Genomic DNA, 1,059,499 nt, shown 5'->3' on the forward strand with positions numbered 1-1,059,499 from the left:
CTACTCATATTTGTATTTCCTACAAAAATGTGTAATCTTAGTGGGATTTGCTTTTCTTCTTAAATATAGGCGCGATGAGTAATACAGAATAAAAACTGCTGCTCTTTTAATGTGTTCGAAGTTGTAAGGCTGTTTTCAGTACCGTCACAAATAATAGACTTGTAATCACTTCTGCTAAATATTATTTATTAAGATTCCATCATCCTCTTGAAATATTAAAGTCTACCTCTTTACATCATTATGGTACTATGAACGATGCTTTTTGAAATCATGATAGGTGAAGATTTCTGGCAGTTCAAAAGTTCTTAAGGACCCAGATTCAGTAAAATATACTGATTTTGATTTGGGCTCTGCCTAGTCGGTCAAACCAGTTGTGGCCAGCAACTAAATCGTGGTAGCAGGACAGTAATGCATATTTATTACTGGCAAAGGGGAATATGTAACAATTAAGAAAGCCTTGGTTTTCAATATCTGTTGAGCAGCATAGCTGTGTAATACTCCTCTCTTTCAAATTAAGCACTTGAGTTTGTGACAAATTACTGACGATCATATCAAGTGAAGATGTAAAAGGCATTGTGGATACTTAACTAGTTTTTGTGGATTTTTTTTACTTGTTAAGTAACTAAATGTGAGTGAACTTAAAAGCCGGTAATTCAGTAATTAAATATTGGTCTAGGAATTAAAAGTTCAAAGCTTCTATTTTGGTCCACTCAGAAAATCAGAGGGAAAAAAAGTGAATCTTTTATGTTTAAGAACTCTTGAATAACTTCACAGGTTACTTTATCAGTTTTTTGAACGTTTGGTAATGTCTCCCTTTTCCTCACAGCAACCCTTATTCCTGCTTAGAAAAGAGGGACTAAAAATGAAGTCAGTAGATTTTAAGGGTAATTTTCAAAATGTTCCCGTCTTCATTGTAAAGGAAAAGAGGCCATTTCCCAAGCTAATGGAAAGTGTCTTTTTTTTTGTTGTTTTTGTAGTACTAATAATCAGCTTATACCCTCATTCTTCCTACTTGCCAGACCCGTGAACCACTTGAGCTCTCATTTTTCTTCACTCCTTTGTGGTATTTTAAATGTTGCTTGAAATTCTCATTTACTTCTTCTTGGGTTGTATTTTCTCCCTGAGCATAGTCATTTGTGCTTACTATATCCTAAAAACTTCCAGATTTTCATCTTGATTTTGGTGCTTGAACTCAAAAATACTAAGCTTGGTATTTAGTTCCTAAGAAATCTCTTCATCCATCCCCTAAAAAATTAAAAAAAAAAAAAAATTACTCATCCTGCATTTTATTATTTGGATAAATTATACCCCAAACTTCCTTTATCATCAAATCATCATCTCTTGTACAATTGTAACAGTTTTCTACCTGGATTCACATGGCCTTTTGTGCCTGCATGCAAATTTAATCATGTTACTCCACTACTTAAAACTGTAATGTGCCCCTCCTCCCGTTTACTAGGAGAGTCCAAGTTTATTGCTGTAATCTCCCCTTGACCTGGGTCTTATCTGCCTCATCATTTATTTTTCTGACACCGCAGTGTGCTAAAGTGCATACCATCTCTAGAGTGCTCTGCTGTTTCATAATCTTTGTGCCTTTATCCATACTATCTGGAGTGCCTCTTCCTTGTCGGCGTAACACGACCTTTTCTTGGCCTCTGAAAAGTCTTCCAAATCCCTAATATTTTATAATTTAGACCTTAAAATCTAAACTGTAAAATACCAGCTTTCAAATGTTTTCAAAGAATCTGTGACCACACTAGAGTTGGAGAAGAGATGAATGGTTGTTGGCAAAGTCCAGGGGCAAGGTTTCCTTTTCTTTCACATAGCAGCTCTATCATTAAATTAGGTATGATGGTGGGGATAGAGGGCAACTGATGGGATAGTGATAGTTCTGCCCCAGCAAAGGTGAATAGTTAAAAAAATAAGTAAATAAACTGCATTGAATATTTTTGGACATCAAGGTCTCAAATCTAGAGGATATTTTCACCTACAGTCCCTTGATGTGCTTGGGGCTTATCAAATACTGCATTGCTTGCTTTCACATTAGAGGACCAATTTGCTGTTCCCTTGAGTTTGATTTTTGTCCCTTTTCTTGCTGTCATTTATAGATGTCAGTGTGCCAACCTCTAGTAGCTACATGTCTGTGTACCATGAGCTTGACATTCCAGTAACTGTGCTTATTAAAATTACATGTTTGTAATCATATGAAGCTCTGAAATAGGCAAGTTTCAACTTTAATGCATAAATATTAATGACCCTCTTGGCCACTCTTAAGCTTTGAGGTGTATTTCTGAATAGTCATTGTCTGTTACTTTGTCGGTTTACATATTTGCTAAATTTTAGTTCAAAGTAAAATAATTTTGAATTAACCCGTGACTCACTGGATTTTGTTTTTATATGAAAGTTTCCTCCATGTCCCACACCTACCTACTCCTGACATTTAGTGTCCTCTTCTGAATGTAGAATGAAAAGATTGATGTTTGAGAATGGTTTAAACTTAAAACCATTAGAAATATATTAATATGTTTTGGCTAAACAATATACATAGCCTGATTAATTTCCTGAAAAATGAATTAAATGTCGTCATTTTTTCCTGGGTGAGATGTTATTTATGATAGGATCCTAAAATTCACATTTGCAGATACTGGCCAAAAAATACTGGTTTGGATTTTTTTGTTTGCTTTTTTATTTTTAAGTATGCCAGAAAACAAAAATGAGCATTATCTTTCTGCACTATAGAATATACATTCAACAGCTATCTTTTATATAGTTCCAGTCCTAATTAATTAAATTGATTATCTACCTAGGATAAAAGCTATTTTATACAACTGAAACCTATATCAGGTTAATTATATGGGGATTTATTCCCAAATATTGTAGCACATTAATACTCCTTATTCTCAGAAGTATCATGCTGTTTTTACAATTGCCCCTCCTAAAGTTTAGTGACATTTGTATCTCAAACTTAATTGTATTCTGGTTTTTCCCACATGGTTGCTTTGTTTTCAGACAAATCAGAACTCAAGCTCTAATTTCGGTCAACATGTAAGTTGCATTCCTATCATGTTTAATAAACACAATACCTAATTCCAACCCCTACAGTTTTCAATTAGGGTAGTAAGATAAACTACTCACTTCCTAATTAGAACTTTTGAAGCTTTTATATCTAAATGTTTGCTTGCTGTTTTCCCAGTCTGTTTCTACATGTTTAAACTTCAGTTTTAATTCCATTGTCTCTTCTTTATGTCTAGTTTAGTGTTTTTTCTGAGAGGTAACATCAAAGATCACTGATTAGTGAGTGAAGGAAGAGGTTAGGAATAACAGATGATTTTTTTTTTTTTTAATTAGCAAGGTATGCTGCACAAGGTCATTGATATTAGTTTAGTTAGAGTAAAAACGTGAAGTGTTGTAATAGTCTGGATTCAAAGCCAGACCAGAAATCCTTAACTGCTAGTGTGACTCTCCTCCCCCTCCCAAGAAAGAATACTCTGAGTGCCAAGAACTGTTTGAGGCTATTGTGTGTATATGCTTTATCACAGTTTATTAATAATTTTATCCAGGTTGGCAGAACAGCGATTTCAACACCTGTCTCTCGGACCTAGTTACACTATCTGAATGAAGGCTTACTTTTAAGCCAAGATTCTGGACTGTGCAACATTTTAGGACTTGTTTTAAATCTTATCTACCATCAACCCTGGGGATAGAATCATTAATGGTGATGTAGATGAAATAAGAAGAGCCTGCATGAGGGTAAGAAGTAATAGGCAGGTACATAAGACATTACAGAAACATTCATGCTTATTGCCTGAGTATGGAGAGACAAAAGAACTGGCTTGCATGAAAAAAATCATTGTTTAAGATTTGGTAATCATAAGAGATAAAAAGCAAAACTGAGTCGACTGAATCTTAATAGACAAATCTAGAAAGAAAGCGGACATGTTCCCATTTTAGACTAAGGTGATAAAAGCAATTCCATTTTTTTGTTTTGTTTTGTCTTTTGATTGCTAAATTATATGCTGGTACATACTTTTACCTGAATCTGGTAGTTACAGTAAGAATAATAAAAAGTTACTTTATTCATAACTATTCTAAGTAGTATCTTTTACTGTTAAGTTATTCCACGATGCACAAAAGTGATAGGTAGTGTTTTAAAGTACTTTTTCATAAATCTAAATTATTCTGAATGCAATTTTGGGGGATAGAGTGTTCTCTCTGCTTTATTGTAGAATTTCAGTTTTTTTAAACCTGAGATTTTCAGATTGCAACCAAATAAATTTTTTTTTTTATTTAATGTTCTTTTGCCAGGGAAGCGAAGGCCATTTCTTTTACAACCCCCTCCCTTACATATTTGAGGGTATGGTCTCAAAGAGGGAAAATACTGTCTTTGGTGGTGAGTGACAGAGCTAGAACTGGAACCCAGTTATTGATACCCTAACTCCAAATTGAAAAGATAATCAGTGAAGAGTCGGTTGTGTACCAGGATATAGGTCTCATTCCCAGTCATCTTTTCTCAGCTTTAGATGGAATCAGGATTAGAAAAAGTGTTTGATTTCTGATTCTGGTGTTTATGTTTTTTGGGGTTTTTTTTGTCTTGGTCGTACATAGAAAGAGAACAAATGAGAACGCAAGCTTTAGTGTCATCAGTTATGCCCTCCTCTTACAAGCTATATGATCTTGATTGAATTGCTCCACCCCTCTGTTTCCTCATCTGTACATTGTTTAATTATCTGCAAATGTTTAGTAAGTGCCTGGCAACATTGGCTATTGGATAATTGGTGGCCATTGTTATTAACAGACATGTACTTAGAAAAAGTTTGGTATTTTAAGTTATATGGTGTAAATCCGTATAACACAGCCTGTTTCTATAGCAAAAGCCAGAATTTGTAATAAATTTTGCTGCTGCATTATGAAATATATCTTGACACCTGATTTCCTTTTTAAAATTCTAGGTGCTCAAAGAGTTTTTATTAAATGCTTCAAATTTTAGGTTAGCATTGTTGTACATGTTTGTACATCTTAAATTGATGCCCATGCAAAACTTGTTTTTCATGACTTTAGAATGATGTGTGCACTCTTGGCAACCAGCAGAAATCATACTAATCAAATTGTTTGAACATATATATGCTTTTCTATCCTTCAGTGTTGAACTAAAGACTGGCCATATAAGTATTGCTGTAAGAGAGTTATAGTGATTTTGTGACTTGAAAAGGGATATGTAGAGACAGTTCTGATCATAATTCCCAGGTAATTTTCATATTCTTACCATTTTTTGTGCATTTCAGCAGTACCTTTCTGATTATTCATAGTACATTCCTGTATAGATCTCAGAGTATAACCCATTAGAAATGAAGCAACTTGTTCTTATGTAGCATTCAGGTAAGTTGAATTGAAGAAAACTAGTACGCTGCTATTGGCTTTTTTCATTGCTCTCTTTTTAAGAATTCTGTACATGGCTAGTTTTTGGTGTTTGTTTTTTTAGAATTTCTTAGAATTCTAATGTGTCTTGCCTGGGCAAATTTCCAGGTTATACATTCTGATCATTCTGTCAATCTTAAGAAACAGAAAAAAAAAAAAAAGGAGAGGGGGGTTGATTTAGTGCATTTAAGTTATAAAATCTTTTCCTTTTTCTCATCCGTGCATCTATCATGTTCATACTTTACATGGTAGCTTTTCTACTTTACAAAGAAGTTTTTGTTGCTGAAGTAGAACACCTGTCTGAAACTAAAACATTTCATAGTGATGATATATGTTTTTAAGATATGTGCTTTTGAACATAAAAGGATGTCTACACCCTTGTTTAGCATGTAAGACGTTACAAATATGGTGTTAAATGGGCTAAATACATGGTGTTAGATGGTCTTACTCTATCTTATTACTTTTTTCTGAAGGTGGTTGTTGTGTTAACCCATCCAAGTTTCCAACAGTTAAAACATTTTTAAAAACAAAACTTGAGTATAGTGCTGTGATCGCAAGTTTTTGGTTTTGTATGTACTTTGTGTTTGTACTGTTTGTGTACTTAAAATCAGTCTTTTTAATGACTAACATTTTAGAGGCCTGATTGATAATTTTTAAATATCTGGGTAGTTAAAGGTCAGAACGAGCTAAGAATAAATACGTTTGCACTTAGTATATGTGAGCTGAACACTTGGATTATTTTTACCTTTAATTTTTAATAACAGAAGATAGCTTACTTCTGATTTAGGACTCTTTTTACAATAAGGAAATTTGAAGTCCATCCAGATAACTCAGATTTAAGTGAAATATTATTATTTCCTATGTATAAAATCAAATTTGGTCTTATTTTATTTGTATAAGAATTCAGTAACTCAGACAATGCTTGCATTAAATAAGTTGTAGATTTTTATTTTCAACATTTGTTGTAGCTTTTGTTTTGCTCTCCTGGGTGAGTGACCCTTAACATTGTCCATACCCTAACAGAGTAGGCACTTATTTTTTTGTTCCCATTCTTACCCACCCACCTACTCTTGTAAAATCTTTTGACAGACTTCGCTCCTGATCAAAACCTTTGCAATTTCTGTACATTAATGTAACAGTGTATATGACTTTGTGCAAATACATGTGTATTAAACTGTTCTAGATTTTTTTATCCCTTTCCCTTGAGGTAAGGATGGGTTTTATTTATACTGACAAATCAAACTTTGATACTGTAGAAAACCCTCAGCTTCTTAAAGATGATCAAGAGCTACCATAGTGAAATTGAGAGGGAAATATCTTAAACTTTCCTCATGCTAAGCTACAAAGTAAACTGACCTTCAATTGTAAAAACTAATAAACTACTTTTAAGTCCATTCTCTGAAATGAAATACAGAACAGAAAACATACTGAAGAAAGTTGTAGGGTGGGGTTTTTTGTAATAAAAACGATCATCAGACATTAAAAGCTATGACATACAGCTATTTTTATGTATTTCTGCTTCCTTGTTTTTTTGATAATCAAAGGCCAAATAGACGTATTTTTCACTGGCTAAGTGGGAATTATCAAATTATGTTCAAGGATAAGGACTAAACTCTAACAGTAACTTAATTAGAAGCCTAGATCAAGGCATAATAGATTTTATTTTTAAGATTAAATTCTTTAAATGCAAGGTTAAGTTATCTACATAGGTGCTTGGTAAAATCAATTTTTTGTAAAAGCAGCAGCAGCTGCTTGGTTTTCTGTGTATAAACTTAAATTGAAAGTGTTTTTCCAAAACCCCTAGCAATCCTTCCCATAATTTATTCCAAAATAATTAAATCAATACTTGATTTTGTCTTCCATATCTAAAACAGTGAAACAAGTCACATGTTCCCTGGAATAAATTTACATTTGTAAATAAACAAATTTTTTCCTTGTCATGCATTTTTATGAAATAGCTATTTGTGTGAAAATTTAAATATTCCCAATCATTCTGAAGTAGGAATTATCAATGTAAAATGAAAGGACTAGATTCCAAAATGAAGTTGTGGGGTAAGGCCTGAGGATGGGAAGAAAAGAGTTAAGAATTTAAATGTGGGGTTTTACCTTCTTTGGAAAAAGAATTCTTTGTAAAAATAATATATTTTAGAAATCAATTATTTAGAAATCAATTACAGCCAGACCAACTGATATATATAATTTTTTTTTTTTTTTAATTTGCAGAATGTTTTAAACTTCTGGAATGTTCAGATGTAGAATGTATGGAATAGGCCTCTTTAAATGGAGGAGGAGTTTTGACATCACGGGCTTTTTGGTCTTAAAACTGATTTTGTAAGTAATTTGATTATTACGAGTTTGATTATTCATGTCTGTTGCAGCCTCTCCCTCTCACTGGCAGAACTTACGTCCTTGCTTGTTCATTCTAGCTGTTGTAACATATTAAAGAGCTCTTGTGTCAGAAGGCTTTGGAAGAAGGGTACTTAAAAAAGCAAAGTAAGTATTAATCATAATAAACAGTCTTTTAAGTGTTAAGGTGCATAGTTAACTCCCTTATAGTAGTAGCGGTCAGTGACTAGGTAGCGTCCCAAAAAGCAGGATAGATTTGTTCCTTCTGAATCAAAGACCCTTTGTTTCATAATCGAAGTTTTGTGTCTCACAAGAGCCTTTATATTATAGAATAAATGGATAAGATGGGAAAGACTCATATTTTGTATCTCCAGAATGTGGAGCCATTGTTTGCAGATGGGATACCTTCATTAAGGATTTAGGACAAATCAAACAGTGCGTGTCTATATAGATCTAAGATGTAAATCAACAAAGCAAAATAACTGAAAACACCCCCCCCCTTTTTTTTGTCTAAGTAGAATTCTGTAGAAATCAAATATATTTAATGAGGCAAAATTGCTTTTAGAAATGGAAAAGACAGATTTGGCAGAGCTTTAATTTAAAACTAAAAATGCACTGACTTCCAGAATTTGGGATTTCTTGAATGAATCAGAAAACAAGAAATATAAAAATCAATATAGCTACCCATTTTATTTCCCTAAATAGGAAAAGACTAATTCCAACACTTGGTTTTAAAGCAGATATTTTAATGGCAAATAAGGACATAGTCTTGTGATTTTAAAAATTGAGTAATTTGTCTTTTTTAAAAAAAAAACTTGGCACATTGTCGTTATTCTCATTTTGTTGTGGAATAGTGAAAAATTCATTTTGAAATATTTATTAATCATTAATATAGCTCAGTGCCTTCATTTTACAAAGAAAGCAGAAGTCAAAGATTCATTTAACCACTTTTTAAAATGAAATTTTCTCAGATGTAAAAATTAGATTTAATAGTTATCAGCATAAAAGGATTAATTTTTTAAATTGTGACAAATTAGTCTTAGAAGTAGACAAAAATGTAACAATATCTATAAGTATATTCATCAATGCAGCCATTAAAATTCTATTCAAAGAATATTTGGTCAGATGAGAAAATGGTAACAAATGAAAATGGATCACAATTTTGTGGTGCTGTTTGTATTGTGTATGTTTGCATAGAAATAGATACAGGGGATGAATTAGAATGTTTCACAGGTTCTTTCTGGAACATGGACCTATAGGTAAATTATCTATACTTTTTTGGATCTCCTAGATTTTTTACAACAAGCAGAAGCAATTTTTTTTTCCCTCAGAAATGTTCTAGTTTATAGTAAAATGGGGAAATGCTTGTATAGTAATTGAAAACTGGGATACAAACTAAGAACAGAGTGATCTCAACTTGTCAGAAACTTGGGAACCATCCAGTAACACCCTGTGTCCTGTAGGTCCCTAAATAGTGTCCATTCTAACTTTCTAAGTAATTCTTTGTCTACCTCCCTCCTCCTCATGTTCATCCCCATTGCCACTACTTTGGTACAAGTCTGGAATAGTCAGTCACTATGAATATTTGCCAATTAAATGAATTTGTATACACATAAAACTATGCAGTAACCTTCTAGCTTACCCCAGCTTTAATCTTTCCCCTTTTAATCCATCACCCTTCAAAGTGATTTTACTAAAATCTGTGTCTGATGAGTTTCCTTACTTGAAATCCTTTAATGGAGGAGGTTGGCTTGATCTTATGATGACATACAAGGCCCTCTGTGATCTGACTCTGCCTTTTATTCCATCAAAGATCCAGCTATTCCCTCTTGCTTACACCCATACTACTGCTTTCATTCCCCAAACTCACCTGTTTTCTCACACTTCCTCTCTTTTGTATATACTATTCTCTTTTCATGGGCAAATAATTTCATACTTGCATTGTCTCCCTCAGATAAAAGGGTTCATTTTATCATTTAATGCCTTGTCCTTCCATGTACTAATACCTAGGACATGGTAATTGTTCAAGTAAATGCTTGAATTAATTATGTCTCTTTTGCCTTTTAGTGTAAATTTAAATCTGCAAAACAGCTCCTAAATTTAGATTGTGAAGTGAAGGTAAGAGGGTTAGAGAAGTACATTTGAAGTTAAAGGATAGGATACCTGCATAATGATGTGTTTTCAAGAATATAGCCATCCTTACTCTAGAAAAAGATACCAAGAAAAAACTTGGACATCCGTTCCTCTAACATTTCATCAGGCACCATTATCTTTAGATTGTTGCAGTCCTTAAGTGAAATACACCTTCATAGTCTTGTCTGTCCATTATAGATAAAAAGCCTCTGAAAGTGTTACATTGTATAGGGCAAATTGAAGATTCCTATCCATCCTCTTGTATTTGGTTATAAACGCTTATTTTTCAGGTTTAATCAGCTTTCCCAGTGCATAATTTAAAAAGTAACTGTGAGGTACTTGAAGTTAATTACCTTAGAGCAAATTCCCACGGATAACCTTTTCTAAATAGTTTTAAAAAAAAAACAAAAAAACTGTTAACAAGGTGGAAATTCAGGGATAGGTTGTAGCCTCTCCTTTCAAAAGAACAGGTAGAATCCTGTTAATGCTTCCCAATATTCAGCAACAATCCTAAGGTCTAAACAGGTTTGCAGCCTGAAATGGCATTGGTAAAAACATGTGATTCTCTCTCCTCCACATAAAAGTGCTTAGCATCAATTCTGAGTGATTTACAATCAATAATAGGTTATATTGTCAATACTCATAAAGTTTTGAGTCCTTAATGTGTTACTCTTCCCTCCCACAACCCCAGTAGTTTTATTCTTTGAAAAGGTTTTGCACTAAGTTAAAGATCACTTCCAATGTTTGCAACACTTAATAAAGTTGATTTATTCTATTACATGGTTACCAACAGATTTCTTTTCCAAAGTGTTAGCTGCAGGTACTATGTAAAGAGTTAGTAGAAATATAATGCATTTAATTCTCAAAGCAGATTTTGGTTGGTCATCCGTTTTTAACAACTCAATCTATTTAATCATTAAAAGCAGAATTCTTATGCCCAGTGTGTAAGTCATGGATACCAAGCTTAAAAAAAATAAAAACCACTTGTAAAAATTAGTATTAAAATGGTGCAAGGCAGTGGTTCCCAAGCCAATCTAATCACTATAATCATCTGGGAAACCTTTTAAAATATATTCCTGGGCCCCACACCCAGAGGTTCAAAAAACAAGATGTTAGGTATCATCATTTTCTTAAAATGTAGAATTCATGAATAACCATATGCTGAACTGGTGTGTGTGGCCTGGGAATCTTCCTTTTTACAAGCCCCTTATGATTCATTTCACAACAAGAAAAACATCCTGGATCAGTTGTCTTTTGTGTTAATTCCAAGCATATACTTAAAATGCTTATTCAAGTAGAATAAGGAGGTATTTACCTAGTTCTGGGAGTAGCAAGTAAGTGCTGTATTGTAGAATCATTGGCCAAGAATTGTTGCCTAAAGATAAATTCAGTTTCTTTGCTTTATATATATATGAGGGGCAAGCAGGACACATAAAAGTAAATCACCAAATCACTCACCTCAAAGTTAGGCAATTAATAAGCTAGCTATGAGTAAACTCATTTTATACTATCTAATCTCAATAGCATTTTGATTTCCTGTGTTAACTTTAAGGTCAGTCTTAGTTTTTTTAAGAAGTCTAAAACAAAACCTGTCCAGCAGCTTAAATATTTCTTTAGGGATCAAGATGAGTCATTGAATTAGAGGTTCACTGCCACCACATACAACTGGAAGAGGATTTTTTTGCCTCTTTATTTGGAGATTTCAATCAGAATAGGAACACAATTTTTTTTTTCTTAAGAAATTTAGAGTATTCTGTTGGACTGAACTTTTTTTGTCAAGTGGATAAGAGTCAAGTCTTGCTGGCTTGCAAACCAATGTGTCTTTTATTAGGGGTGTTTGAGTTTGTTGTAAAAGAGAAGCCTTCATTTCTTAACACCCCACTTAATATATATGAGTATCATAAGGGAGGGGGGCACTATTAAATGTTATTTTAAACATAAAAGATTTAAAGATTATCCAAGAAGATTAATTGTTCTAAGATGTTTAGAAAATGTGATCTTTTAATTAAGGTCACTGTTTCCCTTAAAGGACAAAACGATAACTTTAAATCCCAGTGTTGTAACTCAGGGCTAATACATCACTTTATTTAATATTTGTAACAATAGTATATATTTAAAATATAGATAATCGTGAGCTAGGACTTTAGTTTTCAAGTCTTAAGTTAATTTTGATGTGAAAAGTTCAGTCCTAATGCCATGTAATTCCACATGTTTTGGTATCATGTTCAGACAATTTAATTTGACTTCCTGTATAGTTTAACTCCTTGGAAAGAATGTGCTGGCCAGAGAGATAAAAGTATCTTTTCTTCATAAATTGAAAAACTGGATAACTTTTTAAATATACCTATCTCTTAGCTTGGTTACTGTGCCTTCAGCCTGAGACACATCTACTTGATTATTATAAAATCAGGTTTCTTGATCCCATATGTTTGAAGTCCCCATCTTAGATTGGTAAATAAGCATTCACTTGATTTTTTTATCAAATTTAAATATGAAGAACTACAGATTATTTCAGTAAGCCAATACTACAGCTAAGGCAAATGGATAAATATGAAACGATATAGTAGATACATGATACAGAAAACTCATTTTTCACAATTATGGTAATAAACTTTGATATTCATGATAGTTTGAGAATACTGACAGGTGTCTTAGTCTTGAATAATTCCCACCATAGTTACCACATTATCCAGAAGATTAACCAAGAACAAAATATGTACAATTTTATTTTTTAGATTAAAGATCAACGGCATCTTCTTTCCCTGCTAAGTCTGCCAAGCCAGTAGCCTTGGCTGTGGTTTAACTGGATAGCAGGGGTAGGGAGGGTGAGAATCTCATTCGTCCATTCATGGACATTCTTAACCTGAAAGGCAAAAGAAAATGCAGTTTCGTTTAAGAGTATGTGGATAAAAGAAAGAACTGTGGGTTGAAAAGGGGGAATTTTATTTTTAATGACTTATATTTTAATCCCCTTGCCTAAGTTCATGGGCAAAAAGGACAATGATTATGTTGATCATTTTTACTGTTCAGAGAGGCAATGAAGGGTAATTCATGAGTGACTGTAGTTATAATTTGCTGTTTAAGCACCCAAGGGAGGACATAAGGGTGGAGTTAAGGGTGTTAAAGAGAAGAATATGCCTTTCATTCTTTGTTTATTATTTGATGGTTTGTATTCCCCCTAGAGATAGATCCAAAGTATAACTATTCCTAGGACCAGAGTTAATATAAGTGCCATATACATGAGCAAGAACTCCATTAAAATTCCTCTCAAATGCTATTGTATATTTTAAGAGAACAAGTGTATTCGTGTACTGTCACAATGGTCAGTCTTGCTATATCAGCATTAGCTTAACAAATATTAGTGGAAAATGATGGAATTTAGGATTGGCCTAAAGTTAAGGTATCCAGTGTTAGCTCAGTCTTTCAACTGGCAGGTTGTTGACCTTTGTCATCCACAGTGATAAAGGGCAGTTAATTGCATCTTTGGGTGACTCAAGAAGCTGCTTTTCCCCTCCAGGTCCCAAGAACTGAAGACAGTATCCTAAATTGATTCTGCCCCACAAATGAGGATTGGGTGGGTAGGTAGAAGACAGCATACGTTATATGGACTGGACATAGTAGCAGTAGCTCACCCCATAAAGGGACTAACCAGGTGAACAAGAAGCTGTTTGAGAAACCTTACTGATTTTTTTTCCAAATGTTATTTTAATTGTGGGAATATTTTCATACATAACAGTAATTTCCATTATGTTAATTGCTAGAATTATAGTGGCAAGTTTTAGGAGCTTTTTGAAATGTAACATGTAAAACTATAAAATTAGACATGAATATATGTTGTATCCATGCTGCAATAAACTTAAGTCTTTCAATTGTTTGTTTTTTCCTACTTTATAGAGTTTCTGTAGTGTGAGTATATTTTAACACTTGTATTAATTGGCCAAACAAAAGCACTCTGATAATTTGAAATGCCAAAGAGCATTATGGTATAGATCAAATTGAATTAAATAGCCAGCCAGCATTTCAGTTACAGTGAGCATATGTGCAAACATGCATGAAATTGGGCTTTACCTGATTGCAGTTCACATCTTCTGGGTTTTTTGTGTGTGTTTTTTGTTTTGTTTTTAATTCTCCCTGAATCATCCTTATAGTATTTGCTACAGCATTTTTAACCTTTTAAAATTAATTGAAACTACTAAAAGCACCATCTTCCCTTTTTCCCATTAAGGACTAGAACCAAAGTGGACAAACCACTGAACACATAGTCTGCTTTAATAGCAGCCTGGGAATTAGGAATGCTTTTTACATTTTTAAAGGGTTGTTACAGGGACTGGGAAGAAATGTGTAACTGGGAATATATGTGGCCTGCAAAACATTTCTTATGTGGTCCTTTACAGAAGAAAATGTGCAAAGCCCTGGACAAGAGCAATTAAAGGAAAATATTTTGAACTTCAGACTTCTAAAAACAAACAATGCTTAAATGGTAACCTGTAAGCCAGAGACCCTTCTAGTCATCACAGAATCAGAACATAGAAAAGGAGGAAGCCAGTTTAGCCTGGAGTCAAAATACAAATATTAAGAACTGATTAATGAATAGACAAATAATTACATACACCGTGTCACAGCCAGTAAATGAAATAATATGCCATCAGTTAAAATGAATTTATAATAACATGTAAAATAGATTTTGGAATATTCAGTTAAACTATTACACGGTTTTATACTCATTGACATAGGAAGAAAGTGTAAAGCTTAAAGAGGATATATTACTACAAGAAAATATAGATGTGTAAAACTTTGATTTAGTACATACTTCTCTACTGGTAAATGATCTCGCTCTTAACTACTGAGTGCTAGGTACTATAATATTTCTCTTAAGTATAACATTGGAAATATAAGAGAAACAGCTGATTGGCTAAGTACATTGTTTGAATCAAAGCTTGTCTCATGCTCACAATTCAAAAGTGATAGAATAAACTGATGGAATAAATGAGATTAATAGAATTAATGGAATTAATGAGATTAATGAAATAAATGAGATTAAACTGAAAAATTATTTGCCTCACTGGGAAAATTCAACCTTCAAAGATGGCACTACTAAGTTAAACTAAGTCACAAATTGCTGTGAATACTCAAAAAAAAAAAAAAACCTTGGCAGACTACTAATAAAGTCGGTCACACATAATCATAGTAAAGGGTCTCTTTTAAGACAAAAGACTCTAGTGAGGTATAAGCATCTTAGCAATATATTGGACTTAAAAATTGGTCATGACATGGGAAAGAGAACTGAAGATATCCCATTTGTAGCTGCCTTCCGTGGACAGCTTTTGATCATGCCAAAATTTAAAACAAGGTTCTATACTTCATCACATCCCAAAAAGGAGAATTTATTTCATGAGGCATTAATGAGTAATGTATATTTTACTGATTATTTCACACGGGAGACTTAGGAGGGAATTTAAATTGCAAAAATATCCCAGTTCACAAATTCCCTACTTCATAAGTTTTTGTTTCTCATTTGCAGCTGCCCAATCTTCCTAAAGGTTTCCTCAACTTTAAGTCACATTTCTTATGAAGAACTTGGTACTTTTAGGCAATATGCAAGCTTAGTCAAGGCTCTCTTTGCGAGCCTCAGCACTTGCTCTCAACCTAGGCCTTTAGTCGACATTAATCATGTTAATAATTGTAAACTTTAATCATAAATAGGCGGAGGAGAGAAACTTGGAGTACATTATTTCAGAGCCTGTATGTCTTATATTAACACAAAGCATTTGTCAAAAAGGTTTTTCTATAGAAAGGCCACAGTTTCCATCAAGCACATTTCATTTGGCTGTTTTATACAGAACTTCCACAATTCCAAAGCAAATTTACATGGGGTTATGTTCACTTTGGTGGCTCTTGACTCCCAAAGATATCTTCCATTTAGTTCTACGAAACCTATAGATTGTAAGAGAACCTGCGACCAGCCAAAGAAACTATTACAAGCAAGTCAAGCTCGATAAAAAAGTTACCTCTAAACCAGTAGTTCTGAAAATGTGGATCCTAGGGCAACCTGCATCAGAATTACCATGGTTCGTTTAAAGTGCAAATTCCTTACAAACTTACCAAGTCAAAATCAAATCAGTTCTGTATTCTGAAAAGGCAGCTCTAGGCAAGAAATGTTTCCCTTTTGAGATACTGAAACTGCAGTGAAGAAATTGTCGCTGCTATTAAAATACAAATAGGAAAAACGGTATCATGATATTAGGCTCCTCATATTTGGGGTGTTATTTTGAAACAAAGGCCTTTTAGGAATACACGTATATATGGTATAGCATGAATGTGAAGAGGAACATGTTTGAGATCATTGATTTTAAGGAGCTAGGAGTTTACAGTGCAATACTACAGGGAGAGGAGGGAGAAAACTGCTATTTAAGCTGCACATACAATGCATCACACCTATGATTTGATAGTCCCTCCCTTCTGTAATCCTGTTGCTGAGTAGGAAAACTACATGATTAAAGGTAACTGTATTTAAAGACGAGATATAATTGGCAGGAGATAACAGTAAGAAAACACTACTTCCAAAGATGTGAATTTAGGACGGGGAGAAATTGACCTGGCCAAATGAGTTAAAATACCAAAGGGATTAACAATCCTTAAGAAAATTTCTATCTAAGAAGTTACATATGTGCAGTGTGTTCAGTGTAAAACTGATACTACTACCCAAGTGACCATTGGTTTTAACTTATGTTAGTATCCTGTGAACCCAGCCATAAATGGAAAAATGATGATTAACAGAAGAATGGAGATAGTCTAGGAAAAACCAGGTTTTCTTTGTACACAAGAAATATATATTTAAAATACCCCAAAGTATGGATTGAAACAGTTATTGGAACAAAGCTCTTCCATCTGTGGTAACTTATTGCAAATTATTTGCAAGGAAGAATGAAAAGAAACGTATGATTCCCAACTGAAGAAGGAAAATAGGGAGAGGCAACATGTCAGCCTGACTTCTGGAGTAGTCGTTCTTACACTTTTTGCAAGAAAGCTGTTAAGTAATGAGGTCTGTTACGAACACTTTCAGCACCCGTTCGTTCAACTGACCTTGGAGAAACTCGCTTTAAGTGGCTGAGGTGAGGAAACTACAGTGTTGTGTTTTTCTTCAGTAAGAGAACAAAGAATTTCAGTCCTGTTCAAGGAGCCTACAAATCAAGAGGAGGGAGAATTTCATCCTAGTTTGACATTTTGTGGAAGTAAGCCTTTTTACTGTGTGGCGATACAATGGGCGTAGCATAACTGTAGGGAAACCCAAAGATCCCCATTTAAGACCTGACAACCATTTACACTAAGAGTGAATTCTCTTCACTACGCTCTTTCTGGTGGGATGCTATTTTGCCCCCTTGAACAATGTGGAGGCATCCAAATTTTCGCTATCCCTCTAGAAAAGTGACCTGTGTGTTTGCATAGCAGATGCAAACTCGTGGCTTGGCCACTGGCCCAAGTGAAGTCGGGGAAGCGGTTAAGGGCGTATCCCAGGCTGCTTCCTGCGACAGAAGGGCGCGGTCTTCTGGCCAAGAACGCAAACAATATCCGCCGACGTCCGAGTCCCGCCGTCGGCGCCGGAAAGAGGTCGCTGGAGAGTTTCGTGTTACCCGCGGCGGCGAGTTCTCCCCTCTGCAGAAGTTGTCAATACTAGAGACGGATCGTGCCTGCGGCAGAAAAATCAATCTGATGCTGTCCCGGGGGCCAGGTGAGATTCCCACCTATCTTCCTGGGCGCCGCAGGCAGCTTTGCCATAGACGCTATCCCCCACCCCCATCCACCCCGCCTCCTGCGCGTCATCTCTGAGGAGTTGCAGAAACGCACTTCCTCCGCGCTCCTCTGAGACTTCGCAGAACACACCCTTTGCCTGGGTCTACATCCGCTCAGCGTTTTCTCCGGTCCCGAAAGTCCAGCGATTTAGCTTTTTTGGTATACAGGTTCTCATTTTTCTTCCCTTTCTCCGTTTAATCCCTTCAGCTCCTTGTCTTCTCCAAAGAAAGCAGTATGGTGCAACTTCCAACTTTTCCCCGGCCGTGACGCAGAATGCTTAGGCTCTGAGCCCAGCAAGCCGCCATCTTCCGAAAGTGCTGGTAACAGCCAGTCTGTCTTTTGTCCTGGGCCAAGAGGAAATGACCGTTCATTATTCGTGAAGCTTGGCTATGAGAAGTAGGAGCAGTGATGGCCCCGCTATGGGACAAATTTGTATTGAATTCTAGCTCCCTCTATTCTCCTGTTTAATTAGATTGTTGGTATGGAACAGTACCTGGCATAAATGTGAAGGTGTTTGCCCTCTTTTCCAGGAAGCTTTTCAGGCTGCTAGTTTCTAACTTTTTTTTCAACCTGACTCGCCCCCTTTTGCAGGGCTTTGTACTGGATAAGTATTCTCTAGGGGTGGTGGACAAGTCAAGCAAGGTCATGGTAGCAAGCCATAATGCTTCCTAAGTAACCTGCTTCTGTACGTCCACCTTAATTCTTTGTCATTGCCTCATGGACAGCAGCTGAGTTTCGGAGACTCACACTTCAGAGCTCCATGCTCCATTCTTACTAATGCTGTCTCAAAGCTAACTTCTTTTGTAATCTTTATTGATTAAAGAAGTACAAGAAAGAGATGCTTTATTTTATTTATTTATTTGGGGGGGGTGTGCTAACAACTGTAATAGCTGCCTGTGCTTGTGGTAATTTATGAGGGAATGAAAGATACAAAAGGAGATACTATTTTCCACAGAAAATGAACTCCAAACTTGTGACTCATTCATGATCCACTGAATCTGGAGATGTTGAGAAATAATTAGAACTTTTTCCTTCCATGCTGGATTGGGAGACTTGGGTTTCAGTTGCTTTCTGCAATCCCTACAGGGCTTATAAATCTCCCCCCCTCCCCTTTTTGTTTATTGTGAACTTTAACATATATACATAACAGTGATAACTTTTAATGTGCGATTTAACAAGTAGTTAGCAAATTTCAGGGAATGAATGTCATGGGTCACAGTTCCACAACTTCAGCCATTTCCATTATTTTAAAGTATACATGTAGAACCATGTCATCTCTTGAAGTACAGCTCAACAAGCAGTCATATAGGTAATTTCAAAAATTGTTAAGGGTTGCAGTTCCACAATTTCAGTTCTTTCCTTATTATGCAATACAAGGTATACACAGAAATGTGAAGACCAAGGCACAATTCAGTGAGCAGCTATAGGGATGTCTAGGCAGTGAGTACCCTAACTTGTTCATATTAAAAGGGGGTGTCAACAGTATGGGGAAAGGGACTGCATCTGATAGTTGATCTTAAACAGGTTGTTGCCTCTGGGTTTTAGGACTTGTCTAGGAACACTCTAGTGGATTTAAGTTTCTGAAAGATGAGACTTAGTGAGTGTATCTTTCATAGAGTATCAGATAGTGACCTAGGTATTTGGGGACTACTTTTGGTAAGGGAAGCTTGTAAAACTGGCCCTTCAGGCAGTGACTCTTCTCAGTGACCCATAACTGAGACTGAATGATACAGGCAGTGCACAGTGAAATTATCTGATCCCAACACCCATTGAAGAGCTGAAGTTTCCTTATAGTTATACAGGTAATTCTCCTTTTTTACACTTGGAATGGGAAAGTTTATATGAGATTTTAAAATATAATCTATGGCAATAAAGATTACAAAAGAAGTTAGCTTTGAGACAGCATTAGTAAGAATGGAGCATGGAGCTCTGGAGTGTGAGTACAAATTTCTGTATAATGTACAAGTTCATCTCGTATAGACTTAAGGTTTAATCACTTGAAGCTCTATCACAATGAAAAAGAACAAAAATGTAATGGAAAGATAAGCATCATATAGTTTGATGAAATAAACACAACGAAATCACATTTTTATAAAAATTATAATGCATGAAGGATTTGTACCAAAATGTTGACAATAATTTCTTCTGGCTGTTAAGGGAGCATATTATTACTTCTCTTTGTCTATTTTAAAAATATTCTGCAGTGGTCATGTATTGCATTTGTAATAATGGAAAACAATAAGTTATCTTTGTGTTTTGTTAGCTAACTCCTCAGTTTTCATAGAGGAAGACTAATGCTGTCAGTTTGGTAATGTAAGCCTGTTATTGAGAAATCTGGAGTTACTTCTAAAACATGTTGCCTCTGAAGCAGATGTAGCATATTGTCATTCTTTTTCATTTAAAGCTCTTTGGATATGGGTATTTCTTTTTTCCTTTTCTTAAGAATATGCAGGTTTGTTTTTGCTAAATAATTTTTAAATGATAAAATAAGTCTCAGTGCAATTTTTAAAAATTTATTTTCATCCAAGTTACCCTACCCTTAACCTTGTAACTTGAGTAGCAGTAAGTATCAAGAGACAAATTATGAATTGCTCAATACAAAGATGCAGTTTCTTTCGCTGTCATTTTGTTTTGTTTTTAATTAAGGAGATTAAAAACAGCTTCTCAATTATCAAAACTGCCTCATAATGGGTTTTGGGAAGGGCCCTCCTTGGTTTGAAGCCATTCCTGATTATAGGTCTTACCAAAACAGCGGAAAAGGTACAGTTTTTGTATATGGCGCCCTCTAGTGCATTATTTGTAAACGACAGAAGCACTAGGACTGTAAACTGAAAGAGAAAAAAAAAAAAAAAAAGTAAATTTCAGGCCACCTTCTCAGTGGGATCCTTTTTCTGCTTTTGCTGACATCCAAAGAGACTTACCCCATCCCTGTGCCTACACATTATTTTCTAGCCCTGATACTGTATGACTTTGCACTCATTTCTTAATCTTGCTAGGCTTCAGTTTCCTCATTTGTATAATGAGATTGATGATCATCAGTACCATATGGGGTTCTTGAAAGGACTAAATGAACTAATTCAAGTAGCATGATGCCTAAGACATGGTAGAAGCACAATAAATGCTAGCTGTTTTTATATATAAATACATCCAGTCAGTACTAAACATGAAGACAGTAATCAATCTTGACATGAGTGTCATCTGCTAGGTGGGGAATGTGAAGAATGTTAAAGAGTAACAAAAAAAAAAAAAACAATTTTTTTTAAACCTAAGTATGATTTTAATCTCTGGTCCCATCTTACTGAGTCAATTCATGCCAATTATGAAGTCTGAGAACATGTTAAAGTTCTTTTTACCCTTCACAGTGCCTGTAATTGCATACCCTCATGAAATATTTGTCTTTAGTTTTAATGTTCCAACTAAATGGTCATATAATAGTCTTAGAAAACATAAGAAAAGATGTAGAATGATAAAGTATTAATTAGTATAAAACATTTGAGATTGGAGGTCAGCCTTCTCTTTAACTAAGAGGCTCCAAATGTCTGTTGGATTAGTGTGGTTCTTGAAAGCTGTATAAATGTGAAAGCAGTATGATTGACTGACTCTATGGAACTCACATGAATCATGATTTATAAAATTAGTAGTGGGCTCCAGAATCCTGCCTTCATCCATTCTCATTCATTTCCAGCATTGCTTAGGTTATACAGCTAAAATTTACTTTAACACAATCCAAGAGGTACCTTCTCCAGATATCCCAGGAAAACATCTATAGCCCTTTTCCTTCACTGACAGGCATGGGCTTTGGTACTTAACACCACTATCTCCTGGTCTCCTGAAGAGCCCAGTTACCTGAGGAAAGCATTGGATGCTTCTGATCCCTGAGTCTTTGGTTGGGCCTGTATATAATAAATGCCTCGTGCTTAATACTTCCTATGTTCCTTATATTAGACACTTCACAATATTGTCTCTCTTTCCCTTCCACAGCCTGAGTGCAAAACCAGATTAATTTTTCTCACTAACAACTACCAGTTACCCATTTATCAAGCTTCTGTCATATGCCTGGATACTAGGCTAAGCATCTTAAATTATTTTTAGCTTTTGTAACCACAGTTCATATGGAAGAGGATAGTATTCCCATTTCCCTGAGGAGGAAATTATGGTAAGCCACAGAGATAATAACTGGCAGAGCCAGACTTCCAGACTGAGTGTGCCTCCAGACCCTATGACCTAAATGCAGCATCAGAAAACTTTCCAAAGGAAGACTTTTGAGTTATGCAGTCTTCAGAAGTGCAAGGAGAATCTTGGCAGCTCCTTTTAGGCACTAAGCTATCAATACTGAGACTCCCTCCTGTTCAAGAAAGCCCACCTATATAGCCCTGCCATAAAATAACTATTAGAACTGTGATGGCTCACATTGCCTGATATCTTGACTTTTTCCAAAAGTTGGCCCATGGAGTATCTCATTTTCTCTTCCAAAAGACCTTTTGGATCATCAGTTGAGCCTCCAAGCTGGGGAAGCAAGTTCTTTACTGGCAGAAGATTACAGCTGTTACTATATACTCCCCAGAGTAGAAGCTGCAAATCCCAAGATTTACAACTGGGAATACTGAGATCTGGCTGTGCAAGCACATCAAAGAAATCTTGTCAAGGAATGGGGGGAGGGTGTCACACATTGGCCATCATGTCACAGTGCATTGGGCAATGAGCTGTCCCAGTGGAAGCTGTGCCCCAGAACCAAAGGCACTGTGTTGGTCAGTGAAAGCACATTCAGCAGTCCTTCAATAAACCGAGCCCTCCCAGAACATGTGCTTATTGATGCCTGCCAAGCACGTGGTCTTAATTTCTTTTCCTCTCTTTAACTCCGTCTCTCTCCTTCCCCTACCCTGTGGAAGGGTCTCAATTTAAAACAATTGAGTCTCTTCCTAGTGGGCTTTTTCTTGGTTTTCAGCGACTGCTCTTCTGGCAGGGCACTTCACCAGAAGCTAAGATTTCTGGAACTTTTAGAAAAAGCACAAACAAGGGTTGCCTTCTATTGCATCTTCTGCAAGAGTTTCATCAAAACTTGGGGGACTGGCATTTCTATTGTTTAAACAAACCTCAGTTTCTCCTTGAGCACAATGTTCCATATTTGAAAGTAGCTTAAGGCAATAAATAGCTCAATCACTGCTACTTTCTCCATAAATGAGAAATTTCACAAAATGACAGAAGGGGTTAGATCTGAGAACTAAATGTCATTTAAGAGAAAGTAAATCTTGTCAATTCTCAATTATCTGTGCAAATTGGAAGGGATCCAGAGGCGGCGAGTTCCATTTGGACTTCGATTTACTGTTCATTTACATTTGGCTTTACGAGGCATTTTAGTACTTAACATTTTAATATGGGTGTGTCTGCAGTTCTGGGAATTTACATCTGTTTACTGCAAATAACAAAACTGCTCAGTGAAGATGCTGACAGGGCTGAAATACTGTCAAATTATTTTCCCAGCCTCCTGGACCAACTTTGGTCAGTGAGGGCTGGAAACAAAATGGGTTTAGAATCAGGCAAGATTTAAATCTGCTGTGCAACTTTCAGAGTCCTCATTTGAAAACTAGGGAAAATGGAAGAAAATAAAGATCCTTGACCACGGGATCAGAGAATGCCCTTGGGAGTTGTGAGAGCATTCTCAGAAAAAACCATGAAGTATATCCAGAATTCAATCTGGTATAGTTTTAATCTTTATTATTTAGCTGAGTGGGTTGCAAACTTCCCTGAGTAGGGCAGAGCTGCTCTTAATCACTGAGGGAGATTGGTCCTTGTTCCTATAAACAAAAGAAAGCTTCACTAAATTGTAAGATCTTTCCAAAGAACACATTAATTTTCGGGGTCAGGAGTTGGAACATTGTTCTGCTAAATGTTTACATCTGGTATTACTTAGGATACAGATTCAACAAAGAAACCCCAAAATACACTGATTTTTCAGCAGTGTCAGGGACTCAGTTTCTTTCTCTCATTGGCTTCCATTTTATAGTCCAAGACAGCTGCTCCTGCTCCCATCCTCACATTTAAATTCCAGTCACTCCTTATTAAGGGCAACATTACGATTGTCACTTCTACTCCAATGAAGTTGCAAGGGAGGCTGGGAAACTAATTTTTAACTGGGTGACTGTGTATCCAGTTAAAAATTATATTACTATGTAAAAAGAGAAGTATGGATTGGAGGACAAATAGCAGTTTCTGCCACAATTACCTTCCTGGTTTATCAATCCAAACCTAGCTGATTATTTAAAGGACTAAGCTAGAAGCCCATTGAACTTCCGTATTTACTGGGAATGTTGAAAACTAGAGGCAGTTTTACCTCCTCTATTATTTTTTGATAGCACAAGTAATACATGTTCCTTCCAGGGGAAATAATAGAAAACACAAATCAGTTAGAACTTGAGAATTAGCATCATAAAACTCCATCACTAGTAATAATCACTGTTAGGATTTTGATGTTTTTCCTGATGAAGTTTGCTAATGCAAATGTAGATACATAAGTAACATAGCATCCCATGATGGTTAGTGACATTGCAGGATGGTGCAAATAATAACTGTACTATTACGCTTTTTGGTAGGGTAAGGAAAGGACTTTGAATCTAACCTGTCATACAGTTTAAAGAAAACAGAAATTCGAAGACTTGGATTTTAGTTCTACCTCTTAACTGACCCCTATGCAACCCTGAGAAAGTAACTTAAATTCTTAATGTTTCCATTTCCTCTATCTGTTAAATGGAAATTAATTACATTTGATTTTCTTAATCCCATCCCTATTATAAAATAATTATGAGAATTAAATATTCCTTCCTGTATTCCTTCAAGTATTCTTGGGTGGCCACTAAGTGGCAGGTATTGAGAACAAGAGACTGGAGTAGAATCTGGTGGGTGATGCATATCAGAATCTTTTGAGGAAAATCAGTTATGATACACATGTCAAGGGTTATACGAAGGAGTAGCTACAACTGTCTCCAGTGTTCCCTGGTCCTTCCTTTCTCCTCCCCAAGGCCAAGGTGGGGTAGGGGTAGAATATGAAGTGATCAGAGATAGGAGAAAGGTCAGGTGGTCATTTTGCTCTCCCTCTCTCCCCCTAAATCCAGTCAGCCCTAACTACTAATCAGCATTTTCTGACTTTATCTAGTATTTTCTGTTTGCCCTACCCTCTTGACAGGGAAGTAGGAAAATACTGGTTTGCAGAAGTTGGTAAAAACTAATGTCAGAAGGTAGGATTCCGTTTCTGGATCCAAGAAAAACTTCCTGTTTTGTTAAGACCCTTCTTAGGAGCGGAAACTAGCTCACTTACATGAAAGCCACAATGAATAATGCCCCTGATTTGTCCCGTATGTTTAGCAAGCCTGAACTCCCAAGAGGAGGTTGGTGAATAAGAAGAGAAACCATCGGGAGGGAACTGTCAGATAACAACCCATAACTGACCAGGGCTCTTCCTCACTTCCTCCTTGACCACACCCTGAAGGAACAGTGACAGTGTGATGGAGTGGAAAATCATTGGAGCATATTAAGCAAAGATACCCTGGCTAGTTCAAGAACTGTATAACTCAGATTGCTCAGCCTTTCTTCATAAGGATTTTCCTTTTTAAAATAAGATCTGGAAAACCAGCTATATTAGCCTAGACTATGATGCAGGAACAAATTAACCCCAGAATCTTGGCTTAACACAAAGTTAGTTTATTGCTTTCATTATATAACCAACACAGGTAGGTGATGGGAACAAGGGAATTCAGCTCGGTTGAGAACACTGTCTTAGGCTATGCTCCCTTTTAATATTTCTTTGTTCTTGCTGCTTTTCAGCTTAACTCATTTCAAGCATCTTGTGTTCAAGTTCACTGGTTCTTTCTTCATCCCATTAGAATAGCTGTTATGAAAAAAATGGAAAATAAGTGTTGGAGAGGATGTGGAGAAATAGGAACACTCATTCACTGCTGGTGGGAATGTAAAATAGTGCAGCCACTGTGGAAGACAGTTTGGTGGTTCCTCAGAAAGCTAAACCTAAAGTTACCATATGACCCAGCAATCCCACTTCTACGTATGTATGTAAAAGAATTGAAAGCAAGGACTTGAACAGATATTTGCACACTGATGTTCATAGCAACATTATATACAATTGTCAAAAGAAGCATGCCCATCAACCACTGAATGCATAAATAAAATGTGGTTTGTACATAAAATGGGATATTCAGCTGTAAAAAGGAATAAAGTCCTGATACATGTGACACCATAGATGAACCTGGAAGACATTATGTTGAGTGAAATAAGCCAGACACAAAAAGACAAATATTTGTATGATCTCACTGATGTGAAATAATTAGAATAAGCAAATTCATTGAGTCAGAAACTAGAATATAGGTTATGAGGGACTGGGGAGGTGGGTGGGAATGGGGAGTTAATGCTTAATTGGTACAGAGTTCCTATTTGGTTGATGGAAAAGTTTGGTAATAGATGGTGGTGGTGGTAGTACAACATTGTGAACATAATTAGCACTACTGAATTATGTATTTGAATGTGGCTAAAGGAGGAAATGTATGGTTATATATGTTACTAGACTAAAAATATATTTTTTTAAAGTAACATAGAACTATACAACACAGGGAGCCCTAATGTAAACTATGAACTATAGTTAATAATAAAATTATAATATTCTTTCTTTCTTCCAGTTGTAACAAAGGTACTATACTATTATGCAACATGTTACATGTATGTAGGAACTCTGCATTTTCTGAATGATTTTTCTGTAAACCTACAACTTCTCTAATAAAAAAAGTATATGTATATATTTTTAAATGTATATGTTTTTAAAAGTAGCCCACGTAACTGGGTTCTACATAACTGTTTTACTCTTGGAGGTTTTAATTTAATTAAGTAATTCATTCATTAGCAATATTCTTTTGGGAGACAGATAGATAGCTTGGTGTCCTGTAAGCATGGATCCTTGAAATCAAAGCTGTGTTTTTAAAAATCATGTAATTTTATGCTGTTTGCATTTAAATCCACTAAAATGACAGCATAAAACTGAAGGATTATTCTCTGAAGAATTGTTGACCAAAATTGTTCAAAATGCATTATGATTCCAAATTCTGAGATGCTGAGCTCTTTGCGTATAACCTGATCGGTCCCTGGAAATTTGGGTACCTGTGTGACACCTGAGACTCAGAGCCAGCGTTCATCAGCTATGAATGTCATCATTACCCCATACAGCAAATGTTAAAGAGGCTGAATCAGAGTTCAGACTTCAATTAGAGATATGAATGAAGCAGATCTGGTTAGGACTAAGGCAAATCAGGCCAAAGAGTAAAAGATGATATTGACTGTGTTTTAAAACTTCAACTTCTTTGTGAGACCAAGGGAAGAGATGTTTATTTGGTGCAGGATCTATATTTTCTGTAGCACACTAAATAATTTAACCTGTACAGTCAGTTTATTCAAACACCATAAGTACATGGAACTTTGAATAGGAAGTGAGATCTGGTAGGTTCGTACAGGTTAGTGAGAAATCCTGATAGATCCCAAAGTAATTTGGGCAGAGAATAAAGGTGTATTTGCAGGCCCCCCCTGAGGAACTGAGTTAAAATGTGGAAATGTGGGACTTCCCCACCTGGGTTATTACTGATAGTCTCACAAATATGGAGGACTACCAATTTAGTAGGCCGAGCCCTCAGTCTTGGGGTTTGCCCTTGTGAAGCTTGTTACTGCAAAGGAGAAGCTAAGCCTACCTATAATTGTGCCTAAGAGTCTCCCTCAGAGAACCTCTTCATTGCTCAAATGTGGCATCTCTCTCTCTCTAAGCCTACTTGGCAGGTGAACTCACTGCCCTCCCGCCTATGTGGGACCTGACTCCCAGCAGTGTAAATCTCCCTGGCAACATGGGACATGACTCCCAGGATTGAATCTGGAACCAACATCATGGGATTGAGAAAATCTTCTAGACCAAAAGGGGGAAGAGAAATTAAACAAAATAAAGCTTCAGTGGCTGGGAGATTTCAAATGGAGTTGAGAGGTCGCTCTGGAGGGCATTTTTATGCACTATATAGATATCCCTTTTTAGTTTTTAGTGTGTTGAAATGGCCAGAAGAAAATACCTGAAACTGTCAAAAAGCAACCCAGTAGCCTTGATTCTTGAAGATGATTGCCTGTGTGATTTTTGAAAACCTGTGGCTCACACTCTCTTTATCCAGTGTATGGACAGATGAGTAGAAAAATGGAGACAAAAATTAAATGAAAAATAGGGTGGGGGGGTGGTGGAATGTTTTAGGTGTTCTTTTTTACTTCTATTTTTATTCTTATTTTTATTTTGGGGGAGTAATGAAAATGTTCAAAAATTGGTTGTGGTGATGAATGTACAACTTTGTAATGGTACTGTTAACAATTGATTGTACACTGTGGATGATTGTATGGTATGTGAATATATCTCAATAAAACTGAATTTTTTTAAAAATGCATTATGATTCAAGCTTCCTTTTACACTTGACTCATGCTTGACTCTTGTCCAATGTTTTTATGCTAAAGGAGAGTGCGCTGTATTCACCATCGTCAATTAAACATACATACAGCCCATACACATATGATGGAGTTCTTTTGAATGAACTTGCACACCTTTGCAAGGGGGTAGGAGGATCACTATAAGTGATAGTTTATCCTGGCCCCGAGCTCCCCTGCCTTCCCCTCTTGCTCCTTTCCTTGAGGACATTTTGCCATCTAAAAGGTAGGAGAGAGGAAGTGAAACACAGACCAGTTCACAGGCAGGATTACTTCACAGGGTGGTTCTCAGTCATTTGTTTTTCTTGGCCTGCTTTAGAGCTGTTTTGGGACACATGAGGTTCTCCAACCATCAAGCCCTTCCCAGACCTGATTTCCTCTTGGAATGACATATTATCTACCCTTCAAATGCAGCAATTGTAAATTCCTGCCTGGGGAGCAGCAGTTGCTTTGAATTACACACTATTTGAATAGTTTGGGATTAACAAGGCCTTATTGTTCTGCAATCCTTTACTGAAATTTGCTGTAGTAGTTTCTGGTGACATTTTATTCCCCTGCCTACCATTTGACTCTGCAAAGGAACCCTTTTTCCGTACTTTAATTGGTCCTTTTTAGTTGTATGTAGTAAAAACCTCTGTTTCACTAACATACAACTGTTTTACCAACACTGAACAGGAAGAAATAATACTATCAGTTTTTTTCAATTCGCTTTTGTTCTTCCCCCTTCTCTCTCTTCACCAGCTTGATCCATATCTTAAAAGTTTCTTGGATTTGTGATGTCCAAAACATTACTTCATGACTCTTATACAAATGCATATATTACACACACATATACAAATGCATATATTACATGCACACAATTTGGGATTGTCTTCCTTACAATGTGTGTATATTCTATGTTTTAAATAGACCTCAGGGGCACAGAATTAAATCAGTAATAATGCCTGGCTAGTGATATACTCTCATCACTGGTCTGCATAGACTCTTTTAAACATGTTTTTATGACTACTCAAGGCAAAAAAACTTACATTTACTCTATTCACTTTTTTTTAAATTTCTCATTCACTTTTAATCATCTGCAAATAAAAGTCAATAATAACCAAGTACAAATCTACCAAAATTTACTTTCTCACTAAAATTAGTTCTTACAGAAACAAAAGGGAATCTTTTTATAATGCCAAAGTCTAAAAGCAGCACTAATAAACGTGTTGAGGTCAAGATGTTTAATCAGGCTTTTAAGTAGTTTTATTTTGATAGGTATTATTTGCCTATAAACTAGGCCTTTATAAAGCTTCTAAGTCAGAGAACATGAAACCAATGAATTGGAACTATGATGGAGTCTTTCCAGCTAGTTTTAGGTCAGTTGAATCTAATAAAGATGATGACGATAGAAAGCCAAGTCAACTTGAAGCCAAAATAACTACCAAGAAATTCTGTATTTCATTATTTGGTAATGTAGTTAAATCTATTCACTATTTTTTTTTTTTTTTTTTTTTTTTAATCATCATTTTATTGAGATATATTCACATACCACACAGTCATACAAAACAAATTGTACTTTCGATTGTTTACAGTACCATTACATAGTTGTACATTCATCACCTAAATCAATCCCTGACACCTTCATTAGCACACACACAAAAATAACAAGAATAATAATTAGAGTGAAAAAGAGCAATTGAAGTAAAAAAGAACACTGGGTACCTTTGTCTGTTTGTTTCCTTCCCCTACTTTTCTACACATCCATCCATAAACTAGACAAAGTGGTGTTTGGTCCTTATGGCTTTCCCAATCCCATTGTCACCCCTCATAAGCTACATTTTTATACAACTGTCTTCGAGATTCATGGGTTCTGGGTTGTAGTTTGATAGTTTCAGGTATCCACCACCAGCTACCCCAATTCTTTAGAACCTAAAAAGGGTTGTCTAAAGTGTGCATAAGAGTGCCCACCAGAGTGACCTCTCGGCTCCTTTTGGAATCTCTCTGCCACTGAAGCTTATTTCATTTCCTTTCACATCCCCGTTTTGGTCAAGAAGATGTTCTCCGTCCCACGGTGCCAGGTCTACATTCCTCCCTGGGAGTCATATTCCACGTTGCCAGGGAGATTCACTTCCCTGGGTGTCTGATCCCACGTAGGGGGGAGGGCAGTGATTTCACCTTTCAAGTTGGCTTAGCCAGAGAGAGAGGGCCACATCTGAGCAACAAAGAGGCATTCAGGAGGAGACTCTTAGGCACAAATACAGGGAGGCCTAGCCTCTCCTTTGCAGCAACCGTCTTCCCAAGGGTAAAACTTATGGTAGAGGGCTCAACCCATCAAACCACCAGTCCCCTATGTCTGTGGTCATGTTAGCAACCATGGAGGTGGGGTAGGCGAATACCCCTGCATTCTCCACAGGCTCCTCAAGGGGGCACTACATCTTTTTTTTTTATTTTTTTATTTTTTTATTTTTTTAACTTTCCCTTCTTTTTTCAAATCACCTGTATGAAAAAAAAAGTTAAAAAGAAAACAAACATACAATAAAAGAGCATTTCAAAGAGACCATAGCAAGGGAGTAAGAAAAAGACAACTAACCTAAGATAACTGCTTAACTTCCAACATGTTCCTACTTTACCCCAAGAAAGTTACATAATATAGCAACATTTCAGTGAACTTGTTCCTACTACAACCATCAGAAATTAACAGACCATAGTCATTTCTGGGCATCCCCAGAACGTTAAATAGCTTATCTGTTCTTCCTGGATTATTGTTCCCCCTTCCTTAATTGCTCTCTACTGCTAGTTCCCCTACATTCTACATTATAAACCATTTGTTTTACATTTTTCAAAGTTCACATTAGTGGTAGCATATAATATTTCTCTTTTTGTGCCTGGCTTATTTCGCTCAGCATTATGTCTTCAAGGTTCATCCATGTTGTCATATGTTTCACCAGATCGTTCCTTCTTACTGCCGCGTAGTATTCCATCGTGTGTATATACCACATTTTATTTATCCACTCATCTGTTGAAGGACATTTGGGTTGTTTCCATCTCTTGGCAATTGTGAATAATGCTGCTATGAACATTGGCGTGCAGATATCTGTTCGTGTCACTGCTTTCCGATCTTCCGGGTATATACCGAGGAGTGCAATCGCTGGATCGAATGGTAGCTCTATATCTAGTTTTCTAAGGAACTGCCAGACTGACTTCCAGAGTGGCTGAACCATTATACAGTCCCACCAACAATGAATAAGAGTTCCAATTTCTCCACATCCCCTCCAGCATTTGTAGTTTCCTGTTTGTTTAATGGCAGCCATTCTAACCGGTGTTAGATGGTATCTCATTGTGGTCTTAATTTGCATCTCTCTAATAGCTAGTGAAGCTGAACATTTTTTCATGTGTTTCTTGGTCATTTGTATTTCCTCTTCAGAGAACTGTCTTTTCATATCTTTTGCCCATTTTATAATTGGGCTGTCTGTACTATTGTCATTGAGTTGTAGGATTTCTTTGTATATGCAAGATATCAGTCTTTTGTCAGATACATGGTTTCCAAAAATTTTTTCCCATTGAGTTGGCTGCCTCTTTACCTTTTTGAGAAATTCCTTTGAGGTGCAGAAACTTCTAAGCTTGAGGAGTTCCCATTTATCTATTTTCTCTTTTGTTGCTTGTGCTTTGGGTGTAAAGTCTAGGAAGTGGCCTCCTAATACAAGGTCTTGAAGATGTTTTCCTACATTATCTTCTAGGAGTTTTATGGTACTTTCTTTTATATTGAGATCTTTGGTCCATTTTGAGTTAATTTTTGTGTAGGGGGTGAGGTAGGGGTCCTCTTTCATTCTTTTGGATATGGATATCCAACTCTCCCAGCCCCATTTGTTGAAAAGACCATTATGGCTCAGTTCGGTGACTTTGGGGGCCTTATCAAAGATCAGTCGGCCATAGATCTGAGGGTCTATCTCTGAATTCTCAATTCGATTCCATTGATCTATATGTCTATCTTTGTGCCAGTACCATGCTGTCTTGGCAACTGTGGCTTTATAATAAGCTTCAAAGTCAGGGAGTGTAAGTCCTCCCACTTCGTTTTTCTTTTTTAGAGTGTCTTTAGCAATTCGAGGCATCTTCCCTTTCCAAATAAATTTGATAACTAGCTTTTCCAAGTCTGCAAAGTAGGTTGTTGGAATTTTGATTGGGATTGCATTGAATCTGTAGATGAGTTTGGGTAGAATTGACATCTTAATGACATTTAGCCTTCCTATCCATGAACATGGAATATTTTTCCATCTTTTAAGGTCCCCTTCTATTTCTTTTAGTAGAGTTATGTAGTTTTCTTTGTATAGGTCTTTTACATCTTTGGTTAAGTTGATTCCTAGGTACTTGATTTTTTTAGTTGCTATTGAAAATGGTATCTTTTTCTTGAGTGTCTCTTCAGTTTGTTCATTTCTACCATATAGAAACATTACTGACTTATGTGCATTAATCTTGTATCCCGCTACTTTGCTAAATTTGTTTATTAGCTCTAGTAGGTGTATCGTTGATTTCTCAGGGTTTTCTAGATATAAGATCATATCATCTGCAAACAATGACAGTTTTACTTCTTCTTTTCCAATTTGGATGCCTTTTATTTCTTTGTCTTGCCGGATTGCCCTGGCTAGCACTTCCAGCACAATGTTGAATAACAGTGGTGACAGCGGGCATCCTTGTCTTGTTCCTGATCTTAGAGGGAAGGCTTTCAGTCTCTCACCATTGAGTACTATGCTGGCTGTGGGTTTTTCATATATGCTCTTTATCATGTTGAGGAAGTTTCCTTCAATTCCTACCTTTTGAAGTGTTTTTATCAAAAAGGGATGTTGGATTTTGTCAAATGCTTTTTCAGCATCTATTGAGATGATCAATTGATTTTTCCCTTTCGAGTTTTTAATGTGTTGTAATACATTGATTGTTTTTCTGATGTTGAACCATCCTTGCATGCCTGGAATGAACCCCACTTGGTCATGGTGTATGATTTTTTTAATGTGTCTTTGGATTCGATTTGCAAGTATTTTGTTGAGGATTTTTGCATCTATATTCATTAGGGAGATTGGCCGGTAGTTTTCCTTTTTTGTAGCATCTTTGCCTGGTTTTGGTATTAGATTGATGTTAGCTTCATAAAATGAGTTAGGTAGTGTTCCATTTTTTTCAATGTTTTGAAAGAGTTTGAGTAAGATTGGTGTCAGTTCTTTCTGGAAAGTTTGGTAGAATTCCCCTGTGAAGCCATCTGGCCCTGGGCATTTATTTGTGGGAAGATTTTTGATGACTGATTGGATCTCTTTGCTTGTGATGGGTTGGTTGAGGTCTTCTATTTCTTCTCTGGTCAGTCTAGGTTGTTCATATGTTTCCAGGAAATTGTCCATTTCTTCTACATTATCCAGTTTGTTGCCATACAGTTGTTCATAATATCCTCTTATAATTTTTTTAATTTCTTCAGGATCTGCAGTTATGTCACCTTTTTCATTCATTATTTTGTTTATATGGGTCTTCTCTCTTTTTGATTTTGTCAGTCTAGCTAGGGGCTTGTCAATCTTGTTGATCTTCTCAAAGAACCAACTTTTGGTGATATTTATCCTTTCTATTGTTTTTTTGTTCTCTATGTCATTTATTTCTGCTTTAATCCTTGTTATTTCTTTTCTTCTACTTGGTTTAGGATTGGTTTGCTGTTCATTTTCTAGCTTCTTCAGTTGATCCATTAGTTCTTTGATTTTGGCTCTTTCTTCCTTTTTAATATATGCGTTTAGTGCTATAAATTTCCCCCTTAGCACTGCTTTTGCTGCATCCCATAGGTTTTGGTATGTTGTGTTCTCATTTTCATTCGTCTCTATATATTTAGCAATTTCTCTTGCTATTTCTTCTTTAACCCACTGATTGTTTAGGAGTGTGTTGTTTAACCTCCAGGTATTTGTGAATTTTCTAAGTCTCTGATGGTTATTGACTTCTAATTGTATTCCATTGTGGTCAGAGAATGTGCTTTGAATAATTTCAATCTTTTTAAATTTATTGAGGCTTGTTTTATGTCCCAGCATATGATCTATTCTGGAGAAAGTTCCGTGAGCACTAGAAAAGTATGTGTATCCTGGTGATTTAGGATGTAATGTCCTGTAGATGTCTGTTAAATCTAATTCATTTATCATATTGTTTAGGTTTTCAATTTCCTTATTGGTCTTCTGTCTGGTTGATCTATCTATAGGAGAGAGTGATGTGTTGAAGTCTCCCACAATTATTGTGGAAACATCAATTGCTTCCTTTAGTTTTGCCAATGTTTCTCTCATGTATTTTGTGGCACCTTGATTGGGTGCATAGACATTTACGATTGTTATTTCTTCTTGCTGAATTGCCCCTTTTATTAGTATGTAGTGGCCTTCTTTGTCTCTCAAAACATCCCTGCATTTGAAGTCTATTTTATCTGAGATTAATATTGCTACACCTGCTTTCTTTTGGCTGTAGCTTGCATGAAATATTTTTTTCCATCCTTTCACTTTCAATTTCTTTGTGTCCCTGTGTCTAAGATGAGTCTCTTGTATGCAACATATTGATGGTTCATTTTTTTTGATCCATTCTGCGAATCTATATCTTTTAATTGGGGAGTTTAATCCATTTACATTCAACGTTAAAACCGTGAAGGCATTTCTTGAATCGGCCATCTTATCCTTTGGATTATGTTTGCCATATTTTTCCCTCTCTCTATTAATATCCTTTATTGTACCCATACCGAATCTCTTTAGTACTGAACCTTTCTCCAAGTCTCTCTGTCCTGTCTTTGTTTCTCTGTCTGTAGGGCTCCCTTTAGTATCTCCAGTAGGGCAGGTCTCTTATTAGCAAATTCTCTCAGCATTTCTTTGTCTGTGAAAAATTTAAGCTCTCCCTCAAATTTGAAGGAGAGCTTTGCTGGATAAAATATTCTTGGCTGGAAATTCCTCTCTCTCAGAATTTTAAATATATCGTGCCATTGCCTTCTCGCCTCCATGGTGGCTGCTGAGTAGTCACTACTTAGTCTTATGCTGTTTCCTTTGTATGTGGTGAATTGCTTTTCTCTTGCTGCTTTCAGAACTTGCTCCTTCTCTTCTATGTTTGACAGTGTGATCAGTATATGTCTCGGAGTGGGTTTTTTTTGGATTTATTCTATTTGGAGTTCGCTGAGCATTTATGATTTGTGTATTTATGTTGTTTAGAAGATTTGGGAAGTTTTCCCCAACAATTTCTTTGAATACTCTTCCTAGACCTTTACCCTTTTCTTCCCCTTCTGGGACACCAATGAGTCTTATATTCGGACGCTTCATATTATCTATCATATCCCTGAGGTCCATTTCGAGTTTTTCAATTTTTTTCCCCATTCTTTCTTTTATGCTTTCATTTTCCATTCTGTCATCTTCCAGGTCACTGATTCGTTGTTCAACTTCCTCTAGTCTTGTACTATGAGTGTCCAGAATCTTTTTAATTTGGTCAACAGTTTCTTTAATTTCCATAAGATCATCCATTTTTTTATTTAGTCTTGCAATGTCTTCTTTATGCTCTTCTAGGGTCTTCTTGATTTCCTTCATATCCCGTACTAGGGTCTCATTGTTCATCTTTAGTTCTTTGAGTAGCTGCTCTAGGTGTGTCTCTTCTGGTCTTTTGATTTGGGTGCTTGGGCTTGGGTTATCCATATCGTCTGGTTTTTTCATATGCTTTATAATTTTCTGTTGTTTTTGGCCTCGTGGCATTTGCTGTCCTTGATAGGGGTCTTTTAGGGTTTGTAGACCAGTTGAAGTCCTTATCTCTAATTTATCAGATCTACAGCTTCGTGGAGTACACTTTCTCTAACTAACCAGCAGGTGGCGTCCACGAGCCACCTGTTCTCCACAAGCCAGATCTCCCCTGCTTAGCCTTTTTGGTGAGTGGGGGAGTGAGTCTTGTGGGGCCCAATTGGTGTCCCAAGCTTGCGTGTGTAGTTGGTGTTGCCTGCCCTGTATGTGGGGCGTGTTTCTGGGCAGTCGGGGAGGGGGGGTGGCCCTAACAATCAAATCTCCCTGATGATCCTAGAGTTTTAAAGCTACTGCAATAGTCTAATCCTTCAGTTCAGTCCTGCCACAGTTTGTCTCTGCCACTGACCCACAAGTCTTTGGTATTGGCGTATGGCTCCTGAGACTTGCAAGTGGGCCCCTCTTCCAGGCTGTGCACCCCGGGTCCTCTGTTGAGGGATGACTGTGCTATGTCACAGGTGAGTGCCGTCCCCCCAGGGCAGTTCTGGGCTGCTGGGCTGTGTTGGGAGGCTCCCAGTCTGCTCAAATGATGGCTGAATGGGGCTCTGTTAATTCACACTGCTCCCCCTTCCCAGCTCTGGGACATTCAGCTGAGGTTGCAGGGAAGGCTAATGTCCACGCCTAGTTTTGTGGTGTGTGCCTGTTATTTGAAGCACTTCCGTCACACTGGGTTGTCTGGGGCAGCTCTGGGCTATGGGGCTGGCGATGGGCAGGAGTGTTTCCTGTCCACCAGGATGGTGCCTGTGAGCGGACACCCCCCTTTTCTTGGGAAGTTGTGTTGTTTAGTGAATTTTCTCAGCCACTGGATTATTGCCTTTTGTCTCAGAGCTCTCTTAGTTCTGCTCTTGACTTGACGTGCCCAAATTTCAATTCTTTGAAGCTTTCTGTATTGAGCTTCTTAGAGTAATTGTTTTAGAAAAAGCAAAAAGGATTTAAAAAAAAAAAAAAAAAAAAAAAACGGCCCTCCACAGAGATCTAATGGGTTATTGAAATGCTAATAGACAAAGCAACCAGGGCCATTAAGGAAAGGTGCCCTGGGCAGAGAGATCAGCCTTGCTTCGGGATTTGCATATGCGCCTCAAGGCCTGATCTCCGCCCTTCCCCTTTCTGTGTTCACCAGAACTCCAAAAATCCTCTGCTTTTACTTTGGAGCTTCTCGTGTTGTTTTCCTTCTATGCCCGTCTCCTCTCTGCTGGGCTGGCTGCTCTCAGAGTCTCTGGTGTCTGGCCTCAGTCTATCTATGGTTGGAGTTTGAATCAGTAGAATGAGTTTCCGATGAGAGCAGCCACTGCAATTCTCCCTTCTCCTTCCTGGAGCTGACAGCCCCTCCTCCCCCGGGACTGAGCCTGGCAGGGAGGGGCGCGGGTCCCCTGGCCGCAAAAACTTACAGATTTCGCTGATCTCAGCAGTTCCACGTTTTCATGAGTGTTGTATGAAGTATGCCCAAAGACAGATTGCTCTGTGGTGTCCAGTCCACGCAGTTCCTGGCTTTTTACCTACTTTCCTGGAGGAGTAACTAAAACATACAGCTCACCAGTCTGCCATCTTGCCCCGCCTCCAATCTATTCACTATTGAATGAAAATGTAAATTCCTATTACTTATTTATATGAAATTTTAGGCCCACATAACAAGCACTCTTCCAAAAATTACAGCCCAATAGCACAATATTTTTAAAACAGGCTTTGATGAAATCCACAAAAGAAATAATCTTTACCCTTTTGTCCCCAAACTCTCTTAGATATTGTGTCTACATTGCAGTTTTTATGCTGGAAGGGAGTTGGTAAGATATTTCAGATATAATTATACTATAAAAAGTATGATGAATTTTTTTTTTAAGAAAAGCATTCTGTGGTGACCATGATCTCACCTAAAAAGCTAAATCTATAATCTGTACTGAAAGAATTTTAATCTATAAGGATGTGAGCTGGCTTCCCCCATTTTTCAAACCAGAAACTTCTTTGAAACATTTCTTATTAGAAAAGAAATAAAAAGAAAAGGCCATTGCTGCTGTGAACAATAATCTCATTAGCAAGAAGCGAGCTAATTCATTTAGGGAACTTGTTTCAAAGTTGAGATGTAGGTGAAATCCATTTGGCACATAACTGAAGTTGGATGGACCTTATTTGCTACCTGACTCATAGGCAGCATAAACAAGAAAGATCAGTAAGTTCAAAGTTGAGGTCTAAATCATGTAGTGATTTATAGAGGAGTAATAGATATTTTGAACTATACCCTGAGAAGATGTTAAAGTAAATCAAAGTCTTATGAGCAGATTAAAAAAAATCTCCATGGGATTTAGAAAAACTGCCATCTAGCCCAAATATTTATTATTTTTTTCTCATGAGTAGTGCATGACTACAAAACAAATGAGTAGGAAAAAATGACAGGAAGTTTGAAGTATAAACTTCCAGATGTCTGGTAATACAATTTATCACAGAATTGCTTCTAAATTAAAAAGAAAAATAATCTCAGTTTGAGCCCAAAACATTTCATATTTAGTAAACTATTCAGGGAAATTCCACAAAATTTGTAGGCCAAGTAATTTTATTTGCTCTTACCCTCAACGTTTCCATTTGATTTTGCTTCAGCAGTTATAAAACTTGAGTAGACAGCTGGGAAAAACTCAGGAGCTCTCTTGTCCAAGAACAAACTACATGTGCATCCTAGGCATATAAGAAAAGTCTTTTTCTTCCCTGCAGAGGCCCTTGTCACTGTTGAGAAATGCTCTTGACACTCCTGTCTCCCCCAGATTGCTATGTACCGACCATTCTCACTCACCTGGACCTCAGGTTATCACATTGCTAGGGGTTGTGTTCAGTGCCAGTCAGCTTGTTCCCTCAGTGCTAGAGTCACTGGTGGCTGTTACTGCTCTAGGAAGAAAAGGAGGTCGGGCTAACTAGGCAGCCAGGCAGGTAATTTTCTCCTGGGCTAAAAGTAGAGCTCTGAGAGCACTTGGAGCTTCCCAAAGCACAGCATTTCCTCTCCTACCTTTCCCTAGTCAGCATGCTACCCTGGAGTGACCTAGTTTGTAGGACTGCCCCTGTGCCTCGGTTTCCCTTCTTAGTACTAGAACCCTACCCTTTAGCTGGGGTTCAATTACCTGTCTAGCTATTTGACAAATATATGCCTTCCTATCCATCACTTTGGGAACAAGTCAATTGTCAAGTACCTTGACTCCTTTCCAACTTTGTTTAACCACCTAGATGCTCCCACAGTCATTCCCCATGTTTAATTTGCCCCCTGAATATATTAATAATCTGTCCTAGCTTGCCTCATCTACTCAGTACATCTAGCTATCTTTTCCAGAGCCAGTCAAGCAAGCCAGATTAGTCTCCCTGCCTTGCATCAATCCAATTCTGGGTTCCTCCCACTTCCCATCAGCTGATGCTGCTAAAATGATGATGATAACAGGAATTAATGGTAGCTAAGAGCTTCTTCTGTCTCAGGAACTGTCTTGGGTGCTTACTGTAACTTCATTTAATTATGACTATAACACTTGGAGAAACTGAGGTGGAGAGATGTTAACTGACTTGTTTGAGGTCACCCAAAGAGAAAATAGCACAGGTATAATTTGAACCCAAATCTTTTCGATGCCAGGTAAATATTCTTACCAATAGACTAGGGGTTCTCAACATACACTTTGCATCCATGTTGTACCCATGCACAGCATGTTGGTTGGGGGAAGTACCCCTCTGGGACACTGCAGAATCTCCTCCTAGCAAGCCTTGGGCTAGGCTTAAGGCCCTGGACACCATCTGTTAGAAAACTGCTTGTTATCACTACCTCTACTGTTTATGCTCCTACTTCAACTGGCTTCACTGCTGGTAGAAATGGCTTGTTAGCAATGATCAAACCTTTATACCTTAGAGCAGTCATCAGCTCTCCGAGAGATGTGAGGGTTGCCCTGAGATTTAGGAAGCCCCTAATTACAGGTTTCTGGCCCAAGCCTCTTATTTTACTATTGAGAACTAAATCTTAGAGAAGTAAATTGACCTGCCCCATGTCACATGGCTAGTTAATGGCAGGGCTAAGGTCTAAGATTTCACGGCCTCCAGACCCCCTTGTGTAGACTGGAAACAAGGAAGGCCACGTAATTTCGTATCCAGGACTTTTGACAGCAAGTTACGTTGCTTAAACTTCTGACCTTTGCCTCTTTTAATTTCTAGAATGGATCAGCAAAGGCAGCTGTTAAGTTTCCCTGGCTGCTCAAGCAAATACCATGCAGTGGGTTGGCTTAAACAATGGTAATTTATTAGCTCACAGTTTTGAGGCTAAGTCCAAATCAAGGTGATGTTTTCTTCCTGAAGACTGGTGTTCTGGGACTGGCTGCCTGTGATCCTTGGTCCTGGGCTCCTGTCACATGGCAGTGCACATGGCGGCCTCTCCTGGCCTCTCCCTTCTCTTCTGGGTTCTGTTGATCTTCAGTTTCTTGCTTCCCATGGCTTTTTGAATTTCATTCTGCTTATAACGGAATCCAGTAATAGGATTAAGACCCATCCTGATTGGATTGGGCCACACATTAACTGAAGTAACTTCATCAAAGATCCTACTTACAATGGATTCACACACACAGGAATGGATTAAGTTTACAAACACATGTTTCAGGGGTACATACAGCTGCAAACCACCATAGAGGCCTAACTAAAAGGGTGACAAATGTTGCTTAGCAAGAGCAAATCATTCTACAGGAATTGCTGCTACCACCCATCTTTGTCAAGGACCAAGACTTTTTGAGTCCATTACCAGTCTTAGTCCAGAAATATGTTTACTGATATGTTCACATAATCGTGATCTAATACACACCACAAGACAAAAGCAGTTTCATGATAAGAATAGCGACTTTCATTGAGCACTTACTACACACTAGGGACTTTATATGTATTAACTTACTCGACCCAAACAAAACAAAGTAGGTGTTTTACCATCCCCATTTTACAGTCCTAGAGAGGTTAAATAACTTGCCCAAGGTCATACAGTTAGGAAGGGGTAGAATGAAGATACGTACAAAGTTGTCCACCTCTGGAATCCATACTAACTCCTGCACTAGACTGGCTTTCATGAGGAATAGGGAATGGGAGGTTTTGAAGAAACACAGAAAGACATAGGGATCTGACACTTTTTCAGGAAGTAGAGCGAAGTACCAGTTTTCAAAGACATCCATCCATACTCCTAGGTTCGAGGCTTCCCTACCCACTGACAAGGAGCCATGTATGGCCTTGAGGGTCTGCAATTAGCTTTGGAGCCTTTTGCTTTGCTCTAGGAAACTGTTATCCAGCCCTATGTAACTTCAATTCCTGAGTTTAAAGTTTAAGGAAGATAGGCTGCATAGAAACGCAGAAAAGGAACCAAATAAAACTACCAACAAAATAAAAGTTTGGCAATTTTCAAATCATGTTGTGTAACTCTTGCTTGGGAAGAAATGCCCAAAAATCAACAAAAGGAGAAAAAACAGGATGTTAAAAAGCACTTTTATTATGTATCTAGGAGTTTACTGCCAGACTAAGACTACTTCTGCCAAAAATAACATGCCTCTTCCCTAAAATCTACACAATTTGTGGCCTGCTGGAAATTTGGCAGGGGTTTTTGGTGAAACCATAGCTCCCACCAAGCTCATTTTCAAGAAGAATGTCTCAGACATGAACACACACACAGGGAGGGAGCCTCCAGGGGGAACATTGGCTCCACAGCCCATGCTGGGAGTGATGCACCCCAGAATGCTTTGACTCAGAGACGGTCAACTAGCATGGAGTGTCTTCAGCGCACCCACATTTATTGTGGGTCTCCATCCAAAGGCCTCTGTCCTGGGGGATGCAAAATGACAGATCAGGATTATGGGAAGGGTGTGGGCCCCCAAGTCAAACAAACGTGCTCAAATCTTGGCCTCAATAATTCCTAGTGTGTGACCTCACTAAGCCTCCATTTCCTCTTCTGCAAAATGAGAATTAAAATACTATCCTGCAGTATTGTCATTAAGATTAAAAGCGGTATCGTGTAAATTGCCTAGCACAATGTCTGGAAGTACTAGTTTAACCCCTTCCACTTGGAAGAAAACTGTATAGAACCAAATGACTGACAGCCAGGAGAAGAGAAACGGAGAGCCAAATGGAGGGGTTAGGTGAGAGGCTGAAGGTCCATGAGAGAAGGGGAGAGGAAAAGCAGGGAGGGGGACTCCAGCATGGACAAAGTAAGGACAGCTTCAAGGGGGAATGAAAATTATTTTGACCTTTGCAGTAGCAAGATTTTTCAAGTACTAAAACTCCACTCTTCCAAAAGGATTACATTATTATTATTGTTGAGTGGTAGGATAATCTCAAAACATTCATTGATTTTTTTTCTCCCAGATTTCCTTTTCCCCTGTGCCCTATCTCTCCATTTGAACAAATGCACCATTCTTTGCTCATACTTCAGAGATGAGACTTGAGAGCAAAAAGCAATTCATTTTGGCATTTCAAAGCCGAGAGTAGTGGTTCTCAAAGTGTGGTCACCAGACCAGTAGCAGCAGCATCACCTGGAACTTGTTAGAAATGCAAATTCTCAGGCCCTACCCCAGACCTACTAAATTAGCAACTCTGGGGTAAGTCAATCTGTTTAAAGAAGCCCTCCAGGTGATTCCGATGCATGCCAAAGTTTTAGAACCACTGGCCTAGGCCCTTAATGGACTGGAGAGAACTCTTAGGCAAAAGATTTAGGAGAAAATATCAGGGGTAAAAGCAAAGCTCTTACTCAGATTAGAAAAAAATATATCGCTGAGGCTGAGGGATGAGGGGCAAGCAGAAGGGAAGTGATGAGAAAGGTGGTGGAGCCAAGAGGAAAGACTGGACCTGGGTACCCACCTCATCTTTCCCTATGCCAAGGGCTATGCTAGTTGCCTTCTGGTGAGGACTTACTCTTGACAGCAACCAGGGTTTTCTCCATTGCCTGACAGTCAGTAGTGACTCCATTATAGGCCCTGTCCTACCTGTTCCAAATGGATAATTTCTCTTTACAATATCCCAGGATTTTCATAAGCCTTTGAAGGAAGGTGGGACCTTGGACTGCTAGTTGCACGTGGGGAAAGGGAGGAAAAGTGTTTGGGTGTGCTAAAGCTGCCAGAATACAATATACCAGAAATGGATTGGCTTTTACAATGGGAATTTGTTAGCTTACACATTTACACTTCTAAGGCCATGAAAATGTCCAAATTAAGGCATCAACAGGATGATACCTTCTCTGAAGACAGGCTGCTGGCATCTGTCACATGGGAAGGCACATGGCCACCATCTGCTGGTCCTTCTTTCCAGGGTTTCATTGCTTTCAGCTTCTGGCTTCAGTGTGCTCCCTCTCTCAGCAACTCCAGGGGCTTTTTCTCTCTGCTCTCTGGGCTTTTTCTGTCTTTTGTCCTCTCGTAAAGATGCCAGTAAAAGGATTAAGACCCCCTTGAATGGAGTGGGTCACATTTCAAGCGAAATAACCTAACCCCAAAGTCCCACCTATAATAGGTCTGCACCCACAGGAATGGAATAAATGAACACAGCCTTTTTCTGGGGTACATAACAGCTTCAAATCAGCACAGAGAGTAAGCCCTGCATTGTATGTATCTTATGTGTGCCTGAACCAAATTACTCCTGAATCAGAGAAAAGATAACACCCATCCCAGTTATAATTGCTACTTGTGTTAGACGTTGATTGGCACACAGCATCCATTCCTATCTCCCTCTGGGGTGCTTTCCTGTGTTGCAGTGGCTGAAAACTTAAAACGACACTTCCCAGACCCCCTTGCAGTGAGTGTAGTCCCACCTATTGACTGACATAAGTAAGGCAGAGGCCATCAGCCATCCTCTCTTGCCTTGGGCCAGTTTTTGTGGTGTTGGCAGCCGTGGTGGCTTCCTGATCCCAACTTCCATATTTCTAGAATAATAGCAGTGTGCTCATGTGCTCAATACTTCCAGTGACAGCCCCTTGATTTCCCACCTTCCCAATATGGGGTGGGATTCAGATCTATGGTGTGCATGCAGGCAGTCACACCATATCTTGGCTAGATGCCTGTTCCTTCATTGCTTCCAGCTATTTCAAAAGCACTGACTTCCCTCTATTACCTTTGTGCTTAAAAATCTAGTCTGGTGCCTGTTTTTCACACTAAGGATGTACTATTACTTAAAAAAAAAGTCTGCCTCAAAACACCTTTTTTTTTTTTTAATCTTCATTTTATTGAGATATATTCACATACCACTCAGTCATACAAAACAAATCGTACTTTCGATTGTTTACAGTACCATTACATAGTGGTACATTCATCACCCAAATCAATCCCTGACACCTTCATTAGCACACACACAAAAATAACAAGAATAATAATTAGAGTGAAAAAGAGCAATTGAAGTAAAAAAGAACACTGGGTACCTTTGTCTGTTTGTTTCCTTCCCCTATTTTTCTACTCATCCATCCATAAACTAGACAAAGTGGAGTGTGGTCCTTATGGCTTTCCCAATCCCATTGTCACCCCTCATAAGCTACATTTTTATACAACTGTCTTCGAGATTCATGGCTTCTGGGTTGTAGTTTGATAGTTTCAGGTATCCACCACCAGCTACCCCAATTCTTTAGAACCTAAAAAGGGTTGTCTAAAGTGTGCATAAGAGTGCCCACCAGAGTGACCTCTCGGCTCCTTTTGGAATCTCTCTGCCACTGAAGCTTATTTCATTTCCTTTCACATCCCCCTTTTGGTCAAGAAGATGTTCTCCGTCCCACGATGCCAGGTCTACATTCCTCCCCGGGAGTCGTATTCCACGTTGCCAGGGAGATTCACTCCCCTGGGTGTCTGATCCCACGTAGGGGGGAGGGCAGTGATTTCACCTTTCAAGTTGGCTTAGCTAGAGAGACAGGGCCACATCTGAGCAACAAAGAGGCATTCAGGAGGAGGCTCTTAGGCACAAATATAGGGAGGCCTAGCCTCTCCTTTGCAGCAACCGTCTTTCCAAGGGTAAAACTTATGGTAGAGGGCTCAACCCATCAAACCACCAGTCCCCTATGTCTGTGGTCATGTTAGCAACCATGGAGGTGGGGTAGGCGAATACCCCTGCATTCTCCACAGGCTCCTCAAGGGGGCACTACATCTTTTTTTTTTCCCTTGTTTTTATTTTTTTTTTTTTTTTTTTTTAACTTTCCCTTCTTTTTTAAATCAACTGTATGAAAAAAAAGTTAAAAAGAAAACAAACATACAATAAAAGAACATTTCAAAGAGACCATAACAAGGGAGTAAGAAAAAGACAACTAACCTAAGATAACTGCTTAACTTCCAACATGTTCCTACTTTACCCCAAGAAAGTTACATAATATAGCAACATTTCTGTGAACTTGTTCCTACTAAATCCATCAGAAATTAACAGACCATAGTCATTCCTGGGCATCCCCAGAACGTTAAATAGCTTATCTGTTCTTCTTGGATTATTGTTCCCCCTTCCTTAATTGCTCTCTATTGCTAGTTCCCCTACATTCTACATTATAAGCCATTTGTTTTATATTTTTCAAAGTTCACATTAGTGGTAGCATATAATATTTCTCTTTTTGTGCCTGGCTTATTTCGCTCAGCATTATGTCTTCAAGGTTCATCCATGTTGTCATATGTTTCACCAGATCGTTCCTTCTTACTGCCGCGTAGTATTCCATCGTGTGTATATACCACATTTTGTTTATCCACTCATCTGTTGAAGGACATTTGGGTTGTTTCCATCTCTTGGCAATTGTGAATAATGCTGCTATGAACATTGGCGTGCAGATATCTGTTCGTGTCACTGCTTTCCGATCTTCCGGGTATATACCGAGGAGTGCAATCGCTGGATCGAATGGTAGCTCTATATCTAGTTTTCTAAGGAACTGCCAGACTGACTTCCAGAGTGGCTGAACCATTATACAGTCCCACCAACAATGAATAAGAGTTCCAATTTCTCCACATCCCCTCCAGCATTTGTAGTTTCCTGTTTGTTTAATGGCAGCCATTCTAACCGGTGTTAGATGGTATCTCATTGTGGTCTTAATTTGCATCTCTCTAATAGCTAGTGAAGCTGAACATTTTTTCATGTGTTTCTTGGTCATTTGTATTTCCTCTTCAGAGAACTGTCTTTTCATATCCTTTGCCCATTTTATAATTGGGCTGTCTGTACTATTGTCATTGAGTTGTAGGATTTCTTTGTATATGCAAGATATCAGTCTTTTGTCAGATACATGGTTTCCAAAAATTTTTTCCCATTGAGTTGGCTGCCTCTTTACCTTTTTGAGAAATTCCTTTGAGGTGCAGAAACTTCTAAGCTTGAGGAGTTCCCATTTATCTATTTTCTCTTTTGTTGCTTGTGCTTTGGGTGTAAAGTCTAGGAAGTGGCCGCCTAATACAAGGTCTTGAAGATGTTTTCCTACATTATCTTCTAGGAGTTTTATGGTACTTTCTTTTCTATTGAGATCTTTGGTCCATTTTGAGTTAATTTTTGTGTAGGGGGTGAGGTAGGGGTCCTCTTTCATTCTTTTGGATATGGATATCCAACTCTCCCAGCCCCATTTGTTGAAAAGACCATTATGGCTCAGTTCAGTGACTTTGGGGGCCTTATCAAAGATCAGTCGGCCATAGATCTGAGGGTCTATCTCCGAATTCTCAATTCGATTCCATTGATCTATATGTCTATCTTTGTGCCAGTACCATGCTGTTTTGGCAACTGTGGCTTTATAATAAGCTTCAAAGTCAGGGAGTGTAAGTCCTCCCACTTCGTTTTTCTTTTTTAGAGTGTCTTTAGCAATTTGAGGCATCTTCCCTTTCCAAATAAATTTGATAACTAGCTTTTCCAAGTCTGCAAAGTAGGTTGTTGGAATTTTGATTGGGATTGCATTGAATCTGTAGATGAGTTTGGGTAGAATTGACATCTTAATGACATTTAGCCTTCCTATCCATGAACATGGAATATTTTTCCATCTTTTAAGGTCCCCTTCTATTTCTTTTAGTAGAGTTATGCAGTTTTCTTTGTATAGGTCTTTTACATCTTTGGTTAAGTTTATTCCTAGGTACTTGATTTTTTTAGTTGCTATTGAAAATGGTATCTTTTTCTTGAGTGTCTCTTCAGTTTGTTCATTTCTAGCATATAGAAACATTACTGACTTATGTGCATTAACCTTGTATCCCTCTACTTTGCTAAATTTGTTTATTAGCTCTAGTAGCTGTATCGTCGATTTCTCAGGGTTTTCTAGATATAAGATCATATCATCTGCAAACAATGACAGTTTTACTTCTTCTTTTCCAATTTGGATGCCTTTTATTTCTTTGTCTTGCCGGATTGCCCTGGCTAGCACTTCCAGCACAATGTTGAATAACAGTGGTGACAGCGGGCATCCTTGTCTTGTTCCTGATCTTAGAGGGAAGGCTCTCAGTCTCTCACCATTGAGTACTATGCTGGCTGTGGGTTTTTCATATATGCTCTTTATCATGTTGAGGAAGTTTCCTTCAATTCCTACCTTTTGAAGTGTTTTTATCAAAAAGGGATGTTGGATTTTGTCAAATGCTTTTTCAGCATCTATTGAGATGATCAATTGATTTTTCCCTTTCGAGTTTTTAATGTGTTGTAATACATTGATTGATTTTCTTCTGTTGAACCATCCTTGCATGCCTGGAATGAACCCCACTTGGTCATGGTGTATGATTTTTTTAATGTGTCTTTGGATTCGATTTGCAAGTATTTTGTTGAGGATTTTTGCATCTATATTCATTAGGGAGATTGGCCGGTAGTTTTCCTTTTTTGTAGCATCTTTGCCTGGTTTTGGTATTAGATTGATGTTAGCTTCATAAAATGAGTTAGGTAGTGTTCCATTTTCTTCAATGTTTTGAAAGAGTTTGAGTAAGATTGGTGTCAGTTCTTTCTGGAAAGTTTGGTAGAATTCCCCTGTGAAGCCATCTGGCCCTGGGCATTTATTTGTGGGAAGATTTTTGATGACTGATTGGATCTCTTTGCTTGTGATGGGTTGGTTGAGGTCTTCTATTTCTTCTCTGGTCAGTCTAGGCTGTTCATATGTTTCCAGGAAATTGTCCATTTCCTCTACATTATCCAGTTTGTTGCCATACAGTTGTTCATAGTATCCTCTTATAATTTTTTTAATTTCTTCAGGATCTGCAGTTATGTCACCTTTTTCATTCATTATTTTGTTTATATGGGTCTTCTCTCTTTGATTTTGTCAGTCTAGCTAGGGGCTTGTCAATCTTGTTGATCTTCTCAAAGAACCAACTTTTGGTGATATTTATCCTCTCTATTGTTTTTTTGTTCTCTATGTCATTTATTTCTGCTTTAATCCTTGTTATTTCTTTTCTTGTACTTGATTTAGGATTGGTTTGCTGTTCATTTTCTAGCTTCTTCAGTTGATCCATTAGTTCTTTGATTTTGGCTCTTTCTTCCTTTTTAATATATGTGTTTAGTGCTATAAATTTCCCCCTCAGCACTGCTTTTGCTGCATCCCATAGGTTTTGGTATGTTGTGTTCTCATTTTCATTCGTCTCTATATATTTAGCAATTTCTCTTGCTATTTCTTCTTTAACCCACTGATTGTTTAGGAGTGTGTTGTTTAACCTCCAGGTATTTGTGAATTTTCTAAGTCTCTGATGGTTATTGACTTCTAATTGTATTCCATTGTGGTCAGAGAATGTGCTTTGAATAATTTCAATCTTTTTAAATTTATTGAGGCTTGTTTTATGTCCCAGCATATGATCTATTCTGGAGAAAGTTCCGTGAGCACTAGAAAAGTATGTGTATCCTGGTGATTTGGGATGTAATGTCCTGTATATGTCTGTTAAATCTAATTCATTTATCAGATTGTTTAGGTTTTCAATTTCCTTATTGGTCTTCCGACTGGTTGATCTATCTATAGGAGAGAGTGATGTGTTGAAGTCTCCCACAATTATTGTGGAAACATCAATTGCTTCCTTTAGTTTTGCCAGTGTTTCTCTCATGTATTTTGTGGCACCTTGATTGGGTGCATAGACATTTACGATTGTTATTTCTTCTTGCTGAATTGCCCCTTTTATTAGTATGTAGTGGCCTTCTTTGTCTCTCAAAACATCCCTGCATTTGAAGTCTATTTTATCTGAGATTAATATTGCTACACCTGCTTTCTTTTGGCTGTGGCTTGCATGAAATATTTTTTTCCATCCTTTCACTTTCAGTTTCTTTGTGTCCCTGTGTCTAAGATGAGTCTCTTGTATGCAACATATTGATGGTTCATTTTTTTGATCCATTCTGCAAATCTATATCTTTTAATTGGGGAGTTTAATCCATTTACATTCAACGTTATAACCGTGAAGGCATTTCTTGAATCAGCCATCTTATCCTTTGGTTTATGTTTGTCATATTTTTCCCCTCTGTCTATTAATATCCTTTATTGTACCCATACCGAATCTCTTTAGGACTGAACCTTTCTCCAAGTCTCTCTGTCCTTTCTTTGTTTCTCTGTCTGTAGGGCCCCCTTTAGTATCTCCAGTAGGGCAGGTCTCTTGTTAGCAAATTCTCTCAGCATTTGTTTGTCTGTGAAAAATTTAAGCTCTCCCTCAAATTTGAAGGAGAGCTTTGCTGGATAAAGTATTCTTGGCTGGAAATTTTTCTCACTCAGAATTTTAAATATATCGTGCCACTGCCTTCTCGCCTCCATGATGGCTGCTGAGTAGTCACTACTTAGTCTTATGCTGTTTCCTTTGTATGTGGTGAATTGCTTTTCTCTTGCTGCTTTCAGAACTTGCTCCTTCTCTTCTGTGTTTGACAGTGTGATCAGTATATGTCTCGGAGTGGGTTTATTTGGATTTATTCTATTTGGGGTTCGTTGAGCATTTATGATTTGTGTATTTATGTTGTTTAGAAGATTTGGGAAGTTTTCCCCAACAATTTCTTTGAATACTCTTCCTAGACCTTTACCCTTTTCTTCCCCTTCTGGGACACCAATGAGTCTTATATTTGGACGTTTCATATTATCTATCATATCCCTGAGGACCATTTCGATTTTTTCAATTTTTTTCCCCATTGTTTCTTTTATGCTTTCATTTTCCATTCTGTCATCTTCAAGGTCACTGATTCGTTGTTCAACTTCCTCTAGTCTTGTACTATGAGTGTCCAGAATCTTTTTAATTTGGTCAACAGTTTCTTTAATTTCCATAAGATCATCCATTTTTTATTTAGTCTTGCAATGTCTTCTTTATGCTCTTCTAGGGTCTTCTTGATTTCCTTTGTCTCCCGTACTATGGTCTCATTGTTCATCTTTAGTTCTTTGAGTAGCTGCTCTAGGTGCTGTGTCTCTTCTGGTCTTTTGATTTGGGTGCTTGGGCTTGGGTTATCCATATTGTCTGGTTTTTTCATATGCTTTATAATTTTCTGTTGTTTTTGGCCTCGTGGCATTTGCTGAACTTGATAGGGTTCTTTTAGGATTTGTAGACCAATTGAAGTCCTTATCTCTAACTTATCAGATCTACAGCTTCGTGGAGTACACTTTCTCTAACTAACCAGCAGGTGGCGTCCACGAGCCACCTGTTCTCCACAAGCCAGTTCTCCCCTGCTTAGCCTTTTTGGTGAGTGGGGGAGAGAGTCTTGTGGGGTCCAATTGGTGTACCAAGCTTGCGTGTGTAGTTGGTGTTGCCTGCCCTGTGTATGGGGCGTGTTTCTGGGCAGTCAGGGAGAGGGGGGGTGGCTCTAACAATCAAATCTCCCTGGTGATCCTAGAGTTTTAAAGCTGCTGCAATAGTCTAATCCTTCAGTTCAGTCCTGCCACAGTTTGTCTCTGCCACTGACCCACAAGTCCTTGGTATTGGCGTATGGTTCCTGAGACTTGCAAGTGGGCCCCTCTTCCAGGCCGTGCACCCCGGGTCCTCTGTTGAGGGATGACTGTGCTATGTCATAGGTGAGTGCCATCCCCCCAGGGCGGTTCTGGGCTGCTGGGCTGTGTAGGGAGGCTCCCAGTCTGCTGAAATGATGGCTCAATGGGGCTTTGTTAATTCATACTGCTCCACCTTCCCAACTCTGAGACAATCAGCTGAGGTTGCAGGGAAGGCTAATGTCCACGCCCAGTTTTGTGGTGTGTGCCTGTTATTTGAAGCACTTCCGTCACACTGGGTTGTCTGGGGCAGTTCTGGGCTATGGGGCTGGCGATGGGCAGGAGTGTTTCCTGTCCACCAGGATGATGGCTGTGAGCGGACACCCCCCTTTTCTTGGGAAGTTGTGGTGTTTAGTGAATTTTCTCAGCCACTGGATTATTGTGCTTTGTCTCAGAGCTCTCCTAGTTCTGCTCTTGACTTGACCTGCCCAAATTGCAAGACTTTGAAGCTTTCTGTATTGGGCTTCTTAGAGTAATTGTTTTAGAAAAAGAAAAAAGGATTAAAAAAAAAAAAAAAAAATAAGGGCCCTCCTCAGAGATCTAATGGGTTATTGAAATGCTAAGAGACAAAGCAACCAGGGCCATTAAGGAAAGGTCCACAGGGCAGAGAGATCAGCTTTTCTTCGGGATTTGCATATGTGCCTCAGGGCCTGAGCTCGGGCCTGAGCTCTGCCCTTCCCCCTTCTATGTTCACCAGAACTCCAAAAATCCTCCGCTTTTATTTTGGAGTTTTTCGTGTTGTTTTTTTTTCTATGCCTGTCTCCTCTCTGCTGGGCTGGCTGCTCTCAGATTCTCTGGTGTCTGGTCTCCATCTATCTATGGTTGGAGTTTGGATCAGCAGAATGAGTTTCTGATAAGGGCTGCCACTGCAGTTCTCCCTTCTCCTTCCCGGAGCTGACAGCCCCTCCTCCCACAGGTCTGAGCCTGGCAGGGAGGGGCACGGGTCCCCTGGCCGCAAAAACTTACAGATTTCGCTGATCTCAGCAGTTCCACGTTTTCATGAGTGTTGTATGAAGTATGCCCAAAGTCAGATTGCTCTGTGGTGTCCAGTCCACGCAGTTCCTGGCTTTCTACCTACTTTCCTGGAGGAGTAACTAAAATATACAGCTCACCAGTCTGCCATCTTGCCCTGCCTCTCAAAACACTTTAAAATTTAACTGGAGAGACAGGACAGTTGTACAGAAATGTTTATGGTACCAGAAAACCATGCCAGGTGCCAAAGCAGCAATGGAGACTGTGCGTATCTCAGAGCTCAGAAGCAAGAGCACCCACCACACCAGCTTTGAGGCAAAGTGGGACTTGAAGGAAATGTCTTCCAAGACAAGCTATGTGCTTTCTGGCTGATTTTCCCATTTCAGATGACCTTGGCCTTTGCCTTGCTCTGCTTCCTCATCTCCACCTCCACACCTTCTCTTATGAAGCTCTGTTAACAGGCGTTCCCATCCCTCATAAGTCTATCAAGTACCAAGAGCCTTTCTCCTTTCCTTGGTTATTAGCATATCTCTTTATGTTTCAATGTAGTTTATAGCTTGCAATAAGCATAACCACGGGGATCTTATTTATTTATTTCAGAATGAGAGCATCTGCTGACTGTCAAGCATTATCCCGCTTAAGTAAGGACTCCCAAGAACTGCCATTTGTTATTTGTTAGAGGAACTTCAAGGGCCAGCTTCCGCTGTCTGCAGGCAGCTCAAGAAGTCTGCTGCTGCTGCCACTGCCACTGCCACTGCCGCTGCCTAAAGAATATTTGATTAGCTTTATTGAAAAGGAGCTGACATTTGAAGCCACTTCTTCCAAGCTGGAAAGCCAGTGTGGGGGGCTGAACTTCCCTGTAAGAAGCACTTACTGTATCAAACCTCAGATACAGCAGGCAGGACATGCTTTATTATTTTAGTGAACCCACGTTTTTCTAGGTTATGCCAGTCATGGGTATAACTTAGAAGTGTGGGTCCCCCATCCCTCTTTTCTAGTTTAAGTCCTCATAAGGGTTTCTCATACAACTTTCCCACCAACTATGCTTACTAAGTCACTTCCTAAGAAGCTCTTGTTCCTAGATTGTTGACTTCTGGTCTCTTGTTGGTGAGGTCAGAGCTGTGCTTTCTGTTCTGCTCCAAAAGTCACCCCTGAAGAGGGAGAAACACTAAGTGACAGGCCAGAATTGCCTTGTGCTCCCATGCTTTCAGCTTCTGGTGCAGTTGTTTCACTACAGGTCCCCCACTCCTTTAGGAACCTGGAATGGGTTCCCTTGAGGGCCAGGGCTGGGGGAGGGTCTCACTTTTCCCGAGCTTCTATAACAAATACCATGCAATGGGTTGGCTTTGACAACAGGAATTTATTGGCTTATGATTTCAGAGGCTGAAGGGCTTGCTTCCTCAAGGGTCAGTAGAGTTCTGGCTGGCTGCAATCCTTGGATTCCTTGACTTTCCCATCATATGACAGTGTCCTCTCTTCTTTTTCAGGGTCCTGTTGACTTCCAGCCACTGGCTCCTCCCCATGGCTTTCTCTTTGTAAGTCCTCCAGTAACAGGATTAAGACCCATCCTGATTCAGTTGGCCACATTTAAACAAAAGAACATCTTCAAAAGGTCTTGTTAACAATGGGTTCAGACCCACAAGAATGGGATTAAGATTAATAACATGTTTTTTCTGGGGTACATAATCTACCACAGGGGGTGATGGTAGGAGAGGGGTTTAAGGCTAGAAGTTAATTAGAGGAATGCTGGACTCAAAATCAGCTCTCCTCACAAATTCCCAATCTGCTCCTCCAGGTCCACCCAGTTAGGACCTCTCTTTCCCCTCAAGGTTACTTCTACCTCCATCAGCCCAAGCTTAGCCCAAATCACTGTCTCTCCCAGGAGCCAAATCCCCAGCTGGTCAGATCCACCGGGTCCAGCACATGTCCAGAGCTTCCTGCATCCACATGAATGTTTGACTTGAGCCATGGTGATATTAGTCATGTTGATTGTTGATTGAAAACAAGGGTAAGTGGTAACCAAGGCTTCATGATGGTTTAACTTAACTGTTGCTCATTAACTATAACAAGACTATAAAAAGGCCCTAAAGAGAAACTGTGTATGCTGCAAGAGTAGATAGGATGGGAGACCAAACTCTTCTCCTTCAGTGACGGAAGATTTGTCTCCTTCCCAGAAGTGAAGCTACATGCATATCTTTCCCAAGCTTCACTTGTAGATTTGCTGTTTTTTTTTTTTTAATTACAGCTTTATTGAGATATAATTCACATACCATACAATTCATCCATGAGGTGTACAATGCAATGGTTTTAGTATATTCACAGAGATGTGCAACCATCACCACAAACCATTTTAGAACATTTTCAACAGCCCCCAAAAAATCCCATCCCAATTAGCAGTAACTCCCCCACCCACCCCCAAGCTCTAAGGCAATCAATAGTCTACTTTTTGTCTCTACCGATGTGTCTATTCTGGACATTACATATAAATGGAATCATATGCAATATGGTTCTGAAGCGTTTTTGTAAATGTAAAGTAAATTTAGATCTTGCCATGACAGCAAGGTAACCAGACCAAACTTCCACTTTCCAGTGCTAACCTGGTCATGTTGCTCATCTTAATGGAATACACAAGAGAGAATCTTTTGATGCAGTAAAAAGAAATTCCAAATTCCGTGCAAATTTGACTTACAAGCAAAAGAGACGCCAAGAGGAGTTCAGTGGCCTAGAAATTTGCAATCACTTGAAGAGCATGTTGAACACTCTGTTTGGCAAGTCAGGTGACAAATTTCCTGGGGTCCAACTACACCCTCCAAGAGGTGTTTCTTGGGAAATTAACTCCCTTCCTACTTGCAGTTCTGTTCCCAAAAGGGATTCAGTAAATATGAAACAGACTTTTTATTTTATTTCCACACCTTGATAGAATAAGAGAAGGGCACAGAGGGTATAAAATAAAATTAGTATCTCTGTGCACTTTAGGGGAAATTACAGCATCCGAGCCTGATCCCAGGGCCAAGAATTCAGGTCTTGCTGTCCTACAATGTTGGATATATTGTAGATAATAATAAAAAATAAACAGTACAGAGAATTAAAGTTAAGTGCTTTGAAATGATAAGACAAGCTGGCTACTGCAAACAAAGAAAAAACTAATTAGCTAGCTTTCAAATTGCCTATCTCTAGACCCTGGGGTATGGTTTACTTTCTTAGAGTTTAAGTATTTTAAAAGGTTGCTTATAAAGAAATGTAAAATAAGAGTTTTAAGATCCTTTGGCAAGCACATCAGGTGAATCAAGGACCTGTCTTTGTGGCAAAGCTCACTGTAGGTTCTACAGTGTAGAGGTTATGGAAGGCTGGAGCATTGGAAAAAGGTACTGCCCAGATAAGCAAACTTGAACTAGAAAGGATTGACTGAGCTCACACAACGCAATGAGTGAAGTGAGAGAGGGCAGGAGGGTGGTTTCTGCTGTCCTTAACAAAAAGTGAAGGATGTCCCTGATAGTGGCTTGTTCCAGGCACTGCTTAGAAATGAAATCCTCTCTCAACAAAGTACTCAAATGTTACCTGGGCTTTCAGTGATGGAAGACCATGGCTACTCCTTTCTCTTTCCTGGAAATTTGTACAATGTTCAGGTTACTTTATAGGCCTCTGAGAAAATGCCAGATTGCTGTCTCCAGTAGCCTAATGCCTGGTCAAAGAGGAATGAAGAAAACAAATCACTCAGTTTATCTACTCAGTTCAGCTGGTGGACTAATACAGATTCTAAGAAAGGGAAAACTGGAATATGGTAATGACTGTATATACTGTCTTATACCATTTTATAATCTCTCATTTGTGATTGTCTTATCTCCCCATCTGCATTTTAACCTTCTTGAAGGTAGAGAATGTGTAATTTTCCCTTTCTGCTGACATTCATTGCACCTGGCATGCAGGGACAGAGGGCACTTGGTCATTTTTGGCTGATGGTGTGAAGCAGTGAAACCACACACAAGTAGGTAAAGGAGAGACAAGGGGAAGAAGCAAGTATTTCAACAACTTAAAAAATCAGCCTGTGACTAATCAATAGTTAATCATAGACCTTGAATTCCATCCCAAGACCTAAATGTTCTACAAATTAATCCCATGAAATGTGTCTCATATCTTAATGAACTAAGCAAAGTTATATTTTGTAATCAATTTATATTCTAATAAAATTTGAGTGCAATTCTTTGAAACACTCCAGGAAAATTTTCTTTTTCTTGGGTAGGGTGCAATGGTGCTTAATGAAACTGAATATATTGACCAGGAAGGATGACAATAAAGTCTTTGTTGAAGAAGAGTTTTCTCAGCTGGAGAGGAAGAAAACACACACACACACACACACACACAGACAGACACACACACAAAACAAAACAAAACCTCATGCTGCCTTCTGAAGTGCTCCAACCAAAGAAAATGATGTGGGTGTCAAGTTGGATTAATTCAGATGACTAGAACACAGTGAGTAGTAGAAGACAGTGAATAGGTGTGGGAGATTACAGTAAGTGGAGGAATTAGTCCCTGAGCAGGACAGGAGCTTGGGTATCAGGAAACAGGGTGAGGAGGCTTGTATTTAGGCCTTGAACTACAAAAATTTTCCAAAAATGCATGATAAATCCAAAATCCAAAGTATAAAGTATAAATTGTAGACAGAAATACTGACCTTATGAAATTTTTCACTATCTAAGGTATCCCTGACCCAGGTGTGACCATCCCTAATATGCTGGCCATATCTCAACCAATAGTTATCTGGCGATGCTCAAGAGAATCACCAGGGAGCTGCTGAAAAAGTCAGATGCCTACTGATTCTGGGGCAAAATTTCTGGCAAGAGTATTATCTAAATGCTCAACAGGCTAATTAATACCACTGAATGGTATACTTGAAAGTGGTTAAAACATGAAATATATTGTATTGATGTTACCACAATAGACATTTAAACAACAACAACAAAAAAGCTCACCTGGTGATTCTGATACAGTTGGGTCCATGAACCATATTTTGAAGATACATTGAGATATCCCATGAAGTACATAGAAGAATTAGATCCCTCTCTGACACGTTGGGAAAGCTGAAACTGTCACAACACTTGGAGATTTTCACACAGTTAGAAGTCATATTTTATACACAAGTTCAAACGTATTTTCATGCTATCCTTTGAGAGGCTCATTTGTGGATGCTGATTAAGGTTTCTGAGTCAATGTTGGGTGGGAATGGATTCTGGGAAGATAAACTATGCATTAAAAACTTTCCTAGAGAACCTAAGATGGCGGCTAGGTGAGACAGGGCAAAAAAACACCTCCGTGAAAAAAAAACAGATAAAAACCAGAAAGTGACCCAGAACACCACTTCCAGAGTAGCACCAGCCAGACAAGGTCTGCTAAATCTACAGGGACCTTGCATTTGGTGAAACCAGGAGTCTGCATTCTGAAACGAGTGAGTGGGTCGGCTGAAAGTCCCTTGGCCACGCTGCAGTGTGGGGAAATGGTGGGTTGGCATTTAGAGATGGACTAGTTCCCTAAAAAAAAAAAAAAGCCCCGAAGCAGCTGCAGATACGACAGGAGTGGGCTGGGCTAACGCCTTGGTTGCTGGAGTGGAGGATACCCCTTCCCACACCCACTGCTGATTGTCTCGGGCCCAGGGAAGCAAAGGGGAGCCAAAAGGAGAAAAAAACGCACGACTTGCAGCCATCTCCCCGGCGGGCAGGGACAATCCTGGCCAGGGCTGAACCCACAGCACAGAGCCACACCAAGAAACCCAGTGTGACAGAGAGTCTCTCCCGCAGCACCACGTACATGCCACAATATTGGCTGTGGACAGTGGCCTTTAATACACCCACGGCTGATTCTCTAGGAGCAGGGAGGGTGGTGCTGTGCGGAAAGGGGGAAGTTAACGTGTCCCATTCAACCATCTTTGAAGCGGGCTGGGAGCACCCCTGCATGGCCCAGTGACCCAGGGCTTCCCTGGAGGCCGGTGCGCACTTGTGACATGGCACGGCCCTCCTTCCCTCAGCAGAGGTCCTGGAAGAGCACAGCAGGGAAGGGGGAACCACTCGGAAATCCCAGGGAACCTACGCCAATACCAAGGACTTTTGGGTCAGCGGCAGAGAACAGCCTTAAATCTCCAGGAACACCTGGGAGGTTTGATTATTAAAGCTGCCCTTCCTCCCTAACCGCTCAGACACATGCCCCTCATTCAGGGCAGACAGCACTGACAACACACCCAAATTAAGTGCACCAATTGGACTCTACAGGAATCAGATCCCCACACACCACAAAGACAAAGTTGGGGAGAACTGACTTGAGGGGAATAGGTGACTCCCGGACACCATCTGCTAGTTAGAGAAAGTGTATGCCACCAAGCTGCAATTCTGACAAATTAAAGATCAAGTAAACCAAATGCCAAGAGGCCAAAAACAACAGAAAATCTTAAAGCATATGATAAAACCAGATGATATGGAGAACCCAAACCCAAACACCCAAATCAAAAGATCAGAAGACACACAGTACTTGGCACAATTAATCAAAGAACTATAAACAGGCAATGAGAGCATGACACAGGATATAAAGGACATGAAGAAGAGCATAGCACAGGATATAAAAGATATAAAGAAGACCCTAGAAGAGCATAAAGAAGATATTGAAAGAATAAATAAAAAAATAGAAGATCTTATGGAAATCAAAGAAACTGTAGGCCAAATTAAAAAGACTCTGGATACTCATAATACAAGATTAGAGGAAGCTGAACAACAACTCAGCCTCCTTAAGGACCACAGAACAGAAAATGAAAGAACAAAAGAAAGAATGGAGGAAAAATTGAAAAAATCAAAATGGACTCAGGGATATGATAGATAAAATAAAATGTCCAAATTTAAGACTCATTGGTGTCCCAGAAGGGGAAGAGAAGGGTAAAGGTTTAGAAAGAGTATTCAAAGAAATTGTTGGGGAAAACTTCCCAAACCTTCTACACAATATAAATACACAAAGCATAAATGCCCAGCGAACTCCAAATAGAATATATCCAAATAAACCCACTCCAAGACATATTCTGATCAGACTCTCAAATACTGAAGAGAAGGAGCAAGTTCTGAAAGCAGCAAGAGAAAAGCAATTCACCACATACAAAGGAAACAATATAAGACTAAATTGTGACTCTCAGTGGCCACCATGGAGGCAAGAAGGCAGTGGCATGACATATTTAAAATTCTGAGAGAGAAAAATTTCCAACCAAGAATACTTTATCCAGCAAAAGTCTCCTTCAAATTTGAGGGAGAGTTTAAATTTTTCACAAACAAATGCTGAGAGATTTTGCTAATAAAAGACCTGCCCTACTTCAGATACTAAAGGGAGCCCTACCGACAGAGAAACAAAGAAAGGAAAGAGAGATATAGAGAAATTTAACAGACATATATAGAACATTACATCCCAAAGCACCAGGACACACTTCTTCTCTAATGATCATGAATCTTTCTCCAGAATAGACCATATGCTGGGACAAAAAACAAGCCTCAATAAATTTAAAAAAATGGAATTTATTCAAAGCACATTGACCACAATGGAATACAAATAGAAGTGAATAACCTTCAGAGACTTGGAGAATTCACAAACACCTGGAGGATAAAAATGAGGGGGAGATGAAACATTCACAGATAATCAAAAGCTAAGGGACTTCATCACCTGTAATCAGTCCTATAAGAAATGCTAAAAGGAGTTAAGCAGGCTGAAAGGAAGGGACACTAAACAATTGACTGAAACCACATGAAGAAATAAAGATTTCCAGTACAGATCACATGGTAAATATAAATACCAATACTACTGTATTTTTGACTTATAACTCCACTATTTACTTCCTAGAGGATCTAAGATAAACTGTAATGATAAATCAGTGGTTTTGGACTCAATGTAAAATATGTAATTTTTGACAAGAACTACATAAAGGTGGGGGAATGATGGAGTATAGGAACATAGTTTATGTGTCATATGGAAGTTAAGAGTTGGTATCAAAGAAAAACAAGATTGTTATAGATTTAAGATGTTAAATTTAAGCCCCATAGTAAACACAAAGAAAGTATCAGAGAATATGACCATAGAGATGAAAAGTAGAGTAGGGGTTCCTAGAAGTGGGGGAAGGGGCAATGGGGAGTTAAGAAATGAGAGTAGGGTTTCTGTTTGGGGTGAAGGGAAACTTCTAGAAATGGATGGTGGGAAGGTGATAGCATTGCAATAATCTAAATGTGATTAATACCACTAATGGAATGCTAGGGAGGGGGTGGAATGGGAAGATTTAGGCTATATATATGTTTCCACAAGCGGGAAAAAAAAAAACAGACAGTCTAAATAGATGACAATTAAATACCAAGGATGATCCTGGATGGGAACTGAGGATGGAGGAGAGGAGGCTCAAAGGGACACAGATGGGACACAAGGGAAAAAAAAGGAAATATAGAATGTAAGCTTTATATCAGTGTTGAATTTCTTGAACTTCTTAGCTGCACTTAATGAGATTGCATATAAGAATGTTCTTGTCCATGGGAAAGATATATGTGAATTATATTGTTTGTTCAAAGATATGTGCAGCTTGCTCTCATATGTTCAGAGGACAGAGCAATAGATGATGGATGTTAGACAGAGAGGGAGGGAGGGAGAGAGGAAGGGAAAGAAAGAAAAAAAACGGTGGTGTGACAGGATGTTGAAGGTGGTGGATCGGGGTATCCGGGGAGGGGGGTCGGGGTATGCTGGAGTTCTATATATGGGGTTTGCACTGTTTTTGCACTGTTCCTGTAAGATTGAATTTATTTCAAAATAAAATTTATTAAATTAATAAAAAAAAACTTTCCTAGACAGACAGCCATTTTGTGGCACTTAGCATTTTTTCCCTCATAATTCATACGTGAACATCTTCATCACTAAACCATGAGCTCCAGAAAGGCAAGTACCATGGTGTATCCATTTCTATAGTATCAGAGTTTAGCTTAGTGTGTGGAACATAAAAGTGCTCAAAAAACGTTGAATTAAATGTTTATTAAGTGAATCACACTTTCAAATATATTGAAGGATAAAATTTGCAGCTTATAAAAATCTTTTTATTACAGGTATTTTTCAAATGCTTAAACAATTATCAACATATGACCAGTCTTTATTTCATCTATAGCCTTCCCTCTCTCACTCTCCCCCATAGCACACATGGATTATTTTGATATAAAACCCATATATCACATCATTTCACCCATATCCTTCATTGTGTATTTTTTTAAGATAAGGACCTCTTTTTTTAACAAATTATTCCAAAATTTAGCAATTTAAAACAACCTTTTGATTTTGCTCATGATTATATGGGTGAGGAATTTGGAAAAGGAAAACAGGAATGGCTTATTTCTGCTCCACAGTGTCTGGGGCCCCACCTGAGGCAACTCAAATATACACACACATACCCCAATACCAACCAATATCACTAATTATCTATGTGTATATATTACTACAAATATATGTGTATATATACAAACACACACACATATACACATATGCCAATATCAATATTATTGACACAGTATGGAATATAGTTTTAGACTTTTTTTTTTACAGTTCTTTTTTGTCTTAGGATACATTACAGAAAGAGTGTAGAGTCTGTTTACTTGTATTTTAAATGCACTTCAAATAATTCTTCTCTGTATAAAGTCACTAGTTCAATACACAGATTCATTTATTTCATTTGCTTTCAATTTTTAGGACTTAATTTCTTAACCCATTTTTATTTAATTTTGTTTTATAATTATGTAAAGCATATACATGGTTCCAAAGTCAAACCTACAAAATAAGGAACATACAGTCAAGTGTCACTTTTATTTCTCTCCCCTCCATCCTGTCTCCCAATCCCCTTATATTTAATCATTACTAGTGTTTGTTTTATGTTTCCATTTTAAAAAGGCAAGTACATACAAGTACAGGCATACTTTGTTTTATTGTGCTTCACTTTATTGTGCTTTGCAGATATTGTGTTTTTTACAAATTGTAGTTTTGTGGCAACCCTATGTGGAGCTAGTCAATCGGTGCCATTTTTTCCAACAGCATGTGCTCACTTTGTGTCTCTGTGTCATGTTTTAATTAAAGTATGTATATTGTTTAGACATAATACTATTGCACATTTAATAGACTACATACAATATAGTGTAAACATAACTATTATATGCACTGGGAAACCAAAAAATTCATGTGACTCACTTTATTGCGATATTCACTTTATTGTGGTGGTATGGAACGAAACCTGCACTATCTCTGAGGTATGCCTGTAGTTTTATCTCCTCTTCTTAAAAAAAATAGCATACTATACATACTGTTCTGCACTTTGCTTATTGTGATTTACTATATTCCAGAAATCATGGCAATACAGAGTGACTTCTTGTTCCTTTTTACAGCTGCATAATACTCCATTGTGTTGGTGTCTCCTATAGGTGGACATTTGGGATGTTTCCAGTCTTTTGCTATTACATTAAGTGTATTTGTAGTTTTCTTGAGTGTTTGAGACTACAGGGTGAAATCTGATTAAATCTGCCAAGTTTTAATCATCCGTGTCTCTAAGTGGGCTATTTCTGTAGTTTACCAAATTGCTAAGGTCTTACATCTTTTGCTTTTCCTTACCTTGCTTTGGCACAGGAACTTTTTAGCATGAATACTCTACCTCCCATACTCAAAATAACACCTACTGGGTTTTGTGAAGAAAAAAGACCAGCAATCTATAGTTCCATGGGTCAGCTACCTGCTCCCCACCTTTAAGCAAGACCAAAGTCAGGGAAGATTAGCCCTACCTAGATCTACAAAGGAAGAGAGAGACAGCACCTTAGGCACCTTCTCCTGATTGCTGGTGTGAAGAGCAACCTGCTCCATTTGTTAGTTATTTGACCAAAAATTTAATAAATGTGTACTATGTGCCAGACACTTTGCTAAGTGTGAGACAAAGCAGTGAAGAAGACAAACCCAGGATCCAGCCCCCTTGAGCTCACAAAGGCTCTTAGATTCTGTGACTGGCTCAATCCATTTTGGCCAATATATGACCTACACTTAGTTATCTTTTTCCAGAGAATGTGAGGATGTCATCGTCTTCCCAAGGTGACCATCAGACTGAGAGTTTCTCCTCATTATACAAAGGGATGGGAAAAGGGTTAACATTACTTCCAAGTCCTTACTCTCAAGGGTAAAATTGGGCATAAAACCTAGACATCTAGGTTTCAGATCCAATGGAAGCAAATTGCTCTAATTCTGATGGATAGTAGCCACTCTAAATGCCTCCTCTAAAACAAACAGATCTCAATCTTTATTTTGCACTGTACTCCTAAATTCTTTTTTTTTTAAATTACAATAATTACTGCTCATTGAATATTCACCATGTTCCAGGTATAGTGCTAAGCCTTTTACTGGTAAATCATGCAGTCCTCCCAATTACAGGGTCAGTACTATTGTTATCCCCATTTACAGAGGAGAACATTGAGGCTTAGAGAGATCAAGTAACATGCCCAAGGTCACACATCTAATAAGGGCAGACACAATTAGAGAAGTCACACTGATGAAAGTAAGGAAGTCTCCGGTGTGATTAATAAGCCATAGCCAGAATGATGATAGTAACAGCTAATGTTTACAGAGCACTTACTATTGTGCCAGGTACTAAGTGCTTCATATGTATTTATCAGGGTGGAAAAAGATCCTTCCTTACTCATGGTGTTTCCTTCCGTATGGAGGGAGTTCCTCTAGTATAATATTTCTGACATCTCCCTCCTCCTTCACTCATTTCTCCCCAGGAGCAGGGCGTGGAAGGGAAGGAGAGAGGGGGAGGAGGCCAGGCTTCTCAGTGGAGAGTATGGGGTAAGGAACTGGGAACGCATAGCTCAGCCCCTTTTCTTCTTCCTCTTGGCAGCCAGCCTGTGGGCAGGGCACACATTGGGCTCCGTTCTCTCCTGCTGTGCCATTTACAGGGACAGTTCCCAAGTGAGAGGCCCGCTGGTGTCTGGGTGGGTACCCTGTCTAATGCTGGGTTCACTTCCCCATAGATATAAACCACTTAATATCACATTTTTCAGTAATAAAGTTGATACTTTGTTTCCATTCATTTCTTCTCTATTCCTTAATTACTCACAACTTGAAGAGGGAAGAGGTGTGTCCTTTATTAAATCTTCTTGAACCCCCAAAGTATTTATTCCTTTAATCCTAACAACAATTCAGTTAGAAGAGTACTCTTATTATCCTCCTGGATAAGGAAACTGAGCAGTCCTCATGGGGCCTTTCCATTGAAGAAAAGATAAATATTTGCTTTCATTCCAGCACCAGATGAATTAAAGCAGGTAAGAGGGCTTGCTGTCCATTAAAGCTGTGCAAACAGAGGCCATAACTGCAGTGGTTCTGGCTTTGTCACTGACTGTAGGTAGGGCTTTGATCAAGTATTATCCGGACTTCCATTTCCTTTATCAGTAAAGTGAGGGGTCAGACTGAATGATCTTTGCAGATCTTTCCTGCTCTAAAGTTTTGACTGCGAATCAATGATGACTAGCCATTGACTGCCTCCCCTGGCTTCCCCTGCGTCATTGAGGATTTTTGGATGCTGATTTTTCCCCTAATTGCACTAGGCCCAGTCCCTGAGGGACACTGGCCACTTGAAAGCCCCCCTTGTTTAATCTTCTCTGCAGGCTGTAATTTGCTTGCTCAGTTGCCTTTGGTTGCCACAGCAACATAACACACACCCACACTTCCGTTCCTGACAGTATCATCAGTCTATTGATGTAGAGGCTTTCCCAGGCCCGGCAGCTCTGCAGCAGTTTCCTCGCTTGCTCACACTTGCCAGACACGGGGGAAAGAAACCCAATAGCAATTCCTAAGGAGTTTGGGGGGCCAAAGTAAAATCATACCAATACCTTCCCAGGAAAAGGTGCACATCTCCATCAGGTCAGCACTGAGAAAAAAAAAAATCTCAAGAAATTAAGTCTTGACATCAAGAGCCTGATTCAGAACAGTGAGCTCAGTGTGTTCGTGAACAGGGATTTCTGCTCACGGCTGTCACTGAAAGAGCCCATCCTTTGAAAACGATTGGTATCAAGAAATAGTTTCATTTTTCAGGTTATAGGGTTGAGGAAGGCCTCCAAGCAGACTTTACAGCCTGACTGACTATTTTAAACTTCATCTGATTCTGAAACTCAGTGGTTTAACACCGGAACATAGCAAAACAGCAAGAGCAGGAAGTGGAAAAAACATTTTGCACAGTGGAAACTACCTTTTGTTCACCTGCATAGCTCCAAAACAGCAGTCAAATTAGCCCAGATACCCACCCTTCTAGGGGGTATCCCCCAGCTGGTGTATATCTCCCAAAGAACTTTGTCGATGAATCTGATGCCTCAGTTACTCAGAACAGAGGTCTAAAGGCATTATTAGGGAAATCTAGGGTTGTGTCTCTCTGCCTCCATAGCTAAACAGATCATTCTCTTTTGCACGCCTGAGAAAAAGAAACTGCTTTGAGGTCGTGAAATAAGGGCAGAGCCAGGTCCAGGGCAAAGTTCTGGACCAGTGTAAGGGAAATTTTGAAATACAATTGCTGGGACAGCTCCATGGTAGGGAAGTACAGAAATGTCTGTTTGCTTTGGCGAAGGGGGACGAGAGGGATAAGACAACCACAGGTTTTGAAAGTACAAAAGGGTAGGAATGGCGATGTGTACCAGAGGGAAAAGGGCAAGTGGCCAGGGCAAGGACACCTCTGTCTTTCTGACCCTTGCCCTCGCAGGCCCTGTCTCCACCCCCCAAACCAGCAGACATTTCCTTACTTGCCTGGGGGAGGGCGGCTGTGGCCCTCCATGGCATTGTTCACAGAATGGAAAATGTGGGTGTTGGCAACCATATCAAAGTCCTCCGATTGTTCAGAAACATTTACACCTCTGATCACCAGACTGCAGAGCCCAAGGGCCTTTCAAGACCCGTGAAAACTTGGGAACAATAGACTTGGCCCCCTGCCTATCTACATGGGGGTCAGAAAATTATGGATACGGCCCCATCACTAGCCAACCTCCTTCAAGGCAGTTCTACCAGGCTGATGTCAGTGCTAAAGCCTGCACCAGTTAGGGATCCTGAGCTGAGATCTTTACACTTGACTCTTTGGAGACCAAGACTACAACGAAGTGAATCAAGTGCTCACCTCAAGTGTAAAATTTAAAGGGGGCTCTAAAAAAACTCTTTAAAATCAAGATAAGTAATATGTTAATGCAATAATTTTAAAAATCAATTCATGCAAAATAATTCATGAACAAAACATTAAAAATTTAAAAAGACATGCCAGCTATCCCATCAGTTGAGCATCGATCCTTTGCTCTTGAAACCAACTGAGTACATCAACTAAAAATGCAACCATCTCTGGGGTAAACCATTGTCAGCAGAGATCTTAGCAGAGGTATTTATTCATTAATTCGAAGAAATGACCACTCTGCTTCAGAGGTCAGAGATACAGAGAAGAGTATTTACACTCCCCACCCCAGTCTAGTGGGAAAGACAGAAAAGCCAACTTAGTGTACTTAAGGTCAGGGTAGTGGTAGGGGCAGGAGGGCAGAAGGGCCTCTCATTTTATTTTAATGCAATTTTATTGAGATGTATTCACATACCCTGCAATCATCCAAACTGTGCATTCAGTTGTTCACAGGATCATCATATAGTTGGGCATTCATCATCACAATCAATATTTGAGTATTTTCATTACTCCAAAAAAAATAAAATAAAAATAAGAGTACACATAAAAGTAAAAAAGAACACTCAAAACTTCCCCTTCCCCCCAACCCCCCCCCAAATTATTCATTTACTTTTTGTCCCCATTTTTCTACTCATCTGTCCATACACTGGATAAAGGGAGTGTGAGCCACAAGGTTTTCACAATCACACAGTCACACTGCATAAGCTATACAGTTATACAATTGCTTTCAAGAATCAAGGATACTGGATTACCATTCAACAGTTTCAGGTATTTCCTTCTAGCTATTCTGATACACTAAAAACTAAAAAGGGGTAGCTATATAATACATAAGAATAACCTTCAGAATGACCTCTCAACTCCATTTGAAATTTCTCAGCCACTGAAACTTTTGTTTCATTTCTCTTCCCCCTTTTGGTCAAGAAGGCTTTCTCAATCCTTCAAAGCCAGGTCCAGGCTCATTCCTGGGAGTCACATCCCACATTGCCAGGGAGATTTACACCCCTGGGAGTCATGTCTCATGTAGAGGGAAGGGCAATGAGTTCACCTGCCGAAGTGGCTTAGAGAGACAGGCCACATCTGAGCAACAAAAGAGATTCTCTGGGGGAGACTCTCAGGCACAATTATAAGTAGGCTTAGCCTCTCTTTTGCAGTAACAAGATTCACAGGGGCAAGCCCCAAGATCAAGGGCTCAGCCTACTGAACTGGTAGTCCCCCGTGCTTGCAAAATATCAGGGATTCCCCAGATGGGGAAGTTTAGTATTTCCACATTTTTCCCCAGTCCCAAGGGCCTCTCATTTAAGCCAGAGTCTGCCACATCTGCTTCTAACTGGGACTGCAACTGAGGAAAACACAGGGTTTACGGTACGGTCTTGCCCAGGATAACTAGAAAGAGGTGCAGAAAGAGGAGGGAGAAAGCTCTCAACACCCTTCACCAGTTTCTCAGATTCTTGCCAGGGGCTAGGGCTAGAGGAGGCAACAACTGGTTTTGATTTCATGGAGGCCTGGATGCACAACTCCAGGGGGCACCATTCTCATAGAATACAATGTGAGACTCTTGGCATTGGACGGGATCCAGAGGGTTCTTTCTGGGGTAGTGAAGACAGTTTCTGAGGGGGTGGAGGGTGAATTTGCCCCTGAGGATATGCGGTTCTGCACTTGGGGTTCTGGGGCTGGGTTGTGACCCTCTGTGGGGTGGGGAGAGGAGCCCAGATGGACCCCACCTCCTGGATCTCCATCCAGATCAGGCCTGACATCAGGAGAGCTCCTTCAGCCTTGTGGTCCTGGCCCAGCTCCACGAGAAGTACTGTGACCCCAGTCAGGCAGCAACCCTAGGAGAGAGAAGCCATTCCGCTCACTCTCTCTCCCATGTGCTTTCCTGGGTAAGTGGCCTGGAAGCCGATCATTGATTCAGCAGCCTGGGAAATGACAAAAGAAAGGAAGACAGGAATGCTACTGGATCCTGAGAACTTTCTCTTTCTTTTTAAACAACTGACAAACATTTGGTAACACTTTTATACACATTAACTTATTTCTTTTTTATAATAGTTAAGTTGAGAGAGGTTCTTTGCTGCGATTTTTGTACCCCCCTTCCATCTTTTCTCTTCTTACCTGCCTGAGTGTCATCTCTGGAAGATGGCAAAGAGAACAGCACCATCCCACCAGATTGTGCTAAGGATTACACACAATGATGTGTTTAGAGTGGTGCCATCCAATAGAAATATAATATATGTAACCCCCACATTGAACAGGTTAAAGAAAGAGGTGAAATTAATTTTAATAATACATTATTTAACCCAATATTAAAAGTATCCATTTCCATTTAGCGCATCAATATTTTTTTAATTAATATTTTACATTTTTTTTTCATAGTAAGTCTTCAAAATCTGGTACATATTTTACACTTGCTACACATGCCAATTCAGACTAGCCACATTTCAAATGCCTGATACCCACATGTGGCTAGTGCCTACTGAATTGGACAGCACAAGTTTAGAGAGCTTATAGCAAGGGCCTGGCTCCTAAGGGTTAGCTATTTCAGTGGTGGTGGTGGTTGTCCCACAAACCCTCCTGTAGGGCGTGTCTCTGAACTCATTTCCAATTCACACCTCCATGCTCTTGCACTTGCTTTTCTCAGCCTACTGAGGTTATCAGGCTGATACCAGGAGAGCAGAAGCTCTGGGTTTTGTTTCTTGCTAGCAGCTGCCTTAACGTGAGAGGCCCGTCATGCCTTCGTTTTCCTATCTAGTAACAGAGAACCCTTACACTTAGCTGGCCTAATTATATTGACTCAATCCTAACATAATTAGCATGTCTGCTGGGGCTCCCCACTGGTGGGAGGACATATTTTGGGTAAGGAGGGTTCAGGAAATGCCCCTATGAGTCAGGAGGAGAAGCATTTTCCACATCATTGGGCCCTCTGCTGAGGAGCTGGGGGAGGGTGCAGGAGTGTCTGTGGAAGGTGGTAATCAGGGGGTGAGGGTTTTCAGTGCAGAGCTCGGAGTCTCTGCATCATTTGATGACATCTTTCCATTGCTTTCATTTCAAATGAGTTTGGTGTGGAAGCACCTGGGGCCTGAAAGGTGGGTGTGCCCTTAGTGGGGTTTCCTGTCCTGTCCCCACCGCTACCTTCCCCTGCCCAAATACAGAATCAAAACGTCCCCTTCAGAGAGTTGTGTGAGGCAGGCCAGATGCTGGGCCCACGCCCTGGGTGGCCGACCAGCCACTTCTGCTTTGCTGCTGTCACAGGCTAATTGTGGCCTGGGAGTGCCGCTGCTCTCCTGCTGAGGGCATCTCAGAGCCTTGGCTTTGCCTCCCAGGACCTACAGCCCCCACACCAAGATGGGCCCCACTTTTGGAGGCTCTCATATTTCCCAGGACTCTAACCTGGGAATCCAGGAGGTGGGGGAGCCTCTGAGCCTTGCTGGGCCAGTGATCACGTCTTCAGCCTGTATCAGATAGAGCTGCCAAGGTAATTACTGGGTAATCATAGAGCCCAGCTCACAAACATAAGCTCAGAATTTCCTGGGGCTGTGGGCAGTATATGACCAACAAAACACAGCCTCTGCCCTTTAGAAACTGTAATGCAATAGGAGAGATAAGACATCAACCCCATAATAAAATACAGGACATTGAAAGGCACAAACAATAAAGCTATAGAAGCTCTATTGTTTGTGGTTGGGAGATAAGGGAAAGATTCATGGAGATTTGCTTTGAATGATCATTTTAATTTCCAAAGGTGAAGGTGAGAAAGGCTGGGCATTCCAGGGGCATGGGAAAGGCCAGGGTGAGGAAGGGGTGAGAGAACAGGACAAGGCCCAACAGTGGTGGGATTTTCCTGCCAGACCAAAGAATCGGGACTTTATTCTAGAGGCAATGGGAGTCCTTGGAGTTTTCCAGCAGGAGGGCAACATAATGCCAATCACCTATTAGGGACATTAATCTGGTCAGTAGGGAATGGTCTAGGAAGAGTGAAAGAGAAGGTGGGGTTGGGGGAGGTGAGTCAATAGGGGCTGAGCAATTGTGCAAGTGGGAGGGGGAAGGGCCGGTGTTAGGGTAGTGGCTCTGGAAATAGACAGGAGGGGATGGGAGCAGGAAAGTGTTTGGGAAAAGAGTCCAGGGAACTTGACAGTGGAGTGGACACTTAGGAGAGGAAAAAGAGAAAGCAGGCAAAGAGGACTTCATGTTTTCATGGCTGTGTGATTTGGAGGGTGGGCCCCATTAAGAGAACGAAACAGGGAAGTCGGGTGTGGCTGCTCAGGGCACTCCCTGCTGAACAGGAAGGCTGGAATCTCTTCTTCCTCCTGCCTCCCTTTAAAGGCCAAAAGCAGGAATGACCTCTCCCAACCCTTACCTGTTCCCCACCCCCCAGAAGCAGTACCTTAATCACTTAAAGGCACACAGTCTCAAGGAGGTTCTTGATGTCAAGGTGAGGAAATGAGACAAGGGAAGGACCTTAAAGTTGTATCACAGAAACCAGGAAAAGATGACGAGATGCAAAAGGTGTAAAAATATGTTTCTGATGACTGGATTTCAGCCCCAAACTGGCTCAGCACCCACAGGAAACTCCTGACTCTGGCATTGCTCCATGGAGCAAAATAGATACTTCTATCAGTCCTTTGGCCCTGGCTTTTCTCCCTCTGAAATCCACAAGACACAACTTCTGTCTCCTTATCAAAGCTTCTCATCTCTTATGTGCAGTCTCTGGAGCATGCCTGTAGCAGCATGAGTGTGAGGGTGGTTGGAAAGGCCCCTCACCAGCAGTGTCCTCCAGCATCAGTGCTCTCCTCTCACCTACTTGGCCTCCCTTCCCAGCCCGGCCCCAGCCCTCTCTCAAAGCAGGAATGTTCTAACCACCAGCTAGCCAGCTCAGACATTTGAACTTTCACTACCTAGGGAACATGTTCTGGAGCCCCTTGTCTGATCAATCAGGAAACTCTAATGTGGGCAGGGAGATGCCAAAGTATAATTGGGAAGTCACCTTTCACTAACAAAAGACAAGATGCTGAAAATAAGTGAGGCAAATGATTTTGCCTTGGTTGTGGTCTGTTATCTCCAAGGGATAAAAGGGGAAGCCCAAGTAAGAGATGATGCTGTGGCCCCTACAACACATGAATATGAACAGGGCTTACAAAGGAAAACATCTGGAAACTTCCTGAGATTGACTCTAAGGGAACACAATATGAGAAAATGCAGAGGGGCCAAGTTGGAGGGAACGGGTGAGTGGACAGAGGATGGATGATGGGGTTGAGAAGTATAAAATTGGCTGGGATATTGTCACAGCCCATGAGGACCATGCCAGTCCAGAGGCCAGAGAAGACAATGAGCATTTTCTGATACACGAACTTTTATTCAGGGCTTACTTATAGGGTGAGAAGTCGTGGAGAGATCATGACGGCTCTCTCAGGCCGGGCAGGCATTGTGTTCGCAGAGAAGATGACCGAGCAATGCAAAAAGGGCAGAAAGCTTTTTATAAGGGTTTAAGACAAAGGCCTTCCTAAGGGTGGGGGGAGCATAGATGCAGGAACAGGTCACTCTGACCTGAGAGGTGGTGCAGGAAGGACTAGAATAGCACTTGAACAATCATATTTTGCTCTTTTTGTGAGACTAAGAGCCTCTCACTTCCTGCCTGCTTCCCATAAAATTACATTTTAAGGTCAATTGACTCTTTTTCTCTTTACTGGCATACAAAGATAATAGGTTAAACATTAGCTCCCTAGGTCATTCAGACTGCTGTGTACCAAAGATCTGCAGGCCTGTTTTGCTCAGGCCACGGGTTGCCACAATCCACCCCTGCACAACAGTTTGCATTGACCATAGAACAGACTTTACATCCATAATTCACAACAACAAAACAATAAACAGCATAGTAATGGTACAGAGAGATAATAAACCTATTAGCAAGTGGCACTATGGCCAGGTTAATGAGTTTTACCATTTAGCACAAGTATTGTCTGGGCTAAAATAGCTAAAGGATAAAACTACCAAGCATTCTGCTTTATTCTATATCTAGTTTTTACCATTTTTTAACCTTGATCACAGAAATTTCCTTTTCTACCAACTCTCTGCAACTTTTGATATTCATTCAGGTTTTGTTCCATATCTTTTTTTTTTTTTTCCTGATACAACCATTTAGGACAAAATGACTTCCTTTTCCTTCAATAAAAAAAAAGACATCTCTCGTGCCCTCTACATTCAAGTCATCAGAATAATTCTGGAAATTGTTCTTAAGCATTTCACAACATATTATTACCAATAACATTACACTTGTTAGAAGGCTAAATACTGAAAACATTTTAGTCATTGCATTATTGAAATAGTAGCACACTATTTTTAACAAGAATTAACAACACATGTTAGCATTAAATTGGACAGTTGAGTGGTTTAAGAATATATATAAACTGAGTCTTCATAGTAGATAAAAGGGTTCCAGGTGAGGGGGTTTTGAATACCATGTTTCTTTCCCCTGCAGGGAGCCCTTCAGTGTCAGATCTACAGTTAGTTTCCTATGTAATTCTAATACCCATGGGTTTAGGATTCTCAACCAGCATGGCTGCATGGGCCAGAACCAGAGCCAGCTGACCTTATTTTCCCCAATTTCTAGTGTTTGTGGCACTGACAAGAGAAAGTTATTATCATTGCCCTGTTGTGGCTTGAAGGCAGCCAGCCCCTTTATCTGGAGTTAATGCTGATGCAGTCCTCAAGTCCATCGTTTCTATCATTCTTTAAGTGTTTAGCTGTATCTACAGTGGTGAAGGCATATTTTATCCCTTTGGACAGAGAAAAGGGGCCAATATAGTTTACTTGCTACCAAGTGACAGGAATCTGGTGTCCTTGGTGCCCAGTCTTCTGGCACAGCCATTCAGGCACTTCATGCATAGTTGGTGTTAGGCTGTGGAATTTTGCTAGGGCATTTGCTTCTATGTTACCTGGTAATGAATTGGTGTTGTGGGCAGAGACATGAAAAATGGTTACCTTATATTTGTGGCAGGCAGTCCAGATATCTTCCCACCAGATGGTGTCAGTACTGGGCTGGACAGTCACGGCTGTCCAGGTAGCAGATTGCCCATGTGCCAATCCATGCAGAGTCAGGTGTATTTCCTTGTCCGTCAACGGTGGGTATGGGAGGAGCCACCTCAGAAGGATCAACAGGAAACAGGGCATGCTGGTCTTTCACACAGGAGGCTGATCCTAAAATTTCATGCATCTCTGTACTTAAAAGAGTCATTATTAAAAATGCCACATCATAGGAGGGAGACTTTCCACTCTGTCAGTGTGCTCACCTGAGCACTCCCCAAATGGGGCTCATTTATAGTGTCCTGTATCTGCCTATCTATATGGGTATGTTCTTCTGTAAGGCCATTGGGCACTTGAGTTAGACCTTCAACACTCGCAACAGAGGATTACAAACTGTGCACAATTGCTCTTTTAAAGGGATATATCTGAGTCCTGTGCCCTTCCATAGTTGGAACCAGAATCTAATAGGTACACATTTAGCTTGTTGCCTTTGCCACAAACCCCACCCTAAGCCAATATTGGCACTGGCCACATCCAAATCACAGGGTATATCGGGGTCCACCCCCCTTAAAGTCTGTGTTTGCATAATTGTTCACTTAGTCATTTTAAACACAGCCTGCTGTGGAAAATCCCATTCTCTCATTTTTCCTTTTCTAATTAGGGTATACAGAGGTTTTAAAATTCATACTACATAGCATATAAACACTTTCCAATAACTTAACAACCCAAGAAAAACCATCAACTGTTCAGAAGGAATCAATGTGGGATAACTTTGCATTTTAACAACAACAGCTGAAGGAATAGCCTTAGTTTTACCTAACCAGACAATACTCAAGAACTTGATAGAGTAGTCAGGCTCTTCTGGAGGTTTCCACATTTGAAGGTATCCTTGTGGAAGCACAGCAAATGTCCATTGTTGTTTTCCCCATGTGAAGCCTAACACAGGTTGACTGGAAAAAAAAATCTAAAAATATTCTAAATAACATATCAGCAAAATTTAACACAAAGTTAAACAGGAGCAACCAGTTCGCTAATGGCTGTCTAGGTTTTTGTCGATATTGGTTACTAATATCTCCTAATTCCCCTGGGGAAAACTCCCAGGATGAAATGAGCACCTTCTGATTAGAAGCTGCTGCCACTGCCACACCTTCCTCCCTCCATGGGGAATCAGGGTGCTGAACTTCCTCTGCTTTAACCCCTTGTTGGAACAGAGGTGAATATGCCTACTTTCCTTAGTATCAATTTCCCAGTCAGACAGGGACTCATCATCTTTTGATGAGGAATCAACAGGGTCCTACACTTTAGGGTCCCAGTCAGGGGAAGCCAGGATATGCCTAACTAGCCCTTTGGGCAGCTTATGCCCTCTTACTCTAGTGTGCTGGTATGCCAATATTTCTAAACATTTATCCAAAGCATCTTTCAATCCCACTTGTGCTAGCCTCATATCTTTTTCTAGCTTTACTTTACCTCCCAGATGGCTTACGGCCACCTTTGCTGCTAAAGCTTCCTCAGTAGCAGCGCATACAGCCTCTAACAATGGCCAGCCCACCGCAGCCACAGTCTGGTGGCCCCTTTTTTCTCTCTGAATCCCCAGTGGTCCTGTGGCCTGATACAGGACGGCTATTTGTCCAGCCAGAGAGTTATAAACATTTCCATACTCCCTCGGCAGATTCCACTCATCTAGGAGGGTAGCCACCCCTCCCCACATAGACATCCACTCCACTGGGAGGGTGGGCAGCCCTTCCCACATAGACGTCACAGGCCTCCCTGGTATCCCGCCCAGGGCCTTCTCCTTTCTCCTCCCCAAGTTCATGTCATCAGTGCCCGGGATCTCCTTAGTCTCTGGCTGGTGGCTATTTGATTCTCCAGGCTGGCTCTACCAATTGTCATAGCCCATGAGAGCCATGCCAGTCCAGAGGCCAAAGAAGACAATGAGCATTTTCTGATACATGATTCAGGGCTTACTTACAGGGTGAGAAGTCATGGAGAGACCATGACAGCTCTCTCAGGCTGGGCAGGCATCGCATTTGCAGGGAAGATGACGGAGCAATGCAGAGAGGACAGAAAGCCTTTTATGAGGGTTTAAGACAAAGGCCTTCCTAAGGGTGGAGAGAGCATAGGGGCAGGAATAGGTCATTCTGACCTGGGGTGGTGGTGCAGGAAGGACTAGAATAACACTTGAACAATCACATTTTGCTCTGTTTGTGAGACTAAGAGCCTCTCACTTCCTGCCTGCTTGCATAAAGTTACATTTTAAGGTCAATTGACTCTTTTTCTCTTTACTGGCATACAAAGATAATAGGTTAAACATTAGCTGTTTAGGTCATGCAGACTGCTGTGCACCAAAGATCTGCAGGCCTGTTTTGCTCAAGCCATGGGTTGCCACAGATATCATCACTTTTAGTCTCAGCATTTACCACTTTGTAAAAGAATTTAAATTCCTTCTGAAACAATCCACATGCATAACAGTAGGGAACTGGCTTGAACCACTATCTTTTATTCATATAATGAAATACAAGTTGCTATTTAAAAGGGTATGGTATTCTAGAGAGAGAGATTAACAGTTAACAGAGGCTAGAGGATGGGGGATGTGGAGTTATGGCTTAGAGGGTAGAGTTTATGTTTGGGGCCATGAAAAGTTTTAGTAATGGCTCTAATACTAAAAAAAAAAAAAAAAAAAAGGTTAGTTATGGAAGGTGGTGATGGTGGTAGCACAACATTGTAAAAGTAACTAATGCCACTGAACTGTACACCTAAAAATGGTTAAAATGGCAAATTTTGTTATCTTTGTTACCACAATAAAAAAAAGTGTGGTAGAAGTCAAAAGACGTTCATGATCTGTCGTTGAGAATGTACACAGTATTATCTCATTTGTATACAATGAGATGCAGTGAGACTAACTATTGAAAGGGGTAATGTCTTAGTTGTATGACAGGTGACTTTTTTCTCTCTTTACTTTGCTCTTGTTTTCTTCAAGGAAAACATTACTTCTGAAGTTTAAAATTGAATAAAATTATTTAATAATCACATGCCCTCAGAAATATTTATTTGGTGTTTAACAGGAGAGTGGGATTAGAGGAAGAACATCCCTGGGCTGCCTAAATGGGCCTTGCCCCTCCCCACCCCCACTCCTCACTGCTTTCCATATCAAAGCTCCAGTGAGGCACTGCTGTTCTCAGCCCCACTGGGAAGGATGTGGGCGGTGTGACAGGCATCACTGCCTTCTTTAGGAGAGGTGCAGAAGGGGTCTTGGGCATGTGGACTTGCTCTGAAATCTCCTGTCAATTGGATCCCTTAGGAGGAAGGAATTGGCCTTCCTTTTTCCTCTCCTTCTGTTTTCCAGCTGCCACCTGCTCCTCTCATGAATAGCTTTTCTTCTTGTTTCAGTCCCACAGCTTTGCTTCCCATGTGCTATTGTACCCTGGCCAGCTGGCTAGCCTGACTGGTTTTTAGGGTTATAGAGTCTGCAGGTCACATGGGGGTTAAGCGCCATGGGAAAGGCAAAAGCAAAGTTAGGAGGTCACCAGGAAATCAGGGGGCAGGGCAAGGGGGAAGGAGGTGGGCTGCCCTTCATTGCAGGGTCTGAGGGTGTGTCCAGTAAGGCCAGTGTGGGGGGCATTGTTAGGGACCTGGGTTTAAGGTTCCTGCAGCAAAATGCTCAGGGCCTGGGTAGTAGCCAGGAGACTGTCAGGCGTTCCTCAGACAGCCATGCAGACTGTGCCACTGCTTTGAAAGGTTAAAGCGGGTCATACCCACCTGCCCAGCCCTGCTGTGCTCCCTCCAAAGGGTACGGCGAGTGTAGGGAAGGAGTCCTCTTGAGTTTCCATACTTCTCGTAGTTTGGTGGGGGACTGCTTGTTCTTTGTGGGTTTTTACTATGACCCAGCACCGCTATCAATGTCCTTATATGGGGAGATCTTCCTGGAGGAAAGGGGAGACCTGAGAAAAACCCAAACTCTCCGGGACCCTGAGGTTGCCGAACTCTTCTTGGCTGCTCTGCTTTTTCCTCTTCTGAGGATGAAAGAATTCTGACATACCAATTCCGGGGGTTACAGCTAGAAAATTCAGTGCAGTGGTTAAAAATTCTGTTCCTTTCTACCTAAGTGACCTTGGGCTGATCACTCAATTTCTTTGAGCCTCAGTTTCTTCATATGTAAAAGGAAATACAAGTAGTAATATGCTTTGGGGTTGTTCTGAGAGAATGTCTCAGAGAGTTTAGAGGACAATGATGGGATGAACTTTAAGAACATGTAACTGGTAAGGGCAGAGACACAAATGATCAAAATGCAGGTCAAGAATGTGTTAGAGCAGGTTCTGGTGGAGCCTCTGATGCCAGGCTCTAATCCTTTTGCTGCTGGATTATGGAGCAACTGCGAAGTCAGGATTTAAAAGCTGATTATGATTACTGAATCATTATATAGATATTCCTTTTTACTTTCTGGTGTATTAGAGTAGACAGAGGGAAACACCTGAAACCTGAACTGTAATCCAGCTGCCTTGATCTCTGATAATGATTGTATAGACTTTATCTTGTGCCCTTGTGATTGTAAAACCTTGTGACTAACTCTCACCTGTACCCATTTATCCAGTTTTTTGACTTTAGAGTCTTATGATCACTAAAGACAGCCCCTAATGTTTATTAATGAAGGGTTTTGGGTCAGTCCAGAATTAACCCACCCCAAGTCCAAAGTTATCTTGATAACCGAAGATGCATCTAACCAAAATGGGCCTGCCTGACTTTAACCTATAAGTGACCTATACTTTATTATAACCTTTAATAAAGTTAACCTATAAGTGACCTATACTTTATTATAATACTAAAAATCATGCCCATCATCATATTAAGGCCACAATTTTCTTACATATGTTCTGTGACTAAGCATGTACTCAATCTGCACATTCTCAATAATTAGATTACTTCTAATTACATCATCTAGAGCCACTGTGCTCTTTATCCTAAAACCTGCCCATCTTTTGGTACTATAAAACCATCAGAGTCACTGCAATTCTGGGAGACAGATTTTTAAGCCCATAGACTGATCTTCTGCTTCATGCTTAGCAATAGACTCTTTCTCTCTTTAAAACCTTGGTGTCATAGGAATTGGTCATTTGAACCCATTGGGCAGAGAATCCACCATTTTTGATTGGTATCCAGGTCACTATGATAGATAGCCATATGGAAACCATTTATTTACTGTAACACAATTGTTGAGGACAGTACCTGGCATGACTCCAATAACATATGCATTCCATGTAAGAAGTTTTCACTAGAGTTTAGTGCCAGAAAAGAGTTGTCTCCCTCTACCAATTAGCATTTTGTTATGAAACTTGCTGTTTCTCTTTTGATTCTTGCCTGTTGAGAAGTGCAGGACAACATTTATGCAATAACTGTTACATTTTATGGTTATTATAGCTGCCTCTCCTTTTTTCTTGTTCCTGGGCTCTATTTTGTTAGATCTATTGCATGCCTTTTTTTTTGAAGCATGGAAACACAACTTTATTTCTACACGGTTAGAGTGATTTTCCCCGTTGATCCAGCCGACCATCCCCCTCCCCCTAAAGTCCTTAAGCTGAGTTGCCGCTTCCTTCATCCAACAGCTATTTGATAGGCGTCCTCCGGCGACTGCCAGCCTATACATCAGTGGGCAGGCAGGCTCTTACCTGACCTTGAGGAGCCGACAGTCCGGGATGGGATATAGGCATTTAACAGCGACTCACACAAGCACTTAAATACAACCGTCGTGAAACGTGTAAGAGGGTCACTAGGCTGCCTGAGGGGAATGACAGGGCTGATCTGGTTTGGGGCTTAGGGAGGGTGAGGGTGGGCCAGGCAGAGGCACCAGAAGACGGGTAGAAGACGTTTGTACCACTACAGGGAAGGAGTGGCCGTGGGTGTGATGAACATTGATAGGGGGACTGGGGAGCACTTACGGGGTTGGAGAGGTAGACAGGTTCCCAAGTGGTCCCAGAGGCTTGGGCTTGGGCAGGAAGGCTGGATTCCTCCCCTAGAGCAGTGGTTCTCAAAGTGTTGTCCCTGTCCCCAGGCATTCCAGAAGACTATTTGAGGAGTTATGCAAGGTTAAGAGTATTTTCATAATACTTATTTTGCTATTAGCCTTTTTCGCTCTCCTTCTTAAGAGTACACAGTGCAGTTTTTCAGAGGCTACATGATGTATATTGATATCATCGCTTTCATGACTAATGGAATGTGTGCTTGTGTATTGTGTTTTGCTTTTCTCTAGTAATTCCTAGTATGGAAAATATCAGTAGTTATAACCTACATAAGCAAAAGCTCTTTTGGGTCATTAATAATTTTTAGGAGGTCCAGATGCCAAAAAGTTTGAGAACCACTGCCCTAGAGCTCTAAGAAGGTCATCATCATAAGATTTGTGTCTTTTTAAAAAGCATTCCAGCTGCTCAGTGGACAATGGGTTGGAGGGAGTAAGGAGCAGGTATCTTCTGCAGCAGCTTAGGCCAGAGACAATGGTAGCTTCAGCAGGGTGGTGGTGGGGAGTGTGCCCTCACTGTACTTTCTTTTCTTTTGAATCCTTGGAAGTGGACACGTAGGCAACGATACAGCCCAGTGCCTTGAAAAGCCCAAGGAGGAGAAAGGCAGACAAGAAGAGGCCCATGCCGTCCTCTAGGGAGGGTCTAGAGAAGGCTGCCACCTCCAGGGTGACCTCGGTGCTGCGCCCTGAGGAGGGCAGGTTGGGGTGGTGGATGTGACAGGCGTGGTGGATCCCATGCTGCTTGGTGGTGGCTGAAGGCGGCACCAGGTGCCCAGAGAGGCTGACAGAGCCGTCCGAGTGGTGGCCTAGGGCAGAAAGCCACTTCTGGCCCCAACCTTACGAGAGCTGCCCTCTGGGCCACCATGGAGCTCCCACTCCAACTCCAGGCCATCAGAGGGGTAGAAGTGGGACACAAGGCAGACCAATTCCGGGGGCACCTCCCCTGGGGCAGCCCATACCAGAGGTGCTGGCGTCAGGGACACTTTAGGGGGCTTGTACACAGCAAGCTCCAGGGTGACCTGTCCTTGCAGATATGGCAGGTGAATGGTGGCCAGATAGGTGCCCTCCTGGGAGAGTCGCACTGCGGGCAGCCGGGGGGTCCTGATTCCAGTCCATGGGCCCCATGGCTTATCATCATCCCAAGCAGCAAACGACAATGCCCCCTTTCAGGCCACTGTCATCTGCCCGCCCAGCCCAGGGGTTGCAGCAAGAAGCAGCCGCCCCTTACCCAGGTGCTGGCGTCGCCACTCCAGCCCAGAGGGAGGGGGACCAGGGGTTGAGGATGTAGCCTCAGGGGTGGGGGGCATGTAGGCAAAGCTCAAGTCCAGCATGGCATCCTGGCCCAGTCGGATCTGAGGGGAGGGAGTGTGGGTGAGGACAGTCAGCACCATTCTATTGCATGCCTTTTATTGTAAGCCTCTTCAAATCCTATTTTGTTTGTTTTAAAGATACAGGGTATGAATATATCCAGCTGAATTCCCATGGTCTTTTCATACCTCCCCGCTCACAGATGGGGAGCCTTCCCAATGGTGCTTTAGAGCCAACCAAAGGATAGCGGAAAATTTTGAAGACCAAGTGCCTCACTCCACAGAGTGTTCCTCAGGTTAGTTATGATTTAACACTGACTTCCTCTACTGACAGTGAACAAGAAGGCTGCACCATTTCATTTTTTAAGGCAATCCCATTTTCTCCTGGCGTCCTTTGGGTTTTTGTCCCAAATGTACCTACCAGCATTCACCAGTTGTTCACCAAGCACTCTGCCAGAGAAATCCAAAGAAGCCGTTGTGTCTGACCTAGAGTGTTTAGGATTCATGGATCTCTATTTCTTTGAGGTTTCAACAGCTCTTGATATTCAAGGACTTAAATGTACCCCTCTAATGGCGATATCAATCTCAGAGGAAATTTTTTAGCCAGCCAGAAATACCATGAGATCTGGTTTTAGTAACTGTTTATTAAGTACTTATTATGTACCAGGAAATTATGCACATTGTATTGTTTAATCCTCACAATTCTGCAACATAAGCATTAGTATCCATGTTTTCTAGAATAGAAAACAGGTTCAGAGATATTAAGTATCTTGCCCAAGGTTGGTTCCAGAGTTACTAAGTAGTGGAGCTAGGATTTGATTCTTTCCTATTATGCCATATAGTCCAAGTGTTTTGTTCCTTGCATAGGAGAAAATTAGCAAGGAGAAAAACACTGCTATTATGCTCAGAGTGGGGTGGGGTGGGGGGGCATTTACTATGCTTTTGACTTCCCCCAATATACACGGAGCAGGACTGTTAGGGGATGGAACCCAGGTGAGGTTAATTGCAGTTTCTCAGCCTCTAGGCTGGAAGTGGCTTCCTTCTGCCCCAGTGGCTGGCGGTACCCGACGGTACGTGGCTCAGCAGCAACACCATCTGGTGGCATAGGCTTCCCCAGAAGGTCCCACCCACAGCCTGCTCCTACTCCACATGGGCAGAAGGAAAGCATCAGCATTCTCAGAGCGGGCTCACCAAGAACCATGTGACTGCTTATTCAATAAAATGTACTCGGTTAAAGGGAAAAGTTGTGATTTGAATTTGCGTGTAGGCAGAACAACTTCCTGCCCAAACACCCTTAATTATCCGTAGGAATGGGAAGACACTGGGACCTGGGTGACACCCCCACACACGTACATGGCGCCCCACCCCCGCCCCCAACTGTTTGCTGTTGGAGGGGATTTATCTGTCTCTGGAAATTGTGAAGTCAGAAAGTAATATCTTAGGGTTCCCTCCCTGAGCTTCAGGGAATCCTGAAATTCTGTGCACATTTTTATTTTTATGTGTGTATGTGTATGTACAGCTTTCTGGAGTAGGGGTGCGGGGTGGTCTTAACTGTTGTCAGATTTTCAGAGGGGCCCCTGATTCCTCAAGGGTTAAGAATCTTTACTTTAGGGGCTAATTCACATAATGGTTGGTTGATTTAATATTAACTTAAAGCTAATAGTAAAAGTTTACCTTTTCTAAGAGATTTCTTCTCAATTAGCTTGGGAATTGGGTAGGTGGTAGAAAAGTCTTACAGTGGAAAAACGTGTCACTGATTAACCAGTGAAATTTGAATACAGCAGTTAAGAGGCCAGGGTCTAGAGCAAGACTGCTGGGGTTCAAGACTCAGTTTTGCTATTCACTAGCTACATGGTCTTGGGCTATTATTTAAACTCTTTGAGCTTCAGTTTCCTCCTTTGCAGTATGGGGATGATAATTACGGTACCCATACTCACAGCATTGTTCTGAGGATTACATGAGCTAATAAACACAAAGTCTTTAGCACTATATGAGGTTAGCCATTTTTATTATTTGTTGTATTATTTTTTTATTTTTAATACATTTTTATTGTGAAATTTAACATATATACATAATGGTGATAATTTTAAAAGTACAATTTAACAAGTAGAGAGAAAATTTCAAAGAATGTTATGGGTTACAATTCCAGTATTTCAGTTATTTTCTTCTAACTATTCTAATACCGTAGCTTCTAAAAAAGCAGATTTATATAAAGAATCAGTATTTGTAATCCTTTTTAAAATACTATCTTGTCTGTTGCTACTCCTTCCTATTGTTCAAGCACTTTCTTGATCTTCAGGGTTGTCTAGGCAGTGATCCTCCTAACTTGTTCATATTGAAAAGGGGTGTTGACATTATGGAGAAGAGGGCAGCATCTGATTGTTGTTCTTAAAGAGACTGTTGCCTCTGGATTCTAGGACTTGCCTGGCACAGGAACGCTGGGTTTAAGTTTGGTGGATTTAAGTTTCTGAGAGATAAACTTAGTGAGTGAAACTTTTATAGAATCTCAGATAGGAACCTAGGTATTTTGGGACTACTGTTGGTTAGGGCTTGGCATACTGTGGCCGTTTGTGATATCTAGCTGGAGCTTGCATAAGAGTAACCTCCAGAATAGCCTAGTGATTCTATTTGAAATCTTTTAGCCATTGGAATCTTATTTTGTTACCTTTCTTTTCCCCCTTTTGGTCAAGAAGGCATTTTTAATCCCTCAATGCCAGGACCAGGTTCATTGCTGGGAGTCATGTCCCATGTGTGTGTGGGGGGGGGCTGGTTAATGAATTTATTTGCAGAGTTGGGCTTAGAGAGAGAAAGGTCATATCTGAGCAACCAAAGGGACTCTCTGGAAGTGACTCTTAGGCATAATTATAGGAAGGCTTAACCTCCCTTTTACAGCCATAAGTTTCGCAAGAGGAAGCCTCAAGATCGAGGGCTTGACTTGTTAAGTAGGGGATTCCTAATTTCACCTAGCATATATTCTGTCTAAAATAAATAATCAGTGTCTCGCATTATCTTCACTTAGTTGTACAATCATCACTCTCAATTTTAAACAATTTTCATAACACAAAACATCCCAGAGCTCTTATCAGCCATTAATTATTTATCCCTAGTATTAATGTAGTGCTGGTAAGGTATTCCTATTAAATATAGTCTATAATATGTAATAGGTAGTTTTTCCATATACTACCCTGTTAACTCTTTGTTCCAGTGTCTTACCTTAGAAGTATATCATGCGAACACTTATTTATATTTGTAGTGCTACTTTGTGGGTTACATGCCTTTAAACAACCACATTCGATCATGTTCTCCTTCAATGCGGCACTGATACTTATAATCCCATTAACGAACCATAATCACACCTGTCCATTCCCAGACCTTTAAGTTCACCCTCATTATCATGTCTATACATATTAGATTATCATTCCCCCTTCACTAGCTTCTGTCTATCTTTAGGTCCCCTATATTCTACATTATAAGACACTGATTTTACATTGTGCAGGGAGTTCATATTAGCGGTAACATGCAATATCTCTCCTTTGTGTCTGGCTTATTTCACTCAGCATTATGTCTTCATGTTTCATCCATGTTGTCATATGTTTCAGGACCTTATTCCTTCTTATTGCTGCATAGTATTTCATCATATGTATATACCACGTTTTGTTTATCCACTTGTTTGTTGAAGGACACTTGGATTGTTTCCATCTCCTGTCAATTGTGAACAATGCCATTATGAACATTGGTGTGCAAATGTCTGTTCATGTCACTGCTTTCAGATCCTCTGGGTATATGTTGAGAAGTGAAATTGCTGGTGTTCTAGTTTGCTAATGCCACCGGGATGCAAAATACCAGAAATGGATTGACTTTTATATAAGGGGGTTTATTTGGTTACACAGTTACAGTCTTAAGGCCATAAAGTGTCCAAGGTAATGCATTGACAATTGGGTACCTTCACTGGAGAATGGCCAATGGCACCTGGAAAACCTCTGTTAGCTGGGAAGGGACATGGCTGGCACCTGTTCTGGAGTTCTGGTTTCAAAATGGCTTTCTCCCAGGACATTCCTCCTTAGGCTTCAGCTCCTTAAAAATATCACTCTTAGCATTTGTCCTCTCTTAGCTTCTCCAGAGCAAAAGTCTGTTTTCAAAGACCATCTCAAAAATGTCTCTGTAAGACATTTCATCATATACATATGATGAAATACTATGCAGCAATAAGAAGGAATAAGGTCCTGAAACATATGACAACATGGATGAAACATGAAGACATAATGCTGAGTGAAATAAGCCAGACACAAAGGAGAGATATTACATGCTACCACTAATATGAACTCCTGTGCATTCTTCAAAGTGTCCCTCTTGGCTGTAGCAAGCTTGCTCCTTCTGTCTGAGCTTATATAGTGCTCCAGTAAACCAATCAAGGCCCACCCTGAATGTGCGGGACCACACTTCCATGGAAATTATCTAATGAAAGATCTTGCCCTCAATTGAGTGATCACATTTCCATGGAAACATCCAATCAAAAGTCTCCCACCCGATCAACACCAATATGATCCCTGCCCACACAAGACTGCATCAAAGATAATGGCATTTTGGGGGACATAATACATCCAAACCAGCACAGCCGGATTGTAGGGTAACTCGATATCTGGTTTTCTAAGGAACCACCAAACTGTCTTCCACAGTGGCTGTACCATTATACATTCCCACCAGCGGTGATTGAGTTCCTATTTCTCCACATCCTCTCTAGCATTTGCAGTTTCCTGTTTGTTTAATGGCAGCCATTCTAATTGGTGTGAGATATTTCACTGTGGTTTTGATTTGCATTTCCCTAATAGCTAGTGAATGTGAACATTTTTTCATGTGTTTTTTAGCCATTGGTATTTCTTCTTGGAAGAATTGCTTTCCATATCTTTTGTGCATTTTACAGTTGGGCTGTTTATACTATTGTTGTTGAGTTTTAGGATTTCTTTATATATGCTGGATATCAGTCTCTTATCAGATATATGGTTTCCAAATATTTCCTCCCAATGTGTTGGCTGCCTCTTCACTTTTTTGACAAATTCCTTTGAGATACAGAAGCTTTTAATTTTGAGGGGTTCCCATTTATCTATTTTTCTAAGGTCTAAGAAGCAACCCCCTAATACTAGGTCTTGAAAATGTATCCCTACATTATCTTCTAGATGTTTTATGATCCTGTCTGTTATATTGAGGTCTCTGGTCAATTTTGAGTTAATTTTTGTTTAGGGTATAAGGTAGGGGTCCTCCTTCATTCTTTTGGATATGGATATCCAGTTCTCCTAGCCCCATTTGTTGAAGAGAACTATCTGTCCCAGTTCAATGGATTTGGGGGCCTTATCAAAAATCAGTCAACCATAGATCTGGGAGTCTATTTCTGAACTCTCTCAATTCAATTCCATTGATCAATATGTCTATCTTTGTGCCAGTACCATGCTGTTTTGACTACTGTGGCTTTAGAGTAGGCTTTAGAGTCAGGAAGTGTAAGTCCTCCCATTTCCTTCTTCTTTTTAAAAATGCTTTTAGCAATTTGAGGCCCGTTTCCCTTCCAAATAAATTTGGTAACTAGCTTTTCTAAGTCTGCAAAGTATGTTGTTGGAATTTTGATCAGAATTGCATTGAATCTGTAGATCAGTTTGGAAAGAACTGTCATCTTAATGACGTTTAGTCTCCCTATTCATGAACACAGAATATTTTCCCATCTGTTTAGGTCCCCTTCTTTTTCTTTCAATGAAGTTATGTAATTTTCTCTGTAGAGGTCTTTTACATCCTGAGTTAAATTTATTCCTAGGTACTTGTTTTTTTTAGTTACTATTGTGGGAATTTTTTTTTGAGTGTCTCTTCAGTTAGGTCATTTCTAGTGTATTGGAACATTACTGATTTTTGCACATTAATCTGTATCCTGCCACTTTGCTGAATTTGTGTTTTAGCTCAATTAGCTATGTCATTAATTTCTCAAGATTTTCCAAATATACAATCATAAGATCTGCAAAAAAAAAAAAAACAGTTTTACTTCTTCCTTTCCAATTTGGATGCCTTTTACTTCTTTGTCTTGCTGGATTGCTCTGGCTAGAACTTCTTGCGCAATGTTGAATAATAGTGGTGTCTCATTTCCGATCTTAGGGGGAAGGCTTCCAGTCTATCATTGAGTACTATGCTGGATGTGGGTTTTTCATATATGCCCTTTATCATATTGAGGAAGTGTCCTTCAATTCCTACCTTTTGAAGTGTTTTTATCAAAAAAAGGATTCTGAATTTTGTTGAATGCTTTTTCTGCATCTATTGAGATGATCATTTGATTTTTCCCTTTCAATTTGTTAATGTGTTGTATTACATTGATTGATTTTCTTATGTTGAACCACCCTTGCTCTCCTGGAATGAACCCCACTTGGTCATGGCATATGATTTTTTTAATGTGTCTTTGGATTCAATTTGCAAGTATTTTGTTAAGAATTTGTGCATCTATATTCATTAGGGAGATTGGCCTATAGTTTTCCTTTCTTGTAGCATCATTATCTGGTTTTGGTAGTAGAGTAATGTTAATTTTGTATAATGAGTTAGGTAATGTACATTTTTCTTGAATTTTTTGAAACAGTTTGAGCAGGAATGGTGTCAGTTCTTTTTGGACAGTTTGGTAAAATTCCCATGTGAAGCCATCTGGCCCTGAGCTTTTATTTGTAGGAAGCAATTTGATGACTGATTGGATCTCTTTACCAGTGATTGGTTTGTTGAGGCCTTCTATTTCTTCTTGGGTCAATCTATGTTGTTCATGTGTTTCCAGGAAATTATTAAATTTCCTCTAAATTGTCTAGTTTGTTGGCACACAGTTGTTCATAGTATCCTTTTATGATTTTTAAATTTTATTTGGGAAACACTAATGTCCCCTCTCTCATTTCTGATTTTGTTTATTTGGGTCTTCTCTCTTTTGACTTTGTCAGTCAAGCTAAAGGTTTGTCAAATTTTTTGTTTTATTTATTCTCTCTCTTATTTTTTTGTTCTCCGTATCATTTATTTCTGCCTTAACCCTTGTTATTTCTTTTCTTCTACTTGTTTTAGGGTTAGTTTGCTGATCATTTTCTAGATTATTCAGTTGTTCCATTAGTTCTTTGATTTTAGATCTTTCTTCCTTTTTAATGTATGCATTTAGAGCTATAAATTTCCCCCTCAGCACTGCCTTCACTGCATCCCACAGGTTTTGATATGTTGTGTTTTCATTTTCATTCTTCTCTAGATATTTAGCAATTTCTCTTGCAATTTCTTCATTGACCCACTGATTGTTTAGGAATGTGTTGTTTAACTTCCACATATTTGTAAATGTTCTGGGTCTTTCATGATTACTGACTTCTAGTTGCATTCCATTATGGTCAGACAATGTAATTTGAATAATTCCAATCTTTTTATATTTATTGAGGCTTGTTTTATGCCCCAGAATATGATCTTTCCTGAAGAACATTCCATGAGTGCTAGAGAAGAATGTACATCCTGGTAATCTGAGGTGTAATACTCTCTATATGTCTATGAAGTCTGTGCCAGTTTGTATGTGTTATGTACCCCAGAAAAAGCCATATTCTTTGATGCAATCTTGTGTTGGCAGACGTATTAGTGTTGATTAGATTACAATTCTTTGATTGAGTGTTTCCATGGAGATGTGACCCACCCAACTCTAGGTGATAACTCTGATTAGATAATTTCCATGGAGGCGTGGCCCCACCCATTCAGCATGGGCCTTGATTAGTTTACTGGAGCACTATATAAGCTCAGACAGAAGGAGTGAGCTTGCTACAGCCAAGAGGGACACTTTGAAGAATGCACAGGAGCTGAGAGAGGAGCTGCAGATGAGAGACTGTTTGAAGATGGCCATTGAAAGCAGACTCTTGCTCCGGAGAAGGTAAGAGAGGACAAACGCCCCAAGAGCAACTAAGAGTGACATTTTTGAGGAGCTGAAGCCTAAGGAGGAACGTCCTGGGAGAAAGCCATTTTGAAACCAGAACTTGGAGCAGACGCCAGCCACGTGTCTTCCCAGCTAACAAAGGTTTTCTAGATACCATTGACCATCCTCTAGCAAAGATACCCAACCGTGGTTCATTATCTTGGACAGTTTATGGCCTTAAGACTGTAACTTTGAAACCAAATAAACCCCTTTATAAAAGCCAATGAATTTCTGGTGTTTTGCAGTCTGGCAGCATTAGCAAACTAGAACAAGTCTAATTCATTTATCACATTGTTTAGGTTCTCAATTTCCTTATTGATCCTCTGTGTGGTTGTTCTATCTATAGAAGAGAGCAGTGTACTGAAGTCTCCCACTATTACTGTAGAAATGTCTATTGCTTCCTTCAGTTTTGGCAATGTTCATCTGATGTATTTTGGAGCTCCTTGATTGGGTGCATAAACATTTATGATTGTTATTTCTTCTTGGTGAGTTTTCCCTTTTAATAATATATAGTGCGCTTCTTTGTCTCTTATGACATCTTTGCATTTTAAGTCTATCTTGTCTGATGTTAGTATTGCTACCCCTGCTTTCTTTTGGCTGTAGCTTGTGTGGAATATTTTTTTCTATCCTTTCACTTTCAATCTCTTTGTGTCACTGGGTCTAATATGAGTCTCTTGCAAACAGTATATTGACGGTTCATACTTTTTAATCCATTCTTCCAATCTATGTCTTTTAATTGGGGAGTTTAATCCATTCACATTCAATTTCATTACTCTGAAGGCAGTTCTTGAATCAACCATTTTATTCTTTTTTTGTTTGTTTGTTTTTTGTTGTCATATCTGTTTCCCCTCCCTCTCTTTTCCCCCCCTTTAGATTTCCCTAATACTCTTCAGTTCTGTGCCCTTCTCCAGAACTCTCTTTCCATTCTTTTTTTTCTTACCAGTAGAACTCCCTTTAATATTTCTTGCAGGGTGGGTCTCTGGTTAACAAATTCTCTCAGCATTTGTTTGTCTGAAAAATTTTAAACTCTCCCTCAATTTTGAAGGGGAGCTTGTTGGATAAAGAAATCTTGGCTGGCATTTTTCTCTCTTTCAGAGTACTAAAAGTGTCATACCACTACCTTCTCACTACAATGGTGCCCACTGAGAAGTCAGTACTTACTCTTATGTGGTTTTCTTTGTGTGTGGTGAATCGCTTCTCTCTTGCCACTTTCATTTTTCCCTTCTCTTCAGTTTGGCGATCTGACTAGTATATGTCTTGGAGTGGGTTTATTTGGATTCTATTTGGAGTTCATTGGGCATCTTTGATTTGCATATTTATGTCATTTAGAAGGATTGGGAGGTTTTACCCAACTATGTTTTCAAATACTCTTCCTAGCCCTTTACTCTTCTCTTCACCTCCGGGGACGCCAATTATTCTTTCATTTGTGCACTTCATGTTGTCCATTTCCCTGAGATCCATTTCAAATTTTTCAGTTTTTTTCACCATTTGTTCTTTTGTGCATTCATAGTCAATTTTACTGTCCTCTAGTTCACTTATTCTTTTTTCTGCATCTTCAAATCTGCTGTTGTGTGTCTCTAGTGTATTTTTAGTTTGATCAACAGTATCTTTTATTTCCATAAGATCTACTATTTTTTAATTTACTCTTTCAAAATTCTTCTTTATGCTCTTCTAGAGTCTTCTTGATGTCCCTTATGTCCTTAGCCAACTCACTGAACTTGTTTTGGAGGTTCGTGTGTACTTCTTTAATTGCTCCAAGTTCTGTGTCTTCTGGCTTTTTAATTTGATCATTTGGGTTATCCATATCTTCTTGTTTCTTCATGTGTTTTTTGATTTTCTGTTGTTGGCTTTGCAACATTTGCTTATCTTGATAAGTTTATTTTGGGATATTCAGGATTATTTGAACATTTATCTATAATTTGCACAGCTACAGCTTGGTGGAGTACACTTTCCCCCTCCCACAAGCGAGACGGCACTCTTGAGCCATCTCTTACTCTCAGGCCAGATCTCCCTGAACTTTGCCTGTGCACTAGGCAGGGTCCAACCCAAATGGAGATCCAATCAGTGCACCAGTTCTCCATGTGACTTGGGACTGCCAGCCCTTTGGGAGGTGGGTGGGCCCTGCTCAGTTTGGCAAGGAATCTGCTCCAGGGCACAGTGGTCCTGGCAGTTCCCAGGGCAGCAACTGGACCACTCTGGGGCTGTGGAGCTGAGCATCTCACCCTCCATCTCAAATGCACTGCAGTTCCTGTCTGCCATGTGCTTGCAAGTCCCTGGGTCTGGGGAGGGGCTCCTGGCACATCCATGCAGTGTCCTTACCTCTTGGCTGTGCTCACTGCAGGCTTCCCTGGAGGAAGAGTGAGTGCAGTCACCACAAGTCTGCCAAATCCTGAGTTCCCTCATGGGAGTTCTCAGCCATGGGGCTGTGAAGGTTATCTCCCCAGCCAACTGCTGAGAAGGGTGCACAGGGTGTGGAAATCTACTCCCTCCCATGCTCACTCTTATCAAAGGGCTCCGTCACCCATCCCCAGTGGCAGTCTGGGCTGAACATACTCACCCTGTCCTTTCAAATGTAGTCTCTCTGCTTCTCCAGCTAAGTCCCCACTACGTGGTATGTAGAAGTCCCTGCCTAGCTGGTGGCACCCTAGAACTGCTGTTCTGGAGCGCTTTCTGTCTTTATCTAGTCTTTTTCACAGAGGAGAATTTTGCTCTGTCTCTCCTAATCTGCCATCTTCCAGGAAGTCTCCTGACATCTTCCTGGAAGTCTCTATTTTTTATTTAACAGGGTGAGATAGTCATTGGTGGCAGTGCCTTTGTGGAGGGAAGATGTCAAGGTTTTCCTTCCATTTTCTCCATCTGCTCAGCATGGGCTGGGTCCTCTCATCTCAACTCTCCTTTCTTTTCCCAGATCATCTAAAGCCAGTTTGATCTTAATGCCCACTCAAGAACCACTTTCTCCATATCTCCCAGCCTGTTCCATGTTCCAGCCTGCAATCTTTTTCCTTTCTATTGCCTGTAACCCCCACATAGACACAGGCACATATTATATATATTAAAAATGGAGTGCTCTTCCCATGACAGGCACTATACATCTCCTCATTAGATCCTTACAACAACCCCTTGAGGTAAAATTGAGCCCCATTTTACAAATAAGGAAACTGAAGCACAGACAATTAAGTGATTTTGCCTAAATTCACACAGCTAGTAAACAGCAAATCTGAGATTAAGGTCCAAATGGGTACACTTTAAAGGCTAATCTAGTTTGCTAATCTAGCTTAGTCATTTACTTCCTTGCGACTTCACCTATAGTGTTATGGTATTTAGTTTTCATGTTATTTTTTTCTTATCTGTAAGAAGTCTAAGTTCCTGGAAGACTTAGATGATTCTTTTTTTTAAATATATATATCTTTTTTTATTTTTAATTTTGAAATAAATTCAAAGTTATATGAACAGTTGCAAAAACAATACTAGCCCCATACACAGAATTCCATCATACCCTGACCCCCCTCCCCCGATAGCTCAGTCCACCAACTTTAACATGCTGTCACATCACTATTTCTTTCCCTCCCTCCCTTCCTATATATCATCCATCATCTATTGCTCTGTCTTCTGAACATGAGAGTTAGCTGCACACATCCTTGAAGATACACTATAATTGACGTACACACTTCCCATGAACAAGAACATTCTTTTATGCAATCCCATTAAGTGCAGCTAAGAAGTACAAGAGATTCAACAATGATACAAAGCTTACATTCTATATTTCCTTTTCCTTATGTCTCAACTGTGTCCCTTTGAGCCACCTGTCCTCTATCCTCCAATCCCATCCAAGTTCATCCTTAGCATTCAATTGTCACTTAGATGATTCTTATACCACTTTTCACATCTCATGGTACCTAGGATGATATCTTGGGCATAGTGGGTAGCTATGCATTGTTGACTGATTATACATTATTTAGGATGCAAATGAAATATGTTCAGTGTATTTTATTTAATAATTTAATTACCTGTACTATAAGCAGATATGGCTTTTTCGAGTATAATTTCTGCAAAATAAAATTTAAACATTCGTTATATTAATGCTTTAATGCTTCTGCTGTATCTATAGCTAGAATAAAATATAGCTGAAATAGTAGTGCAGAAGACTTGTGCTTGAAATTTCTGTGCTTGATGTATTGCCTGGCATGTTAGCTACACTGGGACCCCCTCTGAATTCCTGGTGCACCCTGGCTACTATCCCTGAGCCTATAAGGATAATGTGGGGTTTTAAACTATGTTCCTCTGAACCCCAGCTGTCTCCTGGAGGTGCCCCTGGGCTGCTCAGCCTGAATATGTATGTAATGAGGACACAAGGAACGCGGAAGAGGCACATGTGGCTAGGGCTCTGGTCCATCTATTTTTATCTCTTCAAAATCCTGGACTTACATGCAACATTTCTTTAGAAGAAAACTATTACTCAAAAAACACAAAAAAGTGAAAACCACTGTTTTAGGCAAATTTGATCTCTGAAAGCCTCAGGCTTCCCAAGCAGCACAGAATTACACCTCTTCCAATGGGGTTAAGGTAGGACCCTGGACCCAGTTCCCTGGTTTGACCCCTAAAGTATTCTGTGAAGCCCTGCTCTGTGCAGTCCACTTGACATCACTTGCCAACCCCACTATAATATCTGAAAACCCACTTTTGTGGAAGGATCCTCCTTCTATTGTCCAGACACCTGAACTTGGGTCCTTTTGTGTCTAAGGATCCTTTTGTCAATGGAATGGGGAAGGGTCCCTGCTAACCTAGCATCCTGAGGGGCTATGTACATTATGCTCCCAGTGACCGACCTGGATAATGGTACCTCGTGCTTCTATTGACCATTTACTTTGTGCTAATCTCTGTGCTCAGTAGAGTCTCTCTTCAGCCACTCTGTATTACAGATTAGGAAACTGAGGCATGGAGATATCAAATAACCAGTCCAAGGCCACACAGATTGCAAGTTCTGAGCTAGAATTTGAACCCAGACAGCATTGTGCTTGCTCCTGTGTGTTTAACCTTTCAACAGCTCTGCCTTTCCAAACAGAGTGGTAATTAAATTAGTCAGCCAGAATAGAATTTATTTAGGAGAAATGAATTCATATATGCAAATTTGCCTACTTGCCAAAATTTGTTTGTAACTCCCAAACCAATGCTAGTTGCCCTTGCATGGTCATTTGCGTCTGGTGAAACAGGGTCAAACAAGGTAACACTCTGCCTTCCTGTTTCAGATCTCATACCGTAAATATGTGTCTTTTTTGTGGTAAATTTAATGTCACGCTTTTCGCATTTTAGTGCTTTTAATCAATTTCACTGTTTAAAATGCCCCCATGCATAGTGCTGAAGTGCTTAAATGTTCTTAAGCCTGAGAAGGCTGTGATGTGCCTTATGGAGAAAATACGTGGGTTAGATAAGTTTTGTTCAGGTGTGAGTGCTGTTGGCCATGAGTTCAATGTTAATACATATTAAAGAAAGTTTTTTAAATAGAAACACACATTAAGTAAGTTCATGTACTGCTCAGTTGGCAAAAATGTGCCAGAGGCTGGCAGGGGTCTAACTCTGTATTTTCCCTAGGAGCAATGGCTCAGGGTTCGCTAACTCATTGTTTGCAGCAACTTTATAGAAAATAACTAACACGAATAATGGGAATCTACCGTATTTATGTAGGATAATGATGGCAAAACCAAAGATATAGGTAAAAAACGTATTCTAGTTAAAAATGTAAGGAGCTCAACAGTCTGTGTTTAAGAGGATCTCCCCTGGGAGTCCTTTCCATATTTATGCCTAAAATAATTTTTTTAACCTGGAAGATATATTGGGGGACCTTGTATGTTGTGCACAGGAGGTAGGTCTCTCTACATATTTGAAAAAATACACTGTAAATTCAAAATATCATACTACATTGTCCTTGAGATAACCCAATAGGCCTACATGAAATTTGCAAAGTAATTTACCCACTAGATGGCAGTACAAATCAAATTTTAAAAATCCAACTGCTCCCAACGACCTATATAGTAAATTAAGCTCTGGGAAAGCACTTTAATTTTGACTTGATCAGGGCAAACCTATTTAAATGAGAATGGAATTTAATCACCTGGAAGAGGATTCACAAGCTTTGTTAAAGCAAAAGAACTGGAAAATATAACTGCTTTTGTATAAAGAAAGCTGCTTCCCAAATTTTAGAAATTCTGTCTTTGGAGGAAACCAAAGTTCTAAGCAGATGTTTTCTCTTGGGAACCTTTGCATAAGCAAGATAACATCACATCCATATACATATTTTTTCAGTTCTTTATTTTGGTTTGGCTAACATTCAGCCTTTAGTTTGTAATTGCAAATCTCTCAATTTAGTCCTTTGGGAAGTTCCTTTCAGTGAATACCAGAGAAAAATACAGTACTTAAATATTTCAGGAAACTAAGATTGACCAATAGTTTGGTTTGACATCCAAACTGCTGGGCCTGTTGCCTTGTGATTGAGAAGATAGAAAGATCTTCTATCCATTAGAAAGGAATTCCCAATCTTTTGCTTGAGAGGGCAGGCAGCAGGCAGTGAGAGGTGAGGTAAGTGCATTTACTTATCTCAGTTCACCAAGGTTTGGCTCTCACAGTATGAATTTTAATGATCTAACTGGTATCCTGCCTCAATGAGAGAATTTATATTTTATTTCAGAGAAGGCTGTACACTTGCACCTGGATGCAAAGTGTTCCAAAATGGAAAATGGATTTAGAAACTAATTCTTTTTTTTTCCCTCTAGCTGTCATATATAATTATTAGTCTCTTCTAGAAAGATCACAAAGCACAAGCATCAGAAATGAATTCTAGCTAATCTCTTCAAGAAACAGAAGTTTTAGGACATGGCTTTTGAAAGGCACATGTAGGTTAACTGTTAAATAGAGGTTTGGGCTACCTTTCCGTACTGAACATCTTATGAACACATTTCCACAAAGAACAACCAATGTCTACCAGAAAACCATTGTCAAGCATCAAGGGCTTAGAACTTCTGGAGTCAAGACCATCTCCTGTGACCTTATAATAAAAGTTTTTAGTCTTTCTGAGCCTCAGATCCCTTATTTGTAAAATGGGCATAATACCTCACAGGGTTGTTATGAGGATCAAATGAGATAACGGACATAAAGCACTTGGAAACTCTATGGTTCCATTCAAATACTGGCTGTCAATGTCAGTCCATCCAATCCCATTTCTGACCTACTCCCCCTCTCCAGTAATTATGTAATTCTGTAGACTGGAAACTTGAGCATCATTTTTGTTTTCTCCCTCTTCCTCAACCATCACATCCAATCAGTCTTTACTTCTTGGTCTCCATTTCCGCTAGTGGAAGATTCTCCTAAGTGGACTTTCTGCTTCTAACCTAGCCTTGCTTGACTTTCTCCTACTTACCACTGAAGAATTAATCTTCTTAAGTTGCATTTTGATTATTCCTTTCCCTGTTCAAAAACTTTCAGTGTTTCCCATTGACTGCAGAATAAAATCCAAACTTCAAAGTAGCTAGAATTGAAAGCCACAAACAATCTGGCCCTATTAGTTAAATAACACCAACTGGAAAGATCACACAGAAGTCAGACAAGTGGAAATCAAAACATAAATTTTACCGTTGGTAAGTGCTAATTGGAGGATAGGTTTTGTAGCCAAAAGAGCTTGCTAACAATTTTTGCTTCCACTCCCCCAGCCTAGACCCTGGGATAGTTCATCTGAGGCTTGCCTTCCTCCTTGGTCCTTTTAGATGGTGCCTACCCATCCTTTCCACCCTTTCCAGACTCCGCAATGGGCCTGCAGCACTTGGTGTGTGTCTCCCTCGTGCCTCCCTTAGCAGGTTTGAGAGTACATCGTTTCAACAGAAGTCAGACACTCATGACACAGTGGCTGAACCTGACCTCTAGATGTTTATTGACCCTCACAATGTTGGCCTGCACTGTGTTTAAAAATATACCAACTTATCCAACAATTAATAGTACTAAACATCTTTGTCTTGTCTTGAGAAACTGGAAATGTTGGAAGCTCCCGGCTCTCAGATTCATTTGACAAGTTGTTTGTATCGTAAAAATTGTTTATATTGGTGTGTCCATCTCCTTATTTCCAACACTTTCCCCAACCCACTGCTCATATTTCTACCATTTCACCAAGATCGCTCTTATCAATATCACCAGTAACCTCCATAATTGCCAAATCAAGTGGCTTTTTGTTTTAGTTTTCTTTAAGGGCTATTTAGATAAAGAGAAGTCTTTCATTTTAATCTAGTTGATTTTATCATTTCCTGTATGATTGTGGTCTTTTGTTTAAGAAATCATTTCTTTTTCTGAAATTGTCTATGTCATCTTCTAAAAGTTAAAATTTTGACTTTCACAGTTAGGTCCTTAATACATCTGGAGTAGATTTTTGTGTACAGTGTGAGTCAGATATCTAATTTCCTTTTTTTTCCTTATGCATAACTGTGAAGAACTGTGAAGAATCTGAGATTTTGCCCTACTTGTAAATTAACGAGTTAGCCTGTCAGTCTCACTGATGCTGGCAGAAGACGTGAGGCTCCTCAGTCAGAGACAAAGGACTGTATTACTCACGGCACCGTAAGCAGCATACTGGTGCTGAGTCCCCGGGCTCCAGTTTCCAGTGACACCTGCATTGCCGTGGGCTGCATGACAAGGGAGGAAACCTGCTTAGGGAAACAGAATTTTTTTGGAGGGCAATTATAATCTTCAAAGGATGACAGTTTTGTTTTTACTTGTAAAATTCTTATACTTCTTTTTCTTATTTTACTCAGCTGGCTAAGATAATACGATGTTGAGTAGCAGTACTGATGGTGGGCTTACTTGTCTTTTTCCTTATTTTAAAGGGACTGCTTTTAATGTGTTACCACTAAAAGAAAAATACAGATTTTTGGTAGAAACTGTTTCTCAGGTAAAGGAAATTTGTTCATATTGCTGGTCTTTAATTTTTGCTTTGTCATACCTGGGTTTTGAATTTTATCAAATAGTTTTCCTGCATTTATCACATTGATCATATGGTTTTTCTCATTTCGTCTCAATGTTGTTTCTTTTAGAATATAGATTGAGCTGTTTTCCTTTTTCATACTCTCCTTGTCTGCTTTTTTTAAAATAATGTTGAGACTAGCCTCAAAAGTGAGTTGGAAGAGCATTATCTCATTCTAATCTATGGTTAATATTGTACTAGATTACAAATCAGTTCTTTGAAAGTTTGGTAGTTGTTTTCTTTGTGGAATATTCATTTTTTTTAAAAAAAATTGAAGTCTAACACACATAAATTACATAGGTTTTCATTGTATAGCTCAGTGAATTTTTAAGTAAGTATGTACACCAAGAATAAGATATAGGACAATTTATAATAGAAAAGAAACAATAGTAAAACAAGATTTTATGTGAAGCATTTTTATTATTTTGCAGGTACAAGTTTGGCATTTCTGTATGCCATTAAAATAACAAATTAAATAAAATAATTGATTTTTTCAAATCTTTATGCTTACTAACATTTTTGTCTTTTTGCTCTATCAATTTGAGAGGTATTAAAATCTCCTATTTTGATGGTGGATTTATCTGCTTCTCCCTGTAATTCTATGTTTTTGTTTTTTTTTTTGTGTGTGTGTATTTTGAAGCTAACTTATTACATGCATTGTGGGAGCCCCTGGAGCCCAGCGCCTTTCCCCAAGTGCCTTGAAGACTGCTCACAGGAGTTTGCTTGACCTAGGACAGTTAAGGTTTGACCTATTCTCCTTGTAAAATCAGGGGCTAAATGTAATCTATACCTGAAACTACCTCCTCCCTGAGACTCCCTGAGGCTACAAAATAATCTATAATCCTCCCCTCTTTCCTACTGAATCCTTACAAACCACTCCCTGGCATCCCCTGCTTTTGTGAGTATCTTCATGTTGATCTCTGAACCTGCTGCCATTCAGAGCAGTTCCTGATTTCAGGGCAACGTGGTACCAACTTCCCACCCTGTAGGTAAGCCCCCAAAATAAAGCTCATGTCTCAGAATGTGTCCAGTGCTTTCTTTAGTCTTTTGGCTACAAAAGCCCTCTTGGGCCATGACATGCATATAAGCTTAACATTTTCTGGGTGAGTTGAAATGTTTATCATTGTGCATTGACCACCTATATAGTAAATAGTATATAGACGGGTTTTTTAAATCCAATCTCACAATCTCTCCTTTAACTAATAAATTTACACTACTTACATGTATTGTGTTACCTGATTTGGACTTATTTCTTTTATCTTATATTGTGCTTTCTACATCTGCTTTTTTTATGCTTCTTTTTTTTCCTCTTTTTTGGGAGGCCTTCTTTTGTATTGATTTTGTGATTTTTTTCCTTTGTTCTCTTATTCCACACACCTCCCTCCAAGCTTGTTTGAAACCGTATCTTCTAGTTTATCTTTTACTTTAAAATTTTATCATTTATTTTTAACTTTCTAAAAGCAGCATACAGTGTAGTTCAGTACATGGATTTTAGAGCCATATTACCTGGTTTGGACTTAGCTCTTTGCTTACCAGCTGTGCAAACTTGGGTAAGTTATTTAACCCCCTGTCCCAAAGTAAAGTGGAGATAACAATAGTATCTAACTCATAAGATTGTTATGAGGATTAAATGAACCAATACACATGCTTTTCACATTATATCAATTGCTAGCTACTATTGTTGAAGCTAATCTATATTTTAAGTCTCCTCCTGATTAACACAAATCCTCTAGACTCTGATAATCTTATCCTAATTTACATGCTATTGTTATCCAGTATTTTAGTTGTCTTTTTTTTTTCAGTCCCACAAATTTAACAATTGCCACCTTATTATTTTATACAATCTTTGTTTAGATTTACTCACATATGTACTAAATTCTTCGCTCTGTATTCCTTCTTGCATCTCAAGCCTTCCTTCTTGGCTCATTTTCAGAAACTCCCTAAATGTAGGTCTTTTATTGGTAAAGCCCCTGTTGTTGTTTTTCTGAAAAAACTGACTGTATTTCATCTTTTGTTTTAAGAAATAGTTTTTCACATTCCAGGTTGACAGTTATTTTACCTCAGCACTTGGAATATGTTATGCTAATGAGTCTGGGATTTATTGTCAGTGGTATTTCATTTCTCTTTGGTTGCTTTTAAGATAGTTCTTTTGTTTTGGGTCTATATTTATACTCTTGTGTGATTTTACTTCTTATTTATCTTTCTTGATTTCAGTTGTGCTTCCTGTATGATGTGTTGATTCATATCTTTTATCATTTATGAAAAACATTCAGCCATTTTCTATTCAAGTGTTGCCTCTACTTTGTTCTATTTCTCTTACTGGAACTCTGAACGTATGTATTTTCTCTATTGCTTAACCTCTGCCATTTTCCAATCCTTTGGCTTTCTGTATTGCATTTGGCAATTTCTTTAAGATCTGTCTTCTAGTTCACAGATTCTCTCTTCAGTTATGCCTAATTTAATTTACACCTTGTATTAAATTTCAATTGTACCTTTCATTCCTATGAATTTGTTTTTCTTCAGTTCTATCTGGTTGTAACTGCTAGACCCTTTACCTTGTTCATATTTTAGATACTATCTTTTATTTCCTTAACATATTCCACAGGATTATTTTATATTATATTCTATATCTGATAATTCCAATATTTAAAGTCTAAAGGGCAATAACTTATTGTTAGTTACTTCTGCTGACTCTGTCATGGTTTTTTTTTTTGTGTGTGTGTGTGTATGTCATAATTTTTCATTGTGTGTGCATATGTGTGTGTATTGTGTGTGTGTGTGTGTATGTCATAATTTTTCATTGTGTGTGCATACTTTGTTGAACTGGTGGGGCCTATTAAGGATTATTTCTTCCAGAGATGTGTGTTTCTATCTGCCAGGTAGCAGGGGCCCCAACAAGCTCTTTAATATCTTGGCTTGGGGTTTCCTTGACCACATGGAGAGTGTAAATTTGAATTCCTGACTTGGAGGATATACCTGTGGTTACAAGTTTCAGAGGATGACAATTACTCTAATATTTTCTCATCTATAGTCAGTGGGGAGACAGGTTTCTCGAAAGGATTCCTTTGCTAGCATGAAGATATTTTCTGGGCCATCCTTGCCTAAGGTTGTATCCATCTCCAAGTGTCCTGGTTTAGGGTGGGAATCCCAAATTTAGCTCACCTCCATGCAGTGGCCTGAGGCTTAGTTTCCCATTTCCAAACTGATACATGGATTTGCCTTCACGCAACCTCATGGTTTGCAGTTGCTTTTACTTCACACTCACTTTTCTGCTCCCCCTTCTTTTATAAAGCCTTTGGGATTTCTCTTACTTTCTTGCAAGCTAAGCTGTGCAGCTGTGCTTTATAAATGAGCTCATTGTAATTTATCCAGGAGCTAGTAGTATTGTACAAAGAGGGCTACTTAGAATATCTAGTTCATACTACTAGAAGCAGAAGCCAAGAGTAATTTAAAATGTAAAATTAAAACCTTCCAATGGCTTTTTCTCACACTTTAAAAACATGCAGACCATCCTGGCCACAAAGCCTGGAGCTCATGCCTGGCTCAGCTCAGCCTCCCTCCCCCCACCCCCACTGGACCTTCTTGTTTCTCAGGCTTGTGGTTGTCTTAGCGCTATAGGTTGGTGGCGTCAATGTCTGGCATGGTCTTCCCTCTTTCTTGACATAGCTGACTTATTATTGTCGAGTCTCACTTTGAATGCCACTTCTTCATGGAGGCCTTTCTGCCTGGCCACCCCATTTTTCTGTCACATCATCCTGTTTTAATTCTGTCCAGGGCACCTATTGTTATCTGGCATTTTATTCTTTATTGACTGTCTTTCCCTACAGGAATGTAAGACCTACAAGAGCAGGGAACTTGTTGGTCTGGTTTAGCACTATCTTCTCAGTTCTTGGCACATAGTAGAGACACAAGACATATTTTGTTGAAAGACTAAAGCTAAGTATTGGCTACTGTTCCCTTTGCAGCTCCACTCCTTTCTGTTATCTCCCTAACCCAGCTGCTTTACTAATTTACATCTCTACATGGTCCCTGTGGGCATTTGAGTTTTCAAACTTTGCTCCAATTATATCTTCAGCAGTTTTAGAGCAGAGGTTGTGTTTTATGTTCCTTTTTTTCATTCAATGTCTTGCTACAGCAGGGGTAGGAATAATAGTTATTGAATATCTCCTACCTGTCAAGCACAATGATTCTAAAATTTATATCCTCACAACACTATGAGGTGGGTATTATTATTTATGTCCACTTTACAGATGAGGACACTGAGGCTTAGAGTTGTTCAGAGTCAAACAGTAAGCAAAGGATTTGGGATTAGAACCCACACAGACCCTTTTGAACTATTGCAAAAGGGTTGCTCATGTCAGAGGTACAAGTGGCTATTTTCAATCTGCAAAGTAGAAATTAAGCAATTAATTGGATGTTTTAGGTCGAGTTTTACTTGATTAGTGTCTATTCACTTACTCATTTCATTCCACTGGGTATACGAAGGTTTAGCTTGAGGTATATCAAATTTGGCCAGAAGACACTTTGAAGATCTTGGTCATGAGGATCCTACCTGGCTAATAAATGTCTGCTGTTGACAAATATTATGGAATCCAGCTGCAAGGAGATTTTTCTTAAGATAGTTGTTTCAGTCAAACCATCCACCTGTCACTGGATCACTGGACAGCCACTAAATGCACTGAATGTGTGACACAGCACCAAGACACACCACCAAGAATTCTTTTAAGTAACAAAATCTTATTTTTATTATTATTTTTTTTTACAGAAATTCAAATATTCCAACAAATTTTCTTTACATTTCCTGGACCTTAAAAAAATTACACACAACTTTTGGACCCAATACAACAGAACAGAATGAGAAAGGGAGTCACTTTTTTTTTTTAAAAAAGATAAAAACATACTTCTAATACTTAACATTTAGTGATTTACATGTGTATTACCTATGTACAAATGGTACAATGTCAATGACCATCTTCAGAGCACTGTGGTATGCTAAATTGTACTAAGTTTTATGGCAAAAACTTTTTTTTTTAAAAAAAACATTTGCATGTGGATAGGAAGTACTTTTTCATTTTTTTAACTTCATTATCAGTGACGTAGACTCCCTATGGAATCTGTATTTTGCATGGATTAGGGAAAGCCAGTACCTTCTGTTTTTATTGTAGATAAAGTAGAGAGGGTACCATCCCTTTAAATAAAAGATGAATTATTGAAAAGTTTGTGTGTAATTAAATGTGGTAGTACAGTGTTTTGAATGTAGTAGGAGAGTTAATACTTACAGCAACAAATAACCCCTGAATGGCTAATACTTTAGTTACGGATAATAAGTATTCCCTTAATTTATTTCTTTAGAAAATGTACATTTTTGTGAATTGGGTTTTACTCATTTGAGGCACACCTGTAATATACTTTTAGCATTTGAAACATAATCCAGTTTATGGTGAAAAGGTGGCTGGTACCAAAAACATTTGGCTCTTGGAGCAGGGTTCTAATAGAGGGTAAGAGAACTCAACTATTATCTGTATCACTTCTGGTGTTATCCAATTTGTTCTGTGTTTCAGTGATATCTGATAATTTTATCTTAATTATCAGTCTATGAATCAAGGCATTCTATATGTCCGTATTTTCTGCTCAGTATAGAACATGGCTTTGCTTACACTGATCATCTCTGCATGTACATTGTAGCTTGTGCTCATTCTCAGGCAATCAGCTATTTCAATGTTAAGTATGTTTCTGTTGTTGGATCATGGCCAGAAATGGGCTAAGGGCGATGGCGGGGTAAGCCTGGGAGCAAAAGATTGTTGAAGACAACTGGTTAGTTGTAACTGCTTCCAAATGCCAACCAACCCAAAAAACACAAAACATTTGAGTGCTGTTGAAGTCAACATTAGTAAACAAAAAGGCAACTCATTCCTACTAAGTTTCTCTGACTTGTGTAAGTATATATTCATTTATTTCTAAGGCTATTAAATTATTTATTTTGTTAGTACCACTTACTATCATTTAGAAATAGGTTTGATGGGATGAATTTTTTTTAAACAAAAATGAGTGCCTGACAGTAAGGGAAATAAGGGATATGGATTTCTAATCACATGTATGGTAAAAGAATGGAAAAAAAATCAGAGCTATTTTAGATACCTATTTATAAAGTACATTAAATTTCTATGCATATACTAAGGAGAATTAGAAAAAAGTGATTATTTGATAGCAGCCTATATAGTACATGTGAGCGTCAAAGTTGACAATGAGCTTTCTATATTTTTCAGAGTTCCTTGATACGGTTTCCTGAAAGATAGGCAAATCTATGTTGCTTGGGAAATCTATGATGTAAAGATGTACTTCCTATAATATACAGCTTGATGGAGTAATAGTATGTCAAACACTTTCTCAGTAATAACTTGTACGGATAGATTAAAACACAGACTCAGTAAAAAGTTTGAAGCTTTACATCTCATAATAACTGAGTGGTTATAACTAATTACACAGTGAAATAAATGAGTGGCAGAGATGGGGAATCGAAGGTCATGTCTCTATGAAAACATTCAGAGGCATTTTCTAAGATGCTTCCTCCATAAGTGATGCTTGATCAGCCTCTTGGCTATTGAGATAGGAATTATTTAGAACTGACTGCCTTTTTTATGATGTTGAAAGATTAAAGCTTTTTGTTTTCAGTTTAATTAAAAAAAGACAGTTTACAAATCTCAGTACATAGATTTTACATGCTAATTCTAGCACATTTATGTTCCCCTTCCTTAAAATATTTCCTGAATGTGATTTCTCATGAATGTTATCTGATCTTACTCAATAACAGTTTCCAGTGAGCTGGTGTTTAATCTGTGATCACATCTGTTTCCAGAAAATCACTCCCATCTCTGCCATCTACGTTTAGAAGGTGCTGTGATAAGTGGATCTTTTGCTCTCATCTGTATTCATCTCTCTACTCCAATCTCTCTTAAGCGTCTTCCTTCTTGATGTTGATGTACAAAAGCTGTTATTCGATTTGTTTAGCTGTTCGATTTGTTTTGTGCTCATTCTAGAGAATATTGGCTTAGCAGAACTGCAGAAAGAGTGGGAGGGTGAAGGGAGAGAGACAGAGAGAGGAAAATGCATCACTTTCTGTCAGCAAGGTTTTAGTGCACAATATTCGTTACGGAAAAACCACAAGAAATAGTTCAAATACATTTTAGATTTGTTACCAAAGATGACTGAAAAGTTTGAGGTTTCTGTTCCATTATAACACACACAGCACAGTCTTCCCATGCAGGGGGGCTCCCCAAACCCCAGAATACATGTGTATTTCCTCCATCTGGGTTAAGATTACAGGCTGCTTTGAAGGAGCAAGGAAGAACACTGAATGATCTCAAGCATCGCTGACTTTTCTGCCTGGCACGAAAATTGTCTCGAGTATTTTCCTTTTCTTTATAATTTTTATTCATTTATTATACACTCAAAGTTATAACAGCTACAAAAGAAATTATTATAATGATGAATCACCTACAATCTAATCACCTTGACGCCAAATGCTTTCTTCCCATGTTTCTTTCCAGTCCTTATCTAAATATACACCTATTTTTTATCACTGTAATCACAGTATAGATAACATTTTTAACACTGTATTAAAAACAATTTTCTACATTTCCACTGTCTACATCATCAGCATTCATTTCTAGGGCTGCATAATACTCCATTACATTCTCAATATTCCATTCTCAACTGTTTTCCTACTGTCAGATATGTAGGTAGGTTTCCAAATGTTATTATTAATAATGACCCTCTTTGCACATAAAGCTCTATTTGTTCTTTTTAATTCTTTCTTTAGGCCAAATTTTCAGGGGATAGTTGCTTTTTCTATTCTCGACCAGGGACAATGCCTGTATCATCACAACTAGACCACAAATAGCAGGATCAACTCCAGTCCTTGGATGATTTTCATAGATGTTGGCATGTTAACCAGGGCTTAAAGTTACCTTATATATTGTGAGAATGGCTAAAGGGCCCTAGCTGGCTGTGGTGTGGCATATCTGGGATGAAGGAAACAGTCTGTTTGCTTTGTATCACAGAACACTTGAAACAAATTGTAATAGAAACAAATAGCCCATACTTCAGTTTATGGTCCTTGTGGTGGTTTGAAGCTGTTATGTACCCCAGAAAAAAACCATGTTCTTTTAAACCATCCCTGTGGGTGCAGCCCTATTGTGGATAGGACCTTTTTTTTAAAAAAGAAAAAGAATGCAATTTTATTGAGACCTACTCTCACACCATACAATCCATCCAAAATATACAATCAATGGCACATAGCATCATCATATAGCTGTGCATCCATCACCACAATCAATGCTTGAGCATTGTCATTACTCCAAAACAAACAAAACAAAAACAAAAACAAAAAAAATTATAAAGTTTGCTCTATAGCTACTTGTTAAATTGTAATTTGAAAGTTATCACCTTTTTGTATATATGTTATATCTCACAATAAGGAAGTAACTGAAAGGAAGGTACTGTAACTCATAACTTTTGGAAATTTCCTATATAACTACTTGTTAAATTGTACTTTGAAAGTTATTATCTTTTTGCACATATATTTCACAATAAGGAAATAATTGAAACAGTGGAACTGTGACAACATTCTTTGAAATTTGCTTTTTAATTATTTGTTAAAGAGCAAACTTTCCAATTGTACTTGGAAAGTTTTCACTTCTATGTATATGTTATAATCCATATTTTTAATGTGGGATATAACAAAGTATTAAAATTAAATAAAAAATAAAAAAAGAACACCCCAAACATCCCATAGAACTCCCTGTCCCCCCATTATTCATTTACTTTTTGTCCCCTTTTTTCTATTCATCTGTTTATATACTGGATAAAGGGAGTGTGAGCCACTAGGTTTTCACAATCACACAGTGACACTGGGTAAGCTATATACAATCGTCTTCAAGAATCAAGGATACTGGGTTGCAGTTCAACAGTTTCAGGTATTTCCTTCTAGCTATTTGAATACACTAGAAACTGAAAAGGGATGTCTATATAATACATAAGAATAATCTCCAGAATGACCTCTTGACTCGTGAAATTTCTCAGCCACTGAAACTTGTTTCCTTTCTCTTCCCCGTTCAGGTCCAAGAAGGCTTTCTCAATCCCACGATGCCAGGGCCAGGTTCATCTCTGGGAGTCATGTCTCACATTGCCAAAGAGATTCACACTCCTGGGAGTCATGTCTGTGAGTAGGACCCTTTGACTAGGTTATTTCAATTGAGATATGTCCCACCCCATTCAAGGTGGTCTTCTCTTCTGGGACACCAATGATACGTACATTCTTGTATTTTGTTTCGTCTTTAAGTTCCTGGAGACGTTGCTCATATTTTTTCATTCTTGTCTCTCTCCATCTGCTCCTTTATGTGTAGGCTTTCAGGTGTTTTGATCTCCAGTTCCTGAGTGTTTTCTTCTGCCTCTTGAGATGTGCTGTTGTATGTTTCCATTGTGTCTTTCATCTCTTGTGTTGTGCCTTTCATTTCCATAGATTCTGCTAGTTGTTATTTTCAACTTTTGATTTCTGCCTTATGTATGCCCAGTATTTTCTTTATAGTCTATCTCTTTTGCCAATCTTCTCTAAACTTTTTGAATTGATTTAGCATTAGTTGTTTAAATTCCTGTATCTTAGTTGAAGTGTACATTTATTCCTTTGGGTCATAACTTTGTTTTTCTTAGTGTAGGTTGTAGTTTTCTGTTGTCTAGGCATCTGATCTCCTAGGCCACCCCAATAAGGTTTTCCCAGATGAGGACAGGCTGAGGTCCCAGAAGGAGGGAATATTCAGTATCTGGTTTCTCTGATGGTTTTTCTTAGAGGATTGACACATCCTGTGCTTTTCTGCCTGGCAGGTGCAACTGTCAGCCTGTCACCAGCTGGTGTAAGGGGATGTGGCCCGTGGCTCTCCTTCCCCAGGCTTTGGGGTCTGGTTCCAGTAAGGCAGGTAGTAGAGCTGGGTCCCTCCCTTTCCTCTTGGGAAGCTATGCCCCCTCCAGACATGTCATCTGCATATCAATAAGTTCTTTGTTTCTCTGACTCTGTTGGTCAAAGTGCGATTTTAAAATGGTTGAGGCTTTCTTTACTGCAAAGCGCTGCGGGCTGGAAATGGCTGAGGCTTTCTCCATAGAGAGAGAAAGGGACAGAAAGCTCCCAGATTCACCCATCAGCCAGAGATAGCACCCAATCCTCTGGGCTCCCCATCCTGAGACAGATATGTCCTCTGACTCTCCCAAGGTCAGTTGTCACCAAAAGCCTCTGTCTGCTTGTTGGGGATTCACTGTCTGTATTGAGCAGTTAACAGTAAAACTCCAGTTGGACCTGGGCTGAGGTACACTAGCTTGTTTGGAGAGTTCTGCTCTCTAGCACCGTGAGGCTTCTGTGAGGGAGGTGCTCTCGGCTCTAGGCGTTGGTCTGCAGTTTTTACTTACAGATTTTATGCTGCAATCTTGGGCATTCCTCCCAATTCAGGTTGGTGGATGATGAGTGGACAGTCACGGTTGTATCCCCACAGTTATTCCAGGTTATTTACTAGTTTTTTGGTCATTTATGAATTGTCCCAGGGGGGACTAACAGTCTTCCATGCCTCTCTATGCCGCCATCTTAGCTCCTTCTCAAGGTGGTCTTAATCCCTTACTGGAGTCCTTTATAAGAGGATAAAGGACACACAGAAAAAGCCCAGAGGGCTCAGAGAGGCCCCAAAGAAGCTGAGATGAATTCAGAGAGGCACCCACAGAAGCTGAGAGAGGAAGTCACTGAAGCCAGAAGCTGAAAGCAATGAAACCCTGGAGAGAAGGACCAGCAGATTTCAGCCATGTGCCTTCCCATGTGACAGAAATGTCCCAGATGCTGGCAGCCTTTCTTTAGAGAAGGTATTGTGTTGTTGGTGCCCTAATTTGTCCATTTTGACATCCGTAGAACTGTAAATTTGTAAGCTAATAAATCCCCATTGTAAAGCAACCCATTTGTGGTATATTGTACTCTGGCAGCTTTAGCAAACCGGAACAGCCCCTTTTCCAAATTGTAAGATAAGATTATGATTTCTGAGTGTGTGCTAGAGAAACCTCTGAAAAATTCTGTTGCTGGTTCTAGTATTTATCCCCTTGTTGTTTTCCAACACACTTTAAAGTCTTATGCACATTATGATTTTAACGAATTTCTCTCAGCAAGAGAACTCAGTTACTTTAATGTACCCAGACTACACAGGGGATAATTGAAAAACGATCATGTCATAATGATGATTAGTCTATAATGATTCTCTGGGATTGAATCATGCTGGCAGGAGCCCTATGGCAGGGAATGCTTTCTTAAGATGTTATTAAAAGCAACACAAGCAATGCCTGGATTTTATATAGTGCTATAGGTGGTTCTGAACGTTGAGCAGTGTCTTAGTTTTTCAGGCTGCTATAACAAATACCACATAATGGGTTGGTTTAAACAACAGAAATTTATTGGCTTACAGTGTAGAGGCTAGAAGGCTTGCTTCTTCCCGAAGTTGATAGTGGTAGCATTCTGCCTGGCTGGCAATCCTTAGGTTCCTTGGCTTTTCCATCACTTGGCAATGTCCCTTCCTTTCTCTTCCAGGTTCCACTGACTTCCAGTTTCTGGCTCCTCTCCAAGATTTTCTCTCACTGTTTCTGAGTTTCTTCTGCTTATAAAGGACTCCATAAACTGGATTAAGGCCTGACCTCATTCAGTTGGGCCACACCTCAACTAAAAATAACATCTTCAAGAGATCCTATTTACCACCCACAGGAATGGGATTAAGAATACTTCCCCCCCATCCTGGGGCACATAATTCAACCTACTACAAGCGTTCTTGCTCTACTGCCAAAGAGGTATTTCAGTGAGATGGAATCCACAGTAGGATTTGTGGGTCCATGATTCTAGCAATAATCACTCTGAATATTTTTCTATTTCAAAATTACAAAGCTGAATGTCTGGGTTTTCCAGTAAGAATGCAAAAGATGGAGAGAAAGGAGTGAGTGGAAGCTGTAAATAGAGGAAAAGAATATGGAAATGGGTGTTGAGAAGAGGCTAGGCTCCTGGAAGAGAAGGCGGCGTATGAAAGTGCCCAGGGCCACATGCACGTGATACAGGGGAAGAGGGAGAGAAAAGAATAGTTCCATTTTCTTAAGGTTCTCAAATATATTAATTACTTGATAGAAAAAAACCTACTTTGGTGTGAGCCATTTGTTGGCAACCAGGAACCAGAGATTCCCTATTTTTCTTTCTCCAGCTCTAAGCTTCCTGATTTGGCTTTAGGACAACATAGGATGAAGGACTCAAGCAAGGGTTCCAGAGACAAAACACGTGTCTAGTGCTGTATCCCAGGCAGTATGAGGCCCAATGTCAGTGGGTTGGGAGGAGAGGATGGGGATGGGAGAGCTTGAAATCAGCTTACAGAGCACTAACACCCATGCCTGGGGAGAAAGAAGCTTCCTGCAGGGTAGGCATCTCCTTGGAAAGATCCTGAGCCCTCTTGTAGGAAGGGAACATCTGTGTCCATTCTCATAGAGTTCCTCTTTACTCCCCACATCTGGGTTCACAGCTCAGGGGTTGACCAAAACAGGCTGTTCATCAGCAACACTTCTTTGATCTGCTCTGTTCTCGGGTCACCTGAGGCCTCCCTATGGCCAAATCCCTCACCTGATCTCTCTGCCATGGTTAACGCTACTGGTTACTCAGTCCTTCCTTCTTAAAGCTTTCTCTGTTGACTAGGATTACACTCCACACCAAAAGTAATAATGGTGGGCAGAGAGTTGAGGAGGAAGATAAAAGCATGAAGGCAGTGGGAAGCACAATTTAAGGAGCCTCTCACTCTCAGGGTTGTGCAAGTGCAGGGTGAGATCCTCCTTCAGTTTTGGACACTAGGCTTATTGCTTGCTTTATGCTCGTCCCACCCCTGGCAGTGACGGCTTATGAGGAGGCCTTCTGGAATGTTTGCTGGAGTTTGAGTTACCTAGACACTGCCACCCCTGCGTATTTCTTCTTCCCAGTGCAACAGGAACCTCAGGCATGCCAGCCTTCTGAAGACTGTGCTATGCTAGAAATAACCAGAATATTTTTTCCAGTGGTGATCAGAACACAAACACTTCCCACAGTATTAGAAAAACACTTTTCTGGAACAGTAAGGTTATAATGCTGTTATGATTACTTAGTACTATGCACAATGAAGGGCTCTCCACCTGAAGGTTTGGCAAGGGCTGGCCCTTAAAACAGATTTGTGAAACCAGTAGGTGGAAGAGGATAAAAGGCAGGATTTTCCTCTTTGGATGTTTCCATCACTCCTTCAGCCTTAGTGGCTGTGAGACACCACGACAGTTTGCAGAATTTGGTGGAGGGATCAGTGTGGCTATATCATGATTGTTGCTTTGTAAAACATTCTGCTCTTTTCAAAACTTTTGCTGACATTTCCCATGTACCACGGACACTGCATAGCTTAGGGGAGGCAATTTAAAAGATGTCACATTCTTCCAGGTTTGTACAGAGCAGGTGTGAATAAATGAGTCACTCAAAGCTGCTGTAGCTCTTTGTTCAGTTGGGTTTGTCCTTGTAAGGTGTCATGGGCTCTGAGAGGCCGATGTTCCATTTCCAAGGGGCTCTTGGCAACTCCTTTCTGAAGCTGTCTTTTCAGTAAGTACTCATGAGGCAGCGCGTAGAATGGCCACATTGTCCCAACTACCTAAATACTACATTGTTGAATTTCCTGTGTGTATGGACTTTGAAAGGTCTCCCATGGCCAGCTTCTGCTGGCTGCTCCTATCTGACCTGTCCAGTTAGTCTGGAGCCCCCACTGTCAGGATAGCTGTAAGTCAGGAGAGTGAGGGCAGACACTGTTTGAAGGAGTAAAATGCTTGGTGGGAGGGGTCAGGTTTTCAGCAGAATCACTTGCTGAATCTTTGTCGTGAAAATGATTGAGGGAGGAATTCAGGCCACTTTTTCTCAGAGGCTATACGAGCTTTGCAATTTTCTCTCACTCTGTAGCTCCAAGGGTCAAGGCACATGAACTGTACCCATCTCTCTTGGGGCCCTCTGACACCCTTCATCTCTGGGAAGCTGAATACACTGCCCTGGAAATAATATCTCAGTCATCTGTGTCCTCAGGTCCTCTAGACTTGATGGCCCCACAGTGGGTATGGCCATGGAGTCTTTTACATGCCTCCTATTAAGAGTTGGGGTCTATATTCCCCTCCCCTCAAATCTGGGCTTTTAGGTTACTGGCAGTTTTTGACTCCCCTGCTGGAATGACCACTTAGGCCCTGGTACTACATGTGGGAGGGAGAAGGGACCCACTGAGCCCAGCCTTCCAGCCATCCCTGCCAAGTGTCCACATGTGAATGAAGCCATCTTGGAGCCTCCAGACCACCCAGCCACCAGCTGAATGTCACCAGTGGCTCCAGTTGATGGTACATGGAGAATTGCCTGGATGAACCCTTTCCTTATTTCTGACCCATATAATTGTGAGATATAAGAAAAGCAATTGTTTTAAGCTACTACGTTTGGGGATAGTTTGTTATGCAGCAGAGGGCAAATGCTCTTTTCTCTGACTGGGTTTAGATTTGTTGTATTAAATATACTGTAACAACACGTGCAGCTTGGAATGAGCACCACCATCTCGGACTCACCTTTTCTTCCTGACACACAACTTCCAGAGGAGCAATACTTGAACCCCCAACTCTCACTACTGGTTTATCCCTACTCTGCCTTTGGAGAATTACTGATTTGTCCCTTGTAACCGAGAGTTGAGAGTTAAGAGTTAAATGAATATGATTACTGAATCATTATATAGACGTTTTCTTACTTTCTACTATATTGTAGAATAGACAAAAGTAAAAGCCTGAAACTACTGAAACTCACTGAACTGTAACCCAGATGCCTTGATCTTTGAAAATGGTGCTTTATTGTGTAACTACATAATCTTTACCTTGTAACTGAAAAGGCTTATGATAACTTGTGACTGGCCCTGCTTATATCCCCTTATCTTGTTTTACAACTTTGAAGTCTTAAGATCATGAAGATAGTTGCTTAATGTTTATTAATGAAGGAATGTGAGGCAGCTCAAAACTAACCCACCCCAATTCCTAGGTTATCTTAATAGACAAAATTAGTTCTGACCAGAATTGGCCCACCTGACATGCACAGTAGCTTAAACCTTAACCTATAGGTGACCTATGCCTCGTTATAATACTCAAAATCATGCCTGTCATGTTAAGGACACCATTTTCTCACATATGTTCTGTGACTAAGCATGCAATCAATCTGCACATGCTCAATAACTATACTTTCTCTAAATTCATCATCTTGAGCCATTATACTCATTGTCCTAAACCTGCCTGTCTTTGAATACTGTAAAACTCTTAGTTCCGCAGTTTGGGGAGACAGATCTGGGGCCCATCAGCCTCCTGTTTTCCTTGCTCTGTGCTTTGCAATAAAGCTCTTCATCCCTTTGGAACTCCAGTGTCACCGGATTGTGACAGGATTGGTTGTTCTGTGCACCAGGCAGAGTACCCACGCTTTGATCAGTATCACCCTCAAGTGGTCTACCTGCTGGGGGTTTGGATCAGGGCCAAATATAAATGCACAGTTACAGCACACTTTAGGGCTGAATTAAGGTTTAACTCTCATTTTGACTGCAGATCGATTAACATGAGTTTATAAGTGATTGAAGGGTCTGAGGTTGTTGTTTGTGGCTTGTTTGTTGTGTAATTGGCCAGTGGGCTGGTCAGGAGAGAGACTTGGGTGTAATCCCATTGCTAATCTTTCCTTGCACATCACCCTTCTACTCATTCCCACCAGCACACTCTCTGGTCCGATTGGACGATGCAAGGGGATAGCTGGATAGCAAGCAATACCCCAGTCACCAGCCTTTATCTAACACCTTCTCACCCTAACAGGAAAGCAACACCAGTGCTACTTTCTGGGAGTCATATCATTTTCCATCCAAATTCTAAGCTGCTCATGGCCCAGATTTCTCTACAGGCCTGAGCTAATGACCTTCCAGGCCTGCTTGGTGGCAATCCGTAGTTTCAGTGCCTGGTGCTGAGGCACAAGGATGGGGAAGGGGGTTGAAAGGAGAGAAGGAAGGAGTATTGTAGTCTCTGGCTCTTTTCAGGTAGGACCAGTGACTGTGTCTTCATTTTTAGTACAGAAAGCAAGGTACAAAATAAAAATAACTTATTCTCAATGATTCCCACTGCCTATCTATCATAGTCTCATTTTTGTTTCTATCTTAGCATCTCTTATTTGCTTCATAGTGCTACTTGTGATCTGTAGCTATCTCGTATGTTTTGTTTTCATCTCTGCTCCCACCAGAATGTGAGTTTCACCTGATTAGGACCTTCTCTGTCTTGCTCACCACTGTATCCCCACCTCTGGCTCAGTGCCTGACACACAACAGAGGAGCATTAAGTATTTGCTGAACAAATAAACAAGTTAAGAAATAGAAGAATATTCCTCTCTATGTCCCATAATCCACTAGGTCAGTGCCTCTCAAACCTCAACATGCATAAGAATCACCTGGGAATGTCGTTAAAACACAGATTTTGATTCAGTAGATCTGAGTGAAACTGCAAAATTTGCATTTCTAATAATCCCGGAGGCTCTGTTGCTGCGGGTCCTTTCTAACCATCTCCAGGTGCTGCTGCTGCTCCTTTTCTAACAGCCCCCCAGCTGTAAACTCTCTTACACTTTGAGAATAAGGCACTTGACTGAGAGCTCCTTGAGGCAGAAACTGTGTCCTATTCCTCTAGGTATTCTTGGGTTAGTAAGGGGCTTGGTATACAACAGGTGCTCCAGTTGTTTGTTAAAGGAGCGAATGAAACCAAACCAGGCACACGAATCTACGAAAAACCTGGCAAAGCAAACCCCAAGCAACTGGTAGGAGCGATTCAGTGACCTGCAACCTCATCATGGACTTTGGGGAGCTTTCAATTCCTTCCCCTTTCAATTCCTTCCCCTTCCAATACTCAGCTGGGCAGGGGGAGCAGAGATGGGTGGGGGGTATCGCATCCTGTGCCCACAAATGGAGATTTTATCACTTAGTTGTGACAATTTTTTTTTTTTTAAGTGCAAATATGTAGACAGGCTTCTAGGAAACGGATGAAAAAGGCCCCCCCACCTGAGACAGTCCCAGTACTTTTTTCCTCCTTTCTTCCCCTAGGGATTTTTTTTTTTTTTTTTTAACAAAACAAAACAAAAACAAACATTTTCTCTTTCTCTCCTCTGTTTTTCTCTGTTTCCCACTTCCTCCCTTTGTATCTGACATACTGATTTTAACACAGGAAAGGTGGAGGCTAATTGCTAAAACTGTTCTACCTGCCACTCTCTTGGATCTTTGATGACAAGGGGCAGAAGATGGCTTAAGATTGAGGTCCTGATAATTTGGGTCTATTCCTACATTCATCTGACAGTTACGCTTTGACATTCAGGTACAACACTTTCTCATGTGGCCTTTTTTAGGAAAGTAAGTAATTCATGATCATCTGCTTTTCTCTTATTCCCCTATCTCCTGCATTAAGGAGTACTGCAGAAATCTACTGAAAGTGAGAAAATGGGCACAATTACTTGGTAGGGTTTACCCAGGCACACTGAGAATAGAAAATTGCTATTATCAGTTCTTATAATAGTCACTGTCCAGTTTTAACATGAAGCCATTCCATGTTTCACCATACCAGGTCAAAAGGCTTTCATTCCTGAAGCCCAAAAGACAGGCCCATGGCAGGGTTAGAGTGTAGCAACCTCAGCTTTTAGTGCATTTCACAGGAACTAATAAACTGTTTGGAGGTATTAATGTTTTATCACCACTTTAGTGACTTCTATGTACCCTTTTGAAGTTTTTAATAATTGTCTTGCCTTTCCACTTCATGAACTAGCTCATATACTAACAGCTCACCATGTATTCATGACAATCCTTTAAAAATATAAATAAAAGCAAAAACAAATTAAGTATTACCACACACGAGCTTGCAAATCATGGAGCTCAAATATTTACCGGCTTCTCGATATAATACATTCATCTCTGTAGCCATTGAATATTCGGCCTCACGTACCTTCCTCTCCTTCCTACATAGGTAAGATGACCAATTTTGTATTACTCCCCTGTTCTGTTTCTGTCCTCTTTTGTCCAAGGTGCACATTCTCTCCCTCTCTCAACAAGGCCTGCCTCATGGGCTTTCTCCTCTTCTCTAAACACCATCTTGAGAGTCAACTAGCCCTCCTTAATAATATAAATTTCCTGATTTTCTTGGAGACATATAGGTTAGCCATTCTCTTTGGCTTTGAATCCTAATTCTTCCACTTATTGACTGGGTTACTCTAAAGAAGTTCCTTGCATCTGTGCCTCAATTTCCCCATCTGAAAAGGTAGTCCTGAAGATTGATTGAGATAATGGTTTTAAGGTGTTTGAAATAATGTGTAAACCTGGCATATAGTTAGAAGCTCAGTAAATGTTGGCTGTCATGTTTTAAAATGCAAAATAGTATAATTTGCACTATCTTATTCCAGAAAAATCACATGAACACTTACTTCCCCCTGGGACAGAATGGCCTAATGGTTCAGAGTATTGACACTGTGGTCAGACTGTCTAGGTTTAAACCTTAATTATGCCACTTACTAGCTCTGTGTCCTTGGCCCTGTTGTCTCACGTATAAAATGAGGATTAGACTAACCTCCCTCACAGGGCTGTTGTGAGCATTAAATAAGTTTACACCTATAGTAAGCACTATAACATGTAAACTACTGTTATTAGTATATTATTATTTGAAGTTGGATTTTTACCTTGATGTATATTGATGCATATTGTTTTTTGGACATGTAATTGCTTTATTTAAGTGACCATCTTTTCAAAGTTTCTCAGAGAGCACTAGTATCAATGTTATTAATAAGAGGATTACTAATAATTACCCTTAAAACCCCAATGATGTTCCCCTTTCTTCTTTCCAATGACTTTATGAACTTTTGTGAAATTATAGGGCACCAGTTCTTTAAAACCATAAGCTCATTCTCTCCTCCAGGAAGTGGTGAGGCTTTTTGTACATGGACCTATGGTCTTTAGTGAGTCTTGAGTGGTGGAGTCCAGGATCACGAGGCTTTAAATGACCTTATTACCACAAATTCAATAGTCCTGGCCCTAATTACCCAAACGCGTGTTTGTTGTAATATTCTAGTATGATGTATATTTCCTCTCTAGACTGAAGGGAAGTCAGACCACAAAGTCCAGAAGGCAACTTATAATCAAGATCTAATCAACACACACACACACACATGCTGTCCCATTGGAGAATAAGCAAGAATTAAAGCAGTTACTAGACGTGCAATCCATCACTGGCCAGCTGACACTGATTTGCCCCAAATGACCTAGCAGCAAGGGAGAGCCAGAGACGGGCTGAATCGCAGAAATTTAGGGCTTTCTAAATGCAGAAGTGAGCAGATTATTCTTCAGCTGAACACTTTTTGAGGCCACCTTTTGCTCCCAAATAAAGTCTAGTTGCTTAACAGCCCCCGAGGCCTTCTGGGGCCTGTCTCCCCCCACTGCTTACCACTCCAGCCTCTCCTCTTGGGTTTTCCCCCCTCAGGCTCAGCTCCAGCCTCCGGAGTGTGACCTTCAGGTCTCAGGATAAACCCAACTGTGTCCAGTGTTCCAACTGATGAACACCTCCTTTTAAGTCTTAAATCACTTCCCAAAGCATTTCTTGAATGGCTCGGCTCCTTTCTCTCTTTTCTGTCACCATTTTGCCCTAATCATCCTTTATCAGAGGCTAGACAATGGAGCTCCCAGAAGGCAGGAGCCACTTCTGATACCTTCCTAGCATTCGGCAGGGGCTGCCACAGGACAGATGCTCAACAACCCCTGGTGTTTACTGAAAGGCAACAGATGTCAACTATTCCAACCCTTTTGGTTTGCAGTGGAGCATCCTGAAGTACAGAAAGAGGAAGCAGTTTGCCCAAAGTCACCCAGCTCATTAGCTGAAGAGCTGGGGTTAAATCCAACTCTTCTGACCTAGACTGCTTTTCCAGTCTACCCCCCACCCCCACCCCAAACCTTTTTTCAAGTGAATTTTGTAGGAATTCCAGTTCTGCATGTGAAAGAGAATTGGGTGCAGCTGTCCCAGTTGAAGGCTCAGAACCTCACACCTGCCCAGGTAGCCCCTCTTTGCCAGGCCCTTCTCCATGGGGTGCCTCTATAGCACGCTGAGGAATCGAGTATGAAAACTGCTTCCCTAACCCACACTGCCTTCTCAATACAATGTCATATATCTTCCCAGTTTAACACATTCTCTTGCCCTGAAGCACAGCATCCTTTGGAAACCGGTTGTAAAATAGGAAAGTTAAGTGGATCAGTAGAGGATAAGACAAACTGGGGGATAACATGATTAGGATTTCAGGGTAGGAAAGGCCTGCAATGGCTTTGACTCTGTTCTGGGTTATAATAAAGGTGATTTCCACAGATGTAGCAGAAGCATCCAGAAACCAGGTGTACCCCACCCTGCTCTGGGACTCATTTTGTAAGTCAGCAAATATCCAAAATATGCAGATAGCTCCATTCCAATGTGTATTAAAGTTTCAGTAAAGCTACTTCAGTGATGACCAGAAGTCCCGTGGCCTTAGGGAACCCTGCCTCAGAAACCAGTCTATGTAAAAGCTGAATGGCCACTGTGGTCCATGGACCTCTCTGCACAACTTTCACCAAGGCTTAAATTCAGACCCCAGGGTCCCACCTAGACCAACTGAACCAGTACCAAACTTCCCAGGTGACTCTTATGTACATTAAGGCTTAAGCTCATTAATGCCTAAGATCACCTGGGCTTTCGAATCAGATCAAAGTTTGAATCATGAGTTTCCCACTTTCCAGCTGGGGTTGACTATTTTACTTGCCCTAGCTTTGGTTTTCTCATTTGTAAAATGGAGATAATACATATTTTGCAGGAGTGTTTTGAGGAATCCAGGTAAAGCACTGAGCTCAGTGCCTGGAACACAGTAGATCTGCATAAAGTAGCAGCCTCTCCTCACAGTCAGCTCTCAAGGGCAGCCAGAGCAGAATTTGGGCCACCCAGAGTAGCTGCGGGTGGCCCTTGGCCTGCCACCACCCGCACTCCTTTATTTTTCCTTCCTTCCTCCTCTTCTCACACTCCTATTCACTTTCTTTCTTCTCTTCCTTCCCTTCCTCTGTTTTGGATCGTTTTCCAACACCACGGTTACTGAGCCCAGAATGGTCCAAGAAGAGACAAAGAGGCCAGCCTGGGATGTGGGGTCTCCCATCCTGTGGTCATAAATCCCTGCAGGTTGGGGAGACGGAAAGTCCTGGCCATTTGACAGAGTTTATCCTTCAAAGAGAGAAAGGGTGGCAGAGAACCCACACCAGAGAGCTTTTATGTTTGGACAGAAGGAGAAAGCTCATTTACAAAACTACAGAACTAACAAACACCAGTAATGGGCAAGAGGGAAAGATAGACAAGAAATCTGTGATAGAGAGACACGAGATTCTTCCGGGGTGTCTGTGGTCAGTTGCTTGGCTGTTTAGAGCCTCTGGGAATATGTTTGGATCTACGGAGGCCCTAGAGGATTTGCTCCCCGTAGCCCCAGAGCACATTTATGCTTCTCTAACAGCAAGGAGAGAATTGGCAGGGAAGGTCCTGGTATAAGGGGAGGCCCAGGCACAGCTGTGAGGACTACCTGAGCTGCAGGGCGCCAGGTGTGAAGGCAGGATGTCAACCCATTCCCACAGGTGAGAGACAAGGGAGATAAAAGACGGCAGAATTGAGAGAAGCATTTTCTAAGTCCTTGGTGTGTGTTTTTGCCTATTTTGATAAACAATAAAATAAGAAATCCATATAGTTTTTTTAGTGCTTATTTGGAATTAAGCACTTTGAAATAACTCAAGGGCTTTATAGGCACCAAGGACTGGATGATTGATGTCCAAATGCTAGAAATGTAGCTCCGGGTGGGGCAAGCCTTTAGCTGGAAAGTGCCAACGACAGCCTTCACAGACTAAAACCCAGGAGGGGATTGTTTTCTGTTGTACGGATGTGGTCATACCTCAAGTTTTGCAAATCCTGTCCCCAGTAAGGACATGTCAGTAATAACATGGTAATAATCTCACCAAAAAGCTTATATTAGCTGTGATTCTTGTTTCCTGTTATGCTGAGCACTAACTGCATGCCAGGCATGGTGCGAAATGCTTTCCATACATTAGGCTGCTTGGTCCCCAGAAACACCCCAAAGTGGTAGGTAATATCATTACCTCCATTTTATCAATGAGAAAATTCATTCCATGATTCTGACTCATGCGTCAACACTACTTTGATGAAGACACAGAGCAAACGTGAAAAAGGATCTAGTGCTGCTGTTTTCTTGAGCATTCTACTTGAATATTACTCCCCTCAAGATCCGAGTCTTGAGATGGTCTCACCTGTTACTCTAACCCTTTCTCTGTCTGTGCAATGGAGACTGGGGCCTCAATTAATAGTGGATTGTGAGCTTAAAGTTCAATGAATGCAATTTAATAAATGTTTGTAAAAAATGCCAAAGAATTTATACAATGATGATTACAGAACAGAGTTGTACGTATAAGATTATGTATCATGGTAAAAAATTGAAAGTAACCTTAATACCCCAAATAAGAGATTGGTTAAATAAATTATGGTACTTTTATACAGCCATTCAAAGTGAGTGTGTAGATCTATATTAAATGAGTGACATCCATTTAAATGAAAAATCAGTTATGAAATAGCATATGTAGTATGATCCATTTATGAAAATCAAATATAATTATATGTTTATATATGCATAGGAAAAAAATGTGGAGCACTCTATCTCCAAAATATGCTAGTTAAGCTCTGAGTGGTGGATTTAGGGGGTTTGTCTCTTTGTTGTCTGCTTTTTTAAATTCTTTTACAATGAGCTGAGCATGCATTACTTTTATAATTAGAAAAAAAAGTGCTATTATTACTTTGTACACTAAACACCTGGGGAGAAAAAGAGAATTAAAAGAAAAACTAAAATGCCCTAGAAAGAAAAGAAAAGAAAATTCTACCATCTTCAATTTCTTCATGGATTTAAGTTTGTTTCTCAAAGAGAATGATTAGCAGATGATCTGAAGACTGTGAGGACACCAAAGGGATGGCCATGTTTCTATGCATCCATTTTAGCTCATCTATACATATTCAATGCATTCCTCAATATATCACTCAATACATTCTTGCTGAATGAATAAATGGGCACTGAAAAAGAAAATCTGTGATCAATATGCCAAATATTGCAAAAGAAGTGCATCAAAGGACATTATTAAGAAAGTGAAGAGACAATCTATAGCATGGGAGAAAATAATTGCTAACTATATATCTGATAAGGGTTTAATATGTGGAACAATAAAGAACTCCTACAACTCAACAATAAAAAGACAAACAACCCAGTTATAAAATGGGCAAAGGATTTGAATAGACATTTCTCCAAAGAAGATATACAAATGACTAATAGGCACATGAAAACATGCTCAATATCATTAGTCATCAGGGAAATGCAAATCAAAACCATGAGGATACCACTTCATACCTACTAGAATGGCTGTTAGTTTAAAAACAGAAAATAATAAGTGTTGGTGAGGATGTGGACAAATAGGAACCCTTACACATTGTTGATGGCATTGTAAAATGGTGCAGCCACCATGGAAATCAGTTTGGCAGCTCCTCAGAAAGTTGAAACTAGAATTACCATATGACCCAGGAGACTCACTGCTTGATAAACACCCAAAAGAACTGAAAGCGGGGACTTCAACAGATACTTGTACACCAATTTTCACAGCAGCATTGTTCACAATAGTCAAAAGGTGGAAGTAACCCTAGTGTCTATCAATAGATGAATGGATAAACAAAATATGGTATATACACACAATGGAATACTTTTCAGCCATAAAAAGGAATGAAGTTCTGCTGTGGGTACAACATGGATGAATCCTGAAGACATCACGTTGAGTGAAATAAGCCAGACACAAAGGGACAGATGTTGTATGACTTCACTTATATGAAATAACTAGAATATGCAAATTGATGGAGATGGAAAGTAGATTATAGGTTATCAGCGATAAGGGAAGAAACGGAAATGGAAGTCAATGCTTAATGGGCACAGAGTTTTTGTTTGGGGTGATGGATAAGTTTTTTTTTTTTTAAACTTTTTATTGTAGTGGCATATATACAGCTCACAATTTCCCATTCTAACCATTTCTGAATGTACAATCGAGTGGTATTCATTATTCAGAGTATTGTGCTACCACCACCAAAATCCATTATCCCAACTTTTTTTTTATCACCTCAGACAAACTCTGCACCCATGAAGCAATAACTCCCCTACCTTCCCCCATCAGCCCCTGGTAATCTATAGTCTACTATCTGTTTCATGAAATTTGCCTCTTCTAGGTATTTCATAAGTGAGATCATATAATGTTTGTCTTTTGTTTCTGGCCTATTTCATTCAACATGCCAGCATAACAAGCTTTGTCATGAAAACAGAAAATACTCTGGGTTTATTTTCTTTAAGACACAAGAGGAAAGTCGTGAGGCAGATTCTTCTAAATTCACAGAAATATTGAGACTGTGCTCCTTTGTCTACATCAGTCTTCCTCTCTTTTGATCCCAAAGACCCAGGGATGTGTGAATGAGTTTTAATGAGATTTCTGGAATGTGCTTAACTTTCACAGAGGGAGAAGCTTAGCTCTTGGGAGAATTCCATTAAAATAATATTGCAATAGAAAAGCTTCCTATTGCCCAATCCCATTAGCTCTGTTTTATTTACAGTAAATGGGTAAAAGCTGAGTTTGTGCTTTGGTAACTGTGAATGCATAATTTTTGAGTGCTTAGAATTTGGATAAAAAAAGAGAGGTTTCTATGTGTGCAAAGAGGAGGTCCAGAACTGAAATGAACATTTATTGGGATGAAATAAGGACACACCTTATCTTTGAGCAGCCACCATAAGCAATACAAGGGAGAAGAAAGGAGAGCAGCCAGCAGCTCAGTTCTTTTCCCCAACTCTTCTAATAAATAGCACCTTTGATGTAACCTTAAACCCAGTAGTTAGGAGCCATCCTTTCTTACATCCATACTTCCTCTTAGTTTTGCTTCATTCATTCATTCAACAAATATTTATAGAGCATTTATGTTGTGTCAGGCAGTATTCCAGGCACTGGGGATATAGGGATGGACAAAGGAGAGTAAGTCCCAGCACTCATAAAGCTTACATCATAATGGGGAGACAGATAAGAAACAAATACATACATGATGTAATACATCTGGTAGTGCTATGAAGAAAAGTAAATCAGGGTAAGAGGACAGAGAAGGGCTGCTGCTTCGGAGTGGGTGGTCCCGGAAGGTTTCTCTGAATGAAGTGGAGGAAGATAACTGGCAGAAGACAATTCTAGGTGGTGGAATTTGCAAAGGCAAAGGCAGGAGGAACAGCAGGGAAGCCTGTGTAGTTGCAGAAAGGGGATGGGCAAGTCCTGGAGGACCCTTGGGCCATGGTAAGGCATTTTGATTTTATTCTTAAGCGACTCATTAATGACTTAAGTGAATGGGAAGTCACTGGAGAGTACAGAGAAGGGGAAGGAGGCGATGAGACATGTTGTAAAACATTCACTGTGGCGATCAGTCTGCAGAGGGTAAGAGTGAAGCAGGCAAAACAGTTAGGAAGCAATGAAGTGGTAAAGATGAGAGATGATGCTGGCTTAGACGGGGCTGGTAGTGATAGTGGTGGAGGTGGTAAGAGGGAGTCAGATTTGAAATATATACATATATTTACTAATAAAATTCAGTTTATTGGCTACTCAGTCTTCTGGGAATCATTGCCCATTATTTTTTAATTCAATTTTACTGAGATATATTCACATACCATACAATCATCCACAGTGTACAATCAATTGTTCACAGTACCATTATATAGTTGTGCATTCATCACCACAATCAATTTTTGAACATTTTCATTACCACAAACAAAAAAGAATAAGAATAGAAATTAAAGTAAAGAAGAACACCCCAAACATCCCATATACCCCCAAACATCCCATACCACCCCATACCTCCCTATTATTCATTTACATTTTGTCCTCATTTTTCTACCAAGAGATATATATTTTAAGGCAGAGTCAGCAGGATTTGCTGAGATGTTGGATGAGGAGTGTGTGTATTTAAGAGAGCAGAAACTCATGAATGACTCCAAAGTTTTGGTCCATTTGGGTAAGTGGGATGCTATTTATTGGGGTATGGAACACTGGGGGAGAAACATGTTTCTGGAGAGAATTCAGAAGTTTGGTTGGGACATGTTTACATTTGAGCTGCCTGTGGAGCTGCTCCGGATGGAGATATAGAGTGGGCAGCTGGACATAGGAGAGGTTGGGACTGCAGATACACATTTGGGTGTCACCAGTTATACAGATAGGACTCAAAACCATGAGATCGGAAGAATTCACTTGGGGGCTGTAGAAAGAGAAGGAGGAAGCTCAAGGATTGTGTCCTGGTCTACTCCTACTCTTAGAGGGAGGAGAAATGGCCTGGGAGTGACCGGAGAGGAGCAAGGGATAACTACCCCTCTATCATCAGCAGAGCAGCTTCATTTTAAGAACATTGAACGAAGTAACAAATAAAATAGAATCCTTTGTTGTGATCTCCTCTGGGATGGAGTGGAAAGGATTAGTGGCTGGGTCCTTTGTTCCTTAGTCCTCTGGATCCCCGAATGCTCTGGGGGTTGTAGGGTTTGAGAGGGTTCTCCCTCTTTCCCTCTCCCTACCCCACCCTCCTTCCACCCCCTCGTCTATCCTTTCCTCAGTTTCCCATCCTTCTTCCTTTGCCATCTACTGTTCTTCCTCCTCTTTTTCTCCTCTCCACCAGTCGGAATCATTGGGGCTGGATTTTGGGTGGTCCTAGGGATGGACTGATGGACGAATGAGCTGTTAAGTTACAGATCCCTTCCTTTTGGTGTGCACATAAGTTTCCCCTGAGGCATGGGTCACAGGTAAAGTTGCTTTTTCTCTAAATATCCATTCGACATGTTTTACTAATTGGAAATTCATTAAGGTTTGTAAAATGTAAGAATGCAAATTATCCTGAAAGGGGAGTTTATGTGTTCTTCACAGTTCAGTGTGAATTACTTTAATCAGATAATCATCTAATTTCCCTCCTAACAGCTGGTTGAGATCAGTCTGCATGCGCTGCAGTCTGTCTTTAAAATTTCACTGGAAATATGGCAGAGATTTTCAAATTTTATCATGCCTAAGATTCACTTAGGAAACGCATTAAAATGCAGATTCCTAGGCCTCGTCCCCAGAAATTCCAGCTTTGTAGGTCCAGATGATTCTGATGCAGGTGGCTCCTGGACCACATTGGGAAATATTGGGGTAGAGAGGATTGAAAAGAAATTCAGGGTTCATACAGTATTTATTTCTGTGGAGGCCATGCTTGGCAGGCGGCCAAAATGAAGATGATTGCACTGCCAGAGAGTGAAGTAGGTCCCTGGGTGTCTATGGGGAAGACAGAGGAAGGGGGAAAGAGAGCTTAGAATAGAAGGGAATGGAAACTAATGCCTTCTTTCTGCTGTTGGTAGCACCTGAACCCACTCTACGACTTCTGGGGCACACTGCAGAATAGAGCGCCTATCACACACTAGGCACGGCATTACACATTTTCCAGGCACTATCTCATTTAACTCTCACTGCCTTCCTCTGAAGGAGATAGCTTATTATCTCTGCAGATTACAGAGGCCACAAAGGTTCTAAGTGGCTGGCAGAGTCAGACCCGGAACCCTTATCAGGCAGACTCCAAACCCATGCTCTCAATCAGGGTGCAGCACTGCTGAAAGAGCAAGGTCAGATATGGAAACTAAAAGAGAAGCCTTTAGAGAGATCCCCCATATGCTCAGGCATGAATTCCGATGACCGGGTTAGGTGCACTTTCCTCAGGGCATGGGCTGCTTTGGTGCCCCCTGGTGGCCGCTCCTGATGTCCTGAGAAGTCATAGAGTGAACAATCAATGAACTGAGTCACAGCTGCCAAGGAGGGAAATACAAAATGTTCTTAAAATACCATGTGGCAAACTCCTTAAGTACCTGAGAAATTCCAGGAAACTCGTGCTATGTCCTCATCTGCCTCAGTGATGCATTAACACACTAATTTCCAAGTCACAGCCTTGTAACCTGATCATAGCTACACATAGCTTCCCTCCAACCATTTAGGCTCAGATAACTGGCTTCTCTTTTATTAATCAGTGAGGAAAAGCTCCTCTAGCTTCAGTACTCTACTAGGCCTGCTTCTATTTTTAACAGTCTGCCTGCAAACACTGGAGTGAGCTAGAAATAGACTTACTTATAATATAATCATCAGGTGCTCAGCTGCCAGGAGGAAGCTTAATTTAAGCTTCACTCAAGGTGAAATACCTTTAAGAAACATGTTATGTCATACAACTATTTATTAATATCAAATCTTAAGAGTCCTCCAATATGAACCCTTTGATATGTAACCCAGAGCTGAAGGAACTTTGCGTAGCATGCTGTGAAAAGAGATGTTGGCAAAATGATTTTGTCCAAACCTTGGCTAAGGTTAGAAAATGCACTGGGGTCTCTTTTCTTTAACTTCAAACCCCTTTGGTCCCTCTTTGCTTAACTCCAGCTCTCTGCTTCACTGATCAACTTGAATAGAATCATCTCGTAAAGCTAGGGTTACCAGACTTAGCAAATAAAAATATAGGATGCCTAGTTAAATTTGAATTTAAGATAAACAATGAACAAGTATTCAGTATATATCCCAACTAAATATTGCACAGTTTGCCTGGGGATTTCCTGGTTTCAGCACTGAATATTCCACATTCCAGGAATTCCCTCAGTCTCATGAAAATGAGGATGGTTTTTTACCCTAAAAACAATGTAATACATATACCCAATCTTGAGGATTTCCTATCCACCTGCAAGTCCTATGGGAAGGAATCCTTTTTTTTTTTTGGAATAACAGATTCATTGAGACATAATTCACATATTATAAAATTCACCCTCTTAAAGTGTGCAATTCACTGATTTTTAATATATTCACAGTTGTACAACCATCCACAGAAAGCCATATCCCTTAACAGTCACACTAGAGCCCCCTTCTCCCCCCAAGGCACTGGCATCCACCAATCTACTTCCTGTCTCTATGGATTTGCCTATTCTGGACATTTCATATAAATGGAAGCACACCATATGTGGTCCTTTGTGACTGGTTTCTTTTACTTAGCATAATGTTTCCAAGGGTCATTCATATTGTAGCATATATCAATACTTCATTCCTTTCTATGGTTGAGTTACTACATTCCATTATATGGGATATACTATATTTTGTTTTTTCATTCATCAGTTGATAAACATTTGGGTTATAGCTACTCTTTGGCTTTTATGAATAATTCTGTGAACATTTGCTTACACATTTTTGTGTGGACATGTTTTCAATTTTCTTGGGTATACCCAGGAGTAGAATTGCTAGGTCATATGACAACTCTGTTCAGATTTTGGAGGAACTTCCAAATCATTTTCCAAAGCATCTACATCATTTACATGCCTGCCAACAATCTATGAAGGTTCCAATTTTCTACATCTACACCAACACTTGTTGTTGTCTGTCTTTTTTGATTATAGCCATCCTTATGGGTATGAAGTGGTATCTCATGGTGGTTTTGATTTGCATTTCCCTGATGACTAAGAATTTTGAGTACCTTTTCATGTGCTTATTGGCCATCTATGCATCTTCTTTGGAGAAATGTCTTTTCAAATCCTTTGCCCAATTTTTAACTGGGTTATTTGTCTTTTTATGGTTGAGTTGTAAGAGTTCTTTAGATATTACAGGTATAGTCCCTTATCAGGGATATAATTTGTAAATGTTTTCTCTCATTCTGTGGGTTGTCTAAGAAACCTCTTTTAAACACAGTGTTCCCCAAATGTTGACTCTGGAACTGTTCATTCAATCATTCACTCAATATTGAGTGTATACTGTGTTCCAGGCATTGGGGTTCCCAGGTTAAAGAGGACCTGCCAGGAGAAGCTCATAGACTGGTGGGGAGAGGGAGGGGTGCAAACAAATGATTTCAGGAAGAGGGAGAGGGAAACATTTCATAAATATGAGTGTGTCTTCATCTATCTCAAGTACTTGGTGCAGTGTCAGACCCACAGTGGTGATCAATAAATATTTGATGTAAAGACTGAATCAATAGCTGCCTAAGGTGGGATTCCGCCTGCTTCTCTTTACTGTGGGTATGGACTTAATGATGTTTTTGTTTGCGTGTTTACTGTATCATGTAAGGAATTCTAAAGGCTCACTGAGGTCTGAAAAATCTCCTCTATCTGCTACCAGCAGCTGACATTTCTATCATCATTAAGTATGCCTCAGGCTTTGGAGGTCTAGGATAAGTTGTAGCTATATTATCCGGGATTATCTGGGAAGAATGTAGCAAGCTATTATCAGTAAGTAACATTTTACTATGAATTAATTCAGCCAGATGGGCTCTAATGACCTGCCAGGATTTAGGACCAGTATATTTTGAAGGACTCAGGCTAGGGCTGAGCCTGGAGCACCGAGAGGAGCACAGAGATGGCTTCGATCTGGTTTACTGTGGGATGGAGGGAGAGTCACCAGAGGATGTGAGGATCTGGGGTGGGGGCAGGGAGGCTCTGACAAGAAGTTCAAAGAAAGAAACGGAAGAGCATCAAAGACAAATTTTGACTTTATAATTGTGCTTGCGGCCCATGCCGTTTATGGGAAATGAGCATTTTATCTTATAAACAGGAATGAGAAGGGGATAATTCCTGTAAAACTATTCTCTGAAAGAACCATTAGACTGCAGGGTTTTAATGTCATGGGATTAGGGGTGATGAATGAGCCTGAATTAATACGTATGTGTTGTGACTCTGAGAGCCTCTTAAAACCCACCTCATTTTAACTTAAGAATTACCTTAGCACAAAAAGGCTTCCTTTCAGACACTGAAACACTGTCAGCAGAAAGGCACTCTTGAAAAATCTTTCCCATCTCTCTTTATATAAGTCAAATATTAATTAAAGCAAATAAATTAGATTGCAATTATGTGCAATTGTGAATTGTAGTATTAAGAGAAAATGCTCTTCAGTACAGTTAATTGGCATCAATTGTGATTTGTCCAAATTAATTTAATATCCAGAGTGAGGTTAATATTTTGAACATTCTAATAATAAAGAGAATTAGAGATATGAGATCAGAGCCAGTGCCAGCTATATTTGGATGACATTTCTTGGGAGACCTGCCACATTGCTGGGCTCACCACCTGCTCAACCCAAAAGTGAGGGAGGATACCACAGGCCAGTTTTCATCAGGGATTTCCAAATGCTTGCTTAATAACCCACCCCACCATCAATGCCATGACACTGCTATTTCCCCCATAAAAGCACCATCAGACTTTACCAACATTTTGAAGACAAACAAGACTTGTTTTGTAAAATGGGCGCAACTCAAAGTATTGCCAGGAGCCTTGCCTCCCATTCTGAGATTTCCCACTCAATGAACACAAACATCGTGAGAAAGACAGTTTCCTCTTGCAAACTGAAATCTCTTTGGAAAGGTTTGGAAAAAAATAAAATGTATGTGTGTGGGTTTATGAGCACATTCCTATACTGTTAAAAAATCAGAATAAAAAATGTAACATTGGTTGCAGTGGTTTTTTTTCTTAATAGGATATTCGGCCACTGTTTTCCTTTTAAAGTAATCTTACAATGGATTTACTTTTAGGAAGATGTGTTGAAGCCCAAACGAACATGACAGAAACATTCATACGTACACACACCTATGTTGTCTTTTGAAGAGTTTAAGCAGCTCAATGCTTCAAACCGCACTGATAATTAAAAGAATTAAAACACCTCTGTCAAGTATCTGAGTGGCCGAGGGAAACTGGGCCTCAGTCAAATGTTATTGTTATTCGCTCCAGTCCTGAGTTGAACTGAAGAGCGAGAACCTCCATGACTGGTGGTGCCCTCTCTACCTATATAGCAACCCTCTTCCCCACCCCTCCCCGTCAGGATAAGAGATCACAGATTTGGGATTCTTTCCTTCCCTTTGGTGTGTTTTTGAGATGTTGTGCATAGCTTTCACCAGGAACCCAGACTCTACTGGGTTCAACTTGTTTGGATCTTCTGAGGTGACCATCCCTGATGCCAAAGAGGAAGTCAGAGTCCAGGGGAAACCCACCCAGCACTTCTTTCTTCACCACTTAAACTGGACCTTCAGTCTTCTGTGAAGTTACTGCTGTCATGGGCAACACTACTTGAGGGGTGGTGGAGTTGTCGAGTGTGACTTCTCCTCTGGACTCAAAGCTCCATGAAGTCAGTTTTTTGGACTTGGGATGGTGTCCACGATGATATTAGCCATTGCCATTTGTCATGCTCTTACAACACATGAGGCGGGCTCTGTGCTTTCATGTGTAATCATTGCCCTGTGAGACAGATATTACTATTCCCATTTTACAGAGGTGCAGATAGGGTTAGAGAGGGTGAGTAGCTTGTTTGTGGCGAGGGGGTTGGAAGTGGACAAGCTGAGACTTGAACTCCAATCTCTGTGATATCAAACCCCATGCCATTAGCAATTAGCAGATGTTGCTTCTTATGTTCAGTGCTGCCTCTTGCACAGAACTTTAACATAGGGGTGGTGTTTGTTGTCTCAACAAATGTTTGTTGTCTGAGTGAAGAAGAATAATAGCTCACAGTTATATAGTGACAGCTTTGGCCCAAGCACTGTTTTAGGCACTTTGTGAAGAACTAAGTCATAACAACTCCAAGAGGTGGGTACTATTATTCCCATTTTACAGATGAGGAATGGGAGGCGTGGGGAGGTTATGTAAGCCGTCCCAGGCCACACAGCTAGCAGGGGGCAGACCTGGGTCTCTATCACCGGCCGTCTGGCAGCTCCAGCGTATGTGATCATGAGCACTATGCCAGCCTGCCTCTCTGAAGAGTGTGGTAAGGCTTTTGTTTCATTTGTTCATAGAGGAACCTGTTGCTGTTATCCTGGATGAGGAAAATCCTCCTGCAAGCTTCCCAGACCCCTGTAGGTCTCGGTGTTTTGTGCTTCATGGGTATTTGCTTGTTTATCTGTCCTTGACATGTAACAGGAGGTCCATGCATGTTAAGTGAAAAATGAGCTAAATGCAACCCCACCTATTTTTTGACTGGGAAAGAAATCAGTTAAGAGGGGAAAAGGGAAGATAAGATATGATTTTGGAGAAAAGGAGAAAGATAAAGACTGGGAGGAAAGATGAAAATGGGATTGTGGGAAAAAGAATAAAGAGAATTAAAAATAATAATAAAAAAAAAACAACACAAAAAAAAAACCAAAACAAAACAGGCAAGACTTATCTCTCCCAGAGAAGTGGGTCTGTCCGCATCAGGATGAGACCTGCTCAGCAAAGTATGAAAGTTCTTTGCCAGGGCTGCTCATCTTGGCCTCCCATGAATGGCTGATCCCCATTTTATGGATATCAGTGCCTGGTTCTCCCAGAGGTAAAAATGGGGCGAGGAGCATGGCAAGGGGAAGAGAAAATGGGCTTCTCATCAAAGAGAACGGGGCTCAAGACGTGGCCCAGCCACTGGCTCACTGTGTGAGTCTGAGCAGGTTATCTGATGTCTCTGAGTCATGTTCTTATCTTTACAATGAGGACAAGAATCCTATATCTTAAGGTTATGTGACAACTAAATGGTGATGACCACTGGAAAGTGCCTGGCCTGCAGCGGGAATTCAATAAATATCAGCTGCCTTTTTGGCCACACCCTGCCAACCTGACCACAAGTTGCCCTGAGGCAGCTCAGGGTTTTTGCTGCACAGATCCCTGTCAGAAGGGGAGTCAGCACAAGAGACAAAATCCTAAAAACACAGCACTTGCATTTCAGTTAGCCTTTGATAAATGACTTTGAAACAGCCAGAGGTTTCACTTGAGTTGCTTTATTTGTAATTGGTCAGTGACCACGCTTGTCCGCAGTGCTCTTTGAAATGGAGGCAGGGGAGTCGATTGTGTTTGGCCATAATGACATTCAATATATCTGTAAGAATAAATCTAAATGTCTCCATCAGAAGATCAATCTCCTCCCCATCATTTTTGCATCATTCACTTTTTAGGATTTTGAGATAACGAGTGATAAAAGTTAAACGGGGGTCAAGGAAAGCAACAGAAAATATGATCTAGAATCAATAGCAGAAAGTCATTTCTACTCTTCATTTCTTTTCAGGGGAGAGGATTTGTCACCAATTAGAAAAAAAATCATTAAGCTAAATATGAAGGGCAATTAACAGAGCATCCTGCCAGCTCTGTGTAATTGGGCTATGCTGTCCACATCTGAGATAGCACGAGGTTATTTACAGACACACCATTTCTCAGCTAGACAACATCTTCCCACACGCTCTCTCCTGGGACTGTGTGTTGAACCACAAGGCTGAGCAGTCCAAGCAGCTGGGCAATTCTCCCAGCTCAGATGGGGGCAGCTGGGGAGGGGGAGGGTCACAAGTTTACCTCTGTGCCTCTCCTGTAAAATGAGTGTTATCTGTTTGGCACGACCTACTTTCCAGATTGTTGTGAGGGCTGACGGGAGGTCTTGGTAAAGCTTTTTGAAAAGCGAGCCTTAGGATCCAGCTTTGAGCTTTGCAGGGTTGAGGCAGCAGTTGGATCTGGTACCCAGTCAGGGACTTGGGGGCCAGCAAGACTTGCAGCTCATCTTCATGTAACCAGGATATCAGTGTCTGTTTCTCTGTGCTTCATGGGTGGTTTTCATGGGTGGTCCAACCTGTCCTTCTCCAAATCATGGAGGCCAAGCAGCAAGTCTATGTACCCCCATTTCTACACTTCCCAGCCACGCCGCCTTGATGGCTGTGGCAGTGTAAAAATGGGCTTGAGGTCAGGGAGAGCTAGGTTCAAGTGCAGCTCTGTCCATGTGTGACCCTGGGAAATTGCTTATCATCTTAGAACCTCTTTTTCTTATCTGAAAAACAAAATGGAGATAATACCACCTACCGAGAAGAGTAGTAAAGGTCCGAGGTAACATTCTAAAGTGCCTGGCATCTGGAGGTGGTAATATATGGGTGCTTCAATGATTAGGTCCTTTCAAGACCACACCTGAAATTTGTTTTCATCCTGTTTCACCTGCATAAAAATTCAGGAGGTGAGGGATTCTAACGAGCTCCGGTCTCAGACTGAGCTATGAGACAGGGGCTGATGTTTCTAATTGGCAGACTGCATGGCATTTTGGGGAAGTTGTATTTGGGGTTTACACTAAAGAGACATGAAATTTGGAGTGTGTTTTCTCTCTTCAAGTCTGTTTGTCTCCTTTTACCCCTTGGTAGTTGAAAACAAATTAGTGGAAGGTGGTGGGAGAGGAACACTGCAGCATCACTTGCCCAAAAAAGCCCTGACCTGTTGCCATCTGGACTGAACCTTTTTGTGAATGAGAAGCCACAGTGCTTTCCTAAGAGATCGTCAGCCCCAATACCTGCCGCTCGACACATCAAAGACCATGGTTTGCCCTTGGTCAGCAGCATAGACACCAGCACTCATTTCAGGCCATGAAGGAGAGAATAACTTCAAGACGTTTGCGCCAATCAAATCCTGCCTGACAGAAATGAGATGGGGGGACATTACTACTAGGTGATCTCAACAAACCAATCACAAGTAAAGAGATTGAAACAGTCATCAAAACCTCCCAACAAGAAAAGCCCAGGAACAAAGAACAAAGAAACAAAGAACAAAGAAAAGCTTCACAGGTGAATTCTACCAATTATTCCAAGAAGAATGAACCAATCCTGCTCAAACTCTTCTAAAAAACTGAAAAGGAGAGAACTCTGTCTAACTGATTCTATGAAGCCAACATCACTCTAATACCAAAACCAGATAAAGATACTCCAAGAAAGGAAAATTACAGGCCAATCTCTCTAAAGAATAGAGATGCAAAAATTCTCAACAAAATACTTGCAAATTGAATCCAACAACACAGTAAAAGACTTATATATCATGAAAAAACCTGGGTTTTACCCCAGGTATGCAAGGGTGGTTCAACCCAAGAAAAATCAATTAATGTAATACTCCACATTAACAAATCAAAGGGAAAGAACCACATGATCATCTCTATGACGTAAAAAAGGCATTTGACAAAATCCAGCATCCTTTCTTGATAAAAACACTTTGAAAGATAGGAATAGAGGGAAACTTCCTCAACATGATAAAGGGCATATATAAAAACCCACAGCTAACATCTTAATCATTGGTGAAAGACTAAAAGCTTTCCTGTTGAGACTGGGAACAAGACAAGGATGCCCCTGTCACCACTGTTATTCAACATTGTGCTAGAAGATCTAGATGGAGCAATTAGGCAAGAAAAAGAAAGAAAAGGCATTCAAATTGGAAAGGAAGAAGTAGAACTTTCACTATTTGAAGATGACATGATCCTATATTTAGAAAATACTGAAAAAACCATGACAAAGGTATTTGAGCTAATAAATGAGTTTGGCAAAGTGGCAGGATACAAGACCAACATGCAAAAATCAATGGTGTTTCTACAAAGTAGTAATGTGCTATCTGAGGAGGTAATCGAGAAAAAAAATTCCATTTACAATAGCAACTAAAAGAATCAAATATCTAGGAATAAACATAACCAATGATGTAAAGGACTTCTACACAGAAAACTACAAAACAGTGCTAAAAGAAATCAAATTGTGATACAGCCAATCTCCACCAGTCCTGTATACTGTTCGAAGTAATTTTTTTTCTATGAACACTCCCTTTTTAGTAAATAGAATGCTTAAAATCAGAATGGATGGAACTTAAAACTACTTTGTTGAAACATCGACCTCTGGGCAGAAAGAAAAAAAAAAAGGACATGTAAAATTTTGTTGTTTCTGGTCTGTATATGAAAAATAGGTCATCAAATGGGAAAAAAAAAACAAAACAAACTTTGACTAACCAGTGTTAAACAACAACAAAAAATAGGTTTACTGAATATTTAACCCATACTCTTAATATAAATCTCATCTTTCATTTTAAAGGTTTCCATAGAATTTAGTTATTTTATCTTTCAGCCATATGCTAGTTTATTTTTTCTCTTGCCAACATGCGTAAAAAGGGAAACACATTACAAGTGCAAATAATGTGGTATTCTTTTGTAACTCAAGTCCTGAAATGTTCTGTAGTGTTAAGTAAAGTCACCTCTTGTTGGATACAAAATAAACTTTTGAAAGAAAAAAAAAAGGACTCTGTCAAAAAGGTGAGAAGGCAACTGACCCAATGGGAGAAAATATTTGGAAACCACGTATCTGTTAAGGGTTTGATACCTAGAATTTATAAAGAAATCCTACAGCTCCACAATAAAAAGAGAAACAACCCAATTAAAAAATGGGCAAAAGACATTAATCTGAATGCCTTTTCTTTCTTTTTCTTGCCTAATTGCTCCATCTAGATCTTCTAGCACAATGTTGAATAACAGTGGTGACAGGGGCATCCTTGTCTTGTTCCCAATCTCAACAGGAAAGCTTTCAGTCTTTCACCATTGATTAAGATGTTAGCTGTGGGTTTTTATTTATTTCCTCCAAAAGAGGAAATATAGATGGCTAAAAGGCACATGAAAAAAGATGCTCAGCTTCACTAGCTATTAGGGAAATGCAAATCAAAACCACAATGGGATATCATCTCACACCTACTAGAATGGCTGCTATTAAACGAACAGGAAACTACAAGTGTTGGAGAGGATGTGGAGAAATAGGAACACTCTTTCACTGCTGGTGGGAATGTAAAATGGTACAGCTGCTTGGAGGATGATTTGGCGGCTCCTCAGGAAGCTAAGTATAGGTTGTCTTATGACCTGGCAATCTCACCACTCAGGATATACCCAGAAGATCTGAAAGCAGACACAAGAAAAGACATTTGCACACCGATGATCACAGCAGCATTATTCACTATTGCCAAAAGATGGAAGCAACCCAGGTGTCCATCAACTGATAAATGGGTAAGCAAATATACATAGGATGGAATATTATATTATGCAGCTGTAAGAAGAAATGAAGTCGTCGTGCACGTGAGTACATGGATGAACTTTGAGGACATCATGTTGAGTGAAATAAGTCAGACATAAAAGGACAAGTTTGTATGATCTCACTAATATGAGCTAACTATAACTATCAAACTCATGGTGTTCGTATCTAGAACACAGGTCACCAAAAGTTAGAATGAGGGCAGAGAACAGGCACCTGATGCTTAATTTCTGCCGAATATGTAATAAGGTTGATTGTAAATGTTTGGAAATGGATAGAGGGTGTGTCAGTTTGAATGTATTATGTCCCACAAAACGACATTATCTTTGATGCAATCTTGTGTGGGCAGATGTATTAGTATTCATTAGATTGTAATTCTTTGAGTGTTTCCATGGAGATGTGACCCACCCTACTATAGGTGATAACTCTGATTAGATAATTTTCTTGGAGGTGTGGCCCTGCTCATTCAGCATGGGCCTTGATTAGTTTACTAAAGCACTATATAAGCTCAGACAGAAGGAGCAAGCTTGTCACAGCCAAGAGGGACACTTTGAAGAAAGCACAGGAGCTGAGAGAGGAGCTGCAGCTTACAGAGACATTTTGGTGAATGGCCTTTGAAAGCAGACTTTTGCTCCGGAGAAGCTAAGAGAGGACAAATGCCCCAAGAGCAACTAAGAGTGACATTTTTGAGGAGCTGCTGCCTAGAGAGGAATGTCCTAGGAGAAAGCCATTCTGAAACCAGAACTCCAGAGCAGATGCCAGCCACATGCCTTCCCAGCTAATAGAGGTTTTCCGGATGCCACTGGCCATCCTCCAGTGAAGGTACTTATTCTGGTTTGCTAATGCTGCTGTTATGCAAAATACCAGAAATGGATTGGCTTTAATAAAGGGGGTTTATTTGGTTACACAGTTACAGTCTTAAGGCCATAAAGTATCCAAGATAACACATCAACAATTGGGTACCTTCACTGGAGGATGGCCAATGGCATTGGGAAAACCTCTGTTAGCTGGGAAGGCACGTGGCTGGCATTTGCTCCAGAGTTCTGGTTTTCAAAATGGCTTTCTCCCAGGACATTCCTCTCTAGGCTTCAGCTTCTCTCCAAAATGTCACTCTCAGTTGCTCTTGGGGCTTTTGTCCTCTCTTAGCTGCAGCTGCTCTTCAGAATGTCACTCTCAGTTGCTCTTGGAGCGTTTGTCCTCTCTTAGCTTCTGCAGAGCACAAGTCTGCTTTCAACAGCCATCCTCAAGCTGTCTCTCATCTGCAGCTCCTCTTTCAGCTCCTGTGCATTCTTCAAAGTGTCCCTTTTGGCTGAAGCAAGCTTGCTCCTTATGTCTGAGCTTATATGATGCTCTAGTAAACTAATCAAGGCCCATGCCAAATGGGCGGGGCCACACCTCCATGGAAACAATCAATCAAAGAATTACAATCTATCAACAATAATATGTCTGTCCACACAAGATTGCATCAAAGATAATGGCGTTTTGGGGGACATAATACATTCAAACTGGCACAGTACCCGAATGTTGACGCCTTATCTTGGACACTTTATGGCCTTAAGACTGTAACTGTATGACCAAATAAGCCCCCTTTATAAAAGCCAATCCATTTCTGGTGTTTTGCAAAAAGGCAGCGTTAACAAACCGGAACAGAGGGGATGGTAGCACATTATATATAGTGAGTGTAATTCACAGCAATGATATGTGGGTGTGGTTGTGGTTGAAAGGGAAATTTTAGGGTCGAGTATGTCACTAGAAGAAAAGCCAGAGGATGAACCATGGGGCTGTATAACATAGTGAACCCTATTGAGGGTGAAATGGTTCTAGAATTGATTGTGGTGATGAATGCATAACTCTGAATTTTCTAGAAGACACTGATTGTCTACTTAAGATGGATTGTATGATATGTGAACTTATCTCAATAAAACTGCTTAAAAAATAAAAGGCTGCCTGACAAAAATGCTATTTAGGGAAGATTGTCTAAAAGAGAAGAACTTTGTTTTCTCTCTAGGTTTCTAGAGTCCAGCTCACCATATTAGAATATCAGGAAGCTTTATGTGTGGACCATTAGCTTAGCTTTTCCCAGGATCACCTTCTGAGATAATACTTTATTTAATGTTATGCCCTGATTTCAAGAAATAGTCATGGAAAAACATTTCTTTCTATTAGTTTTAAAACTGTTATGAAGGACACTGTTCATTTTGCTACTCAGTGTCTTACATAAAAGGAAGGTTCCTACTGAATTATATATTTGAATGTGGTTAAAAGGGGAAATTTTAGGCTGTACATATGTTACTAGAATAAAAATTAAAACTATTATGTTCTTTCTGATAATGAGAATTGTGTAACTTACTGATGTCAAGAAACTCAGAATCAAATTTGATGCTCAGCCACAGCAACCAGAGTAACCTTTGTGATCAACATATTTTTTCTCCTTTGTCTCACACAAACACAATCTATTACAACTAATATAAACTAAAAATATCTGCTTTATATCATATTGAAATAAAGCCTTTATCAACACTGAGATGGAGAATTCACTGTTCTATCCCATTAGTTTCCACTGAGTCATTTAAAAATTTCTAATTACTACTAAGAAATACATATAACATGTTTATTCAGTTCTGTTTTTTCTTTCTGAATTGCTCTTTTATTTTTTTCCACTATAAATGCACTTAATTGCATTTGACAGTGGAAAACATAAGCTTGTCAGGGAAAATCTGAGATGGCACTGCCTCTGGTAGTAGTATTGATAAAAACATATTCCAGAAAAAAATTCAAAATGAAGAAGGTTATGTTTTCCCATCTACTTCAGGCTGGATTCTCAGTACACCTTATGTGCCTCTGTCAAACCTGGAGACAGAAGATATAAAGTTTAACTATATGATTTAATTTTCCTAGTTCTTAGCAACAGCAAGGAGAGATGTTCACTGGTAGAGCTTGGAATTTCTTATATAAATAATATACTTTCTAGGGGATAAAATACACATCTCAGTGGTTCTAATCCATTACATACAACTTCCTTTTAAGGTAATTAGAATGGGTCCTTACTGCTCCCTCTTGGAGTAGGCAATCTGCAAAACCTTGATGCCTTTGGGAAGAGATGGTGGGAAGATGGAGGTGGTATGGCAGGGATGGGCGTTTACCCTTCAGATCCATTCCCAGGGTTGCCTTTGGGGGACCGTCTGGGAAACCTCAGTGCCTTTTCACCTCTTATATACACAGTGAACCCCCAAGATGTTAAGAGTTTCCTTTATTGGTGGTAAAATGCTGGATGAGACTTGGATAACAGAGACATAACAAGTCGTCAGTTGGTACTCAGAACTGTAACAAATACATTGCTGTGACTAACCACACCAAGCAGAATCCACTATTAAACAACAGATTATTCAATTATCTGCCCTCCCTCTATTAGATAAGAGCCCTAGGTGCCTTGAAGTCCCTAGGTTGGTCATAAGGTTTCCGCTTTGTGAATTCCCTATTTGTTTTTGTACTAAATTTTTTAGGAATTTCAGAACATAAAGTCTGAATACAATTCTTAGTTGATTAAATGTTTTGAAAATATCCTCTTCAAGACGATGGACTATCTTTTAAATTGGTTTATGGTGTCATTGGTTATATAAATATTTAAAATTTTAATGTGCTTGAATTTAGTATGCCTTTCCTTTACAATTTATGTTTTGTGTTAAGAAACACATTCACACACACAGTATATATATGTTCATATATTGGACAAACAATAGTCTATATTTTCTTCTAGAAGATTTAAAAAATTTGCTTTTTATACGGATCTTTAATTCATATAGAATTTATTTCATGTGTGGTATGAAGTAGGCACATAATTTACTGTTTCTTCCTCCATTTTGATAGCCATTGTTCAATATCTTAATTAAAAAGTTCACCCTTTTTACATGGATTTGTAGTCTTGTGTCATATACCAGGTTTTCCTAAAGGTCTTTTTTTGGGTCCTAATCTATCAGTCTATTTGTCTATCCAAATGCAAAAAAGTTTTTTGATCCTTCATTCTTTATTAATTTTAGGATCAGCCTGTCAAATTCTGAGAAAACCATGTAGAATTATGATTGGAATAAAACTGTATCTATAGATTCACAATTTAGGGAGATTGTCATATTTAAGATTTCGAATATTTCCATTCATGAACATTTACTTAAATTTTCTTTTACATCCTTCAATAAGGTTTTGTAATTTTTTCTAAAAATCTATAGTATATTAGCTACTTTGTAGTTTTTGTTGCTACTGTGAAGAGTGTCTTTAAAACAGCTACATTTTGATTGGTTGTTGTTAGTGTACAGGCACAATGTTGATATTTGCATATTGATTTTGTGTTCAAGAAATATTGCCAAACCATCTTATGAATTGTAATAGTTTGCTGGTAAGTTTTCTTGAATTTTTTATAAAGACAATCATAACTTCCATAAGTGATGAAAGTTTGTTTCTTCTTTTTAAATCCTTAAATCTCTTATTTATTTTCTTGTCTTATTTCTCTAGGACCTCCAGCATAATGGTTAATGACAGTGGCAGTGGAGGAAACCTTCTCTTGTTCCCGACTTTAAAGGGAATTCTTCTAATGCATCACCATTAAGAATATTTGCCATAATTTTTTTAGTGGATACCCTTTATTGGGTAGAAGAAGTTCTACTTTTTTCCCCTTAAAACATTGAATGCTTTTTTCTGTGGCTCTAAGAATGAACACCAGCTTTTTATCTTTAATTGTTACGGATCTATGTGTGTACACATAACCACAGGATCTCACTTGTGGAAGAAATTTGCAGAGAGGAAGCTGGAATTTCTGTCTCCATGTCCATTGAACATGGATGCCTCCCCTGGTCACCTACTACCTTCCAAAGAAGTCCTTTCCATCCCCCATAGCTCAGAAAGTTGGAGAGCTCCTCAATGACCTGTGCTGGTTCTGTATCCTGTAGTGACTCCTACTGGTGCTGGTTTATCGTGTAGAGGGGTCACAGAGTTTGTCTAATTTCTTCTGGATCGCCTTTAGGACATGATCATAGGACCTGTTTTAGGTACTTTTATGGTCCCAGTTGTTCACCTCTGAATGCACAGCAAGTTTTAAATTGCTTTTCCTTGAATGTGGTGTGTAGAGCTTAAATCAGCACTGTAGGCCTGAATCAAATATTGTTAAATTGAGGAGGATACTCCTGCCTTGCTGTAGATATTTTATCTTTTATGACCTAAGATTTCATTAACTTTTCACAATGTTTGTGCCCAGTGACCTTTCCATTTAACAAAAACACTTGTTAACAAAAACACTCTCGACTCATGATTTTCTTTTTAAACCAAGTTCAAGTCCTTACATTGACCTCTGTCATATTTCACCCTGTTAAGAGTCAGCCTGCCAAGATCTTCTGGCAGGCTGACTTCCATATTTTGTTATTCAGCTACGCAATATCGCACCCAACTTTGCGTTCTTCACAAATTTGATAAGTTCCTATCTCTACCTGAGTCACTGCTGAGAATGTCAAACACGACAGGGCTGAGGATAAAGCCTGGAGGCATGCCAATTTGAGGTGCTAGCAGGACTGCCTGGTCATGTCTATCATGCAGAAAGAAAATTGGAAATGGAAAATATAGACTGGAGGTTTAGATTTGCAAGGCAGTCCCATGAGAAGTAAAGCAATGGAAATGAGTATGACAGAGAAGAGAGATAATAGAGGGGCAGAAGAGCAGAACACACAGGCTAGAAACTTGGAAGGTGAAGAGGAGCTAGAGGAGACAGAGAAGAGATAGTCAAAGATCTAGAAGAGGAACCAGGAGAGATCAAGTTCATGGTAGGCAGGAGAGAACCCAGTTCTAAGAAGAGGGGTCAATAGTGTAAGGTAGCAGAGAGGTCTAAGAAAAGGCCATATGTATGTGTGTGTCTGGTAGAGAGTGGTGGTGACAGAAGTATTCGAAGCAAGATTAAATCTCGGTCCAGCTCTAAATGAGAGTATTGGTAATGCTTTATTTCTAAAGCCAAGTGATAAGTCATATGTGTTCATCACATTATTATTTATACTTTTTTGCAAGTGGGAAATAGTTATCACAATTTTTTTTTTTAGAAACAGGGTAACTAGTGTGGAGGTAGAAGTGTGAACAATAGATCATTTTTAAAAACAAAGTGTTGGTAGTGCAAAGGAGAGAGAAAGGGTAAAAGCTTAAGGTGTGGAGGATCGGGGAGGGTAGCGGTCCCAGGTATATTTGTAGGATGAGGGGAAGATGCCAACGGGGAGGAAGAACTTTGATATGGGGAAAAAGGGAGTAACCTCTGGAGAGGTGACAGGGAAGAAGATCAAGAATTTAGGAGGAAGGGAAGGCCCTGGGACTGAAAAAGGATAGAGGTAGAGATGTGGGGATAAAAGAGTGAAAATAAAGAAAAGATTTGAGGTGGAAAAGAAGGAATTTGGAGAAGTTGTCACTGGATGAGCCTCATCTCAGCTGAGGGGCTGGTGGAGTCCTCGGGGTGAAGGCGTGTTGCAGGCTTGAGCAGAGGGAAGGTTTGGAGCCATCCCTGCGGGGATGTGAGAAGGGCCACCAAGGACTGATTGAAGGATGCACCAGGATGCAGGAGCACCAGCTGAAGTGACAGGTATGAAGGTATAGTAGAGGCATCACTGTGTCTGGGGACTTTCTCCAGTTATGCTCAGCATCCTAGGAATAGAGACGGAGGAAGCAGATGGGGTGCTGGTGGTGCGTCAGGACTGAGGGTTCTCAAGGAAAGGGAAGCAGTTTGGGGTTCTGATAAAGTCCAAGCAGGGCAAAGAAAGACACTCTCACTATCTTTATCCTTGGTGAAGTCTTTGGGGTAGCTCTTGCCTTGGGGACCAAAGAGTGAGGGGTGGGGAGGCCTGCGTGTTATAATTTGCTGTAAGATTGGAGCCTGCCCCAGGCCCCATGGCCTGTAACTGAGCCCTTACCACTGCTTTGCCCCCAGAAAGCCCCCATTCATTGTGGGACACCTGCAAGATAAAGGGGGTGTAGGAAAATTTTCACAGATTGATTTGTTTGGGGTAAAAGAAATCTGCAATGCTAGCTGTCAGGGTAAGTCTAAAAGATCTTCAAGATATTTTTACAGTTTTCATATTGACAGTGTGATATTCTGGTTTGTATTCAGTCTTCCTAGCAGGAAGTAGCCTGGGACACAGCTAGAATTTGCCAGTTTATTTAACTTGACTTTAACTGCCACAGAAGCTGCTATGTAGTAATGATTCCAAACCACATGCCCCATTTCTCTCCTGCAGAACCTTCAGCTAGAAACCTCCCTGCTGCTCTTGTGTAGGGTTTTTCTTTTTATTTATTAAGGATTATACTGAAGGGGCCAGTTTCGGGAGCTCAGTAAATTTTACCAGCGTCAGGGAAGAAGGAAAAAAGACTGACGTTAACACACTGAAAGGTGTTAAAAAATTATAATTCTCCAGAGTGGATGACAAAGAGGTTGCGGTTCCAAATTTACTGCCCCCAGGAGTGGTTTTGCTTGAGTAGGAACAGCCAAACTGGCAAGAGTTATTCCGACATCACGTAATACAAGGGAGTTGGAAAATACTTCTCCTGGGAGAGTTTTAGAAAGGCAGGCCAGGCAGCCAAATGGCCTCATGTCTGATCAAGGAAGTTGGGAATTGTGAGTTCTAACTCTGGTCATCTCCCCTGAATGTCTTAGTGACTGGAACTCCTTGTACAGTTTTTGCCCTTGTTATCCCAGAGCTGGTACAAGCGCGACATATATTATGTGTTTCATGGATTTAGTAAAGAATGAACCGCCATTGGAATACAAAGTAGGTGACCACATGATATTATAAAGTATTCACATTTGATAACCTCACTTCCTGGTTCTGCCTTATTAGGGAAAGGAAAACTTTTCCTAATCATGGTGAATGAGAGTCTGGGTTCTGGAAGCAGACTGCTGGGGATGAATCTCTGCTCCACTGTTCAGTAGTCCTCCTCCGAGTTATGGTGTCCTTATCTGTAAAAATGGGAACAATATACCTGTACCTACTTCATAGGCTAGTATAAGGGTGAAATGAGGTAATATAGGCATACAGCAAAATCTCCACAAACAGCTGTTATTAAGACCTTTTTGTAAATCCTCCTAAAGATTCACTTCTTGTAGCTAAGGGTTTTCCTAAGTAAACCAAATGCATAGGGTATCACTGCTCATCAAGAAGTTCCGAGGATCAATCAGTTTACAGAACCCAGCATCGTGCTGTGCCCAGGTCACAGTGCACACACTATATATGCTTACTGAAAGAATGAATGTGGAAAGAAATTTACTCTCAGCTTCGGATTATTGCAAAACACTCAGATTAGTCTTAATAAGCAAGTAATTTAAAGATTCACACCTGTGCAATGGAATTTTTGGATCCTTAGGTTTAGAAAATACAATCATTCAGCAACATTAATGAAAATTTTAGAGGTCAGTGGTTCTCAAATTTTACTACGTGAGTCTCCTGGTTAATTCAAAGATTCAGAATCAGAAGAGCTAGGCAGAGTCCAGGAGTCAGCATTTTAAATCAAATTCCCACAACACTTTTGGGCAGCCTAAAGGCCTCCTTTGAGAAGCTCTAGGGGTTACCTAAAAACGTGACGAGTGCTCATTTAACTGCAAGAGTCTTATTGTGCTTTTCTTTTTAGGTTTCCTTCTCTTTTTCTCCTGTGGGTAAAAGAATAATAGGATTGAAATGAACTTCAGTCATAGATTGGGCTGGGAGAATCTGTACCCGGGAAAGTTGCACAAGCATGGAACACTTAAAGGATATGCCATGTAGATCTAGAGGGATTGGAACACCCCATATGCCTAAAAAATACCCAGGAGCACTATTCTTTTAGATTATTAAGACAATGGCTTGTCTCACTTGAGGAGGACTGCATTTCTCCTTTAGGTTTAAGGAAGAAATATTCTGCATCACCATTATAAATGATTCAAAATCCAAGAAAGCTTAATGCGAACCATAAAAATGTGATCACATTTGCACTCCAAGTCCAAGAAGAATGTATGCAGATCAGCTTTAAAAGTGTATTTCGATAAATACCTGAAACTACCAAACTCCAACCCAGCAGTCTGGACTCCTGAAGATGATTATATACTAATGTAGACTATAAGGGGTGACAGTGTGATTGTGAAGACCTTGTGGATCACACCCCCTTTATCTAGTGTATGGATGAGTAGAAAAATGGGGATAAAAGCTAAAGGACAAATGGGGTGGGATGGGGGGATGGTTTGGGTGTTCTTTTTTCACTTTTATTTTTTATTCTTGTTCTGATTCTTTCTGATGTAAGGAAAATGTTCAGAGATAGATTGTGGTGATGAATGCATAACTATGTTATCATACTGTGGACAGTTGATTGTATACCATGGATGATTGTATGGTGTGTGAATGTATTTCAATAAAACTGAATTAAAAAAAAAAAAAAGTATATTTCAAGGAAATAAGTGGTAGGCCCACCAGTCCACAGGTGAGAGGTTTCTATGGCGGAGTTTTCTAGGAACTTAAATTCTCCCAGAGTCTGGACTATGTACCTCTAGCCTCCAGCTGAGGTCCTCGTGACTCCGTACTGCCCGATGTTACCAACCCCACTAATCTGTTGTTGTAAATGTCATCTTGAAAGGGTCTTAAGAAGCAATTATTCATCGGCACCAATTTAACAGACTGTTGATGCCAGGGATGATTTTTTTCAATTTGCAAAGCTGGGATAAGCTGATCAAGGAGAATGGTACGATTGCACAGGAAATACATTAAGCTTCCCACGCCTGTCTAAAGAGCTTACTGAGGTTCACAGTTGCTCAGAGAAACGTGTGTTCAGGTGGATACATTCCTACTCAATAAAGAGTAATTATGAAGAATTTGTAAACCAAAGTGAAACCACAGTGGGCCTCAGCTTAGATAAAATTTTCCTGACCTGAAAGGAAGGGCCAAGTTGCTATATTTTCTCTTTTTAAATCTCATTTAAAATGTAGCCCTACAAATTTTACTTAGACAAATGGTGCTAAGGACATGGTATTTTCTGCATTTAATTTTGCTTTATTCTCTTTGTCCATACTAAAGCTATGAGAAACTACAAGCTTATTAATTTTCTTTTGAGGCGGCAGACTTCAGACAGGAGGATGATAGATGACCTAAATCATTTATGATATGCTGGAAATATAGTCAATCTGTGATGAGTGTAAGAAGCTATGTTCTTGAAGGGGATGCTCATAATGAATGAATTGACCTCACCAAGGGGCTCACACTGCCCTCTGTGTATACAGGGTTATCTAAAGATGTGATGGGCGCTCGTCAAAGTGCAAGAATCTCTAGGTTCTTTTACTTTTAGTTTCCTTCTTTTTTTCTCCTGTGGGTGAAATTTTCCTCAGTCACAGATCAGGAACTTTTTTCCCCAAAGGATTAGAATTTCACCTCTAACATTGTATAAGGACGAATGGGAACATCTTCCAATTTGGAAGACTGAGGGGGTGAGCAGGACCAGCTACATAATTTGTGGGCCCCAGCGCAAAATGAAAATGTGGGGCCTCCTGTTCAAAAAACAGGAAAAAATGCTGTCAAAGGCACTAAAATAAAAAGCTTTTTCCTTTCTTCTCCGGTCTCTCTCTTGACTCGTCATATTGTTTCTTATTTTCCTTTAATGTCATTCTAAGTAAATAAAAATTAAAAATTGAAATTATTAGCATGATTTCACCATTCATCTTTATATTGTGCAATGCCAATTTAAAATGCAAATGTCAGAGCTTTTCAACTTATTTGCGGAATCACCAAAATCACACAGTTCGTATTTCATCCCTAGGACAAACACAGGACAGGCTCAGGAGGATTGGATGGAGGAAGAGGGGGTCTCCCCAGGCCCGGAGCTGGGTGCTCTCCCTCTGGTAAGGGATACTCAAGGACCCCCCACAGGTGCCCAGGAGCCCCCACTCTGTGTGCTCACTTAGGACCAATGGCTGCTCGGACTTCCCCTCTCACCAGCCACTGGACCAATGTCCCAGCTGGAAGCAGGCCCTGGGAAGTTTCCCCTCCCACCATCTATAACCCCAACCCATCGTGGACAGGTTTGCAACCTCTGGAGCAGGTAACTAGATTGGAGGTGGCCGACACCCTGGCCCCTCATCAAGTTGGAGCCTCCTGCTATGCCCTCCCCTGAGACGCTGCAGGACGAGTGCCCCCCAACCACGACCCTTGCCACCCTTGCCCAGGCCCTTGCTCCCAGGCAGGGACAGTAAGTGGGAGACCAGGTAGCGTGCATGGTACCAGGGGCCTGGTGTGGGCTGAACCTATTCCAGGGAGGCAGAGATGGAGGTGTGGAGAGGTGAGAAGCAGGACATAACAAGCAGAGTCTCCAAGCCCCAAGGAGCATGCCTCATTGTCCAATCAGACATCATTTAAAAAACACAAATTCAACAATCAAATTATTAACAATTTCAAGACAGGGTCTGCAGAGCATTAAGTCCTGGGCCTGGGGCCCTTTTGTACAAGGGACCCTGAGCAACTGCACTGGTCACAACCCCTGAAGCTGGCCCTGGGTACAGGAACAAAGGACAAGTAAGCCAGAGAAAGGTCAGTGCTTCCCAGCATGGCCAGCCTTGCCCATTCCCAACTCTCAAAGAGGGTCCTTCCTCATCCAGGAACATCTCGGTGTGAATAGCAGATTTGCCTGCTGGACAAAAGCCTTCTCTTCTCTTTACGATTGCCCTATTTTCAGCATCGTCCTTTCTTCCATTGCTGCCTCACGATTTCAGGCGTAGCTGCTGAGGGCAGAAGGCTGAGCTTGGACTGGACAAGCTTGAGTTTAAAATTTGACGTCATTTGTGGCCTCCTTTGGATTTCCCTTCACTGCGCTTCCCTTTCTTGCATCCTTTCTCTCTCCCTCTATCAGGGCGAGGGGAGATCTGGTTGCTAATTATATTTTACAGTTAATTAAGGTGACATTCCTTGCCTGGCAGGGTGTGTGTGGCTTCAGCAGTTAATGTTTGAGAGGCTCTTTGAGCTCCTTGGGAGCTCTGCTTTCCAGGATTCTAGGGAGGCCCAACAAGGTGAGCAGGCTGCCAGCTGAGGGGCTGTGTGCACACCGGGGACAACAGTCACCACTGCTGCTCTGCTGGTCCTGGCACGGGGCCACGCTCCACAAAGGCATGTGGCACTGAGCCCACTTCCCCTGGAGCTCAGGTGAAGGCAGCAGTGAACAGAGTGCTGGATGAGAAATCGCCAGGCCCTGGAGTCCCTGAGGGTGAATTTTTACTTGTTGATCAAGGACATCAAAGTACCTGGTTTCCTCTAGAAAATTCTAAAAAGAGGAGGGAGGGAGACGGGGAAAGCCAGAGGAGCTAAAAGCAGCACGGAAAAGATGAGGTAAGGAAGATAGAAAAATGAATAAGGTGAAGAAGATAGAAGGAAAGAAGGAAGGAAGGAGGGAAAGGAGGAAAGAAAGAAGGAAGGAAGGAAGGAAGGGAGGAGGATTGTCTTTTCTTTTCTTTCTCTTTTGCCAGCTCTACCCACATTACTTTAAAAGGTCAGAGCTTTGAACCTGATAAAGCTACTGCCTCCAAGCAGCCAACATCTTTGCAGTGCCAGTGCCTAGGGAATGTCTGGGAATCCTCCATCTTTGGTCAGCTCCAAATCTCTTGCTCTGCTCCTGTCAGACTCTTGTAAATGTGACACTGCACACTAGTCTTCTTGTAGCACATCCCAATGAATTAGCACTCTGTAAAGGTGAATTAGCACCCCATAAAGGTGTGGGTACTTTGAAGAGCAATGTAGGGGGCATTAGATGGGGGAAGACTACAGGAAAGAATTAAATGGGACAGAAGAACACAACAGCAAATCTCTTCTGGGACCTTCTAGTAGACTCAGAGTTGGGGTGAGGAGAGCTGGGACTTTTCATTTGTAAGAATTGTCACAAATATGAGTTCAATTTTTCCAGGGTGATCAATACAGTGGCCATATAAGCCAAGTGTACTCAGAGTCTCAAGACTGAAAACCTTTTTATTTTTCCTAGCAGTATTGTAATCAACTACCCTCATGGGTTCTGTTGGGAAAACACTACTAAATCTCTAACTGTTTGAGAAAGGAGAGAAAAGGGCAACTTGCTATCCGATGGACTCAAAGCTGAATGAAGTGGCTTCTCGGCTGAGCCTGGCACACTGCCCCAGAGACTCAGACTCACAAGAAAACATCACCACGTTTAGAAAACAGCTGGCCACTGTTTTCTCAGTAATTCATTTCTCCTTGTAGAGAAAGGTTTCATATTTGGAACATGAGATGGCCTCCACTGCGAATTCCCTCACAGCAGCAGCAAAATCTAATTTGTCAATGGAAAAATGGGACCCCCTCCAATGACCTGGAGGACTCTGATATACTTACTCCAATTTCATTTACAACCAGTGAGATATGAGAAAAATATTTCTCTAATTCATCTATGCTAGAGAAGATGACCCTGCTCTTTCTAGAGCAGAATTTCTGTCTTAGTTTCCCGGTGGATGCTGTAACAAGGTACTACAAACTGGATGGCTTAAAACAACAGAAATTTATTGTCTCACAGTTCTGGAGGACAGAGGCCTGAAATCTAGGGGTCAACAGAGCCATCCGAAACTCACAGGGGAGAATCTTTCCTTGCCTCTTCCAGCTTCCGGTGTTTGCCAGAGTCCTTTGTGTTCCCTGGATTGTAGATTCCCCACTCTAAGCTCTGCTCTCTCTGTCTACACATGGCCTTGTCTCTGTCTGTCTCTGTTTCTTCTCCTCTTTTAAAATGACACCCACGATAGCGGATTAAGGTGCACCGTAATCACATCTTCAAAGACCCTATTTCCAAATAGCGTCACATTTATAGGAGCAGGGGTTGGGACTTGAATATATCTTTTTCTTTGGGGTCCGGGGATGCAATTCAATACCTAACATTCTGAACATAGTAGTCAGAATGACATGGAATAATTATTTAAAAAGCATATTTCTGCATCCCTGCTGCAGAGCTACCCAATCTCTGTGGACGAGGTGTCAGAATCCACATTTTAAATAAGCTGGGAATTTGTAACGTTATGTATACTGACATTTGAGAATCATTGTTTAGAGCAGTGGTTCTCAAATTTGAGTATGGCTTGGAGTCACCTGGAGGGCTTGTTAAGACACAGATATCTGGGCTTCACCCCAAAGTTTCTGTTTTGGTATTTCTGGAGTGGGTCTGAGAATCTGCCTTTCTATTATGCTCCCAGGTGCTGCTGCTGCTGGTCTAGGGAACATATTTTGAGAACTTCTGGTTAAGAACAATTAAAAGAAGTTTAGCCTTGGGTCAGTCAGGTGCACCCTTGCTTTCTGCTGTGTTCCAGGGAAGCCTCAGGAACACAGTGTGGGAGGCGGTGGTGGTGGTGGACCTGTTTTCTGCCTCTCCGAGAGGTGACTGTCTGGGAAGCAGTGCAGGACCACCCACCTCCAGAGCCCGGCGGGTCTAAGCAGGGCCCTCGGGAGCAGATCTGCACTTAGGATGTGTCTCTGCCAGATAACTGGGCTCCTCGTGGTGGGCTCTTCAGACTCTCAGGAACAAAATTTGGTTACAAGTAAAAATGGATTCACAGGTCTGCTCAAGGGTGAGCCTGAAGGACTGGCCAGATCTAGAGCTTCCAGTAGATTCCAGAAGAAAGCTGGAATTAACTGATGCTCAAAAGAAGGCAGAGTCCTCACACCACAGCTAACCCAGGAGAAGCCATCTCCAACATGCTGGCTGAGCATATTCACACGACAACAGGCCAATAGGTCCCTTTGCTAATATTTCAGGGGTCTCAGGCCACAAATGCTCCCTTTTCTCCACCAAGAAAGCACTACAGGCCACTGTGGACGAGCTGGGCGGCAGTCCGGGGCAGCCTGCAGCACTGGAGCCTTTGACTCGGGGTCCTCTTCTTCCTCAGACACACACAGTTACCCATGTGGCCACTAGAGGGCTCAGCAGGAAAGTGACTGTCCTAACAAAGGGCCACAAAGGGCTGGAAAGGACCTGGGAGAAACTTGAAAAATCCTCCTGCTGGCTGGCCTGTTGTCCAAGGGGAGAAATAAGATGAGGAAGGAGCCTGCCTGGTGACCTCTGCCTGCTGAGTGTCACCAGCAGAAGGCTAGTTTTAGGGAGTTTCCCAAGAATTCCATTTTCTTCTTCAAACAGCACTATAATTGATGTGGGAGAAGGAACGGCAAAGCCAGGGCAATGACGGTTCCCAAAAAGGGGCTGTAGGCTCCACCATAATTTCCAAAAGCCGCTTCTTCCAAATGATGTGGCTGATTGGCATTTTTGGATCGTAGGTAAAGTGCCGTGCAACGGCAGGTTCAAGGGTCCACTGGAACAAGACTTCTAGCTAGATAGGCTATCTCTAAGCTACTTCTGTGACAAAATTTTGAATACAAATTCTATCCCAGTAATACTTTCTGAGGCCACAGCTCTCTGCAATGCTTTATTTTTGCCAGTAGTGTTAAAATCCAAGAAGTACATGGGAAATTGTCTACCTCTGTGATTTTCCCCACCCTGCCACAGCCTGCCTTGGTCCTCCAACCCAGCTTAGAATTAGCATCAGCTCCAGGGAAGGCTGCTACAGAGATGGCTATTTTGGAAAATGTTGCACTAAAAAAGAAATGTATGTTTTAAGCCAAACTTGATATATGGAAAGCATAACTAGTCAAAATGTAAAATCAAGTGATGATTTTTTGCTTTATAGAAAGATTCATCATAAGGCTTCCATAGATTTGCCATGAAAAAAAAGTTTAGGCACCACACTGAAGCAAAATGTTTATAATAGGGAAAACTGTGTGTGTGTGTGTGTGTGTGTGTGTGTGTGTGTGTATGGGAACTCTGTACTTTCTTGCATGATTTTTTTGTCAACTTACAACTGCTCAATTAAAAAAATTAAAAATAACATTGCTTATTTGGTTAATATCTGTATTTACACAGTTTTGTATAAACAAGGGGTATATTGCAAAATTACACTGGAAGCTAGTATGTTTCAGTATCAACTCTTGCCTCATTGGCTTTCAAATTATGCTCTGTCTCAGACTTCCCAGGCCCTTTTAATTCAGTAAACAATACAACGAAAAGGAGAAAATATAACCTTATTTATTACTGGGTCTCATTAAATTCCAGAGCTCTAACCATTGGTGTCTTGGGGGAAGCAAAGAAGAGATAACCGCCAGAAAATCCCAAACTGCAGAAGTTTGCATATTTGAGATGACCAAACCTGAGTTTGCCACATGCACCTTAATTTGATAGGTCCATGTCAGGGGCAGGTTACTCCCTTCTCATCCACACCTTCTCCTTCCTGCTCTTGTTCTTCTTCAGTTAGTAACCAAGACTCATGGGGTTCTTGTTCCTGAAGTCGGTCCTCATTTGCACAATCTAGCTATAACTTTTTCCACAGTCCTATAGTGGGAAAGGAATACATCTGGGAGGAAACTGCATGGAAAACAGCTTGAGATTAATGAGCAAACTTAGCATCATGTACTTGTAAAAATCAGCTGCTCTCAGACTCATTTTACAGATGAGAAGCCTGAGGTCCAGAGAGGGGCAGTGACTTTTCTAAGCTCACCCAGATATTAGTGGCAGAGCCAGGGTAGGGGCCTAGTGTCCTTCTTGGGATGTCGGCTCTTTCACTTTCATTCATTTCTAAAAATGCTCTCCTGGCTGTGTGCAGGGTTCTCTCCCAGAGAGAAATGAGCTGGGACCCTACACCAATGAGATGCTTTGATGGAAAGAGGGGAATTGAGTTTTAATCCAGGCTCTGCCCCATCTTGGGAAAGTGATCTTTCCTCTTGAGGCCTCAGTCATATTCTGTGAATCAAGGGCTTTGTAGCAAACAATCCCTTTCTAAGTTCCCTCCAGTATTCTGTGAGTGTCTAAATGATGGGTTGGGGTCTCAACCTGCAGAGGATTGGTTAGGAACCAGTCAGATCTCATGAGAACCCCTTCAGTGTTAAATTCTGTCATCTCTGACAGCTAACTTGGAAAATTCCCTCCTAATTCCCATTCAACACACACACTTTAAACTCCAGTGAGATTGAGAACAAGAGGCAGTTCCAAACATGAAATCACAGTCAGGTGGGGAAAAGCTGTTCAGTTAAGATAGGGTCATACTTTAAATATTCCAGGTACATTCTTGGGCAGGCACAAACACCTTCTCCATAACTTACTTGTTTTGTAAATCTAGTTTATCATCTACTGGATTCATTCAAAGTGGAAATAGTTTATGGAGAGTCAAAGAACATCAGAAGGAATAATGTGTGTGTGCATGCGTGCGCGTGTGCAGTTATGGGCCAATCTAGACAATATTTGCCTTAAAAGTCATTATCTTTTTTCCTGTATAATCATGGGCTTGTTCAATATATTCATGTGTGTCCATCATACGTAGACATAAGTACGAGGAGGAAATAAAGAAATGAGAAGGGTACCACGTCTCTCCGCGCTGCTGCGGGCCCTGTCACATGGCACAGTGGTATCTATTTTCACGTGGCATCCACTCCTCCAGACACTCACAGGGCAACGATCCATTTAAGGCTGGCGGAGACCCCAGAAGGAGTGCACCACACAGCCAAGGTGTGCTGGGGTGACCACGGCTTGCATGGAAAAGCCCACACGGCATATCTCCACACTCTGGAGTAGTATGTTGCAGTGAGAATCTGGACTCAAGCCTAGAATTCTAAGAGCTGCCAATCTGAGAGCTCACTGTCAGAGGACAACAACCAGATGCAATTCCGCAGGATTTCCCAGCTCCTTCTGGGGGAGATGCCAGACTCACAGCTACAAGTGCTCTGGCTCCTACCCAGGTGCCGGGGATGGTGGGAGAGGGAAGCACAAATATAAAATCAGAACAAAGACATAATAAGAGCCATTGCTTCCAAGTGACGGCTCATGCGGTCCAAGGGCCAAGCGCCGAAAGCGGGAATCAGAGGAGAACAGCAGAGAGAACATGCGGGAATGCTAGGCAGAAGCGCACAAAACACAGCTTAACCCACAAGGAGCCATGCTCACACTTACATGGTTTGGTCTCACGCTACCTTAGTTTGCTTTAAGCATTTCCATCGTCTGAGAGTTTGGGAGGGAAAAACAGAATGGTTAAAGGTAACTAAATTGAGAGCTTAGGCTTTATTTTTAAAGATTAAAAATAACAATGTCATTGTTGGGCATTCCATTCACAGTGTGCAGAGAGACAAGTGTGGTGGTTCACAGTGATTAAGAGCACAATCATGAGAGCCAGACTGTCTGGATTCAAATCTTGGTCCTGTCACTTGCGAGCTGTCTCAACTCTCTGTGCCTCGGCTTCCTCATCTGTAGAGTGGGTCTAATAGTAGCACTTACCTCATAAGGTTTTGGTGAGGATGGAATGAATTAATGCACATGTAGTACATGGAACAGTGCCATTTAATACTAAACATAGTATCTAAGTGCCAGGTATCCTTGTTTTTGTTACTGATTTTATCTTTGGCTTCCTCAGGCAATACCACCCAGACAAGAGGAGCAAGAATTTATAGAAAGCCAAGGGCTCAGAAGGAATTTCAGATGTTCAATAGGGAAAACCATAAGAGAAACCAGAACATTTAGGAGAAAAAAACAAGTTAGAAATGCACAGGTTGAGCAACTGTTCCATGTGTTGTTCTAATTTTTTTCATAGGAGGGCATCATTTCACATTCTGGAATATCTCGAAGGAATGCAGAATAGCTTCTTAAGAAGGATAAAAAAGCAATTGCATATACATGGACCAATTAGAACACTCATGCCTGGTTCATTCTGGACAATGCTGTGCTATGTACACCCTTTGGATTGATGTCATCTTACATTTTCTAAATTGCTTCCATCCAGCACCTCACATAGAAAGTTGTTGAAAGTTGTCCAGTGTGAGCACATGGGTGGAGGCGAGTGCCAACTTGTTTACCGAGTCAGGGAGAAGGACAAACTTCTTTCCTCCATTCTTTCCCAGAACCATTTTATCAGCTTTGACTTCACTTGGCAGGATATTGGAAAGCAGGAAAGAATGGGATGATTAATAAAATTGCCCTGCAGATGCTGCCGACACCAAGTCCCTAGTGGTCCAGCCCCAGTGCCCGTGAGCTCTGCACTTCTCCTCAGAGTGAGAACCACTGTCCCATCTCCCAGGGGTGCAGTGCACAGTAGATGGGCCTGCTGAGACAGGTCTTATTTAAAGACATACAGTGCTCCATGACACCCATTTAAACGAGCTGTCTTCTTCTCCTGTCCCATGGACACCCAACTCTTTCCTCTCCAACCCTTCTTATCTGATTTCATAGCCTCTGACTTCCTGCTACATCCTAGCTCTCTTCTTCTCTCTTTGGTTGTTACCCTACTATGTTGTTTCTTATTCATCACCGGCCCAAGAAGGTTTTCAGGATGAAAGAACTAGTCCTTTCCTCTGTCGCTCTTACTTTCCTCACACCCTCTCTCACTGTCAAAAAGCAATAAAGGGCTGTGCTGACCCTCTTCAGGATTTGGATAAAGCAACTTGATTATTTAAAGTTGGAAAGCTGGGTATTAGAAACATTATTTCAAATGAAAAATAAAAAGCAACATTAGTCACCAAAGACCACATATTATATGATTCTGTTCATATGAAAGTCCAGGACTCGGCAATCTAGAGAGACAGAAAGTAGACTAGTGGCTCTTTAGGACTGGGGTGAAGCGGATGGGAGAACAGGGGATGACTGCTAAAGGGCATGGGTTTCCTTTTGTGATGACAAAAATGTTCTAAAATTGACTGTGGTGATGGTTGCACATCTTTGTGAATATATCAGAAATCACTGCATTGTACACTTTAAATGGATAAACTATGTGGTGTGTGAACTACATCTCAATAAAGCTGCTAAAAAGTAGCAGAGATTTTTAGCTAATAAAGAAGGGAAAGATAACAAAGAGATGATGTTATGTTTAGTAGCCTAGACTGACCTTCACCAGAAAGGCTGAGTTGCAGGCTGCCTCCTCAGGCAACACTCCCACCCCAAAACATGGATACAGGGTGATGCCTGGCTCCCAGCGGGACACATTCTTAAGACGAGCAGGGTATGTGTGAGGGTGCACATGTGTCCCTGTGTGCTCACAGTGTAGTGCTCTGAGAAGGCCTCTGCTTGGAAGAGGGTTTTAACCCAGATATTTTCACGTGTAAATGGACCCCAGAGTTGAATCCTCCTCAAGCTGAGAAGCTGTCGGTTGGGCCGCAGGCTCCAAAAGGCTGGGCCTGGGCTTTTCTTTCTCAGGCGGCCTCTCTCTACGGCATGTCCAGTGTGCTCCACACTGCGGGAACCACTTAGGACGGCAGTGATCACAACTTCATTTATCTGGCAGGAAAACTGGCTTTTTAAAGATACTCTTAGACCCTTCCCAATCAGGGGGAATAGGACATAGATTAAATGCCCGGGCTTTGGAACACAACGAGAGACACCTTGATCTATTCAATAGATTTTTGAAGAGATGCTACTGATGTCCTCAGAATGTTGCTCAGGCAAAAGTGCAAATGGGAGAAAGAGGCAGAGGATACTTAGAGAAGCAAAGGGATTTCCACCAGAAAAGGTAGGTCTAGTGAACAGATGTTTGCAGAAATGGAAACTTTTAAATGGAATTATTAAGCAATTAGCCAAATTTATAACTAGGATGGGAAATACAAGATGATTTCAAAGGGAATAATTTCAAATGTCATTATCTTGCTTTGGAGGGCTTTGATTCCACAATTTATTGAAGAAGGTCATCATTTTGACTGAAGAGATAGAAGCAGTTGTGCTTTACTTGTTGTTGGGGAAGCAGTGCCATGTCACCTGGAGGGTCATCGAGGTAATCAGGCCTACAGGACACGTCTGGATGACCAGAGCACCCGATGCAGTGAAAACAGCCATGGGGTCATCCTGTACAGCTAGCAGGAGCTGGCTTCTAAGTCCTGCTCTGGGCTCCAGGGCCCAATCCTCTCCCAAAGCAGGCGAGATATAGTCCCAGGTGTAAGTATCAGACCAAGTTTCAGAGGGGTGCACATGTAGGAAAAGGGTTGAAATAATAGGTTCTACTGACAGATGAGGGGCTAATGTCTGAGGAACCTGTAGAGTATTTTGGTTATAGTATAGAGTTCTATGCTCAACTTATCATAATTATTGTGCATCTGTGTGTGAGGAGGGGGACAGTCAGAGCAGACGTGGTTGTGGATAGCTGGAAAAAGTTAAGGAGCAGATTTTAACCTTCTACAAAAGTAGACTCTAGGAGAGATGGAATATTCAAGGTGGGGGAAGGGAGGGAGCAGAGAGAAAGGAGTAGAGGGGGCCAGCAACGAGCTTGAGGAAGGGCAGGACAGGAGTGGCTCACACTGGGGATGCAGCTTGATGGATGAAGCCAGACCCACCCTCTCTGGTTTCTCACTTGCTTTCTCTGGTGTCGGGGTGGAGAAACTATCTATCTTGAGATCAAATGGTACAATAAAGGGGGAAAAAGGGGACCACCTCCATAAAGTATAATTCTTTTGAGGGAATATAAAATACCCTATTCACTCTCTTGTCAAGTTAATAAAAGAGAATAGCAAATCGAATTAATAGATGCAAAAATTATTTAAAAGATCTTCTCAGTTTTATATTATGGCTAGTAAAAAGAGGCAATTGAAAGAAGCAGAGGAAAAACAGTGAGGTACCCAGAAGAAGAAAAAAGGAAGAGAGAAAAATGAGAGAAGTGCATACAGAACCATATGTAGAAAAGGAGACTTTGCAGCTTCGGGACAGTAATAAACAGGTACTCAAAGACATGCAAACACGGAGCACATAATCTTTATTATACATATTAGACCTTCATGATCAATATCATTGTTTGACCTTGTTTCATTTTCCACATTTTCTTTTAAAATTCCCCATTGCACATACCAATATTAGGCATAAACGAGGATGCAATATCTTCATCTATGCCCCTAGGATGGAGGAAATAAGTCGAATTGAAAGCAGGCTTAATGCAGAACATGGACTACAACCCATTGTGGAAAGTTCTGTTTAGCCACATGCTGAGGTCTCAAGACAAACCACTTCTAGCTCCCTCTGACCCCTGAGAATTATCCTCTGACCATGGTTATCATATTCCAATCAGAGCTGAGGCAATGGAGCATACTTTATGTGCATCTTTCCATAGAGTGGGAGAGAATTCGTTCGAGAAAGTTCAGCATTATCTCTACCAAAAGACAGTGGTGGCTTGATGGTTCCAAGCAGATGTGTATGCTGCATGCTTTCCTCTTTGCTATGATTCTGCGGACAGAATTTTTTTTTTATTTTAAATTCAGTTTTATTGAGATATATTCACATACCATACATCATATAGTTGTGCATTTATCACCCCAATCTACTTTTGAATGTTTTCCTTTTACCAGAAAGAATCAGAATAAGAATAAAAAATAAAAATAAAAAAGAACACCCAAATCATCCCCCCATCCCACCCTATTTCTCACTTAGTTTTTGTCCCCATTTATCTACTCATCCATCCATACACTGGATAAAGGGAGTGTGATCCACAAGGTTTTCACAATCACACTGCCACCGCTTGTAATTTACATTGTTACACAGTCGTCTTCAAGAGTCAAGGCTACTGGGTTGGAGTTTGATAGTTTCAGGTATTTACTTCTACCTATTCCAATACAATAAAACCTAAAAAGCATTATCTATATAGTGCATAAGAATGTCTACCAGAGTGACCTCTTGACTCCGTTTGAAATCTCTCAGCCACTGAAACTTTATTTTGTTTCATTTCGTATCCCCCTTTTGGTCAAGAAGATGTTCTCAGTCCCACAATGCTGGGTCCAGATTCATCCCCGGGAGTCATATCCTGCGTTGCCAGGATTTTAACATCAGTTCTCATATTGTAGAACTCTGTTCAGAGGGCTCACTAGAGGAATCATTCTTATCATGGTGGATTAGTTAACAGTCTGATTTCATTCATTAAGTTTATTTACAATACTCAAAACATAAAAACAGGTGCAGTCTTTTATGTTGGTATTTGATTTACTCAAATGTGAGTGAACAGATATCTCATTTATTTGTAACTTGAGAAAAACCACTAAAATGACCCTCTGAATAAGTATTTCCTTTATATTTGGGTGATTTATAGTAAGCTCTGGGGCTTTGGGGTTCTATGGTTTAATTTCCTGCTTCCTTGGTGGCAGGAGGTAATAGGAGGACTGATGAGTGTTGATTGTTTTTTCCTTCAAATGCATCACCTCCTGGGCCTTCAGTTCTCAGTGGTAGAGGGTAGCAATGAAAAGAACAAATATGATAAAGTCCTAGTGAACATAATTTTTAGTTGAGAGGCCTTTCGGAGAATAACTAAAAGATAGCACTGTGAATTATTAGAATCACAGAAATCTAGAGCTGAAGCAATCTTGCTAATTAATTAGCCAGTCCACTAATCTCATTCTCTGATTATTTTTTTAATAAAGAAGTTGTAGGTTTACAGAGAAACCACACATAAAATACAGAGTTCCCCTCTCTTCCACATTATTAACACTGTGCATTAGTGTGGTAGCTTTGTTACAATTCATGAAACAATTGTTAAAATTATATTAATTAATTAATTATATTATTAACTATAGTCCATATTTTACATTAAGGACTCACTGTGTTGTATAGTCCCACGGTTTTTTAAAAATTTTATTCTAGTAACATATATACAACCTAAAATCTCCCCTTTTACTCAATTCTAATATATAATTCAGTGCAGTTAATTACATTCACAATATTGTGCTACTATCGCCAGCATACATTACCAAAGATTTTCCATCACACCAAACAGAAATTCTGTACCAATTAAGCATTAACTCCCCATTCCCAATCTCCACCGTGGCCCCTATCAAACTATTCCAGTTTCCAACTCTGGATTTGCTTATTCTAATTACTTCATATCCGTGAGATCATGCAATGTTTGTCCTTCTGTGTCCTGTTTATTTCATGCAACATGATGACTTCAAGGTCCATCCATGTGGCATGCATCAGAACTTCATTCCTTTCTATGGCTGAATAATAATCTGTTGTATTTATACCACACTTCGTTTATCCATTCACTTGTTGATGGACACTTAGGTTGCGTCTCTTTCTTGGCAATTTTGAAAATATTGGTGTGCAAATATCTGAGTCCCTGCTTTTAATTCTTTTGGGTATATGCCTAGAAGTGGAATTGCCAGGTCATATGGTAATTCTATACTTAACTTTCTGAGGAACTGCTGAACTTCTTCCACAGAGTCTGTACCATTTTAATTTGCCACCAACAATGAATGTGTTCCTTTTTCTCTACGTCTTCTCCAAAAGTTGTTATTTTCCATTTTTAAAATCGTAGCCATTCTAGTATGTGTGAAATGGTATCTTGTGGTTTTGATTTGCATTTCCCTAACAGCTAAAGATATTGAGCATCTTTTCATGTACTTTTTGGCCATTGTATATGTTCCCTGGAGAAATGTCTATTCAAGTCTTTTGTCCACTGTTTAATTGGGCCGTTTGTCTTTCTGTTGTTGAGTTGTAGGATTTCTTTATATATCCTGGATTTTAAACCCTTAAGAGATATGAGGTTTCCAAATATTTTTTCCCATGCTGTAGATTGTCCTTTTACTTTCATGATAAAGTCCTTTGATGAACTTATTGCCTCCATGGTTTCTGAAGAGAAATCAGCATTTAATCTTTTTGGGACTTCCTGTTACATAACATATTGCTTTTCTCTTGCAGCTTGCACATTACTATGTGTCTGGATGTGGTTCTCTTTGAGATTATCCTTTTCGTGGATATTGAAGTCTTCTGTTAAATTTGGGAAATTTTCTGCCATTATTTCTTTGAGTATTACTTCTTCCCCTTTCTCTCTTTTGTCTTCTTCTGGTACTCCCATAATGCACATATTTATACATTTGATGGTATCCCAGAAGTTTCTTAGGCTCTGTTCACCTTTTCTCATTCTTTTTTTCTTTCTGCTCCTTAGCCTGAATCGTTTCAATTGTTTTAACATCGAGATCACTGATTTTTTCTTCTATGAGCTCCAATCTACTGTTGAAACCCTTCAGAAAATTTTTCATTTCAGTTATTATTTCTATATGATTCCATTTTAAAATTTTTATCTTCTTATTGAGATTTTCATTTTGTTCATTTGTCATTTTTCTGATATCCTTTATTTCTTTCTCTGTGTTTTCTTTATTTCTTTGAGCATACTGGGGATCATTTTTGTAAAAGTCTTTGTCCTATATGTCCAAAGTTTGGTGGTCTTCAGTGATGATTTCTTGGTTTTTATTTTTTTCCTTTGGATTGGTCATAATTACCTATTTATTTGTTTGTCTTGTAATCTTTTGTTGCACACTGCACATTTTAATATTTTAAAGTGTAAGCTCTAGGGAAGTAGTGGAAGAGGAGCTAGCAAGGGCACTGCTACCTTCTCCTACCATCTCAAAAGCTGTGTTTTTCTTGATTTGTTACTTGTCCAGTTATTGAAACTCTTTAAATCTTTCCTGGAGTTTTGAGGAAGATGGCTCTGCCAGTTTTTGCTATTGGTTCAAAGATTCTGTGGGGAAATGGCACCTTGGAGTGCCTTATGCAGCCATCTTTGTTGACCAGAGGCCTGAAATAACCCAGTTGCGTCATTTTATAAAATAGTGACAGCCTGTTGGGATAGTCAGGGTTAAAGGCAGACTTCCTGACTCGTGGTCCAGGACCATCCCACCATGCTGCTTTCCATTTTCAATAGAAAAACCATGTTTTCTAAGTGACTACACCCATTACACAATATAATATTAGTAATATATCCAGCCTGAACTCTGAATTTAGAGAGGTTTAAACTCTTAATAAGCAAACTAAAGGCAAAATTAGCAAGCTGCTTTAACTCCTTCAAGAAGATGAAAACCAAATTATGTGTGTAGTCTACCTCCTATGTCACTGATCCCCAAATTTAAATAAGCCATGAACTCCTTTAAAGGACAATAATCCCCTAAGACCTCTAGAAAATTTTGTCAACTAGCATTTGAGAAACATTTACGTAATAAAGCCAAAATCTCATTCTTTGAATATGACTTTCAATTAATAATTTTCACTGAACAAAGATAAGTTTTAACTTTATTATTAGTAAATATGAAAGCCCAAATCTTAAATATTCTTATTGAACCCAAAGAACCCTCAAGAATATGTTCTTGAACTCCAATTTGAGAAACATTTTCCTAGCTCAGAATTCATTTCTGCTGTCTTCTCTGAGTCCAATAAGGAACATCCTCAGTTTATATTCTTTTCCAACTTCACTCCTTTAATGATTACTTCTGTATAAAGAAAAACACATCTTTCTGCAGTTGAACCTCTGTTTCTAATACTTCTTTTACCTCACTATCCTATCTCTCTCTCCAAATCCTAGGTCACACTTGATTTTCACAACATTTGCTTTCAATGAAAAGTGAGCATAATCCTGCCTTTGTGTGATGGTATTTTTAATGAAAATTTGATAAAATGAAAGAGACTTGAGTTTCAATTCTGGCATACAGGTGGCATCAGCCACCTTCTGGACTTTAGGAATGATCTTCCGCCAGTTTGAATGCACTTTAAACACCTCAGCTGGTCTTGTACGTTAGTTAAGTTCCCTGTTTTACAACCTTACCAATTTAACACTGCTGTCCTATCCTCCCTCTAGGGTGAAGGTGGCTAAAAACACATTTTGATGTTCCTCTAAGGGGAATTTCTTTCTTCTTGACAGCGTCTCTCTCTTCGTCTCTTACAGACTACTAGGATTTTACCAGGGAGCCCCTGGGAGTGTCTCTTCCTTACCGCTTTCATCTACTCCTGGGTCAGAATTTTCTTTTTCATTAAGAATTTATTCCCCAGTGGAAATGTAAGCATTCTAGAATTTCTTCTTGGCTCTTACTGTGTTGTTGTTTTGAATTTTATGAAAAGTGATTTTTAAAAAATGGAATGGGTCCTAGTTCTACATCATTTTGATTAAAAAACAAAAGTACATTTCTCTATACTTACATGGTACAACACTTAGCCATTAGGCACACGTGGCTGTTTAAATTTAAATTAATTAAAATAAAGCACAATTAAAAATTTAGTTCTTCAGTCTCACTAGCCACATCGTAAGTGCCCAAAGCCACATGTGTTTAGTGGCTAAAGTGACAGAGTGGATAAAGAACACTCCCAACATTATTCTGCTGGACAGTGCAGCTCTGTAACATTTATTATGCTTGAATAGAATTTGAATGCAAACTGTGTGCTATGCTTTAGAAGATAGATTCTGAAAAGGATACAATGAAACAAAACTATGTAAGCCATCTTCAGTTACAACTCATCAGCAAAGTGCACAGGATAATTACTTAAAAACAATTCAGCTGGAATTCTGGGTATCTTTTATATTCAAGTCACCCACAAAAAACCTCATCATTTAATTTAGACTCTAAGGAGATAAGCCTTTTTTAACTGAAAAGAAAAGGAAAGAATGGACTTACTCTAAAGTGGTGGTTATTCTCAATGGAGGTGTGTACGTGAGGTGGGGATGGTGGAAGTGCATGGGGAAATGTATCAGAAACACCTGGGAATGGGTACCAAACTAGACATTCTATCCCTACCCAGAGATAGTCTCAAAAATTTTGGGGAGAGCAGATCTGCAGGTGGAACTTCTGTAGTTTGAAAAACTACTCTCATAGCTCTCATGTGTCTTTCCCATCAGTATCCCTCCAGTTGAGAACCACTGTTCCCAAGAGATGGCTGTAGTAGTTGGACAAACATGCCTACCTGCAGGATGGCAAGGATGGTTTATGCAGGTTAAACACATAAGTCCTTATATAGGTTAAATTCTGACTACCGGGGCTGGTCTCATGAGCAATTCTACACCAACTCTAAATAGATAAACCTTCCAGGTAGCAAGGTTAGGTTGTTTCTTCAAAGCAGCATTGGTAAATATTTAAGGCGAGTTATAGAAATAAACATTTATTCATTCAAGAACCCCATATTGAGTATCTAATCATATCCATCAAACACTGTGATACATACTGGGGAATATGGTAAAATAAATAAGTGATGGTGCTGGAGTGTGGCATCTAAATTCCTGCCAGGACTTTGGAGTCAGGTAGGTTTAAATTTGGTACTTTCTAGTTGTATGTCCTCAGGCGAATTAATTAGCCTCCCCAAGGCTCAGTTTCCTGCATTAAATTGGTGATAATGCCAGCACCTACCTCAAAGAGTTATTATGAATATTGAATATTAGGTACACAGTAAACATTCTCTAAAATTTACTGACTGCAGGCTGTGTGATGCTGCAGCTGGGTGGTGGATGCAGGGCCATGGCAGCTTACATCCCTGGAGTTAAGACTTTTTTCGCTACTCTTCGCTGCACTTTTGTGGCCTGGGGCCACCAGCCTCCCCAGAGCATGGTGCCGAGGGCAAGCATGCAGTGCCCAGCTGGGTCTCAAAATTCTTCCCTCCAAGAGGATCTTGCCATGACTGGATAGGACCTGTGGTAAATATTCAAACTTATACAACCTGTTCAATTCTGTATCTCTGAAAATGAATCCCCAATGGAAGAAAAGCTTAGAGAATTCAGACAAAAAAACACAAGAATGGAATCAACAATTCTCGGCAAACTGGAATTTGACTCTAGTAAGGAAAAAAGAAGAATTTATTCTTTTGAGACTAAGGGCCTGGCATTGAGAGCAGAACCAGAGACTGGTACAAGCATAATTTTGCCATCACCCTCTTCATGGGAAAAGTGGCCCTGGAGAGAATTTGGAGAAAGCTTGAACTGAAGCCAAAGAAGACCAGCAAATAGGAACCCAGGTTGACCCAAATTCCATGAGAAGCAGATTGTTATAGGAGCTATTTTATGAGGTTCTAAAAACACTGTAAGTGATCCTAAGATCCCAGCTCCTCCTTCTCAGTCTCCTTACTTGTGTTCTGGCCACCTGAGGGCCACATGAAGCCAACCTGATATGGAGCTGGGCAGGCCAAAGAATGCAGGTGGTGGCCTGCAAAGCTCCCTTGGACTGTGGTCTCCAAGCTGGCTCATTGTGGCAAAGTGGTGTTAAATAAAACCCAAGAACCAGAAATAAAATTTTTAGTGACTACGGGATTATTATGTAGTCTTAGGCCCTGCCCCAATCAAGATGGTGGAGTGAGATGCTTCAGGTCTCCATCCATCACCCCCCTACAGAAGCTTTGAATAATAAGCAAGAACTGCAGAAACATCTTTCTCAAAGCTCCAGATAAATGACTGCAGTAACAGAGTGAGTGCCAAGTCAAGAAAAAGGTTACTTAAAAGTGGTAGGATCTTCTGGTGTCCTGGCTGGCCCTCCCACCACCCCATCACCAGCTTGGCTTGGAGCTGGGTCATGCTCCCAGTGTGGATCCCTGGTCCTGGTTCTGGAGGGAGCAGAATAACCATTGTGCACATACTGGGAGCATTTGTGTCTGGCCCAATCTGTCTGGTTATGACCTGGACTCATATCCCAGAATTTGTCATGTATGTAGAAGGCAGCGCACTGGGCCCTCCTGTGGGATATTATAGGAGAACAGTCAAGTTGTGCTGCCTGGATCAAGGGATTTGATGGCTGTAGGACATACAGAGCAGTGCCTGGAACTGTGAGGAAACTGTTTCCTAGGGAAGAGGGGATATTTCTATCCCTGTAAACAGTGTGTTTCTGGAGCACTCCCACATGCCCAAGGCAAGACACGTGCACAGAAAGTATCTGGGAGGCCCCTTTGCTTTGGCCTGGAGCAATTCTCTAAACTCATTGTATGGATAAGCCCTGAAGGTGAGCACTTGCACAAGTCAATCTGCAAAGATGGGAAGATATTTTCTTATTTCCTCCTTCTCTCTTCCTCCTTCTTCTTTTTTGTTAGTTCCTGATATACAAGGAAATCTCTGTCATAATACTAACTGGATATAAGCTTGTAAGGAACAGATGCCTCAGAGTCTCAATTCCAGTGATAACATTAAAATATCAAAATGCACAGGTTTTAACAAAATATTACAAAACATATAAAGAAACAGGAAGTGATGACCCAGGCACAGAAGAAGACAGTTTTTGATACCAGGAGAGTGGGGTGCTGCTATTGCAAATACAAAAAAATGTGGAAATGAGTTTGCAATTGGGTAATGGGTAGAGGCTGGAAGAATTGTGAGGTGCTTGATAGAAAAAGCCTAGATTGCTTTGAAGAAACTGCTGGTAGAAATTTGGGTGTTACAGGTAAAACCAATGAGGTCTTAGAAAGAAATGATGAATGTGTTACTGGAAACTGGAGGAAAGGCGATCCTTGTTATGAAGTGGCAGACAGCTTGGTGAAATTTAGTTTTGATGTTGCAGGGAAGGCAGAAATTGAAAGCAATGAACTTAGATATTTAGCTGAAGAGATTTCCAAGCAAAGTGTGGAGGTGCAACTTGGTTTCTCCTTGCAGCTTATAACAAAACACGAGAGGAAAGGGATGAGCTGAAAGTTGAACTCTTAAGCCCGAGAAATCAGAAATTGATGGTTTGGAAAATTCTGACCTATACAGATACTGTGCTCTGAGACAAGGGCCAGATGCAGCTTATCAGGGACCTTGCTGAGCTTCCAGAAAGTGAGTCTGAAGAGAATAGAGTGCCATATGAGGGTTTAACTGAACATGGATCCAGTCACCCGTTAAGGTGGAAGCCAGGATTGGAAATGCAATTATGCGGGAAGGATCTGTGGAAAGTTCTATTATCTGATGGCTTGGTTCCCTGTGAATTGCATGCAAAGCCGACAAGATTTTTGTGAAATCTGTATGAGCAGAACCATTGCCAGCCTGGACTGAAAGGGACAGAGAGGGGAAGAATTGAAGGAAGAATGACTTCAAGGGCAGAACCACAGAAGCAAAGGTCTGGACCAAAAAGATCTCCTGGGGCTAAGAGAGCAGGCCCAGCCATGTGTGTGGAAAGTGCAAGTTCACCCCAGCATCTGGAAGGGGCATGCCACTTGCCCTCGTACTTGGAGGGGGCTCCCTATTGTTCAGGGCAAGTGCTGCCCCACAATGCTCAGAGATGGTGGGGCCTGTGTCCTGGCATTTGGAACCCTTGGAGAGGGTGGAGTCTTCACCCAGTGTTGGGGAGAGCAAGGCCATTGCACAAGCACTTTGAAGGGGTGGGGATGCCACACCATCAGGCCTGGAGGACAAAACATCAAGCCATAGATGATTCTCAGACCTGCTGGGTTTGGAATTGTTTGGGAAACATGTCCCCTGTTTCCTTCCAATTTCTTCCATCTGAAATGGAAATGTCTATCCTATGCCTGTCCCATCATATATTGGAGGTAGAAAAAACTTGTTCTCTAGGTTGCACAAATCTATAGACAGAGGAGGATTGTGCCCGGGACAGATCACACACATAACCAATTTTGATGAGACTTTGGACTTAGCATTATTACTGCAATGACTTAAGGTCTCTGGGATGTTGTGATGGAATTAATGTATTTTTTTTTTTTTTTTTTTTTTGCTTAGCACACTTAGATTTTAATCAAATTACTGGACTTTATTAAGTGGTATATCTTTGAAGCTATAATAGCCTAATAATTTGTGATATTCACTTGAGTGTTGCTTTCATCTATGTTTTCAACTCCAGTTATTTAGGCTTAGGATGCCTTTGTTTCCATTTAGAAAAGCTAATAGTCTTGTCCTTTGGTTCTCCTTTTTCTTGTTGTATATTAACTCCCAGACCTTCTTATCACCTACCTCATGACTTGTTTTTTTTTTATCATCATTTTATTGAGATATAGTCACATACCACGCAGTCATACAAAACAAATTGTACTTTCGATTGTTTACAGTACCATTACATAGTTGTACATTCATCACCTAAATCAATCCCTGACACCTTCATTAGCACACACACAAAAATAACAAGAATAATAATTAGAGTGAAAAAGAGCAATTGAAGTAAAAAAGAACACTGGGTACCTTTGTCTGTTTGTTTCCTTCCCCTACTTTTCTACACATCCATCCATAAACTAGACAAAGTGGAGTTTGGTCCTTATGGCTTTCCCAATCCCATTGTCACCCCTCATAAGCTACATTTTTATACAACTGTCTTCGAGATTCATGGGTTCTGGGTTGTAGTTTGATAGTTTCAGGTATCCACCACCAACTACCCCAATTCTTTAGAACCTAAAAAGGGTTGTCTAAAGTGTGTGTAAGAGTGCCCACCAGAGTGATCTCTCGGCTCGTTTAGGAATCTCTCTGCCACTGAAGCTTATTTCATTTCCTTTCACATCCCCCTTTTGGTCAAGAAGATGTTCTCCGTCCCACGATGCCGGGTCTACATTCCTCCCCGGGAGTCATATTCCACGTTGCCAGGGAGATTCACTCCCCTGGGTGTCTGATCCCACGTAGGGGGGAGGGCAGTGATTTCACCTTTCAAGTTGGCTTAGCCAGAGAGAGAGGGCCACATCTGAGCAACAAAGAGGCATTCAGGAGGAGACTCTTAGGCACAAATATAGGGAGGCCTAGCCTCTCCTTTGCAGCAACCGTCTTCCCAAGGGTAAAACTTATGGTAGAGGGCTCAACCCATCAAACCACCAGTCCCCTGTCTGTGGTCATGTTAGCAACCATGGAGGTGGGGTAGGCGAATACCTCTGCGGTGTATGATTTTTTTAACGTGTCTTTGGATTCGATTTGCAAGTATTTTGTTGAGGATTTTTGCATCTATATTCATTAGGGAGATTGGCCGGTAGTTTTCCTTTTTTGTAGCATCTTTGCCTGGTTTTGGTATTAGATTGATGTTAGCTTCATAAAATGAGTTAGATAGTGTTCCATTTTTTTCAATGTTTTGAAAGAGTTTGAGTAAGATTGGTGTCAGTTCTTTCTGGAAAGTTTGGTAGAATTCCCCTGTGAAGCCATCTGGCCCTGGGCATTTATTTGTGGGAAGATTTTTGATGACTGATTGGATCTCTTTGCTTGTGATGGGTTGGTTGAGGTCTTCTATTTCTTCTCTGGTCAGTCTAGGTTGTTCATATGTTTCCAGGAAATTGTCCATTTCTTCTACATTATCCAGTTTGTTGCCATACAGTTGTTCATAATATCCTCTTATAATTTTTTTAATTTCTTCAGGATCTGCAGTTATGTCACCTTTTTCATTCATTATTTTGTTTATATGGGTCTTCTCTCTTTTTGATTTTGTCAGTCTAGCTAGGGGCTTGTCAATCTTGTTGATCTTCTCAAAGAACCAACTTTTGGTGATATTTATCCTCTCTATTGTTTTTTTGTTCTCTATGTCATTTATTTCTGCTTTAATCCTTGTTATTTCTGTCTTGTACTTGGTTTAGGATTGGTTTGCTGTTCATTTTCTAGCTTCTTCAGTTGATCCATTAGTTCTTTGATTTTGGCTCTTTCTTCCTTTTTAATATATGCGTTTAGTGCTATAAATTTCCCCCTTAGCACTGCTTTTGCTGCATCCCATAGGTTTTGGTATGTTGTGTTCTCATTTTCATTCGTCTCTATATATTTAGCAATTTCTCTTGCTATTTCTTCTTTAACCCACTGATTGTTTAGGAGTGTGTTGTTTAACCTCCAGGTATTTGTGAATTTTCTAAGTCTCTGATGGTTATTGACTTCTAATTGTATTCCATTGTGGTCAGAGAATGTGCTTTGAATAATTTCAATCTTTTTAAATTTATTGAGGCTTGTTTTATGTCCCAGCATATGATCTATTCTGGAGAAAGTTCCATGAGCACTAGAAAAGTATGTGTATCCTGGTGATTTGGGATGTAATGTCCTGTATATGTCTGTTAAATCTAATTCATTTATCAGATTGTTTAGGTTTTCAATTTCCTTATTGGTCTTCCGTCTGGTTGATCTATCTATAGGAGAGAGTGATGTGTTGAAGTCTCCCACAATTATTGTGGAAACATCAATTGCTTCCTTTAGTTTTGCCAGTGTTTCTCTCATGTATTTTGTGGCACCTTGATTGGGTGCATAGACATTTACGATTGTTATTTCTTCTTGCTGAATTGCCCCTTTTATTAGTATGTAGTGGCCTTCTTTGTCTCTCAAAACATCCCTGCATTTGAAGTCTATTTTATCTGAGATTAATATTGCTACACCTGCTTTCTTTTGGCTGTGGCTTGCATGAAATATTTTTTTCCATCCTTTCACTTTCAGTTTCTTTGTGTCCCTGTGTCTAAGATGAGTCTCTTGTATGCAACATATTGATGGTTCATTTTTTTTGATCCATTCTGCGAATCTATATCTTTTAATTGGGGAGTTTAATCCATTTACATTCAACGTTAAAACCGTGAAGGCATTTCTTGAATCAGCCATCTTATCCTTTGGTTTATGTTTGCCATATTTTTCCCTCTCTCTATTAATATCCTTTATTGTACCCATACCGAATCTCTTTAGTACTGAACCTTTCTCCAAGTCTCTCTGTCCTGTCTTTGTTACTGTGTCTGTAGGGCTCCCTTTAGTATCTCCAGTAGGGCAGGTCTCTTGTTAGCAAATTCTCTCAGCATTTGTTTGTCTGTGAAAAATTTAAGGTCTCCCTCAAATTTGAAGGAGAGCTTTGCTGGATAAAGTATTCTTGGCTGGAAATTTTTCTCACTCAGAATTTTAAATATATCGTGCCACTGCCTTCTCGCCTCCATGGTGGCTGCTGAGTAGTCACTACTTAGTCTTATGCTGTTTCCTTTGTATGTGGTGAATTGCTTTTCTCTTGCTGCTTTCAGAACTTGCTCCTTCTCTTCTGTGTTTGACAGTGTGATCAGTATATGTCTCGGAGTGGGTTTATTTGGATTTATTCTATTTGGAGTTTGCTGAGCATTTATGATTTGTGTAGTTATGTTGTTTTGAAGATTTGGGAAGTTTTCCCCAACAATTTCTTTGAATACTCTTCCTAGACCTTTACCCTTTTCTTCCCCTTCTGGGACACCAATGAGTCTTATATTTGGACGTTTCATATTATCTATCATATCCCTAAGGTCCATTTCGAGTTTTTCAATTTTTTTCCCCATTCTTTCTTTTATGCTTTCATTTTCCATTCTGTCATCTTCCAGGTCACTGATTCGTTGTTCAACTTCCTCTAGTCTTGTACTATGAGTGTCCAGAATCTTTTTAATTTGGTCAACAGTTTCTTTAATTTCCATAAGATCATCCATTTTTTTATTTAGTTTTGCAATGTCTTCTTTATGCTCTTCTAGAGTCTTCTTGATTTCCTTCATATCCCGTACTATGGTCTCATTGTTCATCTTTAGTTCTTTGAGTAGCTGCTCTAGGTGCTGTGTCTCTTCTGGTCTTTTGATTTGGGTGCTTGGGCTTGGGTTATCCATATCGTCTGGTTTTTTCATATGCTTTATAATTTTCTGTTGTTTTCGGCCTCGTGGCATTTGCTGAACTTGATAGGGTTCTTTTAGGGTTTGTAGACCTATTGAAGTCCTTATCTCTAATTTATCAGATCTACAGCTTCGTGGAGTACACTTTCTCTAACTAACCAGCAGGTGGCGTCCACGAGCCACCTGTTCTCCACAAGCCAGTTCTCCCCTGCTTAGCCTTTTTTTTGGTGAGTGGGGGAGTGAGTCTTGTGGGGCCCAATTGGTGTACCAAGCTTGCGTGTGTAGTTGGTGTTGCCTGCCCTGTATGTGGGGCATGTTTCTGGGCAGTCGGGGAGGGGGGGTGGCCCTAACAATCAAATCTCCCTGGTGATCCTAGAGTTTTAAAGCTGCTGCAATAGTTTAATCCTTCAGTTCAGTCCTGCCACAGTTTGTCTCTGCCACTGACCCACAAGTCCTTGGTATTGGCGTATGGCTCCTGAGACTTGCAAGTGGGCCCCTCTTCCAGGCCGTGCACCCCGGGTCCTCTGTTGAGGGATGACAGGTGAGTGCCGTCCCCCCAGGGCAGTTCTGGGCTGCTGGGCTGTGTAGGGAGGCTCCCAGTCTGCTCAAATGATGGCTGAGTGGGGCTTTGTTAATTCACACTGCTCCACCTTCCCAACTCTGGGACAATCAGCTGAGGTTTCAGGGAAGGCTAATGTCCACGCCCAGTTTTGTGGTGTGTGCCTGTTATTTGAAGCACTTCCGTCACACTGGGTTGTCTGGGGCAGCTCTGGGCTATGGGGCTGGCGATGGGCAGGAGTGTTTCCTGTCCACCAGGATGGTGGCTGTGAGCGAACACCCCCCTTTTCTTGGGAAGTTGTGGTGTTTAGTGAATTTTCTCAGCCACTGGATTATTGCCTTTTGTCTCAGAGCTCTCTTAGTTCTGCTCTTGACTTGAGGTGCCCAAATTGCAATTCTTTGAAGCTTTCTGTATTGGGCTTCTTAGAGTAATTGTTTTAGAAAAAGAAAAAAGGATTAAAAAAAAAAAAAAAAAAAAGGGCCCTCCTCAGAGATCTAATGGGTTATTGAAATGCTAATAGACAAAGCAACCAGGGCCATTAAGGAAAGGTCCACAGGGCAGAGAGATCAGCTTTTCTTCAGGATTTGCATATGTGCCTCAAGGCCTGAGCTCCGCCCTTCCCCTTTCTGTGTTCACCAGAACTCCAAAAATCCTCTGCTTTTATTTTGGAGTTTTTCGTGTTTTTTTTTTTTTTTTTTTCTATGCCTGTCTCCTCTCTGCTGGGCTGGCAGCTCTCAGATTCTCTGGTGTCTGGTCTCAGTCTATCTATGTTTGGAGTTTGAATCAGTAGAATGAGTTTCCGGGAAGGGCTACCACTGCAGTTCTCCCTTCTCCTTCCCGGAGCTGACAGCCCCTCCTCCCACGGGACTGAGCCTGGCAGGGAGGGGCGCGGGTCCCCTGGCCGCAAAAACTTACAGATTTTGCTGATCTCAGCAGTTCGACATTTTCATGAGTGTTGTATGAAGTATGCCCAAAGACAGATTGCTCTGTGGTGTCCAGTCCACGCAGTTCCTGGCTTCTTACCTACTTTCCTGGAGGAGTAACTAAAACTTACAGCTCACCAGTCTGCCATCTTGCCCCGCCTCTCCCGACTTCGGAATTAATGTATTTTGCATGTGGAAAGAACATGTCTTTTTGGGGTTCAGAGGGTACACAGTTGTGGTTTGGAGCTATGTATCCCTGAAAAACATGTTCTTAAACTTAATCCATTCCTGTGGGTGTGGACCCATTGTAAATAAGATCTCTTCCAGATGTTACTTCAGTTAAGCTGTGGCCCAAATGTATCATGTTGGGCTTTAACCTGGATTGCTGGAGTCTTTTGTAACAGAGTGAAAGTCAGACAGAAAGAAAGTCATAGGGGGACCAGCCATAAGTTGGAAGTCAGTGGAACCGAGAAGCCAGGAGAGGCTGCCATGCACATTGCCATGTGACAGAAAAGCCAAGAACAAGAATTGCTGGCAGCCAGCCCTAGAATACCACAGTCTTCTGGGAGAAAGCATCACCCTGATGACGCCTTGATTTTGGACTTCTCCTAGCCTCAAAACCATGAGCCAATAAATTCCTGTTGTTTAAGCCAATCCATTGCATGGTATTTGCTTTAGCAGCCACAAAACTAAAACAGTTACCAAAGAAAATGAGACTGTAATAGATTTTAAGCTTAAGCTCCATGGTAACTACAAAGAAATATCAGACAGTATGCAAGCTCATAGAGACAGCAATTAGAGTACAGTTTGCATAATGAGTTTAGAGTTCTCTTTGGGGAGATAGGAAAGTTTTAGTAATTGGAGGTGGTAAGTGTACAACAATATTGTGAATGTGATTAATCCCATTGAATGGTAGGCTTGGGAGTAGTTAAGATGGGAAAGTTTATGTTGTATATGTGTTTCCACAATTTAAAAACAAAAAAGAGAAAAAAAAAAAACAACCAAAGGGATGAAGATATTTAAATGCAATACACGATCCTGGATGGGATCTAAGAAGTGAGGAGAAAAGGCTCAAAGGGACATTATTGGCACATATGAAAAAATTGGAATATGGACTGTAAGCTGTATATCAATGTTAAATTTCTTGAACTTGATAACTACACTTGGGGTGGTTACCTAAGTGAGTATCCTTGTTGTTAGGAAATGTACACAGCAGTAATATGTGTTCAAGGAGCATGATGTGTACAACCTTCACCCAAGTGCTCAGATAATAAATTGATAGAGAAAGATAGATAGAATGATATGGCAAATGTGACAAAGTGTTAAAATTGGTGGATCTCAGTATCTGGGGGTAGGTCGAGGTATGTTGGAGTTCTCTGTATGAGGGTTGTAATATTTTTTAACTATCCTGTAAGCTTGAAAATGTTTCAAAATAAAGTTATAAAAAACTATATAGTCTAGTGAGAAAGATAAACCCACTCAGGCTGTGTTCTTCCTCCCTGTGGAGATGGCTGGTTTAACTTTAGCACAATGGTGCTAAAGAAGGCAGAAGTGTAGTTTTGTTCCCTGCATGGTCCAATGAGCTGTGGGGTAGATCAGATGAGCCTTTCCTTAAGCCTGTCATCTTACAAATGTGGATCACCAGGAACTCAGGATGATGGCATTTAGACCATCAAGTGTGAGAGCTGAGAATGATCCAAGATGGAGTCAGTCCAAGTTAGCTTCCTTTAGAGGTGAGTAGGCCAAGGTGCAGAGTTGAAGCACTTTGCCAAACTTCAAATGCAACCCGCTGGTGGCAGAACTGGGCCAGCATACACATTGAATGCTTTATAATGGGGCAGAAATCTTTATCACCACAAAATATTAGGAAAGATGCTTGTCTTATTGTCATTATCTCCAAAAACATTCTCATTAGCTCCAGAACCTGGACACCATATGGGGTGAAATTTTCATTTGTCCTCTGAGGCAAACTAACATCCTAAGAGACATTGCTCCTAACAAGGACACAGTGCAGATGAACAATCTGTGATAGCTGAGTGTACTTGGGATCTAGTTAGTGGCACATTCAGGAATTATCTTGGCTCACCACTTCTCCGTCAGGGTAAATCCATCAATTTTTTTCTGGAATATCAGAATGACTAGGAGAGCACAGGGAACTCATGAAGAAAAGGTACCAGAATGTAGGACCCAAGCTTCATGTTCACCACAGTCTAACACTATCTTTCTTGGTCTTCAATTCTCAGGGCAGATGGCCAATTTCTTGCTTCAATCACTGCTCTTATCTTGACACCTCCCCAAAGCACAAATGGTGCTTTTGAGATCCGGGTGTGTGATGGCCTCTTGGCCATTTGCGCACTTTTTACTATATTGCTGTGTGAGATACCTTCTTCCAAAGACAATAAATATCAGACTACAGGGCCAGCCCTGCCCAGTGACAGTACAAGGGGGAGCAAGACAGCTAGAGGGAGTTTAAGAAAAGTAAACAAGATTATGCCACCTCCTGGGTCACAGCCCTCCAGTGGTTTTTCATCATTAATTAGAATAAAATCCTTTCCCTGGTGTGTAAGGCCTGGAGAGTGGCTCCTGCTTACCCCTCCAGCTTTATTTCAGTCATTCTCCCTTGTACTCACTACTCTCCTGTCAAACTGGCCTTCTTTTTGTCCCTCGTCCCCATTTTAGGAACCTTGCACTTGCTGTTCCCTCTGCCTGGAATTCTTTCTCTCTGATAATAGTTGGACCATTTCCTTCAGATTTCAGCTTAAATGTCATATCCTCAGAAGCCCTCCCTGAATATCCAACGTAGGATGGCCACTTGGTCTCTATCATATTACCCCATTTAAATCCTCTGCATAGTGCTTTTCACTCTCTGTTTTTTTTTTTTTTTTTTGTGTGTGTGTGTAGTGCATATACAACATACATATATTGCTTTTTAATTAATTTATTGCCTATCTTCTCCCATTAGAAAACAAACTCCAGGAGAAGAGATAATTGTCTTCTTTGTTTGGCACTTTATTTCCATCTCCTAGAACTGTTCTAGCACACTGTAGGCACTCAATAAATATACGAGCTAATTGAAATGAATGAATGAATGAATGAGTGACTCATCTGACTTATCTCTTGCTTGTGCTATTCATGCCTACAGCGAATCTCCGGCTCTGGATGTTGCCTGTCTAGATGCAAAGTGTGAAGCACCATGGAGAGCAAACTTAGTCACTTTTACTAGCTAAGCACCATCATTATATTGAACAACAGTTACTGAGTGCTTACTCTATGTCCGATACTAAGGTCTTTATGAGGATTAATTTATTTAATCTCACAATCTCTCCCATTGGGTAGGCATATTCTCATTCCCAATAGTGAGAATCAGTGAACAGGTCCAAATGGTTAAAGGTATTATCGATAGCCACACAGATGGTAATCTGTAGGGTCAGGATTTGAACCTAGGGCATCTGATTCCAGAGACCACACAGTTAACTGTTATAAGAAATTCACAATGGAATCCATCCTAGTGAAGAGAATGCAGTATGGATAAAATGATGAAAAGAAAATGCCAGAGAGTGTGAATTTACATGTGTTTAATGAATCAAAATAAAGGTATCTCTACCTCTCCAATGCTATAATAGCTTCTCAGTGATTTGAGAATGGAAGTTGAGATGAACAAGCTTCTCGGCTCTATAGAATTCTAATACAGGAATTCCTTGGGCACAATCTGTCCAAATCATCACGTAGCTGAAGCTGCCTTCTCTGCCTGCAGGACCTAAGTGGGCTACTCTGAATGGATTGTGCATGAGAGGTTGTGATTAACAAGTCGATGGAACTTTGGAAGCCATCAGCTGGCTTTGGTCCTGAGCCTTCCTTCCCACTTGTGCAAGCGTTTGTCTCTTTAGTTGGTCGTGGCACCCACCACACTTTAACTGGCAGCTGGACTTGCAATCTCGGCGCCCCCCTTCCCAGCCAGACCCCACTGAAGTCTAGGCCCAAAGAGACGACTTCAGGAAGCAAATGACACAACTGAATATTTAAGGTGAGGAGGCAAAAGCACGGGTGATGTCCAAGGGGATCCAGAAGATACAGAAGAGAGAGAGAGATGAGGATTTAAAAGGAGTTTGAGACTGGGCCCTAGTGAAATCCAGAGACAGGAAAATCCTGCTGAGGATTCAGTTATTCTAACCACCTTGTCTGACCTTTCAGTCAGGTAGAAATACTGAACAGGAAGCTCCTAGGACAAGACGGTGAGCCACGGCAGGGAAAGAGTTTTCTGAAGCAGATGAAAGAGCACTCTAAATGAAGAATAACAGAATAAACAAAATGCTCAAGGAATCAACATGCTAGGCTAAATACACTTTACAGGAGTTTTATACCAACACATTTGGAAGGAAGAACATTGGCTATGAAGAAAATTCTCTCCTCAGATGTAGGCTCTTACACCCTATGAATTAAAGTCACTGAATGTGTAGCTGGGAACAAAATTTGGTCCTTCGTTGTTACCTGTTTTCTTTATGCTCAATAGAGGATGTATTTCTATGGATATTAACATCACCTGATAGAACGATGGACAATACAACCAACTTTAGATTTTCCACCATAAAGGGCCAGTGACAATTATGTGGGGCATCTAAAACTCCAAATACTCTGAATATTCAAGTCTTATCTTTTGCACCAAGCCCTTTTATTGGAGCTGAAAATAGCAAAGGCCAATGCTTATTTCTGTTTCATTCCATTTCAGAGTTTTCTCACTGTTCCAGCTTGGCTTTCATCAGCACATCAAAATGGCAAAGAGACAAGAACATAGGAGAAGCAAGGAGGCTTGGAAAACCTAAGCGGTATGCACATTCCCCAGTATTAGAAGGACTAATCAGGGAAGGGGACTGTAGAGTGTCCACTCTATGTCAGGCATTTTACTTAGGCTGTCTTAATCCATTTTCACTACATCCTTGGAGGCAAGTATTATTAATCCTCATTTTAAAGGTGAGGACAATGAATCCAAAAGTCACTTGCCCAAAGTCACATAACTAAAAAGTGGTAGTGCAGGGTTGGTGGTTACTCAAAATCAGGTCTAGCTGCTCCAAAGACAATACTCTATCCCACATGTCACACAGTATTCTGAAGCATCCCTTTCTGATGGATTTAAGGTGTTCTGTGTTCTCTGAAACACTACCTCATTAACCTTCACAATTGTTTTGTGGAGCAGGAAAATTCCCACCGCATCTTTATTTTTCAAATGAGAAAACTGTGCTTTAGAGAGGCTCTCAGAGAATCTGGAAATCTTACTGGAGTGTCTGGTGGTTTTGTGTAACTGTGATAGGCTTGGGGTGTAAGTGAGAAAGGGCAGGGTGAAGGCATTCTGGAGGACAGGGGCTGCAGTTTGCTCTCCCACTGTGGAAGTTCATTACCCTCTACTATCTTGCCTGATACAGGAAGTGGTTACATGTAAATTGACATTTAGCTCTAGGCTCTAAATGTTGCTCCCTGCTTGGTCTTTTAAAATTTTTTGATTTTCCTTAAAACGAAACAAACTCAATTTTTCTGAAGGAAAAAGTGCTTTTAAGTATAGGAAAGTTTTGAGAGCATGGCTACTTTCTCTCAAAAGCTCTCTTTATGATATTTGGAGAAGAGTGTAGAAATGAAGATTATCAGGAAGGGTAAAAATAGAGAGAGGAAAAAATAATACATGACATATAACATCCAAAAGACAAAAAGATAGAAGAAAGTACTGCCCTTACAGTAATAACACTAAATGTTAATGGATTAAACTCCCCAATAAAAAGACACAGACTGGCAGAATGGATTAAAAAACAGGACCCATCTATATGCTGTCTACAAGAAACTCACCTTAGACACAAGGACAAAAATAGGCTGAAAGTGAAAGGTTGGAAAAAGATATTTCATGCAAACAACAACCAGAAAAAAGCGGGAGTAGCTATATTAATATCAGATAAAGTAGACTTCAAAAGTAAAACAATTAAAAGAGACAAAGAAGGACACTATATACTAATAAAAGGGTCAATTCATCAAGAAAACATAACAATCATAAATATTTATGCACCAAGCCAGATGCCCCAAAATTCGTGAGGCAGACACTGAGAACACTGAAAGGAGAAGTAGGTAACTCCACAGTAATAGTTGGAGACTTCAATACACTGCTCTCATCAATGGATAGAACATCTAGACAGAGGATCAACAAGGAAACAGAGATGTTGAATTGTATCATAAATGAACTAGACTTGACAGACATTTATGGAACACTACACCCCACAACAGCAGGACACACATTCTTCTCGAGTGCTTGTGGAAAATTTTCTAGAATAGACGACATGCTGGGTCACAAAGCAAGCCTCAACAAATTTAAAAATTTTGATATTATAAAAAACACTATCTCAGATCATAATGGAATGAAGTTGGAAATAAATAACAGGCAGAAGATTGTAAAATTCACAAATATATGGAGACTAAACAACACACTCTTAGAAAACCAGTGGGTAAAGGAAGAAATTACAAGAGAAATTAGCAAATACCTAGAAGCAAATGACAATGAAAACACAACATATCAAAACTTACGGATGCAGCAAAGGCAGTGTTGAGAGGGAAATTTATTGTCTTAAATGCCTATATTAAAAGAGAAGAGAGAGCAAAAATTGAGGAATTAACTGTCCACCTGAAGGAACTAGAGAAAGAACAGCAAATAAACCCCAAAGCAAACAGAAGAAAAGAAATAACAAAGATTAGAGCAGAAATAAATGAAACTGGGAACAGGAAAACAATAGAGAGAATCAACAAAACCAGAAGCTGGTTCTTTGAGAAAATAGACAAAATTGATGGACCCCTAGCTAGGCTAACCAAAAAAAAAAAAAAGAGAGAGAGAGAGCAGATGCAAATGAATGCAAATGGAAAAGGAAACATAATTACTGACGCTGCAGAAATAAAGGAGATAATGAGAAGATACTATGAGCAACTATATGCTAATAAACTGGACAACCTACACGAAATGGACAACTTCCTAGAAAGGCATAAACAACCAACATTGACCTGAGAAGAAATACACGACATCAACAAACCAATCACAAGCAAAGAGATTGAGTCAGTCATCAAAAAGCTCCCCAAAAAAGAAAAGCCCAGGACCAGATGGCTTCACATGTGAATTCTACCAAGCATTCAACAAAGAATACCAATCTTGCTCAAACTCTTCAAAAAAATTGAAGAGGAGGGAAAGCTACCCAAGTCGTTCTATGAAGCCAACATCACCCTAATACCAAAATCAGACAAAGATACTACAAAAAAAGAAAATTATAAACCAATCTCTTTAATGAATATAGACGCAAAAATCCTTAACAAAATACTTGCAAATAGAATCCAGCAGCACATTAAAAGAATTATACACCATGACCAGGTGGGTTTATTTCAGGTATGCAAGGCTGGTTCAACATAGAAAATCAATTAACGTAATACACTGCATCAATAAATCAAAGGAAAAAACCACATGATCATCTCGATTGATGCAGAAAAGGTATATGACAAAATTCAACATCCTTTCTTGATGAAAACACTTCAAAGGATAGGAATAGAAGGGAATTTTCTCAATATGATAAAGACAATATATGAGAAACCCACAGTTAACATTATACTCAATGGGGAGAGACTGAAAGCTTTCCCTCTAAGATCAGGAACAAGACAGGGATGCCCACTTTCACCATTGTTATTCAACATTGTGCTGGAAGTTTTAGCTAGAGCAATTAGGCAAGAAAAAGAAATAAAAGGCATTCAAATTGGAGAGGAAGAAGTAAAACTTTCACTGTTTGCAGATGACATGATTCTATATGTAGAACATCCAGAAAAATCTACAGCACAGCTATTAGAGCTAATTGATGAATACAGCAAAGTGGCAGGCTACAGGATCAACATGCAAAAATCTGTAGTGTTCTTATACACAAGTAATGTGCAACAAGAGGAAAAAATAAAAAAAAATTGCATTTACAATAGTAACCAAAAGAATCAAGTATTTAGGAATAAACTTAACGAAGGCCACAAAAGACCTATGCAAAGAAAATTACAAGAAACTGCTAAAAGAAATTGAACAGGACCTAAAAAAATGGAAGAACATACCGTGTTCATGGATTTGAAGACTAAATATAATTAAGATGTCAACTCTACCTAAACTGATTTATAATTCAATGCAATACTGATTAAAATCTCAACAACTTACTTTGCAGAAATAGTAAAACCAATAACCAAATTTATTTGGAAGGGCAAGGTGCCCTGAATAGCCAAAAATATCTTAATAAAGAGGAACGAAATGGGAGGTCTCACACTACCTCACTTTGAAGCATATTACAAAGTACAGTGCTCAAAACAGCATGGTACTGGCCTAAGGACACAGATACCGACCAATGGAATCGAATTGAGTGTTCAGAAATAGATTCACATCTATGGACAATTGATCTTTTTTTTTTTTTTTTTTTAATCATCATTTTATTGAGATATATTCACATACCACGCAGTCATACAAAGCAAATCATACTTTCGATTGTTTACAGTACCATTACATAGTTGTACATTCATCACCTAAATCAATCCCTGACACCTTCATTAGCACACACACAAAAATAACAAGAATAACAGACAATTGATCTTTGATAAGGCAGTCAAGGAAAAACAACTGGGACAGAGCAGCCTCTTCAATAAATGGTGTTTGGAGAACTGGATATCCATTTCCAAAAGAATGAAAGAGGACTCCTACCTCACACCTTATACAAAAATTAACTCTAATTGGATCAAAGACCTAAACATAAGCAGTAAGACCATAAGACTCTTAGATGAAAACATAGGGCACTATCTTAAAGATCCTGTGACCCAAAGTGCGAGCAACCAAAGAACAAATAGACGAATGGGATCTCCTCAAAATCAAACACTTTTATACATCAAAGGACTTTGTTAGAAAAGTAAAAAGGCAGCCTACACAACGGGAGACAATATTTGGAAACCACATCTCAGATCAGGGTTTAATATCCCGAATATATAAAGCAATCCTACAACTCAACAACAGAAAGACAAACAACCCAATTAAAAAATGGACAAAAGACATGGACAGACACTTTTCTGAAGAGGAAATACAAATGGCCAAAAACATATGAGAAAATGCTCAACTTCACTGGCTATTAGGGAAATGCAAATCAAAACCACAATGAGATATCATCTCACACCTACCAGAATAGCCATTACAGAAAATTACAAGTGCTGGAGAGGATGTGGAGAAAAAGGCACACTTATTCATTGATGGTGGGAATGTAGAATAATGCAACCACTCTGGAAGACAGTGTGGAGGTTCCCCTGGAAGCTAAGTATAGATTTGCCATGTGACCCAGCTATTCCATTGCTAGGTATATACTCAGAGGAACTGAAAGTTAAGACACAAACGGACATTTGTAAAACAATGTTTATTACAGCATTATTCATGATTGCAAAGAGATGGAAGCTTCCCAAATGTCCATCAACAGACAAGTGGATAAACAAACTGTGGTGTATACACATGAAGGAATATTATGCAGCTTAAGACAGAACAAAGACACGGATCATGTAATAATGTGGATGAACCTTGAGGACATTATGTTGAGTGCAGTTAGCCAGAAACAAAAGGACAAATACTGTATGGTCTCACTAATATGAAATAATACTAATGAGCAAACTTTGAGAGTTAAAAGCTGATAATACAGGCTATCAGGAGATAGAAAGAGGGTCAAGATCATGCATTTGATGCTGAAGGACTACAGAAATGTTCAGCAGAATTGATTGTATAGATCCAAAAATAGATAGCATAATACTGTGTAATGGTGGCACAATATTGTAAGTACATGGAACAAAGATGTCTGTGAGTAAAGCTGAAAGATGTGGGATCGGGGAATATATGACACCAGAGGTAAAAATAGTTGATGAAGACTGGGACTGTATAACTTGGCAAAAACTGGAGTGGCCAATGACTGTTGCTAAATGTATAAATATAAAAATGTTCTCACATGTGGGAGAACAAATGAATGTCAACCATGCAGAGTGTTGAAAAAGGGATGGTATTTGGGAAAAAACATAATCAAAGCAAACTGGAGTCTATGGTCAACAGTAACATTCCAATATGCTTTCATGAAATGTAACAAAGGCAATATAGCAAACTTAAATGTGTATGAGAGGGATATATAAGGGAGGGATATGGGATTCTTGGTAGTGTTGTTGTTTTCTGTCCTTACTATTATATTGTATTGTATGACATTTTTATTTTTCTTTTTATTATCTTTTTTATTACTCACCAAAAAAAAACTTTTTCATAATAATCAATATGTTCAAGTGCTGACTGTGGTGATAAATGTACAACTATGTGATGATGCTGTGAACAACTGATTTGTACACTGTGGATGGTTGTATGTTATGTGAATATATCTATATAAGATTGTAGGAAAAAATACAGAGGTAAAAGTGCTGGAGAAAACATGGAGAGAGGGATGTACCTATTTACTGTTGATGAGGAGGCAGAATTGTGTAGCCTTTCTGGAGGTCACTGTGGTGGCTCCACAAGAAGCTAAGTATGTGAGGCCATAAGGTCCTACAACCTCATTATGGGGTATGTATTTGGAAGATCCGAGAGCAGAGACATGAATGAACATCTGCACGTTGGTGTTTATGGAGGCAGTATTCATGATTTGCAATGGATGGAGGTAGCCTAAGGGTACACTGACTGAGGAACAGAATGGTGAACTGTGGTGTATGCATACAACGGAATATTGAGCAACTAGGAGGAGTCAAACTGTGAGACACACAACAAGGTGAATGGATCCTGTAGAGAGCATGTTGAGTGAAGTACACCAGAAACAAAGGCAAACACTCTAATGCCTCACCAAGATGGACTAGCTACAATGTGTAAACTCAGAATTGAATCTTAGAGTACAGCCTAACAGGGAAACGATTATTGTAATGGTCCCCAGATTGTAAGCTCTTATAGCAGTCAAATCTATTCCTGAATTGTAATGGCTATCTCCAAACTCTGAGATGTTGATCCCTTAGTGTATAACCTGATCGGTCTCTGGAACATTGGGTATCTGTGTTACACCTGAAACTCAGAGCTAGAACTAGGCAGCTGTTAAAAAAAAAAAAAGCTGAAATATAGCCCAGACTTCAATTAGAGATATGAATAAAGCAGATCTGGTTAAGACTAGAGCAAATCTGGCCAAAGGGTAAAGCCTGAAACTGACTGTGTGTTAAACTTCAACTTCCATGTGAGACCAAGGGAAGAGATGTTTATTTGGTGTAGGATCTATATTTTCTAAACAATATAACTTCTACAGTCAGTTTGTTCAAACACTGTACAATTACATGGAACTTTGAATAGGAAGTGAGCTATGGTAGGTCTGTATAGATTAGAATGAAATAGCAACACATCCTAAAGAAATCTGGGTGGAGAATAAAAATATATATTTGGGGCCCCCCTGAAGAGCTGGGGGAGAATGCAGAAGTGTTGGACTCCCTCACCTGGATTGTTGCTGATGTTCTCACAAACACTGGGGACTGATGGCTTGATGTGCTGAGCCCTCTGTCTTGGGGCTGGCCCCTATGAAGCTTGTTGCTGCAAGGAGAGGCTAAACCTGCTTACAATTGTGCCTAAGAGTCTCCCCCTGAGTGCCTCTTTGTTGCTCAGATGTGGCCCTCTCTCTCTCTAGCTAAGCCACCTCAGCAGGTGATCTCACTGCCCTCCCTGCTAGGTGGGACCTAACTCCCAGGGGAGTTAACAATGTAGCTTACAAGGGGTGACAGTGTGACTGTGAAAACCTTGTGGAGTGCATTCCCTTTATCCAGTGTATGGACGGATGAGTAGAAAAATGGGGACAAAACCTAAATGAAAAATAGGGTGGGATGGGGGGGTGATTTGAGTGTTCTTTTTTTATTTTTATTTTTTATTCTCATTCTGATTCTTTCTGGTGTAAGGAAAATGTTCAAAAATAGACTGGGGTGATGAATGTACAACTATAAGATGGTACTGTGAACAGCTGACTGTACACCATGGATGATTGTATGGTATGTGACTATATCTCAATAAAACTGAATTAAAAAAAAAAAAGCTCTCTTTATGTAAGTTGAAACTGTCTGAATTAAATTTTCCAGCAATCAAGGGAAGGAAGAACTGCACAGACTGCACTTCCATCAAAACTCTCTTTGGTTAATTTCAGTATCTCCATTATGAATGGATAAGAATTTATTAAGAATAAAAGTGCATCTTGATGGTATACTATTTTGATTATGATAGCTTAGAAATGTATATAATTTTTAATTTGTAAGCATGCAAATGAATGCATGATGAATTTCTAGCTATTAATGTGAGTTATAGGAGAAGAGTTATCAAACAAATAATAATTTTAAGAATCAGGTCACTTTTGAGAGAAAAATTGAGTGTTATTAATACTTAATGTCAAGTCGACAGGCGTAAGCTGGGACTGTCCCAGGCATACCAAGATGAATGGCCATCCTGTCCAAAGGAAACCACCTTTTCTTCTGTCTATTCCATGCGGAGCCCATCAATGCATGACTTAAAGAGTACCCATGACCTCTAACACCCCCCACTGCAGGAGTGCTCTCCCCACTTTTCTCTTCTTTTAATTTTCCCACCCTTTCCTCTCCTCCCCTGTTTCACTCTGATTGGGGTAAGCCAGGCCGTGGCTCCTAGTTCAGTGAGAACAGCACCCTCCAAGAGGCCCTTGGATGGGGATGTCTCTGTTTCCCCCAGGAGTGAGGGCTGGGTCTAAGTCCTGGGACAGCAGTTTAGGCCAAGCCAGAGCCTGGGCCTTATAAGTATGGGCTTTGGGAGTTGGTAAGTTTTGGGGATTTCTTTTTCCTCTTATCTTCCTACTTACGCCATTCATCTGGCTGACCTCTTCAGCAGCTCTGGCTTGTGGGGAATCTTCACCCAACACCCCTTGTCATCACTGGAGAGCAGGAGGGTTGGCTGGCTGTGCTCTCCTGAGGAGCCCTGGTTGCCTCACCCACAGGAAGGGCCGTCAGGCCAGTACCTCCTGGGCACAAATCCTATATCCCTGAGACACTGTTCCTTGGCTGGAAGGATATCTGGGCATCTAGGTCTCTTTGTTTCAGCCAAGAGGGCAGAGGAGGGGGCTAAATTTGAGTTACTGAGAACTGCTGGTTCTCTGATGCTCTCCCCTTCACATCCTACAATGCTGTCCATAACTGCCCTTTGACCACTTTGCCTGCTAATTCCATGAGCAGGTAGCACTCTCCTGCTGCTCTGGGCAGTGTGAGGATGGTGGGGACAGAGACCCCGGAGTCCTGCCTCTCTGCTCTGAGGGCAGCAGAGCCCAGGAAGCCAGATTGTGTTTCTTAGATGACCCCATAGAGAGAAGTCTGGGGCTGTCTCAGAGCCTCTGCTAAAAGAGTCCCTCAGTGCTGAGGAAGGAATGCAGGAGAGCATCCAGAACCAGGGAACTGACAGGCCTTCTCGTTGCCTCTTGGGTAGCCCATATCTGTGCCATTGCGCTCTGCTATAAGAGCCACAGCTCAAGAGGGATCTAGTTCAGAGACGAATGTTACGGACTCCTAACAATACTGTATGACTTGAAGGACCTGGATGGTCAGTCTGGGTCTGAGATGGCCTGATGAATACAGGACAGCTGCTTTCAAATATGCAAAGGACTGTTGTCTAGAAGAGGGTCTAGCTTCTTTTGAGAGGTTGCCAAAAAGTGGTGGAGGCCAGAGAGATGGACCTTGATTTAAAAATGGGGTAAGCCTGCTAAGGGCATGTGCATGGTGAAACAGGCCAAACATTTCCAAAATAGTTTTAAAAATAAATTAAATAATAACAGCTATTATTTGTTAAGTAATATCTATTTGCTAGGCAATTTACATACAATGGTAAAGACTGATAATTAACTACGCAATTTCCATCTTTCTCTTTTTTCTCAATTTCCTCTACAGTTGATGGCCGAAACATGTCCAGCTAACATGTTAACTGTTCTAGTCTCCCTTGAAGATAGATGTGGCCAATGAGTTGGAAATAAAAGTTCCTGAGAAGGGTAACTGGGAAAGTTCTTTAAAGGAAGCTAACTCAGTTAAGAGGCAGTCTTCTTTTTTCTCCTTCCTTTTTCCTGTCTGAAACATAGATGTGATGGTAGGAGCTGCAGCAACCATCTCATGATCACAAGGCAACCTTGAGGATGGAAGCCACCTGCTAAAGATAATATAGCTAAATAAAGTAGGAATCGGGGACATTAGTGACATCATGGAGCTGCTTTACCAGCCCTGTACTGCTACTATTAGACTTCATATTTTATATTCAAGGCGCTCGTATTTGAGTTTTTTGTTATATGCCTTGAAACATTATTTCATATAATCCTCATAGTAATTCTGAATGATAGATCTTAAACTCATTTTACAGAAAAGGAAATGGAAATTCTAAAAGATAAACAACTTGCTTATGGTCACACACCTAGAAAGTGGGAGAGCTAAGATTTGATCCCAGGTCAGTCTGACCCCAAGCCCATGCATGATCTCTCCATGTTGCCTCTTTTTTTTCACAGAGCAGCTAATATTTGATGGCAAATTCCTTAGCAATCCATTGCACAGGCTACTCTTGCTGTCCAAATATGTGGGATTAACTTCAGTCCATCAGGCTTATTGTTGCTGTGCTTGACCCATGCCGTTTTGAGCGGAGAAGTGAATGGATCACGTGTATCCCTCTCATCTTAGTCCAAGTTCCTTCTATCACACTCCCACCTTAACACACACACACACACACATTCATACTCACACTCACACATGCTTATCTGAAATAGATAATCAAGGCTAACTGTGGTTCAGTCTTAAGCTACTGAACTCACGGCTTCCAACTCCCACTCTAGGTGTGTGTCTAGCCACCAGCTGAGACACACAAGCATGAGTAATTCAAAGAAGGCAAGTCACAAGCTGGGGCCCTATGCTTTCCAAGCTCCTACATTTCGCATGAATGGTTTATTAGCCACATCTCTCTCTTTTTTCCCCCAGCTCAGTGGCCATTTCAGCAAATGTGGAGGTTGATTTATAGTTTGTACTTTGTGCACTCTCTGAAGTGGAGCAAAAAATGGAAAGGTTTATGTCAAGCCTATTCATTCACCGACACATTCAATATCAAATTAATTTCAAAGCACTTAGGGGCTATTCAATGTTTCTGAGTTTTGCTTTACAAACCTATAGTAATCTTTATGGCCTAGTATCTATTTCAAGCTAAAGACATTGTAGAACTGGAAGTATATATTTTTTTATATAAAAATTCTGGGGTGAAATATTACTATGATCAGAAATTAAGCTCAGAAGGGAGAAATCCCAAACTGCTTAATAAATACAGTAGATGCAATCATGGGGAGATGATTAACCAAATGGCTCAGAGTCTTGGAATGTTGTAGCTGGAAGGATCTTCACGATCCCTCGGCCCAGCTCACTCATTTTAGAGATGAGAAAACTGAGGCCGAGAGTAGTTAAGCCATAGGTCACATAGCTGGGTAAGGGCAGGACTGGGCCTAGAACTCAGGCCTTCCAAATTCCTCATTCTGATGAATGACACTTGCAAAATTAAACATGTTGGCAAAAGAAAATTTTTAGAATGAACCCAATTCTTCCTTATCTGCAATTATTTATTAATCCAGGGGCTATTGATAACATTCTCCATGTACCGTCTGTAGGACGCACCCTATGCCCTATAGCATTTACTATCATGTGTTGCTATTTTTATGCATCAGATATTGCTGTGGACTATAATCCTACTGTTTTGGGTATGTCTGTGCACACACACCTTGTGTCATCAGGTTCTGAGGCCTGGGACTCCATGTTACTTTGTTTTTTTGCAAGGTGTAACCCTGAGCCGGTCACACGGTAGACACTCAACAAACACTTGGTTGGATGAACAATGAGCATGAGGCAATCTTTGAGTAACAGCCCACTGTCCCCTTACCTGACTGCAGCTTTTAAATTCTATCTTTGATTTTACCTGCCTATCCATTTCCATTCTCTCTGTGTGATAGCCCTTTGCTGAAGATAACAGTTACTTTGAACCTCTGAGATATTTACGATTCTCGCTCTGAGCTGACATTACTCATTTGGTTTGAGGGGTAGATACAGAGGGGTTTGCTGACAAGCTGCTGCCAGCCCAGAGGGAGTCTTTGTGAAAAGTGTAACAAGTTTCCCCTTCTTCCAGGCTAGTGGTTCTCAACATTTGGCAGTGATGGAGACATTTTGGGTTGTTACAACTGAGGGGTGCTGCTAGCTTCTAGTGGGTAGAGGCTAGGAATGCTGCTAAACCCCCTTTAGTACATAGGACAGTCCCCACAACAAAGAATTAGCCAGACCTAAATATGTCAATAGTCCTGAGGGTGAGAAACTCAGCAACAGAAGGAAAACTTTCAGATTAAGACTAGGATGGAAAATTTCAGGGACTATTTGTACTCGATAAATGGGAAGTAATAAGAAGTTATTTCTTGCATTAAGTATCTCTCTGGACCAAGACTGGATACTTCTGGACATTTGAAGTTAGAAACACCATGACTCACTAAAGTTGTCAGCAGCTCTATGTTTTCCACCTTTAAGAAAGACCCTTCAGATACAAATCACTTCTTGAACACAGCTTGAGCCCTGGGCTACTGAAGCCCTGGACCAATCACTCAGTCTCACAAGAAACTCCCTTAAAAGGATAAAGCTCCACTTAGAGACGTTGGGTGTGAATCATTCATTGAAAGACCCCAGGCTTTCTCCCTGCTCCAGATGATTGTTACCAAGGTGCAAGTTACAGCCCCTCCTGCTTCAATGAATAGTCTCTTCCTCTCCCTGGTGTTGAGGCCTTCTTAATATATGCAGATTGAGAGCTGAGTAGCTCTCTAAGACTCTTGGCAAATTCACCAACCTTTGAGTATAATACTTAATCTGTGTTTGCACCTATATTCTTATTTGTACAGTTTGTGTCTAAATGAGGTTTCACTTGGAGCTCGGAGAACTGGTTATTTTATTCATTTCTTTGTGAACGCCTGTGTTTCCAACTCTAGCAACTCTGGCTCTGCTACTAGAAGACCTTTAAAGACAGCAAAACAAAGTTATAAAGAAATATCACAGAGAGATCATCACACTGCAGGTTAAATGAAATTTCCCCAATTCAGTGTCCCATCTCATTGGCATCACGTGGGCTGCCTTTAGAAGGGGCCGGTCTTTGTCCTCCAGAACCTTTGAGCTCACACGGTTCTACCACCAGGAACGCGAGGATTTGGCTCTCTCTGAGGAGTAGGGGCAGGTAAATGTACTTGAGGAACACTTCAGGATTTCATTTAAAAATCAAGAGAATATTTCCCACCTGAGCCCTCACTTCAGCGTGAGTCTGTGTTAAACCTCTTCTTCCCCACAGCTGCAAGTGCTTCTGAATCGGAACTATTCGCTTCCCTGGCTCTCCTTGGTGTGCAGGGGCGGCCCCTCCGCGGGGAGGCTGCTGTGAGCAGGGGCCCTGTGCTGACCCGGGGTGAGCAGCAGATCAGAGCCTCGGAGGAGGATAAGGACGTCCTCCCGCCTCGAAAGGACACCTACGAGAACACACGGCAAGGATTTTCTCTGGCAGGCACTCCCTGTCACGTTTATTAAATTAAATTCAGCACCACATAATGGTGCTTTTTAAAGGCAGTAAACATGCAATAACGATGAATCTAATTGTGGCGATGCTTTTCAGCTTCCGTTTTGTAAATGAGCAGTGCGGGGGTTAGCAGCGGGAGGCAGGCACCTGCCAGGAAGGTGTATGAAGTTCCCAAGAGAAGGAGAGATGCTGTCTGAGTTTAAGTGGGAAACCTTGCGGGTGCCAGAGGGATGGTTCTCAGCTCTTTCTAGGCTCTTTTCTGGGAACAGATCCTGGAAATTCTTAAAATCATAGTTAGGACAACCTTTGAGAAGTTAACTGTCTGGTTTCCTTGGCAGAAGGCTCATTCCAAAGGAAGGGCAGGCATTTCCCTCCTCCTCTGGAGAGGGTGTAGCCAGGATCTTATGGCCTAGAGGTCTCTGCTTTTTCCCCAAGTCTGTGCTCACTGGGGTGGTGACAGCCAGGTTGATGAGAGTGAGGGGAGCTGCCTGACAGGAGGGAGGGTTGGCTTATGCGGCACTGGGAGGATGCTGGTGTTGCACATTCTACACGTGATGCTCGTGGGAGTTTCCCCACTCATAGGCTGAGGAAAGCTGGGCATGAAGTGGGCTGATTGGGAGCCTCAGCCAAGATCTCTGGAAACACCAATTCATCTGCCTCACAATTATGTCAAGGGCTTCTGCCTTGTCTGCAACCTCTGCCCACATAATCTCTGCTACTGCTTTGACAAGGTGTGGTTGGCTTATGAAAATGTACCCTGGGCATACAATTCACATCTCTTTGAGTATCTTCCTTCTCCTAATCAAAACCTAGAGAAGCATTTCAGCAGCTCAGATGCTGAGCCGAAGCACTGACACTTTAATCTCGAGCCGTGGGATGTTATTAGCACTCTGCTCACTCTTTCATTCATTTGCTTTTTCTGCGGAAGAAGCTGCCTATACAATTTTTTTTCACTGAGAATGATAAATGGGCTTGGCGTTTCCCACTCTCATTTCTGCATGGTCTGTGAATGCACTCGCGTTTTCCAATTTTCAGACATAACGTGTCCAGATGTGTATAAGCGAGAAGGTGTAAACGTCCTGATGAGCCCAATTTTCCTGGAGAGAATGTTGCAATGTATAAATACGGAGCTCAAACTGTGAAACATACAAGGAAGTAGCGTGGAGACAGAGATGTCTTTCTCATAAAAAAAGAAAACACAAACAGAAACAACAGTCACAATCATCTCATTTTGTGCATTGCTTTGATCCCAGTTCCCTTTCCATCAGGGGCCTGGTGACAGTGAGGACTGCTGTGGCAGCTGAAGCGTCTCTGCAGCCATGTTTGTCTCCTGGTTACGTCTGTAATTTTTGAAACCATTTATTTCTGGTCAAAATGTCCATGTGCCTTAAAAAATGCAGGCTGTAGCAGTGGATTTGTAAACATGGCATGGAATCTCTGTTAAAGTTATGCAAATATCAGCCAGCTCTGATTTAAAATGATCATAATCCCGAATGGTCATGATTACTTTAGAGCAAAGGGCTTCCCTGTGAACAGCATTTAAAATGTTTAATTTGGCTGCTGTAACTTGGGGTCTTGGTGCTAAAGCACATATACTTTACAAGACAATACAACTGCTGTTTCTTTATGAGAGAAGAATAAAAAAGGCACAGGCTCCCTATTGCAAAGATTTTTCTACTGGGATGTTGAGAATCATTCAGAAGCAAGGGTCAGAGTTTTCTGTGCGTGCAGTCACGTAGGAGGCTCCCATGCAAGGCTGAATGTAAGTTTGAGAGAGCAGGGTTTTTCCAGATCTAAATGGGAAAGAGCAATACAGAGACTACGAAGGGCAGCAAGAGGATGTTTGCATACAAGCTAGCTGTGGTGAGCCTTTTGTGGATTCCTAATGGAGATATGTTAATTGTGGCGGTTGTAAATAAAGACCATCTGTTTTAGAATTATTATTAGAAATGAAGGCACATTCCCTATCGTTCCTGTGATTACTACTTTCTAGCAAGATCAAGATGAAAAATTTTCAATTGCATTTATGGAGATCAAATTAAGCTGATAGTAAATCCACTTAGTAACGCTAGGAATGGTTTGGGGCTTTGCCTAATACTTGAAGGCATGCAAAATAAACACTATGAATGGCAACAGGGGGCCATGATATATTTCCTTCTTAAAGTTCTATATAGCTTTAAATTGTACAGGCAGTTTCTTCTGTGTAGCTGGCATATGATGACAGAGAAGAATTTCAATGGTAATGATGGCTTCACTAGAGATTAGGAAAGAGAAAGAAACCTAGAAATGAACAGGGAGAGGGATAAAAGGACTTCTGAAAACAAACAAGCCAACAAATTCCCAAACCCAACCCATGTAGATAACCACATTAAAGGAAAAGTGAACGTCTTCTCTGTTTTTCTGACTTTGCTCTGGTTTCGCTTCTCTGAAGTACTTTTGCACATCTGACATTTAGGTTATTGATTATTTTACTTATAAACTCAAGTCCATAATGATATGCTCACCCAGGGTCAAGGAGAAAGGAATCTCAGTGGAGGAAAGCATAAAACTGAAATTGCAGGGAAGACAGGTATTTAAAGATGCACATGTATGTTGGAATGTCTAGGTCAGCAAGGAGTTCTTCAGGGAGAACTTCCTGTCTGTGTGAATTGTTATAGGTTTCATAGATTACCCAGAGGGTGGTGAAAAGACTCTTTTTGAAATTGATAAAAATTAAAACAGAACAGGAAAATGAATAACCATAGTTCTTGGAAGAGTTTAGGCACGCTCATTCGTAGGAGCTTTGAAATGAACTACATGACCCCTACTGACAATTTTCAGCTCAACGGATTCCTCCTTTTCCTGTTCTCTCATCACTTCTCTTGCTTACTCTACACCAGCCAAGCCTAATAGGACTTTCTATGATGTTGGAAATGTTTTATATTTGTCCTGTCCAATATGGTAGCTACTAGCCACAGGTGGCTGTTGAAAGGTAGCAAGCCCCACTGAAGAAATGAATTTTTAATTGTATTTAATTTTTTTAAATTTAATTTTATTGAGATTGTTCACATAGCATCCAAAGATCCAAAGTACAAAATCAATTGCCTATGGTACCATCATACAGCTGTGCATCCATCACCACAATTAATTTTTTTTCCAATTTTTAGGACATTTTCATTACTCCAGAAAAGAAAGAAAGATAAAAAAGCCTTGTACTAGAAAAAGTGAAAATAAGAATTAAAAAAGAACACCCAAATCGTCCCCGCCTCCCTCCCTAGTTTTCCTTTAGTTTTTTGTCCCCATTTTTCTACTCTTCCATCCATACACTGGATAAAGGGGAACGTGATCCACAAGGCTTTCACAATCACATTGTCACCCCTTGTAAGCCGCCTTGTTATACATACGTCTTCAAGAGTTAAGGCTACTGGGTTGCAGTTTGATAGTTTCAGTGTTTACTTCTAGCTATTCCAATACATTAAAACCTAAAAAGGGTTATCTATATAGTGTGTAAGAGTGCCCACCAGAGCGACCTCTTGACTCCATTTGGAATCTCTCAGCCACTGAAACTTTATTTTGCTTCATTTCGCATCCCTCTTTTGGTCAAGAAGATGTTCTCAATCCCATGATACCAGGTCCAGATTCATCCCTGGGAGTCATATTCTGCATTGCAATAAAGCAGTATTCAGGGGGAGACTCTTAGGTACACTTATAAGCAGGCCTAGCCTCTCCTTTGCAGTAACAAGTTTCATAAGGGTAAGTCCCATGATAGAGGGTTTGGCACATCAAACCATCAGTCCTCAATGTTTGTGAGAACATCAGCAACCATACAGGTGAGGAAGCCCAACACCTCTGCATTTTCCCCTCAGCTCCTCAGGGGGGCTTTGCATATTTTTTTTCCCATTTTTTTTTTTTAGGTAAATTTTTTAAATAATTTAAAAAAAGACAATAAACATTTCAAACAAAACCAGAACAAAGGAATAAGAAAAAACAAATAATCTAAAATAACTACATTACATCCAACATGTTCCTACTCTACCTCAAGAAAATAAACAGACTATAACCCAGCGAAGGAGTAGGAAAAGCAAATAACCTAAAATAACTATCTTTCTGCGAACTTGTTCCCACCATATCCCCCAGAAATTAACAAACCATAGTCATTCCATAATTTTAATTTATTTAAATTTAAATAGCCAGCCCAGCCCTAAATGCTTGGTATTGAGATAGTGTTTCGATTGAAGACTTAATGAGAGTTCAGCAATGGAGGAGGATTTCAAAGGACAGTTGATGTGGTGTGGGAGAGGGACTGTGGGGAGACTGAGGGTGTGGGGGAACCTCAAGGGGGTACATAAGGGATTCGGATGAGTGACGTGGTACTGTCTGAGTGAGGAGGCTTCTGGGATTCCCTGCCTAAATCTGTCAATCAGTGAAGCAGGAAGGGCCTCTGAGTTCCTACGGGATGTGCAGACCTCTGGGCTATATATTAAAGCACAGACAACTGTTCTTAGGGGGAGAGATAAACAAGATGAAAGAATATACTATTGACCTGAACACCAGCAAGTTAAATGCTGTAAGAGACTGGGAAAAGGATGGGCTCCAGAGATTGTGTTGGAAGGTAAAGTTGTTTAAAAGATGGTGTTGGCATGAGAAAGCTTCCCCAGTAAAGAAGGCGGCCATGCTGTTTTCCGATTTGGGGTTGGCCTGGGTCGAGGAAGTGGTTTGGGAAGGTGAATCAGGTGAGGAGGAAGAGGGGAGGCCCTTGTAAGCCAAAGGAAGATTATGGGGTGAGTTTTAAAAAAACGAGACTTTACTCACACATTTATCGAATGCCCAGCACTGTATAGGCACTGTCTGTGGGTATAAAGTCTTGGACAGTGTTCTGCCCTCAGGAAAATTATAACAAAGACTGGCAAACCAGCCCTGGCTAAGAAAAGATAAATAGCAATAAAAGGCAATGCTCCATTAAAGTGCCTGGAGAGGCAGATTCAGGGGCTTTCAACTTCAGCGTGTGGAGAGAGTCCATTGTGGATTGGCGTGGCCAGAGTATGATGGGGCATGGGCTTGGTCTGAATCCTTGGTCTGAAGACTGGAGGAAAGTGGAAGAGAAGGAAGAGAAAAAATTTGAATGGGACCTGCAGAATGATTCGAGGAGCTAGCTGTTGGGAAGTTAAGGTGTCACATCAGAAGTGTGTCCTTGATCCAGAGGACTATGGGAAGCCAGAGGAGACAAGGTTAATGAAGCAGTCTTGGAAAATACATTTTCTTGAGAGATGCAGCAGTGTTAAAACAGCCCGAGGCTGGGGGGCCGGTGGGGAGGAGGTAACTGCAGCCTGGGCAAGATGTTTCCATACCTGGACCAAGGCTGTCTAGGGCTGAGCACTTTGCCAAGTTGAGTGTCCTGAAAATGAAACTGCTCAGCTCTGACAGTCATTGTGTGCCTTTGAAAGGCAGTTCTGACATTCATTTTATAAGTAAGCTGCCACAGATCAGTGCAGAATTTCAGATGGGGCTTAAGAGATTAAACCCAACATCTCCTTTATGCAAGCGCCCACAGTATTTGAAAGGAGGATTCTGAAACCATGGTTACCATAGAGGACTAAACTAAGATCAAAGGTGATGATTTCAAATCCAAGGAAATAGAATAGGTTCAAGCCAGAGCTCACATTTATACTTTGTGTAGACTATCTGATTATCTTTGGCAAATGCACCCTTTTATGAAGCAATCTCAGGAGACAGCATAGTGGTTTGTACAGCCCTGGAGCTTAGTGCAGACACCTAAATTCTGGGTGTCAGGATGGAATGCTAGGCAAAAGGAAACTAGGTTGGCAACAGGGAGGAGATTTTTAGACATGATTCTCACTCAGGTTGCTGATTCTTGTTGCCCCTGGTGGGCCTAATTGGAGAAAGGCTTGGAATCTACTAGCAACTGTGGTCGCTGTAAAATAACATCTTCCAGGAGTCTTAAAAATAAAGATTTTCTTATAGGGGTCAGTTCTTCAAGTTGTTCTTACATGCAGGGATCACCACTGTGTATTTATAATGAGGATTGTTCTAGAAGAGGTGACTGGAAGCACACAATGGGGCTAATTCTCCACATTTTGAAAAGTAGAGGTACCCTATATGGAATATTGTGGTCAGCTAAGGCGAGGAGGGGTTGGGCCTCTCCATTCTGAATGAGCAAAGCAGTTCCATGTGTGGATTCCTCATTTTTCAAAGGGGAGGGAATACATAGTGAATACGTAAATTATGCTGGGAGCTATTCCCACCATTGAGCCTCTCTCCCCCAGTACTGCTATGAGGCAGTGTGGCAGCTTTCCTGTGTCCCCCCAACAGCCACGCCTGCAGCTTGCCAAGCTGTGACCTCTCCCAGTGCCAGAAACCAGCCAAGAGAGAATCTAGGGCACGTGATTTTACTGTTGGCGCAGTGGGGGTGGGGGTTGGGGGTAGGGGGTGAGTTGAGCTGAATAAAAACAAAGGCCATCTGAGAGGTGGCATTGGGGAAGAGCTCTGAAGAAGAGGAAAAAAAAGGTAAAGCTGGAAGAATTCTTTGTCCCTTTTGGGTAAATCATTGTCATTAGAATTTAAAAATGTACAGATTTTGGTTCCTCCATGTCCTGGGTTGAATAGTGTCAAAACCCCCCTCTCTCCCATTTACATCCCTGGAACAGGTAAGTGTGACCTTATTTGGAAATAGGCTCTTTGCTGATATATCCAAGTTAAGATGAGGTCATATTCGATTAGGGTGGGCCCTAAATCCGATATTACTGGTGTCTTTATCAGAAGAGGGAAATTGACACAGGGGAGAATGCCATGTGTGCTGGTTAAGTTCATGTGTCAACTCAGCTAGGTTATGGTGTCCAGTTGTTTAGTCAAGCAAGCACTGGCCTGATTGTTACTGGGAGGATATTTCATGTATTTAAATCATTAGTCAGTTGATTGCATTTATGGCTGTCTACATCTGCAATCAACAAAGGAGATTGCTTCCAGTAAGGAGAGAAGTCTCATCCAATCTATTGAAGGCCTTAAAGGGAGAACTGATGATATCAGTAATCTGAAAGAAGAATTTCCATCTCTACTTCAGCCAGCCAGTGTCTCTGGAGGAATTCATGAAAACCTTCATTGGAGTTCCCAGCTTGTGGCCTATTCTATGGAATTCAGACTTGCCAATCCCCATGGTCATGTGAGCCAGTTCCTATAATAAATCTCATAAACACACACACACACACACACCCACACCCACACACACCCACACACCTGGTTGGTTATGATTCTCTGGAGAACACTGACTAATACACCATGTGAAGATGGACGCAGAAATTGGTGTGATACAAGCCAAGGAATACCAAGGACTGTGAGCAACCACCAGAAGCTAGGAAAGACAAGGAAGGAGCCTCCTGGAGAGCCTTCCGAAAGAGCATGGCCCTGCTGACACTTTGATTTTGACTGCTAGACTCCAGAACTGTGAGAGAATACATTTTAAGCCACCCAGTTTGTGGTACTTTGTTATAGCAGCCCTAGGAAACTAATACAACCCATCTTTCAAAAATGAAGTAGACCCCAATTACCTAACCCTCTGCCAAATATGTCTCCTTCACTGAGTCCCCTATGAGTGGCCGGAAGGTCTCTGTGCCCTATGTGGAGCCCCAATTCCTCTTAGATCCTCAGACAACTGATCAACTTTTCAGACCTCTGATCAGCTTCTCTTTGAGTCCCAAGTCTCCAGGTGTAAATGCTAACTGGTGGCCAGAGGGCCACATCAGTTGTGTTGGTGTACATGGTAAGCATGATAGTAGTGATGGCAAACCACTTTAGGATGCTTTTAATTGATGACAGATATTTTATTTAGAATGATTTCTGAGAAGGGGAAAGCCAGTTATGGAAGATTGGTATGAATTTTAATGAAATAGTTGGTATTACTGTATTAATGGATATAATAAACCCATAGGGAAAAAAAATGTAGAGGACACATTCAGAAAAGTGCATAAAATATACATGCACACCTTAACAAATAATTATAAGGTGAATGCCCATGCAACCACCACCCGGGTCAAGAAATAGAACATTTCCAGCATCCTGGAACCCCTCTGTGTCCCTCCCTAATCACAAGCCTTCTCTTCCAGGTATCCTGACTTTCCCAACAATCACTTCCTTGCTTTTCTTTGTGTCTTTACCAGATATGTACACATCCTAACAATATTCTAAGTACATGTTTTGATCTTCAAACAATACTGTATACATTCTATTACATTTTCCTTCTTTCACTCAACATTGTTCTTTTATTTCCACTGCTCTACAGTATGCCATCATGTGAACATACCACAATTTACTCATCTGTTCTACTATGGATAGTCATTTGGGTTGTTCCCCTTTCTTTTCTGAGATCATCACTTTCACATGGATGCTGCCTTTCTGACTATATCTAGCATATTATTTAGTGGTCATGCCTAAATAATAGTTAACTGAAGTTCAGATGGAGATTTCCTAGATTGCAATGAAGATCAGTCATGGAGAAATTATTATTGATCACTTCCAAGTAAGACAACATATACAACAAAAGAAGATCTCAAAGTGGCTTGGACACTGAAAGAAGCCTGAGTCTCTACACTGGTACTCTTGAATTTTCACTTACTGCAATTTAGTCAGCATTATTCTCTGCATTTTTTGCATTCAGGTTCATAAATTACTGAGTAAATAATTAGAACCCTTATTTTTTGAGGGACATATTAAATTGGCAGAGTTACTGTACAAGTCCTTCATTGTTGCATGCATTCTCTAAAACAGCCTTCTCTCATGATGATATAATCAGCTGGTAGGTGACAGCAATAAACATCTTTATGTTATTTCAGGCTTATCCTTTAAAATGGGAATGAACTAAAAGTGGAAAGAACTTTAATATATGCGTTCATTTATGCTAGCGTTGACAAAGACTGATGATGCTTAGCATCAGTGCGGCATCTGTCATAATAATAATGATAATTGCTAATGATTATAACAACCATGGCAATAACATGCTGTCATCTGGATATAAAATGATGCCTCTAATCCACAGGCAGTAGGGTAAATTTTTGAGCTTTTTTCTCCCTCTGGGATTGTGGATATATGTGTACTCATCCATCCTCACTCTCACGACTGACACCACTAGAAGTCTGACCTTAGGTAGGCTGCCTTTGATCAAATTTCATCCTGACTCTAAAGTCAAGCTGGACATTCTCGTGGGCACACCCAGGGGTACTCCTGTACCACCTGATATGAGATGTAGTCTAAGAGAAGGACAGATGCCAGCTTATTTTGGCATCTACAGTGACAATAGATATAATATGTATCTTAATTTTTTTATTATTAAATTCAGTTTTATTGAAATACATTCACACACCATACAATCATCCATGGTATACAATCCACTGTCCACAGTATGATAACATAGTTATGCGTTCATCACCAAAATCTATCTCTGAACATTTTCCTTACATCAGAAAGAACCAGAACAAGAATAAAAAATAAAAGTGAAAAAAGAATACCCAAATCATCCCCCCCATCCCACCCCATTTGTCCTTTAGTTTTTATCCCCATTTTTCTACTCATCCATACACTAGATAAAGGGGGTGTGATCCACAAGGTCTTCACAATCACACTGTCACCCCTTGTAATCTACATTATTATATAATTGTCTTCAGGAGTCCAGACTGCTGGGTTGGAGTTTGGTAGTTTCAGGTATTTACTTCTAACTATTCCAATACATTAAAACCTAAGATGTGTTATCTATACAGTGCATAAGAATGTCCACCAGAGTGACCTCTCGACTCCATTTGAAATCTCTCAGCCACTGAAACTATTTCGTCTCATTTTGCATCCCCCTTTTGGTCAAGAAGATACTCTCAGTCCCACAATGCCGGGTCCACATTCATCCCCGGGAGTCATATTCTACATTGCCAGAGAGATATACACCCCTGGGAGTCGGGTCCCACGTAGGGGGGAGGGCAGCGAGTTCACCTGTTGAGGTGGCTCAGTTAGAGAGAGAGAGGGCCACATCTGAGCAACAAAGAGGTACTCAGAGGGAGACTCTTAGGCACAATTATATGCAAGTTTAGCCTCTCCTTTGCAGTAACGAGCTTCATAAGGACATGTCCCACGATCGAGGGCTCAGCACATCAAACCGCCAGTCCCAATGTTTGTGACAACATCAACACCAGTCCAGGTGAGGAAGTCCAACACATCCGCACCTTCCCCCAGATCCTCGGGGCTGGGGAGGGGGAGGCTGTAAATATATTTTTTATTATCTGCCCAAATTACTCTAGGATGTGTCACTATTTCACTCCAGTCTATACTAACCTACCGTATCTCACTTCCTATTCAAAGTTCCATGCAATTGTGGTGTTTGAACAAACCGACTGTAGAGTTGTACCGTTTAGAAAGTTTAGATCCTGTACCAAATAGATATCTCTTCCCTTGGTCTCAAATGAGAGTTGAAGTTTTAAAACACAGGCCGTTTCAACCTTTACCCTTTGGCCTGGCTTGCCCTGGTCTTAACCAGACCTGCTTCATTCATATCACTAATTGAAGTCTGGGCTCTTTTTCAGCTTTTTTTTTTTTTTTAACAGTGGCTGTATGCACTAATACTGACACTCATATCTGCCGAGCTCTAGCTCTGAGTTTCAGGTGTCTCAGAGATACGCATTGTTCCAGAGACCAATCAGGTTATACACTAAGGGATCAGCATCTCAAAGTTTAGAGATAGGCATTACAATTCAGGGATAGAGTTAACTGCTGTAAGAGCTTACAATCTAGGGATCATTACAATAATTATGTCCATGTTAGGCTACGTTTTAAGATTCAATTCTGAGTTTACACATTGTAGTTAGTCCATATTGGTGAGGCATTAAAGTGTTTGCCTTTATTTCTGGTGTACTTCACTCAAATACTGTGTACAGGATCCATTCACCTCGTTGTGTGTCTCACAGCTTCACTCCTTCTTGTAGTTGCTCAATGTTCCACTGTATGCGTACACCACAGTACAGCATTCCATTCTTCAGTCAATGTACCCTTAGGTCCTCTCCACCCTTTGCGAATCATGATTACTGCCTCCATGAACACCACTTTGCAAATGTCCATTCATGTCTCTGCTCTCAGATCTTCAAATGACATACCCCATACTGAGGTTGCAGGACCTTCTGGTCCCCACATATGTATCTTAATTTAACACCATAGAACAGTTTGAAAGAAACAATTTCCTTAAATATTTTCCTGGTGGAAAACAGTTTGGTCAAGAATGTCTCCTCAAGCTCAGCCCCACAGATCCATAGCCTCCCTGACATCTTCACTTGACTGTCTTATAGGTACTGCCAGGCTCAGTATGTCCTCAAGTTAAAATGACCATATGTCTGGTGTGGTGGACAAAACCATAGTCTCCCAAAGATGTCCACATCCTACCTCCAGAACATGCAAATATGTTACCTTATGTGGCAAAAGGGACTTTGCAGATGTGATTAAGCTAATGATCTTGGATTATGCTGGATAAGCCATATGGGCTCAATGTAATCACAAGGATCCTTATAAGGAAAAGAGGGCAGCAGGAAAGTGAGAGTCAGAGAGAGATTGCACTACACTATGACTCTGGCTTTGAAGATGGGGGAAGGGGCCACAAGCCAAGGAATGCAGGCAGCTCCTAGAAGCTGGAAAAGGCAAGGAAATGGAGTCTCCGCTTAGTGCCTCCAAAAGGAACACAGCCCTGCTGACAACTTGATTTAAACCCAGTGTTCCAGTTTGCTAATGCTGCCATTATGCAAAATACCAGAAATTGATTGGCTTTTATAAAAGGGGGTTTATTTGGTTACAAATTTATAGTCCTAAGGCCATAAAAGTGTCCAAACTAAGACATCAACAAATGATAACTTCACTGAAGAAAGGCCGATGGTGTCCAGAATACCTCTGTCAGCTAAGAAGTCACATGGCTGGCGTCTGCTGGTCCTTTGCTCCTGGGTTGTGTTTCAAAATGGATTTCTCCAAAATGTCTCTGGGCTATCTGTCTCAGCTTCTTCAGCTCTTATATATCTAAGCGTCTGGGGAATCCTCTCTTAGCTTCTCTCTCTCAGCTCCTGTGCATTCTTGTTTCTTTCTCCCAGGGTGTTTTTATCTAAGCATTTGGGGCTCCTGTCTTAGCTTCTCCAGGGCAAACTCTGGGCTTCATCTCTTAGCTTAGCATCTTCAAACATCTTTCTCTCCACAACTCCAAGCATCTCTAAACGTCAGCAAGCATCAGCAAGCATCTGGGTCTGTGTCAGCTCTTGAGTTCTCTTAAGTATTCCAGCGAACCAATCAAGACCCATTCCGAGTGGGTGGGACTCACACCTCCATGTAAATAATTTAATCAGAGGTTTCACCCTAATCAACAGACTAATCAGTCTGCCCCCACAAGATTGCATTAAAGAAAATGGCTTTTCTGGGGGATGTAAAGAGGGGAAACAGAGGAATAAAGGAGTAGAGAATGTGCATGCTATTGAAGCTAAGTTGGAATCCAAACCAGCACACCTAGTGAAACCCATTTTTGCTTTCTGACCTCCAGAACTGTAAAATAATAAATTTGTGCTGATTTAAGCCACTAAAGTTTTTGGTAATTTGTTGCAGCAGCAATAGGAAACTAATACACCCGTTTTTCTGGGTATAGGCTCAGTAATGTTGTCCCAACAGCACCAATGGTACCGCCTTTTATTTTCAAAAGTGTGCCATTTGGATAATAAATTATATGGTGACCTTACCTAAAAGGAACTCATTCCGTTCCTCCTTCCATGTCCCCACACTTACTATTCCACTGCTGTCTCCTTTCTCAGTTACTGGTACTGTCATCCTTTCTGGGGCTCAAAACAGAGCAGAGGAGTGATCCTCTCTCTCCTTTACCAAGACATGTAGATTCTAGCTATGAAACCCCTTCCAAACCAAGCACTTCTCTCCATCTCCCTGCCACTGTGCTTCTCCACACACCATCATCTATTTACTATTTTTTATTAGAGAAGTTGTGGGTTTTCAGAAAGATCATGCATAAAATACAGGATTTCCATATACTACCTGTGCCAGTTTGAATGTATTATGTCCCCCAAAATGCCATTATCTTTGATGCAATCTTGTATGGGCAGATGAATTAGTGTTGATTAGATTGTAATTCTTTGAGTGTTTCCATGGAGATATGACCCACCCAACTGTAGGTGATAACTCTGAGTAGATACTTTCTGTGAAGGCATGGCCCCGCCCATTCAGTGTGGGACTTGATCAGTTCACTGGAGCCGTGTAAAAGCTCATACAGAAGGAGAAAGCTTGCTATAGCCAAGAGGGACACTTTGCAGAATGCTCAGGAGCTGAGAGAGGAGCTGCAAATTATAGAGACATTTTGGAGATGGCCTTTGAAAGCAGACTTTTGCTCCGGAGAAGCTAAGAGAGGACAGATGCCCCAAGAGCAACGGAGAGTGACATTTTGAAGAGAAGCTGCAGCCTAGAGAGGAACGTCCTGGGAGAAAGCCATTTTGAAACCAGAACTCTGGAGCAGGCGCCAGCCACGTGCCTTCCCAGCTAACAGAGGTTTTCTGGACACCATTGGCCATCCTCCAGTGAAGGTACCCGATTGTTGATGCATTACCTTGGACACTTTATGGCCTTAAGACTGTAACTTTGTAACCAAACAAACCCTCTTTATAAAAGCTGATCCATTTCTGGTGTTTTGCAAAAAGGCAGCATTAGCAAACTGGAACACCACCCTATTATTAACACTTCGTATTGGTGTGGTGCATTTTTTTACAATTGATGAAAGCACATTTTTATAATTGTACTATTAGCTACAGTCCATGGTTAACTTAGGGTTCACTGTTGGTTTTATGCAGTTCCCCCATCATCTCTTGCCTGAGCTATTCCATGCAGCCTCCTCACTGATCCCCACCCCTCTAGTCTTGCTCCTCTGCAACTTGATTTCCACCCTTTCTGATCCACAAGTGTGATGATATCACCCCTGCTTAAAACCCTGCAATGGCTTCTCATTGCCCTTGGGTGAAGTCCATGTCTCACAGCCCCTCACGGCTAGCCCTCTGACTACTCCCTTTGACCTTCCTCAGGTTATGCTTTACCTTCCAGGCATTCTGAACCTCAGGTATTAGGAAGCACAGTGCTGCACACGCTGTTCCTTTAATCTGGCGTACCCCTCCTCTTCATCTGGCTTACTCCTTTAGATTTCAGTTTAGTTGTTGCTTCCTCCAGGAAGCCTTCTCTGACTCCTCTAGACTAGATTCAGTGTTCCTTCCAGGTACAGCCTATGTCTTCCCTATTGGAGCACTCAACACAATTTATCTTCATTACTTTATTACAGAATATAAGGAACTATGTGTCCATCTTGCTCATCAGTGCACCCCCAGCACCTGCCTCAGAACTGACTGATGCTCAAATCCAGAATATCTGAGCCACAGTATAATAAGCATCTTCTCTGCTGTTAAGGTTGGACTCCTCTTGCACTCCATAAGCTCTTTAAGCTATACATTTGGTACTATAAATATTGTAAAACCTATGTTACATGATACAAGATTATTTATAGGAAACTATTTATTGATATTCCAGAATTAAAAGTGCTGTGATTGTGAGTGTATTGGTTATATATATATATATATATATATATATATATACACACATTTTTTTAATTGGGATTGTTCAGATACCATACAATTATCCAAAGATCCAAAGTGTACAATCAGTTGCCCCTGGTACCCTCATACAGCTGTGCATCTATCACCACACTTAATTTTTGTTCAATTTTTAGAAACTTTTCATTACTCCAGACAAGAAACAAAGTGAAAGACGGAAAAAAAAAAAAAAAGAAAAAGAAAAGGCAACTCGAATCCTCCCATATCCCTAACCACCCCCCTCAATTGTTGACTTGTAGTGTTGGTATAGTACATTTGTTACTGTTTATGAAAGAATGTTGAAATACTACAAACTGTAGTATATAGTTTGCAATAGGTATATATTTCTTCCCTATATGCCCCTCTATTATTAACTTCTAGTTGTATTGTCGTACATTTGTTCTGGTTCATGGAAGAGATTTCTAATATTTTACAGTTAATCATGGACATTGCCCACCATAGGATTCAGTTTTATACATTCCCATCTTTTGACCTCCAACTTTCCTTCTGGTGACATATATGACTCTAAGCTTCCCGTTTCCACCTCATTCATGTGCCATTTGGCACTGTTAGTTATTCTCACATCTTGCTACCGACACCTCTGTTCATTTCCAAACATTTAAGTTCATCCTAGTTGAACATTCTGCTCATACTAAGCAACCACTCCCCATTCTTAAGCCTCATCCTATATCTTGGTACCTTATATTTCATGTCTATGAGTTTACATATTATAGTTAGTTCTTATCAGTGAGATCCTACAATATTTGTCCTTATGTGTCTGGCTTATTTCACTCAGTATATTGCCCTTGAGGTTTTGACATCAACCCATTTTTTTTTTTTTTAAGATGGTTTTGTTCACACCCCATACATTCCATCCTAAGTAAACAATCGATGGTTCTCTGAATGGTCACATATTTATGTGTTCACCACCTTCACCACTATCTATATAAGGGCATCTACATTTCTTCCACAAGGCAGGAGGGAGAATCAAAGAAGGTAAAGAGGGAAAAGAAAGAGGAAAAAAATGATAGCCAGGAAGTAGCAAAAGGAAAAGCAACCCCAAATCAAAGTAGGGTAAAGAGTCAGGCAACACCACCAATGTCAAGTGTCCAACACGCCTTTCCTATCCCCCACTCCTATCTGCATTTACCTTGGTATATCACCTTTGTTACATTAAAGGAAGCATAATACAATGATTCTGTTAGTTACAGTCTCTAGTTTACATTGATTGCATCCCTCCCCCAATGCCTCCCCATTTTTAACACCTTGCAAGGTTGACATTTGCTTGTTCTCCCTTGTAAAAGAACATATTTGTACATTTTATCACAATTGTTGAACACCCTAGATTTCACCAAGTTACACAGTCCCATTCTTTATCTTTCCTCCTTTCTTCTGGGTCTCACATGCTCCCAATCTTCCTCTCTCAACCATATACATATCTATCTTTGTTCAGTGTACTTACATTGCTGTGCTACCATCTCCCAAAATTGTGTTCCAAACCATGCACTCCTGTCTTCTCCTATCACCCTGCAGTGTTCCCTTTATTATTTCCTGTAGGGCGGGTGTCTTGTTCACAAAGTCTCTCATTGTCTGTTTGTCAGAAAATATTTTGAGCTCTCCCTCATATTTGAAGGACAGCTTTGCTGGATATAGGATTCTTGTTTGGCGGTTTTTCTCTTTCAGTATCTTAAATATATCACACCACTTCCTTCTTGCCTCCATGGTTTCTGCTGAGAGAGCTGCACATAGTCTTATTAAGCTTCTCTTGCTGCTTTCAGGGTTCTCTCTTTGTCTTTGACATTTGATAATCTGATTATTAAGTGTCTTGGCGTAGGCCTATTCATATCTATTCTGTTTGGATTACGCTGCGCTTCTTGGATCTGTAATTTTATATCTTTCATAAGAGATGGGAAATTTTCATTGATTATTTCCTCTATTATTGCCTCTGCCCCTTTTCCCTTCTCTTCTCCTTCTGGGACACCAATGATAGATACATTCTTGTACTTTGTTTCATTTTTAAGTTCCCGGAGACGTTGCACATATTTTTTCATTCTTTTCTCCATCTGCTCCTTTGCATGTAGGCTTTCAGGTGTTTTGTTCTCCAGTTCTTGAGTGTTTTCTTCTGCCTCTTGAGATCTGCTGTTGTATGTTTCCATCGTGTCTTTCATCTCTTGTGTTCTGCCTTTCATTTCCATATCTTCTACTGGTTGTTTTTTTGAACTTTCAATTTCTGCCTTATATATGCCCTGTGTTTTCTTTACAGCCTCTATGTCTTTTGTGAAATATTCTCTAAACTCTTTGAATTGATTTAACATTAGTTGTTTAAATTTCTGTATCTCAGTTGAAGTGTACGTTTGTTCCTTTGACTGGGACATAGCTTTGTTTTTCTTAGTGTAGGTTGTAGTTTTCTGTTGTCTAGGCATCTGACCTACTAGGCCGCCCCATTCAGGTTTTCCCAGAAGAGAACAGGCTCAGGTCACAGAAAGAGGTAATATTTCAGTATCTGGTTTCTCTGATGGCTTTTCTTAGAGGATTGAGACACCTGTGCTCTTCTGCCAGGCAGATGCACCTGTCAGCCTGTCACTGCCTGTGTAAGAGGGTGTGGCCTGTGGCTATCCTCCCCCAGGCTTTGGGGTCTGGTTCCGGAAAGACTGAAAGATGGACAGTAGAGCTGGGCCCCTCCTTTTCCTCTTGGGAAGCTATACCCCCTCCAGAGATGTCATTTGCATATCAATAAGTTCTTTGTTTCTGTGACTCTGCTGATCGAAGTGTTTTGGTTTTAAAATGTCTGAGGGCTGACAATGGCTGAGTTTTTCTCCACAGAGAGAGAAAGGGACAGAAAAACTCCCAGGTTTACCCGACAGCCAGAGATAGCACCCGATCCTCTGGGCTCCCTGTCCCGAGACAGATATGTTCCCCGACTCTCCCAAGGTCAGTTGTCACCAAAAGCCTCTGTCTGCTTGTTGAGGATTCGCTGTCTGTATTGAGCAGTTAATATTAAAACCTCACTTGGAGCTGGGCTAAGAGAGTGCACCGTGCGACTTCTGTGAGGGAAGGGCTCTCAGCTCGCGGCTCTCAGAGCGGGTCTGCAGTTTTACTTACAGATTTTATGCTGTGATCTCAGGCATTCCTCCCAATTCAGGTTGGTGGATGATGAGTGGACAGTCATGTTTGTCTCCCTGCTGTTATTCCAGGTTATTTACTAGTTTTTTGGTCATTTATGAATTGTTCCGGGGGGGACTAAGTCTTCCACTCCTCTCTATGCTGCCATCTTCTCTCACAGTGGTAATATATTTTTAAAAAAGTATCAAGAATTGGTAAACACAGTTTGGGTCAAGGGCTTTGGGATTTTTCCTAATAGAAAATCTGTCCTCGTGTCCAGATTCAGCCCCTCAAAGGCAGATGTGGTGGTCACTTTAGAACCCACAGCACATTCACCAGTCTGCTCTTGTAGGTGGAAACTGGAAACAGTGGTTCACATTTGTTCACTCTCTTCAGCACATGTACTGAGAAAAGAAGCTGAAGGCATATGCACCCCTTCTGTCTGTCTCAGGAATCTGACATTTAAAACAGGATGTTAAATGATTCATAAACTTCTGGATATCTCCAGGCTGAAAGAACTGAACTTTAGACTAATTCTTAAACTCTTGGCAAGATGATCCTAGTTCCATGGGGTTTGTGTGAGATGGCAGCAAATGGCCAAATGATGGTGAAGGAAGTAAGTGTTTTGTGGGGATTACCATAAAATCAAGAGATAATCTTTTTTGTTGTTGTTATTTACCTGTTTTTGAGACTCAATGGCCTTAAGCTATCCAGTAAGTGTTGCCTTGCAGTGTGTGTAATTACCTTAGGTTGGTGGAATCAGCCTCAGATAGAACAAAAAAGAATGAACATTTTTCTCTCAAAGTCCGGGCCCCTGTCACCCAGAGTGCTGTGTCTTTATCACTTCTCCTCCAGTTCTAGAGAATTTCAACCACAGTCCAGGCTAAGGAGTCATCCACAAATCCAAATTGAGCAGCTACTATACACTGGGCACCATCCCAGGGGCTGGGCTCTAAGCAGCCAGTCACAGAGAAACAGGTGGAATCCCAGCTCTGCCACTCTCGAGCTCTATGACCTTGGGAAATCCACCCTCTCCATCCAACTGTGAAATGGGTGGTCATTTTTGAAATGAAATAATACTGACTCCATGTTGGAAGTAGGGGTTGTGGGATCAAACAGAATAATGTATATGAATTTTCTGGCAGAGTGTCTTGATACCTAGTTTGGACACGCTGGTTCCTGCAGGACGTGAGCACAGTTTGCTGTTTTATACTTCTTCATTCCTATCAGAGGAAGAGTGTGATTGAACAGGGAGAAGAATAAGTAGACCCCAGGCATGTGTCTCCTGTGTGAATATCATAGTACCTTCTCCTTTTCTACCAGGAGTATAGTGATGGCTAATGAGACAGTGTTCCCGACTGCCTGACCCCAAATAAATATTGCTGAATGCACAAAAGGACCAGGAACTAGGACTTCCTTTCAAGGGTGTCATTTATGATTACATACCAGTTGCCCACCAATGTATACAATAAGGACAAACATTCAGAAGGTTCAGTGATGAGTCCACTTTTTATTCTTTGGGTGGGTCATTGTGGGGAGACTAAGATAGAAATGATGTATTTCTTGCTGATACTATTTATATCTTTTGTAACAGAAGGGAGCCAGGCTCAGTTAATACATTCTCTTCCTCTTCCTGTTTCTTCTTTACCTTCTCCTTCTGTTGCTGCTTCTCCTCTTTCTTCTGCTAGTTCATCAGCATCTTCATGGACATTATCATCATCATCATCATTAGCAGTACCATTAACTTTTACTGAGAAGTTATTATCATTCAGGCACTGGGCTAAATAAGCCCATTACATGATTTTGGGAAGCCTGTGTATCCCTTGTGGATCAGGCATTTTAGAAGAGGGCTTGAGCTAGAAATAATAATTTGGGAGTTGGGAGTCATAGGAATAAATGGAATTACAGGAAGAATGTGTAAAGGGAAGAGAGGACTGAGAAAAGGAGAGAATTTCCAAAATTAGTGTTAACGCTTGAGAGGTATTATGAATAAAATGAGGCATTGGCTCTGGCAGTTAGGAGGGTGAGGCAAGATGCCTGACCAGCTCATAGCAGGACTTGGTTGGGTGCCCTTTCATCATTCCAAGGCCCGGTACTATGGCCCACCAATATGCTCAGTGACTATTTTGTTCACAAATGAATCAAGGCAAAAGGACTTCCTTGCACTAACAGATAATCTTCCTTCTTCTTCATTCTAGAAGTATCAACAGAATTTAGATCAATGAATTTACTTATAAATTTTCCATGCTGAGAACATTCAGATGATGTTCAGATCAAAGAACATAACGGACATACATCCCAAAAAGATCCTAAGTGCTCTTCATTTTAGTAGACACTCAAGAGGATATGTTCACAGGCACCTAGAGAGCATGTGTCATTGCTGGAAAGAGAGTTTTGACATTTTGTTTCCCAGAATCCAGAACTTGTATTTGTATCAAAAACAACTTTGGTGTCAATCCAATCCGTTTATGGGTTTCAGAATCTGCAGAGATCAAGAACCATTTGAAGATTCTTGGAATAAATTATCAGAAAAATTTCCCCTAACAGAATGAGTTTTATCTTAAATTAATAATTCAAAAGATGTAATGCATCTCTAAACAGTCCATAAATAATTCAGTCCTGAAGTGAGTTAATTGAAACTTAACTATGAGTGAGATCATTATGCTTTGTAGCCTATAGCATCAGAACACTGAAAAAATAAAGCAAAACAAAACAAACACCCAGTAAGGCTTAAAATGTACAGAGTTTCTACTTGGGATGATGTCAAGTTTTGGTAATGGATAGTGGTGATGGTAGCACAACATTGTGAAGATATTTAACAGCACTGAATTATATATTTGAATGTGGCTAAAAGGAGAAATTTTAGATTGTATATATGGTACCAGGAAAAAAACAATCCATGGAACTGCACAACACAAGCAGTGAACTCTAAGTTAAACCATAGATTATAGTTAACAGTACAATTATAAAAATGTGCTTTCATCAATTAAAACTAACATTCCAAACCAATGCAAGGTGTTAATAATAGGGTGGTATATGGGAATGCTTTATTTTATGCATGATTGTTCTGTAAACCTACAACTTCACTAATAAAATAACAACAGCAATAAACACACACCCCGAACCTCCAAGTGGTTCTGACCCAAATGACTTAAACTTCAATTACAAAAAAAAATTAGTGATCTGTTTTTTCCTTCTTCTTTGATTCTTTTCTTTGTCTAAAAACTTGCATGTAGCTACAGCCATGTGACAGGCAGAGCTGTTTCTTCAGCAGGGACTGCTGTAATTTCTGCACTGTCAGTCTTACGTATTATAACATGGACTGCGGCAGGCTTTAATTACCCACAAATGCACCACCTGTCACCTTGTTAGTGCTTAATCATGAAAGATATCATGGTTTACTGTGCAATGTGATTGGAATACTACACTGAGTTGCAGAGTCACAGAATCCATGGACGAATAAAGCCCAAGTTTCCACGTGGGGCAGGATGAGCCTGGTAAATCCTATTCCCCACGGGTTACATTAGAGAGACCCAGCTTAGGAAATGTGGATAGGAGGTGGGTATAGTTGGAGACGGGTTGGGGTCAGCTGAAAAAGCCCTATAGGAAAGAGAAACTAGGCTCTCAGTCCAACAAAAAGGCTTTCTGATCTGGGGGCTGGAAGCTTTTGTGCAGCCCTGGGATGTCTCCTGCAGTGTAAGGGCAGTCGAGGCTTTATGGGGCTGCAACTGTGTGTCCCTGGAAGGCGTGAAAGAGGCAGAGTGAGGGAGAGGAAGGGGAAAAGGAATGAAATTAAGGCAGAAAGAAAACTGGTGTGGGACCACAGAGGTCAACTCTAGCCACTCTTGGTGACTTCCAGCTAGGAGAGGACCTCGAAAACAGTAACAGGTGACAACTATCCACCTCATCAGAGTCATGACCTGCTACTGACAAGGACTACTTTTTCATTTGATGCATTTCTCTCTCTTGGGGAGCAGTTATTTTGGGGTTCACATGTCTCCATACCTTCAGCTCTGCTTGCTCACTTTATAGGTAGGCCTGGCACCCCCATTTTGTAATTGAACTTAAGGGATGCCAGAAAGATCCCAGATATCTTCAATGCAACAATGTTAACAAAAGTCCTTTCCTTTGGGTTAAGATCTGAGGAATCTGTAATAATTGGCTTAGTCAGATGCTTTCTCTCAACAGTAAACTGACATTGGTGTACAGAGGAGCAAAGGGATTGCATGGGGAGCAAGGAGTGCCCTGCCTTTCCCAGGGGGCATAAGTCTACTTGGGACCCTGCAGAGGGCCCTCTGGCCGCTCAAGACTGGCACTGGATGCTGCGAGGGGAACCAAAGCAGCCCTGGGAGAGGTTTGGAAAGGGATGTATGTGGGAGGGAAAAGAGAGTATATTAATATTCTCTCCCTCATAACAATACTACTGTAATCCTAGTGGATTAAAACACAACACATTTATTACTATCTCACAGTTTCTGTGGGATAGAAGTTTGGGTATGGGTTAGCCAGTCCTCTGTCTTAGAGTTTCTTATTTAAGGCTGCAATCAGGTGTTGGCTGAGGTCTTATCTGAAGGCTTGACTGGGGAAGGATTTGTTTCCAGGTTCATGAGGTTGTTGGCACAATTCAGTACCTTGAGGGCTTTTGTACTGAGAGCCTCAGTTCCTAGCCAAAGGCCACCCTCAGTTCCTTGTCGTGTGGGCCTCTCCAAAATGGCAGCTTGCTTTATCAAAGCATGTAAGCCAAGAAGGCAATAGAGAGAGACTGCTAGCAAGATGGAAGTTGCAATCTTATGTAACCTAATCATAGAAGTTTATATCTCATGCCCTTTACCCTATTCTATTGGTTAGAAGCAAGTCTCAGGTCCTGTGCACCCTCAAGGGGAGTGGATTATAAAAAGGAAGGAATTCCAGGAAGTAGGGATCGTTGGGAGTCATTTTAGGGGCTGCTGACCACAGGGAGGGAAGAGGGGGTTGGGGTGGCAGACATTAGCTGTTTTTCCCACTTGCTATCCATTCATCCTTCTTCTAGTAATTATACCTAGGTTTTCCTTTGAGGGACTTCTGCCTCCACCATTCTCAATATACTTCCTGCACGTTGATTCCCAGCTCCAGGGCTGAACATGTGGCTCAAGTCTGGCCAGTCATAATATCACAAATCTGTTAATAAAGATAGGTGCATGACCCAACCAGGGAGAAACAATGAGACTTTCTTGGGAATCCTGAGAAAGATATGCTTGATTTTTCAGACAGACTTAAAACTAGAGAAGATGTGGGAGTTGGAGCTGCTGCATCCATCTGCTATGATATGAAGCCCAAGACTGACGGTAACATAGCAGAAGGAGAACCAAGAAAACAGGAGATACTAAGGCCTGATGCTTTTGCTGAACAAACCTGAAATCCAGCTGTGGCTTAAGTCAATTCTACCCTGAACTTTCTTGCTTATCAGAGTTTGTTTATTTATTTCCAATGTGCCCAATCCAGTTAGGGTCAAGTTTTTTTTGCAATCTGCAAAGTGTCCTAATTGACTTACGAGGAGATATTAACATTTATTTAACACACTTTAGGGTCATAAGCATTCCATACCTTATGTGAAGACAACTTTTGCATCCTTCATTTATTTAGAATTGATTTTAACATACAGAAATCAACTTAAAATATTTAACCCATACTGAATTGTCCAGCCTTTGCCTGGTATGAGGCTGTATCTACCTTGGGGCTGGTGTTGCTATCTTTTAAATTTGCTAATAGGCCAGCTGTCTCCCTGCTAAGTTGAATAAGGGTAGAAGGAATGAGCATGACAGACAGGTGTGGGTATAAAGATGAATGCTGTTCCAGTTTGCTAATGCAGCCATTATGCAAAGTACCAGAAATGGATTGGCTTTTTATAAAGGGGGTTTATTTGGTTACAAAGTTATAGTCCTAAGGCCATAAAAGTGTCCAAACAAAGGCATCAACAATAGGGTACCTTCACTGAAGAACACCAATGGCATCCGGAAAACCTCTGTTAGCTGGGAAGGCACATGGCTGGCATCTGCTCCAGTGTTCTGATTTCAAAATGGCTTTCTCCCAGGATGTTCCTCTCTAGGCGTCTGGGGGTATTCTCTTAGTTTCTCCCAGGCAAACTTAGGGCTAGCAAAAGTCTGCTTTCAACAGCCATCTCCAAAATGTCTTTTTTGGCTGCAGCAGCTCTTTGCTCCTTCTGGTTGTAAGCTCTTTTATAGGACTCCTGTGATTAAATTAGGACCCAAGCTGGATGGGCAGGGCCACAACTCCATGGAAATAATCTAATCAAAGGTATTACCCACAGTTGAGTGGGTCACATCTCCATGGAAACTATCTAATCCAAAGATTCCAACTTAATCAACACTAATACATCTGCACCCACAAGACTGCATTAAAGAACATGGCATTTTGGGGGACATAATATATCTAAACTGGCACAAATACCCACATGGTTCCTGCTCTTGAGAAATTTAATTATACTTTGTGGTTGGAAATGTACACTGAAGACCATGATACAATGTAATAAAGGATAATGATGTTGTAACATATCACAATTCTTAAGATCATAAGTTGAGGAACATGGTCCACAAATGGAGAATCAAGGGTGCCTTAAGCAGGGGAAATGGCAAGTACAAAGATTAGCAGAGTGAAGGCACATGTTTTATTTTAGGAATGGCAGATAGTTGCTATGGCTTGAACTTGGGCAGAGGAGAAGTGGGACTGAGGCTGGAGTGGGGCTGGATTAGAAAGGGGCTTCTAGGACAAGCTATGGAGTTTGAATTACCCTTTAGCCATGGGGAGCCATTCCAGATTTTAAAGCTTGGGACTAACATGCTTTAGAAAGTTCCTCTGACAGAAACATGGATGATGATGGATTGGAAAGAGGGGAGCTGGAGGGCAGGACACCACTTGGGGTCACACCATCCAGGTAAGAGACGACCAGGACCTAAACCTTGGCAGTGGCATTGGGAATGGAAAGGAAGAAACATACATGTGAGACGGTTCAGAGATACAGTCATAGTCCATAGTCTGCCGTTAGATGAGGGGGTAGAGAAGGAGGTAGGGGAGAGAGGTTAACAATGATGCTTTTTGTATGGCAGCATCAGAAATTTACTACTACAACTCAGATTGTGAAAAAAAATTGTAGCTTTAAAAAACTGTTCTATTATTTAGTTAATTTAGTCTATTATTTAGTTATCCTTGATAGCTTTCAACCTGATGGTAAGGGAAAAAAACATAAGTTTTCAGCTTCTTCCAAGTTAAAATAGGGCTGGAGATCGGGAGCAATTTTGGCCAGAGTTGCTAGTTATGGGTGGTAGTTAAACACGAGGAATGGGTGCATTTAAGTAGGGCACGTAGGAAGTGGAGCCGGAAGGAGCCTGGGAAGGAGTAGTTGAGAAGTGGGAGGAAAATACCGAAGTCTCCATCTCTCTCAGGAGTGAAGCCTGAGCCCCGGTGGTACAGTTCCCAGAGAGCCCGAGGACCTTCTGAAGAGCTCACAAAGCTCGTTTAAACAGCAATGCTTGAGGTTCATTTTGCTTTTCAAAATAAAAGAGAGGTGTACTAGGCAAGCTCTGATGCAAACTCAGTTATTGATGAAGTAGATTTTCAAAGGCAGGGCGCCATCAGTCTTAGGTTTAGGGCTCTGGGTTAGGGACAGCAAACTCTCCATGGTCTACTCTTTGCCCCTATTTTAAATTCCAACTTACACAACAGCAACAAAGGACAAAGTCTAGGCCCAACATCTTGTACTTGAGAAAAGGAAGGTCACCTGGAAGAGCAGAACAACAGACTCCAACACCAATGCCTGGGGTAGGAGGAGGAAGGCTGCCGACATCATTGCCGAGAAATAAGATGGAAAACATAACCCCCAGAGGCCACTATGGCTGACTTTACACCTGGCTGGCGCCTGCAGGGTGAAGTCATGAGAAGGCAAACATATGAAGGGCATCAATCAAGGTAAAAGCAAAAGGAAAATGAGGTGGGTTAGGACACAGCATGTGGGAAGCAACAGTTGAAGGAAGTTAGACAAGAGCTGACTGCAACTCCCACCCCTGGCAGGCGATTTTGTCTGCAAAGTCTCTGCGTCCAGCTCCGAAGGTGGAGCACAGAGGCCAGGTGCCAGGAGCATCAGCGCCCTGGGGTGGTCTTGGAAGAGTTGCCTCTTCCCTGAGGTATCTATAATAGAGAAGGAGAACAAGCGTTCAGGGCTCTTGGAGGCTTTTCTCCCTGGATTGACTGCTAGGCTCTGGGCAGGCATGGGCAATGCTGGAGCCCTGCCTTTGTGTTGACCAGGCACCCATGAGAGTCACTTGTCAGAGAAAAGGGAACTGCTTCCTGAGGTGACGTCCCGCAGTCTGATATGGCTGTCTAGGTGTAATGGGCTGCTGTCCTTTCCCATAGTCACAGTGTCTTGAGACTCCCACTCCTATCAAGCCTCCGTGTGATGAGCAAATCACAATCACCCAGGTGTTCTGCTCTGCAAGCTCTCGATAACCAGCCAGCAGGCTTTAGAATGTAGTGATAAAAATTATCCATAATAAAAAGATAAAAAAAATAAAGATACCAGACAAACCAATACTTTAAAAAGGTTATCTATAGGAGAAAAAGCCCCACTGAATCTTAAACATTACTCTCAGCAACTTACCTCCTCTCTCTCTTCAAATCACTCTCAAGTAATGCCAAGGAATTCTACGCAATTCATTCTTATTGAGATTGTTAGTAAAATGTTGCAATATACAGAGGGCAGAGCCAATTAGAAACAAAAACAAAAACCAGAAATATCAGCAGTAAAGGCAGGAGTTGGTTTCTAAATTTTTAAAAAAAAATTTGGTGAATATACTGAAGGGGTATTTTAGTTATCAATCACTAAAAAATGTGTGGTCTATTTTATTTCCATTTGAGAAATAGTCTTTCAAAAAAAAATCAAAAAATTTTCAGAGACTTTTAGAGCACTTTCTTCCCCTTTTGGTACTAGGATAAATTGTACTATATATCTATTTGTTTACATTTTAAAAAAATGTTATCTTTTTAGGAAAAAGGCAATCATAAGATGAAATAGTACAAAATTATAATTTTCTTGTAGACTTAACAACCGAGCAATCAATACTGCCTATGTGTAGTTATATACCTACAAATGAGCAATAATGTTCATGTTTCAAATGTATTTCAAAAATTAAAATATTTTAAAATGTGAAAATTTTTGTTTCCCACTTTGTAGTTTATTTTATATTAATTTTCAATTTTTTTTGAATAATCTCTTTAATTAAAAAAGTTCAAGAGAGAGTGAATTCCTTCTTATTCCTGATATATCATGTGTTTATATGTCCTGGCACCTGACTCATGAGACCTCCCCACTGAGGCCAACGCACCAAATGCTGCTGCCACAGATGTTGTTAGTAGCTGTATCAGACAGGATAGGCTAAGGTCTGTTGCAATAAAAAATGTTAGTGGATTTTAAGAACATCTCCATCATGGGGGCTCTGCTCTATGTCTTTTTTCATTGGGTTGGATATATGCTGAAGGAGCAGCTACCCTCTTGAACATTAAGGCAGTTTCGGTCCAAGGCTGTCTTAGTTTCCTATCTGCTAAAACAAACACTATACAATGGGTTGGCACAAACACTGGGGATTTATTAGCTCTGGTTTTGAGGTTAGTGGAAGTCCAAAATTGAGGTATTAGCAGCCAAAGACTGGCATTCTGGGACTAGCTGCTGGTGATCCTTGGTTCTTGGTTTTTCTATCACATGGTGGTGCCTTCTTTCTCTTCTGGGTTCTGTTGACTTCCAGCTTCTGGATGCTCCCCATGGATTCTCCTTTCATTCCCAATTTCCTTTGCTTATAAAGACTTCAGCCATATTGGATTAAGGCTCATCCTCATTTGGTTTGGGGACATCTTAACTAATGACATTTTCAAAGTTCCTTTTTCAAATGGGTTTTACACAGGACCAGGGATTGTGACCTGAATATGCCTTTTGTTGGTGACATGATTTAATCATCAACAAAGGCCGAACAGAGATAACTCTGAGGGCCTCCCAATGGCGATTAAAAGTTCTAGCTTGGAAGTGCCATGTGCCACTTTTGTTCATTACTCCCTGACTACAACAAATCTCGTGGCCCCACTTAACCACTAGGAGCCTCATGCTCCAACCCCATCATGTTCCAGGAAGGTGGGGAGCCAGAAATGTTTACTGAACAGCATTAATGATTTTCACAGTTGCACACCCAGTGTACATCTCTTCCTCCTTCCTTGGAGATTGTTGATTTTGATCAGTTATCTCTCTCCCTGTGCTGCCCATTAATTTAGGCACAGTTGACCTGAAGCTCTAGTCCAGAGATGGATTTTGATGCATTTAAGTCCATCAAAATGATATTTTATTGGTTCAGAGAGGCAAACAAGCCACAATTTAGGTCAATGAGATACTATGAGAGGTTTCCTGGGGTTTTGGGGAAAATTCCTTTAGGACAGCTTCTGGTGTAACTCCTTTGCTCTTACTGGATGTGCACGAGGGCATGGAGACCAGTTGCTGCTGGCAGCTACCCTATGGCCAATAGGAAAACCAGCTTCAGAATGGAGCTGACAATGTGGATGGGAGAGCAGATAGAAAAAACCTGGATCCTTGATGAAATGACTGGCTTCTGGATCAACCAAACCTAAAGCCTACTCTATCTTTGGACTTCCAGTGATCCTAGCCTCAAAATCTCATTATTTAAGCCACTTTGAGTTGGGTTTTCTGTTACTTGCAGCCCAAAGCATACAAACTAATATGCCTGCTTAGCTAAATTTTTTGTCAGGTTCTTCTTGTTTGAGTTGAAGCTCCTGACTCTAATTTGGCCTCCTTACTCACACCTTGCTAGCTGTGTTTTCCTCTTGTCACTTGGCTATAGAATATGAACTTACACATATGAATTCCTCCCTTTTCTTACTGACCTCACGGACTTCAAATAGGGCCTGTTAATCATTTACTCTTGGCCAGGTTCCTCCAGCTACTTGCACCAATCCTGGCCTGCCTTCATTGGCAGCCCCCACACCCATGTTAATGAGGAGAAGGCTTCTCAAGGACATTTTTGCTTCTTGAAAACATGTCCTTTGTATTGCTAAATTATACCTTGCCTAGAAACTTTTCAAAACTAAAGGAGCCTACATGGTCAAATACCATAAATTCACTCTGGTGACTGCATGCACTGTCATAGAGCTGTGAGCTTTGTGATTTAATGACTTGCTTGCTTGAGTCCTAAATCGGGACTGCTCTCTTCAGGCCTGTGCAAGCTGTTTTAAAGCTGCCATTGGAATATCCCATCACTTCTCATACATGAGCCGAAGGGTGACAGTAGAGACCATTTCTATGGCACCTGTCGCAGCAAAAGGCAGAAGCCCCAGCATTAATGTGGGCAGGGTTGCTTTTTAGATCCAAACTTTAATGGCATATCTTAAGTGAATCCTAATAGGGATGAAGTTAACATGTTTTGTAGGTCTTCCAGGCTGGCTCATTTATCATCATAAGTATAAGAAGCCATGTTAACTTACCTCAAGCAGTTTGGGGGAAGTCAGGAAGAAGGCAAAGCTATGAGTAATCTAGAAAAAAGAAATAGTCTAGGAGCTGGGGGAGAGGAGGGTAGGGAAAGTGGTGTCGTTGACATGTGGAGCTTGAATTGGATCTTTTCCGAATTATTAACAGTTTCTAAATCACACCAGATTTACTGTCCTTGAATCCAACAGCGATGATTCCATAGAGATTTCTGGCAGGTTCTAGGAAAATATTTTGAGACTGACAGGTGCTTTGGGGAATAAAGAGACAGCAAGTGTCTGTTTTTTCTTTTTTTTTTTCCTTTTCCTTTCCCCTAAGCTCATTTTATCAAGTCATGCAAAGCTTTCACTAATACAATTGAGGCTTATAAACTGTTAGAAGAATCGCTGTCTTAATGAACACCATTTAAGGAAGAGAGGAAGAAAGAAAGGAGGCGAGGAATAGAGAGTGAGAACAGAAGGCTGTTATCCTGTTGGTTTGGCTCCCTCTCATCCAGAAGGCTGACTTTCCGGCAATGGGAAGGAGGATGGGTCAAATTACGGTAATTAGGGCCTTATGTGGCAGCTCATGATTTGCATTTCCTTCATTGCATTGTTTCCCCTCATGTTGCTGGAAGACTAAATAATACACTTCTATGTTTGAACCAAAGGATTATTCTTGGGATTCAGAAGAGGAACAGCCATCAGAGAGCACGTCTGGTATGGCTTTCCAGAATGGTTCTCAGTGAAATGAAGGCAGATGGCTTAGTAGAATCAGGTGACCTGTCTCTAGGGGACTTTAGAGAAAGGATCATAAGTTCTTCAGAACTTCCCTGTGGATCTATTATCTGGATGCTGACTACCTCATTGGATTGTGCAGTAAATTATTGAAACCACTTATTTTCCCTTCTCCCTCCTACTAAACATATTATGCCTTCTAAGAGACTTGAGTTGGAGGAAAATCCCACAGGTATTGGGAAGGAGGGTATTTGACCCATCTTCCTTCCCACTGCCATGGGTATTGCTCATTTTCTTATCAAATGGAGAGCACAGTAATTTCTCCTATCAAATCCCCTCTAGCACAGGCCAGGTCTTTTCCCATCCATTGTGAGATGAGAATGGCAACTGTTCACTGATGATAGAGAGATTCTCTCTTGTTGCCAGTCAATCACCGTGCAGGTCACCTTTAAATATACTTTATATTAAATAAGAAAGGAAAGAAACTGTTGAAATACCAAACTGTAGGATTGGCCGGAAGTTCCTGTAGCATATTTTAATAGAACCATAATTTTTACTAGGTATATTTGAGAAGAAATTATTAGAGAAACTTTGGCTCTTGAATTCTATGTGATCACTTCACTAGTTTGCTATGAACCTCTGCTTTTAAAGTGGGGGCTGACATTGACAGCTGCCCTGATTCTACTTCTTTGCTATCAGCATGAGCCCTGTAGTTACAATTATTCTACACCATTCCCCATGCAGCAAATTTAAACAGTCTTCAGTTCAAGGCCTCTTTCAGGAAGGCCTGGGGCAACTTTGCCAATATTCTAATTATTATTCGAATCACTAATAGTGGGAATACCCACGCTATCCATTCATCACATGCCAACAATGAGGGCACTGAGAAGCTTCATGGCTGGGATCATCTGGTCCACCTTCTCATTTCATGGAAGGAACTAGGGCTCAAGTGACCTCCCCCAAATCTGTTGGCTATTTACAGCAGATTTGGCAAAAGAATGTAAAGGCTTCTTAATGTAAATCTTTTACAGAAGTATAATGTGTATACAGAAAAACGTGCAGATCATATGTGTAAGCTCAATGAATTCACGAAGTGGGTACACCTGTGTAACCAGTACCCAGCTCAAGAAACAGAACATCACTAGCCCCTTTATGCTCCCTTCCCATCCATATCAGGCCCTTCTAAGAGTGACCCTATCTTTTTTTTTTTTTTAATTCATTTTTATTGAGATATATTCACATACCATGCAGTCATACAAAGCGTACATTCAGTTGTTCACAGTACCATTATATAGTTGTGTGTTCATCACCAAAATTAATTTTTGAACATTTTCATTACCAGACACACAAAAATAATAAGAATAAAAATTAAAGTTAAAAAGCACAATTAAAGTAAAAAAGAACACTGGGTGCCTTTTTTTTTTTTTGCCCCCATTTTTCTACTCATCCATCCATACACTGGACAAAGGGGAGTGTGGTCTCTATGGTTTTCCCAATCACATTGTCACCCCTCACAAGCTACATTTTTATACAATTGAAGAGTGACTCTATCTTGACTTCTAACACCTTACACTAATTTTGGCTGCTTTAGGACTTCATATTAATGGACCCAAAACCCTGTATTAGTGCTCCTTCTACCACGACAGTTTCTTTAGGAGATAACACAAAAGAGTTCAGCAATTTCAAAAATGAGACTGGGAAGGAGAACCAAGTTCTGCAGAGTTCCATCATATACAAGTTGGCAACTCCATAATCTGCCACAGTAAGGGACAAGGTCACTTCTTTGGAGCTAAGTTGCTAAAAACCAAAAAGGAACCAAAGCGCCTTTCCTGGTAGGTTGTGAGTGCAGGTTCACCTCTAGTTGCTGCCCGGTTCCTGTGGTGACAGTTTTAACCCTATAACTGTGAGTTCAAATCATTCTTTAGAAAAACTCATTACCTTTTTTGTGGCGACTATTGATTTTCACCCTGACATATTACTATCCTTGATAATATTGCTTTTTCATCACTGACATCTTAATAGATTCAGAAACCGAAATATCATTGGCCTGCTTTCTAAATTTCTTCACAATGAATAACCAACTTTCTATGTCTCCTTCCCTATAATGGAATGTTAACCTTTCTGTTTTCATTTATTTGTTTTCACTTTAATTTAAACATTTGGTTTTCTATTAAAAACATTTCCCACCTCTTCTTTGCGTTTTCTTCCCTTTTCCAGGAGGTTATGTAAATCCACATGCTTTATTTACCATCCAGTTGGGCAGTGAAGTTCTGACTGCATCTTATAAATGCCAGTAAACAGCAGTATCATATGCAGGCTAATGGTCGGCTCACAGGATATCTGTGAGATCAGCATCTTTTGGTTACATATCTCTCTGCACAATCAGATACTTTCCAAAACAGTGTTTTATGTACTGAAAGATAAGCGTCTACAGGATCGTGTCCACCAGCTGTCCAAACTCTTTCGGCATATCAGTGGGTCATCTCATTTTTCTGCTCTATAAGTTACTGAATATAGGAAAGAGAATAAATCCTCCTTGCTAGTAAAGGAAGAGGTAAAGTTACAGCAGTAAAAACAGGATATAGGAACAAAGTGTTTGGGGTAGATTTCCAGAGGGCATTTATACATCCACATGCCTTCTTCCCCAGAGGCAGCAGAATTCTTTTGACATTTTGGTTCTGGGAAACTATAAGAGCCAACAGTGAAAAGGCTGTTTAGTCATGGATGGTACTGTGTCAAAGTGAACTGAAATAAGCAGCTGTGACAGTCGATTAATTCATCTGTAGTAGAGTTTGGCCTCACAGAGAATTCTAGCAGCTTTTGGATTCAAATGGGAGAGAGACATGCTATGGTTTTCAGGCCAGCAGTTGGCCAGACAGGGAACATTGCTCAGAGTTTTTTTCTTAATAGACTGTCAGTCTTTTTTATTGTCTGTCATGTGGGGAGAGGGAAAGTGGAGAATGAAGTGAGAATGAGGGCAGGGATGACACTGACAGAAAAACTCCATACCTTTGACTTTGAACAGGAATTCGAAGCTTCCCTTCTGTCATCGATATTGAAACCTTAAAGTTCCGTCTCCATGAGGAGATTTGGAGTAGGCAAGCTGTCCCTGGGAGCACAGTATCTCAAGATAGAAAAGCCTGAAACCCTCCTGCAGCCACAAGTAAAGATCTCTTACGAGCTGATTGGCTAGGTGAATCAAGATATAGTTGTCTTAACTTCCTAGAAAAGCATAAACAACCAACATTGACCAGAGAAGAAATACACGACCTCAACAAACCAATCATGAGCAAAGAGATTGAGTCAGTCATCAAAACGCTCCCAAAAAAAGAAGCCAGGACCAGATGGCTTCACATGTGAATTCTACCAAGCATTCAAGAAAGAATTAATACCAATCCTGCTCAAACTCTTCAAAAAAATTGAAGAGGAGGGAGAGCTACCCAACTCATTCTATGAAGCCAACATCACCCTAATACCAAAATCAGACAAAGATACTACAAAAAAGAAAATTATAGGCCAATCTCTTTAATGAATATAGATGCAAAAATCCTCAACAAAATACTCACAAATAGAATCCAGCAGCATATTAAAAGAATTATACACCACGACCAAGTGTGGTTTATTCCAGGTATGCAAGGCTGGTTCAACACAAGAAAATCAGTTAATGTAATACTCCACATCAATCAATCAAAGCAAAAGAACCCCATGATCATCTTGATCAAGCAGAAAGGCATTTGACAAAATTCAAAGTCGTTTCTTGATGAAAACACTTCAAAGGATAGGAAAGAAGGGAACTTTCTCAGTATGATAAAGGCAATATATGAAACACCCACGGCTAAGATTGTACTCAATGGGGAGAGATTGAAAGCTTTCCCTCTAAGATCTGGAACAAGACAGGGATGCCCACTGTCACCATTGTTATTCAACATTGTGCTGGAAGTTCTAGCTAGAGAAATTAGGCAAGAAAAATAAATAAAAGGCATCCAAATTGGAGAGAAAGAAGTAAAACTTTCACTGTTTGCAGATGACATGATTCTACACATAGAAAATCCAGAAAAATCCACAGCAAAGCTATTAGAGCGAATCAATGAATACAGCAAAGTGGCAGGCTACAAGATCAACACGAAAAAATCTGTAGTGTTCTTATACACAGGTAATGTGCAACAAGAGGAAGAAATTTAAAAAAAGATACAGTTATCTTGGAATCTAAGAATACAAAGGCCCTGCACTCCTAGGAAAATATGATTTTCAATCAGGCAGGAAATAGATTGTTTGTGGGCCCCTGAAAATCAGAATCTAGCGCCATCTTTTTCTATTAGTGGAATTGGCAGTAGCCCAAAGGTTAAGATTCCCAAGGATGCTAAGGTAATCAGGCAGTTCCAGCCATGCTTCCAAAGATCCTAAAAAGCAGGAGTGATGGGCAGACCCCTGGATCACAGAGATCATGTGGCTGAAGGCTAAATATATCAAGGAGCCTGTGAAGCCAAAGGAAAATTGGCCTCTGGCAGGGGACTAAAATCTTACTCCAAGGATGTGAAGTTGCCTGGAACCCTTTCTCTATCCTTAACTCCAAGATTAATTAACTCATTTTTAATTATGCCAGAATTGGCCCTGTCAATAGAAATGTGACTCATAGGCTCAGTTCCCAGGCTTTTGAATTTTCCTTTGTACTTTTGTGTTTGTTTTGTGAATAATCAGAGAGTTTTCTTGAAGCCTAGGAAGTCGAAGCCAATAGCAGCCCCCTCTACTCAAACCAGAGCACACAACGGCAATAGCTTGGCTACTGGAGAGGAATCAACTCAGAGATAGAGTTCTAGTTACACCAACAAGAGGCATAAAGAAAAAGGCCAGGTTTGGAAATGATAGTAGAGCATTAACCATAGAAAAATAATGATAAAGACTGAAATTTGTGGAACATCTTCCGGAAAGTTCAAGGTGTTATACTCCCGTTATTTCATTTATGTCAACAGTGTGGAGAAAGGCTAAATGACTTAATAATAGAACCACACATTTAAATGGTACTTTAAAGATACAAATTACTTTTGCATGTCTTGTCTTGTTTGAGCTTTACTTGAACCTGGGAAATAAAGAAGTATATAACATATTAATTTTGTGTACAAGGAAAATGAAGTTGAAGAAGGTTATGTGACTTGTCCAAAGTCATGAGTGACTAGGTACCTGGTCTTTTGGCACTAGTCAGGTATGAATTTCAATGCACAAGAATGACCAAGTCTTCCCCATTTAACATATTCCTGGAGGGTGCGTTCTAGATGATGGTCTTAGCATCCTGACATAAATCAAATAATCACCAATATGTACTGTGGCCTGTTTAAGGGATTCAGTAGGAATGTAGGATGTGATGCTACACACAGGTCTATAGTCTGGTTGGGGAGACTGGCCCTTTGTTAGTTCTGAACGATGCCCAAATTTTAGTAAATTCATCACTTTGGTTCTTTAAAAGTTAACTGTTTTAATAATAAAAATGCATTCATATGATTTGGGTAATTAAACTTAATTGTGTAATTAGAACAAATGAGCAGAGTTGGAATGTGCTAATCGTATGTAACAACATTATTAGGTATATAAATCTTTACTTCAAGTTTTGTATCACACACACACTCACATGCACATACAAGTCTTACTTGATAGGGAGGGCCATATAAGTTTATCATATTGTGTTTAGGATGGTACCTGTTATTTCAATCACTTGTACTCCTCTGTCTACCAGGAATTATATAGTGGCACTGGAGACGTTAATAAGATCTATTAATGAGAACATATGACTAAATAACAGATTGAGGAAGTTGATTCTATAATAATAATAATAGCATCTATTTATTAAGCATTTATTTTATGCCAGGTATTGGGTTAATAACTTTATGTCTCATCTCATCCAAAATTTGACAATTCTATGAGGTAGCAACCCAGCTACAGATGATTCCACAGCTCTGGTTTCAGACTGTTATGCTACTTTGACTTTGCTAAAGTTGACCCTTATAATTCTAAATACTGCCATCCAAAGCCTTCTCCCCATGCCTACATCCTTCCTCATGGATAGCTGAATTTTGTATAAACATTTCCATCTGTGACTGGTAGCTAAGTTGGTTGAACCATTATGCTGAGGAGGGTGAAATTCTTTCTATTACAGCTATACTGCTCCTTCGTAAGTATTCATTCAATAACCATGAAGCATGAGCTGTTTCCAAGAAGAGAAGATTGGGGGTACAGGGGTAGTGGGGAGTCTGTTCGTTCGGAGTGCCTGCCATGGACACAGACATGGAGTTACAGAAGGTGTATGAGGTGCATGAGGGGACGTGTTGGCAGTGTGGGGACTTGGGGTCAAGAAGGAAGGGCTGACAGAACAACAGCAAGGCCCGTGTAGGCCCAACCAATGCTTGTGGAGTTAACTCTGTAGGCAGATGGGAGTCTATGGTGGTGATAAGGGGGTTAAGGTTGAAGCATTTTTCCTACATGATGAGATTTTCCCTAGTCATAAGCCCACCCAGAGTCAACAGATGGAGACATGGATCCTCTACTCTCAATGGGAGGAGAGGATAAAAGAATTTGTGGATGTCTTCAACCCCCTACTACCCTGTTTTCTTCAACAGTCTCTGCCATAGCTGCTATCATCTTTCTCCTAGATTATTATAATGCTTTCCTAACTGATCTCCCTGCTCCCATGTTGCCCCTTCAATCCCTTTATCCACAATAGAGACAGAGCAACTTTCCTATGATGTATATCATAGCACGTCACTCTCCTGACTATTCCATTTTTAATGACTCCCAATTACCTTTACTGGGAAGCACAATAAGAGAAAATAGAAGCAGTTCATTTCTACATGTCACCAAGAGCACTCCAGGTTAGCACTACACCGAGGCTCTGTAGCTTGGTGTCTGCATTGTACCCAGTATCTTTAGCTTGTGTCTGCATTATACCCAGTTGCTGTTATTGTGCAGAATTAATGAATAGTTTGCAAACTCTCATCACTTCTGTGAAGGTTGATGGACATGTTAATTATATCTTATTTAGATTTCACTGTTGCATGACCCAGACTCTTTTTCCTGCCAAATTTCCAAAGATTCAGTGGCATTTTAGAAACTTCAGTAAACATAGTTAGACACTGGTTTAGGATGCAAGCAATGGAGGAACTGACCATTCAGAAATGGGAAGCTGATTAACTTGGTTTATTTGACTTCAGGGTTACAGTCAGATAGTTTTAGGTAGAAACTCCATAGCGTGTATCTTTCTTCTCTGGGGTCGCATTAAATGCAAGGATGAACACATTTACTTGAAACTTGATCTCAGCTTCTGATTACAGTTATTCCAGTGCATGAAATTTCTTGTTTTTGGTTTTGTAGTACACTTTGCTAGGGGACTGGGACACACAGTTGGGTTTGAATCTTAGCTTTATCACTTACTATTGAGTTACTACTGTGGCAGACATTGGGTAGATGCTAGGATACACAGTAATGAAGATACAGTCTTTGCCTCTGAAAGCTTAAACAAGTAAACAGGTAATTATACTATACTGTGATAGGAGGTAGGATCAGGGTAAGGAAGGGGAAATGGAAACACATAGGAGAGATCCATAACCCAGTAGTTGGGTGGGGTTAGGTTAGGGAAAGCTTCCTGGAGGAACTGTTGTCTAAGCCCATGAGTCTCAGACTTTGGCATGCACCAGAATCACCTGGAGGATTTGTTAAAATACAGATTTCTGAGTCTAGAATACATCTAGAGTTTCTGATTCAGTAGGTCTGATTCAGTAGTCTGGGGTGGAGCCTGAGATTTTGCATTTCTAACAAATTCCTATGTGACACTAATGCTGCTTGTCCAGGGACCACACTTTGAGAACCACTGGTCTAAGTCAAGGGTGAGAGAGGACAATGGAAGTATGTGTGAGTGTGTGTGTGTGTGTGTCTGTGTATGTGCACATCTATAAGTACTTGTGCTCATGTATGGGAAGTGGGAGTAGATATGTATTCCAAAGGGAACAGAATGTGTAGAGGCTTGGAGCTAAAAGGCCTGGCATGCATGGGAAATCAAAATAGAGTGTAAGGGAGAAGTGGTGAGAGGTAAAGGTGGAAATGTCAGCAGTAACAAATCACAAAGGACTGAGTTGGCCATGCTAAAGAGTTTCAGCTTCCCAGTGAAGGCAATGGGGAGCCATTGAAATGGTTTAGTCAGGAGAGTGATGTGATATGATATACATCATAGAAAGGTTGCTCTGGCACTGTTGTGGCTAATGGGACTGAAGGGGCAACATGAGAGCAGGGAAGTAAGTTAGGAAGGCATTGTAGTAGTCCAGGAGAAAGATGATGGTAGCTATGGCAGCGACTGTTGAAGAAAGCAGGGTTGTAGTGGATTAAGTTGTCCACAAATTCTTTTACCCCCTCCTCCCATTGAGAGGTGGGGTCCCGGTCTCTTCCCCTTGAATCTGGGTGGGCTTATTTCTAGTTTTACCAATATTTGTGCCAAATTTAGACTCAGGCCCTAAGAAACTGGCAGCTTTGTCTTCCCATCTCTTAAAGCACTTGCTTTTGGGGATTCCTGAACTGCCTTGTGAGACCACATGAATTCCTGCGACTACACAGAGAGGGAGAGGGGCTCAACTTTCCGGCCATCCCTGCCAAGGTACCAGGCATGAGATTGAAGCCATCTCAGAACCTCCAGCCCAGCTTGGCCACTAGCTGAATATCACTGATTCAATGCCACATGGAACAGAAGAATCACCTGGCAGAGCCCTGCCTGAATTCCTGATCCACAATATTAAGAGTACAACATACTAGTTATTACTTTAAGCCAATAAGTTTGGGGGTAGTTTGTTGTATAATAGTAGATAACCAGAACAAGTTTCAAGAATTGAGTCACAAAGAATTTCAATATTTAGGGGTAAATGCTGTGGAGAAGTAGGAAAAAAAAGAAGAACTGAACAGTGTCCTTTAGATTTAACCACACAGAGCTCACTGGTGACATGGGTAAAAGTCTGCTAAGTCCAGGAAACAGTTTGCAGCAAGAAAGTAGAAAATAAAGGTGAAAATAATTCTTTAAAGAAGGTTCATGATGAAGACAGAGGGTAGAGATGGGGAGATGTTGGGTTGAGAAAAGATTTTTAGTTGTACCTTAGACTTGAGCAAATTTTGGTGTTGATGGAAGAATACAGTATGAAGAGAGAGGGTGAATTGAGGTAGTTGGGGCATAAGAGCTACTCTAACGATCCCGAGGAAGTCAGAGGGGAGGTGTTCCCATGTATAAGCAGAGGGATTTGCTTGAGACAGAAGGACAGGAGACATTGGGGAAATTATGACATAGAGGAAGATAAAAGTGTAGACGTGTAGCAGCTGTACTTTATCTGATAGTTTCTGTTCCTCCTGGGAGGTAGGAGAAGTTGTGTACTGAGACTGATCAGTTGGCAAGACAGGTAGGAGAACAGAGAAGACCTGAAATAGCCACCGAGGGGGATGGGAGGGTCTAAGGAGAGAAACACAGGACTACATCCCTGGTAAGAGTTCCTATTTCTGTGGTGGTTTGATCCCCCCCCCCCCCATCTTTTGGTATCACTTACCATTCCAGATGTAGAATCAAAGAAGTTGCACATATTAATCTAGGGTTGGAGTCTTGGTAGATGTTTACAAGGACAACATAACAGGGGTTTTGAGAACTTCTTCAAGGGAAAGGTTGAAGTGAGGATGCTTCAGAAAGCCAGCGATGACAGGGAAAGAAAATAAAGTTGGAGGGATCAAGGTCTTGATCAGACTGAAGGACAAAAGAATGGAGATCTGAGTTTTTTTTTCCAGAGGTTCTTGATAAACGCAGAACCCAGGGTTGAGAGTAGGTTGCAGGAGAGGAGAGGAAGGCATTGAAGTTGAGGAAATCAAAGAACTGAGAGTTTACATTTATGTGGATTGTCACTGATGTGGATGTAAAACGTCCTTTCAAATGTGGCAGGACATGAGGGTGGAGGAAGCCTGGGGCCAGCTCCAGTGTGTTCAGAGAGTGATCAGGCCCTGGGAGGTTGTAAATTACATCATGAGGAGGGGCTGTGGGAGGATAACTTGCTTCAGAGCAGAAGTCAAGGAGCCAAGGAGTCAAGGAAGTGGGGGCCAAAAGACCCACAACGATGACACATCTAAATCCCACTCATTCTTCAGATTCTAAGAGCATATGAAGGATATTATGAGAAGTATTTGGGGCTCAGGATCTTTCGGGTCACAGCACCTGTGGGTCCATTGCCCTGATAGGACCTGGGCCTGCCTCCTTTTCTCCTTCCTCTAAAGCAGGGTGCTGGTTCCAGGAAGCTAAGCCCGGATTGTCACGGAAGGAGCTTGGGTTAGCCCTGTTTGGGGAAGGAGAACAGATTAAATACATCCCAGATGTCTCTCCTAGACGCCAAATCCTGCAAAGGCCAAAAAACAGCTGGGGAAGTAAGGCTGCAGAAATGATTTACTTAAATTACAGGGTTCCCCAGTTCCCTCTTTCCCTTCTCTTGCAGGAATTTCTCAAAAGAACATGATTTCTGCTATTTCATTCCAACTCTGTCTTCAGGTCAGTCACTCAGGGAAGGAGAGAAAACAAATGGTTAATCTATGGCAATTGAGCAGGATATCAGACAGCCAGAGCCTGTGGTGAAATGGTCTCCCAAGTTTCCTTCAGATTAATTAAATAAGACAAGCAATATTCTCTGAAGGGCTGGCAATCAGGCAGTGGGAAGTTTCTGGGAAGATTGCCTTTGGGGGTTTGGATCAGGCAGAGGGATCCCTGCAAAGGGACATAGCAACCAGAAGATGTCCTCAGGTAAAGCCCTGTGGCTCCTTATTCCCATCAGACCCGGTGGCAGCATTCCCTAATGCCAGGCGTGGTTACCACGGCAGTGTCAGAAACAGGCCTCATGGCACCATAGAGGGGTGTCTGCCAAAGGGCTTCGGGGCTTATGAAAGTGCTGTTGTTGGCTAATCTCTTAAACCCCGTTTACTAGGAGTCCCAGGAAGGAAAACACCAAGGCAGCCTCAGTGCTCGTCTTGAACAGATCAAAGTGTGTGCATTGACCCATTAAAAACCATTCGCAGAACATGGTCCTTTGAGAAATTACCAGAATGAAAAGATTATAGTATTTCCATATTCCAAGGCAGAAAATGAAGACAAGAGAGGGAATTTCTTTCTCCCGAGGCCACACAATGATCTGTAGGGCCACAGTAGCTTCCCCCGTCTCTTCCCTCTGGCCCTGACAGCTCGAGACTCCCTGAGGCCAGGACACTCACAGGTAGATAGGGAAACTGACGTTTCCTTTTGAGTGAAAGTTTCAGGAAAGTGTTTGCTAAATTGAGCATCATTTTATTTCTCAAGGTGGGCTTCTCACAGTTGAGTTGGGCTGAAGGGTGTTTTCCTTGTAGTAAAAGCCTATCCCCGTTTTTGATAATGTTTAGTTAGTCACCCATTTGTATAGCAGCCCAGCCATCGGATCTGGATCCTTTTGTCATGTAAGCTCATGTAAGGACAGCCAAATACAGAAGAAATGCACCCTAAAAACAAAACATTTAAATGGTAACAAATATTTAGAGTATTAAAAAGACACTTTCTTGTTAGCTGTTTAGAGCAGTGGATCTCAAAGTGTAGTCTGGGGACCTACGTGGGACCTGACTCCCAGGGTGTAAATCTCCCTGGCAACGTGGGACATGACTCCTAGGGATGAGACTGGACCCAGTATCGTGGGATTGAGAAAGCCTTCTGGACCAAAAGGAGGAAGAGAGATTTCAAATGGAGTTGAGGAGTCATTCTGGAGGTTATTCTTATGCATTATATAGATATCCCTTTTTAGTTTCTTGTGTATTAGAACAGTTAGTAAGAAATACCTGAAACTTTTGAACTGTAATCCAGTAGCCCTGATTCTTGATGATGATTGTATAACTATAGCTTTTATTATGTGACCGTGTGATTGTGAAAACCTGGTGACTGACACTTCCTGGATCCAGTATATGGTCAGATGAGTAATAAAAAAAAAAACACTATATATATATATATATATATATATATACACACACACATACACACACACACACACACACACATATATATATAATAGAGGAGATAGAGGAGAATAAGGGGGGTATGGGATGTCTTGGGTGTTCTTTTTAAAATTTTATTTAAGTGTTTTAATTTTTTTGGAGTAATGAAACTTTTCTAAAATTGATAGTGGTGATGACTGCACAATTATATGATGATACTGTTAGCCATTGATTATATACTTTCAATGGATTATATGGTATGTGAATATATCTCAAAAAATTGCATTTATTAAAAAAAAAGCTTAAAAAAGTAATACAGACTCTTTGAAGAAACTCCAGAGAACATAGTTAAGCAAAAAGAGGATACTAACCATTACCTATAACAGTTTGTTATTTCCTTGGAAAGTTAAACATAGAGTTATCAAATGACCCAGCAACTCCACTCCAAGAGTGTTCTCCAAGAGAATTGAAAACATAGTGACACAAAACTTGTACACATTCATAACAGCATTATTCTTAACAGCCAAAAGGTGGAAACAACTCAAATGTCCATCAGCTGATGAATCAACAAACAAATAAGGTATAGCCATACAATGGAATATTTCAGACATAAAGAGGAATGAAGTTTTTATACATGTTACAACATGGATAAAACATGAAAACATCATGCTGGGTGAAAGAAATCTTCTTAAAAGATCACATATTCTATCATTCCATTTACATGAAATGTACAAAATAGGTAAATCCATAAACACAGAAAGTAATAGTGGTTTTCAGGGTCTGGGAGAAGGGGAGACTAGGAAGTGACTATTAATGGGAATGCAGTTTCTTTTTGGGGTAATAAAAATGTTCTTGGTGGTGGTGGTTGCTTAATCTTGTGACTATACAAACAACAACAACAACATTGAAATGTATACTTTAAAAGTATACAGTTCAATACTTTAAAAGGGTGAATTTTATGTATGTGAATTATATCTCAATTTTTAAAATGTAAATTACATCTCAATGAAGTTGCTTTAAAAAAGTGTGGTCTGTGGCCAGCAGATTCACATCACCTGGGAACTTGTTAGAAATGCACATTCTCAGGCTCTACCCCAGACCTATTGAATCAGAGACTCTGGGGCAGGGCCTGGAAGAAGCAGAGGTTTCTAAGGCTCTAGATGGTACTGATGCACCCTGGTGGTATGTGAGAACCACTGGTTTAGACTAACCTCTGTAAGAAAAAAAGCAGTCAGGGGGCTCTTGTGCCTGCACTGGACTTCAGGGTGTTTCAGATACAGGATGCCTTTGCTAGCACTTGAGGAAGACCTGAGCACTAGGGTTGTATTGGGGGTGGGGTCAGGGAGAGACAGAGGTATCTTGGTAGCATCTGGGATTGGGGTGTGATTTTTTTTTTTTTATATAATATTTTTGATTAGAGAGAAGTAGTAGGTTTGCAGAAAATACAGAGTTCTCATTAACCTCCCCCTCCATTATTAATGCCTTGCATTAGTGTGGTAACTTTGTTACAATTGATAAAAGAACATTATTACAATTGTACTATTAACTATAGTCCATAGTTTACGTTAGAGCTCACTATTTGTGTTGTACAGACTTATGGTTTTTTTTTTTTTAAATTGTATTCTTGTAACATATATTTTAAAAATTGATCTATTTGGCATATAAACAAGACAATAGGCTCAAGTGTCAAAATTCAAAATACGTATTTTCTTATCAATATGGGCATATCATTTGTGTTGTAGCCTAGGTGATTTTGGATTCACAGAGTGGACTTATTTCCTAGGCTTTGTATCTAAGATGGTCACCACAATGAAGCTTTGATGGTTTTAGGAAAAAAATTAGATTAACAACGCACTGGATTTATGACACCCTTTTGGCCTTGGTCTGATATTAACCCGTTTATGCCTTAAGCCCAACTCAAAAATAGGCTATTTTTGGAATTATATTCTGCTTCTTTTCTTCTAAACAATGCACTCCTGGGTTAAGACACAGGTCAGATGCATTTCACAGTGCCCATGGAAAACTGAGATTTAAGAAAAATGTGAGCATGCATTTTTATGTTCTGATAAGCTGAGAAGCAAATATGGAAGAGAAAGGTCAGAGGATCTAGTAGAAGAAACCCTGAATAAGCCTTTTAGCTAGGAAGAAAGACTGTTAGTTGTTGGCTATCTTCAGAAAATTTGCATTTTTAAAGTTAGTGATTAATGTAATAAAAGGTTCCAGTTACAATATTACAGTAGCTGCTTGCTTCAGGGCTATCAGGGACCTTTGAGGTTTTAAATCACATTCTTAACTTCGCATGAGAGGGTGTTTTAAACTCCTGCAAAACTATATTTATAATCTCCATAACTTTTCTCTACCTGGCCCCTAATTTTCACATACTTGGAAGGAAAATGAAAAAAAAAATTGTATAAAAATTGTTGGTATTTGGGCACAAACGGGTAATCTTAAGAGAGCTAAGGCTTGCTTGGAAATATCTTTTGGTTAGTAACCTAAAGAAATCAGTAGCTGTATTTGATTGCTTGAAATGCACCATATTTTGGTTATCCTATTTTTGGGCCTTGTGTGATGCAACCTCTGACATGCACATTAACAATGGGTCAGGACCCTTGAAATCAAACCTGCCCCAGAAAAGCCAGCAATTTGCTGTCACTGTAACTCTAGTGCCAATGGCTCAGCGTTTACCTTGCATCTAGGAGGCAGGACAAGTGGAAATTTTACAGTGTGGTTCTGCTCTAATGTATAAAGATGCTACGACTCATATATTTTGCCTCTTGAATAAGGCCTTTACCCCAGCAGGCTCCTTGTATTGCAACCAGGATCCTCAGAGCAAAACTCCATAAAAGGAACATGATCAGAGAGAATCGAGAATACAAAAGTACTTGACTAAAATGTCCCAGATCTTGATGCACAGAATATAAGTAATCAAAGTACTCTTTTTCTTAAAACCTGAAGTTCTGGAAAAACACTGGCACCCCATGATAAGCATTTGTTTAGCAGACTTACTTGGAGAAGAGAGAAAAGAGAAACCACTAGAAAAGCTAAGACCTTATGTTGCAAACACCATTCCTCTCTACATGATCTGAGTGAAGGTATGGAGGCATAGAGCAAAGTGGTTAAAACTTGGGTTCTGGAGACTGGCTGCCTGGGGCCAAATACTGGCTCCATTGCTTATCAGCTGAGTGACATTGGACAAGTTATCTAAAACCCCCTTGCTTTAGTTCCTTCATCTGTAAATGGGGATAATAACAGTATCCCACTCATTGTAACAGTTAGGTAATAGATGTAAAATGCTTAGAACCATGCCTGGCACATAGCAAGGGCTCAACAAGTTTAGCTATTATTACTAATATCATTTGACTTTTATTAATGAGGACCCAGTAAGAAAAGGAAGAGAGAGAAGAGAAAGTACCACTTTCTTTCCTGTCTTTTCTCCTTTTCCTTTCCTTCTGTCATCTTTCTCTCTTCCCATCTCCCTTTCTCTGCCACATCCCAAAAGGGATTTACAGCTGAGGAACTGATGTCAAGTACATTTAGTATTATGTGGTGGACAGAACACTGAACTGGAGGTCTGGAGGCTTTACCTTTAACTAGCTGAGACTGAAGGGAAGTTGTCTTACTTTCTGACCTGCGGTTTTCTCATGACACTGGTGGACTGGATGATCTCTAAGAAAGGTAAAATTATTTTTGGAACAGTGTGTGCTACACTGCAGCTGGCATAACAATAGGATGATCAGGTTGGAAAGTACAGCCACTCTGGATCCCCTGTGAGGAGATTTGCCACGTTGCAGGCAAATCCCACTGATATCTTAATCCCAGGCCACGGGACAGTGCTAGGTGATTTTCAAAATCAAAGTAAAAAAGGGCAGGAGAAATCACATCTACCTTCCTGCAGAAAGTGAATAAGGGCCCCTAGAAACATGTCTGGTCCTTAACACAAGGTTATTTTCCCTGGTCTTCAGAAGGAGCTCTGAGAAGTGTCTGACGTAGGATGTTCTGCTTGGCGACCTCCACGCCATTCAGCTCAGCCATCCACTACTTTGCTTCCTTCTGATTCCATTTTGTCAAATTGGCATCATCCCTGCCACCCCTCTGTCTTATCTTCTGCCTGTGATAGTTTGGGAGTCAGTGGGAAGCCAAAATGACAGAACATTTTTTTTTTTTAATTAGGAAAGTAATCAACCTTACAGTAAAAAAAGAACCTAACTCAACAATGAACACTAATGCAACATTATATTTCATTTAAAATCTGCCATTTACTTCATATATATATTTCAATGTATTATTATAGCCCTGATGCTTATCATAAATCACACTAATAATAGTAGTAAACATTTATTAAACATGCAATATGTTATTTTGTTTAAAACTCACAACACTAATGTGAAGTACTATTATCCTCTTTTCACAGATGATGAAACTGAGGCTCGTAGAAGTAAAGCATCACGCCCAAGGTCACACAGCAAAAAAGTAGTGACCTGTTGGAACACAGCTCTCCGGAAACAGGATGATGTAGTTCTATGAATTTTCTGGGTTAGCTTTTCCAAAGCATACGTTCCATAAAACACTGGTTCTTGAAAATGCTAGTATCTGCCACCTGACAAAAAATTCCCACGGTCAAATAAGCTTGGGATACTTTGTGTTAAATGAAGTTCATTGGATTTCTTTACCAGGGGAAAGGTCTCAGAATCTTCTGGATGTTGCTATGCTCTGTGATTCTCTAAAAGGGGCATAAAATATGCATGGCATTTCTCAAATTTATGTAACTGGAGAGCACATTTGTTCCACTGTGGAGAATCATAAGGCTTAGTGCTAAGACTACAGCCTTTGGGAACTGCTGATAGGGCTATTACTCCCCATCCTGAATGTGGGCGCCAGGGCTGGCTGTAACCAGGCAGAAGTCCCTCCCTCCATCTCATGGCAGAGCCTGCCCCGGCCCTCCCCCAGAAGCACCCAGCCTGCCCTTGGGTAGCTTGCTGGGTGGTGGGTGAAGCCAAGCCAGTGGCTCATCACTGTCCTGTCAGTTCCTAGGTGGGTGAGAAGACCCCGAGGGGGCTTCTCTGGCTCAGAAGCAGCTGGTATGGATGGCTGGGAAGCTGGGCTACCGTATTTACATTCAAGCAGCTGTGATCCTACCTCAAGGGAAAGCCCAAGAGGGAGAAAATGACTTACTCATAAAATTTTAATAAATAGGTTTAAAAAAAAAAACCTGCCTCACCTTGTCTTTGTGTTGCTGTCAGCAAGCACATCTTTCGTAGCAGGCTGACATTCTTGTCGACAGTGCTGCAAACAGCACTCTGAATGAGGTAATTACCCAATAAAGTTAATGTTAACCAAATTGCACAGAACTTGAATTAAAAATATATCTGATTGCAGATTGAAGCCTGAGTCATGAGTCTTGCCCAGTGGATATGTGGTGCGCCTGCCCTGAAAGTGGGAAATGACCTGGGTTGGAGGCTGCCACTTACATTCTGAGGGAGAGCCCACTTTCAGAAGAAGCCCCAAGGATGCTTTCTTCTCTACCTCAAGGCAGTAGGGGAATGAGTTTTCCGCTTCCTACTTTATCTCTGTGTGATGTTTCCATTTGCTTTGCAGAATGGCAGTGCAGTTTAGCACAGCCTGCCCTTGGCTGGTGAAGAGGATGAGCTGCAGTGACATTAGATTGGGAAAGGGAACTGCTGTGTGGGTTGCAGTGTCCTTGTGGGGTTGGTGCCAGGAGGCAGTCAGAGCTTGTAGTGTGAGCTCTCCATGTGCAGACCCCAAGGAACCTGAGGAGGACTGTGGCTCTGCAAGACAGCTCACACAAAGGCTGTTCGGTTAGAGCAGAAAGTGTGTGGGACCCGGACAAAAGAATTGGGTTCTGACATACACTGGATCATTAACTAATTGAATGGTTTCTTGCAAGTCAGTTCCCTTCTTTGTGCCTCATTTTTCTCATCTTTCAAATGGAGGTAAAAACTTTGCTCTGTAGTCCAGGGTTGAGAGAATGAAAAGAATAATGGATGTGGAGTATTGTGACCAGAGGTGGTTATTATTAAATGAAGCCACGGTGGGTCAGCAGGGAAGTTGTCATTTTAGGTGATCAAAAATACAAGGCAAAACATAAACTAATTACCCCCTCCCCCCAAACAGAAACAAAATGAAAAACAAACCAACCAAAAAAACTAAGAGTGCATTCTGGGCCTACGGGGAAAAAAAATCTCAAGTTCTTATCTTCTTCTGAGAAGGTAGTAGAATAAGCAAATCACTCTGGGAAGAGACTTATCAATGATGTGAGCAGTATTAACTACAAAATAGAGCCAAAATATCAATATTTTTCCTTAATATTTGTGTGAAGATTATGCCACTGATCTCTCCATAGAACAGTAAAGAATTTTATTTCCCTACTAATGGGTTGGTCTGACTCAGCCACTACATATTTATTTAGTATTTTTAAAAAATAGAAATATCAATATTCATTGAGCTAAAAAGCTAAAGTTTTCTTTTAGAAACATCTTGTGAAATACTAAAAATATAACTTACAACCATAACTATATACTACGTATATATTTCCAAAACCTGTAGAATTGGAGAATATAAATACTCTCAAGAAAATGATATATAAGATGGAAGCATTATCTAGTGAAAAGAGTACTGGGTCAGGGATGCTGCCTCTGACATGGATGAATCACAAGAAAGCCCTGGGCTCCTCTGTGCCTTTGGTCCCTGGTCTATAAAACAGAGATGACAATCTCTGCCTATTCAGCCCCCAGGGTTGAAAGAGAAGCAAATGAAAAATACAGATCTGAAAAAGTGAACGTGCCATTCATTTGTGGGCTACCATTATTTTAATTATTTGATCAAGTCTGTTCTTACTTTAATTCAATTCAGCGAACACTGATTGAGGTTCGACAGGCACAGCATGGTAAGTTTGATAAAGCAGTTTCCCATACTGCTTGGCTATGTGAAGCAAGAGCAGGAAGAGGGGGCTTCTGGTGGAAGGGTTGGAGAGGATTCATTACAGAATTGATGTGTGAGCCACCCATGAAAACTTTGAACAAGCAAGGATCCACTCATTCATTCCACAAATATTTGTTGCCCTCCAATCATGTGCCAAGCACTGTTCCATGGCCTTGGGGTTCATCAATGAACAGAATGAAGATGGCTGCACTTGAAGAGCTTGAGGAGCTTACACTGTTGTAGGGGAGGGTCAAGATGGAGTGGAGCAAAAGATTCAGGTTGCACAGGGGAGGAGAGAGCATGGAGAAGGAGATAGTAGTGTTAACAAAGACACAAAAGGGAAAATAACAGGGACGATGCAACTATGGTAAATAGGTTTCATCTCTGGTTTTACTTCAGGATACTTAGCAGTGGCTGCCTCGAATCTGTGTTGACAAGGATTCTGAGACTTTCTTTTGGCTCAGGTGGAAGAGTGCCATGATCGATTAATGATGTCTGCAATGGGTATAGGATAGGAGAATTGAGGCAACTGCATGAAATATTTACCATTCCCAGAGAGGTCCCATGTGGCTGGCTCATACCTATGCCATTCTGCTCTGCACTCTCCAGTCTTCCAAGAATGTTATGAGGCTCATCAAGCACATGCTTTTTCGCTCTAGGATTTATGTGTATATGAAAAATTTTTTGGACATTTGAAGAGAAGGCTCTCCTATGTAAATGCCACTGTTACTGGTCTACTTCTCCAATCTTTTGTCTTCTCTATATTAGGGTCACAAGTAGAGATGTAACTCAGTTATATTTTATGGGTCCTGTTCCTTTTTGTGGCCCTGCTTCATTTCTTTGCCTCCCGAACTCTAAACTCAAATGAGTGTCAGCCTCTTAGATATTCAGAACTTTCAGTTGCTCACCTGCTACTCTTGTCTTCTGTTTGGAGTCATTTAATTCAACCTCTCATTGCATTTTAGAGATGCACTGATCTATTCCTTTCCCTTAAGTCTCCTGAGGAAACTATGCAGCCTTCTTAACTCATCTTCTTTGCCTCATGTCTCTTACAGTGTGTTGTGTTGTGGTTTCAGAATGACTTATCCCAGGTTGACTCCAGCTTTCTGGTTGGACCTTAAAGGTAGATGAGGGTTTGAGAGAAACCCTATTACTTAGCCCTTAAGATGTCAAAATTCTATTTTGTATGTCAGAAGTAAACTGTTTTTTCTTCTTCTATTAGACTGAACTACAGGAAATTGCCATTTTTTTTAGGTCAAGAAGGTCGAATGCTGGTAATTTCCTGTGGTTCAGCCTAATATTTGCATACCTTCTTTAATGATCCTAATCTTGAGGAAGATTAATGCATAGGCTGACAGGGAAAATGTCTTGTACTTAGGCAAAAATAGAAAACATTAATATTTTGTTTATGCATGTCTTTCCATCATCAAAGCCCATTCTTCATGTCCCATCCTTAACAATAGCAAGAAAAGCTGTCCACAGGCCTCTCTTCCCAAACTTGAGGACCACTACCGCACACCCTTTGACTTGGCTTTTATAGACAACATAAAACCAGAAGGCAGCTTGTCCCTTACAGCATTTTCTGTTTTAATAGAAAAGGAAATATTCAGTGAGATATCCCTGGGATGTTTAAACAATATCTACATCTCTATTTATTGCCCGCACTGATGAGGCAGCTGACTTCTGTACTAACTATGGAATAGTATCTGTATTTAATAGCTGATGGAACCTGATAGAAGAGAAGGCTGATATTCAGAGAAATTTTGCCCAAGCATCCTATTTTATTTCACTCATGCAATCCAAAGGCTGTGTGAGCATGTGGGTATGGAAGTACCTGAATGCATTGATTAACATCTGTGTGAAGGATTACAGTGTAACTAAAGTGCAACAGAACAGGCCAGTTGAAGAGAGGGCAGTTTCAGTTTGACAGAGGGAGGCAACAAACCTGTCCTCTAAAAGCAGGATGCTGGGAGTCGTTTTCTGTTCCTGGAAATAAAAGTCAAACTAATCTTTTTTGTGCCAGGGGCTGCTCACTGGACTATTTCTCACTGTCTGAAAACTGTCAGTCACAGCAATAAAGAAACCAGCTGCTAATTTACTGGGATTCTGCTGCCGGGAAGAATGCATCTATAGAAGCCGAAAGGACACTAAGGGTCCTCTGGAGTTCCCTGCATTGTCATCTCATACCATGTAGTCACACAGCACCTCTAGCTCACGCCCTGCTCTGTTGGATTCACTAATAAAAACAGCAACTCCCCAGAAACAGTAGTGTGATATCAGTTCACAAAAGGCCAGCAAGATGCTAACCTCTGGTGATAACTTTTTCTCACTGAGTCAAGAACAGTGTTCCCAACAAATTCTCAGACGCCCTCAGCTGACTGACCAGGTCACTGTACTTAAAAACAGAATAGAACATGAAGATCAAAACTGGAAAACTGAGCTATTTCCAGGAAAAGGAAGGAAGAAAGAGGCAATGTTCCCACCCTTTCTTCACCAGCAGGCTCACAAGGGTGTTTAGAATCTGCTTCACTCTTTCATGGGTCTTTATTTTCCGGAGGCTGATGTGAAAGAAGTCAGTGACCTCTTTTTCTTTGCCGAAAAGAGTCATTATCTTGGATATGCAAGGGATTAGAAAGCTGGGGATGCCACGTGGTGGGAATGAGAGGATAGAAAACAGCCTGGGAATATTTGCTTTCAGGCAAAGATGAAACCACGTCTTATTTCTCTCCTTTGTTCTACTGTTTCCCTAAAGATTATACATGTGTAAATAAAAATTATCTTACAGAACGGAAAAAGTAAAAGAAACAAACTCTGGTGGTGTGTTTGCTGGGAGAGGAAGTTGGAAGCCTCTGAACTCTGGGTTTTATTTTCAAGTGGACCAATGGATTTGTTAATATACTTTTGTTAAGCCATTTAACACCCATCTCTTTTTCAACAAAATCACTCTGCACCTAATGTGAAAGCTGCAAGTTTGGTTTGATTGCTGATTTTACTTTGAGAAGCTGAATGAAAGGTACTTAGAAATACACAGTAGTATAACAAAGTAAGCTGAGGATATTACAAAAGAGATGAAAAATATACACAGTATACCTAAAACTCATTTTGGAGGAGCCAAAATGCAAACTTTACCCAGAGACTACATAAACAGCTGGAAAGAATCAGATCCGCTTCTGTGGATCTCATAATATCAGAGAGGGGGTGATTCTGTTAATCCTGTCCCTCTAGATTTTCTCCAAGGTGAAAGAAAGCAAGCTGCCAGATGCCAACTCTGGGTTTACAGATCCTTCAGCATCCATATTCTGTCTTCTGGAGCTCACTCCCTGATTTTAGGTCCAAATGACTTCTCTCTGTCCTCTGACCACCAGCTGCTCTAGTCCTGACAGTTTCTGTTTGGCCACTACTAGTCCCCTAGTGGAGGGCACTAATCTAGAAGATTGCAGAGCCTGCATCTGATGGTTGCCTTGACAAGTCTATTCTTCAGAAAGTCCCAGTTTATCTCATTTGATCAGAACTTCAATTTTGTTTATTGGTTCGTGATAATAATTCCATCCTCAAAATTTGGAGACTTTCAGAGATTTTTAATTTTAGCTTAAGAGAAAATGCAAGTTTCTTAAGATAAAGATGGGAAATTATGCTTGTCATGATTACAAACTTGCCTAAATGGAAATAACAGTGGCATGAAAACCAAGGCTAAGCTACTTTGGATTTGGTGTCGATCAGAGATATTGTCTAAAAAGCCTTGAAGTGTTACCCAAAATATTATTTTATGTGTTTGGAGTGTGACTTTTCAGGGACCTCTGGTACGATTTTCCAAACCCAATTTAAATTTCACCGTAAGTTGCTAATTAGAGTGAAAGAGGAAAGAAATTGAGGAAAGAAGGAAATTAAAAAGGAAAAAACTGGGAATGGGAGGTGGGGGAGAGAGTAACCAGAAAGAAATGTTTGCTGTGTTTCTCATCCTCTGATGAGAAACTTCTGGCACACGTCCGAGGGCCTCCCACCTGAGGGTCATGCACAAGACTAGAGGTATGGCAGTGGTTTTCAAAGTACGTGCCAAGGAACTCCTGAGGGTATTTTCAAGGACTATTTTTAAATAAGGTGGGAGAGAAAAGTTCCAACCCCCTTCTCACCAAATATTTCATAGACTTGGCAGAAAAATGGAATCCTACCGATAGAGCCAATTATAGTTTTTGAGGTGAAATGTAAACCCATTTAGTATTTCAGTTTTAAAGTTCAAATGAACAAGATGGAGAAAATAAGCATAGATCAGAGATTATCCAAGCTAAAGATTCTCTCCTGGTTACTGGTTCAAGTCCCTGGCAGCTAGATCTTCTAAGCTTGGGTCCTTGTCAAAGTTGGGTGCTTCTTACCCTGGCCTGTGGCACTCAGACTCCCAAGTAAACATGGTTTAGCATTTACTCATTCCATTCTGTGCTCTTCAGATTGTCTCCCATGCCTCCCAGGTTTCTTTTGTTCTCTAAAAGGCCAAGATATCAACAAAGATCAGCTTTCCATTCACAGATATTATTATAAGATCATTCGAGAAAATCATTATGGATTTCTGTGCCAACTCAGGAACAAAGAATTTTGTTGTACAGTGATGATATAGCAGAAAAGATATTGGAACAAACCATACAGTGGGGTTTGGAGAATTACGAGACCTTACTATGTAACAGGCAAGAACAACACGCTGGAGTTTTAAAACAGTACCCTAGTAGTGGTCAGACTTGCAGTGGGTTAAACTGGGCTTGATGTTGATCATGAAGGCACTGCCAGAGCTTGACCAAAGCAGAGCAGGACTCTGTACAAGAGGGTGGAGCCTGGACGTCCATCATTGTGCCACAGAATAATCAGACATCTTCATTGCACATAAGCGGTGGGGAGTGGAAATGCCTGCTGAAAAGCTCTGCTGTGAGAGAATTACAATAATTGAGCCTTCTATCACGGGGCTCTGCCCTGCTGTCCCAAGGTCATCATGGGAGAAAGAATGGCGCAGCCTGCAAAGACTTAGAAGCTTTTGGTCCTTTGCATGCTCTGTTTTGCACTTCATATACTTTAGCAGCTCAATAACTATTAGTTAAAGATGATGCAGAAAATGCCTTTGTAATTTCTCTTGGGAAATGGATTTCTTTGAAGAAATTAGGTGAAAGGATAGCATAAGTACGTCGAAAAGTGATGACAAGAAGCAAGGATGAGTCCTTTATGTTAATGCTGTTCTTGTCCAACAAAAAGAATTTCCAGGGTATATTGAAATTGCAAGGTCATCTAGGTATCTCTGAAGTACAAATTTTCAAGACACTATAGCAAGGTCTCTGGCCAAAATCTGAGCCCAAAAGTATTCTGCAGTTCCATGTTGATCTTTAAACTCTGAAGAAAGTCACCAAATTCTATTCCAGAATTGTTTTCTCAGCTCCTTAGAAATCTGCTAATGTCATAACCTTTCCTATTGTGCTGAGGAGAGAGTGGAGGAGAACCTTCCTGTAGCTGGGCTGGATGATTTTACTTGTAATTGCCAGTTGTTTAGATTTATCAGAATTTTAGTGTCCAACAGAATTTTCCTCAAAATTCTTCATCAAAACAAAACAAAAACAAATGTCATCTTCAGGTTGCTTCTCTTGGAACTCATTGTAAAGAATGGCTTTGGAGTATCAGATTTGATGGCCTATGAGATTTAGCTCCATTTACACTTTGGCTATTTTTTTTCCCCTAACATTCATTCCTCTAAGAACTAGAAGTTGGAGGTTTGGCACTGGGTCTTTTGAAATGTATGACTTGTTGAACAAGTCACTTAACTTACATGAGCTTCAATTTTCTTGTCAGTAAAATGGTGATGACCACAATAATGGGGCTGTTGGAAGGATCAAATGAGAGAGAGGATATAAAATCATATCATAAATTGTAAACACCTCAAAGATATAATTATAAGTACTAAAGAGGCAATGTTGCATGAAAAAATGTTCAGCTTCACTAGCTATTAGAGAGATGCAAATTAAGACCACAATGAGATACCATCTAACACCGATTAGAGTGCCTGCCATTAAACAAACAGGAAACTACAAATGCTGGAGGGGATGTGGAGAAATTGGAACTCTTATTCATTGTTGGTGGGACTGTATAATGGTTCAGCCACTCTGGAAGTCAGTCTGGCAGTTCCTTAGAAAACTAGATATAGAGTTACCATTCGATCCAGCGATTGCACTTCTCAGTATATACCCGGAAGGTCGGAAAGCAGTGACACGAACAGATATCTGCACGCCAATGTTCATAGCAGCATTATTCACAATTGCCAAGAGATGGAAACAACCCAAATGTCCTTCAACAGATGAGTGGATAAATAAAATGTGGTACATACACACAATGGAATACTACACGGCAGTAAGAAGGAACGATCTCGTGAAACATATGACAACATGGATGAACCTTGAAGACATAATGCTGAGCGAAATAAGCCAGGCACAAAAAGAGAAATATTATATGCTACCACTAATGTGAACTTTGAAAAATGTAAAACAAATGGTTTGTAATGTAGAATGTAGGGGAACTAGCAATAGAGAGCAATTAAGGAAGGGGGAACAATAATCCAAGAAGAACAGATAAGCTATTTAACGTTCTGGGGATGCCCAGGAATGACTATGGTCTGTTAATTTCTGATGGATATAGTAGGAACAAGTTCACAGAAATGTTGCTATATTAGGTAACTTTCTTGGGGTAAAGTAGGAACAGGTTGGAAGTAAAGCAGTTATCTTAGGTTAGTTGTCTTTTTCTTACTCCCTTGTTATGGTCTCTTTGAAATGTTCTTTTATTGTATGTTTTTTTTTTTTTTTTAACTTTTTTTTTCATACAGTTGATTTAAAAAAGAAAAAAAGTTTAAAAAAAAAAAAACAAGGAAAAAAATATGTAGTGCCCCCTTGAGGAGCCTTTGGAGAATGCAGGGGTATTGGCCTACCCCACCTCGATGGTTGCTAACGTGACCACAGACATAGGGGAGTGGTGGTTTGATGGGTTGAGCCCTCTACCACAGGTTTTACCCTTGGGAAGACGGTTGCTGCAAAGGAGAGGCTAGGCCTCCCTATAATTGTGCCTAAGAGCTTCCTCCCGAATGCCTCTTTGTTGCTCAGATGTGGCCCTCTCTCTCTAGCTAAGCCAACTTGAAAGGTGAAATCACTGCCCTCCCCCCTACGTGGGATCAGACACCCAGGGGAGTGAATCTCCCTGGCAACGTGGAATATGACTCCCGGGGAGGAATGTAGACCCGGCATCGTGGGACGGAGAACATCTTCTTGACCAAAAGGGGGATGTGAAAGGAAATGAAATAAGCTTCAGTGGCAGAGAGATTCCAAAAGGAGCCGAGAGGTCACTCTGGTGGGCACTGTTACGCACAATTTAGACAACCCTTTTTAGGTTCTAAAGAATTGGGGTAGCTGGTGGTGGATACCTGAAACTATCAAACTACAACCCAGAACCCATGAATCTCGAAGACAGTTGTATAAAAATGTAGCTTATGAGGGGTGACAAGGGGATTGGGAAAGCCATAAGGACCACACTCCACTTTGTCTAGTTTATGGATGGATGAGTAGAAAAATAGGGGAAGGAAACAAACAGACAAAGGTACCCAGTGTTCTTTTTTACTTCAATTGCTCTTTTTCACTTTAATTATTATTCTTGTTATTTTTGTGTGTGTTCTAATGAAGGTGTCAGGGATTGATTTAGGTGATGAATGTACAACTATGTAATGGTACTGTGAACAATCGAATGTACGATTTGTTTTGTATGACTGCGTGGTATGTGAATATATCTCAATAAAATGAAGATAAAAAAACATTAAAAAAAAATTACAGCTTAACAAGTTAAAAAAAAAAAAAAAAAAAGAGGCAGTGTTGTTGTAGTGGAAGAAATATTGAATTTGTGGCCAGGAGAATCCTTCTGCTTAACAGTTGTGTGATTTGGGGCAAGTCAAGCCCTGGTTTCATTCATAGTAAATGTGGATAATTAAACTACTAAAAAACTTCACATGGTTTTGTAATTGAAATAATAGCTGATTAAACAGGGGTGGACGCCTAGTCCAAACCATGCCAATCAAATTCTCTCCCTTAGGAATTTGCCATTGGGACTGAAGGACTGTCCATCATTTTTGGGCGAGTGCATGTGTGTTGGAGAGAGGAGAGCTCAAAGTGCATTACACAAAGGATTGATTAGAGGAGAAAACAGGTTTACTGAAAAAGAAAAATGAAACAGACTAAGAGAGATAGAGATAAACACATTCACAAAGAGGAATGAGAGTACTCCCTTATTGCCTGAATGTTGCATTTCTAGGTGACATCCATGTCTCCTCATGGCAAAATCCTTCTGGATTAGCAAGGTTCAGCTGCAGATAAGGGACTAGTTTAGGCAGAAAGGGATTTAATGGAAGAATTAGGTATTTACAAGGTTGTTGGTAGGAAGAGGAGCAAGCTATAGGCTAAGCTTCCAGGACAACTCCCAAACAACCCCACACAGAACTGGCCCACTGAGGGCCAGGAAGCTGGGGAATCAGGAAGCTACTTTAGCAGCCACTGGTTTAGCGCTCCACTGCTTTTGTCAGAATCCACACCAGGAAGATTTAGGGATCGGCTACTGAGATATCTGCTACCACTGCCAAGCCACCTCCATCCCACCATACTCTCACCAACCATGGGGCATGGCCTGCACCTCCTGAGCTAACAGCTGCTTGGTGGAAGCTAACTGGTGTGCAGAACTGCAGCGTAAGGGGTCTGAGCAATTTAGTCTCTGTGGTTCCAGCCTGCAGCATGCAGGAAGCCATGTATGGGGAAGTAATAGAGTTCACTGAGCCAATCTGCTTAAAAACCTTGCTTTCTTTCTCCTTAAATCGAGTCCTGTCAATTTCTGTTCCTTGCAACTGAAGAATCTTCCTCAATACACCATGTGACTAACAAGCTCTTGAATATGTTGCAATGGAGCCACTCGGTTTCTTGTAATGAAAGTTTCAGAGCAGCCTATCTCAGGCACCAACACAGAGAAACAAGGACAAGGCTCGTTCAAGTTGGGATGTTGTGGCATTTACAGTGTCTCTCCTGCCCTCTTTCAGCACTTTTTGCACTTAATTAATTGCAATTAGTTGTCGGCAAGAGTGGAGTGTAAGATATGGGTACTTCTTATATTAAAAGAGATAACTGCAGAAGAGTTACAAAGATACTGCACTGCTTTGGCATAATCACAATTCCGAATTGTAGCCTTGTTAAATAGCAGGTCCTTATTCTGCCATGCATTGCCTGGAACCCTCACCCTTTTTTCTCTCTTCCATCCTAAGTGGAACTTGCCTCACCAAAAGACCACGTCCATCTTTGGTTCTGGGGGCAGACTGTAGGAGCCTTGAGTTAGCATCCAAGTTACTCTACCAATGTGCTGATAGGCCGGCATGGATCAGGGAAAGAGTATAAAATGTGATTCATTTGCTTTGCCATTCATTAGTGAGGGAAGTAAGAAGTGGAATCACTCTGAACCTCAGATATCTTCAAAATGGAATAATAACGTCTCCCCCAGGAATTTATAGGAATTATGTGAGACAGTGACTATAAAGCCCTTTGGAACACTACCAGGTACACAGACCATACATATTAAATATTAGCTTCATTAGGAATGAGTTTTCATATCCGCGGGCTCAACCATGTTGCTAAAGCTCCAGTTTTGGTAAATGAGTCCTTGTCTTGCTTCCCTTGGTTTGGATCTGTGTCTTGGATCCCCACCGTCCTCTTATCCCTGTCAGAACCCATAGCTCCTTTTATATCTCCCTCCGCACTTGGCCCCCTGGTCTGCATTCAGGTCAACAGCTAGATGTCTACTACTCACTAGCAGAGTTCCCAGCTGCCTGCCTGCACATATATCCTATATTTTTGAGAGTCCTCATTGATAATCCACTCTTCCAATGGTCATGATGTCCCAGATTGCTACCTCTTAACCTGGGTGTCTGCTTGCTATTTGCCACATATTCTCTGGATACCAAGTTCTACCTACCTTTCTCTTGCCACTTGTAATTGGGTCTTTATTATTCTTCCTTGCTACATACCTCCCCCGATCCTCCTCTCCTACTTCAGAAAGTGTACTTAGACCTAGATCCTGGATATTTGCCCTCTCATGCCAGGTAGTGTTTGCAGATATGAAACACTAGTCCTCTAGGTCCTTGCTACTCAGAGTGTGATGGGCCAGCCTCACCTGGAAGCTTGTTAGACATTCAGAATCTGCTGAATCTGAATCTGCATTTTTAATGAGATCCATAGATGATTCATAGACACATAAAGTTCAAGAAGCTCTATATCAAGTAAATATGGCTGGGTTAGGAAATATTTTGGGGGTATCTGCAAAAATTTATGAAACTTCCTTCTTTTGATGTTCTGGAGACAAACTGCTGCTTCCTAATATGACTTTGATCTAAAGGAGGGCAATACGGTATTCTGTCTTTTCATCTAGGGCCTGAGTTTTGGTTCTAAGGATGAAGGCTAGGTTTGTATCAAGATTTAAATGAAAATTCTGGTAGGCTATATGTTTGAGGAAACCCACTCTAAGACTGTTCTACTTGCTTCTGATTCAAACCAAATAAATGGATTCTGCATTAATGAATTGCACTATGAAGAGAAAAAACACCTGGTCCATTTTTTTTTCCTTATGGTTTTCTGTTTACCTATCCTAGCCTTTCCCAAATCTGTATTTCACCATCTTCTCTGGAACCAGTACCTGAGTACAGAGAAGAGCATGTGGTCACAGGGGACATAGTGGGGGAGGCTTTGGGAAATGTCAAGTAGTTTTGGTGACTTTCATCCTAATATTTTTGTTAGAAGCATATCTTTGTGATATTGGGGTGCCTTAAATTTTATTCTTTTTCATTTATATAAGTATACCTAAACCCAATTGTGGTAGGTTGAATTCATACCCAAACAAAAACTTTTTCTTAATCTTAATCCACGTACCTGTGGGTGTGAACTCACAGTAAATAGGACCTTTTGAAGATGTTATTTTTAGTTAAGGTGTGGCCAACCAAACCAGGGTGGGCCTTAATCTGGATTTCTGGAGGCCTTAGCTAGAGAAAGCCATGGAGAGGAGCCAGAAGATGGAAGTCAGTGGAAACCAGGAGAGCAGGGAGAAAGGAGAGGACATTGCATGTGATGGGAAAACCAAGGAGTCCTGAGGATTGTGTCAAGCCAGCGCCAGAACACTAGTCTTCGGGGAGACTAGTATGGCCAATGCCTTGATTTTGGGCCTTATCTAATCTTAAAACCATGGGTCCATAAATTTCTGTTTAAGCCAAAACCAGTTTATGATATTTATGATGGGAACTCAGGCAAACTAAGACACCACGCTTTCCTTCCTTAAATGCTCTGAGGGCTACAAGCATAATTATTCTAAAATTTTTTCTAAAATAAAAACCAAATAAATTAATCCATTTCTGAATAAGGAAACAGACTTAAAGCATCTGTCAGGAAGGGAGGTGTAAGCTGTGAGCAAAGTGGAGCCAATGCCCATGCCACCTCATTTTCATTTATATTGTTATTAGCTGCCTCTTATTCTGTCTTGAACACACAGATGTTCCCCATATTTGGGGAAGGCATCTAATGAAGATGTCACTCCCATTTGCTGAGTCACTTTGACCTGGTCCTGGCAGTCTGCACACCTGGGTCTGATGCCATCTTGTGAAGATGATGGACTCCACGGCATGCACAAGGTAATCTGCTGTTTTTCTTCAGGTGTGACAAAGTTTGGATATTGGCGTAGAAGAGAGGACTTTAAAAAGGCGTTAAAAATAAATAAGGAGAATGGAAAGGCCCCCCCTTGCCAGAATGGAAAAGGCCAGAGATCAATGGCTAAAAAGATTAAAAACGCTCCCAAGTTACTCAATAAATCAAAAGGTGGTGGAACTTGCAGTTAGGTGGAAAGGTAAATAATTGCTTCTCAAGAACAGCAGTGGTGGTTAAAATACAATACGGTAAATTTCAGATTCAGGATTTTTCTAAGCTGTGGTGAATACACAGTAACTATCATTTGGCTTTAAAAATTGCCATCAAGAAAATATTTGAGGATGTGGCTGCATCTTAAATAAAAGACGTCATCCAAATTTTTCAAAAGGAAGTAGTGATAACTTGACAGTGTGTGTGCTTTGGAAGAGTCTTCTCAATGTTTACATGATACAAGGCATCCATATGTATCATTTCCTTTCCCCTGCAGGCACAAGAGTGAAGACATGAGTATTTTCCTACTAGCAACAAAGTACTTATGCTCAAGGATTAATTATAAATGAATAAAAAGTTCATACTAAGTTCACTATTCCAGTTCATGCTAAAAGAGGGGTAGCCAACTTAGCTGACTTAGGGAACAACATGGATAAATTTATGAATCAAAGTTCGGTTTCTGGAAGAATTGGGAGGCATCATTATTAACTTAAGGCAGACAGATACCTGTTAAAGGCCTCAACGCAATTCCTAAATCAAATCAAATTCTCAAAGTGTTGTCCTGGACCAGTAGTATCGGCATCTCCTGAGAACCCATTGGAAATGCCCTGCTGAATCAGAAACTCTGGGGCTGGGGCCCAGCAGTGAGTGCTTTAACAAGCCTCAGGTGACCCGGATGTGCATGCTGGAGAACCACTGCTACTGAGGAAGTCTGAGGAGGGCACAGGCTGCAGTAGAAAGAACCAGGGCTCTGGGGCCAGTCTACATCCCTTCCCAGCTTTGCCATCATTAGCTGTCTGGCCTTGGCAAGTTCTTGGCCTCCCCGAACCTTGATTTCCTTCTCTGCAAATTGAAGATCATACTTCTTTCCTCAAAGATCTGTGTGGGGTGAGTCAATGCAAGTCCTAAGTTCACACACAGTCAATACCCAGAAAATGGGGGTGCCTTCCCTCCTCCCTTCCCAGAACCTGGGTTCCCTCTGGGCAATCCAGGAGTTAAGATTCACTGATATTTGTGGAAAATTAAGACCATTGTCCCATACTCATGGGCATTAATCTACTCAGTGGAAGTGAGGCATCTGGTATTAGGCTGGCTGCCCACTGTGCAGGCCCACACTGTCGGACAGGGAACCACAGGCTGCACGTGGCTGTTGAACACCTGAAATGTGGTTAGACCAAAGTGAGATGTGCCACAAGTATAAAATACACTTCGGATTCTTAAGACTTAATATGAAGAAAATAATGTGAAATATATATATATATTTTATGTTGATTACATGTTGAAATAGTATTTGGGTATATATTGGATTAAATAAAATACATTGTTAAAATTAATTTCACCTGGTTAAAAAATGTTTTTAAACTGTGGCTACAAAGAAATGTAGAAGTACAGATGCTTGCTTGTATTATATTTCTATTGGATAGCATTGGCCTGGGCCCTCCGGGGGTCCCTGCATAGTCCCAGGGAACAAGGGAAGAGCCTTCTGATAAAAATTGCTTGTTAGCTTCTTGGCTACAAAATTTATGATCTTTGTGGAACTGCTCCTCATTATCATCCTTGCAGCATTTTGTAGCTGCAAAGAATCCCACCATCTCTTCATCAGTTATTCCTCCCAACATACTCTGTGAGGCAGGTCACTGCTAAGTTATGAGACTCATTAAAATGATCTTCATCATTCAAAGGTGAGTGGGTGCCTCCACAAACACACATCCTCAGAGTAGTGAAATTAGATTACAGCCAGTGGCCAAAAAACAGTTATCAAAGAGGAAAAAGGAATGAAAACATATCTGAGAAGAAATTCAGACCGCAGGCTGGGAGGGTGGCAGAATGTATCAATACTGAGCTAACTCTGAGTAGCCTGGGTTTGTTAACAATATCCACACCTAAGTAATTGTCTTTTGAATGGGTCTCCAATCCTGCATTGTTTCACCTTCCCAAACCTCCCTCCTCCCACACGCAAGGTGTTCTTACAGGCAGAATCTAGAGACTTCATTTAACTCCTCAGACATATTTGAAAGTCAGTTTTCAGGAAATGAGAATTCTTTAAGCATCAATCCACCCTATCTTCTCTTGCTTGACAAAAGACAATGAAAGGCAGTTCTCTTAGATGTCTGTTTGTTTTCGGCGTGACTTAAAAATCAGCTCATGGAATCATCCGTCAATCAAGGATATTACGGAGAGGAACATTCGTGGAATTACCTGAGTTGAGATGTTTCAATGACAGTCAATTTCTTATTTGCATCTCTTAAATTATTCAAGGCAACATAAACCTGCTCTAATCATTAAAAAAGATTTTTAGGATTACGGGAACTTGGCACTCTGTGTGTTTTAAATATTTAGTCTTACTTTAAGAACCGAACTCTTACAAGAAACTCAAAGAGCATTCAAATAACAAGAGAAAGATGCTCCTCAGCATGAGAACCAAGGACTGATCACCAGCATCAGTCTCATAGCTTGTTTGGGGAACGTTTTTCTGTGAAAAGCAAACAGTGACATGAGGAACGGGCCAGGTGTAAAGACAGACAATCCTATGCCTGGAAGAGTGCAAGTGTAACATATTATCATCCTTTCATTTCATTTTTTTTTTTTTTTTTTTTTCTTTTGTGGGGTGGAGAAAGTTCCTAGTTAGTTAAGTTCAATTAAATATTGGGTACCTGTTTACACTGTTCCAGGTACTCTGAAAAAGACCCAGCCTGAGCTCCAGCTCAGACTCAAATAGAAATAAATGGCAATCCTCCTACATACCCATGATTATTATCATATTGATGTAAATATATAGGGCTCATTGCTTTCTTTTTATCTTGCTTGCAGAGCACCATGATAGGTGCCACAATTATCACTTTTTAGAAATATAAAAGACATCTTTACTTTTAATTTTAGCAACAAAGAAAGGGATATTTTACACAAAGTAGTAAAAAAGTCTTTAGAATCTAAAGATTGGTATTCAAACTGAGAATGCTTTTCTGTGTGAATGAATGATTTTTTGAAAGATAAAACTGTGATGTTTATAATGTAAAATGAATATCCCTTTCAGACTGTTTAAGCAGGTATTACCCTACCCTGGGCCAAAGGAATTATGTCTTTCTCAAAAAAGACATGTGCATACTCATCCATTTCATCAGAAAGTGACAATTTTGTATTTATATTATAATATACACCAGATGGCAGCTGTTAATATTAGTATGAATGCCAACACAGCATGTGATAGTGGCTGCCAAACGTTTAGGGCAAGATATGGTTAGGTTTAAGGTTAACAACAAACTTCTAAAAAACTTGTGATCTCATCTCAGTCCTTAGTTGACTTTTCCACATTTGCTCTGTATTCAAAAAAGGTTTTCTTGTTTTGCTTTTTTCTTTGTTTTTGTTAAAACTCTCAAAACAGCACTATCCATCCAGTTGTCTGTTTCTTCAGGGATTGCTCTCTACCCCAATCCTTCCACCCCCCACAGCAAGACTTGGCTATCGTTAGCTACCAACTGTCTTATTAAAGCTAATCCAGCATCAGCCATACTGTGTGTGGGTATTTGTATATAGTGAGAGAGAAACTTGCCTGGGTCCTCTTTTTGTGTCCTCTGACATTCAAACAACTTTCTTGTTTTCCCAGCTAGGCTATGGCAGCAGTTCCCTTTCTCCTATAAATTATAAGTATGTGGCTCCTTGTTTTGATTGCATGAATGGCTCCAATTCGTCACATGACTCTGTATCCATGTCCTTTGCCAAGTAATTTTGTGGTCTCCTTCCTGTGGATGGGGTATAATTCTGCACCTAGGCATGGCCATACGAGTTACTTTGACCAATGGGATGTTAGAAGATGTGATACTAGCAGAGACTTGGAAAGTCCTTGTGCTATTGGATTTGATTGTTCTTGTGTTCCTGGCATCACTGTGAGGAGGACATTCTACCCCACTGTCCCAGGAAGAGGGTGAGAGACACATGGAACAGAGCCACCTCCAGATAAGTCTAGCCCAGGTAACACCAGCCCACAGCTGAACCACAGACTTGTGAAGAATAATACACGATTATCTTTTTAAGCCAATGAGTGCGGGATGGTTTTTATGCAGCAATAACTAACTGACATTCTCCCTTCTCTTTCATCACCATAGACCTCAGGATCTCCTCTTTCTCTACTCCTTAAAACCATTTTCCCCACCTAACTCATTCTGCCTTAGAGTCTGGTGGCCAAAAGTGGCACCTTCAGTGACATTAGGGAATTGGATGAGAAAATAAGGGAGGAAATAAGGCCAAGGGAAAGAAAACTATGCTGAAGTCAACTATGAGTTTCTTATGGGAGGGACGGAAAACTTAATTTTTACCATGTTCAACTTGCTGCCCCTAGATTCTCCCATTCCCTCTCTCTCCCCCAGCCCTTATTTCCTACCCTTAGTTCTTTATGTTTCCACTATCTTCACCATGAAGCTGGGGTTTGGTTATAATTATTAACATTTATTGAATACTAATGATATATTAAGCTTCATGCTAAGTGTTCTACATGGGTTATGTCCTTTAAACCTCACTATAACACTATTAGATTGATAATATGATCCACATTTTACAAATGAAGACGCTTAAGAAACATTGAGTGATTGGCCCAAGATCTACAGCTAAGAAGTGGTGGAGCTGAAGTTCTAAGACAGTCTGATGCCAAAGCCGTGCTCTTAACCCTAACACCACACTGCCTCTTCTTCTTATATTCCTTTTATCCCCATTTCCCACATTCTTCTCCTTCCTTCATAGGCAACCATCAAGGTATAAATATTTTTTGAATATATGTTTGCACGATGTGTATTGTTGTTTTACACGCATTATTTTTATTACATACTTACTCTATTCCTTCCTTTTTAAACTAAGCACCCTGTTTCTAAGATCTATCCATGTTGCGATGTGTTCCTTTAATTTGTTGCCTCTTATCTGCTACATAATACGCCATGGTTTCCACTCACTTGATTTACCTAGCTACTCACCCAGTGATGAACATCCAGATTGCCTCCAACTCCCCACCACAAATGGCACTGCAATGAACATCCTCATATAAGATCCCTATGGCCCCAGTGAGAAATTTCCAGATATATTTGCAGGAGCAGAATTGTGAGGTCAAAGGGTTTGCTTTAAATTGGACTAGGTTACTTTCGAGAATGGCTGCACCAGTCAATACTCCCACTCGTAGTACATGAAGGTACATCCCTGCCTATCAGCCTGTCTAAATTCGTCAGTCTAAAAGGCACAACTTGATAAGTCATTGTTTTAATTTGCGTTTCTCAACTGATGATTTGGGACATTTCTTCATATGCTGGCTCTGTTTTTGAGTTTCCCCTTCTACAAATTGCCTGTCCATAATCTTTGCTTATTTTGTGATTGGGTTTGCTATTTTTATCTTTTCCTTAGGATTTGGAAGAATTCCTTGCTTATTTTAGATACTTCTTAGTTTGAAACATTCCAAATATCTTCTCCAAATCTCTCATTTGGTCTTTGTCCTTGTTGCCCTTCATGAACACAAATCCTATTTTGACGTAATTAAATTAATATTTTTTTTGCCTTATGGTTTGTGCCTTTGAAATTGTGTTTAAAAATCCTCCCCACCACCCATTCTCAAAGATATTTTTCTGAAATTTCTTCTATTAACTTTACAGGTTTACCTTTTTATTGCTTCCTTTTAAAACGGTGATTACTAAATATATTACATTATGAGTGAAATAAGCTTTTGAGGGCAGTTCCAAGACCAAACTATGTACACCAATCACGTCTATGAAATATATGTGATCTGAGTTCCAAAGCATCAATTTAGAAGTGAACTGTTGGAATAGAGCCTGTTTATGCATTGAAGGTTGCCAGGATATTTAGGAAAAGGAACTCTAAATTAATAATACTGGTCTGACTGTGGTCCTGGGCCTCAGTATCATTACATTATAATCACAATGTTAATATAACTATAAATGACCTAGAGCAGTGTTGCTCAAAGTGTGGTCTTCAAATCAATTGCATTGTTTATTTGGGTGTGCTTATTAAAAATAAAGACCCAGAGCTGTTCCCTAGAACTACTGAGACCAGAATTTGCATTTAAATATAAGCATCCCAGGTAAATAGTACGTTCATAGAATATTGATGGCTATGACATGAAAAGTTATAATAATAATAATAATAACAATACTTGCTGTAGGCGTTACCTAGAGGTATAAATTAGGTGGTAAGAGGAGGGGGCACTTCAAAGTGCATCATAAGAGACAGCCAGAGAAAAATGGGTTTTGAGTAATTGGGAAGAGTCCTCCAGGATTTATTTCTACTTCCAATAAAACTTTCATTACTTGTGTTTTGACACATGGATTTTGTTATCATTTATGGTGAGGAAAATAAAGATGCATTCTGTTCAAAACACAGGGAGCTACTGGCCTAGTAGTCTTAAATTTTTATCACCCTGTAGAAGAACTAAAGTGATGGCATTCTCCTACATTCAGGGGATTCCTCTTTTCTTGCTTCTTCTGCCTGGGCAGACTCTCCATCCTTCAATTCAAAAGGACACCTCTCAAAGACATCTAAAGGCTCTGGTTTGTCCTTCTACCTAGCAACGTGCTCTCCGGAAGGTGCAGTGAAGGAATGCTTAGTGGGGACTAAAATGGGCAACACTGCAAAGAGGAGTCACATTTTCATCAGGGGATCATGGTCTCTCCATGGTTACTGTCATTAAACTTGCAGAAACAGCTATACGATTTGAGTTCTGTGGATAGCTAATGTTGTAAAGGAATAAGGAGCTATTTTTCTGAGATATGGGTATATGTAGGAACATTACAAAAAACAAAACAAAGCTTCCAACCAACTAAAAACAACCCTCACCAACCTTATAGTTAACATATTTGAATGGAAAAATTAAAAGACAAATAGCCCAATTAAAAACGGTCAAGGGATTTATTTCTCTAAAGGAGATATACGAATGGTTGATAAGCACATGAAACCCAAATGTCCATCAACGGATGAATGGCTAAAAAAGAGGTGATACATTCAAACAATGGAGTGCGTTAGTCAGCAACAAAAAGTAACGGATCTCTCTCTAACTAAGCCATCTTGGCAGGTGATCTCACTGCACTCCCCACTATGTGGGACCTGACTCCCAGGGGTGTAAATCTCCCTGGCAACACAGGATATGACTCCCGGGGATAAATCTGGACCTGGCATCGTGGGATTGAGAACATCTTCTTGACCAAAAGGGGGAAGTGAAATGAAATGAAATAAAGCTTCAGTGGCTGAGAGATTTCAAATGAAGTCGAGAGGTCACTCTGGTGGACATTCTTATGCACTATATAGATAACACTTTTTAGGTTTTAATGTATTGGAATAGCTAGAAGTAAATACCCGCAACTACCAAACTCCAACCCAGTAGCCTTGACTCTTGAAGATGATTATATAACAATGTAGCTTACAACGGGTGACAGTGTGATTGTGAAAACCCTGTGGATTGCACTCCCTTTATCCAGTGTATGGATGGATGAGTAGAAAAATGGGGACAGAAACTAAATGAAAAATAGGGTGGGATGGGGGGATGATTTGGGTGTTCTTTTTTATTTTTATGTTTTATTCTTATTCTGATTCTTTCTGATATAATGAAAATGTTCAAAACTAGATTGGGGTGATGAATGTACAACTATATGATTTCACTGTGAACAGTTGATTGTACACCATGGATGACTGTATGGTACGTGAATACATCTCAATAAAACTGAATTAAAAAAAAAAAGCAGATGCATTGAAAGAGCTGGGGAAAAAAAACAAGTAACGGAGTACTGCTATATGCTACAACATGGATGGCCCTAAGAGTAGTGAAAGAAGCCAGTCACAAAAATCACATATGATTCCATTTATATGAGATGTGAACAACAGGAAAATCTATAGAGTTACAAAGTAGATTAATGGTTGTCTAGGGCTGGGGTGGGGAGGAGGGAGATGGGGGATGACCACAAAAGGGCACAGGGTATCTTTGTGGGGTAAGAAAAATGTTCTAAAGTTGATTGTGGTGATGACTGTACAACTCTGTGAATTTACTAAAAACCATTGAAGTATACACTTTAAATGAGTGAATTGGACAATGTGTGAATTATATTTCAAGAAAGCTGCCACCAAAAACAAGAACAACACAAAACCCCACAAAACTCAAAGAGTAAAAACTGAGGTTTCCTGAAAAAAAAAAAAAGACTCAAGACTGCAGCATAGAAATCCTGCCTGGGTTTCTAGCCTGCTGGCTTGACCTATGAATTTCAGACTCAAGTCTACAACTCTTGTCTGAGTTTTCAGCCTGCTGGCCTGCCCTTTGGATTACAAACTTGCCAGGCTCCACAATCGTGTGAGCCAATCCCTTAAACTAAATCTCTTTATGGATATATATCTATATATCTCTATACATCTATCTCTCTCTATATATATCTATATCTATATATATCCTATTGGTTCTGTTTTTCTGGAGAACACTTACTGATACAGGGACTTTAAATAAAACCCCAATGCTCCCTCTCTGTTTCTCCTTGGCACATGCCCATAGGTATAACAAGGTTTATCTGAACCACTGCTCATCAGCCACCAGAAATTTCATGTATACCTTTCTGATAGAACTTACTTTCTCTTTTTATTTGAACAACATTTCTCAAGTCCTATAGGAAACAATGCCACTTATGACCATGTCTGTGCCTTCTGTCTCTAGAAGAGTCTAAGAAGCTCTTAAGCATGATAAAGAGAAAACCCACAGCTAACATTATATTCAATGGTGAAAAATTGAAAGCTTTTCCTCTAAAATTAGGAACAAGTCAAGGATGCCCACTGTCACCATTGTTAGTCAACACTGTTCTAGAAGTTTTAGCCAGAGCAATTAGTTAAGAAAAAGAAATAAAAGGCATCCAAATTGGAAAGGAAGAAGACTTTCCCTATTTGCAGATAATCTGATCCTATATATAGAAATTCCTGAAAAATCCACAACAAAGTCACTAGAGCTAATATACAAATTCAGCAAAGTGGCAGGGTTCAAGACAAACACGCAAAATCAGTCGTGCTTCTATACACTAGTAATGAACAATCTGAACAGGAAAACAATTACATTTACAATAGCAAATAAAAGAATCAAATATCTAGTAATACATTTAAACAGGGATATAAAGGACTTGTATATGGAAAACTACAAAACATTGCTGAACGAAATCAAACAGAACTTAAATAAATGGAAGGACATTCCATGTCCGTGGCCTGGAAGACTAAATATTGTTAAGATGTCAGTTCTACTCAAAGAAATTTACAGATTCAACACAATCCCAATCAGAATTCCAACAGCCTTCTTTGCAGAAATGGAAAAGTGAATCATCAAATTTATATGAAATGGTAAGGGACCTTGAATAGCCAAAAGCACCTTGAAAAAGAAGAACCAAGTAGGAGGACTCACACTTCCTGATTTAAAACTTGTTACAAAGCCACAATGGTCAAAATAGCACGGTACTGGCACAAAGACAGACTTATGGACTAATGGAATCAAATTGAGAATTCAGAAATAAACCTTCATATCTATGGTCAATAGATTTTTGGCAAGGGTGCCAAGTCTATTCAATTGGGAAAGAATAGTCTCTTCAACAAACGATGCTGAGAAAACTGGATATTCGTGTACAAAGAATGAATGTGGACTCTTACCTCATAGAATATACAAACATTAATACAAATTGGATCAAAGACCTAAATATAATAACCAAACCATAAAACTCCTAGAAGGAAACAAAGGGAAGCAGTCTCATCTCAGGACCTTATGCTAGGCAATGGTTTCTTTAGACTTTATACCCAAGTCACAAGCTACAAAAGAAAAAATTGAAAAATGGGAGCTCATCAAAATGAAAAACTTTCGTGCATCAAAGTCTTTCAACATGAAAATAAAAACACATCCTACAGAATAGGAAAACATACTTGGAAACCACATATTCAATGAGGGTTTAATATCCAAAAAATATAAAGAAATCCTACAACTCAACAACAAAAAGACAACTCAACTAAAAAAAGGGCAAAAGACTTGAAAAGACATTTCTCAAAAGAAGATATACAAAAAGCACACGAAAAGATGGTCAACATCATTAGCCATTAGGGAAATGCAAATCAAAACCATGAGATACCATTTCACATGCAAAAAGTGACCCCAGTAAAGTATAGGGAAGGGAGGAGTGCTCTGACAGACTTAGTCAAATTTTCCTCTATTGACTTGAAGCTCCTAATAATCATCTTAAGATTAATGGTTTTCTACTTTCATGTGGGAAACAAATCGGTTAGAAAATTGTGATGCTTCTGTCGTTGTTCAGCAAGATCCAGAAGACAAATTATACATATTGTGACAAGAAAAGCAAATATATAATGCCACAAAAGCACCATCTGTCCAGATATTATACATTTTTTGCTGTTTATTAAAGAAAGCCTGTCCATCTGACTTCAGTCAAGATGGAAACACGTTTATGAAAAGTTCTCACTATGATGGTTACGCTTTCATACTTTCAAGAGTTTGTCCGATTCTGCCCCTAAACTTTGGCTTTCAAGACTGTGCTCCACACAAGGGCACATGGTTGAGGGAGTAGTGGGGCCTGAAATCCAGCTCAGGCTGCTCTCATCAAGCCGTGTGCACTGGCTGCGAGGAAGGGATAGGCTGAGTTGTGTTTCCCTAAAAGACATGTTCAAGTCCCAACCCCTGGTCCTGTGAAGTGGCCCTATTTGGAAATATGACCTTTGCAGATGTGATTAGTTAAGATGAGGCCAAACTGGATTAGGGTGGACCCTAGTTCAATTCACTGGTGTCCTTATAAGAAGGGGAGAATTGGGGAGAATTGGGGAGAAGGCCACGTGAACTGAGGCAGAGACTGAAGTGCTCAGCTGCAAGCCAAGGAACACCAAGGTTTGAAGGCAAACCACCAGAAGCTGGGAAAAGGCAAGAAAGGACTCTCCCCTGCAGGCTCCAGAGGAAGCATTGTCTGCTGACACCTTGCTTTTGGACTTCTGGCATCCAGAGCTGTGAGACAATAACTTTCTGTTGCTTTAAGTCATCTGGTTTGTGGCACTTTGTTTTGGCAGTCCGAGGAAACTAAGACAATGACCTCTACTAATCTGTACGAAAGTATCCTATGGATGGAGAACGACTTGTCAGCAAACTCCTCTGCGTCCATCCCTCAGACCAAGTGAGCCATATCAGCGTGGGGGTTCCTAGATGGCTCAGAGGTTCAAAGTAACTGTTACCTTCAGCAAAGGGCTAACACATAGTGAAGATAATATCTGAATGTTACTTAGTTTTTGTCTTGGGTCGGGAATTAAGAAGGCAGTAAAATAGTCTTTTGATGGTCTATGCCCTTTGATTTTTAGAAGCTTCTATTTTATTGTTTTATAAAGAACAAACGCAATGCCTAGCTCAGAGAAGGGGGTCATTCTTGCTTCTGGCAAGGTTTTAAAATGAGGAGCCACCAGCATCAATAGCTACTTTTGGCTGGGCAAGACAGCTTCATCTGCTACATGGCATTTTGGGTCCCACTAACCAAGGCCAGGAGAAGTTTTTCTTTTCTTTTCTTTTTTTTTTTTAACGGGTGAACTGGAAACAGAGCTCCCAGAGACCAGACAAGCGCATTTCTTCCCTGTTGGCAGGCAGACATGGCTGGTTTGTCTTGAATTTGTGCACTGACACTGAAAGGCCAGACTCTGATGAGAAACTGTCAGGCCATCAGATGGAGACTGCACATGGGACTTCGTCCAGGTTTCTTGCCTTCTCTGGAGACAGTTATTTTTGGCTACCCTTTAGAGAGGCTTCACAGGGCTCTGGGTCAGGGCCATACTTTCAGTGAGTGCCACTGCTCGCCTGCTGCCACTGTGGGGCTTTATTTGGCTCCTCCTGCTTGGGCAGGGACTGGCCTGTTTAGTGGCTCTGTCAGACACATGTTGGGGTGGCTGACTCTAACACCACAGCTGCTTTTCTCCCTGGCTGAATTCTGCCCTCGAGATCTCTTGACAAAGTTGTCACTTGCTCTCATGGGCTTTGACAGTACATATGTTCATTCAACTTGCAGACAGCATCACATGGTAGTTGCCAGAATTTGCATTTTGTCTCCCGATTATTCCAGGCACACCATCAAAGGTGACACGGCCAAGGTAAAGTAGGGGGATGATCTTTCCTCAGGCCAAACTGACTGTGCTCCCCACAAATGGGTCCAGATTATGCGTGCACTAAAGCAGGAAGGAAACATTAGTGACATACATAAATAGGGCATTTGCTGGGGATCAGCTGGCCTACTGTCTGTAAAGACAGAGTTTGATAGTGACAATGTTTGCAGTTACAAGCAACTTTTTTTAAAAGCAGTTTCTGGAGCTTAGGTTTTAAATAGTTTGTTCTTAATGCTTCAAGTAATAAAACTCCCACATCTCCCACTATTCTTACTTGTCCCTACTCCACAACGCATCTACCACATTTTTCATGTCTTCATAGCTGTGTTCTCCTTTGTTTTATTTAACACTAATAGACTCACTGATTTTTTTTTCACAAGCTGATGTTTTAAAGCCTCCCAGCAGATGACACCTTGCATGTCAAATTGTCCTTGGGAAGCAGTCTCTGCTTATTATAGCATCATCTTTCACTGGTGCTGGAGTACACTGGCTGTCAGAGAAGGGCATTCACTCATTTTACACAGAGTAGGCACCAACAAACATGTCCTCAAGAAGCCACAAATGTCGGTGTTGGATGGGACCTTAGAAATATAACTTAGTATCAGTGGTGGTTTGAAGCTGTTATGTACCCCAGAAAAGGCCACGTTCTTTTAATCCATTCCTGTGGGTGCAAACCTATTGTGGGTGGGACCTTTTGATTAGGTTGTTTCCATGGAAATGTGACCCAGCCCATTCAAGGTGGGTAATGATCCTTTTGCTGGAGATGTTTATGAGAGGACAAAACATATACAGAAACTAAGGTATATACAGAAACTATAAGAAAGGCTTATAGAGAAAAGCCCTGGAGAAGCTAAGAGAGGACCCACAGGAGCTCAGAGAGGAAGCCACTGGAACCAGCAGCTGAAAGCAACGAAACCTGGGAATGAAGGACCAACAGACACTGGCCATGTGACAGAGTGTCCCAGATGCCAGCAGCCTGTCTTCAGAGTCCAGGTATCTTCCTGTCGATGCACTGAGTTGGACATTTTCATGGCCTAAGAACTATAACTTGTAAACTGATAAATCCCCATAGTTAAAAGCCAGTCCATTTCTGGTATGTTGCATTTTGGCAGCTTTAGCAACTGAAACAGTACCTATCACACTAAATGTCCTTCTCAAACAGACTTAGGGCAAACCCTGTCCCACTCATTTGTGAACCCCAGCCTATTACTCTATCTGGTACATGCTAGGTATGCGAGAAATGCTTGTGAGTTTAACAGAATGACATAATTTTTTCCATTGCCTGGCAGACAGTAAATGCTCAGTACATTTTTGTGTCTGTTATTATTATGAAATAAGGCCTAAAGAGGAGCAATGATTTGCCCAGAATTGGCAGAGTTACAGAATATTGTTTTAACACATCATTCTTAGATTCCTGTAAACTATCTACCTGTGTCAGGTAATGTGCAAATTTATTTCCTTTGAAATCAGTGGAATAAGGACAAACTGCTTCATGTACAGAAGAAACAGTAAGCAAGTATATTAAGTAAATATTTGTACTTTTTTTGCACATGCTTTTTCCCCCTATGAAATTGATTCCAAAAAAAATAACAATAACTAGGGCTAAAACTTATCGAGCACTTACTATTAACCCAGAGACTGCATTAAATGCTGGCAATGACAGATAAATAAGACAGAGTACTTGATCTCAAGAAACATAGAAGAAAATTTGCATTTTTTGGGGGGGGGGTGTGTCAAATTTTGTGAAGAATTACCAGAGGCAACACATATATCTGCAAGTAACCTCAGCATTTATCTCAGCAGTATTTTGCTTGGCACTGATTCTTACCCACCTTGCCAGATGTTAAGAACAACTATGTTTCTCCTCTGGGAGGAGCAAGTAAAGTGATAGGTTACATTTTCATGGTGTTCTCTGACCTCACAATGGAATTACTGGACACATAGCAAGAATCTAAGCCTTATCTCTGGCCAAAAAAGGTATATGTGTATATTAAAAAACAAATCTGAGTAGGGAAGCTGAGGCCCAAGGAGATTTAACCAGAATTAAAGTCAACCACTTACCATCTATTCCTCTCTCTATAGGGCACATGGAGAAGAACCAGGGACTCCAGTATAGACAAGAGAGAAGCTGGAGAGGTTCACTGTTGGGACACTGACTAGATCAAATAGTAAGAAAATAAAATATGTTTTGTATATTTGTGGGAATTAAAAAATCTTAAAAAGCTGTATTTGCGGTTGTTCTGGTTTGCTAATGCTGCCTTTTCGCTAAACACCAGAAATGGACCAGCTTTTATAAAGGGTGTTTATTTGGTTAAAGTTACAGTCTTAAGGCCATAAAGTGTCCAAGGTAAGTCATCAACAATTGGGTACTTCACTGGAAGATGGCCAATGGCATCTGGAAAACCTCTGTTAGCTGGGAAGGCACGTGGCTGGCATCTGCTCCAGAGTTCTGGTTTCAAAATGGCTTTCTCCCAGGATGTTCCTTAGAAATGTCACTCTTAGTTGCTCTTGGGGCATTTTTCCTCTCTTAGCTTCTCTGGAGCAAAAGCCTGCTTTCAACAGCCGTCTTCAAACTGTCTCTCATCTGCAGCTCCTCTCTTTCCAGCTCCTGTGCATTCTTCCAAGTGTCTCTCTTGGCTGTAGGAAGTTCACTCCTTCTGTCTGAGCTTATATGTCACTCCAGTAAACTATTCAAGGCCCATACTGAATGGGTGAGGCCACACCTCCAGGGAAATTATCCAATGAAAGATCTCGCCCACAGTTGAGTGATCACATCTCCATGGAAACATCCAATCAAAAGTCTGTAACCCAATCAACACTAATAGGTTTCCTGCCCACACAAGACTGGATCAAAGATAATGGTGTTTTGGGGGACATAATACATCCAAACCAGCACACTGGTCTATAAGTATAAGAATATATATATATATATATATGTGTATATATATATATATATATATTCATTAAATGATAGTGTAGATGAAAAGACTAGAAATAATATAGGCAAAGGGAACAGGATATGCAAAGGCCCTGAGATGGGACTGTCCTTGGTGTGTCTGAGGAGCAACAAGGAAGCCAGTGTGGCTGGAGCAGGGGGAATGAGGGGAAAATAACAGAGAGGAAGTCAGAGAGGTAAAGATGGAGATTGTGGTAAAGGACTTTACTTTGACTTTGAGTGAGGTCATCCAAAGACATTGGAGGGTCTTGATCTGACTTACGTTTCAGGAGGAACGTGCTGGCTGCTGTGTTGACATTAGACTGAGAGGGTGCGGGGGTGGTGGTGGTGGGGAACCAGGGTGACTATGTAGAAATCTCTTATGATGATGCCAGGGAAAGACGATGATGGTTTGGACCAAAGTGGCAGCAGTGAGGGTTGGGAGGAGCAGGAGGATTCTGGAAACATTTTGAAGGTAAAGTTGATAGGATTTTTGGATGGGTTAGATGTGTGGTATAAGAGAAAGAAGGGGTCCAAAATGATTTAAGTTTTGGGCTGAGTGGCTGGAAGGATAACGTCATTAACAGAGATGGGGAAGACCATGTGAGGAGCAAATTTTGTGGGAAATATCAGGAGCTCAGTTTTAGAAATATTAACTTCAAGATGCTAATTAAATATTCAAAATAGGGTATCAAGGAGGCAGTTGGGTATATAAGTCCAAAGCTCAGAGAAGAAGGTGATGGTGGGGGGAGTGTTTAAACTTGGGAGTCATCAGAGTATGGGAGTTATTTAATGCCATGGAACCAGACGAGAAGACCTAGGGATTTGTTGTAGATAGAAAGAGCACTCCAGTTAGATATTGAAGAGATGAGGAGGAATCAGCAAAGGAGCCCCAGAGAGGCAGAAGGAAAACTACTGGAAGCCAGCTGAAGAAAATTTCAACATGGAGCCAGTGGTCAACTGTGAAAAGGCTATTGACAGGTCAATGTAAGAATTAAAAATTGACCACATGAGGTGAGTTCAAGGATTTGGGGATTGATCAAGATTTGACCAAGATAAGGCAGTAGCCCACAATGAGCTTTATTTGGGTGGTGCCTGGATAGGTTTGCTTGAGAAGGGAAAATGCTTACTGGCAGGGAACCTCGCAGAGGCAATGGCACAAGGCCATAGCCAGAAGGAGGGTAGGGAAAGGGAACTCTGGGGGAGATGGGAATTGAGAGGGGCCCTTATATGTCAGGGTGATGTCACTCAGCAGCATGATTGGGAGTCTCTCTGTGTCAGAGAGGTCCAAAAAGCAGCAGTGGTTTTGGGTCTTTTATAGCCCCAGGGTCTGTCTTACTTATGACTAGCAATATTCGATGCAGTTTCATGGGGTATGTGAAGCAGACAGGCTCTATACAGCTAAAAAAACACTTATTTGGGCTATATTTAAAACAATTGGATACATAAGAATTTGAGTTTAATATCAGTAGGCTTTGGGGCTAATAATCCTAGCCTGCTGTGAAGAAGAAAACAACACAGAGGCCAATGCACATGGAGCATCTTTGGTTCGTTTATGTAATACCATGAGTTTTAGCAGTTGGGAGACTGAAGGTGACTTTGATAAGACAATGAAAACCTGAATGAACTGGGTTCCTGAGAGAGTGGGAGGAGAGGACATGGAAGCAGTCAGTACATAAGACCATTCTATGAAGACCTCTAAGTTCTACTCAAGCACACAGACTAATTTGAACCCTTCTGAAAAAGTGGCAGGGTATATGCATTTTTTAGAGGCATGTTCTGAGATGCTTTGATGACCATGAGGACTTTGTTCAACACAAATCCTATTGGGAAACAGATGCTTCACTATGACCTAATTAAAGTTTTAGTTCAAAGCACTTCATAATTTTTTTCTGGGCTTCCCGATCTTACCTCACTATGGCTTTTATAAAGTTATGAAGCCAAGTAGGAACAAGGGTTTTAAGGGCAATCCCCCATTCTTGGGGGTATTATACTCTGGATTAAGTGACATTATCCAAAAGCTACCAAATAAAAATAAAACTAAATTGTTTACAGGTACAGGGCTAACTGGTCAAGTTTAAAGCAAGAGAATCAGCATCTGATAAGCATCATGTTGTGTAACAAAAAAGAATTTGAAATTTAGAGTAAAATGATTTATGTTTGAATTCTGGATCTATTACTTCCTAGCTGTGAAAATTTAGACAAAATACGTAACTTTTCTGAGCTTTAGCTTCTAATATGTAAACTAGGATGATGATGAAAACTGTTTCACAGGATTATTGCCAAGATTGAATAAAATATTATATGGGAAAATGCTTAGTAATAAATGAAGCCTTGGTTATAAATTGTTCCTCATACATGCTTTTGTTGGACTCTCCCAGTCCTATGGAGGAAGCAGAGCAGGGTATGATTATTCCCATTTTAAAGAAGGTGAAGCTGAGGTTCAGATGCTAAAGGACTTGTCCAAAGTCACGTGGCCACTAAGTGCCAGGGTTGAGACCAGAGTGTTCTGTGTCTTTCTGATCTGGGGTTCTGTCCACTGCTGTGGTGTCCACATGGGAATCTGGTGAGGCAAGGAGGCTCCTCTGCCACAGACCAGAGTTTCTAAATCTGACTCACTCTGTCCTTGGTGTTGTGAATGTATGGGCAGGTGATGGTAAACTTCAGGGCATAGGTATACCCCAGGGAGAAAACCCCAACATCTTCAAATCCCTTCCCCTTTGGCCTTTATCTTTCCCTTCTCCTTTTAACACCTGCATTGCGAATGACTCCCTACAAGAGTCTTTAGTGTGTTTCCTGCTCTAAGGCAGGAGCTCTTATGGCCCTCAGATCCTCTTTTTAAAGGATACCTCTGAAGTTGTCCTTAGAATTAGAATATTTTAGAGCTGGAAGAAAAGTCAGATGCCATTTAGAAAAGTCCTGCATTTTTTGGATGAGGAAGCTTAATTCTGGAACCATTAAGATACTGACGCAAGGATCCGCAGCTAGAGTCAGGGACAGTGCTGACCCTGCGTGGCTTGGATCCCAGTGTAGCGCCATTTCCACTGCACCACACTGTCACTCAGGTGTGGCCAAGACATGGCGCAGGGCCTAAAATCGAAATTCCAAAGGGTTTCTCAATTAGTTATTTAAGTAAAATGAATTTTATTCTAACTCCCCATATTATAGTATTACAAAGAGCTTAAACCACTTAATAAATAAACGGTAGCTGGAGTCACCTCTTAATGGATAATCGTGTTTTCTCATTTGCAGTTTAAGTGCTAGAAAAAAAAGTGACTTTAAAACTACTCATGAGAGCACCCAATTATCTGATAAGCAATTCCAAAGATCATAGACAAAAATGCAGAAATAGACCTCTTTATGAATGGTGTCTGACAAGTAAAGAGATATTTGTGGCATAGGAAATCTGGAAAATGTAATTATTTATCCTTTCACAATTAATGAAAGAAATTGAAAACGAAGCTTTCATTTCAAACCCTTTTTAATCTGGATGAAACTTTAATTTTACATAATTAAATTGACTTCACAGTTCAGTGTGCTAAAATATGCAATTAAGCAGCATATCAAGGTTAAATGCCTGCTGTTGTTGGCTCATTTAGAAATCATGCTGTTGAACTCCCAAACAAGAATGAACACCTGCACGTCCACTATTATCCCAAGAGCTAGTGACAGCACAGAGCCTGCAGGGCTGGCTTCCCAAATTTAGAATAGGCAGTAGAGTTTTCTTGCATGAGCCAACCTTTGTAGAAAGTTAATCAGTTATTTTAAGAGTTTTCACTTTTCTTTGTTTTGCAGTGGAAATTAATTATTATTATTTTGGCATTATGCACTGTGCAATGGCACTTTGATGGTGGTCCACAGACTAAATTTGTCTCTTGCAGAAATTTGCTCTAAGACAACATTGCGTCTTCACAGTTGTTGCCTTTGGTTTTTGGAAACATGTTAAAACTAACTCTTTATATCAGTTCAGCTATTTCACAACTTATGATAAATTTTAGCCACTGTCCGAAAAGGAGGAATTTAAGAAGTGTTGCAAGAGGCTTTAAAGGGGACACTGAATTGGGATTGGTATTAATTCACCAGGAATTTATCTTCAAAGGCAGTGGTCTGTAGAGATGGAGACTTTTGCCTGTGTTCCTCTGCCTTGTTTTCCCGTTGAACAGCACCTTTATGGTGGTTAATTTATGACTCAGTAGCATTCGTTGGGGTGGTTGTTGGGAAGGACTCATGAATCTAAGCAATATCCTTGCTGTAATGATAGGTAGAAAACCCGAACCCATTTGGGTGCTCTGAATTATGCACCTCAACAAAAGACATGTTCTTAATTTTCACCCATATTCCTGTGTAAATAGGACCCTTTGAAGATGTATTATCAATTAAGGCATGGACTTATTTGTTAGTAGGAGCTTCTAACATCCTATCGAGGTGTGGCCCAACTGAATCAGGGTGGGCCTTAATCTGTATTACTGAAATCCTTTGTAAGCAGAGGAAATTTGATGCAGACTTCATAGAAAGCCACAGAAGGCAATCAGGGACATTTGTCATGCGACAGGAGGCAGAGATGCAATCCAAGGAACCCCAATGATTGCAGCAGGCCAGCCCCAGAACGCTACAGACTTTGGGGAGAACACATGACCTTACGGATGCCTTAATTTTGGACTTCTAGCCTCCCAATCTGCAAGCCAATAAATTCCTGTTGTTAAGTCAACCCACTGTGTAGTATTTGTCATAGCAACCTGGTACACGAAAACAGGAGCTTTTACAGATAAATGGGGAGGTGTGTTGCTAGGTTAATTACAATAGTCAAAAAAGAAGATACGATCATGAATGAGACTGCTCAGGACAAACCTCTTTGAACTTGGGACATACGATACATATACAGGCTTCTTTCTCTAATGCTCCTACTACTTGTTACAGGAGGTAGGTTGTTATGGTGATAGGTGGGCCATAAAACTGAAGGAAGGCTATAAAAGACAGTATACTGTTTATAGTGATACACTCTATAGACTTTGTGAATGTTTAAATCTTTTGAGCAAGGATTGACACATGACACTGCCTGCTTCATGACACCAGAAGGCATTATGGTGTTAACAAATTCTCTTAAAATCACATGAGCTAGATTTGTCTGTCTCATTGCATTGCTCTGGAACCCACCAGAAGCCTTGGCTACCAAGAGACATCCAGGTAGTTTTAAGGAAAATTAATAGTGAAAAAGAATGTTTTAATAAGTGAAAAGTTATTTTAATGCGCCCATGCAAACTGTGAAAACACCTACTTATATATAATCAATTGATTTCCTAATTACAATTTATTCTCATCTTTTTATTAAAGCAGATTTCTTTTCCTGTAGGAAGGTAATTATTTAGTTTGGGTTATTGCATGTACTTGAAAGCCATTAAAATACTGTTTAGAGAAAATCTATTTATACATAAACATACACAATCATTGACTGGTCTTCTCTCAATTCATCTAACTTTGGACATTTCAATGTTGAACAAATTTTTAAATAATACAAAACAATTAAGGTGACTTTGTACAGCAACTGTAAATCTTGCACCATTTTTCAGAAATATGCAGGTTTGATTGTTTTTATACCAGGCTTGGAAACCCTGATCTGTTTTCATAGAGACCCTACTCTGTGTGTGTCTGAAAAGCCTGCATAGTAGAGCTGTTGACACCTCCTCAGAGTCACAGATCAAGGAATTTCAACTGTGAAAGAAAAATGTGGCGCCATTAGGGTGTTTCATCAACAAGGCTTGATGCTCTGCTACATTACTGGATCAATTTGATTTGATACAGATGAGCAGCTAGTGATCTTAGTCTTGCAGAGCAAGATGGAAGAAAGTATGATGGTACGTGAAAATGAAGAGGATGAAGAACATGGAAACATACACAGCTCATCCCTAAACCTTATGGTGGCCTCTTTTACCACGGGGTTTCCAACATGTCACAGAGTGGAACGCGTTGCTTTCTTTAATGAAGACCTAGACACCGGGGTTGGATATAGGAAATCAACATTTTACTGAATCAACCAAGAGAAAAGGCACATTCTGAAAACTATTGAGCATTATTTTATAATCCTAGATGTTTTCTGAAGCATGAATTTAGGAGAATTGTTGTCACTTGTATATGTGGGTATGAGTTAGAATTCTCAATTGCTCAAGTAAAAATCTTCCTGAATTTTTTAAAAAAATTTTTTCCTTTTTCTGAATTTTCTTCTCCTTATTTGTGGTCAAAGGATGTTTAGGAATTTAAAGGCTCTCAGCAGAACCTGTAACATCCCAAACTTCACTGAACTTTACAGTAAATAAATAGCATTCTGGTCTATTATTAGGGGAATAATATGGAAATCAAACATTTGCAGAACAAAGTGATGTGTTCTTAATAAAACTGAATTTAATAAAAAAAAAAAGTGATGTGTTCTTTAATTCTTTAGGAAAAGCTAATTAGTTCTAATATTGAGCAGTCCTTACTATTAAATTTGAAGTGAAGTTAACTGGACAGAGACCTGTGTATATCCAACAAACCACAAAGATAACAGACCCTGGCACCAAATTAGTAAACACAACTTAATGAGTACTTTAAATCTGTATCATGCTTCATAAATTAAGATAAAATCATTATCTTCATATCATCCTTATTACCTAGAAAGGGTGACTCTGAGAGGGAGGTAGTTTTGTCTTTTAGGAAGTTTCCACATCACCCCCCTCTATGAAAAAGTTATTTTTATGTTTAAAATTTTTTTTGATAGACCCAAGTAAACTAATATATTCCATGTCTATAAATCAGGGAGATAAAGGATTTGTAGATGGCTGCTGCTCTCCCAGGCTTCTCAATTTACCTTTTCATAGTTTATAAGCATCAACAGTGAGGGTCTAAAAATAAAGCTTGTTACACTATCATTGTGTACGATGTTCACGGAGCTATTAACATATCTTTGTATTTGAGGCCTGTTGAAGCAGTGAAGAGTTTTAGAGATTAGCAACTACTTGAAATAATAAGTTAAATTTCATAACTCAAGGATAGACTTAGTACCCAATTAGGAATAAAAACTGGAAGAAGGAGCCACTTAGCAGAAGGTGCTGATGTAAGTCTGAAGTATTAATACTAAAGATATCACAAAGATAAAACAATTAAATACATCTAAGTCTGTAACAAAATAGAGACATTAAAATTCTATCCCAAGAAATAGGTTTAGAAATCTGGAAAGAAAACAAAAAAAAAAATTTCAAGTCTTGAAAAATGACTTGCTACCACTTACTGGCTGCCTGTAATGTTTATATATCATTCATTGTTCAATGTCCTATTTTGTCTCTTAGATTCTCTGTGTTTTAGAAGGCAATTTCTTCTTTAAAAGAACTCTCAGAACTTGTGATTATCCAGGTAGCAAATATAAAATTCAGAAATCTCTAACTGTAACTATTTGGGGCCAGTATTACTGCCTCTCTCTGGGGAGATGAGTGAGTTCAAATAAAATGATTGTGAGCAGTTTAATAATGACATTTATAGAAGATTTTATGAAATCTTCTAGGCATTTATTTCAACCTGGAAAATAGCCGAATACATGGAGAGGGAGCGATTTCCTTTCAACCAAACAGATAAAAATTGTATTGAAGCCATCCACTCCTGATAGCAAACCTGAAATCAGAGAGGGAGGAAAGAAGAAACTGGAAAACACTAATTTAAATAACAATAATGGATTTGGAGAGCCTCAGAAAGATAAGTATAAAAATACTATATTTTCATTGCGTAAACTTCTGGAGTGTGACAGAAAGTTTGTGAAGCAGACAGCCTTAAAAGGTGCAGCACAGGAGAAGCTGCTTGATGGAAAGAATGGAGAATTCCGTTAGGTTTTGTGCGTGAGGCGTCCATGTGAGAGTCCCCTAAAGCAATCTTACCTTTGTTTTCTGCCTTCAGTTCCTCCGCCATCAAGCTGTCTTGTCGGTTACCAAGCACAAATGCTAGGAACGAGAGGATGAGGGCATCCAAGATTCCAATAATAGCCAGGATGTACGCCCAGCGGACTGAACACGCCCCAAGAGTGTACTTGTCCGTCTTTTCTCCACACATGCGTTTGACTTCATCTGAATCCCAGCCATCAGGGAAAATCATACAGCCAAGCACCAGGCAGGCAGCTTGGAGAGAGAGGGAAAGAAAAGAAAGTAAAATGAATTTTATTTTAGCAAATGGCACTATTATTTGTCAAATCATTGTTTCAAATTCTTGGTTTAAAAAACAGTCATTTTCATCACAGTCCTATCCTGAGTGTTTTTGTTTGTATGTCCCCGCCCCCACCAAGAGTTAACAGCCCAACACTCTGCAGCAAAAAGAACTATGGGTATGCACTTTGCAGAGAGTCCAAGCATTCTGAGGGAGGTTAGGGGATGCTGATCTATAAGAAGATAATAAAAAAGTCAAATTTTGATGCACATTGGTGTGGAGGATTCCATTGCAAATAGGAATCCTAACATTGCAGAATGACAACTAAATGCTGGTTTTGAAGAGCTATGAAGGGGATTAGGATAACATGGAAAATACCACAGTGTATTTTGACTTTGAATGACAGTAAAAAAAATTTTTACATTGCAACCCCCTACACATATACACTGACAAACACTGCAACACTGCGTTGGACCACAGAGCTCTTAGGAGATTAAGAGATTCAAGGAAAATAACCTCTGTTCTATTTTCCATATAAGTACTTTTTATAGGCATATGTTATTCTGAGGATTAAAGAAGATAAGTGGCTATTGTTGCCACTCTCATTATAGTCGACTGAATTATTTAGCTATCAGTGGCCTTTTAAGTCATACAGAGGTTTCAAACATGTGGGTTTGTTCGTTCATTCATTCATTCACCAACTGTTTATTCAGTGTCTCCTATAAAGTTCCAGGTCTGTTCTTGGTGCCAGGGATATACAGATTAAGAAAATAGGCATGGAGCTTAAATTCTGTCAGAAAAAGAGGCAAAAAAAGAATAAATATGCCAATAAAATAGTTGTAAGTTGTAATAAGTACTCTGAAGTGAAAAAACAAAGGGCCCAGATATAGAAAATAACAGGCGGGACCTTCTTTAGACAAGGTGGTCAGGTTAGGCCTCTTGAGAGGGTGACGTTTAAGCTGAGGCCTAAAAACAGACAAGGAATTAGACATGTGTAAGTTGGTGAAGATGTTCCAGAGAACAGCACATGCAAAGGTCCTGAGGCCGGAAAGAGGCTTGACGCATTAGAGGAGCTAGAAGGAGATCAGTGACTGGGATGGAGAAAGTAGCAGGTCAGGGAGGGGCCAGGCATCCTGGCAGGTTATTGTTTCCAGGGCACCTAACTTGGGAAAACTCTGATGCCACAACCAAGGCAGAGTCACGTGACTCCCAGGGGCAAACAATTCCTGAAGCTGGAGAGACAGGTTGTCATCTAACTCTTGCCTCACTGCTACTTACTGAACACGTCCGAAATGGGTACCACTTTCCTGTTTTATAACAGGTCCTCCCTCTATTGAGCAGGTCTGGAAGAGACTGAGACCAAGGGGTGAGAAGTGGGAAGACTGCCTGGGTTTAGGGTTCCTTGCTATTTTATAGAATGATAGTTGAAAACGTTGGGTCATACTTGATTCCTCTCTTTTCTTTGCCCTGCATCCCTAATGCCATGCTTCTCTTGTCTACCTGTGCAATCTCTGCATGCTCATCACCTCTTCTCTACTTTAAGCCTTCATTTATCTTTCAAAGGGAACCCTAACGTCTCTCTGTCTTCGGTTGGCCCTCACTCTAACCCAAATTACACATTACAGCTTAACCATCATGCTTAAAATCTCTCCCTGTCTCTCTATTGGCTACAGAAGAACCCCCAGATAGCTTCGACAGGCATTCAAAGGCTCTATGATCCCCTCCCCACTTGCTTTCCAGTCCCCTTCCCCTTTATACTCTACACTTCATTTGGGTTGAACTATATATGACTCCCTGTACATGTATCATGTTTTCAGATGTCTCCGCTTTTTCCTCTGCCTGGAATATTTGCCATTATTGTCCCTAAATATTCTACTCTTAAATATCTTTAAAAATCCAAGTTAATACAACATCCTCCACAAAGCAAGCCATCTCAAATTCTCTTGTCTTAAAACTGAACTCTCATAACCTTATCTCTGCCTATATTAGGGTCCTTGTTGCTTTCTACGTTTGTTATGGTTATTTATTTACAAATATATTAACTAACACAATATAAGGTTTCTGAGGAAAGAGTCTTTGGTCAGTCATCATATTCATAGTACCTGAAACACTGCTTTGTACATAATAGGTGCACAAATATTTTTGGATGGGAAAAAGAATGAATAAACAAGTGAATTGTAACATCTTGCCAAGCTTCACTAAGGAATAGTTCATGGAGATCAATATCACAATTACCCCAGGTCACAAACCTACTTAAATATGGATTTGACATATTTGACATATATTAAATGACATAAACTTGACATTTAAACACGATGATTTCATTGTGTCTAGACCACAGAGAATAATTAGAAAAAAAGTGAAATTGTTGCCACGGTGTATAACTTAGGAAGAATGTGATGCCACATTCAAGTTAGAGTTTTGGGACTCTTCAGGGAAAAACAGTTCCTGAAGCTGGTCGTCCTCATTCCCTCCTAGCGCTCAGTACCCAACAGGCTCTCCTGGGTATAGTCTAGCAAGAATGATCTGTGCATTTTAAAAACATGTGACTTTCATGAGAGAAAATTCATTTTATCTGGGAAGATATAGAAAATTTTTGAACGCAAATCTTAGTACAGAAAATTGCTGCTATTTTACTTGAATATTAAAAAAAATTCTAGATGCTTTTTTTACATAAAAACTAATTTTCATCTATGAGAAAATTACTTTCTTACAAAGAAAAAAAGAAAATAAATTTTTTTCTTTTATGATTGGAAATTGCTAAAAGAACAATAACTTGTATTACTGTTTTAGAGAAACTTAACTGAAGTCACCAAGTGACACTAGCTCAGGCAGGTTTTTGGCCATTATAGGGCAACTTCACTGAAACAAGATGTGGAATGGTGCCATTAAAAGAAATATCCTTTCTCAAGGCTTTTTTTTTTTTTTTTTTTTTTTTTTCTCTTGATGGTAAACTATCTTAAAAGTTTCCATTTGTGAAAATTCTGAGTTACAATTTGGGATAAAAGAGCAGAGGCAGAAGTAACACTCAAACTAAAACCATAGGAGAATATGAATTGCAACCCATTGTCCCTCTCTTTAAAGTATGTGGCTTCCTTATTCAAAATTTCAGTAAAGAATCTGGGAGGACAGATGAGATTATATATAATCGTATGTCACTTTATGCAATGGATATTTTGCTGAAAGTTATAAAAACAGAATTTTTGAAACACAATTCTTATTTTCAATAGAATAAGGGAGCTTGCTATCTAGAGAAATATTAAGATAAAATCAGGGCTGTTAAGGGCAGGGTTTTGGGCACCTGGGGGGAAAATGTTTAGGCTCCCCCAGTCTTCTTTAGGCCACAGGACCCTGTAATCTGTACTGGATTCTCCACTCCCTTCTTTTCGGCCTCTAAAAGTGAAAGATCCAAACCTTTTCTAATTTATCTGTTTTGAAAAACTAAATGGTCATATAGTAGGATTTTAAAAGATTAACTCAATTGCATTTAAAAGTTTTTAAACTTTGTAAAGAAAAGCTGTGATTAAAATTCAATTTTTTAATCAAATAAATTTAACCTTTTTGAGGGCTGTCCTTCTAGATGGCCTTTTTTTTTTCTTTTTTCTTTTTTTATTTTGAAATAAATTCAAAGTTATAGGAACAGTTGCAAAAACAATACTAACCCCATACATACCCTGACCCCCCTCCCCTGATAGCTCAGTCCACCAACTTCAACATACTGTCACATCGCTATTTCTTTCCCTCCCTCCCTATCTATCATCCATCATCTATTGCTCTGTCTTCTGAACATATGAGAGCTAGCTGCACACATCCTTGAACATACACTATAATCCATGTATACACTTCCCATGAACAAGAACATTCTTTTATGCAATCCCATTAGGCACCGCTAAGAAGTACAAGAGATTCAACGATGATACAAAGCTTACATTCTATATTTCCTTTACCTTATGTCTCAGCTGTGTCCCTTTGAGCCACCTGTCCTCTATCCTCCAGTCCCATCCAAGTTCATCCTTGGCATTCAATCGTCATTTATTTAGACTTTTTTTTTTTTTTCAGTTGTGGAAACATATATACAGCCTAAATCTTCCCATTCCACCCCCTCCCTAGCCTTCCATTGGTGGGATTAATCACATTTAGAATGTTGTAATGCTCTTTCCCACCATCCATTACTAGAAATTTCCCTTCACCTCAAACAGCAACTCCACCCTCATTTCTCAACTCCCCATTGCCCCTTCCCCCATTTCTCTTAACCCAAACTCTACATTTCATCTCTATGGTTATATTCTCTGATAATTTCTTTGTGTTTTCTGTGGGGGTTAAAATTAACCTCTTAAATCCATATCAGTTTGGTTTTTTTTGATACCACCTTCATTTCAATAGGACACATAAACTATGTTCCTATACTCCTCCATTCCCCCAACTTTATATAGTTGTCTAAAATTACATATTTTACACTGAGTTCAAAACCACTGATTTGTCATTAGAGTTCGTGTAATTTATATCATGTAGGAAGTAAATAGTGGAGTCAATACAAATTATTGACTTCTATTTGTATTCCATTGTGGTTGGAGAATGTGCTTTGAGTATATTCAATTTTTTTTTTCTTTTAGTTTCTTGAGGCTTGTTTTATGTCCCAGCTTATGGTCCCTTCTGGAGAAAGATCCATGATCACTAGAAAAAAATGAGTGTCCTGGTGATTTGGGATGTAAGGTACTATATATGTCTGTTAAAATTTTCTATATCTCTTTCTCCTTTCTTTGTTTCTCCATCGGTAGGGCTCCCTTTAGAATCTGAAGTAGGGCAGGTCTTTTATTGGCAAAGTCTCTCAGCATTTGTTTGTCTGTGAAAAATTTAAGCTCTCCCTCGAATTTGAAGGAGAGTTTTGCTGGATAAAGTATTCTTGGTTGGAAGTTTTTCTCTCTCAGAATTTTAAATATGTCATGTCACTGCCTTCTTGCCTCCATGGTGGCTGCAGAGTAGTCACAACTTAGTCTTATGTTGTTTCTTTTGTATGTGGTGAATTGCTTTTCTCTTGCTGCTTTCAGAACTTGCTCCTTCTCTTCAGTACTTGAGAGTCTGATCAGAATATGTCTCAGAGTGGGTTTATTTGGATTTATTCTATTTGGAGTTCGCTGGGCATTTATGCTTTGTGTATTTATATTGTGTAGAAGTTTGGGGAAGTTTTCCCGAACAATTTCTTTGAATACTCTTTCTAGACCTTTAACCTTCTCTTCCCCTTCTGGGACACCAATGAGTCTTAAGTTTGGACATTTTATTTTATCTATCGTATCCCTGAGATCCATTTCAATTTTTTCAATTTTTTTCTCCATTCTTTCTTTTGTTCTTTAATTTTCTGTTCTGTGGACTTCTAGGACACTGATACATTGTTCAACTTCCTCTAATCTTGTATTGTGAATATCCAGAGTCTTTTTAAATTGGCCAACAGTTTCTTTTATTTCCATGAGATCTTCTATTTTTTTATTTAATCTTGCAATGTCTTCTTTATGCTCTTCTAGGGTCTTCTTTATGTCGCTTATATCCTGGGCCATGGTCTTTTTGATGTCCTTTAAATCCTTTGCCATGTTTTCGTTCCTCGATTGTAGTTTTTTGATTAATTTTGCTAAGTACTGTGCTTCTTCTGATATTTTGATTTGGGAGTTTGGAGTTGGATTCTCCATATGGTCTGGTTTTATCATATGCATTAAGATTTTCTGTTGTTTTTGGCCTCTTGGCATTTGCTTTGCTTGATAGGTTTCTTTCAAGTTGTAAAGAAAAAGATACCAATCTAATTTTTCAGAAACACAGTTTCTTGGTGTACACTTTCTCGAACTAACCAGCTGATGGCATCTGCAAGTCACCTATACACCTCCAGTCAGTTCTCCCCAACTCTGTCTCTGTGGTTTGTGGGGAAAGGATTCTTGTGGGGTTCAGTTGGAGAACTCAGTTTGGGTGTGTTGCTGGAGCTGTCCACCCTGAATGTGGGGCGTGTGTACGGGTGGCCAGAGAGGAAGGGCAGCTTTAATATTCAAATCCCCCAGGTTCCCAGAGATTCAAGGCCGCCGCAAGAATCTAAGCCTTCATTTCAGTTTTGCCCAGATTTCTTGTCACTGACCCACATACCACTGGCATTGACATAGCATCCCTGGGTTTTCCAAGTGGGCCCCCCTTCTCAGCTGTGATCTTCCAGGACCTCTGCTGAGGGAAGGCTGTGCACGTTGTCCCTCAAGCTAAGCCCTGGGCTGCCAGGCTGTGCAGGGAGGCTGTCTGCCTGATGCAAAGATTAGCCTATAATTCTTGACTGGTGTAAGTTCTGAATGAAAGGCAGGCAGTAAAGCTGGGCCCCACCCCTTTCCTCTTTAGAGAAGATGGATGCCTTAGGGGGAGGTCATTAGCATTTCAATGGTCTCTCTCTGCCTGTGCCACACCCTTGTCTGGGTCACAGAACTGGGAGCTCAAAATGGCCGAGGCTTTCTGCACTGAGTTGAAAAAGGAACAGAGCTAGTCCGAGGAGACCCTCCGGCTTTCCAAGGTTAGTCGTCACCCAAAGCCTCTGTCTACTTGTTGGGGATTTGCATCTAGTAGTGAGCAGTTCACACTTGCTAATTAAAACCCCAGTTGGAGCTCAGCTGAGCTATATTCACTCGCTGGGAGAAAGCTTCTCTCTGGCACCACGAGGCTTTGTAGCTCGGGCTATGGGGGACGGGTCTCCCAATTTGGATCCGCAGTTCTTACTTACAGATTTTGTGCTGTGATCTCGGGCATTCCTCCCAAATCAGGTTGGTGTATGATGATTGGACGTTCACGTCTGTCCTCCTGCAGTTATTCTGGATTGTATACTAGTTGTTTCTGGTTTTTTTTTTAGTTGTTCCAGGGGGACTACTTAGATTCCACTCCTCTCTATGCCGCCATCTTAGATCTCTCTCCAGATGGCCTTTTGATACTAAAAATGGTATTTTCTGACAATAAACAATATATATTTGATATTATTAAAATAAACATTTTCTTCTCCACCTAACCAAACTCCTATTTGGCTGTCTAGTTTTGTTTTTGAAAGAGGAAGATCCCCCAAAAGTCATAGTTGTATTTCATTTAAGAATAATTTAAGCCATTAAAGTAGTTTAGTCTCTGTTGGTTTCTTTAGAAAGGCATGACTATGACATTTTGCATTAATGCTTGGGTGCTACAATAAATTCTGTTTTCTGGCATATTATCAATCAGAACCTTGTTAACCTCCATTGTTTGTATAGCCACTGAAAACTGACATCTGTTCCTAATCCTGACTAAGAAGTACCTGCAAGATCCTATGCTCACGTCATAGTCAAAGAAAGATTAAATAATACTCCTCTTGGCTTTATAATTATTTCTAATTCTTTACAAACTGGCCATCCTGTAAGAAGTAGCATCATCGCCTACAATAAACATTAGAGTGTACCAGACACCAGAACATTTGATTAATTTGAACATGCGATTCCCTGACCACGATGGATAGTGGAGAATTAGTTCCTATTGGACTACTATCCAAAAAACGGGTTTCTTATTAGAATGTTACCAAGAATATGACTAGCTTCCTCACAGCCATATATGATTTCATTAGACAGCAGGTTTTTGGCAAGTATATCAGAGAACACTCTTGAATGTTAAAGGGAAACGAGAGCTCACAAGCTGAGGTGAGCAGAGAAGAATGATGAAACAAAACCCATGTCCTTGTTGTGTGATGCCCTGACCTGCTAGTCTAGAATAGATAACAAAGGTGTCTTTGGGAGGCCTTGACTGTTGATTTCAATTCTAAGCATGTTCCGAATGGTTAAGAAGCTTTCACATTCTGAAAGGAACCTCTGTGTGGACGCTACTGATGCTCACAATGGGTTCTTCTGAGATGGCACAAAAGTAGCTAGTGGTTCCCCAGAGTCACTAATTGCTCTGGCATTTTTCTTGCCAAAGAGCTGAATGTAACCTCTGTGAAGGCAACATCCTTAGAAAAATTCACAGCCATGTGTAATTGGGTCTTTCTCCATAGGAAAATGAGACACGATGTAAAAAAGCCATGGGGATCCATGACTTGGGTGAGTTAGGCCTGCTGATGTTGCTGGGCCACCTCTCCTAATTAGGCTTTTAATGTTGTGAACCTGAGCCTGCTTATTTTTCTGAACAGGAAGCGAAAGTCTAAATCCACTCTTTAAGAGGTCTATGCACGGCTGCACAAAAAGCATGATAAATTGCCTCATGCTGCTGAAGCACTCAAGGGGAACTAGGTGAAAAAAAGGCACCTGCATTCACTTAACTCTATCAATTATTCAGGCATACAGTAATTGAAGAAATGGATGCCAGCAGAGGCTGCTAGGCTATGGAGGGTGAACTCTCACATGAGAATTGTTGCTCTAAACATCTGGTAAAAGAGATACACAAATCATTCCTGCAGCTTCTTCATCAGCTCATGGCCCACAGACTTGAGCTATATTATTTATGACCTTGGGAAAATTGAGTCTTTATAAACAATCTGGGACATGAAATACTGTGGGGTTTAGAGTCTGGTGGTCTCCAGGTAAATTTTGGCTTTAAACCCAGTATAATTTTAGGGGCATTTAACTTGGGTCATAACATGAGAGACATAATAGCCCTTAGAAGGTGGGGTGGGGTAGGGACTGTGAACAAATACTGGGCTCTGAGAAGAGTTAGAAAGTTGTGTGTGGTGATGAGAAAAGCTGCTCTACTCTGCCAAGACCTGGACCCTTATTTCCCTGAGTAAAGGGATCTGTGCACCTGTACATTGTGCTGAATCAGCTCTGGTGTCCCCACCATAGCCATGGGGGCTAATCAGGAATCCACATTTGCATTTGTGAGTTAGTCAGTGGGGAAATATTTTCATAGAATGTGCTTACCAGACAAGAGGAAAAACTTTAATTGTACAAAAGGTGCTAGGTTGCCTAAACTTTGAGGGTTTATAGTAAAATATAATAAAAATTAGAGTTTAGAACAGAAAAATAAAATGCAGTCCTGATCTCTAGAGACCCACTGTATGGATTTTGATATATATCATGGAGCCAATCCTATTCCTTAAAAAGCTGAGAATGGCATAGTTAATAATAATCATGATACACATCAAAATAATAGCTAATAGTTATTGATACATACCATGTGCTAGGCACACTTTACATGCATCATCTCATCTAATACTCAAACAAAGCTAAGAGAAAAATGAGAATGCTCTTCTAGTTTCCACAAGGAGGGATCTTTCTTTAAAAACTCTTTGCCTCTTGTCCCACTCTTTATTCCTCTCCATGGAGATTGAGTGAGTTACCTGATAAATGAGTAGAAGAGCCAGTGGGCAACCCAGCCCACTTCCTTACCGTCCTTATCGTGGGAGTTGTTTGCCCACATGAAACCTATGTTCTCCTCCTCTGGGCTGTTTTAGGTGGGGCAGGCCTGATTTTTCAGTGCTCTCCGACTAGGAATATAAAAATGCCTAATTCTGGGGATGCAGAATTAGGAAGTCCTTTTGGCTAATACACCAAAAGCCATGTTTTTCAAGCTAGCCTTTCTCATAATAAAAAGAATATTTGGTTTCCATCTGCCAGTTCTTTTCTCTCTCTCAGATGGTTGAGAGCTTGGGAGGGAGAGCAGAGGGTTGGCTTTCATTGCTTTTCTGACAACACCAACATTATTTTCTCCATTTTACTTATGAGGACGCAGAGGCACAGCAATGTCAGACAACTTGCCTAAGGTTATGCAAAGCCTCCAAGTGGCAGAGCTAGGATTCAAACCCAGGTAGTCTGGCTTCAGAATCTATGCTTTAAACACCATCTGGGCTATTATCCTTTACTTAGCAACAATAAAAGTGCATATGAAGTCACTTTAGAATATTTGTTTTAGTACTAAGGTCACTTTTAGAATCTTTGCAGTGCTGCACATGTTATTTATAGTTAGACATTTATTTTTATGAGTATAAGAGCTACTACTAAAACGATGCTTAAAAACTGTTAGCTTTGTGTGTATAAATGTCTTTTGTTTACATTAGTCTTTCACCTAATCATAATTTTGTCTTAGATGTAGTGCCAAGAACATCAGATTAATTATAAATTCTAAGTGTGTGGAGTGGGAATTAATGAGGTTTTATTGCATAAATATGTATAAATATGTATATTTAGTTTTATACAAATTTTCACAAGAAAGTCCATCCTTTTTTTTTGGCTTGGTTTTTTAACTTATATTTTAAATTGGTTATGGGTTTCCCAAGCATTTTTATATGTTTTTAAAATGTATATATTCCTATATATATATATTTATATATATACATATGATAAGGAATATATACATATATATACCTTATTAATTTATAGATATAGTTACTTATATGCAGAATAATTTCTGCTTCAGTTAAAAATAAATATATAAATCAATTAGGTTCTATTAGCCTTTTGTAAAGCTTTATATCTTTTAACTGACTTTGGATTTCAATAAGCACATTGCTTTAATAAACATTTGTAAAACTGATTGTGCTTGCAGGTCACAAATGTGTGAAATCTGCAAGAAAGGCCTGGATTGGGCAATATTTTCATGTGTCAAAATCTAGACTGCATTCCAAATACAGAATCTTGAGAAGAAAAGGTTTGAAGGTCCTGGACAGGACTTTGTGTAATACACTAATCACCATTCTCTCCACAAAATCCGCCAGGATAATACCCAAAGCCAGGCAGTGTGGACCAATGATTACTCTGCTAGTCCTTTTCCATGTGACTTTAGGCCACCTCTTTGTGCCGTGGTTACGTCCACTGTGAAAAAGGGAGCCCTGAGCTAGATCATTGAGTGGTTACCTACCGTTACCTTATAGTTCTCATATTCAAGAATAAATTTGTATTCACTTGTTGCTCCATGCATAAACATATTATGGGAAGTAATCATGCCTGTATAATTAATCCATGAGCTGACTAAATGTCTTCCTCCACAGCTGGTGGAGACAGGTAGCACCCTCACTATCAGCTCTGACTTTACCATGAGAATCAGGGAAAGTCACTATTAGCTAGAGTTAGACAAGGTCAGCTATCTCCTGCCCATCTGGTTGTCAGCATTTCACTTCTCATTCCAAGGGTGGCCTTGGGAGCAATTTAATTCATTCTCAGTGAGGATGAGCCCTCTGAAGCCTGTAAGATACCCTGGAAACAGAGTGCCCATTTCTAGACACTTTCTTGAAACAGAATTTGGTACCAATACAGCTTTATCAGAGTGAGCTTTCCTTTTACACAGTTCACTCGCTTTTACAAATTCTCTTGACAAAACATTTTAGAAACTTCAGATGGCAAAATTTAATTGTCCAAAGAAAACAATAAATTTTGCATGCTGTAAAACTTGAGAAGTGGACTCAAGCTGAAGAAAGAGGAGTGCTTCTCCAAACATCCCTGTAAGGAAGGACCTTACTCAAGGGGCATCAGACTCCCACATTGATACATTTTAAACAGGTACCCAAGTTATTCTTTTTCACAGTTTAGCTCATATACATGCATACATATATACATGCATTCATAGCACACATCTCTGTCTCTCCCTCTTCTATCTGTGTCTATCTATCTATCTACCTCTGTCCCCAGTCCTGGTCATTATACAGTTTAAGAACAGACAATTTAGTTGCAACCACTATGGATTGGTTGTAATTTATTTGTAGAAAGAACTTATACTATCAATCAGGACAGACATGATCTGCCTAAGTTTGTTTGTTTGTTTGTTTGTTTGTTTTTTTTAACCACATTGGAAAGGGCAGAACGCCATGATGGGATTTTGCTTTCTGCCCTTGGTGATCTTTCCTCTCCTTGGGTCTATCCACTTCTACCTTTTGACCAAGGGTGCCAGGTTCCTTCTTGGCATTTAGAACATCTATTTTGGTTAATTTGCCACCCTTATAGTTGAAGCTGAAGTATGCTGATAGAATTATAGGACTGCAATGATCTAAAGCATTTTAAATTCTAAGATGATGTTCATGTGAGTTACTGATAAATTCTGCCAGTTAAAAACATTTAATTAAGTTTTTATTTTTAAAAAATCTTTTTTAAATATCCATTTCAAATGCAACAGGAGTCCTATACCACCATAAGTTCTAAAGGCGAGCACTGAGATGGCTCTGTTTGTGCTGCCACTGTGCTTGCAGAATGGCAGGCAATAGGAAATGAATATTGTTTCGTAATCCCTCTGCATGGCTGCACTAAACATGGAACATTTTCAGGCTGGCCTTTAAAACTGAGTTAAGGTAAACAAAACAGGAAATTATGTGATCTTTATTAAAAGACTCCATTGTGTGTCTGTGCTCCTGTTCCCGAAAGAGTCACTAACATGAATTTCTTGCATTGCCCAGAACAAGTCTCTCTCATCTTCAAATGCTTTATTTATTGAAGAGACTGTGCTTATATCCCAGACCCGAAGTCCCTCTTTCTGTCCTCCAAAAGCATAAATAAATGGCAAATCAGGACAACATGAAGAAGCAGAAGAGGACTCCCATTTTCATGTCCCCTGAGTGAAGTAGACTTGGCCTATCTCCTAATACGTCCCAAATCTTTACATATTTGTTTGCTGAAGCAGTCACAAGACAGCCCTTGATTTGACTGTTTAGATCAAGACCAGAGATTACATCATTGTGTGCACTAAGTGTAAAAACTTGCTTATCTGATCGTGCATCCAAATTATATACAAAGCCATAATCAGTACTGGCTAAAAAATGGTATGCTTGTTCTAATATGTTTCAATAAAACATATCTTTGTTCTTTCTCCATTCCTTTACCACTCTTTGAATACAAAATACCAGTTACCTGGTTGTCTAGAGTAGTGGATATAAATTCTGGTTGGAGACCAACATATGACCATAAGCAGAGCTTGGAATTTTTGGGAACTGTTAGAAATTGAAAACCATTTGGAGCTGTCATAATCTGGGCTTTGGTCCTGTTCTTTGCTCGTACTGACCACAACTCTAGGGAATAAAAAGATGAACATATGTTCTCTATACCCAATACTGCCTGCTCCCTCTCTTCAAGCTATATTGTTGTAGTCTTCAAACAGCTGTTGATTTTTATATATCCAAGCAGTATCATTTAGAATAGATTGAGTTTTTGTTGATTCTAAGGTGTCATACACAATCCGGATTAAAGTTTGGCTGACTAACATGGATAACTCTGACTCCTGCAGAATGAAGATGCTAAATAAAAGATTCCTGAAATTTTTTCATTTGAGATATCTGGGAGTTTGAACAAGGGTGAGTATTGCTTCCTGTCTCTTTACCTTTACATACTAATGCATTCAACCTGTGGGTTCAAACTTCACATCCCTAAATCTATCCTGATCAAAACAGGCGGGGTCCAGATATTGTGGCATGGAGTTAGTGTAGGGTGAGTCAATTTTTACCATGATTCCCATGTTACCAGTGCTGATCCCAGACACTAATGGGATTATCACTTTTGATATAAACCCAGAGTCATCATTTGGAGTACAGAATCTCAAGTGGGATCAGGAGTTTGAACAAATGTTGAATAAAATAAAAAAAAAATTGTCAGGGAAATTGGAAAAAAAAACTAGTAGTGACTTAACTTCCTTAACTATTTTGACAGTAAAAATAATAGCTAACATTAATTGAGCACTTACTATGTTCCAGACACTCTTCTGAATGTCTTATATGTATGGATTCATTTAAATGTCATTACAACCTTATAAAGTAGCAACTATTATCACCCTCATTTTGTGGAAGATGAATGAAGAATAGAGAACTTAAGTAAAAAGTCACAGGTACTAAGTGAGGTGTCAGGATTGATTCCCTGGGTGGGCTGGCTGCTGTCCCACCTCTTAAGTACCTACAAAAATAGAATTTATTTTTATGTTTCAGGAAAACACAGAGCTTTCCTCTGACATAAAATTAGAATACCAAAATTAGAACTGTTGAAACTGATGTAGATGACCCTAGACATAAGAATGGTCTGTGGCTTAATTAATTGTAGTCAACAATTAAGGTCAAAGTAGGTTTGAAAAAATGCAGAAATTGGACTCACCAACAAATATCAGTATTGCAACCCATGGTTAGAAGCCCATTACTGAGAAATGGTCTTGTTGTGGAACAATACTAGAGTTCCTATGAACCTTTAAAAAATGGACCAACTTATCTCAAGGTATCGCCATTCTGGGTTGTCAAAATGACATCCCTAGAAATAAGTGGCAACCAAATCCCAGTAAACTAAAATGTAGATGATTCATTGATTTTTGTTGTTGTTGTTGTTGAACTTCAAAGCAATAGATTCCGAGTTAAGGGAGTTCTTGTCACAGCTGATGAGAGTCTTAAGGGGTGCCATTTTTTGTGTGGCCAGGTATAAAGTGATTTTATATATCCTTAGCAAATAGCCTCTTCAGTCAGGCAGCTGTTATTTATGTCCCAGGTCTGGGGATAGTGGTGAGCTAATTCCTTCTCCCAAGGGACTTGTAATCTAAAGAGGTACACTGTTTACTATGAAAAAAGGGAGACAAGACTACTGAGTGCAATGGAACCCATAAACTTAAACCTCCAACCTGTTTTAGAATCCAAAATGTACAGAAAGGGGAAACTTAAGATTTTTAATTCCAGGCCATTACTCTTTCAAACAGGTCAAGAGTTTGGAGAGGACCGAGGTGCAGGGACACTGGCAGTTAGAGGAGGGAAGTAAAACAGTATATACGCATGTTTGTGGGTGTGTGCAGGTTATTTAGGGATATTAATTAAGGTATAATTAAAATATAGGCTTAAATACAAATGTTAAAAATAGGAAGATAACCAGAATCAAAATACTAATATGCAGAACTTACAATTACCAGGCTGGACAAAAGGAATTTCTTTAAAAGCTGATAAATCTAGCAAATGAAATGTGATCTTGGTTTATATTGCCAAACTATGGAGGTCTGGAGATGTCTCTGTTATAGTACAATAAGAGCCAAACTCAAGTTCTCTATGTTATCAATACTCTGGTGGATTTATTCATTTCTTCTACAGGAAGTATATTAAATATCAGGACTAGGTGTTTCTAGTCAGAGTGAAATAACAGGAAAAAGGGTTTACCATGACCATATTTTGGATAAGAATACTTTATATATTCTTTAGTGCCAGATCCTAGGATGTTGCCTAGAACCTTAAGTGATCTTTGAACTGCAAATGCTGACAAGGACACAAGATAGCATTTCAATATGATGCTGGATGTTTAGTTGTTTCTACCAGTCCTCTAAGCTGATCCTTGAAAACAAGGGGAAAAAGAGTTCTAGGAACCCAGATTCCTGCTCTTCCTTCACCTTTTCTTTATTTCTGACACATTCTTGAAGTCGTTGGACCCTCTGTTGTCCTTCTGGGCTTTCCTCTTAGCATTTCTGTAATTAAGTACCATTTCATGGTTTTAGACTCCTCTTACTTTTCAGCCTTGACATTCTCTGTCATTATGGCTGTAGACTTAGTCTAGTCCCATCAAAACTTATTTCTTTTCCATCCCCTTCCTGAATTGGATAGGGGATCATACTGGCTCCTTAAATTCTTGTTTGCAGGGAGTGTTTTCAGATTCAGATGCAGTCACTGGAAAACTCAGCATGGCCTTTATAACCCAGAATGGAGCTAGTATACAGAAAAAGCTAAGGAAGTACTAAGGAAAAGTGAAAAGGCACAGCTCCATACTTAAAGCTCCTCATGTATCAGAGGGAGGGAAGGAAAATTCTTCTTGTGGTCCTAGCAGGGCCTCTACCAGGGTTGGTAGAATTCCTTGGAGTAGCTGGGTCCACTTGAAAAATGGTTACTGTAGACTGATCTTCCCAGGATATAAATTGCTACAACATTACAGATTATTCTCATCTGTTTGGTGGCCAGTGCATCCTTATGGCTCTCAAAGGTCATAACTTGACCAGGAAGTCCCTAGAGCTGGTAGTGGTTGTGGGGAGGTATATTCAGTCAGACTGAATACTGTGTACCTTGGGAAATGGTGAGCTCTGGAGTGAATTAACTCTCACGAACATGATCATATACTTCATCTATCTGTTATCAGGCATATTTTATCTATTAGGCTTGACTTGAACTGGTGCTTTGGATGTGGCTGAGCAATGGCACAACTGCTCTCCTGGCACACTCAGGATATTGAATGTTTGATGTCAGATTTAAAGTGAAGATGTTAGGCTTCTTTCCTTTTTCTCATTATCTTCACTGAGGGACCAGGGTCCTGGTCAGCATACATTAATCTAGCTGGGGACCCGATTTTGTAGACATCACCTCTCTCCCCTCAAGTCTCACAATCACAGCCAAGGTTTACCAGTTTTTCGCTTTGTTTTTTAAGATGTTGCCAAAGAGGAGAATTGTGGTTGGGCTACTGTTTTAGTTTTCTAGGCTGTTTAAAGCAAATACCATGAAATGGTTTGGCTTGAACAATGGGAATTTATTAGCTTACAGTTTGAGGCCAAGAAAATGTCCAAATGAAGGCATCATCAGGGCAATGCTTTCTTCCTGGCTGCTGGTGATCCTTGGCTCCTCTGCCACATGGCAAGGCTGGTATCTGCTGGTCTCTCCCTTCTCTTTTGAGTTTCTTTGATTTCAGCTTCTTGCTTCCATGGCTTTCTCTCCCTGTATTTATTCTATTTATAAAGAACTTTAATAATAGGATTAGGTCCTATCCTGAATGAGGTGGGTCCCATCTTAACTGAAATAGTCTCATCAAAAGATCTTACTTACAATGGGTTTACACCCACAGGATGGATTAGATTTAAGAACATGTTTTTCTGTGGTAGATACAGCTTCAAACCATCACAGCTACTTTATCCGGAATGTTGTTAACATCAGTGCTGACCATCACTGAGGCAAATATCACCCATGCAAATGACCAACAAAGGTACTTGCTCACATCTGAAGCTAATTAAGGAGGAGGCCATCATGGGATCTTTTATAAGATCCACCCCACCAACCTGAAATTTGAATTCCAATGAACAATTAATACCTATAATCACCAACACCTCTGTGTATCATCAGAGCTGGACAAGTCAGGCCAGGTGATTCTCAATCTCCTGACCATCAAGGTTTCACATGCAAGACAGTCATCATCTATGAGGTAGCTCTTACTCCAGGTTGAGGCAAAACCAAAAGCTTAAGTTCAGCAGAGGTTGCATCCTAGAACAACATTGTTTGAGAATGTATATCCAACTTCCTCTCCCCCCTCCCCAAGAATTAGGACTCATAACATTAGGTTGGTGTACCAGTTTGGATCTATTATGCCCCTCAGAAAAGCCGTGTTCTTTAATGCAGTCTTGTAGGGGCAGACTTATTAATCTTTTTGATTAGGGTGTGACTTTTTGATTAGGTTATTTCCATGGAGATGTGACTCACCCAACTGTAGGTGAGGCATTTTGATTAGATCATTTCCATGGAGGTGAGACCCAGCCCATTCCAGGTGGGTCTTCATTAGGTCACTGGAGTCCTTTAAGAGGCTCAGGAAGACAGGAGCCAGAGCTGATAGAGATGCTTAGAGATGCAGACAGGAGGACTGTTGGAGTTGCTAAGCTTAGAGATGAGGCCCAGAGTTTGCCCCAGAGAAGCTAAGAGAGGATGCCCAGATGCTTAGAGAGAAACACCCTGGGAGAAAAAATGAAGGATGTACAGGAGCTGAGAGAGAGAAGCTAAGATAGAAGCCCAGAGACATTTTGGAGAAAGCCATTTTGAAACACAACTTGGGAGCAAAGAACCAACAGATGCCAGCCACGTGACTTTCCAGCTGACAGAGGTGTTCTGGATGCCATCGGGCTTTCTTCAGTGAAGGTTCCTCTTGTGATGCCTTAGTTTGGACACTTTTACGGCCTTAAAACTATAAATTTGTAACATAATAAATCCTCTTTATAAAAGCCAATCTATTTCTGGTATTTTGCACAACAGCAGCTTTAGCAAACCAGAACACCAGGTATAATTGAGAATGAGGCACGAAGTTGAAAATAGGGGTTAACTGACAGTGTCTGTGTGGAAATTTGGCCCCATTCCCTTCTCATGTGTGAAGTGTCCATCAGTTAGGAGTTTATGTACCAGGCAAAATATTTGGAGTTTCCCTGTCCCCAAATTAAACAAATTGTTTGGGAGAATTAAGACAAGCAGTGTGGGCATTGACCTTGAAGAGAAAAGACCTCTCCTTTTTGATATTTTTGTTTCCCAGTCTGAAGGTCAGCTTATTGTCTCCTTATCCTAAAGTGAGTGCACTGGTTAATAAGCCCTATGCATATATACAGGGTTCACTATGAGCTTCTGCCTCATTCTGAACAATAAATGGAAAAGTAAGGATTAGCAGATATTTGAAGAAAGATGGGGACATGCAAGAGAACAAGCAAAATAAACAAACAAAAAAGATGACACCGAAGAAATCAGAAGTAATGCACAGAAAAGAACAGATTTAGAAAACAAAACACTCTTCTCACCCCCAAAACACACAGCAACTCTGATTAATATCCTTTAAAGAGTCACGATAGGAATTATGAATGGGATGCCATGAAAAGGGACCAGAACAAAAAACGAGTTCTCAGAAATACAGGATTTCCCAAACCTGAAAGCTATGAATTTTTGGATTGAAAGAGCTCACTGAATGCTGAACAGGATGAGTGAAAATAGAGAGCACCTATACCTGTCATTGTAAAACTGTAGAACCCCAAAGATCAGGAAATAATACCAATATCTTTTAGAGAGAAAAAAGGTTGCCTACAAAAGATAATGACCAGACTGACATCAGGCCTATCAGCAACACTGGTTGCTTGAATACAATAGACAAATCCTCCAAAATTCTAAAGAAGAATGATTTTTCATCCTAGAATTCTGTACCCAGAAAAATTACTCATCAATAGTGATAGAAATAGGAATAGCAGGGTAAAGGCACTTGGAGATATACAAAGACTCAACGTTTATCACCCACCTATCTATTTTAAGGAGTTACTTGAGTCTATAAGTCTAGCAAAATGTAAGTGTAAATAAAGAAGGAGGAAGACATGAGATCCAGAAACAGCAGATCCAAACCAGGAGAGCAGTAAAGGGAGATCCATGGTTCCTGAATATTCAGTAAGTCTGGAGACAAACTGGTCCAGATGGAATATGAAAAGCCCTAGGAAAAAGAGTACTCAGAATAGAAAATATGATGGGAGTCTAGAAAAATGAGGGCATAATAACATAAAATAGTGCAAGACAAAAAGGCAATTAAAACTAGAACAGTCAAAAGTGTGCAAACTAAAATATGACATGAATTTAAACAACTGAGGGAATGTAATGAAAGTGAATCCATTAACCCCAACATTAAAATATTCCCCTTTATGTTACCCATTGAGAAGGAAATATAATTAAACATACCATGTGGTCACCCAAAAGTACATTTGTAAGTCATATTAATATTAAGGCTATTTAGACATTTTTAACTTTTAGAATCAACCAGTGGACAAAGTATAGCTGACTTGATTGTGCTCGCAGGATAAGTCATAGAGGAAGTCACACACTCTCCCAGCCCTCTAGGGAAGGAGTGGAGAGTCCTTCATGCAGGTGGAATCAGAAGATGGCGAGATCAGAGGCAACAGGCAAAGAGTGAAGACCTTGTCTGGGTTCCTCATGAACCCAGTGGCTTCACCAACGTGGGTGTTTGCCTTGGGGAGATGGTATCAGGTAAGCTGAGAAGCCAGAAGCAAAGAGGGCCGGTACTCTGCTGGCTGGTCATTTTTGTGCTAATATTGGGAAAAGGCAGGAGAAAACCAAAATGGCAACGAGGTACGTAAAGGCCAAGAGAGAGCTCAAGGCACTTCTCACTGGTTTCCCTTGGCCTGTGAATCCTGCATAGTCCTCACACGTGGGGGGTATGGAAGATGCCTAAAGATACAGGCTAGTGGGCTTCAGGGGAATCACTGAAACAAGGGAGGATGCGACCTTATGGCCAAGGACTGAAGGGAAGGCTCTCAAGCTGAGGAAGGAGTAATGACTACAACTGACTGCAGGGTATCTGCAAGGTCTGATTGCTCAGGTGTGGGCCTGCTCATCAAAGGACGATGGCAAGCTCCCTGGGAGTAATCCTGTGAGAGAAGAGCTCACAGGCTCACAGATAATATAATCCTGGAGGTAGTAAGGGCAGAGTTTCCTGCCAGGGACAAGTGGGTCAAGTGGGTTAGGTAACCTCAACTGATATGTGCATGTAAACCAAGAGCCTTACACTAATACTATGAAGATACCTAAGTTCATTTCTGCACTAGGATGCTGGAAAGTAGGAAGCAGCCAGGAGAAGCCTGGAGAATGGGGAGAAAACCACCCTTACAGGGTTTTAAACTTTGAACTGAGTTAAGTCAAAGAGTTAAACTCCCCAAAACTTAATAAACAGAAAGAGACGTGGTTAACTTTAATTGGGAATTTTGCTAAGTGGGAATGGGGGCACTAGTGCAAGAAGTAACTCTTTTGCTTTTCTTATACATCAGAATATTAATGCATACATTTCTGGCCCTTACTCAAACGGATGGCAGCAACTTCAGAAGCAAAACAGAACAAAAGACCCATGAAAACTTTCATGGGAAACTGCTGTCATGGAGTACGTGCCTGAAATGAGATCCCGTGGTAAGCACATAGCTGTCGGCATTACAGAGAAAGACAGAGAGTTATACACAAAGGCCCTGCGATATTGGATGAGGATTTGGGACTTATTTAGGTTAGCTTGTTTTCCCTTCTCAAGAACACGAAACCATCATCCGGGGAATAAGAAACCCATAATACAACAATGTTAAAGATGGAAATTTAAATTGAAAGTCATAAAAGGCAAAACAATTTCAGAAGGAATCAATGTGTTGTGGTCGGTTGCCTTCCCACCATCCCTTGGATGCTAATTCATTAACTGGGTGTTCTCTCTGCTGTGAACAAGGCAAAGAAGTGACAAACCTGCTTTTTCTCCCTGTATAGTTAGACCACAAATATTGCATCAGAACTAAGATAAAACTCAATTATAAAGACAAATTAGATGGAAAGCTCAAAATAAAGACTTTGTTCTAATCTTTTGTTGTATTTCTAAAATCAGATATGGAGAAACTGTTCCAGCCTCCAAAGCATACTACTTGTTATTTTTGAAATGTTAAATGAAGTATTATACTTACTCTTTTTGACTTAATCTATAGCAATAATGATTTTCGGTCTATTGGTGCTTCTAAGAAGGTTATAAAGCTCCTTGAGGCCAGGAAATATGACTATATTTAATTAATTTTTAATTGTGTACTCTTAATACTCTCAGGTTTCATGTTTTCTTAACCATTGTTTATGGATGCTTGCAACATAGACATTCCATGACCCTTCTCATATATCTGCCAATTTAAAATAAATTGTAGGTTCTCACATGGGTTCCTCACAGCACTTGCATTGTCTGGTAAGTCTTTGCTCAGAGGTTCCCTTCTAATTGTCGCTAATGCTTATCTTTATTTTTGGAGAGCATATTTTCCTTCTGTATAATTGCTCACTTCTTCCTGCCCCTGTTGACTAGTTCCATGTAATTACAGATGAGAGAAATCTTACGTGGAGTTACTTGATTTCCTTCTCTCGCATGACTTGTTGACAGGATTAGTTTCTAACAAAGAGACAAAATGACCAGTGATTCTACATTTAACTTCACCAGCTGATTTGGCTCAGATCACCTTTATCTTACAATATGGTTCCTGTTCATGTGTTCCTAATTAGTGACATTTTGCCAGTTCATCCTCGCACTATGAAACTCCTCTTTAACAAGGCTGTTTGCTGCCTTTTACCCCAATATTATGCATTTTTAATTTTTTTTTTAAAAGCAGCTCAAATAGCAACTCCCAATACAAATTTTTGGTTTTGAACTCTGCAGGGACTCTGTGGTGGTTTAGAGCTATGTGCCCCAGAAAAACATGATGTTAAACTTAATCCATTCCTGTGGGTGTAAACTTTTGTAAATAGGACCTTTTGGTGAGGTAACTTCAGTCACGGTGTGGCCCAGTTGAATCACGATGGGTCTTGATTCTATTATTGAAGGTCTTACAGGGAAGGTCACAGAGAGAGAAAGGGAGAGAGAATTGCCAAAAGCTGGAAGTCAACTGAACACAGCAAAGGAGGGAGAAGCCAGGAGAGGCCGCCAGCAGCCAGCCCCAGAATGCCACAGTCTTCTGGAAGCAACTGTTGCCATGATGATGCCTTGATTTTGGACTTCTAGCTTCAAAACCATGAGCCAATAAATTCTTGTTGTTTAGGCCAGCACACTGCATGCAATTTGCTTTAACAGCCAGGAGAACTAAAACAGTACCCATTTTATCAGGTGCTGAAAAATCCTCAGTCACCAATTCCTCTGACCTTTTTTGGAGTGACCTTGATTTTTTAGCTATTGCTGGGATTGGTCCTCTTCTTTAGTGCTGGAGAAGCAAGGACTTAGTTTTTCACATATTCCCTTATACTTAAGACTTCTTTCCCATCCCTTGGACTAAGTTAACCCATATTCTCAATACCCCTTCTTGAAGTGAACTTTGATAACTTTTACAAGGAAAACACATACACACACACACACACACACACACACACATACACACACACGCTTAGTATCACTTTTTCTTTCTTAGTTTCATCCTTCTAAATTTTCACTCTATGGACACTCTCATTTGCTGAGCACACATTTTAGGCACTGGTTCTTCGCAGTTCACTTATTCTTTTTTTTTTTTTTTTTTAATCTTCATTTTATTGAGATATATTCACATACCACGCAGTCATACAAAACAAATCGTACTTTCGATTGTTCACAGTATCATTACATGGTTGTACATTCATCACCCAAATCAATCCCTGACACCTTCATTAGCACACACACAAAAATAACTAGAATAATAATTAGAGTGAAAAAGAGCAATTGAAGTAAAAAAGAACACTGGGTACCTTTGTCTGTTTGTTTCCTTCCCCTATTTTTCTACTCATCCATCCATAAACTAGACAAAGTGGAGTGTGGTCCTTATGGCTTTCCCAATCCCACTGTCACCCCTCATAAGCTACATTTTTATACAACTGTCTTTGAGATTCATGGGTTCTGGGTTGTAGTTTGATAGTTTCAGGTATCCACCACCAGCTACCCCAATTCTTTAGAACCTAAAAACGGTTGTCTAAAGTGTGAGTAAGAGTGCCCACCAGAGTGATCTCTCGGCTCCCTTTGGAATCTCTCTGCTACTGAAGCTTATTTCATTTCCTTTCACATCCCCCTTTTGGTCAAGAAGATGTTCTCCGTCCCACGATGCCGGGTCTACATTCCTCCCCGGGAGTCATATTCCACGTTGCCAGGGAGATTCACTCCCCTGGGTGTCTGATCCCACGTAGGGGGGAGGGCAGTGATCTCACCCTTCAAGTTGGCTCAGCCAGAGAGAGAGGGCCACATCTGAGCAACAAAGAGGCATTCGGGAGGGGGCTCTTAGGCACAATTATAAGGAGGCCTAGCGTCTCCTTTACAGCAACCGTCTTCCCAAGGGTAAAACCTATGGTAGAGGGCTCAACCCATCAAACCACCAGCCCCCTATGTCTGTGGTCATGTTAGCAACCATCGAGGTGGGGTAGGCCAATACCCCTGCATTCTCCACAGGCTCCTCAAGGGGGCACTACATCTTTTTTTCCTTGTTTTTCTTTTTTTTTTTTTTTTTAACTTTCCCTTCTTTTTTAAATGAACAGTATGAAAAAAAAGTTAAAAAGAAAACAAACATACAATAAAAGAACATTTCAAAGAGACCATAGCAAGGGAGTAAGAAAAAGACAACTAACCTAAGATAACTGCTTAACTTCCAACATGTTCCTACTTTACCCCAAGAAAGTTACCTAATATAGCAACATTTCTGTGAACTTGTTCCTACTATATCCATCAGAAATTAACGGACCATAGTCATTCCTGGGCATCCCCAGAACGTTAAATAGCTTATCTGTTCTTCTTGGATTATTGTTCCCGCTTCCTTAATTGCTCTCTATTGCTAGTTCCCCTACATTCTACATTATAAACCATTTGTTTTACATTTTTCAAAGTTCACATTAGTGGTAGCATATAATATTTCTCTTTTTGTGCCTGGCTTATTTCGCTCAGCATTATGTCTTCAAGGTTCATCCATGTTGTCATATGTTTCACGAGATCGTTCCTTCTTACTGCCACGTAGTATTCCATCGTGTGTATCTACCACATTTTATTTATCCACTCATCTGTTGAAGGACATTTGGGTTGTTTCCATCTCTTGGCAATTGTGAATAATGCTGCTATGAACATTGGCGTGCAGGTATCTGTTCGTGTCACTGCTTTCCGATCTTCCGGGTATATACCGAGAAGTGCAATCGCTGGATCGAATGGTAACTCTATATCTAGTTTTCTAAGGAACTGCCAGACTGACTTCCAGAGTGGCTGAACCATTATACAGTCCCACCAACAATGAATGAGAGTTCCAATTTCTCCACATCCCCTCCAGCATTTGTAGTTTCCTGTTTGTTTAATGGCAGCCATTCTAATCGGTGTTAGATGGTATCTCATTGTGGTCTTAATTTGCATCTCTCTAATAGCTAGTGAAGCTGAACATTTTTTCATGTGTTTCTTGGCCATTTGTATTTCCTCTCCAGAGAACTGTCTTTTCATATCTTTTGCCCATTTTATAATTGGGCTGTCTGTACTATTGTCATTGAGTTGTAGGATTTCTTTATATATGCAAGATATCAGTCTTTTGTCAGATACATGGTTTCCAAAAATTTTTTCCCATTGAGTTGGCTGCCTCTTTACCTTTTTGAGAAATTCCTTTGAGGTGCAGAAACTTCTAAGCTTGAGGAGTTCCCATTTATCTATTTTCTCTTTTGTTGCTTGTGCTTTGGGTGTAAAGTCTAGGAAGTGGCCGCCTAATACAAGGTCTTGAAGATGTTTTCCTACATTATCTTCTAGGAGTTTTATGGTACTTTCTTTTCTATTGAGATCTTTGGTCCATTTTGAGTTAATTTTTGTGTAGGGGGTGAGGTAGGGGTCCTCTTTCATTCTTTTGGATATGGATATCCAACTTTCCCAGCCCCATTTGTTGTAAAGACCATTATGACTCAGTTCAGTGACTTTGGGGGCATTATCAAAGATCAGTCGGCCATAGATCTGAGGGTCTATCTCTGAATTCTCAATTCGATTCCATTGATCTATATGTCTATCTTTGTGCCAGTACCATGCTGTTTTGGCAACTGTGGCTTTATAATAAGCTTCAAAGTCAGGGAGTGTAAGTCCTCCCACTTCGTTTTTCTTTTTTAGAGTGTGTTTAGCAATTCGAGGCATCTTCCCTTTCCAAATAAATTTGATAACTAGCTTTTCCAAGTCTGCAAAGTAGGTTGTTGGGATTTTGATTGGGATTGCATTGAATCTGTAGATGAGTTTGGGAAGAATTGACATCTTAATGACATTTAGTCTTCCTATCCATGAACATGGAATATTTTTCCATCTTTTAAGGTCCCCTTCTATTTCTTTTAGTAGAGTTATGCAGTTTTCTTTGTATAGGTCTTTTAAATCTTTGGTTAAGTTTATTCCTAGGTACTTGAATTTTTAGTTGCTATTGAAAATGGTATCTTTTTCTTGAGTGTCTCTTCAGTTTGTTCATTTCTAGCATATAGAAACATTATTGACTTATGTGCATTAATCTTGTATCCCACTACTTTGCTAAATTTGTTTATTAAGCTCTAGTAGCTGTATCGTCGATTTCTCAGGGTTTTCTAGATATAAGATCATATCATCTGCAAACAATGACAGTTTTACTTCTTCTTTTCCAATTTGGATGCCCTTTATTTCTTTGTCTTGCCAGATTGCCCTGGCTAGCACTTCCAGCACAATGTTGAATAACAGTGGTGACAGCGGGCATCCTTGTCTTGTTCCTGATCTTAGAGGGAAGGCTTTCAGTCTCTCACCATTGAGTACTATGCTGGCTGTGGGTTTTTCATATATGCTCTTTATCATGTTGAGGAAGTTTCCTTCAATTCCTACCTTTTGAAGTGTTTTTATCAAAAACGGATGTTGGATTTTGTCAAATGCTTTTTCAGCATCTATTGAGATGATCAATTGATTTTTCCCTTTTGACTTGTTAATGTGTTGTAATACATTGATTGTTTTTCTTATGTTGAACCATCCTTGCATGCCTGGAATGAACCCCACTTGGTCATGGTGTATGATTTTTTTAATGTGTCTTTGGATTCGATTTGCAAGTATTTTGTTGAGGATTTTTGCATCTATATTCATTAGGGAGATTGGCCGGTAGTTTTCCTTTTTTGTAGCATCTTTGCCTGGTTTTGGTATTAGATTGATGTTAGCTTCATAAAATGAGTTAGGTAGTATTCCATTTTCTTCAATGTTTTGAAAGAGTTTGAGTAAGATTGGTGTCAGTTCTTTCTGGAAAGTTTGGTAGAATTCCCCTGTGAAGCCATCTGGCCCTGGGCATTTATTTGTGGGAAGATTTTTGATGACTGATTGGATCTCTTTGCTTGTGATGGGTTGGTTGAGGTCTTCTATTTCTTCTCTGGTCAGTCTAGGTTGTTCACATGTTTCCAGGAAATTGTCCATTTCCTCTACATTATCCAGTTTGTTGTCATACAGTTGTTCATAATATCCTCTTATAATTTTTTTAATTTCTTCAGGATCTGCAGTTATGTCACCTTTTTCATTCATTATTTTGTTTATATGGGTCTTCTCTCTTTTTGATTTTGTCAGTCTAGCTAGGGGCTTGTCAATCTTGTTGATCTTCTCAAAGAACGAACTTTTGGTGATATTTATCCTCTCTATTGTTTTTTTGTTCTCTATGTCATTTATTTCTGCTTTAATCCTTGTTATTCCTTTTCTTCTACTTGGTTTAGGATTGGTTTGCTGTTCATTTTCTAGCTTCTTCAGTTGATCCATTAGTTCTTTGATTTTGGCTCTTTCTTCCTTTTTAATATATGCGTTTAGTGCTATAACTTTCCCCCTTAGCACTGCTTTTGCTGCATCCCATAGGTTTTGGTATGTTGTGTTCTCATTTTCATTCGTCTCTATATATTTAGCAATTTCTCTTGCTATTTCTTCATTAACCCACTGATTGTTTAGGAGTGTGTTGTTTAACCTCCAGGTATTTGTGAATTTTCTAAGTCTCTGATGGTTATTGACTTCTAATTGTATTCCATTGTGGTCAGAGAATGTGCTTTGAATAATTTCAATCTTTTTAAATTTATTGAGACTTGTTTTATGTCCCAGCATATGATCTATTCTGGAGAAAGTTCCATGATTACTAGAGAAGTATGTGTATCCTGGTGATTTGGGATGTAATGTCCTGTAGATGTCTGTTAAATCTAATTCATTTATCAGATTGTTTAGGTTTTCAATTTCCTTATTGGTCTTCTGTCTGGTTGATCTATCTATAGGAGAGAGTGATGTGTTGAAGTCTCCCACAATTATTGTGGAAACATCAATTGCTTCCTTTAGTTTTGCCAGTGTTTCTCTCATGTATTTTGTGGCACCTTGATTGGGTGCATAGACATTTACGATTGTTATTTCTTCTTGTTGAATTGCCCCTTTTATTAGTATGTAGTGGCCTTCTTTGTCTCTCAAAACATCCCTGCATTTAAAGTCTATTTTATCTGAGATTAATATTGCTACACCTGCTTTCTTTTGGCTGTAGCTTGCATGAAATATTTTTTTCCATCCTTTCACTTTCAGTTTCTTTGTGTCCCTATGTCTAAGATGAGTCTCTTGTATGCAACATATTGATGGTTCATTTTTTTTGATCCATTCTGCGAATCTATATCTTTTAATTGGGGAGTTTAATCCATTTACATTCAACGTTATAACCGTGAAGGCATTTCTTGAATCAGCCATCTTATCCTTTGGTTTATGTTTGTCATATTTTTCCCCTCTCTCTATTAATATCCTTTATTGTACCCATACCGAATCTCTTTAGTACTGAACCTTTCTCCAAGTCTCTCTGTCCTTTCTTTGTTTCTCTGTCTATAGGGCTCCTTTAGTATCTCCAGTAGGGCAGGTCTCTTGTTAGCAAATTCTCTCAGCATTTGTTTGTCTGTGAAAAATTTAAGCTCTCCCTCAAATTTGAAGGAGCGCTTTGCTGGATAAAGTATTCTTGGCTGGAAATTTTTCTCACTCAGAATTTTAAATATATCATGCCACTGCCTTCTCGCCTCCATGGTGGCTGCTGAGTAGTCACTACTTAGTCTTATGCTGTTTCCTTTGTATGTGGTGAATTGCTTTTCTCTTGCTGCTTTCAGAACTTGCTCCTTCTCTTCTGTGTTTGACAGTGTGATCAGAATATGTCTCGGAGTGAGTTTATTTGGATTTATTCTATTTGGAGTTCGCTGAGCATTTATGATTTGTGTATTTATGTTGTTTAGAAGATTTGGGAAGTTTTCCCCAACAATTTCTTTGAATACTCTTCCTAGACCTTTACCCTTTTTTTCCCCTTCTGGAACACCAATGAGTCTTATATACGGACGTTTCACATTATCTATCATATCCCTGAGGTCCATTTCGATTTTTTCAAATTTTTTCCCCCATTCTTTCTTTTATGCTTTCATTTTCCATTCTGTCATCTTCGAGGTCACTGATTCGTTGTTCAACTTCCTCTAGTCTTGTACTATGAGTGTCCAGAATCTTTTTAATTTGGTCAACAGTTTCTTTAATTTCCATAAGATCATCCATTTTTTTATTTAGTCTTGCAATGTCTTCTTTATGCTCTTCTAGGGTCTTCTTGATATCCTTTGTATCCCATACTATGGTCTCATTGTTCATCTTTAGTTCTTTGAGTAGCTGCTCTAGGTGTGTCTCTTCTGGTCTTTTGATTTGGGTGCTTGGGCTTGGGTTATCCATATCATCTGGTTTTTTCATATGCTTTATAATTTTCTGTTGTTTTTGGCCTCTTGGCATTTGCTGAACTTGATAGGGTTCTTTTAGGATTTGTAGACCAATTGAAGTCCTTATCTCTAATTTATCAGATCTACAGCTTCGTGGAGTACACTTTCTCTAACTAACCAGCAGGTGGCGTCCACGAGCCACCTGTTCTCCACAAGCCAGTTCTCCCCTGCTTAGCCTTTTTGGTGAGTGGGGGAGTGAGTCTTGTGGGGTCCAATTGGTGTACCAAGCTTGCGTGTGTAGTTGGTGTTGCCTGCCCTGTATATGGGGCGTGTTTCTGGGCAGTCAGGGAGGGGGGGGGGTGGCTCTAACAATCAAATCTCCCTGGTGATCCTAGAGTTTTAAAGCTGCTGCAATAGTCTAATCCTTCAGTTCAGTCCTGCCACAGTTTGCCTCTGCCACTGACCCACAAGTCCTTGGTATTGGCGTATGGCTCCTGAGACTTGCAAGTGGGCCCCTCTTCCAGGCCGTGCACCCCGGGTCCTCTGTTGAGGGATGACTGGGCTGCTGGGCTGTGTAGGGAGGCTCCCAGTCTGCTGAAATGATGACTGAATGGGGCTTTGTTAATTCACACTGCTCCACCTTCCCAACTGTGGGACAATCAGCTGAGGTTGCAGGGAAGGCTAATGTCCACGCCCAGTTTTGTGGTGTGTGCCTGTTATTTGAAGCGCTTCCATCACACTGGGTTGTCTGGGGCAGCTCTGGGCTATGGGGCTGGCGATGGGCAGGAGTGTTTCCTGTCCACCAGGATGATTGCTATGAGCGGACACCCTCCTTTTCTTGGGAAGTTCTGGTGTTTAGTGAATTTTCTCAGCCACTGGATTATTGCCTTTTGTCTCAGAGCTCTCTTAGTTCTGCTCTTGTCTTGACCTGCCCAAATTGCAAGTCTTTGATGCTTTCTGTATTGGGCTTCTTAGAGTAATTGTTTTAGAAAAAGAAAAAAGGATTTAAAAAAAGGGCCCTCCTCAGAGATCTAATGGGCTATTGAAATGCTAAGAGACAAAGCAATTAGGGCCATTAAGGAAAGGTCCACAGGGCCGAGAGATCAGCTTTTCTTCAGGATTTGCATATGAGCCTCAGGGCCTGAGCTCTGCCCTTCCCCTTTCTATGTTCACCAGAACTCCAAAAATCCTCCGCTTTTATTTTGGAGTTTTTCGTGTTGGTTTTTTCTATGCCTGTCTCCTCTCTGCTGGGCTGGCTGCTCTCAGATTCTCTGGTGTCTGGTCTCAGTCTATCTATGGTTGGAGTTTGGATCAGTAGAATGAGTTTCTGATAAGGGCTGCCACTGCAGTTCTCCCTTCTCCTTCCCGGAGCTGACAGCCCCTCCTCCCACGGGAGTGAGCCTGGCAGGGAGGGGTGCGGGTCCCCTGGCCGCAAAAACTTACAGATTTCGCTGATCTCAGCAGTTCCACATTTTCATGAGTGTTGTATGAAGTATGCCCAAAGTCAGATTGCTCTGTGGTGTCCAGTCCACGCAGTTCCTGGCTTTCTACCTACTTTCCTGGAGGAGTAACTAAAACATACAGCTCACCAGTCCGCCATCTTGCCCCGCCTCCTCCCACTTATTCTTATTTAATCCTCAAAACAATCTGGCAAGTAAGGCTTAATCAGGTTTTACAAATAAGAAATTTGAAGCTCAGAATTCAAATGATCTGGTATACACATTTAGAAAGTAAGGGAGCCAGGATTTGTGCCCAAGTCTGCTTTCTCTTCCTACGATAATCTATTGCTTTTGTACCTGATGCTCTGTATGTTTTCCAGGCCATCTTTTTGTTGCTTTTATGCCCTTGTTTATCTAAGCTAGCTACATGCTATATTTAGTAAATTTATTGCTATTGCTCCTAGGTCCCTTGGCTAGGTGGTAATTTTCCTCTGGATACTTTCCATTCCTCCTGTCACCTTATTTTAGCCACAGGGACCTCACCCAGCAGGAATAATGTGTAAATCTTCCAGACCTGAAACATCAACCTCAAAGCCCTTGATTTTCTTAGCTTCAGCAGCTTCTTTGGCCTTGTTTACAAATTAGGATATTTGCTTCTGTTCTGACAGCATTTCTCACCAGTTAATTGCTCTTATCAGAAAATCAAGGATTCAGAAAACTAGGAGACCCAACAGATAAGGTTATACCTTTTGATGAGGATCTCATCTGTCTTCCTGCTTCTCTATTGCTTTGTATCTCTTACTGTATCACTCTTAGTTTTGGTTAAATAAGGATGTCTCATGTAACAATTATGTTGAATTAACATAGCTAATTCACTTATTCAATTAAAAACCTGACAGCTGTTTTTCTTTATGGAGGGGATGTGGTGGTGGCAGACATCCATAGAACTCTGAATTTTTCACTCAATTTTGACATCATGTCCACAAAACCTTGCATAGATTTTTACCACCACCATCCTCACTGCCAGAAAAAGAAAAAGAAAATGGTTGGTCGGGTTTTTAATTGAATAAGTAACTTAACTATAATCATTCAATGTAATTTCCATAGCTAGAGCTTTTTAATTATTGATCTTTTTTGGACCATTAAATTTGGTTCCCAAGGCTTCCTTACTGCAGCGGATCAGCATTTCTCAGTGTTTGTTTTTTTCATTATTGCCCCTTTAAGGAGCATTTTGAGACATTTTTTCCTCATAATTACCCCCCCCATGGAATTTTAATAACAAAATATACTGTACATCTGTTTATGTACTGTGGCCCACTGACCACTGTAAACTGATATTGCCCCTCTGGAGAATGCATACACAGACCACCAAGGCTGATTCTATGACACTTTGGCTAGATGTTAAAAGAATTTTAGAACACTGTTTTTGGTGTTCACTCTTTCTGATTAAGAAAAGAAAGACAAGCAATTCTTTCTCCTTCCGTTCGAAGACCCTATCAGAAGGCCTAGCTTGCAGAACATAAATCAATTCCTAATTATCTATGTAGTTATTCAGAATTTCAGATCACAGATTCAGGTGACCAAGAAACCCAAGTTTTTGCATTTTTCTATAATGGAACTTACTTCCTATTTCTTTGTCCTGTTCTGCTGGATGGTAGAAATTTAACATCAAGCAATTCAAGGTTTTATTCCTCTTTCCTCTGGGTTTTTGTTTAAAACTCCAGGCAAGCTTACAGAGCTTCAAAGACATTGAGAGGATGGGGCCTGGAGTGTCCCCTGATCCTCTGAGTTTCCTATTGATATTGGAGTTTGCTGAGATGCCCTGAGTGCCAGCTGCCTGTTTATCCTGCATCTACAGCAAGGCCCTCCAGGTCTGCTAGCTCCCTCTTCACGGCTGTGCCATGCTGGGTGCACGGGAACCATGTAGCTGCAGCCACACCACTCCACATTGCAGTGAATTCTCTCTACTCCTGTCAGGCTCCTGGCTCAACTGCACCACCCATGGGTGGTGCAGGAAACCTGGAGGCTGTTTGGGGGCATGCTTGGATGCCCAGCTGAGTTCTATGGTGGTCGAGGGGCTGGACTCTTGCCTCCTCTGTGCACTCTATCTAGCCACAGAGTCACCTATTTGAGGGTTCTGGTGAACTTCTTTCCACAGGGACCGTGTGCTTGGTGAAACCGGGAGTCTGCATTCTGAAACGAGTGAGTAAGCCTGCTGAATATCTGGCAGCCACACTGCACTGTGGGGAAACTGTGGGTTGGCGTTTGGAATCGGACTAGTTCTTTTCAAAAAACCCAAAAGCGGCTGCGGATACAGCAGCGAGAACCTCATGGGGAAGCGTGGCAGGAACAGCATCTCTACAACCTGTGAGTACGCCTCAATATCTCGCGTGGACGATAGCCTTTTGCACACCCACTGCTAATTTTCTCGGAGTGAGGAAGGCAGAGGAGAGCCAAAAGGGGGAAAAAACCATGCCCCCTACAGCCATCTTCCCGGTGGGCTGGGAATGTTCCTGCCCGGAGCCAGCGCCACAGCCCAGAGCTGTGCCAAAAAACCCATTGTGATGGGAAGTGTTTCCAGCAATGAGTGCACATGCCACAATATCTGGTGTGGACAATAGCCTTTCATGCACCCGCAGCTAACTGTCCTGGAGCTAGGAAAGCAGAGCTGTGCGAAAAGGAGGAAATTAACACGCTCCATTCATCCATCCTTTAAGCAGGCTGGGAACGCCTCTACACAGAACTTCCCTTGAGGGTTGGTGCACACTTGTGACGTAGCATAGCCTTCCCTCAGCAGAGGCCCGAGAAGGGCACAGCTTGGAAGAGGGACCCACTTGGAAATCCCAGGGACCATAAGCCAATACCAAGGACTTGTGGGTCAGCAGCAGAGACAATCTGTGGCGAGACCAAAATGAAGGTTTAGACTCTTGGAACAGCCTTAAATCTCCAGGAACACCTGGGAGGTTTGATTGTTTAAGCTGCCCTCACTCCCTAACTGCTGAGACACACACCCCACATTCAGGGCAGACAGCACCTACTACATACGCAAAACTGGTGCACCAATTTGACCCCACAAGAATCAGATCAGACCACAAAGACAAAGCTGGGGAGAACTGGCTTGAGGGGAATTGGTGGCTTGCAGATGCCACCTGCTGGTTAATTAGAGAACGTGTATGCCACCAAGCTGTAGATCTGACAAATTAGAGAGAAGTCTTTGAATTAGCGTACATATCCTAAAAGAACCCTATCAAGTTAAGCAAATGCCAAGAGGCCAAAAACAACAGAAAATTTTAAAGCATATGAAAAAACCAGACAATATGGATAACCCAAACCCAAACACCCAAATCAAAAGATCAGAGGAGATGCAGTACTTGGAGCAATTAATCAAAGAACTAAAAACAAACAATGAGACCATGGCATAGGATATAAAGGACATGAAGAAGAGCATGGCACAGGATATAAAAGACATGAAGAAGGGCCTAGAAGAGCATAAAGAAGAAATTGCAAGAGTAAATAAAAAAATAGATGATCTTACAGAAATAAAAGAAACTGTGGACCAAAAAGATTCTGGATACTCATAGTACAAGACTAGAGGAAGCTGAACAACGAATCAGTGACCTGGAGTACAACAAACCAGAAAATGAAAGCACAAAAGAAAGAATGGGGAAAAAATTGAAAAAATCTAAATGGACCTCAGGGATATGATAGATAAAATAAAACATCCAAATATAAGACTCATGGGTGTCTCAGAAGGGGAAGAGAAGGGTAAAGGTCTAGAAAGAGTATTCAAAGAAATTGTTGGGGAAAATTTCCCAAACCTTCTACACAACATAAATACACAAAGCATAAATGCCCAGTGAACTCCAAATAGAATAAATCCAAATAAACCCACTCCGAGACATATTCTGATCAGACTATCAAATACTGAAGAGAAGGAGCAAGTTCTGAAAGAAGCAAGAGAAAAGCAATTCACCACATACAAAGGTAACAACATAAGACTAAGTAGTGACTACTCAGCAGCCACCATGGAGGCAAGAAGGCAGTGGCACAACATATTTAAAATTCTGAAAGAGAAAAATTGCCAACCAAGAATACTTTATCCAGCAAAACTCTCCTTCAGATTTGAGGGAGAGCTTAAATTTTTCACAGACAAACAAATGCTGAGAGGTTTTGCTAATAAAAGACCTACTAAAGGGAGCCCTAATGACAGAGAAACAAAGAAAGGAGAGAGAGATATGGAGAAAGGTTCCATAATATTAGATGAAGATGCATTTCTTAAGCCATATAGTGACTGTTGAATATAAGTTTGGCTTTATTATCATCATAGTCTTCATAAGACACAACCCTATGTTAAATTATTTTTAATTCCATATTTCAGAGAAGAATAAAAAGATATTGCAGAATGGTGACATTATGAAGGAGAAAACATACTTGGTATCACATCCTATTCCATGCTGCCATTTCTTTTACTCTATTTCAAATGGATAACTCAGGTTTATGGTATGGCATTCTTTCTGAAACACTAGAAGTCAGAAGTTGAAGATATTTGCCTCACTTTTCTTACTTGCTGATTGTAGATGTGTTCATCTCACTTAACTTATAAGATGACTCTTAGTTTCCTAATTGATAAAACAGGAATTAGACTAAGAATAATTAAAAACTATTAAATTTAAGTCTGAAAATATAGACTTCTTTTGAAAACCCAAAGGAATACTCTTACACTTTTTGAGAGCATTGAAAAATGTGTATTCTCAATTACGTTTTATTGGTTGGTGTAGATGTGATGCCATTGTCTGGAGATAGGCATGGGATATATAGAGCAAAGGCATACAGGGAGCAGTGTTGGTGAAAATGTCTATTATTTATGGAGAGACATCTGTTATTGTAGTCATTGAACCACTAAATTTAAGAGGCAATTATTAACTTCTATTTATACACTGAAACAAAAGAACATTAATTGTGGACCCAAGATTTGCTCTTTATTGCATAGTTAATGGAAAATACTGAACCATTTTAGCTTCTGAGTTCAGATAGAGGGTTTGGCAAAAAAGAAAAATCTATTTACTCTCTGATCCCTAAGCTTGTGTAGTTTACAGTGAGAATTCCTACAAACAAAACAAAATTATCTCAATGCATTTAGTTCCTTAGTTCAGATAAAAATAATTTGAATAGCAAGTGTTATGTGTAGGCATGTTTGTAAATATACAAAGGAGGAAGAAGGGGAAGTATTGATCTGTATCAGATTTATTCTGCAACCTATGTAAGGTGAGAATAGTGCAACAATACCCTCATCTGTAAAATTTATAATACGGCCACTATTTTGTGATATCAAATAAGATGAATATAAATATCTGAAAATTAAATACTATTCTGAAACTTAAAAAAAAATAATAGAGGGCATATAGGGAAAAAATATACCTATTGCAAACTAATTACAGTTAGTAGTATTTTAACGTTCTTTCATCAACGGTAACAAATGTACTATACCATATTTTCTGGAGTAATGAAAATGTTCTAAAAATTGAAAAAAATAATTAATTGTGGTGATGGGTGCACAGCTGTATGATGGTACTGGGGGCAATTGATTGTACATTTTGGGTCTTTGGATAATTGAATGGTATGTGAACAATCTCAATAAATAAAAAAAAAAATAAAAAAAAAGTCTGCTTTCAAAGGCTGTCTCCAAAATGTCTCTGTAAACTGTAGTTCCTCTCCCAGCTCCTGTGCATTCTTCAAAGTGTCTCTCTTGGCTGTAGCAAGCTCATTCCTTCTGTCTGAGCTTATATAGTGCTCCAGTAAACTAATCAAGGCCCATGCTGAATGGGCAGGGCCACACCTCCATGGAAATTATCCAATGAAAGATCTCGCCCACAGTTGAGTGACCACATCTCCAAGGAAATATCCAATCAAAAGTCTCCAACCCAATCAACACCAATATGTTTCCTGCGTAGACAAGACTGCATCAAAGATAATGGCATTTTGGGGGACATAATACATCCAAACCAGCACAAAGACACTGAGAATTTTCTGAAACATGAACTTTATTTGGGGCTTACTCACATGGGGCAGAAATCAGCAGAAATCAAATGACTTTTTTCTCACTGGGTGGGTACCGCTTTCACAGGGAAGTTGGCTGCACGACTGAAAGAGGACAGTAAGCCAGTTATAAGACAAAGACTTTCCTAAGAGTAGGAGAGCGTTCTGTGACATGGAGGTGGGGCAGGAAGGAAAGAATTATAGGATGGGGCTTTGTTAACCTCAAAAGTGATATCACTTGGGGGCCAGGAAGCAGGTAGACTAGATTAATATTGCTCTCTCTTGAGACCAAGAGTTTCTCACCCCTTGCTTACTTCCCATTTAAAGTTACAATTTACCCTTTTTCTCTTTACTGGCTTACAAAGATGAGAGGTTAAACATTAGCTGCCTAGGTCACGCAGGCTGCTGTGCACCAAGGTCCACAGGCCTGTTCTGTTCAGGCCAGGGGCTGCCACAGTCACCATTGTTTCTTTCATCTCTTGTGTTGTGCCTTTCATTTCCATAGATTCTGCCAGTTGTTTTTTTGAACTTTCGATTTCTACCTTATGTACGCCCAGTGTTTTCATTATATGCTTCATCTCTTTTGCCTTATCTTCCCTAGACTTTTTGAATTGATTTAGCATTAGTTGTTTAAATTCCTGTTTCCTGTATCTCAGCTGAAGTGTAAGTTTATTCCTTTGACTGAGCCATAACTTTGTTTTTCTTAGTGTAGGTTGTAGTTTCCTGTTGTCTAAGCAACTGGTTTCCCTGGTTAACCCAATCAGGTTTTCCCAGACCAGAATGGGCTCAGGTCCCAAAAGGGGGAAATATTCAGTATCAGGTTTCCCTGAGGGTGTGTCTCAGAAGACTGACACACCTTGTGAGACTTCAAGCTGCTGTGCTTTTCCTAACCTGCCCAGCAGGTGGCGCGTGTCAGCCTGTAGCTCCTGGCTGGTGTAAGGAGGTGTGGCCTCCATAGTTTCTGTTTTGGCTGTTTTCCCCCAGGCTCTGGTGTCTGGTTCTGAAGGGAAGGTGAGTAGTAGATCCGGGCACCACCTCTTTCCTCTTAGGGAAGATAAACCCCCTAGGGAGTTATCATTTGCATTTAAATAGGTTCTTTGTCTCTGTGACTCTGCTATCCCCACCCTTGTCTGGGTCAGAGAGCTGTGAACTGAAAATGGCTGAGGCTTTCTCCACTGAGCTGCTCAGGTTGAGAGAGAGAAGAAGGGACAGAAAGTTCCCTTTCAGGGCAAGTCCACAGCCCCCAGATTCACCCATCAGCCAGAGACAGGACCTGGTCCTCTGGGCTCCTCCTCCCGGGACAGAGAAGTCCCCTGGCTCTTCAAGGTCAGTAGCTACTAAAAGCCTCTGTCTGCTTGTTGGGGATTTGCAGCTTGCATTGATCAGTCCATGTTTGCCAAATAAAACCCCAGTTGGAGCTCAGCTGAGCTATATTCGCTTGTTCAGAGAGTGCTGCTCTCTGGCACCACCAGGCTTTGCAGTTCAGGCTGCCATGGAGGGAGAGGGCTCCCAGCTTGTGTCCGCAGTTTCTACTCACAGATTCCATGCTGTGATCTCAGGCATTCCTCCCAATCCAGGTTGGTGCACGATGTGTGGACAGTCACGGTTGTCCCTCAGCAATTATTCCAGATCATTTACCAGTTGTTCCTGGTTGTTTATTAGTTGCTCCAGAGGGACTAACTAACTTCCACTCCTCTCTATGCTGTCATCTTCTTCCATCATAATACTCTTTTTAAATAGGGCAAGGCATGCCCCAAACATTTGAGAATCAGTGGTAATTATTCCTCAGTGATTCCAGTAAGGTGTGCCCATTTATATCTTAAAGGTATAGGCCACATGAGATCCTGAGTTCTTTAAAGTGCTGTGTTATTTGGCCTTTTAACATATACTTAGAATCTGGGCCTCAGAAGCAGAACCCTAACCTCAAATTGGTGTCTCAGATGGTGAAGGAGGACCAAGAGTGTCTGGGTTACATTTTCTCTTGGGCATTCTTAGAAATATTTGGAGAGGGCAACCCAGGAAGAAACTGACTTCTTGTGTGTTAAGCAAGTGGGGGCTTGGAGTATCAAGTATAAATATGAATGGCCATTCTTCTGAGGCTAATCACATAATGATGGCCATTCATATTTGTACCCTGATTAATTCTGGCCATACCAGTAGAAATTCACTCTGAACCTGGCCTTGACAGTTAGATAGAACTTCTCTGCTGAGTGTTTAGAGCCTTGCTATTCCAGCACTCTCCTGAGGAGTGACTGTACAAGGCACCAAGAGGCACACAGTGCAAAGAGTTCAAGTAAAAATGTATTCTCACGACCAGAAAGCTCAAAAAGAACTCATCTAATGGAAAGTAATCCCAGAAAGTAGCATTCCGATTAAATAAAGACAGGATCAGCTTCTGCTTTCTTCCTCTTCCTTTCCCTATTGGCTAAACAGCAAACTTCAGGCTTCCATTTCCTTCTGCCACTTAGTGGCCACTTAAGTGGTAGTTCTACTTAATTTAAACTGGAATTATCTGGCTGGGACATCTCCATAGATCTTGCTTGGCCTGCCTCTTAAAAACCTAGTTAGTTGAGCAGGGAAAGAAAAGCACATTATGGAGACAGTGTGGAAGAGGGCAAAGAGGCCTGGGTTTGAGTCATGCTGCTTCCTGCATCTGAGTGTTTCCTAAGTCATTTAATCTTTCTGGGCTGGGGGCTTCATCTGAAAAAGGGAAGGGTTGAACCATAGTTCCATAGAGTCCTAAAATCCTATATCTAGTTATTTACTCAGTGGTCCCAAGAAAAATCAAATGAATTTCTCTTTGAGAAACTATTTCTCTTTTCAAAGTAATCACTGAGGCAGGATAATTTGAGATGTCAACTCAAATTTTGTTTTTACTGCCATCAAAGAAACAGTGAGATTGATTTTCCTTCTCCAAAAGAAGGCACATGTGGTCCTGAGTGGTGGAGATCAGGAGTATCCTTACTTCCAGGGCAGAGTTTTCAAATAAGGATGAAAATTGTCCAAGAAGTAGGAGCCAGAGAGGCCTGAGCTGGGCATGCTTCCCCTGGGTGGCACTGGCAGGGAATGGCAGGTGGAGCCCCTAGGGCTGCCTAGCCAGGGGAACCTGGGCTCCAGCTGCTGCATCTGCCCTTTTCGTGGCACCAGGTGGCTTTTACCCTGGGTACATTCATGGCAACCACTGTGGAAGGAGTCAGCAAACCTTATGGCCCACCTGGTTTTGCACAGACTGGGAGCTAAGAATGATTTTTACATTTTTCAGTTGTTGGAAAATATCAAAAGAAGAATATTATTTTATGACATGAAAATTATATGAAATTCAAATTTCAGTGTTTAGAAATAAAATTTTACCGGAACACACCTACAGTCATTCATTTGTGCACTGTCTGTGGCTGGTTTCTCCCTGCAATACCAGAACTGAATAGTTGCTTCAGAGACCTGTAGGGCCTGTAAAATCTAAAATATTTACTCTCTGGCTCTAGTAAACATTTGCTGACCCCTGGACCTGTTTCTGGACCTAGTAAATTCTGGACCTAGTAAGAAAATTCTGGACTTAGTAAGAACCCTTGGAATTTTCATTTGTCTCTAATGAGAGGGGCCCACATAATGACTGAGGTGAGATTTCCCACCAGTTCACGATAGACTAAATTAGCTTTAAAGAAATAAGACAAATGTGATGTTTATTGTATCAGTGTTATGGAATAATACTTACACCTGCTATATTATTGTTTGCAGAAAAGATTGCATAGGAAGTTTTACTGAATTGAGAACTTGGCTTAAAATGCCTTCTTCATTAATCTCCTTACATTCAAATTATTAATCTTCTTACATTCAAATGCCACATCTGGGTATGGTGGGTCCTTCTTCTTTAATTACATTGATTATAAAACTAACAATGGGCATTATATAATCTCAATCAAATAGTAAAGCTGCAAGTTCTAAAACCAAAAATGTTCAATCCATATTATACTCTCTAGATAAAAGATATATTTTTTTATTATTTGGTTATAAGATAGAAAAATGTTCCATTCAAAATATGTCACTGTTAAACTCATCCCACAGAGAAATATTAAAGAAGTTCTAAAGAGCAAAAATCAGATTTTTCTATCTGGAAGACTCAATGGATTTCTATCCTATCCTATCCTATCCTATTCTATTCTAGCTACACAACCCTCAACCTTTTTTTTTGTGAGACACCCTTTGTTCAAAGGAAATCTTGAGCAGAAGCATCGTATGAAAAATAGACAAAAAGCTGAGCTGAGCTGAGCTGGTTGAAGGGGAGATTGGAAGTGATGGTTGGGATCAGGGGAAGGGGCACACAGAATCTTACCTTCTCCCAATCTTCACCAAATGGAACCAACTGGAAGAACACAGGAGTTACTATTTTAATGGCTCTTAAGCAAGGCAAGGATTTCATAAGCATATCAGCAACGGAAAAAATTTTTCAAGAAGTAATATCTGACTATGCAAAATTTAAACTTCTTTAACTCAAAAAATTAAACCAAATTAAGAGGCAAACACAGATGAGAAAATAATTGTAATAATAGACTGATAGCTTTAATAAATAAAGAGCCCTTATAACTCAAAAGGAAATCAACAAAGAAAAACAAAGAAATCTAAAAAGACAATTCACAGAAGAAAATAATAAAGAATAATTGTCTGAAAAAATACTTACTAAGAACCAAAAATGCAAATTAAAGTAAGTTCCTATATTGCCTATCAATTGTAGAAACTTAAAAAATCATACACCAAATTCAAAGAATAAGGATTCTGTGTGCTTCTTTCCGTGATCCCAGCCATCACCTCCAATCTCCCCTTCAACCAAAGTCAATGCAGATGGTCACTTAGACTGCTTTCGGGACCATAAATTGACACAGTCCTTCTGGAAGCTGGTGGTATATATATATATATATATATATATATATATATATAAAAGGTTATCAAATAGTCTTTGACTAAGTAATTCCTTTTTTTGAGAACCAATACTAAGAAATAACCAACCATGGACAAATTTATAAAGAAGAATGTTCATTACCTGATTCAAATCATAAACACAATTAGAAACTGTATACCTTTTCATTAGGGCTCATTAAATTTTGATATAGTTACAAAATAGAATAATAGAAACCCATTTAATTATATTCAAATGATGAAATGTAGGAAAGTGCTCATGACACAAGTAAAAAAGTCAGGTTATAAGATTCATACAATAAATCAGGTTAAAATCCCACCATGTGTGAAAGTTGTACACATTTGTTTGAAATAAGATTGATAAGAAATACTCAAAGGTTAGCAGACTCGTTTTCTAACTTGTCTGCAACAATCATGTATTACTTTTATAATCAGATATAAATAAGTATAAAAAGAAAAAATATTCCATCTGAACTAAATACAAGCTTGAACTCAAACTGTTACATATTAAAATTAATGTCAAGGCACATGACACAATCAAACCCTAACAAGGGCTCAGCAGTTGAGAGGATAAAAATAATCTTGCAAATACACCTTAGGGCAGGGAAAGGGGCTATATTTATCCCCCAGATTTGTTTTTCCAGTCGGCACAGTCTGTTCCAGGACCCTGGACAGCCAGATCCTCATCTCGGCCCTGCAAAGCCCTTTGGTCTTCCACAGAGATTTCAAGGTTGCCATTATGCTAGGGGGTGGGGAAGCTGCAAAGAACACAAGTTTATTGAGCACTGTCAGGTTCTATGTTGTGCACTTAAACTCTTGCATTTTACCTGTTGAGGTAATTGAGGCTTAGAGCCATGCTTCTCAAAATTTAATGTGCCTGTGAATCACCTGATGATCTTAAAATGCAGATTCTCACTCATAGGGTCTGGAGCAAGGCCTGAGAATCTGCATTTCTCCCAAGCACCCAGCTGATACCCATGCTGCTGGCCCAAGGATACCACTTTGAGGAGCAAGAGCTCACAGAGGGAAAGTCTCTTGTCCAAAGTCACACGGCTAGTAAAAAAAATGGCGATGAGAGTGCCTTTCCAATTTTTAAGCTGTTGTTAAAGGGAAATGTGAAACATTAGCTCTCCCAGACTGCCTACATGAAGTATTTTCCATAATTAGTTAGGCTGCTAAAAGCAGTGTTTTGCAATTATTTAGTTCATTATATATACTTGCAAATTAAACTAATTTAATTTTTTTTTATTAGAGAAGTTGTGGGTTTACAGAACAATCACGCATAAAATACCGGATTCCCATACACCACCCTATTAGTAACACCTTGCATTGGTGAGGGACATTTATTATAATTGATGAAAGTACATTTTAATAATGGTACTATTAACTATAGTCCATGGTTTAGCTTAGGATCCTCTGTGTTGTACAGTTCCATGGATTTTTAAAGAAATTTTTATTTAAGTAACATATATACAACCTAAAATTTCCCCATTTAATCCCATTCAAATATATAAATCAGTGATGTTAATTACATTTGCAATGTTGTGTTACCACCACCATCTACTACCAAAACTTTTCATCACCCCAGACAGACACTCTGTACATTTTACATCTTAACTCCCTATTACCTATTAGTTCACTATATTTTTAAAGCTTTTTTTTGTAACTATTAATTTGCTAATCCACAAATCTCTCTTGGAGAAAGAAACTATTATCATTTGTGCTCTACGGCCCATTAATTGTATATAGTATCTCCAAATCCTTGTATAAGAGGTTGATGGCAGATCCAGATTTAACTTGGGATATTAATTTAAGTATTATGCATAGGCATGCATGAGAATCTAAATGAGGACAGCATATTTGGGTTCTGGTCTATATGTGCCTTAGTGTTGTCTTTTTAAGGGCAGGAGAATGATATTTGTCGAACGAAAACACATTGGAATAAAATCTTTTGTTAGCTGTGTGATTTAGCCAAGTTACTTAACCTCTCTGAGCTTCAATATCCTTATTTGTAAGATGGGAATAATGAGATCTTGTAGGGATTAAATGAGATCTTGTTTCCTTCCTCTCCTTTTCCCTCCCTTCTTTTCTCTCTGTAAGTAATTTTTGAACCCTTTCCAAGTGCCAGGAACTATTTTAGATGCTGCCTGGAGATAAAGCACTAAATAAGGGAAACAAAATCCTTGTCCTCATGGGACTTACATTCTACGGGGAGAGACAGACAAGAAATAGGATGGACAAAACTGAACAAAACTAAAATGAATATGTGAAGCATGTACAACAGTGCCTCACACTTAAAACTGCTTAATAAATTAAAATAGTGTTATTAACACAACTGAGAAAGAAGCTATGGCTCACTTAAAACATTAAGTTCAAACATATACTTCTCTATATGGAAAATCAAAACTTTATAAGCTTAGACTTGGTTTAGGTCTGAGGGATACTATAGTTTCATGCATTCAGTCAGCAACTAATTTATTCAATAAACATTTAGAACCAGCACACTTTTCCTCCTTTAGATGTTTCCCCTCCTGTGTTTCGGTCCTCAAATAGGGTTCACCCTCTCTAGAAAACCCCCAAGTCTCCTTCTCGCCCCCATTGTCTTTTGCCCTGGTTTGTTCAAGCAGTGGTCTCTTAGGGATGGCAGTGAGCATCTCATATTAAATTGTCCCTGCTGATGTGTAACTTTGTAAGGTAAATGCTCTTTCCTGGGACAGAACACAACCATTGAGCAAGACCACCGAGAGGCTTTCGGACTAACTTCTCTGCAAGGACTTGAGAAGTGTTAGTCCTTTCAAGGGGTGTTATTTTGAGGCCTTTGGAGCATGACTAATATGGTGAGTATTGGGAGATGGCAGAGCTTGACAGGGAGTATTTTCAGGGTTGAAAGGACTTCAGGTCTCCTCAACTCACACCATCATAGTGCTTACTCCCGTCACCCACACAACCCTGGGCATAAGTGATTAATGAGCGGTGCCCTGTGCCGGCAAATCTCCCTGCAGCTGGAGCAATGATGAACACTGCTGCACAGCAGGTGTCATGACATCCAAATAGGGGAAATCTGTTTTCAGCCTGGATCACAATCAGGAAATTACTCTTTCTGCCAAAAGGAGTGGGATACACCTCCTCTCATCACCTCAGCCCATGAGGGAAGGAGGCTGTTTGGGAGGCCACGTTACCCCCAGTCAGAAACAGGCCGTTTTCGGGTGAGCAGGGAGCCATCAGCACTGCACTAAAGGTGATACTTTTATTCTTCTTGTGATGCTGAAGGAGATACCCTGTTTTGGACATGTTAGGCTTGAGAGGCCGATTTGTCATTCCGGTGGAGATGTTGAGTAGGCAGCTAGATATGCAAGACTGGAGATCATGGAGAGGTCTGGGCTGGAGATATAAATTTGGATGTTGTGGAACTGCATGAGATCAGTTGGGAAAAGGATGCAGATCGGGAAGAGCATAAGACCAAGGAGCTACTTTAAATAAAATGCCTCCATCTGTTAAAGCAAAGCTGCAGTGCACCTGTTACTACCCTTTTCTGCCTGTTTCCTTCGGCGTTGAGAGGCCACTTGAGTTTTCTTTGAGCTCTTCTTTCAAAATAAGCCTGATTGAAATCTTGGAGAACAGAGGGGAGCATGCATTTTTTTGGCTTTTGATCTCACAAAGGAACATTCTTAGTGGGGGAAAAATGTAAGGCACAACATTACAATTACAGTCTAATTAAACCTCAAGAAATAAGATGGCGGTATACTGCAATTCTGACATTTCACCATGAATCTCAGAATGTAAGTTCTATTTGGATTTTAAGCATGGCTTTACCTTCTCCCATTTGACTATAGTATAATAAAATAAACATAGGCAAACCTAGCTAGTTAACAGCCTAAACTATTCCATGTATGTGTTGGTTTAAAATATGTAACATTCTATGATGCAGCCTACCAAAGGTAGGGTCTAAGTCTTCCTCCTTAAATATGGGCTGGACTTAGTGTCTGCCTTCTGATGAATAGAATAAGGCAGAAGTATGGGTGTATGATACTGGGTCATAAGAGACAGTGAGGCGTCAGACTCTCTCTTTTGAATGACTAACCCTGGGGGAAGTCAAATGTCACGTAGTGTGCATACTTAAGCAATCCTGTGGACAGGCCCACTGACAAGGCGTCGGTTTCTGCTGACACTCAGCGAAGAACTGAGGCATCTTGCCAGTTCTCAGATGAAGAGACCATCTTGAAACAATGTGCCATAATATATATTTTTTTTAATTCAGTTTTATTGAAATACATTCACACACCATACAATCATCCATGATATACAATCCACTGTCCACAGTATGATAACATAGTTATGCGTTCATCACCACAATCTATCTCTGAACATTTTCCTTACATCAGAAAGAACCAGAACAAGAATAAAAAATAAAAGTGAAAAAAAACACCCAAATCATCCCCCCATCCCACCCCATTTGTCCTTTAGTTTTTATCCCCATTCCTCCACTCATCCATACACTAAATAAAGGGGGTGTGATCCACAAGGTCTTCACAATCACACTGTCACCCCTTGTAATCTACATTATTATATAATTGTCTTCAGGAGTCCAGACTGCTGGGTTGGAGTTTGGTAGTTTCAGGTATTTACTTCTAGCTATTCCAATACATTAAAGCCTAAGAGGTGTTATCTATATAGTGCATAAGAATGTCCACCAGAGTGACCTCTTGACTCCATTTGGAATCTCTCAGCCACTGAAACTATTTCGTCTCATTTTGCATCCCCCTTTTGGTCAAGAAGATACTCTCAGTCCCACGATGCCGGGTCCACATTCATCCCCGGGAGTCATATTCTGAGTTGCCAGGGAGATTTACACCCCTGGGAGTTGGGTCCCACGTAGGGGGGAGGGCAGCGAGTTCACCTTGTGCCATAATGTTTTTGTTACACAGTTAATTTGTTAATTTGTTGCACAGTGATAGATAATTCATACAATATACAATTATAAATTACAATAATTTGATGTATATTTTCTTTCACTTTGTGCACATTTTTAAAGAAACTTATGATTTTAATTTAATTTTCTAGGAGTCTTCTCTGACTAATGTGAGCAAAAAGAAAAGGAAATTATATGTTCTAAGGAGCAAGAAACAAGTAAAACCTATGGCCACACTGATGTTAGTGTCCAAATGTAGAGTTAATTGCAATGTAATGAAAGCCTAATTGAAATTTTTATTATGGCCATATAATTATATCTAAATGCTTCTGCCATAATTTCATTATTTTAAAAACATTATTCTCCCATCAGAGTATAATAGTTACATTACCTAAGTGCTATAAAATTTAATAATCCTCATTAAGAAAAATTGGAATTTTGCCTTTTTCTTCTAGTTAAAAAAAGTAGGTTATTTTGAAGCTTTTAAACACATTAAGTTTGACCAGAAGAAAATAGCTCTTAAAGCATCAGCCACAAAAGAAGGTAACAGAAAAAAAAACTGTTTTTTCTCCCTCCTCCTCCTCCTTTAAAGAGGTCACTGAAGTAGAGCTTCATGTGTGACTCTAATGTGCAGCATATGCAGACAGAAATAAGCCTACCTAAAAATCAACATTTGATAAGGAGTACTTTGGGCATCAAAATTTTGCCTGTAATATTCAGTTAGGAGTCACCATATCCAGAATTCTATCTTTACCAGGACTCAGAAGAGTTTTTAATTATAAATTTTATGACAACACCCAAATATATAAATTAAGAAAAAATCTACACTACAGCATGGGAACTCTATATGGTTTACCCTATAGTTAATTTACAACTAAATTATATACTTCTATGAATTCTATACATGGGGATTGGACATAAACTTCCAGTTTCTTCTAGGAAACTGATGGGGATCCTAAACCCAGTGGGGCTGAGAGTCTTGATCTTGTCCAATATGGAGTTCTTATCACATTGAACAAGGTCTACTGATGTGCCCTCTCCTCCATGCACTGTGCCAGTCTGCTCTAGAACTGTACTGTCAAATACAGTGACCAGTACACACGTGTGGTTTCTTAAATTAATTAAAATTAAAAATCAGTTTCTCAATCGAGTGAGCTACATTTCAAGTACTCAACAGCCACATGTGGGAAGCCATGATCACATTGGACAGCACAGATTTAGAGCATTTCCACCATCCCAGAACATTATAATGGACAGTGCTAGAATGCTCTAGTTGCTTCAGCCTTATCTTTCTGAAAAATTCCTAGACTCTTTTTCTTTAATTGCTCTATGGGCCAGTATAGCTAAGAGATGCACGGTAGAAAATTTGGAATAGACAAAGTTACTAAGATTAAAACATTCATCTCTTACTACCCAGAGATGAGCACACATTTTGGTTCACTTCCTTCCAGTCTATTTTCTAGGACATATAAATAGAAATAGGTCACACAGTTTCACTGTATTGGGAACATTTTTCTATGTCCTTACTCCAGTTTTATTTTTAATTGCTGCATAGTATTCTATTACATGGACATGTTATAGTTTAACCAATTCTGGGTTGTTTATGTTCCCTACTTTTCCCACATCAAACATGGATGCTGTGAACTTCCTTGTAGTTAAAACTTTGCCCTCATCAATTATTGTTTCCTTGGGATGCATTTGTAGAAGAAGTACAATTTCTGGGGTTGGCACTGCTTAGTTTTCAAAACAAATCAACAAATTGTCCTCCAAAAAATGTATACTAATTTAGAAATTGACCAGCCATTGTTTCAGAGAAATCATTTCTATATTTCCTAGCCAACTCTGGAATTTTTTTCTGTTTTGTATTCTTTGCCATTTTGATAATGGAAACATGGTATTTCTTTTGTATATATTTATTTATTATGTATTTTTACTGAGGCTAAACATCTCCAAGTCTTTACTGGTGGTATTTCTAAAATGGCTTGCATCATTCGACATGGTTGTTGTACAATTTAAAAAATACCAGCTGTGCTTGATAAAATATTGTCCATCAGAAAATATATGTGCATCATAAACACACTGTATAGGAAGTTTATTGATAATACTTTTCATTATATCTTTGCTCTTTCATTAGATTGCATACTTAGAAAATTATGTGTTTCACTCCTTTGGAAGCCAAAGATGATTTTTTTGAAGTAAAAAGATAATAAACATAAAGCTTAAGTCTTACTGACTTCATAGTTGTTAATACTATAATCCTCTTCTCTCATGAAGTGTTAATGTCTCTCTTAGAAATTTCTGAAATCTTTCTATACCAGGAATATTAACTCTTTGTTCAGAACTTTCCCCCTGATTTTGGTTTTTGCCTTTAGATTTAATGTACAATGTCCTTAGAAGTAGAGAACACTTCATAAGCATAAATTGACTAGAGGAGCATAAAAGCAATGGAGCAAATCTTGAAGCAACAATTTGACATATTTGACTACATAACAGTTTTACTCTTCTATACTTCTGAATCTTTTTTTCCTTGCTCCCCCTCATCAGTTGTACTCTAAATGTTGGAGTGTCCCAGGCTCAGCCCTCAGACGTATTTTCTTCTCTCTATCGATTTACCACCTAGCCAAAGATCATCTCATCTGGTCTCAGGCTTCAAAAAAAACACATCTATTTGCTGAGGACTCTACCCTCCAGCTCCTTCCTTTCTCTGAACTCCAGACTCTTACATCCAACAGCTTTGGAGGGACATTTCAACCACCATGTCTAAAAGTGAACTCTTGATTTTCCTCCCCAACCAGTTGCCCCCAAAGCCTTCCTCATCCTGTAAATCACTAACCAGTGATTCAGGATGCTCATGTCAAAAAACCCAGGAGTCATTTGAGACTCCTCTGTCTCATACCCTACATTTGATCCTTTAGCAAAACCTTTTGACTCTGCCTTCAAAATAGATCCAAAATGCCACCAGTTCTCACCACCTCCGCAGTTCTCACCCGAGTCCAAGCTACTGCCACGTCCTACCTGGATTGTTGCAATTGCTTCCTATTTGCTTTGTCTGTTTCAGCCTTTGTCCACTCCCCCCTTTTTCCACATAGCAACTGGAATCACGATTCTTTTAAACTTTAAGGTACATTATGGCACACGTCTACTCAAAACTTCTAGGGACTTCACGTCTCACTCAGATCAAAGGCCAAAGATCTGACAGCAGCTGGGGAGGCCCTGCATGACCTGCACCCATTTGCTGCCTTTCTGACCTCACTGTCCACCGCTTTCCTCTCTGCTAACTCTGCTCCAGCCATTGTGGCAGCTCCTGTTCCCTAGACACTGAGAACCCTCTGCCTTAGGGCATTTGCCCTGCAAGTCCCTCCTGAAAGCTCTTCTTTGAGGCATTTACTTGGTGAGGGCTCTCACTATCCCTCAGCTCAAATGTCACATTTTTAGAGGTGCACAGTCTCCCATTGCTAGGATTCTTTATTCCTCTACTCAGGTTTATTTTTCTACAAAGCACTTGTCACCACCTGAAATTTTATATATTTACTTTTAAAATTTACTTATTGCCTGTCTTGCCATATAAAGATGTTTTTTCCATGAAGGCAGAGACTTATTCTTTTCCTTATTGCTATGTTCCACCACCAGAAATAGTACCTACCACACAAAGCAGAAGATGTCCCAGTGTCTGCTACCAGGACTCTCCTGCCTCTAAGCTGATCCTGGAAAAGCCTCAGTATGGTTAATAAGTCCCCACTGAAGAACCGAGCATGTCCAGAGTGTCCCTCCTCACCAGGGATCTGAAGAGTCCTGCAGAAGTCCTCTTCAGCATCCCAGTTTTTTCTGTTCTTAAGTGGGTTGAACAATATTGTTGATGGAATATACATGTGGACAAGAAGAATCCCACATATACAGCTCCAACATAGAGTGGTTTCATGGGCTATGCTTTCATTTCCCTCCAGGTCTAAATGAGGTTCTAACTTCAAAACAAAGAAATATCTGTCTTTATTGCTCTCATCCAGTTCTGAACTCTTGCCTCATATGGAGGATGCTGGCTTGAATCCATCAGACCCACAGTTTATTACGGGCAATGTGTCTAAACTCACCTGGCACTCATGGTCTCTAGCCGGCAATATTGCCTCCATCAGACCCTCTTCTGTACTCTCATCTTATTGTTCCATGCATGCATGTCTTGTTTCCCCAAGGAGAAACAAAGCTCTTTTTTTCTCCCAACCTAATGCACTCTGCTTTTGGAACACATCAGAAAGCATCACATCTGGCTAAATTTGAGCTGAGATTTCATGCCATGCATGTGGCATAGATGAAAAGATGGGTAATAACTACCAGCCAGAAGGCTCCCTGCATGTGTTCCTTGATAACAAAGACCTCTGGTCTGGCGTTAGCCATTTTAATCATAAGATTACATAAATCAGTGACCCCTCAGAAAGTGTCAGGTGAGAACATACAGCATAAATAAAAGCGAAGAATTTTATACTGACTGCTCTATGGAACTTCTTAAGGCAAACCAACAAATTAATGCTAATGTAGTGTTTCTCAGGAACTTCATGCTACATGTGGATAAGTCACCTTGAATCTCTGTATAAATCCTTTTCATATTTTGCTGTAGTGTATTAAAAAGCTAAATTCTGATTTAGTTTGGATTCCAAAGCATTCCATCCCTTTAAAATGTTGAGCCTAGGTAAAAGGCAGGCTGTGAACTTGCAGGGAGTCTGCCAGATATAAGAAGGAGATTTGTACATAAATGGAAATTAATCAGTAAGTGAGCTATAGCTGCAAAGGATAAACATCGAAGGTGAAGTGAAAGGGGGGCCATTACTTCAGTCAGATGAGAAATAAAGAACAGTCTTGGGAGAGTCATGCTGAGAAATGACCATGTTTTTTCCTTTACTGATTGGGTAAAGAAAAAGATGCAGGAACCCTCAGTGCTCAGCTGTTCTGAAGAGCAGCACAACAATATGAAACCATTCCTGGGATCAACCAAAATGATGGAAGAGACACTTCCTAGGAGGAAATGCAGGTGGAGAATAACCGCAGGGTTTAGGGAGCACTAGGAAGGTGTGTTCCTCTTGAATGCACAAATAGCCAGGCTAGATTAAGTTGTGATTTGAAAACAAAGGCTCATGTCTGAGATACTTAACCATACTTTGGTAGAAAAGGGAGGAGAAGAAATATCTGAGTCCCTACTAAGTGCTAGTCACATGCATGATCTTCTGATGCTAATTCCTTCACCAACCATGTAAGATGCAGGGAGAGGATTCAGACCGGCTCTGCCACTTTCTAGCAGTTGACCTTGAAGAGATTATTCACCTATTTGAGCCTTGGTTTCATGTAGCTCATGCTTTCTGTCATTCATTCATTCCAACACTTACTGAGCACATCCCTTTGCCAAGCACTGTGCTTAGAACTGAGAATACAGAGATGAATTAGGATATGGACTCTGGTCCCAAGAAGTCCCCAATCTAGGAGGGGAAAACACACACCCAGCAGATAGATTATAACACAAGATGGTGAGTGATATTAGGAGAGATGTATCGTTGAACCCAAACCATTTACCCAAGGATGGTATTCAAAATATTTAGCATCTGGTTCAGCATGGCATTGGTGAAGCAGAAGGGATGTAGCTGTAAAAACCCAATCCACTGACCTACTATTACAGCCCTACCTATGATTAATGGCTAAATATCAGCTCTGCATATATCCCACTATCTAAGAATTTTTCATGAGTAACTATTGCTGGCAAAAAAAAAATGTACTTGGCAATTAAAGGGAAGTTTCTAAAAAGGGAAGAGGAAGATACATTCTCCCACTTGCTTGCATCAAGAGCTCTTTAGTATTTCCATTACCATATAAAAGCAATGGAAGGAAAGAATAATTATTTCAAAAGAAATAGGGGGATTAATATTTGCAGAGAAAAAGAAATTCAAACATTAATTTCCCAACTAAATTATAAAATGGATTATTGTTAGGAATAAATTAAATAATGGATGCAAAGCACCTATTTCAGTGCTTAGTAACTAGAAGATCCTGAATAAATGGAGACTATTAATGCCTTTTTTACAGATAAAGAAAGTGAGTCTGAAAGAGGTTAAGTAATTTGTTCAGTTCGCATAAGTAGTTAGTGTTGGAGTCAGAATTTGATATCACTATATGACTCCAAAGTCCATAATTTCTCCTTGTATTTCTTTAAGTACTCCTCTAAGTGGCAAATTGTAAATATAATGGCATGTTAACCTTAGTTACTATTTACCCTTAGCTGTTTTGACATGTTCAATGTTGTACATTAAATGGATAACTAATTTCAGTTACACTGATGTTTTATCTAATTATGAGACTGTATAGGAAGACTGGCTAAGCTGACCACAAGTTCATCACCCAAATGACAACAATCCTGTAGGAGAAGCTAATTCAAATTACAGGCATAAGCACCCAGGAGGATGGAAGATGCCAGTGGGATGTGAGCCTTGAAAAGTCAAATCTATAAAGTGACAGCAATGGCCCATAGCATGTGATGTTTAATACAGGCAAGGAGTGTGAAAGTGATTTGTGATTACAAGAATGTGGGCACAGCCACCATAAAACACCTTTATGAGCTCATATGTACCAGGTGCCATGCAAGCCAATTAAGGATTTTTCCCACAAAAAATGGATACTTGTAGGAGGAGGCAGTTGCATTGGGAATTTGTACCTTCCAAAAAGTTCTACCCCAAATCACTTAAAACCTGTAATGGAGCATTTTAAATAGGTTTTGTAAAAGTAAAGCCAGGTACACCTGCAATGAGTTTGGAGTTTGTGGTTTTATGCTGAGGGGGAGAACTTGGGGGAAGAGACAGAAGAGATGAGGGGCAGGAGAACTGAGCATCTCACACTGGTTCAAGGAGTTTTCTCTGATCGTTAGAAGGTTATTAAAGACACCTATCAATCCAGGTGCTGGAAAAAGTCAGAAACAAAGCAGAAGATCAATTCCTTCCTCATGCATAAGTCCATTAGAGATAGGTCATTCTTTCCTCATGCATCTGAAGTAAATCATCCTTGAGCAGAGATAAAAACATATGTAAAGCTTCACTGACAAATCATTTTCTTTCAGACAAGTTATGAACAAGGGATATGTATGAATTAGGTGTCTATAATCACAGGTCTTGCTGCTTTGGATGCAACTCAGCTCATGATAGAATTCCTTCGTAGTAATGCAAAGCAGGACTTACATACACAGAAGAGTCAAAGTTGCTCTGGAAATGACAGCTTAGAAATTTATGGATTTTTTTTTTTTACAATTAAAATTTTCAGTATGGCTGTGTTTTTTTAGTTGAAAGGGTTATTATAATTAGGACTTGAATTTTTAATCTCTGAACATTTTCTTCATCTTCTGAAGAAAGAACTACAACCACAGAAACAATTCAATGTATGATCTTTCTGGATTGATCCACTTGCTGATTGTACTGATGTTCATAGCAGAATTATTCTGTATGGGAAACCATGCAGAAAGGCCAACAACTAATTAGAGATACAAAAAAAAACAGCACTTTCTATTAGATGCTACACTTGTAATAACCACAGTGTTTCCATAAAAACATGACTTATTATTTCCTACATAGAATGAATAACCTTTTTTGAAAACTACTTTTATAATAGCAGCCTTATACATCTGGGTCAAGAAATTCATAACCAGCAAATTAGTGATTAAATGCTAAAATCCATTCCCACGAATATGGTATTGCTTCTAAGAAATCCAAAATTCAACATGCACTTCTTTTATAGGGCCAGCAGAACAACTGCTATGTGTGGGATGGGCCTGTGGCTGAGATGCTGTCTATCAAGGACTCACGTTTCTCTTCCATGAGGTAGAGTTGTTGCCAGAAGTGGATTCCCAGCCAGGACTACATTTCCCAGCCGCCACTGGGAATGATGTCTGACCTATGGTGTGGTGTGTTCTGTCTGTAATCTCTGGGCTGGATCTGTGCTCCACAAAGGACCTGTGCTCCTCCTGCAGCTGGGGAATTCCAGCCAGGTCTGATGCATGTTCTTCTTTAGCTCAGTCCCTCCAGCTAAAAGTTCAGCTCTTCCCGGGTTGGAATGCTAACACTGATTGCCCAAAGATGTTGAATTAAAAAGGAGAAGTCCACACAGATTCATTCTCCTTCACTTGTTGGCTCTTTGTTACTTCTGGTGTGTGTGTTTTCCCCTTCAGTATATGAAGTGGCCTTCTAGCATGGGGTTAAGATAATTTTTAAAAATCCATTAAGCATTTCGGATTTAAATTCGCACACACTGAAAACAAGTTTGACTCTAAGCGCAAGTTCTTGAGTTTATGGTCAAGGTTATTATTGTTATTTTACTATTATTTTTTAAAAGCAGTTTTATTGAGATATATTCACATACCATACAATCCATCCAAAATGTACAATAAATGGCTTTTAGTATAATCACACAGTTGTGCATTCACCACCACAATCAATTTTAGAATATTTTCATTACTTCAAAAAGTAAAAACATACCTCTTAGCAGTCACTTCTCAATCCCTTTATCTTTCCCCACCAGCCCTACATAACCATGACTAATTGTCTCTATTTATTTATATTTACATTTTATTTAAATGGAAACATACAATACATAGTACTTTTTGTCTGGTTTCTTTCACTTAGCATAATGTTTATTTTTTAATTATTGTAATTTTTTTAAATTAGAGAAGTTGTAGGTTTACAAAAAAAAGTCATGTAAAAAAAAAATACAACATTCCCATATATTCCCCTATTGTTGACACTGCATTGGCCTGGTAGCTTTGTTACAATTGATGAAAGACTATTAAAATATTACCGTAAATTATGGTCCATAGTTTATATTATTTGTATTTCCCCATATGCCACCTTATTATTAACACCCTTTAATAGCGTCATACATTTGTTATAATTCATAAGGAAACATTCTTATATTTGTACTATTAACCACAGTCCATCATTCACAACAGGGCGCACTATTAAACAGTCCCATGTTTTGTCTTCTAACTCTCCTTCTCGTAACATAAATGATCCCAAACTTCCTCTTTGAACCACATTCACATACATAATTCAGTGCTGTTAATTACACTCACCATAATGTGCTACCATCACCACTATCCATTCATTTTTACAGCTGAATAATATTTCATTGCATGTATAAACCACATTTTGTGTATCCAATCATTGGTTGAACACTTGGGTTGCTTCCATCTTTTGGCAATTGTGAATAACGCTGCTATGAACATCAGTGTGCAAATGTCTGTTCAAGGCCCTGCTTTCAGTTCTTCTGGGTATATACCTAGTAGCAGGATTGCCAGATCATATGGCATATGCTTCTTGAGGAACTGCAAACTGTCTTCCATGGTGGCGGCACCACTTTACATTCCCACTAGCAATGAATAAGTGTTCCTATATCTCCACATCCTCTCCAACACTTGTAGTTTTCTGTTTTTTTAATAGTGGCTTTCTATTAGTTGTGAAATGATATCTCATTGTGGTTTTGTTTTACCTTCCCTAAAAGTTAGTGATGTCAAACATCTTTTCATGTGCTTTTTTAGCCTTTTGTATTTCCTGTTTGGAAAACTTCTGTTCAAGTCTTTTGCCCATTTTAAAATTGGGTTGTTTGCCTTTTTATTGTTGAGTTATAGGATTTCTTTCCATATTCTAGATATTAAACCCTTATCGGATATGTGGTTTCCTGATGTTTTGCTCCATTGAGTAGGTTGCTTTTTCACTTTCTTGATAAAGTCCTTTGAGCAACAGAATTTTTAATTTTGAGGAGGTCCCACTTATCTATTTTTTCTTTTGTTGCTTGTGCTTTGGATGTAAAATCTAAGCAACTACTGCGTACCACAAAATCTTGAAAATGTTTCTCTACATTTTCTTCTAAGAGTTGTATGGTTTGTGTTCTGATATTTAGGTCTTTGATCCATTTTGAGTTAGTTTTTGTATAAGGTGTGAGATAGAGGTCCTCTTTCATTCTTCTGCATATGGATAGCCAGTTCTCCCAGCACCATTTATTGAAGAGACTAATCTGTCCCAGTTGAGTAGACTTGGTACTTGTCAAATACCAATTGGCCATAGATGTGGGGGTCTATCTAAACTATCAATTCTATTCCATTGGTCAATATATCTATCTTTATGCCAGTACCATTCTGTTTTGACCACTGTAGGTCTGTAATACGCTTTAAAGTCAGGAAGTGTGAGTCCTCCCTCTTCGTTCTTTTTTCAAGATATTTTTGGCTATTTGGGGCCCCTTACCCTACCAAATAAATTTGATAATTGGCTTTTCCATTTCTGCCTAATGGAATTTTGATTGGGATTGCATTGAATCTGTAAGTCAATTTGGGTAGAATTGACTTCTTAACGATATTTAGTCTTCTAATCCATGAACACAGAATGTCTTTCCATTTATTTAGTTATTCTTTTATTTCTTCTAGCAATGTTTTGTAGTTTTCTGTGTACAGGTCCTTTACATCCTTGGTTACATTTATTCCTAGATATTTGATTCTTTTAGTTGCTATTGTAAATGGATTTTTTTCCTTGATTTCCTCCTCAGGTTACTCAATACTAGTGCATAGAAACACTACTGATTTTTGCATGTTGATCTTATACCCTGCCATTTTGCTGAACTCATTTATTACCTTTAGTAGCTTTGTTGTAGATTTTTCAGGGCTTTCTCTCTATATATAGGATCATGTTCTCTTCACATTTTTCCTATTTGGATGCCTTTTATTTTTTCTTCTTGCCTAACTGCTCTGGCTAGAACTTCCAGTACAATGTTGAATAACAGTGGTGTCAGTGAGCATCCTTGTCTTGTTCCAGATCTTAGAGGGAAAGCTTTCAGTCTTTCACCATTGAGTATAATGTTAGCTGTGGGTTTTTCATATATGCCATTTATCATGTTAAGTTTCTTTGCACTCCTATCTTTTGAAGTGTTTTTATCAGGAAAGCATGCTGGATTTTGTCAAATGCCTTTTCTGCATCACTGAGATGATCGTGTTTTTTCCCCTTCTATTTGTTAATGTGTAGTTTTACATTAATTGGTTTTCTTGTGTTGAACCACCCTTGCATTCCACAGATAACACCCACTTGATAATGGTATATAATTCATTTAATGTGCTGTTGGATTTGATTTGCAAGTATTTTGTTGAAGATATTTGCATCTATGTTCATTAGAGATTTATCTGTAGTTTGCTTTTCTTGCAGTATCTTTATCTGGCCTTGGCATTAGGATGATGTTGGCTTCAAAGAAAGAGTTCAGTAGTATTTCCTGGTCTTCAATTTTTTGGAACAGTTTGAGCGGGATTTTTATTAATTCTTCTTGGAATGATTGATAGAATTCACCTGTGAAACCATCTGATCTTGGGTTTTTCTTTTTTGGAAAATTTTTGGTGACTCATTCAAGCTACTTACTTGTAATTGGTCTGTTGAGGTCTTCTATTACTTCTAGAGTTAGGGTAGGTTGTTCATGTGTTTCTAGGATTTTGTCCATTTGATCTAAGCTGTCTAATTTGTTGGCATACAGTTGTTCACAGTATCCTTTCGTGATCCTTTTTATTTCTGTGGAATCAGTAGTAATGTATCCCCTCTCATTTCTGATTTTATTTATTTGCATCTTTTCTCTTTTTGTCTTTGTCGGTCTAGCTAAGGGTTTGTCAATTTAATTGATCTTCTCAAAGAATCAGCTTTTGCTTTTGCTAATTATATATTTTTATTATCAATTTCATTTATTTCTGCTCAAATCTTTGTTATTTCTTTCCTTCTCTTTGAGATTAGATTGTTGTTCTTTTTCTATTTCTTCCAGTTAGGCCTTTGATTTTAGCTCTTTCTTCTTTTTTAATGTAGGCATTTAGAGGTATAAATTCCATCTCAGCACTGCCTTTGCTGCATACCATAAGTCTTGACATGTTCTGTTTTTCTTTTCATTTGTCTCAAAAGATTTGTGATTTCTCTTGCAATTTCTTCTTTGACCCAATGATTGTTTAAGAGTGTTATTTAACTTCCATATATTTGTGAATTTCCAGTTCTCTGCTTGTTATTGAATTCCAGCTTCATTCCATCATGGTCAGAGAAAGTGCTTTGTATAATTTCAATTGATTTAAATTTATTCACTTGTTTTGTGACCCAACATGTGGTCTACCCTGGAGAATGATCCATGAGCACTTGAGAAGCATGTATATCCTGCTGTCTTGGGGTGCAAAGTTTTGAATGTATCTTTAGGTCTAGTACATTAATTATATTATTTATATTCTCTGTTTCTTTATTGATCCTCTATCTAGATATTCTATCTATTGATGACAGTGGTGTATTGAAGTCTCCAAATACTCCTGTAGAGATGTCTACTTCTCCCTTCCGTTTTGCCAGTGTTTTTGCCTCGTGTATTTTGGGGAACCATCATTAGGTGCATAAATATTTATGATTGTTATTTCTTCTTGGTGAATTGGCCCTTTTATTAATATAGTGTCTTTCTTTGTCTCTTATAATAGTTTTGCATATAAAGTCTATTTTGTGTGATACTGGTGTGACCTCTCGAGCTCTTTTTTGGTTACTGTTTGTGTGGGATATCTTTCTCCAGCCTTTCACTTTCAACCTATTTGTCTTTTTCTTGGAGACAGAAGATAGTTGGATCATACTTTTTTTATCCATTCTGCCAATCTGTGTGTTTTGACTGGGAAGTTTAACCCATTAACATTCAATGTTATTACTGTAAAGACAGTACTTACTTCAACTATTTTATCCTTTGGTTTCTATGTGTTATGTTTCATTTTTTGTCTCTTTTTACTCTTTTAGTTACCCTTACTGATAATCTTCATTTCTACACCTACTCCAAGCCTCTCTCTCCTGTCTTCTTTCAGGCTCCCTTTAGTATTTCTTGCAGAGCAGCTCTCTTGTTGACAAACTATTGGTTTCTATTTATCTGTGAATATTTTAAACTCTCCTGCAGCTTTGGAGGCCAGTTCCACCAGATAAAGAATTCTTTGCTGTCAGCTTTTCTCTTTCAGTACCTTAAGTGTATCATTCCTCTGTCTTCTTGCCTCCATTGTTTCTGATAACAAATTGGTACTTAGTCTTATAGTGGTCCTTGTATGTGACAAATTCCTTTTCTCTTGCTTATTTCAGCATTCTTTCTTTATCTTTGACATTTGGCACCCTAATTAGTATGTGTTTGGGAGTAGGTCTATTAGAATTTATTCTCTTTGGAGTAAGTCATGCTTCTTGGACTTGTATATTTATGTCTTTCATAAGGCTTTGGAAATTTTAGGCCATTATTTCCTCAAATATTCTTTCCCTTCTCTTCTCCTTCTGGGACACCCATGACACATGTGTTTGTATGCTTCAGGCTGTCATTCAAATCCCTGAGACTCTGCTCATTTTTTTCCATTCTTTTTTCTATCTTTCTTACATCTGTAAGATTTCCATTGTTTCTGTCTCCTAGTATGAGGAATCTTCTTCTGCCTTTTCAAATCTGCTGTTGTATGCCTCTAGTGTATTTTTAATCTATTCTGTTGTGCCTTTCATTCCCATAATTCTGTTATGTTTCTTTTTATACTTACAGGTTCTTCTTTATGCTAACTTGGTGTCTTCTTAATATCTTTTATCTTTTTTTGAAAGTCAGAATTAAACTTTATTTCACATTGAAAGAAACCATGAAAAAGATTTACATTTTCCTACACTACAGCAAGACTTCAATGGAATAAAATATCTTACCATAAATAAGATGTTATTGATTTGTATAACTGAATATAAATATTTATATTCTTCAAAGTAAAGGACAATGTGTTTGTAGATGATCGTTTAAAAATTTTAAATCCAGACATAAACAATGGTTTAATTATTAACATTCTATATTGTACAATGCCAAATTAGTTCCACTATCAATTAGCACCCATTTATAGAGAAGCAATCCCATGATTGTTGGTAATTATACCATTTCTATCGCATTCTGACTAACCTTTACTACCCAGAAATTTGTTTTCAAATAATTTTTACCAGTAATCTGAAAATTTTGACTATATAAAATTGCTATTTTATCTTTGCACACAGTCTAATTTAAAACCTCTTTTGACTAAAGACAAAATTTCAAAGAAGTTCATTGGCAGATAAAAATAAAGCAAACTTTTCTGATGGATTCTAACTGACCATAGTAGTTGGTTTCAAACATGTACAAAATAAGTAAACTTAAATTCTCTGCTAGAAGAATTATCTTAGACCAAATAATCTTAGAAATTACAGTTTTTAAAATCAAGTCTTAAACATTTCAGAACATACTAGACTATGATCTAATTATTCTTCCAGCTGATTACAGAAAATTAAAACCACAGGATTATTCCTGTTACCTGAAGATTCTAATAACCAAATAAGTCTAAATTTGGACTAAGATACAGTTGAAAAAATAAGCAGTGCATAAGTTTTAAGTGATGTCTGGTTTCATTATAAGTATAAATATATCCTAAATATCCTATGTCTGTGAGTCAGAATGTCATATTACAGCATTTATTAACACCAGATGTCTATGGCAGGGAAACAATAGTTGGTCTCTTTTAAAGGATAATAAAGGAAGAACACAGAGAGGAGAAAAGAATGTCAAATGGAAATGATAGGGAAAAAAAGTCTGGTCCCTAAAATAGGAGTCATTAATTGAAGAGAGCAGTAATATTACTCTTTTATTAAAACTTAAAAATATTATCCCTGTTATTAGGAATAATATAATACCATCTAATTCTTATTTTGTATTATAATTATTAAATATATATGCACACATATATAAAAATACAGCTCTGTGAGGTGACTAGGTAATTTTGGAAAACATCCATAGTCTAAGTTACAGCAGGCTTAAATCGTATGTATCTTAACTGCTCATTTATACCTCAACAAATTTTTATTAAGCATACTAATAATTTCCAACTGATGTAATAAATATTCTGGTTCCTATATTTTATTATTTTTCTGAATTACCTTCGGAAAAAAGAAGCCAGCAGCTTCACCTATTTAATGCTAGCATTACTCTGGGATCATATTACATAAATACATGCACAGAAACTTACAAATTTTCCAAGAGGAAACATTATTTAGTCTGTGTCATTGGTATATATTTGCAAAATATTCTAACACTGCAAACAAGAAGTTTCAGGATTGGGCACATTTAAAGTTGCCTACTCTACTGCACCCATGCTGGTGACTTCTACCCAAGGCCTCTTAGTGATGACAATCAAATGATGGTAGGACTTTATCAATGAATTACTCAATATCCATTATTTCCTGGTGGCATGAACAATGCATCAAACCCTCATAGATTTTGAGTTCCATTGACTTGATTTACCAATGTTTTTAGCCTTTTAGTAGTAAGAGAAATAAACATTAGGGGAACTCAAGGGTCACAATATCCATTGCACTGGAAGATAGAAATATCTTTATTAGTGCCACTGATAGGGCCCTGTGAAATGATTCCCAAAGTGGGAACCAGCAACTGAGTACAACAACACCTGCCAGTTTCTGCTGTGTGGTAAGAACAGTATATAAAGATAAAGCTCCTCCCTGAGAAAATCCTCCTGTTGGAAGGAATAATCCTGTTGGAAGGAATTCCATCCTTCACCTCTTAGTCTATCAGAGTTTTGGTGTTTTCTGCTGCCTGCTTAATTCCAGGTTTATTTTCCTGTGAATTGTGTGAAAGCCCAGTAATATCAACCAAGAAGACATACTCATGTTCATGTTTAATGTATCTGGCATAACCAGTGCCTGTGGGCAGATAAATTTGATATGTGAACTTCTGATACCTGCAAAGGCTTGTGTCCATCCATGCCCTTTGTCTCTCAACCCGTGAAGAAAATAACCACCGCAGTAGCCTTGTGGGCAGTGAGGCTGACATGTTATTGCCACACATGCACGGCCCCACGGCCATGCATCAGAAACCTCCTTTATCTCTTTATCCATGTTCTCCTTCATCTCCTTGAATTGATTCTGGAGATTTGTTTGAATAGCATTGATTAGTAGTTTAAAATTCTGCACATCCTCTGAAGTATTAACTTGTTCCTCTGACTGGTCCATATCTTCCTGTTTCTTAGTATGGCTTACAATTTTTTTTTGCTGATATCTAGGCATGTGATTATCTTGATGCGTTTACTCAGAAGGCCAGTCAGTTTCTCTCTCTTGCCTAGGGTTTCATTGTTGATTGGCTTTGTGTTAAGGCTCTTCTTTGACACTTGGTTCAACTTATTCTAGACCTTTAAAATTGCCTGTGTTTAACTGATCGGATTTGTCTAGCTCTTCTTCATCTGATTCTTGCTCTGGATACAAATTTCAAGACTGCACTATTTGTGCAATTATTTCACCCCTAGGAGAAAGCTTCCTTTCCTCTGTTCCTTCTCTGGGATTCTTGATCTAGTCTGTTTTTGTTTTGCCTCTATAGTTTTTTTATACTCCTTTCATTGCCTCTAGCTCCTTTTGCCTGAGGACAGTTTCTGGGAAGGAGTGTCACCCTGGAGAGGACTTTCCCAAAAGTCAGTATTTCCCAGCTCAAAGTGTGCCAGAGACCCACAAAGGGGGTGGAGAGCAGCTCCAAAGAGCCCTGGGGAGAGGCTCAGGAAAGACCTCAGAAGCCCTTTTGATGACTCTCCAAAGCTGTGCTTTCCTTGCCTGTCCACCAGATGGTGCTCTTCAGCAAACTGTTCCTGCAGCCCTAAGGAGGTACTGTGTCTATAAACCTCCACTGCTTCCACCCCATTGGGGTGCGACAGGAACAATGGCTGTGTCCATCCCTGTCTGGGATGGGCTGAAACAGTAGCTCAGAGCTGGGACCCAGCAATCCTGAATTCTCCAATCAAAAGCTGTGATCAGTGTGTGGCCGTGCCCCCCACCCCATTCTTGGGGAAGAAGACTTCCAAGTCCCTCTCTGTCTGCAGCAGCCAGCCAGGGACTGAACCCCGAGGCAGCCCACCTTGAGAGTGGGGGATGGTTGTGGCAGCTGCCACAGTGTGAGCTATTCACAGTTCCTTACCACAGTTTCTCAGCCTCTTTCTCCTGTTCTTCCCTGGATGCCGTACAGTGCTCACCTGGCCTCCAGAGCCCCAGAACAGTTGTTTCAGACAATTTATGCCTGCCCACTAGCTGTTTTAGAGGAGGAGTGAGTCCTGGAGCTCCCTACTCCGCCATCTTCCCTGGAAGTTCCCCCAGTTATTATCTTATTTTATATACTGAAGTTAACATTAGCAGAATAGGTATTCAAATAAACATTAGTTTTTAAAAGTGCCAAGATTGGTTGAATGTGAGAGAAAAGCCTAAATGAAGAATTGGGTCTTAGGTAATCCATGGTGAAGAGAAAAGTATTTTTGAACACAGAGGGACGTGACTTATTTGAGATGGATAATTCTGAGGGAATCAGTTCAAAATAACTGAAGAATATTTCTGGAAAACTATACACTTTGATTTAAAGCTTTAAAAATTGATGATCTAATAGCAATCTTCCAAGACTTTTCACCTTTATTAAATTATTTTGTTCCAGCATTTGGGAGGATGCTGTTTCCAAATTCAGGAAGCGTGAACTGAAAGAACTCCAGAGACAAACACAGGCTCCAACAACAATAACCACCCCCAATGCTCTTTGTTTTTCTTGTTTGCAGATGTAGTATATTCATTCATTTGTATCATTCATGCAACAAACATCATTGTCTGTATGGGGTACATAGTTATAGAGAGCAGTGGCTTTGCAACCAAGCTGCCTGGGTTTGACTCTAGGCTCCTCCATTCATTAGCTATGTGACCCTGGGCAAGTTATTAAAGGTCATTGTGCTTAGTGTCCTCAAAATGGACACCAAGAGTGGAATCTACATTATTAGGTCTTCTATATATTATGATGGAGACACATTTTAGATTTACCAAAACTTTGTCTCCATCCCCAAATACAAATATGTCTTTTACTCTTTTCAACCAACTAAACTAGGACAAAAAAGTCAGGACATGGGCCATTTTGCTTCTTGATTCAACTGCCTGTAGTTCAGAGAAGAAGCACATGAGAGCACCTCAGGTGACCTCCTCTCTCAAATGGTGTTCTAAAATGAGTCAGCTCAGTTAGTTGGTAAAATTGCCTTGGGTATTGTGATTATTTAGGGAAATGACTCCTGGGAAGAGGTGCATGGTTGGAATGGGTAGAGCAGCCATTTTCCACACCTCAGCCAGCAGAGCTACTCTTCTAGAGCCAACAATGTTTCTGTGTATACTTTACATCTATATATCCAGCTACCATCATCACCCACAAGAACTTGAATTTCTTTTGACACTATCTTAACGTGCAATATTCTCTGGATCCAGAAACCTCATTGTATCCCCAAGCCTTGCTGATATCAGTGTTCTCATGTTCTCAATACTAAGGCATCCATCCCATTGAAAACATTAGCTGGTACACACTATAGGATCGAACAGAAATGTGACATCTCTGTGACCACACTGCCAGCCACCAGTGAGTACCAGTTTTAAGACTTAAGCCCATCCAAATTTCTTTCTTAAGTGTAGTATGAAGATGTGTGGCATCTAGTTTTAGGGGAAGTAATCTAGGATAATGGAAAGAGGACCAGATAGAATGGTGTACAATGGAGTGTGTGACCTTGGGAAAACCGTGGGACCTCTCTGTGTCATGTGATGCAGCTGCATATTGATGTCCAAAGGGATGTTGTAAGGCCAAATGTGGACATTTTTTTTGAATAAAGGAAGGAGCTATGTAAACGTGGCTAGTAATATAACCTTTAAGTCAAAGATGAAAATTTTCAAGGATGATTTAATTGGCATTGACTTGAGAATAACCTACTTCCCAAAACCTTCATATACAACAGAAATTGAATAGGAAGTTCTGTTGGGTTATTTATATTGTAACTTTGTAACCTACTCTGACATGCAAAATCATGTACATACTGCTAAAATTATGTCCAGCTGACAGAAATAGACAACTTGGCATAGTACAAACAGGAGCACTGCATGGCTAACATTCTCCCCCATAGTGACTGGGGGAAAAAATCCATTATTTGTACAAGCCAACAGTGACTGGGAAGAGATCTCAGCCTGGAATTGGAGATGGACAGAGCAGGACTGGTTGTGCTGGCAAAACAGGTAGTGAACTGTCACTTGCTGTATATCAGGTTCAAGTAAACAGAAAGTGCTACTATGGGAAACTTGAGCACTAGAAAGGGATCGATTTGAAACATCTCATAATTGTCAGAAGAAAATGACAATAAGGCCCTTTTCTAGTGGCTTTGGGCCAGCAGGGCTTACAAGGGGACCACTTCTAACCCTTTCTCTCTAATATTAATGCTAGTTGGCTCAGAAATAGGATCTGTGGCTAATCCAGACCAAAGCAAGGTAGCAGCCCAGTTGCCTCCCTGAAGTTCTGAGAAGCAGCAAATGTGAAGTGCTCTACCATTCAGTGCAGTTGCTTACTTAGAGCATTGCACTAAGGTGCTCGGGGTAAAGGTTTTAATCCTTGCATTGAAAAGCAGTCTCTTAGGTCTGTTTTGGGGCCTCAGGTCATTCCCCTAATCCTGCTAAGAATTCCCCTACCACTGTGGATTTAGGTCACCAGAAACATCCAGAAAAAGCATGTGGCTAAAAAGTGTAGCCATTTCTGGAAGGCATCCAAAAGTTCATGCCCTGCTGAGGCAGTCTGGGGTTGCATGATAAAGGAGAGAGCACTGAATGGCTGACGAAGATGGTGGTTCTGATCCAGGCTCTAAAACCTCGGTGCCATATTTAGAGGCAGCTCCAAGTTCCAGGCACTGGGGGGAGGAACTGGGGCCACCGACAGGTGCAGAACCCGCCATCTTCAATGTGGTACACACCACACCAGCAGAGCCAGCCAAGGGCTCCGTGGGCAAGGAGAGCATGATATACTTCACCTGCCTGCAGAGGCCCTGAAAGATGAGTGGGGTTTCATCAGGCTGACAGGAGAAGGAAGTTCCAGGCACAGGAAGGTCATGTGCAAAGGCATGGAACTGTGGGGGTGCAGTTGGCGGGGCTCACCAGACCTGACTTTTCACTGGTGGCTTTCTACCTAACCAGTCTGCCTGAAGGGTCCAACAAGGTAATGCTTGTTATGCTATGTCCTTCATCTGGTCCATCTTTTCTCAAAATAGGGTTTGGGGAATTCCTGTGTCAGAATCATCTGGGATACTTGTCAAAAATCCAGATTTCTGGACCCCCACTTAAGCATCCTGAATCTGAATCTGGAGGTACTGCCCAAGAAGATAACTTTTTATTAAGTACTCCAGGTACTAAAGACATAAAACTAATGATATCATCTATGGGGATCCTGGGAAAGTCAGAGATGAACTAAACTGATTTCACAGACTCACCATGTAGCAAAAGGACTGAATGAGCTTATTTTCAAAGTTGTAGTGAAAAAATACAGATTTATGTGTATACATATTGGGAAAAGGTATTTCCACTGAGTCTTTCTTCTTGACATATCCAGAAATGTACTTGACATTTAAAAGAAGTCAGAACTAAGAACCTGAAAGAATATATATATATATTTATACATTAAGTGTATATATATATTTAATGGTGTGTAAAGTGCTACATGAATATTATTTGACCAAGTTTGCATTAAATACCAAGCAATTCTAACTGCAAGGCAGCAGGCAATTTGAAAGCTCTCCATATTTTTACTTGAAATCATGTATTACTTTCTTCCATCGAGCACTTTATGATTTAATATTATGATCCTATTTTTTTTCTGCCAAAGGCTTAGCTTTGAAAATAATTGTATTAGTATCTATGGAAAAATACTTGATTAAGTGGGCCCACAGATCACTGTAATTGCTTTACACTGGCAAGTTAGTAGTCAAATAAAAAGGGAAATTACTCAATTGTCAAAACTCAGGATTTACTATCATTAGTGCAGTTTAAGTTGAATAGGATTGTGGAAGTTTCCAACACAGTGGAGAAGAGAGAGTTTAAAGCTGTGACCTCTGAGTCAGAGAAGGATAAAGTCTGCATTAGGCCAGGAAGAAAGTTCAGAGAAGGAAAATGGTGGGAGAAAACAGAGTGTGGAAATGAAATGCACGGGAAAGGACCACTGTCCTGGAAAGGGTCTGGGATTTGGAACCAGATGTGTATTCACATCCAGCCACTTTCATTTATCTGGCAAAGTCATTAGCTTCATAATCCCCAATTTCTTCAGTACAGTGGGAATAATACAGTTTACCATGCAGGGCTATCATAAGGATTCAACCTGCACACGTATCAGACATTAAATAAATGGTAGCTATTAAAAGTCGACACTGGTATGTCCAACAGAAACTTTAAAAGAAACAACCACCTAGATTTTATTTTTAATCCTACAAATGAATTTCAACCAATGACTTGCTGCTTAAAGATCAAACTTCAAATACATCTTTCCAAAGTCATTAGCTACATATGGCTTAGAACAGTTGCAAATATTGATAGGTTTACCAGAGCATGCCTTTGGGAAGCAGGGTTGCTTTCAACAGCATTTCATTTAGTCTGACTTTTTTGAAGACCAAGTTGTACAAACTGTGACTGGTTTAAAAATATACAGTGTTGGAAAAATGTTGATGATGGAATATTTTGATGCCTAAGAATCACTTGGAGAGGGATTCATAATTTCAATTAATATGAACATAAGACTGCTTAACATGTATCTTTTGTTAGGTTATACATGACTGAAAAGGAATAAAAAGGGGTAGGTGGAGAAATAGAGTCATCACAACAAACCATGCTCCTAGTCATACCCTTTGAAAAGGTAAATGGGAGGACAGAACTTAAGGAAACAACTTTGATTTCAGCCAGACATGCTCTTTTAATGTGTGGACTTGTGGGCAACCCAAAATTTAGAAAATACAAGTAACACAGACTCTGAAAGGGAGTGGTAGATGCCCATGACCTTACTTTAAAAAGGCAGTAGAAAGTGAAGATGCCCATATGGGGAATTTGAATGTCCACTTGATACCTTAAAAGAAAAATGACGTGGAATTGCAAATGGTCTTACAACCAGCCGAGATTTAGCCACACCTGTCCATGACACCTCAGCCCAGGGGGCTGGGGATTTCTTTGGGCAGGTCCTGCTGTGGGCTGAGCACTGTCCCAAGGACCACACTCTTTAGACCCTTGTCAGGAAGCATGAAGGGAAGGACACCTAGGCTTGTCTACCACCCCCACTTCTACCCCAGGATCATCTATCAGCCTCCATCCTGAGATCTGGCTCCCAGGTTCCAGGCAGCATCTCAGGAAGCTGAGAGCAGGACCTATGAGCAGAGAGTCAGCTGAGCCACACCTCTGAAAGCAGCCCCCAGTTCGCTCACAGGCGTTTATTTCCCAGCAAGATCCACTCCAGCTCGTTTCCCTCCTTTATGGGCTACACTAGGTCTCACCAGACTAATGGATTCACTTGGGTTAGGCTCATTTGAACTCACTGTTGCATAGAACAGTGCTTAGCAATCATGCAAAAATAAATGCCTCTGTGGAACAGGCTTTTTTACCTGGACTCCCTAATTCCATTCCCATCTCACCTCCTTTTCCCTGGAATCATATGAAGCCCGTTTAGCTAATTCAAAGGGGTTGGAGAGAACTGGATTTTTAAAAATAGTGGCAAAACTCTTGTTTATTTTAGTTAAGCAGAGAAGCTCAAATTATTTTTTATACAACCAGATTGATTATATAGAGTTTTAAATCAAATTTCAGAATTCTGAAATCTATAATGAAAGAAATAAGGCCTCTACAGTAAAGAAAATCCTTCGGTCATTTTCTATTCTTTTGTTCCTATAGCAATTTTGTTGACGAAACAAAATGCAATGCTTTTCTAGAGACAAAAGCACAATCACTAGTTCTAACCTTTCTCAATGCAGCACAAAAGCAGAGAGATTTTGTTTAACACCAGAAACCCATAAATGAAAAACTGAAAGTCATTGGTAACCAAGGAAACTAACAGTGAACGGTTGGGTGTCACTGGAACATGTTCAAAGGAAGATAAGAAGGGGCAGGAGAAAGACAATGCAAATAGGTTAAATCCCACTGCAAGAAAAGATGCACCATGCCAAAGTATTCTGTAAGTAGAATCGGCAATTGTATTTTGCTGATTTCTTGTAACAAAATCCCCTGCTACAAACAGTTCAATCCAAAGAATACTTATTTTTGGCCTTAGTCTACAGTAGAGTTGTGTTTTATGATAAAACCTATTTAATGTTTTATTTTGTCTGTGGCCCTTCAGGGTTTCCCAATTTGGCTGCCACCCAAAAATACGAACCAAACACTACTTCTTGCCAAAATATCTATTTGCTGTTGTGACAACGAAGTTCTCATTCCTGGAATATAACACTGTCAGTTGCACCTATTCATGGTGCAAACCCAGACAACTGCCTACACAATAATCTGTCTCGATATTTAGTCACCAGTCAAATGCATTAATAAGGTGCCAGCCATACACAGAGTGGAAAGATAGAGGAAGCAGTAGATAGAACCCTGGGCCAAGGAGCAAGCAACCTAAGAGTCAGAACAAACATATGGGGTGAGAAAACACAAGACATCCAACTGGAAAAAAAGGCAGGAAAAACATATGAACTGAATTTTGCCAAACCTAGGTATACCTAACTGAGGGTTAGATGAAGTGAGTGGAGCAAGTTGTCATCACTCAGGGAAGGCTTTCTGGACTAGATGAAGGAAGGAAGGGAAGGGCGGAGGGATGGAAGAAGACAGATGTTGGAAACTCCTGAGGCGGGGAATGTGTCAGTTATGAATGTTCAGAGGTAGGAGAGCAAAATTTGTACTTGGTGTGAATGAGTGTGAGTGTATGTGTGTATAAGAAAGCATGCTTAGCTCCTACATGGAGTACAACCTGCACTGGTAGTGAAGCAGCATGTGATCAGGAATCTAGAGTTCATCGAATTAGAACTGAAAGAGATTCTGAAATAAAATCATACAGCGCAGTATTTTATCTTTAGGCAGATGAATATCCAAATAGTTGGCCATATATGGCATTTAGCCGCTTTCAAATTTTTCAGACACGAGATTCTATGCCCTAACAAATATCTGTATTATAACTACTTACAGTGCTCTTCCTGGGTGCCAGATGCCTCACTAAGAAAGGTTAAGGGATTAGGTCTAATTTGCAAGATAATCCTTCAAAGTAATAGGCAATGATCCTCATCTTCCAGATGAGAAGCTTGTGGTTCAGAGGTAAATAACTTGCCCAAGGTCACACAGTATTTGAATCTGGGATTCAAATTCAAGTCTGTTTCCCAAACTGGAAAATTCCCATCATCATACTGTGCTGCTTTTTTCAGAGGCATGCTTTAGAGGGTATGGGCTCAGGAACTCTTTACTCATGGCAGCTCATCTAAATCCCTCTGGTCCTGGAAACATGTCTGAATATTAAAAACAAACAAATTCTCAGACATTATCATCAAGTGAAAGGAGAAAATTCCTCTGGCCAGCCCTTGGGTTTTCTGTCAATGATGCAGAGCACAAGTACTAGCATGGTGCAATGGACATGACAGCACAGCTGCTTTCCTGCTTGTTTTTAGATAATGCAACAGACTAAGAAACCTATTAATTAAATTGCATGTGCAGTTGCAATCCGAGGGGACTTGGAACTGCCTATTTGTAGTTTCTCCTTGGAAGCAAGTCAGGAATTTCTTGGCATGGCGTGAACGGGCAGATCTTAGGTGCCATCCTAAGATATTTTTAATGTGAGGGTTGTCATGCAGGAAGTTGCTCCCAATTAAGTTTAAGTAGTGGGCAAAAAAGTGCTGTCTCCAGGGAGGTGACATCTCTGGGCTTTGAATGGAGGCTGCTGTCATGCAGCTTGACAGAATGAATTGGGCCTGTGGATTTGGGGGGAGGCCAAGCAGCAAATTAGTTCTACATCTAGTAGATGAGGCTGTAATTTCTGTTCCTTGGTTGAGAGGATGGGGTGAAACTTTGCAGGTGAACGTTCTGAGGAAGTCCCCACAGGCTGGAACAATGTCACGGTGTTCTGTGCAAATATGAGGGACGAAAAGGACAACCTTCAAACATACATGGGGTCAGATTTAGAATAGGGGCTATTAAGTTATGGCTGGCTAACTGGTCGGCAGCCTGTTTTTGTGTGGCCCCCAAGCTAAGCATGATTTTTTTTTTCTTTTTCATTTTAAAAGTTAAGAAGCATATGTGACAAAGACCATATGTGACCTGCAGAGCCAAAAATATGTACCATCTGCCCTTTTACAAAAAAAGTTTGCCAATCTCTGGTTTAGAATATTGTCTCTACGAGGCTTTAGAGTCCCTCTGTACCTCATGGTTTCATTTCAGGATTTGATCATGTGTGCTTTTTACTCTCTCCTCAAATTCAAGTTCAATCTTCCTTTCTCCCCTGAATTCTTCCACTTGGCTTAAAGATATCTCTGTGTTTCCATGATCTTGCCTCCTCCCACAACTGTGTTCCCTCTTTGGAATGGTCTTCATTTACCACCTCTGTGAAATCCCCAGCAACCAGGATGCCATCTCCATAAAATCCCCACTGACCTCCTACTGGCCTTCAAGCCTCAGTCTCCCAGGCCTTTGCAGCATCTGACTCTGTGGCCAACCCCTTCTTTCTGAAACTCCCAAGTGTCCAGGCCACTGCCCCCTTACCTGTTTCTACTCCTACCTCTCTGACTAATCTGGCTTTCTTTGCTCCAGTTACCCTTCAATGTTGGTGCTCCCTGGAGCTTTTCCTTGGCCTTTTCCCTGCACCTTACATACCTTCTTTAATGGCTTCAACCAACATTACCCAATGTCCTAGTTTACCAGTTCATCTTTTCAGGTGTCTCTGGACAGCTCCTCCTCTCAACCTCAGCATGTACCAAACTAATACCATCTCATCCCCAAACTCTATCCTTCTCTTGTATTTCCCATCTCAGTTAAAAGCATCTCCCTTAACCTAGTTGCCAAGCTTAGAAACTCAGACACCTCTCTCATCTTCCTCTTCCACATCATAGGAGGGATATAGATAAGGTAGCTAACATGTATTGAATATCTATTAGGGATCAGAAAACCATGTTAGACACTCCACATCTGTGATCTCCCTTGATCCTCACACAACCTTTGAGTCTGGAATTATTAGTCGCTATTTTACAAATCAGGAAATAGAGCCTGATCGAGGTTACCAGCTTCCCCAAAACCCCCTGCTAGTGAGAGGCAGAGTCTGATCCCTGAGTTTCTGCTCTGGTGTGCTTCATAGACATCAAAGCAGTGGTTTGTGCTGGACTAGAGGGTGGACCCAGAATGCATCATTGCAATACTGGCTTGCAGACAGAAGTAAGAATACCTGGCTCAAGTCACTTTTACTCCCTTTGTATGCTTCTATGAAAGTGTCATGATGATGAATCTCATGTATCCAGCTCAGCCCTGCCTGACTGAAAAACAAAGGCAACTACCCCCCACCTTCTCTCCACAAGCTGCAATGCCGAGGGCCTGTGCCAGGGTGAGCATTTGATCTGCTGCCAGGCACAGAGGCAAATGGAGCAGGTGCCAAGGCCCAGGGGCTCAGGGCTGCACACAAACCTGGTTTCCCAGGGACTTTAAATCCTTTGATCACCTTGGGTTCACGCAGTGCACAGTGCAGTCCAGCCAGCTCTCCTGTGGTTTAAAATCTTTATTTCAGAATACTGGCAATAAGTAGCCCAGATAATCAAGCCTTTGTTCGGATCTCTACTAGTTTTAGAGCACGAAGGGGTTTGCGTTTTTATCTCATAGAAGAGAAACTGCATCACTAGGGAAAGCACTTCTTGATGTGGTCTGTTAAACAGCAGCTGGTTTCCTACTTATTCAAAGATCTGGTAAATTTCCCTCAGTAGCTTGGTTCAATTTCACCTTCATTGCATACCCCATGAGGTGTTAGGAAGTCTGTCTTACTCTTACAGTGGCTGCTTCTTCACCCACTACCACACTCAGAGGCGATCCTGTGGACTGAAGATGGTTAGCTTCTTAAACGTCCTTTGAGAAGAAGAAAGACTGAAGCAAGCCACTGTTGAGTCTGATATGTATTTTTTAACCAGACCTCTCTTTACAGCATGAATCATTCATTTTAGAATTTTCTTTGGAATGCCCCATAGAAATTTGGAATCACCTTAAGTGATTGTCCACATTACTTTCACAATCTTGTCCCTTTCCAAGGTGGTCTCTTGCCACGGACTTTGTGGCTTCCGCACATAGTGCCTAGGACAGCACTCCCTCCACGTATTGGATTGTCTGCCTACAAGGTGTTTTCCAACACAAGCAAAGGCCAACCAGAAGCTCATGGCCTTAAGGTGCTCATTTTCTTTAGGGTGAAAAAGCTTTCTGGAGGTCACAACCTCTACGAGTGCTCAGGTCTAATGAAAACAATGCTTTCAGCAAGGAATTTACTAAGCTGGATGGAATAATGTCATCTTTCACACTTATAGCTGTGTATTGCCATTATTAGCCTTATATGAAACATTTCCCTAATATTCCAGATTCAATAAGTCTTGAAGCCATTTTCCTAGCTAACTCTCGCTAGAAGGGAGTGTTTGCTAAGGAGGAGCAAGCAGTGCATACAATGATTTCTCCTCTCACCCTCATTATCTGGGAGTTGTATGCTGATATGCCTCTTCCCTGCTTCATATTGTGAGTTCTCCAGCATCTTCTGATGCTGCCGGGTTATGTGCTCTCACCTCACGGCTCACTCAGGAAGTCCCTGGAGAAGACACATCCTCATGTCGTGGTGTCTTAACAGCACACAACTGCTGTAGTTCACTGCACAGAGCAGGTGGCATCCAAACTCAGCATTTCAGACACTCTCTTTGCTCTTACTTGGGCAACCGAAGATGTTTACTCCTAGTTGCTTTCTTTCCTCCATTTAAATGGCTTTTACTGGGACTCTGCTTGGATGGGATTTCAGACAGTCTTCTCTATAAAGTTTTCTCACTTGTCCCGCTGTACTAGAGCAGTGATTCTCAAACTTCAATGGGCATGTGAATCACTTGAGGATACAGATTCGAATTCAGTAGATCTTAGATGGGGCCTGAGATTCCACATTTCTAACAAGCTCCAGGGGCTGTCAATGTGGACCACGAACCAGTCACCTTCCTGGTAACTAATATTGGCTGAGAAGTTGCTGTGTGCCAGGCCCTGCCCTCATCTTCCTCCAAACTCCTCATGTTCTTTGTTCCTGAGAGCCATGTCCCCATTGCCCCATTACCAGGAGTTCCCTCTCCCCGACTCTGCTGTCCATGAAGTGCTCCTGGATTCTCCCAGGCAGGGTTTCTCACGCCATTCTGGTACTCCCACAGCCTCATGTTTTATCACATTTATTACATGAATAATTTGTTCATTTGCCAGTCTCTATCCACCAAATGCACCTTCAGACTGAGTTCTTTTGGTTTCTGGAAAGTGTCTTGTCATCTCTTTCACCTGTTCCAGTGCTGTGCAAGTTGGATGTATTATGTTCCCCCAAACGCCATTATCTTTGATGCAATCTTGTGTGGGCAGACATATTAGTGTTGATTAGATTTTGGAATCCTTTGAGCGTTTCCATGGAGATGTGACCCATCCAACTGTAGGTGATAACTCTGATGAGATAATTTCCATGGAGACGTGGCCCCGCCCATTCAGCTTGGGCCTTGATTGCTGGAGCAGTATATAAGCTCAGACAGAAGGAGAGAGCTTGCCACAGCCAAGAGGGACACTTTGAAGAATGTATAGAAGCTGAGAGAGTAGCTGCAGATGAGAGACAGTTTGAAGATGGCTATTAAAAGCAGACTCTTGCTCCAGAGAAGCTAAGAGAGGACAAACATCCCAAGAGCAACCAAGAGTGACATTTTCAAGGATCTGCAGCCTAGAGAGAAACGTCCTGGGAGAAAGCCATTTTGAAACCAGAACTTGGAGCAAACGCCAGCCATGAGCCTTCCCAGCTAACAGAGATTTTCTGGACACCCTTTATTGATGGACACTTTATGGCCTTAAGACTGTAACGTTGTAACCAAATAAACCCCCTTTTATAAAAGCCAATCCATTTCTGGTGTTTTGCATTCTGGCACACTAGCAAACTAGAACAGTGCCTTTGCCTTTTCTTTTAATTAATGTGAATTCTTCCTGCTAATCTCTTTGTTCTTTAGAACAGTCAAATCCTCTCTCAGCTCCTGCATCACGAGGCTAGTTGAGCAGGACCTAATTGATGCATCTGTCTGCTACACTGGAATACAAAGAATGCAGAAAAATGGGATGGGGAGTGTGTTTGTTTGAATCTGTTATGTACCCCATTAAAAGCCATGTTCTTTAATGCAATATTGTGGTGGCAGACCTATTGTGGGTGGGATCTTTGATTAGGTTGTTTCCATGGAGATGTGACCCACCCAACTGTGGGTGAGACCTTTTGATTAGCTTATTTCCATAAAGGTGTGACCCCACTCATTCAAGGTGGGTCTTGATTAGTTTACTGGAGTCCTTAAGAGAGCTCAGAGGCCAACACAGATCCAGATGCTTGGAGATGCAGACAGAAAGATGTTTGGAAATGCTAAGCTAAGAGATGAAGCCCAGAGATTGCCCCAGAGAAGCTAAGAGAGAACCCCCAGATGCTTAGAGAGAAATGCCCTGGAAGAACAAGCAAGGATGCACAGGAGCTAACCGAGAAAAGCTAAGAGAGACAGAAATCCAGAGACTTTTTGGAGAAAGACATTTTGAAGCCAGAACCCAGGAGCAATGGACCAGCAGATGCCAGCCACATACCTTCCCAGCTGACAGAGGCATTCCAGACACCACTGGCCTTTCTTCAGTGAAGTTATCCTCTTGTTGATGCCTTAGTTTGGACACTTTTACGGCCTTAGAACTATAAATTTGTAACCTAATAAATCCCCTTTATAAAAGCCAATCCATTTCTGGTATTTTGCATAATGGCAGCTTTAGCAAACAGGAACAGGGAGGAACTTAAAAGAACTGGAGGTTCTGATGTGCTCACAGAGCTCCCTATGGTTTGGGTTAGATGGGCTACAAGGCATGTTGACTACAGAAAACTTTTCCATGTGGTACCTTGAGAGGCAGTACTACACTGTGGTTAAGAGCATGGCGGTGGGGAAGCCAACCTGGGTTTTATCTGAATTTATTTAATTCTCTTTACTTTTGGAGCCTTGTTTGCTTGAGAGGACTAGTACTCACAGCAGGGGCAGCTGGTGTGAGGATTACATGGGCTAATCTGTGACCAGCACTTAGCTCAGAGCCTGGCACAAAGTAAGCGTGTGATATGTGCTAGTTACTATATGAGATACTACCACATTGCTCTGAGGGAGGGTATAATAAAGTGGTGCAGGACTTGGTCTCTAGCTGGATGACATTGGATGAGTGACCAAAACTTACCTTACCTTTTCCAGCTTTTGTGTCCTCAGTTGAAAAATGGGAATAATACCACATTTCCTTCATTCTGTGATGTCACCAACTAAAAGATACTTCATTGATTTAGTCACAGCTTTCCTTTCTGTAGGGGGTGCTGGGGAAGAAACACTCTATTAACTGTGCACATCATCTGGGGGCTTTATATTAGGATTGAGGAAATACAGCTCAGTGAGACAATCTCTGGAAAGATCCTGGGCTCAATGCCTGGTATGGGTAAGTACTCAATACACGAAGCTGTTATTATCGTTATTATATTATTATCAGTAGAAGCAGCGCATGCTTTAGGACTTGTGTTCTGGTTTGCAAAATACCAGAAATGGATTGGCTTTTGTAAAGAGGGTTTATTTGGTTACAAAGTTACAGTCTTAAGGCCATAAAGTGTCCAAGGTAAGGCATGAACAATAGGGTACCTTCACTGGAGAAAAGCCATTGGCATCTGAAAAACCTCTGTTAGCTGGGAAGGCACTTGGCTGGCGTCTGCTTGCTCCCAGATTATGTTTCAAAATGGCATTCTCCAAAATGTCAGCATCAGCTTTCAAGAGCCATCTTCAAAATGTGACTCTCAGCTGCAGCACTGAGGTCCTTCTGTTTGTGAGCTCTTTTATAAGACTCCAGTAAACTAATCAAGACCCACACTGAATGGGCAGGGCCACACCTCCATGGAAACATTCAATCAGAAGTCACACCCTAATCAAAGGTGTCACTCACAGTTGGGTGGGTCACATCTCCATGGAAACAACCTAATCCCAATATTCCACGAGATTGGATTAAAAAGATCATGGTTTTTTCTTGGGGGACATAATATGTACAAACTGGCACAGCTTGTGTCTCTGCCTCAGGCTTCCTACATAGGAGGGGTCCTTCAGGTGTAATTATATCCATGCTTTGATCCATGACATGGAAATGGCCCAGCCTATTCAGTAAAGAAGCTGAAAACACATTTACAAATATCTAATAGAAACCACTCTCCCTCCAATCAGCTCTTTAGAAGAAGCCTTCCTCAGAAGTCTGATATCACTGCTGATAACAAACCAATTCTTTTTAATTAGCAGGCATGCGAGGCCAATTATCCATTTATTTCAAAACCATCCACTGCATTAGAGGGTGTATAGCAGACATGGGTGTTAGCCTGACTCATCCCCTTCCCAGCAACCTTTGTCTTGCCACCTTCCAATTCTGGCCAATGAATTGTGAGCAGAGGTCTACCGTTGGGTTCCTGGGAAACCTTTGCTTTCCTTTTACAGATGCTGCTTCTTTATATTCCTCCCCTCTGAAGAAAGTAGGAACTGTAGCAGCTACACATGACTATGAGGAAAAAGACAAGAAAATCAAGGTGATTTCTGCATTGACATTGTGAACCAAATCCCAGCAATTTTACATGAGAAAAATAAAGCTTGATTTGTTTAAACTACTGTAGTTGAGTATGCTACTATTTGCAGCTGAAAGCATTCCTAACTAATATACAGCATGGTACTTTTTGTTTGTTTGTTTGTTTGGGTTATGGTGGTGGTTTCCGTGGTGGTGGTGCTGGTGGTGGGTGATAATCATAGTGGTGGGTGGGTGGTGGGGTGGGGGTGGGGGTGGAGCACGGTACGTTTAAAATCACTATTTTCTATGGTGAAACTCTAAACATGTGCTAAGAGTCAATGCAACAACATGAAGCCAAACTAAGTTATTCAGGATTCGTCCAAGATATGTGTAGAACTGAAATCCATAATTCCAACCTCATTCATTGTATTTCTCTGGAGCCTGGATGAATATTTTCCTCAGGCAAGAATTGCTAGCTCAAGTCAAATTCAGCCACCAGAAACCCAGAGCTGCCAGAGCTAGAAACATATACGCTTGATGTAGTCCAGAGCATTTCCCTTGGGGTGCTGGATGCTGTGAGCCTTTCTGAACTAAGAAGGAGATTCCTTCTAGAAAAATCTGGGTCCACAACTCAGACGTTTCAGCAACTATATTACAAGTAGTGAAAAACAGGAAGAGTTGTGCTTTCCTCAGACTGAACGAAAAGAAGCAAATGATTAAATCTAGACAGTTTCCAGACTGTCTGAACCCTTTCCACTGGGCATAGGAAGGGATCCGTGTCTTCTGGTTAAACAGTGCCTGTTTATAACTGTGGTCATAGCATTGGGCACACTGAACTGAGATGCTCGAGCACTTGGGGTGGGGACAGGGACTCTGTTCATTCATCTTCGTCTTCCCAGGATTTAGCACAGAAGCAGTACTCAATAGACATTTGCTAAATACTGAATAAATGAAGCAGTCTCTATTAACAGTGAGTCGGTAATTCAAGTCTTATTGCTGTACTCTAAGTATATTATACTTGGGGAAAATCAACTTAGTGACTAATGATTTAGGTTATACAAACACTCAGAAGCACAGCCCCCTATAATTATGTTTATGTTTGATTAGGACAACTATAATTTGTGCCTGCCCATTTAATTTGTTTTAGTACTATACAATATTCATTACAAATAAACTTGGAGAGTCTTTCCAGTCAAAACAATTTTCTTTTTGTTTTAAAATCTATTTTTTGCAATGGAAATCAGACAATGTAGCCACAAAGGTTTCAGATGTCTTTTCTACTTTAAGAAAACCTACCCCAATTAAGCAGATATCTCTGGAGAGTTCCCTCACACCATAAGGGGATTTAGGCACGGTTCTTTTAGGGACATTTCTGTTGTATTTATAAATGATTTCTTCCACAGAATTACTTTATAATCTCTTTTTGCCAGGAACACAGTTTTTGTGAGGTACTGTTAGGGAACATAGTATTCAACAAAGGATATTTTTTAAATTCTTTTCTCTGTGCAATTATATTTCATATAATAAGGCCAGATGTCATTCAACCTAATTCTTTATGTCTAAATATGATCAAGTGAAGGATGAACTTACTTGGAAAGATTCCACTGGGGTTGGGAGAGGGGTCAAACTGCCCAAAGATGTCGGGCAACCATTGAAAAAAAAAAAAAGACTTCTATTTTATCTTAAAAATGTATGCAAAATTTGTATTTTATGTCAAAATGTTTATTTTGCTTTTCAAAAGATTTATTAAAATTTTTGACAAGATTATAATACATTCACATGGTGCAGAAATAAAAAGTATAAAAAGGTTAATATGAAATCTCTAGAGATCCCACTACTTTCCTTATCCATTTGCTGTCCTCTCACTAAATAGGCAACAATTTTAGTCATTTTTCTATCCTTTCAGAAATGTTTAAAGCATAACAAAGCAAATGTGAATGTGTACATACACACACATACACATATTCTTCAAACCACCTATAGAATATGTTTTAGCAAATTATACACTTTATTCTGCACCTTGCTTTTTAATTTATAGCTGCATTATGTTCTACTGTGTATATGTACCATAATTTAAGTGGCTCCAATTTGATGGATATGTAAATTGTTTCTAATTTTTTTGTTGCAACAAATAACTTTGTACATACATTATTTTGTACAATTCCAGACATGTTTGTAAGATAAATTACTCGACCGTCAGTTGCTGGGTCAAAGAGCATTTGCAATTTGGTAATTATCACCATATCTCATACAATGGAATTGAGCCATTTTACTTGTATAAGCTACATTTGAAAGTGTATATTTCTCCATGGCCTCACCAACACATGGGTTATTAAATTTTTTTAGGTTTTGCTAATCAAAAGAGGTAGAAAATGATATCTCAGAGCAGTCTGAATTTGAATTGCTATTATCATGAATGAGATTGAACATCTTTTTACATATTTAAGTCATTTGTATCGTTTTCTGAGACCTATTTTTACATATCCTTTGCCTGTTTTTCTTCTGCTTCATTTTTTTTCCTTATTGATTTTGAAGAGCTCTTTTTATTATTGATGAGTTTGCTCTTCATCTGTGATATGAGTTAAAATATTTTCCTCAGTTTGTTGTTTGCTTTTGACTTTCCTTAGTGTGTTGTTGCCACTCAGAAGTTTTTGGTTTTTATACAGTTGAAGATATGAATCTTTCATTGATCCTCGATTTTAAGTCATATTTGGAAGGGACTTTGTCACTTTTAGGTTTATAAAAATTAATTCCTTGGGTGTTTTCTTCTACCATTTTCATGACTTCATTTTTTACATAACCTCTGATTAAAAATTTGTAATTTATTGTATGTATGGTATCCATGCAGGTCAAACTTTATTTTTGTTTCTCAATTGCTATTCTGTTGTCCTAAGCCATTTATTAAAATAGTTCATTTCTTCCCTACTTATTTGTGATACTATATTGGTCATATACAAAAAAAAAAATCCAATTTATGTTAGGGTCTATTTTTGGACTTTCTACTCAATTACACTGGTCTGATTGTTTATTCATGTACCAGTGCCACCATATTCTACTTACTAGGACTGCCTAATGTTATAAAATCTGGTGGGGCTAGTTCCCTACCATTGTTCTTTTTCAGAGTTTTCCTGGCTATTGTTACTTCTCTATTTTCCTATTTAAACCTTATCACCTTGTTTAGTTCAAAAAAGATAAACGAGACAGACAGACAGACAGACACACATCCTGATATCTTCATTATGATTGGGCTATATTTACAAATAGATTTAGGGAGAATTGATATCTTTATTATGTGGAGTGTTCCCATTTCCGGCATGGTATGCCTTGACATTTATACAAACAACCATGCCTATTTTAACATTACCTACAATTTCCCCCCATTGCTCATCATTTAGCAAAATTGTGCTTCCAGTGAGTTTCTTACGGGTCACATTATGGATGGTTTCTGGAAGGATGCCCTGGAGGCCTGTCAACCTTAGGTGCAGAAGTTCAAGTCCTAAGGGGTTGTATTTGTTCAAGTTGAAAAATACTTCCCCCTTAGAATATAGTTGGTTCATAGCATAAACCATTGTTATTAAACTGCAGATTAGCTGATGCTTCCCAAGTTGCTGAACAGTCCAGGCCCCTTAACTCTTTTTTCATGGTTTCCCACTTCCCACAGCCTCGTATCAGTGTCGGACTTCCAGCAGCCTTTTCATAAAACATTGCTGAGTCCTCACCACAAGACATTGGGTGAGGTATGGGCACCTGACTCTGGATGAGAAAATCTGAGACCCATATGTAGAAATTTGGACTCGGGATTGAGAGAGAACAATTTAACTTCTTTCGGTGGTTGGACCTGTTATCTGTTGGCAGCTAAATTCTGCTATGTGACTGAGTAGGGAAGGAAGCTGGCCTAACCAGAGCAGAATGAAGCAGGTGCACAGAATGAGATGAGAGCAGAGATGAAAATCACAGAGTGGGTCTCAAGGATCTCTGGTTCCTGGTTCTGGTCACTTCCGGGCTGTACTGCAATCCTTGATACACTTTTGTATCCTTGTAATAACTCAAGCTGCTTAAGCTAGATGGAGTTGATTTTTGTTTCTTGCAACCAAAAGGAAATTAATACATCCCATCAGTGCTTACATGTGAAGTGATCTATATTAAGTTTGTAATTACACTGAGAAAAAAATACAAAATTTTTCCAAATTTAAAATGCTCTTAAATAGCTAACAATAATGAACATTCATTGCATGCTTACCAAGTATTAAGTTAAAGCATTTTACATATTCTCATTCAAGGCCTTCAACAAGCCAATCCTGTTTTATGGATACAGACCTTGGGGCATGGGCAGGTTGAATAACTTGTCTGCTCAGAGTTTTGAGAAAGCCAAGACTGAAATCAATGACCTAATGTATCAACTGTGAGCTACACAGCCTCAAAACACCAACTGTGTCTGCCTCACAAGAAGCAGTAGGAAAGATTAAGCAAATTCACAAATGTGGCCCAAGCTTTGCTTCAGTGGGGTTGCCAGGCTTACCAGACAGTTCTCTGCCCTGCCTGCACTCTCTGATGGGGGCAGGAGAGTTGTGGTTCCAGAAGGTGACAGCAGGTGGCGGTAGTACCTACTTCTCCCTTGGGTTGCATGAGAAGGCCCCAGATTAGAAATGTGCTCTGAACCTGCACTTGATACCACTTTCTGCCCGAGAACTGCTTGTTAGGAACTGGTTTAAGTCTGGAGAAATGGAGCCATTGGAAAGAGAAAATCATTTCAAATTACTGAAGTTTAATGAAATACAGAATTTATGTCGTGGGTATAACCATTTAATATTAGCAGTAGAACTTTTTGGGTCTTATTCTCTATTCAAGTAAATATTTGTTTCTGCGTGCACACAACATTTAGCTTGAAGTAGAATTTAGTCGACAATAAAATATATGTTAAAAATATTCTTGAAAAATGAGCGTTTTGAAGGAGAAGCCTTTGCCATGTCTCTGGGCTTCACAGCCGTCGGGCTCTCCTCACACACTGGCTTTGCTGAGCACACAGAGACTGAGGGACATTTCTGTGCTGCCTGCTGCTCTTATTTCAGACGTCAGTTCCATTCATTAAGGTCCGAATCATATGTGAACCATCCTCCCTGTCCCACTTTTGTTCATAATTCTTTTTTGTCCCCAAGTTTTCTCTTTGAAAAGAACAATAAATAGGAGGAACAGTAAGCTAACCAAGGGCTTGATTGCTGAGCAAAATTAATCTTGGTGAATCTAATTAAAGCACAGTTAAAAAAAAAAAAAGAGTTGGACAAATGCATCATGATAGAAGGCTACAACTATTGCCAGCCTCATTAGCAGAGACCCCAATACACCAGGAGAAGAGTGACTGGGCTGTTCTGCAGATGTAGAATAAGCAAAGGGTAGGCTGTGTCTACATGGGCAATGTAATATACAGAATTTCGGTAATCAAACATAAAATTCAAAGGAAAGCCTGGATAGCTGCCTCTTTGCAAAGGTGAGAACATTTTCATATATAGAGCAGAGCAGAAACAAGGTCTGGGAACTGTAGAGGCGGTTGTGGAGTGGGGAGGGGTGATAGAAGAGGGGTCTAGGTCAGAGAAGTCTGGGTCAGCAGTTCTCAAAACTCACTATACATCAGACCACCCAGGAGCTTCTTAAAAACACCAATGCCCAGAGTTTTTAAGCCCGGGCTTCCTATTTAAAAGCTCCTCTGGTTGATTCTTATGTTCGGCTGGGGCTGGGAAACCACTGGGTTAGATGATAGACACGTGGGAGGTGAGGGAGGGGAGGAGAGAGTGAACCAGGAGGAAGCAGCAGGTACTTAAAGAGGAGGACAGTCTATCCAAGGCCTCCCTCCCACTCTGAGCAGGCTCCAACGCCTAAGGATAAAAGCCATTACTCCTGCCAGATTCTACACACTGCTGGATGTCAAGGAGACTTTTTACCAAACAAATTCGGTCTTGGTCATGAGAAAGTGCTCAGCTTGACATATGAAGAAAATGTTACTAACTTGGTGTCATTAGGACAGCTTCTAGATATTGCTTTTCCAAGGGTGGGTGTGGATGCTGCCAATTCATCTGTGTGTGTCAATGAGCTTTCTTATAATCAGTAATATTTTTGTGGATGTCTCATAGTCAGAGCATGAAAAAGGGATTTCTTGGGAACTGTTGGGATAAAGAAAGTTAACAGAGAACTCGCACAGCGTGGACAGGTTGCCCTCAGGTTAGCGTTTGAACAGGAGCCCTGGATGAGAGGATGTGGAGGAGGTTTGGAGGTTGTAGCCACAGCCAGAGGGACAAGATTCACCATTCCACAGATACAGGTCTCAGAGTCTGTTAGAAAGGCTCTTGGAACTGCAATTGTAATTTATGACTGCATCAATGAAATATTTGTCTGATGACAAAGGAGAAACTTGATAATGAGTATTTTGACTAATTGGTGGAATCAAAAGACGAGTTATTTTGACTATTGTCAATTCAGAAATGGGAAGTGTTTTTGAACTACGTTTGCTTACCAAGGCTCATTAATAGATTTCTTAGGGTTTCTGTTGGATAGGACCATGGTTCAATAGCCACCCAAGAAAATCTTGCAATTCTTATCACAAAGGATGGGGAATTCCTTTGTAAATGGCTGATGTACTAGCATTTTTAGAAGCTGTGCACTTGGAGAGAGAGCCTCTTATAGGATTCTGCTCAGGTGGCCTGAATCTAAGCTTAAACAAAAACAGTAATTCTCAGCCTTAATTGCTCATTAGAATCATCTGGAGAGCTTTCAAAAGGCCCTGGCTGCATCCCAGGCCAAATAATTCCATATCTCTGGGTGTGGAGTCCAGGCATCAAGAGTTTGTTAGCTCTAAGAGTGATTTCAATGCACAGCCAGGATTAAGCACACTACTGAGCTAGAGTCCTGTTTGGGACACTCAATTTTTTCTTACTGCTCTGGTTTTACCCTGGAGATTGCAAGGTAAATGTAAGAATTTCTAGGAACGTTTCAAGAAAATTTATAGGAAAGAATCATATTCTAGATATCTATAGTTTTCTATGTATAACACATCACGCAGTAGCAATTGTAGTAAGAATAACAATGAAAGCAACAACAATTAACATTACAGATTATTTCACTCAGTCCTAAGAAAAATCATGTGAGGTAGGTACTATTATTATCTCTACTTTAGAGATGAGAAAACTGAAAGCTTACAAAGGATTCAAATTTAGAGATGAACAGGAATCTACATGATGGCTCAGAGAAGTTTTTATTTACCATGTCCCTTTTTTACTTCCTGTGTGGGAAACTTGGTAGAGAAAGGGTCAAAAGGAAACGAGACCAGAGGACACTCCCTCCTGCAGACAGAGCCAGATGGACAAATTATGTCTCCACCATCAGAAGAGATTTAATGGGTACATGCCTCTCTGATGAGCCAATTTTATCTGAAATTAGATTTCAGATTCTTGCAGGCATTTGTGCCCCCTCTGAAGAATCGAGATAACGCTGAGTACATTTGAAAAATGTCTAAGACAAAAAGCTAATAAATGAACTAAAAAATCCTTTAAGTAGACTAAAAAGGGAATAAACTTTAAAGTACTTCATAAAACTGGAGAAAACTAAGGAGAAAAAGCACTGTGTATTACAAGATTAAAAAAAGAAAAAAACAAAAAACAAAAAAACAACCGACAACTCAAGAAGCAGGTCCTGGGTTACAGTTGGAGAATTCTAAAAAAATTAGTGCTCAGAACATCAGCCAGTAAAGGCGAAACGTTCAGGAGCTGACACTTCCACTAGATGTATTATAATCAGATCCAGCAGTAGATGGAAACAGGATCTACTCCAATCCTCTCCTGTCACATCCTGGTTGGGACAAAGGGGACCCAAGTTATGGTAAGGAGTCGGGGTGGGGAGGAAGAAGTGGATTTTATTTCAACATGCACAGAAAAAAACTCTTTCTTTGACTAGCAAGGAGAAGAAAGAAAAGAAAATTAACAAGCTAGAGGCTTCATTCTGTAAATGTGAGATGTACTAGACTCTGAAAATTGAAGGAGGTAGTAACATGAAAATTTTCAATTGGAAACATTGTTACTTACATTTGTTCTCTACTATATTTATTCCAGAACAACCAGATTACTCTAGAGGAAGAATAAAAAATAAGCCAATTTGTGAAAACTCGATGTTAGGGGCCAATGGAAAATCTCAGTGTGAAGCAATTTAAATATTGCTCCTGAGGAATCTTTAAGAGCAGCAACCAAAAGATTTATTATTCTTAATGTCTAGTTTGTAATGCCTGAGCATATAACATGGGTTAATTCTCATCATTTATGTATTACTTCAAAAAACACTGGTTAATGTAATGAGGTGCTGAGAACAGATATATCCAGCATATTCTTCATGAAGTCTTTTTCTATGTCTGCAAATAATAAAAGAAAGTTCTAGTAGAACCTAATATTCCAAGGATGCGAATGAGTAATCTTGTAAACATTTTAACACGGGATTTTATAATCTTTCCCACTTATTTATCCTTTTATATAAAGCTTTTCCCACTCAATTTAAGAAGGAATTTGTCACTGTAGCTTCACACCAGAGCACACCAGCAAAAACAGTGGTTAGCTACCACAGCAGCCCCTTCTCGCATTTTTCACTTGAAAGATATTTCCAAGGAAGAGAGGTATCCATCTCCCACTATCCCTTCTCCAGAAGAAATTAGTTCTGATTTTAAAGTTAATCTCAAGTGAAAATGGAACAAACGAAGGCTACTTATTGAGAGAGAATTATTCCACGAGCAACTGGCCAGATCCTTTTTCAAAACAAAAGTATCTCATTCATGTAGCCCCTCTACATACTTTACTGAGCAGGTTATGTTCTCTGTGGTGCATCAAGCTAAGGAAGGGAGTATCTGGGTCCTGTTGAAGTAAGTTACTCATGATTCTAACTGAACTCATTGACTGATGATCTCAAGTCGGACATAGCCAGCTTTCTCTATCACGTGCATTGCTGGTGAAGCAAAATTAACTCCTGATTTATTTGGACATTGAAATTTTTATTAGTTTTAATTCTTCTCCAAGTTATTTGGCATCCCACTTGGAAAGAAAACAGACAGTCTAGGAAATAATATGGTACTAGAACAGTTGTACACAAACCAAGCTTGCCTTATTCTTGCTTCCCTGCCCACAGGATATGTTCACTTGGGAGATGCAAATCTGTTTTCAAAATGAATCAACCTCCAAAAGCATCATGGAAAGGGTAAACAGGCTTCTAAAATAATGCAGTATGGTCCAAAACCAAACGCAAATATTTTTCTTTCAGTGTTTTAGATTGTGTGCAATTTCCTTCATTAACACAGTTAATCAAGAGATAACTGTTAAGTGCCCAAGATAACTGAACAAATTTTCCTTATTTAGGGAAGAAAGATGCACTTTTCTCTGGAACTGGGGTAAACTGCTCTTTAAAAGTGCACAGCATAATGTGACTAAATTCTCAAGTCTGGTTCCATAGAAAGCCCTGAGTGACTTATGAATGGCAGGTTTCCCAGCTATGTGGACGAGGGGAGAGTGGAGACCGCGCACGACAGGTGCTGGCACTGGGTACTCTGACTGAGCCTCATCTTGCCATCAGTATGTTTACAATCTAATAGATTTTCTTCAACACCTTAAAACTGCAAAACGATCATAGAATAATTAAGGAATTCTGACAGATGGAAAATTCAAAGATGTTTCCAAATGTACAATTCAGAGTAATCATTTGAAGTCAGTGATTTTATATGTTACTATAAATAATCAGCCCACATCAATCTGGTATATAGATAAGGAAATATTAATTTCTGAAATGTGTGGCTTTTTGTTTCCTTCTAAGAGCCGAACAATAGTCTGTGGAACATTGCTTTTAAAACATTCCTTCTCACCCCCAAAATATTGTCCTCTATAGGAAATGAAAATTTTTCTTCACTTTTATTTTATTTAAAAATATATGTTATTTTAATAAAACATTACACATACAAATAGTTTAAGAGTCAAACAGTGCTAAGAGTCTTTGAATAAAAAATAGCAGTCTCTTATACTCTACGTCATCTCCCTTCCATCTCCCAGAGGCAACCTCTTTGCACCCTGGGAGATGTTTCTTCTAGCATTAACTTCTACATTTCTAAAAAATATACATATACTGCTACCTTGTAATGCATGTTTTAGACACTGACTATTGAAGAAAGCTCTTAATTTCCTTGATGCTAGGAAATATAATTATATTTCAACTTTTGGTTAAGTCCACACATACTCTATTTTCATTCTAATGACTATGCAGTGACCTTTCACTGCTGAACCAGAAAGTTAACATGATTACATTTCCTTTCTTGAATTACATTTTATTGTTCCTAGAGTTAATAATTACCTCTTATATTTACTTAGGTTTTTTTTTAACATCTGATTAAATCTTTCCCACAGCCTCCCACAGCTCTGTAAAATGCCTCTCAGTAGGATTTTCTGCAAGGTCAAATCTGTCATTTAATTTATTGGTCCATTTCTTCCCTGAAGGTACATCCTCCTCGAGTCTTCCATTTTTCTGCTTCAACACTGACTGGCAGTTCTCTGGCCTAGGCAGAGGCATCCTGCTGGAACTTCCCTTCACTCTCATACTGCAAGTTTCCTCCACCTCTTCCCCGTGTTGGATTCCCACTCGTCTTCTCTCTTGGTTTATTCCCTTTGGTTTGTGGAGCACATTCTTCAGTAGCCTCTTGAGAAACGATACAGGGACGTACATTCACATGTGCTCTAGGGCCTGGATGGATATAGAATTCCAGGTTAAAGGCCATTTTCTCTGAGTATCTTGAAGTCATTGCTCTCCTGTCTTCCAGCTTTCATTGTTTCTGTTGAGAAGTCCAATGTCCTTTTTTATTCCTCTTCCTTTATATTTTCTCCATTTGATCTCTTCGGAAGATTTTAGGATCTTCTCTCTATCCCTGGAGTTCTCAAACTTCATTAATGATATGCTTTGGAGTAGACCTTTTCTCATTCATGGAGCTGAGTGTTGGCAGCCTTTTCAAAGTAGAAATTGGTGTCATCCTGTCCTAAGAAATTCTTTGTTTCATTTCTTTAAATATCTCTTCCTCACTCCCTCTTTTTATAATTACTCTTAGTTGGATATACTACCTCTGTTTCCCCTGGGCTCTGTTTTTCCATTTGTTTTAGTTTCTGTATTTCATGTTGGAGACTTTCCTCATATGTCACATGATCCTTTTCTGTACATTGATATTTAAGACTGAGATGCCAAAAAGATAACTAGAAGTTCTCTGGGTATGTATAGGGCTTGTATATTAAAGGCCTTCACTGTAGGGCAATTGGATAGCCAGCTGACTTTTTTTTAGAGTGGGGGATCACCAAATTTCAGTATCTGTATTTCTTTGGTGTGGTCAGCTTCTTCAGAGAAGGATCTTACAATCTCCTGCTGAAGAGTTACGCTTCTGGCTGCCAGCACAGCAAAGATGGAGGAGAGAAGACGACTAGTAGTCTCACTGTTTACTCTGCAGACTTCGACTTAAATCTTCTCATTTTAAGTCTAACACTTCCTCTCTTTCCTCCTTGGTGCCTGGTGTCCCTGAACTTCTCTGGTTCAGTGTCTTGAGAGTATAAACTATTTTCTGTGGAGCTGGAGTAGGGCTGTCTCCTAACAACATAGGGTAGAGGTAAAGATTTGAGGGGGTTTATCTACTCCCTATATAGACTCCTTTTATAAATTCCTCCTTCTTTTCAGCCCCAGCCTTCCCCACTCCTTGGTGCTCAAAGACTCCAATTTCGAAGACTTTTGGAGTGTCATCTCCTTCCCCACCCCCACTGCCATGCCATGGTGTACAGGATCAACTTTACTCTTCTTGAATAGCTCATTTACCATTTTCCATCTGCTTTCTGTTTTCATATTTTGGGATTCAGGTTGGTGTGTATCTCCTAGTTTCACTGGACATGGAGTTTGTATTGTTTCTTTTGTTCTCTTTGTTATATATAGTGTTTCTTAATAGCAGAAAGGTAAAGATATCTTTATTCGGTCATCTTGAAATCAGAAGTACTCACCAATTAAAAAAATATATCCCCAGTACACCTTAATCACAAGTTATAGCATAAAAAGACAAGAGTATAGAATTAATTAGTCTGTATCCATATGTCAAAATAGTTGTTCAACTTGAAAAAATGTTAGTCTAACAAATTTTTTGCTCACAATCTGTGTACTGATTTATAGTATTATTTTTCAGGGCAATATAGTATAACTGGGAAGAGTTAAAGCTGTGGGGTTAAAAGGATCTGGGCTTGACTCTGGGGCTCTGGCTTTTCCTAGCTCTCTTATCTTGGGCAAGTTACTTAACTTCTTTGACTTTAAATTCTCTATGTTATGCTAACTTCAGGGTTGTAGTAAGGGTTAAGTGAGTACGTATAAAGCCTTTAGCGTGGTGCCTGGCAGCTTCAGTTCACTGTTTCGGAATCATGAAGACATAGTGACTATAATGGGTTGAACTGTGTTCCCCGAAAGACATGCTCAAGTCCTAACCTCTGGTCCTGGGAATGTGACCTTCTTTGGAATTAGGGGCTTTAAAGATTTGTGAGTTAAGATGAGGCCACAAAGGATTAGGGTGGATTTAATCCAGTATGACTGGTGTCCTTATAAGATGGGGAGAATTAGACACAGGCGAGAGGGAAGAACACCATGTAACAGCCAAGGCAGAGAACACTGCGGACGGTTGGCAAGTCGACACAGCAGCCAAGACAGGGACGTGGAACAGATTCTTCCCCGCAGACTGCAGAGGAAGCAAGGCCCTGCCGACACTGTGCTTTCAGATTTCCAGCCCCCAGAACCATGAGACAATACATTCGTCTTAAGCCACCCAATCTCAAGCACTTTGTTATGGCAGCCCTAAGAAACTAAGGCAGTGACTTTATATTTTTATGAATATATGTTTACCAACCATTGGATTTTACATATCTACTGTAGAAACTAAAGAAGATATCAGTGAGGTAGATAATCTGGAAATAGAGCTATATTTTATATATTCCTATAAAATTTAGGGTAATAGTGGATCATAGTGGTACTTCATCACTGCCATATTAGAATCACTGAGCTAGGCAGTAACAGATGGATGTGGTTTACACTACCAAAGTACTTTTTATATCCCACACAAGCTACTGAGTGTCACAAGTGGGTTGCAGCCACAAGGTTGGCACCTTGAAATGGGGTAGAAGATGGGAAGGGAGAAAAAATGGATACTCCACTGAAAAGATAAATAGCCTCCACTAATGTGATTCTTTAAAAACAACAAATTCTACATGCCAGAAAAATGATCCCTCACTGCCATATTATAATGAGCAGTGCCCATTCCATTTAATATTGAGTTTTAGGAAAGACATCCTAAAAGGTGTCAACCTTAAGTGGTTTCTATTCTCACAGAAACAAAAGTATTCCTGGCTCATTATGACTGATACATAAATTCAGGCAAACTGATGGGAATGGAGGCACCAAAGAGGAAAGAGAGGAAGTGTTAGACTTAAAATGAGAAGATTGAAGTCGGGTCTGCAGAATAAACAGTGAGACTACTAGTCGTCTTCTCTCCTCCATCTTTGCTGTGCTGGCAGCCAGAAGCGTAACTCTTCAGCAGGAGATTGTAAGATCCTTCTCTGAAGAAGCTGAAGGTCATGAGTAGACTAGTTTAGTCCTAAATTGGGGTTGACTATAGCTTATCAGTGGTTTTTCTGGCCTCTTGAGTAGAAACAGTCAAGCAAAATGCCTGCTATAGTTATTGGCTGTGAACTTTCCCAGAAAGTTATATTTGTTGGATACAGCCTGTGGACTTATAATGAAGATAAATCACTAAACTATGCTTTAAAATGTTTCACTGGCATTCAGGTAAGACTGATACTTTCCAGAGGGTGGCTGACATTGAGGAGTTAAATAACTTGTGGACAACACAAATAGAAGCCTTAGCCAGGGCTGGAAAGGTTTCAGAAGCCTCACACAGCACTAGAAATTGTCTCTAGACTTCATTATCATCAATGTCATTGTCATCATCATCATCCTTTTTAATTATTGAAAAAACATTTATTCTGAGGTGCTCAAAGTATTATTGAGACTATCCAATTACTTGCATAGTATTCATGCAATGCCACATAGAATCCTTTATATAGTTTTTAATCTTAGTTTCCATACACATATCTCTATCATTTATCATCTAACCTGGTGCCCTGAAGTATATATAATTCTGAATCAATTAAAAAGGTTATCTGTATGGAAAAGTAGAAGGATTGAATCAAGTTTCTTTAAAAACATTTATAAAATAGCCATTGTTCATCTTTTAAAATGAAATCAGGTTATTTCATAATAGTTATATATTAGAAATTGCTTCATGTTAGAGAGCAATAATTGTCTTTAGGCTAAGAATCCATATAATAGTTTAAAATGAATCTTTCCTTTTATTATAATAATAATGTCTACACCCTGAGGGGCATATTCAAATAGTGGTATTAGTGACAGTCCTATGCAACTTAATTCTGTGTTGGAATTTAATTATTTGGGTCTACAGGAGTAGAATGATTGTAAGTCTTGATGCTTCCTAAATATGCCAAGTTTGATTTTAGAGGTCTCTTCATTGTTTCCTTCCTAGAAGAGAAGTGACCTCTCCAGGCATGACTAATTTGGAGGATGTGTTATATATGAGGTTTGAGCCTTATCTCTTTGAAGACATATTGGGATAAAAAGCCTGCCTTGGCTTGCTCACAGATTCTTATAGGGGACCCAAAGAGAGTTGTCCTACCCTTTATCAGACGCTAGAATCCTTCTACTCCATTCGCCAAATGTGCCTTACCCAACGAGAGGTAACTCAGTGCCTCATAAAGCACTCCCTGGCCTTTCTCAGCACTGCTAATATTAAGAAAATCCGTCATATGTTGAATCACTGTTTGCATCCCATAACCTGTTCCTGATGGCTCCTCTTCTGCTCTCTGGGATTATAAAGAGTAAGTTAAAACTATCCTCTCTATATGAAAGTACTTTTAAAGATTGTTACCATGTCTAGCCTGTGCCTTTGTTTTCTTAGGCTAATGCCCCCAGGTCCTTTCACCATTCTCAGACTCATCACCTTCTTCTGGAAGTACTATCGTTCTTCACGGTTTTTCTTTAAAGGGAGGTGCCCAGAGTTGAAGGCAACATTTACGACATAGCAGGAGCTTTGCAGAGAAAACTAGACCATCATTTTCTTCGTTTTGAACCCCACTGATGCAGCCTAAGATTGAATTTGCTTTTTCTAGGGGTCACATCAAATTGTGGGTGCACAGCATACTTGCAGCAAACTAAAACCCTGAAGTCTTTTTCATAACCATTCTTCCTTCATCCTGTGCATGTCAAACTATCTGATCAATAGTTCTTTTGAATGTAATCATGTTAGTTTAGACCATTTCGATTTATTCTCAGTCATGTATTATGCTGCCCTCTAAGTGCCAATCAGTGTCTCTGTAGGGGGTGGAATTTGGAAGGTAGGAAAGAATTGAATAGTTTAAAAAGCACATTCAATATAGTTTCATATTTTAACAGTACAAAAGTGCACTGATACACTCTTGCAAAATAAGAATTCAAGGTTTTAGTTAGTAATTTATTAAATCTCAGCTACAAATTAATTCTTCATTACCTGTTTGGCTAAAATGGAGATGGGCCCTTTAAATATTTTTTCCTTTGCTAGCTGATACAATATTAAGCTTTGTTAGAGGGTGCTGAAAGACAGTGTAGGAAGAAAGGAGTTTTGCTTCCTCAGTTTTGCTTCCTTGTTTGGTGTGCCTGTTTAGCAGGCTCCTGTGGTGTGCATGTCTTCTCCAGCAGCCAGCTCCAGTGTTACGTGACTTCCCTAGCACTAGGCACCTGGGACATGGGCAACTTCAGTGTTAGTCTGTTGAGATTCTCACAGCTTCTCCAGCACCTGCCTCCTGTAGCATACGGCAGGCAACAGCACATGGTGGCCAACAGTCTTCCCCAACATCCCCTCAAGAAGTTTTGAAATGGATAAGGTTGCCAGATGCAGCAAATAAAAATACAGAATGTGCAGGAAAATCCAAATTTAAGATAAGCAACAAATAGCTTTTACTATAATATTTTTAGTATACTGTTTGCATGGGACATACCTACACTGAGAAAATTATTCACTGCTTACATGAAATTCAAATTTAACTGGGCAACCTCTATTTTATTTGCAACCCTAAAAAAGGAGTGTGTAATAGTTTCCTATTGCTGCCATAACAAATTACCACAAACTTCATGGCTTAAAACAACACAAATCTATTATCTTACGGTTCTGGATGTCAGAAGTCTAAAATAAGTCTCACTGGGCTAAAGTCAAGGTGTCAGCCGGTCGGGTTCCTTCTGGGGGCTCTAGGAGAGAATTTGTTTTCTTGTCTTTGCCAACTTCCAGAGGCCACCTGTGTTCCTTGGTTCATTGCCCCTTCCTCCATCTTCAAAGCCAGCTACATAGCATCTTCAAATTTCACTTTGATTCCCTCACCTCTGCTTCCATTGTTACATCTCCTTCTGTCCCTCTGCTTCCATCATCACATCATCTTCTCTGACTCTCCCACTTCCCTCTTCCTCTTATAAAGTCTCCTGTGATTACATTCTGCCCACCCAGATAATCCAGGATAATCTTCCCATCTCAAGATCCTTAACTTAATCACATCTTCAAAATCCCTTTTACCATGTGAGGGAACCTATTCATGGGTTCTGGATTAGGTTGTGGAAATTTTTGCAGAGTTGGAGGCATCTTTCTATCTCTCACGTTGTCTCTTCAGTGAGATACCTTCTTGTAAACAGCTTTTCCTGGCCCAGTAGAGGGCATATTACTCTCAAACTCTGAAGGGCAGAGTCCCAACAAGTTCCACTGATGCAGCACCACAGCGACTTACTTTTCTGTGCGTGGTATTCCGGGCCTCCCACGAATGGACTCTATCTTCCTCTACCACCTTAGAAATCTCATCTTTTATCTTCCTCCCATCAGCATTCTCTACTACAGCCAAATCTGCATGCTGCCGTTCACAAGGTGACCTATATTCTCACATCCATCCGTGCCTTTTTGCATGCAATAACCCCTTGGAAACAGTCCTATCTCCTTCACAACCTGGATTAACGTTAACTCCTCTAAAAAATCTTTCTAGAGGAATCTTAATACACACTTTTGCTCACTTACCCTGCATCTGCCCTCAGCACTTCTGTGCCTTTGGTGGACATGTGCAATATAAAGTATGTATTTTAAATGCTTGAAATCTCTTTTATATGTCTATTGAGACACTGAAAGTAAATCACAAACTCCTTAAAAGCAGGGACTTTACCTTTTATTTCTCCTGTATTTCTTCCTTGAGGGCCTTGGCACTATGCTCATTGGCGGCTTCTTGCTTCCTTGGTGCTAACTGAATGACTAGGGACAGACAGAGCCCTTAGTTTTTTGTCAGTTCTTTGACAAATGATGTGCTGACAACTGCTGCAGGAGAAGAAAAATGAACAAAGAAGGCACATGTACCCTTAAGGCATACATAATGTTAAAAAGATGCACATGCCAATGTGTTATCAACCCTGTGTCAAACTGCAGGGTCACCTAAAGGTTACAGAGTAGAGGCCATGTTCAAGGGCAGACAAGCTCGGGATATTGACCGGCCATAGCTAGTGCAAGCAAGTAGCTTCTTAAGTAGTTTTCTCAACACATTTTACGCATCAATTGGCAACTCTAAGTTTTGAACAGTGAGCTGGAACACAGCCCTGCCATCAGCACTGAAGCCAGGTTTGCTGCAGCATCAGTTTTGAAGAGTTGGAAACATACAAATGACAGATGACAGCAGGAATGTTAACCATCTTCCATGTGGGGATGGGAAGGGCAGGAAAGAGAAATGCTGTAAAGACTTCTTGAAGATGTCAATAAATTCTGCAGAAGCACCCTATACAGAGGCAATGAGTAGAAAGACCCTGAACACTCATCAGTCTTCACTGCCATGCTAGAGCACATGAACATCAGTGATATCAACATCATCCATCTATGAATATAAAGAGAGGTTTAATATGTTAGAAGAAATAAAGGAGAGCATTGACACTGTAAAGGAGAGGAGGGTTTTTCCAGTCATCAGCTGTAACATCAGTAACAGATATGAGATTTTTGTTGTTGTTAATTAAATGGCAGTATTACAGTCATACAAAAGGAATAAAATGCAAACAAAATTAGCTTGGCAGAAGGTAAGATGGTATTTTTAAAGCAATATTCTCAGACACTTATGCAAGGAATGTTTCCAACCTATCTTAAGTTAATGCTTGATATGAGAATTATTGGGGATAGGCACTTATCCCTTGGATTTTAAAAGCCTGCTTCATATCCAGTACAAGGAAGTAGTTCCATTTATGATATAGCCTTCCAAAGTTATGGTTTAAAAGCCCAAGGTTAGTTTTATTAATCAATGAGAGTAAAATTGTGGTTAGTTCTTAATTTCTTTAAAAAGAACTAATTTATAAAATTCATAGAAAAATTCTATAAAACTAGACATTTAATTTTAATAGTAGAAACCTAAATTTAACTCTAGGGAATTTCAGTATTATGAACCTTTATCCTTTTCAGCAATGAGTATGTGCATGTGTGTGTGTGTATGTGTATTTCTTATCACTTATTTCCACTGATTAGAAAGTACTTCTACTGGTTGTAAACATTCTAGCAATTCTGCACATGCAGTGAGCTCCTTGACAATTTTCACCTGATGGGACCATGCGGGAAGAATTATTTACCGAATTTAACAATCCAACAACACAAGATCAAAGTAAATGCTATTTATGTTATCACTGATATCTCCCTAAGAAATGTTTGGTAAAAATTAAACAATAGATTCTTGCATCGTCAGATAAAAAAAATCATTGAGCTTTTAATTCTTGTTGCTTTTCTGATTCTACAGCTTGATTTGCCAGTATCTGAGGATTATGTAGGTCAAGGCAGTGCTGTGTTTTGATTCCTGGTGCTTTATCTTAGCTGAACATGGCAGTGATTTAGGGAAGGTTTAGCTGAGAGTAGTAGCTACTACAATAACGTACTGTTCTATTTAAAGTTTGCTTGGTAATGTACCTAATACATTACCTTCAATAAGACTCCTTATCTATGCACATTATCAGAATTGGTATAGAGCAGGAATGGGCCTTGTGTATCTGGTATCCAGTGAAGAGGAGAGCATCTGTCACTATCATCTACCTCATACTTGTGCTCCCCTCTGCCTCCACCCCTCCATCTGAAGCATTCCAGAGTTACTTGTGGGCAACAGCTTCCCTGACCTCAGAAGAATGTTAGCAACCCTGCCCACCCGGATACTTCAGGGTGAAAAGGGTCATAAATTTATGACTACCTTTAATGGGTGGTAGACATCTGGTTTGGATAATTTATGGTTATAGCTGTTTCCTGATTTCCTTTATTGCAAAAGCAGCAGTCAACTGCAGAGGGAGAATGTTAGATTTTCTAAAACTCTCCCCCTGCAACACTACATAATGAGGCAGAAATGCTTTCTTTGGAGGCAATATAGTCTTGCAGTCTAATTACAGATCAAGTATTAGAAATGCAGAGTGTTATATTCAAATTCTCAGCAGAGCAGCTCCAGTGTGCTAAGCCTTGTCCTAGGTGCTGAACTTTTCCCAGTCTGTTATTTAAAGGACCATTCAATGCAAATAATGGAAGAGATACTGTCTTCATGAAGATTTAGCAAAGAAATTGAGAGGGCCTTTGCAATGAAAAACAACCCAATAGGAGACCTAACTGCTGACTGAGAACTTTTTTGGGCAGTTATGAATATCTTTATGTTGTAACTAATAATCAACTGGAAATTGCCTACTTTTCCTGAGGCAAGATTCTCCCCCTTAACTGTCAAAGCTCCTTGGTAACAAAGAAAAATGAAAGTTCAGTCTGTTTCAAGGAATAATAGGTGACATTGTTGACTTAAAGATGCATAGCAGCAGAACTTAGGAAAAGGCTAGGCTCTTGCCTAAACCTGATTCAAAGAAGACAACTTCCACAAAAATTTTGTGGATAAGCTTCCTTATCTCAACTCTGCAAAATATTACAATGTCTTCTTCTAGTTCCTCCTAAAGATGTCCCTTCCATTACCACAGCAACTGACATCCCATAATTTGATAAAAGCAGCAGGAGGGAATGCTCCATCATTAATTAAGTAATTTGGTTTCCAGATGTTCCCAACTATATAAGGCATTCCAGTCCTTCATAACTAAAATCCTTTTGTATCCTCACTATGTCCAGCATCTATATGTCACAAATCTTAAATTATGTAGATTTCTACAGTGAATTAGGGATCTCAGGTTATTATGAAGCGGGCCATAAAAGAAAAGACTGGAGTGGTGATAATGCACTCTAAAGCACTTAAGTGAGAGATCAAAGAAAGGATACTATGTAAACCAGAGCAATTCTGCTTCGAGACTCCTGTTTGGGAAACCAAAAATAAAAAAAAAGCAAGTTTGAAGTCTTCTGCCTCTGATATTACACTTGTAACTGTTAACAGCTGGACCCCAGGGGCAGGAAGTCAGGTGCTCAGAGTCTTGCCACTCAGTGTCTTTGGAGCTGATAATGAGTCACACACCACACTCTCTGGAAAGCAATCTTGCAGGGAAGTAGGCACTCATGTCTCAAATGTTAGCCCTGGAGCTAGTACATCTTTTGATTAATGTGAAAAATTACATGGGCTCTGAGGATGTTTTTTCTACAATATTTATATGAAAAGAATTACTACAGTACATTGTGTTGTATATGCCAAATGTGAGAGGAGAGCTTATAAAGGCTTGTCAGACAAATTGGCTCTGGCAGGGCCAGTAGAGGAAATATGATAGCTGGCTGGCTGGTGTGTAGTTCTGGAAACTTGAAGAAGTTTCATGATGTGAGTAGCATGTGAACATTTTGAACACTATCATCTTTGCGTGGGTAACCTTGATCATATTTGGTTGGTAAGGTCATATCCAGTGAGTGCAAGGTCTCAGGAAATAGTTCCCAGATTGAAAATTTTCCCTTGAAGTTCTAGGTTTAAGTTCTGGTCCAGTAACCATGATACATCTGCAAGTCGTTTGTAAATTGGAAATGGAGAATAGCTAATGAGAAGGGCTGGCTGGTTGTACCGCTTTGTATATATTATGTCCCCCAGAAAAATTGTTCTTTGATGCAATCTTGTGGGGGCAGACATATTAGTGGGGATTAAGTTGGCATGTTTGGATTAGGTTGTTTCAATGGAAATGTGCCCCACCCAAGTGTGGGTAATAACTCTGGATAGTTTCCATGGAGGTGTGGCCCCACCCATTCAGCATGGGCCTTGATTAGTTTACTAAAGCACTATATAAGCTCAGACAGAAGGAGCAAGCTTGCTACAGCCAAGAAGGACACTTTGAAGAATGCACAGGAGCTGAGAGAGGAACTGCAGTTTACAGAGACATTTTGGAAGCGGCCTTTGAAAGCAGCCTTTTGCTCCGAAGAAGCTAAGAGAGGACAAACGCCCCAAGAGCAACTGAGAGTGACATTTTTGAGGAGCTGCTGCCTAGAGAGGAATGTTCTATGAGAAAGCCATTTTGAAACCAGAACTCCAGAGCAGATGCCAGCCACGTGCCTTCCCAGCTAACAGAGGTTTTCCGGACACCACTGGCCATCCTCCACACTGAAGATACCTGATTGTTGATGCGTTACCTTGGACACTTTATGGCTTTAAGACTGTAACTATGTAACCAAATAAACCCCCTTTTATAAAAGCCAATCCATTTCTGGTGTTTTGCATTCCAGCAGCATTAGCAAACTAGAACACTGGTGTTCACACCACAAATGAACATCACAAATGACTGGTGACAGACATTTCAGCAGAAAGACTAATTAGGCAAAGGGTAACATGGTTTTATCCTTCCTTTATGGCTAAGATATAAAGGTACAGAATGAATGAGAGAGAGACATTTTGAAGCTAGACAATGACGAGTGTTACTTTTCTCTCTGCTGGTATGTCATGCTTATTATTGCTGCTTATTATTACTGAATGGGAGGATTTTTGTCTCCGGTACTGCGGAACTGAGACGTGCTGCATTTTGCTCATAGAACAAAAAAGCAAAACTGAAAGCTTGTTGTTTAAGCTGGCTGTTTTTTGTGATAGGGCCAAAACTGCAAAATGAAATTGCAGTCATTGTTTTCAAATAAATGTTGTAATTGTAATTCAGAATGAAAGGGCACCATTTTTTCACGTTTGTTTGGTGAAGGAGGCCAACATGCTCAATGTAATGTCTTTTAAATAAATGCCTGACAATTAAAACTATTCAGGTGGAGACTTAATGCATGGACAATCTTAGTGAAGAGTTTATTTGGCTATTTATGATTTGCAGAGACGTTTTGCTATATTAGAAGCAGGAAGGGCCCACCTACAGGCAGGTGTCACCTAAACCATTATGGGAAGATGAATATTTATTTAATTCTTCATAATCTTTAAAGAGGTGAAAACACAGTGCTCATTATCCACAAACCATTTCAGTGATTATCATCCCACAAAACCAGAAAGTCCTTTTTATACCTGAACCAAGATTTATTCTACTTTTGCTCTTTAATGAATTCTCTGGAGACAAATATCTCTCATGTAAGAAACTAAAGACACATCCTGATTCTCTGCTAGGGAAAGAAAGAAGAAAATTGCATTTCTCATAAGTCTCACCTGTCACTTTCTACAATCCTTTATTTTATTTTATTTTATTTCTGAGTTGAAGGGATACTACTAAATGGTCCTACAAAGAATATTGGTATTCCTTCTTCCCTCTGTCTCTCCTCCCTCTCTCCTTTTTCTTCAAAACAATGTTAGTCCCTTTCTTTATTCCAATCTGTGAATCAGAAGGAAGCAGAGCTGCTCTAGCTGAAGGGATGTAGATGGGAGGCCCACCCATTGGACCCTTCCTCCTTTTTCACCCTTTTTCCCCCATTGGAGGTGCAGCTGAAGCACCTCCTCAGATGCTAGGGGACTCTGTGGAGTCCCGGAGGAAAATAAGTCCGAGGAAGTGAAGCGACTTGGCCCCAGAGACTAACTAGCAGAAGAGCTGAAATACCACAGGACCCAAGTTACCTGATTCTCAGAAGGATCTCCTTTATCTAAAACCACAGGAATAGAGTAGAGGAAGCCCCTAATTCTTGGTTTTGCCTACACTAGTAGCTGAATTATTAGGCATAGCTACAGCTCCACAAACTGTAGCCTGAAGTTTTTTGGAAGGGGATGCTCCTCTCTTAGATGAGTTTCAAATTTCATAATATTTGGCTTAAATTTGAGATGCAGTTGAGAAGTCACTACTGCCTGAATTCATAAAAATCCCTCTATGATCTACAATATTCAAGACATAGGATCTTATTATTATTGGGAAATAATAAGATCAAGGAGCTTCTTCTATAATAAGTTTCTACAGTTAATGTAGCCTTTAATTTCTGAACTAGACACAAATAGCCACTTGCCTGGTGTTTCAGTTATAAACTTATTTGAAACAAACTACTTCAAAATTTAGTCACTTAAAACAACAACCACTTTATTTGTTGATGATTCTATGAGTCAGAAATTCAAGTAGAGCTCATCTGGGAGGTTCTGCAGCTCCACAGTGCATCTAGTGGGGTGTTGAAATAGCTGAAAGGTCCAAATGGCCTCAGTAACATGGCTGACAGTTCATGTTCATTTTAGCTGGGAACCCAGCTGAAGCTGTTGGGCATGGGCCTTGGTTCTCCTTTATGCAGACCTCTCCACATGGCTGCTTAGGCTTTCTCACAACATGGCAGTTAGGTTCTAAGAAGGAGAGTTTCAAAATTTGAAGGCAGAATATGCAGATCTCTTAAGATATAGCCTAAGAAGTCACTCAGGGGTCACTTCTGCCACATTTTCTTGGTTAAATGGACCAAAGAGCCAGCCCAGATTCAAGGAGGAATGTCAATGTCACATGGCAAAACAGCATGTAGGATGAGAAAAATTTGCTAACCATGTATCTGAGAAGGGACTTTATTTAGAATATATTCAATTAAATTTGTACAAATCCATAACAGACAATCCAATTTAAACATAGGCAAGGATCTGAATAGACATTTCTTCAAAGACACAAAAATGGCCAATAAGCACATGAAAAGGTGCTAAACATCATTAGTCATAAGGGAAATGCAAACCAAAACCACAATCTGGTGCTACTACACACCCATTAGGATGGCTGTAGTAAAAAAGACAGATAGTAACATGTGTTAGTGACAATGTGGAGAAATTGGAATCCTCAGACATTGCTGGGGAGAATGTGAAATGGTAAAGCCACTATGGAAAACAGACTGGCAGTTCCTCAAAAGGTTAAACATAAGAGTTTTACCCTACAACCCAGCAATTCCACATATAGGCATATATCCCCCCAAAATGAAAACATGTCCACTCAAAAGCTTGTACAAAAATGTCCATAGCAACATTATTCGGAATAGCTCTAAATTGGAAACAACCCAAATGTCTATCAGTTGATGAATGGATAAATAAAATGTGGAATATTATTCAGCAATTAAAAGGGACAAAGTACTGATACATGCTACAAAATGGATGAATCTTGAAAACATGCTATGTGAAAGAAGCCAGCCACAAAAGACCACATATGATATGATTCCATTTATTTATAAGTCCAGATAGGTAAATCTATAGAGAAAGAAAGTAGATCAGTGGTTGCCTATGTCTGCAGGGTGGAGGGGGTGGGGAGAAAAGGGGGTGTCTGAAAGTGGGTATGAGGTTTTACCAGGGTGATGTTTTAAAATCAATTGTGGTGATGGTTGCACAACTCTGTGAAAATACTAAAAACCACTGAATTGTATACCTTAAATAGGTAAACTTTAAGATATGAATTGTATTATCAATAAAGCTGTTATTACAAAAAGAGAGCAGGTGGGATGGGGGCTATTGTTGCAGACATTGTTGGAAACATAATCACTGCACTCAGAGGGATTCATTGTTTATGCCATGATATGTACAAATTAAGGGAATTTAAGTAAGTATAAACACATATACTCTGTCTTCTGGAGTGGAAAGAAGATTTTTTAGTGGGTACAAGATGATGCTTTTTGTGTCATTATGGGTTACTAAATGGCCAGAAGACTGGGCATGAGGAGCCTATTTTTTTTTTTTTTTTTTACTTCTATGAGAATCTAGAGTCCAAAGTTGCTATAAAGCTAAGGTTTTTATAACCTCTATTTATCAATGGAGGGAGAGCTCTTTTCCTTTTAACAATGACATGATAAAATGGAAGGACTGAAGTTGCAGCTCAGATACTGCTAGATATAGATACAACTAGCAAGCCAGTCATAGCCCCCTTGTGAGAGATAACAATTCCCTAGTGTGACATTAGCTTGACAGATGTACTGTCATCTGATTAAGTGTCCTGCCAACTCCATGGAGGGAAAGGTGTCAAAGTCAGCACCTCGGTTTGGAAGCTCTGTCAGAAGTTCAGGGCTCCTCAGCGGTCTGTCATTCATTCCAGCAGCAGCTGCTGCTTTCAGCATGAGTGGGGTGGAGTGGGCAGTAATTCAGTTTGCAAATGTGTAAACTCTGGGAAAGCACAAATTAACATTGTGCTTTTAGGAAAAGGGACACTACAAAACATCACAATCATGCTTGCTTCTAGAGAGGCAAATTCTTTCAGTGAAACCTGTCTCATAGAGTATTAGAATTATCCAGAGTTTTCTACTAACTCATACAGGGAATGAACACCAATTCAAGCAAACCCCAAGAACCACAAAACTAACTTCCAGAACCAGCTCTCATTCAATATTTGGACTGGCAGCAGAGGTGTCATAGGATTATGGGTGGGGGCTGGAGTCTGAGAATTGGGAGATTCCAACAGAATTGGGAGGTAAAGAAACTCTTAAATCCTGAGTCCTCGGTGGATGGCAATTTGCCAGCCCTTCACATCTTTAGAGGATTAAGAATCCCAGATCTTTCTGTGGGGTGTTTGTAAAACATATCTACCTCTTCTTTATGGATAAGCCAATGAAAGCTGCTAGGTGTGGAGAGATGGTTCACTGCCAAGTGACCTCTGTGGGCACCAGCCCAGGCGTCCGGGCGTCGAAGGCCAGCCTCAATCACGACCTCAAGGCATCTCTATCTGTATTAGCACCTGGCTATCAATACAGCCACCAGAAAAGTGGCTGGGTACCTCATTTAGCCTTCTTTTTCATAATAACCCCCCAACCCGGGGCCTTCCTAGTCACAAGAGTCATTGCCATTTAAAGATCCTTAGTGATGGATTAGAGAGAGCTCTGGGCTATTATGGGGGAGTGGGGGGTGGGGAGGAGCACCATCCTAAAGATAACAAAGTATTCCTATTGCACTAGAAGTGCAGTGTATAGGAAAAGAACAAGGTTGGAGGCTAGAAAGGGCCATGAAAAAGGTTAAAACTGACAGAATACCTGTAAAATGAAGTGAATGTTGACTTATGAAAATATTCAAAAGAATCGCAGACTGGAAGGAAGAAAGCGGGGACTGTCATGCAGTGATAAATGGTCAAAATGGAAGCAAATGTACAATTTGACAATGAAGTTAAGAACGAATTATTCATCATTGTTCCATCTAAAGCTCTGAACATATTTATAAATCTATAGTAGAGTGACAATTGTTTCTAATGATAAGTCTAAAGCATTATGAGATCTTGAAGTGCCCTTTAAATTGTCCAATATTAAATTATGTTTCACATGATTTGCCTGCTTTTCTGATCTCCCAAGGCTGGATCATGGGCTTGTCTAAAAGTCCCCTAAGTGTTGTGTTCTCACCCTTCTCACATGACACTTGCCATATTGTATGATACACGTCTAGCTTCCAAAGTAGAAACTCCTTGAGGATCAAAATTATGTCTAGGCATTGTTATTCTCCTAGCATCTAGACAAGTGAGCTAACTAATAAATATTTTCTGATTAAAGGAATGACTTAATAAGCAGTAAGTGGTTAAGTATATTTATTTGAATTATTTAAAAATTGATACTTCAGTATATTGATTTAATAAATATGTAATATTCTACTAACTAGAGTAAATATTGTATTACTCTATTAACCAGAATATCTTATATCCTAGTCATTTTGGATAATAAAAACTTTAACTGAATTATATAAAAGAAATACGATGAGCACTGGCAAAGAAAATTCTTAAACAAGCAAAAGGAATTTAATTGAAAGCTGGTACAAAACTTAAAAGTACCGTTGGCATTATATAGTTTACAAAAAGTCACAGTAAAAGGAAGTTGTGTGCTACCATTACCACCATCTGTTCCACACCTTTAGTGATACTGTGAGTGTAATCAACAGCACTGAACTATAGAGGGGAATGTGGTTAGAGGAGGAATCTTTAGGATGTACATATGACTAGAATAAAGATTAAAAGATAAAACATTGGACTGTACAACATAGTGAACATGATAGACTATAGTTAATAGTACAAATATAAGAATGTTCTTTCATGAATTATAACAAATGTATGATGCTGATGCAAGATGTTAATAATAGGGTAGTAAATGGGGAAAATACACCTAATGTAAATTATGGATGATAGATAATAGTATGATTTTTATAATCTTTCATAAATTGTAACAAAGGTAATCACTGTTAAAAAATAGTACAATTATTTTTTAAAATGCTGTCATCAATTGGAACAAATGATCCACACCTATGCAAGGTGTTGGGGTGGAGTGGTGTTGGGAATCCTGTATTTTATCCATGATTGTTTGGTGAACCCACAACTTCTCCAATAAAAAAAGCATAAGCAAACTAAAAGATAGGTATTACAAAAGAGGAAATTGTGAAAAATAACAGCAGTACAGAGAAGGGATAGAGTAAAGCAACGGAACTAATGATAGCATATTTTCCACACTGTGGCCTAAAAATAGTACCAGAAGTAAACATTATTAGTGACAAAGGAGACTATAAGTTGTGACTATAGAACTATGATGTATGACTATGAGAAAGTGCACATTATTCTAACTAAAGTCATTTGTATTTTTTAAAAAATCAACTTTTACAGTCTTAAAGCCCCTCCAGTTTCCCACACTCCTCAGTACAGATGGCGTGCTGTCTCAGTCATCATGGATTTCCAAACAGAAGTCAATAAATCTGAGCAATGCTCCTGATACAGTCACAATCAATATTTTATTTGATAACTGAGTCAAAAATTACTAGTTGGGGCATAAATTAAGAAGATACCAAAGGGCCCGTTCTTTCAGCTGTCCTGTGTCCTAGTGATCCTGTTAGTGCAGTGGGTGAGAATTACACATCATTTTGAACTTGATTAAGTAGCTGCAAGAAATGTGGATCCTAGTCCCAACTCGACCATTAACAGCTGTGGGACCTTGGCTAAGTCACATGACCTTTCTGGATCTTAGTTCCCTTATTTGAATGAAATAATCTGAGTCTAGTGATTTTTATATTACCTTTCAGCATCCTAACTTAAGTACCGACAAAGAAAATTTCTCTCCCTAAAAACAAGAACCATTTATTGAAGAACCAATCAATTTCTTTGAATTATTTAGGTCTTTGACACAGCCCAAGTAAGTTGCTTATTAAGAAATGAGAAGAAATGTATAGCCAACATGATCAAACAATGTACAATGAATTGAACGAGGTAGGGCCTTAGAGACAAGGTAATTAGAGGTAACAGGGCATGGTATTTAAAAACATGGACTCCAGAGCCAGACTGCATAGGTTTGAATCCCAGTTCTGGCACTTACTGGCTATGGAACTTGGGGCAACAAACATAACCTCTTTATGCCTCAGTCTCCTCTTTTGTGAATGGGTGTGATAATAATAGTACTTTCCCCATAGGGTTGTTGTGAGGATTATATAAGTAGATGTTGTAAAGTACATAGTAAACACTGTATAAGGGGGTTGTTGTCAGTCATTGAAGCACTGACGAAATTATTTTCTTCATTATAGAATTATTTTTCATGGTTATAAAATACACTCTTTACTGAACTATAGTGATGGGTATTGTATACTGTAGTAAGTGGTCAGAGTGAAAAAAGTCTTTGGCTATTAAAAAAAAAAAAACCTGTTGCGTAACAATCATTCAATCAATCAACAAAAAGTATTGAAATCCTACTTTGGGCCAGATACTGTTCTAGGGTTTGGGGATACAATGGTGAATAAAACGGGTAACTCATAAGAAGGATTTTTGGAATTGACAATGATATTTGGGGTGTGGGTGGGGAGAAGGTATTGGGAAAAGGAACCCTTCTCTGAACAACTACCACTACCACTACCAAACCAATGAGCAATGGTGCAAACTAGCTACTTTAAGTCTCAGGATATTCTGTTCATTTCTGCAAACATCAAGTATTTTGACAGGACAGACATAATTTTTACCCACACACATTTCTGGGCATAATGATCACCGAGGAGCTTATCTTTTAATTATTTAGTTTTTCATGACATAAAAATTGCCATTCTCAGAGTAGGCAGGTGTTCCAGTTAGACGTTGTTCCGGTTTGCTAATGCTGCCGGGATGCAAAATACCAGAAATGGATTGGCTTTTATAAAGGGGGTTTATTTGGTTACAAAGTTACAGTCTTAAGGCCATAAAGTGTCCAAGGTAAGTCATCAACAATCAGGTACCTTCACTGGAAGATGGCCAATGGCTTCTGGAAAACCTCTGTTAGCTGGAAAGGCACAGAGTTCTGTTTTCAAAATGGCTTTCTCCCAGGACATTCCACTCTCAGCTCCTGTGCATTCTTCAAAGTGTCCTTCTTGCTGTAGCAAGCTCGCTCCTTCTGTCTGAGCTTATATAGTGCTCCAGTAAACTAATCAAGGCCCATGCTGAATGGGTGGGGCCACACCTCCATGGAAACTATCCAACCAGAGTCATCACCCATAGTTGGGTGGGGCACATCTCCATGGAAACACTCAAAGAATTACAATCTAATCAACACTAATACATCTGCCCACACAAGATTGCATCAAAGATAATGGCATTTGGGGGGACATAATACATTCAAACTGGCCCAGATGTCCTCCCCTGTACTTTACCAAAAAAGACTCTTGTCCTTGACAGGATTATTAATGATCTCCATGTTGCTAAATTCAATGGTCAGTATCCAAACCTGCCCCCACCCACCTGAGGCTGGTCCCTGGACTCTTTCTCATCTCAGTTAATGGTGCTTCTTGTCCTTCCAATTGCTCAGCTCCAAAACTCTCGTGTCAGCCTTGATTCCTCTTTTTAACCTACACACCACATTGGATTTTGCATCAGCAAATCCTATTTGCCTTATCTTCAAAATTATCTAGAATGACACCACTTCTCAACTCCTCCACTAACACTCAAGATGGTCCAGGTCTCCACCATCTCTCATCCACAATATACAGTAATGGTCTCTTTAAGGTGTCTTGCATCAGCCCTTACCTGCTTCGAGTCTATTTTCTAAAACTGTAAGTCAGATCACATCACAGCTCTGTTTAAATCCTCTAATGTCTTTCCATTCACTCAAAATTGCATCCAAAATCTCTGCTTAAATGACACCTTATCATTGAAGTCTTTCCTAGACTCCCTCCTTACAAAACTTAGCAAAACCCTCTCCCCGACATATATACACACACTGCCCTAGAAATTAGAAACTCTCTATCCCCTTTGCCCTACTTTTCCCCCTGCACGACACTTATTTTGTCAATTTGTTTTGTTTTGTTTTTTAAATATTTCTTGCCTCTTAGACCATATGTTTAAGGTGGCCAGGGCTTGACCTGTTTTGCTCACTGCTCTATCTCTAGGGTTTAAAGTAGGCATTCATGAAATACTTGCAAATGAATAAACGACTGAATGAGCTCTAGGGATTTCAGAGGATGCTAGTTATTATCTAGCCCCACCCACCCACCCAAAAAAGCCAATCCATCCTAGTTGGGAAAATAAGGGGAAATCCTGATTATTTTATCTTTTGTGATGGTCCTATTTCCTTTGCTAGTTACCGGTTTAGACTGGGAATGTGATCAGATAATGAGATGTGATGTGAAAGACTGCTGGGAAAGGTTCCTTGGCTGATAAAAACAGACTTGTGGGAGGTTTCCCTTCTCTCTCTCTTTCTCTCTCTTTTTTTTGGCTTTCATTGTATCGACACACATGGTGTCTGGAGCTGAGGCAGTTATCTTTTGGCAATAAAGACAAAGCAGATACCCTGAGGAATGCAGAATAGCAACAATGGACAGTTATGATATTGTTAATCTGCGAGCTCAAACAATCTGGAGCTGCCTCACCAATGAGTTCTTGTTAAGTGAGATAATCCAATTCTTCATTGTTTAAGCCAAGGCATTGTGAGTTAGTTTCCTGTTACTTGGCAGTCACAAGCATTGTAACTATTATGGCCTGCATAGACTGAAAATTTCCTCCAGACATAAAGACATTGCTTCAGATTTTGTTTCAACAAACTATTAAAATTACTGTTGCCATGAAAATGCTGAAGGAAACCCTAAAAATCTAAAGTCTCAAATTGAAGCCAATATCAAAGCCACAGAGTAATGAGTTTTGAGACTACAAGATGTTAGAACATTTGAATGAAATGTAAACCATTCCTCTAATAACTTGTGGACAACTATATGTCTCTGTGATCCAGGCATCTGGAAATATCTGAATGATGAAATAATTTAGAAAAAAACCAGAAGGCTATGGGTTAGATTTTTTGTTTTGTAACCAGGTGTGTTACCATTATGTAAACATGAAAAGTATCTTGGGAGAAAGAAAAGAAATGTAAGACGTCATTATTAAAACTCTTCCAACTCTGAAACCTTGAAGGTGACCAATGAAATATCTAAAGGTGTAAATTAGCTTTTGATGGCTTTACAGTGCAACCATGGACTAGGACAGGCAGAAGTGAAAGACTTTAGCTTGTGTTATGATTTAAGAATATTGTTACACATTATGAAAAATGCTGAGTGATTCTTGGTGGCTAGAAAAGATTTTATATTTCTGAATTCATTGTCAGTAAAGTCCACTTTACTGAGCATAACATTCAATTAACAATCATTTTAAAGTTTTATTTAAAGACAGCTAAGTCACTGAATTTAGGGGAACTCTCCTTATTGAGGAGCTTGTGTTCCAGGTTCTATAAATATTTTAACTACTATCATAATTTAGTCTTCTAGCCCAAGGCTAGACTTGAAGAATGACCAACAGAGTGATCTTAAATGCTTTGGCTTGCTATGGGTGAACATATTTGAGAGAAAAAAATTATATCAGTACAAATTTTTCAAAATAACTTTTTAAAAAGACACATGCCATTCATCTTCCATGAAGTGTCCTTGTAAATGTGAAGAGTGCATGCAAAAATTTTCCATGTTTATTAGGGTTAATATATCAATTGATATGAAAAAATGTTTTGTACATGTTGGGCATATACTTATGGTATACTGTATTTATCTTACTCATCAGGGAGAAAATCAGGTACAAGACATGCTCTTTGGACAGCACAATGACGTGGTCAGGGTAAAGAATATTTTTAAATTAATGAATGAAGTACTTCACTCACTCAAGATACAAATGAACCTTAGTCCTGTGATACCAAAAAAAGAGCAGGAAAGCATTCTGAAGAAACTGGGTTCTTTCTGAACTTTCTCCCCATTCCACAATATTTAGTGAATGCCTACTATAGGCCAGGAACTGCAACACAGGCACCTGTGGGAATTTCATCAAGAGCTATCTATCTATCTATCCATCTATCTATCTATCCAGCTATCTATCTATTGAGAAGTTGTGAGTTTACAGCAAAATCATGCATAGAATACAGATCCCATATACCACCTTATATTAGTATACTACATTTGTTGCAATTGTTATAATTATTCTATTAACTATAGACCACGGTTTATTTTTGTTTGTGTTGTACAGTCCTACTGGATTTTAAAAAAAAATTTATTCTAGTTTCATATAAGACCTAAAATTCCCCCTTTTAACCACATTCACATATATAATTCAGTGCTGTTAATCACATTCACCACGTTGTGCTTCCATCACCACCATCCACCACCATGGTTTACAGTGCAACCATGGACTAGGCCAGGCAGAAGTGAAAGACTTCAGCTTGTGTTATGATTTAAGAATACTGTTCCACATTAGGAAAAATGCTGAGTGATTCTTGGTGGCCAGAAAAGATTTTATATTTCTGAATTCTTGTTAGTAAAGTCTACTTTACTGAGCATAACATTCAATTAACAATCATTTCCATCACCACAAACAGAAGGTCTGTACGATTTAAACATTAACTCCTCTACCCCAGCTCCTGGTAATTTATAGTCTAGTTTCTGACTCTGAAAGTGCTTATTCTAATTATATGATATCAGAATCATGCAATATTTGTCCATTTGTGTCTGGTTTATTTCACTCAACATTATGTCTTCAAGGTTCATTCACATTGTTGCACATATCAGAACTTCATCCCTTTCAGGGTTGAATAACATTCTATTGTGTGTATATACCACATTTTGTTTGTCCATCAGATGATGGACACTTGGATTGCTTTCATATTTTGGCAACTGTGAACAATGACACAATGAACATTGGTGTGCAAATATCTGTTCGAGTTCCTGCTTTCAATTACTTGAGGTATATACCTAGAAGAGAGATTGACAGGTGGTATGGTAATTCTATTTTCAACTTTCTGAGGAAACACCAAACTGATTTCCATAGTGGCTGCACCATTTTACATTCTCACCAACAATGAACTAGTGTTCCTATTTCTCCATATCCTCTCCAACACATATTATTTTCCATTTTTTAAAAATAGCTGTTCTAATGGGTGTGAAATGGTATCTCATTGTGGTTTTGATTTGATTTCTTTAATGGCTAATGACGTTTAACATTTTTTCATGTACTTTTTGTCCATTTGTATATCTTTCTTATAGAAATGCCTATTCAAGTCTTTTGCTAATTTTTTAATTGGATTGTTTGTCTTTTTATTGTTGAGTTGTAGGATTTCATTAAATATTCTAGATATTAAACCCTTATTGGATATGTAGTGTGATGGTTAGGCTCATGTGCCAGCTTGGACAAGTAATGGTTCCCAGTTGTCTGATCAAGCAAGCACTGGCCTAACTGTTAACTGCGAGGACATTTTGTGGACTTAAATCATCAGTAAGTTGATTGCATCTATGGCTCATTACATCTACAATCAACTAAAGGGAGTGTCTTCCACAATGAGAGAGGTTTAATCCAATTAGTTGAAGACTTTAAAAGGAGAAGTGATGACTTCAGCAGTCAGAAGAAGGAACGTTCATCTCTACTTAAGCCAGCCAGCTTCTCCTGGGAGTTCATTGAAGACCTTCACTGGAGTTGCCAGCTTGCAGCTTGCCCTACAGAATTTGGACCCCAGTTGCATGAGACACTTTTATGAAATCTCATAATATTTACAGCTATCTCCTATTGGTTAATACAGCTTTGGTAGTGGGTGTGATTCTTGAGAAACAGAATCTTAAAAATGGCTTTTGGCAATTGATTTTCTACTTGGATTAGATTTAAATGTACTAATGACTCTTTTTCCAATATTACATATGGCATTGATAGTCCACGGCATGAGCTGGCAATACAGATATGCAAAATATTACTATTGGATACTGCTATTCAAACTGTGACAGTCAGCCAACAGCATATTTCCACTGAAGTTTAAGTTAAATCAGCACCTGAAGATTAATGATGGCCTCAGGAGTGGTTTTGATGAAACTGTGATACAGATTAAGAATTTCCAATGATACAAAATGACACAATTCCCACAAATAAAAGCCCAGGGCCAGATGACTTCACAGGGAATTCTACCAAACTTTACAAAAAGAACTGACACCAATCTTACTTAAACTCTTTCAAAAAATTGAGGAAAATGAAACACTACCTAACTCATTTTAAGAAGCCAATATCACTTGTGATGGTTAGGTCCATGTATCAACTTGGCCAGGTGATAGCACCCAGCTGTCTGGTCAAGCAAACACTGGCCTAACAATTGCTGTGAGGATGTTTGTGGCTAGTTAATAAACCAATAGACTGGTTTATTAAGTCATCAGTCAATTGACTGCAGCTGTGACTGATGACTCACCAAAGGGCGTGTCTTCCACAATGGGAGAATGCAATTAGCTGGATTTAATCCAATTAATCAGTTGAAGACTTATAAGCGAGACAGTTAGAGGACCTTCACTTCTTCTTTGGCTGCCCAGTGAAGCATTTCCTGAGGAGTTCATAGAACACATTTGTTGAAGATCCCAGTTCATTTCCTGAGGAGTTCGTCGAAGTTGCTGGTTCGTTTTGTGAGGAGTTCATTGGACATCTTCCTTGGAGTTGACAGTTTGCTGACTGCTCGACAGAATTTGGACTTGTGCATATCTTCAGTTGCATGAGTCACTTTTACAAATCTGATAGTCAGAGACACCTCTCATTGATTCTGTTTCCCTAGAGAACCCTAACTAATACATCACTTTAATACCAAAACCAGGTAAAGATGCTACAAGAAAGAAAAACTACAGGCCAATCTCCCTCATGAATACAGATGCAAAAATTCTCAACAAAATACTTGCAAATTGAATCCAAAGACACATTAAAAAAAATCATACACCATGACCAAGTGGTGTTCATTCCAGGCATGCAAGGATGGTTCAACATAAGAAAATCAATGTAATACAACACATTAACAAATTAAAATGGAAAAATCAAATGATCGTCTAAATAGATGCTGAAAAAGCATTCGTCAAAATCCAGCATCCTTATTTGATAAAAGCACTTCAAAAGGTAGGAATTGAAGGAAACTTCCTCAATATGATAAAGGGCATATACGAAAAACCCACAGCAAGCATAGTACTCAATGGCAAGAAACTAAAAGCCTTCCCTCTAAGATCAGGAATGAGACAAGGATGCCCACTGTCACCACTATTATTCAACATTGTGCTAGAAGTGCTAGCCAGAGCAATCCAGCAAGACAAAGAAATAAAAGGCATCCAAATTGGAAAGGAAGAAGTAAAACTGTCATTGTTTCCAGATGATATGATCTTATATTTTGAAAACCCTGAGAAATCAACATCACAGCTACTTGAGTTTATACACAAATTTAGCAAAGTAGTGGGATACAAGATTAATGCACATAAGTCAGTAATGTTCCTATATACTAGAAATGACCTAACTGAAGAGACACTCAAGAAAAAGATTCCATTCTCAATAGCAACTAAAAAAATCAAGTACCTAGGAATAAACTTAACCAAGGATACAAAAGACATGTACATAGAAAATTATATAACTTTACTAAAAGAAATAGAAGGGGACCTAAAAAGATGGAAAAGTATTCCGTTTCATGGATAGGCAGGCTAAACGTTGTTAAGATGTCAATTCTACCCAAACTCATCTACAGATTCAATGCAATTCCAATAAAAATTCCAACAACCTAGTTTTCAGACTTGGAAAAGCTAGTTATCAAATTTATTTGGAGGTGAAAGATGCCTCAAATTGCTAAACACATCCCTAAAAAGAGATACAAAGTGGGAGGTCTTACACTTCCTGACTATACAGCCACAGTAGTCAAAACAGCATGGAATTGGCACAAAGATAGACTTATTGATGAATGTAACCAAATTGAGGATATGGAAATAGACCCTCAAATCTACGGTCAACTGATTTTTGATAAGGCCCAAACCCACTGAACTGGGACATAAGCGTCTCTTCAACAAATGGGGCTGGGAGAGTTGGATATCCATATCCGAAAGAATGAAAGAGGACCCATACCACACACGCTACACAAAAATTAACTCTAAATGGATCAAAGACCTCTATATAAGAGACAGTACCATAAAACTCCTAGAAGATAATGTGGGGAAACATCTTCAAGACCTTGTATTAGGAAGTCACTTCTTAGACCTTATACCGAAAGCACAAGCAAGGAAAGAAAAAATAGATAAATGGGAACTTCTGAAAATTAAAAGCTTTTGTACCTCAAAGGAATTTTTCAAAAAGGTGAAGAGGCAGCCAATTCAATGGGAAAAAATATTTGGAAACCACGTGTGCCAGTTTGAATGTATTGTGTCCCCCAAACACCATTATCTTTGATGTAATCTTGTGTGGGCAGACGTTATCAGTTTTGATTAGATTTCTTTGAGTGTTTCTTTGGAGATTCGCCCCACCCAACTGTAGGCAATAACTCGGGATAATTTCCGTGGAGATGTGGCCCCGCCCATTTAGGGTGGGCCTTGACCAGTGGAACCATATAAATGAGCTGATGGGCAGAGGCAACTCAGTGCAGCTGTGAGCAATATTTTGAAGAGGAGCTATAGCCAAGAGGGACACTTTGAAGAAAGCACAGAGCTGCAGATGAGAGACAGTTTGAAGATGGCCGTTGAAAGCAGGCTCTTGCTCCAGAGAAGCTGAGAGAGGACAAATATCCCAAATGCAACTAAGAGTGACATTTTTGAGGAACTGCAGCCTAGAGAGGAATGTCCTGGGAGAAAGCCATTTTGAAACCAGAACTTTGGAGCAGACACCAGCCACGTGGCTTCCCAGCTAACAGAGGTTTTCCAGACGCCATTGGCCATCCCCCAGTGAAGGTACCTGGTTGCTGATGTGTTACCTCAGACACTTTATGGCCTTAAGACTGTAACTGTGTAACCACATAAAACCCCTTTTATAAAAGCCAATCCATCTCTGGTGTTTCGCATTTCAGCAGCATTAGCAAACTAGAACACCACGTATCTGATAAAAGATTGATATCTTGCATATATAAAGAAATCCTACAACTGAACAATAGTACAAACAACCCAATTATAAAATGGGCAAAAGATATGAAAAGACATTTCTCTGAAGAAGAAATACAAATGGCTAAAAAACACATGAAAAAATGTTCATCTTCACTAGCTATTAGGGAGATACAAATTAAGACTGCAGTGAGATATCATCTCACACCAATTAGAATGACTGCCATTAAACAAACAGGAAACTACAAACTCTGGAGAGGATGTGGAGAAATCAGAACTCTTATTCATTGCTGGTGGGACTGTATAATGGTACAGCCACTCTGGAGGACAGTCTGGTGGTTCCTTAGGTAACTAGATATTGAGTTACCCTACGATCCAGCAATCTCACTTCTTGGTATATACCCAGAAGATCTGAAAGCAGTGATATGAAAGATAATTGCACACCGATGTTAATAGTGGCATTATTCACAATTGCCAAGAGATGGAAACAATCCCAATATTCTTCAGCACATGAGTGGATAAACAAAATGTGGTATATACACACGATGGAACACTATGCAGCAGAAAGAAGGAATGGGGTCGTGAAACATATGACAACATGGATGAACCTTGAAGCCATAATGCTGAGTGAAATAAGCCAGACACAAAAAGAGAGATATTGTATATTACCACTAATGTGAAATCTGTGAAAAATGTGAAATGAGTGTTTTGTATTGTAGAATGTAGGGGACCTAGAGATAGATGGCAACTAGCAAAGGGGGAATGATAATCTAATAAGAACAGATAAGATATGAAGATGCTCAGGAATGACTATGGTTTGTTAATTTTATTGGGGTATGGCAGGCACATGTTGGAAGCAATGTAGTTATTTTAGGTTATTTGTTTTTCTTATTCCTTTGGGTTGCTTTGTTTGAATTGTTTTTTATTAATTGTTTGATAAAGTATAAAAAACAGAAAGCAAAAAAAAAAAAAAAAGACACAATTCCATTGGAACTTCAACCAGTCTGTTTTTAGATAAATCTGCCTGCACTGTGTCAGAGAGGCCATGCCCTGGAACCGTGGTCTGAGGAAATGCCTTCAATTTCTTGGCATTGGAGTTCAATCCCAGGAGTTAGCTACCTCCTCCAGTGCCCACTCCAGACCCTGGTTCAAGGGCAGGTTGAAGCACTCCCGCCTCACCCTGCCGCTGCCTCCCCTGGCCCTGCTGCTGGCTTTAGCTCCTCTGCGGTGCTGAAGGTAGTGGTGGCAGTGGTGGTGATGACATGGGAGCAGAGCGGTCACTGGCAGCACAGGGACCAAAGGTTGGGGTTCCCTTCCCAGCATCGCCATCTTCTCCTGGCCTCTGGGATTGGTGTTGGGGTGGGGTAGGGATGCTAGGCAAGAAGGGACAAATTAATTCTTTACCACAACCTTTCACCACCCACTGGCCTCTTTTAGTCTTCCTAATGGTTCTGGGAGGCAATTTCAAAAGAATCATCATTTTCTAAGTCCTGGGTCTCTTTCCTTCACAACAGCAATTTAAAGGCATTGAGGGCCATTTACAATTACACAGGAAGTGAATCCTAGGATTTGAGGCAATAATGTTCTTCTTGTTCTTTTAAAAATGCTTCCCAAATATTTCAGGTTGATTTCTAAACCAGATCTGTCCTAAGCTGATTTCTGGAGTTTCCATCGTGCATTGAGCTTTAAAAAAGTTCTGGAGCTCTGGCCAGGGTGCTGTCCTTGGAAGTACCACCAAAGGGCAAGGCAGTGCTTTGGCAGTGGATATCTGTGCTAATCAGGGCTTGAAATGAATTTTCACTTTTTGAGAGTAAGTCCATCATCCTCTTGAAGATACTTGAAACATATCTGTCTTAGTTTGTCAGGGCTCCTATGATGAACACCACATACTATTTGGTTTAAGCAACAGGAGTTTATTGGTTCACAGTTTGGGAGGCTAGAAGTCCAAAATCAAGCCATTGGTAAGGCCATACTTTCTCCCAAGTCTGTTGCGTTCTGGGAATAGCTTTCTGGTGGTCCTTCGTCACCTGACAATCTCTCTCTGGCTTCTCCCTACTTCTGGATTCTGCTGACAGGCTTCTTCCGGCTGACTGCATCTGAATTTCCTCTCTTTATAAGGCCGTACGGATTAAGGCCAACCCCGATTCCGTCTGCCTCATCTAAAACGGATCTTTGAAGATTCTATTCACAAATGAGTCCATATCTTAACTAATAACAACTGCTTCAAAAATCCTAGGTTCACACCCACAGGAACACAGATTAAGATCAGAATGTGTCTTTTGTGAGGTACATGATTCAATTCCCAATAATATCCAGTACACAAAGTTAATTGATAATTTATCCTGTCCTTAATTGCATGCAGTAGGGACTTTCATTACAAGTGCTGTGATTGTTAAATTCAATACTTTGCATATTTATTTCCGAATGAATTACTTCAATTCCACCTCTCAATCATAAACATGAGAGCTCAGCATAGCATGGGAAAACCTGATATGAAAAATTTCAGAAAAGGAAGCCATGATTAATGCCACAGGTTAATTCACAGCATTTGGATTGTCAAAGATAGCCCATGGAGGAGGAGAAAGAGAATCAATTGGCAAGGCAGTTGAGAAAATGAAATGTCAGTCCGTCTAACGAAAGCGGTGTCATCGTCCTTCACAGCGCTCCACCTCCCCGTATTGGCCCACGATTACACAATTAATCAGTGGAGAGGCAAGAAGCATCGGTACCTGCAGCTTTCATCAAGGCTCTTCTTAAGCTTTTTAAATCAATGTCAAATTTTAGGAGTCCAAACAAATCATGTGGGCATTCAAATACCTCTAAAACTACTATCAAGTATTCAAGAGGTGGAGGTACCCTCTAAAAATTCATGGGCCTTCATTCCAAACCTCTGAAGTGCTCCTTGTTTTGTTTTGTTTCTTTGTTCCCCACCAACTGACCCATCTATCCATTCATCATCATCACCATTTGGTGAGGCATCAGGATAAATACTTGAATTATTTTATTTCATTCAATCCTCACAACAACATGGGAGATGGCTATAATCAGCACCAGTTTATAAAGGTGGAAACTGAGGCTCAGAGGGATTAAATAATATGCTCAAAGTCACAGATAGGCAGAGGAGCTGGGCCTCTGGCCTTGAATTTCCAAACATAAGCCCTAAAATTTCACATACCATGTAACTCCAAAAGAAGAAAAAACAGATTCCTGTCTAATAATGGAAAAGTAGTTCTTGTGATAATCATCTGCTTCAATGTGGGAGAATGACAATATTTGATTGAGAACTTACTCTAGGCAAGTGCTGTGTTGGAAGCCATATGGGCTACACAAAGTCATATGATGTGCTCCCAAGGAGGCTAAATGCCAGCCTTAGGTGTACAAGACAGCTTAGGATTCTATATTCTATTATACAAAGCACAGCTCCTCTGTGTTATCTTCTTTCTCTCAAATGATCTAAATTTGGACTTAATTCATATGCTTTAACCTCTCTTATCCTGTTGTCATTACCCACATCTAAACTTATCTAAATTTCTTTCCTGTTAGTATTTCTGGTGTTTAAATCAGCTGTCTGTTTTTTTACCCTATGTTTCTTTTTCTTCCTCTGTAATTAATTTCAACCTTGGGATTGGAAGATGGAGCAAAGATGATTTATTTCTCCTTGGCCTTTTCCATTTTCCTTCATTTGCTGCATCAACTATCTTTACTGCCAACTTGTTTGAATTAAGCTAAGCATCAGGGTCAAGTCTCCCTTGTTTGCCCTTTGATTCTGACACTTGCATGTGTTCTAACAAACACATCCTCCCTCTAATGGGCTCAGGCAAAACTGTGCAGCACATGTTGTGTGCCATGGTGTCTTTCCTGTCCAGGTCCTTGCTCACTCCGCTGCACTGCTGGGTGCCAAGAGTCCCTTCAAGCAGTATTATCACAAAGTGGGTCAGAATTTCAGCCCTGTCACAATACCACGGGTCTTTGGATCCAATCTCCAGAAGTCTCAATTTCCTTATTTGCAAACTGGAGAAAATAATAGTGCATGCCTCATGTGGTGGATCCCTGACTCAATAATGTTATCATGGTGCCTGATTCATTATCATTTAATAACTTTTATCTGTTATCACCACCATCATTACTATCACCATCACCACCACCACCACCAACAACAACAACCAGTGCTCGCCATCATCACTACCCTTGGAATTTATCCCAAGTCCCTTATCAGCCTAGGCCTCCCCTTCCTAGTCCAGACATCTCAGAGCTGCTTTGTTTTCTCTCACCCTTCCTGTCTCACTGCATTTAAGAATTACCAGCCCAGAATCTCATAACTTCATGGGGATCAAGTGACTCATGCTACCAGGCAAATGAAAAGATGGTTAGAGGGTTGTTCCAGAACTATTCAACCAGAATCTGGATAGTTAAACTGGATATGTGAGGGGGTTTCCATGTGTGTGTTTGAGAGAGCTGCTCTAGGAGTGAGTTGTGATTAGAATTCCAGTTGGGAAATTGGCAAATTGATGGAGAAGATATTTTTGAGTAAACAGGATCTCTAAGGTGCTTTTAATCACACCAGTTAACATAGAAGGTTGGTTCTGCTCTAATCAGATAAAAAACTGATTAATTCAATAAAAAATTTCCCAGATATTTAATGAGTCTCTTAGAAAATTCAGAATACAGGGAGGAATTTCTATTTACAACTTGAATCCCACATTTACTCCCAAGTTTTAATTTATTATATTGGATCTCTAATCACAGAACATAGCTATAACAAACTGGAATCAAAACCTTAATGGGACCAATTAACATAATAATTGAATATAATTTTTTTTTTTTAGCAATAACTGTGAAGGAACTAAGGCAAAATGTTCATGTCTACTTAATCTTAATGGTGGGGAAAAGGCATCATATTATTTTTGGAACTTTTTATAGTTTCAATAGTATCATAATTAAAAATTAAAGAAGAAATAATTACATTTCCCCTTACAAGCCCCTAACATCTCTGCTAGGAATGACTGAGAATGTAATATTGTGTCTACCCAGAATAGTCACTTCCTTTTATCCCCTCAGAACTGCGTCACTTAATTACTATAATTTTTTACCAAAATATTTTAAAACTGTCTAGACACTGTTTTGTTTTAAATATTTTTCCAGGTATCTTCCTTGCTTACCAGCCAAATTTAGGAAGTGGTGGGAAACAAGCTTGGCAGGAACTGCATGTTTAACTGTTTAATGAGTGCAGCATACTACCAATATTGTCATTTTAAATGTACTTTACTGTTCTCTTGGGTTTTTATGTTCTCTGCACCATTGTCATTACTGGTGATGCTTTGCCTCCTCCTGCTCATTTAAGCTGAGACCTCTTATTGTGTCCAAAGCTTAATCCACAGAGAATGTTCCTTTTGAACATTATTTACTTCAAAATAAAAAATATGTACAAATGTATCTCAAGACATAGCTCAGGTACTAGAAAAAATTTTCTCTACTTCTAGGAGATGGGGAATTGCTTACGTTTATATTATAAATGGACACAGAGAGGTTTCAGAGTTTACATTCAAATTGAGATAATAAAGACTAAAACTAGTAGCTGCCATTTATTGGGAGCTTACTATACCTTAGGCACTGTTTTAAGTGCTTTATTATCTCATTTAATCCTTTTAACAACTCCATGAGATGTGTATTACTATTCCCATTTTGCAGATGATAAGACAGAGGCACAGAGAGGTTACTTAACTTGTTCACGTAAGTCAGTCAAGTGGAGTCCAATCTTTTAACTCTGTACTGCACGGAAATAATCCTTGGACCTAGATTTGAATTTATTTGCATAAAAGGTTAGATTTCTACCAGAGTTGTTGTAACTCTGCCCATGGGATATTGATGCAATGCCTAGAAACAGAGTCAGGACTTTTTAATTCTGCATCTCACTTCAAGGAAACAAGGGTGTGTTCCTAACTACCAGGTGTGGTGCCTTGGTCTGAGGCTTGGCATACTCTGGGTGCTGACCCTCTGCAACACGTTCTGAATCTTCAGTTGTGCTGGGCTGAGCTATGGTGATGGTATCTAGAGGGAACATCATACAGGGGAATTTTGCAAAGGCTTTTGCAGACATACAAGCAACTCTGATCTGAACACAGGGCTCTGCAGGTAGTGAAGGTTTTGTGGTTGCTTGCTGGATTTTCAGGCAAACAATTCTTTTGAGATCATGACAAGGAAACTGTGCCTTGATGCAGGGCTTTGTGGTTTTCAAACCACCTATCAGGATCTCACTTGACCTTCTTCTCTACCCAGTGAAGCAGCCAGGAGCGGCATTATCATTATCTCCACTCTTTATGGAAATCTGAGGCTCAAAGAGTTTAAGGGACTTGCCAGTCTCACAAAAGATGGAGCATTTCAAATACAGAGTCAAATCAAGTCAGCCCCAAACACCTGTCGGGTTGTTCAAAGCAGCAAAGCTTGCTTTTGTCTGTAACTACAGTCAAATGTGAATTTGCAAAGAAACGACAAAAGCAATAATGTCTTCCTATATCTGTTTTTCTACTGGCAAACCTCACCCACTACTCTCTGCCAAAGAGCCAAGAGCTCCGAAGTGACCAATCCAATAAAGCTGGAAAACACTGATGGGGTATGGTTGATAGTGCAAGTTTCCAGTCCCTATCAGCTCCCAAGCTCTGCCATCTAAACGTGCCTTCTTGGTTGGCTCTATCCAATGCCTTTATATTTAAAAATAGGAGCCTGTCAAAATATGCAACAGTTTCCCAATATTTCTTAAGGTGTTTCTTTTTCAGCAACTGTTATTTTGATTTTGGCGAACTTCAAAGAGGACTTGAATTTTCTGCACTCTTAATATGACAGTAAGTTTGGTGTTTTTTTCTGTACTTGCATCAACCCTGGTAAACTTTGCTTTATGGCAACAGGGAAGTTCTTGAAAAGTTGCCTTAAACGGAATCAACAAAAATGTGATTTGGGGCTCTTAAAGTGAAGAATGCTTTTAGAAGAAACATCATTTACTGATACTTGTGAGTTTATAATTTCACAGTTGACTTTATCCAATCAGAGTACGTCTTGGAATATGTGTGTGTGTGTGAATATATGTAATTTGTAAGTACAGACTAATAAATGTGTTTCAATCATTGCTTTGTGACCAGTATTCTCAAGTTATAAGTTGGTACTACTGTAGCAGTTGTAATATAAGTATGGTTTGAAAGAGCCAAAAGTAGCTAAGATAGCCATTAAGAAAATTAATATATATGCCTATCATTGTCACAGGAATTCAGAGGAATTGACTGTTTTCCTCACTTGCTTTAATGAGAAAAAACTTTTCCTTTCTTTTTTATTCTGTTGGTAAAGAAGAGGACAGTTCTTTGGGAAATCAGATTATTAGAAAGAAGAGAGAGGTTAAGGGATTGTTCTTATGAAACAAAATGAAAGCTATTATTTTTGATTGGGAACTGTCAATCATAGGTATAAGAATCTTAATTTGATGGTGCAAAATTTTTCCTATGGATTGAAAAAAGATATTTGCTGTGTTCGCACCAACAAAAACACAGTTATTAGATTATTTTGTTATAGATACTTAGTATAGGAGCTGAAAACAACAGAATTGTGTTTATTGAGAGTCATTCCAGGACTTCGAAGGGTGAATGGGATGGTTGGTAAATCTGAATAGGAAATGACTATTTGCCCCTAGTAAAGTACATTTAATTCTCACAGTCCTTTGTGACCATTTTGAAACAATTTCCAGGTTCCCTAGAGATAGACAATCCTGATGGCTTTATCTGGCAGTGAAGTAGTCTTGAAACCAGTTCTGCATGGCCCAGCAGCTTCGACAGCTGAGTAATTGAGTGGAAAAAATCCATTATTGGAGGAATTTGATCTTTTTGCTATTTGCCCTTCCCAAAAGTTAGTGACACAGATAATTGTGCTATTCTAAAGGAGCTTATTTCAGGGTTTCCACAAAATTAGGTAGATTCAAATTAGATAGGTAAGTGCTCTAAGTCATAGAAACCTCAAAATGAAGTCATCGTGGCTTATATAGATTTCAGTGGTTATAATTTTAAAATATGTATTTTTAAATCTATAAGAGCTAGGCTGATCAACAGAGTACACACTAATGAATATTTATCGAAGGAATGGATAAACTGACTTACAGTCCAAGTACTACCTAGGAAGCTTATCTTAGAAATTCAGAATTTTGCCACAATGCATCAATGCAAAAAATTAGGCCATATCTAAGGATGCTGAATGCAACAGATTTTATTCAGTAAATTTTCAGAATCTATGTACAAGGCATAGCAGAGACTATGAAGGTGAAAGATAACTATCTGCCTTCACAGTGAGATGGGGGAGAAAAATATATTACAGGTAAGTTCAGTACCCTATGAAGGTGCTATTACAGACATACCAAGTATTTTGGAAGGGTGGAAGTAGGTTAACTCAATCTTGAGAACATCAGCAAACTATCTAAATCCTGATCTGGCTAGATAGCTTCCACACATTATAGTTGGCTTTCTGAAAAACTAGCCACAGCCCCAGAAACTCATTTCCAGTGGGTCCCAGAATTTTCTTCCTGCTGCAACACAGACTATAGTGGCACTGTGGAGGACACTGACAATTGTCAAAGGGTCACAACCACAGGTATGTATCATAATTTTTTTATAGGTAGAGAAAGGAATGTTAATTTGAAAAATCTCCCCAGGGGTCATATGCCTCTTTTACTGCCATCAATGCTGTTCTTTTACAATGGTGTTTAAAGTTTATTTTCCACCTTTATAAACCTGGCTTCCAGTTGCCATAAGTCCTAGAATGACCTATTTCAGTGACTGGTTCATGCGAAACACTTCTACTGACATAATACTGAAGACACCATTGATTCCGTGTTCTTGTGGCTTAATTATGGCGAGCTTCACCACTCAGCCTCCCTCTACAATCAACAGACAATGGAAACTTACTTGCCAGTTAGTTACCTTCCATGTAAAAGTTACAGGACATGGGCATAACCACACCAAGCAAGGAATCCTGAGCCAAGCTGCTTTCCAGAGTTTTCTAGCTTCCATCCCTCCACTAGTTGTCTGGTCTCATGATTATATGTTAAGTTCCACATTCAAAGAGAACCTGACTCCTTAACAAAAATGAACTGCTTTTAGAAAAATAAACTGATGTAAATGTTTCAAAGAACTGACATTTTCAAAGTCAATCACTGTGTGAGTCAGGGGCTCTCTCCGGGAAGGTCCTCTGCCCTTGCTAAAGATGGAGTGGGTGCTCCGATGGATTTGGGAGACTGCAGAACAGCATAGGACTGTTCTGTGGTTCAAGGTCGTGTGGACCAGAGCACACTCCAGCTTTTGCATAGAGAAATGCTGGACAAGACCAGCTGGAGAGCAGACTGGGTGTGTGCTTGGATCTTTTGGGATGAGAGAGAACAGAGCAAGTGCTAGCTGAGGGCAAGGAAATGTCCAAGGGCTGGAAATAGCTTCCTCCTGCCATTCAGGTCCTTGGCCTACTGTCAGAAAGGGCTTCTCCCTTATCTCTATCTCATCATCTGGTTTAATTTCACCCAGAGCACTTGTCACTATCCAGAATACATACTCCATGAGGGCAGGGACCTCATAGAATTTGTTCACTGCTGTATCTTCAGCTCCCATAACATACTGGCACATATATGTGCTCAATACATTTTTGTTGAAAGGACAAAATAGAGATATAGTTGGAAAAGATTTTTAAAAGGCTGTTATAAGAGTTAAGAGATATAGTTTAGTCACTAATTGGGGAAAGAAGAGTGCTTGTTTAGACTATCCCTCTCTCCTGAAGACCTCTCTCCCCACTCCTTCCACTGCCAGCAAACTTTGATGTATCTCCTAGAGGAACAAGCCCTTTCTGAGAACTCCCTGTGGTGTAAGGAGAGAGATTACTGATGAGAATGTGCTGTGCTTATGAATAGACTGGAGTTGGGAAAAAGGCTGAAAACCTCTGGCTTAATGGAAAGAATATTAGAAAGGAATTGAAGAACTGGCTCTACAGCCATTAAACAGAGACTTTGGGCAATTCATTGGTTCACTCTTCTGTCCAATGTGGACAACAGTACCTTCCTCACAGGTTGCCATGAGATTAGATGAGACAACACATGTAAACACACTCAGCACAATGCTTGCTCCAAAGCAGCTACCGATTCCCTCCTGCTAGATGTGAACATGAGTGACCTTGGATAGCTACATCACCTCTGAGAGCCTCAGTTTCCTTATTTGTAAAGTCAAACCCATAGGGATGCCATGAAGAGTGAATGAAATAACACTGGACACCCGCTTATGAGCACAGAGTGCCACTCAGGTGTAAGGTGTTCTATTCCTAGCTTCCCCACAAGCTAAGTGACTAAGTCTGTCTTATCAGTAAAAGGAGGATGTTATCTGCCTCACCTGCTTCTTCACTGTGAAGATAAAATGCGATAACAGTTTGGGAAAACGTTTTGTAGAAGTGAAAAGCATTATGAAACAGTCTTTTTCTCATCGTCAGCAGCAGCAGCTTCAACATGATGGCCTCGGTGACTCTGGTGGCAGCTCAATCTAATAGTCCAGGTCCTATTAGAACCCAGTCTCAATAATCTTTCAGCCGTAGAGATTGACTTGCAGAGGTAGAAAGTATATAGAATTAATGCCAGTTCCTTCAGCTCCTGAGGGTTTGTATTCACCACTAGAACGCAGTATCTTAATAAATGTTTGTTTAAAGGAAAGAATGAGGGATTAACTCTCAAAAATTAGCCAGCTCAGAAGGTATTCAGTAGTGAAGTAATGTTATGATGATAAAGTTGACTTAACCATTCTGCGGCTGTGAGTTTAGATACCTTCCCTGTCCCTCACCTCTGACATTGCTTCCCCCACAAGTCAGTGGGACAGGGGTGACAGCGGTTCCAGGTGTTAAATACAAAATAAAAGAGTGGCAAGCAAGAGGGTGAGTTACCACATACAGGCATCAGACCAAGGACAAGGACACATAATTCTTCATCTGAGGCTTCTGGTGTAGGAGTCAGAGTAAAGTATACTCTTCTATAATTTGTAAAAAGAAGTGACTTCCTTAGCAAATGAATAAGTGGACCAAACTGGAAGAATATTTACTCATTTTTATGTTTACCTATTTACAGAAACCACAGCTTACAATTCTTTTTGAAGTATCCATTTACATATAAATGGGATAATTGCAATGCTAGCAGAAGCCAGTACTGTCACTATACAAAGCAATTTTACATATTGATTAAAACATGGGTAATTCTAGTCAGAAATTTGGCGAGGATAATTTTAGTTACTTAAAAATACAGTCTATTTCAAACTTCAATTAATTAAGATTATATTTCCTCTGAATTAATGCAAATAAGTAACCACATACCTAGATATAGGCAGGCTCACTTGTCTATTTATATAGTGGAGTGAAGTAGGGGAAAGTCGAAAAATCTAATGAGAATAGTAAGTATTTAATTCCTTCTGGTACGACTGTATTATCAGAAGCCTGCAAACTAGCTTTAATCAAGGGGGATCAATTTAAAGAGGCATCTGCAAGTCTTAACTAAAGCACTTAATGATTTACTTGTATTGAAGCTTGAAATGTCGAGAGCGAAAATGGAAACTTCTGTAATTAACACTAAAGGCAGCGCTAATGAAGAGTCACAGAAAGAATGACTGAAAGGAATTAGTAGTGTGCAAAAGACAAAAATAAAGAGAAATTATTCCAAAAAGAAATTAAAATGGAAAGAAATGCCCTAACATATTATTTACACAAACTAACAAAATAACATACTCCCATTAGGGAAAGTATTATTATTGTAATACACATCCACTTATTATACTATAGCTATGTGACTTAGAAACATAAATATATCTGGAGGGCAGATGACTGCTGCTTTCAGTGGGGAAGAACAGAAGAGAGAATTTTTAAGCTCCTGTAGGTCAACAAACACTGATTCAGCACAGGTCAGGCATTAGGATTGGTGCTGGGGATAAGACGGATGAACAAGACAAGGTCACTAATTCCCCAAATGAGCTCATGGTCACTTGGGAAGGACGTACACAGGTAATGACTTAGTGCTCATTATTCACTCCAATAAGGAGCGCAAAGGCCTAGCTTCACATCTTCTGGCCACAAAAGTGAGATGCTATTAGGAGGAATGCTGGGCACCCCCAGAGTCTAAATCTTAAGTTGTATTATTAGATATGCGAATACAACCTCCACCCTACAACAGGGGAGCCTATGATTACAAAGGCAGGCATCTGTTATTCATATACTTTTAAACAAGTAAGTCTGAACAGAGTGATTTTTAATTTCCCAGCCATTGATAAGATACAAAAAAGATGCAGCAGTATAATTGCTCATTATTTCATGTCAGATGAAGGGAACTGAAAAAGTGCTTTTTAGGCTTGTAACCACCCATAAATCATATTAAGACATTTGGATCACAAATGGAGGAAACTACCTTAAGAAGATGCTGCTGTTTCTGAGGAGGGCTTGTGTGCTTTGTCTCAACAAGTTAATTCTCTATATTTAGACATGCCATGGGCTCACCTCGGAATAGAGTTCATAGTGAAGATCTTCACTGGCATCTCTTGACCAAACTGACCTGTGTGGGCCATGAGAAGGTTCTAGGCAGGAGATGGCATCCCATGTGGTAAAAATTTAAGGAGTGACCTGATGTATGGGCACTGGTCCAGTGGCTGGGTAGGGAGCTCCTGCCTGTAGCAACAGTGGAGTGCAGGAAAGGCTTGCTCCAGACCATCAGATAAACGACCCTCTCCGTGGTGTGAAGTTATCTCCATGTGTGCTTTCAAAGGATGTTTGAAGCAGCTTCTTCAAGAGGAAGTGGATTTTGAAGGAGTATGCCATTCAATAACTATTAGAAAACATAATGTTCTATCAAAGCAGTTCACCCAGCACCTAACCATCTTGATTGGTTTCATGCTAGAGAGGCGTATAATATCGTTAGGACACTCTGGCACTTACTACAATATTCCTAGCTGGAATGTTGTAATTACAATATTATAAATACAATATGTTTTTTACAACATAAAGTTTCCATTTTCATTCTTTGCATTTCATTATTCCTATGTATGTCCTAACCAATCTATGTACTAGTAAGTAGTGAAAAGCTAGAAATGATTCCTGCCAACCCAAAGCTGATGGGAAAGACAGTTTTTTGGTAAACACAGAAATAATTACAAAATTTTAATTATACCAAATGTTTTTAAGGAGAGATGCAGAGGGTTATGAGAGCACCTATCAGGAGTCCTAACCTGGATCAATGGGAGTGTGAGAAGACTTCCTCCATATTTAGGCTGAGACCTACAGAAAGACAAGGGGGGGAAGTGTGAGTGCATGTCCAGGCACAGGAAACAGCACATGGAACAGTGCCTGCCTCACGGTAGGTCCCCAGTAAACATTTGTTTAATTAATGGTGGAACAGCATGTGCTAAGGCCCTTTGCCAAAGTTGATAAGGTCACCAGGCAGCCTTCAAGGTTATGATTACAAAGTTGACCTCGCTGAAAGTTTCCATTTATCACGAGGAGTAGCACAGAAGCCTTTTGGGAATTGTTCCACACCAAGAAAAATTTCCAAGGAAGTCATTCCACTTGAACAACTCAGCCACAGGAAGTTGGCAAGAGACTTCTCCAGGTGTTCTCTGGAACTGAGAGCTTACAAGGAGAAGCTGCCACACTAGAAGGAGATTTAGTCAGATGTGATCCATATTTAATGGAACTGAAATAAGATCTCCTCCCCTTGCCCCTCCCCACATATATCACATCTTTCTCTCTAGTGTATTTACCAAACTGATAATGAAAGATTTGTTAGGAAAGCAAAGGCACACTCTTACTCAAGTGGGTTTTCTGAACTCGCTTGTTATACTACATATAACAAGGCTCAAAATAGGAACACATTATAAAATAACATTTCTTTGGGTTAAATGGTCCCCGTACCTTCACACTACATGTTATGTATGAGTTTTATTATTCCTGAATACCAGGTGAGACAACGGTATTGCATAATAAAATCTTTACTCTGAGGTTTGCTTGAGGGGGTGGTTTTTCTAGCTATCAGAACAATAATCTGTTATTCTAAAGTCTATCATTGGCATTTGAAGCTAATGATTCCTTAACAGTGACAGAGTAATACATAGATTTTTTTTTTTTTTTTTGCAAATTCAGATAGAGCAACCCTGAGAAAAGCAGAGTCACTTTTTTAACTTTAAAAACTGGTGTATGAGGCCTCAACTCACTAGGAAACCATGCATATATTCTTACATTTTTTTTGCTCAACTCTCCCAGTCCTCCCTTAGTAGCAATTTTCAAAATGTAAGTGGTAACTGTTACTATTCCTAGTGCATCTCTCTCCCTTCAAGGACACATATGAGGATGATGAGCGCAATGAGTGAGTTTAGCTCTGGAAAGGGAGTGGCAAGGGTCATCTGTGGCTGCTTAAGTAGGAATAAGATTATTCCTATTCTTCGAGTGTCATATCTGGCTCCAGAGAGAGATTTGGGGGTGGCTCTGGTGAATCCTTGAAGGCAGGGACCACGTGTTATTTTTGTTTCATTACCTCTAGGACCCATCATAGGGCTTGGCACACCATAAGCACTCACTGAATAAATGAATAAATTTGTCAAGTAGTCAGGTGGAGAAGCAAGGGATGCTGAGGCTTCTAGTTGAGGTCCTAGAGGAAGGCCACCGAACCAGCAACAAGAGCAGTCCATGGTGTTGTTTTGACCCATCCCATCATCCAGATGCCTTTCTGTATGATAATCACTGAATGTTTAATTTCTGGTAAAAATAAGCTATTTTAAGGAAACAATTTCCTGTATACTTTAAGCCCTGCTTCCTACCACCAGTGTAATCCTCATAATTATCAAATATGATTTTATTATTCTTCTGCTTAAAACCTTCAGGGCTCCTAAATGCCTACTAGATAAAGTCCAAATGCCTCACAGAGTTTAAAAGAGCTTCCATGATCTGGAACCTATTTATTTCTCCAACTGCCTATCCCCTCGGTAATCCTGACTCTTCAGATAAGCTTAGCTACTTATAGTTTCCAGAAGTGGGCCATTTCATGGTGCCCTAGGCTGCTTGTTTCCTTTACATTCTTCCTTAGTCTGTCAAATATCCAATCACCTTGTAAGCTCAACTCTGAAAACCTTCCTGACCTCATCTTTCTTTATGCCCTTGTACATTCTTCTATCATAGCACCCATAATACAGCACTGCACTGGTCAGATTACATGGATATTTCTGTATTCCAGGTGGCAAGAACCACACATTCATGTTTATTTCTGTATCGCAAGCACATTTCACAATGCCTGGTATATGGTAAATGCTCAATAAAAAAGACTAAATGAATGAATAAGTCAATGAACATTTCTCCCTTTGTTATTTTTGGCATTCACAACATGTACAATTTCTGTCTGTTTCACACCCATACATATTACTCTCCCAATTTTACATCTCTGCAATGGAGAAAAACATCCTATATAATCTTTCAACAGGGTACATTTGGAAGAAGGACCATTTCAGCATTTCATACACTCCTAGAAATGCCTGCTGACCTTCTCCAGTAGTTCTCCAGCAGGTGACTTGTTGGGGGTCTGCAGTCTGGGTTAATGTGCTCATCTTGAAGGGTTTTAATAAAACACTTGGCCCTGCATATCATACAGGAGATACATCTGTTTACTGAGCCAATCACTTTTTAAAAATTATTACACCATCTGTTGTGACTCTCTTCTATAAAAATGCATGATTTTAAAATATGAAAGATGTGTTCACCCACTGGAAATCTTAAAGAACACTTAAATTCCTTCAAAAAATTCATGCCCTTCCAACTTCTAAGAAAGTGGATCTGGGTGGGGTGAGATATAATAGAAATAATGTATTTTCCTTTGTCAGCTCAAATTTTTAGTGCGCAATACTTTCTACAATCAATTATGTTTGCGTGGGAAGGATAATTTGTATACCACAGTATCTCTTTTTGTAAAAATAGAGGAGAAAGAAAAGGTGTGAGTATAGATGACATCAGAGAGAAGACACGTGTGGGTGGAAGTGGCAAGTGAATTATAGTAGCTGTTTTCAGCACCCTAAAATGGGAGAAGCAAGTGTAAAGAGAAAAAAATAATGTCTGATCATCTCTATTTTGCTTTCCCAACCATCCTTATCTCCTGTTTCTTTTCTCCAACAGAATTGCCCAACCCTAAAGTTTTCCATAGGTTCAAGTCCAACAAACCTTCTTTTATTTCCCCCTTCTGAATGAACATAAATGAATTTTATTAAATGAATTTTATTTTCATGGTTCACTCTCCCCATTTTATGCAATTCTGATATCCTAATTCAGATTTTCATTCTCTTTACTTTTCACGTTAATTCTCAACTGACTGACCCTCTTCATCTATAATTATTACCATGAAGGTTTTGAATCATTAAACTCTTCTCACTGACTACATTAACTTTAAGGTAATTTGATTAATTCAGCAAGCCCCTGGTAGATGCAGATTTAACATCCTTTAGAATTTGTGCATTATCAGTATTTTGAAGCAACTAGATTTAAAAGATAAATGAAATCCTTGGGGACCAGATAAAAAGATGTTTTTTCCCTCAGCAAGATTTTAAGTAATTTTATTAAGCTTTAAAAACTGCATTCTATGCAGGGGTATTGGCCTGCCCTACCTCGATGGTTGCTAACATGACCACAGACATAGGAGACTGGTGGTTTGATGGGTTGAGCCCTCTACCACAGGATTTGCCCTTGGGAAGATTGTTGCTGCAAAGGAGAGGCTAGGCCTCCCTATAATTGTGCCTAAGAGCCTCCTCCTGAATGCCTCTTTGTTGCTCAGATGTGGCCCTCTCTATCTAGCTAAGCCAACTTGAAAGGTGAAATCACTGCCCTCCCCACTACGTGGGATCAGACACCCAGGGGAGTGAATCTCCCTGGCAATGTGGAATATGACTCCCGGGGAGGAATGTAGACCCGGCATCGTGGGACGGAGAACATCTTCTTGACCAAAAGGGGGATGTGAAAGGAAATGAAATAAGCTTCAGTGGCAGAGAGATTCCAAAAGGAGCCGAGAGGTCACTCTGGTGGGCACTCTTATGCACAATTTAGACAACCCTTTTTAGGTTCTAATGAATTGGGGTAGCTGGTGATAGATACCTGAAACTATCAAACTACAACCCAGAACCCATGAATCTTGAAGACAACTGTATAAAAATGTGGTTTATGTGGGGGGACAGTGGGATTGAGGGGGGGGGCATGGGGATCACACTCCCCTTTGTCTAGTTTGTGGATGGATGAGTGGAAAGGTGGGGGAAACAAACAAACAAACAAACAGACAAGGGTGCCCAGTATTCTTTTTTACTTTAGTTGCTCTTTTTCACTTGAATTATTTTTCTGGTTATTTTTATGTGTGTGGTAATGAGAGTGTCGGGGATTGATTTTGGTGATGAATGTACAACTGTGTAATGGTACTGTGAACAACCGAATGTACGATTTGTTTTGTATGACTGCGTGGTATGTGAATATATCTCAATAAAATGAATATTAAAAAAAAAAGTGCATTCTAAATGGTTTCCCCAAGAATTACATACAGAGGGTTCCTCTGCATTCTTCTGCAGTCCTGGTTTAGTAACTTTTCATTGCTGTGGCGTATGTGTATTTTCAGGGCTCAGCCAAAGGTTCTACCCTTGGGAAAACACAATGACTTGGAGGGAGCAAAAGTTATCAACTGATAAACTGCAGAACAATAAAGCCTGTAAACCCTCACTGTGCAAAGTCTCCTGCTCTCTTCACTCCTATGAGGGACAATGCCATCATGTTAATGTTTTTTTTTTTCAGTGACTTATTCCACTCCCATCATTAGCTGTATGATATCCAAGTAAAATTGGCTATAAATAAAAAGATGAGGGGAACAGGAGGAAGGCTGAAGAGCCCCAGTGCAGATCTTGACTGAAGTAATATTTATTCATGGTAAATGCCAACATTTTCCTTCAGAGAATAAAAGGTTGATTAAAAGAAGGTTTTCTAGGGTAGAATCCTTTTAGCCCTCGGCATCCCTGCCAGGCAGAGGGTGCCGGTGGGAGACACCAGATGCCACAAAAAACTTGTAAATTCCTTTAAAAAAATCATGCCCTTCCACGGCACAGTGGAGACAGAGAGCAGACAGTAAAAGGAAGAAAGGGAGAAAAAAGGTTGAAGAATAAACAAGAGTATTGGGGGTGGGAAAGAGCAGAAGGAGAGAGGGAAAATTGCTGTTTGCAGTAGAAAGCCACGGGACCCTGGGCACCGCTGAGGAACTGCAGGGTGACGGGATGAGCACCTTTCACGTGTGTGTGTGATGCTTTAGTGCAAACATAAAACGTATGTCAACATAAAACCAAAAATCCTACGGATGCCATCCCTCCTGGTAAATCTACTCAACATTTCGTAGTTAACTTAGGTTACAAATTTCAAAATCTGCACCACTGCATACTTAAGCTAGAAACTGAACTATAATACTGGCTTCCATATATCCTGTGAACTACTATGGTCAATAATTTCTTTCTCATAAGGACCACTATCTAGTGATCCCTCTCTTATTTTGGTGATTTCTGGGTTTTACTATTTGTTCAAAGTGGTAATATGAACATCTTCCCTTAAGGAAATGTATTCTGACTCTACTACCAAATTAATTTAGAAAAAAAATTCTTCTTTCTAATTTACCATGTTCAAGAGTCTATACTAGAATTCAGTGAGATTTTTCTCACTTGTTTAGTATTCCAATTTGATATATAACTGAACTCTACACTAGAGGATGACCTGCCAGTTGGTTTACATTTAGATGCTATTTTAGTTTTTACCAGGTGATGGAATAAAATCGTGTCAACACTTTATTAATAAAGATGAAGTGATCTTTATTCTCTATTTAGCTGTTTGACTGAAAGAGGGGAAAATGGATGTTTGCAATGTTTTGGTTTGGATGAACCTTTTTTTGGCAGTACTTTAAAACCTCATCTAGTGATGAAAGTTTAACTATACAATCATACCGTGAACAGTTGATTGTACACCATGGATGATTGTATGGTTTGTGAATATATTTCAATAAAACTGAATTTAATTTAAAAAAATCCATGGAAATGCATTAGACAAAACAGTGAACTCTAAGTTAAACCGTGTACTGTAGTTAATAGTACAATGATTAAAACATGCTATCATCAATTGTAACAAATGTTCACACCAATGCAAGGGGTTAATAATTGGGTGGTATATGGGAATTCTATTTTTATGCATCATTGTTCTGTAAACCCACAATTTCTCTAATAAAGAAAAGATAAATTAAAAGGGAAAAAGAAAAAAATCTCATCTATTAGGTTCTCTCTGAAATGGCTTCACAGGTGCTCGACCAGCTAGTCAATTATTTTAACATTTTAATCTGCTTTTATTAAATAGTAATATATACTAAATGCAAGGATCCTTAGCAAAACATCAGCAAATCAAGTTGAACAATATATAAAAAGATAATATGTTATGACTACATTGGGTTTATGCTAGGAATGCAATGTTAGTTTACCATTCAAAAACAAATCAATATAATTCAATATATTAAGAAACTAAAAGAGAAATACATACAAGAATCTCAATAGATGCCAAAAACACATCTGACAAAATTCAACACCCATTCATAATAAATACTTCCAGCAAAATAGAAATAGAAGGGACTTCTTCAACCTCATAAAAATGATCTATTAAAAATTTAACAGCTAACATCATACTTAATGGTGAAATATTGAATACTTTTCCTCTACAATGGGGAACAAGGTAAGGATGACCACTCTCACCACTTATATTCAATTGGTGGTCCTACTCAGTGCAATAAGGCAATACAAATGAATAAAACACATGCAGATTGAGAAGAAATGGGAAAAAACTACAGGTAGCATAACTGTTTAAGTAGAAAATATTTAAAAATCTAAAAAATAATTATTAGAACAAATAAGTGAATTTTGTAAGTTGGTAAGATACAAGATGAACATACAGAAATCAGTGGTTAACAATTCTTTGAAATTTGCTAACTACTTGTTAAATCGCACTTGGGAAGTTATCACTTTTACATATAATGTTATATTCTACAATAAAAAATATGATTATAAAAAATCAGTGTTACTTGTTTACATTAGCAACAAACTATTGGAAAATAAAATTAAATAATAATTCCACTTACAGCATCAAAAACAGAAAATATTCAGGAATAAGCTTTTAAAAGATGTGCAAACCTCTCCACTGAAATCTGCAAGATGATGCTGAGAGAAATTAAGATTAAATACTTGGGAAAACATACCATATTCTTGGATCAGAGACTTAGTATAGTTATCAATTTTCCCAACTGGTCATAAATTCAAAGGAACTTCTATCATAATCCCATCAAGACTATCTTTGGCAAAAATGACTAAGCTGATTCAAAAATGCATATGGAAATTAAAAGGATCTAGAATATCTGAAGCAACCTTGAAAAAGAGGATCAAAGTTAAAGGACTTCAGTACTCGACTTTAAACTTAGTATAAAATTACATTAATGAACACAGTGTATACTAGCATAAGAATATATAAATAGATCAATGGAACGAATAAACAGAATAATAATGTTCTATAAAATATCGACCTACACTTATATAGTCATTTGCTTTCAGACAGAGATGCCAAAATAATTCAATGGGAAAAAGAAAGTCTTCCCAACAAATGGTGCTGGAAACAACCAGAGATCTATATAGGAAAAAGTGAATCTCACCATACACAAAAATTAATCTAAGATGGATTATAGATCTAAATGTAAAAGACCAAACTACAAAGCTCCTAAAAGAAGACATAAGAGAATATCTTCACAGTCTAAGGGTAGAAAAGATTTCTGACTGCATAAAGCAATAACCATAAAATTTTAAAATGATAAATCAGTTTTCATCAAAATGAAAACTGTTCACCAAAAAAAACTCTAAAAAAAGAAGAGGCAAGCAAGGAAAATCTCACTGAATTCTAGTATAGACTCTTGAACATGGTAAATTAGAAAGAAGAAATTTTTTTCAATGGGAAAAAATATTTGCAAACATCTATCCAACAAAGCACTTGTATACAGAACATATAAAAATTTCCTACTACTCAATAATAAACCAGCAAACAGCCCAATTAAAAAACTGGGCAAAAATTTGACCAGTCACTTCACAAAAGAAGATATAGAATGGCCAGTGATTACATGAAAAAGTGCTCAACATCATTAGTCTTTCGGGATTTGCAAAATAAAACCACAATGAGATACCACTATATGCCCATCAGAATGGCTATAATTAAAAAGTTTGACAACAGTAAATTCTAGCAAAAATGTGGAGCAACTAGAACTCTGAAACATTGCTGATGGGAGTGTAAATTCATAGAACCACTTCGGAAAAAGTTGACACTTTCTCATAAAACTAAGCATACACCTACCATATGACTCAGCAATCCCACTTTTAGGTTCAGATCTCCAGGAAATGAAACATGTCCATGAGAAGACATGTACAAGAATGTTTCACAACAACTTTATTCATAATATTCATAAACCGGAAACAACCTAAATGTCCATCAGCAGGAGACTGGGTAAACAAACTGGGTACATTCATACACTGGCATACTACTCAACAATTAAAAGAAATGAACTACAAAACATAAAACAACGTGGATGAATCTCAAAACCATTAAACTGAGTGAAAGAAGCCTTACACTTCTTTATATACATAGGATATTATTCAATTCATATGAAGTCTTAGAACTGGCAAAACTTATCTGTGATGAAAAAAATAGAACAATGGTTGACTCTTAGGATAGGGGTGGAAATTGACAGAGAAGAGTATGGGGATATTTTGGGGGCAATGGAAATGTTCCATATCTTTATAGGTGTTTGAGTTACAGGGTGTTATGCATTTGTCAAAACTCATTGATGGTGCATTTAAGATTTGTACATTACTCTATAATGGAATATTGAACTCTATTAATGATATGCATGCTGAAGTGCTTAGGAGTGAAGGTCACTGATGTTTGCAAGTCACTTTGAAATGCATCAAAGATAAGAAGGACTAATGGATGGATAGATGAATAGATATGTGATAAAGCATAAACATGTTGAAAATTCTAGAATTAGGTGGTGGGTACATGGGTGATCAATGTATAATTCAAGTTTTTATGTTTGAAAAATTTCATAATAAAATATTTAAAGAAAAAGAACAACATGCTGCATTTGTCATCTGTGATAGACTATACTCCTGGGCCTTCACAAATAGTTACCAATAATTTGCATATATTAGTGCTCCACGGAGAATCTGACTGGTTAGCCAGACGGAGTTCATTAAGCATGAAAACACTCTCAGAACTTATTTTCACTAAAGATGGGTGTTTTAATTTTTATATGTCTTCTGAGGGTCTTTGCTAGTACATTGCTAAATATCTCACCTTTTCAATTTAGGAATAAATATTGAGGGGTCTTTTATTTATAGTACAGAATCCACCTTCAATAGTCAACAATATGAGCAAGTACTTTATTACAAAGAGCTGAGTTTTGAGCTGTAAGTCTTGCAATCAACTGGTAAGGGACCTAACTCTCAGCAAGAGATATACCACACCATGGGAGCAAGTTCTACCTTTAGGTTAGTTGGACAGTCAGCTCCATGAGGGTAAGAACTTTATCTTACTCATTAATTCATTACTGTATACCCAGTGCTAACACAGTTCCTTGCACATGGTAGGCAATCAGTATATCTTTACTGTATTGAATTGACTTATTGGAGGTGAGAAAAGCTGTGTGATGTCCACCATAAGCTAAAGTCAGGACAATATAGTTCAGCCCACTAGGGCTCTCAAATGCTTCCATAATACATTATTAAACATCCTCAAACACTTGGTCAAATAATGAGGGTGTTCTAGGAAGCTAGTGGACAGGCCCTTATAATCCAATTGGGAAACTTAAAATATAATTCTACTTTAAAGTCAGGAGTAGCCAAGTATGGTCTTCGACTGACCATTCTTAATTGTATCTCATATGGCTCTGACTTTATCTGCTGATCTGTTCCTCTATTAATTCCAGCTCTCTTCAGGGTCACACATAGGAGCTAAAGTGAGAAGGATAAGGTGTAGAGTGGTCCTTACTGTTGGGTGGGTACTGCCAAGTAGCAGCCATCATGCCTAGGTTGGGGTAGGGGTAGGCAGTGCTCCCAAAATACAGGCTTAGGACTGGACACCAGGAAAGCTGAAGGAAGGTTAGCAGTGCAAAATAGGAGAATGTGATATGATACGAAATGAAATGATATGATATGAAATGACATGACATAACATGATATAATAGCATACAATATAATATCGATCTGTTTAAGGCTTTAAAATATTTTCAGTTATTTATATGATCCTCAGAGATACCTTCCCGGCCTACCTTTTGGCCTAGAACCCACAGGTGAGGAAAAGAGGGAGATGGATGTGGCAGCCAAAGACAGCATCTGCCCATGATGAATGGGAAATCCCAGAGTTCAAAGTCCTCATGAAGTGGATGGGAAGTGACAAGGATTGTCACGGAAGCAGGGCCCTTCACAGGGCAGCTCGTGGTGGAGGTTTCTCCACAGCGGGTGTCAGTAGGAGCTCCGGGCTTGGAGGACGCCATTTCAGAAAAGTCTGTAATAATGTGACTCCTAAAAAATAAATCACAGTAACTCTTTCCTGGCAAAGCTAACTGCCTGTAACTTCTTCTTGACACATGGGACACAAACAACCAAAATAAGTGACTTAGAGAAACGCCTTTAAATAACTGTCTTCTGCATTTCTTTATCTGAGATTCCACTCTCCCTGGCATTCTGTATATGCCACAAGAAACGATGGTAGACCGGCAGAGTTTCTTCCAGAATTTCTTTGTTTTTCCCCAGAGAAATAGACCCAAATGTATTTTTCTCACTTTCCTATTGTTGAGGAGAAAAAGAGAGTCTGCATTACTGTGGAAATGCTTTAAGCATTTATTAAAGATGTCAGATTGCATTAGGAGCCTCGGGGCAGAATGGGCATAAGGATGGTTTTTGAGAAAATACAAGGTGATAATGAGAGTGAGCACTCATAGAAACCACATCTCAATATGCCTCACATTATGGAGAGTGTGCTCCATCTCCTGCTTAGCCATTAACATTTATAGAATGTAGAATTTATGGAATCAGAGAACTTGTAGCAAAACAGTGAATTTGTACAGTATCAGAGGTACACTAGGGGAAACCATCAGGAGGTTTAAGAATCTTATTATGAAGTAAGAACTCCTTTTGTGTAGGGGGAGAATACACATACATACATACATACCTATATACATATAAATATACATGTATATATACAAAATATTCATATATTCATATTTATATTTATATACCATTGTAATTTAATCCACTTAGCCCTCCCTCCCAAGAGTGGAATATATATGTTTTGAAACAAAAAGTATAATTGACTAGGTTTTAAAAAATTACCCAACTTAAACAAAATCCAGAACAAGTTTTGAAAGCTATACTTAAAGGTAAGATGACAAAAATCCTATTTACATTGGATTGAAAAGTATTGACATACTGACCCAAAACATTGTTTGCAAGAAGCAGCTCCAGGAGACTACTTTGCTGATATCCCTGCCCTCACCCCACAAACAGGAGCTCACCTGAGAATACTTCCCACTCCCACCAAGGATGGTCTAGAGGATGGTTAGTCATTCAGTCCTTAGAGATCCTCTAAGTAAAGACACTCCACCGACCTAGGCCATGTAATTTTAATTGCCTCTAGGAGTACTTTCACAGAATTACAGTTTCATATCATGCTCTTGGTTTTTATTATGAGTTGATATAAGAACCAACCTGACCAAGATCATTTCTGCATCTTTAATAAAATTGTTATGAAAACACTGTTTATTTTGTCACCTACCAGCTCTTTTTATAGAGAGCCATGTGACAAATTCTAATTACTTAAGACTTGGAAGTTTCTCCTGAAAAAAAAAAGGTGATTCCCTTTAATAGAAAATCATTGTGAATTCTTCTTTGCCTTAGAATTTATTTTAGGTAAAGACTTTAATTTTTCTTTTCTATTTAAAAATGGATTTTATTTTTATTAAGGAATACACACACACACACGTATACAAATGACAAAATCAATGACACGGGCTTAATGAAAAAGAGCAGTACCCTGCCCCACCCCTCCACAGCCCCCAGAATTTCACCCATTTGATCTAGTCTCTCCTTCCCGACTCCAAGTAGTTGGATATTGGACCTTCTGAATTAATCCTATAATTTTCCTATTTTTTGTCTTTCTTGTTCCCCTATCTCCCAACCCTCCTCATGAATTTTCTATTATTATTATCATGATTTTATTTGCCAAGGGCTCTTGCTCTGATTACTCCTTTTGCATAGCATGCTCTTTTTGTTTCATGGATGTTATTATCTTTTAGCTATCTGAGGAAAGCAATTATAATATTATTTGAAATAGTCTTATAGCCCCTGTACTATCTCTATTTCTTTAGTATTCCATAGTTCTGGTTTTGTTTTGTTCTTTCTTTTTCATATAGAAGGATTTTTTTTCCCCAAATGTCTGCTTATCTTATGCTGCCGATTTTTAGTTAAAAAGAAGGCACTCAAAAACTGACTGAGAGCTTCAGTGTGTTATGATAGGGCGGAGTTTGCCAACTCAATGGGATTCATTGTCGGGAAATGAGGAAGCAAATCAGAAATGTTTTTATATGGAGTCCCCAAGTTTCAGAATTGGCAGTTATTTCCCTCTGACTATTTAATTTTCTAAGAGAAAAATACACTAATATGCTGGCTTTTGAGGGGTGAGGCATGCAATCATCTGTTTGCTATGTTTAAAGACTGAGATAAAAGAACAGGGTTGGGAGAGTCCCATTGTTTTAAATGCAGACTTTTTAGTCTCACCATCCTCTTGATTTTAGTCCATGGCCTGTCCCTTACATTAGCTGGTGCATCACATCCTGAGCCTTTCCGTGATTCTACAGGGTAAATCAGCTTTTTTTCTCTCTCATTAGTATCCATTCTACAGACACTTAGATGTCTGGGTTCTGCCTTCTATCATCTGAAAATATGTTGAAATCATTAATCTATTGAAGCAGTCTTTCTAGTTATTTTTTCTTTTTTCTTTTGAGGGTATCAGAATTACACTATTTTTATTCCTGCATCGCCCTTTTACTGGGGTTTCAGGAGGAAGAGGAGATAAATATGTGTGTTTGTACTGCCGTGTTTAACTGGTTTCTTACTTAAGTCTTTAGAAAACCTAGAGCTAGTTTTGCAGTTTCACTGCAGTAGTTAAACCTAGCCTAGATGTTTTTCTCTTGTAATCATTTTACACCTGCTTTATGAAATCCTTGTTTTAATTCTCTTAGTGTAGTGTATTACATCAAGTTTAAGATTAGAAAATTACAAGACAATATTATCCTCTGAACCACTAAGAAAGAAAAAACATACACTGCCAATTAACCTGTGAAACTTTGCTAAAATGCTATTAACATTAGTATGCACACTGATTCCAGACAGGTAAAAATAAGAAAGAAGATGAATTCCTAAAGTTGATAAACTATGGCATCTGTCTTCTATTATTTGCTCCTCAAATCCTGTTTGGAGGCAGGTGGAATATTGATAATAAACGGGTGAATGAACCTCTACACTGCATTGCACTGTGCTTCGACAAAAATGGCAGACTGACGCACCCTTGGCACACGTGCTAGTGTCCTGAACACAAAGGGCACAGGCTCACAATCTGCTGATTTCCCGAGATGCAGGTAGCAAAAGAGCTTTCTCCTAGGACATCTGTACCTTTAACTCCCACAGCAACCACAGACTTGGCAAATGTATGCACTAAATAAAAATTTGTGGATTTAATCTTTGAGTAATTTAAATGACAAACTTACAGGAGAAAGGCTTGCTATCAACTTTTATTGGTGACCTTAAAAAAGAAGCCAAGTTAAACAATTACTCAAACTTAAGGTGTATTTTTATATTACTTAATGAGAGTAAATAAGGCACAGAACACGATGTGTACATAGAGTAGGTCAATAGTAAACTTTTGTTGAATAAACAAAATTAACTAGATCTTTCTAAAGCTACTGAAACATCAATTTGAAATGTCAAAGGGGTACTGCTGATATAAATAAAATACCTCACTTAGTTCAGTCAGATGATTCTATGGTCTTCATTCTTGTAACCTTTCATGGAGTATCCGGGTGCTACATGGAGGACTTTCATAAGGCTAGTTGATATATTATGGAATTCAGGACCAGGTTCTGGTCTCAGCTGAAAGCTAACCAGCCTTGTGACCTGGGGTGAAGGCTACAGCTCAGGCTCCTCATCTATAAAAGGAAGGAATTGGATTAAGTAAGTTCCTAGGGTCCTTCCAGCTTTTAACATTGATTCTTTAAATCTAAGATGACCCTACATAAAAGGAAGTCATGAGACCTAACTGAGAGGAGCTCCCTTACTGGGTTTCCATCCAATCCTGATGTGCTCTACCCTTGAGGAAGCCTCAAGGAGAGAGCTTCACATCCTGCAAGGATGCCTTCCCATATTAACAGTGATGGGAAAGCCTCCGGTTTTGATGATATCCTTTCCATGAAATCATTTCCATGAAATGGGTCTATCAAATAAAAAAACAACAATAATGGTTTTTAGGTGACTGTATGATATTTAGCTAATAACAAGGACTGGGTTTAAACCAGAACAACATAATTTAATTGGTGGTATTACATAATCACACCTCTGACCACTGAATTGTAAGAAAGGGTTAAGTTTAGCTTTCACATAAAGGCAATGTGGAATAGGGAGAATGGAAACTAGACAAGACTGGCTCAAGCTGGCTCTGTGGTTAAAGGGAAGAAAAGGGCCCCTGACATAAGCCTAGAGTTGGCGCCAGCTCCTTATATGGGTGAAAACAAGCAATAATTGGTGTCACTGGAATGTAAAGGAATGTAAGGTACAATCAAAGGCGGGAACTCTCGGGAGAAATTTAAACTAGTTACCTCTCTAGGATAAGGCTGTACAATTTAAATCCCAAAGGCGGGCTAGTTAGCTCTCTTGGATAAGCTGTAATCTCTCCCAGCCAATGGAGAAACAGGGGAGGGACCTGCGTGTTAGGCTTAAGGCATAAATATTGCAGTGTTCTATTGTTCGGCGCGCCTGCCACATTTTTGGTTGCGTGCCCATTCTTGCAAGATTGTGAATACATTTCTTTTCTTCTTCACAATCAGATGAGCATTTATTCTCTTTCAGGTACAGCTTTCTTTCTAACAACCACTGAATCTCCCCATAATAGGGCCCTCAAGGAGTTTGCAGATAAGGAAATCTGTTGTTTCTCTGATATGACAGCCTATTTCCCACTGTTTTAAAACCTCCTAAGGACATATTCACGTGGAAAATTACCTTAATTGTCTACTGTTAGTCACAATCTATTAAGAGTAGAGACTAGATTGTCATTAATAAAACAATATAGTTTAGGAATGCAAAAATAAATTTCTCTGACACAGCCAAAGGGGAATAAAAACAATTAATTTTTATTTTTGGTAGCTTGCCATCCAACAGGAGCTTAATGACATCCTTAGAAGTACCAGCTTATAAAACAGGAGGGTCTAGATAATTCAATTTTCAGACATTGAATAGAAAGAAAATCATTAGAGAAGGTGGAAATACTTAAGCATTGATAGAAAATTAATTACATGTGGTCTTATAATGAAATGCAGTGGCTAAAAGTTTAAGAATCTGTAAACACAAAGGTTAAAGTACACAGTAGAAGCAAATTATTTTCCTCACATACATCAAAAGAACTCTAAGTAGAATCTGGGGCTTTCTTTTAGTGTCAAAAGGTGGCAAAAAAAGGAAAAAAACAAAACTTGGCATGGATTCTAAAAACGGCAGCAGCAAGTCATTAAAGCAAGACTGTTGAGTTATAAAACAAGCTTAAGGGAATTTAGTGTGTGTGGTTTGGCCACGTGTAACCCAATGCCATGGAGGAGAAAAGCAGGCAGAGAGTGTTCTCTGGGATTTGAGAGCAGTAGTTCCACTGCCACTTCATATTTATATACTAGAGAAACTGAGGCACAGGAGAAAATTATATAATTTTTCTGAATGCTTCAATAAGGAGTGTGAAGACAATAAAAAGATTTAGCTCTAATTTCCTCATCTATGAGTGTCCCATCAGCAAGATAAAAACAGAAAATCCAGTTTGTTTAAGCAGTTCTCCCACTGAATTGCCAGGGGATCTTGGAATCTTGAGTTGTTCTCATTGCTCTGTTTGATTGGAAACGATACTAATTTTTCCTGGATAATGAATCAAGTGCTTATGAATCTTGGTGATGGACTGTTTAAATCCCCGAGCAAGAATGAACTTTCTAAAACAGACACTTTAATGTGGCACTGCTACCTCCTCCCCTACCACCCCAGTCTGATGTAGATGCCACACAGCATCGTGCTACCACCACTGTCACCACACTGAATGGCAATGATGAGGGCACAGCTCTGTGAGCTTGAGGGCACACATTGGGTCTTGCTCTCTTTGTATCCCTTGCACCCAGCACATATCCTGACACATTCTCGGGGTTCATGAATGTTAATTCCATGATAGAACTGACAGATTTTTCAAAGAGGATGTTTTAAGTTTAGCTAATTAACTAAAGGAAATGCAGTTTAAATATGTGGGAAAGGTTCCAGAACCTGTGTTCCAAAGATGAAACTCTCTTCTAAGGACTTTGGTGGAACTTCCATTCTTATATTTCCAGAGGTTTTTAACAGTGAGGGTGATGGTTTGAAGCTGTATGTACTCCAGAAAAACATGTTCTTAAATTAAACCCATTCCTATGGGTGTGAACCCATCATAAATAGGACCTTTTGATGAGGTTTTTCAGTAAGGTGTGACCGACCTCAATCAGGACCATCTTAATCCAATTACTGGAGTACTTTATAAACAGAATTAATTCAGACATGAGAGAGAGAAAGCCACAGGAAGCAAGAAGCTGAAATCAATGAAACCCAGAAGAGAGGGAAAGACCAGCAGATGCCACCATGGGCCTTACCATGTGGCAGAGGAGCAAGGATCACTGGCAGGCAGTCTTTAGGAAGAAAATATCACCCCGATGTTGCCTTGATTTGGACATTTTCCAGGTCTCAAAATCATGAGTGAATAAATTCCCATTGCTTAAGTGAACCATTTCATGGTATTTGCTTAGGCAGCCTAGGAAACTAAAACAGTGAGCAATCCTGGATTGACCCAAAATGGATTATAAAACATTTTAACTCTGATTTGAAGAAATCTCCACTGGTGGGTATCCTTGGTCTTGACTGAAGGTAAACTACAGAATCAACAAGACAGGCAGGTCCAAAATTTTCAAATATTCTTAGAAAGGAGAACTATTCAAGCCTGTCTCACTTGTTCTGTCTGTGATGGACTCTGATCCAATAAGTGGAAAGTGTCCCCCCACCCAGTTTCTGGAATGCTAGATATTTCTCTGTGAAGGAGAGGCCAGTTCACAGATGAGGCAAAAATCATGTGCTGCTGCTCTAAGTCAGTAGCCAGCTGAGGACCTATACCTGAATCTAAGTCTTTGGCTTTGGTTAAAATATAGTTGGCATTAGAACAAAGAAGGCTTAAGGTCATATTTTCACATCAGTGAGAATTAAGAACGACAGAACAAATTTAGATCCAGGAAGGTGGGAACTCAGGTGAAGCTGGGGGAAGAAGGGGCCAGAATACAGAGAGGAGAAAAAGACTAAAACAAACTCAACTGTTAGTTCTTAATTAATACACACACTTCTCTAAAATGTTGGCTCTTCGTGAACACACACAAACACACATACTCACACACACTGACAGCAGTTTAAATCATTAGCATAATATAGATGTAATCTGTGCACTGTCAGCTTCAATGAAATTATCCTCTCCTGGGACATAAGCACTTGCAGAGAAGAGGGCATATTGTCTCCTTCATTCCTTACCCGAGCATCCTGTCCCCTACCTCACACAGCTATTCTGCTATCATTACCTACTGGGGTGGGTTCAAAATTGGAACAACCACTCTGGCCCTTTACTTGCTAAATATTGGCCCAGCTTCAATGGCTCCTTCCTTCCTGGTGCCCAGAAGTTCTCAGTGGAACATTCTGCCCCTTTCCCCTCAATTGGCCTCAGAAGGGGCCACTGGGCATGATCTCATGCCTTCCCCAAACTTATGTACAACCAACCCATCTTGGCATGCAGCCTCAAGTTTCAAAGATGAAGAGGGTTAAGTTCAATATCTTCACCAGTGCTTTTGACCACATCTCCAGTAAATCTAGAACCCTATTTTGTCAGCCATTTCCTCTTCCCTCTCCATATCTACAATCGTTACCACTTCTCTGACTCTTATCTCTCCACTGGCTCTGCTTCCCTCTAGTTATGATTCATCTTTCTCATCCTCTTCTCATCCAAACTCTCAAATACACCCTTACTTCTCATTTCCTTCCAACTGTTTGTGCATATGTCCATTGTACCCTCACTTTTCCCCACTCTACTAAAAATCATCCTGCATTGGCTTGCAAAATCTACTGGGTTTCTTCCAGTCCTTAAAATTCCAGAGCTCTCTTTTGAAATTCAAATTGGTGATGATGTTTTCCTTCCTAAAATGCTCTACTTCTTTGGATTTCATGGTGTCCTGGTTTTTCTCACTCCTTTCTAACTGTTCATTTTCCATATCTTTTTTCTAGATCTTCCTCCTCTGCTTGCTCTCTGTTTCAGTTTGCAAAAGCTACCAGATGCAATATATCAGAATTGGGTTGGCTTTTAACAATAGGGATTTATTAAGTTACAAGTAACAATTATAAGGCTATGAAAATGTCCAAATTAAGGCATCAAGAAGAGGATACCTTCTCTGAAGAAAGGCTGATGGCATCTAGGGTTCCTCTGTCAGATGGTATCTGCTGGTCCTTTGCCCCTGGGTTTCATTGCTTTCAGCTTCTGATACCAGTGGCTTTCTCTTTGAGCATCTATGGGTTCTCTCTTAGCATCTCCAGGGCGTTTCTCTCTCTCGGCTCTCTCCAAATATCTCTGCCTTTTATCCTCTCATAAAGAACTCCAGTAAAGGATTAAGACCCTCCTTGAATGGGCTGGGTCACATTTCAATTGAAACAGCCTAATCAAAAGGTTCCACCCACAATAGACCTGTACCCACAAGAATGACTTAAAAGAACATGATCTTTTCTTGGATACACAACAGCCCCAAACCAGCACATTCTCTAAATGTGGGTTTCTCCCAGAGTTGCATTCTCTCCCTACTTTTACCATTCTGTAAAATCTCTCTGGGTGATCTCTCCACTTAAATGTTTTTAACTGGTACTTAATTCCCTATTTTACTTCTTTAACTCCAATACTGTTTTTTTTTCTCTCTAGAACAGTAACACATACAAAATGTTACTAGTGGCAAAACCCTAAGGGAACATAAGATTGGGAAAAGTTCTTAAATTCTTAAATACATAAATACCTCCTTAAACACGCTTTAGAATGTCTAAACAAGATCCTTTATCACACGTCACTAAGAAATGTAAAGTCCTTGAAGGGGTTTTCTGAACAAAAAGATGATGGCATATACTTTTTTTTTTTTTTTTTTTTTATCATCATTTTATTGAGATACATTCACATACCACGCAGTCATACAAAACAAATTGTACTTTCGATTGTTTACAGTACCATTACATAGTTGTACATTCATCACCTAAATCAATCCCTGACACCTTCATTAGCACACACACAAAAATAACAAGAATAATAATTAGAGTGAAAAAGAGCAATTGAAGTAAAAAAGAACACTAGGTACCTTTGTCTGTTTGTTTGCTTCCCCTACTTTTCTACACATCGATCCATAAACTAGACAAAGTGGAGTTTGGTCCTTATGGCATTCCCAATCCCACTGTCACCCCTCATAAGCTACATTTTTATACAACTGTCTTCGAGATTCATGGGTTCTGGGTTGTAGTTTAATAGTTTCAGGTATCCACCACCAGCTACCCCAATTCTTTAGAACCTAAAAAAGGTTGTCTAAAGTGTGCGTAAGAGTGCCCACCAGAGTGATCTCTCGGCTCGTTTTGGAATCTCTCTGCCACTGAAGCTTATTTCATTTCCTTTCACATCCCCCTTTTGGTCAAGAAGATGTTCTCCATCCCACGATGCCGGGTCTACATTCCTCCCCGGGAGTCATATTCCACGTTGCCAGGGAGATTCACTTCCCTGGGTGTCTGATCCCACGTAGGGGGGAGGGCAGTGATTTCACCTTTCAAGTTGGCTTAGCCAGAGAGAGAGGGCCACATCTGAGCAACAAAGAGGCATTCAGGAGGAGACTCTTAGGCACAAATACAGGGAGGCCTAGCCTCTCCTTTGCAGCAACCGTCTTCCCAAGGGTAAAACTTATGGTAGAGGGCTCAACCCATCAAACCACCAGTCCCCTATGTCTGTGGTCATGTTAGCAACCATGGAGGTGGGGTAGGCGAATACCCCTGCATTCTCCACAGGCTCCTCAAGGGGGCACTACATCGTTTTGTTTTTTTTTTTTTTTTTTTCCTTGTTTGTCTTTTTTCTTTTTTTTTTTTTTTAACTTTCCCTTCTTTTTTCAAATCAACTGTATGAAAAAAAAAGTTAAAAAGAAAACAAACATACAATAAAAGAACATTTCAAAGAGACCATAGCAAGGGAGTAAGAAAAAGACAACTAACCTAAGATAACTGCTTAACTTCCAACATGTTCCTACTTTACCCCAAGAAAGTTACATACTATAGCAACATTTCAGTGAACTTGTTCCTACTACATCCATCAGAAATTAACAGACCATAGTCATTTCTGGGCATCCCCAGAACGTTAAATAGCTTATCTGTTCTTCTTGGATTATTGTTCCCCCTTCCTTAATTGCTCTCTACTGCTAGTTCCCCTACATTCTACATTATAAACCATTTGTTTTACATTTTTCAAAGTTCACATTAGTGGTAGCATATAATATTTCTCTTTTTGTGCCTGGCTTATTTCGCTCAGCATTATGTCTTCAAGGTTCATCCATGTTGTCATATGTTTCACCAGATCGTTCCTTCTTACTGCCGCGTAGTATTCCATCGTGTGTATATACCACATTTTATTTGTCCACTCATCTGTTGATGGACATTTGGGTTGTTTCCATCTCTTGGCAATTGTGAATAATGCTGCTATGAACATTGGCGTGCAGATATCTGTTCGTGTCACTGCTTTCCGATCTTCCGGGTATATCCCGAGAAGTGCAATCGCTGGATCGAATGGTAGCTCTATCTCTAGTTTTCTAAGGAACTGCCAGACTGACTTCCAGAGTGGCTGAACCATTATACAGTCCCACCAACAATGAATAAGAGTTCCAATTTCTCCACATCCCCTCCAGCATTTGTAGTTTCCTGTTTGTTTAATGGCAGCCATTCTAACCGGTGTTAGATGGTATCTCATTGTGGTCTTAATTTGCATCTCTCTAATAGCTAGTGAAGCTGAACATTTTTTCATGTGTTTCTTGGCCATTTGTATTTCCTCTTCAGAGAACTGTCTTTTCATATCTTTTGCCCATTTTATAATTGGGCTGTCTGTACTATTGTCATTGAGTTGTAGGATTTCTTTGTATATGCAAGATATCAGTCTTTTGTCAGATACATGGTTTCCAAAAATTTTTTCCCATTGAGTTGGCTGCCTCTTTACCTTTTTGAGAAATTCCTTTGAGGTGCAGAAACTTCTAAGCTTGAGGAGTTCCCATTTATCTATTTTCTCTTTTGTTGCTTGTGCTTTGGGTGTAAAGTCTAGGAAGTGGCCTCCTAATACAAGGTCTTGAAGATGTTTTCATACATTATCTTCTAGGAGTTTAATGGTACTTTCTTTTATATTGAGATCTTTGGTCCATTTTGAGTTAATTTTTGTGTAGGGGGTGAGGTAGGGGTCCTCTTTCATTCTTTTGGATATGGATATCCAACTCTCCCAGCCCCATTTGTTGAAAAGACCATTATGGCTCAGTTCGGTGACTTTGGGGGCCTTATCAAAGATCAGTCGGCCATAGATCTGAGGGTCTATCTCTGAATTCTCAATTCGATTCCATTGATCTATATGTCTATCTTTGTGCCAGTACCATGCTGTTTTGGCAACTGTGGCTTTATAATAAGCTTCAAAGTCAGGGAGTGTAAGTCCTCCCACTTCGTTTTTCTTTTTTAAAGTGTCTTTAGCAATTCGAGGCATCTTCCCTTTCCAAATAAATTTGATAACTAGCTTTTCCAAGTCTGCAAAGTAGGTTGTTGGAATTTTGATTGGGATTGCATTGAATCTGTAGATGAGTTTGGGTAGAATTGACATCTTAATGACATTTAGCCTTCCTATCCATGAACATGGAATATTTTTCCATCTTTTAAGGTCCCCTTCTATTTCTTTTAGTAGAGTTATGTAGTTTTCTTTGTATAGGTCTTTTACATCTTTGGTTAAGTTTATTCCTAGGTACTTGATTTTTTTAGTTGCTATTGAAAATGGTATCTTTTTCTTGAGTGTCTCTTCAGTTTGTTCATTTCTAGCATATAGAAACATTACTGACTTATGTGCATTAATCTTGTATCCCGCTACTTTGCTAAATTTGTTTATTAGCTCTAGTAGGTGTATCGTTGATTTCTCAGGGTTTTCTAGATATAAGATCATATCATCTGCAAACAATGACAGTTTTACTTCTTCTTTTCCAATTTGGATGCCTTTTATTTCTTTGTCTTGCCGGATTGCCCTGGCTAGCACTTCCAGCACAATGTTGAATAACAGTGGTGACAGCGGGCATCCTTGTCTTGTTCCTGATCTTAGAGGGAAGGCTTTCAGTCTCTCACCATTGAGTACTATGCTGGCTGTGGGTTTTTCATATATGCTCTTTATCATGTTGAGGAAGTTTCCTTCAATTCCTACCTTTTGAAGTGTTTTTATCAAAAAGGGATGTTGGATTTTGTCAAATGCTTTTTCAGCATCTATTGAGATGATCAATTGATTTTTCCCTTTCGAGTTTTTAATGTGTTGTAATACATTGATTGTTTTTCTTATGTTGAACCATCCTTGCATGCCTGGAATGAACCCCACTTGGTCATGGTGTATGATTTTTTTAATGTGTCTTTGGATTCGATTTGCAAGTATTTTGTTGAGGATTTTTGCATCTATATTCATTAGGGAGATTGGCCGGTAGTTTTCCTTTTTTGTAGCATCTTTGCCTGGTTTTGGTATTAGATTGATGTTAGCTTCATAAAATGAATTAGGTAGTGTTCCATTTTTTTCAATGTTTTGAAAGAGTTTGAGTAAGATTGGTGTCAGTTCTTTCTGGAAAGTTTGGTAGAATTCCCCTGTGAAGCCATCTGGCCCTGGGCATTTATTTGTGGGAAGATTTTTGATGACTGATTGGATCTCTTTGCTTGTGATGGGTTGGTTGAGGTCTTCTATTTCTTCTCTGGTCAGTCTAGGTTGTTCATATGTTTCCAGGAAATTGTCCATTTCTTCTACATTATCCAGTTTGTTGCCATACAGTTGTTCATAATATCCTCTTATAATTTTTTTAATTTCTTCAGGATCTGCAGTTATGTCACCTTTTTCATTCATTATTTTGTTTATATGGGTCTTCTCTCTTTTTGATTTTGTCAGTCTAGCTAGGGGCTTGTCAATCTTGTTGATCTTCTCAAAGAACCAACTTTTGGTGATATTTATCCTTTCTATTGTTTTTTTGTTCTCTATGTCATTTATTTCTGCTTTAATCCTTGTTATTTCTTTTCTTGTACTTGGTTTAGGATTGGTTTGCTGTTCATTTTCTAGCTTCTTCAGTTGATCCATTAGTTCTTTGATTTTGGCTCTTTCTTCCTTTTTAATATATGCGTTTAGTGCTATAAATTTCCCCCTTAGCACTGCTTTTGCTGCATCCCATAGGTTTTGGTATGTTGTGTTCTCATTTTCATTCGTCTCTATATATTTAGCAATTTCTCTTGCTATTTCTTCTTTAACCCACTGATTGTTTAGGAGTGTGTTGTTTAACCTCCAGGTATTTGTGAATTTTCTAAGTCTCTGATGGTTATTGACTTCTAATTGTATTCCATTGTGGTCAGAGAATGTGCTTTGAATAATTTCAATCTTTTTAAATTTATTGAGGCTTGTTTTATGTCCCAGCATATGATCTATTCTGGAGAAAGTTCCGTGAGCACTAGAAAAGTATGTGTATCCTGTTGATTTGGGATGTAATGTCCTGTAGATGTCTGTTAAATCTAATTCATTTATCAGATTGTTTAGGTTTTCAATTTCCTTATTGGTCTTCTGTCTGGTTGATCTATCTATAGGAGAGAGTGATGTGTTGAAGTCTCCCACAATTATTGTGGAAACATCAATTGCTTCCTTTAGTTTTGCCAATGTTTCTCTCATGTATTTTGTGGCACCTTGATTGGGTGCATAGACATTTACGATTGTTATTTCTTCTTGCTGAATTGCCCCTTTTATTAGTATGTAGTGGCCTTCTTTGTCTCTCAAAACATCCCTGCATTTGAAGTCTATTTTATCTGAGATTAATATTGCTACACCTGCTTTCTTTTGGCTGTAGCTTGCATGAAATATTTTTTTCCAACCTTTCACTTTCAGTTTCTTTGTGTCCCTGTGTCTAAGATGAGTCTCTTGTATGCAACATATTGATGGTTCATTTTTTTGATCCATTCTGCGAATCTATATCTTTTAATTGGGGAGTTTAATCCATTTACATTCAACGTTAAAACCGTGAAGGCATTTCTTGAATCGGCCATCTTATCCTTTGGATTATGTTTGCCATATTTTTCCCTCTCTCTATTAATATCCTTTATTGTACCCATACCGAATCTCTTTAGTACTGAACCTTTCTCCAAGTCTCTCTGTCCTGTCTTTGTTTCTCTGTCTGTAGGGCTCCCTTTAGTATCTCCAGTAGGGCAGGTCTCTTGTTAGCAAATTCTCTCAGCATTTCTTTGTCTGTGAAAAATTTAAGCTCTCCCTCAAATTTGAAGGAGAGCTTTGCTGGATAAAGTATTCTTGGCTGGAAATTCCTCTCACTCAGAATTTTAAATATATCGTGCCACTGCCTTCTCGCCTCCATGGTGGCTGCTGAGTAGTCACTACTTAGTCTTATGCTGTTTCCTTTGTATGTGGTGAATTGCTTTTCTCTTGCTGCTTTCAGAACTTGCTCCTTCTCTTCTATGTTTGACAGTGTGATCAGTATATGTCTCGGAGTGGGTTTTTTTGGATTTATTCTATTTGGAGTTCGCTGAGCATTTATGATTTGTGTATTTATGTTGTTTAGAAGATTTGGGAAGTTTTCCCCAACAATTTCTTTGAATACTCTTCCTAGACCTTTACCCTTTTCTTCCCCTTCTGGGACACCAATGAGTCTTATATTCGGACGTTTCATATTATCTATCATATCCCTGAGGTCCATTTCGAGTTTTTCAATTTTTTTCCCCATTCTTTCTTTTATGTTTTCATTTTCCATTCTGTCATCTTCCAGGTCACTGATTCGTTGTTCAACTTCCTCTAGTCTTGTACTATGAGTGTCCAGAATCTTTTTAATTTGGTCAACAGTTTCTTTAATTTCCATAAGATCATCCATTTTTTTATTTAGTCTTGCAATGTCTTCTTTATGCTCTTCTAGGGTCTTCTTGATTTCCTTCATATCCCGTAGTAGGGTCTCATTGTTCATCTTTAGTTCTTTGAGTAGCTGCTCTAGGTGTGTCTCTTCTGGTCTTTTGATTTGGGTGCTTGGGCTTGGGTTATCCATATCGTCTGGTTTTTTCATATGCTTTATAATTTTCTGTTGTTTTTGGCCTCGTGGCATTTGCTGACCTTGATAGGGTTCTTTTAGGGTTTGTAGACCAGTTGAAGTCCTTATCTCTAATTTATCAGATCTACAGCTTCGTGGAGTACACTTTCTCTAACTAACCAGCAGGTGGCGTCCACGAGACACCTGTTCTCCACAAGCCAGATCTCCCCTGCTTAGCCTTTTTGGTGAGTGGGGGAGTGAGTCTTGTGGGGCCCAATTGGTGTCCCAAGCTTGCGTGTGTAGTTGGTGTTGCCTGCCCTGTATGTGGGGCGTGTTTCTGGGCAGTCGGGGAGGGGGGGTGGCCCTAACAATCAAATCTCCCTGATGATCCTAGAGTTTTAAAGCTACTGCAATAGTCTAATCCTTCAGTTCAGTCCTGCCACAGTTTGTCTCTGCCACTGACCCACAAGTCTTTGGTGTTGGCGTATGGCTCCTGAGACTTGCAAGTGGGCCCCTCTTCCAGGCTGTGCACCCCGGGTCCTCTGTTGAGGGATGACTGTGCTATGTCGCAGGTGAGTGCCGTCCCCCCAGGGCAGTTCTGGGCTGCTGGGCTGTGTTGGGAGGCTCCCAGTCTGCTCAAATGATGGCTGAATGGGGCTCTGTTAATTCACACTGCTCCCCCTTCCCAGCTCTGGGACATTCAGCTGAGGTTGCAGGGAAGGCTAATGTCCACGCCCAGTTTTGTGGTGTGTGCCTGTTATTTGAAGCACTTCCGTCACACTGGGTTGTCTGGGGCAGCTCTGGGCTATGGGGCTGGCGATGGGCAGGAGTGTTTCCTGTCCACCAGGATGGTGGCTGTGAGCGGACACCCCCCTTTTCTTGGGAAGTTGTGTTGTTTAGTGAATTTTCTCAGCCACTGGATTATTGCCTTTTGTCTCAGAGCTCTCTTAGTTCTGCTCTTGACTTGACGTGCCCAAATTTCAATTCTTTGAAGCTTTCTGTATTGAGCTTCTTAGAGTAATTGTTTTAGAAAAAGCAAAAAGGATTTAAAAAAAAAAAAAATAAAATAAAAAAAAACGGCCCTCCTCAGAGATCTAATGGGTTATTGAAATGCTAATAGACAAAGCAACCAGGGCCATTAAGGAAAAGTGCCCAGGGCAGAGAGATCAGCCTTGCTTCGGGATTTGCATATGCGCCTCAAGGCCTGATCTCCGCCCTTCCCCTTTCTGTGTTCACCAGAACTCCAAAAATCCTCTGCTTTTATTTTGGAGTTTTTCGTGTTGTTTTTTTTCTATGCCTGTCTCCTCTCTGCTGGGCTGGCTGCTCTCAGAGTCTCTGGTGTCTGGCCTCAGTCTATCTATGGTTGGAGTTTGAATCAGTAGAATGAGTTTCCGGTAAGAGCAGCCACTGCAATTCTCCCTTCTCCTTCCTGGAGCTGACAGCCCCTCCTCCCCCGGGACTGAGCCTGGCAGGGAGGGGCGCGGGTCCCCTGGCCGCAAAAACTTACAGATTTCGCTGATCTCAGCAGTTCCACGTTTTCATGAGTGTTGTATGAAGTATGCCCAAAGACAGATTGCTCTGTGGTGTCCAGTCCACGCAGTTCCTGGCTTTTTACCTACTTTCCTGGAGGAGTAACTAAAACATACAGCTCACCAGTCTGCCATCTTGCCCCGCCTCCGATGGCATATACTTTTATGTTAAGTGTGTTTTGCTCTATTCTAACTCTCTGAAAATTAATAATCCACTAATGATATTGTGGGGCTCTTATGTTCCTTATCCAGCTCAGCTGTTTCCTGTTGCTGTCCCCTAACACATGAGGATGTGCACTGATGGACTGACAGGATATGTTTCTTTTCAATTAGAGGCGAAACAATGGTGTTCTGAGTGGACAATCTAACCATCTCTCATAGATGGATTTTCTTTGGTTGACAATAATGAGTTGTGAATATAATCAGAAGACTCACTTGATATGATGCTCAGATTATTGGAAATTTCTACAATTTCTTAATCTTGCTGGGACTTTTCATAGTCACCTGTTTCTTGAGTCCACTTGCACTGATTTGGACATAATCAAGAGCTCTGATTTAGTGGTAAATATGCTTAAGCTATGACACAATAATCATTTATTCCAAATGCCAATCATTCCATTCTCTGCCTCTTGTGGATGAGTATCATCTCATCGACACCAACATTACAGTGGAATACTGCTCCTTTTTAACAAAAGATAAAAGAGACGGTTTAGATGGGGAATTCGTAATGGGAAGAGGAGCATGCCACAAGCTGCTATACATCACAAAGCACTGTGAGCAGAACAAGTCATGGTGTTGAGAGAGCAGGGGACTGTCACCCATTCATCTCCTTTTTATCAGCAAGTACCACTGAGATGAGCTTGCTGAAGGAAGACCAAAAGAGTAATAGGCTTCTTCCATCCCATACAGGGGATTTTTGCTGTTAGGAGGACAGGGCTATTCATCGACTTTGAAGTAGGTGTGAATGTGGCTGAGAATGAGTGAAAAGAATTTCCAAAGGGAGCAAACGCTTAAGTGGATAAATGATCACATACTAGTTGGTATTTCATTTATGTCTCAGTTACCTAAATTCATCTATGTACCAACTTAATAGCCAGTCACCACCAGCACATTATTTATTTAACATTTTTCTTTAAATCAACTCGTACTTCTTCCCTAAATGAATTGATTTAAAAAGGAAATGCTGTACTATCTTTAATGGAAAACCAGTATCAATTCCTATAAATATAAGGTAACTGTTAATGTAAATACAATGAAAATAAAACATCTAATTCTAGCTAAATTTTGTGGTTGGCAAAGGCTGTGCCTGAATAGGCCTTTTCTTTCTATTTAAAATGGAATGGGCTAATGTTAGGGTAACTTTCAAAAGACACACTAGCACTAAAATGACACTTCCTTCTTCTCATAAATAACAGGATTGAAAGATAATTGAAGAAGTATCTTTCCCATTATATGATTCAATGTTATTCAATATGGTCCCATAATACTTAAATGCTGTAATACCAATAGCGACATTTCAGACTTAGAGAAAAACTGATTTACTTACAATCCCTATACAAGATTAACCCTTCAAAGAGCACATTAGGAATTTTCTGCTATTATGAGGCAACTATTTGGTAGAGTAGCTACAGAACAGTTTTTGTTCCTTTGCAAGATTATCAAGCAGATATGCAACACAGATCATATTTTTCAAAGACAGATGGAAAAAATTCTTCTGTGGCACTGGGTTATTTAGCAATTGTTGGACAACTTTAGTATGAATGTCCCCAGTGTCTGAAGACAAATTCTCCCCCAAAAGCTTGATTTTTTTCACCCTAAATTAAATTCATAAAGCTATAAAATTCTTCCTCTTTTGAAGTAAAATATTCATTCCTTTGAACTAGAACAGACTCAGTCACTCACCTGACCTAAACCCACATTTTTCTCTTGCTTCCAAAGCCACATCTCCAAAAGGTGGACCATGGATGAGCCTAAAATTGTAGTTGTAGGTTATTTATAAAATGCAAGCTCTTGTTTTGTTTTCATAAGAAAATACAAATTCAAATCTGTGTGGAAAATACTTGAAAATACCAACACATTTTTTGATCTGGCACACTTGCCTTCTGAAAACTCAGAAGGCAACGGAATCACTCTAAACACTGCATTTTAAGACAGACAGACAGAAGAATATCCATCAAACTGCTCAGAGTGGTTACACTTAGGGAGTAAGATGGAGAAGGGTTTTTTTTTATTCTATTTATATATTGTTTAATTTTTCAAAATAACAAAAATGTATGATCATAATAAGGAAAAGTATAAATATACATTTAAAAAGAATATTTCTACCCAAATGCAGAGGGGAATCACCAGGATGGCAAAGATTCTGAAGACCATTCCCCTGAGGGATGGCTGAGTGTGTGAGAATGCTTAGCCTCGAGAAGACTTTGTAGTCTGCAAACACCTACAGGGATGCCGGGGGCGGGGATGGGGTGGGGGGGGGAGGGATGTGGGGTATGTATATGACATTTATTTGGTGGTTATTCTGAAGACAGAATTCATAGAAATAGGTGGAAATAACAGGGAAGCAGATTTTTGTCTCAATTCAAGGAGCATTTTTCTCTAACCTGAGTCACCCATTGGTGGCGTCAGCTTCCTTCAAAAAGAATGAGATCCTTTTCAGTAGTGTTCAAGAAAAGGCTTGGGAACCTGTTGCCAGGGACATCAGGGAAGAGACGGCTGTGCTGTGAGGAAGAGAAGGATGGAGGATGGAGGAGCATTAAGGCTCCTTCCAAATGGAAGATTCTCTGATTTATGCTGAAATATAGAAGTTTATTCCCCACTTCATCTGTTTTAGCTTTCTCCTTGTTAAAGCAGATACTATGCAATGGGTTGGCTTAAACAAGTGGAGTTTATGGGCTCACGGTTTTGAAGCTAAGAGAAAGTACAAATCAAGGTATCATCAAGGCGATGCTTTCTTCCCAAACACTGGTGTTCCACGGCTGCATGCCAGCAGTCCTTGGTCCCGGGCTCCTCTGCACTTGGCAATGCACATGGTGGCCACTCCTGGCCTCTCCCTTCTCTTGCAGGTCTGTTGATGCAGCTTCTGGCTGATCCCTCTGTCACTTTTTTTCTCTATGTGGCCTTCCCTATAAGGCCTTTACTAATAGGATTAAGACCCATCCTGGACCACACCTGACATGAAGTTTCCTCATCAAAAGGTCCTTTTTACAAGGGTGCACGCCCCCATTACAGGAATAAAGTAAGTTTAAGAACATGTTTCTCTGGGGTACACAGCTCCCATGTACCACCACATCATCCTTTGCCCTTGACTGAAGACCGAAAAAGTCAAAAAGCAGAGGAAAAAGTTTGGTTTGGTGGAGGAATTCTTTATGGTCTCTTCACTGAATGAAATCACAAATGCTTAATTTTTCAGGGCCTTTTATTCTACGGTCTGAAGTAAATACTTCAGGCCATCAAGTAAAAATGAGAAGCATGAACTACTGACATCATAAACCATTTAGGGTGAAGTTGCTAAAAGAGTTCAAAAGAGGTTTTTAACACTGAGGCAAGATGAACTTAAGCAGAGTGTGAAATATAATCAAATTAACATTTTAATTCAGACGCTATTCTTATACACATTTGCTGGGCTCTCCAAAAGAGCTCTTTTAACCAGGTGAATACTAAGGGCAGGATTTTGGAGTGATGTGAAATGCCTGATTTGCTACAATATAAGAACAGCCAATATTCCAGAATGATTATCAGAAAAAAAAAATAATTATTTAGGTAGGGTGTATACTTAGGTATATGAGTGCATAAGAAAGCAGGATAGAGCTCACTAGTTACACTGATGACAATAGAGACAATGCATGTGTTAGGTATCCATTCTAAGATAAAAAGGGACAGGTACTAGTAATAAATTCACTTCAACTAGAGCATCTGACCATTTACCAAGGAGACTGAAGTTCAAGAAAATTTGCTCCATTTTTTTTGGTAACATAATAAAAAATGCAAATCATGCTTTGAAGTCTAAGTTCTGATCTGTATCCAGGCCCACCTCACATACTGGCTGAGTAGACGGTGGTGGTGTTGAGGACGCAGCCAGCAGAGCTCCTGTAATTCCACTGTAGAAAGTCATTCTTTTGGCCAAAGCACTTCTGTATATGTAAGTCACCCAAGGAAAGGCTGATATGTGTACCGTCTCAGCCAAAGTGTGGTGCCACCATGAGGGCTGTAGCAATGCTGATGACTGCTGATCACGTGGCAGGGCCGACAAAAGCAAGGGAAAAGTGGAAATGGAAAGGCTTCAATCAATCAACATTGATTGGATATTTACTCTGCAATGACAAATTTCACCCACCCCGCAATTTTCCAGCGGCTGGTGGAAAGCCTAGCTTTCATAACATAGAAACAGTATAATTTAATTTAAGCCAGCACTTTAAAATGTATAAGAGTGAATGTATGTTGGAGAAATTACCATTTTCATATAAGACATTAATGCTCCAAAATGCAATGAGTCATGTCTCTAAAAGCAAATATTTGTGATACTCATGGGCTTGTTTTAACATTATCCTTGAAGATAATCAGGAACTATCTTCGGTATAGAATAGTGGTTGAGAATATAGTCTCTGCTGTCAGATCTGGGTTTGAATCTCATTTCCATTATTTATGTGAGCTGGGGCAAGTTGCTCAATTTTACTAAACGCAAGTTTTGTATTATGTACACAGGGGAAACAGCAACATCTACCTTACAGGGCTTCTGTAAGAATTAAATAACATAATATCCAGAATTAAGCATCATGCCTGGCACATAATAAACCCTCAACAAATGATAGCCATTATGATTAGTGTAGCATTTATAATTGTTGCCATTAAGAGATGATGGAACAAAAAAGTGTAGCCAACTATGTGCAGTTCTTTCCACCTTTCCCATGAAAGTGAGAATATTTTTAGTTTGAAGTTGAAATGGCATTCATTCATTTAAATATATTTATTAAGTACCAGCTAGATGCTGTTGATTCAAAGATGGATAAGACATTTCCCTGCACTCATGTTACTCACAGTCTGGTTACAGGTACCACCATAAAACAAATACTTGCAGGACATTATCATGGATTCTACACTAGAGGTAAATATAACTGACAATGAGAAGGAAGGTAAGAACACAGAAAGACTTCATGCTCTGATTCTTTGCACTTCAATCACTATATTGTCTATATTTGGCCATCTTTTCAGGGCCGTAACATAACAGATGAGTTGAAGAACATAGCTTAACAAAAAGATGGTATTAGAGGCTTTGAATCCTCTAATGAAGACTGATCACCAAATCTGTTAATTCTTAGGGGGATGTTATTTTGTTTTTCCTAAAAACATATTTATGTTAGCCTACCACCTTTATATAAGTTCAATATATGCTTCAATATTCAGTCAATATAGACCTTCTTTTCCCATTAATTCACATTATTCAAAACGAGCCTCTTGGATTCTTATTAACATTATGTTATTTTTACATCCCAAAGAACAATGAAACATGGGAAATTTAATAGCAATCTGAGGGCCTGATTCAAAAGTTTAGTTATTGCTTTGCAATGCTTTAGGAGACTAATCCTTGTTTCCTCTGCCCCTGGGAGAGACAACTAGTATGTTCTTTGGGAGGCAAGAATCTGTACCACATCATGGGTGGTAGGAGAACCAGGAAAGCCACCAATGGGCAATGTGATTTTCAGCATGGCAGACGGGCCACAATCGGGTTAGATCTCACCAGAGAGAGACTGTGCAGACACTACAAGATCAGAGGGTAAAGCTAGGTTGGGCTGCAGATGTCAGGCCTGGAATAATACCAAGAACGATGGACTGGAAGTGAGCTGACCTGAGCCCTAGTCTTAACTGTGCAACAAATGCATTATGTGACCTTGGCTAAGTCATTTAGTATTCACTAGCCTTGGTGTTCTCTGCTGAAGAATTTCCCATCTCTTCTATAAGTACTGAGTACTTACCATAAGCTAAGTACTAAGGTACAAAGAACAGGACAAAATCTCTGCCCTCAAGGAGCTCCCAGTCTTGTGAGGAAGATGAGCAAAACATTAAGTACCATCAGCACAAGAGGACAAGTGCCACAAGATATTGATGCTTAACCTGGACTGCACTTCAGAATCACCTTGGGAGTTCCACCCCACATCTACCAAGTCAGTTGCTCTTCGTGGTGCCTGAATCTGAATAATATGAAAATTCTGCTCAGGTCAATCTCAGGTACATACCTGTTAGAAGTTCTATATCTCCAGGATCCATAAGATCTCAAAGAAGGGGTATGGGGACTAAAGAGGAGGGTAATTTTAACAAGTGTATTAGACTCACTTTCTCAGGTCCATTCTACCTCTGAGAACTTACAGAAGAGCAAATCACAGCTCCCGGAGGAAGCCATGGTTGGTGCCCAGAGATTAACAGACAGCAACAGATATGCATCTGGGTCCAGGGCTCAGAGAGAGAGGAGGGAAAGTATCACAGGTTTGGAAGAGGTAGGGGGTCCACAAGACAATGCAGCTGGGCATGGCCACTGGCTCTATAGCAGAGCTTTCTCTGTGCTGAAGGCACATCCTCTACAGAATGAGGCAGGGATCAGCAGGAGAAGGGAGGGCTGTACCTGGCCTTTTGGGACATCTTCACAGCACAAACTAAAAAGAAAGAAGGCTTTCTTCCTCTACTCTGCCCCACCTCCCCACCAGCCCCAGTCTCCTCCTTGGGTTTGTCTCTCCGACAAAATGGCTTTCTTATTCTGAATAAAAGGATTCTATACCCTCCCCAAAAGAGGAATGGACAAATAAAGCCTTATGACCAGAAGAATGACTTGGTTTGTTTGGACCCTAAAGCTTGTCCAAGTCCTCATTTGATCCACAGATGTAGGCAAAGGGCCCACACACCAGCTTTGGCGATGTCAGTACAATCGAAGAGAAGAATACAAAATAAGTCCACAAATCTTTAGATGTGGGTATAACCAAGGTGAATGAAATCTACATTGTCACTCTTGAAGAAGCCTCCATCAAGTTAGTGGCATCTATTGAGAATGGCTGATTTATTTAGGGAGTACAACATGTTGCTATGGTCAAGCATTGCCCTATTGCTTACATGGGTTTTTGGATATACCGACTGAGGAGAAATCATTGAATTAATTGTTACAGGAAATAGTCTTTTAAGATATGGATGGCCTCTCAATCATTGGTAATAGCTTTGGAAACTTTGCTTTCACAAAAGTTAAGTGAAAGACTGTACCATCTAAAAACTTAGTTTGATATAAAGCTGACACTATTCTGTATGCAAAATATAGAAAATGTATTGCTGCCTGAGAAGAAACTACGCAAATGAAACCAAGTTTGCCAAGAGTTACAACAGTCATTGGGGAAGACTGACATGAGAGACTGTGAGGAATGAGCCCTCATTGGAGAAGAAAACCCTAACAGAAGTTCAAGGAGAAATTTTAGGTTCATTTGAAAGATTTTAACATTTTATCCTTATGAAGTACCTCATGCAACATAGATATGAAATGGAGAACTGCACTTAAGAGATAATGTTTTCAATTTGTGTGTGGATAAACAGAGAAATAAATTCCCTGAGGGGAACTGGTTCAATCACATGTCGTGTTTCCACAGAATATGTTTATCTTTTTATCTTTTTTAAAAATCGTAATTAATTCTCATTAAGTGAGATGCACAACTGATGTGATTTCATCACTAGGGAAGCAAAGCCATGATTTCCAAGGCTGTCAATAATTAGCGGGAAAGAGATAAGAATAAGGCTGCAGGTCTATGTAGCGGCCTTCTCCATATCCGTCAGTTTTAATAAGATAAGCAACCTTGGTTCTTAGTTGGAACTTTGGTTCTTAATTGGAAATCTTTCACTGTTGCTCCTTAATAAAGAAAGCTGAAAACCTTGTATAATATCTATTATTCACAACCCAATTTATAAACACAAACAATACGACTTCCCACAAGAATTTGGGGTATTTTTATTTCTACCTCTTCTCCAGATTTGGAAGCTGAAGGTGAGTGAAGGTGGAAGGTATAGGAAGAAGGAAGGTTTTGAGTCACTAAACTGATTAAACTTTCCTTCCAATTCTTGCCCCCATTTGGCTCTTCTAGCTGAAAATACTTTTCCCTTCTGGTGAATGGATGGCTTAACAGTGCGCCATGCTTACCGGCACTGTCATATATTGTCACAGACATCACTCAACAGGGGTGAGCCCAAATGCACCTATTCACTTACAGTATAAAAGCTACTAAAATGGAAGATTTTTTTTTAAAAGTCTCCTGTACCTGTATATTCTCAGTTTCTGTATAAAAGTCACCAATTATCATAGTTTCTGATGAATTGAGATTAGACATAACCATGACTACACTTGCCCCAGAATCGATCCTCTGGAGTGACAGATCACATGGCAAGATTTGGGGGAATTATATATAGACACTCAGAAAGATAAAGTGTGGTACCACTTATGCAAGTGCAGGGAAACTTGAGAAACAAAAAGAGGATTACTTGTTACCCAATCAGATAAAGCGCATATGAATGCTGAAAGAGCCAGGCAATAAATATGTAACCCACATTTTAACTGAGTATTTTTTTAAGATTTAAACATTCAGAAAGCTTTAATTTCTCCTTACCCATTTCCTGTCAATTCCTTCTCTTCTCTCTTAACTTCTCTTAACTTCTCTTTTAACTTCTCTTCTCTCTTAACCTCCTGGACAAACTTATTTTGGACAAGGTGGACCAATGTAACTAAAAGGTCTGTTTAGTTCTTTCCTTAAATGCATCTTCTTAGAGAGTGCTCAGGTAAATAGCAGCATTTCGTCTTATGTATTATTCTCTTAAATGCATTATTTAAAACACAGAGCTTTTAAATAGGAAGTAGACTCAAATTTATACTCTTTTGAAGGGCTTTAGTTTCTTTCAAGATGTCTGTGAGCCCAACTCTGAATAAAATGATCTCCACAGGACTTCATGCATTTCAGTACATCTGTCATCTCATATGCTTGATCACCTAGGTGATTTCAAAGAGTTCTTTGTACTTTCTAAAGTCTACCAGTCAACTATAATTTTAACTCATTAACATTATTTTCTATCGATGAGGAATTAAGCCATTTGCAAAATGACTTTCTACACCAATCCAGGCCACACATGATTATTTAATTTTCCAGGTTCACAAGATTCCCTCACTGACTTCATTCAATTTATATTTCATTATCACTAGCGGAGAGTTGTTGCTAATGGGAGGAGTGAGCGTGGGTAATTCACATTCCTGCAGCCACACCTGAGCCTCTCTTTGTCTGTTCCTCTAGGCCAACACCGAAAGGAAGATGGTGTTTTCCTCCCCAGTCTCACCCATACCACAGGAATCCTGGAACACTTTTCTCTGATACAAGGCAGGTGTCATGTGCTTTAGAACCAGAGAGCCCAGCAGTTGTTCTGTTATTTCAAGGCCAACCTTCCCATCCTCAGCTCCCTCCTGCTGCCCTCTGAGGTGGACTGGCACACACTCACATGGGATTGCCTGGTCACAAGGTAAGAGAGCCTGTGGAAAGACATTCAGGAGAAGGCATTTCTCTATGTCCAAATTTGACTGTTATGTTTCTTTCTCATATAAAAATCTAAATTTTTATTTATGTGACCATATTTTATGAGATTAAGATGAGTTCATGATAGTATTCAAATATCTTTGTATCTTTTGTAACAACCAGCTTTATATTTTATACAGCACAGGCCCTCAATGAATATTTATTGAATGGAATGAAAGAGAACTGAAGGTCATTAGTTCCTAATGCTGGCTCTTTTACGTATCCTAGTGGCATATTTTACAATGCAAGGAAGGATTTTCTAAAAGTGGTACTGCTACATCAAGGATTATTGAGTACGGGCTATGACGAGCAAGGCTGTGACCCTACCTTAGGCCTCCAAACAGCAATCAGTAGATGTAGGGGCAGAGTTTTCATTATGCAGGAGTAACAGGCACAGGTTTTACGTTAGAGATATAGCTTGTAAATCCTGATTTTATCAAGTGTGTGACCTTGGGCAGGTTTTTTAATCTCTCTATTCTTCAGTTTTCTCTTTTATAAAACAATAGTGGTTGCATCATAGGTTGTTGAGAGGACCAAATGAGATATCACATGTGTTTAGTATAATGCTTAGCATGTAATAAGCACACACCACATGGTAGCTATTGCTACCACTGCTGAGTATTTTCTATGGAAGGAAGATCAGTTATTACAACTCCATTTGCCTAACAATCATTAAGTCCTTGACTTAATGCCAATTTTAACATTTCTGCTTAGCCAGCTGATTTCTGAATTCACATTTATTGAGTTTTACACTTAGAATGCTATACTTGAAGGAGATAAAACATATCCTAGGATCTTTCAATGAGATTGTTAGCTTACAATTCAATTAGCTGCCTTGCAAGATGTAGGACTTGTTGGTAAATATTGTAAATCATCCAAAATGCATGAGGAAAATACAATATTAATGAAAATAATTATAATATTATTATAATCCAATTCATTGATGAAGACAAGAACACGGAATCAACTGAGGTTGATAAGAGCATACCAAAAAAACAAAAACACCCAAAACCAAAAACCCCCAAAAACAGAGCCCTTCCACCAAAAATATTAAGCTGTTTGTCAAAATGAAAGAGACATAGATGATTTGTTTTAAGATTGACGGACAACATAAAGCAGCATGCAAAAGATCATTGATTCTTTATTGACAAACTGTCATCAGCCAAAAAAAGTCACATCATGAAGAATCTTAGGTGTCATATGGAAATGATCTAGGGACAGAGAAATCACAAAGAAACACTGAGAGAAAGAATAAACCACAACGGGTCCACAATCCATAATAATTCACATTCATATAGCCAATACCTGAGTCTCCAGTCTAGCCAGACACTAGTTATTAGGAAAGGAAGATTTTTTTCCCAAGTCTGGACTAATTAAGTTCCACTGTTTACCTCTCAGCATGAAATGTCAATAATAGATGGGATGTTAGTATGGCAACAGAGGGGACTTCATTTTTTGTAGGATGTGAAGTGATCTCAATATTCTGTGGTTTTAATTTGTAAATCAAGGCTCATGAGGAGGGTGCTTTAAATCAACAAAAGAAAAGTTAAACTGTAAAAGATAAATGAGAACAAGATGATTTTAAACTGCTTGCATTTGAGATTCATGTTCCTAAATTCACTGGAGTTAGAGGCAGTATAATATCCAACCAGGAGATTCAGGGTTAAAAAATTTCTGGAAAATGATCAGAGATTTGGGAAGTGTCAAGGGGCCTCAAGTCATTCCCTCCTTTCCAAGTTAGGCCACACAAAATAAAGTCCTAACTCTGTCTAGGTTGAGGACGTTGGATCCTTTATAACATTATCAACATAGACAGGAAGGTAGCGGAGAGGAGTAGAGGAGAATAGCGGAGAACATATTTTTATGTCTTACAGTACAGTTTCCGTAGGCTGCCTTCTGCCCTGAGTTATTAATCTGAAGGCCAAACTCTGGCTTCAGTTGAATGTGAAATGTTCTTTCTCTCGGGCAAGGATATTGCAAAACATTTATAAAAAAAGGTCTGGATGCTTCTTTTAGATTAAGGATTGAAAAAACATAGTAGAAAGGTGCAGTGTACTAAGCTGGCAGTGTGGTGAGATACCTAACAACAAAGAAACCCAATGTATAAATAATCATAATACAAATTAGGCAGCAAAGTGCTTTATGGATATTAACCCATTGAATCTTCAAAATAACCCTGTAAGACATGTACCATTCAATCCTCATTTAAAGAGAGAAAATTGAAGCAGAGAAAGGGTAAGTATCATTTCCAAGGCTACATAGCTAACAAAAGGCAGCCTCATGATCTGAACACATGAGCTGACTTCCTACTTAGTATTTCCAGATTACAAAAAGGGGAAAATTAGGAGATAGCAGTTTTCTTCATTGGATTCATTAGATTACAACCAACAAGATTAAAACATATTACACTTAAAAATATTTCAATTTTAAAAACTACATATATACAAATTTCATGATTAATTACCAAGGACTAATGTATGGATTAATTACAGAGGCTATATGTACGTCCTTAGAAATGGCCAAGAACTGCATTTTTCCTTTTAAGGTTTCAACTCTGATTCAGAGTCCCATGGCATGATTCAAGAGATGGTAATTTCCAGAGCTGATTATTCTAAGGGGAAAAAGGGATGCCGTCCCTTCCCATTCTTATCCCATCCCCAGCAAACTTGAATCTTCCTCACAGGATGCAGAAAAACCCTAGTCAGGCCAGAAGATCCTAAATGACCCAAACATGGATAGGGTGCCGCCTGGGCCTCCTTTAAAATCCACCAAGCCCTAATCGGGAGAAAATTGCTGCAGCAGTGAGTCAGAACGCAACCATGCCTTACCCTGAGCTGTACATGGTCCTGATCTCTGCCTGAACCCAGCCACTTGGCCCGGGTCTTGATAAAGTGTTTATTGACGCAATCTTGGTTACTTGGTTCACGCCTTGCTCACTTGTTTGCTGCCTAATGATTCTTTCCTGCTTCTGTGGACTACCTTAAAGCCTGTGGTCTCTATGACCTATGTATGGTCTAGACAGGGTTTTACAGTTTGGAAAACTAATTGTTGCACAGGGAAGTGAAGCAACTTTCCCAAGGCATATAACCAGTAGCTATTTAGGTAGCTATATAGCTAGTAGCCTAGCTGGGATTCAATCCAGAAATGGTAGTGGCAGAACCGATGCTTTTAACCTCCACATTTAACCATCTCCTTGAAAAAATAAATTGCTCCTCTCTAAGAGTCAACAAAGCTTAAGGTAGTAGTTCACGTAAGCAAGCAGGAGGTGCCAGGCCATGAAACTGGAAGTGTTGGAGAGGAGACAGCAGCTGATAAACAGAGCACATCCCTGAAATAAGCAGATGGCCAGAGGGCCAAGTCACTAAGAAGAAAAAAATCTCTTCTTGGAGACTGACATGCTTCAAAAGAAGTTTGTCTTCTTGTTCTCACACACTTCCTTGGGGGGACTATCCAGTTTTCCCCCTGATTATTCATTTTCCATTTATTTTTATTTCTGAGAATCACCAATTACCTCTAATTTAAATAGGACTGGCCAAGTTTAGGTTAATCTTTTTGAGTTGTTTTGTTATGGTTTCTTACGTTGCCAGCATCACTGTAACTAGTATCACTATTAACACTACAATAGATAATACAGTAGTGGCATCTGTGAACAAACTTGATTCTGCAGTGAAGGTACCTTGACAACATGACTGAGGTCATACTGAGCAAAATCAGTCTACAGGACCAGGGTCGGCAAAGTGGGTGTACAAATTAGGCGAAGGCTCATGTTCCTAAGAAGACCACTGCCCCGCTCCCTGCAGACCAATCTTTGCACACAGATCTTCTTTGCAAACACCGACCATACCTGAGAAATAGAAGCTAACAGAGAGCTATTCAAGGTAAGATTTACAAGGACTGGAAGCATGCCAGCATCATTCAAACAGAAAGAAAAATTTCCCAAGAAAGGAAGAAATGCAAATCCAGCGCTCCCGTATCTCAAAGAAATAAAGCCTGTTTAAAGCCTATTTTGATGACAAAACTACAAAACATCTGTCTTCCCCTGGGCCAACCTAATCGGTGTTTTCCAAAATACTCCCAAACATGAATGAGTGGGGGTGTGGGGACTAGGCCGAGGTTGGGGGCCACTCACCTCATTCAAGTCTATTAAGAAATGTTCCGATTAGCGCGTCGTGTCATGCAGTCTGTTGAAAAGGTCAAGGTCTATAGCTGAGCTAAATATAATTGTATGAGAGAGAGCTAGGAGAGCTCTGGAAAATTTTGAGAGGCTTTCATACTGTTTGGAAGATAAGAGCATTTTTTTTTAAGGGATTTCATTCTTTATGTGTGTGTGATTGGAAAAAAAAAGAAGAATCAAGGACAACTGTAACTTCTTATAAGAACAGCTTTATAAAAAGAAATTTAAAATAATTCCTCATTGTTTGAAAAATAATGCAATGTTCCTCTATTCTATCTTTCCTCTAAGCAACAAATCATTTTCACAGGTTTAAATAGAACTGATAATCCTAATTATTTTGTGAGAGTAGAGGTCAGGGTGACCTTCCTAACACATATAGCCCATGGGATACTCTTAAAATACCTGTGGAATAAAGTCCCCAGATCCTTTGCCATAAATCAAGGCTGTCTCTTTTCTGTTCGATGATTGTGTCCAGCTTCCTTTTCCACTGTTTCCCTACCACCACCTATTCTGTGACCCTTCAAGTGACCAGTGATGTACTTACGTGCCTTCGGACAGAATGTCCCTTCCCACATTGCCTGCAGATTCTTCCTCACCCTTGAACTGTTATCTCCCCAGACTGCCCCTTCACTTTGGCCTCCACTGTACCTTTTACAGGCATAGGATATAACACTTTATATATTTATCATAATTATTGGTTAACATATCTGACCTCCCCTCCAGGCTGTAAGCTCTAAGAGGGCTGGGCCCTGTCTTTTTTCATTGTGTCCTCAGTGCCCACCCAGTGCCTGGTAACATAGTAATTTGACATATAAATAATCAAGGCCCCCAGATAGATACCAAACAGAAGTGAAGCAAAAATTCCCCCAATGTACAACAGACATCCTTAGAAGATTACTCAAATCTGCTTTAATTTTTCTTCTCTAACCTCATCTCTTCCTTCCCTTTATCCAACAATTATAAAGTAAAACCAGTAATGCCCTGTTCTAGTTTGCAGCAACACATTCATCATTTCTGCTCAAGGCCTCATCAGAAGTAGCTTCAGAGACCATAGTTCCACAAACAGGCTCTTCAAAGCAGTTTAGGCCTTTTCTATCAAGTTCCTCACAATTCTTCCAGAACCTTCCCCTCATCCATTTAAAAAGCCGTTCCAACATGTTTGGTATTTGCAAACTCAGCAGAACCAGTATCCCACTCCTGGTACCAAAATCTGTTCTAGTTTGCTAATGCTGCTGGAATGCAGAACATCAGAAATGGATTGGCTTTTATAAAAGGGGGTTTATTTGGTTACACAGTTACAGTCTTAAGGCCATAAAATGTCCAAGGTAATACATCAACAATTGGGTACCTTCACTGGAGGATGGCCAATGATGTTTAGAAAACCTCTGTTAGCTGGGAAGGCACATGGCTGGTGACTGCTCAAGAGTTCGGTTTTCAAAATGGCTTTCCCCAGGAAGTTTCTCTCTAGGCTGCAGTTCCTCAAAAATGTCACTCTTAGTTGCTCTTGGGATGTTTGTCCTCTCTGAGCTTCTCCAGAGCAAGAGTCTGCTTTCAATAGCTGTCTTCAAACTGTTTCTCATCTGCAGCTACTCTCTCAGCTTCTGTGCATTCTTCAAAGTGTCCCTCTTGGCTGTAGCAAGCTTGCTCCTTCTGTCTGAGCTTATATAGTGCTCCAATAATTTAATTCAGACCCACGCTGAATGGATGAGGCAACACCTCCATGGAAATTATCCAACCAAAGTCTACAACCCAATCAACACCAATACATTTCCTGCCCACAGACTGCATCAAAGATAATGGCGTTTTGGGGGACATACTACATCCAAACCAGCACATGCACCTTCAGGGGTCCCACCACCGCAACACATATTTGAGTAGGGGAAGCACATACCAAATATGTGTATATATATATATATATATATATATATATATATATATATATGTAATCGCACATTGGGTGGGGAACCAAAAAGATTGCAACCTGAAAAAATATTAGGCTAGTGACTCTTCTATCCTATTTTAATCAATTCTGATTATCTGTGCAAAGCAATAATAATGACCATGTACCTGTCACAGAAGAATGATACAAACCTTTCTAGCTCCATTTTATAACATTTTAACTGGCAGGAGACTGAGACTTCACTTGCACAAGGTCATTCTTATCAAGTCTCTTCAGATCTTCCAGACCACAGTTCCTACTCATTCCCTGACACTGAGCTGAGCTCAGGGACATAAAATCATGCCCAGTCCTCCTTCCAGCACTTCAACCTTATGTAGGGGTTGAAAATACTTTCTGGAGGTTCACTACCTGGTTTCAAGTCCTAACTCCACCACATGCTAGCTGTGCAACCCAGGGCACTTAGTTAATCTCTCTGTGCTTGAATGTCCTCATCTGTAAAATGGGAATCATAACAGTACTCACTTCACAGCAGTACTGTGCAAGGATTAAATGAGCTAAATATACAAAATGCATAGAACAGTGCATGCTCATAGTAAGTACTAGAAATTATTTGCTATTATTCTCTCTCCTGATCCAGAATCTGCAACAGCACACCCTAATTATGGCATCATGTGTGGACTTCCACATTACTTTTTTTTTTTTAATTTTATTTTGAAATAAATTCAAAGTTACAGGAACAGTTGCAAAAACAATACAAACCCCATACACAGCATACCCTGACCCCCCTCCCCTGATACCCTGATCCGCAACTTTAACATGCTGTCACACTGTCATTTCTTTCTTTCCCTCCCTATCATCCATCATCTATTGCTCTGTCTTCTGAACATATGACAGCAAGCTGCACACATCCTTGAACAAACACTATAATTCACATATACAATTCCCATGAACAAGAACATTCTTTTATGTAATCCCATTAAGCACAGCTAAGAAGTTAAAAAATTCAACATTGATACAAAGCTTACATTCTATATTTCCTTTTTTTTTTTCCTTATGTCCCAACTGTGTCCCTTTGAGCCTCCTGTCCTCCATCCTCAGATCCCATCCAGGATCATCCTTGGCATTCAATTGTCATCTATTTAGACTGTCTTTTTTTTTTTCAATTGTGGAAACATACATACAGCCTAAATCTTCCCATTCCACTCCCTCCCTAGCATTCCATTAGTGGGATTAATCACATTTAGAATGTTGTAATGTTATCATCTTCCATTACTAGAAATTTCCCTTCACTTCAAACAGCAACCCTCCACTCATTTCTTAACTCCTCATTGCCCCTTCCCCCACTTCTCATAACCCATACTCTACTTTTCATCTCTATGGTCATATTCTCTGATAATTTCTTTGTGTTTATTGTGGGGCTTAAATTTAACCTCTTAAATCCATAACAATCTTGGTTTTCTTTGATACCAACTTAACTTCAATAGGACCCCTAAACTATTTTCCTATACTCCTCCATTCCCCCGCCTTTATATAGTTCTTGTCAAAAATTACATATTTTATATTGAGTCCAAAACCACTGATTTGTCATTAGAGTTTGTGTATTTTATATCCTGTAGGAAGTAAATAGTGGAGTTATAAATAAAAAATTATTGACTTCTATTTGTATTCCATTATGGTCAGAGAATGTGCTTTGAATATATTCAATTGTTTTTTTTTTTAATTTATTGAGGCTTGTTTTATGTCCCAGCATATGGTCTATTCTGGAGAAAGATCTGTGATCACTTGAGAAAAATGTGTGTCCTGGTGATTTGGGATGTAAGGTTCTATATATGTCTGTTAAAATTCTCTATATCTCTCTCTCCTTTCTTTGTTTCTCTGTCAGTAGGGCTCCCTTTAGTATCTAAAGTAGGGCAGGTCTTTTATTGGCAAAATCTCTCAGCATTTGTTTGTCTGTGAAGAATTCAAGCTCTCCCTCAAATTTGAAGGAGAGTTTTGCTGGATAAAGTATTCTTGGTTGGAAATTTTTCTCTCTCAGAATTTTAAATATGTCACCCCACTGCCTTCTCGCCTCCATGGTGGCCGCTGAGTAGTCACTACTTAGTCTTATGTTGTTTCCTTTGCATGTGGTGAATTGCTTTTCTCTTGCTGCTTTCAGAACTTGCTCCTTCTCTTCAGTATTTGACAGTCTGATCAGAACATGTCTTGCAGTGGGTTTATTTGGATTTATTCTATTTGGAGTTCGCTGGGCATTTATGCTTTGTGTATTTATACTGTGTTGAAGGTTTGGAAAGTTTTTAATTTGGCCAATAGTTTCTTTTATTTCCATAAGATCTTCTAGTTTTTTATTTACTCTTGCAATTTCTTCTTTATGTTCTTCTAGGGTCTTCTTTATGTTCTTTATATCTGGGCCATGTTCTTCTTCATGTCCTTTATATCCTGTGCCATGCTCTCATTCTTTGACTGTAGTCCTTTGATTAATTGCGCCAAGTACTGTGTCTCCTCCAATCGTTTGATTTGGGTGTTTGGGATTGGGTTCTCCATATCATCTGGTTTTAGCAAATGCTTTAAGATTTTCTGTTGTTTTTGGCCTCTTGGCATTTGCTTTGCTTGATAGCTGTGATCTTCCAGGACCTCTGCTGAGGGAAGGCTGTGCTACGTCACAAGTGTGCACCTTCCCTCAAGGGAAGCCATGCAGGGGCACTTCCAGCCTGATGCAAAAATGGCTGAATGGAGCATCTCAACCCTCCCCTTTTCACACAGCTCTGCCTTCCCAGCTCTGGGACAACTAGCTGTGGTTGCACCCAAGGCCACTGTCCATGGCCGATATTGTGGTGTGTGGGGTGCCGTGGGATACACTCCCCGTCAGACTGGGTTTCCTGGTGTGATTCTGGGCTGTGGGTACGGTCCCAGGCAGGAGTGTCGCCAGCACGCCGGGAAGCCGGCTGCAAGGGGTGCAGTTTCTTTCTCCTTTTGGCTCTCCCCCTGTCCCTCTGGCCCCGGGACAATCAGCAGCAGGTGTGGGGAGGGCTATCCTCCACGCCAGAAACTGAGGCATTGGCTACAGCCCGCTCCTGCAGTGCTTCACTGCACGGTTCTCACTGCTGTATCTGCAGCAGCTCCCAGGTTTTTTGTTTTTTGTTTTTTTTCAAAAGAACTAATCTGTCTCCAAATGCCAACCCGCAGTTTCCCCACACCGCAGCACGGCCGTGGGACTTTCAGCTGGCTTACTCACTCATTTCAGAATGCAGACTCCCAGTTTCACCACGTGCACAGTCCCTGTGGTTTTAGCAGACCTTGTCCAGCTGGTGCATCGCTGGAAGTGGTATTCTGGGTCACTTTCTGGTTTTTATCTAGTATTTTTCACAGAGGTGTTTTTTTGCCCTGTCTCACCTAGCAGCCATCTTAGGTTCTCCTCCACATTACTTTTTAAATCTTTTTTTTTTTTTGTCATTTATTCCTTTTTCCGCCCATTCACTAGGTTCCCTCAATATTCTCTTCACAGATCTTATTAATTCCCATCTCAACCTATAGATGTCCCCTCTCTCCACAAGTCTAAATACTGGATTCTTCGAAGTATCTCCCAAATGTCCTGACTCTGAAATTCTGCTTTCAGAATCCCTTAAGGACTAACTATACAACTCTATCAGCATTTAAAAGAAATGTGCTGATCTACAGTCTAATTGTTTTGTGTTAGCAGCCAGACTGTAGGATCCTTGAAGGCAGGAACAAAAATGCTGCCTCAGTTCCCCCCAGGGTGGTTCACAGTCTGTGGTTAGTACTTACATGCTGATGCTTTATGTCTCTCTCACAGAAAGACACTGAAAAGGGGTGTGACGCATCTCATTCCTTCTTCCACTCATCTGGGCTGGTTAACCAGAACAAGCCTGGGCGAGCCATATGCCTCCTGCAGGGTTTCCTAGTGAAAAACTTACGGCAGGTATTTTTCTCCAGCAGTCAGTTACAGATCAAGTGCTTAATTTAAAAAATCACCAGTTTTTTTTAAAAACAGTTTGGGAAATATGTATAGATTATACATATTTATATTTGCTTGGACTCTCCATTCACTACTTTTCCTCTCTTACTTTCACCTTATTTAACACAGAACTATTTATATGCATACGCTCTCTCACATACATACAACTGGAGAACAAATGTTTACAATCAAGCAAGAAATCAAGACTAACTGAGAGGAAAACTGCATTAATTATTTGAAAGAGAATTTTATGGGTAAAAGAATATTGGTTTCTGACATTTTGGTTCATAGTCAGTTTAAATATAGGATGAAAATACTACTTAAGGTAAAATAGCACCTTTAAAATGTAAAGAGCTTTTCATCTTCAGGTGTTCTTCACGTCTTGTTTGCCTAGATGCACGCTTTATTATTTCTGAAAAATCACGTTATAATAGGCTCACTTTTTCCAGACTTGGAATAGCTAGGATTTAATTTGTACTTGCTGATATTTACCATGAGTGCAAGACAAAGTTTTTTTTTCCTAAAATTTTGAAACTTTTGCTGGTTGTCATATTACTTTTCATTAGAGATATATGATATAAATAAGGCCTAAAATATTCCTTCCACAAGCTTCTCTGATCCCTGGAACTTGGAAGGGTATAAATCTCTATTTCCTCATGTCTTTTCCTCATGTTGTATACACTAAGGAGGGTCACTGAAGTGGAAGGTTGAGGGTTCTACCTGGAAGTTTTCTAAACCTGGGAATGGCATCCAGAAACGTGGGTCCTCTGGACAAGAGCCCCATCCACTCTCACCCTCAGAAATCATGACTTACATGTGTAGGATGCACAGGCACAAAAACTGCTTTTCTATCCAAGAAGCAACCTTGAAGCATCACCCAGGAACCACATCCTTATTGATTTTTCATACCCTTTATCTTAAGAGTCATGTTCCTAAGCCTAGATTCCAACACCTAGAATACATTACTGAAAGAAAACAGAACTATGTTCCTGGAGTATTTTGAAGTAACAAATGCAACCATCTACATTGACAAGCAAATAGACTCATTCCACCTGGAAACAGGGGGTTAACTGGCATAGATACCACATACTTATTTAAAGCGCCATTTATTCAGTTGTTTTTACACATGTGCTAGGAACCTTATATTTTCTCAATCAATCCTCTCTATAAATCTATGATATGAGTACAGAGTATCCCCCCCCCCCCCCACTTTTTTTAGTAGAGAAAACTGTGGCTCAGAGAAATGACTGAAGTCACATAGTTTTGTGAAGGCAAACTATGGAGCCAGGATCCAACCCCCCCATCTCTATACTCCAAAGCTAATACTCTCGTAAGTCAGCTGTGTGGCCTCTGGAAGACCCAAGAATTTATTGCAGGCGATGAGCTCTCTATATGATTCTCTATAGCTACACTGATTCTCTAATTCAATGTATTAGGAACATTAACAGTAGTAACAATTTGTACTACAGTGAAAGAAATTCCCATTGTCACTTACATAAGAGTGAGGGACCCATTCATGAAGACAGTAGTCTTCATGTCAATGACTAGTTTCATTACTTGACTTTATTTTGAGTGCCTTTTTTTGGTCTTTCTCCCCCCACAAAGTTACATTTGTTATCTAATGCTTTATGAACCTTCACTATACAACGTGTGGTGAACAAGTAGCTGGCAATGAATCTTAGCTACATATCAAGGAAGTTTCAAAGATAAATTAGCTTACTGATCCAAAGGAGCCAGATTAAATATTTTGTTATGGATCCATGTATTTCCACTAGAAATACACAATTAAATACAAACCACAAATGAGGTGTTAAATCAAATTCCATGGTTCTTCTTCCGGCATATTTCTTTCAAACTCAGGCTGCAAACAGCATGCATCCACTAGCAACTCATTAAATACATTGTGGTTCATTAAAAATTAGTTAAAACATTTATGTCATAATGTCACATGGCTCAATACTCAGAACCAGCCTCTTGAACAAAAATTTAGTTTGTTTATACCAGGCCCAAATTTTCCTCCTTTGTATAAATGCATATTTTTTTGTCAACTATCCTTTGTGATTTTTAGCTCACAGTGGGCTCATGGGCATGCAACAATTTTAGAGTCTGAAGACTCTGTCACACAAGCTGAGAAAGAAAGGAAAATGCCTGCCTGTTCCATGCAGAAGAGAGGTGCTTCGCTGCCCTGCATTTTTCAGTTTGCAATGGAATTTCAGTTTCAAATGTCCCCTTTGAAAAGCGGTCTTGGTAGAGGCAGGAGACAGGCTGAAGAAGGCTGGCAGAGCAGTCTCTTCGCTTGCTGACTTTTCAAATAGATTTGCTGAAATAGCAAGGCTCCAATTAGAGGAGCATTTTGGAAGGTGGATGGAAGAAGCTGCTAGTTGAAAGGAAGTAACCCCGGCCCCCCACCACCAAGACCACCAAAAGCACCTCAAGGGGCATCCACAGCACCTGGAGGGGAGGTGCTATACTTCACAGCACTCTACCAGAGCCTCAGAGCCTTGAGAAATGCTCCTTGAGGAAAACCTGTGGAGGCTGGACTCAGAGCAAGCAGGCAAAGAGGCAGGCAAAGAGGCTGCTGGATGCAAGATTTGCATACTCCCTGGGACCAGTACCAGTTGTAGTGGCGAGAATATGAGGAATGACTCTGTGAGGCAGGAAACAGCATGGGTGGACAATAGGGAGGAGGCCTGAACAGGCCATTAGAGCCTTCTCTCTTCACTGAAATGTAACAAATCCACAGAACGATGAAGATGAAAAGATAGTGATTTGTAGAGAAGCATGTATTGTTACAATGGTATAAACGGGAATGATTTTCATATTATTCAGTTGGCCCTAATCAAACCAAAGGTGGAATTGGACAACTTACAAGTGTAGAAATGGGGTGGGGGTGGGGGTGGGGTGGTGAGAGTGAAGATAGGGGTGGGATAGGATACAGAGGCTTGAATTCAAGAGAACAAGGCAGTAATCAATTTGGTATAAATCCCAACGGACAAACTGTCAGACTAAATGCAACTAATCTGCAAATCCTAATCCTAAATCTGAGGCTTAACTGATGTTGTCCTCAATTAGCCTGGATATCTTTTCAAAAGGCTAAATGATACTTCTTCCTTTCTCTGGAGACTGCTTTAAATCAGTTCCACATCTGGTGACATGCAAAGAGAGGACCAGTAATTTTAAGGAATTCCATACTTTCACAGTTCTTTCTTCTTCCCTGCAAGTCATTTCCAATTACCATATAAATGCTTACCCCTTTTCTTTAGAAATCCTCTTTGCAGAAGAACTGACTGGGAGGGGAGCTGACCTGTGGGATGGACTATTTATTTTTTTGACTTATTTGACTTTATTCAAAGTTCACAACAATCCTGTGATATAAAACTAATAATATTTTTATATTATAATGACATTGTGAGGATTAAATGAAATAATTAAAAAAATATGGTCTCAGCATCCAACCTGACTGGTTAGTAAGAACTAAGAAATTTTAATAAGGATCATTAATATTGTCACTGTTACTGGTAAGCAATTATTCATTGTTCTATACAGAATGGAAACATTAGTGGTTGTAGAATTTTTTTTCTGAGCTCTCTAGGTGAATTTTTCATTTCAGTTATTGTACTTTTTTCAAAAGAAATTTTATTGAGATATATTCACATACCATAAAATCCATCCAAAACCATCCAAAGTGTACAATCAATGGCTTTTAGTAGAAACATAGAGTTGTGCATTCAACACCACAATCAATTTTAGAACATTTTAATTACTCCAAAATGAAAAGCCCCATACCCCTTAACAGTCACCTCTCAATCTCTCTATCATTTCCCAGGCCTACAGAACCATTAATCAAATTCTGTCTCTACAGATTTATTTATATTTACATTTTACATAAGTGTAATCATTCAATATGTGTCTGCTTTCTTTCACTTATACTGTGTTTTAAAAATTATTATTTTTTAATTAGAGAAGTTGTAGGCATACAGAAAGTCATATGAAAAACACAATGTTCATATATACCCCCCACGGTTGACTCTTGGCATTGATGTAGTACGTTTGTTACAACTGATGAAAGAATATTAAAATATTACTGTTAACTATAGTCCATATATTAGGTGTAAATGTATTAACATTAGGTGTATTTTTTTCCTGTATATTACCCTATTATTAACACCTTACAATGGTGTCATACATTTGGTATAATTTATGAAAGAACATTCTTTTGTTTGTATTACTAACCACAGTCATTATCCACAACCCGGTTCATTGTGTGATACAGCCCCATGTTTTATCTTCTAATTTTCCTTCTAGTAACATACATGACCAAAAACTTTCCCTTTCAACCATATTCACAAACATAATTCAGCACTGTTAATTACACTCACAATAATGTGGTACCATCACCATTATCCTTTTCCAGACATTTACAATCAACCTAAATAGAAATTTGGCACAAATTAAGCATCAGCTCCTCATTCTATACCCCCATTCTATCTCCTGGTAACCTGTATTCTAGTTTCTAACTTGATGAGTTTCCTTACCACAATTAGTTCATATCAGTGAGATCATACAATATTTGTCCTTTTGTGTCTGGCATATTTCACTCACTATAATTTCCTCAAGGTTCATGCATGTTGTCACATGCAGCAGGACGTCATTTCTTCTTTCAGCTGAATAATATTCCATTGTAGGTATACCACATTTAGTTTATCCATTCATCAGCTGATGAACACTTAAGTTGCTTCCATCTTTTGGCAATTGTGAATAAGGCCACTATGAACATCAGTGTGAAAATGTCTGTTCAAGTCCCTTCTTCCAGTTCTTCTGGGTATATACATAGTAGCAGGATTGCCAGATCATATGGTAATTCGCTTAGCTTTCTGAGGATCCACCCAACTGTCTTCCACAGTGGCTGCACCATTTTACATTTCCACCAGCAGTGAATGAGTGTTCCTATTTCTCCACTTCATCTCCAACACATGTAGTTTTTTCTTTTCTTTTCTTTTTTTTTAATAGTGGCCATTCTAATAAGTGTGAAATGATACCTCATTGTGGTTTTAATTAGCATTTCCCTAAGAGCTAGTGGCATCTTTCCATGTGCTTTTTAGTCATTTGTATTTCCTCTTTGGAAAAACATCTATTCAAGTCTTTTGCCCATTTTTAAATTGTATTGTCTTTTTATTGTTGAGTTGTAGGATTTCTTTATATATTCTGAATATTAAGCCCTTCATGGACATGTGTTTTCCAAATGTTTTGTCTCAATGAGAAGGTTGCCTTTTCACTTTCTTTACAAAGTCTTTTGAAACACAAAATTTTTAATTTTGAGAAGGTCCCATTTTTCTATTTTTGTTGTTGCTTGTGCCTTGGATTTAAAGTCTAAGAAACCATTGCCTAACACAAGATCCTGAAATGCTTCCCACATTTTCTTCTGGGAGTTATATAGTCCTCATCCTTATATTTAGGTCTTGATCCATTTTGAGTTAATTTTTGTATAAGATGTGAGTTAGGGGTCCTCCTTCATTCTTTTGCAAATGGATATCCAGTTCTCCCAGCAGCATCCAATGAAGAAACTATTCTTTCCCAATTGAGTGTACTTGAGAGCCTTGTCAAAAAACAATTGGCCATAGATGTGAGGGTTTATTTCTGAACTCTCAATTTGATTCCATTGGTCAATATATCCATCCCTGTTCTAGTACCATGCTATTTTGACCACCGTAGCTTTGTAATAAGTTTTAAAGCCTGGAAGTGTGAGGTTCTCTTCTCTTTTAATATAGGCATTTAGGGCAATAAATTTCCCTCTCAGCACCACCTTTGCCGCATCCCATAAGTTTTGATAAGTTGTGTTTTCATTGTCATTTGCCTCAAGGTATTTACTAATTTCTCTTGTAATTTCTTCCTTTACCCACTGGTTTTCTAAGAGGGTGTTGTTTAGCCTCCACATGTTTGTGAATTTTATGACCGTCTGCCTTTTATTTATTTCCATCTTCATTCCATTATGGTCTGAGAAAGTGTTTTGTATAATATCAGTATTTTTAAATTTGTTGAGACTTGCTTTGTGACCCAACATGTGGTCTATCCTAGAGAATGTTCCATGAGAACTTGAGAAAAAAGTGTATCCTGCTGTTGTTGGATGTAGTGTTCTGTAAATGTCAAGTCTAGTTCATTTATCATACAATTCAACATCTCTGTTTCTTTAGTGATCCTCTGTCTAGATGTTCTATCCACTGATGAGAGCAGTGTATTGAAGTCTCCAACTATTATTGTAGAGGTGTCTACTTCTCCTTTCAGTGATCTCAGTGTTTGCCTCATGAATTTTGGGGCATTCTGGCTTGATGCATAAATATTTATGACTGTTATGTTTTCTTGATGAATTGACTCTTTTATTAATATATAGTGTCCTTCTTTGTCTCTTTTAATTGTTTTACTTTTGAAGTCTAATTTGTCTGATATTAATATAGCTACTCCTGCTTTTTTTCTGGTTGTTGTTTGCATGAAATATCTTTTTCCAACTTTTCACTTTCAGTCTATTTTTGTCCTTGTGTCTGAAGTGAGTTTCTTGAAGACAGCATATAGATGGGTCCTGTTTTTTAATCCATTCTGCCAGTCTGTGTCTTTTTATTGAGGAGTTTAATCCATTTACATTTAATGTTATTACTGTAAGGGCAGTACTTTCTACTACCATTTTGTCTTTTGGAATTTATATGTCATGTCTTATTTTTTCCTCTCTCTCCTTTTACCTTTCCTGATAATCTTCATTTCTGAACTCTTCTCCAACTCTCTCTCTCCTGTCTTTTCCTATCAGCCTGTAGCACTCCCTTTAGTCTTTCTTGTAGTGCTGGTCTCTTATTCACAAACTCTCTCAGTGTCTGTTTGTCTGAAAATGTTTTAATCTCTCCCTCATTTTTGAAGAAAAGTTTTGCCAGATATAGAATTCTTGGTTGGCAGTTTTTTTCTTTCAGTATCTTAAATATATCATGCCACTGTCTTCTTGCCTCCATGGTTTCTGCAGAGAAATCTGTACATAGTCTTATCGAACTTCCCTTGTATGTGATGGATTGCTTTTCTCTTGCTGCTTTCAGAATCCTCTCTTTGTCTTTGACTTTGGACAATCTGATCAGTGTCTTGGAGTAGGTTTATTGGGATCTATTCTATTTGGGGTACGCTGTACTTCTTGAATCTTTGATTTTCTGTCTTTTATGAGAGTTGGGAAATTTTCAGTGACTATTTCTTCTATTACTCTTTCTGCCCCTTTTCCCCTCTCTTCTTCTTCTGGGATACCCATAACATGTATATTTGTGCGTTTCACGTTGTCAGTTAGCTCCCTAAGACCCTGCTCATATTTTTTCCATTTTTTTCACCATCTGTTCTTTTGTGTGTATGAATTCAAATGTCTTGTCTTCCAGTTCACTGATCCTTTCTTCTGCCTGTTCAAATCTGCTGTTGTGTCCCTCCATTGTGTTTTTCATTTCCTCCATTGTAGGCCTTCATTCCCATGAGTTCTGCCATTTGTTTTTTTAAGTTTATGAATTCTTCTTTATGGTCACCCAGTGTCTTCTTTATATCCTTCATTTCTTTCACTATATCTTCCTTCATTTCATTGAATTTATTTAGCATTAGTTGCCTCAACTCCTGTATCTCGATTGAACTATTAGTTTGTTCCTTTGGCTGGTCCATATTTTCGTGTTTCCTGATATGGCTTGTTATCTTAAGTTGTCTAGGCATCTGATTTTCTTGATTAGTTTATTCTGGAGCTTGTTTTCTATCTTTTACCTAGGGGTTTTCTTGTTGGTTGGCTTTGTTCTCTGGCCTCTGTTATTCAGTTCAACTTATTCTAGACCTCTAATTTAGGTTCTATTTAGTTGATCAGAATTTTTCCCCTCTTGTTTTGTCTGTTTCTTGCTCTGCCTCTATGTAGCCTTTTTGTGAGAGGGTCTCCTCCGATATGGTCGACCCCAGTCAGATTTTCCCAGTCTAGATAGGCCCAGGTCTCATTGGGAGGGTATGGAGTTTTTCTGAGAATGAGACCCTCCTATGAGGCCTTTAGAATCGGTGCTTTTCCTCTCCTGTCCAGCAGGTGGCGCTTGCCAGCCCGCAGCTCCCCCACCAGTGTAAGGAGGTATGGAGACTTTAGTTCTCCTGGTGACTCCGATCCTGTCAGGGGCGTGGCTGACTGAAGCCAGAATCTGAATTCCAGCCCCTGGGGTCTGAGTTTCCAGATGGAGGACTGCCAATTGAGCTGGACCTCCCTCCACTTTCCCAATCCTTGGAACTCCAGTTGTCTCTCAGGGGCACTATTCCCTTCTCCCCTCTCCTCTCTGGGGCATCTCCAGCTAGATTCCTTGGTCAGCCTGAGTTGCCAATTAAAGATTGGGGGTGGAGACCTTCAGAAGTGAATTCAGAACTCAAAGACACTGTGGGTACTCTGTCTCCCCCCAAGCCCAGCCTAGTCCCTCAACCTGGGCTTTCCAATAGATAACCACATGTTACTTTCAGATTTAAAAAAAATAGAAAAGAAAAACAAGAAAAAGAAAAAAGAGAAAAAAAAAGGAGTCCCTTTTAAAAGTCTTTCCCCAGCCTGGAAGTTTTGTCAGTGTCAGAATAGAGCATTTAAAAATGTACTTTGGGCTATTGTCTGATAATTACTCTCCAACAGCTTCAATTCCACCCCTGCCAGGGGCTACTGAATTGCAAAAAGATAGGGAATCACTGAGAAGCCAGAAGGGACAAAATGTAGGGGGGAAAAAATGGCTTTTTTGGAGCCTGGGAATGGGTGCCCACTTTTATGTTCCCCCCCCTTCTCAGAGCCCAGCCCTTCTTTAGTACCCCCAGCTCCCAAAATTAGTTAATTAATTTGCTAATTCTGCAGTTGAGGCTGGGTTGAGCCCCCCCTTCTTGCCCTCAGCAGACTGCTGTTTTTTGTTTTTTTTTTTCCCCCCTTTCAGGGATCCAGCAGCAAGACAGTCTGTGAGGTCTGGGTGGGGAGGGGCCCAGACCGCTTGCCCGGGGAACTTAACAATGTTCGCTGTGTTCTCAGCTTTTCCTCCAATTCCAAACTTGCGTCCGATGTGTGACTGGTTACTGGACACCCCAAAAACACTGTTTCATATAGTTCTTGGGTAATTGTCAGCTGCTCTAGGGAAGAGATAAAATTCTGCACCTCACCACTCCACCATCTTGCCCTGCCTTCACTACTGCCTTCTTACCTCCATGGTTTCTGATGCGAAATTTGCACATAATCTTATTGAAGATCCCTTGTATGTGACAAATCGTTTTTCTCTTGCTGATTTCAGAATTCTCTATCTTCAGCACCTGACATTCTGATTAGTACGTGTCTTGCAGTAGGTCCGTTAGGATTTATTCTGTTTGCAGCATTTTGAACTTCTTAGACATGTATACTTATGTCTTTCATAAGAGTTGGGAAATTTTCAGCCATATTTCCTCAAATATTATTTCTGCCCCTTTTCCTTTCTCTCCTCCTTCTGGGACATCCATGATGCATATGTGGGTACATGTCATGCTGTCATTCAAGTCCCTTAGACAGTGCTCAAGCTTTTCAATTATTTTCTCTACCTATTCTTCTGACTGTATGATTTCAATTGTCCTGTCTTCTGGTTTGCTGATTCTTTCTTCTGCCTGTTCAAATCTGCTTTTGTATGCCTCTAGTGAATTTTTAATTTCCACTATTGTGCCTTCCATCCCTATAATTTATGTTTTTTTATACTTTCAAATTCTTCTTTATGCTCACAATGTCTTTTTTACATCCTTTAGCTCTATATTCATATTTTCCTTCCTCTCCTTGAATTGCTTTAGATGTTCCAAATTAATCGTTCCAAATTCTGTGTCTCATCTGAAGATTCAATTTGTTCCCCTGACTGAGCCATATCTTCCTGTTTCTTAGTGTAATTTGTAATTTTTTTTGCTTATGTCTGTGCATCTTATTATCTTGATGAGTTAACTCTGAATGTCAGTTTCTCTGTCTTGCCTAGGGTTTTATTATTGATTGGCTTTGTGTTAAAACTCTTCTCTGAAACTTGGTCGAACTTATTCTGGACTTTTAGAGTAGCCCATACTTAACTGTCAGATTTTCTCAGCTCTTCTTCATCTGATTCTTGCCCTGGATAAGTTGTACAATTCTTAAACGATTGCAACTTTTCCGCAACTGTTTCACCTCAAGGAGAAAGCTTCCTTTCCTCTGTTCCTTCTCCAAGAATCTTGATCTGTTCTTTTTGTTTTGGGGCCGAATTTTCTCTCCAGCTCCTATGATTTGTTTTAATTCTCTCCCTCACTCAGTGCCCCGTTTGTGTTATACTTTTCAGTTTGGATCTGTCCTGTCTTACAGCAGTTTATTCTCCCACCATCCTTCTTTTTTTCTGTGAGGCTTTTCTGCCTCCAGTTTCTTCCCCATTAGGGTATCTGCCCTGGGCAGCCAGATGGCGTCAATCCATAAATGTGGATGAATCCAGAAAAGTACATTTGGCATTTAGATGATCCAGTCAATGGACAGTGGATTGAATGTGCACCTCTTATCAACAGTTCTGCCATGGTCTCTCTCTCTTCCCTCCTCCCTCCAACCAGGGGCCCTTTTGTACACAGCACACAGCACAACTTAGCAGCTTGTGATCTGCCCTGGGTCTCTGCAGACTTGTGGCCCTGAGCCTAGATGTGCGTGGGGTTCTAACTCACGTCTGTAAATGGCTCCATAGTCTGCATCCATGGCAGGAGGGACTCAGGCTGTGCTGCCTCTGTGTGACTCCCAAGCTGCGTGGGACCAAATGAAGGGGCAGGGTCCAGACTGGTGGGTCCAGAATGGAAATTTCTGACCTGATCTTGGAGATTATTTTTCTTTTTCTTTGATTCAGAATTTGTGGAGTCCTTCTCTAGTCTCTATCATCCTCCAGAGTTATAAGCAAGTGGGATTTGTCCTTTAATTAGTTGATTCTGAGGGGGGATTTTTTCAAGGAATGTCTTATGTTGCCACATTGATCATGTCACTCTGGGATGAACTATTTCTGTCTTTGTCACAAGACCCCATCACTGATATGGGGCTGCCCTTACCCATCATTTCTCAGCTAAAAGTCCTGGCTGTCCTAGAAAGAACTGAGAGAGAAATGACTCCAGGGCTTAGGGTTAATGGGAAAAGAAAACATTAAACTTCTAAGGGAGAAGACAACAGATGTCCCATCAAACTGCATCTGACCCTATAATGTTCCAAATTTCTGTCTTTGTGAAGGCAAGTTATAATCTCGTGGTTGCTTGCCTAATCACCACTTGTTACTCAAAGTGACTTGTGCTACATGGTTAGTTTATATCCCGAGATGATCATGAGGCCATACAAAATTTCCCCAAAGCCAATAATAATGTGTATGCTTCTTAAGTTACTTTCATTCTCTAAAATATGGGATTTTAAAACTCAGTGGAATAATTACTGAAAGGGATTGAAATTCCAGCTATTAGTGATGTTGTATGGCCATCAGCCATTGAATTATATTACAATGCCTTCAGTTTTCTCTGAATGGCACCTGGGTTAGTTAGAAGAATTAAGAGCAGGCAATTCTGATCTTCCTCACCCACTGTTGTAAGCTGAATGAAATGGAAACTCCTAATACCAGGTAATTTTAAAAAGGGCCCTTGCATTGGGCAAAGAAGATGAAAAAGAAGCAACATCGATTGTCCCCTCATTCCCTCATGCCTGTTCCCAACATTGGGTGGTTCCAGCAGACTCTTATGGGAAGGGTGTGTGTGGGAAGGAGGCAAGGGTAATGCTTTAAGGGCATGATTTGTCTGTGCAGTCTCTTAGCTAAGATTCCATTTTTGAGGAGGTGGAGCAGAACTGGGTTTCAGGGTATATTCTGTATAAGACTGGCTTAAAAGTCTTAAAAAGTCTCAAAAGTCTCAAAAAGTACCCCCACTCTGTGACCAGGGCTCAGATTTATTATGGCAGTTCCTACCTCTGCTTCTGTCTATCCGAGGATGAGATTCTGTCTATCCTCTCTTCAAGTTGTTAGATAAGCCATTCACTGGCCCCTTAAAGCCACTCAGAAAGGCCTAATCTTCATTAGCTGAATTGCCTTATCTTGCTTAGCAAAATGAAGTCAAAGCCACATAGGAATGAAAACATTTTTAGGGCCAGGTCTCCATGACCAGAAGACTCGAAACAAATCTACACTCAATATCTAAGCCTAAAGGTATTCAGTTTTAAATCACATTTTATTTTTCCTAAAGTAAGATAATGATCATATTTTTAAGGAAATTAACCAAATGCAGGCTGATACTGGCTCTCCTTTCCTGATTTCCCAAGGCACACTTATCATATGTAAACTTTGAATTTCTCCTAAACAGAGAGAAGAAAATTGCAGGATTACAAGAAGGTAGAGCAGAGGAATAAGTGTGGTGTTTGAGTTGTAGCAAGAAGATATAGAGACTCCTGGTAAGAAAGAAGGGGTTCAAGACAGAGGCAGAGCAGAGTTTAAGACATGTCTCATCTCCACAACAGAGAAACAAGAAAGAAGAAAGCTGGCCCTTTCTCACAGGAAAATATACCAAAGTGCTCCTCCGCTAGAATATAGTGGATGCTTTCAAATCACTGAAAGGATGTGCTGGGATGGGAGAAACAAGGGTAGGTAATCAGAAAGGACTTAAATCTTTTCTGTGTAACTCATATAGGTTTAAATTATTTTGAAAAACATTGTTGTACCTCTTCCTCACACTATACATGAAAAAATTCTGATGATGTTTTAAGAAAAGAATTACAAAGTATTAGAAATATTTGTAAGAATATGTTTAGAATTTGGGGTATGGGTAACCCTTATAAGCAAACACAGGAACCATAAAGGAAAACCTTGATTTGATCATATAAGAATGTGAAACTTCTGCACAATGAAAATCACAATAAACAAAGTTAACAGTAAGAGACTAGGGTGGAATATATTGCAATATATAATGGACAGTGAAGCAATAGCAAGGACATAGAATGAGCTTTTCTTTAACAAGAAAAAACCCAACTGAATAAATTGGCAGCGAATATGAACAGAAAACATGTAGAAAAGGAAAAACAAATAGCCAGTAAATATAAAGGAAATTTACTATTAATAATTACTGATAATCAGAGGAATGCCAAGTAAAACAACATCACAATACCATATTTTTCAGTACATCAAGGTTGGAAAAAAAATTAAAAAGATTGGTAATATTCAATGCTTCTGAAGACGCACCATACACTGTTGGTGAGAATAAACTAGTAAAGCCTCTTTGGAGGGCTTTATATATTAAATCCAAGAAAATAATGTTAACTGAAAATATAAAATAAGAATGAAATTTTACATCAAGTAAAAAACTGAAAGCTAATTAAGATACTAGATATATAAAATTTAGACATAAAAATCCGTAAGACTAAAATTGTTAAGGATAAGGTAACTAATAATAATTGCTACAACTTCTGAGCACTAACCATAGAGGATACATAGGCCAGGTATTTTACATACAGTATATTATTCACTTCTTACAACATTCTGTGAGGTTGGTTGTTATTGTTTCCATTGTACATGAGGAAAAACAAGTGAGATACTGAAACCTGTTCAAGATCACAAAAATAATAAATGACAAAATCAGGATTTGAACCTACACCTATGTAAGCACAAAGCTCCTGCCACCACCCCTTTATGATGAAGAAAACAATGGCAAAATATCTGCCCTGTGCAATGGATGGCCCCCATGTGGAATGGCATTTTATTCTGAGATACTTTTTAAATGGCATTTGAAAATGCACGGATGCTTTTCTCCCAATACCCACTAGATGTATGTAATGTGTTCAAAGACAAACGCTCATGGCCACACAAGACATCCGAAAGGCAGAATCTTCCAAATTGGGCTCCAGCTTTGGTAATTCAATTCTATCGGGTGGGGGCACACTCATCCCTAAGTGTCAGTGTATTTTTAGCATCTTGGGACATTACACAGTTAGGTTTCCTGAGCTTTGATCTAAGAACACATTTCTCACAAGCTCCCCTCTAGCTGTCACAGCCTTCAGATTTGGAAAGACAGTGTGGAATAAAAAAGGGCTATTTTTGTTTAAAATTTGAGCATTGATTATGCAGTAGTGATTCATGGCTTGGGCACTTCAAGACTTAATTAATATAATAGTGCATGGTAAGTAAGGTCTTTGTGGCAGAATTCATCACTAATTACCACTGATCTGAAACCCAAAGCCCACAGTTTTATTTTCTCTAGCAGGGCTCAGGAGAAACTACTACAGAATAAACCTTGCCTTGACTTCCATTCACAATGACGACATGTGTCCAGATGATCAGACAATGCTTAAAACTGCCTCCAATTTCTGAATAGCCTTTACCCATCCAAGAAGGGCCTTCATGGCAAGGAGTCTAAAGGAATTATCAGTTTACAGTCATAACTCTATATGTTATATTAGAAAAGGCTTTCCAACCCTTTGTACATGTGTATTAGAGACCACCAGAGAAAGAAATGCTCTCCTGATTTAGGTTGGCAAAAGGAATGCCATTGATGATATATCTCCATCTACAAATAACTGCTTCTGAAGTTCAAAATGTTCCCATACGTGAAGTAGTGAACCCAACAATTTTATCCACGTTAACTGAAGCTAACAGATGCATCATGGATTTATATGCTCTAACCTTTAGCAACCTTCAGGACAGATAAAACATCTAGAGACGGTGGGCATCTAGGTCAGTTACAAGCTTAATGAGATCACTCTCTTGTACCGCATATGTTTCATATAAGGGCAATGTAGCCAGAAAAATAAAAATGATTGGGGCTGGAACTCACAACATTTGAATAGGAGGGGGAAAAAAACTCCAGGGTGCCTACCTGAGAAAATTTAGCAAGAGAACATCTTCCTTATAAATAGTCTAAAAGAGTCTACTGATAACCTCATTTTCGAAAAGTCCTCTGAGGGAAATGGAAGTGTCAGGAGGAGGAAGAAACGTGAGAAGAAGCTGAGAGCTCTTAAAAATAATTACTGTTAACTGGAAATGTCACTCTCCCCCACATCCCCAAGTCTCTTTTTAGATTAGCAAGCAGCAGTGACCAGATGGAGGCTATGTCGAAATGCCTTCTGTGACGAGAGCCAACCATTTGCAGGAGCTGATCTCCTCTCTAACAGATGGACTACCAATTTCCTGGGTTAAAGAGCACCAGGCTCGTTAAAGAAGCTGTAAGGGTTCAACACTCAAAATTCCTTTTTTATCCTCACATCCTGAAGAACAGAAGCATCTTCTGTAACCTAAAAAAGAGATTAACCTGGATGGGGGTACTGAATGGTCCAAGATACTGATATACTGGGAAAGGAAATAGAAGGATGACATCAATGGCCATTTAAGCCTAGTGATATTACCCATGATAACACTCTTTACTACTTTTTGTTGTGCTCTATTGTAACTGGCTACACAGGAATCAGTGAAAGAATTTTTATATAAATTAGAAACAGAAGCTTAATTTGCTACCATTCTGAAATATACACCACAGATTCTTTAGGGAAAGCAAATGGTAAGGGTGTCTTATCACCAACATAAAAGGATTAAATTAAAATAGAAAATTTGAGGCAGGCACACAAAGAGAAACATGTTAGGATTGGGGGTCAAAAGCTGTATTTCATGTTTCCTGAACAAGATTAGATCACAGAAGACTGGACCAATAGCTCCCTCTGACAGAACTAACTGTAATTGATGTTGAAAAATAGCTAATTATTTATTCCTATTTTAGGGGAAGGCTTGATATAACTGTCAGGAAATTGTACTTCAGAGCAAAAAAATTCAAATTGTCTTTGAGATTAAATCACAAGTATTAGAGGCAAAATACCCCAGGCATGTGGGCTGGGCGGACCATTGAAACATACATGAGTTAGTCAAACTATGATTTAATTGTCCTGACGTCCATCTGCTTTCCATCTCTATTTATTGTAGCTGGGGGTTACAGATGTCTCACAGTTTCATCAGAGACTATGTTTATCTCTGTTTTGTTTTCCTTGTTTGAGGGTCTAAATTAAATATTTTTAAAGCCAGAAATCTTTAAAAAAGTGTATTGTATACTTCGGTGCCTTCTTAAACACAGAAAACTAAATGCCATTTTACAATGAGTTTGCGTCCTCCTTACGGTTATAAATTATTTTCCCTGCCCTCAATACAGCTGTCAGTGCAGACACAGATGTAGATGGCATGGACCACAGGAAGACAACATTGCTTGTTACTGTGCTACTTACAGGCACAGAGCTGGCCTCTCCAGACAGCGGAGCTGCACTGCTAACTGCACTAATGAGCACACACAGCTGGCTCTGGGGGTCGCTGAGGTGGGTGCTATTTCAGTTTGCCTCCCACTCTCCAAGGGCATAAGTAGTCTCTCTTCCATCTTTCCATAGCATCTACAACGATCTTATGATTGCTACTGCATGTTATCTTTGCTGCTTCTGATACTCACCACTCTCTTTTCTTAGCTTTTCTCCTTTCTTGTCTCTTTGGCTGTCCATGCTTCCATGCTCCTTAGCTCTTAAAGGCTAACCTGGTCTTTACACACTTCCTCCACTATCACAGGGCCTTTTTCGCCTACTGTGCCAAACTAGGAATCCCACTGTTTTGTGGCTTTCACTGTTGCTGGGCTTAATGGTTACTCCCCAGCTGGTAATCCCTTTTCACCTACACCTGGGTTTAGAACAGAACCAGATGCTAGAGGGGGCTGTCCGGAGGGCCCACAAATTATCAAGGATCTACTGAATTTGGTCCTGAGTTATCTCACCTGATAATCAAAATTTAATATTTTCTAGCTACTACATGGACATGCACAGAATCAAATGGGTACAGCTCTGAGTGCCATGGAAATCACATTTTGGTAAATTTCACTGGATTGTAGCCAAAAAACAGCTTCTTGTAATACAGATCCAGAATGGCAATTTACAGTGCTTTGACAGAAGTATCATTTGGATTTTTGGCAAATTCTCATCAAGTTACATGATGTGAGCAATCCTTTTCCAGAGATGTAAAATAACACAAAGTATTCTATTTTCTCCTAGGTTTTCTTTCTTATCAAGGATGCATCTTGAATAATGCATCTTAAATAAGCTTATTTGCAGTTCAATCAGGAGAAATACTGATACTTAAAACACCCGGTGGTAGCAGTAATGAGCATCTTAAACATGCATTAACAGTGGGAGAAAAATGACAGGAAGAGGAGGCAGAACTTAGTGACTCTACATATTTTTCAGAAATTTACCCTTCCCTTCCCCATCCCCCACACACGTTTTATGCCCAGGTCTGTGACAAGCATGGAAACAAGGAAGCTGAAGTCACAATTTTAAGTCACAATCTCTATCCTCAATGGGTTTATAACCTAGCTATTCAAAGCAGAATACCACAATTTAAGAATTATATAAAGGAATGGAATAATTCAGGAAAAGTTTTCACCCAGGGAGGAATGGATTTCTAAAGAAGAGTTGTAGAAGCAAAATGCATGTGCTTAGTTAAGTGACAGCTAAGTGAGGATGTAAAAACAATCTATAAAGACTTTAAAGGTGCAAATACCAAGTAGGGTGAGGAATTATTTTGTCTAGTACTCCACAGAAATCACATGAACAAGGAATTAAGAAAAGAAATACATTTAATTACAGTGGGAACTATTACAATGGGATTCTTTAAACGGTAGCTCCAGGGTCCTCAACGACCTCAAAAACATCTCTGGCTCTTTTGTAATACCTACCATCATCTCTCAGTTATCCAATTAACGTCACTGAACATCAAGCACTGTAATAGGCCCGAGGACATAGCAGGTAAAAGATGCCCCAGCCCTCGTGGAGCAGGAGAAGAGATGGAAATGTGGTGGGACTGGGGGGCTGTGCTCAGAAGGCTGCATGCCAGTTACCTCAGGGGCTCTTCCAGCACTCTGTTGCCTTAGCCCCACCTCAAACCCACTGTATTTTTCAGAAAGTTTCTGTATTTTTCAGAAAGTTTCATGGATTTTTCTGATGAGACATCAGGGCTTTAAATATTTGCTGGTGGGTTTTAAGCAAAGGAATGATTAGAACAAGCATTCTGGCTGCCAGGTGAAAAACAAAATAGGAGACACAAAGGTGCTTGAGAGGATAAGGACTTAAGGCAGTGTCAGATGGGCATAACGAGAGTGCAGGACAGGTCCCATCACGGCTGGCTGACTAAATGTAGGGAGGTGGAGGAAAGTTGGGGGTCCATCTCTTGCTTCACCAGTGGAGGGCAGCCTGCAAAGTTAGCTGGGCTGATAGGGGTGGAGTTTTCTTCCAAGAATTCATGGGGCAATATAATCAGACAGAGAGAACAGAGCCATTGAGAAGGAAGTTGAAGTCCAAGAAGCAAAAAGGGATCCAAAGCTCACCACACTGACAGGGTCAGAAGCAAATAGCACAGTCACACTTGGAGTCCAGAGCCAGGGGGATGAAAGCAGTAACAAGGTATCTGGGAGTGAATCTGGAGCAGTTCTAACAGCTACTTAGAAGAGGTACTGACTCTGTGGGCGGGTCAGGACAGGGTGTCTGGTGGGTTGGTCAAGATTAAGAAGCAGGGATGGGAGTTAAAATGGTGTGTACCATAAAGACGGGTGCAGGTTAGTGGGACAGAAGTTGAGGCTGCTTTGGACGTGTTGGGTTAGAGGTACCACAGGGCATTCAAATGGAGGTGTCCAGAAGGCATTGGAATATAAGTGTCTGAAGTTCAGGGGGCTGGGCAGGGCTGAGTTATTAGCAGATGGTTGATGAATAAAACTCTGTTCCAGTTTGCTAATGCTGCCATTATGTGATTGGCTTTTATAAAGGGGGTTTATTTTGTTACAAAGTTACAGTTTTAAGGTTGCAAAGTATCCAAGGGTAAGGCATCAAAATAGGGAACCTTGACTAAAGGATGGCCAATGGCACCTGGAAAAACTCTGTCTAGCTGGGAAGGCATGTGGCTGGCATCTGCTCTGGAGTTCTGGTTTCAAAATGGCTTTCTACCAGGATGTTCCTCTCTAGGAGTCTACTTGCTCCTAGGTTGCATTCTCTAAAATGTCTCTGTAAGATGCAGCTCCTCTTCAAAATGTCACTCTCAGTTGCTCTCAGGTCCTTCTGTCTGTGGACTCCAGTGATCCAATTAATACCCACCCTGAAAGGGTGGGGTTACACCTCCATGGAAATTATCCAATCAAACATTTCACTCACAGTTGATTGAGTGACATCTCCATGGAAACACTCAATTAAAGGATTCCAACCTAATCAACACTAATACATCTGCCCCCACAAGACTGCATCAAAGAACATGGCATTTTGGGGGATATAATACATCCAAACCAGCACAAACTCTGAGACTGGGTCATCTCATCCAGTGAGAGGAGCAGAGGGCCAAGGTTGGAAGTCTGGGAATTGTATAGGGCTAAGTATTAAGACCTGGATAAAGGAACAAGCCTCATGAAAGACTTCATGGAGTAAAGATCAGAAAGGTAAGGGGTACCATGAGAGAGAGCTCTATGGAATCTATGGGAGCAGACAGTTTCAAAAGAGAATGGTCACCAGTATCCATTGCAGAGAAAGGTCCACTAGTTCTGTTGTTTCTGTTTATGAATATGGGTCTCTATAAAAAAAAATCAGAATGCAGAACATTTGGCTAATGCAAATGGATAAAAGATGACTACAAAAAATCATTGAATTATGTGTAATTATATGGGTAAATAGAGTATAATTTGGAAGTGGAAGCATGTCAATTATAAGTTCCTTGGAAGATTTCTGAGAAGATGACCCACTTTTCAATCTCCCTTCCTTGAGACATAAACTAAACACAGTTCCTCTTGTACTTTGGACGCTGTAACAAATTTGTAAATTTACTCAATGCACAAGACTTTCAGGTCTCCTTACCCAGTGTTTTTTGCCCAGTGCAAAAAGGAATCAACCAAGTGTCTGCCTTTGAGAACGTCATGTGTATGTTTGTACTAGGATGTTTTTGTTTTCACCCTATATTTTCTATTCTCTCTTTCTCTTCAGGGGAATAAACAGAGATTACCTTTAAAAATTTCCTTTCTTAGCTTTTGTTTCCATAGGATAAATGGGTTGTAAGAAGATGGGGGTATTTGTGAGGGAAACTATGGAGAGAGAGAAGGATTTTTCTAAGATAAAAATAGATTCCTCAGGGCCAGAGGGAAAAGAAAGAGAAGTCTATGAAGGATGCCTCTGATGGAAACTGGGAGAAGGAGAAATATTTGTCAAGGCTAAAAATAGATTCTCCAGGCTGGTGGGAAGAGAGAGACGTGTGGTTCTTTGCGCATCGGGGACCTATGAGCTAGTCTGTCCCTGGCATAACCAGGAAAAAGTCACAGAACCTAGGAGGATTTGAGGCCCAGGACTCCCATATTTGACATAGTTTCTTGTGTGTTCAGTGTAAAACCAAAGCCACCAATCAAGGGACTGATGACATGGGCTGGGATGGTGTAGGGACAGATATCTGATGGCCAGAGGGGTCACCCTGCCTTATAGAACCTTAGCAAAACCACAGTGGAGAGCCCCAAGGATGGCTGAGGTTAGAGTCTAGCAAAATATGGTGTATTGCAGAGTCAGAATTAAATTGTTAACTCAAAAATAAAGAAATGTGCTATTTCCTGTACCCTTGAGTCTGTGGCCCTCTATTTATACCCACTACATAAATGATATCCCCTATGGATCCCTTTTGTATAAACCCAGATATGACCCTTGGGAAATCCTAAAAGACATGGTTGTAGACAACAGGTGGGCCAGGCTGTCCTTATGGAGTCTCAGGTTCCAGGAAAAACTAAAACAATTGTCTTTCTAAGCAGCTCTGAAAGTAAGATTCTCATTCCAAGCCCAATGACTTAATTATGTAAACACCATGCCAGAAAGTTAATCAGGAGCCTGAGTGTGTTAATCAGCACAAGTTTCACCCTCCCACTAGGAAAATAATCAGTTCAGACCCAATGGCCCATGCTAACTCTTATTTTATCTAGCGGTTAACAGATGTTGTGGTTGTTAGCATGTTGTAGCTTCTTGCATCTCCCCTGGAATCCTACTGCTCCCTGACGTTCTTATCTGACAAAATGAGTTGATATGCCTGTACACCTCTGGGGAGAAGAAAGGGTTGTAGAGGGAAAGAAAAGAATATCTCTTACCATTAGAAAAAAAATCAAATGAAAAGAGATGCAATGGCATAAACATGTAGACGAGCAGTATTCTGGTGCAAGAAGCAAATGGTAAACGGGGCACTGACAGACTTCATAACTAAAGCCCATTCCATGCCCTGCCTTGACTTTATTTACTTTTGAAATACAGGCAATATTTTTGTTTCAGACATTAGATAATTGTAAAGCACTTTCCACTAGAACAACCAAAGAGCATTATACCCTGGCCATGGAGAGAAACTATGAATGTAAATCGATATCACAGATCACAAATTACTGTTTATTACCAGACAAGTGAATGGTTGCCTCTGAAAGTGGACCTGCTTGCACAGCCCAGGATTAAAAGAATGTTTATTGTTACAATCTAAACCCTTAAAATAAAATCCTTGGAGGTAGAAGATTTTAGTGCTTCTATTACTACTCCACAACATGCTGTTGAATCAGTCTTGTTCCTTAAAGGAGCTAGTAATTTATTGCCCAAAGTGTGTTGCGGTTGTCGTCTATGAATTTGGAGTCACACAACTGTTAAATTTAACGAACTATGGTTAAGAAATGAATGAATAGTTATGAGCTTCACAAATCAAATTCTCAAGACTACACTTTGCTTTTCTTGAATTCTAAATGTGTTTACAAGAGGCACAACTCCACCCCTCATTGGCTTGTCACGCTCAATTTTACAAGGACAAGCAAACAACCAGCCATATTTGCTGTCTGCCAATCACAGCTGTGGCTGAGCTGGGCCCTGGTGTACTGGAGATGTAATCGCTGGGGAGGACAGCACTCTCTAGGCCATGTGCTTGCTGTTCGTGGCCTCCAGAGAAAAATGATTTGGGCTATACTTGAGTCACTGGAAAATAGAACCAGTATCTCATTTTCTGAAGGTCTATGGGAATTTTTTTGTTTACATTTCTATGGAATGTAAAATGACTCAGATCCAGACTTAGGGGCCAAAATCACAAACTCTGAGTTGTAATCACAATGATGATTATTCAATTGTGTCTTTTACTTCCAAACATCTCAGAGTCTCCTTAACATATTACACTAGTTTTAACATTGCAACTGAAGCTATACTGAGGGCCCCTTTAGACTATTGGATGAAAATATACCATAGGTGCATTCTTGAATGAAAAGCTGTTGTAGTAATACTCTCTGATTACCCAGTTTTGTCTGGGCCTTGGTACCTGTATATTCCTCTTGCCGTATCTATATCCCCTTCTGAACTTACTCATTTTACCTGAGATTTGCCCTTGGTTCATTCCAGCTAGGCTTGTTTGACTCTGGGCTCCCAGAGTACCTTCATCCTTCTGTGTTGGATCAGCCTGTGCTGGTTGCAGTATGTGGCACGGCCCCACACAGGAACCACCCTCCTGGGTTCTGACTCCCTATGGTGCACACCCAGGCCAGCTGAGGAACTGGCCTGGCTCCTCTCCTGCCACCTCCCCAAGTCTGACCCTCAAACCATGCCATTGATATGATTTTCTGCCTACTTTAGTGCAAGAGAGATGGCCACCCACAGACAGGAGATGGAAACCATCACCAGCAGTGATGGAAACACCTGACTACTTCTTTCACTGAAGAGGATGTTAAAACCAATATGTGATATGTTCTTTATCACACTTCTTAGAGGACTCTTCATCAGCTTAGGTCAGACCGAAATGACATTGGATCTGCGTTCTGAAAGATAAGATGGAGCTTTTCTGAAGAGAGGCAATGGAATTGCAGACAGTGGGATCCACAGAGTCACAAGCTCATAATCCTGAAAGGATGGTGCTCACAAGGAAATGGTGAACAATTTCATGTGACTGGAACATTGGGAGCAGAACAAGGAGTAGCAGGGGATGAAGCTGGGGATACAGGGTCTAACTGTGATGAATTTTAGGCTGTTTAGGGTGTCTGTTGTTTTGCTATACTGGAGAGAGCTAGAGAAGATACAAGGTAACTCATGGGACTAAGGTCTGGCCAATCAGAGCAGCACATTCTTTTGAGTATTGTGATTGGTTCAGGGATGGACATTTGATCCAATCGGATTCAATGAGCTGCAGCAAGCCTTCTTCTGGGGCCCTTGGAAAGGAAACACTGCTCTTTGTCCACTGGGACTGTGAGCCTGGAACTGCCAGGGGCTATAATATAGAACCTGAGACTAAGGGCAATGCAGGAGAAGGCTTAACCTAGACCTGAGGGGAAACGGAGCTCCTAGATCAAGCCATGCATGAAAATAAACTTTTTGGTTATATGAGCTAAAATGAATTTACTTTTCTGCTCAAGCCAGTTTGAGTTGGGTCTCTCATCCCTTACAACCAAAAGAGTCTTAAGTCATACATCTTGTATGCCAAGCTAAGATGACTGGACTTAATTCTCTAGAAAATAAAAAGGTAGAATGGGGGGGTGTACCGGTTTGTATATATTATGTCCCCAAGAAAAAGCCATGTTCTTTGAAGTAATCTTGTGGGGGCAGACATATTAGTGGGGATTAAGTTGGAATGTCTGGATTAGGTTGTTTCCATGGAAACGTGCCCCACCCAATGGTGGATAATTGGATAATTTCCATGGAGGTGTGGCCCCACAGGTTCAGCATGGGCCTTGATTAGTTTGCTGGAGCACTATAAAAGCTCAGACAGAAGGAGTGAGCTTGCTACAGCCAAGAGGGACACTTTGAAGAATGCACAGGAGCTGAGAGAGGAGCTGCAGATGAGAGACAGTTTGAAGACGGCCATTGAAAGCAGACTCTTGCTCCAGGGAAGCTAAGAGAGGACAAACACCCCAAGAGCAACTAAGAGTGACATTTTTGAGGAACTGCAGCCTAGAGAGGAACTTCCTGGGAGAAAGCCATTTTGAAACCAGAACTTTGGAGCAGACACCAGCCATGTGTCTTCCCAGCTAACAGAGGTTTTCCGAACATGATTGGCCATCCTCCAGTGAAGGTATCTGATCACTGATGTTGTAACGTTGGACACTTTAAGGCCTCAACACTGTAACTGTATAACCAAATAAACCCCCTTTATAAAAGCCAATCCATTTCTGGTGTTTTGCATTCTGGCAGCATTAGCAAACTAGAAGGGAGTATGGAAATCACATAACTAAGACCCTCTTAATTACTACAAAAATCTCATTGTCCTCTCATAATTATGAAAAGGACCTCATGTTATCGGGGACCAGTAAAAAATTCCATTGTTGAATGTATTCTTTTGCATATGATTTAGCATTTAATTATATATTATATTGTTTGTCATTGATTCTTATATGCTTGTCTTGTTCACTCAATTAGCTATTCCCTTGTTGATGCCAGGGAACATGATTCTGTATGTACCATACAGTCCTGAACGTAGGGTAGGTGCTCTTTAATTGCTTGTATCTGCCTGGAGATAAGAAAAGAATAAGAAAGACAAGCCAACCTCCTTTTACTGGAGTCTGTGAATCCTCACCAAATTTAGCTTCAATTCTTTTAGTACAACAAGGCTTATACTCCAAGAGGAAGCTAAATGCTCCTATCTGCATAACTGCAAAGTCCTCATGCTCTCATGTTTTTGCCAATCATAGCAATTTATCCAGTTGTTTCCAAATATGTTGATAAAGTCCCTGGTGGCTCCTTCACCCAAAAGGAAAACACCAATCGCTTTGGAATGAACAAGTCAATGGAATTCCTGACGTAAAAGCAACTTCTTATTTCTGTTTCCTTTGTGAAAACGTATCACGGGGTCAAAGAAGCTATTAATTTAATTTGTAGCCATCTACATGAATCTTCTCTCTCTTGAGAGTTTAATTAGTTTGGAACAGCCATTCCAAGAGATGGAGAAGAATAAAGACCAATGTCCCCAAAGATCACCAGGCATAAACTTTGATTTGTGATTTACATTAAATAAATATGGTCAACCTCTTTGAATATTAAAAGTACAGCTTCTGAAATATTCTTGTCCTTGTTATTATTTTTTGAGTTTCAGGTTATCTTCTATAAACAGGGCAGGGGAGGGAGTAGTAAATGGATACGGAGTTTAGAAGAGAAATGAATCTTCCCCTATATTCAGACCAATTCTATAAATGAAGGCAAAGTGGACCACAGAGCAAGGCCAGGACTTTTAAAGAGGCCACCTTGTGCCAATTGCCTGACCTTCCTCATTACACCCTCCCTCCGTTTCTCCTTGGCTATCCAGCTCCCTCCTCAACAATCCGTCTGCACCTCTCTCAGTGATCACTACCGACATTCTTCTTTCTATTTAAAATGAATGACCTACTGTCCAATTCAAGGGCTTTTTCTCAGTTCTCACTCTCCCTATTTTGGGAGATTCTTACCATTAGTTCCCATAGTTTTCTTATTGAAACTCTCTTCCCCTTGGCCTCCAATCTAGTGCATTACCCTTCAAAATAGATCCCAAATCTCCTTGCTTCTCATCACCTCCACTGCTACCCCTTGAGGACAAATTTCCATGAACTCCTATCCAACCATTCAGCTTCTACTCTGGGCCCCACAGTCTATGTCCTACACCACAGAGATCTCGTACAATTTTAAACTGGATCTCACTCCCACCACCCCCAAATCCTCCCGTGGCTCCCCACCACATTTAGAATATAATCCCTACTCCATGCAATGGACTGCAAGGCCCTACAATATCTGCCCCTTGCTCACCTCCCCAACTTCATCACCTACCACTGGCTGCTGTAGCCACACTAGTGTGAACACGGCAAGCTTGTTCTCACCCCAAGATCAGCATGCCTGGTGCTCTCACTTCATTCCAGTGTTATCTCTGTGGAAGAGCATTCCCTGACCCCTCATCTAAAGTACTACACAAATTTAACATCCTCACTGGACTCACCACTATTTGATAATAGTGGGGAGAACCTGTCCACCTGCATGCTAAAACTAAGGAGAGATGAGCAGAGACAAGAGAAGATAAGGACAGAAACATGGAGGCAATTCCTGTGGTCTAGTCTGAGAGACCTAACTCCTTAAGCTCTTTTCTTGTGAATTACCTAAGTAGCCACCTTTACTACACAAGCCAAATTTTCCTTTTGCTTAAATTCATTGAGTTGGGTTTCTGTCACTTGTGATGAAAAGAATCCTCACTCCCTGTTCCGGTTTGCTAATGCTGCTGTTATGCAAAATACCAGAAATGGATTGGCTTTTATAAAGGGGGTTTATTTGGTTACAAAGTTACAGTCCTAAGACCATAAAAGTGTCCAAACTAAGGCATCAACAATAAGGTACCATCACTGAAGGATGGCCAATGGCATCTGGAACACCTTTATCGGCCGGGAAGGTATGTGTCAGGTGTCTTCTTCCTTTGCTCCCAGGTTGTGTTTCAAAATGGCATTCTCCAAAATGTTGCTTTTGGGGCATTTTGTCCTTTTTTAGCTTCTTCAGAGCAAACTCTGGGCTGGCATCTCCAAAGCATTAGCAAAAGTCTGCTTTCAACGGCCATCTCCAAAATGTCTCTTTCAGCTACAGCAGCCTGAGCCTGGGATGGCTCTTTTTAAAGCACTCCAGTAAACTATCAAGACCCACACTAAATGGGTGGGGTCACATCTCCAAGGAAATAATCTAATCAAAAATATCACCTACAGTTGGGTAAGTCACATCTCCATGGAAACAACCTAATCCAAATATCCCACAAGATTGGAATAAAAGATCATGGCTTTGTAGGGGACATAATATATCCAAACCAGCACACTCCCTTAGAGCAAAATAATGTCCATAAAAATCACAAATTCAGGAGACTTTCAATTAAAATCAATGGCCTCATTAAAGATTTATCATATAAGTTTTATACTGATACTCTTGTTCTTCAGATTTCCAAGGCCTGATGTCATTATGTTCCATTATGAATAGAATAAAGTATATATACAAATTGTGACACCAGGAAGAATTACTTCTCTTGGGACAATTTGAATTTGGTGGTTTGGGGAGCTAAAACAGTGAGTAGCATATTGAGATTTAAGATGTGTGATACACATTGAAGAGCTAAACTCTCGAGTGGGAAAGAAACACACCCACTACTACTTTCAGGGGAACTGCTACTCCAACATAAGCTGAAGGAACTGTTAAATCAGCACCACCTTCTCAGATTTCCACAACGAGACGCATATGCCCACAGCACATTCTGCTTCTGCTGGGAAGCCAACATTACAGCAGAAATACTAGGTATATATAATTTGTCAGTGGTTTGAAGCATTGCAGGAGCCAAACCAGGAAAAATGAATGAAAATCTTTTTTTAGCAAACTGCTGAGAGTTAAAAAGAACAAATACATTGAGATTAACAGGGCTAAAAGAATACTTTCAGGGAGGCATAGAAGCTACAAATTTTGGAAGAAATCTGAATACAAATACAACTGCCAGATACAGCTCAGCATTAAAGCATTCCCATTATTCTCTCTCTTTATTCAATGTAATGCTGTAATTAGTGTCCCAAATTAAAACACAATTCTTTCTTGTGGATAAGATTTTTAAAGGCTCTGTGGGTCAGAGTCTACCAGGAGTTCCTGATTCAGTATTCAGTTCAACAAACATTGATAAGCACTGGGGTAGACTTCAGGAAACAAGAAGACATGGGCACAGGGTCTGCCCTCTAGGAGCTCCAGGCTAGGTAGAAGACATAGACCAACAGGAGATCATTTCATTGATATTAGGACCATAAGAGCCACTTGTTGGCCTCCATAAAATCAGGAAGGGAGATGGCTTCCTATGAAGTACAGGTTATAAGCCTCAGCTTCATGAGATTAAGACCTGTTACCTCTGGGGTCTTTGCCTGGTCTTCCTTGGCTGTCATCCTTTAAGCTTGACTCCTTGTGGCTGTGTGGGCCATACCTCAACTCCAAGTTCTACCTATCTTTGATATTCCCCTGCCCTCTTTCCTTGCCATAAATCCTGCTTCCTGACCTATCATCCCACTTGCTTTGTCCAACTCCTGTCCTCAACCCAGCATCTACCTCTATGTTTTATTCCATGACAGGATTCAAGAAATACATATTCATAATTACTATTTGACTCAACAGAAATATAATACTGTTGGAGTCTATGGCAGAGGACAAAAGCCATTGTTCCGGTCACTAAAGCTGCTATTATGCAAAATACCAGAACTGGATTGGCTTTTATAAAGGGGATTTATGATGTTACAGACTTACAGTTCCAAGGCCATAAAAGTGTCCAAACTAAAGCATCAACAAGAGGATACCTTTAGTGAAGGATAGCCAGTGGCGTCTGGAACACCTCTGTCAGCTGGGAAGGCATGTGGCTGGCATCTGCTGATCCTTTGCTCCTGGGTTGTGTTTCAAAATGGCTTTCTCCAAAATGTCTCTGGGCGTCTGTCTCTCTCAGCTTCTCTGAGCTCTCTGCTTGGTTCTCCTGGGGTGTTTCTCTCTAAGCATCTGGGAGTCCTCTCTTAGCTCCTCTAGGCCAAACTCTGGGCTTCATCTCTTAGTTTAGTGTTTCCAAACATCATTCTGTCTGCATCTTCAAGCATTTGGGTCCATGTTAGCTCTTAGCTTCTCCTGGGGGCAAACTCTGGATTACATATCTTAGTTTCTCTCTCAGCTTCTCTGAGCTCCTTCTCTCCTTCGGCTCTCTTAAAGGACTCCAGTGACCTAATTAAGACCCACCTGGAATGGGTGTGGTCCCACCTCCATGGAAACAATCTAATCAAAAGGTCTCCCCTACAGTTGGGTGGTCACATCTCCATGGAAACAACACAATCAAATGTCCCACCCTAATCAAAAGACTAATAAATCTGCCCCCACAAGATTGCATTAAAGAACATGGCTTTTGTGGGGGACATAATAGATTCAAACCAGCCCACCCATCTTGTTAAATTACTCAAATTTTGTAACATTCATTGATATCAATTGTTCTTAAACAACTGTGGGTGGACTGACTGCTTCAGAATCATTTGGAGAAAATTCTTAAATCATTGATTACAAGGATGAATCTGAGAGACTCCTCCTTAATATATCTGGGATGATTACCAACTCTTCCTGGGAGCGTAGCCACGTTGGAGAAATGCCACTTTAGAATTCCTAGGATTTGCTGTTGTTTCAGGTATTCACTGAAGGGTGACAATCTATTTCCATGTTGGAGGAAACACTGACAGCGGCTATGAAGTATGTGTGTGTATACGCTACACATGTATGTATAAATAGAAGTAGCTATGTGGGTATTAAAAATTTATTATAAAAGATTTTTATTGGGAATATGGAAAAGATGCCTGGAGTATAGACTAGAAGGATGGGGAGGGAAAGTAATGAGAGGCAGCATCTTCCTAATCGGTTTGGGCTAATGTGTCATGAGGCAAGCAGCACTTGCCTTCAAATATACAACACTGTTGGTATATGTGGTGTGGATGTCAAGGGAAAACCAACTTTTCTTATAATTAACTTTCCCTCTATCCCTAGATAATGTATTATTTCATTTCGAAAAGGGTTCAAATATACTCTTTTTAGATTTTTCAGTATAATGTGTGTTTTTTTAAGGTCCAGAGACAAACTTGTTATGCAAGATGATTAAAGAGTTAGAAATAATGTACTTATATAAAGGAACTGTAACAGTGCCTGACACATGTAGGCGCTAAAGAAATGGAAATTATTATTACTTAGAAAGTTGCTATTAACCAGTGTATTACTTAGGGTTCTCTAGGGAAACAGAATCAACAAGAGATATCTAAATATAAGATTTTATAAAAGTATCTCACGCAACTGTGGGGATGCACGAGTCCAAATTCCGTAGGGCAAGCAGCGAACTGGCAACTCCGATGAAGACGTTTGATGAACTCCTCAGGAAACACTTCACTGGCTAGCCAAAGAAGTGAAGGTCCTCTATCTGTCTCGCTTAAAAGTCTTCAACTGATTGGATTAAATCCAGCTGATTGTATTCTCTCTTTGTGGGAGACACACCATTCGTTGATGTAATCAGTCACAGCTGCAGCCAACTGACTGATGATTTAATAAACCAGCCTTCTGGTTTATTAACCAGCCACAAATGTCCTTGTAGTAATGGTTAGGCCAGTGCTTGCTTGACCAGACACCTGGACGCCATCACCTGGCCAAGTTGACACATGAACCTAACCATTACAACAAGGATCAATTCAAGAAGAGTACTGTATACAGAGTTGTGAACAAACAATTAGAACGCTCATTGCAGATGACCCTGTTCCCCCTACACAAACTCTCTGCTCTAAGCAGCTTGGTCTACCTCTTATTCTCTGAACATTCTGTGCATTTCCCTGCTCCCTGGAAGGTCCTACTGACTTTTCTCCACTTTTATTACCCAAGTCTTACCCCTGTTTCAAGGCACAGTCAAGTCCTACAACAAGCTTTGAACCCTCCCCAGGGGTCCAGCCCCCAATGAAATCCCCTTCCCATGAACTGGATCAAAGGACAAATGACAATGAAGACTCTTCCATACTGCCTTTCATTTCTCTAAGAATAAATCCTTTCTACTCAGTAGGATTTTAGGTTTCTTGAGATCAGGAACTATATCTTATGTCACCCAAAATTCCTTCACCTTAGGTGCTCCCTACTTTTTTTTCCAGTGAGGGTCAAGATAGCAAGAATAGTACCTTTGCATTCAGCAAGGCCTTGCCAACTGCAGAAGTCCAGAGAAAGAGGCAGGATGAATTCCATTAGTGCCAAGGACAACCACATTTATAATTTATAATTCTTCATTTGTAAAAATGATGTTCCTGACCATCTCCCATATGGCGTCCACTTTACATTGTTTTCCCAGGAGTACAGGGATGCATCTGTGCACAGCGGGCTTGTCTCCCCTTCTCCCCTGTGTCAATTATTGTCTGTGGCTCCCACTCAACATGGAGTTAATACCTAACATAGTTATCAAACCCATGACCTGCTTAGCAGATTTTTTTAAACAACAAAACAAAACAAAAAACAAAAAAGGTATTTTTACAGAGAGGACTGATTCACTGCAATGTAGGAAAAAAAAAAAAAACAACAAATGACAAAATCAAGAATGCAAATAATTACCTTCTTTTCAAAGGTGTCGGTTTCCCTCTTTTTTCACTCCCAAGCTAGCTTCAATCTTATTTTGGGTGTGTATGCTCCCAGGCAACATGGAGTTAATAATCAACACAGTTATCAAACCCGTGACCTGCTTAGCAGATTTTTTCAGTGGAAAAAAAAAATCAAAGGTATTTTTTACAGAAAGAGGACTGAGTCAATGTAATGTTTTAAAAAGAACAAGAATGCAAATGATCACCTCCTTTTTAAAGGTGTCAGTTTCCCTCTTTTTCCATTCCCAAATTAGTTTCAATCTTATTTTGGGTATATATGCATGATTATCAACTATCAAAAATTCTGGTGCTGACACCGTCAGAAATATCATTGAAATACAAAAAGCAACACATATCTAGAGAGTTTAATTTCCTCAAGCATGAGTTTAACTGGACTTCTGTTTGACCCGGAGCTACCAATGCCCTCCCTTCCTTCTTGTTGTGCATCTGAACAGTCTGTACGACCTGCAGTGAGAGGAGGTCAAGCAAATAACACGCTCGTGTGACTGCAGAATCCTGGGGATGTTTCCCCTGCCCTCAAATGCCTTTTTCCTGGACTAGAAATTCTAACCTCCAGTATCACTGCTTTAAGTGACAGTGCTATTTTCAGAAAACCCTTGCATGGCACCAATACCTTTTGGGAAGAGTAAGCGATTAACTGTCACCTACACCAAAGTGGGGAGGGGTCAGGGAGGGGTCAGGGTGGACAACGAGGGAACAGAAAGAGGATTTGGCAGAGAAGAGAAAGCTCTAAAACAAGTCTCCAAAATATTTTTTCTCACATATGCTCTCCAAAATTTTGAAAAACTATATATTCCGTATACTTTTCAAGTCAGCATTTAGAAGTTACAAATTTAAGCAGTTAGAAAAGTAGTATATCAATATTTTAAAATAAAACCCTGAAACACACTTTTAAATGTATCCAATGGAATTTAAATACTACAGAGATTTGATACCATTCATCATCCATTAAAAAAAAAAACTGCCCAAGCTCTTTTTAACAGTTGGGATTTTTATGCCATTCCCTTTCTCCTTAAATTTGTATTGCGTTCTACTTCCCCTACATTAATTATTTAAAAATGATATTTTTATTCTTGAAAACCTTTTATTGATTATCAATCACACTTTTCTGAAACAGAAAATTTATACAGATTGGAGTTTTAAAATTTCCTGTTATAAGTTTCCATCATGTTTTAAAAATTTTTGCTGAACAAGAAATTATAATTGTTGTAGCACTACATAATAATAATTAGTAGTATACAAGTGATCAAAACAATATATTTAGATTATAAAGCATTATCAAACATGGGTAAAATTTGATTGGAAAAGCAGTTCTTAATGATTTGTTTTATTCTTATTGTTGAGCTAATTCACAAATCCCTAGATTAGTATGACTTATTAACAGAATGAGACAAGGTTCAGCAATTTAATTCCCATTTTCTATTTTTATAGGCATATACTGAGAAACCTTGCTCATAAGTAAGTACTCGGGATTGTGTTATAGTAATGAATAATCTTTGAGTTATATGCTAAAAATAACATGGTGATCCATTATTAAAATCAGTTAATAAGTTAGCCAATATAATTTTCACTTAAATTTATTTTGTCAAAAATAATTTAATTTTAATAATTATTAAAATTAATATTAATGACTAGATCTTGTAATTGCTTCTGGAAAACAAAAGGAAATTTTTGCTGTCTTGTAAAAGCATTTGATACTCATTCAATAGTCATTAACCTTATCAGGTTCTGGTAAGTGTAGGTTTTACCAAGACTTTTCACTTAAAGGCATCTTATTTAACTTGATATACTCAGAAATGTTTGGAAAAATAAAAATATCATTTATTTCAATACTCAATTGCCAATGCAATACTTTTTAAAATATGAGGAATTCATTTTTTAAAAAATGTTGGAGTTGCAGATTTAGCTCATTCAACTTGAGGAAGATGTCTATATCTTGATATAATTGGCAAAATAGTTCTTATTGTTAAACATTTGGTTTGACAGATTTACTTTTTGTTAGAAATAGTTTGGCCTCATGTTTCAGTTTTAATAAATGTGTTAATACACGCACTGTGTGGCCATGACAGCTACCTCGCCTTGGATTTCCAATTCCCAGATAGATAGATGGGGCATGGAGCTCTGCCAAAAATTTGCTGCAAGGATGAAATAAAGTGCTGCCACCTTCAATATTTCTTTCTATGCTTTGTTTGCTTTGTTCTTAAGGAATTCTCCCTCAGGAATAACACATTCTTTGATAATAGTTGGGGGATGGAAAACATGAGGTCATTAAATACTAATTGCCATCACTCTGGGAATTCAGAACATCTCAACAAGGACCAGCATGCTTGGCTTATAACAGAAATGTTCCAAGACAGGGAAGAAACATGTCCTAAGTGCCTTGATTACGGGAGGCTCCCATGACCCCAATATTCCCAACTGTCCCTTTGTTTGATGCTCTGGAGGATACCATAGTAAGATTTTGAGGGCAGACCATTCTTTTTTTTTGTAAAGCAGAAGAGTAACTGTGAAAGATTTCAGGAGGTGGAAAAGAAGAATCTGCTTCACACCTCAACCTCTTGATTGTAAGGCCCCTCTCCACAGGGCCAGTTTTGGGAAAGAATACAAATGGATGTTGACGATCTGGACATTGGTTCCCTTATGCTTCCTCTATGTGCCTACCACATGGAGGCTCTCCGTGAACCCCGGGGGGGCACAAGCCCTAGAGTGAGGCCCTCTGGCCACAGCAAACCAAGGGGAAGAAAGAAGGCAGTGCTAAAAGCAGTGTTTGAGTTTCTAAATGGAGAGATTGTCACAGCAATTGGCCGTACTTTGGCCAACTGCCCAAGCTTTTCTAAGGCGAGCCATGCCTCCTAATTTTTATGTTAAGAGAACAAAATTATTTATTTGCTTATAGCAATGTACACACCCAATGTATCAGGAAGTATATTTTTCATTACCATGCAGCTCAATGGCTATTCTCAAAATTTAGGCAAAGTGCAAAGTAGACAGCATATTTTAAGTGGCATTTCTAGTCTGCCCCTATCTACACCCCAACCTTCCAATCTCATTCTTACATTTCATTCCTCTGCCCAGGCATCAGAAGTTCTCAGGCTGCTTTGGTCCTTTTTAATCCCCCATTCTGGGTCCCCATTCAAACTTCCCTTCTTATGCTTTGAAATTAACCCCACTCCTCATCCGCCTCCCAATTCAGACTCTCAGTCTCGCTTTATGTCTGACTTCCCTGAGGAAGGAAGTAACCGATTTTCCAATTTACATAATTCATACTACAGTGTGAATGATTCAAAAGGCTTAATCCTCTCTCAGGTTCTCTTCATTCTGATAGGTGAGTTATTTGTGGATTATGTTCAGAACTATTTTGTTTGAGGGTTGAAAGTGGAGAATGGGGAACTCCCCCCTCCCCCCTTTTTTTTTCCGTCTTTTCCCTGAGACAGAAAAATAGAAAGTCAGCAATTTTCCTGCCTCCCCCTGCCTGCCAAATAAAAGACTTCTATGCCTAACTTACTGCATGTACATTTAGGCCTCTATCCTTTGGTCATAGGTTATACACTCAGAATGCCACCATGTAAGTATCTTGACTACTAGGGTATAGGATCAGATATTACCCTACTGGCTTCCAGAAATGAACAGGCTTCCCAGGCACTCATCTGAGTACCAGAGTGACCCAGAGAGAGAAGACCCATTTTAATTTGTGTACATTGCTCAAGAATGAAGTGACCAACTCTCCCTGATTCCTACCCAACAACTAAGCTGCCCTGGTATTTTCCACACACACAGCTCTCACATACGCTTTGAATGGACCCTGCGGAAGTATAATTGATCTCAAGGGCTGCAAAGGGGTGTAAAAAATTCCCCTTCCTCACATTGCTTTGTTTCTTATGCCAACAAACTTTTCTAATTAGAATGAAATCAGGCTGTATTAAAATAGATTCTTTCTATAATTCCAGTCATTCTACTAATCAGCTGAGGTTTATGTCATAACCCAAGTAAACAACAGCAAACGTTAATACATCTTGGAGGAGCTAGAGGTAGCAGCTCTGGCTTTTTACTTCCGGAGGAGTCTAGGTAACAAGCTCTTATGGCATTTTGCGATCCTAGTTGTTTGAACAGGGCATTGTTCTGTTGTGGATAAAAGTTGTGGGGAATTCAATACATTCTTTTAGATCTTAGAGTCAATTATAGCTAAAAAGTGACAACAAATGAAATTTGGCACCAGACTTTATTTTTAGTGTCAAATATTAAAATGCAAACCAGGAGACTGTTACAGAGTGAAATATCTCAGGGAACTAATCCTTAGTGCAGATTAATTCCTCTGGGCATTTTGATGGAAAAATGTGTTTTTAAACTGCTATTTTGAAAATCAGAAAGTTAACGATCAAAAGAGCGAATCTGTATTTGCGCTGTTTTTATGTCAATAACGAGTTCCCAATTTACCCACACCTCACATAGCACTCTCCAGCAGTCTCACTTCATAGGGTGCCAGTGGGACATGTCTGTAGAGATGGCAGTGCAAACATTGCTACTGTTGACAGTAAAAGAAGCAGGAAAAAATTAACATGGTGGGTTACAAATACCATTCACTTTGTATTTGTCCCCCAATTAACATGGGTTTGTTTCCTTTGATTTCAGATTATCCTAACAGAAAAGGAGGGTGGTTTCAAGAGGAGATGAGTTGCTTCACAAGATCCTAAAACTTTTTAATTGTGTTAAATATTAAGTGAAGCCCAGTGAGTCTCAACTTTGCCCATTCAATCACCCTGGAGCATTTAAAACTTCCCACTCCAAACCAGTTACATCAGAACATCTAGGTTGAGACTCAGACATTGGTAGTTTTAAAATCTTCCCAGGTGGGGTTCTAACATGTAGCCAATTTAAAAAATCATCCCCATTTCACAGATGTAGCCACAGACTTGAGATTTCTGAAAACCAGGCCCAGAGTCTCATTGTGTGAGTGGCTGAATTAAAACATAAACTAAATTCCCAACCTTGCAGGTTTTCTGTTGTTAAAGTGAAGGAATTGATTGGAAAGGACTGGGATCCCAAAAACTGGATTGGGGACATATGGGTTGATAATGATGGTGGTGAAAATACTGAAACTCTAAATTCTGCTGAGTCTCTTCCAGATAAACCTGTAAGGGTCTGTCTTGAGGAACCAGCCACCCAACCTCCAGTCTGCCCTGAGGAATCTGTCATCTAACCTCCACTGAGGAGATCAACCCTGCTTTGCCTAATAAACCTGTAATCTTCTCCCCCGAGCAAACAGCCCTCACTCCTTTGTCTGAAGAGATTAAACCTGTTTCACCAGATGAAACTGCAATGGAATGCCCTGATGTAGCTGGCTTTCAAGCCACTTCTAATTCTTCCCATGATCCCCCACCACCAACAACTCACTTTTTTTCCAGATCTAGACTGAAGTCTCAACAGGACTTGAAAGGCGAGATAAGAAGTGTGACCCATGAGGAGGTGCACTACACTCCAAAAGAACTACGTGGTTTTTCCAATTTATATAGAAAGAAATCAGGGAAATATGTGTCGAATGGATATTAAGGGTGTGGGATAATGGTGGAAGGAACATCAAGTTGGATCAGGTTGAATTTATTGATATGGGTCCATTAAAGAGATTCCAATTCAATGTTGTAGCTCGAGGGGTTAGAAAGGGCTCTAATAGTTTGTTTGGGTGGTTGGCTGAAACATGGACCAAAAGGTGGCCAGCATTACCAGAGGTCAAAATGCCAGAACTGCCCTGGTATAACGTAGATGAAGGGGTCCAAAGTCTTAGAGAGATTAAAATGTTAGAGAGGATTCATCACCTAAGATCTTCTCACCTATCCTAGGAATGTCCAGAAGACACACCTTTCACCAGGACTGTGAGGAATAAATATGTGGGAATAACTCCATCATCTCTGAAGAGCTCTCTGGTTGCTCTTCTCTGAGGTCAGATATTGCTGGGGGAACTGCTGTCACTGAACTTGGATCTTTAAACACAATGGGGATGATCAGATCCTGGGTTGGCAGAAGCCATGTGTCAGCAGTTAATCACCAAAAACCAAGGTGAACGTGGCTACCATAATGGACAGCAGACTGAAAGCAGCAGTCAAAACAGTCTGACTCACAGAGACTGATGAGCGGTCTACTCAATTCTTACTTGATCTGTATAAGCAAAAGAGTTCTAGGTCAAGTGAACAAAAATCTAACTTGAATTACAAAAACAAAGAGTCATGGCCCCTTAATCAAATCTCGGACTTGAGACAGTTTACAGACTCAGAGGGAAGGACCCTTTTCTACTACCAAAAATTTATACTGTTAATCTTCCTCCCAGCCTTCCCCAAGGAGACCTACAGCCTTTTACCAGGGTAAATGTGCACTGGGGAAAAGGGAATAATCATGTATTTCAGGGATTATTAGATTCTGGCTCAGAACTCAGAAGTGACATTAATTCTAGGAGACCCAAAATGTCACTCTGGTCCACCAGTCAGAGAGGGGCTTATGGAGGTTTATGGCGTTTTAGCTCAGGTCCATCTTACAGCATGCCCAGTGTGGTTATTTTTCCAGTTCCAGAATGCATGATTGGAATGGACATACTCAGCAACTGGAAGAATCCCCACATTTGTTGCCTGACGCATGGAGTGAGGGCTATTACAGTAGGAAAGGCCAGTTGGAAGCCACTAGAACTGCCCTTACCTAGCAAAATAGTAAATCAAAAGCAATACCAGATCCTGGAGGGATTGCCGAGATTAGTGCCACCATCAAGGACTTGAAGGATGTGCAGGGGTGGTGATTCCCACCACAACCCCATTCAATTGTTGTATTTGGCCTGTTGCTGAAAACAGATGGGTCCTGGAGGATGACAGTGGATTATTGCAAACTTAACCAGGAGGTGACTCCAATTGCAGCTGCTGTTCCAGATGTGGTATCATTGCTTGAGCAAATCAACACATCCCCTGGTACCTGGTATGCAGCTTTTGGTTTGGCAAATGTTTTTTTCTCAATTGCTGTTAGTAAAGACCACCAGAAACAGTTTTCTTTCAGCTGTCAAAGCCAGCAACACATCTGTCCTACCTTAAGGGTATGTCAACTAGTCAGCCCTATGTCATCATCTAATCCACTGGGACCTTGTTTGTCTCTCCCTCCCACAAGACATCACACTAATCCATTATACTGATGCTGTCATGTTGATTTGATCCAGTGAGCAAGAAGCAGCAACTACTCTAGACTTATTGGTAAAGCATTTGCGTGTCAGAGCATGGGAGATAAACCCTGGGGCCTTCCATCAGTGAAATTGCTAGGTGTCCAGTGGTGTGGGGCATGTCAAAATATCCTTCTAATGTGAAGGATAAGCTGTTGCATCTGGCCCCTCCTACAACCAAAAAAGAGGCAAAATGCCCAATTGGCTTCTTTGGATTTTGGAGACAATATATTCCTCATTTGGGTGCTACTACAGCCCATTTACCAAGTGAACTGAAAAGCTTCTAGTTTTGAGTGGGGACCAGAACAAGATGAGGCTCTGCAACAGCTCCAGGCTTCTGTGGAAGCTGCTCTGCCACATGGGCCACATGGATCCAGCTGATCCAATGGTGCTGGAAGTGTCTGTAGCAAATGGAGATGCTGGTAGGCCTCTATAGGAAAATCACAACACAGACCCTTAGGATTTGGAGTAAAACCTTGCCATCCTCTGCAGATAATTACTCTCCATTTGAGAAACAGCTTTTGGCCTGCTATTGGGCCTTAACAGAGACCAAACAGTTAACCATGGACCACCAAGTTACCATGTTACCCGAGTCACCTATCACGAGCTGGGTGTTGTCCAACTGCCAAGCCATAAAGTTGGGCATGCACAGCAGTCCTCCATTGTAAAATGGAAGCTGGTATATATGAGATAGAGCTAGAGCGGGTCCTGAAGGCACAAGTAAGTAATATGAAGTGGACCAAATATCCATGGCCCCTACACCTGCCATATTACCTTCTCTTTCCCAGCCCATAGCTATGGCATCTTGGGGAGTTCCTTACAATCAGCTGACTGAGGAACAGAAAACTCAGTCCTAGTTTACAGATGGTTCTGTACAATATACAGATGCCACCCGAAAGTGGACAGCTGCAGCACAGCAGCTCCTTTCTAGGACATCCATGAAGGTCAGTGGAGAAGGGAAATTCTACCAGTGGGCAGAACTTCGAGATGTGCACCTGGTTGTTCATTTAACTTGGAAGAAGAAATGGCCAGAGGTGTGTTTGTACTGATCCATGGGCTATTGCTAATGGTTTGGCTGGATGGCCAGGGACTTGGAAGGAACATGATTGGAAAATTGGTGACAAAGATGTCAGGGGAAGAAGTATGTGGACAGATCTTTCTGAGTGGGCAAAAAACGAGATATTTTTGTCCTACATGAATGCCCACCAGAGGGTGACTTTTGCAGAGGAAGATTTTAATAATCAAGTGGATAAGATGACCCATTCAGTGGATACCAATCAGCCTCTTTCCCCAGCCACTCCTGTCATTGCCCAATGAGCTCATAAACAAAGTGGCCATGGTAGTAAGGATGGAGGTTATGCATGAGCTCAGCAATATGGACTTCCATTCGCCAAGGCTGACCTGGCCACAGCCATTGCTGATTGCCCAATCTGCTAGCAGCAGAGGCACACACTCAGTCCCCAATATGGCACCATTCTACAAGGTGATCAGCCTGTACCTGGTGGCAGGTTGATTACTTTGGACCATTTCCATCATGGAAGGAGTAGTGATTTGTTCTTACTGGAACAGACACATCTCTGGATATGGGTTTGCCTTCCCTGCATGCAATGCTTCTGTCAAAACTACCATCCTTGGCCTTACAGAATGACTTATCCACCATCATTGTATGCCATACAGCATTGCTTCTGATCCAAGAACCCACTTCACAGCAAATGAAGTGCAGGAATGGGCACATGCTTATGGAATTCATTAGTCTTAACATATTCCCCATCATCCTGAAGCAACTGGATTGACAGAATGGTAGAATTGCTTTCTGAAGACTCAATTATGGCACCAACAAGGTGGCAATATCTTGCAGGGCTTGGGCCATATTCTCCAGGAGGCTGTGTATGTTCTGAATCAGCATCCACTCTCTAGGGCTGTTTCTGCCATAGCCAGGATTCATGGGTCCAGGAATCAAGAGGTGGAAATGGAAGTGATACCACTTACCATTACCCCTAGAAAAATTTTTGTTTCCTTTTCTTGCAGGAACAAGCTCCGTTGGTCTACAGGTCTTAGTTCCAAAAAGAGGAGTTCTTCCACCCGGACGCACAAAAAAGATTCCATTGACTTGAAGTTAAGACTGTCACCTGGCCACTTTGGGCTCCTCAAGCCTCTGAATCAGGAGGCAAAATATTAGCTGGGGTGAGTGATCCTGACCCTCAACGGGAAATAGCACTGTTCCTACACAATGGAGGTAAAGAAGAGTTTGCCTGGAATACAGGAGATCCCCTAGGGTGTATTTTAGTTCTACCCTGCCCTGTGATTAAAGTTAATGGAAAACTGCAGCAACCCAATCCAGGCAGAGCTACTAATGGCCCAGAAACATCAGGAATGAAGGTCTGGATTACTCCACTTCTGGTACCAAAATCTGTTTTTGTTTCCTAGGCTTCTGAAAGCAAATACCATGAAATGGTTCAGCTTTAATAATGGGAATTTATTAGCTTACAGTTTTGAGGCCAACAAAATGTCCAAATTAAGGCATCATCAATGAATTATTTCTCCCCAAGACAAGCTGCCAGCGATCCTTGGCTCCTCTGCCACATGGCAAGGCACATAGCAGCATATGCTGGTCTCTCCCTTCTCTTCCAGGTTCCATTGATTTCAGCTTCTTGCTTCCCTGGCCATTTAAAAAGGAATCCAGTAAGAAGATTAAGACCCATCCTGAATGAGGTGGGTCACACCTTAACTGAAGTAGCCTCTTCAAAAGATTCTTACAGTGGGTCCACACCCACAGGAATGGATTAGATTAAAAAAACATGTTATTTTTCTGAGGTACATACAGCTACAAACCACCACAGTATGCAGACAAATAACATTTAAACAGGTGGTGGACCTCCACCTGGTCAGTGGTTCTCAACCTTGGCTGCACTTCACAATCACCTGGAGACCTTTTTAACATGCTGAGGCTCGAGAGATATCCTAGGCTAATTTAATCAGAATCTTTGGAGGTGGGATCCAGGCATTAGCATTTTCTTAAGGCTCCCCAGATGATTTCGATGAGCAGCCAACACTGAGAACTGCTGCTGGAGGTTGAGATTCAATCAGGGAGACTATACGGAGAGAAGAGATAAATTTTGCTTGCATTTGCCACTCTCTGTCTTTAATTATTACCTCCACTTGATTCATCCGGACTCACCATGTAACGGGGGTGGGGGGGTGGGGGGAGAGATCTCTGGGTTATAATGTCTTTAAAAAACAGCTGGATTGGAATTAAAACTAGGGGAATGCCAGGGAAAGCTCCTAAATGAAAAATAAAACTCCCTGTCCCTGTTTCTCTCTCACTCATCTCATCTTCAATCTTTTCCTTTCTACTGGTTCTATGCTTTTTTTTTCAAAAATAAAACTTTCTATTTTGAGATTGATATAGATTTACATGAAGTTGTGAGAAATAATACAAAGAGATTCCTATATCCTTCACTTGTTTCTCCCAGTGGTTACATCTTGCGAAACAATACAATACGACAACCAGGATATTGACATTGATACAGAATACTTCCATCACCACAAGGATCCCTCATATTTCTTTAATAGCTATACCCCCTTTCCTTTACCCCCAACCCTCCTTATGGCAACCACTAATCTGTTCTCTATTCTTATAGTTTTGTCATTTACAGAATGTTACATAAATAAAATCATACAGTATATAACCTTATGAGATTGTCTTTTTCCACTCAGTGTAATCCTCTGGAGATTCATCCATGTTGCTATGCGTAGCAATAGCTTGCTCTTTTTTATTGCTGAGTAATAGGTCAAGGTATGGATAGACCACAGTTTGTTTTCACAGTTCACCCATGGAAAGACAACTGAGTTGTTTCTAATTATTGGCTATTAAGAACAAAGCTCCTTGTGGCTCATACTCCTTTTATCCAGGGTATGGACAGGTGAGTAGAAAAATGAGGACAAAAATTAATTGAAAAATAGGGAGAGATGGGGGGAAAGAATGTTTTATTACTTCTATTTTACTCTTATTTTTATTAAAAATTTTTTTTGAGTAATGAAAATGTTAAAAAATTGATTGTGGTAATGAATGTACAACTATACAATGGTACTGTGAACAACTGTCTGTACACTGTGGATGATTGTATGATATATGAATGTATCTCAATAAAACTGAAATTTTTTTAGAAAAAGAATAAAGCTGCTGTGAATGTTTGTGTACAGGTGTGAATTAAAGGCTTCATTTCTCTGGGATAAATGGCCAGGAGTGCAAGGGCTGAGTCATCTGGTAGTTCCATGTTTAGTGTTTGAAGAAACTGCCAAACTGTTTTCCAGAGTGGCTGTCCCATTTTACATCCCCACCAGCAAGATGTGAGTGACTCAGTTTCTCTGCATCCTCACCAGAATTTGGTGGTTGTCACTTTTTAAAAATCTTTTAGCCATTCTGATAAGTGTCTAGTGATATCTCATTGTGGGGTGATTTGCATTCTCTAATTGCTAATGATGTTGAAAATCTTTTTACATGCTTTGCCATCCTCTTCAATGAAATGCCTTTTCTTGTCTTTTGTCCACTTCCTAATTGGATTATCTGTCTGTCTGTTTTTACAACTTTGGGTTTTGAGAATTCTTTATATAGTCTAGATACTAGTCCTTTGTCAGATATGTGGTTTGCAAATATATTCTCCCACTCTGTAGCTTGTCTTTTCATCCTCTTAACAAGCTCTTTCACAGAGCATGAGTTTTAAATTTTATTGAAGTCCAATTCACTGATTTTTCCTTTCATGGATTGTATTTTTTTATGTCAAGTATAAGAACTCTTTACCTAATCCTAGAACACAAATATATTTTTGCTGGGAATAGGTCTCTGAGCTGACAGTTCTTTTGGAATTGCTCAGCTATTCTTAAAATTCTCTTTCTTGGTTTCACTGTCCAAATGTTTAAATCATAGCTCAAGTTCAAGCTCAAGTCACAGAAGCTCTTGGATTCTCATTTTCTTCATTATAAAATGAGAATTATAATCCCAGCCTATATATTTTAGGGTTGAACTGAGGCCCAATTGAGATTATATGAGCACAAGTTCAAGTCAGCCATGGTGGTAGGTCCTGGGTGTACAATGAGGATAGCAAAGGACTTGACTGAAGTCTAGTGCTGGAGACAGGTAGGTGCACAGGCCGAGGGACAAGTGGTAGGATATGTACAGCAATTGCCACAGGAAGATTCAGGAGCCTTGAGGGCTCAGGCAAGGTATCCTAGAGGAGGGTCACCTAAACTGAGTCCTGAGGAATGTGTAAGTGAATGTGCTCTGCATACTATGAGGTATAAGAAAAAAATACTTTTTCCTTATAAAGTCAGTTTTCATGTTATTCTAGTGTGTTGATATTTTACATTCCCTTTCAAAGAAATGCATACATATTATGTGTAATTAAGTCCATTTTAAGCTTAGTCTCTTTGGAGGAGGAGACACGTACAAGATGTCCTTTCAATATATAACTTCTGGTCTGTATCTATGATCCTTGAAAACAGAGAAAAGTAACTTTTTAAAAGACTTTTCATTAATTCACTTGAGAGATATTAGCTTTTAAATTACAATGACATGCTATGATAACTGTGACAGTAGCTGATTTCATTAATTGCATTTATTCATATTTGAACATTCGATTGGGTTCTACTACAATCATTCATTCATCACCTCATGCTTATCTTTTTGGGATACATACATATATTTTATATATATATGATAATTAGCTGATTGTACTATTCCCAAAGAGTTTTAATTTTTTCTCTCAATCAAAACAAATGAGTCATTCATGCTCAAACGATTTCCCCCATGAAATCTAGAAATGTAAATGATATTATTCTGCCTTTTTCATCTGGAACTCATGACAGCTCACCATTCTCTTATCTTTACCAGCACCAACTTTTTACCCTGTGCTTTCTCATTACCTTTAGGCATATACAGGAGAAGACAAGGTTATGCTTTGTAATTATCATCATTTGCTTCTAATTTCCTCTTTAACATCAGCAATGTGAAAGCTTTTCATTTCCATAGCTCATTTGAATGTGATGGCTTTAAAAATAAATGCAGCCCAGGTAAAATGTTTTCCCCTGTTCATGATTGAACGTAATCACAGAGTTAGAAGACAAAAATTTCACTGGTGTATGATTTATGTCCCATAGGATGGAAAAGTAATATACATTTTAGTTAATGCTTATCTTTCTGAATATTGATTTTGGGAGCACCAGTGCCACTTTGACACAACTTTAAAAGTTGAAGAGTTTTGCTTTGATGTGCTACCTCCTACATAGACACGTGACTTTTCAATCTTTGAAGACTAGAAAAATTTCATCAGACCAGTTGGGTTCCACTGCTGATGATTAGCCAACAAAAAAACTGTCACAGTAGCTCTCTGAAGAACAAAGCATGCTAAAACAGTTGTATTTCTTTTTTTTTTATCTTCATTTTATTGAGATATATTCACATATCACGCAGTCATACAAATCGTACATTCGATTGTTCACAGCACCATTACATAGTTGTACATTCATCACCTAAATCAATCCCTGACACCTTCATTAGCACACACAAAAAAATAACAAGAATAATAATTAAAATGAAAAGAGCAATTGAAGTAAAAAAGAACACTGGGTACCTTTGCCTGTTTGTTTGTTTGTTTCCTTCCCCTATTTTTCCACTCATCCATCCATAAACTAGACAAAGTGGAGTGTGGTCCTTATGGCTTTCCCAATCCCATTGTCACCCCTCATAAGCTACATTTTTATACAATTGTCTTCGAGATTCACGGGTTCTGGGTTGTAGTTTGATAGTTTCAGGTTTTCACTGCTAGCTATACCAATTCATTAGAACCTAAAAAGGGTTGTCTAAAGTGTGCGTAAGAGTGCCCACCAGAGTGACCTCTCGGCTCCTTTTGGAAATCTTTCTGCCACTGAAGCTTATTTCATTTCCTCTCACATCCCCCTTTTGGTCAAGAAGATGTTCTCCGTCCCACGATGCCAGGTCTACATTCCTCCCCGGGAGTCATAGTCCATGTTGCCAGGGAGATTAACTCCCCTGGGTGTCTGATCCCACGTAGGGGGGAGGGCAGTGATTTCACCTGCCAAGTTGGCTTAGCTAGAGAGAGAGGGCCACATCTAAGCAACAAAGAGGCATTCGGGAGGAGGCTCCTAGGCACAATTATAGGCAGGCCTAGCCTCTCCTTTGCAGCAAGAGTTTTATTGCTACTATACACCATTGGCTCATCAGTAAGGCAGGAAGTAAGGTGTTTATTGTTCTTCTGTAATATGGGCAGGCAGTTGAGTCAAGGATTCAGCCTGGAGAAAGAGGTGATATGATATCTACTGGAATCATTTCCAGAGGCTACCATACTTAATATAGTATGTAAAATGTATTCTACATTCCTGACCCAGAATCAGGAATGCACTTACCAGATTTGCAGAGAATTTTCAACCAGGAAGGGTTACTATTGCTTTTTTTTTTTTTTTTTTTTTTACGAAATAAATTCATTCTTTAATAATTAAAAGATCAATGCTGGGCTTTAAAGTCTATAAATCTTCAACGTAATGATGAACTGGAGAAAGTTATAGCAGCCTCACATAAATTACTTGAATGAATAAACATTATCACAGTAGTAAGAAGGCAAGGTAAACAAATAGCTTAAGTATTTTATTTGTTTGCAACTAAGCTTGTTAACACTATATAATGAAAATTTACAAAGAATAATGTTGCAGTTTTTGGTTAGGTTTATGTCAAAGACATTCATTAATAAGGAATCTTTGAATGTGAATATTCCAGAAATTTCTCTAAGCCATCTGATCTGAACAACTGTCTGTGAATATTACCTTACTTTGGAAGGTATTGGCATACATTTGAATTAAATTCAGAATTTTTCAAAATAAGCCCTAATTAAAAAAAACTATTCTATATTAAACTAAAACAATTTTAATAGAACTTTCCTTTCCAGAAACAATAATGAAACAAGGCATTTTGTAAAATGTGGTCCTGAACAAGTCACAGTAAAAAATAAATGTATACTCAACTTCCACCTCCTCAAAACAGAGGCTACTTTCTGTTCCTCAGCCTTGGAAACCAAGTGAAGAACAGCCCATAAGCAACCTCAGGCAGGAGGTTACCAAAACAAAACTCAAGCAGTTGAACACGGACGCCTCTTAAAAGAATTTGGGGAAACCCAACTAAAGGATCCCAATTCTGCCCAAGTGGCAGTGCCACTGGGGCTGGCCCAGCCCCATGCTCACCTATGCTATGCTATGGAACAAACCCTGATGTTCCTGCTCTAGGAGAGATCTTTTCCCTGGAGAGGTTTAGTGTCCAGGGAGCTCTCTGATTGTGTGAATGAGGTGAGCACAGACTCCATGTGGGTATTTTAAGGCTTGGAGTCAAAGTATTTTTGTAACACGGCTAGGCGGAGTCCATGTGTCGAATGGCCTATCCTCCAATTTGTTGTAATTCCTCACCATGCATCTGCAGACCTAGACTGCAGACCTTCGCTATGTCATAATCATATCTAATGTCCATCCTAACTTATGATTCATATTCTGTGCCTGGAAACAGTCCTTGTATTTAACAATAATACCTACACATAAAATAATCCACTGTTACAACTTATATGGTCACAAAACATTAATGATCTTCTGTAGACCAAGCAAATGTTTTTAACCATAATTGTCGTGCATCAAATTCACAGCCAGAATCCCCAAGATCAAAAAATTTGCACAATACAAATAATAACTTAAAATGCACATACACACATATACACACACTCTCACACACACACTTCTTACAGAACTGTGCTTGGGGAAACTCCATTTGTTGAGTGCCACTGAAGGCATATTTTACTAAACTGCTGCTCCAGGTTTTTTGTTTGGAAAATCTATCACAGTAGGGCACAGCTGTTTATTGGATGAGCAGGAAAGAAAGATATGCTTGTGGCAACCAGAAAGTTTCAACATCTTTCAAGTTGTATAAAATGGACCTGCAGAAACAATTAAGTGTTCTCAGGATGCAAAGTTGGAGCTGAAATGTGATATCAAACCAGTTGCAAAAAGTATACAGCAGCCATCTCTTGAGGTCAAACCTGGTACTCAGATATGCAAGAAACCTTCAGGACACGTAGCTTGTTGGCCTTGTCCCATATCGTCGCATAATCTGATCATGTGTGAATTTCACAAAAGATTCATATTGTTCTGCTAGTTTGGTATTGAGGATTTGCTCATACTCCTCCCGAATTTTATCTTCATAGTCTTTTAAGAGACGCTCACATATTATTCCAACTTGACGGAGGGTAAAGGTGGGCTGGTCCTTCTTCATCCAGGAGGAACCTGGAGAACTAGGTGCTGTGAGTGCTGAGGGGTGAGGATGACTTTCCGAAGTGCAAGCTTCACTCTGATTAAGAACAACTTCTAAATGTCTCCACCTCTGGTAACGGCTATATTCTTGTTTTATGTTCTGAAAAATTTGCTCCGGAGTTGGAAGGCGTCGCTCGCTACCGGGCGAGGCAGGCTGTTGCAGAGCCGGCGGTGGGATCTGTGTCTGAAGCGGCGGCGGCTCGGCCTCCGGGGGCCTAAGGCCGGGAGCCGGGCCGGGCAGAGGGGCACAGCGCCGCCGCTTCGGGGAGCCGGGACTCAGCAGCGCCGCCTCGAACTCCATGGGCCGCTTCAACGTCGCCCCGCACGCCATACCGCTGAGGGGCCAGGGACCAGGCGCGGACGCGGCGGTAAATGCGGCCTGACCTCCACCTCCTCAGCGGGGCCCGCAAGCCAAGCCGGCTCCAATGGCGCCTCCAGCCTACTATTGCTTTTAATACCACTGACTGAAATCAAAATGACCTTGACATTTGTGAGAAATTTTCTTATCAAAAGAATGCAATTTGATGCCAAAAGGGTAAGCATATAAATGAGAAAACATTTAGGACAAAAATATAACAGCAGACATTAAAAACTGGAATAAAAAATATGATGAAAATACATCAATATTATAGAAAACCCTGGGTAATAAAACTGTTTATAAACTTAAGGTGAATACACAATTGACTATGAGCATTAAAAAAACACATCATACTCCTGAATTGCTAAGGGTGAAGGATAAGTCCTGCTACCGTAGTCTGCCTTAGTCACATTTTTCTATGATTGCGTCCAGTTCAGGAAGTGCATTTTAAATTCTACATGAAGAAAGCAGAGAGTGTTCAGAGATGAATAACACATAAAGATTAAAGGAATAGAAAACAGGTTCATGAGGAAAGATGAAAGGAATGGGGCTTGTTTAGCTTGGAGAGAAAAATGAGTTACAGGTGACTTGATTACCGTCTTAAAGCATAGGATGGATTGTATAATTGTTCAAGTATATTTGTTCAAGTATAGCATGGATTGTATAATTGTTATTTTCCATGTCAACCAAATAAAAACAAAAGAAAACGTAACAAAACAAAAGCTTAAGGAAAAGAAACAGGTTTATATGAAGGCTAAATAAATGTTGGTTGGACTTAAGAAAAAAAAAAAGAACAAAACTCAAGTATGGAAATGACCAAACTTGAGAAACAGAATACTCAGGAATATCTTTGAAATCATTCCCTGGTCACTTAGGAATGTCTTCATTGTTTCTTATAAAATGAATAAACATTTATTGTAGAAAAACCTAGAAAAAAATGTAGGTGAGCAAAGACAAAGACAGTGACATCCTTCCAGACTTTTCTTCACATATGTATGTGTGCACACGTGCACTTGTTTTCATTTTTACCAAAACAGTATAGCTCTGTTCATTCTATTTTTAAGCTAATCTTTCACTTAAAATTACATGTGAACATCTTTTCATTGTTTTGTAGTACTCTATCATCTTATAATGCTTAATTTATTTAACCAATCCCCTATTATCCCCAAATTGTTTCTATCTTTCCTTTTTACAAATAACACTGTAATGAACATGTGCACAATTAAAGATTTGCAAACATATATAATTATTTCTTTAGTATAAATTTCTAGAAGCAAATTTCTGGGTCAAGGGTTTGCAGAATTTTAAGGCTGTTAGTAATGATTTGTTATTTATCTTCCAGAAATTTTGTAATAATTTATACTGTCACCAACAGTGTAACAGAATGCCCTTTTCTAAGGACTCAGATATCACTGAATATTAGCATTGTAACAGATAATGCCTTGGAAACTAGACCTACCAAAACCATACCATGATCCAGTTAGCATGGAATAGAGCTGAATAAATAATGACATATTATTTATGCTCTAATAATTCTGACATTGGAAAAATAAACACTATTAGAATCCCTCTGAGTCATAAAGGTTGGAAAGGTAGGTTAGGCAAGTTATACTGTACAAGTGCATTTCACCTTCTTTGCAAGAAGAATACCCAAATAACTCAGGAGGTCAAACGTGTGATGGGGACAGGTGGAACAAATCCTCTGATCTGTCCTGGACAACAGTATGACCTTAACATGTTTAAGAATTGGGAAATGGAACAGTAATAATTCATGTGGTCAGGGTCAAAAGCCCTGTGAGTTCCCACTGGCCAACATGTGGACAACATTACTGTGCCCTCTTCCTGCATATCTTTTTTATTTCGAATAAGAGAAATGCAAAAACTTTTTTTTTTGCCCAATTTGGTGGTAAGCATGACAGCTATTAAAATCTGAAGCACTGGAACATTGACTTCTTCCCTGCTCCTTAGGTAAAAGTTGAATTAGATTCCAATTCCAAACCATGAGACAAAGACAACAAATTTTAACTAGCTCAGGTTTTAGCAAATAAGTTGGAGTTTTCACCACTATATTTCAGATATGATATAGAAAGTAATGTGTTAAACAGTCAGGAGACAAGATCTACAGTTATTGTAGACATGAACAATACTGAATTGTTTCAACATCCATAAAAATCTCAATAATAGTATATGAAGGTTTGAAGATACAGTGAATCCACTGAATCATTTTCCCTATAGATATTTTAAGGAATCTAATTTCCACCCCTCTGATCAAATGCATCTACAATAAAGCAGGCCACAATGTGATTACTTTAAAACTCCTTTCGGTTAATTTGATTCCCAGCACAGTAAAATTGATCTAATTTATCATTCAGAAATTCAGTTATTACAGCTAGAAAAAGAAAAGAAAACAGAACAACCATCAAGTCAACTATGCCATAGCTAATTCAATAGCAGGGCTTAGACATAGCTGCAGAATATATTGGGTTTTCTTTGAGATTTTCATTGTGTTACAGCCTTTCTTTTTCCCCCTATTTCAAATTGGAGTTTATCATTTCTAGAACTCTCTTTCATTTCTCTTAACATCCCTGAGCCCCAGGCTGTACCAGATTGACTGACCCAGAACCTCAGATCCCAGGGCATTTTGTGGTGGATGTCAGAGATCAGGGTTGAGGAAACACAGCCTCATGCTTCCAGAAGAGGAACAGCGAGTGGCCTGTCAGTATGACACTACGTTTGGGGGATGGGGCATACTCCTCAGTTCTACAGTTCACAATAACAAAATGACGTGCAAAAAAAACTCATTTGGATGGAGCTCTAAATTTTATCAAAATCTTATTTGCTCTTAACTTCAAATCTAAAATGGTTTGCTTTCAGTTCAAATCATATTAGCAATTTGTATAGACCTTTATCTGCTCCCAAGTGACTGAAGTAGTTCAGTTGACTGGTTTTGAATGCTTCATCTTACTTAATGGCTTTTAAATTAGTAGAATGAATGTTGAAAGAAAAGCATCATTAAAGAGGCATATGGTGTAATGGTTATTTCTAAATTCTGAGATGCTGAGCTCTTCGTGTATAAAACCTGTTCAGTCTCTGGAACTTTGGGTATCTGTGGGACACCTGAGACTCAGAGTCAGAGCTTGGTAGCTATGAATGTCAGTATTGTCTCATACAGCAACCATTAAGAAAGCTGAAAAAGAGTTCAGACTTCAATTAGAAATATGAATGAAGCAGATCTGGTTGGGACGAAGGCAAATCAGGCCAAAGAATAAAGGACACTACTGTGTTTTAAAACTTCAACTTCTGTGCGAGACCAAGGTAAGAGATGTTTATTTGGTGCAGGATCTATATTTTCTGTAGCTAAATAATTTAACTTGTATGGTCAGTTTATTCAAACACCATAATTACATGGAACTTTGAATAGGAAGTGAGATCTGATAAGTATATACAGGGTAGGGTGAAATCCTGACACATCCCAATGTAATTTGGGCCAAGAATAAGTGTGTTTGCAGGCCCCCCAGAGGAACTGGGGAAAAATGCAAAAATGTTGGACTTCCCCCTGGGTTATTATTGATATTCTCACAAACATTGAGGACTAACAATTTAGTAGGCCAAGCCCTCAATCTGGTGGCTTTCTCTTACGAAGCTTGTTACTGCAAAGGAGAGACTAGGCTTACTTATAATTGTGCCTAAGAGTGTCCCCCAGAGAATTTTTTGTTGCTCAGATGTGGCCTCTCTCTCTCTAAGCCAACTTGGCAGGTAGATTTGCTGCCCTCCCCACTACATGGGACATGATGTCCAGGGGTGTAAATCTCTCTGGCAATGTGGGACATGACTCCTGGGGATGAGACTGAACCTGGCATCATGGGATTGAGGAAGCCTTCTTGACCAAAAGGGGGAAGAGAAATGAAACAAAATTACGTTTCCATGGCTGAGAGATTTCAAATGGAATTGAAAGGTCATTCTGGAGGTTATTCTTATGCATTATATAGATATCCCTTTTTAGTTTTTAGTGTATTGTAATAGCTAGAAGGAAATACCTGAAACTGTTGAACTGCAACTCAGTAGCCTTGATTCTTGAAGATGACTGAATAACTATGTAGCTTACACGGTGTGACTGTGTGATTGTGAAAACCTTGAGAAGAAAAATGGGAACAAAAATTAAATGAATAACAGGTGGGATAAGATCACTCAGGAGGGTATTCTAATGAGCTATATAGATACCCCTTTTTAGTTTTCAGTGTGTTGGAATGGCTAGAGGAAAATAACTGAAGCTGTTGAACTGCAACCCAGTAGCCTTGATTCTTGAAGATGATTGTATAAACTATGTAGCTTACATGGTATGACTGTGTGATTGTGAAAACCTTGTGGATCATGCTCCTTTTAACCAGTGCATGGACGATAAGTAGAAAAATGGTGACAAAAATTAAATGAAAAATAGGGTGGGATGGGGGGCAACGGAATGTTTTAGGTGTTCTTTTTTACTTTTTCTTTTTTTGGACTAAGGAAAATGTTCAAAAATTGTGGTGATGAATGCACAACTATCTGATGATACTGTGAACAATTGATTATACACTGTGGATGATTATAGGGTATGTGAATATATCTCAATAAAACTGTATTAAAAAAGGCATATAGTATTGGTTTATGATATTGTAAAGAGTCTAAGAAAATATACCTATGATTAATCTAAGAACATTTGAAATTCAAAAGGATACACCAAATTTCACAGTTTGTTCCCCCTTTTTTTCCTTCCTTCAATCAATAAGCATTTATTGAGCATTTTTGTTAGCCACTGTGATAACTCTAGGGATATATTAATGATAAAGATGTTAGAGACAAGAGGTAAATACAAAGTTGCAATATAATATGGCAAGCGTACATACAAACTAACCTACAGTAAATACTTTCAATTTTGTTTTCCAAAATATCTAATATAAAGTTCCAGTCAATTAAAGGGATCACAAAGATATTGATTAAATCACCAGGCTGCTAAGATGGAGTCCCAGAAGCATGCCCTCAACCGTCTCTGAGAAGGACAATCTCTGAAAGAACTGGGTAAACATTAAAACAGAAGGCTTGTGGTTACCGACGGAACCTGTGTTCCCAAGTCTACCCATGTTACTAATTCCTCTCGGACTGAATCATTTCAGGAAATAGCCACCCAATCAATTACATACTATGCTCATCTTTATGGTTCAGTCCTCTGCTAAAGAGCAATACATTTAATGGCGTTGGGAAAAAAAAGTTGTAAAACATCCTTATCATCTCCGGGTTCATTTTGTTATTTTTCTTTATTTCCAGCGTATTTTCTTTTCTGCTACTGTTAAGGAAGAACTACTGAAATATAATGGAATCTTGTAAAGCAATTTACCAAGTTTTATATGGTTTTTGGGTTAAATGTGATTATAACTGCATGTGTTCTATTATCTTGTTTTGAAATATGGATGAGATCATAAGTTTAATTATTTAAACTTTCCAATAAAAAGAAATTAATATAACAGATTGAGCTAATTCATCTTATTACACGCCAAAAGGCCTCTTTTGGGAGGGAAAATACTTTGTAATTAATGATGTAATGTTGGTGCACCGACACTTAACACAAACACTAAGAATTCCCTCATTCTCTTGAAGGCTCTTTTCCAAGGGTCTGGGAGTCACGGAGGGACTGAGTGTCTGGCAGTAGAACTTTCCAACAGGGCTGCACAGGGGCCCAGGGATACTACCAAGGGAGTGACCGTGAAAGATAAATGCTGAGTCATGCTACATTGCAACCTTAATGGTTTCTTCTCTAAAGGACAAATGCTAACAAAACTGTAAGTAATGCAAGATTGGGACAGCATCATTATTATTTTTAAAAACATACTCACATCAATCATTTCATATCATAGCAAGAACTACAGTAAGAGGAATAGGGAAGGTGCAATTCATTTTGCAAACAAAGAAACTGGTACACAAGGGTTAAGTACTTTTCCTAAGGTCACACATAGTTCGATAGCAAAGGTGTCTTCTGACTGTTGTCCCTATATTGTTCTTTTGCTCACAAAGTAGTTAAGATGACACTATTTCCCTCAGGAAAAAGATTAAGGCACTAAAAAGCCTTATTAGCATGCTCCATGCTATCACTTTTGGAGTAAAAAATGACTTTTAATCATGCTTCACTTTAATTAATTTGAGCTTAAATGAGTTACTGTATCTGGAAATGTCCTGCTATCCACACCCGAATGCTTAGATCCACTGTCCTCGTGGAGGGAAAATTTTTGAACAGTTTTGGAATTGGTTCCCAAAGGAAGAATAGATGAATAAGTTTTTCCATTTAAAAATTTACATAAACGTTATATTTTTAGCTTAGAAATGATGGTGGACCCATTTGTGTCCTGAGAGCTGGCATTTCTAAGCATTCTTATTGCCAAGAGAAAAGAAAATTTTATTAAAAGTTGTTTCCATGTGCAGAATGTGAAGCATAAGTGAATGCAACAAATGAGGATTAAAATTCATTTGAGATTAAAAGTTCTTGGCCCCAAATTCTCTTCTCCTAGCGCAAAGAAGTCAAGAACAAGGGACAGAAATTGATAATAAGGGAAACCTCAGTGCCAGGTGGTTTGATAGAACTCATGTTTTCTGTTTGTTTGTTGTTTCCCCAGTCATGGCAGTAATTGTTGATTTTGCTGTCAAGTAATAACCATAACCACATACAGATTAAAACCTGTTGTTCTGGTTTGCCAGTGCTGCCATTATGAAAATAGCAGAAATGGATTGGCTTTTATAAAGGGGGTTTATTTGGCTATAAATTTACAGTTCTACAGTCATAAAAGTGTCCAACTAAGGCATCAACAAGAAGATATCTACACTGAAGAACAGCCGATGGCATCCGGAAAACCTCTGTCAGCTGGAAAGGCACATGGCTGGTGTCTGCTCCAAAGTTCTGGTTTCAAAATGGCTTTTTCCAAAATGTCTCAGGACTTGTCTCTCTCAGCTTCTCTGGAGCAAACTCTGGGCTAGCATCTCCAAAGCAGTCAACTCCTAAGTGTCTCTCCAAAAGTCTCTTGCAGCTGCAGCACTGAGCTCCTTCTGTCTGTGAGCTCTTATAGGACTCCAGTGATTTAATTAAGAACCACCCTGAATAGGTGGGGTAATACCTCCATAGAAATAATCTAATCAAAGGTATTGCCTACAGTTGAGTGAGTCACATCTCCATGGAAACACTCAATCAAGAGGTCACACCCTAATCAGAAAGATTAATAAATCTGCCCCCACAAGATTGCATTAAAAAATATGGCTTTTGGGGGGGACATAATATATCCAAACCAGCACAGTCCACCCCCTGGACCCCAAAAAGGCATGATCTTTCCATATACAAAATACATTCATCTCATCACAATATCACAAAAACTTAAATCATCTCAGTTACAATAGGTAAATACAAGATCTTATCAAAATCAGACACAGGCATGGTCTGACCTAAAGCAAAATCCCCCTCTAGCTGTGGATCTGTGAAACTCAGAATAAGTTATCTGCTGCCAATATACAAAGGAGGGACAGTAATAGGATAAAGTTCCCATTGCCATAGGGAGAAACTGAAAGGAAAACAGGTTCAAGGGACCAAAACAGTGCCTAAAACCAGCAGGGCAAACTCCGTTAGATTTCAAAGTCTAAGAGTCATTTATAGAATGACATTTTATCCTTGGGGCTTGAGACAGCAGGAGTCCAACCTTTCCAAGGGCCTTCACAGCAGGCCTTTTCTCTCCAAATGCTGGGGTGAGTGCTCCAACATATCCACACATTGGGGAGACCATCTTCTTCTCGGCCTCATCCTCCTCAATCGTCAGGGCACCACCTGGACTCTACCTCTGTGGGGCAAAGGCTCTCCCCTCTCCAAACAGTGAGGTGATGGTCAGGTTCTCCCCAATCCCCAAGGAATGTGCTCCTCCCTTCCTGAGGCCTCAGACGGCAACACTCTTTCTTCCCACGTGCATGGGCTGCTCCACTCTCCCTGCCTGAGACCTCACTCCAGACCTCGACCTCCTTGGCTGTGTCTTTGAAGAAATTTTTCCTTCAGTTTATCCCTTCTCTGTCCCCTCCAATCCAGACTGGCAATGGTTCCGTCTATATAGATCTCACCAAAACATTGTTGGATTGGCATGCAGCTTACAGGGGTCAAAATCATTAGACAATGGGACTTTCCACAAATCCTTTCTGGGTAACACCATCTCCATTACTGGCTTGTACTGAAATGGCGGTCAGTTTCCATGTTTGGTTAAATCCTCACATGGGGCTCCATCCTCTGGGGTCTCACTTTCTGGAAGCCCAGAGTTTTCCAAACCATCAATTTCAGGTTTCTTTGTACCCAAGAGTCCAATTCTTAGCTTCTCTCTTTCCTTTTGCATTTTACTATAAGCTTCAAGGAGAAGCCAGGCTGCATTTTCAACTTTCAATTTTGAAATCTCTTCAGGTAAGTATCCCAGCTCACCATTTTCAAATTCTGCCTTCCATCCAACACCAGGACTCAGTTTTGCCCAATTCTCTGACACTTTAAAACAAGGATCGCCTTTCTTCCAGTTCACAATGACACATTCAACATTTCTGTTCAAGGCCTCATCAGAGCTATCTTTAGAGTCCATATTTCTACCAACAGTCCTTAAAAGCAATCTTGACCTTTTCTATCAAGCTCCTCACAATTCTTCCAGAATCTTTCCCTTATCTATTTAAAAAGCCATTCCAACATGTTTGGTATTTACAAACTCAGCAGCACCCCTCTTCTCTGGTGCCCAAATCTGTTCTGATTTACTAACGCTGCTGTTATGCAAAGTACCAGAAGTGGATTGGCATTTATAAAGGGGGTTTATTTGGTTACAAATTTATAGTCCTAAGGCCATAACAGGGTCCGAACTGAGGCACCAACAAGAGGATACCTTCACTGAGGACAGGCTAATGGGTCTGGAACACCTCTGTCAGCTGGGAAGGCATGTGGCCGGCTTCTACTGGTCTTTTGTAGCCAAGTTGTGTTTCAAAATGGCTTTTTCCAAAATGTCTCTGGGCTTGTCTCTCTTAGCCATTTTGAAACCAGAACGCTGGAGCAGATGCCAGCCATGTGCCTTCCCAGCTAACAGAGGTTTTCCAGGCTCCATCAGCCATTCTTCAGTGAAGGTATCCTCTTGTTGATGCCTTAGTTGTACACTTTTATGGCCTTAGGAATGTAAATTTGTAGCCAAATAAACCCCTTTATAAAAGCCAATCCATTTCTTGTATTTTGCATAACAGTAGCATAAGCAAACTGGAACACCTGTGCTTAATAGTATTATGAGTTCATAAAATATATTCACAATGATTTCATTACTTAATTCTTACAACAACCCTGCAAGGCAAATATTATTATTTTGTCCTTATGTTTGAGATTAGGAAACTGAGGATCAAAGATAAATCTTCCTTAAAAAAGAAACTTGTCAAAAATCATTCAGGCCTTGGGCACCCACGCCCACCCCATTCCTATAGCTTAGTTTTCTGGACCTCCCTATAACCCAGGCCCTTGGACCCTTCCTCTCACACATCACCTGGAGCAGTCAATGGCAGGCCAGGAGTCTGTGACTCAGGTGTCCAGGCTCTGTGATCACAGTGAGCTGTGCTGGGCTCCGCCTCCCCACCCTATCCAGGCGACTGCTGGCTTCCATGGTGGTAGGTTAATGAGCAATGCTGGGTATCAGTGCCCAGAGACTCCTGACCAGGCTCTCTGCCGGCTCCCAGCAGCGGCCCCTATGGAGGGATGCGCCACACCCCCTTCCGCAGCCTCCAGCCGCTCACTTCCACACTCCAGTGTCCCCAGTATTCAGGGGGACGGGGATGCAGAGAGTTGGTTAACATTTAAATCAATGTTTGTGCTCTTTTCTTTCTTCCTTTTTTATTGGTGTGTGCAGGGATTCTGTAGGATGGTAACCATAGTAACAGCAGAACAAGAGAAATGAGATTTCACCCCAAAAATGCATATCGTAGGCTGTTTACTAAAAGTGGCAGCTCTGCCAGCTCTCAGAGAAGTAGAGAAAGCCTTCTGATGTGGCTTCCATTTGGCTTTATTGTTGTTCTACCTTTAAATACATATATATATATATATATATATATATATATATATATATATATATATATTTTTTTTTTTTAATTAATAATGTTCCAAAGGAAATTTTGCTTTTGGGGATTGGAATCTAAGAACCTTCTTTATCAGGTCAATTAGAAATGCTCTGGATAAGTAAACCTTGTAAATGCATACGTAAAATTTGCCGTGGGAAGAATCCTTTTGTTTTCTGATTTGTTAGAATACCATAATAGTGGTAATTGGATAGTCTACTCTCCCACTGCAGCATCCCCAGTGCCTCAGCTACCCAGCAAATAGCCTATAACAGCCAGGGTCTCTAAACAGGCAACAGGCTGAGATGACTTCTCTTGGAATTAGGGAGAGAAGGAGCAGAATTGATAAAGTGAACAAAAGGGGCTGTGCTCTTTCACTTAGACTTTCAGTTTTATGGCATATGAGGCAGAAATGACATCTGAAAAATAATTTGGGGCACTGGAAAATTTATAAGAGCTTAGACTAAGTTTTCTAAGTTTTCCCTCTGCACAAATACTTTTCATTCACATCCTATGTGTACTGCTCTCTGGCAGGCACAGAGAATGGGTGCTGCTCCTGCCCTCAGTGGGTTTAGCATCTGGTAGGGATGATGAGATACATATTCAGAGGCATTTATTCAATGACATTTAAGCCACAGTAATATAGGTTAATGGCCTAACGTAAACTTCGGCATCAGACAGACTTTGTTCAAAATCTTGTTTCCCATATTTATTAACTGTGGTCTGGACAATTAGTTTATCCTAAGTAGTAAGTGAGAATTAAATGAAATAATGTACAAAGAGGGCCTGTCCTGTACTGAGAACTAAGTAACATGAAAAACTGCTCTAATAGAGATGCCATGAATGCCCAATAAAGTAGTGACTGTATGGTCGGAGGGAGATGGGAGGGGAAGAAGTTGAGCCTTCCCAAAGGAGATGTTTGAACCACAGAAATGCCTTAGGAGAGACAGAAGTACAGATGAAACAGGGAGACACGTTGGGAAACTCATAATCTTGGCTTCTGCCCCTTGCTATAGACTGAAAAAGAATGGGGATTAAGCTGGAGAGGGGTTTGGAAATGGAGCTTGGTGTTGTGTGTTCCATGGGAGGAATGGACAGACCAGAAGAGCTGAGTTCCAGACTAGCAGGGTTAGAGTCCTGTTGGGGTTTCCAAGGTCCCAAACTTGTACTATGAAGGATACTGTACCAAGCTTGGCATGGAGCATAGAGGCTGCCCACAGTGCTGCAGCTCTGGCCAGGGTGAGGAGCTGCCAGGATTGTTTGAAATCAGGTCCGTCCATATTGCCCCAAGACCATGCAGCCCCAGGGTTATGCACGAGCCCACGTGGAATGCAAGCAAGGCAGGGAGATGGAACTTCTACCAAGCCTGGTGGGAGAGAGTCGAGCCAGGTTTCATTTGAAATGGCTGACTGAATGAAAGAATGAATGAACAAATAAGCACAGATGATCTTCCTGAGGGTTATGGAGCAATTTACACACACAACATAGAATGCTTAAGGAGTTTCAGGAGTGGGGGAAGTATTTTTGTCATGGAAGAAGCAGGGAATATTTCATCAAAGATATTGAATAATAATACAATATGACCAGGTGAAAATGAGAAGAGCACTCTTTGCAGAGGGAACATTATAAACAAAGAGAGAGGGGTGCAGGTGGGAGAATGTGTGGCAGACAATATTTTGAGGCACGTTGGGTATAAGCACATGAACAGAAGAGGAGAATGCCTATCTGTTGAATGAGTGAATGAAAGCACAAGAAATACAGGTTGGGGCCAGATGGTTCAGGGCATGGAATGTTGATCTAAAAGATTTGGATTTGATACTATGGGAGGCACATTACATGAACGCATTTTGTAAAATCATATATGTTAGCTGTTGATTGCATTGTCAACACATCATGGCAATGAGAAGACATCAAAGCTGTTGAAGAAAAAAATATCATAAGCCTCACTATGCTCTATAGCAGCACTATATAGTAGAAATATATTTAAAGCCACATGTATAATTTAAAATTTTCTAGTCGTCACATTAAAGAAAGGTTTAAAAAGGTGAAATTAATTTTAATATGTTTCATTTAACCCACTCTATCTAAAATATTGTCATTTCAACATATAATCAATACAAAATTATTAATGAGCTATTTTACATGATTGTTTTATTATGAAGTATTCAAAATCTGTTGTGCATTTTATACTTACTGTACATCTCAATTTCAACTAGTCACTTTTCACGTGCTGAATAGTCGCATGTGGCCAGTAGCTCCTGCATTGGATAGCACAGGTCTACAGGATGGTATAAAGAAGAGACCAGGAAAGGAGATAAGTCAGGAGATGACTGTTTAACAGTTCATGAGGGATGCAATGAGGGCCTGAATTGGGATAGTGGTGGTGAGAACAAAGGAAAAAAAAAAGGCAGTTGCAAGACTTATTGCATAAGTAAACCAATGGCATTAACTTGACATTGGGGTTAAGGAAGAGGGCAGTTCAATCACCACTGATACCAATGACTCCAAGATGGAGAGGGTAGGGTGCTACCAGCAAGACCAGGAACACAGCAGGAGCATCCGTCTCAGGAGAAGAGTTGGTGGGTTCAGTTTTGTTTTAAAGGTGTCTAGAGGACATCTAAGTGAAAAAGTCCAGAGGGCTCTAGAGCTGCAGGAGCTCTAGAATAAGAGGATGGGTTCTGCAATTTAGATCAGGAGATCATCACACAGAAGAGACATCGAAACTCTGGCACTGGATGACATTTCAGAGGTAGGGAGCTTTGAGAAGAAGGAGAAATAAGCCATGGATCAAAAAGCCCACCTACACTTGGAGTGGGGGTAAGGAAGAGGAGACAGAGAAGGAGCAATCAGAGAAGGAGAGAGAGAACTGGGAAAGTCCTGTGTCCAGAGGCCAAGGAAGAACACATTTCAAGAAAGTGAGGGGGTCAGATTCAGTAGAGAGAGTGAGGAGGATGAGCACCACCACTTGGGAGAGACCTTAAAGAGGTAATTGGTAACCTCTGAGATTCCAGGACATAATGAGAATGGTAGCTAAATTCCAAAGGGTTAAAGAGTAGGTGGAAATGAAGTGGAACACTGTGTAAATATTTCTCTTTTGATAAATCTGAAGATTAAATATATGAGGAATAAAAGAATTGCTAGAGGGGAAAACTGAAGTTTCTGATGCTTTATCTTTTAGGATCACGGAGCCTTTCCATGTTTATGACTCAGGGGAAGGATCTGATGGAAAAGAAGAGATGAAAAGAGGGAGTGGTGTTGGAGGGATGAAGGCCCCCAAAAGGCAAGAGGGAATGGAATCAAAGATGCAAATGGAGAGAACAAGGTGAACATTTCCATCCTGGAAGACAGAAAGGACAAGAGAATGAGTGGATTAAAATACAGATCTTTTGAATTCCAAAGCAAGGAATTTGAGAGTGCCCATAATCTGAATATCCTTTAAATTAGGGACATAGTAGTATTAGTGAATGTGAAAGCAGAATAGATTTTCATAGAATTTAAATAAAAATTCAAAACCATATGTCTTGAATATTGATAATTATACAATATTTATTAAGCTCTTCAGTGCTAAATGTACAAGATTCCAAATGGAAAACACAGTCAACAAAACAAAATGTGCTAGAAGGCTGAAAAGAGGCCTGTCTCCCAACACCCTCACAGCCCTCACAAGGTACCATTTCCTTGGCAAATTCCACACAGTTCAGGCTCTGAACGTATCCATTTCACATATAACCAACTTGAAACTCAACCATTTTCTCTAAAACTTCTCAGTAAACAACTTGGGTCAAGTCAGTCTCCTCTTTGCCCTGATGGTCCAGTGTTTCAAGAATGTCAGGGGTCTATGGTAGATAATTGCTATTATCCTGTTTCTATAATAAGAATTTTGATGTTGTCTCCTGTTAACTAGTTGTAGATAAGAAAACAGGAACAATCATTTAATGGAACATTAAATGAAAAATAAATATTTAAAAATAAAATCCAATTTGCAGTAGCATTGTTAGACAAATGATCCTTGTAGTTCTATCTATTGGTTGAGAATTTATGCTAGAACAGAAAAAAAAACTGTAAAAATTTTAAAATAAATTAACTCCTGGTGAACCATCACATACTGAAGAAAAGAAACATTCAAAATTAAATTAACGTTTTCCATGCAAACATTCCAGCGCCAGAAAGTTCACATGCATGTGTGCACACGTATACTCAAATGTGCCTTTGGAAAATAGATTTAATTTTTGTGTGGATCTTTTGAATGAGAATATTTTCTATCAGAATATTCACTATGAGTGAAATTGAGGACTGCAAATTAAGCAATATAAAACAATTCTAATTGGAAATCTTGTGTTCTGTGTTGGTCAATTTAATTTTGATGGGAAAATTTCTTATTGATTATTTTGGACATGGAAATAAGTAATACGTTGTTTTCTGCCTCTATCCCTCCCATCCCATCTTACCTTGTGCTAAAGGGAGATGGTGGGAGAACCCTGAGGGGCTGCCAATGAGTCCTCACCTGCTGTGAGTTGATTTACTCTCCAGCAGGAATTGGGCACTGCCCTGATATTTCCCTGCCTACTCTGAGGCAATGTGTATGATACTGTTTTTATGTGCAGCCCCCCATAATTTGTTTTTTACATGGCTATGGAACTTAAGGTGGACTATGTCATGGATAGATACCATGCACACATTAAAAATCCCCGATAGCTTTGCTCCCAAGTGATCATTCTCCACTGGAGAAGGACAGTACAACCAGAACTCCTGGTTTTCTGATTGCTGATGCAAAAGGTGAATCAGTGGATAGAAACAAAACGCCAGACATGCAATGCTGTATAATCATCTCTGGTCCAAGCTAAACTCCCAGGTTACTCCCAGAGGCACAGACAGAGCAAGGCCTGTGACTCCTACTTGTAGGTTCTCTCTTTTGAGCCTGAGAACCCTTAGGGGTAAATCCTGGACCCCTGTGATCTAGATTCCAGTCCTTTCAGGAATCTTCACCAAGGAGTCCAGGACACCTGGAGAGATCGCTGCACCTAGCTCTAGGACAAGGCAGGAAGGGGACTGAGCATGGATGCTTGTGGCTTTTTAAACTGTGGTTCCATAAGAAGACCTTTAAAGACAGGGGTGGCATCCTAAAAGGGAAATGAGCTAGAGAAGGAAAGAGTCAATTGCAGAGAGTGGTTTTTAGTCAGAGGAAGCTCAGTTTTCAGAGTATATGTTGTTCTATGCGGAAGAAGAATTAGAGCAAGAATTCAGGCAAAATAGTTACATCAGTTTTTCCCACTTCTTTTCTGATAACTATTATTATGTCTTAAGCATATGGGGATTTAATTTCAATTTTAGGAGCTTTAGGTCTTTAGGCCCTCTGTGTACCCAGTGGGGAGGTAAATATTTTTAGACTGCCTAATGCTACCTGGGGGAGTTCTTGGATCCGGGCCTCAGGAGTTGACTTTCAGATATTTTTCCACAGGTTAAAAAGAATTAAAGTTCCCAATATTTTGCTATATCCTTTGGTTTCTGCAGAGAGGGATCATTATTGGTAAATATTTTAAGAATTTGGGAGAGAGATCACTCTACCAGGGGTGATTTTTGTTGCTTCTGTGTAAAAGTCACTTAGTAGTATAAGAGCAAAAGAGAAGTATCTAAAAGGATGAGGAAAACTAGGAAAAGAGGTTTAGGCAAGAATTTCTAGTTTCATAGGAAAAAAAAAAATCTGGACTGTTAGGAAGGTTAAAAGTGGAACTGACAATAAAACTACAGAAACTATCTAAAAATTAACCAAAAAATCACTTAGCAAGGGCATGATTCTAAGGCAGGCACAGGGCTCTTGGTGCAAGTTCCTTTCCAGCCCCACCCAGCATCCTATTTGTTGGCTGGCATGTATAGAAAGACTATCTTGATAAATGCATATTAAGCATGTAATGAACCACAGTTATAGGGGAAGAGTTGTGAAGAGTGAGGAAGGTGTAAAATCTGTGCACTTGGTTGTACTCAGCCCACGTGGCAAATAAAAGCAAATGGCCTTCTTCAAAAATTCCTTGTCTCCAAATCACTCCACTGACCCAGAAGGTCATATCTACCTGGATTGGGGTTGGGGGGAATCAGTCATGGCCCTGAGGTCACCCATCTGTGGACTTCAACAGGCCAGCTCCCTGCCTTTCATACCTCTCAAGGCCTAGAGCTGACTAACCAGCGGTTTCATCCCTACTTCAGGATCTAAGTTGGCTCTTATTCCTGACAAGAGGGAACTGAAAGAACCCAAGGTCAATTATTTGAACCTCGGACTTCCCTTTTGGTGACTAGTATTATTAATTCACTAAATAAATATTTACTGAGACATACTAGATGCTGAGGACACAAAGATAAAAGAAGAAAGATTGAGGGTTTGATCTGAAATGTAAAGAATGAATAGGAATTCCCTTAGCGCTATGCTCAGTTATCCAGGACTTGCTACAGAATTTGCAGGGCCCAGTGCAAAATGAAAATACAGAGCCCCTTGTTAAAAAGTTAAGAATTTCAAGACAGTGAAAGCAGAGCATTAAACCAAGAAGTGGGCCCTGCTTATGCAACCTCGTTCTGTTTGTCCAGTATGCCAGTTTTCCAGGTACTTGGAACTTGCCTTACTTCTTTCACTTTCCACTCATTCTCATCGGCAGAGCCTGGATCCTACTAAACGTTGACAGACGTCGCCTGCCTGAATGTTGTTGCATGGACTCTCAACAGTCAGGCTGTATCACTGCAGCTGGGACTCCCGAGTGACATTCCTACCTGATATACACTTGTAACCTGTTGCCATATGTCTAGATGCCCCGTGCTAACTGATCACAGAGACTCTCTCTCATCCTTTGACATCTGTCACCTCCCCCCAACCCCAATGTAGGGAAAGGGGTAGGTATAATTTACATTCTGAACTTCTCAAATTCCTAGTCAGGCAATAAAAGTTAGAGACTGGGAGGCAGGCGTAGGGGAGAAAGAAAGTGGAAGATAAAGAGATGAGAAATGCCCCTAAGGTGAAAAGAGATGGTGGCCGAGGATCCCAAACACAAGTGGGCTAGATGAAAAGCAGTGTGCCTGCTTTCTTGACCCTTTTCCCCCAAAGATCTTACCACTCTCCAGGGAAAAATGAACCAATGAAAGGAGCATTGCTCTCTAAAGACCAACAAGGAATTCTGGTACGTACATGACTGTGTAACTCAGCATTTTCCCTTTCTCCTCTTGGAAACCATCCAAAAGCATGCTCAATTTTTGGCAAAACTAGGAGAGAAATTCCAAAATATTTGTAAGGATGGCCAAAAGGCACCAAGTTCACTCAGAAGCAGCATGAATGAAACTGGAAAGGAGCCAAGCAGAGATCTCTGTGTCAGGAACTCAGCTATGGAAGGTTTCAGAAAATGACAAAAATAGACTTGTTGAAGTTAAGAGGCCCATTCTGAGGAGACTTTTCCTGCAACGTTGGGGTGGAAAAGAGACCAAACTGAACTGGTTTAGTGCAGAGGAACAGAAGAGGATGGGCTTCATGGAGAATAATGGAGACCAGTGACAGCCAAGAGGAAGAGAGCCTCAGGTTTGGGATTCCAGCTAGCATGAAATATTATCCAGGCCCATCCCTGTCTATGGGAACCTCCTGAAAATAGTTGGCTTAGGAAAACCCAACTGATTCAATGATAAGTATAACATAAAAGAACTAGAGGAGAATAAAAGAGCAGCGAAATTTATTAATATATGAAGACGATTCACCAGAAACATGTTACCAGGAAGTTCATGAAATTTATGAACAAGCATCATACATGGAATGAAAGACCACAAAACAGAAGGGCAAGTACTTAGGAAGCAATGGTGAAAAAACCAGAAGAGGCAAAATATTAAGGGATAAAATCAGGAAAGGAGAAGAAGAAAAAAATAAAACCACTATAGATATGAAAATGAAACTGGAAGAAATATGAAGCCAAGGAAAAACAACAAGGGATATAGAGAATGAAAAAGATAAATGGCAAAAAGATTTTTAAAGCTTAGAGAGAAATGATAGAGCTAAAACAATGCTAAAATGGGAAATTCATAGCCAGATATTTATAGCAATAAAATAGAAAGAATGAAAAATAAATAAAGCATTGATGAAGTTAGAAAATACAACTAAATAAACTTGAGAATATAAGGAAGAAAATTATAAAAATAAAATCAGAAATTTATTAGTCAATAATAAAACTGTAGAACTAATAAATACAATTAAAAGCTCATTTGTTAAAAAATAATACTAACCTAACCAAGTAGAAGGGATAAAATATAAATAAACAAGATAAATGAAAAGGGGAAAATAACACAGAATCATAGAAATGTAAAAGTTCATATGCGAATATTTTGTTCAACTCTAAGTAAATACATTTAAAAACTTTGATGAAAACATAGGCAAATAAATTTTAAAACCTTAATGAAACAACTATTTTTAGGATTAGTAACACAAATTACCAAAATTAGCTTCAAAAGTGACAGAAAAATCTAAAGTATCTATTTTCCTTAGACAAAATACAGAAAGCTAGCAAAGAACTATCCACACTTCTAAACCCCCCAAAAGTACCAGGACAAGATGTTTCCACAGGAAAATTCTACTAACCCTTTACAATGAACATAATCACAATGTTCCTTAAACTGTTACAGAGCACTGAGGGAAAATACCAGGAATATTGTCAAATTCTTTTGATGTAGTGAGCATAATTCTAATGCCCAAAGATGACAGAGTGCATCAAATACCATCAAAAACTGCAGGCCAAGATTACTTATGGGTACCAATGTAAAAGTCCTAAATAAAATACCAGTAAATGGAATTCAACAGCTCTTTAAGGACTAATGACCAAAGGATGGTCCAATATTTAGAATTATATTAATATAATTAATATAATACAATTATATAACTATATTAATATCACTAAATTAGTATAATAAAATAGGAATCAAGGGATATTTCCTTGATAAAATAGATCTCCCTCAGTGCAAAAGTCAACATCATGCCTGGGGAACTGAGAGGAAGGGAGTAAGACATGGGAGAAAGAATTTTCACTGTGTGCTTTTTTATGATGTTTGAACTATATAAATGAATTACCTAAAATAGTATACATAAATTTTAAATTTTTAAAATAGGAGAAGACCTCCCCATTGGGCCCTAGCCACTGCCTCCAGGCCTTTATTACCAGAGCCTGCACCCCATTCTCTCCCAGGGAGACCAACCCCTCCTAGTCCCTATGAGGTCAGCTGAGATCCTTTGCCTCACTTGCCTTGGGAGAGAACAGACTCCAAAGAAGGTAAGTGCAAAAGGACACGAGAAGTTCAAGAGATCAACAAGAGCACATACCTATGGACCCTAGAATTTTTAACCTTGTCCCCAACAGGCCCAGTACTTTGGCCCCGAAATAGTCTTGCTCTTAGAAATGGAAGTAGGATGTCTCTACATGAGGGTGAGGCTGGAGTGTGGTAGGCTGAATCACATTCCTCAACACACACAGTCTTAATCTTAATCCTTGTCCCTGTGGGGTGAACTCCTTGTAAATAGAACTTCTTAAAGATGTTATTTTTAGTTAAGGTCTGACCCCATTTAATGAAGGCAGGTCTTAATCTGGATTTCTGGAGGCTTATAAGAAAGCCACAGGAAACCGTAGGAAGCAAGAAGTCCATGAGGATCCGAAAGAGAAAGGAGAGGACATTGCCGTGTAACGCGAGGCACAGATACAAGCCAAGGAACTCCAAGGACTGCCACAAGCCAGCACCAGAAGTCACCAACTCTGGGAGGAAGCAATCCTTCTAGCCTCCAAAATTGTGAGACAATAAATTTTTAAACGATGTTTAAGCTAATCCATTGTGAACTCTGTCATAGCAGCCTGGGAAACGAAAACAGGGAGTAAGTTGGAGAGAGTACTTTGAGATCCCCTGTGGACTGGGACAGGTCACTGGCACCTGGCTTCCCTGTCCTGATGCCCTTGATCTTTCCAAGCCAGAGGTAACAATATCTGATGTGAAAGAAAAAATGGGACACAGTCACAGTAGAGATGTTTTTTCTTAATGGAAAAAACACATAGGAACTTAAAGAGCCCCAAATCACTGTAAGGGAGAAGGGGAAAGGAATTAAAATTCCAATTCCCAGGCCTATTTGATTAATAAGACTTCAAAATCTCAAGGATGCTGTATAAAAACATATCAATAAAGTGGCCATATAAGCTAACTCTGCTCACTTACTAGAATCAATATCTTACAAAATCACTGCATGCCTAAAATGCACTGTGTGATAAATACAAGTTTGAGAATTTTCACTAAGTTACGTGGAAGAAATACAAACATTTCAAAATGTGTTAAGAATATCTCACCCACATATTTACTTTTACATCTCCTTTATATGACATGTCTTTTAATTAAAATTAACTATGCAGTTTCAAATGTCCATGCAACAACAATTTAAAAATCTTGCTCTTTGGTTAAGGAAAGAATGAAAATTACCACCAAACAAAATCTACATAATGGTGAATTAGAATCTCAGTCACAGTGATTTACACCTTCCCTGTTTAATCTTAGCACCCCCAAAACATTTATCAACAATTAATTAAGCATCATCACTTGCTGGAGATTTCTTTCACCCTACTTTAGGAAGAGGAAGGTATCTATCCCACAAAACAAATCAGGAGTAAAAGTGAGAATAGGTGACTGGTTCCTGTCCTTTATTCAGTTGGTGCAGTGGTTCCCAAACTTTTGTTTTTATCACATTTAGCACATTTTTACGTTTAATGTAAATTTAATGACTTCCATCCATTTTGGAGTCAATACCTCAATTCTAAAATCGAGTTAGAGAATAGCCCAGGATCACTTCAAACTCTGCAAAACCAAGGTAGCGAGTATCCATGTGTTCCCACAGGTACTCACACCATTCAGGGCATGAAGTGCATCCAACACGCTTCCTATAGTCCTGTGTGCATTTCCATATGGGTAGATGATAAATGCTGCCCTACAAATGAAAACCCAGATGGAGTCTTGGCTTTATGAAGAACTACACTGAGCATCTCTCACCAGATCTCCTTTCCTTGGGCTGGACCACAGCCAGCCATGAGCTCCTCCTCAGGAGAGAGAACATCTGGAGTGGGAAAGGTGGCATATGGCATGCTTGGCAACTTGCCAGCTGCCTTTTGGGTTCTAAACCTGTTTGACGTTCATGAGATGCAAGCAATTGCTGTTTTCAAGTTCCAGGAGGTGGCAAGGAGAAGGAGCAACAAGAAAAGCAAACCTCAAAGGGCAGTATCTTCTTTTAGCCCTGTTTGTGCAAACGACTGACACACTCTGTCTACTACCCACATTTAGTAGGGAGAGAATCACAGGGAGTATAAACACATAGGAATATACAAGGACAAATTCTACTTAAAGAAGACCCTTGCTAAGTGACATCACCGATGGGACATCTTTCCAAGGTAAGAATGGTGGCCTGAAAAAGGCTCCATCTGGACAAATACATGAATGGCTGCAACCCTCCCAAATCCCTTAATCAGGGAAGGTTCAGAGATGACTTTCAGACCACACAGTGTGTCTTTGGTAGGGTTCCCTAAAACAGAGATTGAACCAAGTGATTTTGCAAATGATTTATTGAGGCGATGTTCTCAAGAGACAAGTCGTAAGGAAATAAGGGAAAGGGAGATAGTAGGGGAAGAAGCTAAGCAAGAATGTTGTTCAACTGACTCTAACCTCAGTCCGGTCCCCTGTGGGGCTCTAAAGTGTGAACAGCAAGTAACACAAAGTTATTTCAACTAGAGGAAGCGGGGCTGGGCTTTTATACCTTGCATTAATCAATCATCAGCTGAGGCTACGCCTGAGGAGAGGAAAGGATGTAAATTCTCAGGCAAAACAATTCTGTTAGGGTAAGAGCAATTCTCCAGTCACAGGTCCAACTGTGACATTATCAGCCAACACTCATGGTGTGTGTGTGTGTGTGTGTGTGTGTGTGTGTGTGTGTGTGTGTGTGTGTGTGTGTGTGTGTGTGTGTGGTGGGTGGGGGTGGGGATTACACTGGTGCAGACCTGGGCAAGGCACCACCAGCAGCTACTACTCTGAGGCATACCCAGACTACAAGGTCAACCACTTAGTCCTTGAGCCTATATCCTTTTCAAGAGTAATCCTGTAAGCAAAGCTTGGGTTGTGACCAAGATGGCCTTAACTTCCCTTTAGCTTGACTAAACTTTAGACAGGCTTTCCCCTGACTCCAGGCCCCTGACCTCCCTCTCACCCAGGCCCTTACACTACCCAGGGGTTTGAGAGGCTCCTACCTAGTCGATTCCTTATCTCCCTCCTCCTCCTTCCTGCTCTTACTAACCCCTGCAAAGGAAAACATTCTGAACCAAGTGGTCTTAATTGCAACCTCAGTAAATTCCTGGCTTAACTCAGTGTTGAAACACCCATCCCCACTCCTCCCATCCTCCAGTCTACTCCCAGCCCTTGAAAGGCTTGCTGACCTCTGTTTCCACAGAACTGAGTTCTACTCTCTTTCCCCTATACAGTAGCTATGAATAGCCATCCTTGCCTGTTTTACATTGACTGGTACGACTTTTTCTTTGATAGGGTAGGGGTGCCATACATTCTGTGTTCAGCAGACCTTTTAAAATTCCATCTTCCCGTTATGCTCAGCAAGACTCCTCCTTCAGGATATTTTCGTGAACACACTGGATTCCTCACCAACTCCCATGTCCTCTTCTTCTTTCCTGATTCCCAGTCTCCAACCACATTTCCTTTTCATTATCCTCTGTGGCCAAGAGATTTCCCAGGTCCACTGCCCTTCCATGATGGGATCTACTGCTTTGTAGAAGGAACTCTGCCTAGAGAATCACTTTTCAGTACCAGTGATTACCAAAAAATTAACAATTTTGCCTTCTGGATCCCAAATTGCCATTTATACTACAGGAAGGACTTGCTTTTTATGTGAGCAGCCCATGGGCTATAATTTAAGGAGCACTAAAAATTAAATACCCTGTTGACTATCTAGTCTGAAATCTGAACTATCAACATTAATTCATCCTTCCACTAAATATTGTCTTTCTATGTGTCGGACATGGCACTGGGCACTGGAGACAGGTGAATCAAGATTATAATCCAAACATTATAATCTTCATCCTCCAGGGATTTCCAATTTTCATGAGGAGACACACAACAAGGAGGGCACTCCAGGAAGAAAGGACAACATAGGCAAAGACAGAAGCAAGAAGTAACCAGACACGTTGGAGACAATTTTGTATGGGGTAAGGGAAAGTGAGAGATGAGGCTGGAAAGACAGGACTGGGGGCTGACCATGAGGGGCCTTTTTGCCACATAAATGCTTTAACCTGAGACCAGTGAGAAGACACTGAATGCTAGAGAGTGGGAAGTGACTTGATGAGTCTGGTATCTTAGGAAGATTATTCTTTCTAGAGCAGTGGTGGGTGGATTTAAGGGAGTGATACTAGAGGCAGCAGAACCCAACCAGGACTATTATAATAATCTGGATGAGACACGGCAGTAACATGAACTGAGGAGGAGCAGTAGGAGAGAGAGTCAAGCAAGATGACTTTTTGGTTGTTAAGGAGCATCCTTATCTAAGAGCCTTCTTTGTAGAACAGCTAGACCACCAGCAATTAATAGATGAGGACCATGTTGCCCAGCGGGGCTAACTGCCATGACTGCCCAGTGGCAGAGGAAGCACAGAATGCCTGTCTCCTTGCTCCATCCCAGCATCTCCCCAAAGGGGTTCCATAAAGGCCAGACCCTGTGCTTTATTTCATGAAACGGTGAGTCTCACACTTTCCTAAATAAGTCACATTATCCCCCCCACCCAAACCTCCCCAACTCTAGTTTAAATGCTAGTAGCAAGCAATTGCTGATATAAATTCCTGATTTTACCCACAGGTTGGGATATTCACGATTTTCATCACCATTAACTTACTTGCATACTGAATGCCTGTTTTATGTATGACCCTGTTCTGGCCATAATTTCAGCTCTGAGACATTCTGTGTGTAGAACAATAGGGGGATATGTTCCATAATTTGTTATTTTTTTCAGGCACTTAACTTTCTAATGAAGTGATTCAAAACAGCTTACAATGGCGAGCCGAACAAAGAGGCAACCCTCCACCCAGCAACTGGGCATAAATAGCTAATGTTCAAGCTGTACAATTACCCGTCCTTGAAATATTCTGAGACTAGTCCACTCCAATTGTCCAAGTAAAGTTGTTATTTATTCTCTTCTCTATTCCAAATACATTTTCCGTTTCACAGAATGGCATTTTTCTTATGATTTTTCATCTGTAATTGGGCAGGACTACCTGCAACTGACTGCTCACAATTAGGTTTTATTATATTATTATATTATTATTATACCTTATGCCTTCTGGAAATCAAGGATGTGTCATTTGTTGAGTACAGGTATGGAGCTAGATGATTTTCATATGTAATCTCATTTAATTGCCACAACAGTTCTGTGAGGTTGAATCATTATTTTTATTTTACAGGTAAGAGAGAGGCCCAGAGAGGTTAAGTGATTAATAATAGGTCACACAGCATCAGGTTTCACATTGGGGTCTATCTTTCTACTAGGCCCTGATCTACCTTTTATGCAATACTTTCTTCTCTCCATATTTGTATCCATAATGGAATGCTTTAAGATGTTTATCTGGTATAAAAACTGTGATAAGTGAATACCATCCAAATATTATAATCTTCATCCTAAAGTTTCCATTTTCTGTTTAGCATATGAAGATAATGAAACCTGTTTTTCCATCCTCACAGGTTAATTGTGAGAAACAAATGAGATGACCCATGAGAAAGTTCTAGGAAAAAATAAACTGCTCTGCAAACAGGAAGGAAGTATTAATCTATGTGTGGTATACAGTAGGCATAACCATGGGGGGTGCATGAAGAACAGGTTCTGGGGCAGGGAGGGCTCAAAACCCTTGGAGGTCTCACAGAGAGGGGAAGTCTGAGGACCAAACACATTTCCCACTTAGGGGTGTTTAATGCTAGCAGAGGTGGAAGGATGCCCCTGAATGTACCCTCAATATCTCATGGGTGGTCCAGGGGTAGTACAGAATCTGGAAGCCTAGGAGCTCCTATGGGATCCCCAGGAATGGCCCTTAGAGAGTTAAGTGCCTGAGGAAAATAACTCCTTAATGAAAATTGTCAGTGCTTACTGTGAAGGACCTATGGCAACTGGATTTAGGTCAACTGAGTCCATTCCTTTTTCCCCTGCTCAGATAAGACCCTATGGGCTCTTGGAGATTTCTTTAAGCATGCAGTCCTTTCCCACCACGCAAGCCAGAGCCAACAGCCAGCCCCAGCCTCAGCCACCCCCAGCACATGACTGGCTCCAGCCAAGGCTGGGTTCTCCAGGGAATGGTTCTACTTAACAGTGAAGGGAAATCTCCCACCCAGCGTAAGTGTGTGGCTTCATGAGTCACTCTGCACAGCTCTCAAAAGACAATTTTAACCAGACTATTAGCTCCCAAATTGTGTGCTGGGGCAGCATCCTCCTGCGGCCATCCTACCTTCAATCAGCACTCATCATCTCTACAGGACATTCCTACTACACCAAATGCACAAATTTATTTATGCATTAGAGTTAAGGCCCAAAAGCTGAGCCACATACCAATAAATGCCCAAAACTTGGTAAGGCTCTTTTATTAGTGGCCTTTAAGTATTTACCTGAATTTCCCTAAGAGAGATTTAAGATCCAGGGAGGGATGTGTGCAGCACACTTGTAAGTGGTGCTCAGAGGACACCAAATCCTTGCTCCAGGGGATTCTCACAGCAGAGACACAGGTGAGATGGTGTAAAAACCAGCAGAAGGATAAATCACTGGCCAGAGACTGATCAAGGAGAGCTGAATTATTTTGGTTGCTTCGCACTCACTACCCAGCCTGTTGAGGACTTCATGACCTCATTAAGACTTTCTGTGTCCAAGTGAATATTAGGAGCAGAGAAGAGGAGAGAGTAGACACCAAAACTACCCCCAAAAGCCCCCAAGGTCCACGATCACAGCTCTTGCTCATTCAGGAGCTACGGCTCCCACGAATCCAGATGACTAAAGCCCCAGAAACCAGTAGACCAAATGTCTTTTGGTGCCAGATAATTTTGTGGAAGCTGAAATAACTTCTCAATCAATCAAGAGTTTTATTAAGACAAGGGAGCCTCATAAAAGGGTTCATAAAAATCTATCAATCTAATAGAAGTCCTTTTTTGACTCACAGCGATTTTTATAACTTTTTAACTTTAAAAATATTACATGTTCACTGTAAAAAAAATAAGGATAAAAATAGAAAGTTAAAAAAAAACACTCCCTGTTATCAATTTTACATTTTTTTTTCACTCTTTGTTCCATGCAACATACAGAGGGTGCTAGCACACCTTAGGGATTTCAGTGATTATTTCCCATAGGATGAAGTTCAACATGGACTGGCAACTAGTCCTTTTGATAAGCTGTTCATATGCCTGGAAAGCTTTCCCCTACCCTCTCCTTATCTGATTAATTTAAGTGTCACTTTCTCAGGGAAGCCCTTCTTGATCTATCAGGTTCTTTGTTAATGCTCTGTAGAACAGTGTTCCTAAAATGCATAACTAAGTTCATAATCATCCACTTGTTTTGTGAGTTTTTGATTAATGTTTATTGTCTCTTCCAGAGTGTAGGCTATCTGAGAGCAGAGGCTACATTATATTCACTTGCTACTCTAACCCCAGCACAGTGCCTGGCACACAGCAAATGCTCGATAAATGTTTATTGAGTGAGTGAATAAATGAAGGACACTGCCTGTAGGGAATTAGGTTCCGTGGAGACCAGCATCACCATGTGATGTTCAATACAGTCAACAGTAATTTAGCAAATGGTGCCTCTACAGGCTTGACATAGTTAATATTGTACCAGATGAGGGCTACTGGGGATTGGCTTGCATATTAACTTACCTAGTAAGAAAATTCTAGTGAAAACACTTCCTCCAAAACACTTCCTTGTTTTTTCATTTAGTAATAAAAGAAGAGGATGGTTAAGGAGCATTGATTCCTTGGAACTCTGTCACTTCAGGCTTTCAGTAAAATCCATTTATATATTCCCATTTCCTTGAACATTTGGGTATTATATACGCAAGTGATGACAAAAGTCAGGAACAAAATCAACATTCAACATCATCTGAAATCTAGTTTCCCATCCTTTCACAATGATGTTTCTGTCACATTCATTTGCTATTTCACAACCCTTGTGTGGCATTATCAAACTTGAAAATCTGGGATGGGATTTCATTGTATTTTTCTATAATAATCATTGACAAGGAGGCTCCTCCTGGCAAGCCCATTTTAGATGGAAGTAGCTAGAGGTTTAGTTGATGAAAAATTCTTAAGAAAACTTCTAATAAACTGTTTTAAATAATAAATAAATATTACCAATCCCATTTCCCTCAGCTCAATAAGACAGATTCAAAGCATGCTGTACAAGAGCAAAAGAAAACTTACTTCTGAGACAGACTACTGTCAATTACAATATCTGTTAACAGTTTCTCTCAAGATTAAAATGCTAGACAATTGTTATCAAAAGTATATACCCAAAAGAATTGAAAGCAGGGACTCAAGCAGATATCTGAACACTGATGTTCCTAGCAGCATTCTTCACAATTGCCAAAAGATGGGAGCAACCCAAGTGTCCATCAACAGATGAGTGGATAAATAAAATGTGGTATATGCAAACAATGGAATATTATTCAGCCCGAAACAGGAATGAAGTTCTGATACAGATGACAACATGGATGAACCTTGAAGACATCGTGTTGAGTGAAATATGCCAGACACAAAAGGACAAATATTGTATGATCTCAGTGATGTGAAATAATTAGAATAAGCAAATTCACAGAGTCAGAAACTAGAATACAGGTTACTAGGCATGGGGGTGGGGATAGGCAATGGGAAGTTAGTGCTGAAATTGTACAGAGTTTCCTGTTTGGATTAATGGAAAGATTTTGGCCTTAGTTGGTGGTGATGGTATCATAACATTGTGAAATAATGAACAGCACTGAATTATGTATTTGAATGTGGTTAAAAGGGGAAATTTTAGATTATATGTATGTTACTAAAATAAAAATTAAAAAAACAACTTAGGACCACACAACAGAAAGAGTGAACACTAAAGTAAATCATGGACTATATAATTAATAGTACAATTATAAAAATGTACTTTCATGAATTATAATGTAACAAACATATCACTAATACAAGGTGTTAATAATAGGGTGGTATATGGGAACTCTGTATTTTATGCATGATTTTTCTGTAAACCTACAATTTCCCTAATAAAAAATAAAAAATTTAAAAAAGCAACGCTTTGAGGAATTTCATGCTATTCCATTCAAGAAAGAACGGAAGACAGTCCATTCACAAAATTCTAATCATATGGTCTAAACAAGTATTTTCTAAAATTGTTGTAAGAAAAACTAGTGTCATAATTTGTTACTACTTCATTGGGAAATTCAGATTAAAGTTAAATAGGCTTCTTTATTGTAGGACTTCTCAGAGCGTTTGTGAACTGTAAATCACCAAATGGGAATTATAAGAATGAATATTCCACAGCATACTTGACTACAGAACCCCTTCTGTGATTTTTAATATATCAAGCATTTTAACATATTTAGGAACTATGATAAAGGAACAAATCCCATGTATTATATAACAATATACCATGTATAATACAGTATATACCATGATTTTTAATATACCAAGGAACCTTAGTATTCAAGTAATATGCTGAGGAATGTTGGATAAGTTAAAAGATTAAAAGCAGCCCTACCAGAGATAAGGGATATTTAGCAAAAAAATATTCAATGGTTTTCTTTGAGGATAATGGGTCACATCTTTTGGAATCTTCCTCTGCACCATTACTCCCACAAGCACCTATTGATCAGAAAACAAGCATTGGGAAATAATATTTAGAAATTATTAGAAACAACATTTTTATTACCTGTACTAATAATTTAATGAAAGTAAATTTATATCTTAAAGACGGTGTTCTTTTTTTTAACAAGGAAGAATTCCCGGAGAAGAATAACATTAAACTGATTGTATCATGTCTCTTCTCATCTCAACAACCTTCAGTGGCTCCTGTGGCCTAAAAATGATGTTCAAGCTTCTTTGCAAGGATTCCATGCCCTCCATCGTTTAGTCCCAGTCTATATTTTCAGTCTTTTCTTCAATACTCCATCAGCCACCATGGTCTGCTCACCATTCCCCAGCAGCTGTATACTATTTTTTTTTTTAATTCAGTTTTATTGAAATATATTCATAAACCATACAGTCATCCATTGTATACAATCAGCTGTTCACAGTATGATCATATAGTTATGCGTTCATCACCACAATCTATTTCTGAACATTTTCCTTACATCAGAAAGAATCAGAATAAGAATAAAAAATAAAAGTGAAAAGAGAATACCCAAACCATCCCTCCATCCCACCCTATTTGTCATTTAGTTTTTACTCCCATTTTTCTACTGATTTTTTTTCAATTTTTTAACTTTGTTTATCAAAAAATTAAAAACAAACAGGCAAACAACAACCAATAAAACCCCACAACATTTCAAACAAAGCAATGGATTAAGGAAAACAAATAACCTAAAATAACTACTTTGCTTCCAATATGTTCCTACCATACCCCAAGAAAATTAATAAACCATGTCCAAACAGAGGAGTAAGAAAAACAAATAATCTAAAATAACTACATTGCTTCCAACATGTTCCTACCATACCCCAAGAAAATTAACAACCCCTAAGAAAACAATGGAATAAGAGAAAAAAAAAACCTAAAATAACTCTATTGCTTCCAATGTATACTATTTTATACCCCTAAGCCTTTATGTCTTCCATGATTTTATCTGGGAATGTGCTTTCTTCATAGTCTCCACCACCAAATGGAACCACACCTCTCTCTCTGCAACAGAAAATAAAGCTTCTTCATAATGCTTTCTACATACAGTTCATTCTCTATCTATAACCCCTATTCTGGAGCCACTGGCTTTTCAAGGTCAAGGATAATTTTTTTAATCTTTTTACCCATTTTAGGCCTAGCATAGTGCCTTTTTTGTAATAAGCACTCAAATATTTGTCCAATTCAATGGAACAGAATCCCAAAACAGACTTTTTGAAGGTAAGAAGATCAAATTATAATTGTCCAGGGATGATTTAAATCTGGGTCTTCCAGAAGATGGAGGATGACCTAAAATGGGCTGGAATGATTTTCCAGGGCCTTCTTGTACCATAGTTAACATGGGAAGAAAAAGGAGGACTTTGGATATATTAGACAGGACTCTGTGCTGGGTAGACCATGTGGGCCTCCAGGCTTGAGACATCTTCTTGCTCTTAAATAGTGGCAGGTTTGAAGGAACTGTAGTGAGCTTGTGAATAAATAAAACAGAGTATATGTGTGTGTGTGTCCAAGTGGGAGAAGGTGAAGATGTATGTCATAGAGCTTTATAAATACTTTTTCCCCAAGTAAATGCCTTACTTTTCACTTTTATTGTTTCTCATAGCAAAGTGTGTACATCGAGGAACATTTATCACAGCAGAGCCTTCAGATTCCACTGCCAAACTCAATTTTTAAAATTGAAGATTTATTTAGTGCTTGTTATGCGCTAGGCACTATGCTGAATGCTTTACATAGATATCTCATCTAATCTCCACAACAACCCCATGAGATAACAACTGTTTTATTGTGATTTCACAGCCAGGAAAATGAGGCAGGGAGAGGTTATGCAAAGTGCCCAAGGTCAGGAGGTAGAGAAGGGATTTTTAAGCCAAACCTGTCTAATCCCAGAGCCCAAGTTCTCCATCATAATGCATGCTGTCTTCTGCATAAATAGGCACAAAGTTAGCATTGAATTAATACCCATTTTCAGAGATACAGCTGATGAGATGAAAGAGGATTATAAAGAAGAAATAGGTATAATTGTATTAAAGCTTTTATGATGTTTGTTGATTTGCCTGCCATTTGCAATTCATTATGCAGTAGATATAAGCAAAAAAAGAATTGCAGAGTATATAGGTACACCACTGAGAAGTCCAAGTGGGAAGAATCTGTGTAAAAATAAATCTTTATTGTCTTAAAGAGAAAACTTTAGAAAGGCCAGCCATCAATTGCACAGGAAAACAGGTTTGAAAACTTATGGCTGAAAGAAGCATTTATTCCCTACAAGGTTCTGGTAGTTGTTCTCACCATTGAAAATATGTTGGTGGAATTTATATTTCATAGAATATGTCAGTACAATACTGAGCCATTTGTTTGGAAACAGCTCTCCATTTGACTGTGTCTGGTTCCACAAAGAATAAAATCTTAACACTTTCATTCGAATGAGGGTTATTTGAAATTAGGAATCTTTCAGTAGTCTCATCAATATATCTTATCAGTCACCTGGAGGGGCTAGTGGAGGAGCTCCTGTAATGCCAGATCAAATTTTATTCTGATCAGGTTCAAAATACTCAATAATAGACTGGCTTACAGCATTTTAAAATGAAACAGCAGTTTTTAACAAGCCAGTATCATTCAAAAAAGGGACTGTGTTAAATTACAGAGGCTTAAGGGACAATAACCAGATGTAATGACACTGGTTTGAACAAACCAACTGTACAGAAAAACACTGGGTCAATTGGGGAAATATGAAAATGGACTTGGTTTTAGATAAGATGAAATTTTATTTAAATGAGCAAATCATTGATGGAAAAAAGCAGATTACAGAATAGTGGGTATAATGCAACATTTTGATTAATTAAAAATAAGTATTTACAAATACTCAGGAACATACAAAGGAATCTTGAAGGTATACAGCAGAGTGCTGCAGAGGTGTTCTCTGGATGGCAGGAATGTGATGTTTTAATTTTATTTTTTATTTTTGCTTGCTTATATTTTCTAATTTTCAACAAAACATATATAGCATTTAAAGCTGATTAAAAAAAGAATGAAGCAGCCTTTGAGAACAGTACTTCATATCAACTATTTTACAGAAAGTGAGGCTGGATTCCCAAAAATACAGCTTCTCTCCACCTCGCAGCCTTGCTTCTTAAAAGCAGATAAAATTCATCAGTGGCATAAGAAACTTGCATATTGTTTTGCTCAATCATGAGGACTAAATTAGTAGACATTTACTAACCTTGGGTAATGAAAATTTTACATTTAGTTAAAATATTTGATCAAAACATTAATGATTCAAATTCAGTGAAAGATTTCTCAATCATAGAACTATATGCAATTGTTAATATAATTCAATTTCAAGGTATGAAGCCAAGTGGAAAATATTATATGTGAAATTGCACGGTACAATTTTCTGGTTCTATTGACTAAAATAAGATACAGCCAAGAAAAATAAGGGTCAGAGTAGATATGTAATTTGCCCAAGGCCACACAGTAGAGAATCTTTTACCTGAGGTTCACCAAGGTTTCTACAAACCATTAACATTTATAGCACCACAGATTTTGAGGTCATTGTTCTGGCTTTGATTCCCGACATTGCCATATACGAGCTAGGACAAGGTATTTAAACATCCATTTTCTTGGGTGTAAAATGAAGGTAATAATACACACCTTATATTGGAGGAGAGGCTTACGTGAAATAATGTATTTAAGAACTTGCTTGGTGTGATATAAGCACTGTAAGCTCGTGGTCACAACGATGGAGGGTAGGAAGAAAAGAGCAAGACGATAATACGAAGGAGCTGCCCTGACACTGAGTCAGGATGGAGAAGTCACAAAGATGGGCAGCTCTATCTTAGCCAAGTTTACTTTAAGGTGAGATAGTACATACTCTAAGAAAACCTGGTTGCCCACAGTACAATATATGAATGGGACCATGTGGGAAACAGAAGCTTACAAAGAATGTGAAGTTCTTAAAAATAAGAGGATGAATATGGAATTAACCTCTATTCGAGAAGTAGTTCATTTCCTCAAATTCAGAATTATCCCACAACAGAGAAGTAGAATGGAATTATCAATAAAAGCCAATTCTGGATAAGTCGACTCTAACTGATCATTTTTCCTTCTTTTGCTTTTGAAAATATAGTTTCAGATACTAAGAACAGAGGGGCAAAAATCTCAAAAACATCCATTTTCTTCTTCTCTCAATACCTCCCAGCTAGTCAGTTCTTCAGACCTCTTAGAGTTAGCTGTTATTTCCTCTCGAATTGAAGCACAAGGTGATGCAAGTTCTAATCAAACACCTGAACCATGTGCAGTACCCTGACCTGAGATTTGGGCATTCTCACAAGTGTGGCATTTCAAGCACAACCAACCACTTACTTCCCTATATTTTTCTATTATTGTGCTCAGAGGAAAATATTAGATTAGGGATAGATATCAATACATAATTTGCCTCACATTTAGGAGGGTACCTGCTCTTAATTCATGCTCTGTAAGTCAAGAAATGTCACCTTTGTCTAACCAACAGAAAAAAAAAATTCATATATTGACTTAAGTTGACTCAGGTTTCTCTGATAACCATTTTCCATGGACTTCAGAAAGCCAGGAACAAAATTTTAATGTTTGTTATTAGGGAACAGAGTTCTACCACTATTAAAGGAAATTTGGAAAGGGGGACCACCATGAATCCTGGAGATCCCCAAGAGCTAAATCTGAGAGAGTTAAGCAAAAAAACTGATGAAAAATGCAAATTTTCAGTTAGCTACCTTAGTCACATGGCCACTGTTTGGAGAAGACTCATACCAAGTCTGAGGAGTTCAGCTAAATCTGGGAAATAATATTAAGAATACTTTAATGGATATTTATTTTAGGGAAAAGAGACACAAAAAACAAAAGCCCAGTTTGACACCACTCTCACATAATGCCTATCAAGAAACATTCACCCAATAAGTACCACTGCACAGAGCTTTATAGCTACACCATCAGGGATGCTGGTTTCATGTGTAATGTACACAAAAGGTAGCCAGGGAGTTTAAAAGACCTTGTCCTTTCCCTACTCACAGCAAACACCCGTGGGTGAGCCTCCTCTCCCCCCATGACAAAGCTTCTGTTTCTAAACAGCTCTCGTAATAATATGTAGCTACTGTTTCAGAAATCAATCAGGCAGCGCTGGAGCTGTCAGCTCTCACTTTTATTATTTTCTCCAGCGACAAGAGGCTGGATCAAACCATCCAGATGTCCACAGGGCAAAGGTTTGATGTGAGCTTATTAAATTGGAGTCCCCTATGGAATGAATGACACTAGAGCTAAGTGCATCAAAGCCTCTTCTCTGGGAAGCGCCTAAATGGTTAAAGGTAGGAAATGTTTTCACAAGTCTTTCCTACTTTGGGGAATTTGTCATTCTCCATGGAAACTGCTTCATGCCAAAACCTGCCTATGCAACTCAGTCTGAGAGCAGATATTCATGTCCTTGCTCCCACTCACAAGGGCACAAATGATGCATCCATTTTAATGGCTTTCTATAACCCAAAGCCATTATCTTCTCTCTTTATTTCTGAGAACTTCGGGATGAACTGGCACTAGCTTTTCTTCTCACCCCATTTTGTAGAGGAAGGAAAGTTAAAAGCTGCATTTCTAGATTCCCTAGCAACTAGGGTTCTGATGCAATGTATATTCTGCCAATAAGATGCCCCCATATGCGTTTTGGCTGGCAAGATAGGTAGTTATGGCCTTAGTAACTGGATTCCATATTCCAGCATCCAGTCACCAGCTTCACGGGTATAAGCCTATTGGGGTGGGAAGTGGGTGGGGGTGGTGGTAGCAGCTTCCTGTCCTCTAGATCACAGCTTTGGTAGTTTGACATTAAGATCAATAATACAGTTGATTTCTGCTTATTCAGCCCTTTCAGTGATTCTCTAAGCACTTAATTCCCTCTATTAAATATTTCTGCTTAAAATACCTACAGAGAGCACTGAGCACTGAGTGCTGACAGATACAACTCCCCTAAATTATAGGTGGTTAAAGGCCTACTGCTAATATTATGGGTAGGTAAAAATTTTGGGTCAGCCTATAGGTGAAAGACAAAAAGGTGGGAGGCTGGGGGGAGGGGGAGAAGAAAGAAGAAGGGGGAAGAGGAGGAAGAAAAGGAGAAAAGAAAGAAACCAAATGACTTGATCTCTAAGTTGATAAATTTGCTTGATTCAAATTTTCAATTATTGCTAATTCATGTTTTCAATCTGTGTATCTTCAAATATGGTCCTGTCCAAATGTATCTAATTTCTTGACTGGATGAGGAGAAATCAGCCCAAGAAATGTTATTAAATCTGATGTGCACCCACATGTGGTTTTTGCCAAATAACAGAAGATGGCCTGTTTGTTATATAACACAATCGAATACATGGATAACAAAATGGATTATTTCCCCATGGTTAATTTACTACTTTTTCCTGAATGGAGAGAAATTGTATAACTTACATTTTATAGCACTTCACTGTGTACAAACTACATTCACATTTAATTGTGAATCTCATTTGCTCTTCAGAACACTCTTCTGAAACAGACGGGCAAGAATTATTATTATTCCTGTTTTATGGTTGAAGAAACAGACACTCAAGGATACCCTCTGTTATTAAGTTGCAGAGATGGGAGTTTCAAGTTTTCTGCCCTTCCTCCAGTCCCAGGCCCTTTCCATTTCCCATGCTGCTTTCTATCTCCTCTTGTCTGACTGTCACACCAACAAAGTGGGACCAGTATGGCAGGAAAGACCCCACCCCCCATTTTAAAAATAGACCTTATTGTCACCAGAGAACAGTAAACTCAAAGTCACAACCCTTGCCCTGCCTTGTGACTAACTTTAGACACTACTGAACTTCAGAGATGCAAGTAAAAGAATACATTTTTTTTTCCTACAAAGCTTGTTGGGAAACAGGGACTACAATGCAAAGCTGAAGAGAATAAAGGTCTCTAAATAAAGCTGAAGCTAGTAACAGAGTTGATTACTGGAGAATCATAGCAAGCATTTATCCTGAAGAGCGGTGAGCCCTTTGAAAGGAGGTAGACAGTTGGAACAGGAGGAAGAGTTAACTACAGGAGTCAGCAATGTGGCATGAGAAAGAAAATAAAGGAAAACAGAACCAAAACATGGCAGATGATGATTCCAGGCAAATGCCATGTTGTTGGAATGTGTCTAGCCCTACAACATGGTTTCATTTGATTCTCATCAGACGATTTTAATTCCAGCTAAAATCCCTTTTAATCCATAGGCAGGGATTACAGCTAGGTCAAACACCCAGCTCTGCTTACTCATTAAATCTTGGCCCAGCAAAAACAACAACATAAAAGGGCAGTTGCTTCAGTTGGGTAGAGCTGGTGAAACCCTGGCACAGCTTTGGCTGAACAAGGCCTCACAGCAGGAAGGGGATGGAGCTGGGTGCTGTACAATTTTAAAATATGATGGTCATTTTCTGGAGGGGAAGAGTAGAGGATTCCCAAACGACCTAATTAATATCCACAGTTGTCTGAAGCATGGTGACACAGTCTACTTACTTCCCGTGTTTCCAGGGTTAACATTTCCTGCTCTCCTGGCGAAGGGCAAAGGAGTAAGGATTGTCTAAAAACACATGTACATTATGAGCTTCTGCATTTCAGCCCTGCAATTCAAACGTATCCCTAGCCTCTAGGAGGTCTCCAAAAGCCACACTTTTGGAAGATTGGAATCAGAAACATGCCCACACATTCCAATAATATTAGGGTTATTTTATTTTATTTTTGCTCTCAACAGCAATAAAGAGATATAAATTTACAGATAGGTAAATTGTTTGTTACTAGGTAAAGGTGTTATTGCTGCAATTTTGTAAAAAATAAGGTTAACACTGCACTGGAAAATCATATGCCCAAAAGAGAATACTTTGCTCAAATGTTAGATCTTATTAGTCTGGAACAAAAAGACAACTATGCAGCCCTCTAATTACTTATTTCCTCTCTCTCACCTGTCATGAATAAGCCCCCTCACCCTCTGCCAGAAGTCAAGGTTATATAGCTTGGGGATATGTGAGGCAGTGGGGAACAAGATGGGGCAGCCTACTGGGTCCCTATAAATTCCTGGGATGCCTTCTACATCCTTCATAGCAAAACATTAAATGTAAAGTATACTTGCATGCACCATTAATTTTGATCTCCTCAGATTAATATTTCTACCCAGTCCATCTTGTTTTATTGGCTACTCTGAAGAAGACTCTGAATTAAGCCAAATGCCCTAGTTATAATCTCATTTTGAGTTTAAGCTCTGTTGCTTGAGGTAAAAGTCACAGAGTACATTAAATACTGGGATTTGGACACCTTGACAGCTAATAAGTGGTACTTAAATTTAGAGTTGAACAGAGTGTATTAGGGCCTCATTGGAAAAAAGGAACTACTCTAGGCATTTCAAAAAGAAGAAATTTAATAGAGGAATCGGTTAATAATAATGGAAGGGCTTGAAAGCAGGCAAAGACATGGTAAAATTACTCAAAGATTACTAACTGCATAAAATCAGTACTGTCTTGGGCTGGCAGGACAAAATATTACTCAGAGGCCACGGCGCCGTGCTCCAGGTTTCCAGTTGCTGGAGAACTAGTTATTTGAGCAGGAGCCCAGGGGCCTGCTGCTAAAGGCTCAGCTGCCCAGATGCTTCACCACCTCCCTGTCCACAGGTGACGACACTGTTCCGATTATTGCACTATTGGTAATCCTCCAGAAACCTGATGTCTCCCCATCTCCTCCCATCTCCCACCTTCCCAACAGCCCCTCCCATTAGCAGAGCCTAATGGAAAGCCATCTGACTAGGGAGTGTGAGAAATATAGTCTGAGGGTGCTGGAACCCAGCAGAGCACAGAGAGGCTGTGAGGAAATAGGCACACAGAGTTTAAAAAAAAAAAAAAATTAGGAGAAAGACCCCTTAAAAATGAGTTGGGCATAAAAGCTGAAAATGATCTTAAAGCATTTAAACCTAAACTGTAAAGCCACTGTACGTTTCTTACCAGATCTGTGGCAACATCTCCTAGTTTAGTTGGTTTTTACATATTAGAATGTATTTGGAAACCACTGACTTAACTCCTGCCTTTCACTTACATAATGTTCTCTTTATAGTTTCAATTTTTAAAATTGAATTTAATTTTAAATATTTTTAAATTTAAAATTTAAATATTTAAATTTAAAATATTTTTAAAATATCCTTTTTTAAAAAAGGTGTACTCGACAGTCCTCTACCTATTTATTTCCCCCCTCTACTCTTCAATTTTTAGGTAAATGTAAAATTCTTCTGAAAGTGAGCACTTAATAGCCCTAATAGCTATTGTCATAGCTATGTAGTCATAATTTTTGAGCTTGCAAAAATACAAAGCATCACACTGTATAAATGTAACTTTATAAATTAAATATATGTGCAGATATGTATTATTTTTTCATCAGGCATAGAGTACATAAAATTACAAAAGGCATATTTCATTTCTATACACAGAGCTGTAATATTCAACTACTGAACACTGACTATGTGGGTTTACTAACAAATATATTCCTTACCTACAGCAGGGAACAAGGGTATTCCCAACATTTAGGTGCTCTATGCTGTGTTGGATAATATTAAAAAAAAAAAAAAAAGCATATCATTAATTAATTAAACTCCCATCATGAACATTTAAAATATAAGAATAATTTCCACTGAATAATTACATGCAAAGTTTTATGAAAATAGAAATTACTCTGAATTTTCAAATTTTTTTTCTTACAAATAATCTTAATAGTGTACAATACTATAAGGAGTATACTATCATTGCCTTGAGCTGTTCATTCTTGGAAGTTTGAGAAAAACAACCACTAAAAAAAATACATATATATATATATATTTTAAGTCTACGTCCCTCTTCTTTCTGACTTAAGTTTTATATTCTCTCTGGCTTTTGAAATGCTTGCCATATATTGTCAAAATTTTAAGATCAGAAACTTTTCAGTTAGCTGTGAATTGACTAATTTGTGTGTTACAGACCTGAGATAAGCATTCTGTGATTCAATTAATTTGGCTCATCACCAATAACTCATTATAAGCCAAACACTCATTAATGTGAATTTTAAAAATCACAAGACCCATTTTTGGTGAGCAGGGCTTCCTGTAAGTGAATGTTGACATAAGTAAAAAATCGAAGTTGGGCTCCACGCATCAAGTTTGTGCATCAAGATTAAATGAATCTATAAAGGAAAAAAATGGAGGAGGCTCTGAGGCAAAATGACAGAGGAACAATGAGAAGGCCAGCTCATTGATCACAAGTAATAAGACAGAAGAAGCAAAATGTAATGTAGCTTTGTGAATATGGTTAAAAGGGGGAAATTTCAGGTCTGTATACTTTACTAGCATAAAACTAAAAAACAAAAAACAAAAAACCATAGGACTGTGCAACACAAACAGTGAACCCTATTGTAAACAATTGACTATATACCACACTAATGCAAGGTGTTATTAATAGGGAGGTATATGGGAACTCGGTATTTTATGTATTTTGTGCATGACTTTTCTGTAAACCTATAACTTCTCTAATAAAAAAATAAAATAAAAATTTAAAAATGTAATATACTTCATTTTCATTCCATTTAGTATTCATATACTATAAAGTAGACCATGAAAACAAAGGGTATGATTTTCAAATAATTAACATTTTTATAGATGGACAATATTGGAGCTAAAGAATTGAACAGTTAAGAAGTTACGTCCCTCAGGTCTTTCAATTAATGGCGGTTGTGGGGGTGTCATTTAAGATTGGGGAAACAAGATGGTGGGGAAGGCAACAAACATAGAGCTCATTCTATGGGAGGGACTGGGGCCAAGCACTTTGCATACAAAGTCTTTACTTAATTGCTGCAATAATCTTGAATAGAGTCATTATTCCCATTATTCAGGGGAGGACACTGATCCTTGAGGAGGATAAATTATTTGCCTACCGGGTACTAACAAAGAGAGCTGGAACTAGAACCCAGGTCTGTGTGTTTCTGGGAACTTATGACTGCTACCTCTAAATACCCTTGACAGCTACAATTTGTAGCAAGTGAGGATGTAGTAACTCAACCAGGGACCAGCAGAATCCCAGTTTTGAATGACCGACTACAGCAATAATTCCATTTCTCATAGATGAGAACTGATCTTATCTTTTGGCTGCTTGCTTTATTTACCACAACTTGGTGGAGGGTTCAGGGAGAGAGGCAGTGGGTCTGTCTATCATCTTACTAATGTACCCTTGCCGCTGGGCGTTCCTTTCACTTCAACAACCACTTGTATACAGATGGAACCAACTTCACATCTAGCCTCTGCCTCAGAAGTACTTCAACCTGGGTATGGAAAAGTCAGAAGAGCTTGTTGCTCCCCCAGGTTCTCTCTTTTTGTTTAGCTCCCTCTTCCAAGAGTGATACTGCCTTTCCTAAGCAAGTCTTAGTTCAAGAGTCAGCCAAGTGTAAAAGCACTATTAAGAAAGTTTATAAGAGAAATTATAAACCAGACAAGTATTCGAAATACACATGACAGATACAGGGCAAAAATGTTTCCTATGTAAAGAACTTTTACCAATAGAAAGAAAAATTTTCACAAATAAAACAGGCAATTCAAAAAAGGAAAAAGAAAGAAAAGAAATATCTATAAAAGAAAAAAATTTAAAAATTGAGAAAAGATAGAAATGGCAAATTAACATATGAAAAAATGTAAAGTCTATCTAGTAACAAAGAAATGTAAACCAAAATGACAATAAAATACCAATGTGCCATTGTATATAAAACATCTTTAAAATGGGCATGCCGTTTTTCCCGAAACTCTACTTCCAGGATTCTATTCTTAAAGAAATCATTTACATACATTTGCAAAGATGTATGTACAAGGGTGTTTATTGCTCCATTGTGTAAAAACTGTAAATAACATAAATGTCCATCAATAAGGCCATGGTAAAATAAAATTTATCCCTAAATTGAGATAGAGTGCAGCCATGAAAATTGATGTCTGCTGTGGGAAGCATCCATGAAATGCTTTGAAATGCAGATCCCATTCATGTATAAATCACATAAATCAATCTATATCTGTATTGAATACAGAGATGACTCAAAGGAAAGAACACCAAAATGTTAGCAGTGACTCTTTCTGAGTGATTGTTTGGGGATAGTTTTTACTTTTTCTTTTTGTACTTGACCATATTATTTAAAAATTTTAAACAATACAACTGTGACATTTTAATCAAAACAATAAAACTTCTTTTAAAAATAAAAGAATACCCTAAAACCAATTTTGTCATATATATTTAGGCATAGAAAATTTTTACCAAAATGTTGACAGTTAGTTACTAAGTGTAGTAGGATTATTACCCAATTTTTACTTTCTTTATGCTTTTTTTGTATTGTTTGATTGTTTGGGGAATATATTATTTTAGAGTCAGAAAAGCTATCAATGAAGAAAAAAAGAAAACTTCATCACCAACATCATGTCATTCCTCCTTCCCAATACACCAGTGCCTTACAGATTAGACATGCTTAATCAATTTATAATTGATTGACTTGCCTCAACCAGTGCCTTACAGATTAGATATGCTTAATCAATTTATAATTGATTGATTTGCCTCACTGAGTCCAATTCCTTCAGTTGTTTTAACCTTGAACATGGCAGCCAAGTCACTTCCCATCCTTGCCAGCTTATCACTGAGAAAATATTTGTAAAGCACTAATCTGTATGAGCGAAGTTCTCTCTTTTCTGTCACCACCCTCCCAGGCATGCTCCATTACCATGTTCTTAAAGAAATTGTCCCTCAGATATAATCTCTCAGGGCCTCCAAATGCATCCATCTAGCTAATCTTATCTCACTGTGTCCCCTCTCATCCCTTCTTCTTGAACTCTTTAGTTATTGCATGCATACACAATTGCCCTGCAAAGCAAAATCTAGATCTTTAGTTCCGATCTCATTTTCAGTTCTCTCTGTCTAGTCCCACAGGGTTGTCAGGAGGAGTTAGGGGCTCTTCACTGATGGCTCTGGTCCACATCTGAGCCACACAGCTCTGAGGACTCCCTGGATGGAGTGGCACAGGGAGGAGGTAGAGGAGAGCTTGCAGGAGCCATACTCATTCATTTCTACTCTGCTTTGTCTCTTTAGTGAAGGCTTTTCAGGGAGAGACAGAGTGTGTGATCCATTCTCCCTTCCTTCCTTTCCTTTGAATTGAAAGAAAGGCTTCTCTTTTTCAGGATCCCTATCTAGGCAACATCTGGATTAAGAAAAAGCACAATTTTGTGTGCACTGGAAAAAAGACTGGCTGGGTAGTGGGATTTGATATTAATTTCTTTTTTGTATCTTATATGCTACATATTATCTGCAGAGAGGATCTATTATTTTATAATAAGAAAACATTTTGATTAAAGGAAAAAGTGGTCAGCAATGTTAAATGTTACAGCAAGGCCAAATAAAATAGAAATTGAAGAATTATCTTTGAAGTTGGCATTAGAAGATCACTGGTGAGCAAGATCAATTTCAGTAGAATGGGGTGGGAGGGGGAAGACTACCAGGAGTTGATTTTAGATAGTAGGCAAAACCACTTTACAAATTTACATTAAAAGCCAGTTATGTTCTCTTTAATTTCTAACTTATTAATCTCAGCATTCTTTTTAACTTTAAGAAAGAACAGCATAAGCTATACTACTAGCACCAATATTGGAAAACTTGCTGGACTCTTCCTATGTGTTAATGCTGTGCTAAGTGTCCTGTGTGGACCATCCCATTAGATCCTTACAATGCTTGGAGAATATTCTAATATCCCTATTTGTTGATAAGGAAAAAAGACATGGAGACATTAAATTACTTGTCTAATATCACACACTGAAGAACTGGCAGAATCAGAACTCAAACCAAGACTTGTCTACACCAAAAAATTTGTTCCTAACTACTATTCTATAGAAATCTGCTGAAGAAAAAAGCTCCCTGCAGAATGGGGAAAGGACATTCATAGGAAAGTCATGACAGCAAACACAGCCACAGTCCACTGTTTTTCTTTTTGTTTCTGTCCAGAAGGGTAACTTTTAAAGTATCTGCTGCTACTACTTAAGATTCAGTAGTCAGGAAAGGCCTTTTAATGCAAAGAATGGACTTTAATGTCAGAGTCTATAAGCAAATCCAACTTTTCCCTCTTCTTTTTAATCCCCTGCATTTCCCTCCCCTCTAGATTTTTCTGATAGTTCAGGCAATTCTTTTTCCTCAGAGTCCTCAGGAAAATCAGACCACAGATGTATCTGAGGAAAAAAAAAAAGAAGCACATAAAAGCGAATTGCCATATAGTATCCAACACAAAGGAGTTTTCTTTGGGTCTTTTCCTTGAATATTTCAGTTCAAGTAAGAGATGAAAATGTAAAAACAGAGCTAGAAAGTTGTCTGAGTTGAGAAAGGGAGCAGCTGAAGGAGAAAGGAACTGTCTTCCTCATATGTCACCAACCAAGAGAATCTAGGCAGACACTTCAGATTATCAGAAAGTGTTTATCCAAGGTAGAACACCTGACTAGCACTTCAGCATCCTTAGGAAAGACAGCCTGGAGGTACTGGCTGGAGACCGAAGGCAGGGTCTGAGGCCATCATCCCTGCAAGGGATAATGGGAGGCACCATGGAGAAATGCCCTGAGTCCTCAAGATCAGTTTCCTGGCCCAACTGAATCAGAGGTGAATTAGTAAGATGGACTTAAATGGGTTAATGCAATTCTCTCATTAAATCCTAAAAAGACAAGTTGCTATATGAGCCACTGTTAACTCACATGTGAGGAGCAACTGGGATTTTATTTTCTGCCCTGTCCTCATAGAGTTATTGAGGGCAACGGGCATCTGGCATGGTTTGTGGAATTCCATTATGAAGTCTTATTCCATTCTAATTTTGCACTTCTGTGCCCCTCAGAGATTTGCTAAATATACTTAGATTGTCACACCTGTACTCAATGTATGTATCGTGCCATCAGGGGAAGAAGCAAGAAACAGCAGGACAGAATGCTAAGGCAGTTATTTTTGTCTTTCAGGAAAAAAATAATTATTACAGTATATAGGAGCTCTGTCTACATCCTGTGCATTCCTTTATTAGAAGTCCTTGCATGATGCATCACTACAAAAACAAATGAGCACAGATTTCTCAGCATGTCTCCATGGAATTCTATCTTTGAGTTCTGAAGTCTATTTCTTGGCACTTGTCTCTCAGGAAGATATACCAAAAACCTACACTGACATTTTATCCTGAAGGAAACGAATCCTTTTAAAAGATGAGAAAAGACATCATCTTCATTTTAATCTGAAAGGTATCTTTGTGAAGCTAACTCTATTAATACTAAAGGGGCAGTCTCCCCAGCACACACCTACTTTTAGAAACAGTGCCAAGTGTATCGTCTTAAGCAGGTTTATGATTCTGTCATTAAATTAATCCAGATTGAAATAATTTTGCCAGCACCTAAACATCATAAATGCATTCCTTTCCATTCTTTAAAGAACATCAAGTTAATAGTCTGGACACTGTCTCATGTCATCCCTAACACTGAGAGACTGTTGATAATAGAAATATCTATAAAAACAATCACAGTCAGTGATTTTTACATTGAAATACAGCACTGTACAGCTTTCATACAGTGCACTAATGGTGTGCAGAGAGAAGTTCCAAAATACTCATAAAGGGTGATACGGGAATTAACTGAATGCTGTGGATTGACAGGCTATCAACAAAATAACACACATTTTTCATGAAAATGGCTAAATCACTATTTACTTGATGAACTGCAATGTAATGGCTCTGAAGAAGCCATTTTGCTGTATTGGCTAAATAATGTGTGTTTACCAAAACTGGGTGATTATAGAGTCATCATATAAAGCACTGTCTGTGCCTGCCAGGGAACAAGATCAACCTGCTACAGGGTGAGACCCTGGAATTTGGCCACAGTTATTTCTAACTTTGGCACTGCAGACAGGAATGAATAAACTATTCTCTGAAGAAAAGCAAAAGAAGGAAAGGAATTTTCCTGTATTTTTCACTATTGAATACTCCTTGAGACAAAAACATCTGCCAGTTAAAACTATGATACCAAAAAAATATTTTATTGAAAAGGAAGCCAATGATGCCATCTTTCTTTGTAATATTTGTATCATATTGATGATAATGGAAGTTATACACATGACTAGAGGAAGAAAATAAAACATCAAAATAAACCAATTTAATTGAAAATGAGAAATTTTTTCCATTAAAATTTATCAAGAAATTTAAAGGTAAAGCATATCTCAATTTCTACAGCAAAAGATGGATTCCGTACATAAGAGGAAAGAAAGTAAATAAAAGTTTTAGAGAAAAAAGGAAATTGCCAATATTTGACCACTTTTGAGCTACAAAAACTGCAATTTTGGTTCAACATAATATAGTAGTACCTGTGTCCTAAACATTTACTTTCGGATAAATGGATATTTTCATTTATTTAAATAGAATCTTGTTGAAATCCCTATTTAAGTTACACAATAGTCAAAACGTAAGAGAAGTACTGCCCTAGAGTTCCAAGAATCAGGAGCAATTATCAGTGCTAAACACTATAGTTAAAGAAAATAAAAGTAAGAAAATGCCATTGGATTAGAAAATTTATATACTATTTATGGCCTTGATTTATAAAGAACCTGACAAGCTTTTGACTAGTAGCACCAATCAAATGAAAAATTTCTTGAAGGTAAAAAATCCTTTATAGTCCTTTGAATCACCCACCTGGTTTAATTGTTTGCATCCATAATTTTTTGATTGCTCAATTAGAAAACAGATTTTTTTTTTTTTAATTCAGTATTCAGAGAGTGAATTCTAAAGATCACTGGAGAGGGGTACTTACATAGCTTATTTTTCTGTAGATTAAACTAAGTTATCACCAGAGGTTCAGAGAAACAGCTTCTTCCTAGATTCTGTTCCCAAAATCCAGCCAAGTCCCGTACTCAGCGTGCAGCCTGATATCCACACTGAAGGCAATTTGATACTGAATTATATACGTTAGAAAAGGAATTGAATAAAAAAGGGAAAAAGGTATTAGAATTCAATACTGCCCCCACTGTGACATAGTTATCCTATCTGTGTTTCTGAAAAGTCTCCTAGAGTTAAGAAATCTCTTAGTATAAGTGAATCACAGCAAACATGTTACGCTCATCACTGGTAGTTAAAAAAAATACTAGGTGATAAAATCTGAAAAAAAAATTTAAGACTATGAAAGAACTAATAATACTTAGATGTGATATGAGTGCAAATAAAATTGCTGTAGACAAATAGCTTTGATGAATAATCGTCCTACCCAAAGGATTTACAAATATAGAAAGAACCTGTACAACCCTGCATGAACTTTTGGTGGCCAAATCTTCAGTGGTTATGTTTTTATCTCTATTTTCCCACCCTCTCCTTCCCCCTGTAATGTAAGAGACCATTCCAAAAGATCAGATAGCAGAATACACAAACAGAACTTATTTCCCTTAAGTCATTTTCTAGTGAGAATTACTTCTCAAGTTAAAAGAATTTTTCTTTTCAGTTTTGGGATAATTCCCAGGCTTCTTGAGGAAAAATTTATAGAAAATGACTTACAAGGCATTTTACCAAATGAATGTCCTGCTTTGTACAATTACTCTGTGTCCCTCTGAGAAGGCAGTGATAAGAACAATGTCTTGTAGTACGACTTTCATTAGCAGCCCCTGCAGAAGATGAAATTTCCTGCTTTTATGGGTCAGGGTCAAGGGGCTTAGATTAAATCAAAGGACAGAAAATCAGTCTTAGTTCACTCCTTGTCTCACTGACATTAACCTGCAGGAGAAATATTAAAGGGGTGTTCCTGAAAATTGGTGGAGTAGTACACTAAATGAAACCTCTTTTAAAAGAGATTTAAAAGAACAAAATTAACTGCTTCTAAGTTTGCCTGGATACTAGTTTGATTGTTATAAGCAAAAACAGTATCCATATAAAAGAGAAGGCACCTGGCTAGAAGTTTAGCCATTATGTCTTATTTCCTTGTACTTCCATAAATTAAATGCAGTAACCCAACATGGGAGAATTGACTGTAGCGGAAGGTACCCTTTCTAAGCCCAAAAGAACATGAACAGGTGAGATGATAAAAGTTTATTGAGCATTCACTGTGTGCCAGGCCCTGTGTTACATGGATTACTTCATTTAATCTTCACAACAACCCTATAAGGTAGAAACAGTTAATATCCCCCTTCAACAATGAGGCAACTGAAGTTACAGAAGCAACTTGCCAATCACCTGGCAAGAAGGGAAGCTGCATTTGGAACCCAGGAACTCTGATTCCAGAAATGATGCTCTTAACTGTTATGCTATGCCATTTCCCTGTACACTAAAGCTTGTGACATTGATTTTTCAGTTCCATAAAAACGAGTGCTTTAATAAGTCACTTAAGTGCTGTTAGGAGTGAACACATACATAAAACCACTACATATATACATCTTGACCAAATGACCAAAAAGGCATTACAAAAAACAATGACAACCACCACAAATAAACAAATGAGCAAACAAAAAACTGCCTGGGCAATGCACACCTCAGATCAATTATAGAGCACACACAAATTAACAAATATCAGAAAAGTTTCCCTATCTATCATAAATATTCTTTATAAAAAATACCAAGCTACCCCAAATCAGGTTCCAAACAAAGGATGTCTTCCAGTTAGATCTTGCCAATCCATATCTATGACTCCAAAAACCTGGTGACTACAACTTATAAATCATGGTTAAGAACTATTGGAAAAGAACGATGTGAGGTTGACAGAAGGGGTTCCATAACCGACACATTGAAGGTGCTCTGCCTCTTGAATGGAGAGCTGTAAAAATTCCTTTAAACAGAATTGATGTGCAACATTTTCTAAAGATCCTGAGGAATGGCTTCTAACACATGCACCAGTTAGGCACCAGATAAACTAACCCACAGTTCAAGGAATTTCAGAGCAACCACAGCCTAACACATGCTGAACTGACACACATATTATTGTCGTCTGCCCTCAATGGGGAGCACACCTGCACGGATCTCCTCTAATGAGTGAAGTCACTCTGTAGACACCTTACAGCTGCTCTGCAGGCCCCTGGCTTATATCTGTCTCTCTATTCCTATGCTGGAGCAGGGAAACTCTCCAAAGGAATCCAGTTTCTGAGTAAATATTTAACTGTATGTTAAATGATAGTCTTCCTATTCTATATAAAATGCTCAAAGGTTGTGTTGATCTGCAAACAACCCATTTTATGTAGTGATCAGTCAAATTTAGGGGGATCAAACTGCATTAATCTACATCACAGTTTGATAAATCCATCAGTTTGCTAGATTTTGATAAACCATCTTTTTATCACTATGTGATGGTTGAATTTATGTGTCAACTTGGCCAGGTGATGGTGCCCAGGTGTCTGGTCAAGCAAGCGCAGACCTAACCATTACTGCAAGGACATTTGTGGCTGGTTAATAAACCAGAAGGCTGGTTTATTAAATTATCAGTCAATTGACTGCACCTGTGACTGATTACATCAACAAAGGACAAGTCTTCCACAATGAGAGAATTCAATCAACTGGATTTAACCCAACAGTTGAAGACTTCTAAGGAAGAAGAAAGAGAACCTTCACTTCTTCTTTGGCTAGCCAGCATCTCCTGAGGAGTTCATCGAATACCTTCATCAGAGTTGCCAGTTTGCTGCCTGCCCTATGGAATTTGGACTCATGATTCCTGCCCTTTGGAATTTGGACTCGTGCATCCCCACAGTTACATGAGACAATTTTATAAAATCTTATATTTATAGATATCTCTTGAGACAATTTTATAAAATCTTATATTTATAGATATCTCTTGTTGGTTGTCTCCTCAGAGAACTTTTGATTCATCAAAAATCAGTATAATGTTTATTGTGCTTATTGTATGCTTCTCTGTTCATCTTTCTGTTCCCAAAAGGAATAAACCCATTCTGCTTTTCTTGACCACTGAAGAACATCTCTGTTTTCACTCACTTGAGCAACCTGCAGGAAGCACAGGTAACCAGTGTCTGCAGGATATTGTTAGAGTGGACTTATTGTGAAATGGGGGGACTGGGGATGTTCAAGTCTCCTCACTTGGATCACTCCCTGGGGCCCTAGTGTCAGAGCTGCTCTGAGACTGAGCAATTTTATAGATGCATAACCACATTGGGAAACAGGAGCACTGAAGGTAGCCTCTATTCCTTTCATCTTGAACATTTCTGATGTTTTTCCTGGTTGATATGGAGGGTCCTTAGGCATTTCCAAGGCATCCGTTTGATCTTTGAGTGGTGGACATAGCTGGGGGTTGGGACTGTGTTCTTCAGTGCTGATGGCCAGATAACAAAATGATCAGAACTTATAGGAGAACACAGAAATAGACCCTGGAGGGCAAACATCCATGCACTGAAAATAAAGGTCGTGGACTCCTGTCTTTTCTGATAGTTCACCACTCCAACTTCTGCCATCCGGTATAGGTGCTACCCTCGAATGTCGGGTATGGTGGGAGCATTGTGTGATCTGTCTCTTCAATCTGGAGATGGTCTTAGAGCTCCATCTTGCCTGGCTTCCATCCTCTTCAGTAGGTACACAGGACCACAAAATCTTTTAAGTTTCTGTCAGCCACACTGGTCTTTGTCTTCTTAGATTACCCAGTCATGTTTTCTGAAAATGGGGTCCTGACTTGGTTACCAACTGTTAGGAATAAACTATTGATACCCTCTCAAGATGATCCAAGTCAGTGGGAAGATCCAGGGTTCATTCACCAATCTTTATATCACTAATGATTATCACTACAAAGGGCTCCTCCAAATATTACAAAAATTAAGGATCAGGCTTGAAAATCAAAATGATATGAGTACAGGGAGGTCCAAAGTTAAGGAAGCCCTAATCTTTGGCACTCCAGAGCACAGGAAAGTAAAAAGTGTTCTCTGGTAGCCCCAGTGTTGTACTAAAAACAATTATTGCTGAAAACACAGCAGTTTGCCAAGGAGACACTTTAAAATGGCATGAAATGTTGCCAGAAAGAGCAAGCTTTAATAAACACACAATTAAATAATCTAACTAAACATTGCCTGGTCAGATGGCACCCAGCCTGCAGAACCATCTGGCTAAAGAAATATTCAGAGAATCACCAACCTAAAAACCCAGATTCTACCCAGTAGGCCACAAATTTAGTTTCCTAGATATAAAATTAATTCATGAAATGCATTAGCTGACAAAGCTTTAGAAATCGAAAACTTTAGATATTTTCTCGTAGATCTTGCGTACTCTTTTCCTCAGCCTCCATAAATTTCTCTTTAAGTTCATTTAAACATATAATATGCCACTCCTTTTGTCTTTGAAAAAGCAAGAATTCCTGCCTCCAAGCTTGCTGTCACTCTCTCTCTCTCTCTCTCTCTCTCTCTCTCTCTCCCTATATATATATATATATATATATATATATATATATATATATATATACATAGGCTGAAATGGAGAAGAATTCCAATAAGGCTAGGATTTCGTTAGGAAAATTGGAGCAAGCTACTCACAACTTGGGTCAGAAAGTAGATAGCAGTATGTGTAAACATCCTCAAGAAGATACCCGATGTTCCTTAGGATTGATGGCTAATCTACGTAACCGTGTAATTCCTTAGAAATAGAATCCCATATACACATGCCTTAAACCAACCAGAAAGGCTCTGGGGTAATGATCTCTCCTGAGTTCTCTACCAAGCACTCTAATTCAATCAACAAGCAGTCACAGTTTATGCAACTGAAAAGGCTTAGCTCCTCTTCCTCTTCCCTTACCCTTGTTCCCCATTTCTGTGCTAATTAATACCTCTCTGGGATAAGCTGGAACAGAGAATAAACAAGCCAATTAATTGTTCTTTTGGATCTGAAGAAATCAGTGATGAGCGCCCAAAGACAAAAAGTGTAAACTGTTGGCTCATTATCATCTGCTTATGCATGTTTGAATGTGTGTGTGTGTGTGTGTGTGTGTGTGTGTGTGTGTGTGTGTGTTAGCTATATGGGAATTAAAATTACACTAACTCAAATTTTTCCTTCTCCTTATCATTAGGCTGAACCATAAAAATTGCTGTTTGAATAGGTAAAATTTCACATGGTTAATTGAATACTATGGCTCATCTAAGACTATACTCTAAGGAGAAGTTTACGGCTTGGTCATGTATATTGACCTTGTACCCTAAACTCACTTATTAGTTCTAATAGGTTTGTTGTTGTTGTTGTTCCTTCCTTAGAATTTTCTATGCACACAATTGTTTATGAATACAGAGAGTTTTATTTCTTCCTTTCCATTATTTGTGTATTTCTTTTGCACTGGCTAGGACCCCTCCTCCTATGTAGAATAAAAATGGGGACAGCGGGTATCCCTGCCTTGTTCCCAGTCTGAAGGGGAAGCATTCAATCTTTCACCATTAAGTATTATTTTACTTATAGGTATTTTGTAGATGTCCTTTACCAGATTGAGGAAGTATACTTTTATTGCTACTTTACTGAGCATTTTCAATATGAATGGGTGTTAAGTTTTGTCAAATGCTCTTTCCCAATCCATTGAGAAAAACATGTATTTAATTTTTAGTCTTTTAATATGGTGAGTTATGTTGTTTGATTTTGTAATATTAAATCAAATTTGCATTCCTGGGATAAACTCTTCTTGGTGTTGATATATTATCCTTTTTTATATATGACTGGACTTGATTTGCTAATTTGATTTTCAGTCTATGTCTATGAAGGATATTTGTCTGTAGTTTTCTTGTAATGTCTCGTCTGGTGTTGGTATTGAGGTTATTCTGATAAGACTGCAATAAAATTTGTCAATAAGTGTTTCTTCTTCCTCTGTTTTCTAAGAGTTTGTATGCAATTAGAATTATTTCATCCTTAAAACACTGAAAGATTTCACTAACGAAAGCACCTTGATCTGAAGTTTTCTTGGGGGGCAGGGGATTGTTAATAAATTTAACATCATTCATAGATATAAGGTTATTCATATTTTTTACTTCTTGAATCAGTTTTGGTAAACTGCATTTTTCAAGAAATTGTATTTCATCCATGTTGTCAAATGTATTGGCAGAGAGATGAATACATTCCTTCATTATCATTTTTTTTAAATCATTTTATTGAGATATATTCACATACCACGCAGTCATACAAAACAAATAGTACTTTCGATTGTTTACAGTACCATTACATAGTTGTACATTCATCACCTAAATCAATCCCTGACACCTTCATTAGCACACACACAAAAATAACAAGAATAATAATTAGAGTGAAAAAGAGCAATTGAAGTAAAAAAGAACACTGGGTACCTTTGTCTGTTTGTTTCCTTCCCCTATTTTTCTACTCATCCATCCATAAACTAGACAAAGTGGAGTGTGGTCCTTATGGCCTTCCCAATCCCATTGTCACCCCTCATAAGCTACATTTTTATACATCTGTCTTCGAGATTCATGGGTTCTGGGTTGTAGTTTGATAGTTTCAGGTATCCACCACCAGCTACCCCAATTCTTTAGAACCTAAAAAGGGTTGTCTAAAGTGTGCGTAAGAGTGCCCACCAGAGTGACCTCTCGGCTCGTTTTGGAATCTCTCTGCCACTGAAGCTTATTTCATTTCCTTTCACATCCCCCTTTTGGTCAAGAAGATGTTCTCCGTCCCACGATGCCGGGTCTACATTCCTCCCCGGGAGTCATATTCCACGTTGCCAGGGAGATTCACTCCCCTGGGTGTCTGATCCCACGTAGGGGGGAGGGCAGTGATTTCACCTTTCAAGTTGGCTTAGCCAGAGAGAGAGGGCCACATCTGAGCAACAAAGAGGCATTCAGGAGGAGACTCTTAGGCACAAATATAGGGAGGCCTAGCCTCTCCTTTGCAGCAACCATCTTCCCAAGGGTAAAACTTATGGTAGAGGGCTCAACCCATCCAACCACCAGTCCCCTATGTCTGTGGTCATGTTAGCAACCATGGAGGTGGGGTAGGCGAATAACCCTGCATTCTCCACAGGCTCCTCAAGGGGGCACTACATCTTTTTTTTTCCCTTGTTTTTCTTTCTTTTTTTTTTTTTAACTTTCCCTTCTTTTTTAAATCAACTGTATGAAAAAAAAAGTTAAAAAGAAAACAAACATACAATAAAAGAACATTTCAAAGAGACCATAACAAGGGAGTAAGAAAAAGACAACTAACCTAAGATAACTGCTTAACTTCCAACATGTTCCTACTTTACCCCAAGAAAGTTACATAATATAGCAACCTTTCTGTGAACTTGTTCCTACTATATCCATCAGAAATTAACAGACCATAGTCATTTCTGGGCATCCCCAGAACGTTAAAAAGCTTATCTGTTCTTCTTCGATTATTGTTCCCCCTTCCTTAATTACTCTCTACTGCTAGTTCCCCTACATTCTACATTATAAACCATTTGTTTTACATTTTTCAAAGTTCACATTAGTGGTAGCATATAATATTTCTCTTTTTGTGCCTGGCTTATTTCACTCAGCATTATGTCTTCAAGGTTCATCCATGTTGTCATATGTTTCACGAGATCGTTCCTTCTTACTGACGCGTAGTATTCCATCGTGTGTATATACCACATTTTATTTATCCACTCATCTGTTGAAGGACATTTGGGTTGTTTCCATCTCTTGGCAATTGTGAATAATGCTGCTATGAACATTGGCGTGCAGATATCTGTTCGTGTCACTGCTTTCCGATCTTCCGGGTATATACCGAGAAGTGCAATCGCCGGATCGAATGGTAGCTCTATATCTAGTTTTCTAAGGAACTGCCAGACTGACTTCCAGAGTGGCTGAACCATTATACAGTCCCACCAACAATGAATAAGAGCTCCAATTTCTCCACATCCTCTCCAGCATTTGTAGTTTCCTGTTTGTTTAATGGCAGCCATTCTAATCGGTGTGAGATGGTATCTCATTGTGGTCTTAATTTGCATCTCTCTAATAGCTAGTGAAGCTGAACATTTTTTCATGTGTTTCTTGGCCATTTGTATTTCCTCTTCAGAGAACTGTCTTTTCATATCTTTTGCCCATTTTATAATTGGGCTGTCTGTACTATTGTCATTGAGTTGTAGGATTTCTTTGTATATGCAAGATATCAGTCTTTTGTCAGATACATGGTTTCCAAAAATTTTTTCCCATTGAGTTGGCTGCCTCTTTACCTTTTTGAGAAATTCCTTTGAGGTGCAGAAACTTCTAAGCTTGAGGAGTTCCCATTTATCTATTTTCTCTTTTGTTGCTTGTGCTTTGGGTGTAAAGTCTAGGAAGTGGCCGCCTAATACAAGGTCTTGAAGATGTTTTCCTACATTATCTTCTAGGAGTTTTATGGTACTTTCTTTTATATTGAGATCTTTGGTCCATTTTGAGTTAATTTTTGTGTAGGGGGTGAGGTAGGGGTCTTCTTTCATTCTTTTGGATATGGATATCCAACTCTCCCAGCCCCATTTGTTGAAAAGACCATTATGGCTCAGTTCAGTGACTTTGGGGGCCTTATCAAAGATCAGTCGGCCATAGATCTGAGGGTCTATCTCTGAATTCTCAATTCGATTCCATTGATCTATATGTCTATCTTTGTGCCAGTACCATGCTGTTTTGGCAACTGTGGCTTTATAATAAGCTTCAAAGTCAGGGAGTGTAAGTCCTCCCACTTCGTTTTTCTTTTTTAGAGTGTCTTTAGCAATTCGAGGCATCTTCCCTTTCCAAATAAATTTGATAACTAGCTTTTCCAAGTCTGCAAAGTAGGTTGTTGGAATTTTGATTGGGATTGCATTGAATCTGTAGATGAGTTTGGGTAGAATTGACATCTTAATGACATTTAGCCTTCCTATCCATGAACATGGAATATTTTTCCATCTTTTAAGGTCCCCTTCTATTTCTTTTAGTAGAGTTATGTAGTTTTCTTTGTATAGGTCTTTTACATCTTTGGTTAAGTTTATTCCTAGGTACTTGATTTTTTTAGTTGCTATTGAAAATGGTATCTTTTTCTTGAGTGTCTCTTCAGTTTGTTCATTTCTAGCATATAGAAACATTACTGACTTATGTGCATTAATCTTGTATCCCGCTACTTTGCTAAATTTGTTTATTAGCTCTAGTAGCTGTATCATTGATTTCTCAGGGTTTTCTAGATATAAGATCATATCGTCTGCAAACAATGACAGTTTTACTACTTCTTTTCCAATTTGGATGCCTTTTATTTCTTTGTCTTGCCGGATTGCCCTGGCTAGCACTTCCAGCACAATGTTGAATAACAGTGGTGACAGCGGGCATCCTTGTCTTGTTCCTGATCTTAGAGGGAAGGCTTTCAGTCTCTCACCATTGAGTACTATGCTGGCTGTGGGTTTTTCATATATGCTCTTTATGATGTTGAGGAAGTTTCCTTCAATTCCTACCTTTTGAAGTGTTTTTATCAAAAACGGATGTTGGATTTTGTCAAATGCTTTTTCAGCATCTATTGAGATGATCAATTGATTTTTCCCTTTCGAGTTTTTAATGTGTTGTAATACATTGATTGTTTTTCTTATGTTGAACCATCCTTGCATGCCTGGAATGAACCCCACTTGGTCATGGTGTATGATTTTTTTAATGTGTCTTTGGATTCGAATTGCAAGTATTTTGTTGAGGATTTTTGCATCTATATTCATTAGGGAGATTGGCCGGTAGTTTTCCTTTTTTGTAGCATCTTTGCCTGGTTTTGGTATTAGATTGATGTTAGCTTCATAAAATGAGTTAGGTAGTGTTCCATTTTCTTCAATGTTTTGAAAGAGTTTGAGTAAGATTGGTGTCAGTTCTTTCTGGAAAGTTTGGTAGAATTCCCCTGTGAAGCCATCTGGCCCTGGGCATTTATTTGTGGGAAGATTTTTGACGACTGATTGGATCTCTTTGCTTGTGATGGGTTGGTTGAGTTCTTCTATTTCTTCTCTGGTCAGTCTAGGTTGTTCATATGTTTCCAGGAAATTGTCCATTTCTTCTACATTATCCAGTTTATTGCCATAAAGTTGTTCATAATATCCTCTTATAATTTTTTTAATTTCTTCAGGATCTGCAGTTATGTCACCTTTTTCATTCATTATTTTGTTTATATGGGTCTTCTCTCTTTTTGATTTTGTCAGTCTAGCTAGGGGCTTGTCAATCTTGTTGATCTTCTCAAAGAACCAACTTTTGGTGATATTTATCCTCTCTATTGTTTTTTTGTTCTCTATGTCATTTATTTCTGCTTTAATCCTTGTTATTTCTTTTCTTCTACTTGGTTTAGGATTGGTTTGCTGTTCATTTTCCAGCTTCTTCAGTTGATCCATTAGTTCTTTGATTTTGGCTCTTTCTTCCTTTTTAATATATGCGTTTAGTGCTATAAATTTCCCCCTTAGCACTGCTTTTGCTGCATCCCATAGGTTTTGGTATGTTGTGTTCTCATTTTCGTTCGTCTCTATATATTTAGCAATTTCTCTTGCTATTTCTTCTTTAACCCACTGATTGTTTAGGAGTGTGTTGTTTAACCTCCAGGTATTTGTGAATTTTCTAAGTCTCTGATGGTTATTGACTTCTAATTGTATTCCATTGTGGTCAGAGAATGTGCTTTGAATATTTTCAATCTTTTTAAATTTATTGAGGCTTGTTTTATGTCCCAGCATATGATCTATTCTGGAGAAAGTTCCGTGAGCACTAGAAAAGTATGTGTATCCTGGTGATTTGGGATGTAATGTCCTGTATATGTCTGTTAAATCTAATTCATTTATCAGATTGATTAGGTTTTCAATTTCTTTATTGGTCTTCTGTCTGGTTGATCTATCTATAGGAGAGAGTGATGTGTTGAAGTCTCCCACAATTATTGTGGAAACATCAATTGCTTCCTTTAGTTTTGCCAATGTTTCTCTCATGTATTTTGTGGCACCTTGATTGGGTGCATAGACATTTACGATTGTTATTTCTTCTTGCTGAATTGCCCCTTTTATTAGTATGTAGTGGCCTTCTTTGTCTCTCAAAACATCCCTGCATTTGAAGTCTATTTTATCTGAGATTAATATTGCTACACCTGCTTTCTTTTGGCTGTAGCTTGCATGAAATATTTTTTTCCATCCTTTCACTTTCAGTTTCTTTGTGTCCCTATGTCTAAGATGAGTCTCTTGTATGCAACATATTGATGGTTCATTTTTTTTTGATCCATTCTGCGAATCTATGTCTTTTAATTGGGGAGTTTAATCCATTTACATTCAACGTTATAACCGTGAAGGCATTTCTTGAATCAGCCATCTTATCCTTTGGTTTATGTTTGCCATATTTTTCCCCTCTCTCTATTAATATCCTTTATTGTACCCATACCGAATCTCTTAGTACTGAACCTTTCTCCAAGTCTCTCTGTCCTGTCTTTGTTTCTCTGTCTGTAGGGCTCCCTTTAGTATCTCCAGTAGGGCAGGTCTCTTGTTAGCAAATTCTCTCAGCATTTGTTTGTCTGTGAAAAATTTAAGCTCTCCCTCAAATTTGAAGGAGAGCTTTGCTGGATAAAGTATTCTTGGCTGGAAATTTTTCTCACTGAGAATTTTAAATATATCGTGCCACTGCCTTCTTGCCTCCATGGTGGCTGCTGAGTAGTCACTACTTAGTCTTATGCTGTTTCCTTTGTATGTGGTGAATTGCTTTTCTCTTGCTGCTTTAAGAACTTGCTCCTTCTCTTCTGTGTTTGACAGTGTGATCAGTATATGTCTTGGAGTGGGTTTATTTGGATTTATTCTATTTGGAGTTCGCTGAGCATTTATGATTTGTGTATTTATGTTGTTTAGAAGATTTGGGAAGTTTTCCCCAACAATTTCTTTGAATACTCTTCCTAGACCTTTACCCTTTTCTTCCCCTTCTGGGACACCAATGAGTCTTATATTTGGACGTTTCATATTATCTATCATATCCCTGAGGTCCGTTTCGATTTTTTCAATTTTTTTCCCCATTCTTTCTTTTATGCTTTCATTTTCCATTCTGTCATCTTCCAGGTCACTGATTCGTTGTTCAACTTCCTCTAGTCTTGTACTATGAGTGTCCAGAATCTTTTTAATTTGGTCAACAGTTTCTTTAATTTCCATAAGATCATCCATTTTTTTATTTAGTCTTGCAATGTCTTCTTTATGCTCTTCTAGAGTCTTCTTGATTTCCTTCATATCCCGTACTATGGTCTCATTGTTCATCTTTAGTTCTTTGAGTAGCTGCTCTAGGTGCTGTGTCTCTTCTGATCTTTTGATTTGGGTGCTTGGGCTTGGGTTATCCATATCGTCTGGTTTTTTCATATGCTTTATAATTTTCTGTTGTTTTTGGCCTCGTGGCATTTGCTGAACTTGATAGGGTTCTTTTAGGGTTTGTAGACCTATTGAAGTCCTTATCTCTAATTTATCAGATCTACAGCTTCATGGAGTACACTTTGTCTAACTAACCAGCAGGTGGCGTCCACGAGCCACCTGTTCTCCACAAGCCAGTTCTCCCCTGCTTAGCCTTTTTGGTGAGTGGGGGAGTGAGTCTTGTGGGGCCCAATTGGTGTACCAAGCTTGCGTGTGTAGTTGGTGTTGCCTGCCCTGTATGTGGGGCGTGTTTCTGGGCAGTCGGGGAGGGGGGGTGGCCCTAACAATCAAATCTCCCTGGTGATCCTAGAGTTTTAAAGCTGGTGCAATAGTCTAATCCTTCAGTTCAGTCCTGCCACATTTTGTCTCTGCCACTTACCCACAAGTCTTTGGTATTGGCATATGGCTCCTGAGACTTGCAAGTGGGCCCCTCTTCCAGGCTGTGCACCCCGGGTCCTCTGTTGAGGGATGACTGTGCTATGTCACAGGTGAGTGCCGTCCCCTCAGGGCAGTTCTGGGCTGCTGGGCTGTGTAGGGAGGCTCCCAGTCTGCTCAAATGATGGCTGAATGGGGCTTTGTTAATTCACACTGCTCCACCTTCCCAACTCTGGGACAATCAGCTGAGGTTGCAGGGAAGGCTAATGTCCACGCCCAGTTTTGTGGTGTGTGCCTGTTATTTGAAGCCCTTCCGTCACACTGGGTTGTCTGGGGCAGCTCTGGGCTATGGGGCTGGCGATGGGCAGGAGTGTTTCCTGTCCACCAGGATGGTGGCTGTGAGCGGACACCCCCGTTTTCTTGGGAAGTTGTGGTGTTTAGTGAATTTTCTCAGCCACTGAATTATTGCCTTTTGTCTCAGAGCTCTCTTAGTTCTGCTCTTGACTTGACGTGCCCAAACTGAAAGTCTTTGAAGCTTTCTGTATTGGGCTTCTTAGAGTAATTGTTTTAGAAAAAGAAAAAAGGATTAAAAAAAAAAAAAGGGTCCTCCTCAGAGATCTAATGGGTTATTGAAATGCTAAGAGACAAAGCAACCAGGGCCATTAAGGAAAGGTCCACAGGGCAGAGAGATCGGCTTTTCTTCGGGATTTGCATATGCGCCTTAGGGCCTGAGCTCCGCCCTTCCCCTTTCTGTGTTCACCAGAACTCTAAAAATCCTCTGCTTTTATTTTGGAGTTTTTCGTGTTGTTTTTTTTTTTTTTCTATGCCTGTCTCCTCTCTGCTGGGCTGGCTGCTCACAGATTCTCTGGTGTCTGGTCTCTGTCTATGTATGGTTGGAGTCTGGATCAGTAGAATGAGTTTCCGATAAGAGCAGCCACTGCAGTTCTCCCTTCTCCTTCCCGGAGCTGACAGCCCCTCCTCCCACGGGACTGAGCCTGGCAGGGAGGGGCGCGGGTCCCCTGGCCGCAAAAATTTACAGATTTCGCTGATCTCAGCAGTTGGACATTTTCATGAGTGTTGTATGAAGTATGCCCAAAGACAGATTGCTCTGTGGTGTCCAGTCCACGCAGTTCCTGGCTTTCTACCTACTTTCCTGGAGGAGTAACTAAAACATACAGCTCACCAGTCTGCCATCTTGCCCCGCCCCTCCTTCATTCTTCTCATTATCATTTTTAGTCTGTAGAATCTAGAAGGAAGCTTTCCTGCCTGAGGTTGGTAATCTACATTTTCTCTCTATTTTCTTTAATGACCTTGCTAGAGATTTAATAATTTTTTTGATGTTATCCAAAACCAACTTCTGGCTTTGTTAGTTTTCCTATTGTTTGTATTCCATTTCAGTAATTCCTGATCTTAATTTACTATTTTCTTTCTCCCACTTACCTTTGGGTTAATTTGAGCATCTTTTTCTACCTTAACAAGAAAACATAAACTATTGATTTTAAAGATGTTTTCCTTTCTAAAATAAGCATTTGAAGCTATACATTTTTTAAGTACTGCTTTATCTGCATCTAAATTTTGATATATTGTATCTTCATTATCAATTCCTCAAAATGTTTTCTAATTTTCCTTATACACAAATTACACCTCAATAATGAACTTCATGAAGAATTATTCTTGTAACCTTCAAAGGAAAGAGATATCAAAAAATCTACCTGCTCATAGTACATGAATTATTTGACAAGAACAATGTTTTATGGAAAAACTGTGCAAGTGTAACCAAAGATGGAGGAACTTCTTTTACTGGGGTTTTTAAAAATGAATTCCAAAGTAAGGTTACAGAGAAAGCCCCACATGTGAAATCCATTTACTGCACAGTCAAGCTGATGTAGCAAACATGAAAAGCCAGAAGTAAACAGTGTAGCAGAATGTCAACAATGTGGTTAATTTTGTACCAACTTTTTTTTAAAGTAGAGCCTTTTAGAATCTTTACAATACTTTTAAATAAGATTGGTACTAGACATAAAAATAGTTTTATCTCTGGTATCTTGTGGGCAAAGTATAGAACTTAAGAGAGTTGTCAAACTTAAAGATGTTGCACAAAAACAAGGTTTTAAATTCGCTGCACTTCTCTGATAAGTTATTTATGGTAGTATGCTACAAAGCAGATCTTTTGAAAAAAAAATATAATCATCACAGTTAATCTGTCCCTTCAAGGTAAAGGCATCATTTTTAACAATAAGAGCATAAAGACAAACATATGGAAATGTTTCCATTTTTTTCCTTAATGAAAATTACGTGTCACCTTGAAAAACTTTCACTCCATTTTAAACCTGTTAAAATCTTTCAAACAAATATTTTTAATGGGAACCATTTGATACAAACATAAAAATGCAACATTTAATTAGTTTTTAGGAATAACTTAATGGCATCAGGAGAAAGAGGAATCTACTCACTGAATTTCAGTAAAACCCATTGAATAATCAGTGAATGAGATAAAAAGACAGAGCATCTTGCTTTACTAAATGTAGTCAATGCAGCCCACCACAATGTGGATGTGCATATCTTTGTGATGTATATATTTTAGCCATGATAGCCATTAAATGCATGAATTTTAAACGAACGAAAATTTCACATTGCTGTATCACAAAGAAAGAAACCAAGATTTCAAAAATAAAGAAGCATGTTCAATCACATTGCTGTCACTGGTGGCAAAAAATTGATGGAATATGCTATCAAAAAAGCTAGGGCACAGAGGTTGAGAGAACAAATGGGGTTGGAGTACTGGCTCTACCACAGATAAGCCTGGCCATGAAAAAATGAGAATATTAACAATAGATGCCTCATAGGACTGATGTGAAAATTCAGTAAGACAAAATGCATATAATGTACCTAGTCTCGTGCTGTCCAACAGAAATAGAATGCGAGCCACATATGTAACTTTGAAATATTCTAGAAACCACACTAAAAAGTAAAAAGAAACAGGTGAAATTAATATTAACAATATATTTTATTTAATATATCCAAACTATTATCCTTTCCATATGTGGCACCAGTCACATTTCAGGTGCTCAGTAGCTATATGTGCTGGGTCACCACATTAGCCATTGCAGGTCTAGAGTGAGTGAACATGTGGTTGCCATTATTTTTAGTATTTTCATTATTACTACTACAATCCCCAGAACATCAGACATCCTCACATTCAAATGCAAATCCAAAACATAGTCCCAAATCAAATATAATTGTATTACTTTCTCCACTTATCTTCTAGAATCTTGGAAATGGCCTTATTTCTGCTGTTTGAAAATTAGAAGGGACCAAGATGACCTTATTAGTTGTATCACAGGCCATGAGGCCAGTCCATAGTCAAACAGACATTATAGCTATCCAAAACCTGAGACAAACACAGGAGGAAGTGTATATTTAGACAGGAGCTCAATCAGAAACAAACTTTCTTGAGATGAATTTTCAAAATAGAGGAAAAGAAAAAAAGATATTCAACAACCCAAGCAAGGGACTATTGACTGAGTACACTTTCATGCTCTACTAAATCAGAAAATGTCCCACCATAAAGAGTAATGATATGTGTTACCTTGGGTAGGAAGGAGTGAGAAAAATAAGAAAAGAAATCTAATCTGGAAGAAAAAGTCTAATGACTGTTAATAAAGGAATATTAAAAGAAAATTATGGAAAGCATTTAATTTCACTTTTATTTGTTCAATTTCATTTTTAAATGTTTGTTTTTTCTTTACTGTAATGTTGCTGTGCCACCAAATAAGGGAGTCACAACTTTAACAAAAAAGATATAGCCCCAAAGTAAGAAAACACTTAGTAAAAACAAAAAATAATAATGTATTAATATATTAGTAAATACTAAATAAAATGAATCATATTGTTAATGAGTGTCTAAATGAAAAATGTTGCTATTAATATTGGTAAGTCTTTTTAAAAGTATTTGTCTATGGAATCTATCAGCAATTGAAACCAGATACTATAAAATAGCTTTCTAAGCATAAGGCAATCTTAAATATGATTTATTAGAGCTAACCTGAAAACCTAGGTTGGACTTTGCTATAATCACTTTCCAAGTCTATTTGCATAGTAGCTGTCTTATTTAGAAAGATTCATATCCTCAGTACATTACATTACATGCAGAAGTCTACAAGTTCAATGACGAATTCTCACAGATCACAGTGGGTATGAATATGCCATTGTAAAATGGAGCTGGGACACTGATTGATATTGCACCTAAATTCACTCTTCATCAAAAATCAAACAGCCCATTACACCCTGAAACCAATGCATTAATCGTGAAGTGGTTCTTACACTTTTCTGAATCATAGACTCCTTTCAAAGGTGAAAGCTATGAATCCCTTCCCCAGAAAAATTCACATGGGCAAAAGTTTTTCAAAAAATTCCAAGGGTTCATGTCCCCTCTGGTCCTCGGACCCTACGTTAATCTATTGTTGGCAAGAAAGATAGCCCACAGACAAATATTCCATTGGTAAAGGCAGGCAAGAAAGTGATCATGCAACTGTTTCCCCTTTTAATGCTCTAGCCCCACCAAACCTTCCTTCTCCAAAATCAGCCTTGGAGAAACTACAGAAGTTAGAGGATGCATGAGGGTTTCTGCGAGAAACTCTTGGGGAGGCCAAAGGTTGTCATGAATTGGCGAGGTCAAATGCAGCCTGGTGCACTGCCAGGGACAGCAGTGTATGAACAGGCTGAGGGTGAGCTTTGAATTCTGAGTTCTGCTCTTGCCAACAGCCAGCAGTGCCTTGGAAGATCACAGAATCAGCAGCAATAGCCCTGGTCCCCTGCCTGGTACAGGATGAGGCAACCCAAAGCTCTGTGCAGTAAGGAGCTGAAGTATAATGGTGATCAGCCCCTTGGACATTCGTTCCTTCTCCTCTTCATCCCTTTAAACCTCTAGCACTGGCAAAACACAAACCAACGTGACTGACATGATAGTCAAATGAAAGAGAAAATTCTAAAAACTTTCAGAAAGAAAGAGCCCATCACTTATGAAGGGACAAAACTCTGAATGAAATCATATCACTCAACTGAAAAAGTGGAGGCAAAAAGACAATGAAATAGTATTTCTAAAGTACTGAAGGGAAAAACTTTGAACTATGATTTTATATCCAAAAAATTATTATACACATGTGGTGGCATAATAAACATGTTCTCAGGCTTATAAGGCCTCAGAAGTTTGCCACACAAAGGACCACTTTGGAAACAATCAAGAAGAAATGCTTAAAAACAAGAGAAATAAATTTAGGAGATACCCACAAGAAATACTCGAAATAAGAGTGGTCAAATAAATTAGAAAAGTTTATTAACATGTTAAAAAAAAAAGCAAAGTCTAAAGAAAAGAAACAGAAAAAGCATCATTCATACAATCCAGTTCTAAATATCTTAAGGTAGCAACAGGGTGTGGTGGTGGGGAGATTAAAAGTATAAGGGAGTCTCATTGGGGAAACACATTGACCATGCTTAGTTAAGAAGTTGGTAACAAGAATAAAATAATAATGGCACAAATATGGCAGAGGCCAAAAGAAACCCTGAGAAGTGTCCACTGAAGGAGGTTGTTACTGAATATGGAGATAATCAATTTAAGAAAGGCGGCAGGGCTAAAGCCAGACAGCAGTACATTTAAGAGTGAATGAGAGATAAATAAACATGAGAGCAAGTACAGAAAACTCACTGTCTTTAAAAGAAAAGAGAAAGGAAAAAAGGGAGATGAAGTATTAAGGTTGTGGGAGGGCTTTTCAGATGGAAGAAATTAAGCTTTTTTATTTACTTTATTATCAAAAAATAGATTTGAGATGGTTTTGAAATACATAAATATGGGATGAGAAAATTAGGACAAAGAGGCGTGTGATATATATAGCATCTCCTACCTGACCGAGGATTGACCCCTGTCCCCTTTCTCAGGCATTCCTTCCCATAACACCCTGGAAGCATGCCAAACTTTGGCTGCTAAAACCTTGAATGCTGTCTGCCCTGAGAGCATCTTGCTTTGAGAAAAGAGCACATAGCAAGATATTTTCCCAATACTTGCACACAAGCTCCTGGCATTTAGCTACCTTTGTTCCTCAACTATATATAACATGTAAAGTGATGCCATAGGCGTGCACATACTCGAGTGAACTTCTTGCCATCCCACTACCTGTTGCAAGGTAGCTGCAGGTCTCTGTACATAGGTTCCCCTAATAAATGTTTTGGATAGATCACCCTGGTGTTTAATGCCCCTTTCTTCAGAACCTCAGTCGGCCTTGTTGCAGGGCGGTTTGGCTGAGTCTTCCCCTATTTCTTCTTACAGGGTGAGTCCTGCAGCTGGTTCAGCAGGACAAAGTAAGGGAAATGAAGGTAGGAAAAATGAAGTCATCAGCCATATAAAACGTATATACAAAACACTTGCAAAGACTAGGTGGAGGAGGGGGCTGAGCTTCCTAGCGGCCAATTCAAAAACAAAGAACATTTTCCTTAAAAATAAACCCACATAAACACGAGCTTCAATTAGAACACCAATCTGCATTCACATAGGATGTTAGCAACAGGCTCTAGACATAGATAGATAAGTTTTTGTCTTAGTCCATCCTTCTCTACTCTTATATCCTCGTCTTCCACAGAGAACAGATGTTTCCTAGATGAAAAATCAATTACTCCAACTTGAATGTAGAAAGGACAAGAGACTAGAAGGATGTTTTCTTCAACCCAAATTTTAACAGAATGCTTTAAACTTGGGTTTGTTTGTTTTTCATCTCTTTTTTTCCATTGTATCTTTTATTCCTTCATATTTTCTAAATTACTATCACAATCCCATCATTTGATGCTGGAGCCCTGCCAGAAGCAAAGACCAGAGCAGTACAAGGAGCCTTGGGCTGTTTCTCCTTGATTTTGTCCCTCCATATCTGAAGCAGAATAAGATCCTTGTCTTTCAAGAAGAGTTCCACTTTGATTTCATAAACTACATGTCTACCTCAGTCCTCTTTCTATTTTTCCAGGACTGGAATTCAAAGTCTACCTGAATTATTCTTTGTTGATTTTCCCCAATCATGCCCCAAATTCATATACATATATAAATTAACTTATGCTTCAAAACAACCCTGTTATATATTATTATCCTACCTTTATAGACAAAGAAAAATAAAATCTAAGTGACTTGCCTAAGGTGCACTGTTATAGTATAAGTAGTAATGCTGGGATTCCAACTTTTTTTGCAAGAAATAATTCATGATTGACACAGATAGACTCCTAAGTGCACATCCCTGGATCTTTTCCAGGAGGTTAAATGACTGCTGCTCGACTCTGGTATTTTTTTCCCCCTCTGTAACATCAGCGGTTGTTGACATATAGACTCCTAGTCAGGAGGGCAAATCTATTTTCAGTGTGACCAGAAAGGAAATGAAGGGAAAATTTCCATTTCTTAGCTATTACAGAGGGGCTTGTCGTTTGTTCCAGAAAGCTAAAGGAAGGCTCTGGGAGCACTTTAATAGATGCTAGCAACTATTTCCACAGGAAAGAATAAAACCTTGTTCCACCCTTATGGAAGATTGAAAATGAAGTATATTGATACATGGTCCTTCCATATAAAAATCTTTGGATTGATGTTTTAAATAGGACATATGTAATTCCGGTTGGGTTTTTTTTTTTTTTGGGGGGGGGTAACTTTTCAGTGCAGTAACACCAACAACATCCTTAACAAAAAAAGATATCTTTGAATAAAATGAAAAATACCTATGACAGAAAGGAACAACAACAGAAACTGCCACTGATAGTTACTAATTTTATGTTTTCAGATTCTCAGAGGGATGCTAGTTGTTTTGAGGTTTGTTTGTTTGTTTGACAAGCATTTGGAAGTTGGGGTGGTTTTGTTTGCTTGGGCTGGGTCAAATTCTGAACCTAAACCTGACCCAAGTGTTTAAGTCCAAGAGGCCAGTATTGGCATGAAAGGAAAGTACCCAAAGTTATCCTCTTATCAGCTGGGTTATTTCAAATAATAATCTATAAGCCTGCCAGAGAAAACCTTATTGATATCATACTAATGTCATGCTTTGGGACAGGGAAACATATTTTGTCATCCATTTCCAAATAAGAAAATAACAGAAAAACGATAATGACTACTAAATAAAGTAGTTTCCAGATATGCAAAGTTATTTCATAAATCTTTAGTGGTTAATTCTAATAGTTTCACAGAGAAAGGTCACTGTTGACAAGCCAGAGCCAATAATTTGGACTTGGGGTTAGACATTTTAGTACAACATGAAGCTGTGAAGATTTGCTTAAGTAAAAATTGTAGTTTCAACACTAATCAGAGAATAAAACCAGGACAGCAATTGTTAATAAGCCATCTACACATATTTAGATATTGGAGGGAGATACTGTTTTCGTTTCCTAGACTGCTCAAGCAAATACCATGAAAGGGGTCAGGTTAAGCAACAGGAATTTATTTGCTCATGGTTTGAGGCTGGGAGAAAGTCCACATCGAAGCGTCACCAAAACGATGCTTTCTTCCCAAAGACTGGCATTCTGGGGCTGGCCACTGGCAAACTTTGGTCCTTGGCTCCTCTGTCACATGGCAATGAACATGGCGGCATCTCCTGGCCTCTCTTTTCTCTTCCAGATCAGCTGACTTTCAGCTTCTTGCTTCCATGGCTTTCTCTGTCTGAATTTCATTCTGCTTATAATGGACTCCAGTAATAGGATAAAGACCCATCCTGGTTGAGGTGGGTCACACCTTTACTGAAGTAGCCTCATCAAAAGGTCCTACTTACAATGGGTTCACACACACAAGAATGAATTAAGTTTAGGAATATGTTTTTCTGGGGTACATAGAGATTCAAACCACCACACTATTTAAACCTGACAAGAAAATGGTCTACCTTAGTTACCTTCTAAGTCATCAAGAGGGTTTGAGCGGTCTCGTCTCTGAACAAAAAGGTATTAATTCCTACTGTAACATTGTAATATGCTTCCATTAAATGTAACAAAGGCAATATAGCAAAGCTAAATGTGTATGAGAGGGGGATATAAAGGATACCAAAGCTAAATGTGTATGAGAGGGGGATATAAAGGAGAGATATGGGATCCCTGGTAGTATTGTTGTCTGTCCTTACTATTATATTGTATTGTATGACATTTTATTTTTCTTTTTATTATCTTTTTTATTATTTGCTAAAAAAAAAAGTTTTTTTTGTAGTAATCAATATGTTCAAATGCTGACTGTGGTGATAAATGTGCAACTGTATGATGGTATCGTGAACAACTGATTGTACACTGTGGATAATTGTATGGTATGTGAATATATCTCTATGAAATTGTTGGAAAAAATATAAATAGGGATAAAAGTGCTGGCGAAAACATGGAGAGAACGATGTTTTACTATTTACTGTTGATAAGGAGGCAGAATGGTGCAGCCTTTCTGGAGGTCAGTGTGGTGGTTCCACAAGAAGCTAAGTAGGTGGGGGCCATAAGGTCCTCAACCTCATTATGGGGTATGTCACTGGAAGATCTGAGAGCAGAGACAAGAATGGACATTTGCACACTGGTGTTTATGGAGGCAGTATTCATGATTTGCAGTGGCCTAAGGGTACATCAACTGAGGAACAGAATGGTGAACTGTGGTGTCAGCATACAATGGAATATTGAACAACTACCAGAAGGAGTGAAGAGGTAAATGGATCCTGCAGACAGCATTTTGAGTGAAGTTCGCCAGAAACAAAGGCAAACACTATAGTGCCTCACCAATATGGACAAACTACAATGTGTAAACTCAGAAATGAATTTTAGAGCACAGCCTATCAGGGGAATGATTATTGTAATGGTTCCTAGATTGTAAGCTCTTACAGCAGTTAAATCTATTCCTAAATTGTAATGGCTATCTCCAAACTCTGAGATGCTGATCCCTTTGTGTATAATCTGATCAGTCTCTGGAACGTTGGGTTATCTGTGTGACACCTGAAATTCAGAGCTAGAGCTCAGCAGATATAAATGTCAGTATTAGGGCATACTGCAACTGTCAAAAAAAAAAAAAAAAAAAAAAAGGCTGAAAAAGAGCCTAGACTTCAATTAGAGATATGAATGAAGCAGATCTGGTTAAGAGTAGGGCAAATCGGGCCAAAGGGTAAAGGTCAAAACTGTTTTTTTGTTTTTGTTTTTTTCGCCTGGCAATAAATATTTTAATTTTTTGTCTTGTTTTATGATGACAAATAATTTTCAAGTGTATTTCCTTTGCTTTTGTTTGTTTTAAATACAAAGCTAAACCATAAGCAGGTACATCCAAGACGTTTCATCTCACATTTACACACTCCTGCCGGCTCCTCCTCCGATTTGGTGACCACTGACCAGGCAAGTGCTGGGTCAGGGTGGGGGAAGACTTTCTTAGGTAGTACCATCGTAAGGCCTGGGGTGGGGGACCAAGGACGAGGACAGGCTCTTGTACCTGTCTCCATTCATGTTTACCTGGGACCAGGAGGTGGCTGATCCCAGGTGACTGTTCCAAAGCCTGGCCCCCCAGACTGAGGGTGAGCAGGGAGTGAGGACCAGCTCCCCTTGGGAAGGGACAGCACAGTCAGGGTGAAAATTTTCTAGCCTTATACTTGATTCCTAACACCGGGCCCTGCCCACTGCCCTGCTCACTTGGGTGCCTTCCTGAGGCTGGCTCTGGTGGCAGCTGGGGAAAGGGTCCCACACTTCAGGGCCTGGAGGCTCATACTTCAGTTGGTGGGAACAACAGCAGGAGGTCTGACAAACAGAAGGCCTTGACAGCAGGTCTCCAACCTTCAACCCAGCAGAATCAGGAGGGAGGTATCAGGTAAGTAATTTCTGGTCCTGCTACAAAACTTTATTTTTGATTATTAGAATAGAGTGCCATCTCAAGTATCTTCTACAAAAGAAAATGGGGGAAAAAAGGAAGAAAAAAAAAAAGCACAGCAACTTCACTCACATCAAGACCTATGTGCATGTAAGTTGTTTTCTGTGGGTTTTTTTTTATTTGATTTTTTTGTTTGTTTTTTGATTTTTATTATTTTTTTTTAAAATAAATTCAGTGTTCACATTTCTATAAAGAATTAACCCAGTCTCAGGAAACCCTGCCCTGGCGGGGGTGGGTAAGCCATGCTTTTCCCTGCCTGCCTCTGGTTTGATTCCCACCCTGATGCTCTGTGGTGCCGAGAAAAGTGGCAGCCTTGTGGAAGAGTAAATAAAGACCTGACCCACTGTCACGGGCCACGGGGCCAGGAAGCTTTAGAAAAAGCAGAGGGGAAGACTAGCTTACCGCAAAACCTTATTAAAAAATATCCATCGCTTAAATGTGTGCCTGTAGAGACATGAGGGGAACAAGAGCTTGGAGGGGTCCCGACCAGGCCGGGGGAAGGGAGGCAGTGTCCTCACACCCCATGTCCTCGGCCACTGGGGGGGATGTGGGGGGCACACCCTAGCTCTTCAGCTCCAGGCAGGAGAATCGCCCAGCCTCCCAGTCTGCGTCCGACTCTTTCCTCTAAAACCTGTGCCAAGTCTTTGGCTACATGCACAGAAGCACAAACTTTTGACTTGTATGCAAAAAAGGTACAAAAACAACTAGAATATAAAAGTTTTGGTAATAAAGGCCATCTGTTCAAGCCCACCTTGGAAACCTGTAACAGATATTTAAATACTACAGTGAAAAGGCATCTTAATATACTTTTTTAAAAAACATCTGAAGTAATCCACTAAGGTTAAGTGCGTATAAAAAAAAAATTCGATTCCCTTTGAGGGTACTTTGTCCAGTGAAGGGGGGGGGGCGTGCTGCAGGGGGCCGGTTAATGCTTCAGCCACCGGTTAGCCTCGATGGAAGCCTTACTGCGGTCCCCGTAGTCGCAGAGGAGCTCCTCCGTGGCCTGGATGTCCGGGACGCCGTGAGGATGAGGCGGGGCACGCCGATGTCGTGCAGTTTGGTCTGCCAGTTCCCGCATTTGCTGCGGTTGATCAGTCTTCCCAGGCGATTCGTCTCTCTAGTTGCATCCACGCAGTAGGTTTTGCTCAGATACTGAAAACAGTACATGTAGCAGACCGTGGAGGGGTGCTGTGCATACAGCGCATCCCGCTTCTCGGCGTCGGTGATCTCGATGCGGTCCCCGTGGTTCTCCACCACGAACTCGCCCCGGGAGAACTGCTTGGTGGCAATCACGCCCCTGCCTTTGCCATCGATGGGGTCAATCTTCATTCCTTCCTCCTTCCCACTTTCAATCAACTCGTCTATTCTTTTCCTTTCTTCAGACTGCAGCTCACTCAGCTTTACTCTCCCTGGAGCTCCTTCGGTCAGGGTAGAAATCCGTGAGTTTGCGGTTCTGTTGGGTTTTTCCTTGAGCTTTTTTCCTGCTTGCCCTTGACGGGCTTTTTCAGAGTTTGCTTGGTGACAGTTGCATTGGTAGAATCACAAGACGAGGTGGGAGTTTGGGGAGGCTCTGCTGCTTCTGATTTTTGGTTTGGAAAAGATGCCAGAGGGCACCTCCCGGCGTCTTTGATCTTCTGTGCCTCGGACTTCGCAGTGCTCCGAGCTGCTTTCTCAGGGTTTCTTTTCTCTTCCCGCTTCCTGCAGATCCCGGCTATGGGCTTCCCCTGGCATTTGACTTCCTGATGTGCAACTGAGTTCTCTTCCTGAAGGGGGGAACGCATTCCAGAGCATTTGTTCGGGCTCATGTAGGAATAGATCTTTGATTGCCTGGTAAATACATTCTCCTGCAGCCCGCCCAGGCCCACGGCGGCGCGCCCCGCGCCCTCGCCCTCGCCTTGGCCCGGCCACCAGCGCCGCTGCGGCGCCCGGGAAGGGCCGGCGGCGCCCCACGGCGCCCCCTTCCCCCATGGCCTGCGAGGCAGGGCCCGCACCCGCGCGCCGTGGCAGCCCTGCCCCCTCCCCCCGTGACTGTGTTTTCAAACTTCAACTTCCATGTGAGAACAAGGAAAGAGATGTTTATTTGGTGCAGGCTCTAAATTTTATAAACAATATAACTTCTACAGTTTGTTCAAATACCATAATTACATGGAACTTTGAATAGGAAGTGAGATATGGTAGGTTTGTATAGGTTAGAATGAAATAGCAACACATCCCGAAGTAATTTGGGCAGAGAATAAAAATATATATACGCAGGGCCCCCCTGAGGAGCTGGAGGAAAATGCAGAAGTGTTGGACTTCCTCACCTGGATTGTTGCTGATGTTCTCATAAACACTGAGGACTGACAGTTTGGTATGCCGAGCCCTCTATCTTGGGGCTTGCCCTTATGAAGCTCATTACTGCAAAGGAAAGGCTAAACCTGCCTATAATTGTTCCTAAGAGTCTCCCCCTGGGTACCTCTGTTGCTCAAATGTGGCCCTCTCTCTCCAGCTAACCCAACTGGACAGGTGAACTCACTGCTCTCCCCCTTATGTGGGACCTGACTCCCAGGGGTGTAAATCTCCCTGGCAATGCAGGATATGACTCCTAGGGATGAATCTGGACCCGGCATCATGGGATTGAGAACATCTTGACCAAAAGGGGGATGCAAAATGAAATGAAATCAAGTTTTACTGGCTGAGAGATATCAAATGGAGTCGAGAGGTCACTTTGGTGGACATTCTTACACACTATACAGATAACCCTTTTTAGGTTTTAATGTATTAGAAGCAAATACCTGAAACTATCAAACTCCAACCCAGTAGCCTTGACTCTTAAAGAAGATTGTATAACAATGTAGCTTACAATGGGTGACAGTGTGATTGTGAAAACCTTGTGGATTGCACTCCCTTTATCCAGTACATGGATGGGTGAGTAGAAACATAGGGACAAAAACTAAATGAAAAATAGGGTGGGATGGAGGGGATGATTTGGGTGTTCTTTTTTACTTTTATTTTTATTCTTATTCTTTCTGGTGTAAGGAAAATGTTCAAAAATAGATTGGGGTGATAAATGCATAACTATATGATGGTGCTATGAACAGTTGACTGTACACCATGGATGACTGTATGCTATGTGAATATATCTCAATAAAACTGAATTTAATTAAAAATAGATATTAATTGCAAGAAAAGTTACTTACACAATATCTTACATTCTTGGAGAAGATGAAACAATTTACCGAGTATTTTAGGATCCTGTGTTCATATACGAATTTTTCTATAGTCTCTTCCTAAGTGGAGGGAAACTTAGCATTTTGGAACTAGCACAACCAGGTTGGATATGTAGACAACATAACTGTGGTCAGGCAGCTACAAAATAGCTATCATTTAGGATGCTATTGGGCAAAGGATGCATAATATGACTGTGGTTCTAAGTAACTAAATTACTGTTCAAAAACTAAGTGAGAAAGGTGAAATGTTACCATTACCTAGTTGATACATTGTAACACTGAGGTATTATCTGATTTATTGGAATAGCATTTTCCATGCATTTTAATTAGCCAAGTTCTGTCCTGGCCTATTCTATGTAACTCAGCTTTCATATTTTGAAGAAGGTAGGTTTGCTGATGATATTTCTCATTCTGCTGCTCATCAACAGCAAAAGTGATTCATGAGGTGTTTCAAGTTGTGATTGCTTGGGTTGATCAATCCAAGCTATTTTGTCCGTGACCCTGAGTATAAAAATGTTAAGAACTTGAAGAACTAGATGATTTGAATATGAAACACGATTCAGAACTTCTGGTTCCACATGAACCACTGGTCTGCTTTTAACCCCATAGGGAGAGAGAGCAAATGCTTTCTAATTCCAGCAAAGCAACACAAAAATATGGACCAAATCAGCCAGGGAACAGGCCCAGGTGGCATCAGTGCAAAGCCTGATCATAGAATGTTAATTTTAAGATGTGTAGTTTGCTTGTTTCAGACTCACACAGCAATTCAAACTACATGCTGACAAAATATTTCCAAACAAAGACCCTGTCAGGCCTACTTTAAAGAATCATCTGACAATGATCTAACTAGAAGATATTCTAATGCCATTTTTATACAAGCAGTTAATGGATTAAAGAGAATAATTTGCTTCCTTTAGGAAGAAGAGAAGCTCTATGATTGCTTTACCTGTTAACTTTCCTGCTATTTAAATAGCTGTGTAGGCTGGATTATCATATATTTGAAATTAGCAGATTTAGGAACAATGGTATTTTACTGATCCACAAAGCCAGCTTTACAAGTTTCACATAGGTTTCATTTGAGAACTGGACTTGTTTCCTCGAAGATACTCAAGCATGCCACAGGCTTTCTCCTCCTTCCTCCCTTCTTCCTTCCGGCCACTTTGCCTTCCATGCCTCCAAACACATTCACTAAGTGTTGACGGTGAGCCATTCCTTCTGGATTTGACTATCTTCCGTATAAGACTGAGTGCCTGTTTGAATCCCCAGAACTTGGCACAGTTCCTGGAACACAGCAGGTACTCTATAAATGTTTATTAGTTATTCATTAATTCCATTTTATTCAATGAACATTTACTGAGTGCTTACTATGGGACATGCATTGTGCTGGGAGGTGAGGGTGGGCCATGAGGGTGTGAAGAAAGCTCATTTCCTCTATCTCAAGAAACTATGTCTAGTAAGTGAGAGGGACCACAACTACAAACCAGCAAGGAATACCAAGGCTAAGATACACACTGAAAGTAATTTTTTAACATACTAACGGAAATAAAAGCATGCGGTTGGTCCAAAGAATAAAGTATATCTGGGCAAAGAAGCTCCTTACAAAATGCATATAAGCTAGAGAACTGTCAGGACAAGGTTACTCCTATCACATGCCTATTTTTAAATTCTCTGATCTGCTCTTAATTTTATTCCTTTTGTAAACATGTCCTTCATTTTTTTAAGAGTTTCACTGTGTTTTAGAACATAATATAGAACACTAGAACAAAAATTTCACATACTAGTCAGCCTAAGAAATTTCAATCCTTAACAAGCAAGAAGAAGAAAATTAAAGTCCAACTCTACACTGGCATAAAATGCCTAAATGGACAGTGTGGCAAACACCATACCATTTGTGCCAGTTTGGATATATTATGTCCCCCAGGAAAAAGCTATGATCTTTTATTATCTCGTGGAATATTGGGATTAGGTTGTCTCCATGGAGATGTGACCCACCCAACTGTGAGTGACACCTTTGGTTAGGGTGTGACCTCTGATTGAACGTTTCCATGGAGGTGTGGCCCCGCCCATTCAGCGTGGGCCTTGATTAGTTTACTAGAGCCCTATATAAGAGTACAAACAGAAGGAACTCAATGCTGCAGCTTAAACAGACATTTTGAAGACAGCTGTTGAAGGCTAAAACTGACACTTGGGAGAATGCCATTTTGAAAAGCAACCTGGAAGCAAGCAGACACCAGCCAAGTGTCTTCCCTGCTAACAGAGGTTTTCCAGATGCCAATGGCCTTTCTCCAGTGAAGGTACTCTATTGTTGATGCCTTACCTTGAACACTTTATGCCCTTAAGACTGTAATTTTGTAACCAAATAAACCCCCTTTATAAAAGCCCATCCATTTCTGGTGTTTTGCAAAATGGCAGCATTAGCAAATCGGAACACCATTAAAGTAGAAGAGATCCCAACACCACACTGCATTAGTCAGGGAATGGTAACATTTTTCATTACTTGGTGAGTGTTAAGCTACAATTTTTGCCTTGTGCAGTAGTAATCCAGTAGTGTTGATGGGACGGCAGTTCAAATGACACAGAAGCTTCCCTGAAACTTATCTTCTATGTATGGTCTATTTTATGAGTATTTGGTCTTATATAGGGAGAGCTGGGAAATGATAAGAACTTATCTATTTTATAAGTAAGAGGTTAAAAATGAGAAGATGAAAGAAATATTCCATTTAGCAAGTTTTCAGAAAAATGTTCTAGAAAATAATTTCACCAAATCATATCCTCCCAGAGTTAAGAGAATCACTCAGACTTTTCCAACTGTGAAAATATAAACACAATCTCATACCTAAACAATGAAATTAGCAATACAATTAATTATATACAGATGTGGTATTAGAGCTAAGAGGAAAGCTGAACTCACAAGAAAAGGACTTCAGGTCAACTTTTTTCCTGTTTTCTCTCATTTCTTGTCCCTCCTTTTCCCCTTGGGTAACAGTACAGCAAATTGCCACAGATGTCTGTCTAATCATCATCATGATAGTGACAGTAATTTCTAACACTCACTGAGCACCTAACATGTTCCAGGCTGCACTATGTTAAGTGCTGACATATACCATCCCATTCAATCTTGCTAACTGGCAAATGAGGTAAATATTCCATTTTCTGCGGATGAGAAACAGGTTCCGAGAGGTTAACAGAGGTCATAAAATTACTATATGGTGGAGACATTACTCAAGTTCACATCTGTGTATATGTGACATATAAACATCCTTGTGAGTTCCCCTCCAAAAGCCCAATTCCAAGCATTCTGACTCTCCAACCCGACACCTGTTTTTTGTCTCATCACCTCCACTACCCTGACTCCAACAGTCCTTTTCCCTTATCAGGCCCTATGATCTATTATTCTGCCATCTTTTCACTGTCCTTCGCCACATCTCACATCTTCACTCCCCTTTTCCCAGCTAAATTCCGTGCCCCATCCCAGGGTTTCTCAACTCAGCACCACGGACACTTTGGGCTGGATACTCCTGTGTTGTGGGGGTGTCCCGTGCTCTGCAGGATGCTGGGCAGCACCTGCAGTCTACCCACTTGTTGCCGGTGGCACCCCTCCTCCCCCAACCAGCTGCAGCAACCAAACATGTCCCTGGACCAGGTTGGTTGACCTTCTGGATTAAGCAATATATGGATTTATTGTTTGTTTGGCTACAATGTATTTATTCAGTTAGTCTACCCTTATATTCTCTCTTTCTTTGGTCTTACACAAACTCCTCTGTAAGGGAAAGCTGGGAGCATTCTGAAATGAATTGAACGGCTGTCTGGCTCTGGTCTGGATCCTGTGAGAGCGCCTCTGTACTGCAGTGGAAGGCCTTTTTTCTTTCTGTGCCTTCACACAGCAGCCCTTCTGTGATGACACAGACAGTCCTCTGATTCCCCAGGAAGAGAACCTCGAGCCAAGGGGGCTCTGCCGCCTCTCGCGCGGCAAGTGCCTATCAAGAGACAGCTAAATCAGAAAACCAATTTCTCTGTAATAATACCAATAAATCACACACTTGGCAAAGTAGCCATAGTTATAAGAAACTTAATATGAAAGACACTGTAAACCACTGTCCTATTTTTCTGTTGTTTTATTTTTAAGAGAGACAAGCATTTATAGGATAATTTCTTGTCTAAAGCACTAGTTGAGGGATTTTTTGGCCTTTGCTTTTTCACTAGGTTCTGTTTTAGGAGGGCACATTAGGGTACAGCATTTTCCCTCCTTTCAAAACAAAGCTAAGAACCTTGCCAGGGCTGTTCCTTCTCCAAATGCTCGATCTCTGGTGGCCTTTCTGATCACCACTGGCCCATTCTAATTCTTTTTAAACTCCAAACATCACCTAGTTGGGAAGTCTTCCCTCAACAAACCTGTCCCCTCTAATGTGTCCAGAGCAAGTTGGACAGCCCACCTCGGCCCTTCCATAGCACCCTGCCCCAGGACTTCATTAAGAAGTCCATCACAGCCCCCAAGCAAGTTGCTCACCGATGCCTCCCCTAAGCTATCTTAACTTGCATCCTTACTGCCTCTCCCCACCCTGATCCCCAGTACCTTGTTCTCCTTTCCCTTTGTTATGGATTCAAGTGTGTCCCCAAAAAGGTCTGTCTGAGTTCCAACCCCTATCCCATGAATGTGATCCTATTTAGAAAGAGGATCTCTGAAGACGTTGTTTGTTAAGATGAGGCCAGTTGGAGCAGGGTGGATCCTAATCCAATATGACTGGGTCCTTGAGAGGACACTGGACACAGGCCGCAGGAGACAGGAGCAGAGGAGACAGCCCTGTGACAGAGGCGGGGAGCCGGTTATGCCAGAACACCGCGACAGACTTCTGAGGGAGGGTGGCCCTGGCAATGCCTTGATGTGGATTTTCAGCCTTCAGAAATGGGCGATGATAGAGTTCCGTTGCTTTAAGCCACCCGCTTTTTTGGTAATTGAATATGGCAGCCCTAGGAAATGAAGACACCACTTATAACACATCACCTCCTGACAGACAATATACTGTACTTACTTTCTCTACCATTTACTCTCTGTCTCCCATCACGAGATTGCAAGCTACGTGAGGATAGGGAGCATCTTAGGTTTTGTTCACTAATGTATCTCCACACCGGGAATAGCACCTATCACTCACTGGGGCTCAATTCCTATTGGTTGATCAAATCTGTTAATTTTTTTATAGTTGGTGATTGACTTGAAGGCATTAATATCTCTCCTGTAACCTCTGTGCTCCTTGAGAACAGGGACTCTATCTTATTCATCTCTGAATTCTCAATATATTTTATTTACATTGTCATCACCATCACCATCATCATGATAATAGAAAATATCTAATGATTGTATTCTAGTTGCCATCTCCATGACCCTTCTTTTTGCAATATCATATTTAATACTCATCATTTATGAGGTAGGTATTATTACTATTATTATTATCATCACCTTGGTAAGATGAGGAAACTGAGGCTTAGAGAGATAAAGCAATTGCCCAAGTCATGCAGATAGTACATGATGGACTTGGGATTCAAACCCAGGCAATGTAACCCCAGAGCTCATGCTTGACCATTATAAAATAAAATTTAGCTGAAAAGAAGTGAATTTCTATAAGCCAATGCCCCAACATAATTTATTTTGAGGAAGGAGAAAATCAGAGGGACTCTCATTAGGGGATAGTTAAATGATTGACAATGGCAATCATTTCTTTTCAGGTCTGAACAATTTCCAAATCCATTTCTTCCTCTTCTATGTCTTGGCAACTTACCTTATTCTTTCCTTTTATTTTTCTCCTGCAAAGCTTTTTCTTTTCCAATACTTTAAGTAATCTCCAGTTTTGACAGCCGTAATCTTCTCTCTGGCTTCCCTGACTGAGCCTCTCCAACACTCAATGAAGACTATTTCCTCTAGTTCAAAATGCCACAGGAATAAAAAAATCATCTTCATGGCCTCTTCCCAAGAAGACGTTTCAGTAACTTTCTCACATCATATTTGATGTTCCTCTACCTTGTCTCACATTTTCAATCCATTTCCTTCTCCTAATGTTCTCATTTTGGGTCTTTTCTTTCTGACTGCTATTCTATGATACCATTCCATAAAAATCAGTTGCTAAAACGTGGCTGTCTATAACACAGAGGCATGCCTGGTCTTCTCTTGTCACCACCCCTTTCATCTGGTCAGGATACACTTCTACCTTCTCTCTTCTCCATGCTCCCTTGAATCTGCCTACATCTTACCTTTCTTCCTTAAATCTACAGGAGCTGTGTTCTCCTTGTTCATTAGTATTTACACACTAATTGTATTTAAAACTTTGCAAGCATTTTCCTTTTTTGAAAAATTTCAATCATTGGTCCTTTTCTAATTCCATCCTTTCTCATGTCCTCCAGGATCCTACTTCATTAACTACGTATTCCTTCTTTTGCACAATCTTATTACATTTGCTGTTTCCTTCTCTTTCCCAGCCTCCCTTTTCTTTCAAACAATAAACAACAATGACCTGAACTTCCTCAGTTCTGCTGTGCCCCTTCCTTTCAACCCAAAGGCTGTGGGCCCATCTCTCTCATTCCTTTCAACCCGAAGTACCCCAAAGTGTAGCCCCCATTCATTCTTTTTCTTGCTTCCCCATCTCCTTAGTCTTCATTCCTCACAATTTGGTTTAAATCTACTATTCCACTAAATCCACCATTTGAAAGCTACTAGTAATCATCGAAAATGTAAATCCAATCACCTTCCTCCACCTCTACATAGAATCTAACATTTATAACCATCACTCTATTTCTAAGATCTTCTTTTACCTTTTGGCAATCCTTTCTGGTGCTCTTCCTACCTGTATTTTTAAGTTCAGGGCAGGGGAAGATCACACATTTTCTGTGTTCTGGTCTTCCCATCCACCCACTAGAGAAGGGAAGGCTGCTGTAGAGACTTTACTGACTACTATGCCAGTGGGTAGGGTACTACAATGAGGATGGCCCTCTGGTTCTCTCCCTTCTATGTAGCAAAAGTGCTAAGAAGGCCTGAATATTACCCTCAGAAGAAGACCCAGCCCAGTGCATGGACCACTTGTCTTGAAAATGCTCTCAAATTCATAAATGTTCTATTCCCAGCCCTCAACTATATTTCAGGGCCTTCTTACCTTGCCGATGGTAATTTATCTCCTTAAATCTGAAATCTAATCTCTCTTTCCAATAAATCCTACATGACGCCACCAGATTATCCTTCCAAAGCAACACTTTGGGCCTATCATTCGGCTGCTCAGAACATCAGTGGTGCTCTAGTTCCTTCACTTGGCATTTAAGCACCCTTCATTTCTAAAAAAATCAATATACCTCTTCTGAGTAATCTTTCATCAATATCATACATATATTCTAAACTGCAACTCAATTGGATTTGCTGGTTTTACTGTGTGAAACAATTTCCTCCCACGTGGTTAAGAACTTGGGCTTCAGAGTAGGACAAACGAGGGTTCAATCTATAAAATCCACCACTTCTAGCTGTGTAACCCTGGGTAAATTACATAACCTCTCTGGGCTACAGTTTCCTCACCAATAAAACAGAAACAACAATGGTACTTGTGTTGTAGGATTACTGTGAAGGTTTAATTAGATAATGCATGTGGAGTGCAAAGTTAGTGCAGTGTCTGTCACAGTGAAAGGACCTAATATTTTTTAGTTAGAATAATAATGACTATTTCTCAATCTTTGGGCATGATATTTGCTTTCCTATTTATGTCTTTCTCATGCCACTCCATTCCATGTCTGTTCACTGTAACTGCACCATCCTTGAAGGCTGAGATATATCTTAACACCTTCTATGAAGTCTCTGGATTCATGATACTGTGAAGTGACTTCCTTCTTCTTCAAAATCCTAGAAACTTTGAATCACTTTAGAAGGTTTATCAAATCATATTGTAACCCTCTGTAAACTTTTTCATTTTCTCCATTTGATTTAAAGCCACTTGACCCATGTTCACTCTTGAATCATCTGCTGTGCCTGGCAGAGTCTGTTGCTCTCAGGAAATGTTTGTTGAAACAATGAGTAAATAAAGTTTTTTATTTTATTTTCCATTAGAACAGGAGAAAATAAGAAAACATAAAAATAACAGTGAAAGTTAACATTTTGACATTGTATTGAACATGTCAGTGTGCTTACCGTGTGTGGCGGTTAATTTTACGTGTTAATGTGGCTAGGCTATGGTGCCCACTTGTTTGGTCAAACACTGCACGGGATTAGCATCTACTATCAGTTGACTTTAAGCAAAGAAGACTACCCTTGTAATGTGGGTGGGCCTCATAAAATCAGTTGAAGGCCTTAAAAGTAAAAAACTGAGGTTTCCTGGAGAAGAGGAAATCCTGCCTCAAGACCACATCAACACTTGTCTGCGTTTCCAGACTGCTGGCCTCCCAGAGGGATTTCAGCTCCTGCTGGAATTTCCAGCCTGCCAGCCTGCCCTACAAATTTCAGACTTGCCAGCCTTACAATAGTATGAGCCAATTCCTTAAAATAAATCCCTTTACACCCAGGCATACATACATATATATACATACATATGTACATTTACATAATACATATATAAAAATATACATATACACATGTATACATGCATATAACCTGGTGGTTCTATTTTTCTGGAGAACACTGACAAGGAACTGCTAAGCATTTACAGCATCTTAGATATCCCATAAGAATAAGACTTCCTCGTATATTTTGTTAATTAATATAACTTGGAAAAATATTCCCCCCAAAACAGGGATTGTTTTCTTAAATATTTTACATAAAATTTGGTTGACCCTCAGCAATTATAATGGCAATGACTTAATGCCTCTAAAGACATATCTAGAAAGTGATTTCAAAAATACATCCTTTAAAAAAATAGCATGACCCCAATAAAAACAGAATAGAAGAAATTCAAAGTATAAACTATATGTGAAAAAAATATTTATTCTTTCTAAAGATCAAGTAAGTGCAAATTAAACCAACCCTGAGGTACCATTCTGTACTAATTTTTCCTATTAAATTATAAAGAAATTTTTAAAAAGACACCTAGAGTTGAGATTATGATGAAACAGGTATACTGACATACTATCTGTGAAGTCACAAACTGAGAAATCTTGTCAATATTATATAGTTGGAGTCACAAAGGCTGTAATATTCCACTCCAAAACATGGCTCAACAAACACAAAATGTTACAGGCATGTATATATTTATCATGTAAAACAATGTGGAAATTACTTTAACCTTTAGTTAATGGTATATCAACATAATAGAATATTATTCAGCCCTTAAAATCCATAATAATAAAATCTATTCTATTGGACATTTGTCACTTTTGGTCACCCAGCATCTGTGTCCCCTTCTATGCTGGGGGAATTCCATACTTTACGAGGTTGGTAAGAGGCTATGGTAGCAGAAAACTCCAGATCCACCTTTCCCCAGCCTTCCTTAGTGCTAAGGCGTAGGCATGTGCCCTAAGATGACCAACGAGATGCTTCTGGCCCACTCTGAATGGGGAGCTGGTAATCTGGAGCATGGAGTCAGGGAAGGTTTCTCTCTGGTGATATGGGGGTAGTAGCAAGTAGGTGACACTGTGGTTGGAGGTCCCTACAGCCCGTGCCAGGGTGGATCCAGCTTGGTGATGGAGTGTCCTTAGTGTCCAAGCTCTGTGACTTGACTGGGACCTTGTTCTGGGCTAAATAGCCAACTACAGCCTTCCTGGAACTTCCAAAAGCTATCGAATGTGCTTTAATAATTCATTTTCTACTTACATCAGCTAGATCCTTGTTGCTTTCAACCAAGAATGCTATACAACTACTCAGAAGCATAAAAACGTTTATGTACAATGGTAAATGAAAAAGACACTAGAAAATGGAATGTGTTTTACAACTTCAGGCATGTGAAAATCTGTACTTGTGTAGCTAAGAACTGGAAAGTAATATTTGGAAAATATGTGCTGGGGTTGGGGGAGGGAGTAGCTGTGGGTTATTAATTTTTCACAATTGTCTTTCATATTATTTTATGATTTTCTTAATTTTCAAAAATTCCAGAAGGGGTAGGAGGGAAAGAAACAAGAATGCAAAGTCTCAAATCTGTTAATATAATTTATTATTTTTCCAGTAGGAATTTTGAAATTAGTGTTTGGGAAAGAGGATCCACGTAAGACTTTTGTATTAAGAAAAAACAGCAAAAATATCAAGCACCATTCACAGAATAGTTAAGAGTGACAGTCACTTAACCAAGCTTTCAAGTCAAAATTGGTGTCTTAAATATTTTGTTGGCAGTATCTAGCACAGGGCATCACAAACAGAATATGCTCAACAAATATTTGATGCTGAATGGTTAAATTATTAATAATACCTTAAGTAAGCAGGTATCCTTGATGGAGGATTAAGAATTCATTCTCACACTTTTCTGTTTCTCTTTCCAATTTCTTGACTCTGCTCAGACTGACATCGGTTGATGATAAAAAGTTATGCTCTTAAATCAATTTCTGTACTCATTGTTTTTTCAGCATGATCTCATCTCAATTATATGCTATCTGAAGTCAACATTTACTGGTAGCATAACTACATGGAGCAATTTGTTTTCTTTTTAGGCTGACACATGAATGAATGCTAACTACCATTAAATCCAAACACATCCTAAGCAGTGACATTATTAAATATTGGAAGCACACATTTGGAATGGTGGCTGAAATTTTTAGACAGCAACATTATATATATTTGTCAAAGTTCTTTTTAAATCAGAAAGAGAATTCAACCCTCAAAACTGAAATGTTAAGACTGCTGCCTGGCAGCATGAAATTGAATGCAATGAGCCTGTTTTGGATCACTGCTTAGCTGCTAAGGTCAATAAGACCTTGTTTGTGCCATCTACAGTTTATGCATAAATCTAACAGCATAAACAGATACTCAAGCCAATTTACATTCTCAACAGCAACTCAGCATTTACAAATTGTTTCTGTATCCTGAAAGAGGGGAGCTGCGGGGAAGAACAATCTAATTGATTGCATAGTGTCTCCCTTACAATTTTTTTTAAAAATACCAGGACAGCTGTGTTTCATTTCAGAGTTCCCTGTCCTCAGATCTAGGCACAATCACATGGTGCTGAGAATATAGAGGCTCCTAAGAAACTCTATGAAGAGTCAAACAATGCTCTCCTTCTGCAGGATGCTTTTAAAAATCCACATAGAAATTGCTCTGCTAAGAATCCTGAAAAACTCATCAGCTGCAATTTCCTCTACTTATTCCTGAAGCTCTGTATGCTTCTTAAAAAGCAAAAGGGAAATTCTAATTAAAATCATATTCCTCATATGGATAAAATATGAAAGCCACTGTGACTGATGCTTAATCATTTTCAGCATAACTTTGATTCTTCACCTACCATTCATGCTAAATGCCAATGAACAGATTTCAAAAAAGAAGAAAAAAAACACTTTGGCATGATCTAGTTCTCTTTCATTGAAATAATGGGGAAACAGTGCCATGTTTAGAAGAAAGGAGATTAAAATGTCCGTCTTTATTGTAATATTATACTTTTTTAAAAACCCACCTTTCTAATGAAGGAGAGATTCCTGTATTTTAAATCACTTCAATATTGAAAAGAAATTAATCTGGTCAGTGGGTCTAATGGAAAGTGGGAACCATGTTCCTGGCAGAAAACACAGGTGATCCCAGCCACTGGAAGCTTTACCTGATGTTTGACACTGATGGGAATACTGAAAACAAAGTGAAATGTTTTATCTATGAGTAGACACTGAAGTTTGTAGTGCAGAACACACTACAGTTTGGAGTAGACCAGAAAGGTTTCACAGAAGGTGAGGGGCACAGAGCTGAGTTCCCACTCTACATCTGACTGGCTATATTACCTTGAGCAAGTTATCTAGCCACTTCTGTGTTTTGGTTTCTTCACCTACAAAATGGGTATAATAATAGCATCTCCCCATTGAATTGTTCTGAGGATTAAATGGGTGGGGGCCCACTGGGAAGGACGTACATTCTGGGCAAACTCAAAAAAGTAGGGGTCTTCTACCTACATCATGGCCTGATGTCAACAACATCAAATTTATTTCTGACCCCACCTGAGGTCTCACACTACTGGCTGACGCTGGCCACCAACCTGACTTGAATTTTTGCCCATTTGGTCTGATTGGAGGAGGAACCTGCATGTGGCAATAAGCCATAGCTTTTCTTTCTCCTTCTCCTTGCTTGACATATTGTCAAGCCAGTAAGTTTATTTTAAAAGAGACAGGCAATTACTATTTCTTTTTCAAAACTTTCAGGGAACGAATGGTTAAGCAGCAAGTCTGCAATCTATAGTCTCCCTTTATTATCTGTATGGAATATGGTGGGGTGCGGTGAAGGGGATGAAATACTTTAGAAAGAAAGAAGGCAGGCAACTGGTTCAAATTTTCTTATAAACATACTAATTGCTGAGCCTTTTGGGAAGTATTTGCTACAGAGGAGTCCTTATGTATAGAATGCTTTTAGCAGGATGCATCTGGTCTGTCAGGATTGTTTAAGGTAAACAAACCCAGAATCTATGGATTTGTAAGACATAAAACGGAAAAACTGAAAATATCACATAAACTATGGAACTCTCTAGTATAAAATAGAGAGCCTCCTTATGTTGTAAGTGATATGAAATGCACACATCATTTAAATACTTTCTGTGTTAATCTTGGCCCACAGAACATCTTCCGCACCCAAAAGAACCTGGGGTGTGAATTCAGAGGTCCCAGACCATTCCTTGCTTTGTGCCAGCAATCACATGTGTTCTTGAAATTATTAATAAAACTAGATCTCAGATAAGATTTCTGTATTGTGTGAGTATGACTTCACTAGCTGGTGCTTAGTGTTCTCTCACTTTATTACTGTTATTTTTTTTCTCACTTTATTTTTAATACATTTTGAGCAGTTCTAGTTTTCACTTCTCCCCCTTTGTGACATCTTCATAAGATAACAGGCTCACCTCTACAGCCACAGATAAGGAGGCAGGGGAGTGGAGTGCATTGGTAAAGAGCAGGGCAATTGGGTTGACTCTACTAGTTGCAAAGCTGCAGGCAAATTACTTAATCTGTTTTCACTTCAGTCTCCTCATCTGTAAAATGGAGAAAGCAATGCTCCTACAAGGCTGGGAGGGATTAGATGAGCAATATAGTATACATAAAGGGCTTAATATAGGTCATAAAACCATGGCAGACAGTCACTAAATCATAGCACCTGTTAAGTAACAGTAAGGGAGCTTGTACTGAATCTTAGATCTATGTCTTTTGTTGACAAATAAAGATGGGGGAGAGAAACAGTTAAGTTGAAAAGTATCTGGTTCCTTTTCCCCTAATTTTATGTCAATATGCCAATATTTTCCTTGTTCTGTTCTTTTTAAATTTCATTACAAAGAGCACACCATCAGAAAGAGAGTTTGCGCATAGAACTTTTTAGCTACACCTTCTGAAGCAGATTTAAAAAAAAATACTTTAAAATATTGCTACTTGCTTTGTATGTGCTTTCTTGGAGTTAACAAATCCATTTCCACAGATTGGATACCAATTTAAATACATGTTTGTATTTATTTTTTAAATATCTGAATTGCATTGTTACTTCAAAAATGAAAACATTTCCCTAATTTATTTTCAATACTGCCCTGTTTGAAATTCTTTTTTGTGTGTCCTGCTGATATTCTGATAGCCTCATAATGAAATTAGAATAAATCCACAGCCATTAAAGGAACAGAAAATAACAAATTTTGTTTTCTGAGGACTTCTTCTAAGTAGGCAATTTCCATTGTTTTGAAACTGTTACTTCTAAGCCTTAATTAGATGGATGATTTTACGAAGAAAGGGGGAGGATCTTTAAAAGAAAGAATTTAGACTACTGAATTTTAAAAATATACAACTACTCTGTAAACTCTCTCTCCCCTCCTATCATCTTCTGTCCAAAAGTTAATCCAATAAGCCCTCTGGTTGTTCTACTGCAAAGAACATATTCAGGCAAAACAACCTGACATTCTGAGGAATTACTTCAACATCTCCACAATACAGAAAAGGAAACCACAGCCATCTATCATCTTGCTCATGCTTTCACATATAAAGATAAGTGATTGGCATTATCATCAATAAAAAATCTACTGGAATCTAGAACTGAGCTTGTAAGCCATAAATCAAGAGGCTAACACATTCACCAGCAAACACGAGAACAGAGTTATAACATGTTCCACCTAGCTAAGCCCATATTACCTTTCAATTAAAATGCCCTCACTGACATTAATCCAGTTAGAAAGAATCTACTTTTCTTTTCTTTTTGTTTTGTTTTAGAAAAAGAGGGTCATTTATTCATGTTGTATTGCTGGATTTTAAAGGCAAAAATATAGTTCTGGCCTATTTTCAATACTAAGGTCATACACTCCCCTCAGCCCCCATTTACAATGGTAAATGCACACATTTTCATACATGGGAAATGAAAATGCACAGCAAAATAAGTCTCTAGAGAAGAATACTGCTGCCCTGGCTGTGTGTGCCCCCACCCCAGGCCCAGCTCGGATGCCAGCAGAGACCCTGCCCATGCTGAGACCCAGCACCAGCAGTTTCTTTACCCTTCCAGGCCACCTCTGTCCTCGGATCTTTCCCAAAGGCCATTACTACAGGGCTGCCAGCAACTGGATGGATAGAAACAGAGAAAGGCACAGACCATGACAATTTCCTGGTCACAGCTCCGGGGTGAAGGACATGCTCCCTGAACTCCCCGGGGTGGAAACAGGACCAGCATCCCATGGCTCAGGCAAGCATCCAGGCCTAACAGACACGTGCTTTGGGCCCATGTAGGCCCCTCAAGAGCACTGGAAGGTCAGCTAATGGGGGGAGCAGGTGAAGCAGTATTTACCCAGTTCTGAGAATGAACCACATACTTGACGTATTCCAAGGAACACGTAACAGGAAAAAAAGGAAAGGAAAGAGAAAAACCAGAAGTTTGTTTAAGAGTAAAGTAAATTACAAAGTATCTACTTTCATGAGGGTAAAGTCACTGTGTCTTCTCCATTCTGCAGTATTTACTTCACAGGAAGAAGTGTTTTCCATTCAAATGAGTTCTGGCTTGATCTTACAATACCCCTGTTTTCCTGCATGATTTGAAACTCTCATAGTTCTGAAAATCACTCAGAATCACAATGAGTCATTTAAGACTTATTGGCATTAGACATTTTACTTTGCTAGCACATCCTTCAAATGTTTTAATTTACATGTTTGTTAATATCCTTCTGTGGGGACCCAGGACCTGCCCCCCAGGACAGACATTAAAAGTCATCAGACCTCCCTGTGGGGTGTGCAGAGAATGTGGGGTGCTAACTCTTTGTGGGGTGCTAACTTCCATTTTCTCCAGCTGGCCACCACTGTGGAACCATCTCCTGTTCATAAGTCTGAATTAAACTTATATCTAACTCTGTGCCTGGTTGTTCTTCAGTCTTGGAGCTGAGCTGAGTTGGAATAATTGGCGAGCCAGACAGGAGACCAAAGAGCCACAAGCCATAGGGGGCATGAGTCCTGGGAGGGGAGAATCTGTGGGAGGAATCCCAAACTGGTCTGTGTAGTTCATGTGAGGAGGGGTGTCTGTCCTCCTGGATGAATGGGGACTGCTGCGAGAGTATGGGGACACCCTGAAAACTCTGGTGGGGTTGTTAACTATTTTGCAACAAACAGCTAGACAACTAAATTTGAGTAAGAAGAAAAGAGACTCCCAAATAGTGACAGCCATAGCATGGCCTCTGTTAGGAGCCTTGAGAATGGCTACCGAGGCAGAACAAGTGGCAAAGCTACTACACGCCATTTGAAAACGAAAGTAAAACAAGAAAGAGCTATGCAGCTTGCCCAGGCAGAAATGAAAGACTCTTTGATCGCTTGCTCCAAGTGGACAATCAAAGACTCTGGCATGCAGATATGCCCAAGTCAGAGGACATAAATTGCCTAAGGTTCGAGTCTGGAGGATTTTTTTTCAACGTAAGAGCAATTAAAAATGGACTATATTTATATAAGGATTTAGAAGACCTAAACAACATACTAGCATAGATCTTATGGATATATACCAAATACTACCTTCTGAAAATAGAGACTCTAACTTCTCAAGCATACATGGAGCATTGACAATACTTGTTCATATATTAGTTCACAAAAACAACATTGGTAAGTTTCATAAAGGAGAATTATTGCAAAATACTCTCATCACAATGCAATAAAACTAGAAGTTAAAAATAACTCCCAAAACTAAAACTCTCTTTCACCTGAAAAATAGAAAATCTTCTAGGAAACAACTCTTTTTTTTTAAAATGCAAGTTTACTGAGATCTATTCACATACCATATAATCCATCCAAAGCACACAATCAATGGCTTACAGTATCATCATATAGTTGGGGATTCATCATGACAATAAATTTTAGAAATTTTCATTACTCCAAAATAAAATAAAAATAAGAACACCCAAAATATCCCATATCCCTTCCCCCACCCCATTATTTATTTATTTGTCTTTATTTTATTACTCATCTACCCATACACTGGATCCAGGGAGTGTCAGTCACCAGGGTTTCATGATCACATGGTCACACGATAAGAGCTATATAGTTATACAATCATCATCAAGAATCAAGTCTACTGCATTATAGTTCAACAGTTTCAGGTAATTCCTTCTAGCTATTTGAACACACAAGAAACTTAAAGGAATATCTATATAATGCTTAAGAATAATCTCCAGAATGGCCTTTTGATTGAGTCCAGAGGATTTTCTGTACTCCAGGATGGGACCCCAAAGAGTAGGACCCCGTAGACTCCTCCTCAGAAGAGGAAGGGGAGGAAAAATAGGAAGTAGAGGAGGATGAAGAGCCCCAACAGATATACCCCATAATACAACATAAATGGAAGCCTTCACAAGATCAACCCCCTGGGATTCAGCAATCCCAACCTCCTGAACAAAAATTACATGTTACTATGAGAGATTATACCACTGCTGAATTGGACAATTAAGGGCAGTGATATAGAAAAAAACACTAGGAAGTCCCTACCCAATTGGCTTCTGAGGTTATGAGACACTGGAACAGATGGGGTTGTGCTATCTGGAGTAGAAATGAGTAAACGGGAGTCTATTACAACCCACCCCTTGCTACAACAATGCTTGCATGTTACCTCAGCTAATGAGAAAACCACCTCTTTATTGGTAGGGTTGGTTGATGAGTGTAAAGCTGCATGGCCTAATGAAGGGGATATACCGCACAATAACCCCCAGTGGCAAACAACTGAGGAGCTACAAAATGTTTTAAGGGGAAAGGAATGAAGCACACCATATATGCTGTGGCTCTCATAGCGCCTAACACTGAAGCTTTTACATGGTATTGCATACTGCCCCAACTATTACTATGGGCCTCTCATGTCTATCCTAAGTTTGCTAGTAGGATAGCTCATTTTCCTTGCCACACAGGCTGCAGAAAAAGGGGGTGGGGAGTAAGGGCAATGGGAAAGGCTGCTTGTGAGCATGACAGCCCTATTTGGGTATGCCACAAGCAGATGTAGGCAGATCTCTTTGCTGCAGTCACAGAGATAAAAGCTATAGGTAAGCAACCTAATGCAGTCCAATAAAGCTATGGAGCAAACTGCGTAAGGGGCAGAGATTTACTAAAGTAAGCTCCCAAGCCTCTGAGGGAGAAAGGAAGTAAGAAAAGAAACAGCTGTTTGGAGCCGGAGCCTGGGAGCCCTTTGCTTCTCTGGAAAAGGTGTGGCAAGCCCCTTTCCATATGGGGTAGGTCAAGATCCCTGGGTGCAACCCCCAGGATTGGAGGCCATATGTACAATTAACCATTTACTGGTTCCCCACTAACCAAGAGCAAGTGTTAGCACTAGTAGATATGGGAGCCAAATGTACCTTAATTTATAGGAATATAGCATGATTTCACAGGCCAGTACTGACTGTAGACAGCTATGGGGAGAAAACGATCCAGGCAAAGCAGCACAGTATAAGTTTACAAACTGGGAGATTGCCCCCACCCCCGAGTGCATACAGAATATATTTCCCCTATACTGGAATACATTTTAGGAATCAATCTTTTACACTGCAGACTACTATAGGGGAATTCTGCCTCCAGTGTAGAGTAATAATCAAAGCGGTCTTAAAGGGGCAGGCAAAACAGTCCCCTGTAAAAGAACCCTGCCTCAGAGGGTCGTGGCTACAAAACAATATAAACTTCCAGGAGGGCACCAAGAAATCTCAGCCATTATCAGAGAGTTTGAGCAGGTGGAGATAATTATACCCACCCATAGCCTTTTCAATAGTCCTGCATGGCCAGTATGAAAACCTGATAGAACATGGAGCATGAGAGTCAATTATTGGGAGTTAAAGTAAAACCACCACTGTATGCCGCAGTCCTGAACCTCCCTGGTTTATTACAAGAAATTAGTACCCAATTGTGTCAATATCATTTTGTATTGGATCTTGCTAATGCTTTCTTTAATATCTCCCTAGAAAAATCAAGCCAGCCTGCATTCACCTTCTCCTGGGGAGGCCAACAGTGGACTTTTACTGTGTTTCCCCAAGGCTGTGTACATAGCCTGACAATCTGCCACAGTCTCGTGGCAAAGGATGTGGCTAAGCGGAAAAGTCCTGCAAGTGTAACTATTTCATTACCTTGATGATGTCATGTTAACCAGTAACTCTCTTTTTCAGAATTAAAAGAAGCTTCAGGCTCATTTCTATCTTACTTTGAGAGTCAGGGATGGGCAGTCAATTGTGACAAACTGCAAGGCCTGGCAGCTCTGTCAAATTCTTGGGTGTTGTATGGTCAAGCAAGACAAAAACTATACCTTCTGCTGTAATTGATAAGGTGCAATGTTTCCCCGCACCACAAATGCCAAAGCAACTAATGGCTTTCTTGGGGTTGTTGGGATATTGGAGACATTTGTTCCTCACTTAGCCCAAATGTTAAAACCTTTCTATGCTATAAAATAAGCCTCAGTGGCAGAGAGATTCCAAAAGGAGCTGAGAGGTTACTCTGGTAGGCACTCTTATGCACAACATAGACAACCCTTTTTAGGTTCTAATGAACTGGAATAGCTAGCAGTAAATACCTGAAACTATCAAACTACAACTCAGAACCCATGAATCTTGAAGACAATTGTATAAAAATGTAGCTTATGAGGGGTGACAATGTGATTGGGAAAGCCATAAGGACCACACTCTCCTATGTCCAGTGCATGGATGGATGAGTAGAAAAATGGGGGGCGTGGGGGGGAGAGCCACCCAGTGTTCTTTTTTACTTTAATTGTTCTTTTTCACTTTAATTTTTATTCTTATTATTTTTGTGTGTGGTAATGAAAATGTTCAAAAATTAATTTTGGTGATGAGCACACAACTATACAATGGTACTGTGAACAACTGAATGTACGCCTTGTATGATGGCATGGTATGTGAATGTATCTCAATAAAAACGAATTTAAAAAAAAAACCTTTCTATGTTTTAATTAGGAAAGGCCATCCATGGGAATGGGACAACTCCCAACAGGCTGCTTTTGAAAAAGCAAAAAGGGTAATAGCACAGGCACAAGCACTGGTGGGAGTAGATCCAGAACTGCCCTGTGAATTGAATGCAGCCAGCACTGATACTGGCTTTGGGTGGGTCTGTGGCAGAGACAACATTCTAAACAAATGCCCCTTGGCTTTTGGTCACAATTATGGAAAGGGGTAGGACCGAGATACAGTCCCCTGGGAAAGCAATTCTATGCTGTATATAATGCCTTATTGCAAGTGGAGGGACTCATGCAAAGATGCTCAGTCACTCTGAAAACTGCCAGCCCTATTCAGGGGTGGATAACCATCACAGCTTCTAAGCCACACTCTGGTAGTGCCCAACTAAGCACACTGACCAAATGGAAAGCCTACCTGATACAGTGCAGCATTTTCAATACCAGCCCTATGAGTGCAGAAATGCATGAGATTCTTGGACGAGTGTCCTTTATAGAAGATTCAACAGCTAAAGTCACTGCACTTGAAATACCTGTTGAAATGCCCACAACAGAAGGCACGGGTACCATCCCCTAGTCTGCCTGATACACTGATGGGTCTGCTAGAGGGCAGCCTCCCACATGGACAGCTTTGGCAGTGCAAACCAGTATTGACAATATTTGGTGGGAGACTGGTGCTATGAAAAGTAGTCAATGAGCTGAGTTAAGAGAAGTGTGGATGGTAATAGTGCATGAACCAGGAGAGTGCTGTCTGTACCAACAGCTGGGCTGTTTACAAAGGCCTTATGATCTGGATGGCAACCTGGAAGCAGGAAAAATGGACAATCACAGGTTGCCTCCTCTGGGGACGAGAATTGTGGAAAGACATCTGGGACACCTGCCAGTGACAAAAGGTAACTGTTTATCATGTCCTTACCCACACTCCCAAAACGCTACCTGGGAATGTGGAAGCATTTGCACAGGTTTGGAGCAGCACAGCTGAAAAGGGAAGCAGCACAGTGGCCTCACTGGAACAGTGGACACCAATGGTATCAAACCCTGTGGCGTCTGGCTCAGCAGTTCCAGCTGCCAATCATACGCCAGCAGCTAGTGGACACCTCTAGAGGGTGCCCTTCATGCTCCCTGCATCAACCACATAGGCTACAACACCAGATGGGAAACACTGGCCAGTCACAAATCTTAGTGACTCAGTGGCAAGTGGACTACATTGGACCCCATCCACTCTTGGAGGGGGCGGGGTATACTTTTACTGCCATGGACATGGCTATAGGACTTCTGTTAGCTTTCCCAGTGGAGAAGGCAAACCAGCGTTTAGAAAGAGTGTACACTTTATATGGTGTACCTACACAAATAGACAGTAATTAGGTCACCCCTTTCACTGGGCAAATGGCCATATCCTGGGCCATGGATCAGGACATCATGTGGATGTTCCATTTGTTCTATAATCCCACAGGTGTGGGCCTAATTGAAAGAATGAATGGCTTGTTAAAGAAAGAGCTAAAGGATGATAAGAGGTCCTTGCAGCAGTGGACTAAAAGCCTTTAATAGGCCCTAGCCCACCTAAACTCCACACCTAGAGGAGTGGCCCCGGCTCCTATTGAAATGCCAACAGCAAGATCCATGCAGGCACTGAGAATACAAATTAAAGGGCCAGTCACTTTACAGCCTAAAAGGGGGAATCATAATAATTTGTTGTTGCCTATGCCTCAGACCATACAAAATGGGGAAAATAAAGTTCTTTGGCCTTGGTGCTGGCCTCTGCAGCCACATCCCCTAAATCCCTGGGGAATAGGATTACCCAAAATATTAAAAGAAGACCTCAATTTATTCAGAAAATACCTCTTAAAATCTTTATCACCAATCTGGGGCCTCCTATACCTACAGGAACTTTATGCATGACTATGTGGACCCTTCTCATGCCCACATTAACAGTTGATGTAATGGTAGAGAACTCTCAAGATTTGAAGGGAGAGAATATCTAGTATTTAAAACCTCCCCATAATGTTCCTCTGCCTGGTATCTTGTTATCAACCAATGGAACTCTAGTATGTATATTGTTAGCTCAGCAGAAATTATCTCTTGCTGTTCCCCATAAATATCTTTCTTTTTGTCCACAGCACCCTGGCAAACACCATCCTACAATGGGCTTCAGTGGTAACTCATGCCCAAAATTGAACCCGATGTTGGGCTTGTATGGACTTGCCATCTTGATGCGGTACCAGCCTTCCTTGGAGTGTGATCCCTGCAAATGGACTGCGTGGAACACCCTGCTGGCCTGGCAGAATTCAGCGCATCAGAAAATCTAGAAAAGAATCTTGTCATTTAAGACTGAAATCCAGCTACAATCCTATAACGAGACTGGGGCTTACATCTTCTCCCTTGTACAGGAACAGGTGAACAAGCCTGTATTGGAGTACGCAGTATATGATGGTTTCAGGGGGCTGATGGCAGAAGATGTAAGAGTAGACCATGATGCCCCTGCCTGTATAGGGTGACTTGATGGAATTCATAATGAGGTGAGGCTACCTCCCAAATTGTGTAATTCTACTGTTAAACTACAAAACAATAGTCTTTCCTACTGGAAAAGTATCTCCAACCAACATGGGGCATATCCTTCCCTTAAGGGATGGCTATGGACCCACGGGCAATATGGACATGGGGACAACCCTATGTCCACGCTAACTTATGTAACTCTTTACCCCAAATTCCTAGTAATTGGGAAATAGTTTAAGCTAGATATAGAATAAAATGACTCCCAAAATGCACTGCCATATTGAAGGTGAACATAATTGAAAAGGGTTTTTTAAAGGCATGTATTCCACAGATTAGCACTACAAATATAAATAAGTGCTTGCATGATATACTTCTAAGGTATGACACAGTGCAAAGAGTTAAAAACAGAGTGGTGTATGGGAAAAATTACCTATTGCATACTATGGACTATACTTAATAGGAATACCTTACTAGCACCACACTAATAATAAGGATAAATAGTTAGGGGGTGATAAGAGCTTGGGGTGTTTTGGGTTATGATAATTGTTTAAAATGAGAGTGATTATGATTGTACAACTAAGTGAAGATAATGTGAGACACTGACTTTATCTTGGACAGAATATATGCTATGTGAAATTAGGAACCCCCTACTTAATAAGTCAAACCTTCAAACTTGAGGCTTGTTCTTGTGAAACTTATGGCTGTAAAGGTGAGGCTAGCCTATCTATAATTATGCCTGAGTCACTTCCAGAGGATCTCTTTTGTTGCTCAGATGTGGCATCTCTCTCTCTAAATGCAGCTCTGCAAATATATTCATCACCCTCCCCACTAGGTGGGACAGGACTCCCAGGTGAGTGAGCCTCCCTGGTGACATGGGACGTGACTACCAAGAATGAGCCCAGCCTGGGCATTGAGGGATTGAGAGTGCCTTCTGGACCAAAAGGAGGGAAAGAAAGGTAACAAAATAAGGTTTTGGTGGCTAAGAGATTTCAAATATTGTCAAGAGGCTATCCTGGAGGTTACTCTTATGAAAACTTCTGCTAGATATTCCAAATGACCACAGTATGCCAAGCCCAAGTCAACAGCAGTCCCCAAAATCTTAAATAATACCCAGATCCTTATCTGAGTCTCTATAAAATCTTCACTTACTAAATTTATTCTTCAGAAACTTAAATCCTCCACAGTGTTCCTATGCCAGATAAGTCCCAAAACCAAGAGGCAACAGCTTCTTCAAGAACATCAACCAGATGCACCCTCCTACCCCAAAATATTGACACCCCTTTTCAATATAAACAAGTTAGGGTGGTCATTGCCCAGTTATCCCTGAAGATTGAGACATGATCAAACAAGAGGGAGGAGTAGAAACAGACAAGATAGGATTTAACAAAGGATTATAAATACTAAAACTTTATATATATTTAGTCTCTAGGATATTGGAACAGCTAGAAGGAAATTACTGAAATGGTAAAACTGCAACCCATAACATTCTTTGAAATTTGCTCTACAACAACTTGTTAAATCGTACTTTGAAAGTTATCATGTTTCTGTTTATATTTAACAAAAAGGAAATGTGCCAGTTTGGATATATTATGTTTTATATATAAGCCATGTTTTAATCCAATCTTGTTGGGTATTTGGATTAGGTTGTTTCCATGGAGATGTGACTCACCCAACTATAGGTGATACTTTTGATTAGATTATTTCCATGGAGGTGTGGCCTCACCCATTCAAGATGGGTCTTGATTAGTTTACTGGAGTCCTTTAAAAAGAACCAACACAGACCCAGATGCTTGCTGATGCTCAGAGATGCCTAGAGATGCCTGCAGTTGCAGATAGTAGGATGTTTGGAGACGTTAAGCTAAAAGATGAAACCCAGAATTGGGGAGCAAAGAACCAGTAGATGCCAGCCATGTGCCTTCTAAGCTGACAGAGGTGTTTCGGACGCCATCAGCTGTTGTTTAGCAAAAGTATCCTCTTGTTGATGCCTTAGTCTGGACTCTTTAATGGCCTTAGAACTGTAAACTTATAACTTAATAAATCCCCTTTATAAAAGCCAATTGATTTCTAGTATTTTGTATAACAGTAGCATCAGTAAACTGGAACAGGAAATAATTGAAATTGTGGAACTGTAACCCATAACATTCTTTGAAATTTGCTCTATAACTACATGTTAAGACATACTTTGAAAGTTATCACTTTTCTGAATATGTTACATCTCACAATAAAAAATGTTAAAAAAAATCATATGCAAAAGCACATACATAATATTGATCAATTATCAGTAGACCCCTTGTCTAAATAGTTTAATTCCCTTTCTTGGCCATGGCAGCATCTCTTTGTGGAGTTCTTATCTCTGTGTGTGGAACTTCTAGCGTTCCGTTGTCTCTTATACTGCTGTTGTGGAATATGGATGCAATGTGTGGCATCGTCAACATTGTCTGCAGCACATGAGTGTATTGTGGGTACCCAGGGCCTGGGCCCCCTGCCCTCCAGAGTAAAAATGACTTATTTCATGTCGCTTCTAACTTGACCAGGAGAGACATTAAAAGTCAGCAGACCTCCCCAGGGGAGGAAACGAAGCATTGAACCCCACCCCCATCACCGTTCATAACAAATCTCCACACCCCTGTGTCATAATACCCTGCTGAATCTCTGTTCTCGTACCCTATGGAATGTCTTTGTCCAAACCCTTATAAACCACCCCCTGGCACGCCCCGCTGTTTGAGGAGCACTAACTTCCATTTTCCCCAGCCAGCTGCTGCTGTGGAACCACCTCCTGTTCGTAAGTCCTAATTAAACTCATGTCTAACTTGGTGCCTGGCGGGTTCTTCAGTCTTAGGGCTGAGCTGACCTAAGCCCTTCAAGAGCTGGGTTGGAACACCTTCTGACCTGTTTCCTTGCTAAGTTATTGAGATTGGTGATTATCTTTGTGTGATCTATATTTATCCACACAAGGTGAAGAACATTATTGCACATATTTTCTTCACTGTTGCAAAATGATGCTCTTTTTATGTTTTTGCATGGCCTTGTTAGAGTCTTTAATAAGATGTGCTAGAATTTACTTACAAATGATTAAAAGGGCCAGTTTAATGATGAAAATATTTTGATTTGCAGATTATTACTCCTTTTAATCACTAACAGACCTATATGTATGCTAACTTTTTTTAATTAGAGAAGTTGTGGTTTACAGAACAATCATGCACAAAATACAGGATTCCCATTTACCACCCCATCACGAATACCTTGCATTGATGTGGAACATTTGTTACAGTTGATGACAGCACATTTTTATAATTGCACTATTAATTAAAGTCCAAGGTTTAATTGTTTGTGAGGTTTAGTTCCATAGATTTCTTAAAATTTTTATTGTTACCATATACACAATCTAACATTCGTCCTTTTAATCATATATTTCAGTGCTGTTAATTGTGTTCACAATTTGTGCTACCATCACCACCAGCAGTATTGAAACATTTCCATCATTCCAAATAGGAACCCCGTACATTTTTTAAGCCTTAACTTCTCATTCCCTATCCCTACCTCATCCCCTGGTAACCTATATTCTAGACACTGACTCTGTGAGTTTGTTTATTCTAATTGTTTCAAAACAGTGAGATCATATAATATTTGTCCTTTTGTGTCTGGTTTATTTCACACAACATGATGTCTTCAAGGTTCATCTATGTTTCACATGGATCAGAACTTCATTCCTTTTTACAGCTGCATAATGTTCCATTGTATATATATATTCCATTGTATATATATATATATATACACACACACACACCACATTTTCTTTACCCTTTCATCTGTTGAGGAACACCTGTGTTCCTTCCATCTTTTGGCAATTTTAAGTAATGCCACTGTGAACATCAGTGTGCAATCACCTGTTTGAGTCCCTGCTCTCATTTCTTTTGGGTATATACCTAGTAGAGGGATTGCCATGTCACATGGGAGTTCTACACTTAGCTTTCTGAGGAACCATCAAACCATCTGCCACAGGGGCTGCATCATTTTACCTTCCCACCAGCAATAGATGAGTGTTCCTATTTCTCTACATCCCCTACAACATTTGAAATTTTCCAATTTTTTAATAGCAGCCCTTCTAGTGGTATGAAATAGTATCTCATTGTGGCTTTAATTTGCATTTCCCTGATGGCTAATGATGTTCAGCATCTTTTCATATGCTTTCTGGTCATTTCTATCTTCTTTAAAGAGTTATCTATGTATCAGGATACAATAGACTTATGTCAGAACAGTTATAAGGGACAATGATAGTCTTTATGTACTAATAAAGGGGACAATTCAACTAGAAGATGTAACAATTACAAATAATTTTGCACCTAACAGCAGAGCCCCAAAATTTATGAAGCAAATACTGACAGATTTGAAGGGAGAAATTGACAGTTCTATATTAATAACAGGAGACTTTAATACACCACTCTCAGTAATGGATAGAACATCCAGTCAGAAGGTCAATAAGGAAGCACAGGACTGGAATGATACACTAAATCAACTATATCTAACAGACATATATAGGACACCCAGTGAAAATAGAATACACATTCTTCTCAAGTACACATGGATCATTCTCCAGAATAGCCATATGTTAACTTTTAATGTTTTCACATCCATTATTTTATGTTACCCAATGGACTCTCATAGCAATCCTAAGGGAGAAGTAAGATAAATTATTCAAGGATAACACAGACATACACAGAAAGGTTAAATAATTTCTCCCAGTCAAAATAGGTGGTTTGTGAAAGAATATGAGTCAGATCTCCAGGTTTTGGCTAAAGTGCTCTTTCTAATATATCAGGCTAATTCTAATTTCAGACAGAGCAAACTTAATAAATACTATAGGAAAAGGACACTGAGATTCTGTTTGAAATAGCATCAGGCTAGTAGTTCCTAACTGAACCTCTTTCAATGACCCGCTAAGATACCTAGAAAAAAACCCACACAAAAAATGCCAAAGCACTAAAAACCAAACCAAAATAAAACCTCTGGGAACTACCACAGGAATTTGAAGGTAACTTCACTAACCTGAAGGACAGTGGAACTGAACTGAGAATCTGAACTGGAGGCTGCCATATATTTTTCCATCTGAAGTAATACCAAGAACTTTTAGAAGATAGAGAGATATATTCCACCAACTCACCCCCACCAGCCCTGGCCCTGGCCTCAATAATTCAGAACTTAAACCAGTTCAGGTTGCTGTATATTATCACTAAGAGTTGTCCCCACCTCCCATTTTGGGTACCTCCCCTTTACATTCTTCTGAAATTCCTACACCCAGAAATGTACAGGAACCAGGAGGGCATGAGGGCATGGGTGTGAGAAGAGGTATACTCCCCCAACACCTGAGAGGTTTAAATTCTAATACAACTGAATGGAGAGTAAATTGATACATTCTTCCTAAAAAGAAATTTGCTAATCTGTAACAAGTGTCTGTTCATTCACAGAACCCCTCTAATTCTATTTCTAGGAATCAAGAGATATTGTCAAACCTACAAGCAAAGATATTCATCAAATTATTTGTAATAGCAAAAAAAAAAAAAAGTAAAAATAGCCTAGACATCAAAAAGAGGGAAACAGATCTATTTTAACCATTTAAATACAATGTAATAGTATGCATCCGTTTTGCTTTCAAGACTATTGAACAGTGGGAAAATGTTTACAATTTGCTCACAGGATAACACCTACTTACAGTATCTGTCTCTGGGTTGTGAGATGATGGGTAATTTTCAAATTTCTTTTAAACATTTTTCTATATTTTCCAAGATTTTCTATAATGAAATTGCATCACTTTGTAGTTGGAAAAATCACATATTATAAAAAACACTAGAATCCTTTGGTATACTTGAGTTCATTAAAAAACACATTTGGAGGTCACAGTAATTAAAGTCGAGACCATAGTTGTTTACCTCCTCCCCAGCACTTACTATTAAGCTTTGCCCAAGGTCAATATATATATCTAAAATCAATCTCATCAAATTTATCTTCCCTTATCCCTGCCTCCAAAACCATAAAACAAACGCCTGCTCATCCTTCTGTATTCCACATCATGGCTAATGATAACACCACCACCCACTCCCTGGGACAGTCAGCTGGGTGTGTCCCCTTCCTCACACTCTTCCTCACCTAATCCTAGGAATAGCTCCTCCTTTACCTCTCCTGGAACCATCCCTTCCTTTCTTTTTCCACTCCACTTATTCCACATATAAGTATGTGCAAGGCAGGCTGATACTAATAATATAGCAAAGAAAAGATAGCCAGGGTTCCTAGACTGCTGAATTTAATCCGATGAACTTCAGACATGAAGTAAGTACTCTGCAAAGTTCAAGGCCCTCAGCCCTCGCCTGAATTACTGCGGCAGCCTCCACATTGGTCCTCGGCCATCACTCTGTCACCCCTCCATCAATCCCTTGCATCATGGCCAGAGTGATCATTTCTAAAATGTCAATCTGGTCATATCATTCCCTAGTTTAAAACACACCAGTGTTGTGCCTGATATAAAGTAAGTGTTCCTGCTATAATGCTTGCTGGATGAATACATCTATGAATGGAAGATTGCTCTATGTATCCTAATGGCACAAAGGCATATTAAATTATGAAAGTACATCCGGCATAATCAACCAATCAACATGCACTTCATGTATGAAGAGCTCTACATAATTGTGTCTACTAAGATCAGATGGATTTTTTCCATGATTTTTTTTTAAATGTCTACTTTTCATCAGAAATTAGTTGTAATGGCGTAAAAGAAATTATAATTGGTACCTCGTCATCCTGCCTGCCCTAGTCTTAAATTCCCCATTTGAGTGAACACACAGCTAACCCTGCCCTGGGCATAACCCCGACTAGCAAGGCCTGGATCTCTATACCCGTTGGCTTCTCTGGATCTGCCCTTTCATGCCACATAATTTACTAGCAGGGCCCACTTCCACATGGCTTGGATGATAAGAAGCTGCCCTCTGCTTCTCCAAATGGCCCTTGCCACCATATAATTTGAAACATTCAACCCCCAGTATCTGTGGGAAAGCCCTACCTCTCTCCCTCTGGGTTGCATTAAAGGCAAGAGTCCAAGACCCATTTGTATGCTTCAGACCAACGCCTCCTCCAGGAATCCTCGCAGGAACTGAGGTTAGGTAAGCCCAGGTGCCTAAGTTAGGTAAACCCAGCAGACCCCCTTCCTCCACTGTCCTTATTCTCTCCTCTCCCCTTCCAGGGCCTCTGTCTAACAAAGCTTTCCTTTCATGCATTTGCAGCTGGCTAGCTACCTGTGTTTGTGCCACATCACCCAAAGAAATTCCACATACAATCCAAAACATGAGTCGTCTGAGAATTAGAGCAAAACCAAAGGTTCACCCAATATGCTTTCATCACTTACTCTCACACACTCACATGTAAATTTTAAACTTTCTGATGCGTAACATCAAATCAAGAAGCAGGAAGTTCACTGTGATGGTTGGGTTCACATGTCAGCTTGTCCAGGTGATGGTGGTGCCCAGTTGTCTGGTCAAGCAAGCACTGGCCTAATCATTATTGCAAGGAAAATTTGTGACTGGTTAATAAACCAAGACTAGTTTATTAAATCATCAGTCAATTGATTGCATCTGTGGCTGATTACATCTATGATCAACTAAGGGAGTGTCTTCTACAATGAGAGAATCCAATCAGTTGGATTTAATTAAATCAGTTGAAGACTTCAAAGGGAGAAGAGAGAACTTTCACTTCTTCTTCAGCCAGCCAACCTCCCCTGGGGAGTTCATCGAAGACCTTCATGGGAGTCACCAGCTCACTGACTGCCCTATGGAATTTGGACTCATGCATCCTCAGAGTTGCATGAGACATTTTTATAAAATCTCATATTTACAGATAACGCCTGTTGGTTCTGTTTCCCTGGAGAACCCTGACTAATACAATCACTTTTCTGGTTTTCTGAGCAAGGAACATGAGTGAGACCTACTTTTCCCCCTCTTGAGAGGGTCATAACATTATGGGTCAGAACTTTATGGCACTAGTGCTGCCACTTCTTTTGTGCTCCACTCCAACACAAAAGGCAGACATTGCTAGTCTATCAGAGTCCTCATTCCAATAAGCGAGACATGCCTCAGATGCCTTCCACCTAGAGTGTTCCAGATGGCCCATGGAATGCAACCTATTAGCTATTCCTGATAGAGACCCAACTGGTCAACATTATAAAGTGGTGATTATAAATTGTACCTTCCGGATAGCCAGATAGCTTTCTCTTTGGTTCAAGGGCTTATCACCAAAGTTATGGCATGTAAAGATGATCTGCTCAGTTAACATGAAGCCATGGCAGAAGTTTCACCAGGGTTGTATGTATTTTATTGATCAAATATTTTGAGAATGCAGATGACCATAAAATTTCTTCCAGAGATCTGAAGATGTGGTGATAATTCCCTAGCTGGTATGTATAAAGCATCACAAATTCACATGAGAAAGTTGGATTCCATCAAGGAAAAAGTTTTGTCCTAAAAGTTAACCCTTTTTCTTTTGGCTGAAATTGAATAATGAAGGGAGCCTAAAGCAACAATAATGAGAAACAACATATTGCAAAGGCACAGCTCCTTCTACAGATTAAAAATAATGCTAAAGCCAGATTAAAAATAATGCTAAAGCCAAAAGATCTTTGCTAAAGCCAAAGATCAGAATTATTGCCTTAGTCATTGCAAACCATGTTGGATAATGAAATCAGAGTAAGAAAAGTTCCACTCATATGTCTGTGGGATAACTGGACCAAGCAGACAGTCCAATTCCATGAAAGAGGGAATATCTGGGTTTCCTTGTCCATCACATCTGAGAGGAGGATTCAAAAGAAAAGTAAATCAGAGGCGGCCAAGGATTATAGTCCCATAGCTAAAGGGAATGAAATTAGATGAGAATCAGTCTGTTGAAGAAGAAAAGCATTGGATTTAGAATTATAATTCATGAGTTTAAGTCTCAAATATGGTACTTACAAGCTGTTCAGCTTTTACTTAAAACTTTCTAGACTGCTGCTATGAAAGAATCCAATAATTTAAAAAATAATTCTTTTTCCCCAGTGGGAAATAGGCACAGGGGACTTGATTGATCTTTGCCCATTGCGGGACACTGATTACGTGCTTCAACTTGGCGGGCCTGGGCTGGGGGACCGGATCCACCCCTGGGGAGGGTAGTGGGCACGGGCGACAGCGCCCTCTACAGCCCCCCGGGCCTGGGAAAGTGAGGCCGGAGGCAGGCCCCATTTCCTCACCCAAATTACCAATGTTAGGGGAGGCTTGCCGGAGGGAACCGCCTTTTCCCCACCCCCTTATCTTGCCCGGACACTCCCCGTTGCCAGCGCAACTCCCATTACCACCAGTGCGCATACATTGTTGCCAGACACCGTTACCGGAGCAACTCTCGCCCCTCTTCAATCAACCTCCGCGCTCTCTCAGAACCAATCCAAGCCTTTAACCCCTACAGCTACCCCGCCCTCTAAACCGCCCGATATAAGCTTGTACTCTCCCCTAATAAACTCTCTCTCTTGGTTTCCTTCACCCTAAAAGAAACGTGTCCCGCCTGTTCCTTTCTCGCCGCCCTCCATACTTTGCACGCCTCCCGCCGGGGACCTGGCCAAGTCCCCCGCCTCGCCCTCGCCTCCGGGAAAGAGCCCCCGCCGCCGGTACCCTCGGAGCAATCCTGGGAGCCTAGGATTTAGCAACCGGCCGCCATCCTCCCCCAGACGAGTCAACTGCGACCGCAGCCCATCATGTCCCACCACCTCCACATATTAAGATTCTAACCATCCCTCAAGTCTCAGGTCAGACCCCAGGGACAGCAAGAAGGTTTTCCCCAAGCTCAAGCTCTTTGCTTTGTAAAACCCATAGGGCATTTTTTGTACCTTTCTTATAGAACTTATCCTGTCTTCCATTAAAACTATTTTTGTCCTTGACTGTCCCCTCCAAATTTTAAGTTATATGAGGACAGTGATTATATTTTACAACCCTCTACCAACACAGAACCCAGTAGAGTGACCCATGACCCTTTAAAATTAGCACCAAGGTGAAAATAACCTTAAGATAAAAAAGCTAATTTTGTATCCTAAAGGGGGGTCAGGTGTGGTTACATGTTATCTCACTTTATCCCCACTGGAACCCTAGGAGGTAAATACTGTCATCACCATTTTATAGCCCAGTAACCACCCTGGCTCGGAAGGGCTCCTAAGTGTACCTGAGATCACACAGTTGATAACTGGTCAAGCAGGAAGCCAACTCATATCTTGGAGTCCAAAGGTCAAGGTCTTTCTAACTCATGACCAAGGAGACATAAGTTAGCAAGCACACATTTTCTGAAACATGGATTATGCGGGTCCCCTGAAAAGTACCCTAAATTATAAATTCTCTGAAAGCAGGGTGTGTGTCTTATACTTTCTATGAATCCCATGGAAAGAGATCGTGAATACCTATTGTCTCCATTTCACTTCCCTGTCAGTCACCAGGGATACCTATTGGGAGCTGACCTCCGTGCAACAGCAGTGACACCCACATCTTCTTTCTGCACACCTGCCCAAGTCTTTCTCTGAGAAGAAAGGATAGGTTCAGCGGAAAGATCATGGGCTCTAAAGTCAGAAGACCTGGGTGTGAATTCTGACTACACAACTATGGGTAAATTATTTATCCTCTTTGACTTTAATGTATTCATCAATAAAAATGGGGATAGTTATAATAACAGAGCTACTTTGAGGAATAAATGATGGAGAGTATTTGAATTTCCTGGCACTTAGTAGATAGGCAAAAAACATTGGTTATCTCTTTGGCCCTTTCTTGGACTTTTGCTGCTAGTATCAGCTCCAAAAATGTCCTTTCAACATCTCCCTCCAACTTGGTCTGCTTCCCACAGGTAAGATGGTGACTTTATCTCCTGCCTACTCGAATGCTTTGCCAGTCCAATCCATGATTATTGGATTCACAGTCGTCTCCAAACAAATATTAATATACCTGCAGCACAATTACACCTCCGTTTATCTGGATCCTGGCTCACCAGGAAGTTCTCAATTAGCAAGGATCTAGGTGGAGAATGACTGGGTTATTAATGGAAAGCTTTAAATTACAGTGAATGACTACAGTTTGACAGCACTCGTGAAAATACATGAATCCTCATCTAGCAAATGATAAAGGAAAAGGGACCTCTTCACTAGATACATTCAGAAATGATTTGCTCTGTTTGAATTCTAGCTTTTACTTATTACCTCTTTAACTCAGGGAATCTTGCTAGCGCTTTAATCTTCCATTTCCTATTTTATAAAACAGGAATAATGAATCCTGTATCTTGTGAGGATCTAAAAACAAATTATAGGAAATGAATGCCCTGGGCCTACAATCTAATGCATAATCAACCCGTGCTTAATCCAAATCTTCACAAATATACCCAATGTTTATATTTTAAATGCGTTGTTTGGCCCCAAAGTTCTAAAAACAAAATTCAAAATCAAAAAATTTCAAGGAAAAGAATGACTGGCAGGCAGTTTAGTGTAGTGGTTCAAAACATGGTCTTTTGATTTAATCAGTCTGAATTTAAATCCTGGCTACAACCTTACTAACTGTGTGACCCTGGACAACTTACTTATCCTCTCTTTGCCCCAGATTATAAAAGGAGGGTAATCATAGTATGTATCTCATAGGATTGTTGACAGGATGAAGGGATAAAATTTATATAAAGCACTTAGGAGAATGCTGGATTTATAATTCCCTAGTAAATGTTAGCTACCGTTATCTCAGGAACATCTTGATTTTATCTATACTCTGTTGGTCAGCTGATAAATTAAGTATTAAATGAACTACTGAAGTCAGCAATGTAAAACATTTTCTTTCCAGTCAATTCTACATTATTAATGCATAAAAAGTGCAGGAAGGAGAAATACTACAGTTTTATGCCATGAAATATTAAATGTTTATGAGAAAATTCTACCTGAAGTATCATTTGCTTCATTCTATACTTCTTTAATATTGAAATTGTTTGCTAGGCTTAAAAATCTAATCATCAGAAAAACAGATCGTCAAATCTCATGATTTTACCATAACTAAAAGGTAATATCTCACAAATATAATCAATACTATTTTGAAAAACTACCTATCTGCATTTATTAGAAACAACAACAAAAAAACACAAAAGTCACATACACCCTTCTCCTTAAAAACCAAAGTGACTAAAGTAGATATAACAATGTGTTGAATGGGGTTTTGGGACCTTATCAGTTAATTGCCAAATATCAACAATAAACCAGGATGAAATAAATTTGAGAACGACCTAATTCTTACCTCCTTTATTTATCTAGTTTTGCTTGAACTACATGGGCAATAAGCTATGAAATCAAGGCATTTCATCCTCATAAGATAGCATAGGATGAAAATATTAAAAAGTTCAATAAATATTTAGCTAGGCTTATAGGTGGCTAATTACCAACAAGAAAGGTACAACCTGCTTATCTGAGTTTTTCAGATCAGGATCATGGAGCTCAGTCACTCTGCCTCCTAGAAAAGGCTTCTCCCTGACATAGTCAGAGGTAAAAAAAACCAAGGTGATAGAAATGCTAGTTTGAACTAGTGCAGTCTACCATACACTTCTATGGCTCAAATCTGATTCTTTTATGTGTGGCAAGGTGACCACTATGATTTAATGCTACTAACCAGAATCAGAAGTCAGTAACCTTAGCTCTCTAGGAAGATTTTACCTCTCAAAGCACTCTCTCTAAAATACAGCAAGCATTTCTCAAACAATTTTGCCTCAGTGAAAATGGGCCTGTAATCAAATCATTATTGATCACTAATGAATCAAATAAACATTAAAACTAATCTTTGCTTCATTTGGCTAAAAATATAATTCCAAAGCAATTTAATTTAATTAAGTGTAATTATATTTTTAACACGAAAAATGTTTCATTTCAAATAAACAGTGGCTATTTCATGGATATCTACTATAGAAATTAGAAAAATTAGGAATTGATTAGATATTTAAGTGATCTTATTAAAATAACTGTTTAAAGACTTAGCTTATTGACCAAGATACAAGATATCATTCTTGTCTACAGTCTGGTAGAACCCTATTATCTCTCTAGAGCAGGTGTCAGCAAACTTTTTCTATAAAGGGCTAGATAGTAAATATTTCAGGTTTGCGGACCATACAATCTGTGTCTCAACTCAATTATGCCATTGTAATGCAAAAGCAGGCACAGACAATATGTAAACAAATAAGCATGGCTGTGTTCCAATAAAACTATTTACAGACACTGAAATTAGAATTTCATATAATTTTCACATGACAGAAAATATTCTTCTTTTGATTTTTCAACCATTTAAAATGTAAAAATCATTCTTAGATAATAAGCCATACCAAAACAGGGGGCAGGCAGGTATTGGTCTGCGAGCCATAGTTTGCAGCCCTGGCTCTAGTTCACAGAATGACAGCGATATCATAGTGTTCTGGTTTGCTAATGCTACCATTATGCAAAATACCAGAAATGGATTGACTTTTATAAAGGGCGTTTATTTGGCTACAAATTTACAGTTCCATGGCCATAAAAATGTCCAAACTAAGACATCAACAAAAGGATACCTTCACTGAAGAACGGCCGATGGCATCCAGAACTCCTCTGTCAGCTGGGAAGGCACCTGGCTGGCATCTGCTGGTCTTTTGCTCCTGGGTTGTGTTTCAAAGTGGCTCTCCAAAATGTCTGTCTCAGCTGCTCTACATGCTTGCTTGTTCTCCCAAGACGTTTCTCTCCAACCATCTGGGGTCCTCTCTTAGCTTCTCTGGAGCAAACTCTGGGCTAGCATCTCCAAATGTCTCCCAGCATCTCAAAGCATCAGCAAGTGTCTGGGAGCATCCAGATCTCTCTTTTTAAAGGACTCCAGTAAACTAATCAAGACCCACCCTGAATGGGCGGGGCCAAATCTCCATGGAAACAGTCAATCAAGAGGTCACACCCTAATCCAAAAGATTAATCTGCCCCCACAAGATTGGCTTTTTCTGGGGGACATAACATACACAAACTGGCACACATAGCCTTTCTATTGAGAGAGAGAGTCTATGTTCACTGGGGACATGACTTAATCCCCAGGGCCACCAAAATCACAAGCCAATCTAACAAGATGCTGGAGTTTCACTTTATAGTCTCTCCCCTCTCTTTCACCCAAACGTATCTTTAACCACAGTTGAAAAATGGTATAAAGAGATCCGAGAATGTAAAACCTGTCCAAAGTCCTATGAAATGCATTCTAAAGGACAAGAGTTGAATAGCTCCATCATTATTTGTATATTTTTCTCATTCATTCATTCACTCACATAAAATTTTACACAGTGCCTACTATACACACAGTGGCTCGAGAAGTGCTAGGGATCAGAGATGAATAAGACGCAGTCCTTGCCCTCAAGGAGCTTGTGGTCTAGCAGGGGAGATGAACCAATAAACTCAGGATTCTTTGTCAGTGTGATACGTGCTAAGATGAAGGCATCCACAGGCCACCCCAGGAGGACCCACACCAGCGGCCCAACCCAGCCTGGGCCACGAAGGCTTCTCCAATGTGACAGCTAAGCTGAGTCTCAAAGAACCCGCAGGCGTTTGCCAGGTAAACAGTGATCTAGGGCAACATAGGCAGAGGCTATTGGGAGAAGCCCACACTCTTTCCTAAATTCATGCTTTCCTATAAATTTACTTTAATTAGATTGTGGGATCTCCCCCACCTCTCTGGAATTCATGTCTGGGGATGCTGATGGTGAATTAAGTGAGGGGACTATTCTACTTGCTTGGAAAGCTCTGTGTTTAAAACCTGCAGCACTTCCAGTAGAAGTAAATACTCAGTCATCCAAAAGAACTCACTGGTTGGAAGCTTTTTTTAATAACCTTTTAGAATTCATCTGTTATTTCTGATTATACCCACATGGCATCATGCTAGACAATTCCTCTTTCTTTGCAGTGCTTTACACCTTTTAAATGTTCGTAGACTGTTATGGTGACTCCCCTGAGTCGCTTCTAAGCAAAGCTAGACATTCTTTGTTACTTTAATCTTTCCCTGTAAATTAATTCCATTGTTCCCTTAATAATTTGCATTATTTGTTTTCTCTTAACTGGATTATTCCTTTAATTTTCTGAACCTTTCCCTCAGTGAGAGGTCCATTCCCAGGACACTCGAATGTCAATAGCAAAAACAGAGAATGAATACGTTTATTTTCATGGCTGTTTTTGGCATAAATCGAGTTTGCTTTGACTGGTATTTTCTCAATATTCTCTTTTCCAAATTGAATTTCTGAAAACTATCTGGCACTGGTTATCTTTTTTTCCTCCTTAAATAAAATTTGAGTTTAGGATTTCTGCTTTTGTTTTTCAAATTCTAAGTCATTCCAAAGGTTATGCTCATGTTTTTCTTCTCTATTGGTCTCTGTCCTTTTCTATTTGGTAAATACAAATTATTTTCTGGTCTTCTGAACACTGCTGAAATTGATTTGGCTTTTTCTTAATTTAATGAAAGCGTTAGCTTAAATGTGATGCCAAATCAATTTAAAAAATTCCGTCCATTGGTTCCAGGACTAATGGTAGGTGGTTAGCTACAACCTTTGAAAAATGTGAAAAATGCACAAAAATAATATTTTCTCTCAGATTTTCTTTTCCTCCAAGACTGTTAAGGCTCTTCATAAACTAATTTGAGATAAATGTTAGGAATGGAGGATAAGCCATGTTCTATTGTGTTTAGAACCTGAGGCTGAGAATCTTGGTCTTCATCACATACAGTTCATTACTAATACTACTTCTGATCACTGTACAAGGAGTAAGAGTCCTCAGCACTGATTAAGGGAACGGGAAGTGATTCAACAGCCAATCCAGGATCAAGGCCCATTCCCAGGCCAGAACTGGTCTCATAGCTTCCTCCCTATCTGACAAACAGTAAAATTATACACGTTTTGTTACTTCCATTGGACTCCAGTGGGGATAACAGTGTAATATCATAACTCTACATTAGTAATAACAGTGTAATGAGGCAATTGCTGCAGGTTCAGTAAACCTCTACCAAGGGCAGCTAAAGGAAACGGTATCCATATCCACTGCCCTCTCCCCCACCCTGCAAATGAGATTATTTACAAAAATAATTACAAATGATGTGTAACAGAAAAATCACAAGCAGTTCTCATAAAGCATTTGGAGAAGGCAGGGGTTGAAAATATTGAGTTTTTTAAATTTCACAGAAATTACAGAGCTGAGCCCATTTAGTTAGTGTTTAAGGGTATTTGAGATTTTAGTTGGGCTGAGTGGAAAGGATATGCATGGTCTTTAAGGTAAAAATCCCAGATTTTTTCATTATTATTTGCGCAACCTGGTAAAAGTCAGATGATGGATAATAGAAAACTGGAAATTTTAGGCAAGAATTACCAATAAGCTAAAGAACTTCAAAAGAACTTCATTTTGGTCTACACTGAATATTTGATTTTTTTTTTTTTTTTTTTTTTAAGTAGAAAGGCAACCAAATGGACTCATCATGATGAATTACCTTAAGAATCTGTCTCCAGGTAGCTGAAAGAATTGACCTACCATATAAGGTTAATTGTATTCTCTCATTAAATATTGGGCAAAGTCTACCAAATGCAACTTTAGTTACAGTTTCATCTATGCAGAACAAATCTTTCTAATAATAGTCAATTAATAGGTTCAGACACTTCTTATGCCCACCATCACAAAAGAAAATGAATGTCATCGTCTTTGAGCTTTAGCAAGAAACTCAACCCTGGGTGACTGCTCAAAGATATTAATCTGTAAAATACATGACAGGTCAAATTCATAGTCTTTATCCAACCCTCTCAATACGACCTCTTGGAGCCACTCCAGGGTAACATAATTACGTTAAGAACTGAAGAATACAATGGATTTCTCAGACAATTTACCTAATCCCATCCATTACAGGACAGATGAGGAAAAAGTCATCAGAACTATAATAAATGATAAATTAGAATCTTAAATTACCCAGCAAAATGAAAGTTTCACAGACACCAACATTCACTGTCATGTCAAATAATACGGTACTATTAGATGCTTACTCTAGCATCCAACAGCTGCACCAGGGGGCTTGCCCACCTGCAAACTCAGGATGTTGAAGCAAATGAGAGAACTTCAGGGGCAGGAGCTTCTGGGCCAGTCAAGGAAACTCTCCATCTTCCAGAAAACTCCACAGGAAGCAACATCCTCCCTAGCATCCTGCCACCTTTCAGCAACACACAGACGCTCCTAGAAACTGGTATTTTTATATAGCTATGCATACCATAACTATATAAACCCTGTCATTAGGAAGGGAATAAATTCACAACATGAATTTATAAATATGTCAGACCCTAAGGCAGGCACTGGAGATATCAAAACAAATAAGACCTAATCCCTGCACTGAAGAAGGTAAGTTCAGCAAAGGAGAAAACCAGGCAAAGAGATTGCAATAAAACTGTGACAGTTGTGTCAAAGGGCAGGTAGCCACTATGAGTGTACTGAGGGGACAGCTGAGGTCTGGGGAAGTTTCCTGAAGGAGGTGACAAGAGAAGTTGGCCAGTGAGGAACACAATAGCAGAGCCAGGAACAGGGAAGGGCAGCTGCCCAGGCAGCTCAGAATTGATAGGCCATAACAACAAGTGAAAAGCCGGAAGGCTTGGCTTGAGCTCCTTGCTCATGGCTGGAAAATACTGGGAAGTTACCACTTCTCTCTGCGTCTCACTTTTCTCTTCTGCAAAATGAGGATAATAAAAACAAGATGTACTGGAGGATGAAATTGAGGCAATACATGTAGAAATGCTTTGTAAACTGTAAAGTCTTAAAAAAATGTTACAGCTCTTACTGGGTCTGATCTTCCCCCACCCCCACCCCCGAACTTGCCCTATTTCACCACAAAGTAAGAACAAGGAAATCCAGAAACAACATGAAAAAAACTGATCTGAAAGAATAGCAACAGATTATTAACCCTGATGGGGATTACTTTTGGATACATGATACTGGTGTTCCTTTCGTTCAGGAAATAGTATCTGAAAACAGGGATTGAGCCCTGATCCCTGCCTTTCCTCATGGGACATAATAAAGAGTGCTTGCCACAGGACTGAACCAATCATGTAACAAATGTGAAGGGTACCCTGCACTTTTTACAAGCTGACGAGAACCCACTTACTTCCACAGTTCACCCCAAACTCCAGCACTGGTTAAGCCTTCATAGGAGTATTTTGTAATTCTGGTCTTAATATTAAAAGAAAACTGAGAAGGAAGGAAGGAAGGGAGGGAGGGAGGGAGGAAGGAGGAAAGAAAGAAAGAAGGAAAGAAAGAAAATGAATAGGGAAAATAAAAGGAATTGGTTTTTCAGCCTGAGAGAGAAAAACTTAAAAGAAGGGCTCACCCTGTCTGTCTATCATGGAAACTGCATGTTTAAGCGGTTTCAGTTTTCGGCCACCACACGGAGCTTAATATGCACTATTTATCCACACGAGCCTTGGCTTGTACTGGTTACTTGGCACTGAATGTCCTTCCATTCCCTGTCAAAATCCTACTCATCCTTCAAGTTCAAGTCTGTTGTCATCTCCTCCGTGGTGTGCTCCCGCCGCTCATTGCTTCTTTTCTGGGGTTCCCAGCCCCGCCCCTCCTCCCGCCTGCACTTGGTAGCTGCAGTAAGCATTTGATGAATAATGGATTATTGGAGGGTAAGAAACATGTCTTCTCCTCACACCATGTGATGTGGGTGGTGGGAGAAGGAGCCAGCCCTCCCAGAGGAGGGGGAAGAGAGCGCAGTCACTGGGAAAGCCACGGTAACACGGTAGGAATGGCTGAACACTTCTTGATCAACAGCTGTATTTTTCTTCCCGCGGTGCCACCTGCGAGTATTCATCACAAATTCCCAGGAATTCCTAGGATGTCTCAAGAGTCTCAGGTTTTCTTAACTGGTGTGGCAAAAAAGTGAAAAATTAAGTGCCGCCTAATCTCAATTCACATAAATTTTTAAAATAATGAAATAACTGTGGCAGTTAGGAGAAACATGGTAAAGTAATGAAATCCAACAGACAATAGCGAGATTCTCTACTTTGAGAGTTACAGCTATTTTGCATTTCTTAAATTGAGAATGTTACATGATGTAAGATTATAGTCTTTAATTTTTACTTTAATGCAATTTGTATAATGTGATTAGAAAATTCACTTGAGTTACTAATTATTTTAAATTAAATTTGTTCCAAGTTCTGTAAGAACATTCTTTATGCTCTGGCAAATATTTTTATGTCAGTCTTCTCTAATTTCCAGCTTTCGATAGGGACTCCTTAGGTATATTAATTTGATGTTTTTTAACACATACAAGCAAAATACTATAATTAAAAGCAGAAGAAAAACTCCCCACATTTTTCATCTTTCCTCTTCTTTTCTTAACTCTGTTCATATTTCATAGTAAAAATGCAGAGGATCTAATGAAGGATATGAATTGGAGAAAGAGGATGCCTCTGATTTCCCTAGACTGAGCTTTGATGAACCTTCAATGTGACAGCTTTGTCACTTTCCCTGGAGGAACTCAGTCATAACTTACCCTCACTGGCCACACCCTTTGCTTTCAGCCAGTCAGCCCATTTTACTTTCTCGGAATCTTACCATCAACACTGCTCTGGAGACCTTCCTTTCTGAGCTATGGCTTCTCCAACACCAATGCTATTTTTTTAAAACTTGAATTTAAGTTTTCTACTTGAACTCAGCTCACCTTGTAATGTAATAAAAGAACATACATATATTAAATGAACTAAAATGAAAAATTAATACACATTCAAAATGGAATTCAAACAAGCCAATTTTAAACAATAATTAAAATAAGCTGCATTCCCTACTTTGGCAGATGGGTGGAGGACACATCATTTTCACTATCAGTTACTCTTGCAAACAGTCAATGCTATTTTGCTTCACTTCATGCCATCTCCCTTTCCCTGCCCCTCACCTACAAAAGTGGGTCTTTGGCAGTCATTTTATACAATATGACCCTAAAACAAGTTAGGCAACTGAACAAAATTGGGCCTATGCCCTTCTCTGGGAATCTGATTTAGGTCAAAAGAGAGTCGGTCCCTCTTTGTGTGGCTGAATCTTTAATATATAAACTCAGAAGGGATGATTGGCCATGTTTTCCACCATGTGGGCTCAAGGGCAGAGAGAGCAGTTCTACAGAGGGAAATGAAGAAGCGAACAGAGAGGGGATCTTGTGATCTTCCAATATGTTCTTCCCTCAGGCCCACCTGCCTTCTGAGGCCAGCGAGACAAACCTGGATCTCCCTTTTCAGCTTAGGTTTACTTGCCAATTTCTATCACTTATAAACTAAAGAGCTTTTACTAATAAATGCACATTCGTAAAAAGGAAGGTTCATTTTGGGAAATGTTCTAAAATCTTAAGCTAGATGACCAGCATAAACATAGGAAATAAAGAATAAAGCTCATTATGACTTAATCCATTGTGTGAAATCACCTGATACCCTAGAAAATTCCAGGCCGAGGAAATTTATTTTCAGAAAGTACTGAATGTTTGGGACTGAGCAGAAACTGAGACAGAAAAAATGCAGAAGAAAGTCAATATCTCAGGAGCAGACAATTTATTTCTTCCACCTGTTGCACAATTACTCCTACCTATCCTAACTACTGTTTCTCCTGTCAGTCAGTGGGTCCTTCTGATAACAAAGCAGATACAAACTGTGGAGATTGTCTCTGGGGTAGAAGTAGAGGAGAAAGACTAAGAGTGGGTGTCGAAGAAACTGTCTGCCAGTTTCACAAAAAAATACTGCCTGTAACGATACAATTGACATTAAATAGCAGACCAGCTAGAGAGAACAGGAAAGTCACTAAATGTACTAAAAGAAGTAGAAAACATGAGCAGACAGGAAGGTCCAGCTATTGCAATAACGACCAGACTACTCTGAAATGATAAACCATAGGTCAGCTTTTCTTAACTGACTATGGGCACACATGTTTAGGAGAAAAATGGGATTTAATTTAAAAATTTCCTTGTTTGTTAATCATGTTAAAATGAGTCATTTTTTAAGCTACCCAATACTTGAAAAAATAACTACAAGCTTCTTGTAAACGGGATCTTTTTGAATTCTCTCCTCTGTTTTTCATGGCAATGAGGCATAGAGTAGATGATGAGAAATTGTGGTATTAAAATTAGCTTACTGGGCAAGAAACCAGTTATAGCATATGGCAGTGTTGACCCTTAGAAAATGATGACTAGTGATTATAACTAATTAATCTCAATTGCCTTATTAGTGCTAACAAGATTTTTTTTAAATAAAATAATGTCAATGTATATATTTAGGTTTTCATCCATAATTTATTTATAAAAATTAATTCTCCTAACAGAAATGTAGGATAAAAACCTAACACTTGCCTAAAACAAATATGATACTTACAGAGAATGTCTTTTCCTTCTTTAGAAATGGCTATTTACTTATTCATGATTATTTTTAAAAAATACTTTCAAAAATCAGAAAACTTTGATGTGTATAAAAAAGAAAATTAAAATTACCTAATGTATATCACCAGGCCCAGTAACTGATAATATGTCTGAGAGTATCATCCCAAACACTTCTTTTCACAAGTCTATTAGTTTGAAGACCAGAAGCATCAACATTCCCTAGAAGCTTATGAGAAATGTAGAATCCCACATCTACTGAATCAGAATTTGCATTTTAATTAAAGTTGAGGACCACTATACTAGGTGCCTTTTAGTTTGTCATGCCAAAATGTTTAACCAGAATTTTTTATAACAGCTTTATTGAGATGTAATTCAAATCATACAAAATTCACCCTTTTAGAGTGCTGAATTTAAAGGTTTTTAGTATATTCACAAAGTTATGCAACTATCACTACCTAATTTTAGAACATTTTCATCAACCCTTCCAAAACCCCATACCCTTTCACAGTCACTCCCCCCACAGTCCCTGGCACCACTAAATCTACTTTTTGCCTCTAAGGATTTGCCTAATCTGGATATTTCATATAATGAAATCATACAATATGTGGTATTTTGTAACTGGCTTCTTTCACTTTACATAATGTTTTCAAGAGTCAACCATTTGTATCATGTATCAGAGCTTCATTATTTTTAATGGTTGAATAATATTCCTCTTGTGGATATATGACATTTTGTTTATCCATTTATTGTTCATGGACAGTTGAGTTGTTTCCGTTTTCTGGCTATTGTGAATAATGCTGTCATTAACATTAAGGTACAAGTGTTTTGTGTAGCCATATATTTTAATTTCTGTTAGGCATATACTTAGGAGTGGAATTGCTGAGTCATATAGTAACTTTGTTTAGGTGATTGAGGAATTGCCAGATGGTTTCCCAAAACAGCTGCATCATTTTACATTCCCACCAGCAGTGTATCAGGCTTCCAATTTCTCCACATCCTTGACACTTATTATCTGACTTTTTGATTACTGTCATCCTAGTAGTTGTGAAATGGTATCTCATTATGGTCTTAATTTGCATTTTACTGATAACTAATGATGTCAAGTATCTTTTCATGTGCTTATTGACCATTTATATTTCTTCCTTGGAGAAATCTCTATGGAGATCCTTTGCCCGTTTTTAAATTGGATTGTCTTTTTATTGTTGAGTTGTATATATTCTGGATACTAGATCTTACCAAATATGTGATTTGCAAATATTTTCTCCTAATCTGGGATTTATCTTTTCACTTTCTTGTTGATGTCCTTCGAGGCACAAAAGGTTTTAATTTTAACTCTGATGATGTTCAATTTATCTCTTTTTCTTTTGTTGTTTGTGCTTTTGGTGTCATATCAAAGAAACCATTACCTAGCCCAAGATAAGGAAGATTTATTCCTCTATTTTCTTCTAAGAGTTTTATAAAAGTTTTATCTCTAACATTTAGGTCTACAAACCATTTTAAGTTAATTTCTGTATATGATGTGAGGTAGGGGTCCGACTTCACTCTTTTAAATGTGGATATCCATTTGTTCCAGTACCATTTGTTGAAAAGACTATTATTTTACCCCTTGAATGGTCTTGGCATCCTTGTCAAAAATCAGTTGACCATAGATGTATGAGTAAATTTCTGTACTCTCAATTTAATTCTCTTTATCTATATGTCTTGCTTTGTAGTAAGTTTTAAAATTAGGAAGTGTGAGTCCTCCAACTCAGTTCTTCTTTTTCAAGATTATTTTGGCTATTCTGGGTCCTTTGCATTTCCATAGGAATTTTTAGGAGTAGCTTCTCAATTTCTGCAAAGAAGCCAAATGAGATTGTGAAGGGGTTGCACTGAATCTGTAGATCAATTTGGGGAGTATTGCCATCTTAATATTATATTTTCCAATCCATCTGTTTAGTCCTTTAATTTCTTTCAACAATGTTTTGTAGTTTTCAGTGTATGTCTTGTACTTCTTTTGTTAAATTAACTCCTAAGTATTTTATGCTTTCTGACGCTATTGTAAATGGAATTGTTACTTCTATTTCATTTCTATACCATTTATTGTTAGTATGAATAAATATAATTGTGTTTTAGATATTGACCTTATATCCTGTAACCTTGCTGAACTTCTTCAGTAGCACTAATAGTGTGTGTGTGTGTGTGTGTGTGCGCATTCCTTGCGATTTTCTATATATAGAAGACCATTTCATGTGCAAGTAGAGATAGTTTTACCTCTTTCTGAATGGATGCCTTTTATATCTTTTCCTTACCTAATTACCTGGCTAGAACCTCCAGTACAATGTTGAACAGCAGTGGAAAGAGTGGACATCCTTGTCTTGTTCCTGATCTCAGGTGGAAAACATTTCAGTCTTTCACTATTAAGTATGATATTAGCTGTAGAGCTTTCATAGATATCCTTTATCAGGTTAGGAAAATTTCTTCCATTCCTATTTTATTGCATTTTTTTTTAATCAAAAAGAGTGTTGTATTTTTAAAATGCTTCTCCTGCATCCATTGAAATGACATATGATTTTGCCCTTTATTTAATTAACATGGTATATTACATTGAAAAGTCAAAAGAGATTTTCTTAATTGCCTTTAACCAACAGTCTTCCCCCCTTGCTGTGGGGCTCTGGTGTGTGAAGGGGCAGTTTCAATGCTCTGGCAGTATAAAATTATGTCCTAGCCTTTATTTCCTACTTGTGCAAAGCCTTATGGTAAACCAGAGGTGAGAAATTAGGACCTTCTCAAATCTTTCTAAGGTATGCCCATAGCCCTGCACATGAGCATGGTCTTCTATATCCCCAGGAATATGTGGGAGCTTTTCAAAATCCCTTATGGACATCTTGCTCCTCATATCTTCCTTTTAAGTTTTCGGCCAGGCTCTTGTTTGCCCCAGTGGTATCACAGCCTCAGGCAGCTATGATATTAAACAATTGCCAATAATTGTTTTAATAAAAATTCCCTGTAGACAGTGTTTTCTTGTTGAGTGAGCCCCAAGTCAGGATATATAATAACAATACTCTAAGAATAGGGCTTTTCCAGGGAACTGTGAGACAGGTCAAATAATGAAAATGCTCTGTGGATAAGACTTTTTGAGTGGTTTCAAACCTGTTCTGCCCAGACTAGGCTGATGATTTTCACTGGTAACCATGTGTATGAGGTGTTAATTTTCAAGACTAACGTGGAGCTAAGATGGGAATAAGACAAGTAAAAATGTCACAAAGCTCACTGTTCTTACCAAGATTTAGCAGTTTGTCTTGAATAAACACTTCTCAGATATTTGCAATCCTTTGGTTGATTTCAAGAGTTCTGAAAAAGTTGATTCCAACAGTGTTTTGTTTGTTTTATTTTGTTTTGTTTTGCTTTGTTTTGTTTTGCCTGTGTTCTCATTGCTTTTATGGAGGAGTGGATTTTTGGAGTTCACACTCTGCCATTCTGAAAGTGTTTCCTCCTTTCAGACTTATAAAAATAAGTATTTAAATACTTCTATTCTAAAAGGATAAAATATGACATTTGATACATTCATCTTCTGTTTAGAACCACTTATAATCCTTGGTGTTATAATGTAGTAGAAAGTGGAGTTATCTAAGTTCATTTTAGTGTTAAAGTAGAAGCCACTCTCTCAAATGAATGAATATATGAGTGAATGAATGAACTGGTATGTAAATGGATGAATTAATGAGTAAGTGATTGCATACATGAATGCCACCAGGAAAGGCAGGCTGGATTTACAGAGAGGCAATCATTATCTTGATGATTTTCCCCTGGTGTCAAGTCTGGCCTTCAGCTTTACAGTCTCAGCTTAAAGCCAGTCTGTCAGCACATAAAGTAGGGCCACATATCTGAGACAGACTATCATTAGCCCACCTCATAGTGACCAGTATGCCAACTTATAAGAACTATAAATGCCATGAGAACCTCAATAATTATATCAGCAGGTCTAATGCATTTTCTCCCTGAAGGTAGATCTACATGAAAGACAAATGCTTTTAAGAAGTTTGCCAGGTAAGCATAGAATCAGTGCTATGAGCATTATTATAAAATGTAAATGTTTAATGACATTGGACTACTGCGGCCTGATAATCTATTAAGATCTTAACTTCTGCCTTGTTCCTGTTGCTTTAGGAGACTGGGAATAATAAAAAGATAACCGTACCATGTGACATCCAAGGTTGTTTTTACCTGGAGGAGGTGGCAGGAGAGGAAGTAGAGGAGAGGGAGGTAATAATTACCTTCTTTGTGCTTTTTTCAATGCCTTTGTTTGGAAGGTTGAGCCCAGCAGGTATTAAGCTGGCATTGAACCAACTCTGAAGAAGAGGAAGGCTGATGCCTAAACAAGAAAAGGAAGTGACTTGACCTGGGGAGTACATGGTTTCCCTGCAATTGAGAAGACTGAGAAGGGGTCGGGGTTTGGGAGAGCGGTTTCACGAGGGTCAGAGGCCTACAGTCCCACCCTTGGGAAGATGGACACTCAGTACCCATCTGCTCAGAAGCCCCAGGTTTTCAAGTGGACCATTCCAGTTATGAGAATGAAGTCATGGCAGACTGAAAACTAAAGGCGCACTGTCTCTTGTCTAGGGAACCTTTAACACTCCTCACCCCAAAACATGACTACAATTTAATTTCCCAACTGCCCCTTTCTCTTCTGGTACAAAGACTCCCTTTCCCTTGCCAAGGTCCCCTCCTTGCTGATTTCCCCTTTACCATATGCCCTTTCTCAGCACCCCCTTTTTTGATATATTCATTGTTTTTAGTCTCTCTTTGGCTTCATTCAAGCCCCTCAAATTGACTTTCCAAATAGCTGCTCTGACCCACATCCTGGAAGGCATCTCAGTTTTGCTGCCACTCTTGCCTCCACCATCTTGTTTTATATTTATTGTGTCTGCATCAAACAGGTTACTGTAGCATCTTGTGTCTAAATAACTGTCTAAAAAGACTCCAGAGCCTTCTCTTTTTCCCTTTGTCCTCTGTCTAGTCTTCTCCTTTGTATTAATAAATATTTTATTCATTTTCCCTCATTTTCTGGAATGAGTTAAATGTTCTGACATGCTCTTTCATTAGCTCTTCCACATCACCTACCCTCAGCACTCCCAGTGGTTGGTTTCAGTTATTTTCCTGTGTCACCATTACTGTCCTCTACTTAACTTCTGTTTATTCTCCCCAACCACTATGCTTCACAATTATTTAAGATGTCTCTCATTTCTATTTCTTCCAATCATACCAGGTTGCAGGTGGAAAAAGCAAATGCAAGTGAATAATACTGCACCTGTATGTTAAGCTGCCAAGATTCATAAGATGTTCTCTTTAGAGCTGAAAGAAGGCCACTGCCTTCAGACAACTGATGACATGCTTTCAAATAACTCCGTAAGGCATACAAGAAGTGAGCTCTATTGACCTTCAAGATTCAAAAGCAACCTTTAATGAGGGTCCATGAGAACTTCTCTACTTCTCCTGACAATAAGACAAAAAAATAAATAAATAAAAACAAAAACAAAAAAACTCCACTGCTTTCTTGCTTATTTCTAGCTGTTTTTCTTTCCTTTCTTCCTTCCTTTCTTCCTTCCTTCTTTCATTTCTTCTTCATTCCTTTCTTCCTCTTTCTCTCTTTCTGTCCTCCCTCCTCCCCACCCCAGAACAATCAGTTCCTGCTGTCTTACTTCCAGACTTTAAACAGTGTTTTAATTTCTTAGGCTGCTCAAGCAAATACCAATGCAATGGTTAGGCTTAAACAATGGGTATTTATTAGCTTACGGTTTGATGCTAAAAGAAAGTCTGAAGTCTGCTTTCTCCCCAAAGAGTCCTTAGCTTGTCACATGGCAAGGCACATGGCACCGTCTCCTGGCCTCTCCTTCTCTTATGGGTTCAGCTTCTTGCTTCCTATGGTTTTCTCTCTCTTTGTCTGAATTTCATTCTCTTATAAAGGACTCCAGTAATAGGATTAAGACCCATCCTGATTGAGGTGAGTTCAACAGCTTCATCAAAAGGTCCTACTTACAATGGGTTCACCCATAGGAATGGAATAGCCTTTAGAGCATGTTTTTCTGGGGTACACACAGTTCCAAACCATCACAAATACCATCACGCAGCATGTCAAGAAGAGAAGCAAACTCAGAACAAGGTTCAGGCATACTGAGAGCAGCATTATTCCATCTAGAAATCAAATTAATTAAAATGTTGCTCTTCAGGCAACATATATTAAACTACTCCCAAATATGATCCTCATAAAACTCTCCTGAGGTCTAATTTTTACTATCAATATGAGGAGGCCATATGGCAAGGTGTTGAGTCTGGCCTGTGCACAAAAAGAGAAATATTATATGCTACCACTAATGTGAACACTGCTGGAGGAGAATGCAGGGGGTTTGGGCTTCCCCACCTTGATGGTTACTGATGTGCTCACAGATTTTGGGGACTGATGGTTTCATGGGCTGAGCCCTCCATCACGGGACTTGCCCTTGGGAAGACTGTTAGTGCAAAGGAGAGGCTAGGCCTGCTTATAATTGTGCCTAAGTGTCTCTCCTCCTGAATGCCTCTTTGTTGCTCAGATGTGGCCGTCTCTCTCTAGCTAAGCCAACTTGAAAGGTGAAATCACTGCCCCCCCCCCAATGTGGGATCTGACACCCAGGGGTGTAAATACCCCTGGCAACAAGGAATATGACCCCCAGGGAGGAATCCAGACCTAGCATCATGGGATGGAGAACATCTTCTTGACCAAAAGGGGGATGTGAAATGAAATGAAATAAGTTGCAGTGGCTGAGAGATTCCAAAAGGAGCCGAGAGGTCACTCTGGTGGGCACTCTTACGCACAATATAGACAACCCTTTTTAGGTTTTAATGACTTGAAATAGCTAGCAGTAAATACCTGAAACTAACAAATTACAACCCAGAACTCTTGAATCGTGAAGACAATTGTATAACAATGTAGCTTATGAGGGGTGAGAATGTGATTGGGAAAGAATGTGATCACACTCCCCTTTGACCTGTGTATGGATGGATGAGTAGAAAAACGGGGGCAAAAAAGAAAAAAAAAAAGCACCCAGTGTTCTTTTTTACTTTAATTGTTCTTTTTCACTTTAATTTTTATTCTTATTACTTTTGTGTGTGTGGTAATGAAAATGTTCAAAAATTAATTTTGGTGAAGAATGCAAAACTATATAATGGTACTGTGAACAATGACTGACTGATTATATGCTTTGTATGACTGCATGGTATGTGAATATACCTCAATAAAATTGAATTATTAAAAAAAAAAACAAATATACATATATTGAGGGAAAAAAAAGAGTCTGGCCTATGAAGGTAGACTACCTGGGCTTGAAGTCACCTTCCAGCACTTCTCATGCCTCCACTTTTTTACCTGTGAAATGTGGCAAAGAGTATACTTACTTATAAGACTACCGTGAATAGTAAATATTGCATAAAAACACCATATAATCGTGCCTGGCATCTAGTAAATATACAACAGGTATTTTGATTATTATTTTGCTGATACGAAAAGTGGGCCATAAGCTTAAATTACCTGCTGGCGATCATACAGCAGATAAGGGCCAGAGACCTGAATAATCAGGAACATCTGGCTCCAAAGCCCACCATGCCCTTTGCTCACCATCTCAGCACAATAGAATCATTAATGAATCTGACTGTTTGGTTTTTCAGAATTCTTTGTGGAAATGGGACATAGGATAGATAAACTTTGGCCAGAAATAGAGTATAAAGGGACAACGGTCTGTAAAGATCTAGGCTAGGGTTCCTGAAACTTAGTTGCACAAGTTCAAAGTTCATGAGGCTGAGGCCACACCCAAGAGCAATTAAATCCAGCATATCTAGGGGTGGGACCCAGGCATCAGTAGTTTTCAAAGTTCCCCAGGTGATTCCAAAATATACCAAGCCTGAGAACATCAGACTAGAGGTTCTCAAACGTCAGTGTGCATCATAATCACCTGGAGGGCTTGTTAAACACAAATTGCTACACCCCACCCCTAGAGTTTCTGATTCAGTAGGGGTGGGGCCTGAGGATCTGCATTTCTAACAAAGATCCCTGGTGATGCTGACACTGCTGGTCCAGAGAACACACTTTGAAAGCCACTGCCCTAGAAAATCAAGAGTTCCCTCTGCATCCATTTGCCTGGATAGGTCTGAGGAGCCAAAATGTATTGGAGGGTGGTATATGGTGAGGTAAGGGAGAGCCAGGAGTACGAGAATGGAGTCTAGGAACACAGAGTTGGAGCCAGGAACAAAAAAACACCTGCCCACAGCACAATTTTTTTTCCTAAGACTAATTCACATGATGAACAAGGGTTCTCATTTCTATGCTAATCTTTGGCAGTTTTAATCAAATTAGTGTTTCTCATCACACCAGTACATCTGTTCCAACAGATGAGGTAATATTTCACTCAAGACTAAGCTTTCAATGAAAGAGACTGGAGTTTTTTTAAGTTAACATCAATGTACCATTATCCATTTACAGAAATGTTTTATAGTATATGGATGGGCAGAGATTCAACAGGCAAATGAGGAAACAGGAATCATGATCTTAATTTTTCATTAGATTTTAAGTTCCATGAGAGCAGAGACCTGTTTTATTAACTTCTTTATATCCAGAACAAGCAGAGTGTCTGGTTCATTGTAAACATTCAATAACCATGTGTGGGAGGAAGGGAGGAAGGGAGGGACAGAGGGAGGGAAAGTCGGACAGAGGCACAGATGAAGGGAGGGAGGGAGAAATCAGAGCAGAAAGCAAGACCAAAAACAATACATAGGGCAAAGAGGATTCTTTATATAGATAAAGGGTATAGTCCACAATGAAGTCATAACAGGCATGGATCTTTATGTATTCAACAACATAGCATGGAAATAAGGAAAATAACTTTTAAACACATGAGAAATGTTAGGAGCACAGTGGTAGTAGGAGACCCTTTAGAGTCACTCTGTTGAAGGTCTGCTTTTATACACAATACTCTGTTGTTCTGCAAATCTTGGTCAGATTTTACATATAAAGGAATAGCACCTACTGTAATTTATAGTCATAAGTGAATGTCAGGTCTTAATCTTGTCACCATGCTTTATGCTTTTTATTTTGTATGGTACTTTGCTCTTTCCTTTGCAGTCTATCTTTTGCAACATGAACTATATTTTATTTTCTACACTTTATTTTTAAGCAGCTTTATTGAAGTGTAATATTTATGCCTTAAAATTCATCCATCATACATGCCCATTTGCAATCTCTATGCTGGTTAGAAGGTGTAATTCTCTTTCTCTTTCTATTTAAAAGTATGGTCTCAGCTTTAAAAAAACAGATATGCACCTATGACACTAATTATCAGCAGTAGAGTGAAACAGTTCTTATTAACTCCCTCTCATGAGTTTAAAAAATAATATCCTTATTATTTTTTATCCCTAACCCTCCTCATACTTGCTATTTTTAAAAATAATTCAGGATTTTATACCAAGTTTATAAATATTAATTAGTATTTATCTTTTCTCTTAAGAATTATTTATTACAATTACATTCTACCCAGTAAACAAATTTTCAACATTTATTAAGACTTCAGTCTACACAATTGATTTCAATGCTCACAATGATTCATTTAAAACCATGAATTCCCCTTTCTTGCTGTTCGGTTTTATTTCTTTATTGGCTAGAGAATGTCAGCAAACAATTTTCTTTAGAACTGTACATAAATGACATATTTTCTAAGTCCTTCCAAATCTGAGAATGTTTTTCTGATTGCTTCAGACAGATGTGGTTTAGAATTTGTCCGTCACAAACACTTTTTAAAATCTTTTGATTCATGGTCATCCTCTTACAGAGAGATCTAAAGCTAATTGATTTTTCTTCCTTGCAGGAAACCTTTTTCCCCCACTACTGGATGCTTGCCAGAATTTTTTGTTACTCTTGAAATTCTAAAATATCACACAGATATGTTTAGATTATAGTTATCTTCATTAATTTTTTCCTGAAACACAGTGAGCCCATTTAATCTGCAGACTCAGGTTTTTCTTGAGGCCTGGAAAGTTTTCTTCTATTTATATCTGTAAGTACTTCTTATGTTCTACTTGTTCTTGAATCATCTTCAGAAACACCAATTACCATGTCCCGGATTACTGTTTCCCATTCTCTATATCTAACATCTCTTAATTTTTCATCTCTTAAGTACACATTCACGCACACATGCTGAACTTATCTCTCTCTCTACAATTATATGATTTTAAATAATAGTTAATATTTATTAAGGGCTCACCATGTGCCAGGCACATGGATTATATCATTTCTTCTTCACAAAATAACTCTACAACATAGGTTCTGTTATACCCCATTTTTGCAGTTGAAAATTTTGAGGCATAGAGACGATCCAACCACGTGCTCAAGGTCACAGAGCTGGTAAGTGGTGGAGTCCTGACAGAAAGACAAGCAGTCTGACTTCCGATCCTGCGCTTTTAACCACTGTGCTTACTAACAAGAATATGATATATCATATACTAAAATTGATAATGCTTTATAATATGTATAAATAGACCATATATTTTTCCCATGGGCAGAATTCAATGTTTCTGCTTTGGCCAGAGAATTTTCATATAACTAACTCAATAAATACTCAAACCTGGTGTTTCCCATCATGATAAGCACAAGATTTGGTAAAACCTGGGACAGCACAGGGACTGAGGGCCCCAGATTGTGGCTCTAGCCATGTCCACAGCTTCCTCTACATACAGAGCGAAGCAGGGGCTGGGCTCAGAAGCCCTATATCCCCCATCTCTCTTTACCCTCAAGGTCCAATTGGATCTATGCATTTACCTGAAACTCTGTGACTTCTTTCAAAGAGTTTGGTGACTTTCTGCTTTGTTAGGACTCACCCTAGAGGCATTAACTGATGCACCCACAGGAAAGTCCATTAGCCAGTGCCTTATACCACCTCCCCCCTCAGATGCCCTGGGCTGTGGGCAGGAACAAATAAACTAGTTGACTGTTCTAAGATTTAAAAAAAAAAAAAAAAAAAAAAAAAAAGCAGCACTTTGTTGTCTCAGAGATGTTATTTCTCTCTGATTCATCATTATCCTTAAAAGACACCTTTACTAATCTTTTGGAATAAAGGAGGGGCCCCATTTTCACATGCAAGAAAGCACCAAATATAGACAGGCAAACTTACAAGGGTTACTGCCTGTCATTGGCTGTCAGTTTGATCTGGTTCAGACTGTCTGCATTCAGGAAGCCCCAGAAGTATGGACTGCTCCCCAAATTATCTCTAATTCCCTGGGAAACCAATTTGGAAATGTGACTCTGTCCTGGAGTGACAGCAGGGACCTGCCAATCAATCTAGGTTTTCAAGCTTGAACTGGAAGTGGACCTGGTTGGACTCAAGTTGGCAGGAAACAGCAAGGTGTGTATCTCTTGGCCATCTGGCACTATTTCTTTCAGAACCTCTGTGCTAAGATTATAAAACAAAAGTCGGCATTCTCACCTTATATGATTGGTTCCTGGTTTCAGAATTTAAGAGCAATACATTGGATGATATGTTAGTATGTTAGGAGACTTAAAAATAGATTGAACCCAAAGTGTAAAAGAAAAGAGTAATAAGCTGGACTCACTGAAATACTCCATAAAGAAAAATCAAAAAGCAAATCACAGACTAGGAGGAAAATATTCAATATACACACACACCCACACACACATACATATATCATATATATTTAAATTCAAAGGACTGGTATCCAGAATATATGAAGAATTCTTACAACAAACTCTTACAAAAGATTTGAAAAGACACTTCACATAAGAAGATACACTAGTGGCCAATAAACACATGAAAAAAGGTTCAACACCATCACTAGTCATCAGGGAAATGCAAATCAAAGCAAATGAGTTTTTCCACTCATTCTAATTCCACTTTGGATTAGAATGGCTATAATCCAAAGGACAGACAATTCCAAATGTGGGTGAAGATGTGTAGAAACTGGAACTCTCATATACTGCTGGTAAGAATGTAAAATGTTCAACCACTTTGGAAAACAAATACGCACATACCATATGTCCAAGAAATTCTATTCCAGAGTATTTATCCAAGAAAAATTAAAACATATGTCGAAACATACTTATGTTGTAAATGAATGCTCATAACAGCTTTATGCATAATAGCTAAAAAGTTAAGATAGCTAACAGCTAAAACAGCATAAATTCTCATTAACAGGAGAATAAGTGTGGTACATCCAATGTAATGGAACACTATTCAGCAATGAAAAGAAACATACCGATACACATAACTTGGATGAATCTGATAAAAATATACTCTGTAAAAGAAGCATAAGACTATACACTGCATATTTCATTTCCCTGAAATTCTAGAAAAGGCAAAACTGATCTAAAAAGACAGAAAGTAGATTAGTGATTGCCTGGGGTTAAGGGTGAGGGGATTGAGTGCAAATGAGTGGCAATGAAGTTTTAGGGGTGAAAGAAACAGTCTATGTCTTGATTGTGATGGTGTTCACTCATGTGTATACTTGAAATGGATGCATTTTATTGTATGTACCCTATGCCTCGATAAGGCTGATTGATAAACAAAAGAATGGGCTGAAAGGAAATTTCATTTGGGGAAGTTCATAATTTCAGAGCAGTGCTGAATCCTTTCGTAACGTGGAATTTTTACAAGAATCGAAGAGGCTACCAGCAAGTAACTCTGTGTTTCTAAATAAAGAGCAAATAAAAGTTATCTGTTATTATTGAGAAAAGACAGGGAATTTAGGAAACATTACTAGTTTTTTCTTTTAAAAAGGATACGAAGCCTTGTCCTTCCCTGGGGTTATATAGCGCTGAGAAGACACTGATCATTTGGGGTGGGGGTGAGTGTGAAAAGCAAAGCAGTCACTGCTTTGCCAACCATCACAGAAAATAGTGAAAGAGTCAACTGTTGTTAACAGACCCCGTCCCTCACAGGAGCAAGCTGTTGTATCAGAAAAGCCAATACAATTATCTGTTCTAGATGGCTCCCAATATTCCAAGCAAGGAGTCTCTGCCATTTCTTTAAAAAAGGATTCCAGAGAATAAAGAGATGTTATAACGAAGATGATTTTCCAAGCATTGAGTCTGAAAAATGTGTCTTTCCTTAAACTTTTCTTTTCCTCTTACTTATGTGTGCCTTTGTGGCATATCAAGCCCAGAATTCCTTCCTTTTCCTGTAAAGAATGGGACTATGCCCCCCTCCAAGTACTGAAAAAGCAGGGAAATAAAAATAAATTTTAACAATTAGATGTGTTTTGCAAAGGTATCCAGCATTTTTCAGGCCCCTTTCTCAGTCACCTTTAGTAGGAATGGCTTAAATCTGGTGCGGGAAGAATGGCAAGGGAGTCGGCAAGTTCTTCAGTTCTATTGTTTGATTAAGCAAGACATGGAACATTACAAGATGTCAAAATGCATCCAGTCCCCCTGCCACACACAACACGGGGGTATTTTCAACCTTCCTGCAGTCCTAATGGAGTCAGTTGGGAACTAGAAACCATTTCCAGATATTTGGGGAAATGTAGCCAAGTTTTAATGTTACCTTTTTGTCCTTACATAACAAAATTCCCCCAAAAGAAAATTGTTTCACACGACACAATATATATCAAAGTTTTTAAATTATAACTCAGTTATCCTACACACCAACAACAATGCTAACATGTTTGCAGGACTCAGAACTTTCAAGGAAAAAGCAATAAATTCTGAATTTTAGATTTATAAATATTCTTGGTAAAATGACCACAATAATAATATGATTCACCAATCAACTGGCAAAGATGTGAAGAAATGTAGCCAAAGCCTTCCTGCCTGCCCAGAATGGCCTACACACTGTTCACCAACTTTATTGGCTTCTTGATGTCCACCCAAGGAGTATAATTTGATAAAAGCTTTCATAGATCAAAAAGTCCTTTTCACAATGCAACTTTTCATAACTCCTGCCAGTTTAGCCCCATCTTGTCACCATAACAACCTACATCCCAAGAAAAGTAGCAGGGACATATCAAGAGAATGGAAAGGAGAAAATTTCCAGTGTTGCCTTTGTCCCTATTTGGGAGTTAATTGTCCTCAGGGATTTCATCTAGCCTTTCCTTCCTATGCCCTCTTGGCATTTTATGTACACTAAAAACTTTTATATGAAAACTTAACATATTTCTTCATTGCAATTATCACTGTCTGAAAATATATGGTTTTTATTTGTTTAGTCTTTCACACTAAAATGTAAACTTCAGGGACAGGAACAAACATTTTTACACCTATGTTCATAGCAGCATTATTCACAATTGCCAAAAGATAGAAACAGCCCAAGTGTCCATCAACTGATGAATGGTATATACATACAATGGAATATTATTCATCTATAAGAAGGAATGATGTCCTGAAGCATGTGACAACATGGATGAACCAGAGGACATTATGTTGACAAAAATAAGTGTGACACAAAAGGACAAATATTGTATGATCTTACTGATATGAACTAATTACAATAAGCAAACTCATAGAGTTAGACTCTAGAATATAGGTTACCACAAGATAGAATGAGGGTAGAGAATGGAGAGCTGATGCTTAACTTGTGCAGAAATTTTAAGATTATAAATGTTTGGAAATGGATGGTGGTGATGGTAGCACATTATTGTGAGTGTAATTAACAGTACTGAATTATGGGTGTGACTGTGGTTGAAATGGGAAGTTTAGGGTTGTGTATGTCATTAGAAGGAAAGCTAGAGGATAAAACATGGGACCGTATATGGGACTGAATGATGACTGTGGTTAATAGCAAAAATATAAGAATGCTCTTTCATGAATAATAACAAATGTACATCACTAAGGTGTTAATAATAAGGTGGTATATGGGAAAAATACAACTAATGCAAACTATGGACTACAGTTAACAGTAATACTATAATATTCTTTGATCAATTGTAAGAAAGGGACCACATCATTGCTAAGTGTCAATAATAGGGGAGTATAAGGACTGTGGAATTTTTCTTTTTGGAGCAATGAAAATGTTCTCAAATTGATTGTGGTGATGAATGCACAACTCTATGATTATATCAAGAGCCACTGATTATACACTTTAGATGGGCTATATAGTATATGAATAAAACAGTTTTTTTTTAAGTATAACAAATCAATAAAGGGACAATAAAAAAAAAGTCATTAAAAATCTTTAAAAACATTGTCAAAAAAATGTAAGCTTAATGAGGGCAGACCCTTGGTCTTATTGACCACCTTACCCTCCAGCACCTAGGAAAGAGTCTGGCACATATTAGGTGCCCACAAGTTGTGCATTGAATGATCAAATAAATTAATGATTGGATGACTTTACGCTGTCCTGACATCCTACCAACAACGGTACTGTTCATGTCCATCCCCACATCCAATATCAGATCATATAAAAAAGTTATGAATTCTACAGATTTCATCAGTAGTTCCCAAACATCAATCTGCCTAAGGATGATCTGATACGTTGTAAAGATACGAATTCCTAGACCAAACCCTACAGATGTGGATTCAGTTGTCTAGGGTTAGCACCCAAGAATCTGGAGTCTAGGAAGCATTCTAGATTATTCTGAAGCACTTTGGGGACCAGTGAGCTAGGGAAAAGATGAAGTCAAAAGAGTTTGGTATGGAAGAGGAAGGCAGGCAGCTATGATTAATAGGTAAGACGACACAGGATGCTAGAGAACTGTAATAATGCCTTCCCTGGAAAATAAAAGTGAGAAATACTAACCTGTGCAGCTTTGCCTCCAGATGCCAATTATTTAAGGAAAGAGTCAAAAATAATGTCTGTGAGGTTTCTTTGCAGCCACTGTTTCTACCAAATTCTGGGGTCAAAGTCTGCAAATCTAAATGTCGTCAAGATTTTATTCTTCTTGAACTTTTATCCAATAAGAAATTTAACCATGTGCAATTTTGAGCCTTGTCAATTTTATATTGCTTTGATTACACCTAATCAAGTCCATTTTTACCCCAGGTTGAATTTTACAAATTTCAATTTTTTCAAACAGATTTGGTTTTACAACTAGTTTGCCACACACACCAAATTTTACCCTGTGCGGTGTTTCTAATTTTCATTTTTAATTTGCTTTATTGTTTCCACAGACATCCATTATGAATTGAATTTAAAAGAAATGAATAGTTTGTCTGCATTGCTTGAAGCAAACAGCATTAGAAAGGCAAAGAAATCTCTGAATGACAGATGGAGTCAATACATCCTACTTCCAATTCTACTAGTTCTTTAAAAAGTCAAAAATAATTGTACTTACCATGTGCCCAGCACTGGGCTGTAACTTATGGATGTAAAACCACATAAAGCCTGCCCTAAGGTCACAGTCTGCTGGAGAAACCCTCATTGCTAGTAAGTTCCAGAATTATTCACAATAACATTGGCCACTTTGATGCCATCCACAGGGAGTCTGTTGCTAAAACCACACCATTAGATCAAGGCAGGGCCTTGTGTGTTTCTAACACCCCCAGGCAACCCACACACAGCAGTCATCAAGCTGTCTTAATTTCCATTTTTCCTATATGTCTCCCACCCCCACTCACCAGTCTGCAACATAAACATCTTCCAGGTCAATGAATATTCAAGACATGTTTACAGCAGTTTGGGAGTTGAAGGTTATAACACACTGACCGTCAATAAATAGAAAGCAAAAATAACTTCAAAAATATTAAAAAGATACATAATACTTTTGAACCAAAATTCTCCTAGGTTCATCCAATAAAAATTCATAGTTATTTCACATTTTTTCCTGAACTGTGGCTGCTACTTTGGAAATAAGTAAAGAAAGACTATTACTTTCTTTGATGTTTTCTCCAAATAAAATTCAGGCATCTTTCTGTCTTGAAAAATTTGAAGCAAGATATACCAAATGGATACACTATTCCACTGGATATTATGAGGGGGCTGTTAATGGTCAAATAAGTAGGAAATGCTGAATTAACAAAGTTCATAGAATTATTTACTGTGGTACTTATTGACACCTTTAAAACGGTTTAACCTTTAAAATATATTTTATCAATCTCCAGAACAGGAAGAGTGCATGCAGAATTTCACATACTTATTTGCCCATGGACCTGTTTTTAAAAGGACTATCTCTCAGGAAAATCTTTCAGAAATGCATATTTAAGTCACACACATTTTCCTTTACTCAGAAGTAGGGTCAATGACAGGCACAAGACTTGTTTTATTTTGCTTACTTCATTATTCAACCATTCACTGGAAACAGTTAATAAAATCACAAAAAAACATTTCCAAAAGTAAATCAAAGAACATAGTAACTTATATATCATCCTTTATCCTAACATTAATAAATTACCACACAAAGACATTTATAACTGTGTTTCCTGCAGTAGTTAAAAATTTGCAAACTACTGTCACAGTATTATCTCCTTTAGGTCTCACAGCGCTGTATTAGCATTCCCATTTTACAAATGAGGAATCTGAGACTCTGTGATATAAAATTATTTGCCCAAAGTCTCACAGCAACTAAGTAGTAGAACAGGGATTTTAATCACCAGACCTTCTCCTCCTCCTCATAGCACATTGCCTCCTCAGGGTATCAAAAAGCATTCCCAGCTCCTCCGCCGACATCTGCCTCAATACTTACCATGACCTGCCGATCCTAGAAATACCAGGATGTGAATAGCATTCTGGAAACACAGAATTCACAGACAAATCAGAAATTGTGCTAATACTTCAGTGTAAATAACAGATTTACTACTCCTGATGGTTCCACATCAACAGCGTACATTTAGAACCACAACCCTGAATTCCACCTGGGTAGAAAGTAGCATTCTCACCATTGGCCAGGCTGCTACAGGCTGGAGTCTTATGTTGCAGGTGAATACGTGAACACTGCCAGCTACAAGACTGAAGTCACGTTGAGGCTATGTTTAGTCAATGGTTCTGAAAGGGGTGGGTTATTCCTACATGGACAGTACTTTTCTGAAAAAATAATTATTCTGCCATTAGCAATCTACCAGCCAAAACATTTTATCATCTACTTGCAGTGAGATAATTCTGGTCCAGTCTTTTGGACCAAATAAATCTATCAGGGAAAACAGCTGTCTCCAATATGTGTTTTGGCAGAATGGGGGACACCCATAGGTGATACACATATGCCAGCAGCTCATTTTATTTTGTTGCTGCACATATGTTTTTATGTACCTACACTGTTGGAAGTGAATTATGCTAAAATGACACTATTAAATCCTAAATATAACTCATAAAAGTACCACACAGCCTACTGAATTGATTATGCATCTGTAACATCCACATTGTGACTCATCTTTAAAAAAAGAAAGGAAAATTTGCCTAATTTCTCAGTTGGGGAAAGTTGTGGTGATACCACTACTCCAGAATTTGCAGTTTAAGCAATGAAGCAACAAGTACAAATCCAAAGTGAAAACAGTAAAACTATATTCTAAAACTTAAAGAACTAGAAAACAACTAAAATACAGGAAAGACAATCAACTGGAAAACACAGCATCATAGTATAGAACGTGAATTAGCATCTTGCTTTGAGAACCATACCCAAATGATTCTGTTCTAATGCCAATTATCCCTGCTTCTCATGGATAACAGTGGGGGTGAAAAACCATGTCCCCTTATTAGCAACCCATTTTAAGGAGGGAGATGTAAATGAGAGACAGAATTATGAAACAAAAACTGTAGTAAACCAGCTGGGTTGGCATCTTTTGAAGACTGGAGCCAAAGCCCTTGCCAGGGATATGTTTTATTACAACACACAATTGGATGAGAGGAGCAGAATGGTACAGTCATTAAAAAACGGGCTGTAGAGACAGATATTCAAGTTTAGATCCCAGCTCTCCTTCTTACTAGCTTAAGTTCTTGGGCAAATTATACAACCTCTTTACACCTCAGTTTCCTCATGTGTTAAAGTGGGGAAAACAGTAGCACCTATCTATGCAAGTTATTAAGCTGTTGTCTCTTGGCTTCAAACCTACCCTTCTGTACTCTATTTTTGATTCTGGGGCTGGGACTCTGCAAATCACATTTCTGCTTTGCTAACCACCTCCCTGTTAGGCTCTGCCAATGGGGGTGAGGGTGGGGGCTGGAGGAAGACATGAAAGCTGAAGGAGGAAAAAGTCACCCCAGCCTCTGTCTTCATCCCATCGGTGATCATTAGTTCCAGTGGCAGCTGGTGGGTCCACTTTGCAGTTTCTCCAACACTCCCAGAACTAGACCACTGTGCCTGCACAGTGACAGCAGCACCAGCAGCCCCTTCTCAGGTGACTGAATTTCTTTCTCCAAACTTATAAGTTTTAGTAATTTCAACTTCTTGCTTTTGTTGCTCCATCCTTAAAGTGTCTGCTGCTTCCTGCAGTTGTTACTTTTGTGTTCTTTTTGGTTTTACAGTTCTTCAATATGTTATTAATAATTCTTCATATTAAATTCTTTATTAAAATAATTGATGTGTGAAAAGGCCACCTACATCCTGGGAGAAAGTATTTGCAAATTATATATCTGATAAAGTACTTGTAACCAGAATATATAAAGAAATGCTACAACTCAAAAAATAAGAAGACATGACAAGCAAAAGACTGGAATAGACAATTTACCAAATAAGACTTTCATTGGTCACTTGAAAAATACAAATTAAAACCACAATGAGATACCATCACCTACCTACTAGAATGGCTATAATCAAAAGGACAATACCAAGTGTGGGCCAGGATGTGGAGAAACAACTCTCACACGTTGTTCATGGGAATGCAAAAAGGTACAACCACTCTGGAAAACAGTTTGGCAGTTCCTCAAGAAGTTAAACATAAATTTACCACACAACCCAGTAATTCCAGTCCTAGGAATCTGACTGCAAAGAGGCTTGAGGGAATTCTGAGATATGATGGAAATGTTCTAAAACTGGATTGTAGTGATGACTGCACAAACTTACACATTTACTAAAAATCATTGAGAGAACCTAAGATGGCGGCTAGGTGATACAGGGCAAAAAAACACCTCCGTGAAAAATACTAGATAAAAACCAGAAGGTGACCCAGAATACTGGTTTCAGCGATGCACCAGCTGGACAAGTTCTGCTAGAACCACAGGGGCTGTGCACTTGGTGAAACCGGGAGTCTGCATTCTGAAACAAGTGAGTAAGCTGGCTGAAAGACCCGCGGCTGCGCTGCAGTGTGGGGAAGCCGAGGATTGGCGTTTGGAGATGGACTGGTTCTTTTAAAAAAAAAAGGAAAAACCCAGGAGCGGCTGCAGTTGTGACAGTCGGAACCGCACAGTGAAGCATGGCAGGAGCGGGCTGAGCCAACCTCTCAGTGTCCGGCGTGGAGGATAGCCCGCTGCAGATTTCCTCAGGGCCAGGGGAGTGGAGGAGAGAGCCAAAAGGAGAAAGAAACCCTGCTGCTTGCAGCTGGCTCCCCGGTGGGCTGGAGACTCTCCTGCCCGGGGCCGTGCCCACAGCCCAGAGCCACGCCAGTTGTCTTGGAGCTGGGAAGGAGGAACTGTGCGAAAGGGGGGGGGCGGAGTTGAGACACCCCATTCAGCCATCTTTGCATCAGGCTGAGAGCATCCCTGCAAGGCCCGGCAGCCCGGGGCTTCCCTCGAGGGATGGTACACACTTGTGATGTAACACAGCATTCCCTCGGCAGAGGCCCTGGAGGATCGCGGCTGGGAGGGGGGGCCTGCTCGGAAAACCCAGGGACGCTACATCAATGCTGGTGGTTTGTGGGTCAGTGACAGAGAAAATCCAGGGCAAAACTGAAATGAAGGCTTAGACTCTTGCAACAGACTTGAATCTCTGGGAACACCTGGGAGGTTTGAATATTAAAGCTGCCCTGCCTCCCTAACCACCCAGACACACGCCCCCCATTCAGGGCGGACAGCTCCAACAACACACCCAAACTGAGTTCACCAACTGAACCCCACAAGAATCATTTCCCCACACACCGCAAAGACAAAGTTGAGAACTGACTTGAGGGGTATAGGTGACTCGCAGACGCCATCTGCTGGTTAGTTAGAGAAAGTGTACACCACCAACTTGTATTTCTGAAAAATTAGATTGGTATTTTTTTCTACAACTTGAAAGAACCCTATCAAGCAAAGCAAATGCCAAGAGGCCAAAAACAACAGAAAATCTTAATGCATATGATAAAACCAGATGATATGGAGAACCCAATCCCAAACACCCAAATCAAAATATCAGAAGAGACACAGTACTTGGCACAATTAATCAAAGAACTACAATCGAGGAACAAAAACATGGCAAAGGATATAAAGGACATGAAGAAGACCATGGCACAGGATATAAAGGACATAAAGAAGACCCTATAAGAGCATAAAGAATAAATTGCAAGAGTAAATAAAAAAAATAGAAGATCTTATGGAAATAAAAGAAACTGTTGGCCAAATTAAAAAGACTCTGGATACTCACAATACAAGATTAGAGGAAGCTGAACAACGTCTCAGTGTCCTAGAAGTCCACAGAACAGAAAATGAAAGAACAAAAGAAAGAATGGAGAAAAAAATCGAAAAAATCGAAACGGATCTCAGGGATACGACAGATAAAATAAAACGTCCAAACTTAAGACTCATTGGTGTCCCAGAAGGGGAAGAAAAGGGTAAAGGTCTAGAAAGAGTATTCAAAGAAATTGTTGGGGAAAACTTCCCAAACCTTCTACACAATATAAATACACAAAGCATAAATGCCCAGCAAACTCCAAATAGAATAAATCTAAATAAACCCACTCCAAGACATATTCTGATCAGACTGTCAAATACTGAAGAGGAGGAGCAAGTTCTGAAAGCAGCAAGAGAAAAGCAATTCACCACATACAAAGGAAACAACATAAGACTAAGTAGTGACTACTCAGTGGCCACCCTGGAGATGAGAAGGCATGACATATTTAAAATTCTGAGAGAGAAAAATTTCCAACCAAGAATACTTTATCCAGCAAAACTCTCCTTCAAATTTGAGGGAGACCTTAAAATTTTCACACACAAACAAATGCTGAGAGACTTTGCCAATAAAAGACCTGCCCCACTTCAGACACTAAAGGGAGCCCTACAGACAGAGAAACAAAGAAAGGAGAGAGAGAGATATAGACAATTTTAACAGACATATATAGAACCTTACATCCCAAATCACCAGGACACTCATTTTTCTCTAGTGATCACAGATCTTTCTCCAGAATGGACCATATGCTGGGACATAAAACAAGCCTCAATAAATTAAAAAAAAATTTTTTTTGAATATATTCAAAGCACATTCTCTGACCACAATGGAATACAAACAGAAGTCAATAATTTTTGAATTGTAACTCCACTATTTACTTCCTACATGATATAAAATACACAAACTCTAATGACAAATCAGTGGTTTTGGACTCAATGTAACATATGTAATTTTTGACAAGAACTATATAAAGGTGGGGGAATCGAGGAGTGTAGGAACATAGTTTATGTGTCCTATTGAAGTTAAGCTGGTATCAAAGAAAAACAAGATTGTTATGGATTTAAGAGGTTAATTTTAAGCCCCACAGTAAACACAAAGAAATTATCAGAGAATATGACCATAGAGATGAAAAGTAGAGTATGGGTTAAGAGAAATGGGGGAAGGGGCAATGGGGAGTTAAGAAATGCGTGTAGGGTTGCCGTTTGAGATAAAGGGAAATTTCTAGTAATGGATGGTGGGAAGCAGATAGCATTACAACATTCTAAATGTGATTAATCCCATTAATGGAATGCTAGGGAGGGGGTGGAATGGGAAGATTTAGGCTGTATATATGTTTCCACAAATGAGAAAAAAAAAAAAAGACAGTCTAAATAGATGACAATTGAATGCCAAGGATGACAGGAGGCTCAAAGGGACACAGTTGAGACATAAGGAAGAAAAAAAAAAAGGAAATATAGAATGTAAGCTTTGTATTAATGTTGAATCTCTTGTACTTCTTAGCTGCGTTTAATGGGATGGCATAAAGGAATGTTCTTGTTCATGGGAATTGTGTATGTGAATTACAGTGTTTGTTCAAGGATGTGTGCAGCTAGCTCTCATATGTTCAGAAGACAGAGCAATAGATGATGGATGATAGATAGGAGGAAGGGAGGGAGGGAGGGAAAGAAACAGCAGTGTGACAGCATGTTAAAGTTGGTGGATTGGGGTATCAGGGGAGGGGGTGAGGGTATGCTGGAGTTCTGTGTATGGGGTTTGTATTGTTTTTGCAACTGTTCCTATAACTTTGAATTTATTTCAAAATAAAATTTTAAAAATAAATAAATCATTGAATTGTATACTTACAATGGATAAATTTTATGATATATAAATTATACCTCAATAAAGCTGACCAAAAAATTAGTGAGGTTTTTGTCTCCTGGATAGACCCTGTCTGATAAAGCCTCATAGAGCTGCTGTGAATATTAAATGAGTTAATATATAGAAGGTGCACAGAACAGGGCCTGGCACATAGTAAGTGCTATTTGCGTTAACTCATGATATTACTTTGTCCTACCACAAATTAAATATTATGTGTATAATTGCTCGGCCCAATCCTTGGCACATAGTAGGTGCTTAATAAACAGAGTACAGAGCAAGCTGGCATGTCCTCCTAGAAGGCCTGTAAGACCAACAGAAGGTACATGTAAGATCCCATGGAAACCATGAAGCATTGATGTTTGGGTTTGTTACACAAAGAGTAAAACAAAACAAACAACACTCAATATCTAGAAACAGGACATAGATGCTAGAGCTAGGAATGGGGGAAAGGCAGAAAAGGAGAGGAAGGATTTGGGCAGAAGCAGGAACAAAAGAATGAAAGAGAGTCCAAAAGTGCTGGTGAGCATAAAGATCATGAGCCAAAGAAACAGGTCTCCCCACCTCCCCACCCCATTCAGGGAGTGGGTGTCTGCCTACACATTCAGGCAGTGGGCATCTACAACAGCCTTGCCTTTACTGGGGTCCCAAGGCTTCTTCCCAGGCCAAAAGCCGTCTTTAAAGTCCCAAACTGAACCATTCAGGACCCTTCCTTCCTTTCTCCCTCACTCCTCCTTTTAAAAGAGGCTGGACAGAAGTTTTAACCACAAGGAAAATGTTATTCAAGCCCAAGCTGGGGAAAATAAAGTGCAGTATCTGCAGCAAGGCTGTCTGGCAAAAGCGCCTAATTCACCCCTCCTGAATTCCACCGTCCACCGATCAAGTTTAAAACACATGCTCCACTGTTAATGAGCTGACAGTTTCACTCAATACTGCTCTCTATGGATAAACAACCTAGCAAGAGCAGTGAATTCCCAATGAGGGGAAAGTTGGGCTCATTGGCAAGAAATGATAGCCAAAGAACTACAATGATAAATTTCTAAGTGCTTCTGGGCTAAAGGCTTCAAGTCAGAAGTACAAGGGGAAAGTAAGCCTTGGAGAAATAGCTACTTCTCGTAAAGGAACCATTACAGAGACGTAATTTTCTCCCTGTGTCTTTAGACTAAATTAAAAAAAATTTACTGTGGGATACTGCTCCCTCTGAAAGTCCCAGCAATTTCTCAGTAATGGCCGCTTGTTATCTGCAAATCACGACAACTCAAATTTTATTTGCCTGGGCAAAAACAAAAACAAACAACTAATCAAGACACACACACACACACACACACACACACACACACACACACACACACACACACACACACACACACACACACACACACACACACACACACACACACACACACACCTTTTTCTAATGTTATGTGAATAGCTCCAGAATTTCCAAATTGGAAAACACATCTATTATGCTGATGTTTCAAAATTCACTATTTTCAGGAGTGGCCGTCAATAAGACAGCAGTCCTTCCATTCTACCTGCTTAGAATCTGGTCATCTCTATTCCAAAGCCATAAACAACACATTTCATCTGCTCCAACATTAATACCAGATAAAGGCTAAAGTTGAATCCTGTTTAAGTATAACAAGACATCAATGCTCTAATTAGGAACTAGCTCTTTAGAAATAGGAAAATAAGAAAGCTGTTCACCCAGATTACCATTTACACACAGGGCATCTGACTCCCAAGCTGGAAATAAAAGGGCTGTCCTGATATTAACTGCCCATGAAGTCCTCAGAACTTACCCCTAAATATTTCTCTATGATGATCAATTGCCAAATTCATATACGGTAAAGGTAGAATCTTTAAAGAATTTCTCAAAATATTACGAATGTTTCTCTGCTGTGTGATTGTGAAAACCTTGAGGCTCACACTTCCTTTATGCAGTGTATAGACAGATGAGTAGAAAAATGAGGACAAAATTAAATGAATAATAGGGGAGATGGGTAGGGGGACAGGATGTTTGGGTGTTCTTGTATTTTTATTCTTGTTTTTATTTTGGAGTAATGAAAATGTTCAAAGGTTGATTTTGGTGATGAATGCACAACTAATATGATGGTACTGTGAACAACTGATTGTACACTGTGGATGACTGTGGGGTATGTGAATACATCTCAATAAAGCTGAATTTTTTTAAAAAAAGAATGTCTCTCTGGTATTTTCGTCTGATCAGCAAAACCCAGCTAAATCCCATCCCAATATAATTAGTCCACAAACTGTATAGCAAACTTAAACCACTTCTTAGCTAAAACTTAATAGAATAATGTAGCAAGAGGGCCCTATGCAGCCCAGACCTCATTACTTTCAGAAAACATGCTTCAGGACATTCACAAATAAGTTATGAAGTATTATCATAAATATGTAATTAACAGCCATCCACATTTGGCAAAATAAATGAAAGGGAGAAAAAAAACTACATTCGGCAGCACTGGCAGTTTGATTTATTTGTATTCTCTTTCCTGGCTATTTTTCAAAATTCAGCAATCCACAAATGGACTCACCCGTCTCTGATACAAATTAGCTGGGCTCTCATTTCTGTTTCATTTTCTCCGTATTATATTTACCAAATCTCTAGGAATGACTCTTTATTAAGACTGTAGTCAAAATCATAACCATAAAATATATTCATCCAAGCAAGCGGGAGGATGTAATTTTGTATTAGGATGATAGCAGAAACTACAGCACAGCTGGCTATAGTTAGGGAAATTACCCTTACTTGTGGAGCCAGCCTTAAAGAGAGAAGGGAAAGCCCCCGACAGGGTGCTCAGCAAGAGAAACTAGGTCACCTCCTCTGAATTAGACAAGTCATGAGAACATGCCAACCTTGACTACCTTGACTACAGCCTGGTCGTTGCAGAGTTTTCTTCTTGAGTCCACCTTCTGCCATCTTCCTTGATAACTCCAGCACCCAGCTTAATTTATGTAAATACAGATTGATTGGGCATCCACTATGTGCCTGACAATATACTAAGGAGACTCTGACCCTGTCCTTATTGAGTTCACAATCTAGCACCCCGTTTCCCTCCTCTTCAACCTTCTGCAAAAGAAAATATATCTCTTGCTCCATTCCAATCATGCACAGGTTTCAGTACATCTTGGGCCTAATCTTCGATGAGTATTGTTCTACCTCCAAAGTTCTCTTGGTGCCCCAGACTTCCTTTACTTCCATCTTTCCCACACTCTTGTGCTAACAGAACCTTCTTTGCTCCCTCATGGAGACCACAGGAAACCTCAAACCCTCTGTTGTCTTCTCAAGTCAAGCTGCCAAAGGCAATCATTTAAGATGGCCTGTCTTATATTTAGACACCCTACCCCTGGATCCTGGTGTGTCAAATTATAAAAAATATGCCAACAGGTCTACCACAATTCTTGCCATTCCACTTCAGTTGAGCCCTTCGTGCACTTCAAAATGTTTTCATTGCCCTCTCGGTAACTCACTTTATCACTCTTCACGTGTTTGTTCCAAACCATTTTTCTACTCCTCAATGTGTCCAGCTCCCCTCCCTGCTCACACATTCTAGGCAGATGACCAAGCTGGCATGAGGCTTCTCATCTTCTTGACTCTACCTCATCCTCCTCACCACCTTAAAAGATCACTGCATCACCACCCACGCTGTCCCCATTCCAGCCTGTTCTAGGGGGAAAGCATCCCTGCCTTTCAGCACCGAGTCTTCCATGCTGGTCTCCACCTCCTCTTTCACTCTCCCTGCCCTTTTCACAACCTTGCTATAGCAGGAATCCTCTTTCTCCTGCATCTTTAGTATATCTCTTTGACTCCTTCTATCAGTCTAAATACAAATATTCTAAAGCCTCTTCTAGCCGACTGTCATTCTCAGCTGACAACCTCTTCCTTTATTTTCATTGTCAAATCAGAAAAGTAGCCTGCATACACACCTTGTGCTTCCTCATGGTGGCACAAGTCTCACTTCTCATCATTTCTCATCCTTTGGGATGAGGTTGCCAGCCCCAGACTCCATCAACTGAACTAAACTGTTCTCTTAAAGGAGCCAGGTCTGTTCAGACATCATGTGTGATGGCCTCTGGCTACCTTACTCTACCTTTACCCCTCAACAGCATTCAAAGGGACCCAACACCACCTCCCTCATTCTCAAGGTTCTCTCATCACCCCCTTTTTGGGCCTCTGAGGTAGAGTCTGAAGTTAAGTTCCCTCTCTTAGTTTCTTCCTGACTCTCAAGAGTCCATTTATAGCTTTTACGTTGCTAGCTCTCAAAGCTTGGTGTCTGCTGTCCAGTCATGAGTTCTTTTCTGAGAAACCCTTCCATCCCAACAGCCACCAACATCTCAACTCACCAAGCTCACATCTAAAACAAAACTAATGGCCTTTCTCCTTAATTTCCTTTTTCTGTCATTGTTGTCCCCCAATTTCCATTACCCATGTTCAAAACTGTAGAAAGAGCATATTCTAATCACACAGTTTTACACATTGAGTTTGTACTGTGGTTACCATCCAGCTGGTGCTCAACAAGTGTTTGTAAAACACCGTTGTTTTTGAGGAAGAGAGACTCTGAGAAGTCAGCATGATTCATCAGAGGCCTCACATATAGTCAGACATTATAGCTTCAGTCTCTCTCAAAATCTTCCTTTCCGATCCCACTGTCCCCTCTCTCATTCCAGTCCTCATAATTTCCTGTCTGGGTTATTAGACATCTCTGGATGGAAAAACAAATGAATACAGCACAAGTGTGTCTCTTTAAACAAATCCTACAATCCAGCCATTGTCTGAACTGATCACCAGCCATCCCACTTTTGCTCTCTCTGAGAACATTCTCAACGTTCTCCCTTACCTCTTCACCTCTTTTCCAGGTTGCAATGCCACCTCACTCTGCCTCCACCTCAAAGTCTCCCACTGTTATTTCGGGGATCTCTGACGGATCTTACATGCTCTCGCAAACTGTCTTCTCACAGTCTTCGCCTGTGCTGGGCGAGACAGCTCCCCTTGTCCTGTTAGAATGCTGGTCCTCTGTCTGGAGCGCTCCTAAAGCTACAAGCAGGTAGCTTTCCCTTTATCAGCAGCTACACTAGAGTCCCAGTGAATCTTGGACAGAAGAAAGAATCATGAAGCTCTACCCTGTGTCTCATTTTGCTTCTCCTAGGGCAACAACAATAAACAAAGAAATTTCAAGGTCTATTGTGAAAACACATCCTGTAGGCCTTTCTCCTAGGGGTTTCAGTCCTTGTCTCTAGTAGTAGGTTGGGAAACAGACACCTTGCTCTCCTCTTTATCCAGAAATTTCTGCCTCCTTCCATCAGCTGCTGCACCTGTAGCTCAACCCCCAGCTTATCTAGCAGATGCCCACGGAACAACAGGTCCACTAACCATCACACATACCTGGACTCCAGTTCCCACTCAAAAATTCCCTCTACATTAAAAAAGAGTCAGTTATTATGTTTTTCTTAATTGTTTTATAAATGGTAAGTATTGTTTTTAACTTATGGTGGGCCATTAGAGCAGTCATTTTATTAAGTTACTTATTTAAGTATTTAATTAAAAAGCTTTTAAATCATTTTTTTCTGTTAAGCCTCTGGTATTTCTCACATACTCAAAGGGGACACATCTGACAAATTAGAGATGGTCTGACCTTTTAAACATTCAGTCACCCTGTGCTTTGAAACATACATCTAGGATGAAAGAGAAAAATCACACAAAAAAATGACCGCCAATAATTTTTCCCCTCTATTGTTTAAATATTACTGAATGACTTACACAAGCTGAAGGCTCACTGCCATGGTATATAATTCACGCATAAGGAAAGCTATTTATTTTTCTTTTATAGACTGCAAAAAGTAGCCCAAGAGGAGAGAACAACTGAATCTCATGTGTCCCTGATAATAAAAAACAGAAATAAGAACACTTGTAGAAATCCACAAATGAATTCTGGAACCTCATTTTAGAATTATAAGTACAATAATAAAAACTTCCTTCCCTCATCAAACTGTTAAGTGGATCTGATCGTAAAGAGAATAAAAGGATTATTACAAGGTTTCATTTTCCTTTTAGTTCTCCTATCCCATTCCTAGCTCAGGGTATAAAGTAGGACACACAACCAAAATGCTGCTAAGGCACTGGTGAAAAAAAAAAATACAGGGGAAAAAGAAGCAACAACAAGCTTAGCAAACTCTTCAGACTCCCAAGATATTCCAAGTAGGTTACTTTCTTAATATCAAACAAAATATCCCTTGCCAACCATTTCTGGCTACCAAAAGTCTCATGACATACTTCCAAAGAAAATTACCATCCATTCTCAAAGTATGAAATAAACTAGACTTTATGCAATTATTATTCACTTTAAAAACAACACCAAAATTGAGCTTACTAGTACAGTCTACTATTATGGCAATTTTTACAGAGTGAGCATTCTTTACTGATTATGACATTTTAGGGGCATTAACTATTTGCTAGGGGCAGTGCTAAGCCACTTTACTTGCATTATGCCAAGTTAACCTTGCAATCCAATGAGTTGGCTATTATTATGATTAACACACACACCCCCCACCGTTACAGATTGAAAAAACTGAGATTGTGAGAGATTAATACTACCCAGGAGTTACATGGCTAATTAGTAGCGGAACTGAATTAAACCCTCATCTGTCCCTCTCCAGACCTTGGGCTTAAAAACACTCTAACAACTTCTCATAATCTAGCGATCAGTCTTACCATTGCTTTCTTAAAACTACTTCTGAATTCCACCTATCCTTTTGTTATCCACCAGTTTTCTTCATAAATTCTGTTTTTGTTTTTTTAAAAAAAAACATTTTAGGTATTATCTCCAAGAAATAATTAATAGTAAATCTTAAAGTGAAACCATAGATTCATAGAATGTAATAATGGGCAAGAATATTTTCCTAAGCAATGTTTTAACTGGATAACTTCTAAGAATTAAAAAAAAAAAAAAAAACCGATTAGAAATAATTGTGTTGTCTCCAAATGAAAATTCACATATTTTTCCCTTTAATAATTTTGGCAGTGGAAAAAAAAACCATTCTCTACATTATCCCAGAGATGTTTTTATTCCATTTTAGAGCTAAAATCTTCTCCTCCAGTTTCATCTAACAGGTGAATGAAGCCAAGTTGTTCAGCAAAGTTAAATGACCTGCCTACGGTTACACAATTTATTTATTCATACCAAATTGGCCACAAACACAAGGATGTTAACAGTCTCTCCTCATGATATGGTTCCCTTCCTAACACCCTGTCCTTTCCCTCAACATCTAAATTCCAATCCTGACTCTACCACACCATTTTGCACCCCTAGAACTTGCCCCCAAGACAAGAGTAGAATTTTGGTAAATCCAGGTTCTTCGAACTTCTGAACAGAGGTAAGCAGACATAAAAATCTAATACCTACTAACAGCTTTGCAGTTATTTGATCAAAGCCATTTTTCTTCTAGCAATGCTTCTTTGAAATATGTGTATGTTAAGGGTTAATGTTCTTTTTATATTTCCTCTGTTTGGTTGTGCTTCCAGCACACAGAGAATACGCAACCCCAACAGAAGTTGCTGGACCATATACTGAAAAGGACAACTACTCATAAACAAGTCCCACCACCACCACCACCACACTGTAATATTATCAAACTGTGGCTGTTGCCAAAGTATTATTATACTTTCAAGATGAAATCTTGGGGTAATAATTGCTTGTCTGTCCCCTCTGTCTCTAAGGCCATCTAAGAAATGGCTGAGCCCTAAGATTAGCTTTGGATGGCTGATCTGGGGTTAGGAAATTTACAGACCACCCTCCTTTTTACTCTACTTCTAATGCTCAGATATGGAAATCTTCAGGTACAGCACTTACTCTGAATTTCCATGAGGCTATAAGGAAAGTCAACATTTTAATCAAATATATTCCAAGCCATGATGATCTTAATAGCTTAAACTCATGAACCTATTAACAAGAAAAGGATGAAGCTTGTAAAAATGAATTAAATCAAACCCACTGTGGGAGACTGTAGGGTTTGGGTAGAGGTTAAGGTTAGAAATATTCACCAATATCTGGTGACCTTCGCTGCTTTTCCAATAACGTCTGAGCAGAAAGAGCATTCCACCGCTGGGTGAAAGCTTTACCAGGTAGCACATGCTTCACCACATCCTCTTGCCTCTACCACCTGGACTGACAATGCTCCAGATGGCAAGGCCTGGACTAGGGTGAAGCAAGCAAGTACCTATGGTACAAAATTTCAGGAGGCACTCACTCAGGGTTGTGCAAATGCAGGGTCAGCACTTGCGTGACCTTGAGGCGAGTGTGACAGGCACCTCGCTTGCATCACCCTAGGACCAGCACTGCCAGGTAGGTGCTGCCCCATCAGCCTGGATCTCCAAGGGAAGATGAAGCCAACATGGGGCCATCCCATTACCTGCATGGATGGGCATGTAGTGAGAGAAAGAAACAGGTTAGGCCACTGAGGTTTTTGGGTTATTTGTTACTGCAGCATAACCTCCCCACATACAACATCACAAAGTCAAAGCAATTTAATGTTTTAAAAACAACTGAGTAGGAGGCAACTCGGTTGAGCAAAGCACAAGTTTTGCCGTTAGGTAGACCTGGATCTGTAATCCTAGCCTAACACTTACTAGCTAAGTGACTTCATGTAATTTATACTAAAATCCTCAGTTTCCTGTCTGTAAAATGTTTTCGGGTTTAATCAAAATCACCTAGGCAAAGCTCCCAGCACATTGTATCACCTCAAAACCCGGCATTGGTTATTTTTATTATGTAATGCGTTTACTAATTCCAGCATCCTTAGGAAGGGCAATCTGAGGCTTATTCTACACAGATCCTTGGAGGGTCCCCAGCGGATGGAGCCCCAGTCACCCACAGGGTAACCAACCCAAATATTCACCCTCTCTTGCCTCTTCCTCCTTCCCTCTCCCACCTTCCTGCTCCCCTACTTCTGTTTTCAAGGACCACCTCCCAAATAAACCACCTGCACACCAGTCCTGTCTCAGCCCTGCCCTATGCAGAACCCAAACAAGGACACAGAAAAGTCTCTGGGAAGAAGAAAACTTGGCAGTGGGGAGGGCAAAGTTCAGGAGCATTTCTGCATCACCTATATCCACCTCCCCTAACTCCCCGAGAGTGTTGTTCAGGTTGGGTGGTGGAAGGCCAGCCGTTTACAAAAGGTGGAGCCCAAAGTGATTTCTGATCAAAACCCACAGTTATTCTTACAGCATGAAACCTTACTTTGTGTCAGGAAAGGAGAGAAATTTTTGTCTTATTTTTTAATCAAGACATTCATATAACTTGAAATCACAATGCTCTCTTTCATTGCTCCAAGATTTCCTGGTTCCTAATCCCTTGTTAACTTGGCCCCACTACAAACATACAGTTAACCATCAAATCTAATTGTTTCAGCAGAAGCCTATTATTTAGTGAGTCAGAGATGAAGATCATTACCTCAAGGCTCTCTGTGCGTTATTAATAATAATGTATTGCATTTATGCAGTGCCTTTCCTCAAGAAGCATAAAATGCTGCCCATACATTATCTCACTAATCCACACTGCAGCCCAAGAAGTAGTGTGGGGTCAAGGGCTGCTATGACCCTCCCACCCTTCTCCTTCAGCCCCCAGATGCAAAAGTGAAAAAGCAATTTAAAAATTAAAGCTTCATTACCAAAATCAATCAAAGGAGATTTTCCAGATGCTATTTAGAATGTACCTTCCCAATCTACACCACTTATTCCAGGCCCTTCACACCAATGAAGGCTAAAGAAACACCCCAAATCCATAGGAATATGGATACATAAATAAAATCAATATACTCTGCTAGAAGGCTCCTGAAATGACGGAACAATGCTATTCTATTTTCTTACCACCCATAAAGGGAAATGACATTACTATGGCTTAGCTCAGGGGTTAGCAAATTTTTCTGCAAAGAGCCAAATAGTAAATAGTTTTGGCTTGTGGCCCAAACTATCTGTGTTGCAGTACTCAGTTCTGCCATTGGAGTGTGAAAGCAGCCATAGACAATAAGAAAATGAATGGGGGATTCCAATGAAACTTTACTGATGGACACTGACATGCATATCATAAAATTTTCACGTCGTGAAATCTTATTCTTCTTTTGAAGAACCCATTCTTAGCTGGTTTTTATAGGGCTGTATGAAAACAGGCAGCAAGAAGGGTTTGGCCCTTGGGCTATAGTTTGCCTACCCCTAGCAGAAAGGCCAAAATGGGAATTTTTAAGTTTTCAGAGCAGTTGATCTCCTCATTTTCATTCTCCCCATAAAGCCTTTCTCCAAATTCTTTGTTTTCATCTCAGGCAAGAATGTATGTAAATGTATAAACGTACATGCATACAAAACAGAAAACACACTTTAAAAAATATCCACTCTCGAAATCAACCCTAAAGCTGAAAAAACAATGAATAGAAAGCCTGGATCTTATCATCTATAAACCTGTCCATCCATGTATATTTCAGGTGCCAGCTGGTCTCCCCTAAGGCAAACTAGAACTAGGGGGTTTGACTTCAAGTCCAGTGAACTCCTCAGTCTCCCTTAGGGCCTCCCACTGACTGAGATGTACCTGGATGCCTTTACCTGATGAATTCAATAAGCACTCACAAAGTTCTCTATGCCAGGCTCTGTGCCAGCCAAAACCAACCACGATAAGTGCAACTACAGACATACGGCAGGTGCAGGCAGGTGTACAGCGAGCACAGGGAGGGCGTGGCTAACTGTGGAACAGGATGCGTGGGCATGTAAGGCTCCCAAGACAAGGTTATGCTTAAGCTGTGTTTTCAAGGAGAACAGAAACTCTTTAAGTGAAATACCTGCTATTGCCCAGATCCTCCTAAAGGAAGCTTCCCTGAATCGCCCTGTCTCCTTTAAAAAGGTAGGTGTCCTGTGCCCCATTTTCTGAGTGACTAACTCTGTGGGTAACCATCACGAAAATCCTTGATATGGTTTTTGTGGGTAGAGACAGCATGGTGTAGCAGAAAGTGACAGGCATGAGGATCAGACTGCCCTGGGTTTGAAGCCAGCTCTGCCACTTACTATCTATGTGACCTTGGGCAAGTTACTTACTTACCTTCCTGTTTTATGATATGACACATATTGTACAAAATTGTTAGAAAAAATGAAACCATGAGTATGGAGTGCATAGCACATCTTAGACATCCAACATATTACATAACACTTGTAAATAATGTAAATGTAAATTTGAACATTGTGCCAGGTCATTGGTAGATACAGTTGAACAGAATTTTTCCTTCCATGAATATAAAAGCTGCTTGTGAGTCATCATGTACAGGACCCAAAGAAACCACAATAATTCAAAGGGTGCCTGAGATGTGTAATTTGGCTCATTCAGTTTTTAGAAAGGACCACATCAAATTTTTCACATAATTATTGAGTCATTAATGGTGGGAACACTCACACCTCAAAATAGTAACTCTGTCTAAAATCTAGTTTTGTAAGGCTGAAATCAGGTAACAATGGCATATATGATGGCTAGTAATAATTTAAAATTTTCATTTTTAACTTGTAAAAATGACATAAATGAAGCCTAAGTTAGGAACTTCTGAAGGCTCGGTTGTCTGAAGTCCCACTTATATTAACTAGTCAATTGTCCCTTAGTGGCTTCAAAAACTTAAAGCTGCTTCTAAAAGAGCTGAAAATATTTCCAAGGAGAAATCTCTGTACTGAGGACTTTAAACATGCAATATGCTGTTTCCAGTTGAGAACGGAGATGCACGGACATAAAGAGAAGGACATTCCAAGGCTGGCCCTCTCCGCACAGCTCTGCACAGCTGCTCCTAACATGTGCCCGACACAACCTGGTCCAGGGGAGGGTCAGGGCACTGTCAGAGCCCATTTTCATGGTGATCCATAACTCTAGTTGGGAATTCACCTCTGTCTGTCAGTAGCAACAAACTTGAAAAACCTTTCTCTGAACTGTCACCACTGCAAAAAGCATCATTATGCTGACATCCGCCGTACACCAAGTGAGGCTCATGCTATACACAAGAGGAAAAGACCCACACATCACAGTTCTCTAAAAGGGCAAGCCTGAAAAGCCATAGTAGTAAACTATTCCAGGGAACTTGAGTACAACAGCCAAGCCAATCTCAGTTTTCCTTCTAACAAGCCAGAGATCCGTGATGGGAAGACCCCAGTCGGCACCCTTGAAACAAAAGCGCCCTGCACCTGAAGATCTCTGCCAAAGCCACCCCATCCTGTATTATCTTTATTACTCACTATACTTTCAAGGCATTAAAACCTGTCTATGCTCACACAATTTAAGATGGGGATTCAGAACAATAGGTTTGAACAATGTCCATCTCAACCACATAAGGGAGCTGAGGCTGGAGCATGTCAAGATGGGAGGTGACTCCCTTGCTGCATAAAAGTTAAACAAAATGAACTAACCCTTTTTCACTACTTCCTACCAACCTGCAATGAGAGGTATATTCTGATTTCAGGCCCACCGCAGTCAGCTGTGCTGAGCACTGTTTAATGATAACCACCTTTGATTGCTGTTCTTATGATAAAATACACATAACATAAAAGTTATCACTTTGACCATTTTAAAGTGTACAATGCAATGGCATTAAGTACATTCGCAATGTTGGGCAACCATCACCACTACCTAGTTCCAGAACATTTTCCTCACCCCCAGCTGGAAACTCTGGGCCCAATAAGCAGTCACTACCCAATGCTCCCCATGCTCCCCTCCCTCTAGCCCTCCCTCTAGCCTTGGAAACCACAAATCTGCTTTCTGTCTCTGTAGATTTCTCTATTCTGATTATTTTGTATCAGTGAAATCAAACAATATGTGGCTTTTGGTGTCTTTGATTCTCCTCTGCCATTGCTGTAAGTTGCTTAGTTCCTTGTTTATATTGCCTGCCCTACCCTACCATCAGGGCTGGTCTGTGGGAGGCAGGAAGGTCAGTTGTATGTATCAACTTGGCTAGAGTACAGTCCCCAGTTATTCAATCAAACATTAATCCAGGTGTTGCTGTGAAAGTATTTTTTAGGTGTGATTTAAGTCCATAATAATTTGAAGGGCCTTAAGAGCAGATCCAAGGCTTCCCTGAAGAAAAAGAAATTCTACCTGTGGACAGCAGCTTCAGCCCGAGCCTGGGCATTCCTGCCTGTCCTTCCTGCCAGCCCGCCCTGGGGATTCTGACTTGCCTAACCAGGTTCCCAATCTCATAAGCCAATTCCTTGGAATAAACCTGTGTGTGTATATATATGTATACATATTTATATATATATATCCTATGGGTTCTGCTCCCCTGATTTTACCCTGACTGATATAGAGGGGAAAAGGAAGGTTTAAATACACAATATTCTGATTTTTCTAGTCCACTGAAGTTGCCTAGCCAAAAGTTAGTGCTTACAGAGATCAAAAGATACCCCATTTTAAAATGTCACTTTAGACAGTTATATACCCATATGTCCCAGGTTAGTAAACATGAATTGCTGTTAAAAGGAAGAAAAATGCCTGTGTCCATATCCTGGGTTCAGATTCAAAATTGCTGGCCTGGTGTCTGGCTGCCAATGCTGTACAAGAGAAGCAAGAACTGTCACTGCTCTGGGTCATCTTCACGATGCTCCGACACTTGTGGAGCATGGACAGACACAGATGCCCTTACTACGCTGCCCTTTAAGTACAGTGGACGAAGAGTTCCATCTGCATAGTACCACTTGGGGCTTCCCATGCAGGAACAGCCTTGCGTGTTTTCTCCTGCTCACCTCTGTCTATGGAAATCCTACTCCTCCTTTAAAGTTCACCTCAAAAGCACCTACTCAGTAGTTTGCCCCAAAATCCCTAAATTAAATGTGAAGGCTTCCCTTTGAACTCCTACAATGCTCTGTCTCTCTTAGCTATCTCTTCCCCAGTAGATTGTGGGAGTGTTACATCACTTATCTTTGGGACCCTATAATGACTAGCACAGTGGAGGCTATTTGCTAAAGTAAATTAAACCCTAGGAGTCTGAGGAAAAACTGGCAGCCAGAGTGTCCATCTTTCTCTTGGGTCAGAATTGCTTTTTTCTTTCTTTGTTCTCTGTCTGCTCCCCTGCACCCAACCACTCTCCCTATTCCCAGGTCTAATAAAGCTAAAACAAAACACTCGAACTCTGTAGATGCCACGGTCCAGATGAAACTCTTCTTGGAAATGGCAGAAAAAGGAGGGATTTGGAAGGATCAGGTAAGGATGATTCCAGGCCATAGAACTTCCCATTCCCTCAATTATTCCCTTCCATCATGGATTCTCAAACTGGTCCACACCTAATTTAAGGTTTAAAGTTGCTACCCCTTTCTCTGGAAAAATGGTCAGGGGCAGCCTATAGTCAACACCAAGGAGTAAAGAAAACATGAAGAAGGTTCTTTTATCTGCTCTACTTCTCGCCTCCAGTCTAGATTCTATTCCTTTTTCACTTCCTCCCTTGGGCTAGCAGGGGCCAAGTTTGGAAATGTGACCGTAAGTGGCAAACAACCACAAATTTTATGCCTGAGTTATAGCCTGTTTCCTTCTGTGCCATATCCTAACACAATCATTTTACTGAACCAACATTTGTCCTACAATCTTGGACACTGTCTTTCGTTGTTACTGCCTACCATGTTGTGTATCATTATCTCCTAATTTGGTACATCTGTGTAATGTACTACATCAATAATGCCAAGATGAAAATTTATCTTTCTATATCATACATTTCTTAGTAAGATTGAGAGCATTTGCTGGCTTTGCCTTTGCAATAAAATACACTAACTAATCCTTACGTCAGATTAATGACAGATTCAAAGATTGATCTGATTGATCACAGATAAATGCTGGGCAGAGAAAGGGGTTTTCCTCTAGTCTCAGGTCCAAGGATTTTCTCCAGTCACTAAAGACATGCTATAGTTATTTCTGAGAATGGATTCGTGGAAGGTGATTTTGGAGAGTCACAGTGGAGAACAGCTTCCTGTATTATTAAAGGGAATTCTATTATTATAGGCTTGATTCCCTTTTCTTATAAGTTATTGAGGAGGCCACATGTGATCTATATTTTTTATAGACATATATGGTGGATGCTTGAAAAACATTAACGAATGAATAACCAGACATCAAGCAATTGCTCACCAAGTCTAAATGTGCCTGCTAAAAAAGACAGTTTTGTTTCAAATTACTGTGGTGGTGGGAAGTGTCTGGGACAGAGGAGGCTAGAATTCTGGGCACTGCCCCAACCATATCTAAAGAATCAGACTGGTTCTAGTGGCCCCTTAGGAGAGGCATGAGCAATCTGGAAAGTAATCAACCCAAGGGTCCGGTGTGATAAAGTGCAGGAACTCCGTCATATGAGGTACAAACGAGGGAAATGGGGAGGCTGAGAATAAGGGAGAGAATACTTCATGGGAAAAGAGAAACTTGAGAGCTATAATCCAAGACTTGTCGGTTTGTTCTGTCAAAAACAGATTACACATTTTGTGTGGCGCTGTGGAAATCAGTACCGTGATGAAAGGGTAGAAGTTAGAGAGTGGCCAGCTTTTGGCTTGATGTAAAAAGGGCTTTCTAAAAATCAGGCACATCCAAAACTTTAAAAACAGTGTAAAATATTTTTTCTGTTAAATACAACCTTATTATTTTGGTAAGATTATACTTCACTTTAACTGTTGAAAATATAGCATCCAAACTGCGATGCACAGCAATTGTAAAATACACGCTGGATTTTGAAGACAGTATGGCAAAAAAAGGTAAAATATCCCATCAGTAATTTTTTAGATTGATTCCATATGGAAATTGTTATATTTTAGGTATATGGAGTGAAATAAGATATATTGTTCAAATTAATTTCACCTCTCTCTTTTAACGTATTTAATGAGGGTTAGAAAATGTGAACTTGCCTGTGTGGCTTGCACTGTATTTCCACCGGACAGTGCTGGTGTAGAGACGGGTTGGGTTCTGACCTAACCTTCATCCCCTGAACTAGAATGCAGTGTAGCCATAGAAGAAGTTTAGCTAATGCACACATGAAGAGATGATAAAAAATTCAAATTAAAACAAGCGATCACTGTATACAACCAGACTGGCCACAATTAGAAAACCGGATGTGCTGGTGTTGGTGGGGAGGAGGGAGCACAGGAGTGCCCCAGCACTATGGTGGACGTGTGCACTGGAGCAGCCAGGATGGGCAGAAGGCTGGCCCCACACAGAGTGAGCGTATAGGTGCCCCGTGCCCACCCAGGTTCACAGCGGGATGCGGACAAGACGTTCACGGCACGCTTGTTCATGGTGGGAATCTGATATTTTTACAGGAATCCATACAAACTAAAGGACAGACATCAGACTCATTATAATGGTTTGTCAGTGGGAGGAAGACCATGGGAGTGGGAAATAAAGGGGACTAACAGGGAAAAAAAGAGACATGGAATCAAACCCTGCTTTTCCACTTACTGGGTACATGGCTCTGGACAAGTGGCATAACCTCTCCAAGGTTCAGCCACATCATCAGCAAATAAAATCTACACTGAAGGAGTGTTACGAAAACTAACGGTGGTGTGTATAAAGTATGCAGCACAGCACTGGTATGGCCCAGGATTCCTTAAATGGAAATTGTTATCATCACTTGGAGTTCATGCAGCTTCTGCTCATCTTCGAAGCATATCTTCCAACCTATTCAGTACTGATGCTCATAAATTTAACTCCAGGCTAATAGGGCATGGATGAAGAAAACCAGGTGCCCTGATTCACACTCGAGGTAGGTAGAGGATTGCCCTTTACCTTATAGAAACTCCTCTCATGCTGCAAACACTTCTTCCATCTAGAATCTATCTTTATTCATATGTAAATGAATAATTTATCACTGTTTCAGAATACAGACCCAAACCAAGGCCTGAGGAAACATAAATAAAAATGACGAGTGTGATTCAACAACAGAATATTAAGAAGCTTTGAGAAAATTGTGATCCCTCATGTATATTAACGGCCTCATTTAGTCTCAGCCGACCACACATCACAGCAGCCTGGCACACCCTAATCTACTCCTGGTTCAGTGCAATCACCTATAATAGCATGTGAATGCCCGGGTAGTTTTAAAATGTGAATTTTTCCAACACTGGCTACTAATAAATATTTTACACTTCCTCATAGAGTGGCCCATAGTATGCTGGCTAATTTTTTTTTTTTAATAATATAAGTGGACAAAGTATCCGGTTCCACAAACACATCTGGGCTTTTAATGCACTGCAAACACGAATCAGTAAATTTAAACCCACCCATTGGCACACCTTGCCCATTTGGAGTCTCAGTGAGGCATCCAGAACTGCAGAGGGAAAAACAGCCTTCCTGAGTAGCCCTCACAGGCTCCCTGCTGAAATCAGGCACTGATCCAGTACAATTGGAGGCTCACTCACTCTAAGCTGCCAACTTGTGGGCTTTTCTAGATTGTTTTTTAAACAGAGCTGGGGAGCCTTGCCTGTTACTGGAAGAACAGCCAGGAACATGTGGCTTGTTCTACCTGGATTCTGCCACTGGACCCAGCACTTTTGGCTGGTGATTTGGGGGTGGGTCCACATGGGGGAAGAAGATGAAAAAACTTCTATCCAGGGCAGAAAAAGCTTACTGTCCCGCCTTGAGGCTTCTGCCTGCTTGCGATAAACAAATGAAATCTCAACTGTGCCTGGTATGGGATCGTCAAGGGTTTTCAGGGCACACGGACCCAGATTTGCAGGACAGATTAGGAGGAGATGCAGGGCTCACTAAAGGAGACACACACTGTATCTGAGTTCCCCAGGGTGGGACTGAAAAATACAAGAGGGCTGCAGCAACGTAGGGTAGGATGCAGTGAGGCAAGACCTTGCCTAAAACAAAACACAGAAAGGGAGCAGAGCACTGTAATAATAATAATAATAATAATAATAATAATAATGGCTAAAATTTATGGAGTTCTTACCACATACTTGGTACTATTCTAAGATCTTTACATGTAAAAGCACTTTTTATCTAAATTTTTTGGAATATAAATATAAAAGTAATACTTTATATGTACTAATTCATTTCCTCTTCACAATTAAGAGAAGGAAGTGATGATCTAGTTGTATTAGATCTCAGAGAAACGAAAAGCACAGACTTGGACTCACCAGGATGTAGAGGAAAAGGACAATCATTAGGAAGGGAGAGTGCTGCAAGAATTCCTAGCTATTGCCCAGTATTAGGCAAGAATCAAATCTTGCCTAATACTGGGCAAATGAGAGGTTGCATTTATCCTTATGGGGTGTTAATGAAGTCGCCATCTTGAAAAAGTTCAACACACTCACAAATGTGGGACTCATTTCCTATGGTAGTTCAAACTATAAACGACTTGAAAAATTAAATATACAAGAATGCGTCTCAAGTCTAGAAGCAAAATTTTAGGCCATCATTCATGGTTTCTTTTTATCTTAGTTTTCTTTGAAAAGTAATTTTATCAGCCTAGTTTCATATTTAGTAACTTATGATCTGTAGGCCAGTCTCCGTTTATTGGGGTGTGGGGGCCACAAAGAGCAGAAAGACTTTTCAACCAAATTTGATCCTGCAATGCCTTTAAAGACAAGGTTAATTATAGAAGGGTACTCAGATTGGCTTTTTGACCCAAAATTTGGAAACTACAAAATCAATAAAGTTTATAGGAGAAATGAATTAGGCTCCACTGACCAAAGGAAGATACATGGGAGCCAGGAAAGAAAGGTGACATCAAACCAAAGGTGAGAAAAGCTATTTCTGAAGGTCTGTCTTTGGATGCCTGCCTTTTAAATGGTACTCATCACGTTGGCTGAACTCACTGCTCTTTGCGTCAGGGCCTATGCACTTGCTGGAGTGCCTGGAGTGCTGTCACTTCCCTGACTGCCTTCCTTCTCTCACATCTCTTCTTAAATGTGCCTTATCAGAGAGATCTTTCCATCAGCCTTCCCTACCTTCCTTACCCTGCTTCATTGTCTCCACAAGCACTTATCACCACCTGACATATTGTGTATTTAATTATTTGTTTATGCCTGCCTGCCCCCAGCAGAATGTAAGCTCTAGGAGGGCAGGGAATCCGTCTGTTTATTTCACTGCTGTAGCAATACAGCATCTAGAGGAGCCCCAAACTTTTTAGGGGCTCAATAAATATTGTCTCTATTCATCAGCCTCATCCTTTGTCCCTCGTCAACTCTTTTTTTTCTGTCTTTAATTTGATAATTTTTATTGTTTTTATTTTTTAAATTTTATTTTGAAATAAGTTCAAGGTTATAGGAACAGTTGCAAAAACCATACAAACCCCATACACAGAACTCCAGCATACCCTCACCCCCCTCCCCTGATACCCTCATCCACTAACTTTAACATCCTGTCACACCACCATTTCTCTTTCCCTCCCTATCTATCATCCTTCATCTATTGCTCTGTCTTCTGAACACATGAGAGCTAGCTGCACACATCCTTGAACAAACACTATAATTCACATATACAATTCCCATGAACAAGAACATTCTGTTATGCAATCCCATTAGCGCAGCTAAGAAGTTCAAGAAATTCAACATTGATATAAAGCTTACATTCTATATTTCCTTTTTTTTTTTTTTTTCCTTATGTCTCAACTGTGTCCCTCTGAGCCTCCTGTCCTCCATCCTCAGATCCCATCCAGGATCATCCTTGGCATTCAATTGTCATCTATTGAGACTGTCTTTTTTTTTTTTCAATTGTGGAAACATATATACAGCCTAAATCTTCCCATTCCACCCCCTCCCTAGCATTCCATTAGGGAGATTAATCACATTTAGACCTTCAGCTCGGAAATTCTTCCCCTTTCAAATGAGGACTTTCATGGAGGAGCAAACATTCTCCTAGGAGATTCATGATATTTAAAGATCTTTTACAGATGCCCCATAATGAAGCCTCCTATTTTGGGACAATTTGCCATGCGTATTTAGATGATATTCTTCCTTTGGTTGTTCAGACATTTTTTTTTTTTAATTTTGAAATAAATTCAAAGTTATAGGAACAGTTGCAAAAACAATACTAACCCCATACACAGCATTCCAGCATACCCTGACCCTCCCTCCTCCGATAGCCCAATCCACCAACTTTAACATGCTGTCACATCACTATTTCTTTCCCTCTCTCCCTCCCTCCCTATCATCCATCATCTATTGCTCTGTCTTCTGAACATATGAGAGCTAACTGCACACACCCTTGAACAAACACTATAATTCACATATACACTTCCCATGAACAAGAACATACTTTTATGCAATCCCATTAAGTGCAGCTAAGAAGTACAAGAGATTTAACAATGATAAAAAGCTTATATTCTATATTTCCTTTTTTTTTTTTTTTCCTTATGTCTCAACTGTGTCCCTCTGAGCCTCCTGTCCTCCATCCTCAGATCCCATCCAGGATCATCCTTGGCATTCAATTGTCATCCATTGAGACTGTCTTTTTTTTTTTTCAATTGTGGAAACATATATACAGCCTAAATCTTCCCATTCCACCCCCTCCCTAGCATTCCATTAGTGGGATTAATCACATTTAGAATGTTGTAATGCTCTTTCCCACCATCCATTACTAGAAATTTCCCTTCCCCTCAAACAGCAACCCTACACTCATTTCTTAACTCCCCATTGCCCCTTCCCCCACTTCTCGTAAACCATACTCTACTTTTCACTTCTATGGTCATATTCTCTGATAATTTCTTTGTATTTACTGTGGGGCTTAAAATTAACCTCTTACATCCATAACAATCTTGTTTTTCTTTGATACCAACTTAACTTCAATAGGACACATAAACTATGTTCCTATGCTCCTCCATTCCCCCACCTTTATATAATTCTTGTCAAAAATTACATATTTTACATTGAGTCCAAAACCACTGACTTGTCATTAGAGTTTGTGTATTTTATATCATGTAGGAAGTAAATAGTGGAGTTACAATTCAAAAATTATTGATTCTATTTGTATTCCATTGTGGTCAGAGAATGTGCTTTAAATATACTCAATTGTTTTTTGTTTTTTGTTTTTTTTTTTATTGAGGCTGTTTTATGTCCCATCATATGGTCTATTCTGGAGAAAGATCTGTGATCACTAGAGAAGAATGTGTTTGCTGGTGATTTGGAATGTAAGGTTCTATATATGTCTATATATGTCTCTATATCTCTACATCTCTCTCTTCTTTCTTTGTTTCTCTGTCGGTAGGGCTCCCTTTAGTATCTGAAGTAGGGCAGGTATTTTATTAGCAAAATCTCTCAGCATTTGTTTGTCTGTGAAAAATTTAAGCTCTCCCTCAAATTTGAAGGAAAGTTTTGCGGGATAAAGTATTCTTGGTTGGAAATTTTTCTCTCTCTGAATTTTAAATATGTCATGCCACTGCCTCCTCGCCTCCATGGTGGCCACTGAGTAGTCGCTACTTAGTCTTATGTTGTTTCCTTTGTGTGTGGTGAATTGCTTTTCTCTTGCTGCTTTCAGAACCTGCTCCTTCTCTACAGTATTTGACAGTCTGATCAGAATATGTCTTGGAGTGGGTTTATTTGGATTTATTCTATTTGGAGTTCGCTGGGCATTTATGCTTTATGTATTTATATTGTGTAGAAGGTTTGGGAATTTTCCCCAACAATTTCTTTGAATACTCTTTCTAGACCTTTATCCTTCTCTTCCCCTTCCGGGACACCAATGGGTCTTAAATTTGGATGTTTTATTTTATCTATTGTATCCCTGAGATCCATTTTGATTTTTTTGATTTTTTTCTCCATTCTTTCTTTTGTGCTTTCATTTTCTATTCTGTGGTCCTCTAGGACACTGAGTCATTGTTCAACTTCCTCTAATCTTGTATTATGAGTATCCAGAGTCTTTTTAATTTGGCCAACAGTTTCTTTTATTTCCATAAGATCTTCTATTTTTTTATTTACTCTTGCAATTTCTCCTTTATGCTCTTCTAGGGTCTTCTTTACGTCCTTTATATCTTGTGTCATGTTCTTCTTCATGTCCTTTATATCCTGTGCCATGTTCTTGTTCTTTGATTATAGTCCTTTGATTAATTGCACCAAGTACTGTGTCTCTTCTGATATTTTGGTTTGGGTGTTTGGGATTGGGTTCTCCATATCATCTGGTTTTATCACATGCTTTAAGATTTTCTGTTGTTTTTGGCCTCTTGGCATTTGCTTTGCTTGACAGGGTTCTTTCAAGCTGTAAAAAATACCAATCTAATTTTTCAGATCTACAACTTGGTGGCATACACTTTCTCTAACTAACCAGCAGATGGCGTCTGCGAGTCACCTATACCCCTCAAGTCAGTTCTCCTCAACTTTGTCTTTGTGGTGTGTGGGGAAATGTTTCTTGTGGGTTTCAGATGGTGAACTCAGTTTGGGTGTGTTGTTGGTGCTGTCCGCCCTGAGTGAGGGGCGTGTGTCTGGGTGGTTAGGGAGGCAGGGCAGCTTTAATAATCAAACTTCCCAGGTGTTCCCGAAGATTCAAGTGCTTTGCAAGATCTAAGCTTCATTTCAGTTCCCCGATTTTCTCTGCTGCTGACCCACAAGTCCCCCCGGCATTGACATAGCGACCCTGTTTTTCCGAGCAGGCCCCCCTTCTCAGCTGTGATCTTCCAGGACCTCTGCTGATGGGAAGGCTTGCTGCATCACAAGTTTGCGCCATCCCTCAAGGAACCCCTGGCCACTGGGCAGTGCAGGGGCGCTTCCAGCCTGATGCAAAGATGGCTGAATGGGTCATCTCAACCCCCCGCTTTTCGCACAGCTCCACCTTCCCAGCTCCGGGACAATTAGACGATATTGTGGTGTGTGTGCGGTGCCGTGGGATACACTCCCTGTCACACTGGGTTTCTTGGCGCAGCTCTGGGCTGTGGGTGCGGCCCTGGGCAGGAATGTCTCCAGCCCGCCCGGAAGCTGGCTGCAAGCAGCGCAGTTTCTTTCTCCTTTTAGCTCTTCCCTCTACCCCGTCCCTGAGGGAATCAGCAGCAGGCTATCCTCCACGCCAGAAACCGAAAGGTTGGCACAGCCCGCTTCTGCCATGCTTCACTGTGTGGTTCTCACTGTCATAACTGCAGCCACTCCTGGGTTTTTTTTTGTTTTTTTTTAAAAGAACTAGTCCGTCTCCAAATGCCAATCTCCGGTTTCCACACACCGCAGCAAGGCCGTGGGACTTTCAGCCGGCTTACTCACTTGTTTCAGAATGCAGACTCCCAGTTTTACCAAGTGCATGGTCCCTGTGGTTTTAGCAGACCTTGTCCAGATGGTGCATCGCTGGAATTGGTGTTCTGGGTCACCTTCTGGTTTTTATCTAGTATTTTTCACGGAGGTGTTTTTTTGCCCTGTCTCACCTAGCCGCCATCTTAGGTTCTCCCTCATCAACTCTAACATCAACTCACGGACTCTCAGGACCAGTCTCTTCATTGTCAATGGGAGGGAAAAATTAGACAGTTCACTGTAGCAGTTTTGAGTGTGGACCCTGGAACCACACAGCCTGAGTTCAAGCTTTCTAGAGAACACTGCCTAATAAAACTTTCTGCATTGATTGAGATATTCTATTCTATATCATCCAGCACAGAAGCCACTAGTTACATGTACCTACTGACAAAAAGTATGCATTTTTAATTTTATTTAATTCAAATTTAAGTGGCTGCATGTACCTAGAAGCTGGTGTATAGGCCAGGACACTTCTAGCTTTAGGATCCTGGGCAACATTCCTTAATCTCCCTGTGCCTCCATTTCCTCATCAATGAAATGGAAAGAATAATAATAATAATAGCACTTCATAGAACTGTTGTGAGGATTCAGTGGGGTAGGATGTAGAGCATTATAACAGTACCTGCTACATCATAAGCTCTCAGTAAATGGTACTGTTGTGGGCAAAAGGAGCTAGCTTTGCAGTAACACCAAATTCTTACACATTAGCACAATATCAATCTAACATATAAGGAAACACTGGGAAAGATAATATAGGCATTTCCAATAATAAGATTGTATCAAATATGTGATACGTTGGCAAATAAGGTAAATGTATGAGAAACCTAGAATAGCATGTCAGTAGTTGGCAATTTCATTTGACTATAAATGTTATTCTTTAATAAAATAGCAGTTACCATAGCAGCCAGACATCACTAAGTCATTTCAAAATCAAAGACAATGAGCATCTTCTTAAAGAAATCTTGTGAACAATGTAACCGAGCAATATAATAAAAGGGCTCCTTTGCATGTCTAGGGTTTATCACAGAAAACAACTCATTTCCCAACACTTTCCTCTGGCTTTCACAGCTACTTTGTAAGTGCACCCAACATTCTACACATTCTTCTTATTTCTGAGGCTTTATTTTTGTGTGTGTTTTTTTTTAAACTCACAACAGTGAAAAAGAGAGAAATTATTTTATAAGAAAAAAATGATTACAAAATATCTCTTATGACACCACTTTATTATTGCCCCGGGAAGCAGCAAACTGGTGTTACTGTATTTTGAAGATGAATTATTTTTAAAATTATGTTGTATTGTCTTTTTGAAAGCTTCCAAATAAAATGTTCTTTCCCTATCTATAAAATGTTCTCATTTATAAACTTCATTTTTCTTCCCAGAGAGCAAGCCAAATTTGCTAAAAAAACAAACAAACAACAAAAAAACATTATTTAGCTCCCTGACTCGGCTGGACTTTACCTGATCAGCTCTCCTCTTGCAACCATTATATAAACGTCCGTAAATGGAGAAGGGATAGTGGGAACCGCATAAGAGCACTGCTGCTCTGTCACATGCCAGTCCGTCCCATCTGTCTAGCTCCTTGAACTATAGTGCTCTCTAGTCCTTTTCCTTTGTCCTTTGGATCTTCCCACCTTACTTAACTCTCAAATTTTTTGGTAGTTACCTTGAAGGCTGAAAACTAAAAGAATTTCTTTCAGAAAATAATCTGTTTAAAAACAATGTTTATATTCTCAAATATCTTAGTGCTTATTTGGTTCTATAATATTTTTATTCTTTGTGTTAAGGTCAAAAATGATCATTCATAGGACCACATAATCTGATTTTAACAAAGCATGCATTTTCAGTGCTAAATTTCTCTGGTCAAGGACAGCCATTTGGATTATATGTCATTCCATATTCATACACATAAGATATTAAGCACAATCAAGTTTGGTTCAGAACTCATCATTTTGAAAATTATACAGAAATGATAGAATCTCAAATTCCACTGACTCTGTGGGAGAAATCACTATGTTGATGCCTTACTTTTCTAAAATGAGCTGAGAAATTATCTTTAAACCAGTTCCTAGGATAGAGCTTCGGAGTGTGGCACCCGTTTAGTCACTAGAAGATAAGGCAAACTTACTACAGCCACAAGCATCCTAGGCATAACTGTACAAAGAAAACAGCCATGATCCCTGCCCTCAAGCAGCCTCCGATAAGAAGATCCCAAGTTGCTGCAGTCACCAACTATAACTCTTCCAGCCTGAGCCCTAATGATATCATGCTACAGGTCCCCAATCCCCAGCTCCAAAAGGGTTCCTGCCCTAGGGAAGTTCTACAACATCCTCTGTCCTCCCCTCACTATCACCAAATCCCCACAAAGTTCTGCAATGGAAAGAACTGATTTCACCTTACAAAAATGAGGTAGAAGTGATTGATAACTGACAAAATGTACATGATTTATTTTCTAGAATAAAAGAAAAATAAAATATTAAGGTCACTTGGGGGCTTTTATAGGATAACAACCAACCAAGTCATTTTCACTTCTCTTTCTTTAGGGGGGCTGCCTCTCTAGAGTGGTGATGATGACAATGATGACAATGACTGGTGATACTAATAGCTAATATTTATGAGTGTTTTCTGTTTGGTAGACACGAGAAAGGTACTATTTTTATCCTTATTTTACAGATAAGAAAAGAAGCACAGATATAGCTAAGGAACTGGTCCAAATCATATAATGACTGTGTCCGTTTGAATATATTGTGTCCCCCAAACGCCATTATCTTTGATTGTAATCTTGTGTGGGGCAGACATTATCAGTGTTGATTAGATTGTAATTCTTTGAGTGTTTCTTTGGAATGTGCCCCACCCAGCTGTGGGTGATGACTCTGATTGGATAATTTCCATGGAGGTGTGCTCCGCCCATTCGGGGTGGGTTCTAAGTTTGATCAGTGGAGCCATATAAATGAGCTGACATAACAGAAGGAAAATCAGTGCAGGCTGGTGAGTGACATTATGAAGAGGAGCCACAGCCAAGAGGGACACTTTGAAGAAAGCACAGGAGCTGCAGATGAGAGACAGTTTGAAGATGACCGTTGAAAGCAGACTCTTGCTCTGGAGAAGCTGAGAGAGGACAAATATCCCAAGTGCAACTAAGAGTGACATTTTTGAGGAACTGTAGCCTAGAAAGGAACATCCTGGAAAGAAAGCCATTTTGAAAACCAGAACTTTGAAGCAAACACCAGCTGCGTACCTTCCCAGCTAACACAGGTTTTCCAGACACCATTGGCCATCCTCCAGTGGTACTCAAGTGCTGATGTGTTACCATTGGAACACACTTAAATGGCCTTTAAAGACTGTACTGTGTAACCAAATAAACCCCCCCTTACAAAAGCAGTCCATTTCTGGGTGTTGTTGCATTCAGCAGCATTAGCAAACTAGAAACAAGCACCTGGTAAATGAATAAGTCTTATAAATAAAGAACCATACTAACTCAGGTGATCTGGCTCAGAACTCATGACCATTTATCTAGGATGTTATAGCTACCATCACATTTCTCTTCCTAGTAAAGCAAAAATTCCATCAATTCTAGGAAGAAAATCAACCACCAAAAAAAAACCCCTCAATATTAGGAAATGTTAAATTCTTCATATCTTCTCTAATACACATAACAGGCATGCAATAAAGAAGGACAAATGCATGAACGAAGAATGACAGAACTGGAAAAAACCAATCACAGTGTTTCCTGTGATTTTATTTTGTTATATATTAAAACTATGAGAATATACCTATGTTTATATGTATCCACACATATGTATATCATTAGAAAGGGGAATCTGCCCTTTACTCCTTTGCTCTTAATATATGGTTCTTCTTAGAAAAGGATGACACGAACTTACTGTGGGAAGTTCATGAGTTTTGAGTATTTGGTTCAGAGATTATAACTAATTTGCATGCCATCAATCTATACTTCACCGATCCTATCTTCCTTTAAATAATGACACAAATTGGTGACTTGGCACTTTGGAGCTCATGTGGCCAAAGAACTAAGTCAAGTCAATGGAATTTACCCATGGAGCTTACATTTTGAGCAACATTGTAGAACCAGCAGATGGCCTTAGAAATTGTGCCCAAATAGAATACCTAAACATACTGGATAAAATTCAAAATGTCCCTCTTGATATACATGTCAAAGTTTGACAGGAAAGTTAGAGGAATCCTCAGAGGTAAGGAAAAAAAGACAAAACAGAAATCCAGAAAAGTAATTGAGCACTAAAGCTGACACTACCTTGGGGGCATCAGCTGATCCCCAGTGGCCATAGCATTTTTTCCCATTGTTTTTTCACATCATGGTATACATAGAAAATGGTATTAATACAATAGCAATTGCTGGAATAAATGGAAGAGTATTTGGAATCATTTATATAGAACTTAGTAAAAACATTTTATTACATTTATCTCATATAATAGGATAAGAAAAATAGAATAAAAAAGTATTACATATTGATTACATTGAATTATATTCAATATTGAATATATTGAATATATATTATATAAACAATTGAATTATGTATAAACCATGCCATAAAAATATGTGTAATATTTAATGAGTATATTGAGCTTTCTTTCATAAGCATACATTTTTTCATTTCATGTTGTGCTTGAAATGGTTGCACGAAATTCCTGATCAAAACTTTTAAAGATAACCTCTTCAAAAATCTCTCCATAAATAAGCAATTTTTTCATGAAAGTTTACAGTAGCTAAAAAATTAATTAGCTTGGTAACCAAATTAAGAAGTTAGAAAAAGAACAAAAGAATGAACCCAAGGAAACTAGACAAAAGGAAATGAAAAATAAAACCAAAAATTAATGCTATAAAACAGAAAAATGTAGTGAAGAACAACAAAGATAAAGTTGGTTTTCTTAAAAAGACTAATAAAGCTGACAAACTTTCTGGCAAAATTGATCTAAAGAAAAATAAAGAAGGCACAAACAATAACATTAGGACATAAATATTATGAGAAGACTGAATAGCTTTATGTCAAAAAATATGAAAATGTAGATGAAATGGACAAATTTTTAGAAAAATATATCTTATAAACTGACTAAAGAGGAAATTAAAATGATTCTATAACAATTAAAGAAATGAAATTAGTAGTTTAAAATCTTTCTACAAAGAAATTCCAGGCCTAGCTGGTTTTACAAGATAATTCTATTAAACATTCAAGGAACATATCATTCCAATAACACACAAATTCTTTCAAAGAACAGCAAAGGAGAGAGACTTCTCAACTACTTTTATGAATCTTATATAAACCTAATATCACAACCAAAGAGAGTATGACAAAAGATAAAAACTCCAATCTTATTGACGAAAATACTTTCAAAAAATACAATATTAGAAACTAAGTATACCAATATATGAAAAAGATCAAACATCTTGAAAATGTTGGCTTCATTTTTAAAATCCAAGACATTTCAAAATTAGAAAAACTATTATTCCAATTCATCTCACTAATATATGTTAATTCAGAAAACTTACTTGATCATCTCAATAGAAGCAGAAAATACATTCAATAAAATTCAGCATATATTGACAATCTTAAAACATCTTATCAAAGCAGGAATCTAAGGGAAATCCCTTAGCCTAATAAGTAATATGTGCAAAAACACATACCATATTAAATGGTTAATTATTAAAGGTATTTCCTTTAAAGACAAAAACAAGATAAGGATGAACCCTATCAATGCTTCCACATTCAATATAAGTTCTTAGCCAGGAAAAACAAAAGATAAGAAAGGGAAATGGATGATATAAGAATTTGAAAGGAAGAACAATAATGTCGTAATTGGCAGATGATGTGATCACCCAAGTAGAAAATTCCAAAGTATCCATAGATATGCAATTAAAATGAATGCTGGAAGTTAGCAAAGTTAATAGCTATAAGATCCACACATCTTTGCTGAGAAATGTAAGATCAATGACAAATATAAGACTGAGATTAAAATCTACTCTAGTTCTACATACCTGCAAAATAAAGTAATTAAAAATTACTTTTTACCAAAACAAAAGCAAGTTAAAAGTGCCGAGGAATAAATCTAACAAGCAATGTGCAAGACTGTTACATGGTAAATTTTAACACTGTTTTGAAAAACACTAGAGGAGACCTAAATTAAACGAGAAATACCATATTCATGGATAAGAAAAATTCAATATAATAAAACTGTCATTTCTCCCGAAATTGATCTATAGATTCAGTGCAACCCCAATGAAAATCCCAAAAAAGCCTTTCATGGAACTTTCATTATAAAATTGATAATGGACCAAAAATAGTAAAAACAATCCTAAAGAAAAACAAGGCAGTGGTACCTACTCTACCAAATAACAAGATTTGCTTTTAACATTAAAGTAGTTAAGATCAAAATTTCTAGTAAACAGAATAGATAGCCCAGTAACAGATCCCTGCACAATTGGAAATTTGATCTAAGACAGAGCTAGCATTAAAGATCACTGGGGAAAGAATGCATTATTCGCTAAGTTGTGCTGAAACAATTGGTTATCCAAATAGAAAACTAATTTAGATTCCTTCCTCATCCCATATACAGAAGTCTATCCCAGTCTATCAAACTACAACCCAGAACCCATGACTCTTGAAGACGATTGCATAAAAATGTAGCTTATGAGGGGTAACAATGTGATTGGGAAAGCCATATGGACCACACTCCCCTTTGTCTAGTTTATGGATGAATGAGTAGAAAAATGGGGGAAGGAAAAAAACAAAGGCACCCAATGTTCTTTTTTACTTTAATTGCCCTTTTTCACTTTACTTATTATTCTTGTTATTTTTATGTGTGTGGTAATGAAGGTGTCAGGGATTGATTTGGGGGGTAAATGTACAACTATGTAATGGTACTGTGAACAATCGAATGTATGATTTGTTTTGTATGACTGCATGGTATGTGAATATATCTCAATTAAAAAAAAAAAAAAAGCCTATCCCACTATCCCAGTGAAGTCAAGAGCATAAATATTATTGGTAAAATATTTAGAAGAAAACAAAGGAGAGTATGTTTATGAACTTGAGGCAATTACAATTTTCTAAAATAAGACAAAAATGCACTAACCAAAGTGGAAAATACTGGTTCATTTAACCACTGCAGAGTTAAGAATTTCTGCTCTTAACTCACAATAAAGAATCCATTATTAAGAGTTTAAAAGCAAGTCACAAACTGGGACAAAATATTTGCCACTCATATAACAAAGAATTAGTGTCCACAATATATAAGGATTTCCTATAAATCATATGTAAACAGAAAAATGTAAAAAGAAATGAACAAAAGACTTGTACATCCACTTTACAGAAGAAGAAACCTGAATAGACAACAAATACATGTAAAGACACTAACCACATAAGTAATTAGGGAAATGCAAATTAAAAACACAAGATATAATTTCACATACATTGGATTAGCAAAAAATTTTTAACTGAATGTATTAAAGTGTTGAAGAGGTTGTAGAACAACTGGAACACTCAAACACTGCTGGTGGGAGTGTAAATTGGTACCCAAAACTTAGAAAACAATTCATCATTACCTAGAAATTTGAATACATACATAGCCTACAACCTAGCAATACATACCTGGGTATGTAATGTAAAAAATTCTTACACAGTGTATCAGGACACATGTACAAGAATATTATTGTTTGTACTGGCACTTTTTCATAGCAAATAAAACGGTTTCTAGACTAAGGTAAAAAATAAATTATAGCAACCAAGAAGCCCAACACAGCAGCAGTTTAAATAGAATTGAAATTTATTTCTACCATGTAACAGTCTGGCTGGTTTAGTGTGGTGGGGCCGCTCCATTCCATGAGGGCATTCAGGAACCATGTTCCTTCTATCTTATTGTTCCACCATCCCTTAGGGGTTGCTGTGTAGATGAAGCTGGGTCACTGCCATACACAATTTCCAGTCAGTGATAAATGGAAAGCAAGTCAGAGTTCCAGGAAAATAGCCTGTTTTATTCATAAATGACCTAGAAATTAAATCCATTACTTCCATTCACATCCTACTAAACTTCATTACCTGGCTACATTTAGCTGCAAGAGAGGCTAAGAAATAGGAGTTTCTAGCTGGGACTGTGCCTAGGAAGACATGAGACTGTCGTGGGAGGGGAGGATAACAATCGATCAAAACTGGGAGCTACTTAAATGTTCATATCAATAGAATAAACAAGCAAACTATATGGTATGCAGGACTATGCAGCAATGAAAACAGAATTACAGCTGTACACATCAACATGGAAGCACCTCAAAAACCTAATATTAAAAAGGGAAGTCACAAATGAATCCATATGATATGTTACATAACATAGTAAATATTAAGTCAAAAAGGCAAAACTAAACAATACCTTAAATAAAGCTATAAAGCTATAAAGAAATATAGGCTAATAAACATAAAACCCAGGTGAGTGGCTATATCTAAGTAGCATTATAACTACAATAGAAATTTTAATCACCTCTACCATTGTACAAGTTCAAGCTTGCTTTCTTAGAAGTCATATTACTACACCAAACTTAGATAATACTTCTACACATTTGGGAAATAAATTCCAAACGGCTTATGACGTCACCATGAGACTTGGAGAAGAATAACTATATATGAGACATTCTATCTACTGAATAAATCTAAACAATTAAAACTTTAGTGTTTAGGGAGCACCTCCCACATTAGGTTGGTTTTGTAGAGACCTTTTTTTAATAGTACGCGAAGGAAGGGAATGTCCTTTGTCAAATGAACTCCCAGTAATTGCAGAACTTTTTCCCTTTGTTCCATGTACATTAAATTCATCCCCAAATTCTAAGAGGTCCCACAATGCTAGTGTGCTGTATGGAACCGCAGTGTCAATACAATTTCAGATTTTCTGCTTCTCCAGTTTGGGCACAGAACCCTTTCGGGGGCACTGGGACCATAGTGCACATGTAGGGGTTAAAGAGGGGGAGTTCTGGTAAGGATTAAAAAGAATGTTCTCTGAGTATAAAGTGGAAAAAGGACTTGATGTTGAATAGGGAACTGTGCCTTTGAAAGTTTTCCCTCTGAAGAACTTTCTGTACTTCAGGTTCTCAAAGAGATAAAATAGGGACAAGATTGAGTTCAGGTCCCTTTGTAAAAAAATAAATAAGAAAGAACTGATTTTGTGTGTTCTTTGAATGGCTTCCCGTGGAGAGTGTGATGTGCTGCTGATAACTGGTATTCATCCCTTTTCTTTTTCTTTTATTTTAAGGAAATGGAAACTAGAATGTGTAGGTAGAAGCTTGTAATGGAAATAGGTGTCCACTTTTTCATGCTGATAATGTGATGTAGTATTTGCCTATGGCTGGGGTCCATGTTCTGAGACATCTAAACCTTACTTTTTAAATTCTGAGAAATACTTACTGTTATCCAAGAAATGAGATTTCTATCTCTCTTTTAAACTTTCAAAACATGCCCAGGCTTCTGCATAGACACAACCAAAATGCATAGTTCATGACCACAAAGACCAAACAACTGTTTAGAGTCCTGGGTTCCTCAACTTCTTTTGAATTCTGCAGGGACCTTTCCAAGTTATTCTCAAGTGTCATTCCCCAGGATAAGAAATAATGGACAAAATGTCCTGATGGACGACCATACCAATGAGTTCTCTAAAAAAGCAGGCCACCAGAAAGCCACACCAGCCTCTTAAAAGGTTAGATAAGAATTTTTTCAAAAGATTCTAAATCCAGGCAACAGGCCACAGAAACATCCATAGGCAGTTGGCCTTTCCCTTCTTTTGCCTGTATTAAGGCTGAATCCCTGGTTCTTGTTCTTTTTTAACCTTCATATGTTATCTTCCAACCTCCATAGCCTAAAATGTTATCCTACAAGTAGTCTCAAGGAAAAAAATGACTTTGGACTTGACCCTGTAAAAGGCAGCTTTCAGAAACACAAGAGGATGGGGCTGGAGCTCCCTCTAGAGCCCGTCCCGCAGTCCATGGAGGGGTCCTCAGTACAGCAAACTGGCTGGGTGGATCCTCGCCCATGCTAGCTTATCTAGCTGGGGAGCCTTTTTCACCAGGCAGAGAGGTCTGGACAAGTAGATCTATTCACTAAGGGGAGACTGTCCAGCAGGGCTCGCTAGACGCTCAAGAAGCAAAGAGTCTGATGGGGCATACTTATTTAGTAAGTTCTCTTGTCAATATCAACTTTGGATATTCACCACAAAAGGGATCTTGATACTATGTAGAGCAGAGAATGTTTGTTCATTATTCATTCCAGTGGTTTGGGTCATAGTCATAGATGTAGTCAAGCAAACTGACATTCTGATTTTACAATAAGCTGATGACTTCAAGCCTGAAATGAAAACATTAATAAGAAGTAGTGTTTTGGTTTCTGTTGTTTTACTTCTTTTAGAAAAGCTAAAGTAATATAATGAATTGATGTTAATGAAAAAACAGAGCAACATAGTCTTTATTTCAGCATAAATCTGAGTCTTTAATCACTACTTTCTTTACTTCGAAAGCAAAATAAAAATTCACAAATATTGAAGAAACGAATTTTCAATATATTATAGCTACATTTAAAATAGCACAGATAAAAAGCTACTTCTAATTTGTTCCTGTTACATGATGTTATTAGAGATTGAGAATATTCAATTTGCTTTTGATAATGGTAAAGGGAAAATAATTTGGATAATATCTGATAATACTTTTCTATCATTTTAGGAACTTATTAAAAATGCCTGAGTGCTTGGGTCTTAACACAATCAAAGGAGTGTCTGGGTCCATGCAATCTTCAAAACAGGGCTTCTCTTTTCAGTTTGTTCAGCTGAAGTTATTGAACTGTTCAAAATTATCTCTCAAATACATTCTTTTTGCTTTGAGACATTACCCTAGGCAAATAAAATGGAAGGGCTAGACCCAATCAACACAAAATTAAACTCTTAACTGAATATGGTGTTTTGTTAGTAATTACAAAATCCATTATAGGAATCACACAAAGGCATTTATATAACACTGGGCAGATTATAAAAGCCTTTCCCAACCATGATCTTTCTTGATCTTCAGAACAACTCTGTAAGGTGAGTCTGGCATATATGATTTGTGATACTAAATCTACAAATTACCCTTCTTGATGTTGCTTATGATGACTTCAACTTTCTACTAAATTTTCTGAATACTAACCACTCCACCTGCCTGCTCTTTAGTAATAATAATGATGATGATGATGATGATGATAATAATAATAATAATAGCAGTAGTCATAGTTAATATTTATTGAGTGCCACTGGGGAAGTCACAGACACATACTCAGCCCTCACAACCCTGCCTCCTTTTGTATTATGTGATGTTTCAGTCTGCTCCCATTCCACAACCTGGGAAGACATTAGGTCTAAAGAAAAAGCCCAACCAGACCTTAAACCCAGAAACCAGGATCAAGAGCACCAGCTGCTTATCAGGGTGGGAAATCTCCGTGGCAGTGCCCCCTCCCCCTGGGTCATATAAAAACCCCACCCTGGTGTCACGGATTTGTCTCTCCTCTGATGCAAACTTCAGCCTTCCCAGGAGACCAGCCACGATGGGACCTCTTCCCCAGCTCTTTTGGACCCTTTGTGCTGTGTTTAGGTAACAAAGCAGTCATTTGCTGAAAATTTCTATTGCGCTGGAGCCTGTGTTCCCATGACGCGCCACAAGGTAACTTGCTCCACGAAGTATTTTCTATGTTCTAAGTCTGGTTTTAAGTGTTCTACATGTATTAATTCATTTAATCCTCAGGAAAAAAAAAATGGTATTTTTATTTAATTATTCATTAGCTTCAGGAAATCTACTACAGAAATCTAGCTCTGGATATCCATCTGTCTGAGATTGTTTCCGGTTTGCTTTCTGCTCTCATCTCACCCTATCTTTGATGGGTTTCCTAATACTTACTTTCTCAGAAATGCACAGCAACACTTAGCACATGACACATTTTTAATGTTTGTAACTTGCAGTCTCTTTTTATGTGCCTGGAATAAAGTTTTATAAACCTTAGAAAAATGAGTCAAGAAAATGAAAGTCAGGAGTAGTTAGATGATTTGGCCAAAATCCAGCCAACCAGTGGCATTGTCAAGATGAATCACCTAACCAGATACCCATTTCCTCTTCCAACCCTGATGTCTCCAGTAGCAGCCCACATTATTATTTCCTCCTCTGGAACCATGTCTGTGGTGTATTGATCCTGTCCACCATCACTACCTGTACCACATTTTCAATAAACAACTCTATTAAAGAAGTTTCTGCATTTGATGCAGGACAGGAATGGATGATACAGAGCCAATAATGCTGATATTGCCCTTGTCTTTGTAGGAGCTCATAGTGTAAGATTAATGGCAATGATATCAAAGATGTAACCAAAGAGGTGCTGTGGTGGTTAGATACATGTGTCAACTTGGCCATGTGATGGTGTCCAGTTATCTCGTCAAGCATGCACTGGCCTGACCATTACTGCGGGGACATTTGTGGCTGGTTAATAAGTCAGAAGGCTGGTTTGTTAAAGCAGCAGTTGGTTGGCTGCAGCTGTGACTGATTACATTCAATGAAGGGTGTGTCTCCTGAAAGGAGAGAATGCAATCAGCTGGATTTAATCCAATCAGTTGAGGCCTTTTAAGCGAGATAGATAGAGGACCTTCACTTCTTCTTCAGCTAACCAGTAAAGCGTTTCCTGAGGAGTTCATTGAAGTTGCCAGTTTGCTGCTTGCCCTAAGGAATTTGAACTCATGCATACCCACAGTTGCGTGAGACACTTTTATAAAATCTTTTATTTATAGATATCTTTTGTTGATTCTGTTTCCCTAGAGAACCCTAACTAATACAGGTGCTATGGGGAAAGAATCACTTGGGGCTCTAGGTTAGGGAAATGCAAAGCACAGGATGCACAGTACCTGCTCACATCACACCTAAGCATGCTCAAAGAGGGAAGTCTGGTAAACTTCCTTCTTCCCTGTAAATAGCAGTTCCTTCCCATCATGCTGTCACAGAATGGTGAAAAAAAAAAAAAATGCATACTGAAGAATTACACTAAACAAATGCACATTAATTTGGGAGGTAAAAGAAAGTGGTAGAAATAACACTTCAATGGAAGATATGTATTAATTCCAATTCTGGAAGGTATAATTTTTTTAATTCAATCTTATTGAGATATATTCACATACCATGCAGTCATACAAAGCGTACATTCAGTTGTTCACAGTACCATTACATAGTTGTGCATTCATCACCAAAATTAATTTCTGAACATTTTCATTATGCCAAGGTATAATTTTGGTAAGACTCTCAATCTCTCACTGAGAGGCAATATGAGGTAGTGGTTGGGGGAAAGTGTGATTTTGGTTCAAACCACTTACTCTGTGACTTTGAACAATTTTTTAAGCCTCAATTTCTTCATCTGTAATAATACCAACCTTGAAGGAATGTTGGGAAGATTAAAAGTACTAAACTAAATTTTTTGGCAAATAGTATATCACAATAATTAGTATTTACCATTATTATTATTTATGTAGAAAATCGGGAGACTGTGTTAAGGTATTTTTTTAATATCTCTCCAACTTCCAAAAGCCTATGATTCTATATCCATTTGGCACAGAGTTAGGTACATTTCTGTAAATGTTTGTTTAGCTAGATTGTTACCTAGAAGTCAATGATGGATGATCTTTTATAGCATGGATGGTCATTAAATCACATCTGGAAAAATAATACTAATTTTCAATCTACTCACAATCTAATTGGGGTACTTTCACAATAAAAGTCATAAACGGAGGTGAACGATCAAAAAAAAGAAAAAAAGATCTCAAAATGCTTAGGTTAAATATATTTTCCTAATCTACCTTCTAATACAAAATGACCTATTAACTGGTGAAAATCTTTCACAATTTTCCAAAGAAGAAATAATTATTTTTCTAAATTTATGTTAAATCATCTTTTGTCTAGAATAGTGGCTTTCAAATTTTTTTTGACTACAGTTCACTGTAAGCAATACATCTTACATTGCAACCTAGTCCACACATACATAAGCACAAGTACGTAAATACTCTAAGAAATAAAGCTTTCATGAAACTCTTACTTCCTGCATTGTATTCATATTTTCTATTCTGTTTTAGTCCATGTTTTAATACTGATCATTATCTACTAAATTAATACCACGGACCACTGAACGGTCACCAACCATGGTTTTAAAAACACTGCAAGGGCTCCCTGAGGAGCCAGGGAAAATGCGGAGGTGTTGGACTTCCTCACCTGGATTGTTGCTGATGTTCTCACAAACACTTGGGGCTTGCTCTCATGGAGCTCACTGCTGCAAAGGAGAGGCTAAAACTGTTTATAATTGTGCCTGAGAGCCTCCCCTGAGTACCTCTTTGTTGCTCAGATGTGGTCCTCTCTCTCCAGCTAACCCAACTTGGCAGGTGAACTCACTGCCCTCCCCACTATGTAGGCGTAAACCTCCCTGGCAATGCAGAATAAGACCCTATATGCAGGTGGAGTGCAATTTTTCTTTCTTGGTAGTTGGGAAGTACATACAGCTCTGCACTTTAATGCACATTGCAGCTCTCTGCTTGTCCTGTGCCAAAACATTTTAAGCCATTGGTGATATCAAATTCAACAGGCTTTTTCTTAACATGCCTCACAGAGTATGTTTTATTGAAATTACACTTAGAATTTGCAAACTATCTCAAAAATCAAGCCAGAAGACATATTTATTATCTTTTCATCCAATAATTATAACAACCTACATAGTAATCAGTAACTTCAGCTGTAAGGTAATTTGTTAGAATGAGAAGTAATGTCAGATGTCAATCCATTTTTTAAAATATGTTTATTTGAAATAAATGAGCTTTTCTCACAGCTCTTCTCTGCTCCATTTTTCCTAAAGGCTGCCACTACTTTAGCCTTTACATAATGTTCCTATTTTTTTAATGATAGTTGTTTTAGAGGGATGACAATTTCCCCCACCCCATCCCACACCAAAAAAATCCAATCCCCACTTTCATTTCATACAAACTTAGGTGACCAAATTCCCATGTAAAGTAATTGTATAACAAATTTCAATCCCTAAGTAGTAGAGACAGCTCAGTCTGAAAAAGCAGACGTGAGAGTGAAATGTGTCCAAAAGTAAAGAAGGGTACTTTTGGTTTCCATCAACAGGCTTTTGATTTATCAAATTCCACAGGCTTTTCAACTTCGAATTTCATGTCCTTTCCATTCATACTTCATTTATTTTTGGAAGTATGTCCCTATCATTCTTTGCAGCTGGATTCATTTACCTGTTTTTCAAATACTGAACCTTCCGTCAGATGATGGTACAAATTTCCCATTTTGATTTGCAGCCTTGCTCTTGATTGCCATTGAAACCAACTAAGGACCATCCAGAGCTCCTCTTGGATTATTTCCAAAAGGATTCCAGACACTTCAGTAAATGGCGCTATGATGCATTCCATACTAAAGCAAAAGTTGCATCCTTTCAAACTCCTGTCTACTATTGTTTCAAATACGGCAAAGAATGTGGAGAACTCTCCTAATAAGTTAAGTTCTACGTGACTGCTTCCGAGTTACGGCCCCTTTTCAGATACACAACTAATTTTCATTTCTGCTACCTGTCACTACTCTTCCACTAGCCATTTCACTGGTAAGTCACAATCTCATAATTTAATGCAATTAGAAGATTAACTTCACGTATCCTGCTGTTTAGGATCTTGCCTCCAACCAAGCACACCTAGACAGGCCCTACCCAGTGGCAGACCCTGTTTTCCTTAGGCTGAGGAGGATGGCAGAACCAAGGTGTGTGCAACCAATTCCAGCAATTTCATGCCGGCAACTTCTATTTCAAAAAGGTTTGCTTTCTTTCATTTTCCCCAATAACAATTAGATATGGTTCATGTCTATATTGGTCAAAAATCTACTTAGCTTCCTCTTATAAGCCACTCATTTTAATATTTTATTTTAGCAGAAGAGATGAGAAATGTGCTCGAGATTACATTTAGGACCATTTAAACCATAAATGGTACCATGACCCTGTGAAGTGACAGAATGTCACAGAATAGTAGCCATAATTTTGAGAGCTTCAAGATATTTGTTGCATAAACATTTGGGATACTGAGGGCAATTCCTTTTGTTTTTGTTTTTTTTTGCAAAAAAAAGGCTCCAGTGACTTTTCACAGCAGCATTATGTTTAAACCACCCAAAAAATTAGCTACCATTTGCTAAATAAAGCCTCTTACTTTCATCATTATTAATATCTTATTAAGAATAAAGGTCAGCTCCTTGGTCTTTCCTCCTAGCCAATAAAAATTCCAGCAAACTCATTCTGACAAAGAAAAATTCACATTAATTAAAACTGGTGCCGACCCCAAAAGTTCAAATACATTAAAGAAATCACACTTTAAAACTCTTCCAGTTATCATGCTATTAAGCCGCACATTAGAATTCTCCAGGAGTGTTCTTTGCTTCACAGCAGTGTGACCTGAAGTTCTCCCCACTCCTCTCCCCATGGTTTATCTCCTCACACCACACACAGAAGTGCACTGAGCCACACTCTGCAAGTAGAGCTATATGCACTGCTTTTTCTTTTTTCATTTAAAACTTTGATCACTTTGGAAGATTTCCAAGGTAAGTACATAAAATGTAATATATTGGCCAGGTCATCTGGGCTCTCTTTACCAAGTCAATAGCATGGTACCAAACAAAAAGCAGCAATTACTAAACAACTGTTCATCTGAAGCACCTGATACCACATTTTGGTTAGCCTTTCATTTACTTATTAACTAGTTATAGATGTTACCTTGTTAACATCTTTACAATGGAAAACAGCTGTTGAATGTTCAGCCTTGCACCAAGAAATTTAAAAAGCCAGCCTAACAATACACTGTCTGGGTTGTACAAAGCCTGTTCTTTTCCACAGATGTTCCCTTAAAATCTCACTGTTATTGAAACAGCTTGTTTTGACACTCATATTAATATATTTTCCAACATCTCTTCAATTGTCACATTCCTTGTCATACTACATAAAAGAAAAAAATAATAAAAGTTTCTAATTCTTAAGTCACTTATAAGTTTGGCTTCATAAACAGAAAATTCTTATAAGTAGAATATGCTATTAGAAAGTGGAAACTGCCCTTACCCACTGTACATATTCTTCCCCAGCATCTGAGAGCATGTTTGAAATACTCTGGTGAAGGAAAAACCACCCTCCAACATCCTTCCATAACTCTGAATTTAGGATGGATTAGCAGCTCTTTGAGGTAAGAACTTGCCTCCTCCTGCTCTCAGCACTAGGCAAATGGAAGGCTGCAACTGCCCTGGGTGCTGAGCCTGCATTTGCACTACCAGCCTTGTCCCCTCTTCAGAGCACTCCCATCAGAGCCCTGGACCACAGGGCAGCCCCATATGAGCAGGCTTGGCAGGCTCCCTGGCAGTTCCAAGAAGAGCATATCTGTACCGATGCCTGATAAGAAGAGAAGGGAAAACCTGGAAAACACAGCCTCTTCTTTTCCCCTCTTCATGGATGAAGTCCTGACCTCAAGATTCTTATATAAAACCTCACTTCTGAAGGATGTGATTTTCTTATGAGAAGCTAAATGCTAAGGGAAAAGTTGTGGAACCTACGCTACCATTGATTATCTCCCAGTGTGTAATAAAGATTGTTACTGATGCATCAAAAAAAGCCTCCATGTGGGAAAAGGCTCAGCAGGACTTAGGCTGTTAAGTCACAACCACTGCCATCAAAGAATCGGGAAGTCTTCTTTTGGCATGGTCATAGCCAATGCCACAAACCACCGCGAGAGATGAGCATCATGTCTTTCTGAGCATGTGGCATTCACTTTTCACCATGCATTTATGACATTTAAAATCACTTATTTCATCCTTCATCCCCTAGTCATTTTTTCATTCACTCAACAAACATTTATTGATTTCCTACTATGTGCCCGACATATTCATATACTGTGTGTCAGGATACAGCAATAGCAACCACAGTTAACACTTACGTAGTGCTTGCTTACTACACACCAGACACAGTTTTAAGTATATACATTAACTCATTTAATTCTTGTGTCAGTCTTCTGAAGTAGGTACAATTATATACAAACTTTGCAGATGAGCAACTGAAGTGCAGAGAGGTTAATCCCCCGAGTCACACAGTCAGTAAGTCAAACCCATGTTTTTTGGCTCCACCGACTATGCTCTTGACCTCTATGCTACATGAATAAAAAAAACATGGCTTTATGGAACTTCCAGTGTTCAAGAGAAGACAGACATTGTGCAGGTAAATGCACAAACACATTTCTAATTTCAAATGACAATGCATGCTATAAGAAAGAGCAGGGTACCATGAGATAGGATAGAATAACATATTGCAGAGGCTCTTCTTTCAGGCTAGGAAATGCAGTGATTACCTCTGGTGATTCTCATCTCACCTATAGGTGTAAAATTTAAGCAAGCAAGCCCACAAAGCAGAGCTGAGAACTATGGCTAGGAGCCTACCAGGGAAAGTGACTAAGCAATTCAGCCCTTGACCTTGTCATAGAGTCTTGTCATCTTGGTGGCCTTTCTTGTTGGTACACTCAGAATTATGAGATATGAGAAAAGTCTGGGGAATACACCCTCCCTTATCTTGTTCTTATCCCCCCTGAATAACCAAATCCAACTGGATCAGGTGCCACCTCTTCAAAAATGAAGGCAATTGCCTCCTCATCTGCTGCCCTCAAACAAGAAATCTGTGGTGGATGTCCACAAAACCCTTCGATTCCACTGAGATACCTTAGCGTAATTTAAAAAAGAAAATATTTCTTTGGCCTATCATAGTTAACACATATGCTTCTGGAAACAATTCAAGGCATGGCTTATAGTCAGGAAAACAAGCAAAACAAAGCAAAACATTTTTATGTGATTTAGCTATTAGAATGGAAAGCAGACTGAAATATCAATTTAAAAAATCAATTTAAAAAGCCAGCCTAACAATACACTGTCTGGGTTCTATGTACAGTGGGTAAGGGCAGTTTCCACTTTCTAATAGCATATTCTACTTATAAGAATTTTCTGTTTATGAAGCCAAACTTATAAGTGACTTAAGAATTAGAAACTTTTATTATTTTTTTCTTTTATGTAGTATGACAAGGAATGTGACAATTGAAGAGATGTTGGAAAATATATTAATATGAGTGTCAAAACAAGCTGTTTCAATAACAGTGAGATTTTAAGGGAACATCTGTGGAAAAGAACACGGAAGCCAAGAATATAATTCTCAGAGGACAAAATTTCCTTTTCATCTGGACTTTTTAAAAATTCTGCATTTTATGACAGTGCTTGACCAATTACAGATGTACCTCTTCCCTTTTAGTGTTAGAGAAATCACACAGAAAGAAGAAAGTCAAGTTGTCTCTCTGTAGATTTGGGAAATTTTGCACCTCTGTTATTCATTTATGTATTATTTCTATGTCTTCAGTCTTTCTATCAGTCACGGTCTATGAGCATACTATTAAATCCAGAAGCAGTATGACATTAGCTTCTAATTCTGTGTTTCCTAGTTTCACCCTACTGACGCTGATAATGTTTTAAAGGGGAAAGAGAGAGGGCAAGATATTCAGAATAGCACCATTAATTCCACACATCTAGATAGAAGAGCAACATCATTTTCAGGTCCAATAAATTAGATATTTTTCTGGTGCATTATTTAGAATAAAAAAAAAAAAGTAATTCTTGATGATGTATTGCCACAAGAAAGTTTCCTGCTTCATCATCTTAGTGTGTCATTTCATATAGGACTTTATATTCTATCTGGCTATAACTTGGATTTACAATGTTATTCTATTAAAATGCTTAGATAACCAAATACACAAGTTAGTCAGTTGACTCCCAACAAGGGTTAGCCATTCCATAATAAGAAAATGGTACAGTGTCTCATCTTTCATATTTAACCAATTATAGTCTAACTATAATTATGGAAAGGCTACTTAACATTAAAGAGGAATAGTCTAAAGTTTAGAAACTAAACTTTCAAGGTAACTTACAATACATTATGTTAAATTTCTCGTGTCACAGACTAAAAAGAACCTAAAAACCATCTTAAATGTAGACATTCTTCAGAAATATCTTATATATCACATTCCTTAAAAATCTATGAATATAATCACCTTGATTCTTATTTGACCTGTCATGATCCATTCTTCTTTGATTAATATACTTCATTAACAAATAAACTTATATACCTCTATGATTTATCTGGAAATCTAATACCAAATAAATTGCAAATAAATGTTTTAAAAGAATGCCTTGAGCTTAAAGATCTGGAATTGTTTTAAAAAGTAAGTGAATGTCTTCATATCTTCTTTAGTACAAAGGCTATCACCACATTTTACACGGACATATGGAAAACAGGATAATATATTTACATCAAATTACTAAAAACATGACATTGTATTTCACTACACCCAGAATAAATGATGCTTTTTTTTTTTTATTTTAAGGGATTTTTGTGCATTCTATTCCAGGAAGAGGAAAGAAAAGAATGTAATAATTGTAGCTTGCATTAACTTCAAAGCTAGTAATTCTTTCCCAAAGACAGTTTTTTTCTTTCTTTACAACTTAGTTTTTAAAAAACCGAGTACAAAATCTCATAAAAATGAAGTATTTAAGAACACATTGTTGTGAAAACACCTGCAAATCACTTTCAGACCTCTGAAAAACAATCTAATTTGAATCACTGGTCTAAATAGGTCATTTTACTTAGAAAAAATTAAAATTAGCTGTGCAGGGTCGACTCTTTTTCTAAAACACCTGCATCCTGCATGTCCTGTTAAAGTCAAACCAGAACTAAATGTCAAGAACAACCATGGTACTTGAATTTATCCCAAATTTCAAAATTATTCTGCTCTTGAAACTGACAGAAAAGTTAACATTATAATAAAAACATAGACGGAAGTGGGGCTGGAAAGAGAAAGGAAAAGCAGAACTCTCAGTCTTCAGGAAGATAATGGCATGTGTGAGGGGGGTAGGTCTCCACTCAAGCACACTTCTTGCCTTTCACAGCACATGGTGAATCAAAATCAGCTGAGACACATTTAATAAAAAGCAAGTACTTCCACACAAGTTTGGTCTTCCACAAACTTCTCTTTTCTTTTGTTAAACTAGCCATATAGGATGAACTTAATGGGTCCACCCAGCGACTCTAAGGACTTAATCACCATACAACACTCTGATAAACTCAGAAATTAAGTCCTACTCCCCCGAAAACCTTCCCAGGCATAGGACAAACTACAAAACCTTGAAACTAACATCTTGAAAGAATCAATAAAATAAAACACAAATGAGTAAGTCTGGCTGCTTGAGACAGACATTCTAAACCCTTTCTCCACAACCTGACTACCTATAAAATCAAAGCACCCCAACAACAGGATATCAAGGCTGGCAGAGTGCGAATCATTAAGGAGGTGGAAAAGGAGTCAGTTTTGTTTCAAAGCCACCAGGAAATGCGAACCCACCCACCCCACTCCACCCCAATTTTTCTGGTTAAAAGTAACTTTGAATCTCAGAAAAAAAAAGTATTTTCATATATCTTTTCTCCAGCTATCCACAATCTCTTGTCTGCAGGAAAAAAGCAAACAGGAATGCTAAGGAAACAGATTTTCCTCTCTGCTCACCTCCCTAAAGCCACTTTCCAAAACTGAGATCTTAAGAATCTTGATTCCCTAAAGACCTCTCTGTTTTAAAAAAGATGAAATGTAAGGACCTTTGCTCTGACTAGGAAGCAAACTGAAGACTTGGCATTGGGGAATAGCTAAGGCACGTTCTAAGCTACAATTTTCTTAAAAGGGTGAAGCTGAAAACAGAATTATTATCTCCAGAGGGATAAAATTTCTGTAACTGGCAGGGACAGACAGAAACAATTCCACTCCAGCAACCACCACCCCACCACCACTGAGCACCGACAGAACAGTTCCAGCGAGGGCCACAGCAGATTGACTACTCCTTCCTATACAGTCTCCAAATCCGCTTTTCACCTCACTGTGTCAGTCCCTCCTTAGTTCCTCAGCACACTCCTCCACGTACGTCTAAGAGGCCACTTCCTAAACCGCCCCTCCACACACACACACACACACACAACACCATCGTGAGTTTTCAGTGGACTCGGCCCAACAACCGCCCTGCCTCCGGTGCGTCCCTCGCACTTGGGAGGCTCATGAAAGCCCGCGGACCAGGCGCCAGTTCCGGGACAGGGGAACCCCGGTGGTTCCGGCCTCCCAGGGTTCCCGCCCCCCACATCTCCACGCCGGAGCCGATTAAGTTGCTCTGCACAGAGCTGCAAGCACAGCCCCCGTCCCTCCCACTTCGGCCCCTCGCGTGCTCGGACGCTCCAGAGTACCCCCGCCTCCGCGGAGGTGAGCGAGCACTCACCGGAGGTGAGCTGCATCCAGGCACAGATCTTGTACACGGTGGCCGTGTTGCAGAAGAAAAAGAGGGTAAAGCAGACGATGCAGGCGATGATGAGCATCATGGAGAGGCCGATGAAGAAGGAGGCGGCTTTGAAGGCGCCGGAGGGCAGCGTGGAAAAGTCCGTGAAGCTGCCCCTGCAGGTCAGCTCCCGGGAGAAGCCGTTGCCGATGCAGTAGTGGAACAGCCCAAAATAGCCAGCTTGCGGGGTGTCCACGCCGTCGCCGATCCAGTAAGGCTGGATAAAGCACACCACATTGACGATGGCAAAGCAGATGGTGAAGATGGCCCACAGCACGCCGATGGCCCGCGAGTTCCGCACATAGTTAGTGTGGTACAGCTTGGCAGCCTCCTGAGCCGGGAGCATCGCGGCAGCGGCGGCGGCAGCGGCGGCGGCGGCTCCGGGCATTCTCCCCCTCCTCCTCCTACTCGTCCTCGTCCTCCTCCTCCCCCCGCCTCTCCGCGCACAGGAGACACACCGAGCCGCGCGCGCTGCAACTCCCCAGCCTCCGCCTCAGCCCAGCAGCGCCAGTTTCAGAGTCTGCATCCTCGCTCCCGGAAGGAGGGCGGGGGAGCGCGGAGCACCCCTCGGGCTCGCCTGGCACAGCCTCTCGGCCCCCCTCCTTTTCTCCCTCCCTACCTCTCTCCGGGCTCCCGCTCCAGCCCTCCTCGCAACCCGCCACCCCTCTTCCCGCCGCCGCTGCAGCTGCTGCAGCTAAAGGTGGTGAATCCCGCGCGGGGCAGCTTGGCGCGCAAGCCCAGAGCGCCCCCCCAACACACACTCCACTTCCCACCCCCCGCCCGGCCGCGCCGTGCTCAGGGGCGCGGACAGCAACAGCGATCCCGGGACGCCCCTCAAGTGGCCGGCGCGGACCTGGAGTTGGGGAGAGGGGAATCCAAGGAGGAGGTGGGATCACCCAAAGAGATCCTAGAGGCAACCCTAGGATCCCGGTTGGTGTTAGGAGCCCGACGCGAGACGCTGATTCTGGGAGCATATTAGCACCGCACAGCAACGTGCTTCGACCCCCGCATTTTTGCAGAGGCGCTAGGAGCAACGGCAGGTGCGGTAGAGAGACACCTACCGAGCGGAGATGTACTGCCCCCAACAGACTTCCCTCTTAACCGCAGAACTGCCCCTGGCTAACTACTCTGTTGTCTCTGGTGTAGGAGGAGACAGAAGTTGGGCAGGAACCCGGCAGACAATGTAAGGCAAACCTCAAGGGCGGTCTGTATTTCCTCTGAGTTCTTTCCCTTGTGCTGCCAAATGAACAACAGCCAGTCGGTGCCCCATACTTTCCTTTAAGGCCCGTCATTTTTTCTACAAATCCTGCCAGAGATGGGGCTTGTGCATGCATGAAAGTGACTGCCACAGAATGTATACTTTGTTTGGAAACATTGGGTAGTTACATTATTACACAAGGATTCATTGGCAGCTGCTATGTGCCCAAGCACTGTGCTGGGTGCTAGGATACAAAGAGAAGGACAGCAGATGATTATTTTAATTGCCCAGGTAATTCCACCTCCTCTACAACCCAAAGCTCCAGTTAACCTGAGAGTTAGAGTAACAGGGTAATTTCCCCACTTTTTCATGTGGCATTGCTGTTGTACACCGAACTTTTGTTTTCTTAGCTTAATTTCATCCCTCTTCCAATCTTTTTATTGTTCTTTTAACAGTCCTTACCATTTAAACTCCATTTCTCTATTCCCATTGGTTACATTTTTTTTTTGTTCCTTCTGACTCTGATGTAAAGAAATATACAAGTCACCCAATCCCCCTCCACCCCAAGCAAAGAAACCAGACTACTCAGTGACAACAGCAGATTTTTGTAACAAACCATTTTGAACCACATGATGGCTGAATTCTCTGAGCAGAAAGAACAGAATTGTTAGAACTCAACCCTTAAGTCTACACTTACTTGCATATTTTATTGTAGTTCAAAAAGAGATGCAAGCTCTTCAAGATTATCTTGTTATTGTATTCTATCTGCTCTCTGCCTTACCAGAGTAGTGAGAGGCCTGAGCTACCAGGTGGAACAGCAAACTACTAGGAAGGGGTAAAGGAGCTTAGGATGGCTTTGTTTGGGGGGGGGGAGTTTTAAGGAGGAAAGCTCCAATAGATATTTAGCTACATAAATAGCTATTATATGGAAAAGGCTCATACCCAAAGAAAAGAAGACTGACCATCTCCTCACCTCTCCTTACCTGATAACCCAAGGATTTGAGATCCTATGCGGCAGGAAAAGGAGGGAGTGGAGATAGGCTTGTGGGTTGCCCAAGACAATGAAGGGGCTACTGCTTAAACTGGGAAAGAATTTAAAAGGGTGAGTGTTTGTTATCTTACATCCAGTTTATCCTTAGGTATTACAATTTGAGGTCCATTAGGCAGGGCTTTAAAAATCAACAGGGGACAGAATTAAAGAGTTAGCATGAGACATGTATGTTTAGGTGAGTAAAAAATTCTAGCAAGGATGGTTATAGACTCTCAGAAGTCCTTTGAAAAGTCAAGGGAATTGGGGGAGGAGGGGGGGAAGACCTAAATATGGGACGGCACAATATAACACTTGCAAGTCTCTAAAAATATTTGTGATGATGCATCCTTTAGTGCATTGGTGGCTTTGGAGGGTCAGAACTTCTGTTGGATATCATTTGTCTTAACTCTCTTGAAGTTGCTGGTAAATCAGAAGAGTTTAAAGGTGAAAAGAAGAGGAAATGTGAAGTTAATCAGATATATGGGGCCATCTGACAGGCCATGCATCCTGGGAGCAGAGATAACTTAATAGGATGAACTGGCAGTAATTTCTAGTGACTCTTCCAAGCTCTCAAACCCCCCAAAACCTGCTTGTGTGAAGTGGTCTTTCTTTAATATTAACACCTAAAAGAGATCTTACTGTTCTCATGAGAGTTTGAGATGGAAGGTTTCTGAAAGGGGAGGGCTGAGAATCAAAAAGCCTCGTTTAGACCTCAGTGCTTAAATTGCCTTTACAGGACACACACAAAAAAAAGACTGCCAGTGACTCAGGTTCAAATGTTGTGATTCAAAGAGCTTTTCTATTTGAGTCATTCCCAAAGGAGGGCCTTATTCTTATTCCAGATTTGGAATTGCCTCTGGGCTTGTGCTCAGAATCCCTCTGCCAAGGAGCACACACTCAGGGGGTCCATTCTTGTCAATAGCATGGAGCAACAGCCCAGTGTTGGTGTGTTCCTGATCCAGAGTGCTCCCTTGAACTTCCCCTGAGAATCTGAGCTTCTTGAAGTTAAGGGTCAGTCAGAGATGAACGGTACCCTGTTAATGGCCCTTCTCCACACACTCATCCTACCCTGCTCCATCATTTCCATGATGGAGCATGGTCTCCCAAGACTCTTGGAACCAGGGCTGACCTAGGATACTTGTAAACTCGACTTGCCATCAAAAAGTGCAAAGAGCCCTTCTACCCCTTTCCAGTTCCATCCATTGTCCACCCCTAAACTTGCCTCCAGCTACCAGGAACCCCGAAGTTAAAACTCTTCATATTCTTAATCCAAAGCTTTTGGCTGGCACGATGTAGACTTCAGGAGTTCAGACAGCTGAACATCTGGGCAACTCAGTGCATTCAGTCAATGTGATGTGACCAGGAAACCTGCTTTGGGGAGGAGGAAATAATAAAACTAGCCTGATTCATGCTAAGAAGTTGCTATTGATAGAAAAGTATTTTGAAACTGTAACATGATTCATATGTGCTAAATGACTAGTAGAAGAAGTGTAATTGCAGCATAGAATTAGAATCACTGTACGCTCAAATCTCAAACTTCACTATTAAAAATATTTTTATCATCTTGCCACGAAGGGGCAGTAGTGAGACCCACTGTTACCAGACTGTCTCAATGAATGTTAGATCTATAAAAGAGAAAGCAACAGAATAGTTGGACCATGTAACGGTGCCCAAAAGACCCTAAACGAGTTAAAGGGCTAAGTGTTTTGATCCTAAACTAATTTAAGGCAACATCGGAAAATGCAATAGAATACAAGACACTTGGGATTTAGCGCAGCTGTCTCTACCTAACTGTGAGGGACTGGCCAGTTCTGGCAGATTCGCAGGGCTCCATTTTCTCATCTCTAGAATTGATGGTAAGGGAGAGAGGACATCAAATGAGTTCTAAGGTTCCTTTCAGCAATGAAATTCTACTTAGTACCACAAAGATCATTCTAAGATAACTTTGCAAAAAAAAAAGAAAAAAAAAAATTCAACCCAGTACGTGGAAAAAAAAAGGGGGAACTTCAGAAGAAATATCTGACAATGGCATACCAAACATTTTGTTTAAAATTGAAAGCACCCTCTGAAATCTGATTGCTATCATTTTTCAGGCAATAGATGCTTAGACTTTTTAGGTCAGTCATGGCTATGACCTTGGAAACTGGAGAAAGAGATGATGTCTAAGATCTGTTACTAAACCTATTTTTAGGGCTTATTGGCAAGGTCAGCATCAGATCCCATTCCAGAATATAAATGTTTTAATAATGAAGATCTTTTCACTTACCAAGGGTTTCCTGTCCCCCATCCCCTTTGTTTTCTTTTAGAACTTTTCGGAAATTGGAAACCCTCTCTCCCTTAGTCAATCATTAGGTCAGCAGTGGCAATCAGATGGACTAAGTGTTGCAATGCTCCCTGCAAATCAAGATCAGATTGATCACAGGACTGATTTCATTGCCCCTTGGTCTATACCAGTTTGCAATGAGATGGAAAACTCGAAACAGGGAGAGAAGAGTATATAGGAGTATCAGTCATTCTCCTTCTTTGCCTTTGTCCTCTATTTTGAATCAGATTCTGTCTAAGAGTTACCCCTTTTATAAGTACTTTTCATTTTTCCAGAACCCAGTGAAAAGAATAAGTTGTTTTCTCATAAGCTGAACATCTCCACAGTCTATTACAAAAGCACCATTGCCCTGTTAACCTTTTTAAGCCCCTGACGCTTTGAGAACATTTCTGATCTAAGGTACTTAGTGACCGCTATTGAAAAAAAATACTACAGAAACTTGACCATAAGTCTTTCATGGAGCAATGTGATATTAAAGTTTAAAGTTCAGTATGCAGGTTCTATTCTCTTTTAATCCAGTACTAGTTGGTTTTCCTGATCTTTAAAAAAACATTCTGCTATTCATTCAGGAAAGAGCTTTCTGGAGTTTCACATTCAAGGTGCAGCTTGACGGAAAATCAGCATCTTCCATTTGGAACATCTACCCTGTACCTTCAGTTTGGGGCTCACATTTGAAACAACTATTTAGATTTTCTGCTGAAGGCTTTTTTATCCAAAAGCTCATCTCTCATACCCAGGAATCACTCGGATCGCTCAAATCTCAGATTCAAGTTTTTGTGTTTTGTTTTTTTGTGTTTTTTTTAGAATATTCTCAAAGCCACAAAGTCTATAGTTTGTCTTATCACCTCAAAGACCCCTCTAAATGTGAAGAAAAGCCAGATGTTCTACTGCTATAGTGATGCAGAAATTTTATTCTTGATAATTCAGTTCTTTGGTTGTAGAGGATATATTTTTCTGCCTATATTGTGCAGAAAAAGGAAACCCAAATTCTCGGTGACTTTTACCCACCTCCATTCCTCACCCCACCACATGAGTGGTCAGCTACAGACCTGCTCCAGGCAGTGGGCTGACTGCAGATTTGCTTGTCTTCTCATACTGAGACCTAAGTTAAGGGAGCAGCTCCTCTATGGGACATGTTGTCTTTTGGCAAGGGACAGAAGTGTAAGAGGATGAAGTGAACGATAAAGCTGCATCTAAGACTTCTGCTCAAATATAGCATGCAGCATGTCTTCTCACATTCCATTGGCCAAAGCACATCATATGAAGAATCCCAAAGTCAATGTAGTACAGAGGTATAATCCTCTTATAGGAAAGCAGGGAGTGAAAAATTGAGAACTTTAATAAAATCTACCATATTCACCCTCTGATAAAACTTAAACACCAAACTTACTTTTCAAATGTTTCCTAGAATGACCACAAGTATGTATTATTTCTTTTTAAAGGCTATAGACTATTTCATTTGGAATACAAATTTCATCCCACTCATCCTTTTTTCGTTTTTTTAATTTTCTTTTTTTTTTATTACAGAAGTGTTTTTTGTAAAACAATCATGCATAAAATACAGGATTCCTGTATACCACCCTACCACCAACCCCTTACATTGGTTTGAAATATTTGTTTCTATTGATGATAGCACATTTTTTATAACTATTATTTTTAATAGTAGTTGCCTTTGATACAATTGATGAAAGATTATTAAAATAGTTCTATCATCCATTATTTACATTAGGTGTATTTTCCCCATATACCACTCTATTATTACCACCTTTTCATATATTTGTTATAACCCATGAAAGGGTTATACTTGTACTATTAATTATAGTCCATCATCTAACTAGGGTTCACTGTGTTGTGATGTTCTGTCTTTTAATTTTTATTACAGTAAAATATACATCTTAAAGATTCCTCTTTTAACCATATATACCTCTATAATTCAGTGCTGTTGATTATACTCACACTAATATGCTACCATCACCTCTGTCCAAACATTTACCATCATCCCAAATAAAAATTATGTACAAGTTAAGCATCAACTCCCCATTCTCTAACCCCAATCTGTTGCCTAGTAACCTATATTCTAGATCTAACTCTATGAGCTGGCTTATAATTAGTTCATATCAGTTAGATCATAAAATATTTGTCCTTTTGTACATAATATGTCAAGGTTCATCCATGTTGTTATATGCATCAGGAATTCATTCCTTTTTACCACTGAAAAATATTCCATTTTATGTATATACCATACTTCGTTTATCCATTCATCTGTTGATGGACACTTGGGTTGCTTCCATCTTTTGGGAATTGTGAATAATGCCACTATGAACATTAGTGTGCAGATGTTTATTTGAGCCCCGGCTTTTAGTTCTTCTGGATATATACCAAGTAGCTGGATTGCTAGATCATATGGCAATTCTATGCCTAGCTTCCTGAGGAACTGCCAAACTGCCTTCCACAATGGCTGCACCATTTTGCATTCACACCAGCAGTGAATAAGGGTTCCTATTACTCCACATCCTCTCCAACACTTGTAATTTTCTGTTTGTTTGATAGCACCATTCTAGTAGGTGTGAAATGAAATCTCAGTGTACTTTTGATTTGCATTTGCCTAATCGGTAGTGATGGTGAGGATCTTTCCATGTGCTTTTAGCCATTTGTTTTTCCTTTTTGGTAAAATGTCTAGTCAAGTCTTTTGCCCATTTTTAAATTGGGTTGTTTGTCTTTTTATTGTTGAGTTGTCTTATTTCCTTATATATTCTGGATATTGAACCTTTATTGGATATGTAGTTTCCAAATATTTTCTACCATTGAGTAGGTTATCTTTTCACTTTCCTGACAAAGTTCTTGCATGCACAAAAGTTTTTAATTTTGAGGAGGTCACATTTACCTATTTTTTCTTTCGTTACTTGTGTTTTGGGTATAAAGTCTAAGAAACTATTGCCTATCAAAAGTTCTTGAAAATGTTTTCTCTACATTTTCTTCTAGGAATTTTATGGTCCTGGTTCTTATATTTAGGTCTTTGATCCATTTTGAATTAATTATTGTATAAGGTATGAGATAGGGGGTCTTCTTTCATTCCTTTGTATATGGATATCCAGTTCTCCTGGCACCAATTGTTGAAGAGGCTATTCTGTCCCAGTTGAGTGGACTTGGCGGCCTCGTTAAATATCAGTTGGCCGGGAGGAGCTAAGATGGTGGCATAGAGAGGAGTGGAAGACTGTTAGTCCCCCCTGGAACAATTCATAAATGACCAAAAAAACTAGTAAATAACCTGGAATAACTGCGGGGAGAAAAATGTGACTGTCCACTCATCATCTACCAACCTGAATTGGGAACAATGCCCAAGCTCACAGCATAAAATCTATAAGTAAAACTGCGGACCCGCGCTGAGCCAAGAGCCGAGACCCATCCCTCACAGAGGCCTCGCGGTGCTAGAGAGCAGCACTCTCTCAGCCCAGCTTCAACTGGGGTTTTAATGTTAACTGCTCAATACAGACAATGAATCCTCAACAAGCAGACAGAGGCTTTTGGTGACAACTGACCTTGGGAGAGTTCGGGGGACATACCTGTTTCAGGATGGGGAGCCCAGAGGATTGGGTGCTATCTCTGGCTGACGGGTGAACCTGGGAGCTTTTCTGTCCCTTTCTCTCTCTGTGGAGAAGACCTCAGCCATTTTCAGCCTGGAGCACTTTGCAGTAAAGACAGCCTTAGCCATTTTAAAATCAAAACACTTTGATCAGCAGAGTCAGAGAAACAAAGAACTTATTGATATTCAGATGACCTCTCTGGAGGGGGCATAGCTTCCCAAGAGGAAAGGGAGGGGCCAGCTCTACTGCCTGCCTTTCCGGAACCAGACCCCAAAGACTGGGGAGGACAGCCACAGACCACACCCTCTTACACCAGCCAGTGACAGGCTGACAGGTGCACCTGCCAGGCAGAAAAGCACAAGTGTATCAATCCTCTAAGAAAAGCCATCAGGGAAACCAGATACTGAATATTTCCTCCTTCTGTGACCTGAGCCTGTTCTCATCTGGGAAAACCTGATTGGGGTGGCCTAGGAGGTCAGATGCCTAGACAACAGAAAATTACAACCTACACTAAGAAAAACGAAGCTATGACCCAGTCAAAGGAACAAACGTGCTCTTCAACTGAGATACAGGAATTTAAACAACTAATGCTAAATCAATTAAAAAAGTTTAGGGAATATTTTGCAAAAGAGAGGCTGTAAAGAAAACACTGGGCATACATAAGGCAGAAATCAAAAGTTCAAAAAAACTAGTAGAATCTATGGAAATGAAAGGCACAACACAAGAGATGAAAAACACAATAGAAACATACAACAGCAGATCTCAAGAGGCAGAAGAAAACACTCAAGAACTGCAGAACAAAACACCTGAAAGCCTACACGCAAAGGAGCAGATGGAGAAAAGAATGAAAAAATATGAGCAACGTCTCCGGGAACTTAAAGATGAAACAAAGAACAAGAATGTACGTATCATTGGTGTCCCAGAAGGAGAAGAGAAGGGAAAAGGGGCAGAGGCAATAACAGAGGAAATAATCAATGAAAATTTACCATCTCTTGTGAAAGATATAAAATTACAGATCCAAGAAGCACAGCATACTCCAAACAGAATAGATCTGAATAGGCCTATGCCAAGAGACTTAATAATCAGATTATCAAATGTCAAAGACAAAGAGAGAATCCTGAAAGCAGCAAGAGAAAAGCAATCCATCACATACAAAAGAAGCCTAATAAGAATATGTGTGGATCTCTCAGCAGAAACCATGGAGGCAAGAAGGAAGTGGTGTTATATATTTAAGATACTGAAAGAGAAAAACCACCAACCAAGAATCCTATATCCAGCAAAGCTGTCCTTCAAATATGAGGGGGAGATCAAAATATTTTCAGACAAACAGACAATGAGAGACTTTCTGAACAAGACACCCACCCTACAGGAAATACTAAAGGGAGCACTACAGAGTGATAAGAGGAGACAGGAGTGCGTGGTTTGGAACACAATTTTGGGAGATGGTAGCACAGCAATGTAAGTACACTGAACAAAGATAACTATGAATATGGTTGAGAGAGGAAGGTTGGGAGCATGTGAGACACCAGAAGAAAGGAGGAAAGAAAAAGACTGGGACTGTGTAACTTGGTGAAATCTAGAGTGTTCAACAATTGTGATAAAATGTACAAATACATTCTTTTACGAGGGAGAACAAGCAAATGTCAACCTTGCAAGGTGTTAAAAATGGGGAGGCACTGGAGGAGGGATGCAATCAATGTAAACTAGAGACTGTAACTAATAGAATCATTATATTATGCTTCCTTTAATGTAACAAAGGCGATATACCAAGGTGAATGCAGATAAGAGGGGGGTATAGGGGAGGCATGTTAAGACACTTGACATTGGTGGTGTTGTCTGACTCTTTACTTTGATTTAAGGTTACTTTTCCTTTTGCTACTTCCTAGCTGTCATTTTTTTTTTCCTCTTTCTTTTGCCTCTCTACCTTCTTTGATTCTCCCTCCTGCCTTGTGGAAGAAATGTAGATGCCCTTATGTAGTGGTGAAGGTGGTGAACACATAAATATGTGACCATACAGAGAACCATCGATTATTTACTTAGGATGGAATGTATGGTGTGTGAACAAAACCATATTAAAAAAAAAATGGGTTGGTGACAAAACCTCGAGGGCAATATACTGAGTGAAATAAGCCAGCCACATAAGGACAAATATTGTAGGGTCTCACTGATAGGAACTAATTATAATATGTAAACTCATAGACATGAAATATAAGGTACCAAGATATAGGACGAGGCTTAAGAATGGGGAGCAGTTGCTTCGTATGAGCAGAATGTTCAACTAGGATGAACTTAAATGTTTGGAAATGAACAGAGGTGTAAGTAGCAAGATGTGAGAATAACTGACAGTGCCAAATGGCGCGTGAATGAGGTGGAGAGGGGAAGCTCAGAGTCATATATGTCACCAGAAGGAAAGTTGGAGGTCAAAAGATGGGAATGTATAAAACTGAATCTTATGGTGGGCAATGTCCATGATTAACTGTACAAATATTAGAAAACTCTTCCATGAACCAGAACAAATGTATGACAATACAACTAGAAGTTAATAATAGAGGGGCATATAGGGAAGAAATATATACCTATTACAAACTATATACTACAGTTAGTAGTATTTCAACATTCTTTCATAAACAGTAACAAATGTACTATACCAACACTATGAGTCAATAATTGAGGGGGGTTAGTTGGGGATATGGGAGGATTCGAGTTTCCTTTTCTTTTCTTCTTCTTCTTCTTTTTTTTTTTCTTTTTTCATCTTTCACTTTATTTCTTGTCTGGAGTAATGAAAAGGTTCTAAAAATTGAACAAAAATTAAGCGTGGTGATGGATGCACAACTGTATCAGGGTACCAGGGGCAACTGATTGTACACTTTGGCTCTTTGGATAATTGTATGGTATCTGAACAATCCCAATAAAACTTTATATATATCAATATCATATATATCAATTGGCCATAGCTGTGAGGTTCTATTTCTGAACTGTCAATTTAATCCCATTGGTTAATATATCTATCTTTATGCCAGTACCATGCTGTTTTTACCACTGTAGCTTTGTAATATGCTTTAAAATCAGGAGATATGAGTATTCCAACTTCGTTCTTCTTTTTCAAGATGGTTTTGGCTACTCAGGGCCCCTTACCCTTCCAAATAAATTTGATAATTGGCTGTTCCACTTCTGCAAAGTAGACTTTTGGAATTCTGATTGGGATTGCATTGAATCTATAAATCAACTTGGGTAGATTTGACATCTTAATGATACTTAATATTCCAATCCATGAACATGGAATGTCCTTCCATATTTAGGTCTTCTTTGATTTATTTTAGCAATGTTTTACAGTTTTCTATGTACAAGTACTTTACATTCTTGGTTAAATTTATTCCTAGATATTTGATTCTTTTAGTAGCAATTGTAAATAGAATTTTTTATTGATTTCCTCCTCAGATTGCTCATTGCCAATATATAGAAACACTACTGATTTTTGAGTGTTGATATCATTTCCTACCACTTTGCTGAACTCATTTGTTAGCTCTGGTAGCTTTGTTGTAGATTTTTCCACACTTTCTATATATAGAATCATGTCATCTGCAACTAGTGAAAGTTTTACTTCTTCCTTTTCAATTTTGATGCTTTTTGTTTCTTCTTCTGGCCTAATTGCACTAGCTAGAATTTCTAGCACAATGTTGAGTAACAGTGGTGACATGGGCATCCTTGTCTTGTTCAAGATCTTAGAGGGAAAGCTTTAAGTCTTTTACCATTGAGTACAGTGTTAGCTGTGGGCTTTATGCCCTTTATTGCATCAAGGAAGTTTCCTTCTATTCCTGTATTTTTAAGTGTTTTTATCCAGTTGCTGCTGGATTTTGTCAAATGCATTTTCTGCACCAATCAAGATGATCATGCGGTTTTTCCCTTTCAATTTGTTAATGTGGTGTATTACATTAATTAATTTTCTTCTGTTGAACCACCTTTGCATACCTTGGATAAAACCCACTTGATCATGGTCTATGATTATTGTAATGTGTTGTTGGATTCAATTTACAAGTATTTTGTTGAGGATTTTTGCGTTTATATTTGTTAGAGAAATTGGTTCATAATTTTCTTGTAGCATTTTTATGCAGCTTTGGTATTAGGGTGATGTTGGCCTCATAGAATGAGTTAGGTAGTGTTCCCTACCTAGTTTGAGCAGGTTTGGTATTAATTCTTCTTGGAGTGATTAGTAGAATTCACCTGTGAAGCCATCTGGTCCTGGGCTTTCTTTTTTGGAAGGCGTTTGAGGACTGATTCAATATCTTTGCTTGTAATTGGTCTTTTGAGTCAGTGTAGGTTGTTTGTGTGTGTCTAAGAATTTGTCCAGTTCTAAGTTGTCTGATTTGTTGGCATACAGTTCATGGTATACTCTTATGATTCTTTTTATTTCTGTGGGGTCAGTAGTAATGTTTCCTCTCCCATTTCTGATTTTATTTATTTGCCTCTTGTCTTTCTTTTTTGTTACTATAGCTAAGGGTTTGTCAATAAACCATTGACAATGGGTTGAAACAGTGGCTGCCACCAGCTTTGCCCAGTGCTGATGGAAACAGTAGCTCAGAGCCAGGACCCAGAGATCTGAATTCACTAATCAAAAGCTGTGACAGTGCTCATCTCTGCCCCTGACCCCCCACATTCTTGAGGAAGAAGATTTTTTATGTCCATTTCTGACAGCAGCAGCTAGCCAGGGAGTGGATCCCAAGGTGACCTGCCATGAGAGTGGGGAGTGGGTGCTGGCAACCACCATGTAGAGAGAGCTACTCACAGTTCTTTACAGTAGATTATCAGCCTCTTCTTTCTGCTCTTCTCTGGATACTCTACTGTGTTCTTCTGGCCTCCGGAGCCCCAGAATGTTTGTTTCAAACAGTTTCTGTCTGTTTACTAGCTGTACTAGAGGAAGGAATGAGTCCTGGAGCTCCCTCCTCCAACTTCCCCAGAAGTTCTCATCCTTTTATTGAACAATCTGTCTCTACTTGCCTATTTTTTTTTTCATGGAAAGATTCAGAAACAAAAAGGGTCCGTGAAAAGCTGAATTCATAATGAATTTCTCAATTTATAAAATTCAGATATGATATGTGATTCTGCCTGTTAAAGTGCACATTAGAAATGCCGTTAATCAATTCCAAGTGGACTAGCCTAAAATGTTTTCCAAACTTGAGTATGAATCCTTCTAAAGAAAAAAAAAATCTCTAGTGGACCCACAGTAATGTTTTTGTAATGTTACATAAAAGTACAGAGTAAGTATTAGAAACGTAAATCCAAATTTAATTGACTTCCAGTTATGGTGGCATGAAGAAACCAGCATATCCTCTCCCAAACAGCAAGTATAAAACTGACTAATATTGTAGAAAAAACAGTCATTCAGAGCTCTGAAGGTTGACCAAAGACAAACAACAAACTGAGGAATGTTTATTCATGAAAAATTACTGGAACTTTGGAAAAGGAAAGTGGGAGTCTGTGGCCTTTATCCCTAGAGCTATTACCTTCCTACTCACCTCCAGTTCAGTCAGCACATTGGGTTTAACAGGAATGTCCCTAAAACGAGCAGCTTCTGCCAGAAGGAAAAAAGGGTAAAAGCCTATGCCCAGCAACATTATCAGTGAAAGTAGCAAGCCCAGTAGGAAATGAATGTAGAAACCTACAGCTTTGCTAGCCTGAAAAATACCAGTCAGAGAAAGCTGTGGACTAGAAAGAACTTTAATAGGAATACCCTGGAAATTAGGGATCCATGGAAGGGCTAGCTAAGATTGCCACATATCCCTGGTCAACTGAGGAATGACATGCATGTTCAAGGGAGACAAAACAGGGTTTGGCAGAAAGTTAAAGCTGAGGAAGACTTTAGAAATACCAGAATCCAATGTCAGATACAGGAAGCCTTACAGGTTCATGTATTTGAACACAACCTCTGCCCAAATCATTGGCTGACCACCAACCTATGCAGACTTAGGGGAAAACCTATAGAAAAATAGGCTAATTAATAAAAATAAGAAAATGTTTTTTGAAAAACTTGAGCAGAGACGTCACAAAGGGAAAGACTGATTCTGTAGGTCAAGTCCCGTAAAGCTACTGAAAAAAAATTCCTCAGGGGTGAGGGTAAAAATATAAGAATCCAAAGTTGCTATAATTTATTATCTAAAATGTTCAGTTTCCAACCAAAAAGAAAATGACGTGAAAGGAAACCAAGAAAATGTAACCCTTTACTTGGGAGAAAAAGCATTCAGTAGAAACTAACTTTGAGTGAGCCCAGATGTTGGTTTTAGCAGATGAAAATGTCAAAGAACTATTTAAATTTTTTTTTAATTAAAGGAAATCATGTTTAAAGATTTAAAGGAAAATCTAATAACTGCCTCAACAAATAGGGAATCTCTATAGAAAAATAGAAACTAGAAAAAAGAACCAAGTAGAAATTCTAGAGAGGAAGAGTACAGTAACAGAAATGAAAAAATTAATAAATTTACTAGATGGGTTCAATAGCAAATTTGACATGGCAAAAAAAAGCAAGTCAACTTGAAGATATATCAATAGAAATTATCCAATCTGAAGAACACAAAGAAAAAATTTAAAGAAAAATAAAGCCTCAGAGACCTGTGAGACAACATCAAGTATGCCAATAAATGTTTAATGAGAGTCACATAAAGGGGCATAAAATTTATCTGAAGAAATAATGGGCCAAAACTTGCCCCGCTGTATGAAAAGTGTTAACGTACAGATTCAAGAAGGTCAACAAATCTCAAGTAAGAGAAAAGAAACATATCATAGTTACATTGCTGAAACCAAACACAGGGAGAAAAATCTTAAAAACACCAAGAGAAAAACAATTCATGGGAACAAATAAACAACAATACAATTAATGGCTAACTTCTCATCAGAAACAATGGAGGCCAGAAGGTACTGGAAAACCATATTCAAAATGCTGAAAGAAAAAAAAACTTATAAACCAAAAATTCTATATCCAGGAAATATGTCCTTCAAAATGGAATACCACACAGCTACGAAAAAAGAATAAACTATTGATTCATAAAACAACCTGGATGAATCTTCAGAGAATTATGCTGAGTGAAAAAAAACCAATCCCAGAAAGTTATATGCTTTATGTGTTTTTGATGTAACATTCCTGAAATAGCAAAATCATAGAAATTGAGAACAGATTAGCTGTGCCAGAGGTTAAGGGGGGAATGGGAGTGGGAGGGACGTGGGATGACTGTAAGAGTGCAACTGGAGGGATCCTTGTAATGATGGAAATGTTCTGTATATTGATTATATCAATGTCAATATCCTGGTTGTGCTATAGTACTATAGTTTTGCAAGATGCTACCGTTAGGGAAAACTGGCTAAAGGGTACATAAGATTCTTTCTATAGCATTCTTACAATTGCATGTGAATCTGCAATTACCTCAAAATAAAAAGTTTATTTTTAAAAGTATATGAAATAATAAATGCACTTAAAACTTCAAGGAAAAAAAGTGAATGGATCAAACATTCCAATCAAAGGGCAAAGATGCCAGACTGGCTAGAAAATAATCCAAATGTCTGTCAATTGGTATACAATAGATATCATCAGGCCATAAAAATGAACAACTTCTGATACATGCTACAAGGTTGATGAACTTCAAAAGAATTTTGCCAAGAGAAAGAAGCCAGATATAAAAGATTCCATTCATGTGAAATTTCTAGAAAAGGCACAGCTCCAGAAACAATAGATCAGTGATAGCCTGGAGCTGGAGGTGGGAACAGGGATCAAGTTCAGATGGGTTTTGTGGTGTTTTGAAGCTGTATGTACCCCAGAAAGATAATATTCTTAGATCTAATCCATTCCTGTGGATATAAACCGATTGTAAGTAGGACCTTTTTTATGCAACTTTATTGAGATATAATCACATAACATGCAATCATTCAAAGTGTATAATCAGTTGTTCACAGTATCGTCATATAGTTGTTCTTTCATCACCACAAACTTTGAACATTTTCATTACTCCAAAAAATAAAATAATAATAAAAATAAGAACATCCAAAACATTCCATTTCCCTCCTCCCCTCATTGTTCATTTTCTTTTTTTATACAGTTTTATTGAGATATAGTCACACACCTTACAGTCATCCACAGTGTACAGTTATTCACAGCACCATCATACAGTTGTGCATTCATCACCAGAATCAATTTTTGAACCTTTTCCCTACTCCAAAATAAAAATAAAAGCAAAAAAGAACACCTAAACCTTTCCATCTCCTCCATCCCACCCTATTCTTCATCTAATTTTTGTTCCCATTTTTCCACTTATCTGTCCATACACTGGATAAAGGGACTGTGCGCCACACACAGTCACACTGTGCAAGCTACATAGTTATGCAATCATCTTCAAGAATCAAGGTCACTGGGTTGCAGTTTGACAGCTTCAGGTGTTTCTCTCTAGCCATTCCAACACACTAAAAACTAAAAAGTGATATCTATATATGCATAAGAATACCCTCCAAAGTGACCCCTCAACTCCTTTTGAAATCTCTCAGTCACTGGAACCTTATTTTGTTTCCTCTCTCTTCCCCCTTTTGGTCAGGAAGATCCTCTCAATCCCACAGTGCTGGGTCCAGGCTCATCTCCAGGAGTCATTTCCCATGTTGCCAGGGAGATTTACACCCCTGGGTGTCATGTCCCATGTAGGGAGAAGGGTAGTGAATACACGTGCCGAGTGGGCTTGGGGGGTGGGGACCGCATCTGAGAAGCAAAGAGGCTCTCTGGTTGGGGGAGGGGACTCGTAGGCACAATTATAAGTGGGCTTAGCTTCTCCCTTGCAGCAACGAGCCTCACAAGGCTAGATAGAGGACTCATCCCACTAAATTGGCAGTCCTCAATGTTTGCAGGAAAATCAGCAATAGCCCTGGTAGGGAAGTCCAACATTTCCACATTTCTCCCCAGTTCCTCAAGGGGTCCCATAAATGCACTTATACTCTCTGCCCATATCACTCCGGGATATATCAGGATTTCACCCCAGCCTGTGTAAGTGGGACCTTTTGATGAGACTACTTCAGTTAAGGTGTGACCCACCTCATTCAGGATGGGTCTTAATTCTGTTACTGGAGTCCTTTATAAATGGAATGAATATATAGAGAGAGACAGAAAGCCACAGAAGCAAGAAGCTGAAAGCAACGAAACCCAGAAAAGAAGAGAGAGACCAGCAGACATCACCCTGTGCCTTGCCATGTGGCAGAGGAGACAAAGATTGTTGACAGCTAGTCTTTGGGAAGAAAACGTCACCTTGATGATGCCTTAATTTGGACATTTTCTCAGCCTCAAAACTGTAAGCTGATATAATCCCATTGTTGAAGCCAAACCATTTCATGGTATTTGCTTTCAGTAACCTAGGAAACTAAAACAGGCATAAAGAACATTTTGGGGTAATGGAATTGTTCTAAAATTGGATTATGGTGATGTACAACTCTAGAATTCACTAACCATGATTGAACCACACACTTACAGTGGGTGAATTGTATGATGTGTAAATTATATGTCACTAAAGTTGTTTAATTGAAAAATTTAAACTCCTAACACTTACACCTCTTTGTTCTAGTCTGCTAATGATGCTGGAATGCAAAACACCAGAAATGGATTGGCTTTTATAAAGGGGGTTTATTTGGTTGCAAAGTTACAGTCTTAAGGCCATAAAGTGTCCAAGGTAATGCATCAACAATTGGGTACCTTCACTGGAGGATGGCCAATGGTGTCCAGAAAACCTCTGTTAGCTGGGAAGGCACGTGGCTGGTGCCTGCTCCAAGTTCTGGTTTCAAAATGACTTTCTCCCAGGACATTTGTCTCTAGGCCTCAGCTTCTCTCCAAAATGTCACTCTCAGTTGCTCTTGGGCATTTGTCCTCTCTTAGCTTCTCCGGAGCAAAAGTCTGCTTTCAAAGGCCATCTCCAAAATGTCTCTGTAAACTGCAGTTCCTCTTTCAGCTCCTGTGCGTTCTTCAAAGTATCCCTCTTGGCTGTAGCAAGCTCACTCTTTCTGTCTGAGCTTATATTGCTCTAGTAAACTAATCAAGGCCCATGCTGAATGGGCAGGGCCACACTTCTATGGAAATTATCCAATCAGAGTTATCACCCACAGTTGGGTAGGGCACATTTCCATGGAAACAACCTAATCCAAATGTTCCAACTTAATCCCCACTAATATGTCTGCCCCACAAGATTTCATCAAAGAATATGGCTTTTTCTGGGGGACATAATACATTCAAACTGGCATATTCCACCCCCTGAACCCCAGAAAAATGTATTCTTTCCAAATACAAAATACATTCATCCCATCACAATGTCACAAAAACTTAAATCATTTCAGTAACAATAGGTAAGTACAAGATCCCATCAAAATCAGTCACAGGCTTGGTTTATTCTAAGGCATAATTACCCTCTAGCTGTGGACCTGTGAAACTTAGAATAAGTTATGTACTTCCAATATACAAAGGAGGGACAGTCACAGGGTAAACATTCCCATTGCCATAAGGAGAAACTGAAAGGAGAACAGGGTTTAAGGGCCAAACAGTTTCCTAAAACCTGCAGGGCAAACTCCATTAGATTTCAAAATCTGAGAGTCATTTACAGAACTACATTGCATCCTTGGGGCTTGAGAGAGCGTCTTTCCCACACTTTCCAAGGGCCTACATGGCAGCCCTTTTCTCTCCAAATGCTGGGGTGAGTGCTCCAACATATCCACACATTAGGGAGACCACCTTCTCGGCCCCACCCTCCTCAAACATTGGGCAGCACCCGATTCTCTTCCATCTCCAGGCCACAAGCTCAACCCCTTCAGAACAGTGGGGTGGTGGCTAGGCTCTTCTCAGTCTCCTGGGAATGTGCTCCACCCTCTTTGAGGTCTGAGGTGGCAACACCTTTCCTAAACATCAAGGTGGAAGGCCCACCCTCGACCTCCGGGGCAAACTCACTCTTTCCATGCATGTGGGCCACTCCGCTTTCCCAGCCTGAGACCTCTTGACTTCAAACCTCAACTTCCATGGCTCTGTCTTTGAAGAAATTTTTCCTTCAATTTGTTCCTTGTCTGTCTCCTCCAGTCCCGACCAGCAGCGGCTCTGTCTCTAAAGAGCTCGCAAAAATTCTGTTGGCTTCACATGAAGCACACAGGGGTCAAAGCTGTCAGACAATAGGACTGTCCACAAATCCTTTCTGCTTAATTCCTTATCCAATCTTGGCTTGTACTGAAATGGCAGCTGGGTTCCATGTTTGGTTAAATCCTCGCATGTGGCTGTAGCTTCTGGGATTCCACCCCCTGGAAGCCCAGAATTTTCCAAACCATCAGTTTCTCATTTCTTTGAACCCAAGAGTTCAGTTCTAAGTTTCTCTCTCTCTGCTCACATTCTACTATAAGCTACAAGAAGCCAGGCTACTTCTGTATTTTGCTTGGAGATCTCATCAGCTAAATATTCCAGGTTGTTGCTTTCAAATTCTGCCTTCCATCCAATACCAGGACTCAATTTTGCCAAATTCTCTGCCACTTTAAAACAAGGATCACCTTCCTTCCAGTTTGCAACAACACATTCATCATTTCTGCTCAAGTCCTCATCAGAAGTTTCTTTAGAGTCCATATTTCCACAAACAGTCTATTCAAAGCAGTTTAGGCCTTTTCTATCAAACTCCTCACAATTCTTCTAGAGTCTTCCCCTTATCCATTTAAAAAGCTGTTCCAACATGTTTGGTATTTGCAAATACAGCAGCACCAGCAGCCTACTTCTCTGGTACCAAAATCTGTTCTAGTTTGCTAAAGCTGCCAGAATGCAAAACACCAGAAATGGATTGGCTTTTATAAAGGGGGTTTATTTGGTTGCAAAGTTACAGTCTTAAGGCCATAAAGTGTCCAAGGTAACACATCAACAATCGGGTACCTTCACTGGAGGATGGCCAATGGTGTCCAGAAAACCTCTATTAGTTGGGAAGGCACGTAGCTGGTGCCTGCTCCAAGTTCTGGTTTCAAAATGGCTTTCTCCCAGGATGTTCCTCTCTAGGCTTCAGCTTCTCTCCAAAATGTCACTCTCAGTTGCTCTTGGGCTTTTGTCCTCTCTTAGCTTCTCCGGAGCAAAAGTCTGCTTTCAAAGGCCATCTCCAAAATGTCTCTGTAAACTGCAGTTCTTCTCTCTGCTCCTGTGCGTTCTTCAAAGTATCCCTCTTGGCTGTAGCAAGCTTGCTCCTTCTGTCTGAGCTTATATAGTGCTCCAGTAAAACTAATCAAGGCCCATGCTGAATGGGCAGGGCCACACCTCCATGGAAATTATCCAATCAGAGTTACCATTCACAGTTGGGTGGGGCACATTTCTATGGAAACAACTTAATCCATAAATTCCAACTTAATCCCCGCTAATGTGTCTGCCCCACAAGATTGCATCAAAGAATATGGCTTTTTCTGAGGGACATAATACATTCAAACCGGCACACTCTTATTATAAAATCTACTCATACAATTATCAACCCCATAGAAATTTACAAATTAAATATAAATCAAACCACCAAACTCATAAATTCAAATAAACATTTCCAGAATACAACTGAGAAATTTAAAGATAATGCTTAAAATCTTTTTCTTGCATGTTAATTATTCACTTATACTAATGGTGCAAGTTGATATGCATAAAGACATGATCAGCTCAATAAATCCTCCCCTACTGTGAATCTGGCCATGGTTGATCAGGTGCAGGTGTTTTGGAGGCTTCCACGTCGATGCTACAATATACCACGTGGTGATGCAATTCTCTCACCGCTTTTCTCCCTCCTAACAGTCCTGCAAAACTCTCCTTTGCACAGTTGGTCCTTACTATACTTTGACTTTTACTTGGTGTGTCCATGTCATTCACTAGAATGTAAGCTCCACAGGAACAGGAATTTTGTCAGATTCACTCCTCTGTCCCCAATGTCTAGAACAGTGCATTGTATCCAGCAGGTTTTGAAAGGATGAATGAATTAATTTATATATAAAGACCACTTCTATTTTGTGCTATTACTTTACAACACTACTCTGATCACCTTATTATTTTCAAATGATAACATCATAGTCACTAATAAGATATTAACATCATATTCTCTAAAAATGAATTTCAATTGCCAATTATCACTGAAAAAAGATGGGGTTTTTTGAAACTAGTAATTAAATTCAGCATGTTCACGATAGCAGTTGTATGACGAGTATTATCATTTTGACATCAGGATGTGTAGTAGAGCCAGACATGCTTACCAACACACTAAAAACTCAAGTCTATGTGGGTCAGTAGGAATCAAGTAATCATGACTACAGAGCCCTCATCTGTCTCTCAAACTGTCACTGCTGTTTTTAGCCTTTTTTTGACCACCAGACAGTAAGTGTATCAAATAATCTGAAATGTATTTCTATTAAATTTAAATTAGTATTTAATTAAAAATTAAAAAATTATCCTAGAGATCTCACAATGCTGAAGAATGTGTCCTCTGGATCTCAGTTTAAAAAACACAGTCCTAAATCATTCTGCATTTCACCTGGTAATGTTTCTCAGTCTATGGGTAATTATTTTTTCATTAGTATCTTCACTAAACATGTGAAATATTGCTTTAACTAATTATCCTTTAGAGAGAAATATTCTATCTACTAATTTTTCTATTGAAAACACCTGCTCTTACATATTTTTCAGGTCCAATTCATTCCCACTGTATTTTATGGCGGAGAACTCTGAAATCTCAGCTGAGTACTACTTCAAATGCTGCAGCAGATTTTTTGGATGACTGAAGACTGGGGAGGGAGAGAGGATATAAAGGCTCCTCACCAGCAACCTTCTGACCCACCCCCAGGTGGAGGGGCTATCAGCCCATCGGAGAAGGAACAGCTAAATTTCCTCCGCAGAATGTTCAGTCTGATGTCTCTGCATTTGGGGGATCTAACGCAGAATTCTGATTAATCATCAATATGGAATATTGTTATATTGTCATAAAAATTTCAGAGAATTGTGCAAAGATTGGATTCTCAAATTTTCACCTTAAAAATCTAGTATTTAGGAGAAAGTCAAAAGTTCAGATAATGATTCACATTTTATCAAAATGTAGTAAAAATGCATTCCCTTCATTCACTGATATAAGCAAATACCAACCAGTGCCTATGATAGGCTAAACACCATGCTAGTTGCTAGTTAGGGTTACAGAAGTAAATAAGACACAGTCCCTGCCTGAAGGGGTACACAATCCAGGAAGAGACAGACAAATTCATTGTTTCAATGCAGTGTGGTAGATTCTCTGATAGAGGTGCCCTCTGAGGGCACAGAAGGGAAGCATTTAATTGACCTGAGATCCAAGCAGTCTCTTTGATTAGGGGTGCATTGATGAGGGAAGGCACGGAGGTGAGAATGAGTGGGGCGGGTGTTCCAAGAAGAGGGACCCTTATGAGCAAAAGCACAAAGGCAGGAAAGAACAAGAGAACTTGGAATTGCAAAAGAGGTGTATCCATTCTCGCATTCATCCATTCATTCAATCAACAAACATTCATTAATTCTCTCTGATGTTCCAGATGCTGGGCAAGGTACTCGTCTTAGCTCGCCAAGGCTGCTATGACAAATACCACACAAAAGGTTGGTTTGAGAAACAGGAATTCATTGTCTTGTGGTTTTGGAGGCTAGACTTCCAACATCAAGGTATTAGAAGGCTTCCTTTTTCCCACAGCCTTTAGCATGCCGACAATCCTTCGTCACGTGGCACTCCCCTTATGTCTGCTCCTCTGATTTTCACTGACTTTTGGCTTCTATTAATTGGAGTGCCTTATAAGGACTCTAGTTATGTGGACTAAGTGCCACCATGATTACATTTTGCCTCATCTAAATAGTATCTTTGAAGACCCTGTTCACAAATGAGTCCACACCTTAACTAATAAGTTAAAAGTGTACTTCTAAACTTTAAACTTTTAACTAATAAGTTAAAAGCATTCTTTTAAACTTTAAACTTTTAACTTTAAAAGGTTTCACACCCACAGGAACATGGATTAAAACTTGAACATGTCTTTTGTGGGGGGCACAATTCAATCCCCAAAAAAGGTTGCTAAGATTTGACCCCTATTACTCTAGAGGAACCCTGAATGCACTGGTTCAGTAGAGATATAAATAAATGCAGGACCTCCTGTCTATTTCTCAAATCTGTTCAATTCTCTCCATCTGTACCACCAGGCTAGTTTCAGTTGTTAGTCACCTCTTGCCTGCACTATGGCAATAGCCACATCATTGTTCTCCTTGCTTTCCCCCTCTCCTATTTATCCTTCACATTGAGAATGGTGTACTTTTTGAAATGCAAATATGGTCACTGGCTTCTTGTTGCTCTAAGAGTAAAGGCAAACTGCCTTAGCATCCACCGTATCCTCTACCAGCCTCTCCAGCTTTGAATTACTCTACTCTCTCTTTCCCATCCGCTTCTCCAGCCACACAGGCCTTTTTATGTCCTTGTCCCCACCACGTACCTTCCTCCTGCCATAAGGCCTTTGCATATGGACTGCTCTTTGAGAAATTAACCTTTATTCATCCTTTAGATCTCAGTTCAATTATTATTTGTTTTTTTCCAGAAAGAAGCCATACTGACCTCTTAGACCTCTTCATACTCCCTCATGACACGATGAACCTCTCATTAGCACCATTTATCACTGCTAAATTATTTAACTATTTGTGTGGCTGTTTGAATTATGCCTGTTTCTCCTATCAGACAAAAAGTATATATTTTTCCTCACCATTGAAACTTTAACTCCTAACACGGTGCTCAATAAATATTTGTTGAATAAATAAATGAACACACATGATGTAACTGGTTGCATTTTGCAAAAATAGCCACAACCATATCTCGCATCCCAAACGTGTTCCTTAATGTGTGTGACTTCAGTGCTCCTTCCATTGAGAGGTATGGTCTCTGTGCCCTCCTCTTGAGTCTGGGTGACTTGTAGACTACAGCAGAAGTGATGCTATGTGACTTCTGAGGCTAGGCTGTAAAAGGCACCAGCTTATGCCAGGTTCTTTTAATTCTTGCTTTCAGAACTCGGCCACCATACTGTGAGGAAATCCAAACATCCTGAGAAGAGGCCCACAAGAGTAGGAACTGTGATCCCTGTTCCACAGCCCTGGCTGAACTCCCAGCTGGCAGCTGACACCAACTTGCAGCACCCTGTGTGAGCCATCTTGAAAATGTATCCTCTGGCCGCCATTTGAACTACCTCTGCTGCCACTGTTTGGAGCAACAATAAGCCATCTCTGCAAAGCCTTTCCTTAAGTAAATGATTTCTATTGTTTTACACCACAGAGTTTTGGGATGGTTTGTTACACACAGGAGATAACTGGAACATACAGTAACAAACAAAATATAGTAACTGACAAAATGTCCAAACTAGGTCATCAGGATGACTAGAGCAGACTGAATATTTGGTCACTCACAAAGTGCTTTTCAATCAGCTGTTTCTATAATTGAATAGGAAGTAGCAACCAGCAAAACAGTACAAAACAGTCAAAGAGCAACAAAGAAATCAAATCAATATAAAGAACTTACGCCTTTTTACCAGTCTGGATTCCCACTCTAGGCTTTAATCCCACACGTTCCCTTATTCTTCTTCTGCCTCTCCTTTCCTATTTTCATTTCCCATTCTTAAACTATTTAAATCAACTATATTGCTGTATTCTAATTATTTCAAATATAGGGTCTAAGCCAATGATAGTTTTGTGATTAGTAAAGAGGTGGCTCAAAAAGACTACAAGGATAATAGAAATACCTGGTCAAAAGAATTTTCAGTGACATCTGTTCTGAACAAAAGTGTCTGGAATTGTTCAGTTTCTTGATTTTACTTTTGCGTGGATTGCAGCATGTGTCTTACTGGATATGTACTAACTGAGGAAGCTTGGATTCAATGCAGCATGGCTGCTGATTAAGCTGGTGAGGGTTTCATGGTCAGGTGCGTGGGAGATGGGGGCGTAACTAATCTCTCTCTAGAGTGCTCCTTGAGAAGCACTGCTCCAGTCTCCCCATAAAAGTTAAGTGCCTGCTGACAGGATGTAAATAGAGCATAGTACACTGTGGATAAAGAGTGCCAGATCTTGAGTCTGACTGCCGGGGATGGATCCTGGCTTATCATTTATTGGTTGTGTTACTGTGGCCAAGTTACTTATTCTTTCCAAGGCTCAGTTTCTTTAGCTGTACAATGGGTATGAAATGGTACCCCCATCTTCAGGGTTGTCATGAAGATGAAAAGAGGTAATCCACATGAAGCACTGAGCACAAAAGCACTTAGCCATGGAAAGTGCTCAGTAAATACAAGGCTTACTTTGTATCCATCTTAGACTCATTTCTTCTAGTTTTACTCTAGACAGCCAATCTCTGGGTGATCTTTTCAGAAAGATGTCATGTGTGTAAAAACCTTGAAAGAAATGAGTCACTTTATAATTTTTAAGACCACCTTCACCATGTCAAATAATTCTCCTTTCCACTTCTGCTGTCTTCATGTTTGTTGCAATTTTATTACAAGTTCAATAGGCAAGGAACAACCCTAACCCTCTGTTTCCTCTAGCAATTTGGGGAACAAGAATATCATTTAGAAAACTAAGGCCATGTACACTAAATGGTGTCACAGTATTTTCAACAAATTCCCGGAAATCCCTAATTTACTTCTAGGGAATTGTATTATAAAGTTCTAAATGATTCTAGATGAACAAGTGTTTAAATGTGATCATAAGAATGTTTTCTGATGATCAGAAAATGATGTACATTTTCCTTTCCAAAAGGCTTTGTCTACCTTATTAAGGCATAACTATCTGATTAAATATTAAAGTGTAGTAAGGGTACTGAAAACTCAAGGTCAGCTGTGCTAGGAGATCAAGTGCTTTCCAGTCATATAAACTGTAAACAATAAGGAATTTCTCTTCAACTCCACTGCCTGATCTGGGCCTGCAATATGTTCTCAAATAGTGTTGGCAAAGCATGCTTCTATATTGAAGTTAATATGAACAAATTAATTATCTTTACCCCATAATGTGAAACAATTAAAATTATAGTTTCATGACATACATATTTTAATGTGGGACTAAGATAATTATTACATTAATAATGATGCAGAATATAATAATATTTTGAGCACTTAGCATTGTTCTAAGTGCTTCACGGAAATGGTCCTATTTAATCTTCACAGTGGCACCATGAGGGAGGTAAGATTACTATTCCCATTTTACAGATGAAGAAACAGAGGCTTAGAGAGGTGAAGAAACTTGCCCAAGTCACACACGTTTATTAAGAGGCAGAAATGGGATTTTACTGCAAAAGGCTGAACACCTTCAGCACCTTAACCACCATGCTGTTCTACCTCCTAGATGATTAAAAACATGTAATAAAGACATATCCATACACATTTAGGCATTTGGTAATGGTATAAGAAAAGAGTCATGAATAAGGTGGACTGGGTTTAAATTCTGACCCTTCCACTTACTAACTGGGTAATGTTGGGCAAATTACTCTACCTCTTTGGGTTTCAGAATCCCTCATCTGTGAAATAGCGAGAGTGATGTAATGAGGAGAGAATCAGGCATGGCAAAGACAATGTGCAATTTATAAATTGGTTAATGGTGACTCTGGATCTGGAGATCTTCTGGACAATTCTATTTTCAGTCCCATTTCTAAAACTGTATTTTATGAAATTCCCTTTTGATTTCTGATTTTTTAAGTTTTAAAATTATTTTAATTTCCTTTCTCAATCATTAAATCTTGCCTATATTCAGGCAAAAGACGGTAATAAGAAAAGTTCAGAAATAAATGTAGAGGTTTCAAAATAAACAGCTATGTTATACTCTTTTATCAAGAAGTCAACCATACAAAAATTTTGAAAATAAAAAGAGAAGTCAACCATAATGACTTTACATATTATTTAGCTTTCATATTGATTTTAGATGGCATATAATTCCTATCTTAGTGTTTTCTGGTACAGTTTATCTCCTTTAAGCAAAGGAGTTATTGTTTTTCCTAATATAAACCCAAGTGGAAGTCCAGGGATTTTACTACTGGATACAATGGAGCAGCTTACTGCAAACCCATGCTTCCACCAAGAACTACATACAAGCTGGATAAATTATTTTTACAATATTTTTCAAGGCCATGGAGATCTGCTATAATAGAAAGTACCTGAGGAGTTTGGAGATGCCCAAGACATCAGAACTTAAGAAAGCAAAATTTCAAAGAAGTCTGGATCTAGCGCTGGAGAGGCAAAAATGGGATTTTAGGATTCATCAAGGATGAGGAATCCTAGGAAACACCTCAGACTCTCAGTTGAGAACCCTGGGAACCAGAGAAAGACTAAAATTTACAAAGATTGCAAACTTGCTTTGAGTCATCTTGGTTTCTTACGTGGTTAAGATGATATGGCCCTCTGTGATACTAAATGATAAGGTTAAATTCTCTCTGGAGGAAGATAACACCACCCAGTATGGTTAATTCTTTTGTTATACAATGCCTGGCATTCAATTAAAAATTCCATAAAATATTTCAAAGCACAGAAAAAAATTTAATTTATCTAGTTTTTGGAGTTATCGAACACAAACTTAAAAATAATTGTGAATAATATGTTCAAGAAAATAGATAAGATGGAACATTTCATCAGAGAACTGGACTCTATAAAACATAATCAAATGGGAAGATCTAGAAGTGAAGCATACAATAGCTAAAATTAAGGACTAAACAGGTTTAATGTACACAGTTGAAGAGATGATTAATAAACTGGAATATAGATCAGACAATAAAAATTCATATCAAATTATAGAGAACCAAAAAAAGTTAAAAAGAACAGAAATGAGCATAAGGGGTTTATGGGACATGGTGAAAAGACATATATGTATAATTGGAGTGCATAAGGAATAGAGAAAAAATATGGGTCAGAAAAAGTATTTGAAGAAGTAGTGGCTGAAAATTTTCCAAACTTCCTTTAAAGTGCTGAAAACAAAATCTTGCAAAATTCTATACCCAGAAAAAGTATCCTTCAAGAGTGAAGGCAAAATAAAGACTTCTACATTGAAAACTACAAAATATTACTGACAGAAATTAAAGGCCTAAACAAATGGAAGGATGTACTATATTCATGGATTTGAGCACTCAATATTATAAGGACATGAATTCTTCTCAAATTGACCTATAGATTCAATGCAATCAAATAATCAATTCTCAATCAAAATTCTCAATCAAAATATTAGCCAGTTATTTTGTGGAATTTGTTAATCAATTTACATGTATATGGAAATGCAAAGGATCAGATTAGCCAAGGTAGTCTTGAAGAAAAAAAAGAAGGAGGAACAGGAAGAAAAGAAGAAAGCTGAACGACTTACACAACCATACATCAAGAAGCATAATGCTATAGTAATTAAAGCAGTGTGGTATTGACAGATAGACAATAGACCAAAGAATCCATAAATAGACCCATGCACACATGGTCACTTGAAAGAAACCCTGCAATGCAATAGGGGAAAAGATGATCTTTATAATATATGATGCTGAGACAATTGGATATTCAATTGGAAAAAAGTGAAGAGACCGCTAACTCATACTATATATAAGCATCAATTCTGGTGGATTAAATTCTTAAATATGAAAGGAGCAACTGTAAAGCTTTTATGATAATATAGGAGAGTTACTTCATGACCTCATGGTAGGCAAAGAATTCTTAAACAAGACACAAAAAACACTAATCACTAATGAAAAAGTTAATAAGTTGGACTACATTAAAATTAAGAGCTTCTACTCTTCTAAGGGCACTAAGAAATTAAAAAGACAAAACAGCATTTGAGAGAAGATATTTTTAATACCTATGTCTGACAAAGAAATCATATCCAGTATGGTTTGAAATATCATAGGCCATAGACAGTATTTTATGTATACTAATAATGAATTAACATTCCAGAGTGCTTAATATATACTAGGTTCTGTGCTAATTGCTTTCATATACATTATCTCATTTAACCCTCACAAACACTCTGGAAGAGGCACCCTGATTATAGTTATCGCCATTTTACGGATGAGAAAATTGAGGTTTGTAAATATTAAGTAACTCCACCAAGATTTCCCAAAAAATGAGTGGCAGTGTTGGAATTTGAACTTGGGTGTATCTGGTCTCAAAGTCCCTATCTTAACCAGTAAACACTACTACCCATTTAGTAGATGCTGGATAAGTATATGCTGATGGTTTGGAGACTGGGGATGAGAGTGTATGTATGAGGACTAACCTGAGGTAACTTACAGTAAGTTATCATAAAGACTGAGCATAAAATAAGAAATTGAAACTACACGTAAGGCTAACCAAGTTTGATGTGGAAAGACCGACAGTAAGCCCAAACATATGCCATATTATTTTATTTTTTGAGATCTGACTACATTGTGCATTAATCAAAGATGTCTCTACCCTCTTAGCATCCTTTAATGTGTTACTTGTTTAGAAACTCAAGGTTGTTGTGTGTGTTAACTGAGACTAATTTATAAATATTATGAGTTTTACACATCATCTGGTACCATTCTTTACTGTTTAGTGCCAAGACTAGCAAAGAGGGAAAAAGGAGACTTGGAGGCTAAAGGCTCACTTTCCTGCCTTGCTGTTGCCATGACAACTCCTAGGCTCTTCTCTGAAGAGCTGTTGTTGTCATTCCAAAAAAATTTTTTTACTAAGTTTCACATTTTTATTTTCTCTCATTGAGTCTTGGGATGTTTTAATTCTTATACCAATGACCAGACAAACTACAAGGCATGAGGCATGAATAATTGGCTCAGTTGCTTTGAGATCACATTTATTAGTTTGTGTAATTCAGATTGTTTAATTTACATGAAATTAATTATTGTGCTTTCAATTTAAATTTATGATATGTTATGGTTGGATTCATCACCGTGTTGCTTGGGTTTGAAAGATTATGGTAAAAAAAAATCAATAGACCACATTATTCAGAACACTGCATAAATGACCACGGCCAGGGTTTCCAGTCCAGGGAAATGTGAATTCTTCTCAAATTGACCTATAGATTCAATGCAATCAAAATAATCAATTCTCAATCAAAATTCTCAATCAAAATATTAGCCAGTTATTTTGTGGAATTTGTTAATCCATATACATGCCTGTCTGAGTAGCAGAGTAAACAATTGTGTGTGTAGTGTGACTGAAGGGACTATGGGTCTGGCCACTTTACCCAAAAATATTTCTCCTGCTGCTTACCAGACATGGTGACTGAAGTGCCATCATTAGAGCTATATTTCCATGGGTCTTGAAATATTTTCCTTTTAAAAAAATTTTTGGTGTGAAATATAAGATACACATTTAGAAATGCAGAAACCCTAACAAAAGTTTAACAATTACAATAATTATTAAGCAAACACCTGAAAAACCATCACCCAAGTCAAGAAATAAATCATTGACAGCCATCTCAAAAGCCTTCCATAAATCCCATCCAATTTACAGACCTTTATCCTAAAGGTAACAGCATTTCTGATATTTACAGAAATAATTTTATTTCTTTTCTTTATCATTTCACCAGCTACACATGCATTCCTAAACTATATAATTACAATTCACCTGTTTTTTTTTTTAAAAAAAAAACTTTTTTATAAATGGAAACATGCTATAGGTATTCTTTTATGTCTTGCTTCTGTTGCTCAACCTCATGTTTGTAAGATTCATTCATGTTGTGACAGTTAGCCATAGTTTATTCACTATCATCAGTGTATGATACTTCACTGTACTCTAATACTGATGGACTTTTGGACTATATTTTCTTCATCTTTTGAGTTAAGCATATGATTCTTCTACTTTAATGTGTTGCTTTAATGTGATGTTGCGATGAATTACATTGATTTTTTTAATGCTCACCCAATCTCACATTCCCAAGATAAATCCAACTTGATTGTGATATATTTTAAGTCCTTTTTATTATTGCTAGATTCAGTTTGCTAATTTTTCTTTTTAGGATTTTTGCAACAATGTTCATATGTTGAAATTAGCCTCTATGTTTCCTTTTCATACCATCTTTACTTGAGTGCTGAAACTAAGAATATGCTAATCCTCTGAAAGAAGATGAGAAGTAATACCTCTTTCTATTCTCCGGAAGCATTTGTGCAAGACTGAAATTATTTCATCCTTGAATGTTTGGTAAAATTTCAGGTAAATGACTTGATTTCTGTCCCCCTCACACCAGAAGCTGCTGAGTCAAAGCTCAAAAGTTTCCTTGTACTTGCCTATAATTGGCAAATGCCCTCAAGGCAGTCTTGGTGCTCAGTTACTTTCCTTACCTCTGGGGTCAGGCTTTCTCTCTGAACTTGGCCTGGCAGAGACTTCCCCACTATACTGTCAAAAATTCATGTTTAAAGGTAAATTTTTTTAACATTTGAAACAGCATTTCTAGTTGTGTTCAAGTCTGAGGATGACAGATCTGAATAAGTCTAGGCTATTTTAATTCTTCAAAAGTCTTCTATAAAATATAAGTGGGTGTGGAAGGTTAAACACTTTGAATACCTAATCAATTCATTTGATTCATTGTGCTCCTGGTATATTCCAGAACTGAGCTAAGTATGACTCAGGGGGCACAGGTGAAAGAGATAAGACTGTGCTCCTAGTAAGGAACACAGACCTGCACAGACAGCTCTTACCCTCCATGCCACACCAGCTCCAGCTTCTACTGAGCAGGGGCTGCTGTCCTGTGATCCACTTGCCCATGATCCACCATTTCAATTCTGAAAATAATTTTCATTTCTGATGCCACCTCTTGACTCCACTTCTAGCATCACACCACCAACCAGCAATGCACCCAGTTCATCTCTAGTGTGTCACAGTTTATTAGTTGCTGGAAACCATGAGGCCACCCAGCTTTTGAACTTCATAGCTTTCACTTCAAGAAACTATGTCCTTGAAGGAATTCAGGTGACACAGCTTGAAGGATTTTCATATGGTGCTATGGGCATGGTGTTCTTTAAATGAGAGCACAGGCTGCCTGGCTCAGATGAATTTCCTGCATTACCAAGGCCTCTCCTTCCCTGAGGAGTTTCGTTGTAGCTCCATCACCAATTTCTTTTGAGAGTATTTTACTCTGAAAGTGAGAAAACTGTTAGCCTCAAGTTCTCTCTGGAGCCCCCTCCCAGGAGCCTTAAAGATACAAGTAAGCAATATAAATGCAAAGATGGACCAAAGATGGTAAAGCAGCTTTCTTATGGAGAATATTCAGACATCCAAGAGCCAACTTTTTTGCATCTTGGACCTTAACTATGCTGGGAAAGGGAACAGATAAACTTTCCCTCCTCACAACCTTGTGCAAGGCAAGCCTACCCATGGCAAACCTTCCTGGAGTTACCATCTTGCTGAAATATCTGGGCAGTGTTCTTGTCCCTGTTGCTCAGGATTTATTGGAGTTTGGACCACTGCTTGAAATAATGCCCCAAATTAAGAAACTCTATATACTTACATTATATTGTCTTTCCTTTTCTGTTAATCTCTAGTGGCAAATAGCAAATCTTTTGAAAATCTGTATTTCGAACTGAAATATCCTGATGAGTGAAGAAGTTACCAGTCTGCTTGTCACGAGACCTGAACTCTAGTTCTGCTTCTATTATTTACTAACGGTCCATGCAGTTTTCTCTATGGGTCTGGGGATCTCTATGTGCTATCAATAAATAGAGAACAAGTTCCTGCTGTCCCAGGACCCACCCATAGACCTCAACTATCCCTCAGTCCAAGAGGGTTGCTTTTTTTTTTTTTTTGCTTGCTCTTGGAGTAGGATATGTCTTTTTTTTGTTTTTTTGAAATAAAATTAGACTAAAGATGAACTATTTCAAGTGTTACTAGAGGTTATTTTGGACAGGTACAGGATCAGAGGCAAAATTCCAATGTACACACTGTTTAAAAATTTTCAAATAGCACAAAAAGAATCACAGTGAAAAATAGGTCTCCTTCCTACACTGATCCCCCCACTTTCTTTTTTTTTTCATACAAAACAAATCGTACATTCGATTGTTCACAGTATCATTACATAGTTGTACATTCATCATCAAAATCAGTCCCCGACACCCTCATTACCACACACACACAAATAACCAGAATAATAATTAAAGTGAAAAAGAGCAACTAAAGTAAAAAAGAACACTGGGCGCCCTTGTCTGTTTGTTTGTTCGTTTGTTTCCTTCCCCCACCTTTCCACTCATCCATCGACAAACTAGACAAACGAGAGTGTGATCCCCATGGCCCCCTCCAGTCCCACTGTCCCCCCTCATAAGCCACATTTTTATACAATTGTCTTCGAGATTCATGGGTTCTGGGTTGTAGTTTGATAGTTTCAGGTATCCACCACCAGCTACCCCAATTCTTTAGAACCTAAAAAGGGTTGTCTAAGGTGTGCGTAAGAGTGCCCACCAGAGTGACCTCTCGGCTCCTTTTGGAATCTCTCTGCCACTGAAGCTTATTTCATTTCCTTTCACATCCCCCTTTTGGTCAAGAAGATGTTCTCCGTCCCACGATGCCGGGTCTACATTCCTCCCCGGGAGTCATATTCCACGTTGCCAGGGAGATTCACTCCCCTGGGTGTCTGATCCCACGTAGGGGGGAGGGCAGTGATTTCACCTTTCAAGTTGGCTTAGCCAGAGAGAGAGGGCCACATCTGAGCAACAAAGAGGCATTCAGGAGGAGACTCTTAGGCACAAATACAGGGAGGCCTAGCCTCTCCTTTGCAACAACAGTCTTCCCAAGGGCAAATTCCTTGGTAGAGGGCTCAATCCATCAAACCCCCAATCATGTCTGTGGGCATGTTAGCAACCATGGAGGTAGGGCAGGCCAATACCCCTGCATTCTCCACAGGCTCCTCAAGGGGGCACTACATGTATTTTACCTTGTTTTTTTTTTTAAACTTTTTTTTTCTAAATGAACTGTATGAAAAATAAAAAAATTTTTTAAAAACATACAATAAAAGAACATTTCAAAGAGACCATAACAAGGGAGTAAGAAAAAGACAACTAACCTAAGATAACTACTTTACTTCCAACATGTTCCTACTCTACCCCAAGAAAGTAACCTAATATAGCAACATTTCTGTGAACTTGTTCCTACTATACCCATCAGAAATTAACAGACCATAGTCGTTCCTGGGCATTCCCAAAACGTTAAATTTACCCCTGATAGCTTATCTGTTCTTCTTGGATTATTGTTCCCCCTTCCTTAATTGCTCTCTATCGCTAGTTCCCCTACATTCTACATTATAAACCATTTGTTTTACATTTTTTAAAGTTCACATTAGTGGTAGCATATAATATTTGTCTTTTTGTGCCTGGCTTATTTTGCTCAGCATTATGTCCTCAAGGTTCATCCATGTTGTCATATGTTTCACCACATTGTTCCTTCTTACCGCCGTGTAGTATTCCATTGTGTGTATATACCACATTTTCTTTATCCACTCATCTGTTGAAGGACATTTGGGTTGTTTCCATCTCTTGGCAATTGTGAATAATGCTGCTATGAACATTGGCGTGCAGATATCTGTTCGTGTCACTGCTTTCCGATCTTCCAGGTATATACCGAGAAGTGCAGTCGCTGGATCAAAGGGTATCTCTATATCTAGTTTTCTAAGGAACTGCCAGACTGACCTCCAGAGTGGCTGAACCATTATACAGTCCCACCAACAATGAATAAGAGTTCCAATTTCTCCACATCCCCTCCAGCATTTGTAGTTTCCTGTTTGTTTAATGGCAGCCATTCTAATTGGTGTGAGATGGTATCTCATTGTGGTCTTAATTTGCATCTCTCTAACAGCTAGTGAAGCTGAACATTTTATCATGTGTTTCTTGGCCATTTGTATTTCCTCTTCAGAGAACTGTCTTTTCATATCTTTTGCCCATTTTATAATTGGGCTGTCTGTACTATCGTCATTGAGTTGTAGGATTTCTTTATATATGCAAGATAACAGTCTTTTGTCAGATACATGGTTTCCACAAGAGGGTTGCTTTATAATCTGAGGGAGCTTCTCTCCCTTTTTCTTCTTCTTCCAGTCCATTGTTTCTTCCCTAAATCTCTTACAATAGGCTTACATGCTTTTAGAAATACTATGATCTATAAGCTACTTTTGGACTTTCTGTTTGCCCTTATTCTCCCTAAGGCAATGAAGCACAGAATGCACTACTGAATTACTAGAAGGAAGTAGATAGGAAAATGCAGTGTGTCTATGGGGGTGGGGGTGGGGATATGAATTAATATCACAAAATGTTATAAACTTCTCAGACATTCTACACCTTCTTAAAAACCACCTCTGTCATCCTCCACTGTGGTATCTGAAAGAGTTCTAATTAGTCTCTTCAAATGGTTCCTTTCAAGGTTTAAACTTTTATAGTTTTGTTGAATGCTCATCTAAGTCTACAATTTCACATTTGCACTTGCTAAGGGACAATTCCAATAGTTTATTCTGTCATCAACTCATACTCAACATGTCCAAACTAAATTTACCATTCTCATTTTAAATGTCTCCTCTTTCTTCTTCACCTCTCCTCCATTTCTGAATTACCTTAAAGAGAACAGCATTCTTCTGTCACTCAGGGGTGAAAAGGGAGAGTCACCTCTGACCACTGTCAATCCTCTGTCCTTTGATTCTAATCACATTATCAAAATCTTTAAATATTTTAAAAATTGTATCTCATTCCTATTTCATTTTTTTTTTTTATTTCCCATAGCTACCACCTTAGTTCATGACCCTATCACCTCATGCCTATGATACTATATTATTTTCCATCATCCTTGGCCATCATTCTAGATCTTTCCAGATCCTTCCAAAAATCTTTCCAGTTCTTTGCCATCTTTCAGTTCTTTTAAGTTCAGGATATTGGTGTTATTGCTCAGCCCTGCTTTTACCAGATCATTTTTCTGCTGAAGAATTTCTCCACCATGAGGTGGACCAATTCTAAACTCCTCTTTGTTGCCTTCAAGTGCTCCATAACTTGGCTCTTTTATCTGCCTATTTTCTCTGAATCTGTAAGTCTGCCAGATGGTGACCTAACCATCACTGGCACCTATCATGGCCATTCCAAGAGCTGGCGATGTAGATGGTCTGTCATGGAGCTGAGAGTGCCACTTCTGCAGTTGCACCAGGCTTACTGCCTCTCTGGCAACAGAGATTTGGCACTCTGTGTTTGGCCTCCCTTCTGGGGGAGGTGGTGTTGAAAACTAACAGTAGGATTGAGCCTGGGAGAGCCTTCCTCCTCCAGCCAAGAAAATAAATAAATATTGTCATATCCTATAGGGAATGGAAGACTACACTTTCACACTAAGAGACCTAAAAGGCACATTGGTGGTGGTTCCCATCGTGTTCTCATGTCGTTCAGCAGTCTGACCCCTACAAAATCAAATATGTCCTAGTGGATAAAAATGGACTACTGCAAACTCCACCAAGTAGGCACTTCAGCACCAGACGTGATATCTTTGGTAGGACAGATCAATGCAGCCTAGGTTTATGGTATGCAGCTGTCGATCTGATGAATGCATTATTTTTCTTTCCTAAGAGGAAGGAGGATCAGGAGCAATTTGCGTTAATGTGACATAGGCAAGAGCACACATTTACAGTCTTGATTTAGGAGTATCTTAACTCTTCTGTCCTGTGTAATAATGCAGTCTGAAGGGCCTAGAACATCTAGATATTCTGCAGAATATCACATTGGTTCATTATATTAATGAGATCATGTTAATTAAACTAGGTGAGCAAGAAATGGTAAGTATATTGGAGGCCTTGGAAAGAGAACCCACTCCAGAAAGCAAGAGATAAACTCTATGAAGATTCAGGGGTCTGCCATGTCAGTGAAAGAGATTAGTGATCTGGGTTATTCTGGGACTTCCTCTCCAAACTAAAGAACAAATTATCACATCTTGCCCTTTCCAATACTAAGAAGGGCTATTCAGGATCTGGGGTAGCATACTTGAGAAATGGGAATACTATTCTTTCACCCATTTACTTAGTGACATGGAAAGATGCCAGCTTTGAGCAGGAGCCAGAGCAGGAAAGAGGTCATTCAATGGGTCCAGGCTGCAGTGCAACCAGCGGTGTTGCTTTGGCCATGTGACTAGAGAAAAGATGCCATGCAAAATTGATGGCAAACCCCACTAGGAGGATCACAGCATTATCCCCTAGGGTTCTGGAGCAAGGCAGCACAGGACTATTCCCCATTTGAAAGCAGTTCCTGGCATGCTACAGGGTCTGGTAGAGATGGATCATCTAAACATGGAACATCAAGTGACCATTTAGCCAGAGCTGCCCATAATGAGCTGGGTTCTGTCAGACTCACCAAACCATTAGGTTGGGATGACCCAACATCAATTCACTGTAAGATGGAAGTGGTATATATGGGATCAGGTATGAGTAGAACCAGTGAGCAAATGTCAACTGCATGAGATGGTGGTCCAGACTCCTATGTCATCCACCACTGTGGCACCAATGCCTCTCCCTTGGTTCAAATCCACGGCCACAGGAGAGAAGAGGAATCCTTGTGAGCAGCAAATGGTGGAGAAGAAAGGCCAATCTTGATGCACAGATAAACTGGCTCTGTATGTGTTTGCAAGCCAAAAATGGACAATTTCTCCTTTACAGCCCATGCAGGGGTGACCCTGAAAGAGAGCAGAAAGAGGAAATCCTCCCAATGGACAAGCTTTGGGTGGTGTACATGGTTATCTACTTTGTGTGGAAAGAGAAGTGGCCTGAGAAAAGAATATACTCAGACTGATGTACAATGTCAAATGGCTTGGCTGGTTGGTAAGGGCCCTGGAACAAGCAAGACTAGAAAATCTGGGACAAAGTGATCTGGGGAAGAGTCATGTGGGTGAAACTATAGGTGTGGACACAAAGTGTGAACATGTTAGTGCATATCAGAGAGCATCCACCACAAAAGGGGCACTAAATAACCAAGTAGACATATGACGCAGTCAATCTCTATCACGGGCTTACCCCAGTGTGTTAAAATTAGCTCATAAATGGAGTAGCTTTTGTGGCAGAAACGGAGATTGTGCAGGGTCAGCAGCATGGGCTTCCACTCCAACGCTTGATCTAGCAACTGCCACTGCTGAATTTCCAAACAGTCAGCAACATAGACCAGTGCTGATCTGTTATGGCACCTTCCAGCCTCTTGGCAGCAAGTTGATTATATCAACTTCCTTCGACCCTGGAAAGAGCCACGATTCATCTTGACTAAAGTCAACAGACATTTCTGATGTGACTTTGGCTTTCCTCTGCCTGCAGGGCTTCAGCCAGCACCACTATCAGAGTGATCTCACAGTGCTTAATCCATTGATACGGAATACTGCATAATATCACTTCTGGCCAAGTGACCCTCTTTACAGCAAAGAAGTGGGAGGTGGGCACATGACCATGGTCTCATCACTCACCACACCACCCAAAAGCTGCTGACCTGATAGAGTGATAGTACAGTCTTTTGAAGACACAGCTGATGTACCAGCTTGAGATGACAGCCTGTGAGGATGGGGTGCCATCCTGGATGTGGTATACACCCTAAATCACAATCATTATGTAGGCAAAATACACAGGGTCAGGAACCAAAGGGTGAAATAGGAATGAACCATCACTCCCAGTGACTTGCTCAGAAAATTTGTTTCACATCTTGGTAACTTTAGTCTTTGGAAGTTCTGGGTATACTTCCACTAGGGTATATTTTTATTTCTGGCTGCTGTTTGGTCATTTCCTGCTCCTTGAGCCAAGGGCTAGCTGCCAAGAAAAGGAGTCACCCCACCAGCAGGAGTAACTGATCTTGATTATCAGGAGGGGACTGAGCTGCTTTTATACACTGAGGGAAGGAAAAATATATTTGGTACCCCCTGAGGTGTCTTTTGGTGCTCTTCTGTCTGATTTTGATGGTAAAGAGAGCAGCCACAACCTGAAAAGGGCTTGGTGACCAAAGATCACATTTCTCCTACCAAGTAGGTCTAACATACCAGCAGATGTGTTAGCTGAGGAAGAGGGAAAGTAGAATGTGTATTAGAGAGGGGAGACCATGAATATCAACCATGGCCATGAGACCAGCTATAGTGTCTGAGGCTGTAGTTTGTCCCACTAAACTTCTGCTTATATTTTCCCATGAAAAGAGACTAACCATAATTTTTGAGGAGTTGTGGCTGGACAGGTTAGCTTACACCATGAAATAAGTAGTTCAAAGCAGCACAAAGATTGTGCTGTAGAACATATTGTGCACTGCTCAGATCTGCCCTTCAGGACTCAGGAACACATTCTCCAGCAGCCAGGACTATTGGCTGCTAAACCCTCCCAGCTGAATCATTCTCCCAGAGTTGTCCTTGGTGAAGAGGACCAATTTGCCCAAGGTTCTTCCCCTCCCCAGGGGAAACCCACATCCAGTAATTTGCTGATATGGGAGTACAAAGCCCTGGCCCAGTGAAGGACAACCTTGAAGGGCAATCCAAACTCCAGCACTCCCTCTGGGATCCCCTCAGGCCTCTGTTGCAGCTGCACCAGACATCAAGCTCGTCTCTGTCTAATCTTGCTCCCCTCACTACCTTCCAGGGATTGTTTCATAATGCACTCTCCAATAAACCTCCTGCATGCAAATATCCTGCCCAGACTCTGTTTCATGGAAGAACTGAACCTAAGATAAAACCTAAAATAAAATCATCAGATAATGGTGGAGGGAGAATCAGTAGGCAATATAAACGAAGAGGTAGCAGGTGGTGGCTTCTGATGACAGAAGGTTCTAAGCTGGCTTTTTATGGGGAGGGGGGAAGGAAGAATGGTCTACAAGTGGCAATGAGAAGAAAGGACCACCACCAATCCCAGTTGTCAAGGAGTTTGAGAGAGAAAAAAGCCTCCATTTGAGTAGGCCAAAAGGAAAGCAGAGTCCTTAGGAGAAAGCCAGGTTTCGGTGATGGCAAGAAGGCAAAGGAAACATTCAGAGAAGATTAAGAGATTTTCTGATGGTGGAAATGAGATTCAGAGAACTGGTAGAAAGGAAAGAGTGAGATAAGGCCTGAAAGAAAGATATGGAGAACACTTGGGACTGAGAAGGGGCGGGAAGAGGCGTATAACCCGGCATCCTGGGCTTCCAGTGGTGACCGAGGGAAGGAGGATAAAGAACATAAGGAAATCAGTGCTGGGAGTGTTGAGCGTCTGTGCATGTGGACAGGGAGGATGGGTGGGGATGGTGCTAGGAGCAGGCAGAGTGTTGGGGTCCCATTTCCTCTTCCCAAAATTGACATGAAGGTCTGGGTGGAGTGGTCTTATCCAGAGCACCAGAAACCCTGGGGCTCCCTCTTCACTCTTGCCTTGGTGAGGGGAAGTCTTTGCTTACCTTAAAACATTTGGCTCATTTTCGAGATCAAAATTATTTTATTATCTTTCTCACAATTACAATAGCCCTAACTATGAGATATATATACCTCATCATAAAAATGTTCTCATCTTAACCACTGATCCACATCAAATTAAAGGTGTTTGGTTATAAGAAGAAGGTTCAGAAGTAGAAATTTGTCAAGCAGAAATATCCATGTTAATCTCAGCTCCATTAAGCATACAGACACACATTAAAAAAAAAAAAAGGTTATTTGCCAAGTGGAAAGAATAAAATCGTCAAGAATTAAAATACTTCATGTTTCTAAAAAGCTGAGGTGAGGAATAGACATAGGAAATAATGAGTGAGTTTCAAATATAATGATCCCAGGGCCTTTTTCTATGATGAGGTTGTTCATGTTTGGTATTTGGAAAGAAGTTTCTTCTGGGATCTTCAACGACCAAACAAACCCTTTTCACTTTCTCCAAAGAATTGATCAAACGCCGATGGAAGAACCATCTTTATCCTGAGTAACGTGGGACAAATCATTGATATATTCATTTATTTTGTACTTACCATGTGCCAGGCACTGAACTTAGTCTTAAAACTAAAGCTATGGACTAGATAGAAATGATCCTTCCCCTCAAAGATCTGTGGTAAATGGCCAGGTACAGACAGGCAAGGAGACAAATGCAACATAGTATGGTAAGAGCTACAGAGGTTCTCTGTGAGCATTTAGGAGGGGGTTCTACCTTAAGGTAAGTAGGAATTAGAATAGTGAAATGACTGGAATAAGGTTTCTGACAGAAGCAACAGCCCCTGAGAGGACCCAAGGCAGGGGAGATTGCTTCAAAACAGCAGTATTGAATTGTTGGTGGAAGGGTAGGTGGTGGGGGATGAGTAGGAGAGCAGGCTAGATGAGTTTTCCAAGTAAAGAACTTTGGTCTTTTCCTTGGGGAGGGTGAGTCATTGGTCAGATTTCCATTTTAGAAAGATCATGCTGCCTCATATGTAAACAGTGGATTGGACCCTTCCTGTTGCAGCTCCTTTCCCTTGTGCGCACACTGGGCACCAGTGTTCCTGTTTGAGGCAGGTCTTGCTGAGGGGTCTACTTGAGGCCAGTCATAGGAGCTCCAGGCCCTAGGAAGCCACCCTCAGGGAAGCAAGGCGCCGCCCCACACCAGACGTGGAGCGCACGACCCAGCCACGGTCTGCGGGTTCCAGGAACACACTCATCGGCAATTGAGAACTTGGCAGCAGTCTTGAAGGTAGCACCCACATTCTCAGTGTGGATTCCTGGTGCCAGATGGAGCAGAACGGATTTCTCAAAGAATTGTGGTTGGTTGTTTTGACCTGTGTTGTGGCACTTTGAAGAAGGTGTGCAAAGAGTTTGCCTTTATTTCACCTGACTGGGAACTCTCCCAAAAAAGAGGTGACTGCCTGAGAGGCATTTTTCAAAAATATTTAAAAACAAATGTATTAGCCATTGCCACCTGAGGCAAGAAATAACATTGAGGCAAATAGTAGATACCAAAAAATCTGGGAAGAAAGGTTAGGGACTTAAAAGCTTTGAAGAATAAGGGCTTTTAAAAGCTCTCCATTTAACTACTGTGACTCTAAAAGGCTGTATGCCTGCCTAGAGTGGAGCACATGCTTAGAAAAGACCTGAGAGGGCCCTAAGTCCTCACCCTTGACTGACCTTTGGCTCTGTGCAAGCAGCAAGTGAAGGCTAAGGCATGATTGTGAACTGCCCAGCTAAGTATTGAAGAAGTGCCCAAACACACACAGAGCCCACTGGCAAAAACTGGGAGGTTTTTATTGTTGTGTGTTGCTGTTTTTTAGTTCCAGGTGTTATAAGGAAATTGTCAAATCACTAGCTGACCATTAAGCTAACCAAACAGAGACTTTAGTGGCCACACAAAACAAAGAATACAGAATTTATGGTATTAGTACAGAAAAGTCACTATACAAACAGTAGCCATCACAATAGGCAGCAACACCAAACTGAAGAGTAAGAAGACTCTGATTCCAGAGTTTATACATTTGTAATATTTGGAAGGTCCGATTTTCAATGAAGAATTATACAAGGCAGGCAGATGGTCAAGTATGTCTATACACTGGAAAAAAAGAAAATAGAAATTCTCTCTGCAAAGCCCCAGGCATCAGAGGATGGTATCCCTAGTTGTGAATACACTATTATTGTAAATATGTTCAAAGAGCTATGGGAAACATTAAAAAATGGGATGGAGGAAATCAGAGAAATGCTAAGAGAGTGCTCCAAAGAGTTGAAGTCACAAACAGTAGAACTGGTAAACATAAACAAAAAACTAACAGAAATCATTAATTCACCAAAGAAGAGAACCAACCTTGAACCAACAAAAAAAACAAATGAGCAAACCTGAATTTAGATCCAGTGAGAATACCCAATCTGAGAATGAAAAAAGAATGCAGAAAAATGAACAGAGCCTAAGAAACTTCTGGGATACCATGAAGCATACCAACATACGTATAATAGGAATCTCAGAAGGAGAAGAGAGGAGGAGTGGGCCTGAAAGAATATCTGAAGAAATAGTGGTTGAAAATTTCCCAAATTTGATGAAAGACGTGAATCTACACATCCAAGAAGCTCAAAGAACCCCAAATAGGATAAACTCAAAGAGATCCATTCTGAGGCATATTATATAATCAAATTGTCAAAAGTTGAAGATAAAGAAAGAATTCTGAAAGCAGCAAGAGAGAAGCACCTTGTTATGTACAAGGGATACTCGAAAAGATTAACCTCTGATTTCTCACCAGAAACTATGAAGGCCAGAAGGCAGTGGGGTGGCATATTCAAAATTTTGAAAGAAAACAATTGTCAACCAAGGATACTATATCTGGCAAGACTGTCATTCAAAAATTAAGGAGAATTTAACATATTCCCAGATCAGCAAAAATTGAGAGACTTTGTTGTTGGTAAACCTGCCCTCCAAAAAATGCTAAAACGAGTCCTTCAGCCTGAAGTGAAAGGACACTAGAGAGTAACTTGAGTCCTAAGAAATAAAATACATTGGTAAAGTTAGCTACATACGTAAATATAAAAGTATATTCCTGGTCAGTACTTTTTTCCTGTATTATTTAAATGATAGCTACATAAAATAAGAAATCAATGGCAGCAGACATACAACATATAAACATGTAATTTGTAACAATAACAGGGTAGGGAACAGATCTATATAGGAGCAGTTTTTTTATAAGCTGGGAAGGCAGCAGAGGAGGAATTGAGCAACAAAATTATGACCTAGAAAACAGATAGCAAATGGCAACCTAACTCCTTCCTTTTCAGTAATTACATCAGATATAAATCAGTTAAAAGGCTGAGATTGGCAGAACAGAGTAAGGAAACCATGAGTCAACTATTGCTGTGTACAAGAGACTCACTTTAGAACCAAAGACACAAATGTGATGAAAGTGAAAGAATGAAAAAAGATATTCCAGACAAACACTCACTGAAAGAGAACTGGAGTGGCCATACTAATATCACACATGGTAGACCTTAAGACAAAAATAGCTCTTAGAGATAAAGAAGGACATTATGTATTGATAAAGGGTCAGTCATCAAGAAGATACAACAATTATAAACATATCTATCAGCAGACTTTCAATGTGAAGCAAAAATGATAGTTGAAGGGGAAAATAACAGTTGTATTTGGAAACTTCAACCCCTCAACTTTCTGTTGGATAGAACTGGACAAAAGATAAACCAAGAAATAGAAGATTTGAATAACATATAAAGTAGCTAGATCTAACAGAACACTCCATCCAGTCACAGCAGAATACACATTCTCCTCAAGTGCACATGGGACATTCTATTTAGACCATGTTAGTCCACAAAATGTGTCAGTAAGTTTTAAAAGATTGAAATCATACAAAGTATTGTCCATGACCACAATGAAATGAAATTAGAAATTAATAGAAGGAAAATTGACAAATATGTGGAAGTTTAAAAAAAAATGTGCTCTTAAGCAGTGCATCAAAGAAGTTAGTAAATGCTTGCAGGTTAATGGAAATGAAAGCAAAACATACCAAAACTAATGGAATGAATTAAGCAAAGGCCATTAATGATCAGGGTAATTTGTAGCTATGCCTGCATTAAAGAACGATCTCAAATCAATAACATGACTTTCCACTTTGATGAACCAGAAAAAGAAGAGCAAACCCAAAGCCAGCAGAGGAAGGAAATAAAGTTTAGAGTGGAGATAAGTGAACTATGAAAAGCAGAATCAATGAAACCAAAAATTGGTTCTTTGAAAAGATCAACAAAATTGGCAAACTTTTAGCTAGACTGACCAAGAACAAAAGAACACCCAAATTTCTAAAATCAGAAATAAAGTAGGAACATTACTACTGACATTGACAGGAAAAAAAGAGATATAAGAAAATATTGTGAACAATTGTATGCCATCACATTAGATAACCTAGATGAAATGGATAAAATTCTGGAAACAAAGTGCTAACACTGACTCAAGAAGAATTAGAAAATTTGAATATGTCTATAACAGACAATCAAATCCTTTCAACAACAAAAATATCCAGAACCAGATGGCTTTGCTGGTGAATCTATCATTAAAAAAACATCAGTCTTCCTCAAAGTGCTAAAATCTAAAGGGTATGCTTCCTAACTTGTTCTGTAAGGCCCATATTACTCTAATACCAACAACAGTACCAAAAAGGACAATACAGACCAGTGTACCTAGTAAGCATACATTCAAAAATCCTTAACAAAATGCCAGGAAATGCAATCCAACAGCATATTAAAGGATTATTATACACCATGACTAAGTAAGTCCAATCTGAAATATATGCCCAGGAGAATTGAAAACGAAGTTGTACATAAATATTTATAGTAGCAGTTATCACAGTAGCCAGAAAGTGCAAGCAACCAGGATGTCCATTATCTAATGAATGGATAAACAAGATACGGCATGTCCTTACAAAGGGACATTATTCTGCCATAAATAGGAATGATTTACTAATGCATGCTGCTACTTGGTATCTTGGAAACATCATGTTATGTGAAAGAAACTAGCTACAGAAGTCCACACATTGTAGGATTCCATTTATGTGACCTGTCCAGAATAGGCAAATCCATTATCACTTAAAGCAGATTAGTAGCTGTCGGACTGGGGAAAGGGGTAATGGGGCGTGACTGCTTGATGGGTAAGGGGTTCCTTTTGGGGGAACCTTTTGGGGGTTATGAAAGTGTTCTGTAATTAGATAGTGATGGTTGTACAACATTGAGACTCTGCTGGAAGTCACTGAATTATACACTTTAAAATAGTTAAAATGGTGAATTTTACCTCAATAAATAGAAATTATTCAAAAAAAAAAAAAAAAAAAAAAAAAGCTGGATTGGAGAGAGGTTCTGGAAGGGATTGGACCAGGTTACTTCTAAGACTTTTTCCAGCACAAACATCCCATGATTTTATGAAACAAATCACATAGGACTTCTGTAAATAATTCCTAGGTCATTGAGAACAGCCACAGATTATAATAATAAGGGCTAACAGCTATTACCTGTCTACTGGAGACAAGGTCCATTCTAAGCACTTCATATCTACCAATGCACTTAAAACCCACAATACCGTAGACACATGTTCTAGCATTATTTTCATTGCCCCCACTTCACAGGGAAGGAAACTGAGACACAGTGAAGATAAGTAACTTGCCCAAGGTCAGTTACTCAGGGGCAAATCTGGATTTGAAGCCAGGCTGTCAGCTCCAATGCCCAGGCTCTTACATTTGACCACGCTCCTTCCCATTACTCAGAAAGCTCCAGAAATCTTTTGTCCTACAGGAAACATTTCCAGGTGAAGCGATAAAGGCTTTTCCTTAATAACCAGGGGTGACAAACCTATGATCTGTACCCAAAGTTGGGATGCACTCCAATACAAAAGTAAGAACATATCCAAGCTGGTTTCCTTCCATAGCCGTGCTCAGAGAGCAACTGTTTTGTCATAAACAGTACATGTTTCTAGATTGGGTTACAAAAGTCTTTCTTAAAACCTTTTCCCCAATCCCCTCCCCCACATTTAAAATGTTTAACCAAATGCTTACTCTTTTAGAGAAATAAAATTGGAGAAGGAAAAGTGTAAGGGGTAATGGGAGCCTATGATCATGTGCTTTATAAATAATTAGAGGTTACTTTTTTATTTCTTTACTAAGCATAATTATTCCCAATTTTCAACTGAATTGAAAGTAGCTTAAGCTAAGTGAATGAACTGAATTCACAACAGATGGGGAATCAGGCAAGAAGTGTTGCAGTTCTTGTCTGAAATTGCTATTAATAACAATTCAAGAAAACCAGTAGTTTCTAGGCAGCCTGGAGGTTGAAGAGAATAAACTCCCCATCTTTGTGATTCTCAGATAAGAAATGGTTCCTGAAATTTGAGGGCCATTAACCTACTATGATATCAATTCATAAAAAAAAAAACCTATATTTTAACCTAGTAGCAACATTTCTAGTATATTTAACAGTTTAAATTCTTTCACATGGGTTCAGTTTGGGGCAACTTATCAGAATGATCTTGACTAGAAATGCCTCTTATTTTTTTAACACCTCTGGCAAAACATTATTTAAGCTAAGAGTCTGTTTTCCCTTTCTTTCTTGGCTTTTAGCTCTCTCCCCTCCCTACCTCTTTCCCTCCCTCCCTCCATTTTCCTGTTATATTATCCCACAACAGGGAGTGTTAGGGGTTTACACACACAAACACACACACCATACCACATCTAGTTGAGGACGCTTCATATTTCACTTTTTGGCCTTCTAAAATCCTATGCAGTATATTCTATATTGCTGTGGGTCCAGTTACCTTCACCGATTGAGTTTAGAAATTGATTGTAACTTACCTCTTGTTGAAATCTTTAAGAAATTGTTACTTGGTGAGAAATGTCTTTTATACTTCATTTATTTGTGTGAAAAAAGCTAAGTGCTTACTACTATGTGTCACAAAATATGTTAGGCATTGAAGATGCAAAGAGGAATAAGACAATTTTTGTCCTGAAAGAATTCATGGTCCAGTGAGAGGGATGTGACAGTGCAATGAAGGTAAGCCCAGGATGCAAGTGGAGAAGAGAAAGCGGCAGAGTTGGTGTTCCACCTTTCCATTCCTATATTAGTTTCCCATTACTGCTGTAACAAATTACCACAAACTGAGTGGCTTAAACCAACACAAATTTATTATCTTTCTGGAGGTCAGAAGTCCAAAATCAGTCTTGTTTGGCTAAAGTCAAGGTTTTCATGGAGCTGGTTCCTTCCAGGTTCTGAGGAAAGAAGCTGTTTCCTTTCTTTTTCCAGCTTCTAGGGACCACTTACATTCCTTGGCTTGTGGCCCCTTACTTCACCTTCACAGAAGCAGCGAAGCATCTTCTCTCCTCTCTCACCTCTGCTTCTGTCCTCATACCCTCTCTCTGACTGTGATCCTCCTGCATTCTTTTTAAAAGAATTACATGGAGACAATCAGCATAATCCAGGATAATCTCCCCATCTCAAAATCCTTAACTTTGTCACATCTGCAAAGTCCCTTTTGCCATGTAAAGCGGCTTATTTACATATTCTGGATATTAGGTTGTAAACGTCTTTGAAGAGTCATTATTCTGCCTACTGCAGTTCCCAACAGCCCTTCCCTTTCCTGCTACCTCACTTCCTGGGAATAAAGCCCAGTAGAGCAGGAAGGTAGCATCTCTTGATCTTAGGAGGATAGGTTCCCATCTAACTCTAGGGATGAATCCCTGGTCCAACCCACTCATATAATCTCATTCCTCTTGGTAAATGATCCATTGAACAGTAGGAATGTAAGCTAGTTCTGACCAATTCAATAAAAATATCAATAATAACAAGACTTACAAAGCACATACAGGTGCTGTTCTAAGATATTTACATATGTTTAATCATTTAATATGCACAGTGATGTTGTGAAATAATTACTTTTCAAATTGTTGCAACTATTTGTACCTATATCTCCCTCCCTTATTAGACTGGGTGTTCTTTAATGGCAGAGACTTAGTCCTGTATTTAGTGCCTGTGATGACAGGCTCCCAGTTGATCCCCACTCCAATCCTAGTATCTATGCCCTGTGTAACCTCCTCGAGTTCAAGTTATAAAAGACTAACTTCCATCTTACTGGTTCTCTCTATCCTCTCTCTCTCTCCTTCTCTCTATCTCTCTCTCTGTGTGTGTATCTCACTCTTCTTACTTGCTTTTTCCAATAAAATAGGTTGCCATGTTGTGAGCTTCCCTATGGAGAGGCCCATTTGGCAAGGAACTGAGAGTAGCTTCCAGTCAGCAGCCAGCAAGAAACTGAATCCCTCAGTTGAACAGTCCATGAGGAACTAAATCCTGCCAACAGCCATATGAGAGAGCTAGGAAGCAAATCCTTCCCCATTCGATCCATAAGATGCCTGCTTCATTGTCTGACAACTTGACTGAAGCCTTATGTGAGGTCCTGAGCTGGAGGATCTAGGAAAGCTATGTCCAGATTCCTGATCCACAGGAACTGTAAGATAATGAATGTTGTTCTAAGCCACTCAATATTGGGGCAATTTGTTATTCAGTGAAAGATACCTAATACAATGCCCAATAAATATTTGTTGAATGAAAAAATAATTGTTTGTTGAATAAAGATGCATAAAGGGTGGAAGTGGAGTAGTGGTGAGGGAAAATATTAGAGAAGGCTCCATAGAGAAGGTGAACAAGAGGGATAGAGCACACAAACACAGGGATCAGCATTTAAAATGGAAAGAGAATGTGAGGACATGTGAGTTAGGAAACTTACTAGTAGATTGGCAAAAATGGAAAGCAATGTGTTTGTGGAGAGGTATACTAAGAGAAATGCTCTGAAAGGCTCTGTGTGCCTTGTTAAGTATATGAACTTTGTCCTCTAGGCAATGGGGCTGCATGGAGGGCTTTTCAGTGGAGAAGACTCATTAGATAGTAGCTGCGGAGAGAGGTAGAATAAGGAGATAGAAATGACTGGAAGCAGGGAAAAGACAGAGCACTACAAGATGACTGCAATAGTCCAGATAAAGGATGAAGATAGCCTGAACTGAGACTAGGACAGTCAAGTAAAAAGGAGAGGATAATTGATTGAAGACTATTTAGGCAATTGGACTCCATATGGGGTGAGATAGAGGATGGCATCTAAGAGGATCTGTAAGCCCTGGTGGGATGATTTTCCTTTACTGAGACAGGGTATGGTCTGAGCTAAAGAAATATGTTATCAACATGGAGATGGTAGGTGAAGGAGAATGGAAATTTAATGAGTATTTAACTATGTGTTAGACCTGAGCTCACCTGTTGACTTATGGTTTCACAGTTATTTCTCACGAAGACTTGGTGAGTTACACATGGTTAGCCCATATTACTGAGGACAAGGAAACTGAAGCTCAAGGAGATTAAATAACTTGCTTAAGATCACACAGGTAATAAATGAAAGAATCAACGTACAAACCAACATTTGTCTCTGAAGCTCACACTGTCTCCACTCTCCACGTTGAGAGAACCAAGATGGAAACCTGGAAAAGAATAATATTGAAGGGGTGAGTGGAGGAAGAGGGGCTTGTAAAGTGGAGCACAAATGCATGATCTGTGAGGGAGAAGATTAGGAAGGGTGAAGTCATTGAGGCAGAGGAAACATCCAAGATGGAAGAAACCATCAAAAGGATGATTGCTGCACTGAGATGAACGACAGAACAGTGGTTGTTAGCGGTCTTGGGAGAGCATTTTCAATAGTGATGTCTGAGGCAAGACTTAGATAAATAAACAGAGGCAATGCAGAAGACTCCTACTAGTAGTCTAAATGTGAAAAGGGGAAAGATTGAGACATAATGTGGGGGGGGGGGCTCAGGTGCAGGTACACTTTTGCTTGTGTATGTGACTAATGAAGACATAAGGCAGTTGATCAATTTCTGGGCAGAGAAGGTCAGAGAGAGGCTCATAGATACAGGAAAGGGAGATTATTGATGGGATAAGATCTTCCATCAATCTGTCAGGTGACAGGAGAAATCTGAATCTGGAAAGCAATGATAGCCTCTATCTACCTCACCCCACACCTGCACCCCCCTGCCAATGATTCTTCTTTTGCTGTTTTGAAGGTGACCTACCTAATTCCTTTCCCCCTTATTCATGCACTTGAAACAGAATTTGAGATCTCCAAAACCCAAATTGAAAACCCTGCTTCTGAGGGCAGCCTCAGACTACAAAGAAAAGTTCTAAGGCCATGAATTCTGTCACTATCATAAATGCGCTGGGTGATCCTGATGCCTTAGTTTTTGCTCCTTCTTATCTCCTTAGATCCCTGAGATACTGTAAGGATTCAAAAGATCATCGTGTTCATCCTTATATCTGCCTAGCACTCAGCACAGTTTTGTTCACCTAGGAGGTGTGTAATAAATGTGTTGGTTTGCATCTGCATGATTCTTTGAAAATCAGATCAATAGAAAGCTCTTGAGGAAGTCTGCTATTTTTCTTACACAGGAGGAAAATATCTATCTAAATATTGAATCCCTGCAATCTATAGGCTGAAGGTGAGGTCATACAATAATATCTAGGAAACTACTTGACAGTCTTTGCTGTGTTTCTTGTTGGGTAAGATTGTTGTAGCAACATCTGAATAGGCTGTGATTTAGAGGTAAACAATGCCTCCACCAGAAACGGCTGGCTTCCCCTCTCTGTTGGACCCTGGAGCTGTCCTTTCATCAGCATGCAGGGACAGAATGAGATAATTGTTAATTCTATATGTATCAGTAAGGCATTTGCGAATGGCCATTACCAAAATGAATGAATTAAATAATAGCTTTACCAAGGCTTGTTGATGAAGAAATTTGACCTAAAGACAAATCCATTAACATGTTTCTACTTGTTTCTAATCTTAGAATCTATCAGATTGAGGCAAAAGTAAGTCAAAACATTGTTCAAGTTCAACATTAATTGCAGTCAAAAGGCTTTTCTTTTTCATTTCTGTCTGAAAACCTATTCTGTTCAGCACGGAAATTAAATGCAATGTAGTAGTCATGTGGTTGGTACGTACAGGATGATCAAGCTAGCCTGTGGATGTGGAACACGCTCACATCTGGAAGAAGGGGAGACATACTCATTTCTCCACCCTGGCATTTTTCAGTATAGGGTTGAGTTAAATTTTTTTCACTCTTTGTCAGGCTGCTTTGATGTTGCGTAGTCACTCTCTCCAAATCCCATCACTACAAGTAGAAGAAACCCCAACCCTCCTTAGCCCCTCTTTGGTCTTCAACAACGATGAAGGTGAAAATCACAGAACAAAGTGGTCAGAATGTTTTCCACTCCATCCAGTTAAATATCAATAATATCATTAAAAGCCCCACCGCACTGGGCGAAAAGATAAAATATGGCTGCATCATTTATGTTGCATTGCCCTCGTGTCACTCAGTAGACACTCTGGTAATCAAGCCCTTTTTTGAGCCCAGAAGCAGGAGAATAAGGAGTGAGGGACTGTTTTTTTTGAAGTCTTGAAGAGTAGTCCCAGCTTCCTCGTGAATTTTCACCACTGAAATATTTGGAGGCCGTGTGCCTGAGGGGGCTATCCATCAGCAGAGACATAAAACAGTCTTCTTGGCTGCATATGTTCAATAAATATCCCTCAGCCCGTCTATGAATAGTGGAGATGGTGACCTTGGTGTCACGGAAAATTTCTAATTTGGATAATTACATTCTGCTTCTCTCTGATGCTCCTGTAGCTTAAATAGAAAACGGAATTCTTCATTTTTGTTTGCCAAGTGCTGCTTAAGTTGCAATGTTGTGAGGTGTTGCTTTGAGCTGTTAAACATCTGCTGCACCCTGCTTAGGAGGTGGCTGCATTTTAACTGAATTTTACTTTAATTGACTTGAACACATTACATAGGTAATAAATATGTTTGCGAAATGCTTTGGAGTCTATTTAGATATAAAGAGCCACATAAATATTAACACTCATTAATTTGCTCTATGAAAGATATTTTGGGGGTACATCTTTCTTAAAAGATATTTGTTGAAACAAAGTCTACTACTGAGTGTTTTTCAATACTCAGTAAGAGTTTTCAATTAACAAGCCAGCCAATTGGTGCATATGTTCTGAACACCTGGTTGGCGCAGGGCTGAGCTCTGGGTCTTGTAAAGAGGATCTAAAAACAAGTTGTTTCCACTAGAGGTCAGACCTATTCCACTGAGGTAAGTGTTGGCAGGGGGAACCAAAATACCAGGTTGGGAGTGGGGGAGATACTGAAAGTTCAGCCTACCCCAAACCACCTCTCCCTCCAGACTCCCACAAATACCAAAAATCCCACTATCAAAGTTCCGTGAAAGATAGATCCCTTGAAATGTGTATTTATATCCTGAAAGGCTCACCAAACTATAGACTATTCTTACAAGTTTTTCTTTCAACATTTACTGAGTGCCTTTTACGTACTGGAAACTTTGCCTACAGTATTATCATCACTATTTGACAACTAAAGAAATTCTGTGATGTACAATAAATTGCCCAAGGTTGTGTAGCTAATAAATACCGGAAACGGGATTCGATTCTTGGTAAGTCCTTACTGTTTCCGCCTCCCCAGCTGGCCTCAGTGATGAATTAGTTGTGGCCCTTGCCCCACAGGCTATGAGGAAGGGAGATACATACATAACTACAATACAGTGTGAACAGAAGTGTCATGGAGATGTGTACACTCTGCTCCTGGAGCTTGGAGGATGGAAGGACTAACTCCTCCTCGAGGAGTGAGAAAACGTTTCAGAGGTGGCATTTAGACTGGATCTTGAAGGACAAAGAGAGAATGAGTTCCAGAATGCAACCTGACTTAGTGGAAAGAGCTTGGGCTTCATAATCAAGAACACTAGAATTTGAATCCTGGTCCTAGCACTTAATCATTCTGTGAATTTGAGCAAAGTTTTTCAATTTCTCAAAGCATAATTTTTTCTCATTTTCAAAATGGGAAAAACAACTAATTCCAGGCATATTGGAGAAATGGATAGCACAATGTCTGGCACACAGTGAACCCTTGGTAATTATTGGTCTTTTCTTAGGCAGAGAGAGCAACACACGCAAAGACTGATTGGTATGTGAACCAGAAGTTTGATTTGGCTCAAGTAGAGGAAGGGTGGGGTATCCTGGTGGGAGACAAAGTTTAGGTTTATTCTGAAAGGCTTTAGGTGTTTGAACTTTGAACTTTATTCTATAGGAATTCAGGAGCCGTTAGCCATTTTTAAGTAGAAGAATGTCATAATTAGATTTGTGTCTCTAAATAACTCTGGTGTCATTGTGAAAGATGGATATTAGAGCAGCAGGGAAACCAGTTAGGAGACTGTTGCAATAGAACAGTTGTCAAGTTTTGAGATGCAAAATCTAGATAATGAAAGTAGACATGAGAAGAAGACTCTCAGTAAATGAAATTGATGGAAACTTTTGTCTGATAAAAATTAAAAGTGACTTGAAGTTTTAATTAAAAGGTCTATATAGATGATGCTGAACTAACCAGTTCAGGGGGAACAAAATGTTTTGGGAGGAAAGGTTACTAATCTTACTTTAGATAATAGAACTTGAGTAGCTTGTGGGACTTATCAGTAGAAATTTCCAGTAAGTACTTTGAGGTGTGACCTGATGCTGAGTATGGAGATATAAACATGAAATTCTTAGCTATATAGGTGGAATCTGAAGTCATGAAATTGGGCAAAAATTACTCAAGGAAAGCATATAAAGTACTAAGAGAAGGTGCATAGAAGGAACCCAGGGAGAACATCATTATTGAAAAAGGGGGCAGAGAATATGGAACTGGGGAAAAAATGTCTGAGAAACTATCAAGAGACCTTGGAGGAGACTTTGGAGAAAGCAAACCATGGAAGCCAAGAGAAATTCCCTCATTAGAATGTAAATTCCATGAGGGCAGGGTTTTTTTTTATTGTTTTCCACTGATATATATCCCAGCTTCTGGAACAGTGCCTGGCATATAGTAGGTGTTCAATGAACATATCCAATGAATAAATGATAACTAACATGATAGGGAAGAAGGGAGTTTCAGGAGAGAAAGAGTGGTCAACAGCATCAAATAGTGCGAAGAGATCAGGTAGAATGAGAGCTGAAAAGACCAGCAATTGGAAAGGCATTTTGGAATCTTTCAGCATGTGGTATGGACAGAGTCCATATTTTGGCAGGCTATATTCTAAATTGAGGAGGAATTGAAGGAGAACAACACATACAATGAAGAATGCCAAGAAATTTGGAATTGGGAAAAAAGGGGGTAGTCATGGAGGAGAGTTTTCTAAGAGAGTCTTCAGGATGCCTGTAGACAGAGGGAAAGTAATGACTAGAAAGGAGGAGAGTCAGAATACAAAGGAGAGGGAGGGCAGGAGGTTTTGAGTCCAGGTAGAGGACTCAGCCTTTAGGAGGCAGAGGGGCAGAAGCAGCAAGAAATTACTTGCCTGTTGCCTATTTCAATGTTTTTGAGGTGGAAGTGGGGAATGTTGGTGACATAGGAGGCAAGTTTGTCTGGTAAATTTAAGAGACTTAAGAGTTATTAAGGATTAGGTGAGGAGAGTGAAGAATAGCTAAGGTGAGTTAACAAAACAGGAAAACTAAGGACAGTGTGTCATAGATTAGTTTATCCCATTAGCTAATAGGGCCTTTTGAATGAAAACAACAAGACTAAAAGGGAAAGTGATATAGAACAATTTTCTTAAGAAGGAGGGAGGAGAGTCCAAAAAGAGCATGGTCAAAAAAAAAAAAAGGAAACCCCAATACTAACAGCAAAGGGGGCTCTCGGCCCCTTGAGAAGGTGGGGAGGGTTCTAGGATTGGAGAGTTCAAAAGAAGAAATGGTACAGACATTCCTTAGAATGATGGAATCTTGGGTTAGACAGTAATTTAGAAGCCAACATATCAAAGCCCTCACACAGAAAGGCAGAGAAGCATGTACCACTTACTATGAGCTTTGTACTGAATGAAGCATTTATATGTGTAACCTAGTAATACTTCTTAAGTTAATGTATTTTTCTCTTTTGCCTTCCTGGGTACTTAACCTTCACTCCATTGAGCCTGGGTCTCCAAATGTGGGTGGAGGGGTAGGTCTGAGAGATTAGGAACAATACAGAAGGAATGCAGATTAAGAACATGGATTTGTAATGAAGATTTGTGCCATTCTTTGTTTTCAATTTGATGGGGGAGTTTTATTATGTTCTAATACCTTCAGATAGCATTAGAATGGCAAAATGGTAAATGAAGAGGAAGGAGAAAAAAGTGAACTTCGAAATTAATAAAACGCAACGTTTCTAGATAAAAAGCCTCATGTCAGCTCTCTGCACCCCAAAGCAGAAGTCCAGAGGATAAGAATATGGGGTTGGGAGCTGGAGAACTTTGAAGGACAGGGAAGTATAGGAGAAGGGGTGGGAAAAGCAAAACTTCAAGGGGACATTTCTTGGCTCTCACCAAGAAGGTTTCCAGTACATCCCTGGCAGGAAATCCCCCATCTAAACCTGACCACAATTTGCTGCCTAGAAATAAGCAGAAACTATTCCTGAGAGCAGTACAGAGGTGCAGAGCTTTCTAGCCATGTGCCAGATGCTTATCTGAATTGCTGATGGTTGATGATGAACACTTTTATTTGAATTGAAGATGAGATAGGATCCAATTTTGGTATATCAAGGAGTTACAGATGTTGAAGGTTGTAGTACCTTCAACCAGAGAACAAAAGGGACTTGATATCTAAAATATTAAATAGTAGTTAGGCCATTCATTTAGGGATCATGAGGACAATTAGGGATTGGGGAAGATTGGCCTTGGAGAGAAAAGTTTTTAGAGCTGAGAGGCATAGTTCAGGAATTAGGGCTCCTAGTAAACAAGAGAAACAAAATTAGCTATAAGCAGGGAGGAAAATAGAAAGTTGTTAGGAAAGCTTGCAAATCCAAATAAACAAGGCAGCAGAAAGGACAGGGCCCAGAAAAGTCTGAGGAGCTCAGTCACAAGAACTAATAGATGATCTTTTCAAAGAGCCATCACTGGGATGGGTCAGCAACTTGTGTCACTTTCAGCTCAAGAGTCAATTTCCCAGCAGAGAGCATCTAAGGGCCTAGCTTGGGTCACAGGCTGACCCCTTGGCCAGGGCAGGGCAGGACATCTTGATTGATATACCTAGTCAAGGAGGGAGGGCTAATTCTCCAGAGCAAAACTGGAGCACTATTAACAGAAGAAAAGGGACTGAATGCTGGGCCGAGGAAAACCACTGGGGCCACCACTGCTGCCCACAGGGTAACATGCTGCAAGAGAGGACTTACCAGGCCCACAGGGGGTCAGAGCAGCTGTCCTGGGCTCTGAGAGGCCTGGGATCCACATATGGCTCATGCCCAAGAAAAATGAACTTGACTGACCGCACTTCTTTCCAGGACTGAATTTGGAATTCAAATCAAATGTCATTTGGATGGAAGAGATATGACTTTACTGAGCTGTTTCAGAGAGTAGATCAAAGAAGCTCTTTGTAAATAAATCATACAGCAGAAAGTGTTACATAAATCTTGAAGGATTGTTAACTGCTCTTCAATATGCAACTGGGTTAAGTTACAATTAACGGCAAATGCCAGGACATTGCTGAATATATTTTTTGCCTTTTCCTTTTATCCTTCGAAGAGGTGAAAATGTTGATTTCCATGCTTTTGAGAGTTACAAATCAACCCTGTCTATTCTTCTGTTCATCACCTGCCGTGCTATTCCATACTTTAACACTCTCCCAATGTGTTTTGGCTTTTTCCCAAACAAATTCAGGTCCTTACTGAGGACACTAGATTATTTTTAAATCAGAGAACACAGATTATTGAAAGATAAAATACTCCCATAATGCCATGTTCTTAAATGAATGAATTTCATACACAACTTGAGATGTATCTCTTCAGTAAGCTTAAGAAACACAGCACACAGGTACCAGCATGTAAACCCACGTATTCATGTCACTGCTGCTACTGCTTTTGCTACCTCTTGGGTCCATGAGCCCAGCTGAGGCTGAAAATACCCATTTGTGGTCAGCTGCTCTTTCCCCCACAATACAGATGTGTACCCCCATGAAGACTGCTGTTTGCAGAGCTGGAATTATATAAAATATGTGCTCCTTGCGTCCTAGTCTGCCTTTACTAAAAATTTTCAGCAATATTCTTATTGCCGTCACCTGGTGGTTCCTCCTGCTGCTGTCTTCTAACGAGTCATAGCTTTTATGTGAAGACCGTGAATTCTTAAGCAAGTTCAGCAATATCTGATTTTGATGCTATGCTGGAGCTCCCAAAACATGAAGCTACTTATTCAGAGGTTCCCATGAGGTTTAGGACAAAAGAATCTCCAGATTTCAACTCCTAGACCACTTGGTTTTGCAGATAGAGTTCTCTAATGTTGCATAAGGCACCGTGACACCGTGAAATAGATTCAGCTAAACCTGTGTACCGTTATAGGAATAGATATGCTGTTGCTGAAAGCTGATCTGGGTGGTTCCTAAGAGACACACATAAAAAGGGAAAATGATAGTGCAAAAGCTAACACCATAGCAACAGAAACAATTTAAGAAGGCCACCATCTCTTCCTATCTATGGATATTAATCCTAGTTTGGGAAAAGGGGGATGATTACAGAATAGGGAGGGACCTGGGAGGGGCATCTGCTTTAAGAAGTGGAATTAGATATGTCAGCAAGTCATTCATTCATTCACTTTTGGTCATCAGACAATCTCCTATTTTCCGACAAAAAACAATTTCACTGAAAATCGGACTTGAGTAAATATTTACATAATGGATTTCATGCCTTTCTCCAGTTTCAATTTCCTTGAAAAGCATGCAAATGTAATTGAATGAAGATACATGTTTCCATGTATACGGCTCCTCTCCAGCGTTCTTGGGAAGGCTATATTTCAAAAGGTATTTGCTCGAAATATCTAATAAAAAAAAATTGTGAAATCCACAGAAATTCTAGCAATCAGTGTCCTATTTCATTACCAAAAATGAATCAACCAAATATAAACTTCCCAGTCATCCGTGCTTCACGGAACGGTGTAGTGTACTTCATGTTACTGGCCTTCCTCCTCTACTATACTATTGTTCATGCATCCTCAGCTATGCCTGTGAAAATCTGTACTAAATCTTTATATGCCCTCTTTCCTTTGGCTTCATTTCTGAGGCATCAAGTAATGCTGCTTCCCTCTAATGTCAGCCTTACTAATATACCACCTCTTCAACATGTTCAATGTCAAAAGTTCAGATTTGATTTTTTCAGATGAAATACTGAATTTTGTATGACTTGAATCAATTTTAGGGGTAGACTTGTTTTTATAAAAGAAAAATTACTTTCGTACTTCTTGGACTTTCTCTTTCCTGAATACGATTGGTCTTGCCTGGGGAATTGATGATTTGTCACTATATAGAGTGCTAGCGTAGAACCCTAATTTTTGGTTCAAAGGATTATCTCTTGATCTCCAACATGGCTACATGTCAGAGGGACCAGTAGTTTCTTGTCTCAGCAAATCTAACTGAGACATGGCTGAATCATTTTTATCAGAAATTACAATTGACCTGACACAGGACTTGTTCCTTCATCAGGCATATAGAATCAACTTCAGTTAATTGCTGCCCACCCTGCTGTTCAATAACTCATTATATTTATGTGGCTTCTGAAACAAAAATACAATTTCTATTCAGTTCTTAAGGAATAGAGAAACTAAGATTATGAAGGAGGTGTCCGTTGTTTGATTCTCTTTTGGCTATTCTGGAGGTTGAATGGTAACTGCAATTTTCACTCTAGCCTATAAATCTTATGATTCCTTGTCCTGGGTCTTTCTACAAAGAACATGTGACCAAATGAGTGGGAGTACTATTTTTCTCCCTAAAAACTTGCCCTGTGGTTTTCTTGAAACAATTTTCTTAAGGGATTGGCCCAGACACTCCACTGACCATTCTGACCAGTATGCCCTTTATCTGAAATAAATAAATGACTAAAAGAGCTTTACCTTCAGGGCCAGCCTTAGGCATAATCTGATTTAGGAGCAAAAAGAAAGTAACTCCCCCATGAAAAGCAAAAAATTCTCCTATCTTCTGACTATGTCCTGAAATTCTTTTCACAGGAATCAAAGTGTCTCATTTCACAGTTAAAAATCAAGGGCAAACACCTGCAGGATTTCAACTTTCGTGTAGATGAGAGTCAATAAAAATGCAAATGCTGTTTCTGGGGGCTTATTGGGTAGGCTTGGGAAGATGAAAGTTGGACAAGCAACAGTGAGAGTGGGAGGTTGTCAGTGATGGGCTAGAGACAGTAAAAGAGTTCTATAGGAAAGGCAGCCCTGGAGTCAGCAGACAGAAGGCTGGCAGAGCAGCTAGACTTGTTTTTGCCCTACTAGGTAAAGCCCTAATGACAAATAAATAAGGGAGGTCAAGCAGAGGCAAATCAGAAAGGTGGCGGCATTTATACACATGTATTTGCTTGGCTAAGTTGTTTCTGGGGAAACATGAAAACTGAGAGAAAATGATCCACAACTGTCAATTTGGGGGCAATATTTTAGAGTGTTGAAGAATCTTGAGTGTCTGGAATGTTTGTAACAGCATATGATACAAACCCATAAGATAGCCAATCAGAGTTTCCTTAAATGTGTTGAGAGACTCTGATGTGCAAGGGACAATATAAGCAGAGTTTTCTGTATTTTCAGGGACACTTGTGTGATACAGTGGCTAGACTTACGAGAAAGAATCCATATAATTCAGGTAGTGGGAGGTTCTCACCACTGTAAGGAACCATGGAGTTGATTTATGTTAGCAAAATACCCTAGAGCAACAAAGCAATGCCTAAGGAAGGAATTCTGTCTGACCAGTGATTTGGCCCAACTATTCAAGGCAAGTACATAAATGAGAAAGGAAAGGGAAATGCAGGTAACAATGTGTCTGAAAGCTGAAATGCAATCAAGATAAAGTGAAAAGTTTTGGACATATGGTTAAACAGCGTATTCAATGGAAAGTGTAGTGCTCATTGGCTACCAACATGAGTTCAGTAAGACCCATCAATATTAACTAGTCTTTTCTTTTTAGGTAAGATTTATGGTTTAGTGAAACACAGAAACAACATAGAAAAAGTTTGAAATGTCTACAAAATAAAAAGCTAAAAGAAAAGAAACACCATAGACAGCTAACGTGTCTTGGTTTTAAGAAACATTTGGTGAAGGTTTCCATGACAGCCTCATGGATTGGTTGTTGGCATGACATCATCTTTGGTGAGTCACAACAGCTGGAACAACCACAGTCAGTGTGTAAGAGTGACATCATGTGGGTTGGTCCACTTCCTGAGCAAATGCTGAGTAAAGCACACAGCACTGCCAGTGGGGTGGCATCTTCAGTAAAACGTTAGGGGCTTTTCCTTGACTTCATTCTGTCCAAAATATCAGTGACTTGAGTAAAATTCTAGAAAGCAAGATCATCTTAATTTCAGAAGGCAAATTTGGGATTAATTATATAATAGAAAAAATACAAAAAATAGATTACGTAATTACAATTCAATTTCTCTATGAGCTAGAATACTAGACTCATATCTATAGGGTGAAATCCAATAAAAACAAATGTTAATTCCTGCATTTGTCATTAAAAAACAACTAAATGTACCTATATAGGCCATGGGGGATTGGCTTGGAAACAAATTGTTTTTCATGAAAAGCAAACAATATGAGATGGCATTAAGTAATGTGAGTCTGCCCACAGAACATCACATATAAGGTCAACAGGCCTTACAAAGAATAGTGTCAAGATCATGAACCCAATAGTTCCTTGACTCCTAGGCTGAGCAGGCCACATCTGGAGTTTTGCATTTGATTTCTTTATTGGCACATTTTTAAGAAGATGTTGACAAATAGTGAAATCTCTAGAGGCATCCAGGAGACTATGCTGAGAAACAATGGAAGTAAAGTGGCTTTTTATTGCAGATGAGAGAAAACTAAGTCTATCACAATGGTTTTAAATATATATATTATATATATATACATATAGGAAGATCTAGAGAAAGAGAATAAATTCATTTTATGTTGCCACAAAGGACAAAACTGTAATCAATAAGGTGGCAGATCTCAATTCTATATGCGAAAGTTATCCATTAAATAAATCAGACAGATACAGATTGCCTGGCAAGACAGGGAGTTTCCTTTGCATTGTGGACTAAGAGGTCCATATGAGATCTATAGGTAATAAGACATGGGAGTAGTGAGAAAACCTAAGGAGAGGATATTGGTTAAGATGAGAGGAGCCCCAAGGATGGAACCCTGGAGAATCCTGTATTGGGGTCCCTGAGGAAGACAGTCAAACTTTACCAAGAAGAAGAAACCCTAGAGTGAGGAGGAGATTGAAAATCATGTCTTGGAAGGCAAGAAGGAATAAAATGCTCAACAGCATTGAGAGGTAAAGTAAGGTAATAACTGAAAAGTAGTCTTTGGACTTCACAAACAGAAGGTCACTGGTAGCCTTAGTGATTTCACACACATTACAAGAACAGAAGCCAAATTGTGGAGACTTGTGGAAAAATTAGAGGTGAGGAAGAAGAGTAAGGAGAGAGTGAAGATTATTCTTTCTAAAATATTATCTGGAAGATTCTGGAGGTGTTGTTGTTGTTGTTGTTGTTGTTATAGAAGTTGTAATAACTTCTGTGGGTCCTCAGAAAGATAAGTATTGAATTACCATATGATCTGGCAATCCCATGTCTACGTATATGCTCAAAAGATTTCAGAGTAGGGACTCCAACATATTGCACACCAATGCTCATGGTGGCATTGTTCACAATTGCCAAAAGATGGAAGCAAACTCAGAATCCATCAACCAATGAGTGGATAAATAAAATGTGGTATACATACACAATGGAATATTATTCAGCTTTAAAAAGGGATGAAGTTCTGAGATATATGACAACATGAATGGACCTTGAAGACATCATGTTGAGTGAAATAAACCAGACACAAAAGGATAAATATTTTATGACTTCACTGATATGAAATAATTAGAATAAGCAAACTCATAGAGTCAGAATCTAGAATATAGCTTACCTCTGGATGGGGTTGGGGTGGATAGGGAGTGAGGAGTTAATGCTTAAAGTGTACAGAGTTTCTATTTGGTTATATTAATAGCAATGAATTATATTTGTGAATGTGGTTAAAGGGGGGAATTTTATGTTGTATATATGTTACTAGAATAAAAATTAAAAAAAATGAACTGTACAACACAAACAGTGAACTCTATTTTAAATAATGGACTACAGTTACAATTATAAAAAGTGTTCTATGGTTACAATCATAAAAAATGTTCTTTCATGAATTTTAACAGCTGTACCACACTAATGCAAGGTGTTAATAACAGGGTGATATAAAGGAACTCTGTATTTTATGCATTATTTTTCTGTAAACCTACAACTTCTCTACTAAAAAAAATTCAGTTGTCTGTAAATGTGAGGGTTGATTTCTGAACTCTCCATTTGATTCCATTGGTCTATATGTCTGTCCTTGTGTCAGTACCATGCAGTTTTGATTCCTGTGGCTTTGTAATAAATTTTAAGGTCAGAAAGTACGAAGTTTTCAATTTCATTCTTTTTTTTTCAAGATGCCTTTGGCTATTTGGGGCCCCTTATCTTTCCATATAAATTTGGTTATTTAGCTTTTCCATTTCTGCAAAGAAGGCTGTTGGAATTCTGATTGGGATTGCATTGAGTCTGTACATCACTTTGAGTAGAATTGACATCTTAACAGTATTTACTCTTCCAATCCATGAACATGCAATGTCCTACATGTATTTAGGTCTTCTTTGATTTCTTTTAGCAATGCTTTGTAGTTTTCTGTGTACAAGGCCTTTACAACCTTGTAATATTTATTCCTAGGTATTTGATTCTTTTAGTTGCTATTGTAAATTGAATTTTTTTCTTGATTTCTTCTTCTGGTTGTTCATTACTAGTGTTTAGGAACACTATTGACTTGGTAGGTGTTGATCTTGCACCCCACCACTTTACTGAATTAATTTATTAGCTCTAGTAGCTTTCTTGTGGATTTTTCAGGATTTTCTGTATATAGGATCATGTCATCTGCAAACAGGGAAAGTTTTACTTCTTCCTTTCCAATGTGAATGTCTTTTATTTATTTTTCTTGTCCAATTGCTCTGGCTAGAACTTACAGTAAAATGTTGCCCTTGTCTTGGAAAGCTTTAAGTCTTTCACCATTAAGTATGATGTTAGCTGTTAGCTGTGGGTTTTTCATATTTACCCTTTATCACATTGAAGAAGTTTACTTCTATTCCTAGTTTTCTAAGTGTTTTTTATCAAGATGGGGTGATGGATTTTGTCAAATGTCTTGTCTGTATCAATTGAGATGATGATGTGTTTTTTTCCCTTCATTCTGTTAATGTGGTATATTACATTAATTGATTTTTTTAATGTTGAACCACTCTTGTATGCCTGGGATAAATCCCACTTGATCATGGTGTATAATTCTTTTAATGAGCTGTTGAATTCCATTTGCTAGTATTTTATTGAGGATTTTTGCATCTACATTCATAAGAGAACTTGGTCTGTAATTTTATTTTCTTATGATACCTTTATCTGCCTTTGGTATGAGGGTGATGTTGATCTAATGAAATGACTTAGAAAGTGTCCTCTCCTCTTCGATTTTTTGGAAGAGTTTGCACAGGATTGGTGTTAATTCTTCTTGGAATTGTTTGGTAGCATTCCCCTGTGAAGCCATCTGGTCCTGACTTTTCTTTTTAGGTGGTTTTTGATGACTGATTCAATTTCTTTACTAGTAATTGGTTTGTTGAGATCTTCTATTTCTTCTTGAGTCAGTGTAGGTAGTATATGTGTTTCTAGGAATTTTCCATTTCATCTATGTTATCTAATTTTTTGGCATACAGTTGTTCATTTTATCCTCTTATTGTCCTTTTTATTTCTGTACAGTTGGAAGTAATGTCCCCCTTTTCATTTCTGACTATAATTATTTGTATCCTCTCCCTTTTTTGCTTTGTCAGTCTAGCTAAAGTTTTGTCAATTTTATTGCTCATTTCAAAGAAACTACTTTTGAATTTGTTGACTCTCTGTATTGTTTTGTATTCTATATTTCATTAGTCTCCACTCAAAATCCTTGTTACTTCCTTCCTTCAGCTTGCTTTGGGTTTGTTTTGCTCTTTCATGTTAGATTTCTGATTTGACATATTGCTTTTTTTTTAAATTTTTATTGAAATTGTTCACATACCATACAATTATCCAAAGATTCAAAGTGTACAATCAGTTGCCCCTGGTACCCTCTTACAGCTGTGCATCCATCAACACATTTAATTTTTGTTCAATTTTTAGAAACTTTTCATTACTCCAGACAAGAAATAAAGTGAAAGATGAAAAAATAAAAAAAAAAAAAAAAAAAGAAAAGGAAACTCAAATCCTCCCATATCCCTAATCAATCCCCCTCAATTGTTGACTCGTAGTATTGGTATAGTACATCTGCTACTGTTTATGAAAGAACATTGAAATACTACTAACTGTAGTATATAGTTTGTAATAGGTATATATTTTTTCCCTATATGCCCCTCTATTATTAACTTCTAATTGTATTGTCATACATTTGTTCTGGTTCATGGAAGAGATTCCTAATACTTGTACAGTTAATCATGGACATGCCCACCATAGGACTCAGTTTTATACATTCCCATCTTTTGACCTCCAACTTTCCTTCTGGTAACATACATGACTCTGAGCTTCCCCTTTCCACCTCATTCATGCACCATTCAGCACTGTTAGTTATTCACACATCTTGCTACTGACACCTCTGTTCATTTCCAAACATTTAAGTTCATCCTAGTTGAACATTCTGCTCATATTAAGCAACCACTCCCCATTCTTTAGCCTCATCCTATATCTTGGTACCTTATATTTCATGCCTATGAGTTTACATATTATAATTAGTTCCTATCCAGTGAGACCTTGCAATTTTTGTCCCTATGTGTCTGGCTTATTTCACTCAGTATATTGCTCTCAAGGTTTCTTCATCAACCCATTTTTTTTTAGATGGTTTTGCTCACATGTCATACATTCCATCCTAAGTAAACAATCGATGGTTCTCTGTATGCTCACATATTTATGTGTTCACCACCTTCCCCACTATTATATAAGGGCACCTACATTTCTTCCACAAGGCAGGAGGGAGACTCCAAGAAGGTAGAAAGGCAAAAGAAAAAGAAAAAAGAAAGAGAAAAAAAAATGACAGCTAGGAAGCAGCAAAAGGAGAGATCACCTTAAATCAAAGTAGAGTAAAGAGTCAGACAACACGACCAATGTCAAGTGTCTAACATGCCTCCCCTATCCCCCCCTCTTATCTGCATTTACCTTGGTATATCACCTTTGTTACATTAAAGGAAGCATAATACAATGGTTCTGTTAGTTACAGTCTGTAGTTTATGTTGATTGCATCCCTCCCCCAATGCCTCCCCATTTTTAACACCTTGCAAGGTTGACATTTGCTTGTTCTCCCTCGTAAAAGAACATATTTGTACATTTTATCACAATTGTTGAACACTCTAGATTTCACCAAGTTACACAGTCCCAGTCTTTATCTTTCCTCCTTTCTTCTGGTGTCTCACATGCTCCCAACCTTCCTCTCTCAACTGTATTCATAGTTATCTTTGTTCAGTGTACTTACATTGCTGTGTTACCATCTCCCAAAATTGTGTTCCAAACCACGTACTCCTGTCTTCTCCTATCACTCTGTAGTGCTCCCTGTAGTATTTCCTGCAGGGCAGGTGTCTTGTTCACAAAGTCTCTCATTGTCTGTTTGTCAGAAAATATTTTGAGCTCTCCCTCATATTTGAAGGACAGCTTTGCTAGATATAGGATTCTAGGTTGGTGGTTTTCCTCTTTCAGTATCTTAAACATATCACACCACTTCCTTCTTGCCTCCATGGTTTCTGCTGAGAGATCCGCACGTAGTCTTATTAAGCTTCCTTTGTATGTGATGGATTACTTTTCTCTTGCTGCTTTCAGGATTCTCTCTTTGTCTTTGACATTTGATAATCTGATTATTAAGTGTCTTGGCATAGGCCTATTCAGATCTATTCTGTTTGGAGTACACTGCGCTTCTTGGATCTGTAATTTTATGTCTTTCATAAGAGATGGGAAATTTTCATTGATTATTTCCTCTATTATTGCTTCTGCCCCTTTTCCCTTCTCTTCTCCATCTTGGACACCAATGATATGTACATTCTTGTACTTTGTTTCATCCTTAAGTTCCCAGAGACGTTGCTCATATTTTTTCATTCTTTTCTCCATCCGCTCCTTTGCATGTAGACTTTCAGGTGTTTTGTTCTCCAGTTCCTGAGTGTTTTCTTCTGCCTCTTGAGATCTGCTTTTGTATGTTTCCATTGTGTCTTTCATCTCTTGTGTTGTGCCTTTCATTTCCATAGATTCTGTTAGTTCTTTTTTTGAACTTTTGATTTCTGCCTTATGTATGCCCAGTGTTTTCTTTGTAGCCTTTATCTCTTTTGCCAAATCTTCTCTAAACTTTTTTAATTGATTTAGCATTAGTTGTTTAAATTCCTGTATCTCAGTTGAAGTGTACATTTTTTCCTTTGACTGGGCCATAACTTCGTTTTTCTTAGTGTAGGTTGTAGTTTTCTGTAGTTTCAGTCTAGTCATCTGACCTCCTAGGCCACCCCAATCAGGTTTTCCCAGATGAGAACAGCCTCAGGTCACAGAAGGAGGAAATAGTCAGTATCCAGTTTCCCTGATGGTTTTTCTTAGAGGTTTGACACACCTTGTGCTTTTCTGCCTGGCAGGTGCACCTGTCAGCCTGTCACTGGCTGGTGTAAGAGGGTGTGGTCCGTGGCTCTCCTCCCCGAGGCTTTGGGGTCTGGGTTCCAGTAAGGCAGGCAGTAGAGCTGGGCCCCTCCCTTTCCTCTTGGGAAGCTATGACCCCTCCAGAGAGGTCAACTGCATATTAATAAGTTCTTTGTTTCTCTGACTCTGCTGGTCAAAGTGCTGTGATTTTAAAATGGCTGAGGCTTTCTTTACTGCAAAGTGCTGTGGGCTGAAAATGGCTGAGGCTTTCTCCACAGAGAGAGAAAGGGACAGAAAAGCTCCCAGATTCACCCATCGGCCAGAGATAGCACCTGATCCTCTGGGCTCCCCGTCCTGAAACACATATGTCCCCTGACTCTCCCAAGGTCAGTTGTCACCAAAAGCCTCTGTCTACTTTTGGGGATTCACTGTCTGTATTGAGCAGTTAACATTAAAACCCCAGTAGGAGCTGGGCTGAGGTACACTAGCTTGTTTGGAGAGTTCTGCTCTCTAGCCCCACGAGGCTTCCGTGAGGGAACGGTCTTGGTTCTTGGCTCTCAGCGTGGGTCCACAGTTTTTACTTACAGATTTTACGCTGCTGTCTCGGGCATTTCTCCCATTTCAGGTTGATGGATGATGAGTGGACAGTCACGTTTGTCTCCCCACAGTTATTCCAGGTTATTTGCTAGTTTTTTGGTCACTTATGAATTGTTCCAGGGAGGGCTAACAGTCTTCCACTCCAATCTATGCTGCCATCTTCATATTGCTTCTTTTTTAATGAAAGCATTTAGAGCTATAAATTTACCTCTCAGCACCACCTGTGTAGCATCCTGTAACTTCTGGTATGTTGCATTTTCATTTTTATTCCCCTCAAGATATTTCCTAATTTTCCTTGTTATATCTGTTTAATCCATTTGTTATTTAAGAGTAGGTTGTTTAATTTCCACATATTTATGAATTTTCCATTTCTCACTGTGTTGTTGATTTGTAGCCTCATTCCATTGTGGTCAAAGATACATTGTATGATTTCAATGTTTTTAGATACATTGAGAATTATTTTGTGACATATCATATGGTCTATTCTGGAAAATGATTGATGTGCACTAGAGAATAATGTGTATTCTGTTGCTGTTGGGTGAAAGAGTTCTGTATATTTCTGTTAGGTCTAGTTGGCCTAGCATGTCATTTAACTCTTATCTTTCCTTCTTGATCTTCTGTCTAGATGTTCTATCCATTATTGAAAGTGATGTATTAAAATTTGTTACTATTAATGAGGAGCTATCAATTTCTCCCTTCAAATCTGTCAGTAATGTCTTCATACATTTTGGGGCTCTGCTGTTAGGTGCATGTATATTTATAATTGTTACATCTTGTTGAATTGACTCCTTCATCAGTATGTAATGACCATCTTTGTTCCTCATCACAGTTTTTTTTTTTTTTATTTAAAGTCTATTTATCTGATATTAGTATAGCTACCCCATTTCTCTTTTGGTTGCTACTTCCATGGACTATTTTTTTCCACGCTTTTACTTTCCACCTACATATGTCTTTGAATTTAAGTTGAGTCTCTCATAAACATCGTGTAGTTGGGTCATGTTTTTTTTTTTTTTTTCACCTGTTCTGCTGATCTCTGCCTTTTGACTGGAGAGTTTAATCCATTTCCATTTAAAGTAACTATTGATAATTTCTGTCTTTCTTCTGCCATTTTGCTACATAGTCTTCATGAGTCTTATACCTTTTTTGACCCTTAATTCTTCTGTTAATGACTACTTTCATATTTATTGATTTTTTGTATTTTATGATATTGAGTCCCTTCTCATTTCTTTCTCAATATATTTTTCATATATTTTCTTTGTGGTTACCATGGGTTTAAAGGTTAATATCCTAAATATACAACAATCATTTTTAATTTGATAGCAACTTAACTTCAACAGCATACACATACACTGTTCCTATACCTCTTCGTTCCCCTACATTTTTTGTACTTGTTACAAATTATTTCTTTGTACATTTTATTTCCAATACCATAAACTTATCATTACTTTTTTGCATCTGCATTTTAGCACCTGTAAGGACTAAGAAGTGGAGTTATATACCAAAAAATACAATACAATAGTACTGGCATTTATAATTACCCATATGGTTACCTTTACTGGAGGTCTTTAATTCTTCATATGACTTAGAACCTCTGATTAGCATCCTTTCCTTTCAGTCTAATGAACTCCCTTTAGCATTGCTTGTAGGGAAGTTACACTTGTAATGAACCCCCTCAGCTTTAGTTTATCTGGGAATGTCAATCTCTTTTCCCTTGTTTTTTGGAAGAAAGTCTCACTGGATATAAAATTCTCGGTTGGCAAGTGTTTCATCTCAGCACTTTATTTCAATCTACCACCTTCTTGCCTCCATGGCTTCTGATGAGAAATCAGCACCTATTCTGATTGGTACTTCCCTGTACATAACAGGTTCTTTCTCTTTTTCAGCTTTCAGATACTTTCAGCAGTATGTGTTGGGGCAAATTTCTCTCCAGGTTTTTCTGGAGAGGTTGTCTGGAAAGGTTTTCCTGTTGTTGTTCTCTGGGCTTCTTGGATGTGTATATTCATGTTTTTCACCTGGTTTTGGAATTTTTGTGTCATTATGTCTCTGAATATTCCTTCTTCCCCTTTCTCTCTTTCATCTCCTTCTCAGATTCCTACAGTGCATACATTAGTATGCTTGATAGTGTATCACAGATCTCTGAGGCTCTGTTCACTTTTTTTCACTCTTTTTCTTTCTGCTTCTCAGCCTGACTCATTTCAATTGTCAGTTATTGTAGTCTTCTATTCCTTTATAACATTTTTATGTCTTTACTAAGATTCTCATATTCATTTATTGTTTTCCTAATATCCTTTAATTCCTTCTCTGTATTTTCCTTCATCTCCTTAAGCATATTGAAGCTCATTTTTTTAAGTCTTTGGTATGTCCACACACGGATCTTCTTCATTGATATTTCCTGGATTCTATCCTTATTCTTTGGATGGGCCATCATTTCCTGTTTCTGTGTTATGTATTGCAATCTTTTGTTGCACACTATGCATTTTAATATTTTACAATGCTTAATCTGGGAATCATTCCCTTAGATATCTGTTACTTGAGTTTGTATCCAGCCAGTGATATGACAGAGACTTTCTTAAGCATCAGGAGCTAACAAAACAAAGCAAAAGCAAAAAATACCTTTCACAGTCTTTGCAAATTGGATTTATGTTGGCTGGTGCTCTCCTATAGAGTTCAGCCTTCCTCTCAACAAGTTCAGCTCAGGGCAAATGCAAAGTGCAGGATCTCCCTGGTCTTTTCTGGCCTGTGTCTTGTCCTGGGCTTGTGTGTGCTAGTGGCCTTGGTAATTCCCATGTTTGCAGGATTTTGAATGTCCCCTCTATTCCCCAGGAAACAGACCTCTTCCCTCTCCTTGCTGTTGCATTTCAAGACTTAAGGTGGATAAGCCTTTGACCTAGGCCACCCAACTCAGTTGTTTCTTCCTCTGCTTTGCTCTCTCAAGTTGTTTTTGCCTGGAGGGCAAATTTTTGGAGGGGATGCAGAGGTGAGTAGATTCCCAAGTCAGACTTTGCCAGCCAGGGACCCACAAAGGGAGCCAGCTGGCTCCAAATTGCCCTGGGGAGGGAGTGAGGAAGGGTGCCAGGAGCTTCTCTCATGGCTCCCCAAAGCTGCATTTTCTTGACTCAGCACCTATCCAGCAAATGCAGTCCTTCAACTCTTCTCTGCAGCTCTGAAGAAGCATACCATCTTAATTCTCCTCTACCACCTTTGCTCAGGGTGGGTTGGAACAACGGCCTCCCTCAGAACTTGGACCCCAGTGATCTGAAGTAACTAATCAAAAGCAGTGATCAACAATGAGACTATAACCCCCAGATCCTGTGGAACTGGGTCTTTATATTCCATGCTGGCACCTGCACACTGTACCAGGGGCTGGGTTTGATTACCTCACTGTTGCCAGCCATGAGACTGGGAGACAGGCAGTGGTAGCCACCCACAGAGAGTGTAATTCACTGGTGTTTACTGCAGTTTACCAACCTCTTCCTCCTGTTCTTCCCTGGATTCTACAGTGTTCTGCTGGACTCTGGAGTTCTGAAATAGTTGATTAAAACAGTTCCTGCTGGCTTAATAGTTCTTCTGGTGGAGGGATTGATTCCTGGAGTTTCCTACTTCTGGAGTTTCCCTCAATCCTCTCCAGGGAAGATTTTTATTTTAAATTTTTAGGACAGGTGAGATTGAGCATGTTACTAAGCTGAGAGGAGAAAGTCAATGAAAAAGGAAAGATTGAGGTGATGGAAGATAAGAGGGTTAATTAATAGAGCAAAGCCCCTGAGGAAGCAGTAGTAGAAGGGGCCAAGAGCAAGGCACAGGGATTGATCTTAAACAGGAAAAGTCCATAGTGGGCGTGTATGATGCAGAGTTTTCTAAATCACCATTCGTGACTGGTTGTTCTAGTGCCTAATATTCTGCATTCATTGGTGGGAAAGATGGATTCTACAAAATGCTTATTTAATCAGGTTCTTTGTTGGTTTACAACCAGTCCTCCAGAAATGATTTTCCTCTGGGTAGAAGAACCTCCATCTGTTTTCAGCAATGATACAGAAAATTTTCTTAGCATTTTAGGCAAAAGGAGAAAAAAAAACAACATGGTGACCAAAATAAATGCTTAAATTACTAGCTTCTAGGTAGATCTGGCAAAACTCAGAAGCATGTATGTCTGTAAAAGTCAGTAAAAATAAATAAGATGTCACCGATACTGCAGAATACTCAGCCAGAAGCATTTTCTAAAGGTTTTCAATGCTAGAACAGAGTGTTACATATATTCTTCAATGGAAATAGTTTCATCTGTCCTAGGGCTATTAAATGTCCAACATATAAGATGTAAAACCATATTTCAGAATTGAGTTATTTTTTAAACCATGTTAAATGTTATTTGGGCTCTATTACTCTCTGCTGATGATCATTATCAGGACAATTTAACCCTGACATTTCCTGCTACCATGGCTCAGGAAATGCCACGTACCCCTCAAGTGACATCTGGCAACTTTCAACATCACACAATGTTTGCTAACCCAAGTTTCACTGCCTTTTAGGATTTTCCCAGGAAATAATAAACACAAAAATCGAAGCATGATTGTTATGTACTTAGTCTTATTGTATTAGTTTCCTAGCTGCTAAAACAAATACTATACAATGGGTTGGTTTAGCAACAGGAAAATACTGGCTCACAGTTTCAAAGGCTAGAAGGCTTGTTTCCTTCTTGGGTAGGTATCTTCTGGCTGGTCAGCAATCTTACAGGTTTCTTGGCTGTTCCATCACACGGCAATGCAAATGACAAGGTCTTCTCTTTTTTCTTATGGGTTATCCTAATATCCAGCTTCCAGCTAGCTTCTAGCTCCCTGTGGCTTCTCCTCCTGCATCCAATTTCCTTTGTTTGTAAGGAAGTCAGCCATACTGGAGTAAGGCTCACCCTCGTTCAGTTTGAGCTTACCTTAACTAATAACATCTCCAAAGGACCTATTTACTACTGGGTTCACAACCACAGGATCAGGGATTGAAACCTGAACATGCCTTTTTCGGGGGACATGATTCAATCCCCATCATGTCCATATATGATATAAATAGCCTCATTATAGATAGCCATTCAGTCCTCCTGTTTTGCAAATGGAGGAAGTTTTAAAGCATTGACATCTACTGCAATAGTCACAAATTGCACAGGCATTTTATGAATTCTGAAAGTAGGTACAAGAGAAAATAGTTTACCCAGTCATACCCAGCTATGTCATTATACCATTGAAGACGGTTTGAAATAATAACTAAATAATTGTTCGTCTTAAGAGTTACACCATGAAAGGTAAATTTGTGTATATTGTTCTAAGACAGTTTCTGGGGTAGACAAGCTTGTTCAAAGGCAGAATTCAGAGTGTGTGTGGGTTCTGACTTGGGATGCCTGGTATGAAACTTGTGTGTTTAGTATATTACTTCTGTCAGAGGCTAAGACTTCCTGTCTTGAATCACTGGTAACTAATCACCTTGAGCATTAAATCTAAAGTTGGTTAAAAAGGGAGACTTATAAAACCTTCAGTGAAACTAACTGGCTTTTTGTCTGGCATTCAGAGTCCTTGAAATTCTTAGTTTAAGGGAGGTCAAATAATTCTATCATAAAGTTAATCCATCTTTTTCTGAAGATTTTTATTAGAAAATGTACTTTCAAAAGAATAATTTCATTCAGATTCTTTTTATATCCATATGAGTATATAGTTGGCAAAGAAATTTTTATGAGTTTTATCTCTAGGGCCTCTATACCTCTAACATCATAAAAAAGTAACTTTGACTGAATTAAATAATAAAGAATATATTTTGTATTAGTCAGGGTTCTCCAGAGAAACATAACCAACAGGGTGTGTGTGTGTGTGTGTGTGTGTGTGCAGAGAGAGAGAGAAAGATTTATTATAGGAATAGGAATTAGCTATGACAATCATGGGGATTGGCAATTCAAATTCCATAGGGCAGGCTGCATGTTGGGAACTCTGATGAAGGATAAAGATTTCAGTGAATTCCAAGGAGGAGCTGGCTGACTGAAGAGGAGACAGAAATTCTCTTTAATGACTGCTAAAATCCTCAGTTCTCTCTTTAAGGCCTTTAAATGATTGGATGACTTCTCTCATTGCTTAAGGTAATCTCTTTTGTTGACATATATATAATCAGCCATAGATGCAATCAACTGATTATTTAAATCCATGCAATGACTTCACAGAAACAATCATGCCAGTGCTTGCTTGACCAAACAACTAGACACCACAACCTAGCCAAGTTGACACATGAACTTAACTATTACATGCTTTCATTGTTAAGTCTCCATTTGTCCAGGGGAAAAATGTTCTCCAAATCTCAATTTTTTTTTTCTTCTGTTTGCCTTTCACTGAAGTGTATGATCTATTCTTTGATTTTGCAGTTATTGCCTAGTAATACACATTAGGGTGACATATGTTAGGATTCCCATTGGTAAGACAAATATAAACAAGCAAGTTCAATAGCCTGATGACCTATGGATAAGAACTTTGGAGTCTTAATGTTTATCTCATTTTTCTTTCACAGGCTTCTATTCAGATATGTGTCATGAATACCAAGTTTAAGTGCTGGGAATCTCCGAATAAGCATTTTGACTAAGACAGAAGAAGTGAGAGCACAATAGACTGGTGCCCTCCTATTCTGTTAATAATCTCTGTTGATATAGAATTTAGTAACATTTAAATACAACATTTTAGAGGCGGGGCAAGATGGCAGACTGGTGAGCTGTATGTTTTAGTTACTCCTCCAGGAAAGTAGGTAAAAAGCCAGGAACTGCGTAGACTGGACACCACAGAGCAATCTGTCTTTGGGCATACTTCATACAACACTCATGAAAACGTGGAACTGCTGAGATCAGCGAAATCTGTAAGTTTTTGCGGCCAGGGGACCCGCGCCCCTCCCTGCCAGGCTCAGTCCCGGGGGAGGAGGGGCTGTCAGCTCCGGGAAGGAGAAAGGAGAATTGCAGTGGCTGCTCTTATCGGAAACTCATTCTACTAATTCAAACTCCAACCATAGATAGACTGAGACCAGACACCAGAGACTCTGAGAGCAGCCAGCCCAGCAGAGAGGAGACAGACATAGAAAAAAAACAACACGAAAAACTCCAAAATAAAAGCAGAGGATTTTTGGAGTTCTGGTGAACACAGAAAGGGGAAGGGCGGAGATCAGGCCTCGAGGCGCATATGCAAATCCCGAAGCAAAGCTGATCTCTCTCCCCTGTGCATCTTTCCTTAATGGCCCTGGTTGCTTTGTCTATTAGCATTTCAATAACCCATTAGATCTCTGAGGAGGGCCGTTTTTTTTTTTTTTTTTTTTTTTTTTTAAATCCTTTTTGCTTTTTCTAAAACAATTACTCTAAGAAGCTCAATACAGAAAGCTTCAAAGAATTGAAATTTGGGCACGTCAAGTCAAGAGCAGAACTAAGAGAGCTCTGAGACAAAAGGCAATATTCCAGTGGCTGAGAAAATTCACTAAACAACACAACTTCCCAAGAAAAGGGGGGTGTCCGCTCACAGCCACCATCCTGGTGGACAGGAAACACTCCTGCCCATCGCCAGCCCCATAGCCCAGAGCTGCCCCAGACAACCCAGTGTGACGGAAGTGCTTCAAATAACAGGCACACACCACAAAACTGGGCGTGGACATTAGCCTTCCCTGCAACCTCAGCTGAAGGTCCCAGAGCTGGGAAGGTGGAGCAGTGTGAATTAACAAAGCCCCATTCAGCCATCATTTGAGCAGACTGGGAGCCTCCCTACACAGCCCAGCAGCCCAGAACTGCCCTGGGGGGACGGCACTCACCTGTGACATAGCACAGTCATCCCTCAACAGAGGACCCGGGGTGCACAGCCTGGAAGAGGGGCCCACTTGCAAGTCTCAGGAGCCATACGCCAATACCAAAGACTTGTGGGTCAGTGGCAGAGACAAACTGTGGCAGGACTGAACTGAAGGATTAGACTATTGCAGCAGCTTTAAAACTCTAGGATCATCAGGGAGATTTGATTGTTAGGGCCACCCCCCCTCCCCGACTGCCCAGAAACACGCCCCACATACAGGGCAGGCAACACCAACTACACACGCAAGCTTGGTACACCAATTGGGCCCGACAAGACTCACTCCCCCACTCACCAAAAAGGCTAAGCAGGGGAGATCTGGCTTGTGGAGAACAGGTGGCTCGTGGACGCCACCTGCTGGTTAGTTAGAGAAAGTGTACTCCACGAAGCTGTAGATCTGATAAATTAGAGATAAGGACTTCAACTGGTCTACAAACCCTAAAAGAACCCTATCAAGTTCAGCAAATGCCACGAGGCCAAAAACAACAGAAAATTATAAAGCATATGAAAAAACCAGACGATATGGATAACCCAAGCCCAAGCACCCAAATCAAAAGACCAGAAGAGACATACCACCTAGAGCAGCTACTCAAAGAACTAAAGATGAACAATGAGACCCTAGTACGGGATATGAAGGAAATCAAGAAGACCCTAGAAGAGCATAAAGAAGACATTGCAAGACTAAATAAAAAAATGGATGATCTTATGGAAATTAAAGAAACTGTTGACCAAATTAAAAAGATTCTGGACACTCATAGTACAAGACTAGAGGAAGTTGAACAACGAATCAGTGACCTGGAAGATGACAGAATGGAAAATGAAAGCATAAAAGAAAGAATGGGGAAAAAAATTGAAAAACTCGAAATGGACCTCAGGGATATGATAGATAATATGAAACGTCCGAATATAAGACTCATTGGTGTCCCAGAAGGGGAAGAAAAGGGTAAAGGTCTAGGAAGAGTATTCAAAGAAATTGTTGGGGAAAACTTCCCAAATCTTCTAAACAACATAAATACACAAATCATAAATGCTCAGCGAACTCCAAATAGAATAAATCCAAAAAAAACCCACTCCGAGACATATACTGATCACACTGTCAAACATAGAAGAGAAGGAGCAAGTTCTGAAAGCAGCAAGAGAAAAGCAATTCACCACATACAAAGGAAACAGCATAAGACTAAGTAGTGACTACTCAGCAGCCACCATGGAGGCAAGAAGGCAGTGGCACGATATATTTAAAATTCTGAGTGAGAGGAATTTCCAGCCAAGAATACTTTATCCAGCAAAGCTCTCCTTCAAATTTGAGGGAGAGCTTAAATTTTTCACAGACAAAGAAATGCTGAGAGAATTTGCTAACAAGAGACCTGCCCTACTGGAGATACTAAAGGGAGCCCTACAGACAGAGAAACAAAGACAGGACAGAGAGACCTGGAGAAAGGTTCAGTACTAAAGAGATTCGGTATGGGTACAATAAAGGATATTAATAGAGAGAGGGAAAAATATGGCAAACATAATCCAAAGGATAAGATGGCCGATTCAAGAAATGCCTTCACGGTTTTAACGTTGAATGTAAATGGATTAAACTCCCCAATTAAAAGATATAGATTCGCAGAATGGATCAAAAAAAATGAACCATCAATATGTTGCATACAAGAGACTCATCTTAGACACAGGGACACAAAGAAACTGAAAGTGAAAGGATGGAAAAAAATATTTCATGCAAGCTACAGCCAAAAGAAAGCAGGTGTAGCAATATTAATCTCAGATAAAATAGACTTCAAATGCAGGGATGTTTTGAGAGACAAAGAAGGCCACTACATACTAATAAAAGGGGCAATTCAGCAAGAAGAAATAACAATCGTAAATGTCTATGCACCCAATCAAGGTGCCACAAAATACATGAGAGAAACATTGGCAAAACTAAAGGAAGCAATTGATGTTTCCACAATAATTGTGGGAGACTTCAACACATCACTCTCTCCTATAGATAGATCAACCAGACAGAAGACCAATAAGGAAATTGAAAACCTAAACAATCTGATAAATGAATTAGATTTAACAGACATCTACAGGACATTACATCCCAAATCACCAGGATACACATACTTTTCTAGTGCTCACGGAACATTCTCCAGAATAGATCATATGCTGGGACATAAAACAAGCCTCAATAAATTTAAAAAGATTGAAATTATTCAAAGCACATTCTCTGACCACAATGGAATACAATTAGAAGTCAATAACCATCAGAGACTTAGAAAATTCACAAATACCTGGAGGTTAAACAACACACTCCTAAACAATCAGTGGGTTAAAGAAGAAATAGCAAGAGAAATTGCTAAATATATAGAGACGAATGAAAATGAGAACACAACATACCAAAACCTATGGGATGCAGCAAAAGCAGTGCTAAGGGGGAAATTTATAGCACTAAACGCATATATTAAAAAGGAAGAAAGAGCCAAAATCAAAGAACTAATGGATCAACTGAAGAAGCTAGAAAATGAACAGCAAACCAGTCCTAAACCAAGTACAAGAAAAGAAATAACAAGGATTAAAGCAGAAATAAATGACATAGAGAACAAAAAAACAATAGAGAGGATAAATATCACCAAAAGTTGGTTCTTTGAGAAGATCAACAAGATTGACAAGCCCCTAGCTAGACTGACAAAATCAAAAAGAGAGAAGACCCATATAAACAAAATAATGAATGAAAAAGGTAACATAACTGCAGATCCTGAAGAAATTAAAAAAATTATAACAGGATATTATGAACAACTGTATGGCAACAAACTGGATAATGTAGAAGAAATGGACAATTTCCTGGAAACATATGAACAACCTAGACTGACCAGAGAAGAAATAGAAGACCTCAACCAACCCATCACAAGCAAAGAGATCCAATCAGTCATCAAAAATCTTCCCACAAATAAATGCCCAGGGCCAGATGGCTTCACAGGGGAATTCTACCAAACTTTCCAGAAAGAACTGACACCAATCTTACTCAAACTCTTTCAAAACATTGAAAAAAATGGAACACTACCTAACTCATTTTATGAAGCTAACATCAATCTAATACCAAAACCAGGCAAAGATGCTACAAAAAAGGAAAACTACCAGCCAATCTCCCTAATGAATATAGATGCAAAAATCCTCAACAAAATACTTGCAAATCGAATCCAAAGACACATTAAAAAAATCATACACCATGACCAAGTGGGGTTCATTCCAGGCATGCAAGGATGGTTCAACATAAGAAAAACAATCAATGTATTACAACACATTAAAAACTCGAAAGGGAAAAATCAATTGATCATCTCAATAGATGCTGAAAAAGCATTTGACAAAATCCAACATCCCTTTTTGATAAAAACACTTCAAAAGGTAGGAATTGAAGGAAACTTCCTCAACATGATAAAGAGCATTTATGAAAAACCCACAGCCAGCATAGTACTCAATGGTGAGAGACTGAAAGCCTTCCCTCTAAGATCAGGAACAAGACAAGGATGCCCGCTGTCACCACTGTTATTCAACATTGTGCTGGAAGTGCTAGCCAGGGCAATCCGGCAAGACAAAGAAATAAAAGGCATCCAAATTGGAAAAGAAGAAGTAAAACTGTCATTGTTTGCAGATGATATGATCTTATATCTAGAAAACCCTGAGAAATCGACGATACACCTACTAGAGCTAATAAACAAATTTAGCAAAGTAGCAGGATACAAGATTAATGCACATAAGTCAGTAATGTTTCTATATGCTAGAAATGAACAAACTGAAGAGACACTCAAGAAAAAGATACCATTTTCAATAGCAACTAAAAAAATCAAGTACCTAGGAATAAACTTAACCAAAGATGTAAAAGACCTATACAAAGAAAACTACATAACTCTACTAAAAGAAATAGAAGGGGACCTTAAAAGATGGAAAAATATTCCATGTTCATGGATAGGAAGGCTAAATGTCATTAAGATGTCAATTCTACCCAAACTCATCTACAGATTCAATGCAATCCCAATCAAAATTCCAACAACCTACTTTGCAGACTTGGAAAAGCTAGTTATCAAATTTATTTGGAAAGGGAAGATGCCTCGAATTGCTAAAGACACTCTAAAAAAGAAAAACGAAGTGGGAGGACTTACACTCCCTGACTTTGAAGCTTATTATAAAGCCACAGTTGCCAAAACAGCATGGTACTGGCACAAAGATAGACATATAGATCAATGGAATCGAATTGAGAATTCAGAGATAGACCCTCAGATCTATGGCCGACTGATCTTTGATAAGGCCCCCAAAGTCACCGAACTGAGCCATAATGGTCTTTTCAACAAATGGGGCTGGGAGAGTTGGATATCCATATCCAAAAGAATGAAAGAGGACCCCTACCTCACCCCCTACACAAAAATTAACTCAAAATGGACCAAAGATCTCAATATAAAAGAAAGTACCATAAAACTCCTAGAAGATAATGTAGGAAAACATCTTCAAGACCTTGTATTAGGAGGCCACTTCCTAGACTTTACACCCAAAGCACAAGCAACAAAAGAGAAAATAGATAAATGGGAACTCCTCAAGCTTAGAAGTTTCTGCACCTCAAAGGAATTTCTCAAAAAGGTAAAGAGGCAGCCAACTCAATGGGAAAAAATTTTTGGAAACCATGTATCTGACAAAAGACTGATATCTTGCATATACAAAGAAATCCTACAACTCTATGACAATAGTACAGACAGCCCAATTATAAAATGGGCAAAAGATATGAAAAGACAGTTCTCTGAAGAGGAAATACAAATGGCCAAGAAACACATGAAAAAATGTTCAGCTTCACTAGCTATTAGAGAGATGCAAATTAAGACCACAATGAGATACCATCTAACACCGGTGAGAATGGCTGCCATTAAACAAACAGGAAACTACAAATGCTGGAGGGGATGTGGAGAAATTGGAACTCTTATTCATTGTTGGTGGGACTGTATAATGGTTCAGCCACTCTGGAAGTCAGTCTGGCAGTTCCTTAGAAAACTAGATATAGAGCTACCATTCGATCCAGCGATTGCACTCCTCGGTATATACCCGGAAGATCGGAAAGCAGTGACACGAACAGATATCTGCACGCCAATGTTCATAGCAGCATTATTCACAATTGCCAAGAGATGGAAACAACCCAAATGTCCTTCAACAGATGAGTGGATAAATAAAATGTGGTATATACACACGATGGAATACTACGCGGCAGTAAGAAGGAACGATCTGGTGAAACATATGACAACATGGATGAACCTTGAAGACATAATGCTGAGCGAAATAAGCCAGGCACAAAAAGAGAAATATTATATGCTACCACTAATGTGAACTTTGAAAAATGTAAAAACAAATGGTTTATAATGTAGAATGTAGGGGAACTAGCAGTAGAGAGCAATTAAGGAAGGGGGAACAATAATCCAAGAAGAACAGATAAGCTATTTAACGTTCTGGGGATGCCCAGAAATGACTATGGTCTGTTAATTTCTGATGGATGTAGTAGGAACAAGTTCACTGAAATGTTGCTATATTATGTAACTTTCTTGGGGTAAAGTAGGAACATGTTGGAAGTTAAGCAGTTATCTTAGGTTAGTTGTCTTTTTCTTACTCCCTTGTTATGGTCTCTTTGAAATGTTCTTTTATTGTATGTTTGTTTTCTTTTTAACTTTTTTTTTCATACAGTTGATTTAAAAAAGAAGGGAAAGTTAAAAAAAAAGAAAAGAAAAGAAAAAAGACAAACAAGGAAAAAAAAAAAAAAAGATGTAGTGCCCCCTTGAGGAGCCTGTGGAGAATGCAGGGGTATTTGCCTACCCCACCTTCATGGTTGCTAACATGACCACAGACATAGGGGACTGGTGGTTTGATGGGTTGAGCCCTCTACCATAAGTTTTACCCTTGGGAAGACGGTTGCTGCAAAGGAGAGGCTAGGCCTCCCTGTATTTGTGCCTAAGAGTCTCCTCCTGAATGCCTCTTTGTTGCTCAGATGTGGCCCTCTCTCTCTGGCTAAGCCAACTTGAAAGGTGAAATCACTGCCCTCCCCCCTACGTGGGATCAGACACCCAGGGAAGTGAATCTCCCTGGCAACGTGGAATATGACTCCCGGGGAGGAATGTAGACCCGGCATCGTGGGATGGAGAACATCTTCTTGACCAAAAGGGGGATGTGAAAGGAAATGAAATAAGCTTCAGTGGCAGAGAGATTCCAAAACGAGCCGAGAGATCACTCTGGTGGGCACTCTTACGCACACTTTAGACAACCTTTTTTAAGTTCTAAAGAATTGGGGTAGCTGGTGGTGGATACCTGAAACTATTAAACTACAACCCAGAACCCATGAATCTCGAAGACAGTTGTATAAAAATGTAGCTTATGAGGGGTGACAGTGGGATTGGGAATGCCATAAGGACCAAACTCCACTTTGTCTAGTTTATGGATGGATGTGTAGAAAAGTAGGGGAAGCAAACAAACAGACAAAGGTTCCCAGTGTTCTTTTTTACTTCAATTGCTGTTTTTCACTCTAATTATTATTCTTGTTATTTTTGTGTGTGTGCTAATGAAGGTGTCAGGGATTGATTTAGGTGATGAATGTACAACTATGTAATGGTACTGTAAACAATCGAAAGTACAATTTGTTTTGTATGACTGCGTGGTATGTGAATATATCTCAATAAAATGATGATTAAAAAAAAATAAATAAATAAATAAATACAACATTTTAAACTGGACTCAAAAGTTACATGTCATAGTCATTCCCTTTTTTGATTACTTACAAAAAGACTGAATACAGTAATCTATAGAAATAATTCTTGATTTATAGGGCAGACTATAACTATTCTTCAGATGAAGAGCTTTGTTTACCTGCTGTTTAATTTTTTAAAGATGCATAGTGGTAACAGAGTCTCCAGTTATAAGCAACAGAATCTGATTCTGTCTCACTTAGCTACATTTTTAATGAGACTATTGAGCAAGCCCTGGACTTGCAGAGGAAAGAGGTTGAAATCTGTTCCAGTTTGCTAACGCTGCCTTTATGCAAAATACCAGAAATGGATTGGCTGTTATAAAGGGAATTTATTAGGTTACAAGTTTACAGTTCTAAGACCATAAAAGTGTCCAAACTAAGCATCAACAAGAGGATACCTTCGCTGAAGAAAGGCCGATATGGAGTCCAGAACACCTCTGTCAGCTGGGAAGGCACGTGACTGGTGTCTGCCGGTCCCTTGCTCCTGGGTTGTATTTCAGCTCCTGGGTCCTCTCTTAGCTTCTCTGGGCCAAAGTCTGGGCTTCATGTCTTAGCTTTGTATCTCCAAGCAGTCCGTCAGTCTACATCTCCAAACATCTCTCAGCATCAGCATCTGGGTCAGCTCCTAGCTTCTCTCTTAAATACTCCAGTGAAGTAATCCCACCCTGAATGGGCGGGGTCCACACCTCCATGGAAATAATTCAATCAGAGGTTACACACTAACTAACAGACTGATCAGTCTGCCCCCACAAGATTGCACTGAAGAACATGGTTTTTTATGGGGGACATAATATATCCAAACCAGTACAACATCCTCAGGGTACGTGATCTTATTTACTTGCTGATCCAAGAGATCATCACTGCATGATATGTGATGTTCAGCATTCACAAATGCCACTGCTGAGTCCAGGTTTCAGTTAACTAACCAAGTAAACAATACCAATCTAATTTGCTCAAACATTAATCCAGAAACTCTTTTAAGGGCACTCATACTGATTAATTTAGCCCAGTTTTAAAGTATTTATTCTTTACTCCTTGCTGTATCACTTTAGAAGCTATTACTGTATATATTATCCTCTCTCTTTTTCATCAATATTCATTAGCAAAATCTTGTAATTTTTTTAGTATGTGTCTTTGATTCTTGGGTTTGGCTTTATATTTGCTTGCTTTTGGCTTTCAGAGATCTGATTCCAGGTAAGGGTCTGGAGGCAACTGGAGATATTGGAAACGTGTCAGGAGAATTGCCTTCCCCTTACAAGGTAACTGAAGGGAGATAATCACAGGGTATTTACACAAGGCAGGAGTAGCCTGTTCAGAGAGAGGAGCAGGTGGTGCTTCTCCTGGGGGGAGAGTCAAGGGAGTCAGGTGCTGGAGCTGGCTCATAGTCCTGTCTCTTTAGATACCAAGACAAAGACCAATGATGCCAGGCGCAAGAATGTCACAACCCAGAATTGCACAACTGCATAGTCTTCTGACCTTGCTCCTACATGTTCTCCTCAATAAAGCTACAGGTTTATTTTTTATTAATCAGATATTCCCACGGTATGAACCTTTGCATTTTCTATGATGCTCTGAAGATGGCACCTTAGTTGGTGCCTCCATTTTCTATTAAGCTTGTATCATTCTGATAGGACTATAGGGTTTACAACTAGAGAGGATGCATTTGAGTTCTCAAATGAAAAATGTAAGTAAATAGATTAATTTTTTTCCGGTGCAAATTCTCATTTTATTTAGACCAGGATGATTACAGTTTTATAACGTGATTTCAGCTACATTACAGGGCTAATCCTGAGGAAGTCTATTGGATTTTATATACTAGCTATAACAGTCAGAAATATTTTCTAGCTATATGATGGTTGTTATGAGTATTAATGGCTACGATCAACTATTCCTGGACTGCCACCATTTATTGTCTGTTCCTTTAGCTTTGCAATGAAGGTTTTGTAGTGAAATCTACTTCTTATTATCTGTGCAGGACCATTTTTAAACATACCCTTTTGAATCTTTTTTATTTATTCTAATTCTATCTTTCTATTTTTTAATGAATGAGAATTGTAGTAGATAATTTTGGTGTTGGAGACCTGATTTCACCCTATAATTACTCACATAACTTCAGCCAGTGCTTAGCCATATACAAAAAATATATATTCTTTGCTAGCTATTCTAAAGGAAGAAAAAAAAATTTTAATTTAGTAAAATTTAATCACAAAGGTAGGTAAAATAGTTAACTCATAAAAGAAATGAATCAGAAACCTGGATAATTAGGTAAATTTTGGAATAAAATGATTATGCTTAAAATCAGTAGCTATGAATGATCTACATGAATAAGAACTAGCTGTTGAAATTTAGTGAGCACTTTTTACAGTATTACTGCCTATTAAAAGAATACATCCCAACTACGACTATACTCTTTTTGTCAAAAATTTCACCTAGGGTAGAAATAAGAAAGGAAGTAAAAGAATATATTACAGAATGTGAAACAAATGGAAGACTATAAATTAAATCTATTTTAAAATATTAACCAAAGTAATAACATATATATGAGAAACTTTGAGCTTAGGGCAGGATGGGAGGAAACACAGATTTAAAGTAGAGAACGTAGGATAATGGTGTACATTATTTATGTGCAATCTGAGAAGATAGAAGACAAGGAAACAGGAGAGAGTACTGAGGAAAAAGGCCAGCATAGCAGAACTGTTTTAGGATGGGCTCTAGGCATTAAAAATAACTAGATGGGGACGTCCAGTTTTAGCTCCAAAATGTAAAGAGCTTGGAAGTAGTCACGCCTATCCTTACAACAAGGAAGAAGTGAAACAAACTGAAAATCAACATCTTTCTTAGACAAATCAGAGAATTAAGGTCACAGAGAAAACCTTCACCCCCAAATCTTGAAAGATGACTATGGAGAATCACGGCTTGCCTAGAGCAGAAATGAAACTGCTTGGGTCATAAACTGGTAGAAACATTAAATGGTAATTTTGTTAAATTTCTGGAGGCTGAATGTGGATTAGCTTGAGAATGAGAAATCCTGGGGCCCACTCTTGGAGAAGCCCTATTTTGCCTCCAGGGACCCTGCAAGATTCTCAAGGTAAAGATATGAGAAAAATCCCCTTCTGTTTCAGGCAGGAGGAGGGAAAGTAACCATTCTGAATTCACCCAGAGCATTCTCCATAGCAAAGTCCTACTCTCCAAGGCAAAGACTTTACCAGAGCCTTATTGCCTGAGGAAGGCAAGTAGCCAACTCCAGTCCCCTCTAGCCTTTGTGTGTCACTTAAGGGGACAAAGAATAAAAGACTAAGAAACACTTATGAAAGTCACAGCCCAGGGACTCAGGTCCACTAAAAGACTGGGATCTAATCATAACATTACAGAATACTTGCTCTCCTCTATGCCTTGCCAGCACATCAACAGGATTACAACTGAGAGAGCTTAAAGACACAGATTCTATTTAGGACAACAGGGGAGGGAAAAAAAACAAGAATGCTAGAGGAAACTGAAACTTCTAGTACCCACAGCAGCAGCAAACATTAAACACAGACTGATTCCTAGACAGATTAACAGCAAACTTCAAACTAAATGCCTATTTACTTCAGTTTCTATTACATGACATCATGTCTAACTTTCAACAAAAAAGTATAAGGTGTGCTAAAAGGCAAGAAAAAACAGTCTGAAGAGACAAGATAGAGTCAGAGATAACACCGATTTTGGAATTTAAAATAACTATTATTAATATGTTCAGGGCTCTACTGGAGAGAGTAGACAACATGCAAGAAAGGCAACTAATGTAAGCAGAGAGATGAAAACTCTGAGAAAGTCAAACAGAATTTCTAGAAATTGAAAATGCTACAACAGATACAAAGAAGGTCTTCAATAGGTTCATCAGTAGACTGGACATGGCCAAGAAAAGAATTAGTGAGCTTGCAGATATGTCAATAGAAACTTCCCAAACTCAAATACAAGGAGGAAAAAGAATGAAGGAAAACAAACAAACAAACAAACAAACAAACAAAGCCAGAATGGAATAACCAACTTCTCTGGGACAATTACAAAAATTGTAAGTCACAATTACATAAGTCACACCATAAGGAGAAAAAGAAAGAAATATTAGTAATGGCTAAGACTTTTCCAAAATTAATGACAGACACTAAACCATGGATCCAGGAAGTATAGAGAATACTAAGCAGGATAAATTTTTAAATCTATCCCTAGGCATATCATATTCAAACTGTAAAAAAACAAAGACAAACTGAAAATCTTGAAAGAAGGCAGAGTTTCAAAAAAAATTCCTCACCTATGGAGGAACAAAGATGAGAAGAATTACATCAGACTTCTTGTCAGAAACCATGCAAGGAAGAAGAGAGTGGCATGAAGTATTTTAAAAACCCACCAAACTATAATTCTATATCCAGTGAAATTATTGTGAAGGAAAAATAGGCTTTTTCACACAAACAAAAACAGGAAATTTGTTACCAGTGAATTTTTCCTATAAAACACTTTTAAAGTTCTTCAGTGAGAAGGAAAATGACATAGTCAGAAACTTGAATCTACATAAAGATAGAAGAACATTGAAGAAGGAATGAATAAGGGTAAAATAAAATCCTTAATTGATCTAACAGATAATTGTTTGTTTAATTGAAGATACTCAATTTCAGGATGTTTCCAGACCCTTTTTCTCCACAGAAACTCAGGCTTAGGAGAGCTGATCCCTGGAGCAGCCTCTCGGGCAGGACAGCCCACTCCCAGTATGAATAGCTGGGAGGCCATTTCAAGAGAGGAAGTGAAATGGCACTTCCTCTCTTTTCCCTGCATTTTAATTTGACTGTAACAGATTCTTTTGCATGATCTAGTAGTCTTTTTGAAGACATAAACCATTTGAGGGTAAGAAAGGGATAGTGAGCCATTAACACTTTGGTGTAAATAAATTCAATCAGATTGTCTTTCTTCTAACACCGAGGCAACGTCAGATGCATTAGAGGAAGGAAAGTTTCAATTATTTTGGAGCTCGGTGTAGTTTGGGAAATGAGATAGATCTGGAAAAGGATTTATAGCACTGAACTCTGGGAGAGAGGGGTGCTAGAGGTAAAAGTAGAATGTAAGAAGCAAAGATGAGTTTCAAATATAATGCCTAGGAAAAGAAAAACTAGGCTTTTAAAAATACCTACAATGTGCCAGGAATTGTGGAAGTCAATTTATGTATATTATCACATTTAATTAAACCAACAATTCTGGTGTCATTTATCCCCATTATATATACATATAGACATACATATATATGTATATATCATACATATATATGTATTATATATATATACATACATACATATATATATATAGAGAGAGAGAGACAGAGAGACAGAGAGAGAGTGTGTGTGTCTAGTGTGTGTTTCTTGGCAATATGGTGTAACTTGCCCAAGTTGGCTGATTAGTAAAATGGCCAGGACTGATAGACCCCAAATTTGTTTTCCTCCAAATAAAGCCCACCTTGCTACAATGGCTCCTTTGAACTAAAATCTTACCATTCCTTGTAAATTTTTTCCTATGAGAAAATGTAGGTCAGAATCTTGACTTGCAAATGAAGTTCTGAAACACAACCTGTGTTTTAAATGCAGGTTGTCTAATTTCATTCTGATCATAATACTGTTTATTGCTCTGTGGGGGAGGAGGTAGGGAGAGGTTGCTTCACAATATACAGAACTGGCCTGAAGGAAGGGCTCCTTATATCAATGCTTGCTTTTTAGATGATCTCCCTATAACTCAAATCTGCTGGCATTCTCCAAACAAACATATGCCTGGGTGTTACTTAATTAACTGCAGAGCTATGAACATTGTGAAATTCAAGTTTACATATGTTTTCAAACAACGTGTTTTAAATAAAATTGTTTGCCACCTGAAGTGGAAGCTAATTTATTCATCCTTCAACTAAAGTATATCAAGCATCTCCTCTGTACCAGATACTGTGCTAGGACCAGGGCTGCAGCAATGAAAAAGATGGTCCCTTTCCTCAAAGAGACTAGGTCTCCCTTAAACCCCTTGAGAGTCTGAGATGTGTTTATTATTGGTGCCCCTGTGGAGTAAAACTAAAACTAAAACAAACAAATAAAATGAACAAAAAAACAACATATTAAGAAGAGAAGTCATGGAACTAACTTTTCTATTACATAAAATATAAATCATCTCTAGATTTTCCTGCTTATCTGTCACACTTCAAAATGTTTCTTGGGTGAATGCCTGTCATTCAATCAGAAATTCAACTTTTGCTCATACAGGGGGAAATGCCAAGTTCTTAAGCAGCCTCCAGTCTAATAGAGGAGAGCAGACAGGCTAAAATAAACAAGAAAATGCTAGGTCAGCTGTTGGAAAACTTTTTCTATAAAGGGCTAGATAATTTTAATTTTAGGCTTTGTGGACTTATGGTCTCTATTACAATTACTTGACTTTTCATCAAGAAAGCAATAATAGACAATATGTAAATGAGTGAACTTGGCAGTGTTCCAATAAAACTTCATTTACCAAAACAGGCAGACTGGATTTGACCAACAGGCAGTGGTTTCCTGACCCCTGCTCCAGGTGAAGGCAATTTTGCTATGACACCTACCCTCCTGTCGGCAGTCACTGTGGTAGGACAGGTGGGCATCTCCTTCCTTCCTTCCTCACCAGAGGCTGTGTGTCCTTCTCAAAGTTTACAAAGCCATCTTTCCTGTTAGACAAGCCACGCTTGGGCTAATGACATTTCGAGTCACTGCATTCCTATGTTGGAACTTCCATAAAAGCAAATGGAAGACCCACATTTCAAAATTAGTGTCTGCCACTCAATATTACAAATGGTTGGTAAAGAAAAGTGGAGAGTCCATTCTACATGGGAATTAGACTAGGTTCAGACTCGGATGAGAGAGAGTATGACAGTATGAGCATCAGCCCAAATGGAAGAAAGGGCATGAACAGCAGGAACACAGCAGGAGCCTTCCATGGGAGAATAAGAATAAGGTGAATCATTGAAGTTGGATTTGAAAATCAAGATGGGAGAAGCATGTAAGGGAGGGACAAACTCAATGTAATAAGAGTTGAGGCAGGAAGACATCAGCTCCTGGAAGCAATAAGGTGTCTAGATATGGTGTCCGGGCATGAATTGCTCAGGGTTTACACTGCAATCAAGACTATGGCTTACGACTGTGGGAGATCAAAAGGCCTTGGTGAATTGTGGATGTGAAGCTGAAGGAAAGAGGCTAATAAACCCTGACTGAGCCATCAAGTCTGCCAACACAGTGCAGACTGGACTGGGTGACATAATCTGACTTAGGTACTTCACAGAGCAGAGACAAGCTGAACATCATAATTTCAAGACAGCCCCCCACCCCATGACATCCATAGGCAGTTGGTTGTCATAATCCTAAATCAGGGTCCCAACATAGAGTCGACCACTTCTGGCCAGACCAGTGCTTGTATTGTCCACCAATTAGGGACACTCAGAGGCTTTGCTTTCCTCATATGGGACAGAGACAGTTCCAGTTCTTTGTCTTCAAAAGATCTACGCCATTTCCCCTTTCCTGAACTTCAGCCCTAGGAGCCTAGACTCTGTCCTAGATCTGTGTCCTTGGGTCCACTGTGTGCTCTATCTTTGATCTTTTAATATTTTTCTTTTCTCTTTAGTGGAGTGAAGCCCAATTTCTACTTGACCACTTATTGCCATGCCTTTTATACTTCTAGATTTCTTTTTTCACTTCCATGTCCTGCTTCTCAATATCCACCCATTACAATGACCCATTTCTCCCACCATCTGGTTCAGTTGAGCCCAACAAAGATTTATTGAATATTTACAATGTCCCAGATACTATCCTAGCTTCGGAGATATAATAATGAATAAGACATTACATTTATCCTTAGTGAGTTCACAGTCAATTGAGGTATACTTACAGTTTATATACAATTTAACAGAAATTGTTATTGATGCATGCACCATTATAATAGGAGTTTTTTTTAAAGTTTTAATAATAATAATATCTTACATTTGCATAAGCAGAATTACAGATGCAAAAGCCTTCAGGGTCAGGCAGCTTATGCAAATTAAGGAAGCGTGCCAGGTGTTAAACCTGTTGGGGACTGTCATTTATCCAAAGGCACCTAAATTTAAAAACGTTGAAAACATTATTTCATCAAAACCAAACACTTCTCTGGGCTATGTGATTAAGATTATTGGTTTAACGCTTTACTTTTTCTGAAGTAACTCCTATTTTTTTTCATTTGACTAGTATAAGAAACTGTGCGGCAGGCTAGGCAGGCATTGTTATTCTCATTTTACAAACAAGGAAACTGAGGTTATAGTCCCCCTGCACTCGCAATCCATCTGGGTGAAATTGTAATCATTATTCTAGTAAAATAATCTTAGATGTTTTTCAGTATAGAGACTGGTCACTGAGGAAGCTCCCTGTGCAGTCTGGCTTTTTAGAATAGCTTGTGGGTAACAGTGTACAAGGTTGAGTGTGACCTCACTTTTCTAGAGCTGGGATTCAAAGTCCCAACCTCCTTGATTACCAGGCGTCGATATAGGCCAGTGTAAAACAGATTCACAGGGCCACCCATCATTAAAGAATTACTCATTATGCAGAACAGAATTCAGTGACTAGTAATTTTCCATGAACATCATGACTGATGTAATCATTTTCATCCATTAACCAGTAAGAGAAAGCAAGGAGACAATAAACTTTGGTGTTTGCTCTGTTCCTGGACTCAGGTGTTTGGGGAATTCAGTGTAATTCAAAAAACATTTAATAAACATCTATGTGAAAGAAACTGTGTTGGATGCTCAGTCTTGTGGTTGGGAGGGTGGGAGGGCATACAGGCTGGGATGTGTTCAGTCACCCTTTCTGAATGTTATTTTTGACCTTCAGGACAGAAGTATGTAATGTGTGAAAAACTAAAAGGCCCTGCTGCCCCTGTGTTAGTCTCCAAAGAGAGAAATTACTAGTCTAGAACAATTTTGTGAATTTTTTGAGAGTTTTGTAAACTCTTAGGAGGTAGTTTGGTGTCTCTGGTGCAGCAGGTGTTTAATAAACATGAGTTGAATTGGATTTCCTTTTCTGTATGCTTTGCTGAAACAAGTGTAATCCCTGGCCAGAATAGTAGGCTCTACATACTAATAGTAGCAATGCCAGGGAAAACATGGATGATTGAGATTGGCTGTGAGAAAGTGCCAGGCCAGATGGCCTTCCACCCAGCAGAGGACCCCATGAACTAAAACCAAGGGCTTCAGATCCCTAGGAGGATACTGGCCTCGGCTCTGAAGAAATGCCTATGAATTGTGAACAGTGGTGTGAAGAGAATCCTCATCCAGGAATTGTGCATAATTAGCAATTGGGGAAGTATTATAACTTGAGTTCCCTGAGTAATGGACTTTGAGTTTAGCATGCAGGATATTTATTAAAAAGTGTCCTTGGGATTAATCCTGTGGAGGGAGAGAAGGAAGCAGGATTGGGTAGAGGGAGAAGTGGAGTTACAAAGCAAGTCCAACAACAGCCTTGGCCAACCCCTAAGGGGTGCTCTGGAGCTAGAAAGGACCTTTCAAGTTGTCCTGAGCTGGGACAAAATGGCCAATCTTTTATGTTCCCACATCAATCAGTTATCAGATGTGGGCTGCCCTGGGAAGGAGTAAGATCTTTCATGAAGTGGCTCTCTGCAGCTGAGGCAATCGCTGAAGGGGCTCACAGGTGAAGGCTATCTGCCGACAGCACTCCCAGCAACTGGGGCAACAAGTCTTTTTTCTAAGAGGGATTCTGCACTGCTTGGATCCACTTCGTTGCATATATCCTGGGAGCATATCCTCCAGGATTCTAGTAACACTCTTCCTGAGGGAAACTTAGAAGAGAAGGTTATGGGGTGAATTATGCCCTGCTTCTGCAGCTGATTTCAGGGCAGCAATTGATACTCATCATCTTCCTCCCCCACTATCCATTCAAGATTTCCTTCATCCTCAGCTAGCACCTCTGCTTGTCTCAGTGGCAGAGACCCTCATCTCTGGAGGTGTGACACAGATGCTCATCCCTGAAGGGTCTGAGCTCCTGGTCATCATGATTTTCTCAGGCTGAGGTCACTTCTCTTTTCCATTAACCATAAAAATTGGGCACAGAAGTAGCAAGTGATTCCCTAGTGGTCAAGTAAGTGCCAAACATATTCCTACCTGCTCCTGTTATGCAACTCTGCCTCATCTTGATGATCAAGTTCAATTACCACTGCCAGGATGGTGACACCCCTCCTTACTTGCTGGTCCCTTGGCACAAGGACCCTGAAATGCTCAAGTGGCAATCATAGTTTGTAATTCGATGGGATTTTTGCTTTGTCCCCTGGTAGAACTGTTCTACCTTTAGGAACCAGGACCTCTAAACTTGCAGAGATGAGAGTTGCAGGAATGGAAATCTATTACCAACACAGATCATTAGAAATGATGGCAACCAGGGCCAGCCCTGCTTTCACCCCTTGGTTCCTAGACCCATCTATGCTTCTCACTGGAGACAACAGCACCTTAAAAATTTCTTTGATTCAGAGTGTATATTACATCTTCTTATCTTCAGAAAGTATTGCCTCCAAGCTGACATTTCAGTTATCCCTTTAATGGGCTATTCCAATGCTCTATCAGGCCTTTAGCTTCTGGATGATGCATTTTCTGATAGGAGCAATGGCTTTCATAGTTATGAACCTACTCTACTTCTCCTTTGCTATAAAGAGAGCTTCTAATCTGAATGATTTTATGTAGGATTTTGTGCCTGTGGATCAAACATGCTGTAAGCCCTTGAGGAATGGTGCTGGCAGAAGCCCTGCAGATAGGAAAGGCAAACCCATCCCAGGATATATGTCTATTTCTGTCCGAATGAATTGCTGGCCCTTCCAAGGTGGAAGAGCTCCAAAGTAGTCAACTTGCCACCAAGTGGCCAGTGGCCTCTTCAAGAGATGGAAACATATTGGGAGCTCAGTGTTGGTTGCTATTTATAGCAGGTTGGACATTTTAGCAAAAGGAGTAACTAGATCAGTCTTCTAAGTAGGAGTCCACAATGCTGGGCCCATTCCTATCCTCCATTCCTGTTACCATGGCCACTTCACTCATATGCTCTCCCACCCAAAATATTTTTTCTGCTTAACTTGTAAGATACAAGGATCTCCTGGTTTTATTCCTGCCTTCCTCTTCACTTCTTCTCAGTAAATTTGCCTGGTTTATTTTCCTCTGCTTAACTCTTAAACATTGTTGACTCCCAAGGTTCTATACTCTATTAAGTTTTCTTCTCTAGTCATATATTTTCTCTGGTTGATCTCATCCATGCCAAGGTTTCATTGGTCAATGCTACACTAATGGGTCTTGTTTCCAGAGTGACCTTGATCTTGAGCTCCACACTCATATTTGTATTTTAGAAAAAGAACTCATGAGGCATTGTGGAAGATGGATTCACTCAACCACACATTCATAGATTCAATGAATTTCATTGAATTCCTGTTATTCAACTGGAAAAGGGGAGAGAGTAGAAGCAGAGTCCAGCATACAGGCAGGTGGTGGTTGAAGCTGTGGATGATATAATGCAGAGTCTATATGGAGTGATAAGATAAAGCAAACCACAATCAAACCCTAGGATTTACGAACATTTAATAGACAGAACATGACTTACTGAACTTGGATGAATTTTAAAAGTTTCAAAATCAGCAGGTCCAAGATAAAATGCATATCTCTTTAAGCTAACTTGCTTCTCCTCTTCCTCTTGTATCCTTTGATCAAGTACCCCCATCTCCCAAGCTGGAAACTTGAAAATTATTGATGCCTCATCCTCATTCTCTGTATCCAATTGATGGCTAAATACTTTAATTCTACCTGTGATGTATCTTTACCTGTGATGCATCTTTACCTCCAAAACAGCTGTATTTGTTTAGTCCTGTGTTGCCTCTCATCTAGACCTCTGCATTAGCCTCCTTACTATCCAGAGTTAGATCATGGGGCTAGAGAAAACCTGGACTGAGCAGCCATGAGAAAAATACATTGATGTGGGAGGTCTTAAGGCTGTGCCCAAAAGAAGTGTTTCAGTTTGCTAATGCTGCCAGAATGCAAAATACCAGAAATGGATTGGCTTTTACAAAGGGGGTTTATTTAGTTACACAGTTACAGTCTTAAGGCCATAAAGTGTCCAACGTAAGTCATCAGCAATAGGGTACCTTCACTGGAGAAAGGCCATTGGCATCTGGAAAACCTCTGTTAGCTGGGAAAGCATGTGGCTGGCGTCTGCTTGCTCCCAGGTTGCGTTTCAAAATGGCATTTTCCAAAATGTCTCTGTATCAGCTTCCTGGGGCAAACTCTGGGTTAGTACCTCCAAAGTGTCAGCAAAACTCTGCTTTCAACGGCTGTCTTCAAAATGTCTCTGTAAGTTGCAGCTGCAAGCTCCTTCTGCCTGAGTTCTTATACAGGGCTCTAGTGAACTAATCAAGGCCCATGCTGAATGGGTGTGTGGGGCCACACCTCCATGGAAATTATCTAATGAGAGTTATCACCTACAGTTGGATGGGTCACATCTCCATGGAAACAACCTAATCCAAAGGTTTTAACTTAATCAACACTAATACATCTGCCCATACAAGATTTCATCAAAGAACATGGAGTTTGGGGGAACATAATACATCCAAACTGGCACAGGGGGTATGCAACCAGTTAGTAAGTTTCTGCAAATGAGAGATCTTAATCAGAATCACAGCAGCAGAACAAAAGGGAAAGTACCAGAAAGAAAGTCAATTGGTGTCACAGTGAGAGAAGTTAGGCTGGGATAAAACAAGAGAAACAGGCATGGGTTACCAACAGGGAAACCAGAGATACACACATGTCACTTGTATGCTGAAATGTTCCTCTCATTTTTTCTTTGATTTCCTTTTGGAGCAGGAGCCAGATTTTAAAGGAACCATGTTGGATGTGACATAAATGGCTCTCCTGGCCTCTAGTCTGTCCCTTTTTAAATCTGGTACATGAAAGATGACCAAGTAACATTTATTGTACGAAAAATGAATGAGTCCATTCTCCACTAGTGTTAGAATAGACTTTCTAAAACATAAATTTTATTCTATTATTCTATTGCTTAAAATAATTCAGTGGCCCCTTCTGCCTTCAGCAGAAGTTCCTAACCTGAAGACTTTGGTAGAGTGTGTGAAATGGGGAAGGGGGCTTATTAATCATGTTTAAATTGTTTGTAGTGTGATGTGTGTGCATTTCTTGAGGTGAAGAACCACTGGCTAGTTAGACAAAAAGCAAACTCCATCTGACCCCCGTCTACCTTTCCAGTCTCTTCATCTTAAACTAACCTCCAATTAATTCTTCAATCTCTGTTCTAGCCAAACTAAACTATTTGCTGCTCCCAAACATTCTTTTATTTTTTTAAAGCCATTTTATTGAGGTACATTCACATACTGTACAATCCATCCAAAGTGTACAATCAATGACTTTTAGTATAATCATAGAGATGTGTATTCATCACCACAATCAATTTTAGAACATTTTCATTACTCCAAAAAGAAAAATCCTATACGCCTTAGCAATCACCTCGCAATCCCTCTCTATCCCTCCACAGCCCTATATAACCACTGATCTAATTCTGTCTCTATCAATTTATTTATATTACATTTTATATAAATGGAAACATACAATATGTAGTACTTTGTGTCTGGTTTGTTTCACTTAGCATGATGTTTTTGTTTTTTTTTAATTGGAGAGGTTGTAGGTTTACAGAAAAGTCATGCAAAAAATACAACCTTCCAATAAACCCCCTGTTTCGGTTTACTAAAGCTGCCAGAATGCGATATACCAGAAATGGATTGGCATTTACAATGGGGGTTTATTAGTTCACAAATTTACAAATCTAAAGCCATGAAAATGTCACAATTAAGGTATCAACAGGAAAATACCTTCTCTGAAGAAAGCCCAATGGCATCTGGGGTTCCTTTGTCACATGGGAGAGCACATGGCTGGAGTCTGCTGGTCCCCTCCCAGGTTTAGCTTCTGGTTTCCATGGCTTTCTCCAGAATGTCTCTGGGCTTCTGTCTTAGTTTCTCTCAGCTCTCTGCTTGTTTCTCCTGGGAAGTTTCTGTCTCTGCTCTTTATGCTGTCATAGAGGACTCCAGCAAGGGGATCAAGACCCACCTTTAATGAACTGGGTCAAATCTCCATGGAAACAACCTAATCAAAAGGTCCCACCCACAACAGGTCCACCCCCACAAGACTGGATTAAAAGAACATAGTCTTTTCTGGGGTACATAAAAGATCCAAACCAGCACACCCCCCTATTGCATTAGTGTGTTACCTTTGCTGCAATTGATGAAAGAATATTACAATACTACTGTTAACTATAGTCCATAGCTTACATAGGTGTATTTTTCCCATATACTACCCTATTATTAACACCTTGTAATAGTATTGTACGTTTGTTTTAATTCATGAAAAAACATTCCTATATTTGTACTATTGACAACAGTCCATCATCCACAACAGGGTTCAATGTGTTATACAGTCCCATGTTTTATCTTCTAACTTTCCTCTTAGTAACATGTACAACTCAAAACTTCTTCTTTCAACAACATTCACCAACATAATTCAGTGTTGTTAATTACACTCACAATAATGTGCTACTTCTCACTACTATCCATTTCTAAACATTTACAATCAACCGAAATAGAAGCTCTGCAGAAATTAAGCATTAGCTCCCCTTTCTCTACCTATTCTATCTGCTGGTAAGCTATATCCTAGATTCTAACTCTATGAGTTTGCTTATTATAATTAGATCATATCAATGAGATTACACAATATTTGTCCTTTTGTGTCTGGCTTATTTCACTTAACGTAATGTCCTCAAGATTCATCCATGTTGTCTCATGCATCAGGACTTCATTCCTTCCTATGGCTGAATAATATTCCATTATATGTATAAACCACATTTTGTTTATCCATTCATTGGTTGATGAACAATTGGGTTGCGTCCGTCTTTTGGCAATTGTGAACAATACCTCTATGAATATTGGTGTGCAAATGTCTGTTCAAGTCTCTGCTTTCAGTTCTTCTGGGTATATACCTAGTAGTGGGATTGCCAGATCATATGACAGTTCTATTCTTGGCATCCTGAGAAACTGCAAACTGTCTTCCACAGTAGCTGTACCATTTTACACCCCCACCAGCAGTGAATTAGTGTTCCTATTTTTCCACATCTTCTCCAATACTTGTAGTTTTCTGTTTTTTTTTTAACAGTGGTCATTCTACTAGGTGTGAAATGATGTCTCATTGTGGTTTTGATTTGCTTTTCCCTAAGAGCTAGTGATACTGAGCATCTTTACATGTGCTGTTTAGTCATTTGTATTTCCCCTTTGGAAAAACAACAGTTCAAATCTTTTGCCCATTCTTTAATTGGGTTGTTTGACTTTTTACTGCAGAGTTGTAGGATTTCTTTATATATTCTGGATATTAAATCCTTATTGTACATATGGTGTCCAAATATTTTCTCTCATTGAGTAGGTTGCCTTTCCAGTGTCTTGACTAAGTCCTTTGAAGCACAAAGTTTTTAATTTTGAGGAGATCCCATTTATCTATTTCTTCTTTCATCCTTGTGCTTTGGGTATAGTCTAAGAAACCATTGCGTACCACAAGTTCTTGAAGATGCTTCCTTACATTTTCTTCCAGGAGTTTTATGGTCCTGGCTCTTATATTTAGGTCTTTGATCCATTTTGAATTAATTATTGTATAAGGTGTGAGATGGGGGTCCTCTTTCATTCCTTTGCATATGAATATCCAGTTCTCTTGGCACTAATTGTTGAGGAGGCTGTTTTGTCCCAGTTGAGTGGACTTGGCAGCCTTGTCAAATGTCAATTGCCCATAGATGTGAAGTCTATTTCTGAACTCTCAATTCTATTCCATTGGTCAATATATCTATCTTTATGCCGGTACCATGATGTTTTGGCCACTGTAACTTTATAATATGTTTTAAAGTCAGGAAGTGTGAGTCCTCCAACTTCGTTCTTCACTAGCTGTTTTTGGAGGATGAGTGAGCACTGCAGCTCCCTACTCCACCATCTTCCCCAGAAGTTCTCTTCCCAGACATTCTTGTATGAATACATGCCTTTGCACATACAAATCACTTTCCTGAAACACATTTTCCTCTTGTTTGCCTGTGAAGCTGCTAATTATCCCTCATGACCCAACGCAAACAACAAATATTCCCCAAATTTTTTTCTTGACTCCCTGGCAGAGTTAGACTCTCCTAGTATTTATACATATTTCCACACCTGAATTTAACACATATGTATTTGTAAAGATACACTTTGGCTCAATCAGGGTTTTTTTTATGGTAGAAACCATGTCTTCTTCATCTTCATTTATTCAGCACCTCTTTCCCAGTGTCTGGAAACTTAGTACATGGATGCTTAATAATATTTGGGAATGAATGGTAACTTTTGGTACTTGAGGGTAACATGTTTGTAGGTGGTGGTGGTGGGGTCTTATAATTATATTGAGCTATCTAATTTCCCTGCTTCTGGGTGGAAGGTCAATTCAACAGAAACTGAACATATCCAAACCTTCTTTGTGACATGGACTTGTTAGATACGACATTATAATTACAAAGAACACCAGTTTTCACTTCCCTTCTTTAAAAGTAATTAACATTTCCATTTGAACCAGAAATGATAAATGTTTAATCAACTCATCAGACTATAACATTTTAAACTCTATTTACTTTCTGTTTAAAATCACAACCATAAACTATCATTTTACCATCAGTAATGTGCAACTAGCTCCCCTTAGACCTACCTTTGGTAGAGTTGAGTGTTGGCTGTGATCACATCATTGGCTCAAGCACAGAATGAAACCAGTCTTCAGTACAGTGAATACTAAATGAGAAGGTTAAAAGTTACATAAGTGGGCAAACACTTTTACTTTATTCTAGTCTATTGAAATCTTAATACTTTGGAGTTTTCCTTTCTAAACCTGACTTTTAAAATGATTCTTATTTCCAAACTAAGATGTGGTGTTAGTTTTCAAAGATCACATCTATTTGTGGCTGATGAATAATGCTTTCTTAAATAAAAGTCCATTTTAGCCTAATTTTCACATGGTTCTCACATTTGCTTAGAGAGATTTCATACGCTAAATATAAAATGCAAAGGAAAAGAGAGAACAGAAAAGGAAGAGGGAAGGCGGAAGGGAGATTATGTTACCTGATTTTACAGAAAACTTAAAACTTCCTTGGAAGTCATTTTAAGCATGTGATTACTTAAGAGGCTAAAGGTCTGTTTCTTTTTTAAGCTCCTATTTTTGGAGTGGTAAGAATAAGAGGGATATTTCTAGGATAAAAAAACAAAACAAAAACCGCACATAACAGCACTGTGCAATCAGTTATTCTGACCACGTGCCTATTAGAATTCAGGACTTCAGTGTGGGTACCATAAATCTGGGCCAGATGCCTGATGGCAGCTGCATCCAATTGCTTCTCTTGTTTATGAAATAAATGATGAAGATAATGTCCCTCCAACTAGTACCTTAATTCATATATATTTGCTTCCCACATGCTTTCATGGGTGAAAGGTTCCTTGTTTTTCCAAATTGTGAGGTAGTTAAGAGTTTGACTTCATGTTTATTAAACTACTGAGTGCTTAGACAATGAGCTGCCTTGCTTAAACCATTTCATTAGATTTACACATTGGCCAAAATGGAATCCAGCTTTATGAGTCTAAACGAAGAGTCTGGCTCCCACCCAATGTATTATTTTATGCTCTTAACTGAAGAAAGCAAACAAGATTTTTTAAAACCTGACTAGTTAATGCACAGGAATTCTGTTAGGCTTTTCCTCTCTGGCTTCCCTTCAATTTTACTGCTGATTTCAGAACACATTTTTTCTTCCAGATTGCTCCTCTAGATATGCTTTAAAGCAAAGTCTGCATTAAGGATGACAGAAACTCCTCCCCTATCATGGGCATTCCTATAGTGTTCAGCTTCAGCACAATCATCTGACTTTATTAACCTTTTCTAACTGATGGCTGCCCCAGTGGCTCGATTTGAGGTGCCTCTAAATGAGACATATTTGTGTTTTACTAATTACAGAACTACCTTGACAATGACAGTCATTGCCTGTAATTACTCACCACAGTTTCCTCAGAATCTGGGGGAAGAATTGTCAAGGCTGACAGGCCACTATAACATTTCAAAAATAGTTATTTTCTTGGCTGCAAAATTGTCTCCTGTTTTGCCTCCCCCATTCTACCTATTTGGTTGTCTGCATGTACCCTCCTCTCTGGCTCCCAGAGGTCTTCAGAAATCATTCAAGAACAGACACTACACGTTCTTCCTCCTTCTTTGGCCACTGGCTTGGGGTCCCCAGAACATTAAATTGAATATGAGTATTTTAAAGCTGTGTATACATCTTTGCAGCTATCCCATAACTCACACTACATTTTCCACAAAAGGGTGAAAATGAGTGGAATGTAATGAAAATTTAATGAGACATTGGTCTCCTACACAAAGGATTTTAAGTCTTGTTAGAGATCTTGTGAAAATAATCAACAGACTAATGAATTGTCTGTGACTCATACTAAAGGGGGAAATAGACACAAATAAATCTGTAGGAGGAATGAGACTTACTTCTGTGGGTTTTTTATTAATGAGAGAAATAGAACTTTTCCATACAGGATAGAATCTTTGAGCAAGAAAAAGTTCCTTTTAAACATAATCTAATATGTTCAGATGTGTTGATGGTGAATTCAAAGGTATGGTAATGGTTAGGGGTGATGATTGTTAATGGGATTATAAGTATCAGCGCTCTATTGAAGGCAAATAGGATTGAAAGGGGTCGTTTAAAGGCATATTTCCCACAGATCAGCCCCACAAATATGGATAGGTGCTCGCATGATATACTTCTAGGGTATGACACTAGCATAGAGAATTGAAAACAGATGATTATATTGGAAAAATCTATCTATTGCATACTAGGGACTATAATTAATAGGAATACCATACTAGCACCACCCAAATACTAGGGACAAATAATTGAGGGCTGGAAAGAGCTATGGGGTGTTTTGGGTTCTGAGAATTGTTTAAAACAGAGAGTGATGAGGATTGTACAACTAAATGAGGATAATGTGAGATATGGATGGATTATCATGCACATAACATATGCTACGTGAACTTAGGAACCCTCTACTTTAGCAGTCAAGCCCTTGATCCTGAGGCTTGCTCTGGTGGAACTCATGGTTGTAAAGGTGAGGCTGAGCCTGCCTGTAATTATGCCTAGGAATCACCTCCAGAGAACCTCTTTTGTTGCTGAGATGTGGATGCAAATAAATCCATCACTCTCCCTCCAATGTGGGATAGGAGCTCCAAGATGAACGAACCTTCCTGGTGACATGGGACATGGATTCTGGGAATGAGCCTGACCCTGGCATCGAGGGATTGAGAATGCCTTTTTGACCAAAAGGGGGAAAAGAAAGGCAACAAAATAAGGTTTTAGTGCTAAGATTGTTCAAATAGAGTCAAGAGGCTGTCCCGGAGGTTACTCCTATGCAAGCTTCACCGACATATGCCTAACGACCACAATATGATAAGCCCAAGTCAACACTAGTTCCAAAATCCTTAATGAACAGCAGATCCCTATCTGAAACTCTATAAAAGTTTCACTAAGTCTACTCTTCAGAAACAAAAATCCTCATAGAACTGCTATGCCAGCTAAGTCCCAAAACCCAGAGACAATAGTCTCTTCAAGAACATGAATCTTGTAAATCTTTATGAGAATCCCCTTTTCTCATAAGGCCGACATCCCTTATCAACATGAACAAGTTAGGGTGGTCACTGCCTAGACATACCTGAAGATCAGGAAAGTGATTAAACTAGAGGAAGGGGTAGAAACAAACAAGATGGAATTTAAAAAAGGATGATGAATACTGGATCTCTATATAATTTTCTTTTTCTTAGTTGCTAGGGTATTAGAATAGCTAGAAGAAAAGAATTGAAATGATGGAACTGTAACCCATAGCATTCTTTGAAATTTTTTCTATAGCTACTTGTTAAATTGTAATTTGAAAGCTATCACCTTTTTCTATATATATTTCACAATAAGGAAATACCTGAAACTGTGGAACTATAACCCATAATATTCTTTGAAATTTGCTCTCTAACTACTTGTTAAAGTATATGTGGGAAGTTATCATTTCTATGTATATATGTTATATGTTACAAAAAAATATGATTAAAAAAAGAAAGAAAAATTACTTAAGAAAGATCACCGAGGCCATTATAGTATCACTTGTTTCAAACATTGTCATCTGACCCAGGAAAGAACTGAAATGCAACACTTCTAGATATTAGAAATATTTGGAATGATAAAAAGCAAATGTAGTCATTCAACTTTCCTGCACTTTGAGAAAGGAGAGCTTGTTATGACGGTAGACTATCCTGTGGCTGTCTGCACTAAGAAAATTTGATGCATTAGTAAGTATTATTTTTCTATAAGACTAATTAGTAACAGTGATAGCACATCTTTATTAATCATTATTACCATTTTCATTGCATCATTCATCTTAGGCCAGTCAACTAAAACACTGTCAATACAAATTCTGCATTTGTCACTATGTCAACTGCTGAAAATTCAGTCATACTGTATGATTTCTGTGGAACCACAGATCACTGAGTTCTAGGCATAGAAAACACCTTATAGGTGACCTAGTCCAGCACTTGTCTACCTTGGCTGTGCATCAGAATCACCTAAAGTCATTTTTAAAAGGACAAGGGCCTGTCTGGGCCCCACCCCTACAGATTTTAATTCAGAAAATCTAGTATGGGGCTCAGGCATCTGTAATTTTAAGAGCTGTGTAGTGGCCTCTGATGACCAATAAGGATTGTGAGTTAGTGTTCTGGTCCACTTCTTTTATTTCAGAAGATGGGAGCTTTAAAATGTTTTTCAAAAGTCATATATATGTAGTGTATGACACTGTTAAACCTATATCCAGCTTTTGCCATTCCTTGTTCCTTGCTCTTTTATATTGGCCAGGATTCTTTTGGTTGCAAGGGGAAAAAATCCAATTCAAACTACTTTAAGCTGAAAAGGAAATGCATTGGCTCATGTAATGGAAAAGTCCAGGGGTAACAGTGGGAGCAAGGGCATGGTCTCTCTCTCTAAGTCTCTCCAATATGTCCACCAGTAGCTTAAATTCATATTCTACCAACTTAATAACTCCAGTGGGAGAAAGGAGTCTTTCCTGATATCTCTGGCAAGAACAAAAAAAAAAAGGAAGAAAAGTAGGAAGGAAGGAAGGAAGGAAGGAAAGAAGGAATTCGAGCAAAGATATTTATTGGACTGGCTTGTGTCACTTGTCTTGTCTTCAGCCAATCACTATGACCAGGGAATGGAATTCTCTACGTATGAACCTAGGTGGGTGGAGTCAACCCTATCCAAGAAGCATGGAATGGGGTTGTTCTGTCACCAGAAAAATGTCTGGAGAAGGTGCTAGGCAAAAGCAACTGATGTCCTATTCACCTATGCATCCTACCCTGCAATGTGATTTATGGCTTTCAAACTTTTAAAATCATGACCTACAGTGTTGTAAAGTAAGTTTATCCCATGATTCCTGACTTTTGTGAAACAAACTTTTCATAAAATACTCCGTTTTGCAATGCATTCTGACATTTTCTATTCTATCATGTTCTATTTCATTTTGTAAAAAATTCTGGTCCTTGATTCACTAATTTCACTACCATAATTGATTGTCGCTAGTTTGAAATCTGGTTTGACTGATATTCCATTCAACAAATAATATTCAGTGATCAATTAATAAGTCTGGCAATATAAATAATCATTATTGAGAATTGAAAAGATATGATTTGCAGTCTCTGGTCTCTAAATGTGTAAATAATCCTGGAGAATCTGGGTAGGACAGTATGGTGTAGAAGGAGGATGCTAAAGCAGAAGGAAAATAATACAGGATGAGGTCTGATGGTATGGAGATACTGAATCTAGCCAAAGATGTTCATGGGTAACTTCAAGAAAGATGGATGTTATTCCAAAGCCAGGAAGTATCAATCAAACCAAGGATGAACAGAAGGTAATCCCAGGAGGCAGCCAAGAAAAAGGCGAGATAACAGTTAGAAGCTGAGTAAGACAATTATCAAGAAACTGGAAGAAATGTCAGATGAGAACCCAACAACAAGTGAATGTAGGTCAGGAGCCCTTCTACAGCTGGTGCTGGAAACCTGCGATGGCCCTCCAGTGTCACAGAGGGGATAGAGGCCCCACCCTGCTGCATCTTCTGGGTAGGAAAATGGGAGTCCTGCCTAAACCCTGCTCCAATTTTTTGAGGAAATCAGCCTGGAAGAAGCACACCACCTCCTCAACCTGCTTCATGAGAAAGTGCATCATGAAGCAAATATTATTCTAATATACACTGTTAGCAAGAATCTCTATAGGACAGATAGAATTCCAAGTCTCAAATGGTGACACAAGATTCTGAGCTAGTCAAATCCTGTGGTGAATTCCCTAAAGCTCACAGTAATGGGGGTAATGTATGAAACAACACGTCTCCAAGATAAGTATGTTTCATACATGTTGTGGTTGATAACGTTAAATTGTGCTTCTATATTTACTTATTTACACCTCCCTTGTTCATCAAAGCATTTGAACCAGCCTGTATTACTGCTTTCTTATACAATATAGACTCCACATTCCGAGTGCTTCCTCGAACTGTGAAAACAACCCCCAGATGTCTTTTCATACTGTGAAATAACTGCAAGGAAGTCGGTATATGTCAGCACCTCTCCCTCTGATTTTCTTGGATTCTTGCCTGCATCTTTATCTCTTAGAGTGTTTCCTGTTTGTGTATTAGCTCTGGTCTTCTCAAATAAAGAAATAAACCATTTCCTATTGAAGAGTCTTCTTATTTCATTTTCTTTACTGCTTTCTTTCTCCCGACAACATCTTCTTTTTCATATAAAATGATATAAAATGGAGATCTAATAAGCATGTGGTTCCTACTTGGCAAATTCCCTTGGTGAGCTGCAAGACCTGGATTTATATTCCCCTTTCTGCTAATAAGCTGCAGACATAGTAACAGTCGCTGCACACTCCCCACTCCTCTGTTCCTCACCTCCATCTCAAGGACATGGAAACTAGGCTCATCTTTCCCTTTATTTCCCAGTGTGTGAATAAAGCCCAGTCAACAGGGAGGGAGTTACTGCTATCCTGGATTTATTGCTTCCTTGGCCAGCAGACTCACACACCACAGAGACAGCCACATGCTATCTCTCCTCACGATTCATTACTCCCTGTCTGCCCTTGGGAGAGACCAGGCCTTTGGGTTAATCAACCTCAAGAGCTATAACCTGCACATCTGCTCTGATAGCATATTTCCCTGAGCTTGGAAATAGGTGACTTGGGTCTATCAGGAAGAGTTGTTCTGTGCATAAGCCAGTAAGCTCCAAGCACAGTTCCATGATCACTTTTTAAAAACTGTTGTGGTTCAATCTTTTGGAATTCTGAATTTTCCAGATTTTATGAAGGTGGTATGATGCATAGATCATATGTTATTTAACTACCCCATCATGCCTGAGATGATACCCTATAATCAAACACATTACTATTTCTCCAGCAAAACATATATAACTACTTACAGAAAAAGACAAACACTATATGTAGTGTCAGGTGAGAGCAGGTCAGCTATTGCTGCCCAATGATTACCAAAAAACTTCGAGTTTTCAGAACTCTCTAGATTTTTGAATTGTGGACTTGTATCATATACAGTAGCTAATAATGGGTTCTTGGTGGGTACCAGTTGCAGTGCTTGGTTATCTATTCAGGATTGGCCAATCACTTACTGAGGTTGTTGGGTTGACTCACTGGTCTTTGATTAGGGGTATTCACTCATAACCGCCTTGTTCTTGATGCTGCTAAGTGCAAGCACCCATTCGTATGTGATCCGTTTGTGACCTAATTAATGTGCAGAGCCTGGCAGAGACTATGCAAGGTTTCTTTCACTTTAATATTAAAGGGTAATTTGTGGAGATATTAATTTGTTTTTGTTTTGTGTTTCTGATCAGTGTTTTTCCTGATCCCCTAGTTCCAAGAAGGTAGTCAGGCCACTTACGTACCTTTGCCTGAAGGTAGGCAACCACCACCTCTGGCATTTGTTCTCCAAAAACTTGAAACCCTGATGGGATTTTATTTGGAAGAAAATGACAGAAGTGAATGATTTTGAGAAATAAGATACAGAAGCAGAGAAGAAAAGGAGGATTTTTTTTTGAATACACTGAAGAGTTTGAAGGTCAGCAGCTTCCACAGGTGGGGGTGGCCTGAGACTGGCTCAGGGAAGGTGGTAGAATATTGGTAGGAGGTTGACTGCATGGTTAAAGCTCTGCAAGGTCCAGCAAGGACAATGAGCATTATCAATGGTAATCAGGGCAGAATGAAGATGGGAGGGGCCGTCCATAGTGTTTGTTCTGCATAAGTTCCCTGGGGTGCTTCATGGAATGATGGGACTGCAGGGTGTTACAATATGACTGAAATTGAACTTTCTGTCAACCTAGTCATGGGAATTGGGACCAAAGTCATACTAAATTAGATTCAAAAAAAATAAAGTGAGGTGATGTTTTGTACACCTGAGTGTGTGAATTCATATTGGCCATCATTAATTTTCCAATTTCTCTCTCTCTCACCTTTCTTATCTCTTGGCTGCTTTTTGAGATATACTACTACACACCCTTGATACCTACAGTTTGATTTACATTTTATTCTTTATATAGTTTTTACTTCACATTTCTTCCTTACCACTCTATTTTTTATTCTCTTCTTCCCTTGATGAGGAAGAACCTTTTCACAGAATATGTTGGGATCCAATAAGACAAGACTAGAGAGAGAGCATTTGAGCGTCTGATCATGGCCTCAGATAACATCAAATAATAAACAAATAAACAACAGTTAAATTATGTTTGTTTGTACCTGAAACCCTTGACCCATCTGTGTCCCCTCCTAGACAAGGCTCTGACTTGGGCTGGGATGTGGTATTAGGGTGCTGGGAAGGCTTTGAGCACTTAGTAGATCTGTGCTCTTTGCTGCTGGGCTGACAGTGAATAGCAGTGGGAATAAAAGTGTACGTGAAGTTCCCTGAACAAAGTCCTCTGTGACTGCAACATATCTGCTACCACCCAGGTAGTATTATGTCTTTGAGAACAAAGAAGATCAAAGATGAACCTTGGTAATTGCATACCAAGAGTGTTTCAGGACCAGGAAGGGCTTTGCAAAATGTCACAGGATATTGCTTATGGAGAATCCAGCGGCAGACTCTTCAGAAACCATTCCACATCTTGAGTGGGCCAGAGTTGCCTGGATGGAAGATATTGTGAAATAGGTGCAATATAGTTGGGGACTTCCCTGATGAAGGCAAATATCCAGCTTCATATTAGGCCTTCTCAGCATCCTTCTTCTCCATCCCCGAGGGTCTTTCTGCAAGTGGCCCTGAGGATTTTGCAAATGCTGCTCCTGCATGATTGCAAGTTGGGCAAAATAACTGAAAGATGTGTATGTGTGTGTGTGTGTGTGTGTGTGTGTGTATTTAGAGTGATAAGCTCATGGTTTCTTAAAAGTCTTTTTTTTTTTTGTTAGATTTATTTCTAGGAACATACTTTATTATCGTTGTTATGGCAAATCATTTATTTTTAAATTACCTTTTTGTACTATTACTGGTGTGTCAAAAGGTTATTGATTTTTATCCTTTATGCTTTTAATGTTGTGAAATGTCTCTGAGCATTCCTTTAAGTGAAGATTTTTGCCAGTTACACTTCCTCTGGGACATCTTCATCCTTTATCTCACTTTCCTTGTTTATTTGTTAAGTTCTCCTTCCCTAAGTTCCTCTGGTTGCATAGCTAGAGTTTCTCCAACAACACTATGTCAGCATTCCTACAGTCGGCTAATTCTACTTCAGATAACTCTATTTATGTGTGATTAGAATTTTACTTCCAGCATTATCACTTTTTATTTCTTTGCTGCACTTTCATCTTTGCTCCCCACTTCCCTCTTTTGATTACCCAGTTTTGTAAAATGTCATGTGGGTTTATCGCTGGGAGAAAAAGGGACAACACCACTACATGTTTTGTTGTCTGTGCATGAACTGAATAACAGATACACATGACCAATCACAGACAGATTTTGAAAGAAGTGTGATTGGTCAGTGATCATGATGCACACCTGACCTTTCTGCTCTGATTTGTGGACGGCATACTTTAAGCAGTTATTAACTGTTAGTATACTGCGGTAGCTGAAATTTGAACCATATTGTTGATGTTATGTAACTTAATCATGGTAACTGAAATTCATGCATATTGGAACCATGCAAAGTGAGAACTGCCTACATTGAATTGCCATAAAATTTTTATAGCTATAAAATGCAGATCAATGACCAGAACATTGTAGCTTTATAAAATACATATATAAAGAAAAATGTTATTCACAATAACTACCCCCAAATTAGTATTATTATGAATAAACTCAAAAAGGAATAGGCAATATATACATTTTTAAAAAACTATAAAACCTATTGAAGGACATAAAGGAAGACATGACTAAATGGAGAAACATACCATGTTCCTTGATAGCAAGATTCAACATTATAAAGGTATCAATTCTCTCCCAAATTAATCTATGTAACTCCAGTAAAAAGTACTAGGGAAATTCTAGAATGTTTTTATAAGTTTAGAATGGGGAAGACCTTGTAATTATGACTCCAATCCTAATAATCAGGTCAGAAACCAGAGTCCTAATAGACAGCACTGTAAAAAAATACTTTAACTTCTTACCAAAAAGACCACAAATTCCATAATAAAATACAGACAGGCATATAAGAACATCTTTGCATTACATATAATAGAAAAATAATATCTATAACATAGAAAGAGCTCTTACAAGCACCAACATAAATGAATCTCAAAATAATTATGTTAAATGAAAAAAGCCAGACAGAAAGGCTGGATAATTCTGTTTCTATAAAATCCTAGAAAATGCAAACTAACCTATAGTGATGGGAAGCAGATCCATGGGGGAAGTGGTGGATGAAGGAGGGATTATGATGAGGCATGAGAAAACCTTTGGGAATGATGGGTATGTTCAGTATCTTGATTGAGGTGATGGTCTTATGAATGAATACTAAGTCAAAATTTATCGAATCATATACTTTAAATATGTGCAGGTTATTCTATGTTAATTATGCTTCAAAAAAACTTTAAAAATCAACTTGAACAAGACTCAAAGCCAATAAAAATAAGTAAAGGATATGCATAGCTAATTCAAAAAAGAAGAAATCAAATGGCCAATAAAATTGTAAGAAGATACACTTTCATTAACAATCAGGGCAATTCAATTTAAAACAATAAATTACTATACCATTTTTTGTCTATCAGATTGGAAAAATTTGAAAAAATGTATAATATCCAGTGTTGAGGAGGATGTTGGGAAACAGACATTCCCATACATTGTTGTGGGGCTGTGGATTGGAGAGTAATTTGACTTATCTATCAAAATCATAGTTGCATGTATCCTTTCATCTACTTCTAGGAATATATCCTATAGAAATAATCATACAAATTGACATGCATACAATAATGTCTATTGTAACATTGTTTGAAATAATAGCAGCAACACAAAACCACCTAATTATCCATCAATGGAATTAAAATATTTTAGACAATAAAATATTATGCAGCTGTTAAGCTGAATGAGATAGATACATATGTACTGAATTGGAGCCAAATCCATAACTATTCTGAAGTAAAAAAGCAAGTTTAAGAGCAATCTTTTCGTTGAAACAAACAAAAAACTAATTATGTTTGTGTGTTGTGCATGCATGTAAACAAAAAATTCCACCTAGAGAGTATAAATGACAGAATTGAGGATTTTCACTTTATATACTTTTGAATTGTATCATGTGTTTTCAGATTTACATTTTCTTTTTTCCTTTTGAAAAAAGTTTATGTAAGATTTTTATGACAAAATTTTTTTTTTTCAAAAAATGGTTATGCCTAAGTCTATATTGCTATATTCCCCTCTGGAACAAGGCCTTTGGACTGCTAGACTTCTAGCAACTCTCTCCCACCTTCTATGCCATTCTTGTTCCATGTTTTTAGTTCTGCTCTTTTTCGACCCCTCCAATATTAGGCAATATTGCTATTATTATGCTGTACTTTTTTTTTTTTTTTACATTTATCTACATTTTCTACATGCACCTACATTTTCTACATTATCTACATTTATCTTCATTCTTACCATTTCTTTCCTCACCATCGCTTGTTGTATTTCAACCCTTCCTTCTGATAACATTTTCCTTCCTTCTGAAGTACAACTTTTACATGTTCCTTAAGTACAGATCTGTTGGTGATAAACTCTGTTTCTATTTATCCAAATAAATTTATTTTACTCTCATTCTTGGGAGGTTTTCTGGGTACACAAGTCAAGAGTTTTATTTTCTCTTTAACACTTTGTGGAAATTGTTACTCTCTCTTTCAGTTTCCATTGTTGAGTTAAGAATTCTACTATTTATTTATGGTTCCTTGTAAGTTATTTGACTTTTCCCTTGAGTTGTTTTTATGATCTTTTGTTGGTTTTGGGTTTCTACAGTCTGGTGAAGTGGATAAACATGAATTCTGCGGTTATCACAAGGCATGGGTAAGAAATAGGCTTCAGTGAGTGAAACTCACAAGCCCAGGGGCACCAAGCATGGACCCGAGTGCCCAAATCTTCCTCAGAGTGGCAGTGAAGAGGCCACCCCTCTTCTCCCTTCTCCTTTCGAACAGGACAAGCAGTAGGCTAACGGCATTTTACTTGGCGCCTAGGAAATGGTGTTTTAGATGTCAGCTGTTAGCAGGAGTTCTCTGGGAAAGCCAGCTGTGCTGCATCTTGGAGGTCCTGGAAGTTGCAGGACCTCCCTATTGGGGTTGAGGTTAGCTCCTGGCTCAAGCTAGTTCATTTTCCAGGCAACTGGGAGATTTCCCGAGTCATTTTCAGATAAATCAATTCCACCCTCTAACCTCGGGACTCCTCACGTATCTGAAATAGAGCAGTTATTTGCCGCCTCCTCCCCCGCCCCTGCAGCACTTCTCTTTGAGTGCCGGATATGTACAAATTCAAGCATTTAGGGTTTGTCATTTCCCACCACCACTGAGGGGCGAGGTAGATTCTGCATCCTTGTCCCGGAGTAATGAGCTTTCAGGGTCACAGGAGTTATTTTGACTCCAAGGGCGACATCTAGAGGCAGAGAAGAGTGGCTGCAGAGTTACCTGAAGCCCCACATTCCAGAATCTGGATCATCCTTCCGGCCTTCCACTGAGGTCCCCTTTCCAGGAAGACCAGGTCTCCTGCCAGGGTAGAGTGGCTGAGAGCCCGCGGCTCCCTCAGTGTCCGACCTTTTCCTGAACATTTTGGACTGCATTCCGGTCTAACTTAACCCTCCATTAAAAAGACGTCAGCAGAGGGTTGTGATGAACCGAGATGGTTTCCCCAAAGACCCAAAATCCCTAAATCAGGTAGGTGGATTTCTCCGCCGTTGAGCATCAACAATGCCAGGGGTTAGGAGCCCGAGTGGAGGGCGCAGACGAACGATTCCACCACTCGCTTACTTCTAGTTAACCTCTGTGGCTCCCGGCTGGCGAGGGTTTGTAGCAACGCTGGAGATGGAAGGGTGGAACTGAGGATTCATTATCTTTGATAATTTCGAGAGGCATGGATAGGCCTGGATGGGTCACCTTCATTTTCTGGCACTAGGAGGCTGTGGGTTTTGAGCATAAATGTGAATGGCCCTGATTGCTGAAGGAAATCCAACTTCCCCATTCTGAGGACTCCCTTGTCCTTTGTCTTTCATCTGGTTTTCTTCCCTCTTCACTGGCAGTCCAAGAGGGTTCTTTCCCTGAAAACTTCTCAGGCTTTTCTATTCCCCATTTACCCAATTATAGCAACTTTTATGGATCCAATCAGGGGTTTTCTATTAGTCCTCTGACTTTCTCTTTCTCTACCCTACAGCTAGCTGCAAACATCAAAGGAATTGGGCCCAGAGCCAGAAACTCATTACTGTCCTTGACAACCCCTCCGCTCAACTGTGGGATTTTCCTAACTTGGCATGCTGTCTACAGATGGTGCAGCCTCAGGCTCATAGGAAGTGCCTCTGCTCCAACTCATATTGTTAAGGAATAGAGAGTATGCTCCATTAGTCCATCAATTTATCCTGCAATAGCACACCTTGCTTTGGTTGATCTTCATCTATGGATACTCTGTCCACAGATGCTCCCCTCCAGAAAAGATATCTATTTCCTTATACCCAGACTCAGGTGGCATTAATGGCTTGTGACCATCCACTCCTTTTCCAGTCTCCCTGGTTTAGTCCAGAATCCCAGGTTCAGCTAAATTGGGAAAAGTTAATGGAAGGCAATTTGGTAGGTATATCAAAAGTCTTCAAAATCTGTATAGATTTTGAGCTAATAATTCCAATTCTATGATTTTGACCTAAGTAAGTAATTGAACACATGAAAAAGATGTATATACAAAGATATTCAAAGAAATGTTTATAAAAACAAAAATTGATAACAATTTTCATGTTCATTTGGTGATTAGTTAAATTATGGCACACCCCAAACAATTAAATTCTATGTAGCAGCTACTTCATGGCTATTTTAAATTACAGTGAAGATCCATAGATACTGAAATGGAAAATTGTTCACAATATCCTGTAAGGAGAAAACAAATCTACAGAATGGCATGTATAATATGATCTCTCAGTATGTATCTCACTTGACTTTTCAATTTTGGGCACTGCTGGTCATTCCCTCTTTCTTGGACCTCTCTTAGTTTTCATGGCACTGCTTTTCTCATTCCTAATTTTCCTGACATCTCTCTGACCTCCTAGGCCTTCTGAATCTCTATTCTTTTGCTCACTCATTGAATATTGATGTTTCTTCAGATTTCCATCCTCACCTTCTTTTATATTCTCATTCTATCCTTGAGTGATTCCTTGAGTGACTTCACTTATCACATGAATTTAACAACCAACTGAATGTTAACTCTTAAAGTTATATATTTAGCTCAAATAGTTTTCCTAAGCTAAGGCTAAGAAAAACCTTAGCCTTTTTCCTGGCTAAGATCCATTTAGCCAACTGGACTCTGCATTTGGATATCTTTCAGGCCTCTTAAACTCTGCCTGTCCAAAACAGAATTCAGAGGTCCTCCCTTCCTGTTTTGTCTTGAATTGTGTCCTCAAAAGAGATATGTTGAAGCACTTCTGGTCAACTAAGATGTCAGGGTAAGTCATTCCAGAGTTCTGTCCCCCACAGAATCTTTAAACAACTAGCAAAAACTGGCAGAACTATCTTCCTCAAAATTCCAGAAAACAAATAAAGGGTTAGAGTAACTTGGCAAGTGCCAAATCGAGAAAACACAGCTTTAAAAATGATAGGAGAAGCTCATGGTACACTTGCTGGCCCTTCTCCCAGACCCCCCTCTCTGGCCCAGTGTGCAGCCGTCCTGCACACCCAATGTGGGACCCTGACCCTGTTCTGGAAGGAAAGTGTAACTTCTGTGTACATCTGGGGTGCCTGTATGTTGGTGCCTCATTGGGTGTGAAAAGCAGCTTGATGCGTCCTTTATCAGCTAGGTCATTCCATGATTCAGGCTTTGCCATGTGCATCAACATGAATAAAATAGATGGTCCCTTTCCACTCAGCCAATTGTTCCCAAAGTCCCTTTCCCACACCAGGGAACCTTTGATTCTCCAATTGCTTCCTCTATGAACCTGACAAGACTGCTAAGCCATGGGTGATGACTCATGAGTCAGTAAACAAGTACATGGGTGAATGTGTCTGAGTGTTCCAGGGCTAAGAAAACTGCTTTCAGTTTGGCCCAGTGAGTACTTTTTCCAGAGCTGGAAGTGGTATATAGTCTGTCTGAGTCAAGGGAAACAACGGCTGCTGCCCAGTGGACACCAAATGGTTTCAGGCTGGCCAATCCATCAGTGAACCAGTGAAAACACTCCCCAACTCATTCTATGAGGCCATCACCCTATTACCAAAGCCAGATAAAGATATTACAAGAAAAGAAAATTACAGATCAATATCCCTTATGACCATAGATGCAAAAGTCCTCAACAAAATACTAGCAAACTGAATCCCAACAATACATTAAGAGTATTATACAACATGATCAGTGGGTTTAATCCCAGGTATTTAAGGGTGGGTCAACTTTAGAAAATCAATTAATGCGTAACACTGCATGCATAGAATAAAGAGAAAAAAAACATGTGATCATCTCAATTGATGCAGAAAGAGCATTTGGCAAAATCCGGCACCCCTTCTTGATTAAAAAGAAATCACTTAGGAAACTAGTTATAGATGGAAACTTCCTCAACATGATAAAGAGCAAATATAAAAACTCCACAAGAACATCGTATGTAATGGTAAAAGACTGAAAGCTTTCCCTCTAAAATCATGAACAAGACAAGGATGCCCACTTTCACCACTGCTATTCAAAATAGCAGTGCCATTAGACATGAAAATGAAATAAAAGGCATCCAATTTGGAAAGGAAGAAGTAATACTTTCCTTATTTGCATATGACATGATCCTCTATATAGAAAATCCTGAAAAGCCCACAGTAAAGCTACTAGAGCTAATAAATGCATTCAACAGATGGGGGGGGGGGGTGGTACAAGATTAACAGACAAAAATTGGGTAGTGATCCTATACATGAATAATCTGAAGGGGAAGTCAAGGAAAAATTCCATTTACAGTAGGAATTAAAAGAACAAATATCTAGGAATAAATTTAACAAGGATGTAAAGGACTTGTACAGGGAAACTACAAAACAGTGCTAGAAGAAATCAAAGTCCTAAATAAATGTAAGGACATTCTGTGTTCATGGATTGGAAGAGTAAATACAGTTAAGATGTCAATTGTACCCAAAGCAATTTACAGATTCAATGCAATCCCAATCAAAATTCCAACAGCCTTCTTTGCAGAAATGGAAAAGTCAATCATCAAATTTATATGGAAGGATAAGAGGCTCCAGACAGTCAAAACCATCTTGAAATGAAGAACATAGTTGGAGGATTCACAAGTATTTTAAAACTTATTACAAAGCTACTGTAATCAAAATAGCATGGCACTGGCACAAGGACAGACTTCTAGACCAATGGAACTGAATTGAGAGCTCAGAAATCAACCCTCACATCTCTGGCCAATTGACTCTTTTACAAGGGTTCCCAAATCCACTCAATGAGAAGGGAATAGTCTCTTCAACAAATGGTTCTGGGAAAACTGGATCATATGTAAAAGAGTGAAAGAGGACTCTTACCTCATACCATATTCCATAGTTAACTCAAAATGGATCAAAGACCTAAATATAAGAACCCAAACTCTAAAACTCGTAGAAGAAACACAGGGAAGGATCTTTAAGACCTTCTGTTAGGCAACGGATTCTTAGACTTTACACTCAAAGCACAACAACAAATGAAAAATAGATAAATAATTCATCAAATTTTAAATTTTGTGCATCAAAGGACTTTATTGTGAAAGTAAAAAAGACAACCTGCAGAATGGAAGAAATATTTGGAAACACACATCTAATAAGGGTTTAATATCCAGACTATATAAAGAAAACCCACAACTTAGCAAGAAAAAGACAAACAGCCCTATCAAAAACTGGGCAAAAAACTTGAATGCACATTTCTCCAAAGAAGATATTACAAATGGCCAATAAGCACATGAAAAGATGTTCAACATCATTAGCCATCAGAGAAACACAAATCAAAATCACAATGAGATGCCGTGTATTTCGCATGCACTAGAATGGCTACTATTTTTAAAAATGGAAAATAACAAGTGTTGGGGAAGATGTAGAGAAACAGGAACACTCATTCATTGTTGTGGGAATGTAAAATGGTGCAGCTGCTGTGGAAGACAGTTGGCTGTTCCTCAGTCAGTTAAGTATAGAATTACCATGTGACTGGCCAATCTAACTTCTAGGTATACACTCCAAAGTATTGAAAGCAGGCACCCCAATGTTTATAGCAGCATTATTCATAATTGCCAAAAGATGGGCATGATTCAATGACTACCAACTGATGAATGGATAAACAAAATGTGGTATATATGTATAATGGAATATTTCTTTTATTAGGCAAGTTGTGGGTTTACAGAACAATCATGCATAAAATATAGGATTCCCATATACCACCCCACCACCAACACTTTGCATTGATATAGATCATTTTTTATGATTGATGATAGCACATTTTTATATTGTACTATTAATTAAAATCCATGTTTTAACTTAGGGCTCACTAGTTGTGTAGTGTAGTCCCATGGATTTAAAAAAATTTTTTTCTTTTGTTCCCATATATTCAATCTAACATTTCCCCTTTAGATCATATTTATATGCATATTTCAGTGCTGTTAATTGCATTCACAATGTTGTGTTACTGTCACCACCATTTACTACCAAATCATTTCCATCATTCCAAGTAGGAAACCTGTACATTTTAAGCCCTAACTTCCCATTCCAGACACAAAAGGACAAATATTTTATGATCTCACAGTTATGAAATAATTAGAATAAGCAAATTCAAAGAGTTAGAAACTAGAATACAGGTTACTTGGGGCTGGGATGGATGTATGGAAAGGGGAGTTAATGCTTAATTGGTAAATAGTTTCTGTTTGGGGTGATAGAAGTGTTTTGCTAAATGAGTGGTGATGATGATAGCACAACATTGTGAATGTAATTAACAGCACTGAATTATATATTTGTATATGATTAAAAGGGGAAATTCAAGGTTATATATATATGTTACCACAATAAATTTTTTTAAATCATAGGACTGTACAACATAAACAGTGAACCCTATTGTAAACCAGGGACTATAATTAATAGTACAATTATAAAAATATTATACATCATTTGTAACAAAGGTACCACACTAATGCAAAGGGTTAATAATAGGGAAAACTGCATGTGTGAGGGGGAATTCTGTATTTTCTAAATGATTTTTCTATAAATATACAACTACTCTTAAAAAATAAAAAAAGAAGAAATATTGACGTCAAACCCCAATACCTCAGAATGTGACCATTTTTTGGAAATAGATTATTTGCAGATTATATTATTTAAATTGAGACATGGTCATACTGGAGCAGAGCGGGCCTCTAGTCCAATATGACTTTTGTCCTTCTAATAAGAGGAGAAAAGACAGACAGAGGAGAGGAAAATGCCAGGTAACAACTGAGGCAGATGTGGAAGTGCTGCAGCTGCAAACCACACCAAGGATTGCTGGCAAATACCAGAAGCTAAATGAGGCAAGGAAGGATTTGCCTCTACAAGTTTCTGAGAGAGTGTGGCCCTGCCAACTCTTCGATTTTGGACTTCTAGCCTCCAGAACTGTAAGAAAATAAATTCCTGCTCTTGTAAGCCACCCAGTTTGTTGTATGTTGTTTCGGTAGCTCTAGAAAACTAAGAGACCACCCCAACTGCACATCCTAATGTTCCCAGCCTCCGTGAGCCCTACCACCTCCCTCAGTAGCCTGGCAGTCAGCCCTATCTTCTCCCCTTCTCTAACCAAACTGTTCTTCAATTCTGCCATCTAAGCAGCTCTCTTCATTTCCTCTCCCTGGTGTTGGATTGTCCTATAGGCAGTCTTATTGCAAGCTGAAGACACTAGTAAAGCCCCCAGGGACCCTCGGAAACTCTTGCCTTATTGGGACTCTTGACTCTGTCATGCAGGAATTCCACCCTCCTCTGAGAAAAGACTTGCTAATCAGGAGCAGGAGATCAAAACATTGCAAGAGCTGCACTATCCTGTTCCCAATAAATAATTGATGTAAGTAAGTATAAGGGGAAGAAATTAAAGCATCAGTTGTCACAAAATCTTTTTATCTTGTTCCGTCATGGGAGTTTTTGCATGCCTGTTATTTTGTAATATTTCTAATAAACGGCAGAGGAAGCCCACCTCTAGTGCCTCAAATAAGAAAAGAAAAGCTGTACTTAGACATTCTCACTATTAATTATCTCGTATATAAAAGACAGAAGCACTTACTTTGCCCTTCCCTTCCCCAAGAGAAGCAGTAATCAGATCATAGCAAGAATGTAACAGTATAGACACCATTTTATCAGCTCCTCTGTGACAGGAGAGGCATTCATTATTACAATTATGAAACAGCCCCGAGAAAGAAACCTCACTAGTAAAGGACTGAGAAACCAGTGTGTGGATAATACCTGACTATTACTTAATAATTATGTTAAAGTGGAAAGAAAAGTACTTTGTTTTACAACCCTTTGACTGATAGCTGTCACATAAAGTTCTGAGTCTTTCAACTAAGTAATTAATTTACAACCTAGCAAGGAAAAGAAAGTCTCCCCTCATCTTTGGCTAATAATTTCTCTAAAATACCAGGACTCAAAAAAAAAAAAAAAAAGGAAGAAAAGAAAAAAACTAAACTAAACAAAGAAAATATTGGAGAGAATTTAATACTTGCTATACCAAAAAAAGATCGTAGTCAACATAAGAAAAATCAGAAAAGAATTAAATTTCAATACAAGTGTTTTTATGGCTTAGAATTTTTATTTGAAATACATATGGGATTGAATACATCATCATCTTTGCAATATTTGAATCATTAATCTGATCCTGTTCTGCCATTCCTTACCAGTTTACTGAATCAGAGATTTAAATGGTTCCTGTGCTTCAAATCTTGCCTGTTCAGATTATCTCAATATTGCTGTCACCGTGATCCTTCCAAGATGCAAATATCTATGCTTAAAATCTTTCAATGGCTCTCGTAATCTTCAAGGTCATGTCTCAACCTCTCATCCTGGCATACATGATCTTCAATGCCTGGGCCACTTTACCTCTCCAACTTTGTATTTTGCATTCTTCCCAACCTTCTCCCTTCATTTCCTTCTCTCCATCTTGTAGCCAATGCTCTGCTCTACTGAAATACTTGCAATTTTTCTAATGTTTTCATGTTCTTTCTAGCATTGAACATTTGCACATTCTTCTGTTATTCATATAGCTCTCTCTTATTTATATTTCTGTATTCATATCAGGCATCATTTCTTCTAGGAAGTTTTTTATGATCTGTGAATTTCATTGCATGTCTCAGTATCAGCATTTTTGTGCCAATTCTCCAAGCCCAATTCTCACAGGGTGACACAAAGAAGGCCAGCTGACACCTGCACATACCATTCCCTCAGGGAAATGGAATCTTTTAAGATGGGTAGTCACACACTTGCTCTTTGCTCCTGAGGGAGACAATATCTTTATTATACTGGACAGAAAGCATGCCTGCCTCTTTGCCCCAGAGGGAGACACTTTCTCTAGCTTCAAAGGCTGTTTGTTATATAAACATCCTTGAAGAGATAATGCCAAACAAAGGGCATCTAGTGCCTTGTTCACAAGATATGCAGAAATATAAGACACTTCTGGAGAAGTGTCTCCACAATATTTTGAAGGTATAGGTGGGATTTATGATGGATTTGTGAAATGTCAAAGAAAAAAAGAAATAAATACAAGATCTCAAAATTTAGACCTGAGCAACTGGAAAAATTAAGTTTCAGTTTACTGAGATGGGAAGACTGTGGGAGTAGTGGGACAAGAATTAGAAGTTTGGGTTTGGTCATGTTGATGAGTCAATAAAATAATTACAGTAACAATAATACTGGGCAGTTACCATGTGCTGGGCACTTTGTTAAGCACATTACATTGTTAAATTCATTCATTCAACAAGAACTAGTTGCTCTTCTAAGGAGCTGGAGATGAAACATTGAACAAAGCTGACAAAAATCTCAGCTTCCATTGTGGTGCTTGCATTCCAATGAAGGACAGTCAGGGTGCTGAGCAAGTTTAATGTGGGTGGAGATTATCTCTTTCTGGAGATACAGGGATGTTTACCTTGCAGGGTAGGTATTATTTTTATCCTCCTGCACACCCCACTTTACAGATGAGGACACCAAGGCTGAGAAAAGTAACATGGCTAACATAGTCAACAAGCATTGTAGCCAAGATTCTAACTTAGGTCTGTTTAACTCTCGAATTGTGCTTTATTATTTATTTTTGAATAAGAGTGTATTCATGAATATTCACTAATAAAAGTGAATATAATGTCTTTTAAGAAGTGTTAAATTGGCCTGTCCAATAAATTTTCATTAGGAAGTTTGAAAAGAAGCAATGTAAAATTGATCTTGCCTTGCAGTGGAAAAGTTAACCAAATTGCTTTTATAATTTAATATTGATTTTTAATTTCACTCTGATATTAGATTTTTTAATATTTCACTACATAAGTCACTTTTGGATATAGTCCTGTTACATTTCCTTATTTCTTTTTCTTTTGTGGTATAAAATCTATCTCATTGACATCAATTTGACATGAGGTGAATTTCAAATTATTTGTCCTATTCAATAGAATATTACGTAAGATTTCTAACATATGTTAATACCTCTTAGAGAGTATGAAGCACTGGAAACTGAGGACCTATAATAAAAAGCCAACAGTTACACAGAGCTGCTTTCTGATTATTTATCAAAGAAAATGTTTGGGGAAAAATATTTCCTAAGACCATATACAGTAAAATTCTAAAATAATATAATGGGGAACATAAGAAATATTCTATTTCAGGCTAAATTTACTATAAAGAAGAGAAGGAAACAATTGTGGAATAGATATTATTTACACATTCATTTGTTAGACCACTCATTCATTTATAAATATCTTTATTAATTATTAATACATAGTAAAGCTTGGCATTCATAGCACTCAATAAGCTTCTAATTAGATTTTAATTATCTGTCTTCCTCACTAGATTTTTTGTTGTTGTTGTTGTTGTTTTTTAATTAATTTTTATTGGGATTGTTCAGATACCATACAATTATCCAAAGATCCAAAGTGTACAATCAGTTGCCCCTGGTACCCTCATACAGCTGTGCATCCATAGCCACACTTAATTTTTGTTCAATTTTTAGAAGCTTTTCATTACTCCAGACAAGAAATAAAGTAAAAGATGAAAAAAAGAAAAAAAGAAAAGGAAACTCGACTCCTCCCATATCCCTAACCAACCCCCCTCAATTGTTGACTCATAGTGTTGGTATAGTACATTTGTTACTGTTTATGAAAAAATGTTGAAATACTACTAACTGTAGTATATAGTTTGCAATAGGTATATATTTCTTCCCTATATGCCCCTCTATTATTAACTTCTAATTGTATTGTCATACATTTGTTCTGGTTCATGGAAGAGATTTCTAATATTTGTACAGTTAATCATGGACATTGCCCACCATAGGATTCAGTTTTATACATTCCCATCTTTTGATCTCCAACTTTCCTTCTGGCAACATATATGACTCTGAGCTTCCCCTTTCCACCTCATTCACGCACCATTTGACACTGTTAGTTATTCTCACATCTTGTGTCCTGTATCTTGATACCTTATATTTCATGTCTGTGAGTTTACATATTATAATTAGTTCCTATCAGTGAGACCCTACAATATTTGTCCTTATGTGGCTGGCTTATTTCACTCAGTATATTGCCCTCGAGGTTTTGTCACCAACCCATTTTTTTTTTAATATGGTTTTGTTCACACACCGTACATTCCATCCTAAGTAAATAATCGATGGTTCTCTGTATGGTCACATATTTATGTGTTCACCACCTTCACCACTATCTATATAAGGGCATCTACATTTCTTCCACAAGGCAGGAGGGAGAGTCAAAGAAGGTAGAGAGGCAAAAGAAAGAGGAAGAAAAATGACAGCTAGGAAGCAGCAAAAGGAAAAATAACCTTAAATCAAAGCTGAATAAAGAGTCAGACAACACCACCAATGTCAATTGTCTAACATGCCTCCCCTATCCCCACCTCTTATCTGCATTTACCTTGGTATATTGCCTTTGTTACATTAAAGGAAGTGTAATACAATGATTCTGTTAGTTACAGTCTCTAGTTTATGTTGACTGCATCCCTCCCCCAATGCCTCTCCATTTTTAACACCTTGCAAGGTTGACATTTGCTTGTTCTCCCTCGTAAAAGAACATATTTGTACATTTTATCACAATTGTTGAACACTCTAGATTTCACCAAGTTACACAGTCCCAGTCTTTATCTTTCCTCCTTTCTTCTAATATCTCACATGCTCCCAACCTTCCTCTCTCAACCGTATTCATAGTTATCTTTGTTCAGTGTACTTACATTGCTGTGTTACCATCTCCCAAAATTGTGTTCCAAACCACGTACTCCTGTCTTCTCCTATCACTCTGTAGTGCTCCCTGTAGTATTTCCTGCAGGGCAGGTGTCTTGTTCACAAAGTCTCTCATTGTCTGTTTGTCAGAAAATATTTTGAGCTCTCCCTCATATTTGAAGGACAGCTTTGCTAGATATAGGATTCTAGGTTGGTGGTTTTCCTCTTTCAGTATCTTAAACATATCACACCACTTCCTTCTTGCCTCCATGGTTTCTGCTGAGAGATCCGCACGTAGTCTTATTAAGCTTCCTTTGTATGTGATGGATTACTTTTCTCTTGCTGCTTTCAGGATTCTCTCTTCGTCTTTGACATTTGATAATCTGATTATTAAGTGTCTTGGCATAGGCCTATTCAGATCTATTCTGTTTGGAGTACACTGCGCTTCTTGGATCTGTAATTTTATGTCTTTCATAAGAGATGGGAAATTTTCATTAATTATTTCCTCTATTATTGCTTCTGCCCCTTTTCCCTTCTCTTCTCCTTCTGGGACACCAATGATACATACATTCTTGTACTTTGTTTCATCTTTAAGTTCCCGGAGACATTGCTCATATTTTTTCATTCTTTTCTCCATCTGCTCCTTTGCATGTAGGCTTTCAGGTGACTTGCTCTCCAGTTCTTGAGTGTTTTCTTCTGCCTCTTGAGATCTGCTGTTGTACGTTTCCATTGTGTCTTTCGTCTCTTGTGTTGTACCTTTCATTTCCATAGGTTCTACTAGCTGTTTTTTTGAACTTTTGATTTCTGCCTTACATATGCCCAGTGTTTTCTTTACAGCCTCTATCTCTTTTGTGATATCTTCTCTAAACTTTTTGAATTGCTTTAGCATTAGTTGTTTAAATTCCTGTATGTCAGTTGAAGTGTACGTTTGTTCCTTTGGGCCATAACTTTGTTTTTCTTCGTGTAGATTGTAATTTTCTGTTGTCTAGGCATGGTTTCCTTGGTTACTCCAATCAGGTTTTCCCAGACCAGAACAGGCTCAGGTCCCGGAGGGAAGAAATATTCAGTATCTGGTTTCCCTGAGGGTGTCTCTTAGAAAATTGGTTCCTGTGATGCCTCAGGTCACTGTGCTTTTCTGTCCAGCAGGTGATGCCTGTTAGCCTATAATTCTTGACTGGTATGAGGAGGTATGGCTGTGTTCCCCCAGGCTCTGGGCTCTGGTTCTGAATGCAAAGGGCCCCACCCCTTTCCTCTTAGAGAAGATAGACACCCTAGGGGGAGGTCATTAGCATTTCAATAGTCTCTCTCTCTGCTTGTGCTATCTCCACCCTTCTCTGAGTCACAGTACTGGGAACTGTAATGGCTGGGGCTTTCTCCACTGAGCCCAAAAAGAAACGGATAGTCCCCTTCAGACCCAGTCCAAGGCGACCCTCTGGCTCTCCAAGGTCAGTTGTCACCCAAAGCCTCTGTCTGTTTTTTGAGGATTTGTACCTGTAGTGAGCAGTTTACACTTGCTACTTAAAACCCCAGTTGGAGCTCAGCTGAGCTATATTCGCTTGCTGGGAGAGAGCTTCTCTCTGGCACCACCAGGCTTTGCAGCTCAGGCTATGGGGGAGGGGGCCCCACAACTTGGATCCACAGGTTTTACTTAACAGATTTTATGCTGTGATCTCGGGCATTCCTCCCAATTCAGGTTGGTGTATGATGTGTCCCCCGCAGTTATTCTGGATTATTTACTAGTTGTTTCTGGTTTTTTTTAGTTGTTCCAGGGGGACTACTTAGCTTCCACTCCTCTCTATGCCGCCATCTTTCCCTCACTAAATTTTAAGTTTCATGAGGGCAGGTTCAATGTCTCTCTTGCTTGAATTGCATCCCTGGCCCTCCAGCATGCCATGTCCAATAAATTCCTGATTAATGAATGAAGGAATTAATAAATAATTCTGGGTATTTTTATCCAGTGGTTTCCAAAAACCATACACATAAATACCCATAACACAAGGTTGACAGTGCTAGGTAGTATAAGAAATCTAAAGAATAAATCTTATGGGACTTCAGAGAGTGGAAATTTTTGTTGAGAAAATTGGGGAAGAAAAGTAGCAAGGGACTTGGACTTAAAAGACATGTAGATGCCTGAGGCTTGGTTCTCCAGAAAATATAGCCTGAGTCAACTATGAAATTGCTAATGCATTCAGATGGAAGGTTCAAACCAATGGTAGAAGGGGCGAGGAAAAAAGAAAATGAGATAAGAGATGATATGTGAGCTTGGATTTAAAAAGTAACTAGTTGAGTTCTGCTACTGCCTAGACTGTATATATCTGGGAGGAGCATCACTTCCACTCCAACAACATGAGAAAGCAAGATAAACTGAAAAATCATAAGTTTTCTTTAACCCATCAGAGAGCTGAGATCACAGGGAAACCAAATAGCCTGACATCTAAGGAAAGGGAGGCACCTCCAAGTAGAGATGTGATGTGAACACTAACTCACCTTGAAGAACAGGGGAAGAAAAAAGCCAGGTGCCATACAAGCTGGAAAACCATTCTGCTAAATTTTTTTTTTAATTTAATAAATTTTATTTTGAAATAAATTCAATCTTACAGGAACAGTTGCAAAAACAGTACAAACCCCATACATAGAACTCCATCATACCCTGAACCCCCTCTCCCGATACCCTGATCCACCACCTTTAACATCCTGTCACACCACCATTTCTTTCTTTCCCTCCCACTTTCCCTCCCTATCTATCATCCATCATCTATTGCTCTGTCCTCTGAACATATGAGAGCAAGCTGCACATATCTTTGAACAAACAATATAATTCACATATACCTTTCCCATGGACAAGAACATTCTTTTACGCAATCTCATTAAGTGCAGTTAAGTAGTTCAAGATATTCAACATTGATATAAAGCTTACATTCTATATTTACTTTTTTTTTTTCCCTTATGTCCCATCTGTGTCCCTTTTAGCCTCCTCTCCTCCATCCTCAGATCCCATCCAGGATCATCCTTGGCATTTAATTGTCATCCATTTAGACTGTCTTTTTTTTTTTTTTCAATTGTGGAAACATATATATAGCCTAAATCTTCCCATTCCACCCCCTCCCTAGCATTCCATTAGTGGGATTAATCACATATAGAATGTTTCTGCTAAAATTTTTAATTCTTTGGTAAAGGCCAAATGGCTAGCACAGAGCCACAAATAAAGGGGAATTCACATTCAGTCACAGGCTCATCTCTATGGACCTCCACTGGATGCTCACAAGAAAGATTAGGGGCAGAGTGGGAGAAAGCCTCCCTGAGAGGTGCAGGTCTGAAGAAGAGGAGTAGGCAACACTTTGGGAAAGAAACAAAGCCCTGCCTGTACCCTTCTGTACAGAACAAAAGTCTTAAGCCATTGGCATAAAAGCAACAAAACTTGTCACCTACAGGGTAAAGGCGAAAGCCAATTATAGCTGTGAGAAGGGTAAAATAAAAAAGCCCTTTACTCCTTGGAGCAGAGCAGAAAATTATCTCACAAACAAGATCTCCCAAAGACACAACGCAGAGTTTGGTTGCTATGGAAGGGAGGACGGGATTACTGAGAAAGATCCAGTCCTGAGATCCAGGGCTTGCCTAAGACTGAAGGTGGCAGGACAACAACAACAACAACAAAACACGCCCAGACTCTCCCCCACCCCAAGGCAGACAAGCAAGTATCAAGTAATAAAAGGAGCATTCTTCCTCTGCTGGAGAGACAAGAATATGGAGAAGGACAATGTCTGAGCTGTAAGTGCACAGGGAAGGCCAAAAGTTGAGGGTGGAACAGGAACATTGAAAAAACCTCAGAGTAATTCAGCCCCTGCCCTAAGCATAAAGATACACTAGAAAAATTTAGAAGCTGAAAGTAACCATAGCAATAACAAACCCAAAACCCAACTCAATACTTACTACTTTGATTCAATCCCCAATACTAACAGCCTAGCAGAAGAGGCATTTCCAGGCATAAATACTTCTATCCCAATTTCTACTATTCTATAAATTATATATGGCTTTCAACTTTCAACAAAAAAATTGCCAGACATGCAAAAAAAAAAAAAGGAAAAAAATAAGCCACTGTCAAAGAAAAAGCAATCAACAGAATCAGACTCAGATGATCCAGATATTTGAGAAATCAGACAGAAAATATAAATTAACCTTGACTGATACTTTAAAGAATCTGTGGAAAAAGTGGACAACATGCATGAACAGATAGGGAATTTTAGCAGAGAGACAGAAATTATAGAAAAGAATGACATAGAAATGCTAGAAATAAAAATATGGTAACAGAAATGGTTGATGCTTTTGATGTGTTCATCAGATTTGACAAAGCTGAAGAAAGAATCAGTAAACTTGAATATAGGTCAACGGAAATTACCTAAACTGAAACACAAAGAGAATAAAAAGCAGGGAACAGAAAACTAAAATGGAACATAGGAGTCCTGCAGGACAGTATCAAGTAGTCTAACATATGCATAATTGGGATTCCAGAAGAGAAGAGAGAGAAATGAGCAGGAAAAAAATTTTAAGAGAGAATGGCTAAGAATTTGTGGAAAATAATGAATGATATCAAACTACAGATCCAAGAATCTCAGAGAATCCCAAGCAGAATAACAAGAAGAATTAAAAATTAAACACCTATATCCATGATATTCAAATCATTGAAAATAAAAGATAAAGAAAATCTTGAAGGCAGCCAGAGAAAAAGACATGTTTTAGTTTCTCTGTTTCTAGGCAAATACCATGTAACAGGTTGGCTTAAATGACAGGAATTTATTGGCTCACGGTTTTAGCCCAGGAGAAGTCCAAAATCAAGATGTCTCCTAGGCAGTGCTTTCTCCCAGTAGACTGTGATGTTCTGGGGCAAGCTGCCAGTGATCCTTGGTCCTTGGCTCCTCTCTTACTTGGCAATGAACAAGGCAGCCTTTCCTCACCTCTCCCTTCTCTTCCAGGTTCCCTTGACCGTTAGCTTCAGACTGATCCCTCTGGCACTTTTCTCTCTCTATGACCTTTAAGGCCTTCAGTAATAGTATTAAAACCCATACTGATTAAGTTGGGCCATACCTTTACTAAATTAGCCTCATGAAAACATCCTATTCACAAGGGGTTCACACCCACAGGAATGGATTACATTTAAGAACATTTTTCTGAGGTGCATAGCTCTAGCCACCATTCATGTTACATAAAGAGGAAAAAAGAAAAGAATTACAATAGACATCCTGTTACAAACTACATAAATTGAGCACAAGGGAGAGACAACTTTAAAATGCTGAACCCCTCCCCACCCCTGCCATTATCCAGAATTCTATATCCAGGTAAAACATCTTTCAAAATGATGATAGGTGAGTGCATAGGGCTTAGGGTCTGGAAGGGTGTTGATGTAGCCTGGAGGGGGAATACTTACATGGCTGTAGTGTTGATGTTTTCAAGCTACTTCTCCTACTACCACTAAGGGACCCATCAGCAAAATGATAATATGCAAGAAATGTGAAAATGTGTTACTGTTATCACTCCAGATACATGGAAAGATGGTGCAAAGAATACCATATAAAGTGATGGAATGAAGTTGAATGAAAACAAAGCATTGACTTACAAAAGGGCAAGATTTGACCCATATAGAAGGAATCAGTTCTCCACTTGCTGAATTTGTAAAAAATTCTGTGCCCCAGTCAGTTTCTCATTACTGTCAGAGCTGTGCCTACAAATAGGGCATTTGTGAAACATGTGGGAAAAGGTTGTGGATAGCAAAACTATAAGCAAAAGTGTCTAGATCTATTGATGAAGTTTCTGGCTTTCTATATTATTTTACTTTCTGCTTTAAATTTTTAAGACATACATAGATGTTGACATTGTAAAACAACATGTTTTAAGACAAATAATTCAGTTTAAACCAGGGAAGTTGATCAGTACCCATTATTTTTCTCTCAAGAAGTTTAGAACAACAAAAATGTAACTAGTCTTCTGTCAAATTATTTTCCTTACATTTTATTGACCTGGAATCAGTGGCAAACTTAATGAAAAAAAATTCCCAGTTCTGTATGTACTTTTTATTTAACCTTATTCATGTACATCTTATGATCTTCTTCTTCCATTTGATTTATAGATACTGCAAATGTCAACAGGAGATTATTGATATTTTACTCTGAACTTGGCATCTAGGCTTATAATTCTTCCCTAATTCCTTTATTAGTTACATAGTTCTTAGAATCAGTAGTCCCTTAATTTATTGCAGTTTCACAGGGTTTTTAAGTGTTTAAGACCATTATTGCTGAGTGGTCCCTTAGTAGTTGGCCCAGTATCAAATAAATGACAAGTTGGATTTACAATTTTTTAAATTTGTTCTTGAAGTCAAAGTGTCAATTCCTTTCATATAAGAAAAACACAAGAAACACCCCATGTGTCCAAATGCATACACTGGAGTTCAGAAAAACACATATACACACATTACCTTGATTCAAAGTGTCATGAAAGCCAGGAAAACAGTGTTCATCATGATGATATGTAATAAAGATGAATCACTCTTTGGGAAAACTCTTTGAAGCAGAAACCTAACTTTTTTGACCATCCTCCCTCCCCACCCCCAAAAAAGAAGAAATATAGCAAAGGAAAAACAAACAAAGAAGAAGGAAATTTTTTTTTTTCTGACAAAGGCTAAAAGAATTTATTACCAGTGTACCTGTATTACAAGGAATCTTGGAAGTTTTACAGACAGAAGGAAAATTATACCAGGCAGAAATCTAGATCTACACTAGAAATAAGGATTAACAGAAATGGTTAAAATGAAAGCAAATAAAGCATTTTTATTTTAATCATTCTAGAAGATATTTAACCAAATCTGTGTTGTTCAATATACTAGCCATGTGTAGTAATATAATTTAAAATAATTAAAATTTTAAAAATAAAAGCTAAAAATTCAGTCCATTAGTATATCTAGTCACATTTCAAGTACTCAATGGCCAGATGTGGCCAGTGGCTATTGTATTGGACAACACACACATATAACATTTCCATCACTGCAGCAAGTTTTTTTGGACAGACTGGTCTAAAGCAAAAATATGGCAATGTATTTTGAGTCTCTAACATATATAGAAAATAAAAGGTATGACAACAAAAATACAAAAATGAAGGAGGGAACTCCAAGTACACCGTTGTAAGAGTCTTACAATGTTCTGAAGCAGTGTAATATTATATGAGGGTAGACTGTGATTAATTAAACATGTATATTATGAACACCAGAGTAACTACCAAAACAACTTTTTAAAGTAGTATAAATAATAAACCAACAGTGGAGGTAAAATCTAACTATAAAAAAATGCTCAATCAATCCAAAGCAGGTAGAAAAGGAGGAATAAAGGGACAAAATACAGAATAAATTGAATTGAAAACAACTAACAAGATGATAGATTTAAATCCAATAGTACCAATAACTACAATACATTTAAATGGTCAGAACACACCAATTAAAAGACAGTTCATCAGGTTGGGTAAATAAGTTATATCCAACTATACACTGCTACAAGAAACCCATTTTAAATATAAAGACACACCTAGGTTACAAGTAAAAGCATGAGACTGTGGAGCATCTGGAATTCTAATACATTGCTCATAGGAATATAAAATGGTACAGTCTCTTTGGAAAATACTTGGGCATTTTCTTATGAAGTCAAACATACACTTACTATCTGACCCAGAAATCTCACTCTTCAACCCAAGTAAAATGAAAACCTGTGTTCACACAAAAAAACTGTTCATGAGCTTTTATAGTGGCATTATTTATAATTGCTAAAAACTTGAAATAAACCAAATGTCGTTAAACTGGTGAATGGATAAACCGTGATACATCCTTTCAATGGGATTGTATTCAGCAATAAAAAGGAATGAACTACTGATTCGTGAAGCAACATGGATGACTCTCAAGTACATTATACTTAGAAAAAGAAAGCAACCTCAAAAGGCTACATATTATGTGGTTAATTTATATGACATCCTAGAAAAGGCAAAACTATAAGAAATGAAATAAATCCAGTGTTTGCCAGGAGCTGGGGGTAAAGGAAAGAGGTTGACTACAGAGGAATTTTGGAGATGATGAAATTTTTCTATTCTTGACTTTGGTGGTGGTGACAAGACATTTTTTATTTTTCAAAACTTATAGAACTGTAAACTAAAAAGAGTGAATCTATATTATAACTCAATAAATCTGAATTTAAAAGAAAGATAATGACTTTTCTCAGTCTTTATTCTTTAGAAAATTGAGTATAATGGAAGGATGAAAATGATGGTGTGTTCAGATGAAAGATACAACCAATGGCAGCATGCATGTGGAAAAAGAGAAATGAAGCAGAGGAAGATATTTAATAGGTTGAAAAGCCACTTCTTCCAATGAGCCACAAATTTTCATGGTAGGAGAATCTGCTCATCAGGTGGGACTTCCTCAGACTTCTGCAAGAAGAAATAGTCTCTGAGAGTAGTTCATGGGAGAAAGGAAGGAAAGGAAATGCATCCACCGGTCTTTCTGCAATTTCTTGTTTCCCAGTGGTTAAAGATCGCCACCACAGGAATTAACTCCCCAGGAAGTTCCCTTCTCTGCACTTCTGGGCTCTCCCCTTCAGTAGTTGCTTAGAATGCCAAATTCAGTGCCCTGCAGGTTTGCATTTCATCTGTTTGTGAAAGTGGCAGAAGGACCAGAATCATCAGATGAGAATGCACGGGTCAGCCTGGCCTCATGGTGGTGGCAAAGAGGGAGTGCCTAGCATTCTCCTAGAGTACCTGACTTTTGGCATAGGAGGTGGAAATGGGAAGGTTCACATGGATTCTAAACTCACAAACAGTTAAGAATATAAGCTTCATGATGACATATTTTTTTGGCCTGTTTGGTTCATTGTTGTACCTCAACACATAAAAGAATGTTTGACACAAAGTAGACACTCCATTCATGTTTGATGAATGAATAATTGATTGAATTTGGATGTGTGTAGGTGGAGTTGTAAAAGAGAGGCACTGCAGAAGCAAAGGCCTGAAGATGAAAAAGCACCACTGTGTACTGGAGACACAAGTAAACCAGTTGAAGATAGACTTTGTTGTTTGTTTTCTGTGTTTTTCTAAATAAATCTCAGAGGAATAGAATTGGATTAATCAATATTGTAGGTCATGACACAGTCATCATTAGTCTATGCATAACAATTTTTATCTTAATTAAATTGTAACAGTTTTAATGAGGTATAACTGGCATACAATAAACTGCACTTATTGAAGTGTAGAATTTGATGAATTCTGACATATGCTTACATCAATGAAACCATCAAAACATTAAAGATAAAGATAATGACTATATTCATCATTCCCCAAATTTCCTTAGTGGTGATCTGCATATCTTTTTGTGTGTGTGTGAAATGTCTGTTCAAATCTTTTGCCTATTTTTATTGTCAATTTCTATCAAATAGAAACATGCTGGCATTTTGATTGGGAGTGTATTGACTCTATATACATCAATTCGGGGACAATTGACATCTTAACAAAATTGAGTCTTCCAACCCACAAACATGGCATATTCCTCCATTTATTTAAGTCTTCTTTAATCTAACTCAGTAAAATTTTGTAGTTTCCAATGTGCAGGTCTTATACATCTTTTGTAAAGTTTATTCCTAAGTATTAATTTTTTATTCTATTAAAATGGTATTGTTATTTTTAGTTTCAATTTCCAATTGTTTGTTGCTCATATATATAAACACAGATTTTTCTATATTGATCTTACTTCCCGAAGCCTTGCAGAATTCAATTAGATCTAGAAGCTTTTTCATAGAATCCATCAGATTTTCTAATCAGACATCATGTTGTCTACAAATAAATGGAGTTTTACTTCTTCTCTTCCAATCTGGATGTATTCAATTTCTTTTTTCTTATTTTATTGTACTGGTTAGAACCTCCAGTACAATGTTGAATAGAAGTGGTAAGAGCAGACACCCTTGCCTTCTTCCTCATTGTAGGGGGAAAATAGTTCTCTTTCACCAGTAATTATTATGTTAGTTGTAGGTTTTTCATAAATGTCTTTTACCAAGTTGAGAAAGTTCCTTTATATTACTTGGTCTATTTAATTACTTGTAAATAATTCACTGAAATCCCTGAGACCATCACCAAACTCCCAAACTAGAATATCTATAATAACACATCTATGTTTTCCTAAAACACACCAGGGCTATGCTCCTTTCTGAAGGCTCTAGGGAAGAATCCCTTTTCCTCCCTTTTCCAGCTTCTAGAGGCTGCCTGGATTCCTTGGCTCATGGCCCCATTTCTCCATCTTCCAAGCCAACAATTTTGGGCTGAGTCTTTCTCATGCTGCCATCTTGATGTCTCTCCCACTTCTACCTCCTTCTTCCACTTATAAGGACCCTTTGATTACACTGGCCCTACCTGGATAATCCAAGACACTCTCACCATCTCAAGATCAGCTGATTGGCAACTTTAATTCCACTTGCAATCTTAATTCCCCTTTGCCATGTAACCTAACATATTCACAAGTCCAGGAATATAAGGATGTGGCCATCTTTTTTGGGGATGGGGATGGGGTGGGGATTAATCTGCCTACCTCAGAGAGGGAAGGGAAAAGGTGGACATCATGCTTACGTTGAAATAAAGAGAGATTTACAATAAGTTAAGATTAGAGAAGGTACATAAAATAATACAGCAACTTGCCTAAGTGTGACATTAACTTAAAATCCTACTTCATATTGTGTTTTCTCCTAACATAAATATGTGAACCTAGGTAATTATTATTTAATAAGTATTTGTATGCTATTAAAATAATTTTATTTTGGAAAAAAATCAATACTTGGCGTATTTGCAGATAATACCCTAAACAATGTGCTCTTCCACCTGGGGTGGGGGTGGGGGGGACAAGATCTAGTGCGTTACTGAGGACATATTACCCAACTTCTAAAAACCATGCTGGTCCTTCACATTCAGACTTCCATAACAGTAAATGACCAAAGGACCTAAAGCAAACTTCAGTGCAGATTAAACTACCTGGGCTTTTTACACAATTTTATTGACTGATTGATTGCACAACAAATATTTTCTACTTTCTTTTGTGTTCAGGGTAGACCTTGAAATGGTTAAGACTTCGATAATCAGTCTGCTGAGTAAGGGTGGAATGTAATATTTAAAGACACAGAAAGTAATCATCCTTGAGATTAAAACCAGGACTTTTTTTCCTTTGGTGTTTATCAGTATTTTTTTCCCTTAGTAGTTCATTTCATTAAGTGAACATGGTTAAACACCTACTCTTTGTCCAAACTCATGTGAGTCATTTGGGATGAAGAAATTTACTAATAAATTCAGTAAATATTTATTGAATGCCTACTATGTGCTACAAACTTTTTAGGTTATTTAAGCTCCTCAGAGAGCTTAAACCTTAGTGTGGGAGACTGATAATAAACAAGTAAAATATATAGGTTGTCAGATGGTGATAAGTACTGTGAAAAAAAGTAAAAAACAGCAGGCAAATAGGAGTGGGAGTGGAGACATAAAGGAATTCAAAGTAGGCTTCTTTAATAAGGTGACATGAGCAGAGATGTGAAGGAATTGAGAAGTGAGCCATATGAACAAGGTTGAGAAAAGGATTCCAGAAGGAAAAGCAAGTGCATAGTCATGTGAAGCTGGAAAATGTGTCAAATGTTCCGGTGAAAGCAAGGAGGCAAGTGTGGCTGAAGGGGAGTGAACTAAAGTAAGAGAAGCAGAAGGTGAAGTGAGTGAGGTAAGAGGTGAACTGGAGATCAGATTCTACAGGGTCTTGTAGACCACTGTGAGGATCTGGGGTGGGGGAAAGATGAGAAGGGTTTGAGGAGGGGGATGACAATGGAATAACTTTAATAAACTTAGATTAATTTGCTAAAATAAAATCTTCTTTACATTTTCCATATAGATTTGGGGTTATCTCCAATTTACCTGATACCGTGAGTAAACTTCATAACCATTGTTTAAGATATTTTTCTACCTGACTCCTTAACAAGCACTTATGTTACATTCTATAAGTCCTGGGATACTAGGACATCACAGTGTGTATCAGACTTTCAAAATGTCATTTAAAAACAATTAAGCTGAAAGCACTCTTTATCACCCAATATTTTGAGAATAAACCTTCTATGTTTGTTTGTTATTAACTCAGAGGGTAAGTAATCAAAGATTAAAAGAGCACAGGGGTAATGTTGATAGAACTAAAAATAAATATAGTAAAGTTAGCTTCATTTATAGTTTATGCTTATTATTCATGGATTTGGTATTTGTGAATTCACCTACTTGCTAAAATTTATTTGTAACCCTCAAATTAGTAATTGTGGCATTCTCACAATCACTGGTGGATATGTGCAGAGAGTAAAAAATTTTAATTTCCTGGTGCACATTCCTAACTGAGGTCAAAGTGACAGTCTACCATCTTATTTCAGCTCTCATACTATAAACAAGTGCCCTTTTTGCAGTATATTTAGTGTCATGTTTCACATTTTTATGCTTTTTGTTGGTGATTTCACTAACACAAATGGCTCTCAAGTGTACTGCTGAAGTGCCGTCCAGTGTTCCTAAAAGCAAGAAGTTTATAACGTGCTTTATGGAGGCATAGAGAAGCTCACAGGAACCTAACCCTATATTTCCCCTGGGAGCAATTGTTAAGTATTTGCTAATTCAGTGTTCACAGTAACATTATAGACTATTTTACCATGAATAACAAGAGTAGACTGTATTTCCTTTTTTTTAGCTCTTAAACAGCCATAAATAAGTTCTATGAGCTTTGTTTTGCAAAATAAATTTTCCTGTTTCATATTGTTTGTTTCTTCAGTATTTTAGCTTAAAAGACCAAAAAGTATGGTTAAAGGCTCTTAACAGATACATGCTATACTTACTTTGCTCCTTATTTACATATTTATAGAATTGGAAATTTTCAGGACTCTTTCAAACATCCCTAGTTTATAACTATTATAATTCATGGCTTGTAATGTGCTCACTTTTTCTTTTCTATAGGGAACCATTCTCACATTACTGTACTTAATATTCTTAAAAGTAGGGCCATATTATTGCCAAAATTTTTGGCAATTTATAAAATTAACTCTGATGAGCAATCTATTTGTGACTGTAGATATTTCTGACTTTTACTTCAATTAAAACTTGGGAGTTAATACAGCAGGCCAACAACTATCTTACTATTGGATGCTTCTTAATGATACATTCTTTCTGTGGAAAAACAATTTTAACAATAATTGAACACCAAACACTACTGCAGATAACATTCTTTTTTTGTGTGTGTGACGATTATTTGCAGGCTTCATATGTAACAAACATAAAGTATATCTTCCATGGGTAATCTCATCTAGGGGTCTGGCTCAACTATCTACATGCTCATGACTCCCATATCTCCTTCCCCAGGCAACTCTCTCTTGAGTTCCAGATGCCATTTTTACTGGTCTTCTTTACCTGGTTATCCTGCAGACAACTGAAATTTAATATGAAAAACTTATTTTGTTCATTTCTTGTTCCATAAAGATAAATCAGTTACTTGCTCTTTCTCCTTTATTCTTCATTTAATTACTGGCAAACCTAAAATCACCTAAGTCAGAAACCTAGATGTCTTCAACAGTGGTGCTAGGAAAACTGGATATCCACATGCAAAAGAATGAAAGTGGACTCTTATCTCATACCATATACAAGAACTAACTCACAATGGATCCACCACCTATATATAAGAGCAAAAACTATAAAACTCTTAGTAGAAAACACAGGGAAAAAATCTTCGGGACCATGTATTAGGCAATGGATTCTTAGACTTCACACCAAAAGCAAGAGCAATAAAAGAAAAAAAATAGATACACTGGATTTCATCAAAATTAAAAATTTTTGTGCATCAAACAACATTACCAAAAAAGTGAAAAGAGAGCCAACAGAAAGGGAGAAACCATTTATTCGATAAGGGCTTAATATCCAGAATATATAAAGAACCCCTACAACTCAACAAAAAAAAAGATAAACAACTCAATTTAAAAATGGGCAAAGGACTTGAATGTACATTTCTCCAAAGAAGATATACAAATGGCCAATGAGCACAAGAAAAGATGCTCAATATTAGCCATTAGGAAATGCAAATCAAAACCAGAATGAGACACCACCTCACACCCATTAGAATGGCTATTTAAAAAACCTGAAAATTACAAGTGCTGGTGAGGATGTGGAGAAATAGGAACCTTAGTTCATTGTTGGTAAGAATGTAAGAGGGTGCGTGCAGCCACTGTGGAAAACATTTGGTGGGTCCTTAAAAAGTTAAATATAGAACTACTATATGACCTGGCAATCCCACTTCTAGGTATATACCCCCAAAGAATTGGAAGCAAGCAGATATTTGTACCCCAATGTTCTTAACAGCATTATTCACAGTAGCCAAAAGGTGGAAGCAAGCCAAACATCCATCAGCATATGAATGGACAAACAAAATGTGGTATATATAGCCAGGGGAATATTATTCAGTCCTAAAAAGGAAGTTAATACATGCTACTACAAGGGATAAACATGCTGAGTGAAATAAGCCAGAAATAAAGGGCCAGATATTATGTGATTCCACATACATGAAATAGCTAGAATATGCAAATTCATAGAGAGACAGTAGACTACAATGTAGGGGGGTGGGTGAGGAGGGAAAATGGGGAGTTAACGTATAATTGAGCAGGGTTTCTGTTTGGAGTGACGTATAAATTATACATACTGGAAATGGATAGTGGTGAGGATAACACAACATTGTGAATGTGATTAATCCAACTGAATTGTAGGCTTGGGAATGGCTGGGATGGGAAAGTTCATTTTGTAAATATGTTTCCACAATTTAACAAAAAGAAAGAGGAAGACCAAAGAAACAATAACAACTGAATGCAATACATGATCCTGGATCTAATAATCTAGGATAAAATGCCCCCAAAAAACACTATTGGGACATATGGAAAAATGGGAATAGACTATAAGATTTATATCAATGTCAAATTTGTTGAACTTGATAACTGTATGTATTTAAGGTGGTTATAGAAGTGAATATGCTAGTTTTTTGGAAAAGTACACGAAGAATTAAGAGTTCAAGGAACATGATGTATACAACCCATACTCAAGTGTTCATTTAGAAAATACACGAATAGATAGAAAGATAGGTAGAATGGTATAGCAAATGTGGGAAAATGTTAAAAGTCGGCGGATGTGGGTGGGGAATATGTTGGAGTTCTTGGCATAGGTTTTGTATTGATTTTGCAACTCTCTTGTAAGTTTTAAATCATTTCAAAATAAGAAGTTTATTTAAAAGAAAAATTAAACGGTATTCTCAGTGACCCCTCTTTCTTTCTCTTCTAAGCAGCTAGAGTCCTGTGGATTGTACTTCTAAATCTCTCAGATTTAGCCCCTTCCCAGTAGACTCTAATGGAAAGATTATGGGTTTTGGAGCATCCAAACCTGTGTTTTAAGTCTGTGAGACATAGGATAAATCACTTAAGCTAGTTTTTCTATTTACAAAACAAGAATAATATCTCTATTATAATACTGTTAAAAGTTTAAAGGGATGACATATCTATCTAGCACAGTGCCTGTCACATATTACACAAATAAACCTTAATTTCCATTCCTTCTCATGTCTATTTCCATTGCTGTAGTTCAGGCTATTATCATTATTGTTTGGAAACTTGCAATAGTCTCTTTAACCAGAAATTGATTCCATTCTCTGTGCTGTATCCAAGGGGATCTTTCTAAAAGTCAAGAGTCATCATTTTCTTTTCTGATTAAAACTCTTCATTGGCTCTTTGTGGCCTACATAAGGTACAATCCTCTTAGCATAACATATATTTGTCCCTTGTTGTTGTTATTATTATTTGCTTAGCATTTCTTTTTTGGTCTCACAGGTGAACCCTTATTTTTAACGACTCAGCTTCCAGGTTGCCTTCCCTGGGAAACTTTTCTAAAGCCTCCAAGCGGGAAAACGGAATGAAAGTGATCACGAGTCCTTGGGAGCCCACAGGGTCCCCTTAGTTCCTTCCAGCCCCCTCTCTTTTGCCCATCGCAAAGCCCCTCCGCTGAGAAGCTCCCAGAAAGCCAAGCAGCGCCTACCGAAGAGGTCAAGAACTGCCGCGGCGCTCCACGTACGTGCTGACGTCACTCAGACGCATGGCTGCGCCGACCCCTCCCGCGGCTTAGCGGTTCCGATTTCCGGCGGGAGCGCGGACTGCAAGGCGGATGTGAGACTTGCTTCTGGTGCGGATCCGGCCAGAGCCACACTGCCCACTCCGGCTGGGTCCGCTAGAATGCCGCACTTGGAAAACGTGGTGCTGTGTCGCGAGTCCCAAGTTACCACATTGCAGTCCCTGTTTGGAGAGGTATTGTGGTCAAAATGTCTTTTCTTTTCCAAACCCTGGAGGCAAAGATTTCCGTGATCTTGCAATATGTTTCATTTTTCTTTTTTCGTTTGTGGGTTGAGGGGCATCTTTTGCATTGAGATGTGTGGTGTCGTAGGTCTACCCCATGCTTACACATAAAGTAACTTATGATTGGTCCCTTGAAAAGAAAACTGCCCAGGAAGGACAGGCCTACACTGCAGGACTTGTTCTTTTACACATTCCATTCTTTTGATAATGGACTTAGCTCAAAACAGCTACTAGAAGTTGCTTGTTATCCCTACAGAACAGGATTTCAAATAACAAGTGTGTTTGCAGAGTTATTGATTCAAATGTAAGTTCATATGTTTCATTGAGGGAGTTGGTGTAAGTAAAGTATACAGAGGGTTTGTTTGTTTGTTTTATTAAAGAAGAGTGAGTGCCAGAGCAGTGGTTCCAGTTTAAAAATCCAGGGGCTTTCCCAGAATTTTTAAAGGCCTGCAGAGGTCGGTCTAGTCTAGACTTCCGTCTTCCACTGATAGCTGAGATGATGCTGAGAGAGGTTAAGTGTCTTGTCTGGATGAGCACAGCTAGGGAGTCCTTTCCGTAGGCAGGAGGTGGCATTCAATAATTTAAACTTTTGGTGGGCCTTTTGTTTCAGATTCATTAATCAGACTTAGAGTGGGCTTTAAATCTGATCTGCAGGTAAAATAAATGAGTGTAGGGTCATACTCATTAATCCCACCCCAGTGTTCTGGTTTGATCTTTAAAGACCTTCCATTCAACTAGAAATGGTAGCTATCAGTCTGAGGTGGCTTTGAGGGTATTAGTGGAAAGTGTCTCTCTCCTCCTAAAGGGGCACATTAGTCAGGGAACTAAAAGGTTAATGACTGCATCCTCAGACAGTTTTCTAGTTATAATGCTTTCAATTGTAGTTACCCATAGTATCACTGAAATATTTTCTTGGTTATGTTCTATGCATTCCTTCTCTGGAGTTGATAAACCCAGGTCACTCAAACCAGGAGTGCTCCTTTGGAAAAAGAATACTAGCAAATAAGGATGACTAGTATTGATTTAGTGGTGTATCACAAAGAGATACAAAGAACTAGAACAAAACTATAAAATGGATTTGTGTTTCTGAGCAAGATTTATTTATTTTTCAACATATAAATATTTACTGAGCATCTTCTCTGTGTCAGGTGCTGTACCAGATCTTGGCTTATTAGAGTTTATGCTTTCAGGAAGGTGCAAGGTTAAATAACAGTGCAAGAGTTAAATGTAATTCTGGGTGACGACAGAAAAGGTGTTATAAGAAAATATTAAGCATGACATAATGGATGCAGACAAGCTTGGCAGGATTCCAGAAAAGGAGATATTTAATGTAGCTTGGAAAATTTTCCTGAAGGATGGTTGTGAATGTCTCTTTAAAGGTGAAGCATATGCTGCGCAGATTTTATTGTTGTTTTATTTGATGAATTGTATAAATTTAGGCCAGGGTGAATGAGTACTGTATACATAATTCAAAAGTATTCTGCACATTTTCCTAAGAACGGAGGACTCTTCAAATTCTTTCTAACACAGTGATTACGTATACTTAGTTTCAAAGCATTAAAATGTATAGTGAAAGCATTAAAATGTCACAGTGAAACGACAGGATTAGATTCTTTAAAAAAAGGATTAAGAAAAGATAAAAATGGACTATGGTCAAAATTATCCTTGAAAAATCCCTTAAAACTCATAAAATTTGAAAATATAAGACTTTGTACATGTAAACCTGTGCAATAATAAAAAGTGTAAATATATAATCTATGGTAATGTATAGCATATAATAATATGTAAAATGTAATTTTACAAATATTTTAATTACATAACATAAAGTTCATAGTGTTGATTTCATGTAAGTTCAAAGTATGGTGATTAACCTATATGCTCACTGGTGAAATAATTTGGATTGCGAATTTTACTTTTTGATGACTATTCAGTTTATTTTCTGTTTTGTATGTGCATACTGATATTTGTCTTTTCTCCCCTAGAGACATCACTACAGCTTCCCATCCATTTTTATTTATGGACATACAGCCAGTGGAAAGACTTATGTAACACAAACTTTGTTGAAAACTTTAGAGGTAAGAATAACTCCAAATCCAGTGTTAGTTGATTTTTATTCATAGACTCCAAGAAGGGGAAGGGATCCAGGAGTTTATCTACTCCAGTCCTCTGAAGGATAATCTTCTACATAAAACATTTCTGACCAACTTTTGTTTGAATGTCTCCAGAGATTCTAAGCCTCAAAAGGCATTAGATAACATGAATCTAGATATTTGTTATTTTTAAAGTTGTGTCACATTTCCTTCTCTCTTAACTTTCACTGGCTGATGATAATAGTTTAGAAAAAATGCCACGTAATATTAAAATGTTTCCTTTTCATTGTTTCATCTGTAATATTGATATTCATACGTCTGAATTTCCACAGATCCAAACCTGAACTCATCATTTTTACCCTGCCCTTCTTCCTATATTTTCTGTCTTGGTTCTCCGTTCACTATTCATACAGTTGTTCAACCTTGCGCTTTCTTAACTTTGCCGTCTTCCTCACTCATCCAGTAAATCAAACTAGTAAACACATTCTGTTGATTCTTAAAGTTTTGACTCTATCTACCTTTAGTTATAGTCATTGCTGCTACCTCAATTTCATTTACCATTGTTTCTTTCTTGTATTTCTGTTATAGTCTCCTAACGGCAATCTCTTCCTCAGCCAGCTTATGCAGATCTTACTTAAGATCTTCAGGAAAATGTTCAAATGCTTTGCCTGATATGTCAGATCATTGATGAGCTGAATTCGTAAAATAATGGTTAATAAGAATCTGGGTTGAAGACACTGGCAGACTCAAATTCTTGTTCACCACTTAGTGCTTTCCCCATCTCCGTAGCAGGGTTAATAGTGACAGCATTTGGGATTGTGAGAATTAAAGGACTGAGTACATGAAAGGTACCTACTACAGTACTTGGTATATAGTAAGCACTCAGTGAAGATTAGCTGTTATTATTAACAGTTATTGCCACTCTCTCTTTCATATCTTAAGGCAGGGGTTGGCAAACTTTTTCTTAAGGCTTGTGGGCTATAAGGTCTTTGTGGCAACCACTCAATTCTGCCATTGTAGTGGGAAAACAGCCATAGGCAATATATAAACAAATGGGCCTGACGGTGTTCCAGTAAAACTTTATTTACAAAAACAGGCCCATATGCTATAATTTGCTAACCCCAGTCCTAGGCTCGAGCTGTGAACATGCATTGACTGCTTACAGTTTCTGCTCTCTTATTTCCAAGCCTTGTTATACTGCACCCTCTGTTTGTAATGACTTTCCTGGGCTTACTTGCTCCTCTTCTACTACACTACTCTTGGCAAATACCTAGTTACTTTGTCAGGATTTCTTCTACTTGCACTCTGGGAAGCCTTTCCTGATTTCCCAAAGCTGTGTTAGTTGCTCCTTCATTGTGTAAGCTCAATATCCTGCGCTTAATTCTAATATAATATTTGGTACACTCAGCTGTGACTTTGTGTTTGTCTTTCCCTGGATCTAGATTGTAAGTTCTTTGAGATCGTCCTCAGCACTAAGCATAGTGCTTGGCACATATCAAGTTGTGGATTTCAGCTTTGATCCCCAAACAGCTGTGCATTTTAAAAACACAGATGTCTAGGCTCCATATCAGACTTCAGAATCAGAATGTCCAAGGCCTGGCCCAGGCATTTGCATTTGAGGACCCTCTGTGTGAAACTTCCAAAGGATATATGCTGAATAAATGAAAATCCAATAAGGAAGTTCCATATTTAATGGCTGTATTCCATTTTTTAACACATAATTTTTGATGCTTCTTGATCAGCATTGACAGTTAGTACTACTTCTGGTACAGGTACACTTGTGATACACCCCTGACACTTAGAATATGCTGGCATTAAAGGTCATAGATAGCACAAATCAGTAAACAAGATACTTATTATAATAGAGACCCTGTAGACTCTAATTCATAAAGGAATGGAGGTGAGAGAGGGTCAGTAAATGCTGGTAAATCTGTGCCTAAGTAAATAAAATATAGCCCTACTTACACTATGAAAGAGAGAGAGAGAGAAGCCTCCATATTGGGTGAGATTTTATCACTAAAAAATAGCGATAGGTTCCGTTATTTGTGTCAAATGTCATAAGTTACCTTTCTCTGAATGATCAGTATTGCTTTTATGATTTTACTTTGAGGAAAACAGATCATGCTCTAGAGCAAGTCTTTTGTTTCCTTGATATTTCTGGGATTACCTCCATTTTGATAGTTCTCTAAATGAAATACTATTTCTCATAATCAGTGGATTACTATAGTTTCTGACAGTTACAATTCCTTTCTTGATGTAGGTTTGTTCATCCATCAAAGATATTAAAATTATAAATCTAAAATTCCCACTAAGAATTTCAGCATTCAAATATACTTGGATTTCTTTTTTAAAAATTCTTTAGAGGAAAATACAAGTTTGGGTTAGAGTCCCTGGAGGAAATGAATGGCAAATTCAAAGGGATGATTGAAGTGAGTTTATTGAAAGGACTATTTTACAAAGGTTGAGGAAGAATTACACCAATAAGGATGGTGAAGCACCAAGGAACTAACAACAGTAGGAAACCTTTACCAACCCTAGACCTGAAAGGGTCATGGGAAGGAGCTGTTACCAGAACCCAGCAAGAGATGTAGAACAGGAGCTGCCTCCCTGGAGCTGTGGCCTTTTGTAGAAGCATGTAGCCACTGCAAAACCTGGGCTACATGGGGGAGTCAAGGAAATAAATATCCAACCTCTTTGTCCTTCAGTCGCCTGCTGGTTTCCCTTCAATTGGCTGAATCCAATGGTAGCAAGAAAGTAAGAGACTCTGGGTGATGGAGTCTGTAGTGGCCAACCTCTTGGGATGAACAGCAGGTTAGAGAATAGTGGGGTGTAGATCTGGAAGGACAAATGAATAATATCCAGCACAGCCTTTATTGTATACATGTGTTCATTTCTCTACTTACGCTTTTTTTGGTTTTATTTTTCAGCTTCCACATGTCTTTGTGAATTGTGTTGAATGTTTTACCTTAAGGCTGCTTTTGGAACAAATCTTAAACAAGTTGAATCATCTTAGTTCTTCAGAGGATGAATGTTCTACTGAAATAACTTGTGATACCTTTAATGATTTTGTTCGCCTGTTTATACAAGTAACCAAAGTTGAAAGTCTCAAGGAGCAGACTGTATATATTGTAAGTCATTTAATTTGAATATAACATGCCTTATTGGAAAACTGAGCTGTTCATTAACTCAGTTTCTCTATATTTTGTTTTGAATCAAGGGGTTGGGATGCAAAAATGTATTAGATGTATTCCTTATCCAAAGAGAGCTTCAATTTAGTAGAGGAGTTATGACACATACTCATATGTGACTACATATATAAGGTGATAATTGATAGCTGCAAAATGCAAAGTACTAACTGAGGTGCCTCTGAAACAGCTTCCTGAGATGATAGCATTTGAGATAGAACTAAAAGAATGATTAGGGTTTTATAGGAAGACACAGAAGAAGAGGATTTCTGATGGAGGAAATAATGTAATAATTTATAATTACATTTGTAATAATACTTAATACATAATTTGTAATAATGTAAGCAAAAGCATGGGAGGTGGGAATGGAGTCCAGGGATTGCCACATAGTCCCGTTTTAGTGGTTTATAAAGTATGAAGGGAGAAAAAGAAGTCTAGAAAGGTAGGTTGAGGCCATATCATGAAGGGTCTTGAAAACTATGCTAAAGCATTGTATTTCATTCCTTAGGCATGGGAGAGGTGTTGAAGATAGAGCAACAGATTCTGCCTTAGGAGGATTACTCCAAAAGCATGTTGATTATGGGAATTGGGGTGGTCGGGTGGCTATTGTGACTAGTTATGTGAGAGAAAATTTGATCTAATAGTGAAGAATGAATTGATGATGCAGAAAAGAAAGGGGAGAATTACTAGTATGATGTCCTTGCAAAAGTGAGAGAGGTTGACCTTATATAGGAACATTGGCAATTCATCTGAGGGAAGGCAGAGTATGGGTGGGACCATGTGGATCTTCTCTTTATTGCTTCTATTTTCTCAATGAAAAAGCAACCAAGATCATCAGCTGAGAGAATTAAGAAGGAGATGTAGCTTTGAGGGGAGAGAAGTTAGAAATGGTCTTCTAGGAGAATAAGAGAGTGAATGGACCAGGTAAATATGGTAGGATTGTCAGGCAGTTCTGAGGGCCTATTTGAGGTTAGTTGTCATGAATTTAATGTGATTTAGCATGGATAAGTGTTATTTTTCAGTTATGTTCAGTTGTGTGATAGACAAAGTAGATGAATAGTTGGCTTTTACCAGGGTTAGTGGCATGCAAGGCAGTTATGAGAGAGACAAATGAATTGAGGGTGGATGCAAGGGATTAAATAATATGATGAAGCATGGACTCCAAGTAGAGTAAGGAGGGAATTGAGGACATCAAAAGAGTGTAAAGGTGGTTGGGTTCTTTTCACCAGATGTTGGTCCTGGTGGAGGTCAAAGGATTATTGGTGTAGAGGTGTAGAGGTATTAGAGAGAGTGAACTGTAAACTTAGAAGGTGGTGGTAGGAGAGTGGGTGCCTGAAATCAAAAGTATGGAGGGTGTGCAGATAGGAGAACTGGCAGAATGGTCTGGGACACTGGTCCTAAAATTTTGTGGTTTCAGGTCCCCTTTAAACTCTCAAAAAATATTGAGGTCTGTATTAGGTTTCTCTAGGGAAACAACCAACAGGAGATATCTGTAAATATGAGATTTTATAAAAGTGCCTCATGCAGCTGTGGGGATGCACAAGTCCAAATTCCGTAGGGCAGGCTGGAAGCTGGCAACTCTGAAGAAGGTTTTTGATGAAATCCCCAGGAAAGACTGGCTGGCTCAAGTAGTGATGGAAATTCTCTCTTCTGACTATTGAATTCATCACCTCTCCTTTTAAAGACTTCAACTGATTGGATTAAATGTCTCATTGTAGAAGACAGTCCCCTTAGTTGATTGTAGATATAATCAGCCATAGATGCAATCAACTTACTGATGATTTAAGACCGTGAAATGTCTTTGCGGTAGATTAAGCCAGTGCTTGCTTGACCAGACAGCTGGGTACCATCACCTGGTCAAGTTGACACATGAACCCAGCAACCATCACAAGGACCCCAGAGAATTTTTGTTTATGTGGGTTATATCTATTACCCAATACTTACGCTATAAGAAATTAAAACTAAGAAATTTTAAAACTATTAATTTGCTTATTCATTATACAAAATGAAAAAAATCACATTTGTTAATAACATCACCAAGCTGCTCAGAAGTCTTTTTAAGTTTTTGGAGACTGTCAAGCTCAAGGTTTTTGTGTGAACCTAAGTTTTTTTAATCTGGGATATACCTAAGGGGGTGTATGGTGGTTCATGTGGTAGTTTTGTGTTTCATTTTTAAAGAAACTTCCAGACTATTTTTCAGAATGCTGTGCCATTTTATATTCCCACCAACAAAGTATGAGTAATCCAGTTTCTCTGCCTCCTCACCAGCTTTTGTTATCAGAATTTTTTATTTCTGTCACTCTGACAGATGTGTATCCTACTGTGATTTTGAAATTGCATTTCTCTAATGGCTAATGATATTGAACATCTAGCTTTTCATGTACTTATTTGCCATCTGTATATATTCTTTGTCAAGTATTTCTTTGTCTTTTGCTCATGCTTTAATTGGATTGTTTGCATTTTGAATTTTGAGAATTCTCCATATATTCTGGATAATGGTCCTTTGTTGGATATGTAGTTTGCAAATATCTTTTCCCATTCTGTAGCTTGTTTTTTTTTTCCACTCTATTAAATTGGGTCTTTCACAAAGCAAAAGTTTTTAATAGTGATGATGTCCTATTTATTTATTTATTTATTTATTTTCATGGATTGGGCTTTTAGTGCCAAGTCTAGAAACTCTTTGCCTAGCCCTAGATCCTGAAGATTTTCTGCTATTTTTTTCCCTAAAAGTTCTTTAGTTTTATGTTTTAACTTTAAGTCCGTGATCTATTTTGAGTTAATTTTTGTATAGATGTGAAACATAGATTGAGGTTCATTTTTTTTGCTCATGATTTTCAATTGCTCCAGTACCATTTATTGAAAAGGCTGCCTTGATCCACTGAATTGCTTTTACTCCTTTGTCAGAAATCAGTTGGGAGTATTTGTGTGGGTCTATTTCTGGGTTCTCTGTTCTGTTTAATTGATCCAAGTTTCTATCTTCATTATTGTTACCTATGTTATAAGTCTTTAAATTGAGTAGAATGATTGTTCCCACTTTATTCTTTTTGAATTTTGGTTTAGCTATTCTAGTTTCTTTGCCTATCCATATAAATTTTAGAATAATCTTGTCTGTATCTACAAAAAATCTTGCAGAGAATTTGATAGGAGTTGGGGAGAATTGACATCTTTACTAGGTTGTCTCCTAATGTGTTTGCAAAGTATGTCTCTCCAATTATTTAACACTTCTTTGATAACTTTTATCAGCATTATGTAGTTTTACACCTAATAAATATTTCATTTTTGAGTGATTATATAAATGGTTTTGTATTTTTAATTTCAGTGTCCCCCAATTTATTGCTTGTATATAGGAATACAGTTTATTTCTGTATGTTTGTTTTGTATACTGTGGCTTTGCTAAACTCACTTTTATTCTAGGAGTTCTTTTGTAGATTTCTTGGATTTTTCCATGAAAATAATCATGTCGTCTGCAAATAGGAACAGGTTTCTTTCTTCTTTTCCAATCTGTATGGCTTTTATTTTCTTTTCTTGCCTTATTGCACTGGATAGAACTTCCAAGACTATGTTGAATGAGAGTGTTGACAGTGGACATCTTTGCCTTCCTCCCCATCTTTTGGGGAAAGCATGCAGTGATTCACCATTAAGTATAATTCTAGCTTTTGGAAGTTGAGGAAGTTCCCCTCTATTCCTAGATTTTTGAGAGTTTTATCATGTATGGGTTGGATTTTGTCATATGCTTTTTCTGCATCAATTAATATGATCATCTGATTTTTCTTCTTTTGCCTGTTAATGTAGTGGATTACATTGACTGATTTTTTTGAATATTGAACTAGCCTTGCATGCCCGGAATAACTCTCCTTGGTCATAGTGTATAGTTCTTTTTATATATTTCTGAATTCTATTTGCTAATATTGTATTAAGGATTTTTGTGTGTGTATTCATGAGGGATATTGACCTGTAGTTTGTTTTTTTGTTTGCCTCCTTTTTTCTTCCCTTCCTCCCCTCCCCTCCTTCCCCTCCCTCCCTCCCTCCCTCCTTCTTCCTTCCTTCCTTCCTTCCTCTTTCTTTCTTCCTTCCTGTCTTCTTTCCTTTCTTCCTTTCTTGTATACTCTTTGTCTGGTTTTGTATCAGGATAATGATAGCTTCATAAAGTGAATTGAAGTGTGTTCCCTCCTCTGTTTTCTGGAAAAGATTGTGTAGAATCAGAGTCAACTCTTCTTTAAAGGTTTGGTGGAATCCTCCAGTGAAGCCATCTGGACCTGGAAATTTATTTTTTGAGAGTTTTTAAATTCTCAGTTCAATTTCCTGAGTAGCTATAGGGCTACTCAGATTATTGTTTAATATTTTGTAAATTATGTGGTTGTTTGTGCTTTTCAAGGAATCTTAGTTGTCAAATTTATGTGTATAGAGTTGTTTGAAGTATTATTATCCTTTTGATGTCTGCAGTCATTAGTGATGTCCCCTAGTTTGTTCCTGATACTGGTAGTTTCTCTATTATACATTGTCAATCTTGCTAGAGGTTTATTAATTTTATTGATCTTTTTAAAGGTCCAGCACTTTGTTTCATTGACTTTTCTTTATTGTTTTTCTCTTTTCAGTTTTATTGATTTCTGCTCTTAATCTTTATTATTTCTTTCCTTTTTCTTGCCTTGTGTTTATTTGCTTTTTTTTTTTTCCTAGGTTCTTGAAGTGGGAACTTAAGTTACTGATTTGAGACTTTTCCTTTTTTCTAATGTCTTCTTTTAGTGCTGTAAAATTTCCATGTCTCAGCACTGCTTTAGCTGTGTGCTTCAGATTTTAATGTGCTCTATTTTCATTTTCATTCAGTTCAATGTCTTTTTAAAAAATTCTTTCAAGACTTACTCTTTGATGGGTGAATTGTTCAGAAGTGTGTTTATAGTTTCCAAGTTGTAGTGGATTGAATAGTGGTCCCCCAAAATATGTATTCACCTGAAATCTCAGAATGTGATCTTATTTGGAATAAGGATCTTTGTAAATGTAATTAAGGTACATTTTGAGATGAGGTCATTCTAGAGTAGGGTGGCCCTAAATCCGATGGTGAGTGTCCTTATAAGAGACAGAACAGGAGAGAGACATAGAGAGAAACAGGGAGAGCCATGTGAAGACAGAGTTAGAGATTGGAGTGATATGTCTCAAGCCAAGGAATGCTAAGGATTGCTGGCATTGCCAGAAGCTACATGAGATGCAAGGATTGAATACTCCCTCAGAACCTCCAGAAACAACCAAACCCACTAACTCGTTGATTGACTTCTGGCCTCTAGAACACAGAGAAAATAAACTTCTGTTGTTGTAAGCCACAGGTTTGTGCTAATTTGTTCTGGTAGCCCTAGGAAACTAATATACACAGGTTTGGAGAGTTTCCTGTTGTCTTTCTTTTATTGATTTATAGTTGGATTCCATTGTGGTTGGGGAACTCATGATTTTAATTCTTTTGAATTTGTGGAGGTTTGTTGCCCAGGATGTGGTCTTTCTTGATATATATTCCATTGGCACTTGAAAAGAATGTGTATTATGCTCTTTTTGGGTGGATTTTCTGTAAGTATTGATTAGATATTGTTAGTTGATGGTGCTGTTGAGTTCTGTATTCTTGCTGATTTTTTTTTTTTGTCTAGTTTTGTTAATTGTTGAAAGAGGGTGTTGTAGTTTCCAACTATAATTGTGGATTTATCTATTTCTCTGAATTCTGTTGGTTTTGCTTTACATATTTTGTAGCTTTGTTGTTTCATGCCCCATACATTTAGGATTGTTATGTGTTCTTGGCAGATTGACCCTTTTTGTCGTTAAATAATGTCCCTCTCTGTCTTTGGTAATTTTCTTTACTCTTGTCCCTCTCTGTCTTTGGTAATTTTCTTTACTCTGAAGTCTGCTTTATTCGATATTTATATAACCACTCTGCTTTCCTTTCATTAAGGCTTACATGGCATATCTTTTCCTACCCTTTTACTTTCAACCTGCCTGTATTGTTATATTTGGTGTTGTTTCTTATCAACCTCATATAGCCATGCCATGCTTTTTAATCTACCCTGCTAAATCTTTTAATTGGTATATAGACCATTTATATTTCATGTAATTATTGATATGTTAGGTCTTAAGCCTGCCTTTTTACTTTTTGTTTTTTGTGTTTTATGTTTTTTGTTTCTTTGTTTTCTTTTTCCTGCCTTCATATGAGATATTTGAACATTTTTTTTTTTTAGAATTCCATTTTGATTTATCTATAGTGCTTTTAGTGTATCTCTTATAGCTTTTTTGGTGCTGTTTTAGGTATCATATATATGTATAACTTCTCACAGACTACTGGTGTCATCATTTTACCAGATCAGATGAATTATGGAAACCCAACTTCTCTTTTCATCCTTTTATCTTTCCCTATTTATAATGTAATTGCCTTAAGTATTTCTTGTACGTACATATAGAACCCCATAGGCAGTGTCACAAGTTTTGCTGCGTTTGTTAAATGTAACATAGAAAACTCGAGAGAAGGAAGACTTGTATTTACCTGTATTTTTCCTCACTGCATTCTTTCCTGATATTTCAAAGTTCCTTCTTTTATTGTTTCCTTTGTGCTTAGAGTACACTAGCTACTTTTTTTTTAGGGTTGGTCTGCTGGCAACAGATTCTCCTGCATTTTCTTTATCTGAGAAAATTTTGTTTTCCCCTTTATCTCTGAAGGATATTTTTGCTGTGCATAAGTTGGGGTTGAGAGTTTTCTTTCCAATGCTTGAAACATGTTGTACTGCTTCCTTATGGCCTCCATGGTTTTGGATGAGAAGTCTGCTGTCATTCTAATTGTTTTTCCCTTGTAGGGAAGATGTCATTTTTCACTGACTACCTTCAAGATATTTTAATTTGTGCTTAATGGATAGAGGTTATGATATGTCTTGGCATGAATTTCTTTGCATTTATCCTGTTTAGGGTTTGCATAGCTTCTTCACTCTGTGGGTTTATGTCTTTTGCCAAATTTGGGAAGTTTTCAGGTATTACTTCTTTGAGTCCTTTTTTTATCCCCTCACTCTTTCTCCTCTTACCCAAGATTTTGATGACATGAATTTTAGATCTTTTGTTATAGTACCTTAGTTCTCTGAGAATCTGTCCATTTCTTTTTTTCAGTATATTTTCTCTCTCTTGTTCAGATTGTATAATTTCTGTCCTGTCTTCTAGTTTGCTGACGCTTTCCATTCGGCTTATGAGCACAACCACTGAACTCATTATTTCATTCACTTTTTATATATTTCAGTCCTAAAATTTCCATTTGATTCTTCTTTATGTCTCCGATTTCTTCACTGAAACTTTCTTTTTCCATGCTGAGGCTTTCTATGTTTTCATTTGTTTCAAGTGTGTCTGTAATTTATTTTTGAAGCGTTTTTATTATAACTGCTTTAAAAATCTTTGTCATGTTATTCTAATGACTGTTGTGTTGGTGTTGGCATCCGTTCTTTTTCTTTTTATATTCAGTTTGAGATCTTCCTGGTTTTTGGTGTAACAAGTGATTCTCAATTGAAACCTGGCATTTTGTATTATGTTATGAGACTCTGGGTCTTATTCAGACCTTCTGTTTTAGCTGCTTTTTCCTGATATTGTTCTATCAGAGGAAAGCAGCAGTTGGGGTGGGGGACTGGGGAGCCACTTCTTTATTGCCAGGTGGAGGTAGAGGTACAGATTCCTCTCTTGATCTCCATTGATTTCTGAGGTGGTAGGGGCTCCTTATAACTGCTGGGTGGGTAGTGAGAGTTCTCTTGTGTCCTGCACTGACAGCACTGTAGATATGACCTCATCGCTGGATAAAGGTGAAAGTTTTGAATCTCCACTAAGCCTCCTATGATACCGTTCCAGCAGGCAGGGAGAAGTGTATCTCATTTTTGCTGGGTGGAGGTGTAACTCTAGGTGTCTTGGGAGTGGTCTCCACTAATACTGAGTTGACAGGACCTTATTACTAGCCAATCCCAGCTTTCTGCTTGGGCTTTTCTGACACCATGAAGCGGTGAGGAGTGGTTATGGTGGTGGTTTGTCTTAAGCCTCATGAGGGTGGAAGTTTAGGCTGCCTACTTGTTCTTTGCAAGTGGGAGTGGGGCCACAGCTTTTTCTGTGGTGTTTACCTGGAATAGAGAGGGTATGTCTAAAAGATTTTTTTTTTTTTTGGTGGAGGGGAGTGGCGGGCTTGCTAGGCTGCTGCTTTCGTAGTCCTTTGCTAGAGATAGCAGACTTTTGTTGGGACATTTTTGGCTGCTACCTTTGCCTTTCTTCATTATTAGCTTCTTCAGCTCCACATCTGCAATATATGCTGCAAAAAGAGGCAGCTCACCACTTTAGTCATTCCTTGGTTCCTAATGTCTCTAGCTAGTCTGCCTTCGTCTCTCCACTTTCAGAGTCTTATATTTTTTTAAAAATATAAATATTCAGTGTTTTTAGTTTTTGTTAGTGGAAAGAATAGGGAAAAGTACATTTATTCCATCTTCCCAGAAGCGTAAGTCTAGTTTTGTTTTGTTTTGTTTTGTTTTTTTAATGCAAGTGCATAGTGGTGAAGAATACAATGATTATTAGTACAGTTTGGCACTATTACCTTGACTTGTGCTAAGGCACTTCTAGTTTAACCTGCTATTGCTTTTACTCTGTCAGGACATAGGAGCCAGTTTGAAAGGGCTCTCAGTGGCCAAATATGGGACAATTTGACCCTCAAAAAGAATAATGAATTCAATGGGTAGAATCACATTAAATGTGCTAGAATCAATGAATTCATAATGCTACTGATCAAACATTTAAAGACAAAAAACTGCAACTCATTTGTTACTTTGGGAGTTTAATAGTAGTTTGCCATGCAGTTACAAAGTTCAGACAAGAAAAGTTTTTCTTCCACCTCTCTTTCTTGGGCCAGAAAACCTTATAATTTTTGGTACATGATGAACATTTACTTTTTATCAAATGGTATAAAAGATGTACACAGTTCTTATATCCTTAAAGACATTTGCTTATCAGGTATCTGTTACACTATAATCTGTTTGGTAATACACCTGTAAAATAAACTTTTTAAATGTAGTTATGACTTATTTGCTATTTAGAAATTTGGATTAAAAGGTGTTATACATAGAAAGCTTTTTTTTTTCCTACTTATGTATTTGACTTATTTGAAATGCCTTTCTACAAATGTAAATAGCACTTAAACATTAATTCAGGAGTAGGGCTAAGATGGTGGCATAGAGAGGAGTGGAAGCTAGTTAGTCCCCCTGGAACAACTAATAAGCAACGAGGAACATCTAATAAATAATCTGGAATAACGGTGAGGGGACAAACATGACCGTCCACTCATCATACACCAACCTGAATTGGGAGGAATGCCCAAGAAAGCAGCATAAAATCTGTAAGTAAAAACTGCGGATCCAAGCCGGGAGCTGCATTCCCCCATGGCCTGAGCTGCAAAGCTTCATGGAGCCAGAGAGCGGCTCTCTCTGAGTGAGTGAATATAGCACGGCTGAGCTCCAACTGGGGTTTTAATTAACAAGTGTGAGCTGCTTGATACGAATCCCCAACAAGCAGACAGAGGCTTTGGGTGAAGACTGACCTTGGAGAGCCAGAGGGTGGCCACGGACTGGCCCTGAAGGGGGCTTTCTGTCCCTGTTTCAGCTCAGTGGAGAAAGCCTCAGCCATTTTCAGTTCCCAGTGCTCTGACCCAGGCAAGGGTGGAGATAACACAGGCAAAGAGAGACCATTGAAATGCTAATGACCTCTCCCTAGGGGGAGTCTAACTTCCCTAAGAGGAAAGGGGTGGGGCCCAGCTCTACTACCTGCATTCCATTCAGAAACAGACCCCAGAGCCTGGGGGAAAACCGCCACGGGCCACACCTTCTTTCACCAGTCTGGAGTTACAGGCTGACAGGCGCCACCTGCTGGGCAGAAAAGCACAGTGACCTGAGGCCTCACAGGGTGTACCAATTTACTAAGACACCTTCAGGGAAACCGGATACTGAATAGTTCTTCCTTCTGGGACCAGAGCCCGTTTTGATCTGGGAAAACCTGATTGGGGTAACCAAGGAAACCATGCCTAGATAACAGAACTCTACAACCTACACTAAGAGAAACGAAGTTATGGCCCAGTCAAAGGAGCAGACTTACACTTCAGCAGACATACAGGAACTTAAACAGCTAATACTAAGTCAATTCAAAAAGTTTAGAGAGGATATGGCAAAAGAGATGGACCATATAATGAAAACACTGGGCTTACATAAGGTAGAAATGAAAGTTTGAGAAACCAACTGGCAGAATCCATGGAAATGAAAGGCACAACACAAGAGATGAAAGACACAATGGAAACATACAGCAGCAGATCTCAAGAGGCAGAAGAAAACACTCAGGAACTGGAGAACAAGGCTCCTGAAAGCCTACATGCTAAAGAACAGATAGAGAAAAGAATGGAAAAATATGAGCAACGTCTCCGGGAACTTAAGGACAAAACGAAAGTTAGGAATGTATATGTCATTGGTGTCCCCAAAGGAGAAGAGAAGGGAAAAGGGGCAGAAGCAATAATAGAGGAAATAATCAATGAAAATTTCCCATCTCTTATGAAAGACATAAAATTACAGATCCAAGAAGCACAGCATATGCCAAACAAAATAAATCTGAATAGGCCCACACCAAGACACTTAATAATCAGATTATCAAACGCCAAAGATAAAGAGAGAATCCTGAAAGCAGCAAGAGAAAAGCCATCCATCACATACAAAGGAAGCTTGATAAGACTATGTGTGGATTTTTCAATAGAAACCATGGAGGCGAGAAGGAAGTGGGGTGATATATTTAAGATACTGAAAGAGAAAAACCACCAGCCAAGAATCCTATATCCAGCAAAACTGTCCTTCAAATATGAGGGACAGCTTAAAATATTCTCAGACAAACAGACAATGACAGAGTTTGTGAACAAGATAACTGCTCTACAGGAAACACTAAAGAAAGCACTGCAGACAGAAAGGAAAAAGACAGGAGTGAGAGGTTTGGAAAACAATTTGGGGAGATAGTAGCACAGCAATGTAAGTACACTGAACAAAGATGACTGTGAGTATGGTTGAAAGAGGAAGATTGGGACCATGTGGGACACCAGAACACAAGACAAAGGATAAAGACTGGGACTGTATAACTCAGGGAAACCTAGGGTGCTCAATGATTGTAATGAAAGGTACAAATATGTTTTTACACGAGGTAGAATAAATGAATGTCAGCATTGCAAGGTGTTAAAAATAGGGTGGGATTGGGGGGAAAATACAATCAATGCAAACTAGAGAATATAATTAACAGACACATTGTATTATGCTTCCTTTAATATAACAAAGGCAATGTACCAAAGCTAAGTGCATATGGGAGATGGGGGGAGGATAGGGGAAGGATATGTGACTCCTGGCATTGGTGATGTTGTGTGACTCTTTATTCTACTTTAGGTTAATACTATCTTTCCTTTCGTTGCTTTCTAGCTGTTATGTTTTTTTTGTTGTTGTTGTTGTGTTATTTCTCTCTCTCTTTCTCTTTTCTTTTTCCTTTGTGTCTCTGTCTTCTTTGACTCTTCCTCCTCTTTGGGGAAGAAATGGAGATGTCCTTATATAGATAGTGGCGATGGTGCTGAATACAGAAATACGTGACTATACAGGGAACCAACAATTGTTTACTTAGGATGGGTTGTATGGTGTGTGAACAAAACCGTCTTAAAAGAAAGGGGTTGATGAAGAATACTTGAGGACACTATACTGAGTGAAATAAGACAAACACATAAAGGCAAATATTATAGGATCTCATTGATCTGAACTAATTATAATATGTAAACTCATAGACATGAAATATAAATTACCAGGATATAGAATGAGGCTAAAGAAGGGGGAGTGTTTTCTTATTATGAGCAGAATGTTCAACTAGGGTGAACTTAAACGTTTGGAAGTGGACAGAGGTGATAGTAGCATGTTGTGATAATAACTAACAATGCTGAAAGGTGTGTGAAGGTGGTAGAAACAGTAAGCTTAGAGTCACGTATGTCACCAGAAGGAAAGTCGGAGGTTAAAAGATGGGAATGTATTAAACAGTGAATCTTGTGGTGGACAATGTCTGTGATTAACCTCACAAATATTTGAAAGCCCTTTCATGAACTAGAACAAATGTATGACACTATGACTAGAAGTTAATAATAGAGAGGCATGTAGGAAAAAAATGTATACCTATTGCAAACAATATACTATAGTTAGTAGTATTTTAACATTCTTTCATCAACAGTAACAAATGCACTATACCAAAACTATGACTCAATAATGGAAAGGGTGGTGGTTAAGGGTCTGGGAGGATTTGAGTTTCCTTTTTTTTTTTGTCTTTATTTCTTTTCTGGAGTAATGAAAATGTTCTAAACATTGAAAAAAAAATTAATTATGATGATGGATGCACAGCTGTATGATGGTATCCTGGGCAATTGATTGTGCACTTTGGATATTTGGATAGTTGTATGGTATGTGAACAATCTCAATAAAAATATATATGTATATAATTTTAAAAAATTTATTCAGAGTTACAATTTTTCTTTATAACTTGAAAAGTGCAGGTCTTGAACTATGCTGTATATTATGTAGATGTTTGTAAAGAGCTTTGTGAATTAGTTTTGACACTGTATTTATTGTTTAAGGTTCTAGATAAAGCAGAATATCTAAGAGATATGGAAATTAATCTTTTGCCTGGATTTCTTAGGTTACAAGAATTGGTAAGTAATCCCCATTAGAAGATAAGTGGGGAGGGGGGTTTCCTTTTTGTTCCATTTTATTTTGGAGAATCTGAGTATTCTGCTTACTTAGTGAAAATGATATTAAATTATTTCATCTCTGTTCCACCATTTGTTTCTGTAAACTTTGTGAATATTTTAGTGATTCAGAAAGTTAAAGTACCTTAAACATTAAAGTTTGACACTTCACCCATTAGGGTTTTGTTAACCCTAAAACTTGATGATATTTTGTGGATATTATATTCAAAATTAAGCTCTCTTGTTACTGAGATTCTCATGTAGGGGCAGAAGGCTCATTTTTCTCTTCCTCTACTTGTTTTCTCCCGTTCTTCATATAACTTGTGTTAACCAGTTTCCCTCAGGAAAAAAATCAACATGAGCGAAAAAGATTATGATAGGAATGTGGGAGGTTTCTCAGGGAACCCAAAGGCAGAATGTAGTCATGTATTAGGAAGGAGCTAGAACTAGCTAGAAACACAGGATGCCTAGACTCCCCATCTCTTATCTCTCTTCCTGTGAGCTAGCTGTGTTTTCTCTCTTTTCATATAAGAGCAATTTATTACTTGATTACATTTGCTCTTTAATTAGTTTTTATTTCTAATTGTGAAGTGATCAGCATTGTTTTCTATTAAATGGGGAGGAGGTAGACTTTGAGTTCTCTGTAAGGACTTTCAAATTTTTTGTTTGTTTGTTTCAGTAATAGTCTAAAAAAAGAATGATAACTTTATTCTGGATCATCTGGACTTCCACCTGTGACCATTCAGTGTCAGAACCCAGCTTTATTTCAATTTACAATTGGGTTGGCACCAAATAGTATTAATACTACTGTAATTGTCATGCCCTAATGAGAAAAGAGCAGGTATAGACTTTGTATTTATGTATGTAGAGTGAAAGCCAAATAACATTGTGGCAAAAACAAAGTTTTGCAGTAGTTTGAATAAAGAGAATTTCTAGGAGAATTCATTCTTCACAAATACAAGGTAATAGAGAAATGTCAAATTTAAAAGAGCTGTAGCTGTTTCCTTTCAGTACCGTGTTCCCAAAGTGAGCGAAGATTTAGTTGAACAAAACAGTATTGTTCATCATATTCAATTAAAGTTAATTTGAAGTTTATTAGTTTTATATTTAATTTAAAATTTTATTTTGATTTTACAAGTGCTTTGAGCATGAACAGTTTATACTTAGTTTTATGTATATACTTAAGTATTAAAATATTATAATAAAAATTGATTAAGTAAACACTTGGGGAGACAGTACTGGGACCATTTCTAACCCTTTACAAAGTTAAATACTTTATTCAAATTTGAGAAACTGCTAGAAGTTCAGAGGACTTGTAGGTGCCACTGAAATCATGTGTGCCTAAGGCTGGCTCTTAAAGTTCACTTTTAACAATTGTCTGGGAGGTTGGTAGGAACAGCAGTGAGAGTACAGAATCTTGGAGAATAAAGTGTATCTTGGAAGTTACCTCACACAGTCTAGCCTTTGTCAGTTTCAATAACTCTTCCCGTTTTATTACTGAGACCAGGGTCCTGTTCTGTTTGCATAGATGTCTCCTCCTTCATTTCCTTTCCTTATTTATTTGTTTGTGTTTTTTTTTTTGTTTTGTTTTGCATGACCCGCTCTGCTATTTCCCAGTGCCTTTTCCCATTGCTTCCAGTCTGCTATCCAGAGTGTCTTCGTGTTCTCTTGCCCTCCCAGTACAGGTTGTCTCATGTTTTTTATTGCCGCAGACTCAATAATGGTCGTCATGTGTCCTTTTGCTATAGTTAGGCCTTTCAGTATTTTAGTTTTTTTTATGGAAACTCAAGAAAAGTAAAAGATTCACGATAGTCTTGATCTGCCAGAAAAGAGAATTATTGTTTTGATATTTTTAAAAATATGCTTGATTTTCAAAAATGTATTTCATTTAAGAGAAATCTAGAAAAAGCATTTTCCCATTTTTTACCTTAACTATTTATCTGAGTAAAAGGAAATTTAAATTATGATACATATCATGTATTGAAAGTACTTTCAGATGAACAGATGAGAGAATATTATCCATTTAAAATCTTTTCACACTGATAAATAGCCTTTATTTTTTTAACCTCTCAATACTTTAAACTGATTTTACAAAGTGCTTTTTGATAGTCATGTATTAAAGCAAAAACAAATCAATGCTTTGTAATAAGGTTTGTGGTTAGAACTTAAATTTTTACTGCTATAGTGATACAAGGATTCTTTAAAGATCAGTGCATTTATAACACAAATAGAAAAAAGTATTTAAAGGTAAAAATCTTTTTGTTTCCATTCATACAGATGCTAGGTTTTCAGGGGAATTATTAATTTATTGATCTCAGCTGTCTTTGTAAGCCAAAAAAATGTTTTTCTAAATAATGAAAATTTTTATATAGGTGTACCACTTGCAGTTAGGAATCAATAAATAGTAAATTGCCATAGAGGTATAGAGTAATTTTTGTATGTCCTAAGAATAGTTGTAGACCAAAACACTATCACATCTGCATTGTCAGCTTGGGTGATGTCAAAAAAAATATGGGAAAAATTAAAATTTGTGTGGAGAATGCAAAGGTGTCTACATATAAATTCTAACCAACTTAAACAGGACATTTGTGTCCACTCTGTAGAAGGGTAATATGCATATTGAGCTTGCATTCTTAATGTTCTTTTTGATATGTTAATTGTAATTTCTAAATTACTTCAAAAGATTATATAATATTCTTTCTGGGATGCTTGTTTTACTTAATATTGGCATTTTATATACTAGTAATCATGGTTGTTTGTGTTTTTAATGTATATTCAGCATCAGTTTTGCTCAGTAATATCTGTAGAAATAACATTTTTTAAAACCCTTAAATTTTCCTAGTGTGTGGTTATATAGTATGACATGTCTCTTTTTCTTCAACCTGGATTTCTTGTTCTCTGAGTCACTATAGCCATTCTAATGATGAGAGATGCTTTGTTTTGCTTTTTTTTTGTTATTTGATTGAAAGCTTATGCTTTCTTTGAAAATACCCATAAAATGTCATCTCTTAATTATTCAAGCATAAGTGTTTCTTAATTTGTATAAAATAAGTCCTTGTGTGACTGTCCTAGCAGTCATGAATAGCTGAAATGACAATTAACCCAGAAGTTTTATGGAAATTCCAAGTAATTCAGTATGAAAATTTGCAAATGGATCAGTCATTGATTAGGTTTTCTAAATATGGCTTATTAATGTACAAATAATTTTTTATATTTGTTGGAAGTTTGCTGGATAGCTTTGGAAGTCTTTACTGTTCTCATTAATATTTTACTTGCAAAGTTACTTTTATTTCTCTTTCCTTTTCAGACTGACAGAAATGTCACTGTTATCTTTCTCAGTGAAATTGTTTGGGAAAAGTTTCGTCCAAATACTGGATGCTTTGAGCCGTTCGTCTTGTATTTCCCTGATTATAGCATAGGTAAATTTTAAAGCATTGTTTTGGCAAATGATATTCACTGAAATAGATTTTGAGAGATTAAGTTAGCATGTTCAAATTGGAATACTTTGATGTGTCAATCTGTTAAAGTTTGCTGCAAATATCAAAATGTTGGTTATGCTTCTGTACTTGTAGAGGTTTTATTTTGGAAGTGTGAGGAGTTATTTTCTGTGTATAATTACTGACATCTTTTGAATGAGCAGTTTTACATATTTGTGCTAATGTTGCATTTTCACAGTTTTCATTCAGTACAGGAAGATCTGTATATTATGGTTAGAACCTCCATACAAAGAATAATCAGGCCATGAGGGCAAAGCAAATTAAAGTTGTATTATAAGCTTTATCATGTGGAATGTAATTATGTGGAATGAATATTTTGATTTTGTAAATCTTATTTTTTATTACTTTAACTCTTATAGTACTAACTTCTAACCCTTGTGTTTTTTATTTCTCTTGGTTTGTATTTAATCTTAAGTTTCAAAGATCCTGATTATTTGTCTTTGGAAGGACACAGTAGCTTTTGGCGTTGCTGAATAGCTTTGTAGGTTAGTAATGAGGCTGTCAGCTGATTCAAAAGATGGTAACCATGAAGCCTAAGTTGGTTAGCAGGTTGTAAAAAAGATAGCATTCCATGACCTTAGCTTCATTAACACTATCCCTCTGAACTAATCAGCCATAAACATTCATTGTTAAGAACAACATGTTTTTGCCTGTTTTGACAAGAACAGCAGTCAGATAACACCTCCTGCCTTAGCTAACGAACTGAGGTAGATAAAAGTAATTCAAAATAGAGGAAGGAAGCCCTCATTTTCAATAGCTTCTTTTCCATGAAAATTACAAAATAAGGTAAAGAGAAAAGGGCAGCCAAAAAGAAAAGGGATAAATCAAGATTTTGTAAAACACATTTATTTGTACCAGTGTCATCCTTGCTTGAAGTTAAACTTTTCATGACCCATTTTAGGCTTAAGTACTGAAAAACTATTTAGAATTCAAGAAAATTAGTTTTAATATGTTGGTTTTCTATATCTTAGTATTGAATTGAAGTATGGTATAATTAATTGTAGCTTTTGATTAAAAATTTTGAAAAGTATAGATACAAAGCACTATAGTTAAAGAGAGTTTGAAGACATAATTAAATAATTAAAGCAATCTTACAAATTTTAGAAAAGGTGACTATTAGATTTTTGAAAAGTATATAATAATGGATTCAAGTTTAATCGTATGTAATTAAATATCAGGAGCCTTTTACATATCAAGTTTTTTTAAAAAACTAACAAACAAAAACACATGTCCAGACAAAAAGGAAAAAGGCATTCAAAAAAGGAAGCATTACTTGATAAGCCAAATTATAGTCTCTGTCTCCTCAACTCAGTGAGACTCCTGGGGTCCTTTTGGAACTCTCCCTGTACCACAGTACTAAAATTACCTTAGTTAAAAAGCCTTGGTGATTTAAGGGCTCACCTCGTTTGTTTTCCTTTTCTCAGGTATCACAGTCCTGTACTGCCTGTTGTCTGATGTCTGAAAATAGTTGTTTTCTGTATTTTGTTCAGTTTTTAACTGTTTATGACAGGAAGGTATTTCTGGACCCTCTTAATCCCTCATGATTGGAAGCAGAAGTTTCTCTCCAAGTTAGGAATGGTTATTTTCTGTGAGTTAGATTATACCTCAGTAGAGACATTTAAAGATATCAGGAGAGCCATCACAGAGTTTCTCTTCTCCTTTAATATCTGGTGCATTGTTTTCATCTTTCTGCTAAGAGATGAGATTTTTATAAGTCTGAATAGTCCTAGACAATTCAGCTGGCATGGCTTGCTTAATGTAGAGCTGGGTTCTGAGGTTTTGTCTCTGGTCTGTAACCAAGCAGCTGGGCTACTTTCCCAGCAAAGGCAGTGACAGGTCTGATTTTTTGTAAGGCTTTTATCAGAGCTGAAATGGACCAGTGGTAACATCTAATCAACTCTCATATGAGACACTAAGTGATATCCCTGTAGGGGATATCTAGGTAGAGAAGTTTAGTTGGTACTCAGGAGTGCAGTGTGAGCTGGAGACTTAACTGTTTGACAATTTTCCTCATCTATGCATTTATAGAACATGTATTTTGCCTGTATATCTTATCTGTTAGTCTGTCCATCACTCCCTCCCTCTTTTCTTCCCCTCCTTCACTCTTTTCTTCCTTCCTTCAGTCCATCCCTCCAGTTATTTGGTGACACATATATTGGTTGATCTTGAACCTGTACCCAATTGATTGTCAGGGAAATAATATTTAAAATCAAGAGCTTATGGTAAATGTCTATAGTAACCATGGTTAAAAATGTTCACTTAGTGAAAATATTAAACCAATGGAAATAGACATGATCAGAATATCCTAGAGAGTTTTTACTTGTAAGTATTGCAAAAGACTTGAATCCTGTGGAACTGGGCTTAAAGTACTAGTCATATTTAAAAAGTTCTTAACTAAGAAGTCTAATGAGATGATTATACCAAGAAGTCAGATGGAATTGCAATAATGAATGGTGACTAATTGATTTATGTACTATGGGAAATTTTGAATAATAGGTGCTTTGTTTCTCTTTATTTTTAACTGTGCTTCCATAATTGTGTATTTCCAGCAGGATAAAAATACAAGTTTCTAATTCTAAATGTGTAATAATATATAGTTTGAGATAGACAAAAGAAATAGAGTAAACCACAGCTCATATATGAACTTAGTTTTATAGATGTGTTCTGAAAGTGATGTCTGTGGCCCAGTACATTTGGAAAATTCTGCCAGTTATGTCTCACTTGCAGAAGCTGATGATGCACATTCTATATTCAAGAGTGAAAAGTCCTGCAATAAAGAAATGTTTAACTTTGTTAAAAAAATTAATGAATTCTTTTTACTTTACAAAAAATAAGGAACATTTGCCATTTTGTAAGTAGTTCTTATGCTACCCTTCTTCTTTTTTTCCTAAGTGATTTACTTAATAAGGCAAAACAAACAAACAAACAAAACCTGGAATCTATATTATTTTTCCTCATTGACATTGATTTTTCTAGTAATAAGGTTCTTGAGGTTTTTTTTTTTTAAATGATGCTGTTTATATTTGAGTTGACCAACATTTGGTGATTCTTTTAGAACATTAGATTAGATTCGTGATTGTTTTCTTTATACCTCAGTTTCAAAATTTGTCTTACTTTTTCTTTGCTACTCTGTAACAGTTTTGCTATTCCTTAGTTATTGCTGGTCCATGGCATACTGCTTTAAATCTTTGGTACAAAATGCTAAAAAACATGACTTGGGTGCTGAGTAAATCACTATAATTTAATTTGTGTCCTGTGAATAGGGAACCTTCAAAAGATCCTGTCCCATGATCATCCTCCAGAGTATTCTGCTGATTTCTATGCTGCCTACATTAATATTCTTCTTGGAGTTTTCTACACTGTCTGTCGGGATTTGAAAGAGCTGAGACATCTGGTGAGTAAGCATCTTGCTTTAAACTGTATGTGTATTTTTAATGTAATATATAAAAATATATAATATATGATATAATATGTATAATATAAATGTTAAAATACTTTTTCATGTAGAAATGTGAGATAGGCTGGAAGCTGAAAATTTATTTTGGAAATTTGCTTATGACTTTTTGAGGCTAATATACTATAAGAAGATAGTAGTACTGTGGCTTGTACAGATTTTTACCTGATAAGAAAAATTCCATTCTTCTTTGGTTATGTCTTTTCACTCTTCCTTATTTGTTTGTTTGTTTGTTTGCCTTTTCTCTCTTTTTTCTAATTGCAGAAAGTGCAGAACTTCATTTAAAGTCAAAATGAAGTATAACAGAAAGGAGATGTAAAAACTTAAGCAATTTTACATCGCTTTGAAGATATTGTTATAGCAGATTTCTGTCAGTTTATGTATGTAGTAATTGTAGTCTAGAATCTAGATGGACTTGAGGATGGTCTGAAACTTTAATTATAGGTCTTTCATTAGCCACTGACCTTGTGATAGTAACTTTTAATGAAAGGTTCTTTTAAAAAAAAAAAATCAGGCTATTCATATTCCAGGTAGTTTGGAAAATGTTCATACTTAAACTTTTATTTTTCTTTGACCTTTCTACTTTAATTGTGGGAATGTGGAAAGGTAGGTGACAAGGATGTCTGGTTTCCCTTTTAGAGACCTTCAATTAAGTTATCTCCCATGTAACAGAAAATAGTAGTATGTCTAAGACTGGAAAACAGTTACTTCCAAAGTTAAACAGATTCCATTTAGCACATTTTTTTGTTGTTATTGTTTTGTTTTGTTTTCTCTTTGCTCTGGAAAGTATTATTTGGAGGGATTCATTGTGTGTTTAGACATGTTTTGCAATGGATGACTTAGGAGAAGATCATTAATACTGTGTTCACATTTAATACATTTTTGAAAGTTTTAAATTTCTGGCCTCTTCTAATTGAGATATAAATTTCAAGCATCTTCTGAATAGGGAAGAAACAAAAGACAAACTGTTTTAGTTCTAGCTCACCACCACCATCTCTCTCCAGACACTGACTATCTTGGGATCAATAGCTTGTTACCTAGTATCCTTGAATCCTATGGGAATCTGTGCTGGCAGTCATTTCAGAGTAAATTATAAAGTACAAGAAGGTAGAATTATTTAGGGAAAATATTTCTGGAAAACACAATGTAAAGGGAGAAAATTTAAATAGGTATCTTATAAAGTTCTTTGTTTCACCTAGGAATGATTTTATTTAGGTATAGAGATGTGTTTACAACATTTTTTTCTAACATCATATTCATAAACTTGAAGTATAGTTTAAGCCTCTGTACTAGTAATGCTAATAAACATAAAAATGATCTTTAACCATTGGGGTGAAAATAGCCTAATGGTCATAATTTTATCCATATGTGGAACATTGGAGAATAAAGATATTTATAATCCTTTTTTCCTTCACATGGATCCTGTTGATTTGTTTCAGTGTTTGCAAGTGGCATATTTCTTGAAAGTTTAATGAAACGCTTGCAAAAGATTCTTTTCAAGCATCTTTTCTGTGTGTGTGTATTTTTAAATTTGCTTTAGGAATTGACATTTATAGGTCTTTTTTGTAGGCAGCACAAAGCAAACGAAAGTAAAGTACTTTGAATATTCATTTAGGTTTGTGTTCTCTGGCAGTCCTACCTCTTCTTTCTTTCCCAAGAGTAATCACTATCTTGACTTCTGACATCACTTCTGACATCAAAGACTAATTTTGCTTGTTTTGAACATGGAAACATACACTGTATATTCTTTTTATCTATATACTTTTGTTCAACATTATATGTGATAGATTCCTCCATGATGAACATACCTGGGACATATTCTGAGAAGTCATATAGATTTCTTTAGAGGTAGAGTAAGCAGAAAGGAGCACTTGAACCAGCTTTCCCACTTAGGCTTTTACAAGGTACCTTTATTAATTGCTTTGAATAGTTAATAATTCTTTTTTGTACTACCACTATGTTCAGTTGTTCTAACATGTTAAGAGTTGGCTGTAATTATTTTTTTAGATATAGAATTTAAAAAATAAATCTGTTGAATGTTTGTAGAATCTCTTTTAAAATTTTAAAAGCAGTTAAAAATTTATAGAAAAATTTACAAATACAGTAAAAAGAATTTCCCCCCTTTTTTCCTAAACCATTTGAGAGTTAAGTTTCTAACCTCATGCTCCATCACCCCTGAATGCTTTAATTTATATTTCCTACAAAGACATTCTCCTACGTAATCACAGTATAATCATTAAAATAAGAAAATTGATTACTACAATCTGGTCCTCAGACCCTATTCCATTGTTTCAATAATGTCCTTCAGAGCAAAAGGATCCAGTTCAGAATCACATATTGCATTCAGTTGTCTTGTCTCTCAAACTTTCTTCCATCTGGAACAGTTCCTCAGTTTTTGATCTTCAGGACCTTGAGACCTTTGAAGATTACAGGCCAGTTATTTTGTAGAATTTCCTTCAATTTGGATTTGTCTGATGTTTCCTTATGATTAGATTCAGGTTATGAGTCTGACAGAAATATCACAGAAATGATGCTGTGGTGTTCTTATTTCATCCTGTCAGGTGGGTAGAGGATGCAATTTATCCCATTACTGACAGTGTTCACTTTGATCATTGATTAAGATAATGTCTTTTTCCCATTGAATTAATATGTATTTTGTGGGGAGTACTTTGGAGCTTTGTAAATATCTTGTTCCTCATCAGAATTTCAACCTATTTATTTGTATCAGTATGGATTCAGGATATCCTATTTTATTCAGGGGGTTATAATCTGTTACTATCATTATTTTCAGGTAGTTCCCACTGTAGCCACTGGGAGTACCTTCAGGTTGACCCCTGTGTCATTTAAATGTGTCCTCATCATTCTTTCAGCCCTCCTTTGCTTTCTGGTGCAAAAAGTTGCTCCAGACTTATCTTATATTTTCCATTCTACCTTTTAGAGGAGAATGGTATTTAGAAACCAAGAGTTGGTTGCTAGAACTGCTCATTGCTGTTGGGGTGGTGTTGCTTCTAGATCGTCTCAGAGGACAGAGTTAGGGAATATTTGTATGTGTATAGGTATATATGCCTTTATTTATTTTTATGTTTATATATAATGAAATTCATGAGTTCACTCTGATACCTCCTGTTTCAGTTCATCATGACTATGGTTCACTTGGTTTCTCTCTTTCTCTGACTGTGAGAAAAACTGATTCCCAATGTTAATATATTTTATGGCCCTTTACCTCCTATGTAGATGTCCTCCTCAACCTGTCTAGATCCCAGTGCTCTATGACAAGTCCCTCTTTCATGTATTTGCCTTTCTTGCTCTGCCTCACCTAATGGCTTAAGCACTGAATTGTTTGTGAAGAGGAGGGGCTGAATGTTTTAATTGTAAAGCTTTTACTGCATCTCTATATTTCATTAATGTCATTGAGAAAAGATTTTAGGTTGGGTTTATACAAGGAGGTGACAGTTTTCTCGGTTATGTGAGAGTCTAGTGATTTCATTAGCTTCTGAATTAGTATTATGATTAAGAACACAAGTAATGGAGTAGATTGGCTTGGTTTGAATCCAGGCTCCACCATTTATTTAACTCATCTGTCAAATGAGGATAAAAATAATGCCTATTTCATAGGCTCATTTGGAGGATTAAATAAGTTAATACATTAGAAAGCTTGGAATAGTAAGACCTTTCACATAGTAAAGTCTCATTGCTTGATGAAAATTCCTGTAAATTAACGTTAATGCATACAGTTCTCAGTTCTGATTTTTGTTTCTCCAATTTTAGGAAATGTAGGTATACTAAAAAGGGAAAATGATTCAGAAATTATTTCTACTTGGTTTTAGAATATGTTTTTATATTTATACTTCAATATGTATATTAGTTTACTATTGCTGTGGTAACAAATTACTACAAACTTAGCAGCTTAAAACAAAAACCCACTTATTAGCTCACAGTTCTGCAGGCCAGAAATCCAGGCACTGTGTTTCTGAGTTCTCTGTTCAGGGGTAACACAAGGCTAATCAAGGGCTTGACCAGACTGAATTCATGTCTGGAGGCTTTGCTTCCAAACTCATTTAGATTGTTGACAAAATTCAGTTCCTTGTGATGGTAGGAATGACATCCTTGTCTAGCAGGCTGTCAGCCAGGAGCCAGTCTCAGGCTGCCCATTTTTTGCCACGTGGCCCTCTCCATCTTCAAGCCAGAATGGCATATAGAATTCTTCTCAAGCTTCAAGTCTCTGACTTCCCCTTCTGTGACCTGCCAGAGAAAACTCTTGCTGCTTTTAAAGATCTCCTGTGATGAGCTCAGACCAACTTGGATGATCTCCCTGTCTTAAAGTCAGTTGATTTAGGACCTTAATTACATCTGCAAAATCCCTTCACAGCTGTACCTGGGCTTAGTGTTTGAATAACTGAGAGAAGGTGTGTGTACACCAGGGGCCAGGAGTCTTGGGGGACTGTCTTAGGATTCTGCTTACCACAGTATACATGTATGGGGCTTATAGGCTAAGAAATAATTTCCAATAGTATAACGAAGCCTCACTGAAAATCTAGCAGAGGAAGAGTTGAAAAAACTTTCTAAATTCCCTGTCCTACCTTTGGGCAACCTACTCAGAGTTCATAATAGATTTTTTTTTTTTTGCCTCTTAAGAGTAATACAAGTTGTTCTTTGCAGCATAAGGGAAATATTTTCTCTGTTTCACCAGAATCAGAAAGAGTGCTATCTTTATTGGTTTAGAAGTAAATTCCCAGAACATCTCACAGATCTACATTCATAAATTCAAGCATTGGACTCTCTGTGTGCCCAAAGGTGGATTATGCTTTGCTTCTGTTTCCCCAGCTGTCAAATGGTAATAATAAAAGTGTGGTTGTCAGGAATAAATGAAATAATTTGTGGCCTCATAATTAGCTCTTAATAATTATGCTTCTTCTGCCTCTACTTTTTATGGCACAAGTATTCACTGAGCACATAGTCACTTAATAAAGTTTTGCTTTTGTTCCCCGTTCCTGCCTTCACTAATGTGACTAGTTAAGAGTGAGCTATGTACTTAAAAGTTAAGGAATAATGGGGAGATTCACAGTGGTAGTGAAGATTCATAATATCAAAAGATCATTTAAACATCATTTCTGCTTGGGTTTTGGAATTATTTTTGTGAATTTTTTTTAGCTGCCTTGTAATTTTCATTCTGTAGGTAATTGGGAAGACAGTTTAAAATACTAGTAGACTTGAATTTATGTTTTGCTGTGGATATTCCCTAAACAGAGAATGAGAATTTGTTTATATTTGAGAATTAATGTAGGAGAAATGGATGTAATATTGGAGAGGACATTTGAATTTTAATAGCCAGAGTTATAAAATATATTTTTAATTTGGGCTGGGTATTTTTTTGTTTGGTTTGGGTAAAATTTCACTTGTTAGTAAGGGCTAGACTCATAGGTTTACCTAGAATGGAGATCATGCTTAGACAATTACATAGACTTACTGTAATCAAATAGTATTATACATTCAGTAAGTTCTTATGGAATCATATGGGGAAAATACTGACTTTCCTCTTACTACAGTTTATTAGAGTAAGATCGGAAGATAGTCTTCTAAAATTATATTTATTGTCTTTTTACTGCTGTTTGTAAATTTTTAAACATACTTGTTTTTACCAAGAATAATAGTGTTACGTTTTTATATAGCCAAGTTATTCACCACTTACTACTAACATTATATTTTGATGTCATTAGCCATTGCTTAGATTTGAAAATCTGAAACTAAAGTAAGAAAGATGGCTGAAGTAGAAATTTCTTCTTCTCACTGCTCTCTCACTACACTTATGTTATGAAGTAGTAGGAAAAACTGTTTCAAGGATTTGGTATATAATTCTCTGTTAACCTTTTAATTTGAGATTGTAAATCTACACATTTATGTACTTCTTTCATTTAGGCCTCATTATTGAATTCACATTTCAATATGAAATGCTTAGGACCAATTTACCAATTTGTTTAAATTACATTTCAGTAGAACTCCAGTGTTCATTCATGGAAAACTAATAAGCAGTTATGATTAGTCAGTTAGTGCCTCTCAAAGTTTAGAATGCATAGGATTTTAGAAAGTTTGATAAAATTACTGGGTCTCATTGCAGAGATTTTGATTCATTATGTCTGGGTTGGTGCTGAGAACTTGCATTTATACAGTCTCAGTGCTTCCAATCCAAATACTTTGAGTTGTACCAGAATTACATGATTAATTTCGGAGAATGTTCAGACCTTGGAAAATAATGGGTTAATTTTTTGCACTAGAACACCTTTTATTGAATGTTTTATGATCCTGTAGGACATATGTATGACCAAATGTACAAATTATTCTTTATTACATTACTTTATATCCAGAGGCTAATACGTTAGGCAGGATTTAGCCAATTTAGGAATAGTTTACATGTTTTACTATCATTTTTTAAAATTTATTTGTTTAATTATCATTATCATTATTATATATTTGTTTTATTTTAATAAGTTGTAACAAAATTTTACATAAAAATTGTATTAAAATAAAATTGAATCATGATAAAACTTTTACTTGAAAAATGAATGTCTGTGATAGATCAGTGTTTTTACTTTATCCTTTTTTTAAAATTTACAGGCAGTACTTAATTTTCCTAAATATTGTGAACCTGTGGTTAAAGGAGAAGGTAACTATGTAATTTTACTTATTAATATTTATTTTTAAAACTTTATAATATCTAAATTATTAAATTTTTATCCCATTTGGAGTAGCAAGTGAACGTGATACTCGCAAACTGTGGAGAAATATAGAACCTCATTTGAAGAAAGCCATGCAGACTGTTTATCTGAGGGAAATATCAAGGTAATTTTCTCTCTATTTATTATGTGTATTATTTCTTGTCTCCATTGGGATATTTTTCTTCTAAAGTGTCCATGTTTTGTTTTTCTTCTTTTCATTGGGGAAAAAAGTTATGGAACCCTTTCAGGTTTGAATTTTTTATTATTTTGAGGGGGACAAACAATTTTTAAACAATATGCTTCACAATTTTGAATCTAACAATTGCTTTTCTTTTTTAACATGGAAAGCTAAGGAAAGTCAGTATTAATTTTATTTTTCATATTTTTGCTAGATATTTGAATTATATAATGAAAATTTATTTTCTTATTAAAGAACTAAACTGTGTAAATCAAGTCATAAATCTAATTTGTCTATTATCAGAATTTCATAGTAATGAAACTGCTCAGTTATTGTACTTTCAGTGTATTGATAACGTGAATTATGAAGTGCCTTATCTGATGCTTATAATACCAAACAGTGATATTATGAGAAGAAACAGAAAATATGAATAAACATATGTTAGCTATTGAAAAGTCCCCTTCCCACCTAAAAGACAGGTAAAGAGGAGGAAAACTGCAACATAGTACCCTAACCTGATTTAAAATTTTGAAAGCATTTTCAGATATGAAAAAATACTTTAAATTAGAAATTGAGAAGCTCAAAAAAAGTGGACAAAGAACAGAAGGATGTAAAACAAAAGAACTCAGAAAAGAAATTCAGGCAAATGTAATCATCTCAGAAATGAAAATGTAATTATAATTACCCAAGAAGAGCAGATTCAACTGAAAATATATAATAATGACATTGAGGAGAGGAATAAAAGTAACCAAGAGAACAAAATTAAATAAAGAGGTAAAAACAATCAGGTAGAATGTGATAATTGTGTAGAAGACAGATGAAGAAAACTCAATGTATGTATAGAGTCCCCGAAGACAATAAACAACCCAAAACAATGGATGAGAATTAATATGTAAAACTATAATCCAAGGAAACTTTCCAGAAATAAAAGAAGACTTGAATCTACATATCAAGAATTCATCTTTCCAATTTATCCAGAATGATCAATCCTGGGACCATATTAGTCTCCTATTGCTGCTGTAACAAATTTCCACAAAGTTAGTGGCTTAAAGCAGTGCAAATTTATTGTCTTACAGTTTTAGAGGTTCACAAGTCTAAGGGGGATTCACAGGGCTGAATTCACAGGCTGGAAGCTTTTGGGGAGAATCTCTTTCCTGGCCTTTTCCAGCTTCTGGCATCTGCCTGCATTCTCTGATACATCACCCCTTTCTCTGTCTTCAAAGCCAGTAGCATGGCATCTTCTCCCCTCTCTGACCTCTGCCTCCCTCGTAGAGGGACCCTTGTGATTACATCAGGTCCACTGGGATAATCCAGTATAATCTCATCTCAAGATCCTTAACTCAGTCACATTTGCATAGTTCCTTTTACCATGTAAAGTAACATTCATAGATTCCAGGGATTCACACATCGACATTTTGGGGGGAACCATCATTCAGCCTATCACGGAGACTTTCTTGTTAAACATTTAGACTTAAGATAAAAGGGTTTAAAAAATCTTTGAGCTTTCAGGAAAAAAAAAAAAAGTCACTTAACAGAGGAAAGATCATCGGTAATAAATGAAGCAAGAGAACAAGTAGAGCAACATTTTCAGGAAACTCAAGGAGAAAAGAAGTGTCTGCCACGCAGTTTATATCCAGCCATCCTGTCATTCAAGTATCAAGGTTATAGAAAAATTTTGAAACATGCAAGAACTCAGGGAACACTACTCATAAGCCCTTTCTAAAAAATCTAGTGAAAAAGCTTGTTGCAACAAAGAGATGACTTTAGGAAAATGATTGATAGTGAGCTTGAATTTAAGTAATTTTAGCTCTAAAACTAAAACAAAGGTGTGAACAAGGGTAGAAGAATAGTATGTAAATATTGTATGTTCTTACAGGGTAGAAATAACAAAAATTAAAAAGCAGGGAGAGAAGGGAGAAAGGGGGAAATAGAATTAACTCATTGATTGCTTTATAGGTAATAGGTGCAAATCAAAGAGTAATTTAAAACAAACTAAATAATAAATGCCTTAAGTTTTGAAAAAGGGCATGATTTTACTATACAAGTAAACAAAATGCAGTTGAACAAAATGCAAACTTTCCTAAATACCCAAAAAGTTTTTCAGTAGGACATAGAAAACAAACCAAGAAATTTGGTTAAAAAAAAAAAAAGTTAATGAAACATATATCCTTTGTATCAGTAAGAAATTCGGTTAAAAAAATTTAATGAAACGTATATCCTTCCTATTAGTAAGAATAAATGGGTTTAACTTACCCACTAAAGAAAAAGGTTTTCAGATTGGCTCTAAAGCATTGCTTAATTTTGTGAAAGAAATATGTTACAGATTACATATTAATTGCAAAGGGAAGATGTCTTTGCATGTATAAGAATATGTACGTATTTGCAAATTTGTGAAAAAAATACAGATGATAAACTATAAACTGTATGAGTGGTGGAAGGGTAAAGGGTAGGTGTGAGACTGCTTTGAGTGAGTACTTTTATTTTTTTATAATTGTAGCTTCTAAAGCCTGTAGATTTTTAGATATTTAAAAAATAAAATTAAAACAGATGTTAAATTTGAATGAAAATTAAAATTAATGAACCCAACTGTATAGCATAATGAAAACGTAACCATACAGAAAAAGGAATAAATCTTTTCAAAATAGTTCTCTGACTGTATACCCATAGGATATATTCTGAGGACAAAAAGAACTGCATTGTTTGGCAAGTTCTTTGTGGAGAGCAACAGTGATTTAGTAATTCTGAAACTGTTGTGCTTATATTGTGTCTTAGCTTGCCAGAGCTGCTGTGACAAATACCAGACTATGGGTTGGCTTAAGCAACAGAAATGTATTGGCTTATGGTTTCAGAGGTTAGAAGTCCAAAATCAATCACTTCTATTTTTTTAGCATCACTATAGTCAGGGAATTCTATGCTGTGGAATTCAGCAATACTATGCTTTTTCCTTGAAGTCTGTGGCGCTCTGGTGCTGGCTTACCACAATCCTTGGGGTTACTTGGCTTACGTCTCTACCTCCTGTCACATGGAAATTGCTCTCCTTGTGTCCACTGACTTCTGGCTTCTTTCTGTGCCTTCTCTGACTTAGTGCATCTGAATTTCTTCTGCTTATAAAGAATTCTGTTAATATGGATTAAGGCCCATCCTGATTCAGTTGGGTCTCACCTTACCTAATAATAAGTCTTCAAAGAGTCCTGTTTACAAATAGGTTCACACCCACAGGAATGCAGGTTAAAATTAAGAATGTCTTTTATTGGGGTACATAATTCAATCTACCATATTATAGGACAGAGAAATATGTAAATATATTGGTGTTTGGGGGGACAATGCATCACAAAACATTGAGTTAAAAAGCAAAAGAATTCCCTGGCTATAGTGGTGCTAAAAAAATAAAAATACAAAAGGAAAGAGGAGAAGGGAAAAGTTCCTCCCAGAAAAATGTCAGCAATCATATGTAGAAGGAATGATGAAAACACTGTTTTTCAACCCTCAGTGAAATACTAGATTTTGGCAAGGAATATCAATGCACACTCAGTCTTCTGGGTAAAAGATTTTGGGGGAACAGGATTTCACTTCTCAAATGTTACCCCACAGAGTACACATAAATCACAAAGAGAAGAAGATAGTTTTGCGATACAAAGACTTGGCAGGCACCACCTTAACAAAATGGTCAAATTTGGAATCCCCTATTATAAGACAAATGGACATTTTATGTCTCTTGATGTGATGCAGGAGGAAGTATATACTGTTACTTATATAAAATTCATGGTAAAATGTTTAACTTGGTCTTAACCATGAGAAAACAAAATAAGAATTGTAGTAGCTTCTACTACACAATTCATCTGGATTCTTCAGAAGACAATAGACCAAAAAAAAAAACAGAGGGTAATTCTAGATTATGAGTCTGTATCAGTTTAGGTTCTCCAGAGAAACAGAGTGAACAGCTAAGTGTGTGTGTGTGTGTAAGGAAGTAGCTCATTAAGTTGTGGGGGTTGGCAAGTACAAATTCATAGGGCAGGCCAGACGATGAAAATTATGGTGATTGTAGTGTTGAATTTTTTAGTTCAAATTCCTTAGGCTGGATCTTTAGGAAGGAGTTGAGGGTCTTGGAGCAGAATCTTAGAGACCTCCCACTGATTGGATGAAGCCCACTTACATTATTTAAAGTCAACTTTACTTAAAGTCAACTGATTGTAGCTGCTAATCCCATCTATGAAATACTTTCACATGACAACCAGGCCAGTGTTTGACGAAACAACTGGATATCAAACCTGTCCAAGTTGACACATAAGATTGACCATTGCAGATTCTGAAAACACATGACTGTCAAATGTAATGCTGATTCTTGATTGGATCCTGGCTATAAACAAACAATAAAACAAAACCCAACAATTTGGAGACAACTGGGAAAATTTGAATATGGACTCTCTACGAGAGTATCAGAGTTAAATTTCTTCAATCATAGGATTGTAAATATGCCCTTGTCGTATACATCTGAAGTATTTAGTATTATGATATTTGCAACTTACTTCAAATGGTTCAACATAAAAAGTGTATACATAATATAAATGGAGAGAGAAAGCAAATGTGGTGAAACATGAACAATTGGTGAATCTAGCTGAAGGGAATATTGGCTCTCATTGAACTGTTCGTTGAACTTTTCTGTAGTTTTAAAATTATTCAAAGTAAAAATTTGAGGGAAAAGAAGCAAGGGGATAGTTGGTGTAGGTAGGGAGGAGTCAGCCTGATGTAGAGACTGGAACAAAGTGGCGTAAAGGGCCAGGGAGACTATCCTGTGGTATAGTAGAAAAATGGTGATTCCTACTGCTCCATTTGAAAGTGGTTGAATTGTTTCCACTACCCTCAAACTCCTTTTCCCAGGGATAATAACTTTTACTAAATTTTAAAAAGATAATCACGTACTTTGTTCATCTTAATCGAGATTAAATGATTGGAATAAGCAGAATAAAGAAAAAGAATGAAGGCATAGAAGGCTAGATCCTGACTCAAGTAGCTATTGTTGGGGATATATGTTAGTTTTATATCTTTTGTAGGCAGTTTGTACATATTATGAAGAAGACCACAACCATGATCCTTGGATCATCTTAAATTTTTATCCTATTCAGCCTTAACCCTTCCATATAAATTTGATGATCGTCTTTTCCATTTTTGCAAAGAAGGTTGTTGGAATTTTGAATGGGATTGTGTTGAATCTATAAATTGTTTTGGGTAGGACTGACATCTTAACAATATTTAGTATTCCAATCCATGTACATGGAAATGTCCTTCCATTTATTTAGCTCTTCTTTGATTTCTTTTAGCAGTGTTTTGTAGTTTTCTGTGTACAAGTCCTTTACATCCTGGGTTAGATTTATTCCTAGATATTTGATTTTTTTTAGTTGCTATTGTAAGTGGAATTTTTTTCTTGATTTCTTCTTCTGTTTGCTCATTGCTTGTGTATAGAAACAGTTCTGATTTTGGGGTGTTGATCTTGTACCCTGCCAATTTGCTGAATTCATGTATTAGCTCTAGTAGCTTTTTTGTGAACTTTTCAGGATTCTCTGTATGTAGGATCATGTCATCTGCAACTAGGGAAAGTTTTACTTCTTCCTTTCCAATTTGGATGCTTTTTGTTTCTTTCTTGCTTAACTACTGTGGCTAGAACTTTCAGTACATTGTTAAATAACAGTGGTGATAGTAGGCATCCTTGACTTGTTCCTAATCATAGAAGGGAAGCTTTCAGTCTTTTATCATTAAGTAGGATATTAGCTGTGGGTTTTTGATATATGCTTTTGATCATGTTGAGGAAATTTCTCATCTTAGTGTTCTAAGTATTTTTATCAAGAAGAGGCAATAGATTTCATCCAATGTCTTTTCTCCTTCAATTGAATAATCATGTGTTTTTTTTTTTTTTTTTTACCTTTGTTCGTTTAATGTGGTGTGTCACATTAATTGATTTTTTTATGTTGAACCACTTTTGCATACCAGGGATAAATCCTTCTTGATTATGATGTATAATTCTATTAATATGCTGTTGCATTCAGATTGGTAGTATTTTACTGGGGATTTTTGCATTTATATTCATAAGAGGTATTGGTCTGTAATTTTCTTTTCTTGTGATATCTTTATCTGGCTTTGGTATGATGTTGGCCTTATAGAATGAGTTAGGGAGTGTTTCCTGCTCTTCTGTTTTTTAGAAGTGTTTGAGCAGAATTGGAGTTAAGTCTTGGAATATTTGGTAAAATTCCCCTGTGAAGCTGTTTGGTCCTGTGCTTTTCTTAGTTGGGAGTTTTACTGATTCTGTTTGATTAATTACTGAGTCAACCTCTTTACTACTAATTGTTTTGTTGAGATCTTCTATTTCTTCTTGATTCAGTGTAGGTAGTTTGTGTGTTTCTAAGAATTTGTTCATTTCTTCTGGTTCGCCTAATTTATTTGTGTACAGATTTTCATAGTATTCTTTCTAGTCCTTTTTATTTCAGTGGGGCTGGTAGTAAGTAATGTCTTCTTTTTCATTTCTGGTTATAGTTATATTCGTATCTTCTGTCTTCGTCTTCTTAGTCAGTCTAGCGAAAAGCTTGTTGATTTTATTGTTCTTTTCAAGGAACCAAGTTTTTGTTTTGTTAATTTTGTTTTGGATTTTGTTCTCTGTTTCATTTAACTCTGCTCTAATCTTTATTACCTTCCTTCTGCTCACTTTGGGTTTAGTTTACTCTTCTTTTTCTAGTTCTTTCATTTTTGAGGTTAGGTCTCTGATTTGAAGTCTTTCTTCTTTTTTAATGTAAGCATTTAGAGGTATAAATTTGCCTCTCAGTACTGCCTTTGATACATTTCATAAATTTCGGTGTGTTGTGTTTTCATTTTCATTCTCCTCTCTTTTCCTAATTTCCCTTCTGAACCCATTGTTGTTTAAGAGTATGTAGTTTAATTTTCACATTTGTGAATTTTTCATTGTTCCCTCTCATTGATTTCTAATTTCATTCCATTGTGATCAGAGAAAAGGTACATTGTGTGATTTCAATATTTTTTTAATTTATTGAGACTTGTTTTGAGATGTAACATATGATTTATCCTGGAGAATGAGCCATGTGCAATTTCTCCCTTCAAATCTGTCAGTATTTGCTTTATATATTTTGGGGCTGTGCTGTTAGGTGCATATATATTTATAATATTTACATCTTCTTGTTGAGTTGACCTCTTTATCAATATGTAATGACCGTCTTTGTCCCCTGTAACTGTTTTTTACTTAAAGTCTATGTTATCTGATATTAGTATAGCTACCCCAGCTCTCCTTTGGTTACTATTTGCATGGTATATTTTTTTCCATCCTTTCACTTTCTGTCTACTTCTATGTTTGAACTTAAGGTGAGTCTCTTGCAGATGGCATGTAGTTGGGTCATGCTTTTTTATCTGTTCTACCAATCTCTGCCTTTTGGCTGGAGAGTTTAATCCATTTACAGTTAAAGTCACTGCTGATAATGCTGGACTTTCTTCTGCCCTTTTGCTATTTAGCCTTTGTGAGTCTCCTTTTTTCCCCTCCGTTCTTCTGCTAGTGCCTACTTTTATATTTATTTGAGTTTTTGTGTGATACCATATTCAGTGCCTTCTCTTTTCTATCTTGATACATTTTTCATATATTTTCCTTGTGCTAACCATGGGGTTAAAATATAACATCCTAAATATATAACAATTATATTTGATTTGATACCAACTTGACTTCGGTACCATATACGTATCCCATTGCCCTCTATCCATCATGTTTTTGTACTTGTTGCAACTTAGATTTTTATACATTGTATCTCTAGCACTGTAGATTTATCATTAGTTTTTGTGTATTTGTATTTTAGCACCTGTAGGAAGTAAGAAGTTGTGTTACATACCAAACAATATGATACAATAATACTGCCATTTATATTACCAAAATGGTTACCTTTACCAGATCTCTTTATTTCTTTATGCTGCTTTGAACCACTGTGTAGTGTCCTTTCCTTTCAGTTTGAATAACTCCCTTTAACATTGCTTGTAGGGCAGTTTTAATGGTGATGAACTCCCTCAGCTTTTGTTCATCTGGGAATGCTTTAGTCTTGCCTTCATTTTTGAAAGAAAGTGCCTCTAGATATAAAATTCTTGGTTGGCAATTGTTTTCTTTCAGTACTTTAAATATTTCAACCCTAAGTATTTCAACCCATTGTCTTTTTGCCTCCATGATTTCTGATGAGAAATTGGCACTCAACCTAATTGGGAGTATCTTGTACATTGCTTTTCTCTTGCAACTCTCAGAACTCTCTCCTTGTCCTTTGCATTCGATAATGTGACCAGTATATGACAGGTGTATTTTTCTTCGTGTTTCTCCCGTTTGGTGTTCTCTGGTCTTCTCAGATGTACGTATTCATGCCTTTTGCTGAGTTTAGAAAGTTCTCTGTTATTATTTATTTGAATATTCCTTCTGCCCCTTTCTTTCTTCTCTTTCTGGGATTCCCATAGTGTGTATGTTGATACGCTAATGGTGTCCCAGAGGTGTCGTAGGCTATTTTTACTTTTTATACTTCTTTTTTCTTTCCATTTGTCAGTGTGACGCATTTCAGTTGTTGTGTCTTTGAGTTCACTGATTCTTCCTTTTGCCAGCTTCAATCTGCTGTTGAAATCCTCCTGAGAATTTTTCTTTTCAGTTATTGTAGTCTTCAACTTCAGTAGTTCTGTTTGGTTGCTTTTTAAAATTTCTATCTCTTTACTAAGATTCTCATGTAGGTCATTTTTGTTTTCCTGATATCCTGTAGTTCTTTCTCTATATTTTCCTTCATGTCCTTGAGGATTTGTAAGATCCTTTTTTTACAAGTCTTTGTTTTGTTATGTCCACATTCTGGTCTTGTTCATTGATATTTTCTAGATTTTTACCCTTTTCCTTTGGGTGGGCTATTATTTTCTGTTTCTGTTTCTTTGTCTTGTAGTCTTTTGCGCACTGTACTTTTTTTAATGCAATTTTATTGAGCTATATTCACACACCATACAAACCATCTGAGGTATACAATCACTGGCTCCCAGTATTATCACATAGTTGTGTGTACAGCCCCATGATCAATTTTAGAACATTTTCATTACTCCAGAAAAGAAATAAAATTAAAAAGAAAACCCATATCCTCCCATACCCCTTATCCTCTCCCCCTCCATTATTGACCCATAATATTGGTGTGGTATATTTGTTACTGTCGATGAAAGAATATTAAATATTACTGTTAACTATAGTCCTTAGTTTGCTGGGTACATTTTTTCCCATATACCCCTCTATTATTAACTCCTTGTAATAGTGTTGCACAATTGTTCTAGTTTATGAGAAAACATTTTTACATTTGCAGTTAATTACAGGCATTGTCTACCTCAAGATTCACTGTGTTATACATTCCCATGTTTTAACCTCCAACTTTCCTTCTGGTAACATATGTGACTTTAAACTTCCCCTTTCCACCACACCATTCAGCACTATTATTCTCACAATAATGTGCTACCATCACCTCTGTCCATTTCCAAACATTTAAGTTCAATCTAGTTAAACAGTCTGCATATGTTAAGCAACTGTTCCCCATTCTTTTGCCTCATTCTATATACTGGTAACTTATATTCTATTTTTTATGTCTACAAGTTTGCTTATTATAATTAGTTCATATCAGTGAGATTATACAATATTTGTCCTTTGTGTCTGATTTATTTCACTTAACGTAATGTCCTCAAGGTTCATCCATGTTGTCACATGCCTTAGGACTTCATTCCTTCTTACTGCTGAAAAATATTCCATTGTATGTATATACCACAGTTTTGTTTATCCATTCATCTATTGATGAATACTTGCGTTGTTTCCATCTTTTGGTAATTGTTGATAATGCCTTCTATGAACATTGATGTACAAATGTCTGTTTGCATCCCTGCTTCCAGATCTTCCAGGTATATCTCAAGCAGCTGGAATACTGTACATTTTAATATTTTAATATGTCAACTCTGGGATTTATTCCCTGATGTGTCTGTTTCTTGATTTTGTAACCAGCTGGTGATAAGAATGAGATTTTCTTGATCTTCACCCTGCCTATTAGGTAGGTCTTTTCTGGGCCTGTGTTTTTTCCTAGGTGTGTGAATGTTAGTAGCTTTGGAGTTTTCCCTGTTTATAGGAGTTTGAATGCCCCCTTTATTTCCCAGGAAACAAACTTCCCTCACCTGGGTATTTAAGGCAAGAAAGCCTTTGCCCCAGACTTTCTGCCTCTATAGTTTCTTACTCTTGCAATTTCTTCTTTATGCTCTTCTAGGGTCTTCTTCATGGCCTTTATATCCTGTGCCATGCTCTCATTGTTTGTCTTTAGTTCTTTGATTAATTGCTCCAAGTACTGTGTCTCCTGATCTTTTGGTTTGGGTGTTTGGGTTTGGGTTATCCATATTATCTGGTTTCTTTATATGCTTTAAATTTTTCTGTTGTTTTTGGGCTCTTGGCATTTGCTTTACTTGATAGAGTTCTTTTAGGATATGAAGGATTATTCAGACACCAATCTCTAATTTGTCAGATCTACAGCTTGATGGCGTACACTTTCTCTAACTAACCACTGGATGGCGTCCGCAAGTCACCTATTCCCTTCAAGTCAGTTCTCCCCAACTTTGTCTTTGTGGTGTGTGGGGATCAGATTCTTATGGGGTCCAATTGGTGCACCAAGTTCGGGTGTGTTGTTGGTGCTGTCCACTCTGAATGTGGGGCGTGTGTCTGAGTGGTTATGGAGGCAGGGCAGCTTTAATAATCAAACCTCCCAGGTGTTCCTGGAGATTGAAGGCTATTGCAAGAGTCTAAACCTTCATTTCAGTCTCACCACAGACTGTCTCTGCCGCTGACCCACAAGTCTTTGGTATTGGCTTACGATCCCTGGGATTTCCGGGTGGGTTCCTCTTCCCATCCGTGCCCTCCTAGGGCCTCTGCTGAGGGAAGGCTGTGCTATGTCACAAGTGCATGCCATCCCTCAAGGGAAGCCCTGGGCCGCCAGGCCGTGCAGGGGCATTCCCAGCCTCTTATAAAGATGGCTGTATGGGGTGTGTTAATTTCTCCATTTTCACACAGCTCTGCCTTCCCAGCTCCAGGACAATTAGCTGTGGATGCGGGAAAGGCTATTGTCCATGCCCGATACTGTGGCATGTGCACAGTGTTGCCAGAAACACTTCCCATCACTCTGGGTCCCTTGGCGCAGCTCTTTGTGGCTCCGACACTGGGCAGGAGCGTTCCTAGCCTGCTGGGAAGATGGCTGCAAGGGGCATGGTTTTTTACCCCTTTTGGCTCCCCTCTTCCCTCCTCACTCTGAGACAACTAGCAGTGGGTGCGCAAAAGGCTATCTTCCACGCCAGATATTGAGGTGTTCACACAGCTCTTTCCTGCCGTGCTTCACTGTATTTGTCAGCCGCTTTTGGTTTTTTTTAAAGAAGAACTAGTCCACCTCCAAATGCCAACCCACAGTTTCCCCACACTGCAGTGTGGCTGCCGGGCACTCACTCATTTCAGAACGCAGAATCCTGGTTTCACCACGTGCATGGTCCCTGTAGATTTAGCAGACCTTGTCCAGCTGGTGCATCACTGGAACTGGTTTTCTGGGTTACTTTCTGGCCTCTATCTAGTATTTTTCACAGAGGTGTTTTTTTGCCCTGTCTCTCCTAGCCGCCATCTTAGGTTCTCTATAGTTTCTTATGCTCCTTTCATTGTCTCAAGTTGCTTTTTCCTGGAGGGCAAATTCTGGTAGGCAGGGCTCACAGTAGAGGAGTTTCCTAAGTTACGCTTTCCCAGGGGAAACAGGGCTAGGGATCTAGGAAGGGGGTGCAGACTGGTTCCAAAGTACTCTGTGCAGGGGCGGGAGGGGGAATCAGAAGGGGAATCAAGAGCTTCTTTCAAAGCTCCCTAAAGCAAAGCTTTCTTGACCTGCCCAGCAAATGCCACCCTTCAAATAACTGTCCCCTGCAGCCCTGAGGAAGTGTAGTGTTTTTAAGTCTCCTCCATGCCATCTTTATCCTGAGTGGGTTGAAACAGTGATTGCCCTCAGAGCCAGGCCTCCAGCTATCCAAGTCACTAATCAGAAGCCATGATCAACAATCAGCTGTGCCCACCTCTGGTCTTGGGGAAGAAGATTTTTATGTCCCTGTCTTTAGCGGACTAGCCAGAGGCTGTACCCCACTGTGGCCTGCCATGAGAGTGGGGGATAGGGGATGGTAATGCCACGTGTGTGGAGAGAGTAATGTACTGGTTTTTACCAGCCTTTTCCTCCTGTTCTTCCCTGGATACTGTATGGTGTTCTCCTGGCTCCAGAGTTTCAAAATAATGTTTCATACAGTTCTTGCCTGTTTAATAGCTGTTCTGGTGGGATAACTGAATCCTAGTGCTCCCTACTCCACCGTCTTTCCACAATTTTCCAGAAAAACGTGCATGGACTTTTTAGTCAGGAAGATTATAGTTGAAACTCTGGTTCCACTCCTTAGAAGCTCTGCAGCCTTAGTCAAATTAACTAACTTCAGTCTTGTTATTTATAAAAACATAAGAGATACTGTCTATCTCAATTTATGAGGAGTAGTTACGGTATGTTAAGAATTGAGTTCATAATAGACATTTATTAAACATTAGTCCCCCGCTAAATTAATTTTTTATTTATTAAACGTTAGTCCCCATTAAAGTTTGGCTGTTTTAATAATAACATTAGACAGGCAATTGTTATATAAGAAAACCTTATCAGTTTAGACCATTTAGAAGTCCAGGTTATAGCATTGTAACTGATAAAAAAAATTATTTATTTGCATTTGAAAGAAGTAGTGAGTGTGAAAATGCCTTACAATCAGTGAAACACTGTTCCACTGTAAAGTAGAAGAAATGATCTACTTTGAAAGTCAACTTGTTTTCCCAGGTGTGTTTTCCACATAGGTTATTAGTAGCCTATCAGATGTTTCCCATGTTGCTATATTCCCAGAACTATTAGCTATACTTGCAGATTTCAAAAAATGTATACAGTTTGATTTGGGGTATTTAATTGTTCTAATCTGGCTTTATTTTTAAATTGGCATTGTAAGAGCTAGATCAGAGAGTTTCAGAATTGGGGGGGCTTACAAATCATTACATCTTACTGCCTTATTTTTAGAAGAGGAGGTTATTGATTTGTTCTAAGTCACAAGGTTAAAAACACCATCTCCTGGGTTTTTCGTTGTGATTTTTTCATCATAACTGTTTCATATTCTTGGTAACTTTTTGTGCCTTTTAATAGTTTTAATTACAAGTAAGGCTGGGATGGGGCAGTGGAAATAGCATGACCTCTGCAGGCATCTGACAAAAATTCAACTCTTCGCTCCACTGCTAGCTGACAGGTGTCTTCGGACAGCTTAACCCTTGGGCTTCCATCTTCTGATGTAATGATACCTACTTTAACGGGATTGTTAGGGAGTTTAGAAATCATATATTACACTTGTGTCTAATACATAGCTGGCACATTGGGAGACGTTACTGAATGGTGGTATTATTTATTGGTATTTTTTAATAGCTTTTTAATCATGATCAGAAGAAAAGAAATTATTTAAAAAATTAACATTTGGATATTGATGTATTAAGTTTATTGTTCTGACATATACTAAATGATTTTGTAGAGGTGTAAACATGCATATCATATGTATTATTTTTCTTGTTCATAAGGAAATTGAAACTATTTCTTCAATAAATTGAAAACTTTTCATTTTTTTAAGTACAGTATGTTGATTTCATATATTTTCAAACCATTTTTCCTATTTTCTTGCAGTTCACAGTGGGAAAAGCTACAGAAAGATGACACTGATCCAGGACAACTGAAAGGTATAAAGAAAATATTGAGACAAGTTACCAGAAACACTTCTTTAATTGATTACTAATACTGAAGATACTAAACATAATACTAAAGATAACATCCTGTCAGTAAATAGTGTTATAAAAGAGGATTTACTTTTCAAGCTATAATGATATTTCGATTAATGATATTCCTTTAAATGAAGCTCTAGTTTAATGCAGGGAAATAAAGTTTGAATACTGGTTTGCTATTTTCTGCATGTTGGATTATGTCATGTGAAAATCAAGCAATTTATATTTCTTTAAATGCTTTTGTTAAAATCAATTATATGACACAATTTCATCTCAGAAAGTATGTATTTCATGAGTTTTGTAGAATGAAATCCAATTTTATGTTAACCCAGTTTGGGAGATGCATTTCAGTCGGTTATGTTTTGAAAGCTTTGTGCTTTTGTGTTAAGTAAATTTTTACTTTGGATTTCTCCTAAATAGAACTACTTTTCCTTTAAAAAAAAAAAAGTGAAAGAGAATTTTTAAAAAGTTCTTATTTAAAAAAACAGGTCAGTGGCTTGTGATTGGGGGAAGTGATAAGAAATGGTGGTGTTGAGATTCTCTTTTGGTTTCTAAATGCTCCAGATGCTGTACAAGTGATTTCTTGTTTCATGTTGTAATGGAAAGATACAGATGCTGGAGTTAGGAAAATGTGCAACAGTTGGTCTGTACTACTTCCTAGCTATGAGACCTTGAACCCAGTTCAGTTTCTTCATTTGTAAATGAGAAGAATATCTAACTTTAAGTTACTGTAAAGATTTAAAACTATGCTTAAGTAAAGGACCTTGTACAGTGTCTGGTATATAGTAGGTATTCAGCAAATATCAGATGCCTTCTTCCCTTTGCTTAAGAATCAGTGATGCTTGATTTGACTACATTGTTTTATCTATCCATTCATTCATTATTTCTTATGTGCAAGGCATTGTAGGGAATCAAAAAACATATTAGATGTGGCTTCTTAAGTGAACAGTATTGCTAAATAGGAGATGTAATTTATGTATAATTAACTGTTAATTTAAGGTAAAACATTATGTGGGTTGTAAGTGAAATTCATAAAGTAGAAATTCATAGTAGTGACAAATATTCCTGTTTTGGTGTGGGGGGAAGCATCACGGAAGGCTTCAGGGAGATAGTGGTGTTGTAGGGAAGGATGGGTAGGAATTTTAGATTTGATAATGGGAGGAGCCAAACAAAGTAACAGGATGAGCAAGGTTTATTAATAATGCTGTTCTTTATCATTGTTGTCATCATGGAACTCCAAACTCAGGGAGTAGGTCATTTTGACTAGAGAATGCCATGAAGAAGTCAAAAGGTAAGTGAGAGGAGATACTTGAAATCTGATGGTAGTCTGAAAGATACCGTCATAAAAGTATTTTGTTTTGTAGGTCTCTCAGCTTATACTCATGTGGAACTTCCATATTACTCTAAATTTATTCTAATTGCTGCATACCTTGCTTCATACAATCCAGCAAGAACTGATAAGAGGTTTTTCCTTAAGGTAATATAGTAAAATGTTTTTTGTTTCACTTTATTTTTTAATATTCCAGAAATATTTTGAAACTTAACACCTGTAAATTTTTAAGGGAGAGAGAATAGAATAAGAGATTGCTTGCTATGTAATTAGGGCTCATTCTTTTAAGGTTTTAAATTAAGGTCACAGCCTGAAACTTCAGGGCAGTACATACCTTCACAGATGAGAGGAAATCAGATGTACCTTAGGTCATAATTCTAGATTTTAAAAATATGTCAATAATTTGGAGGTCTGAAGAATCCAGTTTTGTCTAGAAATAGCTTGATAAAGGAGTTTGCAGATATTGATAGTAACCGCCCCTTACATGTGTATGGATGGTAGTGGGTCATTTACAAAACAGTTTCAGATCCCTTATCCCTATGGAGGGACAGGAAGGCGATTTAAAAACACTAAATGAAGTCTTGATTAAAGTGTGGGGGATGGAAATGTTTTCAAGCGTAGAACTCATTAGTTGTCCTAAAGCTCCTACTATAGCACCTTGTATTCCATGTCCATTATCCAGGACATTCAGGAGCCTCTGCTGCATGTATGTTAGTCAGAGATCCCAGTTTGAAACTGTTTTCTGTTTGAAAGAAACAAAATGCAAATTGAATTATTATTAAAGCTGTTTATTTTCTTAGAAGACTATTCAGTTTGGAAATTCAGGATTTTACTGTGAAGCCTAAAAAATCTTTCCTCTGGGAAAAAATTAAAATAGCTCTTTTTTGATTCTTATCGTAAGTCCTTAGATGAAAGTAAATTGTAAGTTAAATAATTGTCATTCAAGAATTATATTCCTTTTTTATTTAGTAATAACTAGCAAGTTTTAATATGAGTTTATTATAGCAAATTGAATATTTTATGAGATGGGGAAAGTGAACACAGCATCCTTTCTATCTAGTATAATTTTAGACTAGTTTCATTGGAAATTTCAAGGACAGAACTTTCAGTACATAAACTAAGTTACTTTGTTTAACTAAATAGTGTTTCATTGTTTTTATTTCTTCCTTGTAATTGTAATGATCACTGTTCTTACTCTTTTCATTTATATTTTAGAGGCCCTAAAGAATTGGGCTCTTTAGAGGTTTCTCATAGAAACATTGGTCTGCAGATAGAGGATCTTAATTGTGATTAATACTCAAGTTGTTTTATCTTCTTTGAAGTACTTTCACACTTAAATTATATTTACATGAATTATGTTTTCCTTTGGAAACCTTTGGAATCTTTCTCTTTGTTTTTCCAGGTTGTTAACAAATTTAGTGAAGAATTGTTGGGGTCTAAGGCATTGTGACAATTTGGGATATATAATCAAAGACAAATAACTTTGGATTTCCTTTTATATGTTACATTCATTCCTCTAATTTATGGAAAGTCAAGATTTAGTAGCATTAAACATGTTTGTTATACCTTTTTTTTTGGTTGATTGGTTGATTTTTTGTTTTTGCTTTGGGGACTAACTACTCTTTCCTAGGATATAGTAGGCTTTTGTTTTTTCTTCCTGATGTCTCAGAACTTATTTTCTCATCTGTCTTTCAGACTTCAGACAGCACTTTTAAGTGATAAGCAATGAAATCTTCTTGTGGTTATGTAACTGAAACAAAACTAAATCAAATATTTTCCCTTAGAGTTTGTTTTAAACATGATAGAGCAATTAATACTTTTAATATTTGAGTAAAAGTAATTGGAAAGTCCTAAGTATTTCTACATTGAAAGCCATTTGAAATGTTATTTTATAATAATACCTTCTGTGCATATTAGTTTAGATTAAGTTATGGTTGCTGGTCTAAAAGGAGGCAAAGATTTTATAACTAATCGTACCTTTGTAAGACCTGCAAATTACCATTGCTTAATACATCTAGAATCCATCTTTACTGCCCTCACTGTCAATCCAGACTGCCTTATTCTCTTGCCTTATTCTCTTACTTAGTATTTTGCAGCAGCCTTTGATCTGGTTTGCTTCTTTCCGTTCCCCACAAAGCAGTAGGATTTATGTGGTCACATTATGTCAGGTCACTCCCAGCTTAAAGCTCTTCTGGGGCCTCCCATGGCCCTGAGATAACCTTCATATTTGTTAATCCTTTTTAGCATGGCTTGTGTGGCTCTGGCCCATCTGACTCCTGGCTTCCTCTCTAGCTACAGAGTGGGCTACTTTCTTCCTCACCCTCCATATTCTCTTCTCATTGGCCTTCTCCACTTCCTGAATTGTTCCAATCTCTTTTTTCCTTAAAGTGTTTGTACATGTTCCATCATTCTGGAAAGCCTGTTCCTACAGAAGTCTTACCCATACACATTATCTTAAGTAGGCCCTTTATTGTTTTCTGCTTCACATTTTATGTCTTACTTGTTTCCTTCTTTGGGCTTGTAAAATACCTTCGTATAAATTTTTATTTATTCTTTTGTCTATTCTTCCCGCTATTCTCTAGCCCCATGAAGACAGGGACTACATCTATTTTTTTCACTATTGAATTCCAAGTGCCTAACTGAAAACCTCGCAATCAGTGTTTATTGTGTGTTACCAATTTTCTTTAAGGAATGAATAAAAACCCATTTATCTTTGGAAGTTCTCTTTTCTTAGCAATCAATATGCTGTAATAAATCAGTATAGTAAATTCTTTTAGGAAGTATCACCATTTTATTTTAAAACGTCTTTCTTTATGTGCAAATGTAACCTCCTGTCTAATAAAAATCTGTGACAAATATATAGAAGATAAGAATAAAATTTAAAAGTCTAAGATGCAAAAATTAGTATTAGGTATGCTGTTTTAAAAAAACTGAAAAAAACAATGTTTGTAACTTTTTTCATCTTAAACTTTTTTTCTTTACTTGTAGCATCATGGAAAAATCAAGAAAACCAACTTTCTAAAGAAACATGAAAAGGTATTTACATTTTAATTTCTCTAAAGGGAAAATTTATGAATTTAGGATACTATAGGAAATGGTTAAATGCACAATCAAATAAAACATTTGTATATAAGATCTTATTTGTATTGGTATGTACTATTATAATGTAATAGTATTTTGTTATTTTGAGTACAGTTATAGATGGTATGTTGAAGTGAGCTGGTGTGGCAATAAAATTGAGTTGCAAAGACTTTTTTAGTGAATTTGTAGATGAAAAAGATCACTCTGCGATTGTTATAGTTTGCTAATGCTGCTGGAATGCAAAACACCAGAAATGGATTGGCTTTTATAAAGGGGGTTTATTTGGCTACATGGTTACAGTCTGAAGGCCATAAAGTGTCCAAGGTAAATCATTAACAATTGGGTACCTTCACTGGAGGATGGCCAATGGTGTCTGCAAAACCTCTGTTAGCTGGGAAGGCATGGCTAGAATCTGCTCCAGAGTTCTGATTTCAAAATGGCTTTCTCCCAGGACATTCCTCTCTAGGCTGCAGTTCCTCAAAAATGTCACTGTTTGTTGCTCTTGGGGCATTCTTCCTCTCTTGGCTTCTCCAGAACAAAAGTCTGCTTTCAACAGCCATCTTCAGACTGTCTCTCATCTGCAGCTACTTTCAGCTTCTGTGCATTCTTCAAAGTGTCCCTCTTGGCTGTAGCTCCTCTTCAAAATGTCACTCTCAGCTGCACTGAGTTCCTTCTGTTTGTCGGCTCATTTATATGACTCCAGTGATTTAATTTAGACCCACCCTGAATGGGCGGAGTAACACCTCCATGGAAATTATTCAATCAGAGTCATCATCCACAGTTAGGTGGGACACATCTCCACAGAAACACTCAAAGAATTACAATCTAATCAACACTGATATGTCTGCCCACACAAGATTACATCAAAGATAATGGCGTTTTGGGGGACATATAATACATTCAAACCGGCACAGGGATTTTTAGTTAAATGACTGAATGACATTGAAGGAACAAAAAAGTCAAACTCATAAGGACTAAGCAGATGAGAGACCTGTAAAATTTGGAATTGCATAGTAAATAGGTTTACACATAACTAAGCATACCAGAGAAGGCTGAAACCTAAGCCTCAGAGCAAGCTTATTTGACCTCAGAAATCTTGGAAAAGCTTAGGAATTAGAGGCACTAAGTATTTTGAAGATAGGGTATGGGGTGAGGTTAAAAAGAAAATTGGTTGAGGTTTGAAAGGAGCTCAAATTTAGATTGTTTAGACCACTGCTGCTTCTCCTGGCAGAAGGTAAAGAGGTTTGAACTATAGACTTTGCACTAGAGAAACTGAGTTTTGTTGTGGCTCTCATTCTAAAAAACAGTTTTGCTCCGTGTACACTTTTTTTTTCATTGAGATTTATTCACATACCATACAATCATCCAAAATATACAGTCCACATTACCATCCTGTAGTTGTTTATGTTCACCCCGATCTATTTTTTTAAACATTTTCCTTGTACCAGAAAAGTGATAATAAAAATAAAAAAAATAATAGTGAAAAAAGAACACCCAAATCATCCCCGCTGCTCCCACCCTATTTTTCCTTTAGTTTTTTGTCCCCATTTTTCTACTCATCCATCCATCCACTGGATAAAAGGAGTGCGATCCACAAGGTTTTCAAAATCACCCTGTCACCCCTTGTACGCTACATTGTCATATAATTGTCTTCAAGAATCAAGGCCACTGGGTTGGGGTTTGATAGTTTCAGGTATTTACTTCTAGCTATTCCAATACATTAAAACCTAAAAAGTGTTATCTTTATAGTGCGTAAGAATGTCTGCCAGAGTCACCTCTTGACTCCATTTGAATTCTCTCAGCCACTGAAGCTTTATTTCATTTCACATCTCCCTTTTGGTCAAGATGATGTTCTCAGTCCCATGATGCCGGGTCCAGATTCATCCCCGGGAGTCATATCCTGCGTTGCCAGGGAGATTTACACCCCTGGGAGTTAGGTCCCCTGTGGGGGGCTGGGGGAGGGCAGTGAGATCACCTGCTGGGGTGGCTTAGTTAGAGAGAAAGGACCACATCTGAGCAACAAAGAGGGACTCAGGGGGAGACTCTTAGGCACAATTATAAGCAGACCTAGCTTCTCCTTTGCAGTAACAGGCTTTTTAAAGGCAAGTGCCATGATAGAGGGTTTGGCACATCAACCTGCCAGTCCTCAATGTTTGTGAGAACATCAGCAACCATCCAGGTGAGAAAGCCCAACACCTCTGCATTTTCCCCCAGCTCCTCAGGGGGGCTCGGCATGTTTTTTTTCATTGTTTCCTTTTTTAAGTTAACTTTCTCAAAAAATTAAAAAAGCAGACAATAAAAAACCATTTCAAACAAAACCAAAACAAAGGAATAAGAAAAAACAAATATCCTAGAATAACAAATATCCTAGAATTACAAAACCAAGACAAAGGAATAAGAAAAAACAAATATGCTAGAATAACAAATATCCTAGAATTACTTCCAACATGTTTCTATTCTACCCCAAGAAAATGTACCGACTATAACCCAGGAAAGGAATAAGAAAAACAGATAACCTAAGATAAAAACATTTCTGTGAACTTGTTCCTGCCATACCCACCAGAAATTAACAAACCATAGTCATTCCTGAGCATTTCCAGAACGTTAAATTTACCCACAATAACTTATCTGTTCTTATTAGATTATCATTCCCCTTCACTAATTGCTATCTATCACTAGGTCCCCCACTTTATACATTATAAACCATTTATTTTACATTTTTCAGTGTTCACATTAGTGGTAACATGTAGTATTTCTTTTTTTGTTCCTGGTTTATTTTGCTCAGCATTATATCTTCAGGGTTCATCCATGTTGTCATATGTTTCATGACGTTGTTCCTTCTTACAGCTGTGTAGTATTCCATCGTGTGTATATACCACATTTTATTTATCCACTCATCTGTTGAAAGACATTTGAGTTGTTTCCATCTCTTGGCAATTGTGAATATTGCTGCTATGAACATTGGCGTGCAGATATCTGTTCATGTCACTGCTTTCAGATCTTCCAGGTATATACCTAGAAGTGCAATTGCTGGATCAAAGGGTAACTCTGTATCTAGTTTTCTAAGGAACTGCCAGACTGTCTTCCAAAGTGGGTGTCCCATTATACAGTCCCACCAACAATGAATAAGAGTTCCAATTTCTCCACATCCTCTCCAGCATTTGTAGTTACCTGTTTGTTTAATGGCAGCCATTCTAATTGGTGTGAGATGGCATCTCAATGTGGTCTTAATTTGCATCTCCCTAATAGCTAGTGAAGCTGAACATTTTTTCATGTGTTTTTTAGCCATTTGTATTTCCTCTTCAGAGAATTTCTTTTCATATCTTTTGTCCATTTTATAATTGGGCTATCTGTACTACTGTCATTGAGTTGTAGGATTTCTTTATATATGCAGGATATCGGTCTTTTGTCAGATATATGGTTTCCAAATATTTTTTCCGATTGAGTTGGCTGCCTCTTCACCTTTTTGACAAATTCCTTTGAGGTACAGAAGCTTTTAAGTTTGAGGAGTTCCCATTTATCTATTTTTTCTTTTGTTGCTTGTGCTTTGAGTGTAAGGTCTAGGAAGTGACCTCCCTACATTATCTTCTAAGAGTTTTATGGTACTGTCTCTAATGTTGAGGTCTTTAATCCATTTTGAGTTAATTTTTGTGTAGGGTGTGAGGTAGGGTCCTCTTTCATTCTTTGGGATATGGATATCCAGCTGTCCAAGCACCATTTGTTGAAAAGACTGTTATGTTCCAGTTCAGTGGTTTTGGGGGCCTTATCAAAGATCAGTCAATCGTAGATCTGAGGGTTTATCTCTGAATTCTCAATTCTATTCCATTGATCAATATGTCTACCTTTTTGCCAGTACCATGCTGTTTTGACTACTGTGGCTTTATAATAAGCTTCCAAGTCAGGAAGTGTAAGTCCTCCTGCTTTGTTTTTCTTTTTTAGAATGGTTTTAGCAATTTGAGGCATCTTCCCCCTCCAGATAAATTTGATAACTAGCTTTTCCAAGTCTGAGAAGTAGGTTGTTGGAATTTTGATTGGGATTGCATTCAATCTGTACATGAGTTTGGGTAGAATTGACATCTTAATGACATTTAGTCTTCCTATCCATGAACATGGAATATTTTCCCATCTTTTTAGGTCCCTTTCTGTTTCTTTTAGTAGAGTTATATAGTTTTCTTTGTATAGGTCTTTTACATCTTTGGTTAAGTTTATTCCTAGGTACTTGATTTTTTTAGTTGCTATTGAAAATGGTATCTTTTTCTTGAGTGTCTCTTCAGTTTGGTCATTTCTAGTGTGTAGGGACATGACTGACTTATGTGCATTAATCTTGTATCCCACTACTTTGCTAACTTTGTTTATTAGCTCTAGTAGCTGTGTCCTCGATTTCTCAAGGTTTTCCAGATATAAGATCATATCATCTGCAAATAATGACAGTTTTACTTCTTTTCCAATTTGGATGCCTTTTATTTCTTTATCTTGCTGGCTTGCCCTGGCTAGCACTTCTAGCACAGTATTGAATAACACAGTGACAGCAGGCATCCTTGTCTTGTTCTGTGTACACTTCAAAATTGATGTTTTCTCAGCACTTTGAAGACATTGTTTTACTGTTTTATGTCTTGCTTTGTGGCTGCTAAAAACTCTGCTTGTTTATTCTTCTTTTGTGGATTTCTGTTTTCTCTAGCTGCTTTTAAGTTCTTTTCTCCTTTGCTTTGGTGTTTCTGTAGTTTCTCTGTGATGTGTCTGGAATTGATTTTTCTTTAAATTTATTTATTTGGGACTATTTTTGTTTCCTGAATTTGAAGAATGGTGTCTTATTCAGTTATGATAAATTCTCAGTCATGAACTCTTCAAATATTGCTGTGAAAGAAGGGGAGCACAACTCCGTCCTCAGTGTCCATGCAAAAAGAAAGTTTTATTCTACTTATTTCTACAGGTCTTTATAGCATACAAGGTAGTCTCCTACGTGACTGTCTGCAGGTATATCAGGGAGGGGTACATTCTCTCTAAAGCCATGCGGTGTATTTACATATCTTTAGTCTCAAGGGACAATTTCTTTGGGAGCTAGACAGGAAACAGCAGGGGCAGGGGTCAGGAGGCAGGAGACAGGAGCACGGAAGGAGCCCAGCAAGAGCTCAGAGATTATTCCCTCATCTAAATTGCCATCTGCTTTCAGATGTGCAAGGCTTTTGGCCTTTCCCTAGCTTCAGTGTCCACCTTCAGACATCTGTAGCTTTGGGGAGGCCCTGCTCTATAGTTTGTTAAGCCAGGGGACCTTCTGTGTCTCCACATCTCCCCCCTTTTTATTATGATTATGATTTGGTGTAGTGACATAAAGCTTATTCATAGGGATATCATGGGGGTTTCAGGAACAGGTGCCACGTCTTCTTAGGCTGGTCCATCCGCACTGGAGTCAGCTTTGGGAGGTATCTTCTTTGTACAGTTGTTACAGCATCATTGGTCCTCTGGGAAGCAGGATGGTGGGCTTCAGGGTTCCATCGGACTGTTTTGTGACAGATAACCTTTTAAAAATAACTGAAATTATAATTATTAGTATTGTATTGTTGTTTGATGTTATGCACATTAGGAACTAAAAGAAGTTAGGAGTTTTTAATTTTTATAACATTGTTTAAACATTTTTTTTTGCAACTTATACTGCATGAATTTAATCATTTTTTGGTAGTTTATTTATTTTTCTAAGGTGAAAGAATAAATTCTTTGTAACTGTTGGAAATAAAAAGATATTCTTTAGAGTTTGACCTAGATAAAGTAAAATGTTAAAAGTTATTAGGTTTGAAACAATATATACTTTTTTATTTAGTTAAAGTTAAGAAAAAGACTCAGCTTTTTTGAAAGTGAGAAGACAATATTTTTAAACAACCAAGGACATGATAAACTTAACATATGTTGAGTGCAAGAAGTTATTTTGATAAAAAAGACTTTTTGCATCTTACACTGATAACTTAGAAAAACACTTTTATAACCTTCTATTAAGAAATAACACCTTAACAATTTAAGGAAACTTTTTCTTAATAAAAACAGTAGGAGACCGTAACATGAGGAGCTTGCAGTACGGTGAGGAATGTTTATATTTTATGAATTATTAGGCACATATTCACAACATTGAATATTAATTACTGCTTTGGGTAGTGGTTAAAATATTTAATGCTATTTTGTTTTATAAAACCACCCCTTTTTTTCTTCAAGTTGTGAGGTTTTATTGTTAAACAGTGTTATTACTAGTTTTTACCATTTTTTTAACTTTGACCACAGAAATAATTGTTTTCACAAACTTTCTACAGCTTTTTGTATTCATCTTTCGTCCTTGACTACAGAAATAAATTTTTCACTTTCTACAAACCTTCTACCACTTTCTGTATCCATCTGAGCTTCATCCCACATTCCTATCCTTCCAGGCTTTATTTTACGTTCTCAAACAATCAGTCATTTAGGACAAAGTTACTTGCCTTTTTCCCTTAATTAGAAAAACATTCTTTATATCTTCTATACAACATGCTATTACCACCAAAATCAAACTTGCTAGAATGATGTTAAATATTCAAAACAAAACATTCTTTATAGAGAGAGGGAGTCAAAGTTTTCGTTATCAGATTTCTTAGCAGAGATATTATTTTATGACACTGGTTTTTCACACAAATGCAAACTGTGCAAACTGCACAAAATTTAAAAGAACTATAAATCTGGGGTTATAGTTAGTGAGGCTCAAACCCACTGAGTTTGCATGCATGAACCTTGGATTAAGTTAATTAGGTTTACTACACAATAGACTAATTGAAATAAAAGAAAGCAAAATGAACACAACAAAAAATTACACACTTACCCAACACAGGGAAAGTTTGAATGGTAAAGCTATCTTAACTCAGATGCATTTGGTGTGTGTCTGTGGCAGGTACTTTCATTTGGACTTCCTAGTCCCGGTACTCTAGGAAAAATTTCTGGACAACTGGTTAAGCATAATGAGGCAAACAAAATTTCTGGCTAATGCTGCCTTGTGAAGACAGCATTACAAAACTGGTGCAGCACTTTTAGGGAGGGAAGGCAGCGGCGGTGGCAGTCGTGGCAGTCGCGGCAGCCGTGAAGGTGGCAGTAAAGGAGAAAAGGGAAGGAGCGAGGCTATGGTCATTTCCCCGCCGCCTTTATTGGCTGGCGGTATGGGGACCGAGGGTTTGGGCGGCGGGAGGCATTTATCAGAGAGAGCGGCGGTTTCTCTCTCAGGGACCTTAGTTTTAGAACTCTCAGTCTCGGCAATATGGAGAGTGGCCAGGGCAGTGCCAATAAAAGCCCATGTAGTAAATGTTTTAGAGGAAACTTTTTGTCCTTGCTCAAAGTGGCACTTTAAATTTTGGCCAGTGCACTCCCACACATCTAAGTCTAATGTGCCTTTCTCAGGAAACAAAGGGTTATTTTGAACAACATTATACAATACAGAGTACAAATTATCTTCTGAAACAGAAGCTTCACTAGCCTGCAGCAGCCGTAAAATTAACACTTCCTGGCGCTGGTGAACACTGAGAGATTGACCCATTTCGTTGAGTGGCTGAAAACTTCTGACCTGCCGGGAGACAACTCACTTGTACTTAGTGCGCAGCTTCCAAACGTCGTGGTCAGGATTGGTGAGCCTCACATGGGGCACCAATTGTGAAAGAAGGGGAGCACAACTCCGTCCTCAGTGTCCATGCAAAAAGAAAGTTTTATTCTACTTATTTCTACAGGTCTTTATAGCATACAAGGTAGTCTCCTACGTGACTGTCTGCAGGTATATCAGGGAGGGGTACATTCTCTCTAAAGCCATGCGGTGTATTTACATATCTTTAGTCTCAAGGGACAATTTCTTTGGGAGCTAGACAGGAAACAGCAGGGGCAGGGGTCCAGGAGGCAGGAGACAGGAGCACGGAAGGAGCCCAGCAAGAGCTCAGAGATTATTCCCTCATCTAAATTGCCATCTGCTTTCAGATGTGCAAGGCTTTTGGCTTTTCCCTAGCTTCAGTGTCCACCTTCAGACATCTGTAGCTTTGGGGAGGCCTTGCTCTATAGATTGTTAAGCCAGGGGGCCTTCCGTGTCTCCACATATTGCTTCTTTCTAATTCTCCTTAAAATTATTCTAAAGCATGTTAGATCTTCTCACTCTATCCCCTTTGTCTCTTTAAAATTTAATATTCTTCATTCTTTTTGGTCTCTGTGTGCTATATTCTGGGTAATTTCTTCAGTTCTGTCTTCTCATTTTCTGTTCAGCTTTATATATTCTGCTTTTTAATTCAACTTTGTAAAATCAGAAATTTTATTTCTAATTTCTGGAAATTCTACTGGTTCATGTCAAGTGCTTCCAGTCGGTTATATAAGTCTCTTTTTCCTTAGACATACTTTTCTTTAATTTAAAACACCCCGATTTTGTATTCTGTATCTTATATTCCAGTGTCAGAAGTCCTTATTGGTCTAATTCCACATTTGTATTTTTATTGACTCTTACAAATGACTCCTTGTTTCTTGAATATTTTAGATTTTTAATTGTTGGCTGAAACTTAATCCTTTGGGATTTTTGAAGCCTATGTTGTGTTCCTTCAGAACAGTTTTATATTTAGTTCTGCGCAGGCACCTGCAAGCTTGGGTCATTTGAAATTCATTTCTCAGCCTGGGAGTTTTCAGACTGAGAATTTTGCTCCCACGTCAGCATTAGTGCTAGCCTCCAGTTAAAAATTCTCAGGGAACACTTTTTTCCCTTCCTGCACACAGAGCCAAAGGTGTGACAGGGAAGTTTCCTTACCAAATCCATTTGCTGGGGATGGAAATTTTTTTCTAATTTGCCTTTCCATCATGGGCAAATCATTGAATTTATACTCTGTTTCATATATGTGTAGCCCAGCAAACTGCTGGTTAGGAAGGATTAGTAGAAGAGCATACTGCCAGCTGGTATGGTCAGGGAAGGATTTGTGGTGGGGCTGGTATTTGAGCAGGTTCTGAAGAACAGTGAGAATTTGGATATGCAGAGGTGGGAGAGGAGAGCATTCCCATTAAGGAAAATATTTAAGCCAAGGTCCAGAGATGAGAAAGTGTAGTGTATATAGAAGAAATAATGGAATATAATTGGCTGGAGTATATGGTGAGTTTCAGAGAAAAGTGAGTTGAGGCCAAATTGTGGAAGAATTTCCTCATTCACCAGTTCCTTAAGGGAAGTATTTTAGTTTTCCAGGTTGCTATGACAAATACTGCATAATGGGTTGGCTTAAACAAAGAGAATTCATTGGCTCACAATTTTGAGGCTAGAAGAAGTCTACCAATCAAGATACCTGCAAGGCTTGCTTTCTCCCCAGAGACTAGCATTCTGGTGCTGGTTGCTGGCAATCCTTGTGGTTCCTTGGCTTACACTGCTTCCTGATACATGATGATGTCCTGTCCTTTCCTGGGTTCTGTGACTTCCAGGTTATCTTTATAAGGCCTCCAGTAATCCACATTAAGGTCCACCCTCATTCAGTTGGCCACACATTAAATAAAAATAATTCTTCAAAAGGTCTACCCACAGAGATGCTGATTAAGAGCATGTGTTTGTTGGGATACATAATTCAACCTACCATAGCTAGAGAACTCATCTATTCATCTTTGTATCATCAGCACTTGATGGTATTTAATAGGTGTTTTTTGAACAAATGAATGAAGAAAAGTAAAGAATGAACATAAAGTTTAGAATTTGAGGCCTTCTTCTTTAGACAGAGAAAGTCATTTAAGAATTTGAGGAGGGTGATATACAAGTGGTAATATAAGGCCTATGATGATGAGTGAGGACTGCGAAAAGAGCTGGCATTTTAGCCCAGCCTTGTGAAATGAGTGGATTTGTACAAGTCCAGGAAAGGGATAATCTCACCAAGGGAACTGGATGAACAAAGACATCATGAAGATTTCTCTAGTTCTGGGTGAACTCTAGTTCTTTTGATGTTATTCTTACAAATTTGACTTTTATAAAGTAGCCTCTTTCGTCTTTGGTTCATGTTATTTTAAAACCTGAGCTCATCAGAAATCTTCCTATTTATGCTTGCTGATTTCTTTATATTTTTTTTCTTGCTCTTCCCTTAAACACTTACTTTATGCCAGGCACACTGGTAGATGCTCTGGATAAAGCAAAGAACAAATTAGTCATTGTCCCTGCCCTCATGAGCTCTCAATATAATTAGGGCTTCAAACGTTAAAAAGCAGACTATGAAAATAATTATCCTAACAGTTTTTCCATATCTATCATATATATTCAATTGTATAATTCTTTTTCTCTTTGTTTCTTCACTTGACACTGATACTTGAAATTTAACTTTAATCAGAGTAATATGTGTGTCATAACAGGTTAGATACTTACCAATTAGCCTATGCTGAATAAACAAGTCTTTTTTCTCTCCTGACCCATAGTCTCATTCCCCATAGGCAAATTTTTTTAACCATGTCTAGTTTAATATTTATGGTATAAATTTCCGTAACTCTAACTTTATGTTTCTGTCTCCATTTTTTTTCTTGATTTATCTTGATGCTAATTTTGATTTGATTTACCTCCTCAAAAATTTATTTTGTTAGACTTCTTCTTTGAATCTTTCTTCCATTCTTACAGATCTTCATTCTCTCTAATGAGCTATCAGGAAAGTAGGCATTGCTCAGACTTTGTCTTCCTCTCTGTGTGGGGGGCCAGTTTGCACTTACAGCACAGAAAATTAGTTCATTAAGGAAAATAAATATTGTATACCCTACTTACTACTAGAACGCATTCTTTTTAAATTGGAAATGTGTTTTCTAGTCACAAAATAAAAATAACAAGAGTGAAAATCAGGAAAGTGTCAGCAGCTTTTGCAATATAATTGTCAACCAGATTGCTTCCCATACTGTTCACACTGTTCCCACTTCAGAAATTTGTGTGTTTTTTTTTTTTTTGTTTTGTTTTGTTTTTTACACACCTCAAATCCATTTCGATATCTCAGTATTTATCGTTATTATACTTGTCTTTCTTCCTTCTAACACTCATTCATTCATTATCCATTCATTTGTTTAACAAACTTAAATGCTAGGAATACAAAGGCAAATAAGACATTTTCTGTTTTCAAGGCATTTGTCTAGAAAGAGAAAAAACACGTAAGTGTGTCATGATAATAGTAAAAGCTATTAAAAAACTATGAGCCAAACATTGATAAGCTCCTCATATTTTCTCATTTCTCACAATAACTTAATGAATGTGGGTACTATCATTACCTCATTTTCTAGATAAGAAAACTGAATATTAAAGAGAAATTAAGTAACTTGCTAAAGGTTACCTAGTAAATATGTGATAGAACAGCATTCTATTCCTACAGTGTTTTTAACCACTAACTTTGAACTCATACAACTGACAAATAATTACTATTCAGACTTTTTAAAGGCTCATACAAACCAATAAGAAAACAAGACAAAAACCCAATAGAAAAATGAGTAAATGATACCAAAAAGAAACTTGAATGGCTAATAAACATGACGATTGTCAGCCTCATTCACTAATAAGAGAAATGCAAATTGAAGCAACAATGAGATATTGTTTCACACCTTCAGACTGGCAAAACCGAAGAATGTCTGATAATTCCAAGTGCTGGTGATGATGTGGGAAAATACCCTGCATACTCTGCAGATTGATAATATCTAATAAAGATGATATGTGAATCATACTTTGTATTGGTCAGGATAGGCTGGGCTATACTGTAGTAAAAAACAAACCCCCAGACCCTCAGTGACTTAACACAACAGAAATTTATATTTTGCTCTCAACACGGTTTATTATTAGTTAGGTAGTTCTCTTTTATCTTATAGTGATACCATGTCAAGTGAGACCAAAGGGAAAGGGGAATAAGGATCCATTGGTTTGAAAGGCCAGGCTAGAAAGTCTTTTTCACTTCTAATCACATGCCATTGGCCAGAACTCAGTCATATGGCCTCAATCTAACTGCAAGAGAGACAGAAATATAGTCTTCCTATGTGTTCAAGAAGACAAAACAGTGTGGTGAACACATAGCACTGTCGATGCCACATACTTTAACCCAGTAGTCCCACTTAGAGAAACTCACACATGTGCACAAGGAGAAATGTACAAGATAGTCCATTGCAGTATTATTTGTAATGTGATGAATTTTTTAAAGTAGATAATATATAGTGATACAATGGAATTTTATAGGGCAAATGACTTACATGTATCAATGTGGAAAAATCTCAAAAACATAATGTTGAAGGAGAAAAGCAATTTGGTAGAGAGATCCAATATGATATTGTTATTGCTAATAATTATATTTGCTAATAATGCTGTATATTGTTTATGGATGCATATGTATTAGTAGTAGTAATAGTAATAGTAGTTGTAGTCATAGTTGTAGTAGTAGTGGTGGTGGTAGCAGCAGCAGCAGCAGCAGCAGCAATAGTAGTAGTAGCAGTACTACAAAAATAGTCAAGAGCATGATAAAAACACCAAAGTCTGGGTAGTGGTTCCTTCTAGATAGGGTAAGGGAAAATGGGAGAATGTGATCTAATGTTTAATTTCTTTGCAGATATGACATATTGGTAGGATTGATATAACTGGGTGATTGGCACATTGGTATTTATTATTTTAACCTCTGTACTTTCCTAAATGTTTGAGAAAAGCATGCAAAACTTAGTGTCTGTAAAGATAGTTTTTACATATAAGTAGCTGAGATAAATAATGTTTTCTATCATTGATCTTTTAGAACTATTAATGTTGAACAAATATATTTTCCAAGCAGTATTGCAAAGAGGAATGGCAAGATATATTTGGTAAGTCCCAGTTAAGGAGGCAGGAGATCTGGACTCAGGTTTTGGTTATGCATTGTCTTGACCAATGACTTGGCTAATTCATTTAACATTTGTTGCAATAGTAAAGTAGGGATGATGTTCAGGACTGAGGTAGATGACTCAGTCAGAACTGAGTCAGAAAATCTTGAGGAAAATGTTTAAGGATAAACCATGATCATATCAGGTAAAGTTTTAACTTAAAGAGTCCAGGTTAGATGTGTTAACATCTTTAGAGGAACCATGTAAAGCATAAATATATTGTCATTGGAAATTTTTATAATACAGGAAATGTGTGCTAAGCTGTAAGAAGAAAATCCATGGTCTTTTTTCTTACAGACAAGCAATCATCTACTTGGACCAAAACCATTTCCATTAGACAGATTATTAGCAATATTATATAGTATCGTGGACAGCAGAGTTGCTCCAACTGCAAATATCTTTTCCCAGGTAAGTTTAATCATAGGTTATTATATATTAAATTTGTGAAATTCTTTAGGTAATATAGTTGGTAGAGTTCCAGGCATTTTGATTTTTTTTTGGTCAGTGTTACTTTTTTAACTACATAATGAACAGTGTTCTTGCTAAGTAATTGAATATTTCAAATATAGAGTCTTTGGGGATACTTCTGAATTTGTAAATTTTTAAACTATAACTAGATGGCAAAAACAACTTGATGTTTCTGGTTCTCAGTAAAGGAATTTTTTTTTAAATTAAGTGATCATAATTATCTTGCTGATTAAATAAACAAGTGACTTGATAATTAAATTGATGAATTATAATATAGAAGTATGATTTAATGATAAAAAATAAAAAATTATTTGTAAGAAAGTAATCTGAAATGTCCTCATTCATCATATATGTACTTTGTAGGGTGAAAGTATGCTTTCTAAAAATTGGGAAATTTTAAGTTATATATATGTTACCACAATAAAAATAATAATAAATACCATACAACTGTAGAACCCAAAGAGTGAACACTACTATAAACTATGGACTAGAGTTAATAATATCATTATAATAAAATTGGTTCATCTGTTATAACAAAGGTACCAGATTAATGCACAATGTTAATTATAGGAAAAGTGTGGGGGTGGTGGATTTGGAAACTCGGTACTTTCTGCCTAATTTTTCTGTAAGCCTACAACTGCACTAACAAAAAAATTAATTTAAAAAATTGATCTTTTTTCCATAATACTTGTTAGTTCTCAGAAATTTCATTAGGTGGCAGCAGTAACATAAAAATAGAAAATGAAAAATTTTAAAAGTAGTTAGGTTTTGTTTTTCAGTTGACATTTTAAGAGAAACCTATTAAAGGTATAGTGAAAACAGATTTCTTGAGTGGTTGAGGAAACAAAACTTAGCACATGGTTGGAAGAAAAGCAACTTGTATTTTTGGAAAAAAAAGTCATCTTAGATGTTGCAGTTAGCATTTTATTCTAAGTATATGTTGTTAGATTGAGAAATACACAAATAATAGCATTTGCATTTTAATTAATTCACTGTAATTTGGACATTGAATGGTTGTTAGATTTTGTAATACAATGTGCCCAAAATCATTCTACAAACAGTGGTCAGGTCCAGGACTTGATCCAAGGGTTTCCCAATAGTGGGGTCCAGGTTTATAGGAATAGATAAGTAATCGAAACAATTGGGAGACTCCTGATTTAAGATAGCAGATATACTATCTATAGTCTCAGAGAGACTGCTCTGAGGCTTTGACTACAGATGACCAGAGTCATCAATCTTTATGGTTCCAATAACACCAGTAATGTTTTCATGAAGAAAGTTTGGCTGAAAATGTGTCTTGATCTTTCATTGAAATTAAATCCTTTTCAGTATTAACAATTTTAGTTGCTGATCTTTTATTGTTTATCTCTTCTCTTTAATGGTTAGTAATCAAAATGATGAATCTTACATATTTAAAACATTGCTCTAGATTTATTTATATTCATTTGATGACAAATTGTTTAGGAACTTAATCTCCCATTTGAGACACAAAGGGGCACATAGAGGGTAGATATAACTAACCCTAAGGAGTTGCCCTATACTTTATCTTTTTGTCTTTCCCTTATGATGTTTTTTTCTTTCCATTGATTCCCAGTGCTCTTTTCTATTTTTCTCCTTTTATTCATCTATCAAAACCATAGTCTTGTCCATAAGAGAGAAAATTTATATTTAACCTATGCACACTTTATTTTTTAAGTGGAAAATAAAGACTGCATTTGTATTGGAAGTGCTTATTTGATATGAGCACTAGATGGCACTATTGCTGCATTCTAGCTGTAAGATGAGGTAGGAAAATATCTTCCTTGTTAATATTAACTTTGATATCCAGAGAAAGCTGTTCATTAATTTAACACATTGATTTATTTAGGGGAAAAAAACAAAATTTCCTGAAAATATTTAAATATGTATACACACACACACACATACATATATATACACACACACACATGCATACTCTTTCATGAAAATAAAATTGATAAGTAATTGTGTTACATGAGTGTTTTCCACTTGAAAGTAGATTGCCTTTATTGGTTGTAATATGTCTATATGAGATGAAAAATATATTACTTTTTTAACATTTAATCTATATGCCAGTGTTGTAAGCACTTATTTTATAGTAGTGTTGCTTTTATATCTTTATTTGCCAGTAATAAAATATTTAAGTTTTTTTATGTACGATAAATTGATACATGGCATATGCATTCAAAATTATCTTGAAGCAAAAGCTTATTTCCACTGCATTGTATTTAAATCTATTTAAATCTATTCTGTAATAAAAAATAGAAGCTTAAGGAATCTTTAAAATTATTGAAATTCCAATTGAGAATAATAATCAGATTTCTAAGAGTGTTACATTATAGTTGGTATCCTTCTGAATTTCTTTATTTTTATACTGAATTTTAGATAAATTCTACTCATTATATTTTTGGTCTCATACATAAGTAAAAGATATTATTAGCACATTTTACATTTTGTTAATGCTCAGATTTTTCATCCAAATAAAGTAAATCTAATCCTTCTATATATGTGTGTCTTTCATGAGTGACAGGCTTTAATTAAAGGTACATTTATTGGCATTATCTTTAAAATTTTTATTTGGTCAGATATGTTTTTGAAGATCACTTATGATCTTTAAAAGAGATACTAGTGAATTATCTTTTTTCAGAAGTATATTAAAACCAGGTTATGATTTTTTTATTATATCTAATTTTTCTTGAAGAAACATAATTCTCTTGGAAATTTTTCATTCTTTTGATATTTCTGTACCTTCTCTTACTCATCCCCACCTACCCCCAACCTTAGGCTTGTAGTTTAGGCAGTAGAAATAGAGTTTTGAAGACCGTCAAGTGTATCACTTATTTTTAAACATTAAGCCCTATTGCTTTATCTTTTCACAGAGGGTAAAATTGCTGAAGAGTTTCAATTCTAAAATTATTGGTACAGGATTCTAAAGTGAATTTTAAAAAGAAAGTTACCTTTTAAAAACTGGAGGCATTTAATTACACATATATCTGTTTATATCATGTATTATTGATCTTACATAATCAATTAGCATTTTGAAAAAATTACTTTTGAAGGTAGAACTATAGTTCGTTCCTTTGGTGACAGAAGTTGTTTTCTAGAAAAGGCTAATATTTAATTTCTGAGTGGTTCCATATTTCGTTATACATTTAATAAGAAAAAAACTAAAATGTCCTTATAAAATTATTTTTATTTATAAAAGACTATAAGTAAAAAACATTTTGGAGCAAAGTTTAATGTGCAAATATAGTTTTTCAAAAAAGATAATATTTTCGTTTATACTTTCTCTGCTTTTGAATTCACATTATGATACTTTGTATTGGGATGACTTATTATGTCAATTTGATTTTTAATCTTTTCCCACAAAAGTTGCATTATTTGTAATAATTTAGGTCATAACCTTAAGCTTTCTACTCATTTAAGTGCTGATTTATGAGCTACACAGGATAAATTTACATTAATTGTTTTTATTTTTTCAAAATGAATTTATCTTCAGTCAGAGAGCAGAATGATAATTTATTTTATCTGTGAGTTTTTTTAAGGAGATACTTCATTGCTAATTCACCATAGCTGTGGGAAGATGTCTTTGCTATATTTTGTTAGGACAGCTAACACTTTATTTAACTAAAAACACATTTTTGGCATTTTTCTTCAAATACAGATAGATATATAAGAAATTCGTATAGTCTTCAGTTTTTTTATAGGAAAGAAAGGATTTTGTTAATGTTTACTTAATTTAAGAAGGATTAAAAATTAAAATATTTAATCCAAAGCTTTAAAAATCAAAGTCAGTATTTATTTTTTTTCTATTTGGCATTAAATTTTCCTTTCTTTGTGCTAAAAATTTCATTTATCAGATATTTATTAAGTTCCTACTGTGTTCCAGACACTGTGTTAGATAATGAAATAAAAAAATGAACAAATGCTGTCCCTACCATCAAGGACCTTATAGGCTGTAGCTTCCACCGCCCTTCATTTCTCCTTGGAGCAGTTACCCAATTCTAGCTTGTAACTGACTGTAGTAAAGTGTATGTTTATTCACTGGGAGGACATATACATGCTGGAGAATGAATACTTAAAGTGAATAAATAAAAATAAGAGTTTCACATGAGTACCCTGATATTTGGTAATTTAGGTATTTAAGCATCCTCTACCGAGTGATAAACATGTTCATTGAATGGTTTCCTTCTGACATGCCTTGAAGTTAATAATGTGGAACATTGACTGTTTGGTACCTGCATCATGACTAAATTTTGTTAATACCAACTAAGTTGGTGATTACATCGGTATCAGTCTCAGTTAAGACTTGAAACTTGTGTACAAATACACAGTTTATTGTGCATAGCCTATTATAAACTAAGTGGCTTTAAACAAAACTTGCATGACCTTATTTCAAATACTTTTACTCACTGTGTCACTCTTTTCCATGCAGTATTTTAAACTACTTTTATGGATTTTTAATCAAAAGCACTTTAGATAAACTAATTTTATAAAGGCTTATGATTATAAATTTTCTTTATCTAAAAAAACAATTTGTATTTTACATAATATTATCTTTGGTTGATTTGCATTTCTGCAGTGATTATATTTATCTGTTAAAGTTGGTCACATAACATCAGAAATCATAGTTGATGAGATACTATCTACTCTGTAATTTAATTAGGTAAGAATTTGAACCTTGTAAGGATAAAGTGTAACATATGCTAAGATCTAGTTATGATATTCTTATAAAGGGATTTGAATCTGAGAATTATCTTTATAGATATTAAACTTGGTGAACAAAAGGAACAGTTTTCCTAGAAAAAAGCCATTCCCTCAAAACTAGAATATTGGAAAATGTTAAAGGTTGTTCCTTTGCAGTTTCTCTGTGCTTCATTTAGCTTTTACCAGCATTCCAGTGTCTCTATATTATCCAACTAAAAGACTTGATATTATTAAGGAAAATTATGTAAACCATAGAAAATATCTTGAATGCTAACATTTTCTAATAATCTTTCTATGATGTTTTCTTAAATCATGATTGAGATGTGAGAGATGGTTAAGGAGACTTGCTTAAGGCCTCTCACCAATGAGCAGTTCAACAGGGCTGCTGTTTGACAGAGGCATGCCCTCTTCTCATGGCAAAGAGCATCTCCACCATAATGCTTGGTTTACACTGGTGCAGTAAATAGAGTCTCAGCTCTCTTATGACACCTGGTGTGGATATTTTACTATTCTGCTATCAGACCACTTGGCAGTAGGTGCCTATTTCGGGAGATTTAAAAACAAAGCAAAACAAAAAACATCTCTGTTGGGATGCTTCATCTTTGAAAAGAGTAAGAGTTTGTCTATGATTTTCAGTAGTTTCGCTACTGTTGTAAGGGATACTTGGAATACTAATGTTAATCATTACCAAGGATAATAAAAAGCACCATATATTTTACTCTACTGCCCAGGGGTGAAAGGTTTTTCTTCTTTTCATTTTTAAAAGAATAGCATTTACTCCTACTCTTCTCTTGTCTTCCCTGAATTTGGTGTTAAAATTCTTCAGGGTAGCTACTGTGTCTTTGTGATTATGTCAGCCCAGCAGTAGGCATTTTTACTGAACTCTGGCAAAATGGAACCGTAGCTGAAGGGTGACATGGATAATACTGCCTAAGGGATAAAAAAATTGCATAAATTATGCTTTCAACTTTTGTATAATATAATCTGTTGATACCTTCTTTTTGTAGGCAGTATTTTATAACTACCTTTCTCAAAGCCTGGTATTGTTTCAATAAAGATACCAAATGTATATTTATTCATATTTTGAGGGGAAATGTATTCAACACCAATAAAAATTCTTTGACTTGGTACATTTTTTTCTTTTTGCTGAAAGGACATGAAAAAAAGTTTGTGCATGTGTATTGCTAATGCACATCATTTCAAGACTCCATACTAATAATATAATGACTGTATAGGCAAACACATACATTAGATTGAGTTTTATGAGTAGATTGTTTTAATGAGAAAAGAAGTTTTAATAAAAATAGTTTAGAAGATAAATAGTTTGGAAAAATGTACATTATGGTAATGTGTGCTACATTTAAAAATAATTCTATAAAAGGCAAATAAAGAAATGTTTGATGCTTAAGGAAGTTTCCAGTGAGAAATTGTCTTGATTCTTTGTCAGCAGACAACTAATTGGAGTCCTTTGGAAGAGATTGGCCTCACCTGCCCGTAACTGGACACATTTCAGGAGCTGGTGCTGCTGGAAAGTTTTTGTCCTTTCCTCTAGATGAGAAATTAGTGTCCTTTGTCCCATCACCTTCAGAACCCAGTTGCTCTCTTACTTTCAGGTACTCTTAATAGTAGAAGAGAGTTAAGTTTTTCAAATGGGAAGTAGTTATGCCCCTGTAGTTCAGAATGAGAAAGGGAACTCGATTTGCCCAATACCACTTATCTGCTATGTGCATGCTGATGACTTTTGAATTCAGTATTTCTGGCCCTTAATACCCCTAACTCTGGATGTGAATTGCCTACTGATCAACAGCACCCGAATGTTCCATACACATCACACACTGGTATATCCAAAACTGAATTATCATTTCCCCTAAACCTTTTCCTGTGTTTTCAGCCTTACCTAGATTTCAAAACTGGCCGTCATTTATTCATTAATTTATTCATTCATCCTTTACTAAGCACATTCTATGTGGTGTGCACAATGTTAGGTGCTAGTAAAAGACAGAAAATATACGGTTTCTAGTTTTTAGGTTAGCTAAATTGAGAAGTTATTTCTGAACCCTCTCTCTTTATTTCTTCCATTTAGTTGGTCAGCAAGTCCAGTCAATTTTTCATCCTCAATCCAAATGTCTCTTCAATGTATTCCTTTCTTTCCACCCCTACTGCTGTTCCTTCTATCCACAGCTTCATTATTTCTTAGACTACTGCACCAGCTTCCTTACTGGTTTGTCACTAGACTCTTTCCAGTTCATCTTCTATGTGGTATTCAGCACAATCTAAAAAGATAAATTTAGTCTTCTGTCACTTTTTTAATGTTATATTATCTACAAAAACAAGTCTATATTTCATAGCATTTCTTGTAAGCCCCTTCACAGTGTGGCCCCATTTTCTGCTGTGTTCTTTATTCACCCTATATACCATTCATACTAAGCTGTTTCCTCCATGAAAGAATACCAGTTTTTCTTGTTTTTGTGTTGTTACATGTGCCGTCCCCTCACCACTGTTGAGCTGTCTCTTATGCTTCATAGTCCATACCCCAAATACCAAAATGCCACTTCTCAATAAATTCACACTCTGCCTTCCTCCCTATTAGTCATTCTCTTTCTTATAATCAGATAACTGAGTGTTTCATAGCTTTGACATAGCACTCATATGTCTTCCTCAGTACCCTGAATTCCTTGAGGGCAAAGACCTAGTCTTTTTCATTTTTGTATCACTTGCACAGTGCCTTGAATGTAGGATTTACTCAGTGAATGAATGTCCCCCCAGTCTCCGAAGAATGCATTTATGGTCTTCCTGGCTACTAAAGGTTTGCAATCCTTTGGGTGCTGAACAGTTACAGAGATTAAAGCATTATCTTTAGTTTCTCTGTTGCATTAGCATAAACATATGTGCCACTTTTTGGTTATCAGAGCATATATGAAGACTATCAATTCACCCTCCCCTTTTTTATTTGAAAATAAAATTTTTAGTGATATTTTAGGTTGAATAGCTTTGACAGTATTTACCTATCTTTTCTATGTGCTGCAGTAACCACCTCCACCTTGTATGTGTAGAAGTTTTAGTTTAACTCTCTTGATATGTGCCACATGACTCATGTACTATCATGGGTTGTGTGGGTCCCATACACTAACATATCACATGTTAAGCTTTTTTATTTAAATAATTTAATATGTTTCAGATTTTAAAGCTTTTCCACGATGAGCAGAATAGGGTAGGACACAATTCAGCTGATTTTTATATCAAGCTATGAAAGTTTAAAAATCATGAGTATGTTAAAAATTAATTATGGTTGTAAATTGATTTCCTTTTGTTGGCAAAAAGAACATAGTTTGTTAGCCCAGGAATAGTTCACACTGTTTCTACATCAAGCCGTTTCCAGCTAAAGCTTGTTAGACACTGCCTCTCAGATTAAGAAAAAGAAATCCTCGCTGTGGTACACGAATTTACATTGTTGAAACAGCTCATCCCCTACATGGGTGAGAACAAAGAACACAATAGTATACAGAGCAAAGATTAAGTGAGCAAATATTGCACTCTATTAAACTCTATTTAAGATGAAAATCTAAAAAAAGTCTACATATAAAAAGGGTTTTGTTTTGTTTTTACTTTTCCTTGTGAATGCCTTGGTCATGACATCTGACACAGTCAGAGGGGGAAAATATACACGTTGGTTTGTAAGCCAGGTAAATTGATTATTTTAAGCCAAAGTAAAATAAGGTACTTTAAATGGTGTCCTTATGCTGGTAATATTTAAAAGCTAGGGAAACACTATTCCATTTGATAACAAGATGCTTCAGATTTTTGGAGTTTTTGTTTATTTTTAAACCAAAGACTAAAAACCAAATTTTTATTTTGAGGAAAAACATCAGTGGAAACATTGCTGAAAACTTAGAGGTAAAGTCACTGACATTTAGAACAACTTTTTTCTTTAAAACTTCCTTCTGTATTTTCTAACATGAAATCTAGAACCTGACTTTGAAAAGGAAGATTCACTCCCTTGGCCACTCTTTCATTCTTTTGAATTTGAGTTTAACCATACAATAGACAAGAAAAGCAGCTGTGGAAAATAATATATTCTTTTCTAAAATCTGAGAATTATTGGCAAAGAATATGTCTTCATAGGTAATAGAAACCCAGAAGAAGAGTAATAATTTCTCCACAAAATTTTAAATTTGCTTTGATAGTTAAAATGGCATGTTTTTAAAAAGGTTTAAGTCTTTTAGAAGAGACCTTTTCTTTGTTTTACTTTTTACAGTTTTAACGTTGTTCTGTCTTTTAGTTTATTCAACTATGATATACTTGGTATGATTTGTAGTGATGATTTTTTGGTAAATGATTTTTAATTCACAAATGTGTAAGGAATTTCACTTAGGATACCATTTTCAGTGTTGCCTAAATATTTTCAAATTTTAAGAAATCATGCTTTTTAACCCACCTTAAATTATTTATCTTTTAAAATTAAACCTTAAAAACAACAAATTTTATGTATAATATACAGTCTGATTTATGAAAAGTTAGAAGGTCGTTAGGTTAATGAATTCTATTTTAATATTTAACTTTTGTGACAAATCTGATAAATTTTATTCACAGGGTTGTTGATTGTTTATTGTTACTTCTAAAGCCATTACCCATATCCCTGGGGCAGAATATTTTCCAGTATTTCGATATTTCTTGTTTTTATTGCTACTATTCCCGTTAAGGGTTTTTCTCTTAGTTTTATCTACAGTCACTACACGGCTGTACTTCTGACCTCCAGCATATTGATAGTATATCCTTTTGGTGTGGAATGCTGGCAGAGTTGTCGTTTTACTAACTTCTCCTTACTGTTGGCTTCTTCCACCAAGTTTTCCTTAGTCTCTCCCAACATGGTTATCTCTTCTCTGTAGTCTGCAGCTCCCTGTTGGTGTAGTATAAGGAATACAGACTTTGCTTTCAGGTGACATTCAAATCCAGGGCTGATCTTATTACCATTATCTCAGTGACCTTGATCAATTTTCCTAACCTCTCTGAGGCAGTTTCTCACCTAGAAAAAGAGGTTTATTAATAATATCTACCTTATGAGATCGTTGTGAGGCTTGGAGAAATTAAAAGCGCCTATCATAAGGTCTCCCATAGAGCTAGGACTCAATAAAGGTTCCAACCCAATAACACTGATTATACATTGACACTGATGTTAATTAGTTCCCATAGCTTTTTCCCCCTTTCTCTCAAATTTTTTACATATCCTCTGCTAGATCCTGAGGGAAGGTATAAATGCTAGGTTATGTATCTGTCTTTCTCAGGAATTTTGAAGGACAGTGAAATAAAAGATAAAAGCAGACTATTTTATGCTGGAGGTCTTTACTCACAGTAGTAATATTGTCTTGGAAAAACACCTTTTAATATTCATCAATACCGAAAATGAGGAATTAATTTGGCCAAGCATTTTTAATATGTTAAATATTTTTAAATTAAGTTTTTAATTTAAAAATTTATTGTTAGAACTCTAAAAGGTTTTATAATAAACCTCTAGCATGGTATATGTGTTATATATTTTTCATTGAGACTTTTGGATTAACTAATGTTGAAGCATGTGCTAAAGTATCTCAACATACTAATTTGTTTGGTGTGACTGACTAGGGACTGATAATGTCAAGCATCCTTTCATGATGTCTGTTTTCACAGATGTAAAATGAGGCAGTGGTATTCATTATTTCCAAGATTTTCAATCTTGATGGGCTGTCTCAGAATTTTATTTTGCATTTTCTTTTACATTGGAAGTGCAGTTGAGTTTTATAGACCACCCCCCCACCCGAAAACAAAATTAGAACTTTCACCATTATTAAAAATAGAAATAAAAAGTAGGGTTTGGGAAAATGTAGAATACTCAGGTTAGGATTTGTTATATTCTTCCTCTGCTTTAGAGAAGGTAATAAGTTGTACCAGCCACAGGTTTGTGACAACTTTGTGAGAACCTTTATGGGCTCACAGCATGAAACTAGCAGCAACAAATCCATGAAGTGAATCACAAGTCGTAACTAAGTTAATATCATTTTCTCATTTAATAGGCACATTACTGTTTCACACATTTTTAATAACCAACTTAATTTATAACCACTTTTATTTCATTTGACTTAACTCCTAGACTAGGTAAATAGAAACTCTTTTTATGAAAATGTAGATTAACTCAATGTTTTTTTACTTTTTCTTAACTTTCCTCTCATGTAAATATGAAATATTAGTAAGAAAAGCAGTTACTACCTTATGAAATCCTTTTGCCTTGAATCAGTTTTATGTATTATACTACTAAATATCTTGAGTGGATAGGAATGTGACGCCTAAGCATAGAAATAATTTCACTTAGAAAATAACACTAATTAGTTAATAAATATTTGTTTATTTAAATGAATTTAAAAATTTTGTTTTGTAGGTCATTATGAAATAAATGACTACTCATTGTTTACTTATTTGAGAGGAGACAGAGTCCCTAGGAAAATTCTAGATGTTAAAATTCTTCATATGCACAATAGCTGGTCCCTTTGAGCCTGAAGTGAAATATCTTTTCTAAAGTGTGGCATAAGATACTGGACAAGTAGGAGAACAGAAAATAGAAATCCTTCTGTAGATGAGGTCATTGTATCTAGTAAAATTTGTCAAAGTGATGGGGTCTAAAGTAGCATTTAATTCTCCACTGCTTATTAAAAGGAACTTTCATTTTTTCATTGGTTCTTTCTTATAATAATCATAGAAGATGTATTAAAGTTTGGCTCTTTTTTCATAGTAAAATACAACTTTTTAATAAAGGCTTCCAAAGGTATAGATGGCAATTTATTAACAAAACAATAAAAAGTTGCCTTCTAGGGAATTTTACCCCCACAGAAAATCTGTGTCTAATGATTAAATGTCCAGATAGGTAGCAAGTGTTACCAGTTCATTAATTTGAGCTATTTTTTAGGCCCTTTCCTGTCTTCTATAATCATTTGTTTATTTAAGTAAAAGAGTTGATTTTCCTTCCCATAGAGTCTGTGTGCAAGGACCTTAGCCAAACATGCACCAATGTGATATCTAGAACTTCTCTCTTTTTTTTTTTTTCAGGTATTAAAAAAAGGTGTAAAAATATTCATATTGTTGCAGTTTGGAAAGTTGAACAAAAGTGAGAGGCAGCTGAGTGAGACCAGGGTGCAGCAGCAGTGAGGGAGTGGGGCAGCCTGGAGAGTCTTGCTTCCCACCTGGACGAGGACTCCCTAAAGCAGGTTTTTGGGTGTGTGACCATAGTCCAGGAACTGGCCCTTTGCTTTTCAAGCTTTGAGCTAGGTTTTATAGGTTTTCTGAGGGTAAGGTGGTCATTCTTTCAGGAATATGATTAGAATTATTTATACTAATCGACCCTCAAAAGACAAATGTTTATGCCGCAATGCCAATTTATTGATAAATATTGCTAAGCAGACTGGATATTGAAAAAAGGGTAAACAGACAAGATCTTAGAGTTTGTTGATTACGTATCCCGTCTTTGAGCGTTGTGTTCATGGCAAACTTTAAAAATATTAGGTACAATTTATTAAGCAATTGCTTTGTGCAGACATTGAAATAGCACCTGGACATATACTCACTTTTTGTGATCTCATAAATAGTTAGGACATCCCTGCATGGTGCTACATTATTATTCTATGTTTTAGTTTTAAAAATTAAGACTTAGATTGTAGCTAATCTGAAGACTACTGCTAGTAAGTGGCAGAAGATAGGTCTTTCTAACTTGGAATATTCTTTCTCTTAAACTATGCTCTGTCTCTTCTGAAATCAGAAGATTATGCAGGCAATGAGAATGGGCTCTGGGTGGAAGCAGGAAGGAGATAATTGGATGATCTTAAAACCCTGAATGATAGGCAGAAAACCCACCAACACAGTGAGCACATACAAAGTGCTGGGTATTTCCAAATTAATGGGCAAGGGCTGGAACCAGGTTTGTTCTCTTGAAACACATTTTACAGCTGTTTTACACATCATCCCATTCTTTTAACACTTTTTTCAGGGAAGAGTTTAATGCAACTTATTAGATATAAGCTTTCTTAGCTGTCATCACAATTCAGTCAAATTTTTCAAAAGTTTTGGAGTTGGAGATAGGAGACCTAAATACCAGGCAAGTGAGTTTCTGCCACCAGCCAGTTATTATGACTTTGGGCAAGTCAGTGAACATTTCAGGTTTTACATTGGTTGAATTAATAATTTGAATCTAGCAATTTTCTAATTCAGAACTCAGAAAGCTTTTTCAGTTAAGAAGCAGATAGTAAAGATTTTAGGCTTTGCGGGCCAAGAGTCAAAATGGAAGATAAGTTGGTACATGTGTAAGTAAGAGAGGAAAAAACTCGTCTCACCTGACCCCGTTTAACTGAAGTGGATCATTCTGGATGGTGGGCATGCTTTGACCCTAGTTGCCATCAGTTGAAGACATTTTGCAGACAAAAAACAGCCAATTGAGGTGGGACAGACATACAGGGCAGTCCCATGGTCAATTTCATTCTGTCCCAGTGACACCCAGATCCCAGGAGACCCTTCTCTCCTCCCAGCTGTATCAACAAATCTCACAAGATTACCAGTCTGCAGGTCTGGTTCTCTGATCCCCTAAAACAAACAAACAAACAAAAACACATGAAACCTTGAAAAATGTTCTAGTACTGCTTGGGAGGCCTAGAAGAAATAAAAATGGGAATTAGAATAAAAATGGACTACTAACTACTTGGGAGGTAGTAGAAGAAAAAATATTATTTAATTTAGTAAAAGGCAAGAAAGGAATGAGAAAGGCACATTAAAAAAGGACAAATAAAAAGGTTGACATAATTGGAGGAATAAAATTTTAGAAAAGCTGTGCATATGATAAAAGCGAACATAGGGTTCAACTGAAAGGTAAACGTCAGACTAGCTGCAAAAGCAAAATTCCACTACATGCTTTTTACATGATCATTGTCTAAAGTTAAGAAACCATCAGACTTGAAAGTAACATCTCAGGAAAAAAAGCATACCACCTAAAAGAATGCTGGTGTTGGGGATTGAATCATACTCCCACAAAAGGCATGTTTGGGTCCCCATCCCTGGTCCTTGGAGTGTAAACTCATTTGTAAATGGGACCTTTGAAGATGTTGTTAGTTAACATGTGCCCGAACTGAATGAGGGTGGGCCTTATTCCAATATGGCTGAAGTCCTTATAAACAAAGGAAATTGGACACAGAAAGAGAAGCCATGGGAAGCAGCCAGAAGCTGTAAGCCAATGGGAACCAAAGGAGAAAGAAGAAGATGCCACCAAGTGCATTGCCATGTGACAGAAAAGTCAAGGATCACAAGCCAGCAGCCCTGGAATGCCACAGTCTTTGGGGAGAAAGCTTTACTTTCCTGGTGCCTTGATTTTGGACTTCTCCTAGCCTCAAAACCATAAGCCAATAAATTCCTGTTGTTTAAGCCAATCCATTGCATGGTATTTGTTTTAGCAGCTAGGAAACTAAAAAATACTGGTATTACTATATTAATATCAGAACTAAAATTTAAAACAAAAGTTTTACCGGAGAAGAAAAGGATCACTGTATGATAATGAATAGATTCAATTCGTCAGCAAAACAGTAATTTTAAGTCTGTGTGCATTTAATAATAACATAAATTCAAAAATATAAAACAAAAACAAACAGAATTGCAAGGAGAAAAAGATTCCCTGTCATAGTGGGAGAATTTTAATACCTCTCTCAGTTTTAATAGACCAAGTAGATAAAAATGGTATATATATAAAATTTAAACAACAGAATTAACAAGCTTGATCTAACACATATATAGAACAGAGCACACAACAGCTGCAAAATACATACTCTTTTCAACACACAATAATTATAAAAAATGTTTCACGACATAACCCAATTTGTGATACTGAATTAAAAATTAAAGTCTTAGCCTTTTGATGCAAAGCTTCATATTTTTATTTACTAATACAAAAGGTTTTTTAGTTGAAATGATGCTTCGTATTTACAAAATGCAATATTTTCTCAATACAAAAATTCGTTCATCCTTGAACTTGTTGTTAAAGTAATGACAACCATCTGTTTAACACTGCATGGCAGTATTCCCTGTAAAATTATAATGGGACATGTAGTGGGAGTCCGTGTAACTTAGTAGGATGAGCATAGATTCTAATTTTGAGTTCTTGCTAAACCGCCTACTAGTTCTGGGATTGGGAGAAACTTACTGTCTTTAATGTCATCTATAAAGTGAATACAATAGTAATGTCCACCTTGTAGGGTCATGAGGGATAAATGAGATAACGTGTACGGAACATTCAGTACTGTCAGTACTCGCTACTGCTATTGTTTTATTCATAGAATATTTACTGATGAGCTTCTGCAAAGTGTTAGTTCCAAATTAAGTGAAAAGTTTTAATTCATCAGACATGTAATTAGGTATTAGAGATAACTTAAACCTCTTCTCCCTTCTATTGCCATAGAACAGTTACAGGTCACAAAATCTCCAAATCTTTTTTTCTTGCCTTTGCGGTCCTCTTTTTCTGCTGGTTTACAGGAAATGAGAATAAGAAATTGGGAGAAGAGAATGGGCTGCTCAAAATAGTTTAGCTCCTGGATCAACTTGTTTTCTTGGATTTCAGAGCATTTAATACTTTGGTTGGCCCTATGAATGTGAGGTTAGCTTGTGCCTTGGTTCTGACCTGCCAGAATGTACTTTTGCTTTTGTCAATATTAATCCTTCTAGTGTTTTCCTAACTGTTTTAATGAAGACTAAAGTCTAGGTCTGAGGGATGCATTTCTTATGTCTCATCTAATGAACTACCCAACTCTGATAAAGGTCCAAATCCATGTTTAACTGCTTGATTCCCAAGGGAGTACAGATTTGATATTCTGAAGTATTTAAGTAGAAACTCCATAAAATGCTTATGTGGAGAAGGAATGCGCTTTATTTATAGTTTTTAAAGGTTAGCGGTCATCCTTCTGAGTCATTAATGAAACAAAGCTGTCTCTAGTGGAATCCTTAAAGACCAATTGTTAGTTTGATTAGCTAGGACTTGAAACATACATACAAATTTGTGTATACAAATTTAAAAGTAGCCATATTTTTGCAGATCCTTTGTGGATTCAGTTATATATTTTTATCAGAGGAACTATAAAAGGTTTCAGAAACAAAGATATCATGTAATCTCATTAAGACAGTTTCTCATGAAAATGCTTCCTCATTTTTAGATTACCTCTCTAGTGACCCTTCAGCTGTTAACCCTAGTTGGCCATGATGATCAACTTGATGGACCAAAATACAAATGCACAGTATCTCTTGACTTCATCAGAGCTATTGCAAGGTAAGAGTAGAATAATTGTTAATGTAAAATGTCTTGAATTATGTAAATGATATACTAAATATAAAAATTAATGTTCTTCCTAATGTAATGTCATTAGTCATTCAAAGGAGAAAAGATCATTTAAGTGCCAAGATTGAAAAGATCCACTGTAGAATAAACCTTCTCATCAAATTTACAAATGACATGAAACTGGGAGGAATAGTTAACATGTAGGATGGCAAAAATCAAGATTCTAAAAGATCTTAACAGACTGGTATGATGGTTCCTTATCAGAAGGGTGGAATTTAACACAGACAGTTGGCTATAAAATAATTGTATGTATTAAAACATTTAGGATGGAAGAGACATGACTTAGGTCTTAGGTATTTTAACTGACTACAAGTTTTTAAAAACCCTGACTTAGGTGACATTGACAGAAATACAGTGTTCAATTCAAGGGATGTAATAGTTCTGTGTATTGCCATAAATAGCTCAAATCTGGTATGCTAGGCTGTCTTTGGAATTTTAAGGGGGTCACTGACAGGTATATTCTGAAGTGGTCACGAGGAGAGAGGTATAATTAGGAACCAGGTCATATATCTGACTGAGGGTTGGGGATGTGAGAGAAGCCGTAAAAAGGATATGTTAGTTGTCTCAAATATAGCAGGAACTGTCATGTGCAAAATGGATGAATCTCATTCTGACTAATTCCACAGCATTAGAAGTTCTATGAAGAAAAGTACATTTGTCAAAGTAAGAGCTGTCTAAAAATGTAATGGGTTTCCTCACAAAGAGGTGTGCTTAACATTATAGAAAATGTTCAAGCCTTTATATGAAAAAAATAATCTCATCTCATGGTTGCAGCTGGATAACAACGGGTCAGATATGGAGTAGAAGAACTAATGTGTATGTAGACTGGTATGTCGAACAAGACATTCTTAAGACAGTGATTTCCCATCCTTCTTGAATACGAGGATTCCATTTAACATCCTTTGCTTTTTTTTTTTAATATATATATTTTTTTTTTATTGAGATTGTTCACATACCATACAACTATTCAAAGATCCAAAGTGTGCGATCATTGCCCATGATACCATCATACAGCTGTGCATCCATCACCATAATTAATTCTTTTTCCAATTTTTAGAACATTTCATTACTCTAGAAAAGAAATAAAGACAAAAAAAGGAGACTCAAATCTTCCCATACCTCTAACCACCCTCCCCCTCCATTATTGATTCATAGTTTTGGTATAGTACGTTTGTTACTACTGATGAAAGAATGTTAAAATACTACTAACTGTAGTATATAGTTTGCAATAGGTATATATTTTTTCCTATATGCCTCTCTATTATTAACTTCTAGTTATAGTGTCATACATTTGTTCTAGTTCATGAAAGAGATTTCTAATATTTGTGCAGTTAATCACAGACATTGTCCACCGCAAGATTTGCTGTTTTATACATTCCCATCTTTTAACCTCCAACTTTCCTTCTGGTGACATAAGTGACTCTGAGCTTCCCCTTTCCACCACCTTCATACACCTTTCAGCACTATTAGTTATTCTCACAATATGCTAACATCACCCCTGTCCATTTCCAAATTAAGTTCACCCTAGTTGAACATTCTGCTCATAATAAGCGGACACTCCCTTTCTTTAGCCTCATTCTATATCCTGGTAACTTACATTTCATGTCTATGAGTTTACATATTATAATTAGTTCATATCAGTGAGACCCTGCAATATTTGTCTTTATGTGTCTGTCTTATTTCACTCAATATAGTGCCTTCAAGGTTTCTTCATCAACCCCTTTCTTTTAAGACAGTTTTGTTCACATACCATACATTCCATTCTGAGTAAACAATTGTTGGTTCCCTGTATAGTCATGTATTTCTGTATTCAGCACCATTGCCACTATCTATATAAGGACATCTCCATTTCTTCCCAAAGAGGAGGAAGAGTCAAAGAAGGCAGAGGGACAAAAGAAAAAGAAAAAAGAGAGAGAGAAATAAAACAACAACAACAACAACAACAATGAACATGACAGCTAGAAAGCAACAAAGGAAAGATAGCATTAACCTAAAGTAGAATAAAGAGTCACACAACATCACCAATGCCAGGAGTCCCATATCCTTCCCCTATCCCCCACCCCCCATATGCATTTAGCTTTGGTATATTGCCTTTGTTATATTAAAGGAAGCATAATACAATGTGTCTGTTAATTATATTCTCTAGTTTGCATTGATTGTATTTTCCCCCCAATCCCACCCTGTTTTTAACACCTTGCAATGTTGACATTCATTTCTTCTACCTCATGTAAAAACATATTTGTACCTTTTATTACAATTGTTGAGCACCCTAGGTTTCCCTGAGTTACACAGTCCCAGTCTTTATCCTTTGTCTTTTGTTGTGGTGTCCCACATGGTCCCAACCTTCCTCTTTCAACCATACTCACAGTCATCTTTGTTCAGTGTACTTACATTGCTGTGCTACTATCTCCCCAAATTGTTTTCCAAACCTCTCCTGCCTCTTCCTTTCTGTCTGTAGTGCTTCCTTTAGTGTTTCCTGTAGAGCAGTTGTCTTGTTCACAAACTCTGTCATTGTCTGTTTGTCTGAGAATATTTTAAGCTCTCCCTCGTATTTGAAGGACAGTTTTACCAGATATAGGATTCTTGGTTGGTGCTTTTTCTCTTTCAGTATCTTAAATATATCACCCCACTTCCTTCTTGCCTCCATGGTTTCTACTGAGAAATCCGCACGTAGTCTTATCAAGCTTCCTTTTTATGTGATGGATTGCTTTTCTCTTGCTGCTTTCAGGATTCTCTCTTTAACTTTGATGTTTGATAATCTGATTATTAAGTGTCTTGGTGTGGGCCTATTCAAATTTATTCTGTTTGGGGTAAACTGCACTTCTTGGATCTGTGATTTTATGTCTTTCATAAGAGATGGGAAATTTTCATTGATTATTTCCTCTGTTATTGCTGCTTCCCCTTTTCCCTTCTCTTCATCTTTGGGGACACCAATGACATGTACATTCCTAACTTTCGTTTTGTCCTTAAGTTCCTAGAGACATTGCTCATATTTTTCCATTCTTTTCTCTATCTGTTCTTTTGTGTGTAGGCTTTCAGGTGCCTTGTTCTCCAGTTCCTGAGTGTTTCTTCTGCCTCTTGTGATCACTGTTGTATGTTTCCATTGTGTCTTTCATCTCTTGCGTTGTGCCTTCCATTTCCGTGGATTCTGCCAGTTGCTTTCTCGAACTTTGAATTTCTACCTTATGTAAGCCCAGTGTTTTCATTATACGGTCCATCTCTTGCCATATCCTCCCTAAACTTTTTGAATTGACTTAATATTAGTTGTTTAAGTTCCTTTATGTCTGTTGAAGTGTAAGTTTGTTCCTTTGACTGGGCCATAACTTCATTTCTCTTAGTGTAGGTTGTAGTTTTCTGTTGTCTAGGCATGGTTTCCTTGGTTACCCCAATCAGGTTTTCCCAGATCAAAACGGGCTCTGGTCCCAGAAGGAAGAACTATTCAGTATCCAGTTTCCCTGAGGGTGTCTTAGAAGATTGATACACCCTATGAGGCCTTGAGTCACTGTGCTTTTCTGCCCAGCAGGTGGCACCTGTCAGCCTGTAACTGCAGACTGGTATAAGGAGGTGTGGCCCGTGGCTCTTTTTCCCCAGGCTTTGGGGTCTGGTTCTGAATAGAAGGCAGGTAGTAGAGATGGGCCCCACCTCTTTCCTCTTAGGGAAGATAGACCCCCTAGGGAGAGGTCGTTAGCATTTCAGTGGTCTCTGTCTGCCTGTGCTGTCTCCACCCTTGTCTGGGTCTGAGCACTGGGAACTGAAAATGGCTGGGGCTTTCTCCACTGAGCCAAAACAGGGACAGAAAGCCCCTTTCAGGCTAGTCCGCGGCCACCCTCCGGCTCTCCAAGGTCAGTCTTCACCCAAAGCCTCTGTCTGCTTGTTGGGGGTTCATATAGAGCAGTCCACACTTATTATATAAAACCCCAGCTGGAGCTTAGCTGAGCTATATTTGCTCACTCAGAGACAGCTGCTCTCTGGCTCCATGAGGCTTTGCAGCTCGAGCCACGGGAGAAGGGAGCTCCCGTCTTGGATCCGCAGTTTTTACTTACAGATTTTATGCTGCTCTCTTGGGCATTCCTCCCAATTCAGGTTGGAGTATGATGAGTGGATGGTCATGTTTGTCCCCCTGCAGTTATTCTGGATTATTTACTAGCTGTTCCTGGTTGCTTATTAGTTGTTCCAGGGAGACTAACTAGCTTCCACTCCTCTCTATGCTGCCATCTTAGCTCTCTCTCAACATTCTTTGCTTTTTAAAGTAATCACGAAAGTACTTGCATTTATTTCAAAATTCATAATCCACAGGCATGAGATATAATATTTATTCAGCCTAAAGACAGCACTTGACATGGGTATGGATTTGTAGATCACCTGTAATGAATGTTACAACTTCCTGAGGTTCTGAAGTCCACAGATTGGCAGCCTTGCCCTGTAGTCTCTTCTGAATTAAAAGTTCTGTGATATTATGATAATGGTAGTTGCCAAATTTTGATAGCATGTAGATTCTAAAACATGAAATGAAGATTATGAAATGTGTCATGATAAAACCAGGTAGATTTTTACACAGAGGAAATTAAGCAGAAACTTTTTTTGAAGTATTCAGTATGACCATAAAGCAATAACTTTTTTTTTTTTTTTTTTTTTTTTTAACAATGATATTAGAACTTCTGTATCTAAGAGCCTCCACCAAAGGTATAACTTTGGAATGATGTACATTTTTTTTCAGGGATTTTGCCATTGTTTTGAATGTTTCACATTATGCCCAACATGATCTTGTGCAGGACAGAGGTTGGTGAATGCCTAATAGAGCAAACCAAACTGATTTGATGTTACTTAATCCATAGTAGCACAGTAATACTACACACATTCTTAGGAAAAAAAGTGCAGAAGTGCACTTTCTGTTTACAACCTTGGAGGGGAGCAGGAGCCATGGGCTTAGGATTTTGCCGTAAGAATTTGAGAACTTTGCAACTTACTTTCTTTTTATTCTGCTCTTCTCTGCTTTCCATGGTCACTATAAGTACCTCCTTCCGCTTCCCATATCTACCCTGTTACACTCTTTCATCCCCATAATGATTTGTAGTTTTCTGCTGATATAGCCCCTCCCCCTTCTCCCCCCCCCCCCAATATCCTTCTATCTCCTAATATTCTTCCTCATTGCCTTAACCAAAACCTAATTTAACCCTGGAATACAACTTCCCCTGGAGTCATCTCTAGCAGTAGCTATTTATTTTTTCAAACCCCAGTCCCTCGGGGCTACAAGGTTATTTCAGTGCTATCTGTCCTCCTTGTTGCTGCTTCCAGACTGTTAATCATCTACAACTTCTTGTAGAAATTTGGGCTTCTTTGAGACTCATGTGATCCGGCTCTATTTCCTCTTCTGTCCACCTGACCTTTAAATGTAGGTGTTCCTTGAAACTTGGTCCTATGCTATTTTTACTTCTCAAATTACACCTTTTGCCTAGGGAATTTCAGCTACACCCGTGACTTCAGTAACCATCTGTATATGGATAACTCTAGTTTTTGAAGTCCAGGCCTTTTTTTATAGTTTTCTTTCCAACACTGAACTTACGAATTCTAATCTTCGCTATCATCCCACCAGCAAAAAAGAAATGGTCTAGCTTTCCTCCAGTGTTCCCTATTTTAGCGATCAGCACTACAGTCTGCCATGTTGCGCAGGCCTGAAACCTGGGAGTCATTCTTGATACTTCTTTCTTCCATTCTCCTAGTATCCAATCATTAGTCTTGTTGAGCCTATTAGTTTCCTCCTACATGTCTCAAATTCATTCACTTTCTTACCATTTCTACTGTTACCATTCTAGACCAAGGCATGATCATCGCTTCTTTAGTAGCCTCATAACTAGTCTTCTGTCTTCTCTTCTCCTCTTACAATTTATTGTCCACACTGTAGCCAGAATGATCTTATAAAAACTTAAAAAAATTTAATGTCACTGTCCTGCTTAAAAGTCAAATAGCCTGCAAGGCTGAAACAGTCTGGCCCCTGTCTGTGTGCCCAGCCCCCTGTCTGGCACATCCCTCTTCTTCCCTCACTGTTTGCATTCCAGTCACACCAGCAGGGCAGTTCCTCAGTTTTCATATTCACCATTCTGCTTCCCACCTTTCCATATATAGCACCTTCCAGTTCTTCCCCTCATTCATCTAGCTAACTGCTGCATATCCTTTAGATTTCAGCTTAAATGTCTCTTCCTTAAAGAAGCCTTCTCAAACATACCATGTCCACCATCAGCACACACACACACACACACACACACACACACACACACACAAACACAGTTAGGAAGGTACCATTCTCTTCTTCATGGTACTTATTGTAGTTTTAACTAAAAAAATTAATTGAATAATTAGAGTTAATTTGTCTTTCTAGAATATAAGTCCATAAAGTTCAAAGTATTGACCTTGTCTGTCAGCCACTTCCTTATTCTCAAGTCCTTACACAATGCCTTAATCTTAAAGTGTATGAAATAAACAAACTGACTAAATGCAATATTTAGTTTTTTCCTATAGTGATTAGCAATAAAACTTCAGATGAAAAGGGAATCATTGTAGACTTGTTTTCCCTATAGTGACTAGCAATAAAACTTCAGATGAAAGGGAATCATTGTAGACTTGTTTTCTGGAGCACCACGAAAAAGGGAGTTAGGAGGACTAGCCTCATTTCAAATCTAAGTTTGCTGGAGAGAGGAAGTCTCAAGGATAGTTACCAAAGAAGAAATAGGTAGGCCTAGTTACAGACACCTGTGGCAGAGAATGAAAAGTTAGATCACAGGACATAACTTGAATGTCCAATAATAAGAGAATGGATCAGTAATTTATTGTACATTCTCAAGAGGAAACATTATACAGTTTTTGAAAATCATACTTTTGAAGGATGAAATACAGGAAAAGTCTCATGATACGAGCTTAAGTGGATTAAAGAGTTATATGTGTGTGTGTGTGTGTGTGTGTATATATATATATGTATATGTGTATATAAAAATACTAGGAAATCCTAAGTGAAGGGAGTAATTGTCAAAATTGTAAAATGCTGCCAAGAAGTCAAGCAGGGCCTTGCCTATTTAATGATAAACTCTGTCTAGAGCACTTTTAGCAGTATGGTGGGGTACAAGTCAGATTATAGTGAGTTTAATCAATATTTATGAGAAAGCAGATGTAGCAAATAGATAATGCTTTTCATTCATTTATTCATTCAATATTTATTGGGTTGCCCATTTTAAATGAAATATGGTATTAGACTTCGGGGAGGTGGCAACAAGTATAACATGTATATTATGAGCTTACATTTTAGAATTTTTGCCATAAAGAGGAAGAGAAAGACTGACAACTGCTAAAGGGCTTATAGGGCTGTGAGAAGGTTATTATCTTTAAAAGATTTGAGCATATTTAAGTGTTGATGGGAAAGAATTGACAGAGAGAGTTATAAAAGAGAGAATAATTAAAAATGAAGTTCTAGAAATGATATCTAAGCATGGAATTTAGAATACAAGTTGAAAGAAATAACCTTTGATAAGAGAGGGGAATCTTCTTGCAAAATGGGTTCAGATAGAGCTGAGTTTGGAGATTTGGTGATAAGAAGTTGAGAGAGTTCTTATCTGATGGCTTCTATTTTGTCTGTGAAGGAAGAAGCAAAATTCTCTGCTGACATGAAGGGCAGAAGTAGTGGCAATTTGCAAGGAATATGGACTATCAGGACTAGCTGCAATGGGGACTGAAAGAAAGTGCTGGCAAGGAAAACAATTTGCTGGGAATGTTGAGGGCCCAGTTGAGGTTACTGACCATGAATTTACAGGGGCACCAATCTGTGAGACTTGGGATCCTCTCCAGTAGCATCCCATATGCTAGATACTGGGACAGTAAGGGGATATAAATGAATTTACATAGGATTGGGGTTTTGCCAGGTTAGTTCAGTAGATGCTAGCAAGTGAATGCTTGAAGTGTTGAACCATGGAACCATGGAGGTTAAGCTAGATGGAAAGGAAATAAAGCCAGTACGGGGCTAACAGTACAGTCTCTGACACATAAATACTCAGAAAATATTTGTATATCAGGAAAAAGTGAAGGAGTTTGTGAGATGGTGGTTCCAAGGGGTTGCAGAAAGATTTAAGGAAGAGGCTGGGATCTGAGGGTAGAATGTCTAAATTTATGTTTTCAGAGTGGACCCTTTCTGAGTGTGATATGAAAATGGAAAAGAATTGGAGGTGAGAAAGACAAGTGTTCAGTGAAGTCTCTAAGGCTAATGCAGATCTTGGGATGAAATGGACGCTGAATATTCAGTGACTGAGAAAAGTGACAGGTAGGGTTCAGGATGTTGAGTGGAATGGTCTGAGTCTCAGGAGCAGAGCCTTTTGCACAAGGATGCCAATCCCACTGTCAGGGCTGCCTTGGGTACAGGAGAGACTCTAACCTTCATTGTTGGGGGCTAAATAGGAAGCTATGTCCTTCAGGATTCAGGTAAGCCCAGCAGGGAAGAAAAACATTCATTGAAGAGGTGGAAGACATAGAGGTAGATCATACTTTATTGCTCATGGAGTAGGTGGGAAGGTTTGGATAGAAAAGTTGGAGGCTGGTTCCAAAGGAACAGAGAATATAGATGTAGAGTATGGGAGAAAAAAGATGACCAAGAAGCTTCTTAATGTGAATGTTAATTATAAGTTTACAATTTTTTTTCCCCCATAGTCAGTGGGAAAGACACTACAAAATAACATAAGGTTACAACTTAAAGTTGTATGGTTGTAAGTTGTGAGAACCAAACATTTAAACTAAAAAAGAATCCAATCTCAAACTGCCCACAAAATAAAAGGAAATAAAATAGTATCCCATGAGATAAAAGTATTTCATTGTGGAGTAAAATAATGAAATAAAATAAACAAAATAAAGTAAGAGGTTAAAGAAGAAATTAAATCCATATATATATGACATAAAATTAATTTGTATTTAGGCATTTTAACCTCTGGTTTAAGAAGTATTCCTAGGCAGATAGTCTTTATCCTATTTCTTTTATGATGCTTACTTCAGAAAATAATTCATTCAGGTTCTGTGGGATAAAGAACCTTGTACAGTATATAAAATTTATCCATAATCTTGAAATTGTATTTATATGAATCTAATATTTGTCTGTCTGAAGCCATGAAAAACCAGGGAAAGTACATGCAAAGTATTTAACTCTCTTTTTAAGTTAAAACTTCTTTAAAAGCATATTAATAAAACATTTCTCTCCAAGTCCTTTAATGTACAGTTATTTTAGTCAGCCATGAATGTGTGACGTAATCTTTTATGTTGTCAATGACGACAGTTCTGCCATTGTCCTAGAAGAATATCTGTGGAGATCAGTTGGCAAGTCAGGTGGAGAGATGATAGAGATAGATGCCCATATTTCTTGGGCAGCAAACATTTCTTAAAGGAATAATCTTTTTTGTTGTTTTTGTTTTTTGTTTTTATTGGGTTTTTTAAAATGCAATTTTATTGATGTATATTCATACACCATATAACCTGTCCAAAGTATGTAATCAGTGACTCACAGTATCATCATATAGTTGTGCATTCATCACCACAATTTTAGAACATTTTTATTACTCCAAAATAAAGAAAAAAATAAAAAAGAACACCCAAAACATCCCATACCCCTTTACCCCCCCATTATATATATATTTGTCTTTATTTTATTACTCTTCTGCCCACACACTGGATAAAGGGAGTGTCAGTCACAAAGTTTTCACAATCACACAGTCCCACAGTAAATGCTGTATACAGTCATCATCAAGAATCATGTCTTACTGGATTACAGTTCAACAGATTCAGGTATTACCTTCTAGCTATTCTAACACACTAGAAACTAAAAAGGAATATATATATATAAGCAATGCATAAGAATAACTTCCAGCATGACCTCTTGACTCTATTTGAAATCTCTTAGCCACTGAAACTTTGTTTCATTTTAAAGGAATGATTTTGCGTATTCAGTTCCTGATTTCATTTTTTTTTTTTAATTCCAAAAAAATCTTACTGCATGATTCAGTTAGTTTCAGTACTTCCCAGTAACAAACAAAGAAATGAAATGTGGTAATGCTTTTATAAATGAATACATTTAAATTGCTTAGTAGTTTTAAATAAACCCATTCATTCTATTAAAGAAAATTCTATTGCACAAACTCTTCTATTTAAGACAAATGGATTACTGAATAAAGTGAAGGAGCTCTACTACTGTAACAAATCATGGTATTTTCATTTGTTTATTTTCTCTTCCAGTACTTGTCCATCATACAGACATTTCTCCATAGCTGTCACTACTTAGTTGCAATTCTCCATTCTCCCTTTTCCTGTTAATATTATATGTATGTGTTCATATTGATCATTTTGTATGATTATGTAATATTCCATCAAATAATTCCTTGTATTTTAGGGATTCCTCTAGTGTTGAAATTTAAGTTGTTTTTTAATATTAACTTCTTATAAACATTTTTTTTTCACTTGAGGAAAAACAAAGTTTTTCCTTTTCACCAAAGGAAAAACAAACCATGACTTAACATTGAGTCCACCTTACTTTGCCACTTTAAGTTTATAACCTGAGACCCAAAGTCATTGTGGGACAAGTGCCTGGAGAAATGTGCAAATACCACTTCTCTTTTTGTCTATGGTTAAAAATATCCTACCATGTATATTTTCTTTCTAAAACCCTCTAGAAAAGATAATTCCAACCAGTAAGATGACTTTTCCTTTTTTAAGTATTTGTAGAGCTACCCTGTTGCCAGAAAATTTGGGAGGGTTCTATAGTTGACTGAGAGAGAAACATATAAAAATAAAATAGTTTTATGATTTAATAACCATACCTTTTGAGTATATATTTGAGATAAGATTTTTTTTTTAACTTTAGTAACTATTTTTAGTTGCTTTGTTACTGCTAATGATTTTAAAAAATTGTTTTAGCAGGATTTTTATACCATTTTGCAAAGGTTTAGAATTCTTCAGAGAGACACTATTGTATTGAAACAGTGAAGATATTCTTCAGTATAACACTAGCTACCACAATAGCCATAGCATCTCATTTGAGCTATTTTTAAACATGTTTTCATAAGTAGTATCTATAGTTCCACATGCCAAATTTTTAAAAATATTTGATATGTCAGTCATTTGCTTAGAAACTTTTTTAGAAAGTATATTACAAAATGACAGACAAAAACATTAATTGATGATGGTTTAATAAATAAGAGCATGCAATTAGTGAATCTTTAAAAGGCTGTTCTCACATGGATGATTATTTTTGCAGAACTGAATACTTTAAGGCTTTAATTTTATACTTATTGCTAGATCATTATATCTAATTATTTTGACCATTTATTCAAATAATAAACCTCCAAGTCTGAATATTTATAGTGAAGAAAAGAAAATAATTACATGTCTCTCTCTGCTATTTTATTCTGCCTGCCATCAGAATACAAAAATATACATTCACTTCATCTGTTTGTTGTAGCGTATTCTTGGATCATACAGATTTAGTTACATTATACACGCAGGTCAACCAGTGTTAAAAGACTGAAAGGATGAGAAATACAAATGAGGACAGATAAGCTATGCATTATCTAATGATAAAACAGGTGTTTTGGAAGATAAACAGTGTTAGAAACAAAGAAGATTTCAATACTTTTGCATCTCTAATTACTTTATTCTTAGTGCATTATACAAAAAAACCAAATAGCTTTCAAATGAAATCTAAATATTCTGTATTATAATTGAAATAGAGTATTGAATAGTTCTTTTGTTTCCTTTTTAGAAAACCAAACTTTATACATGGCAAAAAAACACAACTTTTTAAAGAAACTCTTCCTAGTGACATTTTTAAAAATATCAATCTTATCATGGTACACATGTTAGCACTATAGGATTGTCTAGCGTTAGTTGTGAATTATTTTGCATGTGTTTCTTCATACATAGCTGAGCAATCTAGAGGTTGAGGATGCTAACGTATTATTTGTTTTTGTTTTTAGGACAGTGAACTTTGACATAATAAAATACTTGTATGATTTCTTATGAAAACAAGCTTCAAAGCCATATGGACACTGTGACAATGACTAAGCCAAGCTGTGTTCATCCAACTACTTAGCTGGCCAGGGAAAGGAGTTCTTTGGCTCTATTGGATTTGTCCAAACAGGTGCTGGCCCAGCATGGAATCTGATGAAAATACTCTGATTGGTCTGGGTGGATGTGAGCAGAAGACTATTTACTAGGGACCCTGGAGTATTTGGAAGCAACGTGTTAATTATAAACAGCAGGGTTTGAGCACAATCTGTTCTACTCTTAATGATGTTATCTTAACACTGAAATTGCCTGAAACCCATTTACTTAGGACTACATTTTGCTCTGTGAACTATCCCCTGCGCTTTGAACGTGCCAGCAGCCCTTGTTTATATGCCCAGTCTTTTCACTTCCTCTCCACAGGAGCCTCTGCAGTTGCTGCCAAAGCAGATTTTCCTAAAGCCACCACTTTAAAAGATCATAGTTACAAAATATAATAAATACAAATTCATTTTAAAATCCAAGCTTGTATTTGCTTATCTTTTCACTTAAATTTTCTCAAAAGGCAAGGTAGTTTGATTTGATCAAATACAGACCAACTTTCCATCTCTAAGCCCACTTGATAACTACAGTGTGCTTGTGTGAGGTTTATCTAGTCCCTCTTCTGCGATTAATTACCTAACCTAGTTCTTTATTAGCATGATTTTTTTGTCATTGTTATTTTTAAGAGTTCCACAATAAAATTTTTTTTCCTATTATATCAGTTCTGAACCTTGATTCTGCTTTTCTTGTCTATCCATTTTTTTTGAAGTAGTTTTCTGTCAGCTTGAAGATTTTGAGCAAATTTTAAGTGCTTAATTACAGGGTCAACTTAAATTTTCACTGGCATTTTATTCCTTCGTTCCTTTTTTGAAGAAAAATTCTCCCAGATAGGAAGCTTTTTGTGTAGTGATTGTCTGACACTATCAGTTTCAAAGAAATCAAGTGGTTGTCTACTTGCTTTATGTAGGAGTAATGAGCAGGGAGAGAAGGAATGAAATTGTCTCCTTACATAAGCCAGCAAGGGAAAACTCTGCACAGAGGATGATGTCCATAATGAGTCACAGAGAAAATGGGTTACTTTTGTGTTCCACAAGATGTTTGGAGAAGCCAGGACCAAGGCAATGCTATGTACAGTGTGGATTCATGCTTAGGTTCCCTGCATGCAGAAGTCAGTATATCAACAAAGTAGAAAGCATCTTGGGTAGCTGATTCAAGGAACACCACCTGGGATAGTTTTCAGCCCCTCATAGCTTGTTATAAAGAGGCATCTCTGCCACTGCGGCCTCCTAGGTAGGCTGGGACCAGTCTGCTTTCTAGGGTATCAGAGGGGAAAGAGATTGTTAAATAGGGAAATAGGGAGAATAGAAATGAGGTGAGCTTTTCCTGTAAGTGACTGTCTGTGCTTCCATCTCCAGTCATCTGCCCCTGGTCAGCATGTTTCCTGTCCTATACTGCCATTCACTACCATCTACAGGTGTGGCTTCCTTGTAACTAGAACTTCCCTGTCCCTGACAGGGCCATCAGAACATTCCTGTTTTGTAATTTACTTTATACTGGCTTGCTAAATCACCCACCAACTAATTTGATTAGGTCATTTACATGAAGACTAACAGAGCTTACCACGGATGTTAGCATTTTAACAAGGTTCATTTGCAAATGGAATTCTCTAATTGAGAGACATAAATCTCCAATTACAGGAGGGAATCTAATGGTGAAAACTATGTGGGCTGGTGGGCTAGATATTTCTGTTGAGAGAGGAGGAGCTTAAATTATAGTTAGCATGTACTCTTCCTAAGTCTAAAAGTGATTTAAGTGGTGGAAGAAGAAATTTACTAAGTTGTGAGTTTTTAGGGTATTCATATGTGGGTGATACTTCATTTAAAAAACTTTCAGTTACCGGGAACCAGGTGCACATAGTTAAGTGGAGACCTTACTCCCTCTTCCCTCTTGCTCTAAAGTCATTTTCAGTTCCTGGACCACCCTTCAGTGCTGCAGCAGTTCTCTTGCAACAACTTTGGAGAAGATTCTGATCCACTAATCCTTGTTTCATCAAGCTCCGAAGTCAGAAAGGGGCCAAGTCGCAACCTGGGCAGCAGGTAAGTCAGGCTCAGGAGTCAGACTACCTTTGATCAAATAGCAATTGTATCGCTACTAGCTGTGTTTCCTTAAGGCAAATTATTTAACCTCTCTGTGCCTATGTCATCTCTTCTGCACAATGGAGACTAAAACTTACCCCATGGAGTTGGTTTGAGGATCAAATGAATCGACGTATTTAAGGCAGTAGTTGTCAATAAGGAGCAATTTTGACCACCTAGATACATTTGGCAATTTGTGCAAACATTTTTGGTCATCACAACACAGGGAATAATGGCTAGAGATGCTGCCAAATATCCTAAGATGCATATCCCACGACAAAGAATTAATCCACTCCATGATGTCAGTAGTGTCAAGTTGAGAAACACTCATCTAAGTAAGGTACCTGGCACGTGGTAAGTGCTTGATAAATATTCGCTGTTGCTATTGCCATGAAATATTTATTTGTGACCTAGAAGGGGAGATAAGTGAGGGAATGTGGTAACATTCCAACTAAAAAGAGAAAAAGCACATTCCTTTTTTTACCATACGCTAAATTAACCATACCTAGAAAAACTATTTCAAGTATAGTATCAATTACTCAAAGGGCGCGATATCTTGGATTTTTATTTTTAGAATTTTTAGAGTCATCTGCTGGGTTCTAGTCAACATACAGATTTCATTACTTACCAGAATCCTATGGGATAATCAAATGTGAGCTGAGTGATAAAATCAAGAGCAGCTTACTAGAGACTTACATTGCTTGCCCTAAGGGTGTGATGGCTGAAAAATTAATGGTATACATCCAACTTTTTAACCAACAACTATTTAATGTAATTAAGGTGATCTGGAGCATGGAAAGCTCAAAAAGTAAGAAGCCTCTTCTGTCCCTCCAAAGTGTGCACCACTGTGCTTGTACAGTAAGTGAAACTGTAAAGTAATGAACCAAGTGCAAAAAAAAAATGCATCCCTTATCATGGTATCAGGACTATAATAGTGTCCTCCATTGATACCTGAAGTCTCATGCCATCATGTAGCTTAATTGTTGTGTTTTATGCCTTTAGCCATGAGGAAAAACTTGTAATGGAAGTAATTATCCCAGAGGTTGGTATTATTTAGCTTCATCTCCTACATTTTGAAAGCTTCATCTAGTACATAGTGTGACTGCCTATCATATGTGAATAGTTTAGAAAATTTTGCATGTAATTTCAGTCTGCTGACACAATTTGCTTTGAAAAATGCTTAGTAGAGCTCAAATCTTTCCTATCAATATCAACATTTCACTCAAATTTGCTGTTAAATGCCCTGAATACACAGTTAATGTTCATTTTCCAGCAGTGATACATTCATGAGGCACAGTATGAGAAGTAGAAATTTGGTAGAGCAGAGAAAATTATAATCAATTCATTCATTTAACTGCATGTTGATGCACAGTAATGACGGGAATTTTAGAAGGCATTCAGCTGCTTGAGTAAATAGTCATAGCTTTGGCAATGATGAAAAAGCCTGGGTTTTAGAGGCATTATGGGTAAACCATAATCTATGTCATTTGTCTTTGAAGGAGTTGAAAGTCTGACTTAATGATAGTTTCCTTAAAAGTATTCAATATTCGTTCAACAAATATTAACTACCAGCTATGGGCCAGGCATTGTGTTAGATGCAAGGGACAAAGGACACAGATTTCTGGCTTGACAGCAATGTTGGAGAGCCATTCCCTGTGGTAGGTTCTGGGGGAGGACTAGGTCTATAGAGGTGGGGAAAATCGTGATTTCAATTTTGGACATGTTACCATTAAAGTACTTGTGAGAAATCCAAGTGAAAATGTCACGTAGGTAGTTGGATATAGATTAGAGCTCATAATTGCAGCAAGTATAAATGGAGTTGTAATCAAGATAGAGCTTGATATTTAGTGATTTAGAGATCTCTGTCCTTAAAGTGGTGTCCATGACCTCATGAGGGAGAAACCAGCTGGAAGTGAGTTAAAGAAAATGTATAGAAGGTGGTCAACACCATTGATCTTCAGCATATCACAGAAGTTCAAGGTAATATTGTTTTTCAAATAACCATTCTCCAAATATCATATAAAAGCCATTCCCTTCAGCTAATCCCATGAACATGTGTGTGCCATCTTAGCTGTTACCAAAACAGATAAGAAAAAGGTGTCATGAAAAAGGATGCTGGAATAGAAAGCCTTGTATTTTCTCCTTCAGTCTTTCTTTTTTTAATTGAAAAAAATAAATACTACTTGAAGGCTAATCATCAAGAGCATGGAGAGGCATGGGAAAGAGGCATGGTTAACGTGGGGATAATAGAATCAGCTGCTACAATTGCCTCTGAATTTAAAAACATAGTTAAGCTGAAATGACATACAGAGAAAAGAATTATGTAAGTCTTTTTTTGTGAATTGATTGTTTTTATTGTGATGTTATAACTAAAAGTTATATTGAAGAAATAAAACATATATTAATAAAAAAATTTTCTGAGATTAATAGAATTGGAAGGCTATAACAGAATTCCCCAGCTTAGCTAGGAATAAAACATTTGGACTGTTGCATAGAAGAGGACAACTGTCCACAGATTCCAGCAAAATGGGCTGGTTGTCACTTCTTTTAGTTATAAAAAAATGGTTGGGTTAAATTGAAAAGAAACAAGGAGAATGTGAAAAAATGAATCCTTGTCCCCAAAGCAAAAACACTTTAAAACATTTTTCATGATACTCATATATAATTATAGAATCTGTCTTTAATTATTATAAAAGGAGCACATATATACTGTAGAAATTGGGGAAGAAAATGAAAATAAATTACCAGTTAGCTGAACACCCAAAGATCACTACTGTAATGAAGAATTTTGGTTACTTCTAGTTGCTATATTGTTCTTGTAATTAAAAAAAAAAAGTTTTATTTTCATGGTTAGGAAAAATAACAGATATAGTTGTGCCCTTCACTTTGAGAAAGAAAGCACAGATCACGTGGAGACAAATGGCAATCACAATGGTCTGTGAAATATTGCTGGGAGACGTAAGGATGGCGATGCACCAAAAATGTTTGAAATTACAGCAGTTTTAAAAAGTCATACATATCCAAGTAGTTGAAATGTGAAACCACAGCAATGTCGTGAAAAGTAATATACCCCAATGATAACATCAAAAACCAATTCTCAAAAATGTGTGCCCAGTAATATCTTTTTAATAAGTTTGCTTATTAAAAATGGTTATCACAATGCTAAAGTGGGAGAAAGAAGAAAAGAAAAACATTCGAGTGAGAGAAAAGAGACGAAAAATGAAGTGCAGAAGCAGAAGGGCAGTGAAATAGTTACTAACTTGTAGGAATATGAATCATAAATGGCATAGAAACAGGATGTTCCAGTTATCCTGTACTGGATAACAAACCACCCCACTTAGTGGCCTGAAAACAACAATTTATTTTGCTCATGAATCTGCAACTTGGGCAGGGCTTGGCTCCAGCAGGGTCACTGGGATGCCTTAGAGACTGGGGTTAGAATCACTGAGGCTGAGGGCTGGCTCACTCTCTCAGATCTGGAGGCTGATGCTGGCTGATGGCTTTCACCTGGAACACCTACACATGACCTTCCAGGTGCTCTCTTTACTTCCTCACGGCATGGTGATTAGGTTCCAAATGTGGCGTCCCAAGGGAAACCAGCAAAACCTGCATGGCCATTTCCAACCTAGCCTCAGAAGTCATGTAGCATCACTTCCGCAGCATTCTATTTGTCCAGACAGTGATAAAAGCACACCTATATTTAAAGAGAAGGAAAATAGACCCAACCTCTCAATGGAAGAAGTATCAAAGAATTTGCAAATGATTTAAAATCACATTGAACATAATAGGCTGAAAATAATATTACAGAATACCAGTGGAATATATTTTATGTCATCTCAAAATTTGAATTGGTGTGTCAGAGACTTCTGCATGCCCCCCTCCCAATACCTCTCCTCCTTTCTTCCAAAACACAGGAGTCCTGGCTGCAAAAAGGCCAGTGTGATCAGAGCATCAGAGCAAGGTCGGTTGTGATAGGAAATAGAATCAGAGAGGTGACGAGGCCAGGTCATGTGTGGCCTAGCCCAGGCCTGATGGGCCTTGGTTCGTATTCAGAGCGAGAGAGAGAGCACTGGAGTTTTGAACACAGGAGTCACATGATCTAGCTTAGGTGATTAAAAGGATCTTTGGATGCTATATTGAGAATAGGCTGTGGGAAGATGAGGTTGGAAGCAGGGAGAGCAGTTAGAAAGCTATTAAAAATCCCAGGTGGCTCAGATCAGGGTAGAGGTGGTACGAAGTTGTCAGATTCTGGATGTTATTTGAAAGAACTGTCTAAGAGAAATTTGCTAATTAATTAGATGTCTTTTGTAAAAGAGCCTAGGATGATTCCAGTGTTTCTGACCTGAACATCTAGAAGGCTGTGTTGACCCTGGCTGAGATGAGAAAGGCTGGAGGAACAGATTTGGGGGATACAGGTAGTATCAGCATTCAGGTAGAGACATGGTAAGTTGGAGATTTCTATTAGATATCTATGTGAAGTCAAGGAGGCAGTTGGATAGACAAGTCTGGAATTCAGGGGAGAAGCCCAGGCTGAAGATATAAACTTGGGCGTTGTCAGCATCTAGATGGAAATATATAAGGGAAATGGGTATATGAAGGAAATATGATCAGCTCTTTGGGGTTAGAAAACTCCACATATTCACTGGAAGTGGAGCCCCTTCCTAGGGAGATCATCCTAAACTGTAAGGAACAGTTTGTCAGTATTTTCTTATGGGTGTTGAGTTTGGGTGATAGAATTAGAATTCTTTTCTTTTTCTTTAATAGTAAAATGTTTAAATGTTCTTGGTCCTAAAAGTATTAAGAAAAAAGAAAATGACAGGAGAAAGAGTAGATCATGGATTTAGATATATCAATGTACACCATGCCCAGTCCAGACAAAATGACCTCTAAATTCACAGGTTCACAGGTTAAATATGCTAATTAAATTCCAAAAGAACATTGTTCTAAAGATTATTATTAAACATTTACTTTCCATTTCAGAAGTTTTTTAAAAAATGCTGAATTTATCCATTAAATACAAAGGTTCGCTCTAAGTATATCTAGGTGTGGGATATCTGGTTATTAGTACCGAACTTTTCCCCCCTGGAAATATCTGTCTTGTGTTTTACTTTTTTGCCCTAATTATGTTCAATCCACCAGTGAATCACACTTAGTAAAGTACATGCTTCGAATTGTGGCTCCAGATGCTGAATTGATTTGCACTGAGTCTCTCTCTCTTAAACCCCATTGTGACCAGTTGCACTCATTAGCAAGACAGTTGTAGGGGGAAGAACAGAGTGTATGACAGGCACATGTAATGATTAATGCAATAAACATAGTCTCATCCTTATCATAACAATAACCAGTAGAGCTGAAGCTGAGGGAAAAAGCTAAGGGGATTACTGAACACAAAGGGTCCATTGAGATGGAAATTGATTTTCTTTCCCTCTGAACTACATTGATAGAAGGTATTCTTTAATTGTACTTCTCAGCGCTAAAGCTATGTGATTGTTACAATGACTGCCAATTAAACCTCTATGTACCTGGCTCTGTAATAGACAGAACTCTAATGCTTCTATAGTTAGAATGAAAACTTTATTCACATAACAGCTGACTCTGGGATGCCTCTTAGGGAATAAAATAGGAGCAGAAGAGGAAACCCTGAGAGTTCCCTCAGAGGAGGGAGGGTGGAAGGAGAGATGGCTAAACTCTTCCTCATAAGAAAATCACAAGAATTTGTTTTTGCTCCTGAGAATCAGGGCAAGAGCACTAAGAGGAGCCTTTAAGCTTGGAACTATATGAGTGATACAACCAAAGAGAAATTTTAAGTTATTACTTTTCCTGTAACCCTTAAAGTTTCAGTAACAGTCTACTACATGTCATAGTTGTGTTTTGGAGGAGGTAATAAAAAAGCAGCTGTTTTCCTACAAGCTGTGGCTTGCCTGATCACTCTCACTATGCATGGGCATCTGCTGCTAATGTCTTTAGTCCACCAGAACCTCTGGCCTTGAGATCCATCCCCTGCTACACTTACCAATCCCAAGCCAAACTCCTTTAAGTTCTCACAGCTTCCTTATACTCTCTGGACCTATTTTAGGTTGATCCCAGGTGTACCACTTCCATTTTAGAATGGATGGCTGCTGACAGATTGGGGGTTCTGAAGATACCCAGATCATCGTCATGGGCAGTTCTGGCCAGATAGACACTTCATGTCCCATGGTTAGATGCTTAGTTTCTACTAAGGCACCATAGCATGCTAAGAACTGTTTGCTTCTGCCCTGAAGAGGACTATGCTATGATTTCTGCTAGAACTTGCCAGAGGCTCCACCCAACATCCTTTTCTCCTACAGGCCTCTATTACATTGGGATCTGCTGAGTTATATGGTCCAAGAAGAAAGGTTGCTTGTACTGCTGCCTAGATCCACTACAGAGCTCTTTCCTGCTCTGCTCCCCACTGAAAAAATAGTAGCTTCCCATATCATCCTATAAACAAGTAGGAACAGTATATGCTGCCTCCAGAAGCCAAAGAAGGCCACAAAGCTTTGAGCTTCTTTGTTAGCAATAGGAGATGCAAGGGGGGGAAACGTTGCCTTTACTTGGGAGGGGATGTCCCCTCAGGTCCCAGACCACTGTGCCCATTAAACTTCAGGAATCTGGCAGGCTTCAGAATCTTCATTGGGTTGATTTCCCATTCAACACATGGAGGGCATGTGTTGTCATGCCAAGGCATTCAGATTGCTTGTGGTTTCTTGCCTAAAAGGCCCGGTAACATCATGTCATCAATATAATGGACCAATGTTATGTTTTGTCGAATATCCAGATGGTTCAGTTCCCTTTGGCTATATTGCAACAGAGAACAGAAGAATTAACATAACCGAGGAGTAAGACCATCTGTACGGTTGACCACCACATCTGAATGAGAAATGCATGTGATTCTCCTTCCTGATGGGTTTTGGAAAAAAAATGTATTTGCTAGATCAAAAGCTGTGTATTGGGACTCCTGGCTTTTGTTAAGAATGTAGAAAGTCAGGAAGAGCATCGTTTCCAAGCTTCCAACAAGAAAAAGTCAATAATCTACAAAATCAAAACTTTTTTTGAGTCCATCAGAAAGCTGGGGTCACAGGGCAACCAACTAGGTTGGAATCTAAGGAAAGATAGGTGACTCCAAAGAAAGACAGGTCATGAGCATTTGCTTACCTGGTGGAGAGGCCAGGTATCATACAAGCTGATAAGAAAATTCAGCTACAATTTTTAGCAAATTGTTAGAACGGAGTGTGGGCTAGTATGAGAGTAAAGAAATTCTGGGAGGTGCAGACACAAAGAGAATATGCATACATTCACGAGCTTTTCTTCAGGTGCTCATGAAAAAAGCTGGGGCAGGACAGAGACTGGAGAAAAACTTCCTCATTGTGCATGCCTGGGGGAGAGGAGAAACAGCTACCTTGGAAAAAGCATGAAGCTCTATGGAGGGCACAGGTGAAAACCCATCATAGCTGGGGGAAAGGAACAGAAATTTCTCTACCACTGGGGAAGGAGCAGAATCACTGAAAAGTTTCCATTCCTAGAGACACAAAGCCTGCATAAGACTGAGGCTGAACCAGAACAGTGGAGAACAGCCCCCTCCCTGCAACCAGACTAGCAAGCACCAAGTAACAAACAGGTCTATTGCTTGGGGAGGGGGAAGAGCAGGAAGGGCAAACCTCTCTGAAGACTCACAGAGAAAGCCTAAAGCTGAGGGTGGGGCGGGAACTTTGAGATAAACTGGCAACCCAGCCCCATACTTGAAACACAAAGTAATTCAAGAGGAATTTGATGCCTGCTGCATACTGAGGACAACATATCAATAACAACAATGGCAAAAATTCAATACCAGCTCAAAACCAGCTCAGCTCCGAATTGAATTGACTCAACCACTTACCGTACACCCGCACATGCACACATACACACAATTTCACATAGCACAAGAGGCATTCCCAATTTCAGATATAAATAGTGTTTAAGTCTCTACTACAGACTGTCCTACAGATGCTGTCCAGCAATTAGTAAAAAATTATGGGACATAAAAACAAGAAAAACCAGCCTACTCTAAAGAGAGAAGGCAATAAATGGAACCAGACACAGATATGACACACGTTGGAATTAACAGACAGGGAATTTAAAATAACTATCATTACATTTTAAAGGTGCTAGTGAAAAAGGTGGACAACATTCATGAACATATGGGTAATATCAGCAACAAGACAGAATTATAAGAAAGAATCAAATGGAAATGCTACAAATGAAAAACACAGTAACAACAATGATGATTGTCTCACAGTCTCATCAGTAGATTCAAAACAGCCAAGGAAATAATCTATGGAATTGAAGATAGTCTATAGAAATAATCCAAATTGAAACACAAAGAGAAGAATAGAGTGGGGGGAGGAGGGATCTGAGCATCCACATCTGTGCAGTATGATCAACTGGTGTAATATATGTAAAATTAGAGCACCAGAAGAAGGAAAGAGAAAGAACGAAGTAGAAAAAAAAATTTGAAGAGATAAAGACAGAATTTGACAAAAATCAATGAAAATACCAGCACTGATCCAAAAAGTGAAAACACTAAAAAAGATAAACACAAAACAAAAACAACACACACCCACCCAAAACTACATGCATCATATTCAAAATGTGGAATACTAAATACCAAAGAGAAACTCTTGAAGGCAGTCAGAGAAACAAGGATCATTACAAACAGCAAAACAAAAATACGAATTACCGCAGACAGAATTAGTCAGAAATTATAAAAGCAAAAAGGCAATGGAGAGATACCTTTAAAGTAGGGAAAGGGGAAAAAAAAAAAAGAAAGAAAAACTGTCAACCCAGAATTCTTTACCAGTGAAAACATATTTCAAAACGAAGGAGAAGTTGGAAACTTCAGCATTCCTGTCTCAGGAACTCATAGAACAAGTAGGCAGAAATCGTAATTACGTAAGTGACCTGAACAGATTGTTAGCCAAGTAAACCTAATAGACTTTTATGGAACATTTCAGCAAATAATAGAAAGTTCACATTCTTCTCAAGTAAATATGAAGCATTCATAAAGACAAGCCATATTCTGGACAATGAAGCAAATCTTAACAAATTTAAAAGAATAGGAATCATACGAAGTATGTTCTCAGACCATAAGGGAATTAAACTAGAAATCAGTAACAGAAAGATAGATCTGGAAATTCCCCCAAATGCTTGGAAATTAATCAACACACTTTAAAATAATCTATTGGTCTTTGAGATTGTCTCAAGAATAATTAAAAATATTTTGAACTAAATGAAAATAAAAATACAAAATATTAAGATTTGTGAGATGCTGCTAAAGCAGTGCTTAGAGGGAAATGTATAGTATTACATGCTTATATTACACACACACAAAAGTCTAAAGTAAGAGTCAACCTTAAGAAACAAGAGCAAATTAAATTCAAAGCATCCAGAAGGAAGAAAATAATATATATTCAAGCAAGAGTCAATGAAATTGAAAGCAAAAACAGGAGAAAAAAATCAATAAAACCAAAAACTGATTCTTTGAAAGATGAATAAAATTATAAAGCTCAGTCAGTTTAACTAAGAAAAATGAAAATATATGCCCTTAAAAAACTCTGATTGAATGTTTATGGTGGTTTTAATCATAATAGCAAAAATCTGGAGACAACCCATCAAGTCGTGAATGGATAAACTGTTATACAAACATACAACGGAATACTACTAAGCAATAGAAAGAAACAAACTGCTGATCCTAGTGTAGCTCAAATATATTTTGCTAAGTAGAGAAAAACAGACTCATACTGTGTGATTCCTTTAAATGACATTTGGGAAATGCTCAACTACAGGGTCAGGAAACAGATCATTGTTGCTAGGTCCTGAGGGTCGAGCAATTGAATTGATCACAAAGAAGCAGGAGGGAAGTTCTTTGTGGGGATTGAAATGTTCTTTATCTTGATTGTGGTGATTAAATGACTATGCATTTCCCAAAATTCATAAAGCTGTGGACCTATTGGATTAGTATTATTGTATGAAAATTATGCTTCATTATGACAAGATTTTTAAAGAAAGATCCAACAATATAGAGTTTCCAAAAGCATCCTTTAAATTTAAAGACATGGATGGATAGAAAAGGTTGGAAAAAGATATATCATGAAAACACCAACCAAAAGAAAGTTAGTCTGACTGTAAGATCAAAGTCAATTTTCTTTAGGCCAAGACATAAAAAGGGACATTTAATAATGATTGAAAGAAAATAAAATAATCCTTAATCTATGGTCATGGCTTGAGTTTGTAGCATCCTTCTCTCAGTAACTAATAGAATAAGCACACACATAAACTCACATCCATACAAATCAGTAAATTTATAAAAGTTTCAACAGTACATTTAACCAACCTGACCTACTTGGTGTTTGTAGAACTACATTCAACAACTGCAGGATACCCATGCTTTGCATTGGAATATTCACCAAAATAAACATAGCCAGTCTGAAGAAACAAAATGTTGAAATCATACAGTATAGGTTCTCTGCCCACTAGGAGTCAATAATAGAAAGATAATTAGAAATCACCAATGTTTGGACATTAAACAAAACCTTCTAAATAACCCATGGGTCACAGAAGAAATCACAATGGAAATTTAAAAAAATATGTTTAACTTAACTGGAATTAAAATATAACAAAGTTCAAGGGATATATCTAAAGTAGTGATTAGAGAAAGATAGACTTTTACCTTTAAATTCATACAATTACAAAGAAGAAAAATTTCATATCAGGTGGTCTAAACTTCAATTTCAAGAAGACAGAAAAGAACAAAAATTTAATCCAAGTAAGTAGCAAGCAAGAAAGAACAAGAATATGAGTAGAAATCAATAAAGGAAAACAAATGAGTAATAGAGAAAACGCAACAAAAGCCAATGAGATTTCCAAATGGGAAAAGATTAAGAAAATTGATAACTCCTTAGTAGAATTGATCAAAAAAGAGAGAGGAAACACAAATGAGTAAGATCAAAAATGAAAATGGGGACAACACTACAAATCTGTTGACGTTAAAAAGATAAGAGCATATCATGAACAACTTAATGCCAATGAATTTGACAACTTAGATGAAATGAACAAATTACTTGACAACCACTTTCCAAAACTAGAACAAGGAAAAATAAGGAAAAAAAAACTTCAGTTATTCTGATACATTTTGAAAAATCAATTTCATAAGTAATCCTTCCAACCAAGTACATTCCAAGATCAGATGACTTCATTAGTGAATTCTACCAGAAGTGTGGAAGAAATAATACCAACCTTACAGAATAAGGCAAGAAAAATAAATGGAAGGTATAAAGATTAGAAATGAAGAAGTAATGTTGTCTTTATTTGTTGATGAGATTATTGTTGTATGTTGAAAACCCAAAAGAATATACAAAGTATAAAAACCAATATTGTGTTCCCATATAGTAACAACAAACATTTGGATAATGAAATAAAAATAACGCCATTTGTAGAAGCATACAAATGGATGTAGATAACCAAAATATAGGCATTACCTCTAGACTGAAAAAAAAAATTACGTAACATCTCTGAAAGATATTTTTCAAAAACTTAATTAAATTTTCATGGGTTGGAAGACTCAATATTGTTAAGATGTCAGTTACTCCAAAGTGACATACAGATTCAATGCCATCACTATCAATATCTCAGTAGACTTTTGTAGAAATTAAGATGCTGGTTCTAAAATTTATATGGAAAGTAAAGGACTTAGAATAGACAAAACATTTTGAAAAAAGGAAAACAAAGTTGGAAGATTTATACTGTCTAATTCCAAAGCTTATTATAAAGTAGATACAGTAATCAAGATGGTATGGTACTGATGTAAAGTTTGATATATATTCATAGAATGAAATAGAGAGTTCAGAGATAAATCCCCACATATACAACTACCTGATTGGTAACAAAGCAGCAATGCAATTCAATGGAGAAAGGATGGTCTTTCAATAAATAGAGCTGGAGCAAATGGACATCTGTATGGGTGGGGGAAACCTTGGCCCCTATCTTACACCATTTGCAAAAATCAATTCTAGATGAATCCTTGACCTAAATGAGAAAGGTAAATCAATAAAGCTTCTAGGATCTTGGATTAGACAAAAATTTCTTCCCACAAGCACTAATCATAAAGGGAAAGAAAGAAATTGAATACAATTAAATTTAGCAACTCCTATTTATCAAACAATATCATTAAGAAAGTGAAAAGGCAAGACAGATTGGGAGATGATTTTTGCATTACATACATCTGACAAAGAACTAGTATCCAGAATATATAACTCCTACAATTAATGATAAAAAGTGAAACAATCCAGTTTAAAATTGGACAAAAGCCTTAACAGGCATGTCACAGTAAAGAATATCTAAATGGATACTTAGCATATGAAATGATATAAAACATTATTATTCATTAGGAAAACGCAGATTAAAACGACAATGAGATAACACACTAAAATACATAGCTAAATTTAAAATGTCAAATGTAGTAAGGATGTGGAGCAACTGAAATTCTCTTACATTGCTGATAACAGTGTGGTAAAACTACTTTAGAAAACTGTTTGGCAGTTTCTTTTTTTTTTTTTTTTTTTTTAATCTTCATTTTATTGAGATACATTCACATACCACGCAGTCATACAAAACAAATCGTACATTCAATTGTTCACAGTACCATTACATAGTTGTACATTCATCACCTAAATCAATCCCTAACACCTTCATTAGCACACACACAAAATAACAAGTATAATAATTAAAGTGAAAAAGAGCAATTGAAGTAAAAAAGAACACTGGGTACCTTTGTCTGTTTGTTTGTTTGTTTCCTTCCCCTATTTTTCTACTCATCCATCCCTAAACTAGACAAAGTGGAGTGTGGTCCTTATGGCTTTCCCAATCCCATTGTCACCCCTGATAAGCTACATTTTTGTACAATTGTCTTCGAGATTCATGGGTTCTGGGTTGTAGTTTGATAGTTTCAGGTATCCACCACCAACTACCCCAATTCTTTAGAACCTAAAAAGGGTTGTCTAAATTGTGCGTAAGAGTGCCCACCAGAGTGACCTCTCAGCTCCTTTTGGAATCTCTCAGCCACTGAAGGTTCGGCAGTTTCTTATAAAGATAAATATATGCCTATCTTCTGCTCCAGCAATTCCACTCTTAGTTATATGCTCAAAAGTTATGAGTGTGTTTGGCTCACTGGCAAAAAATTAAAAAAAAAAAAAAAATTCATGTAAAAAAGAAGCCAAATGGAAAAACAGGGGAAAAGAAAACCCTAGATTTAAATTTCTCACTTTTATAAATCCTGCTATAATTTCAACATTTCAAAGGCAATACTGTACTTCAACTTCAACAGTGAAGAAACCAAAGCTTAGAGGTGTGAAGAGGCCCAGCTAAGCAAATGACAGAACCAGGATTCAAGCCCAAGCCATACTTCACCCCATTATCATTGCTACAATTTTGGTAAGACTAGGTAGATTAGTATATTTTCACGACTTTGTTCTTTAGAAACAGCATACGTGCTAGGTTGAATCTTTGAGAGAAACCTTGGATCCTAGTTAATGGAATGTAGACACCACACACACATAAATTTCAAGGTCTCCTAGTTTACTTTTGCCAAGTGAGGAGTTAGCATATTTGCAATATATTGTATTCCAATGGGCTCCAAAATGTTTGTGGCAAGGAGGTCTGTTTTTGAGGTCTGTTTTTCATTTGAAGCCTGGCTATTGATTAGCTCAGAGAGGGAGTGCATTCAGAGGGAAGTTCATGGACAGGGAAGGGGCGGGAGTTGCTGACAGGTTTAAACCAGGCATATTTTCTTTTTCACTGGAAATGCTCTTGGGTCATGTGAGGGGCCGTGGCTAAAGCTTGTGATCCTGCACTCAATCTTGGCTGAGTTTTCAGTCTTCCAGTAAGTCATGAACAGCCAGTGGGGACCCTGAGGGGTCCAGTTGTCATGAGAATCTGACTGTTTTAATGTATGACAGTGAGAGGAAGAAAATGCATTGAGCATAATATACTAACTTTAAAAATCCGTAACTTTTGCTATTGAGACAGTGTAATGGACTTATTAAGAACACAGCAAGGGTTTGAAAATTATTTCCTGAACATCATAGCTTTGTATCAGTAGAGTCACAAGCTTAACAAGAATTGTTAGATGTCTATATTCAAATAAAATCATCAGACAAAAGCCTCTCTAAACTAGTTCTTGTAAATTAAGACATATAAAAGCATACTGATTGAAACATCCAACCCTTAAAAGGGCATTTCAACAGCAACATCCTGAGCAGTGAAGAAGTGCTTGGAAGAGGCTGAGACTGAGGTTAGGATTTGTGTGTGAACTGGATTTCTAAGTGTGCTCTGGGATAAACAGAACATTAATGACATTTGATAATTACTCGAGTTGCAAATCAATGTCAGCAGCAAAAAATGAAGTTATAAATGGACTAAGGAAGAATATTTATGGTAACCAGTATAAGCAAATAACAAGATGAGCTTTAAAAAAAGAAGAAAAGACTGGTGCCAATGAATGTATTCCCCTGAGTCACTTACTTTAAAGGTCATCCAGCTGTGTCCTTGATGAATGCAGGGATTTCACTTATAGCCAATATTATTATAGCCAAGTTCTACTGAATATTTATTTGTTGAATGAAAGAATCCTCAGGAAACTATTCCTAAATAGGTGCTGGGTGATGTGGAACAGGTAATTGGCCTTAACATTGTACAGTGCACAGTAGCTGTCCATGAAGGTATGTTGGACCTGTAATTATTCAAGTTGATTCTATTTCTTCAAAATTTTCCTCTGTCTGTGAATATATTTCTGGCTCTTTGTTTTATGAAGGGTTTTTGAAATGAAGATGCTTACTGTTGCTTATACCCAGAGAAGCCTGAATGAAATATAAAATTATAGCAAGCCATTTCACTGGAAAGTAAAAACTATTTTGACAAGTCAAGGTGATATCTCCATCTCTTTTAGATGACAAGGCCAGAAAGCCATGTAACTTTATCAAATAATTTAGGACCTTATTAACTATTAATTTCAAGATTGTTCAACCTGTGTTAGGCTTGGCCCTACAGTCACCTTAGATGCTGAGTACCTCAAGAGAGACTCTGAACTAGAGATAGATTTGGAAGTCATCAGTTTATGGGTGGCAGCTGAAGCTCAGACCCTGGATGAGATCCTGTAGGAAGGAGCAGTAAAAAAAAAAAAAAAACAAGGTGGTGGGGGGGCAGAGCAAGGGTAGACACAAGAGAAAGATGGGTTCCAGACACCAACAAAGAGAGTGTCAACTGGAAAGGGGATAAACTCTGCCAGATCATAAAGATTAATAAAGTAGGCAAGAAAAAAACTTACCTATTGGACTTGACAATTAGATTACAATGACTTTTTAAAAAAGCATTATCACTGAAGTTTAGGGGTGAAAGGCAGATTTCAGGAACTTGAGGAGCAAATCCCAGAAAAGGGAATAAACAGTAAGTATTGTTTTCACATTCCAGAATCTTGGCTTTAAGAGAAGATAGTGTAGAAGCTACATAGAAAAATGCAGGGCTAAAGAAAGCTAATCTTTTCAATGTGGAGGAAAATTAAACATGTTCTTATGCTTTGGAGAGAGAGAGGATAAAGGACCAAAAAAGGATAATAAATGGAGCAAAATACGGAAGGAAATGGGCTCTAGAGAAGTGGTTTTACTACTTCTGATAATTTTAAGTAATAAGAAACACGTGAAAATAATACCAATGTTATTTATTGCTATTTAAATATTATATAGAAAAATAACCTAATGTAAGTCATACAAACACAAAAAAAGGGCAAAAATCCTGACTGTAATTGAGTAAATTTGTTTTGACAATGTTTTGAAAAAGACAATCCCAGAGGACAGGCAGGGGATTGACCTTGGGCAGAAGAGGGAGCCATGTCTTCCTCTGGAGCAAAGGTAATGGGGGGTGGGCACCTGTGGATGTAGCCAGGTGTGTATGAAGTGAAAAGCCAAGTATTCTTACCTGTTGGGCATATTCTCTGGATAATGAGAGAAGGCCGTCTACTAGAAGAGAAAGTGGGGAGACAAGAGGTTTAGAAGAGAGTGGTAAAGATTTGTAGTAATTGTGGTGGAAAATGACAAAGGGAATAAAATTAAAAGGGAAAAAAAATGATACATGGCTCCAGGTATGTGTCCTGGCTCCTAAGGAGCTCTTGGCCAGAGAACTGTCCTATTGGGAGAAATCAGTTCAGCCTGATTACTGCCTGGGTCAAGTCTCTTGAACCTTGGCTGTTTTTCCCAGTCACCAATCCTTGGTTCCTAGCACTCTTGGCTTGCACCTGCTTAGTCTAAGTTGCACTGAGCATAAATTGGAGGCTATATTTCATTTTCCCTTTGTGTTGCTGGACCACAGAAAATACATCTGCTTGATTGATTTATCTTCCTTTAGAAGCTTGCTACTCTAAGCATGGCTTATTACAAAATCAGCATCACCTGAAAGCTTGTGATAAATGGAAATCTCAGGCCCCACCCCAAATCTTCTGAATCAGAATCTGCATTTTAACAAGACCCCCACCTGATTCATATGTACAATAAAATTTAAGAGCACTGCCCTAGAACAGAAGTTCTCAACCTTGACTACACATTAGAATCTTCTGGGGACTTAAAAAAAAAAGCCCAGACCTGACTTAGACGTTCTAGGGGTAGAGCTCAGGTCTTGACATCTACTGTATAGTCAGGGCTGAACACCTGTGCCCTTGAATCTTTTTGCATCTATCTAGTATTTCCAAGACTATTTAGTTATAAGGGACCAGGCCATAGTGGTTCAGCATAATAAAATCAATTAATGCAATACTCCACGTAAACAGAACAACAACAACAACAACAACAAAAAACCCACACGATCATCTCAATTGATGCAGAAAAGGCATTTCACAAAATTCAGTATCTTGATAAAAATGCATAGGAAACTAGGAATAGAAGGAAACTTCCTCAACATGATAAATGGCATATATGAAAAATCCACAGCCAATATCATAGTGGATGGTGAAAGAGTGAAAGCTTTCCCTCTAAAATCAGGAACAAGACAAGGATGCCCACTATCTCCACTGGAAGTTCTAGCCAGAGCAGTTAAGCAAGAAAAAGAAATAAAAGACATACAAATTGGAAAGGAAGAAGTAAAACTTTCACTATTTGCAGATAACATGATCCTCTATATATAGAAAATCCTGAAAAATGCAGAATAAGGCTACTACTGCTAATAGACGAATTATAGCAGTGGACAAAGTCAACACGCAAAAATCTGTAGTGTTTCTATACTAATGAAAAATTTGAATAGGAAATCAAGAAAAAAATCCGTTTAAAATAGTAGCTAAAAGCATCAAATATCTAGGAATAAATTTAACCAAAGATATAAAGCTCTTGTACACAGAATACTCAAAACATTACTAAACAAAGAAGACTTAAATGAATGGAAAGACATTTCATGTTCATGGGTTGGAAGACTAAATCTCATTAGTATGTCAATCCTACCCAAAGTAATTTACAGATTCAATGCAATCCCAGTCAAAATTCCAACAGCCTTCTTTGCAGAAATGGAAAAACCAATCATCACATTTATATGGAAGGGTAAGGGATCCCAAATAGCCAAACCATCTTGAAAAAAAAGAATGAAGTTGGAGGACTCACACTTCTTAATTTTAAAACTTATAATAAAGTAACAGTAATCAAAACAGCATGATACTAGCACACAGACAATAGACCAAAGGAAATGAATTGAGAGTTTGGAAATGAGTTCTCATAATTATGGCGTATTAACTTTTGACAAGGGTGCCAAGTCTTCTCAATGGGGAATGACATTTGACAAATGGTGCTGGGAAAAGAGTATGCAAAAGAATGAAGGTGGACCCCTACCACATACCATATACAAAAATTAACTCAAAATGGATCAAAGACCTAAACAGAAGAACCAGAACTATAAAACTCCTAAAAGAAAATGTAAGGAAGCATCTTCAGGACCTTGTATTAGTTGATGGTTTCTTAGACTTCAGATGAAAGCATGGGCAACAAAAGAAAAAAATAGATAAATTAGATCTTAACAAAATTAAAAAGTTTTGTGTATCTAAGGGCTTCATCATGAATGGAAAAAGACAACATCTTGTGGAATGGAAGAAAATATTTGGCAACCACATATCCAGTAAAGGTTTTATATCCAAAATATTTAAAGAAATCCTATAACTCAGCAACAAAAAGATAGACAACCCAAGTAAAAAATGGGGAAAAGAACTGAACAGACATTTCTCCAAAGATGATTTACAAATGGCCAAAAAGCCTATGATAAGATGCTCAACATCATTAGCCATTAGGGAAATGCAAATCAAAACCACAACGAGATACCATTTCACACCCACTAGAATGGCTACAATTTTAAAAAAAGGAAAAATAAGAAGTGTTGGAGAGGATGTGGAGATACAGGAACACTCGTTCATTGTTGGTGGCAATGTAAAATAGTGCAGCCACTGCAGAGGACAGTTCAGCAGTTCCTTGGAAAGTTAAGTATAGAATTACCATATGACCTATCAATCTTATTTTCTAGGTGTATATCCAAAAGAATTGAAAGCAGGGACATGAACAGATATTTGACACCGATGTTCATAGTGGCATTATTCACAATTTCCGAAAGATTGAAGGAACTCAAGTGTTCATCAGCAGATGAATGGATAAACAAAATGTGGCATATTCAAACAATGGAATATTATTCAGCTATAAAAAGTAATAGAGTTCTGACACATGCAACAACTTGGTTGAACCTTGAAGACATGTTGAGTGAAATTAGCCAGGCACAAAGGACAGAAATTGCATAAGCTCACAAATATGAAACTTGAATAAACATATGCATAGACTCAGAAACTAGAATACAGGATACCAGAGGCAACAGGTAGGGGGAAGATAGGGAATGGAGAGTTAATGCTTAATTGGTACAGAGTTTCAGTGTCAGGTGATGGAAAAGTTTTAGTAATGGATGGTGGTGATGGTAGGACAACATTATGGATGTACTTAACACCACTAAATTATATATTTGAATGTCATTAAAGGAAAAAATTTTAGGTTGTATATATGCGACTAGAATAAAAATTTTTAAAAAATCCTTAGGACTGTATGACACAAACAGTGAATCTTAATATAAATATGGACTGTAATTAAAGTACAGTCATATAATGTTCTTTTATCAGTTCTAAAAAAGGTACCACACTAATGCAAAATGTTAACAGTGGGGAAAACTGCATGTGTGAGGGGAGGTGAATGGGAACTGTATTTTCTGCATGATTTTTATGTAAACCTACAACTTTTCTAATAAAACAAATGAAAAAAAAACGTATGACTGCTACCATTATTAACTGACTTCTTTGTTAGACTAAATAACTGAATTTTTCAAGTTGCTTATTCTCCTTGGAATTTATCTCCAGCGATGCTGCAAAGAAAGCTTTGGGTTTTGAAATGTTGAATCCCAGTAATAGTTTGACAGTTTCCTTACTGCGTTTAGCCTACAGTTCCCTACAAAGGCTTCCTTTCCACCGCAATCTCTGCCAAATGGTTGTCACAGCATTAAACTGGAAGAATAAAGGCGTTGCATGTCATTTTCTGTATTGGATGCCTTCATGTTATGGATGTATCTCCATGGAAAAATCCTGTACATAAACAGAAAAAAAATGCCTGGTAACATTACAAAAGCTCAATCAGGGTATTGTTAAGGGGAGAAATTGCAGCACACCAAAATGTGAACTCTGTTACATGGATTATTGGGGTTCAAACTTTTTAGGACACCATTTCTTTAAATGTTTAGAGAAATTAAAGTTTTACTCCCTTTTCTATTCTCCAAATTGTATTTAAACTTCCTCCCCAGAACATATTAGGCAGTTTTAAGATGTCCACATCATTTTTATAAATGCGATCCTTATTATTTCTGTATTTCTGTGATACTATTACTATAATGTTATTACTGCATTAATTAACTGCTGTGGAATAAGAAAAATATGTTGTTCACTCCATTTCTACATATTGATAAAATTTAAGATCTTGAAAAAATATTTTCAGGTTCCATACATACAAACAGTATTAAACATGCTGCATTTTCAAGTGTGTGTGTTTTTAATAAGAGTGTGCATGATGAAATATCAAAGTAAACTAAACATCAGTGTCCTGGCTGCTTCCCAACAGAAGAATGAACAGCTTTGGAAAGAGAAAGCTTTATACCATGTTCCAAAGGTCAACTCTCTGGGCTTCTGTTAAACCAGGACTTGCTAGGGTTCCCCAGGAGGCCTCTGGAGTCCTTCCCTAGAGAGAACAAGTGGACTTCGCAAGGCCCACAAGCCAACCTTGTTAACCTGAGGGCATGAGAGGAACAGGAGGAAGACATGAACTCAAGTAGTATCTGAACTAGTGCTCCTTAAAGCTTGGTCTTTGGGCCATCCTTGCTGGAGCACAGTGACATAAGTATAGAAACTTAGAATAAGTGTTCAGAATTTTTATAGCAATTTGACAGAGTAATTATATTTCTACTCAACCTAATAATATGAAATTATATTATTATTTTAATTATTAATTTTGTATGTCCTTATTTTTAATTTTATGTTTCTGGTTATTAATTTTTATTGTAATTTATAAAAGTATTGGTCCGCTGCACATTGGAAAATAAAAAAATAAAAAGGTCCTTTCCCACGGATAGTCTGTGAAGTGCTGGTCTATATCAAATTAAACTAGGCAATTAAATCCATCACCAAGGAATACACTCTTCACAGGGCTGAATTTAGAGCATGGAAGTACAGATTGTCCTCGGTTTGTGTATTAGATTCATCCTGAAAAGTTTGAGACATCATGTGGGAAAGCAGATGATTTCTAAGGTCTCATTCTACTATGGTTATATGATTCACACATTAACTTAACAAATAGGCATTGTTAAATGCTTTAGGTGCTGAGGATATACCAATGAATAAAATAACAAAAATGGAGTTTATATTCTAGTGGAAGGAGACAAACCATAAACAATAAGCAAACAACTAAATTACACAAATGTAGAGCAGTAAGTCAATGATAGAAATGCTAAAGTTTGGCATGCCAGAATTGAGTATGTGTGTGTGTGTGTGTGTGATGATTTAAAATATAGTATAAGGGTACACCTCTGAGAAGGTAACATTTTAATAAAATGTTGAAGATCATGAGGGGTTAGTCATGTGAATATCTGGGGGAAGAGTGTTCCAGGCTGAGGGAAAAGCCAGTGCAAAGGCCCTGGGGTGGGAGTGTAGCTGGGGGGAAGGGAACAGGGAGCAGCAAGGAGGCCAGAGTAGCAGAGCAGAGTGGTCAAAGGGAGGTGATAAGAAATGAGGTAAGAGAGAGTAGGAACCCAGACCTCTTAGGGCCCTGTAGGCCACTATAAAGACTTTGGTTTTTACTCTGAGTAGAATAGGAAACTACAGAGTGTAAGGCTTTGTGCATGTAGGAGGCATGCTTGAAAAGGATCATGGCTGCTGTGTTTAGAACAGAATATTATGGGGGATCAGTGGGGATGCTACTCCAAGTGTGGGATGATGGTGGCTTTGTCTAGGTAGGGTGTTAGTAGAAGTGGTGAGGTGTGAGTAGATTGTATTTTCTTAGTAGAGCTAACAGGATTTCCTGACCCATTGGATGTAGCATGTAAGACAAGACGAGGAAGCAATTGTTTTGGTCTCAAACATTATTTTCTGCCATTATAACTTCACAGACGTGCTTCCTCAGAGAAACTTTTCTGTCTGTGTGTAAAAAGTATACTGAGAAACCCTGAATTTCAACACTGGATTTTGACCTCCTTTAGGACAAGGGGTGTCTTTTCCCGTCTAACTCTGGCACAAGGCATGGCTCCAGGTACAGTGTAGGCTCTAAATATGTGCTTGATGGCATAGGAAGGATGTTATACATCCATTTACACACAAGATACATGCATGTAATTCTCACATACATTCTTTGAGGCATAAATCAATAGGTAACCCAGCACTCGATCATCACTTACCACCTATTAAATATCTAAACAATATCTCTATGATATTCTTAGTCAGTGGTTTTTTTCTTTTACCACTGAATGGGACTTAGATATTTAAGCTGCCATATTAGTTATTATTTATTGGGATTTCCAGCTTGAAGAAGCACAAGGAAATTCTGCTTTAGGAACTTCCAGACAACATAAAGAAATCCTTCTTTGTTGTATTTAACAATAAACACCTTAGGACTCTAAATGAAATTGCAGCCCACCCCATCTTTGAGAGTCTTGACATTCATTGATATGGGAGGATCCTTACACACCTACTACATGTTGAGTCGATGGGACCTGCGGGTGTTTGGCACTCCATAAGATCTGTTCATTGGACACACAAATTAGACAGATGCATTTTTAATTTCACCCAGGCCACTTCTAAAATCTGTCCTCCAAAAGGCCTTTGCCACAGGTCCTGATACCCTCAAGCCCCGCAGTTTGTAGTAGAGGAGCCTCAGGTTTTGAAACAGAATTCCAAGCAGAACAGATAAAGGCATAACTCACTGGAGCAGGTGGGCCCTGCACACGTGTGACCTCACTGATTCCAGCTTGCCATCTTTGAGGGCTTCTTTTCTACCCCAAATGGCAAATGGGTGGACAGGCTTGGAGTTGAAGCAACTTGCCTAAGGTCACCCAGCTGGTCAATGCAGTCAAGATTCAAACTCAGATTGTTTGATCCCAAGCCATGCTATGTTCATTCACCCCCTTACTACTCTGCCTCCTAACATAACCTAAGATTTGCCAAATGATAGCTACATTGTGTTCCCTGCAACTCTGACATCCCCATGTGGAAAATCCCATGAAAGGAGGGACCACAGCTATCTCTTCTCATTTCTATGGTTTACCGACCCTGGGCATTCATCTTGTCTGAATTGAACTTCAGCCAGTTCATTTTCAGCCAAGTCTCCAATTTAGCCAGCCAGTGGATAGGATACAAAAACCACCCAGTTGGGATCAGATGAAAAGGAAACAAGGGCTGGGAATTCTTGGCATAATGATGAGGCGGGGGGTCCAGGTCCCTTGCTGGTGTTTCAAATGATCTCCTATTGACACTGAGCAAAGAACATCCCTCTGGCAGGAGACACAAGGACAGTATCCTCTCAGTGGATGAGCAATCGCCTCAATCCACCTTTTGGGTTTTTGGAGAAAAGGATGGCCTTGCTGGAGCCAAAACAAAACAAAACTCTGTCCATTCCACCTCAGCACCCAAAATTGAATAGCGCTTGGCAACGGTACAGGAAGCACAATGAATATTAAATCAGCCATACCCAATTTGATTGGCGGCAGGGCTCCAAGTGGGAAACCAAAAAGAATTGATTGAAATGGTTTTGCTCATCCTCCCTGCTCATCCTCCACCCACGTCTACCCTTCCCTCTCTATCTGTCCTTTCCGTCTGCACAGCCCTCAGTCCTCAGGAGTAAGCAGGCAGAATGCATGGGCATCACAGGTGCTAAGGCTTAGACCTTTTGTCTCTTCTCACCCAGGAAGCAGGGGTCAGTCAGGAGAGAAGGACCTAGAACAGACACAAAGGGAGCACCTGCTGATCTTCATAGGAGAGAAACCAAGAAAGAGGGGAGAGAGAAACGGAGAATTGAGAGGAAGGAGGAGAGGACAATGGGGTAGAAAGATTACAAAGAAAGGGGAAGTGAAAAGGAAATGAGCTGATAGGGAATGAGTGAGGATAGGATCCCGTGGCAACCCAGGAGGAATAATTCTACAGAATAATTTTGTCCAAACAGCTCTAAGCCTTCTCACCACCCCATCCCCCCCCCCTTTAAGTCTTTAGGAAATTTTAAAATACCTAATAGGTATTTTAGTCTTTTTTTACCTACCCACTGAGCCCCAGTGGGACTGAGCCCTGTCTCCTTGAGCCCCACTGTCTTCCTTCTCAACCCACTAACATTGACCTGTCCCCATCTGTTTACTCTCTCCCCTGCTGGACAGGAAGACCTTCAGAGAAGACCATCTCTAAAAGATCGTTGTAGTCCCTGCCTCTAGTAAGCTTCCTGCCTCAGGACAGGTACTTAATAAATGATAAATTAAAAACTAAGTACTGTAAAAAAACAAATCAATGGTCAGACCATAGAAAAGTGCATCTTCTGTGATTGCAATATAAAAATTCCAAAACAGACAAAAGCAATCTGGGGATAGGAGTCAGGATAGGTACTTCTGAGTAAGGGTAATAACTGGGAGACAGTTTGAAGGGGGCCTCTGGGGAGTGGTAATGTTTTTTGTCTTGATCTGGGTGATACTTTATGTGGTGTGAAAATTGTTGAGCTGTACATTAATGATTTGTGCTCTTTTCAGTATAAATGTTATGTATGCTTCAATAAAAAGTTTACTAACAGAAAAGTGGAAAAATCAAATAATTAACTACTCCAGCCAGAGAAACTATCAAAAGAAATTGAAGTGGATAAGAGATTCTAAATATACAAGGAGTCACTTCTCCCTTCTTTTGCTAAGTATGAATTAAAATAGCTTGCCAATTCTATGACAGTCCTCACCAGCACATCCTCAAAATAATTACCCTGTAACATATCTTATTTCAGTCTTTAGTCATTGATCTTTAATGGGTCAACGAAAAGACATGCATCCATATGTAGGCACAAATTGTAATCTAATTAAATATCTCCATAGTACTATGTTCTATATTGATTCCAAAAATGTTGCTGCACTGGAGGTAGACAAAAAGAATTTTCTGCATCAGTTAGTATTCAGGATGTCAGATGCTGAAAAGAGAATTGTGCCTCTGATTAATTGACTTTAATAATAATAATTTTATTTATATAGAGGCCTTGCCAAGGCATTCAGGGAGCTGTAAAGCAACCCATAATCCATGATTAAAACATTATACAAGCAATATATAACAAGCCTCCCTCCCAAAGTAAAACAAAGGGAAGAGATGGATGGGGTGAGCTATGAAGGTGCAGGAAAGGGAACGGGCTGTAGATTCAGTGCAGAGAGGTGATAAATATTTCATTAGGGAAAGAGAGGAGTTTCCTGGGATTGGCAAAGGAGTGTAATTTAACAGAGTTGAATTGAAATAGTGGTCTGTGGGGAATCAGAGCAAGCCCTGCAGAGACATGTGCACTTCCTCCTCTGTGGCCTGAAGGAGCGCAGATAATAATCACATCTTGCCTGCCAGCTACGTCCTCTCCATGAGTGGAATTTTTCATAATGATCCAAAGAGCAGAAGTTAAGAAAATACTTATAAATTATTCCTCACTTCTTGACATTGGCAAAATATCTAGGTTAATTTTTTTTTTTATCAGTTCTTAGTGAGGTCCTGGAAAATATAAACATATATATGAAAGTGACTGTGAGGGTGCCCAAGTGTGAAAGTTCTGAGAATAACGGCAGCAGGAACTGAGAATTAAGTGTGATTAGCTGGCACTTCCTTCCTTTGCAGACCCCTCCACCCTTGCCTGCGTTCGCTCACTCACCGTGCCCGCACACCCCACCCACCCCGGCCCTCCGAGTGTCCTGCAAAATCACTTCTCTCCTCCTCAGGGCTCCCTGTGTTGGCCTTCGTAGTCTTAGGCTTCCTTTTATTGTGACTTGCAACCAATGCGTGGATATTGTTCAAAAGAACTGTGAAAAGCAGAGAAAGATGTAAATAAGTAGAAAAAAATTTATCTCTGCCCAACCAACTAACGACTTCTGTCTGCTTTTGAGATTTACTAAAATATTGTGTGTATGTGTGACATATATATCTATATGAAAAATGTCCCCATGGATGTACACCAAAGTGTTGTCAGTGGTTATTTCTGGGTGGTGAAATGATGGTTGATTTTCTCTTTTATCTTTATGCCTTTATGTAATATTGGAAAAAATTTAAATGGACAGCTATTAGTTAAAATCAGGGAAAAAATAATAAAGCAAAAAAGAGTCAAGCAGGGCCTTTCTCTATGTGACCTTTGTCCACTTGATATTAGCTACGTTTTATCTAGCCCATCTTTTTTAGGTGGAAAGAAGAAATAATATATGGCTTACAAAAAGATAATACGGCAGATGCTGAAACATGTCTTTGAAGAGGAAGCTGATGGTCTATTTCCAGTCCACTCTAGATTACAAGGTTAATTCTTTTTAGTTTGGGCATTTGAGTAACAAGGAAAGAAAGATACATTGCAGGAAATGGAAAGCCATTAACAAAACTGTAAGTGACGAGATGGAAGATTAAAAGTGATGTAGCCTCACTGGCAAGGCCCCACATATGTGCAGTTAACAGAAAAAGCCGAGACCACTGAAGAGAATTTCCCTCTAGCCAGAGCAGGGGCAGGGAATTCCCTGTTGCTCAATTAATTTCACTTAATCCCTAGGAAATTCAAATAAAAATTTTTGTCTTATGCTGGGTAGACACAGTGAATAAGTCTACCCAGTAGTATCTATGATGTCTGTAATGAAAAGGGATTTTTCAGAACCCTTTTTTGTTTGTTTTTGTGTTATTCTTGTCTAGTTTGGATATGTATTCATGTGCTTTGTTTGATGAAAGCTAAAAAAGATGTTCTGGCTGGGGAGGAAGGGGAGCCAGAGTTTACTGGGAATCCTTGGGCAATGAGTGATTGATTGGTGGGTGAGGAGTCAAGTGAGAGCTAGTGCCCTGGATTGAATAAAAGAGTTTCCATTATTCAGAGAGTGCTAGAGAAGTATGGGGAGAGACTGCATGGAAGGCTGCCATGAGTCTGAGAGAAAAGCAACTTTCTGGGAAAGAAAGTAGACATCAGGGAAAAGAAGGCAACCGTATTCTACCCACTGAGCAAAAAATTTAACATTAGAGAGGGCAGAGGATAAAAAGCAAGTCTAGAGAGAGGGAGATTATAGAACACTAATTCAGTATGTGTTTTCCTTTTGTGGGATTATTTCTTCTTTGATATTTGCTCTTCTCTTAATTGCTGATTACATAAACACCAATTTTAGATTTTAATGTTTAAGATGAGGGACTTTTATAAAGCCTGGAACTTATGCTAAGGGATTGCTCAATCTTGTCTCTTCATATGTTTGTATTTGCTTGCTGTAAGTGGCATCTGAGATTATTATAGAAGAAAGAAAACAGTTAAGACTATAAACCTTCCCAGTCACTCAGAGTGGGGTGGCAGCTGGGTCAGAGCTGGGGATATCAGGTGACAAACTGAGCTCCTGTACATAGATTACAGTGTGATAAGACTTTCTGTAAACAGTCTTTTTCAAACTGTAGATTTTAATCCATTATTAACTTGTGAAATAAATTGGGTACATTACCCAGAATTTTTGCAAAATGAAATAAATACAATGGAAATATCAGAGGACACTGTATGTAGAAAAGATAAATATTGTTTCATGAAATCTCTCTCTCTCTCTCTACACACACACACACAACTTTTTTGTGTTCTGGGTTGCAATGTAAAATGTATTTCTTATGTGGGTCACAGTAAAAATAAAGTTTCAAAGCTACTGTTGGAGAGTACACTCTAATAATATCAAATTACAAAAATATAGAAGCCTTAAAAGAACAATTCTTTGGGAAAGTAGACTTTATGATAATAATTTTCCACAAGGATTTTGTGGCAAGGAGAGCCCAGTCTTTGAGTTGCTTCAAACTGGACTAAACAAGAATTTTCCCAAAAACTGCCCCAAATGGCAGATTAAATTTTTCAGTAAAGTGGGTGAGTGTGATTGTATCTGCAGGGGGATGAGGGTGAAGAGGTAGAGGGAGGATGTTTGCTTTAAAGTGCATTGCCTTTTGAAGCACAAACACATTAAATCTGCATATGTTCAACTTTTAGTAATTTAGGGTAATACGTGGGTGCCTCATGTATCAGAGAATTCAAAATATTAGATAAGAAACAAATCAGACTCTTGGCAGTAGAGGAAGGTGACTCAGAAGCAAATCTAGTGGTTGACGGAGTCAGTTGAGATTAAAATTTCCTAATATAATCCACAAAATAGCACTTTTATAAGAGATTTTTGCACCTAGCAAATTTACATTTATAGCATGTATATTTGAATACTATTTCTTTTAATGCATAGCATTTGCCAGAGAAAAAAATTCAATCCTGAATCCTACCGAAGAAGAATTTGTCCCAGAAGCACCAAAAATATCTCAGTATTCACCTACACACTCATCTGAATTGATCCGGATCACTCCCAAGCAAGGTCCCTGCCATTTTTTCAAGAAGAAACCCAAGAGCTTGGTGTAGCATGGATCAGCAGTAACCTGGATGTAACATAATCAATTATTTAAGTAATTATAATTTTTTTTTCTTTATTTAAGATACATTTTAATTGCATGAATGATATTCAAAAAGTACAAAATGAAGAAGAGGTGGAGGTGAGTGATAAGGAAGCATTGAAATGAGAAAAGAGCAGTGAAAAATTCAATTGCAAGGGTTAGGTATGCAAACTAGTAAGGGAGAGCATGTTTCAATCTTTATCACTGACAGTATCGCTAACTGAAATCCTAGGCAATCAGACTTCTACAAAATAGCACTTTAAGAGCTTACACCAACAGATTGAAATGTGGTTGTTGCATTTTGAATTTTTACTTACTGAAAATTCATCTTTCAATCTGTTCTCTGCTTTCTTAGTCGTTGGAGCTATGTAGTGCTATCTTTAATAATTAGCAATCAGTTTTCTTCAAAAGGAAAAAGAATCCCTTGCAAAATCATCTTTTTTTCCCAAAAAAAGTTGCTGATTGAAGAGTACTAGTTCTTCGGAAGAGGGCTGTAGATTACTTGACAGCACACATCTTTATTCATGAACACCCTTTGAAATTCCGTTTTGCATGTATTTATATAATTTTTCTTCAAAATGGATGAAGTTATTTTAAAATAAGAATAAATGCCATACATGTAGTCCTTTGGAATAATTAAAATAAAATACTTAAAAAGTGATTGTCCTTGAAAAAACCCCTTGCTTAGAAAACCTTATTGTCCATAATATTGAAATCACTCTTTGGAAAGTTTTTAAAATATTAAGTGCAATCCTTATCAAAATCCTAGCTGCTCTTTTTGCAAAAACTGACAAGCTGATCTTAAAATTGATACAGAAATGCAGGAGACACAGAATAGCATAAACAATTTTGGAAAAGAAGGATGAAGATGGAGTACCCATGCTTTCTAATTTCAAAACTTACTGCAAAACTACAGCAGTCGAGACTGCCTAGAATTGGCATAAAGGTAGATTTTTGATCAATGAAATAGAATTGAAAGTCCAGAAATAAACCCTTATGTTTATTTGGAATCTTTCTTCATACCATGTACCCAAAACAAAACAAAAAACAGAGACAAAAAATTCAAAATAGACCTAAATGTAAGAACTAAAACAATAAAACTCTTAGGAAAAAACTTAGACCTAAATCTTCCTGATCATGGATTAGGTGATAGTTTCTTAGATGTGACACAAAAATCACAAAGAAAAACAGATAAATTGGATTTCATCAAAATTAAAATATTTTGCATTTCAAAGGACACCATCATGAAAGTCAAAAGACAAACCACAAAATGGGAGAGAATATTTGCAAATTATATAGCTGATAAGGAACTTATGGGCAGAACATATAAAAAACTCTCATAACTCAACAATAAAAATAACTCATTTAAAAAATAGGCAAAAGACTGGAATAGACATTTCTCCAAAGATATAAAAATGACCAATAAGCACATGAAAAGATGCTCAGCATCATTAGTCATTAAGGAAATGCAAATTGAAATCACCAAATACCACCTCACATCAAACAGAATCAAATAAAGACAGAAAGTAACAACTGTTGACAAGGATGTGGAGAAATTGGAACCTCCATACTGGCAGGAATGTAAAATGGTGCATTTGGTTTGGAAACAGTTTGGTAGTCCCTCAAAAAGTTAAACACAGAGTTACCATATGACCCAGCAATTCCGCTCCTAGCTACATAACCAAGAGAATTGAAAACATATGCCCACACAAAATTTGTACACAAGTGTTCATAGCCAAAAGCGGAGACAACCAGATGCCCATCAACTGAGGAATGTTTGAGGAAAACTTAGTGTATGCATAGATATTACAACATGGATAAACTTCAAAAACATTATGCTAAATGAAAGAAGTCAGACACAAAGGTCACATATTGTGTGATTCTTTTCATGTGAAATATCCACAATAGGCATATCCATAGAGACAGAAAATAAGATTAGTACTTTATAGGGACTGAAGGGAGGGTAGAATGAGGAGAGTAGAGGAGTTCATTACCTCTAGAGCTGCCTTAAAAGAAATTCTAAAGCAAGTCCTTATCTTGAAAATAAAGAACACTCAGCAGCAACTTGAAGCTGTAGGAAGAAATAAAACAGTTACCTATATGGGTAAATATAAATGCCAGTATTGTTGAATTTTTCATCTGTAATACTGTCTTTTTTACTTCTTATGTGGCTTAACTTCAAATGCATAAACAATAAGTACAAACCCTTGTTTCTGGGTATGTAATGTATAAAGAGGTAATCTGTGACTAAAACAACATAAAAGGGAGGCGTGGAGGGACATAGAACAGAATATTTGTAGACTATTGAAGTTAAGTTGGTATAAATATAAACTAAATTGTAATAGGTTTAGGATGTTCAATATATTCCCCATGGTAACAATGAAGAAAATATCTAAAAAATTTATACAAGAGGAAATGAGAAGTGATTCAAAATGGTTCATTATAAAAGACCACTTAAAAAAGAAGGTGGTAGTGGAGGAAAGGAGTGACAAAAAGGCAGAAGACATACATAAAACAATTAGAAGATAAACAAGGAAGTAGAGGACCTTAACAACAGTATAAACTGACTATATCTAGCAGAGATATACAGAACATTTCACCCAACAACAGCAGAATACATATTTTTTTCAAGTAGTCATGGACTCTTCTTCAGGTTAGACCATACATTAGGGTACAAGAGAAATCTCTAAAATATTGAAATCAAACAAAATAACTTCTCTGACCACAATGGAGTGAAGCTAGAAATCAATAACAGAAGGCAAACTGGAAAATTTACAAATATGTAGAAAGTAAACAGCATGCCTTTAAACAACAAATGGGTTAAAGAAGAAAAACTACAAGGGAAATAAGAAAATACTTAGAGATGCATGAAAATGAAGACACAACATACCAAAACTTACAGCATACAGTGAAGGCAGTTTGCAGAAATTTATAGCTATGAATGCCTATATTAAAAAAGAAGAAAGATATAAAATTAACAGAATTTTACATCCTGAAGAACTAAAAATTAGAACAACAAAGTAAACCCTAAGTTAGCAGAAGGAAGGAAATAATTTAAGATTAGAGCAGAAATAAATAAAAGAGAATAGAAAACAATTGAGACTCAAGAAAACAAAAGTTGATTCTTTTAAAAAAAATCAATAAAATTGGCAAACTTTTAGCCAGACTGAAAAGAAAAAAGAGAAAAGATGCAAATAATTAAAATCAGAAATTAAAATGGTAGCATCACTACTGACCATACAGAAATAAAAGGGATTATAAGAGAATACTACAAAACAACAAATTAGATAACCTAGATGAAATGGAAAAATTCCTGGAAATATATGAATTACCTAAATGGACTGAAGAAGAAATAGAAAACCATAACAAACCTATACAAACACAGAGATTGACTCAACTATCAAAAGCCTTCCCCTAGAGAAAAGTCCAGGAACAGATGGCTTAGTTGGTGAATACTACCAAACAAAGGAGTTTAATTCATTGAATGAATTTAATTCTTTCCCTATGACCAGAATTATGCAAATAACAAAATCTGGTAAAGATATCACAAGAAAAGGAAATTACAGACCAATTTCCCTTTTGAATATAGATGCAGGAATCCTTAAAGAAAATACTAGCAAACCAAACCCATCATCATATTAAAAACATTATTCATTATGACCAAGTGGGATTTATGCCAATAATGCAAGGGTGCGTCAACATATGAAAATCAATCAATGTAATGCACCACATAAATAGAACAAAGGCAAAAAAAAAAAAAAAAGCCACACACAATTATCTCAATAGATGCAGAAAAGGTAATTAACAAAATCCTGCACCCTTTCCAGATAAAAAAACACTCTGAGAACTATGAGTAGAAGGGAACTTTCTCAACATGATAAAGATCATTTATGAAAAACCCACAGCTGACATAATACTCAATGGTGAAAGTTTAAAGCCTTCCTCTTAAGATCAGGAACAAGATAAGGATGACTGCTTTCACCACTGCTATTCTGCTAGAAGTTCTAGCCAGAGCAATTAAACAAACAAACAAACAAAAAGAACAAAAAGGTATCCAAATTGGAGAGGAAGAAGTAAAACTGTTTGCTGAAGACATGATCTTATATGTATAAAATCCAAAGTAATCCAAAAGAAAAACTACAAGAGCTAATAAACAATTTCAGCAAAATGGTAGGGAACAAGATCAACATGCAAAAATCAGTTGTGCTTCTATACACTAGTAATGAACAATCTGAAGAGGAAACTAAGAAAACAATAGCATCCAGAAAATTAAAAACCTGAGAATAAATTTAATCAAGGATATAAAAGATTTGTACATAGAAAATTACAAAACATGACTGAAAGAAATTAAAGATGACCCAAATAAATGCAAGACATCCCATGTTCATGGATCAGAAAAATTAATATTGTTAAGATGTCAATATTACCTACCCATAGTGGTCTATAAATTCAATGCAATCCCTTTCAAAATACCAGTAGCTTTTTTTTCTTTTTTGGAGGAAAGCTGATTCTTAAATTCATATGTAATTACAAGGGAACCTGAATAGCCAAAGCAATGTTGAAACATGAGAACAAAGCTGAAGGACTCACACTTCCTAATTTTAAATTGTATTACAAAGATACAGTAACCAAAACAGGTTAGTACTGGCATGAAGATAAGACATATAGGCTAATAGGACAAAATTGAAAGTCCAGGAATATTCTCACATCTCTGGCCAATTGATTTTTTAAGCAGTTGTATTGAGATATTTTCACATACCATACAATCCATCCAAACTGTGAAATCAATGACATTTAGTATAATCGACACAGTTGTGCATTCTTCACCATGATTAATTTTAGAACATTTTCATTACTCCAAAAAAAGACCCAAACCTCTTAGCAGTCACCTCTCAATCCCTCTATCCTTCCCCTGCCCTACATTACCACCAGTATAATTCTGTCTCTATAAATTTATTTATATTTCTATTTCATATAAATGGAATCATAAAATGTGTAGTACTTTGTGTCTGGTTTCTTTCACTTAGCATAATGTTTTTTAAAAATTATTGTTATTTTTCTTAATTAGAGAAGTTGTAGGTTTAAAGAAAAGTCATGTAAAAAATGCAACATTCCCATATACCCACTATTGTTGACACCTTGCATTAGTGTGACACCTTTGTTACAATTGAATGAATATTAAAATATTGCTGTTAACTATAGTCCATAATTTATATTAGGTGTATTTTCCCCAAATACCTCCCTATTATTAACACCTTGTAATAGTCTCATGCATTTGTTATAGTTCATGAAAAAACATTATTATATTTGTACTTTTAACCACAGTCTATTGTCCACAACAGGGTTCACTGTGTTATGCAGTCACATGTTTTATCTTCTAATGTTTCTTTGAGTAACACCATGACCCAAAACTTCCCCTTTTAACCACATTCACAAACATAATTCAGTGCTCTTAATTACACTCACATCAATGGGCTACCATCTCCGTTATCCATTTCCAAACATTTACTATCAACCTAAATAGAAGTTCTGCACAAATTAAGCATCAGCTCACCATTCTTTATCCCCGTTCTATCTCCTGGTAATCTATATTTTAGATTCTAACTGTATGAGTTTGCATATAATAATTAGTTCATATTGGTGAGAACATAAAATATTTGTCCTTTTATATCTGACTTATTTTACACAGCTTAATATCCTCATGGCTCATCTATGTTGTCCCATGTATCAGGACTTCATTCCTTCTTACAACTGAATAATATTCCATTGTATGTAAATACTACATTTTGTTTATCCATTCATTGATTGATGAACACTTGGGTTGCTTCCATCTTTTGGCACTATGAACACTGGTGTGCAAATGTCTGTTCTTCTGGGTATATATCTAGTAGTGGGATTGCCAGATCATATGGCAGTTCTATACTTAACTTTCTGAGGAACCACCAAACTGTCTTCCACAGTGGCTTCACCATTTTACATTCCCATCAGCAGTGAATGAGTGTTCCTATTTCTCCACATCCTTCCAATACTTTCAGTTTTCTGTTTTGTCATAGTGGTCATGGTAGTAGGTGTGAAATGTTATCTCAATGTGATTTTGATTTGCGTTTCCCTAACAGCTACTGAAGATGAGCATCTGTTCCTGAGGTTTTTAGCCATTTGTAGTTCCTCTTTGGAAAAATGTTTATGCAAGTCTTTTGCCCATTTATTAACTGGGTTGTTTGTCTTTTTGTTGCTGAGTTGTAAGATTTCTTTTTATATTCTGGAAATTAAACCCTTACTAATATGTGGTTTCCAAATATTTTCTCCCACTGACTAGGTTGTATTTTCACTTTCTTAACAAAGTCCTTTGAAGCACAAGTTTTTAATTTTTAGGAGGTCCCATTTATTTATTTTTTCTTGTGTTGCTTGAGCTTTGGGCGTAAAGCCTAGGAAACCGGTGCCTACTACAAGATCTTGAAGATGCTTCCCTACGTTTTCTTCTGTGAGTTTTATAGTCCTGGTTCTTATATTTAAGTCTTTGATCCATTTTGAATTTATTTTTGTATATGTTGTGGGTTATGGGCCCTCTTTCTTTCTTTTGCATATGGGCATCCAGTTCTCTCATTCTTTTGCATATGGGCATCCAGTTCTCCCAGCACTCTGTAACATTTGTTGAAGAGATTATTCTGTCCCAGTTGAGTGAACTTGGCAGCCTTGTCAAATATCAATTGGCCATAGATGTGAGGGTCTATTTCTGAACTCCCAATTCAATCCTATTGATCAACATATCTATCTTTATGCCAGTACCATGCTGTTTTGACCATTGTAGCTTTGTAATATGCTTTAAAGTCAGGAAGTGTGAGACTTTCAACATCATTCCTCTTTTTCAAGATGTCTTTGGCTATTTGAGACTCCTTACCCCTTCATATAAATTTGATAATTGGCTTTCTATTTCTGTAAAGTAGGCTGTTGGACTTTTGTTGGGTTTGCGTTGCATCTGTAAATCAATTTGGGTAGAATGTACATCTTAACAATATTTAGTCTTCCAATCTGTGAACATGGAATGTCCTTCTATTTATTTAGGTCTTCTTTGATTTCTTTTAGCAATATTTTGTAGTTTTCTGTGTACATGTCCTTTACATCCTTGGTTAAGTTTATTCCTTAGTATTTGATTCTTTTCATTTGTATTGTAAATGGATTTTTTTCTTGATTTCCTCCTCAGATGGCTCGTTTATAGAGACCTATGGATTTTTCATGTTGAGCTTGTACTCTACCACTTTGCTGAACTCATTTATTAGCTCTAGGTGCTTTGTTGTAAAGGTTTTTGGAATTTTCTGTATATAGGTTCATGCCATCTGCAAATAGTGAAAGTTTTACTTCTTCCTTTCCAATTTGAATGCCTTTTACGTATTTTTCTAGCCTAATTTCTATGGCTAGAACTTCCAGTACAATGTTGAATAACAGTGGTTTACAGTAGGCATCCTTGTTTTTTTCCAGATCTTACAGGGAAAGTTTCAGTCTTTCATCATTGAGTATGATGTTAGCTGTGGGTTTTTCATATTTGCCCTTTATCATGTTGAGGAATTTTCCTTCTATTCCTATCCTTTGAAGTCTTTTTATCAAGAAAATATGCTGGTAACTTGTATTCTAGACTCTAGAGAATAGGTTACTGGGAGATAGATTGGGATTAAGAATGGGGATTTGACTTGTACAGATTTTCTAAATAGACTGATTATAAAGGTTTGGAAATGCATGGTGGTGATAGTAGCAAATTATTGTGACTGTAGTTAACAGCACTGAATTGTATAGGTGAATGTGATTAACAGGGAAAATTTAGGATCTACATGTTACTAGAATAAAAATTGAAGGATAAAACATAGGACTGAACAATACAGTGAACCCTATTATAGATAAGGGACTGTCATTAATATTACAATTATAAGAATATTCTTTCATGAAGTATAAAGAATGTACAACACTAATCCAATGTGTTAATAATAGGGGGTTATAGAGGATAAATATAAACCTAATGTAAACTATGGATGATAGTTAATAATACTATTTTAATAATCTTTCATCAATTATAACAAATGTAACTACTGTTAAAAATAGTACAAATATTAAAAAGTACTATCAACAATTTTAACAAATGTTCCACACCTGTGCAAGGTTTTGTAGGTGGGGTGGGGTATGGGAGTCCCGTATTTTACACAGGATTGTATTGTAAACCACAACTTCTCTAATTAAAAAAAAAAATAGTTAAAAAAAAGGATGCTGGATTTTGTCAAATGACTTTGTCAATCAGAATGATCATGTGGTTTTTCCCCTTCAATTTGTTAATATGGTGTATTACATTAATTGATTTTCTTGTATTGAACCACCCATTCATCAAGTGTATAAAACCCACTTAATCATCATGCATAATTCCTTTAATGTGCTGTTGGATTCAGTTTGCAAGTATTTTGTTGATTTTTGAATCTATATTCATTAGAGAAATTGGTCTGTAATTTTTTTGTAGTATCTTTATCTGCTTTTGGTATTAGGGTGATGTTGGCCTTATAAAATGAGTTAGGTAGTATTCCCTCCTCTTCAATTTTTTGGATTGAGCAGGATTGTTATTAATTCTTCTTGGAATGACTGTTAGAATTCATCTATGAAGCCAACTAGTCCTAGGCTTTTCTTTGTTGGGAAGTTTTGGAGGACTGATTCAATCTCATTACTTGTAATTGGTCTGTTGAAGTGTTCTATTTCTTCTAGAACCATTGTAGGTTTTTTTTTGTGTGTGCTGGTTTTGAGGTTTTGTGGACCCCAGAAAAGATTGTGTTCTTAAAGCCATGTTGCCTCATGTATTTTCAGGCACCCTGGTTAGGTGCATAAATATTTATGACTGTCATTTCTTCTTGGTGGATTGCCCATTTTTTTTAATATAAGGTGTTCTTTTTTGTCTCATATAACAGTTTTGCATTTAAAGTCTATTTTGTCCAATATTTTTATAGCTGCTCCAGCTCTTTTATTGTTGTTGTTACTATTTGCATGGAATATCTTTTTCCAACCTTTCACTTTCAACATATTTGTGACTTTGGGTCTAAGGTGAGTCTCTTGTAGAAAGCATATAGGTGGATCATACTTTTTTATCCATTCTATCTGTGTCTTTTGATTGAGTAGTTTATTTTATGAACATTCAGTGTTACTATTGTAAAGGCAGTTCTTACTTTAACCATTTTATCCTTTGGTTTTTATATGTTATATTTTTGTCTCTCTTTTTACCTGTTTAGTTACCCTTATGATAATCTTCATTTCTACCCTCTACTCCAAGCCTCTCTCTTCTGTCTTTTCCTTTCAGCCTGCAGAAATCCCTTTAGTATCTCTGTTAGGGCAGATCTGTTGTTGACAAACTTTCTTGGTTTCTGTTTATCTGTGAATATTTTAAATTATCCCTCATTTTAAAAGACAGTTTTGCAAGATAAAGAGTCCTTGGCTGGCAGATTTTGTCTTTCAGTACCTTAAATATATCATGCCACTGCTTTCTTGCCACCATGGTTTCTGATGAGAAATCAGCACTTAGTCTTAATGCGGTTTCCTGTATGTGAAAAATTGCTTTTCTCTTGCTGCTTTCCAGATTTTCCCCTAACTTTGGCATTTGACATACTGATTGGTATGTGTCTTAGAGTAGGTCTATTAGGATTCATTCTTTATGGAGTATATTATGCTTCTTAGACATGTATATTTATGTATTTCATAAGAGTTGGGAAATTTGGGGCCATTATTTCCTCAAATATTCTTTCTGCCCCTCCTACCTTCTCCTCTCCTTTCAGGACACCCATGTCACATGTTTGTGAGCTTCATACTGTCATTCATATCTCTGATACCCTGCTCATTTTTTTCCCTTTTTTCCTCTATCTGTTCTGTCTGTAAGATTTTGATCTACTAGTTCATTGATTCTTTCTTCTGTCTGTTGAAATCTGTTTCTGTATGCCTCTCATGTATTTTTAATCTCCTCTATTGTGTCTTTCATCCCTATAATTTCTGTTATGTTTGTTTTTATACTTTCAAATTCTTCATTATGCTCACCCAGTGTCTTCTTAATATCCTTAGTTTCTTTAGCCATAGTTTCCTTCATATCCTTGAATTAATTTCAGAGATTTCTTAGAACATCTTTGATTAGTTCTTTCAAATTCTGTGTCTCCTTTGAGATTTTAATTTGTTCCCTTGACTGGGCCATGTCTTCCTATTTTTCTGACTATGGCTTGTAAATTTTTATTGCTGTCTATGCATCCGATTACCTTGATGAGTTTACTTTGAAGGTCAGTTTCTCTCGCTCCGGATTTTGTTGTTGATTGGCTTTGCATTAAGGCTATTACTTGACACCTGGTTCAACTTATTCTAGATCTTTAGAATTGCCTGTGTTTAACTGATCAGATTTTCTCAGCACTTCTTCATCTGATTCTTGCACTGGATATGTGATACAATTTTTAAGATTGCATTATTTGTGCAATTGTTTCACCCCCAGGAGAAAGCTTCCTTTCCTCTCTTCCTTCTCTGGGAATCTTGATCTGTGTTTTTGTTTTTGTTGTTGTTGTTGTTGTTGTTGTTGTTTCTATAGTTTTTTATGCTCCTTTTGTTGCCTCTGGTAGCTTTTGTCAGGAAGGCAAATTCTGGGTGAAGGTTCACCCTGGAGAGGCCCTTCCTAAGTCAATATTTCCCAGTCAAAACAAGGGCACAGACCCTTGAAGGGAGCCCAGGCCAGCTCCAAAGAGCCCTAGGGAGAGGGTCAGAAAATATGCCAAAAGGTTTTCTGATGATTTTTTGAAGCTGCACTTTCCTGGCCTGCCTAGCAGATGGCACCTTTCAGGAAACTGCTCTGCATATCCCTAAGGAGGCATTGTGTCTCTAAACTGCCACTGCCTCTGCCCCTGTTGTGGGTGGAGTTGAACAGTGGCCACAGCCATCCCTGTCCCATGCAGTCTGAAACAGCAGCTCAGAGGCAGAACCTAGCAATATGAACTTTCCATTCAAAAGCCATGATCACTGCTTGTCCATGCCTCCCCTCTTTCTTCGGGAAGAGGAATTTCACAGCCTTCTCCATCTGCTGTAGCCAGCCAAGGACTGGACCCTGTAAATTTTTATTGATGTCTATGCATTCGATTACCTTGATGAGTTTACTCTGAAGGTCAGTTTCTCTCGCCCCGGATTTTGTTGTTGATTGGCTTTGCATTAAGGCTCTTACTTGACACCTAAAGAGTGGGGGATGTGCCCCAGTGGCTGCTGCAGAGTGAGCTATTCACAGTTCTTTACCACACTTTCTCAACCTCTTCCTCCCTCTGTTCCCTGAATGCTGTATAGTGCTCCCCTGACCTCCAGAGCCCCAGAACATTTGTTTCAGACAGTTCCTGCCTGTCTGCTAGCTGTTTTGGAGAAGGAGTCCTGGACCTCTCTACTCCACCATCTTCCCCAGAAATTCCCCTAGTCAACTGATTTTTGACAAGAGTTCTAAGTACATGCAATGGGGAAAGAATAGTCTCTTCAACAAATGGTGTTGAGAACTGGTTACCCATATACAAAAGAATGAAGTTAGACTCCTACTTCACACCATATATCAAAATTAACTCCAAATGGATCAAGGTCCTAAATGTAATAGCTAAAACTATAAAATTTTTAGATAATGACATAGGGGTAATGTTCAGGGCCTAGGAATTTGGTAATGGATTTGGAGTTATGACACCAAAAGCAGAGGAACAAAGGAAGCAATAGATAAATTCTACTTCATTAAAATTAAAAACTTATGTGAATCAAAGGACATTTTCAAGAAACTGAAAAGACAACCTACAGAATGGGAGAAAATGGTTGCAAACCATATATCAGATAAGGGCTTATTCTCCAGAATATATAAAGAACTTTTACAATGAAAAAAAAAAGAAAAAAAAAAAGACAACCCAGTTAAAAAAAAATGGGCAAACTATTTGATTAGACATTTTTAAATGCAATTTTATTGAGATGTATTCACATACCATACAATCATCCAAAGTGTACAGTTGTTCACAATATCATCATATAGTTGTACATTCATTTCCACAATTAATTTTTTGAACATTTTCATTAATCCAAGAAATAAAAATGAAAACAAGAATAAAAATAAAAATAAAAGTACAAAAGAACACCCAAAACATCTCATATCCCCTCCCCCCATTATTCATTTACCTTTTGTCCCCCTTTTTCCATTCATCTGTCCATATACCGGATAAAGGGAGTGTAAGCCACAATGTTTTCACAATCATAGTCACACTGTATAAGCTATAATGTTACACAATCATCTTCAAGAATCAAGGATACTGGATTGCAGTTCAACAGTTTCAGATATTTCCTTCTAGCTATTCTAATCCACTAATAACTAAAAAGGGATATCTATAAAATGCATACGAATAACCTCCAGAATGACCTCTCAACCCCATTTGAAATCTCTCAGCCACTGAAACTTTGTTTCATTTCTCTTCCCCCTTTTGGTCAAGAATGTTTTCTTAATCCCACAATGCCAGGGCCAGGCTCATCCCCAGGAGTCATGTCCCACATTGCCAGGGAGATTTACACCCCTGGAAGTCATTTCCCATGTCAGGCGGGGAGGGGTGGGTTCACCTGCAGAGTTGGCTTAGAGAGAGTGGCCACATCTGAGCAATGAAAGAGGTTCCCTGGGGGTGACTCTTAGGCACAATTATAAATAGGCTTAGGCTTTCCTTTGTGATAACAAGTTTCACAGGGGCAAGCCCCAAGATCAAGGGCTTGGCCTACTACAATGATAGTCCCCAATGTTTGCCAGAATATCAGGATTTCCCCAGGTGGGGAAGGTTAATATTTCCAATTTTCCTGCAGTCCCTCAAAGGGGCGTTGCAAATACATTATTATTCCCTGCCCAAGTTACTCTGGGATGTGTTGGGGCTTCATGCTAACCTGTACAAACCAGCCAGATATCACCCCCTATTCAAGGTTCCATGAAATTACGGTGTTTGAATAAACTTACCATACATATTAAATTATATAGCATGCTACAGAACATATATAGATTTTCCACCAAATAAACATCTCTTCCCTTGATCTCACACAGAAGGTGAAGTTTTAAAACAAGGTCAATATCATCCTTTTCCCTTTAGTCTGGTTTACCTTAGTCCTAACCAAGTTCATTTTGTTCGTATCTCTAATTAAAGTCTGATCTCTTTTTCAGCTTCTTTAACATTTGCTGTATGGGATAATGCTGACATTCATAGCTGCTGAGCTCTGACTCTGAGTCTCAGGTGTCACACAGATCCCTGAAGTTCCAGGGACTGACCAGGTTATACACAAACAGCCCATCATCTCAGAATTTAGAAATAACCATTACAACTCATGAATAGATGTAACTGCCATAAGAGCTTACAATCTAGGAACCCTTACCATAAGCCTTCCCCTGATAACTTATGCTCTCAGATCAATTATCGGAGTTTGCACATTATAGTTAGTCCATATTAGTGAGTGTTATAATGTTTTTCTTTCTGATTATGGCTTATTTCACTCAACATACTGTCCTTGAGGTCCATTTACATAGTTGCATACCTCACAACTTCATTTCTTCTTGCTACTGCTCAATATTCCATTGAGTGTATATACAAGAGTTCACCATTCCATTTATCAGTTGATGTACCCTTAGGTCAAATCCATCTATTGTGAATCGTGAATACTGCTGCGATAAACACCAGTGTGCAATGTCCATTCATGTCCCTGCTCTCAGTTCTTCCAAGATTATACCCAGTAACGGGGTTGTAGGACCATGTGGTAACTGTATAGTTAGCTTCCTCTGGACCCACCACACTGCTCTCCAACTGGGCTGCACTGTTCTACTTCCCTACTAACAGTAAATAGGTACATCCCTCTCTCCACATTTTCTCCAGCACTTGTATCCCTCTGTTTATTTTTTAAACAGTTTTTTTTCCACACCATGCAATCTATTCTAAGTAAACAATCAGTGATCCTGGTATAGTCACATAGTTATACATTCACCTCCATATGAGGACATTTCCATTTCTTCTGCAAAGAAAGAGGAAAAGGAAAGAAAAAAATGAAGAATAAAAAATATAAAAGATAGCAGAAAAATGAAAATAAAATGCATTGAAAAGGTCAGATAACACCACTACCACCAAGAATCCCATATCACTCCCTTATTACCCCCTACTATAGATGTTTAGCTTTGGTACATTGCCTTTTTTACAATTAATGGAAGCATCTTACAATGTTACCATTAACTATGGACTCTAATTTGCATTGATTATATTTTTCCCCTTGTACCATCCACTTTTCAACACCTTGCAATATTGACATTCATCTGTTCTCCCTCTTTTAAAAACATTCTTATATTTGTACATTTAGTCAACATCTGTCCACTCTGGGTTTCACTAAGTTATAAAATCCCAGTCTTTGTCTTCTATCTTTCCTTCTGTTATCATACATGCCTCTAGCCTTCCTCTTTCAACTGTACTCATCTTTGTTTAGAGTATTTACAATATTTACAATATTGTGCTACCATCACACAGTATTTAGCTATCCATTTCTGTATCTATACAATCAATCCTGTTTACCCTTATGTACTCCTTCAGCATCAAATGCCCAATTTCTAATCTCTTTCTATCTCCTGATAACCTGTGTTCTCAACTTTAACTCTCAAATTTTGCTCATCAATGTTAGCTCATATTAGTGAGCCCATATTGTACCCATCCTTTTGTTTCTGGCTAATTTCACTCAATGTAATGTCTACTGTCTACCATTTTGACTTTTGGAATTTATATGTCATATCTTATTTTATTTTATCCCCCCTCCCCTCACTTTTTACTCTCACTGATCATGTTCATTTCTACTCTCTTCTCCAAACCTCTCTCTCCTGTCTTTTCCTATCTGGCTGAAGTGTTCCCTTTACTATTTCTTGCAGAGCCAGTCTTTTGTTCACAAAGTCTCTCTGTGTCTGTTTGTCTGAAAATATTTTAAACTCTCCCTCATTTTTGAAGGACAGTTTTGCTAGATATAGAATTCTTGGTTGGAAGCTTTCCTTTTTCAGTATCTTAAATATGTCATGCCACTGCCTTCTTGCCTCCATGGTTTCTACTGAGAAGTCTGCACATAGTCTTATCAAATTTCCTTTGTATGTGATGGATCACTTTTCTCTGCTGCCTTCAGAATTCTCTCTTTGTCTTTGACAGTTGATGATCTGATTGTCTTGGCATAGGTCTATTCAGATCTATTCTGTTTAGGGTATGATGTGCTTTTTGAATCTGCAATTTTATGTCTTTCATAAGAGATGGGAAATTTTCAGTGATTATTTCCTCCCTTATTGTTTCTGCCCCTTTTCCTTTCTCCTCCTCTGGGACACCCATGATATGTATATTCATGCACTTCATGTTGTCATTCAATTCCCTGAGACTCTGCTCATATTTTTCCATTCTTTTCCCTATAGTTCCTGAATCCTTTCTCCTGCCCCTTCAAATCTGCTGTTGTATATCTCCATTGGGTTTTTCATCTCTTCTATTGTGCCTTTCATCCCCTTAAGTTCTGCCACTTGTTTTTTCAAACTTTCAAGTTCTTCCTTATGTTTGCCCAAGGTTGTCTTTATACCCTTCATCTCTTTTGACATATTTTCCCTCAACTAGTTAATTTGAATCTTGAATTGATTTAGCATATTTGTTTGAAGATCTTTAATTAGTTGTTTCAACTCCTGTATCTCATTTGAAGTATAAGTTTGTTCATTTGACTGGGCCATATCTTCATTTTTTCTAGTGTGATTCATAATTTTTTGTTGTTTAGACATCTGATTTCCCAGATCAGATTTTCCCAGACCAGATGGGCCCTGGTCTTAGGAGGGTGTAATCTATATTAGGTTTCCCTGAGGATGAAACCCAGAAGGTTGTCAGACTTTTCTGTGAGGCCTCTGGGAACTGTGTTTTTCCTATCCTGCCCAGCAGGTGGCACTTGTCAGTCCACAGCTCCCCACCTGCATAAGGAGGTGTATTGCCTGTAATTCTCAGAGGACTCTGTGCCTAGTAGGGGCTGAGAGTGTCAGAAACCAAGCCTAAGCTGTTTCTCCACACATACCCCAGGTTCTAGAGTCTGAGTTCTCTGAGGGAGGGCAGCCATTTGAGCTGGGCCCCACCTCCTCCTTTTCTTAGGAAATATAAGCCTTTTAGGGATTTATTTCCTACATTTACTTCTTCCTTTTTCTGTCTAACTATCTTAACTCTACCCTTGCCTGGGTTAGTGCTGACAGCTGAAAATATCTGAGGCTTTCTCTAATGAGCTACTTAGGATGAGAGAAAAAAGAAAGAAATCCCCTTTTTAGAGCCAGTTCCCAGTCCCCCATTACCAGTCAAGAACCAGAGTTGGTGCCTGGTTCTACGTGCCCCTTTTCTTGGCACACAGCCCTTTTTCAGTATTCTGAGTTCAATCAGCTCCAAAAAGCCTCTGTTTTTATTTATGTATGTATTTTTTTTTTCCATCATCCCTACCTGCTCTCTGCTGGGAGAAGCCTTGGGATCCTTTCCTGCTTGCTCCAGGTTTATCTATGCTCACAGCTTGTATTCAGTAGTGCAAATTTGTTAACTAAAACTGCAGTTGGAGTTTGGTTGAGCTACATTCCTGTGCTCCCAGCAGGGACTGCTTTTTCCCATATGTACCAAATCAGCCTGCTGTGCTAGTGGGGAGGAGTGCCAGCTCCACAGTTTGGGGATCTTCACTTACAGTTCTTATGTTGTCATCTCAGCTGTTCCACCCATTCTGGACTAGTGTACAATGTGTATTCAGTCACAGATGTCCCCCAATAGTTGTTCTAGAATATTTACTAATTGTTTCTGGCTATATGCTAGTTTTTCCAGAGGACTAACTCAATTCCACACCTCCGTATGCTGCCATCTTGCCTAGACATTTTTCTAAAGAATGTATATAAATGGCCATCAGGCATATAAAATATCTCAACATTATTAGCCAGTAGGGAAATGCAAATTAAAACCACAATGACATATCAACTCACACCCCCAAGAAAGGCTATGATTTTTTTTTAATGGAAAGTAAGTGTTGGTGAAGATGCAAAGGTATTAGAACATTAGTGCATTATTGGTGAGAATGTAAAATGGTGTAGCTACTATAGAAAGCAATAAGAGGATTCCTCAAAGAGTTAAATATAAAATTATTATATGCCCCAGCAATTCCACTTTTAGGTTTGTACCCATTTAAAGTGAAAACAGGGTCTCACACAGATGCTTGTACACAGATGTTCATGGCAGTATTATTCAAAAGAGTTAAAAGTGGAAACAACTGAAGTTTCCATCAATAAATGAATTGATAAACAAAATGTGGTGCCTCACACAATGGAATATTATTTGGCCATAAGAAAGAATGAAGTTTGGGGACATGCTGCAGCATGGAAGAACTGAAAATATTATGCTCAGTGAAATATGCAAGGCATGTAAGGAAAATATTGTATGATGACACTTACAAGAGATGTCTAGAAACAGCAAGTCTGTCAAGACAAAGTAGATTAGAGATTACCAGTGGATGGAAAAAAGGGGTAGTGTATGTTTGTTGGATATGGAGTGTGTGTAAATAAAATTAATAAAATAAAAACCAAAAACCTTTGGGGAATAGTTGAGGAGGTTTAGACATGAACTAAGCTTTTAGATGACAGGGAATAATTTTGAAAATTTTCTTAGGATGAAAATGATATGGCTATAAAAGAATAATGTCATTATTTTTATATGATGGGTTCTTAATTATTTAGGGATAAATTTTATGATGTTTGCAAGTTTTTTCAAGGGATTCAGCAAAAAATATTTTTATACATGTATCAGATAAAGTAAAACTATCAAAACATTAACAGTGGTTCAATCTAGGTAGTGGGCACCTGAGTGTTCATTATACCATTCTTTCAATTTTTCTGTACTTTGAAAATTTTTATAAAGTGGAAAAAAAGAGAAAAAAAGTAAAGTTTCATTGTGTGCCACATTGTGAATAACTCCCCTCTTTCCTTTACAGTGTGGTTGTGAGGAGCCAAGGAAATAATTTGTAAAGTGCTATACATATGTTAAGGATTATTACTATTTTTAAATGCTGTATTTTCAGAGTTTGGAATGTCTATCACCTGTGAACTGTGAGAAATGCAAAACCATTGTTTTAAGATAAATCAAATTTCTACCCTTGTTCTTTTATTTTATAAATTAAGGCATTTTCACTTTCCTGGTAGAATTTTTACTTTCCTATTGGAGTTCCTTTTAGAAAAATTTCAGGGCCACTTAGAATTAAGTGATGAATAGTTAACACCTATTATTTTGATGGCTAACTTTTTTCTAAGCTGCCAGAAAAAGAATCCACCTGGGCAGATTTCAGAGAATGAAGACAGAAGCATTAGATTTAGCTAGAAAGTTACATCATAGGATTCTTGAGAGGAACAGCAAATAAATGTGCATTAAATATATTTAATTAAATTAATTAAATTTAATTTAATTATTTAATAAAACATATGATGAGCTGACTGAATCAGGAACTAGGAAGAATAGAAACAGCTTAGGCAAAATTTTACATAGAAAAACCTCCTTTAATGCTAGTGAGGCAGCCCTGGGTGCTCAGGCCCCGAGAGACTGGTTACCTAACCCTGTGGCCCTGCCAGGCCACCCACCCCTGAAAGCCTGAAAGCCTCCTGCTCCATCCAACCCCAAACTTTCTCCATAGGTACAGCTTAAGGCCTCTGTAGTATCCCTTGTTGCCAAGGCAAAGAGCAGTCTGCAACAAAGGGACTTTACCCTTTGCAAGAAGTTAGAAGTGCTTTATCAGCCCTGAAATGTCCCAGCAACATCTATAACACCTGAAAACACAAACATCCGTCCATCCATTCTTTCATCTATTTACCTATTCACTGACATGTATTGCGTGTAAACTCCATGAGGGCAGGAGTCCCATCTATTTGTTTATAATCTGTCCTACCTGGCACATAGTAGGTGCTCAATTAATATTGGTTGAATAAATGAATGTGAGGGAATGGCCTCTCCTTTATTGATTTGTGTCTGACATTACCTTCTAGTGGGATTCAGATTTAACTTCTGCAGGAAGCCCTCTCTGACCAACCCTGCTCGGGTTCACCTTTCACTTATGTACGCTGCCATTATTTACTAATTTGTAGTAACTAACCAGTTTCTTTGAATTGTTGTTAATGGTTTTGTGTGTCACTATGATTTTTTATCTTTCCTATTGGATTGTCAAAGTGTGTGGACAACTACTTCTTCCATTTCTATTGCGTTTTGAACTTCCTCCTTCACCACCTGTTCTAGTTTGCTAGGCTGCCAAAAGCAGATATCATAAAATGGGTTGGCTTATAATAAGAAGAATTTATTAGCTTACAAGCTTATAGTTCTGAGGCCATGAAAATGTCCAAATCAAGGCAACATCAAGACAGTACCTTTTTTCCAGAAGAGGCACACGGCAGCATCAGCTGGTCTCTCCCTTCTCTTCTGGGTTCCACTGCTTTCAGCTTCTTGCTTCCATGGCTCTGTGGCTTTCTCTCTATTTGTCTGAATTTCATTCTCTTATAAAGGACTCCAGTAGTGGATTAAGACTCACCCTGAATGAGGTGCATCACGTCTTAACTTAAGATCCCACTCACCAAAAGATCCTACTTACAATGGGTTCACACCCACAGGAATGGATTAACTTTAAGAACGTATTTTTCTGGGGTACATACAGCTTCAATCTATCACACCACCTTAGAACTTTATGTAAAGCAATTGCTCAGTGATGGCATATTGAATAACCAGTTGTTACCATTCATGGTACAATGTTTTCCCTTTCCCTGTTCTCCTGGCTGGAGATCCACTGTGATTTCCTTCTAAAGAAAGAATTCCCAGTTCCTCATGTGGGTGGCCAAGGCCCCTGTGATTCTTCTTTTGTTCAGGTGACCAAGTGGCCTAGTGTGACACTGACCATCAGACACGGCACTGCAGGACAGGGCTTGGACAACACTGGGAAATGGCCTTTAAGTTCCTGCCTCTCACCTCTATGTGGCATGTATTCTTATTGTTCTTTTTATTCCAAAAATCCACTCTCTGGATAGGATCTGAAATTCATTCACAATAAGATACAAGAAATTGTTAAGATTTAAAATATCTCTCTTCCTGTAGGATGTTTGCAATTCAATAATCTAGCAAAGTCCTACACTAAGAAGTGAAACTCAAACCATGGAATTTCAGATATTATACAACAGGAGAAGAAGATATTTTCTGGCCAGCTGTGATCCTCACCTATCTCAGCAACCTACTTAACTTACATCGAAAGCCAGCATGCTCCCTGGGGGGTCACCAGTTTATATCTGAAGCTGGCACTGGTTATTGCCTTCTTGGCGGACTACTTGATATTTATGTGAAATGAAGTGGTAATTTCATTTCCTGTTCCTTGTACAAAGATGCCCAATTCACAAACTCCATCTAATAGGTTTCTACCAATAATTAGCACTCTGTAGGAAGTCAGATACAGGGAACTGAATAGCCCAGAGAAAAAAGTCTCTCTCCCGTGAGTGCTTCTTTTAACAAAAAGGCAACACATCCTCAGGCAGGGAGAGCTGAAAAAGACAGGAAAAGCTTAATGTGCAACCTTCCAATCTCTGGTGGGGATAAACTGGGTGAACACAGTATTCATCAGAATCAGATTTTGTAATCATATCTAGAAAGCAGTTTATGAGTTTAAAGTGGACTTAAAGATATTCCTGCAAGGGGAATCAGGCAGTACCAGTGTTGTCTTTTTGATTTACAGCTACAATAGCAGGACCTGCATGAATTTCGGATGATGTGATTGTATTCTGTCAAACTCTATGGCTCTAGTGTGAACTCTCTTGATAATAAACACATCAGGATATGAACATTTCTTTCTTTGGGGGCATAACAGAGAGACAGACAATGTCTCCTATGCTGTGTCTGTATGAACCCAAATACTGTTATCAATCATCATGTAACTGGGCCCAGTTCATTTGGGTTCAGGTAATAGAAAACTGAAATCATAGGTTAAAAGTACCAAATGTCTTGGATAGTTCTTGAAAGTTTCTACATGAGATACTTCTTTTTAAGGAATTCTTAACTAGGAGCCCCTGAAATTATACGCAAAATTTTGTATATATCTGAGGGTCATGTTTGACAAGGGAACATGAATTCTGTTAGATGTGGTTTTTAAGAAATATTTGTAAACTACTTATAGAAAATTTGAGCCTGTGGAGAATGCAGGGGTATTGGCCTACCCCACCTTGATGGTTGCTAACATGACCACAGATATAGGGGACTGGTGGTTTGATGGGTTGAGCCCTCTACCATAGGTTTTACCCTTGGGAGGACGGTTGCTGCAAAGGAGAGGCTAGGCCTTCCTATAACTGTGCCTAAGAGCCTCCTCCCGAATGCCTCTTTGTTGCTCAGATGTGGCCCTGTCTCTCTAGCTAAGCCAACTTGAAAGGTGAAATCACTGCCCTCCCCTCTACGTGGGATCAGACACCCAGGGGAGTGAATCTCCCTGGCGATGTGGAATATGACTCCCGGGGAGGAATGTAGACCTGGCATCGTGGGACGGAGAACATCTTCTTGACCAAAAGGGGGATGTGAAAGGAAATGAAATAAGCTTCAGTGGCAGAGAGATTCCAAAAGGAGCCGAGAGGTCACTCTGGTGGGCACTCTTACGCACACTTTAGACAACCCTTTTTAGGTTCTAAAGAATTGGGGTAGCTGTTGGTGGATACCTGAAACTATCAAACTACAACCCAGAACCCATGAATCTCGAAGACAATTGTATAAAAATGTAGCTTATGAGGGGTGACAGTGGGACTGGGAAAGCCATAAGGACCACACTCTACTTTGTCTAGTTTATGGATGGATGAGTAGACAAATAGGGGAAGGAAACAAACAAACAAACAGACAAAGGTACCCAGTGTTCTTTTTTACTTCAATTGCTCTTTTTCACTTTAATTATTATTCTTGTTATTTTTGGGTGTGTGCTAATGAAGGTGTCAGGGATTGATTTCGGTGATGAATGTACAACTATGTAATGGTACTGTGAACAATCGAATGTACGATTTGTTTTGTATGACTGCATGGTATGTGAATATATCTCAATAAAATGAAGATAAAAAAAAAAAAAGAAACACTCCTACTGCCCATTGTGCTGGCTCATCAAGGTGCAGGGCCAGAGCCCCTGGAGTGATATGAAGGTGTCCTAACACACCTGACACCAGACATACATGGGTAGTGGAGGAGGAACAAGATAGAGCCAGAAAGCAGTTATGTGGAAAATTCTTCCAATCATCAGATGTAGAAAATTATGAGATGTTTCAATTCTCATCACCACCTGTAAGCACAGAAGTCGCATCTCCTCTCAGCAATATACTCAGTGTGCCAGTTTGAATGTATTATGTTCCCCTAAATGCCATTATCTTTGATGCAATCTTGTCTGGACAGACATATCAGTGTTGATTAGATTGTAATTCTTTGATTGAGTGTTTCCATGGAGATGTGACCCAGCCAACTGTAGGTGATAACTCTGATTAGATAATTCCATGGACGTATGGCCCTGCCCATTCAGTGCGGGCCTTAATTAGTTTACTAGAGCCCTATATAAGCTCAGACACAAGGAGCAAACTTGCTACAGCCAAGGGGGACACTCTGAAGAATGCACAAGAGCTGAGAGAGGAGCTGCAGCTTACAGAGCAACTGAGACACATTTTGAAGATAGCCGTTGGAAGCTGACACTTTGAAGAGGAGCTGCAGCTAAGAGAGGAAAAAATGCCCCAAAGCAACATTTTGGAGAATGCCATTTTGAAACGCCAACTGGAAGCAAACGGACGCCAGCCTCATGCCTTCCAAGCTAACAGGTTTTCCGGACGCCATTGGCCATCCTCCAATGAAGTCCTTTATGACAGGATAAATGATACAGAAAAACCTCACAGAACTCAGAGAGAACACCCAGAGAGGTTTGGAAGAGCTGAAAGAAAAAGCCACCAGAGGAGCTGAGAGAAAAAAGACCCAGAGATGCTAAGAGAAGACCTACAGAAACTCAGAGAGGAGGCCACCAGAACCAGGCACTGAAAGCAATGAAACCCAGGAGTGAAGGACCAGCAGATGCCAGTCATGTGCCTTGCTATCTGATGGAGGAACCCCAGGTACCAGAGGCCTTTCTTCAGAGAAGGTTTCATCCTGTTGATGCCTTAATTGGGACAATTTCATGACCTTAGAACTACAAATTTGTAAACTAATAAATCCCCATTATAAAAGCCAAAAAAAAAAAAAAGTATATTATAATGTTCTTGTTTATTATTGACTCTAATTTGCATTGATTGTTGTGCCAGTTTGAATATATTGTGTCCCCCAAATGCCATTATCTTTGATTTAAGCTTATGTGGGCAGACATTATCAGTGTTGATTAGATTGTAATTCTTTGTTTCCATGGAATGTGCCCCACCCAACTGTGGGTGATAACTGATTGGATAATTTCCATGGATTTGTTGGCTACCCATTGGGTGGGTCTGAATTAAATTACTGGTGCACTATATAAGATCAGATCGAAGGAGCGAGCTTGCTGCAGTGCAGCTGAGCGTGAACTTTTGAAGATTAGCTACAGCCAGGAGGTACACTTTGAAGAAAGCAAAGGAGCTGCAGATGAGAGACAGTCTGAAGATAGCCATTGAAAGCAATCTTGCTGCAGAGAAGCTAAGAGAGGACAAATGCCCCAGGTGCAGCTAGGAGTGACATTTTTGAGGAACTGCAGCCTAGAGGGGAACATCCTGGGAGAAAGCCATTTTTCAAACCAGAACTTTGGAGCAGACACCAGCCGCATGCCTTCCCACCTAACAGAGGTTTTCTGGACACCATTGGCCATCCTCCAGTGAAGGTACCCGATTGCTGATGTGTTACCTTGGATACTTTATGGCCTTAAGACTGTAACTGTGTAACCAAATAAACACCCTTTTATAAAAGCCAAAAAAAAAAAGAAAAAAGAAAAACCCACCTCTTAGCATAGGGTTATTTAATAAAAAAGACATGGAAACTTCCTATGTTAATTTCTTCCAAGTAATAATATGCTTTATATACATATATTGTTTAACACTAAATATAGCAACATAGTACAACGATTAAGGATGCTGGCAACACTAATTATTAGTTGTGTGACCTTGGACAAGCTATTTAGGCTTTTTGTACCTCAGTTTCTTCATCTGCAAAATGGGAATAAGAGTAGTACCTACCTCATGAGATTGTGCGGACTGAGAGAGTTAAGACAGTAAAGCATTTAAAACGGTGCCCAACATAGAATAAGCTCTCCATAAAAGTTTTCTCCTAGCATTATTTTCTTTTTCAAACCTTAAGTTCGTTTATTGTTAACAACAAACTTTGCAGTGTTAAAATACATTAGTTTGGTTGCCAGTGGTAGAACTAGCTTAGTCAGAGGGGCAACTTATTGGCAAATGGAAGCCAAGGAAGGGCTGAATAACCAAAACTGTGGAAAGGTCCCAGATGTACCTGGGAATCCAGAACCTCTGGAGTCAGGACTTGGATGCCCCCAGGACGTGATATTTATTGTTCATTCCTGTCTCCCTTTGTGATCTGCTTAATTTGGCTCTCATTGTAGACTGACTTTCTCATGGTATGTAACAGATGCTGATTTCAACTTAGATTTAACTTTTACATCTTCTAACACTGATGAGGGATTGACTATCTTTATCTGTTCTCAAGTTTGAAATCCTGGAAACGGCTCCTTATTGACAGGGATTGTATCAAGTGTCCATTCCTGAACCAATACATGGCAACCAGGAAGTAGGGTTTTATACAACTTGGCTGTCCCTATGTTCCATTAGCTATCCTATGGTGATAGTGAAGGGGTAAGGGACTGAATGTTGAGGCAAGTTCTAGAACATCAGGGTGGACAGTGAAGACTTGATGTGCACTATACCAGGATAGATTATTGACCCATTTTAGAGATAGTTAAACTGAGATTCAGGGAAGTTACGTGGCTTCTTAAGGTTTCCATGTATTTAGGCAGCTTGGGTTTTAACCCTGATTTCTGAAAATGGCTTGCTGTATGTCTAGTTACTTCACTGGACCTCAGCTTCCCATCTGTAAACTTCAGGCATGAATAAAGCCATTGAATAAACAAATAAGCAGTTAAGTGCTATGAAGGAGATGAGTAAGGTGCTGTGATAGAATGATATGCAGGGGGTAGTCACCAACTTTAAACACAGTTGAAAGGACAGGTTTTCCCGAGGAGGTAACATTTAAGCTATGACCTGAAGGTTGAGAAGGGGCCCTTCAAAGAAAGAAAAGGTCCTTCTAGGCAGAAGAAACAGAATTTATGAAGATGCAAGGGCAGGAGCTGCTCTGTCTCCCCACTAGAATGAAATTTGGTGAGGACAGAGACCAATCTGTTTTGATCCATCCAGTGAATCACCAGAGCCTCAAGCATTGTTGGTGCTTGTGAAATTGTTGTTGAATGAATGGACGACTGGATTGGTTTATAAACCAGGTAATAGTTAAGGTTCTTTTAAGCTTTGACAATCTACATTCTTCATGGATAGAGCCAAGCTTCTGATTTCAAATTTGGCATACTTAATTAGTCAATTTGGTTCACTTTTCTCCACACAACAGCTCACAATCAGGTTCAGGTTTGTAATTTAGCCTCTGTGATTCACCTCTGAATTCTAGTACCTGTTGGGTGGGTCTTGCAGTTGCTTAGGAACCTCCCTTTGTAGCTTCATGGAAATAATCTTGGCCTTTGGTACTTGGGATAGAGCTGGGGGAGGGCTGAGAGGAAGGGTGGTGTGGTGTGTCAGGGGAAGGGGCTGAAGAAAAGCACATGGAAGATGCTCATGATCTTGGTGTCAGAGCAGAGTTGCTCTGATCCAGCTCTGCCCCTGCTTATTACCCCAGTCTCTCATCATTGGGGGTCCTGGCCTTGCAATACAGTCTCCAAGGGACTGGGTTCTCTGCACATGTATTACCAGTCATGGGACTTGGCTATTTGGCTACTATCCTGCCATTTGGGTGAATGAAGAAATCATTACCTCCCGAGTCTCCTACTAGGGAAGACCTCATCCCTGTCCAGGAGCAACTCCTCTCTACCAAACACAGAGGACTCCTTCTGGCTAATGCCTTGGCTTTGTTACCTAAATTATGAATAGAGTTGACTGGCAACCTGACATGCCATCTCCTTTGTGCTTCATAATTCACTGTAATTGTTTCCTTTCTTCTCCTCACTACTTTCACTATTTCCAGTATGGGTTTGATGTTCCCATGGAATTTCCTTCGTCCTTTTGTGGGATGGGGGATGGGAGAGGAACTCATATGCACAGAACTGAGTCGATCAGACTCCTCAGTTCGTAACACTCTAGCATCATTAGTCTGGGCAAGGCCATCTTTGTTTTATTTAATTCATCATTTTTCTGCCTTCATCCCTTCTCCTCACTCCCATTCCTCCCTATAAATACCCATTCTAGATGTATATGTATGCTCCCCCAAACCACTTTCTTAATTTATTTAGATGCATGCATGTTTGTAAAACATATATATTGCTTTAGTGGTTGGGATATAGCGTGACCTTGAGGACGGATGCCATAATCCTGAGGATGGCAGAGGAGAAAGATAGGAAGGCTTTGATGATACTGTGAAGTTTCAGTACCAACCCTGTGACCTACTTCTGAACTTTTCTCATAGGAAAGAGAAATAAACTTCTACCTTATTTAAGCCACTGTCATCTTTTTGTTTTCGGCTATAGATATACAGCTGAACCTAATCTTAATTAATATAGTATGGTAGAGAGCCATACTTATTTTTCTTCAAATAGTGAGTCTGTTTTCGAACTGCATCTACTAAATAATTCATTCTTTTCTGACTGGTTGCAATGTTACTGGGATTCCAAAGTAAAATGGAACTGGGAATCCCATGCTATTCCATTTTACTTGTCTGTTCAAGCACCAGAATATAGCTGTTAAGCTTTATCAAATGCTTTTCTCCACTTATTAAAGTGACCACATAATTTTCTAATTTCACCATATTTGTGAGGTCAATTTAAATATTTGTTGTAAACAACTTATTACTAGATTTTTCTCCAAAGCTCAGTTGAAAAGTCTGCAGATTGTTTAATGAGTTTGTTCCATTTATGTTCATTTCTGATTTACAGAAATGCTTTTTGTCTGTTCCCTGTCTTCAGTTGGATAGATGAAAATTTTCTTCAGGTGTTTGAATGTTAAACATCTATTTCTAATTTATCCTAATTTATTAAACTCTCACTGATGCTTATTTTTCCCCATCAATACCTAAACAGGGACTTTAGCATGCTACTACATTTTTTCTCTTTGAAACCCTTCATGCCCCACAACCCTTATACAACCTCACCATATAGGTATCAGCTAAAACTTTATTTCTGAATTATTATGGATATAGTTTTTGCTGGGGTTTTTACTTAATTAATTAATTTTTAAAATTAATTAATTTTAAAATAATTAATTAAAGAAAAATGAATCTTACTATGTTCTTTATTCATCCTTCTTTCCCATTTCTTGTTGCTTCCTCCTATATTACTTTCTCTTCTTGCTGAAATATACATTCCAAGAATTCTTTCAGAGTCTTGATGTGGTAAATTTTCTGATATGTATCCTTGGGAATACTTTTATTTCATTATCATATTTGAATGATATATTAGTTGGATATAAAATTCAAGGCTAAAAGTTGTTTTTCTTTGGTATTCTATGTTCTATCTTTTGCCACTGAGAAATCTGATTTGCCTTTTCTTCTAGAAACTAAAAAAAAGAAAAAGAAAAAGAAAAAAAGTTCTTTTCTTTGATATGTTAAAATTTCAATACAATGTGTTGAAGATAAGTTTTCCCTTCTGTGCCCTACTCAGCATTTTGAATCCTGTCATTCTGGAGTATTGCATGTTTCTTTAATTTTGGGAGACTCATGGTCATTATTTCTTAAAATACAATCTGGTTTTCATTTAGTCGTTACCTGCATCTGGGGATGCACATGGTTGCTGACCTTTATTTCATGTCTTTTAACTTCTCTTTCTTTCTTTTAATCACTTTATCTCTTCCCAGTACCTTCAGGAAGAGTTTCTTGACCTGTTCTTCCAGCTTATTAATTTGTTCTTTGACTGTATCAATTCTGCTATTAAACCCATTTGTTGATAATTTTCCATCTCAATAGGAAATATTGGCTGTTTTTCATAATTGCTTTTCTCTGCTTCATGTTTCTAATATCCCTCCTTACATCTCTGTTTTATTTATTTTAAATTCTTGTCTGTTTCATTAATTCTGTCTTTTTTAGTACAAGTTTTCAATTATTTGTCTTTAGTTCATAGTACTTGTGCTCACAAAAAATCTCATTAGTTGTCCCTTGGGTTAGCAACTAACTTGGTGTACTGGGGGCCTTCTGTTTTGCCCTCCAGATCCACTCTCCACCCTTCCCCACCCTGCTCAGTGTCCCAGGAGGCTGACCTGTATGGATGACATCTACAGGTTCCCTTGTCCTCTAGTTTCCCATTGGGTTCAGTCTCTGTGGAGCCCCAGTAGATAGGTGGGAAGGAAGGAAGTGAAGTCAAGTGTATTTATTCTCTCAGCTCTCTCCCCATGGGGTTGGCTGTTTCCTTCACTGAATATAATAACTTATGTCAAGACAGCTATCTTAATTTGAGTCCCTCCTTCTGATTCTGGCACATCTTTACTTCCTTCCCTCTTTCAGGACTCTTACTAGCACTTGGGTACTGCTATGTGCTGCCCACATATCTATAAATAGTCTTGCTATTAGAATCTCAAGTTTTCAGTTTGAGTATGCCACCATTTCCTTTGGGGCCTGATTAGGAATTTCAGCTAGTAATGTTTACCTGCAGGTAAGTTAGGGGATGAAGAGTACTAACCCAAGGATTTGGGGAGAGTGCCTCATGGTAGAGAAGACCTTGTGTTGAAATCTAGATTGAGCCACCCTTGTATCCATCCCCTTCACCCTGGGAGTCCAGTCCTTCCTTATCAGGTATTGCTTTTATCCAGAGATGTTGTAGTTGCCAAGCTGTAGGGTAGTTTGAGGTGGAGAGGAATGCATAGGTGCCTTCCAGTCCATCTACACTCTTGTTCTCTGCTCTTCACCTCAGCAGGTCCAGAGCTTCCAGAGTATTATCCTACTGGCCTTGTGGTTGTGGCAGAACAGATAATGATCTGTCAAGGGCAATGCTGGGGAGACAGGAGAGAAAAACTAGAAAACTCTCCACCAATCCATCCCCTTTTGGGGCTTTAGGGCATACCTCATTATCTACCCAATCCCTTCTATTTCTCAAAGGGTTTCTTATTGTTTGTTTGTTGTTTTATAATTGCCAAGCTAGCTCTGAGATCCATTAACCTTCCTACTTCTTCAGCTTCTCTCACATTGGGTTTGGGGAGAACCATCTGTGGAATTACTTGGCCCTGTAATTGGACCTGGCTGCTCAAACAGATATCTATCCCTTGTCAGCTTTGACATTCTGATTCACTAGGGCAATAATTACTTGCCCAGGGAAGCCCCTCAGTTGCCATTGATTCTTGGGCTGCTAATAGACAAAATTAACCTCCAAAGGTCATTGAATCTATCCCCTTAGGAAATTCTGCACTCAATACTATCAAACCAAGGAACAAATAAGACATCTCTGCCCAAGCTCAGGAAGGTCTGGTTCTCCTATCTATAATTATTATAGCAATCACTAACTTGAATATCAGAGTAGATTCTCTGATGCTCTGCCCAGAACCCCCTTCAGAAATGAAGGACTTATTACCCCAGCTTCTGGGAATGCTACTTGCAGACAGTCCTCAGTTGGCAGCTTCCTTCAGGGATTTCCTTGGCTGAAGGAGCTACTTGTCCAAGAGAACCGTCACTGACTAGTAAGTATGGGGTGGGGGCAAGAGATGGTAAAAGGTCTGGCTCTCTCGCCTCCATCCTAGGACTGCTCTGAAGGGCTATCCCATCTTCCCAACCCTTGACCCAATCTGCAGAGGCTACTCTTGGGCATGCATTGCAGTTTGCCTTCTCTCTGCCCTACACCCTATATCCTTCCATTCCTTTCCACAGGTGTTGATTCTGAGAGCCATCCCCAGTTAAACCCACAGCTCACTAATCTCCATCTCAAAGTCTGCTTTCCAGTAAACCCAGCCTGGATCTAATCTGGTGGGTGATCATGGTTGGACTCTGGAGCAAAACCACCTGCAATCAAATCTCAGCCCTGCCTGCCATTTGCTAGTGGTGCACTTTGGGGCAATTTTCTTAACCTCTCTGTGATTTTTTTTTTTTTTTTCATCTATACAAATGGGGATAATGATAGTAAGTACTATATAGGATTTTTGGGTATCTTAAGGGAGTTCATGCATATAAAACACTTAGAAGAGTGGATCATTTTTTTTTCATGCTAAGTGCAAGGGAGGAATCAAAGAACTATTAAAGTTCCTACTTCCAAGTAGCTCACAGTCTTGTTCAGAAGACAATTCATAAATCAATGGAAGTATAATTGAGGATACAAGACAATATGTGATAAACCACAAAGGTCAGCCAGACAGCAGTTACAGTAATTTGGCAGTTTCTGTAGTATAAGAGGGATTTATTAAGGGTTTTGATTCTAGCTAGAACTGGCCAGGGTATATTCCAAATATCGATAATCTAGAGCTTTCTTAAGTCTACCAAATAAGACTGATATGTCTATAGGAGAATCCATCCTTGTAGTGACCATGTAAACAGTCAAGAAATAACTGAGTTTTATCCAAACACTTTTATTGAGTGCCTGCTAATCCTCACAACAACTCTATGCAGTGGGTACTATTATTATTCCCACCTTACAGCTAAGGAGATGAGGCACAGAATGATTAAGTGACTGGCCCAAGATTACTTGGCTAGTAGGTGGTAGGGTTGGGATCCAACTCCAGGGAATTAGAGTCAGAGTGTATGTTTGCCTACCCTATTTACAAGGTGTGCACTGCTTTCCTCTGAGACACCAAAAGTTGAGAATTGGATTTAATCTGTTTATGAAGTGATAGTTATGGATAAGCTCCCATGCCTCTGGGGAGAGGAGCTTGTTTATCATTTCTCATCTTTTCTGCAAAAGCAATTTTTGCAGCAGCTCGTGTTATATTATGAGTGAATGAAATAGGTGCTCATTAGGCATCCAGGCTGGTGTAACTCTTATTTTTCAGTTGCTATAAGGAGTAGTAGATAAACAACCCTTAATGTTCACCACAGAAACTGGACATCATTTACATTCATGTGGAGCTCGTTAACCCAAGCTTCTCTAACTGTGCCATGTTATATAACAGGCAGAGCTTTTAGGGGTGGGAAAGCAAAGGACAGGAAGGTGGTGTATCTTTTTTAAAAAAGAAAAATTAATAGAAGAATTTCCCCTATTTCTTCCTTTGATGGTAGCCTCCGGAGCACATGTGCACAGGCTCTTGTAGTGCTTTTAGTGAAAGTTAATAAAAGATATATTTTGGAGATAGGACAATACATTACCCAATGGCTAAAAAATCCGGAGTTCAGCCTTTGTGGCTTTAATGAGCAAAGAATGTATGGTTCTGTGAGATGGCTGAACAGAATCTATCCAGTTTGTACAGAGATGAATAGACTTTTACAAACACAGGGAGAGCTATGTATTGATCCAGAGGATTCCTGATGTCACTGATTTGTTTTAATAACTCTTCTTTGGCAAAGTGTCTGCTGCCATTCACCTGATGGTAAACATGGGATCAAAGTTCTGAATCCCCTAGGATTAATCATTTTCTTCTTTATCTGCATCAAAGTGCTTTGATATGGCAAAACTTCTTTTTATTTTTTTTCTTTCAGCATAACTTACTGCATGTTTGGACTTCAGTCAATAATAGTAAATATTGACTTGAAAGGGGTTAGCCTTAGAAAACATCTCATTTACAAATTTTTTACTCTACTCCTTTCCATAAAAGAGGCTTTTCAAAAAACTTTGTTAATCTTCAAAAAGAAATTTTGGCCAAAATTCCTTCTTCACCTTTTCACCTTATTTTGAAATATTTAGGGCAATTTTCCTGATTCTATGTGAGGTTTGTAGTACAGTTTTTAGGAGCACAGATTTTGGAGTTAAAAAAACCTGAGTTGATTTGTGGCTCTGAAACCTTTTCACTGCCTATAATGGGCAAGATACCAACCTCTATAAAAGGAGATAATGACAAGACCTACATTTTATGGTGATTTTGAGTTTTAAAAGATTAAATCAATATAAAGAATTTAGTGCAGTGCCTGGCACATAATTGTTTAATAAATATTAGCTGTTAATGCATTATAATATTTTTAAATCTATGCATTTATGCAAATTATGATGTGTGTTGCATAATAAAATCTTGGTTACAGATTACAGAATCTAGATGAGAGTGGGCTCAGCCAATTTCTTAGGAGATCAATAAATCTTAAAAATCTTTCAGTAGAGATGTCATTTGAATACAGATACCCAACATGGGTTTTTAAGGTTAGGCATGCACTCTAAACCAGCTTGACTTCATTCTTTATGAATGGTGAATATATTTTCACTTTAGAATTCAAATTCATAAGTTCACAATCCCCAGCAGAGTTAAAATAACATATGTAATTTGTTACATATTAATTGAAATTTAATATATGTTAATTAAATATGCATGCTGTGTATGTGTTGATGTGCATAAACATGACCACTAATGTTTTAGATTCCTTGGCTGCTCAAGCAAATAGCAATGCAATGATTCAGCTTCAACAATGGGAATTTATTCACTCACGGTTTGAGGCTGGGAAAAAGTCCAAATCAAGACATTATCAAGGTGATGCTTTCTTCCTGAAGACTGTGGCGTTTTGGGACTAGCTGCCAATGACACTTGGTCCTTAGCTTGTCACAAGGCAAGGCACATGGTGGCATCTCCTAGTCTCTCCCTTGTCTTCCACGTTCTGTTGATTTCCATCTGTGGCTTTCTCTCTCTGCCTGTCTGAATTTCACTTCTTCATAAAGGACTCCAGTAATAGGATTAAGACCCACCCTGAGTGAAGTGAGCCACAACCTAACTGAAGTAATCTCATGAAAAGGTCCTACTTAAAATCAGTTCACACAACAGGAATGGATTAAGTTTAAGAACACGTTTTTCTGGGGCACATACAGCTTCAAACCACCACAACTAATATTTCAAATGGGAAACTATGGGACTGCCAATTAGTGGCAATGACCTCTTTTTAGTGACAGACAAGTGGGGAAGTTCATTGTAGGGTCACCTTTACAGACCTTTTTTTCTTTTTTCTTATTTTTCCAAAATGCAGATGCCTGGGTATCAGATGGACTTAGTGAACCTCATTTTCCAGGAATGAGATCCAAATATTTGTACTATTAATACTGACATCTTGCCATAAACAATAGAAAGCTGACAAAAACATTTGAAACTATAGTTTTTAGACAGTGAACAATTGGCAAGTGCAACACTGTGATCTCTGAAAGAAAGAAAAAAATGAGGTGAGCCCTCAATTGCACCAGCTTACTGTCTACAGTCTTTTTCCAGGCCTCAGCTCAGGAAGGGGAAACCTGAACAGAACTTGAGGGTCTTACTTGGGGAGGCAAAGGTAGTTAGAATTTCTGGAGCAGAGAGGAGGAAGTTGCCAAGAGAGAGCTTGAGAGATTGGCTGAGTGTTCCCTTAAGGCTTTGGCTGAGTACTAATCCACATATGTGTGGACTGAAACTCCGAGAGGCTGGGAAAGAACCACTTCCCATTCTCCTCAAAGGTAACTGCTCAAGGTTATTTTTGCCTGTTTTTGAATTTCATATAAATGGAATCATACAGTATATTTATTTGGGGGGAGCCAACTTATTTCACTCAACTTTACATTCATGATGTTCATCCATGATGTGAGACAGGGGTAGCACATTCATTTTCATTGTTACATGGTCTTCTATTATATGATTATCCCACATGCTATTTAATATTCTGCTGATGCAACTTTTTTCCTCATTTTTTAGCTATTACAAATAATGATGCTAGGAATATTCTTGTACATGTCTTTTGGTTCACATATGTAAGCATTTTTCTTTGGTAAAAACCTAGGAGAGGACTAGCTGGGTCATAAGATATGTTGTGCATGTGACATTCATGGATACTTCCAGACATCTTTCCAAATTGTTGCAGCAATTTCACTCCTGCCAGGGATGCATGAGTTTCAGTTATTCCGTATTCTTACCAATACTTGTCATTGTCAGTCTTTTTAATTTTAAGCCAGTCTAGTGACTATGTTGTGGTATCTCATTGTGGTTTTAGTTTGCATGTTTCCCTGAGTAGTAATAATATTGAGAATCTTTCATATGTTTATTGGGCATTTTAATATTTTTTTTTGATGACTTCTGCACATTTTTCTTTTGGGTTGTCTATAATTTTCCTTATGGACTTATAGAAATTATTTTATATATTCTGGATACAAACCCTTTGTTTGTAACATGTGCTTCAAATATCTTTTCTCACTCTGTGGCTTGTCTTTTGATTTAGGAACAGGAGTTTCTAAATTTAATTTACTCCAGTGTATTAATCTTTTCTTTTATGGCTGGTGCTCTTTGTGTCTAACTTAAGCAATCTTTGACAACGTCACTACATGAATATATCCTCCTGTGTTTTCCTCTAGAATACTTTCCTACCATGAACCTGGGAGCAGTCAAATTATAGCTGAATTTTATTTTTGTTTTTTCTTTTGGTATGGATATCCAGTTGACTCTGCACCATTTTGCAAGCCCATCTTCTCCCTTCTTCTCTGCTGTGTTACCTTTGACATAAATCAAGTATCCATATGTGAGTGGGTCCTTTGCTGGATTCTATTCTATGCCATTTCTCTACTAATATATCCTTGAGCCAATACCATTCTGTCTCAATTATGGTAGCTTTATAACAAGTCTTGATATTTGGTAATGTGAATCTCCCAACTTTATTCTTTTTCTTCAAGATTGCCTCAACTATTATTAGCCCTTCTTATTTCTATATAAATTTTAGAATCAACTTGTCAATTTCTGCCCAAAAAAACATACCGGGATTTTCATCAGAATTACATTGAATTCACAGATCAATTTGGGGAGAATCATGTGCATCCAATATTAAGTCTTCCAAGCCTATATCCCTTTATTTATTTACTATTTTTTTGTGTGTGCATCTTTGTATGTATTTATTACTGACGTAACAAAGTTTGTATCAAAGCTTGTTTTCATAAACAATGACCCCCAAAAATCTATTACTCTCTCATTGAAGCTTGCATTTGGGGAGATTTGTCTAGGCGTGTAGTCTGGACCCGTTTCCCCATTGCCTGGGGTGACAAGCTCATCCTGGTTGGTTGAATTTGTCGACAAACTGGTAGAGCCGGGATGGGGGGAGGCGGGCGGCCCGGGGGCTGGAGAGGCCCGCCCTTGCCCTCAGAGCCGGGCTTCCTGGAGGAGCCCCTCGGCCGAGTCCGTCCGGTCCCCGGGCCGCGGGTGCCCGATGGGGTTGGAAACGCCAGCGAGTTACAGGGGTGACAGAGGAGGGAGGAGGCGGAGAAGCTTCAGAGCCCGGAGCAGGGCCGAGCCAAGCAGGGAGAAGGAGGAGCAGCTCCGAGAAGCTGGGGAGCTCCGCGCACAGCTGCCCTGTGGGGCCCTCCCGGTGTGCAGGGTGGACGGATGGACAGGCCCTGACACAGGCTGGGAGGCTTTTCCTGGCCTCACCCCCTGAAGGTCCCGAAGGGGCTGTCAGCTCTGCGGGTGGCCTCCTACTTTTGAAGGACGCTCAGGCCGGGCCTGCCCACTGCCTCCATCACAGCCCGTGCCTGCCCTCCACCTGGCTGGGGCGCAGCCGCCCAGTTCCCTGGTGTAGGAGCCTTGGCAAAGGGATGGAAACGAGGGAAGCTTAAATCTTTTCTGCCATTTGTTAGTTTAAAACACGGGTCAAAGGGATGGGAAGCAGGGGCGGATGGGAGCTGTCAGGAGGAAGGTGGGGTGCACGCCCTCCTGGGGGACCAGTGAGCGGATGGGAGGCTGACGGCGCAAAGTGGCCAGGGTAACGCTGCAAACAGGAGGAAACAAAGGTAGGGCCAGGGGTCGGCAGCGGCGGCATTCCCAGAGAACTTAATGGAAACACACTTCTGTGGCCCACTGTGGACCTGTGAGGTTAGAAACTCGGGGTGAGGCCCCACAACGTTTTAACCAGCTCTGCAGGGGTTGCTGATGCTCACTCAGGCTGGATGCCAGCTGCGCCTCCTTTATTTACTCCCGTGAGTCCCTTCAGATGCCCCATCCCAGCGCTTTATTTTTTTAGGTCTCTTAAAATTTATCTGAACAAAATCTATAGGTTTGTATGTAGAGATATTGCACATCTTTTCTTGGATGTATTTCTAGGTATTTGGTGTATTTAATGAGAAACAATTCATTTCTATAGTTATTTGTAGATTCTTTGGAATCTGCAAAATCCTTTGTAGATGATTCCTTTCCCATCCTTATGCCTGTAATTTCTTTTTCTTGCCTTATAGTAGTAGTTGGGCCTTCATCACAGTATTAGCTTTGCAGACAGTCTTGTCTCATTCCTGATACAGGACAAAAGCTGTCAACATTTCATCTTTAAGTTTTATGTTGGCTGTAGGTTTTTAATAGTGACATGTTATCAGATCGCATAATTTCTCTTTTGTTATGCCTAAGTTAATATTCCAATGAGAGCTCCAAAACTGGCTTCGGTCATTCACCTTCATCTTGATCAATCTCTTAACTCTCTTGTTTTCTTCTATCTCTAGTTTTGCTAGAATCCTCCATCTTGATACACCAATTAAAATTTTTATCCAGTATCAACTTATCAGCTTCCTTACTTCCAACTCTCTCTTTCCTCCATGATGGTCATTGGGTAAACTAAGCCAAAGCAGCTTACACCTTGCATCAAAGCCCATGGTCTCTGAGGGATACATAAGGGGAAGAAACTTTCATCATAAGCTTTTGTGCTTTACTTCAGTTTTCTAGCTCAAGTGCCCTTGGGCCTCCACAGGCTTCTCCATGCATGAGGAGAACAAGGATGGGGGTAGGAAGGGGATTGGACTGCTGGTTCCTCTTTCTTTGGTTTTGGCATTCCCCTTGCTTATCTTTGAGCATATATGTGTGAGCATGTGTACATGTGTTTGGGTGTGTGTGTTTGGGTGTCTTTCCAAGAAGGCCCTCAAGCAACTCTCCCCTAACCTCTCCTCTCCAAACTTATGCACCACTGTCTCCATTGGAAAAACTTTACCATTTTGTAACCAAATCCAATTCCCTTGTTTAAGAGAAAAACAGAGAGCCCTTTTTGTCAAACACAGGGGCACATAAAAAAAGGGAGGTTCCCATATTAGACATTGGATAGGACCTATTTTACTAATCATGCCCTTGGCATCATATCTCCATGTGCTAGTCATTTAGTAACGGGCCCCAGACGTTCCACATGTGAGCACTGAACTCCCAGAATGTCCTTATTAGCGTGGCCCAGACTCTATGCAGATGAAGAGAAAAAGTGAGGAAAACCATCTCATCATTCAGGTATATTCCTTTCAGATGGTTCATGGAAGAAAAGGTGGGCTGACTGAATTGTGTAATGCTGCCTCCAACCAGCCCACCAGAAAATGCATACTTTCTTGAAAATGGAAGAGCCAGAAAAGAGGAGTTGTCTAAAATGTGCTGCATGTGTTTTTTCCTTTCCTCAGGGAAAACCTGTTCGACCTTGGGTTTCACCACTCATAAATTATCAAGTTATTTCTCACTTATGGCATAAATATCAGTCTGGTTGGTATACGCACCCACACATCAGCTGAGACTGAAGAGAGCTAAATTTACAAAACATTAAATCAATAAGCATGTGTGAATGGGTAAACAGTGTGATATCCCTTAACTTAATAAGGCCACAGCATTACTGTTAATCATCTGTTTTGCAACTTCTGAAGTTTTTTTTTTTTCTTCTAATTTTATAGTGTTGCTAGAAGTCTAGATGAGTGAGGGTCCTTCTATCAGAAGAAGAGAACAATGTACCTCAAAGTAGAAAAAGAGAAATTATCCCAGGGAGTTTAAGTCATGAAAATATCCAGAGTGCTGTAACCATTGCAAGATTTTGGGTTTATAGGGAAGAAATAATTACTGCAGCTCATTTTCCATTGTCGTTTCTACTAATGAGAAACCCTGGAACAGACAGGGCTGCCAGATGACCCTCATGAAAATACCAGTCCTCCAGATGGGAGAGGGGAAAATGTAGGGACAGATTAATACAAATAACATTTTTTCAACATCTGCTGTCTAGGGTTCCACCCCAAAATTTGTCCTCAAACCAACAAGCACAAATTGGCAATGTCCTTACATTAAAAAATCTCTTTCTGTAGAGAAGAACCCACACCCACCATGGGATATCCTTTTATGACAACATTCAGCACATGCCATAATGGGGTAGTGTGGAGTATTTGCATTGGATGATTTACCAATGCCCAGAACTTTTTCCAAGGACAATGTACTGAGGGGAACCAACTGCAGAAGAGAGATTTCATCTGGTAGAAGATGTTGGTGACTATTATGAATTGGTGAAAACCATAGTCCTACGTAAATGAAAAGAAAGACCACAGTGTGGAAAGAGTCAAGCTGCCAGCAAAACCCAGAAAGGTTCTGGGCTTGGAGTTGGCAGGCGTGCAATGTGGGAGTCAGAAGGGATAAGGAAAACATGGCATGTGTTGTAACGACATTGAATACACTGCCTGAAAAGAATTAGGACTGCTGGGTGGGTTCTGGTGCTTGAGAGTAAAACCCTCTGATTCATTCATCTGTTCAGCCCATGCATATAGACCAACTCTCCACTACCTATTCCAAAATAAATCATCTATGTGTTGGCTCCCTCCACCCTCTCTCTACTACCATTACCACTTATAAACATAGCTCCCAGGCAGGGTTTCTATTTAGGGATGAGAAGGAGCAGGAAAACATACTAACATAAGCAACAGGAGAAAATCTATATCTGCTTCCTAGAAAAAGCAATCAAATTCATTTTTCCATGTGAATAGACAATGAATCATATGAAGGAAACCAGAGTTATGAAATGGAAAGTCCAAGATAAAGAGAGTATCTGATCCCAAATAAATATGAGATAATCTAGGGAAGAGAATTAGAGGGAAAAAAAGCAAATCTCAAATTATATTCTTAAAGAGATTCAAGAATGTATTTTTAAGCATATATTTGTTTGTAAAATGTATGAAATATTTCTGGAGAGACACATAAGAAATTAATAAGAAGGTTATCTCTAGGACTAGGAACTGGGTGAGAGAGAACTTACTTGTCACTATATATTTTTACCTGTTGAATTTTGTCCCAAGAGCATGCAATACTATTAAATATATTAATAAAAATATAGTCATAAAATAAGAATAGGGGCTATGAGAACAAGAAGGAGCTCTTGGAAATTTAAAAAAAGTGATGAAATAATAAAAGTGTGTGATAACAGAACAAAAATACAAAGAGACAACAAACCTGACTAGTGGGAACTTAACAAAAAGAAAGTGAAAAAAGTAAGGGAAATTGTCATAGAAATAGTAGAAGAAATTTACACAGAGCTGAAGTGAGAAAAGAATCTTTAGATTGAATCTCTTGTAATTCTTTTCCATTCCCTATTCTTAGCTGATCACCTAACTTATTAATTTATTGATAAAATAGAAGCATTATTCTGTTCCTTATGACTACAATTGATTGATCCCATATGGCTTGGAGGAGAGAAAGTTTGTCTGCAGAGAAAGAAGATGAAAAGGGTACACGGAAGGACACCAAGATAAGAGGCAGAAAGAATCCTGCTGACCTCCCAGTTCTCGTTCTACTTCCTTCCTGAGGTCCAGCAGCCCAGAGTTCAGTGAAACATCACTGTATCCTCCTGGGAAACTCCACCCCTCTCCACCTCTCCACTATTTTTCTCTTTATGCTAGTCTGAGTCGGTTTCAGTCAACTAATACAGAGAATGTGAACACTTTATGACCCATTTGGGACTTTTCAGACTGTCTAGCAGGCAAATTTCCATAGTTGAGATAGTGGGTTTCTGGCTTGGGTTGGGATTTGAGAGGTCACTTAAAACACCTGTCTCCCCCATCCCAAGTTCTGTACCAAGAGATAAAGGAGTCAAGCAAATGATAAATCTATCATCTTTACTGCTGATTAAGGTTGGATTAGAGGATGTGAGTTAGATGTATGACAAAAGAAGATTTCCTAATACTCAATCCCAGAATTAAACAAATTTATCCACCCATCACAGGCAGCAAAGGAAAACTGTGGCCTCCCCTACAGGGACAGAGCTTTTACCACTAAACCTATCTTGTGGCTGAAAGCAGACCAAGCACATGTTCTCTACAAGCAGACAGATCCCAAAGAGGAAAGAGGGGAAGGAAGGACTCAGCTAAACACCCACAGTCCCTGATCCTAAAGTCACGAATCAGATAAAAGATTACTTCTTTCCTGGGCACAAATGAATGAGGGGGTGAGAGAGTCCAGAAGTGTTGTGCTAAGGGATGACCCTGCACAAGGGCTAAACCTCTGGCAGGGGAAATGCTTAGTCCCACTGAGTCCCTCTAGATCTTGGTAAAATTGCTGATCCCCTATTCATTATGTAACTTCTATGCACACAGGGGCAGGGATCCTCTTTTGTCTGACCTAATGAAGGAGTAAGTCTGCCAATTATGGAAAAAAAGAAGACACAAATTCAACTAGTAATGGGAAAACATTTTGAGACATCTTTTAAAATAGAGATTTCTTCTTCTAGATTAGTGTGGTGGGTTGAATCATGTACCCCAGGAAAAAACATGTTCTTAATCCATTCCTTGTGTGTGACTCCATTATAAGTAGGACCTTTTGAAGATGTTATTTCTAGGTAAATTGTGGCTAACCAAATCAGGATGAGTATTAATCCTATCACTAGAGGCTTATAGAGAAGACCACAGGGAAAAGCCACAGGGAAGCAAGAAATTGGAAGTAAACCAAACTCATAATGGAAAGGAGAAGCCATTGTCATGTGTGTTAACACAGGACAGGGAAAAGCCATGGAACCCCAAGTATTGCCAGCCAGCCAAAAGATACTGACCCCAGGAGGAAGCTAGTCATCTGGCCTCTGAAACTTTGAGCCAATGAATTTCTGTTGTTAAGCCAACGCATTGTATGGTAGCTGTTTCAGCAGATGGAAAAATAAGTCAAATAGGTATAGGAAATTGACATATACTCCTGACCAAGGCTTCTTAGTCACTTCTCATGGAAGATAATTTCTTTTGTGAGTTGCAGGCAATATTCATATATATACCAGAGTCTTTTATAGCCCTTACAATCCAGTAATCAATTCTGGGTAACTAAATATTACATATGGCCAAGGAATTCTTGCAATCAATTGCTTATTGTGTTTCACCTATTATGGCTAAGATAACATGACAGTTATCTTAGCCACAATTCTGTTATAACAGAATAATAATGAGATTTCCCTGTAAACATTATTCTTCATGGGCAGATAGTTCATGATGGCAGCTTATTAGAAGCTTGGGTTCCTCTTCCCTTCTCCCCTGGCCACCCCTCCACATTGCATTTGAGTCCAGGCAGTTAAAATGATGTACCCAGCCTGAAAAGATGAATTAAGGAAGTATTTGACATTAAAACTCTTTCAGGGGAGGTGGCTTGGCAGTTTGGGGGTCATTGGGATAGGCAGCCCAGGGTTCTGGAATTAGATGTTGTTCCCCAAGCCTGTTAATAAGACTGGAATAACAGTAACTAGGCAGAAACCTTTATTCTGCATATCCATCAATATAATTAAGATGTAGGCTGTTCTTTAGGAAAAAAGCACCCCAAAAGCCTTGTGACCAGTACCTGTTTTAAAGGCACTACAGTAGTGTGGGCTCCAGAACTTTTTTCTTCATCTTTTCTTTCTTTCCTGACTTATAACCAATTTGGTAGTGAAAATGAGATTTGTTCTTAGTGGTGAGAAATCTCAATGCCATCTGATATTTGTGGCTGCATTATTCAGAGTAATTAATTGCAGCAGACAACCCTAAAATCTCAGGGGTTTAACACAATTACAGTTTATTTGTTTATTTCTCACTCTCATCACACCCAACATTGGCCAGGCAGAACTCCATCTTCTGTGACATAGGGGACACATGCCCTCCAGGCTGCCTCCACTGGGGAAGAGAGAGATGAAGAAGGAACGCCAGCTCTTACTTGCTTCAGCCTGGAAGTAACACAGTCAGAGATCATTGGTTAAACTAGACACAGGGCCCCAACCTAACTGCAAGATAGAATGGGAAATGTGGGGGAGGAAATGGGTATTTGGTGAGTACAGTCTCCATCCCAGTAGCTAAGCACAGCTCTCAAGCCATACTATAAATCAACAGTGTTATTTTAGCAAGGCAGCCCTACTGCTTTCAGAATTTACAGTTTGTATTCTTAAATCTGCAAGCAGAGCAGCCATTGGCATGTCTGACTTAATCTGCAGATATTGTGGGTCATACGTTTCTGTCCTTTGCTAAGCCTGTTAGTAAAAGCTTATTTTTATGCATAGGCTACCTATTGGTAATGAGTCCTTAAATTTGTGTGATGCAATGATACAGACTTGGTTTCTATTTTGTTCTAGTCAAACTGTCAATTTTGGTGTAGTCAAAAGCAGTTGGAGGGCCATTGTGAATGAATATGAATCTACAACATTATCTAAGAACTCTTTAAGATTTCTGGGTTGAGACAGATAAGGCAGTTCAGCAGCAAAATAGTCAGTACACCCCAGACTGTTGATCTTATATGTGAGTCATAAATCTCTGATAATGGCTGATAGTAAACCTTTCTCCCACAATCTCATCAGATGTGTTCATCATAGTGCAGCCAGAGAACCAAGTGACCCTATTGTAGTAATCATATATTAGACAGGCAATGGAAGCACAATACATTTCTGACCAAAATGCAGTTTTAATTTGCTTCACGATGGAATTAAGCCTCTCAGCATAGAATTCCCAAGAAGTGGCTGAGATGAGATTGTTCAGTTTGTGTTAGTCCTCAGGTTTCATGTTTAAGGTTGTATTCTTTTGCTTACCAATAGTACCTGAAGGTGGATTTGTACTCTGTTATTCTCCAATATATTTTGGAAAACATCTCCTCTTCTGTTATTATAAAAGACTTTGAGCTTGTTAAAAAGTAAAAAGCAATAAAAGCTGAGCATGTCTTCAGCAAGACTGTTCTTAAGTATTTTAGCCATGTCACCTCTGTTTTCTAAGAAACTTAAAAGACCAAAAACACGACAGTGATGTGCTACACTTATAAATATGTGTAATTCAGAAACCTCTAGTTTGAATGACTTTTACTCCATTTTATATAAGCTGTTGTGTAGTTCAATATGGTATTTTGAATCTTTTTATTATATTTTTAATAGAGAAACACTGGTGGTTTCATACTGTGGTAGCTGAAGAGTGTTAGGGGATCATTAAATTCACATAGATTATCTGCATGTCAAGGAATTGATAACGTGTTTGAGCTTTGCCCATTACATTCAGGGTTATCCTAGTTCATCACAAGTTCAAGCATAGATTATCTTCTCAGGAAGTCTATGAAAATGCTCTTGCCTCTGAGGGTGGGCACAAGGATGTATGAGTGTTTAGGAAATGTCCATTGAGGTGAGGTTAGCCACATGCAATTGGTGAGTAAGGATTTTTAAAATATGTTATCTATTTCTATAAGGGAGGCAGGAGAACCCATTGGCTCACCATGTCTCCGAACCTGCATGCTCATCAATAAAGAGAGGATAATAATATTATCTATCTCACAGTATTGTTGTGATGCATAATGAAGTTGGATTCATAAAGACTTCAGCATAATATCGCAATTAAAGTTAGGATTTTCTTCACATTTGTTAACATCAAGGGTTTAATTTAGTGCTGTCCAAGGTCCTGAGGTGAGTTCTGAATCATAGACCATTATGACATGATCATTTTAACCATGTAAACAGCTTTCCCAGAGCTGTATAGCATGTACAGCCTACAAGTGTATGACCTTCCATTCAGTGAGGCTATGTCTAAGTAAAGCCATCACTGTGACTATTTTGACAACAAACAGCTTCGGATAAGTTTTATGATGGGATTAAGTGCCGCCAAACAACTAATCACTTAACAAGACAGCTGTTTTGACTTGTTTCCTGCCCCCCAATGAATTGTCTTAATTGACCAATTAATATCTTTGTGCACACATCCTTAATTTAAAAAATAAATTACATATGCAAATTTCTTCATTAAGGAGTTTGTCTTCAAATGATATTTTATTGAAAGACTAAACAGCCAACCGGTCCATTACTCCTTATTTGTATTTACCATTGATATAGATCACTAGCCTAGCTGTTATTAGGGTACAAAAGACATGCAAACAGGACTTTTCTTAACACAGAATAAACAAAAGACATGGACATTATTTTTTTATTTGGAGCCCTTCAGGATTACAAGGTGACACAGTAGTTTTGGGTGATGTGGAAGCCATGGCAAAAGCATAAATTTAACTACACTGTATAAAATTGTATTACCAGCATCTCATACTCATAATTCTAGTTGCTACATTTAAAAGTCAAGAGAATGCAAAGTTAATAATTGAGCAGACCAGTCTGAGTTAGTAAACCAGAAAATGGGATCCAAATAAGTCCTCAAAATAGGCAGTAGCTGAAGAGTATCAAGCCAAGGTGTTGAGTTTAAGAATCAAGAGAGGGTGTTAAAGATGTGGAGAGAAGAGTGAGGAAAAAAGCTAGTTAGTGGGCAAAAGAAGATCAATTAGAGAAAATACAAGAGAAGGAGGCTATGTCCTGGTCTTTTAATCTACATTTGATGGAATACACTAATAGGGTGGCTCCATTTAAAGAGCATGGGTGGAGCAACACTATATAGCATCCTGAGTATCACTTAATCTGTCTGAACTTTTGTTCCTCTCACATGTATATGAGGGTAATAGTAGACAACTCATGGTGATACTGAAAGAATAAAATGAGATAACATATGAGGCACCTTGTACTGGTTTTGGGCATAAAGTTACTTGATACTCAACATTACTTGCATATTTGAATCACAGGGGAACTCTTAAAACATACCCTTGCCTGGACTTCACTGTAGAGCCAAGTATATCAGAACTTCTAAAGAATTGAGTCAGGAACTGCTAAATTGTAAAAGCTCTCCAGATGATCCTAATGCACAGCAATGCTGAGAGCCACTAAATTAGATAAATATCTATTGCTTTCTCTTCCTCCCCACTCCCCCAATAACAAGTAAATATTAAAGAAAACTCATTATTAGAATGTGTTTAACTTGATAGGTATCATGCCTGTATCATATATTTGTATATTAACTTAATATGATTGGAATATACTATCAACAGGTTGATAAAAACTATTATCTATTTAAACTTTGCTCTACAATAAAGATTCTTCCTCACATTATATTACATATTATATAACTTTATTTCTTACTTATTGTCTACCTCTCTTATGAGAATGTAAGCTGCACAGGGAAAGGTATTTTCTCTTTTGCACCCCTTTTATTCCTAGAACATGGAACTGTTCATGGCACATGATAGACACTCAATAAATGTTTGTTGAATGAATGAATAAATAAACAATTTCATAACCAAGAAGATGGCCACCTTCATATAGTGAATGTCCTCTTTGCCCATAACAATGTCACACCAATAAATCTATGTGGGTCCGGATTAGTCAGTATCTGATTGGAGTCGGATATGAATGAAGACAAACAATAGCATACCACAAATTATATAACATAAATGAAATGGACTAATTCCTAGAAAAAAGACACAAACTATTGATACTGACTCAAGAAGAAATAGAAAATTTTAACAGACCAATAACAAGTAAAGAGATTGAATCAAAGATATTGAATCAAAAAAACTTCCCACACACAAAATCCCAGGCCCAGATGGCTTCACTGGTGAATTGTACCAAATGTTTAAAAAAGAATTAACACCAGTCATTCACAAACTCTTCCAACAAATAGAAGAGGAGAGAACATTTCCTAGTTTATTTGAAGAGGTCAGTAGTATCTTGATGTCAAACCAGATAAAGACATCACAAGAAAACTACAAACCAATATCCGTCATGAATTTAGATGCAAAAATCCTCAACAAACTACTACAAACCAAATCCATGTAAAAAGGATTATACAACATAACCAAGTGGTATTTATCCAGGAATGCAAGCTGGTTCAGCATACAAAGATCAATTAATGTAATGTACTGTATTAATAGAATAAAGGACAAGAACCAGGTGATCATCCCAATAGATTCAGAAAAAATATTTGACAATTTCCAGTGATAGAAACACTGAACAAACTAGGAAAATTCCTTAACCTAATAAAGAGCATCTATGAAAAACCCAGAGCTAACATCAGCCTTCATAGTGAAAGACTAAAATCTTTCCCCCTAAGATTAGGAACAAGACAAGGATATCCACTCTCACCACTTCTATTCAACATTACTGTAGGTACTAGCCAGAGAACTTAGGCAGGAGAAAGAAATAAAAGGCATCCAGACTGGAAAGGAAGAAGTGAAATTATGTCCATTTGCAGATAACTATATTCTTGTATATAGAAAATCCAAAGGAAAACACAAAAAACTTTTGGAGCTAATAAATGAGTTCAACAAGTTTGCAGGATACAAATCAATATACAAAGATCAGTGGCATTTCTATATATTAGCAATGAGCAATCTGAAAATGAAATTAAGAAAACCATTCTATTGATAATATATCAAAAAGAATAAAATACTTTTTGTTAAATAAATTTAACAAAAGAAGTGCAACACTTGTACATTGAAACTACAAAACACTGTTGGAAGAAATGTAAAAAGCCCTAAATAAATGGAAAGACATCCCATGTTCATGTTTTGGAAGATTTAATCTTGTTCTATGGCATTATTCTCTAAACTGATCTACAGACTCAATGCAATCCTTATAAAAATCCCAGCTATCTTTTTTGCAGAAACTCACAAGCTGATCTTAAAATTCATATGGAAATTCAAGGGGCCCAGAACAGCCAAAACAATCTTGCAAAGGAAGAGCAAAGTTGGAGAATTCACACTTCCAGATTTCAAAACTTACTACCAAGCCACAGTAATCAGGACAGTGTGATACTAGCATAAGGATAGACAGATCAATGGAATAGAATTGAGAATCCAGAAATAATTCCTTACATTTATGGCCAATTGATTTTGACAAGGGATCCAGGACAATTCAATGGGGGAAATAATAATTTTTTCAACAAACAGTGCTGCATCAACTGAATATCCATATGCCAAAAAAAAAAAAAAAAGAAAAAAGAAAAAAAAAATGAAGTTGGGCCTTACCTCACACCGTTTACAAAATTTAACTCAAAATGGATCATGGACTCAACCATAAGAACTAAAACTGTAAAACTCTTAGAAGAAAATGTAGGAGTACATCTTCATGACCTTGGATTAGGCAAGGGTTTCTTAATAGGATACTAAAGCAGAACAAAAGAAAAAATAGATTACTTGGACTTCATCAAAATTGAAAGCATTTGTGTTTCAAAAGATAGAATCAAGAAAATAAAAAGACAACCACAGATTGGGAGAAACTCTTTGCGAATCATATATCTGATAAGCGACTTTATTCAAAAATATATGAAGAACTCTTACAACTTAAGAGAAAGACAAATAACCTAAGTAAAAATGGGAAAGGATTTTTCTGTAGACATGTCTCCAAAGAATTCATATAAGTGGTCAACAAGCACATAAAAAGATGCTTACTATCATTAGTCATTTAGGGAAAAACAGACCAAATCAAAACCACCATAAAGAGGTATTACACCACATAACTGGGGATAGTTATAACCTAAAAGATGGACAATCACAAGTGTTGGTGAAGATATGATGAAATTGGAACCTTCATACATTGCTGATAGGATTGTAAAGCAGTGCAACTATTTTGGAAAACACTTTGGCAGCACCTCAAAATGTTAAACATAAATGAGCATACAACCCAGCAATTCTACTCTTAAGTATACACAAAAGAGAATTGAAAACATGTCCACACTAAAATGAGTTCACAAATATGTATAGCAGCATTAAACATAATAGCCAAAAAGTGAAAGCAACATAAATGTCCATCAGCTGAGGAATGGATAAACTAAATGTGGTGTATCCATACAATGGAAAAGAATGAAGCACTGATATTTGCTACAACGTGGGTGAGATTTGAAAACATTATGCTAAGTGAAAGCAGTTGGTCACAAAAGATCACATATTGCATGTTTCCAATTATATGAAATGTCCAGAATAGGCAAATTCACAGAAATTAATTGAAAATGGATTATGGTTGCCAGGGGCTGGGGATTGGGAATGGGGAATTACTGCCAGTGATGGGGATTCTTTCTGGGTGTTGAAAATGTTCTGAAATTAGATAGTGGTGATGGTTGTACAATTCTTGGAATATACTAAAAATCACTGAATTGCACTTTTTAAATGGTGCAATGGATGGTATGTAAATTAGGTTTCAAAAAAAAAGTGTTATAATAATATGGATAAGAAGCACATTCAATAGCCAAGAATACTTTAAAAGGAATTTCATTCATTATCTGCCTCTCTCAAAGGTCACCAACTGGAATCCAAATACATCGTCTATTATCCTCTTTCTTTGTATCAATCCTGGCATTTTTTTGCTTTAACTTTGCAAAAATGCCCCCAACTTTCTTAGCTTCTCTTACCTTATCACTTCTCTCTAAGCCCTTCATTGTGTAAATAAATTTAGCATTTCTCACAGTGAGAAGGAACTCTTATCTCTTCACAAGACTGTAGAGGGGCCAGCGAAGTAGCCTGGGAGTTACAGGATATTTTTGGTAGGCTCCGGGAGAGGGAAAACTGCAAACCCTCCCACATAAAAACTTTTATCCTGTCCCATATGTGTTTGTGTATATATACAAATATAAGATGATACACATATAATGTTGTAATAAAGCAGATTGTTTTGTAGTGAAAGATGCATGTTATGGTGCGAGTTCTTGAAATGATAAGACGTGGGAAGGTTTGTCTCTCCCCATTCTCCAACTCTCTACTGTTCGCCTCCCAGAACCTAGTTCTTCCCAAGGCTGAGCTATTAGGGGGGAGCACTTTCTAATGAAACTGAAGGAAGAAGATAGACATTAATGCAGCAATCCAGGTGCTGGGGATATTTGTGATGTGAAGTGACTCAATGGTTGCTAGATTTTTCCACCGTAGGCCAGACATCGTTGATAAGTCTTGCGCTGGTTTGGATGTATATGTCTCCCAAAACGCCATGTTCTTTAATGCGATATTGTGGGAGCAGAGGTATTAGTGTTGATTAGGTTGGAATCTTTGGATTAGGTTGTTTCTGTGGAAATGTGACCCATCCAACTGTGGGTAATACCTTTGATTAGATTATTTCCATGGAGATATGGACCCTGCCCATTCAGCTGTGTCTTGATTTAACCACTGGAGTCCTGTATAAAAAGCTCACAAACAGAAGGACCTCAGAGCAGCTGCAGTTTAGAGAGACATTTTGGAGAATGCCATTTTGAAATACAAACTAGGAGCAAGCAGATGCCAGCCATGTGCCTTCCCAGCTAACAGAGGTTTTCCAGATGCCATCTGTGTTCTTCATTGATGCCTTTGTTTGGACATTTGCATTGCCATAAGGCTGTAACTTTGTAACCAAATAAACCCCCTTAATAAAAGCCAGTCCATTTCTGGTATTTTGCATAATGGCAGCATTAGCAAACCGGAATGAGTCTTTCCTCCTTCCTCTCCATTTACAAGATTTGTAGTTCCCCTTTTCACCCTGTGTGTTAGAGGAACTGCATAGTGTGTAGAGTGACTGCAGCCATCAGGTGAAGCAGGACACAAGATGAGATTTGCTCCTTGGCTGTGGGTAGAGAATTGGTAAGAGAGCCTGAGGTACTTTTGATGGAGACAAGAGAAGACATAGAAAGAACCCAAGAGAAACTCTCTCTGATGACTGAGGCTACACGAGAGTCTAGGAGTAAAGCCCTGAGTCTAAAAGTGGATATCAAGAATGGCCCAAATAGATTAAGAAAGTCAGTCACAAATCTTTGCCACCCCAGGTTCCCTCAGTGGGTTGGTATACTGTATTACTTAACTCTGATGTAGTAACTGATAACATTCTCTTGAGATTTTGTGCTCATGTTTAATTGATTGAAAAAATGAGTAGGTCACCCTTACCATCACCCCTAGATTACCAGCAAGCTCTTCAATTTCTCCAGACTGAGGGTAGGAAGATGAAGAAAGCCACATGTGGGACCAACCAACATCCCATTTCTTGCTAAGGGACCTACTTTTCTAGTTGCAATAATATAAATTCATATCAAGGGTGAAAGTTATATTTTCTTTTGATTTTTTTATACAAATCAGTCACATGCACATACACACATACAATTATATATATTGGAATCAGTTATACTGGTTACTATATGCGGTGATGATTGTGTTAGAAAAACAAATACAGAGGAAGAGAAAGGAACTGAATTCAGAATTAATATTTTTACCAAACAAAAAAGGAAAAATATTCAATAATCTTATTAAAATGCTAAACTCTAATTCTACTTGCTAAATGTCACTGGGAAGCCTAGAAAGTTAGGGGTCCATGAACTTGGCATGGTGCACTCCTCTTAATAGAATAAATCTCCAGAGATTTGCTGCAGCCTTCTAATGGGAATTGTGTGCCAATGAGACCTACCATTACTGAGGTCTAAATTCCTGTGTAAACAAACAAACAAATCCACTGCTCTCACACTTCAGAATTTGCAGAATTTTTCATTCTTCAACTATTTAGACATTCCAATGATTCAAGTTTTTCTAAGACCCAAACTCATACTTATTTTTATCAGGTAGGACAAAATGACTTGTGCCAAAACAATTTAGCCTTAGAAGGGGCTGCAGCTCTTTCACTGCTATTGTTTCAATGCCAAGAAAAATGCTTTGTTTGAAGCACCTTGCAGAACAAATATATCTTTTCTGTGTCATATTTCATATGCCGGCATCTTTTCCCAGTCCCTTACCTGTCATTATATGAAACTTTTATGACTACTTGCAGACAAAGGCTAGAAACACAAAGGGAGGAAAAAGAGAAGAGTTCCGTAAATAACAGATCAGCAATTTAAGCTCACTGAGGAATTCAGCTTTCAGGCCCCAGGCTGATAAAGAGGCCGGGTTCAGGTGTGGTTGGTACTGGTGAATCAGAGAAATGAGTTTTAGCTCCCTGTGTGCTATTGTTAGAGGGACTAACCCTGCTTCAGCCACTAACCAATCACAGAACCTCACTTCAATCACCTAATCTACTTGACTCTGCTTCTTTACCTGAAAGATGAATCTGCTAACAATGTGCTCTCCTTTGATATGAAACACTGATGTATAACATTACTAATGAAAATAATTAGAATTGCAGATGACAGCTGCAAATTGTGGTTTAAATGTCTATAACAAAGATGGCACGCCACAAGCATGAAGAGTACTTTGATCTCTCTACAATAATAATAACCTACATTTATTGAATGTTTTACTATGCAATAAGAGTTGTTTCAACTACTTTACAATTTAATTACGTACTTAATCTATGTAGAACCCCATTAGTTCAGTTTTTCATCTATAAAGTATAGATAAAAATAATTCCTGTGCCACAGAATTGTTGGAAAAATCCCAGCACAGAATAGGCACTCAATTAATGTTTTTCACTTCACAATCTTCTCAGTCCTTGAACATTCAAACATTTGCTTTTCTCCAGCTTTCTGGATCTTCTTTTCTTCTCCATGATGTTATACAGTCACATACACAGATTCTTTCCATGCCTTCTTGGGATATAATTCTTAGAGCTTGAAAATTTGGATTCATGTAATGCAACAATATGCACCCTGTTCTGGTTTGCTAATGCTGCTGGAATGCAAAACACCAGAAATGGACTGGCTTTTATAAAGGGGGTTTATTTGGTTACACAGTTATAATCTTAAGGCCATAAAGTGTCCATCAACAAAAGGTACCTTCACTGGAGAAAGGCCATTGGTATCCAGAAAACCTCTGTTAGCTGGGAAGGCACGTGGCTGGTGTCTGCTTCCCCCTAGGTTGTGTTCCAAAATGGCATTCTCCAAAATGTCTGCATCAACTTCCAACTGCTGTCTTCAAAATGTCTGTCTCAGCTCCAGCTCGCTGTGAGCTCCTTCTATCTGAGCTTATATAGTGCTCCAGTAAACTAAACATGCCCATACTGAATGGGCAGGGCCACGCCTCCATGGAAATCATCCAATCAGCATTATCACCTACAGTTGGGTGGGTCACATCTCCATGGACACTGAACCAATAGGTTCCAACCCAATCCACACTAATACATCTGCCCCCACAAGTAGGCATTAAAGAATATGGCTTCTTCTGGGGAATATAAATATACAAACCGGCACAGACCCCTAATTGGTAACCTCTCTCCTCTCCTATCTTTCTGTTCCCTTTTTGCTGAGGTTTACTCCATGCTCACCTTAAAATAATCCTGACTTTTGAAATATCTCACCTGTAGTCTCTCCACATAGCAGAATATTGTCTTTGGAGTTGAGCAGACCGAGGCTTGAATCCAGCATTTACTATTTGTGTAATTTTGAAGTTAATTCACCAACCTAAACCTAGTTTCATCAATAACATGCAGTTAATTAAAGTACATAGCTTCTAGAGTTATTATCAAATGATATGATGCATGTAAAGGGTTTAGCACAATCCCTACCACAATAGAAAAATATACATAGCAAATGCTGGTGGATATTGTTATTTGTAGTGGTCATAATGATTGACTTTCCATTATTGATTCCACCCCATAGGTTTAGTCTGAGCTGGTCATGGTTAAACACTTCCCCTTACAATGACTGATTTTGGATTGGGCATTTCACCCAATTCTAGACAATAAGACAAGAGAGAAAGTCTCTGCTGGGGAGGTTCTGTGAAAGGTATAATTGCCCCTAAAAAAAGAGATGCAAGAAAGAGCTCATTCATCATCTTCCTTGGGCAATGCTACGCCTGGATGTGATAAGGGGGAGAGCTGCAGCCACCTTGCTGCCAGCCTACAGGTGAATCCAATACCCAGAGAAGGGAGCAGGAGCCAGACCTGAGCTGCTGAGCTGGAAGACGCTGAATTTGGAGTTGCATTACCCTTGGGTTCCTAGTTAACATTGTTTTACTGCTTAAGCCACGCTGGGCTAGAGTTTAATCACACTTGCAGCCCAAAGCACTCTCTGATAAAAAATATTGATAATCATCATCAGAATGTGAGAAAGACCAATAAGATTTTCTATTTCTCTATAACAAATCTTCAAAGAGGTTCTGAAAGGGAATTATTCAATCCTAACATTCACAAAGGAAACAATCTAGTCCTTATCACCCATCCTGAGCTTATGTGTGGCAAGTTGGTTTTCAGAATTTTTTGGGCTTTATATTTCAGCTATATGTGCTGGAGGATGAGATGGGGAAAAGAAGGAGGAAAAAAATTATGATCCAAGGGTTCAGGCTTATTTCTCTACTCTTGCCATATTTTGATAAACGTAGAGTTATAGACCTCTAGAAAGTAATGATCAATTAATGGTTTTTAATTAACCCTTGGTCTTTTTTTTTATTGCATAGTGTTCTTGTAAACATTGGCTTTGATGACAGGTTATCAGATAACTAACATTTTTAGGCAAGTCCATTGTCTCTTCTCCAAGACCATTTTATCAACATCATTTGTGTTCAATCTTCCGTTCAAATTGAATGGTTTTATGATAACCTGGCAGTCAACATTCCCTAGATCAGACAACCCTGCTTTTTTATAAATTAGGGAAGTTGTAGGTTTACATACATAAATCATGCATAAATATGGAGTTTCAGTATGCCACACTATTATTAACACTTTGCATTAGTGTGGAACATTTGTTACAATTGATGATAGCACATTTTTATAATTGTACTATTAACTACATTCCATGTTTTACATTAGGGTTCACTGTTGTTGTACAGTCCCATGGTTTTACTGTTTGGTGGTGTTTTGTTTTAATTTTATTCTAGTAACATATATACAACCTAAAATTTCCTCTTTTAACCACTTTGAAATATATATATATCAGTGCTGTTAATTAACATTCACAATGTTGTGCTATCATCACCACCCTATATAACCAATACTTTTCCATCATCCCACATAAAAACTGTATACAAGTTAAGCATAACACCTCATTCCCTGCTCCAATCCTGGATCCTGGTAACCTATATTCTAGTTTCTGACTCTACAAATTTGCTTGTTCTAATTATTTCATATCAGCAAGCTCATATAATATTTGTCTTTTTTTGCTTGACTAATTTCACTCAACATGATGTTTTCAAGGTTCATCCATGTTGTCATATGTATCTGAACTTCATTCCCTTTTTATGGCTGAATAATATTCCATTGTATGTATATATTGCATTTGCTCATCGATTCATCAGTTGATGGACACTTGGGTTGCTTCTGTCTTTTGGTAATTGTGAATAATACCTCTATGAACATCAGGAGGCAAGTATCTATTCAAGTCCCTGATTTAAGTTCTTGTGGATATATACCTAGAAGTATGATTACTGGGTCATATGGTAATTCTATATTTATGCTTGTGAGGAACCACTGAACTGTCTTCCACAGCAGCTGCACCATTTTACAGTCCTACCACCAATTAATGGGTGTTCCTATTTCTCCACATCCTCTTCAAAACTTGTAATTTTCCATTTATTTAATAGTAGCCATTCTAGTGGGTATGAAATGATAACTTCTTGTGGTTTTGATTTGCATTTCTCTGATGGCCAATGATGTTCAGCATCTTTTTATGTGCTTTATAGCCATTTGTATATTTTCTTTGGAGAAATGTCTATTCAAATCCTATACCTATTTATTAATTGTGTTGTTTATCTTTTTGTGGTTGAATTGTAGAATTCTTTATATATCCTGGATATTAGACCCTTATGAGATATGTGGTTTCCAAAAATTATTTCCCATTGTGTAGGTTTTCTTTACATTTTCATGATAAATGCCTTTGGGGCACAAAAGTTTTAATTTTGATAAGGTCATTTATCTATTTCTTCTTTTGAAGCCTGTAACTTTAATGCAAGGTCTAAGAAACCATTGCCTAATACAAGATCCTGAAGATGCTTCCTTAAGTTATCTTCTAGGAGTTTGATAGTTTTGGCTCTTATATGTAGGTTTTTGATCCACTTTGAGTTGATTTTTATACATGGTGTGTGGTAGGGGTCCAGCTTCATCCTTTTGCATATGGGCATCCAGTTTTCCAGAACCATTTGATGAAGAAACTGTTCTTTCCCAATTGCATTGATTTGGTACCCTTATCAAAAGTCAGTTGGCCATAAATTTGAGGGTTGATTTCTGAGCTCTCAATTTGATTCCATTAGTCTATATGTCTGCCCTTGTGCTGCTACCATGCTGTTTTGATTATTGTACCTTTGTAATAAGTTTTAAGATCAGGTAGTATGAGTCCTCCAACTTCATTCTTCTTTTTCAAGATGGCTTTGGCTATTGGGGGCCTCTTACTCTTCTATATAAATATTATAATTGACTTTTCTACTTCTGCAATGAAGGCTGTTAGAATTTTGATAGGGATTGCATAGAATCTATAAATTGCTTTAGGTAGAATTGACATCTTAGCAATATTTAGTCTGCCAATCCATGGACATGGAATGTCCTTCCATTTATTTAGGTCTTCTTTTATTTCTTTTAGCAACATTTTGTGGTTTTCTGCATATAATTTTACATCCTTGATAAGATTTATTCATAGATACTTGATTCTTTTAGTTGCTATTGTAAAAGGATTATTTTCTTGTTTTCTTCTGAAGATTATTCATTACTAATGTATAGAAACACTACTGATTTTTGCATCATGGTCTTGACCCTCCCATTTTACTGAAATTGTTTATTGGCTGTAGGAGATTAGTTGTGGAGTTTTCAGGATTTTCTGTATACAGGATCATGTCATCTGCCAATAGAGAAAGTTTCACTTCTACCTTTCCAACTTGGATGTGTTTGATTTCTTTTTCTTCACTAATTATTCTGGCTAGAACTTCAGGACAACGTTGACTAAAATAGATGACGTTGGACATTCTTGTCTTCATCCTGATCTTAGAGGGAAAGCTTTCAGTCTTTTACTATTAAGTAGAATATTAGCAATGAGTTTTTCATATATGCCCTTTTTCATGTTGAGGAAATTTCCTTCTATCCCTAGTGTTCTAAGTGTTTTTATCAAGAAGTGGAACTGGATTTTGTCAAATGCCTTTTCTGCATCAACTGAGATGATCATGTGTTTTTTTTCCTTTGTTCTGTTAATGTGGTATGTTAATTGATTTTCTGATGTTGAACAACCCTTACATACCAGTGATAAATCCCACTCAATCATGATATATAATTCTTTTAATGTGGTGTTAGATTCAGTTTGCTAGAATTTTGTTGATAATTTTTGTATCTATGTTCATAAGTGATATTGGTCTGTAATTTTCTTTTCTTGTTTGTCTTAAGTGACTTGGTGTGAGGGTGATACTGGCTTCATAGAATGAGTTAGGGTGTGTTACCACCTCTTAAAGTTTTTGGAAGGGTTTGAGCAGGATTGGTATTAATTTTCCTTGGAATGTTTGGTAAAATTCACCTGTGACACCATCTGGTTGTTGGTTTTTCTCTGTTGTGAGGCTTTTGGTGACTGATGCAATCTCTTGACTTGTTATTGGTCTGTCGAGATCTTATGTTTCTTCTTGAGTCAGTGTAAGTAGTTTATGTGTTTCTAGGAGTCTGTCCATTTCATCTCGGTTATCTAACTTGCTGATGTACAATTATTCATAGTATCCTCTTATAATCCTTTTTATTTCTTTGAGGCTAGTAGTATTGCCCCCCACTCCCACTCCACCTTTCATTTCTGATTTTAATTATTTATGTGTATGTGTCTCTCTCTTTTTTTCCCTTCAGTCTAGATAAAGGTTTGTCAATTTTATTGATCTTTTGACAGAACCAACTTTTGTGTTGATTCCCTCTATTTCATTTATCTCTACTCTAATCTTTGTTATTTCCTTCCTTCTGCTTGCTTTGCATTTAGTTTTCTTGTCTTTTTCTAGTTCTTCCAGTTTTGAGGTTAGGTCTCTTATTTGAAGTCTTTCTTCTTTTTTTAAGGGAAGCAATTAGAGCTATAAATTTCTCTCTTTGCACTGTCTTTGCTGCATCCCCTAAGCTTTGGTATGTTGTTTTGTTTTTAATTTGTCTCAAGATATTTCCCAATTTCCCTTGTGATTTCTTCTTTGACCCATTGGTTGTTGGGGGGACATAGTTTAATCGTTACATATTTGTGAATTTTCCATTTCTCCCTCTGTTTTTTTATTTCTAACTCCTTTCCATTGTGGTTGGAGAAGAGATATTGTAGGATTTCAGTATTTTTTAATTGATTGAGACTTGTTTTGTGACCTAACATATGGTCTATCCGGGAAAAGGATCCATATGCACTAGAGAAGAATGTGTATTCTGTTGTTGATGAGTGGAGTGTTCCATATATGTCTGTTAGGTCTAGTTGGTTTATAGTGTCTTTCAAGTCTTCTATTTCCTTATCAATTTTCTGTATAGATATTCTATCCATTATTGAAAGTGGTGTATTGTAGTCTCCTGCTATTAATTTAGAACCATCTATTTCTCCCATCAAATCTGTCAATATTTGCTTCATATGTTTCAGGGCTCTGCCATTAGGTGAGTTATGTTTTATAATTATTATGTCTTCTTGCTGAATTGACCCCCTTATTAGTTTATAATGATCTTCTTTGTCCCCTTTAACAGCTTTGACTTAATGTTTATTTTGTCTGTTATTGGTATAGCTACACTAGTATAACACGGTATATATTTTTTCAATCCTTTCACTTTCAACTTACTTATGTTTTTACATTTAAGGTGAGTCTCTTGTAAACAGTATATAGTATATAGTTTACAGTATATAGTTTATCCATTCTGCCAATCTCAGCTATTTGACTGAAGAGTTTAATCCATTTCCACTTAAGGTAACTAATGATAATACCAGGCTTTCTTCTGCCAATTTTAAATTTAGTGTTTTTAAGTTTATACCTTTTTTTTCCCCTCAATTCATCTGTTAATGACTATTTTCATATTTATTTTAATTTTTTTTGGATTGTACCCTTTTGAGTCCCTTCTCATATTTTTCTGAATATATTTTTCATATATTTTCTTTATGGTTCATGGAGTTAAAATTTAACATCCTAAATCTATTACAATCATATTTGATTTAATACTACCTTAATTTCAATAGCACACACTGTTCCTTTACCCTTCTGTCTCCCACTTTTTTTGTACTTTTTTTGCAAATTTTATCTGTACATTTTTTGTCAGAACATAGATATATCATTTAATTTTTATACATTTCCATTTTATCACATGTAAGGAGTAAGAAGTGTAGTTATATACCAAAAAGTACAATACAATAGTGCTGGCGTGTATAATTATCCAGATGGCTATTTTTACAGGAAGACTTTACTTGTTTATGCTGTTTTGATCCATTGTCTAGTGCCCTTTCTTTTCAGCCTGAAGAACTCCCTTTAGCATTGCTTGTAGGGCAGTTCTAGTGACGATGAACTCCCTTAGCTTTTGGTTACCTGGGAATGTCCTAATCTCTCCTTTATAGTTGAAAACAAGTCTTGCAGGATGTAAAATTATTCATTGGAAACTCTTTTCTTTCAGCACTTTAGATATTTTGTCCTACTATTTTCTTGCCTCCATGGTTTCTGCTGAGAAATCAGCACTTAATCTTATTGGGATTCCCTTGTATGTAACTCATTGCTTTATCTTGAAACTTTCAGAAATCTCTCCTTTTCACTGGTATTTGACATTTAGCTACTATGTGTCTAGAAGTGATTTTCTTTGAGTTTACCCTGTTCAAGTTTCATTGTGCATCTTGAATGTGCACATACATGTCTTTCATTAAATTTAGGGAGTTTTATGCCATTACTTTTTGAATATTCCTTTTGCCTTTTTTCTTTTCTTCTCCTTGTGGGACTCCCCTGGTGCATATCTTGATACACTTGATGGTGTCCCACTTATGGTGTCCTCAGCCTGAATAATTTCAGTTTTCTTGTCTTTGAGATCACTGATTCTTTTTGCTCCAGTTTGCTGTTGAAACCCTCTAGGGATTTTTCATTTCATTTGTGTGTTCTTTAACTCCAATATTTGTTTGGTTCCTATTGAGAATCTCAAATAGTTTCCCATGTGTTCATTCACTGTTTCCCTCATATCCTTTAGTTCTTTCTCCATGTTTTCTATTGTCTCCTTGAACATTTTGAGGATCATTTTTTAAAGTGTTTTTCTGGGAAGTCCAAAGTCTGGTCCTCTTCATTGATGGTTTCTGGATTTTTATCTTCTTCTTTGGATGGGCCATCCTTTCCTGTTTGCTTGTCTTGTAATCTTTTGTTGGGTGCTGTACATTTTAATATCTTAAACTGTTATCCCTGGGTTTTAGTCATGAGTTGTCTGATACCTGTTTGTATCAGCTAGTAATATGACAGATTTTCTTGACTGTCAGGAGCTAGTAAAAACAAACAAACCAAAGTAAAAAGCACGTTTCACAGTCTTTGCAAATTGGCTCTTCTTTGGCTGGTGGTCTTTTTTAGAGTTTCAGCCTTCCTAGCAAGAGGAACATCCTGAGGCAAATTCAAAATCCAGGGTCCTCTCCATCTTATCTGAACCTGAGTGGAGCCATGGAGCCTTCTTCTTTTCTGAGCTTGTGCTTGCTAATGGCCTTAGGAATTCCTCTGTTTGCAGTTTATAGGAGTTCAAATAAATTAATGAATACCCCCCTCTTCTATCTTTGAAATAGACCTTCACCGTTTCCTCCCTGCTATATTGTGTGACGTAATGCAGGTAGTCCTTTGCCCCAGACCACTTGGACTTAATTGTTTTTCACACTGCTTTAATGTCTGCAATGTGCTTCTCTGCCTTCAGGACAAATTCTGGGAAGGTGAGCCTGAGACAAGTTTCTTAGTTCAGTTTTTCAGATTTCCTCCTAAAAGATTGGTACTATCTTTTAGGCACCCCAATATGCAGATAAGGGTTACTCTGCTCTCTCTGGAACAGGACCGGAACCCACAAGTTGGGTGCAAGCTGGTTCCACCTTGTGCTGTGGAGGGGTTGGGGGAGGGGCCAGCAGGAGGTCAGGAGCTTCTCCTGTGGCTGTTGAAGTTGCATTTTCTTGATTCAGCACTGGCTCAGTTATTGTAGTCCCTTAACTGTTTTCCAGTTTTGAGGAGGGTACTGTCTTTGAGATTCCTCTGATGTTTTTGCCTGAGTAGTCTGGAACAGCAGCTGCCCTCAGAGCTGGCCCCCAGCAATCTGAAGCAACTGATTAAAAGCAATGATCAGAAGTCAGATCCCATACACCTGGAGAGTGGAGGACTAAGTCTCTGTATCCCACCTTTGCACCAGCAAACTGTACCAGGAGCCTGGGCTCCAGGCCCCATTGCTGCCTGCCAGAAGAATGTGGGTGGGGGGGTGATAGCTGCTGCAGGAAGGGTGAAATTCCCCAGTATTTACCCCAATATACCAGCCTCGTTCTCTACCTCTTCTTTGGATGCTGCACAGTGTTCCACTAGACTGGAGTTTTCAAATAGTTGATTCGGACAGTTCCTGCCAGCTCAATAGTTGTTTTGGTGGAAGAACTGTTTCCTGGAGCTTTCTGCTCTGCCAACTTCCCACAATCCTTCTGACCAGACAATCCCCCTTTTAACCCTTTGCAACCAGTACTGAGAATTTCTGCCTTTTCCTAACACAACAGTTCTCAAATTGTAGGGTGTGATAAAATCATCTGGAGGATATGTTGAAACACAGATTGCTGGGAAACTTTGGGTCTCAAGTGGGGTCCAAGACATTACATTTCTAACAAGTTCCCAGGCGAGGCTGATGCTCCTTGTCCAGGGACCACTATTGTAACACAACATTCTAAACATATTATTACATGTCTGTCTCACTACATCAGACCTCCTGAACCTGGGGTCCTTGGGTTTCAAAGAATGCATGGATGCACTTCAGGGGTTTCTAGAACATCTGAAATTGTATGAAAAACCTTACCAGTAGTTAATTGTGTCTTTCTAGTCTCTCAAAATGTGGTTTGAAGGCCACCAACATCAAAATCACCTAAAATATGCATATTTCAGGGCCTTACCACAAACAATTGAATTTGAGTCTCTGGAGGCACCTTAGAACCAGCATTTATAACCATCTAGTTAAACTCAATGCAATGAGGAACACTGTCTTAGAATTATGACTTTCAGAAGGCAAGAATTGTCTTGTTTCAATTTTATCTCTCAATCCCATTATATAATGGAAGCTAAAATAAATGTTTGAGAAATTTTTAAACTGAAAGTCGTATTTCCAACTTGATGAATCTGTACATGCCTGGGACCCTGAATGGAGAACTGTCAAGAAATGAGGAAATAATAAGGGAGGCTGCAGCATGGAAGGGCCACATGGTATACATGGTTTACATGGTACACTTCCCTGTGTCTTTGAAGAAATGCAAATCTCAAGTAACATGCTGGCTGTTGAAAATTATGTTATGCTTGGCCTTTTCTTTGACTATTTAGCATTTCCATAGGACTTTTCCTTTTTGATGTTTGTTCCCTTGTTAATCAAATCACCTAACAACCCAATATATATGATCAATAAAAAACAGTCCCAATTTGTAAATGAGGCTTGAAGGGTAGGGCTAGAATTAATCGTTGTAGCTCGTAGAACATTTCAAAAAGAATAAACGCCCTCTTGTGAATGACAGGTTGGATGTAGGGAAGAAGGAAAGGGGTTCTAACCTAGACATTTCTCTGTGAGTTTATGCTTACTGTTCCTGCTCCTTGAATACCTTTCCTGACTTTTTTCAACTCATCCTCATCCTCCAAGCTTTACCTTAGCCATCACCTCAATCGGCAACCTTCCCTACTCCTCAGGTTGAGTTAGGAGTCCTTTTTTTTTTAATTTTATTTTATTGAGATTGTTCACATACCATACAATTATCCAAAGATCCAAAGTGTACAATCAGTTGCCCGTGGTACCATCATACAGCTGTGCATCCATCATAATTAATTTTTTTCCAATTTTTAGAACATTTTCATTACTCCAAAAAAGAAATAAAGACAAAAACAAAACAAAACAAAACAACAACAACAAAAAAAAACAAATGGAATTCCTCCCCTATCCCCAACCACCCCCTCTCCATTATTGACTTATAGCATTGGTATAGTACATTTATTACTGTTGGCGAAAGAAGGTTAAAATATTGTTAACTGTAGTACATAGTTTGCAATAGGTGTATTTTTTCCTATATACCCCTCTATTATTAGCTTCTAGTTATAGTGTCATACATTTGTTCTAGTTCATGAAAGAGATTTCTAATATTTGTACAGTTAATCCCTGACATTGTCTACCACAAGGTTCACTGTTTTATACATTCCCCTCTTTTGACCTCCACCTTTCCTTCTGGTGACATGCATGACTCTAAGCTTCCCCTTTCCACCACATTCACACACCATTCAGCACTGTTAGTTATTCTCACAATAACATGCTGTCATCACCTCTGTCCACTTCCAAACACTTAGGTTCAACTTAGTTGAACATTCTGGTCATAATAACCAACTGCTCCCCATTCTTTAGCCTCGTTCTATATCCTGTTAACTTATATTTCATGTCTATGTGTTTACATATTATAATTATTTCAGATCAGTGAGACCATGCAATATTTGTCCTTATGTGTTTGACTTATTTCACTCAATATAGTGACCTCAAGGTTTCTTCATCATCCTGTTTTTTGTCTTTATAAGACGGTTTTATTCACCCACTATTCTTTCCGTCCTAACTAAACAATCAATGGTTCCCTGTATAGTTACATATTTATGTATTCACCACCATCACCACTATCTATATAAGGACATCTCCATTTCTTCCACAAAGAAGGAGGAAGAATCAATGAAGGGAGAGAGAGAAAAAAGAAAAAGAGAAAGAAAGAAATAAAAAGCAACAAAAGGAAAGATAGAATTAGACTAAAGTAGAATAAAAGAGTCAGACAACATCACCAATGCCAAGGTTCCCATACCCCTCCCTTATGTCCTCCTCTTATAAGCATTTAGCTTTGGTATATTGCCTTTGCTACATTAAAGGAAGCATAATACAAAGTTTATGTTAACTCTAGTCATTAGTTTGCATTGATTATATTTTTTCCCCAATACCACCCTATTTTTAACACCTTGCAAGGTTGACATTCATTTATTCTCCCTCATATAAAAACATATTTGTACATTTTATCACAATTGTTGAGCACTCTAGGTTTCACTGAGTTTTACAGTCCCAGTCTTTATCTTTCCTCTTTCCTTCTGGTGTCCCACATGCTCCTAACCTCCCTCTTTCAACCATACTCACAGTCATCTTTGTTCAGTGTGCTTACACTGCTGTGCTACCGTCACCCAAAATTGTTTCCAAACCTCTCACTCCTGTCTTTTCCTATCTGTCTGTAGTCCTCCTTACAGTATTTCCTGTAGTGCAGGTATCTTGTTCACAAACTCTGTCATTGTCTGTTTGTCAGAGAATATTTTAAACTCTCCCTCATATTTGAAGGATACTTTTGCTGGATATAGGATTCTTGGTTGGTGGTTTTTCTCTTTCACTGTCTTAAATATATCACAACACTTCCTTCTTGCCTCTATGGTTTCTACTAAGAAATCTGCACATAGTCTTATCAAGCTTCCATTGTATGTGATGGATTGCTTTTCTCTTGCTGCTTTCAGGATTCTCTCTTTGTCTTTGACATTCAATAATCTGATTATTAAGTATCTTGGCATAGGTCTATTCATATCTATTCTGTTTGGGGTATGCTGTGCTTCTTGGATCTGTAATTTTATGTCTTTTATAAGAGATGGGAAATTTTCATTGATTATTTCCTCTATTATTGCTTCTGTACTGTTTCCCTTCTCTTCTCCTTATGGGACACCCATGACACATACATTTGTGTGCTTCATGTTGTTATTCAATTCCCTGAGACATTGCTCATATTTTTCCATTCTTTTCCCTATCTGTTCTTTTGTGTGTAGGATTTCAGGTGCTTCTCCTCCAGTTCCTGAATGTTTTCTTCTGCCTCTTAAGATCTGTTGCTGTATGTCTCCACTGTGTTTTTCATCTCTTGTTTTGTGCCTTTCATTTCCATAGATTCTGCCGGTTGTTTTTTCAAACTTTCAATTTCTACCTTATGTTCACCCAGTGTTTTCTTTATAGCCTTTGTCTCTTTTGTTATGTCTTCTCTGAACTCAAAATTTGCTTTTTTATTTGATTTAGCATATTTCTTTGAAAATCTTTAATAGACTGTTTCATTAAAGTGAAACAATATCTCAACTGTATCTTGAATGAGGTGTAAGTTTGTTCTTTTGACTGGGCCATATCTTCATGTTTCCTAGTATAGATTGTAGTTTTCTGTTGTCTAGGCATCTGGTTTCCTTGGTTACCCCAGTCAGATTTTCCCAGATTAGAATGGGTTCAGGTCTCAGAATGGGGTTATATTCAGGGTGTATCTTACAGGAATGACAGACTCTCCTGTGAGGTTTCCAGTTGCTGTGCTTTTCCTAACCTGCCCAGCAGATGGCGCCTGTCAGCGTGTTGCTCCCAACTGGTGTAAGGAGGTCTTAGTTTCTGTTTTGGCTCTTTTCCCCCAGGCTCTGGGGTCTGGTTCTGAAGGGAAAGCTGAACCTCACCTCCTTCCTCTTAGGGAAGATACACACCTAGGGAGTTATCTTCTGCATATGAATAGTCTCTCTGACTCTGTTATATTCACCCACATCTGGGTCAGAGTGCTGCAAACTGAAAATGGCTGTGGCTCTCTCTTCTGAGCCCCTCAGGTTGAGAAGAGAAAAAGGGACAGAAAGCCCCCTTTGGGAGCCAGTGCATGGCCCTCCAGTTTCATTTGATAAGCCTGAGGTAACACCCAGTCTTCTGGGCTCCCCCTCCCAGGACAAAAGAGTCTTCTGTTTCTTTAAGCTCAGTCATCACTAAAAATCTCTGTTTGCTTTTTGGGGGCTTGTAACTTGTATTCAGCAGTCCAGATTTGTTAATTAAAACCCCAGTTAGAGCTCAGCTGAGCTATATTCACTTGCTCAGAGAGTGCTGCTAGTTTCTACCACAGCATGGTTTTACAGCTTAGTCTGCTGTGGAGGGAAGGGGCCCTCAGTGCAGTTCTGCAGCTTTTACTTACAGATTCTATGCTGCAGTGTTAGGCTTTCCTCCCAATTCAGGTTGGTGTACAATGTGTGTCCAGTCACGGTTGTCCCCCAGCAGTTATTCCAAATTATTTACTAGTTGTTCTTTGTTGTTTATTAGTTATTCCAGGGGACTGACAAAATTCCACTCCTCTCTATGCCACTATCTTGCCCCTCCCTGAGTTAGGGGCATATATATATATATATGTTGTGCTATAATTATCTGTTCATACATCTGTCTGTCCCTCTGGGCTGTGCTCCACAAGGACAAAAACCTTGGACTCATCTCAGTGTCCTTATTATGAAACACAATGCCTGGCATAAAGTAGGCTCCCATTAGATGTTTGCTGAATTGAAATGAGCAAGAATGGTGAATCCTTTGGAAGTCAGAGCATAGCCAAGAAGGAGGTGAAATTTGGGAGATAGGGGAAAATCATTACTTTGATTTTTTAATGCAATTTTACTGAGATATAATTCATATACCATATAATCTATCCAAAGTATACAAATGGCTCACAGTATCATCATATAGTTGTGCATTCATTGCCACAATCAATTTTAGAACATTTTCATTACTCCAAAGTAGAGAAAAGAATAAAAATTAAAAAAACACCAAAACATCCCATATCCTTTATCTCCCCTGTACTGGTTTGTATATTTATATCCTCCAGAAAAAGCCATATTCTTTAATGCATTCTTGTAGGGGCAGATGTATTAGTGTGGATTCGGTTTCAACCTACTGGTTCAGTGTCCATGGAGATGTGACCCACCCAACTGTAGGTGATAACTCTGATTGGATAATTTTCATGAAGGTGTGGACCCACCAATTGAGCGTGGGCCTTGTTTAGTTTACTGGAGCACTATATAAGCTCAGACAGAAGGAGCTCATAGCTAGCTGGAGCTGATCAGACATTTTGAAGATGGCTTTTGGAAGCTGATGCAGACATTTTGGAGAACACCATTTTGAAATACAACCTGGGAGCAAGCAGATGCCAGCCACGTGCCTTCCCAGCTAACAGAGGTTTTCCAGATGCCAATGGCCTTTCTCCAGTGAAGGTACCCTTTGCCAATGGAAACTTTGTGGTCTTAGGCCTGTAACTGTGTAACCAAATAAACCCCCTTTTAAAAGCCAATCCATTTCTGGTGTTTTGCGTTCTGGCAGCATTAGCAAACTAGAACACCCCCCATCATATATATTAAAAATATATACATATTTGTCTTTATTTTATTAATTATCTGCCCACACACTGGATAAAGGGAGTGTCAGTCACAAGGTTTTCACAATCACATAGTCACACAATAAATCTATATAGTTGTAAAATCATCATCAAGAATCAAGTCTACTGGATTACAGCTCAACAGATTCAGGTGTTTCCTTCTAGCTATTCTAATACACTAGGAACTAAAAAGGAGTACATATATAATGCATAAAAATAACCTCCAGAATGACCTCTCAACTCTATTTGAAATCTCTTAGCCACTGAAACTTTATTTTGTTCTATTTCTTTTCCCCCTTTTGGTCAAGAAGGCATTCTCAGTCTCCCAATGCCTGGACCTTGAGCATCCCTTGGAATCATGTCCCATGTATTGGGGAAGGCAGTGAGTTTATTTGCAGAGTTGGCTGAGAGAGAGAGGCCACATCTGAGCAACAAAAGATGTTCTCTGGGGGTGACTCTTGGGCATAATTATAAGTAGGCTTAGCTTCTCCTTTGCAGGAATGGATTACTTTGCTTTTAACTTTACTGAATTTGAGGTAATGGGTGGGTTCGTGAGGAGATGAGTATAAAAATGCCACAGGGATGGAAATGGAGGTGTGCTTTCTACACTAAAGGTAAAAAGGTTGGGCCTTGGAAATAGACTGCTTAGGGTTAAATCTCAGCTCTGCATTGTGATAGCTATGTAACATCAACTTCTTTAGACCTCAGCTTCTTTATCTTAAAATGGTGATAATAATAATAACTTGGCACAGAATAATTGCAATAATTGTCTTTCATGTATCTGTCTTCCTGTCTAGGCTGTGATCAAAGACCTTGATATATTTCTGGGCCTTAAATTCAGTAAATATCAGTTATTGGTCTAAAAGACAGATATGATACTTGGGTCTCTGATAATAGATGTATTAAGGGGTGAGACTAGAACAAAGAAATAGCAAAAAAAAAAAAAAAAAAGGAAGAGGGAAGTAAGGGAGGGAGGGAGGGAGGAGACAGGAAAGTAGGGAGAAAAGGAGGGAGGATACAAGATAGTGCTTCTTCAAGGCCAGCAGGAGAGCATCTCTGCTGCTTAGAATATCTTCCTTCTAGGAAGGCCTGGATGACACTTTTTTCAAGAGGTCACTTGATTTGGTCAGGTCCACCCAGGATAATCTCCCTATTTTATTAACTCAAAATCAACGGACTAGGAACTGTAATTGTATCTGCCAAATCTCTTCACCTTTTCCACATAACATAACCTAATTACAGGTATAAAATCCCATTATAGCCATAGCACCACCCATACTCAAGGGGAAAGGATTATGCAGGGTATATACACCAGGGGGTGGGAACCCTTAGAGCCAACTTAGAATTCTGCCTACCACATCTAGGAACTTGTTAAACATGCAAATTCTGGGGCCCCAACCCAGATCTACTGAATCAGAAACTCTGGGGTAGGACTAATGATCAGTGGTTTCACAAGTCCTCCAGGTAATTCTGATGTAGGCTAAAGTTTGGAAATCACAGCCTTTACTGCCTAAATGAAATACCAGTGCAAACACCCTAGAGCTAATTTTCATAAGTGAGTTATTATGGGCAAATCACATAACCTCTCTGGGCCTCAGTGTACTTATTTGTGAATTGGAGTTGGGATTTTCCCTTTGTTTTTATGGCTTGGTAATCACAGTTGGCTTATTGATTGTTGTGGATTCAGGCTCTGTTAAAAAGTTTTTAACATTAGAAGTCAGGTCGCTGCCAGACTTGTGATGGAACCTGTTCTTACCTCCAGTAAGATTGTTACATATACAGGAATTTTGCAAGCTGGCTGTAAACTTTTGGTAGCTTGAAATTGGCCATTGTGGAAGTATTTATACTACAAAATTGGCAAATACTATAAATATGCCCCTCACCCCTCTGCAAGGGCCCATTACTAGCAAATCACTGTGCCAGGGCATTGAACAAAGCTAGCTCTCTCCTTCAGGCAGGCTAGGAAAATACTTTGTGATAGTGTTAAATGTAATAATGTAGGATCCCTCATTATACTTATGAAATGGAAGGCTTGAGATCTGTTTAAAGTCACACAACTAGTTAATGAATAGATGAGGAAGCACTGGCACCCAGTGCTCTTACCTTCTTTCTAAGCCACTGACCAACAGACGGAAGGAAATAACAGAAAACTAATTGCAGGCTCATTAAGTATCTGTCAACTTCTAATGTATATGATGAAGTTTCCCAGTTATGGTAAATTGTGTCATATGGAAGGGATTCTAAGGCTCTTAGCTGCTTGGCTCTCGAAAGTTATACCTAGAAGGCAGATGTCAGTGTCTAGCCTATTCAAATTTTACTGAATTCTACACACCATTCCATCTTCGTGCCTGAAGGGAGAAAGGTGTACATGGGTAACATCCATTCATTGGCAGATGAACGCCTTAGGCAAAGAGAAATTCATGTTTCCTCCCCATCAGATATTTATATTTTCAATAGCAATTTTGCCGACCCTCAATATTCAGATACTTATGCACACGGCTGAAGGACTTTTCTGCATTGCTTATGGTGTATAACACATATATAGCTGAGGAATATGCTTTCCTTTATGATGAAATAGCCTCAAGGGCCATGTGACTTAAACTTCCCCCAAACTATTTTAAACCCCTGCTTTTTATTGGACCAAAAGTAAATAAGAGGATATGGAACTTCCATACATTGTGATCATCATTTGACGCGTGGGTTTTCATCCACTCTATAAATGGTGGATGAGTTTTTATCTCACATTGTCTACTTCCCAGCTTTCCAGGTCTCCAAGAATAATGATTTTTTAAGGTGGTTTAAAAGGAATGATGGATGAATTAATTTACTCATGGTGTCACTTCATAGATGAGCCAATAAAAATGGACAGGCTGCTAAATTTGAGTTTTATTTTCCAGTTTGGATTTTATTAAATAATAAGCAGTTATTTTAGAGCAGTTGTTCTCTGTGTGGTCTGTAGACCCCAGGAGTCTTAGAGACCCTTTTGGAAGGGTCTAAGACCCTTGACCTTCTGCAAGGTCAAGACTATTTTCAAAAAAATATGAGATGCTGTTTGCCTTTTTTACAGTGTTGACATTGCCCAGTTAGTGCAAAAGCAAAACTGCTGTGATATTAGCACAAATCAAGGCAGTGGCTCCAAATTGTAGTAGAAGTCATTGCATTCTTCACTCTCATGTGCTTACCTTTAAACAAACTCATGCCAATTAAGGATACCCTCATGAGGCAGCAAAAAGTTATTAATTTTATGAAATCTCAATCTTTAAGAACATATTTTTTTAATCTGTGTGAAGAAATGGGAAGTGTTCATAAAGAACCAAAGGCCAATGATTGTCTTAAGGGAAAGCAATAAGGCAAATTAAGTTGTGAGTTGAACTAGGCATTTTGTGTGTGGGTGTGTGTATAATGCCATTTTTATTTGAAAGAACAACAGACAAATTATGACTTGTTGGACTTCTCAAAGATGAACCAAATAAGTCTGTCACATCAAGGAAGAAAACCATAGATATTTGTTGCCAATGATAAAATTTGAGCTTTCAAGTGAAAATTAGAATTTTGGAAAGATCAATCTGCCACGGTGAGTTTGATGACTTCTCAATACTTAAAAGACGCTCCTAAATGTGATTTTTAAATTATTGTATAGTGAATTATGCCAAAGCTTGGAAGGGCTGCATAACTCCATGAAACAATATTTTCCAAATGACTAATGTTTGTTAATGACTAGTGATGTTACAAAATCATGAATGGGTAAAATATCATTTAAAATATAAGAGAGACCAAGAGATTTTAATGTGGCATAGTACAAAAAAGTCATTGATAGGGATTCTTTTTATATGTTTCTTTTTTTAATTAGAGAAGTTGTAGGTTTACAGAACAATCATGCCTAATGTACGGAATTCCCATACACCACCCTATTATTATTAACACCTTCCATTGGTATGGTACCTTTGTTACCATCAATGAAAGCACATTTCTTTAATTGTACTATTAACTATAGTCTATGGATTAACTTAGGGTTCACTGCTTGTGTAGTGCAGTTCCATGGATTTATAATAAATATATATTTTTATACAATATATACAATCTAATATATACAATATTTCTCTTATAACTACATCTAGTGATATATTTCAGTAGTGTTAATTATGTTCACAATGTTGTACTACGATCTTCATCATCCATTACCAAAACATTTCCATTGTTCCAAATAGGAACTCTGTACATTCTGATCCTATGACTTTGCTTATTCTAATTATTTCATATCAGTGAAACAAATACAATATTTGTCTTTTTGTGTCTGGCTTATTTCACTCAACATGATGTCTTCACGATTCATCCATGTTGACACATGCATCAGAACTTCATTCCTTTTTATAGCTGAATAATATTCCATTGTATGTATATCACATTTTGTTCATCCATTCATCGATTGAAGGACACGAGTTGCTTCCATCTTTGGTAATTGTGAATTATGTCACTATGAACTCAGTGTGCAAATATCTGTTTGAGTCCCTGCTTTCAATTCTTTTGGGTATATACCTAATAGTGGGATTGCCATGTAATATGGTAATTCTGTGCTTTCTGAGGAACAGTCAAACTGTCTTTGGCATAGAGGCTGGACCATTTTACATTGCCTCCAGCAATGAATGAGTGTTCCTAATTCTCCACTTCCTCTCCAACATTTACAATTTTCCATTTTTTTTAAATAGTAGCCAATAGTAACTAATGGCTATGAAATGATATCCCATTGTGGTTTTGATTTGCATTTCCCTGGTGGCTAATTATGTTGAGAATATTTTCATGTGCTTTTTGGCCATTTGTATATCTTCTTTGGAGAGATATCTGAGAAAGTCTTTTGCCAATTTTTTAAATTGGGTTGTTTGTCTTTTTGTTGTTAAGTTGAAGAATTTCTATATTCTGGATATTAAACTTTGTCAGATATGTGGTTTCAAAATATTTTCTCCCAGTATTTATGCTGTCTTTTTACTTTCATCTTAAAGTCCTTTGAGATACAAAAGTTTTTAATTTTGATGAGGTCCCATTTATCTATTTTTTCTTGTGTTGCTTGTGCTTTGGCTGTAAAGTCTAAGACCTTTGCCTAACACAACGTCCTGAAGATGTTTCCCTACATTTTCTTCTAGAAGTTTCATAGTTCTGGCTCTTATTATTTAAGTTTTTGATCCATTTTGAGTTGATTTTTGTATAAGGTGTGAAGAAAGGATCCTCCTTCTTTCTTTTGCAAATGGAGACCCAATTTTCCCAGCACCATTTATTTGAAGAGACTATTTTTTCCCGATTGAGTGTTCTTTGCCCTCTGTCAAAAGTCAGTTGGCCACAAATGTGAGGGTTGATTTCTGAGCTCTCAATTCGATATCATTGGTCTATATGTCTGTCCTTGTGCTGGTACCATGCTGTTTTGATGACTGTGCCTTCGTAATGAAATTTAAAATTGGGTATTGTGAGTCCTCCAACTTCATTCTTCTTTTTCAAAATGACTTTGCCTATTCAGGGCCCCTTACCCTTCCATATAAATTTGATAATTGACTTTTCCATTTATGCAAAGAAGGCTGTTGGAATTTTGATTGGGACACCATCGAATCTATAAATTGCTTTGGGTAGGATTGACATCTTAACAATATTTAGTCTGCCAATCCATGGACCTGGAATGTCCTTCCATTTATTTAGGTCTTTGTGCCAGTTTGAATGTATTGCGTCCCCCAAACACCGTTATCTTTGATGTAGTCTTGTGTGGGCAGACGTTATCAGTGTTGATTGGCTTGTAATTCTTTGAATGTTTCTGTGGAGATGCAGCCCACCCAGCTGTGGGTGATGACTCTGGATAATTTCCATGGAGGTGTTGCTCCGCGCATTCGGGGTGAGTCTAAGTTGAGTCACTGGAGCCATATAAATGAGCTGACGGACACGGGGAACGCAGGGCAGCTGCGAGTAATATTTTGAAGAGGAGCTACAGCCAAGAGGGACACTTTAAAGAAAGTACAGGACCTGCAGATGAGAGACAGTTTTTTTTTCTCTTCCTCATTTCAATTGTCTAGTCTTTGAATTCACTGATTCTTTCTTCCACCAGCTCCAATCTGCTTTTGAAACCCTCCTAGGATTTTTTTTCATTTTACTACAATGGTCTTCAACTCCTGTAGTTCTATTTGGCTTCTTTTTATATTTTCTATCACTTTACTAAGCGTGCTGGTTTGGATGTATTATCTCCCCCAAAATGCCATTATCTTTGATGCAATCTTGTGTGGGCAGGAAATGTATTGGTATTGATTCGGTTGGAAGGACTTTTGATTGGATGTTTCCGTGGAGATGTGATCACTCAATTGAGGGTGAGATCTTTCACTGGATAATTTCCATGGAGGTGTGGCCCCACCCATTTAGCAAGGGCCTTTATTAGTTTACTAGAGCACTATATAAGCTCAGACAGAAGGAGCAAGCTTGCTACAGCCAAGAGGGACACTTTGAAGAATGCACAGGAGCTGAGAGAGGAACTGCAGATGAGAGACAGTTTGAAAACAGCCATTGAAAGTGGACTTTTGCTCCAGAGAAGCTAAGAGAGGAAAAATGCCCCAAGAGCAATTTTTAAGGAACTGCAGCCTGGAGAGGAACATCCTGGGAGAAAGTCATTTTGAAATCAGAACTTGGAGCAGACACTAGCCACATGCCTTCCTAGCTAACAGAGGTTTTCCAGACACCATTGGCCACCCTCCAGTGAAGGTACCTGATTGTTGATGCATTACCTTGGACACTTTATCGCCTTAAGACTGTAATTTTGTAACCAAATATAAAAGCGGATCCATTTCTGGTGTTTTGCATTCCAGCAGCATTAGCAAACCAGAATGCTAAGATTCTCATACTGCTCATTCAATGTTTTACTGATATCCTTTAGTTCTTTCTTTGTATTCTCCTTCATCAACTTGAGCATTTTTTTAAAGTGTTTGTTTGGTATGTCCACATTCTGATCTTTTTCAGTCATGTTTTCATCCTCTTCCTCTGGATGGGTGATCATTTCCTGGTTCTTTGTTTGTCTTGTACTCTTTTGTTGAATCCCTGAGATATCTGTTTCTTGATTTTGTAATCAGCTGGTGATAAGTCAGAGATTTTCTTAAACTTCAGCCCTCCTATCAGAAAGGTCCACCCAAGGTGAATGCAAAGTGCAGGGTTCTCATTGTCTTTTCTGGGCTTGTGTCTTGTCCTGGGCTTGTGCTTGTTAGTTGTTTTGGAGTTCCCGTTTGCAGGTGTTTTGTTGCCCCCTCCCCCTCTATTTCCCAGGTGTTTAAAACAAGCAAGCCTTTCCTCCAGGCTCTCCTTTATAGTTTCTCATACTCATTATTGTCTCATGGTGCTTTTGTCTCTAAGGCAAATTTCTGGAATGGGGGCATACAGGAATGGAGTTTCCCAAGTCAGCCTATCCCAGCTGAAATGGGGCCAGGGACCCATGAAGGGGCTGCAGACCAGCCCCAAGGTGCTGTTGGGAGGAGATCAGGAAAGTGGTGGCCAAAAGCTTGTTCCATGCCCCTCCCCAAAAAGGTGAGCTTTCTTGACCTGCCTAGCAAATGCAACCCTTCAACTAACTCCCCCCTGCAGCCCTGAGCATCTTAAAATCTCCTTTCCTGTGGCTTTTGTCTGGGGTGGGTTGAAATAACGGCCCCAAAGAGAAGTCACTAATCAGAAGCTGTGATCAGTGAATGGGTATGCCCACCCCTGTTCTTGAGGAAGAATATTTTTATGTCCCTTTCTGTCACCAGTGAGCTAGCCAGAGACTGGACCCCATGGTGGCCTGCCATGAGAGTGGGGGATGGGCACCAGTGACCACTGCATAGAGAGAGAATTTATTGGTCTTTACTGTAATTTACCAGCCTCTTCCTCCTGCTCTACACTGGATGCTATAAAGCATTCTACTGGCTTCCAGACTTTCAAAATAGTTGTTTCAGAAATTCCTGCCTGTTTAATAGTTATTCTGGTGGAAGGACAGACTTCTGGAGCTTCCTATTGCACCATCTTCCCACAGTCCTTCCAACTGGCTTTCTGATTCCACATTGCAATCATCCGTTTAGAAATTTCTACTTGTCAAGGTGTGCTACTATATCAAAGAAGATTATCCACAATTATATGAAAAGGTTATTAAGACAGTCCCTATTTTTCCAGCTATACATCTGTATGAGGCCAGAGTTTCTTCATATACCTCAACCCAAAACAACATACTGCAACAGATTGCATGCAGAAGTCAATCCAGCCATCTTCTGTTAAGCCAGACATTAGAAAGATTAGCAAAAACATAAAAACTATGCCACTCTTCTCCTAAGGTTGTGTGTGTGTGTGTGTGTGTGTGTGTGTGTGTGCAAAATATAGCTATTTTGCACAATGTGTTATGTATGTTAACATGTAATGGGTTTATTATTTTTAATATGAGTTTATGTGTAAATATTTTCATGAGTCAATTTTAATTCATGTCAAGATATATATTGATAGATAAGACCCAGAAAAACAAAAGCTTTATGAGAGCCTCAACAGTGTAAAAAAGTTTAAAGAGTTCCTGAAACCAAGATGTTTGATAATCACTGTCTTTAAGCTCTGAATTGGAGCTAAAGATGCGGCTTTTGAAGTGTGGTCCATGAATCACCAGCTTCAGGATTATTAAAAATAATATGTATATATGTATAAACATGTATACAAATGAATATTCCTAGGCCCCTCCATGCACTACTGAAATGGACTCATCAGTCTTAGGGGTGGAAAAATCTACAAGTTTATACAAGTTTCTTTGTGATTTAGATGCACCTACAGGACCCTGCACTAGTTGAGGGTCCTGAGCTCTGGGTCTAGATTGGCCACAATACATTAAATGATTGTGAGTGAGTCCTTTAGCTTCTTGGAAATTTAGTTTTCCACATAATAAATTTGACCCATAGGCTTACCATAATAAAAAATTATTCAGAGAGCCTCAGATAAAAGGCTTTAAAACATCCCACATGATGGAGAACATCTTCTTGACCAAAAGGGGGATGTGAAAGGAAATGAAATAAGCTTCAGTGGCAGAGAGATTCCAAAAAGAGCCAAGAGGTCACTCTGGTGGGCACTCTTACGCACAATTTAGACAATCCTTTTTAGGTTCTAAAGAATTGGGGTAGCTGGTGGTAGATACCTGAAACTATCAAACTACAACCCAGAACCCATGAATCTTGAAGACAATTGTATAAAAATGTAGCTTATGAGGGGTGACAATGGGATTGGGAAAGCCATAAGGACCACACTCCCCTTTGTCTAGATTATGGATGGATGAGTAGAAAAATAGGGAAAGGAAACAAACAAACAAACAAACAGACAAAGGTACCCAGTGTACTTTTTTACTTTAATTACTCTTTTTCACTTTAATTATTATTCTTGTTATTTCTGTGTGTGTTCTAATGAAGGTGTCAGGGATTGATTTCGGTGATGAATGTACAACTATGTAATGGTACTGTGAACAATCGAATGTACGATTTGTTTTGTATGACTGTGTGGTATGTGAATATATCTCAATAAAATGAAGATTAAAAAAAAAAAATCCCACATGTTGCCATTTCTTAAATCACATGTGTTAAAATAAACGACCAAAGTCACATTGCAAAGTGGTATCCCTGATTTTTAAAAGTAGCCTGCTGATCTATTATCTATCAATTTCTAAAATTCACAGTGGATCTTCTTGTCGTTAGTGCTTATTAGCTAGGTTCTAACCCAAAGTGCATTCCCAAGAAACAAAACCTGAAGAGACCCACAGGAAAACATACAAAAGGATAAAAATGAGGACTACCAAAAATTCCCCGAACAACCCAGCTATAAAACTCAGATATAAAATAAAGCTGAAGTGCCAAGGGCCCCTGAAAAATGAAAGCTTTTTAAAATGAGAGATGATCCTTCTGCCTAGGGGCTGCAGAAGGAAAGAGATGTACAATCCCTTTAATGTCCTACCAAGCCCCAAAGTCCAAAGCTCAATTCCCTCAAACCCCCTGAAGGCAAGGCCTGGCCCGGAGTTCTTAAAGCTCACTTGGAAGCAGTCCTTCAAGAGCTTTAAAAGTTAAAAGCACAAACCTTAAACTTAATCTGTTGCTAACACAAACATCCATTCAAATAAGTGCAGCTGCAGGCAGACTGCGTCCTGTCTGCCCTTCGCAGGAGATGGTGGAGCTGTCACTTTTAAATTGAGAGACAGAATAAGGACTCTGGGAGCTTTAGAAGTTCAGTGATAGCTTAGAAGTTCAATGATAGTCTTCAGAGAACCATTCTAATATTTACTGTGAATAGGTTCTCTAGATTTTATCGAAAAATCTCATTTTCATTCAACCTGATTGTTTTAATGTCTAGTTTAATTTGTTGCCCACTTAATTTGCAAATTCACAATTATTCACAATTGCCAAAAGATGGAAGGAACCCAAATGTCCTTCAACTGATGAATGGATAAACAAAATGTGGTATATACATACAATGGGATATTATTCAGCCAAAAAAAGGAATGAAGTTCCGATACATGTGACAACATGAACCTTGAAGACATCATGTTGAGTAAAGTAAGCCAGACACAAAAGGACAAATATTGTATCATTTCACTGACATGAAATAATTAGAATAAACAAATTCATAGAAATAGAATATAGATAATAGAATATAGGTTACCAGGGGCTGGGGTGAGGGTAGGAAATGGGGAGCTAATGCTTAAAATTGTACAGAGTTTCTATTTGGGGTGATGGAAAAGTTTTGGTAATGGATGGTGGTGATGGTAGCACAACACTGTGAAATAACAGCGCTGAATTATACATTTGTGGTTAAAAGGGGACATTTTAGGTTTTTATATATTACTAGAATAAAAATTTTTAAAAATGACAGGACTATACAACACAGGCAGTGAACTCAAATGTTAACCATGGACTAATAGTTAATAGTACAATTATAATCATATCCTTCATCAATTGTAACAAGTGTGCTCCACTCATAAAAGCTGTTAATAGTGGGGAGTGGGAAGTATATGAGAACTCTGTATTAGCTGCATCATTTTTCTGTAAACCTACAACTTCTCTAATAAAAGGAAAAAAATCTCACTTTCAACCTGATTGTTTTAAAGTCCGATTGTGAATGGTAGAAGAGCTGCCAGTTTCAGGACTGTAGCAGCCAAAGGTTTCTGCATTGCCATCCCCCTTTTTTTCTTTTTTGCTGTGTTCATTGGTCAGGATTCAGAGCAAAGAAACAGTTAGGGATTTTGTAGAATGGCCTAGAGCTATATGTAAACAACGTTGGCCTTTGAGTTAATTTTGTATTTATTCTTTATTCTCTGACTTCCTGGGAGCCCTTGTAGACAATGTCTAAAGAATACTTTCTTACATTATTCCAGAGAAGGACTGAGGTTTGAAGAAGCATCTGTGTCTTACAGGATCAAGCTTTTAGGATTCATTGTATGGACTGTTTTTTTTTTTTTTCTTTTTTTTCTTTTTTCCCTGTCCACTAGCTCTTCCCCAATGGGGTAAGTCCTTTCTTCTACTTCACAGTCTTAATGTTGACTTTTGTTTTTAGTCCACCTTATTTAAGCCATTTAGGAGTTATATTGTCATTGACTTGAGTTGTACAGATTGGATATGCTGCAAAAATCTAAAGAAATAGTCATCTTCTTTACCCAGGGGAATGTTAACAGACAAGGGAAAGGGAAAAAAACACTCTGATATTCTAGAAAGCATGTATTAGTTTCTCAGCTCTCTTTTGGGGTGAGAAGGGGGCATTTTTCTTTATTATTAGACCTCATTTCAGTGGAGAGAGTACTCTTTTGAGGGTTGCCAGTCTGAATTTATGAGATAGTTGAATTACAGAATATGTTAGAGAGGTCTTTTCATTAATATCAAATACAGTGGCACAGAGTAGATTATCAAGAGCTGCCTTGTTGACATGGCTAAGGCGTTCAGCAGCATTCTGAAATATTGTGCAATTGTAACTTTATTTAATAAAATAAATAATAATTATGTAGTGTTTTCCATGCATTGCCATGTTTGATCTTTACAGCAATGCTGTTGATTGATAACACTCAGGATGATAAAGCACTTGCTTGAAGACATGCAGCAAAAAAGCAGAGAAGCACTTTCCTTTGCAACTCACCTAACATTTCTATTTAACAAACATGGTGTCATTCAACAAGCGTTTATCCTGCATCTCTTAAATTAAATCACTGAAGAAGTCTTCTCAAGAGATGAGTAATGGAATCTCTGCTCTATTGAGGAAAACAGATATGTAAACCAACCTCAGTAGCAACATATGCAATCAAAAGAAGATGGGACTTTAGACTGTGGGCTGAATATGTACTTAAAATTGACCAGGGAACTTACTATTTCAGGGAGTACTAGAGTGAATTATATTGTAATATGAATGGTCACTCTCTGGTTTGTTTTGTCAATTGAATTTAAACAATCCTGCATTTGCTTAGACTTATAATTCAGATTTTAAATATCTTTCTTATATCATTAGTCTATAAAAAGAAAAGGAAAATTTAACTCAATCCTTTTCCAAGTTAGAGCAAATTCCAAGTGAGTTGGATCCTAATTACATTTTAAGAAAATTTGAAATTTAGCTCCTTTTCAAAGTGAGAGAGAGTATTACCCACAGAGCAACATAGAAAAGTATCTTTTAAATGTTATCTGGCCCATTCATCATCCCTTATAATGATGATCCTCAACTCAACATTTGATAGTCTATATTTTGGTTGGAAGCAGAATCATTTGACCAATTAACCAAGCTTAGCCCCCCGAAGTTACTTTAGAATCCTTTGCCTTACATATTTAATCAGTTGTGAGTAAGCTGTGCATTATCTCAACTAGATCTCTAGAAAAGCATTTCATACAAGCCCTGTCTGCTAAAAGGGGAAGGAGGAGTCCTTTTAGATTTGCAGTACCTTGTCCCAGATTCCTCTAATAGCCTATGGTCAATTCCAAATGTTAAGATTCTTGTTCTATCATATTCTATCTTATGCTCTCCTCTGATAGGAGACACTATCAGGAAGTGGGAAAAGTTTAGGATTCAGAGTAAATAGATTTGGATTCAAATTTTTCTGCCAATTACTAGCTGTGTGATGTTGGACAATTTACTTAACTTCTTTGAGCTTCAGTTTCTTTATTCATAGAATGAGGATGATGATAATATTTTCTTTGCTAGGTTGTTGTGGGGATGAAATAAGATAAATGTATAAAGCACCCATCATAATGTCTAGCACAGTTTAGAAAATCAACAAATTTTAGTTTTATTCCTATCTCTCTCACTAGGTTTCTCATTACCTAGTAATTTGGATTCTAACTGGACTTATCAGTGAACTAGTCCCAGGGTGATCCCTTTAATCCTTCTCTTATGCCCTGTCCCCCCCCACAGCCATCTTTACACGTAATCACCACCTTGCCTAGCCTTTGTTTCTGATTTACTTCTTTCTTTGCCCAAGAAGCCTACTTATCTGCAGAACCATCTCTCTCTATCTTTCCCTTTCATTTATCTCTAGCTCAAAGTCTAACTTGTCCTAGAAGTCTTCCTGATAAAATTAGCAAACAAAGAATTGAACTTTTCCAGTTGTCATGTTTATTAGCTTAACTTCCTACTGAGTTTAATGTTGTTTGTTAAACATGCTGCTTTGTATAGAATAAATACATGGAATATGGAATAAATACATGGAAGTATCTTTTTGCCTATTTGCCCATTCTCTAACAGGCAAATTGTTGGTAAGGAAAGTAAACTGTTCCTGCTAACTCAAACTATTCTGTGAGTGAAGTCAAAGGTACAGAAAGGCCCTGTGATGAGATACTGATAAAAGGAACAGGTCATTATTTCTATATGCTTTAAGCAACTCTAAATTTAATTGATGAAAATACCGGCTATGATTTATTGATAGCAAATGATATTTGACCCTTGAAGAAATAAATACCTCCCTAGGGAAGTGTCCCCCACAACATGGCAGAAATTCACTGAGTACCGAGCCACTACTATCCCCTATAGCACATCTAAGATAGATCAGGGCACAGTACAAAATGTCTCCCTTTATCATTCTCAGGAAAATGTTGTATTGTCAGAAGATCTGCTCACTGTCTACCCAGCATCCTATCCCCACTTCCTCCTTCACAATGGAATGCTGGTTTGGTGTCGGCATCCTCAAAATGCAGCCCATGTGACTTGGGAAAGCTGGCCCCAGTCCCTGCCCCTGGGTGACCTCTGACTACTAAACCAATCATGGTGATCTCAAGTCTCTTTCCTGTGATTGGTTAAGTAACCTGCCCATGTCGACCAATCACACCAAAAGGAAGGAATCTTATTCCATAATTGGAGAAGAAACTCTCATTTGCTCTCTGCTGGATATAAGTGAAGAATAATGTACCCTTATCATATTGACAATTGTGCCCTGACCACTGGGGAAATGTGTTGTAGGAAGAATATAGAGAATATAGACTGGAAAGCAAAAGCAGTGAGATGGAAAGAATCTGGGCTCTGGACTTCTTAGAACTGCTAAATCAAGGCCATACCTAATTTGGAGTTTTTATTATATGAGCCAAAGTATTTTAATATTGTTTAAGTCAGTTGAAAGCATCCTAACTGTTAATGCTGCTGAAAATGGAAGCAAATGGAATAATCTTGAATCTTTAAAATCTTGTTGATGTCTGTGCTGGTTTGTATACATTATGTCCCCCACAAAAAGCCATATTCTTTAATGCAGTCTTGGGGGGGGGGGGGCGACATATTAGTGTTGATTAGGTTGGAACCTTCTGACTGAGTGTTTCCATGGAGATGTGACTCAGTCAACTGTGAGTGAAACATCTGATTGGATAATTTCCATGGAAGTGTTACCCCACCCATTCGGGGTGGGTGTTAAATGGATCACTAGAGTTGTATAAAGGAGTTCACAGACAGAAGGACCTCAGAGCAGCTAAGAGTGACATTTGGAGAGCAGCCAAGAGTAACATTTTGGAGAGCAACTGAGAGTGACATTTTGAAGAGGAGCTGCAGCTAAGAGAGGACAAAGAGCCCCAAGAGCAACATTTTGGAGAATGTAATTTTGAAATGCAACCTGGGAGCACGCAAATGCCAGCCACATGCCTTCCGAGCTAACAGAGGTTTGCCAGACACCAATTGCCATCCTTCAGTGAAAGTACCCTGTTGATGCCTTACCTTGGATACTTTATGGCCTTAAGACTGTAACTTTGTAACCAAATAAACCCCCTTTATAAAAACCAATTCATTTCTGGTGTTTTTCAAATGGCAGCATTTGCAAACCGGGAACAATGTCCAAGCTTAAGGACATTATATAAGTATACATTCTTGGGTGGCACACTTCCTAAGACTATTCTCTCAGCCCATCTGTGGGTGGAAATGGAATGTGTCTATTCAGGTTCAAGTTCCTATTGGGCTCCTTAGCTTTCTGTAAAAGAGCTTCTTGATACTGAAGTCCATGGGTCTGTGTTCAACCAGCAACATATCATTACTTGAATTCAGGTATTTGACATCTCTCAGTTCATTACCACAAAGCTTTTTCCTACTGAAAAATCTACCTTCAAATCAAACACATCAGGAGGGTTATTTTAGTTGAATTGCCAGCTAGTAGGTCATCCCTTTCTTTTCAGGATCCTTGTCATTTTTTGTGTGTGTAGAAGAGCTGCCAAAACCATTATTACTTTAATTCTATACTGTATTATTTATTACCACCCCTCCTTTCCCAGGTGAAATAACTGTCTTCTAGTATGAAGATTAGTAAAACTTGAGCAATTTATTTACTTTTAAATTAAGAACATTACAAATTATGTTTCTCCAAAAAGAAAATTTCCCCAAAAAGAGTGCTTGAGAGTTCTTCACAAGAATTCTTAAATTTTGTTTTTATTTCAATGACATCCTAGAAAACTAACTAATATAAGCAGATTTGGGATCATTTGGATTATCATTTGATAACTGAAACTGCCCCACAGTTTCACTGTCTGAGTTTATGGTTGTGCTGTAATAGAGTTGATGCCATGTGGAACTTTTTGAATTGTTGCCAGGTGGGTTTGATACATTGAGGGGGTCTCTCACCAAAGGAAGTCCAAATAGTATCATAACAGGCCATCTGAACTGGGTGCCCCAATAGTCTAATTAGGGAAAAATGGAGAAAGAATTGAGCCATCAACTGATATATCATGTCAAACTTAAAAGAACTTTGTCTTAGCACTCAATTCCATCTTAATGTTCTGAGCACGACTTAGTTTCAAACATGACCATTCATCATATTAAACTGGCTACCTAGGCATGTTTTTGTTTTTGTTTTGTTTTTAATAGTTAACATTTATTAGCCTGAGAGTTTTACATGGTGTTTTAGTTTCCTAGGCTGCTCCAGCAAATACCATGAAATGGATTGTCTTAAACAAAGGGAATTTATTAGCTTACAGTTTTAAGGCCAGGAAAATGTCCAAATCAAGGCATCATTAAAGTGATGCTTTTTCTTGAAGACTGGCTGCCAGCAATTCTTCACTCCTCTGCCACATGGCAGGACACTTGGTGGCATCTGCTGGTCTCTACCTTCTGGGTTTTGTTGACTTCAGCTTCTTGCTTCCCTCCCTATCTCTCTCTTTGTCTGAACATCATTCTCTTATAAAGGACTCCAGTAAGAGGATTAAAGTCCATTTTGAATGAGGTGTGCCACACCTTAACTGAAGTAGCCTCATCAAAAGTCCTACTTACAATGGGTCCACACCTACAGGAATGGATTAAATTTAAGAACGTGTTTTTCTGGGGTACATATAGTTTCAAACCACCACACATGGATTACTTCATTTTATATTACAATGTATCTTTGAAGTAGGAACTATTATTTCATTCCTGTTTTACAAATGAGGGAAGTAAGTGCTGGAAAGTTCACATAGCTAGCTAACAAGGGTCAGTGTTGGGTATACAGACCCAGATCCTATGCCAAAGCCCCTGCTGTTTACTGAGCTCTTGACTACTAACCAATCCATCAATAAGTCCTATCAGTTCAACTTCAAAACATCTCTCTCACAATCAGCTACTTCTCACCTCCTCCACAGCTACCAGCCCAGCCCAGTCACCATGATTATCAGTCTGAACTATCACAGATGGCTCCTAACTGGTTCCCCACTGCCACTCCTGTCTCTGTACAGCCCATTCTCACACAACAGCCTGAGTGACCTCTTAAGTCTTAAACATGTTACTCTCCTGCTTATTTCCCCAGCGGCTTCTCATCACAAGGCCCTAAGTGAGCTGGCCCCTCCCTTCCTGTGCAAACTTGTCTCTTCTTACACTCTCCTGCCTCACAAAGTTCCAGTCACATGGGCTTCATTCCGAAGTGGGAACAGCTCACTTTCCAAACGAGAGCTTTCCCACTGGCTATTTTCTCTATTTCAGAAACGCTCTTTTTTATTTTCCAATGACCGTCTCCTTCTCATCCTTCAGTCCTCTGCTCAAATAACCACACTCCCCCTTGACCAACTTTCAACTTATTCTGGGAGGGGTGGAGATGTATGTGCATATGTGTATATGAGGAGAAGGCAACTTGCCTTTATGTCTCCTCAGCCATGTCTTAATATATTTTATTATTCCTTAGGGCTGGTCATTTCTGCTTTCCTCTGTTATATTTGAATTTTTCATAATTTCAATCTCTCAAACTAGCTTATCTCAAAACATTGTTACCTCAACCCGTTGACCATCATAATTCCTCTGCATTGACAATGAAACTGAAGTTAAAAAGAAATGAAGTGAATTACCCAAAATCATTAAGCTAATAAGTGGCAAGGCTGAAACGTACAATTTTAAGTTCCATTCAGTGCTTTTTCACTCAGTGTTCACAGTTGTCAGTAAGCAGTTTATTAGGGGACAAGTTATATATCAATTTCAAGCTCAAATTTATTGATTTTATATTTATAGAGTACTATTCAAAAGAATGTTTTAAAAGCAATTTTACGTCTATTTTCTTATTTTTTTTTCATAAAAATATCCAGGTAGGTAAGAGGTCAAATTATTTCCATCTTATAGATGAAGGGGGGTTGAGAGGTTAAGTGACTGACTGAAAACATAGGTCTTGAGTTCCAGTTGTAATATTTTCCCATTAAACTATTCTGCCTAATTAACCAAATAAAAATATTCAAATGAACTATAAATACACAAAAGACCTAGGATAAATAAGAACAGTTAAAAAAAGTGTAACTACATTACACTTTGGGTTTATTTGTTTAAGGGCTATCATAAGGAGACAGCATATATTTTAGGATTCCCTTGTATGAAAAGCATAAGGTCAAAAAGGAACATACCAGAAATCACAAAATTATAAAATCATAAAGGAAAGCCTGGATCAAGGAAGCACTCTTCAAAAGGAGACAGACATGGCTATTAAAAAGTTGGAATATATGTAATCTTTAAAATGAATGTTAAAGAGGACAACTTGACATCCCATAATGATGGAATCTTGGAATAGACGGAGTACAGGCGTGAGCATCAATTTCATGTTCCTAAGATCAAGACAAAAGATTTAAACATTTATCCAATAATTTAGTGTAAACCAATCCCCACTCTTTTTATATTCCAAAAGTAGGATTTTTGACCATAATAATGATTATACCCAGGAAACTGCACCTGACTCAAGAGTCTGCTTCACCCACTTTACTTGGGGTTGATTTTGCCTTACAGAGAAACAATCATTAAAATTTCTCTTCTCTCTCCAAGATCTTAAAAATAATCAACCATGATGTAGAAATACAGAAAGTCCTATATCAAGTAATACATGAAAAATAGAAGTCAAAATGATATATATGCACACTGACAGCAAGTGCACTGGTATACCCTGTACCAAATTACACTGCAGAGTTTACAAACTCTGTAAACTGGTGATGGAGGACAGTAGTTTCCAAGGAACATAGTTAATCAGACCCTCAAAGTGACATAGAAACCTGTATTTTTAACAAAAGACTCAGTGATTCTAGGTTTAGATTAAAAGTATGGTTTAGGAAAAGCAATTCTAACCTTACCATGTGTTAGATAAAATACACAATAAAATTAAATTATAAGTCATGGAACTGAACTAAAAAACCCAAATTCTCTACACAAAGTATTAACGGATATCTAAATACAATATGGTTTAAAAAATGAGATAAAATAAAATTGTGTATATGTAGTTGTATTCATAAAGATAAATATGCTAACCAAAAGCTATACAACAATTGAAACATTAATGGCAAATTCAAAGACAAGTGAAGATAGTACTCTGAATTCACATTTTATTGAGCGTCAAAACCCACCAATTTTTTAGTTCTTTTCTTATACATTATTCTGTATCCACATTCTCTGCATCCATTGGATCCCTGGATTTTATTTCATTTTCTGTTTGACATTCTCCACAGATATTGATCATTGGCTGCTGCTTTGGGGGTTGCATGTCCTTCTGGGTGTCCATTGTTAGTCCACAGCACAGAGAAACCCTCTCACTCAGGGATTGCAAACAGTACCCAGTATGTGGCTAGGCTTGTTTTTTGTGGTTTTGTTCATATTTAATCAATTTTTTTGTCTTATATGTGAATATATAAAACTATAAGCACATAGCATTTACACCTTGTTTATCTAAGTACACATTCAACAACATCTCAGCTTTATCCCTGACAAGGTGCATGATCCTGGGCAAATTACATAACTTCCTTTTTCCCCAGTTTCCTAATCTATAGAAAATTATCCAATCCTTAGGTTAATCTATGTAATGCACTCAGAAGAGTACCTGGAATTATAGTAAGCACTGTATGAGTTAGAGCTACTCTAACTACTATTACACTATTACTGCTACTGCAAATAAAATAATTTAAGCCTACACTGAAAGTTCACAAGAATTTTTTCCTTTTACATGGATGCACTGGAGTATGATGTCTTCCTTTTGTCATTCACTGCTAGAATGCTCAGAGTCAAATCTGTGGCTCATCAGAAGCAAGAGTGCAGGTCATTATAATATGTCTACTTTGGCCTTATTCTGGGCTCCATTTATGTGCCTACTCATATTTTCCTTTCTTCTTTGCTCACACCTTTAATTTATGAGATCTTGCATTTATGTGCCTTTGTGAGGTAGCTTAAATTCTTTTTGGAACAGAAGGGGTGGTACATAAAAATCAATAAAAATCACATCCACTCTTAGACCGTGTGAAAGTAGGGCATATAATAGACAATAAGGCTCACTGGGACATATTACCACATACAGAAAGGATCTCAGAACTAATTTCCTGAACTGCAAGATATTTTCTCAGGAGTAGGAGTAATATAATTGACCACAATTATCTTCTGTCTATTATATGAATGTTGCAAGTGTTTATTCCATTTCTGCAGAAAATCCTGATGTAGTATATTTTTATCATGTTTTTTTTCCTTAAAACTCTCTCACAATGAGTTCATTTAGAAGGGTTAATGTTTGTCTCTTTTTATTTATATTTCTAAATTTTTGATGAATTCTTTATTTTTATTGAGAGAGAAATAAAGGAATTTATAGAGAAAATGCCATGATTCAAATCTAGAAGAACAGAATACTGTTTGTAACTAACATTTATATAATTTCCCTTTCCTGATCTTTCTGCTCCATTTTTCTAGGCCAGATTTCAACCTTAAATATTTTGTACTGAGATAAATGAATACCTTGCAAGGCATTTTTCACTGCCTATCAGAATTTGTTAAGTGAGATGAGAAACAACATGATTCAGCAGGTGTTGAAATTTGCTACTTATAGTCCTATTTGCTACTTATACCTATCAGCAGATCTAGAACTAATTTTGCTTTTAAAGCAATTATCACTTCGTGTTGGGAGTTGAAATGGAAGAGAGAAAGGAAGTGATAACTTCACTTTCGAGTGTCATCCATATCCATAAGAATAATTATTCTCCAATTAAAATTCCCTACTCACCCTGATATCACACTAAGTTCATTTAATTTTCCTCCAGCTGTATTTTTTGATATGTGATTAAGACAATGTACAGAGAATTGAACTTGAGGACCTCAAAAAAATGGAACTTGAGGCACTTCAAATAATAAATAACTTTTAAATGTATCTTTGTGTTCTTCCACATCCAACCAGTTCAGATGTGATACCATGGATTTATGCAAGCAGATAATCTCTTCTTTTATTAATTATTTGTAATTTCTGCCTGCTGGGCTTTCCTATAAGCATAACAGCAGAATATTTATTCTCTCAATATTGCCATCTGTTGCTTTATGTAATCAAAGTCTGCCTTCCGCTGGTAACATAAAGTGAGATAGCTTCAAAAGGCTTTTTGCAGTGTCTTGTTAAATGCAATAACCAACTTTAGGTTTTCTTAAGACTGGCACAACACAAATAATTTTGAAATATAGGGGTTGTGGTTCTTTCTGATCTGTGAATCAGCCTATTTCAAAAATGAAATGTGGTGTGGTGATATGAATAGTGTTAATATATGTGCAGCACGTGTTTACCAACATCTTCCCTCCACTTCTCATGTATGAGTATCCCGACACTAACAGTGTACCTCCTGGCTTCACTGGAATCCCAACAGCCAAGTTTTTAATTTCAAGAACTGGCAGTCTATATATGAGACAGGAAATAGTTGGAAAGATTTGTTAGTAGGCAGATCCAGTTAATGGGTAGTTATCTTTATGATGTGTTTTGAGTATCTCCTTTCCTACTGGCCCTGGTGGTCTATTTGAAATAGACTCATTCTTCCCAGTTAAATAGTTCAGAGTTATCTATTAAAATTTTATTATTCTTTGAAGGGTGGCATAAGCTACTATTAATCATTGGAATTAATGTATGAGATTATTCAAAATGAATACATGTTTCTTTCTCCTCCCCATACTCAAATTCTACCTCACTCCTGTTTATTCTTCCAGAAATTTTCTATGCATATGCAAGCATTTGGTTTCAGATTAAATGTTTTCAAATGGGACAATCCAAATATATATATTTTAAAAGATAATAGTCTTTTTCTCTGTACTCCCCTTCATTATTCAACTCCCTAGGGGAAATCAATATTAACAGATTTCTCAATTCTCAGATAAAAGCAAATATTTTTTAAAATGGGAGGATAAATACACATTATTTTGCATTTTTTCTCATTTAACAATGCATGGACATCTCCAAAAATAATAGATATAAATCTTATTGTTTTCTCTTTAACAACTGCATAATATTCCTTAGAAGGAATACACCATAATAAATTGCCACTACAATAATCTTGTAATAAACAACCTTATGCAATAATTTTACATTCAATACTTCCATATACTTCTATACTTCTTACATTATATACTTCTATAAGGTGGAATCATCAAAGTGAGACTGCTGGATGAAAGAATATGTATATATTACATATTCAGTGATACTGCCAGATTTCAAAAGTGTGGCAATTCATCCTCAAACTCTCACCAGAAATGTCTGAGTGTGACTGTTTTTCTACATCCTTGAAAGCACTGAATATTATCATCCTTTCTAATTTGCCTGCTGCTTTTAAGTTAGGTTGAACATTTTTTGTGATTATTGGCCAATTGTACTTCCTCCTTTGTGAGTTAACTATTTGTATCCTTTGTAAATTTTCTATTGGACTGCTTAATAATAATAATAATGATAGTAACAACAATACATTTATAGAACTTATCGTATATGGATGGAATAATCCTCTGTCATGTATGTTGAAAATATTTTTTCCTAGTCAAAAGATGTGACAAGCAACTTAGAGTGGCGCTGGTTTCTGGAGTCAGACTCTCTGGGTTCATTTGCAATATGTTGATGATAAGAGTTCATAGGATAGGATGAGGATTAAATGAATTAATAAATGTAAAATACCTAATCCAATTTTTTTGTTTGCTAGAATTACTTTTTTATAATACTTCTTGCCTTACAAATTTTAATTGTTATATAAAAGTCTATGTTTATTAGTTTTCTTAATGGCTTCTGAGTTTCCTGTCTTGCTTATGAGGATTTCCTCTGCTCTCCAATTATGCAAATTAATAGCTTTATTCTTTATATTAAATCTATACATAATTTATTTCTGTATGTGTAGGGATGCAGGGGATAAATCTTGATTTTATTTTGTAGATGATTAGCCTATTATATTTCTAATATAGTAAATAAACCAAACTTTACCCCATGAAATGGAATGCCATTTTTGTCATTTATTAGGCTCCCATATGTACTGGAGTCTTTTTCTTTATTCTCTATTCCACTATTTCATTTATCTATTTCTAATATTTTTTATCACAGTAGTATTATAGTAGGTTTAACATCTTACAAGGCAAGTCCCATAACAAAATTCTATTTTTCAGAGTCTTGGCTTTCAGAGTCAGATACTTTCAAGCAGCCTTTAAAATGTCACTCAGCTCCCAAATAGGCGAATTTGAATTGTATTAAAATTACGTCTTAATTTGGAAGAGTAACATTTTTACAATATTAAAATCATTTTTACAATATTAAAATTCAGGATCAGGGAATATCATTCAGTTTGTTCAAGTATTGATTTATACTTGTGTTCTTTAATACCATTTTGTATTTTTCTTCATGTATATTTGTCATAATTTTTGCTATTGTGAATGACATTTTTTCCTGTTATCTATTTCTAATTGGCTATTGCTAGTATAAAGAGAAATTAAATATTTTTGTATATTACCTCAAATCCATTCATTTTTTATGTAATTAGTTTTAAAAACTGGTCTTTTGGGGTTTCTGTGTCTATAATCATATCGTGCAAAAAAGAATAATTTTGTTTTTATTTTCCAATATTTATATGAATTATTTCCTTTTCTTGTCTAATGCCTTAGTTGGAATCACTACAGTGATATTGATCAGTAATGTTGATGTGGGCATTGCTGACTTGTTCCTGATTTTAATAGAAATTGCTTCAGCATTTTACTCTTTAGTTTGAAGTTGGGTCTTGATTTTTGGCAATTAGTCTCTATCACATTTTCCTTCTATTTTATTTAGAGGATTTTTTAGTAGGAATGGGTGCTGCATTTTGACATATCCTTTTTTAATATACTGTTGTTATATTCCTAACAGTATTCATTTTCATGCCCAATTTGTTGGTGTAATGAATTTTCTTGAAAGATTGTCTAACATTGAACTATCGTTACATTCCTAGAATAAACTCAATTTGCTGCTCTTATCATTTATTGCTGGATGAGTTTGGCCATATTTTGTTTAGAATTTTGCGTCTATGTTTATAGCAAAAATGATTTATAATTTTCTTGTTTGTACTCTTTTTGGGGCTTTGTTAATAAGGTATTACTAGCTGCATAAAAGGAAATGGAATGTTTTTCTATGAGTTATAATACATTAAATCACATGAATTATCAGTCTTATAAGCCTAGAGATAAGCTATCTGTAAAACCACCTTGGCCTATAGTTTTTCTCAAAGGTATATTTTTAGCTATCTTCTGTGATTATTGGTCTGTTAAGGTTTTAATTCTTAGGCTAATTTTAGTAGTTTATATTTTGCTAGGAAATTACCACTTTCCCCTAGATTTTTTATTTTTTTGCCATAGAGTTGCACATATATTTTCTCACTATTTCCATGCTCTCTTCTATATCTGTGATTAAATCTCCCTTTTAAAAACATGTAGGTAGGATTTAACAAAGGATTATGAATTCTGAATCTTTATATAAATAATTTTTTTAAGTCTCTGGAGTACTTGAATAGCTAGAAGGAAATAACTGACATGGTGGAACTGTAACATATAACATGCTTTGAAATTTGCTTTATAGCTACTTGTTAAATTATACTTTGAAAGTTATCAAATTTTTGTATATATGTTATATTTCACACTTAGGAAATAACTGAAATTGTGGAACTGTAACTGATACCATTCTTTGAAATTTGCTCTATAACTACTTGTTAAATCATACTTTGAAAGTTATCACCTTTTGGTATATGTATCTCACAATAAGGAAATAACTGAAATTGTGGAACTGTAACCCATAACATTCTTTGAAAATTGCTCTCTAACTACTTGTTAAATCATTCTTTGAACATTATCACTTTTCTGCATATACGTTTTATTTCACAATAAAAAAAAGTTAAAAAATCATATATATATTGCTTTTTTTCTTTATTTCATAATAAGACTTATCTTTTTTTGTAAGTACCTACTTTGTTTCAGATTGCTTTACAAATAAGAGTTAAGTTAAAAAGTTAGGACTCAGGTGCAGGGATGAGAGCATGTAAAGAAAGGCCCTGTGGTGGGAGTGGGTTAGCTGGTTCTCAGGTCTGTGTTACAATTTTGCCTATAGTAGTACTTCAGGGGTTAAAGCCATTACTTTCTACTATCGTGTTGTCTAAAGTAGCTTGGCACAGTGCTGGGATGGCAAAGAGCTTTTAAGTAATGTGGCAATTCTAATAGATCTGTAGCTGCTGCTTTCTTCTCTATGTTGGTAGAGTTACCGAACCCAAGTTTCTACCAGTAGGTTTAGTTATTATATTTGGGTCTAAGATTTGGTTACCACTTACTGGCTGTGCTTGGCACATTGTAGGCACTCAACCAATAACTGTTTGAATGAACGAAGCCATATTGAGTACTCTTAAACTCGCTGATTCTCACCATCTACATCTGTGGAATGGAATCGTAATACCAACCTCATGGGATTATCGTGAGGATTAAATAAAATGTGTGCTTGTGCATGAAAGTGTTTTGTCAATTACAGAATGCTATGAAAATGTAACATTTACGATCTGAAGTTGTACTAAAATTGCAAGTTGGATTATGAAGTCATCTACTAAACACTTATGTTTTTGTTTACTTAGTCCTTGTTTAATAGCCTATCATTCAACAATAAGTGATTTAGAAAATCAATTTCAGTAGCAGTGGACTGCTCATTGGGATTTAGGGCAACATTTAGGGATTGTCTTGTATGTGGTAAGATGTGACCTCAGGTCTTCCTCAGTTGATGAACTTTGTTTTTTTTGTTTTTTTTTGTTTTTAATTTAGTAACTAAGTCAAACAACACATTTGATCATAAAACCACACACTGACCTAATTTAACATATTTGGTTCTCATTTGAACTCTTAAAGTTTCATCTGCCAGGATAATAATGAAGATTATTCCAATTACTGATTCTTTGAAATGTGATTTTCTTCTTCTCTATGTTCAGATTTCCTTGTTTGTATACAATTTGACAAAGCAAAAAACCCATCATTTTGGCTTCAAGCTATCCAAAGAGTATTAGCAATTGGATGTCTAAAATGACTGTAACAAAACAAATAACCTCAGGTCAACAAAATCATGCCCAGTTTTATCAATAGTATTGGGTGATGCAATCACTAAGCTAGGCCTTCAAAATATTTGAGGGTTTACATTTGATTTTCTTGCCTAGAGAACCATTCACACGTGCTCACTTTAAATTTCAGTGAAACAATTGCTTTATAGAGATAAGGATAGTGGTTGTCCCATTCAAAATTAGCCATATATACCAAAAATTACCAAAACTCAAAATGTGGTGGATAAAAGAAGCTGAACCTTACTTTTAAGATGTTAGACTTTATCCTAGGTTCAGTTTATTCTCCAGCAGCAATGCTGATATACTGAAGGTCATTTCGAGGTCAACATTATTTTTCAACAATAACACTCTTTACAGACCTTTCTTAAGTCAGTAATTGTTGTTACTCTCTCCCCTTTCTTTTTCTTTTCCTTTGACCTGGAAAACGCGGGGCATGCCATTGAGGCTGCACCTTTATCAGACTGCCCAAGAGTCAAAGCCATGACTCATTCTTAAATTCAGAAAAAGGGAGCTCAATGATTAACAGAGTCAGGGAAGAGGGCGGTGATAGAGGGCCGTTATTGAGTTCCCAGAAAGCGCTGCTTGTTGACATGCTAAGTTTTGGGTTTTAGTATAAACAAGCAAAGCTCTTGATCTCATATAACTCACCAGCCTCTGTCACCCTTGTGTATGGCTCAGCTTGTCCACCCAGGTCAGAGAGCGAGGCTTCCTTAGACAGAGGGACGTGTCAGGGCAGGCAGCTGCTCACAGAGGGATGTCCTGTTCTGGATACCTTCTGACCTGGAAGCAGCATTGCTGACCCACTTCATGGGAACGTTCTGAACTGCCCTAGGGTTTAAATCCTCTCTCAGATGCTTTAAAGGACTCTTGGAACAACCATGGCTTGCCCACGGGAGGGTATCTGCTAAATAAAGCACTGGCTAGACTGTATTTTCATGAAAGTATTGGAGAGTCAGGAAGTCAGTCTTTAGATTTATCACATTTGATGGTCAATCTCAAACGTAGAGATATTTAACTCTGGGTGTATTTCAGTGCAATCTTTGAGAGCCACACATTATAAGAGCATAAAGATTGTCCCTTTGCCAGTTTTTGCAGCCTATAACACCCCAAAGGAGTAAAATTAGTCATACTAAACAAAGAAAACAAAAACAAATTCATTTGACTTGAATTACAATTATAAATATATTTGACTTGAGTTCTTTCTTTACTGAAAGGGCAAGCAGTTAGTGGCTTGCATTATTGTATGTACCTTAAATTAAGTTATATAGTGGAAGGAGGAGACCTTTGTGACTATCAACATATCAAAAACATTTCTGATAAAGTTTATCCAGAATAAATATTTACAAGTAAATTTAAAAAGTTGTAAATTCACTTTGCAGTCATTGGTTTTGTGAACTAAACTAGGAGTTTTACTACAAAGAAGGAACAATATCATAAATAATTTTGCAAGTCTTATTAAAAAGAAGTTAATAAGAGAAAAGTCACTAACAAAATCTGCCTTATAATCAAGAAATGTAACACTTTAAGAGCTATAAAACTATTTACTGTTTATGTGTGCACACATATGGTTGCACACATTGGTTGCCCATGCTGCAAGCACTAATGCAAACTAATAATAATGATATAATAACAATAATAATAATTTAAAAGGCCTCAATTTAGCCAAACCATCTGTCATTTATATAATTCATAAAGAAAGCACTAAAATTATATTTTAAAAACAATCACAATCACCATTTTAAAAAATGAGGTTATAACTTAAAGTTATTAGACTTATTAAATTGGGCCAGTACAAGATTATTTGTTTCTTAGGTTTGTGAGTTCTCTAAAACAAAACTAAAATAATCAAAACCAAAGAGGGCTAGCAGTGCATGCAGAAGTACTGGGGATTTTGTTAGAGATAGTTGACTACAAAATCTCATGCTATAGTCACACCATTTGTACCACTGGATTATTTTCAAAACCAAGCAGGATTTGAGCAGTTTTAGTCACAGGTCCAAATTCATTTACATATCTTAATACTGAAGCTATAGCATGGTCTTGTTATAAACACCTTGCCTCACATTTTAATATAAAACTTGTGATATTTAGCACTTCCTTTATGAATTATACAAATGATATAGAGTTTGGCTAAATTGAGGCCTTTTTAATTATTATTATTATTATTTGCATTAGAGCCCACAGCATCAGGAGCAAATGTGTGAAACCATGTCTTAACAGTGACTGGTTTTATGCTTCTTAAAGTATTAGATTTTTCCATTATAAGGCAGATTTTTGTTAATGGACTTTCTCTTATTAAATTCTTTAGTATTAATGAACCATGAAATGTTCATTAAACTATTAGGAAGGAAAGATACATTACCCTGGACTGTGTAATTCTGAGGAGTTTATGTCTTCAAAAAAATTGTTAGATCTGTCCCTGACTTTGAGCAGTATCCGCATTATAGTCATTAACTGAAAAATAAAGAAAAAAAATATGCTATTGTATACATGATGTGAAAAATAAAATTCGTAATATCATAGGCATGGAAGTTGATTATCATTTCACATTTAGTGCTTTGTTTGAAACTGCTCTATGACCCATTTGAGATCAAAGTTCATGCAACTGGCAAGTAATGGTTGCATTATTGTGTGTCTCTGACATGTGAAGTGCACAAAAAAGGAATTCATAGAGATAAATTGTTTGGCATGAACAAGTCCCCTCTAAGCCTTAAAGATTTCTCAAATTCAAATGAGGATAAAGAATGAGAGAAATAAATTATTAAAGGTAGCCAGTTTTATTCTTTTTTTTTCCCCCAAAAGGCTTGGGATTCCTAAGTTTTGAATATTTTTATGCCTTTCAGAGAGCGTTTCATGGTCTAAGACCCACACATTAACTGAACATGACAGAACTTTCTGCAGTGGAATAGTGCTTAATTTCAGCTATGTAATGTGTTAAATAGGCTTTTATGTCCAGGCTTAAAACCTAACCATGATTTATTACAGTTGGGGAGGGGAGTGAGAGGAGGGAAATAAATTCAGAATTGGAGTGCAATACTCCCTATAAATGGCACATAGTCAAATTATTTCAGTGCACACTTTTGTGCGATGTATAGGCCAGGCCAGTGGCAAAGGAAGTCTGATGCTTCACAACATAAGCCTGAAAGGGAGGCTTACCCCTGGAAAAAGAGTAGCCACTTCTCTGTATAGGATTCCTATCTCCTTCCTCGCCAGCCGGAGAAGAGTCAAGCAGGAATGGTGGAAGTCTCCCCTGTCCTCTTCATATCCATTTTCCAAGAGGAAGAGCTTCTAATAGTTTGGCTTCTGGGAGGAAAATAAGGGGTGGGAGGTGGAAGGGCTGCCCAGGCAGATAAAGTTGGGGAGGTTTGTTGTTAGGGTCAGCATGCCTAGGAAGGGGCACTATTTTTTGGGACCCAAAGCCGTTGGTTTAATTCTTATCTCTGTTCCCTGAGTAGCCCTGTGGCCTTGGAGAAGCTGCCTGTTGCAAACCTCTTGCCCAGTCCCCTACGTATTGCCTATGGCTGCTTTCACAAGACAGCTGCAGAGTTGAGTAGTTGCAATAGAGACTATATGGCTTGCAAAACTGAAAATATTTACTATCTATCCTTTAACAGAAAAAAAGGTTGCCAGTCCCTGATCTAAAAACTAAGTGTTAGGACAGCAAACAGATTAAACTAATTGATACTAAGGTGTGAGTAACTGATATCTCTTTCATAACCACCACAAAATTATTAATATATTAAAAATACTTTTAAAACAAAATGAATTACAAGAATAAAATCGCAATATATACATGACAAATATATTTTAATAGGTACCTTTCTCAAGACCTATGTGCCGGTTTGAGTGTACTGTGTCCCCCAAATGCCATTATCTTTGTAGTCTTGTGTGGGGCAGAAGTTTTGGTGTTGGTTAGATTTGCTTGGAGTGTGCCCCACCCAGCTGCGGGAGATAATTTTGATGAGATGTTCCCATGGAGGCATGGCCCCACCCATTCGGGGTGGGCCTTGATCGGTGGAGCTATATAAATGAGCTAACTTGGGGGGAGAAAACGCAGTGCAGCTGTGAGTGATGTTATTTGAAGAGGAGCAAGCTTGCTAGAGGGGAATGTCCTGGGAGAAGCCATTTTGAAACCAGAACTTTGGAGCAGACGCCAGCCATGTGCCTTCCCAGCTAAGAGAGGTTTTCCGGACGCCATTGGCCGTCTCCAGTGAAGGTACCCGATTACTGATGTGTTACCTTGGACGTTTTGTGGCCTTAAGACTGTAACTGTATAGCCAAATAAACCCCCATTTTATAAAAGCCTATCCATCTCTGGTGTTTTGCATTCTGCAGCATTAGCAAACTAGAACAGATTTTGGTACCAGAGAAGTGGGGTGCTTTTGCTGCTGTGTTTGCAAATACCAAACATGTTGGAACGGCTTTTTAAATGGATAAGGGGAAGATTCTGGAAGAATTGTGAGGAGCTTGATAGAAAAGGCCTAAACTGCTTTAAAGAGACTGTTTATGGAAATATGGACTCTAAAGATACTTCTGATGAGGACTTGAGCAGAAATGATGAATGTGTTGTTGCAAACTGGAAGAAAGGTGATCCTTGTTTTAAAGTGGCACAAAATTTGGCAAAATTGAGTCCTGGTGTCAGATGGAAGGAAGAATCTGGAAGCAACAACCTGGAATACTTAGCTGAGGAGATCTCCAGACTACATGTGGAGGATGTATCCTGGCTTCTCCTTGCAGTTTATAGTAAAATGCAAGCAGAGAGAGATAAACTTAGAACTGAACTCTTGGGTTCAAAGAAACCAGAAGCTGATGGCTTGGAAAATTACAAGCTTCCAGGGGGTGGAATTCCAGAAACTACAGCCCAACGTGAGGATGTAACCAAACATGGAACCCAGCCACCATTTCAGTACAAGCCAAGATTGGAGATGGAATTATCCAGAAAGGATTTGTGGAAAGTCCTATTGTCTGATGGCTTTGACCCCTGCATGCTTCATGCAAAGCCAACAGAACTTTTGCGAGACCTTTATAGACAGAGCCATTGCCAGTCTGGACTGGAGGAGACAGACAAGGAACAAATTGCAGGAAAAATTTCTTCAAAGACAGGGCCATGGAGGTTGAGGTCTGGAGTCAAGAGGCCTTGGGCTGGGAGAGTGGAGCAGCCCACACGCATGGAAAGGGTGAGTTTGCCCCGGAGGTCGAGGGTGGGCATTCCACCTCGATGCTCTGGAAGAGTTTTGCCACCCGAGGTCCCAAAGAGGGTGGAGCACATTCCCAGGGAATTGGGGAGAGCCTGGCTGCCACCACACTGTTCTGAAGGGGTTGAGCGTGTGCCCCGGAGATGGAAGGGAATCCGGGAGCTGCCCCGAGGTTTGAGGAGGGTGGGGCCGAGAAGGTGGTCTCCCCAATGTGTGGAAATGTTGGAGCACTCACCTAAGTGTTTGGAGAGGAAAGGGCTGCTGAAAAGGCCCTTAGGAAGGGTTAGGCTCCCGCTGTCTCAAGCCCCAAGTATGCAACATTGTTCTGTTAATGACTCTCAGACTTTGAAATCTAATGGAGTTTGTCCTGCGGGTTTTAGGAACTGTTTTGCTCCTGTTAACCCTGTTTTCCTTACTGTTTCTCCTTATGGCAATGGAAATGTTCATCCTATGAATGTCTCTCCTTTGTATATTGGAAGCACATAACTTGTTCTAGGTTCACAGATCCACAGCTAGAGGGGAATTATGCCTTAGGACTGACCAAGCCTAAATTGATTTTGATGGGATTTTGTACTTAACTTTTGTTACTGAAATGATTTAAGTTTTTGTGATATTGTGATGGAATGAATATATTTTGTAGTTGGAAAGATAATGTCATTTTGGGTTCCAGGGGGTGGAATGTGCCGGTTTGAGTGTACTGTGTCCCCCAAATGCCATTATCTTTGTAGTCTTGTGTGGGGCAGAAGTTTTGGTGTTGGTTAGATTTGCTTGGAGTGTGCCCCACCCAGCTGCGGGAGATAATTTTGATGAGATGTTCCCATGGAGGCATGGCCCCACCCATTCGGGGTGGGCCTTGATCGGTGGAGCTATATAAATGAGCTAACTTGGGGGGAGAAAACGCAGTGCAGCTGTGAGTGATGTTATTTGAAGAGGAGCAAGCTTGCTAGAGGGGAATGTCCTGGGAGAAGCCATTTTGAAACCAGAACTTTGGAGCAGACGCCAGCCATGTGCCTTCCCAGCTAAGAGAGGTTTTCCGGACGCCATTGGCCGTCTCCAGTGAAGGTACCCGATTACTGATGTGTTACCTTGGACGTTTTGTGGCCTTAAGACTGTAACTGTATAGCCAAATAAACCCCCATTTTATAAAAGCCTATCCATCTCTGGTGTTTTGCATTCTGCAGCATTAGCAAACTAGAACAACCTACTAGGCAGTGCCTACACTGTCAGCTACATACATCCTTAACTTAAGTCTATTTTTGGTTCTCTGAACTGTGTATGGTTCGTTCCTTTCTCTGTTTACTCTGCTTGGGTTGTCCTTTCCATTCCTAACCCATGTACTTGGATGATTCCTCTTGTCCTTAAGACTTAGCCCAAGTCTCCTCTAGGACATTTTTTCTCCCATGAAGATTTTTCCAACACCTCTGTCACTCCACCCCATTATTTTTCTTGCTGACTCTCAATTCTTCATACCACAATGCAAGTTATGTATGTTTATTACACTAAATTATAATCCCATCTGTTTTCTACACTGAACTATAACTACCTTGAGAGCAGAGTGTCTCTCTCCACTCTTATATCCCCAGGGCATAGTATTATACTTGGCATACAGTAGGTGAACAGTATTTAATGAATCAATATTTGTTAATCTCCCTGAGTCTAACCCCTCATAAACAAAATTCTGGCTACTCATTTCAAGGGGAGGAATGTTCATAAGTAGAGAATCTCCTTGGAAAATTTCCTTGAATTCTGTGAAAGGATTGCAGGGAATATCATCTAAAATTTTATCCTTGACTCTTAAAGAAAACTCTCTGAGCTTTCTAAGCACACCTAATAGCTGTTGAACTCCAAGATAAATTTTTGTAATGAAAAGCCACTGACAAGATCAAATGCTCGAATGGTATGGATTGTAGTTTTTAGAGGCCCAAATATGTCAATGCCTTGATAATGTGGGCAGTATTTTCTCAAGCAGGAAATGTTCCTGAATAATTTTCCCATTATGTCAGTTCACAGCACTGAATCCAACCATATTAAACAGATCTTTCTTCTTTATTTAACTTTACTGGAAAGCTTTACAGAATTATATGTTATTCATGTAGGACTTCATGATGGAAGTAGCAGGCAGAGGACCTGAGTAGAAAACAGTATTAATTCTATTTTCTTGTGTAATGTGGAAAGTGGGAGTCCTGGCCTCTGTCTTACAATCATCCAGACTTTTCCTGATTTAGTTAAAATTCACCTTACCATGAATGCTACTTCTGAAAACAGCCCGGACCAAAACCCATCATTAAACAGAATAGTCCATCCAGACATACTGTTAGGTATCCTACAATTAGTAGAAAACTGCATGACACTGGCATGAACCTCCTCTGCTAGTTGATGAAAGGACATTTCAATCCTCACTTGACGCAAAAGGCATTTTTTGTTTGTTCTTCTCCGCATTCACTTTCCCTTCTTTTGGTTAATTTTCTTTAGGGGGCCTACCTTACCCTTCCTCAAGTCCATGTGTTTGAGGAGGCCCTGGCTATATACCTACTCACCCTACATTCAATGGGACATGCCCGAGGCTGGGCCAGTTTGCATTCTCCATCAGTGACTGTGTCAAAGATCAGCATATGACTCTAAGCCAGCTGAAGAAGACTCAATTCTGTAACCATAAAGTATAACTGGAATTGCCAAGGGCTGCCATGTGGAGAGGGCCTGCTTGAGAGTGATGCCACTGAGGGAAAGATCAGCACCAAGAGATGGAGATGGTGAGTGTAGTCCTGGCAGCATTATTTTGGCTATGCCCAAAGCTAAAACTTATTTTGGACTTTTCAGCTACCTCAATGAGTAACTTTATTTTGATTAAACCAATTTGAATTGGGTTTCCCATTGCTTATAACCGAAAGGTTCTGTCAATTCTAATGCTCAGATAATACTGTAATGAAATAAAGAAGTGACCTGGAAAAGAGGTCTGGACAAAGTCCAAGGAATTCAAATAATAAAGTAAAAGAAAATAGAAAGAGAATGAATGCTAAACATGTCAAAAAGCATTTTGAAACTAGATTTAAAAATGAGATAAATTGCCTTGGGAATTTTTCAATTGAATTGAGAATAGTATGTGAGAAATGAAATTAATGTATTTTCACTCTCCATTTTTTTATTTTACAATTTTAAGTATAGCATAGTATTTTAGCTATATCTTGAGCATTAATATTTTGAATAGTATGACTAATATTTTAGTAGAGACTATAATTTTTCTTTAATTATATTTTAATTCATTCTTTAAAAATTTATTATAAAATTTTTCAGATATAAAAAACATATAAAATAATATAACAAACATCTCTGTATCTACCAACTTGTTTAAGAAATATGTTATTACAAGTAAAGTTGAAGCCCCTGAAATCCTCCCTGGACAAATTCCTCTCCTTTCCTCCTGTAGATAATTGCCATCCTGAATTTGGTGTTTATCGTTTCCATATATTTCTTAATACTTTTACCATATACATATGAACACCTAAACAATAGATAGCATTATTCAGCCTGTATCAGCTAAACTTTACAAAAGTGGTATCATTGTGTATATTTCCTCTGCAACATTGCTTTTAAGTTAAACATTATGATTGTGAGATTCATTCATTTTGAAATGAGTAGCTCTTCTTCATTCACTTCCAATGCAGTATAATATTCTATTTCAACGATTCTTGCCAGGGGTTCCTTTCATTAACTTTTAACTGAAATTTAGCATTTTCTTCAGTTATAAAATCAGGTAACCAACCATAGTCATATTAGCAAGGTATATGTGATTTTGTCACCAATAGAAACCACAGGTATTTTACTATCACATTATTGTGGTGCAGAGATCTCAAAATATAGCCTAAATGCATTATTACTTTGGAATTAGTAGTTGTTAAACTTTCTGCTAGATCCTATTATTTAATGAGTTAATAAAAACATATATTACTAAGTTATAACATTTAGTATGTTGATAATAATTGTATTTAATATAATTGGTTTCTTTGTACTCTTATGTATTTTATTTTAAGGCATTAAAATATTTGAAAACATTATTCTGAGAATGGGACCATAAGCTTCATTAGACTGCCAAAGGGGTCTTTGGCACAAAGTTCAGAACCTTTGTTTCTCCAGAAATTCCATTCCTAGAGAAGTGAAAACATATGCTCACACAAATACTTGTATATAAATGTTTGCAGGAGTATTATTTATAATAGCCAAAAAGTGAATGGCCTATCAATATATTAGGATATTATTTAGCACTAAAAAGAATGAACATACTGCTACATGCTGGAACATGTTTTCAAAAAAAACATCATGTTAAGTGAAAGAAGCCAGATACAAAAAACCACTTATTTTATGATTCCATTCTTATGAAATGTCCAGAAAAGGCAAATCTAGAGAGGTTGAAAAAAGATGAATGGGTTATTTGGAGCTGGGACAGGTGGGTTGACTGCAAATGGACATGAGGGATCATTTTGGGATGAGGGGAATGTTCTAAAATTGGTGTGGTGATGTTGAGCAACTCTGTAAAGTTACTAAAAATCATTTAATTATATACTTAAAATGGGTGAAATTTATGGTATTTGAACTATACTTCAAAGAAACTATTAAAAAAAAAAAAAACCCAAGAACTTTTACTCCATTGTATGAACAGAAAATTGATATCATTTATTCATTCTCCTAATAATGTATATTTAGGTTGTTTACCTTTTTTTGCTTTAATAACAAGACCACTATGTGTGTTTTTGTACATGTCTCCTGTGTACCTATTTGAGTGTACCTTTATGCTGTGTAGCTAGCAGCAGACTTTCTAAATTGCTTTACCTTCACTGTAAATTGACAAATTGCTGTCCAGATGTTTGTACCAATTCACACTCCACCTGCAGTATATAAGAGTTCCTATTAATTCATCTCCTCCAACACCTGGGACTATTGGCCTTTTAATTTTTGACAATCAAGTGTATGTGAAGTAGTATCTTGTCTTCATTTACTTTTCAACATATTTTCATCTATTATGAGACAGTGTGAACCAAGGCAGGATCATGTAGTGGTTAGGTGCTAGGGGACATCTTGTCTAGGTTTGAATTATGGCTCACTTCTAGAGGTTAAGTAGCCTGGGAAAATTATTTTATAATAGTATCTTGTTATGTTTCCCAGTTCTCCATGTAGGCAGTTATGTCACTTGTGACATATAAAGACAAACTATTAGTATTAACATATGTTACACAAGTCAGTTGGATTTTATGCACCAGAAAAATGTATCACTTAAATTGCAGAACACCAAAGATAAAGAAAAATTCTTAAAGATCCAGAAAAAGGACAGATTGCCTTCAAATATACAGCAGTTAAAATGACAGCTGACTTCTCAACAGCAACAATGAAAGTCAAAAGATACTGTAATACCTTCAATATGCTAGAAGACATTAACTGCCAGCCAAGAATTTGGTTTGTTTATTCCTTACCAATAGTCATGTTTGTTTTTTTTTTTCCACTTCTTATTCCATTGGCTAGGACCTCCAGTACAATATTAAATAATAATGGTGATGAAAGGTATCCTTGTCTTGTTCTTGATCTTAAAGGGAATATTTTTTAACATTTCAGGAACAAGAATAATGTTTCCTGTAGAATTTTTGTGAACATCCTTTATTAGGTTAAAGTAGGTGCTTTCTGTTTTCAGTTTGCTGTGGGTTTATTGTAAATGGATGCTGAATTTCATATCTTTTGAGATAATTCTTATTTTTCTCCTTTAATTGTTAAGATAGTGAACCATATTAAGAGATTTTCAAATGTTAACATACTGTTCTAGTCATGAAGTGAATACAACTTTGTCATTATAGAATAATCTTTTTTACTTTCTTCTGGTTTCATTTGCTAATAGATTGGTTAGAATTTGTTCATCTTTGTATATGAGCAATTGAGATGAACCCATAGCATACTGTTTTATCTGTGTTGGGCAAGTGGAGAATAGGCTGATTTCATCTTCCACTCCAGCCCTCTCAGCTGGCACACTGGATATGATGTTTAACTTAACTCTCAAATTACACTTAATAAAGATTAAATTCAGCCAATGTACTCCCCCCAAACCCTCTAATTCTTATTATGCCACATTCAACTCTCAAGTTAAATGTTATTATTCAGGACTACACACAAACACACACACACACAAACCCATATATACATATATAAATAAACATACACAAGCATATATAATATACTCACACATATATAATACACATACATATATAATATACATACATATATATTTAAGCCACAACTTAAACTTTTTTATTTCTCATGTATACAGCATTTATTCTTGACTATTATATTAATTATTTATTATTATCACCATTATTTTGCTCACAATTTCTGTGTCTCAGAGCTCCCTTAAGTATATATCAAGTACTACATAATAAAAATGAAAAATAAAAATAAAATTTCAATGGGCATGTTGAATGGCAGCTAAGACAGTGGAAGAGAGAATTTATTAACTGTAAGACAGAGCTGAAGAAATTCTCTCAAATGCAGCACAGAGAAATAAACAAATGGAAAATATGTCAGAGAGTTTAAAATATACAGATAAGCAAGTAAGAAAAGTCTCTCTTACATCTGAACAGAGAGGAAGGAGAGAATAGATACAATGTAAAGAGGAACCTTTCAGAGAGGTGATGTTTCACTCACCTCACCCTAATCCCAGCTCTGTAAAGTCTCTGCTCTCATTCTCCATTCCCCTTTGACGGACTTCCATGGCTCTCCATTGGCCAAACTCATCTGTTAAAGAGGCCCATTTACAGAGGTCAGCATCCTGGGCAGAGAGCAGGGTGGAGAAGGGTGGACAAAGGATCTGGGAGTGCACACAAAAGATATTCAGCACAACATCTAGCATATTTTCATCTAAAGTTTTGAAGTTTTGTTTTTCACATTTAAATCATTAATGTAACAATTGGTTTTTGTTTATGGTGGGAGTAAGTTAATATTGAAAATATGTAAAAACTGATGCATCATGGGCATAATCAGAAACAATGACTGGTAAGTCAGAATCAATGCTGCTTGTTAGTATCAGGTAAGGTCACCCCTGTGCACACCAGCTGACCATTATATCTAAGTAGAGGTGGGTACAGGCTGTGTGTGGCATGATGTTTACATAATTTTTGGGTTCCATTTAAGATAGATGATAAATTAAGTATAAAAGAGAATGCCTGAATGTAGACCTGGCATCGTGGAATGGAGAAAATCTTCTTGACCAAAGGGGGGAAGTGAAAGGAAATGAAATAAGCTTCAGTGGCAGAGAGATTCCAAAAGGAGCTGAGAGGTCACTCTGGTGGCACTCTTATGCACACTTTAGACAACCCTTTTTAGGTTCTAATGAATTGGAGTAGCTAACAGTAAATACCTGAAACTATGAAACTACAACCCAGAACCTGTGAATCTTGAAGACAATTGTATAAAAATGTAGCTTATGAGGGGTGACAGCGTGATTGGGAAAGCCATATGGACCACACTCCCCTTTGTCCAGTGCATGGATGAAGGAGTAGAAAAACGGGGGGAAAAAAGAAAAAAAAATGGCACCAAGTGTTCTTTTTTACTTTAATTGTTCTTTTTCACTTTAATTTTTATTCTTATTATTTTTGTGTGTGTGGTAATGAAAATGTTCAAAAATTAATTTTGGTGGTGAATGCACAACTATGTAATGGTACTGTGAACAATCGAATGTAAGATTTGTTTGTATGACTGCATAGTATGTAAATATATCTCAATAAAATGAATTTTAAAAAATGGAATAATAAATGTAACTCTCTAGGTAGATAGTTATAAAGATTATATGAGATAGCATATATAAAACGCCAAGTCCAGTACCTAGAATTCTTACCAATAAACGTAAGCTTTTTTTCCCTCTTAAAAAAAAAAAAAAAAAAAAAAGAATGCCTATTAAGAATGGGAAAGTCACAATAAATATAAATTTAAAAAGCTAACAATGACACCGATGTTTATAGTGGCATTATTCATTATTGCCAATAGATGGAAACAACCCAAATATCTATCAGCCAATGAGTGGATAAAGAAACTGTGGTATATACATATGAATATACGATGAAATATTACGCAGCTGTAAGATGGAATAAAGTCTTGATGTATGGAACAACATGGATGAACCTTGAGGACATTATTTTGAGTGAAATAAGCCAGAAACAAAAGGACAAATACTATATGGTCTCACTAATATGAACTAACTATAATGAGCAAACTCGGAGAGTTAAGGTTGAGAACACAGGTTATCAAGAGATAGAAAAGGATAGAGAGAGGGCATATGATGCTTACAGTGTATAGAATGTTTAACAAGATTGATTGTAAAGGTTCAAAAACAAAGTGGAGTGTGAGTGTGTTTGAAAGGGGAAGGCTAGAGTCGTGTATGGCACCGGAAGGAAAGCTAGAGGATAAAAACTGGGGCTGTATAACTTAGTGAAACCCAGAGTGGAAGATGATAGTCGTTAATTGTACAAACACAATAGAATTCTTAACATGAACTAGAACAAACAGACATCACTATCACAAGGTGTTAATAATAGGGTGTTATATGGGGAAAAATACAATTAATGTAAACCAAGGTCTATAGTTAACAATAACATTGTAATATTCTTTTATTAATTGTAACAAAGACACTATACCAAAGCTAAATATCAATAATAGGGGTACATAGGGGTATGGGATTTTTTTCTTCGGAAAAAATGAGAATGTTCTGTAGTGGTGAATACATAGCTATGTGATTATACCAAGAGCCGTAGATTGTACACTTAGAATAGTTTGTATGGTGTGTGAATAAAACTGCTAAAAAAATAATAATATGTACTTTTAGTTAATGGTGCTTGGATGATTGGATAGTCATATAGGATAAAAATAAATTTCACTTCTACTTCTCACTATGCACAAAAGATATAAAATAAAGGACTACATATGAATTTTTTTAAAAAGCTAACAAATACTACAAACATACAAAATCCAGAAAAATAGCATACTATTTTAATTAACTAACTGCCTGATCCAACTCTAGGATATGTCTTTTCCTACATTTTTGGCTACATATTTTTCAATAAACTGTTTCATATGTCACAGACTTCGAGTGCTTTGAGGAGTCTTCATGAATTTTGAGGGTTCTCAATAAATTCATTCACTCTGAAAACCCATCCGATATAGGTAAACTCATATGATGTCTTGTTAAAAGAGTTTACAAACAAAACAACAGATGCATCCTTTACTCTTGCAATCCAGATTGATCTCACGGTGACTTGACCATTTAAATACTTATTTTTTTGAAATATCTGTTTGTGAAGCTCTTTTGTCCATGGTGTGTTTTGTTGGATTCTCTATAAATATTAATGGGATCACAATTAAAAAAAAAAAAAAAACCCAAAACTTCCTTCATTAAATATTGTTGAGTGAAATTATTATCCATCCAAACAGGGCAAAATGAAAGATCATGGTTCTTACTAAAGTCAACAAATTTATCAAATTTAAGCTGCTTCAGACTTTCATGCATGTTCTACTGATCATATAAATTGTGTTTTCCTTTAGTATTACATTCATCTTCTGATGTGGATTAATTATGTACCCCAATTTAGACATGTTCTTGGTCTTAATCCACATTCCTGGGGGAGTGAACCCACTGTAAGTAGGATCTCTTGAAGATGTTATTTTAGTTAGGGTGTGGCCCAACTAATAAGGGTGGGTCTTAATCTGGATTACCAGAATCCTTTATAAGCAGAAGAAATTCAGACATAGAGAAAGCCACAGTGAGGAGCAGAGGCTAGAAGGCAATGGAACCTGAAAGGGACGGGAGAGGACATTGCCGTGTGCCAAGAGGCAGGGATACAAGCCAAAGAAATCCAAGGATTGCCAGCAGTCAGCAACAGAATGTTACAGACTTTGGAGAGAAAGCATCACCTTGCTGAGGCCTTGATTTTTGGCCGCTAGCTTCAAAAACGTGAGCCAATAAATTCCTGCTGTTTAAGCTAACCCATTGTGTGGTATTTGTCATAGCAGTCTGGCAAACTAAGTCAGCGTCCTTCTCAACTTTATTTCTTGTCTGGGGATTTTCTCATAAGATTTTCTTTATCTCATCTATAATCACTTTTATTATTTATATTTTTTTGTCTGTCTTGATTTTTCCCCTTGTCTTTATGACATTGACCATCCAAATTTCTGGTTCCCATTGCTATATAATAGAATAGTTTTTGACATTTTGAAGCTTTTTTCTATCTTTTTAATTTAGGTTTACATTTCTGATGTCCACTCAAATAATTCTTTCTCATCATATTTGAAGTTAGTATAATCAACAATTCTGAATAAACATAAAATTAATCTGAATTTCAGGCATATCAAGAGCAGTCAAATGCAACTCACCTTCAAAGTACTTATTCGAATACTACATATATAGTTCTTCTGGTGAATATGTTTAGGAATTTTGTCATTGGAACACTTGTTTCTTCAGGCCATTTCACTGCCTTGGTGGCAATTTTGTGTGCTGTTTTGTCTGGAACCATCAGAGTTCAGCAGAGCAAGATGCATCAGATGTCTGAATTATGTGATTGAATAGACTGGGAGGCACAAAACATGAGACTTCACATATAGCTGTAATTGCTGTTTGTGGTAGTACTACAGGTTTCTGCTCTTCAAATACAAGAGTTCTGGTTCCAATCAAAAAAGAAAAAAATGCAGTTATAATTTTAAATGCTGTTTTGTTTCATTGTATCTTACAAGAAGGGAACTTACATTTTGAAACATCTTATGATTGGAAGAATTTTCCACAGACTAGCTTCTCACTCCATGTATGTCATTCCTTGTTTTCCCTGCACTATCCACGTATTTCTGGTGCCAGAGGCCAAAGGACATATTCTACAATATAACCTCTAATCTGCACTTATATGTCATGACTCCAGTTGGGTTGTAATAGTGAACAGAAGTATTTCTGGAAGTCATTCTTAACTGGGACAACTAGTAATAACTTAAGTAAACACAAACGCGACTGCAAACCACATAAATATATCCATTACACTCAAATGCAGTGAATCTCCAAATCAACTTCCCTTTAGCCATATGCAAAAAATATTCACAGCCACTTCAGTGATGATCTACACAAAGGGAAATGTGACGGAGGGGAAGTTAGAGTAGAAAGGAACAGAGATTTTAGCCAATGCGGTTAAAATATCTTACTTTTGCAAATTTTACCAAAAGATAATGACCATGTAAGCACAGTTCTAGAGCCCCTTTCAGGACTTTTGAAGGGACTCATGCAAGTGAAGAGCCCTTAAGCCGCTGACTCTAGATGGAAGGTGGAGGTCTAATTTTATTTATTATCAATATAGATAACCAATCGTCTCAGCACATTATTGAAAAGTTCATTTTTCTCTTGTGATCTATAGCACTGGCTGCCAAATATTGAATTGCCATATAAGTTGGGAACCCACATTGACATGTGCTCAATGCTTATTGCTCTTGTTTCCCCTTTGGTTGTGTTTCCTTTTTTAAATTTCCCGGTCCCTTAGTGATTTCCTTTACTTTCTATAAGACGAGCCCACACAAGAAAATGATGTATTATTCTGGATCTCATTATTTTAAAGGAAGACAGTCTCCCAGAATTTCTACCATTCCATACCGTCAGAAGCGGAAGTCTCTGACTTTGGAGTTTTAATATTTTCTGTTTTGAGAATGGTCGTCTTTGATGATCCCTGATTCTTAGTCATATTTTTGAAATATTAGTTTATTTCTTTAAACTTATTAAATACATACATCTTATATTCTGTAACTGATAATTCCAATGTTTGAAGTCTTTGTGGGTCTGATTCTGGTTATAAGTGTGTCTGTTGACTTAGTGGGTACTGCTTCTTCACAGTATTTGTGATTTTCGATTGTGAACATATGTTCAATGCACCTGCATCTGTTGTATTTTTTTAATCCTGACTTCAAGGAGGTTTGCTTCTGTCAGGTGCCTGGGAGCACTTTCAACCCTGGATGACATTAAAATTGATACTCAGCTTGAGATTTTTCAAATCAAACAGCAGTATGAATTTAGACCACGAACTCTCTTGAGAGCTAGATTGTGGTTTCCAATTTTTGAAAGATTTCCCCTGCCATCACTACCCTATGCCAAGATTGAGACAAATGAGGAATTTTTTTCCTAGTTCACCTTTTCATTGAGAGTCTAGACTTATTAGGATGGGTCATAGCTTTACGTACAGATTTCCCATCACGGTGCTGTGCAAATTATCTATGATGAAAGACATCCTCCTCTCGATCCATCACAGACATCTTTTACAAAATACAGTCAAAATGAAAGACCAAAAAAATAAAAAAAATAAAAAAATGGAATGCTGCATGGATCTCACCACATTATAAAAATACTATAAAATTTCTAAACACTTATTCTCAATTTCTGTACATATCTCGATGTGGACTAGCAACACAAAGTTTATGGACTGCTCTGCAAATTACACTGTCCTATCATTCTTCCCACTTTTGCTAGCCCTTAAGCTTTTTATCTCCTGTTCCCACACCTTACACGGTTATCAAAATGTAAGTTCAAAATCTTTTGAAATGGGCAAATAGATGTCTCAGAGTGCTGGGTGGGTTTGGATAGTCACCAGTTAACCTCTGGATTCATGCTTTCACATCATTCTTGACCTGGGGATTTCCTTTTAAGGAAATTTAACCCATTTATTCTTAAAAGAGTTTCCTTCTATGATCCAACACTCCCACTCCTAACTGAAATGTATGGCTATGTTCACCAAAAGATATGTACAAGAGTATGTTTAAGTGCATTATTCACAGTATTGCCCCAAGCTGGAAATAACCAAAATTTCCCTCAGCAATGGACAGATTATTATTTTTTTCCATACAATAAAATATCATATAGCAGTGAGCATATACAACATAGATGATTCCCACAAACATGGTGCTGAGCCAAAAAGCAGATATAAAATCATATATATTGTAAAATTCCATTATATAAAGTTTAAAAACAGGCAAAACTAATTAATGATGTTTGAAAACAGGCAAAACTAATGATGTTTGAAAAGAGGATGGTGGTTGTTCAAAGGGGTCATGGGATCTTCTGCCTAATGTTTCTGCATGCTGCTTACTTGGAATGTTCCATTTGTGAAAATGCATTGAGCTTTACACTTACGATTTGGGCACTTTTTGTGCATATGTTATACTTCATTAAAAAGCATACTTAATAAAAAGTATTTTAACAAATGGTTTATCCGACATCAACAATCACCAAGCTACAAAAACTAGAAAGTTGCCCATCATCTTCAACATCTCTCTTGTTCTTTAAGCCCTATGACTAGTCAATCTCCCAGACCATCACCCAGTCCTGTTAGTTCCACCTCCTAAATACTTCTTATTCCATCTTCTTCTCTCCATCTTCCCTCCAGACCATCATCTCTCACCTGAGCTACTTGCACCAATCCTAACCGTCTCCTTGCATCTACTTTCACTGCTGTCCAACTCATCCTCTGCAGCCAGAATGATCTTCTAAATATACAAATATGATCATGTTATGTTCCTGCTCAAGATCCCTTTCATGCCTCATCATTATATTCAGAAAAAAACCCAAAAAGGCCATGTCTAGTCTGGTCACTACCCATGTCAGCAGTTCAACTAAGCCAGTCTCCCTTGATACTCTTCACTCTGTCTGCACTGATCGTCAGGCCTTGAATCTGCCACTTTCCTTTCCACCTAGGATCCTTTGCCTGAAATATTTTTCCCTCCTTTTCCCTACTACTTTTGTCTACTTAGCTAGCAGGTCTTAGCTTCAACCTATTCCTCAGGTAAGTTTCCACTGTCTTCTCTTGTTTCTGCTATGTTTTATTTGGCTTTAGAGCACTTATCACTTTTTTAATTCAATAGTTGTCATAGTTGATGATGAATGTATGTCTTTCTCACTAAAATGTAAGCTCCACAGAGTAGGAACTATATCTGTTTTGCTCTTCACAATTTTCTATGTGCCTAACACAGTATTTTGCACATAATTGTTGTTCAATTAATATTTGTGGTGCAAATGAACGAATGAGGATATTTTGTAATAGAAACTGTGCTATAGACAACTACAATAAAAATATTTTAAATATTTATCTTAACCCTGAGAAAAACTCCTCAAAATGTTTCTTCTCAAATGTTATTGGCATTCCATCATTTAATTAATTCATTTGGATCATGTCACTCTCTGATCCAAATCTTCCCATCACATTTGCATGATCTGGCCCCTGCTTGCTTCTCTGGCTTCATCCCATACCACTCTTCCCTTCTCTTACTCTATTCCCTGAGCTTTGAACATCCTAAGCATGGTCCTGCTTCAAAGCCTTCATACTAGTTCTCTCTAGCTGGACATGTGTGTTCACATGGCAGGATCCTTCATGTTATGAAGTTTCTGCCCCAGGTTCACTCTTTCAGAGATGCTTTCCCTGACTCCTCCTTGCCCTAGACACTTTCTACCATGTCATCCTGTTTTATGTCTTCATGATACACCACTGTAAGATATTATTTTCTTTATCGTCTTTGTGTATTGTCTGTTTCCAACACTAGATTGTAAATTCCACTAGGGCAGGCACTGAACTTGCCTCATTCGCCCTATATCCACTGCATTTAACACTTTGCAGGGGATGTTCAATAAATATTGATTGACTGATTGAATGAATGTGTTAATGACCTTTCACTATCAAGACAGTGCTGTCTGATAGAATTCTCTGCAATCATGGAAATATTCTTTAAGTCTGCACTGTCCAATGTGATAGCTACTAGCCATATATGACTACCCTGCACTTGAAATGTGGCCAGTATGACTGAGAAACTTCACTTAAAGTTTTATTTAATTTTAATTTAAATAGCTGCCTGTGGCTAGCTCCTATCATACTGGATAGTGCAGCACTAGAGAATCTACTTTGAGTTGAGGAGTCAGGAAATGTCTCTTAGAGCACAAACATTTGAGTGGAGATCAGGAGGATGAATTGGTACAGCTAAGTGAAGAATAAAGTGGAGGAGAGGAGGACTGATGGGGTGAAGTTAGGGCACAAGATATGGGAAGGGCATTCCAGAGAGAGGAAATGGCATGTAGAAATACCTGGAAGTAGAAATGCTTTTAAAAAGCTGTATTTAGTGCTGAGGAATCAGGTTCTGTTTCAGAAATTTCATGATATAATGTTTTTTTCTATTGATGTATAGTTTGTATCATCTCAGTATTTTAATTTGGCATGTTATCAAGTGACATGTTTTGGCAGGACATGAATATCTGAGCCAATCCTCAGATTTTCCGCCTTTCCCAGTGAAGTTTCATTCCTTGAAGACTTAGCTAACCCTTTTTTTTGCTTAAGAGTTGCAATTTCTTCATACTGCCCTGTGTGTTATAGAGTGGGGTTTATAAGTTTACAAACTTGCTATGCCAGGAAGGGTTTGCTCTTATTTGACCTTTAATTACCACTTTGGAGCCTAAAGAGCTGACTGATTTCGGTTTGCTTGCCTTCTCCACATATACATATATATTATTTTATAGATTTCCTGATTGACTTTTACATAGTAAATAAGAGTAGAGGTTCAGTTTCTCATACATATCAAAATGTTTGATACTTTGGCTCAAAAAACAATGAAAAGCCAGACAATGAGTGAACTCTTGCAACTTTTAAACTTAATTCATGTCTATTTCTGTATTTCTTTTAGAGTCATAATTGCCTGATGATTTGAACGTTGTGTATCTGCTACGTAAATGAGCAGAATTTAATTCTCATTCTGTTATGATTATTCCAATACTGGGCAATAATTATTATCAGCAAAAATGCATTTATAATCTAAGAATGCATAAGTTTAATTTTTTGGCAGTCTAATGACCACTTCAAAGCTCTTTTTAATTAAAAAGAAACATCCCATTTTAAACCCCCTTTCCTACAAGTTTATTCATTTTTCACTCCTGACATCATCTCTTATTCTTGTAGATGATGTTTTTGACATAAACCAAATTTTCTTGAAAAGCCCTTCTCCATTTTTCCATTCAGAAAGATTGTAGGTTTCATAGTCTGGAAAAATATCCTAGGAGGTGTTTATGAGGGCTCACTAAATAGAAGTTAAGGTCCAAAGGTTAGCACACCAGTTGAGAAACTGGAAGTTTTGAATTCTAAACTGGTTTGTCACTATCTTACTTGGTGATTTCAAGCAAATTTCTTGCTATGAGGATGCTACTCCCAATGTTCAAGGTGATTCTATATATGTCTTGTGTATAGCCCTGATTTCTTTTTAAGATTATTAAAAATATTAATAATAATTAGTTGAACTGGATTCAACCAAGACAGTCTCAAAGATGTGTGCCTGATTAATATAAGGGCAGAAGTTCTCATGTGGAGCCACAGCCAGCAATTTGAGCCTGCATAGTTAAAAGTATAAAGGTCACCCAAGTGCACATAGCAAAGTAATGCTGTAAAAAGTTAAGGTATTTCAAAAAAAGGGAAGATTTGGAAAATAAACTTAGTCACATAAATCGAATGTTGAGAGCCACGGCAAGAGATGCAGGAGAGATTATTTCTTGTAGCATGTATTGTAGAGCGGAAAGAGGGGGACCTTCTGGGAATTGGGAACCTTCTGGGAATTAAGTGCCAATTATGTTCAGGAGCAGGTGGTCAGGGCTTTACTAAAGGCAGCACCCTTGGGATCAAATATGATCGGATTTGATCCTAAGCTCCTCTTATTCTTGTGTACCCTTGGACAAAATACTTAACTTCTATGACTCTCAGCTTTCTCTTCTAAAAAAAAATGAAGATAATTATACCTATTTCACAGGCTAAACTAAGGATTAAATGAGGCAATCTGATGCCTGATAAATAATAGTTTTCTTACCTCCAGCCACATTAACATTAATTCCTAAGAGGTGGTTTGCAGTGGTTAAGTGCTGGGACTCTGGAATCAGACCACATGAGTTCAAGTCACAGCTTTCCCACTTATCAACTATGTGACCTTGGACAAGTTACTTAACCTCTCTGTGCCTGATTTCATCATATGTAAAATGAGGATATAGGGTTGTTATAAGGATGAAAGAAATTAATATATATAACATACTTAGAACAATGCTTGGTGCACAGCAAACATTTTTACAGTGTTAGCTGAAACCTCTGAAAAGTTTCAGATATTTTCTAGAAGTGATCTGTTTTTCCTTAAGTTATACTCATAGAACTGAACAGAAAGACATGGTAACAATCTTGCTAGCTTAGTGAATTTCTTGTAATTCTGTTTTGGGCAACGCTGCCTGCCAGGAACAGGTGGTGATGGCAGCTTCTTCTCTTAGCCAGGAATGCAGACGTTGCAGGACAGTGCAAAGGCAAGACTTTTGGAGTCTACCAGGCTGCTTTGCATCCAGCCTTTGTTAGTCACTTTCGGCAAGTTATTAACATTTCTGTGTCCTTTGTGAAACTGTGATAATTCTTGCCACTCTGAAGGGGGGAGGTTAATGAGAATTAAATTAAGTCATGTGCCTACAGGGTACCCTGAACCAAGCACAGAGCTTCAGTGGTAAGGACTGTTGTTTTTACATCCGATACACACACACACACACACACAATACATACATACATACATACATACATACATACATACATACATATACATATATAGCAGTTGCATAAGGCTCTCGGGAATTTTGAAGGAAGGGAAACCAGCAGATAGCTAGACGTGGGTCCTTCCTACCTGTCTGAAGCTGGCCTGGGTAATCTCTTCCTTTAGCAACAAAGCGGCTGCAGAGGTTCTCCCCTGAACCCTGCCTTTCACACTTTCCACCAAAAATGCAGGCAAAGACGCCATCCTTTCCAATTTAATAATGTACTCATTTCTGTACGTGCGGGTTTATCTGGGCTTGGAAGCAGGCCAGGGGGGTGGGGTGGGGAGAGGCATTAAAACCTGGCAATCCCGCTTCC

The 1,059,499-nt window shown here is 38.7% G+C and overlaps 3 protein-coding genes and 3 pseudogenes across 4 annotated transcripts; 1 reads left to right on the forward strand and 5 right to left on the reverse strand.

Moving 5' to 3' along the window:
* Window positions 1-79,212: 79,212 nt before the first annotated feature.
* On the reverse strand, window positions 79,213-80,392 carry LOC119534275 (annotated as a pseudogene).
* A 21,563-nt stretch (window positions 80,393-101,955) lies between these two features.
* Window positions 101,956-682,864, reverse strand: LHFPL3 (LHFPL tetraspan subfamily member 3). 2 transcript variants are annotated; one of them, XM_037836463.1, is made up of 4 exons: window positions 682,377-682,821; window positions 273,483-273,719; window positions 153,295-153,342; window positions 101,956-104,302 (listed from the first exon to the last, which is right to left on the reverse strand). In XM_037836463.1, exons 1-3 carry the CDS (start codon window positions 682,819-682,821, stop codon window positions 153,326-153,328), a joined length of 699 nt encoding a protein of 232 aa, XP_037692391.1. In that variant the 3' UTR covers window positions 101,956-104,302; window positions 153,295-153,325. The 2 variants fall into 2 exon arrangements, with proteins under 2 accessions (XP_037692391.1, XP_037692390.1); XM_037836462.1 differs by lacking the exon at window positions 153,295-153,342 and having other exon boundaries at window positions 101,959-104,302; window positions 682,377-682,864.
* On the reverse strand, window positions 494,971-497,217 carry LOC119534278 (akirin-1-like). Its single transcript, XM_037836464.1, has one exon. It carries the CDS (start codon window positions 497,164-497,166, stop codon window positions 496,591-496,593), a length of 576 nt encoding a protein of 191 aa, XP_037692392.1. The 5' UTR covers window positions 497,167-497,217; the 3' UTR covers window positions 494,971-496,590.
* LOC119534280 lies at window positions 567,672-568,797 on the reverse strand (annotated as a pseudogene).
* Window positions 682,865-821,336: 138,472 nt separating the features above from the next.
* On the forward strand, window positions 821,337-913,675 carry ORC5 (origin recognition complex subunit 5). The gene is made up of 14 exons (XM_037836465.1): window positions 821,337-821,489; window positions 823,520-823,612; window positions 826,555-826,755; window positions 839,471-839,545; window positions 842,889-843,000; window positions 846,342-846,472; window positions 853,145-853,193; window positions 853,279-853,369; window positions 867,205-867,257; window positions 868,664-868,776; window positions 871,618-871,665; window positions 884,857-884,967; window positions 900,957-901,069; window positions 913,129-913,675. The coding sequence occupies exons 1-14, from the start codon at window positions 821,418-821,420 to the stop codon at window positions 913,172-913,174; spliced, it is 1,308 nt and encodes a 435-aa protein (XP_037692393.1). The 5' UTR covers window positions 821,337-821,417; the 3' UTR covers window positions 913,175-913,675.
* Window positions 913,676-1,029,372: 115,697 nt separating this feature from the next.
* LOC119534286 lies at window positions 1,029,373-1,029,548 on the reverse strand (annotated as a pseudogene).
* Window positions 1,029,549-1,059,499: the final 29,951 nt, after the last annotated feature.

The sequence above is a fragment of the Choloepus didactylus genome, chromosome 5, assembly GCF_015220235.1.
Source record: "Choloepus didactylus isolate mChoDid1 chromosome 5, mChoDid1.pri, whole genome shotgun sequence".
NCBI classification, from domain to species: domain Eukaryota; kingdom Metazoa; phylum Chordata; class Mammalia; order Pilosa; family Megalonychidae; genus Choloepus; species Choloepus didactylus.

What these genes read in the sequence shown, in the direction of transcription:
- LOC119534278 (XM_037836464.1), bottom strand. Translation starts at nt 497,166, where the DNA reads ATGGCGTGCGGGGCGACGTTGAAGCGGCCCATGGAGTTCGAGGCGGCG.
- LHFPL3 (XM_037836462.1), bottom strand. Translation starts at nt 682,821, where the DNA reads ATGCCCGGAGCCGCCGCCGCCGCTGCCGCCGCCGCTGCCGCGATGCTC. An exon ending in CTGGATGCAGCTCACCTCCG is followed by an intron (nt 273,720 to 682,376) that starts GTGAGTGCTCGC and finishes TCTCTCTCCAAG; the next exon opens with CTGCCTGCCTGGTGCTTGGC. An exon ending in ACTGAAGGCAGAAAACAAAG is followed by an intron (nt 104,303 to 273,482) that starts GTAAGATTGCTT and finishes CTCTTTCTGCAG; the next exon opens with TTCTGCTAAGCCAATATTCT.
- ORC5 (XM_037836465.1), top strand. Translation starts at nt 821,418, where the DNA reads ATGCCGCACTTGGAAAACGTGGTGCTGTGTCGCGAGTCCCAAGTTACC. An exon ending in TGAAAGAGCTGAGACATCTG is followed by an intron (nt 846,473 to 853,144) that starts GTGAGTAAGCAT and finishes TAAAATTTACAG; the next exon opens with GCAGTACTTAATTTTCCTAA. An exon ending in ATAAGAGGTTTTTCCTTAAG is followed by an intron (nt 868,777 to 871,617) that starts GTAATATAGTAA and finishes CTTTACTTGTAG; the next exon opens with CATCATGGAAAAATCAAGAA.